This window comes from Lissotriton helveticus, chromosome 8 (genome assembly GCF_964261635.1).
Source record: "Lissotriton helveticus chromosome 8, aLisHel1.1, whole genome shotgun sequence".
NCBI classification, from domain to species: domain Eukaryota; kingdom Metazoa; phylum Chordata; class Amphibia; order Caudata; family Salamandridae; genus Lissotriton; species Lissotriton helveticus.
In genome coordinates this window covers 1,726,229,552-1,727,382,984 of record NC_136069.1, presented here as the reverse complement: position 1 = coordinate 1,727,382,984, position 1,153,433 = coordinate 1,726,229,552, and the positions used below count along the sequence as shown (strand labels likewise).

The 1,153,433-nt window shown below is 47.4% G+C and overlaps 2 protein-coding genes across 2 annotated transcripts; both read left to right on the top strand.

The window, feature by feature from the left end:
- Positions 1-28,500: 28,500 nt before the first annotated feature.
- LOC144774156 (uncharacterized) lies at positions 28,501-98,464 on the top strand. Its single transcript, XM_078659172.1, has 3 exons — positions 28,501-29,074; positions 29,346-29,689; positions 98,354-98,464. Exons 1-3 carry the CDS (start codon positions 28,669-28,671, stop codon positions 98,462-98,464), a joined length of 861 nt encoding a protein of 286 aa, XP_078515298.1. The 5' UTR covers positions 28,501-28,668.
- A 232,443-nt stretch (positions 98,465-330,907) lies between these two features.
- On the top strand, positions 330,908-1,052,824 carry LOC144774155 (NACHT, LRR and PYD domains-containing protein 12-like). Its single transcript, XM_078659171.1, has 10 exons — positions 330,908-331,027; positions 407,458-407,771; positions 558,800-558,841; positions 586,167-586,235; positions 846,733-848,452; positions 924,002-924,175; positions 973,065-973,238; positions 1,014,709-1,014,879; positions 1,050,903-1,051,076; positions 1,052,737-1,052,824. Exons 2-10 carry the CDS (start codon positions 407,480-407,482, stop codon positions 1,052,822-1,052,824), a joined length of 2,904 nt encoding a protein of 967 aa, XP_078515297.1. The 5' UTR covers positions 330,908-331,027; positions 407,458-407,479.
- The last annotated feature ends 100,609 nt before the right edge of the window (positions 1,052,825-1,153,433 follow it).

Here is a 1,153,433-nt window from a genome sequence, read left to right as displayed (position 1 = left end):
CCTTCTGCCCTCTCCCCCACTCGTTTTTGGTTTGGTGCCCTTCTGCCCTCTGCCCCACTCGTTTTTGGTTTGGTGCCCTTCTGCCCTCTGCCCCACTCGTTTTTGGTGCCCTTCTGCCCTCTGTCCCATCGTTTTTGGTGCCCTTCTGCCCTCTGCCCCACTCTTTGTTGTGCCTTTATGCCCTGTGTCCCACTCGTTTTTGTGCCTTCCTGTCTCGTTTTTGTGCCTTTATGTCCTGTGTCCCACTTGTTTTTGTGCCTTTCTGTCTCGTTTTTGTGCCTTTCTGTCTCGTTTCTGTGCCTTTCTGTCTCGTTTTTGTGCCTTTCTGTCCTGTGTCCCCTCTGTTCCGCTTGTTTCCCCAACAGCTGTGGCCTTTTGTTTAAATATTGCTGACAATCAGAGCCCCTTCACGGGCTCCGATTAACAGCAATACTTAAACAAAATGCCACAGTCTGCCAAGCGCTTTACTAACAAAAGCGTAGACACTTTCCAAACACAGCGTGTACTTTAGCACACGCTGTGTTTGGAAAGTGTCTACGCTTTTGTTAGTAAAGCGCTTGGCAGACTGTGGCATTTTGTTTAAGTATTGCTTTTAATCGGAGCCCATTAAGGGGCTCTGATTAACAGCAATACTTAAACAAAAGGCCACAGTCTGCCACGCCCCAACACAGCAGTCAGCTCCACAATCGCCACCAGCCCCCCCCAGCTCCCACCAGCCCTCCACCCCACCTCCTTACCTGAAGTCCTCGTGACCGCTCAGCCGCCACACGGAAAAGTGCCTCATGTTCGCGCCGCTCGCCTTTTAAAAGCGGCGGGCGGCGCGACTCTCCCGCGATGTCCTGTGTGCGCGCTCCACGCTAGGTGGTGCGCGCGCGGCCTAGAGGGAACAGTGGTCGGGATATTCTGCCAGTTTAAGTGTCTCTGTCTGTGGGTAGCAATTCAGGGCTGGTCGGTCTTTTGTCAGGAGCTCTTATTGGACGTCCATTTCCTCGCAGGTTGTCAGGGTTGGGGAGATCTTCCGGCAGTGGTGCGCGTGCAGCCAATTTCGCTTTCCTTCCACTCGAAGTGCAGTTCGGGTAGCGATCAAGACCTGCCAGGGGCCCGTCCACCTGGGCTCCAGACTCTTCGTCCTCTGAAAGTTCTTTGTCAACACGAAGTCTCCAGGTCTGATATCATGTCCTGGGCCCCTGGACACGTCTGGTATGGCTTGCTGCACCTGTTGGTGGATAAGCGTTAATTTGTTTGTCAACTTGTACAGATAATTAGACATTAATATGTCTGGGACATCATTAATGGTGGTTGGTTTTGGTGCCTCCCAAATGTGCATAGGCCTGCCAAACACTACTTCATACGGGTTGGTCTGTGCTTGGTTGGGGTGGAACGCATTCATAACAATGCCAGTGGGAGGGCGTTGGGCCATTTCAGTCCAGTTGTTGCGACTATCTTTCCCAGTTTTAACTTTAGTGTGGCATTGTGTCGTTCTACTAGGCCCACTGACTGGGGTTGGAAGACGGCATGGAACTTTTGCTTCACCCCAAAGCCCTTTAGGATGTTTTGTATCACTTCTGCTACGAAGTGGGGGCCATTGTCGCTCCTCGACAAAGGCCGTATCTGGGAAGAAGTCCTTCAGCAACACCTTTGCAGTAGCTAAGGCGGTATTGTCGCGAGTGGGATATGCTTCCACCCATTTGCTGAAGGCGCACACAATACCTAGGACGTATTTCAGACCATGGCACCTTTCTAGCTGAATGTAAGCCATTTGGAGGATTTCAAAGGGGTGGTCGGGGACTCCAAACCCGCCCCGTGTTACTACTGTCCCCTACCCTGGGTTGTGTTGTAGGCATACCATGCATTGTTGTACTAGGCGTTTCGCTGAGTCTGCTATTCTGCCGTTATGCCATACTCTAGTAATCAGTTCAGTCATGGGGGCGGATCCTATGTGTGCGGGTAAGTGTGCCATGGTCAATGTGGGGATCAAATATGCGTTTGGCAACAGCCATTTGTCTCCTTCTTTAGTCCTCCAGCAGCCTTCCTCGTCTTTTAGTCCCACCCGTGTCCACTCAGTCAGCTCGTCTTGTGTGCCTGTCATTTGTATGTTTCTTACAGTCGTTCTAGCGTCTGTCCATCTTTCAGCTTGTGACCTGGTCACATATATTCGTGTCGTGTTTCAGTCCTCGGCTGTGGCTCGGGCAGTAATGTCGGCTAATGCATTTCCCTGTCCAATGACATCTGTCACCTTTTTATGCACTTGGCATTTAATCACTGCTAGCTGCTTGGGGAGGAGGACTGCTTCGGTCAAGGCGGAGACTAGATCACCATGTAGAATGGGTGTACCGTGTGAAATCCGGAACCCTCTAACCCTCCAGAGGAGCACAAAATGATGGACTACCCCGAAGGCGTACTGGCTGTCGGTGTATATGTTCACTGTCGCGCCTACTGCTAAAATACATGCTCGTGTGAGGGCAATGAGCTCTGCTGCTTGTGCGGATCATTGTGTAATGCCCTCTGTACTGTCCGTGCTGTGGTGACAGCATATGCAGCTGAGGTGGTACCGTCGGGGAGTTTGATGCATGAACCATCTACCCATAGTTCCCCATCTGTTTCTGAAAAGGCAGTGTCTCGGAGATCTACCCTACTCTTTGTCTGCTCGTCAGTCAGTGTCACACAATCGTGTAATGGAATCGCACTAGGGTCGTTTTCCGGAAGGGGCAGCATTGTGGCTGGATTGAGGGTGGTGCATCGTTTCAGCGTAATGTGGTGGCCTAACAGGGTTAGCTCGTATCCAGTCAGTCGGGCACTCGTCAAGTTTTGCGTCTTGGTCTGGTTCAGCGATGTGTCGACTGCATGAGGCACTAACACTGTGATTGGGTTGGAGAGCACTATTCCCTCGCTCTGTCGTATGGAGACTGCTGCAGCTGCTACAGCGTGAAAGCACACGGGCAGCGCTCTAGCTACTGGGTCGAGGGTGGCAGAGAAATACACACAGGGGCGTTGTTTGTTGCCGATCGATTGTGTCAAAACGGACAGTGCACATCCCTCCCTTTCGTGTGTGTAGAGGGAAAATGGTTTGGAGTAGACTGGTGTTCCTAGAACGGGTGCTGAACAAAGGGTATCTCGCAATTCTTTGAACGCTGACTGGCATTCAGGTGTCCAAGGGAGTGGGAAGGGAGTGTCTTTGGCTAGGAGAGAGAGAAGGGGTTTGACAATGAGGCTAAAGTTCGGCAACCATTGTCGACAGAATGAGGTGAGGCCAATCAATGAGCGGACTTGCTTCTGGCTCTTGGGAACATGAGTGTCTAGAATGGTCTGGATCCTGTCTGGTGTGAGGGTTCTCCCTTCCTTCGACAAAAGGTGTCCTAAATATGTCAATTGTGGTTTGCAGAACTGTAGCTTCTTTCGGGAGACTTTGTGGCCATTCTCGGCAAGAAAATGCAGTAACTGGATAGTGGCAGTGACAGCTATTGGAGTGGTGTCTGCTGCTAACAAGATATCGTCTATGTATTGTATCAGTGCTACTCCGTCTGGTAATTGTATGGCATCCAACTGTCTTTTGAGTGCTTGACTATAAATGCTCGGGCTTTCCGTGTACCCCTGGGGTGCTCTACAAAATCTAGCGGGATCTTGGGTTAAATCCTAAAAGATAGCGGCTGTCCTCGTGAATGGGTATAGAAAAGAATGCATTTTTGAGATCTATGACAATGAAAATGGTGGCAGTGAATGGAATGAGGGTCAGAATGGTGGTGATATCTGAAACAACTGGATACTGAGGCACTACGATCTTGTTTATCTCACTTAGGTCTATGATAAAACGGTAGGCTTTTCCGTCTCCCTCTCCCTGTTTTTTATGATCGGTAGAATAGGACTGTTACAAACATTGCTCACTACCTCTTCTACAACCACTGCTTCTACAAGTGAGTGTATGATTTCTGTGAGTGCTCTTTCACCCTCTGGTCAGATCTTGTACTGCGGTATTTTCGGTAGAGTCGCGCATTGTCGTATTGTCACGTGCCCTGGGTCAATCATCATTTGTCCTACATCTGAGTCAGCCCTAGCCCACAAGTGCGATGGTAAAGTGTCTAGTAGGGATGTGTCTGCTTCGGAAATGGGATACATGTGCTGGGAAGGATTATTTCTCTGGTGTTGGTGGTTATCATATAAGATGACTCGTACCCCGTCCGGGGAACATCGAATAGTTGCATGGAAATGTTTCAACAGATGGAGACCCATAATGGCGTCTGGGGTATTGGAGGAGAGAAGGAACGTTGTGCCAATGATGTTATTCTCTAGATGAAAAGGGATGGGTTTGGAGAAAGGGTTGGTGGAGGGCGTACCATCAAATCCTATTGAGGTCACATGTAAGCCAGACAAGGGAGCCCTAGGAATCAGTCATTTGGATAGTGCACTACGTGCTGCTCCTGTGTCTACCAGAAATGGTGACTCTGTCCCCAGGACCTTTGCGGTAACATAAGGGCCTTGCTGATCAACATAGAGCTCGACTGGATCCCTCCCTTGCCCTTGGCTGTCCTATGCAAAGTCGAACGTGTTGTCGTAGTCCAATTGTTGGTATTGATTCTGTCGGGGGTGATCAAACGCATTTGTTCTACCTGGCCTCTCTTCACTAGCGTCGTTCGCGTACCCTCTTCCTCGTCCTCTTCCGTTCGGTCCATTGGCTAACTCTTTTGCCCCTTTTTACCTATTAATTCCTAACAGGATCAGGCATTGGGACTTCCAGTGTCCGTATCCCTTACAAAATGCACACTGATCCTCCCGTAAGTCTCGGCGTCCGGTGTATGGTGTTGATACATTATTTCTGGGTGGTGGTGCTCTAGGGGTATTTTGCTGATACCCTCCCTTGTATTGTTCCCTTCCTGTATTCACCCCTTGTAGCTGTGCTATCATAACCCTTTCTTTTAAATCTTTCTGTTTTTTTTCGGTGGCCCTATCATTTTCGTTTTTCTGGTATTCGTAGTACTGGGCCATCTGGAGGATGGCTGCTGGTTTAGAGGCCGCCCAACTGCTTTCGCTGGTCTGCAGCTTCTGCGATACCTCCGGCAACAGACCTTTAATTTAATTCTGTACGAACAAGTGATGTCCGGTCGCGGTGGACATGTCTTGTCCACTATAATCAGAGAACACTGTTTCGAACCGAGAGAAGTATTCAGAAACATCTTCTTGAGGTTTCTGGCGGCATGCGGTTACTATGGACCAGTCTATCTTTTTCTTGGGAATCATGGCCTTTACTTTTTGCACTATTTTATCGGGGAGGTCTAATATGGCTTTTACTGGTTTCTGCCCAGGGTTTCGCTGTTAGTCCAGTCCAGAATTCACAAAATATGTAGGTTTCTGACCACGGAGGCTCTTATTTTTGTCATCATGGCCTTAATCACCTCTCGTATTGATTACGCCAACGCTCTTTATGTCGGCATTCCTGCTTATCAGCTCCATCCTCTGCAGCTGGTGCAAAATCAAGCTGCTAGGCTTGTTTTCCGCCAGCCTAAACATCAACGTGTCTCCCCTCTTCTGAGGAACCTTCACTGGCTCCGGTGGTCAAATGCTGCATCTTTAAACTGGGGTGTACAATTTTCAAGGCTCTCTCTGATCAGGGCCCTGCCTTCATTGCCTCCAGAATCCATCGCTATGTCCCCTCTCGGGCCCTTCGCTTTTTCCACCATAACCTGCTTGTCATTCCTTCATATAAGCGGAAAAAACATGGTGCCCTTAGATTTTCTTTCCTGGCCCCCAGGCTATGGAATTCACTTCCGAGCGAACTTAGACTTTGCCCCAGTTACGTCTCCTTCAGGACACTTCTCAAAACGTATCTGTTCCGGCAAGCCTACGAGTAATCACATGTCCTTCATCACCACTTCGTCTCTAGCGCCATGAAACCGACTGGTGTCCGTGCGCTGTACAAATGATTTTAACATAACATCGAGTTGTTCCCAGGTATGACCGAGCAGATCTGTGTGGTCTACTTTGCTGATCTGTTTCCACACATCAGCTGGCAGACATAGCGCAAAGAACAAATCAATGTCAACAAGCGTCATAATTGTCGATCCTAGGGCGGTACCTAATTCCGTGTAAAACGCGGTGGGATTCTTTCGTAAGTCCGGTAAGGATTTACGAACGTTAGAATGTCCTGTCTATCCCAGGGCTGATATACCCAATTGTAGACCACCCTCCCTTTAGCGTCCTGGTGATTTATGTCATTGTGAGTTCCTTGTCCTCTAGGGGGGACCCAATGGGGGCACTCTCTTTTGTCGGCATCATATTATCTAGCCTCTCTATCGGAGGCTCTGTCATTACAGATGTCGTGTTTTTGACTACCCATCCTTGTTCTATGAGGTGGCGGAAGACTTCTAGGGTATATGAGAAGAGTTCCGCCACATCGGAGTCATTTTCATCTCTGTGGTAAATAAATAATTAATTACCAGTACTATTTTTGAATGCATTAATAATAACAGATAGCTCAATAAATAAGAGGCAGGATCCGAGGAATCTGAGGTTATCAGGCTTTAATCAGGCATAAGGGAAGGGACAGGATCGGGACAGCCTGAAATAAAATGGCATAAAGGCAGCTGCAACGTCTCATTAACATTACAAGCTATATATACTATAACACCACAATTACATTACATACAGTAGGCGTAACAAGTGACAAGCGTAAGATAAGAACACATGGGCTTGAAAAGTAGGCGTGCACAGGGCGTGCACGAAGACATGTGATGTAGACGTCACAGAAGTGTCATGAAATGGGTGGATACATGGAGGGGGCTACCTGAGCAGCTGGAACCTTTAACCTAGTGGTGTGCGCAAACGGACTATGACGTGTATCTGGGGAGAACTGGGGGCTCTGACTTCTGCACTAGAAGAGGAGACGAAAGTCTGAGAGGTCAGGACGACATGTACCTATAGCATATCTGGTATCTTGTGTTTGGAGTACATGTTGATAGGATCTAAAAGTCATCAGAGGAAAGGCTACTTGACACTAAGACTGGTGCATACATATATTCTTCACGTATTGCGTGTGCTAGGAATATTCTATGAATATTAATACAGTAATTCTCTTGCATGGAGACAGGAAGACTAGACTAGACTAGACTGTAGTTGAAGCTGTTTATACGGTTAGCTGAAGACGAGGAGCTGAACTGATAACTGGAGGCATAACATATTCTTGGCAGACAGGCAGGCAGAGCCAGGCCGGGCACCGCACTGCGCGGCAGGAAGTAAGTGAAGGGTCAGGGATGCAGGTGGGGGCTGTATCGCTCCTCAGAGTGGGTTCAGGAGACTGGAGCTTGAATCTGGTGTCCGGGCCCTCATGAGGCCTAGAAACGGGGATAATTCGCTGAATTAACGTGCACAATGGAAAACGTTGGCAACATAGGCCTAGAAGCCTAATTCACGTTGCTTTCACAGGGACTGGATAACTGGCATACTAGAGTTGGACACAACTGTAATTGCGTCTTTAATCGATCATAGGGGAACACATGCATATCGATCATGCACATATAACATATACTGGGGAACACGTAGGCACACATGACAAGGCAAAATTCAATTTTCCACATCTCCCGTATCTACTTTCCTGTAAAGAATCATAAGTCGGTCAGGTCCTACATTCTTGTATTTTTCCTCATAAGCTGTGAGAGCGTGGTAACAAAAACCACGACAAAGTGTCGCTTGTGATTGTCAATGTAGGAGTTGCATATGTCGGTTATGTACTCTTCCGTTTCCTTCCTGTCTACTAGGGTTTTAACTATTTTCTCGATGCCTGCTCGCTCACTGTTACTCAATCGTGGGATTCTCACCAGCCCTCCCTCTCTTGCTTCGGTTCTTACTGGTGTGTCTTTTGACGAGGTATTAGGCATGAGAGGCTCGGTCGGCGCAGATGCCGTGGATACCGGCGCTACCTTCGGCTACGTTCTGTGATTCCTGGTGTTGCACTAGAGGATGAGTGGGGGCATAAGTTGGTGGCATGTAGATGATCGGTGAACATAGGAGTAAATCATCATCTATTCTTTGTTTTGATGGTAGCTCAGGGTGAAGAGTTGAGGGCGTTCTAACAGGGTATTGTCCCGAGATCTCTGACTCTCGCTCCTTTCTAGCATTTTCTCTTTCTTTAATCTCTTCTTCTCTTTTTTTGCTGGCTAGGTGAGCTGATTTCCGTAGTTCATTATCTACTCTCGCTTTGTCTCTCTTCTTTCGCTGAACTGCTTCTTTGCGCCATAGGCCGAAACTATCAAGCATAGTCGGCGTTGTTTTCTTTTCACGAAGGGCAATTTCTAGCGTATCTATTTTAGTGGGGTCAAAAGATCCTGTCAGTGGCCACTGATTGTCTCGATCTTTCTTGGTGTGTTTATGCCATAGTTTGCTATAAGTTACAGCGATTATTCAGTACTTCACATACATGTCCTTATTAGGGGTGCCCTCCGGTGGAGCCGGATGATTGACCTCTAATAAACGGTCCGGGTTGAACCAATTACCAATCAGTGGGGAGAAGATAGGCATGACGTATTATTGGTCAATAAAAAATCTCAAACTGTGTGGACAAAGGTCTGCACTACCTGTCCTTCGCTGTCTGCAAAGAGAGAGAATATTCCTATTCTTCCTTGTTTGCAAGCAGGGAATGCCTCAAAAAGAACAAACGTACCAAATAGCTAACGAGCTAAAAAGAACCAACAAAGTAAAATACTAGTATTCAATCCAAACAATTCCAATACAAACAATCAATCAATAGCAGCCGTTTTTCACGACCTTACCCGGACCGTATGGACAGTTCTTCGTCTTCCCCTTCCAGCCCCCGATCGTCCTCTTACTCCGGTCTTACCGCGGCACTCCTGTGGGATCCCAGTCGGGACCGCAGGTCACTCGAGAGAGGTCCATTCGGAACCAGTGAAGTTCAGGTTGATCTGCAGCCAGACGAGGGTCCTCTCAAGGCAGGTATACTCCAACCGTTTAGATGTTCACTTCGTCGTTAGGACCTCTCTACTGAACCCATGTGTCGCTGATGGGCTCCGCGTTGGGACGCCAATTGTGAAAAAGCAGCCTATCTCTAACGAATAACAAAGCTGCTCGGCGCAAGACGCCTCTAATTCACTTCAATAATAGTTACCAAAATAAAGAGGCAGGCACTGGGAAAACTGAAAGGCAAGAACAGGTTTATTGCTCCAGAGGAGAACACATCAATTCAGACACACGGAATGTCTTCGGGAGGTGTTCTAACAACTTCTCCGCTGCTCAGTCTTTTATAAATTTTTACTTCAGTTTATTGGTGGTCAAACATCCTCAGAATTCCCGCCCCCAGAAGGTTCTCACACAGTCCCAACAGTTATCGTCCCCCACCCGGATTTAACCAATGATCGATATCTCGCAGCTGGACATTCCGACAGGATCTGTAAATGCGTGGGATCGGTCAGATCGAAGGGTTTATGCTAGTGATTAGATCAGGCGCTTCTGTTCATACAAGTCCTGACGTGTGGGGGGCAATAAACTATGTCTGCAAGGGTTGGTTTAGTGCCTGGGACCGGATCGAGTGGCCAGGTGTGGTCAGGGGGTTATCAGAAGGGCCTGCTCGTATGCGGAGAATGAAAGGACAAATGGGTTTGGGGAGGGAAGTGGCTCCGGGGCTTTGTCACGAGGACAAGGTTTTACGACCTCAGTACGTTTGGTCATGCTAAGTCAGGGCGCTGGGGATGATTGCGGGGTCAGGGTGAATCGTAGGTGACTCACAAAGCACGAGATGGCTGCGGTGCCTAAAAACGGTGCCGCTTACGCGCATACAGTGTCTCTTGTTAAGCAAGATGGCGCCGGCGATGTTCATGTCTGTCGATTATATTTCAACAATGCGGAAGCAATAGACATTTGGCAAACGATTGGAAGTGTCGGGCAAGGAATGTAAAATGCAGCAAATGTGGCTTAATGGGACATTTTCAAAAAGTGTGTTGCAGAAAGGCGAGCGGAAGGGTCAGACTAGTTGAGGGGAACGCAGAATACAATGAGGATTCCTCTGATGAGTTAGGTTACAATCTCTGTGTACTCAATGTTAACGAAGGAAGTGAGGAAAACAAAAAGAAACCCATATGCAAAGTCGCTATTGGGGGAGTAAAAATTGAAATTGTTGCAGATTCAGGATCTCCATGTACTATTGTCAATAGAAAGGTTTGTAGAGAGAAGTTCCAATGTGCACTTGGACATAGAATGGAATCTCCAGACATCACGTTGAAGACATTTGAATTTAAAGACAGAGAAAGAACCAGCAAACTATATGTGGCTGCTACGGGACCTTCTGTATTAGGGTGGAAGGACCCAGGAAGGTTAGGGATTACGCTAAACCCCAACAGTGCAGAGCCGGTATTATTGACTCAAAAGGAAAAGATAAACAATTCCGATATGGTAAGCAGACACATTTATTTATTTATTTATTTTCAGAGTTTTGTATAGCGCGAACAGGATCCTTGCAGATGTCAGAGCGCTTTACATACATGTGAGAGGAGAGTGTAATAAATAAAAATTAATAAGGCAATTCGAGCATACATAGGAAAGGAGAACGCAACTGAAATACAAGGAGGGGGCAAATAACAAATATCAAACAGTAAATGCAATGTTAACGTTCAGGTGAATTTAGCCATGAGGATAGCTTTGGCTTCTTTTTTGAAGGAGGCAGTGGAAGAGATGAGTCTCGTTTCTGGCGGGAGGGCATTCCAGATCCTGGGGGCCATCCCTGAGAAGGAGCGCTTGTACGTTTTTTTCTTGTGGAATTTTTGTGGTTTCAAAAGGAGAGTTTCTGTGCTTCTTGTGGCTCTTGAGTCTCCTGAGATTGTCAAATTTTAGCAATGTAGCTGGGCGAGCTGTGACGTAAAGCTTTATGAGTAATGCATGCGATTTTCAGATGTATTCTGGCTTCGAGCGGTAGCCAATTCAGAGATTTTAAGTCCGGAGAGATGTGGGAGCGTTTTTTTGATCCGGTTATGAACCTTGCTGCAGCATTGATGGAGGCTCTTAATGGTGCGGTTGTTGATAGAGGGAGGCCGCAGAGGGCGGTAATTCCATAGTCAATCCGAGGGATAACTAGTGCTTGAACGGCAGTTCTAAAGTCGTTGGCTGGAAGGAAGGGTTTCAGTTTTCTCAGAGTGTTGATTTGGAAATTAGCTCCCTTGGTAGCATTGCTGATATGTTGTTGCATATTGAGATTGGAGTCGAGGGTGATGCCTAAGGATTTGGCTGAGTCTACAATGATAGGTTGGACGTTGAAGGCAGTGAGGTGTTTTAGCCAGTCCTGGGCGATGGGGATTTTGGCGGGGGGTGCTATTAGGAGGAATTCTGTTTTTAGGGCATTAAGTTTGAGATGGTTCTCTGCCAGCCATGTTTGTCTGTCTTTAATTGTTGAGTTGAGAAGTTTGAGGTCTTCCCGGGATTGTAGTTTTAGGTAGAGTTGGGTATCATCCGCATTCATGTGGAATTGCACCTTAGAGGCATGAAGCAATGCGGTGAGTGGCTCCATGACCAAGTTGAACAGGGTCGGTGATAGAGAGGAACCTTGCAGAACACCAAGTGTAACTGGAACAGATGTGGACAGGGTGTTATTAGTTTTGAATTTCTGGGTCCGGTTATGTAGGAAGGAGGTGAACCATTTGAGTACTGTCCCAGAGATGCCCATTCTGATATGCAAGAGATCGAGTAGGTTCTCGTGTTTGACCGTATCGAATGCAGATGAGAGGTCAAGTAGGATGAGGAGGCAGGTGCCATTTTGGTCTAGAATTTGGAGTGCGTCATCAATAATGTGAGTCATGGCTGATTCTGTGCTGTGTCCTGCACGGAAGCCTGATTGGTGTTGGTTGAGGAGGTCAAAGCGAGTGATGTGTTTAGTCAGTTGGAGGTGGACACATTTTTCTAACAATTTGGCTAAGGTAGGGATGTTAGTGATGGGGCGGTAGTTATTGAGGTCAGTAGGGTCAGCTGTGGGTTTCTTGAGTATGGGTGATACTTGTCCCACTTTGAGGGAGTCTGGGATAACTCCTTGTTGAAGAGAACTGTTAATGCTTTTGGTCCAGAGGGGGAGAAGCAATGGGCTAAAGTCCTTTACGGCGTTTGCAGGTAGAGGATCCGAGAGGTGGTTAGAGGGCTTCAGGGTACTTAGGATCTTGCCTATAGAATCTTCCGTGTAAGTATCAAAGGATTCCCAAGTAGCATTGTTTTTTAGTTTGGCGGGTGTTTTGCTGCTGTGCTTAGAGAATAGGTTAAGATCTGTGAGGAGATCTTTCTTGGTGTTGATTGTTTTTGTGTTAAAGAAGGTAGAGAATTCTTCACAGGATGGTAGCGTACTGGTTGCACTATGGACTCGCTGTGGTTCATCTTTGGATTGAGTTTTGATTCGTTCAAATAGCTTTTTTGGTCGGTTTTTTGCTTGGTCTAGTTGCTGGCTAAAGAAGTTTGCTTTTGTTCGTTTGATTTTTCTGAAGTAAGCATTTCATTTTTTCCTTAGAGTGTTGAGGTGCGTAGCTGATGGGGTGGATCTCCAATTGCTTTCTGCTAGTCTCATGTCTAGTCTATCCTTGTTAAGCAGACTGTCATACCACGGCTTTGAGCTTTTGGAAGAGATTCTCTTTAGCTGAGGGGGGCAACCTCGTTGATTATTGTAGTCATTGAGTTGAGGTAGTGCTCGGTAAGGACCTGGACGTCGTCGATGCCAGAGGGGGATATGAGTAGGTTGTAGCTGGGGGAGGGTGAGGAGATAGGATTGAGATTCCTTAGGTCTCTTTTCCATACCTTGGGTTTGGTGGATTGGGCTGGGTGAAGTTTCACCAGTTCATTGATGAAGAATGTGATAATGTGGTGGTCGGACCAGTCACAGGGTTGGATTGAGTCAAGTTGGGTGGTGTGATCTTTGGAGATGATGAGGTCAAGGATAGAGCCCTTGTCATGAGTAGGGCTGTTGCAGATTTGGGTTAGGCCTAAGGTTTTGAGGAAGTTTTTGAAACTGTTAACCAATAAGTCATTCTGATCGTTCCAATGAAGGTTGAAGTCACCAAGGAATATTTGTGTGTTTTGACGACCCGAGTTAGTTGTGATCATGTCCATGAGGTGTTCAGTGAAGGTGAGGTTGTCACCAGGTGGGTGGTAGATAATATGTAGAGAGCATACTGGATTGCCCTCGCTGTTGACGTCGAGGCAAAAGTGTTCACAAGAGGAGAATGAAGGGGAGATGGCTCTGGTTACTGAGAGGCTACTGCGATAAATACATGCTATTCCACCTCCTATTTTGCCGGTCCTGTCTAGTCTGATGATGTGATAGTTAGGAGGAACTAGAATGTCGATGAGGGGGGATGAGGATTCAGTTAGCCAGGTTTCGGTGAGTATGGTAAGGTCTAGGTCATGTGAGATAATGAGGTCGGCTATGTTAGACGCGTGTCTGGGGGCAGATCTACAGTTAAGTAGTGTGCATTTGAGCCGTGGGCTAAGGAGGGAGGTGGTGGGGTCCAATGTGAGGGTGACTGCTTTCAAATTGTTAGAGATGGTGCCTCTAATATTTTGAGTGGGGGGCCTGTTGGGGTTGGAGAGGATGGTGGGGATAGAAAGGTGAGTGGACAGAGGTAAGCTAATTTGGGAGGGTTGCGTGTGAGGGATGGTCTAGAAGGTGGGGATGGAGAGCTGAGTAGTGGCTATGTGGGTGGTGGGAGCGGATTCGTAGGAATGTAGTAGGGGCCGTATGTCATATTGTGTCCAAGGATTGGTGCAGCGGAGAGGGGGGTTGGAAGAATTAGGGGCAGGGATAGAAGTCCAGTGAGGGGGGTTGAGTTTGTGAGGGAGAGTGGGATGGTTGGGGTGCTTGCAGGAAAACATGGTACTAGGTGGAGAGGGGAGCCTAAGATGGCTTGCAAAAAGTAATTTGAATGTTTGAAGTTCGTCTTTGATTTGGTGAAGGGTGGACATGATCTTGTCAAGAGTGTCGTTGGGGACAGTAGTAGTGGGGGTAGTGGGAGAGCCAAGGGTAGGTTGAGGAGAGTTGATTCGGATCAATGGGTGAATGGGAAGGGTATGGGTGGGGGGAGGGTAGAGTGTTAGGTGTGAGTTGGACATCGGTGTGGGGGATGTTAGGGAGGGTGGAGGAGGAGGAGGAGGAGGGGTAGGGGTGGGAATTTCCCTAGTTGGTACGTAGGTAATTGTCGTGATGGGGAGAGGGGGGAGTGATGCAGAAGGGGAGGGTGGTAAAGGAGGACAGGGGACATGGGGTGGAATAGGAAGAGGGGGAGCTTGGGGTGGTGTTGGAAGGCGGGGTGGAGGTGGAGGGGGGCAAGGTGTGGAGGGCTGGCATGTGCTGATGTGAGCGGGGAAGAGGAGCTAAGGCGAGAGAGGGGGAGGGGTGTAGAGGAGGGGGGGAGCAAGGGTAGCGAGGGGGAGCATTGGTGGTGTGGGAGGAGGAGGCGAGCTGGGTGTCAATCAATCAATCAATCAAGAGTATTTGTAAAGCGCGCTACTCACCCGCTAGGGTCTCAAGGTGCGGGGGGGGCTGCTACTGCTCGAAAAGTAAGGGTGGGCGTAGTTCGTGAAGTAGCGCTACGCGAAGGTACGCGAAGTGCATTTTGCACTTCGCGAACTTCACGTAGCACTACGCGAGCTGCGTAGTAGCATGTTCGCACTGTGCAAGATGCATTTTCAATGATTGCACAGTGCGAACAAGCATCCAGCACTGTGCAATCATTGAAATTGGCATCTTGCACAGTGCGAGCTGTAGTTTTCTGCCGCTCGAGTAGATTTTTACTCGAGCGGCAGCTTTCTCAACGCGAACTGGTAGTTTCTCATTGCGAGCGGTCGCGAGCATGCACGACCACTCACAATGAGAAACCTGACCTCCCCGCGTTGAGAGTCTTGCCGGGATGTCATTTTGCTTGCTCGCGGTCGTGAACATGACGTTGAGGACCGCGAACAAGCAAAAAATGACCGCTGCACTACGCTACGCTGCGCTACGCGTGTTCGCACTGTGCTACGTGCAGCTCGCATAGTGCGAAGTTGCGCAAACTTCGCAAACTACGCCAGCGTAGCGTAGTGCTTCACCCAGGGTTATCGAAAAGCCAGGTCTTGAGTTGCTTCCTGAAGGAGAGATGGTCCTGGGTGATTCCTAGGTGGGTGGGGAAGGTGTTCCAGGTCTTGGCCGCCAGGTAGGTGAAGGATCTTCCTCCGGTGGTGGTTCTGCGGATCCGTGGGACAGTGGAGAGGGCGAGGCTGGCGAAGCGGAGCTGGCGGGTTGGCGTGTAGAAAGTGAGGCGGTTGTCGAGGTATTCGGGACCCAAGTCGTGGAGAGCCTTGTGTGCGTGGGTGAGGAGTCTGAACGTGATCCTCTTGCTGACGGGGAGCCAGTGCAGGTCCCTCAGGTGGGAGGAGAAGTGGCTGTGTCGGGGGATGTCCAAGACGAGTCGTGCTGAGGCGTTCTGGATGCACTGGAGTCTTTTCTGTAGTTTGGCGGTGGTCCCAGCGTAGAGGGCGTTCCCGTAGTCCAGACGGCTGGTGACGAGGGCCTGGGTGACCGTTTTCCTGGTTCCAGTGGGGATCCAGCGGAAAATCTTACGGAGCATGCGGAGTGTGTTGAAGCAGGAGGAGGTAACGGCGTTAACTTGCCTGGTCATCGTGAGTGAGGAGTCAAGGATGAAGCCCAGTTTGCGTGTGCGGTCCACGGGCTTGGGTGGGGGGCCCAGAGTAGGGGGCCACCAGGAGTCGTCCCAGGGGGAGATGGATGGGCCGAGGATGAGTACTTCCGTCTCCCGGTGTGGGGGGGGTGGGGAGGGAAAGTGACAGGATGAAGGTGTGATGGGTGTGGGAGGTATGGGGGTTGTGGTAGAGGGGAGGGGGCTGGATGTGAGGGGTGGAGGGGTGGTGATGGAGGGGAGGGGGCTATATTGGGGGAGGAGAGGTATGTTGTGAGGTGGAATAGGGGGCTTGAGGGATACGTCAGACTCTGGACAACTCGGTGTTAGGGGTGTAGGGGGTAGGAGCTTAATGTGCGGTGGTGTGAGAGGCAGAGGGGGGCTGGGGGAGCCAGTGTGGATAGATGTAGAAAAGGTGTGCATGTTGTGGGGTGGGGTACATTGGTTCGGGGTGGGGTGCGGTTCTGGAGGCAAGAGTGTAGGGGGTGGGAAGGTGTGGGACTGAGAGGGAGAAGCAATGGATTGGGTGTTGGGAGTGGGGGTAGGTTGGGAGGGGGACAGTAAATTGGCTACATTTTATTTAACGGTGGGAAATAAAGTATCAAATAGGTTAAGGCTAAAATCTGTGGACTGGATGAGAATAGTGCCATTGTTGTAAATAGTGATGGTTGCTGTCGCTTGGAAGAGTTGTGATGGAGAAATGCTTATCATAAGACCATGTGCGGACTTTCTTGAAGAGGAGACTGTGAGAAGGGCATGGAAGGCTTTCCTCCATTGTGCTCTACGTTTAGTGTAGAAGATAATGTCGTTGTTCATGCGTCCAATGCGGGGTTGAAAAATAAGGATCTGCAAAGGGGGTTTATGGGTGGGATTTCAGAAGGTTGTGTTTGAAGTTTTTGGTAGATTTTTTTGAGAGCTTGGGGGGGGTACCTGATAATGTATGTGTGGGTGCCGGAGAGTTCCATGGTGGTAAGTATGGTGTGGGTGAAGGCGCTGTGAGTGTGTAGAAATGTGGAGGTGGGGGGCAGCTGGGGAGAGTGTGAGTGAGGTATCTGGCATGGTTGTCTTAAGGATAGTTAAGAAATAGTAGTTGTAGAGGTCCGATACTATAGGGAGGGAGGAGAGAGGCAAGAAAAGGGGGACTAGCAGCTGAAGAGAGCGTTCCGAGCTTACCTGCTGAGGGGCTAGTCTCAGAGTAGTCGGGGATTAGGGGCTAACTTGGTAGTAGATAGTAATAGGTAGAGGGACTATCCTGCGAATGGTTGAAACAGGTTAGAGAGGGCCGATACTAAAGGGAGGGAAGAGAAAGGTTAAGTGGGTGGCAACAGATGTAGAGAATGTTTCGAGATTGCCTGCGAGGAGGTTAGTCTGAGGATGGTCAGAGACTAGTCCAAGATGGCCAACAGCTTAGAGAGGAGAGGGTATTGGAAGCGTAGTCCTATGTTTGATTCAAGGACAGGCCCTATATCTGTTAGGGAGAAGGTATGTTCCGAGATTGCCTGCCAAGAGGTTAGTCTGAGAGTGGTCAGAGACTAGTCCAAAATGGCCGACAGATTAGAGAGGAGAAGGAATTGGAAGCGTAGTCCTATGTTTCTTTCAAGGACAGGACCTATTACTGGACCTATTACTGTTAGGGAGAAGGTAAAGGCAGAGTAGTCCTTTATATATTTGAATGAAGTGTCCTAATTCTGTTGTAGAGGATAGGGGGACAGAGAGTGAGCTGGAATTGAACCAGAGGAAAGTCCTATTTCAATTTTAGTAGTTGCTGCTAATCACTTTGAGGAGAGGCCAATGAATGGACGTGGCCCCTTTGTCCCTGTTGTTTCATGCGATCAGCCATTTTGGGAAATAATATCCAGTTTCACTGCCCTCCTATTAAGTGAAGGTACATACCTTTTAGTTTAAGGGAGGAGGTCAAGACACAGTTGAGGGTGCTATTTGACGCGAACATCATTGAGCCAACGGAATCATCAGAATGGGTTGCACCATTGGTGGTCGCATGCAAACCCAATGACAAGTTAAGATTGTGTGTTGCCTAAACAAAAACACCTTGATCGACCAGTACCCACTACCGAAAAAAAAACGAAATGCTATCATTGACCAAAGGCTTGAAAGTATTTTCTACAAGAGACTTAACAGCTGCATTCCACCAGGTTCCGTTACACCCGGACAGTAGGTGCCTAACCAGTTTCATATCACCGTTCGGGTGTTATAAATTTAAAAGAGTGCCTTTTGGGCTGGCTTAGGCAGTGGCACTATTTCAAAGACTCATGCATGAGATTTTTAAGGATGTCAAAAATGTGCTGACATCCTCGTAATGGGAAAGAAACAGACAGACCATGATCAAAAACTATCAAAGGTACTAAAACCCTAGAAGAATATGGATTGACAGCAGAGTATGCTAAATGCAAATTTGCAGAAAAAACAGTGACATACCTGGGGCATGAAATTACACCGGAAGGTATAAAACCAAATAGAGAATTCAGCTGTTATAATGGTGTTACATCATCATCATCATCAACATCTTTATTTCGGCAACATTTGCCATAAAAGATAAAACACAGCTATTAAACAAATAAAACAGTTAATTACATCATGGACAGTTAATCAAAGATCATAGAAACAGCAGCATGATTCCTTAATACATAACATCATACAGGCAGTTTTAATTGAGTCCATAGGAACAATAAAAATGTTAAAATGATAATTACATATTGATATTTGTTAAAATTTGACATTTATTCTGCAGCTCTGGATAGTAAACGTCTTCTCTTCTGCCAGAAGGTTTCCAGATATTTGGCTACCGCAAACACAATCATGCCAGAGATGTCCGTTTTAAGAACCCTGTATGCTTGCAGGCAGTGGGTAAAGCCCAGGTTTTTACAGGCCGGTACAATCCAGTGCCTTCTTGCCTGCGCATAAGTTTGACAAAAAAACAATATGTGCAGCTCAGTTTCCTGCTCATAATTGCACCCAGGGCATTGACTCAAGGAGGGCTCAGTCCATTTACTAGTGAAGGCTCGAATTGGTAGACTTCCAAAACCTCCACTGTAGGTACAGTTTCCTTGTATTGGTTGGAAATATGACATCTAGGATTCCCTCCAGCTTATAAGTGTCAGTTAGAGTACCAAACTGTATGCCCTGTCTATGTGCCACAATTTTACTTTCGTATTACTTTCGTATTACAGTGAAAGCAACTGCTTCCGGGAGACCATGGGGCAAGCAATCTCAGGATCAAACCACAATTTAGCTAGTCCCAAACGCACAAGCTGATTTTTTATATGTTGAAACCAGGGGATGTTCCCTACAATCGGATAGGTCAAGATTTCCTGCAGCTCGGACCTATAATTTACCAACTCTGGTGTGGTCCATACTCTGCGCCAAAAAATTAGGGGCCTGACACCCAGATCTTCATCGAGCGGCCTTAATCCAAAATCTAGCCTCATCGGCAACAGAGGGGTACTAGGGGGGAGTGATAAAAGCTGCCTGATAAATTTGTTCTCAGTTGCCACCATCTCACGTTTACACATGTGGCCCCAGAGTTCACTACCGTACATGACCGCTCCCCTGGCCTGCTCTCTATATATCTCTAATGGGGGACCAATCGCCTTGATAGTAGATTTTTTTTCTATTTATAAGGCTAATAACTCCTCCCGCCAGTTGGGCCAGTTTAAGTTGGGATTTTATTTGATGGTGACCCCAAGACATGTTCTCATTTAGAGTCACCCCTAGTTCGGACCCTTTCCAGCCAAATAGAGAATTAGTTAGAGCCATTGAGGACGCTCCAGTACCACAAACAAAGGAAGAATTGGGAGCCTTCTTAGGGCTAGTAAAATTGTATTCAAAATTCGTAAGAAATTTCACAACAAAAACATATGAAATTAGACAATTACTTAAGAGTAAAAACAAATTTGAATGGTCAGCATGTTGAAACAAAGCGTTCGTAGACCTGAAAAGAGAAATTTGCAAAGCTCCACCCCTACAAGGATCTGACCCAGATCTAAAGAGTGTAGTCGCAACAGATGCGAGTGGAAAAGGTATAGGCGCTGTGCTTACGCAGATTGGACCAGAAGGAAAGGAAGTGACAATTGCCTTTGCATCACGTTCGCTCACCCCCACCGAGGAGAAATATTCGGTGATTGAGCATGTGGCATTAGCATGTGTATGGGGTTTGGAGCATTTCCGCCAATATATTTGGGGGAAAAAGAGTAACTCTGAGGTGTGATCACAAACCTCTAACAAAAGTGTTTACTGTAAAGGGATTGAATAAAGCTTCTCCCAGATTGGCAAGATTATCAGTCAGGTTATTGGACTATAACTACGATATACTGTATCTTCCAGGCCAAAAATGTGGTGGTGGACTTTTTCACCTGTTTACCCCTCCTAGGAAGTGGGATGGAGGAAGGTAAGGAAGATGAGTTCTGTGTGGCAAACATTAGCGAAGAATTTTCAAGTATTCATAGAGAAGTATGGATAAAGGAATATGAACAGGATGAAGTGATACAGGAAATAAACAAACACATTTTCAAGGGTTGGCCTAGCAAAAAACATATTAAAGACAAACTGAGATCATACTGGGAACTCAGGAATGAATTATCTGTGGAAGGTGGACTAATTTTAAGACAGGGGAAGGTCATACCTCCTGAGACACTAAGAAATAAAATTCTGGACATATGCCACAATGGACATATGGGGATCAATAAGACAAAACAGAGAATAAATGTTGGTACTGGTGGCAAGGTTGTGATTTGGAAATTGAAAGGAGAGTTAGGACCTGTGCACAATGCGAAAACTCTGACAAATCCCAGGTCACACTTAAACCACCATTGCATCCGTTGTCTTGCCAGGGGATGCCTTGGGAGAGTGTAGGCGTAGATATCGTGGGCCAAATACGATATCAAGGAAATCAAGTATATATCGTGCTTTTGGTGGAACATTTGTCGAAATGGCCGGAAGTCAAGATACTTCATAAAGTTGAAGCTAATGACATTGTCAAGTTCCTAAACGGTGTATTCACGAGAGGTTTGCCTAAATCTGTTGTAAGCAACAATGGAAGGCAATTCACATTGGTTGCCTTTAAAAAGTTCATTGATAGAAATGGCAGTACACATAAAACAACATCTGTATACCACCCAGCAGGCAATGCAGCGGTGGAAAGATTCAACAGAGTACTGAAAGGAACCATACAACTAGCAAACAACAACAGGCTGAGTTGGAAAATGGAAGTAAAGAAAATGATTTGGGCATGCAGAATAACACCAAGGGAAAGCACGGGTATCAGCCCATTTGAAATGATGAGAGGCAGAACAGCACTATCCAAGGAAAATGTTGGGTGGCTTAAGACTAGTAGGAAGGCTAATTGGTCACAGAGGAGGTCAGGAAGAATGTACAAAAAGCACAGAAGGCATACAAACAACGTTTCGACATAAAACACGGATGCAAACTGTGAGAAGTTGGCCTGGCATATGATGTCCACTATTCTAGTGGGCACCTTGCACCAGTCCAAACAACCCTTATTGATGGTAGGTTGTAAAGTCAATTTTATAGAAAGCTATCCTAGTGGTAGCTGTGGAGAGCAGCCTTCAGGCTAAGACTTAGAGGCAAGTTAAGCAAGTTGTTTTACCAGTATATAATCTCTTGAATGACCAAATGAAAGTACACCACACAAGGTATATATCAAATACATACGTATTTATTCTAAATACAACCCCTCTGGTCTCTTTATGAGGCTAGAGGTAAAAGTAAAATTCAAGGAACTTAATTAACATACGATAAGTTGCACACTATACGTTTTGCCCTAGGGGCCTCACAAACCATATACTAAAATGGTGGTATAAGAACCACGTGAGGGATAGAAAGCAGGCCTAGGGCCTGTAGAACCGCTGGGGCTACCAGGAACCGCCTAAGGTTAGGAGGCAGGAGGCCCACGGGGGACGCGAGCAGTGTCTAAACACAGCCGCGGGTCACCGTTGACTTTCTATGGAGAACGAACAAGTTACAATTTTAAAGATTAAGGACACTTAGAGGTTAACTACCATGGAACCCTTTTAGAATTAGATACTTCAAGAGTCAAGACCCACGGGAGCACAGTGACCAGAGTACTTGTGTTACCTCACCCAGGGAAGCCGGGTGCATAGGTGTCTTTTGGTGTCTGGTTTCGTAGTCTATTGCAATGGAGAGCTGCGAAGAAATGCTGCAGGCGACCAGAGGAAAAGTGTCTGGGTGGATCCAAGAGTGGATCGGAGATCTGAAGAAACTGAAAGCAGAGGGGACAGAGTCTGGGTCACTTGCCAATGACCAGGAAGGCGATAGGAAAATTCCAACCGATGTCAGGTGATTTCAGGTGAAAGAGGTGAAGCTCGAGTCTTCAGCCACGAGGACCAGGAGGCGTCGACAATGACCAGGAGCTGGATTCGAGCTGTCCCACAAAGGATGTCGAGTGCTGCAGCGTTGGAATCCGGATTGGACCCAACAAGCCTAGACAACAGCAACCCACGTAAGATGACAAGATTGGCTTCGGTTCAGACCAGCAAGGTCTGGGGGACTCCACCTTTGGAGAGGAGTCAGAGCACATCTGGAGCAACCAGGAAAGCTCAAGAAACAAAGGATTGTCCTTCGTGGGGACCCACTAGCCAACGGACTAGATATCGCGAAGGAGCCTCGAGTGGAAATGCACAAATAGGGCCCACGGAACACTCGTGGAGTGTAGGCCTCTGAGCTTCGGTGCAAAAGGTGCTCGGGTCAGGGGCTTCAAATACCCCAATGCACAACTTCAAGAAACTTCGGGAAGTAGGTGCAGTTGCAAAAATGTAGGATGTCCAGGAGTTCCGGTCCCACATCTCTCGTGTCAGCTATGGGTCTCAGCTTTGCTGGGATCTCGGGCCAGAGATGTCTGGAAGTCCATGTCCTTTGTCGCAGAATCTTCGGGATCCGGCGGGAGCCTCAAAAATGCAGACCGGCAAAGATGCTTCTTGGTGCCTGTTTGAACAGGGAGGTCCCTCCTTGACCCCAAGGGAGATTCTTCGGTCTTCCAGTCAATATGGAATTTCGAAGGTCCAGGATATATGTTTCGGAGTTTCGTCCAGGGAAATCTAAAGTCCTAGTGACTGGGTTCCTATACTTATACCAAGTTTAGGGGATGGACTAACTCTAGGGTCCCACCTATGGGAGGACCTGGGGAGGGGGTGGTTACCCCCTTCCCCTTTTTCCAGTTTTGCGCCAAAGCGCCCCAGCAACCGGTTTAATTGGGAAATGCATGGAGCACCTTGTGTGACCCAGGCAGTGTCTGAAAAGCATTCACTGAATGCAACCCACCCTGCCCCAATATGCTAAAGCCTGTCTGGGGAGGTGCCAGTACCTCCCTGGGCAGGAAACCTATTGTCTAGGCCTCCCCTGCCGGAGTTTTGCCCAGCAGCAGGAGGACAGACTCGTGTCTGTGGCAACAGCATCAATTTTGTGATGCTCAGGCTCTTTTAAACGTTAACCAGGTATACCAGTATGTACATGTCTTCTCCCTCTAGAAGTGTTTGACACTTTACACGACATGTTTTGATAAAGCCAAACCAAAGTTAGCATTAACCGCGAGGCTTATAATGCACATAAGAGTATATGGTATGGCTATATCATAGAACAGTTGGGGCACCCTCTCCCACAAAACCAAGCACTCTGCCTTCAGGATTGACAAGGCCTGCCATAGGAGTGACTTATAGGTTTCTACGTGTCTATATGTATATGTAGATATAGGTATACCATATCTAAGTAAGGGGTTCTTACACCGCCTTACCCAGGCTGCAAGTGCAGACCTTTGGTGCCATTTTGGAAGGCTTCCCAGGGGTGGCATAATACATGCTTCAGCCCCTGGTAGGCCTCTGGGGTACCTATGCCCTTAGTACCTAAGGTACTATATATAGGGACTCACAAGGGTAACCCAGCAACCAATTTGGTATGTACCTAAAGTACATGGTATGAATTTAGAAAGGAAAGCAGTTAGGCTGGAGCCCTGTTTAGCAGGATCCCAGACAACTACCTGGCAAAAAGTGGGGGTAACCATGCAGTAAGATTCCACCTTCCTATACAACCCCCCCTAACGAAAGGAGATAAGGCTAACCTTTCCCAGTTGAGTCTATATTGACTAAGTGGCCATATAAGGAAGTACCTGCACTAGCATGGTTACCCCCTGTCTTATGGTCATCTAAGCAATCCCTCACCCTAAGAGTATCAGAGGGTCTCCGCATAGGGAATTACTACCTGTAGGGTGTTTTGGTAAAGTAAAAGGCTGGTGTTGGGATTGAGTATTGAAGTGAGGCCCTACTAAGGTTGGCTCAGCTTCCTCAAATCACTATCCACCATAAATGCCTTTCTTTCCATGACTGAGTTGCACTGTGCTCTCAGGGTTAACCTTTGGCTGCCTACAGCTGGGGGTTGAATCCCGTTGGTTGGAACACTGGAGGGACAGGTCAGGTTTGGAACCACTGGGTCCCAGGTTTGCCTTTGCCCAACAGAGTCCATCTGGGGGAGGTGCCTACCCAAGGGTAAGGGAGATCCATCACAGGGTTGTGGAAATTTCACCTGGCTAGGGCTACCAGACTGGCTGCCCCTTATCTGCTGATGGGGGGGGGGTTCCTCTGGACAGGGAGCTGTTAGATTTGGGGGTCTCTAGTTGGCATGGGTAGGTACTTGTGAGAAATAGGGACCCTCTCCTCTAGTCAGGATAAGGGGATTACACTTCTAAAATAACCCCTGCTCACCCCCTTGGTAGCTTGGCACGAGCAGAAGGGCTTTACTGCAGAGGCGTTGTAAGTTAAGCATTTGTGACCACATGCAGTAACCCAGTGACAATACTACAAATGGACACCACACAGGTTTTATATAAAAAATAAGTATACTTTATATAGAGTTACCACAAGACCATAAACGACAAAAATACACACTACAATTACTTTAAGATGGTAGATTAAGCTTAGTTCAGTTCAGTTCTTAAGATGCAACACTTTGCGTCAATGTACCTTAGGTTGCGTTGTGCTTCCACGACAAGCAATGTCGCAGCGATGGGAATGCAGCAAAGTTCAGATACAAAGAAATAAAGACGTGAAGATCTTTCAGATGCGGCACGCTTCTCGGGGGTGCGAGAAGTTCTCGGTTCGATGCTTGGACTGCAGCGGCGACACCCTTACGATGCGACGGCAACAGCTCCAGCGGCGACGCTTTTCTCCCACGATGCGTGAAGCTTCCGCTCGATGCGACAACTACAGCGGCGACATCCAAGATGCGACGGTAGCAGCTCCGATGGCGGTGCACTTCTCGGGGATGCGAGGTGCTCTTGGTCGATGTGGTACAGTGCGACAGTTCCAGCGGCGACACCCTCCTTCGGATTTGCGATGGCAGGCACAGCGACGGTGACACGCTCCTACCTCGTTGAGAGATTCTTCTCCTGATGCGGTGCAGTGCGACATCTCCAGCGGCGACACCCTCCTTTGGAGTTGCGACGGCAGCAGCGGCGACGGTGACACGCTTCCTCTTCGTTGCGGCACACTTCTCTCCGATGCGGTGCAGTGTGACATTTCCAGCGGCGACACCCTCCTTCGGAGTTGCGACTGCAGGCCCAGCGATGGCGACACGCTTCTTCTTGTTAGTCGCGCTTCCAGCTCCTTGCGACACACAATTCCTCAAAAGGCCCAAAACAGCAGCAGGCACTTCCAAGATAACTCTGGGAAGCTGGGGGTTGACGTCTGTTGTCCCTGAGACTTCAGCAGGGGTTCAGCGATTTTCCAAGCCCTTGTAGACCCTTCACAAGTTGAAAGCAAAGTACACAAAGTTCCTTTCTCCTCCCTTTGGCACTAAGGCATTCACTGCAGGCCAATACCCCAAGCAGCACTTCAGCTTGGGAATAGTCTCTCCTCAGTTTCTTCAGGTTCCTCTCCTCAGTAAAGGTTTTTTCTTGTAGTCCAAAAGTGATTTAATTTCATGGGATCAGGGTCCCAATATTTATACCCCAAAATCCTTTGTTCTATGAGGGGAGAGGGGCCTGTGCCTAGTCCAAACCAGTTCTTGAGCACTTTGTTTACCAGACTTCTCCTTTCCTTTCACAGTGCAGGGCAGAAACATCAGACGCCCCACAGAAGGTGGAGCCAGCATTGTGAAAGGCAAGTACAGTCCTGGAGCACGTTGTTGACAGGACTCCTTCTCATCTTTCAGTGTGCAGGGCAGAGACATCAGCCGCTCCCCAGGAGGTGGAGCTAGCATTGTGAATATTGTGAAAGGCAGACACAGCTCTATTCAAGGTTCAGGTGCAACTCCTCCCTCCCATCTAGATGCATATCTCTCTATTCACCACTGGGTGACTCAGCCTGCCTCTTGGAATCCCCCAGCCCTGTGACTTCATGAAACCAGGCATAGGAATACACATCCTAGCAGAGGCAGGTTTGAAAGTTTAGGCAAGCAAATACCTACTTTCTAAAAGTGGTATTCGCAGACACAGAATATTAAAACCAACTTCGAGTCCAGGCATACTAAACTCAAATTTCTACCATGTTCTCTGAGCCTGTTAGGATTATAAAATGTAACAATTCTAACGGCCCATTCTGGCCTATGGAGAACAGGTAGCCTTGCAATAGTGAAAAACGAAAATGGCTGTAATTCACTATTAGGACATGCCACACACACCAGGGCTTGTCTTACCTTATACCTACAATGCACCCTACCCTTTGGCCTACCATAGGGGTGACTGTTATGAAGAAAAGGGAAGGTTTAGGGACTGGCAAGAGGGTGCACTTGCCCAGTCAGCATGATAGTACCAGACTGCACGCAGGCTCTGCAATGGCAGACCCTAGACACATTTTACAAGGCTGCTTCTGTGGGTGGCACAACCAGTGCTGCAGGCCCACCAGCAGCATTTGGATTTTCACGCCCTGGGCACACTCAGTCCATTAGACTAGGGTCTAACAAGTAAACCAAATAGCCAAACATGGAACCACTGATTAATATATAACTTTACAATAGGGAGCACTTGCACTATGGCACTGGAAAGCAGTGGCACAGTGCCCAAAGCTGTTCACAAAACGAGGACAAGGTTCCTATACCAGGGTGCAAAAGTCACCCACGTATCTAAGTGCAAATAGTCACCCATACATTAAAAACAGGGAAGAATGGGGAAAAGTAATCCTAGGTAAAAAATACCCTGATGGGAGAGGGAAAGACATACTACATCCTCTGCTGCCCTCACACACCCCGGAGGATGTCATGCTTCATCATCGGGCAATTTTGCTCCTCGTAGGGCCGGCGCTGCAATTCCCTACGGGTCCCCGAAGGGTCACTTTATCGGAGATCTTTTAGAGGATTAGCCGGATGTTGCATGCAGGTGTGTGGGGAAGGGTAAGGGAGGGTAAATCAATTACGTGCAAACATGATAGTGTGATAAAATCAAGGGTATGGAAGCAGCTACAAGATTGTCTAGGTAACCCTTGGCAGTTAAAAGTACTGCTTAAAAATGACTGACCCCACAAGGCCCACTATGCCTGGGTGTCACTAGTCAAGGTCAACATGTTTCGCGCCTCTATCGCCCGTAGGTCCTTGGCGCTTCGTCAGGACCAAAAACAAAGTGAAGTGCACGTGAGTAAAATACATAAAAGTTAAAATGAGAACCCTCTTATCTCATCCAGGGCGGATCAGGAGACCTGTGTCCCCACTATGTGGTTGTAGCTGTTACATAGAAGCTGCTCCTGGATGATACCTGTCTGTGGGTAGCCGGCCCACCAGCAGAGCGGGGGCCATGGCCTTCCTTTACCGGGGTAGGACCGCCCACCGAACGTTGAGATCCGCGCGGGGCAAGCTGGGACCTCTGTGTCGTCAGTGCAGCCCTGGAACGTTTTGTTGAACAGTGCCCAAAGCATCAAACACCAGCAAAAATACATGAGGCAATAGCAAAAATGGAAGGGAGACCCACGCTAATGATGCCAGGTCTAACACGTGTCCCCTCCAGCTGAAATGTGGGGAGAGCTACCCTAACTTGTAGTGTAGTTCCTATATTCCCAATAGGCTCTGCGCATTGGAATAATATAAACAGCAGTTTAGACGTAGGACTGAGGTCATCTAGGTCTCTACTGACTATATTAGACTTAATTAGTTTTGCCAGCTAGCTCAGAGGTCACTAGAAACTTTCTCGAATAAACAAGGAGGAGTTTAACTTCCCTGGATAGACAAGAAGGGATTAGCTTCTGACAACCATAAAACATGACAACTTTGCTCCCTCCGAATAAGAGTGTATTTCTAGAGTTGTGTGAAAACAATAGACAGCTATTTCACTCAGTCAAGTGTGCATACTTAGTTTCACCGGAGTGCAGAGAATAGAGACGGGCGTTTTCAATAAAAGGTGTTATTTATTGAGCAGTCTTCTTTCTCATGCAAGAGAAATGAATTGCCACAATTGCAATACTTAGTATGAAGTAAAGTGCGTACAGTAAAAGGAGTATTATGAAATAATACTGTAAAAGCATGGATATGGTTTCTTAGCCATATGGGGCCAGATGTAGGTAAATCCATTTTACCGATTTTTAAATACCGAATTTTACCGATTTTTACAGATTCGGTATTTAAAAATCGGAAAATGATATGTAGGTAAAAAATCGGAAAAATATACCGAATCGGTAAAAATCGGTAACGGGTGATCTGTATTTACCGATCGGTATTACCGATCGGTATTTGCCGATCGGTATTACAGATCGGTATTTCCAATGCATTCCTATGGGCCAAAAGTCCCATAGGAATGCATTGGAAATACCGATCTGTAATACCGGTCGGCAAATACCGATCGGTAATACCGATCGGTAAATACAGATCGGTATTACAAACAAACGTGCAGCAAACAAAAGTGAAACTGAACACAACAGCCAATCAGGTGCAACCACCCTCCCCCTTCCTCCCAGGAAGTGCCTGCCCAGCCAGGTGCAACTCATTAGAAAGTTCTGGAGACAGGCAGAGCAGAGCACACAGAGAGAGGAGCAGGGAGAGAGTTGTTTGTGTTGAAAACCCAGGAATAATGTCAAGCAGCAGTGAGAGAAAGAGAAAAATTAAGTTCAGCAACACTGAGCTTGAACTCCTAGTCGAGGAGGTGGTCAAGGTGCACACCCAACTATTTGGGAAGCTCTCCCTCACCATGGCTGAGTCAGCTAAGCGAAAGCTGTGGCTGCACATAGTGGAAAGGGTAAATGCAGTGGGAGTCACCAGCAGGAGCATGGAGGATTTAAAGAAAAGATTCTATGACCTCAGGAGCCAAACCAAGAGGAAGCTTGCAGAGCTGCATAAACAGGCTGGTGTCACTGGAGGAGGCAGGAATCCAGCACCCCCCCTGACTGAGCTGGAGGAGTTGGTGGCGTCTACCATCGAGCCAGACAGTGTGGTGGGACTGGGAGCAGTGGACAGCTCAGCCCGAGCCAAATCAAAAGGTAAGATGCATGCGCAGCACAACACCCCATACCAAGCAGCATCCCTTAAACCTCTGAGCACAGGCCAAGCCCAGTCCAGTACTGCTAGCACTATACAGGAGCAATGCATAATGGGAAATGTAGTCTGCCAATATTAGACCATGTATAACTGAACAGACATCAGCAAGGCAGTGAAAGTATTGCAGAATCATGAAAGTTAAATGTGTAAAGATTTATTTATAGTCACTGTGACACAGTAACAATCAATGTACATACGCTTATTTACACCTAGGGGCACCATCAGCCAAGCAAGGCACATCGACACCAGGGACTGCAGCAGCGAGGGAGGAGAGTGAGGAGGCAGGGCCAAGCCATGAGCAACCATCGCAAGATGAGGAGGACACAAGTGGCATTGCACAGGAGGAGGAGACAGGCCTCACCCCCGACCTTCCACACTCCCCACACCTGTCACAATCACCTGCATTGGTATTCTCACCGGAGACTTCCCCAGTAATGCAACAGGCTGCACCTGCAACACCACCAGCCAGGAGGCGACTCGTGGCCACACTGCCCTTGATGGAGGCAGCATTAGATCAGGCTGAGCAAACTCCACCTATGCCTCATGCTGCACTGCAGGCAAACACTGATGAAGACACCATGCCAAGACGTCGCCGCATGCACAGCACTGCAGGAGGCACTGGAGAAGGCACTGTCTTCCGGGGGCTGGAGGGAAGCATGGTGCGCATCCAGCGCATGCAGGGCAGATCCATCCAGGCCTGCCACCGGCAATTCCGTGCTCTCAATCAAACTGTAGGAGAGATGGGGAAGGGCATTACTGATATAGCCAATTGCAGCAGGGACATGGTAAAATCAAATGACAACCTAGTTGCTGGTATTACGTCTGCTATCACGCAGCTGTGCGATAAGATGGACCACATAGAGAATACAAGGCGCAGGGACACCCGCGCTACCAACAGGGCGCTGAATCGCCTTGCCACTGCCACTGCACAGCTATGCAGGAGAGGAAACAATATGCAGGAAAGCCTAACACAAAATACAGCAGAGGTCACAAGGGGCATAGCCAAAATAACCAGTGCCCTAGAGGCAATGATGATCAGTAATGCTGCTCACAATCCTGCCCTGGATGTGGCTGAAGGGGAGGACAGTAGTAGCCGCAGCAGCTTGGGTAGTGCTGTGGTGCCTGCTCGTAGGGGCCGGAGGCGCACAGCTGAGCCTTCAAGCCTGGAGGAAGGCAGTGGGGATACTCCCAGTGTGTCTGGGAAGCGGCAGAGAAAGTGACTTTAAAAGTTTGGGTGAAGTAACCCTGGACATGTTGTCCCCACCTTTGTACATGTTAATTTGTTGCACCTAAGTGCTGTAAGTTCGTGCCAACAGATAAATACTTTACTTCCATTCACAACCTGTCTGTGTGTCATTACTTACTCAGAAATAGTTGGCTGTTATTTCCTCACGCCTGTATCTCCCATCACTTGGTGTTGTGACTCCAGCAGGTTGTATGTCAGGCACGGCATTGTCGTCATCATGGTCCTCGTACTCCTCCAACTCCACCTCTGTACCCTTTTTGACAGCCAAGTTGTGCAACATGGCACAGGCAGCTATGATTTTGCAGCATGTTATGGGGGTATACTGCCTTGCGCCTCCACTCTTGTGAAGGCATCTAAATCGGCTCTTCCAGATGCCAAATGTCCGTTCAACCACATTCCTTGTACTTTTATGTGCCCGGTTATACCTCCTTTGGCTGGGTGTGGAGGGGTTGAGGTAGGGAGTGAGAATAAAAGAACGTAGGGCATATGCACTGTCTCCTAAAAGGGAAATGGGAGTACATTAGTCACATGTATACTTGTAAGTCTCACTGCAATATGTGTGAATGCTGTCGCAGACTCTGTCTTACCTAGGAGGTATCCTTCGCCAAATTCCCCTGCTGACAGCCGTTCATAGATGCCGCTGTTCTGAAATATATAGGAGTCATGTGTACTTCCAGGGAATTTAGCTACAAGGTCTGTGATAACGTACTTTGCATTGCAAATCACCTGGACGTTGATGGTGTGGCTTGACTTCCTATTGCGGTAAATGTATTCGGTGGCAGCAGGGGGACAAATGGGGATGTGTGTCCCATCAATGCATCCGATGATATGGGGAAATCTTGCCATCTGGTAAAAGTCTGATTTTGTTTGTACCAGTTCAGCATGGGTGGATGGAAATGAAATATAATGCTCCATCCTGTGCAACATGGCGTCAAGGAATCTGTGGAAGAACCTTGAGAGGCTGCTCTGGGTCACCCCTCCCGCCACAGCAACCACGCTCTGGTAGCTCCCTGACGCCAGCAGGTGGAGGCTGCACAGCACCTGCACATGTGCTGGTATTGCATGTGCCCTTGGGGTGGGGTGCTCCAACAGTGGTTTAAGGTCCCTGATGAGCTCCATGATGGTTACTGGAGCCAACCTGTACCTTTGTACTATCTCCTCCTCTGTCAGCATCAACAGGGTGACCCTCTGCCTGTAGACCTGCTCCTGTCTCAGCCATTCCCTCTCTCCTTCCTCCCGTAGCCGTAGACGTCTTGCTATTACATAGAATGCCGCCATTGTGCAAACTGAATTGCATTTTGGGTCCTTTTTTATAGGCTGCACCTGGTTACCACCTGATTTGAATCCATGGTAAATTCCGACTCTCAAATACCGATTTTGAGGCAAAATCGGTATTTCTGGGCCTCCCTACATCTCGATTTTCAATTTTACCTACTTTTATTTACCGATCTGTAACATTTCCGATCGGTAACAATACCGATCTGTGACATTACCGATCGGTAACATTTCCGATCGGTAACTTTACCGATCGGTGACATTACCGATAGGTAAAATTACCGATAGGTAACATTACCGATCGGTGACATTACCGATAGGTAACATTACCGATAGGTAACATTACCGATAGGTAACATTACCGATAGGTAACATTCAATTATCGGTATTTTACTGCTCGGTAATCATACCGATCGGTATAATTACCGAATCAGCCTATTTTTGGTCACCTACATATCGAACGCTCACTACCGATCGGAAACGGACGGAAATCGGTATTTTCGGCCGATTCCGATCGGTAATAGCCTACCTACATCTGGCCCCTGATACTCTAAAATAAATAAAATATATACATACATATATACATTGACTAACCTACTCAACTGGTGCTTCTAAATACGCCTACCCCGGTGTACCTGACCTAAGCCTAATATGTGGGAAGGAGTAAGTAAGTAGCAGTTTAAGTTAAGTTGGTTTTGCCAAGAATCTGATTCAAGAATTCTCTTTAAGGGTTTAGTCAGCTCCGTACCTGGGTAATAGAAAGCAGGAGGTCTGGTATCTCTTTCTCAGGACTCGATATCCCAGCAACCCGCAAGGGCGGCTGAGAACACCGGAGCTGGCTTTTCTAGGCAGGAGAAAAGACAGCGTCTCTCTCAGTGCGTCAAAAGGGAGGGGCGGCGTCCGTGGGCTCTCGCATCAGCTGGGCTCTCGGGCAAGTAGATAGCCGCTCTGCTCCAAAAACCTCAGCGTGTTTGCTTAAGGCAACGTTAGTATATTTATACCTGAAAGGTGCCAGGTTTGACGTAAGGTTGGACATAAGACGTCAATAAAGATGTCACTAAGAACTGGCTGTTCTTACAGTGCTCACAGGAGTTTTAGGACAAATCAAAACAAAAGCCATGGGGATTTCCCAGGTTGCTGGAGGTTTGGTTTGTTTAGAGAACTCGTTGTACTTTCTAGGAGTCCGGGGAAGTAGCCTTGCTTAATGTGGACTGCATGGGCTACGACTAAATATGGATATGATTCTTATGCCTTTATAAGGATATTATTTATTATAACCACATAAGGGCATAAATTAGAAATATCGAATTAGGGTCCTAGATAGAAATACAATATCCCACTCCACGATCTAATGTCCATCATTACTAAAACTAAGCAATAGTAAACATATAATAGTGCATGTGTTTTCCAACCCACCCCAAAATACATAATTTGCATTTGAAATGGTATATGGTAAATACACGAAAATGATTGGTACTGTACGCTTATCAAGCAGTGGTTTCATTCAGTTAAAAATGCATATATATATAAGCTGAATGAATTGCGAAAATTACACATTTCATCACATATTTATACAGATTCTGTACTGTGCTAGAGGCTGAGGTAATATATTGTCTCTAGAGTTCCAAAAATAGAAGCTCTGTTCTCTAAGAATAGTTCTACTTGAAGCAGAGCACATGTGCCAGAAAAATGGTAAATATTTTGGAAGGGGAAAAAAAATAATTTTGCTTTCGGGGGAAAAAATAGTTCCAAATATTTTCAGTAGCTTTTGTTTATCAAAGCTGAAGGCCGAATTCAGAGTTCAGGGAACGCTGTGTGCTCGTTGCTTAAAAAGTTATTCTTTCTGTTCAGGGGAGAACATAATTTCAGACAGACTCGCAAAAAATTGGTCTACGACATCAGGTGAAAGTTCGACCAAGTTTGAAAATGCCGCAACAGTGCAGTCATGAGAATGATTGCTATCATCGATGTCAGGATCAGCAATGCTCACAGAAGGTTGTACCTGGGTGATGCTGCTCTCATCTCGTACTTCACTGCCACATACTCGTAGTGGTGAAGTCTCAACGAATGCCGTCATCAGAATGGGTAGCCGCTGGGGACAACACGATGCATGAGCCGTTACAGGACCTAGCAAAGTATCTGTATCCATTGGTACTGCTGATGGTAGTATAAGACTGACGTCCAACACGCATTCTTCTCCGCATAGCATACATAGAAGCACAGGTAAGATGCAATTTTGCCAGATTGGTCTGAATGAAAGAAACCAGGTCATATTCAGATCTCTTAGCCGAGCTAATCCGAGGACTTTAGTTATGCCGTCCCGATAGCGTATAGCTAGGATTGTTTCTTCCATCGTTGCTGGAGTCTTATCTGCGACTTGGCTTGCCATATCGGAGCAGAAGGAGCTCCGAGCTCCGAGCAGAAGGATCAAAAATAAAATTCCTGCTATGAGTCCCAAAAGGCCTTTTCTTGTTTTATTTAAGTCATGTAAAACAGCCAAACGGTCTTTGATATCAAAGCATTTTTCTTCTACCACTGAAGTCTGACTATCAAGGTCCTGAATATGCATTCTAGTACCGAACAATGGCTCGTACGGACTGAAACCTTTTAGAGAATTTCTTGGCAGATTATTAAGAGTACGTTGGACACTTGTTAAATGTTGGACCCACCCATCACCCGAACCTAATACCCTCACCGTTATAGATTGCTTTATGTCCCTGTTTTTTCTTTCCACTACCGCATTTCCCTCAGGATGGGAGGGACAAGAGTACCGCAATGCAATGCCCATGCTGTTCATAGCCTCCTTATAAGCCCGAGAGCTAAAAGCAGGACCCTGGTCAGAATGTAGCATGCCAATTGCGTATGTGCCGATATGGACTCGCAAATCTTTGTATAACAGTTCTGGCATCAGCCGAGTGCCGGTGTCTGCATTTTTAAGTGAATCTAGTCTTAAACATTAATGGCACGCATTTTTCCTGCTGGATTTTTGCGTATAGATAGCCTCATACTAACTAAAAGAAGGGTCCTGACAATACCCCGGTCGGTTCGCCACTGCGATCTCTGTTGCAGTTTGGACAACTCATTGCAAATTTGTATTGTTGCAGGCTCATTCCCGGCCACCAGTATTCTGATTGTAATTCTTTCAGAGATTCCTTGATCTCTTGGTGCCTTAGACCCAATCCCATGTGTGCCGCTTGAATCAAGAAGACTCTCCTGTTCGTGTTTGGAATTACTCTATCCCCCACTCCAGGGATTCGAGCAAAAGGAACGGAGTTTGCATCAATTATGTATGTATAATTGAGTGGATAGTTCATGGGTAGTGCTGCACAGTCGCCTTTTGAAGACGTTTTTACCGCCAGCATGGTTTCCCCGTCTATGTATTTTTCTGAACGCTTTTTTGTGGCTACGGAAGCCGGATTAGTTGCTTCCGCTGTGGCTGTGTCAGCCAATGAATTCCCTGCAACGTGAACGCCATCACGTTGATGACTCAGTGTATGTATCACGTGAGTCTTTCGTAGTTCTTTCTGCAAAAGAACTACCTGTTCCCAAAGCCTCTTATGCTTTATTGTGGCACCTGTGTCATCTTTGTAATCGTTTTGAACCCAGTTCTGCATGTCATTATTGTAAGACTTGACGCAGTAATGCGAATCGCACACTATTAGTGTGGGGAATTCGCGATCAGCATTTTCAAGCGCCATCTTTAAAGATCTTATTTCAGCTCGCTGAGTTGAGCAGTTTCTGAGTGATTCAGTTTATGTGACTATTGGTCTGAATTTACCAAAGCGCCAGCGACCTTTAACAATCGCGCACGCAGCGTTGTAGGATTTTTTCTCTACATAGTAATGTTGTGAAAATCTGTCCATGTAGATTACACATGTGTACTGTTCGAGAGGCAGAATTTCGATTGGCAGAGGATATTCTTCTTCATACGTTAGATCTTTCAGTTTTTTCATTTTCGGGTCAAAATAGTATTTCACGTCTTCTGCAGCAAGAGAATTTTCCCATTGTATCCATTTTGGATCTAATGCCACAGTAGTCAAATTGCGTGGGCTTGTTAATGCCTCAAAGGCTGATTCTGCTGTTAAAACAGTTATCCTTCTGCCTTGGGCTTGGACTCTATCTTTTGCTACAGCAGTTTGAACCGCATTTACAATATTTTCCGTAAGACTGAATGTCTTTTCAGCTTGTGTGTACAAATGTGATTTGTAAGCTATTGGTACTGTTTCTCCCTCATTAGAGGTCAGGTACGTGAATCCGCATCTTTCTGGGATGACTCGGATTACAAGGTTGCGTATGTTTTCGCGAGTTTGCAATGTTGTTTTAGCTAACATGTCTGTTTGCAATGATCTCAAAATTTCGGTGTGTTTTTGAGTCCAATTGATTTGTTTGAAATCAGGTTTTATTAATTCATAGAGAGGTTTAACCCTCTCCGCATAATTTAGAATGTAAGTTCTTCCGAAATTCAGGAAACCTAGTATTGATAGTAAGTTCTTCAGCGTTTTTGGTGCTTGGAGTACAGCGCACTTCTCTAAGAAGTTGTCTGCTAGGCTCTTGCCTTCCCTTGATAATTCATATCCTAAAAATAGGACTGTTAGATGGGCAATTCGTGACTTTTTAAAGTTGAATTTGTAACCCTCAGCTGAATCCCAAGTATTATGGTGTTCACTCTTTTCAAGTGTGTCTCCAGGTCATCATCTGTGAGATGGATGTCATCGACATAAGATAATGCCTCATCATCATATATTTGAAGTAACTCTGTTACTCTTGCTGAGAATAATCCTGGGCTATTCTTGAATCCCTGTGGGAGTCGACAGAAATTTGTATGTGACCCCATTATTGAGAAAGCGGTCAAATACCTGCTTTTAGGTGCAATGTTTTGACAAAAGAATCCAATAGAGATGTCTAATGTCGTTTTGTATTTTTTGCGCACAATGTTATTCATTAGTGTGTTGAAAGTTGGGCTGAAACCGTCAACATTATCAGCGCCCTCTTGCTCTCCTTAAACCTTTTGTGCGCGTAAAACAGCCGCCATTTTGAGCACCATGGCTTCCCTGCTCTCGCCGAGAGCCAGCGCGCCTCTCTCCCCCTCCTAGCTTCGCTGACAACCCCCCCTGCCTGCACCTGCCGCGAATCATAAAACCCCTCTTCGGCGCTGCTCTGCCCCAGGCCCTCGTCCTGTTCCCAGCGCAACACCTCCCTTCTTCCCATTCATGATCCCCGGCCCTTTGATGCAAACCCCTTTTCCCCGTGTGCCCGTTCGTCTTCCTCGTTCCCAGGCCGACACCCAGCTCTGCCGATACTGTTCCTTGCCCCTCCCCGTACAATAGAAAGTTTCCCCCCAGCAAGGGATCCCCAGGTTGATCAAAGCCCCCCGCCCTACGAGATCCGATCGAACCCCACACACTCCGTGAATCGGCGGAATATCCAGCTGCGCGATGATCGTCACCTGTTGTGAACGGGGCGGGGACTTCCACTGTAACCTTGCATGGGAACGGGCTGGGAAGGGGGATTCTGAGGATGTCTTTCCGTACATCAAAGTATCGACGAGAATGTGTTACGTGCAATAAAGAGATAAACTTGTGTATAAGAGGCCAGGCCTCAGGGATGCAGTTAGAGCACCTTAGAACGATACCTTCTGTCCGTTTCGTTGTGTTCTCCTCCGGAGAGAATAAAAACCTTGTTTCCTGCCTTCCAGTCTCCAGCGCCTGCCTCTTCAATAGTTTAACTTCTTTATGGGTTCAAGAGGCGACACCGCCGGGAAATACTTAAGGATCTTATATTCTGGTTGGTAGTGTCACCCTTATTTCAACAATTGGCGTCCCAAGCGTGGGGCCCATCAGCGACCCATGGATCCAGTGGGAGAGGTCCTGACGACAAAGTGAACGACTGCAACGATCGGGAACGCGTCTGTCCGATAGACCCTCGTCTGACAGCCGATCATCCGAACTTCACTGGTTCCGAACAGACCTCTCTCGAGTGAACTACGGTCCTGACTGGGAACCATAAGGAGTGCCGCGAGGATAACGGAGAAGAGAGGACGATCGGGCGCTGGATTCGGAAGACAAGAAACTGTCCATGCGGTCCGGGTAAGGTCGTGTAATCACGACAAGTTGCGAAATGATTGCTTGATTGCTTGATTGTTTAAAAAATACTAGTATTGCTCTTTTTATTTATTTGGAGATTCACTGTCTGCAAACGGAGAAACAACGGGCTCTCTCTTTGCAAGCAGTGGAGGATAGGTAGGGCAGCAGCCGTGCTTATTTTTTCTCCCCCACTCAATAATCACTTGAAACTGAACTGTTGTTCGCAAAACTATTGTTTCCTGGAGATTCCCTGTCTGCAAACAGGGAAGAGACCACCCTTTTTGCAGATAGTGAAAAGGGTAGGTAACGCAGATCTTTGCGGACCTACTCATTCTCCCCATTGTTATTTATTGGTCTTTTGTTATTTTGATCCATGAGGTATTCACTGCCTGCAAACAACGTAGAATAGAAATATTCTGTCCAGTCTTTGCACCTAGTGATAAGATAGGCAGTGCTGACTTTTTAGTCCCTCGTTACGAGCCGTCATGTCTGTCTTCTCCCCACTGATTAGTAGCCTGTTTAGCCCGGACCGCTTATTAGAGATGGACCATCCAGCCCCACTGGAAGGCACCCCTAATAAGGACATGTTCATGAAGCATGGATTGACCGCTATAGCCTATAGTAAACTATGGCATAAATATACGAAAAAGGGTCAAGAAAGTCAGTGGCCCCTGATAGGATCCTTCGATGATGATAAAATAAAAACGCTAGAAACTGCCCTGGGTAAAAACAAGACAACACCCACTATGCTTGACAGTTTCGGCATGTGGCGAAAAGAAACTGAACAACGTAAAAAGAAAACTGAGAGTAGGCTGGAAAAAGAGCTGCGAAAAGCAGCCCACCTAGCTGCCCAGAACTTAGAAAAAGAGATAAAGGAAAGAGAGAAAGCTAAACAGAAACTAGAAATGGAAACGCCAAGCCAGTGTCCGGTTAGAACTCCCTCCATGCTCTACCCTGATTTACCCTCGAAACAACGAGCCAATGAGGACCTGCTGTTAGGTCCTCCTATCATCTACATGCCCCCTCCATATGCCCCTTCTCAACCCTTGGCGCAGCACGCGCCACCACCAGGTACAAACGAAGGTACCGCCACAGCGTCGGCCCCAATGGCCTCTGTGCCAGCCGAACCCCTTGTATTAAAACCCGCATCAACAACAACGTTAGACGACCATGAGACTCGAGGGGCTGGCCCTGCAAGAACAAACAGACTAGACAAAGATGAGCGAGCGGGGATCGACAAAATAGCAAGGACACTGGTAGAAAGGAAGGATGATGAAGAGTACATCACAGATATGTTCAGCTCGTATACAAGGAGTCACAGACGACATTTTACCGTACGACTGTGTTATCATGTCTTGAATGCATACGAGGACCGATATCGAGACAAAGGTCCCGAGAGCCTAAGGACTCTGTACCGGAAGGTCGATATCGGGGATGAGGGCGAGTGTGATGTGTCGGACCTCCTTACGCGTACGCTTGAGGTTTTCCGCCACCTCACTGAACGAAAGCCGGGAGCTAAATCCGCAGCCTCCGTAGTGACCGAACCACCAACCGAGCAATCTAACACCATGATGCCGATACGAGAGGCTGCCCCTTACTGGGTTCCTCCTCGGGGTACAGGGACTCACGATGATGCAAACAACCAAGACGCGAAGGGAAGGGTAGTGTACAACTGGGTCTACCAGCCATGGGACCGGCAAGAGATACTGACATTCCGGAAATCTCTACCCGACCTACGTAAAAACCCCACTGCCTTCTATACTGAATTGGGTACAGCCCTGGGCTCAACGATTATGACCCTGGCTGACATCGACTTGTTCTTCGGGTTATGTCTACCAGCTGATGTGTGGAAGCAAATCCGGAAAGTCGACCACCTTGAGCTGTTTGGACATACCTGGTCACAACTCAATGATCTGGATAAACAACGGGGACCAGGACAAAAGCCTTTGAAATCCATTCTAGACCTCCCAGATAAAATCGTAGAGAAATTAAAAACCCTAATCCCAGAAAAGAAAGTGGACTGGTCGATAGTAACAGCCTGTCGCCAAAAACCCCAGGAGGATGTATCGGAATACTTCTCCCGGTTTGAAACGGTGTTCTCCGATTACAGCGGCCAGGACATGACCACTGCAACCAGACACCATCTGTTTGTCCAGAATTATGTTAAGGGCCTATCATCGGAAATCTCCCAGAAACTACAGGCCAGCGAGAGTAGTTGGGCAGCCTCCAAACCTACAGCGATTCTCCAAATGGCCCAATATTATGAGCATCAGAAAAATGAAAACGATAGGGCGACAGAGAAAAAGAAGAAGGACTTAAAAGAGAGGGTGATGATTGCCAAACTGCAAGGGGTAACTATAGGACGAGACCAATACCGGGGAAACTACCAGACAAACGTCCCTAAGACTACATTCCCCCAGGACCGCACTCTGACTTCCTACAGTGGACGCACAGACCTTAGAGAAAACCAGTGCGCTTTCTGCAAAGGGACTGGCCATTGGAAATCCCAGTGCCCAGTTCTTCTGGAAATGATCAGAAACAAAGACCCCAGGGATGTAGCAAACGGACCGAGACCTAAGGGACAACAACGAGGGCCCCCAAATGACGCGACTAACGACAGATCAAGCAGACCAAATACGTTCGACCGACCCAGGCAGAACCAATATCAACAATCTGACTATGACGATACTCACACCTTCGCATAGGACAGCCAAGGGCGAGGGAGGGATCCAGTCGAGCTCTATGTTGACCAGCAGGGCCCTTATGTCACTGCTAAGGTCCTGGGTACCAAGTCTCCATTTCTGGTAGACACTGGCGCAACACGTAGTGCGTTATCTAAACGACTGATTCCAAGGGCACCCTTGTCTGGCTCACTCATAACATCGACAGGTTTCGATGGAACGCCCTCCACCAACCCTTTGTCTGCCCCGATTCTCTTTGACGTAGAAAACAACACCACCGACACCACGTTCTTGCTTTCCTCCAATAGCCCTGACGCCATTATGGGACTTGACTTACTGAAACACTTCCGAGCGACGATCAGGTGTTCTCAAGATGGAGTTCGAGTGTTTCTTTACGACAACCCCGTTCTGCTTAGACATTGCTCCCCCCGACACATGTTTTCCATCACCGACGTTGACGCGTCCCTGCTTGACACTCTACCTCCGTATCTGTGGGCCAAAGCGGATTCGGACGTAGGGCGTATGTTGATTGACCCAGTGCACATTACTGTCCGACCAGACGCAACACTCCCAAAACTCCCACAATATCGGATATCGCCAGAGGGCGAGAAGGCATTGGTAATGATTATCCAGTCACTGATAGACGCAGGAGTGGTAGAGGAAGTGGTTAGCAACGTTTGCAACAGCCCTATCTTGCCCATTATCAAGAAGCAGGGAGAGGGAGATGAGAAAGCATACCGTTTCATCATCGACCTCCGAGAGATCAACAAAGTGGTGGTACCCCAGTACCATGTGGTCTCAGACATCACCACCATCCTGACCTTGATTCCATCCACTGCCACCACCTTTTCCGTCATCGACCTCAAGAACGCATTCTTCTCCATCCCCATCCACCCAGACAGCCGATATCTCTTCGGCTTTACCCTAAAAGCCCGCTCATATAGGTTTTGCCGAGCGCCTCAAGGCTACACGGAAAGCCCTAGCATTTACAGCCAGGCCCTCAAAAGACAACTAGACCAAGTCCAGTTACCCGACGGAGTGGTGTTGGTACAATATGTCGATGACATCCTTTTGGCAGCCGACACCACCCCTCTAGCGGTTACCGCCACCATTCAACTCTTGCACTTCCTTGCGGAAAATGGCCACAAGGTCTCCAAGAAGAAGTTGCAATTCTGCCTACCCCAGGTCACTTACCTAGGCCACCTCTTGTCCAAAGATGGAAGAAAACTCACCCCAGATCGAATCCAAACCATTCTAGATACCCCTGTCCCTAAGACCCAGAAGCAGGTTCGCTCCCTATTAGGCCTCACCTCCTTCTGCCGACAATGGTTACCAAACTTCAGCCTCGTTGTAAAACCACTGCTTTCTCTGCTAAACAAAGACGTCCCTTCCCCACTCCCTTGGACCCCTGAGTGTCAAACTTCCTTCACAGAACTGCGAGATGCCCTTTGCTCAGCCCCTGTCCTAGGTACCCCTGATTACAAAAAGCCCTTCTCCCTTTACACTCACGAAAGGGAGGGGTGCGCTTTATCTGTCCTGACCCAGGCCATCGGCCCTAAGCAACGACCGTGCGCTTACTTCTCTGCCACTCTTGACCCTGTCGCCAGAGCCTTGCCTGCCTGCCTTCGAGCTGTATCTGCTGCTGCAATCTCTATCCGACAGAGTGAGGGGATTGTACTCTCGAATTCCCTCACGGTACTGGTACCCCATGCAGTCGACACCCTCCTGAACCAAACCAAGACGCAACATCTGACGAGTGCACGACTGACTGGATACGAACTGACCTTGCTTGCCCCCCATATCACCCTGAAAAGATGCACCACACTGAACCCAGCAACTCTGTTACCCTTGCCAGAGAACGATCCCAATGTGCACCCCGTACATGACTGCGTGACTCTTACGGACGAACAGACCAGGAGTAGGGTCGATCTCAGAGACACGGCTTTCCCTGACCCCGACGGGGAGTTGTGGGTGGACGGTTCGTGCATCAAACTCACCGATGGTACCACTTCCGCTGCCTATGCAGTCACCACGGCTCGAACTGTAGTAGAAACAGCCCGCATCACCCAGCGATCTGCCCAGGCAGCGGAACTGATTGCTTTGACGCGAGCCTGCATCCTGGCAACAGGAACCACAGCGAACATTTACACCGACAGCCAGTATGCCTTCGGGGTGGTTCACCATTTTGGGCTCCTCTGGAGGGAGAGAGGATTCTTGACCTCACACGGCACACCCATTTTGCACGGGGATTTAGTCTCCGCCTTAATCGAAGCTGTCCTCCTCCCCAACAAACTTGCCGTTACCAAATGCCAGGCACACAAGAAAGTGACAGACATTATTGGACAGGGAAATGCACTAGCCGACATCACCGCCCGAACGACAGCTGAAAATAGAACGACAACACATATGTACGTGACCAGGTCACAAGCAGAAAACTGGACTGACGCCAAGGACACAATTAGAGACATACAAACGTCTAGCACACAACACAAATTGACTGAATGGACACGGGTGGGATTGAAAGACGATGAAGGCTGCTGGCGGACAAAAGACACGAACAGATGGTTGCTACCTGATTCATACTTGATTCCCATATTAACCATGGCACACTCCCCTGCCCACATAGGATCAGCCCCCATGATCGAACTTGTCTCCAGGGTTTGGCACAATGACAAGATCCCAGATTCCGCCAAACGCCTGGTCCAACAATGCTTAATATGCCTGCAACACAACCCCGGGAAAGGAACTGTAGTACCCCGGGGGGGATTTGGGGTCCCAAACCACCCATTTGAAGTCCTGCAGATGGACTACATCCAGCTATACAGATGCCAAGGCTTAAAATATGTGCTCGTCGTGGTGTGCGCATTTAGCAAGTGGGTGGAAGCATATCCAACCCGTGACAACACCGCTATGGCCACTGCAAAGGTTCTGTTAAAGGAGTTTTTCCCCCGTTATGGCCTCTGTCGTGTTTTATGGAGTGATAATGGCCCCCACTTCGTAGCCAAAGTTATCCAGCTCATCCTAAATGGGCTGGGTATTAAACAGAAATTCCACGCAGTCTTCCACCCTCAATCTGCTGGGCTTGTCGAACGACACAATGCCACACTAAAGCTTAAACTGGCCAAAATAGTGGCTACCACGGGCCTGAAATGGCCAGACGCCCTCCCATTGGCATTGCTATCGATGCGCTCTACCCCCACCCGACATCACTTAACCCCTTATGAAGTTGTCTTCGGTCGACCCATGAGCGTCTGGTCTGCCCCGAAACCAACTTCCATTCATGACGTTCCGGACGTCCTAATGTCTGATTATCTGTACAAATTGACTGAAACTTTGTCTGTCCTTCATCAGCAGGTGCAGCAGGCCATCCCCGATGCTTCCAGGGGTCCGGGTCACGCCATCCAGCCGGGGGACTTCGTGCTGATCCGGAATTTTCAGCGATCAAAGAGTTTGGAACCCCGGTGGACGGGCCCCTGGCAAGTGCTGATCACCACTCGGACCGCACTTCGAGTGGAGGGGAAGAAACACTGGCTGCACGCTCATCACTGCAAAAAGGTCTCTCCAGCCCTGGCCACAACAGACACCGTCAACACCCAAGAAGAGCTCCTGAACCAGGACCGACCATCGTTGAACTGCTATCCTGATACTGAGACACTTGAACTTTCAAAACATCCTGACCCCACTGTGCCATCTCGAGAAGGGTATTTCCTGCGTCGAAAGGAGGGAGCTTCGGCTAAGTAGGCCACAGACTAGGTTAAAGGATCTCAGAACGGTGACCCAAACTACCAAGGGTTACCTGGAGAGAAGCTAAAACTAAGTCTGTGGTCCTGCCCACTACCGAGCACCTTGAAGACGAAGATGATGGAAGCGCCAGATAAGAAGATGATGGAAGCGCCAAATAAGAAGCCGACGGAGACAGCAGGAAATACCCACTACAGAAATCCGAGAACAGACAGACTCCATAGCTCAAAGACAATTGCACTCTTCATCGTAATCCTCCTCTGTTTTCTCCTCATGACTACGCTCTGGATTATGGAAGAACACGCACCTGCTCACGAAACATTCCTAACCACTGCTCAGCCTACCACCATGAAGGAACATTATCTAATTTCGCTCTCTCCTCAACTAAGAGAGAGGCGAAAGGAGTTTTGGAACAACTCTTTCGTGCAGCTACTTCACCAGCACAATCTTGCCACCAACACCACCAACTGCTGGATCTGTGGGTTGCTACCCCATGCCACTGGACATTCAATACCATTCATCCCTTCACCCTTCTCTGTCCACGGCTCCTGCCTTGCCTGGCTGATCCTCCTGCAAGAGAGCTATACGGGCAATGCCACCTCCAGCAGAACTGCAGCACATTCTTCTCACGGGGCCGGGCGAAACAAGACAAAGACACACTTCTGCCCGCTGACCCCCAGCGACTCGATCCAAATGGACATCCCGGCTAAAGAACGAATCGAAATGCAGGTGTTCAACAATCCAACCAGACCCACCTTCTCCTATCTGCGGAAACGAACGGCTGCCACTCTGACTGTGGCCCTGTCGGTCATCAACGTCACAGGCCACATGTGTGTAGAAGGACTTGGGACACAGCTGGTGGGTCGCAGCGCTTGCCGCTTTACCAGCACTCTGGATTCCACGGATCCACCTTCCTTTGTGTCATCCCCAAACATGTATTTCATCTGCGGCACGAAGGCCTACACCTGGCTCCCCAAAGGCTGGGGGGGCACTTGCTACATCTCCTTCGTCCTTCCTCCAACTTATGTGGCCCCAGCGAATCACCACAGGCAAAAACGAGCCAAAGACGTTGAGCAAGCCGACTCAACAGGGGCGCAGTTCCTCGATGCTATGAAAGGACTCGTCCCCCTCTGGGGCCCGATGGCAAACAGCCGTGCCATCCGACATTTGACTCAGGCAGTCGAGACAACCATGAACATCACAGCGGGCATCTTTGCCAACAACACTGCCGAGCTCCAAGCGGTCCGTTTGGTGGCTCTTCAGAACCGCCTCGTTCTAGATGTGGTTCTGGCGGACCGTGGAGGAGCATGCCGCATTATTGGGTCCAGCTGTTGTACATACATACCGGACAACTCACCCTCAGTGTACAAAGCCATCGAACATCTTCACAGACTCTCTTCGGAAGTTCACCAAGAGCAAGAAGAATGGTCGCTTGGTGGTTGGTTCTGGGACACCGTCAAAAGCTGGGGCTGGAGACTGCTCACCATTATCCTGATTCCCGTAGTTGTAATATGTGGCCTATGCTTAGGAATTCAATGTCTGCCACCTATGTGTTCTTTATGTGCGAGTTGTATTTTTCCCAAAACTGTGGACATTGGAAGCGAACATATGAGAGCATTGTATGATACCGAAGTTAGGAATTTGATGAAAATTGACATTGAGTAAAGCAAGGTGGCTAGATATGTTGAAAAGGGGGGACTGTTGAAAGTTGGGCTGAAACCGTCAACATTATCGGCGCCCTCTTGCTCTCCTTAAACCTTTTGTGCGCGTAAAACAGCCGCCATTTTGAGCACCATGGCTTCCCTGCTCTCGCCGAGAGCCAGCGCGCCTCTCTCCCCCTCCTAGCTTCGCTGACAACCCCCCCTGCCTGCACCTGCCGCGAATCATAAAACCCCTCTTCGGCGCTGCTCTGCCCCAGGCCCTCGTCCTGTTCCCAGCGCAACACCTCCCTTCTTCCCATTCATGATCCCCGGCCCTTTGATGCAAACCCCTTTTCCCCGTGTGCCCGTTCGTCTTCCTCGTTCCCAGGCCGACACCCAGCTCTGCCGATACTGTTCCTTGCCCCTCCCCGTACAATAGAAAGTTTCCCCCCAGCAAGGGATCCCCGGGTTGATCAAAGCCCCCCGCCCTACGAGATCCGATCGAACCCCACACACTCCGTGAATCGGCGGAATATCCAGCTGCGCGATGATCGTCACCTGTTGTGAACGGGGCGGGGACTTCCACTGTAACCTTGCGTGGGAACGGGCTGGGAAGGGGGATTCTGAGGATGTCTTTCCGTACATCAAAGTATCGACGAGAATGTGTTACATGCAATAAAGAGATAAACTTGTGTATAAGAGGCCAGGCCTCAGGGATGCAGTTAGAGCACCTCAGAACGATACCTTCTGTCCGTTTCGTTGTGTTCTCCTCCGGAGAGAATAAAAACCTTGTTTCCTGCCTTCCAGTCTCCAGCGCCTGCCTCTTCAATAGTTTAACTTCTTTATGGGTTCAAGAGGCGACACCGCCGGGCAATACTTAAGGATCTTATATTCTGGTTGGTAGTGTCACCCTTATTTCAACAAGTGCTGCACTGTGTGAATTTTGCACTGCAAATGTTTTGCAACATGAGTTAAGGTGTCTGTAGTCCAATACTAGATGATATGAATCGTCTGGTTTGGAGACAGGAAACAAAGGATTGTTCATTTGTGAAGTGCATGTTTCAATCACCCCCTGGTATTCAAGTTGATCTAAGATCTCCCTGACTTGCTTTTTGGCTAATTGCTTAATTGGGTACTGCCTCTGTGCAGTGGGTTGATATTTTAACTGGATTTTGTGAGGAGGAGAGTCCTCATCCCATCCTACATGATTTTTATATAATGCAGGAGCTTAGGCTACTGCCCATTTTCTTGCAAGTGTATATTTTTTATGAATTGGAATATGATTATATGATATGATATCATTTCTTCCCCATGAGGGCACTCCCTGACAAACTCTGGTGGCCAGTCTTTCTCAGCTAAAAGGATGTCATAGCCTTTCGAAAGGTTATCCCAAAAGAAACCCCTTACTTTCCTGGTCTTATCTCCCTCTATACGTAATGTTATTTTGAATATTTTATGAGGTTTGCTAACTCTGGTATCTGCAGTTTCCACTTGAATGTATTCATTCGTGTCCACTGTCTCCAGAAGATTCATCAGGATTTGGCGAGCTATGGTCACTTCTGCTGCGCTGTCTAGCATTGTCTGGGCCCACTCTCCGTTTTTTCAGCTGTGTCCTCAGTATCCTCGGCATGTTTAATTATTTTAATACTGGCTACCTTCTTTCTTGGAAATTGTAATTTTTAACTTTGATGAGCAGGTTCCTTGTCTTTGGACTTGACGTGCTCTTCCCTGTGTTCTGACCATCATCTTCTTTCCGATTTCTGCGAGGAAGTCTGAAAAGATCGAGAGGGACGTGTATCAATATCTTGATATCTATCAGGTTTCTTCAAATTATCCCTATTTCTAAGGTTATATCTTTTCTCAGAGGGCTCCCTCTGGGGAGACTTGTTTCCTCGGTCAGGAGATCTTTCTCTTCGTTGAGGAGACCTTCCTCTGGACTGGAATCTTTTTTCTTTGGGAGTGGATTGTTTATTACCATCCCAACTCTTTTTTGGAGTGTTTAGATTATTCTTAATAAATATTTTTCAGGATTTTCAGTTAGTTGGGGTTTTACTGGTTTCCCACCCAAACTATCTCTTCCTATTTCTTCGTAGGATTTTTCTATGATTCTGGCAAGTTCAAATGGTTGTTCTGCTATATCTGTTTCTTTCAATTTCTGGAGGTAAGTCATATCCTCCGTTGCCAATTGAACTAACTCTCTATATGCCTTTGTTAATTCTTTTATTTTAACTAAGAGTTCTTTGCTTGACATTTTATTAATGTCAGGATGTCGTGTGTAGCTGGCTAGAACCGGCCACGTCGCTCCTGGTCTACCTAGTGGACCGAGCCTGGTGATGTGATTTTGATGTTTTAGGGCGCCTTTAAGCCAGAGCAGGTGCTCTTGGTAATTTAATGGGATTTCAACATCCTCGAAAGGAGTGTATACATCCGGAGGTTCCTCTATTTTGTAATAGTGGAATTCGTGTGTTACAGCGTTTGCTGCTGGAAAGTTTATCCATGAATAGAATACCTCTGTCTGCCGATATTCATGGGCCTCTACCACGAATATGACTGTACCACCTCGTGATGTCAGTCCATTTTCTATAAGTTTAAGAGTTATAGTTTTTCTTACATTTACCGGAATGAGTATAACATTTGGGTCATTTTCTTGGAGACTTGTGTCATCTGCTAGGAGTTGAGCTGCTATTCTAGCTGCCTCCCTTTCGTCGTCACTTTCCGTCATTTTTACTAACTGAAAGGCTTTTGTTGCAGATCAAGTTTCGAAGGAAACAAAGATTAGGTGCACAATATTTTGGAACACTGTATCCTTCAACGTTGACTAAACCAAAAACTATACATAGGAATCTCTTCCTACTAAGTTCCGGCAGATTTTAACCTTTTACCCACACCAGACGTCTATTGGAGTTTTTACGGGAAAAGGGTCTGTGTGAAAAAGCACGACTGAGTTACTCTAACGTCTTGCGTTAGATTTATCGCCTTACCAAACGTTGGGCGCCATTTAGTGTAGTTCCTATATTCCCAATAGGCTCTGCACATTGGAATAATATAAACAGCAGTTTATACGTAGGACTGAGGTCATCTAGGTCTCTACTGACTATTTTTTATTTTTTATTTTTATTTTAATTTCTTATACCGCGCTGGAATCAATCCCATAAGGGTATCTCCGCGCTTTTGCCAGCAAGAAAGATGTCGTAGTCTTCAGGAGTATAAGGGGGACTGGAATGCTTCCTGGAAGAGGAGTGTTTTCAACGCCTTTCTGAAGGCCAAGTGGTTGGTATTCATCCTCATTTCTGTAGGAAGTTTATTCCATAAGGCAGGACCAACTGATGAAAATGCTCGGTCTCCCTGCCTAGCTCTTTTAGTAGCAGGGGGTTTCAGAAGGGCTTGGTGGCTTGAGCGAAGTGACCGGATGGGTTGGTAGAGTTCAACAGATTGGGAAAGGTATTTGGGGCTATTCCCATAGAGGCACCTGTGGACCGTGCAGCATATTTTGAAGCTAATGCGCTGCCGTATCGGGAGCCAGTGTAGCTCCAGCAGCAAAGGTTTAGAAGGGGTCCTAGCCGGCACGCCCATAACCAGCCTAGCCGCCGTATTCTGGACTACCTGCAAACGACCTACTGCATCAGCATTTGCTAGCGTCAGCAGGCCGTTGCAGTAGTCTAGGCGGCTGGTAACCAGAGTCTGCACGAGTGTCTTCCTATAAGTTTCAGGAATATAAGGAAACACTCGTCTTAAAAGACCAATGGTGTGAAAGCATAGTCCAGCAGTATGATTCACATGCTCCTTGAGGGTAAATTTTTGATCAATCTTGACCCCTAAATTTTTTACATGGGGCTTTGATGTAGGAGCTGGGCCCAAGTCCAGCGGCCACCATTCAGGAGACCACAGAAGGCTCGCCCTGCCGAAGAGCATAACCTCAGTTTTTGCAACATTGCATTGGAGGCAGTTGGTGGCCATCCAATGCGACACTGCCCTCATACCCTCAGCAAAATTTTCCTTGACAGTAGAGTCAAGGGAGCTGAAAGGGTAGAGGAGCTGGGTGTCATCAGCATAGGAGACTGGTATGAACCCATACTTCCGCACAATCTCAGCAAGGGGGGCCACATATACATTAAACAATGTAGGGCTGAGACATGAGCCTTGTGGCACCCCCTTTGTGAGCGCCCTCAAGGTGGAACGATAGGGGCCCAGGCTGACAGATTGCGATCTCCCGGAGAGGAAACTCTCCAACCAAGATAGTGCTGGTCCTGCAATCCCCACTCCCTGCAAGCGGCTAAGAAGGATGTTGTGAGACACGGTATCAAAGGCCGCAGACAGGTCCAACAGCACTAGTATCATGGACCCTCCTCTATCCTGTGACATTTTGATCTTATCAGTCACAGATAGGAGGGCCGATTCAGTGCTGTGGTTGGGCCTGAACCCAGATTGTGATTGGTCCAGGCCCCCTGTCGCCTCGATAAAGTTAGAAAGGATGGTATTAGCGTGTTTCTCCGCTAGCTTGCTGATAAAAGGGAGGAGGGAAATAGGGCGAAGGTTGGAAAGCTCTGACCAAGGAAGGGTGGTATTTTTCCGTATAGGGCTCACAACCGCTTCTTTCCAAGGTTGTGGAAGTTGTCCCTCGGCAAAGGAAAGGTTTATGAGCTTCTGAATGGTAGGGCCTAATGATTCCACCAATATATATATTAGACTTAATTAGTTTTGCCAGCTAGCTCAGAGGTCACTAGAAACTTTCTTGAATAAACAAGGAGGAGTTTAACTTCCCTGGATAGACAAGAAGTGATTAGCTTCTGACAACCATAAAACATGACCACTGTGCTCCCTCAGAATAAGAGTGTATCTCTAGAGTCGTGTGAAAACAATATACAGCTATTTCACTCAGTCAAGTGTGCATACTTAGTTTCAACAGAGTGCAGAGAATACAGAGACGGGTGTTTTCAATAAAAGGTCTTATTTATTGAGCAGTCTTCTTTCTCATGCAAGAGAAATGAATTGCCACAATTGCAATACTTAGTATAAAGTAAAGTGCGTACAGTAAAAGGAGTATTATGAAATAATACTGTAAAAGCATGGATATGGTTTCTTAGCCGTATGATACTTTAAAATAGATAAAATATATACATACATATATACATTGACTAACGTACTCAACTGGTGCTTCTAAATACGCCTACCCCGGTGTACCTGACCTAAGCCTAATACGTGGGAAGGAGTAAGTAAGTAGCAGTTTAAGTTAAGTTGGTTTTGCCAAGAATCTGATTCAAGAATTCTCTTTAAGGGTTTAGTCAGCTCCGTACCTGGGTAATAGAAAGCAGGAGGTCTGGTATCTCTTTCTCAGGACTCGATATCCCAGCAACCCGCAAGGGCGGCTGAGAACACCGGAGCTGGCTTTTCTAGGCAGGAGAAAAGACAGCGTCTCTCTCAGTGCGTCAAAAGGGAGGGGCGGCGTCCGTGGGCTCTCGCATCAGCTGGGCTCTCGGGCAAGTAGATAGCCACTCTGCTCCAAAAACCACTGCGTGTTTGCTTAAGGCAACGTTGGTATATTTATACCTGTGAAGGATTCAAAATTTTATCTATCGGGCTATACTTACCAATAGCCCATATTCAATATGCGTTAGAATAATTCAGTCGGCAATGGAGAAGGTTCAATCATTTATTCTTCAAATACAAGCCCTGACAAGGGAGCCTCAGTCTACATGACCCTCGGAGGTGCGCAGAGGAGACTGATTACATGTTCAAAGTACAAAGCATATATACGTTTCATGCGTTCAAGATGACACCCTACAAGGAAGAATACAGTTTGTCAGTAAGCCAAGAGGAATACCCATATAAGGCACAATTGATCGCTAGCAACCTAGGCCTAAGCTATTCCGGGGGCAGGTCAGTAGGGTGCCTCCCTGTCTATCTGGAGCCCGGGAGGACAGGAACGGGCTCTGCTAGAATGTGCGCATCCCACAAGAAAGGCAGTTGCGACCTTGAGTTTCCCTTAAGCTAACAGCTAACAACTATCGGGGACGGTTTGGCTGACGCCATGGTTTCGAGCAGAAAGCACAATCATGTGATTTCTGGGAAGCAGTGTTAGTACATAGAGAAACTAAACAAAATGGCTTCGGTTATACCAATAGGAATAAACAAGCAAAAAGGGAATCGTTGTTCGTTGAGTGACCATAGCACACTCTAAATACATGATTATATAATTACGGGACTATACTTGGATATATTAGGCCAATAATGTATGTTATCAAAAATTCAATCCCAACAGAAGGCCCTTTTGGCCTACTATAGCCAATATACCTAAATTCATTCCACAAAAACCCCTTCATCGATCTGCATGAGGTCTGACACTTCCTTTTGAATCATCTGCTTCTCTATCTTAATTTGTCCAGAGAAATTCAAAGCAGATGTTATTCTGGTTGCGCAAAACGAGCAGCAGGCTGGGCCACATTGGAGACACAGGCAGCACGTAAATATGACTCCAAAAGCTCCAGCCAGCACCATGAATATTTTCCAACCCCAGGTGGCTAAAAGGCCCCGGAACCAACTGCTAAGGGACCAGGTGCCGTTATCCACATGGGCCTCACTGGCCAATCGATGTAGTTTCTGTATAGCAAGATGAATAGTAGGAGCTGAATCTGGAATAAACACGCAGCAAGAGCTGCCGATCACACGACAGGCTCCTCCCCTATCTGCGAGGGTGACGTCAAGAACCATCCGGTTCTGGAGCGAAACAAGCCTCGTCGCAGCAAGCTCTACAGTGATATTAGTTAAAATTCCAGTGGTGGTTTGGACCACATTCTCAACTATTCGGGACAGGCGTCTTATACTGCGACTATTGAATATGGGTCCCCAGAAGGGCGTGAGTCCTTTAGCAAAATCTTCGAATTGCTGCAAGGAAGTATCTGTTTGGTCAGTACTATCGAGATCGTAGCTCCTAACATTTTGGCTAACTACTACTCCTTTCTGCATCAACTGATGGGTTCTGTGATAGCCGGGCGGGGCAATATACACAGGAGGGTAGAGAAATGAGAGATAGCAACTTCCCGCCCAGCCCCGGGGAAGCCATGTATAGGCATTCTCACCGCAAACGAAATAGACATCTGGCGGGGTAATCATAGGTGGGGTACTGTATACTTGTAAAGTGTAGGTGTAATAGCATCTACTCTTGCCTACCTTAACATGACCTCTTCCCTGTATGCAAAAGGGAGAGGTAGTATTAATGATGGGGATCGGCAAGGCCTTGTCATTTGTAACGTTTCTTTCTTTAAAATGCTGGAAGTACATAGTATCATTGAAAAGTTCAAAATCCTGCATTTCCTCCATTAACCAAGTAACATTCTTATAATCAGTATATATATTCATACAGGCATTGGGATCCAAGGAACCCTCTCCTCCGTTTCCAGCTGCATCAAATCCCTGATGTTTCTCTATGTACTTCAGGATAGCATCATAATCTTTTTCAGTATATATTTTTGGTTCAGCTACATAATGCGAATACATCAAAGATAACAATTGGAACCAAGCTTCACAACTAGCTAAATAAGACATCGGTAAGGAAATAAACAGTTTGTGCTGGTGCATGACTGAAGGGAGTAACCCACATACCCAACAGTTCGTCTTATTCGTAGTAATGTGTGTCTGGTGCAACATTTCAATAAAAGCATTTTTCATATAAGTTTCTCTATTTCTAGCCTTATGAGGGGGCAAAGAGTAGAAGAGATGCTCTTCCGGGGCAACAGTAGTTCCTAACAACCTCTGTACTGGATGCTGAAATTCTAAATATACAAATACACTCATCATAATTATTGTAATGATAATGATAAAAGCAACGAATGCCACCTTCACTCTGGTGGACCATCCGGAAAACAAATGCATATTATCCACATGTCGCCGAGGGGCTAGTGGTCTCTCATCTTCCATTGCAAATCGGGCAAAAGGAAACATGCTCTCTAAAAGTCCAGATATAACTCGGTCCCTCTCTATAAGTCCAAAAAACTATCTTTGTATCCACAAAGCACGCACGTCACCAGAGGGGTTCTTCTTCCCTGTGTCCGTTCAGAGCCTCACAGGCAGACTCTTATTATTTCTCCATGCACAAAAGACGGCAAACAACTTCCTTTGTCTTGTAGAATGACCGCAGCCCCCAACTCAGTCCTTCTCGCTGAACAGAGCTACTTAGCACAATGTTCCAAGCTCTCAATGTGTTCAGTCCAGTGTCTCACTCAGTACCCCAGTAAATCTATCCGATGTTTCTCAACTCAAGTCTTTCCCTAACTCCTACCATGAGGATCTGGGGTACCGCGCTGTTTTTGGGAACCGCAGGTCGTAGTTGCAGCGACCAGGTCGCTCTTGATCAGAAAACAACTCAGTTGCACGGGCATCAGATGCATTCGAACCCTGTGATGCACCCACAACACTGGTCTCCGCTGATTGGGTCGCCACCCTGTCAACTGGGGGTACTGCTTCACTTGGCTGCCCCTCTTCTCGGGCTTCTGAAAAAGGTACAAAGCTCTGGAGCGACTCTCCTGCTTGGCTTGGGATTCCTTCGCGGTTTTGCAAATCAAAGGGCAAAGGGAGAGGGAGGCGCTTCAGATGACTCGCATGGATCCAGTGTTTTCGCCCATGCACCTTCACAGCCGACCTGGTAGCTAGTATGATCTGGTAGGGTTCGGACCACTTCGGTTCCAAACTCGGTTTCCGTTGATAATTCCTCACCAGAACCCACTGGCCTGGTTCCAACCGATGTCCAGGACCCTCTGGTAGCGGCCGCAATGTCTCGGATACCTGTTGATGAATAGAACGCAGATCTTTAGTGAAGGCATACAAATAGTCTGTCATCAAAGGATAATCAATATCTCTAAAGGACCTAGGTCTAGGGACTCCCCACACATTTGCAGGGCGGCCGAAAATGACCTCATAAGGTGATAACCCCGTTCTTGTGTGTGGTGTCGTTCTCAGAGACAATAATGCTAAAGGGAGAGCATCGGGCCAGTTTAATCCAGTACTAGCGCAGATTTTGGCCATCTTCAGTTTCAATAAGCCATTATATTTTTCAACTAGACTTGCTGACTGGGGGTGTCTTGCTGCATGAAATTTCTGCCTGATTTGTAACCCATCACAAACACTCTGAACCAGCGAAGAATTAAAGTGCGTTCCATTATCAGACCAGATAATCCGGGGCAAACAATATCGGGTGAAATACTCTTTAACCAAGGCTTTAGCAGTTGCAACCACAGTGGCTTCCTTAGTGGGGTAGGCTTCAACCCACTTACTGAAAGCACAAACCATCACCAACACATATTTCAAATTATTCACTCTCTCCATCTGTATGTAATCAATCTGAATAACTTCAAATGGCAGAGATGGTGGTGCAAAATTGCCACTCAGGACAGATTCTCTGCCCCCGGAGTTATAACGTAAACATACTGGACAATATTTGACCACATGTACTGCAGTTTTGGGAATATTTGGGTTACTCCAAACTGGGTCTAATACTGCACAAATACCCTTTGCTCCTATGTGTGCCGGACCATGAGCCATGGTCACTACAGCGTATACTAATGCATTAGGGAATAACCAACGCTGTCTCTCAGTTCGATCTATCCAACATTCATCTTGTCTAGTTGTCCCACTTCCTGCTCCCATTTCTGTGCCTCATCTATGGTAGCTTCCTTCTGCAATTCTTTTACACTCTCAATAGTATTATCAAACACAGATGTTTCCGCCACCCACCGAGCTGAAGCACTAGGGAACATGGGAGTCATTTTAGTCCGGGCGGTTTCCTTTGCTACTGAGTCAGCATAAGCATTTCCTTTTCCTGTGGAATCAATGATTTTCTGATGGGCACTACATTTGATGATGGCCACTTTATCTGGTAGTGTCAAAGCCAATAACAAACGATCAATTAAAGGACCATGCTGAATCTTCTGGCCATGTGTGGTAAAGAAACCCCTTTCCCTCCACAGCCTCCCAAAACTATGTGCAACGCCGAAGGCGTACTGGCTGTCTTTGTAAATATTTACTCTCAGGCCTTTACTGATTTCACATGCTCGTAACAAAGCTATTAGTTCAGCTGCCTGGGCTGAGTGGTGTGAATTCCTAGCAGTTTCTACCACCGTTTTTAAAGTCGTAATAGCATACGCAGCTGTTGCAGTTCCATCTGGTAATTTAAAACAAGAACCATCAACATACAATTCTCCTTGGGGGTCTGGTAAAGGGGTGTCTGTAAGATCTACACGCCCTTTTTGTTTCTTCTTCAGTTCTAAATATACAATCATGGATATCGCCCTTTTTATCATTAGAAGGGAGAGGCAAAAGTGTTGCTGGATTCAATGTAGCACATCTTTTAATCGTAATGTGGGGTGCAAACAATGTCAGTTCGTAACCTGTTAAACAAGCACTCGTGAGGTGCTGGGTTTTAGTTCTATTTAACAGAATATCCACAGCATATGGTACCATGACTGTGAGGTCCGTGCTCAAAACTATCCCCTCTGATTGTCGGATGGCCACCGCTACCGCCGCAGTGGCCCTCAGACAACTGGGAAGGGCTTGTGCGACCATGTCCAACACTGATGAAAAGAAGGCACATTATAAGCTTTGTTTTCCCCTAAAATCCTGAGTTAACACTGAAAGGGAACAACCGTCCACCTCGTGCACGTAAAGTGAAAAAGGCTTCCGGTAATCCGGGGTACCCAAAACTGGTGCGGAACACAAGCAGATTTTAAAGAGTCAAAGGCTTCTTGACATTCATCCGTCCAGGGGAGGGGTTCATGCACATCTTTGGTAGTCAAATACAACAAGGGTTTAGAGAGGAGTGAATAGTTAGGAATCCATTGGCGACAGTAAGAGGTTATGCCAAGAAAAGCACGGACATCACGTTGAGTACGAGGTACAGACATGTTAGTAATCACAGATATTCGTTCTGGTGTTAGTCGTCTCCCCGCTTTCGACAGTAAGTGGCCAAGGTAGGTCACTTCCTGTCGACAATATTGAAATTTGGAGAGGGAGACTTTATTTCCTTTTACAGCCAAATTATGTAACAATTTCACAGTTGCGTCCTTGCAGCCGTCCTCCGTATCGGAGGCCACCAAAATGTCATCCACATATTGAATGATCGCATTACCGATGGGCAAGATTAGTTCATCCAATACTGCCTTCAAAGCCTGTCTATATATGCTGGGACTTTCTGTATAGCCTTGTGGTGCACGCGTAAATCTAAAGCTTCGTAGGAGTAGGAGCTTTAGGAGTAGTGTTTGATGACCATCTCAACTTTACCACGCATGCGAATCAGACAGCAGCAACAGCTTTTCATAAGCTAAAACTCATTAAAACATCCTTCAGTTTTTGCCTGACAGTGCAGGCAAAACTCTGGTTAGTACACTTGTACTATCTTCACTCGATTATTGCAATGGCATTTTTGCCAATGCTCAAGTTCGGGTCATCAATAAAATGCAATTAGTGCAAAACGCTGCAGCTAGAGTACTATCAAAAATCCCTAAATTCAAGCCTATTGCTCACATCATCCGGAAGTATCACTGGTTATCCATTAAAAAGCGGATAGAATTTAAAACACTCTGTCTGGTGTTCAAAGCACTGCATCATCTTGGCCCCCAGTTCTTTAGAAATCAGCTTAAACCATATCTCCCAGCAAGGTAATTAAGATCTGTGACCTTGCACCAATTAATTGTGCCCCGTACTAGGACTGTTTTTAAATTGGAAGAGGCATGAGTCAAGTTTTCAGCGCCAAGACGCCCTCGGGCATACGTTCGCGCTTTATAAATCTCAAAAATAAATAAATAAATAAATTTGTCCTCCTAATGAGAATCCGAAGATATATCTGCTATCAGGATGAATGGGGATGCTAAAGAAAGCGTTTTTTAAATCAATAACAGAAAAATATCGTGCGGTAGGGGAAATCATGGTAAGGATCGTTGCGATATCTGGTACCACTGGGTATTGAGGGACTACTATTTTGTTGACAGCTCGGAGGTCAATCACAAAGCGATATGCAGATTTGTAATCAGGAGCACCATCAATTGGGGTCTTCTTCAAAATCGGTAAAATAGGACTATTACAAACATTCGCAGCTGTTTCTTCCACTACCCCTTTGTTAATGAGGTCACGAATGATATGCAACAAGGCCTGTTCACCTTCTGGTGAAATCTTATACTGAGGAATGCGTGGCATCTGCGCATTCGGTTTCACTGTTATGGACACCGGGGCTATTCTCAACAGGCCAACATCGGTGTCTCCTGTTGCCCATAATGTCTTAGGAATGGTGGCAAACTCAGGAGGTAAAGTCTCATTCTTAGCGAAATATTGGCAAATTTTCCACAGGTGGCCTTTTCATTGTGAGAAAAAAACCATCAGGAGAACAATAAATTCGTGCATGTAATCTTTTCAAGATATCCAACCCTAAAAGGTTCTCTCCACAATTGGAAGTGAGGAGAAAAGGTGTATGCATGGAGATGGGACCGATCGTAAAAGGCAAAGGCTTTGAAACGGGGCTCACTACCGGTATTCCAGAGAATCCTACTGATACATTATTTTGGCCAGACAGAGCTGCCCCTGGGATCAGTGTATGGGCGACTGAACTATTCATCGCCCCAGTATCCACTAAAAACTTTCCCGATGTACCCAACAGTTCTCCTTTTACATAAGGTCCCTCTTGGTCAACTGGTAGTCTAATATGGCCCCCCCTCTGTCCTTGGCTGTCTCATGCGTAATCTCGGTCATCATACCTGTCATCCTGATAAGTTTCATTGTAATATTGTCTATTCTGAGGGTCATCAAAATGATTCTTACGAGAACCCTCATGCTGTGACTCCTCCCTTCTCATACTATTTCGATCTATGTTTCCTCGACCCCTTCCTCGTCCTCTACTGGGTCCATTCCTTCCCTGTAACAGAGGGCAATCCACCCTCCAATGTCCCTCCTCCTTACAATAGGAACATTGGTTTATTCCAATATTCGGAGGGCCCCCTTGACCTCTCCCTGTCGTCTGGCCTCTTTGGGACGAGCCTCGCACTCCACATCCTGAATTTTGCCCTCTACTGACTTGCTGCAGTAGTACTCTTGTTTTTAAGTCCTTAGTCTTTTTCCTCTGATCTTTCTTTACTCTCATTCTCACGATGTTCATAGTATTGGGCCATACTAAGGATAACAGATGGTGCAGCCGTAGTCCACGAGCTCTCAGCCGATTGGAGACGAGACATAACCTCCAGAAGCAAATTTGTGACAAATCTATTTACAAATAATCGAATTCCTCCCTCTATAGAGAGGTCCTGGCCACTAAAATCTATGAAAACTTTCTCGAACCGAGTGAAGAAGTCGGACACACTTTCGTCCTTTTTCCGTTTACACGCAGTCAATTTATCCCAATCTATTTTTCTCGGGGGGAGAAGGGTCTTCATGTATGTGACAATTTTATCCGGTACTGCTAATATTTCATCCCGGGGTTTTTCACCTGGCTTTCGTTCCTTATCCCAACTTTTTAATTGATCCCATGTGCCTCCTAATTCGGGAGCATGGTCCGTATCATGTATCTGTCTCCAGATATTCACCGTAATCAGGAGACCAAAAAATAGCTCGTTATCAGCTATAGTCATGATGGCAGAATTGGCGGCTTCCGTCAATTCTTTATAATAAGCTGTAGGATTTTTACGGGGGTCTGGAAGCTGGGCTTTTAATGTAAGGACCTCGCTTCGTTTCCAAGGGGTATAAACCCATTGTTCCTGAAGCCTAGCATCCACACGAGCCCTAGTTACTACATTATTTGCATCCTTTATTTCAGGTACTTCGGGGAAAAAGAGGGGATGCACCTCTCTCATGGGGTGCTGCGCCCCCCATTCAGCACTCTTTCGGTCATCCGTTCCCGAAAATGCAAAAGGGTAGTTACGTTCTGATACACTTTCTCAATTTGGAGATTAAATTTATGAGCATGATCCCTGATTTCACGCAGTATCTGGGGAGGTAAACCCTCCTCAAAACACTGTTCCCATAATGAAATCAACCGGATCGCCATGCTTTCTAAAGCCAGTTGCTGTGCAACGGGTTCAAAATCCTTCATAGTGCTCCAAATATCTTCCAAAGTATAAATAGGGTTCCACATCCATTGGGATGCTTGAATAATAATAGCTCTCCTCTCCTCTTGTCCCAACAGTGACCGAGTGAAAGCTCGCTGATCACTCGAGTCAGTCAACGGTCGCTTGGGCGTGGCACCCGGACTAATGGTATTTCGGAGATCCAAAGTAGTCTGAGTCGGAGGGGAGAGAAATACATGGTGCAAAGAAGAAGGGACAGCCGCGTCCGGCTGCAGGGATATTAGGGGTGAGGAAGTTGGTCGAAGGGATGGAGGGGAGAACAAAACGTCATGTCCCAATCAACCAACGGGGGCCGTGGCAACCACCCCAGACTGCTGTTTAGTGGCCGAGACGGCTCCCGTTTGATCAACTCGTACCACCGGTATAGCCGGATACAAGCCTTGAGGGGCATAAGGAGGAGGTGGCCGGGCTTCCAACAACTCTTCCAATTCATCTCCCGTCTCTGGTCTAGCCACATAGCTTTTATCAGTCTCTAATCGAAACTGCCTATCCATTCGTTCAATATTTGTCTCCACCTTTTCCTTATCATACGCTACTGCTTTCTGAGTTATTGTCTGACCCGACTTCATTTTCCCCAGCTTCTCTTCTGGAATTCGTCGTCTTTTTGCTTCCTTCAACCATAGGTTCAAGGAATCAAACATCGACTGACGGCTTTTCTTCATAAATAATTTATTCTGTATATAAATAATCTTCTTTTCATCAAAAGACCCCGTAAGAGGCCATTGTAAATCCGAATTATCCTTGGTGTATTTATTCCAAAGGGTGTTGAACAAGATTGGTTGTAAACCATGTTTGACATACATATCAAAACTGGGACTGCCCTCAGGAGGGGCCGGCTGCCTTTCTTCAAGCCGCGCACCTCGCCGACAGCAGCACCCGAAACATATTTTACTAAAACACGGCATTATGCTTATTTTACTCGTTCTTTCTACACAAAATCACAAAACACACACCCATTCGGACGCGTCCCTTCTTATCACCCACTCATACACTCTTCATACAATCGTCACAGTAAAGTGCTGTAAAACAGTGCAAGGCAAATACTTCTCAAAACCTATTCAATGCAAATGACGTCTTCAAATACGAACAGAGCCCGTCGACTCCTGTTCGGGGAATCGATTCAAAAGAATTCCAGACCAACAAAATTTCACCAAAGAGAACAATCGTTAGATTGCTCTGAGACCCTCTGATACGCGAACCACGAACTCTCTCACAGGCCCTCCCATGGTCCTGTTCTGGTTGGGCCGGGTATCTGGACACGTCTCCAGAGCCCTAGCTTACCCAGTTGCTCCCAGAGCTTTCCCGGAGAGATTTCGGCCAAGCGAGCAACGCCGTACTCTGCTAAGGCATCAGAGGTAGTCTCAATTATTCACCGAACAAGTCCGTGAGGTCTCTACCCGTGCAGCCCCTTCGCCGCAACGGTAGATCCCCAGATTCCCTCCTGGTCCGGCTTCTCCGGCCACCTTCCAACAAAGACAGTTAACTGTTTATCCAAAAAGAAAACACTCGCTCTGAGTGATCCTTATCCAATACAATCACGAATATCACTCACCTGGTGCACTCAGGTCGATTGCGAATTCCCCACTGCCGACACCTAAACAGACCGACACAGTCTGTTCTTCTCTCGGGTTAAGCCCTTAGGACTCCGGCGTAGGGTCTTCAGCAGCTGGGAGGGCTACTGGGCTCGAGAGTGGAACGGCTTGTTTTCATACCACAAACGGGTGTCTCAAATTAGGATCTTCTTTCTGTCCACCCACTCGGTCAGAACTCCTCCTTGTCCCGTTACTCCTGTTTACAGGAGGAGACGACCCTATCGCGGAGTCCCGGCGGAGTCGCCAACTGTAAGATTCAAAATTTTATCTATCGGGCTATACTTACCAATAGCCCATATTCAATATGCGTTAGAATAATTTAGTCGCAATGGAGAAGGTTCAATCGTTTATTCTTCAAATACAAGCCCTGACAGGGGAGCCTCAGCCAACACGACCCTCGGAGGTGCGCAGAGGAGACTGATTACATGTTCAAAGTACAAAGCATATATACGTTTCATGCGTTCAAGATGACACCCTACAAGGAAGAATACAGTTTGTCAGTAAGCCAAGAGGAATACCCATATAAGGCACAATTGATCGCTAGCAACCTAGGCCTAAGCTATTCCGGGGGCAGGTCAGTAGGGTGCCTCCCTGTCTATCTGGAGCCCGGGAGGACAGGAACGGGCTCTGCTAGAATGTGCGCATCCCACAAGAAAGGCAGGTGCGACCTTGAGTTTCCCTTAAGCTACCAGCTAACAACTATCGGGGACGGTTTGGCTGACGCCATGGTTTCGAGCAGAAAGCACAATCACGTGATTTCTGGGAAACAGTGTTAGTACATAGAGAAACGAAACAAAATGGCTTCGGTTATACCAATAGGAATAAACAAGCAAAAAGGGAATCGTTGGTCGTTGAGTGACCATAGCACACTCTAAATACATGATTATATAATTACGGGACTATACTTAGATATATTAGGCCAATAATGTAGGTTATCAAAAATTCAATCCCAATAAACTGAAAGGTGCCGGGTTTGACGTAAGGTTGGACTTAAGACGTCAATAAAGATGTCACTAAGAACTGGCCTTTCTTACAGTGCTCACAGGAGTTCTAGGACGAATCAAAACAAAAGCCATGGGGATTTCCCAGGTTGCTGGAGGTTTGGTTTGTTTAGAGAACTCGTTGTACTTTCTAGGAGTCCGGGGAAGTAGCCTTGCTTAATGTGGACTGCATGGGCTACGACTAAATATGGATATGATTCTTACGCCTTTATAAGGATATTATTTATTATAACCACATAAGGGCATAAATTAGGAATATCGAATTAGGGTCCTAGATAGAAATACAATAAACTCCTGGGAGTTCTCTTCACTAAGGCGGAAAAATCTGGACAGACCATCAGCATTGGCGTGTTCTGTACCAGGGCGGTGTTCCACCGTAAAGACCATACCCTGTAGGGAAATGGATCACCTCAACAGCTTTGTATTCTCACCCCTCATCTGCATCAACCATCTGAGGGGACTGTGGTCTGTCTGAACCCGGAAGTGAGTCCCAAATAGGTATGGTCTCAGCTTCTTCAGAGCCCATACCACTGCAAATGCCTCACGCTCAATAGCACTCCACCTCTGTTCCCATGGAAGTAACCTTCTACTGATAAGGGTTTCAGGTTGATCTAGGCCCTCCTCATTCATCTGTGACAAAACAGCCCCCACACCATGTTCTGAAACGTCTCTTTGAACGATGAACTCTCTTGAGAAGTTGGTTGCCAGGAGCACGGGCGCCGTGCACATGGCAGCTTTCAGGGCCTCAAAAGCTATCTGACAGGTGTCAGTCCAAATCACTTTCTTTGGCTGCTTCCCGGACGTCAGCTCTGTCAAGGGTGCAACAAAGTTGCCATACCCCTTGACAAACCTCCTGTAATACCCTGTGAGTCCTAAAAAGGCTCTCACCTCTGTCTGGGTTTTGGATGGCTCCCAAGCCAGGATGGCTTCAATCTTGGGTTTTAGGGGCACCACCTGGCTGCTCCCAACTTGGTGTCCCATTACACCACAGAACCCTGCCCGATCTGGCACTTACTCGCATTGAACGCGAGGCCTGCCTTCCGCAGTGCCAACAAAACTTCCCAAAGGTGGCGCAGATGTTCCTCCCAACTGGCACTGAACACTGCAATGTCATCCAGGTAGGCGGCACTGAATTCCTCCAGTCCAACCAACACCTGGTTGACCAACCTATGAAAGGTGGCAGGGGCATTCTTCATCCCAAAGGGCATAACACCTAACTGGAAATGCCCATATGGTGTGGAGAATGCTGACCTCTCCTTTGCTCCATCAGTCAGGGCGATCTGCCAGTACCCAGACATCAAGTCAAACGTGCTGAGGTACCGTGCAGCCCCTAGTAGATCAATGAGCTCATCAACTCTGGGGATGGGGTGCGCGTCAGTCTTTGTGACTGAATTGAGTCCCCTGTAGTCCACACAGAACCGGAGTTTGGGTGTGGTACCCGGCGCTGCAGCCTTTGGGACCAAGACCACTAGGCTGGCCCAAGGACTGCTGGAGGACTCAATCACACCTAGCGCAAGCATCTTTGAGACGTCCTCCTTGATGCAAGCCCTCACCCTGTCAGTTACCCTGTAAGACTTGTGCTTCACAGGTACGCTGTTGCCTATGTCCACATCATGGACGCACCAATCTGTGACACCAGGAACCAGGGAGAACAGATCAGAAAACTGTCCCAGCAACTGGCAGCAGTCATTCTGTTGCTCAGGGGTCAGTGTGGAAGAGAAGTTAACACCATTCACTGATCCATCTTGCTCTGTGGCAGGAAGAGGCTCGGTCTCCTCCTCCACCCCAGAATCTGTTGTCAAGAGCATGCCCACTTCAGACCTCTCTAAGTGGGGCTTTAGGTGGTTGACATGCAGGACCCTCAAGGGGTCCTTGGGAGACAGGAAGTCCACCAAGTAGGTAACTGGACTCTTGCGCTCCACAACCTCAAAAGGTCCGGTCCACTTATCTTGGAGCGCACACGGCTCTACCGGGTCCATGACCCACACCTTCTGTCCAGGTTGAAGTTCTATCAGAGTGGCATTCTGGTCATACCAGCGCTTCATCTCCTCCTGGCCGGCCTCCAGATTTGCCTGAGCGAGTTGACTGAAGCACCTGGTCTGGTTCCTGAAGGCCAGCATGTAGCTATATACATCTATATATACATCCTGGGGAGGTTTCCTGGGAGATTGCTCCCAGCCTTCATTAACCAGACTCATAGGTCCTCTGACCAGGTGTCCATAGAGAAGCTTAAAGGGACTTAACCCTAGAGATTTCTGTGGCACCTCCCGGTATGCAAAGAGCAGGTATGTTAAGAGGATGTCCCACTTACGCCTCATGAGTTCCTCAAGACCCATTATCATTTTTTGGGTCAGGTTGAACCTTTCAACCTACCCGTTTCCTTGGGGGTGGTATGGAGTGGTGAACTTGTAAGTTACACCACACTCCTGCCACAGGGACTTCATATACTTAGAAATTAAGTTAGTTCCCCTGTCAGACACTACCTCGCGAGGGAATCCTACTCGTGAGAAAATTCCCATCAGTGCTCGTCCTACCACGGCTAGGACCCTAATTCGATATTCCTAATTTATGCCCTTATGTGGTTATAATAAATAATATCCTTATAAAGGCATCGCCATGCTTTCTAAAGCCAGTTGCTGTGCAACGGGTTCAAAATCCTTCATAGTGCTCCAAATATCTTCCAAAGTATAAATAGGGTTCCACATCCATTGGGATGCTTGAATAATAATAGCTCTCCTCTCCTCTTGTCCCAACAGTGACCGAGTGAAAGCTCGCTGATCACTCGAGTCAGTCAACGGTCGCTTGGGCGTGGCACCCGGACTAATGGTATTTCGGAGATCCAAAGTAGTCTGAGTCGGAGGGGAAAGAAATACATGGTGCAAAGAAGAAGGGACAGCCGTGTCCGGCTGCAGGGATATTAGGGGTGAGGAAGTTGGTCGAAGGGATGGAGGGGAGAACAAAACGTCATGTCCCAATCAACCAACGGGGGCCGTGGCAACCACCCCAGACTGCTGTTTAGTGGCCGAGACGGCTCCCGTTTGATCAACTCGTACCACCGGTATAGCCGGATACAAGCCTTGAGGGGCATAAGGAGGAGGTGGCCGGGCTTCCAACAACTCTTCCAATTCATCTCCCTTCTCTGGTCTAGCCACATAGCTTTTATCAGTCTCTAATCGAAACTGCCTATCCATTCGTTCAATATTTTTCTCCACCTTTTCCTTATCATACGATACTGCTTTCTGAGTTATTGTCTGACCGACTTCATTTTCCCCAGCTTCTCTTCTCGAATTCGTCGTCTTTTTGCTTCCTTCAACCATAGGTTCAAGGAATCAAACATCGACTGACGGCTTTTCTTCATAAATAATTTATTCTGTATATAATTAATCTTCTTTTCATCAAAAGACCCCGTAAGAGGCCATTGTAAATCCGAATTATCCTTGGTGTATTTATTCCAAAGGGCGTTGAACAAGATTGGTTGTAAACCATGTTTGACATACATATCAAAACTGGGACTGCCCTCAGGAGGGGCCGGCTGCCTTTCTTCAAGCCGCGCACCTCGCCGACAGCAGCACCCGAAACATATTTTACTAAAACACGGCATTATGCTTATTTTACTCGTTCTTTCTACACAAAATCACAAAACACACACCCATTCGGACGCGTCCCTTCTTATCACCCACTCATACACTCGTCATACAATCGTCACAGTAAAGTGCTGTAAAACAGTGCAAGGCAAATACTTCTCAAAACCTATTCATGGCAAATGACGTCTTCAAATACGAACAGAGCCCGTCGACTCCTGTTCGGGGAATCGATTCAAAAGAATTCCAGACCAACAAAATTTCACCAAAGAGAACAATCGTTAGATTGCTCTGAGACCCTCTGATACGCGAACCACGAACTCTCTCACAGGCCCTCCCATGGTCCTGTTCTGGTTGGGCCGGGTATCTGAACACGTCTCCAGAGCCCTAGCTTACCCAGTTGCTCCCAGAGCTTTCCCGGAGAGATTTCGGCCAAGCGAGCAACGCCGTACTCTGCTAAGGCATCAGAGGTAGTCTCAATTATTCACCGAACAAGTCCGTGAGGTCTCTACCCGTGCAGCCCCTTCGCCGCAACGGTAGATCCCCAGATTCCCTCCTGGTCCGGCTTCTCCGGCCACCTTCCAACAAAGACAGTTAACTGTTTATCCAAAAAGAAAACCCTCGCTCTGAGTGATCCTTATCCAATACAATCACGAATATCACTCACCTGGTGCACTCAGGTCGATTGCGAATTCCCCACTGCCGACACCTAAACAGACCGACACAGTCTGTTCTTCTCTCGGGTTAAGCCCGTAGGACTCCGGCGTAGGGTCTTCAGCAGCTGGGAGGGCTACTGGGCTCGAGAGTGGAACGGCTTGTTTTCATACCACAAACGGGTGTCTCAAATTAGGATCTTCTTTCTGTCCACCCACTCGGTCAGAACTCCTCCTTGTCCCGTTACTCCTGTTTACAGGAGGAGACGACCCTATCGCGGAGTCCCGGCGGAGTCGCCAACTGTAAGATTCAAAATTGTATCTATCGGGCTATACTTACCAATAGCCCATATTCAATATGCGTTAGAATAATTTAGTCGCAATGGAGAAGGTTCAATCGTTTATTCTTCAAATACAAGCCCTGACAGGGGAGCCTCAGTCAACACGACCCTCGGAGGTGCGCAGAGGAGACTGATTACATGTTCAAAGTACAAAGCATATATACGTTTCATGCGTTCAAGATGACACCCTACAAGGAAGAATACAGTTTGTCAGTAAGCCAAGAGGAATACCCATATAAGGCACAATTGATCGCTAGCAACCTAGGCCTAAGCTATTCCGGGGGCAGGTCAGTAGGGTGCCTCCCTGTCTATCTGGAGCCCGGGAGGACAGGAACGGGCTCTGCTAGAATGTGCGCATCCCACAAGAAAGGCAGGTGCGACCTTGAGTTTCCCTTAAGCTACCAGCTAACAACTATCGGGGACGGTTTGGCTGACGCCATGGTTTCGAGCAGAAAGCACAATCACGTGATTTCTGGGAAACAGTGTTAGTACATAGAGAAACGAAACAAAATGACTTCGGTTATACCAATAGGAATAAACAAGCAAAAAGGGAATCGTTGGTCGTTGAGTGACCATAGCACACTCTAAATACATGATTATATAATTACGGGACTATACTTAGATATATTAGGCCAATAATGTAGGTTATCAAAAATTCAATCCCAACAACCTGAAAGGTGCCGGGTTTGACGTAAGGTTGGACATAAGACGTCAATAAAGATGTCACTAAGAACTGGCCTTTCTTACAGTGCTCACAGGAGTTCTAGGACGAATCAAAACAAAAGCCATGGGGATTTCCCAGGTTGCTGGAGGTTTGGTTTGTTTAGAGAACTCGTTGTACTTTCTAGGAGTCCGGGGAAGTAGCCTTGCTTAATGTGGACTGCATGGGCTACGACTAAATATGGATATGATTCTTACGCCTTTATAAGGATATTATTGATTATAACCACATAAGGGCATAAATTAGGAATATCGAATTAGGGTCCTAGATAGAAATACAGTAAACTCCTGGGAGTTCTCTTCACTAAGGCGGAAAAATCTGGACAGACCATCAGCATTGGCGTGTTCTGTACCAGGGCGGTGTTCCACCGTAAAGACCATACCCTGTAGGGAAATGGATCACCTCAACAGCTTTGTATTCTCACCCCTCATCTGCATCAACCATCTGAGGGGACTGTGGTCTGTCTGAACCCGGAAGTGAGTCCCAAATAGGTATGGTCTCAGCTTCTTCAGAGCCCATACCACTGCAAATGCCTCACGCTCAATAGCACTCCACCTCTGTTCCCATGGAAGTAACCTTCTACTGATAAGGGTTTCAGGTTGATCTAGGCCCTCCTCATTCATCTGTGACAAAACAGCCCCCACACCATGTTCTGAAACGTCTCTTTGAACGATGAACTCTCTTGAGAAGTTGGTTGCCAGGAGCACGGGCGCCGTGCACATGGCAGCTTTCAGGGCCTCAAAAGCTATCTGACAGGTGTCAGTCCAAATCACTTTCTTTGGCTGCTTCCCGGACGTCAGCTCTGTCAAGGGTGCAACAAAGTTGCCATACCCCTTGACAAACCTCCTGTAATACCCTGTGAGTCCTAAAAAGGCTCTCACCTCTGTCTGGGTTTTGGATGGCTCCCAAGCCAGGATGGCTTCAATCTTGGGTTTTAGGGGCACCACCTGGCTGCTCCCAACTTGGTGTCCCATTACACCACAGAACCCTGCCCGATCTGGCACTTACTCGCATTGATCGTGAGGCCTGCCTTCCGCAGTGCCAACAAAACTTCCCAAAGGTGGCGCAGATGTTCCTCCCAACTGGCACTGAACACTGCAATGTCATCCAGGTAGGCGGCACTGAATTCCTCCAGTCCAACCAACACCTGGTTGACCAACCTATGAAAGGTGGCAGGGGCATTCTTCATCCCAAAGGGCATAACACCTAACTGGAAATGCCCATATGGTGTGGAGAATGCTGACCTCTCCTTTGCTCCATCAGTCAGGGCGATCTGCCAGTACCCAGACGTCAAGTCAAACGTGCTGAGGTACCGTGCAGCCCCTAGTAGATCAATGAGCTCATCAACTCTGGGGATGGGGTGCGCGTCAGTCTTTGTGACTGAATTGAGTCCCCTGTAGTCCACACAGAACCGGAGTTTGGGTGTGGTACCCGGCGCTGCAGCCTTTGGGACCAAGACCACTAGGCTGGCCCAAGGACTGCTGGAGGACTCAATCACACCTAGCGCAAGCATCTTTGAGACTTCCTCCTTGATGCAAGCCCTCACCCTGTCAGTTACCCTGTAAGACTTGTGCTTCACAGGTACGCTGTTGCCTATGTCCACATCATGGACGCACCAATCTGTGACACCAGGAACCAGGGAGAACAGATCAGAAAACTGTCCCAGCAACTGGCAGCAGTCATTCTGTTGCTCAGGGGTCAGTGTGGAAGAGAAGTTAACACCATTCACTGACCCATCTTGCTCTGTGGCAGGAAGAGGCTCGGTCTCCTCCTCCACCCCAGAATCTGTTGTCAAGAGCATGCCCACTTCAGACCTCTCTAAGTGGGGCTTTAGGTGGTTGACATGCAGGACCCTCAAGGGGTCCTTGGGAGACAGGAAGTCCACCAAGTAGGTAACTGGACTCTTGCGCTCCACAACCTCAAAAGGTCCGGTCCACTTATCTTGGAGCGCACACGGCTCTACCGGGTACATGACCCACACCTTCTGTCCAGGTTGAAGTTCTATCAGAGTGGCATTCTGGTCATACCAGCGCTTCATCTCCTCCTGGCCGGCCTCCAGATTTGCCTGAGCGAGTTGACTGAAGCACCTGGTCTGGTTCCTGAAGGCCAGCATGTAGCTATATACATCTATATATACATCCTGGGGAGGTTTCCTGGGAGATTGCTCCCAGCCTTCATTAACCAGACTCATAGGTCCTCTGACCAGGTGTCCATAGAGAAGCTTAAAGGGACTTACCCTAGAGATTTCTGTGGCACCTCCCGGTATGCAAAGAGCAGGTATGTTAAGAGGATGTCCCACTTACGCCTCATGAGTTCCTCAAGACCCATTATCATTTTTTGGGTCAGGTTGAACCTTTCAACCTACCCGTTTCCTTGGGGGTGGTATGGAGTGGTGAACTTGTAAGTTACACCACACTCCTGCCACAGGGACTTCATATACTTAGAAATTAAGTTGGTTCCCCTGTCAGACACTACCTCGCGAGGGAATCCTACTCGTGAGAAAATTCCCATCAGTGCTCGTCCTACCACGGCTAGGACCCTAATTCGATATTCCTAATTGATGCCCTTATGTGGTTATAATAAATAATATCCTTATAAAGGCATCACCATGCTTTCTAAAGCCAGTTGCTGTGCAACGGATTCAAAATCCTTCATAGTGCTCCAAATATCTTCCAAAGTATAAATAGGGTTCCACATCCATTGGGATGCTTGAATAATAATAGCTCTCCTCTCTCTTGTCCCAACAGTGACCGAGTGAAAGCTCGCTGATCACTCGAGTCAGTCAACGGTCGCTTGGGCGTGGCACCCGGACTTATGGTATTTCGGAGATCCAAAGTAGTCTGAGTCGGAGGGGAAAGAAATACATGGTGCAAAGAAGAAGGGACAGCCGCGTCCGGCTGCAGGGATATTAGGGGTGAGGAAGTTGGTCGAAGGGATGGAGGGGAGAACAAGACGTCATGTCCCAATCAACCAACGGGGGCCGTGGCAACCACCCCAGACTGCTGTTTAGAGGCCGAGACGGCTCCCGTTTGATCAACTCGTACCACCGGTATAGCCGGATACAAGCCTTGAGGGGCATAAGGAGGAGGTGGCCGGGCTTCCAACATCTCTTCCAATTCATCTCCCGTCTCTGGTCTAGCCACATAGCTTTTATCAGTCTCTAATCGAAACTGCCTATCCATTCGTTCAATATTTGTCTCCACCTTTTCCTTATCATACGCTACTGCTTTCTGAGTTATTGTCTGACCCGACTTCATTTTCCCCAGCTTCTCTTCTCGAATTCGTCGTCTTTTTGCTTCCTTCAACCATAGGTTCAAGGAATCAAACATCGACTGACGGCTTTTCTTCATAAATAATTTATTCTGTATATAATTAATCTTCTTTTCATCAAAAGACCCCGTAAGAGGCCATTGTAAATCCGAATTATCCTTGGTGTATTTATTCCAAAGGGTGTTGAACAAGATTGGTTGTAAACCATGTTTGACATACATATCAAAACTGGGACTGCCCTCAGGAGGGGTCGGCTGCCTTTCTTCAAGCTGCGCACCTCGCCGACAGCAGCACCCGAAACATATTTTACTAAAACACGGCATTATGCTTATTTTACTCGTTCTTTCTACACAAAATCACAAAACACACACCCATTCGGACGCGTCCCTTCTTATCACCCACTCATACACTCTTCATACAATCGTCACAGTAAAGTGCTGTAAAACAGTGCAAGGCAAATACTTCTCAAAACCTATTCAATGCAAATGACGTCTTCAAATACGAACAGAGCCCGTCGACTCCTGTTCGGGGAATCGATTCAAAAGAATTCCAGACCAACAAAATTTCACCAAAGAGAACAATCGTTAGATTGCTCTGAGACCCTCTGATACGCGAACCACAAACTCTCTCACAGGCCCTCCCATGGTCCTGTTCTGGTTGGGCCGGGTATCTGGACACGTCTCCAGAGCCCCAGCTTACCCAGTTGCTCCCAGAGCTTTCCCGGAGAGATTTCGGCCAAGCGAGCAACGCCGTACTCTGCTAAGGCATCAGAGGTAGTCTCAATTATTCACCGAACAAGTCCGTGAGGTCTCTACCCGTGCAGCCCCTTTGCCGCAACGGTAGATCCCCAGATTCCCTCCTGGTCCGGCTTCTCCGGCCACCTTCCAACAAAGACAGTTAACTGTTTATCCAAAAAGAAAACACTCGCTCTGAGTGATCCTTATCCAATACAATCACGAATATCACTCACCTGGTGCACTCAGGTCGATTGCGAATTCCCCACTGCCGACACCTAAACAGACCGACATAGTCTGTTCTTCTCTCAGGTTAAGCCCGTAGGACTCCGGCGTAGGGTCTTCAGCAGCTGGGAGGGCTACTGGGCTCGAGAGTGGAACGGCTTGTTTTCATACCACAAACGGGTGTCTCAAATTAGGATCTTCTTTCTGTCCACCCACTCGGTCAGAACTCCTCCTTGTCCCGTTACTCCTGTTTACAGGAGGAGACGACCCTATCGCGGAGTCCCGGCGGAGTCGCCAACTGTAAGATTCAAAATTTTATCTATCGGGCTATACTTACCAATAGCCCATATTCAATATGCGTTAGAATAATTTAGTCGCAATGGAGAAGGTTCAATCGTTTATTCTTCAAATACAAGCCCTGACAGGGGAGCCTCAGTCTACACGACCCTCGGAGGTGCGCAGAGGAGACTGATTACATGTTCAAAGTACAAAGCATATATACGTTTCATGCGTTCAAGATGACACCCTACAAGGAAGAATACAGTTTGTCAGTAAGCCAAGAGGAATACCCATATAAGGCACAATTGATCGCTAGCAACCTAGGCCTAAGCTATTCCGGGGGCAGGTCAGTAGGGTGCCTCCCTGTCTATCTGGAGCCCGGGAGGACAGGAACGGGCTCTGCTAGAATGTGCGCATCCCACAAGAAAGGCAGGTGCGACCTTGAGTTTCCCTTAAGCTACCAGCTAACAACTATCGGGGACGGTTTGGCTGACGCCATGGTTTCGAGCAGAAAGCACAATCACGTGATTTCTGGGAAACAGTGTTAGTACATAGAGAAACGAAACAAAATGGCTTTGGTTATACCAATAGGAATAAACAAGCAAAAAGGGAATCTTTGGTCGTTGAGTGACCATAGCACACTCTAAATACATGATTATATAATTATGGGACTATACTTAGATATATTAGGCCAATAATGTAGGTTATCAAAAATTCAATCCCAACAACCTGAAAGGTGCCGGGTTTGACGTAAGGTTGGACATAAGACGTCAATAAAGATGTCACTAAGAACTGGCCTTTCTTACAGTGCTCACAGGAGTTCTAGGACGAATCAAAACAAAAGCCATGGGGATTTCCCAGGTTGCTGGAGGTTTGGTTTGTTTAGAGAACTCGTTGTACTTTCTAGGAGTCCGGGGAAGTAGCCTTGCTTAATGTGGACTGCATGGGCTACGATTAAATATGGATATGATTCTTACGCCTTTATTAGGATATTATTTATTATAACCACATAAGGGCATAAATTAGGAATATCGAATTAGGGTCCTAGATAGAAATACAATAAACTCCTGGGAGTTCTCTTCACTAAGGCGGAAAAATCTGGACAGACCATCAGCATTGGCGTGTTCTGTACCAGGGCGGTGTTCCACCGTAAAGACCATACCCTGTAGGGAAATGGATCACCTCAACAGCTTTGTATTCTCACCCCTCATCTGCATCAACCATCTGAGGGGAATGTGGTCTGTCTGAACCCGGAAGTGAGTCCAAAATAGGTATGATCTCAGCTTCTTCAGAGCCCATACCACAGCAAATGCCTCACGCTCAATAGCACTCCACCTCTGTTCCCATGGAAGTAACCTTCTACTGATAAGGGTTTCAGGTTGATCTAGGCCCTCCTCATTCATCTGTGACAAAACAGCCCCCACACCATGCTCTGAAACGTCTGTTTGAACGATGAACTCTCTTGAGAAGTTGGTTGCCAGGAGCACGGGCGCCGTGCACATGGCAGCTTTCAGGGCCTCAAAAGCTTTCTGACAGGTGTCAGTCCATATCACTTTCTTTGGCTGCTTCCCGGACGTCAGCTCTGTCAAGGGTGCAACAAAGTTGCCATACCCCTTGACAAACCTCCTGTAATACCCTGTGAGTCCTAAAAAGGCTCTCACCTCTGTCTGGGTTTTGGATGGCTCCCAAGCCAGGATGGCTTCAATCTTGGGTTTTAGGGGCACCACCTGGCTGCTCCCAACTTGGTGTCCCATTACACCACAGAACCCTGCCCGATCTGGCACTTACTCGCATTGATCGTGAGGCCTGCCTTCCGCAGTGCCAACAAAACTTCCCAAAGGTGGCGCAGATGTTCCTCCCAACTGGCACTGAACACTGCAATGTCATCCAGGTAGGCGGCACTGAATTCCTCCAGTCCAACCAACACCTGGTTGACCAACCTATGAAAGGTGGCAGGGGCATTCTTCATCCCAAAGGGCATAACACCTAACTGGAAATGCCCATATGGTGTGGAGAATGCTGACCTCTCCTTTGCTCCATCAGTCAGGGCGATCTGCCAGTACCTAGACGTCAAGTCAAACGTGCTGAGGTACCGTGCAGCCCCTAGTAGATCAATGAGCTCATCAACTCTGGGGATGGGGTGCGCGTCAGTCTTTGTGACTGAATTGAGTCCCCTGTAGTCCACACAGAACCGGAGTTTGGGTGTGGTACCCGGCGCTGCAGCCTTTGGGACCAAGACCACTAGGCTGGCCCAAGGACTGCTGGAGGACTCAATCACACCTAGCGCAAGCATCTTTGAGACTTCCTCCTTGATGCAAGCCCTCACCCTGTCAGTTACCCTGTAAGACTTGTGCTTCACAGGTACGCTGTTGCCTATGTCCACATCATGGACGCACCAATCTGTGACACCAGGAACCAGGGAGAACAGATCAGAAAACTGTCCCAGCAACTGGCAGCAGTCATTCTGTTGCTCAGGGGTCAGTGTGGAAGAGAAGTTAACACCATTCACTGACCCATCTTGCTCTGTGGCAGGAAGAGGCTCGGTCTCCTCCTCCACCCCAGAATATGTTGTCAAGAGCATGCCCACTTCAGACCTCTCTAAGTGGGGCTTTAGGTGGTTGACATGCAGGACCCTCAAGGGGTCCTTGGGAGACAGGAAGTCCACCAAGTAGGTAACTGGACTCTTGCGCTCCACAACCTCAAAAGGTCTGGTCCACTTATCTTGGAGCGCACACGGCTCTACCGGGTCCATGACCCACACCTTCTGTCCAGGTTGAAGTTCTATCAGAGTGGCATTCTGGTCATACCAGCGCTTCATCTCCTCCTGGCCGGCCTCCAGATTTGCCTGAGCGAGTTGACTGAAGCACCTGGTCTGGTTCCTGAAGGCCAGCATGTAGCTATATACATCTATATATACATCCTGGGGAGGTTTCCTGGGAGATTGCTCCCAGCCTTCATTAACCAGACTCATAGGTCCTCTGACCAGGTGTCCATAGAGAAGCTTAAAGGGACTTAACCCTAGAGATTTCTGTGGCACCTCCCGGTATGCAAAGAGCAGGTATGTTAAGAGGATGTCCCACTTACGCCTCATGAGTTCCTCAAGACCCATTATCATTTTTTGGGTCAGGTTGAACCTTTCAACCTACCCATTTCCTTGGGGGTGGTATGGAGTGGTGAACTTGTAAGTTACACCACACTCCTGCCACAGGGACTTCATATACTTAGAAATTAAGTTGGTTCCCCTGTCAGACACTACCTCGCGAGGGAATCCTACTCTTGAGAAAATTCCCATCAGTGCTCGTCCTACCACGGGGGCCGTCACTGTCCTCAGAGGTATGGCTTCCGGGTACCGAGTGGCATGGTCCACCAAGACCAGGATGAACCTGTTGCCCATGGCTGTATTGGGGTCCAGTGGCCCCTCAATATCAATCCCACCCGATCAACGGGGGTACTGACCACAGGGAACGGCTGGAGAAGAGCCTTGTGCTTCCTCCCACTCTTTACACTTGCCTGGCAAGTCTGACAGGTCCTGCAATGAGTGTCTGAACTCTTGCGCTGACCTGTCCTGACCTTGGTCGGCGCCGGTCGCTCCACATGCCGCGCGGCTCCCCCCGAGTACGCCCGGTACCCCTGCCTGTCTCCACCCCGCCGCTGCCCCCGTGGCAAGGTTGCTTCTGTACTTTTGCTCCCTGTGCTTGGTTGTACTGTTATTGTTGCCCCGATTCTGTGTCCGTTCGCTCATTGCTTTTTTGCTCCCTGTGCTTGGTTGTTCTGTTATTATTGCCCCATATTCTGTGTCCGTTCGCTCGTTGCTTTTTTGCTCCCTGTGCTTGGTTGTACTGTTATTGTTGCCCCTGATTCTGTGTCCCATCGCTCCTGCCCCTCGGGATCACTTTCCCGCCTCTGTCCCATCCCCGCTCCCTGCCGCTGCTCCCCTGCGGCCCCACCCCCCTTCTTCCTTTCTGTATCCTCCCCTTCCCTGCCCCACCCCGCTCCCGCCTCCCAGCTGCCCCAGTACGCGCAGCGGCCACGCGCAGCGGGTACGCCGATTGTGCGCCGAAGGCGTGCCAAAGGCAAGCCTGTCTGCGCCCGTCCGCGCCTGGACCGCGCCCAGCGCCAGGACCCCTGGCCCCCGACGATGCCAGACCACACAACAGACCTACGACGCCGCCACCCTCAGCGCACTCAACGCCGGACGGAACCCCGCCTGCTACAGAGCAACCCCGAAACCCACCCACAGACCCTTCACCTGCCAAGCCTGCAATTTCACCTGCCTCCGGACCTCCACCGCACCTGAAAGGCCAGGCACCAGCAACAACCACCTATAGTGCATCCTGCTCAACACCCGCTCCGTCCACAGACACACCGTCGAACTCTGGAACCTGCTCGACACAATATCACCAGATGTCGCCTTCCTCACGGAAACCTGGATGAATGCCTCCTTAGCGCCAGACATCGCTATAGCCATCCCGGACGGATACAAGATCACCCAGAGGGAACGCGTCAACCAGACCGGAGGAGGCATCGCCATCGTCCACAGGAACACCATCCGCATCACGACCAACTCCGACGACACCTTCACCGCCGCCGAACACCTCCACTTCCAGATACACACCGACCCCAAGACCACCCTCAGAGGCACCCTCATCTACAGACCCCCGGGACCACGCACACAATTCAGCGAAGCCATTGCAGACTTCATCCGCCCGCACGCCCTCACCTCCTCTGACTACATCCTCCTTGGCGGACCTCAACTTCCACCTGGAGAACAACAAGGACAACAACTCCACCACCCTGATGGACAACCTCGCCAACCTCGGACTCAAGCAACTGTTGAACACCCCCACCCACTACGCCGGCCTCACGCTTGACCCCGTCTTCTCCTCCAGCAAGCACATCTCCTTCAGCCACTCCACCGGACTCCATTGGACTGACCACAGCTGCGTCCACTTCAGCTTCAGGAGAACCACGACCCACCACCACCCGCAACAGGTTCCCCGCAGGAGCTGGAGCAAGATCACCGCCGACCAGCTCACCACCTCCCTCAGCCAGAACCCTCCAACTAGCACAACGGACCCCGACGAAGCAGCCCGCATCTTCACACAGTGGCTCACCAACTGCGCTGACGACCTCGCACCACTAAAGAACACTCCCAGCAGACCCGGCAGCAAGAAAGCCTCATGGTACACCGACGAACTCAAAACATTTAAGAAAAACTGCAGCGCCCTCGAAAAAGCCTGGCGCCATGACCAGACTACAGAAAACATGACTGCCCTCAAGAACGCCACCCACACACACCACCAGCTGATCCGCACCACCAAAAGGACAACATTCAAAGAACGACTGGACAACAACACCCACAACAGCAAGGAATTCTTCAGCATGGTCAAAGAGCTATCCAACCCCAGCGCCGGAATCAACGACATCACTCCCTCGCAAGACCTCTGCGACTCACTCGCCTCCTTCTTCCACCGCAAGATCGCCGACATACACAACAGCTTCGGCGCACTGCCCACGCACCCTACCACCGAACCAACGGCCCCCATCATCACCTTCGGCAACTGGACCCCGGTCAGCACCGAAGACACCACCCGCACGATGAACACCATCCACTCCGTATCGCCAACCGACCCCTGTCCCCACCACGTCTTCAACAAGGCCGACTCCATCATCGCACCCCAACTCCGAGACATCATCAACATCTCCTTCGCCACCGCCACCTTCTCGGAGAGCTGGAAGCATGCCGAGCTCAGCGCCCTCCTGAAGAAACCGACAGCGGACCCCACCGACCTCAAGAACTTTCGCCCAATCTCGCTCCTCCCTTTTCAGGCCAAAGTCACCCAGAAGACCGTCAACAGCTCGCCGCCTTCCTCGAGATGAACGGATCCCTCGACCCCTCACAGTCCAGTTTCCGAGCGAACCACAGCACCGAGACCGCCCTCATTGCAGCCACCGACGACATCAGATCCCTGCTCGACAACGGGGAAACAGCTGCCCTCATCCTCCTGGACCTCTCTGCGGCGTTCAACGCTGTCTGCCACTGCACCCTAATACAACGCCTCAGCAACATCAGAATCCAAGAGAAGGAACTGGAGTGGATCATCTCATTCCTCGCCGGAAGAACCGAGAGAGTCCGCCTCCCCCCGTTCAAATCCGCGGCCACCGAAGTCATCTGCGGCGTACCACAAGGATCCTCTCTCAGACCGACCCTCTTCAACATCTACATGAGCCCCCTCGCAGCCATCGCACGCCAACACAACCTGAACATCATCTCCTACACCGACGACACCCTCACCAACGACCCCGCCACCGCCAAAGCCAACCTCCAGGAAGGAATGAAAGACGTCGCAGAGTGGATGAAGACCAGCCGCCTGAAACTAAACTCAGACAAGACGGAAGTCCTCATCCTGGGGTCATCCCCCTCTGCCTGGTACGACTCCTTGTGGCCCCCCGCCCTGGGCTCCACCCCCAAGCCAACGGACCACGCACGTAATCTGGGCTTCATCCTGGACTCCTCCCTCTCGATGACCAGACAAGTCAACGCCGCCTCGTCATCCTGCTTCAACACCCTGCGCATGCTCCGTAAGATCTTCCGATGGATCCCCACCGAAACCAGGAAGACGGTCACCCAGGCACTCGTCACCAGCCAACTGGACTATGGGAACACCCTCTATGCGGGAACCACTGCCAAACTGCAGAAAAGACTCCAGTGCATACCGAACGCCTCCGCACGACTCATCCTGGACATCCCCCGCCACAACCACATCTCCGACCACCTGAGAGACCTGCACTGGCTCCCCGTCAGCAAGAGGATCACGTTCAGACTCCTCATCCACGCACACAAAGCTCTCCACGACCTGGGCCCCAAGTACCTCAACAACCGCCTCACCTTCTACACGCCCACCCACCAGCTGCGATTGTCCAGCCTCGCCCTCACCACCGTACCACGTATTCGCAGAGCCACTGCCGGAGGAAGATCCTTCTCCTTCCTGGCGGCCAAGACATGGAACTCCCTCCCCATCCACCTACGGCTGACCAAGGATCACCTCTCCTTCAGGAAGCAACTCAAGACCTGGCTTTTCGAGCAGTAGCGGACCCCTCCCCCCCAGCGCCTTGAGACCCTCCGGGTGAGTAGCGCGCTATATAAATTTAGCTGATTGATTGACTGCACATTTGGGGCCAATGAAAGTGGGTGATAAGTCTCTCAAAGGTCTTGTCCTGCCCTAAATGTCCGGCTAAAGGCACATCATGAGCCAGCCCCAGTAGGAAGGCTCTGAACTTCTGGGGTACTACCAGCACACAGGCTGACCTAGGTTCAGCAACCTTAGGCTCACTATACAGGAGACCATTCTCCCAGTAAATCCAATGTGATCCTGACTGATCACCTGCTGCCTGGCTTACAGCCTGTTGCCGCAAGCCCTCAAGAGAAGGGCACTCTTTCTGCTCCTTTCAAAATTCTTCCCTGGAGGGGCCTCCTTCTTGCTGCCAATTGGTGAGCTCAGGCAGGTCCCCCAGTTCAGCTACTTGCTCCCAGGTAGGCTCCAGGGTATCCCCCTCAGGGTCTACCTCCTCCTGGGCCATGGAAACTTCAGGGGCCGGTTTCCCGTGCCCCCGCCACTTCTCTCTAAGGCAGGTTCCTGGGCCTCCCTCTCAGGCTCCAGGTCCTCTTGAGAACCCCTACTGGCTGACATTGACCGGGTGGTCCCGCACGCCCAGTCAGGCAGTCCAACCATCTTCAAGTGAGTTGTTTTCTCCACCTTTTCCCAAGGGGAGCTCTCCAAATCATTCCCCAACGAACAGTCAACAGGCATGGCAGGCCTCACAGCTACCTGAAGAGTACCAGAGACCCCCCCACTCAAAGGGAACCTGAGCCATTGGACAATGACTCTCTGAGTTGTCGGCGTTAACAACTCGGTAAAATGCATGAGGGACAATCTGCTCCTGAGACACCAGGTGACACCTGACAGCTGTTGCACTGGCTCCTGTGTCTCTAAGAGCCTCCATCTTTTGGCCATTGAAGGTCACCCACTGCCCATATTTCTTAGTGTTCTGGGGCAGCTGAGCTTCTGAGACCATCTCACAGTCTCCTAAAGAGACAAGGGTCATCTGTGCGGGACCCCACCCACCTTGGACTTCAATCTCCTCCCCCAGGGCTACACTAGCCATCTGCCGGGGCAGATGACCAGTGGGTGCTTGTTTTCCAAACAAGTGGCACCTGGTATCATTCGCCTTATGACCCAGGTCACCACACTTGTAACATTTCAGGGGCCCCTGGGGAACAGGACTACTTGTCGGGCCCCTTTCTTTCTCTCAGGGGGAGGCTGGGAACCTTTCCCTTGGGAACTACTTTGCTTACCCTTGTCCCCCCCACTCTTCTGCTGGGGACCCTGCCCACCTTTGGCTGACTCTCCTATGTGACCCTTGTGGACCCTGGTGTTCACCCAGTGGTCCGCCTCCTCAGCAAGCTTCATAGGTTAGTCAGCTTGCTGTCTATCAGATGCTGGTGCAGCTCTGGAAAACAATTATCAGACAAGTGCTCCCATGCCATCAAATCAAAGAGACCTTGAAAATCATTAACCTTGCTGTCCTTTACTCAACCATCTAATACTCTGCAAAGGAAAGTGACATATTCAAGCCAGGTACTGTTTTCTAACTTTTTGCATTTCCTGAACCTCATCCTTTAGAGCTCAGGTGTCAAACCATATCTAGACATCAATGCATCTTTCATGTGGCTGTATGAATTGTGGACTTCAGTCTGACAGTGTGTCCCGTCCCTCACTAAGGAACCTTCCCCACAACCCCGCTCCCCAATCTCTCTCAGGGACCCAGTGGGAAGACATGGCTACCTCATAGGCTCTGAACCATTGACCACTATCATAATTTTTGTAAAACTCTTTCACCACATCCTTGGGAATATACACTCTACTTTCTGTATGTACTGATGGTACACTGCCACCAGAGGGAATACTTTCCAAACTTTTAGCTTTTAAATCCTTCTCCCTCAAAACCTTCTCATGGTCAAACTGCATTTTCTTTTCTTCCAGGGCTAACCTCCTGGTTTGCATTTCAAATTCTAAGTGCCCACTTAACTTCAGTTTTGTCAGCTCCATTTCATGCCTTCTATTTCTCTCTCTGTCCTCCAACTCCTCTAGAGACAGTCTTTTGCCAGAACCAATGCTACATGCAGGGGAAGGTACCTTCCTTCCTCCTGAGCCCAATGGCCCTTCCTATTGTACTTCTGCAATATCATCCTCATCAATCTAAGGAGTTTTCCTTGCTTCTACCCAGGCCCTCAGCGCCCTGTAGAATTCTTCTTTCATTTTAAATCCAGCAGTGGAAATATTGAATTTCTTGCAAAAGTACTTCAGCTGCTTTACTGTCTAGCCTTCCAGCCTCTCTTCTTCCCATTCACAATTAATAGAGACTATGGATTCTGCTCTCTCCACTGAATTAGGCATCTTTCAAAAATAGACAATACCAAAAGGAATCTACCAAAAAGTATGTGGTATTGTTATGGTCTGCACTCACTAAGTAGTGTTCACCAGTCACTGTACATGAGTCACAAATGCAAATCCAGAATCCCTTCCGCTGACCAGCAATGTTAGATTTGGGGGTCTCTAGAAGGCACAGGTAGGTACTTTTGACAAATATGGACCCTCTCCTCTAGTCAGGATAAGGGGATTACACTCCTAAAATAACCCCTGTTCACCCCCTTGATAGCTTGGCACGAGCAGAAGGGCTTTACTTCAGAGGCGTTGTAAGTTAAGCATTTGTGACCACATACAGTAACCCAGTGACAACACTACAAATGAACACCACACAGGTTTTATATCAAAAATAAGTATACTTTATATAGTTACCACAAGACCATAAACAACAAAAATACACACTACAATTACTTTAAGATAGTAGATTAAGCTTAGTTTAGTTCAGTTCTTAAGATGCAACACATTGTGTCAATGTACCTTAGGTTGCGTTGGGCTTCCACAACAAGCAAGGTAGCAGCGATGGGAATGCGGCAAAGTTCAGATACAAAGAACCAAAGATGTGAAGATCTTCCAGATGTGGCACGATTCTCTGCGATGCGAGAAGTTCTTGGTTCGATGCGTGGTTCACAGCGGCGACATCCTTACGATGCGACAGCAACAGCTCTAGAGGTTGTGGTATATAAATAAATAATACCGGATCTAGGTTTTACTGGACATAGCAATAACAGATAGCTCAATAAATAAGAGTCAAGATTCGAGGTAATAGGAGTTTGCAGGTTTAATACAGCATAAAGGACAGGAACAGGACAACCTGCACAGGAATAGAATGACAGGGCCCGGCAGCTGCCGGGGCTGGATCTGGGATGAGCGCGCTAACGTTTAATAACAATACACAGGCATATATACTAAAACAGTTGCATTTCAGTGAATACAGTAGGCGGAGCAGTGGGTGTGGTCAATAGCAGTCGCGAAAGATAAGGGTGAAAATGGGTGTAACAGAAGGCGTATACATAGACATGTGATGTAAACGTAACAGAATATGTCATAAATGGGGCGGAAACATGGAGGGGGCTACCTAAGGAGCCGGGACCTCTAACCTAATGGTGCGCGCAAACTGACAATGACGTGTTACTAGGGAGAAGCTGGGGGCTATGAACTCTGTGCTAGGAGCAGAGACTGAAGTCTGGAGAGTCAGGGCGACATGTACCTAAACCCTATCTAGTATCTGATGTTTAGAGAACATGTTGATATAAACTAAAAGTCAGGAGAGGAAAGGCTAACAGACTCTAAGACTGGAGCATGCATTATTCTACATGTAGTGCGTGATGAAGAATATTAAATGACCATTAAATGCAGTATTTCTCTTACATGGAGACGTAAAGGCTAGACTGTGACGGAAACTATTGATGCGATTCAGTAGCTTAGGAATGCAGAGAAGGAGGGCTGGACTGATAACTAGAATCATAACATACTCTTGGCAGACTCAGAGGCAGAGCCAGGCTGAACCGGGCACTGTGAGGCAGGAAGTAAGTGAAGGGTCAGGAACACAGGTGGGGGCTGTATCGCTCCTCAGCGAGGGCTCAGGAGACAGGAGCTGAATCTGGTGTCCGGGCCCTTTTGAGGCCTAGAAACGGGGACTTTACAATGAAATAACGTGCACACTGAGAAACGTGGCAACGTAACTTTACATAGGCCTGATATTCGTAGTATTCACGAGAACTGGGAACTGGCATACTAAAGGTGGACACAACTGTAATTGCGTCTTTAATCAAACATGGGGAATACATATGCATATTAATCATGCACACATAACATAAGATGGAGGACACGTAGGGACACAGAACATGGCAAAATTTACTTTTCCACATTCCCTCCTTGTCACTACGTTTCCATCAGGAAACATCAATATTCATGATACCATCTATCATTTCATACAGTATCATTTGCTCGTCTCGAATTTTCCTGGAACTAGATTTAGAACGGGACTTGGGACTAGGAATACAAGATGTAGCACAAATGCCGCAAATCGCAGGGCCACATTGTAAACAGAGGCAGCAACTGAATATGATCGCTACTGCAATACCTAGAAATGATAATACTTTCCATCCCCAGGCGGAAATTATATTCCAGAACCAACCGGACCATGTCCAGGTGCCTGGATCTTGGTGTAACATATGGGCAATTTTATGGAGTCTGGTTATAGCTGAATAAACAGACGGCGCGTTATTAGGAATGAAAATGCAGCAACTAGATCCGATGACTCTACATGCTCCTCCTCTATCGGCCAGTATGACGTCAAGAACGAGACGATTCTGGAGCACGACAAATCTCATAGCAGATTGCTCTTCGGTTAAGTTACCTAGGGCAGAGGCAGTCTCATTCACTACTGCTTCAAGGGTTCTTGTTAACCTACGGATTAACTTACTATTCTGGACAGGTCCTATAAAGAAGAAGAAACCTTTATTGAAATCTGTCTACTGTTCTAGAGCAGTTTCAGTATAATCGACAATTGGGGACTCGATCTCCCTTTTATGTCTAATGTGTACTAGATGTGTGTTTCTATGATAATCAGATGGGGCTAGGAAAACAGCTGGCAGTAGGAAGGCAATGTAACAGGTACCCTCCCAATCGAGGGGCAGACGAACATATGCGGTCTGACCACAAACAAAATAAGAATGACGTGAAGCTTTGAAAATAGATTTCCCACTGTCACTATACTCGACAATAGTAGTACAATCACTATGGCCTACATGTACGGAACCATTATTTCGGACACATAATTCACCTTTGACTGGTAATACTGAAATAGCAGGTAAGTCTGGAGTAGAATCAGACTGAACATTCAGGACCATAAAATTCGAAGAATAATTACCCAGATTATAAACTTCATTTTCTAGATCTAACCCTGTTCTGTGGGGAAGACCTTGCTTGTCTGGAAAACATGTACTGTTCAGAAAAGACATATCTGTTGAGGATGACGTTAACGTGGACCATGCTCCACACGAACCATTATGTGAAAATGGATAAGGAAAGAGTGGCAGAACTCCCTTCGGTGTCTGGAAAGGGGGGAGTCGACCACACACCCAACAATTAGTGGCATTGCTGGTCTGGTGTGAATAATATAACATGCGGATAAAGGAATTATTACGCATAGCAAGACGATAAGAGAGTTCATGAGGAGGTAGATCACTAAACGTGTGCTCTACTGTAACATTAGCAGACTTATTTACATGAGAAACTGAAAAACACAAATAAAAAGCATAACTTGTGCAGGAAATCATAATGCTGAAATATAGCAGAAAACATAAAATAATAGTGCAATTTTTAGAGTTCTCACTAACTCTCTCTCTGTGGGGGTCTATTATATACATGTCAGAAACCGGTCTAACCGTTTCACCTAGGGGAGGACTTAGACAATCAAACTGGCTGACTTATTTTACTAGACCTTAATTTTTGCTTATACTCCTGCTGCGGAGTTTTCTCTAACAGGGAAGGGTTCGTGTCAATGTCTTTTGCGGGAGAGTCCTTAAGAATAGTACTTTGGCAATTTTTAGAATCCTCGGAAATGTTCTTTGAAACAGGTTTCAGTCCATAAAACTTCTTTATATGCGACAGGTGGACCCAGCCCTTCCTGCCTTCCAACTTGACGGCAGTACGGGTGGCCAGGAGGACCTGTCGGGGTTCCTTCCAGCGAGGCTCCAGCGGACTTGAACGATCAAAGTTCCTGACAAGAACCATGCATCCGGGAACGATTTCATGCGGTGCCACCTCGGTATTGTCTGGAAATGCGGCGGCAACCTGTGAACGACAAGAGTGTAGGGCAGACATCAAGGAAGCTAGGTAATCTGTCAGCATATTACTTGAAACATCGGTAATACTTCGGGGTCTAGGTGTACCCCATATATTAGGGGGGCGGCCGAATACGACCTCGTACGGGGACAGACCTGATCTGGAATGTGCGACCATGCGCATATAAAACAGAGCAACTGGCAGAGCTACTAGCCAGTCCACACCTTTCTCTTTACATACTTTTGCAATGCGGATTTTCAGGGTCTGATTATGTCTCTCTACGAGACCGGCTGCTTCAGGATGGCGTACACAATGGAACTTCCACTGGTACCCTAACAAAAGGGAAATATGTTTCATGAGCTCGGATGAGAATGGCTGGCCGTTGTCAGAATATACGACCCTTGGGAGTCCATAACGGGGGAAGAATTCACGAACCAACTGCTTGGCGGTGGTCGCGGCTGTGTAATCTGGGACTGGATATGCTTCTGTCCACCTGGACAAAGCGCATACAACTACGAGGACATACTTGAAACCTCGACATCGCTCCATCTGAATGTAATCCATCTGGAGGACTTCAAAAGGGTGGTCAGGGGGCTGGAATCCACCTTGTTCCACCGGGACACTTTTACCTGGATTAAACTGGCAACATATCATACAGGTACGGACTTTCTGCTTGGCTGCAGCTCGTAAATGCTTGTTGGACCAAATGTTCTGAATACTATCTAACATAGCTTTTTCTCCTAAATGTGCTGGACTATGTGCGGTATTGATAATGACTTGAACCATAGAGTCGGGGAGAAACCATGTGGCTTTTCCCTTCGTCACCCATCCCTGATCTGTCTGGACCCCTCCTTGTTCGGACCATTTCTTGATTTCATCGGGAGTAGCATGTAACTGGATATCTATGACATCTTGAGTAGGGTCCTTAACTGTCATACAGGTAGTCAGATCTGGAGTGTGTGTCGGTGTCTTATTAACTGGAATGTCTGGTGTCTGTGCTGTAAGCTTGGCTGTGCGATCTGCTAGATCATTACCTTGAGAAATAGTGTCAGTAACTTTCGTATGTGCCTTGCACTTCATGATAGCAATGGATGTCGGTAAGTGTATGGCATCTAACAGAGCTTGAATAAGGAGACCATGCTGAATCTTGGTTCCATGAGAAGTCATGAAACCTCTCTCCTGCCAGAGCACTCCAAAGTCGTGTACGACTCCAAATGCGTAACGTGAATCTGTGTAAACATTAACTTTCAGGTTCTTAGCGTGTATGCAGGCTTGTGTCAGAGCAACTAGCTCTGCTGCTTGGGCGGACAGGGTGTCAATACGGTGTGTCTCTATAACTTCAGTGTCAGTAGTCACTGCATACGCGGCTACTAGTTCTCCTGTACTTGTTCTCATACATGAACCATCCACATAAAGTGTCAGGTCGGGATCTGGTAATGGAATATCTGTCAGATCTTGTCTTGGCTTTGTCATAGTATTAACTACTTCCACACAGTCATGTGTGGCAGGATTTGAAATAACTGACGGTAACAGTGTAGCAGGATTTAAAACGTTGCAGCGTCTGATTTCTATGTGTGGCTGGAACAGTGTCAGTTCATAACCTGTTAAACGTGCAATTGTCAAGTGCTGAGTCTGTGTTCGGTTTAAAAGAACTTCCACGGAGTGTGGAACTTGTACTGTCAAGGAGTGTCCTAATACTATGGAATCACTTTGTCTGATAGCTAGTGCTGTGGCTGCAACTGACTTGAGGCACGCAGGCAGAGCCTGGGCTACTGGATCTAGTGTGCTCGAAAAATAAGCACAGGGCTTGTATTGTCCTGCTTGATCTTGTGTGAGAACAGATAATGCTGTACCTTCACGTTCAGTGACGAAGAGTGTAAAAGGCTTACTGTAGTTCGGTGTAGCTAGAACTGGAGCTTGGCATAAGGCTTTCTTTAACTCATTGAAACTAAGTGTATGTTCAGATGTCCAAGGGAGGACAGTCGATACGGCTGCCTCCTGTGTCGTTAACTGTATCAGTGGTTTAGCTAGAAATGCATACTGAGGAATCCATTGTCTGCAATAAGAAGTAAGGCCGATAAAAGCACGTACCCCCTTCTGGGTCTTGGGCTGAGGAAGACTCGCTATTAACTGGATACGGTCAGGTGTCAACTGCCTACCCCTCTTGGACAGTAAGTGGCCTAAATAGATCACTTGCTGGACACAGAATTGAAGCTTCGAAGGGGACACCTTGTGCCCCATCTCGGCTAGGAAATACAGAACTGTAAGGGATGCTCGCTCGCAAGCACGTTCAGAACGGGCTGTGATCAGTAGATCATCGACATACCGGAGCAGGGCAGTGTCAGTTGGCATGTGAATGTTGTCTAGTTGTCTCTTGAGTGCTTGACTGTAAATACTAGGACTTTCTGTGAAACCTTGAGGAGCGCGTGTGAACATATAGCTCCTTCCATTTAAACTAAATCCGAAAAGAAACTGGCTGTCTGGATGAATGGGGACACTGAAAAATGCGTTCTTGAGGTCTATGACTGTAAAAAATGTGGCTTCAGAATCAATGGCTGTCAATAGGGAAGAGATATCTGGGACAACTGGGTACTGGGGAATAATACATTTATTGAGTTCTCGAAGGTCAATCACTAATCGATATACTGGGGGTGCATTTGGATCAGTACGTTTCATGACTGGAATGATCGGAGAATTACATACATTGGAGTCAGTTTCTACAACTACTCCTTGAGCCATGAGCTCGTCAATAATTTTGGATAAGGCTGCTACAGCCTCAGGTGGCAATCTGTACTGTCTAATTCGTGGCAAGACTACACCTGGCTTGAGAGTCACACGATGGGGTGTGATTTGCATATAGCCAACATCAGTTGGACCTTGCGCCCATAGATGCTGCGGAACATTAGACAATCTCGGATCAAAATCTCGTAATACATAGTGACCCTTGAAGTCACGTAGGAACAATCGTATTCCCTCGGGGGAGCAGCAAATAACTGCACCTAACTCTTTCAGTGTCCTAATGCCTAATAAATTTTCTGGACAGGACTTCGTAAGTAACAGATCAGTAGTGCGGGACAATGGACCTACTTCTAGAGTAACTGGCTTTGATATCTCATTTACAATAGGCTTTCCTGAAAATCCAAGGGAAACATTTCTAGAGCCTGAGAGCGGAGCCCCTGGAACTTCGGCGTGACTGATGGTGGTCCTACTTGCCCCTGTATCAATCAAAAACTTTCTGTCTTTCCCTAATACTTGACTATGAACATAGGGACCCTCTTGATCTACAGGTATCTCGATGAGAGGCAAGCCTACCTCCCTCTCTAGGCTGTTTCATGAATACGGCTGATATTCTGGATACTCGGACTGTGCATACTGGTACATCTGTTGTGTAACATGCTGTGTTGCAGCAATAGGCTGCGGTGCTGGAACTGTCTGTTGTGCATTCTGTGGCTGAGAAATCTGTGAAACTTGTTCTTGTCTAGGCGGACGTGGTCTTTCTTTAGTCTTACCAGTAGCTATATTGTGTTTCAGAACTGCACACTCGTTTATAAAATGACCTGGCTGTTTACAATAATTGCATGTCCCTTTAACGGGAGCTGCAGGATGACTGGCTTGATTCGGACCCCTCTTCTGACTGTCTTGAGGAACAGATTGTGCAACTAGTACTTTCATTTTCGTGTCTTTCATACGTTTTCTCTCGTGATCTTGCTCTTCTCTGATTCTATTCTGGTGGTATTGAAGCATCTGTAACATCTGGGACGGGGTTTTAGCTTGCCAGGTACTTTCGACTTTCAAAACTCGGTTCTTAACTTGTGGGCTTGAATTCTCTACTAATTTAGTAACAAAAAGATGAGGGTATGACTCGCTACTTGTCTTGAGGCCACTGTTTATACTAAAGCATTTCTCAAATCTAGAATAAAAATCACTAGTGTCTTCATCTTGTTTCTGTTTACAGGCTGAGATTGCATCCCAGTCTTCCTTTTTAGTGGCTAATAATCTTGGCAAAACTTGTATCAACAATTCTGGTAATTCTTTACATTTATCTCCAAGACCGGTACCTGGTACTCGTATCTTATCTTCAGCTTCTAGGACAGCCCAATCGATCTTTTTCTCTCCCACCTCCCATTCTTTTTCTTTGAGTTTCTCGTATACCCCTGCGGGCAACAGGACCTTTAACATTTTAATAATATCTGGATACGTGTATTCTCCCATACGGAGCATGTCTTTTAATTCTCGGTGGAACCCTGCTGGATCTTTATCATGACAGGGAATTAATTTCTTCATCTCTAAGAGTTCCATCTTTGTGATCGGAGTGTAAACAAACACTCGTTGCATTTCACCAGCTGCTGTCCTAACTGGGTGTACTTCTCGTAACGGATTCTGTCTGTCTATGTAAAAGGGTTTACTTTCTGGGGGTGAGACATGAACAAAATGCGGGTTCAAAAACATACTATATTTGTGGCGCTGTTCTAGAATGACACTAATTAAATCGGTACCTAGACCTTTCCATCTATACTGGAGTAACTCGTTCAGGACATCGTGTAACGGACCAGGATCAGAATGTTGACCCTCATACAGAGTAATGAGGTGCTGGATCATATACATACCCACCAGTCGTTGCTCGGCTGGGGGCAGTTTCAGAAACATTTGTGCCACTATTTCGTCTGGAAAAGTGGTAGAATCAGTAATCCATCGGACTGCTGATCGGGCTAGTTCTTGTTCATGCATGGTACTTAATTCACTGTAACCGATTCGTGATTTCAGAATGTGATCGGTAGCTTGAAATACTTGTTCTAGAGAACCTTGTTCTGGTGCTGAATGAGGAACAGTTTTCTTGTAATCTAGACGTGAATGTCGGTCGGAAAGTCTAGTTCTACCTACATACGCTATTCTGGTGAGATTCTCATCGTCTACCTCTTCAGTAGAAGAGTCATTTTCTTTCTCGCTTACTTGTGCTGCTTTACGTTGTTCGTGTAACTTTAGTATTTCTTTACGAATTTTCTTGTACATACTCTCTATATTACTGATAGTCTTGTGCTTACCCTCGGCTATATTATCACTCCACCTTGTCAGGATTCTCATTTCGGCCGGATCTTTAGTCGGGTAATCTTGTTCTCTTATTAGACAATTAATCAGAAATTTTAATATCATGAGCTGGATCTCAGCTTTCCTTTGAGACATGGCTTCGCCAATACTTTCTGGATCATCCCCTGTACGGATGAAACAATATATTCTGTCTAGATCTTCTTTCATGTCAGGTAGGGTGTCCAGATACCCGGTCACCCGTCTTACACGGATGGAATATATAACTGTACTATCATCACCTGCAACTGGATCATAGCGGCATTCAGTGAGAGCTCGTCGGATATCTGCAACGGACTTATATTTGGGCGTACGCTGTAACGCACATTCATGTAACTCGGCCAACGTTCTACGTTGGTGTGGCGGCGGGGTACCAGGAGGACCTCCTCCTGCGGCCCCTAAACTAGAATCGTCGACTGACATTCTTCGTGCTGGCAGAGTGGGAAATTGTAATGTTGGCTGGACCGGGAGTACCGTAGCAGGTACTGCAAGAGGTGCCCCGGTGTCTGGAGGAGCTGGATTTACATTATTTACAGGGACTGGCGGAACAGGATTCGCATATTCTGGGACGGTGTCGTTCAAGTAGGACGAGATGAATATATCAGCTGCGGTCGGTCTGTGACGTAGCTTGGTCGGAACTAGTGGTGGCGGAAAATTACTAGATGCCTCCGGGGTCGCTTTTGGCAAGCCCTCGGCAAGAAGAGGGTACATACCCTTAATAAGGGCGTTCCTCTGTCTGTCTGACTGTTCGGTTTTAACTTGTTCACCTATCTCGATTAATTCCCTTTCTTGGGCTCGTTCCAAGGATTCTCTACTTAGTTCTGACTTTCTGATTTCTTTTTCGGTTCTTTTATGAGATTCTTTGCGCCATAACTCGATGGCATCTTTCTGTGACTGTCTGGCTTTCTTTTTCCATAATGCTTCTTCTACTCTCATGATGCACTCGGCATCCCACGTACCTGATACGGGCCATCTATACTTTTCTTCTAACTCTTTGGTGTATTCCACCCATAAATCTAGATATAATATGGCACTTATGCCATGCTTCTGATACATAAAATGACCTGGACTGTCCCTAGGCGGGACAGGAACTGCTGCTTCTAACAGACCTTTTCTAGTTTTCAACTGACGTAGTTTAGAAAATAAGGGCATGACTGAACTGTAATCTAGACACAATACAATACACAATGAACACGATAATTACTCCACATTCATACCACGACATTAAAATACATGAATAAGTTCGAACAGAATACTACCTGGAATACGGAAAACAGAATACATGAATCTTCTCGAGAACAGAACTGACTAGAACAGAAACTAGATGCACTGCTAAAACAGTACGAAACTTACCGGTCTCATAAAGAGACACGTCAGGACCCGCATCCACCGAAGTGGACACTTCGTTTTGGGTCTGTGTACCACCAACCCACGGACCAGAGTCAATTAGATTGACCCTGTCTAGATACTACCCCAGCAACGGTACTCACCGGGCAGCAAGAACGGAAGGCCTCGGACTGGACTGGACTGCTTCGACGCCGGACGGACGAACTTCGGACTTCTGTTACGGGTGGGCCTCCGGATACCTCGGACCTTGGACTCTCGGCTTGGGCTCTGGTCGGGACTCGCTGCGTTCCTCCACCGCCTCGTCTGGATGCTAGACCGCCACCTCCGTCTCCTCCGTGGGCCTGAGGGATACTTGAAGCAGAAATATCTGCACGTGCACGGTATGGTTCCGTCACGGCTGCAGAGGGTCAGGTGGCCGGCGTGGCTTCACCGGCGCGTGGGGAAAGGGCAAGTCCCTGTTCGGGCGCCATTATGTGGTATATAAATAAATAATACCGGATCTAGGTTTTACTGGACATAGCAATAACAGATAGCTCAATAAATAAGAGTCAAGATTCGAGGTAATAGGAGTTTGCAGGTTTAATACAGCATAAAGGACAGGAACAGGACAACCTGCACAGGAATAGAATGACAGGGCCCGGCAGCTGCCGGGGCTGGATCTGGGATGAGCGCGCTAACGTTTAATAACAATACACAGGCATATAAACTAAAACAGTTGCATTTCAGTGAATACAGTAGGCGGAGCAGTGGGTGTGGTCAATAGCAGTCGCGAAAGATAAGGGTGAAAATGGGTGTAACAGAAGGCGTATACATAGACATGTGATGTAAACGTAACAGAATATGTCATAAATGGGGCGGAAACATGGAGGGGGCTACCTAAGGAGCCGGGACCTCTAACCTAATGGTGCGCGCAAACGGACAATGACGTGTTACTAGGGAGAAGCTGGGGGCTATGAACTCTGTGCTAGGAGCAGAGACTGAAGTCTGGAGAGTCAGGGCGACATGTACCTAAACCCTATCTAGTATCTGATGTTTAGAGAACATGTTGATATAAACTAAAAGTCAGGAGAGGAAAGGCTAACAGACTCTAAGACTGGAGCATGCATTATTCTACATGTAGTGCGTGATGAAGAATATTAAATGACCATTAAATGCAGTATTTCTCTTACATGGAGACGTAAAGGCTAGACTGTGACGGAAACTATTGATGCGATTCAGTAGCTTAGGAATGCAGAGAAGGAGGGCTGGACTGATAACTAGAATCATAACATACTCTTGGCAGACTCAGAGGCAGAGCCAGGCTGAACCGGGCACTGTGAGGCAGGAAGTAAGTGAAGGGTCAGGAACACAGGTGGGGGCTGTATCGCTCCTCAGCGAGGGCTCAGGAGACAGGAGCTGAATCTGGTGTCCGGGCCCTTTTGAGGCCTAGAAACGGGGACTTTACAATGAAATAACGTGCACACTGAGAAACGTGGCAACGTAACTTTACATAGGCCTGATATTCGTAGTATTCACGAGAACTGGGAACTGGCATACTAAAGGTGGACACAACTGTAATTGCGTCTTTAATCAAACATGGGGAATACATATGCATATTAATCATGCACACATAACATAAGATGGAGGACACGTAGGGACACAGAACATGGCAAAATTTACTTTTCCACAAGGTGACGCTCTTCTCCCACGATGCGTGAAGCTTCCGCTCCATGCGACAACTACAGCGGTGACATCCAAGATGTGACGGCAGCAGCTCCGACGGCGGCGCACTGCTGGGGGATGCGAGGTGCTCTTGGTCGATGCTGTGCAGTGCGACAGTTCCGGCGGCGACACCCTTCTTTGGAGTTGCGACGTCAGGCACAGCGACGGCGACACGCTCCGACTTCATTGCGAGATTCTTCTCCTGATGCGGTGCAGTGCGACAGCTCCAGCGGCAACACCCTCCGTCGGAGTTGCGATGGCAGCAGCAGTGTCAGCGATACGCTTTCTCTTCGTTGCAGCATGCTTCTCTCCGATGCGGTGCAGTGCAACAGTTCCAGCGGCGACACCCTCCTTCGGAGTTGCGATGGCAGGCACAGTGGCTGCGACACGCTTCTTCTCATTGAGTCGCGCTTCCACCTCCTTGCGACACCCAGTTCTTCAGAAGGCCCAAAACAGCAGCAGGCACTTCCAAGAGAACTCCGGGGATTGAAGTCTGTTGTCCCTGAGACTTCAGCAGGGGGAAAGCTCTTTTCCAAGCCCTTGGAGATCCTTCACAAGTTGAAAGCAAAGTACACAAAGTTCCTTTCTCCTTCCTTTGGCAGTAAAGCAGCCACTGCAGGCCAATCCCCCAAGCAGCACTTCAGCTTGGGAATGGTCTCTCCTCAGTTTCTTCAGGTTCCTCTCCTCAGTAAAGGTTTCTTCTTGTAGTCTAAAAGTGATCTAATTTCATGGGATTAGGGTCCCAATATTTATACCCCAAAATCCTTTGTTCTCTGAGGGGAGAGGGTCCTGTACCTAGTCCAAACCAGTTCCTGAGCACTTTGTTTACCAGACTTCTACTTTCCTTTCACAGTGCAGGGCAGAAACATCAGATGCCCCACAGGAGGTGGAGCCAGCATTGTGAAAAGCAGGCACAGCCCTATTCAAGGTTCAGGTGCAACTCCTCCCACCCATATAGACGCAGATCTCTCTATTCACCACTGGGTGACTCAGCCTGTCTCTTGGAATCCCCCAGCCCTGTTACTTCATTAAACCAGAAATAGGAATACATATCCTAGCAGAGGCAGGTTTGAAAGGTTAGGCAAGCAAATACCTACTTTCTAAAAGTGATATTTGCAAACACAGAATATTAAAACCAACTTCACTAAAAGATGTCTGTTATTATTCTGAGTCCAGGCATACTAAACTCGAATTTCTACCATGTTCTCTGAGCTTGTTAGGATTATAAAATGTAACAATTCTAACAGTCCATTCTGGCCTATGGAGAACAGGTATCCTTGCAATAGTGAAAACGAAAATGGCTGTAATCCACTATTAGGACATGCCACACAAACCAGGGTGTGTCCTTCCTTATACTTACAATGTACCCTGCCCTTGGGCCTACCATAGGTGTGACTGATATGAAGAAAAGGGAAGGTTTAGGGACTGTCAAGTGGGTGCACTTGCACAGTCAGCATGACAGTACCAGATTGCATGCAGGCTCTGCAATGGCAGACCTTAGACACATTTTACAAGGCTGCTTCTGTGGGTGGCGCAACCAGTGCTGCAGGCCCACCAGCAGCATTTGGATTTACATGCCCTGGGCACACTCAGTCCACTAAACAAGGGTCTGACAAGTAAACTAAATAGCCAAACATGGAACCACTGATTCATACATCAATTTACAATAGGGAGCACTTGCACTGTGGCACTGGACAGCAGTGGCACAGTACGCAAAGCATCTAACACCAGCAAAAATGCATGAGGCAATAGCAAAAATGGAAGGGAGAACCAAGCCAATGGTGCCAGGTCTAACAGGAGCCATTTGGGGTCCACTGACCTCCCTGACCTCTGCAGCCATGTGCTGACTGAGGCAGGGTGGAGAGGGGCAGGTTACCTTCTCCAGACTGGGTACCACCTAGGAAGGGTCCACTGTCATCAGGGGTTCTGTCGGGCTAGGCCTGACTATCTCTGGGGCAGTTCCTTCACAAGGGGTAGGGTCAGCTCCCTGAGGAGGCTGTCCCTCGCCTAAAGTCTGGTGGGAGGGAGACTTTTCTTCCTCCCCAATGCTCTCTGTCTGAGTTGAGTGATCCATAGTTTCACGCTTCACAACATTAAAATCTGTCTGTGTTTGGGCTGTGGCCCTCACAGCCATACTAACCTTTTCAGGAAGCCTACCATCCTGGAATGGGCCTCTTTTTGTATCTCAGCCCAGGCTGAGATCTCTAGATCATTGCCCAGTAAACAACCTTCAGGCAAGTTTGGTGACACTGCCACTCTCTTGGGGCGAGTGACTCCTCCCAGCTAAGATTTATTCCTGACATGGTGTCAGGTGCCCTCGAAAACATCCACCGGAGCCGACGATGTACCCAATGCCCCTCCGACTCAGCCGTCACCCGAACTACAAATTCAAGGTAGCATCTAAACCGGGGGGGGAAAGGGGAAGTGGAGAGAAAAAGAGAGACAGCCTTGGTCGAGAATTGTAATATATTCTCTGTAGTTGATAGTGGTGTCTTTAATAACTGCACCTGGATAAAGACAAATGAATTCTAAACACAAGGACTAAACCACATTCTAAACCTTTCTCATTATCTAGTCACTGCATTTACCCGTATCAATCTTGGCTTTAGCTTCTCTCTTGATGATTGTTGTGATTCCCAGTTAACCACCTTGGTGCTAGGGTACAGAACAATAGTGTTATTATCGCCCTGATGAGTTTTCAGTACATTAACATAACATTTTAGACCTGCTCTTTACCTGGTAGTAACTGTGGAATCTTTTATATTGTTCAACTGAATTTCTGAGTTCGTGTAAATGCGTATATCAAAACGTTAAATGACCAAACGCATGAGTTCCTTCACAAGCTGCTAGAACAGTCTGACAACTATGAGTTGTTTGCACTTAAATACTGAATTGACCTTACAGTTCCTTCACTGCAGTTCATTACTCAAAGGAAAAACCAAAATAAACAAGCCTGACTGTTTTTCTTCGAATTTCTTCTCCCCGCGTCAGACGAAGTTTCATCCCACGTTGTGCATGCGATAACTCGAAATTTTAAGTGAAAACTTCTTATCGGGAAAAACTGCTTTCGAGTTTCAAGTTATTCGGAAGATTCTTTTCAGAGTCCAGGTGAAGGCGTGCTTCGTCCTGCAGAAACACAGTTGAAGTGCGCAGTTCTAATTACGAACACGCACCTTGCCTTCATCTGCAGTCGCGTGACGGGAAAACACTAGACCGCTAACCTTTGTAGGCAGCGTCTGTACCGCACCACCATGTTTGATGGTAAATGAATTCCATATACTGTTTAAGCAGTGTCTTAATGTGAGTATGGGGATCGTACACCCTTTCTTCCTGAACTGACGCCTAGTATGTCTACGCTGGCGTTGATTCTGACTACCTTTAGTTCTAGCCACTGAGATCCTGACACATGGCATGATCTGTCTTTACTCCATCAATATTGATCACCTGGTATGTAAACCCAGATACGAGCTGTTCTGGGGGCACTAGTCTCAACGTCACCATGGTGACACTAGCCCCTATATCCATATAGGCCACAGCTGTCTGACCATTGATGTGGGGCTCTTGTCTGTACTTGCCCTAGGTATTGGGACACACAGTGAAATTAGCAAACCCCATGCCACCATCACAGACTAGAGTTGCTGTAGTAGGGGACCTGGTTAGGCCAGAGTCCACCTGAGTTCTCCAAGAAAACTCAACCAAATGTTTGGGGACACTCCCACCACCTGGGGGATTACTACTGGTAGTAACAGGAGGTGTTGGAGTATTACTTGGAGGAATATTTTCCTTATTGCTGGCTTTTGGGCAACTGCTGTCAGTTTTCCAGTAGCCAGGTTTCTTACACACATGGCAATACGGTTTCTTGGAAGGAGTTAAGGACCCACCCCCTTCAGACGATTTTTGGGGCCCTGGTGTGAATGTATCTTTAGATTTATCCCCACCTTTCTCTTGTGGCTTGGTAGAATCTTTCTTCTGGTCACCACCCTGATTTTTAGGCCTTACCCTTGTTCTGACCCATTTGTCTGCCTTCTTTCCCAATTCTTGGGCAGTGGTCAGATCAGAGTCCAACAGGTACTGGTGTAAAAGCTGGTTCTGACAATTATTAAGGATCTGCTCCCTCATAATCAAATTATACAATCCTGTAAAGTCTTACTCTTTGCTGCCCAGTAACCATCCTTCCAGAGCCTTAGTAGCACAATCAACCAAATCTACCCAGTCATGAGTCTGAGCTTTTTGGGTGTCTCTGGATTTCACCCTATACTGTTCAGTGGTTAGGCCAAACCCATCAATCAGAGCACGCTTTAAGACCATGTAATTGTCAGCATCCTCTACTCTTACAGTGAGTAGCTTGTCTCTACCTTTGTCTACAAAGGAGAGCCACAAGATAGATTGCTGCCCACTGCCCCTGGGGTACATTCTGTACTTTGCAGGCCCTCTCCAGTGCAGTCATCCATTTGTGGATGTTATCCCCATTCTGATAGGGGGGACAATCTTGCTTAGGTTTCTATGGTCATGAGACCTATCCCTACCACTAGGGATATTGCTGCCACCATGGGTCTCTAGTCCCATCTTTTTTCTCTTTTCCTCAAGAGCTAGGGTCTCTTTTTCTAAGGCTACTTCTTGTCTCTTTATCCTAAGCTTGGCTTCTCTCACCCTAGCTTCATGTTCCCTCCTCTGAGGAGATGTTCTCCTCCTATGAGCAGAGGCAGAAGACCCTAAAGATGAACCAGTTTGGTCAGATTCCACTGAAGGTGATCTTTCCCTTCTAGGCCCATGATCAGGTCTACGTGGGGGGATGGAGAGAAGTCCATTCTGGCCCACCTCAACTCTTTGTATACTTCGATTCCCTAGGTTGTCTACTGACATCAACCTGACCTGCATCCTCATCATCATCAGAGTACTAGTGGGGCACCCCACTAGGTTCCGCTACTGTTGATGGTTGCACCCCATCCCCATCACCTAGTTTATCATGATCTGATGCTTTTTCCAAGTCATCTAACACTAATAGTTATATCAAGTGTTGGGTGGTGGGACTTTGTCCTTGCTTTAATTTTCTTATGACACACAGACCCCTTAACTCTTGAAAAGAGAATGTGTCATATTTAGATTGCAGCACTGGGCTGTCATCTTGAAGAGACACACTAGGTCCTGCCTTTAAAGCCATGACTAGTGAGGTGTGGTGTGTGCACCTACCTACACTACTTGGTTTCCTACTAAACCTCTCTAGGAGTTGTAGTCAGGGGGTGCTAAGCCCTTACCACCTGCAACTTCTAAGTTCAGTAGAACTTATGTATTATAAGCTTGATTTATATGTACCTACTGGTACCTTGATGTGATTTTTCAAATTATATTTTCAAGAATATCTGGTAAAACAATGCAAGCTGTAATCCCACACACTGCACACTAATGTGAGAAATTGGCCTGGCATATGATGTCCACTATTCTAGTGGGCACCTTGCACCAGTCCAAACGACCCTTATTGATGGTAGGTTGTAAAGTCAACCTTATAGAAAGCTATTCTAGTGGTAGCTGTGGAGAGCAGCCTTCAGACTAAGACTTAGAGGCGAGTTAAGCAAGTTGTTTTACCAGTATATAATCTCTTGAATGACCAAATGAAAGTACACCACACAGGGTATATATCAAATATATATGTATTTATTCTAAACACAACCACTCTGGTCTCTTTATGAGGCTAGAGGTAAAAGTACAATACAAGGAACTTAATTAGCATACAATAAGTTGCACAGTATCAGTTTTGCCCTAGGGGCCTCACAAACCATATACTAAAATAGTGGTATAAGAACCACGTGAGGGATATAAATCAGGCCGAGGGCCTGTAGAACCGCTGTGGCTACCAGGAACCGCCTAAGGTTAGGACACAGGAGGCCCATGGGGGATGTGTGCAGTGTCTAAACACAGCCGCGGGTCACCATTGACTTTCTATGTAGAATGAACAAGTTACAATTTTAAAGATTAAGGAAACTTAGAGGTTAACTGCGATGGAACCCTTTTAGACTTAGACACTTCGAGAGTCAAGACTCACAGGAGCACCGGAGTACTCGTGTTACCTCACCCAGGGAAGCCGGGTGCATAAGTGTCTTTTGGTGTCTGGTTTCGTCGTCAATTCCAATGGAGAACTACGAAGAAGTGCTGCAGGCGTCCAGAGGAAAAGTGACCGGGTAGATCCAAGAGTGGATGGGAGATCTGAAGGACCTGAAAGCAGAGGGGACAGAGTCTGGGTCACTTACCAGTGACCAGGAAGGCGATAGGAAAATGCCAACCGATGTGGGGGGGATTTCAGGTGATAGAGGTGAAGCTTGACTCTTCAGCCACGAGGACCAGGAGGCATCGACGATGACCAGGAGCTGTATTTAAGCTGTCCCACAAAGGATGTTGAGTGCTGCAGCGTCGAAACCTGAATTGGACCCAACAAGCCTTTGCAACAGCAACCCACGCAAGATGACAAGAATGGCTTCAGTTCAGACCAGCAAGGTCTGGGGGGCTCCACCTTTGGAGAGGAGTCAGAGTACATATGGGGCCTCCAGGAAAGCCCAAGAAACAAAGGATTGTCCTTTGTGGGGACCCACTAGCCAATGGACTAGAGAGCACAATGGAACCTCGAGCGGAAATGCACAAAGCGGGCCCACGGAGCACTCGTGGAGTGTAGGCCTCTGAGCTTCGGTGCAAAAGGTGCTCGGGGCAGGGGCTTCAACTACCCCAATGCACAACTTCGGGAAACTTTGGGAAGTAGGTGCCTTTGCAAAAATGCAGGATGTTCAGGAGTTCTGGTCCACGTCTCTCGTGTCAGCTACGAGTCTTTGCCTGGGTCTCGGGTCAGCTTCAGAGATATCTGGAAGTCCCTGTTCTGTGTCGCAGATTCTTCGGGATCTGGCGGGAGCCTCGAAAATGCAGACCGGCTAAGATACTTCTTGGTGCCTGTTTGAACAGGCAGGTCACTCCTTGACCCCAATGGAGATTCTTCCTTCTTCCAGTCGATATGGAATGTCGAAGGTCCAGGATATATGTTTCAGAGTTTCGTCCAGGGTAATCTAAAGTCCTAGTGACTGGGTTCCTATACTTATACCAAGTTTAGCGTATGGACTAACTCTAGGGTTCCACCTATGGGAGGACCTGGGGAGGGGCCAGTTCTGGCCAGTTCCGCGCCAGAGCTGGGGCAGAGTGCCCCAGCAATCGGTTTGAACTGGGAAATGCATGGATCACCTTGTGTGCCCCAGGCAGTGTCTAAAAAGTATTCACTGAACCTTGCCCCAATACACTAAATCCTGTCTGAGGAGGTGCTAGCGCCTTCCTGGACAGGAAACCTATTGTCCAGGCCTTCCCTGCCGGAGTTTCTTCCAGCAGCAGGAGGTCAGACTTGTGTCTGTTGCAGCAGAATCCATTTTGTGATGCTGAGGCTCTTGTAAACTTTAACCGGGTATACCAGTATCATGCAGACAAAGGGGTGGGTTTGCCTTAACTATTCCGCACATCTACTCGCTTGTCTTGAGGAGGAACAGTTTCTTGGTTATACATGCGATCAGTACGGGGTGCTACCTATGATGTGCATCATCTACCCACTGAGATATTGCTTGAGTCAGAGAGTCAAAGAATTCTGATCTATCAATTTCAAATCTATATCAGAGCACACCCAATCACTATATCTATAATCCAACTATTGTAACACACATTGATAGGTCTACAGATACATGAATTCTTTCAATGCTGTAGTTCAGGATTCCAAATTGTCAATCTAAAGAAGGGATTCAGTCACACTCTTCAATCAGATCCATGAGTTTTTTTTATTTTCCAATCATAGCATTGTTGATAAAGCAGCAGCCGACGCGCGTTTCGCCCACAGGGCTTTTTCAAGGCTGCAATGAAATGAGGTGTACACTAGTTTTAGATATTATATTCCCATTGTTCAAAGTAATGTACACATATTGATTGGCCATTTTAAGTAACAGATCTGATTTTTAAAAAGCAAGTGATAATCTCCCGTGAAGAGATCAGTTACATTAACAATTTTGACCACACTGTGATTATACTAAATATTAAAACCATTTATGGAGAGAGAATATTCAAAAGGTATACATTAAAGATTCTCCTCATCCAAAGAGTCCCATCTATGCTGGTGGTAACGGTCAGTAAAACACTTAGGAAATGCAATAATAGAAACACCTCATCAAATTAAGGTGAAGTGCATGATCATTATGTGACGTGAAAACAGCCATGACTTATGACCACCACATAACCATCACCAAGTATGTCATTAGTTTGAAATTACTCTTTCCCATTCTCACCTTCAGAATAGGAGTAGGATCCAAGAATTCAAATAATGTCATAAGTTCAAGTGCAAAAAATGATGAGAATCGAACATGTAGAAGTGATGTCGGTAAAATCACTTTGTGTTTCTGTAAAGAGAAGTGATTTGGAGACTATTACCTCCATCACTGAAATTCATAATCGTGCATATTGTGTCTACACTTGTGTAGACCCTTAAAAAACATTGCTAATAAAATTCATCAATCTAATCAGAGAATAATTCCAATTATAAATCGTGCCTCTCTTAAATCTTGTGCCTCCATTGGCAACTTGTGTTGAAAATTATTAATGTGCACATGGCAATAATATTTGATTATCTCTATCGTCTGTTGACCCAGCATTTTAAATATCTTATTGTACGCACTTGCTGAGTAGTGCAAGAAAAACGCGATACATCATACGGAGCCAATGTAAAAAGAACTCATGAAAGCCTTACCCGAGGTGAGAAAGCGTCCAACATTCATTAATTATTTCCCTCAGTTTATACGTCGTGAGTTGTGTTAGGCGTTTCTCTCATGAATTATATCCCTGTGCCGATCCTGATATATCGTGCAACTAGGGGAAGTCGTCTGGATATGTCCAGAGGAAGGAGCGTGCACAGAGCATGAAAAGAAAAAAAAACGGGGAATGTCGATCAGAAAGACGATTGAGCCTAACCCCAGACAAGTTGCTCTGCCCATTTACTTCATGGAACTAACCCGCCGTACCAATGGCATACTCTGTGATAATACACGCATTTCTAAGCCTACCTTCATTTAGTTCCAGATTCTCCTCGTCCGTTGTAGTACTGGCATAAGTGAGCCCCGCGTCCGTGGTACCGCCATTGTTTTAAGCTCACACGGCATTCACGATGTGCTGTGAACATCAAGGATGGACTAGCGACCAATCTTTGCTTACTTAGTGTGTTTAGAATGGCCGCCATTTCCTAGTGGGCGATAATTAATGACTAAAACAGTGATACTACTTGATAAGTGTCATCGGAAGGCCTGTTTTTAAATGAATACATTTTGTAAATAAATGTTCAGCATCTTCTGACTGAATATCCGTGTTAATAATTTCCAAAGATTGAAAATCCAATTATTGGAATAAAATATGTGCTTTGCACATATTATTGATGTATATAAGATCACATCAAAAAGTGCAATTTAATCTGAATAAAAGAAAGGCACTTGTGATAAAGGACCAAGGTCAATGGTCAATTGCGGTAAAATATTCTGTAATCCACCAGCATACATGAAGAACTGTTTGGTTACAAAAGGAGGAGTTTGAGTATTCCCAAAGAGAGAGAGATAAACTCAATGTGCATTGGTCCCCTTGAAGAAACAATACAAATACATCCTTTGTGATGTACAAATTAGAGAATTCTATTTCAGCACTTTGTCCTAGTTCTAATTGTCAATACCAGACCACAATGTTTACACTATGCCAATCGTATGTCAATTATTCATATTCATACAGACATTAAACGACAAGCTCTTAGTACATTATAAAGGACACAGTGTATACTAGTAATGCATTTGCAAATGAAAATCTGGGTATTGGCCTGTAGTGTAGCTCCTATTTTCCCAATAGGCTCTGCGCATTGGAATAGTACCTACAGCAGTAAAGGCCTAGGCCAGACGTTAACTAGGTCTACTACTGTCGTTACTAGACTTAATTTTTGGGTTTGCCAGCTAAGCTCAGAGTTCGCTAGAAACTTTCTCGAATGTTCAAGGAAGGGTTAACTCCCCTGATTAGACAAGAAGGGATTTAGTTTCTGACAACCATAGAACATGACAACTTTGCTCTCCCCTAATCAAGAGTCAATCTCCAGAGTCGTGTGAGCACAAGGCAATTATTTTACTCAGTCAGTACGTGCATTCTTAGTCTCATCAGAATGTAGAGAAAAGGAAGAGACGGGCGTGTTCAATAAAAGATGTTATTTATTGATCAGTCTCTTTTCTCGTACAAGAGAAATGGATCGATATTATTGCAATACTTATAGTTAAGTAAAGTGCATACGTTAAAAGCAATAGTACAAAATAATACTGTAAAAACATTGATATGGTTTCTGAGCCATATGATGTTTTAAAATGATTAAAATATATTTACATACACTTATACATTTGACTAAACGCCCTCAACTGGTGTTTCTAAATACGCCTACCCCGTGTACCTGACCTAAGTCTAATGCGTGGGCGGGAATAGAAAGTTACAGTTTAAGTTAAGTTTGTTGTTGCCAAGTGAAATAACTAAGGAATTCTCTAGGAGGGGTTATTCAGTTCTGTACCTGGAATTTAGGATGAATGAGGAATGGTATCTCGTTCTCTGCTCTCGATATTCCAGGCTGCCTGCGAGGGCTACCCGGAAGCGCCGGTGCTGGGTCTCTCGGCTTGAGATAGCAGCGCGTCTCTCAGCGCGTCAGGAAGGCGGGGCTGCTGCCTGCGGGGTCTGCTTCTGCTCTCTGCTTCGGCAAGTATGGCTGCTCCGTCTTGTCACCACGCGTGTGCGGGCTAAATTTCATTTCAGCCTTGGTATACAAGTGTGATTTGAATGCAATTGGTACCTTTTCTCCCTCATTAGAGGTTAGGTATGTGAATCCGCATCTCCCTGGGATGACTCGGATCACAAGGTTGCGTGTATTATCACGTGTTTCTAATTTTGTTTTAATTAGCATGTCTGTTTGTAAGGATCTCAAAATTTCTGTGTGTGTTTGAGTCCAACTGGATCTTTTAAAGTCTGGCTTAATTAGATCGTAAAAGGGGTTTGACCCTTTCTGCGTAATTTGCAATGTATGTTCTACCGAAATTTAGGAAGCCTAGAATTGACTGTAGGTTTTTTAGTGTTTTAGGAGCTTGGATTACGGCACATTTCTCTAGGAAATTGTCTGCCAGGCTTTTGCCTTCACTTGATAGCTCATATCCTAAGAATAGGACCGTCAGATGGGCAATTCTGGACTTTTTGAAGTTGAATTTGTAACCCTCTGCAGCGAAACCAAGTATTATGGTGTTCACTCTTTTCAAGTGAGTCTCCAAGTCATCATCTGTTAAGTAAATGTCATCGACACAAGATAATGCTTCATCATCATATAGTTGTAGTAATTCTGTTACTCTCGCTGAGAATACCCCCGGGCTGTTCTTGTACCCCTGGGCTAACCGACAGAATTGTTTTTGAGTGCCATTTACTGAGAATGCAGTTAGATATCTGCTCTCTGGTGCTATGTTTTGACAAAAGAATCCATTGGAGATGTCCAAGGTTGTTTTGTATTTTTTGCGCACTATGTTATTCATTAGTGCAGCACTGTGTGAGTTTTGCACTGCAAAAGTTTTGCAACATGTGTTAAGGTGTCGGTAATCCAAAACTAGACGATATGAATTGTCTGGTTTGGAGACCGGAAACAAAGGATTGTTCATTTGTGAGGTGCAAGTTTCAATCACCCCCTGGTATTCTAGCTGATCTAGTATTTCATTTACTTGTTTTTTAGCTTCTTGCTTAATTGGGTACTGCCTTTGTGCAGTAGGTTGTGTTTTTAACTGGATTTTGTGAGGAGGAGAATCCTCATCCCATCCTACATGATTTTTATATAAAGCAGGTGCTAAGGCCACTGCCCACTTTCTAGCAAGTGTATATTTTTTATGAATCGGGATTTGATTCGAGAAGGCAGGCATAATTACTTCTTCGCCATGAGGGCACTCCCTGACAAACTCTGGTGGCCAGTCTTTTTCAGCTAGAAGGATGTCATAGCCCTTGGAGAGGTTATCCCAAAATAGTCCCCTTATTTTCCTAGTCTTATCGCCCTCTATACGTAATGTTATCTAGTATATTTTGTGGGGCTTGCTAACTCTGGTATCTGCAGTTTCCACTTGAAGGTATTCATTCGTGTCCACTGTCTCCAGATGATTCATCAAGACTTTGCGAGCTATGCTCACCTCTGCTGCGCTGTCTAGCATTGTCTGAGCCCACTCTCCGTTTTTCAGTTGTGTCCTCAGTATTTTCGGCATTGTTAACTACCTTGATACTGGCTACCTTCTTTTTTGGAAATTGTAATTTCTTTTTCAGTTGAGCAGGTTCCTTGTCTTTGGACTTGGCGTGCTCTTCTGATCGTCCTCTTCTTTCCGATTTCTGCGAGGAAGTCTGAAAAGATTGAGAGGGACGTGTATCAATGTCTTGATATCTATCAGGTTTTTTAATATTATCCCTATTTCTAAGGTTATATCTATTCCCAGAGGGGTCACTCTGAGGTGACCTGTGTCTCTGGTTCGGAGATTTCTCCCTTCGCCTAGGAGACCTTCCTCTGGACTGGAATTTCTTTTCTTTAGGATTGGATTGTTTGTTTCCATCCCAGTTCTTCTTTGGTGAATTATTATTATTAAAAAATATTTTTTCTGGACTTGTAGTCAGTTGCGGTTTTACTGGTATTCCACCTAGACTATCTCTGCCTAGTTCTGCATTGGATTTTTCTATGATTCTGGCTATTTCAGCTGGTTGGTCTGCTATATCTGTCTCTTTTAACCTCTGGCGGATCGCCACGTTTGCTGCTTCCCCTTTTATGTTGGCTAGTAATATAGCCGAGACCTGCTTGAAGTCTTTCAGTAATTTCATACCAAGAGTTAAAGCAGGTTCTGGACCATATTCGTCCTGAATTTGTTTTAGCACATCTGGTATCACCGAAATGGATGGAACACCGTGCGTTTTCGTGTAGATGGAAGCAAAGACTGTACCCCAAGTGTCACAGTCCTCAATGTGTGGTGCGATTCCCATTGGGAGACATATAGTCAGAATCCTGTGTTTTTCTAATGGGGTGGTGTCAGGAAACACCGCCTCTATTTGGGTAATTTTCTGTGCCAACCAGAATGGTATTTGTTCCCGTTTAGCTGGAACTTTACCTAGGCAGGATTGGATGTTCTGTGGTGTAATTTTATTTGTGTTCCCCTGGTGAGGGGTCAGCTGTGGAAGTTTAATTGCTGGCTGAATTGTTGAAGTCCGCATTACATACTGAACTAATTGTCTATGAATTTTTAGTAATTGTTTCAGCTGTGTTAATAGTTCAGCTGCAGGCATCCTATCGATGTCTGGATGTGGTGTGTATCCGGCTAGGACCGGCCACGTTGCTCCTGGTCTTCCTAAAGGACCGAGCCTTGTAATGTGATTGTTATGTTTTAGGGCGCCATCAAATAAGAGCAAATGCTCTTGGAATTTGAGTGGTACTTCCACCTCCTCGAAAGGAGTGTACTCATTAGGAGGTTCCTCTACTTTGTTAATAGTGGAAGTACTTTGTTACAGCATTAGCTGCTGGAAAATTTATCCATGAATAGTATACCTCTGTCTGCCGATATTCGTGTGCCTCGATTACGAATATGACTGTGCCACCTCTAGGTGTCAGTCCATTTTCTATAAGTTTTAGAGTTATAGATCTCCTTTTGGCGACCTGGATGAGTATTATATCCGGGTCTGCTGCTTGCATGGTAGCATCAGCATCTGCTATTTCAGTGGCTAATCTAATTGCCTCTCTTTCTCCATCACTGTCTCCCATTTTACTGACAGGATGGTATTATGTTTATTTTCAGATCAGGTTTCTTTATGGAACAAAGATTAGATGCACAATATTTTGTAACACTGTTTATCCTTCAACGTTGACTTGACCAAGAACCATACATAGGAGTTCCCTCCTGCGAGGTTTTGGAGGATATAACCTTTCACCCACTCCAGACGTCTTTGGAGTATAATGGGAAAAGGGGTCTGAGTGAGAAAGCACGACTGAGTTACTCTAAATGTCTTACGTTAGTTTTATCGCCCTTTCCAAACGCGTTGGGCGCCATGTAGTGTAGCTCCTATTTTCCCAATAGGCTCTGAGCATTGAAATAGTACCAACAGCAGTAAAGGCCTAGGCCAGACGTTAACTAGGTCTACTACTGTCGTTACTAGACTTAATTTTTGGGTTTGCCAGCTAAGCTCAGAGTTCGCTAGAAACTTTCTCGAATGTTCAAGGAAGGGTTAACTCCCCCGATTAGACAAGAAGGGATTTAGTTTCTGACAACCATAGAACATGACAACTTTGCTCTCCCCTAATCAAGAGTCAATCTCCAGAGTCGTGTGAGCACAAGGCAATTATTTTACTCAGTCAGTACGTGCATTCTTAGTCTCATCAGAATGTAGAGAAAAGGAAGAGACGGGCGTGTTCAATAAAAGATGTTATTTATTGATCAGTCTCTTTTCTCGTACAAGAGAAATGGATCGATATTATTGCAATACTTATAGTTAAGTAAAGTGCATACGTTAAAAGCAATAGTACAAAATAATACTGTAAAAACATTGATATGGTTTCTGAGCCATATGATGTTTTAAAATGATTAAAATATATTTACATACACTTATACATTTGACTAAACGCCCTCAACTGGTGTTTCTAAATACGCCTACCCCGTGTACCTGACCTAAGTCTAATGCGTGGGCGGGAATAGAAAGTTACAGTTTAAGTTAAGTTTGTTGTTGCCAAGTGAAATAACTAAGGAATTCTCTAGGAGGGGTTATTCAGTTCTGTACCTGGAATTTAGGATGAATGAGGAATGGTATCTCGTTCTCTGCTCTCGATATTCCAGGCTGCCTGCGAGGGCTACCCGGAAGCGCCGGTGCTGGGTCTCTCGGCTTGAGATAGCAGCGCGTCTCTCAGCGCGTCAGGAAGGCGGGGCTGCTGCCTGCGGGGTCTGCTTCTGCTCTCTGCTTCGGCAAGTATGGCTGCTCCGTCGTGTCACCACGCGTGTGTTTGCATAGGGCAAGGTCGGCAATATTTATACCTTAAAGGTGCCGGGATTGACGTAAGGATGGACATAGGTACGTCAATAAAGATGTCATACGACTTGCTCGTTAGCACATTCTTTTGCAAAAGTTCTCTGTGAAATCAAAACAATGGCCGCACGGATTATCCAGGTTGTCATAGGTTTGATTTGTTATGAGAACGTCGTATGCCTTATCAGGGGCTGGAGGAATGTCGCTTGTCTAATTAGATCTCAAGCGTTATGACCTAATCAGATAACACGTTCCTGTTCCGTAGTGTGACTGCGTCAGATAACGGTATCTGCATCATGGGGGATTTCTTGCCTCATGGGCTGACTGTTAGTTGACTAGCTAGTTAGTTTAACCAGAATAGGGCCAGGAATAGGGGGATCGATTCAGAACCTATAGAAATACACGACAGGCCTAGATTGTTTTAAAACCCAATTCGTGAGTATGAGGCATTATTGGAGAATAACTGTCCAGTTATCTTCCTAATAAGGCACATATATCTTTTTATAGGAACTCATGTAGGTCCTTTACAATGTTGATCCCATATTCTACAGCCCGTAGTTTAATGATCCAGGTACTTTCCAGTTTCCATAAACAAGATGTTTTATCACCACCTCTTAAACCCATATCTAAACTATCAATGTCATGAAATGTAAGCTTCTGAAGGTCATTTGGCTTATGCATTTTATTGAAATGTACCGCCACATAATGATCATGCACTCCACCTTAATTTGATGAGGTGTTTCTATTATTGCATTTCTTAAGTGTTTTACTGACCGTTACCACCAGCATAGATGGGACTCTTTGGATGAGGAGAATCTTTAATGTATACCTTTTGAATATTCTCTCTCCATAAATGGTTTTAATACTTAGTATAATCACAGTGTGGTCAAAATTGTTAATGTAACTGATCTCTTCACAGGAGATTATCACTTGCTTTTTAAAAATCAGATCTGTTACTTAAAATGCCCAATCAATATGTGTACATTACTTTGAACAATGGGAATATAATATCTAAAACTAGTGTACACCTCATTTCATTGCAGCCTTGAAAAAGCCCTGTGGGCGAAACGCGCGTCGGCTGCTGCTTTATCAACAATGCTATGATTGGAAAATAAAATAAACTCATGGATCTGATTGAAGAGTGTGACTGAATCCCTTCTTTAGATTGACAATTTGGAATCCTGAACTACAGCATTGAAAGAATTCATGTATCTGTAGCCCTATCAATGTGTGTTACAATAGTTGGATTATAGATATAGTGAGTGGGTGTGCTCTGATATAGATTTGAAACGGGTATACCAGTATGTACATGTCTTCTCTCTCTAGAAGGGTGGAATGTTACCCCCGCCGCCAGGACTGGTGGGGGAGCGTATTCCAAAGTGTTTGACACCTTACACACATGTTTTGATAAAGTCAAACCAAAGTTAGCATTAACCGCTAGGATTATATTACACTTAAGAGTATATGGTATGGGGGCGTGGTCAGCACCATGACTGGCTAAGACGGGACTCTCTAGTGCTCCGGCTAGCTGCCTCATAATCCAACGCTCAACTTACCCCAAACTGCACCAAATTCATACTGGAGGTGCCCCTGGCGGGTCCGACCCTGGGGAGCAATGCTATTTCGGGCAATTGTCCACGGACGACGACGCGCGCCGACCAGAGGGTGATCCCCCCCCCCTCGGAACCCTGCGAGCCTCAAGATGGCGGAATGACCACAGGTCCTCAACCGGAGCAACCCGAGACCCCCGACCTGAGGGACACACACAGACACGCGGCGCCTCGCCCGGGCTCGTCTGCAGGTCCCAGCACGGTGAGCTGACCCTCCTGGGAGACGTGGTGGGGATACCAGGGGACCCCGCCGGGCCCGGCGACCCTTTACCAACATGGCGGCCGCTCCGGTGACGAGGAGCTGAGGCCCTCCGGGAGCGCCCTGTGAGTGCGGACCCCGCGAGGGAACCCGTGGCAAAGTCGGGAAGCGACTGGGAGGACCGCAGGGACCACCAAAAAGGTGGAGGTGGGCCCCCAGACTGCCTTTGCCTACCGCAGCCCTAACCAACATGGCGGCCGCGATTACGGGCTAGAGAGTGGTGCTCCGAGCTCTACTGACCGGCTACTACCCACTCCTCAGTAGAGGGGCAAATAACACCACCTGAGGCTGGCGCTGATTTGGGAGAGAGACCTTGAATGTTGTGCAGTCCCGCAGAAGGGGTCGAGGAGGCCAGTGGGGGTCGCTCCGAGAGCCTCAGAGGGGGAATGACCAGTGACACCCTGCGGACCCATCCTGACCTGTTGGGCGCGCCATAGCAACCTGAGAGTGAAAGCCCTCCCATTGGCGACGTTGTGGTTCTCCACCGTGCGACCCTCTGCCCCTGCTCCCACTTGGCCCGGAGGCGAAGACATATCATCGTGACCCGAGGGGCCACTGGAGGTGAACAACGGACAACGTCGGAGACGGTCAGTCTTTCCTGCCACTGTCAGCTGTAGAGTCGGCGGGCTGGACAGCCGAGGGGGTGATCCTGCGCTCCCGGGGCATAGCGGACTGAGACTCCTTCACCTACCACTCTGGAGAAGACGCGGGACTGGTGAGGCCCCCTCGGGATTGTACGTGGCACCCGGACTGTGGAGTCCGCTGCGGACCGTCTGAGGTATTAAGACTGACCTGGTGAACTATGGGGAAAAGAGATCTACCGCCAAAAGTGTCCAAGCAGGGAACCATGGACTGTTTCACTGCCCCACGCACGGCCGCGGTAGGCCCCAGCGATATGTCAGGTACACGCTCGGACACCGCGCTGCTGATGGAGGCCATTCAGGCGTCACGGACGGATATCCAGGAGTCCAGGGCTGCCCTGGAAGTAAAAATAGGAGAAGTGTGTTCGGAGGTGACACTACTGAGACAGGACTTCCGGAATCTGTCCGAAAGGGTTACCACTGCAGAGACTCGGATGGGTGAGGCGGAAGACGCAATTACTATCCTGCTCAAGGACATGGCGGAACTGCAGGCTTCGCACCGCCAACTCCTATGGAAGGTCGACGACGCTGAAAATAGAGCGAGAAGGAACAACCTCTGCTTTATTGGCTTTAGAGAGGGAATTGAGAAGTCTGATATGGTGTCCTTCTTGCGCACTTGGCTCATGGAGACCTTCCCTACGGCGCAATTCTCCCCTTGCTTCATCATCGAAAGGGCGCATAGGGCCCTCCTGGCGAGGCCCCCAGAGGGAGCGAGACCGCGACCAGTCATAGCACGCTTTCTTAATTTCGCCGACAGGGACCTCATCCTGAGAGAGGCAAGGAAACTGGGCGAGATACGTCTGGAAAATGCTCATATCATGGTCTTCCCGGACTACAGTCAGGAGGTACAAAAACAACGCCGGGCTTTCGACTCCGTGAAGGCGAAACTCAGAGACCTAAAAATCACGTATATGCTCCTCTTCCCGGCAAAACTCAAGGTGGTATATAAGGACCAGTCACTCTTTTTCACCCACCCGGAAGACGCTTGGCAATGGCTGGAGGAACGCCCGATCCTAAACAGCAGGGAAAGAGCCAGCAGAGAGTCATCGGACAAAGCCCGGCAAGATGCAACCTACTGGGAACGTCCGAAATCACAAAGGTTGAGACTCTCGAGGAGGACGAGGAGGCAAATTCAGATGACACCCTACCATGGCCGAGATCTGAGACCCACACGGAAAGGGCGTTCGGCCTCGCCGACTGGATCTGCCGGGACAGGGTCAAGATTTACTGGACCACATTCGAAGGCCCGATCGGAGGACGGGGAGGTAGAGGACCTGGAGGATCGCACGTCTGGAGAAGAGGAAGTGGAGGAAGGGGGTCGATCCGCACACCCGGTGGTGGAAGAGATCCGAGTGCTGGAACAGGACTTCTCTGGACAACTGAGTGCACCTGAATCAGAGACGCAAGGCTCCAACTCATGAATTGTGGGGCAGCGGTCCGCTGAAAGTACTTAGGGGAGCGAAGAGGTCCCCATGATGATGCGCTCTTTGGACGATGGTGTGCGTGGGCTGTGGGAATGGCAGCCTGGCAGAGGAGAGGAGAGCACGCCAGTTGACACGCTTCCTTGTTTCACAAGTCTTATTGTTGTTCTTTAGCTTTTGTTTTGCGAGGAAGTTGAGGAGACAATTCCAGGCGACACCCTACCATGGCCGGGATGTGGGACTCCAGCGAAAAGGACGCTCGGTCTCGCCGACGGGGATGGCCAGGACAGACTCCCTATCTGCGAGGCTGTGACCACACGCCCGATCGGAGGACGGCGAGGAGGAAGACCTGACAGGACACACGTCTGCAGAAGAGGACCTAGGGGGAGGAAGCCAATCCGCGCATCCGCTTGTGGAGGAGATTCGTGTGATGGAGCAAGACGTCTCTGGACAATTGAACGCACCGGAATCGGAGATACAGGACTCTAAATCGTGAACCACAGGGACACGGAACTTTAATTGCCAAAAGTGAGGCGCAGACGTCCCCTATCTGCCACGTCCTTTGAACAATGCTGCATACGGGTCGTGGGATTGGCATCTGGCCGGAGGAGTGGAGAGCACGCAAGTTGACACGCTTCTTTGTTACACAAGTTTACTAGTTATTTGACTCTTTGTTCCCTGGGTACTTGACAGGGAGGGTGTTTGTGGGTGGGCGACAGGCCTACTCCTGCGGAAAGTCATGTCCTGTATAGGGACAATACTGGAAGGGGAGGGAGGTGGGGAGGGGGGGAAGAAAGGGAGTTCTCTTGTTTGTTGGGACGAGGGTCCAGGGGGGGAAAGTTGGGGGAAACACGTTTTCATTGAACGCAGCCAGCAGCACGCACTGAACACACGCTTCACCTATACATGCCGGGGTCCAGGCGATGGTAGATCCCATGCGTTCCAATGGCGAGTACCGTAGTCACTCCACAAGGGGGAGATAGGAGACTGAGCATCCTGACATGGAATGTCAATGGGCTGGGCTCCAAAATCAAAAGAGGCCTAGTGAATGCCTACATTAAAAGGGTGGACCCAGACTTCACTTTTTTGCAAGAAACGCACCTCAAAGGCACTCAGTGTGCTTTTATCGCGCGGGGGAGGCACAAGATGTTAGCGCATGCGGGATACACTTCGGACTCTAGAGGGGTGGCAGTCATAGTTAAAAAATCATCCCCATTCTGCGTCACACGCACATGGCTAGACCCCCAGGGAACCTACGCGGGAGTGCAGGGTACCTGGAACAGACGTACCTTTACGCTTATCTCGGTCTATGCACCGCCCAAACTACAACCCCGTACACTCACGGCGCTTACGCATATACTCCTAGAGACCTCTGATACGGTACAAATAGTGGGAGGGGACTTCAACGATGTCATGCACACTGGCAGCGACAGAACTGGTGATGTGGCTAGGAGCGGACACCAAACTACACTCTGCCGCAAGATGTCAGCCATAGGTCTCACGGACGTCTGGCGGTGGCTACACCCAACACAACAGGCGTACTCCTACTATTCTGGGGCACATGGGGTGTTTTCGAGACTTGACTACGTCTTTATGTCCCGTCAATACCTGAAAGCGGGCGACATTGCAGAATACAGAGCCAGGGGTATATCGGACCACTCTCCACTGTACGTTGGGGTGGGACAGACCCAGGGTAGGCATCCTGGATCGTGGCGCCTGGCGGCATGGGACTTACAGAACACGAACATACTCAGAGGCATACGGGCCGACATTAAGGTATACCTGGCCGAAAACATGGGCACGGTGGATTCCAGCGTTACCCTATGGGAAGCCATGAAGCCGGTACTTAGGGATAGGATAAACGCCAGGTTAGGTGAGGAAAGACGGAAACTCCAGGTTGACGTGGCCGCATTGGAACAGGACATTCTAGAGAGGGAAAGAGACCACTTGGCGCGGGCAAACACCGAGACCCTTAGGAGGCTTCTAGACGTACAGAAACAATACAGGGAAGTAGTGACTGACGAAGCTAAGACCCAATCCCTCGCCACACTCCACAGGTTATATGATGTGGGGGACAAGTCAGGGAAGCTACTGGCTTGGCTTAGCAGGAAAGAAAGTGCGGAGATATGGATAGATAGTGTTAAAACCATTGGGGGGACAAGGTCAACACTGACATGGAGATAGCCGAAACTTTCGCTACGCATTTCGAGGCATTCTATGCAGCCCGCGACCTTGCAACTCCAGAAGAGGCGCTCCGGTATCTCGATGGAACGCTCCTACCGACTCTGCCACCCGAATCCATGGACGCCCTGGAGGCGGACATTTCGGTGGATGACATTACTGAGGCTCTCGCTAGAGTGAGGCCAGGGAAAACCCCGGGCCCCAACGGTTTCCCGGCGGAATTCTTTAAGCGTACGGCGGACCTACTAACGCGGCACCTTAAGGGCCTCTTTGTTGGTGCCCTTGGAGAAGGAGAACTCCCCCCAGACTTAACTAGGGTCACCATTGTCCCGATATATAAGGACGGCAGACCTCGAGATGAATGCGCCTCATACCGACCCATTTCCCTCCTGAACACGGAGGTGAAGGTCCTAGCCACCATCTTGGCAGCCCGCCTGAGGACAGTTATTACGGGTTTGGTGCATATGGACCAGTCGGGTTTCCTACCTGACAGAGCCACTAAATTGAATCTCAGACGAACCCATAATTGGCTCCAGGAAGTCAGAGGCCGTACTGACCCTCACTGGTTCCTTTCCCTGGACGCTGAAAAGGCTTTCGACGCAGTACATTGGCCCTTCCTCTTTGCAGTTCTATGTAGGTTTGGTTTTGGGCCGAAATTCATCCAATGGGTGTGACTCCTCTACACTGCCCCGAAAGCCAGGGTACGGGTGAACGGGACGCTATCACGCGAGTTCCAGATTCAGAGAGGCACTCGACTCTTGTTTACCCTTACGATAGAGGTGCTTGCCGCCAGGGTGCGGCATAACTTGGCAATTCACGGCTTTATGAGCAGTGCCACGGACCCGCAGTCTGAAAAAATCTCACTATATGCAGACGATGTTCTGCTTTATGTCACCGAGCCGGACATCTCGATCCCGGAGCTCTTCCGAGAAATAGAACAATATGGTACTATGGCGGGACACAAAATAAACTGGCATAAATCGGTACTCTACGACCCGAGGGGCCTGAACCACTGGGGCCCTATACCTGCCGCTCTCCAGACAACCTCGGAGGGTTTCCACTATCTCGGGATCTATATAACCACGGATGAGCCTCTTTCCTTCAGTAGGAACTTAGAACGGATCGTACTTGCAGCGGTGGCGGATATGAATCGGTGGAGGCAGCTCCCGTTGACACTCCTAGGCAGGGCGGCTATGTTTAAAATGGTCACACTGCCGAAATACCTATATGCTCTGCAAAATGAATATTACCCGCTACCGGCAGCGGTCTTCCGTAGGATCCATGTGGACCTGCGCTCCTTCCTCTGGCTGGGCAAGCATGCTAGAGTGGCCCTGTCGACGCTTCAGAGGCATCAATACAGTGGGGGGATCTCACTTCCCAATCTAGAGGCATACTATTGGGCTGAACATCTCATACCGATAAATGATTGGCTCCATGCCCCAGCTGATCACCCCACCTACGCTCTGGAAAGAGCGAAAATGTCATCCAAACACTTACTTTCATATCTATATGGACCCTCTCGTAGCACCTCACTCCTCCCGGCGACAGCCTTAACTATAGCTGCCTGGACGAAGGCCAACCGTCGTATGGGATGGGATAAAAGGCCTACACGACAGACTCCACTGTGGCACTGCCAGTGGCTAGTGGAACTCAACAAATTACGGGGCTTTCAGAGGTGGGACGACATAGGCATTTCCACGATAGGGGACGTAATTGCCAAGGGAGAGCTCAAATCGTTCCAGGTACTTCAGTCGCAATTTGGGCTCCACAACACGCAACACTTTAAATATATACGGCTACGCCACGCATGGAATGCCCAACACATTACGCTCACAGACATTCCCGAGTACGCCCCTCTGCAAGGGCGGCTCCTTCAGGAACAGATGTCGGAAAAGGCGGTCTCCCTGACATATAAAACACTAACCAACCATATGTTGGGTGACTTAGCAAGGTTGAGGGCTACTTGGGAGGCAGATGTGGGAATGATGGAGGATCTGGACTGGGACACGGTTCTGATGCACCCCCGGGAGGTGGCGGTCAAGTCCCGGTTACATCTGATACAGTTCAATGTACTCCATAGAACCTATTACGACAGACAACGGCTTTGTAGAATGGGGAAAATAGAGGATCCAGGGTGTCTTAGGTGTCATGGCGAGGTGGGCGACTTCTTTCACACGATATGGTCCTGTAGGGTCATACAAACATATTGGACCCAGATATTCAAAGAACTGGAGGAGGTTCTAGAGGCCTCGATCTTACAAGACCCCAAGTTAGCGCTATTGGGCATGACCAATGAGGTAGATCTGACGCGCCCCCTCCTCATTTTCCTGGTCCTAGCACTGGTGGTGGCGAAAAGGGACATCGCAAAACACTGGGGGGCGCCGGACTCACCGACCCTTGAGGAATGGAGGAGAGGGCTTGACCTCTACATGGCAGCTGAAAGGGTGACTTATAAAGCCAGGGGCTGTCCCAAAAAATTCCGCAGAGTTTGGTCCAAATGGAGACAATATCACGGGTTGGATGGGGGGGTTGTGAGGGTGGGCCTTCTTTGCCGGGAGCGGGATGGGCCACTGGGGTACACAGGACATCAACATTGACAAGCTGCAATTCATTATTGTGTTAATGGGCCGGCAGGGGGCAAGGGAGACTTGTCACGTGGAACAATGTAGAGTGCTGGTGGCGTGAGTGAGAGGGGGAGCGGATGGGAAGGGGCAGCTGCGGCACGGTTCTGGGTTCATAATCTGAAGGAAGGTTAAAACGTGTTTTCTTGCTGTTTAAGGGGAGGGAGGGGGGAGTTTAGTTCACGAAAAAAGCAGAGGCTTGGAATGCTCTTTGATTGCTCAGAAATGTATGTGGGGCATGTCAATGACACCTTATCAAACTTTGCCGCCCAACCTCCGGGATGTGGGCTGAATGGCCGTGTGTCCACATGACGATAGGGTGAGGCACCACGTGTGTCTCACGTCAGAAATATCTGAGTGTTAGTCACCGATTTACAGTGAATCTGCAATAAAAACAAATAAAAAAAAAAAAGAGTATATGGTATGGCTATATCATAGAGAAGCTATAAGGAGGTATTTCCGAAAGCTGCAGAGGTGCTCAGCTCATGCTAGGGCATCCTCTCTCATAAAACCAAGCACTCTGCTTTCAGGATTGTCAAGGCATGCCATAGGAGGGACTTATAGGTTACTATGTGTCTGTATGTAAAGGTAGATATAGGTATACTAATTCTAAGTTAGGGGTGCTTACACCACCCTCCCAGGCTGCAAGTGCAGACATGTGGTGCCATTTTGGAAGGCTTCCCAGGGGTGGCATAATACTTGCTTCAGCCCCTGGTAGGCCTCTGGGGTACCTATGCCCTTAGTACCGAAGGTACTATATACAGGGACTCACAAGGGTAACCCAGTAACCAATTTGGTATGTACCTAAAGTACATGGTATGAATTTAGAGAGGGAAGCAGATAGGCTGGGGGCCTGATTAGCAGGATCCCAGCCAAAATAAATAAAAAAAACATCAAAACACCAGGCAGAAAGTGGGGGTAACCATGCAGTAAGATTCCCCATCCTACACAAACCCCTAACCATCCAAGTAGGAGATAGAGTGAGGGTAAAAAGAAGTGGGCACATTGAAAAAGGACAGAACAGATTCACCCAACCATTAGTTGTGGAAACATTATTTTATAATTCTGCCCCCCTCAGCGATGGGAAAGTGTGGCATGCATCTGCACTATCTGCATGTGAGAGGAAGGACAATATAGAAAATGGAAAAGAAGAGAGGTTGGAAACGGACAAACCAGCGGAGGAGGAAGTTTGTAGGGACTACGACAGACAAATGAACTTTGATTGGCTGTATGGAGATGAGTTGGAAGAAGAGGGGAAAGAGAGTAGGGAACACAAGGCTGACATGGCTACTCTAAATCTTGAGCAAATAGAGTCTATTGGGGAAAACAGAGATCTCAGCAGCAGCAAACCCACCGACGCATCCGGAGCAGAAAGTAATGGACTGTCTGAAGAAGAACTGGAGTCTGAGTGTGGTACCACCACTGCAGAAACCACCAGTAGATGCAGACGTACTGTGGCCATGCCAAGCAAATTCAAGGACTTTGTTTGCAACTAACTTTGTGGGTGATGTTCCCTACCCACACCATTCAATATTTACCCTCTGTTCCATTGTTAATTTCCTTTGGGAAGGAGATGTGTTGTGTTATCGCTTCCCCATATTGTGTCCCTTGTAGACTCCCGTCCCCTCTATGTGCATCCCCTGCCCTCGTGCTTACCTCTGTGACATCAGCTGGCGATCTAGAATGCCAGCTGACACTCATGTTGACAGTTAGAGACAGTTGAGAGAGCTTAGAGAGAGGTTGAGCTGCAGGCTGTGGCACTGTCGCACCTGCCGGTCTCTTGCACTATACTACGTAAATAAATGAAATTGTGAAACCTACTTTGGCTTGGTTCAATCCTAACAGGTTACTAGAGCATACATGCCAACATTTTATAACAGGGACGTGGGAGATTTAAAATAAACAATCGGGAGAATGAAAATTCCCCACTGACTTCTATTGTACAGAGTGCAATTTCAGATGGGAGACAGCTAAAATAAAGCCATTTGTGGCTTGAAAAATTGGTAGTGTCCCGCCTGAATCGGGTCTATTGGCATGTATGCTATAGTGATACTTACGATACTTACGAATGGTCCAGTTAGGCTCCAGTGATCCCAGTGACCTCGCGTGGGGGCCTCGGGGCAGGAGTGTAGTCAGTGCTTGAAATGGAAGAATGAAAGTGCAGGTACTCATTATCAGATTTAGAGTACCAGCTGTTGTTGGTAATAGAATGTATTTTACCCATCCTTTGTTCTGTTAGCATGCTTCATGTATTCACTCAGGTATCTCATGTATTCCTTCAGTATCCTCTTGTTGTTCCACCTTCTGTAAGCGGTTACAGTTCTGTTGCACTGTCGCTCTCCACATGGTGGATGCTCCAGTTAAGTGCAGCACAACTTAAATATCTGAAAACTCTTTGTACTACACCTGCTTCTTTCTGAGAAGTGCCGGCACTTTCCAATTAAAAGTATTACGTCTCTCTTGAGAAGTACAGGTACTCTCCCTCTCAAAATAAACAAGCATTGCCATAGCCAACAGGTTTCGCTTTTGGGACCTTATAAGTATTTAGTTTTGCAGCACAATATCATTGGTGCAACAACATCAACTGTTGCGTGACTAAACACTTACAAGGCCCCAAAGACGAGACCTATTGGCTACGCCAATGCTTGTTTGTTTAAATGGCAGTCGGTTGATCCTGTTAATTGTTGCATTCTTTGATCCAGTTTCGTATATTAATATATGTGGCACCAGTAACCTACAGATGGCTAGGTGGATGATAGCGAAATGTAGATGTTTGAGTGTGAATTCATCTGTAGGCGTTTTCATTGAAGGAATCGCTCTTCAGCATACGGCGACCTGTTGCTTGCTTACATAATGTATGCTGCTTGAGGAGGGATGTGGTAGCAGTAATGCGCAATGTAAGGATTTGTGTTAAAGTTTTGAGTTTCGGATGCTATGATAAAAAGAAGGCTGTATTAAAGTTTTGTAAGGTTGTTTCAGCCAAAGACAGAAAGCACATCTAATCTTAATTAATGCTCTGCATACAGTTATTCCTAATAAGTTAATGCAATCTTACAGCTGGTAGGATATCTTAGCGAGTTCAGTGTTCACTGTTGTAATTTGTGTGTAATATACACGCTGTACAGTGGTCTACCCTCTGATTATTTTTAAAACTTTTCATTTACGTACTTAATTAACTGGCGAGTGTGCACTTTGAGCATGTTGCCAAGTACCAATATTTCGGGGTTTTTAACACCTAATTTTTTAGTTTCAAATGAATATTTAGTTAAAAGGCCATGTGTTCTAAACTAAATTTGACCAAGGTGTACATTCACCAGTTTTACTAAAACTTTTTGTCTGCATACTTACTTAACTGGCGAGTGTGAACTTTGAGCATGTTGCCTAGTACCAATATTTCGGGTTTTGTAACGCCGCATGTTTTCAGTTTGAAATTAAGATTTGAAATTTACACAGCTGGAACGAAGAAGGCCGCAAAGGACAAAAAAGATTTGTATTTTTTGTTCTAATATTTTATTAGGTTGGAAAGGACATATAAATAGTTAAGTATAATAAAAAGCAATACACTGACAAAAGAGCAATATCAAATACAGAGTTAACACTGTCAGATATAGTTCCAACAAAACAATGTAAATCATATAGTTCATAGACAAAATCATCAAGGAACCATAATAAAAAGTCAGATGTAATTGCTTGATAAAAAGTGATCAAAAGAAAGGAAAAGGAAAGAAAAGATAAAAGAGAAGAAGGGAGAGTAAAGCGAGAAAGATGAAAAAAGAAGAGAGAGTAGAGAATAAAGAATAGAGAGTAAGTAAATATAAAGTAAGTAAAGAGTCTCCTGCAACAAAAGGACGATAAAAGGAAATTAAGGAGACGACACAAAGGGATATTGCTCTACCAAACCTTTCGAAGCTAAGTCCACATATCTATCCCATGACCTCCAAACCCCACTAGAAATAGAGTCAGAAAGATGATTCTCTTCCACAGAGGTGTGAGTCCCACGGAGAAAAGAGACCCAAGTCCACCATGTATGATAGGATATGGATCCAAATGATTTCCACTCCGTAAGAATAATTTTTACCGCAATTGTCAACAATAAGTCTAATAAATACATATCTGAAGAATCCAGCGGTAATGGTAATAATGTAGCCCATGGGCCCAATAAAATTAAAGGTAGCGAAAGCTGAAATTGAGGGTTAAAAATTAGCATAAGATGTTTATGAATCAATTCCCAAAAAGGTTGGAGTAAAGCACATTCAAAAAACATGTGTTGATGTATGCCAGCGACTAATTTGCAACTCCAACAGAGGTCATTATCTTTAAGATTAAGAGAGTGCAGGCGAACCGGTGTCCAATGTAACAAATTAAGAGAAAATAATTTAGATTTAATTAGAGAGGGGGCAATCTTATTACGAAGAGAAAATCTCCCTATAAGTTGCCAAGTTTCTGGAGAAACATGTGTGAAAGAATCATGGTCAAAATGATGTAGCCATTTTTGTGGTGTAACAGTAGTCAACGAAGGCAGCGTGGAAGTTAGAAATGTATAAATCTTAGAAGCCACATGACCTGATTTATACCACATAGATAAGAGACAAATTGTATGGGAAATCGGAACAAAATGAACCTTAGCCACGGCAACTTTGACCTTCAAAAATGTATAAAAATCAAGATTAGTGAGAGAAAACTGCCGAGCTAAAGAAGAAAAGGGTAATGGATCATGATTAGAATCATAAAGATGTTGAACACGGGTGATACCCTTGTTAGCCCAATAGGTCACCAAAGTTAAATCAGCATCAATCTTAATTCTGGGATTGTGCCACAAAGAAGACCATCTAGACTTATGAATTAGATTAGAAACTTTCCTATCAATCGCTTTCACTGTAGCAATAGTATCTAAAATAATAGTACGAGAGAAAGGAATAGACAATGTGGACGTAGTTAAAAAAGAGGAAGTAGGTAGAGGCGAAGATAATTCTCGTTCAATAAATACCCACTGAGGAGAGTGTAAAGTGTCTGTATAAAACCAAAGAGCCCCTTGAGAGGCCAAGAAATCCCCTTAATAGCGATCCCAATCTGGAAAGTTACAACCTCCCATGTCATAAGTTTCCTCAAGTGTTTATATGCTATTCTTGCTCTTTTGGCACTCCAGAGGAAGGTGGAAGTGAGGGAATCAATTTAGTGAAAGAAAGACGAAGACAACTTAACAGGGATCATTGAGGACACAAGGTTAATAATGGGTGTTATAATTTTTTGAGTTTGAAGACGTCCCCACCAAGAAATATATTTAGGTGACCAGGTGTCCAGAAGTTGACGAACTTTAAGTAGGGTTTGAGCTTCATTGTACGAAACCGTATCTGTGATAGTACTACAAAACCAAATCCCCAAATATTTAGTATGTTTGGATGGCCATTTAAAGCCAGCTTCTCCCATATGTGCAGGAACACAGTACGTATTAGGAGGAAACATTTCCGTTTTATCTTTGTTAAGAGTATAACCAGAAACATTCGAAAATAAATTAATAGTCTCAGAAATAGCAGGAATTGCAGTAACTATATCATCAGAAAAAATAAGCACGTCATCTGCATAAGCAGCTGTTTTGAGACAAGTGGAACCAAATTGAAAAACTTTAATATCTTGATTAAGGTTCAGTAAACGAAGAAGAGGATCAATAGACAATGAAAACAAAAGAGGTGATAACGGACACCCTTGTCTAGTACCCTGACACAGATTAAAAAAAGAAGAGGTAGCACCATTAACCTAATATTTGCCCGAGGATGTGCGTACAAAGACATCACCCTGTTAACAAAGGAATCTCCAAGATTATGGGCCCGAAGAACTGCTTGTAAAAAAGGCCATGAAACCTTATCGAAAGACTTTTCGGCAGCAAGGGCAAGCGCACTGCGGGTAATATGGATAATTTTGCTTGCCCCAGGATATGACAAAATGTTCGAATATTATCCCTAGCCAACTTACCTTTAACAAAACCAGTTTGCGAGGGGGTGAATAAGGAGAGGGATGTATGGCTCCAGACGCTTGGCAAAGATCTTAGCAAAAAGTTTCGCTTCCATATTTAGGAGAGATATACGGCGGAAATTTTTAGGGTCCAAATGATCTTTACCCTCCTTAGGAATTACTACAATAGTAGCTTCCGCCGCAGAACCAGAACCGAACCAGACGAAATAAAAGAATCAAAAACATCTTTAAGACGAGGTACAAAAGAAGGGAGAAAAGTTTTATAAAAAAGAATGGTAAAACCATCTGGACCTAGAGCTTTCCCAGAGCGGGTGGCTTTGATAGCATGAATAATTTATCAGATTCAATCGCCCCCCCCCCCCCCCCCCCCAATTTTGCTCCATCAGACTCAGACACAGTCTGAATAGGAATTGCGTTTAAAAAATTGTTGGCATTGATCAAGAGAAGATTGCTTGTGAGGAGTTTATAATTTACTATAATAATCACGAAAGACCTCTAGGATCTCCTTAGTTTGGAACTTCCTAGCACCGGAAATATCATTTATACAAGATATCTGTATTGATCTAACATTAGACTCTTGAAATTTCAACGTTGCAGCTAAAACTTTCCCAGCACAGTTTTTGAGGAGCAATCGTTTAGATTTTTGTGCCTGGACGCCAATATGAGCTCTCTTAGTCACAACAGAATTGTAAGAATATTTTAGATTTTTGATGTCTTGTAAGAGCGACTTATCTCCGAGGTTCTATACAGAGATTATTTTTGCTTAATGTCATCTGCTAACTTAGCAAGTTCCTGTTTGATATCTGAGTTCTTTTTCGCCATTTTACTAATAATCTGACCCCTGATCGGTGCACTTAAAAGCGTTCCATAAAACCACAGGGGAACTAACCGAAGACTCATTTTCAAGAAAAAATTGCTCGATATCTTTGTTAAGTAAGGCCACTTGAGTCTGATCATGTAAAATCTTTGAATTCAGGCGCCAAGTGCGGGGTTCCTTGGTTGATGACAAATTGAGGAGCGTGAATGTAACCACAGCATGATCAGATATAAGAATAGATGAATAACAGGATTCGAAGAGTATTGAAGTAAAGCAGAATGGACTAATAGATAATCAATACGAGAAAAGCTAGAGTGAGGAGAAGAAAAGAAACTGAAATCACTACCGAAGGGATTATGTAATCTCCACACATCAGTAAGATTAGAGGAGGAGCACATGTTAGACATCTGTTTATGAGCTCTAGGTGGACGAAATTTGAAAGCTGAGTGTCTGTCTAAAATAGGATCCATTGGGAGATTAAAGTCCCCTCCAACAATCAAATTACCATTATGAGGAACATCAGAAAGCTTTTTAGTAATAGAACGCCAAAAAGATGGATCATCACCATTCGGTGCATAAATATTCAGGACATAGAAATCAAGAGAGCCATTGGATAAACGAGTCAGCAACCACCTACCCTCAGAATCATGTTCCGCAGTCACAACCGTCAGCCCCGAATTTATAGAAATCATAGTCACTACTCCATTCTTCTTGCCAAAGGCTCAGAACACACAACATCCAAAACCCACTCTTTCTGCAACAACAGAGCTTCTTTATATGATATTTTGGTTTCCTGTAATAAAACTAGGTCACTAGAAAGACTTTTACAGTAATCCAACATTTTTGCCCTTTGTAATGGATGATTCAAACCACGGACATTTAGGGATAAAATGTTTAAACCCTGCATAATAGCAAAAAAGCAAATAACCAATTACTACTTGATGCCAGAGAGTAAAATCTCAAAACAGAAGTAACCGCACAAGAAAGACAAGACAAAACCAATGAAGACATAAACCAGGAAAATAAGCAGGAGACACCAGAAAAGAAGAAATAAGAAAAGATTGCAGAAAGAGAAACAGGGAGAAGAGAAAGGAAGAGAAGAAACAGAATAAAAGAGAAGAAAGAACCCACCAGGGGAAGTCCATAAGAGACAAACCCCTAGATTCATCAAAGTCCCGTTTTGCGAGTCCTTAATAGCGATTATTAAGGAATCGCTATTAAGGACTTGCAAAACGGGATTCATGTAGAAATTGCATAAAGAAATGCGATTCCTACATCTTCCTTATTTGCGATTAGCAAATTGCTAATCGCAAATAAGGAATAACTCCACATTCATTCCTATGGACCAAAGGCCCATAGGAATGAATGGGGAGTTATTCCTTATTTGCGATTAGCAATTTGCTAATCGCAAATAAGGATGCGATTTCAAGGGTGCAGGGGTGTCCAAAGGACACCCTGTAGCACCCCTGAAATGCAAATGTACACATGTGTTTGCGCACATACATGTCGAAAGGACATATGTGTGTGTAACATGCAACTTAGAAATTTTCGCTATTTACCACAAAGTTACAAATCGTGGTAAATAACGGCCAAAAATTGCGAATTCGCAAATTAAAAATGGTTAATGAATTGCATTTAAGGAATCTCAAATAGAGATTCCTTAAATGCAATTCCTCGCAAATATGCGATTTCACAATTACGGATATTTGCATTTGGGATGATGACTCCCAAATGCAAAAATTGCGCTCGCAAAGGGCCAGATTCTCAGAATCTGGCTCTTTGCGAGCCGATTTAACAATGATGAATCTAGCTGAAAATGCATACAAGGGAGGAACATGGAGGAGCAGCCAAGGAAGCCAACAAGAAAAAACAACAAAAGAGCCAATACCACTTAGGCAGAAAACAATAGAGAGTGAAAAATAGAGGTAAGAGGGAGGCAAACCATAATAAAAGAGTAATACATTATAATACAGAGACTTATTAAACAGCAAATTAGTCCAACAAGGAGTTAATAATTCATTAAAACAATATTTGGCATGGAAAGCATATATAATGATCATCTTATGCATAAGGGAGCAAAACACAATATAAATATATTAGCAGAATAAATAAGGAATAACATATCAAAAAGATGTCCAATCTCAACATCAAGAATATAACTCATATAGAATAAATCCTATAAGTCATTAAGGAAGGGCAACAATCGTAGAATAAATAGAAAAGAAAACCAATAAGGTATCCAGAACAGGAAAAGGGAATATTATACTATGTTACCAAATGTAAGAAGAGTAACACAGTAAGGACACAATAGGCACAAACTAAGCTTCCGAATAATCCGAAACATTGACTCTGTCAAACAGGAAATAAGAAAACGACAAGAATAACATAGATAACGAACACGACTTGAAGACAGTAATTATGTACTAGGATCCCGCAATAAGACAGGGAAAAGAAAAATTATTAGACGAGATAGTAAATTAAAAAATTATCACAACACTGAAGAACCAGAATAAGAAAACGCTACCTTAAGAGAAACTGGGACAAAAAAAGGTAAAACTAAAAAATACCGATACTAAAGTCACAAACAAGACGAATATAAAGAAGTCATAACCTGTTTCATACAAGCTGAACCTGCAAAGAAATGATTAAAACATGTTAAACACTACCAATGTAAGCTAACAGTCCTTCTGAAGTTATGACAAATAACCTAACAAGTAGCACAAGGATAAAGAAACCAGTAAAGACAAAAAATACATATACTTCCAAGAGATATTCAGGAATCAGAGGCACTACAAGAAGGCAAGGACTCCATCTGAGATTCAAACTGATTGTCCAAGAAAGTAGACTACTCGGAAGGTTCATAAAAAATCTGAGAGCGACCTCTAAAAGTTATTCGAAATCTTGAAGGTCCAGCAAAAGAAAATGGGATGTTCATGTCAAAAAGTCGTCGTCGCAGATTGAGGAAGCCTTTCCTTTGGATGACAGTATCTCTAGCAAATTCCCGAGATATAGCGATTCTGTGTCCCTCCTAAGTAATCGATTTAACTTTCCGCATCTGCGCTAAAATTTGCTCAGAATGTTGATGTCGTAATGGTTTGAAAACCACCGATCTAGGGTGAGGTGAAGACTTCGGCTTGAATGTAGGAACCCTGTGTGCACGTTCTATTTCAAAGTCTGTCTGAAAGGAAATATTCAACACAGAAGGGATCCAATTGAGTAAAAAATCAATCATTGCAGGCGACCTTTTCTCTGCATCTTAGGGTAAACCAAAAATTCTTAGATTACTTTTACAATTTCTGTTTTCCTGTTCCGTAAGATCTCTCCGTAATGCAGCTAAGGAGCGCTCCATATTCTGCATGAATTTAGATTGTTGGTGTGCAGAGTCTTCTACAACACTGATACGCGATTCAGCATAGGAAACTCGAACAGTTAAGTTCTTAAAATCACTTCTAATTGCCGCAACTTCAACTTGAAGTAATTCAGTATTGGTTTTTGTTCTCTGCGCAATATCATGAACAGCATTCAGGCGAGAGAGAACAGCATCCAAAGTAGTACCAGAGTCTTTCGGTACAAGTTCCGGAGTGGGAGAATTTTGTTTAGACCTTTTAAGAGCAGTTTTAGAGTTCTTGGTTTTGGGAGAAAGACCCATGTTGTCTGCCATGAGAAGAGGCAAGAAAAACAATGAATAAGGTCTCCACGTAGATATATCCCACAAACGGTACACTAGACACTTCAGTGGTCAAAAAGGAGCCACTTGGGAAAACTGCCTTATGAGCAACTCAGAGCGCACAAAACAAAGCACTTATTGGTATATAACCAGGCGCTCAATACATACCCCCTCCGCTAAACAGAAGAGAAGTGGGAGTCACTGCAGCAGAGTAAAGGTTGCAGAAGTATAGAGCACATAAAGCGCGCCAAAATACCCTGAGTTGTTCTAAAGAATGTCGCTGTGTCGTGGCGCAGGAGCCGAAATATAAAAAGTATCTGATTAGAAATAATAATTAAAAGTCAATTGGAAGTGACAAGCAGAGAATACCTATGCGAGACACTCCGTCATTCCAGGCAGAATGTAGGAGCCGCCATTTTGAGGAGTATTCCTGAGGAGATAAGCTGCAAAAGGAGTAGTTTGTTCAAAAACCGTCGCAGCCTCTTCAAACTCGCTCGTGGCCCTCTCTAGGTATTCCGCCTAAGAAATCTTGAATTTTCAGTCGCAGAAACAGGCTCGGTTACATGATAATATCGCGCAACCTCCCGGCGACGCGACGGAGCTTAAAAAAAAGCAGCCATCTTGGCTGCGCGCAAGCCCCGCCCCCCAAGGACAAAAAAGAAATAATGAAAGATAAGCACAATTGAAAATGAAAACAAATTGATGGAAAATAAAGCGAAAGGAATTTAGACTTCTCCCAATAAATGAAGAGAGAAAGAGGGAGTTAAAGGTGAGCGACAATAAAAGGCGAGAGAGAGGAAGAGGATCGCCATATGGGAAGAAGCAGAGAGATGAGGGAAGCAGAAGAATGAGAAAGAAGAATAAAGGGTAGAGAGGGGTGAACCGATGGCTTATCCACACTATCGCATGGTATATGTTTTACACAAAAAGTTGCTGGTTTACATACTATTTGACACTAAGCGTTTTATCAGACACCTGTTAAAATTAGGCCCCTGGAAAGCGTATATTCATCATAGATTGGTGAGCTAAATGCGCGCTTATAATTTGAATGAATCAGCAGGTCATAAGTTGGAGAATGGACAAGAAAAGGAGGTAAATAAAACAGATCGAGTGGGATGAATAAAGGGAGTGAGAGAGGGAAGCAGACGAGAGAGAGAGAGAGAGAGAGAGAGAGAGAGAGAGAGAGGGAGAGAGAGAGAGAGAGGAAGAGAGAGAGAGAGAGAGAGAGGGAGAGAGAGAGAGAGAGAGAGAGAGAGAGAGAGAGAGGGAGAGAGAGGGAAGCAGACGAGAGAGAAAGAGAGAGAGAGAGAGAGAGAGAGAGAGAGAGAGAGAGAGAGAGGGAGAGAGAGAGAGAGAGAGAGAGAGAGAGAGAGAGAGGGAAGCAGACGAGAGAGAGAGAGAGAGAGAGAGAGAGAGAGAGAGAGAGGAGAGAGAGAGAGAGAGAGAGAGAGGGAGAGAGAGAGAGAGGAAGAGAGAGAGAGAGAGAGAGAGAGAGGGAGAGAGAGAGAGAGAGAGAGAGAGAGAGAGAGAGAGAGAGGGAAGCAGACGAGGGAGAGAGAGAGAGAGAGAGAGAGAGAGAGAGAGAGAGAGAGAGAGAGAGGGAGAGAGAGAGGGAAGCAGACGGAGAGAGAGAGAGAGAGAGAGAGAGAGAGAGAGAGAGAGAGAGAGGGGAAGCAGACGAGGGAGAGAGAGAGAGAGAGAGAGAGGAGAGAGAGAGAGAGAGAGAGAGAGAGGGAGAGAGGGAGGGAAGCAGACGAGAGAGAGAGAATTTAAACAGATTTTATCTGTACTGTAACTCAACTGCCCGGGCGAGTAGTGAAAGGACACCAGGGTTTAAATTAGGGAAAACGAATGTTTGTTCTCCGGGACTCCCCTAGCTTTAATGCATCATTAAAACTGTCAGGATAGCTCACCGAGTTCTGTGTTCTCTGCTGTAATTTGTGTGTAAAATGCAGGCCGCACAGTGGTCTACCCTCCGATTATTTTGAGGCTGACAGGGCAAATGCCACCGGGATGGTGACGGCGGGCACTGTACCAGGGGGCAACTTGGTGTGTGGTATAAAGTTGGGTGTTTTTATAAATATGTACACCCAAGATAACATTGGGAAAGCCAACGTTTAGCACAGTATTAATGATACACAGTTGAAACTCAGTTTTTATTTTATTATTTTATTTTAAAGAGTTTTATATAGCGCAAACTTGACCCAAATTGGGTATCAGAGCACCTTACATAGCACCAGTTGCCTTACATGAGGACAAATTCATTTTTATTTTGTTTGATAGGCACAGGGAGATTAAGTGATTTGCCCAGAATCACAGGATGTTCAGCGTCATTGCCGAGACCAGTGAGAGGCAGCTGATCACGTGCGCGACCAACAATGCTTTCTTTACCTTTCACTAGGCCTACCTACAGCGTCGGATTGGTAACGCGGGCATTCAGGCAATGCCCGAGGGGCCGGTGTCCGGTGCTGCTGTGGGCCTCTTTTTTTAGCAGTCTGGGGGGCCATTTGGACGCTGTCTCTACTGTTCGAACACAGCCAGCGGCCCAGTGGGTGTCTGAGTGGCCTTTCTAGAGGCAGAATGGCGCTCATTACCTCCGTTTAGCAAGAGGTGTCACTCCCTTTGTCTCACTGGCCGGCCCATTAATGAGTGCACATACTGAGTGGTGGCAGGGGGCCTGAATATAAGTGGCCTAACTTGTTTCACCACTGTGAACTAACGCGTGCATTTTTTTTACCCCCCTCCTAAAGTTTTTTTTAATAAGGTTACGCCAAAGCAGTGATTTGCGGAGTGATTAAGCAAATGTGGGCCGATTTTTATTTTTTTTGCGTGCCCGGGCCGATTTTCAATCCCAATCCAACCCTGGCCCGTATTTTAGCCCAGACCAACCCGAACAGGACGGGGCGTGAAAGAAGCCAGGGAAGGGTACAACTTTGATTTCAAAAGCACATTTATAAACTGCCCTATCGCGTGGTATATGGCATTTGTAGATGCCTTTTGATGATAAGCGTTCCGGAAAACACCAGTTTAAATTAAGCCCCTGTATGGGTAATGTGCACTGCCAGGAGTGCTGGGGTTTCTGTTTTGCTTTAGTAAGGTGGATATGTTTACAAAGAATAATAAAAAATAAAAATAAGCGCACCATAGGAGACGCGGCCTTGTGTCCAATCACCCCCTCTGACTTCCTAGAAGGAGCTTAAGGCGAGGTGGGTGGGGAGGGGGGGGGTCTGTGGTGAAACTAAGCAGAGTCTGCCCTGGAGCCATCCAGGCCTTATCTTTTGTTGTAACAAGTCTGCAGACTAGGGACATGTGTCCACAAGTACAAAGGTGGCTGTAAAACCATCCTAGGGAGGACAGCGGTAAACAAGCACTGGAAGCTGTACATTTATTAGTAAGAGGATAAGAAGCAAAGGCAGCAGCTTTTGTAAAGGCAATTCTTTTATCACAAAATGGTTATTATTCCGGAGGAAATATTTGTATTTCAATGCAGTTTACACAATCTTACTGCTTTATTGCTTTTGAAATCAGATGGGTTTCTTGCACTATGTTGTACCTTATATTTTCCAAAGTTGACCTAACCGTTTATAAGTTGAAAGACCATGTGTCGTAAACAAACTTTAAGACAGCCGTATTTGAGATTTACTCATCTTAAGCAGAAGGGCAGAAGGGGGTAAAAGTGAGGCGGGCACGGAGTTGAAAGGCTATGTGTTGTAAACAATCTTTGACCCAGCCGTATTTACGGACAAACTGACCTCGAAAGCACAAAAAACAAATTATAATAAATAAATACAAACAAAATGAAGAAAAAAAAACAATGTAAAAAAAGAGAAAGGGACTCAAATAAAGAAGCAATCGCGCAACAGTAGGGGCAGAAAGCAGGAGCTAAAAGAAACTCAACAAATATTCAATAACCCACTGACATCCCCCAGCAGGTTCGCCTGAATTAGTGTACTCATTGTAAATGACAATGCCTTTTATTTTATGTTTTGGTTTTTAAAATGTAAATAAAAGACATTGTCATTTCCAATGGCAATAGCTCAAACTAGAGTAAATGCGAGACCTATTGCATTGCAAATGCTTGTTTATATAGCACCTCTTTTATCAACAATTCATCCAACCAATGTGCTGCTGATGCACAATCACCTCTTCCCCACTCTCATGAAACACTGCTGCATCAAAGCTACCATGCACTGAATGCCACCGCCTCCCTCCCTCATGTTCAGCGCTACTACACTTGTCTCACATTCCATCACCTACTGCATCATCTGCCTGTTCTAACAACAACAGTAAGGGGCCCATTAGGATGTAGGGCGGGTTCTTTAGGAGGGCAAGATGGCGGCCGCTTGACCCGAGCGAGTGTCACTCCCTGTCCGTTGATGTTGGACCCGGCCTCGTGGCGTGGCCCGGCCGGGCCCGTAGTGACCCCTCCTGACCCGTGCAACTCCCCATGACCCTGATTTACCCGGCCATTCTCTCCATGACCCACATCCCCGACACTGGGCTTCCCCATCCTCTCCCTCCATTTCCCTGGTACCCGAGGCCGATGCCTATGTCCCTGCACCTAAGATGGCCGCCCTGGCCCCAGCCGGCCTCGGCGCCATACCCGGCCAGGGGGTAGAGCGCTCCCCATGAGCGAGAGAGGGAGGAGTAGCTCGATCACACCTCCCACCTCCTCTCGAGAGTTGAGTTTCGATCACCCATCCGGCCTCCCAGGGCTGGCTCCAAGCCTGCTGAGCGTCTGGGATCCCTCCAGACCCAACTTGAAAGGATGAAAGAGGCCGCCAAGGCGGAACCCACAACAGCCGGCCCCCAAGTGCTAAGACCCCTGCCTGCGAGGACTCTCGACATGAAAGGGGAGCAGTCCTATATCAAGGGTTGCTCTGGAACAATCAGAAGTTGGATCCTGGACTACTTGAGCCCTGCTGACCTCGTCGCGGCTCCTACCGAGCAGAGAAGGACTTCTACTCAAGAACCACCTGAGCCCTGCTGACGCTGTCTCTGCACCCCTGCAACCTAAAGAACCACCTGAGCCCTGCTGACCTCGTCGCGGCTCCTACCGAGCAGAGAAGGACTTCTACTCGAGAACCACCTGAGCCCTGCTGACGCTGTCATGGCTCCTACCTGGCAGAGAAGGACTTCTGCCCGAGACCACCTGAGCCCTGCTGATTCGCTCGCGGCTCTCTCCAGACCGTAAGAACTGCCTGATCCTTGCTCGAGCCCTGCTGATTCGATCGCGGCTCAGAGACTATCCTGGTCCGGCTGGACCCAAGATCAACCCGTATCCCCCAGCTCGAGGATTGAGAGCTGTGCGCCGGATACGCTCCCGCATTGACTTTGAAACCTTAAGACTGTCCCGCTACCCTAACCCCTACCGAGACTCTTTGAGCCCTTGCTCTGCTGTACAGAAGAATCTGCGGATCATAAAGATCCATTTTTGCTTGAAGAGATAAAGAATACGTTCTCTTAAATCCTACGGTGTGGTGTTCCTTTGTCGAGTGGTGCTAGCGCAGCGCGTGCGATCCTAGATTCGAGATCCTCTCCCTGAGGGTCTCCCGCCAGTGCTCGGCTGAGTTCCTAGGAGAGGTGGGTCACAGGGTGGTCAGGTACATATTCTGGCCTCCCCTGGGATCGCCCCTTCTAACAGTTGCTATGACTGATTAGTTGGTTGAAGCGGAACGTGGAATTTACTTACTTTTTCAAATTTGTAGCCCCGGTCTGACTCCCTGGGTCCGAATTAGAAGAGGCTGTGGAGGAAAACCCCTATGCTTGTCGACCACGATACTCGGCATCTCTGGCTGCGGTCAGTGTGGCTGGTGACCTCTGCCCTTCGGAGCCACGCGCACCTGGGAGCCTGGCGGGTGTGGCTCGCGGAGAAAGCACGGAAAGCCACTAGTGAGACGGCTGCACGTGGTATGATGCCTTCTAGAAAGAATGGGAAAGCTTCTGCTGTTGCTGCTGGCAAAACGCTGGGAGATTTACCTGGTGTTAGTGCCGGTGTTGGTATGAAAAAAAATCTGACTGCAGCTGAAAAAGCAGCCGAAAAAGCGGAGAAGGCAGAGAAAGCCGGCAGTCCTGAGAAGCTGGCCGTGAAAACATTGGTGGTGAGTGGCAAAAAGGCTGGGTTTGTGAAAGGGAAGAAAGTAGTCAAGCAAGCAGACAACTCGGCGGATAATGCTATGGAGAAGCTCGCGCCCAGCGATGTGTCCAGAGTTAAGGACCCGGGGCTTTTGCGGACTGTGGCCGGCGCGGGGGAAGGCATCGGAAGCGGGAAAGCTTTAACAGTACCTGAAATGTTTGCTGGAAAAGCCATACTGGGTAAAATTAGGACACAAGCTCCTCTGATAGTAGTAACCACTCCAGCGGATACATCTATCGTCATTAAAGACAATTGCAGTAAAAATGGGTGCATAGCTGCAAAAGAAGCTAAGAATGGAGATGAGGGTGGAAAAAATACTGGAGGTCGGGAAGAAGTAATCCCACTATCTTCTCCTGCAACCACTGCATGTCCTGAAGCAAGTGATGGCGAGGGGCTTAAGGGTCTTAATAACGCAGTGGTTGTGAGCTCTCTCCAAAGACAGCTGCTGGGGCTGGAGGTTTCTGCTATTTTTCAGACTCCTGCTGGGGAAAAGTCGGAACTGAATGATGGTAATATGCTGGAGGCTCTAGATGGGGATAGTTTATTGTCAGTGGTTGAGGAGTCGGACGCTGAGTCCATAGGGGGCTCCAGCAGTGGAGATAAGACATCGGGTGAGGAGAGCGGTAGCCCTCCAAATATAGTGGCTACATCAAAAAAAGTTATACTCCGCCATAATAAACCAAAGCAGGCGCCTGGTCACAGAGATAGTGATGGTTCCGAAACCAGTAATAACCTCCAGTGGGACTATGCTCATGCTGCTATTAGCCTTACAGGATCAGGGGGGTCTAAAGAGCATAAAGAGCCAAACTCTCCTCCGTCTAACACTTTGATCTACGCTATGTTAAAATCAATCCAGAGCGAGGCTCGGCAGGAGCATAGGAGGGCCCAACTAGCTACAATGAAGATCCAGGGGGCTATACGGAAAAATACCAAAGCATGTTTTGAAGTCATCGCCAGAACAGCTGCACTAGAGGAGAGAATTGTTGATCTTGAGACAGGGCTACAGAAGACTGAGACCAAAACAACGGCCAATGATGATAGACTGGTTGACATAATGTGGAAGCTGGAGGATTCCGAAAATAGACTTCGAAGGAATAACCTCCGACTATTAGGAAGTGAAGAGAATGTGGAGGGTCAGGATATCAGAGGCTTTGTCTTAAGGTTGTTTCAAGCAGCATTTCCGGAGCTCTCTCACTGGTCGTGGGACACGGAGATACAGAGAGTCCACAGTTTTCCTCTTATGCAAAAAAAAAATCCAGGCCTGGAAGCAAAGCCGAGGGCTATTCTGATCTTTTTCGGTAACTTTTTATTGAGACAAGCTAATTTTGAAAAAGCCCGTCCTGACGCCAAAAGAACCGCTGAAGGCCATACCTTTTTTGTGCGTCCGGACTTCTGCCACGCAACCGTGGAACGGAGGTGGCGACTCCGCTCATTGATCACCCCCTTTCAAAAAGAGGGGTGTGAGGTGTTCTTAATGAACCCCGCACGGTTAAAGATCATCTATCGGGGGAAGTCTATGGTTTTTTCATCAGAAATACAGGCAGAAGAATATTTGAAAGAACTTCAAGATGGCTAACGGACTTAAGGACTTTCAGTGCTAAAGCTGATTTAAGTAGATCCAGTGTCTGATCGGGACTGAATAGATATATTAAAGGGGGGGAATACAGAGATGAATATACACTGGTGGTTTAGGTTGTTTTTTGTCTTCTCTTTCCCTCCATTAGATTTATCAGGGGCTCAGTTGGATTTTTATTTGGGCACCCCGTTCCCTTCAACAATGGAGGATGTTCAGACTGGGAGTGACCTGGGGACACTCGGGTAGTGGGAGGCATCACATGGGTCCAAGGACCTATTTTGCCTGTGTTTGGGGGTGGGGGATCAAGGGGGGAGGGTGGGGAGGGGACGGGGATTTGCTATGGGAAGGGTAGGGGGTAGGTTTTGTGGTAAGGCTTTATGACAAGTTAACTAAACTTGATTCAATACGAAGGGCCTGCCGTGTTTATTGGCTGGAATATTTTCTTTTGCGGTATGGCTAATATCAGAATAGCTTCCATAAACATATGTGGGCTGAATGACCCGACTAAACGGCGTCGGGTAAGGGAAGACATACGATTCTTGCGGGCAGACGTTCTCTGCCTTCAAGAAACGCACATTGAAGCCAGCCGTCATAAATTGTTGGAATTTGAGGGGTTTCAGCTAATATCTTGGACTAAACTTGAGGCTAAGACCATAGGAGTAGCTATTTTAGTAAGACGGGGGAAGGCAAATATTTCCCGCTCTTCCGCTGACAGGTTGGGCCGCTGGGTAATTGTGCATGGCAATTTTTAGGGTAAAAATATTACACTTTGTGCTATATACGGTCCAGTACTTGATGATCCTGAATTATATAAATGGTTGAGTTTGGAATTGGTAGGGTGGCCATCTCCGTTTATAATCTGCGGGGATCTAAATATTAATATGGAGTGTGGGCTTATGAATCATCCAGGGACCTTATATATCGGGAGAAAACCAAAAGTCTGATAGAATTAGATGGGCTAACGGATGCTTGTGCTCTTTTCAATCGGGATGACCCAGGATATACTTTTTTTTCTGCACCACATAAAATCTGTTCCAGGCTTGATTATTTTTTTATTTCTCCTGTTCTTACTCAAGGCTCCCACATTATAAGATTTCCGCGAGTAATGTCGGATCATAACCCGCTGTTGCTGGAGCTGAATACACAATTGTGTAAGAGTAAAACTGCTGCTTGGACGTTCAACCATGGGCTCCTTTGCGAGAAGGAGTACATGGATGTTATGTCCCCCTGGATCCCAAGGTTTTTAGGTGAAAATATAGGCAGCACAGGTATTCAGAATGTCTGGGATACCCTAAAGGGCGGGATTAGGGGTGAAACAACACGATATGGATGGGAAGCCCAAAGGAAGGAAAAGACCAATTTCCAGAGATTATATGCAGAATTAGAAAAGGCGGAGCTGAACTTGTCTCATGTGATACGAATAGGAGGGGACAGCAATGTAGCCCAAACACAGATTGTTATAGCTAAATCATCTATAATCGAACTTTCACAACTTAAAGCAGCTAGTAAATTTATAGCCTGGAGATCCAAAATGTTCGAGAATAGTGAAAGAGCAGGGCATATGCTTGCGGCAAGAATCAGGGAAAGAGAGACTGCCTCACGTATTAAAAATATTCAGGATCCGGAAGTTGGTCTTGTGTCTGATGAGAGGGCTATTGCTTTTGCCTTTCAGAAGTTTTATCAAAAACTGTATAGTGAAGACATTGGTGACAATAATGTACTTCAGGTGTAAATTCGGGATTACCTGAACAGGATTGGGGTGGATACACTATCCTCAGAAGAACGAGACTCATTAGATGCTGAAATCAGCATGGATGAGCTCTGGCAGGCTATAGATTCTCTCCCGAGGGGCAAAGCGGTTGGCCCAGATTTCTTGCCGGGGGAATTCTATAAGGTGTTCCAGCCTCAGCTCACCCCGGTTATGTCAGAACTGTTTCGCAGAGTTCAGGACGGGGAGACTCCCCCTGAATCTTGGCGAAGAGCCCGAATTATAACTTTTTTTTAAAAAGACAAAAGTCCATCTGATATGGGTTCTTATCGCCCAGTCACGCTTATTAATAGCCATATATGAAAATATATGCCAAGATCTTGGCAAATAGGATTTCGGGGGTGATAAAGAAACTTGTTTCTGCCCAACAACACGGCTTTGTGTCTGGGCGCGAAACTATTGATCATATTCGCCGCACTATTGCACTGTTTGATTTCACCTAGGTTTTAGGAGATCCTTTGGCCATAATTCTGCTAGATGCGGAAAAGGCCTTTGATAGGGTCTCCTGGCCTTTTTTATGGGCCGTATTGAGGCATTACGGTCTTGGGGATAGATTTATAAGAGCCATTCAGAGCATGTATAAGCAACCAACGGCTCAAATCTCTGTTATGGGGATTGAGACGGGAACATTCAATATCTTAAGAGGCACACGGCAGGGATGTCCCTGTTCCCCTTCATTGTTTGCATTTTATATAGACCCCCTAATTAGCAAATTTCTTTTGAATGATATGATCCGGCCGGTGAGATCCAGGGGCGGGGATACTAAACTTTTGGGGTATGCGGATGATCTTGCCATCCTGACAGATTTTCCTCAGCTTGCATTGCCAGAAATCCTAAACTTGACCTTACAGTTTGGCAAGTTGTCAGGATATCATCTGAATGATTCTAAGACCCAAATTATTTGTAATGATAAAATCTTGCTGAATAACCCTCGGGTCACTGAAAAGGCAAAATATTTAGGAATAGTGATACGTTCTAGCTCAGAGGAAAGTGTGGAGATTAACCTTAAACCATTGTTATGTAAGATGAAAAAGGAGTTGAGTGAGATTCAAAACCTCCAGCTAACATTGATGGGTAGATGCAATGTTGTTAAAATGATCTTTCTACCAAAGATTCTGTACCTTATTAGAGCTATCCCTGTATTATTTGAACAAGTTTGGTTAAAAAAATTAGAACATATGATTTCTTGGTTTGTCTGGGCTGGTAAACGACCTAGACGAGCCCTCAAATTAATTACATTACCCAGAGAGAGGGGGGGCTGGTCGCTACCTAATTTTCAGCTTTACTACTGGGCAATCACGCTGAGACATATTGCTGTATTGCTGGACAGTCCGGATGTAGAGGATCGTGAGATATCAATGTATAGTTTAGTTTATTGGGAAGAGGTGAAGGGGTTATTATTCAGACATATTGATTTTGCGTACTTCAAACGTGTGAGGTTTAAGGCTTTAATAGCAGCCTTTAAAGTTGGACACCCGTGCGGAAACTATTTAATATAGGAAGAATACATATCTATACGCCGGTAACAGGAAATACGCTTCTGCCAGCAATTTTTGCAGATGGGTATTTTAGAGAATGGTCTGCACATGGAGTCTCTATGTTAGGGGATTTGCAGCCTGATTCATGAAGCGAAATAGCGCCCGCAATGGCAGCGAAAACGCAATTGCGGGTGCAAAACACGGAATCGGCATTCATGTACGAAATAGCGAAATCGCTAAAAAATAATAGCGAGCGGAATAGCGATTACGCTGTAAAAGTCGCAGACTCCGGGAAGTCGAGCATTAGCGAAAATGAAATAGCGACCAACCACGGAATCTGCGAATTGAATAGCGAAACGCAATACTGTCTCAATCGGCATTCATGAAAGAAATACATTAGCGAAAAATCGCTAAATCGCACATTAGCGCGGCGCAATTTAAGGACAACTCAAAGCAGGTGGTAACCATAAAAGCCATGATTAACCAAATTTTGAAAAACTGTTAGCCAATCACCAACAGGTCCAGGCCTGACCAATCACACATAAGGACATTCAGCAGCAGCAATAGGCGTTCCACAATGCCTGGGATGTACATGGTGGTGAGGCGGCGAAGGCTACAGCGAGCAGCACGGAGGAGACGCATGAGGCAGGCACGGATTTACCGGCAGCGGGTCACCTTGCTGGGGCAAACCAGAGAACAGATTTATGCCAAATACAGGCTGAATGGGGAAATGATCACCTGGCTGATACAAGAACTCGACCCCATCATGCAGCACCCAACAAGGCGAAACAATTCTGTGCCCACACATGTGCAGGTATTGTGCAGCCTGCACCTCCTGGCATCCGGCAGTTTCCAGGGCATAGTAGCCGCTGCTGGGGGGATTTCCCAGCCCACCATGTCACGCTGCCTCCACACTTTTGTTGACGCCATGCTCACCCAGCTCCACCAGCACATCACATTTCCCACCAGCCAACAGGATTTGGACCTCACAAAACTACAATTTTACAATGTTGCCCATTTTCCCCATGTCCTTGGCTGCATAGACTGTACCCACGTCGCCATCTGCCCACCAGCTGGCACGGAGTATATGTACCGCAACAGGAAGTCGTACCACTCCCTCAACATACAGATGGTCTGCAATGCCAAGACCATCATCACTGACATTGTGGCCCAGTACCCAGGGAGTACCCATGACTCCTTTATCTTCAGGCACAGCGGACTCCACACACGACTGATCAGGGGAGAGTTTGGGGAAGGACACCTACTTGGTAAGTACACTTTGTCGACAATGTCACATTGCTATGAAGTAACTGCGCTGCACAGGCAATCAACATCTGCTCCTCTCATTCAGGTGACAGTGGCTACGCCCTACGGGAATACCTCCTGACCCCTTACCTCAACCCTGCCACACCTCAGCAACGCCGCTACAATGTTGCGCACATCCGGACAAGGAACTGTATTGAAAGGACATTTGGCCTGCTCAAGAGCAGGTTCCGTATACTGCACAAGACAGGTGGGGCCATGTATTACAGTCCTGCAGCGTGCTGCCGCATTGTGGCTGTCTGTGCAATGCTTCATAACATTGCAACCAAGCGCCGGATACCAGTTGACATCTCAGGCAGTGAATCTGAGGGGGACGACCGGCCACCAGCACATGCGCAACATGCACGCGGGGAGAACCCAGCTGAAGGCCACAGACGTCGCAACCACATCACAGCTAACAATTTCTAGCCCACCCCCTTCCCCCACCCCACATATCACAATTGCATGCAAACTGTAATGATTACACAAGGCGTATGTGTGCACCAAAATAAATGTATTTGTTTGAATCACAAAAAAATAAATGGGTGTTCGTAATAACTATATACAAAAAGCAGTATTCATGCATACTGCATGGGACGCTCCATTGCAGGCTTAAGTTCAGCCTGCGCCTGTGTCCCTGTCACAATGTCATTGCCGTCTCCGGCGCACAAGTTCCTGGCGCCTGGGAGCCTCTTCCTCTTCCTGGGCAGCTGGAGGTGGGGCAGCCCTTGCGCTGCGCCTAGGTGGGGGGGCCTGCGTGGCAGAGTGGCTGCTGACACTAGAGGCACCCTCACTAGCATCATCACCCCCCACAATTGCCGGAATCACAGGTGCGTGCAGTGCGGTGACCGCGGTTGTCAAGTGCTCCAGCACCCGGGTGATATCTTCGCAGCACTGGACGAGTTGGTGCTGCTGGGTTAAGGAGCGGCGCGCAAGCAGGGTGGTGGCATTTGCCGAGGCATAATTTGAGCGGCTGTAGGTGGACAGCCGGCTCAGCAACTGGTGGTGGCGCCTGCTAGCAACACTTCGGTGCTTCACCAGCGCAGCAGTGTTGTGTTCCATAGCCGTCGTCATGCGGTCAATGGCCGCCGTCATGCGGTTCACCCTGTCGCCCACTCCCGCAACATTGCGGCCGATCTTCTGCAGCTGGAGCTGGATGGCTCCCTGCTGCTGCGACTGGCGCTGGTGTAAACGCAGCATGCGCCGCTCCACACTCATGCATGCGTGGAAGTGGCCATTGCCCCTCCTGGTGGTCGGCCGCTGTGTAGCCGATGTGGCTGGCCCAGATGGTGGTGGACGAGCTGCAGGTCTTGCAGCAGCTGGTGTTGCAGGTGCGGCAGGTGTGGTGGGTGGCCTGGCCTTGGCAGCCGGTGGGCGTGAGGCGGATGCAGCAGGCAAGGTGGGTGGCCTGGCCTTGGCAGCCGGTGGGCCTGATGCGGATGCTGCAGGCAAGGTGGGTGGCCTGGCCTTGGCAGCCGGTGGGCCTGATGCGGATGCTGCAGGCAAGGTGGGTGGCCTGGCCTTGGCAGCCGGTGGGCCTGATGCGGATGCTGCAGGCAAGGTGGGTGGCCTGGCCTTGGCAGCCGGTGGGCCTGATGCGGATGCAGCAGGCAAGGTGGGTGGCCTGGCTGCTGGTGTTGGCGCTGGCGCAGGGGCTGGTGGCTGGGTGGCAGGTAGGGATTCCTCCTCCTGGGCCTCCTCGTCGATCAGCAGCCTCTCACTGTCGCTGCTATCTCCTGCACCTGTGAGGGTAAGTGGATACTCATTAGGTGCATGTGACTGACAGACGTGCAGATGGTACATGCATGCTGGGTGTCATTCCCTGGGTGGCTGTGTATTTGCGCACTTTGGAACCTTTCGGGCCGCATTGTGGTAGTACTACATTGTGGACATACTACGTCTCCCACAATGCTTCAGGGCATTTCCTGATGCACGGCATGACTAAGGGCCAATGAGTGAGCCTATTTGGTCATGGGCGGTCATAGGGACAGGGTCGCAGTCGCATGCCACTTACCTTGGGTGTCTTGGGTGGGGCGGGAGGAGTCCAGAGGGGTGACGCCAACACACGCCTCCCTCTCCAACGTGTCCTCTACCCGGTCCTCCAGGGGGGTGTTGGGTGGGACAGTCGGGCCACCTCCTCCGGTGCCTGATGCCTCACCAAGGCGCTCCGCAACCCTCTCCTTGGCACGCCCTCGGAGGTCGTACCACCGCTTTTTTAATTCCTCAAGGGACCTGTCCGCAACTCCCACAGAGTTCACACTTGCGGCAATCCCCACCCAGATCCTCCTCTTCTCCTGCTCCGGGACCCTCCGGGAGTTTGCACCAAACAGCTGGTCGTGGTTGGCCACCACACCCTCTATGAGGTTCTCCAGCTCCTGTTCCGAAAATTTCAATTTGCGCTTTCGGCCAGCGCTGTTGCTGGGTCCGGCCTGCGGGTCCTCTGCCATAGCGGTCGCTATTTCGGCGGGGTCGGGATGCGCAAACGGCGGGTTGGTGGCAGCTTTTCCGTCGTGGAAAGTCGACTGTTAGCGTCACTGTGGTGTTTGGGGGTGGGATTTGGCTGCTTCCTGGTTGTGATGTCATCACGGTGCTCGGAATGCGTCTTCCCGTTTTCCTGATCCCGCGAGAATGCGACTCGCAATCCCGTGCAATCGGGATTGCGAGCGCAATCTCGTGCGATCGGGATTGCGAGTCGCAATCCCGATCGCAGGTAGCCGGAAATAGCGATTATTCTGCGTTTTTGGTGGGTCGCTAACGGCTTTAGCGCCCGCATGCGAGTCGCTATTTTTTCTCAGAAAAGTACATGAATGCCGTTTTGCGTTTCCTCAATAGCGAGTCGCTATTGATCGCTATTAGGGACACGCAAAACGGCCCGTACATGAATCAGGCTGTTGGTTTCAGATAAGGGGGTACGGACCTTTGAACACATTAGACAGAAATTTGATATTAGTAATCGGCATTTTTTTAAGTTTTTACAGATTCGTGATTTTCTTGCTAGGAAAACTGTTAGCTGGATTTCTATTCCATTAGTTGAGACTATTAGGGGAGAGTATTCTACTATATCTATGATCTATATAATGTTAAATGAAAAGGGGAGCGATGATTTACCTAAACATTTTAGCCGCTGGCAGAGTGGATTACATGCTGGGCAAGAGGTATGCGAAGATTCATTATGTCTTAATCATACCGCTACTATATCTGCCAACCTCCAGGTTCAATGTTTTAAAACTTGGTTCAATTTGTATATAACCCCACTTCGCATACAACAATGGGGTGGGATTACGGGAGTCAAGTGTCCGAGGTGTGGGGAGCACGCGGTTGACAGTATTCATATGTTTTCTTCCTGCCCCAGCTTGACTCCATTGTTAAACAAAATTGAACAACGGCTGGAACAAGTATTTGGGTTTATGATTTTAACATCTCAGGTTGTTATAATGGGGGTAGCGGATTTAAATATGACGACATCCGAACAGAAATTACTCTATATTGCAATGGCTTCTCTGAGATTATGTTTAGCAACAGCTTGGTTAGACCCTGCTCCCCTGACAGAACACGAATGGTTTAGTTAATTCCTAAATGTTGGGAAGTGGGAGCTCCTGGTCTTCAAGCGGAGAGGCCCACGGGCTCGTAGGGAAGGAGAATTAGTATGGGAGCCCGTAATTAATTGGCTACATCATGTAAACTACTGAATATCGAAGCAGAAGGACAGCCCGGATAAATTGTATATTTTGTATAGTTTGTATATCCTGTATATAGTGTGATATAACATGACTAACTTGTCCTACCAATGTTTTTGCCTATCTACCCCTTCCCCGTAGCAATCCCTGGAGGGGTTGTATTGAAGGGGGTTCGGGGTAAAATCGGAAAAAAAAATATTGTGAGTAATGACGCAGATGAAATGTTTCTTTGATATTTTTTTGTCTTTCGTTTGGATGTTTATTAACCCTGGGCGTAGTGGGCGTAGTGGGGCTTCGCGGAGCTACGTGAAGTGGGCGAGAAACTACGCCCAACTCCGCACTCCGCGTAGCCCCACTACGCACCGCAGGCCTCCCTCTCGCCCTCCCTAAATACTTTAAATTAAAAGTGGAAAAGAATTAAAACGAACTTACCTTGCCCGCCGCTGCCCGCCGCTGCCCGCCGCGTCCCCGGGGCTCGCTATCTTTATGGCTGCCGTCTTGTGTACTAATGCGCATGCGCGGGCGACCGCGCATGCGCATTTCTCGTGAGAAATGCGCATGCGCGGCCGCTCGCGCATGCGCATTAGATACACAAGACGGAAGCAATGAAGATAGCGAGCCCCGGGGACGCGGCAGGCAGCGGCGGGCAAGGTAAGTGCCTTTTAATTCTTTTACACTATTAATTTAAAGTATTTAGGGAGGGCGGGAGGGAGGCGGGTGGCGGCCAGCTACGCTCCGTCTGCGGAGCGTGCATAGTGCCGGATTCTACGCCTGCTACGCAAAATGCGTAGAAGCCGGCACTACGCACACTCCGTGCACGGAACGTAGCCGCCCGCCCAGGGTTAATGTTTATTCTGATGTCTCGTTACTCTCTAATAAATATTATTTTTTTTAAAAAAGGATGTAGGGCGGATCGCCACCGCCCGCATCCTAGCCCGTCCGCCACCCATTTCCCCCCGCCATATTAGTATGGCGGGGAGGGACCGCGGCGGACGGGAAGACCGTCCACCGCTTTTCCGCCCGGTCAATGAGTTGACCGAGCAGAAAAGGGTTTCAGATGGTGGCAGTGTCTGCTAGACACCGCCATCCATATCAGGATGCAGGCGGGAGGGTGCCTTTCCATGGCCACGGAAAGGCATGCAGTGTTTGTGTTTGGGGGCCTGTTGCGGGCCCCCAGGATGTTGGGGGGTGTGGGGGGCAGGTACCCCCCAGCAGTTCCATGCACAACATGGTAGGCACCGCGCGGTGCCTGCCATGTTGTGCATGGAAGTGCACAACATGCCTTCCTGGCATTGTGGCGGGCGCTGCTGAGTGCCGCCACAATGCCAGGAATGCAGGATGCGTCCGTCACTGTGGCGGGGGCATCCTAATTGCCCACACGGGACCCCCGCCCTTATGGCGGGTGGTCCCAATGCCCAAAAGGATGGCGGGCGGACAAAATCCGCCCGCCATCCAAATTACCCCCTAAATTCCCAGCTCACACCGATTTAAAGCTAGTCATATAAACAAGCCACACGTGGCAAAAAGCCATGGCAGACTATTTGCCGATGTTAACTAGTTCTGCATTCAGGCATTAAACTGGTACTAATGAGGTAAGAATACTAAGTACACCAATGAACTTGCGGAAGGGTTCCTGTGTGCAGCATCAATCTAACTCTGAAAAATGTAATTCAAACACCGTGGTCAAAATGTTGTTGTAAGACCTGGCATCATTGGCATGGGTCTCCCTTCCTCTTTTCTCTTCCTCTCTGTTATATTGGCTGGATTTAGATGCTCTGGGCGCTGTGCCCTGCTAATCAGTGCCACAGCGTGAATGCTCCCCATGTAAATATGACTGTATGAATTGAGATGACTGTATGAATTAGGATAACCATAATGCCTAGATCTGTGTATCAGGTTCCATTTCACTGTCGCTATGGTGAAATGATCCGTTCCCATAGGCCAGAACGCCCGGTTGAGGATTTCCTTCTATCATCCTATCTGACCCTAGGAACCTGATAGGAACTTCGAATTTGATATGTTTATGCTCAGGACTTTGAGAGACACCTTTTAGTAAGGACCGTTTATATATCCAATGTTTGGAAAGGGATCTTCTGAAAACGCAGTCATTTCTTGCCTAAGCGTTACTGTAGGCTTTGCGAGTATACGTATTGGCCATCTGGTTGTGGAGCAGCAGGGCCAGCTGGGTCAGACCTGGCTGGAGAGAGAGATCGGTATTCAGGGCATGGGGAGGGTTGACTCTTTGATCCGAGCAGGGCTGTGCCTGGCAAGGTGAATGATGGCTCCACCTCCCACTGGGTGTCTAATAGCAGACCCCCTCATTCTGAAAGGGCAGGATGTCGCCTTATAAACCAAGTGCTCCCCGACCCCACCGAACTGGTTCTGACTGGAGTCAGTGATTTGTGACCTTGGAGAACAAAGACTTTTTAGGTATAAAACGCTGCACTGGAACTTCGTCCAAGTGTGTTCTTCCTGGATGTCAAGACAAAACTCTGTTTGAGTGAACTACCCGAGGGCCTGAATCGAGAGCGCCACCTGCAGAAGTCTCAAGGACATTAGAGTTCACCCCGTCAGCCTTCGGAATTCCTTTACGAGGAATTCTGCATGCAGGTGAGGCCTCCGTCGAGTAATCCGGAGCCTCTAGTTCTTCTGTGAGAACTGTGGACTGAACCTTTGAAACTTTCACTGAATCTGTGTAGGCCGGTGCAGCTAAGAGAGAGCTGCCGCCGCTGAGAGCCCGCCTGAATGTGAAGCTTCGGACCCTTCACTGAATCCGTGTGGGCTGCCGCAGCTAAGAGAGAGCTGCTGCTGCTGAGTGCCCGCGCCTTTGCCAACTTTGCATCATTGTGGTTCGCCCTGTGGGCCGCTGCAGCTAAGAGAGAGCTGCTGCCGCTGAGTGCCTGCGCCTTTGCCAACTTTGCATCATCGTGGTTTGCCCTGTGGGCCGCTGAAGCTAAGAAAGAGCTACAGCCGCTGAGTGCCCGCACATGGCCAACTTTGCATCACCCTTCGTCATGTGGGCCGCCGCAGCTAAGAGAGAGCTTCTGCTGCTGAGTGCCCACCTCTTTGCCAACTTTGCATCATTGTGGTTCGCCCTGTGGGCCGCTGCAGCTAAGAGAGAGCTGCCGCCGCTGAGTGCCCGCACCTTGGCCAACTTTGCATCACTCTTCGTCCTATGGGCCGCCACAGCTCAGAGAGAGCTGCTGCCGCCGAGTGCCCACGCCTTTGCCAACTTTAGATCATCGTGATTCCTCCTGTGGGCCTCCACAGCTAAGAGAGAGCTGCTGTTGCTGAGTGCCCGCACCTTTACAAACTTTGCCTCATTAGCATTTGTCCTGTGGTCCGCCTCAGCTAAGAGAAAACTGCTGCCGCTGAGTGCCCACACCTTTGCTAACTTTGCCTTGTTGTGATTTGTCCTGTGGGCCGTCGCAGCTAAGGGAGAGCTGCTGCCGCTGAGTGCCCGCACCTTGTTCACCATTGTCGAGGATTGTCGCTATAGACTCGTGGGCCGCCGCAGCTAAGAGAGAGTTACTGCTGTGAGCCCACCATGGAGCTGCAGGACAAGATTCATTGCCATCACCAGCCCAGGCCTCCGCACCGCGTGCTGCTTCTGCTGAGAGCCTGCCTGCCCCCTGTGTGCCCAAATCATTGTGGGTGCACTCTGCGGACCTCTGCAGCCCAGTCTTGTGGCCACTGGGAGTCCGCCTGTCATCATCTCTGCTTCTTCGAGAATCTGCCTGCTGTGTCCTCTTTCAATGGCAGGTACCTGGTGCCTGGTGCGCAACGGGTTGCGTAGGCCCCGTCCTTGAACTCAGTTATTGGCATGTTCTGGTGAATACGTTATTGCCTTTTTGAGTCCCTACTAGTTGACGTGCATTGTAGCTTGTTGAAACACTTTGAGAGTTTTGAGTTAAACTGTTAGATAAAAATATTATTTTTCTATACCTACCTGAGTTGTGTCCTTTTGTGGTGTCGTTACTGCCTTGTTGTACATGGTCATAAATGCTTCACACACTGCCTCAGAGATAGGCCTAACTGCTTGTGCTACGTTACCACAGGGTTGAGCATGGGTTGTAAAAAGGAGTAGCCCACTTGCCCTGGCTTAGGAAGAAGAGTCCCTATTTGGACATTGGCGCCAGCCATTGCCAACTAGAGACCCCTATTTCTAACATTGGTGGTCAGCGTTGAGGATCACTTATGATCCATGTTAGATTTGGGGGTCTCTAGTTGGCACAGGTGAGTACTTGTGACAAATAGGGACCCTCTCCTCTAGTCAGGGTAAGGGGATTACACACCTAAAATAACCCCTGCTCACCTTCTACGTTGCGTGGTGCGAGCAGCAAGGCTTTACTTCAGAGGCATTGTAAGTTAAGCAGTTGTGACCACACTACAAATGAACACCACACAGGTTTTATCAAAAATAAGTAGACTTTATCTAGAGTTACCACAAGACCATAAACAACAAAAATACAAACTATGATTACTTTAAGATGGTAGATTTAAGCTTAGTTCAGTTCAGTTCTTAGATGCGACACTCTGCTTCAATGTACCTTAAGTTGCGCTGCGCTTTCACGACAAGCAATGTCGCAGCGATGGGAAATGCGGCAAAGTTCAGGTGCAATGAAATAAAGATGTGAAGATCTTCCAGATGCGGCGCGCTTCTCGGGGATGCGAGACACTCTCGGTTCAATGCGTGGACTGCAGCGGCGACACCCTTACGATGTGACGGCAACAGCTCCAGCGGCGACGCTCTTCTCCACGATGCGTGAAGCTGCTGTTCGATGCGACAACTACAGCGGCGACATCCAAGATGCAACGACAGCAGCTCCGACGGCGGCGTGCTTCTTGGAGAGGCGAGGTGCTCTTGATCAATGAGGTGCAGTGCGACAGTTCCAGCAGCGACACCCTCCTTTCTCCGGAGTTGCGACGGCAGGCACAGCGACAGCGACACACTCTGATCTCGTTGCGAGATTCTTCTCCAGTGTGACAACCACAGCGGCGACACCCTCCTTTTTCGGAGTTGCGACGGCAGTAGCAGCGACGGCGACACACTTCCTCTTCGTTGCGGCACGCTTCTCTCCGATGCGGTGCAGTGCGACAGTTCCAGCAGCGACACCCTCCTTTCTACGGAGTTGCGATGGCAGGCACAGCGACGGCGACACGCTTCTTCTCGTTGAGTCGCGCTTCTAGCTCCTTGCGACACGCAGTTCCTCAAAAGGCCCAAAACAGCAGCAGGCACTTCCAAAAGAACTTGGGGAGCTGGGGGGTGAGACTTCAGCAGGAGGCAAGCTCTTTTCCAAGCCTTTGGAGATCCTTCACAAGTTGAAAGCAAAGTACACAAAGTTTCTTTCTCCTATCTTTGGCAGTAAGGCAACCACTGCAGGCCAATCCCCCAAGCAGCACTTCAGCTTGGGAATAGTCTCTCCTCAGTTTCTTCAGGTTCCTCTCTTCAGTAAAGGTCTCTTCTTGTAGTCCAAAAGTGATCTCATTTCATGGGAGCCGGGTCCCAATATTTATACCCCAACGTCCTTTGTTCTCTGAGGGGAGAGGGGCCTGTGCCTAGTCCAAACCAGTTCCTGAGCACTTTGTTTACAAGACTTCTCCTTACCTTTCACAGTGCAGGGCAGAAACATCAGACGACCCACAGGGGGTGAAGCCAGCATTGTGGAAGGCAGGCACAGCCCTATTCAAGGTTCAGGTGCATTCCTCCCTTCCATCTATATGCATATCTCTCTACCACCACTGGGTGACTAAGCCTGTCTCCTGGAATTCCCCTGCCCTGTCACTCAAAGTAACCAGATATAGGAATACACAAACTAGCAGAGGCAGGCTTGAATGGTTAGGCAAGCAAATACCTACTTTCTAAAAGTGGTATTTGCAAACACAGAATATTAAAATAAACTACACTGAAAGATGTATTTTATTATTCTGAGTTCAGGCATACTAAACTCGAATTTCTACCATGTTCTCTGTGCCTGTTAGGATTATAAAGTGTAACAATTCTAACAGCCCATTCTGGCCTACGGGGAACAGGTAGCCTTGCAATAGTGAAAAACCAATATGGCTGTAATTCACTATTAGGACATGCCACACACAACAGGGCTTGTCCTACCTTATACGTACAATGCACCCTGCCCTTGGGCCTACCATAGGGGTGACTGATATGAAGAAAAGGGAAGGTTTAGGGATTGGCAAGTGGGTGCACTTGCCCAGTCAGCATGACAGTACCAGACTGCACGCAGGCTCTGCAATGGCAGACCTTAGACACATTTTACAAGCCTGCTTCTGTGGGTGGCACAATCCGTGCTGCAGGCCCATCAGCAGCATTTGGATTAAATGCCCTGGCACACTCAGTGCATGAGACTAGGGTCTGACAAGTAAACCAAAAAGCCAAACATGGAACCACTGATCCATACATCAATTTACAGTAGGGAGCACTTGCACTGTGGGACTGGATAGCAGTGGCACAGTGCCCAAAGCAACTAACACCAGCAAAAACACATGAGGCAACAGCAAAAATGGAAGGGAGACGCACGCCAGTGCCATACCACAGCAAATGCCTCACACTCAATAGCACTCCACCTCTGTTCCCGTGGAAGTAACCTTCTACTGATAAAGGCTACAGGTTGATCTAGGCCTTCCTCATTCATCTGTGACAAAACAGCCCCCACACCATGTTCTGAAGCGTCTGTCTGGACAATGAACTCTCTTGAGAAGTTTGGTGCCAGGAGCACGGGCGCCGTGCTCATGGCAGCTTTCAGGGCCTCACAGGCTTTCTGACAGGTGTCAGTACAAATCACTTTCTTGGGCTTCTTCCTGGAAGTCAGCTCTGTCAAGGGTGCAACAATGTTGCCATATCCCTTGACAAACCTCCTGTAATACCCTGTGAGTCCTAAAAAGGCTGTCACCTCTGTCTGGGTTTTGGGTGGTTCCCAAGCCAGGATTGTTTCAATCTTGGGTTGTAGAGGCGCCACCTGACCGCTCCCAACTTAGTGTCCCAAGTACACCACAGAACTCTGCCCGATCTGGCACTTACTCGCCTTGATCGTGAGGCCTGCTTTCCCCAGTGCAAACAACACTTCCCAGAGGTGGCGCAGATGTTCTTCCCAAGTTACACTGGACACTGCGATGTCATCCAGGTAGGCGGCACTGAACTCATCCAGTCCAACCAACACCTGGTTGACCAACCTCTGAATGGTGGCAGGGGCATTTTTCATCCCAAAAGGCATAACACGGAACTGGAAATGCCCATCTATTTTGGAGAATGCTGACCTCTCCTTTGCCCCATCAGTCAAGGCAATCTGCCAGTACCCAGACGTTAAATCAAACGTGCTGAGGTACCGTGCAGCCCGTAGCCGATCTATGAGCTCATCAGCTCTGGGGATGGGGTGCGCATCAGTCTTTGTGACAGATTGAGCCCTCTGTAGTCCACACAGAACCAGAGTTTGGGTGTGGCACCCGGCGCTGCAGCCTTTGGGACCAAGACCACTGGGCTGGCCCAAGGACTGCTAGATGACTCAATCACCCCAAGTGCAAGCATCTTTGAGACCTCCTCCTTGATGCACGCCCTTACCCTGTCAGTTACTCTGTAAGACTTGTGCTTCACAGGTAAGCTGCCCCCTGTGTCCACATCATGGACGCCCAATCTGTGACACCAGGAACCAGGGAGAACAGGTCAGAAAACTGTCCCAGCAACTGGCGGCAGTCATTCTGTTGCTCAGGGGTCAGGGTGGAAGAGAGGTTAACATCATCCACTGACCCATCTTGCTCTGAGGCTGACAGGAGGTCAGGAAGAGGCTCAGTCTCCTCCTCCATCCCAGCATCTGTTGCCAAGAGCATGCCCACTTCAGACCTCTCTAATTGGGGCTTAAGGCGGTTGACATGTAGGACCCTCAAGGGGTTCCTAGGAGACCGCAAGCCAGGACTCTTGTGCTCCATGACCTCAAAAGGTCCGGTCCACTTATCTTGGAGCTCACAGGGCTCCACTGGGACCATGACCCACACCTTTTGTCCAGGCTGAAGCTCTACCAGAGTGGTATTCTGGTCATACCAGTGCTTCATCTCCTCCTGGCTGGCCTCCAGATTCGCCTGAGCGAGTTCACTGAAGTGCCTGATCTGGTTCCTGAAGGCCAGCATGTAGCTATATACATCCTGGGGAGGTTTCCTGGGAGATTGCTCCCAGCCTTCCTTAACCAGACTCAGAGGTCCTCTGACCGGGTCTCCACAGAGAATCTCAAAGGGACTGAACCCTAGAGATTTCTGTGGCACCTCCCGGTATGCAAACAGTAGGCACAGTAAGAGGACGTCCCACTTACGCCTCATGGGTTCCTCAAGACCCATAATCATGCCCTTCAGGGTCCAGCTGAATCTTTCAACCAGCCCATTTCCTTAGGGGTGGTAAGGAGTGGTAAACTTGTAAGTTACACCGCACTCCTGCCACAGGGACTTCATATACTTGGAAATGAAGTTGGTCTCCCGGTCAGACACTACCTTGCGAGGGAATCCTACTTGTGAGAAAATTCCCATCAGTGCTCGTCCCACCACGAGGGTTGTCACTGCCCTCTGAGGTATGGCTTCTGGGTACCGGGTGGCATGGTCCACCAAGACCAGGATGAACCTGGTGCCCATGGCTTTCTTGGGGTCACGTGGCCCCACATTGTCAATCCCCACCCGCTCAAAGGGGGTACTGACCACAGGGAATGGCTGGAGAGGAGCCTTGTGCTTCCTGCCACTCTTTCCACTTGCCTGGCAAGTCTGACAAGTCCTGCAATGATTATCAGAACTCTTGCGCATTTGGGGCCAATGAAAGTGGGTGACAAGCCTTTCAAAGGTCTTGTCCTGCCCCAAATGTCCTGCTAATGGCACATCATGAGCCAGCCCCAGTAGGAAGGCTCTGAACTTCTGGGGTACCACCAGCACACAGGCTGACCCAGGTTCAGCAACCTTAGGCTCACTATACAGGAGACCATTCTCCCAGTAAATCAAGTGTGACCCTGACTGATCACCTGCTGCCTGGCTTGCAGCCTGTTGCCGCACGCCCACAAGAGAAGGACACTCTCTCTGCTCCTTGCAGAAGTCTTCCCTGGAGTTACCTCCTTCTTGCTGCCAATGTATCAGCTCTGGCTGGTCTCCCAGTTGTGCTATCTGTTCCCCGGTAGGCTCCAGGGCATCCCCCTCAGGGTCTACCTCCTCCTGGGCCGTGGGAACTTCAGGGATCAGTTTTCCGCGCCCCTCACCACTGCTCTCTTCGGCAGGTTCCTGGGCCTCACTCTCAGGCTCCAGGTCCTCTTGAGAACCCCTACTGGCTGACATTGAGGGGGTGGTCACGCACGCCCAGTCAGGCAGTCCAACCATCTACAAGTGAGTTGTCTTCTCCACCTTTTCCCATGGGGAGCTCTCCAAATCATTACCCAACAAACAGTCAAAAGGCATGACGGGCCTCACAGCTACCTGAAGAGTACCAGAGATCCCCCCACTCAAAGGGAACCTGAGCCATGGGACAATGACTCTCTGTGTTGTCGGCGGTCACAATTCGGCAAGATGCATGAGGAACAATCTGCTCTTGAGACACCAGGTGACACCTGACAGCTGTCACACTGGCTCCCGTGTCTCTAAGAGCCTCCACCTTTTGGCCATTGACGGTCACTCGCTGCCCATATTTCTTAGTGTTCCTGGGTAGCTGAGCTTCTGAGACCGTCTCACAGTCTCCTAAAGAGACAAGGGTCATCTGTGCGGGACCGCCCCCACCTTGGACTTCAATCTCCCCCCACAAGGCTACACTAGCCATCTGCCGGGGCGGAGCACTAGTGGGTGCTTGTTTACCAAACAGGCAGCATCTGGTATAATTCGCCTTATGACCCAGGTCACCACACTTGTAACATTTCAGGGGCCCATTGGGAACAGGACTACCTGTCGGGCCCCTGGCTTTCTCTCAGGCGGAGGCTGGGAGCCTTTCGCGGTGTTCCCTTGGGGACTACTTTGGGGCCCTCTGCGGAACTCCTTCTGTTTACCCTTGCCCCCCACTTTTCTGATGGGGACCCTGCCCACCCTTGGCTGAGTTTCCCATGTGACCCTTGTGGACCCTGGTACTGACCCAGCGGTCCGCCTCCTCAGCAAGCTTCCTAGGGTTAGTCAGCTTGCTATCTATCAGATGCTGGCGCAGCTCTGGAAAACAATTATCAGACAAGTGCTCCCATGTAATCAAATCAAAGAGACCTTGAAAATCATTAACCTTGCTGCCCTTTACCCAACCATCCAATGCTCTGCGAAAGAAAGTGACATATTCAACCCAAGTACTGTTTTCTAACTTCTTGCATTTCCTGAACCTCTCCCTTTAGAGTTCAGGTATCAAACCATATCTAGACATCAATGCATCATTCATGTGGCTGTATGAGTTGTGGACATCAGAAGGCAAGTCTAACAATGTATCCCGCCCCTCACTAAGGAACCTTCCCCACAACCCCGCACCCCAATCTCTCTCAGGGACCCGGTGGGAAGACATGGCAACCTCATAGGCTCTGAACCACTGACCAATATCATCATTTTTGTAAAACTCCTTAACCGCATCCTTGGGAATATACACCCTACTTTCTGAATGTACTGACAGCATGCTGCTTCCAGAGGGAGTAATTCCTAAACTTTTGGCTTTTAACTCCAACTCCCTCAAAACTAAGCATGAGCGCAAAATCCGCTCCGATCGCGGATTTTGCGGATTTTCGGCAAATCCGCGATCCGCGAACTCTTGCGGATTTGCAGAAAATCCGCAATCCGCGATCGGAGCGGATTTTGCGGTCAAAAGTTCAAGCGCGCCTAATTAACGATGGCGCCGGCAAGCTGCCAGCGCCCATCCTGCAATAGTTACTTAATTAGCTTCAACAGGAAGCTCTAACAGATAAGATACAGCAGGGGCTCGAGCGCCTGCTTTATTTTAGCAGTTGGAGCTTCCTGTTGAAGCTAATTAAGTAACTTTTGCAGGATGGCGCTGGCAGCTTGCCGGCGCCATCGTAAATTACTTCAACAGTGGTGTGTGTCTTCTTGAATAAATATGAAGGGCAGGGTTCATTCGGGCACGACGGTCCTGGCACAAAAAAATAAACACACACACAAGAGGCATGCTCGCATGGACGCCCCGTCCGTTTGGCCCCGCCCACACACTCGAGGTGTGCACCGTCTTCCCGCCATTTACCCACTATGATGGACATTTCACTCAAGGGACCCCTGCGCACTTCGGCGCGATTGCATAGTGACACACACTTGGTCGCTGGAACTAGTTGAAGCGCAAATGCAGTGACTCATTCAGCAGCCCAAAAAAAAACGTGAGCGTTGGGAGGCTGGGCATCTTTGACTTTTACGAGCGCAACCCCCGTGCTGTTCCTGTGACCAGGGGCTTCTGTCTCTTAATCTGCTGCTCTGATCGGTCTCTGACCTTTTAGACACACAAGAGGCATGTGCGCTCGCGTGGAAGCCCCGTCCGTTTGGCCCCGCCCACACGCTCGAGGAAGCCCCGCCCCCAAATCCGCAAATCCGCTGAATCCGCGGATTTTGCGGATCCACGATCCGTGAATCCGCTGAATCCGCGAATCGTGGATCCGCAAAATCCGCCCATGCTTACTCAAAACCTTCTCATGTTCAAATTTCATTTTCTTTTCTTCCAGGGCTAACTTCCTGGTTTGCATTTCAAATTCTAACTGCCCACTTAACTTCAGTTTTGTCAGCTCCATCTCATGCCTTCTATTTCTCTCTCTGTCCTCCAACTCCTCTGGATACAGAATTTTGTTAGGAGCATTGCTAACTGCAGGAGAAAGGTGGTTTCCTTCCTCCTAAGCCCAATGGTTCTTCCTGTTGCCCAACTGCATCATCATCCTCCTCAATCTCAGGAGTTTTCCTAGCTTCTACCCAGGCCCTCAGCGCCTTGTAGAATTCTTCCTTCACTTTAAATCCAGAAGTGGAAACATTGAATTTCTTGCAGAAGTGCTTCAGCTGTGAAAGTTTGTAGCTTTCTAGCCTCTCTTCTTCCCATTCACAATTAATAGAGGCTACAGATTCTGCTCTCTCCACTGAATTAGGCATCTTTCAAAAATAGGCAATCCAAAAATTCAAAAAGGAATCTACCAAAAAGTATGTGGTATTGTTATGGTCTACACTCACTAAGTAGTGTTCACCAGTCACTGTAGATGAGTCACAAATGCAAATCCGGAATCCGTTCCGCTTGACTTCCAATGTTAGGTTTGGGGGGTCTCTAGTTTGCACAGGTAGGTACTTGTGACAAATAGGGACCCTCTCCTCTAGTCAGGGTAAGGGGGATTACACACCTAAAATAATCCCTGCTTGCCCTCTAGGTTGATTGGCGCGAGCAGCAAGGCTTTACTTCGGAGGGGTTGTAAGGTAAGCAGTTGTGACCACATACAGTAACCCAGTGACAACTCTACAAATGGACACCACACAGGTATTATCAAAAATAAGTAGACTTTATCTAGAGTTACCACAAGACCATAAACGACAAAAATACACACTATGATTACTTTAAGATGGTAGATTTAAGCTTAGTTCAGTTCAGTTCTTAGATGTGACACTCTGCGTCAATGTACCTTAAGTTGCGTTGCGCTTCCACGTCAAGCAATGTTGCAGCAATGGGAAATGCGGCAAAGTTCAGGTGCAATGAAATAAAGATGTGAAGATCTTCCAGATGCGGCTCGCTTCTCGGGGATGCGAGAAACTCTCGGTTCGATGTGTGGACTGCAGCGGTGACACCCTTATGATGCGACGGCTACAGCTCCAGCGGCGACGCTCTTCTCCTCGATGTGTGAAGCTTCCGCTCAATGCAACAACTACAGCGGCGACATCCAAGATGCGACGGAAGCAGCTCCAACGGCGGCGCGCTTCTCGGGGATGTGAGGTGCTCTTGATCAATGCGGTGCAGTGCGACAGTTCCAGCGGAGACACCCTCCTTTCTTCAGAGTTTCGACGCCAGGCACAGCGAAGGCATTACGCTCCGACCTCGTTGCGAGATTCTTCTCCTGATGCGGTGCAGTGCGACAACCACAGTGGCGACACCCTCCTTCTTTGGAGTTGCGACGGCTGCAGCAGCGACGGCGACACACTTCATCTTCGTTGCGACTCGATTCTCTCCGATGGGGTGCATTGCGACAGTTCCAGCGGCGACACCCTCCTTTCTCTGGAGTTGCGACGGCAGGCACAGCGACGGCGACACGCTTCTTCTCGTTGAGTCGCGCTTCCAGCTCCTTGCGACACGTAGTTCCTCAGAAGGCCCAAAACAGCAACAGGCACTTTCAAAAGACCTCTGGGGAGCTGGGGGGTGAAGTCTGTTGTCCCTGAGACTTCAGCAGGAGGCTAGCTCTTTTCCAAGCCCTTGGAGATCCTGCACAAGGTGAAAGCAAAGTACACAAAGTTCCTTTCTCCTTCCTTTGGCAGTAAGGCAACCACTGCAGACCAATCCCCCAAACAGCACTTCAGCTTGGGAATAGTCTCTCCTCAGTTTCTTTAGGTTCCTCTCCTCAGTAAAGGTTTCTTCTTGTAGTCCAAAAGTGATCTAATTTCATGGGAGCGGGATCCCAATATGTATACCCCAAAATCCTTTGCTCTTTGAGGGTGAGAGGGGCATGTGCCTAGTCCAAACCAGTTCCTGAGCTCTTTGTTTACCAAGCTTCTCCTTTCCTTTCACAGTGCAGGGCAGAAACATCAGACGCCCCACAGGAGGTGGGGCCAGCATTGTGGACGGCAAGTACAGTCCTGGAGCACTTTGTTGACAGGACTCCTTCTCTTCTTTCAGTGTGCAGGGCAGAGACATCAGCCGCTCCCCAGGGGGTGGAGCCAGCGTTGTGGAAGGCAGGCACAGCCCTATTCAAGGTGCAGGTGCACTCCTCCTTCCCATCCAGATGCAGATCTCTCTATTCACCACTGGGTGACTCAGCCTGTCTCCTGGAATTCCCCAGTCCTGTCACTCACAGAAACCAGACATAGAAATACACAACCTAGCAGAGGCAGGTTTGAATGGTTAGGCAAGCAAATACCTACTTTCTAAAAGTGGTATTTGCAAACACAGAATATTAAAATAAACTACACTAAAAGATGTATTTTATTATTCTGAGTTCAGGCATACTAAACTCGAATTTCTACCATGTTCTCTGAGCCTGTTAGGATTATAAAGTGTAACATTTCTAACAGCCCATTCTGGCCTATGGAGAACAGGTAGCCTTGCAATAGTGAAAAACGAAAATGGCTGTAATTCACTATTAGGACATGCCACACATATCAGGGCTTGTCCTACCTCATACTTACAATGCACCCTGCCCTTGAGCCTACCATAGGCGTGACTGATATGAAGAAAAGGGAAGGTTTAGGGCCTCGCAAGTGGGTGCACGTGCCCAGTTAGCATGACAGTACCAGACTGCACGCAGGCTCTGCAATAGCAGACCTTAGACACATTTTACAAGGCTGCTTCTGTGGGTGGCACAACCAGTGCTGCAGGCCCACCAGCAGCATTTGGATTACACGCCCTGGCACACTCAGTGCACTAGACTAGGGTCTGACAAGTAAACCAAATAGCCAAACATGGAACCAAGTTTCAAGTTTTTATTGATATGTTTTCGGCTCTCAAACGAGGGCCACATATAACAATCATATAATAAAACACCAACATCTTCGATATTAATATACAGTGATGAACAAAAAGAGAGGAAAAAGGAATCATATAAGAGAACACCACATGAACACAAACCGGGGAATATAGAAATTATCACTACAAATTTCATTAATAAATATCTAAAAAACTCCTAAAAAAGTTAAAAATTTTGAAGCAAAACTTTTCATTGGGTGGACAATAGAGGGCATGAAAAAAAGTATTTACATTAAGAATTCCCAATTGTAGGCAAATAGATCTCAACCATTTAGAACGAAATGGGCGTAATATAGGGCAAATAAACAAAACATGATTTCGGTCTTGAACTGCCTTATTACAAAAGTTGCATATGGGGGATGTTCCATACCACTTTGCTAAAAGAGAATTTAAAAGAAGTAAATCATGTCGCAGGAGGAACCATAGCCTTCGTACTCGATGTGGGATATTCCAAGAGACATACTGCTGTGCCTGCTTTATTGCGTACGAATTTAGAAGAAGTTCACCACCCTTCTTTCCATTTTGTGCAATCATATCCAATTTAAAGCAGAGTTCCCACGATGCATATTTCAGCTTAGATTTTAATTGAGAAGGAGAAAGTAAAAACAAAGTATTTTCCTCCAACTCTAGCAATTTTACAGCTATTCTGAAATTTTTTACTAATAATGAGAACTCATTTAAATTACCCAGTAGTTCCTTTTTTATATATGCCCGTAAGGTACCCACATCACCTCTGGCCAAACAGGCCACCCATCTTACTAGGGCAATCAACCCCTGTACCCAACAGCTCCGGAGGCCAAATTCCAGCCTACATGTGGACACGGAGCAAGCTGTATTAAAAGAAGAAATTCTTCTCAAGACCTTTCCCTCCATTAACTGCAAAAAACCCCAATTTTTTAATTCCACCAATTCTAATCCATAAAGCAGAGTGGCAGGGATTTTTGCATTATACACTTCCAGAAAATGAGCAAAGTGTCTTTTCCCTGTGGCAGAATATAGCGAACATAACCCCATACCATGTGACAGTGCCTTACGAGAGTTATGTTCAATATGAGGTCTTTCACTTAGGTTTGCCGAGATTATTTTACCTAAAAAGGGGTAATTTTTGACCACCTCTAGTCTCTGACCACCAATAGCCCATCAAAAATCTGCAGATCTACATTTTTTCCTTCCAGTGATACACATGATTTTGCTTTTGGAAACGTTAATCTTCATGAAATGTTCCTCTGCAAATAAGTGTAAAGCTTGTAGGCGATTAGATAAGCCCTTGGGAGTTAGATCTAAAATGAGGATATCATCCGCATACATAAGAACAGAGATGGATGATCCTCCAACCACCGGGGCTAAACCAACACCTGCAGCAATAGAAGCAGGAAGGTCCGCAGTATACAGAGAAAACAACATGGGGGCCAATAGGCATCCCTGTTTTAACCCATTTAAAGATGGAATGGACTGAGAAAGACCCCTTTCTCCACCTTGCAGCACCTTACACCAGGTATTCGAATGAAGGGATCTTACAAGTTCCAGTAGATGGGGCGGCATACCCATTACAGCAAGCTTTCTCCATAGCGTTGGGCGGTCCACCTTGTCAAACGCCGTGGAGAAGTCTATAAATGCTGCGTATACCCCACCTCCCCGGATTCGTACGTATTTGTCCGTAATCACTTGGAGGGCAGTCAAATTATCAAGTGTACCATGTTTTTTACGAAACCCAGTCTGTTCTAAAGGTAAAATATTATTTGCCTCCACCCAATCTTCAATTAGTAGTAGAAGGCATTTAGCAAAAACTTTTCCAACCGCATCCAGTAGAGCGATCAAACGATAGTTCATAGGTTTGTCCCGCTCGCCCTTCTTAAATAAGGGTATTAATATGCTTCCCTTCCAAGAAATAGGGACTGATCTTAATAGGAAACATGCTTTAAACAGAGGGAAGAGAATCCTGCTCCAGGTAGTAACATCCTGTTTCAATACTGAAATAGGCAACTCATCTGGTCCCAGTGCTCCGGAGGAGCGCATACTCTTGATCGCCAGAGCAATGGAATCCTCAGATGGAGAATCCATAGCAGACCTACAGTCCCATAAAAGATCACTATCCTTACCCTCTATGTCATTTGATGCATACAGGTTCAGTATAAATGAACGCCAAACATCTTCAGGAATTGAAACAGGGATAGGGCAAGTTCTTACACCACATCCCTTGCCAATTATGGACCAGAATTCTCTCGATTTACCGTAAAAGGAAGCCTCCCTTAAACTGATCCAGAGGGAGTCTTCTTTTTCTTTCTTTAATTTTGCTCTCACTCTGGTCCTCCTTCTTTTTAACAGGGATAGCTTATTTTTAGTTTCCATGGATCGTGAAAGAAACTGTTGCCTCACTAGCCTATTTATTTCTTTATTTAAAGGCCACAATAAGCTAGGGACAAAAGTCGTTTTCCTGTAGTATCTAGGCTTCTTTGCGATCGCAGTGAGTTTTTCCATAAACTTTTCAAAATGGAAAATTTCCATACCCTGCCACTCTTTTAATTCGAGTATGGTTTCTGCAAGAATATTTTGCAAACCCTTCATAGTCGTCGGGTTCCACAAACATCTACCCGACTTACAATGCAAAGAGACTCCATCAGTATTTAAAGACCATGTATCCGTGACCTGAGGTTGTAATAAAAGCGTTATACTGATCACGTTATGATCGCTCATGATTGTCTGAGAGACCATTAAGTCCTGAATAAGGAAAAAAGAAACATAGTCCATAACTACGTAATCGAGGATAGATTCTCCCTTAGGGGACCTATGTGTGAATTTGGCTGGATTATCAGATGCCATCCTACCATTTACAATCAACCCCTCTGAGTGGCTAAGTTCTTGCAACAATATCTTCCCTCTTTTACTAGTTTTTATTTTACTTGGGAAAATAGATTGTGGTATATTGTAAGCCTCTTCTTTAGACTTATTTCTAAACAAATGTATGCTTGAGTGAGACACTTTACTATTTAAATCGCCCACGATTAGAATATAAGGGGGCTGGTCACATTCTAATAACTGTTTGACATATGAAAACATTTGTTTCAAAACGATATTAAAACCATCTTCCGGCGGAATGTATGCATTGATGATTACTAGAGAACGCTGGCTACCTACATTGGTTAGGTTATTAATAGTTATGGCTTGAAAAAGGTTGCTTTTGTCAACATAATGAGAGAATTGCCATTGCAATGCATTAGACAAGAAGCAGGCAATTCCCCCTTTTGCATGACCTTTTTTTGCTGGCGCGGCTGCTGCCTCTAGCACAAAATAATCCTTTCCCCCATATAGACCATTCTTACACCAGGTTTCTTGGATGCATATCACATCCGCATTTAAAGAAAATAAAAAATCAAATTTCTCCGGACTATTAGACAACCCTGCTGCATTCCAGGATATAACTTTTAACTGACTGCTAAAGATGTTGAAACAGTCTTGGATTATCCAAGTTATTACTAGATAAAACTCCTGGGGGCCAATTCCACAGATGATTATCTTCTATTATAGGGGCAGCCGTAATCAGAGGAGGTATAATCTGGGAAACCATACGTTTACCTTTCAAAACCTTGATTTGTAAGTCTTCAATAGATTTAGGCCTATTCTCCTGCCTAACACCCAGCTTTGTGGCCCCTCCTCTATGGGGGATATCCTTTTCGTTATGTAAAAAGGGTAGCACATCTATCCCTCTACATTGAAATGATTCAGCCTGTTGAAACACAAGATTAACTATTATTTTAGAGTAAAATTTCGCCCGTACACATAAACCATTTTCATCCCTTACTAAGGAAACCAAATCGATGTCATTTGACTGAATGAGTTTTAAACAATCAATCTCCTTAAAACAGTTAAGTAACCAAGACCTGTTTAGGTATAAATCAGAGTCAAATAGTGGCAAGAAGTCCAAAGTCAAGGTATCCACATATGAATTAGACAATTCTTGTTGTGAAGAAGAAGAGATTGTGGCAACCTCAGCCGGTAATTGAAAAATAGGCGCAGATGGATTAAGTGCCCCTGGTACAGCAGGCATAATTCTCATCACTTCTTCGATTGGAACACTGGACAATGGTGAAGTGTTCTCTCGAGTAGGGACTTGCGTAGTGTTAGTGCTGTTATGACGAGAACATTTAACTACAGAAACATTAGTACGGTCGGTCACCTTATTAGAAAAAATGTCCAATAAAGATTTATCTCCAATCTCTGGATCATTATAATCATCATTGTTCATATGACTTTGGAAAATTATTTGCCTCTGTTTTTTCTTCTTGTACTTGCGAACAGGTTTCCTGTTTTTCCCTTTATTCTTTCTACTTTTAATGACTTTTCCATTTTCATCGGAATTCACTTCTAGCTCCTTTCGTTCAGTGGTGAAAATTGGGAATAACTCTTTTCCCACCATAGGGTCAATCTCCACCAAACTGTCCTCTTTTAGGATTGGTTCTAATACCTTCATATCATTAGAAACAGGCAGAATAAATATCTCTAAGGACTCATTTGTGTTAATTATTTCAGGTATTTCTGTAGGAGCATTTTTTTCTGGTGAATTATTGATGACACAAGGGGAAACAATCTCCGGGGCAACAGTAGCGCCATTTTCTGCACTTTTTGCCAACAACACTTTCAGAATCTGGGTAACTGAATCCAAGGTACAGTCAGAATTTCCAACAAATTTACTCAGTAATGAAAGTATGGAGGACAGCAAGTGTTCTAAAACTATTAAGCAGTCAGAAATAGGTCTATCCTCTTTTGGCAATCCAGAAGCGGCAATGGGGCAAATGCCGGATAGGTTAAGTAATAAACTCCTAGAATCATTATGTAGAGAAGGAATATCATCAGATGTTAAAGAGGGAGTACTACTATATAGCAATAATCCTGACGGCTTTGCTCCTGATGGCGTCTTACTGTGATTTGCGTGATTCAGATTTCCATCCTCCATATACCGTCCACATAATTCAAGATCAATACTGGACAAAAGGGATTCTCCTTTTTTTGTAGTATCGGGACATTTTGTACCGGGAGAATTATTAGATCGAGGTACAATCGTATCTTTCATCTTAATATCGGTCATTTCACCCCCTGGAGTATATTCAGGAAGATTAGCCACAGAGGGTGTTGGTTTGGGTAGCGATGAAGCTTTTTCCACAACAGACGGTGCCCCCACCAGAGGCTCCATCTGAGAACCGCATATCTCCGGGATTTCAACGGGTTGTACCCATAGTTTCAGTAGCTGCATCTGACCCTTCATTACCACCCCGTTGTCAAATTTATTCCTCAGGGGGTTAGATCTAGTTTTTGTACATGACCTTCCCCCTAGGACTCTTCCGGAACGTAATTTCTTAGCAGTCATCCTTAAGTAAACGACAACCACGCTGAAACTATAACACAGATAGTATATATTGTAGTCACAAAATGATTCTCAGATTCCTTAGGTATGCAAATAAATGTGATTGTTCAAAGGTGTTCACAAATATCTCTTATATAGCGTTCCGCAATAACACTCTACGAAACTCACGAGAAAAATGAAAATAACGTGGCCCAGCCCAGCCTACCTCAGCCACTGAGGGCCATAGAGGGCCCGCTCTTTGCCCGGTCTTCGCGCGCGTCACGCGTACGCGTCCGGAGGCTGGGCTAAGAAGGAGGAGGAGGTGGGCGGGAAGAGGCACCAGGTGCGCGAAGTGGTGTAGCGCAAGCGCTCCTGGTCCTCGCAGTCCCGCTCCCGGTCTCTGCAGCTGGCCTCCTGATGAGAGTGACTGAGCACACGGGCTCCCAAGTCACAGGCGGCTGAGTTGCAATTTCACACAAGTGTTTCTCCTCTAAGCGGCAATTCTCTCACAAGCGGGAATCAAAAAGCACAAAAGTGTTTCTTCTCACTGCGGCTACGAGCGACACCCGCGGAGCGGGGGCCGCGAGTCTTCTTGTGCTCACACGTCGGAGGGGGCGGGAAGAGGCACCAGGTGCGCGAAGTGGTGTAGCGCAAGCGCTCCTGGTCCTCGCAGTCCCGCTCCCGGTCTCTGCAGGTGGCCTCCTGATGAGAGTGACTGAGCACACGGGCTCCCAAGTCACAGGCGGCTGAGTTGCAATTTCACACAAGGGTTTCTCCTCTAAGCGGCAATTCTCTCACAAGCGGGAATCAAAAAGCACAAAAGTGTTTCTTCTCACTGCGGCTACGAGCGGCACCCATGGAACCACTGATCCCTACATCAATTTATACGTAGGGAGCACTTGCACTGTGGCACTGGATAGCAGTGGCACAGTGCCCAAAGCATCTAACACCAGCAAAAACATACGAGGCAACAGCAAAAATGGAAGGGAGACCCACGCCAATGGTGCCAGGTCTAACAATCCACGTACAATAACTGGTAGACACCACAGGTGAGTGTAGACCAAAGCGCAGCCACAAATTTCTTTTATTGTTAGGTTGGTTGTTCTAGGATTGAATTGTTGATTGCAGCCATGAGTTCTGCTAATATGGGAAGGCCAACCTCCAATGCTTCGGAGGATCTCACCTTTGAGGAGGAAAGATTAGATACCTATACTGCCAGACAGCTGAAGTCATTTTGTAAGCAATTCGCTGTCCCCGTGATTGGTCTCTCTAGGAAGGAGGAGTACCAGAAGGCACTGAAGCGCTGGTGGGAAGCTAGAGAGTCCGATGGAGATGAGGAAGAGAATGCTGGAGGGCAGCAGGATGATGCAGTAGAGGGGGTCCAATCCAGGTACTAGTGTTTACATGACTCCTTCTTTCCTTTCACAGGGCAGGGCCATCAGATGCACCACAGGAGGTGGAGCCAGCTTTCTGGAGGGAAGGCACAGCCCTTTTTAGGTCCCAGGTGCAACTCCTCCCTCCCATCTGCATGCAGATCTCTCTTTTCAGCCCTGTGCGGATTTACCCTGTCTTCTGGAATCCCCCAGCCCCTGTCACTCAAACTCCAGACAAGGAATACACAGCCTAGCAGAGGCAGGCTTTGATGGTTAGACAAGATGATATCTACTTTCTAAAAGTGGTATTTTCAAACACAGAATGTTAAAACTAACTTCACTAAAAGATGCATTTTGTCTTTCTGAGTTCAGGCATACTAAACTCAAATTTCTACATAGTTCCATGAGTCAGTTAGGATGATTATAAGATGTAATAATCAAACTGCCCATTCTTGCCTATGGGGAACAGGTAGCCATGCAATAGTGAAAAACGAAAATGGCTGTAATTCACTATTGGGACATACCACACACCTCAGGGCTTGTCCTACCTTTTACCTACAATGCACACTGCCCTTGGGCCTACCATAGGGGTGACTAATATGCAGAAAAGGGAATGTTTAAGGACTGGCATGTGGGCGCACTTTCCCAGTCAACATGGCAGTACCAGACTGCACATAGGCCTTGCAATGGCAGGCCTGAGACACACTTTCACAGACTGTTTCTGTGGGTGGCACATCCAATGCTGCAATCCCACTAGCAGCATTTGATTTACAAGCCCTGGGCACCCGCAGTGCACTGTACTAGGGTGTGACAGTAAATCAAATAAGCCAATCATGGAATCACTAATCCATACATCAATTTACAATAGGGAGAGCATATGCACTTTAGCGCTGATTAGCAGTGGTAAAGTGCCCAGAGTCATAAAACTAACAAAAACAGGTCAGTAAAATGACAGGAGGAAGGCAAACATTTCATGGATGACCCTGCAAAAAGGGCCAAGTCCAACAGGCCACTTCCCAGAGGCAAGGGGTGAGCTGGGTGATCTACTAAGTTCTAGTGATGGGCCAAGCCTGAACACAGTGGAACTAAAAGAGGAGTCACTTTGGCTTCTATAGATCCCAGAATTTAAATCCAGGGGCACGCAGAATGTTTTAAATTGTGTGAAAATCCTAAAACTGTTAAGGGTGTGTTGTAGCATAAAGCGTGCATAACATTTTTATTCATATGCTTACTCTCATTTAATCCTCTAACCATGCTGGGCCCTTTACGATTAGACAGCCTAGAGTGTTGCCCTTACCACATAGGCAATGATCCTCTGATGAATCTTTCCCCACTGATAAAAGGGGCAGAAATTAGGGTCAACAAACTCCACGTCAGCTGTCAAATGAGGACCATTAATTGACAGTCAACTCACAGATCAGGAATCAAATTTAGATACACAACTCTTAAGACCATTCTTTAGAAATGAAGGATAGCAACTCGGAGACCCAACCTCCTGGAGAAGTTAAGTCAAGTAAGGATTATACAAACTAAAAGCTCTGTAATCACAACACAGAATAAAAGAAGTAAAACCCGTTGTTCTAATAGAGCTTGTTGATTCTCCCTACAACACAGTTAAAGCACCAGTACAGTAGCACAGTTTAAATGGAAGGACCACCAGGACTCAATAATAGACTCAGACAGATTTAGATTAATTTGGTTATTGTATTAAAGAATCAACATTCTTTAAAATGAGCAAGTTCTTAAGGGCTTCAGTCAAGAATATCCCAGCTTGCATTAAAGTACCAACTATTTATACAAATCTTTTTTTTTTTTTATTCTTTTTATTGCAGATACCCAGAGAAAAGAGGGGTCAACATTGACACAGTTATTCAAATAAACAACATTACATATCAGAATATAGGCAGCAAAGCCACACATGTCCATCCGATATTCATTCCAAGTATCAATCTGCCAATAGCGATGGTGTGATATCCAAACATGGTCAACCTAACATAGTGGGCATCCGTTGAAGCCATCTGGGCATCCGCTTTTCTCTTATATATCCCCCCGCCCCCCCCAGAACAAACAATGCTTTAATGGAAAAATCAGCATGTTAACATTTTGTTCATAACTCAACAGTACAGTCATGTCAGTGGCCTTGTACATTCCCCTAGGTCCCATCCCTCCCCCCCGCACCTGGCATACAGTTGATGTATGTAATGTTCGTCCACCCGCAAGTCCTAATACAACAGGATCCACTCATTACACGTGTCTACACCCCATCTCTTCTCTCCCCGCCAGTGTGTAATGCATTCATGAGCCACCCTCTCCCAGCCCTCCTTCTAGCCCGTGGTAGTGTCTCCACTTAGACCAGACCTTTCTGAACTTTCTCGGGCATCCTCTTGATTTATATGTCACCCGCTCTGCTGCCATATAGAGGTCCAACCCTCGTCTCCACTCCTCCACATTAGGGGCGGTCGCTGCCCCCCAATATTTTGCAATATCCCTTTTTGCCACCACTAAAGCCAAGGCCAGGAATACCAACAGGGGACGGGGGAGATCGACATCATTAGTCATTCCCAGAATAGCTAATTTGGGCTCTTGCTCCAGTGGTACAGACAGAACTGCCCTCAGTTCAGTAAAGATGAGGGTCCAATAGGATTGTATTGTGGGACAAGTCCATAGTATATGAAAGAAATCCCCTCCCTCACTTTGGCAACAGAGACACTTATCATCCGCCGTTTTCCCCATTTTGTGTAGTCTCCCCCTATCAAAATACGTCCTATGCAGCACGTTGTACTGAATAAGGCGGAGCCGGGATTTGATCGCCACCTCCCTTGGATGCATTAGAACTATGTCCCAGTCTATGTCTTCCAGTGTTCCCACCTCCTTCTCCCATGTGTCCCTGAGTTTCACCAAATCTCCCAGCATATTGTTGGTAAATGTTTTATATGTGAGTGAAACTGCCTTGTTAGGCATCTGTTCCTGTAGGAGCCTGCCTTCTAACGGGGCATACTCAGGGAGACCCTCCAAGGATAGATTCTGCGCCCTCCAGGCATGGCGCAGCTGAATGTATTTAAAAAGTTGCGAGTGAAGGAGCCCAAACTCTGTCTTCAAAGTCGCAAAAGGTTTCAGCTCTCCCTTGGCAATTACATCCCCTATCATAGAAATTCCGATATCGTCCCACCGCTGAAAGCCGATGAGCTTATGTAGTTCGGGGAGCCACTGGCAATGCCAGAGTGGTGTCTGCCGAGTGGGCTTCCTATCCCAACCTGTGCGTTTTGTGGCCAGTCTCCAAGCCCGGAGTGCTCGTGGCCGGAAGTAATGACTTCTGTGCCGGCCTACCATAGAGATAGGACAACAGATTATGTGGGGACAGTTTGCTATGCTCGAGAGCGTAGGTAGTGTGGTCCGCCGGGGCATGAAGCCAGTCGTTAATGGGGGTCAAGTGCTCCGCCCAATAGTAGGCTTCGAGGTTTGGGAGGGAGATACCTCCACTATATTGGTGTCGTTGGAGGGTGGTCAGGGCGATTCTCGGCTGCTTACCTAGCCATATGAACGCCCGCAGATCAGAATGAATCTTAGCGAGTAGGCTGCCTGGAATTAAATAGTATTCATTCTGTAAGGTGTACAGATATTTGGGAAGTACTATCATCTTATACATAGCCGCCCTACCCAGGAGTGTCAAAGGGAGTTGTCGCCACCGGTCCATGTCAGATGAGGAGTTCACGAGTATTCTCTCCACATTTTTGCATCGCGATAGGTGCCTGTCCCGTGTGATATATACTCCCAGGTATTGGAAACCCTCTGCAGTCACCACCAGCCGGTCTGGAAGAGCCTCCCCACGTGCACCTCCACCGGGGTCAAAAAGGATGGACTTGTGCCAATTTATGGCATAGCCAGAGTAACTGCCATAATGTTCCAATTCCCGGAACAGTTCCGGTACCGTGACATTTGGGTTTGTGATGTAAAGGAGGACATCGTCCGCATACAGGGATAATTTCTCCTGCGATCCATCTGCGTCCGCTACCCGGAAGCCAGATATCCTCTGGTTCTGCCTAATCCTGGCCGCCAGTACTTCGATCGTTAGGGTGAAGAGAAGCGGGGATAGAGGACAGCCCTGGCGAGTGCCTCTCTGAATCGGAATTTTGCGAGAAAGCCTCCCGTTCACTCTTACTTTAGCACGTGGGTTAGTATAGAGGAGGCGAACCCAGGTCCGGAAGTTGGGGCCGAAACCGAACTTTCGTAAGGCAGCTTCTAGGAACGGCCAATGCACTGAATCAAAGGCCTTTTCGGCGTCTAAGGTGAGGAACCAATGTGGTGATTCCCTATCCCCAACCTCCTGCAACCAATTATGTGTACGCCTGAGGTTAAGTTTGGTGGCCCTGTCCGGCAGAAAGCCGGTTTGATCCATATGGATTATGGGCCAGATGTAGGTCGGTCGGTAACGGCCGAAAATCGGTATTTTCGGCCGTTACCGACCGGTATTGAGCGATCGGTATGTAGGTGATAGAAATTAGGCCGAATCGGTAAATTTACCGAATCGGAATAATTCCTGAATCGGTAAACTTACCGAATCGGTAAAATACCGACTCCGAATAATTACCGAATCGGTAAACTTACCCAATCGGTACAATACCGAATCGGTAAAATACCGATTCGGTAATTAAGAATAGGTAAAATTGAAGATTGAGATGTAGGGAGGCTCTGAAATACCGAATTTGCTTCAAATTCGGTATTTAAGAGTCGGTATTTACCATGGATTCAAATCAGGTGGTAACCAGGTGCAGCCTATAAAAATGGACCCAAAATGCAATGCTGTTTGCACAATGGCGGCTTTTTATGTCATTGCAAGACGGCTACAGCTACAGGAGGAAGGAGAGAGGGAATAGCTGAGACAGGAGCAGGTCTACAGGCAGAGGGTGACCCTGTTCATGCTCACAGAGGAAGAGATACTGCAGAGGTACAGGTTGGCTCCAGACACCATCTTGGAGCTCATCAGGGACCTACAACCACTGTTGCAGCACACCACCCCAAGAGCACATGCAATTCCACCCCATGTACAGGTGCTGTGCAGCCTCCACCTGCTGGCGTCAGGGAGCTACCAGAGCGTGGTTGCTGCGGTGGGTGGGGTGACCCAGAGCAGCCTCTCAAGGTTTTTTCACAAATTCCTTGACGCCATGTTGCATAGGATCGAGCATTACATTTCTTTTCCATCCACCCATGCTGAACTGCTTCAAGCCAAATCTGAGTTCTACCAGATGGCTAGATTTCCCCATATCATCGGCTGCATTGATGGCACGCACATCCCCATTTGTCCCCCTGCTGCCACAGAATACCTCTACCGGAATAGGAAGTCCACCCAGACCCTCAATGTACAGGTGATTTGCAATGCAAAGTTCGTCATCACAGACCTTGTTGCCAAATTCCCTGGGAGTACCCACGACTCCTATATTTTTCAGAACAGCGGCATCTATGCACGGCTGTCTGCAGGGGAATTTGGCGAAGGATACCTCCAAGGTAAGACACAGTGCGCGACCCCTCCAACACCTATTGCAGTAAGAATTACAAGTATGCATGTGAGTAATGTATTCCCATTTCCCTTTTAGGAGACAGTGCATATGCCCTACGTTCATTTATCCTCACTCCCTACCTCAACCCCTCCACACCCAGCCAAAGGAGGTATAACCGGGCCCACAAAAGTACACGGAATGTGGTAGAACGGACCTTTGGCATCTGGAAGAGCAGATTTAGATACCTTCACAAGAGTTGAGGTGCAAGGCAGTATACCCCCATCACCTGCTGCAAGATAATTGCTGCCTGTGCCATGTTGCACAACTTGGCTGTGAGGAAGGGTACTGAGGTGGATCTTTCTGACTACGAGGATCATGACGACGACAATGCTGTGCCTGACAGACAACCTGCTGGAGTTTCAACACCTACTGATGGCAGATACAGACGTGAGGAGATAACAGACAACTATTTCTGAGTGAGTAAAGAGACACAGACAGCTTGTGAATGTGAAAAAAAGTTTTTTAATGTTGCCCCAACGTAAATGCACTGATGTGGAACAAACAATGAGTATTTGAACGTGGGGACTGCTAATGTCCCCGGTTGCCTCACACACACTGTAAATGTCATTTACGGGCGCGCTTCGCAGACCCACTGGGGTGTGGTTCACTCCCTTTGGCATGGCCTGCAGGCTCAGCTGAGCGCCTGGTGCTCCGGCGTGGCTCAACAACTGCGCTAGCCGGGCTGCTGTGGCTGCTGCTGTCGTATGCCTCAGCCACGTCCAGGGCAGGATTTGCAGCAGTATGGGAGGTGATCATGGCCTCCAGGGCACTGGTAATCCTGGCCATGCCCCTGGTTACCTCCACGGTGTTCTGCGTGAGGCTTTCTTGCATGTTGGCGCTCCTACGGCATAGCTGGGATGTTGCCGTGGCTAGCCGGTGCATGGCCCTGTTGTGCACACACGCATCCCTGTGCCTTGTTTGCTCCTGGGCATCCATTTTTGCGCACAGTTGGTTGATGGCGGTGGTCATGTCAGTGTTGGTCTTTGCAACCTCCCTGTTGGTTTCCACTAAAGCACTGATGCCCTTGCCCATGTCTCCCATTTGCTGATTTAGGATCCTAAACTGGCGGTGGCAGGCCTGAATCGATTTCCCCTGCATGCGCTGGATGCGCACCATGGTCCCCTCAAGGCCACGGAACACAGTGCCCTCTCCAGGTGGACCTGCACTGCTGGGAGTGCGTTGGCGGCTGCGAGTGCTGCTGGACTGATGTGTGGACACCTGTGCAGTAGGAGTGACTTCTATGGTTGCTGGAGCCTCACCCTCACCTCCCGCCATGACTCTCAGTGGGGCCACATATCTCCTCCTGGCTGGTGAGGTAGCAGGTGTTTTCTGATAGATACATCTGCCGTGTGGATTCCTCACCTTGTGAATACCCCTTGCGTCAGCAACATTCGGAAATTCTTTTTTCGTAGCCTCGCGCCGACGTGGACTCCTGACGTCATAGAGACACGACCTCGCTCGCGACTCCGCTGACGTCACCGACGCCTGTAATAGGCCCACGCCGGCATGATGACATCAGTTCCCTTTTTTCCGCGTCGTCGACGCTAACGGTTTCGGGATACTCTGTAGCCTTAGTACATTGTTACTTCGTTTCTTCGATTCTCCATTCTCAGATATTTCTATTCTAACTGTCATGTCGACAAAGAAGACCGGTTTTAAGCCTTGCAGAGAATGCGGGAAGATGATGTCCGTTCACCAAGATTGTATCTGGTGTTTAAGCTCGGATCATGACGTCGATGGTTGTTCATCATGTCAAAAGATGAATCCGAAGGCTCTTCGTGAGAGGGAATCTAAACTTCTTGTTGCCAAACTTAAAGCAAGTAAGGTTAAAAGATCCTCGAAGCATCCGAAGAAGTCGAGGTCGAGATCCAGGTCAAGGTCTCGAGAGGCGTCGGCCTCGAAGTCATCATCCGGTCATGCTTCCAGTTCCCACAAGAAGCATAAGAAGAGGAGACACGGATCCCGTCATCATTCCAGATCGAAGTCTCCCAAAAGGATGAAGTCGAAAGTGATTCCTCCTCATGAGTCGGAAGGTGAGGCTTCGCCTTCGGAGTCGATGGTCCATTCTCCGACTCCAGTTCCGGATCCGACTCCGACTCCGTCTCCGGCTCCGTCTCCGGCTCCATCTCCGGCTCCGGAAGACACCGATGGAGTTCCTGTTGAGGAAGGGGCTTCGAATCCTGTTGAGGAAACAGATTCTAATGTGCCTCGAGGTCAGCCTGAGCATCCACCATTCCCGACTCCAGGTCAGGACCCTTCTGCGTTTTTAAACGCGATGTATGGTGTTTTCTCGAGGTCGTGGTACCCCTCTGGAGTGCCTTCGGGTCCCATGGGTCCTATGGCTTTCAATTTGGGTGTTCCTCACTCTTATGCTCCAGCACCCTTCATCCCATATATGCCGGCTCCGACTCCGCTGTGGCAATATCAGGTTCCACCAAGATCGACGCCGATATCGACGCCGGCTCGGCCGAAGTCGACGACCCCGGTTCCGGCGTCACCGACTCCCTTGGATTCTATGGGGCAACCTTCCAAGCCCTCGGGTTCGATTCCGAAGTCGGCTCCGACGCCGTCGAATTCGGCTTTGGATTCGACTGCACTTCGAGTCAAAATGAGATCTCGTAGAGAAGCTCAACGACTTCTGGAGGAGCAGAGAGTTAATGATTCATCTTCTGAGGTGGAGGAAGGTGAACTGGAAGGGGATTGTTTCGAAGACCTCGCGGATGCTAGTGGTCTTGAGTTTTCTCCGGAGTGGTCTTTGCCTTCTGGACCTGATGCTCCCTCCAGGGATGTTCAACCTTACCATGTTGTCATGAAGAAGGCAGCAGGACTTTTAGGTCTGACTTTGCCCTCTGTCGAGTTTAAATCGAATTTGTTGACAGAGGTCCTCCATTCTCCTAGTTCGTCAGTAGAACCTTTGCTCCCATTTAACGATGCCTTAAAGGATCCTATAATGGAAGTTTGGAAAAAGCCTTTTTCTGCTCTTGCAGTTGCAAAAAGTGTGGCTAGGAGGTATAGAGTGGCTCCTGAGGATCCTGCTTTCTTATCTTCGCATCCTTCCCCTGAAGGTTTGGTAATTCAGGCCGCTTGCTCTAAAAAGTCGGTTGGGGCTTTTCCGCAGGTGCCTGGCGACAAAGAGGCCAAGAAACAAGATCAGGTCGCGAAGAAGATTTTTTCTTCGTCTAGCATGGCTTTGAAGTCTTCTAACGCCACTTGCCTCATGGGAAGATACATCCATGCTCTTATGGACTCTATAAGTTCTTTGGTCCCTAAGGTTCCTGAGGCTAGTAGAAAGGACTTTGAAGAGGCTTTATCTGACACTCAGGCAGCGGCTCGTCAGGTCATCCAAAGTGGACTTGATACAACAGATTCTGTGGCAAGGATCATGGGCACGGCAGTTGCCACGAGGCGTTCAGCCTGGTTGAAGTCATCTGACTTTTCAGCGGATGTGCAGTCTGCATTATTGGATTTGCCTTTCGATGGCGAGGGGCTTTTTGGGAAGAAGGCAGACGCGGCCTTGGAGAGATTCAAGGACAGCAGGGCAACTGCTAGATCTCTTGGCCTTCAGGTCAGGGGTTCTACGACCAGAAAGTTTAGAGGGTTTGGTCGCTCTTCCTTTCGGTCGTATAGACCTGCTCAGCAGCAGCAGCAACAACAGCAGCAGCAGAATACCTTGTATAGGTCTTACAGAGGGAAGCAGAGAACACGTCCTCGAGGTCGTCAGGTCTCTTCCTCCTCCACCTCCTCCAACCCCCCAGCCACAGAAAAGCAGCCCTAGATCCGCCATTCAGGATCATGTGGGTCCAGTGGGGGGTCGGCTTACCTACTTTCTACGAGATTGGGAATCGGTTACATCAGATCTTTGGGTTCTCAATCTCGTAGAAAATGGGTATGCCCTTCCCTTTCGGGAATTCCCTCCCAATTACCCTCCTTGCCAGGGATATTGCTCAGAGGAACATCTGTTACTCCTACAGGAGGAAGTCCAAACACTTTTGAGAAAAGGTGCGATAGAGGTGGTTCCAGAGCAGGAAAGGGGTCAGGGATGCTACTCCCGGTATTTCCTGATTCCCAAGAAGGATGGCAGGCTTCGTCCGATCCTGGATCTCAGGATCTTGAATTTTTATCTGAAGCAGGAGAAATTCAAGATGCTCACCCTTGCTCAGGTTCTTCAGGCTCTGCTGGAAGAAGACTGGATGGTGTCACTCGACTTGCAGGATGCGTACTTTCACATCCCAATCCTGAAGTCGCACAGGAGGTATCTCCGTTTTACGGTTGGGTCGCAACACTACCAGTTTGCGGTCCTTCCGTTTGGACTTACTACTGCACCTCGGGTCTTCACCAAGGTGATGGCAGTGGTGGCGGCGCATCTCAGAAGATCGGGGATTCCGGTATTCCCGTATCTAGACGATTGGCTGATCAAAGCGGAGTCGTCAGAGATTGTGCTTCATCATCTGCAGGAGACAACCCAGTTGTTGTACAGGTTGGGTTTTTCAATAAATGTACCCAAGTCTCACCTGGTGCCCTCCCAGCGCAACCTGTTAATAGGTGCGGTACTGGACACAACCGTATGTCGTGCATTCCCTCCCCCTCAAAGGATTCGCGACATACGGGGGATGATTCCTTTATTTTACAATGGAGCGGTCGTTCCAGTCCTGAAGGTCCTTCGCCTGCTCGGTCTGATGGCTTCATGCATTCTGTTGGTCAACCATGCACGCTGGCGCATGAGGGCGCTCCAGTGGTGCCTCCGCAAGCAGTGGTATCAGCACTACGGAGATCTCAGGGAGTCAGTGAGGATCTCCAGAGAAGCTGCAGCGGATCTGTCTTGGTGGGGCGTGGAAGGCAATCTGTCCCAAGGAAAGCCTTTTCAACTTCCCCCATCGGTGGCCACGGTGATAACGGATGCATCCACTCTCGGGTGGGGTGCTCATCTGGGGGATCTGGAGGTCAAGGGCCTTTGGTCTCCAGAGGAAAGGTTGTTTCACATCAACCTTCTAGAATTGCGGGCGATTCGTTTGGCGCTCAAGGCCTTCCTCCCTTCCCTTCGCGGTCGGTCGGTTCAAGTCCTGACGGACAACACGACCGCGATGTGGTACATCAACAAGCAGGGAGGAGTGGGGTCGCAGTGTCTCTGCAGAGAGGCTCTGCGTCTCTGGTCCTGGGCTCAGGACTGTCAGATTTGTCTGATGGCAAATCATCTAGCCGGGGTTCTGAACGTTCGTGCAGACAGTCTCAGTCGGCAGTTCTCTGCTGACCACGAGTGGAGGCTTCACCCGGAGGTGGTTCACGACATCTTTCGGATGTGGGGGACTCCTCGGGTGGACCTGTTCGCCACTCACGAGAATGCGCACTGCCTGTCTTTCTGCAGTCTCCAGTATCCAATGCAAGGAGCCTTGGGGGACGCGTTTCAGTTGAGTTGGAGAGGTCAACTCCTTTACGCGTTTCCCCCCATACCCTTGATTCCTCGGGTTCTGAGGAAGATTCGCCTAGACCGGGCCCAAGTCATATTGGTCGCCCCGGATTGGCCAAGAAGGGTGTGGTATACGGATCTTCTCCTCCTCTCCTCTCACCCGCCGCTCCGTCTCCCTCACAGGGCAGACCTCCTCTCTCAGATGGAGGGGCAGGTTCTACACCCCCACCTCCAGACATTGCACCTTCATGCCTGGAGATTGAGCGGGGCAACCTGATTTCCTTTTCCCTCCCGCCTGACGTTGTGGATGTCATCTTGTCAGCCAGGCGTGACTCCACTAAGTCCATCTATTCTTATAGATGGGCGAAATTTGTCTCGTGGTGTGGGGAAAGGTCTATTGATCCTTTGAAGGCCCATTTGTCTCACGTTCTCCAGTTTGCCCTTTCTCTGGCTCAGCAGGGTCTTGCTGTTGCCACGGTGAAAGGTTATCTTTCTGCGCTGTCAGCTTTTCTCTGTTTGCCTGACCAGCCTTCTCTTTTTAAGTCACCTGTGGTTTTAAGGTTTTTAAAGGGTCTTATAAATAAGTTTCCTCCTGTCCCTTTTATTGTGCCTCAGTGGGACTTGAATCTGGTCTTGACCTTTTTGATGGGTGCTCCTTTCGAGCCTCTCCACAAATGTCCCTTGAGGCTTCTTACCCTTAAAACAGTCTTCCTCGTTGCAATAACCTCAGCAAGGAGGGTAAGTGAGCTTCAAGCTCTTTGTCACAAGCCCCCTTTCTTGTCCATACATGCTGATCGAATAGTTCTCAGGACCAGGGCTGCTTTTCTGCCTAAGGTGGTAACTCCCTTCCACCTAGGGCAGTCCATTACTTTACCTTCCTTCTATCCTCCCCCTCACCCTTCTAAGGAGGAAGAGAGACTGCACCGTCTGGACCCTAAGAGGGCGGTGTCCTTTTACTTGGACAGATCCAAGGACTTTCGCTTGGAAGACCAGCTCTTCGTTGGATTTGCTGGCTGCAAGAAAGGAAGGGCGGTCCATAAGAGAACTTTATCGAGATGGATTGTCCTCTGCATAAAGATCTGCTACTCTTTGGCCAGTAAGGAACCACCAGAGGGTATAAGGGCTCATTCTACAAGGGCTAAGTCTTCATCCTCTGCATTAGTTAGAGGTGTGCCTGTTGAGGATATTTGTAGGGCGGCAACTTGGTCTTCCCTCCACACATTTGCGAAGCATTACTGCTTGGATTCCGAAGTGAGGAGGGACGGTCACTTTGCACGCTCTGTCCTTCAGGATTTCCTGGTCTAGAAGAGTGGACACCCTCCTCCGGGAGTGGGGACTGCTGTGGGACTCTATTCACAAGGTGAGGAATCCACACGGCAGATGTATCTATCAGAAGAACAAGTTACTTACCTTCGGTAACGCTTTTTCTGGTAGATACTATATCTGCCTGTGGATTCCTCACTGACCCACCCGCCTCCCCGTTGTCCACTCTTCTATGCCAGAGTTACTGTAATGTAATGTATATATATTTTGTTGTCAAGGAAATGTTCCAATTGCTTTCCTGCTTTTGCTTATCACTGTGTGTTTTGCCTTGATTATTGTGTACTATGTATATTTCTACTGTCATTGGTCCGTCCGTGTGCCTCGATGGCACGGAAAAAAGGGCGGAACTGATGTCATCACGCCGGCGTGGGCCTATTATAGGCGTCGGTGACGTCAGCGGAGTCGCGAGCGAGGTCGTGTCTCTATGACGTCAGGAGTCCACGTCAGCGCAAGGCTACGAAAAAATAATTTCCGAATGTTGCTGACGCAAGGGGTATTCACAAGGTGAGGAATCCACAGGCAGATATAGTATCTACCAGAAAAAGCGTTACCGAAGGTAAGTAACTTGTTCGTCAGGGACCGTGATGGGGAGTTCTCAGGTGAGAACCACAATGGGGGGGGGGTTTGGGAAACGTGTGGGGAGTGGGGAAATACAAGGGGACGAACAGTGTCATCCTCATGGGAGAGGGCAGTGGCGTCTTCCTCCTCCTGCGAGGCTTCTGCGGTGCTTGGCCCTGCCTCAACACTCTCCTCCCTCGCTGGCGCAGTTCCTTGTGAGGCAGATGGTCCACTGCCTGATGCTTGCCCTAGGTATAAAGAAGCGTATGTACACTGAGTGCTATTGTCTTACAGTCACTACAATAAATGCATTGCACATTTCACTTTCATTACTCTGATTGGCTTTCAATGCATTGCTGTTTTCTGTGCACTTACATGTGGTCCTACATTTGCTGCCTACATTTCCCATAATGCATTGCTCATGTATAGTGCTAGCAGTACTGGACTGGGGTTGGGCTGTACACAAAGGCTAAAGGGAAACAGTTTGCTTTGGGGTGTCATGCTGCCCAGGCCTCTTACCTTTCGTAGTAGCTCTGGCTGAGCTGTCCACATCTCCTACTCCCACGACACTGTCAGGCTCGATGGTGGAGGCCACCAGTTCCTCAAGGTCAGTCAGGGGGGGCGCAGGGTTCCTGCCTCCACCGGTCACACCAGCCTGATTGTGGATCTCTGCCATTTTTTTTTTGGTGAGGCTCCTGAGGTCGTAAAACCTTTTCTTCAGGTCATCTTGGCTCCTGCTGGTCACACCCACAGCATTCACCTTCTCCCCTATGGCAAGCCACAGCTTTCTTTTGGCTGACTCTGGTACAGTGAGGGACAGCCTGCCAAAAAGCTGTTTGTGGACCCTCACCACTTCCTCAACCAGTACCTGCAGCTCCATGCTGCTAAACTTTAATTTTCGTTTTCTTTCAGCCTTCTGGCTCTCTGTGCTACTTGCCATTCTTACTCTCTTTCACTGCAAACAAATCTCTCCCTGCTGCTCTGTCTCTCTGCTCAGCTCTGATTGCCTCTCCAGAACCTTCTAATGAGTTGCAGCTGCCTGGGTAGCCACTTCCTGGTTGGGAGGGGGAGGGTGGTAGCACCTGATTGGCTGTTTTCATTAGTTTCAGTTTTGCTAGCTTCACGAATCGGCATTTACCGATTCGGTATTTACCAATTCGATATTTTCAATGCATTTCTATGGGCCTTTTGGCCCATAGGGTTGTATGGCCATTACCGATTCGGTAATTACCGATTCGGTGTTTGCCGATTCGGTAATTACAGAAAGTCCGATACCGACTTTTACCGATTCGGTAATATTTACCTATTTTTTACCTACATATCATTTACCGATTTTTGAATACCGAATCGGTAAAATTCGGTATTTAAGAATCGGTAAATGACATTTACCTACATCTGGGCCTATGTCTGGTAATACCGTTCTCAGCCGTCTCGCCAGAATCGTGGCAAGGATCTTCACTTCCGTATTTAGCAGGGAAATGGGTCGATAGGAGGCACAGTCCTCCTGTGGCTTGCCCTCCTTGTGGATAGGGATTATGATCGCCAGGGAGAGGTCAGCAGGTAAACATCCCTCTTGATACGCTTCAAGAAAAAGATTTCTCAGATGGGGAGCCAGGATGTCCACCGTGCCCTTAAAGAATTCCGGTGGGAAACCATTAGGCCCAGGCGTTTTCCCCGGCTTTAGTCCGGCGATGGCGTTTTTTACCTCCTCCAGGGAAATGTCAGCCTCTAATGTATTTAGCATCTCAGCGTCCAACACGGGCAGATCCACTCGGGCCATATACTGGAGAGAATCCTCCCACGTGCCCAATTGTCTGGCTTTGCAGAAGCGTTCGTAGTAGGCCGCAAACGCATTTGCGATGTGAGGGTCTGAGCACACGGTTTTCCCTTCCTCATCTCTGACTTTATCTACCCATCGCACCGCCCTTTCCCTACAGCTGAGCCAGGCCAGTAGTGTACCCGATTTATCCCCCACGTCGTAGAGGCGGTGGAGTGTGGCCAAGTTTTGCATTTTAGCTTCCCCGGACACCAGCTCTCTTTAATGTCTCTGAACGTCCAGCAGTTTTCGCAAGGTTTCGGTGCTATTTGTGGATAAGTGCTCCTTCTCCAGTGTCAGTATATCTCGCTCTACAGACCCTACCTCTTCTTGTAACCTTCTCTTCTCCTCCCTCAATCTACCATTAATTCTGTCCCTCATCGCTGGCTTCATAGCTTCCCACAGGGTCACCGCCGAGTCCACCGTCCCTTCATTGTCGGCCAGGTATACCCGGGCGTCCGCTCTAATACCTTTAAGTATCGTCTTATTGGTCAGGTCCCAAGCGGTAAGATGCCATGAGGCCTCTCCTCTGTTCCCAGTCCGGCCCAGCGACATCAGTAGCGGCGAGTCGTCGGAGAGACCTCTTGCCAGATATTCCGCCGTGGCGCCCCTAGCTAGTTCCTGTCTGGGCATGAATATGTAGTCTAGTCTGGAGAACACCTTGTGCGCAGCCGAGTAAAATGAGTACGCAGCAGTGTCCGGGTGCAGCAGTCTCCAGACATCAGTTAAACCTATCGTAGAGACCATCTGGGCAAGCGGGGTTTGGTTCCCTCGGGCAATTGGCACCCCTGTTCTATCTAAGCCCTTATCCATTACATCATTAAAATCCCCTCCCACTATTTGTAGGGTGTCTGAGGTATCTAGGAGTATGTTCGCTAGCTTCTTCAGCGTATTCGCCTGCAGTTTTGGAGGTGCATAAACCGATATGAGGGTGTAGGTGCGCCTGCGCCAGGACCCCTGTACCCCAACACATGTCCCCAATGGATCCCCCCACGTACGCGTGATGTGGAACGGAGAGGTATTCTTAACAATGATAGCTACACCTCTAGAGTCAGACGTGTACCCCGCATGCGCTAGGACCCTGTACCTGCCCCTTGCTATGAAGGCACAGGCGGTGCCCCTAAGGTGCGTTTCCTGAAGGAAAATGATATCTGGGCCTACTCTTTTAAAATAGTTGTTCACCAATCCCCGTTTTATCTTGTTACCCAGACCATTCACATTCCATGTCAGGACGTTGAGTGTCTCAGTGTCCAGAGCTTGAGGCGTTAGTGTACTTGCCATCTTGGCGGGAAGATCAAATGCGGCGTGCAGCCGCCTTTAGCGAAGAACCACATTTTGCACCAAGATCCATGACTGTGCTTAACCGACTGTGTACCCCCTCCCCCTCCCCCTTCCCCAACAACCAAACTGCATGAACAACCCCTTCCCCCCCCCCACCCCACCTATACCCCCCGGCCATCCCGCCCGTGCAACCATCGAAGGCTCGGACTACCAGGTAGTAAGGTCTGTCGCCCACCCTCCAAACCACCCCAACTAAGAGATGTCTAGCGTTGCAAATTCAAGTTCTCCAGTGGTATAAGCCCACCCCAAAGAACTGTAAATGTTACTTGCATGTCCCAAAGTAAGAACTGCTATCTTGGATCGCATTCCCATAGTGTCTCAAGAGTGGGAGTCCTGGGTTACTGTCTCAGCGGCCTCCGCGTTGCCAGGTTCCCCTTGCTCTAATTCTCGGATGGCGCCGGCCAACGGGTGCAGGGACTGTTCCGTCTGTTCCCCTAAGTCTGAGGCATTCGTGTCATCCTCGTGTTCCGTCTCATTTCCTGTCTATGAAAGCAGGCAACTGAACCTGGACCCTGGGGCAGCGTCCTCCTTGGAGAAATCATCTCCTCCTCGGTCTTCTCCGCTCGCCACGCTTTGGGGAGGGTATGGCGTTAGCTGCCGTTGTCTGCCTGTCCGGTGGCGTCTTGATCTCTGCGACCTGGTCGGGCTTCCCCTGAAGCTGGCAGCCGCCATTTCGTTACGGATTCTGTGCCCCTCCTCCTCCGCCTCTCGCAGGAGTGGTCTTTCTTCCAGCCAGTGCCAGGCCTCCTCCGGGCGATTGAAGAAGTGTGCCTTGCCCTTGAAGAGAACTTTCAATTTCGCCGGGAAGAGCAGCATTTAGGATATGTTCATTTCTCTCAGTTTTGCCTTCACAGTGTCATATGAACGTCTCTGCTTTTGTACGTCCTGACTGTAATCAGGAAAGATCATGATGACAGTGTTCTCAAACCTGATCTCTCCCTTTTTTCGGGCTTCCCTGAGGATGAGGTGTCTATCCGCATAATTGAGGAACCGTGCTATGATCGGGCGTGGTCTCGCACCTTCCGGTGGTTTCGCCAAAAGGGCCCTATGCGCCCTTTCGATCACAAAACAGTTAGAGAAGTGCGCCTGGGGGAACGTGGATGTAAGCCATGAGTGCAGGAAGGCTGCTGCATCTGTTTTCTCAATTCCCTCTCTCAGGCCCACGAAACGCAGGTTGTTTCTGCGTGCCCTATTTTCTGCATCATCTACTCGCCACATCAGCTGTCTGTGTGATGCCTACAGCTCCAACATGTCTTTTTTGAGGGAAGTAAGTGAGTCCTCCGCTTCCGAGATCCTGGTCTCCGCCGTGCCCACTCGGTCAGATAAATTCCTGAAGTCTTGGCGCAGTAGGAGGACCTCTGACCCCACCTCCCCTATTTTGGTTTCCAGCGCCGCTCTTGAGTTCTGGATGTCCGTTCTCGATGCCTGTATGGCCTCAAGGAGCATGGCAGTGTCATTGTGGGTCTCCCGGGCCCCAATGGCTGTTTCCTTCTGGGCCCTTGTGATTGCATAATTGTCTATAGTTTCTTTCCTGGCCGGCCTCGGGCCGGATCTCTTTTGCCCATGATGCCCCCTAAGGACTCGTCCCCGGGCACGCCGCTCCGCAGCCGATGTGATGACGGGGGGGTGGAGAGCAGCAGCACCGGTGCCCTGCAGGGCGACTGAAACGGCAGCCCCCAGCACCCAGGGGCCCAGGGAGGGCCTCTCCGATGTAGCGGTGTGTGTAGGGTGAGGGCCCTCACCTCACTCCTGGCCTTCTCCACCTCAGTGCCAGTTCCCGGATTTTAGGGCCCAGCGTCTCCCGCGACCCTCCACAGCGGGATGACCAGGACCAGCTTGGTGTATCAGGGTCCTCTCCGGGGCTCAGCCGGGTCCGCCTCCCAATTCACTCTCCAGAGCCTCCCCCCGTGTGTGTCCGCTGGGGGCCGGGGTCTGCCGACAATCGCCGGTACCTGCGGGGGGGGGGCGAGAGGGAACCGCCCGTCAAGCCCTCCCTTGGTGGAGCACGGGTCCACAGCAGTCGGGCTCAATCCACCCGCCTCAGGGGGCTCTTACTTCGAGTCTCACAGGCCCCGGCCGACTCCGCCGGCGGAGTGGGGGAGGGAGGGGGGGCAAGGATGGGCACCCACCGCTCACAGGTTGGACGGCCTGTCACTGGATCCTCAGCGTCGCCGCACCGTCACCGGAGCACCGACAGTTCCCGGGGCCACACCTCAGGGGCCGCACCCTCAGGACAGCCTATCCGGGAAACAGGAGGCCAAGGATCGCGATCCCAGAATCACCGGATCTCGCCCGATCCCGCGTCAGCGTGCCTCAATGTCGTCCGGGGGGGGCAATCTCGGCAGGGGGCAGGAGCGAGTCGCGGAGTCCTCTGCATGCACACGAGGGGGAGACAGCATCACCCGCCGCTCTCACCGCCACGCCGACGTCCTAGATGTAGGCCTCAGGAGCTCCTGGCGCCGCCATCTTGTATACGGAGAATTCCATCTCTCGGGAGGTATTTTAGAATCAAAATCCTTCCTCTGCGAGCAGGCAGGACGGGTCCGATGCCCTCCTCGGGTGCCCCAGGCCTTCCGCCGCCTCCCCCGCCACAGATTTCAGGCTTGTCAGAGTTTCTGGTTGCATAAACGACGGATTATGAGCAGTCTTACAGGGAGCTGCACCGAGGCACGTCTCACCCGGCCATGCAGTTGGCCACGCCCCCCTATTTATACAAATCTTAATCGAGTGGTTATGAAATTTTGTTTACAAAGTTACAGAGTCCCACTACCTCTTAAAGCAGAAAGTTGGGTAACATTTCTAACAGCTTAGGTCCAGCAAAAGGGGGAAAGTGCAGACTTAAAGTTCATTAGGGCAAACCCATTATCTTAGAGCTACAGATATATTAGAAATTGTAAAATATAGAAATTTTTTGGTAAAGAAGGTCTCAGCCCATCAGCTACCAATTGTAGCATCAACAAACAGTCCAGAGTAAAAAAACTCCATCAGCATAGCATCCTTTCACACAGGGCAGGAAAAAAAAAGATGGTGTTCAGCGTGCCCCTCCTTTGGAGTTTCTTCTTTTATAGAATTTTTAGCAATGTCCAGTGGCGTGGCATCCCACGATCATTGAAAGACCATCACATGTCCATATTCGCATCATGTCACCTTAGATGGTTAAAACATCAAGCTGGTTTCTCATGCTAGTCATCATGACAAACGAGAAATTATGAGTCCACACAAGCCTAGTAACAAATAAACAGATACAAAGTAGTCTGTTCATAGGCATGTCTGAAATTCAATTCCCGCAGGAACCGTCACCGTAACACTGAAGAAATATTCAGGAATGTCTGGGAAAAACGTCTACGGGTCAAATGAGTAACATTTCACTTTGTAAAGAACGATCTATTGTATTAAATCTGTGAAAAATGTAAGCATTAGAGAAAAAGCATTTCAAAAAGGCCTTTAAGTTAGTATTGCATGTTTAAATGGAATGAGCTCTAAACTAACATCAATATAATGAAATTAAATCAATTCAAATAAAGAATATGTATATTTTCACAAATTATTAAATGGAAATGGCTGCTGTTATAAATTCCCTACTACAAGTGGCAGCCAGCATGGTTTGTGGGTGGCGGATTTCCAGCTTTCCTCGTCGGACCGAGGCACAGAAACCACAGGAATCAAAGAAAAGGCTCCCCTGACCAATCACAACGCTGCAAATCTGTATCGTACTTCGATTACACCATGACAAATCATCTTTTATATAGCCAGATACTTGATTTCAGCATCACCCATCGACCGGAGAGCGACCACCATCCTCAAGTAAGACTGACATGAACTAACAAGAGCAAACATGGCCCTTAAAAGATCCTGCAGGAAGAGACCCATTCGGAAAACGTTAAACGTTTTAAGTGAAATTCAAACACCATCAATGATCCCTCAGTTGCCGCTGTGGAGATCCTAAAGTCTTTTGCCTCAATGGGGCCCAAACTGATAGGGAAAGTTTCACTGATTATTTGACGGCTAAATATCCAGCCAAATTCACCAACATGGGGGCATGCATTGCGCTCCAGAAGAGCTCAATCATGTCGAGACCCTTCCGTCTGATGAGATCAAAAATGAGTAGAATCCTCAGGCAGCTACAAGGTCACCCACAAAATCTAGAGCTTCTACAATCACTACAGAGGGACACAAAGGTGTTGACAAGAGAGGTATGGGTGTTCAAAAGAAACAGAATAGAAACCTTATGGGCTAAACTACAAGCATCAAAGCAAAAGGACTCAAGAAAGTTTTGAAAGTGGGTCAATGAAACCGACAAAGGCACAAGGGCAGTAAATAAGACATATATTAGCGAGTGCGGCCGGATAGAGTACCTAAAGTTACATCTTGCCCGAAGACCCCAAGGTGAGCACAGCCTCCGACCAATTGAAGTATACAGCCTCAACGATATCTAAGACCATTGAGAAAGCCCGACCTGACTGTACCCATGGCCACATGGAATTTCTCACGTTCTCTTCAACCTCACCTTCTCCCAACAACTCATGGACATAATCTCAATCAACTCAGGACGGCAAAACACACAAATTTACCTTGGAGACTACAATCTTCACTGGAATGATGGTAGTGACGCAGTGGTCAATAGCCTCAAAAACTACCTTAGCGCCTCTGACCTCACCCAAATTTGCAACAGCCCGACCCATGACAAAGGCTCTATCCTCGACCTCATCATCTCCAAAGAAGGCACTATTCAACTTGATTCAATCCAACCCTGTGACTGGTCAGATCACCATACTGTCACCTTCTACATCAATGAAAAAGTTAAACGTATCCCGGTCCAATCCTCCAAGCCCAAAGTTTGGAAAAGAGACCTGAAGAAACTCAAGCCAAACTCTGTACCCCCTAACAGCTGCAATCTCCTACTTCCCCCTTCCGACGTTACTGACGTTCAGTGCCTAACTGACCACTATCTCAACGCTATGACCTCAATATTCAATGAAGCTGCACCGATGCAACTGAAAAGAGACACCACCAAGATCTCTAATCCTTGGTACGACGGGAGTCTCAATGAAGACAGACGGGCCATGCGAATGGCAGAGCGCACCTGGAGATCTGTTCCCTCGGCACAACACCTAAAAATTCTGAAGAAAAAGAGAAACGCATACTTCAGGAAAATAAAACGCTCAAAGTCAGATTTCTCCAGACTCCAGCTCGACCAAGCAAAAAAACGTCCAAGAAAAGTGTTCGAGCTAATTCGATCCCAATCCAAGGAACAACCCCAAGCAGTCGACACTATGGGCAATGCTCCTTCCTGTGAAGATTTCTCTGCTTTCTTTAAACAAAAAACTGACAACATAAGGAGCGATCTCCTCATTGACGCAAACCTCTACTCCAAACACCACTGCATTACACCAAATGAACCAAAAAACAATGCGACATGGTCATCCTTTGACACGTACTCTGAAGAAGAAATTGACAATCTACTCAGCACCCTGAAACCATCCAATAACCTCAGTGACCCTCTTCCCGCTAACGCTGTAAAAGACTTCACCCCGTTGATCCTCCCACTCTGGACTAAAATTATCAATAGCTCACTTCAGCAAGGAATCATACCTGACTCCCTCAAACTTGGACAAGTTACACCTTTACTAAAGAAACCAACAGCAGACCCCACTGATCTAAACAACTACCGTCCTATCACCAACATTCCCACTCTCGCCAAACTGTTGGAAAAATGCGTTCAACTACAATTGACAAAGCACATAGAACAGTTTGATCTCCTCAACCCTCATCAATCAGGCTTCAGAGCAGGGCATAGTACCGAAACGGCTATGACTCACATAATTGACGATGCCCTCCAAATTTTAGATCACAATGATTCCTGCCTCCTTATCCTTCTTGATCTCTCTTTAGCATTCGACACTGTGAAACATGAGAACTTACTCGAACTCTTAAAGACAAGAATGGGTCTCTCCGGGACTGTTCTTCAGTGGTTCACCTCATTTCTTCACAACAGGTCTCAGAAATTCAAGAGCAACAACTTGATGTCCTCCCCAGTACCTGTATCGTTAGGTGTCCCTCAAGGATCCTGCCTATCCCCTACTTTGTTCAACTTAGTTATGGAATGAATGAATGAATGAATGAAAGGGTTCTTATTGTGCGCAAACTTTGCCCAACGGGCGTCAAGGCGCCCTGGAACCTCTCACCACCTTGCTACAAGCATCCAATGTACACTTCCACATGTACGCCGATGACACTCAACTGTATCTCAAACTACAATCCCCCAAAGCCATCATGCGTCTGAACTCAACGATCAGAAGCACCGAATCATGGCTGGCCGATAACCACCTCAAACTCAATGCTATGAAAACTGAGTTCCTTCTGATCTCACCTCCCGCGAAAATCTCTACCACTCAAACTTGGCTTAAACACCTAACTGCACTCAATGTCCAACCGACCATCGTGGACACAGCAAAATCTCTAGGCATAACACTTGACGCCAATCTCAACATGCAACAGCATATCAGCAAGGCAACTAAGGGAGCGAACTTCCAAATAAATACCTTGAGGAAACTTAAACCCTTCCTCCCAGCCAAAGACTTCCAAACTGCAGTACAAGCGCTAATCATCCCTTGCATAGACTACGGCAGCATCGCCCTCTGCGGCCTCCCCCTAACTACAACTGCACCCCTGAGAGCCTCACTAAACGCGGCAGCGAGACTCATCACTGGATCAAAAAAACATTTACATATCTCCCCTGACTTCAAATCCCTGAACTGGCTGCCTTTTGAAGCCAGAATACATCTGAAAATTGCCTGCTTGACACACAGGGCTATCCACCTGAACTCACCTGGCTACCTCACTCAGAAACTGACAATTTCAGGCGGCTCGAGATCCACCAGAAGCACAAAGAATCTTCTGCTGAAACCTCGAAGATTCCGGAAGGAAAGAACTTACAAACGCTCCTTCTCAGGAATGGCGCCTAGGATCTGGAACTCACTCCCTCCTGAAACCAGGCTCATCCCCTCCACTTTTCTTTTTAAGAAAGAAGTTAAAGCTATCCTCATGGCTAAATACACCTGAACTGCCACTCTTGATCTTTTAAGACTCTGCGTCGACCTGTACTCGTGCTTGATCCATTTGCACAGTTGTTTTTACCTGTATTACCGACCTTACCCGATTGTTCTTACTCCCTCCTATCTGTATTTTATGCTCCCTCGTGTACCCACCCTCCCTTGCCTATGTAAAGCGCTCTGTTATCTGCAAAGATCTTGTTCGCGCTATATAAAACTTTCAAAATAAATAAATAAACCAAAATGTTTATGTATAGTCAACCTTCCTGGTTGAGATGTTAAGGACCATCCTTGTGGAAGAGACCATCCCAGGCAGCTGGAGAGGCTCAATCATCCCCTCATCTTTAAAGGAGGAGCCGCCTCATCCCCAAGTAACCACTGTCTATTAACATTGCTGGATGTAGAGCTCAAGTATTTGTCATCATTGCTACTCCAAGACCTAGCGGCATGGGCGCTTGAAGCAGGCAGGCTACCCTTAAATCAGACTGGGCTTACCAAGAGTCAAGGGATACTAACACACCTGATGGCTGTAGGAATCATTATGATAAGAGCAAACAACACTAGCACGCCGCTGTATTTGTGTTTTGTCGATCTTAAAGCAGCGTTTGATCATGTTCATCATAAGTAGCGCGCTTTACAAGTACTCTGATTAATTGATTGAAACAGACATGTGTCCTTGATCCCATTCTATTAAATTTATACATCTCGGACGTTTCCCCGACATGTGACAAGGTGGTATCTCATGCCCGAGTCTTGGTGGTCTTTCACTGTCGAACATTCTCTACGCAGATGATCTGCGCCTTCTCAGCAATCAATCTGCAAGCAACATATGCAGTTGACAACCAGCTAGAGATCAACCTCAAGAAGGTTAAAATAATTTAATTTCGCTAAGCCAGCATATTTCCAATCAGCACAAATGGCACCTAATGGATCCATGATAGACAAGACAACCAGCTTTGTTTATTTAGGTGTCAGGATAGATTCAAGGGCCTTATTTGCACCTCAAAAGGAAGCAATTACAGGAAAAGTCCTGGCCCTAAACTTTGCATTTTCAACTAGCAAAAACTCTTTGCATACATAACTTTCAACCTCTGGCTGTGGTAATCAAGTGAAAATTGATACCAACTCTCTCAATTGGAGGTGAAATAATGTTGTGGTCAGATGCCAGCTTCATGGCTAAAATTGCAACGGGAACATTTAAGCAAGCGTTCCACCTACTGAGATCCGTACGCCGGCTCGGATCAGGCTTGACTTCTCGCTGATAAGGCAGACCCTTGCCTTGCAAGACCTGGAGCACTGGCATAACGAAACTTCAAGGGCCCCCCCTGCAAGGTACATGGAGGTGCCCCCTTTACAGATTCAATCAGGAGCTTTCATACCAGGTTACTGTGCTGAGGGGAGCCCTGCAGCTTGGGCGCCCCCTGCTCTGCAGGGGCTGGGGGGCCTGTGTTACTCTACTGACCTGAAGCATTCATAAAATGCTATCACAAGCTGAGATCTGCTGCTGGGGGGGCATTGGCCCATTGTGTCTGGTCCCAAATCAACCTCCAAAGAGGAAAAGGCGATTTTAAAAAGTATCTTGAGGACAGCAGAGAAAAAAGTGGTTTGGGTGAGTTGTGGAAGCTACACACCACTGAGCAAGTGTTCAAAAGAATGGTAAATAAAAGTGTCAAACTGAAGAGCTGGGCAGAGGATAAAGGGATGGAGGCCAAAGAAGCTCACAAGTGGCTGGTGTTGCACTCCTATGATGTGCAACAGGATGAGACTCTTCTGGAAGCCGCCCACTCCCTTAAAGCCAATCAGACCCTACTGTTGATGAGACTGGGAGAGCTCCCCGCCCTAGACTTCCAGTCAAACGGGAGGAGGAAGGACAGCAGGGGGCATGAAGTGCCACTTGTGCCACCAGACACATGAGACGCTGCTGCGTGTCCTCTGTATCTGCCCCCGCGAGGACCCTGCTGAGAAATGACTTCAAAGCACTAGGAATTAGATCAGCTGGCAGGGAGTCATTGAGCCTACGAACGTGGTGCTTAATACTCGACTGCTGCAGGTCATGGACGTCTGTAAGGAGCCTCTTATGGCCAAGAGCTCCACCAAGAGCGGGCCCAAGGCTGCTCTGACTGCTGCACTTATGGTTATTTATAAGGAACTGGCTCAGACCTAATACTCTAATCCTGGCGCTGTGTGGCGCAAGGCTGAAGCCCCCGGCGTTGGGGGGTCTACTGGGATGAAGCAGGAACAGTAACCTCCTATCCACCGCAGTCCAAAGGTGGGCGGCCAGGGGGGGTAGTAAGGTAATGAGGCCCAATCCCCCTCCCAGTCAACACTTATGACCAGCTACTCCAGGCGCTACAGAATGTGCCCAGCGCTCCTGAGCAGTGGATAGTTAACCCTGCTTAGGTCAAGGTGGGTTGCCAGGATGTAGTAAGTTCTTACGATGCTCCAACCCCCGATCCCTCCCTGTTGAGGACCCTCTTCCCTGCAGATCCTACACATGCACTGTGGCTCTTTACGCATGCTTCAGCGCCCATAAGCATAACTAGTTGACTGTGCTTATGACCAAGGTGGGAAACTAGGGATGCAGTAAACCTTTATGGTTTATGATGCTTCAAACTCCTATCTTGCCGTATTGAACACTGGTTAACTTGCAGGGCTCAACATGTACCTCTGCACTTTATGCGTAGCAGCTCCATCCAGCTACCCCACAGGCAGTGACTCGTTGACTGACTGTGCTTACATCAAGGCGGGCTGCTAGGAATGCATAATGCCTTTTGCACAGAGCCCCAGTCCTCAGCGCATCCCTCAGCGCATCCCTCAGCGCATACCTCAGCGCATCCCTCAGCCCAGCCCTCAGCGCATCCCTCAGCGCATCCCTCAGCGCATCCCTCAGCGCATCCCTCAGCGCATACCTCAGCGCATCCCTCAGCGCATCCCTCAGCCCAGCCCTCAGCGCATCCCTCAGCCCAGCCCTCTGCGCAGCCCTCAGCGCATCCCTCAGCGCATCCCTCAGCCCAGCCCTCAGCGCATCCCTCAGCGCATCCCTCAGCGCATCCCTCAGCGCATCCCTCAGCGCATCCCTCAGCGCATCCCTCAGCCCAGCCCTCTGCGCAGCCCTCAGCGCATCCCTCAGCCCAGCCCTCAGCGCATCCCTCAGCGCATCCCTCAGCGCATCCCTCAGCGCAGCCCTCAGCGCATCCCTCAGCGCATCCCTCAGCGCATCCCTCAGCGCATCCCTCAGCGCATCCCTCAGCCCAGCCCTCAGCGCATCCCTCAGCGCATCCCTCAGCCCAGCCCTCAGCGCATCCCTCAGCGCATCCCTCAGCGCATCCCTCAGCCCAGCCCTCAGCGCATCCCTCAGCGCATCCCTCAGCCCAGCCCTCAGCGCAGCCCTCAGCGCATCCCTCAGCGCATCCCTCAGCGCATCCCTCAGCGCATCCCTCAGCGCATCCCTCAGCGCATCCCTCAGCGCATCCCTCAGCGCATCCCTCAGCCCAGCCCTCAGCCCAGCCCTCAGCGCATCCCTCAGCGCATCCCTCAGCGCATCCCTCAGCGCATCCCTCAGCACAGCCCTCATTGCATCCCTCAGCGCATCCCTCAGCGCATCCCTCAGCGCATCCCTCAGCCCAGCCCTCTGCGCAGCCCTCAGCGCATCCCTCAGCCCAGCCCTCAGCGCATCCCTCAGCGCATCCCTCAGCGCATCCCTCAGCCCAGCCCTCAGCGCATCCCTCAGCGCATCCCTCAGCGCATCCCTCAGCGCATCCCTCAGCGCATCCCTCAGCGCATCCCTCAGCGCATCTCTCAGCGCATCCCTCAGCGCATCTCTCAGCGCATCCCTCAGCGCATCTCTCAGCGCAGCCCTCAGCCCAGCCCTCAGCGCATCCCTCAGCGCATCCCTCAGCGCATCCCTCAGCGCATCCCTCAGCGCAGCCCTCAGCGCATCCCTCAGCCCAGCCCTCAGCGCATCCCTCAGCGCAGCCCTCAGCGCATCCCTCAGCGCAGCCCTCAGCGCAGCCCTCAGCGCATCCCTCAGCGCATCCCTCAGCGCATCCCTCAGTCCATCCCTCAGCGCATCCCTCAGCGCATCCCTCAGCGCATCCCTCAGCGCATCCCTCAGCGCATCCCTCAGCCCAGCCCTCTGCGCAGCCCTCAGCGCATCCCTCAGCGCATCCCTCAGCCCAGCCCTCAGCGCATCCCTCAGCGCATCCCTCAGCGCATCCCTCAGCGCATCCCTCAGCGCATCCCTCAGCGCATCCCTCAGCCCAGCCCTCTGCGCAGCCCTCAGCGCATCCCTCAGCCCAGCCCTCAGCGCATCCCTCAGCGCATCCCTCAGCGCATCCCTCAGCGCAGCCCTCAGCGCATCCCTCAGCGCATCCCTCAGCGCATCCCTCAGCGCATCCCTCAGCGCATCCCTCAGCCCAGCCCTCTGCGCAGCCCTCAGCGCATCCCTCAGCCCAGCCCTCAGCGCATCCCTCAGCGCATCCCTCAGCGCATCCCTCAGCCCAGCCCTCAGCGCATCCCTCAGCGCATCCCTCAGCGCATCCCTCAGCGCATCCCTCAGCGCAGCCCTCAGCGCATCCCTCAGCGCATCCCTCAGCGCATCCCTCAGCGCATCTCTCAGCGCATCCCTCAGCGCATCCCTCAGCACAGCCCTCAGCGCATCCCTCAGCGCATCCCTCAGCGCATCCCTCAGCGCATCCCTCAGCGCATCCCTCAGCGCATCCCTCAGCGCATCCCTCAGCGCATCCCTCAGCGCATCCCTCAGCGCATCCCTCAGCGCATCCCTCTGCGCATCCCTCAGCCCAGCCCTCAGCCCAGCCCTCAGCGCATCCCTCAGCGCATCCCTCAGCGCATCCCTCAGCGCATCCCTCAGCGCATCCCTCAGCGCATCCCTCAGCGCATCCCTCAGCGCATCCCTCAGCGCATCCCTCAGCACATCCCTCAGCACAGCCCTCAGCGCAGCCCTCAGCGCATCCCTCAGCCCAGCCCTCAGCCCAGCTCTCAGCGCATCCCTCAGCCCAGCCCTCAGCGCATCCCTCAGCGCATCCCTCAGCGCATCCCTCAGCGCATCTCTCAGCGCAGCCCTCAGCCCAGCCCTCAGCGCATCCCTCAGCGCATCCCTCAGCGCATCCCTCAGCCCAGCCCTCAGCGCATCCCTCAGCGCATCCCTCAGCACAGCCCTCAGCGCATCCCTCAGCCCAGCCCTCAGCGCATCCCTCAGCGCATCCCTCAGCCCAGCCCTCAGCGCATCCCTCAGCGCATCCCTCAGCGCATCCCTCAGCGCATCCCTCAGCGCATCTCTCAGCGCAGCCCTCAGCGCATCCCTCAGCCCAGCCCTCAGCGCATCCCTCAGCCCAGCCCTCAGCGCATCCCTCAGCGCATCCCTCAGCGCATCCCTCAGCCCAGCCCTCAGCCCAGCCCTCAGCGCATCCCTCAGCGCATCCCTCAGCGCATCCCTCAGCCCAGCCCTCAGCCCAGCCCTCAGCGCATCCCTCAGCGCATCCCTCAGCGCATCCCTCAGCGCATCCCTCAGCGCATCCCTCAGCGCATCCCTCAGCCCAGCCCTCAGCGCATCCCTCAGCCCAGCCCTCAGCGCATCCCTCAGCGCATCCCTCAGCGCATCCCTCAGCGCATCCCTCAGCGCATCCCTCAGCGCATCCCTCAGCGCATCCCTCAGCGCATCCCTCAGCGCATCCCTCAGCGCAGCCCTCAGCCCATCCCTCAGCGCAGCCCTCAGCGCATCCCTCAGCGCAGCCCTCAGCGCATCCCTCAGCACAGCCCTCAGCGCATCCCTCAGCCCAGCCCTCAGCGCATCCCTCAGCACAGCCCTCAGCGCATCCCTCAGAGCATCCCTCAGCGCATCCCTCAGCCCAGCCCTCAGCCCAGCCCTCAGCCCAGCCCTCAGCGCATCCCTCAGCGCATCCCTCAGCGCATCCCTCAGCGCATCCCTCAGCGCATCCCTCAGCGCATCCCTCAGCGCATCTCTCAGCGCATCCCTCAGCGCATCCCTCAGCGCATCCCTCAGCCCAGCCCTCAGCGCATCCCTCAGCGCATCCCTCAGCGCATCCCTCAGCGCATCCCTCAGCACAGCCCTCAGCGCATCCCTCAGCCCAGCCCTCAGCGCATCCCTCAGCGCATCCCTCAGCGCATCCCTCAGCGCATCCCTCAGCACAGCCCTCAGCGCATCCCTCAGTCCATCCCTCAGCGCATCCCTCAGCCCAGCCCTCAGCGCATCCCTCAGCGCATCCCTCAGCGCATCCCTCAGCGCATCCCTCAGCCCAGCCCTCAGCGCATCCCTCAGCCCAGCCCTCAGCGCATCCCTCAGCGCATCCCTCAGTCCATCCCTCAGCGCATCCCTCAGCGCATCCCTCAGCACATCCCTCAGCCCAGCCCTCAGCGCATCCCTCAGCCCATCCCTCAGCGCATCCCTCAGCGCATCCCTCAGCGCATCCCTCAGCGCATCCCTCAGCCCAGCCCTCAGCGCATCCCTCAGCCCAGCCCTCAGCGCATCCCTCAGCGCATCCCTCAGCGCATCCCTCAGCGCATCCCTCAGCGCATCCCTCAGCGCATCCCTCAGCGCATCCCTCAGCGCATCCCTCAGCGCATCCCTCAGCGCAGCCCTCAGCCCATCCCTCAGCGCAGCCCTCAGCGCATCCCTCAGCGCAGCCCTCAGCCCAGCCCTCAGCCCAGCCCTCAGCCCAGCCCTCAGCGCATCCCTCAGCGCATCCCTCAGCGCATCCCTCAGCGCATCCCTCAGCGCATCCCTCAGCGCATCCCTCAGCGCATCCCTCAGCGCATCCCTCAGCGCATCCCTCAGCGCATCCCTCAGTCCATCCCTCAGCGCATCCCTCAGCGCATCCCTCAGCGCATCCCTCAGCGCATCCCTCAGCGCATCCCTCAGCGCATCCCTCAGCGCATCCCTCAGCGCATCCCTCAGCGCATCCCTCAGCGCATCCCTCAGCGCATCCCTCAGTCCATCCCTCAGCGCATCCCTCAGCGCATCCCTCAGCGCATCCCTCAGCGCATCCCTCAGCGCATCCCTCAGCGCATCCCTCAGCGCATCCCTCAGCGCATCCCTCAGCGCATCCCTCAGCGCATCCCTCAGCGCATCCCTCAGCGCATCCCTCAGCGCATCCCTCAGCGCATCCCTCAGCGCATCCCTCAGCGCATCCCTCAACGCATCCCTCAGCCCAGCCCTCAGCCCAGCCCTCAGCGCATCCCTCAGCGCATCCCTCAGCGCATCCCTCAGCGCATCCCTCAGCGCATCCCTCAGCGCATCCCTCAGCGCATCCCTCAGCACAGCCCTCAGCGCATCCCTCAGTCCATCCCTCAGCGCATCCCTCAGCGCATCCCTCAGCGCATCCCTCAGCGCATCCCTCAGTGCATCCCTCAGCCCAGCCCTCAGCCCAGCCCTCAGCGCATCCCTCAGCGCATCCCTCAGCGCATCCCTCAGCGCATCCCTCAGCGCATCCCTCAGCGCATCCCTCAGCGCATCCCTCAGCACAGCCCTCAGCGCATCCCTCAGTCCATCCCTCAGCGCATCCCTCAGCGCATCCCTCAGCCCAGCCCTCAGCGCATCCCTCAGCGCATCCCTCAGCGCATCCCTCAGCGCATCCCTCAGCCCAGCCCTCAGCGCATCCCTCAGCCCAGCTCTCAGCGCATCCCTCAGCGCATCCCTCAGTCCATCCCTCAGCGCATCCCTCAGCCCAGCCCTCAGCGCATCCCTCAGCGCATCCCTCAGCGCATCCCTCAGCGCATCCCTCAGCGCATCCCTCAGCGCATCCCTCAGCGCATCCCTCAGCGCATCCCTCAGCCCAGCCCTCAGCCCAGCCCTCAGTGCATCCCTCAGCGCATCCCTCAGCGCATCCCTCAGCGCATCCCTCAGCGCATCCCTCAGCGCATCCCTCAGCGCATCCCTCAGCGCATCCCTCAGCACAGCCCTCAGCCCAGCCCTCAGCGCATCCCTCAGCGCATCCCTCAGCGCATCCCTCAGCGCATCCCTCAGCGCATCCCTCAGCCCAGCCCTCAGCGCATCCCTCAGCGCATCCCTCAGCGCATCCCTCAGCGCATCCCTCAGCGCATCCCTCAGCGCATCCCTCAGCGCATCCCTCAGCGCATCCCTCAGCGCATCCCTCAGCGCATCCCTCAGCACAGCCCTCATTGCATCCCTCAGCGCATCCCTCAGCGCAGCCCTCATTGCATCCCTCAGCGCATCCCTCAGCGCATCCCTCAGCCCAGCCCTCAGCGCATCCCTCAGCCCAGCCCTCAGCGCATCCCTCAGCGCATCCCTCAGCCCAGCCCTCAGCACAACCCTCAGGGCATCCCTCAGCGCATCCCTCAGCGCAGCCCTCAGCGCATCCCTCAGCGCAGCCCTCAGCACAGCCCTCAGCGCATCCCTCAGCCCATCCCTCAGCGCATCCCTCAGCGCATCCCTCAGCGCATCCCTCAGCGCATCCCTCAGCGCATCCCTCAGCGCATCCCTCAGCGCATCCCTCAGCCCAGCCCTCAGCGCATCCCTCAGCGCATCCCTCAGCGCATCCCTCAGCGCATCCCTCAGCGCATCCCTCAGCGCAGCCCTCAGCCCAGCCCTCAGCGCAGCCCTCATTGCATCCCTCAGCGCATCCCTCAGCGCATCCCTCAGCACAGCCCTCAGCGCATCCCTCAGCCCAGCCCTCAGCGCATCCCTCAGCCCAGCCCTCAGCGCATCCCTCAGCACAGCCCTCATTGCATCCCTCAGCGCATCCCTCAGCGCATCCCTCAGCCCAGCCCTCAGCCCAGCCCTCAGCGCAGCCCTCAGCCCAGCCCTCAGCGCATCCCTCAGCGCATCCCTCAGCCCAACCCTCAGCGCATCCCTCAGCCCAGCCCTCAGCGCATCCCTCAGCGCATCCCTCAGCCCAGCCCTCAGCACAGCCCTCAGCCCAGCCCTCAGCGCATCCCTCTGGCCCTCATCGTCCATAAATCTCCAAGACATCGTCTTGAATGCAGAACACAGAAACAATTTGCAGAAACCAATCCGAAGGTAATTTAATATTGCAGCATTGGTTCTGAACACGAGTGTGGCAGCCTGAAGTGTCCCCCCACCCGCCAGCTCCGCTTCACCAGCCTCGCCCTCGCCCCACGGATTCGCAGAGCCACCACCGGAGGAAGATCGTTCTCCTACCTGGCAGCCAAGACATGGAACTCCCTCCCCGCACACCTACGACTGACCCAGGACCATCTCACCTTCAGGAGACACCTCAAGACCTGGCTATACGAGCAGTAGCGGCACCCCCCCCCCCCTTCAGCGCCTTGATACCCTCACGGGTCAGTAGCGCGCTCTACAAATGTAGTGATTGATTGATTGATTGAAGCAATGGTTGCGGCTGCGACCTCCGAAGTCTAAGGTTGGGGCCCTTAGAGTGGCACGCAGTGAGAGTTAGCTTTGCTCACCACTGCAGAACTGGTCTTGAGTCCATCAAAAGGATTGCACACGTGAATCACAGCTGACTCAAAGCAGCAATTTAATGATATTTTTATTGGCATAACTGTGCACCGCCCAAGCTTTGAAAAATGCGCACAAAGGGCAAATATATGCCCAAAAAAAAGACACCCGCCAAGTGAGTTTTTTCCCACTCAAATGGGAATATTATTGCTCATTTGTGTGGGAAATAGCCCGGTCTGGCGATACTGTTGGGTGGAGCCGTGCAGCCGCCACTCACAAAATCTTATGTCGGAGACTGTCTGGGACACAGTCAGGGAGTTGGGCAAGGACCTGTGAATCGGTGGAAAATGTAAGCAGAAAGATTAGCAGAGTGCTGCCCAGGATCACACAAGAAGTCAGAGGAGAAAAGGGATCCAAAGGGGAAGCGGCAAAAAGAACAAGATGGGTAAGACTCAGAAATGAAGGGCACTCAAGAGGTGAGTTAGCATTCAGAATATCTACACCCAGGACGGATGAGCTAGACAGATATAAAACAACATTAACAATAAAGGGAGTGTGGGGTAAAGCACTCAGGAGCTCCACACGGTAAGACTGAAGCTCGGTGAGTTCCTCACCCACAATTGCTGTTACAGATACCGACTGCAAATACCCACATATAGGATATGCATTCAAAGGCTGGGTCTGTGGAGCTGATACCTATGGTGATGTTATTCATGTAACTCAAAGACAATACTCACAGTGAACAAGAAACACCACCTAGGTTGTCAGCCGTGCCCACGGATCCTGGCGATCAAACAGGAACACGCAAGGCAGTAACAGCAAGGGGGTAGAACTAAACACAAGCACAATAGACAAGGAGTTGGCACGGATGAGTGCTTAACAGGAAAAGAAGGAATCACTGGGCGCACTTGGAGGAAAGCAGGTAACAAACATAGACGGTAATAGAAGGAAGACAGCAGAATAGAAAGACAGAAAACTAGGAACTACAACACAGGTAATGTGAAGAAAGGCAGGGGCTGGGAAAAGGTAAATACAGAAGGAGAGAGGCTCAAAGGAGCACTAGACACTACTGAATCAAGAATCAAGGAAAAAAGGTAGCACTGAAGAAGTGCTCCTTCAGGGACAACAAATAGCTGTAGCTCTGGAATCTAATTAGCAGTACCAGGCAGCGCCAGTTCTGGGAACAGGAAGTAGCTACAGCTCAGGAAGCAAGGAGTCATGAAAATACTGCAAGCAGTGCAAATCAGGAACAAGAAATAGCTGCAGCTCAGGAACAGGAACAAAGAATAACTATAGCTCAGGATCTTACGCCTTCCGGGTTGAGAACATTTGGAGCCTGGGGTGAGGACCGCCACAAGTCTTGCTTCTTTGGCATTAAACACTTATATTGTGAGGGGATAGTCCTTCTATCGCTGACTGATATGTATCAGATTAAGCCACTTTTCTTTTTTTTTCTGTATGTCTACACTGTTGCCTTGATTTGATGTTATTGCTTTAGAAATGCCAATAAACATATTTAAAAAAAAACTATAGCTCAGGATCTCAGGAAACGAGGTAGCATTGCAGGCAGTGCTAATTCAGGCACAAGGAATAGCTGTAGCTCAGGAATTCCGAAAACAAGGATAACAGAAGTTAAGGAAACAAGGGCCAGTCTCACCAGTACACAACTACAATGACCAACACTGGACTGAAGGGAGCTGGGGCTTAAAAGAGATCGAAGTAATCAAATGCATCAGGTGTGAACAGGCTAGCAGCAGCCAGCCACAGGTGAGCTGAGTTCCTCCACCCATCCTTGGCCTGCAGGGGTGGAGACGAAGCAGCGAGCAGGGAATTCTAAGTAACCGTGTCAGACATCAGCAGGCTGGCTTAAGGCATGAGCAGGCTGGCTGCCACAAAACCCGGCAAGGTTTGAAAATGGATAGCAATTTGCAAGTAGCGTCCAAATGACTGGAAGTCAGTGTATGAATGAAGGAGAGGGTCTGGAAGCTTAAGAGAACACTGGAGAGTCCCACAATTCAGCCCCCTGGTGGGGGACACGAGAATGCAGGGAGCGGGTCATGACACCTAAAGCTGCCTTGCAATTGAAAAAAACATAAAGGGTGTTTTAAAATGTGTGCTTCGATAAAAGAATGATGGTGTGAGTAGTGGTATAGTTAAAGCGGCTGCCATTACTAATAGAATTATAAAAGCGGCCAGCGTGCTGCCTTGTAGGAAAGCACGTCATGGGTGGAATACAAGAAAATCGTTAAAGAAAATAGTGCTCTCAGACCAGATAAAGCAGACGGTGTAACAACACAATTAAAAAATCCAGTCCTCATGGGAGGTTACAAATGCAGACAAGGTGGTACCAAGGAGGGACTACTAATCCTAATTATGAATAAGATGCAAGAATTTAGGAAGGACGGTAACAGGAGCCATTTTAAAAGATGGGCAGAAAATGGGCGGAGCTTCAAGTCCCTACCTGAATACAGCATGCCCCACAGAGCAGCGTATGCGCTGCCCAGGCTGAACCAGAAAACAAGCATTTGCAATGCAATAGGTCTCACAATTACGAGCGTTTGAGGTATTAGCATTGTAAATGACAATGCCTTTTATTTACGTGTTATTTTTAAAACAGATAAATAAAAGGCATTGTCATTTACAGTGCCAATAGCTTAAACTCTTGCAAATGCAAGGCCTATTGAATTGAAAATGCTAGTTTAACTTCCCATGCTGTCTATCTGCTCAGATGTTGTCCTGCATATCGCAAAATAGAGCATGGAGAGTCACCCACAAGAAGCACAATTTTCCATATTTTTCTGCTTTTAAAAATAAATACAGACTATCTGTAAAAATCTGTAAAAATGGCAAACTGGAATCCTATGTTATAAGGTGAGTGCCACTGGAAGTGTTGCCACTCACATTAGCAGGGGTTGGTCAGCCCAGTTAGATATTCACAGCCTAGATGGAACGGTGTAAGTTTAACTGCGCCCCTGCCCTCAGTCCTCATAAAACACCTCCAGTCCAGTGGCCCACCAGAGCCCCACACGTTTGCAGCATAAAGCATGGTAATTAAAAGGCCTCCCTCCTTCATGAACTAGTGACCCTCTTAGTCCAGGGGGTGGTGACCTGTCACCCTGTGAGGGCAGCAGGCCTGGGCCATCTACTCCTCCAGTCTCAATCCTAATTTATTGACTGTAACACTATTGGCCGCCCCAGCAGCTGTCCTGCTGCATTAGGGTTTCTTGTGATTGACACAGAATTGAACTGACTACACATCACTGGTCCTTTGTTTAGTCCACATAGAATTTTTTTGTTATCCTTTCAATTTGGGTGGCGATTAATTCATGTGCATTAGTCCATCGATGAGTAACAACAGTTCACTAGCAGCTCCTTTTTAGGTCGAGCCTAGAGTCAGCGCGCATGCGCTGCTCTACGAGATTTTCTGTGCTGGAGTATGGAATAGACGCCCTGCCCACTCTCTGCCCATAGTTGTCATTGGCTTGTGTCTTTGTCCTTTATAAATGCTGGCTTCTGATTCCTTAATAGGCTTGTTAGCCCCTCCTTTGTACCGCCTTGTATTCATTGGTAAACTCCCATGGCTACTGGCCCTTTACTTCGGTTGTTACAAGGTACGTGTTATTTAGTCTTGTAAGTTGTAAGCACTATTTTTTTATTGAGTTTCTCCTACTTCAGGCACAGCGACATGCCTTGTTTACATTCAGCGCGTATTGCGTTCTTTCACTTTCCAAGCAGTCGGGACAATGGTGGCCGCTTGTTTGCAATGCCATAGGTCTCATACTTAAATTAAAATGTTAATATTGCAAATATTTTTTACTAAGCAATTGAGCTGAACCGTGCCGCTGGGACGTGTAGGAGTGAAGGCGGCCATTCCCCTGAAGTACAAGAACAATAACATAAAGGACATGGGTCCCGTGCTCACTATGCCACTAGAGTCAAGCTATTCTGGCTGATGAAGGCTGATAGCCAGAAACCGGTCCTAGGATGCTTGTTTCCGGTCCAGGGAAGACATGGCTTGGCAGTTCGGCCTGGACTGTTCCCATGAGGCACAGGGTCAAGACTGATTTGCATATGGACATGTCTGAACTGGGGTGGCTTGGTGAGCAATATAACGATAGATTAAACCCAGATCTGTGACTGGGTGTGAATGTTTTGCCATTGTGCAACATTCCGTCCATCATCTTGTATGTTTTTCTGTTCACCCTATGTGGGAAGGATATGCCCAGATGTGGGTCCCGTGCTCACTACACCACTGGAGTCAAGCTATCCCGGCTGATGAAGGCTGATAGCCAGAAACCGGTCCTAGGATGCTTAATTCTGGTCCAGGGAAGACATGGCTTGGCAGTTCGGTCTGGACTGTTCCCATGAGGCACAGGATCAAGACTGATTTGCATATGGCCATGTTTGAACTGGGGTGGCTTGGTGAGCAAAATAACGATGGATTAAACCCAGATCCGTGACTGGGGGTGAATGTTTTGTCATTGTGCAACATTCCGTCCATCATCTTGTGTGTTTTGCTGTTCACCCTATGTGGGAAGAGTATGCCCAGATGTGGGTCCCGTGCTCACTACACCACTGGAGTCAAGCTATCCCGGCTGATGAATGCTGATAGCCAGAAACCGGTCCTAGGATGCTTAATTCTGGTCCAGGGAAGACATGGCTTGGCAGTTCGGTCTGGACTGTTCCCATGAGGCACAGGATCAAGACTGATTTGCATATGGCCATGTTTGAACTGGGGTGGCTTGGTGAGCAAAATAACGATGGATTAAACCCAGATCCGTGACTGGGGGTGAATGTTTTGTCATTGTGCAACATTCCGTCCATCATCTTGTGTGTTTTGCTGTTCACCCTATGTGGGAAGAGTATGCCCAGATGTGGGTCCTGTGCTCACTGCGCCACTGGAGTCAAGCTATCCTGGCTGATGAAGGCTGATAGTCAGAAACCGGTCCTAGGATGCTTGATTCCGGTCCAGGGAAGACATGGCTTGGCAGTTCGGTCTGGACTGTTCCCATGAGGCACAGGGTCAAGACTGATTTGCATATGGCCATGTCTGAACTGGGGTGGCTTGGTGAGCAAAATAACGATAGATTAAACCCAGATCTGTGACTGCGGATGAATGTTTTGCAATTGTGCAACATTCCGTCCATCATCTTGTGTCTTTTTCTGGTTTATTAACCGTGATCAGTAGAGAATACAGTCTTGTATTTTGGGGTATGCTGAGTAGGCTAACAAACTTTATATCAGGTCCGGTACCTCTCACTGGCACGCAGGTGCTTCATCCACGAGCTTGTCCGCTCAATGACTCATGGGAGTACTTTACATAGAAAACAGGATGTGGGAGCAAACCGCTGACCTCTCAGGCAAGGTTCGCCCCTGGAATTCTGGTAAATGCAGGTTCTTGTAGCTCGCTCAAATATTTTTGAGCATTTCGCCAAGGTTGGCGCAGATAGTGCTGATCTCTAGACACGTGTTTCTGGTTTATTAACCGTCATCAGTAGAGAATACAGTCTTGTATTTTGGGATTTGCTGAGTAGGCTGCCAAACTTTATGTCAAGTCCGGTAACTCTCACTGGCGCGCAGGTGCTTCATCCACGAGCTTGTCAGCTCAATGACTCACGGGAGTACTTTACATAGAAAACAGGATGTGGGAGCACATCGCTGACCTCTCAGGCAAGGTTTGCCCCTGGCATTCTGGTAAATGCAGTCTCTTATAGCTCGCTCTGATATTTTTGAGTATTTCGCCAAGGTTGGCGCTGATAGTGATGATCTCTAGACACTTGTTTCTGGTTTCTTAACCGTCATTAGTAGAGAATACAGTCTCGTATTTTGGGGTTTGCTGGGTAGGCTGCCAAACATTATATCAGGTCCAGTACCTCTTACTGGTGCGCAGGTGCTTCATCCACGAGCTCGTCAGCTCAATGACTCACAGGAGTACTTTACATAGAAAACAGGATTTGGGAGCACACCGCTGACCTCTCAGGCAAGGTTCGCCCCTGGCATTCTAGTAAATGCAGTCTCTGTAGCTCACCCCGATATTTTCGAGTATTTCACCAGGTTTGGCACAGATAGTGCTGATCTCTAGGCACTTGTTTCTTTCTTATTAACCGTCATCAGTAGAGAATCCAGTCTTGTATTTTGGGGTTTGCTGAGTAGGCTGTCAAACATTATGTCAGGTCCGGTACCTCTCACAGGCATGCGGGTGCTTCATCAACGAGCTCGTCAGCTCAATGACTCACAGGAGTACTTTACATAGTAAACAGGATGTGGGAGCACATCGCTGACCTCTCAGGCAAGGTTCGCCCCTGGCATTCTGGTAAATGCAGTTTCTTGTAGCTCGCTCCGATATGTTTGAGTATTTCACCAAGTTTGGCACAGATAGTGCTGATCTCTAGACACGTGTTTCTGGTTTATTAACCGTCATCAGTAGAGAATACAGTGTTGTATTTTGGGGTTTGCTGAGTAGGCTGCCAAAAATGATATCAGGTCCGGTACCTCTCACTGGCGCGCAGGTGCTTCATCCAAGAGCTCGTCGGCTCAATGACTCACAGGAGTACTTTAAATAGACAACAGGATGTAGGAGCACACCGCTGACCTCTCAGGCAATGTTTGCCACAGCATTCTGGGAACTGCTGTCTCTTGTTGCTCGCTCCAATATTTTCGAGTATTTCGGCACAGGTTGGCGAAGATAGTGCTGATCTGTAGACACGTGTTTCTGGTTTATTGACCGTCATCAGTAGAGAATACAGTCTTGTATTTTGGGGTTTGCTAAGTAGGCTGCCAAACATTATATCAGGTCATGTACCTCTCACTGGCGCACTGGTGCTTCATCCACAAGCTCGTCAGCTCAATGACTCACAGGAGTACTTTACATAGTAAACAGGATGTGGGAGCACACCGCTGACCCCTCATGAAAGGTTCGCCACTGGCATTCTGGTAAATTCAGTCTCTTCTAGCTTGCTCTGATATTTTTGAGTATTTCGCCAATGTTGGCGCTGATAGTGCTGATCTCTAGACACGTGTTTCTGGTTTATTAACCATCATCAGTAGAGAATACAGCCTTGTATTTTGGGGTTTGCTGAGTAGGCTGCCAAACATTATATTTTGTCTGGTACCTCTCACTGGCGTGCTGGTGCTTCATCCACGAGCCTGTCAGCTCAATGACTCACGGGAGTACTTTACATTGAAAACAGGATGTGGGAGCACATCGATAACCTCTCAGGCAACGTTCGCCCCTGGCATTCTGGTTAATGCAGTCTCTTGTAGCTCGCTCCAATATTTTCGAGTGTTTCAAAAGGGTGATGCAGATAGTGCTGATCTCTAGACACGTGTTTCTTTTTTATTAACCGTCATCAGTAGAGAATACAGTCTTGAATTTTGGGGTTTGTTGAGTAGGCTGCCAAACATTATATCAGGACCGGTACCTCTCACTGGCGCGCAGGTGCTTCATCCATGAGCTTGTCAGCTCAATGACTCACGGGAGTACTTTACATTGAAAACAGGATGTGGGAGCACATCGCTAACCTCTCAGGCAACGTTCGCCCCTGGCATTCTGGTAAATGCAGTCTCTTGTAGCTCGCTCTGATATTTTCGAGTATTTCGCCCAAGGTTGGCGCAGATAGTGCTGATCTCTAGACACGTGTTTCTGGTTTATTAACCGTCATCCGTAGAGAATACATGTGAGAAGTTAGCCTTGCATATGATGTCCACTATTCTAGTGGGCACCTTGCACCAGTCTAATCGACCCTTATTGATGGTGGTTGTAAAGTCAACCTTTTAGACAAGCTATCCTATCCTAGTGGTAGCATGGACCAGCAGTCGTAGGCTAAGACTTCAGAGAGCATGTGAAGCAAGCTGTTTTACCAATTATAATTCCTTGAATACCAAATGAAAGGTCACCACACAAGGTATATATCAAATATATATGTATTTATTCTAAACACAACCCCTCTGCACTCTTTATGATGTCAGAGGTAAAAGCACAATACAAGTTACTTAATTAGCATACGATAAGTTGCACAATATACAGTAAGGCCCCGGGGGCCTCACGAACCATATACTAAAATAGTGGTATAAGAACCACGACAGAAACAGTGAGTAGGCCTAGGGCCTAGGGAATCACTGGGGCTACACTAAACAACCAAAGGTTAGGAAGTAGGAGACCCAAGGGAGACGCGTGCAGTGTCTAAACACAGTCGCGAGTTACCATTGATAATTGAAAAGTAAAAGTTACAAAGTTACTGTTTAAGGGCACTTCAGGGTGGGCTACGACAAAACCTCTTTAGACTAGGACACTTCGAGAGTCAAGATCCATGGGAGCACTGGAGTACTCGTTTTAACTCACCCAGCGAAGCCAGGTGAATAGGTGCCTTTTGGAGTCGGGTTTCATCAATGTTTTCTATTGAGATCTGCAAAGAAGTGCTGCAGGCGACCAGAGGAAAAGTTTCCAGGTGGATACAAGGGTAGATCGAAGAACTGAAGAACCTGAAAGCAGAGGGGACAGAGCCTGGGTCACTCGCAAGTGACCAGGAAGGTACCAGGAAGGAACGAGGCGATGTCGCGATGATCTCAGGTGAAGAGGTGAAGCTTGTCTCTGCAGCCACGAGGACCAGGAGGTGTCAATGATGACCAGGAGCTGGATTCGAGTTGCCCACTAAGGATTTAGTTGATTACGGCATTGGTAGATGAATTGGACCCAACAAGCCTTGGCAAATGCAACTGCTTGCAGGAAGTAAAGATTGGTTTTGGTGCGGACCAGCAAGGTCTGGGTAGCTTCTCCTTTGCAAGGAAGCTGGAGCAAGCCTGGAGCAATCAGGAAAGCAGTTTACTTTCAAAGGAAAGTCTTCAGAGGGCTAACTAGCCAACGGACTAGCAACCTGAAAGACACATTGAGCTGAAATGCAAGAGCAGGCCCCACGTGGCACTCGTGGAGGGTGCAGGGCTGAGCTTCGGTGCAGTTGGTGCTCGGGTCTGGGGCTTCTTGTACCCCAATGCACAACTTTGAGTTACCTCAGAAGTTGATGCAGTTAGTAAAATGAAGGATGTCTAGAGTGTCTGGTCCCACATCTCTCGTGTCAGCCACGGATCTCAGCTTTGCTGTGGATGTGGATCGAAGTCAGAGAAGTCTGAAAGTCCAGGCCTGAGTTGCTGAGTCTTCGGGTTGCGGCAGGAGCGTCAACAAAGCAAACCAGCAAGTTACTGGTGGTGCCTGTTTGCACAGGGTGGTCACTCCTTGACCACAAAGGAGATGTCTTCTGTCTTCTAATCGGTATAGAACATCGAAGGTCCAAGAGTTCTGTTTCAAAGTTTCAGTCCAGGATAACCTAAAGTCCTGGGGACACAGCTCCTATACTTATACTAAGAAAGGGGGTTGGATTACCTGCTAGGTCCCTCCTATGGGTGGACCTGGGAAGGGGGTGGTTACACCCCTTTCCCTTTGTACAGTTTCACGCCAGAGCAGGGCTGGAGTGCCCCAGCAACTGGTTTGAACCGGGCTATGCATGGAGCACCTTGTGTGCCCCAGGCAGTGTCTGGAAAAGCATCTTTCAATTCAGCCCTCCCTGCCCCAATACACTAAAGCCTGTCTGGGGAGGTGCTGGCACCTCCCTGGACAGGAAACCTATAGTCCAGGCCTCCCCTGTCAGAGTTTCGTCCAGCAGCAGGAGGTCAGACTCGTGTCTGTGGCAGCAGCATCCATTTTGTGATGCTGAGGCTCTGTTTAACTTTAACCGGGTAAAGCAGTACATACATGTCTTCTCCCTCTAGAAGGGTGGAATGCTTCCCCCACCACCAGAATTGGTGGGGGGGGGGGTAGTATTCCAAAGTGTTTAACACCTTACACGACATGTTTCGATAAAGCCAAACCAAAGTTAGCATTAAACGCGAGGATTATAATGCACTTAAGAGTATATGGTATGGCTATATCATAGAACAGCTATAATGAGATGGTTCCGGAAGCTGCAGAGGGGCACAGCTCATGCTAGGGCACCCTCTCACATAAAACCAAGCATTCTGCCTCCAGGATTGCTAAGGCCTGCCATAGGAGTGACTTATAGGTGTCTATGTGTCTATATATAAGGTAGATATAGATATACTATATCTAAGTAAGTGGTGATTACACCACCTTACTCAAACTGAGTGATCAGCCTGTGGTGTCAGCGTAGATGGCCAGCCAGGAGTGGCATAATACATGCTGCAGCCCCTGGTAGGCCTTGGATGCACCTAAGCCCTGGGTACCTAGGGTACACTATACAGGGGCTCACAAGGGGGACCCAGTAACCAATCTGGTATGTACCTAAATTACATGGTATCAATTTAGAGAGAGAACAGCTGGCCTGTGGGTCTGATTAGCAGGCCACAATAAAGTAAAACAAAACAGAACATCACAGAAAAAAGTGGGGGTGACCATAGGAAGCAGACCCTACTCTCCTACACCCCCCCCCCCCAACGCAGGGACATTAAACTAACCTTGACCAGTTGAGTCTTCATGTTCTAAGTGGAAATATCTGGAGAGTCCATCTGCATTGGCATAGTCAGTCCACCACCTGAGCAGTTTGGGATTTTCACCCTTTGTAGGAAGGTGGCTACCTGACTATGGTTACCCCAGATTTTTTGCCTGTGTTTAGCTGGTTTTTTGACTTAGTTGACCTGGTTCCCTGCTAATCAGGGCCCCAGGCCATCTGCTCTCTCTGTAAAATGGATTCCATGTACCCTAGGTACATACCACAATTGGAAATGGACTCCTTGTCAGCCCCTGTATAATGCACTATAGGTGCACAGGGCATAGGGGCCACCAAGGCCTACCAGGGGCTGCAGCATATCTTTTGCCACCCCTGGCTGGTTCTTAAATTGACACAACTGGCTGATCACTCAGCTGGGGTAAGGTGGTGTACACACCCCTTGCTTAGATATAGTATACCTATGTCTAAACCTATATCTGGACACATGTAAACCTGTGAGCCACTCCTATGGAAAGGCCTCATCAATCCTGGAGGCTGAGTGCGTGGTTTTATGTGAGATGGAGCTCTAGCATGAGCTGAGCCTGTCTGCAGCTGTCGGGAACAACTCCCTAAGCTGTTTCAGGATAATGCCATACCATATACTCTTAAGTGCCTTATAATCCTCGCGGTTAAATAGCAACTTTGGTTTGGCTTTATCAAAACATGTCGTGTAAGGTGTCATACGATTTGGAATACCATCCCCTCGCCAGTTCTGGCGACGGGGATGGCATTCCACCCCTCTAGAGGGGTAAGACATGTTACTTCACTTAAATGCGGTTCATTTCTCCAAAGACCTTAAGATCCACAAAATGGATGCCTCTGATACAGACAAATGTCTGGACCCCTGCAGTCGACCGAAACTCGACCAAATGGGTCCTGGACAAAGGGTTTCCTGTCACAGGAGGGTGTCACCGCCCTCCAGACAGGAGATAGTGTATTCTAGCAGGGAGGTTTGAAAGAAACCAGACACTGCTTGGGGCGCACAAGGCTGCCCCTTGCATAATCCGGCCAAACCGGTTCTGGGGCACTCCAGCCCTCGTGCCAGGGCGGCCTGGATCAAAGGAAGGGGGTGTATCCACCCACTTCCTGGGTCCCACCCATAGGAGGGGACCTAGCAGGTAATCACGCCCCCCAGATTCGAATAAGAGTGGGGGCAGTGCCAATGCACATCAGATTTCCTGGAAGAAACATTTGAAACGAAATTCTGGACCCTTCGCCCTCCATCTCAACGTGGAAGCCCGAAGAATCTCCCTTGTGGTCAAGGAGTGACCACCCTGCAGCAGCAGGCACCATCCAGCCCTCGACGTCTACTTAGTTGCAGTTCCCGCCGGAACTCGAGCGACTGAGATCGACGAGATCAAGCCTGCCTGCCTTCTAACAGCCCGATCCACAGTCCCTGCAAAGCTGAGACCCGTGGAGGCGACCGGAAACGTGGGGCACGCCATCTTGAAGTGACCACGAGACGCTGACCGTGCAGCCCACGAGTGATCCTCGAAGCTGTGCACCGGGGTTTGAGAAGCCCCCACCCTGAGCTGCTCCTGAGCCGAAGTTCAGCCCTCCACACTCGACGAGTGCTGCGTTGGGCCCTTTGGCTCTATTTGGCTCAACGCGTTGGCCCGGTCACTGGCCAGCTGGCTAGTGGTCCCTGTGCCGACGAACTACCTAAGAAGACTCGTGAATCTGGTTGCTCCAGATCCACACCAGCTCCCCTGAAAAGGAGCCCCGACTCTGACCTTCCTGGTCCGAGTGAGAAGCAATCTTCCGATCCCGCGTGGATTGCTCTTGCCAAGGCTTGTTTGCTCCAAACTTGAAGCCGACTGCACCGACGGTGAGAGCCTGCGTGGGACAGATCGTGACCTGCTCCTGGACGTCGCAGATGCCCCAGAGCCCACGTGACAGCGGAGAGAAGCTACTCGACGACCACCTGATTGCGCCCGACATTGCCTGGTTCCGTCCTGGTTCCACCCTGGTCACTGCTGAGTGACCCAGACTCTGTCCCCTCTGCTTTCAGGTACTCTACAACTTGAGTCCACCCTTGGACTCCACCGGACACTTCATCTTTAAACCGCCTGCAGCCCTTTCAGCTTCAAGCACCAAGAGCCTGCGAGACAGAACCCGACGCCACTTCGACCCTGTGCACCCACTTCCTGTGGGTGAGGTAACTTTGCTCCGCCGGTGTTCCCACACTGGTGCACACCTCTAGGGTCTGTGTGTTAAGTTTTGTTCCTCTAGGTTCAGCGGAAGTGTCCTTTAACTTTAACTTTACAACTTTTACGCACCATTGGTTAACATTGGTGCGTGCGTGCGCTTTCCGCACATCTCCCGAATCCCGAGGGCCATTCCCGACTTCAGCATTACTTGTCCTGACTGCTCCCAGCGATTCCCTAGGCCCTAGGCCTAACCACTGCTCGAGTGGCATCTCTTATACCACTTGTTTAGTATATGGTTTGAGTGGCCCCCTGCCCTCATCCATAATTGTGCAACTTTGTATGTTTAAACAGTGCTTTTGATTTAACGCTTGTGCCCATTTATTCATAAAGAATACTGGGGATTGTTTTTAGTAATAAACACATATATTTTTATAATATATACTTGTGTGGTGTCCTTTCATTTGGTATTACAGGATTGTATGTGGTAAAACAGCTCGCTTAACACGACCTCTTAAGTTAAGCCTTTAGGCTGCTTAGTCCATGCTACCCCTAGGATAGCTTGTCTAATAAGGTTGACTTACAACCAGACACCATAAGGGATTGTTTGGTCAGGTAGTAGGTGGTTCCAGAATTGGAAACATCCCCTACCAGGCCAACTTCTCACATTGGTGGCAGCGGTGCGGATTTGAGCTTGCTGTTGTTTTACCATTGCAATCTTTGTATCAAATTGAAAGATCACATCAAGTACCTCTAGGTACATATAAAATCAAAAGCTTAGCATATTAAGTTCTACTGAACTTAGTAGTTGTAGGTTGAAGGGATTAGCACACCCTGACTACAACTCACTAGCAAGGTACAGTAGGAAAACACTTAGTGTAGGTAAGTGCACCACTTACACCTCACTAGTAACCATGTCTGACACAGGAAAAGCCTCAGGGTCTAATCCTGTGACAGTTGACCTTACCCAGGCAACTTTTGGATATGACAAGTTAACCCGTAGAGACTTGATTGCCTTGTGCAAAGCAAGAGGGTTAAAAAGGGGCAGAAGCCCCACCTGCCTAATCCTGGTAGAAATCCTAGAACAGGATGACTTAGAAAAGGCGAAGCAAGCTTCCCTAGAAACAGGAAATGGAGGGAACCCCCCTGTAACTGATCTCCCCCAGGAGGAGGATGATGATGATGACTTAGATGAGGACTCAGATGTTGAGGACTTAGAAGTACAGGATCAGGGTAGCCAGGTTCCAGTTGCCAGGCTTAGCCAGGCCAACTTGGACCTACTGGGGAATGGAGAGGGCCAGCACCTCCCCAGAACCCACCATGTTATTCTCCCAGGCAACAGAAGAGTGAGATCCCCCTCAGGGGACTGTCATATTTCTAGTGCCTCCAGAGAATCACAGAGAGGCATGAGTGCTTCTCAAAAGCTAGAGCATAGGGCCAGAATGAGGGCTGTCAAACTCCAGATAGAGAGGGAGGAGGTAGCCTTGGCTCAAGCTAGACTTGCCTTGGCAAGAGAGCAAAAATTGTGTGGCTTAGGTGCCACTGGTGGCAGCAATATTCCTAAAGAGAAACCCAGGTCCTATGATAGTAGAAACCTGACAAAGATTGTGCCCCCCTTCAAAGAAGGGGATGACATCCACAAATGGATGACTGCTCTTGAGAGAGCCTGCATGGTACAGCAGGTTCCTGAGGAACAGTGGGCAGCAATCTTATGGTACTCCTTTTCAGAGAAAGGGAGAGATAAGCTCCTCACTGTTAGACATGAGGATGCAAACAATTACCAAGTCCTGAAGAGTGTCCTAATAGATGGGTTTGGCTTAACCACTGAACAGTACAGGTTGAAGTTCAGAGACACCCAGAAGACACAGACTCAGGACTGGACTGATTTTGTTGATTGTGCAACTAAGGCTCTGGAGGGTTGGCTACATGGCAGCAAAGTACATGACTTCACAGGATTGTATAATTTGATTATGAGGGAGCAGATCCTAAGTAATTGTCAGAACCAGCTCTTACACCAGCACCTGGTGGACTCTGATCTGACCTCTCCCCAAGAATTGGGAACGAAGGCAGACAAGTGGGTCAGAACCAGGCTTAGGCCTAAGAATCAGGACAGTAATCAGAAGAAGGAGTCTACCAAGCCTCAAGATAAGGGTGGGGATAAAAATAAAGAAAAGACTTCCCCAGGGCCCCAAAACTCCAAGGATGGGGGTGGGTCCCAAGACACTTCTTCAACTGAGAAAAAGCCTTATTGTTATCCCTGTAAACAGGTGGGGCATTACAAAACAGACAACTGTTGTCCCAAGAATAACAATAAAGAAAATATACCTCCAAAGCCAGCTTCAACACCTCCTGTTACTGTCAGCAGTAATCCCCCAGGAAGTGGAAGCACACCCAGGAATCTGGGTGGGTTTACTGTTGGAGCTCAGGTGGACCCTGGCCTATCCAGGTCCCCATCACCCAATGATCTTGTTTATGAGACTGGCATGGGGTTTGCCAACTTCTCTGCTTGCCCAAATACTCTGAGCAAGTATAGACAAGAACCCATCATCAATGGTTTGAAAGTTGAAGCTTTTAGAGACACAGGGGCTAGCATCACCATGGTGGCTGATGGCATAGTCCCCTCTAAGCAACTTTTACCTGGTGCCACATACCAGGTTACAAACATTGATGGAATCCAAACAAATCATCCCATGGCAGTAGTAAGTCTCAGCTGGGGAGGTGTCATTGGCCCAAAGAGAGTGGCAGTGTCACCAAACTTGCCTGTAGATTGCCTACTTGGTAATGATTTGGAGATCTCAGCCTGGGCTGAGGTTGAACAGGAAACCCATTCTAGAATGGTGAATTCCAATGGAAAGGTTAGTTGGGCTGTAATGGCTACAGCCCCAATCCAAGATGTCCTTCCTGAAAAGGTTGGTAGGGCTGAGAAACTCTCTGCCCCATCTTTAGCAAAAGCTCTTCCTGAACAGAATAGCAAAGCTGTTATGATAACAGCAGAAACCCAAACTGAGTCTCCTCCTGAAAAGGTTGGTGGGGCTGTGATGGCCACAGCCCAAACTCAAACTGATATGTGTGTTGTGAAGCCTGAAATGATGGATAACTCCACACAAACTGAGAGCATGGAGGAGGAAGAGAAATCTCCCCCTCACCAGACTTTAGGACAGGATCAGCCTCCTCAGGGAACTGATCTTACCCCTGATGAAGGAACTGCCCCAGAGGTTGTTAGGCCTGGCCTGACAGAGCCTCTGATGGCGGTGGACCCTTCTCAGGTGGAACCCAGTCTGGAGCAGGTAACCTGCCCCTCTCTACCTTGCCTTAGCCAGCCCAGGGCTGCAGAGGACAAGAAGGACAGTGAGACCCAGGGGGCCCCCTGTCAAATAAAGCACCCCCATCGACAGATTAGGGGCACCAAAACTAGTAGCCCTAGTGAGGTGAAAACTTTAAAAACTCCTGAGGGAGCCCCCTTAAAAACAGTTAGGGACCTCCCACAGATGGATTCTGTTGGGCACAGCCAAACCTGGGACCCAAAGGGCCCAAACCTGACCTGTCCCTCCAGCAAGCCAAACAGAGGGACCCAGCCTCCAGCTTTAGGTAGCCAGAGGTTGACCCTGAGAGCACAGTGCAACTCAGTTAAAGAGAGAAAGGCACACATGGTGGAAGATAATTGGAGGAAGCTAAGCCCTAAATTAGTAGAGCCTCGCTTCAATACTCCATATCCAAACCAGCCTTTAACTTTGCATAAACACACCCAAGGTAGTGATTCCCTATGGTGGAGACCCTCTGATACCCCAAGGGTGAGGGACTGCTTAGTGGACCATGAGACAGGGGGTACCCATGCTAGTGCAGGTACTTCCTTATATGGCCACTCAGGCAATATAGGCTTACCTGGCCAAGGATAGCCTTATCTCCTTTCGTTTGGGGGGGGGTTATGTAGGAAGGTGGCTACCTGACTATGGTTACCCCAGATTTTTTGCCTGTGTTTAGCTGGTTTTTTGACTTAGTTGACCTGGTTCCCTGCTAATCAGGGCCCCAGGCCATCTGCTCTCTCTGTAAAATGGATTCCATGTACCCTAGGTACATACCACAATTGGAAATGGACTCCTTGTCAGCCCCTGTATAATGCACTATAGGTGCACAGGGCATAGGGGCCACCAAGGCCTACCAGGGGCTGCAGCATATCTTTTGCCACCCCTGGCTGGTTCTTAAATTGACACAACTGGCTGATCACTCAGCTGGGGTAAGGTGGTGTACACACCCCTTGCTTAGATATAGTATACCTATGTCTAAACCTATATCTGGACACATGTAAACCTGTGAGCCACTCCTATGGAAAGGCCTCATCAATCCTGGAGGCTGAGTGCGTGGTTTTATGTGAGATGGAGCTCTAGCATGAGCTGAGCCTGTCTGCAGCTGTCGGGAACAACTCCCTAAGCTGTTTCAGGATAATGCCATACCATATACTCTTAAGTGCCTTATAATCCTCGCGGTTAAATAGCAACTTTGGTTTGGCTTTATCAAAACATGTCGTGTAAGGTGTCATACGATTTGGAATACCATCCCCTCGCCAGTTCTGGCGACGGGGATGGCATTCCACCCCTCTAGAGGGGTAAGACATGTTACTTCACTTAAATGCGGTTAATTTCTCCAAAGACCTTAAGATCCACAAAATGGATGCCTCTGCCACAGAAAAATGTCTGGACCCCTGCAGTCGACCGAAACTCGACCAAATGGGTCCTGGACAAAGGGTTTCCTGTCACAGGAGGGTGTCACCGCCCTCCAGACAGGAGATAGTGTATTGTAGCAGGGAGGTTTGAAAGAAACCAGACACTGCTTGGGGCGCACAAGGCTGCCCCTTGCATAATCCGGCCAAACCGGTTCTGGGGCACTCCAGCCCTCGTGCCAGGGCGGCCTGGATCAAAGGAAGGGGGTGTATCCACCCACTTCCTGGGTCCCACCCATAGGAGGGGACCTAGCAGGTAATCACGCCCCCCAGATTCGAATAAGAGTGGGGGCAGTGCCAATGCACATCAGATTTCCTGGAAGAAACATTTGAAACGAAATTCTGGACCCTTCGCCCTCCATCTCAACGTGGAAGCCCGAAGAATCTCCCTTGTGGTCAAGGAGTGACCACCCTGCAGCAGCAGGCACCATCCAGCCCTCGACGTCTACTTAGTTGCAGTTCCCGCCGGAACTCGAGCGACTGAGATCGACGAGATCAAGCCTGCCTGCCTTCTAACAGCCCGATCCACAGTCCCTGCAAAGCTGAGACCCGTGGAGGCGACCGGAAGCGTGGGGCACGCCATCTTGAAGTGACCACGAGACGCTGACCGTGCAGCCCACGAGTGATCTATGAAGCTGTGCACCGGGGTTTGAGAAGCCCCCACCCTGAGCTGCTCCTGAGCCGAAGTTCAGCCCTCCACACTCGACGAGTGCTGCGTGGGGCCCTTTGGCTCTATTTGGCTCAACGCGTTGGCCCGGTCACTGGCCAGCTGGCTAGTGGTCCCTGTGCCGACGAACTACCTAAGAAGACTCGTGAATCTGGTTGCTCCAGATCCACACCAGCTCCCCTGAAAAGGAGCCCCGACTCTGACCTTCCTGGTCCGAGTGAGAAGCAATCTTCCGATCCCGCGTGGATTGCTCTTGCCAAGGCTTGTTTGCTCCAAACTTGAAGCCGACTGCACCGACGGTGAGAGCCTGCGTGGGACAGATCGTGACCTGCTCCTGGACGTCGCAGATGCCCCAGAGCCCACGTGACAGCGGAGAGAAGCTCCTCGACGACCACCTGATTGCGCCCGACATTGCCTGGTTCCGTCCTGGTTCCACCCTGGTCACTGCTGAGTGACCCAGACTCTGTCCCCTCTGCTTTCAGGTACTCTACAACTTGAGTCCACCCTTGGACTCCACCGGACACTTCATCTTTAAACCGCCTGCAGCCCTTTCAGCTTCAAGCACCAAGAGCCTGCGAGACAGAACCCGACGCCACTTCGACCCTGTGCACCCACTTCCTGTGGGTGAGGTAACTTTGCTCCGCCGGTGTTCCCACACTGGTGCACACCTCTAGGGTCTGTGTGTTAAGTTTTGTTCCTCTAGGTTCAGCGGAAGTGTCCTTTAACTTTAACTTTACAACTTTTACGCACCATTGGTTAACATTGGTGCGTGCGTGCGCTTTCCGCACATCTCCCGAATCCCGAGGGCCATTCCCGACTTCAGCATTGCTTGTCCTGACTGCTCCCAGCGATTCCCTAGGCCCTAGGCCTAACCACTGCTCGAGTGGCATCTCTTATACCACTTGTTTAGTATATGGTTTGAGTAGCCCCCTGCCCTCATCCATAATTGTGCAACTTTGTATGTTTAAACAGTGCTTTTGATTTAACGCTTGTGCCCCTTTATTCATAAAGAATACTGGGGATTGTTTTTAGTAATAAACACATATATTTTTATAATATATACTTGTGTGGTGTCCTTTCATTTGGTATTACAGGATTGTATGTGGTAAAACAGCTCGCTTAACACGACCTCTTAAGTTAAGCCTTTAGGCTGCTTAGTCCATGCTACCCCTAGGATAGCTTGTCTAATAAGGTTGACTTACAACCAGACACCATAAGGGATTGTTTGGTCAGGTAGTAGGTGGTTCCAGAATTGGAAACATCCCCTACCAGGCCAACTTCTCACACCCTTCATCTGATTTAGCCACAAGAGGTTGAACAATGAATTCCTTGGAGTAGTCTGGACTTTGCAGAATAGGTGCAGTGCACATGGCCTGCTTCAGGTCATTAAACGCCTTTTGACAGCTTACTTTCCACTGAACTTTCTTTGGTATTTTCTTTGTAGTTAAGTCATTGAGAGGTGTCACAATGGACCCATAACCTTTGACAAACCTTATGTAATACCCAGTCAGGCCCAAGAAAGCTCTGACGTGAGTCTGGGTTGTGGGAGCAGTCCAGTCCTTTATGGTCTGGATCTTGCTCTCCAATGGTTGAACCTGACCTCCACCTACAAGTTTGCCCAGGTACACAACCTTACTCTGCCCTATCTGGCACTTGGTAGCCTTGATAGTTAGGCCTTCCTTTTGCAGGGCCTCTAAAGCATTCTTCAGGTGGATCAGGTGATCTTCCCAAGAGGAACTAAAGACAGCAATATCATCAAGATAAGCTGCACAGTAGGCATCCAGACCTGAGAGGACTTGGTTCACCAACCATTGGAATGTGGCAGGTGCATTTTTCAGACCAAAGGGCATCACCACAAATTGATAATGACCTCCTGGGGTTGAAAATGCTGTTTTGGCTTTTGCATCATCATGTAGTCTGATCTGCCAGTAGCCAGCTGTCAGGTCAAATGTGCTCAAAAACTTGGCAGAAGCCAATTTGTCAATGAGCTCATCTGCTCTTGGTATTGGGTGGGCATCTGTCCTAGTGACAGCATTGAGGCCTCTGTAATCCACGCAAAACCTCATCTCTCTCTTACCATCTTGGGTGTGAGATTTAGGCACTAGGACTACAGGACTGGTCCAAGGGCTCTCTGAGGGCTCAATGACTCCCAACTCCAACATCTTTTGGACCTCTGTCCTGATACAGTCCCACACATGATCAGGTTGCCTGTAAATCTTACTTTTAACAGGCAGACTGTCCCCAGTGTCCACTTCATGAGTGCACTAGGTAGTCTGACTTGGAAATAGAGAAAACATATGTCTGTAGGCCTGCAGAACTTCTCTGCAGTCCCTCTGCTGCTGATCACTGAGGCTGTCTGCCAAGACTACACCATCAACTGACACATCATCAGGGTTCTGAGAGAGCAGTTCTGGGAGAAGGTCACTCTCTTCCTCCTGTCCTTCATCAGTAGCCATGAGCAAGCCCATGTCAGCCCTGTCAACATATGGGTTCAATCTGTTGACATGAAGCACCTTGTGGGGGCTCCTGGGAGTTCCAAGATCAACCAAGTAGGTGACTTCTCCCTTCTGCTCAACAATAGTGTGGGGTCCAGACCATTTGTCTTGGAGAGCTGCTGGGGCCACTGGCTCCAACACCCAAACTTTCTGTCCTGTCTGGTAAATAGTCAGCACAGCCTTTTGATCATGCCAGGCTTTCTGTAATTCCTGGCTAGCCTCAAGGTTTTTAGATGCCTTTTTCATATACTCAGCCATCCTGGAACGAAGACCAAGTACATAGTCCACTATGTCTTGCTTTGGAGCTTTGAGAGGTAACTCTCATCCCTCCTTCACTAGTCAAAGGGGTCCCCTTACAGGATGCCCAAACAGAAGTTCAAAAGGGCTGTATCCAACCCCCTTATGTGGGACCTCTCTGTAAGCAAACAAAAGACAGGGCAGTAGGATGTCCCATCTTCGCCTGAGCTTTTCAGGTAGACCCTTAATCATGCCCTTTAAGGTTTTGTTGAATATCTCAACTAAACCATTGCATTGTGGATGGTAGGGTGTGGTGAACGTGTAGTTCACTCCAAACTCTTTCCACATAGCAGTCAAGTATCCAGACATAAAGTTTGCACCTCTGTCTGAGACAACCTCCTTCGGAAAACCCACTCTTGAGAAAACTCCCAGGAGGGCTCTTGCCACAACAGGTGCTGTTATGGTCCTTAGGGGAATAGCTTCTGGGTATCTGGTGGCATGATCCACTACCACCAGAATAAACCTGTGCCCAGAGACTGTTTGGGGATCCATTTGTCCAACAATGTCATTCCCAACTCGTTCAAAGGGAACTCCCAACACAGGTGGTGGTATTAGGGGGGCCTTTGTGGTGCCACCTGATTTGCCACTGGCTTGGTAGGTGACACAGGAGCGACAGAACTCCTTGGTGTCGTCTGACATATGGGGCCAGTGAAAGTGAGGAACAAGCCTGTCCCAAGTCTTGTTCTGGCCAAGATGTCCTGCTAGGGGAATATCATGGGCTAAGGTGAGAAGGAAGCCCCTGAATGCCAAAGGTATGACCAACCTCCTGGAAGCACCAGGCTTGGGGTCTTTAGCCTCTGAATATAGGAGCCCTTCATCCCAATACACTCTATGGGTACCATTAGCATTCCCAGCAGCCTCAGCAGCAGCTTGCTGTCTGAGGGGTTCAAGAGAAGGACAGTCCAAATGCGCCTGCCTTAGATCTGCCCTTGAATGTCAACCTATCCCAAGAAACTCAACCTGACAAGGCTCAAGCTCTTCTAGGACAGTTCCTTATTGGGTCTCACAATCAGCTTCCTGGGATGGCTGATCCTCATTCTGAGACAAGGGGGAAGGCACTGCCTTAACCCTACTGCTTCTTCTCCTGATAGGCAACTGGACCATAGTTTCAGGATCCAGGGCCTGTTCAGTGTTGCAATTGTTGACCGATGACCTGGTCACAGCAAGGAAATGTGCTGATATACCTAACATCTCTGCATGAGTCCTATACTCCACTTCAGACCAGACTGAAGATTCTAGGTCATTGCCAAGCAAACATTCTTCAGGGAGGTCTGAACTAACAACAACGCTTTTGAGGCCAGTTACCCCTCCACAGGAGAAATTCACAATTGACATACAATGGGTGGTAGTGACATTGCTTGCATTGGTCACTAGGTAATTGTCACCTGGTATTATCTGTCCAGGTTCCACAAAGTTGGGTGTCACCATGGTGACACTTGCACATGTGTCCCTGTAGTCCTGAGCCACTTTGTTATTCATTAAAGGAGTCTGTCTGTACTTGCCCAAGTTACTGGGGCTCACAGTAGCCATGTCCACATCACAGACAAGAACAGCTTGAGTTGGTATTCTGACTAGGCCAGAATCCACCTTAGTTCCCAGGGTTAACCTTACTACACCCTTCTGTTGAGAACCACCACTATTAGCTGTACTTGGGGGACAGTTGCCTTAGGGGCAATGGTGGCTGGAGCTGCCTCCTTCTTGGTGCAGACAAACAACAAGGATACACTGTTCCCCAAAGGTAGGGGCGAGTGGAAATGAAAGAACCAAGCAAAGGTGGGAAAGGAGGGGGAAGCCCCCTTTCGGAACTAAAACCCTCACACACCTAGCAAGCTAGGTGTCATGCTTCATCATCTGGGTTTTGCTCCTCGTCAGACTGGCGCTGCAATGTCTGACAGGCACCCGCGAAGGGGCTCTTTATCGGAGATCTTTTGTTCCTGCCAGTTGGTGCATGTGTGTGTGAGGGCTTAGGTAGAGTGTAGGCGTAAAAAGGGGGAGGGGGTGATAATTAAAAAAGGTTAGGTAATCCACAAGGAATTTTAATGGTGTGGTTAGCTCCCTTAATAAAAACAGGAAGGAGAAAATACACACCGGTACAAAGATCCAGTGATGTGTGTTCTACCTAGTGGACGGTCGACATTTTTAATGCTTCATTAGCAATACGTCAGGACCTAAATAAGGAAACTGTACTACACAAAAGTGGTCGGGGAAAATACTACCTTCCACAGGAGACTCAAAGGCAGGCCAAGAGGTCCTGCTGTATCCTAGTGGGACTTTACTAGGGACAAGATATGGCGTCAATGGGCTTCTCCCATGCGTGGGCACCACGACTGTTGGTACCCTGTCTGCAGGACGGATGATGACCCTGAACCTAACCACACGCGGTCGGGAGGGAAGAGAGAAGCCGGAGCAACGTATCCTTCTTGGTGCAATCAGTGGTCCAGTGAGTATTACTTTTACAAAAGTTGTACCAAGGTTTCTTTGGACCGTCTTTCTTTTTGGATTTCTTGGAACCCCCCTCATTAGAAGCATTTTGGGGACCTGGCGAAGACTTCTGGTCTTTTGCTTTCGCCCCACCCTTTTGGTCTTGCTTCTTCTGATCACCACCTTGGTTCTGTACCTTCTGCTTCACCCTGGTTCTGACCCATGTGTCTGCCTTCTTTCCCAATTATTGGGGAGAGGTCAAATCAGAGTCAACCAGGTGCTGATGCAATAACTGGTTCTGACAATTATTAAGAATCTGTTCTCTCATAATAAGGTTATACAATCCTGTACAGTCACTTACTTTACTGCCCAGTAACCAGCCTTCCAGAGCCATAGTAGCACAATCTACAAGTCAGTCCAGTCCTGAGTCTGTGCCATCTGGGTATCTCTGTACAGCAACCTGTACTGCTCTGCTCAGTAAGCAAGCAAGTCTTTATTGTTTAAGTTATAGTTATTTAAAACCATAACAATATCATAAAACAGATAAAATGGCCCTATAAAATTATTTGTTTTTAAAAAAGAATAATAATAATATATTAAAACAAGAACAAGCATATTAAATATATTATTCTAATAGGGCAAAAGCAGTGTCCTTCTCGTGATGCCTATGTACTGCTCAGTGGTTAGGCCAAAACCATCTATCAGAACACTCTTCAGGACAGTGTAGTTGTCAGCATCTTGTTCATTAACTGTTAGGAGCTTATCTCTACCTTTATCTGTAAAGTAGAGCCACAAAATTGCTGCCCACTGACTCTGGGGTACCTGCTGTACTTTGCAGGCTCTCTCCAAATCAGTTATCCACTTGTGGATGTCATCCACAAAGTTTTATCTAAATGAATTATTAACACAATCCCACTCTATAAAAGAACTTAAACGAAGCAGATCCTGGAATAAGATAAACCCGGAGTCCTTCGAGGCCTATCACACGCCGCTGGTCCTCTTTGAAATAACAAATGTCAACCAGGCGGCTAAAAACTTTGACCTCACAATCAGCACATCTCTGGATATTATCGCCCCTAAGAGAATAACTAAATGCCCGAAGAAACTATCCCCTTGGTACACTACTGGTCTAAAAAGTGAGAAACTCATCGTAAGTAAGGCAGAACGCAAATGGAGACAGACAAAAGATAATATGGATAGACAACACTATAAAACCCTACATCACCATTACATGGACAGTATAGCAGAAACTAAAAGAACATACTTAGGAAACCGCATTAACCAAGCAGCGAACTGGGGGCGTGGCTAGCAGGCCACCATGGCGGACGGAGTTTGCTAGTGCTCCGGTGCCGCTGGGAGAGGTAAAGATCCTGTAGCCTACGCCGAGGGTCATCTCCACCTGGAAACGGTTGTTTTTGGAGGCGCTTCTCCCCCGACTGCTCCGCTGAAAATCCTGGAGCTCTGGTGACCGGGGTTCCGGACTTACGCCGTGGCTAACAGGGGGGCCTAGAGCCACGCTGCGGACCGGGGCCTCCAGTGACGGGGGTGCCCGGAGAAAGAGGACGGTGAAGCGACAGAGCACCGGAGCCTCCGATCCTGCAGGCGGACACCTGCACCTGGGATCCTGACCCTGCGGCTGCCGAGGGGCGAGGACGGCGCCTTGTGTACCTGGACGTCGGGAGGAGGTACAGAGGCTGTGGACGGGCCGCTGCTGCAGGCTGAGACGCTGAGACGCGGGCGCCGAGGGCCGGACATTCCCGCCGCTGGCAGTGCCTACCTGCTGCGGGGGCCCCCCTGCCTGGCTTGCTGTCTGCCCGAACTGCACCGGAGGTGAGGAGCCCCGGGAGAGTGCGGGGCGGACCCCCGGGACCCTGCACTGGGCGGCGAGCTGGGTCTCGTGTGCCATTGCTGCCCTGGTTCCTGAGAGGGCGGACTGCGGAGAGGCGGGGACCCCTGGATTGGAGACCGGGTCCGGCTGGGGCGCCCTGGATGCCTGGCAGAGACAGGGCTGGTGAAGGGACTATCCCCACGCAGTGGGCTGAGGACTGAGGCGCCGGAGAAACATGCAGCAACACAGCCAACGCCCCCCAATACGGCACTGTTACTGCGCCTAACCCATTCCCTTTGTAACTACGTTGTGCCCATACATTGCTGGGGGGCCAGGCGGGGCGGCGCTCAACTGCTCCTACTGCCGTTTTTGACTGCTGCGGACGGCCTGATGAGGTGGGGGACATAGCGCTTCAGGGTGGTGGGCCCAGTGAAAACCCTCGGCGCTCATATACGCTGGGTGTGGTAGAAAGCGGCCCCTCCCCCCTGCGGAGACGCGGACACTGTCAACAGCTTCCCCAAGGTGAGAGCATCAGGTGTGACCGGCGGGGAAACAACTGGAAAATAAGACGCACACTAGACGGCAAATACTCGCCCTGACCCGCGCTCCTACCGCCAACCAGGCGCCTGACGTCTAATATGGGGCGCAAAGGCGTGAAGAACACGGGGGGCAAGGAGGGCCCGGGCGCAGGACCTGCCCGAGATACGGTCCCTGGGGGCTCTGCACCGCTGACTCTGGCCTCCAGCACCTCAGAGAGCCAGCAAGGCGACAAACTAGACCTTATCCTAAAAGAGATCAGAGACTCTAGGGCCGTGATGGAGACGCAGATGGGCACCCTCACCACTAACCTATCCTTGCTTAAGGCGGACCACGAGAAATTGGCGGATAAAGTTAAAGATCAAGGTCTGTCGATAACTGAACTCGCCCCGACAGTGGCGGAACACACGGACTCCATCCAAGTGATCCAACGTCAAGTCAAAACCCTGCTGGAACGCGTGGAGGACGCGGAAGGGCGCAATCGGCGCAATAACATTCGCGTTATTGGCCTGCCGGAAAGAAGCGAGGGGTCCCGGCCGGCAGAGTTCATGGAACAGTGGTTCCGAGATAACGTTGCCCCTGAGGGTCTGTCGCCATATTTCTGTGTAGAAAGGGCACATAGAATCCCAACTGGCCAGCCAAAACCGGGACAGACACCACGGCCGCTTATTGTCCGGATCCTCAATTACCGGGATAGAGACATGCTGCTAACTCAGGCCAGAATCAAATCGGTCATACCATGGGAGAATAAACGAATTTCACTATACCCAGACTATACCACTCAAGTGCAAAAACAACGGTCCTCATACTATGAGGTAAAACAGAGGCTCCAAAAGGCTAAACTGCGCTACGCCTTATTGTTCCCTGCACGCCTAAAGGTGATCCACGACAAGAAGACTCACTTTTTCGAAAGCCCCACGGATGTGGAGGAATGGCTGGAGGTGATGGACATCGAGGAGCGACTGGACCCGACGCAGGACTCCACAGGCAACGGATCCAGGGAGGACTCGACTCAAGGGGAGACCGAGAATGGCGCCCAATGCACTCATCCGAAGCAGCGCAAACCGACCGCCCACCAACAAAAGCAGGGACAGGCTGATGCAGTGGCAGTGGTGGGATCCTTCAGAGACGACGGTGCGACAATCAACACGGACACTGAGGATAGCACTGTACACTCTGACTCGGATAGCAGTATGATCCTATTTCCGACGGTGACGCCTAGAGCCGCGGATGAACTTATAGACAATGCCCAAGAGTAATACCTCCTATGAACTAGACCTGCGACTAGAATACAACATGATATCCTTTTCTGTATGAGGTGGGGGGGCGGCGGGGATGGGGGGGGGGAAATGTGCTTGCTCAGAATATGTATGTTGCCCTTTATTTGCTGGCGAGCACCGTGCGGCCTGCCCTGGATGGGGAGAAAAACTCAGATACAGGGATCGTGCGATGCGATTCCTGCGCCTCCTGTGCTCCTGCGGCGCATAGCTGCAACGGGCTGGTTCTGCCAGTATGAGGCCGCCCTTGTCCCCCCCTCCCCTCCCCTGCCCCCTTACTTCCCCCCCCTCCACGAGACGTGGCTACCTACACTGACTAACTTCGAAAAGAACTCTCCCGGCGGCGCCGTTGAGCCGGCGACCTGACCGAGCATGGCACTATGGACACGGCAGATGCTTGGCCGACCCCCCACTAGCGTATGCATTGTTACTTGTTTATTTACGTTCCAATGTTTCTGGTTTGGCACAGCAGGGTTTGGAGGCTGCGCCTTTACAGTTGGGGTTTGGGATAGGGAGGGTACTGTCTCCTGGGGGCATGGAAGACTCGCTCAATAGGACATATGGGAACACTACTTTTGACACCAACACGGGGCTATGGCTGACACACACGGAAAGTATAGGCTGGTCACCTGGAATGTGAGAGGGCTGGGGGCAGTGCAGAAGAGACACAGAGTACACGCTTTCCTACTACGGCAAAGGGCACACATAGTGTTCCTACAGGAGTCGCACCTGACACACTCCGAGGCACTCCTATTGAGAAAGAAATGGAGGGGTACTGTTTTTTCTACCACATACTCTGCCTTCTCAAGAGGGGCCACGATATGGGTGCGCCATGGTACTCCATTTGTGGAACTGGAAAGGCGGACTGACGAACAGGGACGCTATGTGTTAGTGAGAGGCACCTTGGACGGGGAGGTGGTAGTGCTGGGCAGCATTTATGCCCCGAATTTTGACCAGGATAGGTTCCTTACTGCTGTGGGCCGGGCGTTAGCGGATTGGGTGGACGTCCCCTGGATTCTGGGTGGTGACTGGAACATGATTTTGGATGTGACCCTCGACAGATCACCCCCCCCCCCTCCAGCGGCGGGAATACATAAACTATCAGAGTCGTTTGGGACGTGGCTTCGGGGTTGGAGTTTGGCGGACATCTGGCGTACACTGCACCCGACACACAAAGAATACTCATGCTACTCCCCTGTACACAAATTATATACCAGATTGGATAGGTTTGTATGCTCTAACTCTGTAGTGACTAGGTGTGCCACAGCAGATTACCTTGCTAAAACGTTCTCGGACCACCGACCGCTGGCGGTTGACCTACACTGGGGTAGAGTACCCTCACCAGTTCCTACCTGGAGGCTTAACCCTGCGCTGCTCGAGGATGGCCCGTTCCGAGCACATTTAGCTGACGCCTTAACTGATTACTTCAATACCAATTGGGACTCCGCATCCTCGAACCTAGTGGTGTGGGACGCAATGAAGGCTGTCATACGGGGGGCTGCTATAGGTCGACGGGTGGGAGCCAGGCAGGAGATCCACGGTAAGCTATGTGAAGTGGAACAGCGCTTGCGCGACCTAGAAAATGCGGTGGGGCAGGACCCTGGCCGTACAACTGAGCTACAGCAGTGTAATATTGACCACGCAGAATTGCTAGAAACCCTGAGGGTGATGGACTATGGGGCATATCTGAAAAGACAACAGGCGGAGGCGGACAGATCCGGCGCTCTGCTTGCCCGGCTAGTTCGGGATGCCCCCGAATGCCCTACCATAGCGACTATTAGGAACGCAGCGGGTACACAGGTGCACACTCAAATGGAGATTAACACAGTATTTAAGACTCACTTGGAGAACCTCTACGCCCCCCCCTCTGTAGGGACCAGAGAAGACATAACGGGATTCCTGGATGACCTAATGCTCCCAGTGCTGACCCCGGGAATCCAGGCGGCTATAGCCGGACCTATTACACAACACGAAATAAAGGTAGCAATCCATACACTTAACCGGGGAAAAACCCCGGGCATGGATGGCCTGCCGGGGGAATTTTATCAAACCTACGCTGATGTGCTGGCCCCCGTCCTGGAGAAAATTTACAACACCGCCTACGAGGTTGGTCACCTCCCGACTACCACCATGCAGGCCTTGGTGATCTCTATCCCGAAGCCCGGCAGGGATGCTCAAGATGTGGGTAATTACAGACCCCTATCCATGCTCTCCACGGAGTATAAGATCCTTAGTAAGGCTGTTGCCATGCGGATCCAGCGCCACCTCCCTGGCCTGATCCATTCTGATCAATGTGGCTTCCTTCCAGAGAGGAGTACCTCCCAGAACTCGAGGCGACTCCACGCTCTCATGACAACTACACCTCACAATTTACCGCACGCTGGCTGCATAGCCCTTGACCTCCGTCAGGCTTTCGATTCCCTGACGTGGGACTTCATGTTTGAAGTCCTGCATCGTTTTGGGTTCCCAGAGGCCCTTATAAAATGGATCCGCTTGTTGTACACAGGCCCGACGGCTAGGGCACGCACGGGAAGACACACATCGGACTGTTATGAGGTCCATAGGGGCACAAGACAGGGCTGCCCACTGTCGCCACTGCTGTTTGTGCTGACGTTGGAACCCCTGGCTATTGCGCTTCGCATTAGAGCTGCGGAGGAAGGCATACCTGTAGAGGGCATCGACCACATGGTCTCAATATATGCTGACGACATCTTGGTATTTCTCCGGAACCTGCGAGGGGACCACTCGCCCCTGGCGACTGTTTTCAGACGCTTTGAGATCGTATCTGGGCTGGCTATAAACCCGGGAAAGTCCCTGGGCTTCTTCTTTCGAGAGGGCCAACAGCCCCCCTACATACAGTTCGGGGCCTATGAAATTCAAGTGGCACCAACCACGTTCAAATATCTCGGGATACAGGTTTACCGGGACCCAGAGGCTCAAATTGACGGTAATATCCGTAAGGCCATTACTGGCCTGCGAGGTAGCATAGGTTTCTGGACGTCCCTACCCCTATCGGTAATGGGACGGGTGGCAGTCTCGAAGATGGTCCTGCTCCCCCGCATATTATATTACTTTGTAAACCTGCCGGTCCTGCTCCCGCGACAGATTTTCACCACACTTGATACATTACTGGTCAGCCTCATATGGGGATCGGGGAGAAGACGAATTAGCCTTAAAAAACTGCAGCTACACACCAGACGGGGCGGCCTGGGCGTACCGGACCTGCGAAGCTACTACTATGCCAGCCAGCTCCAATGGTTGACCCGATGGGTGGCGGGTAGAGACTTGCATGAGATCGGTTACACGACGGACAAATTAGCACGTGGAGACCTACACTCCCTCCTCTTGCCCAATGCTAGGACCCCCAGGGACTGCCACCCCCTCCTGCATGTGGCCCTGACCTGCTGGAAGAAATCGCTGTCATACACGGCGGGGACCTCCCCATATGCGGATAATATCCCTCTACTGGGGCTCCCGACACCACAGGGGACTCTAACACAGCGCAGACTACGTCCATGGACGGAGGCCGGGGTGGACAGGGTGGGAGACCTGTTCGGCGATGACACCATACTGAACCATGCCTCATTTGTGCAGGTCACAGGAGCCCCTTCACGTTTATACCTCCTACACGCCTCGGTAACACACTACATACGACGGACCTGGGCCCCACAACGTACAAAACCAGATCAACATGAGCTAGTACACCTCATGCATTATATGGGCACGGGGGGACACTTGGTGAAATGGCTGTATGTTGGTATCAGAGAACATGTGACGTCACCGATCGCCACACTCAGGGAGACCTGGACTGTAGACGCGGGTGAAGACATATCGGACGGAGAGTGGAAGATAATTCTGGGTCATCATAGACGGGTATCTAGGAATGTTAAATTTCAGTTCATACAAGCCATGATTCTCCATAGAGCTTACCTTACGCCCCAGAGACTACACAGAATGTTCCCTACCGCTGCACACTGCTGCCCGAGATGTCAACAAGACGAGGCACATATTCTTCACATGCTATGGGCATGCCCGAAATTACATACTTACTGGGGGACGATCAAACACACGCTGCACTCTATAACAACACTCCGGATCCCGGAGGGAGCATTACCCTGTCTACTAGGGAACAGGAAACGGCCCAAAACATGCAGGGCTCAACTGAAGTTTGCGGACCTGGCGCTAGTGCTGGCGATCAGGGTGCTCACTATGAGATGGAAGTCGCCCAGGGCCCCGCAAGTAGCAGTGTGGCGCAGCGACATGCTGAAATGGGGTAAAGCAGAATCTGCAGCTTTGAGGGAGGAGGAGAGCAAGGGTCTTCGCAAATACCCCATAGCACAGGATTGGGACCAAATGCTGATAGACCTGGAAGAGACAGACCTGGACAGCCCAGGAGACCCGGTAGGATGACCTTACACAGATGGCAGGGGGGGGCTGAGGCTCAAGAGAAATGGGGCAACTCACCGGGGTTAGACCAGACCTAGGACCCTACACAAATTCCAGATAGACAGAGCCACCTTGGCCTGGGATATCGAGTGCAGGAGAGAGGCCAACCAGGAGACAGAGGGGGGCGGGCGGGGAGGGGGGGACAGTTGGGGTTTGCCAATAATGAGAACCTTGATTATGGTGTTTGAAACTCATACTTGGGATGCATCCGGGGAATGTTATGATACGTACCTCACAACTGAAATGATATACCCCTACAATTAATGGTTAAGAAAATGGAAAAGACTGCTGAGGGATATGAGATGCAATTGAACAGAAATGTATGTCATCCTGAAACAGTCACGAATAAAGAGTTTAAAAAAAAAAAAAACAATCAGCGAACTCCCATAAGGAACTATATAAGATCGTGAAGGATTTCACGAATCCCCCGTCCAGTTTACCATCCCAAACCGCCTCCCAGGAATGGGTTGACTCACTCTCAGATTTCTTCATCACTAAAAATAATGACATCCATAAAGCTTTCCCCCCAACAAACAACACTTTACAACAGGATACATCAGTAGCACCCCTTCTTAGCCTTATTAGCCACTTAAAAAGTTTCGAGGAAATAACACAGGAGTACACCGCGGCAATACGTAGAAAGATGCAATCCGGTTCACCAGCAGATCCAGCGTCACCACAAATCCTATCCAAAATTGAAAAAAGTCTTATCCCCAACCTCACTAAAATCCTAAATGTATCACTAATGCAGTCCACAGTCCCTTCTCATTGGAAGGAAGCCGTAGTTAGGCCAATCATGAAAAAATCATCTGCTGATCCCAAACAATTATCGAACTACAGGCCTATGTCATTGCTCCCCCTGTTTGGGAAAGTAATAGAGTCAATTATCAATAAGCAATTATCAAATCATTTAGAAAATAATAAAATTCTCGACCCGTCACAATCAGGCTTCCGATCTCATCACTGCACGGAGACAGCCCTAGTGGTGATTGCAGATAACATCAGGCTCTCCCTGGATGCTAGACAATCCGCAATTCTAATCCTTTTAGATCTATCAGCGGCCTTCAACACCATATCTCATACTATTCTTCTGGACCGCCTTAGAGAGTGTGGTGTTGAGGGCTCCGCTTTACAGTGGTTTGGAAGTTATCTCTCGGACCGATCTTTTAAGGTGGAAATTGATTGATTTTCTTCCAAAAGTCAGATTATCAACAAGGGCGTCCCCCACGGATCAATTTTGAGTCCCACCCTTTTTAACCTTTATATGTCACCCTTAGCATAAATACTTAGAGCACATGGTTTCGATAAAGTGTCGTATGCCGACGACACACAGCTACTGATTACTCTGGTTGCCTACCATATTAATACACAGCATAACTTTATACAATGCATGATAACCATTAATGATTGGATGTCTACAAATCATCTCCTGCTCAATGCGAGCAAGACAGAAATTCTGCTTTTTGGAAATGCTCAAAAGATCTGGTCCTCCAACTGGTGGCCACCCTCAGTAGGGTCGTGCCCCTTACCAAAGTTAGCTGTTCTCAATCTAGGAGTCATAATGGACAATAAACTTTCAATGGCCGATCATGTAAATACTGTGACTTATACCTGCTATAGTATAACGCGAGCCCTCAGGAAAACATTTTAATGGATTCCACTGCACTCTCACTTACCCCTGGTTCAGGGTTTAATTATAAATCGCCTGGACTATGGCAATGCATTGTTTGCATCTATAAATGAAAAACTACTATCTAAACTCCAAGTACTGCAGAACACCGCAGCTAGGCTGGTGTTAAATCTTCCTCCACGCTCACCATCGGCTCCCAGCCTAAAGACACTTCACTGGCTCCCTATTAAAAAGAGGATCACATTTAAGATATGCTGCCTAGTACACAAAACTGTCAGCAATAATGGACCAACTTATCTGGCAAAGAAGCTGAGTAAATACCAACCAGTAAGAACACTTCGTTTGGCCAGCAAACACCTTCTGACCGTTCCTAAGGTCCGCACGGTGAAAAACGGCAACAGGTCCTTCTCTAGAACCACGCCGGAGATATGGAATACTTTACCATTGCAGCTCCTTCTTGAAACAAATCACAAGACATTTCGTAAAGCTCTAAAAACATGGCTTTTCTAAAAACACTCTGTTCTGACCTGGCTCCCAGCTAGCGCTATGAGACCTACGGGTGATATAGGCGCTCAATAAAAACTAATACATACATACATCCCCTATCTTAAAGGGAGGGACAATTTTGCTCAGGTTTTTATGGTCATAAGACCTTTCCCTATCTCTAGGAATTATGCTGCCACCAGTGGACTCTTGTCCACACAATTTTCTCTCTCTCTCAAGGGCCATGTTTTTTTTTACAAGGGCAATTTCTTGCCACTTGATTCTAAGCTGAGATTTCCTCATCCTTGCTTTATGCTCTCTTCTCTGAGGGGATGGCATCCTCCTTAGAGCTGAGGCATTGGACCCTACTGAGTCATCAGAGTGGCTAGAGTCACTGGAGAGTGACCTGGCTCTTCTGTGCTCAGTGTTAGGCCTGCCTGGGGGCCTGGATTGGATCCTTCCTTCTCCAGTCCCAGGTAGTCCTAGGTTATCCTGGTTCAGTTCCCTGACCTCTGCCTGGCTATCATCCTCTTCATCCTCAGGGCCCCATTGATTTTCATCAGTGGGGTCTTCAGATGAAGGATGGCCCCCCTCTGTACTACCTTTTGGATCTGGGTTAGATGCTCTTTCTGCATCATACTCCACTAAAATATCTACCAGGTGGTTAAAGTTTGGACTCTGTCCTTGTCGTAGTCTTCTGACTGAGCATAGACTCCTCAATTCCTGGAAAGTGAATGAGTCATACTTAGAAGCTAAACTGGGAGGGTCTTCTACTTGCAGAGGCACACTAGGCCCTGCATCCAATGACATTTTCTAGTGAGGTGTGGTGTGTGCACCTACCCACACTAACTGTTATCTACTAGAACCTCTCTAGAGTTGTAGTCAGGGTGTGCTAAGCCCTTTCCTCTACAACAACTAAGTTTAGTTGAACTCAACGTATTATAAGACCTGATTTATATGTACCTACTGGTACCTTAATGTGATCTTTCAAATGATACTACAAGATTATATGGTAAAACAAATTCAAGCTCTTATCCCAATCGCTGCACACCAATGCGAGAAGTTAGCCTGGCATATGATGTCACTAGTTCTAGTGGCACCTCTACCAGTCTAAATCGACCCTTATTGATGGTGGTTGTAAAGTCAACCTTATTGACAAGCTATCCTAGTGGTAGCATGGACTTGCAGTCTTAGGCTAAACTCCAAAGAGCATATAGAGCTGTTTGTTTTACTAATTAGAATCCCTTGAATACCAAATGAAAGGACACCACACAAGGTATATATGAAATATATATGTATTTATTTCTAACACAACCCCTCTGAACTCTTTATGAGGTCAGAGGCAAAAGTACATCACAAGTTACTTAATTAGCATACGATAAGTTGCACAAATAAAGTTTTGCTCTAGGGGCCTCACAAACCATATACTAAAATAGTGGTATAAGAGCCACTACAGGAATAGTGAATAGGCCTAGGGCCTACGGAATCGCTGTGGCTACACTAAACAACCCAAGGTTAGGAAGTAGGAGGCTCACGGGTGACGCGTGCAGTGTCTAAACACAGCCACGGGTTACCATTGACTTAGAATGTGAATCGAAGAAGTTACAAAAGTACAATTTAAGGACACTTCCGGATGGACCTGGATGGAACCCTTTTAAACTAGGACACTTAGAGAGTCAAGGCCCACGGGAGCACTGAAGTGCTCGAGTTACCTCACCCAGGGAAGCCGGGTGCATAGGTGTCTTTTCGTGTCGGGTTTCGTCGTCGGTTTCTATGGAGATTTGCAAAGAAGTGCTGCAGGCGACCAGAGGAAAAGTGTCCGGGTGGATCCAAGGGTGGATTGAAGATCTGAAGAACCTGAAAGCAGAGGGGACAGAGTCTGGGTCACTAGCCAGTGACCAGGTAGGAACCAGGAAGGAAACAGGCGATTTTGCATCGATTCAGGTGAAGTAGGTAAAGATTGTTTTTTCAGCCACAAAGACCAGGAGGCATCGATGACAACCAGGAGCTGGATTCGAGCTGTCCCATGCAGGATCTAGTTGACTGCGGTGTCGGTATCCGGATTGGACCTAACAAGCCTTGGCAAACGCAACCCAAACAGGAAGTGAAGTTAGGCTTCAGTTCAGACCAGCAAGGTCTAGGGCGCTTCTCCTTTGCAGGGAAGCAGGAGCAAGCCTGAAGAAACCAGGCCAGAGGTTTAAATTCAAAATGGAGTTTTCAAGGGGCTCACTAACCAATGGACTAGGAACCGGGAAGACGCATGGAACAGAAATGCAAGAGCAGGCCCCACAAAGCACTCGTGGAGTGTGGAGGGCTGAGCTTCGGTGCAGTTGGTGCTCGGGTCTGGGGCTTCTCGTACCCCAATGCACAACTTTGAGTTACCTCAGGAGTCGATGCAGTTTGCAAAATGTAGGATGTCCAGGGTGTCCGGTCCCATATCTCTTGTGTCTGCCACGGATCTCAGCTTTGCTGTGGATGTGCATCGGACTCAGAGAAGTCTGGAAGTCCAGTCCTGAGTTGCTGAGTCTTCGGGTTCCGGCAGGAGGATCGACAAAGCAAACTGGCAAGTTACTGGTGGTGCCTGTTTGCACAGGATGGTCACTCCTTGACCACAAGGGAGATGTCTTCAGTCTTCTAGTCGGTATAGAACGTCAAAGGTCCAAGAGTTCTGTTTCAAAGTTTCAGTCCAGGATAATCTAAAGTCCTGGGGACACAGCTCCTATACTTATATTAAGAAAGGGGGCTGGATTACCTGCTAGGTCCCTCCTATGGGTGGACCTGGGAAGGTATTTTTTACACCTCTTTCCCTTTGCCCAGTTTCGCACCAGAGCGGGACTGGAGTGCCCCAGCAACTGGTTTGAACCGGGCTATGCATGGATGGAGCACCTTGTGTGCACCAGGCAGTGTCTGGAAAAGCATCTTACAATGAAGCCCTCCCTGCCCCAATACACTAAAGCCTGTCTGGGGAGGTGCTGGCACCTCCCTGGACAGGAAACCTATTGTCCAAGCCTCCCCTGACGGAGTTTCGTCCAGCAGCAGGAGGTCAGACTCGTGTCTGTGGAAGTAGCATCTATTTTGTGATGCTGAGGCTCTGGTTAACTTTAACCGGGTAAAGCAGTACATACATATCTTCTCGCTCTAGAAGGGTGGAATGCTACCACCAGAATTGGTGGGGGGATAGTATTCCAAAGTGTTTGACACCTTACACAACATGTTTCGATAAAGCCAAACCAAAGTTAGCATTAACCGCGAGGATTATAATGTACTTAAGAGTATATGGTTTGGCTATGTCATAGAATAGCTATAAGGAGATGGTTCCGAAAGCTGCAGAGGGGCTCAGCTCATGCTAGGGCACCCTCTCACATGAAACCAAGCAATCTGCCTCCAGGATTGTTAAGGCCTGCCATAGGAGTGACTTATAGGTGTCTATATATAAGGTAGATATAGATATACTATATCTAAGTAAGGGGTGATTACACAACCTTACCCACGCTGAGTGATCAGCCTGTGGTGTCAGTTTAGATGGGCAGCCAGGGGTGGCATTTTACATGCTGCAGCCCCTGGTAGGCCTTGGATGCACCTATGCCCTGGGTAACTAGACTATACAGGGGCTCACAAGGGTGATCCAGTAACCAATCTGGTATGTACCTAAAGTACATGGTATCAATTTAGAGAGAGAACAGCTGGGCTGTGGGTCTGATTAGCAGGCCCACAGCCACACTAAAGTCGAAAAAACAGAAAAAAAGTGGGGGTGACCATAGGAAGCAGACCCTACTCTCCTACATATGGCCTCAGCTTCTTCAGGGCCCAAACCACAGCAAAGGCCTCCCTCTCAATAGCTGACCAACATTTCTCTCTAGGGGTCAGCCTTCTGCTAATAAAAGCTACTGGCTGGTCCTGACCATCTTTATTCAGTTGTGAAAGAACAGCACCTACACCCAACTCAGAAGCATCTGTTCGAACAATGAATTCCTTGGAGTAGTCTGGACTTTGCAGAATAGGTGCAGTGCACATGGCCTGCTTCAGGTCATCAAATGCCTTTTGACAGCTTACTGTCCACTGAACTTTCTTTGGCATTTTTTTGAAGTTAAGTCATTAAGAGTGGTCACAATGGATCCATAACTCTTGACAAACTTCCTGTAGTACCCAGTCAGGCCCAAGAAAGCTCTGACCTGTGTCTGGGTGGTGGGAGCAGTCCAGTCCTTTATGGTCTGGATCTTGCTCTCCAATGGTTGAACCTGACATCCACCTACAAGGTGGCCCAGGTATACAACCTGACTCTGCCCTATGTGGCACTTGGTAGCCTTGATAGTTAAGCCTTCCTTTTGCAGGGCCTCCAAAACTTTCTTCAGGTGGATCAGGTCATCTTCCCAAGTAGAGCTAAAGACAGCAATATCATCAAGATAAGCTGCACAGTAGTCATCCAGACCTGAGAGGACTTCGTTCATCAACCTTTGGAATGTGACAGGTGCATTTTTCAGACCAAAGGGCATTACCACAAATTGATATTGACCTCTTGGGGTTGAAAATGCTGTTTTGGCTTTTGCATCATCAGCTAGTCTGATCTGCCAGTAGCCAGCTGTCAAGTCAAATGTACTCAAAAACTTGGCAGTAGGTATTCTGTCAATGAGCTCATCTGCTCTTGGTATTGGGTGGGCATCTGTCCTAGTGACAGCATTGAGACCTCTGTAATCCGTGCAAAACCTCATCTCTGTCTTACCATCTTGGGTGTGAGGTTTAGGCACTAGGACTACAGGACTGGCAAAGTGCTCTCTGAGGGCTCAATGACTCCTAACTCCAACATCTTTTGGACCTCTGTTCTGATAGTCCCTGACATAATCAGGTTGCCTGTAAATCTTACTTTTAACAGGCAGACTGTCCCCAGTGTCCATACCTCATGGGTGCGCCAGGTAGTCTGACTTGGAGTCAGTGAAAACATATGTCTATAGGCCTGCAGAACTTGTCTGCAGTCCATTTGCTGCTAATCAGTGAGGCTGCCTGCCAAGGCTACACCATCAACTGACCCATCATCAGGTTTCTGAAAGAGTAGGTCTTGGAGAGGGTCACTCTCTTCCTCCTGTCCTTCATCAGTAGCCATGAGCAAGCCCATGTCAGCCCTGTCAACATATGGTTCCAATCTGTTGACATGAAGCACCCTGTTGGGGCTCCTGGGAGTTCCAAGATCAACCAAATAGGTTACCTCTCCATTTTGCTCAACAATAGTGTGGGGTCCAGACCATTTGTCTTGGAGAGCTGCTGGGGCCACTGGCTCCAGCACCCACACTTTCTGTCCTGGCTGGTAAAAAGTCAGCACAGCCTTTTGGTCATGCCAGGCTTTCTGTAATTCCTGGCTAGCCTCAAGGTTTTTGGATGCCTTTTTCATATACTCAGCCATCCTGGAGCGGAGACCAAGTACATAATCCACAATGTCTTGCTTTGGAGCTTGGAGAGGCAACTCCCATACTTCCTTCACCAGACAAAGTGGTCCTCTTACAGGGTGCCCTAACAAAAGTTCAAAAGGGCTGTAGCCAACCCCCTTGTGTGGGACCTCTCTGTAGACAAACAAAAGGCAGGGCAGTAGGATGTCCCATCTTCACCTGGGCTTTTCAGGTAGACCCTTAATCATGCCCTTTACGGTCTTGTTAAATCTTTCAACTAGACCATTGCACTGTGGATGATAGGGTGTGGTGAACTTTTAGTTCACTCCACACTCCTTCCAATTAGCAGTCAGGTATCCAGACATAAAACCCACTTTGGAAAACCCACTCTTGAGAAAACTCCCAGGAGGGTTCTTGCCACAACAGGTGCTGTTGTGGTCCTTAGGGGAATAGCTTCTGGGTATCTGGTGGCATGATCCCCTACCACCAGAGTAAACCTGTGCCCAGAGGCTATTTGGGGATCCATTGGTCCAACAATGTCAATCCCAACTCTTTCAAAGGGAACCCCCACCACAGGTAGTGGTATTAGGCGGGCCTTTGTTGTGCCACCTGATTTTCCACTGGCTTGGCAGGTGACACAGGAGCGACAAAACTCCTTGGTATCCTCTGACATTTGAGGCCAGTGAAAGTGAGGGACAAGCCTGTCCCAAGTCTTCTTCTGGCCAAGGTGTCCGGAAAGGGGAATATCATGGGTTAATGTAAGAAGGAAGCCCCTGAATGCCAAAGTTATGACCAACCTCCTGGAAACACCAGGCTTGGGGTCTCTAGCCTCTGAATACAGGAGTCCTTCATCCAAATGCACGCTATGGGTTCCATTAGCATTCCCAGCAGCCTAAGCAGCAGCTTGCTGTCTGAGGGGTTCAAGAGAAGGGCAGTCCAACTGTGCCTGCCTCAGATCTGCCCTTGAAGGTCCCCCTGTCCCAAGAAACTCAACCTGATAAGGCTCAAGCTCTTCTAGGACAGTTCCTTCTTGGGTCTCACAATCAGCTTCCTTGGAAGGCTGATCCTCATTCTGAGGCAAGGGGGAAGGCACTGTCTTAACCCTACTGCTTCTCCTCCTGGTAGGCAACTGGTCCATAATTTCAGGATCCAGGGCCTGTTCAGTGTTGCAATTTTTGACCTGAGACCTGGTCACAGCAAGGACATGTGCTGATATACCTAACATTTCTGCTTGAGTCCTATACTCCACTTCAGAAAAAGGCTGAAGTTTCTAGGTCATTGCCAAGCAAACATTCTACAGGGAGGTCTGAACTAACAACAACCCTTTTGAGGCCAGTTACCCCCTTCCCGGGAGAAATTCACCATTGCCATACTATGGGTGGTAGTGACATTGCTTGCATTGGTCACTAGGTCATTTTCACCTAGTATGATCTGTCCAGGGTTCACAAAGCTGGGTGTCACCATTGTGACACTAGCACACGTGTCCCTGTAGGCCTGAGCCACTCTATCATTAATTAAAGGAGTCTGTCTGTACTTGCCAAAGTTACTGGGGCTCACAGTAGAGGACATAGCCATGTCCACATCACAGACAAGAACAGCTTGAGTTGGTATTCTGACTAGGCCAGAATTCACTTCAGTTCCCAGGGTTAACCCTATTACACCCTTCTGTTGAGAACCACCACTATTAGCTGTACCAGGGGGAACAGTTGCCTTAGGGCTAATGGTGGCTGGAACTGCCTCCTTCTTGGTGCAATCACTGGTCCAGTGAGTATTAACCTTACGAAAGTTGCACCATGGTTTCTTTGGACCTTCTTTCTTTTTGGATTTCTGTGAACCCCCATCATTAGAAGCTTTTTTGGGACCTGGCGAATACTTCTGGTCTTATGCTTTCTCCCCACCCTTTTGGTCTTGCTTCTTCTGATCACCACCTTGGTTCTGTACCTTCTGCTTCACCCTGGTTCTGACCCATTTGTCTGCCTTCTTTCCCAATTCTTGGGGATAGGTCAAATCAGAGTCAATTAGGTGTTGATGCAATAACTGGTTCTGACAACTATTAAGAATCTTTTCTCTCATAATAAGGTTATACAATCCTGTATAGTCACTTACTTTACTGCCCAGTAACCAGCCTTCCAGAGCCTTAGTAGCACAATCTATAAAGTCAGTTCAGTCCAGTCCTTAGTCTGTGTCTTTTGGGTGTCTCTGAACAGCAACCTATACTGCTCACTGGTTAAGCACTCTTCAGGACAGTGTAGTTGTTAGCATCCTCATCACTAACTGTGAGGAGCTTGTCTCTCCCTTTGTCTGAAAAGGAGAGCCATTCGATTGCTGCCCACTGACTCAGGGGTACCTGCTGTACTTTGCAGGCCCTCTCCAAAGCAGTTATCCACTTGTGGATGTCATCCCCACTCTTGTAGGGAGGGACAATCTTATTTAGGTTCTTATGGTCATAAGACCTTTCCCTATCTCTAGGATTTATGCTGCCACCAGTGGACTCTAGTCCACACAATTTTCTCTCTCTCTCAAGAGCCAGGGTCTCTTTTGCAAGGGCAGTTTCTTGCTTCTTGATTCTACGCTTGGATTCCCTCATCCTAGCCTTATGCTCTCTTATCTGAGGGGAAGTCATTCTCCCTAGAGCTGAGGCAGGGGACCCTACTGAGACATCAGAGTGGTCAGATCCACTAGAGAGTGACCTTCTTCTTCTGTGCTCTGGGTTAGACCTATTTGGGGGTCTGGTTTGGATTCTTCCATTCTCAGTCCCATGCAGGTCTAAGTTAACCTGGTTCAGTTCCCTGACTTCTACCTGTTTATCATCCACATCATCAGTGCCCCCTTGATTTTCATCAATGGGGTCCTCTGTTGAGGGATGGCCCCTCTCTCTACTACCCAGGTTCTCTGGGTTGGATGCCTTTTCAGCATCATACTCCATTAGGATGTCTACCAGGTGGTTAAAGGTTGGACTCTGTCCTTGTCTCAGTCTTCTGACTGAACACAGACTTCTCAACTCATGAAAAGTAAATGTGTCATACTTAGAAGCTACCCTGGGAGGGTTAACTTCTTGCAGAGGCACACTAGTCCCTGCTTCCAAGTACATTTTCTAGTGAGGTGTGGTGTGTGCACCTACCTACACTAAATGTTATCTACTAGAACCTCTCTAGGAGCTGTAGTCAGGGTGTGCTAAGCCCTTATCACCTACTACTGCTAAGTTCAGTAGAACTTAACGTATTATAAGAACTTGTACATGTACCTACAGGTACCTTAATTTGATCTTTCAAATGATGTCTTAAGATTATATGGTAAACAACAGCAAGCTCTTATCCCATCCGCTGCACACCAATGTGAGAAGTTAGCCTGGCGTATGATGTCCACTATTCTAGTGGGCACCTTGCACCAGTCTACTCAACCCTTATTGTTGGTGGTTGTAAAGTCAACCTTATAGACAAGCTATCCTAGTGGTAGCATGGACCAGCAGTCTTAGGCTAAGATTCAAGAGAGCATGTGAAGCAAGCTGGTTTACCAATTATAATCCCTTGAATACCAAATGAAAGGACACCACACAAGGTATATATCAAATATATATGTTTTTATTCTAAACACAACCCCTCTGCACTCTTTATGAGGTAAGAGGTAAAACCACAATACAAGTTACTTAATTTGCATACGATAAGTTGCACAATATACAGTAATGCCCTTGGGGCCTCACGAACCATATACTAAAATAGTGGTATAAGAACCATGACAGAAAACAGTGAGTAGGCCTAGGGCCTAGGGAATCGCTGGGGCTACACTAAACAACCAAAGGTTAGGAAGTAGGAGACCCACGGGAGACGCGTGCAGTGTCTAAACACAGTCGCGAGTTACCATTGACTTATAATGGGAACGTAAAAGTTACAAAGTTACTGTTTAAGGGCACTTCCGGATGTACTACGACAAAACCCCTTTAGACTAGGACACTTCGAGAGTCAAGACCCACGGGAGCACCAGAGTACTCGCGTTACCTCACCCAGGGAAGCCGGGTGCATAGGTGCCTTTTAGTGTCGGGTTTTGTCGATGTTTTCTATGGAGATCTGCAAAGAAGTGGATGTATGTCATTACATCGCTTTCTAATACCACGCATACCTTTACAACGCGGGTATTAAAACGTGATGTCAATGACATCGCATGCCATTACATCGCATACTTTTACCACGAGTATGCTTTTACCACGCATGCCATTACAACGCAAAGGCATGCGTGGTAAAGTTGCACTTATGGTAAAAGTATACAAGGTAAGTTACATCCCTCTCCCTACACCTACACTACAAACTACTCCCACCCCTAGACTACCCCAATCCAAAAACACTACTACACTACTACACTACCCACACTACTCCCACCCTTGCACTACCAAAAACCACTACTACACTACCCACACTACTCCCACCCTTATACTAGCCTAAAACCTAAAACACTACTACGCTACCCACACTACTCCCACCCCTACACTACCCTAAACCCTAAACCCTAAAACACTACTACGCTACCCACACTACTCCCACCCTTACACTATCCTAAACCCTAAAACACTACTACGCTACCCACACTACTCCCACCCCTACACTACCCTAAACCCTAAACCCTAAAACACTACTACGCTACCCACACTACTCCCATCCCTACACTACCCTAAACCCTAAAACACTACTACGCTACCCACACTACTCCCACCCCTACACTACCCTAAACCCTAAAACACTACTATGCTACCCACGCTACTCCCACCCCTACACTAACCTAAAACCTAAAACACTACAATAAACAAACACTACAACACTACACTACCCTAAAACCTAAATCACTACACTACATAAACACTACACTACCCTCCCTAATACACTACACTAAATAAACACAACACCACAACACACACTAAAACGTTTTTTTTTAAAACACGCAAAAACATTACCACACTACGTTTAAACTACCCTAAACCCTACATAAGTAACCCCCACCCCATGCACAAACCCCCTTACCTCTCTCCTCTCCAGCGTCGACTACGGATCCTGCTTCCTCCTTCCTGCTTGCTTCACGTCGTTGTGAGGAAATAGCCTAAGTTTCCTCACAACGACGTGAATAGCCACCCCGCCGCTGCTATTACACATTACATCGCATGCGTTGTAAAAGCGCATGCGATGTAATGGTATGCGTGGTTTTACCATGCGTTGTAACATCACATGCGTTGTAATGCATGCGATGTAAAAGCAACGCGTGATAAAACCCGCGTTGTAATGGCTGTTCCCCCAAAAAAGTGCTGCAGGGGACCAGAGGAAAAGTATCCGGGTGGATCCAAGGGTGGATTGAAGAACTGAAGAACCTGAAAGCAGAGGGGACAGAGTCTGGGTCACTAGCCAGTGACCAGGAAGGTACCAGGAAGGAACCAGGCGATGTCGCGATGATCTCAGGTGAATAGGTGAAGCTTGTCTCTGCAGCCACGGGGACGAGGAGGTGTCAACAGGAACCAAGAGCTGGATTCAAGTTGTCCCATGAAGGATCTAGTTGACTGCAGCATCTGTATCCAGATTGGACCCAACAAGTCTTGGCAAACGCAACCCATGCAGGAAGTGAAGATTGGCTTTGGTGCAGACCAGCAAGTTCTGGGTAGCTTCTCCTTTGCAGGGAAGCTGAAGCAAGCCTGGAGCAACCAGGAAAGCAGTTTAGTTTCAAAGGAAAGTCTTCTGAGGGCTAGCAACTGGGAAGACGCATCGAGCTGAAATGAAAGAGCTGGCCCCACGCGGTACTTGTGGAGTGTGGAGGGCTGAGCTTCGGTGAAAATGGTGCCCGGGTCTGGAGTTTCTCGTACCCCAATGCACAACTTTGAGTTACGCCAGGAGTCGATGCAGTTAGCAACATGCATGATGTCCAGGGTGTCCCGTCCCATGTCTCTCGTGTCTGCCACGGATCTCAGCTTTGCTGTGGATCTGGGTCGGAGTAAGAGAAGTCTGGAAGTCCAGTTCCTGTGTTGCTGAGTCTTCAGGTTCCGGCAGGAGTGTCGACAAAGCAGACCGGCAAGTTACTGGTGGTGCCTGTTTGCACAGGGTGGTCACTCCTTGACCAAAAGGGAGATGTCTTCGTCTTCTAGTCAGAATGGAACGTCAAAGGTCCAAGAGTTCTGTATCAAAGTTTCGTTCCAGGATAATCTAAAGTCCTGGGGACACAGCTCCTATACTTACACTATGAAAAGGGTCTGGATTACCTGCTAGGTCCCTCCTTTGGGTGGACCTGGGAAGGGGGTGGTTACACCCCTTTCCCTTTGTCCAGTGCGCGCCAGAGCGGGGCAGGAGTGCCCCAGCAACTGGTTTGAACCGGGGTATGCATGGAGCACCTTGTGTGCCCCAGGCAGTGTCTCAAAAAGTATCTGCTGATGTAGCCCTCCCTGCCCCAATACACAAAAACCCTGTCTGAGGAGGTGCTGGCACCTCCCTGGACAGGAAACCTATTGTCCTGGTGTGGAAAAGTAAATTTTGCCATGTTCTGTGTCCCTACGTGTCATCCATCATATGTTATCTGTGCATGATTAATATGCATATGTTATTCCCCATGTTTGATTACAGACGCAATTATAGTTGTGTCCACCTCTAGTATGCCAGTTTCCAGTTCTCGTGAATACTACGAATATCAGGCCCATGTAAAGCTACGTTGCCACGTTTCTCAGTGTACACGTTATTCCATTGTAAAGTCCCCGTTTCTAGGCCTCAAAAGGGCCCGGACACCAGATTCAGCTCCTGTCTCCTGAAACCTCGCTGAGGAGCGATACAGCCCCCACCTGTATCCTCGACCCTTCACTTACTTCCTGCCTCGCAGTGCCCGGCTCACCCTGGCTCTGCCTCTGAGTCTGCCTAGAGTATGTTATGATTCCAGTTATCAGTTCAGTCCTCCTTTTCTGCATTCCTAAGCTACTGAATCGCATCAATAGTTTCCGTCATTGTCTAGCCTTTACGTCTCCATGTAAGAGAAATACTGCATTTAATGGTCATTTAATGTTCTTCATCACGCACTACATGTAGAATAATGCATGCTCCAGTCTTAGAATCCGTTAGCCTCTTCCCTCCTGACTCTTGGTTCATATCAACATGTTCCCTAAACATCAGATACTAGATAGGGTTTAGGTACATGTCGCCCTGACTCTCCAGACTTCAGTCTCTGCTCCTAGCACAGAGTTCATAGCCCCCAGCTTCTCCTAGTGATACGTCATTGCCAGTTTGCGCGCACCATCAGGTTAGAGGTCCCGGCTCCTCAGGTAGCCCCCTCCATGGTTTCCGCCCCATTCATGACATATTCTGTTACGTTTGCATCACATGTCCATGTATACGCCCTGTTACACCCATTTTCACCCTTATCTTTCGCGACTGCTACGCGTCACACCCTTTGCTCCACCCACTGCTACGCCTATTGCAATGTAATGCTATGTGTTTGCGCTATGTATATATGCTCATGTACTGTTACTAAAATGTTATCCCTTCCTGCCTTTGTCCCGATCCTGACCCCGACAGCGCTGTCGGGCCCTGCCATCCTATTCCTGTGCAGGTCGTCCTGTTCCTGTCCTTATGCTGTATTAAACCTGCAAAACTCCTACTACCTCGAATCTTGACTCTTATTTATTGAGCTATCTGTTATTCATTCATTCATCCAAAAATAGAGGTATTATTTATTTATTTACCACATAATGGCGCCCGAACAGGGACTTGCCCTTTCCCCACGCGTCGGTGAAGCCACGCCGACCCCCGACCCTCTGCAGTCGTGACGGAACTCTTCTGCGCACCGGCAGATATTTCTGCTTCAAGTATCCCTCAGGCCCACGGAGGAGACGGAGGAGGCGGTCCAGCATCCAGACGAGACGGTGGAGGAACGCGGCGAGTCCCGACCAGAGCCCAAGCCGAGAGTCCAAGGTCCGAGGTATCCGGAGGCCCACCCGTAACTGAAGTCCGAAGTTCGTCGTCCGTCGTCGTAGCAGTCCAGTCCGATCCGAGGCCTTCCGTTCTTGCTGCCCGGTGAGTACCGTCGCTGGGGTAGTATCTAGACAGGGTCAATCTAAATTGACTCTGGTCCGTGGGTTGGTGGTACACAGACCCACAAACGAAGTGTTCACCTAGGTGGACACGGGTCTTGATGCGTCCCTTTATGGGACCGGTATGTTCCGTACTGTTTCAGCAGTGCATCCAGTAACTATAGTCTGTTCCGTTCTCGAGAAATTCTTGTGTTTCTGTTCTCAGTATTCCAGGTAATATTCTGTCCGAACTGTTATGTTATGATGTTGTTCAATGTATTTCCAATGTCGTGGTATGCCTGAATTGTTCTCCCAATTGTTATTGTTCCTCGTCTATTGTATTGTGTTCCGATTCAAGTTTACAATGTCTCTCTTTTCGAGATTACGTCAGTTAAAAACTAGAAAGGGTTTGTTAGAAGAAGCAGTTCCTGTCCCGCCTAGGGACAGTCCAGGTCATTTTATGTATCAGAAGCATGGCATAAGCGCCATATTGTATCTAGATTTATGGGTCGAGTATACCAAACAGTTAGAGGAAAAGTATAGATGGCCCGTATCGGGTACATGGGATGCCGAGTGCATCATGCGAGTAGAAGAGGCATTATGGAAAAAGAAAGCCAGACAATCACAGAAAGATGCCATCGAGTTATGGCGCAAAGAAGCTCATAAAAGAACCGAAAAAGAAATCAGAAAGTCAGAATTAAGTAGAGAATCCTCAGAACGAGCACAAGAAAAAGAATTAATCGAGATAGGTGAACGAGTTAGAACCGAACAGTCAGACAGACAGAGGCATGCTCTTATTAAGGGTATGTATCCTCTTCTTGCCGAGGGCTTGTCAAAAGCGACCCCGGAGGCATCCAGTAACTTTCCGCCACCATTAGTTCCGACCAAGCTACGTCACAAACCGACCGCAGCTGATATTTTCATCTCGTCCTATTTGGACGACACAGTCCCAGAATATGCAAATCCTGCTCGCGCTCCGCCAGTCCCTGTAAATCAGGCACTTCCCGTTCCTCCAGACACCGGGGTACCCCTTGCAGTACCTGTTACGGTCCCCCCGGTCCAGCCCGCCATACCAGTTCAGCCTGCATTTCAATTCCCTGCCACACTAGTACGAAGAGGATCAGTCGACGATTCTAGTTTAGGGGCCGCAGGAGGAGGTCCTCCTCAAACCCCGCCGCCACACAAGCGTTTAACGACAGCCGAATTACATATGCAAGCGTCACAGCGTACGCCCAGGTATCAGTCTGTTGCAGAAATAAGAAAAGCCCTTAATGAATGCGGCTATGATCCAGTCCCAGGCGAGGATAGTATGGTTTTATATTCATTACGCGTAAGAAAGGTGACCGAGTATCTAGTCACCCTACCAGATATGAAAGAAGATCTAGACAGAATATATCGTTTCATCCGTACAGGGGATGATCCAGAAAGCATTGGCGAAGTCATGTCTCAAAGAAAAGCTGAAGTCCAGCTCATGCTATTAAAGTTTCTGATTAATTGTCTAATACGAGAACAAGATTACCCGTCCAAAGATCAAGCCGAAATGAGAACCCTGACAAAGTGGAGTGATAATATAGCCGAGGGTAAGCACAAGACTATCGGTGCTATAGAGAGTATGTATAAGAAGATTCGTAAAGAAATAATAAGGATACACGAACAACGTAAAGCGGCACAAGTAAGCGAGAAAGAAAGTAACTCTGATACTGAAGAGGTTGAGGACGAGAATCCCGACAGAATAGCGTATGTAGGAAAATCTAGATTTCCAGATCGCCATTTACGCCTAGAACATAAGTCTACTTTCCATCATCCAGCACCAGAACAAGGTTCTCTAGAACAAGTATTCCAAGCTACCGATCACATTCTGAAATCACGAATCGGTTATAGCGAGTTAAGTACTATGCATGAACAAGAACTAGTCCGATCAGCAGTCCGATGGATTACTGATTCTACCACTTTTCCAGACGAAATAGTGGCACAAATGTTTCTGAAATTGCCCCCAGCCGAGCAACGACTGGTGGGTATGTATATGATCCAGCACCTCATTACTCTGTATGAGGGTCAACATTCTGATCCAGGTCCGTTACATGATATCCTGAACGAGTTACTCCAGTATAGATGGAAAGGTTTAGGTACTGATTTAATTAGTGTCATTCTAGAACAGCGTCACAAATATAGAACGTTTCTGAACCCGCATTTTGTTCATGTCTCACCCCCAGAAAGTAAACCATTTTACATGGAGAGACAGAATCCGTTACGAGAAGTCCACCCAGTTAGAGGAACGGGTGGCGAAATGGAACGAGTGTTTGTTTACACTCCGATCACAAAGATGGAACTCCTAGAGATGAAAAAATTAATCCCCTGTCATGATAAAGATCCAGCAGGGTTCCATAGAGAATTAAAAGACATGCTCCGTATGGGAGAATACACGTACCCAGATATAATTAAAATGTTGAAAGTCCTGTTGCCCGCAGGGGTGTATGAAAAGCTCAAGGAAAAAGAATGGGAGGTGGGAGAGAAAAAGATCGATTGGGCAGTTCTAGAAGCTGAAGATAAGGCACGAGTACCAGGTACCGGTCTTGGAGATAAATGTAAAGAATTACCGGAATTATTGATTCAAGTTTTACCCAGATTATTGACAACTAGAAAAGAAGACTGGGATGCAATCTCAGCCTGTAAACAGAAACAAGACGAAGACATTAGTGATTTTTATTCTAGATTTGAGAAATGTTTTAGCATCAACAGTGGCCTCAAGACAAGTAGCGAGTCATACCCTCATCTTTTTGTTACTAAATTAGTCGAGAATTCAAGCCCACAAATTAAGAATCGAGTTTTGAAAGTCGAAAGTACCTGGCAAGCTAATACCCCGTCCCAGATGTTACAGATGCTCCAATACCACCAGAATAGAATCAGAGAAGAGCAAGAACACGAGAGAAAACGTATGAAAGACACGAAAATGAAAGTACTAGTTGCACAATCTGTTCCTCAAGACAGTCAGAAGAGGGGTCCGAATCAAGCCAGTCATCCTGCAGCTCCCGTTAAAGGGAACTGCAATTATTGTAAACAGCCAGGTCATTTTATAAACGAGTGTGCAGTTCTGAAACACAACATAGCTACCGGTAAGACTAAAGAAAGACCACGTCCGCCTAGACAAGAACAAGTTTCACAGACTCCTCAGCCACAGAATACACAACAGACAGTTACAGCACCGCAGCCTATTGCTGCAACACAGCACGTTACACAGCAGATGTACCAGTATGCACAGTCTGAGTATCCAGAGTATCAGCCATATTCATGAAACAGCCTAGAGAGGGAGGTAGGCTTGCCTCTCATCGAGATACCTGTAGATCAAGAAGGTCCCTATGTTCACAGTCAAGTATTAGGGAAAGACAGGAAGTTTTTGATTGATACAGGGGCAAGTAGGACCACTATAAGTCACGCCGAAGTTCCAGGGGCTCCGCTCTCAGGCTCAAGAAATGTTTCCCTTGGATTTTCAGGAAAACCTATCGTAAATGAAATTTCAAAGCCAGTTACCCTAGAAGTAGGTCCATTGTCCCGCACTACTGATCTGTTACTTACCAAGTCATGTCCAGAAAATCTATTAGGCATTAAAACACTGAAAGAATTAGGTGCAGTTATATGCTGTTCCCCAGAGGGAATACGTCTGTTCCTACGTGACTTTAAGGGTCACTATGTATTACGAGATTTTGATCCCAGATTGTCTAATGTTCCGCAGCATTTATGGGCGCAAGGTCCAACCGATGTAGGGTACATGCAAATCACACCCTATCGTGTGACTCTCAAGCCAGGTGTAGTGTTACCACGAATCAGACAATACAGATTGCCACCTGAGGCTGTAGCAGCCTTATCCAAAATTATTGACGAGCTCATCGCTCAAGGAGTGGTTGTAGAAACTGACTCCAATGTATGCAATTCTCCGATCATTCCTGTCATGAAACGTACTGATCCAAATGCACCCCCAGTATATCGATTAGTGGTTGACCTACGAGAACTTAATAAGTGTATTATTCCTCAGTACCCAGTCGTTCCAGATAGCTCTTCCCTATTGACAGCCATTGATTCCGAAGCCACGTTCTTTACTGTAATCGACCTCAAGAACGCGTTTTTCAGTGTCCCTATTCATCCAGACAGCCAGTTCCTTTTCGGATTCTGTTTAAATGGAAGGAGCTATATGTTCACACGCGCTCCTCAAGGTTTCACAGAAAGCCCTAGTATTTACAGTCAAGCACTTAAGAGACAACTAGACAACATTCACATGCCAACTGACACTGCCCTGCTCCAGTATGTCGATGATCTACTGATCACAGCCCGTTCTGAACGTGCTTGCGAGCGAGCATCCCTTACAGTCTTGTATTTCCTAGCCGAGATGGGGCACAAGGTGTCCCCTTCTAAGCTTCAATTCTGTGTCCAGCAAGTGGTCTACTTAGGACACTTACTGTCCAAGAGGGGTAGGCAGTTGACACCAGACCGTATTCAGTTAATAGCGAGTCTTCCTCAGCCCAAGACCCAGAAGGAGGTACGTGCTTTTATTGGCCTTACTTCTTACTGTAGACAATGGATTCCTCAGTATGCATTTCTAGCCAAGCCACTGATACAGTTAACGACACAGGAGGCAGCCGTATCGACTGTCCTCCCTTGGACATCTGAACATACACTTAGTTTTAATGAGTTAAAGAAAGCCCTATGCCAAGCTCCAGTTCTAGCTACACCAAACTACAGTAAGCCTTTTACACTTTTCGTCACTGAACGCGAAGGTACAGCATTATCTGTTCTCACACAAGATCAAGCAGGACAATACAAGCCCTGTGCTTATTTTTCGAGCACATTAGATCCTGTAGCCCAGGCTCTGCCTGCGTGCCTCAAGTCAGTTGCAGCCACAGCACTAGCTATCAGACAAAGTGATTCCATAGTATTAGGACACTCCCTGACAGTACAAGTTCCACACTCCGTGGAAGTTCTTTTAAACCGAACACAGACTCAGCACTTGACAATTGCACGTTTAACAGGTTATGAATTGACACTGTTCCAGCCACACATAGAAATCAGACGCTGCAATGTTCTCAATCCTGCTACACTGTTACCATCAGTTACTTTAAGTCTGGACACACACGACTGTGTGGAAGTTGTTAATATCATGACAAAGCCAAGACAAGATCTGACAGATATTCCATTACCAGATCCTGACCTGACACTTTATGTGGATGGTTCATGTATGAGAACAAGTACAGGAGAACTAGTCGCCGCGTATGCAGTGACTACTGATACTGAAGTTATTGAGACACACCGTATTGACACCCTGTCCGCTCAAGCAGCAGAGCTAGTTGCTCTGACACAAGCCTGCATACACGCCAGGAACCTGAAGGTTAATGTTTACACAGATTCACGCTACGCATTTGGAGTTGTACACGACTTCGGAGTGCTCTGGCAAGAGAGAGGTTTCATGACTTCTCATGGAACCAAGATTCAGCATGGTCTCCTTATTCAAGCTCTGTTAGATGCCATACATTTACCGACATCCATTGCTATCATGAAGTGCAAAGCACATATGAAAGTTACTGACACTATTTCCCAGGGTAACGATCTAGCAGATCCACAGCCAAGCTTACAGCACAGACTCCAGACATTCCAGTTAACAAGACACATACTCCAGATCCGACTACATGCATGACAGTTAAAGACCCTACTCAAGATGTCATAGATATCCAGTTACATGCTACTCCCGAAGAAATCAAGAAATGGTCCGAACAAGGAGGGGTCCAGACAGATCAAGGATGGTTAACGAAAGGAAAAGCCACTTGGTTTCTCCCCGACTCTATGGTTCAAGTCATTATCAATACCGCACATAGTCCAGCACATTTAGGAGAAAAAGCTATGTTAGATAGTATCCAGAACATTTGGTTCAACAAGCATTTACGAGCTGCAGCCAAGCAGAAAGTCCGTACCTGTATGATATGTTGCCAGTTTAATCCAGGTAAAAGTGTCCCGGTGGAACAAGGTGGATTCCAGCCCCCTGACCACCCTTTTGAAGTCCTCCAGATGGATTATATTCAAATGGAGCGATGTCGAGGTTTCAAGTATGTCCTTGTAGTTGTATGCGCTTTGTCCAGGTGGACAGAAGCATATCCAGTCCCAGATTACACCGCCGCGACCACTGCCAAGCAGTTGGTTCGTGAGTTCTTCCCCCGTTATGGACTCCCTAGGGTCGTATATTCTGACAACGGCCAGCCATTCTCCTCAGAGTTAATGAAGCACGTTTCCCTGTTGTTAGGGTACCAGTGGAAGTTTCATTGTGTACGCCATCCTGAAGCAGCCGGTCTCGTGGAGAGACATAATCAGACCCTGAAAATCCGCATTGCCAAAGTATGTAAAGAGAAAGGTGTGGACTGGCTAGTAGCTCTGCCAGTTGCTTTGTTCTATATGCGCATGGTCGCACATTCCAGATCAGGTCTGTCCCCGTATGAGGTCGTATTCGGCCGCCCCCCTAACATGTGGGGTACACCTAGACCCCGAAGTATTACCGATGTTTCAAGTAATATGCTGACAGATTACCTAGCTTCCTTGATGTCTGCCCTCAACTCTTGTCGTTCACAGGTTGCCGCCGCATTTCCAGACAATACCGAGGTGGCACCGCATGAAATCGTTCCAGGATCCATGGTTCTTGTCCGGAATTTTGACCGCTCAAGTCCGCTAGAGCCTCGCTGGAAGGAGCCCCGACAGGTCCTCCTCGCCACCCGTACAGCCGTGAAGTTGGAAGGTCGCAAAGGCTGGGTGCACCTTTCGCACGTAAAGAAATTTTATGGACTGAAACCAGTCTCAAAGAACATTTCCCAGGATTTGAAGGATTGCCAAAGTACTATTCTCAAGGACTGTCCCGCAAAGAACAATGATACTGCACCCTCCCCGTTAGAGAAAACTCCGCAACAGGAGTATAAGTTGAAACTCCGGTCTAGTAAAATAAGTCAGCCAGTTTGATTGTCTAAGTCCTCCCCTAGGTGAAACGGTTAGACTGTTTCTGACATGTATAAAATAGACCCCCATAGTGAGAGAGTTAGTCAAAACTCAATCCGATGTATCGTTTTTCTAAGTTTCGTTTTGTTTCTCAGCATTATGATTTCCTGCACCAGTTATGCATTTTACCTGTATTTTCCAGTTTCTCATGTAAATAAGTCTTCCAATGCTACAGTAGAGCACACGTTTAGTGATCTGCCTCCTCATGAACTCTCTTACCGCCTCGCTATGCGTAATAATTCTTTCATCCGCATGTTACATTATTCACACCAGACCAGCAATGCCACTAATTGTTGGGTGTGTGGTCGACTTCCCCCTTTCCAGACACCGAAGGGAGTTCTGCCACTCTTCCCTTATCCTTTTTCACATAATGGTTCGTGTGGAGCATGGTCCACGTTAACGTCATCCTCAACAGATATGTCTTTTCTTAACAGTACATGTTTTCCAGACAAGCAAGGTCTCCCCCACAGAACCGGGTTAGATCTAGAAAATGAAGTGTATAATTTAGGTAATTATTCTTCGAATTTCATGGTCCTGAATGTTCAGTCTGATTCCACTCCAGACTTACCTGCTATTTCAGTACTACCAGTCAAAGGCGAATTATGTGTCCGAAATTATGGTTCTGTACATGTAGGACATAGTGATTGTACTACTATTATCAAGTATAGTGACAGTGGGAAATCTATTTTCAAAGCCTCACGTCATTCTTATTTTATTTGTGGTCAAACCGCATATGTTCGTCTGCCCCTCGATTGGGAGGGAACCTGTTACATTGCCTTCCTACTGCCACCAGTTTTCCTAGCCCCACCCGACTACCATAGGAATTCCCACCTAGTACATACTAGACACAAGAGAAACCTCCCGATTGTCGATTATACTGAAACTACTCTAGAACAATATATAGATATCAATAAAGGTGTCTTCCCTTATTTAGGTACAGTCGTGAATAGTAAACTGATACGTAGATTAACCAGAACACTCGAAGCAGTAGTAATTGAGACTACTTCTGCTCTAAGTAATTTAACCGAAGAACAATCCTTTATGAGAATTGTCGTGCTCCAGAATCGTCTCGTCCTTGACGTCATACTGGCCGATAGGGGCGGGGCCTGTAGAGTCATCGGATCTAGTTGCTGCATTTTCATTCCAAATAACGCGCCGTCTGTTTATTCAGCTATAACCAGACTCCATAAAATTGCCCATCTGTTACATCAAAATCCAGGCACCTGGACATGGTCCGGTTGGTTCTGGAACATAGTTTCCGCCTGGGGATGGAAAGTCTTGTCCTTTCTAGGTATTGCAGTAGCGATCATATTTAGCTGCTGCCTCTGTATACAATGTGGCCCTGCGATGTGCGGCATTTGTGCTACCTCTTGTATTCCTAGTCCCAAGCCCCGTTCTAAATCCCGTTCCAGGATAATTCGAGACGAGCAAATGATACTGTATGAAATGATAGATGGTATCATGAATATTGATGTTTCCTGATGGAAACGTAGTGACAAGGAGGGAATGTGGAAAAGTAAATTTTGCCATGTTCTGTGTCCCTACGTGTCATCCATCATATGTTATCTGTGCATGATTAATATGCATATGTTATTCCCCATGTTTGATTACAGACGCAATTATAGTTGTGTCCACCTCTAGTATGCCAGTTTCCAGTTCTCGTGAATACTACGAATATCAGGCCCATGTAAAGCTACGTTGCCACGTTTCTCAGTGTACACGTTATTCCATTGTAAAGTCCCCGTTTCTAGGCCTCAAAAGGGCCCGGACACCAGATTCAGCTCCTGTCTCCTGAAACCTCGCTGAGGAGCGATACAGCCCCCACCTGTATCCTCGACCCTTCACTTACTTCCTGCCTCGCAGTGCCCGGCTCACCCTGGCTCTGCCTCTGAGTCTGCCAAGAGTATGTTATGATTCCAGTTATCAGTTTAGTCCTCCTTTTCTGCATTCCTAAGCTACTGAATCGCATCAATAGTTTCCGTCATTGTCTAGCCTTTACGTCTCCATGTAAGAGAAATACTGCATTTAATGGTCATTTAATGTTCTTCATCACGCACTACATGTAGAATAATGCATGCTCCAGTCTTAGAATCCGTTAGCCTCTCCCCTCCTGACTCTTGGTTCATATCAACATGTTCCCTAAACATCAGATACTAGATAGGGTTTAGGTACATGTCGCCCTGACTCTCCAGACTTCAGTCTCTGCTCCTAGCACAGAGTTCATAGCCCCCAGCTTCTCCTAGTGATACGTCATTGCCAGTTTGCGCGCACCATCAGGTTAGAGGTCCCGGCTCCTCAGGTAGCCCCCTCCATGGTTTCCGCCCCATTCATGACATATTCTGTTACGTTTGCATCACATGTCCATGTATACGCCCTGTTACACCCATTTTCACCCTTATCTTTCGCGACTGCTACGCGTCACACCCTTTGCTCCAACCACTGCTACGCCTATTGCAATGTAATGCTATGTGTTTGCGCTATGTATATATGCTCATGTACTGTTATTAAAATGTTATCCCTTCCTGCCTTTGTCCCGATCCTGACCCCGACAGCGCTGTCGGGCCCTGCCATCCTATTCCTGTGCAGGTCGTCCTGTTCCTGTCCTTATGCTGTATTAAACCTGCAAAACTCCTACTACCTCGAATCTTGACTCTTATTTATTGAGCTATCTGTTATTCATTCATTCATCCAAAAATAGAGGTATTATTTATTTATTTACCACACTGGCCGCCCTTGCTGGAGTTTCCCCCAGCAACAGGAGGTCAGACTCGTGTCTGCGGCAACAGCATTCATTTTGTGATGCTGAGGCTCTGTTTTACTTTAACCGGGGTTAATAGTAACTACATGTCTTCTCCCTCTAGAAGGGTGGAATGCTACCCCCTCCACCAGGACTGGCGGGGGGGGGGGGTAGTATTCCAAAGTGTTTGACACCTTACACGACATGTTTTGATAAATTGGTGAACGTGAACAGGAAGTACGTTCACGTTCCTGGGTTCACCTGAACCCAGGGGAGCTCGGGGAGCTTGCCAGTGACCTCCTGAGTCCTGACGGCCCTGTTTGCGGTCTGTGCCCGCTTCACAGCCTGCTTTTGTATTCTTGGATCTCTTTGTACGTCCTGCCTGCTATTCCTTCCTCCGACCAAAGGACCTCTTGCAAGTCCACTATGCCTCTGCGACAAATCTAACCACCTTGGCCAGCCCCCCCCGAACTCTTGTTTTTTCACGGGTGGGTGGGCGGGTCTTCTCCTGACACAATTCCCCGGAGAAAGAGGGCCTTGCGCCCGGTGCCCACCTTTAAGTACCCCTACCCCTGCCACATTCCTAACCCTAGATTTACAGCTGAGCTGGCCCAGCCCATTCTCTGGTGGGCCCGCTCGTTCTCCTTCCTTATCTCCAGCCAATCCTTATTGGTGCCCGGGCTCTGCTTCCCGGGGGAGGCCTCCACTGAGACCCCCGGTCCAGCCACTGTCCCCCTCCCCCTGGGGAGTGGGGGGCTGAACCAAGGGGCACAGCCGAGGCACCCCCCACATGGTCGCACCACCCGAATTATGGAAGAATTGAGGCCGCAGTTTATTTGGCATTTCCAACTTACAAGCGATCCTTTACACTCCATTATTTTTGTCTGGCGAGCCTGTGTCCTTACCCCATCCACTCTGCACTGTGCCCTACATCCAGTGCAGCTACATTCGCCAAGGTGACCTCTCACCGTCCTTAACCCCATTTGCTCTGCACTGTGCCCTACAAAGACTGCCCGCTGAAGATGGCCGCCGAATAAGAGCTCTGTGAAAGAGCTCCTGGGGTAGGGATCACCGTAACCGGTTTAAATCCCAGGAATACCCCGAAGACGAGCTAACTCCCTTGCCAAAATCTACAAGATGAGGAGCTGAAGAACAAAGTAACTTGAACAGTGGAACGGGCAGTGTAACGGGCGCATTGGAAAGCAGCACGGAAGACCGGTCAGCAAATAACGGACACCGGACACACACTGACCTGGAAGAGTGAGAACCTCCGGAGACGGACTGCCCATCCGTGGTGCCTGGTGGAAGCTGGACGAAGCTTGACTGATAAGCGGCATCACGCGGACAGCTGACGGGATGTTTATGAACACCCGACACGACACTGACTTGAAGAAGCCCGGAATCTGCTTGGGAGAAGAGCGCGAGCGGAAGCGAACCAACTCGTCGGAGACATCAGCAAACACGTCTGAAGCCGCTAACAGAGAATAGAAGCGAGGCGGCAACTGAAGCGGGGCCTGTGGAGGTCCCCACGCCCAGCGGTGAGTGAGGAGGAAAGCGGGACCTTTATTTTTAATAACAATCGCGAAGAGTGAATCAGTCGGAAGCCAAATACAGCCCTGCCTGACCTTAAAATGGCGCCCAAATCGGACATGAATAACAATAACCCGGTTAAGGCGAAATAAGTGCTCGATTACTCAAAGCTGGGATTTCAATTAAATAATTAAAGAAAGGTCACATCCTGAACAGTGGAAAACTAGTACCTCCTGGAAATAACCAATAAGGAAATAAAAACAGTCGACCAGGGAAGAGGGACTTACTCGAAGAAGTAGAAAGAGAGAAAGTCTTCTCTGCTCAATGAAGAACCAGCTTGACAGCAGCCATCTTACACTGTCTGTTTGCTATATTACACAACCCAGAGACACTACAACTAAGAGATAACGAGAGAGCTAAGAGATCTCCAACTGCTACCATCAGGAATTACAACGACAAAAAGATAACAGAAGTAAACTGAGGTGAAAGAGGAAATTATATCCACCACTACACAGCAAATTTTGTATCTATACACGCCTAGATTCGGAGAGTAAGTACAGAATTGGAACAAAGCATCATCAGCAGCCTTTCTACCTGGAGGCAAGCTGAGGAAAGAGTCACTTGAAGACTTGCTACACAGAGCCAATATGAGCGGGCGATACCGAGAGACGGTAGGCTCGAAAGCTCAGATTATAAAATACCCACCTAATCTATCCAAGAATGCAGCTAAAAAGTTTAAACACGACACCCTGAGAGAAAATCAGGACATACTATTTACGGACCTATATTTCAATATAACTAAAGGCACATCAATGAATGACCTCATATTCTACACGAACAAAACAACAAAATGGCGCAATACCTTCTCAAGGATGCTTGCCATAAAAACGATTACAAACATCCCTCATGGCACAAAAATGATGACCTCACCATCATCATACAGATGCAGAGCAGAACTAAGTATCACCATATACAAATCGGGTATTGTGCTGATACAAGCAGCAAACCGAGAACTGGAGAAATTTGCCAAGATATTCCAAATAATGAAAGACTCATTAGAAGACCCAAGACACCAACTACACCAGACCTCACCAGGAGACATTCCCGTCACTAATGATAACACCAGAGGAGCCATTAGAAACAGGGGACACCATGCTCAAAGCTCTAAACGAGAAGATAGACCTGAGATAGTAATGTCCAAGCCTGAGAACGCGACAGAAAGAACGGAGAGGTTTATCAATCAGGCAAACAAGGAACAAAACCGGCTCCAAAGAGAAGAGCCGTCCTCGCGCATGAACGAAGAGACCTCCCTGGTAGAGCATACATCGGACTCGAGAATAATGCCCCATGACAACCAAGAAGTGGACGAGGGAGAAGATATCAGCCCCCCTACACCTCCCTTGAGTACAATACCAACGTCATGCAGACCTTCACCCACAAACGCACTCACAACAACACAGAACGGAGCGAGCAATGACGACATCTCCAATAGAAACGGAAGGGACAATCAAACATGGGTTACAAAGGAAAGGGATACGGAACAAAGAACAGATCCAAAAAAGAGAAGAACAAAATACAAATTCCGGATTAACAGATCTGTCTACCCTAAGAAATCACATCAGAACAGGAAAGATATTAATATGCTCCAGAAACTAGTAAACAAGATGGCACAAATCACTATAAATACCTCACAGGCAATTGAAAAAATCGAGGAGATGACGACGAGCATTCACTCCAAGGTCACGCACATCCAAAACGTTGTACACTGCTCACAAAGAAAGAGTAACGAAACGATCTGGCAGTTGAAACATAATGACAACAGACCGAATAGGGCAAAACCATTATCAAAGGAGGAAACTCTGGCCTTAACCCGATCGTATGAAATACCGGACCACGAGAGAGAGGAAAGAATAAAAACAGTACCACTCGACTCAAACAGAACATCAAGAAAGAATGATAGAACATCTAACCCGTACAATCTACAACAGGTACAACTTACAGCAACAGAGAATAGGAATGGAGACCTCAGCAGCAAAGAAAAACCTCTGACATGTCTACTACTCAACTGTCGGTCGGCAACCAAACACGCGTCGGATATAGCTGACCTCATCATTAACAAGGACATTGATATAGCAGTCCTTACTGAAACATGGCTTACGGAATCCTCATCCCCTACCATGGATCTCCTAGTACCACCCCAATACAACATTTTGAGACTTGATAGACCTATAAAGTTAGGAGGAGGCATAGCCTGCATTCACAGATCCGCTATTGAGGTCAAACAAATCCAAGCCGACCCTCTAGAATCCAGCGAATACCTAGGTCTTAATTTAAGAACAACTAACAACCATAGATGCAACCTGCATTCTTTTTACCATCCACCAGGAGACAGCGAAAAGTTTACAGAGGAGCTAATGGAGATCATAACAACCAACTCTAATGACGGCGTCAATAACATATTTCTTGGCGATTTCAACTTACATTGGGAGGACCACAACGACAAACTGGTCAAATCGCTGAAAGATTTCCTTGATGAACTGAACCTTACTCAACTATGCACACAACCCACTCATTCGAAAGGAGCAACGTTAGACTGGATTATTTCACGAAACAAAGATACATCAATCCTCTCTATAACACCATGTGACTGGTCGGATCATCATGCCATAACATTCATGGTACCTATAATGGAAAAAGGCACGACCAGGCAACCCTTCAAGACCAAAAAATGGGTTAGAGACACAAGAGATGCAAACTTAGAGCTACTAGTTGAAAGCTTTGAAAGAGACCTAAAACCTCATAACAACCTGCAGAACGTGAACGAGCTGACCGACCACTACATAACAACTGTCGAAAATATTGTCAATAACACCATGCCATTAAAACTGAAAAAAATCTCGGAGAAGACAAAAAATCCATGGTTTAATGAACCACTAAATGAAGAAAGGCGCAAATTGAGAATGGCCGAAAGAAAATGGAGACAACACCCTTCATCCCCAGAGCTGAAAGCACTCAGAAAAATTAGAGGCCAATATAATAAAAAGATCATCAACTCAAAACAGGAATTCATACGGTCAGAACTGGATAGTGCCAAAAACAGACCTCGAAAACTCTTTGAAATCCTAAAGCAACAATCAAACAAACTAGCCAAATCTGTCCATGAGAACTCAAAAACACCCCTAAATTGTGAAGAATTTTCTACATTTTTCACAGGGAAGGCGAAATCGCTAGAAGCAGAGCTCAAAAACGCCGTGGCAAACCTTCCCATTGAACCAATGCCTATGAGAGATACCGCCGCTACAACGGAGAGTACCATGACAAAAAATGAGGCAAGTTGGGATACGTTCGAACTATATGACCAGCACAGTATCGCCAAAACGCTTTCTGAAATAAAACCAAACAACCACTACCAAGATCCCCTTCCTGCAAAATGTGTAAAAGAAATCAATCACGTTTTGGTTCCAATATGGACCGAAATTATAAATGCCTCACTATCACAAGGGATCCTCCCTGACTGCCTAAAAACAGGTCAAGTTGCTCCCATAATCAAAAAACTCTCAGCAGATAGATCAGACCCAAACAACTTTCGCCCAGTGACCAACATCCCGCTACTGGCCAAACTAATTGAGAAATGCGTACAGAACCAACTAAGCCAACACATCACCAAGTTCTCATTGCTTGATGAATGCCAATCAGGATTCAGAGCAGGACACAGCACTGAAACAGCGATCCTCCATATTGTTGATGATGCTCTACAGGCACTTGACCAAAACAAAGCATGCTTACTGATTCTCCTAGATCTGTCCTCGGCCTTCGACACGGTAAATCACAAAGCATTACTGACCAGGTTACGGGACAGGATGGGACTGTCAGGAACTGTGCTGAAATGGTTTATCTCTTTTCTACAGAACAGGACACAGCGATTCCTGGTCAACCAGTCAATCTCACCTCCATGCCCTATTTCAATCGGAGTCCCTCAAGGATCAACGTTATCCCCAGATCTGTTTAACCTTTACGTCGAACCGCTTACAGAAATTCTCCAAAAATCACAGATATCCTATCACATGTATGCAGACGACACGCAAATATACTTAAAGATCTCTTCCCTAAAAGACATGGAACTAGTGAACAAGGCTCTAAAAATGGCTCTACAATGGTTAACTACCAACCAACTGAAGCTTAACGCTAACAAAACGGAGTTCCTACTAATCTCACCAGCAAGAAGCCATACGGAAATAAAGGAATGGACGAAAGTGGTGACTGCGCTACACTGCACCCCAACACTAATCAAGTCAGCGAAATCGCTAGGAATCACACTGGACGAGAATCTGGACATGAAAGCCCACATCAACTCAATGGCTAAAAATGCCCGATTCCACCTGAACTACTTAAGAAAACTGAAACCATTCATCTCAGAGGCGGATCTCAAATTGGCAATCCAATCCTTAGTTATCTCGAGGATTGAATATGGCTGCACCACCTTAGCTGGATTACCAAAAATGTCCACAGCGCCATTGAAAGCATGCCTAAACGCTGCGGCAAGAATTATCACCGGTTCTAGGAAATACGATCATATATCGCCACACTTGAAAGCTCTAAGCTGGCTACCCTATGAAGCAAGAATCCAAATGAAGATAGCATGCATTACCCATAAAGCGCTACACCACAACACCCCAAGATACCTAGCGAAGAAAATCCAGCTATCGGGAGGTAATCGACCAGCGAGGAGTACTGAGGAATTGCTACTACGGCCAGCCTTTTTCCACAAGAAAAAAACCTATGACAGAGCGTTCTCAGGAGCTGCCCCCAGAATATGGAACTCACTCCCTCCTAACATCAGGAAGATCCAAAATGTGGCATCATTTAAGCGAGAAGTGAAGAGCTTTCTGATGAAGAAACACACTACCTAGAATAGAACATTCACTAACTGATAATGACCTAACTATCATACTTGCTTACACATTTTACTTATGATAGAAGTATACCCACCATTGACTATCAACGCTAACTGCACACGTGATATTGTATATTTATCATCTACCTCATATTTGTTGTCCGTATAACTGTCTGATATATATGTCTTTCTCCTACGCCTTCTATGTTAAGCGCTCTGATACCCACGGGTCTTGTTCGCGCTATACAAAACTTTTAATAAATAAATAAATAAAATAAATAAAAAGTTAGCATTAACCGCGAGGATTTTAATGCACTTAAGAGTATATGGTATGGCTATATCATAGAAGAGCTATAAGGAGATGGTTCCGAAAGTTGCAGAGGAGCTTAGCTCATGCCAGGGCACCCTCTCACATAAAATCAACCACTCTGCCATCAGGATTGTCAAGCATGCCATAGGAGTGACTTATAGGTGCATATGTGTCTATATATATGGTAGATATAGATATACTATATCTAAGTAAGGGGTGATTACACCACCTTACCCAAGCTGGGTGATCAACCTGTGGTTTCAGTTTGGAGGGCCAGCCAGGGGTGGCATAATACATGCTGCAGCCCCTGGTAGGCCTTGGATGCACCTATGATCTGGTTACCTAGGGTACACTATACATGGGCTCACAAAGGTGACCCAGTAACCAATCTGGTACGTACCTAAAGTACATGGTATCAATTTAGAGGGAGAACAGCTGGGCTGTGGGTCTGATTAGCAGGCCCACAGCCACACTAAAGTAAAAAGAACAGAGTATCACAACAGAAAGTGGGGGTGACCGTAGGAAGCAGACCCTACTCTCCTACAATACAGTCTTGTATTTTGGGGTTTGCTGAGTAGGCTGCCAAACATTATATCAGGTCCGGTACCTCTCACTGGCGCACAGGTGCTTCATCCACGAGCTCGTCAGATCAATGACTCACAGGAATACTTTGCATGGAAAAAAGGATGTGGGAGCTCACCGCTGACCTCTCAGGCAAGGTTCGCCCCCTGCATTCTGGTAAATGCAGTCTCCTGTAGCTTGCTCCAATATTTTCGAGTATTTCGCTAAGGTTTGCGCAGATAGTGCTGATCTCTAGACACTTGTTTCTTTCTTATTAACCGTCATCAGTAGAGAATACAGTCTGTATTTTGGGGTTTGCTGAGTAGACTGACAAACATTATATCAGGTCTGGTACCTCTCATCAGGCGCGCAGGTGCTTCATCAAAGAGCTCGTCAGCTCAATGACTCACGGGAGTACTTTACATAGAAAACAGGATGTGGGAGCACACCGCTGACCTCTCAGGCAAGGTTCACCCCTGGCATTCTGGTAAATGCAGTCTCTTGTAGCTCGCTCCGATATTTTTGAGTACTTCGGCAAGGTTGGCGCAGATAGTGCTGATCTCTAGATACGTGTTTCTTTTTTATTAACCGTCTTCAGTAGAGATTACAGTCTTCTATTTTGGGGTATGCTGAGTAGGCTGCCAAACATTATATCAGGTCCGGTACCTCTCACTGGCACGCAGGTGCTTCATCTACGAGCTCGTCAGCTCAATGACTCACAGAAATACTTTACATAGTAAACAGGATGTGGGAGCACACCGCTGACCTCCCAGGCAAGGTTCGCCCTTGGCATTCTGGTAAATGCAGTCTTTTGTAGCTCGCTCCGATATTTTCGAGTGTTTTTGCCACAGTTGGAACAGATAGTGCTGATCTCTAGACATGTGTTTCCGGTTTATTAACCATCATCAGTAGAGAAAACAGTATTGTATTTTGTGGTTTGCTGAGTAGGCTGCCAAACATTATATCAGGTCCTGTACCTCTCACTGGCGCGCAGGTGCTTCATCGATGAGCTCGTCAGCTTAATAACTCACTGGTGTACTTTACATAGAAAACAGGATGTGGGCGAACGGTGCTGGGACTGTGAGGCAGTGTTCCCCCAACCCCCATTCTGTTTAAAAGGCTCCCTTGAGCCAGCAAGCTGATGAGCTTTGGAGATGCACCCTTGTGCCTGTGAGTTTTACTGTGACCTGAGAGGAGTTTGGCAGCATTTCCAGCAACCCCAGATGATTTTTCTTTGCTCTCTAAAACTGCTGCTCTCTACTGATGAAGGGCTCAACCCAGAAACAAGTGTCTAGAGATATACAGCAATGTCTGCACCAAATTTGATGAAAAACTCCAGCTAATTTAGAAGTAAGTTTGAACTGTGTACTGCATTTACCAGGATGCAAAGGGGTGAACTGTGCGCGGACTGTGAGGCAGTGTACTACCAACCCCCATTCTGTATAAAAGGCTCCCTTGAGCGAGCAAGCTGACGAGCTTTGGAGATGCACCTGTGTGCCTGTGAGTTTTACTGTGACCTGAGAGGAACCAGGCAGCGTTTCCAGCAACCCTAGATGACTTTTCTTTGCTCTCTAAAACTGCTGCTCTCTACTGATGAAGAGCTCAACCCAGAAACTCGTGTCTAGAGATATACAGCCATGTCTGCACCAACTTTGGTGAACAACTCCAGCTAATTTTGAAGTAAGTTTGAACTGTGTACTGTATTTACCAGGATGCAAAGGGGCAAACTGTACTGGGACTGTGATTCAGTATGCTCCCAACCCCCATTCTGTTTAAAAGGCTCCCTTGAGCCAGCAAGCTGACGAGCTTTGGAGATGCACCCGTGTGCCTGTGAGTGGTACTGGGACCTGAGAGAAACTAGGCAGCATTTCCAGCAACCCCGATGATTTTTCTTTGCTCTCTAATACTGCTGCTCTCTAATGAAAACGGGCTCAACCCAGAAACACGTGTCTAGAGATATACAGCAATGTCTGCACCAACTTTGGTGAAAAACTCCAGCTAATTTTGAAGTAAGTTTGATTTGTGTACTGCATTTACCAGGATGCAAAGGGGTGAACTGTGCTGGGACTGTGAGGCAGTGTGCTCCCAACCCCCATTCTGTATAAAAGGCTCCCTTGAGCGAGCAAGCTGATGAGCTTTGGAGATGCACCTGTGTGCCTGTGAGTTTTACTGTGACCTGAGAGGAACCAGGCAGCGTTTCCAGCAACCCTAGATTACTTTTCTTTGCTCTCTAAAACTGCTGCTCTCTACTGATGAAGAGCTCAACCCAGAAACTCGTGTCTAGAGATATACAGCAATGTCTGCACCAACTTTGGTCAAAAACTCCAGCTAATTTTGAAGTAAGTTTGACCTGTGTACTGCATTTACCAGGATGCAAAGGGGCAAACTGTCCTGGGACTGTGAGGCAGTGTGCTCCCAACCCCACTTATGAAGTCACAAACTGGTCACTTTATGTCAAACATATTCTTTATTTATCTTTATAAAAACACTTGACAACAGCCAACGCGTTTCATTTCCTGTGAAAGGAACTTCCTTGTGGCAAAAATGTGTATGAATAGATTTGTAGAACGCTGGCCTTGGACATAATAGTGCCAATCCTTTTTATTTCTTATTCCTTCTTATTTTCAAAGAACCAATACCATAATATATCTTTTCTCAAAACTGTACACAGGCGAAGTTAGACAAAAAGAAGATATATCTGCCTCGGTCACACCGTCGTTATGTCGGGACATGCGGCCAGTCCATGGAAAGTTTGCAAAGTAAAACAAAAATCCATCAGTCTCGTAGTAGGTAGTACAACTACTACCTGGTGCTTAGGATTAATTGCGATGGTTTAAATGCGGTATCGTTACTCATAAACAGATGATCGAGCTACAGCAAAACACACCATCTAAGAATAGAATATGCCAGATATAAGGGTCTGTACTGTGGGTCCTTATGTCAATAGCCACGAAAATCATGATAAATATCAAAAACATGGAATCAAAACGACGCACAGAGTCACGGCGTCATAGTTTGAAGGTCGCAATGCTAGGGTCACAGGAACGAAACGGGTTGGCTGTTGTTGAGTGTTTTTATGAAGATAAATAAAGAACATGTTTGAAATAAAGTGACCAGTCTGTGACTTCATCCCTGGTGCTGCCTCCACTATTGCATTGACCAGGATCACAGGATGTTGAGCTGACGCTGAGACTAGATCCTGGCTCCTCAGTTCCAAAGTTGGCAGCTCTTGCCATAACGCCACATGCATGGCAACATTTTAGAAGAAGAAAGTGGGCGATTTAAAAAAAAAGAATGGATAGAATGTATTTCCCCAGATGATTTCTACTGAAGCAGAGGCGATTTCAGGCAGGATTTAATTATCAAGGAGCGAGAGAGGACTAGATAGCCAGTCCGTATCCCAAGGTCTATTATATTTCATCAAAAGAGGACTAGGCTAATTATCTGTGGTACAGGACTCAGGATTGTATGAGTAAGCAAAAGGAACCATTGGTTTCCTTATGAAGCCCTCACCCACCAACCTAGTTGGTGACATGCTTCATCATCGGGCCCATGCAGTGACACAGAATGTGTCCCGGGTGTGCTTCAACGCCTGTGTTACAGCGAAGCGGGTATGTTACTGAGTGTGCAGCGAAAAGTGGTGTGAAAGTGATAGGTTAAAAACTATTTAGTGGTCCCAGTACCCAGGGGGTTGTCTTTAATGCCTGGGCCTCTGATAGTAGTAAAAACAAGGCAATGGATGTAGGTGGAGTATTAGTTATGGACTCCTGCATCCGGTGGGTGGTCTACATGTTTCAGCCAGGCCTTTCTGTAATTCTGGCTTTCCTCAGGACCGTAAATTATGTGAAGGCGAGATCTACACTTACAGTGAGTGTGTGATCTAAAATTTTGCACGCGCTAAGGTGCCATACTTGTGGGAGGGGAATTCCATCTTCAGGCATAGGCTTGCGATTTGCGGCGAATGCCCCTATGGATGTTTCCGTTGTAAACAGGGAGTTAGGTCCTGGGACGTACGGGCAGCTGGACCATATGTAAATCTTAGAAAAAACGTAGTGCTGGCCGTACAAATACTTTGTAACGTCTCCTTAATTGGAGTAACAAATCACCTGATGATTGAGGATTTGTATGGTAATTTTATTTATACCTTATGAATTATTCATTTTCAAGCAAAAATAGTTTGACGAAAAAGACATCCCATATATACACAATTATTCAACAACTCGACAGTACAAAATTATGACACTACTACATAAAACATGAAGCAAAACATTTCATATGTACATTTCATATGTACATTTGCACAATATTCAAATTTGGTCAATGTCATATATACAATACCAAAATGTTCATATTATTGATGCAATTCCAATAAAGGAATGGTGAACACAGTTAAGAGAAAATCAAGAAGAAATCAAAAGGAGAACAGATGAATCAGTAGCATGCACAATCTTAATCAGTGAAAGAAAAGAATACACTGAATCAATGTTTCAATCATTTAAGAGTGCTGTTCTCCAATAGGCCGACGCGTTTCGAACTCGAGATATGAATTAACGGGTTCTCATCAGGGCTGAGTGATTTTCCTGTTTGATTTTGTGCAAAAAATAAAGAGAAAAGTATATGTATAAGTTCCTAAATTAAAAAACCTCTGTAAAATGCTCCGATGTGAACTGTAATTGCAATGGGGTTACCTTACAAAAGGGTCGTCGCACTTTTTATGGGGTTTCAGTTGAGAGGTTCAGTTACTTGTTATGGTCACTGCCTGGATATCTGAAAAAGGGGACAATTTGTGCCAGGATAAAGTCAGTTTCTGATGCCAACAGCGTGCACCATTTTATGGACATTTATGACATTTATTACCTGAAGATGTTTGCATGGAGCTCCATGCAAACATCTTCAGGTAATAAGATCTTCAGGTAATAAGATATCCAGGCAGTGACCATAACAAGTAACTGAACCTCTCAACTGAAACCCCATAAAAAGTGCGACGACCCTTTTGTAAGGTAACCCCATTGCAATTACAGTTCACATCGGAGCATTTTACAGAGGTTTTTTAATTTAGGAACTTATACATATACTTTTCTCTTTATTTTTTGCACAAAATCAAACAGGAAAATCACTCAGCCCAGATGAGAACCCGTTAATTCATATCTCGAGTTCGAAACGCGTCGGCCTATTGGAGAACAGCACTCTTAAATGATTGAAACATTGATTCAGTGTATTCTTTTCTTTCACTGATTAAGATTGTGCATGCTACTGATTCATCTGTTCTCCTTTTGATTTCTTCTTGATTTTCTCTTAACTGTGTTCACCATTCCTTTATTGGAATTGCATCAATAATATGAACATTTTGGTATTGTATATATGACATTGACCAAATTTGAATATTGTGCAAATGTACATATGAAATGTACATATGAAATGTTTTGCTTCATGTTTTATGTAGTAGTGTCATAATTTTGTACTGTCGAGTTTTTGAATAATTGTGTATATATGGGATGTCTTTTTCGTCAAACTATTTTTGCTTGAAAATGAATAATTCATAAGGTATAAATAAAATTACCTTACAAATCCTCAATCATCAGGTGATTTGTTACTCCAATTAAGGAGACGTTACAAAGTATTTGTACGGCCAGCACTACGTTTTTTCTAAAACCTATGAATGTTTCCGGCAGCGATACTGACTGACTTGGTTGATCGGGGCCTTCTCGAGACCTGATCTGCTGTGGCGGATGAGTATTTTCTTTTCATTTTCTTCTGTTGGTTGTTATCCGACTGATTGATGAGACGCCTGCTACAGTTATAACATTCTGAGACACAGACGGTTTGGAACAAGTACAGAGATATTATCTGTGCCCAGAAGCTAGCTGTATTTTTAGGTCGAGCCTAGAGTCAGCGCGAGGCATGCAGTATTAGAGTATGGACTTGAAGTTCCGCCCACTCTCCGCCCATATTTTTCTTTGGCTTGTGTCATTGTCCCGTAAATGCTGGCTTCTGATTCATTAATCGGCTTGTTAGTCCTTCCTTAGTACAGCCTTATCTTCATTTATAACCTCCCTTGGCTACTGGCCCTTTTACTTCTGTTGTTACACGGTACGTGTTATTTAGTCTGTAAGCACTAATTCTTTAATGCGTTTCTCCTACTGCAGGCACAACATGCTTTCCTGTAATCTTTGCGCAGCTCTCTAGACATAGTCTTCACTGCTCTCTTCCTTCAACGAGCGGCACAACCCCCTTCCGATTCACAGCTTCACCAGCCCTCGCCCGGCCATGCTGCTTTTTTTAAGTTTGCAATCCACCCAATGGTATTGGAGACTTTACATAAGCACCACTTACATTATAAAAAGGACATATTCAGTTTTAGTGGGCACGGGGAGATTAAGTGATTTGCCCAGAATCACAGGATGTTGATCCAACACCATTACTCAAACCCAGTTCCCCAGTTCCATAATTTTCATGTACACGGTCCACAAGACAAGGGCTCCTGATGCGAGGCTGCGCCATAAATTAGAGAGAGCAAGGCTGTAAAATCAGCACGACCGCTGGTGTTTATTTTGTGGTATAATGGTGAGCGGAGTTTAGGTGCTGTGCGGCTTGCGCATCGAGTCGCCTTCTCCCACACCTTTCCTTTCCTATCATCTTTTACCCAGGGTGGTCCCAAAAAAATCCAGCAGACGTCATAGCCCATTGATTTCAGATTTCATTGTTATCAGACCGATTGTCAGACCGTTTTTTGGGCCCTGCTGCCTCTTACCTATCTGTTCTCTGTGCTGTCTCAGGGTCCACAGTGGACACTGCCAGCACTCTGAGAGCTGCACTGGAACCAGTCCTGATTTCAGCACATCAAAGTGAGACCTGCCCTAGCTGCACTGTCCTCGCACTGAGCTCCTTGCACTTAATGGCCTCGCAGTGGGCGCTGCCCTCACTACAATAAGAACCATCACTTCTCCCCAATCATATGCTGTCTTTTCTCTCACTTTAATCGCCCCACTTGCTTTCTCCTGTATTTCTCCTCCTGTCTTTCACCCCTCCTCGCTACTATTACACACCTATCCCCCAGATAATGCCCCCCGCTCTTACAATGTCTGCCTTTCTCGTCCTCTGTGCATGCATGTTAATTTACACACAGCTACATAAACCTCTTTGTAGGCTTCACTTTTAGTAAATGTAATTAAAGTTTATCAAAAATGTAATGCATTAATCTTCGGACCACTCCTAAAAGCTCAAATACCATGTTTTTGCCAAATCTACTGCCACATTTATAATCACTGCCACGCAGTCCATTGCAGTAATGTGGGATAATATACAGCATGGCTAAACATTTATAAAGTCCCAAAGGCGAGACTGATTGCATTGCAAATGCTTGTTTAAATCTGTTGGACCAGAGTTTATAACATCCACTGGCGAGGGAAATAAATGTTCTTTTCATAATATATAAAAGCACTGTGCGGTTCCTGGAGTGATGACCAAGGAGCAGTGCACGTCCATCTTGGCTGAAGCTCAGAATGCAGGGCTTATGTCACCTGCTTTGCAGCTCTTGTTGTCATTCTCACAATAGTTCATTTCATTGCATCACTAGCTGGCAGCAAGCTTTCTGGTGACTTCACAGGCAATATCATTAGTATGCTTGAAGCAAAGAGCTTTGTATGCACGTAATACAAAGAATTTTTTGATTAGCGCTTTGTTCCACACTGCAGCCTTATCCAAGTGCAATAAATAACAGATAGTATTACCTAATTTAGGTAGTCAGTTTATTGACCTTGTAATGATTAGCGCCGTGCCTGCCCTGCCGGGATTTACACATGAATTCAGAACACTACGGGGGATATTCTCAAGAACGTGTGATAATTATCGCAAAATTAGCTTAACGCAACTCTTCACATAGCAGTCTATCGCGGGAAAATAATGCTGTGTCAACGTGGTATTCTCAACACGGCAATACCATGCGATAGTCTCACGATAATGCATCAAATGTCCATGATAATGTCACAGGGACGGCTATAAAAATGTAAACCGTAACGCGAAAAAAAGTTGCGATGGACCCAACCGCGATAAAAAAATCAACGATAGGCTGCGCCAGGCCTGCAGTTCACACGTCAGGTGGGAAAAATCACTATAAAAGGAGAAAAACATACAAACAAAAGCAAAACAACTGCAAAACACATTGGAGGTTGCAGGAGCAAGTACAGAGGACAACCAGAACCCCACAAGCCCCCCGGAGGACCAGCCAGGGACATCGGGATCAGGGAGGGCAAGGACAAGAAGAGTAGGAAGAAGCGGTTCAATCTGCAGGAAAACAGGATCCTGATAACAGAGGTGGTAGAACACCCTCAACTACTTTTCATCACTTCCACTGTGTCACAGGCAACAAAAAATGGAACATGGAAGTCCATCGTGGACAAGGTGAATGCAGTCGGAGTGCGGAAGAGGACAATGGAAGAGGTCAAGAGGCGCTGGAAAGATGTGAAGTGCAAAACCAAGCAGAAACTCGCAAACAACTGGAAGGCAGCAATGCAGACTGGAGGAGGGAATCCAGCGCCACAGGAGGAGCTGGAAAATATGGAGGAAGTGGTGTTCACAGTCATCCGTGGGGAGACAGTGTCAGGAGTTGAGGGACCGGACGATGCTCAACATGACCGGACACAACAGCAACAGGGTGAGCAACGACCAGGGACTGGGGGACAGGGGGAGAAGGGCACAATGGCACACATGCACAATTAAGTAGAGCATATCTGCAGACAAACCATGCCCCTGACCCCCAACTCCCACCAAGAGACCAATGTACCCAAGTCTGCAACATCTCCGCACTGTATAAGCACAGAAGTCAAAGGCACACCGCATGAAAGGGAGAGGGGGCAGCAAAATCAGAGCTGCAGGGGCGACTCGCCTACAATGCAGCACACACACATAACATGCAGAGCACATCAACATTGATAATGATGTGGTACAAACCACAACACGTCTACAACAGAACAGAGGACACAACTGGTGCTGCTTGTGTGTAGAAACTAGCCTATCACATTTGGCATTGCATGGAAATGTGAGTTGATAATGTACAAGTACAAACACACATCCGTGATGTTGTCGAAATGTCCACTGTCCCACATCAAATAGGCAGCTCCTTCCAAACAGTCACAATGTACACTGTCATGCAGTCTGTATGTAAACATGTACAATGCGATAACATTTATGTGAACACAATGTTAAACTGCATCTCCACTTCACATTGCAGAAGGAAAACCAACACCTCCTGCAGAGCAGCCCGAACCTCTCTTCTCTGATGACGAAGAGGACCACCACACCTACGACACCTACGCCCTCCAAGAGATCATTGGCAGCCTCCGCGCCCCACCTCCAGGAGCAGGGCAGCCCAGCCTCATCGATGAGACCCCACCCCCTGCACAGACCACACAGCAGGCAGCACCCACCTCTACAGCTGCCTCCCAGGACCCCTACGAACAACACATTGACTTACAACACCGTGTGATGGGGTGCCAGGAGCAGCTGGCTGAACAGGAGTGGGTGGGGTTTGACCACATGGCAGCCAAACTAGATGCCATGAATGGGTGTCTATATCCCAACAGTGACCACTCACAGTCCCTAATGGACACCCACAGTCCGCTCCATGCACTCCACTGATCCAAGGCTGACATTGCTGGAGTCCTGACTCAGAGAGAGGAAGAACTGTCCAGTCAGAGTGGCTCTAGCGATGCCACCGGGAAGTTGGGACACATGCGGAGGATAATGGAGACCATGGAGCGGACGCAGCTGGAAAGAGCAGCTGCCACGGCTGCACACCAGCGAGAGGTAGCTGGGTTCCTCAATTCCATAAAGACCCTCCTCATGGCATTGCTGCCACAAGGCCTGGCGCTGATGACTGCTGCTGCTACCAGTACATGCACATCTCCGCCTCCTGAGGTGTCACTGCCACACTGTGTTGGAGACAAAACACCACCACCCGCACGTGAGGCACATGAAACAGCAGAGGACGAAGATGCGGATGAACCTGCCTTCGTGGTAAGAAGACGCAGTAGCATTCATCTCTGCCATATGGCTGGTTTCTGCTTGGTTTTGCCTTCTGCTTCATCGCCTTCCACTGACCCCCAATACACTCTGCGACACTCACCTAGGACCTCGACATGGACTGCCATATTCTGTTTGGTCACCAATGACACAGCACTCAGATTGCGGACTGAACTCTTCCTCTTCCATTGGAATTGTCATTCTCTGAAGAACTCTGGCTGGCCCTCCACGGGCCAACAATGTAAAGTGGGGTTTGCATGGCCCTGTTCTGCTCCATCTGCAACACTCCACTAAATGTGCATTAACCCGTTAACCGCGGCGGTAATTCCGCCGCGTTGCAGGCGTTTTCCTGCACGGGTGGAATGCCGTCGGCCAATGGCCGACGGCAGCACTGGGGAGGTAGAGTTGCCGTCGGCCGTTGGCCGACGGCAGCGCTTAAGGGGTTAAACATTCATATTCACACAGATGTGTCATGCCTATGATCTTTCAAGTGTGGAAGTATGGATGAATGTAGGGTCAGTGATTCCCCCTTACGTCCATGTTGCTCATGTTGTGGGACTTAGGTCACAGGGTGACACCTTGCCGATTGCGGTCCGGGTGGCGCGGACACTACAACAGAGACGCGCGCATTAGTTACTTCTTTGACCATCCCAGGATGGAACCACGGCCAGACCCCTGGGGTCATTGTTCACACCCTGACGCTGGACTGGTATTCGCCAGGCCAGCCCACTCCGCTTATACTCACAGAGGGGATGACTACACTACATGTCCCAGGTCTTCCCTGTCGTGATCTGCTGATCACAGGTCCAGTTGTCAGCATGCCACTGCCACTTCCTCATGGCTGGTTGACACCCACACCACACCCATCTAGTACACACGTCACAGGACATGTGACCCTGCGAATAAAAAGGGCCGGGCACACATGCTTGATGCCATTTCCACTCTCTATCTGGATGTATCCGTGTAGTTATTGTTCATGCATGAGTGCCTAGGGCCCTGCCACTGCACATTCTCCAGTGCCAAAAGTGACATGATGGCGTTCGCACCACAAGACTCAAACAGAAAGGGTCCATGGCTTGTGGGGCCCAGACTTTGTGGCACCTGCGGCAGGCACATGTACACCGCCATGGGACAGTGACTTTAGGTGCACTGAGGTAGGGGCACCTTAAGTGCTGAGCGGGTGTGCACCCTGCGATGATGCCCTGTCCTGGCGGTCCGGACTGGTGAGGATTAGCATGAGCCCTGCTGGACCACAGTGTAGGCCGGAGCTAGTGGGCAGTGCTGACTTACTGCCATGTAGCATTGCCTTGTGGGTCACTGAGGTAGTGGCACCTAAAGGGCTGAGCGGGTGTGCAGCCTGCGATGATGCCGTGTGCACTGATATGTACTCAGCCATTGCAAAATCAAGACCCAGAATCATGTTTGTGACCTGGTGACAGCGAAGCAGGACTGCATGATGTGGAGTGTGCCGTGTTCGCAGGCCCCAGGTTCGGGGCTTGCACTGGCACATGGTGGGCTCTCTTTGAGACACGCCAGTGGCGGAAGGTGAGCAGCAAGGCCTGGGTGAGCAGGGGCGGCAATCACCGCTGGACGGCAAAAGGGGCTGGGGTTCAGCAGCCTGTGTGCGCAGGGGTGGATGAGCGATGATGGCGTGTGCAATTGTATGTACTCTGCCATTCATAAAACTGGACTTTGTTTCAGATTAGGGACCTGGTGAATTGCAGTGCATGCCTGCACATGGTTAGAGACACACCGGTGGCAGCAGGTGAGCAGTGACGCCTTGGTCCACAGTGACGGCACTCTCTCCCCCATCCCTCTCTTCTTTTCACTGTGTCTCCCTCTCTTTCTCTCTCTCTCTCTCTCTCTCCCCCTCTCTTTCCGTCTTTCTCTCTCACCCTCTCTTTCTCTCTCTCCCTATCCCTCTCTTTCCCTCTCACTCTCCCTCTCTATCTCTCTCTCTCTCTCCCTCTCTTTCATCTTTATCTCTCTACCTCTCTCTCTCTCTCACTCTCTCACTCTCTCTCCCTCTCTCTCTCTCTCTCTCTCTCTCTCTGTCCTTTGATGAGCGCATGTCATCGGGCAAATTATTTTGTTCAATATTTCGTGAAGTTCAAAATATTTTTGTCCGGGGGGGGTCCTTGGTGGGGAAGGGTGTTGTTGCCCTCTTGGGTGTCCAAGCTGCATAATCAGTGGCTCCATGGCATCTGTTGTTCTTCAGGTATGGCTCTGGGCTCCCCTTTCTGGTGCAGGTTGTCGTCCAACTTTACACCAGGTAAGAGCATGTGTTAAATTCCTGCTGCTAACGCGCCTTATCTCCTGTTTTGGCTTCTAATCGCCAATCTGGCTGGTCGTGAGAATTTTGCGGACTGGTGTTGTCGCGGCTTTTTGCTCGGGAATGCCTACTCTGCATCTCATTAGCGATAGTTGTCAGGCTCATATGTGGTGATGTTTTTTGCGGCTGCTATCGCAGGAAAACTAGTGATATGGGCCCTTAGCACCAGCTTGTGAATTGGGCGATAAATTTATCGCCACTTTGCCTGCGGTAAAGTCCTGATTTCTCAGCGATAAGTCCTTGAGACTATGCCCCTACATTTTGTCAGCAGTAACCGTCTAGCTCACTGAGCTATCCCGCCTCTTAGTTAAGTGCTTCTACAGTAATGCTGTGATGGAGCTGTGTGGGGATTATTCCCATAAAAAGCACACTGCCGTACTCCCATTCTAGTTGAATCTGAGCTTTGCTTGCGTGTCTGTAGGGGCTGCACCAATACCGGGTGCAGAAGAATCTTCTAGAACTCACACTGAGTACTGCTTCATGAAATGTAAATCCCCCACTTTATTTCACCGCTCTAGAGTTAATGTGGCCTTCGCGGCACTTCGGGACAAGTTCATCCTATGCTAGTTGAGACAGCAGTCAGCCCATCCTCGAGGCAGGGCCCTGGGCATCTCCCCACACTGCTCTCCATGCTAGAGCTGGCCATGTGGACAGTGGCCAGTCCATCCTCGAGGCAGGGCCCTGGGCATCTCCCCACACTGCTCTCCATGCCTAGAGCTGGCCATTGGACAGTGGCTATTCCATTCTCAAATGCAGGGACTTGTGTTCTTGGGCTGAGAGCGGGGCCCTGGGCAGTTGCCCACACGGCTGCCATATGATCATTGGTGCGAGCCAGCTCTCCATGGGGACGCTTATGCCATGCCAGTCGGGTGATAAAGCGCCGCATCAGGCTCCCTGTGTGATGCCAGACTGGTGACTAGAGTCTGTGCTGGGCTCCCTGTGCTATGCCAGCTCCTTGTGACTAGGGTCTGCATCGGGCTCCCTGTGCTATGCCAGTCTGGTGACTAGGGTCTGCGTCAGTTTCCTTGTGCCATGCCATTCTAGTGACTAGGGTCAGCGTCGGGCTCCGTGTTCCATGCCAGCTCTTCGTGCCTAGGGTTTGTGTTGGGCTCCCTGTGCCATACCAGTCTGGTGACTATGGTCTGCGTCGGACTCCCTTTGTCATGGCAGTATGGTGACTAGGGTCTGCGTCAAGCTCCCTGTTCCATGCCAGCTCCTCATGGCTAGGGTCTGCATCAGGCTCCCTGTGCCATGCTAGCTCCTCATGGCTAGGGTCTGCATCAGGCTCCCTGTGCCATGCCATTGTGGTGACTAGGGTCTGCTTTGGTATCCCTGTTCCATGCCAGCTTCTCATGACTAGGGTCTGCATTGGGCTCCTTCTGCCATGCCGGCTCCTCATGACTAGGTTCTGAATCGGGCTCCCTGTGACATGCCAGCTGCTCATGGCTAGGGTCTGTGTCGGGCTCCCTGTGCCACATCAGTTCCTCGTGACTAGGATCTGCGTTGTGCTCCCTGAACCATCCAAGCTCCACATGACCAGAGTCTGCGTTGGGCTCCCTGTGCCATGCCAGCGCCTCATGACTAGGGTCTGCATCGAGCTCCCTGTGCCATCCCAGTCTAGTGACTAGGATCTGTGTCTGGCTCCCTGTGCCATGCCAACTCCTCGTGACTAGGGTCTGCGTCGACCTCCCTGTGCCATACCAGTCTGGTGACTAGGTTCTGTGTTGGGCTCCCTGTGCCACGCCAGATGCTCATGACTAGGGTCTGCATTGTGCTACCTGTGCCATGCCAGCTCCTCATAATTTGGGTCTGATTCGGGCTCCCAGTGCTATGCCAGCTGCTGGTGACTAGGGTCTGCATCGGTCTCCCTGTGTCTTGCCAGTCTGGGGACTAGGGTCTGTATCGGGCTCCCTTTGCCATGCCAGTCTGGTGACTAGGGTTTGCATCAGTCTCCCTGTGCCATGCCAGTCTGGTGACTAGGGTCTGCTCAGGGCTCTCTGTGCCTTGGCAGCTCCTCCGGACTAAGGTTTGTGTCAGGCTCCTTGTGCTATGCCAGTCTGGTGACTAGGGTCTGTGTCGGGCGTACTGTGCCATGCCAGTCTGGTGACTAGGGTCTGCGTTGTGGGCTCCCTGTGCCATGCCAGCTCTTATGACTAGAGTCTGAGTGGGGCTCCCTGTGCCATGCCAGTCTGGTGAGTAGGGTCTACATCGGCCTCCCTATGCAATACCAGTCTGGTGACTAGGGTCTGTGTCGGTCTCCCTGTACCATGTCAGCTCCTCGTGGCTAGGGTCTGCGTCGGGCTCCCTGTGCCATGCTAGCTCCTCATGGCTAGGGTCTGCATCGGGCTCCCTGTGCTATGCCAGTCTGGTGACTAGGGTCTGCGTCAGTTTCCTTGTGCCATGCCATTCTAGTGACTAGGGTCAGCGTCGGGCTCCGTGTTCCATGCCAGCTCTTCGTGCCTAGGGTCTGTGTTGGGCTCCCTGTGCCATACCAGTCTGGTGACTATGGTCTGCGTCGGACTCCCTTTGTCATGGCAGTATGGTGACTAGGGTCTGCGTCAAGCTCCCTGTTCCATGCCAGCTCCTCATGGCTAGGGTCTGCATCGGGCTCCCTGTGCCATGCTAGCTCCTCATGGCTAGGGTCTGCATCAGGCTCCCTGTGCCATGCCATTCTGGTGACTAGGGTCTGCTTTGGTATCCCTGTTCCATGCCAGCTCCTCATGACTAGGGTCTGCATTGGGCTCCTTCTGCCATGCCGGCTCCTCATGACTAGGTTCTGAATCGGGCTCCCTGTGACATGCCAGCTGCTCGTGGCTAGGGTCTGTGTCGGGCTCCCTGTGCCACATCAGTTCCTCGTGACTAGGATCTGCGTTGTGCTCCCTGAACCATCCAAGCTCCACATGACCAGAGTCTGCGTTGGGCTCCCTGTGCCATGCCAGCGCCTCATGACTAGGGTCTGCATCGAGCTCCCTGTGCCATGCCAGTCTAGTGACTAGGATCTGTGTCTGGCTCCCTGTGCCATGCCAACTCCTCGTGACTAGGGTCTGCGTCGACCTCCCTGTGCCATACCAGTCTGGTGACTAGGTTCTGTGTTGGGCTCCCTGTGCCATGCCAGATGCTCATGACTAGGGTCTGCATTGTGCTCCCTGTGCCATGCCAGCTCCTCATAATTTGGGTCTGATTCGGGCTCCCAGTGCTATGCCAGCTGCTGGTGACTAGGGTCTGCATTGGTCTCCCTGTGTCTTGCCAGTCTGGGGACTAGGGTCTGCATCGGGCTCCCTTTGCCATGCCAGTCTGGTGACTAGGGTTTGCATCAGTCTCCCTGTGCCATGCCAGTCTAGTGACTAGGGTCTGCTCAGGGCTCTCTGTGCCTTGGCAGCTCCTCCGGACTAAGGTTTGTGTCAGGCTCCTTGTGCTATGCCAGTCTGGTGACTAGGGTCTGTGTCGGGCGTACTGTGCCATGCCAGTCTGGTGACTAGGGTCTGCGTTGTGGGCTCCCTGTGCCATGCCAGCTCTTATTACTAGAGTCTGAGTGGGGCTCCCTGTGCCATGCCAGTCTGGTGAGTAGGGTCTACATCGGCCTCCCTATGCAATACCAGTCTGGTGACTAGGGTCTGTGTCGGTCTCCCTGTGCCATGCCAGTCTGGTGACTAGGGTCTGCATTGGGCTCCCTGTGCCATGCCAGCTCCTTGTGACTGGGGCTGTGTTGGGTTCCCTTTGCCATGCCAGCTCCTCATGACTGGGGTCTGCATCGGGCTCCCTGTGCCAGACTAGCTCCTCGTGGCTAGGGTCTGTGTTGGGCTCCCTGTGCCATGCCAGCTCCTCATGACTGGGGTCTGTGTCGGGCTTTCTGTGCCATTCCAGCTCCTGGTGCCCAGGGTATGCCTTGGGCTCCCTGTGCCATTCCAGCTCCTTTTGACTAGGGTCTGTGTCGGGCTCCCTGTGCCATGCAATACTGAAGACTCGGGTCTGCGTCCGGCTCCCTGTGCTCTGCCAGTTCCTCAAGACTAGGGTCTGTGTCGGGCTTCCTGTGCCATGCCGGCTTTAATTACTAGGGTCTGTGTCCATCTTCCCGTACCATGCCAGTCTGGTGATTAGTGTCTGCGTCTTGCTCCCTGTGCCATGCCATTGTGGTGATTAGTGTCTGAGTTGGGCTCCCTGTGCCATGGCAGCTCCTCATGACTATGGTCTGAGTGGGACTTCCTGTGCCATGCCAGGTCTTGTGACTAGGGTCTGCTTGGGTCTCAAAGTGCCAAGCCAGCTTTTGTGACTAGGGTCTGAGTGGGGCTCCCTGTGCTATGCCAGGTCCTGGTGACTAGGGTCTGCATAGGGCTCCCTGTGCCCTGCCAGTCTGGTGACTGGGGCCTGAGTCGGACCCCTGTGCCTTGCTAGTCTTGTGACTATGGTCTGCATTGGGCTCCCTGTGCCATGCCAGTCTGGTGACTAGGGTCTGTGTCGGGCACACTGTGCTATGTCAGTCTGGTGACTAGGGTCTGCATCGGTGCCATACCGGTCTGATGAATAGGTTCTGTGTCGGGATCCCTGTGCCATGCCAGATGCTCATGACTAGGGTCTGCATTGTGCTCCCTGTGCCATGCCAGCTCCTCGTAATTTGGGTCTGGGTCGGGCTCCATGTGCTATGCCAGCTCCTCGTGGCTAGGGTGTGTGTTGGGCTCCGTGTGCTATGCCAGTCGGGTGACTAGGGTCTGTGTCTGGCTCACTGTGCCATGCCAGTCTGGTGACTAGGGTCTGCGTTGGGCTCCCTGTGCCATGCCAGATGCTCATGACCAGAGTCTGCGTTGGGCTCCCTGTGCCATGCCAGCGCCTCATGACTAGGGTCTGCATCGAGCTCCCTGTGCCATGCCAGTCTAGTGACTAGGAACTGTGTCTGGCTCCCTGTGCCATGCCAACTCCACGTGACTAGGGTCTGCGTCGACCTCCCTGTGCCATACCAGTCTGGTGACTAGGTTCTGTGTTGGGCTCCCTGTGCCACGCCAGATGCTCATGACTAGGGTCTGCATTGTGCTCCCTGTGCCATGCCAGCTGCTCATAATTTGGGTCTGATTCGGGCTCCCAGTGCTATGCCAGCTGCTGGTGACTAGGGTCTGCATCGGTCTCCCTGTGTCTTGCCAGTCTGGGGACTAGGGTCTGTATCGGGCTCCCTTTGCCATGCCAGTCTGGTGACTAGGGTTTGCATCAGTCTCCCTGTGCCATGCCAGTCTGGTGACTAGGGTCTGCTCAGGGCTCTCTGTGCCTTGGCAGCTCCTCCGGACTAAGGTTTGTGTCAGGCTCCTTGTGCTATGCCAGTCTGGTGACTAGGGTCTGTGTCGGGCGTACTGTGCCATGCCAGTCTGGTGACTAGGGTCTGCGTTGTGGGCTCCCTGTGCCATGCCAGCTCTTATGACTAGAGTCTGAGTGGGGCTCCCTGTGCCATGCCAGTCTGGTGAGTAGGGTCTACATCGGCCTCCCTATGCAATACCAGTCTGGTGACTAGGGTCTGTGTCGGTCTCCCTGTACCATGTCAGCTCCTCGTGACTAGGGTCTGTGTCGGGCTCCCAGTGCCCTGCCAGCTCCTCCTGACTAAGGTCTGCGTCGGGCTCCCTGTGCCATACCAGCTCCTTGTGTCTAGCGACTGAGTTGGACTCCCTGTGCTATGCCAGCTGCTGGTTAGTAGGGTCTGCATCGAGATCCCTGTGCCATGCCAGTCTGGCGATTAGAGTCTGCATCAAACTCCCTGTGCAGTGCCAGTCTTGTGACTAGGGTCTGTGTTGGGCTCCCTGTGCCCTGCCAGTCTGGTGACTGGGGCCTGCGTCGGACCCCTGTGCCTTGCTAGTCTTGTGACTATGGTCTGCATTGGGCTCCCTGTGCCATGCCAGCTCTTATTACTAGAGTCTGAGTAGGGCTCCCTGTGCCATGCCAGTCTGGTGAGTAGGGTCTACATCGGCCTCCCTATGCAATACCAGTCTGGTGACTAGGGTCTGTGTCGGTCTCCCTGTGCCATGCCAGTCTGGTGACTAGGGTCTGCATTGGGCTCCCTGTGCCATGCCAGCTCCTTGTGACTGGGGCTGTGTTGGGTTCCCTTTGCCATGCCAGCTCCTCATGACTGGGGTCTGCATCGGGCTCCCTGTGCCAGACTAGCTCCTCGTGGCTAGGGTCTGTGTTGGGCCCCCCGTGCCATGCCAGCTCCTCATGACTGGGGTCTGTGTCGGGCTTTCTGTGCCATTCCAGCTCCTGGTGCCCAGGGTATGCCTTGGGCTCCCTGTGCCATTCCAGCTCCTTTTGACTAGGGTCTGTGTCGGGCTCCCTGTGCCATGCAATACTGAAGACTCGGGTCTGCGTCAGGCTCCCTGTGCTCTGCCAGTTCCTCAAGACTAGGGTCTGTGTCGGGCTTCCTGTGCCATGCCGGCTTTAAATACTAGGGTCTGTGTCCATCTTCCCGTACCATGCCAGTCTGGTGATTAGTGTCTGCGTCTTGCTCCCTGTGCCATGCCATTGTGGTGATTAGTGTCTGAGTTGGGCTCCCTGTGCCATGGCAGCTCCTCATGACTAGGGTCTGAGTGGGACTTCCTGTGCCATGCCAGGTCTTGTGACTAGGGTCTGCTTGGGTCTCAAAGTGCCAAGCCAGCTTTTGTGACTAGGGTCTGAGTGGGGCTCCCTGTGCTATGCCAGGTCCTGGTGACTAGGGTCTGCATAGGGCTCCCTGTGCCCTGCCAGTCTGGTGACTGGGGCCTGAGTCGGACCCCTGTGCCTTGCTAGTCTTGTGACTATGGTCTGCATTGGGCTCCCTGTGCCATGCCAGTCTGGTGACTAGGGTTTGTGTCGGGCACACTGTGCTATGTCAGTCTGGTGACTAGGGTCTGCATCGGTGCCATACCGGTCTGATGAATAGGTTCTGTGTCGGGATCCCTGTGCCATGCCAGATGCTCATGACTAGGGTCTGCATTGTGCTCCCTGTGCCATGCCAGCTCCTCGTAATTTGGGTCTGGGTCGGGCTCCATGTGCTATGCCAGCTCCTCGTGGCTAGGGTGTGTGTTGGGCTCCGTGTGCTATGCCAGTCGGGTGACTAGGGTCTGTGTCTGGCTCACTGTGCCATGCCAGTCTGGTGACTAGGGTCTGCGTTGGGCTCCCTGTGCCATGCCAGATGCTCATGACCAGAGTCTGCGTTGGGCTCCCTGTGCCATGCCAGCGCCTCATGACTAGGGTCTGCATCGAGCTCCCTGTGCCATGCCAGTCTAGTGACTAGGAACTGTGTCTGGCTCCCTGTGCCATGCCAACTCCACGTGACTAGGGTCTGCGTCGACCTCCCTGTGCCATACCAGTCTGGTGACTAGGTTCTGTGTTGGGCTCCCTGTGCCACGCCAGATGCTCATGACTAGGGTCTGCATTGTGCTCCCTGTGCCATGCCAGCTGCTCATAATTTGGGTCTGATTCGGGCTCCCAGTGCTATGCCAGCTGCTGGTGACTAGGGTCTGCATCGGTCTCCCTGTGTCTTGCCAGTCTGGGGACTAGGGTCTGTATCGGGCTCCCTTTGCCATGCCAGTCTGGTGACTAGGGTTTGCATCAGTCTCCCTGTGCCATGCCAGTCTGGTGACTAGGGTCTGCTCAGGGCTCTCTGTGCCTTGGCAGCTCCTCCGGACTAAGGTTTGTGTCAGGCTCCTTGTGCTATGCCAGTCTGGTGACTAGGGTCTGTGTCGGGCGTACTGTGCCATGCCAGTCTGGTGACTAGGGTCTGCGTTGTGGGCTCCCTGTGCCATGCCAGCTCTTATGACTAGAGTCTGAGTGGGGCTCCCTGTGCCATGCCAGTCTGGTGAGTAGGGTCTACATCGGCCTCCCTATGCAATACCAGTCTGGTGACTAGGGTCTGTGTCGGTCTCCCTGTACCATGTCAGCTCCTCGTGACTAGGGTCTGTGTCGGGCTCCCAGTGCCCTGCCAGCTCCTCCTGACTAAGGTCTGCGTCGGGCTCCCTGTGCCATACCAGCTCCTTGTGTCTAGCGACTGAGTTGGACTCCCTGTGCTATGCCAGCTGCTGGTTAGTAGGGTCTGCATCGAGATCCCTGTGCCATGCCAGTCTGGCGATTAGAGTCTGCATTGTTGTATAGCTCCTATATATCCTTATATCGTGTTAAGTTAGCATAGGTACATTTGAGATTTAAACGCCATTTTTCCTTTCTTGCAACTTCTGCACACGACCCTTAATTGTTGACTTAGCTTTCAACCTAGTGGTTTGCCGTGGTGTATGTGAGAATAATATGTTATTGCTCTGATATCAGTTTTGTTTAATAAACCATGTCTGCACGGAGAGTGCTGAAGTTTCAAGAGCAACACGATATGGTATTGTTATGAGGTCTGATCTCCACGCCTTCATAGTCATAACACAAGTGCAGCCTTTGCCAACTTGGGCTTGAGGCGGGATTGATATTGCTTTGCACGAGAATTGTTAACACACTTGATGCGGTGCACATGCAGAGAGAGCTGGTGTATGCTGATGTGATTCCTTCATGCTAGGACACTAAGGTATGGGCCCGCCCTAAAACAACCCAAAGAGACCTTCTTAGCTAATAATATAATATATGTGTTAGGGAGGGTGAGATATAAGTGTTGTTGACTCTTATTCATTACAGCATGTTAACATGCTGTCACCATTCGCTTTTTATGTCTTAGTAACTATGCTGATAATTTTGCTACTGATAATAAGTATACTTGTATTATCTAAGATACTGCGCCTGAGAAGACGGCATTAGTAAATAAACATTTCAAATGCACATGTGTCTTCTTTACTCCATGTTCTGGTTTGTAATGATAATATAACGAAAGAGTGTTCATGAGTCCCACGTACCCTGAGGTACTGTAAGTTCATGTTCTGGTTTGTCTAAACATTGGAAGTTTGATATGTCCAATGAGACACTGTAGCTAGCTCGGTAAGGGGTGAGTTGGTTGCTAAGGTAAGTTTTGGGACACCCTAATTTGCCGAGGTTCCACTCCTCTGTGCACAGTTCTGTGTGAGTACAGAAACCCTGCGACATGGCGCCCAACGGTTTCGGTGGTCTTATATCATGACACTCGAGTAGTTTATCGTTCATGCCTTAACCCCTTCACATCCGTTTCCGGAAAACGGGGTGTCGGTGAAACCTACCTATTTTTTGAAATAGGTCTTTATTCAAGCTTGATTCTTTCTTAAACGGTTTCTTTGAATTACTACCCAGTTGTGCTACAAAGTATTCTTTGTGTTTTCTAGTTTCCAGTGTTGTCATGGCGGCAGTGGCCATTGCGCAGCATAGTCGCGTGGCGGTGCGCAACCATCTTCAGACGTACCAAGTACCGGTGGATGGGATGGCTGTGATTTTCGTGGTGTGTGCAGATCCGGCGTTCCCTTATGAGTTGTTTTACTCTTGGGTTACGTTTCCGGCTGTGGACGCCAATTCTGGTTTGTTCCACTCCTACACCGCCTCGGCTGTCCCAGCTGAGTATACACCGTACAGGGCATTGGAAATACCTATTGATCATTGGCAGCATCGAGTTTGGTTTGATGGCGCCCTCCCCCACTCTTTGTCCGCTGCGAGGTTAGGTCCACTCTCAATTCCAGGTACAAATTGGCCTGCGTTGGGTGGCTTTACCCCGCACCCGAATCACGGGGCTTGTACCCTAGCAGAAATTCGCAGGCTACATGTTGTTTCCATTTCCGTGATTCGTGCTTTAGTGCAATACATCGGTCGACATCTTCCTGGTGGTCCCCAGGGGGGTGCGGCCGCTCCCGTGGATCGAGGCGGAATGCGTCTCAATCCAGTGATGGTTAATTCGGTTTTTGGTGCGCGTCCAGTTGACAACGATGACTTCCCATTCTGGCTAGCAGAGAAGTTTGATCAACTGGAGGCGGTTTTTCCGAATTCTACTCCTGCTGATAAACATAGAATGTTAACGATTACTCTACCAAAGGATATAACTCCTGAACTTGTTGACTGTGAAAGCTGGGGAAAAACATTTGCGGCAGTTTATACAAGGTGCTTCGGCACCCCGTCTATGACTGCCCTGCCTGAAATCATTAGACGTTGTGGTGTTGGGTTCAAATCAGGCCTACATACTCTGTTAAACTCTCGAACGCTTTAGTATAGAAGTTGGCACGGACACTGGAAAAGGTAAAAGACAAGTTTATTAAGACCCCATGGGGTGGTGATACATTCCTACAGCACCCTTCGGTAATGTAAGAAGTAGCACCCCGAACATCGATGCGCGACCCCTTTTATACAGTTTAATAGCAATAAAAAGATAGGCGGGTACAAGTTACACATTTTAGGTACATATAAGGTCATTTTTGGAACACAGCCAACATGTGGGAGGAGTTTCAACAGCACTGGTCAGTTAGTGTGAACATTCCTAAAGAGTGACCAATTGGTGCGTAATGCGCATGTGCGCTTGACCAGTACTAAAAATAGCCTGTTGCCGAGCAGACTAGTGACCATGGGTATCGAGAAAGGACGAAAGGGCACACTGACCACGAGGCAGCGTGTTTCATAGGAAACGGAAGTCAGAGGGATTCAAAATGGCCCCCGTTCGTTTTGGTCAAGTTAACAGAAAAGACCGTGTAGTTGTGCTAAACGCTAACTCAGGAGCTGCCAAAACACGACAGACGGCCCTTTTAGCGTTTAGCAAAAGCTACCTCATAGTGGACGTAGTCAGAATGTTCATCCTCAATGTTAATAGCCATTATTTTCAATACTTCATCATTGATCAGTTGCTCTTGCTTAACAAAAGCTCGTTTGGACGGAATACAGGCTGTGATACATACAGAACATAATATAGGGCCACATTGAATACATAGACAAAGAAAAAATAGTACTCCAATAAAAACACAGAGAATCGTTAATAATTTCCAACCCCAAGTACTAAGCAGGGTCCAGAACCAACCAGAAAAGGTCCATGTTCCATTTTCTGGGTGGATCTCAGCAGCTATTTTATGTAATTTTGTAATCAAATCATATACAGAAGGTGAGTTATCTGGTACGTAAACGCAACAACTACTTCCGATGACGCGGCATGCTCCACCTCTATCAGCTAGTATCACATCTAGAACCATTCGATTCTGGAGCGCCACAATTCTGGTAATTTGCAATTCCTCAGTAATATTCCCTAAAGCGGAGGCAGTTTCATTAGCGACGGCTTCCACCACACGTGTAAGCCGCCTTATCTTCCTGCTATTCAGTGCAGCTCCTACGAATGAAAATAACCCCAAATTGAAATCTACATATTGTTGTAATGTGGTATCAGTCTGGTCTATTTCATCAAAATCTATTGTTCGCTTGACCCTGTTCAATATGAAATCATGGTACAGAACGTAATCATTGTGGTACATGGGAGGAGCAATAAATACAGGTGGTAATACAAAAGCTATATAACACGTTCCTAACCAACCCAATGGTAGACGATGGTATCCCTTATTTCCACAAACGAAATATGTGTTACGTGAAGCTACAAATGCAATTCCAGTTGGTGTATCAAAGGTAAGTGTAATATTACATTCACTGCGGCCTACAGGGATTGTACCTTTATTTCTAATACACAAATCTGCTTTTGTATCAATGACTGTTATCATATGCAAGCTCGTCACATTTATAAGTCTTTGATTCGTATATACACGAGGTGTAGAAACATTGTCCGGACGGTACTCTTCCCATTCAAATTTAGTTCCTTCAGCATGTGGATAGCCGTCTTTGTCGTTATAACATATTTTATTCAACCGAAAAAGTAGTCCACCTTTCGTTGGCCATCGCAGAGTAAAAAGAAGAGTGTACCAAGCATGACAAGAACCATTATGAGAAAACGGGAGAGGAATGAGTGGTGTTCCTCCCTTCTTCTGATGTCCGGGCAACATCCCACATACCCAACAATTGGACGTGTTGGTCATGTTATGAGTATGATGCAGAATCTTAATAAAGCTGTTATTCAAATAAGTCTGCCTATGTCTTTCTTCGTGAAAAGGCAGAGTGAAATGAAAATGTTCAGACGGACTTGGAGTGGTGGGCAGTAAATGTTCTCGTACAGGAAACAACAGTTCTATAGTCCAGGCTAATACTGCGATCACCACTACGGTCAAGACAAACAAAACAGCACCAAGAATTCTCCCTTTTTGTGTCGAAGGAGATGCCATAGTTCACAAGACAATACTCTTCACAAGCAACACTAAGCGAGAAAAAATAAAACGATGGTTCTGAACCGAGGCTGCCGTTGATTTGTTCTCCGGGATTCAAGACGGGTGTCGCTACACTGGGCAGAACTGATCCCCCCCCCTTGATATTCCCGGCTTCCGTTTCACAAACCTCAGAGCGGTTACCAACCAGTTTCAAAAACACAAAAGGAATCTTATTTCCTGGGGCGTAGATTGTACTTCACTTTATCAGAAACAACGTGGTCCGGGAAGGCTCCCTCCAATTCATCAGGCGTGACAGCTGGGCTCTTTTCTGTATCCAAAATCTTTCTGTAGTCGGATAGCACCACAGGGCTCACCAGATCCGGAGAGACACGTCGGCAATGCGTTGAATGTATCCACCGCTTCTTGTTGGTGACTCTGACAGCAGTTCGCGTAGCCAGCAGCACTTGCTCAGGGCCATGCCATCTCGGTTCCAAACTGCTGGATCGCTCAAATACTTTGACCATCACGTGGTCTCCAGGGCGGAGATCGTGAGCCTCACCAGTGGAGTTATCAGGGAGCGCCTCTCGAACCTGTTGATGAATAGAAAGCAAATCATTTGTCAATCGTGCCAGATAATCATTCATCATTATACAAGGCATATCATGTATCAAACGAGGTTTTGGAACTCCCCAAATATTCATAGGCCTTCCAAACACCACTTCGTAGGGTGTGAGGCCAGATCGAGAATGTGGCACTGATCGAATGGACAGCAATGCCAGAGGCAAAGCGTCCGGCCATTTCAGAGATGTAGATGCCACTATCTTTGCTAACTTCAGCTTCAGAGTTGCATTGTATCGTTCTACTAAACCTGCTGATTGCGGATGAAAGACAGCATGGAATCGTTGTTTGATTCCCAATCCTTTCAGGACATATTCCACTACTTTCCCAATGAAATGAGGGCCATTATCACTCCACATAAGTTTACAAACTCCGTAGCGCGGGAAGTATTCCTTCAGTAACACCTTAGCTGTTGTCAATGCTGTATTGTCTTTCGTAGGGTAAGCCTCAATCCATTTGCTGAAGGCACACACCACTACTAGGACATACTTGAGATTATTACATCGCTCCAGCTGGATGTAATCCATTTGTAGTACTTCGAATGGTGCAGTAGGTGGAACAAACCCACCTTTAGGAGTATGAGTCCCTTGTCCAGGATTGTGCTGCAAGCATATCAGACAGGTCTGCACTACTCTCTTAGCCGTGCTAGCAATGTCAGCATTTTCCCAAACTCGTGTAAGCAATTTAGTAATTGCGAGAGCTCCAATGTGTGCCAGCCCGTGTGTCATTTGCACCATTGTTTGTAAATAGGCCATGGGTAGTTTCCATCTCTCCATATCTTTACTACGCCAGCAACCCTCATCATCTAATACTCCTTCAGTGGCCCATTTCACAAGTTCTGCCTCTGATGCTGACTTCTGTATATCTAGTATTTCTTCTCTAGCATCATGCCACCGCTCAGCTTGTGACTTCACCACATACATGGGGAAATTATTTTGCAGCATAGCGGTCTCTCTCGCAATGCGGTCTGCGAAAGCATTGCCTTGCCCTATTTTGTCCGTCACCTTTTTGTGTGCACTGCACTTGACTATTGCAACTTTCTCTGGGCATAACAGTGCATTAAGGAGATCGCGTACCAATTCTCCATGCATGATGTGTACTCCGTGTGAAGTCAGGAATCCTCGTTCCTTCCAAAGTAGGCCAAAATCATGCACTACTCCAAAAGCGTAACGACTATCCGTGTAAATGTTCACACATAGTCCAGCACTTAACTCACATGCCTTCGTTAAGGCTATCAACTCAGCCGCTTGAGCCGATTTTTGGGGTATCCGTGCTGCTTCTACCACGGTCTTAAGTGTCGTGATCGCATAAGCTGCGGAAGTCGTACCATCTGGTAACCTCACGCACGATCCATCAACCCACAGTTCCCCATCTACATCTGGAAATGGCGTATCCTGTAAATCGATACGACCCTTTGTCTGTTCCTCAGTCAGAAAAACACAATCATGTTGTTCTTCCTTCTGGGTCTCAGCAACAGGATCCGGCAGTAAAGTAGCAGGATTCAGTGTCGCACATCGCTTTAGTGTGATGTGCGGCGCCAACAACGTTAGCTCATATCCTGTCAAACGGGCACTGGTTAGATGCTGCGTTTTTGTTTGATTCAGTAACGCATCTACCGCATGGGGAAGTAGCACCAACAATTTGTGTGACAAAACTATTCCCTCACTTTGTCGTATCGCAACTGCTGTTGCTGCAACTGCTCGAAAACATCCAGGCAACCCTCGAGCCACAGGGTCGAGTACCGCCGAGAAGTATGCACAAGGCCTCTGTTTGTCTCCGTGTGTCTGCACTAACACTGACAATGCACACCCATCCTTCTCGTGTACATATAATGTAAAAATCTTCGTGTAATCAGGTGTACCTAACACTGGTGCAGAACAAAGAGCTTGTCTCAATTGTTCAAAAGCGTTCTGACATTCATCCGTCCATTCAATGGGAATCGGTATATCTTTAGACAACAATGCTAACAATGGTTTAACAATATGCGAAAAACCCAATATCCATTGCCTACAAAAAGACGTCAAACCTATAAAGGCGCGAATATCCTTCTGAGTGCGAGGGACTGGAGTATCTAGGATTGCTTGAATTCGATCTGGTGTCAATGCACGGCCCTCCTTAGACAAAAGATGACCGAGGTAGGTCACCTTTGGTCTACAATATTGTAGCTTTTTCTTCGAAACTTTATGATTATGTTTAGCCAGGAAGGAAAGCAAGGAAAAGGTATTCTTCTCACATTGTTCTGGCGTGTCTGCAGCAAGTAAGATATCGTCTACATATTGAATGAGAACCACTCCCTCTTGTAAGTCAAAGGAATCAAGCTGTCTTTTTAATGCCTGACTATAAATGCTAGGACTTTCAGTATAGCCTTGAGGAACTCGACAGAATCTGTACGATTTATTATTTAATGTAAAGCCGAATAGATATCGACTGTCAGGATGTACAGGGATCGAAAAGAAGGCGTTCTTCAAATCGATGACTGTAAAAGTAGTTGCCGTCGATGGAACCAACGTAAGCAACGTGGTGATGTCAGACACCACCGGGTACTGAGGCACTACTATCTTGTTTATTTCCCTCAAATCAATAATGAAACGGTAAACCTTAGCATCTGTATCTCTTTTAAGGATCGGTAAAATTGGGCTATTGCAAACATTGTAGGGGACTTCCTCAACTACTCCTGCCAAAATCAAATCATTCACAATGTGCATCAAAGCAAGTTCTCCTTCTCTGGAAATCTTATACTGTGGGACACGTGGTAGAGACACTCCCTCCTTTACAGTAATACGTACTGGAGGGATTAACATCTGCCCCACATCCGTGTCAGAAGTGGCCCACAACGTTTTTGGTAAGGAGGCCAATACTTCAGATTCATGGAGAAAACACACTCGCTCAAAGTCTGGGTAATTCTCATTCAACACAACTCGCACTCCTTCTGGGGCACAGCGAATAGTAGCTCGAAAGTGTTTTAACATATCGAGTCCAATAATATTATCTGGTGTATTTGGAGACAACAAAAAGGGACAAGGGGCAGCAAATTTATCAACATGAAATGCAACTGGTTGAGACAATGGGCTAGAAGTAGGTGTTCCATCGAACCCTATTGCTGTAATTACCTCGCCAGACAGGGGAGCCCTTGGAACCAAGTATTTGGACAAAGCGCTACGAGTAGCTCCTGTATCGACCAGAAATTGATCAGTAGAACCCAGAACATGTGCTTCTATGTATGGACCCCTCTGATCAACTGGTACCTCAACCGATTCCACACCCCATCCTACGCAATCCTATGCGTAATGCTCATCCCGTGGTTCAGCAGGACCACCCTCATTTATCTGATATTGATTGCGATTATCAAACGTATTATAATCTGACTGATCACGACCCCTTGCTCCATATCCTCCACGATCATTCGTGCCATAACCTCCTCTTGACCCTCCATAATAATTCCTAGATCTCCCACTTCCTCGTCCCCTCAAATTACGCTGCTCTCGAAACACCGGACAGTCTGCAATCCAATGCCCAAACTGTTTGCAGTATGCACATTGATTCACAGAAATGTCAGAACGAGGGGGAGGAGCATTACTGTATGATCCTCGCCCTCCTCTACTGTTTCCTCTCGTAGCCTGAACCTGAGCTAACATTACCTTCGTCTTCAAATCCTTCGCCTTCTTGTCACTACTTTCTTTCGCCTCTAATTCCTGTCTTTCATAATATTGAGCCATAGTCAATAAAGAAGCAGGGGTTGCTGTGGTCCATGAACTTTCACTCGCTTTTAATCGTTTCGCAATCTCCGGTAGGAGATTAGCTACATACTTATCAACGAATAGATGCCTGCCAGTATCTTCTGTCAATAATTGACCACTGTAATCATGGAACGCTTCCTCGAAGCGAGAGAAAAAATCGGAAACTGATTCATCCGCTTTCTGCTTACAAGAGGCTAATATAGTCCAATCAATCTTTTTAGCGGGAGCAAGAGTCTTTAGTTTTGTTAGTATGGCCCCTGGAAGGTCTAATATTAATTGACACGGCTTACATGCTGGTTCTCTATCTAAATCAGCCTGAACAAGATCTTTCCAAGTGGCCCCGAGAGTCGTGAGGTCATCAAACCTACGAATTACTCTCCACATATCAGGGGGCAATATCAACCCGAAAAATAGATCAATATCAACTAACGTCATGATACATGAAGAAATTGCACTTTCAACATTTTCATAAAAAGCCGCAGGGTTTTTACGGGGATCAGGTAAAGCGTTCTTAAGCGCCATGACATCTGCTCTATTCCAAGGCGTATAAACCCAATTATATACAAAATACCCTTTCGCGTCTTTGGATCTTTTATCATCATCTGTGCCATCCCCTTTATGAGGGACATATAAAGGCGCAGCTTCTCGCATAGGTCTAACATTAATCGCAGCGATCTTATCTGTTTCAAAAATAGGGCATTCTTTGGATATCCCCGTCGCTCCGGACGTAGACGAATTCTTCGACTTTTCCAACTCCCGTAGTCGTGTCGCCTCATTACGCAGTTCAATCAAACGCTTGAAGAAGTCGTCCGCATCTGAAAGAACAAAAAGACCTTTACGAAAATACTCACGACCCTTGGATATCTCCTTTGGTTCTAACTCGAGAGAATATTTTCTATACCGCTCAACAACTTCATCTCCAAAATGATCTAAAAAATACAGTCGTTCCTTATCAGGCCACTGTTCCATTTGTTCAGTAACGTCAGAAACAGTAACAGTATTAATATTTAGTTTTCGTGCAAATGAACGTAATTCCGCAGCTCGTTCCGCATGTAACCTGGTACGCTGTGTTCGATCACTATCCTCGTCTAATTCCTCGCTCGGAGCCGTTGGTGCGACGTACGGGGGCGGACAACGATCTAGTAATGAAAAATCATCCGTTTCATTAGTAAGGACTGGATAGAGAGGACGCCTGATAGGGAATTGACCATTAACCTGTAAATTGCGTTCTCGTCTCTCCCTCTCTTTCTTTTCCTGTAATTCCTTCTCCTGTAGCTGTAAAGCTTTGTCATGTGTAGCCTTCCGCTGCACTTTCTCCGCCAAGGCTTCCTCACGCTTCGCTCGTTCACGCACCTCTTTCTCCCACATACGCACACAATCAAACATATCTTGTCTAGACCTTCGCTGAAACAAACACTGCTCTACATATTGTACCTTTCGAAGGTCAAACGACCCATATAGTGGCCACTGTAATTCATGATCAGTTTTAGTATACTTATGCCATAATGTACTATACATTATAGGTGGAATACCGAATTTGACATACATTTCACGATTTGGAGTCCCCTCTGGGGGAGCCGGCTGTTTTTCACTTAATCGATAATTGGTACCATTTTCAGAACAGCACATCCTACGGAGTGTGTTAAAAACAGGCATGTTTCAAAAAGTACCATGAAAGCACGATACTAAAAAAAATGACACCTAACGCGGTGTACCGTTCAAATCAAATAAATCAGAGAAATATCCCTACATGCCTGCCTATGTGAGGTGCACTTCACATATTCAAATTCAAATTCAAAGATTCAAAACGTTAGCTAACAAATTCAAATTCAAATTCAAAGTTTCAAAAAGCCACAGTAAGTGTCAGTAGACTACCTCACCAATCAAAAGCTTACCAATTTTCTTTTCAAACGTCCAAAGTCCAACTGCCAAGTTCTGTGGTCAAATCAGCCAAAACGGCACATCACGACAATCCAAGATCAGAATCTCAGTCGAAGACCGGCGCCACCTGGAAGGTCAGATCGGAAGGACGGGAAAACACACCGTGGGTGCCGAGACTCGGGTCACTCAGTGGCAGCGTACGCGTCCATGGCGAGTTTCCTGACCTTCGTCACGACCTCTCCTTCGGGCATCCGAGTCGCCGATGAGTCCCTTCGTGGTCGCCAATTTGTGGTGTTGGGTTCAAATCAGGCCTACATACTCTGTTAAACTCTCGAACGCTTTAGTATAGAAGTTGGCACGGACACTGGAAAAGGTAAAAGACAAGTTTATTAAGACCCCATGGGGTGGTGATACATTCCTACAGCACCCTTCGGTAATGTAAGAAGTAGCACCCCGAACATCGATGCGCGACCCCTTTTATACAGTTTAATAGCAATAAAAAGATAGGCGGGTACAAGTTACACATTTTAGGTACATATAAGGTCATTTTTGGAACACAGCCAACATGTGGGAGGAGTTTCAACAGCACTGGTCAGTTAGTGTGAACATTCCTAAAGAGTGACCAATTGGTGCGTAATGCGCATGTGCGCTTGACCAGTACTAAAAATAGCCTGTTGCCGAGCAGACTAGTGACCATGGGTATCGAGAAAGGACGAAAGGGCACACTGACCACGAGGCAGCGTGTTTCATAGGAAACGGAAGTCAGAGGGATTCAAAATGGCCCCCGTTCGTTTTGGTCAAGTTAACAGAAAAGACCGTGTAGTTGTGCTAAACGCTAACTCAGGAGCTGCCAAAACACGACAACGTGTTCAGAATGATCACGGTCCAGAGGCAGCGGTTGAATTGGGTATGCGCCTGTGTGGTTCTTTTGAGATTGTAAGTGATCTCATTCTCTCCAATGTTAAAGGAGATGCAGTTAACTTTCAGGTGTCGAATGCTTTGGCTGCTATGCCCGATGCCGACAAACCCCGCCAGTTAGCAAAGATTGTGGTGGCCGCTTATAAGACAATTGGCCGCACAAGTAGAGGTCTGAAATATTTTCCAGTAAAGGAGAGAAAACAACCTCAGGGACAATCTGCAGTGACAGATGTCCAGCCCAAGTCCAAAAAACAAAATTGGCCTAAGAAACAGACACAGGGGAAGAAGAATACACAGACTCAGGATTCTTTTCCTGCAGTACAAGCACCTGCGCCGACAGAAAAAGTTTATGATTTGCGCGATCGCGCGATGATTAAATCACCTGATCGATTTCAGGGTTCTGATCAACGCTCTCCTCGTTCCTTTCAGGAAACATCGGCCCCGAAGACCGGTGGAGGAGGAGGGGGTGGACGTGGACGTGGTGGCCAACAAGGACGTGGTCAGTCCCGCCAGACGGACGGCGCAGTGAAGCAGGAGGATTCTACGCCTAAGCGTCCGCAGTTTGCGAAAAAGAAAGTCGCCGCCTTAACAGCGCATAGATATGCCACAGATAGTGAGAACGCGGCTTCGGAATCTGACGTGGGCTCTGACCTTGCTGGACAGCGCGGCGGAGATTACCATAGTCAGAGAGGCGCTCCGTCCACTACTGAGGGTGACAGCGACTGAAGTGTTTGTTGTAATAGAAACAGCCGATACGAGATTAGCTCCCCCTGAAAGACTTTTTGAAATTGTCCTGTTAATTGAAGGTGACATACAGCGTACTGTCAGAGGGGTGTTTTGGGAGAACCTTTCGTCTACGTACGACATTTTGCTTTCCGAGGCTGACTGGCCCCCACCTTTTGTGCTCGCAGCGCCGCGAGGGGAGGAGGTAATCCTTCCCAGTTTCGCGCACACTGTCTCGACTGAGCATGCGCAGCATTTTGCAGAAGAGTGGGCTCGGGCTCTTGCACCGGCTCTCTACCGCAACCAATGTGGTTGGGACAAATTGTCCCCTTGCCACGAAATTCCTTTGCGGTCTGAGCCGCAGCCTCAGCCTCAATATCCCATACGGCGTGAAGCTAAAGCAGCCGTCGCAGAAATCCTTGAACAATTGGAATATCAGGGAGTTATTGAAACGTGTGTGTCACCAATGAATAATCCCCTTTTTACTGTGACCAAACCTGACGGATCATATCGTTTGGTATTGGATTACCGGCATTTGAACTCGCATTGCCGTAACTGTGCAGTACAGAATACTCACGGCTCTGCCCTAGTGGATAGTCTAGTGCGTAAGCGTTTCAAGACAACGCTTGACATTTCCAATGGTTTTTATGCCCACAGACTGGATGACTTTAGCTCCCAGTGGACAAGTTTTACGTCCGCTGGGGTGCAAAAACGCTTCCGGCGACTCCCAATGGGCTACAAAAATAGTCCTGGAGTCTTCACCTCCAGAATAGTCACTCTGTTGGAGGGAATCGATCCAGATGCATGTTCTTATGTAGATGATATTTATCTCACAGACGACGAGATTTGGATGCATCTGTGTCGAGTGAATTCCATAATTTGTACCTTTGCTGATATGGGTTACAAATTTAATTTTGCAAAATCGCACATTGCAGAACACACGGTGTTGTTCCTCGGCTATGAGCTGAACAATGAAGGTAGAGGTTTGGCTCCTCACTTCTTGGAGAAATGCGCACAATTGCGCGCTCCTACAACACTGAAAAAATTACAGTCTTTGCTGGGTTTTTTGAATTTCGGCAGAACTTACATTCCGGAATATGCCCAGCGTATCAAGCCTTTGTATGCTTTGATACAACCAACTTTCTCAAAATCATGCTGGCTGCCTGAGCATTCAGCCATTTTGCAATCCTTGCAGGCTGATCTGCTCGCTTCTAAATATTTACTGACTCGTGATAACCACACCAACCTGGTAATAAGAATAATTCCTGGGACGGTGGGTTTCACATACCTCACTTTTAATGAAGGTGACACAGTACCTATTGCTTACAAGTCACACTTGTACACTTCGGCTGAGTTGCGGTTTCCCACAGTGGAAAAGGTTTTAACTGCTGTACAGATGGCAATTCTTAAGGAACGAGCACTGTCTCAGGGGAAACGCATGCTAGTGGTAACACCCTGTCCTCACTTGGAGGCAGTCACGAAAGCCAGTGTACCAAATTCAAAAGCTTTGCACCCTCGGTGGAATCAGTGGGCTGCGTCATTGTCATCCACGGATGTCATGTTTATTTTTGACGCCTCCTTACGGTCGCAAGAGTACTTGCAGTATGAATTCGTTCATCCTGCTCCTCTGGCTATGCGACCTTTGGAGGACTTCCATTGCATCATTTACACTGATGGGTCGGCGCAGGTTGCGCATGGCTCTAAACATGCCTACGTTTCCGCATGCGCCATTGTGGTCGGTGCTATGTTGAATGATGAGTTCATTTCCAGGGAAGTGCACACGATGCCCTTGGGCGATTGCACCGCACAATTGGCAGAGCTTCGTGCTCTATTACTAGCGTTAGAGTACGCAGATCCAAGTGTTACTACTCTAATTGTAAGTGATTCTTACTACTGTGTCCAGTCTTACAATGAAAACTTGTTCTTTTGGATTCAAAATGATTTTCATGATTCCAAGGGTAGCACAATAAAACATAAAATGATCTGGGTTCGAGTGGCAGAGCTTAAGGCTAAGTTGCCACTCGTTTTTGTTATTCATACTCTCGGTCATCAGCGCGTAGGAGTTCACGCTGTTGGCAACTCGCTTGCTGATGAAGCAGCGAAATCAGCAGTATCTACATACTTAGTTGCAGCAGTTACTAGGTCTAAAACCAAGATTGATAGCGACATCTTGGCAGCGATTGCTGCCTCTGAGAAGGGAAGTAAACATCCTGCGGGATTCCCTTCGAAGTATAAATACCACTTAAGTCCCGAAAAGGTTCCTTTTGTGACAATTCCTGATGTTGGGGAACGGCTGATTCCCAACTCGGATCGCAGAGCAGACTTGATTACAGCGGCTCATGAAGGTGTGGCGTCTGCGCATGCGGGCGTCTCGGCCACTGTAACGCAATTACAACTACGTTTCTGGTGGCGGGGACTGTACAAACAGACGCGTGATTATGTCCTTCTTTGTGACATATGCCAGCAGATTAAACCTTCAACTGCTACGCGTCCGCCACAGACTCAGTTGTACATTTCTAATAAACCGCTAGGCTGTGTTTATTTAGATCACTGCGGTCCTTTTTCATCTGATACTGCATATAAGTACATCTTAGTAGCAGTTGACTCATGCACACGCTTTGTGTGGGTATGGCCACATCGCAGCGCTGATTCACGGACTGTCATTAGAGATTTGCGTATCTTTATAGGGATTTTTGCCTGTGGTACCTTCCATTCGGATCAGGGTCCGGCTTTCGCCTCTAAGGCGTATAAGGATGCCATGACTTCGATGGGGGTCCAAGTCAAGTTTTCGTCACCCTACAGACCTGAGGGTAATAGTGTAGTTGAACGAATGAACCGTGATTTAAAGCAATCTTTGACAGCCCGAGTTATAGGCATTGGCAGAAACTGGCTGGCTCACCTCTATGGCGTGCAGCGTGCTCTTAATAATCTCCCTAGAAGGTCTCTGGGTGGGCGGACCCCATACGAAATGCTCTTTGGCATCAAGATGTACGTCCCTGACCTTGACGGTCTAGACTCTGTGGTTCGCGCCACTTCCTTTGACGCAGATGAACATTGCAATGTTTTACAGAATCTACAAAAGACCAGAGACAGTCTTGCAAAGGAACATTTGCCCTCCACATCGGATGATGCGTTGCAGATCCCGGTAGTTGGCTGGCTACCCCAAGTTGGAGAACTGGTTCGAGAGAAGATCGACAACAAGAAAGAGTTTGGTCCCTCCTATCGAGCTCCAGTCCCAGTGCTTGGAGTGAAGGGCACAAGAACAGTCATTTTACCACCACTTCCAGGTCGTAAGGAAAACAGGTTTATTTCTATTGACAATGTCAAGATACACAGAGTGGCCGATTCTTCTTAGCATGACACCAGCTGTTTCCTGTCCTTCCATTGTGAGAAATTCAATTATGCCCACTGCTTCTAATATTGAACCTGAAGTGGCCATCGAATTACCTGCTGTTTCCAGTCCATTATTACATAATTTACCCGGAACTAACGTTGATGAGTTGGACTATACATACCCCACTGATTTGTCCATGCCTGACCTGCAAGCTCGTTTAGCCACGGAATCCAGATTTTCATTTGACTCTGCTTCCCTTGCCTCGAAAAAACCCTCTCAAATTGCAGTATATGCTAGCCTGTTTAAAAAACATTTTTTGATACCTCCTTGGACATACATTTGGCTGGTCCTTTTTTCGGTTTACCTTTTTATGTCAATTGGTTTTGTGTTTTATTTTTTTCGAATTATGAATGGACACTATGTCGAGGAGAGAACTTGCATTACTCATTTAAATGGAACTTTGGCCCCACTTTCCTCTTCACATTCTACACACAGATTAAAAAGAGACTTGACTTTGGTTAACATCACAGCATGGCCTGTTCTGGATGGAATCGCGTGGGATGCAGTTCGGTTTCAAATTCATGGCCCAACGGAAGTCGTTAATGTTCCTAATGTACTTAGAGTGAATATGGGGGATGTGGTGAAACAAAACATTCGGTCTGATGATTGGGATGTTAATGCTGTGGAAAGTTTGTTTTCTGATTTGAAATACTATGCTGCTTTTGATGCTGAGGATTTATATTTAGAATCTGCTAATTATGGTGAATTGTTCTGTTACCAACATTATGGCAATCACTTCTTACACATAACCATTTCCCAGACCACATGCTTTGGATTGGCTACATCTAAAAGGTTAAACACCCCGTCTTTCCCGGAGTTGGAGGAATATGAGGATTGGAGTAATTTTACTCAATTGTCCATTAAAGATATACAGGCTCTGCTTCTTAATTCCTCCTTTAACATTTCCAGTATGAATCCTAAGGGTTGGCTGCTTTGGCACCGTAGTGCTGATTCTTGCCATAAAAGATTTTTAAATATAACTGACGGTTTTAAGACTGTTAGATCTGATCCCCGGTTTGATTTGAGTCATACTGTCACCTCTTACTCTGTGGGCAAGTTGTGTCAAGCTTGGCTGAAACATTCAACTTTACCTGCGGTTAAGTATCACCTTTCCAAACTGAATGCAGACGTGGATTTGAATGATTTCATTAAAGGCCCAGCTAGTGGCAGGTCGAAAAGGTGGTTATATGGGGTTTACAATGAAATTTGGAAACTGTCACAGATTGAGGCTGCTTCACGCCTTAGGGCTATTGATCAGGCGAATCTTGAGAAAGTGCTTGCAGTTGTTGACAATAGCATTAACGTGCTTTCCTCTAGAATTTACACATTAGATAATATTGTGTCGTCTGTTGTTGATATTGTGCATGATGAAGTGTCAGTATTATACCATGGTCAAAATCAATTACGGTCAATCATGCAGTTTGCATGGACACTTCAGACTCTGAAAATGGGTAAACTTCCCTGGGGATACATGAACGTTTCCTCTTTATTTGCACCGTTTAATTTGACAGACAAACAACGCTTGCTTTCAATGCGTGATGCTTCCTTTTCTATGCTACATATTGAAAGGTTGGAATCTTTACCTTTTTCTGTGGCAGAAGCCACTGCTGCTACGTGGCTTATCCACGGTTTAATAACACTGCCTTTTGCTTTATATAAGTTTTCAAATTTTATGAAATATGTGCCAATAGGTCGTTTTGAACCCTTAGGTAGCGGTTTTCTTCATGAGGTCTGGTCACTCCCATACACATACAGATGTTTCAAGGATGAACAAGAGGTTTATCTAACAGGGGATGAGTGTACTGAGACGCCAGATCATTCTTTAATGTGCAGACACATACAGTTACACGGTTCATGTAACAAGGACCGACCGAATATGGCTTGCGTTTTACAGGGCACGCCAGTTCCTGCTATCATCCCCACGTTTAAATTGTTAGAGAATGGTAGTTATTTAATGCTCAATAATGAAAACTGTTGTGGGTTAATTAAAGGTATAGCTTTCATAGTAACAGTAAGTGAGCGAGTTATTTGCTGCAGAAATGTTCTTTATCCTCCCACACGTGAACATAGGGAGTCTTCCATTTGGCCACAGATACCGACCTTGGGAGCAGAATTCAGCGGCATGGCTAGAATAAGAGCTCTATTGTCCCAGAAAGAGGTGGCCTTGAGCTCGGCCCGTGAAACTTTCGTGCTTCACATTGCTAACACCCGTACGGAGGTTCAGGCTCTTTTAAATACTGATTTGCCTTTGCATTTCGGAGCCATGGTTCGTTCTATCTTTAACGCATCCTCCACAACGGGCCTAGCACATTTTTTTAAGGTTGTTAGCAGTGGTCTCGTGACTTCCTTTGAGAAGATTTTTGGAGTCATCCCTGCCTTCTTCCATTCTATTTTTTCATCCTTGTTTGGAGGATTCCCGTTTTTCCTTGCATTAGCGGCTGGCGCTTTGGTGGTTTTCTGCCTTTTTAAATATGGATGCCCTTCCTGTGCAAGACCACGCGCAAGTGCTACTGACGCGGTTTCGCAACCGCATGCTTGATTATTATGGCACACTGCCGTTGGCGACTCTAAGCACGGCGTTTGGATTATCTTTTCGGTTCTCCTATTTTACCTGTGTCCAGCCTGTATTTCGCTGCCTGACCTGTGATTTCCTTTGGGCCATTGATTTGTGTCTCTGCGGACCGATTTCTTCTGACGTCGATTTTGATCAACTGATGAGTCCTATCATTGCTCACGAGTTGGTTTGTTCTGACGAAAGGATTATGGCCTTGGCGGTGGCACATGGACTAATGGGTCCCTGGGATGTGTTGTCGGCAGCGCAAAATTTCTTGGAACGAAGTTTTCTTGAAAACCCACCGAGCTGTCCTCTGATGGTTATAGAGGATCCGGTGCTGGGAGATCACGTATGTTCCTTTCATCTTTTAAATTGGATGGCTGAACTGTTTTCGGATGAGGACAGTGACTTCCTCCTGGAGGCTGTTGCAGCTTACTTTTCATATACAGTTTTATCATAAACACTGCCTCAAATTGACATGCTGATTGATAGCATTTCCTTGATTTTATTGACTTTTGGTCAAGACATTTTATTTTTGCTTGCCTATTGGCTTGAGCCACATTATACTTGTGGGCTATTTTTTAGCATTAGTTTTTATAATTGAAATTTTATTCATGCTCGTTTATTGTTGGATTCTGCTCTCATGTGATGGCACTTCTGTTATCCTATTTAGTCCGTTCTCGGATCATGGGGGGGTGTTGTATAGCTCCTATATATCCTTATATCGTGTTAAGTTAGCATAGGTACATTTGAGATTTAAACGCCATTTTTCCTTTCTTGCAACTTCTGCACACGACCCTTAATTGTTGACTTAGCTTTCAACCTAGTGGTTTGCCGTGGTGTATGTGAGAATAATATGTTATTGCTCTGATATCAGTTTTGTTTAATAAACCATGTCTGCACGGAGAGTGCTGAAGTTTCAGGAGCAACACGATATGGTATTGTTATGAGGTCTGATCTCCACGCCTTCATAGTCATAACACAAGTGCAGCCTTTGCCAACTTGGGCTTGAGGCGGGATTGATATTGCTTTGCACGAGAATTGTTAACACACTTGATGCGGTACACATGCAGAGAGAGCTGGTGTATGCTGATGTGATTCCTTCATGCTAGGACACTAAGGTATGGGCCCGCCCTAAAACAACCCAAAGAGACCTTCTTAGCTAATAATATAATATATGTGTTAGGGAGGGTGAGATATAAGTGTTGTTGACTCTTATTCATTACAGCATGTTAACATGCTGTCACCATTCGCTTTTTATGTCTTAGTAACTATGCTGATAATTTTGCTACTGATAATAAGTATACTTGTATTATCTAAGATACTGCGCCTGAGAAGACGGCATTAGTAAATAAACATTTCAAATGCACATGTGTCTTCTTTACTCCATGTTCTGGTTTGTAATGATAATATAACGAAAGAGTGTTCATGAGTCCCACGTACCCTGAGGTACTGTAAGTTCATGTTCTGGTTTGTCTAAACATTGGAAGTTTGATATGTCCAATGAGACACTGTAGCTAGCTCGGTAAGGGGTGAGTTGGTTGCTAAGGTAAGTTTTGGGACACCCTAATTTGCCGAGGTTCCACTCCTCTGTGCACAGTTCTGTGTGAGTACAGAAACCCTGCGACAGCATCAAACTCCCTGTGCAGTGCCAGTCTTGTGACTAGGGTCTGTGTTGGGCTCCCTGTGCCCTGCCAGTCTGGTGACTGGGGCCTGCGTCGGACCCCTGTGCCTTGCTAGTCTTGTGACTATGGTCTGCATTGGGCTCCCTGTGCCATGCCAGTCTGGTGACTAGGGTCTGTGTCGGGCACACTGTGCTATGTCAGTCTGGTGACTAGGGTCTGCATCGGTGCCATACCGGTCTGATGAATAGGTTCTGTGTCGGGATCCCTGTGCCATGCCAGATGCTCATGACTAGGGTCTGCATTGTGCTCCCTGTGCCATGCCAGCTCCTCGTAATTTGGGTCTGGGTCGGGCTCCATGTGCTATGCCAGCTCCTCGTGGCTAGGGTGTGTGTTGGGCTCCATGTGCTATGCCAGTCGGGTGACTAGGGTCTGTGTCTGGCTCACTGTGCCATGCCACTCTGGTGACTAGGGTCTGCGTTGGGCTCCCTGTGCCATGCCAGATGCTCATGACCAGAGTCTGCATTGTGCTCCCTGTGCCATGCCAGCTGCTCGTGGCTAGGGTCTGCGTCGGCCTCCCTGTGCCATACCAGTCTGGTGACTAGGTTCTGTGTTGGGCGCCCTGTGCCTTGCCAGATGCTCATGACTAGGGTCTGCATTGTGCTCCCTGTGCCATTCCAGCTCCTTGTGACTGGGGTCTGCATCAGACTCCTTGTGCCTTGCCAGTCTTGTGACTAGGGTCGGTGTTGGGCTCTCTGTGCCATGCCAGCTCCTTGTGACTGGGGATGTGTTTGGCTCCCTTTACCATGCAAGCTCCTCATGACTGGCCTCTGTGTCGGGCTCTCTGTGCCATTCCAGATCCTCATGCCCAGGGTATGCCTTGGGCTCCCTGTGCCATTTCAGCTCCTTTTGACTAGGGTCTGTGTCGGGCTCCCTCTGCCCTGCAATACTGGAGACTCGGGTCTGCGTCAGGCTCCCTGTGCTATGCCAGTTCCTCAAGACTAGGGTCTGTGTCGGGCTTCCTGTGCCATGCCAGCTCTTGTGACTAGGGTCTGCTTGGGTCTCAAAGTGCCAAGCCAGCTTTTGTGACTAGGGTCTGAGTGGGGCTCCCTGTGCTATGCCAGGTCCTGGTGACTAGGGTCTGCATAGGGCTCTCTGTGCCCTGCCAGTCTGTCGACTGGGGTCTGCGTCGGACTCCCTGTGCCTTGCTAGTCTTGTGACTAGGGTCTGTGTCGGGCTCCCTGTGCCATGCCAGATGCTCATGACCAGGGTCTGCATTGTGCTCCCTGTGCCATGCCAGCTCCTCGTAATTTGGGTCTGGGTCGGGCTCCATGTGCTATGCCAGCTCCTCGTGATTACGGTCTGTGTTGGGCTCCCTGTGCTATGCCAGTCTGGTGACTAGGATCTGTGTCGGGCTCACTGTGCCATGCCAGTCTGGTGACTAGGGTCTGCATCAGGCTCCCTGTGCCATGCCAGTCTGGTGACTAGGGTCTGTGTTGGGCTCCCTGTGCCATGCCAGCTCCTAGTGCTTAGGGTCTGCATCAGGCTCCCTGTGCCATGCCAGTCTGGTGACTAGGGTCTGTGTCAGGTTATCTGTGCCCTGGCAGCTCCTCCTGACTAAGGTTTGCATCAGTCTCCCTGTGCTATGCCAGTCTGGTGACTAGGGTCTGTGTCAGGCTTACTATGCCATGCCAGTCTGGTGCCATGTCAGCTCTTCGTGACTAGGGTCAGCATCAGGCTCCCTGTGCCATGCCAGTCTGGTGACTAGGGTCTGTGTCAGGTTATCTGTGCCCTGGCAGCTCCTCCTGACTAAGGTTTGCATCAGTCTCCCTGTGCTATGCCAATCTGGTGACTAGGGTCTGTGTCGGGCTTACTAGTCAGTCAGTCAAATTATCTTTATTCGGCTTTTTTTAAAAACCATACAAAGAGATAAACGATAAAATACATTTCATACAAGATTTGTCATAAAATACATGATACAGATATCTAACAACAATTTAAAATTTATAGTAAACAGTTGTCGGGCTTACTATGCCATGCCAGTCTGGTGCCATGTCAGCTCTTCGTGACTAGGGTCAGTGTCGGGCTCCCAGTGCCCTGCCAGCTCCTCCTGACTTAGGTCTACGTCAGGCTCCCTGTGCCATACCAGCTCCTTGTGTCTAGCGTCTGAGTTGGGCTCCCTGTGCTATGCCAGCTGCTGGTGACTAGGGTCTGCATCGGGCTCCCTGTGCCATGCCAGTCTGGTGACTACAGTCTGCATCAGGCTCCCTGTGCCATGCCAGTCTGGTGAATAGGGTCTGTGTCGGAATCCCTGTGCCATGCCAATCTGGTGACTAGGGTCTGCGTTGGGCTCCCTGTGCCATGCCAGCTCCTCATGAGTAGGGTCTGCGTTGGGCTCTCTGTGCCATGCCAGCTCCTCATGAGTAGGGTCTGCGTTGGGCTCCCTGTGCCATGCCAGCTCCTCGTAAGTAAGTATGGGCGAAATTTGTGACTTTGCGGTACGCAAATTCGTGCGAAATCTGCGAATTTTCTTTTTTTTGCATGTTTGCAGGGCTTTTTGCGTGTTCGCTGGGCTTTTTGCATGTTCGCTGGATTTTTTCAGCGCGGCTACCGCGAGGTTACCCATGCGGTCGTACATGGGCTAGTTACATGCTCGCGTTGTGCAATTGCGTGTTCGAGTCCGTTTTTGCGTGATTGTGGACAAAAAGTCTCGCGACCAAGCAAAAAACTCTGCAAGCTTGCGAATTGCCAATTTTTTGACAAATTCGAGTGATTCGCGGAACGCAAATTTGTCAAAAATTCGCAAATTCCGCGAGCAGAATGGATTTTACGCCCATGCTCACTCGTAAGTAGGGTCTGCGTCGGGCTCCCTATGCCTTGCCAGTCTGGTGACTAGGGTCGGCGTCGGGCTCCCTGTGCCATGCCAGCTCCTCATAACTAGGCTCTGCTTGGGGCGCTCTGTTCCACGCCTGCCTGGCACATTGTGCACAGTGCCCTCCTCTCTCCAGAGAACCATCTCGGGCCCATGAATGATGCTGCAGGTGATCTCTGTCCAGGGATCTCGTCTGCACCGGCTCACCTGCCAGCTTTCATTCTTGGCGCTAGGAGAGAGCGTGTCCTGCCTTGTCTGCCTGCAAGAGCAGGCAGGATGTGTTATTTCACTTAACACTGCGGGGGGCTGTAATTAAAGCCAACCGGGCAGCACGAACCAGGGGTGCCCTCATGGGAGGAGACTAACTGGGGCAAGGTGGTACTAAGGAGGGACTAGTAAGCCTATTGACCAATGAAAAGCCTCAGTTTACAGTGGACAATCACACAAGGCAATAAAAAGATGGGCGGGGGAGTGGGGGGGCTTCAACTCCCTACCTGAGTACCGCCAGAGGGAGAAGTGGGAGGGATTGGTAGGGCACGGCGTGCCCCTACTTAAAACAATCATTTCAGTCCGTTCCCCTACTTCTTCTACGCCACCTGGAAAAGAAGAAAAGGGCTTCAGTGAGGAATGTGTGGCTTGCTGTAAATCTGCTCTCCACCCTCCCAGAAGTGGAGAATAGGGGGACGGCGGCTGCTGTAGAAGAGGCCTCCACTGGTGGATGCACCCACGGCTGACCCAGCCCCGCCTGCCCCGAGGTCCCCAGCCCCTCCTTTGCAGCTTTTCTCTTTTCTCTGCACTGGGACCTGCAAGAGGAGTCTGGACGCCTCTGAACTCCACGCTCTTGAATAAACATCCCGTAAGTTGGGAAAAGGAAAGAATACCCGGTGCATTTTTAAAAAATATCTGAAAAATGTCAGCTGTTTTTCTTCTGTTCATTTTTAAAATGTGTACCACTGCTTTGTCTGTCTTCAGGGATGTGGTCAACAAGCATTTGCAATGCAATACGTCCCGCATTACTGAAAGTTTGACCTATTGGCGTTGCAAATAATAATGTTACACCAAAAGCTCAAACTTTCAGTAATGTGAGGCCTATTGCATTGCAAACACTTGCTTTTTTAGGCACGAGGAGACAAAGAGATTTGCCCAGAATCCCAGGATGCTTGACCCCCCCTGCCAGACCCGATCCTGGTCCCCAGCTTCAGTCTTGTAGGGCACCGACATATGTTCATTACGGCTACTTCTAGAATTGCTCATCAGTAGCAGCCTTGTTCACTCTGAGGCAAGGGAGAGGTCAGAGAGACAAGGGCTGACAAAATAGTGTAAATACGAAACAAAATCTGTTTCCAAGCACGTGAGCTGTGCTATTGCAAAGCCAGCGTAGCAGCACCAGCCTGCGGTTTGTGGTAAATTGCAACATTGGTTCAACTTGACTCGTGTACATGTCAATATTAGTTGCAAAGCGCTTTATACCACTTCTGCTGTCCATATTGATAGGTCACATTTCTATCAAAGGAAGAGGACATGAAGGAACTGAATTCATCCAGTAGTAATATTGGGATACTTGCAAGTTCCTATGAAGACCACCTACGGCAGCCATACCTCGACACAGCATCAAACAAGGCGATCTTAAAACAAATTTTTATAGTGAGACTTATGGTTTTACCGATCAAAGATATCAACAGGTGCTGGAAAGCCTTAGGGGCAATCACATCCCTGAAAGCCTGAAACCATTGGTGCACATTATAGACACCTGTTGTACCTCCACTGCTGAATGTGAACGGGGCTTTAGTGTCACGACTGATGAGCTCACACCGCTGCGGAACACAATATCTAACGCTTGTCTGTCTTCTATAATGTTGATAAACATCGTGGGGTCTCCTGTCATAGAATTTAAACCTGAATTTTATTTTCAGAAATGGTTAGAAAAAGGGAAGAGCAGTGCTGATGAAAGAAAATGCATGGCTCGAAAACAAATGGCTTATGATTCCTCTAATAAGCGTAATTGGGACATTCTGTGATTAGAAACATGTCACACATTGTAAACGTATTTTAATGTACACAACTTATATATTAAACCTCAAATAAACATGGTTATCCATTGTTTGAATTAAATAACGTAATAAGCTGCAACTGGTCAGTGAAATGCCAACTTTACCAAAAATTGGTATGTGTTGCTATTTCTAGCCACAGCTCTGACTCCGCCCACTGATCTAATCCTCTGGTTATTCCCTCCCCCGGTTTCTCCGCCCACAATTCCCCTACTTTTTTTCCCCCACTTGGACCACTGAGTACAGCTGCATACCTCTGTCCAGGCTCGACCTGAAAACCTAAGTGGAGAGATGGCTGGTGCACCCACCCCTGCCAGGAGATAAAGGGGGTGGGTATCAAAAGGGGGCGTGTCCGGGTACAAACAATATGAGGACACCTGCAGCTGACACAGAACCCCTCACACAATCCCAAACATGCACCCCCCACCCCCAGCGTCAGAGCCTCCAATGGAAGCATCCAAGGCAGAGAGCGAAAGAGAGAGGGGGAAGAGAGTGAGTGCGCCCCCCCACTCATGTCAGGACTGGAGGGCGTGGCCTCTGAAGGGACAGGTGAGAGCCAGGTACGGAGGCCCGCACTGGAGGGGAGGTACATGCTGGGGCGGGAGGGCTCTAAAGGTAACAACGAAAATGATGGCACCAGTGTCATGTAGTGCCTGGAAGTGAGAGTCTGGTGTCTGCAGCATGGAGATCACCTGGAAGAGGCCTCATTCCCTCACCCTAAGGCCCTCGGAACGGTAAGACTGACAACTCTAGTTTGGAGGGATCCCCTTACCCTCCACTACTTCCAGGACCTCTCTGTGCCCCTCACCCTCTCTGTGCCCTCCTCACCTTCCACTATGTCCAAAGACTCTCTGTGCCCTCCTCACCCTCTTCATGCCCTTCTCACCCTCCACTACAGCCATGGCCTCTCTCTGCCCTCCTCACCCTCCTCATGCCCTGCTCCACTACTTTGAGGGCCTCTCTGTGCCCTCCTCACCCTACACTGCTACCAGGGCCTCTCTGTGCCCTCCTCACCCTCCACTACATCCAAAGACTCTCTGTGCCCTCCTCACCATTTTCATGCCCTTCTCATCATACACTACAACCAGGGCCTCTTTCTGCCTCCTCATCCTCCTCGTGCCCTGCTCCACTACTTCCAGGGCATTTCTGTGCTCTCCACACTCTCCACTACTGCCAGGGCCTCTCTGTGCCCTCCTCACCCTCCACTTCTACCAGGGCCTCTCTGTGCCCTACTCACCCTCCACTACTGCCAGGGCCTCTCTATGCCCTCTTCACCCTCTCTGTGCTCTCCTCATCCTCCTCACGCCCTTCTCACCCTCCACTACTGCCAGGGCCTCTCTGTTCCCTCAACACCCTCCCCTGCCAGGTCCTCTCTGTGCCCTCCTCACCCTCCACTACTGCCAGGGCCTCTCTGTTCCCTCAACACCCTCCCCTGCCAGGTCCTCTCTGTGCCCTCCTCCCCCTACACTACGGCCAGGGTCTCTCTGTGCTCTCCTCACCCTCCACTACTGCCAGGGCCTCTCTGTGCTCTCCTCACCCTCCACTCCTGCCAGGGCCTCTCTGTGCTCTCCTCACCCTCCACTACTGCCAGGGCCTCTCTGTACCTTCCTCACCCTCCACTACTACCAGTGCCTCTCTGTGCCCTCCTCACCCTCCACTTCTACCAGGGCCTCTCTGTGCCCTCCTCACCCTCCACTATTGCCAGGGCCTCTCTGTGCTCTCCTCACCCTCCACTACTGCCAGGGCCCCTCTGTGCCCTCCACACCCTCCCCTGCCAGGCCCTCTCTGTGCCCTCCTCCCCCTACACTACGGCCAGGGTCTCTCTGTGCTCTCCTCACCCTCCACTACTGCCAGGGCCTCTCTGTGCTCTCCTCACCCTCCACTCCTGCCAGGGCCTCTCTGTGCTCTCCTCACCCTCCACTACTGCCAGGGCCTCTCTGTACCCTCCTCACCCTCCACTACTACCAGTGCCTCTCTGTGCCCTCCTCACCCTCCACTTCTACCAGGGCCTCTCTGTGCCCTCCTCACCCTCCACTATTGCCAGGGCCTCTCTGTGCTCTCCTCACCCTCCACTACTGCCAGGGCCCCTCTGTGCCCTCCTCAGCCTCCACTACTGCCAGGGCCTCTCTGTGCCCTCCACTACTGCCAGGGCCTCTCGGTGCCCTCCACTATTGCCAGGGCCTCTTTCTGCCTCCTCACCCTCCTCGTGCCCTGCTCCACTACTGACAAGGGACTCTCTGTGCCCTCCTCACCCTCCACTACTTCCAGGGCATTTCTGTGCTCTCCACACTCTCCACTACTGCCAGGGCCTCTCTATGCCCTCCTCACCCTCCACTTCTACCAGGGCCTCTCTGTGCCCTCCTCACCCCCCACTACTGCCAGGGCCTCTCTTTGCCCTCTTCGCCCTCTCTGTGCTCTTCTCATCCTCCTCACGCCCTTCTCACCCTCCACTACTTCCAGTGCCTCTCTGTTCCCTCAACACCCTCCCCTGCCAGGTCCTCTCTGTGCCCTCCTCCCCCTACACTACTGCCAGGGCCTCTCTGTGCTCTCCTCACCCCCCACTCCTGCCAGGGCCTCTCTGTGCTCTCCTCACCCTCCACTACTGCCAGGGCCTCTCTCTACCCTCCTCACCCTCCACTATTGCCAGGGCCTCTCTGTGCTCTCCTCACCCTCCACTACTGCCAGGGCCTCTCTGTGCCCTCCTCAGCCTCCACTACTGCCAGGGCCTCTCTGTACCCTCCCCACCCTCCACTACTACCAGGGCCTCTCTGTGCTCTCCTCACCCTCCACTACTACCAGTGCCTCTTTATGCCCTCTTCACCCCCTTTGTGCCCTCATCACCCTCTGCTACTGCCAGGGCTTCTCTGTACCCTCCTCACCCTCCACTACTGCCAGGGTATCTCTGTGCCCTCCTCACCCTCCTTGTGCCCTCCTCATCTTCCACTACTGCCAGTGCCTCTCTGTGCTCTCCTCACCCTCCACTACTGCCAGGGCCTCTCTGTGCCCTCCCCACCCTCCACTACTACCAGGGCCTCTCTGTGCTCTCCTCACCCTCCACTACTACCAGTGCCTCTCTATGCCCTCTTCACCCCCTCTGTACCCTCCTCACCCTCCACTACTGCCAGGGCCTCTCTGTGCTCTCCTCACCCTCCACTACTGCCAGTGCCTCTCTGTGCCCTCCTCAGCCTCCACTACTGACAAGGGACTCTCTGTGCCCTCCACACCCCACTTCTGCCAGAGCCTCTCTGTGCCCTCCTCACCCCCCGCTGCTGCCAGGACCTCTCTGTGCCCTACTCACCCTCCACTACTGCCATGGCCTCTCTGTGCCCTCATCACCCTCCACTACTGCCAGGACCTCTCTGTGCCCTACTCACCCTCCACTACTGCCAGGGCCTCTCTGTGCCCTACTCACCCTCCACTACTGCCAGGACCTCTCTGTGCCCTACTCACCCTCCACTACTGACAAGGGACTCTCTGTGCCCTCCACACCCCACTTCTGCCAGAGCCTCTCTGTGCCCTCCTCACCCCCCGCTGCTGCCAGGACCTCTCTGTGCCCTACTCACCCTCCACTACTGCCATGGCCTCTCTGTGCCCTCATCACCCTCCACTACTGCCAGGACCTCTCTGTGCCCTACTCACCCTCCACTACTGCCAGGGCCTCTCTGTGCCCTACTCACCCTCCACTACTGCCAGGACATCTCTGTGCCCTACTCACCCTCCACTACTGAAAAGGGACTCTCTGTGCCCTCCACACCCCACTTCTGGCAGAGCCTCTCTGTGCCCTCCTCCCCCCCCCCCCCCCCCGCTGCTGCCAGGACCTCTCTGTGCCCTTCTCACCCTCCACTACTGCCAGGGCCTCTCTGTGCCCTCATCACCCTCCACCACTGCCAGGACCTCTCTGTGCCCTACTCACCCTCCACTACTGCCAGGACCTCTCTGTGCCCTACTCACTAATAAGTTTACCTACTCCCCTGCTTTGGACAGACCACTTTTTGGTCCCCATAACCTGGACTGCGCCTAAACCCTCACCGCCCGTACCTATCACGAGATTCATGCGAGCCTGGTCCCGCCTAGCAGTTGCCAACTGGTCTAGCAAACTCGCTAGTAATCCACCTCTTATCAACACTGACCCTTGCGTAGCCAACCAGGCATATGTCAACTGGATTACTCAATCTCTAGATGACACACTTCCGCAAAAAAAAATCACGCTTAAGCGCTCCCAGAAAACTGCACCGTGGTACACGGAGGCTCTCAGGGACAAGAAACGCCTTTGCAGGCAATCGGAAAGACGATGGCGTTCTGACTACTCAGCAGACAATAAAACCCGCTACCGAGAAGCCATCAGTGAATATAAAATTCTAATAAAAGCGGTTCAGGCTACATATTTTTCCAAGAGAATTCTGCTTGCAAAATCAAAACCCAAGGAAATTTTTCAAATCATTAAAAAACTAACGAAACCTTCCCTCCGCCTGCAGGCGGACAAGTCCATAACCCACTGCAATAATGTTGCGGAATTCTTTCATCAGAAGGTAAATACTATTTACTCAGCTTTTCCCCCCAAAAACCTGACCCCCTTAGTCCCACCTTTGGATCCCACAGGTTTCCTCATCAGTCAGCCCCGACCCACTCTGACTCACTTCCCTCCTTTGGATTTCGCTACCCTCGAATCCTTAGCACGGAAAGTAAAAACCGGATCCCCTGATGACCCAGCCCCGCCAGACATAATAATGGCAGCCTCTCAGATCACTCTGCCCATTATCAGGGAGGTGTTAAACGCCTCAATCTCCTCTGGCACAGTTCCGACCGTATGGAAGCAGGCCATGGTCAGATCATTACTGAAAAAACCTAACTTAGACCCAACTGACCTGTCTAACTATCGTCCCATCTCCCTGCTCCCATGGGCAAGCAAGATCCTGGAAAAATGCATAAACCAACAGCTGGTAAACTTCTTGGAAGACCATCACTTACTGGATCCCACCCAAACGGGCTTCAGACCGAAACACGGGACTGAGACCGCCCTTCTCATGGTCACAGAGGAAGCCAGGAAAATCCTGGATCAGGGAGGATCAGTGGCAGTGATCCTCCTTGATCTCAGCGCGGCTTTTGACACGGTCAGCCATGACACCTTGCTGTACCGTATGTCCCGGGCCGGGATCAAGGACAAAGCCTGTTCATGGTTTAAGTCCTTCTTAGAGGACAGATCCTTCAGAGTGTTTGAGGGCGAGTCTGTATCCACAAGCAGATCTCTGAAATGCGGAGTCCCCCAGGGCTCCTCTCTAAGCCCCGCACTTTTTAATCTGTACATGAGGCCACTGGCTGATGTCGTCCGTCCATTTGGGGTTAAGATCATCTCTTATGCGGACGACACGCAGCTGGTGGTCTCACTGGCGCAGGAATCCATCCTGCCTGCACCAGGCGGGCTTAGAGAGTGCCTAGAGGAGGTGAAGACCTGGATGTCCCTATCGTCCCTAAAACTGAATGGGGACAAAACCGAGCTAATGCTCCTAGGCCCCCCAGACCGCAGCCTGCCCGCCTCCCTGTGGCCGCCTTGTCTGGGCTCCCCTCCAACTCCTAAAAACAATATTAAGAGTCTCGGAGTCTGGTTGGACAGATCTCTGTCCTTCAACGTACAAGCCACAAAACTCTCAGCCGCCTGTTTTGGCATCATGAGGAGGTTAAAGAAAATCCTTCCTCTCCTCCCCATGGAAGCAAAACAGGCGGCCATACAGGGCTTAATACAGTCACGCCTTGACTTCAATAACGTGCTCTACTTTGGCGCCCCAGAATACACTCTGAGAAGGCTCCAGATAGTGCAGAACTGCGCAGCACGCATTCTGATCGAGCTCCCCCGCAGACAATCAGTGAGGGCCGGACTGGCAAGCCTCCACTGGCTACCAGTGCGCCACAGAGTTATGTTCAAGGTAATGTGTATAGCACACCAGGCCTTCTGGAACACTGGCCCCAGGATTACTCGTGACCTAATCACCCACTATATTCCTAGCAGGAGCCTCCGTTCCAGTCAGACCTTCCTCGCAATGGCCCCCAGAATAAAAAGGTCTAGGCCTGGAGGCAGGACGTTTTCCTATAATGCTGCCAGGGCCTGGAACGCCCTGCCACTGCACCTCAGAGCCAACCCCAATCTGTCTGCGGTTCGAAAACAGTTGAAAACTTTTCTCTTCATTCTGCCCAACTAACTCTATCCTTGCCTCCTTCATATGCTCTCTTGCGGGTTCATGGTAGTCTTAGCGCTTGGACGCCTCCGGGCAGCAATTCGCGCTGTATAAATTCACATCCTTCCTTCCTTCCTTCCTTCCCTCCACTACTGACAAGGGACTCTCTGTGCCCTCCACACCCCACTTCTGGCAGAGCCTCTCTGTGCCCTCCTCCCCCCCGCTGCTGCCAGGACCTCTCTGTGCTCCCCCCCCCCCCCTGCTGCCAGGACCTCTCTGTGCCCTTCTCACCCTCCACTACTGCCAGGGCCTCTCTGTGCCCTCCTCACCCTCCACTACTGCCAGGGCCTCTCGGTGCCCTCATCACCATCTGCTACTGACAGGGTCTCTCCGTCCCCTCCTCACCGTGCAATGCCAGGGACTACCCATGGCTCCCCACCCTGCCCTGGCTGCCCCTCAACACACTGGCTGAGTGTGTCAATGAGGCATCGAGCTCCTTGAAGCCAGGCATCACTCAGCGCCTTAAGACTCAAATATTTCATTGTTGTTGCATCATTTCGATGCCAGGGCTCCGTCACCAGCTGATGAGGGTCTGCTGGTACCAGGGCAAGGGGCACCAAGGGTCTGATTCTAGGGTTACCACCGGCTGAAGGTCAACTTATGTAGGGTGTCTTCTTATGCCAGGGCTCTGCTGCTAAATCCCTGCACAGGCTTTCTTTATGCCAGGGCTCTGCTACAACATCCCTGCACGGGCTCTCCTTATGCCAGGTCTTGACTGCTTCATCCGTCCATGGGTTTTCCTTATGCCGAAGCTCGAACTATGCTGAAGGGTTGTATAGACTCCATTAAATGAAGAGTCCGCGCTGCTTTATCCCAGGGACCCAGTTATAGGCAGTGCAGCCGGTGCAGTGGCACCAAGACTTTGGCTGATCTCTAGCGCTTCAGTTTATTTTGATGCTCGTTGGCAGGGGCACGAGGTAGGACACCCCAAACCCATTCTGGGTGGGGTCACGTGCCTGGGTGTTTGTGTGGGTCGGGGATGGTCCTGACATCACTGGGGGAATGGTGACGTGGTGAGAGGGCCCAGGTTTGAGATCTGATTGTGTCACTTTGAGTCCCACCGGCTCGTGCAAGAGCGGCTGATGGGGAGTCAAGCGCCAACTCCTCTTCGGCCCTGGTAGTGGGGGTGCGGTAGTAACTTCAGAACTCCAGATTATCAGGAGAGATTTCAGCTGTTGAAAGGGCATTGTGCCTTTAAAACTGCTTCCTAAGGCAGGCTGTGGTGTGTTCAAAGGTAATTAAACCAGGGAGACACACTGATGTTAAAGAAATCGCTTCAGCTTTTAGGTGCTTCTGGCTGCAGAGTGAAGAAATTTTATAACATGAATTTAAGATATTCTTAACTGCACTGGGAGTTGGGAAATAAAACCTATGTAAAATGTTCTCTTAATTTATAGATTTATAAACTGCTTGACACAACCCCTTCTAAAGCTTTCAAATATTTCAGAATATATATTTTTATAAATGGAATGCAAAGTTGACATCCAGCCTTTTGAGAGTAGAGTAAGATGGGAATATATATATTACCTACTGGCGGTTGCCAGTAGGTATATATAGTTAGGACCTAGTTATCATAGGAAATTCCGAACATTCTATTGGGAATAACTTTGGCGCTGATTGAGGGATCGGCCTGTAATTTTCCTTAAATTTGCCTCGCTCCGCTCCTTCCCTGAAAGTTTCGGGGGGATTCGTCAGGCGGGGGCCGAGAAAAAAGAGGGGTCCCAAAACGTGTTTTCCCCATGTTAATTTCCATAGGGACATTCTGACAAGGCTACAGCTCGAACGGCTGAACGGAATTACACCAGATTTGGCAAAATGGTAGGGCCTGGTATTCAGCAGTGCCTTTTGTATGTTTGGTGTAAATCCCTCCAGTAGTTCTTAAGAAAATTGAATTTGAAATTTTTCAAATGGCATTTTCTATGGGACCTTTAGACACGGCTACAGCCCGAACGGCTGAACGGAATTACACCAAACTTGGCAAAATGGTAGGGACAGGTATGCAGTAGTGCCTCTTCTATTTTTGGTGAAAATCCCTCCAGTAGTTGTTGAGAAAATTGAATTTGAGCAAATTATATATCTATATGCGCTCACCGTACGCGCACCGTATGCCTACGGTACGCTTACTGTACGCTTACGTGCGGGTACCCTTACGTGCGCAAGCGAGTTTCTGATTGGCTGGCAGTCGACTGTCAACATTCCAAACTGTCCAAACCAGGAAGTGTTGGCCACCATCTTGTTTTTCAGGAGAACTGAGGCACAAGAGAGCCCAAAACAAGAGTGGAAAACACAAAAAAGGGGGCAGGGTAGAGACCCCCCAACCCTCTAGCCCTTCTCAGGGGGTCCCAAAAGGACCCTCAAGGGCAAAAAAAAAAAGAGAAATTAAAAAAAATCACGGGGTACGCTCTCTTGTGCCTCACTTGTGCCTCACTTCTCCTGAGAAACAAGATGGCTGCTCAGGTGGTCCCAGAAGGATAATAACATATATAAACGTTATCCGCTAATAGAATTAGCATTTACAAAACCTTTGCAATTTATTGAAAAAAAAATATAGGTTTCACGCCTGATATAGTTAGGATTTAGCATTTAAAAAACCTTGCAAATTCACTGAAAAACCCATAGGTTTCAAGCCTTATATAGTTAGGAACTAGCATTTAAAAAACCTTGCAAATTCACTTAAAAAACCATAGGTTTCAAGCCTTATATAGTTAGGAATTAGCATTTAAAAACCTTGCAAATTCAATTAAAACACCATAGGTTTCAGGCCTCATATAGTTAGGAATTAGCATTTTAAAAACCTTGCAAATTCACTTAAAAAAACCATAGGTTTCAGGCCTTACATAGTTAGGAATTAGCATTTAAAAAAACATTGAAATTGCTCCTATATAGTTAGTTGTACTAACTATATTTTGCGCACCCGCAATCCACTGCTGATGATGTCACATATTACATCATTCATGACATGGTCAGTGACATCACTGATGACATCTCAAATGACATCACTGATGACATCACTGATGACATCTCATTTGACATCACTGTGTGATGTACACAGGAGTAAGGCTGAGCCCCCTGGGGGTGTGATGAGGTAGAATAGGTGCATTTCAGGAGTCATGGTCTGAGCCGCTGGGGGGGGTGATGAGGTAGAATAGGTGCATTTATAGAGTGCCCTCCGCACAGAGTCCTGTACATTCTCCACGTCACGGGGCGGAGGAGCATCGCCACACTGCTCTCTGAGCACTTGAACTTGAAAAAGGAAAAATTAAATTATAATATCACGCGGTATTACAATTTTATAATTTTGTGGCTCGGCTGGTTAGGGGCAGGCTGCCTCTAACAGGAATAGGGGAGGAGTGGTAGACCCTCACTTAAGTTTTCGGCCAGCCCTCCGGCCCTTTGTAGGACAAAAATAGAGCATGTGTGGAGAACCTGCTGAGGCCCCCGGTCCCTCTCTGAGTGCCGAGCCACGGCATTCAGACCAATCACAACGCTGCATTACAGCCTGCGTGGAGAACATGCCCAGGTCCCCTGTCCCTCTCTGAGTGCAGCTCCACTGGCTCAGACCAATCACAACGCTGCATTGCAGCCTGAGTGGAGAACATGCCCAGACCCCCAGTACCTCTCTGAGTGTCGAGCCAGAGCGCTCAGACCAATGACAACGCTGCATTGCAGCCTGCGTGGAGAACATGCCCAGGTCCCCTGTCCCTCTCTGAGCGCCGCACCACTGGCTCAGACCAATCACAAAGCTGCATTGCAGCCTGCGTGGAGAACATGCCCAGGCCCCCGGTCCCTCTCTGAGCGCCGAGCCAGAGCGCTCAGACCAATGACAACGCTGCATTGCAGCCAGCGCGGAGAACATGCCCAAGCGCCCGGTCCCTCTCTGAGCACCGAGCCACTGGGCTCAGACCAATCACAACGCTGCATTAAAGTGGGGAATGGAGTTGGCCTAACGGCTTAACGGCTAGGGCGCTCAACTTCGAATCTGGGGAACTGGGTTTGAGTCTTGGCAATGACGCTGTGTAGTGTAGCTCCTATTTTCCCAATAGGCTCTGCGCATTGGAATAGTACCTACGGCAGTAAAGGCCTAGGCCAGACGTTAACTAGGTCTACTACTGTCGATACTAGACTTAATTTTTGGGTTTGCCAGCTAAGCTCAGAGTTCGCTAGAAACTTTCTCGAATGTTCAAGGAAGGATGAACTCCCCTGATTAGACAAGAAGGGATTTAGTTTCTGACAACCATAGAACATGACAACTTTGCTCTCCCCTAATCAAGAGTCAATCTCAAGAGTCGTGTGAGCACAAGGCAATTATTTTACTCAGTCAGTACGTGCATTCTTAGTCTCATCAGAATGTAGAGAAAAGGAAGAGACGGGCGTGTTCAATAAAAGATGTTATTTATTGATCAGTCTCTTTTCTCGTACAAGAGAAATGGATCGATATTATTGCAATACTTATAGTTAAGTAAAGTGCATACATTAGAAGCAATAGTATAAAATAATACTGTAAAAACATTGATATGGTTTCTGAGCCATATGATGTTTAAAATGATTAAAATATATTTACATACACATATACATTTGACTAAACGCACTCAACTGGTGTTTCTAAATACGCCTACCCCGTGTACCTGACCTAAGTCTAATGCGTGGGCGGGAATAGAAAGTTTACAGTTTAAGTTAAGTTTGTTTTTGCCAAGTGAATAACTAAAGAATTCTCTAGGAGGGGTTATTCAGTTCTGTACCTGGAATTTAGGATGAATGAGGAATGGTATCTCTTTCTCTGCTCTCGATATTCCAGGCTGCCTGCGAGGGCTGCCCGGAAGCGCCGGTGCTGGGTCTCTCGGCTTGAGATAGCAGCGCGTCTCTCAGCGCGTCAGGAAGGCGGGGCTGCTGCCAGCGGGGTCTGCTTCTGCTCTCGGCTTCGGCAAGTATGGCTGCTCCGTCTTGTCACCACGCGTGTGTTTGCATAGGGCAAGGTCGGCAATATTTATACCTTAAAGGTGCCGGGATTGACGTAAGGATGGACATAGGTACGTCAATAAAGATGTCATACGACTTGCTCGTTAGCACATTCTTTACTAAAGTTCTCTGTGAAATCAAAACAATGGCCGCACGGATTATCCAGGTTGTCATAGGTTTGATTTGTTATGAGAACGTCGTATGCCTTATCAGGGGCTGGAGGAATGTCGCTTGTCTAATTAGATCTCAAGCGTTATGACCTAATCAGATAACACGTTCCTGTGCCGTAGTGTGACTGCGTCAGATAACGGTATCTGCATCATGGGGGTTTTCTTGCCTCATGGGCTGACTGTTAGTTAACTAGCTAGGTAGTTTAACCAGAATAGGGTCAGGAATAGGGGGATCGAATCAGAACCTATAGAAATACACGACACCCACTCCACGCTAACTATGGTCATATCTACTAATCTATGCATAGTATAACATAGTACAACATACTATAGAGTATAGTGTATACCTTACCACCCCAAAATACATAAATGCATTTCGAAATTTTCAAATATACTGAAAAATTGCAGTCATATATATTGTATGCACTTAAGCTATGAATTAAATGCAGAAATAGACACGCATTGTTATGCATTATCGCTTGTTGGTATATGAGAAATACACATGAAATGGCTCTTAATATGGCTATACAGAAAAAAAGTCGAAACCATTTCATCACATAAAATCTATTGCGAACATACCAGCGGGCAGCTAAAGTCTATAAAGTCTATAAAGTATCTAAAAATAGAAATCTTAGTTCTCTAGGAATAGTCTCTTACTTTAAGCAGAAAATCAGTGTCCCGGGAAAAAATATATAGAAAAATATTTTAGGGGCTTGCTGAAAAAAGTTGCTGTCCGTGAACTGGATTGTAATTGTTCATGTGACTTTATTTTTAAAGTTGAAGGCCGAATTCAGGGAACGCCGTGTGCGAGTTTACTCAAAAGTCTCTATTTCTGTTCCGGAGAGAACATCATATCATTCAGGCTTTCGAAAAAACTGTCAACAGCTTCATGAGAAAGTTCCTCTAAGTCGGAAATAGGGGTAACCATGCATTCATGCGCATGATTGTCTCCATTGACATTCTGATTTGCATTGCTGACAGAAGGTCGTACCTGTTCGATGCTGCTTTCATCTCGTACTTCACTACTCTTCAATCGCAGTGGTGAAGATTCCAGGAATGCCGTCATCAGAATTGGCAGCCTTTGAGGGCAGCACAGTGCGTGAACCTTGGTAGGAACCAACAGTGTATCTGCATCCACCGGCGCATCCGATTGTAGCGTCAGACAGGTGTCTAACACGCATTCTTCTCCGCATAGCAGACACCTTAGTACAGGTAAAACACACCTTTGCCACATTGGTCGAAATGATAGAAACCAAGTCATGTTTAGGTCTCTAAGCCGGGATAGTCCCAGGATTTTTGATATCCGGTCCCGGTATCCAATGGCTAGGATCGTTTCTTCCATTGTCGTGAGAGTTTGATCTGTGACATGGGTTGCCATAACGAAAAATAAGGACTAGGAATAGGATTCCTGCAATTAGTCCTAGGATCAGGGGAAGTCCGCCAAAAATCGAATGGACGAAGTCTGGAAAAATACCCAGTATGGCTTTGAATGGTGTTAATGCCATCGAAAATACTGTCTTAAATACCTTTGAGACCCCTGTGGTATCAGAAATATTTAAGATTTCGCTCAGGATTTCCGCGAAATGTACGGGGGAATTAGTTGATAATAATGTATGTATCTCTGCAGTCGTCCTTGCGACTTGTAGATCATACGTTTCTTTAGATGACGTGAGCCTTGTAGGCGTCTGAAGAAGCACTGTTTTCATTCTGCTTAAAGTGTCTATTCGAATAGAAGTAATTTTCAAACTGGGCCATGCCCTTGCCTCCCTGTCTGGAAAGGAGCTGGGAAACAAAGAACGTCCACAGCACTTGACCTTCGCCGTCGTAGTGACGAGATAAGGAGTCCCGGGCATAAGACTACAGCATCTGCGGTCTACAATAAGAATGTAACTCCCATTATAGAGTCTTTGAAAGAATGGTTCTATTTCAGTTGCAGGTGCGCCTTGCTGGTGACATGAAAGGTTGTATGAATTCCCTTCACAGGCTCCGTGCAAACTAATACCGTTACACAGAAGCGTGCCGCTTAGTGACATAGCACAATTGTTGCCACTAAGAAACACTTTCTGTCCTTTGTTACTGACACATGCATGTGAATAGGGCAGGTTCCATGTTGTTTTAAGGTACCCCTTTCCCAATTTCTCGTACATGCCAGCCTGTATATATTTTTGGCAGTATTGAAACCTGAAGGTTGAGATTGGAATATTTATGATTCCGTGGATTATCCATTCACTGACAGGTCGTTCTGACATTGTCAACGGTAATCTTTCTAGTTTTTCAATGCTCAAGATTGTATAATCAGCACCCCTCTGCGCCATACCGATTTGTCTATCAGTAAGGTTAAAGATTTGGAATAGTGACGTTGTGTTGATTAAACGCCAAGGCACGTAGCCTGAACGCAGATTTTGTAACGTCCAGCCAAGCTGTACAATAGAACGCAATTGTGACTGACCATGTTGTAATAACAGTAAGTCTTGCGATAATATATCGATTGCTGAAGACACAATGCTGTCCAATGAAAAAATTCTGGAGGACAGAGTCATTAACCCATTGTCCACTACAGAAAGTGATTTTTCCAAATTAATACGGTCAATTTCCCGTATTCTTTCTGCTGTTTCAATTTGAGTAACCTTCCAGGCCTCATTGTATGCTGCATATACAGAGGCTGCTATGAAACGCTTTTGACGCTGTTTGCGTGGTCCCATTATGAAATCACGCAAGTCAGCACCTTCAGTAAGTAAAGTTAGGTGTTGCTTAATTTCAGGCAGTGTGGAAGTTTGTAGCCATTGAAGGCATAATTTGCCCACACTGTAGGTTGTTATTATCCCTGGGTGATGTCTTTGGGGATATCTAGGGTCTGGCCTGTTCATTTTGAAACCCTGTGTTTTATTCAGGAATCTATCTTGACAGTTATTTGTATCTGTGGGCCAGATCAACCATTGTTTCCAATCAGGATGTGTTCTGTTTTGGTTAAGTATATGGTTTATGTCTATTTCTTCATCTGTTTCAGAGTTATTGCTAAACATTGTTGTCTTTGGAATAGACAGGTTATTTAAATCTTTGATTTTGGCTAAGCCAAGACAGGTGGTTTGTTGAACAGTGTCATTTAAAAATATCATTTGTTCTGGGATCATGCAGGCTCTAAACAAAGCTTCTAAACCCTGTACTTGCCATTCTTTTGTGCCCCAAACACTTTTCAAATCAACATTTTTGTCCCAATAATCAAATCCAAAAGTATTCATTTTTTCAAAGAATGAATCAGAATAAATCAATTTTGTGTTGGTTATCATGGTTTTCATCCCTGTCTTGTTTGACAATTTGTAATAAAATGTTTCAGCATTAGTTATGTTAAAACCTGAAAAATATGAATATTTGCCATACACGGTTCTAGAGCTCCCTTTTGGAGGTGTAGCACAATGTTCCCATTGATTAAAATTTAAAACATTTCTAGGTTGTGCAGATTTATGCAAGAAATGGTTACCATAGTGGTTATAGCAATACATACTATCATAATTTGTAGAACCTTGCAAATAATCATGTTTTGTAAATTTAGCAGACATTACTAAGTCAGACATCATATTGTTTATACTTTCAAAGTCCCAATCATCAGCAAATGAGTTCGGTTTCGCAAAGTCACTCAAAGAGATCTTAATTTGGTGTGGATATTTCAGGATCTCGACCGGACCGTGAATTTCATAGTCAGTGTTGTCCCAGGCTACCCCACCAGGTATTGGAATTGCTGTGAAATTTGCTGAAGTAAGTTCTGAAGAAAGTTCTCGTTTCTCGACGTGTGAGGATGTGTGTGGTTTGAGGACCAAGTTGATGTTCTGACTTGCTGTGTCCATTTTAGCATATTTTCCCTCAATGAAGCGTCCCAAAGTAAATACCATGATGAGCCAAAGTATGAGGATAAATGCACCAAAACCCACCCAAAATTCAATCCATGGAGAAACCAGATATGTTTCTTTCAGTTGTTTCAAAATTTCCTTAGCTTTGTCTTTAAAGGATTTTGATGATGGCTGTGTCTTTTGTTCGCTGAAGCCTTCAGAGGAATCATCGAAGTTGATGAAGTAACCGGATGCAGTTCTGTCAATTGTTCCAATTGGTTCAGGATTTCTGTTTCTTGCATTTTCACTTGGTACTTCTGTATAGATTGGTGTGTCTCTGCTAAATGTCTTTATTTGGGTTTTCAGAGGTCTAAGTTCTATTGCATTGTTGCATAGTCCTTGTTGTTCTTCTGTAGGCGTTTCGAATGTGATGAGCCTCTTTGATAGGACCTCTGTACTGGTAGCAAACCTTGGTGTTCTGCTACTTATTGGGAGTCCACTTGGCCTACTGTTGGTTATCGGCCACATGTTGTGGTTTTACCAGGTCGATGGATACAACTCGGTTCTCCTTTTTTCCAGCAAGTGGCGGTAGTACAACTGATCTTGTCCCGTTGACAGACAAGACAGGAACTGCTTTTCTGTAAGAAGGCCCAAATTCCTTCTTTACCGCGATCTTTTCCCTGACTAGATCCCCGACTTTTGGAATCCAGACAGGTCTTGCTGGGACAGGTGGTGATTCTTCAGTGGTTGTTGGCTGTTGTTTCAACTGTATGTTGCTCAGGTCTTTTCTTGTTTTGTTTAAGTCCTGCAAAATAGCCAAACGGTCTTTGACATCAAAGCTTTTTTCTGTTACCACTGAAGTCTGACTATCAAGGTCAGAGATCAACATCCTAGTTCCGAATAATAATTCGTACGGACTGAATCCCTTCAGAGAATTTCTTGGCAAGTTATTTAGACTACGTTGGACACTTATTAGATGTTTGACCCACCCAGCTCCCGAACCTAATATCCTTTCTATTATAGATTGCTTTCTGCCTTGGTTTTTTCTTTACACCGTCCCATACCCTCAGGAAGGAAGTGAGAAGATTCCCGCTGGGCTGTGCTCATTTGGCCATGTTTCCCCCCCAGGCTGGTTTGCCTGAGTGAAAGAAATGGTCGAACGTAGCATGCTCTTAGCGTATATGCCATTTAGACTCGCAAATCTTGTATAACAGTCCGGACGTCAGCCGAGTGCTGTGGATCTACATTATAAGTGGAACTAGCCTGTGTATGTTAATCGCAAGCCATTCTTTTTGTTGGTAATATTATCTGCCTTCATACGACGAGGTATTAAACTGCTTCTCTCCCCACTGCGATCTCTGTTGCAGTTTGGGCAGTTTTTTACAAACATGGTGTAGTGCAGGCTCATGCCTGGCCACCAGTACCGTGATTGTAATTCTTCCAGAGAATCTTTTAATTTAAGGTGTCTGAGACCCTCGCCCATGTGTGCGTCTGCGATTAACAAGTTTCTCCTGTCCATGTTTGGAATCACTCTATCCCCCACTCCAGGGATTCGAGCAAAAGGGACGGAGTTTGCATCGATTATGTATGTATAATTGAGTGGATAGTTGATCGGTAGTGCTGAGCAGTCGCCTTTTGATGACGTTTTTACTGCCAGCAATGTTTCGCCGTCAATGTATTTTAATGTACGCTTTTTTCGATCTACGGGAGCCGGTTTACTGGCTGCCGCTGCGGCTGTTTCAGCCAATGAATTCCCTACAACGTGAACGCCATCACGCTGGTGACTCAGTGAGTGTGTCACGTGAGTCTTTGGTAGTTCTTTTTTCAAAAGAGCTACCTGTTCCCAGAGCAGTCTCTGCTTTATTGGTGCATCCGTGTCATCTTTGTAATCGTTCTGAATCCAGGTCTGCAAATCCTTGTTATATGCTTTGACGCAGAAATATGAATCTGACACTATAAGTGTCGGGAATTCGCGATCCGCATTATCTAGCGCCATTTTCAAAGCTAATATTTCAGTTTGTAGTTCTGAATTAGTTTCTACTGAGTGGGATTTTGTTAATAGAGGTCTTAGTTTACCTCCGCGCCACACTTCTTTTGTAATCTCACATGTGGGATTGTATGCATGTTCTCCCCAAACGGAGGGTTGAGCATGTCCGTCTGTATAGATTACACAGGCGTAATGTCGTAGAGGCAGAATGTCGATTGGCAGAGGATACGTTTTTTCATATTTTAGATTTTTTAATTCTTCTAGTTCTTAAAAGACTGTTAACCAGGCAATACTTGATAATTCATATCCTCCGTACTGGATTTTCAGATGGGCAATTCTGGACTTTTTGAAGTTGAATTTGTAACCCTCTGCAGCGAAACCAAGTATTATGGTGTTCACTCTTTTCAAGTGAGTTTCCAAGTCATCATCTGTTAAGTAAATGTCATCGACATAAGATAATGCTTCATCATCATATAGTTGTAGTAATTCTGTTACTCTCGCTGAGAATACCCCCGGGCTGTTCTTGTACCCCTGGGCTAACCGACAGAATTGTTTTTGAGTGCCATTTACTGAGAATGCAGTTAAATATCTGCTCTCTGGTGCTATGTTTTGACAAAAGAATCCGTTGGAGATGTCCAAGGTAGTTTTGTATTTTTTGCGCACTATGTTATTCATTAGTGCAGCACTGTGTGAGTTTTGCACTGCAAAGGTTTTGCAACATGTGTTAAGGTGTCGGTAATCCAAAACTAGACGGTACGAATTGTCTGGTTTGGAGACCGGAAATAAAGGATTGTTCATTTGTGAGGTGCAAGTTTCAATCACCCCCTGGTATTCTAGCTGATCTAGTATTTCATTTACTTGTTTTTTAGCTTCTTGCTTAATTGGGTACTGCCTTTGTGCAGTAGGTTGTGATTTTAACTGGATTTTGTGAGGAGGAGAATCCTCATCCCATCCTACATGATTTTTATATAAAGCAGGTGCTAAGGCCACTGCCCACTTTCTAGCAAGTGTATATTTTTTATGAATCGGTATTTGATTCGAGAAGGCAGGCATTATTACTTCTTCGCCATGAGGGCACTCCCTGACAAACTCTGGTGGCCAGTCTTTTTCAGCTAGAAGGATGTCATAGCCCTTGGAGAGGTTATCCCAAAATAGTCCCCTAATTTTCCTAGTCTTATCTCCCTCTATACGTAATGTTATCTCGTATATTTTGTGGGGCTTGCTAACTCTGGTATCTGCAGTTTCCACTTGAAGGTATTCATTTGTGTCCACTGTCTCCAGATGATTCATAAGGACTTTGCGAGCTATGCTCACCTCTGCTGCGCTGTCTGGCATTGTCTGAGCCCATTCTCCGTTTTTCAGTTGTGTCCTCAGTATTCTCGGCATTGTTAACTACCTTGATACTGGCTACCTTCTTTTTTGGAAATTGTGATTTCTTTTTCAGTTGAGCAGGTTCCTTGTCTTTGGACTTGGCGTGCTCTTCTGATCGTCCTCTTCTTTCCGATTTCTGCGAGGAATTCTGAAAAGATTGAGAGGGACGTGTATCAATGTCTTGATATCTATCAGGTTTTTTAATATTATCCCTATTTCTAAGGTTATATCTATTCCCAGAGGGTTCACTCTGAGGTGACCTTTGTCTCGGGTTTGGAGATTTCTCTCTTCGCCTAGGAGACCTTCCTCTGGACTGGAATTTCTTTTCTTTAGGATTGGATTGTTTATTTCCATCCCAGTTCTTTTTTGGTGAATTATTATTATTAAAAAATATTTTTTCTGGACTTGTAGTCAGTTGCGGTTTTACTGGTATTCCACCTAGACTATCTCTGCCTAGTTCTTCATAGGATTTTTCTATGATTCTGGCAATTTCAGCTGGTTGGTCTGCTATATCTGTCTCTTTTAACCTCTGGCGGATCGCCACGTTTGCTGCTTCACCTTTTATGTTGGCTAGTAATATAGCCGAGACCTGCCTGAAGTCTTTCAGTAATTTCATACCAAGAGTTAAAGCAGGTTCTGGACCGTATTCATCTTGAATTTGTTTTAGCACATCTGGTATCACCGAAATGGATGGGACACCGTGCGTTTTTGTATAGATGGAAGCAAAGACTGTACCCCAAGTGTCACAGTCCTCAATATGTGGTGCGATTCCCATTGGGAGACATATAGTCAGAATCCTGTGTTTTTCTAATGGGGTGGTGTCAGGAAACACCGCCTCTATTTGGGTGATTTTCTGTGCCAACCAGAATGGTATTTGTTCCCGTTTAGCTGGAACCTTACCTAGGCAGGATTGGATGTTCTGTGGTGTAATTTTATTTGTGTTCCCCTGGTGAGGGGTCAGCTGTGGAAGTTTAATCGCTGGCTGAATTGTTGAAGTCCGCATTACATACTGAACTAATTGTCTGTGAATTTTTAGTAGTTGTTTTAGCTGTATTAATAGCTCTGGTGCAGTCATCTCGTCGATGTCTGGATGTGGTGTGTATCCGGCTAGGACCGGCCACGTTGCTCCTGGTCTTCCTAAAGGACCGAGCCTTGTAATGTGATTGTTATGTATTAGGGCGCCATCAAATAAGAGCAAATGCTCTTGGAATTTGAGTGGTACTTCCACCTCCTCGAAAGGAGTGTACGTTTCAGGAGGTTCCTCTACTTTGTAATAGTGGAAGTACTTTGTTACAGCATTTGCTGCTGGAAAATGTATCCATGTATAGTATACCTCTGTCTGCCGATATTCGTGTGCCTCAATTACGAATATGACTGTGCCACCTCTAGGTGTCAGTCCATTTTCTATAAGTTTTAAGGTTATAGATCTCCTTTTAATGACCGGAATAAGTATTATATCCGCGTCTGCTGCTTGCATGGTAGCATCAGCATCTGCTATTTCAGTAGCTAATCTAATTGCCTCTCTTTCTCCATCACTGTCTCCCATTTTACTGACAGGATGGTATTATTTTTGTTTGCAGATCAGGTTTCTTTATGGAAACAGAGATTAGATGCACAATATTCTGGAACTGTTTTATCCTTCAACGTTGACTAGACCAAGAACCATACATAGGAGTTCCCTCCTGCGAGGTTTTGGAGGATATTATAACCTTTCACCCACTCCAGACGTCTTTGGAGTATTTGGGAAAAGGGGTCTGAGTGAGAAAGCACGACTGAGTTACTCTAAATGTCTTACGTTAGTTTTATCGCCCTTTCCAAACGCGTTGGGCGCCATGTAGTGTAGCTCCTATTTTCCCAATAGGCTCTGCGCATTGGAATAGTACCTACGGCAGTAAAGGCCTAGGCCAGACGTTAACTAGGTCTACTACTGTCGATACTAGACTTAATTTTTGGGTTTGCCAGCTAAGCTCAGAGTTCGCTAGAAACTTTCTCGAATGTTCAAGGAAGGATGAACTCCCCTGATTAGACAAGAAGGGATTTAGTTTCTGACAACCATAGAACATGACAACTTTGCTCTCCCCTAATCAAGAGTCAATCTCAAGAGTCGTGTGAGCACAAGGCAATTATTTTACTCAGTCAGTACGTGCATTCTTAGTCTCATCAGAATGTAGAGAAAAGGAAGAGACGGGCGTGTTCAATAAAAGATGTTATTTATTGATCAGTCTCTTTTCTCGTACAAGAGAAATGGATCGATATTATTGCAATACTTATAGTTAAGTAAAGTGCATACATTAGAAGCAATAGTATAAAATAATACTGTAAAAACATTGATATGGTTTCTGAGCCATATGATGTTTAAAATGATTAAAATATATTTACATACACATATACATTTGACTAAACGCACTCAACTGGTGTTTCTAAATACGCCTACCCCGTGTACCTGACCTAAGTCTAATGCGTGGGCGGGAATAGAAAGTTTACAGTTTAAGTTAAGTTTGTTTTTGCCAAGTGAATAACTAAAGAATTCTCTAGGAGGGGTTATTCAGTTCTGTACCTGGAATTTAGGATGAATGAGGAATGGTATCTCTTTCTCTGCTCTCGATATTCCAGGCTGCCTGCGAGGGCTGCCCGGAAGCGCCGGTGCTGGGTCTCTCGGCTTGAGATAGCAGCGCGTCTCTCAGCGCGTCAGGAAGGCGGGGCTGCTGCCAGCGGGGTCTGCTTCTGCTCTCGGCTTCGGCAAGTATGGCTGCTCCGTCTTGTCACCACGCGTGTGTTTGCATAGGGCAAGGTCGGCAATATTTATACCTTAAAGGTGCCGGGATTGACGTAAGGATGGACATAGGTACGTCAATAAAGATGTCATACGACTTGCTCGTTAGCACATTCTTTACTAAAGTTCTCTGTGAAATCAAAACAATGGCCGCACGGATTATCCAGGTTGTCATAGGTTTGATTTGTTATGAGAACGTCGTATGCCTTATCAGGGGCTGGAGGAATGTCGCTTGTCTAATTAGATCTCAAGCGTTATGACCTAATCAGATAACACGTTCCTGTGCCGTAGTGTGACTGCGTCAGATAACGGTATCTGCTTCATGGGGGTTTTCTTGCCTCATGGGCTGACTGTTAGTTAACTAGCTAGGTAGTTTAACCAGAATAGGGTCAGGAATAGGGGGATCGAATCAGAACCTATAGAAATACACGACAGCTGCAAGTCACTTTATCTCCCTGTGCCTAACAAAAATGAATGTATGTCCTCATGTAAGGTAACTGGTGCTTCGTAAAGCGCTCTGATACCTGATTCGGGTCAAGTTTCGCGCTATATTAAACTCTATAAAAAAAAAGCCTGCGTGGAGAACATGGCCAGGCCCCCGGTCCCTCTCTGAGTGCCGAGCTACAGTGCTCAGACCAATCACCATTCTGCTATCCTGTTCCTGGTTCCTGCCCCTGGAAGCGGCGAAGAGGACCAAGAGGCCGCAGCCGGCCTGCAGGTAAGTGCGTGTGTCTGGCAGCTCAGAAAGTGCCCATTTTCGTACAGCGCGTCATAGAGGTGTCCTGAACTTAGAATCCTGCCCCCCAACTCCCGTTAATGTTTATTGTTAAAAGCAAACGCGATGGGTGCCCGTGCGGTACTTTGTGGTTCCTTTAATCCCAGAGCCCTGTCTGTTGGGAGATTACACTACCAGGGCAGTGAGATAGCACAACACTATTCCTGCTCCCTCAGAAAGCGGTGAGACCCCCACAGCTCACAGAAATCCACAAGCCTCGCTCTGAATGGGGGTCTCCTGAGGGGGGCCCACAGCAGGCCACAGGGGCCACAGGGCAGTGACATCACACAACACTATTCCTGCCCCCTCAGAAAGTGGTGAGACCCCCACATCTCACAGAAATCCACAGGACTCAGTCTGAATGGGGGTCTCCTGAGGGGGGCCACAGCAGGCCACAGGTGCCACAGGGCAGTGACATCACACAACACTATTCCTGCTCCCGCAGAAAGTGGTGAGACCCCCACATCTCACAGTAATCCACAGGCCTCGCTCTGAATGGGGGTCTCCTGAGGGGGGCCCACACCAGCCCACAGGGGCCACAGGGCAGTGACATCACACAACACTATTCCTGCCCCCTCAGAAAGTGGTGAGACCCCCACATCTCACAGAAATCCACAGGCCTCAGTCTGAATGGGGGTCTCCAGAGGGGGGCCCACAGCAGGCCACAGGGGCCACAGGGCAGTGACATCACACAGCACTATTCCTGCTCCCGCAGAAAGTGGTGAGACCCCCACAGCTCACAGAAATCCACAGGCCTCGGTCTGAATGGGGGTCTCCAGAGGGGGGTCCACAGCAGGCCACAGGGGCCACAGGGCAGTGACATCACACAACACTATTCCTGCCCCCTCAGAAAGTGGTGAGACCCCCAAATCTCACAGAAATCCACAGGCCCCAGTCTGGGGGTCTCCTGAGGGGGGCCCACACCAGGCCACAGGGGCCACAGGGCAGTGACATCACACAACACTATTCCTGCTCCCTCAGAAAGTGGTGAGACCCCCACAGCTCACAGAAATCCACAGGCCTCGCTCTGAATGGGGGTCCCCTGAGGGGGCCCACACCAGGCCACAGGGGCCACAGGGCAGTGACATCACACAACACTATTCCTGCCCCCTCAGAAAGTGGTGAGACCCCCACAGCTCACAGAAATCCACAGGCCTCGCTCTGAATGGGGGTCTCCAGAGGGGGGGGGCACAGCAGGCCACAGGGGCCACAGGGCAGTGACATCACACAACACTATTCCTGCTCCCTCAGAAAGTGGTGAGACCCCCACAGCTCCAGAAATCCACAGGCCTCAGTCTGGGGGTCTCCTGAGGGGGCACACAGCAGGCCACAGGGGCCACAGGGCAGTGACATCACACAACACTATTCCTGCCCCCTCAGAAAGTGGTGAGACCCCCACATCTCACAGAAATCCACAGGCCCCAGTCTGGGGGTCTCTTGAGGGGGCCCACAGCAGGCCACAGGGGCCACAGGGCAGTGACATCACACAACACTATTCCTGCTCCCGCAGAAAGTGGCGAGACCCCCACATCTCACAGAAATCCACAGGCCTCGCTCTGAATGGGGGTCTCCAGAGGGGGGGGGCCACACCAGGCCACAGGGGCCACAGGGCAGTGACATCACACAACACTATTCCTGCTCCCTCAGAAAGTGGTGAGACCCCCACATCTCACAGAAATCCACAGGCCTCGCTCTGAATGGGGGTCTCCTAAGGGGGGCCCACAGCAGGCCACAGGGGCCACAGGGCCCCACATGACGCCTCTCCTTCGGTGCATCACTCTGGGCCCAGCAAGGCTTGATGGGAATCGCGGTGTCTGAAAAGGTGCGGTAAAACCAGAGCCCTGCAGCCCCCCAGGGTGAGCTGGAGACAGGTGCTCGACAGACCAGGGGCCCAAAGGTGGCTTCCTGTCGTGCACGTGTCAGGGGCCCAAGGGTGGCTTCCTGTCGTGCGCGTGTCAGGGGCCCAAGGGTGGCTTGCTGTCGTGCGCGTGTCAGGGCCCAAGGGTGGCTTCCTGTCGTGCACGTGTCAGGGGCCCAAGGGTGGCTTCCTGTCGTGCGCGTGTCAGGGGCCCAAGGGTGGCTTCCTGTCGTGCGCGTGTCAGGGGCCCAAGGGTGGCTTCCTGTCGTGCGCGTGTCAGGGGCCCAAGGGTGGCTTCCTGTCGTGCGCGTGTCAGGGGCCCAAGGGTGGCTTCCTGTCGTGCACGTGTCAGGGGCCCAAGGGTGGCTTCCTGTCGTGCGCGTCTGGGCTGGGTGAACACGCCTCCTTTAACTCTGACATGTTGGAGGCCCTGCCGCACAGTGAGGCCACATGGCACATTTCACCATGATTTGACAGGCAGACGCCACTTCCTCTTTAGGGGAAACCACGAGCAGCTGCTCTGTGAAGGGGAAGTGTTTCCAAAGAGCTGCGAGCAGGACTGTTTGCCACATACAATCTGAGATGAAACATTCGTGAGCTGTGACAGAGGGAGCGATGCTGTGAAGGTAAGAGGCTTTGCTGCCTGATTGCAAATAATCACAGGTCTGCCTGAGGGAATTCTATGGGCCGATGCAATGTCCAGTGACGTAGGTGTGGGGGATTAGTGAGGGGAAGTTTGTGATCTAATGTAGGGAAAGAATGTCTCCACCCTCTGCTATTTCTTGTTTACTAGAATCAGGCCATAATTGAGGTGCAGGGGCCTCTCACACTCCAGGGCCCGTTGCTCTGCACCCCTGGAAAATGCCTTCAGATTATTCTCTCTGCTGTGATATGCCATGCAGTGATATGCTGTGCAGTGGTATGCCTTGCAGTGGTATGCTGTGCAGTGGTATGCCGTGCAGTGGTATGCTGTGCAGTGGTATGCCGTGCAGTGGTATGCCGTGCAGTGGTATGCCATGCAGTGGTATGCCGTGCAGTGGTATGCCTTGCAGTGGTATGCTGTGCAGTGGTATGCCGTGCAGTGGTATGCCGTGCAGTGGTATGCCATGCAGTGGTATGCCGTGCAGTGGTATGCCTTGCAGTGGTATGCCATGCAGTGGTATGCCATGCAGTGGTATGCTGTGGAGTGGTATGATGCAGAGGTGGGCCGTGCAGTGGTATGCTGTGCAGTGGTATGCCATGCAGTGGAAAGCCGTGCAGTGGTATGCCGTGCAGTGGTATGCCATGCAGTGGTATGCCGTGCAGTGGTATGCTGTGGAGTGGTATGATGCAGTGGTGGGCCGTGCAGTGGTATGCTTTGCAGTGGTATGCTGTGCAGTGGTATGCCATGCAGTGGTATGCCTTGCAGTGGTATGCTGTGCAGTGGTATGCCGTGCAGTGGTATGCCGTGCAGTGGTATGCCATGCAGTGGTATGCCGTGCAGTGGTATGCCTTGCAGTGGTATGCCATGCAGTGGTATGCCATGCAGTGGTATGCTGTGGAGTGGTATGATGCAGAGGTGGGCCGTGCAGTGGTATGCTGTGCAGTGGTATGCCATGCAGTGGAAAGCCGTGCAGTGGTATGCCGTGCAGTGGTATGCCGTGCAGTGGTATGCCGTGCAGTGGTGTGCTGTGCAGTGGTATGCCTTGCAGTGGTATGCCATGCAGTGGTATGCCGTGCAGTGGTATGCCTTGCAGTGGTATGCCATGCAGTGGTATGCCGTGCAGTGGTATGCTGTGGAGTGGTATGATGCAGTGGTGGGCCGTGCAGTGGTATGCTTTGCAGTGGTATGCCTTGCAGTGGTATGCTGTGCAGTGGTATGCCGTGCAGTGGTATGCCGTGCAGTGGTATGCCGTGCAGTGGTGTGCTGTGCAGTGGTATGCCTTGCAGTGGTATGCCATGCAGTGGTATGCCGTGCAGTGGTATGCCTTGCAGTGGTATGCCATGCAGTGGTATGCCGTGCAGTGGTATGCTGTGGAGTGGTATGATGCAGTGGTGGGCCGTGCAGTGGTATGCTGTGCAGTGGTATGCCTTGCAGTGGTATGCCATGCAGTGGTATGCCTTGCAGTGGTATGCCATGCAGTGGTATGCCATGCAGTGGTAGGCCATGCAGTGGTATGATGCAGTGGTGGGCCGTGCAGTGGTATGCCATGCAGTGGTAAGCCGTTCAGTGGTATGCCATGCAGTGGTATGCCATGCAGTGGAAAGCCGTGCAGTGGTATGCAGTGCAGTGGTATGCCATGCAGTGGAAAGCCGTGCAGTGGTATGCAGTGCAGTGGTATGCCATGCAGTGGAAAGCCGTGCAGTGGTATGCCATGCAGTGGTGTGCCGTGCAGTGGTATGCTGTGCAGTGGTATGCTGTGCAGTGGTATGCCATGCAGTAGTAAGCCATGCAGTGGTATGATATGCAGTGGTATGCAATGCAGTGGAAAGCTGTGCAGTGGTATGCCACGCAGTGGTAATCTGTGCAGTGGTAAGCTGTGCAGTGGTATGCTGTGCAGTGGTATGCCATGCAGTGGTAAGCCGTGCAGTGGTATGCTGTGCAGTGGTATGCTGTGCAGTGGTATGCCATGCAGTAGTAAGCCATGCAGTGGTATGATATGCAGTGGTATGCAATGCAGTGGAAAGCTGTGCAGTGGTATGCCACGCAGTGGTAAGCTGTGCAGTGGTAAGCTGTGCAGTGGTGTGCCATGCAGTGGTATGCCATACAGTGGTAATCCGTGCAATGATAAGCCGTGCAGTGGTATGCCATGCAGTGGTATGCTGTGCAGTGGTATGCTGTGCAGTGGTAAGCCAAGCAGAGGTATGCCATGTCCTGTGCTGTGCAGTACTTTGTATTTCATAAGCAATGCAGTGGGTATGTGCTGCTAGGTATTGTCGCTGTGCTGTGTAGTACTTTGTATTCAATAGGCTATGCAGTGGGTGTGTGCTGCTGGTTATTGTCGCTGTGCTGTGCTGTGCTGTATAGGGCTTTGTATTCATGCAGTGGGTGTGTGCTGCTGGGTATTGTCTCTGTGCTGCGTAGTACTTTGTATTCGATAGGCTATGCAATGGGTGTCTTCTGCTGGGTATTGTTGCTCTGCTGTGCTGTGCAGTGCTTTGTATTTATGCAGTGGATGGGTGCTGCTGGGTATTGTCGCTGTGCTGCGTAGTACTTTGTATTCGATAGGCTATGCAGTGGTTGTGTACTGCTGGGTATTGTTGCTCTGATGCTTATCACTTTGTATTCCATACACTATGCAGTGGGTGTATGCTGCTGGTTAATGGTGCAGTGCTGTGCAGTGCTTTGTATTCATGCAGTGGGTGTGTGCTCCTGGGTATTGTCGCTGTGCTGCGTAGTACTTTGTATTCGATAGGCTATGCAATGGGTGTCTTCTGCTGGGTATTGTTGCTCTGCTGTGCTGTGCAGTGCTTTGTATTTATGCAGTGGATGGGTGCTGCTGGGTATTGTCGCTGTGCTGCGTAGTACTTTGTATTCGATAGGCTATGCAGTGGTTGTGTACTGCTGGGTATTGTTGCTCTGATGCTTATCACTTTGTATTCCATACACTATGCAGTGGGTGTATGCTGCTGGTTAATGGTGTAGTGCTGTGCAGTGCTTTGTATTCATGCAGTGGGAGTGTGCTGCTGGGTATTGTCGCTGTGCGGTACAGTACTCTGTGTTCCATGGACTACGCAGTGGGTGTGTGCAGCTGGCTATTGTGGCTGTGCTGTGCAGTACTTTGTATTCGATAGGCTATGCAGTGGGTGTGTGCTGCTGGGTATTGTCGCTGTGCTGCTTAGTACTTTGTATTCGATAGGTTATGCAGTGGGTGTGTGCTGCTGGTTAATCTTGCTGTGCTGTGCTGTGCAGTGTTTTCTACTCCAGAAGCAATGCAGGGGGTGTCTGCTGCTGGGTATTGACGCTTTGCTGTGCTGTGCAGTACTTTGTACTCATGCAGTGGGCATGTGGCTTATCTCAGCAAAACCCTGGCCTGCTGGTATTTGCGTCTTGAGAGAAAGTAGGTAACAATACAATCTGATTATTATGAATGCACATGTGTGGTTCTGAGGGTCAAAGGCAGACTTCCCTCTGAAGCTCGGATTTCACATTTCTGAAGGTCAGATGTTCAGTGCAGGGGATGGTGCTATGGAGAGGCAGAGCCCGGGCCCAGATGTTCAGTGCAGGTGATAGAGCTATGGGAAGGCAGAGGTCGGGTCCAGATGTTCAGTGCAGGCCATGGTGCTATGGGAAGGCAGAGGTCGGTTCCAGATGTTCAGTGCAGGGGAAGGTGCTACGTAGAGGCAGAGGTTGGGTCCAGATGTTCAGTGCAGGGGATGGTGCTACGGGAAGGCAGAGGTTGGGTCCAGATGTTCAGTGCAGGGGATGGTGCTATGGAGAGGCAGAGGTCGGGTCCAGAGGTTCAGTGCAGGGGATGGTGCTACGGGGAGGCAGAGGTCGGGTCCAGATGTTCAGTGCAGGGGATGGTGCTAGGGTAAGGCAGAGGTTGGGTCCAGATGTTCAGTGCAGGGGATGGTGCTACGGAGAGGCAGAGGTCGGCTCCAGATGTTTAGTGCAGGAGATGGTGCTACAGAAAGGCAGAGGTCGGGTCCAGATGTTCAGTGCAGGTGATGGCGCTATGGGAAGGCAGAGGTCGGGTCCAGATGTTCAGTGCAGGGGATGGTGCTATGTAGAGGCAGAGGTTGGGTCCAGATGTTCAGTGCAGGGGATGGTGATATGGGAAGGCAGAGGTCGGGTCCAGATGTTCAGTGCAGGGGATGGTGCCATGGAGAGGCAGAGGTTAGGTCCAGATGTTCAGTGCAGGGAATGGTGCTACGGGAAGGCAGAGGTCGGGTCCAGATATTCAGTGCAGGGGATGGTGCTATGGAGAGGCAAAGGTGGGGTCCAGATGTTCAGTGCAGGGGATGGTGCTAGGGGAAGGCAGAGGTTGGGTTCAGATGTTCAGTGCAGGGGATGGTGCTACGGAGAGGCAGAGGTTGGGTCCAGATGTTCAGTGCAGGGGATGGTGCTAGGGGAAGGCAGAGGTTGGGTTCAGATGTTCAGTGCAGGGGATGGTGCTACGGAGAGGCAGAGGTCGGGTCCAGATGTTCAGTGCAGGAGATGGTGCTACAGAAAGGCAGAGGTCGGGTCCAGATGTTCAGTGCAGGGGATGGTGCTATGGAAAGGCAGAGGTCAGGTCCAGATGTTCAGTGCAGGGGATGGTGCTATGGAAAGGCCGATGTCAGGTCCAGATGTTCAGTGCAGGGGATGGTGCTACGGAAAAGCAGAGGTCGGGTCCAGATGTTCAGTGCAGGGGATGGAGCTTTGGAAAGGCAGAGGTCGGGTCCAGATGTTCAGTACAGGGGATGGTGCTACGGGAAGGCAGAGGTTGGGTCCAGATGTTCAGTGCAGGGGATGGTGCTACGGAGAGGCAGAGGTCGGATCCAGATGTTCAGTGCAGGGGATGGTGCTATGGAAAGGCAGAGGTCAGGTCCAGATGTTCAGTGCAGGGGATGGTGCTATGGAAAGGCCGAGGTCGGGTCCAGATTTTCAGTGCAGGGGATGGTGCTATGGAAAGGCCGAGGTCGGGTCCAGATTTTCAGTGCAGGGGATGGTGCTACGGAAAGGCAGAGGTCGGGTCCAGATGTTCAGTGCAGGGGATGGAGCTTTGGAAAGGCAGAGGTCGGGTCCAGATGTTCAGTACAGGGGATGGTGCTACGGGAAGGCAGATGTTGGGTCCAGATGTTCAGTGTAGGGGATGGTGCTATGGAGAGGCAGAGGTCGGGTCCAGATGTTCAGTGCAGGGGATGGTGCTATGGAAAGGCAGAGGTCGGGTCCAGATGTTCAGTGCAGGGGATGGTGCTATGGAAAGGCAGAGGTCGGGTCCAGATGTTCAGTGCAGGTGATGGTGCTATAGAAAGGCAGAGGTTGGGTCCAGATGTTCATTGCAGGTGATGGTGCTACGGAACGGCAGAGGTCGGGTCCAGATGTTCTGTGCAGGTGATGGTGCTACGGAAAGGCAGAGGTCGGGTCCAGATGTTCAGTGCAGGGGATGGGGCTACAGATAGACAGAGGTCGGGTCCAGATGTTCAGTGCAGGGGATGGTGCTACGGAATGGCAGAGGTCGGGTCCAGATGTTCAGTGCAGGGATGGTGCTATGGAGAGGCAGACATCGGGCCCAGATGTTCAGTGCAGGGGATGGTGCTATGGAAAGGCAGACATCGGGCCCAGATGTTCAGTGCAGGGGATGGTGCTATGGAAAGTCAGACATCGGGCCCAGATGTTCTGTGCAGGTGATGGTGCTATGGAAAGGCAGACATCGGGCCCAGATGTTCAGTGCAGGGGATGGTGCTATGGAAAGGCAGACATCGGGCCCAGATGTTCAGTGCAGTGGATGGTGCTATGGAGAGGCAGAGGTCGGTTCTAGATGTTCAGTGCAGGGGATGGTGCTATGGAAAGGCAGAGGTTGTGTCCAGATGTTCATTGCAGGGGATGGTGCTATGGAAAGGCAGAGGTCAGGTCCAGATGTTCAGTACAGGGGATGGTGCTATGGAAAGGCAGACATCGGGCCCAGATGTTCAGTGGAGGGGCTGGTGCTATGGAGAGGCAGAGGTCGGGTCCAGATGTTCAGTGCCGGGGATGGTGCTACGGAACGGCAGGGGTCGGGTCCAGATGTTCTGTGCAGGTGATGGTGCTACGGAACGGCAGAGGTCGGGTCCAGATGTTCAGTGCAGGGGATGGGGCTACAGAATGGCAGAGGTCGGGTCCAGATGTTCAGTGCAGGGGATGGTGCTACGGAACGGCAGAGGTCGGGTCCAGATGTTTAGTGCAGGGGATGGTGCTATGGAGAGGCAGACATCGGGCCCAGATGTTCAATGCAGGGGATGGTGCTATGGAAAGGCAGACATCGGGCCCAGATGTTCAGTGCAGGGGATGGTGCTATTGAAAGGCAGACATCGGGCCCAGATGTTCAGTGCAGGGGATGGTGCTATGGAAAGGCAGACATCGGACCCAGATGTTCAGTGCAGTGGATGGTGCTATGGAGAGGCAGAGGTCGGTTCCAGATGTTCAGTGCAGGGGATGGTGCTATGGAAAGGCAGAGGTCAGGTCCAGATGTTCAGTGCAGGGGATGGTGCTATGGAAAGGCAGACATCGGGCCCAGATGTTCAGTGCAGTGGATGGTGCTATGGAGAGGCAGAGGTCGGTTCTAGATGTGCAGTGCAGGGGATGGTGCTATGGAAAGGCAGAGGTTGTGTCCAGATGTTCAGTGCAGGGGATGGTGCTATGGAAAGGCAGAGGTCAGGTCCAGATGTTCAGTACAGGGGATGGTGCTATGGAAAGGCAGACATCGGGCCCAGATGTTCAGTGCAGGGGATGGTGCTATGGAGAGGCAGAGGTCGGTTCCAGATGTTCAGTGCAGGGGATGGTGCTACGGAACGGCAGGGGTCGGGTCCAGATGTTCTGTGCAGGTGATGGTGCTACGGAACGGCAGAGGTCGGGTCCAGATGTTCAGTGCAGGGGATGGGGCTACAGAATGGCAGAGGTCGGGTCCAGATGTTCAGTGCAGGGGATGGTGCTACGGAACGGCAGAGGTCGGGTCCAGATGTTTAGTGCAGGGGATGGTGCTATGGAGAGGCAGACATCGGGCACAGATGTTCAATGCAGGGGATGGTGCTATGGAAAGGCAGACATCGGGCCCAGATGTTCAGTGCAGGGGATGGTGCTATGGAAAGGCAGACATCGGGCCCAGATGTTCAGTGCAGTGGATGGTGCTATGGAGAGGCAGAGGTCGGTTCTAGATGTTCAGTGCAGGGGATGGTGCTATGGAAAGGCAGAGGTTGTGTCCAGATGTTCAGTGCAGGGGATGGTGCTATGGAAAGGCAGAGGTCAGGTCCAGATGTTCAGTACAGGGGATGGTGCTATGGAAAGGCAGACATCGGGCCCAGATGTTCAGTGCAGGGGATGGTGCTATGGAGAGGCAAAGGTCGGGTCCAGATGTTCAGTGCAGGGGATGGTGCTACGGAACGGCAGGGGTCGGGTCCAGATGTTCTGTGCAGGTGATGGTGCTACGGAACGGCAGAGGTCGGGTCCTGATGTTCAGTGCAGGGGATGGGGCTACAGAATGGCAGAGGTAGGGTCCAGATGTTCAGTGCAAGGGATGGTGCTACGGAACGGCAGAGGTCGGGTCCAGATGTTTAGTGCAGGGGATGGTGCTATGGAGAGGCAGACATCGGGACCAGATGTTCAGTGCAGGGGATGGTGCTATGGAAAGGCAGACATCGGGCCCAGATGTTCAGTGCAGGGGATGCTGCTATGGAAAGGCAGACGTCGGGCCCAGATGTTCAGTGCAGGGGATGGTGCTATGGAAATGCAGACATCGGGCCCAGATGTTCAGTGCAGTGGATCGTGCTATGGAGAGGCAGAGGTCGGTTCCAGATGTTCAGTGCAAGGGATGGTGCTATGGAAAGGCAGAGGTTGGGTCCAGATGTTCAGTGCAGGGGATGGTGCTATGGAAAGGCAGACATCGGGCCCAGATGTTCAGTGCAGGGGATGGTGCTATGGAGAGGCAGAGGTCAGGTCCAGATGTTCAGTGCAGGGGATGGTGCTATGGAGAGGCAGAGGTCGGGTCCAGATGTTCAGTGCAGGGGATGGTGCTATGGAGAGGCAGACATCGGGCCCAGATGTTCAGTGCAGGGGATGGTGCTATGGAAAGGCAGCCATCGGGCCCAGATGTTCCGTGCAGGGGATGGTGCTATGGAGAGGCAGAGGTTGGGCCCAGATGTTCAGTGCAGGGGATGGTGCTATGGAGAGGCAGACATCGGGCCCAGATGTTCAGTGCAGGGGATGGTGGTATGGAAAGGCAGAGGTCGGGTCCAGATGTTCAGTGCAGGGGATGGTGCTATGGAGAGGCAGACATCGGGCCCAGATGTTCAGTGCAGGGGATGGTGCTATGGAAAGGCATAGTTAAAGAGAAAAGATGCACTCCCTGGTAATCCTTATGTTAAACGTATGTAATCCTTTTTTATTTCTTATTGGCGTGCAAAGCCTGCTTTGCGCTCATCTCTAAACACTGTTTAAGTATACTGAAACCACTACGAACCTGCGGTACGATTCGTTTGCACAGCCAAACTCTGAAGTTTTTGAATCAAATGAATCAATTGCATTATATTTACTCTCTTTCTACGTAGGTAAACTGACTGTTTTACACTTTTAATCCTAATTTCATCCTCAATTCATTTTACTCAATATTTTACGGTGTATGTTTGTTCACAAAAAAGCTCAGGAACCTGAGGTAAGTTCCACATGCCATGATTTTATTTTGGTAGCCCATTGCATTTCAAGAAATTAAATTCTCTTCGTCAAGGGCATCTATAAACACAAAATTAATATTTTTAGCTAACATGTTTCGCTATGTAAAATACTTAATAGCTATGGAAAGGCAGACATCGGGCCCAGATGTTCAGTGCAGGGGATGGTGCTATGGAGAGGCAGAGGTCGGGTCCAGATGTTCAGAGCAGGTGATGGTGCTATGGGAAGGCAGAGGTCGGGTCCAGATGTTCAGAGCAGGTGATGGTGCTATGGGAATGCAGAGATCTGGTCCAAATGTTCAGTGCAGGGGCTGGTGCTATAGAAAGGCAGAGGTCGGGTCCAGATGTTCAGTGCAGGGGATGGTGCTATGGAAAGGCAGAGGTCGGGTCCAGATGTTCAGTGCAGGGGATGGTGCTATGGAAAGGCAGAGGTCGGGTCCAGATGTTCAGTGCAGGGGATGGTGCTATGGAAAGGCAGAGGTCGGGTCCAGATGTTCAGAGCAGGTGATGGTGCTATGGGAAGGCAGAGATCGGGTCCAGATGTTCAGTGCAGGGGCTGGTGCTATGGGAAGGCAGAGATCGGGTCCAGATGTTCAGTGCAGGGGATGGTGCTATGGAAAGGCAGAGGTCAGGTCCAGATGTTCAGTGCAGGGGCTGGTGCTATGGAAAGGCAGAGGTCGGGTCCAGATGTTCAGTGCAGGGGATGGTGCTATGGAAAGGCAGAGGTCGGTTCCAGATGTTCAGTGCAGGGGATGGTGCTATGGAAAGGCAGAGGTTGGGTCCAGATGTTCAGTGCAGGGGTTGGTGCATGGAAAGGCAGAAGTCAGGTCCAGATGTTCAGTACAGGGAATGGTGCTATGGAAAGGCAGAGGTTGGGTCCAGATGTTCAGTGCAGGGGATGGTGCTATGGAAAGGCAGAGGTCGGGTCCAGATGTTCAGAACAGGTGATGGTGCTATGGGAAGGCAGAGGTCGGGTCCAGATGTTCAGAGCAGGTGATTGCACTATGGAAAGGCAGAGGTCGGGTCCAGATGTTCAGTGCAGGGGATGGTGCTATGGGAAGGCAGAGATCGGGCCAGATGTTCAGTGCAGGGGCTGGTGCTATGGGAAGGCAGAGGTCGGGTCCAGATGTTCAGTGCAGGGGCTGGTGCTATGGAAAGGCAGAGGTTGGGTCCAGATGTTCAGTGCAGGGGATGGTGCTATGGAAAGGCAGAGGTCGGGTCCAGATGTTCAGAACAGGTGATGGTGCTATGGGAAGGCAGAGGTCGGGTCCAGATGTTCAGAGCAGGTGATTGCACTATGGAAAGGCAGAGGTCGGGTCCAGATGTTCAGTGCAGGGGATGGTGCTATGGAAAGGCAGAGGTCGGGCCAGAAGTTCAGAGCAGGTGATGGTGCTATGGGAAGGCAGAGGTCGGGTCCAGATGTTCAGAGCAGGTGATGGTGCTATGGGAAGGCAGAGATCGGGTCCAGATGTTCAGTGCAGGGGCTGGTGCTATGGGAAGGCAGAGATCGGGTCCAGATGTTCAGTGCAGGGGATGGTGCTATGGAAAGGCAGAGGTCAGGTCCAGATGTTCAGTGCAGGGGCTGGTGCTATGGAAAGGCAGAGGTCGGGTCCAGATGTTCAGTGCAGGGGATGGTGCTATGGAAAGGCAGAGGTCGGTTCCAGATGTTCAGTGCAGGGGATGGTGCTATGGAAAGGCAGAGGTTGGGTCCAGATGTTCAGTGCAGGGGTTGGTGCATGGAAAGGCAGAAGTCAGGTCCAGATGTTCAGTACAGGGAATGGTGCTATGGAAAGGCAGAGGTTGGGTCCAGATGTTCAGTGCAGGGGATGGTGCTATGGAAAGGCAGAGGTCGGGTCCAGATGTTCAGAACAGGTGATGGTGCTATGGGAAGGCAGAGGTCGGGTCCAGATGTTCAGAGCAGGTGATTGCACTATGGAAAGGCAGAGGTCGGGTCCAGATGTTCAGTGCAGGGGATGGTGCTATGGGAAGGCAGAGATCGGGTCCAGATGTTCAGTGCAGGGGCTGGTGCTATGGGAAGGCAGAGGTCGGGTCCAGAAGTTCAGTGCAGGGGCTGGTGCTATGGAAAGGCAGAGGTCAGGTCCAGATGTTCAGTGCAGGGGATGGTGCTATGGAAAGGCAGAGGTCGGGTCCAGATGTTCAGTGCAGGGGATGGTGCTATGGAAAGGCAGTGGTAGGGTCCAGATGTTCAGTACAGGGGATGGTGTTATGGAAAGGCAGAGGTCAGCTCCAGATGTTCAGTGCAGGGGATTGTGCTATGGAGAGGCAGAGGTCGGGTCCAGATGTTCAGTGCAGGGGATGGTGCTATGGAGAGGCAGAGGTCTGGTCCAGATGTTCAGTGCAGGGGATGGTGTTATGGAAAGGCAGAGGTCGGGTTCTAGATGTTCAGTGCAGGGGATGGTGCTACGGCAGGCTGAGGTCGGTTCGAGGTTCCTGGTGAAGACCTGGGTGAAGTTCAGTGCCATGCATTTCTTAGGCGGGTACCCTAGCGGAGGATTACTGCCTGCAACAAGCCAGACACAAACAGACACTTTATCATGTATTGGTTGCTTTATAAACCTTCTTGCTTTCTCAAATTTGTTTAAAATTGACCCATTTCTCCACTTAAAAAAAAAAAAATCCGTGGGGGATAACTCCCCGAACTCCTCTTATGACAGTCAGCCTCGCGCGACACACTCGCCTAAGGGGAATTATTCCAAACTTTTACACAGCACCACTTTAAAATATCACCTGCCGCCACTGGGCACGTGCCAGTCAGCATCGTACATGCATACGTCACAGTGACACATGTGAGACGTGCAGCGTGTGCTTGTAAATTCCAGATTCACACGGTGCTCGTGTGTAGGATCTCACGAGCCGGAGGTCCGTTCTGAGCCTGGACTCTCACAGAGGCGGACACTACACAGCTGTAAACTATTGGGGGGGAGGGTCAGAATATTGGGGTCCCAGAAATCAGAGTAAAGGGTTACTGACGGCAGAACATGGACTACCAGGACACTATGAAAACTGATATATAAATAAGTATAGATTTAATATCCTGAACACATCTGTGAACCTTATAGACCTCACCGGGGTACGTGGAAGTGCTGTCAGTCGTAAATCAAGCTTACCTCTGTATATTTACCTTTACAATGCTTCTTTGGGAGGGATGTTCCAGACTGAATATTGTTGTAGGTCAGTGTCAATCACTCCATCTTCTGGTGCCCCCCCCCTCCCGTGTGGGCGGGTTCCTTGAAAGTGTGATACTTACAAAGAGGCATTATCTGGGTATACACAAAGCAATTTAAAACCCTTCCCAAAGGCACCTGCCCTTCTACACATACACCTGAAGGGGCCAGGAGTAAGTGGTGGAGCAAATGTGAGAATATAAGGTTAAGGTCCCATCTTAGAAGCGAGGAAGGGAGAAGGAAAGGCGGATTTGGGATTGTAAATCGTATGTCTGGGGCTGAAATGTCTTATTTCTTTGTAAAATGGGTACAGGGTGTTTCCCAAATTCATCACACTTTTAGGTGCTGCTAAAATAAAACAAATTGGAATATCTGTTCCAATAGTAGGTTACGAATTCTGTGTATTTTTATTTTACTTTGTGTGAGGTCTTGTAGGGTCTTTTCAGCAGGCATATGAATCCACTAGTTGCCATATCATTGACTGACAGCTGCAAACATGCCACAGTACTCCCCCTCCTCAGGAAGCCCTTCACAGATCGATGACGCTAACCAAGTATCGACCCATCTACCTGCTCCTCTACCGGCTAAAGCCCTGGAGAAGATGATCCGGGGCCCACCCATCAACCTCCATGAAAAGCACCTCCTCAACACCACTCCCTTGAGTCTCAGGCCGCACCGCAGCACGGAAACAGCCCTCATCGACCAGATGACATCTGTATGATATGGACAGAGGAGACACCGCAGTCCTCATCCTCCTGGACCCCTCTGTAGCCTTCAATACCGTCTCTCACCCGATCCACATTCAACGACCCAGACGACATCTGTATGATATGGACGGGGAGACACCACAGCCCTCATCTTCCCAGACCTCTCTGCAGCCTTCAATACCGTCTCCCACCCGATCCACATTCAACGACCACATAAAGCCTGCATTCAAGGACCTGCAGTCCACTAGAGATGTTCCTTCTTGATACACCGAAAACACAGTCTGTTATCCTGCTCCCGCTACCAGGCACCCTGAACCACCTCTGCCCCAAGTGTCACCACTCAACCTGAGCTTTCCAACACCTACATGAACCCGCTCGTCAGCATCATCCACCCCCACGGAATCAACGTCCTATCTCATGTCAACAACACACAGCTGATACGATCCGTCTGCGACAAAACACAAAAGCCTCAGACCAAGCTCTCTCCTCATAGGATCGAAGTTTTCAAATGGATGAAAACAAACTGCCTCAAACTAAACATTGACAGGACGGGAGTTATGATATTCAGAAGATATTCCACATTGAGGAACTCTACCTGGTGGCCGACAGAACTGAGACCCACACAATCCCTCCCACCAACATCAAGAACTTTCTTATCGTTATCAAGAACCAACCCGCCATGACCGCCCAAGTAAACCCCATCTTCGCCTCCTGCATCCACACACTCAAGGCGCTGAAGAAGATCTTCACACAGCTCCAAACCAGCACCCACAGAACCATCAGCCAAGCGCTCGTCGCCAGGAAATTGAACCACAGGAACACCCTCTACCCTATGTTCAAAACATAACTAACCAGATGAAACAGAACTCTGCAGCCACATTCAACCTCCCATGCAGATGCACATCACATCACACTTCAGGGAACCCCGATTGCTTCCCATTCACAGGTTAGCTCTTTTCAAACGTCTCAAGCTCACCTTCAGAGCCTTACACAGCATGGGCCAAGCATACCTCAATAACCACATCTGCTTCCACAAATCCACCAACACTCCCCTCAGCCAGACTCCACCTTTCAGAAATACCACACATACAGAGATACAAAACACAACATAAATACCAAAAACATACAAAACGTAACATAACCAACCAAAAAAACCTTCATACATATGTATATATATCTATATATACGGCAGCTCCTGTTAGCACCTCGTTTCGGAATCACTCGTGGGTGGGTGCATAGACGTGGCGGTGCTTGCCACGATATCTCTCAGCTCACAATCCTCTTCCCTTACAAGAAGATACCAGCACTCTAGGAGACGTTTTAAAGATTAAATTTATTCCAGATAGAACAGATGCATTTCGGCGATGCCTTCCTCGGTGTTTACAGTCGCCGAAATGTTCATATTATCAAATGTCACGCGACACTGTAAACAATTGACTAGTTTTAATGTTAAGTGTTAACCCTGCTCTGTTACGTCCTCTTGGATGGCATTCATAAAACATCAAAAGGAGTTCTGCATGCGAACACTACTAATTCTTTATCGACGTGATTCTAATACTCCGCTACCTCATACTTCTTACTTCTTATACATGGTTCATCAATTAAGGTTTTACATTCAGGACTGTTACTGCAGCCACATACCGGCCAAACAGACTGCATAAACAGGAAGAGTTGTCTTTCTGAATTGTACTTTTGTTGTACACACACGCCAGGAACTGAGGTCAGCGCTTTAGTCTTTGAACAAGGACGTGCCCCCGGGGGACAGAGAGGGTATTTTTAACATTGCCGTCTTCTGGGTAACGTGTCCACACTTTGTAACATGGCAAACCCGTGAGGAAAGCAATCTGCAACCAACTACTGCCACTAAGTAAGTCCCGACTTTTCACCAAACGTTGTGGAATGAGACATAGTACTGGTAAACATGGGAGGGTGACTAATATTCACCTCCCGTTCTTTTTCAGAATACCGTTGGACTGGGAGTTATCCGCTCCTTAGCAACACGATAAGAAATTCCCGGGCAAACCGCCTCGAGGAGAACGCTTATAGGTAACTTCTGGATACTATCCAAGACACACATCAGTAGTGTCTTTATAATGGTTTTAATTAATGACAATCTAACTGCTAACATTGTACACAATATATAAGAGTTCCCCACTTTGGATTAGGAGTTCATATTTTTTGATTGTTTGATTATTTACAGCGCGACCTCTCGACCCCTTCTTATGATTATGAAAATTTCGGAGTGTTCACGAATTAACACAGCGATCTTTTTGCACATTGAATAATACTATTCCAGGAGGGGGACCGCTTTTGCTGACCGGAGTGTTGTAGACGGCCGGGCTTGGCTCCTCTGGGTGTTTATGGCCGGGCTTGGCTCCGCCGACTTCCTGTCCCTCGTTGTGCTGCCTGAGGGCCGGGCAAAGCTCCGCCTGTGGCCTGGCCGGGCTTGGCTCCGCCGGGCCGCAATAAACTACAACCCCCAGCAGCCCCTCACGGCAAGGGCTCCGCGCACGCAAACAGGAAGCGCCTGGAGGCACATAAAGGATCCCTTGCTTCCTCGTCCCGCGGGACGCGCGCGGGCACGCGCCGGGAGAAGCCCGGGACAAGGGCGGGGCCATCTGCGGCCGTCAGAGGCCAGAAGAGGCTGGGCTGGGCCACTGACTTTGGTTCTTTCTTCCTGGATTCAGGACTAATTGTAAGAAATATTACTATTTTCTGATTGTTAAGTGATTATTGTTTCTTGGCCTTCAACCACTATTTAAAACTTAATATCCACTGGGTGAGACATTGTTAAACATCTTCATCTGTGTATAGTATCTTTGGTTCTAACATGTCAAAGCTTAGAGCAGCAAAACCAGCGGTCGCTAATGATACAAGGACAATAGATAACTATCTTGTTAAGGTAGTTAATAAAATAAACAAAGAAAGGCGATTATCTTTAAATAGGGCAAGCCCAGAGAAGACAGGGCTGAGTTCGCCTAGTACTCCGTTGCCTCATTCTGATAGTTGGGTGGATGACCCTATTGTTAATGTCACCAGTGATGTATCCATCACGGTGACGCCAGATGAGCGGGTAATTACAACTGATTCTATCCCCAGTCAGAGCCCAACACCCTCCCCAGCGCCCTCACCAACCCATTCTCCAGTTCGGAGAATGGTGCGGGCATGTAGGAAGGCTACATGTTCAGGGCGATATCCTAAAACCCGGGACATGTATCGGGTTTAGAGATTCATCAGTCCAACAAGTACCGACTTGCACCCACCTGGGTGATCCACTAAAGAACTACAAGTACCAGAGTCCCGAGGGGCGATCCGGAGGAGGGGCTAGCGGTGTGCGCTCCATTGATGACTAAACACAATATAGCTCCCTTGAGCTTTGGGCCGACGGACTCTTGGACGACGCACCTGCGTGCCGGTTCTGGCATCGAGGCCTTTGACTGTTGTGTGGCGGCCTTCTCTTCCACCCCTAACGATCTTTCTCTACTGACGAGGGAAGTTATCCCGAAACCCGAGACATGTCTCGGGCGATATCCTAAAACCCGGGACATGTATCGGGTCGTCCAACAAGTACCGACTTGCACCCACCTGGGTGATCCACTAAAGAACTACAAGTACCAGAGTCCCGAGGGGCGATCCGGAGGAGGGGCTAGCGGTGTGCGCTCCATTGATGACTAAACACAATATAGCTCCCTTGAGCTTTGGGTCGACGGGCTCTTGGACGACGCACCTGCGTGCCGGTTCTGGCATCGAGGCCTTTGACTGTTGTGTGGCGGCCTTCTCTTCCACCCCTAACTATCTTTCTCTACTGATGAGGGAAGTTATCCCGAAACCCGAGACATGTCTCGGGCGATATCCTAAAACCCGGGACATGTATCGGGTCGTCCAACAAGTACCTACTTGCACCCAACTGGGTGATCCACTAAAGAACTACAAGTACCAGAGTCCCGAGGGGCGATCCGGAGGAGGGTCTAGCGGTGTGCGCTCCATTGATGACTAAACACAATATAGCTCCCTTGAGCTTTGGGCCGACGGGCTCTTGGACGACGCACCTGCGTGCTGGTTCTGGCATCGAGGCCTTTGACTGTTGTGTGGCGGCCTTCTCTTCCACCCCTAACGATCTTTCTCTACTGATGAGGGAAGTTATCCCGAAACCCGAGACATGTCTCGGGCGATATCCTAAAACCCGGGACATGTATCGGGTCGTCCAAAAAGTACCGACTTGCACCCACCTGGGTGATCCACTAAAGAACTACAAGTACCAGAGTCCCGAGGGGCGATCCGGAGGAGGGGCTAGCGGTGTGCGCTCCATTGATGACTAAACACAATATAGCTCCCTTGAGCTTTGGGCCGACGGGCTCTTGGACGACGCACCTGCGTGCAGGTTCTGGCATCAAGGCCTTTGACTGTTGTGTGGCGGCCTTCTCTTCCACCCCTAACAATCTTTCTCTACTGATGAGGGAAGTTATCCCGAAACCCGAGACATGTCTCGGGCGATATCTTAAAACCCGGGACATGTATCAGGTCGTCCAACAAGTACCGACTTGCACCCACCTGGGTGATCCACTAAAGAACTACAAGTACCAGAGTCCCGAGGGGCGATCCGGAGGAGGGGCTAGCGATGTGCGCTCCATTGATGACTAAAAGGCAAATTAGTTGAGTGTTTTTCTGGTTGTGAAAACTGTCTGATTATTGAACTTTCCACTCAGGATAAGGCCAAGATTCTTTTTGTTAATTTTTATAATTCAAACGCAAATGAATGTACCAGTCAAAATTTGGAAGTACTGGATACATTTCTGTCAGTTTATAGTGAAAATGTTAATACTTTTGATTTAATATTCCTAGGGGACTTTAATATTCACCCATGCACCCTACCATGTAAGAGTCAGGATGATGAAGGTCCTCCCCTCTCCTTATCTACCCACTTGGAACACACCAGGCGAGGAGAGCAACTTGAAACTTTTCTTGCGAGATGGAACTTATATGAGACAGGCTGCCGGGAGGGTACAAGTAGGTCCCCTACTTTTAAAGGAAAAGATGATGGCACTATTATAGATTATATTTTTATGTCTTCTTTTTTGTTGAATAACGTGATAAATTATTATACAGAGGTATCAGTGTTTAGCGACCATAATCCTGTCCTACTTGAAGTGAGGCATACAGACTTACTTTCATTAAAAACAGTGAAACATAGAGGGGGATTAAATGTTGCCGTTAAAGATCAGAAGCGCAGGTTAAAATGGACAAAAATAGTCCCTGAAACATTCCTTCAAGAGGTTTTGTCTAAAGTGGAGGATGAAGTTGCAATATGCTTAGCGAATCGAACAGAAAATAAAGAGGTAAAAGTGGCGTTTGATAATATCTGCATAGAAATAAATCATAGTTTACAGATTGAATCTAGGCAGAAGCCGCTTTTGGGCAAAAGATGGTTCGACAAAAAATGTACGAAGGCGCATGGGGAGTTACTCGAAGCACTGAAAGCCATGCCTAAAAATCATGTAGACATAGCTAGAGCAAGGACTGTATACAAAAAAGCTATTTTATAAAGGAAAAGGGACATGAAAGATATAGCATGGGCCCAACTTCTCGACCCTGAAACACTAAAAAATAGTGGCTTATTTTGGAAAATAATAAATCAGCCACTTTTTTCTGGTGATGAGAATACCCCCCTTGATGCGAATATTCCAGATGAGGGCTGGATCCACCATTTTAGACAGATCTATGCTGGAATTAGCAGCGCAGACGCCCCTATTGTATCCCCTGAGGTAGGGGAAGTGGAACTTTGTTATGCAGATGTTCCTGCCCCCACTTTTGAGGCAGCAGAAGTGGAAAGGGCAATAGAGTTGACTTTGAAAAACAAAGCACCGGGCCCTGATGGGGTACCAGGAGATGTTTTCAAATGTGCCCCGAAATTTTGGTCTAAAGTTTTATGTAATGTTTTTAACGCTCTTAAACAGGACAATATCCCGGCATCTTGGAAAAAATCTATCATTGTACCAATTTTCAAAAAGGGTAATAGGCAAGACCCCTCCTGTTACAGACCCATTTCATTGATTGATTCATCGATGAAAATATTGGGCTGGGTTATTTTATCTAAACTGAATGACTGGTTGAATGAAAAAGGGGTCCTATCAAATGTTCAGTATGGTTTTAGACCAAAAAGGAGTACGATAGACCAAGGTCTTAATCTGCACCTATTGGTGGATAAATACACCAGGGCTAAGGAGGGGTCCATGTACCTGGGGTTCATGGACCTCTCGTCTGCTTTCGACCTTGTAAATCGCTCAAAATTGTGGCAAATCCTAATTGATATGGGTCTGGACAGGGCCCTTGTTAATATTTTAGCGGACTTGCATACCGATCTTATAGCATCAGTTAGAGTTACTTCGGAGGGCCGTTGTACGAGTCATTTTAATTCTGAAAGGGGGGTCAGGCAGGGGTGCATATTGGCACCCCTCCTATTTACCATCTATATAAATGCCCTGGAACCAGCTTTAAAAAAGGCAACCCTTGACGTCCCACGTATAGGTGAACTTGGAATTCTAGTTCTTCTATACGCGGATGACGCCGTCTTGCTTTCACGGACTGGTGTTGGACTCCAACGCCTCCTGGATGTTTTTGAAGACGTCATGGGTTCTTTGGACCTAAAGATAAATGTAAAGAAGTCTCAAATTATGATAATGGGCAAGGGAAATAAGAATAAGCTTTTAAAAACATTTACATGTGGCAAACAAGAGCTATGTAGAGTAGCCACTTTTCTATACCTGGGGATCACATTTGATGAGAGAGGCACTTGGGGTCCCCAGTTAAAAAACAGAAACATTTCCCTTGCTAGATCATCCTCTGCACTACAGGGTTTTACGAAAAAATTAGGAGCTAGGCCAATAGCAACATTAATAAAAATCTACAAAGCAAAATGTCCTGCAGGGGCCACATACGGGAGTGCAATTTGGGGATACTGTTCTCCGGACAGTATTCAGACCACCGAGAATACATTTTTAAGAGTTGTTCTCTCAGTCCCACAGTCCACTCCAACATACACAATCCACACTGAATTAGGAGTAGGATACATTACAGATTTGATTAAAGTGGCCCCTGTTCTAGCTTGGCTGAAGACCTGGTTGAACCAAGAAATCCCCCTTAACCACAGCATTTTAAAAGACTGTTTGCAGCTAGATAGAGTAAATAAAATCCTGTGGCTAGCTTACATCAAAGACAGCCTTGTAAAGTTAGGGAGACCAGAGCTCTTCTTTTCCCCGGCCTCCATAACAACTAAGGACATTGCCTTGAATAAAGGTATGATGGGAGAACTGCTAATTTTGGAGATGGAACAAATGGAACTAGAGAAACCAACGGTGAGGGCTAGCATTATTATGAGCACCCAAGTAGGCCCGAATTGTATTTAACTACTGTGAATAAACCTTATCACCGTTTTCTTTTAACCCGATTTCGGATTAATTTGATTCATTTTAACCTCAGACATTTTCCAACCTGGTGTACCCCAGATAATGCAATGCCGTGTACTTGTGATAATTTTTCTACCCAGAACACATTGCATTTTTTGATGTTCTGTGGACATTACATGGCAGTAAGAATGAAATACCTGATCCCCATTTTAAAGGAGGAAGGGTTTATTCAGGTTAAGCCAGCACTCCTGTTTTTACAGTTATTGCAGACCCCAAGGATTATGTTCCACGTTGCCAGTTTTTTAGTGGGGGCTGTTAGGATCAAGAAGAGGAAGATGATCAATAATTCTTCTAACATGGTTCTTTAGCGGATGAAATAAAATTTTGTCTATGCTATAGGGAATGCTTATTCTATGAAATTGTTTTGTGTAATTGTAATTTGTAGGTGATTATGTTACCCTAGCCAACTGACCTCTTTTTATGTTATTTTAATCTAATTTAACATGTATTTATAAAGGAAAATATTTTTTATACCTTTTTGTAAATATATAGATTGTGTAAATTAATCATGATTTTAACCTGTATTTATTATGTATTTTTGATTGCGTGAATATTTGTATAGTGCTATTGTCTTTTTATGATATTGATTTATCGAAATAAAGTATTTTGACTGACTGACTGACTATTTCAGGAGCACACTTCCTGTATAGTAGGTTTGCTTGATTCTTTCATACTTCCACATTGTGTACTCTCGAATGCTTCATGCATTTCACAGAAACCACGCTTAATTGATACAGTTTTTTCAGTATTGCTCAAACCGCTCAGCACAGTCAACGACTGTTACATTAGGTCACGGGCCCTGCCGGGTCGGAAATATCACCGGTGTAGTGGTGAGCTACTTTATACACCAATAACTCATTCTGATAATTTCTTCGTTTTCTTCTTCATTTCTCTCAATTTCGGGCTCTTACACTGCCCCAAGCATATGCCTCCTCTGTTTTTTTCCGCTTTTTCCTTCTCTTCAGACCTTTCTATCCACGCAATTTGAATTACAGGTATGATTAGTTTTCACTCACTTTACACATTTTGGCGTAAAAAACACTGCACGTGTGAAACTGAACCACATGATTGATGTACAATATCCGTCTTTCACGTTTATGTACTACGATACTCACAATTTAAACACCGAATTACAGCGCATGAACTTCTTTCTGTATCCTCTCAGATGACGTTTACACCAATCATAACAATGTTTCACAAAAGAACTGATTGGGCACATTTTCTTTTACCCACGGTATGTTGATTTAGTTGACGCACTCACGTACCTTCCACATGATGATCCTCATGTATGGGTTTCTCACACAAATTGATGCTTATGGTTTATGATGGTTTAGGTTTAGACTTAACATCAAGTCAGATGTTATATTGTATGTAATTTTGTATCTTTCCCAGCCCTCGGGAGTCGTGGAAATTTTTTTCCAAACGCGACGAAACACGTGTCTCACATTAGGTCACGGGCCCTGCCGGGTCGGAAATATCACTGGTGGAGCGACATTTCTATCCGCGCAATTTAAAATACAGCCCTGAGGATTCGCGGAAACATTTTTCCAAATGCGACGAAACACGTGTCAGCTGGCTGGTCCCGGAAAAATTTAATATTTTGTAATAACACGCTACTGAACAGCAAAATTGCTTGTGTTTCTGTTGGCTTTGGTTGTCTATACTGGTGTTGTAACACAGACACGACTATATGATAACTGAATAGTCTGTGCACAGGGCATTTTGATGCTGCCATCAATGCCAGTTTTCTGATTGTTAAACATACTTTTGGCAGCCTCTCTGCAGTCTGTATCACTAAACATCACTACTGTTTAGTGTAAAAAACTTGTTATATGTCGGAATATTGTCTCTGGAAAGTGTCTCACTCACCCTGCCACTTTGCAACATTCTGACTGTACACTCGCAATGCGTTGCGTCGATGCTGCGCAGCCTCATCCTTCCAGCCGGTTGGCGCTGCGTGCATTGGGCGCTGTCTTTCGGTCCATATCAATTGTCATGCTGCGGCGGTGCTTTCCGTTTAAATTGCAACTCCTGTTAGCACCTCGTTTCGGAATCACTCGTGGGTGGGTGCCTGGATGTGGCGGTGCTTGCCACGATATCTCTCAGCTCACATTCCTCTTCCCTTACAAGAAGATACCAGCACTCTAGGAGACGTTTTCCAGATTCGATTTATTCCAGATAGAACAGACGCGTTTCGGCGATGCCTTCCTCGGTGTTTACAGACGCCGAAATGTTCATATTATCAAATGTCACGTGACACTGTAAACAATTGACTAGTTTTAATGTTAAGTGTTAACCCTGCTCCGTTACGTCCTCTTGGATGGCATTCATATAACATCAAAAGGAGTTCTGCATGCGAACACTACTAATTCTTTATCGACGTTATTCTAATACTCCGCTACCTCACACTTCTTACTTCTTATACATGGTTCATCAATTAAGGTTTTACATTCAGGACTGTTACTGCAGCCACATACCGGCCAAACAGACTGCATAAACAGGAAGAGTTGTCTTCCTGATTTGTACTTTTGTTGTACAAACACGCCAGGAACTGAGGTCAGCGCTTTAGTCTTTGAACAAGGACGTGCCCCCGGGGGACAGAGAGGGTATTTTTAACATTGCCGTCTCCTGGGTAACTTGTCCACACTTTGGAACACGGCGACCCTTGAGGAAAGCAATCTGCAACCTACTACTGCCACCAAGTAAGTCCCGACTTTTCACCAAACTTTGTAGAATGAGACATAGTACTGGTAAACATGGGAGGGTGACTAATATTCACCTCCCGTTCTTTTTCAGAATACCGTTGGACTAGGAGCTATCCGCTCCTTAGCAACACGATAAGAACTTCCCGGGCAAACCGCCTCGAGGAGAACGCTTATAGTTAACTTCTGGATACTATCCAAGACACACATCAGTAGTGTCTTTATAATGGTTTTAATTAATGACAATCTAACTGCTAACATTGTACACAATATATAAGAGTTCCCCACTTTGGATTAGGAGTTTATATTTTCTGATTATTTACAGTGTGACCTCTCGACCCCTTCTTATGATTATGAACATTTCGGAGTGTTCACGAATTAACACAGCGATCTTATTGCACATTGAATAATACTATTCCAGGAGGGGGACCGCTTTTGCTGACCGGAGTGTTGTAGCCAGCCGGGCTTGGCTCCGCTGGGTGTTGATGGCCAGGCTTGGCTTCGCCGACTTCCTGTCCCTCGTTGTGCTGCCTGAGGGCCGGGCAAAGCTCCGCCTGTGGCCTGGCCGGGCTTGGCTCCGCCGGGCCGCAATAAACTACAACCCCCAGCAGCCCCTCGCGGCAAGGACGCTGCGCACGCAAACAGGAAGCGCCTGGAGGCGCATAAAGGATCCCTTGCTTCCTCGTCCCGCAGGACGCGCGCGGGCATGCGCCGGGAGAAGCCCGGGACAAGGGCGGGGCCGTCTGCGGCCGTCAGAGGCCAGAAGAGGCTGGGCTGGGCCACTGACTTTGGTTCTTTCTTCCTGGATTCAGGACTAATTGTAAGAAATATTACTATATTCTGATTGTTAAGTGATTGTTGTTTCTTGGCCTTCAACCACTATTTAGAACTTAATATCCACTGGGTGAGACATTGTTAAACATCTTCATCTGTGTATAGTATCTTTGGTTCTAACATGTCAAAGCTTAGAGCAGCAAAACCAGCGGTCGCTAATGATACAAGGACAATAGATAAATATCTTGTTAAGGTAGTTAATAAAATAAACAAAGAAAGGCGATTATCATTAAATAGGGCAAGCCCAGAGAAGACAGGGCTGAGTTCGCCTATTACTCCGTTGCCTCATTCTGATAGTTGGGTGGATGACCCTATTGTTAATGTCACCAGTGATGTATCCATCACGGTGACGCCAGATGAGCAGGTAATTACAACTGATTCTATCCCCAGTCAGAGCCCAACACCCTCCCCAGCGCCCTCACCAACCCATTCTCCAGTTCGGAGAATGGTGCGGGCATGTAGGAAGGCTCCTGTTAAAAGGGTGGTGGGCCGGAAGTCTAAAAAGGCAGGTACTCCATCTACAACATCAAACAGCGGTGGAAGTACATCAGAACCCATAAATAATGCTGAGGCAAATATTTTACACCCTGATCAAATAGAGCTTCTGGCAACCATCTTTGAGTCAAAACTAGAAGCAATGATTAGTCCACTGGTGGCTAAATTAGAGCAGGTCGCTCAAGAGGTCTCTAGACTAGGGGGCCTCCTAGATTCCCATATGACTCGGCCGCATACACCCACGAGCCCCCCTTCTGGTCCCTCTAGTTCTACCGGTAATACCATAGCCGGGGCCGTAGCATCTGCTTCTGTTAGTACTAGGGATACAGGTTTAGCGGTCACTGCACAGAACCTATCAGCTTCACGATCACAGAAAACCCCACCCTCTATTTTACCACCGGGGGGAACTCCAATAGTACATTCATCAGCACAGCCAGCCACATTACATATCGTTAGTCAGAATACCATAGCTGGGGGAGAAATGGGTGGGAGAAGTAGGCCTAGGAGGAAAAATTCTGTAAACCTTCCACCGGAGTGTGTCCTGTACACTGTGGTATTAACAAATGTTCCAGAGGTTGACTCCTGTCTGACTGATTCCAGCCTAGAAACCCATGCTGCTTTAAAAAACAAAACACTTGCATGGCTAAACAGGAACTGTGGCTTTCCTTTTGCTTTTTCAAATGATATAATATCCACCCGCAGAGTTAGCTGGATTGGCACCGCTAGTAAGAGTTCAAGAGGGGACTGTATTATTGTAAACTTTAAGCATCCACAACACCTCCTCAGAGCAGCCTCTTTACCAACCGAGGAAAATTCTGTATGTGCTAGACCCCTTGGTTTTTTCTATAATCACTTGGATAACACGCAACATCCACCACCATATCAGCATAGGTATCCAGCAAATGGGCATAGAAGGGGGGTGGCTGGTTGTGTTCCAAATGTCCAACAACGTGAAAATAACGGGGAAAGGCACTGTTATCAGCTAGCAAATAGGCAATTTGATTACACCTTAACGTTATACAATCGTTATACTGCTTTATCCTCACTTGAGGAAAACGTTTGACTGCCTACTTCCTTGGGGAGCACCGACCAACCACCGGTACCGACTTTCAAAATTGCTACATGGAACGTTGCTGGTATAAAGAATAAAATCGGAAATGCTGATTGGTTAAAGACATTAAAATCCTTTGACATTATTGCCCTACAAGAGACATGGGACCAATCGAATAGTTTCTCTTTGGATGGCTACAGCCACTTTTGCAATCCTGCAATTAGTAGCGCTGCTGGAAGAGCCAAGGGAGGCTTATTAACTCTATTTAAACTGGATGTAAAAGGCAAATTAGTTGAGTGTTTTTCTGGTTGTGAAAACTGTCTGATTGTTGAACTTTCCACTCAGGATAAGGCAAAGAATCTTTTTGTTAATTTGTATAATTCACACGCAAATGAATGTACCAGTCAAAATTTGGAAGTACTGGATATATTTCTGTCAGTTTATAGTGAAAATGTTAATACTTTTGAATTAATATTCCTAGGGGACTTTAATATTCACCCATGCACCCTACCATGTAAGAGTCAGGATGATGAAGGTCCTCCCCTCTCCTTATCTACCCGCTTGGAACACATCAGGCGAGGAGAGCAACTTGAAACTTTTCTTGCGAGATGGAACTTATATGAGACAGGCTGCGGGGAGGGTACAAGTAGGTCCCCTACTTTTAAAGGAAAAGATGATGGCACTATTATAGATTATATTTTTATGTCTTCTTTTTTGTTGAATAACGTGATAAATTATTATACAGAGGTATCAGTGTTTGGCGACCATAATCCTGTCCTCCTTGAAGTGAGGCATACAGACTTACTTTCATTAAAAACAGTGAAACATAGAGGGGGATTAAATGTTGCCGTTGAAGATCAGAAGCGCAGGTTAAAATGGACAAAAATAGTCCCTGAAGCATTCCTTCAAGAGGTTTTGTCTAAAGTGGAGGATGAAATTGCAATATGCTTAGCGAATCGAACAGAAAATAAAGAGGTAATAGTGGCGTTTGATAATATCTGCATAGAAATAAATCATAGTTTACAGATTGAATCTAGGCAGAAGCCGCTTTTGGGCAAAAGATGGTTCAACAAAAAATGTACGAAGGCGCATGGGGAGTTACTCGAAGCACTGAAAGCCATGCCTAAAAATCGTGTAGACATAGCTAGAGCAAGGACTGTATACAAAAAAGCTATTTTATAAAGGAAAAGGGACATGAAAGATATAGCATGGGCCCAACTTCTCGACCCCGAAACACTAAAAAATAGTGGCTTATTTTGGAAAATAATAAATCAGCCACTTTTTTCTGGTGATGAGAATACCCCCCTTGATGCGAATATTCCAGATGAGGGCTGGATCCACCATTTTAGACAGATCTATGCTGGAATTAGCAGCGCAGACGCCCCTATTGTATCCCCTGAGGTAGGGGAAGTGGAACTTTGTTATGCAGATGTTCCTGCCCCCACTTTTGAGGCAGCAGAAGTGGAAAGGGCAATAGAGTTGACTTTGAAAAACAAGGCACCGGGCCCTGATGGGGTACCAGGAGATGTTTTCAAATGTGCCCCGAAATTTTGGTCTAAAGTTTTATGTAATGTTTTTAACGCTCTTAAACAGGACAATATCCCGGCCTCTTGGAAAAAATCTATCATTGTACCGGTTTTCAAAAAGGGTAATAGGCAAGACCCCTCCTGTTACAGACCCATTTCATTGATTGATTCATCGGTGAAAATATTGGGCTGGGTTATTTTATCTAAACTGAATGACTGGTTGAATGAAAAAGGGGTCCTATCAAATGTTCAGTATGGTTTTAGACCAAAAAGGAGTACGATAGACCACGGTCTTAATCTGCACCTATTGGTGGATAAATACACCAGGGCTAAGGAGGGGTCCATGTACCTGGGGTTCATGGACCTCTCGTCTGCTTTCGACCTTGTAAATCGCTCAAAATTGTGGCAAATCCTAATTGATATGGGTCTGGACAGGGCCCTTGTTAATATTTTAGCGGACTTGCATACCGATCTTATAGCATCAGTTAGAGTTACTTCGGAGGGCCGTTGTACGAGTCATTTTAATTCTGAAAGGGGGGTCAGGCAGGGGTGCATATTGGCACCCCTCCTATTTACCATCTATATAAATGCCCTGGAACCAGCTTTAAAAAAGGCAACCCTTGACGTCCCACGTATAGGTGAACTTGGAATTCCAGTTCTTCTATACGCGGATGACGCCGTCTTGCTTTCACGGACTGGTGTTGGACTCCAACGCCTCCTGGATGTTTTTGAAGACTTCATGGGTTCTTTGGACCTAAAGATAAATGTAAAGAAGTCTCAAATTATGATAATGGGCAAGGGAAATAAGAATAAGCTTTTAAAAACATTTACATGTGGCAAACAAGAGCTATGTAGAGTAGCCACTTTTCCATACCTGGGGATCACATTTGATGAGAGAGGCACTTGGGGTCCCCAGTTAAAAAACAGAAACATTTCCCTTGCTAGATCATCCTCTGCACTACAGGGTTTTACGAAAAAATTAGGAGCTAGGCCAATAGCAACATTAATAAAAATCTACAAAGCAAAATGTCCTGCAGGGGCCACATATGGGAGTGCAATTTGGGGATACTGTTCTCCGGACAGTATTCAGACCACCGAGAATATATTTTTAAGAGCTGTTCTCTCAGTCCCACAGTCCACTCCAACATACACAATCCACACTGAATTAGGAGTAGGATACATTACAGATTTGATTAAAGTGGCCCCTGTTCTAGCATGGCTGAAGACCTGGTTGAACCAAGAAATCCCCCTTAACCACAGCATTTTAAAAGACTGTTTGCAGCTAGATAGAGTAAATAAAATCCCGTGGCTAGCTTACATCAAAGACAGCCTTGTAAAGTTAGGGAGACCAGAGCTCTTCTTTTCCCCGGCCTCCATAACAACTAAGGACATTGCCTTGAATAAAGGTATGATGGGAGAACTGCTAATTTTGGAGAGGGAACAAATGGAACTAGAGAAACCAACGGTGAGGGCTAGCATTATTATGAGCACCCAAGTAGGCCCCGAATTGTATTTAACTACTGTGAATAAACCTTATCACCGTTTTCTTTTAACCCGATTTCGGTTTAATTTGATTCATTTTAACCTCGGACATTTTCCAACCTGGTGTACCCCAGATAATACAATGCCGTGTACTTGTGATAATTTTTCTACCCAGAACACATTGCATTTTTTGATGTTCTGTGGACATTACACGGCAGTAAGAACGAAATACCTGATCCCCATTTTAAAAGAGGCAGGGTTTATTCAGGTTAAGCCAGCACTCCTGTTTTTACAGTTATTGCAGACCCCAAGGATTATGTTCCACGTTGCCAGTTTTTTAGTGGGGGCTGTTAGGATCAAGAAGAGGAAGATGATCAATAATTCTTCTAACATGGTTCTTTAGCGGATGAAATAAAATTTTGTCTATGCTATAGGGAATGCTTATTCTATGAAATTGTTTTGTGTAATTGTAATTTGTAGGTGATTATGTTACCCTAGCCAACATACCTCTTTTTATGTTATTTTAATCTAATTTAACATGTATTTATAAAGGAAAATATTTTTTATACCTTTTTGTAAATATATAGATTGTGTAAATTAATCATGATTTTAACCTGTATTTATTATGTATTTTTGATTGCGTGAATATTTGTATAGTGCTATTGTCTTTTTATGATATTGATTTATCGAAATAAAGTATTTTGACTGACTGACTGACTATTTCAGGAGCACACTTCCTGTATAGTAGGTTTGCTTGATTCTTTCATACTTCCACATTGTGTACTCTCGAATGCTTCATGCATTTCACAGAAACCACACTTAATTGATACAGTTTTTTCAGTATTGCTCAAACAGCTCAGCACAGTCAACGACTGTTACATTAGGTCACGGGCCCTGCCAGGTCGGAAATATCACCGGTGTAGTAGTGAGCTACTTTATACACCAATAACTCATTCTGATAATTTCTTCGTTTTCTTCTTCATTTCTCTCAATTTCGGGCTCTTACACTGCCCCAAGCATATGCCTCCTATGTTTTTTTCCGCTTTTTCCTTCTCTTCAGACCTTTCTATCCACGCAATTTGAATTACAGGTATGATTAGTTTTCACTCACTTTACACATTTTGGCGTAAAAAACACTGGACGTGTGAAACTGAACCACATGATTGATGTACAATATCCGTCTTTCACGTTTATGTACTACGATACTCACAATTTAAACACCGAATTACAGCGCATGAACTTCTTTCTGTATCCTCTCAGACGACGTTTACACCAATCATAACAATGTTTCACAACAGAACTGATTGGGCACATTTTCTTTTACCCACGGTATGTTGATTTAGTTGACGCACTTACGTACCTTCCACATGATGATCCTCATGTATGGGTTTCTCACACAAATTGATGCTTATGGTTTATGATGGTTTATGTTTAGACTTAACATCAAGTCAGATGTTATATTGTATGTAATTTTGTATCTTTCCCAGCCCTCGGGAGTCGTGGAAATTTTTTTCCAAACGCGACGAAACACGTGTCTCACATTAGGTCACGGGCCCTGCCGGGTCGGAAATATCACTGGTGGAGCGACATTTCTATCCGCGCAATTTAAAATACAGCCCTGAGGATTCGCGGAAACATTTTTCCAAACGCGATGAAACACGTGTCAGCTGGCTGGTCCCGGAAAAATTTAATATTTTGTAATAACACGCTACTGAACAGCAAAATCGCTTGTGTTTCTGTTGGCTTTGGTTGTCTATACTGGTGTTGTAACACAGACACGACTATATGATAACTGAATAGTCTGTGCACAGGGCATTTTGATGCTGCCATCAATGCCAGTTTTCTGATTGTTAAACATACTTTTGGCAGCCTCTCTGCAGTCTGTATCACTAAACATCACTACTGTTTAGTGTAAAAAACTTGTTATATGTCGGAATATTGTCTCTGGAAAGTGTCTCACTCACCCTGCCACTTTGCAACATTCTGACTGTACACTCGCAATGCGTTGCGTCGATGCTGAGCAGCCTCATCCTTCCAGCCGGTTGGCGCTGCGTGCATGGGGCGCTGTCTTTCGGTCCATATCAATTGTCATGCTGCGGCGGTGCTTTCTGTTTAAATTGCAACTCCTGTTAGCACCTCGTTTCGGAATCACTCGTGGGTGGGTGCCTGGACGTGGCGGTGCTTGCCACGATATCTCTCAGCTCACAATCCTCTTCCCTTACAAGAAGATACCAGCACTCTAGGAGACGTTTTCCAGATTCGATTTATTCCGGATAGAACAGACGCGTTTCGGCGATGCCTTCCTCGGTGTTTACAGCCGCCGAAATGTTCATATTATCAAATGTCACGTGACACTGTAAACAATTGACTAGTTTTAATGTTAAGTGTTAACCCTGCTCCGTTACGTCCTCTTGGATGGCATTCATATAACATCAAAAGGAGTTCTGCATGCGAACACTACTAATTCTTTATCGACGTTATTCTAATACTCCGCTACCTCACACTTCTTACTTCTTATACATGGTTCATCAATTAAGGTTTTACATTCAGGACTGTTACTGCAGCCACATACCGGCCAAACAGACTGCATAAACAGGAAGGGTTGTCTTCCTGATTTGTACTTTTGTTGTACAAACACGCCAGGAACTGAGGTCAGCGCTTTAGTCTTTGAACAAGGACGTGCCCCCGGGGGACAGAGAGGGTATTTTTAACATTGCCGTCTCCTGGGTAACTTGTCCACACTTTGGAACACGGCGACCCATGAGGAAAGCAATCTGCAACCTACTACTGCCACCAACTAAGTCCCGACTTTTCACCAAACTTTGTAGAATGAGACATAGTACTGGTAAACATGGAAGGGTGACTAATATTCACCTCCCGTTCTTTTTCAGAATACCGTTGGACTAGGAGTTATACGCTCCTTAGCAACACAATAAGAATTTTCCGGGCAAACCGCCTCGAGGAGAAGGCTTATAGGTAACTTCTGGATACTATCCAAGACACACATCAGTAGTGTCTTTATAATGGTTTTAATTAATGACAATCTAACTGCTAACATTGTACACAATATATAAGAGTTCCCCACTTTGAATTAGGAGTTTATATTTTTTGATTTTTTGATTATTTACAGCGCGACCTCCCGACACCTTCTTTTGATTATGAAAATTTCGGAATGTTCACGAATTAACACAGCGATTTTATTGCACATTGAATAATACTATTCCAGGAGCACACTTCCCGTATGGTAGGTTTGCTTGATTCTTTCATACTTCCACATTGTGTACTCTTGAATGCTTCATGCATTTCACAGAAACCACGCTTAATTGATACAGTTTTTTCAGTATTGCTCAAACAGCTCAGCACAGTCAACGACTGTTACATTAGGTCACGGGCCCTGCCGGGTCGGAAATATCACTGGTGGAGTGGTGAGCTACTTTATACACCAATAGCTCATTCTGATAATTTCTTTGTTTTCTTCTTCATTTCTCTCAATTTCGGGCTCTTACACTGCCCCAAGCTTATGCCTCCTATGTTTTTTTCCTCTTTTTCCTTCTCTTCAGACTTTTCTATCCTTGCAATTTGAATTACAGGTATGATTAGTGTTCCTCACTTTACACATTTCGGCGTAAAAAACACTGCACGTGTGAAACTGAACCACATGATTGATGTACAATATCCGTCTTTCACGTTTATGAACGCCGATACTCACAATTTAAACACTGAATTACAGCGCATGAACTTCTTTCTGTATCCTCTCAGACGACGTGTACACCAATCATAACAATGTTTCACAACAGAACTGATTGGGCACATTTTCTTTTACCCACGGTATGTTGATTTAGTTGACGCACTTACATACCTTCCACATGATGATCCTCACACAAATGGATGCTTATGGTTTATGATGGTTTATGTTTAGACTTAACATCAAGTCAGATGTTATATTGTATGTAATTTTGTATCTTTCCCAGCCCTGAGGAGTCGTGGAATTTTTTTTCCAAATGCGACGAAACACGTGTCTTACATTAGGTCACGGGCCCTGCCCCGTCGGAAATATCACTGGTGGAGCGACCTTTCTATCCACGCAATTTGAATTACACCCCTGAGGAGTCGCGGAATTTTTTTTCCAAACGCGACGAAACACGTGTCGGCTGGCTGGTTCTGGAACAATTAAATATTTTTGAGTAACACGCTACTGTACAGCAAAATTGCTTGTGTTTCTGTTGGCTTTGGTTGTCTATTCTGGTGTTGTAACACAGACACGACTATATGATAACTGATTAGTCTTTGCATAGGGCATTTTGATGCTGCCATCAATGCCAGTTTTCTGATGGTTAAACATACTTTTGGCAGCCTCTCTGCAGTCTGTATCACTAAACATCACTACTGTTTAGTGTAAAAAACTCGTTATATTTTAGAATATTGTCTCTGGAAAGTGTCTCACTCACCCTGCCACTTTGCAACATTCTGACTGTACACTCGCAATGCGTTGTGTCGATGCTGCGCAGCCTCTTCCTTCCAGCCGGTTGGCGCTGCGTGCATGCGGCGCTGTGTTTCAGTCCATATCAATTGTCATGCTGCGGCGGTGCTTTCCGTTTAAATTGCAACTCCTGTTAGCACCTCGTTTCAGAATCACTCGTGGGTGGGTGCCTGGACGTGGCAGTGCTTGCCACGATATCTCTCAGCTCACAATACTCTTCCCTTACAAGAAGATTCCAGCACTCTAGGAGTCGTTTTCCAGATTCAATTTATTCCAGATAGAACAGACGCGTTTCGGCGATGCCTTCCTCAGTGTTTACAGACGCCGAAATGTTCATATTATCAAATGTCACGCGACACTGTAAACAATTGATTCGTTTTAATGTTAAGTGTTAACACTGCTCCGTTAAGGCCTCTTGGATGGCATTCATATAACATCAAAAGGAGTTCTGCATGCGAACACTACTAATTCTTTATCAACGTTATTCTAATACTCTGCTACCTCATACTTCTTACTTCTTATACATGGTTCATCAATTAAGGTTTTACATTCAGGACTATTACTGCAGCCACATACCGGCCAAACAGAATGCATAAACAGGAAGACTTGTCTTCCTGAATTGTAGTTTTGATGTACACACACACTCCAGGAACTGAGGTCAGCGCTTTAGTCTTTGAACAAGGACGTGCCCCCGGGGGACAGAGAGGGTATTTTTAACATTGCCGTCTTCTGGGTAACGTGTCCACACTTTGGAACACTGCGACCCGTGAGGAAAGCAATCTGCAACCTACTACTGTCACCAAGTAAGTCCCGACTTTTAAACAAACTTCGTAGAATGAGACATAGTACTGGTAAACATGGGAGGGTGACTAATACTCACCTCCCGTTCTTTTTCAGAATACCGTTGGACTAGGAGTTATCTGCTCCTTAGCAACACGATAAGAACTTCCCGGGCAAACCGCCTCGAGGAGAACGTTTATAGGTAACTTTTGGATACTATCCAAGACACACATCAGTAGTGTCTTTATAATGGTTTTAATTAATGACAATCTAACTGCTAACATTGTACACAATATATAAGAGTTCCCCACTTTGGATTAGGAGTTTATATTTTTTGATTATTTACAGCGCGACCTCCCGACCCCTTCTTATGATTATGAAAATTTCGGAGTGTTCACGAATTATCACAGCGATCTTATTGCACACTGAATAATACTATTCCAGGAGCACACTTCCCGTATGGTAGGTTTGCTTGATTCTTTCATACTTCCACATTGTGTACTCTTGAATGCTTCATGCATTTCACAGAAACCACGCTTAATTGATACAGTTTTTTCATTCTTGCTCAAACAGCTCAGCACAGTCAACGACTGTTTCATTAGGTCACGGGCCCTGCCGGGTCGGAAATATCACCAGTGGAGTGGTGAGCTACTTTATACACCAATAACTCACTCTGATAATTTCTTCGTTTTCTTCTTCATTTCTCTCAGTTTCGGGCTCTTACACTGCCCTAAGCTTATGCCTCCTATGTTTTTTCCTCTTTTTCCTTCTCTTCAGACCTTTCTATCCACGCAATTTGAATTACAGGTATGATTATTGTAGGAGAGTAGGGTCTGCTATCCTATGGTCACCCCAAATTTTTGCTTTTCGCTTCACTGGTTTGCGACTACTGAGGCTGTGGGCCTGCTGATCAGACCCACAGCCTGCTGTTCTCTCACTAAATTAATTATACATGTGCTATAGGCACATACCACAATTGGAAATGGACTCCTTGTCAGCCCCTGTATAATGCACTATAGGTGCCCAGGGCATAGGGGCCACCAAGGCCTACCAGGGGCTGCAGCATATCTTTTGCCACCCCTGGCTGGTTCTTAAATTGACACAACTGGCTGATCACTCAGCTGGGGTAAGGTGGTGTAATCACCCCTTACTTAGATATAGTATACCTATATCTAAACCTATATCTGGACACATATAAACCTGTGAGCCACTCCTATGGAAGGCCTCATCAATCCTGGAGGCAGAGTGCGTGGTTTAATGTGAGATGGAGCCCTAGCATAAGCTGAGCCTGTCTGCAGCTGTCGGGAACCACTCCCTAAGCTGTTTCAGGATAATGCCATACCATATACTCTTAAATGCATTATAATCCTCGCGGTTATATAGCAACTCTGGTTTGGCTTTATCAAAACATGTCGTGTAAGGTGTCATACGATTTGGAATAATATCCCCTCGCCAGTTCTGGCGACGGGGATAGCATTCCACCCCTCTAGAGGGGTAAGACATGTTACTTTACTTCAATGCGGTTAATTTCTAAAAGGACCTTGGATCCACAAAATGGATGCTCCTGCCACAGACACGAGTCTGACCCCCTGAAGCTGACCGAAACTCAGTCAAGGGGGCCTGGACAAAGGGTTTCCTGTCGCAGGGCGGTGTTACCACCCCCCAGACAGGAGATAGTGGATTGTAGCAGGGAGGTTTGAAAGAAACCAGACAGTGCCTGGGGAGCACAAGGCTGCCCCTTGCATAATCCGGCCAACCGGTTCTGGGGCACTCCAGCCCTCGTGCCAGCGCGGCCTGGATCAAAGGAAGGGGGTGTAACCACCCACTTCCTAGGTCCCACCCATAGGAGGGGACCTAGCAGGTAATCCAGCCCCCAAGATTGGTATAAGAATGGGAGCAGTGCCAATGCACATCAGATTTATCCTGATGAAACATAAGAAACGAAACTCTGGACCCTTCGACATCCTACTCGACGTAGAAGACTGAAGAATCTCCCTTGTGGTCAAGGAGTGACCACCCTGTGCAAACAGGCACCATCCAGCCATCGACGTCTGCTTTGTTGCAGTTCCCGCCGGAACTCGAGCGACAGAGATCGACGAGATCAAGCTTGCCTGCCTTCCAACAGCCCGATCCACAGTCCCTGCAGAGCTGAGACCCGTGGAGGCGACCGGAAGCGTGGGGCACGCCATCTTGAATTGACCACGAGACGCTGACCGTGCAGCCCACGAGTGACCCTCGAAGCTGTACACCGGGGTTTGAGAAGCCCCAACCCTGAGCCACTCTTGCACCGAAGTTCAGCCCTCCACACTCGACGAGTGCTGCGTGGGGCCCTTCTGCTTCATTTGGCTCAACGCGTTGGCCCGGTCACTTGCCAGCCAGCTAGTGGCCCCTGTGCCGACGAAACTTTGAAACCAACTTGCGATTCTGGTTGCTCCAGACTTGCACCAGCTCCCCTGAAAAGGAGCCCCCACTCTGACCCTCCTGGTTCGAGTGAGAAGCAATCTCCCAGTTCCGCGTGGATTGCTCTTGCCAAGTGTTGTTTGCTCCAAACTTGAAGCCGACTGCGCCGACGGTGAGAGCCCTCGTGGGACAGATTGTGACCCGCTCCTGGACGTCGCTAATGCCCCAGAGCCCACGTGACAGCGGAGAGAAGCTCCTCGACGACCACCTGATTGCGCCCGACATTGCCTGGTTCCGTCCTGGTTCCACCCTGGTCACTGCTGAGTGACCCAGACTCTGTCCCCTCTGCTTTCAGGTACTTTTCGACTTGAGTCCACCCTTGGACTCCACCGGACACTTCTCTTTCACCCCGCCTGCAGCCCTTTCAGCTTCAAGCACCAAGAGCCTGCGTGACGAAACCCGACTCAACTTCGACCCTGTGCACCCGCTTCCTGTGGGTGAGGTAACTTTGCAACGCCGGTGTTCCCACACTGGTACTCACCTCTAGGGTCTGTGTCTTAAGTTTTGTTCCTCTAGGTTCAGCGGAAGTGTCCCTTAACTCTAACTTTGTAACTTTTACGCACCATTGGTTAACATTGGTGCATGCGTGCACTTTCTGCACTGCACCCGAATCCCGCGGGCTTTACCCGACTTCAGCATTGCTTGTCCCGACTGCTCCCAGCGATTCCCTAGGCCCTAGGCCTAACCACTGTTCGATTGGTATCTCTTATACGACTTGTTTAGTATATGGTTTGAGTGGCCCCTTGGCCTCATCCAAAATTGTGCAACTTTGTATGTTATACTGTGCTTTTGATTTAACGCTTGTGCCCCTTTATTCATAAAGATTACTGGGGATTGTTTTTAGTAATAAATACATATATTTTTACAATATATACTTGTGTGGTGTCCTTTCATTTGATATTACAGGATTGTATGTGGTAAAACAGCTCTCTTAACACGACCTCTTAAGTTAAGCCTTTAGGCTGCTTAGTCCATGCTACCCCTAGGATAGCTTGTCTAATAAGGTTGACTTACAACCAGACACCATAAGGGATTGTTTGGTCTGATAACAGGTGGTTCCATAATTGGAAACATCACCTATCAGGCCAACTTCTCACATTGGTGAGCAGCGGTGCGGATTTGAGCTTGCTGTTGTTTTACAATTGCAATCTTTTTATCAAATTGAAAGATCACATCAAGTACCTCTAGGTACATATAAAATCAAAAGCTTAGCATATTTAAGTTCTACTGAACTTAGTAGTTGTAGATTAAAAGGATTAGCACACCCTGACTACAACTCACTAGCAATGTACAGTAGGGAAACACTTAGTGTAGGTAGGTGCATCACTTACACCACACTAGAGTCATGTCTGACACAGGAAAAGCCTCAGGGTCTGCTCCTGTGACAGTTGACCTTACCAAGGCAACTTCCAGCTATGACAAACTAACCCACAAATACTTGGTTGCCTTGTGTGTTTCAAGAGGGTTAAAAAGGGGCAGAAGTCCCACCAGTCCTTCCCTGATAGCCATTCTAGAACAGGATGACTTAGAAAAGCGAATGCAGTTCCCTTAGAGTCAGGAGATGGAGTGAACCCCCCTGTAACTGATACCCCTCCGCAGGAAGAAGAAGAGGAGGAAGAGGAGGAGGAGGAGGACTCAGATGTAGAGGACCCAGAAAACCAGGATCAGAGGGGTAGCCAGGTCCTAGTTGCCAGGCTTCACCAGGCCAACTTAGACCTACTGGGAAATGGAGAGGGCCAGCACCTCCCCAGATCCCACCATGTCATTCTCCCAGGCAACAGAAGAGTGAGATCTCCCTCAGGGGACTCTCATATTTCTAGTGCCTCAAGAGAATCTCAGAGAGGTATGACTGCCTCTCAGAAGATAGAGCACAAGGCAAGAATGAGGGCTGTCAAACTCCAGATAGAGAGGGAGGAGGTAGCCCTGGCTAAAGCTAGACTTGCCTTGGCAAGAGAACAGAAAATGTGTGGCTTAGATGCCACTGGTGGCAGCAATATTCCTAAAGAGAAACCCAGGTCCTATGATACTAGAAACCTGACAAAAATCGTGGCCCCCTACAAGGAAGGGGATGACATCCACAAATGGATAACTGCTCTTGAGAGAGCCTGCATGGTACAGCAGGTTCCTCAGGATCAGTGGGCTGCAATTTTATGGTACTCCTTTTCAGAGAAAGGGAGGGACAGGCTCCTCACAGTTAGACCTGAGGATGCCAAAAACTACTCTGTCTTGAAGAGTGCTCTTATTGAAGGGTTTGGCCTAACCACTGAGCAATACAGGTTGTTGTTCAGAGACACCCAAAAAGCACAGACTCAAGACTGGACTGATTTTGTTGATTGTGCCACTAAGGCTCTGGAGGGTTGGTTGCAGGGAAGTAAAGTTTCAGACTATACAGGATTGTACAATCTTATCATGAAAGAACAGATCCTTAATAACTGTACAAACCAGCTGTTGCATCAATACCTTATTGACTCTGATCTGACCTCTCCCCAAGAATTGGGAAATAAGGCAGACAAATGGGTCAGAACAAGGATTAAGCAGAAACCCCAGAACCAAGGTGGTGACCAGAAGAAAACAGACCAGAAGGGTGGGAATCAGAAAGATAAAGAAAAAGACCAGAAGTCTTCAGGCCCCCAAACTAGTAATAAGGAGGGTGGTCCCCAAAATGGGAACAAGAAAAAGAAGAATAATGGCCCAAAGAAACCTTGGTGTAATACCTGCAAATCAGTTTCACACTGGGGCAGTGAATGCACCAAGACAAATCCAGTCCCTACCACTGCAGCTCCTAAAGCAACTGCAACCCCTAGTCCAGCAAGCAGTGGTGGAACACAGTCCAAGGGTGTAGCCGGGTTGACCCTGGGTATTGAAGTAGGATCTGGCCTAGTCAGAACCCCTACTCAGGCAGTTCTCCTATATGATGTGGACTTGACTTTGCCCACTACAGTAAGCCCCAGTAACCTGGGCAAATATAGGCAGACGCCTTTAATTAATGAGAAACTGGCTCAGGCCTACAGGGACACATGTGCCAGTGTCACAATGGTGACACCTGACTTTGTGGACCCTGGTCAAATTGTACTAGGTGAAAGTTACCTAGTGACCAATGCAAGCAGCTCCACTACTTCCCATAGTGTGGCAGTTGTGAACTTCTCCTGGGGAGGGGTAGATGGCCTAAAGAAAGTTATTGTGAGTGCAGACCTCCCAGTAGACTGTCTGTTAGGCAATGATCTTGAAAGCTCAGTTTGGTCAGAAGTGGAGTACAGGACTCATGCAGAAATGCTAGGGATTTCAGCTCATGTCCTTGCAGTGACAAGGTCTCAGGCTAAGAAGTGCCTTCCTGAACCAGTGGTGGATCTTGGAACAATAGACCAACCACAACCCAAGAGGAGGAGCAAGAGAGGAAAGGCTGAGCCTTCCACCTTGCCCCAGGTTGAGGATCAGGTTTCACAGGAAACTGATTCTGCAGTCCAAGAGGAGACTGTCTCTGAGGAGCTTGAACCTGATCAGGTTGAGTTTCTGGGGACAGTGGGACCCTCAAGGGCAGACCTGGGGCAGGCTCAATTAGATTGCCCTTCACTTGAACCCCTCAGACAGCAAGCTGCTGCTGAGGCTGCTGGGGATGCCCAAGGTACCCATACTGTGTATTGGGATGATGGACTCCTTTACTCAGAGGCTAGAGACCCCAAGCCTGGTACAGCCAGGAGGTTGGTTATACCTCTGAAGTTTAGGGGCTTCCTCCTTACCTTGGCCCATGGTATTCCCCTTGCAGGACACTTAGGCCAGAACAAGACGTGGGACAGGCTTGTTTCACACTTTCACTGGCCTCATATGTCAGAAAATGTCAAGGAGTTTTGTCGCTCCTGTGTCACTTGCCAAGCCAGTGGTAAGTCAGGTGGCACAACAAAGACCCCCCTCATACCACTACCTGTGGTGGGGGTACCCTTTGAAAGAGTTGGAATAGATATTGTGGGTCCCATGGATCCTCAAACAGCATCTGGAAACAGATTTATACTGGTGGTAGTGGATCATTCCACCAGGTATCCAGAAGCTATTCCCCTGAGGACCACCACAGCACCTGTGGTGGCAAAAGCCCTCATTGCAGTTTTCTCAAGAGTGGGCTTTCCAAAGGAGGTACTATCAGATAGAGGCACCAATTTTATGTCTAGCTATCTGAAAGCAATGTGGAAGGAGTGTGAAGTGAACTACAAGTTCACCACACCCTATCACCCACAGTGCAATGGGCTTGTTGAGAGATTCAACAAGACCCTCAAGGGAATGATAAAAGGATTACCAGAGAAGCTTAGGCGGAAATTGGACATTCATTTACCCTGCTTGCTCTTTGCTTACAGAGAGGTCCCACAGAAGGGGGTTGGCTACAGCCCGTTTGAACTTTTGTTTGGCCACCCTGTGAGGGGTCCATTGTGTTTGGTGAAGGAAGGATGGGAGTTACCTCTCAAAAAGCCTAAACAAGACATAGTGGACTATGTACTTGGTCTCCGCTCCCGGATGGCTGAGTATATGGAGAGAGCATCCAAAAACCTGGAGGCCAGCCAAGAATTAAAAAAAGCTTGGCATGACCAAAAGGCTGTTCTGGTAGAGTTCCAGCCAGGATAGAAGGTATGGGTACTGGAGCCAGTGGCCCCAGCAGCACTCCAGGACAAATGGAGTGGACCCTATCCTATCATTGAGAAGAAGGGAGAAGTCACCTACTTGATTGACTTTGGAACCCCCAGGAGCCCCCACAGGGTGCTTCATGTGAATCGTTTGAAAGCATTTGTGGACAGGGAGGACATGAGCTTGCTCATGGCCACAGATGGGGATCAGGAGGAAGAGAGTGACCCTCTACCAGACCTGCTTTCTCAGAACCCTGATGATGGTTCAGTTGATGGAGTAGCCTTGGCAGGCAGCCTCACTGACCAGCAACAGATGGACTGCAGACAAGTTTTGCAAGCCCACAGGCATTTGTTTTCACTCACACCCAGCCAGACTAACTGGTGCACCCATGAGGTGGACACTGGTGACAGTCTGCCTGTCAAGAATAAGATCTACAGGCAACCTGACCATGTCAGGGATTGCATCAAGGCTGAGGTGCAAAAGATGTTGGAGCTTGGAGTGATTGAGCCATCAGAGAGCCCATGGGCCAGCCCAGTAGTCCTTGTACCAAAACCTCATACCCAAGATGGAAAGAGAGAAATGAGGTTCTGTGTGGACTACAGGGGTCTCAATGCTGTCACTAGGACAGATGCACATCCCATTCCAAGAGCAGATGAGCTCATTGACAGATTGGCTTCTGCCAAGTTTCTGAGCACATTTGATTTGACAGCTGGCTACTGGCAAATCAGACTAGCTGAGGAGTCAAAAGCCAAAACAGCATTCTCTACCCCCACTGGGCATTATCAGTTTGTGGTGATGCCCTTTGGTTTGAAGAATGCACCTGCCACCTTCCATAGGTTGGTGAATCAAGTCCTTGCTGGGCTGGATGACTTTTGTGCAGCATATCTAGACGATATTGCTGTCTTTAGCTCCACCTGGGAGGATCACCTGATCCACCTGAAGAAGGTTCTGGGGGCCCTGCAAAAGGCAGGCCTGACTATCAAGGCTACCAAGTGCCAGATAGGGCAGAGTAAGGTTGTATACTTGGGCCACCTAGTAGGTGGAGGTCAGGTTCAACCACTGGAGAGCAAAATCCAGACCATCCAGGACTGGGCTCCTCCAGTTACCCAGACACAAGTCAGAGCCTTCTTGGGCCTGACTGGGTATTACAGAAAGTTTGTGAAAAGCTATGGGTCTATAGTGACACCATTAAATGACTTGACATCCAAGAAGATGCCAAAAAAGGTTCAGTGGACAGTTAGCTGTCAAAAGGCATTTGATGACCTGAAGAAGGCCATGTGCTCTGCACCTATCCTGAAGAGTCCTGACTACTCCAAACAGTTCATTGTACAGACAGATGCTTCTGAGTTGGGGGTGGGAGCTGTGCTTTCACAACTTAATCAAGATGGTCAAGACCAGCCCATTGCTTTTATTAGCAGAAGGCTGACCCCCAGGGAGAAACGTTGGTCAGCTATTGAGAGGGAGGCCTTTGCTGTGGTTTGGGCCCTGAAGAAGTTGAGGTCCTACTTGTTTGGAACTCACTTCCTTGTTCAGACAGACCATAAGCCCCTCTTGTGGCTAAATCAGATGAAGGGTGAAAATCCCAAACTGCTCAGGTGGTCCATTTCCCTACAGGGGATGGGCTTTACAGTGGAGCACCGCCCAGGGACTGACCATGGTAATGCAGATGGTCTCTCCAGGTACTTCCACTTAGAACATGAAGACTTATCTGGTCAAGGTTAGTTTAATGTCACTGCGTTTGGGGGGGGGGGGTTGTGTAGGAGAGTAGGGTCTGCTATCCTATGGTCACCCCAAATTTTTGCTTTTCGCTTCACTGGTTTGCGACTACTGAGGCTGTGGGCCTGCTGATCAGACCCCCAGCCTGCTGTTCTCTCACTAAATTAATGATACATGTGCTATAGGCACATACCACAATTGGAAATGGACTCCTTGTCAGCCCCTGTATAATGCACTATAGGTGCCCAGGGCATAGGGGCCACCAAGGCCTACCAGGGGCTGCAGCATATCTTTTGCCACCCCTGGCTGGTTCTTAAATTGACACAACTGGCTGATCACTCAGCTGGGGTAAGGTGGTGTAATCACCCCTTACTTAGATATAGTATACCTATATCTAAACCTATATCTGGACACATATAAACCTGTGAGCCACTCCTATGGAAGGCCTCATCAATCCTGGAGGCAGAGTGCGTGGTTTAATGTGAGATGGAGCCCTAGCATAAGCTGAGCCTGTCTGCAGCTGTCGGGAACCACTCCCTAAGCTGTTTCAGGATAATGCCATACCATATACTCTTAAATGCATTATAATCCTCGCGGTTATATAGCAACTCTGGTTTGGCTTTATCAAAACATGTCGTGTAAGGTGTCATACGATTTGGAATACTATCCCCTCACCAGTTCTGGTGACGGGGATAGCATTCCACCCCTCTAGAGGGGTAAGACATGTTACTTTACTTCAATGCGGTTAATTTCTAAAAGGACCTTGGATCCACAAAATGGATGCTCCTGCCACAGACACGAGTCTGACCCCCTGAAGCTGACCGAAACTCAGCCAAGGGGGCCTGGACAAAGGGTTTCCTGTCGCAGGGCGGTGTTACCACCCCCCAGACAGGAGATAGTGGATTGTAGCAGGGAGGTTTGAAAGAAACCAGACAGTGCCTGGGGAGCACAAGGCTGCCCCTTGCATAATCCGGCCAAACCGGTTCTGGGGCACTCCAGCCCTCGTGCCAGCGCGGCCTGGATCAAAGGAAGGGGGTGTAACCACCCACTTCCTAGGTCCCACCCATAGGAGGGGACCTAGCAGGTAATCCAGCCCCCAAGATTGGTATAAGAATGGGAGCAGTGCCAATGCACATCAGATTTATCCTGATGAAACATAAGAAACAAAACTCTGGACCCTTCGACATCCTACTCGATGTAGAAGACTGAAGAATCTCCCTTGTGGTCAAGGAGTGACCACCCTGTGCAAACAGGCACCATCCAGCCATCGACATCTGCTTTGTTGCAGTTCCCGCCGGAACTCGAGCGACAGAGATCGACGAGATCAAGCTTGCCTGCTTTCCAACAGCCCGATCCACAGGCCCTGCAGAGCTGAGACCCGTGGAGGCGACCGGAAGCGTGGGGCACGCCATCTTGAATTGACCACGAGACGCTGACTGTGCAGCCCACGAGTGACCCTCGAAGCTGTACACCGGGGTTTGAGAAGCCCCAACCCTGAGCCACTCTTGCACCGAAGTTCAGCCCTCCACACTCGACGAGTGCTGCGTGGGGCCCTTCTGCTTCATTTGGCTCAATGCGTTGGCCCGGTCACTTGCCAGCCGGCTAGTGGCCCCTGTGCCAACGAAACTTTGAAACCATCTTACGATTCTGGTTGCTCCAGACTTGCACCAGCTCCCCTGAAAAGGAGCCCCCACTGTGACCCTCCTGGTTTGAGTGAGAAGCAATCTCCCGGTTCCGCGTGGATTGCTCTTGCCAAGTGTTGTTTGCTCCAAACTTGAAGCCGACTGCGCCGACTGTGAGAGCCCTCGTGGGACAGATCGTGACCCGATCCTGGACATCGCTAATGCCCCAGAGCCCACGTGACAGCGGAGAGAAGCTCCTCGACGACCACCTGATTGCGCCCGACATTGCCTGGTTCCGTCCTGGTTCCACCCTGGTCACTGCTGAGTGACCCAGACTCTGTCCCCTCTGCTTTCAGGTACTTTTCGACTTGAGTCCACCCTTGGACTCCACCGGACACTTCTCTTTCACCCCGCCTGCAGCCCTTTCAGCTTCAAGCACCAAGAGCCTGCGTGACGAAACCCGACTCAACTTCGACCCTGTGCACCCGCTTCCTGTGGTTGAGGTAACTTTGCAACGCCGGTGTTCCCACACTGGTACACACTTCTAGGGTCTGTGTCTTAAGTTTTGTTCCTCTAGGTTCAGCGGAAGTGTCCCTTAACTCTAACTTTGTAACTTTTACGCACCATTGGTTAACATTGGTGCATGCGTGCACTTTCTGCACTGCACCCGAATCCCGCGGGCTTTTTCCGACTTCAGCATTGCTTGTCCCGACTGCTCCCAGCGATTCCCTAGGCCCTAGGCCTAACCACTGTTCGATTGGTATCTCTTATACCACTTGTTCAGTATATGGTTTGAGTGGCCCCTTGGCCTCATCCAAAATTGTGCAACTTTGTATGTTATACTGTGCATTTGATTTAACGCTTGTGCCCCTTTATTCATAAAGAATACTGGGGATTGTTTTTAGTAATAAATACATATATTTTTATAATATATACTTGTGTGGTGTCCTTTCATTTGATATTACAGGATTGTATGTGGTAAAACAGCTCTCTTAACACGACCTCTTAAGTTAAGCCTTTAGGCTGCTTAGTCCATGCTACCCCTAGGATAGCTTGTCTAATAAGGTTGACTTACAACCAGACACCATAAGGGATTGTTTGGTGTGATAACAGGTGGTTCCAGAATTGGAAACATCACCTATCAGGCCAACTTCTCACAATTATTTTTCACTCACTTTACACATTTCGGCGTAAAAAACACTGCACGTGTGAAACTGAACCACATGATTGATGTACAATATCCGTCTTTCACGTTTATGTACGCCGATACTCACAATTAAAACACCGAATTACAGCGCAGGAACTTCTTTCTGTATCCTCTCAGACGACGTGTACACCAATCATAACAATGTTTCACAAAAGAACTGATTGGGCACATTTTCTTTTACACACGGTATGTTGATTTAGTTGACGCACTTACGTACCTTCCACATGATGATCCTCATGTATGGGTTTCTCACACAAATGGATGCTTATGGTTTATGATGGTTTATGTTTAGACTTAACATCAAGTCAGATGTTATATTGTATGTAATTTTGTATCTTTCCCAGCATTGAGGAGTCGTGGAAATTTTTTGCCAAATGCGACGAAACACGTGTCTTACATTAGGTCACGGGCCCTGCCGGGTCGGAAATATGACTGGTGGAGCGACCTTTCTATCCACGCAATTTGAATTACAGCCCTGAAGAGTCGCGGAAACATTTTTCCAAATGCGACGAAACACGCGTCGGCTGGCTGGTTCTAGAAAAATTAAATATTTTGTAATAACACGCTACTGTACAGCAAAATTGCTTGTGTTTCTGTTGGCTTTGGTTGTCTATACTGGTGTTGTAACACAGACACGACTATATGATAACTGAATAGTCTGTGCATAGGGCATTTTGATGCTGCCATCAATGCCAATTTTCTGATTGTTAAACATACTTTTGGCAGCCTCTCTGCAGTCTGTATCACTAAACATCACTACTGTTTAGGGTAAAAAACTTGTTATATGTTGGGATATTGTCTCTGGAAAGTGTCTTACTCACCCTGCCACTTTGCAACATTCTGACTTTAAACTCGCAATGCGTTGTGTCGATGCTGCGCAGCCTCTTCCTTCCAGCAGGTTGGCACTGCGTACATGCGGCGCTGTGTTTCAGTCCATATCAATTGTCATGCTGCGGCGGTGCTTTCCGTTTAAATTGCAACTCCTGTTAGCACCTCGTTTCGGAATCACTTGTGGGTGGGTGCCTGGAGGTGGCGGTGCTTGCCACGATATCTCTCAGCTCACCATCCTCTTCCCTTACAAGAAGATACCAGCACTCTAGGAGACGTTTTCCAGATTCAATTTATTCCATATAGAACAGACGCGTTTCGGCGATGCCTTCCTCTGTGTTTACAGACGCCGAAATGTTCATATTATCAAATGTCACGCGACACTGTAAACAATTGACTAGATTTAATGTTAAGTGTTAACCCTGCTCCGTTACGTCCTCTTGGATGGCATTCATATAACATCAAAAGGAGTTCTGCATGCGAACACTACTAATTATTTATCGACGTTATTCTAATACTCCGCTACCTCATACTTCTTACTTATTATACATGGTTCATCAATTAAGGTTTTACATTCTGGACTGTTACTGCAGCCACATACCGGCCAAACAGACTGCATAAACAGGAGGAGTTGTCTTCCTGAATTGTACTTTTGATGTACACACACACTCCAGGAACTGAGGTCAGCGCTTTAGTATTTGAACAAGGACGTGCCCCCGGGGGACAGAGAGGGTATTTTTAACATTGCCGTCTTCTGGGTAAGGTGTCCACACTATGGAACACGGCAACCCATGAGGAAAGCAATCTGCAACCTACTACTGCCACCAAGTAAGTCCCGACTTTTCACCAAACTTTGTAGAATGAGACATAGTACTGGTAAACATGGGAGGGTGACTAATATTCACCTCCCGTTCTTTTTCAGAATACCGTTGGACTAGGAGTTATCCGCTCCTTAGCAACACGATAAGAACTTCCCGGGCAAACCGCCTCGAGGAGAACGCTTATAGGTAACTTCTGGATACTATCCAAGACACACATCAGTAGTGTCTTTATAATGGTTTTAATTAATGACAATCTAACTACTAACATTGTACACAATATATAAGAGTTCCCCACTTTGGATTAGGAGTTTATATTTTTTGATTATTTACAGCGCGACCTCCCGACCCCTTCTTATGATAATGAAAATTTCAGAGTGTTCACGAATTAACACAGCGATCTTATTGCACACTGAATAATACTATTCCAGGAGCACACTTCCCGTATGGTAGGTTTGCTTGATTCTTTCATACTTCCACATTGTGTACTCTCGAATGCTTCATGCATTTCACAGAAACCACACTTAATTGATACAGTTTTTTCATTCTTGCTCAAACAGCTCAGCACAGTCAACAACTGTTACATTAGGTCACGGGCCCTGCCGGGTCAGAAATATCACAGGTGGAGTGGTGAGCTACTTTATACACCAATAACTCACTCTGATAATTTCTTCGTTTTCTTCTTCATTTCTCTCAATTTCGGGCTCTTACACTGCCCCAAGCTTATGCCTCCTATGTTTTTTTCCGCTTTTTCCTTCTCTTCAGACCTTTCTATCCACGCAATGTGAATTACAGGTATGATTAGTTTTCACTCACTTTACACATTTCGGCGTAAAAAACACTGCACGTGTGAAACTGAACCACATGATTGATGTACAATATCCGTCTTTCACGTTTATGTACACCGATACTCACAATTAAAACACCGAATTACAGCGCATGAACTTCTTTCTGTATCCTCTCAGACGACGTGTTCACCAACCATAACAATGTTTCACAACAGAACTGATTGGGCACATTTTCTTTTACCCACGGTATGTTGATTTAGTTGACGCACTTACGTACCTTCCACATGATGATCCTCACACAAATGGATGCTTATGGTTTATGATGGTTTATGTTTAGGCTTAACATCAAGTCAGATGTTATATTGTATGTAATTTTGTATCTTTCCCAGCCCTGAGGAGTCGTGGAATTTTTTTCCAAACGCGACGAAACACGTGTCTTACATTAGGTCACGGGCTCTGCCGGGTCGGAAATATCACTGGTGGAGCGACCTTTCTATCCACGCAATTTGAATTACAGCCCTGAGGAGTCGCGGAAACATTTTTCCAAACGCAACGAAACACGTGTCGGCTGGCTGGTTCTGGAACAATTAAATATTTTGGAATAACACGCTACTGTACAGCAAAATTGCTTGTGTTTCTGTTGGCTTTGGTTGTCTATACTGGTGTTGTAACACAGACACGACTATATGATAACTGATTAGTCTGTGGATAGGGCATTTTGATGCTGCCATCAATGCCAGTTTTCTGATTGTTAAACATACTTTTGGCAGCCTCTCTGCAGTCTGTATCACTAAACATCACTACTGTTTAGTGTAAAAAACTGGTTATATGTCGGAATATTGTCTCTGGAAAGTGTCTCACTCACCCTGCCACTTTGCAACATTCTGACTGTACACTCGCAATGCGTTGCGTCGATGCTGCACAGCCTCTTCCTTCCAGCAGGTTGGCGCTGCGTGCATGCGGCGCTGTGTTTCAGTCCATATCAATTGTCATGCTGCGGCGGTGCTTTCCGTTTAAATTGCAACTCCTGTTAGCACCTCGTTTCGGAATCAATCGTGGGTGGGTGCCTGGACGTGGCGGTGCTTGCCACGATATCTCTCAGCTCACAATCCTCTTCCCTTACAAGAAGATACCGGCACTCTAGGAGACGTTTTCCAGATTTAATTAATTCCAGATAGAACAGACGCGTTTTGGCAATGCCTTCCTTGGTGTTCACAGATGCCGGGAGGCCACCATCTTTTATATTTTCAAAACAATCAATCAGTGCACAGAAAAGGGACTACGCCGCAGTGCTAACACGCTCGCCATTACTGTCTACTTCATTTTCAATGCATATACCAGTATTGAAATCAATTTCACTTTTTGGTGTCAGTATATTACATGAATACATGATCAATTCATTTGCCGCAATTTATTTTTCCATTTACACGAAAAAATTTGCATATTTTCAAAATTTTCAAATTGCGACATAATGTTTAAAACGAGGTGTCCTAACTCCCCCCTATTTCATTAATTGGTAACCGGGTAAAAACAACATCATATTGCTGCATTTATTCGGGTTTCCAAACAAAATATTTCCGTGTTATTTCATTGTATTCTTTGTCGACATTTTACTTTTTAAATGTCCTTCCTCTCTTTTTACGTTATAGAACCCAATTCGCCATCTTGTAATGGGTTTTCATTCATTGTTGGAAACTGGGGAGGTGTACATTTCTCATAAATGACAGCGTTTTTACATGATTTCCATCACTGCGTTAAAAAACATCTCGCCGTGGATCGGCCTGTGTCCTTTTCATCGCTATGTGCTAAAACATTTTTCTTAGATAATCTAGCAGCATTTTCACATTAACACCATTTATTTGCCTCCTTTTGATATATCACCTCCTCTTTTCAAAATAACCAGACATTACCCATTAGTTCACGTACTCCTATGGCCTACATATCTACACTATATCTATATCTACATGCATATCATAACTCTCATCCAGACTGGCTGGCAGACTGACTCTATACCTACATTTACATCGCACACAATAGAAGACAAGGTCTCTTTACTTCGTCTGTACAGTATCAGGTACTCTTAGGAGACGGCCATTAACATACAGTTTACCGTAGCAAACACACTTTTAGGGGCGACAAAACAATAACACAATATAAATACATAAATATAACACAATTAGTACTTGCAATCTATAATGTTAGAAAAACTTAAGATGAAGCTTGGTCCTGCAAGAAGTATCAGGGATAAGAATGTGATACTTTATGTACATTAAACGTATAATTGATTAATAGTGTACCTTCAAGGGCAGGTTTCTGGTGTAAAATGACACAAAGCAGTTGGTATACATGTGTCGCATCTTCTCAGATTTGATGATGTAAGGTGAGGTGTAGGAGAGTAGGGTCTGCTATCCTATGGTCACCCCAAATTTTTGCTTTTTGCTTCACTGGTTTTCGACTACTGAGGCTGTGGGCCTGCTGATCAGACCCCCAGCCTGCTGTTCTCTCACTAAATTAATGACACATGTGCTATAGGCACATACCAATTGGAAATGGACTCCTTGTCAGCCCCTGTAGAATGCACTATAGGTGCACAGGGCACAGGAGCCACTAAGGCCTACCAGGGGCTGCAGCATATCTTTTGCCACCCCTGGCTGGTTCTTAAATTGACACAACTGGCTGATCACTCAGCTGGGGTAAGGTGGTGTACACACCCCTTGCTTAGATATAGTATACCTATGTCTAAACCTATATCTGGACACATGTAAACCTGTGAGCCACTCCTATAGTCAGGCCTCACCAATCCTGGAGGCTGGGTGCATGGTTTTATGTGAGATGGAGCTCTAGCATGAGCTGAGCCTGTCTGCAGCCGTCGGGAACAAATCCCTAAGCTGTTTCAGGATAATGCCATACCATATACTATTAAGTGCCTTATAATCCTCGCGGTTATTTAGCAACTTTGGTTTGGCTTTATCAAAACATGTCGTGTAAGGTGTCATACGCTTTGGAATACCATCCCCTCGCCAGTTCTGGCGACGGGGATGGCATTCCACCCCTCTAGAGGGGTAAGACATGTTACTTCACTTTAATGCGGTTGATTTCTCCAAAGGCCTTAAGGTCCACAAAATGGATGCCTCTGCCACAGACAAATGTCTGGACCCCTGGAGCTGACCGAAACCCAGTCAAGGGGGTCCTGGACAAAGGGTTTCCTGTCACAGGAGGGTGTCACCGCCCTCCAGACAGGAGATAGTGTATTGTAGCAGGGAGGTTTGAAAGAAACCAGACACTGCCTGGGGCGCACAAGGCTGCCCCTTGCATAATCCGGCCAAACCGGTTCTGGGGCACTCCAGCCCTCGTGCCAGGGCGGCCTGGATCAAAGGAAGGGGGTGTATCCACCCACTTCCTGGGTCCCACCCATAGGAGGGGACCTAGCAGGTAATCACGCCCACCAGATTCGAATAAGAGTGGGAGCAGTGCCAATGCACATCAGATTTCCTGGAAGAAACATTTGAAACGATATTCTGGACCCTTCGCCCTCCATCTCAACGTGGAAGCCCGAAGAATCTCCCTTGTGGTCAAGGAGTGACCACCCTGCAGCAGCAGGCACCATCCAGCCCTCGACGTCTACTTAGTTGCAGTTCCCGCCGGAACTCGAGCGACTGAGATCGACGAGATCAAGCCGGCCCAGCTTCTAACAGCCCGATCCACAGTCCCTGCAAAGCTGAGACCCGTGGAGGCGACCGGAAGCGTGGGGCACGCCATCTTGAAGTGACCACGAGACGCTGACCGTGCAGCCCACGAGTGACCCTCGAAGCTGTACACCGGGGTTTGAGAAGCCCCCACCCTGAGCTACTCCTGAGCCGAAGTTCGGCCCTCCACACTCGACGAGTGCTGCGTGGGGCCCTTTGGCACGATTTGGCTCAACGCGTTGGCCCGGTCACTTGCCAGCTGGCTTGTGGTCCCTGTGCCGACGAACTACCTAAGAAGACTTGTGAATCTGGTTGCTCCAGATCCACACCAGCTCCCCTGAAAAGGAGCCCCGACTCTGACCTTCCTGGTCCGAGTGAGAAGCAATCTTCCGATCCTGCGTGGATTGCTCTTACCAAGGCTTGTTTGCTCCAAACTTGAAGCCGACTGCACCGATGGTGAGAGCCTGCGTGGGACAGATCGTGACCTGCTCCTGGACGTCGCAGATGCCCCAGAGCCCACGTGACAGCGGAGAGAAGCTCCTCGACGACCACCTGATTGCGCCCGACATTGCCTGGTTCCGTCCTGGTTCCACCCTGGTCACTGCTGAGTGACCCAGACTCTGTCCCCTCTGCTTTCAGGTACTCTACAACTCGAGTCCACCCTTGGACTCCACCGGACACTTCGTCTTCACCCTGCCTGCAGCCCTTTCAGCTTCAAGCACCAAGAGCCTGCGTGTCAAAACCCGACGCCACTTCGACCCTGTGCACCCACTTCCTGTGGGTGAGGTAACTTTGCTCCGCCGGTGTTCCCACACTGGTGCACACCTCTAGGGTCTGTGTGTTAAGTTTTGTTCCTCTAGGTTCAGCGGAAGTGTCCTTAAACTTTAACTCTATGACTTTTACGCACCATTGGTTAACATTGGTGCATGCGTGCGCTTTCCGCACATCTCCCGAATCCCGAGGGCCATTCCCGACTTCAGCATTGCTTGTCCTGACTGCTCCCAGCGATTCCCTAGGCCCTAGGCCTAACCACTGCTCGAGTGGCCTTTCTTATACCACTTGTTTAGTATATGGTTTGAGTGGCCACCCGCCCTCATCCATAATTGTGCAACTTGTATGTTTAAACAGTGCTTTTGATTTAACGCTTGTGCCCCTTTATTCATAAAGAATACTGGGGATTGTTTTTAGTAATAAACACATATATTTTTATAATATATACTTGTGTGGTGTCCTTTCATTTGGTATTACAGGATTGTATGTGGTAAAACAGCTCGCTTAACACGACCTCTTAAGTTAAGCCTTTAGGCTGCTTAGTCCATGCTACCCCTAGGATAGCTTGTCTAATAAGGTTGACTTACAACCAGACACCATAAGGGATTGTTTGGTCAGGTAGTAGGTGGTTCCAGAATTGGAAACATCCCCTACCAGGCCAACTTCTCACATTGGTGAGCAGCGGTGCGGATTTGAGCTTGCTGTTGTTTTACCATTGCAATCTTTATATCAAATTGAAAGATCACATCAAGTACCTCTAGGTACATATAAATCAAAAGCTTAGCATATTAAGTTCTACTGAACTTAGTAGTTGTAGGTTGAAGGGATTAGCACACCCTGACTACAACTAACTAGCAAGGTACAGTAGGAAAACACTTAGTGTAGGTAAGTGCACCACTTACACCTCACTAGTAACCATGTCTGACACAGGAAAAGCCTCAGGGTCTACTCCTGTGACAGTTGACCCTACCCAGGCAACTTTTGGATATGACAAACTAACCCGCAGAGACTTGATTGCCTTGTGCAAAGCAAGAGGGTTAAAAAGGGGCAGAAGCCCCACCTGCCTAATCCTGGTAGAAATCCTAGAACAGGATGACTTAGAGAAGGCAAAAGCAGCTTCCCTAGATACAGGAACTGGAGGGAACCCCCCTGCAGTTGATCCCCTTGAAGAGGAGGATGATGATGACTTGGATGAGGACTCAGATGTTGAGGACTTAGGAGTACAGGATCAGGGTAGCCAGGTTCCAGTTGGTAGGCTTAGCCAGGCCAACTTGGACCTACTGGGGAATGGAGAGGGCCAGCACCTCCCCAGAACCCAACATATGATTCCCCCAGGCAACAGAAGAGTGAGATCTCCCTCAGGGGACTCTCATCTTTCTAGTGCCTCCAGAGAATCACAGAGAGGCATGAATGCTTCTCAAAAGTTAGAGCATAGGGCCAGAATGAGGGCTGTCAAACTCCAGATAGAGAGGGAGGAGGTAGCCTTGGCTCAAGCTAGACTTGCCTTGGCAAGAGAGCAGAAATTAAGTGGCTTAGATGTCACTGGTGGCAGCAATTTTCCAAGAGAAAAAGACAGGGCCTATGATAATAGAAACCTGACCAAAATTGTGCCCCCCTTTAAAGAAGGGGATGACATCCACAAATGGATGACTGCTCTTGAGAGAGCCTGCATGGTACAGCAGGTTCCTGAGAATCAGTGGGCTGCAATTTTGTGGTACTCCTTTTCTGAGAAAGGGAGGGACAGGCTCCTCACAGTTAGACCTGAGGATGCCAAAAACTACTCTGTTTTGAAGAGTGCTCTCATTGAAGGGTATGGCCTAACCACTGAGCAATACAGGTTGTTGTTCAGAGACACCCAGAAAGCACAGACTCAAGACTGGACTGATTTTGTGGAGTGTGCCACTAAGGCTTTGGAGGGTTGGTTACAGGGAAGTAAAGTTTCAGACTATACAGGATTGTACAATCTTATGATGAGAGAACAGATCCTTAATAACTGTACAAACCAGCTGTTGCATCAATACCTTATTGACTCTGATCTGACCTCTCCCCAAGAATTGGGAAAGAAGGCAGACAAATGGGTCAGAACAAGGATTAAGCAGAAACCCCAGAACCAAGGTGGTGACCAGAAGAAAACAGACCAGAAGGGTGGTAATCAGAATCAGAAAGATAAAGAAAAAGACCAGAAGTCTTCAGGCCCCCAAACTAATAGGAAGGAGGGTGGTTCCCAAACTGGTAACAAGAAGAAGAAGAACAAAGGTCCAAAGACACCTTGGTGCAATACCTGCAAATCAGTTTCACACTGGGGCAGTGAGTGCACCAAGGCAAATCCAGTTCCCACCACTACAGCTCCTAAAGCAACTGCAACCCCAAGTACAGTAAGCAGTGGTGGAACACAGTCTAAGGGTGTAGCTGGGTTGACCCTGGGTATTGAAGTAGGATCTGGCCTAGTCAGAGTCCCTACACAGGCAGTTCTCCTGTATGATGTGGACATTGAGTTGCCCACTGCAGTAAGCCCCACTAACCTGGGCAAATACAGGCAGACTCCCTTAATAAATGAGAAACTGGCTCAAGCTTACAGGGACACATGTGCTAGTGTCACCATGGTGACCCCTGGCTTTGTGGACCCTGGGCAGATTGTACTAGGAGAGAGCTACCTAGTAACCAATGCAAGCAACTCCACTACCTCCCATAGTGTGGCAGTTGTGAACTTCTCCTGGGGAGGGGTTGATGGCCTAAAGAAAGTTGTGGTGAGTGCAGACCTACCAGTAGACTGTCTGTTAGGCAATGACCTTGAAAGCTCAACATGGTCAGAAGTGGAGTACAGGACTCATGCAGAAATGCTAGGGATTTCAGAGCATGTCCTTGCCATGACAAGGGCTCAGGCTAAGAAGTGCCTTCCTGAACCAGTGGTGGATCTTGAGACAATAGACCAGCCACAACCCAAGAGAAGGAGCAAGAGAGGAAAGGCCTCGCCTTCCACCTTGCCCCAGGTTGAGGATCAGGTTTCAGAGGAAACTGATTCTGCAGTCCAAGAGGAGACTGTCTCTGAGGAGCTTGAACCTGACCAGGTTGAGTTTCTGGGGACAGGGGGACCCTCAAGGGCAGACCTGAGGCAGGCTCAATTAGATTGCCCTTCCCTTGAACCCCTCAGACAGCAGGCTGCTGCTGAGGCTGCTGGGGATGCCCAAGGTACCCATACTGTGTATTGGGATGAGGGACTCCTTTACTCAGAGGCTAGAGCCCCCAAGCCTGGCATGACCAGGAGGTTGGTGATACCTCTGCAGTTTAGGGGATTCCTCCTTACCTTGGCCCATGATATTCCCCTTGCAGGACACTTAGGCCAGAACAAGACGTGGGACAGGCTTGTTCCACACTTTCACTGGCCTCACATGTCAGAGGATGTCAAGGAGTTTTGTCGCTCCTGTGTCACTTGCCAAGCCAGTGGTAAGTCAGGTGGCACAACAAAGGCCCCCCTAATACCACTACCTGTGGTGGGGGTCCCCTTTGAGAGAGTTTGAATTGATATTGTGGGTCCAATGGACCCCCAAACAGCATCTGGGAACAGATTCATACTGGTGGTAGTGGATCATGCCACCAGGTACCCAGAGGCTATTCCCCTAAGGACCACCACAGCACCTGTGGTGGCAAAAGCCCTCATTGCAGTTTTCTCAAGAGTGGGCTTTCCTAAGGAGGTACTATCAGATAGAGGGACAAATTTTATGTCCAGCTATCTAAAAGCAATGTGGAAGGAATGTGGAGTAAACTATAAGTTTACCACCCCATATCATCCACAATGCAATGGGCTTGTGGAGAGATTTAACAAGACCCTAAAAGGCATGATAAAAGGATTACCAGAGAAGCTCAGGCGGAAATGGGACATTCTTTTACCCTGCCTGCTCTTTGCTTACAGAGAGGTCCCACAGAAGGGGGTTGGCTACAGCCCTTTTGAACTTTTGTTTGGCCACCCTGTGAGAGGTCCATTGTGTTTGGTGAAGGAAGGATGGGAGTTACCTCTCAAAAAGCCCAAACTAGACATAGTGGACTATGTACTTGGTCTCCGCTCCAGGATGGCTGAGTACATGGAAAGAGCATCCAAAAACCTGGAGGCCAGCCAAGAATTGCAGAAGGCTTGGCATGACCAAAAGGCTGTGCTGGTAGAGTTCCAACCAGGACAGAAGGTATGGGTACTGGAGCCAGTGGCTCCAGCAGCACTCCAAGACAAATGGAGTGGACCCTATCCTATTATTGAGAAGAAAGGGGAAGTCACCTACTTGGTAGACTTTGGAACACCCAGGAGCCCTCACAGGGTAATCCATGTGAATCGCTTGAAAGCATTTGTAGACAGGGAGGACATGAGCTTGCTCATGGCCACAGATGGGGAACAGGAGGAAGAGAGTGACCCTCTCCCAGACCTGCTTTCTCAGAACCCTGATGATGGTTCAGTTGATGGAGTAGCCTTGGCAGGCAGCCTCACTGACCAGCAACAGAGGGACTGCAGACAAGTTTTGCAGGCTCACAGGCAAATGTTTTCACTCACACCCAGCCAAACTGACTGGTGTACCCATGTTGTGGACACTGGTGACAGTCTGCCTGTCAAGAATAAGATCTACAGGCAACCTGATCATGTCAGGGATTGCATCAAGGCTGAGGTGCAAAAGATGTTGGAGCTTGGAGTGATTGAGCCATCAGAGAGCCCATGGGCCAGCCCAGTAGTCCTGGTGCCAAAACCTCATACCCAAGATGGTAAGAGAGAAATGAGGTTTTGCGTGGATTACAGGGGTCTCAATGCTGTCACTAGGACAGATGCTCACCCCATTCCAAGAGCAGATGAGCTCATTGACAGATTGGCTTCTGCCAAGTTTCTGAGCACATTTGATCTGACAGCTGGCTACTGGCAAATCAGACTAGCTGAGGAGTCAAAAGCCAAAACAGCATTCTCTACCCCTAGTGGACATTATCAGTTTGTGGTAATGCCCTTTGGGTTGAAGAATGCACCTGCCACTTTCCAAAGGTTGGTGAACCAAGTCCTTACTGGGTTGGATGACTTTTGTGCAGCTTATCTGGATGATATTGCTGTCTTTAGCTCCACCTGGGAGGATCACCTGATCCACCTGAAGAAAGTTTTGGAGGCCCTGCAAAAGGCAGGCCTAACTATCAAGGCCACAAAGTGCCAGATAGGGCAGAGTAAGGTTGTATACCTGGGCCACCTAGTAGGTGGAGGCCAGGTTCAGCCACTGGAAAGCAAAATCCAGGCCATACAGGACTGGGCTCCTCCAGTTACCCAGACACAAGTCAGAGCCTTCTTGGGCCTGACTGGGTATTACAGAAAGTTTGTGAAAAACTATGGGTCTATAGTGACACCATTAAATGACTTGACATCCAAGAAGATGCCAAAAAAGGTTCAGTGGACAGTTAGCTGTCAGAAGGCATTTGAAGACCTGAAGAAGGCCATGTGCTCTGCACCTATCCTAAAGAGTCCTGACTACTCCAAACAGTTCATTGTTCAGACAGATGCTTCTGAGTTGGGGGTGGGAGCTGTACTCTCACAACTTAATCAAGATGGTCAAGACCAGCCAATTGCTTTCATTAGCAGGAGGCTAACCCCAAGAGAAAAACGTTGGTCAGCCATTGAGAGGGAGGCCTTTGCTGTGGTTTGGGCATTAAAGAAGTTGAGGTCCTACTTGTTTGGAACTCACTTCCTGGTGCAAACAGACCATAAGCCCCTCTTATGGCTTAATCAGATGAAGGGTGAAAATCCCAAACTGCTCAGGTGGTCCATTTCCCTACAGGGGATGGACTTTACAGTGGAGCACCGCCCAGGGACTGACCATGGTAATGCAGATGGTCTCTCCAGGTACTTCCACTTAGAACATGAAGACTTATCTGGTCAAGGTTAGTTTAATGTCCCTGCGTTTGGGGGGGGGTTGTGTAGGAGAGTAGGGTCTGCTATCCTATGGTCACCCCAAATTTTTGCTTTTTGCTTCACTGGTTTTCGACTACTGAGGCTGTGGGCCTGCTGATCAGACCCCCAGCCTGCTGTTCTCTCACTAAATTAATGACACATGTGCTATAGGCACATACCAATTGGAAATGGACTCCTTGTCAGCCCCTGTAGAATGCACTATAGGTGCACAGGGCACAGGAGCCACTAAGGCCTACCAGGGGCTGCAGCATATCTTTTGCCACCCCTGGCTGGTTCTTAAATTGACACAACTGGCTGATCACTCAGCTGGGGTAAGGTGGTGTACACACCCCTTGCTTAGATATAGTATACCTATGTCTAAACCTATATCTGGACACATGTAAACCTGTGAGCCACTCCTATAGTCAGGCCTCACCAATCCTGGAGGCTGGGTGCATGGTTTTATGTGAGATGGAGCTCTAGCATGAGCTGAGCCTGTCTGCAGCCATCGGGAACAAATCCCTAAGCTGTTTCAGGATAATGCCATACCATATACTATTAAGTGCCTTATAATCCTCGCGGTTATTTAGCAACTTTGGTTTGGCTTTATCAAAACATGTCGTGTAAGGTGTCATACGCTTTGGAATACCATCCCCTCGCCAGTTCTGGCGACGGGGATGGCATTCCACCCCTCTAGAGGGGTAAGACATGTTACTTCACTTTAATGCGGTTGATTTCTCCAAAGGCCTTAAGGTCCACAAAATGGATGCCTCTGCCACAGACAAATGTCTGGACCCCTGGAGCTGACCGAAACCCAGTCAAGGGGGTCCTGGACAAAGGGTTTCCTGTCACAGGAGGGTGTCACCGCCCTCCAGACAGGAGATAGTGTATTGTAGCAGGGAGGTTTGAAAGAAACCAGACACTGCCTGGGGCGCACAAGGCTGCCCCTTGCATAATCCGGCCAAACCGGTTCTGGGGCACTCCAGCCCTCGTGCCAGGGCGGCCTGGATCAAAGGAAGGGGGTGTATCCACCCACTTCCTGGGTCCCACCCATAGGAGGGGACCTAGCAGGTAATCACGCCCACCAGATTCGAATAAGAGTGGGAGCAGTGCCAATGCACATCAGATTTCCTGGAAGAAACATTTGAAACGATATTCTGGACCCTTCGCCCTCCATCTCAACGTGGAAGCCCGAAGAATCTCCCTTGTGGTCAAGGAGTGACCACCCTGCAGCAGCAGGCACCATCCAGCCCTCGACGTCTACTTAGTTGCAGTTCCCGCCGGAACTCGAGCGACTGAGATCGACGAGATCAAGCCTGCCCAGCTTCTAACAGCCCGATCCACAGTCCCTGCAAAGCTGAGACCCGTGGAGGCGACCGGAAGCGTGGGGCACGCCATCTTGAAGTGACCACGAGACGCTGACCGTGCAGCCCACGAGTGACCCTCGAAGCTGTACACCGGGGTTTGAGAAGCCCCCACCCTGAGCTACTCCTGAGCCGAAGTTCGGCCCTCCACACTCGACGAGTGCTGCGTGGGGCCCTTTGGCACGATTTGGCTCAACGCGTTGGCCCGGTCACTTGCCAGCTGGCTTGTGGTCCCTGTGCCGACGAACTACCTAAGAAGACTCGTGAATCTGGTTGCTCCAGATCCACACCAGCTCCCCTGAAAAGGAGCCCCGACTCTGACCTTCCTGGTCCGAGTGAGAAGCAATCTTCCGATCCTGCGTGGATTGCTCTTACCAAGGCTTGTTTGCTCCAAACTTGAAGCCAACTGCACCGACGGTGAGAGCCTGCGTGGGACAGATCGTGACCTGCTCCTGGACGTCGCAGATGCCCCAGAGCCCACGTGACAGCGGAGAGAAGCTCCTCGACGACCACCTGATTGCGCCCGACATTGCCTGGTTCCGTCCTGGTTCCACCCTGGTCACTGCTGAGTGACCCAGACTCTGTCCCCTCTGCTTTCAGGTACTCTACAACTCGAGTCCACCCTTGGACTCCACCGGACACTTCGTCTTCACCTTGCCTGCAGCCCTTTCAGCTTCAAGCACCAAGAGCCTGCGTGTCAAAACCCGACGCCACTTCGACCCTGTGCACCCACTTCCTGTGGGTGAGGTAACTTTGCTCCGCCGGTGTTCCCACACTGGTGCACACCTCTAGGGTCTGTGTGTTAAGTTTTGTTCCTCTAGGTTCAGCGGAAGTGTCCTTAAACTTTAACTCTATGACTTTTACGCACCATTGGTTAACATTGGTGCATGCGTGCGCTTTCCGCACATCTCCCGAATCCCGAGGGCCATTCCCGACTTCAGCATTGCTTGTCCTGACTGCTCCCAGCGATTCCCTAGGCCCTAGGCCTAACCACTGCTCGAGTGGCCTTTCTTATACCACTTGTTTAGTATATGGTTTGAGTGGCCACCCGCCCTCATCCATAATTGTGCAACTTGTATGTTTAAACAGTGCTTTTGATTTAACGCTTGTGCCCCTTTATTCATAAAGAATACTGGGGATTGTTTTTAGTAATAAACACATATATTTTTATAATATATACTTGTGTGGTGTCCTTTCATTTGGTATTACAGGATTGTATGTGGTAAAACAGCTCGCTTAACACGACCTCTTAAGTTAAGCCTTTAGGCTGCTTAGTCCATGCTACCCCTAGGATAGCTTGTCTAATAAGGTTGACTTACAACCAGACACCATAAGGGATTGTTTGGTCAGGTAGTAGGTGGTTCCAGAATTGGAAACATCCCCTACCAGGCCAACTTCTCACATGAGGGGATGAAGGGGGCTCCCCTCGTTGGTGAGGGACTGGCTGGGTTGACAAAGTGTTCCCAGGGTGGGTGGGTTTCTTGTTGAAGTCTCTCACTTCATGAGGTGCACCTGGTAGATGTTCTGTCTGTGGGGATGTGTGTGTGGGTCTGTGTGTGTGTCTGTATTGATGTGTGATGGAGTAACCTGGTAACCAAACTCTGAAGCAGCCCCAAAGTTTGGGAGAGTCTGTATTTTCAAAAGAAGACCCCCGAGTGACTCTGGTTCTACTTTAAATAAACCCCTGGCTCATCTTGATCTGAACCTGAAACGTTTGACTGGTATTATACCGTCCAGAGCCTTGGATGATGCAACATAATGGACAGAACTCTGAGTCGCTGCTTGTATTCTCAATAACAGTGAACTGAAATAACCTAATATTGTAAAGAACAGAGCTCTGAGTCACAGATTCTGGGTGGTATCAAGAGCAGAACTCTGTTTAGGTTTATTTATTTTCATACGCACTCTATGAAAAGAGTGGGTTTTATAAAGAGCTTTGAATGTGTCTGTATTACTGATATTAGAGTTCTGAGGGATATTAACAGCAGAGCGCCAAGTGGCACTGGGTGGAATCGGCAAATAATTCATGTCACTAATAGCAGAGCTCCGGGTGGCACTGGCGGTATCAGAATAGAGCTCATGGTATTAATAGCAGAGCTCAGAGCGGCAAAAGGTGGTTTCAGGAGGGAGCTCGTGGTATGATTTAGGGCTTTTAGAGCAAGCACGGGTATTACCAAGGTCAGAGGTATTATACCCTGAATATTGTTATGTTGATAACATTTATAAGAACGCTAGAATGCCCGTAGGTGTATTAGCGCTAGCTTTAATGCTATCAAGAAACACCCAGTAAAGAAATGGAAGATTAAAGCTCATTCTGCATTAAACAACCAGTTTTTCAAAGCCTTCCTAAGCATCAGTGGATTGGGCCTGGCTCTAATGTGCAGGAGAGAGTTCCAAGCCTTCCTAAACATCAGTGGAGGGGGCCTGGCTCTAATGTGTAGGAGAGAGTTCCAAGCCTTCCTAAACATCAGTGGAGGGGGCCTGGCTCTAATGCGCGGGGGAGAGAGTTCCAAGCCTTCCTAAACATCAGTGGAGGGGGCGTGACTCTAATGCGCAGGGGAGAGAGTTCCAAGCCTTCCTAAACATCAGTGGATGGGGCCTGGCTCTAATGTGCAGGGGAGAGAGTTCCAAACCTTCCTAAACATCAGTGGAGGGGGCCTGGCTCTAATGTGCAGAGGAGAGAGTTCCAAACCTTCCTAAACATCAGTGGAGGGGGCCTGGCTCTAATGTGAAGGAGAGAGTTCCAAGCCTTCCTAAACATCAGTGGAGGGGGCCTGGCTCTAATGCGCGGGGGAGAGAGTTCCAAGCCTTCCTAAACATCAGTGGAGGGGGCGTGACTCTAATGCGCAGGGGAGAGAGTTCCAAGCCTTCCTAAACATCAGTGGATTGGGCCGGGCTCTAATGTGCATGGGAGAGAGTTTCAAGCCTTCCTAAACATCAGTGGAGGGGGCGTGACTCTAATGCGCAGGGGAGAGAGTTCCAAGCCTTCCTAAACATCAGTGGAGGGGGCGTGACTCTAATGCGCAGGGGAGAGAGTTCCAAGCCTTTCTAAACATCAGTGGATGGGGCCTGGCTCTGATGTACAGGGGGGAGAGTTCCAAGCCTTCCTAAACATCAGTGGATTGGGCCTAGCTCTAATGTGTAGGGGAGAGAGTTCCAAGCCTTCCTAAACATCAGTGGATGGGGCCTGGCTCTGATGTACAGGGGGGAGAGTTCCAAGCCTTCCTAAACATCAGTGGATTGGGCCTAGCTCTAATGTGCAGGTGAGAGAGTTCCACGCCTTCCTAAACATCAGTGGAGGGGGCCTGGTTCTAATGTGCTTGGAAGAGAGTTCCAAGCCTTCCTAAACATCAGTGGATTGGGCCTGGCTCTAATGCGCAGGGGAGAGAGTTCCAAGCCTTCCTAAACATCAGTGGAGGGTGCGTGACTCTACTGTGCAGAGGAGAGATTTCCAAGCCTTCCTAAACATCAGTGGAGGGGCCTGGCTCTAATGTGCAGAGGAGAGAGTTCCAAGCCTTCCTAAACATCAGTGGATTGGGCCTGGCTCTAATGTGCAGAGGAGAGAGTTCCAAGCCTTCCTAAACATCAGTGGAGGGGGCCTGAATGTAATGCGCCGGGGAGAGAGTTCCAAGCCTTCCTAAGCATCAGTAAAGAGGGCCTGGCTCTAATGTGTAGTGGAAAGAGATCCAAGCCTTCCTAAACATCAGTGGATTGGGCCTGGCTCTAATGTGCAGGGAAGAGAGTTCCAAGACTTCCTAACCATCAGTGGAGGGGGCCTGGCTCTAATGTGCAGGGGATAGAGTCCCAAGCCTTCCTAAGCATCAGTGGAGAGGGCCTAGCTCTAATGTGCAGGGGAAAGAGATTCAAGCCTTGCTAACCATCAGTGGAGGGGGCCTGGATGTAATGCGCAGGAGAGAGAGTTCTAAGCTTCCTAAACATCAGTGGAAGGGGCCTGACTCTAATGTGCAGGGGAAAGAGATCCAAGCCATCCTAACCATCAGTGGATTGGGCCTGGCTCTAATGTGCAGAGGAGAGAGTGTCAGGCCTTCCTAAGCATCAGTGGATTGGGCCTGGCTCTAATGTGCAGGGAGAGAGTTCCAAGCCTTCCTAAACATCAGTGGAGGGGGCCTGGCTCTAATGTGCCGGGGAGAGAGTTCCACGCCTTCCTAAACATCAGTGGAGGGGGCCTGGCTCTAATGTGCTGGGGAGAGAGTTCCACGCCTTCCTAAACATCAGTGGAGGGGGCCTGGCTCTAATGTGCAGGGCAGAGTTCCAAGCCTTCCTAAACATCAGTGGAGGGGGCCTGGCTCTAATGTGCAGGGGAGAGAGTTCCAAGCCTTCCTAAACATCAGTGGATTGCGCCTAGGTCTAATGTGCAGGGGATAGAGTTCCAAGCCTTCCTAAACATCAGTGGAGGGGGCCTGGCTCTAATGTGCAGGGGAGAGAGTTCTAAGCCTTCCTAAACATCAGTGGATTGGGCCTGGCTCTAATGTGCAGGGGAGAGAGTTCCTAGCCTTTGCTGCTCCAAATACAAAAGTTCTTCTATCCAAGGAAGATCTCTTAAACCTGGACATCGTTTCGTTTTTTTGTTATAACACCTTCATCAGGACAAAGTTCTATTGAAAAAGAAACATACAATTAGATACGTTATGTGTTATGTTATATTAAAATTATTTATACCGCGCACAGTCACCAAACGGTTTCATGGCGGTCACAGACAAATAGCGGAGGGACAGAGCAACAGGATTACTCATAGGCTAATTGAAAAAGGTGAGTTTTAAGTAGTTTACGAAAACAGGTATAATTGGGGCAAAGTCGGAGTGAAATCGGGAGGGAATTCCACAGTGTGGGGGCCAAAAAAGAGAAACACAGACCTCCATGCTTTTTGCGTTTATACCTAGGGGCAATTAGCAAGTTATGGGCAGTGGACCGGAGATCTCTTGAGGGAGTGTGACGCTTTAGGCTAGAAGTGATGAAAGCAGGGGCAAGATCAATGAGAGCCTCAAAGACAGTACAGCCCAATTTAAACATGCAGCGGGAGGCCACTGGGAGCCAGTGCAGTCTCCTCAGCAGGGGCGAGACGTGTTGGTGTTTGGGCTGATGGAAGACCAGTCTGGCCGCCTGATTTTGTACCAGCTGCAGCCGGTGAAGATGGTAGGCAGGTATCCCAACATAGAGGGAGTTGGCGTAGTCAATACGGGAGGTGACAAGAGCCATGATGACAAGTATGAGGGCTTCAGTAGTAAGGAACCTACGAATTTTGCAAATCCTGCGTAAAAGGAAAAAGCAGGAAGCTGTAACAGCATTGATTTGAGGCCTCATGGACAAATCACTGGGTATAATTACACCTAGGCTCTTCACCGAATTGACGGGACAGGGCGGAGCTCCGAGAGAGGGGAGCCAGAAGCTAGAATTCCAAGGGTTAGCTGACCCTCCTATCAATACTAACTCCGTCTTGTTGGGATTGAGCTTTAACTGACTGAAATGCATCCACTCAGAGATTGCAAGCATGGTGGATTGAAAATTGGCACAGGAGGAGGGGGAGGGATCAACAGGGAAAATCAACTGTAAATCGTCTGCGTAATTAAAGATAGTAACCGGGGTGTGACGAAGAGAAACTATAAGTGGTTGCATGTAAATATTAAATAAAAGAGGCGAAAGAGCAGAACCTTGAGGGACACCACAAGAAAGAGAGGAGTAGGGGGCAGAAAAGGTGGACAGATGAACTGACTGGGAGCGCTGGTGTAAAAAATACCTGATCCAAGTCAGAGCCCTGCCCTGAATACCCGCATTGTTGACACGGTCGATCAAGATAGCATGATCGACCGTGTCAAAAGCGGCTGACAGATCTAATAGAACAAGTACCTGGGCAATGTTCTTATCGGCGCCTTGCCTCAGCACATCCATTACGGCCACGATGACAGCTTCGGTAGAATGCGCTGGTCTGAAGCTGGCTTGCTGGTTATCCATGAAGGAAGACCCTCCAATGAAAGCACTGAGGCAGCGAGTGACATAGGTCTCCAATATTTTCCCCAAATAGGGGAGAAGGGAGATCGGCCGATAGTTACTCAGGACAGAGGGATCAGCACCAGGCTTTTTGAGTATAGGAATGCATCATGTTATTATTTACAACACTTTTTGTTAAGCTACAACATTAAGCTATCCATTTTTTCTATAAAATAGTCAAAAAGATTTTATTGTAGGCACTTTTGCTTCTTTTGTTATATGGGTTTGAGTTATATGGGGCCATATTATCTCTAAAAAAAACTGTCTATGAGGCAGTAACAAATTACATTAGACAGAAATGTATCCTACTACTGAGCATACCTTTTTCAAAAACCTGGAATTATGGACCCCTCTGTTATCAATTTGAGGTTCTTTTTTTCATCCACCAGGTCTCCTTCTTCTATATAGGCGCTTATATTGATATATTAAGTGATGAATTCACCTTCGAGTTCAAATTCCTTAATGGGAATAGATAATTAATTTCCTTAGTCTTTTATAATTAATTTTTTACCATTTATTGTTGTTTTAATAAGCTCTCAACCTATTCCATATATTTTAAATATTTTAAATACCTTCACATTTCTCGTTAGCTGTAATGTTGTCGAGGTCAAGGGAGCCACCGGGATATGTGGAAGTTTGGCTGTATTAGAAAATAGAAGAAGCACTCCTAAATATTGTATGTGGCATCCTCTTGTTTCCTATAATTTAGTATTTAAAAAATACACTTACCCTTAAGTCAGGGTATTGGCCTTTGAAGCTGGGCGCGACTGGATTGTTTAGACAATATCCGCAGCGTTCTCCGTCTTTGTCTAGTGATTACGGTCTTTTTAATTGGCCGGTACTAAAAAGCAATATACACCTCAGTGAGTGTTTATTATAAATTAAATTGCATTTTGATAGTTCAATAAGCCAAGGGCTCTACTTGGACATTATTCTTTACAACGACCGAAAATGACTATTTGGCTTTATCTTTTCATACGATTATTTTATAATATTATTAGACACTATCTATCTGAATTGGAATTTTTATCTATCTTTTCAAACTCTCCTATCCCGATTTTTACCGACCGTTTCCTTGTAGTAAAGGCATGCTGTTCATACATTGTATATCTGTGGTCTTTGGTTCAATAAGCTGCCACGTTTGTGCTCCAATAGCTCTACTCGTTGATTATCAAAAACGGTCGGAGCTGTTCAGTTTTACATCCCACGCCTACTTCACCATAATGCAGAGACCCTCCCGTTGCGATCGATAAGGAACCCCTTTTCCTGCGCTCTAAGGGCATTTTGAATCTGCAGAGAAGTAATGGAGCCCTCAGCGGTAAATACGTGAATAAACCCATCTTACCTTTACTTCTGTATTCGGCCTCCCTGCTCCACTTGTACCTTGTGTGCTCGAAAATCATCACATTTCCTAGCTTGTCTCTACCTGTTTTTATATCGATGCCGGTTTTGGCGGGTTATGTTTTAAGTCACTCCCGCGAGATCTAACTATGGCGCGAGACTCGCCCAGTGTGACGTGTTATAAGAATCGCCATAGTGCAAAAGAACTACATTAGTAGTTTCATTTTACGTCCCATTTCAATAAGGGTATCAATCACGACTATTCTGTTTTGTATTAATCTCTACATTTATAAATTACCTAATGTTTTAATTCAACTACGGATTATTTTTAGAGTCGGACGGTCGTTGTTTTTTACTAGGATACATCAGATCTTCCTTGTGGTTCGCTAAGTTCTCGCGATAATACAAAGAAAACCACGGACTACTCTGGTAGTTCTTTTAGACTCATTCGACTTCCGCAATGACAACATGTAACTTTATTTATAACTTTTCTTATTGTCGTCCTCTTTGTTAATATTGCAATTGAATGTATCTCCTTTGGAACCGCCTGACTACAACTGTTACATAATGCACAGAGCTCGTTTCAAAGTGTATTAATTAAAATCAATTTATTTCATGGTGTCAATCACGACCATTCTATTTTATATCAATCTCTACATTTGTCGTCCTCTTCATCGTTATTACAGGCGAGTAAATCTCCTTTGGAACCGCCTCACTAAAATGGTAACCAAATCCACAGGGCTAGTGTTAAAATGTATTCGTTCGGATCAATTTGTTTCATGGTCATTTTCTCTGGCTTTTTAGTTCATTATGTTTTACCTTACCCAGATGAGGCTCGGAAGCTTATGTTCTGACATCTTACAAGGCTATTTAATTTGTATCTATATCTATATCTAGACGTAAGGGGTGTAGAAAGGGGAACAGGTCTAATGTTTAAAACTCTACAGGGTGTATGTATAACATTCCCAGAGAGTGTTTCATAGAATGTGTTCCCAATCTTCTTTATTATTGAGTCCCTTTCTTACTGTATTAAAACATGACATAAAGAATTGTTCACGTTTCTTTCTTTTTAAATCTACATCCCCACCTCTGTTGTTCATCTGAATACTTTCTAACCCACACCATAAGAGGTCTTTAATTGTGTGGCCAGCTTCCTGCCAATGTTCTGTTAAGGGTGCACCTCGCTTTTTTGTGCGAATCGCTGATTTATGTTCGTTGATCCTCAAGCGGATCTCACGAGATGTTTCTCCAACATAAACTAGATTACATGGACATTTTATGAGGTATATTAAATTCTTTGACCTACAATTTATGAAGGACTTTACTTTATGTTTTATATTATTATGATCCACAGGATTCCCTTTAAGGACATTCTCACAATTGGAACATTTTCCACAGGGAAAGGTGCCTGTGGGGAATGGGGCATTGTTTATGCTCAATTGTGATGTTATGGGTTCCTCTCTATAAGTATGGACTAGCCTTTGTCTAATTATTTGATTACGCCTGAAGGCGAATACTGGTTTGGGTAGTTTCTCTTTGTTCTTATTCGTCACAAGGTGCCAATTCCTGTTGACAATATTTTTGAATGTGTTACTAATTGCACTATAGTTAGTTACAAAAATTAGAGGTTTCTCTTTCTGTTCTTGCTTCTGTTGCTTTTGAAAAAGATTTTCTCTATTGAAGTATTTTGCTCTCTTATATGCATGTTTTACCATGCGTCTTGGGTAGCCTCTATCTACACATTATTCAGTTAAAATCCTAGCATGTTTCTCAAAGTCTTTGGTTTGTGAGCAGTTCCTTTTTAACCTTAAAAACTGCCCAAAAGGGATGTTGTCTTTTTGGCAAGGTGGAAGGTAACTCTTGTAATGGAGCATGGTGTTTCTATCGGTTTTATTTGTAAATAGTTCTACCTGTAGCCTCCCTGTGTCATGTTTAATAATTATGTCCAGGAACTCACACTGTCTCTTATTATGGTGTACTGTAAATCTAAGGTTGATGTCTCCTAAATTCAACCATAATATAAATTCCTCCAATGTATCTAATGGTCCGGTCCAAATAAAAAAAATATCATCAATATATCATGACCATTCAGATATATTTTCAAAAAAAGAGGCCGTGGAATTAAATATGTAGGTATCCTCAAACTGTGCTAGATATAAACATGCCAAGCTTGGAGCACAGGTCGCTCCCATGCTGGTCCCGCTTACTTGTTTATAAAAATTATTCTTAAATATAAAAATATTATTTTTCAAGACCAAAGTGACGCAGTCAATAATGAATATTTCTTGGGGGTTTGGATCTCGGTCGCTGGGACTCAGGAGTGTTTTTATCATATCAATGGTACTGTCCTGTGGTATAATCACATAAAGCGCCTCAATGTCGAGGGTCACTAGGTATTGAGTTTCAGGGTTAAAAGGTAAATCTTCTAGTTTTTGGATAATGGCTGCCGTGTCTTTGATATACACTTTTTGCTTAGTCACATATGGTTGCAGAAAAATGTCCGCGTATTTGCTAAGGGGCTCCGTTAATGAACCTATACTAGAAACTATGGGTCTCATCGGGGGATTTTTAATATTCTTGTGAACTTTTGGTAGTCCATAGAGTGCTGGCACTACAGGATTGGTATTATGCAGAAAATTATACTCTTCATCGCAAATCACTTCATCTTCCTTGGCCAAATCTAGCATTCTTTTCACACTATCTTTAAGTTGAAGCCAATCCTTCCTGTTTATCTTTTGATAATGATCCTCATTTTCTAGAAGTAGGGTCATTTTCTCTTTGTATTGCTCAGTTGTCATAATTACTATACTCCCGCCTTTGTCCGCGGGCTTGATGGTTAACATATGGCAATTTTCTAATTATTTTAAGGCTTCTTTTTCTTCTATTGTTAAGTTGGAATTAATCCAATTTCTTTGGTCAAGGAGATCCGCAATACTCCTTTCTACTACCCTTTCGAAGGCTTCAATGTCTTTATTAACCTAGCTAATTTGAGGAGTCCAGGTTGATTTGGGCTTAAGTCCTCATTTGTTAAGTGAGGGAGCTCTATCTTTACCTTCGAAGAAGGATTGTAGTCTCACTTTACGGAAAAAGTTCTGAAAATCTCTTTCTAGGTTGAATCTATCTATTGGGGATGCAATAGCGTAACCTAACCCTTTTTCGAGGAGTTTAATTTCAATCTCTGTAAGTGACACATCGGATAGATTGATCACTGGGGCATTATTTATATGTCCCAAGTGTTCTGGCTCCTGGTGTATGGCCTCTGATGGAATTGAGGTTGAGTGGGAAATTTGCCTCTTCCTCTGCTCCTCCCTCTCTGCTGACCAAAACTTTGTCGTTGTTCTAAAAAAGAGAGAGATTCTCTGTTGGAGCCACCTGTGATCTCTTTGTCTTTGTCATTGCTACGATTATCACTTTGTATTTCTGTGTCAGAATCAGAACTGGTGTAAGAAGTGTCAAAAAATCTAACCTTCTTTTTCTGAAAATTTTGGCCTGGATGCTGTTGCCAGGGTCTACGATTTCTCTATATCCAATGACATCATTTTTGATGTCCTCCAGTTTATTTTATGGCATCTTCTAATGCAGTGCTATCTGTCAGTTTTTGTTCTAGATCTTTTATCTCTTGTCTTTCAATTATTAAAATGTCTGAAGCTGTTTCTATTATCAAGAGCATCCAGTCGCGGCTGCATCGATTGGCCACTAAGGTCCAATTTTCTATAAATTTTGGGTTGTTTATGAATATTCCTGGTTCGTTCGTTACCTGGAGTCCCTTTGGGATTATTCCCCTTTTACAAAAGTCTATCAGAAAATCTGAATGTAATTTGGTTCTTATTAATTTCTTTTTGGTGTTCCATAGATTCCGCCATTCATCTTCATCAGTGCTATTGATGTGCACCGTTGAAATATTTTTAACAGTGCCATTAATTATTTTATTAAATTGATTCTCACTATAACTATGAGTCTTTAGGCCTTCCATTATGGCCCAAGAGCCCTAGGGCTCTGAGGTTCAAATAGCACCTCCCCGGTTAACCAACCGTCAAGTCAAGTTATCAAAAAGAAAGGGAGGTCTCCTTAATATTCCAGTTTGGGACAAGGAGAAATATGTAAAGACAAAGGTAAAGTCCCTGTGTTTCCAAAAGTGGAAAACAAATCATATGTAGCCCTCATAACTCAAAAAGCCAATGTAATAGCAACCATATATCCAAAGGTACAAATAACAGTATAATAAATTCCCAAATTTTACAATTTTACAATTTATTACATACAAAGCATTATATAATACACAATACAGTAATACAGTGCCATACAGTAAGATTAAAAATTGTGCCAATTCACATCTGGAACAATAACGTACAAATTATATAAAAATGTGTCTATTCACATCAAGAACAATAAAATCTAGGTTGTCGACGCAGCGTTTGGTTTTTTTGTTATAACACCTTCATCAGGACAAAGTTCTATTGAAAAAGAAACATACAATTAGATACATACATCATGTTATTATTTACAACACTTTTTCTTAAGCTACAATATTAAGCTATCCATTTTTTCTATAACATAGTCAAAAAGATTTTATTGTACGCACTTTTGCTTCTTTTGTTATATGGGTTTGAGTTATATGGGTCCATATTATCTCTAAAAAAACTGTCTATGAGGCAGCAAAAATTACAGTAGACAGAAATGTATCCTACTACTGAGCATACCTTTTTCAAAAACCTGGAATTATTGACTCCTCTGTTATCAATTTGAGGTTCTTCTTTTCATCCACCAGATCACCTTCTTCTATATAGGCGCTTATATTGATTTATTAAGTGATGAATTCACCTTCGAGTTCAAATTCCTTAATGGGAATAGATAATTAATTTCCTTAGTCTTTTATAATTAATTTTTTACCATTTATTGTTGTTTTAATAAGCTCTCAACCTATTCCATATATTTTAAATATTTTTAATACCTTCACATTTCTCGTTATCTGTAATGTTGTTGAGGTCAAGGGAGCCACCGGGATATGTGGAAGTTTGGCTGTATTAGAAAATAGAAGAAGCACTCCTAAATATTGTATGTGGCATCCTCTTGTTTCCTATAATTTAGTATTTAAAAAAATACACTTACCCTTAAGAAAGAGGAGGATGTCACTGCATTTATTTGAACTGTGATTGTGAGTATGCCATCCCTTATAACCCCTAAATTCTGGGCCTTACTAACCAGTGACAGAAGTACCCATAGTCCTGCTTCCCCCAACTAGGGGTCCATAAAAGCGACTGAGATCCCAATAGCAAAACCTCAGTTGTTCCTAGTTCAGTTTTAAACAGTTCCTATTTATCCAGGTAGTGACCGCCATCATACAATCGCGGAATCTGGACCCTGTCTCATTTTCGGCCCTGGCCAAAGAAGCATCGATTTGAGTGTTGTGTGCATACGATGTAAGAAAGGAACCTTGCGATCTAATCACTTCAACTAATGGTGTAACATAGACAATAAGCAGAGTAGGGCTCAGCCAGGACTCCTGGGGGACCCTGCAAGGAAGTAAGAAAGGTTGGGTAATCACCTAGTGCTGCGAATGAACTTAACACGTCCCAGGCTGCCCCAGTAATGCTAATCTCGGCCAATCGATCTGTCTTCAGCCGGTTGTTACCATAATCAAAGGCCGTTGATAGATCAAAGAGAATAGGGGCTACTCTGCCTCCCTGATTGAGGGACGATCCTACCTTGGCTGTAACTAACAGTGACTCCGTGCTGTGGTCGCTGCGAAATCCACATTGGGGAGGGTCTAATTATTTTGCTGGATTTGATTTGACAGTTGTTTATTGAAAATATTTTCAACAGTTTTGGCTGGCAGAGATAGCCGTGAAATGGGGCGGTCGCTGTTTCTGCCCAAAGGATTGAGGGAGGGTTTATTGATTGGAAGCAGCGATGCTCTCTTCCAGGTGGTAGGAATGAAGCCTGCCCTAGGCATCAGTTGAAAGATTTCACACAAATTGGAGGCGGACGCATTCTACTGCCCTTGTTGTAGCCCATCATACAATGGGGCGTGGCAGGCGTGTGTGGTTTCAGTACTCAGCGCGTGTTAATGCTAGAACAGAAGTGGAGAGGGAAAACACCAAACCCGGGGCCCAGCAACCCCCAAGTTCTGAGCCAGGGCCCCCTCAGGTCAGAAGTCTATGGTAGCGTAAAATATAGCTAAAGAAAAGGTGCGGAATAAAAACAACTTTAAACAAGCATTGGCATTGCCAATAGGTATCGCCTTTGGGATCTTATACTCCTGGCCACTTCATTGCAGCCTCTTTGGCAGCTTGGTGTTTGGGGGCAGTCACGTGTGATGAGGACAAGGAACAGTCAGGCAGGACCACCCTCACTGAAGCAGGTGGTTACCCTGTGTGGTCCAATGGCATTTAGGATTGTGAAGGTCTCTGATGCTGTCGGTGTTCATGAGTCCAAATATATTGAACGGTTTAATGTGTGATGTTTTTATTCTTCACAATTGTGTAATTTTTCACAATGAGTTGCTATTATTTGACCCAAGTAGGTTTCTTACATTAATGTGTTTTCCACATGTCTATTTTGACATGACTGTAATAAAAGCTGTTCCACCAAGTTCACGGTCTCTGTAAGTTCTGTTGATTCCTTGTTTGGGTTGTGTTTGGGCACAGACAACCCCAAGGCTCCCAAGAGGAAAAGGAATTGGCAACTCTACCATCAATAAGAACTTTGTATCGCTGGAATTATGTGGCAATGGAGGGTCAAATTATTGAATTATGTGGCAAGAAAAGGCAAACTATGTAGCATAATGCAGCGTATTGTGATGCTGTGTGTGGCTACTTTATCATTTGGACATATTTTAACATGACATATGCAAATGTTGTAACTTATTACTACCAGTTAAACACATGAATACAGGCATCAGCAAATGAAAAATGACCAGTTAACTGACCAGTACCAAGCCTGGTGTTTTTTAAGTTAGTTTCGATTCCTTGTAGCTTTAAATATTTTTTGTTAAAATCTGCAGTTTCTGGACTTTGTGAATTATTCGCTAAACACAGTAAATTACTAATTATACAGAAACATAGAAACTGCAGTCGTTGCAAAACATTATGCCTCAGGATGTGCTCTGGAAGAAGAGGCAAACTCTACACGGGGGTTCACTTGAATTATGTGTCAAGGAAGGACTAAATTGTGCGGCTGTATGGGCTAAAAGAGGCGGAAAGAAATGGCAAGTCATGCGACCTAATGTGGTACATTTTGTGGCACAGCTACTTCATAATGTTGTAATTTTTTCATGTGTTGACACTTTCTGGGCAAACATTTTATCTTATTAGTACCAGTGTAACATCCATATACAGTAATAAGCAAGTGACAGATGACTCGACACCCTGTGCATAGGGCCTTCCATTCAATGACAACACGGGTTGCAGCAATTTTAGTAACATTTGATCTGTTTGAGCAAGAAATAATTTTTTGATAAAAATCTAGAGATGAAAGAGCAGGTGAGGGATTGGGTGGCAAAGAAGCCAAATCTATAATTATGCAGGAAATGCCACAGCTGCAGAATCTCATAATTTCAACGGCTCTGCTCGGCTGTAACCAGTATCATCCATCAGTCTAGCTTGGATCCTGATCCAAGCGCACATTGCAGTTGAAAACGGTTTTTCCTGAAGGCAGCTGGTTGTAAATTGTTTTTTAGGTAGAGCTGGTGTTTGCAGCACGAAGCGCTGCAGTCTCCAGCGTGCTCTATTGTTAGGGACTTGCTTTGGAAGTGGGACAGGAGATGGGCATGCACATTGCGATTTGAGCAGGTGTACGCGCACGTACACCCACACGCTTTGCACATCTCCTGTCCCGCTTCCGAGGCAAGTCAGCCTCCTGCAATCAATCACACACACGCATGCACACACACACACACCCATGCGCGCACACACAGACACACACACGCGCACACACACATGGGCACACACACACCACAGACACACACATGCGCACACGCACACACACACCACCGTCCCCCCGCCCCCACGGTACAACTAAGCCCCAATCACCAAATCGGCGGCCTTAGCCGCCACTCCTGACTTCTTACTTCTGCGGCCACCGCGGGGCTCTCCCTCAGGCATGGGAGCCCCGCGTCACCAGTGGGCACGGGCTTCCCGGAGAAGATGGAAGTCCCTCCCCACGACAACGGTGACGCTCCCGAACTTCCATTTTTCACCCACAGGAGATACTGTACGCTGTCAATCACGGGTATTTCAGATTTCTTTCCTACAGTGATTGACAGTCAAATCTATCACCCTCACTCTATCTATCTATCTATCGCCCTCCCTTTATCTATCTATCTATCTATCTATCTATCTATCTATCTATCTATCTATCTATCTATCTATCTATCTATCTATCTATCTATCTATCTATCTATCTATCTATCTATCTATCTATCTATCTATCTATCTATCTATCTATCTATCTATCTATCTATCTCTCTATCGCACTCACTCTGTCTATCTATCGCATCACCACAGCATCACTCAGCACCACCACAGCATCACTCAGGGGCACCACAACATCACTCAGCACCACTGCAGCATCACTCAGCACCACCACAGTATCACATCACTCAGGGGCACCACAACATCACTATGCGTTACCAAAGCATCACTGAACGCCACAGCATCACTCGTTACCACCACAACATCAATCAGCGCCACCACAGCATCAATCTGTGCAACCATTCAACAACAACTGGTTCAAATATGCTCTCTCAATGTTTCAAGCTTTATTACAAATGTCACAAAAAGATGTTAATATTTCACTTCTGTTCTTGGATTTTCGTCACAATAAAATACACTGAACATAATCTTCACAAAAGTTATGTACAAAAGTTTAAGCTATTGCCATTATAAATTACAAAAGTTTTTATTTAAGTATTACTTATTAAAAAATAAATAAAAGCCATTGTTATTTGTAATATCAATACTTCTAAGTCACGTAAATACAGCACATATTGGATTACAAATGCTATAGGTGTCACATTTGCGAAAGTTAAAACTGTTGGCATTATAAATGAAAAAGCTATTAATGTCGCTATTTTCAAAACTAACACATAAATAAAAAAAATTGTAATTTACAAGACCAATAGCTCAAACTTTCCTAATGCGAGACCTATTGCATTGCAAATGCTTGTTTTAACGTCTGCTGAATTGAATTGCTATGTAGGATTAGCATTGTTTATGTGGGTGTGACTGTGTCTGCTTAGTTCAGTGGGAGTTCTTACTGGGGTTTCAGAATGTCTTAGTATTTTTTTCGGATGTCCGTGCGTAGTCAAAAAATAGGCATTTGCCAAATATCCTGTAAAAAACCTTTGTAAATGGCTAACTGGAATTTTGTTGAAAGGATATCACCCAGGTAAAGAAACATTGGAGACTTGGATTAGATACAACTGCTCTCAAATAGTGGTAATAGTGAATATAGCAAGTGGTTCCCCCATGCACACTTCTTTTCTATAAAATATGTCACAAAGAAAGCTTTCCAGCAAAATATTAATTTGGGTAAATTTGTTTTATTTCATGCACTGAACACTAGGCAAAGCAGGACACACTTCCTGGAATGAATGCATTCTTCTGGCCAAATGCCATTTCACTCACTAAGAAAATGTAAACAAAGCTTCAGAGTCTCATTAAACATGTACTCGGTGCTTTGGACGCTTCTCAGGGCCTCTCTTTCTCTTCCTGTTGGGAAGAAGCGCCTGGGATGTTTGTGGTCATTTTACTTTTACATTAAAGAAACGGTTCCAGCTGTGAGTGTTTTCTGTTTCCTGTTAGAAGTGCAGGGGCTCATAGTGTCATGAATCCATCAGACCTCCATACCTTGGACTGTGGGACAGAGCTCAGCTGAATTCACCTGATTCATGCATTTTTCATTGCAGACACTGAGGTTGATGCTGTATAATGGCTGACGGAAGCAGCCCAGAGACCGCCTGGGATGTGATCTATCGTTGTTTAGAAGAACTGACTGGACAAGAGTTCAAGCTCTTCAAAACTCGGCTCCAAGACTGCGCTGTGGAACCTGGACAGGTCAAGATCCCAAGATCACGACGTGAAGATGCGGACCGCATGGATACCGCGAAAACTATGATTGAATATTACGGTGATCAAATGGCCTTCAGAATCACCCAAGATGTACTGAAGAAAATTCCCAAAATGGACCTTCTGGGTGATTTTGTAGCTGCAACACAGAGATGTAAGTACCCGGATGTTGTACTGTGCCCATGGAGCTGAGCAATGCCTTCTTGTTCAACTTTTAATGAAAAAGTATGAATTTTAATTGCAAGAATTCTGAAACTCAATATTAAGGAGAACTTTGGGTCTGTGGATTCACTGTAGTTCTTGGTCAAGTCTTTGATTGTGATATATTATGCATCGTTTTATTGTTTAATTTATTTGTCGACAATGTGTCTATAATTCCTCAGCCATGCTGTGATGACCCGGGTGAAAGGGTTAAGGGTCACCTTATGTTAGATTTGGGGGTTTCTGGTTGGCACAGGTAGGTACTTGTGACAAGCAGGGACCCTCTCCTCTAGTCAGGACAAGGGGATTACAGACCTAAAATAACCCCTGCTCACCCTCTAGGTTGCGTGGCGTGAGCAGTCAAGGTTTATTTCAGAGGCGTTGTAAGTTAAGCAGTTGTGACCACATACAGTAACCCAGTGACAACACTACAAATGGACAGTCAGTGGGGGCCATCACTGAGCAGGGAGATGCCGGAGGGGAGTTAGCCTACAACTCCCAGCGTCCCCTGCGCCACACACGCCGCGCCTGCAGCCAGCGCGCCAGGAAGCGCATAAAGGGACGCCAGGGCTCCCGCACCGCGGGATGCGCAAGGACACGCCCGGGCAAAGCCCGGGCCAAGGGCGGGCCCGTTTTAGCCCGTTCTAGCATGATCAAGGACGGGATGGGCCACCCTCCTAACAACATCAATCAAGTTTAGTGAGCTGTTGTATCTTCGTGCTGGGTGATATCAACCGGGCATTATTCATGAATTGAAAAAAGGAGCTTGACCCATTCCCCGCACTATTATGCCTACTTCTCCAACTACAGGTGGGAATGCTAGAAAATCCACTTGAGGGTCATTAATGGGCACTTTGGATAACTTTCTTGTAAGAGTGTCTACAGCTTTAGCCCGAGACATTGAACTAACAGAAAAGAGACTATCTCTTGACATTGCCTTTGACAAGAGATCCTCTATGGGAAGTGTGGCCAAGGCCCGGTCACCAGACCTCCAACAGCTCGACATTCATGATATATTATCCTCCTCGGGGGGGAATAGAAGTCTGATATTACAGCCCAATGGGCCCTTGGCACTCCCCGTAGCACGTCCCGATATTTCATTGGATACAAGACCTATTCCAACATTACTGCCAGGAGCTTGCCCTCACCTAACATTAAGACCCGGTTAGCCAGTAATGCTAAAACAGGGATCTCGCAGGAAAAGCTGGGTTTGACATGCAAAAGGAAGTGTACTGGGGCACAAGCTCAAGCAAAAGGGAGGAAAGCAAAAATCAGGAAAGCGACTTTACCTAATGAGAACCCGCCCTAACCCCTTCCCATAGCTTTGCCACATCGCAACCAGTTAATGAAGGGGTCAACCTATCACCAAGTGAGGGGGATGAAGCACCGGCCAAGATGGGTCCATCTTTTTGGATAAAGTTGGAATGCACTTTTAAGAAGTTTTGCCTCCCAATAGATGATAGACTGGACTCCATCGAAAGTAGACTTGTGTGTATGAACTTTCACTTGCCTCAGCTCTGGCGAGGGTGGGAAATCGGGGCAGTGGGTTAAATAGTAAGCAGACAAATGTGCTAGGGCAAAATGCAGTAGTTGTTGACCCCATTGTACCCCCCATAGGTAGCGACAACGTCATTCTTATTGAGCCCCTAGTGCCTCGTCCTGCACCCGCACCCCCTCCCATTATTTTGACAGTGGCTAAACAAATAGCACAGAGGGAGAGGTCTCAGCAAGCAGAAGCTAGTGGACCTGTAAATCAGCACCAAGTATTGTCTAAATCCCCTTATGCTCAACCTGTAACTATTCTACCAAATATAGAACTCCCCCCAGAATCAGCCCCCTATGTGGTGGTTCTGGCGCAGGTCCCCACACTGAACCAGGGTAAAAGCGAGACGTACATGGAGTTCAAGAACAAGTGTATTTACTGGCTTAATGCTAATCGACCATTGCCAAACCATGTATGTGCAGAAATTCTATTTGTTAGAAGAGTGGACTGGGTGGGGAAGCGACCAAAGTCTGTAGTGGGGGATTGCATAATCATCAACTTCAGGGATAGGAGGGCTGTTGAACACATCTTTAACTGGCCCCAAAAAGATTTATCGTCCCTAATCCATCCATTATCCTTGACTTACTTTTATGCACCACCGCATTTTTCACAAAGGGAAATGTCTTTAAACGGGGGGCCAATGAATTGGTGCACTTTAGGGAACATAAGGTCATTTAATAGGTTCAATGCCTTATCTGGGCTGGAAGACTGCGATTGACAGCAAGCATTTGATTGCAGCCCGACTGCTAGTGTAGTAGTCTTTTCTGAGGATAATGTGGTTAAGAGTACAAGTCAACTGACCAATAATGCCAGCTCCCAGGGTGGGGTATCTGGCCCTAAGCCAAATGATGAGAGTGTAGCTTTTATCTTGAAGGGCAGTGAGGCGCTACCCCTCCAGGCACCCAGAAGGAAAAATTCTTCCCCATCCCCCGAGTTGAATATATTGCTTCGGCAAGACCGTTTTACAGAGGGGGCTGAGAATGGTGGCAGACCTCCTAACGCAACCTGCTTGACATCACTAGTATCATGGAACCTGGCGGGTATGGGGCCTAAATTAGCTTTGCCAGACTGGTCGGATTTTATTGATACATTTGATATTTGCCTTTTCCATGAGACCTGGTCTGTGGATCCCGTATTTAGATTGGGCTACCTTGATTTCCACGTTCCCGCTGTGAAAAGGCAAAAGGGCTGCCCAGTAGGAGGACTGGTGATTTAGGTTAAGCAGAACTTAAATTGTAACATTCAGCTTCTCCCGGTTCCAAATTGTGATATCCTTGCATTGAGACTTCGTTTTCATTCTAGCCCAGACATTGACATTTTCAATGTCTATGCCAGGGGCTTACCAGGAGGGAAAAAGTCTGAGGTTATAATAGCCCTAGAAGTTCTAATCGAGACCCTGCCAACTAATACACTGCCCCTGATAGCGGGAGATTTTAATACGACCTTTGAGCCGCTAGGGCATGATGACCTGAGCTTATCTGAGGAGGAAGACTCCAGATGGGGGGTTCCTCAGCTTGAGATGAAACCCATAAGTAGATGGACAGAGGCCGCAATACACCTGAAGGGGCTATGCCTGGGGAATCAGTTAAGGGCCGCTAATGGCCGAACACCTTCAGACAGGATGGGTAATAGAACATATGACAATGGTCTTAGGTCCAGCCGTATAGACTATTTGCTTGTCCACCTAAAACTGTGGCACTCTCTTGTGGATATGGAGGTAAAGACCCGTATTGAGAGTGACCATAACCCCCTGACCTCACAGTTTAGATTGGGACTAGATGGAGTGATAGTAGCAACCCAGGGTACACTAGCCCCAGAAACTGCTCTATCAAACGACGAGCGCCACCTTAAGTGGTGTAAAGTCATCGAGCACCCTAATACCTTGACTGCCATTAAGAACGATGTAAACAAGGTATTGGAAGTCATGGGGACAGGTGTGATTAATGGGACAATGAATTCATCCTTTATGGAAGCCCATACTAATCTTTTTGCCAAACTTAAAACATATTTCTGTAAGCCGATCTCAGATAGAAATAAGTTAAGTAAAAAACCCGAGAGCTGGTATAATGCTGCTTGTAGGCAAGCACGGGCTGAGCTGGGCCTGGCACTAAATACTAGGGATCCTAGTAAAGTAAGAGTGGCACGATGTTGCTACAGGGAAACGTAGATTGGTGCAAAAAAGGTATGGGAAGAGTGTAAATGGCAGGATCTTAAGGAGGCGTGTGCGCCCAAAAATTAAAAATCATTTTGGGACATATTCAAATGGGATAGGGGTGGGTGCCCGGACTGCCCACAGAACAATGTTGCTCAAAATTCGTGGATCGATTACTTCAAGCCACAATATGCTTGCAGTGGAGATGGCGAAAGTGATGGCATATCTACCATCACATTTTATAAAGATGCCGCTTTAAGCTTAGGGGACGTTGATAGGGCGCTAGAGTCAGTAACCGAGGGACAAGCCCCGGTTATGGATTGCGTCCCCGGCGACTTGTTTTTAAATGACAAACAAAGTTGGCAACTATATATTGTTTATCTAGCAAATGCCATAGCCCAAGGGATGGCTGTCCCCCATTCTTGGAAGGGGGCAGAAATCGTGCCTGTATATAAAAAAGGAGACAAGTCTTTAGCAGGCAATTATCGGCCTATTAGCCTAATCGACTCTATCCAGAAAATCATGGGTCGATTAGTTTTGGGAAAAATACAGACCTGGATTGATGACAGGAACATCTTGAGCCCATTCCAGGCCAGTTTTCGCCCCAAAACAAGAACGATTTACAAAGTTTTTCGGTTTATCGTTCTCTACTGGCGGACGGTGGTTTTGGGGAAAGGGTTTTTGTATGCTGTGTTCGTCGACTTGAGGGCAGCTTTTGATCTAGTGCCGCGTTGTAAACAATGGCGAGTCCTGGAGGGGTTGGGGATGGCCCCGGAGCTGCTCACCTTGGTTCTGCACCTACATGAGGATAAATTCGCTCGGGTTCGGTGGGGGCGACAGGGAGAGGTTACGGAAACCTTCCCCATTGAGCGGAGAGTGTGGCAGGGTTGCGTCATGGCGCCCACCCTGTTCTCGCTCTTCGTGAATGGGGTGGCGGACTACCTCTCCCTGGTCCCCTCTGATGCCCCTGTGATGGCAGGTAATCGTGTCCCAATCCTCATGTTTGCGGACGATACCCTGATAATCTCCAAGACACCGAGTGTCCTCCAGCCGGCCCTCCGGTGGTTTGAAGATTTCTGCCTGCTGCGCGGAATACAAATAAACACTGCCAAAACAAAGTTTATGTCCCTCAGCAAACACAAATGGGCTTGGGTTATTCGCTCGAAGTAGTAGTTATTGTAAAACTAATAGTGCTCTATCTTGAACTCCCTAGACTACTAAAACTAATGTGAGGACACCTTTATAATGATTTATTGAACATCGAGCAGTGATTGTTTGATTGTATAAAACTGTAAATCTGAATATATATTTTTTTTAATGGATTTTATTTGATTTTTATGCTATTAGTATATTCGACGGTAGCCATATGGAGTTTAATCACATTTTAAATATTTATATTTATATACATTTATATTGTCATGCTATTTTATCTTGTAATTGTTGGATGTTTTATGAAATGCTTTTATGACCTAACTGTCGAATAAAGTTTATAAGAAGGAAAGTCTCCTGAGGGTCATAGGACCCTCCGGATAGTTGCAATATCCGTATAACATAATCACGGTGAGACATTATCCTACATTTAAATATGCTTTAAACTTCTTAATATCAGTTAATTCTGTTCAATTTCATCACAGCAGTGAACAAACAATGGCGAAGCCAGTACGTAAAGGTCTGGCTTTGGATGCAGCCTCTTCAGTTTGTAAATGCTTATTTTGTACAACACTTTATTTTTGGAAAAGCTGCTGGGCGAGTGTCAAAGCCAATGGGTCTGGCTCCTAACTGAATATGCCCGAATGCTTCCTCATATACCATCATTCATCCACTATTCAGGCACCCAGTTACTCCTTACCTTTGTGCACAGACATTCACCTGTGGATCTATTCTTCCGCCCACTGGCTCATTCAAGCATTCACCCACTCTCTCATCGACAGTACTACATATGAAGCCTAACCAATGAATGAGAGAAGCTTTCAGTTCTAAGCAAAACCTATTGGTTTATCTGCTAGTCTGTCAGAGGTGGGAGAGTGCTGTAGGCAATGTGAGACCACAGACTGTCAGGAGTGTGTGAGTGATGCTGGTAGCGTGAGACTGCAAGTCTGAGGGATGTGTGAGCGCTGTCAATAGTGTCCATGTGGGGTCTGCGTTCACAGCAGTGTATCATTGCTAATCTGTGAGGGATGTACGAGTGGTGTCTTTACTCTGACATTTACTGTGTAAGGGGTACGAGAGTGCCATCTGTAGTGTCTCACTGCTAGCTTGTTAGGGGAGCCAGTCCACTCAGTAGAGTGAAACTACTACTCTGGGATGTAAGAGTGGTGTCTGTACTCTGACATTTACTGTGTAAGGGGTACGAGAGTGCCATCTGTACTGTCTCACTGCTAGCTTGTTAGGGGAGCCAGTCTACTCAGTAGAGTGAAACTACTACTCTGGGATGTAAGAGTGGTGTCTGTACTCTGACGCTTACTGTGTAAGGGGTATGAGAATGCCATCTGTAGTGTCTCACTACTAGCTTGCTAGGGGAGCCAGTCTACTCAGTAGAGTGAAACTACTACTCTGGGATATAAGAGTGGTGTCTGTACTCTGACGCTTAGTGTGTAAGGGGTACGAGAGTGCCATCTGTAGTGTCTCACTGCTAGCTTGTTAGGGGAGCCAGTCCACTCAGTAGAGTGAAACTACTACTCTGGGATGTAAGAGTGGTGTCTGTACTCTGACATTTACTGTGTAAGGGGTATGAGAGTGCCATCTGTAGTGTCTCACTGCTAGCTTTTTAGGGGAGCCAGTCCACTCAGTAGAGTGAAACTACTACTCTGGGATGTAAGAGTGGTGTCTGTACTCTGACATTTACTGTGTAAGGGGTACGAGAGTGCCATCTGTAGTGTCTCACTGCTAGCTTGTTAGGGGAGCCAGTCCACTCAGTAGAGTGAAACTACTACTCTGGGATGTAAGAGTGGTGTCTGTACTCTGACATTTACTGTGTAAGGGGTATGAGAGTGCCATCTGTAGTGCCTCACTGCTAGCTTGTTTGGGGAGCAAGTCCACTCAGTAGAGTGAAACTACTACTCTGGGATGTAAGAGTGGTGTCTGTACTCTGACATTTACTGTGTAAGGGGTACGAGAGTGCCATCTGTATTGTCTCACTGCTAGCTTGTTAGGGGAGCCAGTCCACTCAGTAGAGTGAAACTACTACTCTGGGATGTAAGAGTGGTGTCTGTACTCTGACATTTACTGTGTAAGGGGTACGAGAGTGCCATCTGTACTGTCTCACTGCTAGCTTGTTAGGGGAGCCAGTCTACTCAGTAGAGTGAAACTACTACTCTGGGATGTAAGAGTGGTGTCTGTACTCTGACGCTTACTGTGTAAGGGGTATGAGAATGCCATCTGTAGTGTCTCACTGCTAGCTTGCTAGGGGAGCCAGTCTACTCAGTAGAGTGAAACTACTACTCTGGGATATAAGAGTGGTGTCTGTACTCTGACGCTTAGTGTGTAAGGGGTACGAGAGTGCCATCTGTAGTGTCTCACTGCTAGCTTGTTAGGGGAGCCAGTCCACTCAGTAGAGTGAAACTACTACTCTGGGATGTAAGAGTGGTGTCTGTACTCTGACATTTACTGTGTAAGGGGTATGAGAGTGCCATCTGTAGTGTCTCACTGCTAGCTTTTTAGGGGAGCCAGTCCACTCAGTAGAGTGAAACTACTACTCTGGGATGTAAGAGTGGTGTCTGTACTCTGACATTTACTGTGTAAGGGGTACGAGAGTGCCATCTGTAGTGTCTCACTGCTAGCTTGTTAGGGGAGCCAGTCCACTCAGTAGAGTGAAACTACTACTCTGGGATGTAAGAGTGGTGTCTGTACTCTGACATTTACTGTGTAAGGGGTATGAGAGTGCCATCTGTAGTGCCTCACTGCTAGCTTGTTTGGGGAGCAAGTCCACTCAGTAGAGTGAAACTACTACTCTGGGATGTAAGAGTGGTGTCTGTACTCTGACGCTTACTGTGTAAGGGATATGAGAGTGCCATCTGTAGTGTCTCACTGCTAGCTTGCTAGGGGAGCCAGTCCACTCAGTAGAGTGAAACTACTACTCTGGGATGTAAGAGTGGTGTCTGTACTCTGACATTTACTGTGTAAGGGGTACGAGAGTGCCATCTGTACTGTCTCACTGCTAGCTTGTTAGGGGAGCCAGTCTACTCAGTAGAGTGAAACTACTACTCTGGGATGTAAGAGTGGTGTCTGTACTCTGACGCTTACTGTGTAAGGGGTATGAGAATGCCATCTGTAGTGTCTCACTGCTAGCTTGCTAGGGGAGCCAGTCTACTCAGTAGAGTGAAACTACTACCCTGGGATGTAAGAGTGGTGTCTGTACTCTGACATTTACTGTGTAAGGGGTATGAGAGTGCCATCTGTAGTGTCTCACTGCTAGCTTGCTAGGGGAGCAAGTCCACTCAGTAGAGTGAAACTACTGCTCTGGGATGTAAGAGTGGTGTCTGTACTCTGACATTTACTGTGTAAGGGGTATGAGAGTGCCATCTGTAGTGTCTCACTGCTAGCTTGTTAGGGGAGCCAGTCCACTCAGTAGAGTGAAACTACTACTCTGGGATGTAAGAGTGGTGTCTGTACTCTGACATTTGCTGTGTAAGGGGTATGAGAGTGCCATCTGTAGTGTCTCACTGCTAGCTTGTTAGGGGAGCAAGTCCACTCAGTAGAGTGAAACTACTACTCTGGGATGTAAGAGTGGTGTCTGTACTCTGACATTTACTGTGTAAGGGGTACGAGAGTGCCATCTGTAGTGTCTCACTGCTAGCTTGCTAGGGGAGCCAGTCTACTCAGTAGAGTGAAACTACTACTCTGGGATGTAAGAGTGGTGTCTGTACTCTGACATTTACTGTGTAAGGGGTACGAGAGTGCCATCTGTAGTGTCTCACTGCTAGCTTGTTAGGGGAGCCAGTCTACTCAGTAGAGTGAAACTACTACTCTGGGATGTAAGAGTGGTGTCTGTACTCTGACGCTTAGTGTGTAAGGGGTACGAGAGTGCCATCTGTAGTGTCTCACTGCTAGCTTGTTAGGGGAGCCAGTCCACTCAGTAGAGTGAAACTACTACTCTGGGATGTAAGAGTGGTGTCTGTACTCTGACATTTACTGTGTAAGGGGTACGAGAGTGCCATCTGTAGTGTCTCACTGCTAGCTTGTTAGGGGAGACAGTCTACTCAGTAGAGTGAAACTACTACTCTGGGATGTAAGAGTGGTGTCTGTACTCTGACATTTACTGTGTAAGGGGTATGAGAGTGCCATCTGTAGTGTCTCACTGCTAGCTTGCTAGGGGAGCAAGTCCACTCAGTAGAGTGAAACTACTGCTCTGGGATGTAAGAGTGGTGTCTGTACTCTGACATTTACTGTGTAAGGGGTATGAGAGTGCCATCTGTAGTGTCTCACTGCTAGCTTGTTAGGGGAGCCAGTCCACTCAGTAGAGTGAAACTACTACTCTGGGATGTAAGAGTGGTGTCTGTACTCTGACATTTTATGTAAGGGGTATGAGAGTGCCATCTGTAGTGTCTCACTGCTAGCTTGTTAGGGGAGCAAGTCCACTCAGTAGAGTGAAACTACTACTCTGGGATGTAAGAGTGGTGTCTGTACTCTGACATTTACTGTGTAAGGGGTACGAGAGTGCCATCTGTAGTGTCTCACTGCTAGCTTGCTAGGGGAGCCAGTCTACTCAGTAGAGTGAAACTACTACTCTGGGATGTAAGAGTGGTGTCTGTACTCTGACATTTACTGTGTAAGGGGTACGAGAGTGCCATCTGTAGTGTCTCACTGCTAGCTTGTTAGGGGAGCCAGTCTACTCAGTAGAGTGAAACTACTACTCTGGGATGTAAGAGTGGTGTCTGTACTCTGACGCTTAGTGTGTAAGGGGTACGAGAGTGCCATCTGTAGTGTCTCACTGCTAGCTTGTTAGGGGAGCCAGTCCACTCAGTAGAGTGAAACTACTACTCTGGGATGTAAGAGTGGTGTCTGTACTCTGACATTTACTGTGTAAGGGGTATGAGAGTGCCATCTGTAGTGCCTCACTGCTAGCTTGGTAGGGGAGCCAGTCCACTCAGTAGAGTGAAACTACTACTCTGGGATGTAAGAGTGGTGTCTGTACTCTGACATTTACTGTGTAAGGGGTATGAGAGTGCCATCTGTAGTGTCTCACTGCTAGCTTGTTAGGGGAGCCAGTCCACTCAGTAGAGTGAAACTACTACTCTGGGATGTAAGAGTGGTGTCTGTACTCTGACATTTACTGTGTAAGGGGTACGAGAGTGCCATCTGTAGTGTCTCACTGCTAGCTTGTTAGTGGAGCAAGTCCACTCAGTAGAGTGAAACTACTACTCTGGGATGTAAGAGTGGTGTCTGTACTCTGACATTTACTGTGTAAGGGGTACGAGAGTGCCATCTGTAGTGTCTCACTGCTAGCTTGTTAGGGGAGCCAGTCCACTCAGTAGAGTGAAACTACTACTCTGGGATGTAAGAGTGGTGTCTGTACTCTGACATTTACTGTGTAAGGGGTACGAGAGTGCCATCTGTAGTGTCTCACTGCTAGCTTGTTAGGGGAGCCAGTCTGCTCAGTAGAGTGAAACTACTACTCTGGGATGTAAGAGTGGTGTCTGTACTCTGACATTTACTGTGTAAGGGGTACGAGAGTGCCATCTGTAGTGTCTCACTGCTAGCTTGTTTGGGGAGCAAGTCCACTCAGTAGAGTGAAACTACTGCTCTGGGATGTACGAGTGGTGTCTGTACTCTGACGCTTACTGTGTAAGGGGTATGAGAGTGCCATCTGTAGTGTCTCACTGCTAGCTTGCTAGGGGAGCCAGTCCACTCAGTAGAGTGTAACTACTACTCTGGGATGTAAGAGTGGTGTCTGTACTCTGACATTTACTGTGTAAGGGGTACGAGAGTGCCATCTGTAGTGTCTCACTGCTAGCTTGTTAGGGGAGCCAGTCCACTCAGTAGAGTGAAACTACTGCTCTGGGATGTAAGAGTGGTGTCTGTACTCTGACATTTACTGTGTAAGGGGTACGAGAGTGCCATCTGTAGTGTCTCACTGCTAGCTTGTATGGGGAGCCAGTCCACTCAGTAGAGTGAAACTACTACTCTGGGATGTAAGAGTGGTGTCTGTACTCTGACATTTACTGTGTAAGGGGTATGAGAGTGCCATCTGTAGTGCCTCACTGCTAGCTTGGTAGGGGAGCCAGTCCACTCAGTAGAGTGAAACTACTACTCTGGGATGTAAGAGTGGTGTCTGTACTCTGACATTTACTGTGTAAGGGGTACGAGAGTGCCATCTGTACTGTCTCACTGCTAGCTTGTTAGGGGAGCCAGTCTACTCAGTAGAGTGAAACTACTACTCTGGGATGTAAGAGTGGTGTCTGTACTCTGACGCTTACTGTGTAAGGGGTATGAGAATGCCATCTGTAGTGTCTCACTGCTAGCTTGCTAGGGGAGCCAGTCTACTCAGTAGAGTGAAACTACTACTCTGGGATGTAAGAGTGGTGTCTGTACTCTGACGCTTAGTGTGTAAGGGGTACGAGAGTGCCATCTGTAGTGTCTCACTGCTAGCTTGTTAGGGGAGCCAGTCCACTCAGTAGAGTGAAACTACTACTCTGGGATGTAAGAGTGGTGTCTGTACTCTGACATTTACTGTGTAAGGGGTATGAGAGTGCCATCTGTAGTGTCTCACTGCTAGCTTTTTAGGGGAGCCAGTCCACTCAGTAGAGTGAAACTACTACTCTGGGATGTAAGAGTGGTGTCTGTACTCTGACATTTACTGTGTAAGGGGTACGAGAGTGCCATCTGTAGTGTCTCACTGCTAGCTTGTTAGGGGAGCCAGTCCACTCAGTAGAGTGAAACTACTACTCTGGGATGTAAGAGTGGTGTCTGTACTCTGACATTTACTGTGTAAGGGGTATGAGAGTGCCATCTGTAGTGCCTCACTGCTAGCTTGTTTGGGGAGCAAGTCCACTCAGTAGAGTGAAACTACTACTCTGGGATGTAAGAGTGGTGTCTGTACTCTGACGCTTACTGTGTAAGGGATATGAGAGTGCCATCTGTAGTGTCTCACTGCTAGCTTGCTAGGGGAGCCAGTCCACTCAGTAGAGTGAAACTACTACTCTGGGATGTAAGAGTGGTGTCTGTACTCTGACATTTACTGTGTAAGGGGTACGAGAGTGCCATCTGTACTGTCTCACTGCTAGCTTGTTAGGGGAGCCAGTCTACTCAGTAGAGTGAAACTACTACTCTGGGATGTAAGAGTGGTGTCTGTACTCTGACGCTTACTGTGTAAGGGGTATGAGAATGCCATCTGTAGTGTCTCACTGCTAGCTTGTTTGGGGAGCAAGTCCACTCAGTAGAGTGAAACTACTGCTCTGGGATGTACGAGTGGTGTCTGTACTCTGACGCTTACTGTGTAAGGGGTATGAGAGTGCCATCTGTAGTGTCTCACTGCTAGCTTGCTAGGGGAGCCAGTCCACTCAGTAGAGTGTAACTACTACTCTGGGATGTAAGAGTGGTGTCTGTACTCTGACATTTACTGTGTAAGGGGTACGAGAGTGCCATCTGTAGTGTCTCACTGCTAGCTTGTTAGGGGAGCCAGTCCACTCAGTAGAGTGAAACTACTGCTCTGGGATGTAAGAGTGGTGTCTGTACTCTGACATTTACTGTGTAAGGGGTACGAGAGTGCCATCTGTAGTGTCTCACTGCTAGCTTGTATGGGGAGCCAGTCCACTCAGTAGAGTGAAACTACTACTCTGGGATGTAAGAGTGGTGTCTGTACTCTGACATTTACTGTGTAAGGGGTATGAGAGTGCCATCTGTAGTGCCTCACTGCTAGCTTGGTAGGGGAGCCAGTCCACTCAGTAGAGTGAAACTACTACTCTGGGATGTAAGAGTGGTGTCTGTACTCTGACATTTACTGTGTAAGGGGTACGAGAGTGCCATCTGTACTGTCTCACTGCTAGCTTGTTAGGGGAGCCAGTCTACTCAGTAGAGTGAAACTACTACTCTGGGATGTAAGAGTGGTGTCTGTACTCTGACGCTTACTGTGTAAGGGGTATGAGAATGCCATCTGTAGTGTCTCACTGCTAGCTTGCTAGGGGAGCCAGTCTACTCAGTAGAGTGAAACTACTACTCTGGGATGTAAGAGTGGTGTCTGTACTCTGACGCTTAGTGTGTAAGGGGTACGAGAGTGCCATCTGTAGTGTCTCACTGCTAGCTTGTTAGGGGAGCCAGTCCACTCAGTAGAGTGAAACTACTACTCTGGGATGTAAGAGTGGTGTCTGTACTCTGACATTTACTGTGTAAGGGGTATGAGAGTGCCATCTGTAGTGTCTCACTGCTAGCTTTTTAGGGGAGCCAGTCCACTCAGTAGAGTGAAACTACTACTCTGGGATGTAAGAGTGGTGTCTGTACTCTGACATTTACTGTGTAAGGGGTACGAGAGTGCCATCTGTAGTGTCTCACTGCTAGCTTGTTAGGGGAGCCAGTCCACTCAGTAGAGTGAAACTACTACTCTGGGATGTAAGAGTGGTGTCTGTACTCTGACATTTACTGTGTAAGGGGTATGAGAGTGCCATCTGTAGTGCCTCACTGCTAGCTTGTTTGGGGAGCAAGTCCACTCAGTAGAGTGAAACTACTACTCTGGGATGTAAGAGTGGTGTCTGTACTCTGACGCTTACTGTGTAAGGGATATGAGAGTGCCATCTGTAGTGTCTCACTGCTAGCTTGCTAGGGGAGCCAGTCCACTCAGTAGAGTGAAACTACTACTCTGGGATGTAAGAGTGGTGTCTGTACTCTGACATTTACTGTGTAAGGGGTACGAGAGTGCCATCTGTACTGTCTCACTGCTAGCTTGTTAGGGGAGCCAGTCTACTCAGTAGAGTGAAACTACTACTCTGGGATGTAAGAGTGGTGTCTGTACTCTGACGCTTACTGTGTAAGGGGTATGAGAATGCCATCTGTAGTGTCTCACTGCTAGCTTGCTAGGGGAGCCAGTCTACTCAGTAGAGTGAAACTACTACCCTGGGATGTAAGAGTGGTGTCTGTACTCTGACATTTACTGTGTAAGGGGTATGAGAGTGCCATCTGTAGTGTCTCACTGCTAGCTTGCTAGGGGAGCAAGTCCACTCAGTAGAGTGAAACTACTGCTCTGGGATGTAAGAGTGGTGTCTGTACTCTGACATTTACTGTGTAAGGGGTATGAGAGTGCCATCTGTAGTGTCTCACTGCTAGCTTGTTAGGGGAGCCAGTCCACTCAGTAGAGTGAAACTACTACTCTGGGATGTAAGAGTGGTGTCTGTACTCTGACATTTGCTGTGTAAGGGGTATGAGAGTGCCATCTGTAGTGTCTCACTGCTAGCTTGTTAGGGGAGCAAGTCCACTCAGTAGAGTGAAACTACTACTCTGGGATGTAAGAGTGGTGTCTGTACTCTGACATTTACTGTGTAAGGGGTACGAGAGTGCCATCTGTAGTGTCTCACTGCTAGCTTGCTAGGGGAGCCAGTCTACTCAGTAGAGTGAAACTACTACTCTGGGATGTAAGAGTGGTGTCTGTACTCTGACATTTACTGTGTAAGGGGTACGAGAGTGCCATCTGTAGTGTCTCACTGCTAGCTTGTTAGGGGAGCCAGTCTACTCAGTAGAGTGAAACTACTACTCTGGGATGTAAGAGTGGTGTCTGTACTCTGACGCTTAGTGTGTAAGGGGTACGAGAGTGCCATCTGTAGTGTCTCACTGCTAGCTTGTTAGGGGAGCCAGTCCACTCAGTAGAGTGAAACTACTACTCTGGGATGTAAGAGTGGTGTCTGTACTCTGACATTTACTGTGTAAGGGGTACGAGAGTGCCATCTGTAGTGTCTCACTGCTAGCTTGTTAGGGGAGACAGTCTACTCAGTAGAGTGAAACTACTACTCTGGGATGTAAGAGTGGTGTCTGTACTCTGACATTTACTGTGTAAGGGGTATGAGAGTGCCATCTGTAGTGTCTCACTGCTAGCTTGCTAGGGGAGCAAGTCCACTCAGTAGAGTGAAACTACTGCTCTGGGATGTAAGAGTGGTGTCTGTACTCTGACATTTACTGTGTAAGGGGTATGAGAGTGCCATCTGTAGTGTCTCACTGCTAGCTTGTTAGGGGAGCCAGTCCACTCAGTAGAGTGAAACTACTACTCTGGGATGTAAGAGTGGTGTCTGTACTCTGACATTTGCTGTGTAAGGGGTATGAGAGTGCCATCTGTAGTGTCTCACTGCTAGCTTGTTAGCGGAGCAAGTCCACTCAGTAGAGTGAAACTACTACTCTGGGATGTAAGAGTGGTGTCTGTACTCTGACATTTACTGTGTAAGGGGTACGAGAGTGCCATCTGTAGTGTCTCACTGCTAGCTTGCTAGGGGAGCCAGTCTACTCAGTAGAGTGAAACTACTACTCTGGGATGTAAGAGTGGTGTCTGTACTCTGACATTTACTGTGTAAGGGGTACGAGAGTGCCATCTGTAGTGTCTCACTGCTAGCTTGTTAGGGGAGCCAGTCTACTCAGTAGAGTGAAACTACTACTCTGGGATGTAAGAGTGGTGTCTGTACTCTGACGCTTAGTGTGTAAGGGGTACGAGAGTGCCATCTGTAGTGTCTCACTGCTAGCTTGTTAGGGGAGCCAGTCCACTCAGTAGAGTGAAACTACTACTCTGGGATGTAAGAGTGGTGTCTGTACTCTGACATTTACTGTGTAAGGGGTATGAGAGTGCCATCTGTAGTGCCTCACTGCTAGCTTGGTAGGGGAGCCAGTCCACTCAGTAGAGTGAAACTACTACTCTGGGATGTAAGAGTGGTGTCTGTACTCTGACATTTACTGTGTAAGGGGTATGAGAGTGCCATCTGTAGTGTCTCACTGCTAGCTTGTTAGGGGAGCCAGTCCACTCAGTAGAGTGAAACTACTACTCTGGGATGTAAGAGTGGTGTCTGTACTCTGACATTTACTGTGTAAGGGGTACGAGAGTGCCATCTGTAGTGTCTCACTGCTAGCTTGTTAGTGGAGCAAGTCCACTCAGTAGAGTGAAACTACTACTCTGGGATGTAAGAGTGGTGTCTGTACTCTGACATTTACTGTGTAAGGGGTACGAGAGTGCCATCTGTAGTGTCTCACTGCTAGCTTGTTAGGGGAGCCAGTCCACTCAGTAGAGTGAAACTACTACTCTGGGATGTAAGAGTGGTGTCTGTACTCTGACATTTACTGTGTAAGGGGTACGAGAGTGCCATCTGTAGTGTCTCACTGCTAGCTTGTTAGGGGAGCCAGTCTGCTCAGTAGAGTGAAACTACTACTCTGGGATGTAAGAGTGGTGTCTGTACTCTGACATTTACTGTGTAAGGGGTACGAGAGTGCCATCTGTAGTGTCTCACTGCTAGCTTGTTTGGGGAGCAAGTCCACTCAGTAGAGTGAAACTACTGCTCTGGGATGTACGAGTGGTGTCTGTACTCTGACGCTTACTGTGTAAGGGGTATGAGAGTGCCATCTGTAGTGTCTCACTGCTAGCTTGCTAGGGGAGCCAGTCCACTCAGTAGAGTGTAACTACTACTCTGGGATGTAAGAGTGGTGTCTGTACTCTGACATTTACTGTGTAAGGGGTACGAGAGTGCCATCTGTAGTGTCTCACTGCTAGCTTGTTAGGGGAGCCAGTCCACTCAGTAGAGTGAAACTACTGCTCTGGGATGTAAGAGTGGTGTCTGTACTCTGACATTTACTGTGTAAGGGGTACGAGAGTGCCATCTGTAGTGTCTCACTGCTAGCTTGTATGGGGAGCCAGTCCACTCAGTAGAGTGAAACTACTACTCTGGGATGTAAGAGTGGTGTCTGTACTCTGACATTTACTGTGTAAGGGGTATGAGAGTGCCATCTGTAGTGCCTCACTGCTAGCTTGGTAGGGGAGCCAGTCCACTCAGTAGAGTGAAACTACTACTCTGGGATGTAAGAGTGGTGTCTGTACTCTGACATTTACTGTGTAAGGGGTATGAGAGTGCCATCTGTAGTGTCTCACTGCTAGCTTGTTAGGGGAGCCAGTCCACTCAGTAGAGTGAAACTACTACTCTGGGTTGTAAGAGTGGTGTCTGTACTCTGACATTTACTGTGTAAGGGGTACGAGAGTGCCATCTGTAGTGTCTCACTGCTAGCTTGTTAGGAGAGCCAGTCCACTCAGTAGAGTGAAACTACTACTCTGGGATGTAAGAGTGGTGTCTGTACTCTGACATTTACTGTGTAAGGGGTACGAGAGTGCCATCTGTAGTGTCTCACTGCTAGCTTGTTAGGGGAGCCAGTCCACTCAGTAGAGTGAAACTACTACTCTGGGATGTAAGAGTGGTGTCTGTACTCTGACATTTACTGTGTAAGGGGTACGAGAGTGCCATCTGTAGTGTCTCACTGCTAGCTTGTTAGGGGAGCCAGTCTGCTCAGTAGAGTGAAACTACTACTCTGGGATGTAAGAGTGGTATCTGTACTCTGACATTTACTGTGTAAGGGGTACGAGAGTGCCATCTGTAGTGTCTCACTGCTAGCTTGTTTGGGGAGCAAGTCCACTCAGTAGAGTGAAACTACTGCTCTGGGATGTACGAGTGGTGTCTGTACTCTGACGCTTACTGTGTAAGGGATATGAGAGTGCCATCTGTAGTGTCTCACTGCTAGCTTGCTAGGGGAGCCAGTCCACTCAGTAGAGTGAAACTACTACTCTAGGATGTAAGAGTGGTGTCTGTACTCTGACATTTACTGTGTAAGGGGTACGAGAGTGCCATCTGTACTGTCTCACTGCTAGCTTGTTAGGGGAGCCAGTCTACTCAGTAGAGTGAAACTACTACTCTGGGATGTAAGAGTGGTGTCTGTACTCTGACGCTTACTGTGTAAGGGGTATGAGAATGCCATCTGTAGTGTCTCACTGCTAGCTTGCTAGGGGAGCCAGTCTACTCAGTAGAGTGAAACTACTACTCTGGGATGTAAGAGTGGTGTCTGTACTCTGACATTTACTGTGTAAGGGGTATGAGAGTGCCATCTGTAGTGTCTCACTGCTAGCTTGTTAGGGGAGCAAGTCTACTCAGTAGAGTGAAACTACTACTCTGGGATGTAAGAGTGGTGTCTGTACTCTGACATTTACTGTGTAAGGGGTACGAGAGTGCCATCTGTAATGTCTCACTGCTAGCTTGTTAGGGGAGCAAGTCTACTCAGTAGAGTGAAACTACTACTCTGGGATATAAGAGTGGTGTCTGTACTCTGACATTTACTGTGTAAGGGGTATGAGAGTGCCATCTGTAGTGTCTCACTGCTAGCTTGTATGGGGAGCCAGTCCACTCAGTAGAGTGAAACTACTACTCTGGGATGTAAGAGTGGTGTCTGTACTCTGACATTTACTGTGTAAGGGGTACGAGAGTGCCATCTGTAGTGTCTCACTGCTAGCTTGTTAGGGGAGCCAGTCCACTCAGTAGAGTGAAACTACTACTCTGATATGTAAGAGTGGTGTCTGTACTCTGACATTTACTGTGTAAGGGGTACGAGAGTGCCATCTGTAGTGTCTCACTGCTAGCTTGTTAGGGGAGCCAGTCCACTCAGTAGAGTGAAACTACTACTCTGGGATGTAAGAGTGGTGTCTGTACTCTGACATTTACTGTGTAAGGGGTACGAGAGTGCCATCTGTAGTGTCTCACTGCTAGCTTGCTAGGGGAGCCAGTCCACTCAGTAGAGTGAAACTACTACTCTGGGATGTAAGAGTGGTGTCTGTACTCTGACATTTACTGTGTAAGGGGTACGAGAGTGCCATCTGTAGTGTCTCACTGCTAGCTTGCTAGGGGAGCCAGTCCACTCAGTAGAGTGAAACTACTACTCTGGGATGTAAGAGTGGTGTCTGTACTCTGACATTTACTGTGTAAGGGGTACGAGAGTGCCATCTGTAGTGTCTCACTGCTAGCTTGTTAGGGGAGCCAGTCCACTCAGTAGAGTGAAACTACTACTCTGGGATGTAAGAGTGGTGTCTGTACTCTGACATTTACTGTGTAAGGGGTACGAGAGTGCCATCTGTAGTGTCTCACTGCTAGCTTGCTAGGGGAGCCAGTCCACTCAGTAGAGTGAAACTACTACTCTGGGATGTAAGAGTGGTGTCTGTACTCTGACATTTACTGTGTAAGGGGTACGAGAGTGCCATCTGTAGTGTCTCACTGCTAGCTTGTTAGGGGAGCCAGTCTACTCAGTAGAGTGAAACTACTACTCTGGGATGTAAGAGTGGTGTCTGTACTCTGACGCTTAGTGTGTAAGGGGTACGAGAGTGCCATCTGTAGTGTCTCACTGCTAGCTTGTTAGGGGAGCAAGTCTACTCAGTAGAGTGAAACTACTACTCTGGGATGTAAGAGTGGTGTCTGTACTCTGACATTTACTGTGTAAGGGGTACGAGAGTGCCATCTGTAGTGTCTCACTGCTAGCTTGTTAGGGGAGCCAGTCTGCTCAGTAGAGTGAAACTACTACTCTGGGATGTAAGAGTGGTATCTGTACTCTGACATTTACTGTGTAAGGGGTACGAGAGTGCCATCTGTAGTGTCTCACTGCTAGCTTGTTTGGGGAGCAAGTCCACTCAGTAGAGTGAAACTACTGCTCCGGGATGTACGAGTGGTGTCTGTACTCTGACGCTTACTGTGTAAGGGATATGAGAGTGCCATCTGTAGTGTCTCACTGCTAGCTTGCTAGGGGAGCCAGTCCACTCAGTAGAGTGAAACTACTACTCTAGGATGTAAGAGTGGTGTCTGTACTCTGACATTTACTGTGTAAGGGGTACGAGAGTGCCATCTGTACTGTCTCACTGCTAGCTTGTTAGGGGAGCCAGTCTACTCAGTAGAGTGAAACTACTACTCTGGGATGTAAGAGTGGTGTCTGTACTCTGACATTTACTGTGTAAGGGGTACGAGAGTGCCATCTGTAATGTCTCACTGCTAGCTTGTTAGGGGAGCAAGTCTACTCAGTAGAGTGAAACTACTACTCTGGGATATAAGAGTGGTGTCTGTACTCTGACATTTACTGTGTAAGGGGTATGAGAGTGCCATCTGTAGTGTCTCACTGCTAGCTTGTTAGGGGAGCCAGTCCACTCAGTAGAGTGAAACTACTACTCTGGGTTGTAAGAGTGGTGTCTGTACTCTGACATTTACTGTGTAAGGGGTACGAGAGTGCCATCTGTAGTGTCTCACTGCTAGCTTGTTAGGAGAGCCAGTCCACTCAGTAGAGTGAAACTACTACTCTGGGATGTAAGAGTGGTGTCTGTACTCTGACATTTACTGTGTAAGGGGTACGAGAGTGCCATCTGTAGTGTCTCACTGCTAGCTTGTTAGGGGAGCCAGTCCACTCAGTAGAGTGAAACTACTACTCTGGGATGTAAGAGTGGTGTCTGTACTCTGACATTTACTGTGTAAGGGGTACGAGAGTGCCATCTGTAGTGTCTCACTGCTAGCTTGTTAGGGGAGCCAGTCTGCTCAGTAGAGTGAAACTACTACTCTGGGATGTAAGAGTGGTATCTGTACTCTGACATTTACTGTGTAAGGGGTACGAGAGTGCCATCTGTAGTGTCTCACTGCTAGCTTGTTTGGGGAGCAAGTCCACTCAGTAGAGTGAAACTACTGCTCTGGGATGTACGAGTGGTGTCTGTACTCTGACGCTTACTGTGTAAGGGATATGAGAGTGCCATCTGTAGTGTCTCACTGCTAGCTTGCTAGGGGAGCCAGTCCACTCAGTAGAGTGAAACTACTACTCTAGGATGTAAGAGTGGTGTCTGTACTCTGACATTTACTGTGTAAGGGGTACGAGAGTGCCATCTGTACTGTCTCACTGCTAGCTTGTTAGGGGAGCCAGTCTACTCAGTAGAGTGAAACTACTACTCTGGGATGTAAGAGTGGTGTCTGTACTCTGACGCTTACTGTGTAAGGGGTATGAGAATGCCATCTGTAGTGTCTCACTGCTAGCTTGCTAGGGGAGCCAGTCTACTCAGTAGAGTGAAACTACTACTCTGGGATGTAAGAGTGGTGTCTGTACTCTGACATTTACTGTGTAAGGGGTATGAGAGTGCCATCTGTAGTGTCTCACTGCTAGCTTGTTAGGGGAGCAAGTCTACTCAGTAGAGTGAAACTACTACTCTGGGATGTAAGAGTGGTGTCTGTACTCTGACATTTACTGTGTAAGGGGTACGAGAGTGCCATCTGTAATGTCTCACTGCTAGCTTGTTAGGGGAGCAAGTCTACTCAGTAGAGTGAAACTACTACTCTGGGATATAAGAGTGGTGTCTGTACTCTGACATTTACTGTGTAAGGGGTATGAGAGTGCCATCTGTAGTGTCTCACTGCTAGCTTGTATGGGGAGCCAGTCCACTCAGTAGAGTGAAACTACTACTCTGGGATGTAAGAGTGGTGTCTGTACTCTGACATTTACTGTGTAAGGGGTACGAGAGTGCCATCTGTAGTGTCTCACTGCTAGCTTGTTAGGGGAGCCAGTCCACTCAGTAGAGTGAAACTACTACTCTGATATGTAAGAGTGGTGTCTGTACTCTGACATTTACTGTGTAAGGGGTACGAGAGTGCCATCTGTAGTGTCTCACTGCTAGCTTGTTAGGGGAGCCAGTCCACTCAGTAGAGTGAAACTACTACTCTGGGATGTAAGAGTGGTGTCTGTACTCTGACATTTACTGTGTAAGGGGTACGAGAGTGCCATCTGTAGTGTCTCACTGCTAGCTTGCTAGGGGAGCCAGTCCACTCAGTAGAGTGAAACTACTACTCTGGGATGTAAGAGTGGTGTCTGTACTCTGACATTTACTGTGTAAGGGGTACGAGAGTGCCATCTGTAGTGTCTCACTGCTAGCTTGCTAGGGGAGCCAGTCCACTCAGTAGAGTGAAACTACTACTCTGGGATGTAAGAGTGGTGTCTGTACTCTGACATTTACTGTGTAAGGGGTACGAGAGTGCCATCTGTAGTGTCTCACTGCTAGCTTGTTAGGGGAGCCAGTCCACTCAGTAGAGTGAAACTACTACTCTGGGATGTAAGAGTGGTGTCTGTACTCTGACATTTACTGTGTAAGGGGTACGAGAGTGCCATCTGTAGTGTCTCACTGCTAGCTTGCTAGGGGAGCCAGTCCACTCAGTAGAGTGAAACTACTACTCTGGGATGTAAGAGTGGTGTCTGTACTCTGACATTTACTGTGTAAGGGGTACGAGAGTGCCATCTGTAGTGTCTCACTGCTAGCTTGTTAGGGGAGCCAGTCTACTCAGTAGAGTGAAACTACTACTCTGGGATGTAAGAGTGGTGTCTGTACTCTGACGCTTAGTGTGTAAGGGGTACGAGAGTGCCATCTGTAGTGTCTCACTGCTAGCTTGTTAGGGGAGCAAGTCTACTCAGTAGAGTGAAACTACTACTCTGGGATGTAAGAGTGGTGTCTGTACTCTGACATTTACTGTGTAAGGGGTACGAGAGTGCCATCTGTAGTGTCTCACTGCTAGCTTGTTAGGGGAGCCAGTCTGCTCAGTAGAGTGAAACTACTACTCTGGGATGTAAGAGTGGTATCTGTACTCTGACATTTACTGTGTAAGGGGTACGAGAGTGCCATCTGTAGTGTCTCACTGCTAGCTTGTTTGGGGAGCAAGTCCACTCAGTAGAGTGAAACTACTGCTCTGGGATGTACGAGTGGTGTCTGTACTCTGACGCTTACTGTGTAAGGGATATGAGAGTGCCATCTGTAGTGTCTCACTGCTAGCTTGCTAGGGGAGCCAGTCCACTCAGTAGAGTGAAACTACTACTCTAGGATGTAAGAGTGGTGTCTGTACTCTGACATTTACTGTGTAAGGGGTACGAGAGTGCCATCTGTACTGTCTCACTGCTAGCTTGTTAGGGGAGCCAGTCTACTCAGTAGAGTGAAACTACTACTCTGGGATGTAAGAGTGGTGTCTGTACTCTGACGCTTACTGTGTAAGGGGTATGAGAATGCCATCTGTAGTGTCTCACTGCTAGCTTGCTAGGGGAGCCAGTCTACTCAGTAGAGTGAAACTACTACTCTGGGATGTAAGAGTGGTGTCTGTACTCTGACATTTACTGTGTAAGGGGTATGAGAGTGCCATCTGTAGTGTCTCACTGCTAGCTTGTTAGGGGAGCAAGTCTACTCAGTAGAGTGAAACTACTACTCTGGGATGTAAGAGTGGTGTCTGTACTCTGACATTTACTGTGTAAGGGGTACGAGAGTGCCATCTGTAATGTCTCACTGCTAGCTTGTTAGGGGAGCAAGTCTACTCAGTAGAGTGAAACTACTACTCTGGGATATAAGAGTGGTGTCTGTACTCTGACATTTACTGTGTAAGGGGTATGAGAGTGCCATCTGTAGTGTCTCACTGCTAGCTTGTATGGGGAGCCAGTCCACTCAGTAGAGTGAAACTACTACTCTGGGATGTAAGAGTGGTGTCTGTACTCTGACATTTACTGTGTAAGGGGTACGAGAGTGCCATCTGTAGTGTCTCACTGCTAGCTTGTTAGGGGAGCCAGTCCACTCAGTAGAGTGAAACTACTACTCTGATATGTAAGAGTGGTGTCTGTACTCTGACATTTACTGTGTAAGGGGTACGAGAGTGCCATCTGTAGTGTCTCACTGCTAGCTTGTTAGGGGAGCCAGTCCACTCAGTAGAGTGAAACTACTACTCTGGGATGTAAGAGTGGTGTCTGTACTCTGACATTTACTGTGTAAGGGGTACGAGAGTGCCATCTGTAGTGTCTCACTGCTAGCTTGCTAGGGGAGCCAGTCCACTCAGTAGAGTGAAACTACTACTCTGGGATGTAAGAGTGGTGTCTGTACTCTGACATTTACTGTGTAAGGGGTACGAGAGTGCCATCTGTAGTGTCTCACTGCTAGCTTGCTAGGGGAGCCAGTCCACTCAGTAGAGTGAAACTACTACTCTGGGATGTAAGAGTGGTGTCTGTACTCTGACATTTACTGTGTAAGGGGTACGAGAGTGCCATCTGTAGTGTCTCACTGCTAGCTTGCTAGGGGAGCCAGTCCACTCAGTAGAGTGAAACTACTACTCTGGGATGTAAGAGTGGTGTCTGTACTCTGACATTTACTGTGTAAGGGGTACGAGAGTGCCATCTGTAGTGTCTCACTGCTAGCTTGCTAGGGGAGCCAGTCCACTCAGTAGAGTGAAACTACTACTCTGGGATGTAAGAGTGGTGTCTGTACTCTGACATTTACTGTGTAAGGGGTACGAGAGTGCCATCTGTAGTGTCTCACTGCTAGCTTGTTAGGGGAGCCAGTCTACTCAGTAGAGTGAAACTACTACTCTGGGATGTAAGAGTGGTGTCTGTACTCTGACGCTTAGTGTGTAAGGGGTACGAGAGTGCCATCTGTAGTGTCTCACTGCTAGCTTGTTAGGGGAGCAAGTCTACTCAGTAGAGTGAAACTACTACTCTGGGATGTAAGAGTGGTGTCTGTACTCTGACATTTACTGTGTAAGGGGTACGAGAGTGCCATCTGTAGTGTCTCACTGCTAGCTTGTTAGGGGAGCCAGTCCACTCAGTAGAGTGAAACTACTACTCTGGGATGTAAGAGTGGTGTCTGTACTCTGACATTTACTGTGTAAGGGGTACGAGAGTGCCATCTGTAGTGTCTCACTGCTAGCTTGTTAGGGGAGCCAGTCCACTCAGTAGAGTGAAACTACTACTCTGGGATGTAAGAGTGGTGTCTGTACTCTGACATTTACTGTGTAAGGGGTACGAGAGTGCCATCTGTAGTGTCTCACTGCTAGCTTGTTAGGGGAGCCAGTCCACTCAGTAGAGTGAAACTACTACTCTGGGATGTAAGAGTGGTGTCTGTACTCTGACATTTACTGTGTAAGGGGTACGAGAGTGCCATCTGTAGTGTCTCACTGCTAGCTTGTTAGGGGAGCCAGTCCACTCAGTAGAGTGAAACTACTACTCTGGGATGTAAGAGTGGTGTCTGTACTCTGACATTTACTGTGTAAGGGGTACGAGAGTGCCATCTGTAGTGTCTCACTGCTAGCTTGTTAGGGGAGCCAGTCCACTCAGTAGAGTGAAACTACTACTCTGGGATGTAAGAGTGGTGTCTGTACTCTGACATTTACTGTGTAAGGGGTACGAGAGTGCCATCTGTAGTGTCTCACTGCTAGCTTGCTAGGGGAGCCAGTCCACTCAGTAGAGTGAAACTACTACTCTGGGATGTAAGAGTGGTGTCTGTACTCTGACATTTACTGTGTAAGGGGTACGAGAGTGCCATCTGTAGTGTCTCACTGCTAGCTTGTTAGGGGAGCCAGTCCACTCAGTAGAGTGAAACTACTACTCTGGGATGTAAGAGTGGTGTCTGTACTCTGACATTTACTGTGTAAGGGGTACGAGAGTGCCATCTGTAGTGTCTCACTGCTAGCTTGCTAGGGGAGCCAGTCTACTCAGTAGAGTGAAACTACTACTCTGGGATGTAAGAGTGGTGTCTGTACTCTGACATTTACTGTGTAAGGGGTACGAGAGTGCCATCTGTAGTGTCTCACTGCTAGCTTGTTAGGGGAGCCAGTCCACTCAGTAGAGTGAAACTACTACTCTGGGATGTAAGAGTGGTGTCTGTACTCTGACATTTACTGTGTAAGGGGTACGAGAGTGCCATCTGTAGTGTCTCACTGCTAGCTTGTTAGGGGAGCCAGTCCACTCAGTACAGTGAAACTACTACCCTGGGATGTAAGAGTGGTGTCTGTACTCTGACATTTACTGTGTAAGGGGTACGAGAGTGCCATCTGTAGTGTCTCACTGCTAGCTTGTTAGGGGAGCCAGTCCACTCAGTAGAGTGAAACTACTACTCTGGGATGTAAGAGTGGTGTCTGTACTCTGACATTTACTGTGTAAGGGGTACGAGAGTGCCATCTGTAGTGTCTCACTGCTAGCTTGTTAGGGGAGCCAGTCCACTCAGTAGAGTGAAACTACTACTCTGGGATGTAAGAGTGGTGTCTGTACTCTGACATTTACTGTGTAAGGGGTACGAGAGTGCCATCTGTAGTGTCTCACTGCTAGCTTGCTAGGGGAGCCAGTCTACTCAGTAGAGTGAAACTACTACTCTGGGATGTAAGAGTGGTGTCTGTACTCTGACATTTACTGTGTAAGGGGTACGAGAGTGCCATCTGTAGTGTCTCACTGCTAGCTTGCTAGGGGAGCCAGTCCACTCAGTAGAGTGAAACTACTACTCTAGGATGTAAGAGTGGTGTCTGTACTCTGACATTTACTGTGTAAGGGGTACGAGAGTGCCATCTGTAGTGTCTCACTGCTAGCTTGCTAGTGGAGCGAGTCCACTCAGTAGAGTGAAACTACTACCCTGGGATGTAAGAGTGGTGTCTGTACTCTGACATTTACTGTGTAAGGGGTACGAGAGTGCCATCTGTAGTGTCTCACTGCTAGCTTGTTAGGGGAGCCAGTCCACTCAGTAGAGTGAAACTACTACTCTAGGATGTAAGAGTGGTGTCTGTACTCTGACATTTACTGTGTAAGGGGTACGAGAGTGCCATCTGTAGTGTCTCACTGCTAGCTTGTTAGTGGAGCCAGTCCACTCAGTAGAGTGAAACTACTACCCTGGGATGTAAGAGTGGTGTCTGTACTCTGACATTTACTGTGTAAGGGGTACGAGAGTGCCATCTGTAGTGTCTCACTGCTAGCTTGTTAGGGGAGCCAGTCCACTCAGTAGAGTGAAACTACTACTCTGGGATGTAAGAGTGGTGTCTGTACTCTGACATTTACTGTGTAAGGGGTACGAGAGTGCCATCTGTAGTGTCTCACTGCTAGCTTGTTAGGGGAGCCAGTCCACTCAGTACAGTGAAACTACTACTCTGGGATGTAAGAGTGGTGTCTGTACTCTGACATTTACTGTGTAAGGGGTACGAGAGTGCCATCTGTAGTGTCTCACGGCTAGCTTGTTAGGGGAGCAAGTCCACTCAGTAGAGTGAAACTACTACTCTGGGTTGTAAGAGTGGTGTCTGTACTCTGATATTTACTGTGTAAGGGGTACGAGAGTGCCATCTGTAGTGTCTCACTGCTAGCTTGTTAGGGGAGCCAGTCTACTCAGTAGAGTGAAACTACTACTCTGGGATGTAAGAGTGGTGTCTGTACTCTGACATTTACTGTGTAAGGGGTACGAGAGTGCCATCTGTAGTGTCTCACTGCTAGCTTGTTAGGGGAGCCAGTCCACTCAGTAGAGTGAAACTACTACTCTGGGATGTAAGAGTGGTGTCTGTACTCTGACATTTACTGTGTAAGGGGTACGAGAGTGCCATCTGTACTGTCTCACTGCTAGCTTGTTAGGGGAGCCAGTCTACTCAGTAGAGTGAAACTACTACTCTGGGATGTAAGAGTGGTGTCTGTACTCTGACGCTTACTGTGTAAGGGGTATGAGAGTGCCATCTGTAGTGTCTCACTGCTAGCTTGCTAGGGGAGCCAGTCTACTCAGTAGAGTGAAACTACTACTCTGGGATGTAAGAGTGGTGTCTGTACTCTGACATTTACTGTGTAAGGGGTATGAGAGTGCCATCTGTAGTGTCTCACTGCTAGCTTGTATGGGGAGCCAGTACACTCAGTAGAGTGAAACTACTACTCTGGGATGTAAGAGTGGTGTCTGTACTCTGACATTTACTGTGTAAGGGGTACGAGAGTGCCATCTGTAGTGTCTCACTGCTAGCTTGTTAGGGGAGCCAGTCCACTCAGTAGAGTGAAACTACTACTCTGATATGTAAGAGTGGTGTCTGTACTCTGACATTTACTGTGTAAGGGGTACGAGAGTGCCATCTGTAGTGTCTCACTGCTAGCTTGTTAGGGGAGCCAGTCCACTCAGTAGAGTGAAACTACTACTCTGGGATGTAAGAGTGGTGTCTGTACTCTGACATTTACTGTGTAAGGGGTACGAGAGTGCCATCTGTAGTGTCTCACTGCTAGCTTGCTAGGGGAGCCAGTCCACTCAGTAGAGTGAAACTACTACTCTGGGATGTAAGAGTGGTGTCTGTACTCTGACATTTACTGTGTAAGGGGTACGAGAGTGCCATCTGTAGTGTCTCACTGCTAGCTTGCTAGGGGAGCCAGTCCACTCAGTAGAGTGAAACTACTACTCTGGGATGTAAGAGTGGTGTCTGTACTCTGACATTTACTGTGTAAGGGGTACGAGAGTGCCATCTGTAGTGTCTCACTGCTAGCTTGTTAGGGGAGCCAGTCCACTCAGTACAGTGAAACTACTACTCTGGGATGTAAGAGTGGTGTCTGTACTCTGACATTTACTGTGTAAGGGGTACGAGAGTGCCATCTGTAGTGTCTCACGGCTAGCTTGTTAGGGGAGCAAGTCCACTCAGTAGAGTGAAACTACTACTCTGGGTTGTAAGAGTGGTGTCTGTACTCTGATATTTACTGTGTAAGGGGTACGAGAGTGCCATCTGTAGTGTCTCACTGCTAGCTTGTTAGGGGAGCCAGTCCACTCAGTAGAGTGAAACTACTACTCTGGGATGTAAGAGTGGTGTCTGTACTCTGACATTTACTGTGTAAGGGGTACGAGAGTGCCATCTGTAGTGTCTCACTGCTAGCTATTTAGGAGAGCCAGTCCACTCAGTAGAGTGAAACTACTACTCTGGGATGTAAGAGTGGTGTCTGTACTCTGACATTTACTGTGTAAGGGGTACGAGAGTGCCATCTGTAGTGTCTCACTGCTAGCTTGTTAGGGGAGCCAGTCCACTCAGTAGAGTGAAACTACTACTCTGGGATGTAAGAGTGGTGTCTGTACTCTGACATTTACTGTGTAAGGGGTACGAGAGTGCCATCTGTAGTGTCTCACTGCTAGCTTGTTAGGGGAGCCAGTCCACTCAGTAGAGTGAAACTACTACTCTGGGATGTAAGAGTGGTGTCTGTACTCTGACATTTACTGTGTAAGGGGTACGAGAGTGCCATCTGTAGTGTCTCACTGCTAGCTTGTTAGGGGAGCCAGTCCACTCAGTAGAGTGAAACTACTACTCTGGGATGTAAGAGTGGTGTCTGTACTCTGACATTTACTGTGTAAGGGGTACGAGAGTGCCATCTGTAGTGTCTCACTGCTAGCTTGTTAGGGGAGCCAGTCCACTCAGTAGAGTGAAACTACTACTCTGGGATGTAAGAGTGGTGTCTGTACTCTGACATTTACTGTGTAAGCGGTATGAGAGTGCCATCTGTAGTGTCTCACTGCTAGCTTGTTAGGGGAGCCAGTCCACTCAGTAGAGTGAAACTACTACTCTGGGATGTAAGAGTGGTGTCTGTACTCTGACATTTACTGTGTAAGGGGTACGAGAGTGCCATCTGTAGTGTCTCACTGCTAGCTTGTTAAGGGAGCCAGTCCACTCAGTAGAGTGAAACTACTACTCTGGGATATAAGAGTGGTGTCTGTACTCTGACATTTACTGTGTAGGGGCTATGAGAGTGCCATCTGTAGTGTCTCAATGCTAGCTTGTTAGGGGAGCCAGTCCACTCAGTAGAGTGAAACTACTACTCTGGGATGTAAGAGTGGTGTCTGTACTCTGACATTTACTGTGTAAGGGGTACGAGAGTGCCATCTGTAGTGTCTCACTGCTAGCTTGTTAGGGGAGCCAGTCCACTCAGTAGAGTGAAACTACTACTCTGGGATGTAAGAGTGGTGTCTGTACTCTGACATTTACTGTGTAAGGGGTACGAGAGTGCCATCTGTAGTGTCTCACTGCTAGCTTGTTAGGGGAGCCAGTCCACTCAGTAGAGTGAAACTACTACTCTGGGATGTAAGAGTGGTGTCTGTACTCTGACACTTACTGTGTAAGGGGTACGAGAGTGCCATCTGTAGTGTCTCACTGCTAGCTTGTTAGGGGAGCCAGTCCACTCAGTAGAGTGAAACTACTACTCTGGGGTGTAAGAGTGGTGTCTGTACTAGGACATTTACTGTGTAAGGGGTACGAGAGTGCCATCTGTAGTGTCTCACTGCTAGCTTGCTAGGGGAGCCAGTCTACTCAGTAGAGTGAAACTACTACTCTGGGATGTAAGAGTGGTGTCTGTACTCTGACATTTACTGTGTAAGGGGTACGAGAGTGCCATCTGTAGTGTCTCACTGCTAGCTTGTTAGGGGAGCCAGTCTACTCAGTAGAGTGAAACTACTACTCTGGGATGTAAGAGTGGTGTCTGTACTCTGACGCTTACTGTGTAAGGGGTACGAGAGTGCCATCTGTAGTGTCTCACTGCTAGCTTGTTAGGGGAGCAAGTCTACTCAGTAGAGTGAAACTACTACTCTGGGATGTAAGAGTGGTGTCTGTACTCTGACATTTACTGTGTAAGGGGTATGAGAGTGCCATCTGTAGTGTCTCACTGCTAGCTTGTTAGGGGAGCCAGTCCACTCAGTAGAGTGAAACTTCTACTCTGGGATGTAAGAGTGGTGTCTGTACTCTGACATTTACTGTGTAAGGGGTACGAGAGTGCCATCTGTAGTGTCTCACTGCTAGCTTGTTAGGGGAGCCAGTCCACTCAGTAGAGTGAAACTACTACTCTGGGATGTAAGAGTGGTGTCTGTACTCTGACATTTACTGTGTAAGGGGTACGAGAGTGCCATCTGTAATGTCTCACTGCTAGCTTGTTAGGGGAGCAAGTCTACTCAGTAGAGTGAAACTACTACTCTGGGATATAAGAGTGGTGTCTGTACTCTGACATTTACTGTGTAAGGGGTATGAGAGTGCCATCTGTAGTGTCTCACTGCTAGCTTGTATGGGGAGCCAGTCCACTCAGTAGAGTGAAACTACTACTCTGGGATGTAAGAGTGGTGTCTGTACTCTGACATTTACTGTGTAAGGGGTACGAGAGTGCCATCTGTAGTGTCTCACTGCTAGCTTGTTAGGGGAGCCAGTCCACTCAGTAGAGTGAAACTACTACTCTGATATGTAAGAGTGGTGTCTGTACTCTGACATTTACTGTGTAAGGGGTACGAGAGTGCCATCTGTAGTGTCTCACTGCTAGCTTGTTAGGGGAGCCAGTCCACTCAGTAGAGTGAAACTACTACTCTGGGATGTAAGAGTGGTGTCTGTACTCTGACATTTACTGTGTAAGGGGTACGAGAGTGCCATCTGTAGTGTCTCACTGCTAGCTTGCTAGGGGAGCCAGTCCACTCAGTAGAGTGAAACTACTACTCTGGGATGTAAGAGTGGTGTCTGTACTCTGACATTTACTGTGTAAGGGGTACGAGAGTGCCATCTGTAGTGTCTCACTGCTAGCTTGCTAGGGGAGCCAGTCCACTCAGTAGAGTGAAACTACTACTCTGGGATGCAAGAGTGGTATCTGTACTCTGACATTTACTGTGTAATGGGTACGAGAGTGCCATCTGTAGTGTCTCACTGCTAGCTTGTTAGGGGAGCCAGTCCACTCAGTAGAGTGAAACTACTACTCTGGGATGTAAGAGTGGTGTCTGTACTCTGACATTTACTGTGTAAGGGGTACGAGAGTGCCATCTGTAGTGTCTCACTGCTAGCTTGCTAGGGGAGCCAGTCCACTCAGTAGAGTGAAACTACTACTCTGGGATGTAAGAGTGGTGTCTGTACTCTGACATTTACTGTGTAAGGGGTACGAGAGTGCCATCTGTAGTGTCTCACTGCTAGCTTGTTAGGGGAGCCAGTCTACTCAGTAGAGTGAAACTACTACTCTGGGATGTAAGAGTGGTGTCTGTACTCTGACGCTTAGTGTGTAAGGGGTACGAGAGTGCCATCTGTAGTGTCTCACTGCTAGCTTGTTAGGGGAGCAAGTCTACTCAGTAGAGTGAAACTACTACTCTGGGATGTAAGAGTGGTGTCTGTACTCTGACATTTACTGTGTAAGGGGTACGAGAGTGCCATCTGTAGTGTCTCACTGCTAGCTTGTTAGGGGAGCCAGTCTGCTCAGTAGAGTGAAACTACTACTCTGGGATGTAAGAGTGGTATCTGTACTCTGACATTTACTGTGTAAGGGGTACGAGAGTGCCATCTGTAGTGTCTCACTGCTAGCTTGTTTGGGGAGCAAGTCCACTCAGTAGAGTGAAACTACTGCTCTGGGATGTACGAGTGGTGTCTGTACTCTGACGCTTACTGTGTAAGGGATATGAGAGTGCCATCTGTAGTGTCTCACTGCTAGCTTGCTAGGGGAGCCAGTCCACTCAGTAGAGTGAAACTACTACTCTGGGATGTAAGAGTGGTGTCTGTACTCTGACATTTACTGTGTAAGGGGTACGAGAGTGCCATCTGTAGTGTCTCACTGCTAGCTTGTTAGGGGAGCAAGTCCACTCAGTAGAGTGAAACTATTACTCTGGGATGTAAGAGTGGTGTCTGTACTCTGACATTTACTGTGTAAGGGGTACGAGAGTGCCATCTGTAGTGTCTCACTGCTAGCTTGCTAGGGGAGCCAGTCTACTCAGTAGAGTGAAACTACTACTCTGGGATGTAAGAGTGGTGTCTGTACTCTGACATTTACTGTGTAAGGGGTACGAGAGTGCCATCTGTAGTGTCTCACTGCTAGCTTGTTAGGGGAGCCAGTCCACTCAGTAGAGTGAAACTACTACTCTGGGATGTAAGAGTGGTGTCTGTACTCTGACATTTACTGTGTAAGGGGTACGAGAGTGCCATCTGTAGTGTCTCACTGCTAGCTTGTTAGGGGAGCCAGTCCACTCAGTACAGTGAAACTACTACTCTGGGATGTAAGAGTGGTGTCTGTACTCTGACATTTACTGTGTAAGGGGTACGAGAGTGCCATCTGTAGTGTCTCACGGCTAGCTTGTTAGGGGAGCAAGTCCACTCAGTAGAGTGAAACTACTACTCTGGGTTGTAAGAGTGGTGTCTGTACTCTGATATTTACTGTGTAAGGGGTACGAGAGTGCCATCTGTAGTGTCTCACTGCTAGCTTGTTAGGGGAGCCAGTCCACTCAGTAGAGTGAAACTACTACTCTGGGATGTAAGAGTGGTGTCTGTACTCTGACATTTACTGTGTAAGGGGTACGAGAGTGCCATCTGTAGTGTCTCACTGCTAGCTATTTAGGAGAGCCAGTCCACTCAGTAGAGTGAAACTACTACTCTGGGATGTAAGAGTGGTGTCTGTACTCTGACATTTACTGTGTAAGGGGTACGAGAGTGCCATCTGTAGTGTCTCACTGCTAGCTTGCTAGGGGAGCCAGTCCACTCAGTAGAGTGAAACTACTACTCTGGGATGTAAGAGTGGTGTCTGTACTCTGACATTTACTGTGTAAGGGGTACGAGAGTGCCATCTGTAGTGTCTCACTGCTAGCTTGTTAGGGGAGCCAGTCTACTCAGTAGAGTGAAACTACTACTCTGGGATGTAAGAGTGGTGTCTGTACTCTGACGCTTAGTGTGTAAGGGGTACGAGAGTGCCATCTGTAGTGTCTCACTGCTAGCTTGTTAGGGGAGCAAGTCTACTCAGTAGAGTGAAACTACTACTCTGGGATGTAAGAGTGGTGTCTGTACTCTGACATTTACTGTGTAAGGGGTACGAGAGTGCCATCTGTAGTGTCTCACTGCTAGCTTGTTAGGGGAGCCAGTCTGCTCAGTAGAGTGAAACTACTACTCTGGGATGTAAGAGTGGTATCTGTACTCTGACATTTACTGTGTAAGGGGTACGAGAGTGCCATCTGTAGTGTCTCACTGCTAGCTTGTTTGGGGAGCAAGTCCACTCAGTAGAGTGAAACTACTGCTCTGGGATGTACGAGTGGTGTCTGTACTCTGACGCTTACTGTGTAAGGGATATGAGAGTGCCATCTGTAGTGTCTCACTGCTAGCTTGCTAGGGGAGCCAGTCCACTCAGTAGAGTGAAACTACTACTCTGGGATGTAAGAGTGGTGTCTGTACTCTGACATTTACTGTGTAAGGGGTACGAGAGTGCCATCTGTAGTGTCTCACTGCTAGCTTGTTAGGGGAGCAAGTCCACTCAGTAGAGTGAAACTATTACTCTGGGATGTAAGAGTGGTGTCTGTACTCTGACATTTACTGTGTAAGGGGTACGAGAGTGCCATCTGTAGTGTCTCACTGCTAGCTTGTTAGGGGAGCCAGTCCACTCAGTAGAGTGAAACTACTACTCTGGGATGTAAGAGTGGTGTCTGTACTCTGACATTTACTGTGTAAGGGGTACGAGAGTGCCATCTGTAGTGTCTCACTGCTAGCTTGTTAGGGGAGCCAGTCCACTCAGTACAGTGAAACTACTACTCTGGGATGTAAGAGTGGTGTCTGTACTCTGACATTTACTGTGTAAGGGGTACGAGAGTGCCATCTGTAGTGTCTCACGGCTAGCTTGTTAGGGGAGCAAGTCCACTCAGTAGAGTGAAACTACTACTCTGGGTTGTAAGAGTGGTGTCTGTACTCTGATATTTACTGTGTAAGGGGTACGAGAGTGCCATCTGTAGTGTCTCACTGCTAGCTTGTTAGGGGAGCCAGTCCACTCAGTAGAGTGAAACTACTACTCTGGGATGTAAGAGTGGTGTCTGTACTCTGACATTTACTGTGTAAGGGGTACGAGAGTGCCATCTGTAGTGTCTCACTGCTAGCTATTTAGGAGAGCCAGTCCACTCAGTAGAGTGAAACTACTACTCTGGGATGTAAGAGTGGTGTCTGTACTCTGACATTTACTGTGTAAGGGGTACGAGAGTGCCATCTGTAGTGTCTCACTGCTAGCTTGTTAGGGGAGCCAGTCCACTCAGTAGAGTGAAACTACTACTCTGGGATGTAAGAGTGGTGTCTGTACTCTGACATTTACTGTGTAAGGGGTACGAGAGTGCCATCTGTAGTGTCTCACTGCTAGCTTGTTAGGGGAGCCAGTCCACTCAGTAGAGTGAAACTACTACTCTGGGATGTAAGAGTGGTGTCTGTACTCTGACATTTACTGTGTAAGGGGTACGAGAGTGCCATCTGTAGTGTCTCACTGCTAGCTTGTTAGGGGAGCCAGTCCACTCAGTAGAGTGAAACTACTACTCTGGGATGTAAGAGTGGTGTCTGTACTCTGACATTTACTGTGTAAGCGGTATGAGAGTGCCATCTGTAGTGTCTCACTGCTAGCTTGTTAGGGGAGCCAGTCCACTCAGTAGAGTGAAACTACTACTCTGGGATGTAAGAGTGGTGTCTGTACTCTGACATTTACTGTGTAAGGGGTACGAGAGTGCCATCTGTAGTGTCTCACTGCTAGCTTGTTAGGGGAGCCAGTCCACTCAGTAGAGTGAAACTACTACTCTGGGATATAAGAGTGGTGTCTGTACTCTGACATTTACTGTGTAGGGGCTATGAGAGTGCCATCTGTAGTGTCTCACTGCTAGCTTGTTAGGGGAGCCAGTCCACTCAGTAGAGTGAAACTACTACTCTGGGATGTAAGAGTGGTGTCTGTACTCTGACATTTACTGTGTAAGGGGTACGAGAGTGCCATCTGTAGTGTCTCACTGCTAGCTTGTTAGGGGAGCCAGTCCACTCAGTAGAGTGAAACTACTACTCTGGGATGTAAGAGTGGTGTCTGTACTCTGACATTTACTGTGTAAGGGGTACGAGAGTGCCATCTGTAGTGTCTCACTGCTAGCTTGTTAGGGGAGCCAGTCCACTCAGTAGAGTGAAACTACTACTCTGGGATGTAAGAGTGGTGTCTGTACTCTGACACTTACTGTGTAAGGGGTACGAGAGTGCCATCTGTAGTGTCTCACTGCTAGCTTGTTAGGGGAGCCAGTCCACTCAGTAGAGTGAAACTACTACTCTGGGGTGTAAGAGTGGTGTCTGTACTAGGACATTTACTGTGTAAGGGGTACGAGAGTGCCATCTGTAGTGTCTCACTGCTAGCTTGCTAGGGGAGCCAGTCTACTCAGTAGAGTGAAACTACTACTCTGGGATGTAAGAGTGGTGTCTGTACTCTGACATTTACTGTGTAAGGGGTACGAGAGTGCCATCTGTAGTGTCTCACTGCTAGCTTGTTAGGGGAGCCAGTCTACTCAGTAGAGTGAAACTACTACTCTGGGATGTAAGAGTGGTGTCTGTACTCTGACGCTTACTGTGTAAGGGGTACGAGAGTGCCATCTGTAGTGTCTCACTGCTAGCTTGTTAGGGGAGCAAGTCTACTCAGTAGAGTGAAACTACTACTCTGGGATGTAAGAGTGGTGTCTGTACTCTGACATTTACTGTGTAAGGGGTATGAGAGTGCCATCTGTAGTGTCTCACTGCTAGCTTGTTAGGGGAGCCAGTCCACTCAGTAGAGTGAAACTTCTACTCTGGGATGTAAGAGTGGTGTCTGTACTCTGACATTTACTGTGTAAGGGGTACGAGAGTGCCATCTGTAGTGTCTCACTGCTAGCTTGTTAGGGGAGCCAGTCCACTCAGTAGAGTGAAACTACTACTCTGGGATGTAAGAGTGGTGTCTGTACTCTGACATTTACTGTGTAAGGGGTACGAGAGTGCCATCTGTAATGTCTCACTGCTAGCTTGTTAGGGGAGCAAGTCTACTCAGTAGAGTGAAACTACTACTCTGGGATATAAGAGTGGTGTCTGTACTCTGACATTTACTGTGTAAGGGGTATGAGAGTGCCATCTGTAGTGTCTCACTGCTAGCTTGTATGGGGAGCCAGTCCACTCAGTAGAGTGAAACTACTACTCTGGGATGTAAGAGTGGTGTCTGTACTCTGACATTTACTGTGTAAGGGGTACGAGAGTGCCATCTGTAGTGTCTCACTGCTAGCTTGTTAGGGGAGCCAGTCCACTCAGTAGAGTGAAACTACTACTCTGATATGTAAGAGTGGTGTCTGTACTCTGACATTTACTGTGTAAGGGGTACGAGAGTGCCATCTGTAGTGTCTCACTGCTAGCTTGTTAGGGGAGCCAGTCCACTCAGTAGAGTGAAACTACTACTCTGGGATGTAAGAGTGGTGTCTGTACTCTGACATTTACTGTGTAAGGGGTACGAGAGTGCCATCTGTAGTGTCTCACTGCTAGCTTGCTAGGGGAGCCAGTCCACTCAGTAGAGTGAAACTACTACTCTGGGATGTAAGAGTGGTGTCTGTACTCTGACATTTACTGTGTAAGGGGTACGAGAGTGCCATCTGTAGTGTCTCACTGCTAGCTTGCTAGGGGAGCCAGTCCACTCAGTAGAGTGAAACTACTACTCTGGGATGTAAGAGTGGTGTCTGTACTCTGACATTTACTGTGTAAGGGGTACGAGAGTGCCATCTGTAGTGTCTCACTGCTAGCTTGTTAGGGGAGCCAGTCCACTCAGTAGAGTGAAACTACTACTCTGGGATGTAAGAGTGGTGTCTGTACTCTGACATTTACTGTGTAAGGGGTACGAGAGTGCCATCTGTAGTGTCTCACTGCTAGCTTGCTAGGGGAGCCAGTCCACTCAGTAGAGTGAAACTACTACTCTGGGATGTAAGAGTGGTGTCTGTAATCTGACATTTACTGTGTAAGGGGTACGAGAGTGCCATCTGTAGTGTCTCACTGCTAGCTTGTTAGGGGAGCCAGTCTACTCAGTAGAGTGAAACTACTACTCTGGGATGTAAGAGTGGTGTCTGTACTCTGACGCTTAGTGTGTAAGGGGTACGAGAGTGCCATCTGTAGTGTCTCACTGCTAGCTTGTTAGGGGAGCAAGTCTACTCAGTAGAGTGAAACTACTACTCTGGGATGTAAGAGTGGTGTCTGTACTCTGACATTTACTGTGTAAGGGGTACGAGAGTGCCATCTGTAGTGTCTCACTGCTAGCTTGTTAGGGGAGCCAGTCTGCTCAGTAGAGTGAAACTACTACTCTGGGATGTAAGAGTGGTATCTGTACTCTGACATTTACTGTGTAAGGGGTACGAGAGTGCCATCTGTAGTGTCTCACTGCTAGCTTGTTTGGGGAGCAAGTCCACTCAGTAGAGTGAAACTACTGCTCTGGGATGTACGAGTGGTGTCTGTACTCTGACGCTTACTGTGTAAGGGATATGAGAGTGCCATCTGTAGTGTCTCACTGCTAGCTTGCTAGGGGAGCCAGTCCACTCAGTAGAGTGAAACTACTACTCTAGGATGTAAGAGTGGTGTCTGTACTCTGACATTTACTGTGTAAGGGGTACGAGAGTGCCATCTGTACTGTCTCACTGCTAGCTTGTTAGGGGAGCCAGTCTACTCAGTAGAGTGAAACTACTACTCTGGGATGTAAGAGTGGTGTCTGTACTCTGACGCTTACTGTGTAAGGGGTATGAGAATGCCATCTGTAGTGTCTCACTGCTAGCTTGCTAGGGGAGCCAGTCTACTCAGTAGAGTGAAACTACTACTCTGGGATGTAAGAGTGGTGTCTGTACTCTGACATTTACTGTGTAAGGGGTATGAGAGTGCCATCTGTAGTGTCTCACTGCTAGCTTGTTAGGGGAGCAAGTCTACTCAGTAGAGTGAAACTACTACTCTGGGATGTAAGAGTGGTGTCTGTACTCTGACATTTACTGTGTAAGGGGTACGAGAGTGCCATCTGTAATGTCTCACTGCTAGCTTGTTAGGGGAGCAAGTCTACTCAGTAGAGTGAAACTACTACTCTGGGATATAAGAGTGGTGTCTGTACTCTGACATTTACTGTGTAAGGGGTATGAGAGTGCCATCTGTAGTGTCTCACTGCTAGCTTGTATGGGGAGCCAGTCCACTCAGTAGAGTGAAACTACTACCCTGGGATGTAAGAGTGGTGTCTGTACTTTGACATTTACTGTGTAAGGGGTACGAGAGTGCCATCTGTAGTGTCTCACTGCTAGCTTGTTAGGGGAGCCAGTCCACTCAGTAGAGTGAAACTACTACTCTGGGATGTAAGAGTGGTGTCTGTACTCTGACATTTACTGTGTAAGGGGTACGAGAGTGCCATCTGTAGTGTCTCACTGCTAGCTTGTTAGGGGAGCCAGTCCACTCAGTACAGTGAAACTACTACTCTGGGATGTAAGAGTGGTGTCTGTACTCTGACATTTACTGTGTAAGGGGTACGAGAGTGCCATCTGTAGTGTCTCACGGCTAGCTTGTTAGGGGAGCAAGTCCACTCAGTAGAGTGAAACTACTACTCTGGGTTGTAAGAGTGGTGTCTGTACTCTGATATTTACTGTGTAAGGGGTACGAGAGTGCCATCTGTAGTGTCTCACTGCTAGCTTGTTAGGGGAGCCAGTCCACTCAGTAGAGTGAAACTACTACTCTGGGATGTAAGAGTGGTGTCTGTACTCTGACATTTACTGTGTAAGGGGTACGAGAGTGCCATCTGTAGTGTCTCACTGCTAGCTATTTAGGAGAGCCAGTCCACTCAGTAGAGTGAAACTACTACTCTGGGATGTAAGAGTGGTGTCTGTACTCTGACATTTACTGTGTAAGGGGTACGAGAGTGCCATCTGTGGTGTCTCACTGCTAGCTTGTTAGGGGAGCCAGTCCACTCAGTAGAGTGAAACTACTACTCTGGGATGTAAGAGTGGTGTCTGTACTCTGACATTTACTGTGTAAGGGGTACGAGAGTGCCATCTGTAGTGTCTCACTGCTAGCTTGTTAGGGGAGCCAGTCCACTCAGTAGAGTGAAACTACTACTCTGGGATGTAAGAGTGGTGTCTGTACTCTGACATTTACTGTGTAAGGGGTACGAGAGTGCCATCTGTAGTGTCTCACTGCTAGCTTGTTAGGGGAGCCAGTCCACTCAGTAGAGTGAAACTACTACTCTGGGATGTAAGAGTGGTGTCTGTACTCTGACATTTACTGTGTAAGCGGTATGAGAGTGCCATCTGTAGTGTCTCACTGCTAGCTTGTTAGGGGAGCCAGTCCACTCAGTAGAGTGAAACTACTACTCTGGGATGTAAGAGTGGTGTCTGTACTCTGACATTTACTGTGTAAGGGGTACGAGAGTGCCATCTGTAGTGTCTCACTGCTAGCTTGTTAGGGGAGCCAGTCCACTCAGTAGAGTGAAACTACTACTCTGGGATATAAGAGTGGTGTCTGTACTCTGACATTTACTGTGTAGGGGCTATGAGAGTGCCATCTGTAGTGTCTCACTGCTAGCTTGTTAGGGGAGCCAGTCCACTCAGTAGAGTGAAACTACTACTCTGGGATGTAAGAGTGGTGTCTGTACTCTGACATTTACTGTGTAAGGGGTACGAGAGTGCCATCTGTAGTGTCTCACTGCTAGCTTGTTAGGGGAGCCAGTCCACTCAGTAGAGTGAAACTACTACTCTGGGATGTAAGAGTGGTGTCTGTACTCTGACATTTACTGTGTAAGGGGTACGAGAGTGCCATCTGTAGTGTCTCACTGCTAGCTTGTTAGGGGAGCCAGTCCACTCAGTAGAGTGAAACTACTACTCTGGGATGTAAGAGTGGTGTCTGTACTCTGACACTTACTGTGTAAGGGGTACGAGAGTGCCATCTGTAGTGTCTCACTGCTAGCTTGTTAGGGGAGCCAGTCCACTCAGTAGAGTGAAACTACTACTCTGGGGTGTAAGAGTGGTGTCTGTACTAGGACATTTACTGTGTAAGGGGTACGAGAGTGCCATCTGTAGTGTCTCACTGCTAGCTTGCTAGGGGAGCCAGTCTACTCAGTAGAGTGAAACTACTACTCTGGGATGTAAGAGTGGTGTCTGTACTCTGACATTTACTGTGTAAGGGGTACGAGAGTGCCATCTGTAGTGTCTCACTGCTAGCTTGTTAGGGGAGCCAGTCTACTCAGTAGAGTGAAACTACTACTCTGGGATGTAAGAGTGGTGTCTGTACTCTGACGCTTACTGTGTAAGGGGTACGAGAGTGCCATCTGTAGTGTCTCACTGCTAGCTTGTTAGGGGAGCAAGTCTACTCAGTAGAGTGAAACTACTACTCTGGGATGTAAGAGTGGTGTCTGTACTCTGACATTTACTGTGTAAGGGGTATGAGAGTGCCATCTGTAGTGTCTCACTGCTAGCTTGTTAGGGGAGCCAGTCCACTCAGTAGAGTGAAACTTCTACTCTGGGATGTAAGAGTGGTGTCTGTACTCTGACATTTACTGTGTAAGGGGTACGAGAGTGCCATCTGTAGTGTCTCACTGCTAGCTTGTTAGGGGAGCCAGTCCACTCAGTAGAGTGAAACTACTACTCTGGGATGTAAGAGTGGTGTCTGTACTCTGACATTTACTGTGTAAGGGGTACGAGAGTGCCATCTGTAATGTCTCACTGCTAGCTTGTTAGGGGAGCAAGTCTACTCAGTAGAGTGAAACTACTACTCTGGGATATAAGAGTGGTGTCTGTACTCTGACATTTACTGTGTAAGGGGTATGAGAGTGCCATCTGTAGTGTCTCACTGCTAGCTTGTATGGGGAGCCAGTCCACTCAGTAGAGTGAAACTACTACTCTGGGATGTAAGAGTGGTGTCTGTACTCTGACATTTACTGTGTAAGGGGTACGAGAGTGCCATCTGTAGTGTCTCACTGCTAGCTTGTTAGGGGAGCCAGTCCACTCAGTAGAGTGAAACTACTACTCTGATATGTAAGAGTGGTGTCTGTACTCTGACATTTACTGTGTAAGGGGTACGAGAGTGCCATCTGTAGTGTCTCACTGCTAGCTTGTTAGGGGAGCCAGTCCACTCAGTAGAGTGAAACTACTACTCTGGGATGTAAGAGTGGTGTCTGTACTCTGACATTTACTGTGTAAGGGGTACGAGAGTGCCATCTGTAGTGTCTCACTGCTAGCTTGCTAGGGGAGCCAGTCCACTCAGTAGAGTGAAACTACTACTCTGGGATGTAAGAGTGGTGTCTGTACTCTGACATTTACTGTGTAAGGGGTACAAGAGTGCCATCTGTAGTGTCTCACTGCTAGCTTGCTAGGGGAGCCAGTCCACTCAGTAGAGTGAAACTACTACTCTGGGATGTAAGAGTGGTGTCTGTACTCTGACATTTACTGTGTAAGGGGTACGAGAGTGCCATCTGTAGTGTCTCACTGCTAGCTTGTTAGGGGAGCCAGTCCACTCAGTAGAGTGAAACTACTACTCTGGGATGTAAGAGTGGTGTCTGTACTCTGACATTTACTGTGTAAGGGGTACGAGAGTGCCATCTGTAGTGTCTCACTGCTAGCTTGCTAGGGGAGCCAGTCCACTCAGTAGAGTGAAACTACTACTCTGGGATGTAAGAGTGGTGTCTGTACTCTGACATTTACTGTGTAAGGGGTACGAGAGTGCCATCTGTAGTGTCTCACTGCTAGCTTGTTAGGGGAGCCAGTCTACTCAGTAGAGTGAAACTACTACTCTGGGATGTAAGAGTGGTGTCTGTACTCTGACGCTTAGTGTGTAAGGGGTACGAGAGTGCCATCTGTAGTGTCTCACTGCTAGCTTGTTAGGGGAGCAAGTCTACTCAGTAGAGTGAAACTACTACTCTGGGATGTAAGAGTGGTGTCTGTACTCTGACATTTACTGTGTAAGGGGTACGAGAGTGCCATCTGTAGTGTCTCACTGCTAGCTTGTTAGGGGAGCCAGTCTGCTCAGTAGAGTGAAACTACTACTCTGGGATGTAAGAGTGGTATCTGTACTCTGACATTTACTGTGTAAGGGGTACGAGAGTGCCATCTGTAGTGTCTCACTGCTAGCTTGTTTGGGGAGCAAGTCCACTCAGTAGAGTGAAACTACTGCTCTGGGATGTACGAGTGGTGTCTGTACTCTGACGCTTACTGTGTAAGGGATATGAGAGTGCCATCTGTAGTGTCTCACTGCTAGCTTGCTAGGGGAGCCAGTCCACTCAGTAGAGTGAAACTACTACTCTAGGATGTAAGAGTGGTGTCTGTACTCTGACATTTACTGTGTAAGGGGTACGAGAGTGCCATCTGTACTGTCTCACTGCTAGCTTGTTAGGGGAGCCAGTCTACTCAGTAGAGTGAAACTACTACTCTGGGATGTAAGAGTGGTGTCTGTACTCTGACATTTACTGTGTAAGGGGTACGAGAGTGCCATCTGTAGTGTCTCACTGCTAGCTATTTAGGAGAGCCAGTCCACTCAGTAGAGTGAAACTACTACTCTGGGATGTAAGAGTGGTGTCTGTACTCTGACATTTACTGTGTAAGGGGTACGAGAGTGCCATCTGTAGTGTCTCACTGCTAGCTTGTTAGGGGAGCCAGTCCACTCAGTAGAGTGAAACTACTACTCTGGGATGTAAGAGTGGTGTCTGTACTCTGACATTTACTGTGTAAGGGGTACGAGAGTGCCATCTGTAGTGTCTCACTGCTAGCTTGTTAGGGGAGCCAGTCCACTCAGTAGAGTGAAACTACTACTCTGGGATGTAAGAGTGGTGTCTGTACTCTGACATTTACTGTGTAAGGGGTACGAGAGTGCCATCTGTAGTGTCTCACTGCTAGCTTGTTAGGGGAGCCAGTCCACTCAGTAGAGTGAAACTACTACTCTGGGATGTAAGAGTGGTGTCTGTACTCTGACATTTACTGTGTAAGCGGTATGAGAGTGCCATCTGTAGTGTCTCACTGCTAGCTTGTTAGGGGAGCCAGTCCACTCAGTAGAGTGAAACTACTACTCTGGGATGTAAGAGTGGTGTCTGTACTCTGACATTTACTGTGTAAGGGGTACGAGAGTGCCATCTGTAGTGTCTCACTGCTAGCTTGTTAGGGGAGCCAGTCCACTCAGTAGAGTGAAACTACTACTCTGGGATATAAGAGTGGTGTCTGTACTCTGACATTTACTGTGTAGGGGCTATGAGAGTGCCATCTGTAGTGTCTCACTGCTAGCTTGTTAGGGGAGCCAGTCCACTCAGTAGAGTGAAACTACTACTCTGGGATGTAAGAGTGGTGTCTGTACTCTGACATTTACTGTGTAAGGGGTACGAGAGTGCCATCTGTAGTGTCTCACTGCTAGCTTGTTAGGGGAGCCAGTCCACTCAGTAGAGTGAAACTACTACTCTGGGATGTAAGAGTGGTGTCTGTACTCTGACATTTACTGTGTAAGGGGTACGAGAGTGCCATCTGTAGTGTCTCACTGCTAGCTTGTTAGGGGAGCCAGTCCACTCAGTAGAGTGAAACTACTACTCTGGGATGTAAGAGTGGTGTCTGTACTCTGACACTTACTGTGTAAGGGGTACGAGAGTGCCATCTGTAGTGTCTCACTGCTAGCTTGTTAGGGGAGCCAGTCCACTCAGTAGAGTGAAACTACTACTCTGGGGTGTAAGAGTGGTGTCTGTACTAGGACATTTACTGTGTAAGGGGTACGAGAGTGCCATCTGTAGTGTCTCACTGCTAGCTTGCTAGGGGAGCCAGTCTACTCAGTAGAGTGAAACTACTACTCTGGGATGTAAGAGTGGTGTCTGTACTCTGACATTTACTGTGTAAGGGGTACGAGAGTGCCATCTGTAGTGTCTCACTGCTAGCTTGTTAGGGGAGCCAGTCTACTCAGTAGAGTGAAACTACTACTCTGGGATGTAAGAGTGGTGTCTGTACTCTGACGCTTACTGTGTAAGGGGTACGAGAGTGCCATCTGTAGTGTCTCACTGCTAGCTTGTTAGGGGAGCAAGTCTACTCAGTAGAGTGAAACTACTACTCTGGGATGTAAGAGTGGTGTCTGTACTCTGACATTTACTGTGTAAGGGGTATGAGAGTGCCATCTGTAGTGTCTCACTGCTAGCTTGTTAGGGGAGCCAGTCCACTCAGTAGAGTGAAACTTCTACTCTGGGATGTAAGAGTGGTGTCTGTACTCTGACATTTACTGTGTAAGGGGTACGAGAGTGCCATCTGTAGTGTCTCACTGCTAGCTTGTTAGGGGAGCCAGTCCACTCAGTAGAGTGAAACTACTACTCTGGGATGTAAGAGTGGTGTCTGTACTCTGACATTTACTGTGTAAGGGGTACGAGAGTGCCATCTGTAATGTCTCACTGCTAGCTTGTTAGGGGAGCAAGTCTACTCAGTAGAGTGAAACTACTACTCTGGGATATAAGAGTGGTGTCTGTACTCTGACATTTACTGTGTAAGGGGTATGAGAGTGCCATCTGTAGTGTCTCACTGCTAGCTTGTATGGGGAGCCAGTCCACTCAGTAGAGTGAAACTACTACTCTGGGATGTAAGAGTGGTGTCTGTACTCTGACATTTACTGTGTAAGGGGTACGAGAGTGCCATCTGTAGTGTCTCACTGCTAGCTTGTTAGGGGAGCCAGTCCACTCAGTAGAGTGAAACTACTACTCTGATATGTAAGAGTGGTGTCTGTACTCTGACATTTACTGTGTAAGGGGTACGAGAGTGCCATCTGTAGTGTCTCACTGCTAGCTTGTTAGGGGAGCCAGTCCACTCAGTAGAGTGAAACTACTACTCTGGGATGTAAGAGTGGTGTCTGTACTCTGACATTTACTGTGTAAGGGGTACGAGAGTGCCATCTGTAGTGTCTCACTGCTAGCTTGCTAGGGGAGCCAGTCCACTCAGTAGAGTGAAACTACTACTCTGGGATGTAAGAGTGGTGTCTGTACTCTGACATTTACTGTGTAAGGGGTACAAGAGTGCCATCTGTAGTGTCTCACTGCTAGCTTGCTAGGGGAGCCAGTCCACTCAGTAGAGTGAAACTACTACTCTGGGATGTAAGAGTGGTGTCTGTACTCTGACATTTACTGTGTAAGGGGTACGAGAGTGCCATCTGTAGTGTCTCACTGCTAGCTTGTTAGGGGAGCCAGTCCACTCAGTAGAGTGAAACTACTACTCTGGGATGTAAGAGTGGTGTCTGTACTCTGACATTTACTGTGTAAGGGGTACGAGAGTGCCATCTGTAGTGTCTCACTGCTAGCTTGCTAGGGGAGCCAGTCCACTCAGTAGAGTGAAACTACTACTCTGGGATGTAAGAGTGGTGTCTGTACTCTGACATTTACTGTGTAAGGGGTACGAGAGTGCCATCTGTAGTGTCTCACTGCTAGCTTGTTAGGGGAGCCAGTCTACTCAGTAGAGTGAAACTACTACTCTGGGATGTAAGAGTGGTGTCTGTACTCTGACGCTTAGTGTGTAAGGGGTACGAGAGTGCCATCTGTAGTGTCTCACTGCTAGCTTGTTAGGGGAGCAAGTCTACTCAGTAGAGTGAAACTACTACTCTGGGATGTAAGAGTGGTGTCTGTACTCTGACATTTACTGTGTAAGGGGTACGAGAGTGCCATCTGTAGTGTCTCACTGCTAGCTTGTTAGGGGAGCCAGTCTGCTCAGTAGAGTGAAACTACTACTCTGGGATGTAAGAGTGGTATCTGTACTCTGACATTTACTGTGTAAGGGGTACGAGAGTGCCATCTGTAGTGTCTCACTGCTAGCTTGTTTGGGGAGCAAGTCCACTCAGTAGAGTGAAACTACTGCTCTGGGATGTACGAGTGGTGTCTGTACTCTGACGCTTACTGTGTAAGGGATATGAGAGTGCCATCTGTAGTGTCTCACTGCTAGCTTGCTAGGGGAGCCAGTCCACTCAGTAGAGTGAAACTACTACTCTAGGATGTAAGAGTGGTGTCTGTACTCTGACATTTACTGTGTAAGGGGTACGAGAGTGCCATCTGTACTGTCTCACTGCTAGCTTGTTAGGGGAGCCAGTCTACTCAGTAGAGTGAAACTACTACTCTGGGATGTAAGAGTGGTGTCTGTACTCTGACGCTTACTGTGTAAGGGGTATGAGAATGCCATCTGTAGTGTCTCACTGCTAGCTTGCTAGGGGAGCCAGTCTACTCAGTAGAGTGAAACTACTACTCTGGGATGTAAGAGTGGTGTCTGTACTCTGACATTTACTGTGTAAGGGGTATGAGAGTGCCATCTGTAGTGTCTCACTGCTAGCTTGTTAGGGGAGCAAGTCTACTCAGTAGAGTGAAACTACTACTCTGGGATGTAAGAGTGGTGTCTGTACTCTGACATTTACTGTGTAAGGGGTACGAGAGTGCCATCTGTAATGTCTCACTGCTAGCTTGTTAGGGGAGCAAGTCTACTCAGTAGAGTGAAACTACTACTCTGGGATATAAGAGTGGTGTCTGTACTCTGACATTTACTGTGTAAGGGGTATGAGAGTGCCATCTGTAGTGTCTCACTGCTAGCTTGTATGGGGAGCCAGTCCACTCAGTAGAGTGAAACTACTACTCTGGGATGTAAGAGTGGTGTCTGTACTCTGACATTTACTGTGTAAGGGGTACGAGAGTGCCATCTGTAGTGTCTCACTGCTAGCTTGTTAGGGGAGCCAGTCCACTCAGTAGAGAGAAACTACTACTCTGATATGTAAGAGTGGTGACTGTACTCTGACATTTACTGTGTAAGGGGTACGAGAGTGCCATCTGTAGTGTCTCACTGCTAGCTTGTTAGGGGAGCCAGTCCACTCAGTAGAGTGAAACTACTACTCTGGGATGTAAGAGTGGTGTCTGTACTCTGACATTTACTGTGTAAGGGGTACGAGAGTGCCATCTGTAGTGTCTCACTGCTAGCTTGCTAGGGGAGCCAGTCCACTCAGTAGAGTGAAACTACTACTCTGGGATGTAAGAGTGGTGTCTGTACTCTGACATTTACTGTGTAAGGGGTACGAGAGTGCCATCTGTAGTGTCTCACTGCTAGCTTGCTAGGGGAGCCAGTCCACTCAGTAGAGTGAAACTACTACTCTGGGATGTAAGAGTGGTGTCTGTACTCTGACATTTACTGTGTAAGGGGTACGAGAGTGCCATCTGTAGTGTCTCACTGCTAGCTTGTTAGGGGAGCCAGTCCACTCAGTAGAGTGAAACTACTACTCTGGGATGTAAGAGTGGTGTCTGTACTCTGATATTTACTGTGTAAGGGGTACGAGAGTGCCATCTGTAGTGTCTCACTTCTAGCTTGCTAGGGGAGCCAGTCCACTCAGTAGAGTGAAACTACTACTCTGGGATGTAAGAGTGGTGTCTGTACTCTGACATTTACTGTGTAAGGGGTACGAGAGTGCCATCTGTAGTGTCTCACTGCTAGTTTGTTAGGGGAGCCAGTCTACTCAGTAGAGTGAAACTACTACTCTGGGATGTAAGAGTGGTGTCTGTACTCTGACGCTTAGTGTGTAAGGGGTACGAGAGTGCCATCTGTAGTGTCTCACTGCTAGCTTGTTAGGGGAGCAAGTCTACTCAGTAGAGTGAAACTACTACTCTGGGATGTAAGAGTGGTGTCTGTACTCTGACATTTACTGTGTAAGGGGTACGAGAGTGCCATCTGTAGTGTCTCACTGCTAGCTTGTTAGGGGAGCCAGTCCACTCAGTAGAGTGAAACTACTACTCTGGGATGTAAGAGTGGTGTCTGTACTCTGACATTTACTGTGTAAGGGGTACGAGAGTGCCATCTGTAGTGTCTCACTGCTAGCTTGTTAGGGGAGCCAGTCCACTCAGTAGAGTGAAACTACTACTCTGGGATGTAAGAGTGGTGTCTGTACTCTGACATTTACTGTGTAAGGGGTACGAGAGTGCCATCTGTAGTGTCTCACTGCTAGCTTGTTAGGGGAGCCAGTCCACTCAGTAGAGTGAAACTACTACTCCGGGATGTAAGAGTGGTGTCTGTACTCTGACATTTACTGTGTAAGGGGTACGAGAGTGCCATCTGTAGTGTCTCACTGCTAGCTTGTTAGGGGAGCCAGTCCACTCAGTAGAGTGAAACTACTACTCCGGGATGTAAGAGTGGTGTCTGTACTCTGACATTTACTGTGTAAGGGGTACGAGAGTGCCATCTGTAGTGTCTCACTGCTAGCTTGTTAGGGGAGCCAGTCCACTCAGTAGAGTGAAACTACTACTCTGGGATGTAAGAGTGGTGTCTGTACTCTGACATTTACTGTGTAAGGGGTACGAGAGTGCCATCTGTAGTGTCTCACTGCTAGCTTGTTAGGGGAGCCAGTCCACTCAGTAGAGTGAAACTACTACTCTGGGATGTAAGAGTGGTGTCTGTACTCTGACATTTACTGTGTAAGGGGTACGAGAGTGCCATCTGTAGTGTCTCACTGCTAGCTTGTTAGGGGAGCCAGTCCACTCAGTAGAGTGAAACTACTACTCTGGGATGTAAGAGTGGTGTCTGTACTCTGACATTTACTGTGTAAGGGGTACGAGAGTGCCATCTGTAGTGTCTCACTGCTAGCTTGCTAGGGGAGCCAGTCTACTCAGTAGAGTGAAACTACTACTCTGGGATGTAAGAGTGGTGTCTGTACTCTGACATTTACTGTGTAAGGGGTACGAGAGTGCCATCTGTAGTGTCTCACTGCTAGCTTGTTAGGGGAGCCAGTCCACTCAGTAGAGTGAAACTACTACTCTGGGATGTAAGAGTGGTGTCTGTACTCTGACATTTACTGTGTAAGGGGTACGAGAGTGCCATCTGTAGTGTCTCACTGCTAGCTTGTTAGGGGAGCCAGTCCACTCAGTAGAGTGAAACTACTACTCTGGGATGTAAGAGTGGTGTCTGTACTCTGACATTTACTGTGTAAGGGGTACGAGAGTGCCATCTGTAGTGTCTCACTGCTAGCTTGTTAGGGGAGCCAGTCCACTCAGTAGAGTGAAACTACTACTCTGGGATGTAAGAGTGGTGTCTGTACTCTGACATTTACTGTGTAAGGGGTACGAGAGTGCCATCTGTAGTGTCTCACTGCTAGCTTGTTAGGGGAGCCAGTCCACTCAGTAGAGTGAAACTACTACTCTGGGATGTAAGAGTGGTGTCTGTACTCTGACATTTACTGTGTAAGGGGTACGAGAGTGCCATCTGTAGTGTCTCACTGCTAGCTTGTTAGGGGAGCCAGTCCACTCAGTAGAGTGAAACTACTACTCTGGGATGTAAGAGTGGTGTCTGTACTCTGACATTTACAGTGTAAGCGGTATGAGAGTGCCATCTGTAGTGTCTCACTGCTAGCTTGTTAGGGGAGCCAGTCCACTCAGTAGAGTGAAACTACTACTCTGGGATGTAAGAGTGGTGTCTGTACTCTGACATTTACTGTGTAAGGGGTACGAGAGTGCCATCTGTAGTGTCTCACTGCTAGCTTGTTAGGGGAGCCAGTCCACTCAGTAGAGTGAAACTACTACTCTGGGATATAAGAGTGGTGTCTGTACTCTGACATTTACTGTGTAGGGGCTATGAGAGTGCCATCTGTAGTGTCTCACTGCTAGCTTGTTAGGGGAGCCAGTCCACTCAGTAGAGTGAAACTACTACTCTGGGATGTAAGAGTGGTGTCTGTACTCTGACATTTACTGTGTAAGGGGTACGAGAGTGCCATCTGTAGTGTCTCACTGCTAGCTTGTTAGGGGAGCCAGTCCACTCAGTAGAGTGAAACTACTACTCTGGGATGTAAGAGTGGTGTCTGTACTCTGACATTTACTGTGTAAGGGGTATGAGAGTGCCATCTGTAGTGTCTCACTGCTAGCTTGTTAGGGGAGCCAGTCCACTCAGTAGAGTGAAACTACTACTCTGGGATGTAAGAGTGGTGTCTGTACTCTGACACTTACTGTGTAAGGGGTACGAGAGTGCCATCTGTAGTGTCTCACTGCTAGCTTGTTAGGGGAGCCAGTCCACTCAGTAGAGTGAAACTACTACTCTGGGGTGTAAGAGTGGTGTCTGTACTAGGACATTTACTGTGTAAGGGGTACGAGAGTGCCATCTGTAGTGTCTCACTGCTAGCTTGCTAGGGGAGCCAGTCTACTCAGTAGAGTGAAACTACTACTCTGGGATGTAAGAGTGGTGTCTGTACTCTGACATTTACTGTGTAAGGGGTACGAGAGTGCCATCTGTAGTGTCTCACTGCTAGCTTGTTAGGGGAGCCAGTCTACTCAGTAGAGTGAAACTACTACTCTGGGATGTAAGAGTGGTGTCTGTACTCTGACGCTTACTGTGTAAGGGGTACGAGAGTGCCATCTGTAGTGTCTCACTGCTAGCTTGTTAGGGGAGCAAGTCTACTCAGTAGAGTGAAACTACTACTCTGGGATGTAAGAGTGGTGTCTGTACTCTGACATTTACTGTGTAAGGGGTATGAGAGTGCCATCTGTAGTGTCTCACTGCTAGCTTGTTAGGGGAGCCAGTCCACTCAGTAGAGTGAAACTTCTACTCTGGGATGTAAGAGTGGTGTCTGTACTCTGACATTTACTGTGTAAGGGGTACGAGAGTGCCATCTGTAGTGTCTCACTGCTAGCTTGTTAGGGGAGCCAGTCCACTCAGTAGAGTGAAACTACTACTCTGGGATGTAAGAGTGGTGTCTGTACTCTGACATTTACTGTGTAAGGGGTACGAGAGTGCCATCTGTAATGTCTCACTGCTAGCTTGTTAGGGGAGCAAGTCTACTCAGTAGAGTGAAACTACTACTCTGGGATATAAGAGTGGTGTCTGTACTCTGACATTTACTGTGTAAGGGGTATGAGAGTGCCATCTGTAGTGTCTCACTGCTAGCTTGTATGGGGAGCCAGTCCACTCAGTAGAGTGAAACTACTACTCTGGGATGTAAGAGTGGTGTCTGTACTCTGACATTTACTGTGTAAGGGGTACGAGAGTGCCATCTGTAGTGTCTCACTGCTAGCTTGTTAGGGGAGCCAGTCCACTCAGTAGAGTGAAACTACTACTCTGATATGTAAGAGTGGTGTCTGTACTCTGACATTTACTGTGTAAGGGGTACGAGAGTGCCATCTGTAGTGTCTCACTGCTAGCTTGTTAGGGGAGCCAGTTCACTCAGTAGAGTGAAACTACTACTCTGGGATGTAAGAGTGGTGTCTGTACTCTGACATTTACTGTGTAAGGGGTACGAGAGTGCCATCTGTAGTGTCTCACTGCTAGCTTGCTAGGGGAGCCAGTCCACTCAGTAGAGTGAAACTACTACTCTGGGATGTAAGAGTGGTGTCTGTACTCTGACATTTACTGTGTAAGGGGTACGAGAGTGCCATCTGTAGTGTCTCACTGCTAGCTTGCTAGGGGAGCCAGTCCACTCAGTAGAGTGAAACTACTACTCTGGGATGTAAGAGTGGTGTCTGTACTCTGACATTTACTGTGTAAGGGGTACGAGAGTGCCATCTGTAGTGTCTCACTGCTAGCTTGTTAGGGGAGCCAGTCCACTCAGTAGAGTGAAACTACTACTCTGGGATGTAAGAGTGGTGTCTGTACTCTGACATTTACTGTGTAAGGGGTACGAGAGTGCCATCTGTAGTGTCTCACTGCTAGCTTGCTAGGGGAGCCAGTCCACTCAGTAGAGTGAAACTACTACTCTGGGATGTAAGAGTGGTGTCTGTACTCTGACATTTACTGTGTAAGGGGTACGAGAGTGCCATCTGTAGTGTCTCACTGCTAGCTTGTTAGGGGAGCCAGTCTACTCAGTAGAGTGAAACTACTACTCTGGGATGTAAGAGTGGTGTCTGTACTCTGACGCTTAGTGTGTAAGGGGTACGAGAGTGCCATCTGTAGTGTCTCACTGCTAGCTTGTTAGGGGAGCAAGTCTACTCAGTAGAGTGAAACTACTACTCTGGGATGTAAGAGTGGTGTCTGTACTCTGACATTTACTGTGTAAGGGGTACGAGAGTGCCATCTGTAGTGTCTCACTGCTAGCTTGTTAGGGGAGCCAGTCTGCTCAGTAGAGTGAAACTACTACTCTGGGATGTAAGAGTGGTATCTGTACTCTGACATTTACTGTGTAAGGGGTACGAGAGTGCCATCTGTAGTGTCTCACTGCTAGCTTGTTTGGGGAGCAAGTCCACTCAGTAGAGTGAAACTACTGCTCTGGAATGTACGAGTGGTGTCTGTACTCTGACGCTTACTGTGTAAGGGATATGAGAGTGCCATCTGTAGTGTCTCACTGCTAGCTTGCTAGGGGAGCCAGTCCACTCAGTAGAGTGAAACTACTACTCTAGGATGTAAGAGTGGTGTCTGTACTCTGACATTTACTGTGTAAGGGGTACGAGAGTGCCATCTGTACTGTCTCACTGCTAGCTTGTTAGGGGAGCCAGTCTACTCAGTAGAGTGAAACTACTACTCTGGGATGTAAGAGTGGTGTCTGTACTCTGACGCTTACTGTGTAAGGGATATGAGAATGCCATCTGTAGTGTCTCACTGCTAGCTTGCTAGGGGAGCCAGTCTACTCAGTAGAGTGAAACTACTACTCTGGGATGTAAGAGTGGTGTCTGTACTCTGACATTTACTGTGTAAGGGGTATGAGAGTGCCATCTGTAGTGTCTCACTGCTAGCTTGTTAGGGGAGCAAGTCTACTCAGTAGAGTGAAACTACTACTCTGGGATGTAAGAGTGGTGTCTGTACTCTGACATTTACTGTGTAAGGGGTACGAGAGTGCCATCTGTAATGTCTCACTGCTAGCTTGTTAGGGGAGCAAGTCTACTCAGTAGAGTGAAACTACTACTCTGGGATATAAGAGTGGTGTCTGTACTCTGACATTTACTGTGTAAGGGGTATGAGAGTGCCATCTGTAGTGTCTCACTGCTAGCTTGTATGGGGAGCCAGTCCACTCAGTAGAGTGAAACTACTACTCTGGGATGTAAGAGTGGTGTCTGTACTCTGACATTTACTGTGTAAGGGGTACGAGAGTGCCATCTGTAGTGTCTCACTGCTAGCTTGTTAGGGGAGCCAGTCCACTCAGTAGAGTGAAACTACTACTCTGATATGTAAGAGTGGTGACTGTACTCTGACATTTACTGTGTAAGGGGTACGAGAGTGCCATCTGTAGTGTCTCACTGCTAGCTTGTTAGGGGAGCCAGTCCACTCAGTAGAGTGAAACTACTACTCTGGGATGTAAGAGTGGTGTCTGTACTCTGACATTTACTGTGTAAGGGGTACGAGAGTGCCATCTGTAGTGTCTCACTGCTAGCTTGCTAGGGGAGCCAGTCCACTCAGTAGAGTGAAACTACTACTCTGGGATGTAAGAGTGGTGTCTGTACTCTGACATTTACTGTGTAAGGGGTACGAGAGTGCCATCTGTAGTGTCTCACTGCTAGCTTGCTAGGGGAGCCAGTCCACTCAGTAGAGTGAAACTACTACTCTGGGATGTAAGAGTGGTGTCTGTACTCTGACATTTACTGTGTAAGGGGTACGAGAGTGCCATCTGTAGTGTCTCACTGCTAGCTTGTTAGGGGAGCCAGTCCACTCAGTAGAGTGAAACTACTACTCTGGGATGTAAGAGTGGTGTCTGTACTCTGACATTTACTGTGTAAGGGGTACGAGAGTGCCATCTGTAGTGTCTCACTGCTAGCTTGCTAGGGGAGCCAGTCCACTCAGTAGAGTGAAACTACTACTCTGGGATGTAAGAGTGGTGTCTGTACTCTGACATTTACTGTGTAAGGGGTACGAGAGTGCCATCTGTAGTGTCTCACTGCTAGCTTGTTAGGGGAGCCAGTCTACTCAGTAGAGTGAAACTACTACTCTGGGATGTAAGAGTGGTGTCTGTACTCTGACGCTTAGTGTGTAAGGGGTACGAGAGTGCCATCTGTAGTGTCTCACTGCTAGCTTGTTAGGGGAGCAAGTCTACTCAGTAGAGTGAAACTACTACTCTGGGATGTAAGAGTGGTGTCTGTACTCTGACATTTACTGTGTAAGGGGTACGAGAGTGCCATCTGTAGTGTCTCACTGCTAGCTTGTTAGGGGAGCCAGTCCACTCAGTAGAGTGAAACTACTACTCTGGGATGTAAGAGTGGTGTCTGTACTCTGACATTTACTGTGTAAGGGGTACGAGAGTGCCATCTGTAGTGTCTCACTGCTAGCTTGTTAGGGGAGCCAGTCCACTCAGTAGAGTGAAACTACTACTCTGGGATGTAAGAGTGGTGTCTGTACTCTGACATTTACTGTGTAAGGGGTACGAGAGTGCCATCTGTAGTGTCTCACTGCTAGCTTGTTAGGGGAGCCAGTCCACTCAGTAGAGTGAAACTACTACTCTGGGATGTAAGAGTGGTGTCTGTACTCTGACATTTACTGTGTAAGGGGTACGAGAGTGCCATCTGTAGTGTCTCACTGCTAGCTTGTTAGGGGAGCCAGTCCACTCAGTAGAGTGAAACTACTACTCTGGGATGTAAGAGTGGTGTCTGTACTCTGACATTTACTGTGTAAGGGGTACGAGAGTCCCCATCTGTAGTGTCTCACTGCTAGCTTGTTAGGGGAGCCAGTCCACTCAGTAGAGTGAAACTACTACTCTGGGATGTAAGAGTGGTGTCTGTACTCTGACATTTACTGTGTAAGGGGTACGAGAGTGCCATCTGTAGTGTCTCACTGCTAGCTTGTTAGGGGAGCCAGTCCACTCAGTAGAGTGAAACTACTACTCTGGGATGTAAGAGTGGTGTCTGTACTCTGACATTTACTGTGTAAGGGGTACGAGAGTGCCATCTGTAGTGTCTCACTGCTAGCTTGTTAGGGGAGCCAGTCCACTCAGTAGAGTGAAACTACTACTCTGGGATGTAAGAGTGGTGTCTGTACTCTGACATTTACTGTGTAAGGGGTACGAGAGTGCCATCTGTAGTGTCTCACTGCTAGCTTGCTAGGGGAGCCAGTCTACTCAGTAGAGTGAAACTACTACTCTGGGATGTAAGAGTGGTGTCTGTACTCTGACATTTACTGTGTAAGGGGTACGAGAGTGCCATCTGTAGTGTCTCACTGCTAGCTTGTTAGGGGAGCCAGTCCACTCAGTAGAGTGAAACTACTACTCTGGGATGTAAGAGTGGTGTCTGTACTCTGACATTTACTGTGTAAGGGGTACGAGAGTGCCATCTGTAGTGTCTCACTGCTAGCTTGTTAGGGGAGCCAGTCCACTCAGTAGAGTGAAACTACTACCCTGGGATGTAAGAGTGGTGTCTGTACTCTGACATTTACTGTGTAAGGGGTACGAGAGTGCCATCTGTAGTGTCTCACTGCTAGCTTGTTAGGGGAGCCAGTCCACTCAGTAGAGTGAAACTACTACTCTGGGATGTAAGGGTGGTGTCTGTACTCTGACATTTACTGTGTAAGGGGTACGAGAGTGCCATCTGTAGTGTCTCACTGCTAGCTTGTTAGGGGAGCCAGTCCACTCAGTACAGTGAAACTACTACTCTGGGATGTAAGAGTGGTGTCTGTACTCTGACATTTACTGTGTAAGGGGTACGAGAGTGCCATCTGTAGTGTCTCACGGCTAGCTTGTTAGGGGAGCCAGTCCACTCAGTAGAGTGAAACTACTACTCTGGGTTGTAAGAGTGGTGTCTGTACTCTGATATTTACTGTGTAAGGGGTACGAGAGTGCCATCTGTAGTGTCTCACTGCTAGCTTGTTAGGGGAGCCAGTCCACTCAGTAGAGTGAAACTACTACTCTGGGATGTAAGAGTGGTGTCTGTACTCTGACATTTACTGTGTAAGGGGTACGAGAGTGCCATCTGTAGTGTCTCACTGCTAGCTATTTAGGAGAGCCAGTCCACTCAGTAGAGTGAAACTACTACTCTGGGATGTAAGAGTGGTGTCTGTACTCTGACATTTACTGTGTAAGGGGTACGAGAGTGCCATCTGTAGTGTCTCACTGCTAGCTTGTTAGGGGAGCCAGTCCACTCAGTAGAGTGAAACTACTACTCTGGGATGTAAGAGTGGTGTCTGTACTCTGACATTTACTGTGTAAGCGGTATGAGAGTGCCATCTGTAGTGTCTCACTGCTAGCTTGTTAGGGGAGCCAGTCCACTCAGTAGAGTGAAACTATTACTCTGGGATGTAAGAGTGGTGTCTGTACTCTGACATTTACTGTGTAAGGGGTACGAGAGTGCCATCTGTAGTGTCTCACTGCTAGCTTGCTAGGGGAGCCAGTCTACTCAGTAGAGTGAAACTACTACTCTGGGATGTAAGAGTGGTGTCTGTACTCTGACATTTACTGTGTAAGGGGTACGAGAGTGCCATCTGTAGTGTCTCACTGCTAGCTTGTTAGGGGAGCCAGTCCACTCAGTAGAGTGAAACTACTACTCTGGGATGTAAGAGTGGTGTCTGTACTCTTACATTTACTGTGTAAGGGGTACGAGAGTGCCATCTGTAGTGTCTCACTGCTAGCTTGTTAGGGGAGCGAGTCCACTCAGTAGAGTGAAACTACTACCCTGGGATGTAAGAGTGGTGTCTGTACTCTGACATTTACTGTGTAAGGGGTACGAGAGTGCCATCTGTAGTGTCTCACTGCTAGCTTGTTAGGGGAGCCAGTCCACTCAGTACAGTGAAACTACTACTCTGGGATGTAAGAGTGGTGTCTGTACTCTGACATTTACTGTGTAAGGGGTACGAGAGTGCCATCTGTAGTGTCTCACGGCTAGCTTGTTAGGGGAGCAAGTCCACTCAGTAGAGTGAAACTACTACTCTGGGTTGTAAGAGTGGTGTCTGTACTCTGATATTTACTGTGTAAGGGGTACGAGAGTGCCATCTGTAGTGTCTCACTGCTAGCTTGTTAGGGGAGCCAGTCCACTCAGTATAGTGAAACTACTACTCTGGGATGTAAGAGTGGTGTCTGTACTCTGACATTTACTGTGTAAGGGGTACGAGAGTGCCATCTGTAGTGTCTCACTGCTAGCTATTTAGGAGAGCCAGTCCACTCAGTAGAGTGAAACTACTACTCTGGGATGTAAGAGTGGTGTCTGTACTCTGACATTTACTGTGTAAGGGGTACGAGAGTGCCATCTGTAGTGTCTCACTGCTAGCTTGTTAGGGGAGCCAGTCCACTCAGTAGAGTGAAACTACTACTCTGGGATGTAAGAGTGGTGTCTGTACTCTGACATTTACTGTGTAAGGGGTACGAGAGTGCCATCTGTAGTGTCTCACTGCTAGCTTGTTAGGGGAGCCAGTCCACTCAGTAGAGTGAAACTACTACTCTGGGATGTAAGAGTGGTGTCTGTACTCTGACATTTACTGTGTAAGGGGTACGAGAGTGCCATCTGTAGTGTCTCACTGCTAGCTTGTTAGGGGAGCCAGTCCACTCAGTAGAGTGAAACTACTACTCTGGGATGTAAGAGTGGTGTCTGTACTCTGACATTTACTGTGTAAGGGGTACGAGAGTGCCATCTGTAGTGTCTCACTGCTAGCTTGTTAGGGGAGCCAGTCCACTCAGTAGAGTGAAACTACTACTCTGGGATGTAAGAGTGGTGTCTGTACTCTGACATTTACTGTGTAAGCGGTATGAGAGTGCCATCTGTAGTGTCTCACTGCTAGCTTGTTAGGGGAGCCAGTCCACTCAGTAGAGTGAAACTACTACTCTGGGATGTAAGAGTGGTGTCTGTACTCTGACATTTACTGTGTAAGGGGTACGAGAGTGCCATCTGTAGTGTCTCACTGCTAGCTTGTTAGGGGAGCCAGTCCACTCAGTAGAGTGAAACTACTACTCTGGGATATAAGAGTGGTGTCTGTACTCTGACATTTACTGTGTAGGGGCTATGAGAGTGCCATCTGTAGTGTCTCACTGCTAGCTTGTTAGGGGAGCCAGTCCACTCAGTAGAGTGAAACTACTACTCTGGGATGTAAGAGTGGTGTCTGTACTCTGACATTTACTGTGTAAGGGGTACGAGAGTGCCATCTGTAGTGTCTCACTGCTAGCTTGTTAGGGGAGCCAGTCCACTCAGTAGAGTGAAACTACTACTCTGGGATGTAAGAGTGGTGTCTGTACTCTGACATTTACTGTGTAAGGGGTACGAGAGTGCCATCTGTAGTGTCTCACTGCTAGCTTGTTAGGGGAGCCAGTCCACTCAGTAGAGTGAAACTACTACTCTGGGATGTAAGAGTGGTGTCTGTACTCTGACACTTACTGTGTAAGGGGTACGAGAGTGCCATCTGTAGTGTCTCACTGCTAGCTTGTTAGGGGAGCCAGTCCACTCAGTAGAGTGAAACTACTACTCTGGGGTGTAAGAGTGGTGTCTGTACTAGGACATTTACTGTGTAAGGGGTACGAGAGTGCCATCTGTAGTGTCTCACTGCTAGCTTGCTAGGGGAGCCAGTCTACTCAGTAGAGTGAAACTACTACTCTGGGATGTAAGAGTGGTGTCTGTACTCTGACATTTACTGTGTAAGGGGTACGAGAGTGCCATCTGTAGTGTCTCACTGCTAGCTTGTTAGGGGAGCCAGTCTACTCAGTAGAGTGAAACTACTACTCTGGGATGTAAGAGTGGTGTCTGTACTCTGACGCTTACTGTGTAAGGGGTACGAGAGTGCCATCTGTAGTGTCTCACTGCTAGCTTGTTAGGGGAGCAAGTCTACTCAGTAGAGTGAAACTACTACTCTGGGATGTAAGAGTGGTGTCTGTACTCTGACATTTACTGTGTAAGGGGTATGAGAGTGCCATCTGTAGTGTCTCACTGCTAGCTTGTTAGGGGAGCCAGTCCACTCAGTAGAGTGAAACTTCTACTCTGGGATGTAAGAGTGGTGTCTGTACTCTGACATTTACTGTGTAAGGGGTACGAGAGTGCCATCTGTAGTGTCTCACTGCTAGCTTGTTAGGGGAGCCAGTCCACTCAGTAGAGTGAAACTACTACTCTGGGATGTAAGAGTGGTGTCTGTACTCTGACATTTACTGTGTAAGGAGTACGAGAGTGCCATCTGTAGTGTCTCACTGCTAGCTTGCTAGGGGAGCCAGTCTACTCAGTAGAGTGAAACTACTACTCTGGGATGTAAGAGTGGTGTCTGTACTCTGACATTTACTGTGTAAGGGGTACGAGAGTGCCATCTGTAGTGTCTCACTGCTAGCTTGTTAGGGGAGCCAGTCCACTCAGTAGAGTGAAACTACTACTCTGGGATGTAAGAGTGGTGTCTGTACTCTGACATTTACTGTGTAAGGGGTACGAGAGTGCCATCTGTAGTGTCTCACTGCTAGCTTGTTAGGGGAGCCAGTCCACTCAGTAGAGTGAAACTACTACTCTGGGATGTAAGAGTGGTGTCTGTACTCTGACATTTACTGTGTAAGGGGTACGAGAGTGCCATCTATAGTGTCTCACTGCTAGCTTGTTAGGGGAGCCAGTCCACTCAATAGAGTGAAACTACTACTCTGGGGTGTAAGAGTGGTGTCTGTACTCTGACATTTACTGTGTAAGGGGTACGAGAGTGCCTTCTGCAGTGTCTCACTGCTAGCTTGCTAGGGGAGCCAGTCCACTCAGTAGAGTGAAACTACTACTCTGGGATGTAAGAGTGGTGTCTGTACTCTGACATTTACTGTGTAAGGGGTACGAGAGTGCCATCTGTAGTGTCTCACTGCTAGCTTGTTAGGGGAGCCAGTCCACTCAGTATAGTGAAACTACTACTCTGGGATGTAAGAGTGGTGTCTGTACTCTGACATTTACTGTGTAAGGGGTACGAGAGTGCCATCTGTAGTGTCTCACTGCTAGCTATTTAGGAGAGCCAGTCCACTCAGTAGAGTGAAACTACTACTCTGGGATGTAAGAGTGGTGTCTGTACTCTGACATTTACTGTGTAAGGGGTACGAGAGTGCCATCTGTAGTGTCTCACTGCTAGCTTGTTAGGGGAGCCAGTCCACTCAGTAGAGTGAAACTACTACTCTGGGATGTAAGAGTGGTGTCTGTACTCTGACATTTACTGTGTAAGGGGTACGAGAGTGCCATCTGTAGTGTCTCACTGCTAGCTTGTTAGGGGAGCCAGTCCACTCAGTAGAGTGAAACTACTACTCTGGGATGTAAGAGTGGTGTCTGTACTCTGACATTTACTGTGTAAGGGGTACGAGAGTGCCATCTGTAGTGTCTCACTGCTAGCTTGTTAGGGGAGCCAGTCCACTCAGTAGAGTGAAACTACTACTCTGGGATGTAAGAGTGGTGTCTGTACTCTGACATTTACTGTGTAAGGGGTACGAGAGTGCCATCTGTAGTGTCTCACTGCTAGCTTGTTAGGGGAGCCAGTCCACTCAGTAGAGTGAAACTACTACTCTGGGATGTAAGAGTGGTGTCTGTACTCTGACATTTACTGTGTAAGCGGTATGAGAGTGCCATCTGTAGTGTCTCACTGCTAGCTTGTTAGGGGAGCCAGTCCACTCAGTAGAGTGAAACTACTACTCTGGGATGTAAGAGTGGTGTCTGTACTCTGACATTTACTGTGTAAGGGGTACGAGAGTGCCATCTGTAGTGTCTCACTGCTAGCTTGTTAGGGGAGCCAGTCCACTCAGTAGAGTGAAACTACTACTCTGGGATATAAGAGTGGTGTCTGTACTCTGACATTTACTGTGTAGGGGCTATGAGAGTGCCATCTGTAGTGTCTCACTGCTAGCTTGTTAGGGGAGCCAGTCCACTCAGTAGAGTGAAACTACTACTCTGGGATGTAAGAGTGGTGTCTGTACTCTGACATTTACTGTGTAAGGGGTACGAGAGTGCCATCTGTAGTGTCTCACTGCTAGCTTGTTAGGGGAGCCAGTCCACTCAGTAGAGTGAAACTACTACTCTGGGATGTAAGAGTGGTGTCTGTACTCTGACATTTACTGTGTAAGGGGTACGAGAGTGCCATCTGTAGTGTCTCACTGCTAGCTTGTTAGGGGAGCCAGTCCACTCAGTAGAGTGAAACTACTACTCTGGGATGTAAGAGTGGTGTCTGTACTCTGACACTTACTGTGTAAGGGGTACGAGAGTGCCATCTGTAGTGTCTCACTGCTAGCTTGTTAGGGGAGCCAGTCCACTCAGTAGAGTGAAACTACTACTCTGGGGTGTAAGAGTGGTGTCTGTACTAGGACATTTACTGTGTAAGGGGTACGAGAGTGCCATCTGTAGTGTCTCACTGCTAGCTTGCTAGGGGAGCCAGTCTACTCAGTAGAGTGAAACTACTACTCTGGGATGTAAGAGTGGTGTCTGTACTCTGACATTTACTGTGTAAGGGGTACGAGAGTGCCATCTGTAGTGTCTCACTGCTAGCTTGTTAGGGGAGCCAGTCTACTCAGTAGAGTGAAACTACTACTCTGGGATGTAAGAGTGGTGTCTGTACTCTGACGCTTACTGTGTAAGGGGTACGAGAGTGCCATCTGTAGTGTCTCACTGCTAGCTTGTTAGGGGAGCAAGTCTACTCAGTAGAGTGAAACTACTACTCTGGGATGTAAGAGTGGTGTCTGTACTCTGACATTTACTGTGTAAGGGGTATGAGAGTGCCATCTGTAGTGTCTCACTGCTAGCTTGTTAGGGGAGCCAGTCCACTCAGTAGAGTGAAACTTCTACTCTGGGATGTAAGAGTGGTGTCTGTACTCTGACATTTACTGTGTAAGGGGTACGAGAGTGCCATCTGTAGTGTCTCACTGCTAGCTTGTTAGGGGAGCCAGTCCACTCAGTAGAGTGAAACTACTACTCTGGGATGTAAGAGTGGTGTCTGTACTCTGACATTTACTGTGTAAGGAGTACGAGAGTGCCATCTGTAGTGTCTCACTGCTAGCTTGCTAGGGGAGCCAGTCTACTCAGTAGAGTGAAACTACTACTCTGGGATGTAAGAGTGGTGTCTGTACTCTGACATTTACTGTGTAAGGGGTACGAGAGTGCCATCTGTAGTGTCTCACTGCTAGCTTGTTAGGGGAGCCAGTCCACTCAGTAGAGTGAAACTACTACTCTGGGATGTAAGAGTGGTGTCTGTACTCTGACATTTACTGTGTAAGGGGTACGAGAGTGCCATCTGTAGTGTCTCACTGCTAGCTTGTTAGGGGAGCCAGTCCACTCAGTAGAGTGAAACTACTACTCTGGGATGTAAGAGTGGTGTCTGTACTCTGACATTTACTGTGTAAGGGGTACGAGAGTGCCATCTATAGTGTCTCACTGCTAGCTTGTTAGGGGAGCCAGTCCACTCAATAGAGTGAAACTACTACTCTGGGGTGTAAGAGTGGTGTCTGTACTCTGACATTTACTGTGTAAGGGGTACGAGAGTGCCTTCTGCAGTGTCTCACTGCTAGCTTGCTAGGGGAGCCAGTCCACTCAGTAGAGTGAAACTACTACTCTGGGATGTAAGAGTGGTGTCTGTACTCTGACATTTACTGTGTAAGGGGTACGAGAGTGCCATCTGTAGTGTCTCACTGCTAGCTTGTTAGGGGAGCCAGTCCACTCAGTAGAGTGAAACTACTACTCTGGGATGTAAGAGTGGTGTCTGTACTCTGACATTTACTGTGTAAGGGGTACGAGAGTGCCATCTGTAGTGTCTCACTGCTAGCTTGGTAGGGGAGCCAGTCCACTCAGTAGAGTGAAACTACTGCTCTGGGATGTAAGAGTGGTGTCTGTACTCTTACATTTACTGTGTAAGGGGTACGAGAGTGCCATCTGTAGTGTCTCACTGCTAGCTTGTTAGGGGAGCCAGTCCACTCAGTAGAGTGAAACTACTGCTCTGGGATGTAAGAGTGGTGTCTGTACTCTGACATTTACTGTGTAAGGGGTACGAGAGTGCCATCTGTAGTGTCTCACTGCTAGCTTGTTAGGGGAGCCAGTCCACTCAGTAGAGTGAAACTACTACTCTGGGATGTAAGAGTGGTGTCTGTACTCTGACATTTACTGTGTAAGGAGTACGAGACTGCCATCTGTAGTGTCTCACTGCTAGCTTGCTAGGGGAGCCAGTCTACTCAGTAGAGTGAAACTACTACTCTGGGATGTAAGAGTGGTGTCTGTACTCTGACATTTACTGTGTAAGGGGTACGAGAGTGCCATCTGTAGTGTCTCACTGCTAGCTTGTAAGGGGAGCCAGTCCACTCAGTAGAGTGAAACTACTACTCTGGGATGTAAGAGTGGTGTCTGTACTCTGACATTTACTGTGTAAGGGGTACGAGAGTGCCATCTGTAGTGTCTCACTGCTAGCTTGTTAGGGGAGCCAGTCCACTCAGTAGAGTGAAACTACTACTCTGGGATGTAAGAGTGGTGTCTGTACTCTGACATTTACTGTGTAAGGGGTACGAGAGTGCCATCTGTAGTGTCTCACTGCTAGCTTGTTAGGGGAGCCAGTCCACTCAGTAGAGTGAAACTACTACTCTGGGGTGTAAGAGTGGTGTCTGTACTCTGACATTTACTGTGTAAGGGGTACGAGAGTGCCTTCTGTAGTGTCTCACTGCTAGCTTGCTAGGGGAGCCAGTCCACTCAGTAGAGTGAAACTACTACTCTGGGATGTAAGAGTGGTGTCTGTACTCTGACATTTACTGTGTAAGGGGTACGAGAGTGCCATCTGTAGTGTCTCACTGCTAGCTTGTTAGGGGAGCCAGTACACTCAGTAGAGTGAAACTACTACTCTGGGATGTAAGAGTGGTGTCTGTACTCTGACATTTACTGTGTAAGGGGTACGAGAGTGCCATCTGTAGTGTCTCACTGCTAGCTTGTTAGGGGAGCCAGTCTACTCAGTAGAGTGAAACTACTACTCTGGGATGTAAGAGTGGTGTCTGTACTCTGACGCTTAGTGTGTAAGGGGTACGAGAGTGCCATCTGTAGTGTCTCACTGCTAGCTTGTTAGGGGAGCAAGTCTACTCAGTAGAGTGAAACTACTACTCTGGGATGTAAGAGTGGTGTCTGTACTCTGACATTTACTGTGTAAGGGGTACGAGAGTGCCATCTGTAGTGTCTCACTGCTAGCTTGTTAGGGGAGCCAGTCTGCTCAGTAGAGTGAAACTACTACTCTGGGATGTAAGAGTGGTATCTGTACTCTGACATTTACTGTGTAAGGGGTACGAGAGTGCCATCTGTAGTGTCTCACTGCTAGCTTGTTTGGGGAGCAAGTCCACTCAGTAGAGTGAAACTACTGCTCTGGAATGTACGAGTGGTGTCTGTACTCTGACGCTTACTGTGTAAGGGATATGAGAGTGCCATCTGTAGTGTCTCACTGCTAGCTTGCTAGGGGAGCCAGTCCACTCAGTAGAGTGAAACTACTACTCTAGGATGTAAGAGTGGTGTCTGTACTCTGACATTTACTGTGTAAGGGGTACGAGAGTGCCATCTGTACTGTCTCACTGCTAGCTTGTTAGGGGAGCCAGTCTACTCAGTAGAGTGAAACTACTACTCTGGGATGTAAGAGTGGTGTCTGTACTCTGACGCTTACTGTGTAAGGGATATGAGAATGCCATCTGTAGTGTCTCACTGCTAGCTTGCTAGGGGAGCCAGTCTACTCAGTAGAGTGAAACTACTACTCTGGGATGTAAGAGTGGTGTCTGTACTCTGACATTTACTGTGTAAGGGGTATGAGAGTGCCATCTGTAGTGTCTCACTGCTAGCTTGTTAGGGGAGCAAGTCTACTCAGTAGAGTGAAACTACTACTCTGGGATGTAAGAGTGGTGTCTGTACTCTGACATTTACTGTGTAAGGGGTACGAGAGTGCCATCTGTAATGTCTCACTGCTAGCTTGTATGGGGAGCAAGTCTACTCAGTAGAGTGAAACTACTACTCTGGGATATAAGAGTGGTGTCTGTACTCTGACATTTACTGTGTAAGGGGTATGAGAGTGCCATCTGTAGTGTCTCACTGCTAGCTTGTATGGGGAGCCAGTCCACTCAGTAGAGTGAAACTACTACTCTGGGATGTAAGAGTGGTGTCTGTACTCTGACATTTACTGTGTAAGGGGTACGAGAGTGCCATCTGTAGTGTCTCACTGCTAGCTTGTTAGGGGAGCCAGTCCACTCAGTAGAGTGAAACTACTACTCTGATATGTAAGAGTGGTGACTGTACTCTGACATTTACTGTGTAAGGGGTACGAGAGTGCCATCTGTAGTGTCTCACTGCTAGCTTGTTAGGGGAGCCAGTCCACTCAGTAGAGTGAAACTACTACTCTGGGATGTAAGAGTGGTGTCTGTACTCTGACATTTACTGTGTAAGGGGTACGAGAGTGCCATCTGTAGTGTCTCACTGCTAGCTTGCTAGGGGAGCCAGTCCACTCAGTAGAGTGAAACTACTACTCTGGGATGTAAGAGTGGTGTCTGTACTCTGACATTTACTGTGTAAGGGGTACGAGAGTGCCATCTGTAGTGTCTCACTGCTAGCTTGCTAGGGGAGCCAGTCCACTCAGTAGAGTGAAACTACTACTCTGGGATGTAAGAGTGGTGTCTGTACTCTGACATTTACTGTGTAAGGGGTACGAGAGTGCCATCTGTAGTGTCTCACTGCTAGCTTGTTAGGGGAGCCAGTCCACTCAGTAGAGTGAAACTACTACTCTGGGATGTAAGAGTGGTGTCTGTACTCTGACATTTACTGTGTAAGGGGTACGAGAGTGCCATCTGTAGTGTCTCACTGCTAGCTTGCTAGGGGAGCCAGTCCACTCAGTAGAGTGAAACTACTACTCTGGGATGTAAGAGTGGTGTCTGTACTCTGACATTTACTGTGTAAGGGGTACGAGAGTGCCATCTGTAGTGTCTCACTGCTAGCTTGTTAGGGGAGCCAGTCTACTCAGTAGAGTGAAACTACTACTCTGGGATGTAAGAGTGGTGTCTGTACTCTGACGCTTAGTGTGTAAGGGGTACGAGAGTGCCATCTGTAGTGTCTCACTGCTAGCTTGTTAGGGGAGCAAGTCTACTCAGTAGAGTGAAACTACTACTCTGGGATGTAAGAGTGGTGTCTGTACTCTGACATTTACTGTGTAAGGGGTACGAGAGTGCCATCTGTAGTGTCTCACTGCTAGCTTGTTAGGGGAGCCAGTCCACTCAGTAGAGTGAAACTACTACTCTGGGATGTAAGAGTGGTGTCTGTACTCTGACATTTACTGTGTAAGGGGTACGAGAGTGCCATCTGTAGTGTCTCACTGCTAGCTTGTTAGGGGAGCCAGTCCACTCAGTAGAGTGAAACTACTACTCTGGGATGTAAGAGTGGTGTCTGTACTCTGACATTTACTGTGTAAGGGGTACGAGAGTGCCATCTGTAGTGTCTCACTGCTAGCTTGTTAGGGGAGCCAGTCCACTCAGTAGAGTGAAACTACTACTCTGGGATGTAAGAGTGGTGTCTGTACTCTGACATTTACTGTGTAAGGGGTACGAGAGTGCCATCTGTAGTGTCTCACTGCTAGCTTGTTAGGGGAGCCAGTCCACTCAGTAGAGTGAAACTACTACTCTGGGATGTAAGAGTGGTGTCTGTACTCTGACATTTACTGTGTAAGGGGTACGAGAGTGCCATCTGTAGTGTCTCACTGCTAGCTTGTTAGGGGAGCCAGTCCACTCAGTAGAGTGAAACTACTACTCTGGGATGTAAGAGTGGTGTCTGTACTCTGACATTTACTGTGTAAGGGGTACGAGAGTGCCATCTGTAGTGTCTCACTGCTAGCTTGTTAGGGGAGCCAGTCCACTCAGTAGAGTGAAACTACTACTCTGGGATGTAAGAGTGGTATCTGTACTCTGACATTTACTGTGTAAGGGGTACGAGAGTGCCATCTGTAGTGTCTCACTGCTAGCTTGTTAGGGGAGCCAGTCCACTCAGTAGAGTGAAACTACTACTCTGGGATGTAAGAGTGGTGTCTGTACTCTGACATTTACTGTGTAAGGGGTACGAGAGTGCCATCTGTAGTGTCTCACTGCTAGCTTGCTAGGGGAGCCAGTCTACTCAGTAGAGTGAAACTACTACTCTGGGATGTAAGAGTGGTGTCTGTACTCTGACATTTACTGTGTAAGGGGTACGAGAGTGCCATCTGTAGTGTCTCACTGCTAGCTTGTTAGGGGAGCCAGTCCACTCAGTAGAGTGAAACTACTACTCTGGGATGTAAGAGTGGTGTCTGTACTCTGACATTTACTGTGTAAGGGGTACGAGAGTGCCATCTGTAGTGTCTCACTGCTAGCTTGTTAGGGGAGCCAGTCCACTCAGTAGAGTGAAACTACTACCCTGGGATGTAAGAGTGGTGTCTGTACTCTGACATTTACTGTGTAAGCTGTACGAGAGTGCCATCTGTAGTGTCTCACTGCTAGCTTGTTAGGGGAGCCAGTCCACTCAGTAGAGTGAAACTACTACTCTGGGATGTAAGGGTGGTGTCTGTACTCTGACATTTACTGTGTAAGGGGTACGAGAGTGCCATCTGTAGTGTCTCACTGCTAGCTTGTTAGGGGAGCCAGTCCACTCAGTACAGTGAAACTACTACTCTGGGATGTAAGAGTGGTGTCTGTACTCTGACATTTACTGTGTAAGGGGTACGAGAGTGCCATCTGTAGTGTCTCACGGCTAGCTTGTTAGGGGAGCCAGTCCACTCAGTAGAGTGAAACTACTACTCTGGGTTGTAAGAGTGGTGTCTGTACTCTGATATTTACTGTGTAAGGGGTACGAGAGTGCCATCTGTAGTGTCTCACTGCTAGCTTGTTAGGGGAGCCAGTCCACTCAGTAGAGTGAAACTACTACTCTGGGATGTAAGAGTGGTGTCTGTACTCTGACATTTACTGTGTAAGGGGTACGAGAGTGCCATCTGTAGTGTCTCACTGCTAGCTATTTAGGAGAGCCAGTCCACTCAGTAGAGTGAAACTACTACTCTGGGATGTAAGAGTGGTGTCTGTACTCTGACATTTACTGTGTAAGGGGTACGAGAGTGCCATCTGTAGTGTCTCACTGCTAGCTTGTTAGGGGAGCCAGTCCACTCAGTAGAGTGAAACTACTACTCTGGGATGTAAGAGTGGTGTCTGTACTCTGACATTTACTGTGTAAGCGGTATGAGAGTGCCATCTGTAGTGTCTCACTGCTAGCTTGTTAGGGGAGCCAGTCCACTCAGTAGAGTGAAACTATTACTCTGGGATGTAAGAGTGGTGTCTGTACTCTGACATTTACTGTGTAAGGGGTACGAGAGTGCCATCTGTAGTGTCTCACTGCTAGCTTGCTAGGGGAGCCAGTCTACTCAGTAGAGTGAAACTACTACTCTGGGATGTAAGAGTGGTGTCTGTACTCTGACATTTACTGTGTAAGGGGTACGAGAGTGCCATCTGTAGTGTCTCACTGCTAGCTTGTTAGGGGAGCCAGTCCACTCAGTAGAGTGAAACTACTACTCTGGGATGTAAGAGTGGTGTCTGTACTCTTACATTTACTGTGTAAGGGGTACGAGAGTGCCATCTGTAGTGTCTCACTGCTAGCTTGTTAGGGGAGCGAGTCCACTCAGTAGAGTGAAACTACTACCCTGGGATGTAAGAGTGGTGTCTGTACTCTGACATTTACTGTGTAAGGGGTACGAGAGTGCCATCTGTAGTGTCTCACTGCTAGCTTGTTAGGGGAGCCAGTCCACTCAGTAGAGTGAAACTACTACTCTGGGATGTAAGAGTGGTGTCTGTACTCTGACATTTACTGTGTAAGGGGTACGAGAGTGCCATCTGTAGTGTCTCACTGCTAGCTTGTTAGGGGAGCCAGTCCACTCAGTACAGTGAAACTACTACTCTGGGATGTAAGAGTGGTGTCTGTACTCTGACATTTACTGTGTAAGGGGTACGAGAGTGCCATCTGTAGTGTCTCACGGCTAGCTTGTTAGGGGAGCAAGTCCACTCAGTAGAGTGAAACTACTACTCTGGGTTGTAAGAGTGGTGTCTGTACTCTGATATTTACTGTGTAAGGGGTACGAGAGTGCCATCTGTAGTGTCTCACTGCTAGCTTGTTAGGGGAGCCAGTCCACTCAGTATAGTGAAACTACTACTCTGGGATGTAAGAGTGGTGTCTGTACTCTGACATTTACTGTGTAAGGGGTACGAGAGTGCCATCTGTAGTGTCTCACTGCTAGCTATTTAGGAGAGCCAGTCCACTCAGTAGAGTGAAACTACTACTCTGGGATGTAAGAGTGGTGTCTGTACTCTGACATTTACTGTGTAAGGGGTACGAGAGTGCCATCTGTAGTGTCTCACTGCTAGCTTGTTAGGGGAGCCAGTCCACTCAGTAGAGTGAAACTACTACTCTGGGATGTAAGAGTGGTGTCTGTACTCTGACATTTACTGTGTAAGGGGTACGAGAGTGCCATCTGTAGTGTCTCACTGCTAGCTTGTTAGGGGAGCCAGTCCACTCAGTAGAGTGAAACTACTACTCTGGGATGTAAGAGTGGTGTCTGTACTCTGACATTTACTGTGTAAGGGGTACGAGAGTGCCATCTGTAGTGTCTCACTGCTAGCTTGTTAGGGGAGCCAGTCCACTCAGTAGAGTGAAACTACTACTCTGGGATGTAAGAGTGGTGTCTGTACTCTGACATTTACTGTGTAAGGGGTACGAGAGTGCCATCTGTAGTGTCTCACTGCTAGCTTGTTAGGGGAGCCAGTCCACTCAGTAGAGTGAAACTACTACTCTGGGATGTAAGAGTGGTGTCTGTACTCTGACATTTACTGTGTAAGCGGTATGAGAGTGCCATCTGTAGTGTCTCACTGCTAGCTTGTTAGGGGAGCCAGTCCACTCAGTAGAGTGAAACTACTACTCTGGGATGTAAGAGTGGTGTCTGTACTCTGACATTTACTGTGTAAGGGGTACGAGAGTGCCATCTGTAGTGTCTCACTGCTAGCTTGTTAGGGGAGCCAGTCCACTCAGTAGAGTGAAACTACTACTCTGGGATATAAGAGTGGTGTCTGTACTCTGACATTTACTGTGTAGGGGCTATGAGAGTGCCATCTGTAGTGTCTCACTGCTAGCTTGTTAGGGGAGCCAGTCCACTCAGTAGAGTGAAACTACTACTCTGGGATGTAAGAGTGGTGTCTGTACTCTGACATTTACTGTGTAAGGGGTACGAGAGTGCCATCTGTAGTGTCTCACTGCTAGCTTGTTAGGGGAGCCAGTCCACTCAGTAGAGTGAAACTACTACTCTGGGATGTAAGAGTGGTGTCTGTACTCTGACATTTACTGTGTAAGGGGTACGAGAGTGCCATCTGTAGTGTCTCACTGCTAGCTTGTTAGGGGAGCCAGTCCACTCAGTAGAGTGAAACTACTACTCTGGGATGTAAGAGTGGTGTCTGTACTCTGACACTTACTGTGTAAGGGGTACGAGAGTGCCATCTGTAGTGTCTCACTGCTAGCTTGTTAGGGGAGCCAGTCCACTCAGTAGAGTGAAACTACTACTCTGGGGTGTAAGAGTGGTGTCTGTACTAGGACATTTACTGTGTAAGGGGTACGAGAGTGCCATCTGTAGTGTCTCACTGCTAGCTTGCTAGGGGAGCCAGTCTACTCAGTAGAGTGAAACTACTACTCTGGGATGTAAGAGTGGTGTCTGTACTCTGACATTTACTGTGTAAGGGGTACGAGAGTGCCATCTGTAGTGTCTCACTGCTAGCTTGTTAGGGGAGCCAGTCTACTCAGTAGAGTGAAACTACTACTCTGGGATGTAAGAGTGGTGTCTGTACTCTGACGCTTACTGTGTAAGGGGTACGAGAGTGCCATCTGTAGTGTCTCACTGCTAGCTTGTTAGGGGAGCAAGTCTACTCAGTAGAGTGAAACTACTACTCTGGGATGTAAGAGTGGTGTCTGTACTCTGACATTTACTGTGTAAGGGGTATGAGAGTGCCATCTGTAGTGTCTCACTGCTAGCTTGTTAGGGGAGCCAGTCCACTCAGTAGAATGAAACTTCTACTCTGGGATGTAAGAGTGGTGTCTGTACTCTGACATTTACTGTGTAAGGGGTACGAGAGTGCCATCTGTAGTGTCTCACTGCTAGCTTGTTAGGGGAGCCAGTCCACTCAGTAGAGTGAAACTACTACTCTGGGATGTAAGAGTGGTGTCTGTACTCTGACATTTACTGTGTAAGGAGTACGAGAGTGCCATCTGTAGTGTCTCACTGCTAGCTTGCTAGGGGAGCCAGTCTACTCAGTAGAGTGAAACTACTACTCTGGGATGTAAGAGTGGTGTCTGTACTCTGACATTTACTGTGTAAGGGGTACGAGAGTGCCATCTGTAGTGTCTCACTGCTAGCTTGTTAGGGGAGCCAGTCCACTCAGTAGAGTGAAACTACTACTCTGGGATGTAAGAGTGGTGTCTGTACTCTGACATTTACTGTGTAAGGGGTACGAGAGTGCCATCTGTAGTGTCTCACTGCTAGCTTGTTAGGGGAGCCAGTCCACTCAGTAGAGTGAAACTACTACTCTGGGATGTAAGAGTGGTGTCTGTACTCTGACATTTACTGTGTAAGGGGTACGAGAGTGCCATCTATAGTGTCTCACTGCTAGCTTGTTAGGGGAGCCAGTCCACTCAATAGAGTGAAACTACTACTCTGGGGTGTAAGAGTGGTGTCTGTACTCTGACATTTACTGTGTAAGGGGTACGAGAGTGCCTTCTGCAGTGTCTCACTGCTAGCTTGCTAGGGGAGCCAGTCCACTCAGTAGAGTGAAACTACTACTCTGGGATGTAAGAGTGGTGTCTGTACTCTGACATTTACTGTGTAAGGGGTACGAGAGTGCCATCTGTAGTGTCTCACTGCTAGCTTGTTAGGGGAGCCAGTCCACTCAGTAGAGTGAAACTACTACTCTGGGATGTAAGAGTGGTGTCTGTACTCTGACATTTACTGTGTAAGGGGTACGAGAGTGCCATCTGTAGTGTCTCACTGCTAGCTTGGTAGGGGAGCCAGTCCACTCAGTAGAGTGAAACTACTGCTCTGGGATGTAAGAGTGGTGTCTGTACTCTTACATTTACTGTGTAAGGGGTACGAGAGTGCCATCTGTAGTGTCTCACTGCTAGCTTGTTAGGGGAGCCAGTCCACTCAGTAGAGTGAAACTACTGCTCTGGGATGTAAGAGTGGTGTCTGTACTCTGACATTTACTGTGTAAGGGGTACGAGAGTGCCATCTGTAGTGTCTCACTGCTAGCTTGTTAGGGGAGCCAGTCCACTCAGTAGAGTGAAACTACTACTCTGGGATGTAAGAGTGGTGTCTGTACTCTGACATTTACTGTGTAAGGAGTACGAGACTGCCATCTGTAGTGTCTCACTGCTAGCTTGCTAGGGGAGCCAGTCTACTCAGTAGAGTGAAACTACTACTCTGGGATGTAAGAGTGGTGTCTGTACTCTGACATTTACTGTGTAAGGGGTACGAGAGTGCCATCTGTAGTGTCTCACTGCTAGCTTGTAAGGGGAGCCAGTCCACTCAGTAGAGTGAAACTACTACTCTGGGATGTAAGAGTGGTGTCTGTACTCTGACATTTACTGTGTAAGGGGTACGAGAGTGCCATCTGTAGTGTCTCACTGCTAGCTTGTTAGGGGAGCCAGTCCACTCAGTAGAGTGAAACTACTACTCTGGGATGTAAGAGTGGTGTCTGTACTCTGACATTTACTGTGTAAGGGGTACGAGAGTGCCATCTGTAGTGTCTCACTGCTAGCTTGTTAGGGGAGCCAGTCCACTCAGTAGAGTGAAACTACTACTCTGGGGTGTAAGAGTGGTGTCTGTACTCTGACATTTACTGTGTAAGGGGTACGAGAGTGCCTTCTGTAGTGTCTCACTGCTAGCTTGCTAGGGGAGCCAGTCCACTCAGTAGAGTGAAACTACTACTCTGGGATGTAAGAGTGGTGTCTGTACTCTGACATTTACTGTGTAAGGGGTACGAGAGTGCCATCTGTAGTGTCTCACTGCTAGCTTGTTAGGGGAGCCAGTACACTCAGTAGAGTGAAACTACTACTCTGGGATGTAAGAGTGGTGTCTGTACTCTGACATTTACTGTGTAAGGGGTACGAGAGTGCCATCTGTAGTGTCTCACTGCTAGCTTGTTAGGGGAGCCAGTACACTCAGTAGAGTGAAACTACTACTCTGGGATGTAAGAGTGGTGTCTGTACTCTGACATTTACTGTGTAAGGAGTACGAGACTGCCATCTGTAGTGTCTCACTGCTAGCTTGCTAGGGGAGCCAGTCTACTCAGTAGAGTGAAACTACTACTCTGGGATGTAAGAGTGGTGTCTGTACTCTGACATTTACTGTGTAAGGGGTACGAGAGTGCCATCTGTAGTGTCTCACTGCTAGCTTGTTAGGGGAGCCAGTCCACTCAGTAGAGTGAAACTACTACTCTGGGATGTAAGAGTGGTGTCTGTACTCTGACATTTACTGTGTAAGGGGTACGAGAGTGTCATCTGTAGTGTCTCACTGCTAGCTTGTTAGGGGAGCCAGTCCACTCAGTAGAGTGAAACTACTACTCTGGGATGTAAGAGTGGTGTCTGTACTCTGACATTTACTGTGTAAGGGGTACGAGAGTGCCATCTGTAGTGTCTCACTGCTAGCTTGTTAGGGGAGCCAGTCCACTCAGTAGAGTGAAACTACTACTCTGGGGTGTAAGAGTGGTGTCTGTACTCTGACATTTACTGTGTAAGGGGTACGAGAGTGCCTTCTGTAGTGTCTCACTGCTAGCTTGTTAGGGGAGCCAGTACACTCAGTAGAGTGAAACTACTACTCTGGGATGTAAGAGTGGTGTCTGTACTCTGACATTTACTGTGTAAGGGGTACGAGAGTGCCATCTGTAGTGTCTCACTGCTAGCTTGTTAGGGGAGCCAGTCCACTCAGTAGAGTGAAACTACTACTCTGGGATGTAAGAGTGGTGTCTGTACTCTTACATTTACTGTGTAAGGGGTACGAGAGTGCCATCTGTAGTGTCTCACTGCTAGCTTGTTAGGGGAGCCAGTCCACTCAGTAGAGTGAAACTACTGCTCTGGGATGTAAGAGTGGTGTCTGTACTCTGACATTTACTGTGTAAGGGGTACGAGAGTGCCATCTGTAGTGTCTCACTGCTAGCTTGCTAGGGGAGCAAGTCCACTCAGTAGAGTGAAACTACTGCTCTGGGATGTAAGAGTGGTGTCTGTACTCTGACATTTACTGTGTAAGGGGTACGAGAGTGCCATCTGTAGTGTCTCACTGCTAGCTTGCTTGGGGAGCCAGTCCACTCAGTAGAGTGAAACTACTACTCTGGGGTGTAAGAGTGGTGTCTGTACTCTGACATTTACTGTGTAAGGGGTACGAGAGTGCCATCTGTAGTGTCTCACTGCTAGCTTGTTAGGGGAGCCAGTCCACTCAGTAGAGTGAAACTACTACTCTGGGATGTAAGAGTGGTGTCTGTACTCTGACATTTACTGTGTAAGGGGTACGAGAGTGCCATCTGTAGTGTCTCACTGCTAGCTTGTTAGGGGAGCCAGTCCACTCAGTAGAGTGAAACTACTACTCTGGGATGTAAGAGTGGTGTCTGTACTCTGACATTTACTGTGTAAGGGGTACGAGAGTGCCATCTGTAGTGTCTCACTGCTAGCTTGTTAGGGGAGCCAGTCCACTCAGTAGAGTGAAACTACTACTCTGGGATGTAAGAGTGGTTTCTGTACTCTGACATTTACTGTGTAAGGGGTACAAGAGTGCCATCTGTAGTGTCTCACTGCTAGCTTGCTAGGGGAGCCAGTCCACTCAGTAGAGTGAAACTACTACTCTGGGATGTAAGAGTGGTGTCTGTACTCTGACATTTACTGTGTAAGGGGTACGAGAGTGCCATCTGTAGTGTCTCACTGCTAGCTTGTTAGGGGAGCCAGTCCACTCAGTAGAGTGAAACTACTACTCTGGGATGTAAGAGTGGTGTCTGCACTCTGACATTTACTGTGTAAGGGGTACGAGAGTGCCATCTGTAGTGTCTCACTGCTAGCTTGTTAGGGGAGCCAGTCCACTCAGTAGAGTGAAACTACTACTCTGGGATGTAAGAGTGGTGTCTGCACTCTGACATTTACTGTGTAAGGGGTACGAGAGTGCCATCTGTAGTGTCTCACTGCTAGCTTGCTAGGGGAGCCAGTCCACTCAGTAGAGTGAAACTACTACTCTGGGATGTAAGAGTGGTGTCTGTACTCTGACGCTTACTGTGTAAGGGGTACGAGAGTGCCATCTGTAGTGTCTCACTGCTAGCTTGTTAGGGGAGCAAGTCTACTCAGTAGAGTGAAACTACTACTCTGGGATGTAAGAGTGGTGTCTGTACTCTGACATTTACTGTGTAAGGGGTACGAGAGTGCCATCTGTAGTGTCTCACTGCTAGCTTGTTAGGGGAGCCAGTCCACTCAGTAGAGTGAAACTACTACTCTGGGATGTAAGAGTGGTGTCTGTACTCTGACATTTACTGTGTAAGGGGTACGAGAGTGCCATCTGTAGTGTCTCACTGCTAGCTTGTTAGGGGAGCCAGTCCACTCAGTAGAGTGAAACTACTACTCTGGGATGTAAGAGTGGTGTCTGTACTCTGACATTTACTGTGTAAGGGGTACTAGAGTGCCATCTGTAGTGTCTCACTGCTAGCTTGTTAGGGGAGCCAGTCCACTCAGTAGAGTGAAACTACTACTCTGGGATGTAAGAGTGGTGTCTGTACTCTGACATTTACTGTGTAAGGGGTACGAGAGTGCCATCTGTAGTGTCTCACTGCTAGCTTGTTAGGGGAGCCAGTCCACTCAGTAGAGTGAAACTACTACTCTGGGATGTAAGAGTGGTGTCTGTACTCTGACATTTACTGTGTAAGGGGTATGAGAGTGCCATCTGTAGTGTCTCACTGCTAGCTTGTTAGGGGAGCCAGTCCACTCAGTAGAGTGAAACTACTACTCTGGGATGTAAGAGTGGTGTCTGTACTCTGACATTTACTGTGTAAGGGGTACGAGAGTGCCATCTGTAGTGTCTCACTGCTAGCTTGTTAGGGGAGCAAGTCCACTCAGTAGAGTGAAACTACTACTCTGGGGTGTAAGAGTGGTGTCTGTACTATGACATTTACTGTGTAAGGGGTACGAGAGTGCCATCTGTAGTGTCTCACTGCTAGCTTGTTAGGGGAGCCAGTCCACTCAGTAGAGTGAAACTACTACTCTGGGATGTAAGAGTGGTGTCTGTACTCTGACATTTACTGTGTAAGGGGTACGAGAGTGCCATCTGTAGTGTCTCACTGCTAGCTTGTTAGGGGAGCCAGTCCACTCAGTAGAGTGAAACCACTACTCTGGGATGTAAGAGTGGTGTCTGTACTCTGACATTTACTGTGTAAGGGGTACGAGAGTGCCATCTGTAGTGTCTCACTGCTAGCTTGTTAGGGGAGCCAGTCCACTCAGTAGAGTGAAACTACTACTCTGGGATGTAAGAGTGGTGTCTGTACTCTGACATTTACTGTGTAAGGGGTACGAGAGTGCCATCTGTAGTGTCTCACTGCTAGCTTGTTAGGGGAGCCAGTCCACTCAGTAGAGTGAAACTACTACTCTGGGATGTAAGAGTGGTGTCTGTACTCTGACATTTACTGTGTAAGGGGTACGAGAGTGCCATCTGTAGTGTCTCACTGCTAGCTTGTTAGGGGAGCCAGTCCACTCAGTAGAGTGAAACTACTACTCTGGGATGTAAGAGTGGTGTCTGTACTCTGACATTTACTGTGTAAGGGGTACGAGAGTGCCATCTGTAGTGTCTCACTGCTAGCTTGTTAGGGGAGCCAGTCCACTCAGTAGAGTGAAACTACTACTCTGGGATGTAAGAGTGGTGTCTGTACTCTGACATTTACTGTGTAAGGGGTACGAGAGTGCCATCTGTAGTGTCTCACTGCTAGCTTGTTAGGGGAGCCAGTCCACTCAGTAGAGTGAAACTACTACTCTGGGATGTAAGAGTGGTGTCTGTACTCTGACATTTACTGTGTAAGGGGTACTAGAGTGCCATCTGTAGTGTCTCACTGCTAGCTTGTTAGGGGAGCCAGTCCACTCAGTAGAGTGAAACTACTACTCTGGGATGTAAGAGTGGTGTCTGTACTCTGACATTTACTGTGTAAGGGGTACGAGAGTGCCATCTGTAGTGTCTCACTGCTAGCTTGTTAGGGGAGCCAGTCCACTCAGTAGAGTGAAACTACTACTCTGGGATGTAAGAGTGGTGTCTGTACTCTGACATTTACTGTGTAAGGGGTATGAGAGTGCCATCTGTAGTGTCTCACTGCTAGCTTGTTAGGGGAGCCAGTCCACTCAGTAGAGTGAAACTACTACTCTGGGATGTAAGAGTGGTGTCTGTACTCTGACATTTACTGTGTAAGGGGTACAAGAGTGCCATCTGTAGTGTCTCACTGCTAGCTTGTTAGGGGAGCAAGTCCACTCAGTAGAGTGAAACTACTACTCTGGGGTGTAAGAGTGGTGTCTGTACTATGACATTTACTGTGTAAGGGGTACGAGAGTGCCATCTGTAGTGTCTCACTGCTAGCTTGTTAGGGGAGCCAGTCCACTCAGTAGAGTGAAACTACTACTCTGGGATGTAAGAGTGGTGTCTGTACTCTGACATTTACTGTGTAAGGGGTACGAGAGTGCCATCTGTAGTGTCTCACTGCTAGCTTGTTAGGGGAGCCAGTCCACTCAGTAGAGTGAAACCACTACTCTGGGATGTAAGAGTGGTGTCTGTACTCTGACATTTACTGTGTAAGGGGTACGAGAGTGCCATCTGTAGTGTCTCACTGCTAGCTTGTTAGGGGAGCCAGTCCACTCAGTAGAGTGAAACTACTACTCTGGGATGTAAGAGTGGTGTCTGTACTCTGACATTTACTGTGTAAGGGGTACGAGAGTGCCATCTGTAGTGTCTCACTGCTAGCTTGTTAGGGGAGCCAGTCCACTCAGTAGAGTGAAACTACTACTCTGGGATGTAAGAGTGGTGTCTGTACTCTGACATTTACTGTGTAAGGGGTACGAGAGTGCCATCTGTAGTGTCTCACTGCTAGCTTGTTAGGGGAGCCAGTCCACTCAGTAGAGTGAAACTACTACTCTGGGATGTAAGAGTGGTGTCTGTACTCTGACATTTACTGTGTAAGGGGTACGAGAGTGCCATCTGTAGTGTCTCACTGCTAGCTTGTTAGGGGAGCCAGTCCACTCAGTAGAGTGAAACTACTACTCTGGGATGTAAGAGTGGTGTCTGTACTCTGACATTTACTGTGTAAGGGGTACGAGAGTGCCATCTGTAGTGTCTCACTGCTAGCTTGTTAGGGGAGCCAGTCCACTCAGTAGAGTGAAACTACTACTCTGGGATGTAAGAGTGGTGTCTGTACTCTGACATTTACTGTGTAAGGGGTACGAGAGTGCCATCTGTAGTGTCTCACTGCTAGCTTGTTAGGGGAGCCAGTCCACTCAGTAGAGTGAAACTACTACTCTGGGATGTAAGAGTGGTGTCTGTACTCTGACATTTACTGTGTAAGGGGTACGAGAGTGCCATCTGTAGTGTCTCACTGCTAGCTTGTTAGGGGAGCAAGTCCACTCAGTAGAGTGAAACTACTACTCTGGGGTGTAAGAGTGGTGTCTGTACTATGACATTTACTGTGTAAGGGGTACGAGAGTGCCATCTGTAGTGTCTCACTGCTAGCTTGTTAGGGGAGCCAGTCCACTCAGTAGAGTGAAACTACTACTCTGGGATGTAAGAGTGGTGTCAGTACTCTGACATTTACTGTGTAAGGGGTACGAGAGTGCCATCTGTAGTGTCTCACTGCTAGCTTGTTAGGGGAGCCAGTCCACTCAGTAGAGTGAAACCACTACTCTGGGATGTAAGAGTGGTGTCTGTACTCTGACATTTACTGTGTAAGGGGTACGAGAGTGCCATCTGTAGTGTCTCACTGCTAGCTTGTTAGGGGAGCCAGTCCACTCAGTAGAGTGAAACCACTACTCTGGGATGTAAGAGTGGTGTCTGTACTCTGACATTTACTGTGTAAGGGGTACGAGAGTGCCATCTGTAGTGTCTCACTGCTAGCTTGTTAGGGGAGCCAGTCCACTCAGTAGAGTGAAACTACTACTCTGGGATGTAAGAGTGGTGTCTGTACTCTGACATTTACTGTGTAAGGGGTACGAGAGTGCCATCTGTAGTGTCTCACTGCTAGCTTGTTAGGGGAGCCAGTCCACTCAGTAGAGTGAAACTACTACTCTGGGATGTAAGAGTGGTGTCTGTACTCTGACATTTACTGTGTAAGGGGTACGAGAGTGCCATCTGTAGTGTCTCACTGCTAGCTTGTTAGGGGAGCCAGTCTACTCAGTAGAGTGAAACTACTACCCCGGGATGTAAGAGTGGTGTCTGTACTCTGACATTTACTGTGTAAGGGGTACGAGAGTGCCACCTGTAGTGTCTCACTGCTAGCTTGTTAGGGGAGCCAGTCCACTCAGTAGAGTGAAACTACTACCCTGGGATGTAAGAGTGGTGTCTGTACTCTGACATTTACTGTGTAAGGGGTACGAGAGTGCCATCTGTAGTGTCTCACTGCTAGCTTGTTAGGGGAGCCAGTCCACTCAGTAGAGTGAAACTACTACTCTGGGATGTAAGAGTGGTGTCTGTACTCTGACATTTACTGTGTAAGGGGTACGAGAGTGCCATCTGTAGTGTCTCACTGCTAGCTTGTTAGGGGAGCCAGTCCACTCAGTAGAGTGAAACTACTACTCTGGGATGTAAGAGTGGTGTCTGTACTCTGACATTTACTGTGTAAGGGGTACGAGAGTGCCATCTGTAGTGTCTCACTGCTAGCTTGTTAGGGGAGCCAGTCTACTCAGTAGAGTGAAACTACTACTCTGGGATGTAAGAGTGGTGTCTGTACTCTGACATTTACTGTGTAAGGGGTACGAGAGTGCCATCTGTAGTGTCTCACTGCTAGCTTGTTAGGGGAGCCAGTCTACTCAGTAGAGTGAAACTACTACTCTGGGATGTAAGAGTGGTGTCTGTACTCTGACATTTACTGTGTAAGGGGTACGAGAGTGCCATCTGTAGTGTCTCACTGCTAGCTTGTTAGGGGAGCCAGTCCACTCAGTAGAGTGAAACTACTACCCTGGGATGTAAGAGTGGTGTCTGTACTCTGACATTTACTGTGTAAGGGGTACGAGAATGCCATCTGTAGTGTCTCACTGCTAGCTTGCTAGGGGAGCCAGTCTACTCAGTAGAGTGAAACTACTGCTCTGGGATGTAAGAGTGGTGTCTGTACTCTGACATTTACTGTGTAAGGGGTATGAGAGTGCCATCTGTAGTGTCTCACTGCTAGCTTGCTAGGGGATCCAGTCCACTCAGTAGAGTGAAACTACTACTCTGGGATGTAAGAGTGGTGTCTGTACTCTGACATTTACTGTGTAAGGGGTATGAGAGTGCCATCTGTAGTGTCTCACTGCTAGCTTGTTAGGGGAGCCAGTCCACTCAGTAGAGTGAAACTACTACTCTGGGGTGTAAGAGTGGTGTCTGTACTCTGACATTTACTGTGTAAGGGGTACGAGAGTGCCATCTGTAGTGTCTCACTGCTAGCTTGCTAGGGGAGCCAGTCCACTCAGTAGAGTGAAACTACTACTCTGGGATGTAAGAGTGGTGTCTGTACTCTGACATTTACTGTGTAAGGGGTATGAGAGTGCCATCTGTAGTGTCTCACTGCTAGCCTGTTAGGGGAGCCAGTCCACTCAGTAGAGTGAAACTACTACTCTGGGATGTAAGAGTGGTGTCTGTACTCTGACATTTACTGTGTAAGGGGTATGAGAGTGCCATCTGTAGTGTCTCACTGCTAGCTTGTTAGGGGAGCCAGTCCACTCAGTAGAGTGAAACTACTACTCTGGGATGTAAGAGTGGTGTCTGTACTCTGACATTTACTGTGTAAGGGGTACGAGAGTGCCATCTGTAGTGTCTCACTGCTAGCTTGTTAGGGGAGCCAGTCCACTCAGTAGAGTGAAACTACTACTCTGGGATGTAAGAGTGGTGTCTGTACTCTGACATTTACTGTGTAAGGGGTACGAGAGTGCCATCTGTAGTGTCTCACTGCTAGCTTGTTAGGGGAGCCAGTCCACTCAGTAGAGTGAAACTACTACTCTGGGATGTAAGAGTGGTGTCTGTACTCTGACATTTACTGTGTAAGGGGTATGAGAGTGCCATCTGTAGTGTCTCACTGCTAGCTTGTTAGGGGAGCAAGTCCACTCAGTAGAGTGAAACTACTACTCTGGGGTGTAAGAGTGGTGTCTGTACTCTGACATTTACTGTGTAAGGGGTACGAGAGTGCCATCTGTAGTGTCTCACTGCTAGCTTGCTAGGGGAGCCAGTCCACTCAGTAGAGTGAAACTACTACTCTGGGATGTAAGAGTGGTGTCTGTACTCTGACATTTACTGTGTAAGGGGTATGAGAGTGCCATCTGTAGTGTCTCACTGCTAGCTTGTTAGGGGAGCAAGTCCACTCAGTAGAGTGAAACTACTACTCTGGGGTGTAAGAGTGGTGTCTGTACTCTGACATTTACTGTGTAAGGGGTACGAGAGTGCCATCTGTAGTGTCTCACTGCTAGCTTGCTAGGGGAGCCAGTCCACTCAGTAGAGTGAAACTACTACTCTGGGATGTAAGAGTGGTGTCTGTACTCTGACATTTACTGTGTAAGGGGTATGAGAGTGCCATCTGTAGTGTCTCACTGCTAGCTTGTTAGGGGAGCAAGTCCACTCAGTAGAGTGAAACTACTACTCTGGGGTGTAAGAGTGGTGTCTGTACTCTGACATTTACTGTGTAAGGGGTACGAGAGTGCCATCTGTAGTGTCTCACTGCTAGCTTGCTAGGGGAGCCAGTCCACTCAGTAGAGTGAAACTACTACTCTGGGATGTAAGAGTGGTGTCTGTACTCTGACATTTACTGTGTAAGGGGTATGAGAGTGCCATCTGTAGTGTCTCACTGCTAGCTTGTTAGGGGAGCAAGTCCACTCAGTAGAGTGAAACTACTACTCTGGGGTGTAAGAGTGGTGTCTGTACTCTGACATTTACTGTGTAAGGGGTACGAGAGTGCCATCTGTAGTGTCTCACTGCTAGCTTGCTAGGGGAGCCAGTCCACTCAGTAGAGTGAAACTACTGCTCTGGGATGTAAGAGTGGCTTCTGATAGTATGAGACTGCTAGACTCACACTAGTGTGAGACTGCTACTTTGCGAGTGGTGTGAGGGTTCCATCAGCAGAGTTACACGGCTTGTTTGTGAGGGGGGGAGTGCTCTTGGTATCACGAGTCTGCTGTTTTGAGGGATGTGAAGGTGTTGTCTCTAATTGTGACTGTTAGTCTTGGAGGAATGTGAGTGTTGTTAGTGTGTGACACTAGTATGTGAGGGGTTAGAGTTTTGTCTATAGTGTGGCTCAGTCTTTGAGATGTGTAAGATTGCTGTCAATAGTGCACAAATTCGTGTTTGTGAGGTATACAGGTATTTTCAGCGATGTCACTGATCGTGTGTGGGACTGTACGAGTGCCATCAGTCGGGTGAAAATGAGATTCTGTGAGAGGCGTGAGAGTGCTGTTGCTAGTTTGAGACTGGTAGTCTGAGAGGTGTGAGAGTGCTGTTGCTAGTTTGAGACTGATAGTCTGAGAGGTGTGAGTGCTGTAGGCAGTGTGAGATAGATAGTGTTAAAGGGTATTGTGAGACTGCTGTTCTGCCAGGAAAATAAGAGTGTGGTCTGTCATGTGACTGCGGCTTTGTGAGGAGTATGAGAGTGCTGTCTCCAGTGCGAGATGGTCCATTTGTGAGGGCTGTTGGCCCACTCAGTAATGTGAGACTACTACTATGATGGATGTTAGAGGGCTTCTGATAGTGTATGCCTGCTTGTTTGTGAGGGGTGAAGGAGGGCAGTGGGTTGTGTGAGATTACTACTCTTCAATGAGTGTGAGCCCTTGGTTGTACTGTGAGACCTATGTGAAGGGTGTGAAAGTTTTGATGTTGTTGGGAAAATGCTATTCTGTGAGATGCTTGGGCGATATCTGTAGTGTGAGACACCTACCCTGAGATATTTGTGAGGGTCTTAATATGTGTGCTCCCCAGTCCGCTATAAAATATAGTGTCACATGCAGCACTGGGCCCCTACCAGGCCCAGCGAAACAGCACTTTGTTAGAATGAAAATTAGAAGGGTTCAGAGAATCAAAAGGGACGACTGTAATTGAAAATCCGAACACCAGTGAAGCAGAGAGAATTCAGAGGGAAGAGGTTTTCTCTGTAGCTCTCAACATGTTCCTTTAGTGACAAATGTGCTCCGCTTTCATCCCATGGGCTTCTTCTAACAGACCGCGATGAGGAGAGGGCAGGACAGGTATTACAAGAGATCTGAATAGGGTCAAATCAGCTTGCCTTACTTCTCCAGTACAATTAAAGAGAACCATCTTTAGTGATTATTGATTTATGATTGTTCTGTGAATAATGCCCAAATTTCACAAAAAAGCATGAATTCTTTTTAGGGCGAGCCTAGCGCAGCGCGCATGCGCTACCCTAGGAAAACGACCTCTTGGAATCACTCTGGACTTTTCACACGCTTGTGTGTGTGTTTTTTTTAAAGTATTTTTTCTATTGGGCTTTGCATGCATATTTCTAAAAAGACAGCATGCAATTGGGCAAAGGCGGATGCATGTCCCACCTTTCCCAGGAAATGTATACGGTTACGAGCAGCAGCACGCAGTGTGCCATCTGTTATGTGTCAGATTTCACACGAGCACGTGTGCACCACTTGCGGGATGCTGCAGCTGAGTTCCTCGCGCTTGTTCGTTAATCGGGACAAGCATGTTGGAAAACTGTACTAGAACACACAAGAGAAATACACTGCTATTCCACATCCGCCGCATGTGTAGATTTGTGCAAACAGCCTTATCTTTCTAACATTTGGTGTTAGTCACTGCCTATTGTGAAGGCCTTGCTTCTGTCCCGAGTTGGCTATGGTTGATTCCATGAGCTACAATCTCAGGCTGCATACATCTGAAAACCTAATTTCAGCAATGTACAGGAAGTTCCTGCTTGTTATCGCTGAGGCTCAGAATGATAAACCCATGTCAGTGCTCTCAACAGTCATTATAGCCACTTACCCTGACGTACATATGTACGTGATCCTCGAAGGTCACCTAATGCACGGGGTTCGCAGCATCTGCTCCAATATTATTAATCTTGAGGACAGCAATCGATCAAAGGTGTTTGTGTAGCGTTCTTCTGGTAAGTGGCAGCCTGCCTCACTGGGCGAGCTTCATATCTTACCTTCGGAAGGCCTTTGAACTACCTCCCTTCTCCGGCAGAATCTCGAGTCAAAAGAGACACGTTTAGGGCAGATGGTGATTTTTTAATAAATAACTTTGGTGGAATTTTTGTATTTGTACGGTTTACATTTTCTGTCCTGGAAACAGTATTACTTATTTTTCAGCTACTTAAGGTTCACTCATTTCTTTACGTTACCTTTATTTTGTTTACCTGTGACATCCCGTCACAGTGTTTTATAGCGCTGGGGCCGTTTCCATGTGCACTTGGTATCATCATGCATGGAACAATAACGCTTTGAACATTGAACTCCCTCCTACTCCCCTGGAAAAAGTAATCCTTCAGCGTCTTGCTAGTGCTATTAGGTGGATGTATGTTGTGGAACTGTGTGCGTGCGGTCCTCTCCCTCCTATCAGTGATTTGTTATTTAAGTTCATGCCGGACTTGTATGCATTTCATGATCGCCAGCCAATCCATTGAAGGCATCTCCTGTCTGTGGGACTGGCATGTAGATATGGCTGTGGAGTTCCAGTAATTTGATGCTGCCATGCTCAAGCAGACTTATCATCCATATTTCATCTGTTTTAAAGGTGTGGGTTGTCTCAACCTCAGTCCTCCCATGGGTTTCAGCGCCTTCCTTTCTTCCGGTCTAAGTACCATGGTTCCAACTTCCACCAGGTTCCAGTTTCTCGTCCAGGGGGCCCAGGTACCTTCCATCTCATGGTGATGGGCCTTTTGGTTTAGCAACAACACAAGATCAGCGAACTACTTAGCCACCTTATTTGTCTTGGGTGGTGCGTGTATCCCCTGCAGGCACCTCTCGATGCTCCTGTGCTGTCCCCCCTGTGATATGACATCCCACCATCACACATCTTATCACAACTCGCCACTACATTCCACACCATGCCACTGCCCTAACGTCACTACACTACGCATAACTTGCACACAAAATGTACAGTTTTGAACACAGCAGCTACATTGCTCTACAACATACCTTAAAACATTGCCAATATCTAAGGCTAAACACTTATAAGGTCCCAAAGGCGAGACCTATTGGCTATGCCAATGCTTGTTCAGGATTGCTTGGGAAGTTAAACTGAGCTCAGCTCGTGGCCCAGTTGATGCCAACATTCGTAGGTGTTTGTGGCTGCTCTGTAAAGCCAGGTCACTTTGGAACCTGCCTCCCCTCTGTCAAACACACAATCTGATGCTAAGAGCCACCCCTGTGTATTTCCTCATCATGCCAGGGCTGCGGCCATATTCCAAGTCGGTGGAAATACCAGTTAGTTCCACTTGAGTTTGCGAGGATGCGGTTGTGCTCTGTGCTGAAACAATGTGAGCGTTAGCTGTCGGTGTGCTTGTTGAATGACAAGGTGTGACATCTAACCGTATTTAATATTTAAAATTCAGCATCTGTCACCATGACTTCGGATTGATCAAGTTTTGCGTGCTTGGAGAGATGACCCTGGCTCTGTTGTCGCACCACGAGTTAAGAGCAGTGTGAGTTGGAGCTTCTACCTGAAAGGCACTCTCAGGGTTCTGTGGGACCATATTTAGTTTTTCTTTGTAAATGTATTGTTTTCGTGATGCCAAATCGGTCCCAGGCAAGTTCTTTTTTGTTTAAATGAATTGACGGGCTCCTTGTGAAATGGTTCTAGTTGCTACTGGGGTTTATAAAAACGAAATATAAGCTCAGTTTATTCCACATCATCATGACATATGACGTCATGACAGAATCCAGCAATTCTACCTCAAACACCTATCCACCCTGTAGGATGGACACAGAGATGAAAGGTGATATTAAAGGACTGACTGGAGTCTTACCGGTGAGTTTGCAGAGTGCACACGGACCCCACCCATGACTGCACCGTCCACTGTGCTAACTTTCAGGCATTTCCAGGAGCTGGCATGTCACATGTGTGCATTAAAGTCAGGACTGGTTATCTTGAGAGCAGGGCACGCGACAGAAGCATGCTCCTGAAAATCCTGGTCAAAGCCCTGTTTGAGATACTTTAATGCAACCCTCATGTGGGACGCAAGGCCGGAAGACCTGAGCCGCATAAAGCTTTGCCAGAACTTCCTTTCAGGATACATGGACAATATTGCGAGTCTAGGATTCTTGCCTGAAAGCCCAGAGTCCGGCTCCTGCTAGAACGCCAGGTCTACCTCTCTGACAAACTTCCAGTCATGGGGCTTGTCAAGACAGGCAGCCAGAGTATCTTCCCAGAATGTCTAGTCAGGTCGCCAGCCAGAAACGTCATCAAGTTATCTTGAGTTTTTGTAAAGCGCGTGTTGCTGTTTTTCGGCCACTGCAAAGCCCTTTGAGTGAGGGAGACCAAGGCCTAGTAACCTACTCCTTTTGTTCTGGGGCTGTGGAGAAAAGATATTCTTTCAGATTTGTCCTGAGCCCATTCCACTTCCTTGCAGTGCCCACTGGTCACGGCCAGCTGCATCCATTCGAAACCACGGGACTCAACGTAGACCACGCCCTTGGTCATGACCTTGGTCATGCCTTGTGTAGTGTCCTGCGGGACACGGTCTAGTTGTTGTAAATGATGTAACCTACACTGTACACCCACCCACCACTGATGTCACGAGTCACGTGACACAGTTAATAAATAGGGCGGAGCGCACATGCTCTTGGCCAGTCTTACTAACCCACTACCTTGTGCCTGCGTCCCTCATTGCAGCTCCATGTGGGCCTAAGGCCCAACACTACACTGGCGACGAGGTCGGTACGTGTGCCCATGCGTGCCACTACCCACAGCAAAAACAAGAGAAAAGGGGAGGAGAGCTGCCCGCCTGAAGGGCATCCCCTGCAGCAAGGAAGCGCTCAGCGGCACGTCGGAGCCCCACAGCGACCGGGAGGCCCACAGCAAGCCGACCGGAGGCCGCCCGCGTCGGCCGCCACCAACAAGTGCCACCAGGGAAAAGCGGACCGCCCAGTGCCCACCTGGGACAGCCGCGAGGCAGCGACCCCCACCAGAGAGGGGCACCAGCCGGGCGGAGCCCACCCGCCACGTCCGCGACAGAGCATCAGGCCCGCAGGCCGAAGGTGAGCTCCAGGGGCGAAGTGCCCGCCATGAACTATGCCCAATCATAAGCAGGACCAGCGGAGACCACCCGCGGCCTGCCCGAGTAGTCCCCTGCCCCCGCCGCGTGTGTGATTGGAAGCGGTGGGGCCCAGAGACGAGCAACGGCGTGGGGGAGTGTGCGGCCGGACCCGACTTTACAAAGAACAACGAGGGGGAGGGAGCGGAGTAGCTAACCGCCTCCCGACCTCCTCGCAATGTGGTCCGAGTCGTTAGCTGGCCAGCGGAGCCCACCCACGGCCCGCCGATAGCACCCCCAGCAAGACACTGCAAAGCAGCGCCAGCGGAGCCCACCCGCGGCCTGCTCTGAGCATGCCCGGTCTCCGCCGCGCAGCGGGTAAAGAGTGAGGCTGCTGCGGCGGATGACCGGTGTGGAAAAGTAAATTTTGCCATGTTATATGTGCCTACGTGTTCCCCATCTTATGCTATATGTGCATGATCAATATGCATATGTATTCCCTATGATCGATTAAAGACGCAATCCTAGTTGTGTCCAACTCTAGTATGCCAGTTTCCAGTTCTCGTGAATACAACGAGTATCAGACCTATGTTGCCACGTTTCACAGTGTGCACGTTAATTCAGAATAATGTCCCCGTTTCTAGGCCTCAAAAGGGCCCGGACACCAGATTCAGCTCCTGTCTCCTGAATCCTCTCCGAGGAGCGATACAGCCCCCACCTGCATCCCTGACCCTTCACTTACTTCCTGCCTCACAGTGCCCGGCTCGGCCTGGCTCTGCCTGCCTGTCTGCCAAGAGTATGTTATGCTTCTAGTTATCAGTCCAGCCCTCCTTCCCTGCATTCCTAAGCTACTGAATCGCATCAATAGTTTCAGTCATGGTCTAGCCTTTCTGTCTCCATGTTAGAGAAATACTGTATTAATATTCATGGAATATTCCTCGCACACGCAATACATGTAGAATAATGCATGCACCAGCCTTAGTGTCAAGTAGCCTTTGCCCTGATAACTTTTGGATTCTATCAAGATGTTCTCTAAACACCAGATACCAGATATGCTTTAGGTACATGTCGCTCTGACTCCGCAGACTTTAGTCTCCTCTTCTAGTGCAGAAGTCATAGCCCCCAGTTCTCCCTGGTAACACGTCATTGCCCGTTTGCGCGCACCACTAGGTCAGAGGTTCCAGCTCCTCAGGGAGCCCCCTCCATGTCTCCGCCCCATTCATGACACTTCTGTTACGTTCATACCACATGTCTATGTATACGCCCTGTACACGCCTCTTGTTACACCTACTTTATGCCTTATCTTTCGCGACTGCTACACGTCACGCCTACTGCTACGCCTACTGTATTGAATGTAATGTAATTGTTTTAGTATATATATATTGTGCACTGTTATGTTTTGAGCATTATTCCCATTCCTGCCCCCGGCAGCTGCCATCCTATTCCCATGCAGGCTGTCCTGTTCCTGTCCTTTATGCCTGTTTAAAGCCTGTAGACTCAAGATACCTCGAATCCTGACTCTTATTTATTGAGCTATCTGTTTATATGAGTATCCTGAAAAATAGTACGGTAATTAATTATTTATTTACCACATAATGGCGCCCGAATAGGGACCTGCCCTTTCCCCACGCGCCGGCGAAGCCACGCAGGCCCCCTGATCCTCTGCAGCCGTGACGGAACCATCCTGCGCACCGGCAGATATTTCTGCTTCAAGTATCCCTCAGGTCCACGGAGGAGACGGAGGTTGCGGTCCAGCATCCAGACGAGGCGGTGTGGAACGCGGCGAGTCCCGACCAGAGCCCAAGCCGAGAGTCCAAGGTCCGAGGTATCCGGAGGCCCACCTGTAACTGAAGTCCGAAGTTCGTAGTCCGTCGTCGTAGCAGTCCAGTCCAGTCCGAGGCCTTCCGTTCTTGCTGCCCGGTGAGTACCGTTGCTGGGGTAGTATCTAGACAGGGTCAATTAATTTGTCTCTGGTCCGTGGGTTTGGGTACACAGATCCAACACGAAGTGTCCACCTAGGTGGATGCGGGTCCTGACGTGTCTCTTTAAGGGACCGGTATGTTTCGTACTGTTTCAGCAGTGCATCTAGTAACTCTAGTAAGTTCCGTTCTCGAGAAATTCATGTGTTCTGTTCTCAGTATACCAGGTAATATTCTGTCCAAACTGTTATGCTATTAATGTGTTTTCAATGTCGTGGTATGAGTGATTTGTTTTTCCAGTCATTATTGTGTTTATCGTGTATCGTACTGTGTTCATATTCAAGTACAGAATGCCTCTGTTTTCTAAATTACGTCAGTTAAAGACCAGAAAAGGGCTGCTCGAGGAAGCAGCCCCTGTCCCTCCTAGGGACAGTCCAGAACATTTTATGTATCACAAGCATGGCTTAAGTGCCATAATATATCTAGACTTATGGTCTGATTATACCAGACATCTCGAAGAGAAATATAGATGGCCTGTATCAGGCACATGGGATGCCGAGTGCATCATGCGAGTGGAAGAAGCATTATGGAAAAAGAAAGCCAGACAGTCCCAGAAAGATGCCATCGAGTTATGGCGCAAAGAATCTCATAAAAGAACCGAAAAAGAAATCAGAAAAACAGAATTAAGTAGAGAATCCTCAGAGAAAGCCCAAGGAAGGGAATTAATCGAAATAGGTGAACGAGTTAAAGCAGAACAGTCAGACAGACAGAGGAATGCCATTATTAAGGGTATGTACCCTCTTCTTGCCGAGGGCTTGCCGAAAGCAACCCCGGAGGCATCCAGTAATTTTCCACCATCACTAGTTCCGTCTAAGCTACGTCATAAACCGACTGCAGCTGATATTTTTCTCTCGTCCTATTTGGACGACACAGTCCCAGAATATGCAAATCCTGTCCCGCCTGTTCCTGTAAATAATGTAATTCCTGTTCCTCCAGTCACTGGTCCCGTGGGTCCAGTTAATGTTACAGCATCTGTTACAGCACCCCCGGTCCAGTCCACAGTACATGTACCCGTTCTACCAGTCACTCTGCCAGCACGTACAATACCCACCGACGATTCTAGTTTAGGAGCCGTGGGGGGAGATCCTCCTCGTACCCCGCCTCAACACAGACGTATGACGCTACATGAACTAGCGTTACAACGTACGCCAAAAGTTCATACCTTCACAGATATCAAGCGAGCACTTACCGAATGTCGTTATGATCCAGTTCCAGGCGAGGGTACTATGGTCATAAATTCATTACGTTTAAGACGGGTGACCGACTATTTGGACACCCTGCCCGATATGAAGGAATATCTAGACAGAATATATCGTTTTATCCGTACAGGAAAAGATCCAGAAAGTATTCGCGAAGCCATGGTTCAGAGAAAAGTCGAGACTCAGCTCATGCTTTTAAAGTTCTTAATTAACTGTTTAATAAGAGAACAAGATTATCCAGGAAAAGATCCAGAAGAAATGAAAGTCCTGACCAGGTGGAGTGATCATATAGCCGAGGGAAGACACAAGACACAGAATTGTATAGAGAGTATGTACAAGAAAATTCGTAAAGAAATAATAAATTTACACGAGAAACGAGAAGCAACACAAGCAACCGAAAAAGAGAATGACTCTTCCAGTGAAGAGGTAGATGACGAGAATCCTTCCAGAATAGCGTATGTAGGTAGAACTAGACTTTCCGACAGACATCCACGCCTGGACTACAAGAAAGTTTTTCCCTCTCCAGTACCAGAACAGTGTTCTCTAGAACAAGTGTTCCAAGCTACCGATCACATTCTGAAATCACGTATAGGTTATAGTGAACTTAGTACCATGCACGAACAAGAACTAGGCCGATCAGCAGTCCGGTGGACTACTGATTCTACCACGTTTCCTGACGAAATCGTGGCACAAACGTTTCTGAAACTGCCCCCAGCCGAGCAGCGACTGGTGGGTATGTATATGATCCAGCACCTCATCACTCTGTATGAGGATCAGCATTCCGATCCAGGTCCTCTACATGATGTATTAAACGAGTTACTACAGTACAGATGGAAAGGTCTAGGTACCGATTTAATTAGTGTCATTCTAGAACAGCGCCACAAATACCGAACGTTTCTGAACCCGCATTTTGTTCATGTCTCACCCCCAGAAAGTAAATCATTCTACATAGACAGACAAAATCCGTTACGAGAAGTACATCCAGTCAAGAAAGAGGGTGGTGGTCTAGAACGAGTATTCGTTTACACCCCCATCACAAAGATGGAACTCTTAGAAATGAAAAAGTTAATTCCCTGTCATGATAAAGATCCAGCAGGGTTCCACCGTGAATTAAAAGACATGCTCCGTATGGGAGAATACACGTATCCAGATATCATTAAAATGTTAAAGGTCCTGTTGCCTGCGGGCATATATGAAAAACTCAAAGAAAAAGAATGGGAGGTGGGAGAGAAAAAGATAGATTGGACAGCTCTAGTAGCTGAAGATAATACACGAGTACCAGGTACCGGTCTTGGGGATAAATGTAAAGAATTGCCCGAGTTATTGATACAAGTTTTGCCAAGATTACTAGCCACGAAAAAGGAAGTCTGGGATGCCATCTCAGCCTGTAAACAGAAACAAGATGAAGATACTAGTGATTTTTATTCTAGATTTGAGAAATGTTTTATTATTAATAGTGGTCTGAAGACAAGTAGCGAGTCATACCCTCATCTTTTTGTTACTAAACTAGTCGAGAATTCAAGTCCACAAGTTAAAAATCGAGTTCTGAAAGTCGAAAGTACATGGCAAGCTAATACTCCGTCACAGATGTTACAGATGCTCCAGTATCACCAGAACAGAATCAGGGAGGAACAAGAACACGAAAGGAGACGTATGAAAGACACAAAAATGAAAGTATTAGTTGCACAATCTGTTCCCCAAGACAGTCAGAAGAGGGGTACGAATCAAGTTAGTCATCCTGCAGTTCCCGTTAAAGGGACCTGCAATTATTGTAAACAGCCAGGTCATTTTATAAATGAGTGTGCAGTTCTGAAACACAATATAGCTACTGGTAAAACTAAAGAAAGACCACGTCCGCCTAGACAAGAACAAGTTTCACAGACTTCCCAGTTACCACAGAATGCACAACAGACAGTTACCGTACCGCAGCCTGTAGCTGCAACACAACACGTTACACAGCAGATGTACCAATACGCACAGTCCGAGTATCCAGAGTACCAGCAGTATTCATGAAACAGCCTAGAGAGGGAGGTAGGCTTGCCTCTCATCGAGATACCTGTAGATCAAGAGGGTCCCTATGTACACAGTCAAGTATTAGGGAAAGACAGAAAGTTTCTGATTGATACAGGGGCAAGTAGGACTACAATCAGTCATGACGAGGTTCCAGGGGCTCCGCTCTCAGGCTCTAGAAATGTTTCCCTTGGATTTTCAGGAAAACCCATTGTTAATGAAATTTCGAAACCAGTTACTCTAGAAGTAGGTCCATTGTCCCGAACTACAGATTTGTTACTCACGAAGTCATGTCCAGAAAATTTGTCAGGCATCAAGACATTAAAAGAATTAGGTGCAGTAATTTGTTGCTCCCCAGAGGGGGTTCGTTTGTTCCTTAGAGATTTTAAAGGTCATTATGTATTACGTGATTTTGATCCAAGATTATTGAATGTACCACAGCATTTATGGGCGCAAGGTCCAACTGATGTAGGTTATATGTGTATCACACCCCATCGTGTGACTCTGAAACAAGGTGTTGTTCTACCACGAATCAGACAGTACAAATTGCCACCTGAGGCTGTAGCAGCCTTATCCAGAATTATTGACGAACTCATTGTTCAAGGAGTAGTTGTAGAAACTGACTCCAATGTATGTAATTCTCCTATTATTCCAGTCATGAAACGTACCGATCCAAATGCACCTCCAGTATATCGATTAGTGATTGACCTTCGAGAACTTAATAAATGTATCATTCCCCAGTATCCAGTGGTCCCAGATATTTCTTCCCTATTGACAGCCATTGATTCTGAAGCCACGTTCTTCACAGTTATCGATCTCAAGAACGCATTTTTCAGTGTTCCCATTCATCCAGACAGCCAGTTCCTTTTCGGATTCTGTTTAAATGGAAGGAGCTATAAATTTACACGAGCTCCTCAAGGTTTTACAGAAAGTCCTAGCATTTACAGTCAAGCACTTAAAAGACAACTAGACAATATTCACATGCCAACTGACACTGCCCTGCTCCAGTATGTCGATGATCTATTGATCACAGCCCGTTCTGAACGTGACTGCGAGCGTGCGTCACTTACAGTTCTGTATTTCCTAGCCGAGATGGGGCACAAGGTGTCCCCTTCGAAGCTTCAATTCTGTGTCCAGCAAGTGGTCTACTTAGGACACTTACTGTCCAAGAAGGGTAGGCAGTTGACACCAGACCGTATCCAGTTAATAGCATGTCTTCCACAGCCCAAGACCCAGAAGGAGGTACGAGCTTTTATCGGCCTCACTACTTACTGCAGACAATGGATTCCTCAGTATGCATTTCTAGCCAAGCCACTGATACAGTTAACGACACAGGAGGCAGCCGTATCGACTGTCCTCCCTTGGACATCCGAACATACACTTGTTTTTAATGAATTAAAGAAAGCTTTATGCCAAGCACCTGTTCTAGCAACACCGAACTATAGTAAGCCTTTTACACTTTTTGTCACAGAACGTGATGGTACTGCATTATCCGTTCTCACACAAGATCAAGCAGGACAATACAAGCCCTGTGCTTATTTTTCTAGCACATTAGATCCAGTAGCCCGGGCTCTGCCTGCGTGCCTCAAGTCAGTTGTGATTCCATAGTGTTAGGACACTCCCTGACAGTACAAGTTCCACACTCCGTGGAAGTTCTTTTAAACCGAACACAGACCCAGCACTTGACAATTGCACGTTTAACAGGTTATGAATTGACACTATTCCAGCCACACATAGAAATCAGACGCTGCAACATTCTAAATCCCGCTACACTGTTACCGTCAGTTACTCCAAATCCTGCCACACATGACTGTGTGGAAGTAGTTAACACCATGACAAAGCCAAGACAAGACCTGACAGACATTGCATTACCTGATCCCGACCTGACACTTTATGTGGATGGTTCATGTATGAGAACAAGTACAGGAGAACTAGTAGCCGCGTATGCAGTGACTACTGAAACTGAAGTTATAGAGACACACCGTATTGACACCCTGTCTGCTCAAGCAGCAGAGCTAGTCGCTCTGACCCAAGCCTGCATACATGCCAAGAACCTGAAAGTAAACATATATACGGATTCACGTTATGCATTCGGAGTTGTACACGACTTCGGAGTACTCTGGCAAGAGAGAGGTTTCATGACTTCTCATGGAACCAAGATTCAGCATGGTCTCCTTATTCAAGCTCTGTTAGATGCAATTCACTTACCGACAGCTATCGCTATTATGAAGTGCAAAGCACATACGAAAGTCACTGATATTATTTCTCAAGGTAACGATCTAGCAGATCGAACAGCCAAGCTTACAGCTCAGACTCCAGACATTCCAGTCAACATACAGACACCCACTCCAGAACAGACTACTTGTATGACAGTTAAGGACCCTACACAAGATGTCATAGACATACAGTCACATGCTACTCCCGATGAAATCAAGAAATGGTCCGAACAAGGAGGGGTCCAGACAGATCAAGGATGGTTGACGAAGGGAAAAGCCACATGGTTTCTCCCCGACTCAATGGTTCAAGTCATTATTAATACCGCACATAGTCCTGCACATTTAGGAGAAAAAGCCATGTTAGACAGTATTCAGAACATTTGGTTCAACAAGCATTTACGAGCTGCAGCCAAGCAGAAAGTCCGTACCTGTATGATATGTTGTCAGTTCAATCCAGGAAAAAGTGTCCCGGTGGAACAAGGTGGTTTCCAACCTCCTGACCACCCTTTTGAAGTCCTCCAGATGGATTATATTCAGATGGAGCGATGTCGAGGTTTCAAGTATGTCCTCGTAGTTGTATGCGCTTTGTCCAGGTGGACAGAAGCATATCCAGTCCCAGATTACACAGCTGCGACCACTGCCAGGCAGTTGGTTCGTGAGTTCTTTCCCCGCTATGGATTGCCTAGGGTCGTGTGTTCAGATAACGGCCAGCCATTCTCATCCGAGCTAATGAAACAGGTTTCCCTTCTGTTAGGGTACCAGTGGAAGTTCCATTGTGTACGCCATCCTGAAGCAGCCGGTCTCGTAGAGAGACATAATCAGATATTGAAAATCCGCCTTGCAAAAGTATGTAAAGAAAAAGGTGTAGATTGGTTAGTAGCCCTGCCAGTTGCCCTTTTCTTCATGCGAATGGTTGCACATTCCAGATCAGGTCTGTCCCCGTACGAGGTCGTATTCGGCCGCCCTCCTAATATGTGGGGTACACCTAGACCCCGAAAGATTACCGATGTTTCCAGTAATATGCTGACAGATTACCTAGCTTCCTTGATGTCTGCCCTGCACTCTTGTCGTTCACAGGTTGCCGCCGCATTTCCAGACAACACCGAGGTGAAACCGCATGAAGTCATTCCAGGCAGCCTGGTGTTTGTGCGAAATTTTGATCGTTCAAGCCCGCTGGAGCCCCGTTGGAAGGAGCCCCGGATCGTCTTGCTTACAACAAGGACAGCAGTAAAGCTTGAAGGAAGAAAAGGATGGGTCCATCTGAGCCATATAAAGAAGTTCCATGGATTACGAGAAAAGACATTTGCTAAGGACTGCCTTATTCCTAAGGACTGCCCAAACACAGACTCTGAGTCAAAAATTCCCCTGTTAGAGAAAACTCCGCAGCAGGAGTATAAACTGAAACTTCGGTCTAGTAAAATAAGTCAGCCAGTTTAATTGTCTAAGTCCCTCTCGGGTGAAACGGTTAGACAGGTTCCTGACATGTATGAGATAGACCCACACAGTGAGAGAGTTAGTCAAAACTCTAAAAGATGTATCATCATTTTATCTTTCTTGTTATTTTTTAGTCTTATGGTTTCCTGCACAAGTTATGCTTTTCATTTATGTTTTCCAATTTCACATGTACATATGTTTTCTAATACTACAGTAGAGCACACATTTAGTGACCTGCCTCCTCACGAGCTATCCTATCGTCTTGCTATGCGAAATAATACATTTATCAGAATGTTACATTACTCACATCAGACCAGCAATGCCACTAATTGTTGGGTGTGTGGTCGACTCCCCCCTTTCCAGACATCAAAGGGAGTTCTGCCACTTTTTCCTTATCGGTTTTCACATAATGGTTCGTGTGGAGCATGGTCCACGTTAACGTCATCCTCATCTGATATGTCCCTTCTGAATAGCACATGTTTCCCAGACAAGCAAGGTCTCACCCATAGAACTGGGTTAGATCTAGAAAATGAAGTATATGATTTAGGTAATTATTCCTCGAATTTCATGGTCCTGAATGTTCAGTCCGATACTACTCCAGATTTGCCTGCTATTTCAGTACTACCAGTCAAAGGCGAATTATGTGTCAGAAAGAATGGTTCCGCACATGTAGGTCATAGTGATTGTACTACTATTGTCGAGTATGGTGACAGTGGGAAATCTATTTTCAAAGCCTCACGTCATTCTTATTTTGTTTGTGGTCAGACCGCATATGTTCGTCTGCCCCTCGATTGGGAGGGAACATGTTACATTGCCTTCCTACTGCCACCAGTTTTTCTAGCCCCATCTGATTATCATAGAAACACACATCTAGTACACACTAGACATAGAAGGGAGATCGAGTCCCCAATTGTCGATCAAACTGAAACTACTCTAGAACAGTATCAAGACTTCAATAAAGGTTTCTTCTTCTTTATAGGCCCTGTCCTGAATAGTAAATTAATACGTAGGTTAACCAGAACCCTTGAAGCAGTAGTGAATGAGACTACTTCTGCTCTAGGTAACTTAACCGAAGAACAATCTGCTATGAGATTTGTCGTGCTCCAAAATCGTCTCGTTCTTGACGTCATACTGGCCGATAGAGGAGGAGCCTGTAGAGTCATCGGATCTAGTTGCTGCATTTTCATTCCTAATAACGCGCCGTCTGTTTATTCAGCTATAACCAGACTTCATAAAATTGCCCATCAGTTACACCAGAATCCAGGCACCTGGACATGGTCCGGTTGGCTCTGGAGTATAATTTCTGCCTGGGGATGGAAAGTATTGTCATTCCTAGGTATAGCAGTAATGATCATATTCAGTTGCTGCCTCTGTTTACAATGTGGCCCTGCGATTTGCGGCATTTGTGCTACATCCTGTATTCCTAGTCCTAAGTCCCGTTCCAAGACAATTCGAGACGAGCAAATGATGCTATATGAAATGATAGATGGTATCATGAATATTGATGTTTCCTGATGGAAACGTAGGGCACAAGGAGGGAATGTGGAAAAGTAAATTTTGCCATGTTATATGTGCCTACGTGTTCCCCATCTTATGCTATATGTGCATGATCAATATGCATATGTATCCCCTATGATCGATTAAAGACGCAATCCTAGTTGTGTCCAACTCTAGTATGCCAGTTTCCAGTTCTCGTGAATACAACGAGTATCAGACCTATGTTGCCACGTTTCACAGTGTGCACGTTAATTCAGAATAATGTCCCCATTTCTAGGCCTCAAAAGGGCCCGGACACCAGATTCAGCTCCTGTCTCCTGAATCCTCTCCGAGGAGCGATACAGCCCCCACCTGCATCCCTGACCCTTCACTTACTTCCTGCCTCACAGTGCCCGGCTCGGCCTGGCTCTGCCTGCCTGTCTGCCAAGAGTATGTTATGCTTCTAGTTATCAGTCCAGCCCTCCTTCCCTGCATTCCTAAGCTACTGAATCGCATCAATAGTTTCAGTCATGGTCTAGCCTTTCTGTCTCCATGTTAGAGAAATACTGTATTAATATTCATGGAATATTCCTCGCACACGCAATACATGTAGAATAATGCATGCACCAGCCTTAGTGTCAAGTAGCCTTTGCCCTGATAACTTTTGGATTCTATCAACATGTTCTCTAAACACCAGATACCAGATATGCTTTAGGTACATGTCGCTCTGACTCCGCAGACTTTAGTCTCCTCTTCTAGTGCAGAAGTCATAGCCCCCAGTTCTCCCTGGTAACACGTCATTGCCCGTTTGCGCGCACCACTAGGTCAGAGGTTCCAGCTCCTCAGGGAGCCCCCTCCATGTCTCCGCCCCATTCATGACACTTCTGTTACGTTCATACCACATGTCTATGTATACGCCCTGTACACGCCTCTTGTTACACCTACTTTATGCCTTATCTTTCGCGACTGCTACACGTCACGCCTACTGCTACGCCTACTGTATTGAATGTAATGTAATTGTTTTAGTATATATATATTGTGCACTGTTATGTTTTGAGCATTATTCCCATTCCTGCCCCCGGCAGCTGCCATCCTATTCCCATGCAGGCTGTCCTGTTCCTGTCCTTTATGCCTGATTAAAGCCTGTAGACTCAAGATACCTCGAATCCTGACTCTTATTTATTGAGCTATCTGTTTATATGAGTATCCTGAAAAATAGTACCGGTAATTAATTATTTATTTACCACACCGGAGGAAGCAAAGACTGCCGGGCCAGAGAAGTACTGAACGGGACACAATCAGAGCCGGAAAAGCCCACCCGCGGCCTGCCTCAAGCGCCCCCCTGGCCCGGAGAGAGGACAGGAAAGCACCACAAAGCCGCCCGTACACGCAGTGACAGTGTGCACACACACCCCCCGCACATACCCACTGAACTACCTCGCCTTCATGCCTGCGCCCTCCTGCCCCCAACAGTAGATAAATAAAGGGAAGTGACTCACAGCAGGATAGCTCGAAGCCCAGCAGCAGCTCCAGCCCCCCTGTGTGCAGCCGGTGAGGGACAGACAGTAGAGTACACAACACAGGGAAGACAGCCACAAGGCAGGCTGCTGCCAAATCGGAGTCTACCGCCATCTAGTGGCCGGAGAGGAAAAGCGCACCTGCCATTCAAGAAAAGAAAACAAGCATTGCACAAACCCCCGATGGGTCAACAGTAGAAAGGGTCAACGGATTGAGTAGCGCCCCCTCCCAACGAAAGCATACAATCTCATGCAGCAAGTAAGTGCGCAACCACGCAGGAAACACCCACACGCACCAGCAAGGAGTCGGCAGTCGCCACTTCCAACGCAACGTGGGAAGAGGCACGCCTCAGTGAGAACTCAAGCACTGACAGAACGTCTAGAGGGAAGCGACTGCCAAGCACTGGAAGAACGTCCAGGGAAAAGACTGCCGTGATCAGAAGACGGAGAGAGCAGCGACTCCTAGTGGCCACAGGTGTTCACCGCAATATCAATTACTCCCGCCAACGGTCCAATGCAGCAAGTACCCGACGACAGCCAAAGCAGCAAGTACCCAACGACACGCAACAGGCGTCCAAGAGCCCTGAACAGTAAGTGCGCAGATAACGCGCCACGTGGCAACTCACAGCCACCGCAAGGAGAAAGAAGACCGCAGACAAAAGCGCACTAAAGGAAAAGCACTGCAAGCAGCAAAGTGCAAGAACCACACAGCGTCCCGCCAACGGATCGGCAACCGCAGCCAGCAGATCTCAGAGGACGCCCCGCCATCACCAGGAAGATTGCCTGCTCACGCCCAGTAGCTGAAACGGACTCCACACAGGACAAATCAGCTGAACGCACAGCAAAGTGCGCCCAAGGAATCAAAAGCGCGCCAACACTGAAGCATTGCAAAAAAAAATAAAAAAAAGAACAGTGATCACACAGATCACCGGAAGCATCCAGGAAGTCAACCGAGTACACAAAGGACACGCAAAGTCAGAAGTGCACAGGAGATCGCGCCAGTGAACCTGACTGCACAGTCGGAAAACCTCCCCGCTCAGGAACACTGCTGAACGCAGGTCGGAGAGCACACACATCCCCACCGCCACAGCGAAGCCCTACAGTAGGCCGAAGACCACCAACAGTGTCCTCCCTCGCACTGCCTCCAGATTGAGTCAGCAGTGACCCACGACAGGCAAGAGAGGAGTCGCACACCCCACGTGGCAGGCCGCCACAGCACCATGTGCTCCAACAACCAGCGACACAAGACGGACGTCACGTCGCCCAGCAAGCAGGAAACACGTCACTAAGTGACTAATCCCGATAAGCACGCCAGAGCAAAGGCAGAAGCCGGTGCCACAACAGCACCGCCTCGAGGTCCAAATGCAACGCCCTCGAAGAAAAGAAGAGTGACAGCTCTGTCACCCCGAAGACCGGATGAGCACAGGTGGACTGAACAAACCAACAATAGAGAAGACCGAGGACTCACAGCCAGCCAAGAAGCACACCCTGACACGCCAGACAGCCACCAAGGCGGACCGACGTCCCAGGACACAGCCCCACGGATGAACCAAACATTAGCCGCAGCAAGCGCAGTCCACGTCTCATCCCAACGCTTCCACAGGCGACCGTCCATCCCCGAGCGTCGGCAGTCTGAGTCAGTCGGCGTCCCTGCTCCCGTCCGCAGATGCCAAAGGCGAATACCAGCACTGAGCGGCTGCCCTCTCACCGCCCCAAGATGGAGTCGGCAGTGGCCCCACAACAGGCAAGAGAGGACCCGAACACTCTACGGGTCAAGCCGCCACCTAAGGTCAACATCAACAAAGCGGAGGCACAGGCTGCCAAATCTCCCCGGACATCCAACACTCCCAGCAAGTCCCCAACACCTATCATCCCGTGTCTCTACATGGCTGACAACCACCATCACCCCAGCCACCAGCACCTACACCAATCAACACCACTGCCAGAGACCGGCAGTGTGGACTGGCAATAGGTTCAAGAAGTTCAAGTAAGACGTGGTCCGCGACCAAGAAACCAACGAACTTCGACACCCTCAAGAACCAGAAGAATAACCATTATCAGGAGAAGGTCGCGACGACTGGTCCAGTCACAGAGTGGAAAAGAAGACAGTGTCCTAGAGCCAGGACAAGACCAGAAAGAAATGGGCGGAGTGCACGCTGCTCGGAGAAACCTGGTCAGAAGGACAAGAGCGGCAAGGTGACCGGACCGCGTCGCTAAGAAGGAAAGAAGATGGAGAACGAGTGGCACGATGCCACGAAAGGAAGGAGAAGGAGAAAGGAATCATGTGGCACGACGCCATCAAAGAACAGCAACATCCAGAAAAGTGAGGAGAGGTGTGACGAGTCTGCACACACACCAGAAGAGAAGGTGACACGCACCACAACATCGAGGGCCTACGAGTCCAGGGGAACATCGGTAGCACTAAGTGAAGAACAGGCCCCTACCTACAAGTCCTCTAACAACCCGTCAACTGCAGGAATGAACAGGCTGGACCATTGGCACCACCCACCTTTGGGATTGAGCGGAAGTCTGGATGGGGAGAACGCTCAGACGCCCGGCAGAGGGAAGACTGACCACCCCACACCAGCCCGTGGATATCCAAGGGGCAAAGGCCTCAGGGACACGGGTGGCAGAGGGTCCCGACACGAGAGATGGATCCGTCGCCGTCTACCCTGCACGTCCCAGGAAAAGGGGAACTTGTGCGCAAAGGAAAGAGTCAACAGCCACCCTCCAGGCGGAGCTACGGATGCATGGTAGTAATCTCATCGCCTCTTACATTCACACCGGCTTGTGGAGTTGGAGCAACGCTGCAGAGAACACCCTGCCCAGCGGACACCTGAAGAAGAGGGCCTCTGTAGTAATATTCCAGTCAAAGGTTATAAAAATAAGTATAGTTTATTGGCAGCACGAATGACATCCTTCAGAGTCCCCAGCCAAGTCTTCTCTGAGCCGGTACAGTTAACCCCCCTACAATAACAGTTCTGGAACACAGATTACAATTGAAGGTAAGCATGTCTCATGCCATGTCTCATGCACTGGCATGCGACCTAAAGATACATTTAAAGTGACAGGCCAGAATATAACACATCTCCCTTTTTTATAAAATGAAATAAATAAAAAACAATGACGTCTATGATCATAACATTATGTAACCCTGAACTTAATAAACAAAAACATAGCAGAAAATGAAGTATAACATTGAACATGAACTACATCAATTTACATATCTTTTAGGAATATTGATAACACGTTTAATATCCTTCACTCTTCGAGCAATAGAATTATCTGCTAACAAAACATTTGGTTCATTAGATAAATTACACTTATCATTCATGACAGTACACTTAGCTAATTTCCTTACATTCCAATATTTGCCATCCTGAGTCATGACACTATTGGCAAAAATCTTTTTGATCTGAATGGGGTCACTAAACTTGTTAGTACCTTTGGACAACAAACCAGGTCTGAGAATTCTCACCCATTCTCCCACTTGAAACTCCTGGGATTTTGTGTTCCACTTTTTGTCATACCATTCTTTCGTTTTGAACTGCTTATTCTCTACACGTCTGGCAACTTCCTCTATATTAACCTGGTCAAAAGAAAACTGATTACATTTCTCTTTAAGCCACCACGGTAACATTCTTGAGGCTGGATTACGACCCTTAAACAACTTGAAAGGACTTACTTCAGTAATTGTGTGAGGTGTAATACGGTATGTCCATAGCCTTTCCCTTAAAGCACTTACCCAAGAAACTCCAAATTTGACAGATTCCACCACAAAATTCTTCAACACCCGGTTGAATCTCTCAACTTGACCATTCTCATGGGGTTCGTATAATGAAGTAAATCTGTGAACAATGTTACAATTCTTGAGAAAGTGTGCCATTTCACCAGATGTCAATTGAACCCCATTATCAGATACCAACACAGAAGGGCACCCTTCTCTAGTAAAAACTTCTTTGAAAAAGGAAATGACAGTTTCAGTAGAAGCCTTAGGGACAAATTTCACTTCAGGCCATTTGGAATGGTAATCCACTATAACTAAAGCATAGCGGGAAGATTCAGGTAACATGTTAAAAGGACCTGATATGTCAAAAGCAATCTTTTGCCACGGTTCTGAGGGCCATTTAACAACTTTGAGGGGTGGAGTATATACCTTTAACATTCTTTCTTTACACACACACTCTTGACACTCTCTAACTGTCCTGTCAACAAATCTGTCAATCCCTGGCCACCAAAATACAGAGCGAACTAACCTTTTCATGGATGAAATACCAGGATGCGTATCATGAGCAATTTGTAAAATGATGTCTTGCATGCCCTCTGGAGGTATACATTTCCCAGGTTTAAAAATGAAACCAGAATCCAGTTCCAACTCATCCATAACATTGTAAAATGGCATTAACTCTGAACTAACAATGTTCTTATTTGGCCAACCATTCTGAATGTAATTCACTAAATCTTTCCATCTGGAATCTTTTTCTATACAGTCTTTCCAATCAGACTCGGAAACTTTCTTGAACTTCCCTTGTAACACATCTTCAATAGCTAAAACAAAATCACTATTCTCCAATTTTTCCTGAATAGTACAAACTTCCTCACTTTTGCATGGCAACCGTGATAAACAATCTGCCGTAACATTTTTCTTTCCTGGAACGTAAATTGTAACAAAATTATACTCTTGTAACCTTGAAGTCAGCCTCGCAATTCTGGCTGTGGAATTCCATCCTCCACCTACCGATAAAATATTGACTAAAGGCTTGTGATCCGTTCTTAAGGTGAATTTTGATCCCCAAACATACAGTCTAAAATGCTCAATGGCCCAAATGCACGCTAATAACTCTTTTTCTATCACAGAATATCTACGTTCACAGTCATTTAAAGTTCTCGAAGCAAATGCCACATTCCATTCCTCACTGCCCTCCCTTTGGGATAATACTCCACCCAAACCATATAGACTGGCATCAACGGTAATGATACATTCCTTGTTGATCCTGAAAGGTTTGAGATTAGGGGCTTTAACTATATCATTTTTGATTTCGTCAAAAGCTTGTTGTTAGGCATCAGACCAAACATATTCTGCTCCATGCCTCAACAATCTTCTTAAAGGTTCCATCTTGCTGGCAAATTTGTTCACAAATTTGCTGTAGTACTCACACATGCCAGCAAAAGATAGTAATTGATCCTTATTTTCTGGTACCGGAGCTTTGACAATAGCTTTTACATTGGATTTTTTTGGAAATACTCCTTTACCAGATAAGGTATGTCCTAAATATTCTACTGATTCTTGAAACAATTTGCACTTGTGTGCTTTTACAGTTAAACCATTGTTTTGTAATCTTTTACATACTTCTTGTAAATGAACTTCATGCTCCTGAGTGTTTTTTGAGAACACTAAAATATCATCCTGAAAGCATTTCACGTACTTATCTATATCCCTGAAAATGTGAAACATCACTCTTTGAAAGACCGATGCAGCGGACGCCAGTCCAAAAGGCATTCGGATGTATTGAAACAAACCCTGAGGTGTTATAAATGCCGTGAGTTTCCTAGACTCTTCAGTTAATTCTATCTGATGGTAGGCAGATCTTAAATCTAATGTAGAGAAGATCTTTGCACCATCAAATAATGAAACTAGTTCATTTATATTTGGCAAAGGGTGGCAATCAATTACGATATTAGAGTTCAATGCCCTTAGGTCCACACATAATCTCAATTTTTGGTCAGGTTTCCTGACCAAAACTATGGGCGAAACCCATTCTGACGATTCTATGGGTTCAATGATTTTCTCTTTTAATAAATCATCTAACATGGATTTGAGTTCTTCCCTAATGTTTATGGGAACACCTCTAAGTTTTTGGACAATAGGTGTATGAGCCTTTTTTAACACTATATTGTGTGAAAAATTTTTAAGTTTGCCTAACTTATCACAAAACACTGTATCAAAACGTTTGACAAGATCATCTCCTTTGGTATTAAGTATAGGATCATTGGATAACTCAACTACAGAAATGGTATTCATAAGATTATCATCACACAAGGATACTGGTTCTTTTGCCCTAGGATTCAAAACGATGCCTAATTTCCATTGGTCAAACCAACCCAACACGTTGATACCCTTAATAGATATGTATAACTTGATGGAAGCTTTTCTGTACTTAAATTGAATTTCAACGTTGAAGAATCCAATCATCTCAATTTTTGTACCAGAGAAATTTACAGCAGCAACATCCGATTCATTCATATTTCCTAACTTATTAGAATGAGATAACATACTCTGAAAATATTCTTGCGTGATTATGGTCCATGGCGAACCAGAATCTACCATAAGAAACAAATTCACTTCACAAATAGTAAAAATACATTTTGGAGAATTACGCTGTATCTCTGAATGGTTGTTTACAATGGAAACTACAAAACCAGATTCTACATTAGAATTAATAACATTTTCATCATTCCTAATATTGCTCACCATTTCCTCAGATACAATGGATACAGGTCGTTTATATTGTGTAGATGAACGCTTATCCCTACACATATTACTGAAATGACCTATGCGTTTGCAAAAATTGCATTCTCTCTTTATAGCTGGACAACCTGAAAAAGAAGCAATGTGAAATTTACTCCCACATCTAAAACATATTCCCTGAAAATTTTGATTAAAAGACTTTTGAGGAGGAAATTGTTTGCCCTTATTATAAGAGGAAAAGTCTTGTTTAGATCCTTGTTTGTGTTTTATAGCGCAGACTTCTTCATCAACTTGTTTCTTTTCAACATTGCCTTTGACTGTATTCATCCACAAGTCTGACTGTTCTTGTGCTTTAGCTATAGCAATGGTTTCTGTTAAATTCGGATCTCCCATAACCCATAGTTTATCCTGAGTTTTCTTACACTTTGTATGGACAATGATTTGATCTCGAATCATTTCGTCCGCAATAGTACCAAAATTACAGTGTAAGCTAAGAGACCTTAACGAAGTTAGAAAGTCTTCAAAGGATTCATCTTCTTTCTGTTTTCTGGTATAGAATTTAAAACGTTTAAGTGCAATGCTCACATTTGGTTTGAACCTCTTTTCCAGTCTAGCCAGAGCCTCAGTATATGGATTTAAATTATCTCCACCACCTTCATTTAAAGAAGGAACTTGAGGTAATGATCTAAAAATTTCTTGGCCTTCTGAGCCAAGGCAGTGGAGAAGAATACTTTTCTTTCTTTCTGCACCCATTCTTTCACCGTCAATAGCTTTCATGTAATTTATGAATTCTTCCTTCCAACGTGTCCATGGCATGGGTGGATCACCCTTTGTTTGAAGGAATTTGTTGGGAGGATCAAATTGCATGTTGCTTGTGTATAAGATTAAATGTAACGAAAATAATGAGGAAATACTATTAAATTAGAAATAAAATGTGAAAACAAAAAATTTTTTTTTAAATGTAGTCATACTATAATAACGTATATACAGTCCTTAAGCAAAAAGAATTTTGGTTTGATATCAACAAAACAGTGTGAGTTGATAATGTATTTTTCTGCTTAAAATATGTTTATTTTAACAAAGCTTACTTCTGCTCCGTATTTGTTGTCCACAACGATGTGTCATATAATCTGCAAAATATTCTTTGGAAGACGAGGTTAACGTGCAGTTGATGTAGTGCGCGATGTAGCTATCGGCGCAGGGTTGTCATGACAACTCAAGATCCACAAAGCTCACAAAATGGCCGCCACGCAGGGCGCAATGACGTATATGCGCATGCGCGTAGACCTTGAAATTTCAATGCGTGTTGACGTTACTTGTAGACGCGCCTTGGAATGGAGGACGGAGAAGAATTCTAAACAGGTAAGATGCGGGCAGATTTTAAATAACAATACGATGGTCATATATCCAAATAATAAATTTCGAGCAACACGCTGGCATTCAAACAGCAAGCCCAGAGCAAATCTGCGAAATATTACTGGAGATAGGCAGTCAAAGTCTCCAAACAAACAGTGGAATATTTAAAAAGGCACGGAGAACGGAGCGTTCGTGCAAGTATCAAAACGCAAATAATCCTTGTAGAAAAAGCAACATGCAGTTGAAATTATTGGGAAAAACAGCCGCAGGTGCAATCAGAGCACAGGGTTAAGCAAACAGCCGCTGGCAAAATCAAATTTGCATAAGTAAAAACGTTGTATATACCATATGAAAACGGTGAAGTAGAAATTGATAAATTGGGTTCAAAACACCACTTTGAATCCGTGCTGCAAGTGGTGATTTTCCTTGTCGCCAAAATTGTAGTAATATTCCAGTCAAAGGTTATAAAAATAAGTATAGTTTATTGGCAGCACGAATGACATCCTTCAGAGTCCCCAGCCAAGTCTTCTCTGAGCTGGTACAGTTAACCCCCCTACAATAACAGTTCTGGAACACAGATTACAATTGAAGGTAAGCATGTCTCATGCCATGTCTCATGCACTGGCATGCGACCTAAAGATACATTTAAAGTGACAGGCCTGAATATAACAGCCTCCAGGACATCTCGTGGCAGGAGAACACCCGCGAGAGGGGCGTCCCAGTGAGAAGGATGCTTTTCAACCACTCACTCCTTTGCAGTGTGGAGCCAAGCTGCCTACAGTGAAAAAACCCAACGGACTAGTAAAAGACAACCTCCATCAAGTCTACCTTCTGGCCATCCGGTTCGGCGTCACCCCAAGATCAAGCTCTCAACTGACTGAAGAACACACTGCCATGGCGCAAGTCCAGAAGAGCGCGCCCACGAGGACCAGGACATCTAGCCCAAGAGAACGAACGTTTCAGCTGGATATTTCCACCGTCGTCATCTAGCAAGCAGCTGAAGAGACTCTTTCTAAAATTATGATTTTGTATATTTTGTGTTTTTCTCCCACCGGTTCGGACTTTATTTTGTCTCAACTTTCATTAAAGTTGGGGAGGAATGTAGTGTCCTGCGGGACACGGTCTAGTTGTTGTAAATGATGTAACCTACACTGTACACCCACCCACCACTGATGTCACGAGTCACGTGACACAGTTAATAAATAGGGCGGAGCGCACGTGCTCTTGGCCAGTCTTACTAACCCACTACCTTGTGCCTGCGTCCCTCATTGCAGCTCCATGTAGGCCTAAGGCCCAACACTACACCCTGCTCCCGCTGCTCTCAGGGACTCCACGTAGACCACGCCCCATGCGTGTACCTTGGTCATGCCCTGCTCCCGCTGCTCTCAGGGACTTGATGTAGACCACGCCCCATGCGTGTACCTTGGTCATGCCCTGCTCCCGCTGCTCTCAGGGACTTGACGTAGACCACGCCCCATGCGTGTACCTTCGTCATGCCCTGCTCCCGCTGCTCTCAGTCTCTTCTGGGCATCACCATAGTGCCTGCTTTGACTATGCTACGTCCCTGCACCACAACACCACCTCAAAAAGGGGCTGATAGGATCACAGACCCAGTGAAACCAATCTTAGCAGCCTCAGTAAACGTTTGTGGTCCAAAATGTGTATATTGCGCAACAGACGTGTTGGCAACGTATGTGGGTGCTGCTCTGAAACACTTTTAGACTGAGGAAAGGGACTCTGCCCCCTTTAGTTCATGCTCCTGGCCCCCAGTGGATAAGAGCTGCTGTGTTCCACCAATGCAGGTCCCAGGAAAGGAATTTGTGTTAAACTGTGAATCTTCAGGGTTTCTTTAAAACATGTCATACCAGGAAACTCTTACTGTCAGTTGAAGTTTATTGATCATATGTAGAGTTCTATATTGTATTGGTTTACTAGGCTATTAATTGTAAACCGCACAGCCTTGTATTGGGGACTAATTTAGTCAAAAGTTGTCGACAGTATCCTAAAATTCATCTCGTCCAGATGTAGTAAGGAGAAAGATGGCCATGTTCTCTGTTGCATCTTCAGTACGTCTCATCGCGCCCACCAGGATGGACTGAGAACTTTACGTTTATCAGAAACACTGCGAAATTCAGAGAAAGCAACACACTGATAACACTCAATGAATCAATGAGCATCCAATATTTTTCGTTAAATATGAAAAGTTCTTAAATGTACACAAAACTAAAGACTCGAATCAAAATCACAAATAATTACAAGATTTCCTATAGGGCCTTGCAGATTGACCAGGGTGCAAACTAAATACATAAAAAAGATCGCAGGAGGCAGCTAACATTGTAAATATAATATGCTGCCGCTCTCTGTGACACACCCTATGACAGTCTGCACAAAGGTAGGCTCATGTGGGGATAAAATAGCAATGGTCCTTTATGGGCCTTTATTGTTAAACATGAGGCTTTTTACAATCAAAAAGGTGACGTCTCAGCCCTTGTCAAGTCATTCACAGTGTCAAATGAAACACCTATTGCTAATTTGACTACATTTAAAAATCAGTAAAGAAAACCTGTTGGCTTTAACATGAACATAGGCAGAGAGCACATGTTCAGGTGTTAGAAGGCCGGTCAAACAGTTTAAATTGATAATACACCGGCAGGAACCTTAAGGCCCTCGCTATGAGTATCACCAGATGTTGTACAGCCTGGATCAGTGGCTTATTACTGTGGCCAGCTCACAATTACTGTACTGAGCATAGTTTGTGCAATGTAAGCACAGCATGTATATATGTTCTGCCCAATAAAACCCAGGAAAGAGTAACATTCAGGAAAGAGTAACATTCAGGAAAGAGTAACATTCAGGAAAGAGTAACATTCAGGAAAGAGTAACATTCAGGAAAGAGTAAAATTCAGGAAAGAGTAACATTCAGGAAAGAGTAACATTCAGGAATGAGTAACATTCAGGAAAGAGTAACATTCAGGAAAGAGTAACATTCAGGAAAGAGTAACATTCAGGAAAGAGTAACATTCAGGAAAGAGTAACATTCAGGAAAGAGTAACATTCAGGAAAGAGTAACATTCAGGAAAGAGTAAAATCCGCGAGTGAGGGAAGCCAAAGCCCTTCCCTCAGTAGTGATTCTTAAAACTTTTCATCTGATGATCGCAAAGTGCGGTGACAGCTGTGCTGGCAAGTCCACCCTAAATTCAGAGAATGCCTCTGTTTAAACATAAGCCAAGAACTTCCTATAACTATTGTCACTTTTCTTCCCACATTTCCCATTGGTACAAATACTGCCGCCACATATCTATCCCAGTTGGATTTTCTACCCAGATTGCACTCGAAACAAACTCTTACACTGGGTCTCAGGAGGTCATTTCGAATTTGATTGCAGTAATACTGTGAGTTGATATTGTCATTACGACAACTGGTAATCATGATCTTGCTGCAAATTTAGCATTCAGTGGGAACTAGCAAGCAGAAACAGTGTGTGAATATATATATAGATGTGAGAAAGTGCCATCTTTCTTGCCTTGGTATGCCCCCACTTTTTGCTGAACTGCTGATGTGCTTTGACTGAGTGTGCCCTGGGTCCCTGCCAATCAGGTACCCAGGGCCTGTGTTCCTTCCCTAAAACACTATGCAGAAACAAAATCCACAATTGGCATCTCTGGCCACCTGTCAGCCCCTAGTAAATGGTACCCTATGTACCCAGGGCATGGTGACCAAAGAAGACCCCTGAGGGCTGCAGCACTGATTGTGCCACCCTCAGGGGCCCTGTACCCTGGCACCGACGCACTGCCTTTGCAGGCTGAGTGCCGGAGTACAGAACGAAAACAAGAGTCGACCTGGCGCACATCCCTGTGTGCCATGCCCAAAGAATCCACTGCCCTGGCATACCTCAGTTACCCCTCTAGCTGGGTGCCCTATGCCAGATATGAGGCACAGGGGCATTAGCCCTCTGCCCATACAGTACCCAGGGCCATTCCTGGGCACTGTAAGTGCAGTGATGCCATTTAAGAGTATATGGTGCTGGGAGGTTGTCATTACGAACTCCACAGCACCATAATGGCTACACTGAAGACTAATAAGTTTGGTATCAATGCGTGGAGATATGTCCATTCCACAAACATGTAGGGCACCTTTTATACGGCTGGACACTCCACTTGGTCTAGACTGCACTATTGGATTTGCTCCCTCGGAGTAACACCTTGGTTTCGTAGTGCCATTCACTTAGCTCGCAGATCACTTTGACCACGCGCCGGTATACCTTGAATTGCTACCTACCAACTCTACTGTCACCCTACAATGCTGGAGACTCATAGCCGAGGTATTACTAGACACTGTGTTTCACGAGGAACTTGGGGAAGAGATCACTATGTTTTTGATGGGAATAAAGGTTCGGGTGTCGACCTGGGCGTGCTCTGGCAGGCTTTCAAAGTCACGGTCAGGGGCATCTGTATATCAAAGAGTTTCGGAGTGCTCCGGGACTTTCGGAATAGACTGCAACACCTTGAATTCGAGATAAAGCAATTAGAAAGAAATATGTGGGAAGCTAACTCTAATACCCAACGGGCTACCCTCCGCAAAATACTCACAGTCTATACTGACACTGCGTCTAGGGAAGTGAAGTTCAGAGGTAAATACTTCACCGCCCGTAGATATGGGGAGGGTGAGAGGCCTGGGCGAGCATTGGCGAGTGCCATCAAGAAACCTAGGTTTTCTAGTTATATGCTGGACTTGATAGACGATAACGTGGAACGGCACAGAGACTGTCTTAAGATACTCAATGTCTTTGTCTCATATTATACAAGCATATACCTCACAATGCTCATCCCCCCTGATTTTGCTCCTTACTTACTGGATATTTCTCTTGCCTGGTTAGGTGATTCTCAGCGCGAATTCCTGTCAGCACCCTTTGAAGATGACGAGATACGTGAAGCTATAATGCAAATGGCATCAGGGAAAGCTCCAGGCTCTGATGGTCTTCCCATTGACTTTTACAAAACATATATGGATAAATTACTCCCCGTGCTAAAGGAGGTCTTCCTAGAGGCCCAGGAGGCGCAGATCGTACATCCATCTATGAGAGAAGCGCTGATTACATCATTGCTGAAACCGGGCAAATCCACATAACGGTGCGAATCTTATCGGCCATTATCCCTTATAAATGCTGATTCTAAAATCCTGGCTAAACTGTTGGCAAATCGTCTTCGTCTGCTGATGGATTGGTGCTCCCAGACCAATCTGGGTTTTTCCCAGGGAGAGCCACATCCCATAATCTTAGAACGTTATTTTCTATTCTAAAGACAGTTGACCCCAGATTGGAAATAGTGTCGGCGTTCCTTGATGCCTCTAAGGCTTTTGACTCAGTGGAATGGGATTACCTCTTGTTAGACCTGGCATCATTGGCATGAGTCTCTCCTCCATTTTTTTCTGTTTGCCTCCTCTGTTTACGATGTTTTTGCTGGTATATGCTTTGGGCACTGTGCCACTGCTGATCAGTGCCACAGTGCAAGTGCTCCCTATGTGAAATCGCTGTATTGATTTACTTCCATGTTTGGCTTATTTGGTTTACTATCAGTCCCTAGTAGAGTGCACCAGGAGTGCCAGGGCTTGTAAATACAAATGCTGCTAGTGGGCTGCAGCACATGTTGTGCCACCCACAAGAGCGGCCTAGTAAAAGTATGTCTGAAGGTCTGCCATTACCAGACCACGTGCAGTCTGACTGTCACGAGGACTGCGCAAGTACACCTACTTGCCAGTCCCTAAACCTTCCCTTAACTTCATGTTAGTCACCCCTATGGTAGGCCCACGGGCAGGGTGCATTGTAAGCATAAGGTAGGACAAGCCTGACAAGGTTGGCATGTCCTAATAGTGAATTACAGCCATAGTTGTTTTTCACTATTGTAAGGTAACCTGCTCTCCATCAGTTAGAATGGGCTGCCAGGATTATTAATGCTATAATCCTAGCGGGCTCGGGGAGCATGGTGCAATGTCGAGTTTGGTATCCCTGAACTCAGGGTTTAATAACGCATCCGTTTGTGTGGATGGTTTTTGGACTCTGTGTTTGAAAATAGCACTTTTAGAAAGTAGCTATTTTCTTGTCTAACTGTCTACCGGTCTCTGCTGGTTCTGGTGTGCGTGTGACAGGAGCTGGGTGGCTCCAGAGAGTCTGAATTAAGCATGGGCGTAAAATCCGCTCCGCTCGCGGATTTTTCGGATTTTGTCGCCCGCGAATACGTACTCGCGGCTTGCCACCTTGCACAGCACACCTCGCGAGAGTTCGCAATTGCGAACACGTAGTTGCGGCGGAAAGGAACAATCTCGCACTTGCGAAATAGAGATTTTGCAATTTCGCACAAGAAAATCACCAGCAAACAGGATAAACCTTCAGAAAATTATGATTTTTATCAGAATCACTCCTCAGGTTGACATTTGCATGGCCTTTTTTTTTGCAAGGAGTCCATTTTGGGGGGGGGAGTAAGGAAGTGCCCAACAGTCTCCAACTTCCTGTTCCTGTCCAGCAGGCTCCTCCCAGTGCTTTGTCCATCTCCTGGTCACTTTCATTTGGATCTGGAGCTGGAAGGATTACTTTTTGTGGGTGCTGCTGGATATTTGGATTTGAGGCCTTTTTGACTGTCTTTGGATCACTTTTGGATTAGAAATCAACTTTCACAAGTAAGTTTGTTTGGGGCATTACAGTTGCTGCAAGTACAATTTTTGAACTATTTCAGAAAATTAAATAAATTATATTGTGGGTAGCCACAGTATCCAGTAGGACCAGGGTTGGTTATGGGTGCATGATACAACTGTTTTGTTGAATTTAAACACCATTGAGGCCATGGATGGGCTGGGATTGTGCAGATTTTATTGTTTTTTGTCGTTTTTTTGGGCCTGCTGGTGTGGCCCTTTGCCCAGGGGTGGTGAGTGTTGCATGGGCCTAGTCTTTCTGTGGGGTGTCTTCTTGAATTTAAACATAATTGAGGCCATGGATGGGCTGGGATTGTGCTTATTTTATTGTTTTTTGTCGTTTTTGGGGGGCTGCTGGTGTGGCCTTTTGCTTGCCCAGGGGTGGTGGTGGTGCATGGACTGAGTGTGCCTGTGGTGTGGTCTCACTCTCTTTGATGTAAACATTATGGATGGCATTGGATTGTGGTGATTTCTGGCTGTTTTTCTGTTTTTTGGGGGTGTACTGTTGATGTGGACTGGCCATGTGGGTGGTGGTGGTGGCCATCTTGAGTGCTGGCTGGTACAGGCAACATGTGCTTGGGGTGTAAGGGGGCCATTTTGAGGAGAGGCAGTGTCTGAGGCCTGCACTTATTTTGCCTACTTTTCATCCCTTATGCCCAGGGGTAGTGAGTGTTGCATGGGCCTAGTGTTTCTGAGGGGTGTCTTCTTGAATTTAAACACCATTGAGGCCATGGATGGGCTGGGATTGTGCAGATTTTATTGTTTTTTGTCGTTTTTTTGGGCCTGCTGGTGTGGCCCTTTGCCCAGGGGTGGTGAGTGTTGCATGGGCCTAGTCTTTCTGTGGGGTGTCTTCTTGAATTTAAACATAATTGAGGCCATGGATGGGCTGGGATTGTGCTTATTTTATTGTTTTTTGTCATTTTTGGGGGGCTGCTGGTGTGGCCTTTTGCTTGCCCAGGGGTGGTGGTGGTGCATGGACTGAGTGTGCCTGTGGTGTGGTCTCACTCTCTTTGATGTAAACATCATGGATGGCATTGGATTGTGGTGATTTCTGGCTGTTTTTCTGTTTTTTGGGGGTGTACTGTTGATGTGGACTGGCCATGTGGGTGGTGGTGGTGGCCATCTTGAGTGCTGGCTGGTACAGGCAACATGTGCTTGGGGTGTAAGGGGGCCATTTTGAGGAGAGGCAGTGTCTGAGGCCTGCACTTATTTTGCCTACTTTTCATCCCTTATGCCCAGGGGTAGTGAGTGTTGCATGGGCCTAGTGTTTCTGAGGGGTGTCTTCTTGAATTTAAACACCATTGAGGCCATGGATGGGCTGGGATTGTGCAGATTTTATTGTTTTTTGTCGTTTTTTTTGGGCCTGCTGGTGTGGCCCTTTGCCCAGGGGTGGTGAGTGTTGCATGGGCCTAGTCTTTCTGTGGGGTGTCTTCTTGAATTTAAACATAATTGAGGCCATGGATGGGCTGGGATTGTGCTTATTTTATTGTTTTTTGTCGTTTTTGGGGGGCTGCTGGTGTGGCCTTTTGCTTGCCCAGGGGTGGTGGTGGTGCATGGACTGAGTGTGCCTGTGGTGTGGTCTCACTCTCTTTGATGTAAACATCATGGATGGCATTGGATTGTGGTGATTTCTGGCTGTTTTTCTGTTTTTTGGGGGTGTACTGTTGATGTGGACTGGCCATGTGGGTGGTGGTGGTGGCCATCTTGAGTGCTGGCTGGTACAGGCAACATGTGCTTGGGGTGTAAGAGGGCCATTTTGAGGAGAGGCAGTGTCTGAGGCCTGCACTTATTTTGCCTACTTTTCATCCATTATGCCCAGGGGTAGTGAGTGTTGCATACTTGCATGTCCGTAGTCTTTCCGTGGGGTGTCTTCAATGTAAACATCAAGGATGGCATGGGATTGTGCTCATTTTTCTGTGTTTTGTCGATTTTTTGGGGTGTATAACTGAACTGATGTTCCTCTGTCTTCCATTGCTTTTAGGTGCACAAGAAGACTCAAGAGAACCACCAGTGCCAGGAAGAAGTCCTGCAGCGGTGTGTGCAGCATAACGTCACGCGACGTCACGTCTGGACACAGAACCCTCTGCAACTCGTGCAACTGCTGCCTGCTGACCTGCTCTGAAGAGGATGGCCCCAAAAAAAGTAACCCGTAGCTCCTCTAGCAAGAAAGGTGCCAGTAAGGAGCAGAAGAAGCAAGTTACCAAGGAGACTGGTGTGCCGCCCGCCCCTTTTTTTGGGAGTAAAAAAAAAAGTATGCCTGCAGCAGCAGCAGCGGGATCTGCTGGGGACCAAGCTGGCAGCAGCACCCCCGCTCCATTGGGCTCAGTGCCACCACCACCACCACGCCAACTTAAGTCCAAGCCCTTGAGTGCTGCAGAGGCAGCCAGTATAGTTCTTCAATCACCATCGACCAGTGATGTTGGCTCATCGCAAGAAAGCAGCAGCAATGTCCCTCAATCAACACAGGTTGTTGTAGCTCATCTGACGAGTGTTGAACAACCACAGCCGCAACAACAATCACATGTGCAAGTACAAGCCCAAGTACATGTGGAAGGAGAGGCAGCGCAAGGAGATGCGCAAGCAGAGGTGCATGGAGGGTCACAAGTGCCCACAATAGTTGTTCCTCCCGAAGTAGGGGCACATCAGGAAATCGACAATCAAGGCGAGGTATCATTTGAGGAAGCCACTCCTCCTGATGATCCTTCATTGTCTTCCACACCCCTAGCAAGGAAGAGATCAAGGGTGGTGTCTACATCCTCTTCAAGCACACCTCCTTCTGATGATACGGATCAAACTTGGGAACCAGCACCACAGCCGTCTGAGAGTGAGGCACACCATGATCCAACAAAGGTAGTTAAGCGTAAAAGGAAGCTCGTCCAAAGTCTCAGAGTTATGGAGTGTGATGAGGCTCAACAAGAAGTGGCGGATACTGCTGCTGATGAAGACTCTGCCAACGACGACCCAGTCATCATAAAGGTCACTGCAGCCCCAGCGGGCATGCAGCAAACAGACATTTTGACCCTAGCCCGAAGAGCTGCTGCGCGTGATGATGATGATGATGATGATGTTGTCGATGAGGAGGCAGTGGAAACACCACAATCATTGGAGTTAAGTAGTACACCAACTCGTCCCGCTTCCATATTTCTTTCTGGCAAGAAGAGACCTCCGTCAACCTCGACCTTAATTAGTGGCGGTGAAAGTGCAAAACGTACAAATGTTGGGCAATCCAGATCCTCCACTTCATCTGGCATTAGCTTCATGACCACCACCACCAGTATCGCCGCCTCCTCCAGGTCCCACAGACACTTCAAGTCCCCAGTTTGGGACTTCTTTACTGTTTGTCCCAAAAATCCAAAGTTTGCCATTTGTACCCTTTGTAAGCTTGCAGTTAGTCGTGGTAAGTCAGGTACCAACTATGGTACCGGCGGCCAGAGTGGTCATCTTGAGAGAAAGCACGCTGTCAAATGGTTTGCGCACCTAGATGCGATCAAGAAAGGCCAAAATCAAGGAAACGTTGATGTTTCATCTGATGATGACGAGCAGGAAGAAGACGTGTCAAACACGTCCCTTACACCCAGTACCCCTGTCAGCAGCACACCCAAGAGTGTTGGAGCGAGTGAGACACCAACGCACAAAAGTTCACCAGCGAGCAAAATTGGGTCAACGAAGTCATTATCAGCCCGTAAATGCTTGGTCCAGGCCAACATTAGAACAATGCTTACTTCAGACGTGCCATATGAACGCAACCACCCACTGACGCGTCTGTATAACACTAAGCTGGCTAAATGCGGTAGGTTTTCTTGAATTAGTGGCAACGCTCTGCCCTAAATGGAAAGTTCCGAGCCGGTTCTATTTTGCCAGAGTTGCGGTTCCAGCACTACATGAAGATGTGCTGCAGGCGATTGGGGCAGCTTTGCAGAAGAGTGCTGTTCACACAATACATCTGACAACAGACATGTGGACCAGTGGCCCAGGCCATGATTACATGTGCATCACGGCACACTGGGTCTCTTTTTCAGGTGTTAAAGCAAAGCTAAACGCAGGTGTTGACCCGGACAAAGTTTTCAAAGCTGCTCGGAAACATGCAACACTAGCCATGTTTGGCTTGGAGAAAAGTCACACAGCAGAAAACCTTTTGCAAGAGTTTAACAAAAAGGTCTTGACAATGCTATCCCCCCTAAAACGCAAGATTGGTTATGTTTCCACGGATAATGGCTCCAATGTAGTTAAGGCCATGTCGGAGGGTGGCTATTTCAGAGTGCCATGTTTGGCGCACTGTATCAACCTGGTAGTTCAAAAATTCTTGAGTGATAGAGACAGTGCAGCGTTCGCGGTAATGGCCACCTGCCGCAAAATGTGCAACCATTTCAGCCATTCTTTTAAGGCCCGGAAGCATCTGCGGAGACTGCTACTTCAACGTAGAATGCCAGTGAAAGCACTCATCCGGGAGGTGGCAACACGTTGGAACTCAACCTTCTACATGCTTGAGCGTCTGTATGAGCAGTATACGGTACTCGATCAATATTTCTTCACAGAGGGTACATCTCAGAAGGAGGACCTGCGGATGAGTGCGGCGCAATGGGACATAGTTAAAAGCCTGACAGACATGCTTCGTCCTTTTGAGTTCTTCACGCGTGCAGTCAGCCAGGAGGACTGTAATTTGGGAAAAGCTATCCCATTGTTGTGCATGCTGGAGCACCAACTGATGGCGGTGTCTTCTGAGTTTGAAAAAGAAGATGAAGAAAAAAAAAAACATTTCATTTTGTCAGAGAAATTATTAGAGCGCCTACGTGGTGATGAACGTCTTCAAAAGATCAAGTCAGATCAGCATTACATTTGTGCTACTATTCTGGATCCACGCTACAAAAAGGCGCTGGCAGGCGAAGCATCCTTTCCTTTTGATGATGCAGATGTTCAAAAGTACAAACATTGGTTAGCCTGGTCAGCCAAGAGGTTTGAAAAAGAACGGCAGGTTATTGAAGGAGAAGCCAGTACATCAGCATCAGCATCAGCAGGCCATCCCCAGTCACAAGAATCCACTTCTGCACCTGTGGCTGGGGCACAAGTGACCTCTCAGCCGTTAAAGACACCGGCAACTGGATCATCTGCACCACACACAACAAAAACAGTGGCTGTTGTAGAGGATTGGCTAAGTTTGCTTGGGTATGGTTCTCGAAAAAATGTCACAGCCACAGCAAAAAGTAAGCAAAGTGGAGGAACCGTTGATGACCTTGAGTCGATGGTGCAGGACTATATGAATGACTCAACAGTGGTCTTTCTTAATGAGGAGCCATTGCAGTATTGGCATGGCAAAAAACAATTGTGGCCACAGCTCTACAACCTGGCTATAAACTATTTGTCTTGCCCACTCGCAAGTGTGTCTTCTGAACGTGTTTTCAGTGCTGCTGGTGGCATTGTAACTCCCAAACGGAGCCGCCTCTCGCCCAAAAATGTGGAGCGGCTGACAATGATCAAGATGAATCAGCACCTCATACCACCAGATTACAAAGTACGAGAAAGCACGCCGCATGAAGACGAGGAGGACGGCAACGTAGATGAGGGGATTTTTTCTCTGTTCGGTGGCACTGACCTCATCCAGCCTGAATTCGCAGAGTATGATGACGAAATCTTGTTCTTATTCCCTGACACCGAGCCCTGAAAATGAGACAATCAATCAAGAACTTTCTTTTTCGTCCATATTCACTTTTATTCCTGTGTGCTTTGTGTCTCTCTTTCTTTGTTTTGCACAGTTAATTAAATTCAAACTTTAATCACCTAATCCCAAAAACAAGACCATCATCAGAACTGTCTTCACTTGTTTGCTTATTGCTTTGAAGGTGCCGCAGTCTACATTCCTCAGGTTCACAAGTTCCGAAGAACATGCTCCTCTATCCTCCTCCTCCAGACTGCGATTTCCCTCCAAGCAGAGTGCTGGATTACGCCCAATGAAGAAAGACTCAGCACTTGTGGGGGTGTTGTACTTCTTTGCGGGTGAGTTGACGGATTTGGGCCCATTGCTGTGAAGCTCTAATAATGGACAAAAGTGTTTTGGACCAAATATGAGGTGGAAATTTCTTGCCGTTTTTGCTGACTTGCTTGCCTTTGAGGTGCTCTTTGGCGGGGTTCCGGGGGTTTGTGGGTAATTTTTGGTGTCTGTCGAAGCACTGCTGCGACAGTCTAATCTTGATTGCATTTGCTTTTCAGGAAATCCGTGGTGGAAAACAGGAGTTATGATGATTGATGATGATGACCTAGCTGAACAGCGCCGCATTTGGACCGAAGGCCGAGAGATATTGTAAGTATGAGATTTAGCTTTTTCGCTGTTTGGGGGTGTTGTCGGGTGGTTTTTTGCGGGTGGGTTGGCGCCGGCGGGTCTTGCCTGGGGCATTCCTGGGAAGGTCTAATACCGGATAGAAGTGTTTTGGACAAAATCCATAAGGAACAGCCTTTTTTTTGCTATTTCTTCTGACATCTTGCTCAATGTAGCGTTTTGGGGGGCTTCCTGCTGTTCGTGGGTGGGTTGCGGCCGGGGTCTCTGTCGAAGCACTGCTGCGACAGTCTAATCTTGATTGCATTTGCTTTTCAGGAAATCCGTGGTGGAAAACAGGAGTTATGATTATTGATGATGATGACCTAGCTGAACAGCGCCGCATTTGGACAGAAGGCCGAGAGATATTGTAAGTATGAGATTTAGCTTTTTCGCTGTTTGGGGGTGTTGTCGGGTGGTTTTTTGCGGGTGGGTTGGCGCCAGCGGGTCTTGCCTGGGGCATTCCTGGGAAGGTCTAATACCGGATAGAAGTGTTTTGGACAAAATCCATAAGGAACAGCCTTTTTTTTGCTATTTCTTCTGACATCTTGCTCAATGTAGCGTTTTGGGGGGCTTCCTGCTGTTCGTGGGTGGGTTGCGGCCGGGGTCTCTGTCGAAGCACTGCTGCGACAGTCTAATCTTGATTGCATTTGCTTTTCAGGAAATCCGTGGTGGAAAACAGGAGTTATGATGATTGATGATGATGACCTAGCTGAACAGCGCCGCATTTGGACCGAAGGCCGAGAGATATTGTAAGTATGAGATTTAGCTTTTTCGCTGTTTGGGGGTGTTGTCGGGTGGTTTTTTGCGGGTGGGTTGGCGGGTCTTGCCTGGGGCATTCCTGGGAAGGTCTAATACCGGATAGAAGTGTTTTGGACAAAATCCATAAGGAACAGCCTTTTTTTCAAGGTCAAATTGTGTTCTAAAACACAGTAGTACACCTACCTTGAGGGGAAAGATCCGCTATAATATTTTGGCCATACTTATTGATCCTTAAAAAGGTGACTCAGACAGAGCACGCAATTTCAAAAATATTGTACTGTCTATTAGGGAAATCAAAGTGTGACTTTTTGCACCACACAGCGTACATACCTTTTATTTATTTATCAGTGGTATTGTAATAGCACTTCCTGTTTTCCGTTCAATAATTACAGGCCGGGTTTCAGTCAACATCCGCCAGGCAGGCAGTGGACAGGGTGTCTTCTGTCAGTGGTCACCACATTGATGGACGAAGCGTCAGCTGGAATGGAGGAGTGCCGCCAATAAGAGGAATTGTTTGCTGCATGCTTATTACTTACCAAATTCAACAGGACAACTCCAACAACATACGCAATACAGATACAGTATCCATTGTTGTCTTTTATTCTATGAGTGTGACTGCATGTGCTTACCTTTAGTTTGTAACCAAAGATTGTCTGTATCTTCAATTATTGTTTGTCCATGCTCTGCTTTTTTTTTTCTTCTCTCAACAAAACCTACCCAAAAAGAAACCCCCATTCCCATCCATTTTACAAACCCTAACCCTCTTCCCCCGGGCTGTGTTGTTTTGCTTGATGTCTGACTAAAATGACATCAATAATTCCACACACTTGCTGGGGAGGATAAGGTCATAGCAGCAACAGGCTGGTGAAGGAATACGAGGATATCTTCTAGACTTACTCAGCTTCAGTACTATATCTTCTAGTAGTAGTAGCCAATGTCAAATAAATTCAACGCAAGTACTAGTTATACTTGCAAGCAAATACTTTACCATTTGTTAGGTACATTATGGCACTGTTCTAGTGTACTGTCACCTGCTATTTTCTCGATCGTACCGTAACCGTTGTAATGCTACAGTAAGGAGGACAAACAAGGTTTCGTTTTATTTTTTTCCATAGGCATGCAACTGCCACTGTGTCACACCACTAGTACCACCGCAATGAGGAAATGTCACCCGCCCAGGATTGACAACGTTAATCCCCATTTCACCTGGAGCCAGCCCTGGGCCTAGCCCTAATTTCTAACACAAATTACAGGTAAGATAAGCGTTTGGTGGGAGGTAGTATAATGGAGTATTATTTCAGAGTAGACAAGAGATTGACGGTTGTACTACTAAAGTCCTACGACTGTTCAGGAAAACAAAGTTACTGTTACACCCCCGCCCCCCACCCACCAGACTGAAAAGCAGTAAAAAACAGGTATGGTCAGATAAAGTTGAAAAATATATTTATTTAGCCCTAACAAAATAATCTCCCTCACCCACCCTAACCCCAACGATTGTCTCTGAAACGTCCCAAAACGATCCCAACTCCCAAATCCCACCCCCCAAAAGTCTATAAAAAAAGGGCAAGGGACACTCCACTACTGGAGGGTGCTGGTGCTGGTGCATGATGCGGCATGGGCATCATACTCCTTGCGGAGGGTGGCAAGCTCGGAGCGGAGGCCCTTAACCAAGTTCTTATACCTCAGGACCTCCTGCTCCAGGTTGGACATGCGGACTCGTAGGTGGCGTTGGCGGTCCTTGCAGCTCCTGTGGGGGGCAGCTGGTATTTCGGTTGCTTGGCGGTGGCGGTCGTCTTTCTTAGCCCGGCTCGGTCCCGCTGGCTTAGTCACGGAGGAGGATGCAGTGGTCACAGTCGAGGATGTCGTTGTTGCACCCCCGCTCGACTGCGTTTCCTCCTCCTCCTCCAGGGCCACCAGCCGCCGATATTCAGCGACTGTGGCCTCCAGCCTCCGTTGCCGGGCCAATCTAGCCTGCTCCCTCCTTGTTGTTGATTTGGAAGGAGCAACTATATGAAGAAAGAAAGACATAGTCTGTAACCAATGCTCCTTATTAATAACACAAAGTGATTGAGCCGAAAGTTGGGTCACAGAGTACAAGTAGCAAATTGAAAGCACAGTACATAACTATTGAGGACAGTATCTATGTAACCTCCCACTTCTGCATCCTTGCTCTAACAGTAGTGGTAGTTTAATGAACTAATTCTACGACCACTATGGACTTCCATTACAGTCGACTATGACAGTACACCAGTCTTATTCTTCTTCTTCTCTCTTGTTTAGGGAAATGGGTACGTTATCTTATGCAAGCCGGCAGAATGACATGGACAGCACAGTGAACTTGCACCCGAGAAAAAAAGTTGCACACCATGATGAGTGAGACAGACTTGCGTTACTGTACCGGTCCAGTACATGCAGGTGGTGAAGCTATTACTTTTCTATTACGGGTGGCACTGAGAATACTCTGTTACAAGGGCTACTGCTTAATTAATTTACCTTTCACCCTACAGTGCAAATGAGTACTAGAAAAGGAAAATGAAGAAGCTAACTAATTTGATTATCTATCACTTCACATGGGACGTATTTAATGACAGATGAGATGACTTTAGGTGCTTTGCTTAATATTGAGTGAACAGTGATACACCCACACATGAATGACGTACTACAAGTAAACTAAAGTTATTAAGAGAGGTACGGAGTGTCCACCGTAATAACCAGATATATGCTGTGAATGCAAACGCAATACAAAGTACTGCTACTATTCATGGTAGTATTGGACACATTTACAATTTCTTCTCCTTGCCTTCCCTGCACTGGAACGGACGTGCGGGTGCGGTGGTACATGCTCTTCAAGGTAACACTTACTTCACCTGGCGACCATCTACTCTCTCTAGATACACATGTGCTATCTAAGAGTCAGAGAATACCATGCTCCAGGCATCCATTCAGTCAAAGTATACGCACACATACAGTTTCAGTTTCACCCACCCAGGCTGCTGTCCTTCCACCCATCCTTGCTTCATCATTGACCCAGCCATGCACCATACCATATTCTTTCCTTCCCAGCCACCTCGGGGGCCAAGCAAACATATATCGTTCTTCTTTGCCAGCCATCATACAAGTTCGCGTCCCACTTACTTACACCCTTCTTTCGCTTTTCGTTCATCCCATCCATCACGTTCGTCTAAGAACTTATTGGGATTCTTCTCACCAAAAACTTCACAGCTAAGTCGAAGTACATTTCGAGGAGGCTACTACCTGGTTGATTTGTAATTGTAATACACCCGTGCAGAAAGCACACTATGCAGTCTTCAATCTCAATAAGTAAGGAATATATAGCTTACCTGTTTCCGCCACCACCGTTTGATCCCCCACAGGAACGTCCGCCGGCTCTTGTACCGCCTCCTCCCCAGAGTCCTCCGAGTCCTGGTCCAACACAGCCACCTCCGCGCTGGCCCCGTCACCAGATGTTACACCTACAAAGTACATTTAAGAATGTTAGAATACACCACTCACTACTATATAATATTTGGTCTAGGAGAAATGTTAAAAAAACAGAATACAATGTAATAATTTGTGACTGTCTACTCCATAGTAAAAATGTCCCATTTTCCAGGGAAGGCTGTTGTCTTGCTGCACTTTTATGCACAACTGATGAATGCTTGCTTTTGATTTTTAACACGCACCACTTTTTCTCCTAACAGACAGAAGCTTGACTCCTGAGTCCTAAGAACACGACCAGGATCAAGTTCAAACCAGGTGAGAGCTCGGCTCGACCACAAGAAATGTGTCCAATTAATCGTCAGCACTAACCACTTTTCCGTTTTCAGTTAAATAGTTTTATGACAAAGTAGATTTTAATAAATGTGTTTACTTTTAATAAAGCTTTTAAACTTAAATAGACTCTGTGGTTTTTGTTCCTCCAGACTAGAGTGGATGAGCTAAAGGTTTTGGAATTTTTGCAAGCATGAGTGCCTCTGACACTTCTTGACTGTGCTGTGACTCCGTACTACTCTCTTGTCCTGCGTACGATAATCTAGAGATCATTGGGGATCTATAATCGGTGACTTCGGGAGCTGAATGACTCTGCCACACTATCTAGTCAGTAAGGAGACAGTGCATAGAGGTATTGCTGAATATAATGGGAGTCCAATGGAATTGCCAAATGTCCAATCTTAGTTAGCTACACAGACAGACTAATAAGAATAGTCTAGTAATACCACAGGGAGTCATATTCGAGGCAGGATAAGAATTTATATCCAGTCTACAAGAAGATCAAAGACGATTTAGAAAAAATCGAATGAGGAACGCTAGGAAAAAATAGGTACTGTTTATTAAAATGTAAACTTACTGGGGCCAGCAAAGGAGCCCTCGCCTGCCCGATCCTGGCCTGCATCCTCAGCACCCTCCTCCTGTGTCCTCTTGCCCTTGGGGGGAGCTGATGTACAACATGAAAGAAAGAAAAACCAGAAAACATGGATGAGATTTTTCAACCAAATCAAACATTTCAAAAGAACTATAACAACATATTTAGGAAAAATAGGAAATAGATAGACAACTATTCCACGGGATCTATCTCATGTGGTATACTACGTTATTCGTATTGCCTGATTTGCGGAACGTTGACTTAGAAAGTTCCTATGTAACTCAATAAACAGACTACTAAAGAGGTTTGCCTAGGCCTGGCACTGCAGGCAGCAGTGCGCAACACGTGACAGACAAAGTCCATCCTGCTTGCAGATCAGTGAATACTCAAACTATCAATCCACCCGCCACCACCGCCACTATTTCTTCTTATAGCCATGTGTCTAAAGGAAGGACTGGACTTCAGTCTGTTGGGGCTGATAGAAGTCCCTTGCGGAAGTTGCGGCTCATTTTCCTCCATTGTTGCGTGCCTTTTCTGACGCAGCGGCAGAACAAAAGACTCGCCATGGTGTTGGTGCGGCGTATATATTAAAAAAAAACACATATGGGCATATGGGCGATGCATCACGTTGTAAAGCCCTGCGCCATCAGGGGGCGTTCCGGCGCAAGGGAGGGCGTACCTGCGCAGGAACGAATCCTAAAAGTGGCTGAGGGAAATCTACAAGATGTCAATCAGTCACTTTTAGGACAATGATGCATGACTCAAACCCTGCGCGCTTGAAGCCGACGTACGGCTTGATGCAGCATTGGGGAGATAGGGTACCCCAGAGCATTGCTGGAGCTGCGCCATCGTTGGCACGCAACTCCAGCAATGCGCTGCCTTTACGGCACAGATGCGTAAGGCTTCTGTGACGTTTTGGGCCAATGGGTGGTGGTGGCATGGCACACAATTACTGCCGCATCCCTGCTACTTTGCAGGGATGCGCCGGTAATTGAAAATATGACCCTTACTGTCTAGCATTACGCAGTTCTTTTCTTTACACTACACTCATACATAATTTCTCAGGCCAATGAAATGCTTCTGAACACAACATACAAAACAAAGAAGCATAGTAGCAAGCAAGGCTACTGAGAAGGAGAGCAGTGCACCTGAAATGCATAGAAGATTTTGAAATATAATTTACCTCAATGTAATCGGCAGCATTATTGCTCTTGGTAAAGAACAAAGATTTGCAAATAACAGAGCAGGATAAAACAGAGTAGTAAATGTACTACTACTACTACTCACCAAGCCCGGGGACCTCTACGCCGAGCGCGTCCAGCAAGTCCCGCTCCCGGTCCATGACATCGGTCCAGCGGTGGGTGGCCTGGTTATATGTGCGCCGGACCCCAGAGATCTTGTACATGGCCCGGCACACCTTCTCCCACCGCTTGCGACGCTCCCGGATGCCATAGCCGGTCGCGATCTTGCCGCCTCCCAGGATCGTCTTGGGGAGGCGGCGCTGGACATGGAAGATCAGTGCCGCCACTTCCTCCGCGCTGAAGATCTCCCTCGGGACCACTTGCTCCCCCCTTAAACGCCCGCACGGGAGCCGGGCACGGGGTGCGGGACCCTTCCCCTTCTCAGGGTGCTTCCCGGCTCCCTTTACCATGGTCTGGGCAGAAATAGAGTTAAATGATAAACAAGAAATAGAATAGTGAAGAAGAAAAGAAAAGAGTTTAAAAAAGTAGTTTAAAAGTAACTAAAAGCTGCAGAAAACACAAAAATATAGAGCTAGAAAAATAGAGGGATAGATAATAAGTAAAATTAGATCAAAAAAACTTCAAACAAGCAAAGGATGGCAGAGATTGAGAGAGGATAGAGAAAGCATGCCCAGAACCATAGCAATGAATGAGAAACAAGATGGCCGCGCCCGTTCACGACCGCGTGGGTAAGTTCGCGCGAGATTTTCCTTGCGAGTACGCGCGAAATTGTACTAGCGAGCAGCACACTTTGCGAGATTACACATAGCGGGCGGAAACGGAATTACGTCACGCCAACAAGATGGCCGCGCCCGTGTACGACCGATAGGGTAACTTGGCAAACGTATAGCTAGAAGCGCCTCGCGAACACGCGCAAGATCACGCGAACATACACGTCGCAAAAAAAACAATTTTGTATTTGCACGTATTCGCGGCTTCCGAAATCGATCTCGCACGGATTCGCGCCCCAAAAAACGCGCGAAATTGCAGAAAAAAACGATTTTAGCTAAACTGAAAGCAATGAGCAGGTGCAAAAGTTCAAACTTAACATTAGTAACATTCAAGGTAGTGCTTCCTGATGGGCCCCTCCAAAGTTTGCAACTATTCTATGACCCTGCTATGACCCAAACAGCAGGCTCATAGAATAGCTACAATTAGACCATAAAGGTCCTGTGAAAAAAAAATTTCACTGCAACAAAAAGCAAATTACAGATAAGGAAGGAAGCAGGTGCCAGCCAGACTGGAACTTTCAAAATAACTGACACATTAATGAAACACAAATTAATTGATGGCAGTTGAAGAAGGGCAGGTGTGCTTGCTTTTTTCAACCACCATAATCTACAGTGATAAATAAACCTAATGGGTGGCAGTGAGGATGTACCAGAGGGTGGCATGGGTGTCCCAGAGGGTGGCAGTGGTGAAACAGAGGGTGCTGTGAACCTGTGATGATAAACCAGACGTTGAAACAACATAGTCGCGGCCGTTGCGAGCCGAAAAGTAAGTTCGCAATTGCGAACTTGTCCCAAAATCGGCGCGAACGCGCGCCAACACAAAAAACGGGAAAATCCGCAAATCCGCTAGAGTTCGCGGATCTTCGCGGATTGCGAATCCGTAAATCCGCAAGTTCGCGTACGCGAGATCCGCTAGATTCGCCCATGCTTAGTCTGAATGAGTCAGTGTGGGATGAGTGGGGCATTTGCATTGAGAGTAGGGGAAGAGTAGCTCCTGATAGCCTGCCCTGCCTGATACAATGTTGGCTCCGCCCCCCTGCCAGGCGACTGATGACTCTGTGCTTGCCTGGGACTTTCCTGGCCCGCCTCCTGCCGGGCAGCTGATGGCCCTGCCAGTGACAATGCTGGCTCCGCTCCTGCTGAGCGGCTGAGGACTCTGCCCTGCCCAGTGAATAGGCCAGGTGCTTCGGCCTGGCAACACCCACAACAAACCCAAGATGGGGGGAAATTCCCCTGCATGGACAAAGGGATCAAAGCCAAAAAGGGGTATAAGAGAAGGACCCCTGAACCAAGAATTCAGATCACTTCTGACAAGGAAACCTGAACCAAGGACAAGAAGCCTGCTGATCTAAGGACTGCCTACCCCTTCTGCCAGAGTGCTGTTTGTTGGGGGAATCCTGCATTGCTTCTTTATTTTTGCCAAGGAACCAGGAGAGAGGAACTGTGTGTGTACTCTCACTCTTTGCTGAGAAAATCTCCAAGGGCTGGAAGAGTGCCAGTCTCCTGTTGAAGTCACAGGGCTAAAGGACTTCATCTGCTTAAAGTGCTATTTGCTGGGATTTGTGAATCCAGCACCTCTGAAATAATCCAGCAATCTCGACGCCGACGGACGCCGCCGAATCCAGCTCGACATCGTGAGTAACGGCTATGCTTTATCTTGTGGATATGGCTCCTATATGCCAGTGTTGTCCCCTTTCTCCCCTCCTTTTTGCCTTAATTATGGAGCCCCTTGCAGCAAGACTTAGGCAACACTATAATCATATAGGCCTTAGGCTTCTACTACGCCAGATAATTATTTCGCTCTGCGCGGATGATGTTACTGTAGTAGTTTCTCTGTAGGTTGCTGTCCATGCATGCTGCATTCTAATGATGTCAATGTCATGACAATGGAATGCTATGCTTTGAAATCCAGGAGCTTGTCGGTTACTGGAAGCTGTGGAGATGAACAGTCAATAAAATTGATTTTCTCACACTTACCTGGCCTGGTGTGATTACTACAAATTTGGCGACGAGTTGGACTGTTCCTCTCTCCACCCACATGTGCAGCAATGTTTCCTGCGTTTCTAGTCTTCTTAGGTCTTTGTTTGTGTCAGCACTGCAACAGCACTGCGGAGCGCCACTTGTCCTGGATGTTGGCAGTGAGGTTCTCTTTTGTCTCATATGTCTTGGATTGTACTGGATACATTGTGTTTTTCCTGCCTTATTCGCATCTCTAGTGAGCCACGTTTGTGTTCTTCCCTGAACTGCTGTGTCAGACAACATTGGAAAAGTTCTTTCCTGTGATTTTCACAAGAGTGCAGGTGTGGTCGTACTGCGATTTTGGAACTCAGTTTCTAGTTCAGTGTGTTGCATGGGGGAGAGGCGATCATGTGTCTACCTCCCCTTATACTCTTCATGTTTTGACCGTTGGAATTTGGTGGAAGAGAGATCCTTCATCTGCCGAGGTTTTCCCAAAGTGATGACGTCTTAGAATGTTCTTCTAGAGACAGTGGAGACAAAAGAGGCGTCAGCAGAAGTTTCCGTGTTCACTTGCCATTCTATAACTTCGTTTTTGTTTCCCTGGAAATGAGAAGCTGGGATAAGCAGTGAGTTCTTGTAGCACGTCATCCACGTTTTCCAGGGTGACGGCTAGTGACGCATCTGTGGAGTTTCGCTTTGATTCTTTACCAGAAAGCTTAAAGCAGTGTGTTGCGCGAGCGCGTCACCAGAGGTTTCCAAGGTGACGGTAAACGAAAAGGAAGTGACGTGTCTGTGGGTGTGTCTTTGGCAGGTTACTCATCTCAGTGAGTGGTTCTTCGAGGAAGCAGCAAGTGACGTGACGCATTTGAGGGAGTGTCGTTTTAAGAAGGCAAGTGACTTGTTTCGTCGCGTTCCCCGTATTTGCGTGTTGTTGGGCAAGGGGAGAGTTTAGTTTCCTGGCCCAAGAAGTACCCCAATGTTTTTCGTGACAAGCATACCATCAGGTTGAACTTGATTCAGCTTGCAAGCATGTGACTGCTTTTGTATCACCAGGCGGTACTTTCCAGTTTAGGCGGATGCCTTTCAGGCTAGCCTCGGCAGCCTCAGTTTTCCAGTGTGTTATGGAAAAGGTTTTGGAGGGTGTCATGGATACTGACGTTGTATTTTTTTTTTTTATATCCTTATTTGCCTGATCCTCCTCTTATTCAGCCTCCACCTGCCAAGCGCATGTTAACTCAAGGTGCAAGCCTCCTCCTGCACCTGAAAACGCGATTGGTTACCATCGGCAGGAGATGGCCTGAAGAGAAGACGGGGTGTGACTCCAAACTTGGTGTTACACCAGTTGAACTAGCCTTGGAGCCAAGTGGAGGGGGCCTAGTTCTTGGAGTTACTAAGGCATAATCATTGGACCGGGGGGAAAAAAAACAAACAAAAAAAAAAAAACCCAGTTATTGTTTCCACTGAACCAAAAAGTTCCAAAACGCCCGGTTACGTGAGCCACCTGATCTCGACATGTCAGTTTTAGAGTTTATATACAAAGATGTTAGCCAATTTGCATGTGATGGTGGCGATTTTTCAATCCAAACCTTGCATATCTCTCTTCTTGCAAGCAATATTGCATAAAACAAAAATGTCCTTGCATGGCCCTTTATACTATTGTCCCATCCGAAAATAATCAGGGAAAGTGTAAGAGAGATCGAGGTGTTAAGGATCGAATCCAGGGTCGCTTTTACTTCATTCCAGAACTGCAGTAGGCTAGGGCAATCTATAAACATATGAATGTCCGAAGCTGCGATATAATTGCATTTATTGCATTTCTTCCCTGGAATGAATTTAGACAGTTTTAGAGGGGTAAAGTAGGCTCGATGTATCGTGAAGAGATGGTTACGCCTGAGCCATGCTCGTTTAACCCACTTATATAGCAGGGTGCAGGATTTCTGCCAGATTTCAATACTCTGGGCCCCAAGTTCTATGCCCCATAGTTGTTCCGGGAGGATAAACTCTCCATCTATCTCTTCTAACAGGCTCCAGTACCACTCCTCTTCAGTGGTGCTGCACTTCCCAAATGTTGCCCCTGACCTGGTCAATGCTTTAAACCAACTGTTTAATTGTAGAAACTTGAACCTCGAGAGCTCTGAACCCAGTTGGTCCCGTAACTCCTCCCAGGGCCTCAATGATTCGCCTGCCAACAGGTCTCCCCATGTTGCTATTCCTCCTTCTCTCAACGGAATTGCCAGCCTGTCTACCAGGCAAAGTGGCAAACCCGGGGATTCCCAAATGGGTGCAAAGTTAGAGTAATATGGCAATCCTAGTTTACTCCTTATATGTGACCAGGCCTTCGCTTGGGACATAAGAATTTTTAATTTCACTTTTTTAAAGTATTTCTGATCGCCATATTTAAACATATAGCCTTTAGTTGGTAAACCGGCACCGGTCAGCATGGCATTAAACATGAGACCAATAGATGTATTAGTTGGGACTTTTAAGAGCATTCTTGAATGAGACAATTGGAATGCCCACGCATAGTACTGCAAATCAGGCAGAGATAGTCCCCCCTTTTCCCTCCTCCTTCTCAATTTCTTCCATGCCACTCTTGCCGACTTGTAGCACCAAACAAAGGAATTAAGCTCTCTTTGACATTTCTCCAAGGCCACGTTATCAAAAGCGAGAGGGATAGTGTTAAAAACAAAAGTGAATTTAGGAAGAATAGACATCTTCATCAGACTTATTCTGCCGAGGACAGTCAGTGGAAGACTAGACCAAGATTTTAAGAGTTTCTTACTTTCATTAGCCACTCTCGCGAGATTAACTTAAGCAATTTTGACGATGTCATGGACTATCCGAATACCCAGATATCTCATCGAATTGGTTACTTTTAGCTGTAAGTCAGGAATGTTCCAAGCCATGATGTCGGTTTTACTTGGGTTGATCTCATAACCCGAGATACGGCCAAACTCTACGGCTCTCCTTATAACCTCTGGGAATGCTGTCTCTGGGTCTGAAGTAAGGATTAGAATGTCGTCTGCGTAAAGAGCTACCCGCTTTTCCCACTCTCCAAACCTGAAAGATGGAATAAGTACATCTCGTCTTAAGACTTCCGCAAACGGTTCAATGTACAGATTGAAGAGGAGGGGGGAAAGCGGGCAGCCCTGTCTAGTGCCTCTCGAAATCCCCAATGCTTCAGACAGTGTACCATTTATTAGGAGCCGAGCAGACGGTGAGTTGTACATAAGTTCAATGGTACGACAAAATTTCTCCCCAAAGTTGAATTTCTTCAGTACGTTGTTAAGATAGGTCCAATTTACCCAATCAAAGGTTTTAGCCGCATCTAAGGTGAGTGTTGCCAGCGGAAGGGAAAAGGATGAGGCGATGTCAATTGCCCCCACAAGATCGTACGTTAGATCGGAAAGCTGGCGGCCTTTAATAAATCCCTTCTGGTCCTGGTGTATAATTTCCCCCACTACTGAACCCACTCTAGATGATAAGATGGAAGCGAAGATCTTATAATCGCTGTTCAATAGTGATATTGGGCGATATGACCCACATAAAGTTGGGTCTTTGCCAGGTTTGGGAATCAATACTGTAGTAGCCTCACTCCATGATCGAGGAGGGTCAAATCCCTCCCTCAAGATGCCATTGAAAATGGGCCGTTATGGTAGGGGCAATTTCGTCAACCAAGACGCGGTAAAGTTCCCCGGGGAGTCCATCCGGACCTGCAGCTTTACCATGTCTAAGCGACAGAAAGACCTTCCTTACTTTTATTTCAGAGATATCCTTCTCAATCCCGTCACGTTGTGTGGGTGAAAGGGATGGTAAAGGAATCTGATTTAGCCATATGTCTCTTAACTGTTGGTTGTCAGGGATATCTTCCCTGTATATTTCCTCAAAGAATTCCCTAAAAGCTGTACTAATTTCTTGATTTGATGTTCTGAGGTCATTTTCGCCTTCAGCCTTTATCCCTCTTATATGACTTTTGGCCTGATCTGCTTTGACCCTCCAAGCCAAAATCTTGCCCGCTGTTTCCCCGAATTCAAAATTTTAAATTTTGCTAGCCTCCCATCTCTTTGTTACTCTCTCTTGTAGTATATTATCCAACCGACTTCTCAGATCAGACAGATTCTTTTGATCTTGTATTGACCCAATTGAGGCCTCGAGTCTCTGCGCGATTTTCTCTAGTTCCAATTCGAGATTTTGAATTTTCGATAAATAGCTTTTCCTCAAATACGAGGCTCTGTTTGTGATACAACCTCTCAGGTAGGCCTTTAAAGCTTTCCAGACTGTATCAAGAGAGGCAGAACACAAGTTTATTTCTAGGAACATACTTATTTCGGACTTTAGATATGTCGCTTCTTCCAATTCCAATAAAATGGTACGGTCGAATGACCAAGAGGGACGTTTAACTTGATCTGGGAGTTTTAATATAAATAAGAGAGCCGAGTGGTCCGATAGGTGGGAGGGCAGATACTTAATGCTAGATATAGAGTTTTGAAAGCAATAACTGAACAAGGCCAAGTCGATCCTTGAGGTATGTTTATATTTTAAGTTCCTAAAAGATACCCCTTGTTTGGAGCCCACCCTTTCTCTCCATAGATCTGCCAGACCTATTTGCTCCATAATCCCTTTGAGAGACTGTCTAGCTTTAGAAGGAGGATGGCCTTTATGTCTACTATAATGGGTGGATTTATCTAGTTTTGGGTTCAGTATGACATTGAAATCCCCTGTCCATATAATAGGTTCCGAAGTGGTCATTAAGTTATTCCTGACTATTTCTAAGAAGGATGGGTCATCTATGTTGGGACCATAGTAGCCAACTAGGTTGCACACCCACCCGTCAATAGACAGCTTAACTAAAAGCCATCTTCCACTGTTGTCCTCGTTGAAGTTAAGAATCTGCACCTTTGCAGCTTTTTTGCAAATTAAGAGGATTCCTCTTATGTTTGCGTTATGATCAGTGCTGATGAATTTGTCAATCCACTTTTGTTTCTTCAATATCTCGTTGGCCTCACTTTTTAAAAGATGTGATTCTTGGATGACAATGATCTGCGCTGGGGAATCTCGTAGATATTGTAAAATACGTTCTCTTCTCCCTCGCACGCGCAGACCATTGACATTCCAAGATAGAAACTGGATTGAGGTCATTTATCACCATCCTCCCTAGCGTATGCCTCTCTACTGTCGGCATTTAAATTGTTGCCTTTGTTTATCTTGCCTGTGGCAGTTGATTTATTTAATAAATAAAAACCTAGTCTTGGAGGACCTGACTCCTGAGGATTTTTTTGTATTTTTGTGCCCCCCCCCAACTCCCAACTCCGCCCCCCCCTTGGAGAACCCTCCCATACCTACTCCGACCAGATGTAGGGTCGGCTTCGCGCCGACTGCGCCTTCTCCTCCCACACCACGAAGTGCTCACCCTACAAAAACTAAGGAAAAATTGCCTGTGTATTTACCTGTACAGGGACCTTACATATATTACTTTCCTTTTTTTTTATTATATTTGTTCATATGTCTTTTTTTTTTTTTTGTATTTATTTATTTATTTATTTTTCCTTTAAATATGATAGATCGAATTTCCATATCTGTGATTTCCCATCCTTCCTTCCTTCCCGAAAACTTCCTATAGCCCTTGTAAGCCTATAGATTGCCCCCTTATGATTCAGCTTGTGCAGTATGATAAAGAGCGGAGCTTAATGGTTCCGGTCACTTACAGTTTGCCCTGAGAGTGATTACGAATGGTTTCCAAAAGTTCGTCTGCCTCGTAAGATGATCTGACATTATGCATCTTATTGTTATACATAACACGTAGGAACGCCGGAAACCTCATCTGAACTGTTGCACCAGTCGCTCTAAATTTATCCATCTTCTGGCCCAGCTCCCACTGCCTATCAAGCGTGGTCTTAGATAGATCAGAGCGGACTTCAAAAGGGAAATCAGGACCTTTTACAGTTTTAAGTTTAAGTGCAACATTCAGAATTTTCTCTTTCAAGGTGTAGGTCAGGAAGTTTATGAGAACTTTCCTGGGTTTAGTTCTGCCAGAGTTTAGTCGGAAAGGATCACGGTGGATTCTCTGTATATCTTTATCCAACTCCTCTGCTGACTCCTCAAGGTTTAGGGATTCCTTCAGTAGTTTAACTATAAAACTTTTAAGATCTCCGCCTTCCTTTTCCTCCGGGATTTTCAAGAGGCGCAAGTTGTTTCTGCGTGAATAATTCTCTAATGATTCCACTCTTTCTTTCATTGCGTCCCCTTCTCTCCGTAGAGTTTGAATCTTGGACTCAGCTGCATCTAAGTTAGCTTTCATTGCTCCAACTGAGCTCTCCAGTGCCTCTGTTCTTTCTCCCAGGCCATCTACTTTCCGCTCCAGTGCCTCACAGGATGCCCGAATATCATTGGATACTGACGTTTTACAGGATGATCTTTTGGTGGCTGGGAAGAACAAGGAGTCACATGAAAAGAATCTGGCTGAGGTTTTGGGAAGGTTAGAAAGTCAAGGCATTGTTGCTAACAAACTTAAATGTGTTTTGGTGTTGGTTCCATTGAATATCTGGGACACCGTATTTCAGGATATGGTATTGTGCCAAGAGAAGGTCTCGAGGCAATTTCTAATGCTCTTTGCCCCACTTCAAAAGAGCACGTTTCTTCCTTTTTGGGTGTGTGTGAATTTTGCACGAAGTTTATTTCTAATTTTGCTGCGAAGATTGTTCACATGAGGGATCTCCTCAAGAGAAAATCTGTGTTTCTTTGGGATAATTCATGTCAGGAAGAGTTTGTACAAATCAAAAAAAGAGTTGGGGTCATGTAATAGTCTTACTCCCTTTGATCCTTCTTTTCCATGCACGGTGTCTGTTGATGCTAGTCTTGATGGACTCAGTGGTATGATCTCCCAAGTCAAGCAAGAAAAGGAATTCACGATTGGTTTTGCCTCACGGGCTCTATGCCCCAGTGAGAAGAACTACTCGGTCATTGATGGAGAATTGCTTGCATGTTGTTGGGTTGTTGAACGTTTCAAGTGTTTTTTGTGGGGAAAAACGTTCACACTCCTTACTGACCATAAACCCCTCATTCCCATTTTGGAGGGGAAGATTGTCAAAGATCACACTCCCAGGATTGCCAGGTTGAGTTCAAAGTTGCTGCAATACAATTTTGGGGTAGCACACATTCCTGGTGGGTGAAGTACACGTGCAGATTATCTTTCTAGGTCTCCCTTACCTCTGGGTAAATCTGAACATGACAATGATGCTGATGATGCTGATGATGATTGTCTGATTGCTGCAGTTGATGCTTGTGCTGTGAGTTCATTCTCTGAGTGTGATTGGCTTCATGGTATGGAGTATGATTCTCTACTTAAGAGAGATAAGGAGTTTATTGTTTCTGGTTGGCCAAAGGAAAAGCATCTAGATGGTGATTTACATGCCTTCGCCAAGGTCGTGATGGAGGGTGGAGACATAATCATGTGTGGGGACAAGTTTGTTCCTCCTGAATGTCTAAGAGGTCGCATCATCGAGTGTGGCCATGAAGGACACCTTGGGCAGACAAACACTAAAAAAAGGATTCACAGTGTGTTTGGTGGCCTTCCATGGACTGCCAAATAAATGATGTTGTGGAGATGTGACTAACTTGTTCCACCAGTGATAAGGTTGTCAAAATTGTTTCTCCCCCAATACAACAGATCGAGGCACCTGATGGTCCGTGGTTGAAATTGGCCATCGACGTTGTGGGACCTTTTAATGTATTGGGGAACAAGTACAAGTTCGCTCTTGTAGTTGCTGACTATTTCAGTAAGTAGTGGGAGGTTTGTTTCATGACATATCCTAATTCACAGGAGATTATCAAATTCCTTCAGAGTTTGCCAGAGAGGGTTTCCCCAAAGAGATTGTATCCAATAATTGGGTACAGTTTACCTCCAGGGAAATGTCTGTCTTTCTGTCCCAGTGTGGTATAGCCCACCGCCGTGTGGCATTATATCACCCACAGGTTAATGGTTTCATTTAGTGCAACAACCGCATGTTGGTTGAGTGTGTTCAGTGGGCTGTTTCATCCAGAGTTGACACCAAGGAAGCTGTCCAAAATATGTTGTGGGCACATCGTACTACCGCTAGTTCTGTCACAGGTTCAAGTCCCTTTGCTTTACTTCGGGGTAGACAACCTTCTTTTCACATGTGTCCTGCTTGGATGAAGAATTGGGGTTTGGTTTCAAAGTGCCAAGACACACAGGGGGTCACGCTTTCGAAACAACATTTTCTTCAAGATGTGACCAACTTTGCTGTGGCGTGGCTTGGCGCGTGGCAAGATGGCAGCACTGTGAGGCTGCTCCGCCGGCCACTGCACGAAATCTTATAATATAATATCCTGCATGTTAGGAGGCTGAGGCTGATGCCGATGGTTTGAAGGGGGGGCGACATGCGTTTTCCACCCGGTGGCGATTGAGGGGTCGGGTGCGGCTGTACGGTGCCAAGGCGCTGCACCCCTGTCACTGACCAGAGGCCTGGGTCTGGAAGGGGTGCGGGGACAAGCAGCGCATGGACGGCGGCTGGTGTCGCCTGCTCGCAGCTTAGTACAGGAGCCTGCTGCGATGCCCGTGCCTGACAGACAACGATTGCCACCAGCAACGATCCTTCCTAAATTTACACTCATTTTTAACGCCATACCCCTGGCTTTTGATGGTAAAACCTTGGATAAGTGCCAGAGAGAGATAAATTCCTTCATTTGGAAATATAAATCGGCGAGGGTGGCATGGAAGAAGTTGAGGAGGAGGAGGGAGAAGGGGGGCTAGCCTTGCCGGATTTGCAATACTATGCATGGGCTTTTCAGCTGTCCCATTCTAGAATGCTTTTAAAATCACCATCAAACACATCTGCTGGGACAATGTTTAAAGCCATGCTAGTAGGTGCTGCATTACCAACCGACGGATATCTGTTTAAATTTGGGGACCAGAAATACTTTTAAAAAGTCAAGTTAAAAATTCGTATGTCTCAGGCGAAAGCCTGGGTACAGATAAGGAAAAGACTAGGTCTGCCGTATTTTTCAAACTATGCACCTATCTGGGACTCCCCAGGCCTGCCACTATGTCTGAAAGACAGGCTAGCAATCCCGGTGAGGGATGGAGGAATAACAAGATGGGGAGAATTGATGGCAGGAAGGTCCTTGAGGTCTTGGGAGGAGCTACGGGAACAGTTGGGCCCTGGGTTCTCTAGATTTAAGTTCCTACAATTAGACAGTTGGGTCAAGGCTCTGTGTAGGATAGGGGTACCATTTGGGAAGATTAGTACCATGGAACAACAGTTGGTGGAACAACAAGGGGGGGGGGGTAAAGAGGTGACTCAGTGGTACTGGAGCTTGCTAGAGGAGGTTGATGGAGAATTCACTCTTCCGGAGGAATTGTGGTGGGAAGAGTTAGGTGCCCAATGTGCAGAAACTTGGAAAAGATCTTGTACCCTCCTATACAAAACTGTTAAACCAGCATGGCTGAGACGTAATCATTTTTTTACGATACATCAAGCCTACCCCTCACCCCTGAAACTGTCTAAATTCCTCCCAGGCAAGAAATGCAATAAGTGTAACTACATCGAGGCCTCGGACGTCCATATGTTCAAGGACTGCCCTTACATTGCCCAGTTCTGGGAGGAAGTGAAAGTAACTCTAGATTCTATCTTAAATATATCCGTGTCCATCACACTGCCACTTATTATCTTTGGCTGGGATGCTAGTATGCAAAAACCACAGTTGATGGACAGAATGCAGAACAATGTCATACATTCACCCCAGTACAGAGATCTGGGCCTAAATCCATCGTTTTTTTGCATTCCACACCACCCCAGTTCAGACATGGCCATATGCAAATCAGTCTGACCCTCTGCCTAATGGGAACAGTCCAGCCCGAACTACCAAGCCATGCCTTCCCTGGACCGGAAACAAGCTTCCGAGGACCGGTTTCTGGCATTCCAGCCGTCTTCAGCCCGGCTTGCTTGAATCCAGTGGTGTGGAGAGCATGGGACTCACGTCTGAGCCTACCCATCCCACTCGGGGTGACAAATGCAAAAACCACAGTTGATGGATAGAATGCAGAACAATGTCATATATTCACCCCAGTACAGAGATGGGATGCTAGTATAACTGGCCATGCAAGGTCTCATTTGTTCTATGCAGTTTTGCTGGCCAGGAGACAGATATGTAAAGTCTGGGCAGAAAATACGGCACCATCACACGCAAACTGGTTGTCATCTATGTATGAAACATCTAAGGTGGATATGGCCAGAACTTGCATTAAACGTAACTTGGCTTTCTGGGACCTGTTGGTTCAGTGGAAATAGCTGCCGGGGTTTTTTTTTTTTCCCGGTCCTATGATTATGCCATTCTACTCCAAGGACCAGGGCCCCTTTCCTTTGTACCATGGTTGGTCCTACAGGTTATTATTACCAAGATGGAGTAAGTGCAGGCCCGCTCCTGTTTATTCCCTCTACCTCTTAAGGTCCATCTACTGCTAATCCTCAGAAATCGTGTCACCGAGTGGGCAACAGTAAACACCTCGTATCTCGGAGTACGACACGCTTGGTGGTTGGCGGCTTATTAAGAGGAGGGCAAGGCAAATGAGGACAAAAAAAAAAAACGACAGCTAGGCACTCTGCCAAAAAAGGGTAATTTTTCACTGTGAATTTGTGGTGTGTCCACATTGCATTTTGTGCCTATTCATGTCACGGGCACTAGCCTTATCCACGCAAGTGAGGTACCATTTTTTTCAGAAGACTTTAGGGAATGCGGGGTAGGTGTAAATTTGTGGATCCACGCAGATTCCAGAACTTTCCACCACAGAAAAGTGAGAAAAATGTGTTTTTTGGGACAATTTTTTAGGTTTGCAAGGAATTCTGGGTTACAGAACCTGGAGGGAGGCAGTCGAGTCACCCCATCCTGAAATTCCCTGGGTTTGTTTGGTTTCCCTAAGTGCCAGCAGAGCTAGGGTTCAAAAACTACAGCTAGGCACTTTGCCAAATAAGGGTCCTTTTTCAATGTGAAAAAGTGATGTGTTCACTTTGCGTTTATAGCCGTTTCCTGTCGTGGGCACTATGCCTACCCACGCAAGTAGATACCATTTTTATTGGGAGACTTAGGGTAATTCAGATTTGTAAAGCAACTGTTATTACCTATTGACTGTCAATGCATTTCTGCCTTCCAAATGAAAGACAAGGTGTAAAAAAAATGATTTTGAAAAATGACAGATAAAATCTCATGCTAGTATGACTGTTCCCAATTTCAGAAATGTGCAAATATCTACTGTTTCTAAACTCTATATTTTGTTCCCATTTCAGAAATACATAGGTCTCTTTCATATCAATTTTTCCATTCATCCATTTTCCCAGAGTAATTGCAATATACCCGCTACAAAAAACCATCATAAGTCACTGCTCAGTTTTTGGCTCTTGGTTCGTTGGGTTTTTGGTAAACCTACAAGTCCTATATATCCCCACATCCAGTAATGTCCTGCAGATGTAACGGTATATTGCTTTCAAAGAGATGTCATAATTGGAAAAGTTACAGGTGAAAACATTTACACAAAAGGCTGTTTTTTTCAACTAATTGTAATGTTTTCCTATATTTAACTGTTAGTTTCTATAAAGAAACCTTGAAGGATCTACACAAATGACCCCTTGTTGAATTCAGAATTTTTGTCTACTTTACAAAAATGTATAGCTTTCCATTATTGCTTTCATACCCATTTCTAACATTAAATGGAAAGAGGTTGAAAGCACAAAAAATAGCAAATATAGGCTATGTCATAGAAAAATGCCAACACTGTGTAATACATTTTGTTTTTCTGATAAAAGTCTGTCATTCCCTAAAATCTGGGTAAATTCAGCCCCATAAACCCTTTTTTGATACCATTTGCAGGGGAAAACTAAGACACTTTCATTTGCAGCACGTTGGTCCCATTGTTCCCCAAAAACCAAAAATGTAGCTGTATTTTGGCGAATTTAAGGTCCCCTCCAGGGGAATCCACAAACCCTGGGCACCTTTAGAATCCCCATGATGTTGGAAGAAAAGGACGCAAATTTGGCGTGAATACCCTATGTGGTCAAAAAGTAACAGGGGCCTAAGCGCGAACTACCCCAAATAGCCCAAAAAAAGCTTAGCACAGGGGGGGAGGGGGGGAGGCCTAGCAGTGAAGGGGGTAAAGTGGATATTGTGAATCTTTAGCATCCAAGACCTCCTTCAAAAAGCCTTAGATTGGCGTGGGAAAAGTAAATGTGTCCACTTTAGTGTCCAACACCTTCCACCAAAATGATTAGATTGGAGTGGGAATAGTAAATGTCACCCATCAGAAAGTGGTTTTATGGTTGGCAGAGGTATGCAGCCTGTCCAAGCAGAACCACAATCCTAGTCAAGGTAAGTCAGATACACTCTAAAAGATAACCTGGGCTCACCCTCTGTAAGCTTGGAACAGAGCAGTAAGGCTAATCTAAGTGGAAATGTGTCAAGTATTTGTGCAACACAATGCCAAGGAACACAATGAAAACACCACAGAAAGACTCCTCACCAGGTTAGAAACATTGATTATATTTTTATATAAATAAATCAAGACCAAAACATCATAATCCAATAAGTAGAAGTTGAGACAGGACTTTTTAGAGGATACAAGTGTTTCTAGTGCTTAGAAGCAATGAAGACCTATGGGGGTTATCTGGTCATTCTGCACCGGGGCAAAGTCAAAAGGTAAGGCCAACCACGATGGAGCACAGGCTTTATACAGGAGTCATGAAGGCATGCTGAACTAAGTACCTTGATCCTGGACACAAAGCGAGATGCAGGGTGCAGCCAAGCAATGTGTCGATGTTGATCCCACAGTCGAGGTAATGCGTCGATTTTCTTCATGCAGTGGCAGCGATGTGTCAGTTCTGAAGATGAAATGCTGAAGCCAATAAGTGTTTGTCCTAGTTCCAAACTCAAGTTGGTCACCAAGGGAGACAATGTCCTCCCCAGTAGGCTCCTGGGTGGCCTTGTTCGGGGCCCCATTCACTTCCTCTATGGAACATTCAGGGGATGGTTTTCCATTCCCCCTGCTGTTACCTCTCTTGGCAGTGGTCTGGGCCATCTTTCCAGGCTCCAGACCTCCTTGGCTTCCTTTCTGGGCAGCCATGGACCTAGTGGTCACACAAACCCACTCAGGCAACCCCAACATTTCCAGGTGTGGCTTGAGCCCCTCTTCCAGGCAGTGTGCTCAAGATCAGTCTCTAGCAAACAACCCACAGAAATGTCAGGGCTCACAGCAACATTCAGAAGACCTGAGACCCCCCCCACTCAACAGGAACTAGAGCCACAGGGTAGTGGCTCTCCCAGGTGTCTGCTACTACAACCAGGTGGAATGTATTCAGAATCACTTGCTCAGAGAACACCAGATGACACCTTACCATAGTCACACTGGCTCCTGTGCCCCTCCGATTTGCCCATTGATGGTGACCCACTGCCTATACTTGGAAGTAGTAGAAGGCATGTGGGCTTTGGGCACCATCTCTTTGACACCCAGGGATGCTAGAGTAACGTCACTGACCCCGCCATCTAACTGGGATCATCTCCACTATGCTAACCAATCCCGGGGTAGTCCCTTCTCAGGGAGGCTGTGCCCTCTTGGAGCACTTGGGATCACCCTTGATGTGCCCATACTCATAACATGAGTAGCACTTGGGTCAGACTCTTATCAGAAAAGCCTTTCTACTGGTGGCCAAGTTGGGAATCCTCTACTTTGCTGCCCTAACCCAGCCCTTCAGTGCCTTGCTGGAGTAGTCTAAGTCTGGTTTGGACTGGTTTGGGAGTTTGTGGCGGTCTGTAACCTCTGTCTATACTTATAAGGTGGTAGCCCAAATTTAGTAAGGAGAATGCCTTCATGGGGGCACACGTGGTCTGGTCCTTCATCTCTAGTGTCAAGAGTGAGTCCAACCCCACCATGGGCATATTCCTCCATGAGCTACCTCCTACCCCCAATGCTCCTCTAGGACCTTGAGTACCCTCAGAGATACCTCATAAGCTGAGAACCATCTATCTATATTGTCCCATCCACATAACTGGGCACCAGGTCCTTGGGAATGCAGATCCTCACCTCTCCTTTGGACGCTGCTGGTATGCTGCCACCATTACTGCTGGACTCCATCTGCTTTGCTCTGAAGAACAGCTCTCTGAGACTGAGCTCATGGGCCCCCCTCTTCTCCTCTATGGCCAGTCTCTCGCTTGCCAACCTCTCCTCAGTTTCCAGTTTTAGTTTGACTAGCTCCAGCTCCATCTCCAGTTTGAGCTTCCTCTCCTTTCCTCCCTCCTGTCCTCCAGCTTCACTTGTGACAAGCCCCTGGAAGACACGCCGCTCCCTGCCCCATGCTGATTCTCCTCCTGGGGGTGGGGGATGGGTGTCATTCCTGCAGCTCATGATTCTCCTCTGGGTCTTGGTCCTCATCCTCTTTCAGACCCAGGTCCCCCTCAGGGTCATCCTCCTCTGTTGCTGCTTGCAGCCTCTTTACTTCCTCATTGGCTGTGAATCCACCTTAGAAGCTTTACAGCCCACGTTTAGCCGCCTCTCTTTGCAGAGCATTTGCAGCTCAGACCTAGGGCCAGATGAATGACCCGCAATTTGTGACTCTCTAACTGGAATGCACAGCAGTGTCTCAGACACTATTTGCAATTCCTAATGGGGTCACAAAATGCATGCCTCATTAATATTAATGAGGCAGGCGCAATTTGCGACCCCTTTAGGAATGACTAGCACTCACTGGGATGGTGGTCTGCTGGGGTCAGCAGACCACCATGTCTTTGACTGCTTTTTTAATAAAGCTGTTTTGTTTTTTTAAAGAAAAAGAAAAATGAAATTTTTCTGTTTCCTTTTTGTAAGGGCAGGCAGAGGTCTCTGGGTCCACTATCTGCTCTTAAAAAATATTTTCCCACAAACTCGCGAATTGCGAGAGGTTTACCACCTACTGAAAGTAGGTGGAAATCTGCTTGTATTTTGCAGCCGCAAATGCGGCCCCAAAACAAGAGTACATAGCATGTTGACTCGCTATTAGGAAGGGACGCCCCTTCCTAATAGCGAGAGTCGCAAATGCTATTTTGCGAGTCAGTGACTCGCAAAATAACATTTTGTACATGCTATTACCCTTTTTTGTGGTGGCAAACGGGAGGATCTCCCGTTTGCGGTCTCAAAAAAGGGTCGTACATCTGGCCCTTAGTGAGGTTGTTGACATCAATCAGCTGTATCTCCATGGTAGTAGAGGAAGGTAGGGTTACTAAAATTTAGAAAATGATGATAGCTGTAGGAGAGTAGGGTCTGCTATCCTATGGTCACCCCAAATTTTTGCTTTTTGCTTCACTGGTTTATGACTTAATGTGGATGTGGGCCTGCTAATCAGACCCACAGACTGCTGTTCTCTCTCAAAATTAATGCCAATGCACTCTAGGTGCATTACGAATTGGATCTGGTTCACCTTATAGGCCCCTGTAACAGTGTACCCCCGGTACCCAGGGCATAGGTGTATCCAAGGCCTACCAGGGGCTGCAGCATGTATTATGCCACCCCTGGCCTGGCCTCCATATTTGACACAACTGGCTGATCAATCAGCTGGGGTAAGTTGGTGTAATCACCTCTTACTTAGATATAGTATACCTATATCTAACCTAACTGGACACATGATAACCTATAAGCCACTCCTATGGAAGGCCTCGACAATCCTGGAGGCAGAGTGCTTGGTTTCATGTGAGATGGTGCTCTGGCACGAGCTGAGCCCGTCTGCAGCTGTCGGGAACAACTCCCTTAGCTGTTCCGGGATATTGCCTTCCCATATACTCTTAAGTGCATTATAATCCTCGCTGTTACTTGCTAACTTTGGTTTGGCTTTATCAAAACATGTCAAGTAAGGTGTCATACCAATTGGGATACTACCCCCTCGCCAGTTCTGGCGACGGGGGTAGCATTTCACCCTTCTAGAGGGACACGACATGTACATAACCTGAACCCCGGTTAAAGGTAAACTCGAGCCTCAGCATCACAAAATGGATGCTGCCACCACAGACACAATTCTGACCTCCTGCTGCTGGGAGTCCTTCCAGCGAGGGAGGCTTGGACAAAGGGGTTCCTGCCTTGGGAGGTGCGAGTACCACCCCAGACAGGATTTTGTGTATGGGGTAGGATAGGGCTGAATAGAATGAGACATGCCTGGGGCACACAAGGTGTCCCCGTGCATAAGCCAGTCCTAAACCAGTGCTAGGGCTTTCCAGCCCCAGTCTTGGCGCGAAGCTGGACAAAGGAATGGGGGTGTAACAACCCGCCTTCCTGGTCCCACCCAGAGGAGGGATCTAGCAGGTGATCCGGCCCCCAGATTTCGAATAAGAGTAGGAGCTGTGTCCCAAGACTTCAGATCATCCTGAACTCGACTTGAAACTAAGAAGAAAACTGGACTTCGACATTCTGCTGCACAGAAGACTGAAGAGCATCTCCCTTGTGGCCAAGGAGTGACCACCCTGTGAATACAGGCACCATCCAGCAACTCGACGTCTGCTTTGCCACCGCCTCCCGCCTCCTGCCGGAGCCCAGAACCCAACAAGACCCTGATTCCAAGACATCTCAGAGCCCGATCCACAGTCCCTGAAAAGAAGAGACCCGTGGAGGCACCGAGAGACGTGGGACCGGCCATCTTGAAAGACTCATGAGAAGCTGACTGCGCAGCACCCGAGGCACCCTCGATGCTGTGCTTTGGGGTTTGAGAAGCTCCACCACCGAACAGCATCTGCACCGAAGATCAGCCCCCCAGCATCTCCACGATCTGCGTGGGGCCCTTTTGCATTTTTGACACTCGACGCGCCATTCCGGTTACTGGCCCGTTGGCTAGTGGCCATCTTGGCGACGAAATCCAAAATCAACACCGCTGGTCTGGTTGCTCCAGACTGGCCCTCGCTCCTGTAAAAAGGAGCACCCCCTCTGACCTTGCTGGTCCGAGTGAGAAGCTTGCATCGTTCCCTGCGTGGCTTACATTAGCCAAGGCCTGTTTGCTCCGATCAAGAAGCCGACACCGCCATCAGCTAGAGACTTTGTGGGACAGCTCGTGACCGACGCCTGGACGTCCTCGACCTCTTTGTGTCCACTTGGCTGCAGAGCCAATCTTCACCTCTTCGCCTGTTTGCACCCAACATCGCCTGGTTCCATCCTGGTTCCACGGTAGTCACTGGCTAGTGACTTTGAACATTGTCCCCTCTGCTTTCAGGTCTTCACCTCTTCAGATCCGCCCTTGGATCCACCAGAACTCTCCTCGACGACCCGCCTGCAGCATCTTCATCTACAGGCTCCATAGACCAGCGCGACGAAACCCGACACACTTTGAGAAATATGCCCCCGCTTCCTGTGGGTGAGGTAACCCTGGCACTCCGGTGCTCCTGTGTAGCAATACACATCTAGTTTCAATGTTCCAAGTTGCTAGGTTCTAGGTCATCCGGAAGGTTCCCTTTTCAGTAACTTTGTAACTTTTACGCACCATTGACTTTGCATTGGTGCATGCATGTGCGTTAAGCGCTGCACCCGAGTCCCGCGGGCCTTTTCCGACTTAGTCACTGCTAGTCCCGAACAGCTCCAGCGATTCCCCAGGCCCTAGGCCTACTTCCTTTTCGATTGGTGGTACTTATACCAAAATTTTAGTATATGGTTTAGGTGGCCCCTAGGGCTCATCCATATTGTGCAACTTTTGTATATTTAAACTGTGTTTTGTTTTATCGCATTTGCTTCTGTGCTCATAAAGAGTATAGGGGATACTTGTAGTAAATAAATATATATATATATATATATTTTCAATATATATCTGTGTGGTGTCCTTTCAGTTGGTATTCAAGGGGATTGTGTATGGTAAAACAGCTTGCTTCACATGCCTTTACAGAGTTTAGCCTAAGACTGCTTTGTCCACGCTAATAGTATAGCTGGTCTATAAGGTTGACTTACAACCAATCATCATAAGGGTTGTTTGGCATGGTACAAGGTGATCACTAGAACTAGTGAGCATCATATACCAGGCCAACTTCTCACAATAGCCAATGGAGATTTTGGAGAATTTAGAAAGTCTTTAATTGGCTGTACAAATGAGATGGCAGAGTACAGCAAATCACTGTATGGCACTGAACAAAAACAAGTCCTGTCCTCGCAGCTGATCACATGTTAGAAATTGGATTACCGGGGTGAGAGCCCTGTTCAACCTGTAACCACAATCCTAGTCAGGACAAGGTACAAGCAAACCCCAAATTAACCTGTGCTCAAACCCAAGCCAGCATGACACAGATTAGTCAAACTTAAAATAGAGGCAGTATGTAAATTATTTGTGACTCACTTTAAAAAGTAAAACAGTAAAAATAAAAGTATCCCACACCAGGTTAGAAAAATAAATCTTAATTTAATAAATAAAACAAGACCAAAACGACAAAAATCCATTCAGCAGAACCAGAGTCATGAATTTGTAAAGAATACACTGAAATGTAGTGCCTCCAAGCATAAAGCGCCAACTGCGGCTATCTGGTCGAACTGGACTGGGTCAAAGTAATAGGTTAAGTTTAATAAGTTTAAGCTGACCGTGATGGAGCGCAGGTCGGTTCCAGTTCCATATTAGTCCAGCTGAAGTTTTACCTTCTCAAGTTTTGTTCCAAGAGTCCCGTTCGCGTTGGAGGTGGTAGCGAGGAGCAAGGAGAGCATTGCAGCCAGTGATCTGCATGGCCCGAGGAGCAGGCCGGGTATCGCGGATGTGTTTGCGCTGGAGATCCTCCATGATCGGTCGATGATGCAAGTCAATGAGGTAGGCTTCTGGCGGCTAGTGCTGGTCAAGCAGCGCAGTTCCGGTGCAAATAAGCCCTTTCAAGGTCGCTAAGAGCCCAAATGTTTTAATTTATGAGCTCTAGAGCCGCACCAAGGGTCCAGGACTTGAGAGGCACCTCTTGGGGGTCAGGAATTCCCTGAAAATGGGCCCAGGAGCTGTTGGAAGCCTTTTATGTCCCTGAGGCTATCACATGGACTTCAGACAAGCCCTTTGAGTCACTCTGGGTCCTGGGTTCAAGATGAAGTTTCAGGTCCAGTCCTTCCCCAGGCAAGAGGGTAGAAGGCAGCAGGTCAGCACAGCAGGGCAGTGTGACCGTTGCAATGGGCTAGGAGGAATAACGAGCTGACCAAAGGTGGAGCGTCTCACGTTATTCTCAATTTTGTAAAATAATATCCGCCAAAAGGGAGTCTATACCAGTCTCCTAGATGGGTTTTTACAAAGTCCAGTCAGTGCAGTCCGAGTTCTTCCGGGATTCTTCTTTTCAACTTTCAGACTTTCCCCAGGGTTCCGGATAACTCTCCACACTGGCCAAGGCAAGGAAGGAAAGAAAAGAAACAAAATACCCCAGAATTACTGCCTTGTTGTTGGGCACTATGTACAGATGAGGAGGGCAGGGAAGTGAGGGGATCACCAGGGACTGCCACTAGTATTGACGAGCTGTCACAAAGTTAACGCTCAGTAAAGTGCTCGGGGAGTGTGTAAGTGAAGCTAACACACATACGCCGCCCAGTGACCCCCTCAACCACCCCAACCCCGTCCCACCCCGTGAAAAGAGAAATCCCCGTATCCGACTCCGTACCTTGTCCAGCCACACTTCTCCAGAAGTGCGGCGGGACGACTCGTGGTGACGGTGGGCTCCTAGCGTACCGGTTCCGCTGGGCTGGCCGTCTTCCGGGTCCTCATCTTGCTTCTTCTCGAGATCCAAAACCGCAACGCTGGTCGTCTTCGGATCCTCAATTTCCGGTCCTCCTCCGGCGTTAGCGCTCTCAGACTCGGGCAGAGCTTCCTTATCCGCCTCCTCTACAGCGGATTGGCTCCCGGCGGTTGATGTCAGGGTTATGGGCAGAGTCTCCGGGGAAATCCAAGCGGAGTTAAAGGGGTCGTAGGAGTCCTGCGGACGGGGTGGAAAGGAACAGATGTTAAAGTCCACACCCCGTCCGTCAGCGTCACCAAGCCCCTGACAGGCAGCAAATCCTCCAGAGTAGCAGTCCAGCAGAGTGGCAATCCTTGTAGCTACCCAGTAGTCCTTCTTCCTGGCAGAGTATCCACAGGTCCAGTAGTGTGCTGAACAGGTAGGTGGAAGGCCCTATTTTTATACCCTGGTGCCCTTCTCCTGGAAGGTGGGAGAAGCTTCTGGAAAGGTTTTTTGAAGTACAGGGAATTTCCTGACTCTTCTACCTAGGTTCCAAGCTAACTGCAGTGACAATAGAGGGTGATAAGGCCCTTTGTGTGAAGGCAGGGCACAGACAATTCGGTTGTAAGTGGGGCTGTGCTCAGTTCCACCCTCCCATCCTGCCAGCAGATGGTCCATCCAGGCACACCTAATCCCTCTATACTGTCTGTGTGGAAGGAATTAACAAAGTCTAGCTGTCAGTTACACCAAGTCATGTGACCCAAGACAGGCTGCAGGCAAAAAAGAGCTAATGGCAGGAAAATGTAAACTTTCTAAAAGTGGCAATCTCCAAACTGTAATGAAAAATACAACTTTACCATAAAAGAAGGTTTATGTTTACAATTTCATATGTACCAAACATGGCATATCTACCTCCTCTGTATTACGAATTACAGCCTATTAAATGTAATAAGGAATCCCAAATGTTATCCTATGGGAGGAGTAGGCCTCACAGTGATGAAAAACGAATTTGGGAGTTTTTCACAACTAGGACATGTAAAACTTAAAAGTACATATCCAAACTTTAAATTACACTGCACCCCACCCTATGGGCTACATAGTGCCTACCTATACCTTAAGGGTGCCTTATATGTAATAAAACAGGAGTTTAAGGATTGGCAAGGGTATTTTAATGCCAAGTTGACATGGCAGTGCAGCACTGCATTCAGGCTGCAATTGCAGGCCTGGGACATATTTTAAGGTGCTATTAAGTGGGTGGCACAAGAAGTGCTGCAGAGCCATTTGTAGCATTTAATTCACAGGCCCTGAGTATATGATATCCCACTCTACAAGTGGCTTATAAGTAAATTAAATCCAGAAACTTAAGGCCAACAGAAGCAAAAATACAGCAAAAATTGGACTTAAGTAATCAAAACGTTTGAGGGAAGACCACCCTAAGGCCAACAGTTCTAATGCCTGCTGTCAATCCACCGTGCCTCCAAGGAGAGTGGGAACTGGAGAGACACTCGGCACCAGCCATGCTCACGAGGGAGCGTGGTTCAGTCAGGTGGGCACCCGTATATGGGAATCGAGGAAGCTGGCTAACAAGGGTGTGGCAAGCAAGAATTCTCCTTAAGACCCGGTGGTGGGATAGACCCATCCCCTTCAATTTTAATTTAGTTAGGAGTGAGAGAAACTCCATGGTATGTGGGCCCAACAAAGTGGCTGGTTCATTTGTGTTTTACAAAAAAAGTGAGAGGCGCTTGGCAAGATTGGGACTTCAATGACGTTTATGTTTTTTTTGTTTACATTGCGGTTTGGGGCGTAGTTGTAACAGAGAAAGGAGGACAGGGTGAGATAATATACCCAGAGTACTCTCATAAGTGAAAGAGAAATAGGAAAAGACAGAACAAAAAGAAGAAAGGTGAAAGTAAAGCACAAGGAATTACATAGGAAAGGCACAGAAGAGAAACTTTCCTGACCTTGTTTCTTTTCTGAGGGTCTCCAGTCCCACATAAGAGAGAAGCTTAGAAGTAAAAGAAGATAAGGAAGGCTGGACAAGGACCTTACAAGAGAAGAAGATACAAGATACAAACATATAAAGTCTACAGCATTCAGGACAAAGATATTCTGAGAAAATACCTATTACAGCTACCAAGACTCGCCTCCAAAATATTGGCCTGTTGTATGATATATATTGTATACTACGTTGATAAATTTGTATTAAGGATTTTCTCTTCTTTTTTTTTCAGACTCCAATAATAAAGACAAATCATGTGGAGCAAACGTGGAAGGTGAGATAAATGCATTAAGTTCCACTTCCTTTATATTCCTAAGGATACGAGGAAAAATAATTTACGTTTTTTGTAAATGATTGAGCGTCCTAAACCATCCTGTTATGGTACTTGTCATTGTAATTTCATGTTAAGGAAGATTCTGTGTGCCCACCTGCCAGCTCAATGACCCACCTCTCGCACTATTTACCCGGCTGTTTGTACATCAGGTGACCATCAGGTCATGTGACCGCCTGGACACGATTCTCCTCCTCCCATCTCACGATTCAAGAATTAAAACTGAAAGATGAGTGAAGAGCAAAGGAGGGTTGAAAACTCAAGAGAGAGATGGAGGGATGGGTAGAGTGGGTAGAGCTGGCAGAGCAGGGTTAGGGTGGGCAGGCTGAACGAACAGAGTTCAGAATTTGGCTGGGGTGAAGGGAAGACTGAAGGTAAGACGGCAACAGGGAAAAGAGAAAGAAGATATACTAGAATAAAGCAGTCAGCTTAAGAGAAATGGGGGCAGAATCAAAGGAGAAAACAGACAGACTGGTGGAAAAGTCAGCAAGGGTAAGTGGGCAGAATGGGTAAAATGCCTGGGTTACCTACCAGTAATCTTCATTTGTTCAATTCCTTGTTCCTCGTCCCATTACTTACTAATTGCAGTTATCCCCCCTTTCTAAGGATATTTGAGGACAGTATTGCTCTAAAGGTTGGTCCCCAGTTTATTCCTGAAGTGAACTCCATCTTTCCCAGATCACAGGAATGTGTTATTCTATTTCTTCCTCTAATTCTGAATCTCTTGGATGTGGTAAGAGCAGTTAAGAATTATTAGTCCGGATCGACTGAATTTAGAATGAGTGTCTCCTTTCTTGTCAATTTCATCCAGGTCAACAAAGGGAAACATTTCTCTTTCCATGTTATCTGTTGGATTAAGGAGGTAATCTCTTTTTTTTATATAGAAAAGTTCATGTTGAGTGGCCTGCTTCCTTTCAGGGATCTTCAGCTCCTCTAAGGCTGGGGGGGTGGCGCCCCCTCCTCTGATGTTTTTGCTGCAGCGGCCTGGCCTCTCATTCCACTGTTGTTGATGATCACACATAGAGCTTGTCTCAGGGGTCAGCATTGGATGTGGAGCTGCCATTCTTACATCTAAACCTAGATAGAGCTGGTATTCCCTCGCCTGGCAGATGCATGCAGGTTTTCATTTATTAAAATTGTTGTTGCTTGAATTCCCTCAACTCTTATCTGTTATGCTTCAGTATTTCTGCAATTATTATTATTATTATTATTATTGCATTTCTTATATAGCGCCAGAATCGACCCCCGAAGGGGTATCTCCGCGCTTGCCTTGGGAACCCGTCCTGGTTTTTCCCTGTGAGATAGCCCCTACAGGGCATCCCCAAGGTGAAAGCCAGGCATCCCGCCGCGGGGGGGCCGTTGTGGAGATTAAGCAAGCTTAATGCCCAGAGTTGCAGAGTGTGAACCCATGATTAGGTCAGGCACCGAAGCGAGAATTATCGAGTCCGTGGACATTTGAGCTCAACACCCTGCCGCGTCGGGAATCGAACCCTGGTCCCGGGTCTGACCTCTGCTTCAGGGTCTGCCTGCTCTAACCAGTGACCCACACTTCTCTACTAAGAAAGGAATGGGACAAGGAATGGATGAGGAGGTAATGCCTGGATTACTCACTGGTAATCTTCATAACTCTGATGTCTTATTCCTCATCCTATTACTTACTTCCCTCCCTTCCTCCCTCCTTTTAGATCTCGCCTACGCCGCGTGCATGCGTTGCATAGGAAAGAGACCTGTAGCCATCATTTGCCTTTTTCAGGGTAAAACGTGCTCGTGTTCTATTGCCTTCAATGGCAACACGTGCATGTACAGCGATTCCCTTGCGGGAGCGCGCAGCGCCATGTGTTAGTAATTACTGCAAACACATGGTGCCCCTGGCTCGCTCCCGTAAGGGAAACGCTTTGGTGGCTCTGGGCCGCACTCCCCTCAACCCTCCCACTGTTAGCGCAATGCAACCATGCTTGTTAAACACTTCTTGTAAGAAGAAACATACCTCATTCATTCAGGACTTCCTAGTGACGTCCTAAAACTTAATTTTCAGTTTTTTTTTGTTTTGTTCACACAGCAGGGAGATGCTTTGGAAGAAGGTATTTTATCTCAAGTCTCACTGTCTCTTTAAAATTGCTCCTGCTTTGATAACAGTGTCTTTGATGTAAACCCAAATTGGTGTGAATGTTTCCACGAACATAGGGGCATATTACCAAGTGCTTTATCGCCGCTTTAGCAGCACTTTTTGCCGCTAAAGCGGCAATATTTATATCGCCCTGTCAGCAAGCTGTCGCTAACAGCCGTTAGCGACAGCTTTCTGACGAAAGCGATCGCTAATGACATGCAAAGTAGGTTTTCCCGACCAACAGACCTGAAAAACAGCCTCTGAAAGGCCTATCGCCTACTAGCATGGAGACCCTGGCTCCCGTTAGAAATGTAATAAGTCACGCTAACCGGGATCATCGCCGGTTTTTTAACACCTGCTAATATCAGGAGTTAGCAATACCTAACATGGGGGGGTGGATTATACTGATACGACCACAGGGTCGTATCAGCAAGGTTTTCCACCTTCCCCATGCAACATCGCTGCTTGTCTCACGATGTTGGCCCTTCCCTTCCGCTATCCCTGGAATATATATCACCATGGCGCTAATTGTTGCTAATACAGCGTTAGCACAGTGATATATTTCAGCGATAGCTGGCGATGGAAATATTTGCGCTAAGCGCGCGCTGCGATATTTTTCGCAGCTTCTTGATAACATGCCCCATAGTCATTCCACAGGTTTTTCTATTCCATTTTAGAATTTGATGTTTGTATTTCCATCTGATGATAAATGCTTTCCCTGAATTCTTGTAATTAGAGATGTTTACTTAATTTGAGCAAATGAATTGAGTCTTTAAATGCCTGAAACAAAACTGAGTGCGGTGTCTCGTTATCCTATGCAGTGTCCGGTGAGGCATTCAACCATGCAATCCATTTTTGAACCTTTGTCCGTGTCAACTATTATCGACGTTTTTGTTACAATTACAAATTATGCTACAAGTGATGGACTAGGTGGCAGGGGTTGTAAATGAATGTGTTTCTGAATATCATCCCCACTCTTCTGGGAGGTTTTTTTACGGTCATGTCCCAGTGCACTTCTAATAGCTGGTTGCCACAGCGAGCCAATAAAAAGCAATTTATTTAAGCTTTTAGACATCAAAAAGCAATTAATTTAAGCTTTTGGACATCACTGTTGTGTAAGATAATTAGCAAATAAACAGTTTTGACTCGTTTTTCAATTGTTTACTCTCTATAAAAGTTGTATTGTACATTGTTTTACATTTATTGACTACAATTGATGACTTATTTTTATTTAAGAATAAATCTGACCTTTTAAAGAGAAGTTTAAATTAAAATATGTGATAAACAGGGGTTCGTCTGATAGAATTACACATTGATAGAGGTAGGCGTGGGCATACTGGAGAATGGTTCCCACTGTGGAGTCTTGTAGTTATTTGTGAAATGAACTTATCATAAGTAAAGGTGATAGACTCTTCTAACTTCCATCTCTTCTGGGAGGTCAGATTTGAGCCCAGATTTCTTTTTTAAATATGTACAAAAGCGGAGGACATAAACTATGGGTATAATACCAAGTGTGCTGGTGTTAGTAAATTGGTTAAACTGGTGGATTGCACCCATGCTGACCCTTCAGGTGCAAGCCCATGTGTGCTCGAGTCTGCTGCATGGTCCAGTAAGGCTTGGATGGGGTCTTTGTATAAAGAATGCTGACTCCCTGTTGTCTCAATAAGACCACTCAGTTCTCAGTTGGTGAATGTAGGCACACTTCCTCAGCAGTGTACTCACAGCCATGAAGTATTCATGACAGTTTTCAGATGGGTGGGCATGGTGTGGTCTTGAAAAGTTTTCAAGACCTCCTTTGGGTAAGACATCTTAGTTGCTAATGTGTTTTCCTTCGATTACAGCTAATCCTTGCATTCTTCACTATCCGGGTCAAAAGCTAAGAAATGTTCGGAATCCAAATGTACATTCTTAGTGTGTGCATAGAATGAACAAAAAGACACTGTGTTTCCATATATGGAATTTAGATGCTTTTGAGGTCGCGCCTGCATGAGCATGCGGTAATACAGGCGCTTCCGCTTGTGGTACTTCTGCGTTCTATAACAGGCTTGGAACCCATCCATTGCCTCCCATTCGTTTGCATCCCTGATACGCTTCTTTGCTGCCTGCTAGTTGAGAAGTGCTTGACATGCGTCATTTCCTTTTCTTTCGGTAATGCACAGACCAAGTACAGATTAAGTTCAATTAGGCTCCTCTTGCTCGTCATCTGTTGCTCACACTGTGTTTCAAGTACTATTTCTTTAATTTAAAAAAAACAAAAAGCAATCTGACTCGGTCAACGCTGGCCGAGTCATAGTGCTTTAAAAAAAAAAAAACATATAGCACAAAATCGTCCCGGGGACATGGGAGTGCTTATATGAGCACCAGATTGCATTACACAAGATAAGATTATTGTATTTCCTTTTTTTTTAGGTCTCGCCTACGCAGCGTGCATGTGCTGCATAGGAGACCTTTAGCCGTCGTACAGCTCTTTTTCCAAGCACATACTCGTGCTTGTGGCGGCATACAGCTTGCGGGAGTGCGCAGCGGTGCGCCACCAGCACGAGTGTGTGCTTGGATAAAGAGCGAACAGCTGATGCTTAGCGAGCACGCGCGCGCGTGCACTCCCCCCACCCCTCCCACTTGTTTACTTCTTCAAGCCTGAAGGCTCAAGCACGCCCAGCTGCAAGAGTTGTCTCCTGTGTGTGCGCGCGCGCACTCCCCCCACCCCTCCCACTTGTTTACTTCTTCAAGCCTGAAGGCTCAAGCACGCCCAGCTACAAGAGTTGTCTCCTGTGTGTGCACGCGTGCACTCCCCCCACCCCTCCCACTTGTTTACTTCTTCAAGCCTGAAGGCTTAAGCACGCCCAGCTGCAAGAGTTGTCTCCTGTGTGTGCGTGCGTGCACTCCCCCCACCCCTCCCACTTGTTTACTTCTTCAAGCCTGAAGGCTCAAGCACGCCCAGCTGCAAGAGTTGTTTCCTGTGTGTGCGCGAGTGCACTCTCCCCACCCCTCCCACTTGTTAACTTTGCCTCCCAATGGAACTTAAGAAACTTAACATACCGCACTCCTTCATGTGACACTGCACTGATAGCGCGGCTGACGGCACCTGCATTTTTAACTTGTTTACTTGTTCTATATGTGAAATCGGAATCACATTGTCTCCATTGTAGGAAGCATTGTGTACTAAGCATAGGGAGCACCTTCCTGATTTCAAAGGCTGTTGTACTGTGAGTGTACTGTGGATACTTGCCAAGGCACATGGGCATTGTGAGAAGAGTTGAGAGGGGGCGGCGTTCATGTATCCCTCTTCTTTCACGTAGACCTCATAATTTTGTTATCGTGTTCACTTTTCCTCGTTCCAATGACTGCAAGTTGTAGGTGCCCTGTTATATATTGTTTCGTGCCCAGGCTGCACCTCTTCTGTTTTAGGGTCTCCTGCTTCTGCTGCCTGCACTGTAATTAATCTGTGTGCGAGGGGAGCTTGGCAAACAGCCGTGCCTATGCTACTGTCCATGTGCGTGAGAAACTTGTGCAGTGTTTGATCTGTGTTTGCATAACTTGCACTACCCCTGCTATACCTCTTCTGTGTTTGATGGAAGCTTGTACTGCTGATGCTTGTGTGGTTCCTGCTGCATGTTTTAGAGACTTCCAGTTCGCTATACAAAGCCCCAATGATGGTCTTTGCCACTGCTTGTTTGTTAAATATTTGGAGATAGAAGCTGTCAGTTCCTCAGAGAGCGGGCAAGTCCTCAAGGAGCTACGTGAGGCTGGCATCGAGCTGGTATATTGAGGTATCTTTCAGACCGTCCTTCACCTCCCCATGCGGCCTTGCTTCTTGTACATGCAGTGTTTTGTACATTGATCTCACTATTGGCCTGTAACATGTCATTCACCTTCCCATTGTATTGCTGGTGCATTCCTTCCTCTAAAAAAAACTCATAAATGATAGTTCATTGGTTCTGAGGTTTCAGGAGCTGCCTTCTGAAGCACGCTTTCACGCATTCGATATACACAGTTTGTAAATGTCACTTTATTACTGAAGGACTGAGCTATTTAAGGCCCAGCGGTGCCAGGGAACAACACCTATAACCTTCGTGGGATACCTGTTTCGGCGCACAAGTGACAGAGACACGGGAGACTTCCTTCGGCGTCAAGGATCAGAGTTTATTACTGCAGGGAGGCAAAAGTCACTAGAAGTACAACAGCGGGTAGGTTCTACGAGTCTGCTTCAAATTGCATATGTGAGTCGCTCTCTTTTATACAGGATTTTGCCATTGCACAACATGTGAACAAAAGGTTACAACCCAGTTCCCATAATAGACTTCAAAAAGGGTCGCTTTCATGCTTTCAGAAACCCGGAACATAATCACAGTAACATCACTGGTTCCCAACTGTAAAAAAACACATCTTCCCACCATTAGGCACATTCCACTTGAGTTGTAAATGAGCAAGAGAAAAGAGACAAGAACAGCTGCTAGGAAGTCAGACCCATCTATAGAAAAGAGGGTGGGGGTAATATTGGAAACATGATCATAGGATCAAAGAGCTTGATCCCAGCACATGCACGGCTGAAACAATAGGCCGGCACGGCAAGATTGCCCTCAAGCCGAGCCATTTGCCTCTGCAGTGTCATTCCTCCGGTCATAAAGACGCATAAAAGGAACATGCGTCTTCCGCATGGCTTGGGAACCAAAAGGGTCATGAAGCGAACAGTTGCCTGCTCGCTGACTACGTGAGGGCAAGAAACAAAATGGATGCCGTATCCAAAATGAAACTCGAGGGTTCAGACGAGGAAACACGTAATTTAGGCGAACTGTGTCAAGTTGTGTAGCGAAAACGCGTACACTTACCGAACTTGCCATTTACGGTTCGTAGATACCAAACTCGTCCATTTTAGGCGATGCTCGCTTCAATTCAATAGCGAGAAAACAGAGATCTACACTGGAAGGTGGAGGCGAACCTTCGAGGACTACCAACTGATTTTTGGCCAATAACCACAGATGGCTCGTTGACACCAGTGAGCACAGTACGCAATCTGGGGGTCAGTCTTAATGAAAAGCTGAATCTGGAGTTCCATGTAAACAAAATGGTGGGAGGCTGCTATACTCTCATCCGAGGACTTCGGAAAGTGCTACCATTGCTGCCAATCCAGGCAAGCACCACAGTATTCAGGAGCATTATACTGAGCTGCCTGGATTATTGTAATGCCCTGCTCTTAGAGTCCCCGAGATATCTGATTGCCAGACTCCAGGGTATCTAGGCCGCAGCAGCAAAGCTTGCTCTGACTCGAGCACGCCGCTCCTCTACGACACAAGCACTGGCGGAGCTGCACTGGCTCCCAGTGACCCAAAGGATTCTGTTCAAATTCTTATGCATAGTGTTCAAGGCACTTCATGGACAGGGACCCAAACTGCTCCAAGATTCCCAGGATAAAGAAAGCAACCCTGGGGGGAAGAGTTTTTGACGTGGCAGCTGCCCGCCTCTGGAAATCAGGAGCAGACAGAACCTAATGCTGTTCCGTAAGAGAGTCAAGACGTGGTCTTCCCTAAAGTTTGATCCTTGACTTAGTCACATGGTTCTCCACATTAGCTGCCTTCCTTTCATATCAGCGGCCTTTCTCTCACCAGCTCACTCCTTATGTCTCAGCGCCAGGATGCCCGAAGGGTTGCAGTGCGCTCTACAAATGCTAAAAATAAAATAAATAAATAAAACACTAAAGTCTTATTATATGCTTTTGAACAGGGGACTTCCTTATCTTTACCATCTGGAGTGCTTGCATTGGATGTTGAAAAAGCTTTTGACAAAGTTCATCAGCGATTTTTATTTCATACCTTATCGGCATTTAATGGTGGTGATTTGTTTATTTGCATGATATCTGCTCTCTATTCTAGCCCTTCTGCTCGCCTATTCATTAATGGTCACATTTCTAATGATGTGCTTTTCTTTTTAGAGGTACCAGACAAGGTTGTCCCTTGTCTCTGTTGTTATTTCTTCTTGTTATTGAACTCTTACTTACTACTATTAGAACATGTATTGCTATCACTGGTATTAATATCAAGGATGTTATTATCAAAACATTAGCATATGCAGATTATATACTTTTGTTTATTAGTAATCCTGAATACTCACTCCTTCCATTATTAGATATTATCTCATTATATTCTCAGATTTCAGGTTATACATTAAATAGGAACAAAACTGTATTTTTTCCTCTCAATCTTCATTGTACACCTGAAATGTTACCTATACAAGAAATAATTTGCCAAAGGGATTAAATTAAATACCTTAGAATTCAGTTTTCCATAAAAAAAAAACAATTACATTAAATTGTGAATCTATTATAAACTATATTAAAGATAAATTCACTAAGTTGTCTGCATTACACCTTTCATAGTGGGTGAAAATTGATTCAATAAAAATGGTAATATCTCGTAAAAATTTGTATTCCCTAGCTATGATCCCTCGTCAATTTCCTATGCAGTTTTATAAGAATGTTGATCAGCATTTTTCTAAGTTTTTTTGGAAGAATAAATCACCCTGTATGGAAAAATGAAATGGAGGGTTCGGTTTGCCACATTTTTTAACTATTATAAAGTGTTTACATTAAAACAAAGCTCTCTTTGGTTTAATCATTCCCACCTTAAAAATCCCCCTACATGGCTTCTAATAGAAAAAGGTGTGATAACGATTTTTCCTTTACCTACTTTGCTAACTAGTCTCACACTTTAATGTTAATTAATAACTCAGAGCCTGATTCACAAAAGTAAATTGAGACTAAATTCTAAATTTACGACTTTTGGTATTCACAAAAGGCATTTACGAGTCATAAAGTTAGACTTTTGTCTCAGTTAAACTTCAGTTTTACTTCAGTTAAACTTAAGACCAAAACTTAAGTTTGACTGAGACAAAAGTCTAACCTTACTACTCGTAAATGCTCTTTGTGAATACCGAAAGTCGTGTAATTAGACTTTCTTCTCAGTTTACTTTTGTGAATCAGGCCTTCTATTATTTTGAAATCCACAAAGTTAAAATTTCACGATTTAGATTCACTTTTTCAGAAACCCATGAGACTCCAGACACTGAAACACCATCTTGTCAGCTTGCAGGCCCTCCGAAAAAGAAGCGCAAATGAGCCAGTTATCAAGATAAGGAGAAACCAATAACCCCAAGGCATGCAGGGTACCAACCAAAGGAGCCACGGTCTTTGTGAAGACTCAAGGAATCTAAGAGAGGGCAAAAGGAAGAACACAGAACTCAAAATGGTGCCCCAGTGCAAAGAATAGCAAAGTCTTCTGAGAGGAATGGTGCATAGATAAATGAAGATCGATATCCATCAGGTCTGTAGAAGCCAGAAACATGCTAGGGCAGATGAAGTACTTCCTTCCTCCAAGCACCCCCTGGGCCTGCTGTCGCCCCCGACTCCTGTCTCAGCGCTGGTCCACTCAACTCTAAATACAAGGGTAAGGGCCCCCACCTAGACCTACTAATGATGCTGCCACTCCCCCTTCCACCCCATCTCTCCCTCCCGCAAGTCAGGTTGGCGCGAATCCTCCCAATGTGTTCTACAATTAGATCAAATCCAGAGATAGCATCTCCCTAGTGCTGCCAGAGAAGTTCTCACCACTCCCCGTGACTTCTAGCATCCGCCATTAAGTCTACGCTGCCACGCCCGCTTCCTATTCTTGCTCTTCACCCTCTCGCCTAGTAACTAACAATCACCTCCCCCTCTGCTCACCTAATTTTCCCCGCAACGTTCCCAGAACCTCCCACTGAGCTTGCGTTGCCCTCTTCTCTCCCCTCCCCCAGTAACTAAGCTTTAGGGGGTTCAAGCTCCCGCACCTGGCCTCCCGCTCATGCCACCAGACCCTGTCCTGACCCCTCCGGCCCTCGCCTGCAAGTACAACCTACCCCCTTAGACTTTGAATCCCTTAACACTAGAGCATCCATCATCGTTTTGAGAATGCAAAAATCCCTATTAGACTTGAAGAACATCTTTCTCCTCACAGAACACGCTATCGCCACCCTCAAGCCCTCTCTTAACTCAGTCCTGTCCCTACTCACCATACCCACCCTCCAACCGATGCCGCTGGCCAGCAGACACCTTAACCCATACACACATCCCAACTACCTCTCAGAGGAGGAAACCCTAGCCCTCCTCTCATCCTACATGACCGCTCCCAGCTCCCCGTCCTCCTGACAAGAAAGTTGATCACCTGATTACCACTATCTCAATCAACACCTATAGATCATCATCCCTCCGTAATAGAGGAGTCAACAGCAATAACGTAACACAAGTACCCCTATCATCACCTTCCTACAGCACTTGTCCCGGTTCCCCTCTCTCTGGCCTCCTTCTTAACTGCCGCTCAGCTGCAAGACATGCCTCTGACATCGCCGCCCTCATCCTAAGCCATAAAACTGATGTAGTTATCCTAACCGAGTCGTTGCTCGGCTAGGATAACTACTAGATTCTTCCTCTCCTTACCTTGATTTACTGGTCCCACCAAACTATAACATCATTAGACTTGATAGATAAGTAAAAAAAGGGAGAGGCATTGCTTGCACCTACCTCCTTGTCACAGAACTCCATGCAGAACCCACGGACTCTTGCGAATGTCTTGCCCTATCCATTAGTAACGACTCTACTCAGTTGTGCATCTTCTACCACCCCCCGGGCTAGAATGACACGTTCATGGATCTCCTCTTGAAAATCATTACTGCTAAAGTTACCCCCCATTCCAATGACATTTTCCTTGTTGACTTTAATCTGCATTGGAATGACCCCAATGACTCCCAGGTCAACGCTGTCAAAGCCTTCCTAGCTGACAATCACTCACCCAGGCCTGCACCCTGCCAACCCACTCGAAAGGCGCCACATTGGATTGGAACATCGCCAAGGCATCGGCGGTCAGGCTGAATACAATTGATCCATGTGACTGGTCGGACCACCACGCCATCACCTTCCTAATACCTGACTGCCACATGAAAAGACATGGGAAACCGGTGAAACCGAAACCGAAACGTTAGCTCAGAGACACTAAGAACTTTGACCTCGAGAAGCTGACTGCTCGCTGCGAGAATGACCTACACCCCCCCAAATCTATCTAAGGTCAGTAACCTCACAGAGCACTACAACTCGACTATGTCCAACATATTGAATGATCTGGCCCAGTTAGAGCTCAAAAGGTCCCAAATCAAAGACAAAAACCCCTGGTTCAGCAGACCCCTCAATAGCAAAAGGCGAGCTCTCCGACTCAAAGAAAGAAACTGGAGACAACACCCCTAAGCCCCCCAGTTTAAACTTCTACGCCAGGCCAGAAACACTTACAACAAAACCATCTTCATATTTAAAAAAGAGTTTTTGAGATCAAAACAGACCCCGCAAACTCTTTAAAATAGTCAAACTTCAATCAAACAAACTCGCGAAATCTTCCAAAGAAACTACAAAATGATTAATAACCTGTGATGAGTTCTCCTCCTTCTTTACAACCAAAATTGATTCACTAGGTATCAAACTTAATGCCACCTCAAACTTCCCTCCTCCTCTTACCGGGACCCATCTCCCCTCTCTCCCCCCCGGCAACACCCAAGAACAAAGCCCACTTGTGCTACTTCGAACTTTATGATGACCATTCCATCTCGAAAATTCTATCCTCCTTAAAACCGGATACCCACTTCAACGACCCTCTCCCTGCCAACTGCTTGGCAGCTACCTCCATACTCATCACTCCCATCTGGACTACAATATCTTTTTTTTAATAAATCTTTTTATTAACAATCATCGACATACAAGCAATCATAAAATCCACTCAATATCAATAGAGGCATGACAATTAGAGGCAATAATCCTTCACATTAGACACAGTAAGGACATTTCAAGGAGGGAGCAGGTCATCTAGTTCAATACTTTGTGGGGGGTGCAAATGTCTCCACGATATGAGTTCCTCTGTGTCCATATGTGGGGCCACTTTCTAGGACAGCTTCGGGCAGCATATAGTGTATTTTTCCCTGACCATACACCAGTCCATACTCATCTCCCATTCCCCCAGCGTGGGGGGAGTTGCCGCTCCCCAGGCCTAAGCGATGTTTCTTTTGGCTAGCATGAACCCCAGAGTGGCCCACTGTGTTTGATGGGTGTTCAAGTCAGTTGGTTCCCATATGTTCAGTAGGCATCTACGTGCTTTAGGGTGAATAGCAACTGTGAGGACTGCCCTCATGACTTCATGTATCTCCCTCTGGTATGTTTGAATGTGTGTGCACTCCCATATGATGTGCATAAAGGTGCCTATTTGCCCACAACTTCTGCGACAGTCTCCTGTTTCCGCTCTTCCGATCTGTACTAGTCAAGGCCAGTCATATTTATCCTATGCAGGATTTTAAGCTGTACTAATCTTAATCGTGCTGGAATAGCCACCACCCGAGGGGAGGATATCGCCTCCTGCCATTCCTCACCATCAATTTCTATACCATCTGCTACCCATTTCTGTTGCAATACAGAGATAGGATTTTCCATATTATATATTAACTTATTATAGATTAATGAGATGGTCTTATCCGGGAGGTGGCCATCCAGTATCCTGTCCTCCAACCGGGATGACTCGGGAAGGGAGGAGCCCTTTGGAAGGAGTGAGTGTAATGCATGGCTAACCTGTGTGTAACGAAAAAGCTCAGTGTCAGCTAGCTCGTGTTGACTTTGGAGAGTGGCAAATGTTTTCACTCCTCCCTTTTCCCATAAATCTTTAATTTGTGAAATACCAATCATGTCCCATTTATCGAACTCTTTCGATGTCCATAGATTACCTAGTTGTGCCGAATCCCACAGGGGGGTGACCAACGTCAGTCTACGCTCCCATCTGAGGAATATGTTTGCGGCGTGCCATACACATACTGAGTGACCAGTGGGGCCCGTCATCTGAGGCCAGCCAGGTTTCGAGTAGAGTGAGCTATTATAATTCCCTCCCGGAAGGAGCCACCTATCCATATGGAAGCCTGGATCATCTAGGCCACCGTAGGTGCCATGATTGATGGCTGCCAGGTGTGCAGCCCAATAATATTTCTTTGTATCTGGGAGATTGATGCCTCCATCATACCATTTTAATGTAAGTTTACCCAAGGCTATGCGTGGCGTCCCATTCCACAATAATTCTCTCTGAAGGTGTTCCATTTCTTTAAAATATTTCAGTGGAATAGGATCAAGTGAGTTTTGCAGGGGAGGGGCATCATTTTAAAAAGAACAGCCTTGCCTAGAAGAGAGAGGGGAAGGGATTTCCAGCTGGCTATGTCCCGCTTTAACCGTAGTATTGGAGGAAGGAGCTTTTTTTCGTATCGAAGTGCAGGGTCTAGGGAGAGAAAAATCCCCAAGTATTTCAATCTCGTGGCACTGATCTGAATTTGACAGTTACGGGGCAAGACAGGTAGATCTCCCTGCAGGACATACAGGTGAGACTTAGTCCGATTGATCGTAAACCCAGAATATCTGCCGAATACTGCCAAAATGTGCAGAACTGCAATTAGGGATTTTTTTGAATAAGTTAAATAGAGTAGTTTGTCATCCGCATAAAGCGAGATGCCGTCCTCCCATTCAGGTGACCAACAAGATGGGGGAGAGCGGGCATCCCTGACGCGTACCCCGGCTCAAGACAAATGTGTCCAACTTTTATTATTAACCACAACTTGTGCCAGTGGTGTCGAGTACAGTAGACAAACCCACTGAATAAATTCCTGGCTGAACCCCAGTTTTCGGGGGACCGCTATGAGATAAGGCAACTCAATAGTATAGAATGCCATGGTGGCGTCCAAAGAGACAAGGATAGATGGATCCAGGATCATGTCCACCCGACCTAGGACCCCATGGACTTGGTGCAAATTTAATGTTGTGTTCAAGTGCGGTATAAAAACGGATTGGTCTGGATGCACCAGGTTAGAAATTATTTTATTTAGTCGTTTAGCTAGTACTTTTGCAAGGATCTTGGGCTCGGCAATAAGGAGGGAGATAGGTCTATATGAGGTACAATCTGTTTTGGGGTTGCCTTCCTTATGTATAGTCTCTATGTTGGCTATTCCTTGGTCCTTTGGTAACTCCCCTCTTTCTCTTCTTTCCTCGAACATGGCTTTAAGTTGAGTAGCCAATTTATCAGGGTTAAGTTTATATAATTTGATTGGAATGCTGTTAGGGCCAAGGGCTTTCCCTGAGCTCAGTGATCTGTTCGCCTGTGCTATTTTGACTGTTGTCAAGGGGCTGTCCATTAGTTAATGCTCCTTCAAGGAGAGGGTTGGGAGTGTTATGTCCCTCAACAATTCAGCAGAGCCTTCTTCGGTGTATGGTGCTACTGCGGTATACACCGCATCAAAATGACTGGCAAAGTGATTTGCAATTTCTTGATGGTCAGTGATGCAAATATTGTTAGCGTCTTGCAGAACCGGGACCAATCTGTACACCCATTCCCATTTATCAAGCCAAGCTATCAATTTTCCAGCTTCATCCCCTAGGTCATAGATCCTACTGATTTACTTTTTTCCCCAGTATTTTAGCCTTCTCTGTAACTAACGCCCTATATTCATCCTGTTTAAGGCGCACCAAGTGAAGCAAAACTGGTGTGGTCATTGTTTCCATGTCTCCTTGTAAGTGGTAGATCTCATCTTCTATGTTAGACACTTTCTTTTGTTGTTCCTTCTTCTGTCCAGATATTAGGGACATGGGGGCCGATTCACAGTACTAACTTAAGACAAAATCCTAAACTTGCTACTTTTGGTATTCACAGAAGGCATTTAATAGTAGTAAAGTTAGGATTTTGTCTTAAGTTTGACTTAAGTTTGACTAAAGATAAACTTAGGACAGACTTAAGACAAACTTAAGACAGACTTGAGACAGACTTAAGATAAACTTAAGACATAATCCTAACTTAAGTCTGTCTTAAGTCTGTCTTAAGTCTGTATATGTACCCATATCGGTGAGTGGTCGGATATGCCCCTAGCTAGGCATCTGATTTCGTGAATATGTGAGATTTGGGGGCTAGGGATCAAAATTTAATCTAATCTGGATAGGCTGCGGTGGGCTCCAGAGTGGAAGGTGTGTTGTATTTTCTCAGGGTTGTAAGTACGCCAGCCGTCCACCAATCCCATGGTCTCCAGAAAGTCCGGTAGCCATCTATTAGAAGGCCCTAATTCATGCGTGGGGTGACGGTCCAATCTACCTGAGCCCAGTGAATTGAAATTGCCTCCCAGTAATAACATTCTCTCCGATAGTGAAAGGAGAGTGGTACGTAGGTCCTGGAATGTAGTAGTCTGGAGGTCAGGTGGGACATAAACAGACATTAATGCCAGGACCCAGTAATACCTATATAACGGCCCCTGTCATCAGCCCAAATGGAATCTCCTCTGAGGGGGAATGTGGTTTTTAGAATAATGCCTACTCCTCTCGAACTTGTTGTGAACCCCGCATGCGCCACCAGTTGTACCCCCACCTGCACATAGCTTTACATGAGATTCATATCAGGTGCGTATCCTGAAGAAGAACTATGTCAGGGGCCTGTTTCCTGACATATCGAAAAACTATACTGCATTTAACTTAATCCCCAAACCCGTTGACATTCCAGCTCAGAATTCTGGCACTCTTTTCCCACTGCGTATGCATTAAACCTAGTGGAAAAACTCAAAGCCTCAGTAACACCTATCACATTGCTTGTCGATGGAAAAACTGCAACAAAGAACAGAAACAAATCTCCCCTCCAACAACCCCCCTCCCTGCTTCCCTGCCCTTTAAACTGCCAATACTAAACTGGCAATGTGCCTGTCGCCCAACTGCTGTACTAAATAAAGAAAATGAGGGTGTGTGGTACCCCGCCCCCACCACCCCTCCACCCCAGAACACTTAATTTGTCTCTGAGAGGAAATGTTACACCATTGTACATCTAGTCTATCAAGCTAGTTTCACCCCCTTTAGCAGTCTCATTATGTCCGCCAGTGTCCAACTTCGTTGCTTTTGGACTAACTGGATGAAGTCAGAGAAAAATGTTATATCGGCATTATCAAGTCTAAGTGGAGGCAAGATTCTGGCGAGTTGAATTATTGCGTTGCGGTCCGGGTAGTTGAGGATCCTAGCCAGGATAAGGCGCGGGGGCCCCGGGCCTCGGACGTCCCCCGGGACTCTGTGGGCTCTTTCAACGATGAAGAGGTTGCTAAGTCCTTTGGGTCTGAGATGTTGAAGGATGAGCTCTTCCACAAATAGATCAACTGATTCTCCCTCCGCTCTTTCGGGGACCCCTAATAAGCGTACGTTATTGCACCTAAGGTGTCCTTCATAATCATCCAGCTTAGTTTCTGCGAACTTTCGAAAAGGTTGCAGTTCGTGAATTTCGGTTTGTAGTTGCGAGGTGTCTTCCACAAGGCTGGTAAACTTGAGTTCCATCTGTTTAAGCCTCTCATTGTTTTTATTGAGATCTGCCCGGATAAGGTTCACCTCGAGCGTTAAGGTGTCCGTTTTGTGTTCAAGTGAGGTTTTTATCTCCGCTATGGCTGTCATGACATCCTTAAGAGTAGGTTCTTTGTCCGGGTTCCTTTGCTCTACTGCATTCCTATTAGGGGAGGACTCGAGTATGCTCTCCTTTGAGAAGCATATTTGTACAACTTATTAAATTGTACTGTCTTCAGGCCCCTTGTGGACGCCATTTGCCTTCCATCGGGTTTCCCACTGAGGTCTGCAGCATGGCCTATTAGCTGGCCCAAACAGCTGGGAATTTTGCTGTATGGTGTGAGAGATAAAATTACTGCAGGCGCTGGGTTGATATATGGGTGCAGTGCTTGTCGGACAAAGTAGGTGAGATCGTGGGAGGCTGGCGATCATTATGCGTCCAGGATGCTGCCTCGGTAAAAAGCTGTGGGGCCTTCCCCACTAACTAATGGAAATGGTGCCACTATGTTCCTTCAGGAACGTCCCTTGTGGGGCCTGTGATCACCCCTTCACAAAATTATTCATCTGCCACAGCGCAGAGAGCTCGTGCTTCGCTGGCATTCCGCCCTCCTGATAGCCTGGTTGCACCCAAGTGATTACCCGTTTCGGCTCTGCATCTAGCGGCCATCGCCAGGGAAGACATGGTTTGGCAGTTTGGGCTGGACTGTTTCCATGAGGCACAGGGTCAAAACTGATTTGCATATGGCCATGTCTGAACTGGGGCGGCGTGGTGAACAAAAAAACGATGGATTAAACCCAGATCTGTGACTGGGGGTGAATGTTTTGCCATTGTGCAACATCCGTCCATCATCTTGTTTGTTTTGCTATTCACCCTATGTGGGAAGAGTATGCCCAGACGTGGGTTCCGTGCTCACTACACCACTGGAGTCAAGCTATCCTGGCTGATGACAGCTGATAGCCAGAAACCGGTCCTAGGATGCTTGATTCCGGTCCAGGGAAGACATGGCTTGGCAGTTCGGGCTGGACTGTTTCCATGAGGCACAGGGTCAAGACTGATTTGCATATGGCCATGTCTGAACTGGGGTGTGTAAAATAACGATGGATTAAACCCAGATCTGTGACTGGGGGTGAATGTTTTGCCAATGTGCAACATTCCGTCCATCATCTTGTGTGTTTTGCTGATCGCCGCGTCCGAAGCAACACTGGTGGGGGTGGGGGCTCGCCGCACCTCACTCGGATCCTCCCTCCCCACCGCCTCCTTTACAGCTTTTTGGGCTGGATCTTCTTCTTCTCTAGTGGAGGCTCACTGGTGCACAACCCAGAGTCTGCCAATCCTGTTCTGCGCCGTCCGCCCCGCAGTCACACCAATGATCCCATCTTCTGCTTAGTGCTGCAATTGAAGGCCGCAGCAGAGGTCAATTTGGGGCGAGCCTTTCGGGCAAAACTCAAAGTTCTTCCGCCTGCGTCGTCACGCATGTCCCATCTCCAATCACTCGAGGTCCCGGCGCTCTTCACTCTGCAGGCCGTGTGGTGCCGAGGGGGATATCTCAGCATGGAGATCGACTGCAGACTCAGTTTTTTCCGCCTTGTATTCCAGGTCCCTTTTGATTGTCAGTTTCCTCTTCAGATAGAAGGATATGTGGGTCGGATATGTGGTTTAGGGTCAGGGTTAACAGAGCTCCACTAAGCAGCGGCAATTACGCAACGCCACGTAGCCACGCCCCCCCTCCTGGACTACAATATCAATGCTTCCCTTCCATAAGGATCCATATCTGACTCCCTGAAAACCGGGCAAGTCATCCCCATCCTAAAAAAATCCACTCTGAATCCAGCAATTCCAGACAGCTTCAGACCAATTTCTAATATTCCTCTTCTTGCGAAAGTGCTGGAAAAATGTGTGCAGCCACAACTAAGCCAACATATCGCTAATTTCAATTTGTTTGACAACTTCCAAACATGGCGGATTTTGCGGATTGGCAATCCGCGGATTTGCGGATTGCCAAAATCCGCAAAATCCGCGAATCCGCGCGGAATTATTTTTTTTTATGTTCGCACGGGTTTCTGCAAGTTCGCACGCGTTTTGTACTCCAATGGAATGGATTAACTCAATTACAGCACTCAACTGCACACCGACCATAGTGGATTCTGCTAAATCTCTCGGGATAACCTTGGAGAGCAACCGGAATATGCACAAACACATCAACTCGATGGCCAAAATGTCCAGGTTCCATCTGAGCTACTTGAGAAAACTAAAAGCCTTCTTTATACTGCGGACCTAAACATCGCAGTTCAGGCGTTCGTTATCTCCAAAATTGAATACGGCTGCTCTACCCTATCTGGCCTACCAAAGACTTCCACAGCTCCTCTAAAAACAGCAACTAGCCTCTTATCTGGCTCAAAACAATTTGACCACATTTCACCACATCTGAAGGCCTTGAATTGGCTTCCTCTCGAGGCCAGAATCCAGCTCAAGCTGGCCTGCATCACTCACAAAGCCCTGTACACGAACTCCCCGGCATACCTCGCCCAGACAATTGTGGTATCTGGGAAATTCAGAAACTCCCGGTCTGCCAGAGACCTTGTGCTCCAGTCACCCGCTTCCACAAGGAAAAAGCTTATAACCGAGCGGTCTCGGGGGCTGCACCAAGAATCTGGAACTCGCTACCATCCTCCATCAGAAAAATACCTTCTCTGTCAATCTTCAAAAAGGAAGCTAAAACCTTGCTAATGAGCAAATTTCTCCAATGACTCTCCTTGGTCGCACATTCCGCCTTCTATAATGACTTTTGTTTTCTGTGCATAATCTCCTGTACTGCTTGCCACTCTCTGTGTACCAATTCTCACTCCTTCAAATGTTCTGCCGGTTCTCTCTGCCTTTTGCAATCATTTATCCCCTTGTATGCAATTGCTATTTTTTCCCTTTTTATCGCTGAGATGTACCTCGCTGATTTTGGTTCTGCACTGATTATTGTATATAACTATGGCTTTTGTCCTAATGTGTTCAATTCCCTAACCCCCATTCCTTTTTTTTGCCTATGCCTAAACTGTACCTAACGTGTTTATCCCTGTAAAGTGCTTTGATACCCTGATGGGTCATGTTCGCTCTCTATAAAAACTCAAATAAATAAATAAATAAATAAATGTGTTGTAAACTCACCATTTTTTATTTTTGATGATGTATGAATTGGTTTACTCCCTTGAGATCCAAAACCAGATGAAATTCACCTGTGAGCTTTTGAACCAAGAACATAAGTGAGTAGCAGCCTTGCCCCGACTCTTACTTTGGCACTCGGACGGGATGTATGTCGTTTCAATGCATGCTTTTACCACGCATCCCCTACAACGCGGGGATTACAACGCAAGTCGTTACAACGACTTGCGTTGGGGGGCGCTTGATAGTGGAATAGTTGAATTTTCTATTCCAACTCCAGTCCCCGTGGACAGTAGGGAAGGTGTTGGATAGAAAATTAAACTATTTCCTATCCAACAGCGCCCTACAGCGAAAGTCGTTGTAACGACTTTCATTGTAATTCCTGCGTTGTAATGGTAGTGCGGGGTAAAAGATTCGTTGTAAACGATGTTCCCCCTCGGACAGTAGCCCCCTGTGCTCAAGTTCTTGAATTCTGCTTTGTGCAGTGACAGTAGTGAAGCGCATGTCTGTTCAGTGAGTGATGTGTCTGGAGGCTCAGTGAGACACTGATATGTAGGTTGACAAGATGAGAGGGGCTCCAGGGGTGAATGGGGGGCTATAAGAGTCAGTGAGCTCTATGACTGGAAGCTCAGTGAGATACTGGTGTTGTGGCAGATTGACAGGATGAGAAGGGTGATTGAGTGCTGTTAGTGTCAGTGACGTCTGGAATGTCAGTGAGATACTAATATCAGTCAGACTAACAAAATGAGAAGTGCTACTGAGGAGTGACTGAGAGACTATAAGGGTCAGTGAGCTCTGTGTCTGGGATCTCAGCGAGATGCTAGTATCATAGCAGACCGTCTGCATGAGAAGGGCTGCTGAGTAGTGACTGAGAGACTATAAGGGTCCGTGAGCTCTGTGTCTGGGATCCCAGTGAGATGCTAGTATCATAGCAGACCGTCTGCATGAGAAGTGATACTGATTGGTGACTGAGAGACTATAAGGGTCAGAGAGCTCTGTGTCTGGGATCTCAGTGAGATGCTGGTATCGTAGCAGACCGATGGGATGAGAAGGGCTGCTGAGGGGTGACCGAGAGACCATAAGGGTCAGTGAGCTTTGTGTCTGGGATGAAGGTTAAATATTGGTATCGTAGCAGACCGTCTGCCTGAGAAGATATGCTGAGAGGTGATTGAGAGACAGCAAGGGTCAGTGACATGCTGGTATTGTATAAAAATAATTATGTTTTATATAGAAATACCACAAGACCATAAACAACAAAAATGATCCTCAATACTATTGGAAATCAAGAGTTCTGATTAAAAAGGCTTAAATCAAAGTTCTGTGCGAGTCAGTTGCCCTGTCCGGCTACAGCGTTGCTGAAATAACACAGAGTCTAACAAATCCAGCTGACCGCGTCGGTCCGGGCCCACTCAAGTGTCGACAGACTCGGTCACAGTACCTTTACTTGATGTGGCAGGCACTGGCGTGCGAGCCGGTTCTGGCGTTCACCGCGTTGCAGAAAAGAAAGCGGTGCAGAGACAGACCGGAGTTCGGAAGCTGGCGTCAATCAGTCCGGACATCGGTACACGTCGGGCGGTGCGTCGCGAAGTGTGCGAGCGGTGCCCAACATCGATGCGTTTACAGGACTCGAAGTCAGCAACAGTGATCATGTCGGTCAGACCAGTTCGAGTCTGTATGTCGCGGTGTCCACAGGTTACGGTGCAGGCAACGGCTTGGTGACGGCATCAGGATGGAGTCGTGAGCTTAGAGCTTGTGTTGAAAGATGCAGAAGTTGTTCGATGCTGCGCCTAAAGGACACTGGGTTGGTTGTGAGAGTCAGTCACAGTTCCCTGCCTCTGTAGCCACTGAAACAGCATTTCCAGCAGCAATCCACAAAGGCTGGTGAAGTTACTGGTCCTGAGACTTCGGTCAGGGGGCAAGCTCTTCTCTCAAGGAGATCCTTCACAAGTTCAAAGTAAAGTACACAAAGCTCCTTTCTCCTTCCTTTGGCAGTCAGGAAACCACTACAGGCCAATCCCCCAAACAGCACTTCAGCTCAAGGATAGTCTCTCCTCAGTATCTTCAGGTTCCTCTCCACAGCAAAGGTTTCTTCTTGTAGTCCAAAAGTGATCTAATTACTTGGGATCAGGGTCCCAATATATATACCCCAAAATCCTATGTCCTCTGAGGGTAGAGGGGCCTTTTTGTCCAGTCCAAACCAGTTCTTGAGCACTCTTTTTACAAGACTCTTTCTTTCCTTTCACAGTGCAGGGCAGAGACATCAGACGCCCCACGGGAGGTGGAGCCAGCATTGTGGAGGGAAAGCACAGCCCTGGAGCACTTTGTTGAAATGATTCCTTCTCTCCTTTCACAGTGCAGGGCAGAGACATCAGACGCACCACAGGGGGCGAAGCCAGCACTGTGGGGGGCAGGCAAAGTCCTATTCTGGTCCCAGGTGCAACTCCTCCCTCCCATCTAGATGCAGATCTCTCTATTCACCACTGGGCGGACTCATTCTGTCTCCTGGAATCCCCCAGCCTTGTCACTCAAAACTCCAGACAAGGAATACACAACCTAGCAGAGGCAGGCTTGGAAAGTTAGACAAGAAAATATCTACTTTCTAAAAGTGGTGTTTTCAAACACAGAATGTTAAAACCAACTTCACTAAAATATGTATTTTATCATTCTTATTCCAGGCATACTAAACTCGAATTTCTCCCATGTTCCTTGAGTCAGTTAGGATTATAAGATGTAATTATCTAACTGCCCATTCTGGCCTATGGAGAACAGGTATCCTTGCAATAGTGAAAAACAAAAATGGATGTATTTCACTATTAGGACATGCCACACATAGCAGGGCATGTCCTACCTTATACTTACAATGCACCCTGCCCTTGGGCGTACCATAGAGGTGTCTGATATGAAGAAAAGGGAAAGTTTAGGGACTGGCAAGTGGGTGCACGTGCTCAGTCAACATGGTAGTATCAGACTGCAAACAGGCTCTGCAATGGCAGGCCTTAGACATATTTTACAAGGCTGCTTCTGTGGGAGCACAACCAGTGCTGCTAGCCCACCAGCAGCATTTGGTTTACAAGCCCTGGGCACTCCTGGTACACTGTACCAGGGTCTGACAAGTAAAACGAAAAAAGCCAATCATGTAATCATGAATTAATACATTAATTTACAATAGGGAGCACTTGCACTATGGCACTGGACAGCAGTGGCACAGTGCCCAAAGCATCTGACACATGAGGCAACAACAAACATGGAAGGGAGACCCACACCAATAGTGCCAGGTCTAACACTGACACTGTCAGGATGTCATTGGATAGTGGAACTCCAGTGATGTTAGTCCTCCTCGATCAGTCAGCCCCCTTTGACACCATCTCTCATCGCATCCTTTTGAAAAGATTGCGAGAGTTTGGTGTCAGAGGCACAGCCTTTAAATGGATTCAAAGCTGTTTATCTGACAGAACACAATGTGTCCAGCTGGACTCTTGTGTCTCAAACCAGTCTGACAGATAAGGGAGTCCCCCAGGGATCCATCTTAAGTCCCACCTTGTTTACCGTATATGTGGCTCCCTTGGCTGGAGTCATTAGAAGGTGTGAGTTTGAGACCATATTGTACGCAGATGACACACAGCTGATAGTCCCTACTGAGGATCACGCTACAGTAATAAAAACTAAAGTTTAAAAATTATATGTCCAGTATAGCAAGATGGATGAGTGAGTATTTTCTGCAGCTCAATGCCACCAAAGCAGAGATATTGTTGTTTGGGAAAGCCGAGGAATTGTGGACTTCAGATTTGTAGCCATCTGAATTAGGAGAAGTACCCTCCCCAAAAATCTGGGCTAAGAATCTAGGCATTAGAATCAATAATAAATTATCTACATTATCAGGCACCTGTTTCGGAACAATGCAGATGTTTAGAAAGATCTTCCCCTGGATCCCTCTATCGGCAAGAAAAACCCTCATCCAGTCGCTCCTGGTTAGTCGACTGGACTATTGTAACGCCTTATTGGTTGGAATAAGGGAAGACCTACTTTCCAAACTACAGGTGGTACAAGATACGGCTGTCCGCCTTGCCCTCAATAAACCAGCACGAACCCCCCCCTCTCTACTACTTCTTCACCAATTAAATTGGCTTCCTATTAGGAAACGAGCTATTTTTAAACTCTTATGTACGGTCTTTAAGTCTCTTTAGGGGAATGGACCAGCCTACCTCAAGAAGAAGCTTGTACTGCATCGACCTGTACGTCAGTTGGGATCCAGCAAACGCAACCAGCTTCGCACGCCGCGTATCAGGAAGGCAAAAATGGGTGGTCGGGCCTTTTCCCATTTAGCCCATCGGAATAATCTCCCTGAGGAGATCTGGGCATGCACCGAGCTGTCTCAATTCAAAAAAATGCTCAGGACTTGTCCATTTTAAGTTTATGCTGCTCATTGGGTGTCATCTTCTCAAGCGCCGAGAGATCCCCCAGGAGATGATTCGCAGCACCATAAAAATGAGTTTATTAACAATAATAATAATAATAATAATAATAATATAGTGGTATTGTTGCAGACAGTCTGCATAAGAAGGGCTCCAGAGCAGCCACTGAGGTAGATATAGGAGTCAGTGAGTCCTGTGTCTTTCATCTCAGTGACATACCAGCATCAAGGTAGGCTGACAGGATGAGAATGATGACAATGGGGTTTAAGGGTCAGTGAGTTCTGTGTCTGGTATTCCAGCGAGAACCTAGTATCATAGCAGACCGTCTGCATGAGAAGGGCTGCTGAGGGGTGACTGAGAGACTATAAGGGACAGTGAGCTCTGTGTCTGGGATCTCAATGAGGTACTGGTATCGTGACGCACACTGTCAGATCAAACAGTGCGATCCTTACCTTCTATGTCTCTGCTGTGGCTCTGCAGACACAACGTAGACCCGGCCGTTGTTACTCGTGAATGTCCAAATCGAGAAGGAAGACTGGTCGGGGCTAGGGAAGAGGGCCTTGTCTGTAGGGCTCATCTGAATCTCACAATGAGCTGCTGTGAGGCCTTAAAGGCTGTGATAGTCCCAACTAACTTCCTAACCTTTATCTCACAATTATCTACCTGTGATCTGCGTGTATACGTGGGATGGCGCTTGTAAAGGGTCTGGTGAAGACGTCAGGTGATCCTCAGTGATCCTTGTATAGGGTTTGGCTTTACAGACAGATCTACAACACAATCATTACTTAATTACAATTAGTTAGAACAGATTAAATCTACATCATGTAATTGCTACACGTTTTTATTTGTCAACTTATACAACTTGGAGTGTAGATTTAAGGTTTCCAATTTTCTCTCTGGTGTTTCTTTCACAGCAAAGAGTCTGCAACAATATATTGTCTCTAAGCTCCTAGAGGTTTTGTGAAGAATTCTTTTTTGAAAACTGATTTTGTACTCTGGTGTTTTGGAACTCAGTGATATGAGCTTCAAATTTGCAAATGTGAATGAGTTATTGTTCTCTCAAATCCTGTCTTTTTAATGCATATCTATGCGTAATTTACAAAAAAAGGTAATCTTGATTTTCCATAAAAGGCCAATGGGCCTACCCTCTTTCTTTTACTTGTATTATTGGGCTTTTGTTTTACAAAATATGACAATTTTGATAACTGGGGAGCCTCAAGATATAGATTTAGCCAATAATATATGAGATGATTGTAGGAAAAGAAGCTGAAAGCAATGCGAACAAAAATATTGAACCGAACTATCATAAGAAGAACAAAAGCAAAGCAGCAATAAAGGTATGGGGTCAAGTTAAGAAGCATCTGGTATTTGGAAAATGTAATTTTAATTTAAAATGTAACTTCTACATGCCTACATCTTCCTATACTATCCTTCCATCAACTTTTCGTGGTGCAGTAATGAAAGATAGAGACAGAAGGGGGTTCTAACAATATCATGCTATTGCACAGCTTCACTCTTTTGTCGAATTATCAGAGTTGTTTTATTTGTGGTAGGCAGATTTTTATACATATTTTCAAGTATGGATTTCCTGTTTAAAAAGATAAGAGACCAGAATTCTGACTTTAAATGTATGACCAAGATTCCTTTAATTGAAGCCTTGAGATTGAGTTATAGAATGGGACCCATATATGCATTGATGATTCTAACTCACTCAGAATAATGACTTAGAGGCACAGAATGATAAATGGAATTAGCGATTGGGCTTGGAGGATATGTACCTACAAGAATCATTGGCTTTGTCTGATAAGATTATTCCACAAGCTGATCTGAAAGCCCAACCTTTCAAGACAGCCTTTCATTTGCATTACACCCCTTCAAGAATGTTTAAATGGGGGGGGGGTGACTGTGATGGGAAATGTAACAGATGTGCACAGACTTGGCAGACATAGTACATATGTTTTCTGCAAGTCCAGAGCTAGTACCATTGATACAAGGAGTGGGCGGCCATTTGAGTAACAGCATTAAGACACCAATGGTGGCCCACCCGTTGAGGATGATGCTGGGGGGGGGGGGTTGGTGAGAGGGAGGATGTGAATGATTCGAGAAGGATACTGTATTTAGTTTTTATGGCTATGGCTGTAGCAAGATTGTGTATCAACTCTGACTGGCTAAAACCGGATGCCCCTAATTTTAATATGAGAAGATCTCGGGGATATTATCAACAAAAGGCAATAATAATATATTATGAAGCCCATTATCGCCGTATACAATATTGAGATATTCTTATATAAACTTAAGGGGCTTAGGAAACAGCGACGATGGAAAACTGGTGTGCAAATGGGCTTCTATGGGAATTCTCAAGGGCATATTATCAACAAAAGGCAATAATAATATATTATGAAGCCCATTATCGCCGTATACAATATTGAGATATTCTTATATAAACTTAAGGGGCTTAGGAAACAGCGACGATGGAAAACTGGTGTGCACATGGGCTTCTATGGGAATTCTCAAGGGCATATTATCAAGCCCATTATCGCCGCTTTAGCGGCAGTTTTCTGCCGATAAAAGCGGCGATAATGAATCGCCTTTTGTTGATAATATGCCCCTAGGTTCTCGCCGTATACATTATGGAGATATTCTTATATAAACTTAAGGGGCTTAGGAAACAGCGACAGGGGAAATGATTTGGTCTTGGGTAACAGAATGGATGGAGGGTTACAAGAAAGTCAGAGGCTTTAGTTGGTTAGGAAATTGATGTACGGTGTTTATAAAATGCATATATGGATGTTTTATATTTGTGGTATGGATTGCTGCTGTTAGGAATTATGCACCTGCACTTTAACCTGGGGTATTTGCCTATTTATGATAATAATTGAATCAATTGAATTTTTGTGGTTATGTACTTAGAATATGAATGGATTTTTATAATCATGTCTTAAAAATGTGATATTTAATGCTTTGGAAAATCAATTAAAAAAAGCAACACATGTATTCTACATCATGTATTTGCTACATGTTTTCATTCATCAAATTAAACAACTCTCTGGTGTTTCCAGCACACCGAAGAGTCTGTAAGAATGTATTGTCTCTCAGCTCTCAGCTCCCAGAGGTTTCAGGAAGTCTTTTCCGATGACTGATTTTGTACCCTGGTTTTCTGTATTTTTTATGGAAGACAAGTGTGCCTACCCTCTTCCTTTTCTTTGCAGGAGCTTCTGTTGTTGGCCAGAGGATCGGGAGACTGAGGACATGGTGGCGCAGCTACTGGATGAAGTTAGGTGAGTGAGCGATGATGAGGAGAACCTCGCGGCAAAGCACGTGAAGCCTGGGCGTGGTTTAAATATTGACCGTGGCCTGAAGTACCGGGTTTTTAAGAACCCAGCGGTGCCAGGGAGAACACCCAAAGACTTCGAGTTCTTCCTGTTTCAGACTACAGAAACACAGAGTCTTCTTGGTGAAATCAAAGATCGTATTTATTGGCTGTAGCCAGTAACAGGTATCCTAGAAGTACAACAGCATGTATGTTCTCAGGAGACTGCTCAATCTTACAAAGCCAGACTTCTCCTTTTATACAAAATAATATGCTTCAGGCAAAACATTCCTTATTTTATGGTTGACCATTCACATATTTTACTACAAAGAAAAAGCAGAGTCATGATGACAAGCCCACATTTCAGTTCGTCCAGCCCGCAATTGATTACCCGGCAAGGCCCAGTATTTCCATCAGATATCGACGGACCCCCAATAAAATCGGGCACCTCCTCCTCGTAAAGCAAGTCATAAAGCAAGAAACAGGGACAGGTGTGTGTAAGATTAGGCATGATTTGTGTGTGATGAAAGGTTTATGATATGTTGTGCCTCAATGCTAATCTCGCTCTGCCACTGGGAAAGGAACTGGCCGGACAGGTTTGGCTTCGGGCAGTGGAGTCAGCTTGCCCAGGTCACAGAGGAGGCAGCAAAGGTACGTGTCCTTCGGACTCGGTTTTGGCTTTAGTCATTTGGCTATGTGAGGGCAATCACAAAATGGCTGCCGTTCACAAAATGGAACACGAGGGTTCAAGACGAAAACTCCGATTTCAGGGTGATTTCGTCACTCGAACATGACAGAAATGCTTGTGCATAGTATTTAATTCATTACCGGTCTGCTGATACCAAAATCGTCATGATACGATGGTGTTTATGACACGGGTCCAGAATTTTCAGTACCACAGACCCTCCTTTTGCACTTACATAGGCAATAACCTATACTCACGCTAATCTGAGTCCAGGTCTATATTCATAAAGTCATTGAGATGTTGCTGTAGCATCATCCTATTACTTAGCTCGTTTCTTGATACAGGTTTCCTTACACATGATGTAGCACAGAGGCCACATATTGCAGGAGCACACTGTACGCACAGACAGAACAGGAAAAGAATGGCTAAGATCATCCCAATGACTATCAGAATCTTCCATCCCCAGGCGGATATCAGTTCCCAGAACCACCCCATCAGTGACCAGTCTCCTTTATCCACGTGAATAGATTCAGAGATCTTATGCAGTTTGGAGATGGCCTGGTATACTGTCGGAGCGTTATCTGGGATGAAAATGCAGCAACTTGATTGGATCACTTTGCATACCCCACCTCGGTCTGCAATTATGACGTCTAAAGCGACCCTGTTCTGAAGTGTCATAAGGCGATCCGACTGGAGCTCAGCAGTCAAATTACTAAGGGCACCGGCTGTTTCAATTACAGTGGATTCAACCACCCTTGTCAATTGCCTTATGTTCCTGCTGTTCACCATAGGTCCCCAAAACGGCAGAAAACCTTAACAAAATCTCCGAATTCTTGTCCTGTAGTGTCGTCACTACTAATGACACCTCTGACTATCCTTGTTTTATGGTAATCTGCCGTGGCCGTGTAGGTGGGAGGCAACAGGAACGAAACAAAACATGTGCCCGAAAAGTCAGGGGGCAACCATGTATAGGCCCTATCATGGCAGATGAAGTAGGTGCCCTTAGCTGCTAGAAACGAAGGGGAAGTTCGAGATGGAAAGACATATGTTTCAGTGCAGACACTTTTCCCTAACTGAGCTCTGGGATTCTTGCCATTACCTTGCAGACATAGGTGACCCTGATGGGGTACAATCCAAATCGGGGAGGATATTTTTGCTTGCTGGTTCTCACTCAAAGCAACTCTATATCCTGTTATGTTCCATCTAGTGTATGCTTGCAACTCATCTCCGGGAATGGTTCTATACGAGTCAATGTCTCTGAGTTACTTCTCGTGGAACGTGGGGGATATGGTTCAATGGCATATATGAACACTGTTTGAAACGCCCACAAAGAACCATTGTAGCTGAATGGGAGAACCAAGTATGGGATGCCCTTATCTGTGGTATGTGGCATAAGACCACACACCCAACAATTAGTTGTGTTTACTACCAGTTTGTGTTGGTGTAAAAGCTGAATGAATGAGTTATTGGCAAATTCTGATCTTCTAGCGGACTCGTGTTCAGGTAGAGGGTGAAAAGAATGCGAGGAAACAGTAGAAGGAGGTATGGGCTGTGTAGTGGGTGTAAATGTCACTTGAAAAGTAAATAAAACATATCCTATTAAAAACGTCATCACACTAAGCAACATAAAAATACATAATATCAAAAATCGTGTTCTTGTCATCAATGTACACATTCTGGCTTTAAAGTTCATCGGTTTGGCAGGTCTCTCCATCTTGAAAAACTCCATCCTCTATAATTGCTGCCCGCGGCGGTAGGGTGTTCTATGCTAAGGAATGCTTCTGTCAGTCCAGGGCAACTCCCTTAGACCAACCAGAACCGTCAACCTAACGTCTTCGGCTGCACCCCAAAGACTTGGGCAACCGCGACCCTAGCAGCGGAACCCGGATGGCGGTTCGAAAAACAAAAATAAGCAAGTTTCTCAGATGAGAGAGCTGCACTTTCAAAAATAGAAGAAAAGAATTTTATTTGTCCATAGTCATAGTTCTTGGCCTCAAATTATAACGGGTTCTTCCAGGTGCTGTCTGGTCTTGGAATAAGAGTTCAGGCTCTGTAGTGTTCAATCGAATTGACGGAGGCACGGCTGCTTGCAAAACATTATCGCTTTCCTGTTCAGAAGTTGTTCCTTTTACTCGTGCATCACTAAAAGGCAGAAAGCGAGGCACGGTCTCAGTCTCAGCGTCAGCGATCCCCTCCTGGGTCCACCGGTCGTACGCTAGAGGCAAAGGTACCCTCTTGCAATGTACGCCGTGAACCCAGTACTTTTTCCCTTCCACTGGAACAGCTGATCTTGTTGAGAGAAGGACTAGATGAGGGCCGGTCCACCGGGGTTGGTCATTCTTTGTTCACTGGAAGTTTTTAATCAGCACGTAGGATCCAGGATCGATCGGATGTCCTGGAGTTTCAGAGACCTGAGGCAGGGTGTCGTGGACCTGTTGGTGTAAAACACGCAATTTAGCCGTCAATTCGTACAAATAATCTAGCAGTACAGGGTGTTCGATCTCACTAAACTTGGTTGGCCTTGGCACTCCCCATATGTTGGCCGGGCGGCCGAACACAATTTCATAGGGACTAAGTCCCACCCTTGAATGAGCAGTCATTCTCGTTGATAGGAGTGCCAAGGGCAGAGCGTCCCCCCGGACAACTTTAACTTAAGGTGCATGGTAAGCCTCATTCCTCCAGGGTTTTACCCCTCCCTTTGTGGTATATAAATAAATAATACCGGATCTAGGTTTGACTGGACATAGCAATAACAGATAGCTCAATAAATAAGAGTCAAGATTCGAGGTAGTAGGAGTTTGCAGGTTTAATACAGCATAAAGGACAGGAACAGGACAACCTGCACAGGAATGGGATGGCAGCTGCCTGGGGGTAGGATCTGGAATGAGCGCGCGCTGGCGTAAGGGAAAAAAGGATCGGCGTAACATTTAATAACAGTGCACAAGCATATATACTAAAACAGTTGCAATTGCAATACATACAATAGGCGGAGCAGTGGGTGTGGTCAATAGCAGTCGCGAAAGATAAGGGTGAAAGTAGGTGTAACAAGAGGCGTATACATAGACATGTGATGTAAACGTAACAGAATATGTCATAAATAGGGCGGAAACATGGAGGGGGCTACCTAAGGAGCCGGGACCTCTAACCTAGTGGTGCGCGCAAACTGACAATGACGTGTTACTAGGAGAAGCTGGGGGCTATGAACTCTGTGCTAGGAGCAGAGACTGAAGTCTGGAGAGTCAGGGCGACATGGACCTAACACTATCTAGTATCTGATGTTTAGAGAACATGTTGATAGAATCCAAAAGTTATCGGGGTAAAGGCTAACAGACTCTAGGACTGGTGCATACATTATTCTACATGTAGTGCGTGTTGAAGAATATTAAATGACCATTAATACAGTATTTCTCTTACATGGAGACGTAAAGGCTAGACGATGACGGAAACTATTGATGCGATTCAGTAGCTTAGGAATGCAGAGAAGGAGGGCTGGACTGATAACTAGAATCATAACATACCCTTGGCAGACTAGCAGGCAGAGCCAGGCCGAGCCGGGCACTGTGAGGCAGGAAGTAAGTGAAGGGTCAGGAACACAGGTGGGGGCTGTATCGCTCCTCAGCGAGGGCTCAGGAGACAGGAGCTGAATCTGGTGTCCGGGCCCTTTTGAGGCCTAGAAACGGGGACTTTTCAATGAAATAACGTGCACACTGGGAAACGTGGCAACGTAACTTTACATAGGCCTGATATTCGTAGTATTCACGAGAACTGGAAACTGGCATACTAGAGATGGACACAACTATAATTGCGTCTTTAATCGATCATGGGGAATACATATGCATATTAATCATGCACACATAACATAAGATGGGGGACACGTAGGGACACAGAACATGGCAAAATTTACTTTTCCACATTCCCTCCTTGTCACTACGTTTCCATCAGGAAACATCAATATTCATGATACCATCTATCATTTCATACAGTATCATTTGCTCGTCTCGGATTTTCTTGGAACGGGATTTAGAACGGGACTTGGGACTAGGAATACAAGAGGTAGCACAAATGCCACAAATCGCAGGGCCACATTGTATACATAGGCAGCAACTGAATATGATCGCTACTGCAATACCTAGAAAGGACAAGACTTTCCATCCCCAGGCGGAAATTATATTCCAGAACCAACCGGACCATGTCCAGGTGCCTGGATCTTGGTGTAACATATGGGCAATTTTATGGAGTCTGGTTATAGCTGAATAAACAGACGGCGCGTTATTTGGAATGAAAATGCAGCAACTAGATCCGATGACTCTACAAGCCCCGCCCCTATCGGCCAGTATGACGTCAAGGACGAGACGATTCTGGAGCACGACAATTCTCATAAAGGATTGCTCTTCGGTTAAGTTACCTAGAGCAGAAGTAGTCTCAATCACTACTGCTTCAAGTGTTCTGGTTAATCTACGTATCAGTTTACTATTCACGACAGTACCTAAATAGGGGAAAACACCTTTATTGATATCTATGTATTGTTCTAGAGCAGTTTCAGTATAATCGACAATCGGGAGGTCTCTCTTGTGTCTAGTATGTACTAGGTGGGAATTCCTATGATAATCAGGTGGTGCTAGGAAAACTGGTGGCAGTAGGAAGGCAATGTAACAGGTTCCCTCCCAATCGAGGGGCAGACGAACATATGCGGTCTGACCACAAACAAAATAAGAATGACGTGAAGCTTTAAAAATGGATTTCCTACTGTCACTATACTTGACAATAGTAGTACAATCACTATGTCCTACATGTACGGAACCATTCTTTCGGACACATAATTCGCCTTTAACGGGTAGTACTGACATAGCAGGTAAGTCTGGAGTAGTATCAGACTGAACATTCAGGACCATGAAATTCGAAGAATAATTACCTAAATTATAAACTTCATTTTCTAGATCTAACCCTGTTCTGTGGGGAAGACCTTGCTTGTCTGGAAAACATGTACTGTTAAGAAAAGACATATCTGTTGATGATGACGTTAACGTGGACCATGCTCCACATGAACCGTTATGTGAAAATGGATAAGGAAAGAGTGGCAGAACTCCCTTCGGTGTCTGGAAAGGGGGGAGTCGACCACACACCCAACAATTAGTGGCATTGCTGGTCTGGTGTGAATAATGTAACATGCGGATAAAGGAATTGTTACGCATAGCAAGACGATAAGATAGTTCATGAGGAGGCAGATCACTAAACGTGTGCTCTACTGTATTATTAGAAAACTTATTTACATGAGAAATAGGAAAATACAAATAAAATGCATAACTTGTGCAGGTAAACATAAGGCTGAAAAACAATATGAAACTTAGAAAAACGATACATCGGTTTGAGTTTTGACTAACTCTCTCACTATGGGGGTCTATTTTATACATGTCAGAAACCGGTCTAACCGTTTCACCTAGGGGAGGACTTAGACAATCAAACTGGCTGACTTATTTTACTAGACCTTAATTTCTTCTTATACTCCTGTTGCGGAGTTTTCTCTAACAGGGAGGGTTTAGTATCATTGTCTTTTGCGGGACAGTCCTTAAGAACAGTACTTTGGCAGTCTTTCAAATCCTGGGAAATGTTCTTGGAAACAGTCTTTAGTCCATAAAACTTTTTCACGTGAGACAGGTGGACCCAGCCCTTCCTGCCTTCCAGCTTGACGGCAGTACGGGTGGCCAGGAGGACCTGTTTTGGCTCCTTCCAGCGAGGCTCCAGCGGACTTGAACGATCAAAGTTCCTCACAAGAACCAGATTTCCGGGAACGATCTCATGCGGTGCCACCTCGGTATTGTCTGGAAATGCGGCGGCAACCTGTGAACGTCAAGAGTGCAAGGCAGACATCAAGGAAGCTAGGTAATCTGTCAGCATATTACTTGAAACATCTGTAATACTTCGGGGTCTAGGTGTACCCCACATATTAGGGGGGCGGCCGAATACGACCTCATACGGAGACAGACCGGATCTGGAATGTGCGACCATGCGCATGTAAAACAGAGCGACTGGCAGAGCTACTAGCCAGTCTACACCTTTTTCTTGACATATTTTGGCAATGCGGATTTTCAGGGTCTGGTTATGTCTCTCTACGAGACCAGCTGCTTCTGGATGACGTACACAATGGAACTTCCACTGGTACCCTAACAACAGGGAAATGTGTTTCATGAGCTCAGATGAGAATGGCTGGCCGTTATCAGAATACACGACCCTAGGGAGTCCATAACGGGGGAAGAACTCACGAACCAACTGCTTGGCAGTGGTCGCGGCTGTGTAATCTGGGACTGGATATGCTTCTGTCCACCTGGACAAAGCGCATACAACTACAAGGACATACTTGAAACCTCGACATCGCTCCATCTGAATATAATCCATCTGGAGGACTTCAAAAGGGTGGTCAGGGGGCTGGAATCCACCTTGTTCCACCGGGACACTTTTACCTGGATTAAACTGGCAACATATCATACAGGTACGGACTTTCTGCTTGGCTGCAGCTCGTAAATGCTTGTTGAACCAAATGTTCTGGATACTGTCTAACATAGCTTTTTCTCCTAAATGTGCTGGACTATGTGCGGTATTGATAATGACTTGAACCATAGAGTCGGGGAGAAACCATGTGACTTTACCCTTCGTTACCCATCCCTGATCTGTCTGGACCCCTCCTTGTTCGGACCATTTCTTGATTTCTTCGGGAGTAGCATGTAACTGGATATCTATGACATCTTGAGTAGGGTCCTTAACTGTCATGCATGTAGTCGGATCTGGAGTATGTGTCTGTGTCGGATTAACTGAAATGTCTGGAGTCTGTGCTGTAAGCTTGGCTGTGCGATCTGCTAGATCATTACCTTGAGAAATAATATCAGTAACTTTCGTATGTGCTTTGCACTTCATGATAGCAATAGATGTCGGTAAATGTATGGCATCTAACAGAGCTTGAATAAGGAGACCATGCTGAATCTTGGTTCCATGAGAAGTCATGAAACCTCTCTCCTGCCAGAGCACTCCGAAGTCGTGTACAACTCCAAATGCGTAGCGTGAATCTGTGTAAACATTAACTTTCAGGTTCTTGGCGTGTATGCAGGCTTGTGTCAGAGCAACTAGCTCTGCTGCTTGAGCAGACAGGGTGTCAATACGGTGTGTTTCTATAACTTCAGTGTCAGTAGTCACTGCATACGCGGCTACTAGTTCTCCTGTACTTGTTCTCATACATGAACCATCCACATAAAGTGTCAGGTCGGGATCTGGTAATGGAATATCTGTCAGATCTTGTCTTGGCTTAGTCATAGTGTTAACTACTTCCACACAGTCGTGTGTGGCAGGATTCGAAGTAACTGACGGTAACAGTGTAGCAGGATTCAGAACGTTGCAGCGTCTGATTTCTATGTGTGGCTGAAACAATGTCAGTTCATAACCTGTTAAACGTGCAATTGTCAAGTGCTGAGTTTGGGTTCGGTTTAAAAGAACTTCCACGGAGTGTGGAACTTGTACTGTCAGGGAATGTCCTAATACTATGGAATCACTTTGTCTGATAGCTAGTGCTGTGGCTGCAACTGACTTAAGGCACGCAGGCAGAGCCTAGGCTACTGGATCTAATGTGCTTGAAAAATAAGCACAGGGCTTGTATTGTCCTGCTTGATCTTGTGTGAGAACAGATAATGCTGTACCTTCACGTTCAGTGACAAAAAGTGTAAAAGGCTTACTGTAGTTCGGTGTAGCTAGAACTGGAGCTTGGCATAAAGCTTTCTTTAACTCATTGAAACTAAGTGTATGTTCAGATGTCCAAGGGAGGACAGTCGATACGGCTGCCTCCTGTGTCGTTAACTGTATCAGTGGTTTAGCTAGAAATGCATACTGAGGAATCCATTGTCTGCAATAAGAAGTAAGGCCGATAAAAGCACGTACCTCCTTCTGTGTCTTGGGTTGAGGAAGACTCGCTATTAACTGGATACGGTCTGGTGTCAACTGCCTACCCCACTTGGACAGTAAGTGGCCTAAGTAGATCACTTGCTGTACACAGAATTGAAGCTTTGAAGGGGACACCTTGTGCCCCATCTCGGCTAGAAAATACAAGACTGTGAGTGATGCTCGCTCGCAAGCACGTTCAGAACGGGCTGTGATCAGTAGATCATCAACATACTGGAGCAGGGCAGTGTCTGTTGGCATGTGAATATTGTCTAGTTGTCTCTTAAGTGCTTGACTGTAAATACTAGGACTTTCTGTGAAACCTTGAGGAGCTCGTGTGAACATATAGCTCCTTCCATTTAAACAAAAACCGAAAAGAAACTGGCTGTCTGGATGAATGGGGACACTGAAAAACACATTCTTGAGGTCTATGACTGTGAAAAATGAGGCTTCGGAATCAATGGCTGTCAATAGGGAAGAGATATCTGGGACAACTGGGTACTGGGGAATAATACATTTATTGAGTTCTCGAAGGTCAATCACTAATCGATATACTGGGGGTGCATTTGGATCAGTACGTTTCATGACTGGAATGATCGGAGAATTACATACATTGGAGTCAGTTTCTACAACTACTCCTTGAGCCATGAGCTCGTCAATAATTTTGGATAAGGCTGCTACAGCCTCAGGTGGTAATCTGTACTGTCTGATTCGTGGCAGGACTACACCTGGTTTGAGAGTCACACGATAGGGTGTGATTTGCATGAAACCCACATCAGTTGGACCTTGTGCCCATAGATGCTGCGGGACATTAGACAATCTTGGATCAAAATCTCGTAATACATAGTGACCCTTGAAGTCACGTAAAAACAATCGTATTCCCTCTGGGGAGCAGCAAATAACTGCACCTAATTCTTTCAGTGTCTTAATACCTAACAAATTTTCTGGACATGACTTCGTAAGTAACAGATCAGTAGTGCGGGACAATGGACCTACTTCTAGAGTAACTGGCTTAGATATCTCGTTTACAATAGGCTTTCCTGAAAATCCAAGGGAAACATTTCTAGAGCCTGAGAGCGGAGCCCCTGGAACTTCGGCGTGACTGATGGTCGTCCTACTTGCCCCTGTATCAATCAAAAACTTTCTGTCTTTCCCTAGTACTTGACTATGAACATAGGGACCTTCTTGATCTACAGGAATCTCGATGAGAGGCAAGCCTACCTCCCTCTCTAGGCTGTTTCATGAGTACTGTTGGTACTCTGGATACTCAGACTGTGCATACTGGTACATCTGCTGTGTAACATGCTGTGTTGCAGCAATAGGCGGACGTGGTCTTTCTTTAGTCTTACCAGTAGCTATATTGTGTTTCAGAACTGCACACTCGTTTATGAAATGACCTGGCTGTTTACAATAATTGCATGTCCCTTTAACGGGAGCTGCAGGATGACTTGCTTGATTCGGACCCCTCTTCTGACTGTCTTGAGGAACAGATTGTGCAACTAGTACTTTCATTTTCGTGTCTTTCATACGTTTTCTCTCGTGTTCTTGCTCTTCTCTGATTCTATTCTGGTGGTACTGGAGCATCTGTAACATCTGGGACGGGGTACTAGCTTGCCATGTACTTTCGACTTTCAAAACTCGATTCTTAACTTGTGGACTTGAATTCTCGACTAATTTAGTAACAAAAAGATGAGGGTATGACTCGCTACTCGTCTTCAAGCCACTGTTTATAATAAAGCATTTCTCAAATCTAGAATAAAAATCACTAGTGTCTTCGTCTTGTTTCTGTTTACATGCTGAGATTGCATCCCAGTCTTCCTTTTTTAGTGGTTAATAATCTGGGCAAAACTTGTATTAACAGTTCTGGTAATTCTTTACATTTCTCTCCAAGACCGGTACCTGGTACGCGTATCTTATCTTCAGCTTCTAGAACTTCCCAATCGATCTTTTTCTCTCCCACCTCCCAATCTTTTTCCTTGAGTTTCTCGTATACCCCTGCGGGCAATAGGACTTTTAGCATTTTAATAATATCTGGATAAGTGTATTCTCCCATACGGAGCATGTCTTTTAATTCTCGGTGGAACCCTGCTGGATCTTTGTCGTGACAAGGAATTAATTTCTTCATCTCTAAGAGTTCCATCTTTGTAATCGGGGTGTAAACAAATACTCGTTGCATTTCACCACCTGCTGTTCTGACTGGGTGTACTTCTCGTAGCGGGTTCTGTCTATCTATGTAAAACGGTTTACTTTCTGGAGGTGAGACATGAACAAAATGCGGGTTCAAAAACATACTATATTTGTGACGCTGTTCTAGAATGACACTAATTAAATCGGTACCTAAACCTTTCCATCTATACTGGAGTAACTCGTTCAGGACATCATGTAACGGACCTGGATCAGAATGTTGACCCTCATACAATGTGATGAGGTGCTGGATCATATACATACCCACCAGTCGCTGCTCGGCTGGGGGCAATTTCAGAAACATGTGTGCCACTATTTCGTCTGGAAAAGTGGTAGAATCAGTAATCCATCGGACTGCTGATCGGACTAGTTCTTGTTCATGCATAGTACTTAACTCACTATAACCGATTCGTGATTTCAGAATGTGATCGGTAGCTTGAAATACTTGTTCTAGAGAACCTTGTTCCGGTGCTGGATGATGAAAAACTGACTTGTGTTCTAGGCGTAAATGGCGGTCTGGAAATCTAGATTTTCCTACATACGCTATTCTGGCGGGATTCTCGTCCTCTACCTCTTCTGTAGGAGAGTCATTCTCTTTCTCGCTTACTTGTGCTGCTTTACGTTGTTCGTGTAACCTTATTATTTCCTTACGAATTTTCTTGTACATACTCTCTATACTACTGATAGTTCTGTGCTTACCCTTGGCTATATTATCACTCCACCTTGTCAGGATTCTCATTTCGCTCGGATTTTTGGTCGGATAATCTTGTTCTCTTATTAAACAATTAATCAGAAACTTTAATATCATGAGCTGGATTTCAGCTTTCCTTTGAGACATGGCTTCGCCAATACTTTCTGGATCATCCCCTGTACGGATGAAACGATATATTCTGTCTAGATCTTCTTTCATATCTGGTAGGGTGTCCAAATACCCGGTCACCCGTCTTACACGTATGGAATATATAACCGTACTATCATCACCTGCGACTGGATCATAGCGGCATTCAGTAAGAGCTCGTCGGATATCTGCAACGGACTTATATTTGGGCGTACGCTGTAACGCACATTCATGTAACTCGACTAACGTTAAACGTTGGTGTGGTGGCGGGGTACCAGGAGGACCTCCTCCTGCGGCCCCTAAACTGGTATCATCGACTGATACTCTTCGTACTGGCGCGGCGGGAAATTGTAATGTAGGCTGGACCGGGGGTACCGTAGCAGGTACTCCGGTGTCTGGAGGAGCAGGAATGGCATGATTTACAGGGACTGGCGGAACAGGATTTGCATATTCTGGGACTGTGTCGTCCAAATAGGACGAGATGAAAATATCAGCTGCGGTCGGTTTGTGACGTAGCTTGGTCGGAACTAATGGTGGCGGAAAATTACTGGATGCCTCCGGGGTCGCTTTTGGCAAGCCCTCGGCAAGAAGAGGATACATACCCTTAATAAGGGCATGCCTCTGTCTATCTGACTGTTCGGTTTTGACTCGTTCACCTATCTCGATTAATTCCCTTTCGTGGGCTCTTTCTAAGGATTCTCTACTTAATTCTGACTTTCTGATTTCTTTCTCGGTTCTTTTATGAGATTCTTTGCGCCATAACTCGATGGCATCTTTCTGTGACTGTCTGGCTTTCTTTTTCCATAATGCTTCTTCTACTCGCATGATGCACTCGGCATCCCATGTACCCGATACGGGCCATCTATACTTTTCTTCTAACTGTTTGGTGTACTCCACCCATAAATCTAGATATAATATGGCACTTATGCCATGCTTCTGATACATAAAATGACCTGGACTGTCCCTAGGCGGGACAGGAACTGCTTCTTCTAACAGACCTTTTCTAGTTCTTAACTGACGTAGTCTGGAAAATAACGGCATGACTGAACTGTAATCTGGACACAATACAATACACAATGAACACGATAATACAATAACGATAATTACACCACTTTCATACCACGACACTAAAATACATGAAAAACATTTAAAATAACAGTTCGAACAGAATACTACCTGGAATACGGAAAACAGAATACATGAATTGCTCGAGAACAGAACTGACTTAGAACAGAAACTAGATGCACTGCTGGAACAGTACGAAACTTACCGGTCTCATAAAGAGACACGTCAGGACCCGCATCCACCGGAGTGGACACTTCGTTTTGGGATCTGTGTACCACCAAACCCCACGGACCAGAGACAATTAGATTGACCCTGTCTAGATACTACCCCAGCAACGGTACTCACCGGGCAGCAAGAACGGAAGGCCTTGGACTGGACTGGACTGCTTCGACGCCGGACGGACGAACTTCGGACTTCTGTTACGGGTGGGCCTCCGGATACCTCGGACCTTGGACTCTCGGCTTGGGCTCTGGTCGGGACTTGCCGCGTTCCTCCACCGCCTCGTCTGGATGCTGGACCGCAACCTCCGTCTCCTCCGTGGGCCTGAGGGATACTTGAAGCAGAAATATCTGCCGGTGCGCAGAAGAGTTCCGTCACGGCTGCAGAGGGTCAGGGGGCATACGTGGCTTCACCGGCGCGTGGGGAAAGGGCAAGTCCCTATTCGGGCGCCATTATGTGGTATATAAATAAATAATACCGGATCTAGGTTTGACTGGACATAGCAATAACAGATAGCTCAATAAATAAGAGTCAAGATTCGAGGTAGTAGGAGTTTGCAGGTTTAATACAGCATAAAGGACAGGAACAGGACAACCTGCACAGGAATGGGATGGCAGCTGCCTGGGGGTAGGATCTGGAATGAGCGCGCGCTGGCGTAAGGGAAAAAAGGATCGGCGTAACATTTAATAACAGTGCACAAGCATATATACTAAAACAGTTGCAATTGCAATACATACAATAGGCGGAGCAGTGGGTGTGGTCAATAGCAGTCGCGAAAGATAAGGGTGAAAGTAGGTGTAACAAGAGGCGTATACATAGACATGTGATGTGAACGTAACAGAATATGTCATAAATAGGGCGGAAACATGGAGGGGGCTACCTAAGGAGCCGGGACCTCTAACCTAGTGGTGCGCGCAAACTGACAATGACGTGTTACTAGGAGAAGCTGGGGGCTATGAACTCTGTGCTAGGAGCAGAGACTGAAGTCTGGAGAGTCAGGGCGACATGGACCTAACACTATCTAGTATCTGATGTTTAGAGAACATGTTGATAGAATCCAAAAGTTATCGGGGTAAAGGCTAACAGACTCTAGGACTGGTGCATACATTATTCTACATGTAGTGCGTGTTGAAGAATATTAAATGACCATTAATACAGTATTTCTCTTACATGGAGACGTAAAGGCTAGACGATGACGGAAACTATTGATGCGATTCAGTAGCTTAGGAATGCAGAGAAGGAGGGCTGGACTGATAACTAGAATCATAACATACCCTTGGCAGACTAGCAGGCAGAGCCAGGCCGAGCCGGGCACTGTGAGGCAGGAAGTAAGTGAAGGGTCAGGAACACAGGTGGGGGCTGTATCGCTCCTCAGCGAGGGCTCAGGAGACAGGAGCTGAATCTGGTGTCCGGGCCCTTTTGAGGCCTAGAAACGGGGACTTTTCAATGAAATAACGTGCACACTGGGAAACGTGGCAACGTAACTTTACATAGGCCTGATATTCGTAGTATTCACGAGAACTGGAAACTGGCATACTAGAGATGGACACAACTATAATTGCGTCTTTAATCGATCATGGGGAATACATATGCATATTAATCATGCACACATAACATAAGATGGGGGACACGTAGGGACACAGAACATGGCAAAATTTACTTTTCCACACCTTCCCTCAGTAGAAATTAACCACCCCCTGATAACTGTTGCTCTTAACACAGGTACAACTACAACGGCTCACTGCAGCAATCAGATCTGACCCAGCCCCCCCAACTTGTGAACAGCGCGGTAGACACAACGCTCTTCGCGCTCATGTAATTATCCCCCTGCTTCCTTCATGGTCCCCTCACCGCCCCTCACTATCCCTCGCCAATAGTGTGGAACACTTCACCAAGGCACACCTATGCCCCTCGTCGCATGAACTGATCACAATGCGCCGTGGATATCAGCACTGGTTGCTTGACAATTCTCTCACAAGAATGACCAAGTAACACCTTAAAGCATGGTATGAGTCCGAATTCAGAATAATCCTAAGAGTTACACAGATGTTTAATGTTCTGTCATATGTCCCCCTTTTTCCATGTTTATACAGGCTTTAATTCAGGCAGGCAATGGTTGTCCTGATGATGATCCATTATCTTTGACTGGATCGAAACGCCGTCGACATGATATGTGGGCTTAACACTAGTTCACTATTATGTGCCTAAAACGTTCTGTTTCCCACATATGTGAAGCAAATACATTGCAAATACTGCCCTTTTCCTCCGCTTTTCTTCACATGCCTGAAACACCTTATATGTTTGTATTGTCTTAATGTACGTATAGCACTGTGGATGCAGGACTGTGTCCCACTGTTCCATTGTTTTCTTCTAAATCAATTTATTTAACTATTGAATAAATTTGCAAGTCCGGCTGGACTTTTTTGGTTATTATAGTGCATATTGTGGCCTATAATTATTATGGTTGTCAACTTCCTTGTCAAGGACCTTTGTTTCTTTTGCAATTGATACCCCAGGTCCTTGTTTACCTAGCGGGTCCCCTTGTCTTTAAAATAGTAAGGGCAGAGCGTCAGGCCATTTAAGACCAGTGCTCGCTTGGATCTTGGCCAGTTTCAGTTTTAGTGTGCCATTATAGCACTCTACTAGTCCAGCTGATTGGGGGTGATTTGCAGCGTGAAATTTTTGCTGAATGCCTAGCCCTTCACATACTTTCTTCATCACTCGACCCACAAATTCACTCCCATTATCACTCCAGACCATTCTCGGCATTCCAAATCTAGGGAAGAATTCTTTGACAATGGCTTTAGCTGTGGACAGGGCAGTATTGTCCTTTAAGGGATATGCTTCTACCCATCTTGAAAAGGCACAAACAACAATGAGTACGTATTTCAGATTGTTGCACCTTTCCATGTGGAGGAAATCTAGCTGCAAAACCTCAAACGGATACGTTGGAGGCGCAAAATGACCAGCTGGAGTTGGAGTTCCCCTACCAGGATTGTATTTCAGACACACCATACAATTCTTGACCACATTCTCTGCACACTTGAGAATTCCAGTATTTTGCCATACTGGAGCCAACAACTTACAAATCCCTTTCACACTGATATGAGCCATTCCATGGGCCATTGTCACCACTGCAAGCACATACGCATCGGGTAACAACCATCGCTGATGTTCTGACAATTCGACCCAACAACCATTTGCATCCAGTTTACCCTTACTTTCTCTCCATTCATTCAACTCTTTCTCTGTAGCTTCAGCTTGAATGAACTTCACACTCTCAATCGTATCTTCACACATTCCAACGTCACCAATCCAGTTCGCAGGGCCTGCAACATACATTCGACTCATCACATTCCTTGCAGTTTCTTTCGCAACTTCATCCGCAAACGCATTTCCGCGACCAACATCATCTGTAACCTTTTTGTGTGCACTGCATTTCACAATCGCAACTTGCAACGGCAAGGTCAGTGACTCAAGAAGCTCATTCACCAACTGACCATGCTGGATCTTAGCACCATGCGAAGTCAGGAAACCACGTTCACGCCACAGACGTCCAAAACTATGAGCAACACCAAAGGCATACTGACTGTAAGTGTACACATTCACTCGTTTTCCTTTCGCCAACACACACGCTCTTGTCAATGCAATCAGTTCTGCCGCTAGTGCTGAGTTATGTGGGATACGTGCAGTTTCAACAATCGTATGCAAAGTCGTAACAGCATATGCTGCAGTCGTATCACCATTCGGCAACTTGAAATACGAACCATCAACCCACAAAGTACCATCACATTTTGGAAGAGGAGTGTCCTTGAGATCTATCCTCCCTTTCGTTTCTTCCTCAGTTCTAAGAAAACAATCATGTGACTCTTTGACATTCTCTGTCTCAACTGAAATCGGCAACAACGTGGCTGGATTCAGTGTATTGCACCTCTTGATGTGCACATGACTCGCCAACAGTGTCAGCTCATAACCTGACAAACGAGCACTAGTTAAGTGCTGTGTCTTGGTTCTGTTTAACAAGGTGTCCACCGCATGTGGAACCATCACGATCAGCATGTTATTCATTACTAATCCAGCAGACTGTCGAATATAAACAGCTGCTGCCGGAGTGGCTCTCAAGCAACTTGGCAACGCCTTAGCTACCGGATCTAAAGTCGACGAAAAATAAGCGCATGGACGTTGCTTGTCCCCAAAAGACTGTGTCAGAACTGACAATGCACAACCTTCTTTCTCATGGACATACAATGTAAAGGGCTTACTGTAGTCGGGGGTACCCAACACAGGAGCCGAACACAATGCATCACGCAATTCGGAAAAACTTTTCTGACACTCTTCAGACCACGGAATTGGATTCGGTGTATCTTTCCAAGTTAATGCCACCAAAGGTTTGGCCAATAAGAAAAAATTCGGTATCCATTACCTACAATATGATGTAATGCCCAAGAAAGCACGTACTTCTCTCTGTGTCCTTGGCACACTCAATTTTGCAATTGCCTGAATTCTTTCTGGGGTCAGTTTTCTTCCCTCCTTCGATAAGAGATGACCTAAGTAGGTCACTTCTTGTCGACAATATTGCAACTTCGAGAGAGACACTTTGTGATGCAGATCACACAAATGACGCAACAACGACAAGGTGGCTTCTTTACAAATCTCCTCAGTATCTGCAGTGACAAGCAAATCGTCGACGTACTGAATAAGGGTAGCACCGTCAGGTAAAACAATCGTATTAAGCTGTGTTTTCAAAGCCTGACTATATATTGATGGACTTTCACAGTAGCCTTGAGGAGCGCGTTTGAAGCGGAAGCTTCGCCCTCCTAAACTGAAGCCGAAAATATCCCTGCTCTCCTCGGCAATCGGGATGCTGAAGAAAGCATTCTTCAAGTCAATCACCGAGAACCAAGTCGCTGAAGCTGGAATCATGGTCAATAAGGCAGTGATATCAGGGACAACTGGAAACTGTGGCACAACTATTTTATTCACTTCTCTAAGATCAATCACAAACCTGTAAACAGGTGGCTGGGAAGGATCAGTACGCTTTAAAACAGGCAGAACAGGACTATTGCAAACGTTGTCTCTAGTTTCCTCAATTACATCTTTTTCTATCCGATCATAAATGATCGCTAACAACGCCTTTTCGCCTTCGCTAGAGATCTTGTATTGGGGAATGCGCGGCATTCTAACATTGGTTTTCAATGTCACAACATATGGCGGTATTTCGAAGAGACCCACATCATTAGGACCAGTAGCCCAAAGAATATCCGGAAGAGAAGACAATTCTGTCGGAAGTTTATCCTTCGATAAATACATTAGAGAAACCACTCTCTTGCCCAGTGTAAGTTGTACTCCCGAAGGAGAACAGTACAAAGTCGCATACAATCTTTTCAACAGATCCAATCCCAACAAGTTCTCACCACAACCTGTTGTAAGAATAAGGGGTGCTTCCAATTCACAAGGTCCAACAGAAAGAGACATAGGACTAGAAATCGGGTTCCTAACCGGGGCACCAGAAAAACCTACTGAAATATTCATTTCGCCAGACAAAGGTGCGCCAGGAAGTTTTGAGTGCATAACAGAACTTTTTGTAGCACCAGTATCCAACAGAAAGGGCTCTGACAAACCTGATGTAATCACCTCAACATAAGGTCCATTCTGATCTATTGGAACTGAAACAACTCCCTCTCTTTGTCCATGGCTGTCCTAGCAATCATTACCTTACATATTCTCATCCTCTGCATAGTAGTCATCAGCATAGTACTGAGTCGTCCTACCAGATGCGTTATTCTGCTGGTCAAAACTATTCATTGAATTCTGTGGCGGAAACGAACGTGCGTTTTGCGGGAACGCACCGCGTCCCCTACCTCTAGGCGTTTGTTGAACACCGCGACCTCGTACACCAGAAGCACCATTCGTACGCTGCAACAAAACCGGACAACTATTCTTAAAATGGCCCTCCTCTTTACAATACGCACACTGATTGGGTCCATACGGTAAACGCTGTTGAGAAGACTCGTTTCTTTGCGAGTTTCTCGAATATTGCTGAGGCTGCTGATAATCGCGCTGATTATTACTACGGGGTGGATAAGCTTGTTGTAGAAGAACTTTAGTTTTTAATTCCTTAGTCTTTTTATCCGCTTTCTCTAACTCATCTTTGCGCCTATTTTCGTAGTACTGGGCAGTAGCTAAAATCTGTGCTGACGTGGAAACAGCCCAAGCCCTTTCAGAATCCTTCAACATATTACACAATTCGGGAAGCAAATTATGTACAAATTTGTCAACTAACAATCTCTGACCACCCTCAGTAGCCATATCCTGACCACTATGATCTACAAAAATCTCTTCAAACCGCGTGAAAAAATCAGACACAGTCTCATCTTTCTTCTGTTTGCACGCAGACAACTTGTCCCAATTAACATGCAAATCAGGCATTAAAGTCTTCATATACGTAATAATCTTATCAGGAAGTTCAGTAATTAAATCCTCAGGCTTAGCACCGCCTACTTGCCTATTGTCGGCATCTCTAAGATTAACCCATGTATCACCTAATTCAACCACATGATCCGTATGACCAATCTTACTCCAAATGGGTTGTGGAACGACATTGCTAAACAACATGTTGATGTCCGCCAAATTCATAATACACGAACCCACAGTCTGAGTCAACTCTTTATAGTACCCTGCTGGATTTTTGCATGGGTCAGGCAAAGACTGCTTAATAGCTAAAACTTCAGCGCGTTTCCACGGAACATGCACCCAAACACGCTGAAAATGAGCCGGTACAAGTGGCGGAACATTACCTGGACCAGCAGCTACTTCTTCTTTCCACACAGGAGGAACCTCTCTCATTGGATATTGTCGTGCCTTTCTCCCAACTGAAGAATTAGGCCTGAACAATTGTTGAGAAGGAGATTCACTCCTAAAGGACAACAACATCGCGACAGCTTTTTCAACATCAGATGGACTTACAATAGTTCCCTTCGCAAATTCGGAACGTATGTTGTACAGCTTATCAGGAGCTTTCCCTACTTCCTCGTCCCATTTTTCAACAAGAAAAGCACACATCGTATCGAAAACGTACCGTTGCTTCGGTGCTTCCCATTGAAGGAAAACATGCATAACGCTCTCTAGATCATACTGTGTATCGTACATAATCCATTTACGCGCCATGTGATCCAAAATCGTACGCTCATCCATATTCAGCAACTGACTACGTGACTGTCTACGCTCAGTAGCAGGGGACATACTCAATTGTCCCAACAAAGGAGAAAATAAACCAGAAACAGCAGCAGTCATTCGCTGTCTAGTAGAAGGAGAAGATGGAAAAACAAGAGAAAACGGAGCAATAGTGGAAGAATCCAAAGTCGGAGCAGAAGGAGTGTTTGAAACAGGCGTGGGAGTAGCAGGCAAAGGAAGAGGCAAAGTTGGCGGCCCCTGAGGAGGCTGCGCCAAAGGAACAGTAGCCAACGGAAGAGGAGCTGGCTGTGGAGGAATCACAGGTGGCACAATAACCGGAGGTTGCACGGCAACAACTGGTGGCGGTGGTGCCATAGCATTTTGTGCATAAGGGGGTGGTGAACTCAAGATATGTGACATTAAAGGATCTTTCTCAAGATCTTTCCTCATTTCCTGTTCTTTACGCGGCAAAACTGGGTAGCACTTATCTACCGCTAACTTCTTTACTCTTTTCATCTGTTCGCTTTCTTGCTCTTCTTCGTTATCCCTAAATGCAACAGCAGCTTGTACCATTGACATACCTCGTTTATTTTTCTTCGCTAATTTAATTTCTCTCTGTTTGGCTTCTTTGCGCCATATGCGAAAAGAGTCAAACATTGCCGGCCGGGCTTTCTTCTTAAAAAGTTTAACCTCTAGATTATCCAGAATCTCTGTGTCAAAGCTACCATATTGGGGCCATTTTAAAACACCATCCTTTCTGGTGTATCGGATCCATACTTCGTTATATGCGATAGGGCCTACGCCATGTTTCACATATAAGTCATAAGTCGGAGTTCCAATCGGAGGAACCGGACACGAGTCCTCTAACCGGGAATCCCTATTACAACCAACACAAAACAAATTTCCAAGTCTGCTAAGACCAGGCATCTTCGGTCTCTAGTCTAGCTTCAAACTTCAAAGGATTATCGAATACGATAGTCTCGTGAATACACGAGTCCTTCGGCTTTGGCACTTGCAAGTTCCAAACAAAGCGATCCCGAAGGATACCAAAAACTAAGAACCAAACTAAGGACTGGGAGACGCTCCACTTTTACTTAACTGAGGTATCGATGACGTCACCAGAAGACTCGTCTATCGTTTCGCTCTACCAATCATCAAGGGTCCAAAACAGGGCGATAGTCAGGGCAGCAGTCCTTCGTAGCCGTCGGGACGTGGGGAACCTCGCAGCAAAGACTTTCGGACCACGTCAACATACAGGGGTCGATGAAGTGGTTGGCCATCCTCCAGAATTTTCACACGAAGCTCCTCACGAACCTCTGGCTTGGACCGGTACCGCTGATACCGCCCCACATTGGGCGCCAACTGAAGTACCGGGTTTTTAAGAACCCAGCGGTGCCAGGGAGAACACCCAAAGACTTCGAGTCCTTCCTGTTTCAAACTACAGAAACACAGAGTCTTCTTGGTGAAATCAAAGATCGTATTTATTGGCTGCAGCCAGTAAAAGGTATCCTAGAAGTACAACAGCATGTATGTTCTCAGGAGACTGCTCAATCTTACAAAGCCAGACTTCTCCTTTTATACAAAATAATATGCTTCAGGCAAAACATTCCTTATTTTACGGTTGACCATTCACATATTTTACTACAAAGAAAAAGCAGAGTCATGATGACAAGCCCACATTTCAGTTCGTCCAGCCCGCAATTGATTACCCAGCAAGGCCCAGTATTTCCATCAGATATCGACGGACCCCCAATAAAATCGGGCACCTCCTCCTCGTAAAGCAAGTCATAAAGCAAGAAACAGGGACAGGTGTGTTTAAGATTAGGCATGGTTTGTGTGTGATGAAAGGTTTATGATATGTTGTGCCTCAATGCTAATCTCGCTCGGCCACTGGGAAAGGAACTGGCCGGACAGGTTTGGCTTCGGGCAGTGGAGTCAGCTTGCCCGGGTCACAGAGGAGGCAGCAAAGGTGTACGTGTCGTTTGGACTCAGTTTTGGCTTTAGTCATTTGGCTATGTGAGGGCAATCACAAAATGGCTGCCGTTCACAAAATAGAACCCGAGGGTTCAAGACGAAAACTCCCATTTCAAGGTGATTTCGTCACTCGAACATGACGGAAATGCTTGTGCATAGTATTTAATTCATTACCGGTCTGCTGATACCAAAATCGTCATGATACAACGGTGTTTATGACACGGGTCCAGAATTTTCAGTACCACAGGCCAAGATGGCCACCAAGACTTGATGAAATCTTGCAAGGTTTCAGCAAATCCGGTGTGGAATTACTTTTTCCAAAACAGTACAAGGCACTCCACATTACCAGGGTGGAGCTCCTGATAACGATCGATAAATCAATCGACAGGGGAGACTGAGGGGGTCTGAGGGTCAAAGAGCCCCCTTATCTGAGTTCTCAGTGGGATCTCAGTGTGGTGATAGACCTAGGGGATAAAAGGGCTACTGAGCAGTGTAAGAGATTGGGTCATTGGTTAAGGTGGGTGACACCCTATTAAAGCAACAAACACACTCCTTGTCAGGGTGAACCACAAAAGACACTCATTCTGTGCTTAACCCTCTGGTATCTTGGCACAAAAACAGTCAGGCTTATCTTAGAGATAACCTGTAAAATATTTATGCAGCACTTAAACAGTGATAAAATGAAACTACAACAGAAAAAAACAAAAAAAATCTCAAACCAATTTAGATAAAGGATATATTTTAATGAATACAAATATACCAACGTTATAATGAGTCTAATCTGTAAAACCAGAGTTATGAATGTCTCAGGTTTTCAGTTTAAAATAGCACCTAAAAGATTAAACACCAACTACGGGTATCTGGTCATGCGAGACCGGGACAAAGTCCAAAGTTAGGGTCGGCTGTGAGCGAGTACAGGTCGAATACATGAGGGGAATTTGGCACGGTCTCGGCCAATCTTTAGACTTAGAAATAATTGTGAAGAAACTACCAGGATTTAGCAGGGGAAAGTGGCAGGCAGTGGCTGAGAAGGAGTCATTATCACCGAGGAACTCTGACAAAGAAGCCATCGACGATGAGGGGAAAATGCTCAGAGCAGAAAAAGCCAGATCTCAGGTCCAAGGAGGTTGTCTTCTTCAATGGGGAGCCTGTTGCCGTCGAGCACTTTGAAGTTTTTACCTGCAGACTTAGATATTTTTTGGGAAGTTGAAAACCTTCAGCGGGAAAAAGCTGTAAGCTGGAGCCAAAAAGAGCTCCATGAGGCCGGATACTGTCACTCAGATGTCGCTTTAAACAGGATTTGCTGCTGTGGAGGAGAACATAGTGGAAGTTACAGTGAATTCAGGACAACAGGAGATGCACATTGGGCGGATCGGCAGGAAGGTAGGTTCCGGTCTCCTGTTGGCTCGCCAGGAAGTATTTGGTGGACTTTTTTCCAAGTCCCAACTTTTAGGGTTAGGCTGGAGCAGCATCTTTAACACCACTTCCAATGTTGCAGGATTAAGGGTTAGGACTCACTCCAGCAAAGGCCAGGTGCAGGGTTTAAGGCCCAGTAGTCCTGGGTTCAAAGAGATGGTCCACTTCTCCTGCACTCATCAAGGCAGGCCTCAGGCAGCAGGCCAGTCCCATAGCTGCCAAGTTTTCAGATTGCTTATGTATGACATTTCCATGATTTCTGTTTACTAAAGAGTAACATTGAAGCGCCAGATGAATGACATTCAGAGTGACATCTTATCGCAAATAAAACCACGCAATTAGGCCCATGCAAAGAGATAAAGACCAGAAATGATGACCTGTTAAGCAACGAAAAGCTAAATTGTCTTAAAACTACTTCAGAGCCTATGCTATTGCCCCTTTCTAAGATGATCGTACTCTCATTTCAATTAAGAAATACTGTTTACTGCTGTTTGTAGATGATGAGGAGCAGGCTTACTGCTGATTGTAGCTGACGAGGAGCAGGCTTACTGCTGATTTTAGCTCACGAGGAGCAGGCTTACTGCTGATTGTAGTTGACGAGGAGCAGGCTTACTGTTGATTGTAGTTGACCAGGAGCGGGCTTACTGCTGATTGTAGCTGACGAGGAGCAGGCTTACTGCTGATTGTAGCTGACGAGGAGCAGGCTTACTGCTGACTGTAGTTGATGAGGAGCAGGCTTACTGCTGATTGTAGCTGACGAGGAGCAGGCTTACTGCTGATTGTAGTTGACCAGGTGATATAGACAGAGGGGTCCCAAGTACTATAGATAGATATTATCTTCAATGACTTCAAAGAGAGAGTATCACAGCATTGTTTTTAATCACGACGTGTACAGTAGAACAAAATTCATAAAATACATCAACAATTCATCACAATAAATACCCCTGAGGGATTGGGAAGGGAAGGTAGTGAATGAGAAGTGAGGAAACTATACAAACGATAGAACACTGGTCATTATGACCTCAATAAAAATATGATAATGATTAGTTAGGGTAAACTAAATATAACAATTCATAAAACAATTACTCCAATAAATTCATGCCTCATCAAAACAGAATCATAAATGATATATCAAAAAAGGCTGAGCAAGGAAGGGAAGTGTCGACGTTTCGACCCAAATCAATGCAGGTGTACGATGGAACCTTGCTCGAGGGTCTTCATCAGGACGAGGGTGGACCAGGGGCAAGAAATCTGCATAAAAAATTATTTTATCAAAATTAATAATGGTCCAGTTGATCCATATATCTAAAAATGTTTCACAGGGTCAGAGAGAGGGAGTCACTCTAAGAGCACTATAAGGAAGTTAAAGGCAATCCAAGGAATATTAAGTGAGATATCACACAATAAAAATAACGACACAAGCAAACAATATCAATGAATAAATACCACACAGATATTATTGTGGTTTGCTGCATCAATGTAAACAGTGTCAGAATATATAGTTCATTATAATACCTGAGCAATGGTCTTATACTGGTAATAGTGTCTTAAAGTTTTTACTGAAAAAGACAACAGTAGTCGGGTTTTAGTGTGCCTGTCAAGCGAATGACCCAATTATTTATCAAGGAACAATGTCTGGTATATGCAATTATCAGCATACAGTTCGTAACGATATTTACCTCATGGATCAAGCAGTTTGGCGTTAGGTCGATGGGGAAACCGCCACGTGGGTCGGGATCCGGCAAAATGTGGATTGGCAAGAGGGTCACACCTCAGTACAATATAAAAGAATTAGCAGGTAACGAAACCAACACTAGCGTACCTCTGATATCAGATCACTAACCTGGGACGATTACTGTACAGTGACGTTTCAATAGACAGAGTCCGCTTTCTATAAATCATTAAAGGAGACAGCTTAGTAATCCCAGTGACTTATTGGGTAAACCCGTGTAGTTGACCAGGAGCAGGCTTACTGGTGATTGTAGTTGACGAGAAGCAGGCTTACTGCTGATTGTAGCTGATGAGGAGCTGGCTTACTGCTGATTGTAGCTGACGAGGAGCAGGCTTACTGCTGATTGTAGTTGACGAGGAGCAGGCTTACTGCTGATTGTAGTTGACAAGGAGCAGGCTTACTGTTGATTGTAGTTGACGAGGAGCAGACTTACTGTTGATTGTAGCTGACGATGAGCAGGTTTACTGCTGATTGTAGTTGACGAATAGCAGGCTTAATGTTGATTGTAGTTGACGAGGAGCAGGCTTACTGCTGATTGTAGCTGAAGAGAGCAGGCTTACTGCTGATTGTAGCTGACGAGGAGCAGGCTTACTGCTGATTGTAGTTGATGCGGAGCAGGCTTACTGTTGATTGTAGTTGACCAGGAGCAGACTTACTGCTGATTGTAGCTGACGATGAGCAGGTTTACTGCTGATTGTAGTTGACGAGGAGCAGGCTTACTGTTGATTGTAGTTGACCAGGAGCAGACTTACTGCTGATTGTAGCTGACGAGGAGCAGGCTTAGTGCTGATTGTAGCTGACGAGAAGCAGGCTTACTGCTGATTGTAGCTGACAAGGAGCAGGCTTACTGCTGATTGTAGTTGACGAGGAGCAGGCTTACTGCTGATTGTAGTTGACCAGGAGCAGACTTACTGCTGATTGTAGCTGACGAGGAGCAGGCTTACTGCTGATTGTAGCTGATGAGGAGCAGGCTTACTGCTGATTGTAGTTGATGAGGAGCAGGCTTACTGTTGATTGTAGTTGACCAGGAGCAGACTTACTGCTGATTGTAGCTGACGATGAGCAGGTTTACTGCTGATTGTAGTTGACGAGGAGCAGGCTTACTGTTGATTGTAGTTGACCAGGAGCAGACTTACTGCTGATTGTAGCTGAGGAGGAGCAGGCTTAGTGCTGATTGTAGCTGACGAGAAGCAGGCTTACTGCTGATTGTAGCTGACGAGGAGCAGGCTTACTGCTGATTGTAGTTGACGAGGAGCAGGCTTACTGCTGATTGTAGTTGACCAGGAGCAGACTTACTGCTGATTGTAGCTGACGAGGAGCAGGCTTACTGATGATTGTAGCTGACGAGGAGCAGGCTTACTGTTGATTGTATTTGACGAGGAGCAGGTTTACTGTTGATTGTAGTTGACGAGGAGCAGGCTTACTGCTGATTGTAGCTGACGAGGAGCAGGCTTACTGCTGATTGTGATTGATGAGGAGCAGGCTTACTGCTGATTGTAGTTGACGAGGAGCAGGGTTACTGTTGATTGAAGTTGACGAGGAGCAGGCTTACTGCTGATTGTTGCTGACGAGAAGCAGGCTTACTGCTGATTGTAGCTGACGAGGAGCAGGCTTACTGTTGATTGTAGTTGATGAGGAGCAGGCTTACTGTTGATTGTAGTTGACGAGGAGCAGGCTTACTGCTGATTGTAGTTGACGAGGAGCAGGGTTACTGTTGATTGTAGTTGACGAGGAGCAGGCTTACTGCTGATTGTAGCTGACGAGGAGCAGGCTTACTGCTGATTGTAGCTGACGAGGAGCAGGCTTACTGTTGATTGTAGTTGATGAGGAGCAGGCTTACTGTTGATTGTAGTTGACGAGGAGCAGGCTTACTGCTGATTGTAGCTGAAGAGGAGCAGACTTACTGTTGATTGTAGCTGACAAGGAGCAGGCTTACTGTTGATTGTAGTTGATGAGGAGCAGGCTTACTGTTGATTGTAGTTGACGAGGAGCAGGCTTACTGCTGATTGTAGCTGACGAGGAGCAGGCTTACTGTTGATTGTAGCTGACGAGGAGCAGGCTTACTGTTAATTGTAGTTGATGAGGAGCAGACTTACTGCTGATTGTGATTGATAAGGAGCAGGCTTACTGCTGATTGTAGTTGACGAATAGCAGGCTTACTGTTTATTGTAGTTGACGAGGAGCAGGCTTACCGCTGATTGTAGCTGACGAGGAGCAGGCTTACTGCTGATTGTAGTTGATGAGGAGCAGGCTTACTGCTGATTGTAGTTGACGAGGAGCAGGCTTACTGCTGATTGTAGTTGACGAGGAGCAGGGTTACTGTTGATTGTAGTTCACGAGGAGCAGGCTTACTGCTGATTGTAACTGACGAGGAGCAGGCTTACTGCTGATTGTAGTTGATGAGGAGCAGGCTTACTGTTGATTGTAGTTGACGAGGAGCAGGCTTACTGCTGATTGTAGCTGAAGAGGAGCAGACTTACTGTTGATTGTAGCTGACAAGGAGCAGGCTTACTGTTGATTGTAGTTGATGAGGAGCAGGCTTACTGTTGATTGTAGTTGACGAGGAGCAGGCTTACTGCTGATTGTAGCTGACGAGGAGCAGGCTTACTGTTGATTGTAGCTGACGAGGAGCAGGCTTACTGTTAATTGTAGTTGATGAGGAGCAGACTTACTGCTGATTGTGATTGATGAGGAGCAGGCTTACTGCTGATTGTAGTTGACGAATAGCAGGCTTACTGTTTATTGTAGTTGACGAGGAGCAGGCTTACCGCTGATTGTAGCTGACGAGGAGCAGGCTTACTGCTGATTGTAGTTGATGAGGAGCAGGCTTACTGCTGATTGTAGTTGACGAGGAGCAGGCTTACTGCTGATTGTAGTTGACGAGGAGCAGGGTTACTGTTGATTGTAGTTGACGAGGAGCAGGCTTACTGCTGATTGTAACTGACGAGGAGCAGGCTTACTGCTGATTGTAGCTGACGAGGAGCAGGCTTACTGTTGATTGTAGTTGACGAGGAGCAGGCTTACTGCTGATTGTAGCTGAAGAGGAGCAGACTTACTGCTGATTGTAGTTGACAAGGAGCAGGCTTACTGTTGATTGTAGTTGACGAGGAGCAGACTTACTGTTGATTGTAGCTGACGATGAGCAGGTTTACTGCTGATTGTAGTTGACGAATAGCAGGCTTAATGTTGATTGTAGTTGACGAGGAGCAGGCTTACTGCTGATTGTAGCTGACGAGGAGCAGGCTTACTGCTGATTGTAGCTGACGAGGAGTAGGCTTACTGCTGATTGTAGTTGATGAGGAACAGGCTTACTGTTGATTGTAGTTGACCAGGAGCAGACTTACTGCTAATTGTAGCTGACGATGAGCAGGTTTACTGCTGATTGTAGTTGACGAGGAGCAGATTTACTGTTGATTTTAGTTGACCAGGAGCAGACTTACTGATGATTGTAGCTGACGAGGAGCAGGCTTACTGTTGATTGTAGTTGACGAGGAGCAGGTTTACTGTTGATTGTAGTTGACGAGGAGCAGGCTTACTGCTGATTGTAGCTGACGAGGAGCAGGCTTGTGCTGATTGTAGCTGATGAGAAGCAGGCTTACTGCTGATTGTAGCTGACGAGGAGCAGGCTTACTGCTGATTGTAGTTGACGAGGAGCAGGCTTACTGCTGATTGTAGTTGACCAGGAGCAGACTTACTGCTGATTGTAGCTGACGAGGAGCAGGCTTACTGTTGATTGTAGTTGATGAGGAGCAGGCTTACTGTTGATTGTAGTTGACGAGAAGCAGGCTTACTGATGATTGTAGCTGACGAGGAGCAGGCTTACTGTTGATTGTAGTTGACGAGGAGCAGGTTTACTGTTGATTGTAGTTGACGAGGAGCAGGCTTACTGCTGATTGTAGCTGACGAGGAGCAGGCTTACTGCTGATTGTGATTGATGAGGAGCAGGCTTACTGCTGATTGTAGTTGACGAGGAGCAGGGTTACTGTTGATTGTAGTTGACGAGGAGCAGGCTTACTGCTGATTGTAGCTGACGAGAAGCAGGCTTACTGCTGATTGTAGCTGACGAGGAGCAGGCTTACTGTTGATTGTAGTTGATGAGGAGCAGGCTTACTGTTGATTGTAGTTGACGAGGACCAGGCTTACTGCTGATTGTAGTTGACGAGGAGCAGGGTTACTGTTGATTGTAGTTGACGTGAGCAGGCTTACTGCTGATTGTAGCTGACGAGGAGCAGGCTTACTGCTGATTGTAGCTGACGAGGAGCAGGCTTACTGTGAGCAGGCTTACTGTTGATTGTAGTTGATGAGCAGCAGGCTTACTGTTGATTGTAGTTGACGAGGAGCAGGCTTACTGCTGATTGTAGCTGAAGAGGAGCAGACTTACTGTTGATTGTAGCTGACAAGGAGCAGGCTTACTGTTGATTGTAGTTGATGAGAGGCAGGCTTACTGTTGATTGTAGTTGACGAGGAGCAGGCTTACTGCTGATTGTAGCTGACGAGGAGCAGGCTTACTGTTGATTGTAGCTGACGAGGAGCAGGCTTACTGTTAATTGTAGTTGATGAGGAGCAGACTTACTGCTGATTGTGATTGATGAGGAGCAGGCTTACTGCTGATTGTAGTTGACGAATAGCAGGCTTACTGTTGATTGTAGTTGACGAGGAGCAGGCTTACCGCTGATTGTAGCTGACGAGGAGCAGGCTTACTGCTGATTGAAGTTGATGAGGAGCAGGCTTACTGCTGATTGTAGTTGACGAGGAGCAGGCTTACTGTTGATTGTAGTTGACCAGGAGCAGACTTAATGCTGATTGTAGCTGACGATGAGCAGGTTTACTGCTGATTGTAGTTGACGAGGAGCAGGCTTACTGTTAATTGTAGTTGATGAGGAGCAGACTTAGTGCTGATTGTGATTGATGAGGAGCAGGCGTACTGCTGATTGTAGTTGACGAATAGCAGGCTTACTGTTGATTGTAGTTGACGAGGAGCAGGCTTACCGCTGATTGTAGCTGACGAGGAGCAGGCTTACTGCTGATTGTAGTTGATGAGGAGCAGGCTTACTGCTGATTGTAGTTGATGAGGAGCAGGCTTACTGTTGATTGTAGTTGACCAGGAGCAGACTTACTGCTGATTGTAGCTGACGATGAGCAGGTTTACTGCTGATTGTAGTTGACTAGGAGCAGGCTTACTGTTGATTGTAGTTGACCAGGAGCAGACTTACTGCTGATTGTGGCTGACGAGGAGCAGGCTTAGTGCTGATTGTAGCTGACGAGAAGCAGACTTACTGCTGATTGTAGCTGACGAGGAGCAGGCTTACTGCTGATTGTAGTTGATGAGGAGCAGGCTTACTGCTGATTGTAGTTGACGAGCAGCAGGCTTACTGATGATTGTAGTTGACCAGGAGCAGACTTACTGCTGATTGTAGCTGACGGTGAGCTGGTTTACTGCTGATTGTAGTTGACGAGGAGCAGGCTTACTGTTGATTGTAGTTGACCAGGAGCAGACTTACTGCTGATTGTAGCTGACGAGGAGCAGGCTTAGTGCTGATTGTAGCTGACGAGGACCAGGCTTACTGCTGATTGTAGTTGACGAGGAGCAGGCTTACTGTTGATTGTAGTTGATGAGGAGCAGGCTTACTGTTGATTGTAGTTGACGAGGAGCAGGCTTACTGCTGATTGTAGCTGACGAGGAGCAGGCTTACTGTTGATTGTAGCTGACGAGGAGCAGGCTTACTGTTAATTGTAGTTGATGAGGAGCAGACTTACTGCTGATTGTGATTGATGAGGAGCAGGCTTACTGCTGATTGTAGTTGACGAATAGCAGGCTTACTGTTGATTGTAGTTGACGAGGAGCAGGCTTACCGCTGATTGTAGCTGATGAGGAGCAGGCTTACTGCTGATTGTAGTTGATGAGGAGCAGGCTTACTGCTGATTGTAGTTGACGAGGAGCAGGCTTACTGTTGATTGTAGTTGACCAGGAGCAGACTTACTGCTGATTGTAGCTGACGATGAGCAGGTTTACTGCTGATTGTAGTTGACGAGGAGCGGGCTTACTGTTAATTGTAGTTGATGAGGAGCAGACTTACTGCTGATTGTGATTGATGAGGAGCAGGCTTACTTCTGATTGTAGTTGACGAATAGCAGGCTTACTGTTGATTGTAGTTGACGAGGAGCAGGCTTACCGCTGATTGTAGCTGACGAGGAGCAGGCTTACTGCTGATTGTAGTTGATGAGGATCAGGCTTACTGCTGATTGTAGTTGACGAGGAGCAGGCTTACTGTTGATTGTAGTTGACCAGGAGCAGACTTACTGCTGATTGTAGCTGACGATGAGCAGGTTTACTGCTGATTGTAGTTGACGAGGAGCAGGCTTACTGTTGATTGTAGTTGACTAGGAGCCGACTTACTGCTGATTGTAGCTGACGAGGAGCAGGCTTAGTGCTGATTGTAGCTGACGAGGAGCAGGCTTACTGCTGATTGTAGTTGACGAGGAGCAGGCTTACTGCTGATTGTAGTTGACCAGGAGCAGACTACTGCTGATTGTAGCTGACGAGGAGAAGGCTTACTGTTGATTGTAGTTGATGAGGAGCAGGCTTACTGTTGATTGTAGTTGACGAGGAGCAGGCTTACTGATGATTGTATCTGACGAGGAGCAGGCTTACTGTTGATTGTAGTTGACGAGGAGCAGGCTTACTGTTGATTGTAGTTGACGAGGAACAGGCTTACTGCTGATTGTAGCTGACAAGGAGCAGGCTTACTCCTGATTGTGATTGATGAGGAGCAGGCTTACTGTTGATTGTAGTTGACGAGGAGCAGGGTTACTGTTGATTGTAGTTGATGAGGAGCAGGCTTACTGCTGATTGTAGCTGACGAGGAGCAGGCTTACTGCTGATTGTAGCTGATGAGGAGCAGGCTTACTGTTGATTGTAGTTGATGAGGAGCAGGCTTACTGTTGATTGTAGTTGATGAGGAGCAGGCTTACTGCTGATTGTAGCTGACAAGGAGCAGGCTTACTGTTGATTGTAGCTGACGAGGAGCAGGTTTACTGCTGATTGTAGCTGAAGAGGAGCAGAACTACTGCTGATTGTAGTTGATGAGGAGCAGGCTTACTGCTGATTGTAGCTGACGATGAGCAGGTTTACTGCTGATTGTAGTTGACGAGGAGCAGGCTTACTGTTGATTGTAGTTGACCAGGAGCAGACTTACTGCTGATTGTAGCTGACGAGGAGCAGGCTTACTGCTGATTGTAGCTGACGAGGAGCAGGATTACTGCTGATTGTAGTTGACGAGGAGCAGGCTTACTGCTGATTTTAGTTGACCAGGAGCAGACTTACTGCTGATTGTAGTTGACGAGGAGCAGGGTTACTGTTGATTGTAGTTGACCAGGAGCAGGCTTACTGCTGATTGTAGCTGACGAGGAGCAGGCTTACTGCTGATTGTAGCTGACGAGGAGCAGGCTTACTGTTGATTGTAGTTGATGAGGAGCAGGCTTACTGTTGATTGTAGTTGACGAGGAGCAGGCTTACTGCTGATTGTAGCAGACGAGGAGCAGGCTTACTGTTGATTGTAGCTGACGAGGAGCAGGCTTACTGCTGATTGTAGCTGAAGAGGAGCAGACTTACTGCTGATTGTAGTTAATAAGGAGCAGGCTTACTTCTGATTGTGATTGATGAGGAGCAGGCTTCCTGCTGATTGTAGTTGACGAGGAGCAGGCTTACTGCTGATTGTAGTTGATGAGGAGCAGGCTTACTGCTGATTGTAGCTGACGATGAGCAGGTTTACTGCTGATTGTAGTTGACGAGGAGCAGGCTTACTGTTGATTGTAGTTGACCAGGAGCAGACTTACTGCTGATTGTAGCTGACGAGGAGCAGGCTTAGTGCTGATTGTAGCTGACGAGAAGCAGGCTTACTGCTGATTGTAGCTGACGAGGAGCAGGCTTACTGCTGATTGTGATTGATGAGGAGCAGGCGTACTGCTGATTGTAGTTGACGAATAGCAGGCTTACTGTTGATTGTAGTTGACGAGGAGCAGGCTTACCGCTGATTGTAGCTGACGAGGAGCAGGCTTACTGCTGATTGTAGTTGATGAGGAGCAGGCTTACTGCTGATTGTAGTTGACGAGGAGCAGGCTTACTGTTGATTGTAGTTGACCAGGAGCAGACTTACTGCTGATTGTAGCTGACGATGAGCAGGTTTACTGCTGATTGTAGTTGACTAGGAGCAGGCTTACTGTTGATTGTAGTTGACCAGGAGCAGACTTACTGCTGATTGTGGCTGACGAGGAGCAGGCTTAGTGCTGATTGTAGCTGACGAGAAGCAGACTTACTGCTGATTGTAGCTGACGAGGAGCAGGCTTACTGCTGATTGTAGTTGATGAGGAGCAGGCTTACTGCTGATTGTAGTTGACGAGCAGCAAGCTTACTGTTGATTGTAGTTGACCAGGAGCAGACTTACTGCTGATTGTAGCTGACGGTGAGCAGGTTTACTGCTGATTGTAGTTGACGAGGAGCAGGCTTACTGTTGATTGTAGTTGACCAGGAGCAGACTTACTGCTGATTGTAGCTGACGAGGAGCAGGCTTAGTGCTGATTGTAGCTGACGAGGACCAGGCTTACTGCTGATTGTAGTTGACGAGGAGCAGGCTTACTGTTGATTGTAGTTGATGAGGAGCAGGCTTACTGTTGATTGTAGTTGACGAGGAGCAGGCTTACTGCTGATTGTAGCTGACGAGGAGCAGGCTTACTGTTGATTGTAGCTGACGAGGAGCAGGCTTACTGTTAATTGTAGTTGATGAGGAGCAGACTTACTGCTGATTGTGATTGATGAGGAGCAGGCTTACTGCTGATTGTAGTTGACGAATAGCAGGCTTACTGTTGATTGTAGTTAATAAGGAGCAGGCTTACTGTTGATTGTAGTTGATGAGGAGCAGGCTTACCGCTGATTGTAGCTGATGAGGAGCAGGCTTACTGCTGATTGTAGTTGATGAGGAGCAGCTTACTGCTGATTGTAGTTGACGAGGAGCAGGCTTACTGTTGATTGTAGTTGACCAGGAGCAGACTTACTGCTGATTGTAGCTGACGATGAGCAGGTTTACTGCTGATTGTAGTTGACGAGGAGCGGGCTTACTGTTAATTGTAGTTGATGAGGAGCAGACTTACTGCTGATTGTGATTGATGAGGAGCAGGCTTACTTCTGATTGTAGTTGACGAATAGCAGGCTTACTGTTGATTGTAGTTGACGAGGAGCAGGCTTACCGCTGATTGTAGCTGACGAGGAGCAGGCTTACTGCTGATTGTAGTTGATGAGGATCAGGCTTACTGCTGATTGTAGTTGACGAGGAGCAGGCTTACTGTTGATTGTAGTTGACCAGGAGCAGACTTACTGCTGATTGTAGCTGACGATGAGCAGGTTTACTGCTGATTGTAGTTGACGAGGAGCAGGCTTACTGTTGATTGTAGTTGACGAGGAGCCGACTTACTGCTGATTTTAGCTGACGAGGAGCAGGCTTAGTGCTGATTGTAGCTGACGAGGAGCAGGCTTACTGCTGATTGTAGTTGACGAGGAGCAGGCTTACTGCTGATTGTAGTTGACCAGGAGCAGACTACTGCTGATTGTAGCTGACGAGGAAAAGGCTTACTGTTGATTGTAGTTGATGAGGAGCAGGCTTACTGTTGATTGTAGTTGACGAGGAGCAGGCTTACTGATGATTGTATCTGACGAGGAGCAGGCTTACTGTTGATTGTAGTTGACGAGGAGCAGGCTTACTGTTGATTGTAGTTGACGAGGAACAGGCTTACTGCTGATTGTAGCTGACAAGGAGCAGGCTTACTCCTGATTGTGATTGATGAGGAGCAGGCTTACTGTTGATTGTAGTTGACGAGGAGCAGGGTTACTGTTGATTGTAGTTGATGAGGAGCAGGCTTACTGCTGATTGTAGCTGACGAGGAGCAGGCTTACTGCTGATTGTAGCTGACGAGGAGCAGGCTTACTGTTGATTGTAGTTGATGAGGAGCAGGCTTACTGTTGATTGTAGTTGATGAGGAGCAGGCTTACTGCTGATTGTAGCTGACAAGGAGCAGGCTTACTGTTGATTGTAGCTGACGAGGAGCAGGTTTACTGCTGATTGTAGCTGAAGAGGAGCAGAACTACTGCTGATTGTAGTTGATGAGGAGCAGGCTTACTGCTGATTGTAGCTGACGAGGAGCAGGCTTACTGCTGATTGTAGTTGATGAGGAGCAGGCTTACTGTTGATTGTAGTTGACGAGGAGCAGACTTACTGCTGATTGTAGCTGACGAGGAGCAGGCTTAGTGCTGATTGTAGCTGACGAGAAGCAGGCTTACTGCTGATTGTAGCTGAAGAGGAGCAGACTTACTGCTGATTGTAGTTAATAAGGAGCAGGCTTACTGCTGATTGTGATTGATGAGGAGCAGGCTTCCTGCTGATTGTAGTTGACGAGGAGCAGGCTTACTGCTGATTGTAGTTGATGAGGAGCAGGCTTACTGCTGATTGTGATTGATGAGGAGCAGGCTTCCTGCTGATTGTAGTTGACGAGGAGCAGGCTTACTGCTGATTGTAGTTGATGAGGAGCAGGCTTACTGCTGATTGTAGTGACCAGGGGTGCCACTTTTCTGCTGCAGCTGGGCATCCAGTAGTTTACTCAGGGCTAGGCAGAACGGCTTGCGTTGCTGTGTCTGTCTAATTGGAGGGTAAACTCTCAAGCTGGCTGGTGCTAGGGGGTCTTTAGTGCGCTTGAGTGTGTCCAGCTCACCCACATCACCTAGTTCAATGGGCAGGAGGATCAGGAGGGTCACCCCCTGTTGACTTTCAGCACTATTGGGCTGGTGAAATCAATAGGTCCGGGGTTTGGGCCCAGAGAGAGCTATTTGATTGCTCAGTCTCACCGGCTGCAAACATGCTATGCTTGGCTGTGACACGCATGATGACACACACACACACACATACACACACACCCTGCTTTTGCCATGGCGTAGGGTAAAATAAGTACAAATGAACCCATTCCAAAGAATGTACCTGCCACCACGACAAATGACAACTGTGGCCCAGGAAGAAACAGAGGGCTCCACTGGAGCTACATGAGACGGGCTGCGCCTGGCAGTGCTTGATGTTATGTTTTATGGAACAAGAGCTTTTTGTCACTGTGAGTCACTGACGTTACAGCCCAGTCCTCGAGACATGTTCCAGAGAAGCTGGGTCTGGCAGAGCAGATTTGAATTTCTTTTCAAAGCTACGCAGGTTGTGGGAACAATATCACAGAACATACTATTGTGGTCACCATAGCAATGTGAATGAGTCCAGACCACAGCCTCGGTAAGTGCGCGTAAATACATTGCTGCTGGAATGCAGTGGCAAAGCAAGCAGTTGACAAGTACCTGAGCTACTTTTGTTGATAATTCCACTTCATCCATACAGTTCAGGCGGTTCATGACTGTTACTGCGAGTAGGCAAACTACCACACAGTTATCCACCACTTTAGCGGAAGGGACTGTGAGAATTTGGCCTGGCATATGCTGTCCACTATTCTAGTGGGCACCTTGCACCAGTCCAAACAACCCTTAAAGAAAACCTTCATTGAAAGCTATCCTAGTGGTAGCTGTGGAGAGCAGCCTTCAGGCTAAGTCTTGAAGGAGTGTAAAGCAGCTTGGTTTACCAGATTATAACCTCTTGAATGTCTAAATAAAAAGAGAAACACACAAGGTATATATATAAAATATATTTATTTATTTCTAAACACTCTCTAGTAATCTGTTTATGAGATTACAGAGCAAGGTATCCAGTCAGTCAGTCAGTCAGTCAGTCAATCTTTATTCGGGTACCACAGTACCCATAAAAGCACAATATAAAAAATACATTACATACATATTAAAAATGTTAGCCGGTCAACTAGTCTAAATATCCATTTTTAGGTATTGATTAGACTTTTTTGCTGGAATTTTCAAATCGCTTGGACATCATACACATGAGCACATATATATAATATATATATTTAAAAAAAATTCTCTCTCAGTTCTTAACTTACAGCAACGTCTACATGGACAGGAATACATTCACGTGGTCTATTATCGTATTAATTTCGACTTTTTACACAAGAGTGAGGTAGATATACTATATCCTTCTCTTATAAAACTTGCTTCACCTTGTTAGCATGCTTACTTATGCATGGGATCTAAGAATTAAAAATCCTATTTTTCTTCCTGCTCTTCTTCTGGACACTCTCCTTGACTGGTAATATTTCACAATGGGTGATACTTTTGATAAGTTCATGGCCTTTTTATATATCAGTTTTTCCTCCCTGGACACTTTAAGAGAACATCACTGCATGCTACTTCTTTCTTGTTAGATGGAACATCATAACATAAATCCTGTGTATCACACCTAAAGGAATAAATGCATGATGAGCACTACATGTTATTTATTTGTCTCTGCAGCCTTGAGAAATTTACATTACAAGTAACAAAACACGTGTCGGCTGTCATCGGCTGTTCTTTGAACATCACTACCTGGAACGCCCTAGGATTAGGACCCCCAACGTGGCCGTTACTTCTTGTCTTTCTGTAGTGCTATAATTTCTAGCCAATTGTGCATTTAAATGTGAATGTCGCGTCTAATGTACTGAATGCATTATTAACATCTTATGTTCTGTCTGTTGGATCTCTTGGAGCTGAATGCCCAGAGTTCTTTGATGTCCCATAGAATTTGGAAATTGAAACAAAAAAAATTAAATAGAACAAGACAAGTGTTCAAATCTCAAGATGTTCTCTTCTCTCTCTTTGGAGTAATGAGTATGATGTTTTTTCATGTATGAGCAAAACTTTTATTGTATGATTATCTTGACCATCATACATAGATATATTGATTCAACTGCAAAACTGCATAAACAAAAATCCTAGAGTGCCGAGGTATAATCTGTTTTTGTAAGATTCTTTTAAACTGCTACCAGGTGTACCATTGTGTACATGTCTCTCCCTCCAGAAGGGTGGAATCATACCCCCGCTGCCAGGACTGGCGTGGGTTGGGGGGGTATGATTCCAAAGTGCTTGACATGACATGTTTCCTTGCAGCCATTACAAAGTTAGCTTTTACAGCAAGGTTAAAATACACTTAAGAGTATATGGTGTGGCTGCATCACAGAAAAATCCCAGAGAATAGATTCCGAAGGCTGCAGAGGGGCCCTGCTCATGCATGGGCACTCTCACAAAACCCAGCACTCTGCCTTCAGGATTGATAAGGCCTGCCATAGGGGTGACTGATAGGTTTATATGTGTAGTGATATAAGGTAGATATATGGAACCTATATCTATAGAAGGGGTGCATGCACCACCTTACACAGGCTGCAGTAGCAAACCTGTGGTGTCATTTTGGAATGCTTCCCAGGGGTGGCATAATGCATGCTTTAGCCCCTGGTAGGCCACTGGAGTACCTATGCCCTGGGTACATGGTGTACCATATACTAGGGACTTATAAGGGTACCGCAGTAACAAAACTGGAGTGTACCTAAAGTGCTTGGAATCATTTTAGAGAGGAAGAAGCTAGGCTGGGGTCCTGGAGAACCAGGCCCCAGCCAGACTAAGTTGTTGTTGTTGTTGTTTTTGTACTTGTATAGCACGCAGCTACGCGGACCGGGTCTCCCGGTGCTTGTACTCATACCGCTAAGGAACCCTTCCTGGCTTTCCTTGTGAAGTGTCCACTCCTGGGCACCCCCATGGTGAAACCAGGCATCCCAGCGCTGTTGGGGCCGTTGTGGAGATTAAGCAAGCTATTTCCCAGAGTTGCAGCGTGGGACCCATGATTCGAATAGGCACCGAGGCGAGAATATCAGGTCAGAGGAATTTTGAGCCCGAGACCCGCCGAGGCGGGAATCGAACCCTGGTCCCGGGCCAGAGCTCTGCATCAGGGTCTGCCGCTCTAACCATTGAGCCACACTTCTCCACTAAAGTCGAAAAACAGGGAAACAACAGCAAAAAGTGGGGGTAACTATAAGAAGCAGATCCTACTCTCTCTCCTACACAACCCCCCCACCCCCACCAAGCAGGGACATTAAACTAACCTTGACCAGTTGAGTCTTCATATTCTAAGTGGAAATATCTGGAGAGTCCATCTGCATTGGCATGGTTACTACCAGGTCTTTGTTCCACTGTATAGTCCATCCCCTGTAGTGAAATGGACCACCTCAAAAGTTTGGGGTTTTCACCCTTCATCTTTTTTACCCATAAGAGGGGCCAATGGTCTTTCTGAACAGTGAAGTGAGTGCCAAACAAGTATGGCCTCAGCTTCTTCACAGCCCAAACCACAGCAAAGGTCTCCCTCTCAATAGCTGATCAACGTTTCTCTCTGGGGGTCAGCCTTCTGCTAATAAAAGCTACTGACTGGTCCTGACCATTATTATTCAATTGTGATAACACAGCCCCTACCCCCAACTCGGAGTCATCTGTTTGGACAATGAATTCTTTGGAGTAATTAGGACTTTGCAGAATAGGAGCAGTGCACATGGCCTGCTTCAGGTCATCAAATGCCTTTTGACAGCTAACTGTCCACTGAACTTTCTTTGGCATTCTCTTGGGAGTTAAGTCATTCAGGGAAGTGACAATGGATCCATACCCCTTGACAAATCTTCTCTAGTACCCAGTCAGGCCCAAGAAAGCCTGGCCTGAGTGTGGGTAGTTTGAGCAACCCAGTCCATGATGGTCTGGATTTTGCTCTGTAATGGTTGAACCTGGCTTCCACCCACAAGGTGGCCCAGGTATACAACCTGACTCTGCCCTATCTGGTACTTACTAGCCTTGATAGTTAGGCCTGCTCTCTGCAGGGCCTCCAAAACATTTCTCAGGTGGACCAGGTGATACTCCCAGCTGGAGCTAAAGACAGCAATATCATATAGATATGCTGAACAATAGTATTCCAGGCCTGCTAGGACTTTATTCACCAACCTTTGAAAAGTGACAGGTGCATTCTTCAAACCAAAGGGCATCACCAGAAATTGGTAGTGCCCACTAGGGGTAGAAAATGCTGTCTTGGCCTTTGCATCATCAGCTAGTCAGATCTGCCAGTCGCTAGCTGTTAGATCAAATGTGCTCAGAAACTTGGCTGAGGTTAAAGTGTCTATGAGCTCATCTGCTCTGGGTATTGGATGGACATCAGTCCTAGTGACTGCATTGAGACCCCTGTAGTCAACACACAACCCTATCTCTCTCTTACCAACCTGGGTGTGAGGTTTGGGCACCAAGACTAGCCCAAGGGCTATCTGAGGGTTCAATAACTCCCAAATCATTATCTTCTGGACTTCTGTCCTAATACAGTCCCTGACATGGTCAGGTTGCCTGTAAATCTTATTTTTCACAGGCAGACTGTCCCCAGTGTCCACTTCATGAATGCACCAGGTAGTCGGACTTGGAGTCAGAGAGAACATATGTCTGTACTAATTGTGCACCTGTCTACAATCAGCTTGTTGCTGGTCAGTTAGGCTGCCTACCAAGGCTACACCATCTACTGACCCATCATCAGGGTTCTGTGAGAGCAGGTCTGGGAGAGGGTCACTCTCTTCCTCCTGTCCCTCATCAGTAGCCATGTGCAATCCCATGTCTGCCCTGTCAACATATGGTTTCAGTCTGTTGACATGAAGCACCCTATGGGAACTCCTGGAAGTTCCTAGGTCTACCAAGTATGTCCCCTCTCCCTTCTGCTCAACAATTATATGGGGGCCACTCCTGTCCTGGAGGGCTGCTGGGGCCACAGGCTCCAACACCCACCCTTTCTGTCCTAGGTGGTATATAGTCAGCACATCCTTTTGGCCGTGCCAGGCTTTTTGTAATTCCTGACTGCCCTCAAGGTTTTTAGTTGCCTTCTTCAAATACTCTGCCATCCTGGAGCGGAGACCAAGTACATAGTCCACAATATCCTGTTTGGGAGGTTAGAGAGGTAACTCCCATCCCTCCTTCACTAGACAAAATGGACCCCTAACAGGATGTCCAAACAGAAGTTCAAAAGAGCTGTAACCAACCCCCTTCTGAGGAAACTCCCTGTAGGCAAACAGAAGGCAGGGCAAAAGGATGTCCCATCTGCGCCTAAGCTTTTCTGGGAGACCTTTGATCACGTCCTTTAAGGTTTTGTTGAATCTCTCAACTAAACCATTGCAATGTGTGAGATAGGGTGTGGTGAATTTGTAATTCACTCCACACTTCTTCCTCATAGCAGTCAAGTAACTAGACATAATGTTTGTCCCCCTCTCTGATACTACCTCCTAAGGGAAACCCACTCTGGAAAATACTCACAGGAGGGCTCTTGCCACCACAGGAGCTGTGGTGGTCCAAAGTGGAATAGCTTCTGGGCACCTAGTAGCATGGTCCACCATCACCAGGATAAATCTGTTGCCAGAGGCTGTCTGAAGAGCCATGGGACCAACTATGTCAATCCCCACTCTTTCAAAGTGAACCCACAGCACAGGTAGTGGTATCAGGGGGGCCTTTGTTTTACCACCTGCCTTACCACTGGCTTGTCAGGTAACAAAGGAGCGACAAAACTCCTTGGTGTCTTCAGACATATGGGGCCAATGAAAGTGAGGGACAATCCTGTCCCAAGTCTTGTTTTGGCCCAGGTGACCTGCTAAGGGAATATCATGGGCTAGTGTTAAGTATAACTCAAAGTGATCAGGCTCAAGCTCATCTGGGGCAGTTCCTTCTTCATGACTAAGATCATCTCCCTCAAGAGACTGATCTGTACTCTGAGTCAGGGGGAAAGGCACTGCCTTAACCATACTGCTCCACTTCTTGGAAGGCACCTGGTCCATTCTTCCAGAATCCAGGGCCTGTTCAGTTTTAGACAGTTTGGCCTGTGACCTGGTCACTACAAACACATGTACAGGGATTCCTAACATTTCTGCATGGGTCCTGAGCTCCACTTCAGCCCAAGCTGAAGTCTCTAAATCATTGCCAAGCAAGCATTCTACAGGGCGGTCTGCACTTACCACAACCTTTTTAAGGCCAGTTACCCCTCACCAGAAGAAATTAACAACTTCCAAGGAATGGTCAGTCCTGACATTGCTAGCATTTGTCACTTGGTACATTTCACCAAGTATGATATGCTCAGGAGTCACATGGTCTTGGGTCACCATTGTGAAACTTGGCCCGGTGTCCCTGTATGCCGAAGCCTCTTTTCCATTAATCAAAGGCTGCTGTCTGTATTTGCTCAGATTACTGAGACTGACAAAGGAGGACATATCCATGCATCCACCACAGATCAGTACAGCCTGCATTGGAACTCTGACTAGGACAGAGTCCATCTCAGGACCCAGGGTTAACCCTACTACACCCTTATTCTGAGTACCACCACTTGGAGCTGAATTAGGGGAAATAGTTGCCTTAGGGGCAATGGTGGCTGGAGTTGAGTCTTTGGACTTTGAACAATCACTAGTCCAATGGGTTTTCTATTTACAGATTTTACACCATGGTTTCATTTGGCCTTTTCCTTTGTTAAATTGGGACTCCCCACCAGATGCAGATCTTTGGGGACCTTGAGAAGGCTTGTGCTCTTTACCCTTTTCCCCACCCTTGTCAAAGTTCTTAAAATATTGCTTCTTAGAGCCACCTTGGTTCTGAACCTTCTGCCTCACCCTGGTTCTGACCCACATGTCTGCCTTATGGGCCAATTCTTGGGGAGAGGGCAGATCAGAGTCCACCAGGTACTGATGCAATGGCTGATTTTGACATTTATTAAGGATCTGCTCCCTCATAATTAATCTGTACAATCCTTTAAAATCACACACCTTACTGCCAAGTAACCAGCCGTCCAGAACCTTAGAAGCACCATTTACAAAGTCAACTCAGCCCTGAGTCTGTGCCTTTTGGTTATCTCTGAACCTAATCCTGTATTGTTCAGTGGTTAAGCTAAACCCTTCAATCAGAGCACTCTTCAGGACTTTGTATTTATCAGCATCATCTTCTCTTACTGCGAGGAGCTTGTCTCTACCTTTGTCTACAAAGGAGAGCCACAAGATTGCTGCCCACTGCTCCTCAGGGACCCTCTGTACTTTACAGGCCCTCTCAAGTGCAGTTATCCATTTGTGGATGTCTTCCCCAGTATGGTAGGGAGGGACAATCTTTCTCAGGTTCCTGTGGTCATGAGTATGTTCTCTAACGCTAGGGACACTGATGCTGCCACCATGGGACTCTAGTCCCAAATTTTTAGAAGCTCTCTGGAGCTCCAGGGCTTCCCTATCTAAATCCAACTGTGCTCTTCTGATTCTGAGTTTCTCCTACTCAAAAGCAAGTAGTCTGCTATTTCTCTCAGTGGAGGACTCTCTCCTTAAGGAGCCTCAGGTCCTTTGAGGGGCAGACATCCCTACAGATGCACCAGAGTGATCAGACTCCACTGAAGGAGTTCTAGACCTCCTAGGTACACACTGAATTCCGCCTGGAGGGGTGAAGAGGGGAGCACTGGGGTTCCCTTCCTCATCCTCGGGTAGAATTTGGTTATCCAGTTTAGAATCGTTCTGATCCTCTGGTCAGCATCAAGGTCTAGGTCTTAGATGTTTTCACCTCCTTGCCTTTACTCTTCTGCTGCCCCACCCAACCTGCCTGTCTCATCAGGCCCAGGGGTCTTTCTAAGATCATCTAAAAGCAATACCTCTATGAGGCGTTGGGTATCTGGGTGTCTCCCTGTCTTCAATTTCATAGCTATACAAATGGCCCTCAATTCTGGAAAGGGGACATGGTCAGAGTTAGTTAATCTGGAGCCATTGGCTTCAGCCCTTGAAGACATACTAGTGCGGTGTGGTGTCTGCACCTACCTACTCTAGTGGGACTAATAGACTCTCTCTTGAGTTGTAGAAAGGGTGTGGTAGACCCTTGGCACACAACTCTAAGTTCAGTAGAACTTACTTTATTCTAACTTGATTTATATGTACCTATGTACCTATAGTGGTTTTCAGTTAGTCACTCAAAGAGATTATCTCGTAAAGCAATAGCAAGCTTGAATCCAACCGTTGCACACCAATGTGAGAAGTTGGCCTAGAAAATGCTGTCCACTATTCTAGTACTACCAAAGGGGATGATGGACGGAGTGTTTGAGCAAATCAAACACTCACCCCCAGTCAAATGGTCTGGTTTTGGGTTCATAACCCTCATCAGCCAGGCTATCTTGAATCCAGTGGCAAAGTGAGCAAGGGACCCACCTCTGGGCATACCCTGCCAACTTAGGGCGAACAAAGCGATACCAAAGGGAATTATGGATGTAGCGTTTGAGCAAATCAAACACTCACCCTCAGTCACCTGATCTGGGTTTAATCCATCACCATTCTTTAGCTCACTCCACCACCCCAGTTCAGACATGGCCATATGCAAATCAGTCTGACCTTTTGTCTCTTGGGAACAGTCCAGCCCGAAATACCAAGCCATGTCTTCCCTGGACCAGAAACAAGCATCCTGGGACCGGTTTCGGATTCATAAGCCTCATCAGCCAGGCTAGCTTGAATCCAGTGGTAGAGTGAGCAAGGGACCTACGTCTGGGCATACCCTGCCAACTTAGGGCGAACAAAGGGATACCAAATGGGGATGATGGACGGAGCGTTTGAGCAAATCAAACACTCACCCCCAGTCAAATGGTCCCTTGCTCACTTTAGGCCCGATTCACAGAACTAACTTAAGACAAAATCCTAAACTTACTACTTTTGGTATTCACAGAAGTTAGGATTTTGTCTTAAGTCTGTCTTAAGTTTGTCTTAAATCTGTCTTAAGACAAGCTTAAGCCAAAATCCTAACTTCTGTGAATACCAAAAGTAGTAAGTTTAGGATTTTGTCTTAAGTTAGTTCTGTGAATGGGGCCCTTTGCCACTGGATTCAAGATAGCCTGGCTGGTGAGGGTTATGAACCCGAAAGCGGTCCCAGGATGCTTGTTTCCTGTTCAGGGAAGACATGGCTTTGCAGTTCGGGCTGAACTGTTCCCATGTGACACAGGGTCAGACTGATTTGCATATGGCCATGTCTGAACTGGGGTCGTGGAGTGAGCGAAAGAATGATGATGGATTAAACCCATATAAATTGATTGGGGGCGAGTGTTTGATTTGCTCAAACGCTACATCCATAATTCCCTTTGGTATCGCTTTGTTCGCCCTAAGTTGGCAGGGTATGCCCAGAGGTGGGTCCCTTGCTCACTTTGCCACTGGATTCAAGATAGCCTGGCTGATGAGGGTTATGAACCCAAAACCAGTCCCAGGATGCTTGTTTCCGGTCCAGGGAAGACATTGCTTGGCAACCCTTATTGATGATAGGTTTAAGACAACCTTTATTGAAAGCTATCCTAGTGGTAGCTGTGGAGAGCAGCCTTCAGGCTAAATCTTGAAGGAGTGTAAAGCAGCTTGGTTTACCAGATTATAACCTCTTGAATATCTAAATAAAAAGAGAACCACACAAGGTATACATATAAATATATATATACTAGCAGCCCCTCCCGACGTTGTCCGGGTATGAATTGCTGCCGGCCAGTAGTATATTGTTTTGTAGGATTTCGTTTTGATAGCATTTCTTATCTGTGACAGGCCTGTGAAACGCTCCGATTCACAGTGCACTGCTCATACACTTAAGAGTGCGCATTCAGTAGTGTGTGAACTCCAGTTTCCCTACTTTATTTTTCCTTGCAATATTGTATAGCGCGAACTCAACAACATAGCATGAGCACAATTTACATTACAGAAGAACATATTCATTTGTGGTAGGCACGGGGAGACAACGCAATTTGCCTGGAATCACAGGATGTTGACCTGATGCCGAGATTCGAACGTAGCTCCCCAGCTCTAAAGTTCGCAATTCTAGAACTTGTGGCGGGAGGTGTGTCTAAAAGTGTATGTCGGTGCTGGCCATCAATGAGAGAGACCTGTGCATTTTTCAAATCGGTGGTGAAAAAATATGAGTATGTGCTGGAGATGTGGGCCGCCGTGCCACCAATGTACTTACCGGGGTAGGGTAAACACCCATTATTCCGCAACTTTCTTTCCGCAGACCATCACTCCGCATACTTTCATTATGAAAGTACCATGACTCCGCAATGCCATTATAACGCATGGCATTACATTTTTTATGCTTTTACCACGCATACATTTACAACGAATTTCGTTGTAAATGCATGAATGGTAAAAGCATGTTTTTAAAAAATGTTTGGATAAGGCAAGTATGGGTATAGGGGTATATATTTTGGGGTACTGAGGTATATGTTTTGGGGTGTTTGGGTATTTTAATGGTTCAGATATAGTTTTGGGTTATGGGGTACAGGGGTATTTTTAGGGTTCAGGGCTAGGTTTGGGTTTTGGGGTATAGGGGTATTTTTAAGGTTCAGGGGTAGGTTTGGGTTTTGGGGTACAGGGGTATTTTAAGGGTTCAGGGCTAGGTTTGGGTTTTGGGGTACAGGGGTATTTTTAGGTTTCAGGGCTCGGTTTGGGTTTTGGGATACAGGGGTTTTTTAGGGTTCTGGGCTAGGTTTGGGTTTTGGGGTACAGGGGTATTTTTAGGGTTCAGGGGTAGGTTTGGGTTTTGGGGTACAGGGGTATTTTAAGGGTTATGGGCTAGGTTTGGGTTTTGGGGTACAGGGGTATTTTAGGGTTCAGGGGTAGGTTTGGGTTTTGGGGTACAGGGGTATTTTTAGGGTTCAGGGGTATGTTTGGGTTTTCAGGTACAGGGGTATTTATAGGGTTCAGGGCTAGGTTTTGGTTTTGGGGTACAGGGGTATTTTTAGGGTTTAGGGATAGGTTTGGGTTTTGGGGTACAGGGTAGATTTATAGGGTTAAGATGGGTTAGTGTTTAAGGGTGTTGGGGTATTTTATAGAGTAATGGTGGGTTATGATTATGGGGTGCAGGGGTATTTAAAGTAGGGGTGGGTGGAATGGGCACGAACTTGGCACAATAAATCCGCAATATTTCGTTCCGTCAGATTTCCAATTATTAAAACAGAAACCTCATATATTCAAGGTAAAAAAACAAGTATTTCTACATGCTAAAATGCATATAGTAATTTCACAAAAGTGAAATTATCTTCCAGCAAGCAGTGAGAGAGGTGATGATTTTGAGATCAAGCCCCTGCAAACCATTATGGGACGAGATTAGCAGTGGGAAGTGAATAATATAGTATCCAAATAATTCTACAAAGAGCTGCAGTTCACCTCGTTATCCCCAGTTGTCCCCAAGAGGGAAATGCAATAGCATTTAAAATATTACACATCAAGCTGCAGTTCACCTCATGTCCCTAGATGTCCCTGATGATGCAAATGCAATAGCATTTAAAATATTATATATCAAGCTGCAGTTCACCTCGCAGTCCCTAGATGTCCCTGATGAGGCAAATGCAATAGCATTTAAAATATTATACATCAAGCTGCAGTTCACCTCGTCGTCCCAAGATGTCCCTGATGAGTAAAATTCTAAAACATTGAAACCCTTTCATGAATGCTAAAAATTATGCTAAGCTTATCCCATAATGCTTTGCAGGGCCTTTTAGTTCTATTTTTGCCCATAACTGTGCTTGGGGTGGTTCTAAGAGAATGGGACCTCCACTGCATTACTATTTAAAGGGAGCAGGAATGTATAGAACCTGGGAAGAAAAAACAACACTTGTGACGGAATGCCCCCAGCGATTATCACGCCCCCAGCACACACCCACAGCACAATGCAGACACGCCCACAAGGGACTACTTTGCTGGCACGGTTCTTTTACATTTTAAATGTATATGGTGGGCGTCTGCATAGCCTATGTCCTTCTGCTGCAACTGCCCTTTCCAACGCTGTATTGGGTGTTGTGATTGGTGCTGTGGTTCCCGAGTTTACCTGGCCAAAAGGTGCAAGTTCTCTCTTTATAATAGTAGTATATATTTATTTCTAAAGACTCTCTAGTAATCTCTTTCTGTGATAATGGTTCTGAGAATCTGAGAATCTGGTTTAAGGCTATGTGCACTGTCCATAAATCGATCACCGGTAATGGCCCCCCGGTGATCGTGCCTATGCTGAAACCCTATCAAGCTCCAAGGATACTGAGATCAAATAACAAAAATCTTCTGACGGTTCCCAGGATTCGTCGGTCACGCATGGGTGGCCGACGCTTCGCCCTTCATGCTGCAAACTTGTGGAATCGACTCCCCAATTCCATCCGCCTAGAACCTAACCATCTCCTTTTTAGGAAACTGCTGAAGACCTCTCTTTCCTTGACTAGTGGCAATGTCCTCTAGCTTCTAAATGTGCTGGGATGCCCTAGGGTAGCCATGGGCTATAGAAATGCGTATTCATTCATTCATTCATTACAGAGCAAAGTACACACTTTAAACAATATAGAACTTCAGTAAATAGCACAATATACACTGGTCCCCAGGGAGGGAACCACACCGTATATTAAGAAAGTGGTATAAGAACAACGACTTGACTAGACACAAGGCCTAGAGCCTGTAGAATCGCTGGGACCACAAGGAATCACCCCAGGTGGTGACACAGGGGAGCCACGGGGGACGCGTGCAACATGAGAACACAGCCACGAGACGCCATTAGATTCTATGGGGAAAGTTGCGGTTGGAAATTTAATGATTAAGGACACTTAGAAGAGGACTTTGAGCAAACCCCTTTAGACTGAAAGGGTTCTAGGGCCAAAACCCACGGAGCACTGGAGTACTCAAGTTACCTCACCCAGGGAAGCCGAGTGCCTAGGTGTCAAATGGTGTCGGGAATCGTCTTTGATTTCAATGGCGATCTGCTGCAAAGTGCTGCTGCAGTGGAGAAGAAAAGTGTCCGGTGTGATCCAAGCCTGGATCGAAGATGTCAGGAACCTGAAAGCAGAGGGGACAGAGTCGGGGTCACTTGCCAGTGACCAGGAGCACGATAGATGAATGCCCACCGATGTTAGGTGTTTCAGGTGCAAAGAGGTGAAGATTGACTCTGCAGCCACGAGGACCAGGAGGTGTCAACGATGATCAGGAGCTGGATTCGAGCGGTCCCATGAAGGATGTTGAGTGCTGCGGTATCGGTGCCCAGATTGAACCCAACAAGCCTTGGCAACAGCAACCCACGCATACATCAGCCAGCCCAAGATCATGAATCAAATTACTCATTGCTCGATGTATACGTGGGGCTCCGACATAATAACTATTATTTGATCTATCCCGTGAAGGGTCAAGAAGGACGATGAAATCACCTCTGATTATTATTGGAGTAGTGGTTTCTATTAGTTTAGATTGAATTTTACAGATATGCGCTGGATCGTCTATATTAGGGCCAAAGAATGAAGCTATGGTAAACTCCATCCCTCCAATCTCCAACTGCGCTATAATCCATCTCCCTGACTGATCGGATAACACTGATGTAATATTACCTCTAGCGCACTGCCTGTTCTGATGAACAAAAATGCTCAACCCAATGATATTTACCAAAGGTGACCCACCATTCTGAATAGCTCAGGTGAGTCTCCTGTAGGAGGCAGACCTGAGCAGATGATTGTTCGAGGTATTTCATGACCAATCTTTGTCTACGTGGACATCGCAGCCCATTGATGTTCCATGAGATACATTTTATTTCACTACTCATTAAGGCTGCTACATCCACCCAATGGCAAAACTTTACTCAGACGTTTTAAGGATGGCTTAAGTTTTAAGACAAGGTTGAGATTGAGGATATATTTTAGTTCCCATTGCACCCCCACCCATGCTCCCCCACCTCACTCCCTCCCTGCCCCAGTGACCCCTTCAGCTCCACGCTACCCTGGGGAACCCCCCTTCCTCTCTGAGCATGAGCCCTCTGGACCAGATCCCCTGACATGACCGTGAAAAAAGAAAACGTTTATATAGAGACTAAACCGGTCGCCCCCGGGATGCCCAGCAATACAATAACTAACAGTGGATAATAGGTGAGTACTCCTCCCCCCTACACACCTGTACCACACGCCAGTTCCTTATTTTATTAATGAGGGCATCGACTTCCTCAATTTGACGTAGATTATGCATATGATTATTCCACATAATGCGGAGGGATGCTGGAAATCTCAGTTGTGTCTTAGCTCCCAATGAATTTCGAATTGCCATTCTTTTACCAAACTCCCATTGTTTTGTTGCTGTAATGTTGGAGATGTCAGACCTGATGGAAAAAGAAAATGGGTTGGATACAGAATTACTTTTTATCAAGCCTACTTTTAGAGCCAAGGATAGAATTTTCTCTTTTACAGAGTACATAAGAAAATTTACAAAAAAAATTATTGGCTTTTGTTTTGCAAGATTCCTCTTGTATGGGTCCCAATGGACTCGTTGAATATCAAGAGCCAGATCTAGTTCCGGGGAGTCCTTGAGATTCACTTCTTTTAAGAGAGAAATCAAAAAGGTTTTAATGTCTCCCCCTCCAAGTCCTCTGGGACATTTAGCAGTTTTAGTTTGTTTTTTTCTGGCATGATTCACAAGACGCTCTATATCATCCTTCAAATCCCTGTTTTGAAGGGCTGATTTATCCATTTCCTTTGAGGACGAATGTAGTGCTTCCTTAATTTTAGGGATTTCAGATTCTATAACGTCCGTTCTCTGAGAGACCTCTTCAAGTTTCTGTGCTAATACCTCACAAGAGGCTTGAATTGCAGCTTGATTCGATTCTGAACCAAAGAATCTTCTCCCGATATCCTCCTTTAGGGCCAATAGAATATCCGCTAGTGAGTCAATCTCCAAGCTGGTAGGGGGTACCGCTTGAGGTGGCCCAGGTATTCTAGGTGTTTCAAAAGCTAAAGAGGATGCAGATACATCCCCCTTCTCCGTTGCTGGGGGTAAACCCAACCCGTTCTCTTGGACTTCCAAGGTCGAGTACCTGTTCGACATTTCCACAGAGTGGATGACCGCACGTTGCTTGATGGGTGCTTCAGGTATTTTCATTGCAGAAACCACCCCTCCTACAGCTTCATTCATTGCCCTAGAGGGGGACGGAGAAGAGGACTGCATACTATCCTTCGATGGGGGGATTTGATGGAGAAGCAGACTGTATACTCGTAGATGCCATAATGCTTCTTTTATTTAGCCCCCTATCCGATGGAGTAGATAACACCTTCTAGAATGTCTTCAGTGATGGAGTAATTCTAACTTTCTTCGTCCTCCCCTTCCCTTTTCCACTCACTGGAGGAGTTTTCTCTGTGATAGCTTTCCCCTTGCCCTGCCTAGCAGTGGCCCTTACTTCTGCGACCGGGTAAATTTGGCAGAGTCAGTGCCTAAATCGAATTTGTCAGCCCTATTACGCATAAAGTACCGGCAAATGTTTGATTTGATGGTGGCACTGCGGGGGCCCTGCAGGGAACACTACTCTCACTGTTCTCCATGCAGTGCTGAGGGTCCACCCGCTGTACTACCCCAGTTGTCCCTGCTAGGCTCACATGCACACCAGGGACCTCACTGCATACCTCCAAGGTGGACAGAACAGTCAGTAGGTCCTCAGTATAGAAAAAATTAAAGTTCTTACCCTTGCCTTCACTGGGAAAGACAGCAGACTCAGGGGGGAGAAGGGCGCAATCTCCTACCTCGCTCCAGATCCAGCTTCCCACCACGCTCTCCCACCTCTGCTCACCACACCTCCGGGAGACGTAGTCGCAGGTGCTGACTCTGCCAGCGAAGACCCTGAGCTGCAAACCTGGGATCCGTATCCTCCACTCCCACGCTGCGCCGACAAACCTCATGAACGTAGGCTCCTGTGGTGCCGTGCTGCCTCAAACTTCAGACACCATCCAAAGACGCCAGCAACACCTTTTGTCGAGGTAACTAGAAAGAAATGGCACAAAAGGGAATATATTTCAAGCTGGGGAAGAGGGGGGTCTGCTAATATTGATTTATGATATCATCTAAAGTGCTCGCCGGGCTCCGAGGATAGACCTGGTAGCACACGCCAGGGGAGCTCGACCGCGACCATTAGTTTCCGGCCACCATGTTCCCCCCCAATAATCAATTCTTGAATCATCATCAAACCATATTCTGAGATTATTTACGTTCTGACAGGACAGGGAGGGGTGCCTAAGGAAGAAAGCCACCAAGATATGTTCCAGAAAGAGTGATTGGAGCCAAGAGGATTACCTTCGTTTTTTTTAATTCATATTTAAATTATTATCTTGCATCTAGATGACAATGTTGAGCAGACAATCCTTAAATTTAGTGGCTATCACATCAGCATCAGAAGAAATTTACACTACAACGTGTTTGTCATCTGCGTATGACACAACTGCAAAGCCATAAGATCCAATACGTTTTGCCAATGGAGCAACGTGTATCTTGAAATGTGTAGGCGATAGTGAAAAGCCCTGGGGCACTGTTGTGTTGTAGTATTCTTGTTAAGAATGTGGGTAGGTTCTTAGAATAAGAACGTGAATGTGGGGTTCCAGGGTGGGACAGTTGATGGGAGACAGAGGACTTGTTGAGACCCGTCTTTACAATTTTGGCGACGGAGCACCCTACATGATAAGGTAATAGGATCCAAAATAAAAACACCAAAAGCCACACTATTTTTTCTTCCTGGAAGAAAAGAACTCAGGGTGGCAAGGACTGCGCCTTTAACCCCGATCGACTCAAGCCGGCTGATTAACTGTGAAGGATTCATTGTATCAAACGCAGCTGAGAGGTTGAGGACTTGGTGCAGCCCTATCACCTGAATTTGTGGTGGTGAGCCCCAGCAAGACCTACCAGTGCAAGGGATTCACCCTTCTCTGCAGAGTCCTCAGACCAATAGGAAGAATTTGGCACAGATACTGGAATAGAAAATACAGAGTTTATGAAATCTCATGAGGTGGAACTACATTCACACAGCACCCTTTGGTAATGTATTAAGTAGCACACTGAATGGAAGGAGCTGGGTCCTTTTATACCCACACAGGGGCTCAAATGAAGGCGGTACAAGTACAAACTGCTGGTTTTAGGTACATATAAGGTCATACAGAAAATGCACAGTCAACAAGTAGGAGGAGCTAACTGTTGCTAATTCTGGTGAACACATCCTGACAGTTACAAATTAACAGCAGCTTCATGGACAGCTGCAAGCTCAACTGAGCATGTGCGAAGGTGGGAGATGCAAAATATAGTTCGACTCCAGGCAGATTTCAAGAGCAGTTAACAGAAAGTTAGGACAGAGCACATGGCGAGCACATGGTAGCACATGGCAAACAAAATGGCTGACAGAAATACAAAATGGATTCCACAAAATAGACAAGATTGTCTCTAAATGCAGGATGGCTTCTCCTAATGCTAACCTAATCGCTGCCAAATTACAACAGACAACCCTTTTAGCATTAGATGAAGACATTCGTTTATCTGGGGTAATCTAGATATGCATCCTGTACATTGATGCTCATCATCTCAGTGATTTCTTTATTTAACATTTGTTGTGCTTTCATTTCTGTAATATTTCTTTTGGCAGGTGTACAAGCGGTTGTATGACGTTACAACGCATACTTTTACAATGCATGCCTTTACAACACATTTTTTACAACGCAACATCCATTACAACGCAGTTCATTACAACGCATGCCATTACAACGAATTTCCTAAAACTACCATTACAACGCATTCCATTACAACGCATACTACCTTTACAACGCATACCATTACAACGCATACCATTACAACGCATGTTTGTTCATTATTGTAATGGTATGCGTTGTAATTACTGCGTTGTAATGACATGCATTGTAATGGTATGCGTTGTAGTGTCATGCGTTTTTATGGTTGCGTTGTAATGACATGCGTTGTAATGGATCTTGCATTGTAAAAGTTTCGTTGTAATGGTAGTGCGTTGTAAAAGTTGCGTTGTAAAGGTTGTTTCCCGTACAAGCAGCCATGCACATGGAGCAAAGCATAGGACCACATTGTATACAAGTACAGCATGTAAATAGTATCACCAGTAGTATACATAGAATAGTCAGTAGCTTCCAGCCCCAAGTAATAAAGAGTGTCCATATCCAGTTCGAAAATGACCATGTACCAGTCTCTGGGTGAATTTCTGCAGCAATCTTATGCAGTTTAGAGATTGCATCATATACTGAAGGTGAGTGATCCGGAATGAAGACACAACAGCTGCTGCCAATGAAGCGGCATGCACCACCTCGATGAGCCAGAATCACATCTAATACCATGCGATTCTGGAGTGCTACAATCCTCGCAACTTGCAGCTCCTCTGTAATGTTCCCAAGTGCCATAGCTGTTTGATTGGTGACAGCCTCCACACCACGAGTCAATCACCTTATCTTTCTGCTATTCAATGCAGCACCGACAATCAATCAATCAATCAACAAAATTTGTATAGCGCGCTGCTCACCCGTAAGGGTCTCAAGGCGCTGAGGGGAGGGGGGGGTTGCTACTGCTTGAACAGCCAGGTCTTGAGTTGTTTCTTGAAGGAGAGATGGTCATGGGTCAGCCGTAGGTGAGTGGGGAGGGAGTTCCATGTCTTGGCTGCCAGGTAGGAGAAGGATCTTCCTCCGATGGTGGATTTGCGAATTCGTGGGACGGAGGCGAAGGCGAGGCTGGCGGATCGGAGCTGGCGGGTGGGTGTGTAGAATGTGAGGCGGCTGTTTAGGTACTTCGGGCTCGTGTCGAGGAGAGCCTTGTGTGCGTGGGTGAGGAGTCTGAATGTGATCCTCTTGCTGACGGGGAGCCAGTGCAGGTCTTTCAGGTGGGCGGAGATGTGGTTGTGGTGAGGGATGTCCAGGATGAGTCGTGCTGAGGCGTTCTGAATGCGCTAGAGTCTTTTCTGAAGTTTGGTTGTGGTTCCAGCGTAGAGGGTGTTCCCGTAGTCCAGACGGCTGGTGACGAGGGCATGGGTGACCATCTTCCTGGTTTCGGTGGGGATCCATCGGAAGATCTTTCGGAGCATGCGCAGGGTGCTGAAGCAGGATGACAAGACTGCGTTGACTTGCTTGGTCATCGTGAGGGAGGAGTCCAGGATGAAGCCCAGGTTGCGTGCGTGGTCCGTTGGCTTGGGGGCGGTGCCCAGGGCAAGGGGCCACCAGGAGTCGTCCCAGGCAGAGGGAGATGGTCCGAGGATGAGGACTTCCGTCTTGTCTGAGTTCAGTTTCAGACGGCTGATCTTCATCCATTCTGCGACGTCTTTCATTCCTTCCTGGAGGTTGGCTCTGGCGGTGGTGGGGTCATTGGTGAGGTAGCGGATCAGCTGGGTGTCGTCGGCATAGAGATGATGTTGAGGTTGTGTTGGCGTGCGATGGCTGCGAGAGGGCTCATGTAGAGGTTGAAGAGGGTGGGGCTGAGTGAGAATCCTTGCGGAACGCCGCAGATGACTTCGGTGGCCGCGGATCGGAACGGGGGGAGGCGGAATCTCTGGGTTCTTCCGGTGAGGAATGAGATGATCCACTCCAGGGCCGCTCCTTGGATTCCGGTGTTGCTGAGGCGCTGTATCAGGGTGCGGTGGCATACGGTGTTGAAGGCTGCCGAGAGGTCTAGGAGGATGAGGGCAGCAGTTTCCCCGTTGTCGAGCAGGGACCTGATGTCGTCGGTGGCTGCGATGAGGTTGGTCTCAGTGCTGTGGTTTGCTCGGAAACCGGACTGTGAGGGGTCGAGGGATCCGTTGGTCTCGAGGAAGGCGGAGAGTTGTCTGTTGACGGTCTTCTCGATGACTTTGGCTGGAAAGGGGAGGAGCGAGATGGGATGGAAGTTCTTGAGGTCTGTGGGGTCCGCGGTGGGTTTCTTCAGGAGGGCGCTCAGCTCGGCATGTTTCCAGCTCTCCGGGAAGGTGGCGGATGCGAAGGAGCTGTTGATGATGTTCCGGAGTTTGGGTGCGAAGTTGGAGTCGGCTTTGTTGAAGATGTGGTGTGGGCAGGGGTCGGTAGGGGAGCCGGAGTGGATGGTGTTCATCAGGCGGGTGGTGTCTTCGTTGCTGACAGGGGTCATGGTGCAAAGGGTGGTGGTGGGGGCCGCTGGTTCGGTGGTTGGGTGCGTGGTCAGTGCACCAAAGCTGTTGTGTATGTCGGCGATCTTGCGGTGGAAGAACGAGGCGAGTGAGTCGCAGAGGTCTTGCGAGGGTGTGATGTCGTTGTTGCAGACGCTGGGGTTGGAGAGCTCTTTAACGATGCTGAAGAGTTCCTTGCTGTTGTAGGTGTTGTTGTCCAGTCGTTCTTTGAATGTTGTCTTCTTGGTGGTGCGGATCAGCTGGTGGTGTTTGCGGGTGGCGTTCTTGAGGGCTGTCATGTTTTCTGCTGTCTGGTCGTGGCGCCAGGCTTTCTCGATGGTGCGGCAGGTTTTCTTGGAGTTTTTGAGGTCGTTGGTAAACCACGAGGCTTTCCTGCTGCCGGGTCTGCTGGGAGGATTCTTCAGTGGTGCGAGTTCTTCGGCGCAGTTAGTGAGCCACTGTGTGAGGTTGCGGGCTGCTTCGTTGGGGTCCTACGTGTTGGTGGGCGGGTTCTGGCTGAGGGCGGTGGTGAGCTGGTCGGCGGTGATCTTGCTCCAGCTTCTGCGGGGAACCTGTTGCGGGTGGTGGTGGGTCGTGGTTCTCCTGAAGTTGAAGTGGACGCAGCTGTGATCTGTCCAGTGTAGTCCGGTGGAGTGGCTGAAGGAGATGTGCTTGCTGGAGGAGAAGATGGGGTCAAGCATGTGGCCGGCGTAATGGGTGGGGGTGTTCACCAGTTGCTTGAGTCCGAGGTTGGCGAGGTTGTCCAGCAGGGCGGCGGTGTTGCAGTCCTTCTTGTTCTCCAGGTGGAAGTTGAGGTCCCCTAGGAGGATGTAGTCTGTAGAGGTGAGGGCGTGCGGACTGATGAAGTCTGCGATGGCTTCGCTGAATTGTGTGCGTGGTCCCGGGGGTCTGTAGATGAGAGTGCTTCTGAGGCTGGTCTTGGGGTCGGTGTGAATCTGGAAGTGAAGGTGCTCGGCGGCGGTGAGGGTGTCGTCGGAGTTGATCATGATGCGGATGGTGTTTCTGTGGACGATGGCGATGCCTCCTCCGGTTTGGTTGACGCGGTCCCTCCGGGTGATCTTGTAGCCTTCCGGGATGGCTATGGCGATGTCGGGGGCTGAGTAGGCATTCATCCATTTCTCTGTGAGAAGGCGACGTCTGGTGAAGTTGTGTCGAGGAGGTTCCAGAGTTCGACGGTGTGCCTGTGGACGGAGCGGGTGTTGAGCAGGATGCACTTGAGGTGGTTGTTGCTGGAGCTTGGCTTGGCGGGAGAGGTGCAGGTCCAGAGGCAGGTGAATTGGCAGGCTTGGCAGGTGAAGGGTCCCTGGGTGCGTTTCAGGGTGGCTCGGTAGCAGGCGGGGTTCCAGCTGGCGTTGAGTGCGTAGAGGGTTGCGGCGTCATAAGTTCGTCGGGTGCGCTGGCATCGTGAAGGACCAGGGTTCCTGGCGCTGGGAGCGGTCCAGGCGCGGACGGGCGCAGACAGGCTTGTCTTTGGCGCACCTTCGGCGCACAATCGGCGCGCCTGCTGCGCACGTCCGCTGCGCTTCCGTGCATCGACCTCCATAAATGGCAAAGTGGGAGGGAGGAGCAGCTGGGAGGCGGGAGTTGGGTGGCCAATGGGCGGGATACAGAAGAAAAAAGGGGGCGGGCCACAGGGGAGCAGCGGCGGGGAGCGGGGAGGGGGAGAAGCAGCGGGAAACAATCACGGGCACACGGGGACGGCAAAATTACTGGGCCACAGCTAAGACAAGAAAAACAAGAGACTGGCAAAAATACAGGGGCACAAGCTAAGACAGAACAAAGAAACTGGCACAAGTCACTACGCAAACAATCCAGGCACTCAGCTGGAGCGAGGCAGCAGTGGAGGGGTCAGGGGTCCTGGCACTCACGGGGTGGGAGCCGCGCGGTGTGTGGAGCGACCGGCCCTGCAAGAAGGGACAAAGGTCACAGCTCACCATCGTGCGGCGACCTCCATAAATGGCCAAGTGGGAGGGAGGAGCAGCTGGGAGGCGGGAGCGGGGTGGCCAATGGGTGGGATACAGAAGAAAAAAGAGGGCGGGCCGCAGGGGAGCAGTGGCGGGAGCGGAGAGGGGGCGAAGCGGTGGGAAACAATCACGGGTACACGGGGACGGCAAAATTACAGGGGCACAGCTAAGACAAGAAAAACAAGAGACTGGCAAAAATACAGGGGTACAGCTAAGACAAGAAAAACAAGAGACTGGCAAAAATACAGGGGCACAAGCTAAGACAGAACAAAGAAACTGGCACAAGTCACTACGCAAACAATCCAGGCACTCAGCTGGAGTGAGGCAGCAGCGGAGGGGTCAGGGGTCCTGGCACTCACGGGGGGGGGGGAGCCGCGCGGTGTGTGGAGCGACCGGCCCTGCAAGCAGGGACAAAGAAGAACAAACCCAAATTGAAATCGACATATTGTTGCAGAGTGGTATCAGTCTGATCAACCTTATCTGTACTTATTGTTCGTTTGTAATTGTGTTTGGAAATATCATTGTACAATTTTAAATCCCGGTGATCTGATGGAGGGGCTAAGAACACAGGTGGTAGCAAAAATGATATGTAACATACCCCAGACCACCCAACAGGTAATTGATAGTATCCTTTATTACCGCACACAAAATAGGTATTATGTGAAGACCTAAAACTGCTGTTATTAGCACCTTCAATGGTTAGAATTACTGTACACTCACTCCTTCCTACTGGAATTCTCCCAACACTACTAATACATAATTCTGCTTTAGCTCTTGTCACAGAAACTACAAAAGGTCCAATGTTCTTAATGTTTCTCATATTGATGAAGACATATGGTGTTGAAATATTGTCCGGTTGATACTCTTCCCATTCCCATTTAGTCCCTTTAGCTTGAGGAGAACCATCTTCGTCTTGATAGCATACTTTATTCAGACGAAAGATAATTCCACCTACTAAGGGATTTCCGGAAGCAAACAAAAGTGCATAGCAAGCTTGACAAGAACCATTATGGGAAAACGGTAGAGGAATAGAAGGTGTTCCTCCTTTCTTTTGGTGCACAGGTATCATCCCACACACCCAACAGTTGGTGGTATTTGTGGCATTATGTGTATGATGCAACATTTGAAGAAAAGTGTTGTTTAAGTAGGATTGTCGCTGCTTTGGCTCATGGTACGTAAGCGTGAAGTAATGATGTTCCACTGGCGCAGTCATAGTCATAATTTCTTGTATAGCGCACATTTCACAAAAGTCTCAAGGCGCTTAGCAACAAACGACAACCAAGTATAGAGGGGGGAAATGGAGAGAAAATTAATTGGGAAAAAGCCAGGTTTTTAAGCCCTTACGAAAAGCCTGATGATTGGAAAGAGACAGCAGATGTGCAGGTAGTTTGTTCCATAGTTGAGGATCTAAGTAAGAAAAAGCTCTACATCCCATTCTCGATGTTCTAGCCCTAGGCTGTACCAGAAGGGCTTTAGTACTAGACCTTAAGGTTCTGGAGGGTTTGTACCTGGCCACTTTCTCAACAAGATAAGAAGGTCCAGTCCCATGTAGAAGTTTGTGTGTGAGACTAAGGATCTTAAACTGGCTTCTTTGTCGCACTGGAAGCCAGTGCAATTGTCTAAGACAGGGCAAAGAGGGGGACCTGGGGGGCAAACCTAGCACCAAGCGTGCGGCAGCGTTTTGGAGGGTTTGTAGCTTAGTCAACAGGCCCTCATTGATGGAGGTATACATTGCAGTAGTAGTAGTGGCAACAAAATGCTGTCGAGCAGGAGCCACTTTCTCAATAAACTAGGCGATTATTGCCATAACCACCAGAGCAACAACAAACCCTACAGCAAAAATGATTCGTTTGTTATGCATTTTAGCAACAACGATAATTGATCTTTCTACAAACTCATTGAAACAATCATTGGAGCTCTTATCCCTGGGCAGCCGTTGATTTCTTCACCACGGGCCAAGACAGGTGTCACTACACTACACAGGAGTGATCCCCCCCTTGCCACATCAGCTCTCTCCGTTTCACTAACCCAGGGCGGTAGCTCAACCAGTCTTTTCCAGCACTGCAGATTCTTTCCTCGGTCTCAAGTGGTATCGCGATGCTCCAGGAATCGTGTGGTCCGGGAAGACTTCCGCAGATTTGTCAGGTGAGATAGCTTGACCTTTCTCCGTCTCCAGAATCTCTCGATGGTCGGTCAACACAGCAGGCTCCACCAAGGCAGTTAGTACTCTCTTGCAGTGAGTACTATGGACCCGACCCAATTCTTTCGATTCGTCACTCAAACTGCAGTCCTTGTCTCAAGGAGCACTTTCTCTGGTCCTTGCCACCTTGGCTCCAAGCTGTTCGATCTGTCGAAGACCTTGACTATCACATGGTCGCCAGGACGGGGTTCATGGGCCTTACCTGTAGATCTCTCAGGAAGTGCTTCTTGAACCTGTTGATGAATAGAAATCAAACTGTTGGTTAACTGTGACAAATAATCATTCATCAGAACACAAGGTACATCATGTATGGGGCGTGGCTTAGGAACTCTCCAAATGTTCATTGGTCTCCCAAAGACCACTTCATATCGGGTAAGGCCAGATTGTGAATGTAACAATGCCAAGGGGAGTGCATCTGGCCACTTCAAAGACGTGGAAGCCAGTATTTTCGCCAACTTCAATTTCAAAGTAGCGTTGTACCTCTCCACTAATCCTGCTGATTGAGGGTGGAAAACTGCATGGAATTTCTGCTTGATCCCTAATCCTTTCAGGACATGCTCAACAACTTGCCCAATAAAATGAGGTCCGTTGTCACTCCACAAAAGTTTACAAACACCATATCTAGGGAAAAACTCCTTTAGAAGCACCTTCGTTGTGGTGAGAGCAGTATTATCCTTTGTAGGGTATGCCTCTATCCATTTACTAAAGGCACATACCACCACTAGGACGTATTTCAGATTATTGCAGCGTTCAAGTTGGATGTAATCCATCTGCAAAACTTCAAAAGGTGCGGTTGGTGTAGCAAACCCTCCTGTAGGAGTTTGGGTCCCTTTTCCAGGATTATACTGCCAAAAGATCAAACAGGACTGTATTACTCTTTTAGCCGTGCTGGAAATTTCAGGATGCTCCCAATCTTGCGTAAGCAATTTCGTTATTGCTAGAGCTCCAACATGTGCCAGCCCATGTGCCATGTGAACCATAGGATGTAAATAGGCTGCAGGCGATTTCCATTTATCCATGTCTTTATTGCGCCAACAACCCTCATTGTCCAATATTCCTTCTTTAGACCATTGCTCAAGTTCTTTCACAGAGGCAGATCTCTGTATATCCAATACTTCTTCTCTAGCATCATGCCAATGCTCAGCTTGAGACTTCAATACGTACAAGGAAGTAGTGCTTCGTTGCATTGCAGTCTCACGGGCTACGCGATCAGCAAAAGCATTACCTTGTCCTATCTTGTCAATGATTTTCTTTTGTGCGCTACACTTCATAATAGCAATTCTTATTAGGTATGTAAGTGCAGAAAAGAGATTTTGTACTAATTCTCCGTGCATTATTTGCATCCCGTGGGATGTAAGAAAGCCTCTTTCCTTCCAGAGTAGGCCAAAATCATGAACCACTCCAAAAGCATAGTGGCTATCCGTGTAGATGATCACACACAAGTCAGTGCTAAGTTCACACGCTCGTGTCAAAGTGTAAAGATCCATTTTCCAGTCAATTTAATGAAGATTAGATGACTGTATTGAAGAGTAAAGTAGATATACCTCCAGCATAGCTTCACAGCTTACAATCTAACTTCTCTAATTAAAAACTAACATTCCATCCTAGCAACACATGAACATTCCAATGATGTCATGTTCATGTACTCAACTCTACACAAAGCTATTAGTTCAGCTGCTTGAGCCGACTTCTGTGGTATGCGAGCTGTTTCCACTACTGTCTCAAGTGTCGTTATTGCATATGCAGCTGAGGTCGTACCATCTGGCAACTTCAAACAGGTCCCATCAACCCACAGTTCCCCATCTACATCTGAAAGGGGCGTATCTTGCAAGTCGACCCGACCCTTTGTCTGTTCCTCAGTAAGGAATATACAATCATGAGGCTCTTTTGATTGAGATTCAGTCACAGGATATGGCAACAAAGTAGCTGGGTTCAGTGTGGCGCACCTCTTCAAGGTAATATGAGGTGCCAACAGTGTCAATTCATATCCTGTCAGGAGGGCACTAGTTAAGTGTTGTGTCTTAGTCTGATTCAAAAGGGCATCCACTGCATGAGGTACTAGCACCAACACTTTGTGTGACAAAACTATCCCTTCACTCTGACGTATGGACACAGCTGTTGCTGCAACTGAATGGAAGCACCCAGGCAATGCACGAGCAGCAGGATCAAGAACTGCAGAAAAGTATGCACTGGGACGCTGCTTATCACTGTGTGTCTGTACTAAAACTGACAATCCACACCCATCTTTTTCGTGTACATAGAGTGTAAAAGCCTTCGTGTAATATGGTATGCCTAACACTGGTACAGAGCAAAAAGCTTGTCTTAACTGACGAAAAGCATTTTGGCATTCATCTGTCCATGGAAGGGGGATTGGAGTGTTTTTAGTCAAAAGCGCTAGCAGGTGTTTAACAATGTGTGAAAAACCCAATATCCATGGCCTACAAAACAAAGTCAAACCAATGAATGCACGGACATCTTTCTGAGTGGAAGGTACTGGTGTGTCTAAAATTGCTTGAATGCGATCTGGTGTCAATGCACGTCCCTCCTTAGACAGAAGGTGGCCTAAGTAGGTTACCTTCGGTCTGCAATATTGCAATTTCTTCTGTGATACTTTATGGTTGTGTGTAGCAAGAAAAGAAAGTAAAGACAAAGTACATTCTTCACACTGCTCAGGCGTGTCGGCTGCCAACAAGATGTCGTCGACATATTGTATGAGAGCCACTCCTTTAGGCAAAACGAAACAATCAAGCTGTCTCTTCAATGCTTGACTGTAAATACTAGGACTCTCAGTGTACCCTTGAGGAGCTCTACAAAATCTGTATGATCGATTATTCAAAGTGAAACCAAACAAATATTGGCTATCAGGATGAATTGGAATTGAGAAGAAATCATTCTTCAAATCAATTACAGAAAATGTAGTTGCTGTTCGAGGGACTAAGGTAAGCAATGTCGTTATGTCAGAAACCGCAGGGTACTGCGGTACTACAATCTTGTTTACTTCTCTCAAATCAATGATGAATCTGTAAATCCTAGTGTCAGCATATTTTTTCAAAATGGGAAGAATCAGACTATTGCAAACATTGTAAGAAACTTCTTCCACAATCCCCACTTAATCAAATCATGTACAATGCGTGTGAGTGCTTCTTCTCCTTCTCGAGAAATTTTATGCTGAGGCAGTCTTGGCAATGAAGCGCCCTCCTTGACATTAATGTGGACTGGCGGAATAACCATTTGGCCAACATCGGTGTCTGAAGTAGCCCACAAAGTACTAGGGAGTGAAGCTAATGCAATGTCCTCTTTAACAATACAGGATCTCTCAATCACAGGGTAGTTGTCATTCAAAATAACACGCACTCCTTCAGGAGAACATCGTATTGTAGCCCTGCAATACTTGAGCATATCAAGACCCACAATATTGTCTGGTGTCTTTGGAGAGAGCAAAAATGGACATGGAGCAGTAAACTTATCAACATGGAATGCAAGGGGTTGTGACAATGGGCTAAGGGAGGGTGTTCCATCGAACCCTATTGATGTAATGGTTGAGCCAGACAGGGGAACCCTTGGAACCAATGGTTTAGATAAGGTGCTACGAGTAGCTCCTGTATCAACCAGAAACTGATCAGTAGAACCGAAAACATGTGCTGTAACCTAGGGACCCTTCTGATCTACTGAAACTTCAACTGATTTCTTACCCCATCCTAGGCAATCCTATGCGTAAGCAGAATCTTGAAAATCAGACGGCAAATAGTCGGACATTTGATATAGGTTCCGTCTATCAAAAGTGTTAAACCCATCCTGCCCACGTGTATTAGCATCAAACTTAGCATGATCATTCGTGCTTCCTCTAGGCCCTGAATATCCTGAACGACTTCTCGTTTGTCTCCGACCACGTGGACACTGCTGAGCACGCAGCACTGGGCAATCAGAAATCCAATGTCCAAATTTCTTGCAGTATGCACACTGGTCAACAGACAAATTCGGACGAGCATAAGAAGAAAAAGACGAACCATAAGATCCACGTCCACCTCTACCATTACCTCTAGAAGGCGGACCATAAGCCTTAGCCAATATAACCTTCGTTTTCAACTCTTTAGTCTTTTTCTCCTCATTACCCTTTGCTTCTAATTGCTGGCGTTCATAATACTGAGCCATAGTCAAAAGAGAAACCAGAGAAGAGGTAGTCCATGAACTCTCACTGGCCTTTAGGCGACTAGCTATACCTGGCAAAAGGTTTGCGACATATTTATCGACAAACAGATGCCTACCCGTGTCAACTGTCAATGACTGGCCACTAAAATCGTGGAATGCCTCCTCAAAGCATGTAAAGAAATCTGAAACCGATTCATCTGCCTTTTGCTTACATGAAGTTAATCCAGTCCAATCTATCTTTTTAAGGCGAATTATTGTCTTTAACTTAACTAATATAGCTGTAGGGAGCTCTAAAATCAATTTACACGGTTTCTGTGCAGGCTCCCGCTCTACATCCATTTGTTCTAACTCTTTCCATAATGCCCCAAAAGTTGCACGATCATCAACTTTACGCACGGTTCTCCACATGTCAGGCGGCAATATCAATCCGAAAAACAAATCAATATTAGGCAAAGTCATGGTACAAGAGCTAATAGCACCCTCAACTTGATCATAAAAAGTTGCTGGATTTTTGGGCGGATTAGGCAATGCATTTTTAAGGGCCATAACATCTGCTCTATTCCAAGGAGTGTAGACACAATTATAAATAAAGTAACCCTTCGAATCGGCAGAACTTTTATCATTATCTGTTCCCTCACCTCTAGGATGAACAAACAAAGGCGCGGCTTCCCGCATAGGTTTTGCATGAACTATCAGTCTTATCTGTTCCAACGATAGAAGCTTGTACCACGCCGGTCTGAGATGTTAGTGCTGCTGCTGCTGCCTTTTTCTCCTCTCGCAAACGGACTGCATCAACACGCAGTTTAACCAAACGCCTGATTGTATCAGCCACCTGGGAAAAGACAAAAAGACCATCACGCATTTGCTTACAATCAGTTGCTAGATCATCAGGTTCCAATTCATCAGAATTTTTCCTAAACCACTCAACAACCTCTGCGGCAAATACCTCGCTAACATATATTTGCTCCCTTTCCTGCCAGTTTTTTATCTCATCCAAAAGCTCAGAAGCAGGGGCAGTACTATGAAGGGACTTACGAGCAGCAGCTCTAATGTCAGACGCACGCTCAGCAGACAACATAGAACAAGTTTCCTGTGCTTTCTCCTGTTATTTAGAAGAGTCCTCATCTGACTCATGAGGGGCAGAGGGAAGAATATACTGAGGTGGAGAATGATCTAATAACAAGAAATCATCTTGGGGTTTATTAAGGATAGGATAAAGGGGTTGCCTAACAGCGTATTGGCCAGTTACCTGTAAATGGCGCTCCCTATCCTCTCTCTCTTTTAGTTCTTTTGTTTCCTTCTTTTTTAACTCTAATGCTTTCGCATAAATGTTCTTTCGCTGTTCTTTTTCAATCAAGGCTTGCTCACGCTTCATTCATTCATGCACTTCTTTCTCCCACATTCGCACACAGTCAAACACATATTGCCTAGTCTTTCGTTTAAACATACATTGTTCCACATACTGAATCTTTCGCAAATCAATTGACCCATGCATAGGCCAACGCAACGCAGGATCCTTATGAGTATATTTATTCCATAACGTGCTGTACATTATGGAATAAATACCATACTTAATGTACATGTCCCTATTAGGCGTCCCCTCCGGGGGGGCTGGTTGTGCTTCATCGCGTCTCAAACTGGTACCTATACAAAAGCAACACATCCTACGAAGTGTGCTAGAAACAGGCATGCCAAAAATAGTGCAAAATATGCAGTATTATAATCAAAGTAGCGCTTAAGGTACTCTTGGTACGTTGCGCCGTTCAAACAAATTGAAATGGAGAAAAATCTCCTCATTACCTGCCTATATAAATTGCAAATCATATCTACCTTGCAAACAAATACTAATATGGGCCAATCCTTCAAATCAAAAGCCACAGTGTTACAAAACTACCGTACCAATCCAAGGCATCAAAAACCAGCAGCAAGTGCCGCAGAACGACTCATACCAATCAAATGGTGTCCAGGATCCAACTGCCAAGTTCTCAAATGACCAAATGGTCACTTCACGGCGAATCAACAGAAGAGATCTCAGTCGAGCACCGGCACCACCTGGAAGGTCAGATCAGAAAGAAAGAAAAAATGCTGTGGTTGCCAAGACTCGGGTCTCCTCAGGCAGCGATCGCGTCCAAAGCAGATTCCAATCCTTCGTTTCGACCAGTCCTTCGGGCATCCGAGTCGCCGATGAGCCCTGATCCAGCGCTCTCACCAAAATATTGCACAAATGACACTATCTACTACTACAAAACTTACACTACAACACTAGGCCCATAACAACAATAGAGCGCTTGAATCATGAGGCGATAAGATCTAAATATAGTTGTTTAAACCATCTGCAATAATCAAGACCAGCTTGTCATTTTAGAAAGTTTATTTTAACACATCTATAAAAACTTAGGTTTTGGTATTTTATTAAACAAGCATTAGAAAATGTCATAAAGAAAGATTTATTCAGTATTAATAAAAAGAGCATAAATCAAGAATTATTATTCATTAGCAGGAATAAGTAAAATTAAGCATTTCCAAAATCCTAACTATATCTCTGTCTCTACCCTCATCACCTAGTAATAAAGTAATTAATAAAAACTCCTGTCCTCACGTGTAAAGTCCATCAGCATAACATCGTCCTCCAGAATTCTCGAGCGTAAGCCAACTATGTGTTCTCTGAACCTATTCTTATACCCTAATTTTAGCTGAGCTAACTATTTTTCACATTTCAGCAGACGAATTCTAGTTCTCCATTGGCTGAGCCACCTCGTACCACAGTAAACTGTGACACCTCCTTCTTACATGCCCGGGCAAATTCACTAGTCCATTGTTCATTTAGAAGTCTTGGCAGTTCTTCCTTAGGCTGCTACATTTTGTAGCGACAGCTTCCTTTTTAACCTTGAGCTTAGTCAGCTCTGAACTCCCGTGGCACGTTAGCAAACGTTAGCAAATTTCTCCAAAAAGTCATCTTTTTAGCAGTTCATTCCAAAACCTTTCAAAATAAAAGCTCAGAGGCCTTTTCCATCCTTCTTGGAATTATTTTCACTTGAGCCATTTTCATCATTAGGCCTCTTTCAGAAAGCGTCAATTTTCTGCGCCACTGTCCCTGCGTCACTTTTAAAAGGGTACTATTTTCCTGCAGCCATCTCTAAGCTTCACTTGTAAAACTATTATATAAACAAACACAAAGGATAATTAGTGAAAGAAATACAGTTTGTTCTGTTGCCTCCCATCATTGCTAATTATTAACCCATTAGTCTAAATTACCTAGCAGTAAAGCACAAATAAAGCAGCATTTTATATCTACCTGTCTTCATAATCCATAAAACCTTATGTGCACCTAGAATAGTAGAAATGACATCACATAGACAAGGGAAGCAAAATAAGCACATGCCATTATTTCAAAAACAGCTGCTATTAGTTATGACATGACAATAGACAAAATTAATGTATTATTTTCCACATACATGAGAATGCAACAAAATGCACATTTATGAGCACACATGTTAGTTTCCCACGTGTTCTGTGAAAATGCAACTTTAAACTAGATTGAATTATTATACACACAGCACAAATTGTTAGCATTATTAATTTATTTATGGAAGTGTGACTTCACGGGTTTAAACAGATTTCTGTTTTCTATCCCGCTCCATCAACTCCCTCATCTGGTGATTAACAAATCACCACACCAGCACCCAAAAATTTAGCAAAGATTTTATCTAAGATGAACATGATTCAATTTCACCTGTGTTAGTATTTCTAAAGACTTATCTCATCAGTTTATCTACAATTCTCATATATATATTTAAGAAACCCCTCTAGTTCTATTTCTTTCTCTTGTGTAACATACAACTAAGCTTCAATAAATGTGTTGCAAAAACTATAACTAATATAATGTCAGTATCTTGCTTGTCATATTAACCTAAAACTTCTCCTAGTTAATCTCTAAAAGAACAATAACCTAAATTAACCAAAGCAGAATTATATTTTCATTAAGCTTGCAAAGAAAAATAAAACAAAAATGTTAAAAATTTTACCTAAATTTTCTAAAAAATTTCTAACTAACATCACCCCCCTTTTTCAAAATTTTTTTTTTTTTTTTATATACTCTTTAAACCTTCTAACAGTTTTTCTTCGACCTAATGTCACAAATTAATTTTTCAGCTAACAGAATTTCTTCGACCTTGTGTCACCTAACAAGATTTCTTCAGCCTTATGCCAAAAAAAACAGAAAACCTAAAATTTAACAAGTATGTACTTCAACCATTGTCACTATTCTCTTCAATCTTTTCCTGACTGTAATCCATTACAGGTATCACTTCCATATTCTTTCCTGCCTCACTTTTCTTTTCAGAATCTTTTTGACTTGATAACTCATCAATCTGTTCCTTTGATCTGTATCTCAATTTGAATTTTAGGCCTTCATTTTCTCCTTGCCAGTTATCACTTTTTCTTAGTAATTTCTTCTTTTGCTTGGTCACATTACATTCTGTTCTCCAAGCTCCTTTTCTGAATTTTCTTATTTCAGAATCTTCGTCATTCTCATCAGTATCAGTGTCAGAAATTTTCATTCTGGACTCAGGTACTTCTTTACTCGGCAGCTTCACTCTGTTAGGAACGTCATCTTTATAGCTGGTACTTGGCAATTCATTTTCTTTTTCTTCAATTACCTTCAACTTCCCAGTTTCAGAATTCTTGTTCCTGCTTTCAGAGCTACTTTTCTGCTTTTCAATACTCTCCTGGTCTTGAATCACAATCTGATCACATTCTTCTTCTGCTTCTTTTTCTGGCAGATTTCCATCATTTTCTGAGTCTTCTGTCACAACTTTCAAGTCTTCTTCAATCAAGGCTTGTTTTCTTTTCATGTTCTCCAGATGTCGACCAACTTGTCGACCTTCAAGATCTGGATTCTCTTCAGGCTCTTCTTCAGAATCTGAATCATCAATTGTGACACTATTCTCATCAGGATTTTCAGGTGTAGATACACGAAAAGTATGGCCAGTGTCAATCCACCTCTTCAGTCTTTTGCACTTCTCTGCATTTGTTGTAACAAGACTGACTGACCTCCTTTTCTGCCACCTTGGCACTAGACAATTTCCTTTTAGACGAACCTTTTTCCTGATCCTTTTACCTGGTAACGGATCAAATACTTGCTCTTTTTCTCTTGTTTGCACTTCAGTTTCATCTTCATCAAACACAGAAATCATTTCATCTGATAAATTCCTGCAGTTCTCCAAATTTATGCTATCATTGATAGTCATCATTTTCTTCTCTGGTATAAATGTCTGTCTCATGACCTTGTCCATCATAATCTCACGTGGACTGAAATCTGTCTTTTTATCAATAGTACTTCTCAGAAACATTAAAACAAGTGGAAGGACATCTGTCCACTTTGTACCTGCAGCTAGGCACATTTTTGCATCTCTGTCTTTTATAGTAACATTCTCATGCTCCTCAACATCTGTAATTTCTAGTTTATCTGCACAATGAAACAGTCTGTTTTCAATATGTCTTCTGTTATCTGATAACTTTGCAACAGTAATTTCATCATCATGTCGTATCTGAAATTTTTCAACCCATTTTGTAATCAAACAAAAAATCACAAAAATGTAGCACAGTTTGTAATGCAGTGACATCTCACAGAAATCCATTTGTAATCTGGTCAATGAACCACTCTCCTGTAATTCAGTTCCCAATCTCATAATTGTTCTCTTAATTGTGTTCGCTTGCTGATAAGTCAGACACCTCTGGTAAAGAAATTCTGCAATTTTATGGTACATTCTGTCCATATCAGTAATCATGCTATTTGGTAAAACTACTCTGTCATCTCTGTGTATCCAAATCTCATCCTCATCTCGCTGTCTAAAATCTGTACTCAACCATGTGTTTCTCAACCATGTGTTTTCCTCCTCATGAATTGCATCATCTTGTAAGTCTTTGACTCCTTGCCATGTTTCAACTACGGATGTTAGTATTAGTGAACTCAAAGCATGTTCATCATTCATTTTGTATGCTGCACATATCACGACAGCAAACCTTTCTGTCAATTGAATATCATCAATCAATCTTTTAATTAAATTTGTATTTCTGAAAAGTGAACCTGCAGAAGTCAATGTTTCAATCTGTTGATCAATTGCATCCTTCACTTTGATGTCTTCACTTAAAAGAACATCAATTTTATTCCAACATTCTGGAAGTGCATTTAATCTTTTTGGACTGTTTTCCTGTTCTTTATTTAATCCTGTATCTGTTTTCTCTGACTGTTCATTAATAAAATTTTGCAACGGCAATGAAGCCATGTCAATCTCTTGAGTCATTACCTGTCGCTGTATTTGTAACTCTTTATTTAACTCATTTATCTCAGTTTCTTTTTCATTTGACCATAATTTTGACTCATCAGGCTGTATCAATTTAATCAGGTCAATGTCAGACTTCTCACTTACCAGAACTGAAGTCATTTCTGTTTCTTGTTGAGTTGCAATCCCTACTAATTCAATCTCAAGTACAATAGAATAAACCTTTTCAGTTAATGGGACCTTTAAAATTACGGAACTAATTTCCTCTTTTTCCAGTGTAGGCACTATCTCTATTTCCATAATTTTCATAGACTCCTTTAAATCATTTGATGAATTTACATGATCAGGAATATTAATTCCAGATGTACCAAGCATCTCATCATGCTTTTCAATTGCATTAATTTTAGTAAAATTCTGAACTGGCACTTTATCAATCTGATCTGACACTTTTGGCGTTACATTAATCTGCTCTGGGGGTCTTCTTGAATTTCTGTTCTGATCCATATTTACAACATCAATTGTACACTGATCTATATTTTCTACTCTGACGCCTTTATTATTTATCTTCGCTAATTTTCGAATCTTTAATTTATTCTCGCATTTGGCAACAACCTTTTTCATTTTCTTATATAAGGAAGACATTTTATTTAATTAATTTGATAAATGTACTCTTTAAATTTGCGTTGCAGTGCTTGCTGATCAATTAATTAATTAATGTAACACTATCAAATATTGAAAACCTTATAATTTGGTCAATTTAATGTATCTCCTAATTTACCTGTATCACTAAATTTAATTAACCTGTAAAGAAAAATATCAATTTGCAAAAACAGTAGCAACGCAAAATTTTTATTTATAACAGTAAATATCAACATATAATCACATGTGTTTTAAATGTACTTATTTTTCACTTACACACCTTCTGCAACGTATACCTGTGAAAAAGAAAACCTAATCTGTTTGCCTTAATTTACATATAATGTCTTGCTTGTAAATAACCTTAAAACTCCTTATCAATAAAATGTAATAAAATTTACTATGACATTCTAATAAATTGTGAATAATATATAATGTTCACAAAACACTATGAAGCAGGAAGATATTTTAAAACAGTAATAATTAATTTATGCAAATCTACTCAGCAAGCAATATTTACAGTAACAGTCTTTAAAAACAATGGTGTGATGAAAACCAAAGCGAATGCCTAGTTAATTACAGCATTATAAATACCTTGGTCAATCAATGCACTGTTTGGCCGTGATGCTCCAGACACTTTTAGCTAATTAATGCAGAACAAGCCCTTCCCTCTGGGATATACTCTACCACTGTAGACCTCTCCTAATGAAAGGGCGGCTCTGGTAATAACGCGACAGTATTTTTATCAATCAGAGCACAGTGGTTCTAAAACACGGAACTTCTGTGACCTTTAGTTCTCCGTGATTTGTCTTAATTTACAAAATGTAATTTTAGCATAGTGTGTAATCGCTCGACATACACATTATTTGTAGTAATTAAAAAGTAAACCAAATCGGGGACAATTATGAACAAATTTACAGCTCTAGTTAATTACAATGTGGTGTTTACAATATTTAGCCAATCACACTGCCTTTGCTGAAATACACTGCCCACTGTAATCTCTCTTCAGAAACCAGCCCCTCCCTCGCAAAGAAAGCCTAACTATGCACAATGTTCGCTACCATGCAAAAGAAAAACCTCAATTCGGTAATAATCATTTATTAAATGCTACTCGGCAAGCAATGTCCACATGCATCAGTCGATGACACACACAATCAAAGTAGCCTCCAACTTTCCTTTAATTAATAGCGTCACTGTAGTGATAATAGCAATCAAAAACGGGGAATCTCATAATAAAATGTTTATTGTAGTGCTTCACCCAATCACAGAGTGACCATAAATTGCCTCAACCAATTATAACACAGCTGTAGTCACTTATATTGTTGCTGTACTCTCTCTCCTCCCTAGCTCAGCCCCTCCTCTAACAAATACTAGCTGTAACTCTAAAACAATAGTGTAACCAGAAAGGAAATCTAAGCGGGAATATTTATTATCAGAGCACACCTCCCCTCGTGCTCCAAACAGTCTCTAAGTTTGCAATACAGCGCGCAATGCCTGTCACACATTAGTATGTGACATTAACAACACAGCCGTAGAATCCTGCAAATATTTCAATTGGTAACCTGTCTCAGCCAATCACAGCGCCATTAGCGATGTTTCCACCAATTACAGGGCTGCTTCGCTGTCATTCGCTGGACCTTTCAGCCAATCAGAGCGCTCCCTCGCTAATGTTCTAACATTGAGATCGCTCCTTTAGGTATTCCAACCTCAACACAGCGCGTATTCGCCTTCAGTTCACTTTGCCTAATGTCAATTTCAATCCCGTGTCAACTCGCTCGCTCAACCAGCCACAACACGCTCTCCTCCCTGCACAACAGCGCTACACCCAATCAGAGCACAGCTGAGAGAGCCTCGCCCAATCAGCGCGTTGCTCTTTTTTATAACACGACCTGAACCCACATCAACTATAGCGCGGCCCCCTCACAACTTCTCCAACCTTGAGGGAGGCCAACAGGTCAAGATAACACAGCGCATTAATATGGAAAGGCCTCGCCAGAACCCCCGCGACTCTCCTATGCGATGCCTAGTTACCAAACAATACACGGAGCTCTGCCCAATCAGAGCACGGCTCCGTGCATTACACGTCGGCACCCTAGCCAATAGCAGCGCGGCTTTGGCAATGACGCGACGGCGTCTCAACGAATGGGAGCGCGGCGGCTGACGCAAGCAGCCGCTGCAGCTCGCAGCTCTCCCACTCGGCTCCTCAATAGCCCTTTTACAATAGCGCTGCCAGATTAAAGAAAAAGACTACGTTGGGGACACTTACAGAATACAAAATACTACCAATGTGCTTAATCTAATTTTAGCACCACGCTCTAACTAATTAGCGCACTGTCCTTGTAAGCTCAGCCAATTACTACACGGCTGCAGCTAATTTTATCACTGTTGCTACTGTAGTCTCTCCTCGCACTGCAAGCAACACAACGCTCACAACATGCTAAATGCAGCGCGATCTAAAAAACATTTACAAAGGCTAGGAACCAATTTAAATTACTACTCGCTCCTCAGCCAATGAGAACGTTACTTTGCTCAGACAGTTCTGGGCACGACAACCAATCAGAGCGCGGCAAGCCCTGACGTAAGCAGCTGCTGCAGCTGCAGGCTCTCTCCTCACACGTTCTCACTCATAAAACCAGCCCCTCCCTTACAATTTTCGATCGGGGCACAATTAAAGGGTTTTAAACTACGGAGAACAATATAATACTATTTTTAAAGCGTGGAATGTTTATAAAATGAATACTAATCGCTTTTTACTTATTTTAACGAGTTTAATAACGTGGAATACCTTAATTATTGCCTAATTAACACAAAACATTCTAAAATGCTCCTGAATGTTTTAAATTAGCACAGTTTACCTTTTTATACTTTTCAACTATGCTGAATACTTTTCAATTGAATTTTATTAGCGTGCAGAGCTTTTAAATGTATTTAAACACTGCACAATACTTTTAGAAAGTCTTAGAATGGTATAGACTTTATCCTGAACTTTCCTAAGTACCTTAAAATTACTTTTGGTACATTTTAGTCAATATATAAAACGAAACACATCTGTCTGCTTCTCTAATTAGGATAGTTTACATACATTCAAGTATCCACACTTCGGAATAGTCGGCGCTATTCACACTAAGGATAATTTACATTTGCCAGTAGAGCAACTCTTACCCTACCCTTCTAACACGTAAGAATATGAACTCATTTTGCTCTGAACCCACCGCGAAGTGAAAGTTCTAAGAGTTCCACTTGAACATACCTTACAAAACAATCACGCACTTTCACACTGAAAATTCCCTAACTTCAGACACACATGAAATCCGTACAGGACTCTCACCTGTTTATAGAAATCATGCACCGTTAGCAAAATAACACCGTTATCCGTACAGGGCTCTCACCTGTTTATAGATATAAAACATGTACCCGTACAGGACTCTAACCTGTTTATAGATAATCATGCACCGACATTACCCTACCCTTCACTCAAGCTCGAATATAACTAATACTCTTATCACAGTGAGTTTTATGGAAGGCGCTTTGTCCCTATTCTCATGCTGCTCTAATTTCTTAGAAAACCCTCACTATTACAAGATTCACACCTAGCCCTAAAACTGTGTTGCACGGCGACAACACTGTATTGCACGGCGACAATACTTCTGGTACACGGCGATACCAACAGTGATACTCGGCGATATCACAGAAACAGATCAGATATTCTGCATGACTACTTTCTCATCACACAGTTTTTGTACCGGTACACACTTAGCACAAAATAAACAAACTCAACATGTGTTAAAACTTAATCCTATGAATTTACCAACATATATGTATCATGCATGTAACATGTATGTCAAAAACAACATATATAAACCGTCCGATGGCTACCAGAAATTGATCCAGCGCTCTCACCAAAATATTGCACAAATGACACTATCTACTACTACAAAACTTACACTACAACACTAGGCCCATAACAACAATAGAGCGCTTGAATCATGAGGCGATAAGATCTAAATATAGTTGTTTAAACCATCTGCAATAATCAAGACCAGCTTGTCATTTTAGAAAGTTTATTTTAACACATCTATAAAAACTTAGGTTTTGGTATTTTATTAAACAAGCATTAGAAAATGTCATAAAGAAAGATTTATTCAGTATTAATAAAAAGAGCATAAATCAAGAATTATTATTCATTAGCAGGAATAAGTAAAATTAAGCATTTCCAAAATCCTAACTATATCTCTGTCTCTACCCTCATCACCTAGTAATAAAGTAATTAATAAAAACTCCTGTCCTCACGTGTAAAGTCCATCAGCATAACATCGTCCTCCAGAATTCTCGAGCGTAAGCCAACTATGTGTTCTCTGAACCTATTCTTATACCCTAATTTTAGCTGAGCTAACTATTTTTCACATTTCAGCAGACGAATTCTAGTTCTCCATTGGCTGAGCCACCTCGTACCACAGTAAACTGTGACACCTCCTTCTTACATGCCCGGGCAAATTCACTAGTCCATTGTTCATTTAGAAGTCTTGGCAGTTCTTCCTTAGGCTGCTACATTTTGTAGCGACAGCTTCCTTTTTAACCTTGAGCTTAGTCAGCTCTGAACTCCCGTGGCACGTTAGCAAACGTTAGCAAATTTCTCCAAAAAGTCATCTTTTTAGCAGTTCATTCCAAAACCTTTCAAAATAAAAGCTCAGAGGCCTTTTCCATCCTTCTTGGAATTATTTTCACTTGAGCCATTTTCATCATTAGGCCTCTTTCAGAAAGCGTCAATTTTCTGCGCCACTGTCCCTGCGTCACTTTTAAAAGGGTACTATTTTCCTGCAGCCATCTCTAAGCTTCACTTGTAAAACTATTATATAAACAAACACAAAGGATAATTAGTGAAAGAAATACAGTTTGTTCTGTTGCCTCCCATCATTGCTAATTATTAACCCATTAGTCTAAATTACCTAGCAGTAAAGCACAAATAAAGCAGCATTTTATATCTACCTGTCTTCATAATCCATAAAACCTTATGTGCACCTAGAATAGTAGAAATGACATCACATAGACAAGGGAAGCAAAATAAGCACATGCCATTATTTCAAAAACAGCTGCTATTAGTTATGACATGACAATAGACAAAATTAATGTATTATTTTCCACATACATGAGAATGCAACAAAATGCACATTTATGAGCACACATGTTAGTTTCCCACGTGTTCTGTGAAAATGCAACTTTAAACTAGATTGAATTATTATACACACAGCACAAATTGTTAGCATTATTAATTTATTTATGGAAGTGTGACTTCACGGGTTTAAACAGATTTCTGTTTTCTATCCCGCTCCATCAGCCCCAAGTTGGAAGCGTCAATTTGTGGTGGTGAGCTTCAGCAAGGCCTACCAGTGCAAGGGATTCGCCGTTTTCTGCACAGAGTCATCAGACCAATAGGAAGAAGTTGCCACAGAAACTGGAATAGAAAATACAGAGTTTATTAAATCTCATGAGGTGGAACTACATTCACACGGCACCCTTCGGTAATGTATGAAGCAGCACACTGAATGGAAGGAACTGGCTCCTTTTATACTCACACAGGGGCTCAAATGAAAGCGGTACGAGCACAAAATGCTGGTTTTAGGTACATATAAGGTCATACAGAAAATGCACAGTCAACAAGTGGGAGGAGCTAACAGTTGCTAATTCTGGTGAACACATACTGACAGTTACAGACTAACAGCAGCTGCATGGACAGCTGCAAGTTCAACTGAGCATGTGCGAAGGTGGAAGATGCCAAATATAGTTCGTCTCCAGGCAGATTTCGAGAGCAGTTAACAGAAAGGTAGGACAGAGCACATGGTGAGTACATGGTAGCACATGGCAAACAAAATGGCTGACAGAAATATAAAATGGATTCCACAAAACGGACAAGGTAGTCTCTAAATACAGGATGGCTTCTGCTAATGCTACCTAAAGAACAAAGGTACCTGTCAGTCACGTGACGCCGAGGTGCTCAAAAAGTCACGCTGGAAAGGAGAGCACAGAAAAAACAAACAAAACAGACAGATAGGTCAAGGACTTAGTAATTACATAGACTATCAACAAATGCTGTTTTGAGTCCTATCAGACCACCCAAATGGCGGAGCCTCATCAAGTAGGACACTCATACCATGATCAGTCTGCAAACGCCCAGATGTATATTGGCAATGCATGACTTCGTCATGGTCAGGACACCGCAAATGTTAATACAAGAGGTGGTACTGATAAGTGCAGTGCAAAAAAGTATATATGTAGTGAAGTGACTAAATGGCTGTCGAGGCAAACAAAGACCTTTATTAGTGATTGCCTGGACGTCAGGTTAAAAATAGTGTAATGACAGTGTAAAATAATCACTGTCCAGCTTGCTTGGTGGAAAAAATCAGGCCAACATGTTTCTGCCGTATTGTGTAAAATCACTGGCATTCATCAGGGCCAAGCTCTCATATGCTACTGCAATTACACTAACCAATGTGTAAGAATAAATTGAAAAAGGATTAAATAACCATATTGCATGTAAACTAAGAGTGGTCGCACACGACCATCCTACCGCATCTTCTCAATTTGCTCAGTGGATGCGATCGGTCTTCCCTGTAGTAGACATGAAAAGAAACGGAAAACCATATAGAAAATATGAACACGTGGTGTTAAATAAGACATAGACAACATTTATGACTTAGATATACCCAGAATGCCACGTGTTATTACTGTGCACCACCAGCGATCATTCAAGCAAACTCGGACAGATCCATCACTAAACTATGATGATCATTCAAGAGGTGCGAATATAGCGTCACCAGGAGTTGTCCTGTGCATAGTTTCAAGAACAAAAATTTCTTTCACTTACCCATCAATCTGTGGGAAGTAAGCCTCACCTCACCCGGCAACTGCTCGGAAGGATAAGGCCCCGCTCTAGACATGTGAATGTTCCCAGGTTAGATCACTGTCAAAATTATAGTACAATGTACTGTCTAACAAACCCAATAATTTTCTCAACTGCCCACAACTCTCACCACGAGGAGCCGGATGCAAACATCAGACGACTAACATGTAGTGCAACCTCTATACATATTACAAAATATTGCTGACTGCAAACCAGCCGCTCAGTTCTATGTCTACACTGAACCACTGTGCAGTCATTCATGATGAAGAAAATATTACTGACTGCAAACCAGCCCCTCAGTTCTATGTCTACACTGAACCACTGTGCAGTCATTCATGATGAAGAAACAGGTGTAATAGTAACCTTGTCCTCACAAGCATGTCTCTGGTAAAGGCTGACAATGCCATACTGGCCAGACCCCAAATACACGCTCAAGATAATAATCCACTTTACACAATCCCAACTAACCTGTCCGTCGGTACCTCACGGCGGGTTCACGAGCCGAAGGGGAGGCACCGACTGACAGTTTTGGACTATTCTTATACTTGCGTTAATTAGGTGATCGTTTCCAGCTGGTTCATGTCCCGCTGTAACAGCGCCTGTGCGCTGTTGAAACACTATCTAGTGCATGCGCAAATGGGCCCAGAGTGATCGCGCGCATGCGCTGAACGAGTTGACTACAACCCGGACGAGAACGCTAGCCCTGCAAGTGTGTGTGAGTACGGGGCGCATGCGCGAGCCGGGTACACTTACCGGTCTCTAGCGCGCAGTCTCAATGAACCGTCTGTGTCGCGTGTATGCTAAACCGAGTTAGCGAGGCGCATGCGCGTCCATTCTGCTAATGCTAACCTAATCGCTGCCAAATTACAACAAATCCACCTGTCTGCGGATCTCCTCTGTAGCAACCAGCAATGCAGACTCAGGCCTAAAATCATGTTGAGAAGAATCCATAATGTTATGGGTCTCAATGAAGGCCACTTGTACTGTATTAAGTGTATTTTCCAAACTTTAGGCTAGCAAAGGTAGTGTTGATATAGGTCTAAAGTTTTTTGTATCACCAAATCAAAGGTAGATTTTTTTAACAATTGGCAGATAGATGCATTGGAAAATAACCTGATGTCAGATCTACGTTAAGCAAAATGGTAAGGTGTTTGGCCATTGCACCAGATACCATATTCAAACCCGAAGGGGGACAAGGGTCTAGCGGAGGCCCTGATGTAATGGTCTCCCGAAAACCCAAAGTCCTATCCTCTTAGAAAGTGGTGAAATGCACCAGCAGGGTCTGACTTGGTTCAATGCCATCTGTAAATTCCTGAGAAAGGGAAAAGGGACCTATCGCCATATCTGAACAGGACCCTTTAGATATGGAAAAAAAATCAATGTAGACCCCTGACACCTGGACTGAAAATATACTGCCAACCCATAGCAGAACTCTTGCAAGGGTAAAATAAGTTGTGACCTATTATTGTTAGCGAGGGAAGTGACTGTCTTAAACAGTTTGTCAGTGGAATCCTTGAACTAACATATTTTATCTGAAAAATATTTGGGTTCCTCTAACATAATCAATGTTTTATACTCCTGTATCGCCGCTTTATATTGCACTTTTTTCTCCGCTTTATAATCAGTTCTCAATCTTCTTTCAAAAGTCCTACATTTTTACTTAAGTTTTTCTACTCAGGGGAATACCATGGGGCGGTGGAGGCTTTCCGAAAACATTTAAAAGTTATTAAAGTTGCTTGCAAGTATGTCTGACTTGGAGTCAATGGGAGGTTATCAGTGGTGAATCCAACAACAATGACACGAGCCCGAGGAGCATGTATGTGTAACAAGGGGGTCATTGATATCATATTTACCTACATTCTCATTATTATGCGGACAGTTATTACATCATACATCAACATCACATTTACTGATATTGACTTCATTATGCGTGCATACATTACGGCATACATCAACATCACATTTACTGATATTGACTTCATTATGCGTGCATACATTACGGCATACATCAACATTGCATTTACTGATATTGACTTCATTATGCGTGCATACATTACGGCATACATCAATATTGCAATTACTAGTATTGACGTCATTATGTGTGTATAAGTTACGGCATACATCAATATTGCATTTACTAGTATTGACTTCATTATGCGTGCATACATTACGGCATACATCAATATTGCAATTACTAGTATTGACGTCATTATGTGTGTATAAGTTACGGCATACATCAATATTGCATTTACTAGTATTGACGTCATTATGCGTGCATAAGTTACGGCATACATCAATATTGCTATTACTAGTATTGACGGATTGTGTGTGTATGAGTTACGGCATACATCAATATTGCATTTACTAATATTGACGTCATTATGTGTGCATAAGTTACGGCATACATCAATATTGCAATTACTAGTATTGACGTCATTATGCTGCATAAGTTACGGCACACGTCGATATTGCATTTACTGTGCGTACAGAGGTTTCAGCGTACATCGATATTGCATTTATTGATACTGCTGTTGTTATGTGTGCATACATCAAGGTGTACATTGACATTGACATCGTATTCATCACTCTCAACATGTGCATGGGCCTGTGTGTGGCCTCGGTCTTGCATACAGTGTGTGGGTGTCATTTGAGTGGTGAGCTACTCAGCCACTTGAGTAAAGATCCCCTTCTATGCGCTAACTTGAATCTTAGCATTAACGTCCCAAGTGTATGTTGTGCGTGGGCATGTGTGTGGCGCATACATTGTATGGTTGTAAATACCAAGAGTGATGAAGGACTGTGGGTTTCATTTTGGACGCCTGGGACCTGTTCATGTGCACAAGGTGAGGTTATTTTCCCTGACAGTGGTTGACAATCCTGAAGCTTGAAGGAAGAGACCTACACAGGGAAGTGGAGAGGGAGGAGACAAGCTCCACTCAAAATTCATTGAGGGCTGGTGTTGAGAGGGCCTGCTCATTAGCCTTCCTGTGCCCTCCCATTAGGTGGCGGGTGGGGGTGAAGGGTGGGGCTGGCATTTTTGTTGTTTATGTTTAGGATATGCAGAGCACATGGGTGCCCCAGATGGAGTGCCCCAGCACAAAAATACCCTCCGCATGGAGGAAATGCCACCTGAAGCTGAATTATATTAATAATTTCCTGAAAATGGCTTCAGAAGAGCATTGACGAAGAGAGAGGCGAGACTGTTCCAGAGTGTGGGGGCAGATTCCTGAAAGAGTGGCCCCCACGCGTGAATATCCTAAGTCTTGGAGTCCTGGATGGGGTATAGGGATGCATGTAGAACTGAAGTAATATGGGACTGTTCTTGTTAAGTCTTGTACATGAAGCAGAGAGCTGTCAATGTAAGTCTCTTGCTGGCCAGCAGCCAGTGCAGGTCTCTAAGGAAGGTGAGAGGGGAGTCATGCCTTTGTACTTGTGAAAGGAGATGGGATGCTGCATTTTGAATAGTTTGCAGACGTCTCATAAGGGCCTGAGAGAGGCTGAGATTCAGGACATTGCCATAGTCCAGAGGCGAAGTGATAATAGCCTGGACAATGGGTTTCTGATCAGATGGAGAAACAGTAGAACCTTTTACAGACAACTGCGAAGTTCAAAGCAGCGATCAGTAATGGTCTTTATTTGGTTGTCTGTGGTTAAAAGTTGTGACCGGTCCTTTCTAATAGCTTTTTGATAGGCCTTAACAGCTGCATTATAGTGTTTCTTATAGAGCGCATATCATATTGTTTGCGCCAAGAGCGTTAAAGGCTACTGCCGCTTATCTTGAGGGAAGTAAGGTGGCTGTTGAACCAAGGGGCCGAGAGTTGTCTACATGGAGGGAGATACAAGAGGAATACCTGAATCTAGTGCAGAGGAAAGCCAGGGCTTCACAGCGCTATCAGCTACATTCTGGTCTGAGCTCGATTCTCTCCATGTTGGACTATTCTAGTGATCCCTACTTGGGTCTCCTGGAATATCTAATACATCAGCTCCAAGGGGTACAAAACACCGCAGTCCACCTTCTGTTTGAACTGACGAGATGGGGGTCTGTGTCTCTGTACTGAAAACAGCTGGACTGGTTGCAGGTGAGCAAAAGAATCAGAAACAAAGCCCTAACAATTGCTTACCGAGCTTTCCATGGAGTTGAACCTAATTATCTCAACATCAGGATCTGAGAATCCTGCCCTCCAAGAGCCTTGCGCTCAAGGGATGCACATCTGCTAGGGGTCTCACGCTTCAATAAAAAGAGACATGGGGCTCCCCCTTCAATAAAAAGAGACATGGGGCTCCCCCTTCAATAAAAAGAGACATGGGGCTCCACTTCTCTGTTCGAGTCACTTTGATCTGGACTCAGCTCCCATCCCAACTCAGAAATATACCTGGTCAGACTTCTTTCCGGAAGATGTTAAAAACATATTTATTTTAACTATAACATGATGCACTAGACCTGCCTCACAGGGACACTCTTGAGTAGCCAGTCATTCATTCATTCATACATTCACAACTGTGTAAGAGTACGTTTAGATCGGGGTTTGGAACATATTCTGTTCTGCGGCAGAATTGGTGGCATTTTGGTGACTCCGCATTACTCTTTGTAACGCAGAGTTCCAGACAAATTCTGCCAGTTGCCACATGATGAATTTATTTGCTCACACATGGCTCCAGAAGGATAATTTGGCATGGATGAAGGAGATTTGGTGCCGCTAGCATGATTTCCAGCCGCTATGAAGACACCCAATGACATTTTTCTAAAGTGGGCTGTCACGTTCGCATTCAGAACATGCCGCTCGAGCAGAAAATCTACTAGAGCGGCAGCAACATCATCTCGAGTAGCTGCTCCCTCTGTTGTGCATTTGCACTGATTTTTTAGCATTGAACGCACCCCCAGCACTAAATCAACGCATGAGCAGCGCAACATGTCTATTTCCACCCATTGGCGGAACTCTGCTGTGTTTATATGTAACTCCACGCAATTCTGCTGAGTCAAATTCATCAAGTTCCACACACCCCTAGTTTAGATGCACACAGACGACCACAGAAGTGAGAAGTTTAGACAAATGACTAACCAGAGTGGGTGTCATTGCACTGGAAGCAGTCCATACGGGAAACAGCGTTTACAACGCTGTTCCCACAATGCATGGCTTTACAACGCGGTCGTTACAAAGACCGCATTGTTATCACGTGTGCCATTACATCGTATCAATGACCTGCTGAAGGGGGTGTGCAACACAAGGGAATGTGTTGGATTTTAAATCCAACACCTTCCCTGCTGTTGCACCAACTGGAGTAGGAATAGTAATTAATACTATCCTATGTCCAGCACGCCCCCTACAGCAAGTCGTTGAAACGACTTGAGATGTAATGACACGCGTGGTAACAATGCAGTCATTGTAACGACTGCGTTGGTAAGCCATGCGTGGTGAATGTATGCGTTGAAACGTCATATATTCGTCCATACATCTGTCAAGATTGAAATATGTATTTTTTTAATTTTTTTTTAATCCTCACTCTGCAATAGTAGGTTTAGGGAGTTTTCAGGGACCCGCTTCTCAGTTCACTGTTCCTTCACTGCCCCTTTTTCTTTGATCTTAACAATGGACGTACATTTGGGTAGTATGGACATTTTAATTATATTGGATCTACCTAGGAAGGTCAGGGGGAGGCCTCCCCAAGCTTTTAACAGTTTTCTGACCTCTGCAGTAATCCTCTCAAGATTTATCTTCGTTATTTTGTCCAGATCTTTAATTAGATCTATTCCTAAGTACCTGATTTTCTCCCTGGTGTAATTGTTGTTAATCGGGGCATTCCAGCTCATAATCTCTGTTTTTGCCTGATTAGTTTGGTATCCAGATACCTTCCCAAATTTAGACAAAGCTTCTTCTATTGAGGTGATTGACCCCTCTTAGTTATTGGTAAAAATCATTAGGTCGTCTGCATATAGAGCGACCTTTTTTTCCCACCCATGGTATTTGAATGGTGTTATGTTGGGGTGAGTTCTAAGACTATTTTCCAAGGGCTCAATGTATAAATTTAAAAAAAGTGGGGAAAGGGGACATACCTGTCTTGTCCCTCTCTTTATATCAATGTTTTCTATTAGATCCCCATTGATTAAAATTTTGGCCTTAGGTGTTCTATATAATGCTTTGACCATTCCCTGGAACTTGTCCCCTAGATTAAATTTAATGAGTGCTTTATTTAAAAAGTCCCAATTCATCCTGTCGAAGGCTTTGGCAGCGTCAAGAGTAATTATAGTCAAGGGGGTTTTTCAGTCACGGCTATGTCTATGGCCCCGATGAGCTCATGTGTTAGGTCATGCAGCTGCCTACCCTTCATAAACCCTTTCTGAACTTCCTTTATCAAGCTTTCGGCTATTTTCCCTAGCCTTTTTGCCATAATTTGTGTAAATACTTTATAATCGCAGTTCAGTAATGAAATCGTACGGTAAGACTCACATTTTGCAGGATTTTTCCCCGGTTTTAATAGAATATTTATTGTTGCATCATTCCAGGAGTCTGGGAGTTTTCCTTTCTCTAGGTAGATTGTATTTATCAAGTCTGTGAACGGAGGAGTTGGAACCTCTCTGAGCTTGGTGTATAATTTGTGCATCTGGTCCTGCCGCTTTCCTTCTTTTTAGGCCTTTCACACTTCTTCCACTTCCTCCTTTGAGATTTCGGAGTTTAACTCTTCCCTTTCCTCAATTGTTAACCTTGGAAGTTCCTGAGCTTTAAGGTACTCTTTAATTTGTTCGCTTGTTGGATTTGTGTCCTCTGTGTATAGTTCCGTGAAGAAGTTTACAAATTCATTCATTGTCACCGAGTCCTCTGAGCTCGGTTCTGTAGTACCTTGTGGCTGGATATTAGCTATCTTATTCCTACTTTCGTTTTCCATGCCAACAACTTGCTACAACCTTCTCCATACTTATAGTGAGACAATTTGCTCACTTCCCATCTTTCTCTTACCTTACTCTCTAGTACTCCTGATAAGGATTCCTTTTGTTTCATCCTGTCCGCCTATAATTTCCTTTGTTTAACTAAATCTTCTTCCGCTTCGATTTGTTCGTCCAGAGTTTTTATAATGTTTTCTAACTTCCTTTTATCTTGTTTTGTTGTTTTTGTTTTATGTGTTGCCAGGCTTAATATTTTCCCCCTGATTACTGCTTTGTATGCGTCCCAGATGACCTGTGATGAAGTTCCCTCTTTGTTATTTTCAAAATAAGCTATTGTCTCGGCTTTGAGATCTACTATGTTTTGTGGGTCAATTAAGATGATACGGTCTACAGTCCACCTTGAGGTTGGCTTATCCTTTCCTTGATGTGTTTTTAATAGCACAGCGGAGTGATCGGACAAATGGGTAGGCAGATGCTCAACTTTTTGTCTATTATCTACCAGAGCCTTATCTAGTAAGAAGTAGTCTATTCTAGACTGCAGACCGAGTTTTTTATTTTTAAACGTGAATGCGTGATTTTTGTCTCCTTTTTTCCTTTCCAGATGTCCACCAACCCTAGGTCTCTTTTGCAAATCCCCAGCCAGTCCCTCATTTTAGGCAAATTTGGTTGTTTTATTGGATGGGACCGATCTATTTTTTGATCTGGGACTAGGTTGAAATCTCCCCCTAGTATTATCGGGGATGTAGCTGATATTAGTTGGGCATATAAGTTTTGTAATGGGTCTGGATCATCTATATTGGGCCCATAGTATCCCGCAATGGTGTAAGAGTTATTGCGTATTCTTACCCTGGTGACCGCCCACCTGCCCTATTTATCTACTTCTGTTTTCTCAATTCTAACTTTGAGTGATTTTTTGAAGAGTATAGCTACTCATTTTATGGTGCATTCCTGGTTTGTACAAAGAAAGCAGTCTACCCACTTTAGTTTTTTTATAATTTCTTCCCATTCCTTTTTTAGAAGATGTGTTTCTTGTAAAATTATAATTTCACTGTCTATGACCTTCAGATATTCAAAAATCCTGCACCTTCTGCTTGGTGTTCTAAGACCGTTAACATTCCATGATATTATGTTAACCTTATTTTCCATTTTTCTTTTATTTGCCATAGCTTCCTACAGCCCTTTGGTAGTATTTGGTGGGACCTAATTTCTCCTTTCTTGCAATTTGATGATTTGTTTTTCTTTTTTTCCCTATTTTGCTCCTCACCCTTGTGTGTATTTTGTTTGTTTTATTTTACATATGATTAAAAAAGACCCTCCCTGGGGAATCCTCCCTATTGTCTTTTTTGGGCTGCATCATTTGGCCCCTTTTGAGCTTTGTGTTAGCCCTTTTAGTGTGTAACGTCTTTTAATTCTTATCTCATTTTCTCTTACTCATCTCTCCCTATTTTATTATTATGCTCAGTGAATTGACTCTGACTCACCCCTCATTTGGTCCTTCATTTGATCAAGAAGATGGGCAACTTCAGCTGGCTCTCTTATATTGTGCATCTTGTTACTCCACATGATTCTAAGTGCAGCTGGGAACTTCATCTGGACAGTGGTACATTTAGTATTCTTAGATTGTTCTTTCTTGCCTGGTTTTGTAAAGATTCCAATTTTTCGTTAATCCTTTTATCACCTTCTCTCAGGACCCTTATTTCCTTTTGGTTCATTTCTACTTTCTTACTCAGTGCCCCAACCTATCTTCACCAGTATTTGCCGGTACCCCCCTCTCTCCCTCCAGTGTTACACCAGACTCCTCTATACTTAGTCCTCGATCTCCACACTGCAATTTGTCAGCACTTTGCCTCCCTCATCCTTGCCTTTATCACCCTCAATTCCGCTTACCCTTTTCATCCGCTGGGAAGCTTCACTTGCCTCTGCCACTGCTCCTCCGTCCACCGAGTCCCTTTCTGCCTTTCTAGGTGTTATAGATCCCGCTTCTGTAATAGGGGACAAGATAAGTCCCAGTGGCTGTCCTGCTGTCACCAAATCACCCCTCAAGAGGTGCTGCGTTGACTCCGTTATTGCTCCTGTTACTGTTGCCTGTGCTCTGTATACTGAGAGCTCCTGGGCCTTGAGGACTGTTTTCTTCTGCTGATCTGCACCAATGAGACGAGATACGACCTGTTTCCTACTTGTTATGCCTCCGTCGCACTCCCTTACTAGCAGCGCTTCATGAGCGTCTCCGCTTTCTGCCCTTTTCAGACCTCCTGGGACTGCCTTCAGTGCCTTCAGAAAGTTGTTGGATTCCGTGCTCCTCCCTGTTGCAGTGTGAGTGCTAGTGCAGTCGCCACCACTGTCCTCATTCCCCCGGGCTTCTCTCGCAGCGGTCCACAATCCGATGCATGGGAGGAATGCTTCTCTCAGTTTGTCTCGCGGAATCGGTGCCACTCCCGAATGGAGGTAAGCATGTTCTTTTCCGCTGCCATCTATAGACATTCTTGAGATTAGGAATGTTGGTTGTCTACTGTGGCTCCGTCTCCGATTTGAATACCTGCTCACCATTCTTATGATTATTTCGCTTTTTAAAAAAAAAATGAGGATCAGGTTACCTAAAGATTACGTATGTATTTTGGGCTGAAGTCAGTGCATTTTGTACAATTCCTTCTCCTGGGACTGCTTTCTTGCGGGAGGTTTACATGGAGCTCCCGACCTGGCTTCCTAGCCGGCCGCCATTTTCCCCCTTAAGATGGAAATATGTATGGTGCAATGGTCTAACCATATCAGAGGAATGTGGGGGGTCTACCTTAAGATTAGTGAACCCGGAATGAAATATAACTTGCTTTGTAGGTAGGGGCATTAACACATTTTAAAAGCTGAATACCGTCCAGGTCGTATTAAGGTTCATAGCAGAGGAACACTTTGTGTTGTTGAAGTGTAGATTTAGAGCACCTAGAATGCTGGAAATTGCACATTTTAAGACTTCAGGGGAATTACTTCATGCAGATTACTAGAGAGCTATTGATCTGGGCCCGGGGGCTGTAATGGAAAGCTCCTGAATAGGAGAAGTAAGGTGTTATCTTTAATGAAAGGTCAAACCTTCACTCTCCAGGACATGAAGATCTACGATGGAGCAATTTAAAGGTGACTTAAAAACAATGACCAGGCCACCACCCTTTTTGGCGGGTAGATCTTGCCTTAGAATTGAGCGGCCCTCTGGGAGCATCTGAACTATGTGTGGGATTGAGGCTTTGTTTGGGGTGAAAAAAGTCATTTAGGTGGCATCAGCCTTTTGTCCCATCCCTGATCACTGTTCATTATGGCTGTTAATAGATAGATGCATAAAGTTTGCACACTTTTTGTCTCTTTTGTGGGTATTTGTGCGGCTGGTTTCCTGCCAAAACAACCTTTAAAAGAAGAAGCCAAGCAAGAGGATTCATTTCCATTATCCATCAGAATGGGAAGTGACATCACTGGATATCCCAACATCCATCTCCACAGGAAGTGACATTGCTGGATTTTCAATCATCCATCTCCACAAGAAGTGGCATCACTGGATTTCCCATCATCCACTTGCACAGCAAATTCATCATTCTTTCCCCCTCCCTGGACCTACTTAATAGCGACCCATTGCCGGTTTACCCAAAACCAATCTTTATCGGACCCACACTGACAGTACACATTGACCCACTCTCTCACGCTCACACAGCCCTGTAACCAAACATACAGCACTCTGCCTTTGTTTGTATGCTCCTCAACACTCATCAAACACACCACAGAGATCTGGGACCTGCTGCACAACAATGCCCCGGGGCTATTTTCCTTGTGGAAACCTGGCTGAACCCTTCATAGTCACCAAACATCACCACATCCACCCCCTCCCAGCTAAAAAATCACCAGACAAGATAGACTTCACCTGCCCAGAGGCAGAATCACCAATGTCCACTAGAATTCTATCAGCTTCACCACTCCCATGGACATGTCATCCTAAACATAGAACACTTGTCGTTCAAGCTCCATGTCACAGCCAACTTCACCCTAAGCGGCACTCACACAAACTTCACCAACACCACCATGGATTTCATCATACCAACCCCCTCATTGCGAGCAATTACTTCCTGCTAAGAAACCTGCACTTCCACCCAGAAGACCACCAGACCCAAACTCAAAAGCACTCATCAAAGACCTTGAAAGCCTGGGCCTCACTCAATGCGTAAGGTACCTATGAATATTGCTGATAACCTCCTGGACTCTATTTTCACCACATACGACAATATCTGAGTCAACAAGTCCTCACCAGTCTCCTGGACAGACCAAACGCTTGTCGAATTGAGCATCTCCGTTCACTGCACATGCACCACTGCCAGAACACCCAGCCATAACTGGAACAGCATCACCGACAAGGACTAGAAAACCGCTAAAAACACCCTGCGACCAAAACACAGGAACAGCCTCCCAAAAGCCATCAGGAATTTCAAAATTGAATCACTTCCTGTGCCCACTCCCTGGCCCCCTTAAATACCATAAATATCATAATACAACAAGATATAGACCCAAGGTCAGTTGGGACCCACAGGAACTCAGACGGATGGAACGTCACTGCAATCAACTGGAGAATGAACCAGGACAATGCAGACAGGAGCACTTTCAAATTCGTCCTGAGACGCTACCACCGAATGATTTTGCCCACCAAACATACCTTGCACGGGTGGACAACATCAATGAGCCATTAACAGAAACAAAGAACTTTCACCATTGTGAAGGTTTTCAACTCACCAGCGGCTGCCTCCAAATCGATCACCCCCTGGCAGAACCTCTGCAGCAATGTTTCTTAATTCTACATCAACAAAATAACCAGTTTTTACATCAAATGCAACCCGCAACCGGATGTGACAGACCTCACCAAATGCATCCCGGTCTTATGCAAAGAGCAAATGCTGCCACATGGCTCGTCATCATCACAGATTAAACAGCAACCACCATGAAATCCATCAACTCAAGTGCCCCATCATGCTCCTGCTCCCACCAGGACTACTCCAGAGGACTTCAACCCATCAGCACCATTATCATGCCATTCCAAATGCCTCCACCTCTATTGTGACCTTCCCGGAAACTTGGAAGCATGCAACTTTCCTCCCATTGCAGAAGATACCCTCAGTGGACCCTTCAACACTTTTCTACTACAGACCAATCTCCCTGATATCAATCCCAGCCAAAGTCTTAGACAAAATCATCAACCAACATCTCACAGATTACTTCAACAATCACCAAGTATTCGTGTTTAAGGCCCAGCCACAGCAGGCAAACTGCCCTCATCGCAGCCACGAATTATATCAGAATGACTCTGGACTGAGAAGCACCATCGGTCCTCATCCTCCTGGATCTCTCTGCAGGGATTGGCAACGTATCCCACCCCATTCCCATCAAACTCTTCTATGTTGATCAAGAGATACAACTCATTCTCTCCCTCATTGACAAGATGCCCAGACCAGGATCAAGTTCACTTCATGACTGAATCACTGACTGGATGAAGCAAAAAAAGACCAGACCAAAATCATGTTTGTCTGAAAGAGCGCTTTACCGTGGGTCTCCACCTGAGGGTCACGCCCACACCAAGAACTTCGGGTTCGTCATCAACAGCTAACTCAATATCACAGCCCAAGTCAACCCCATGCCCACCTCATGCTTCCATACCCTAAAGATGCTGAGGAAGATTTTAAAATGGCTTCCAAACAGCACATGCTAAACCGGCACGCACGCCCTTGTCACAAGCAAGCTGAACCAAGGGAATACCCTCTATAATGAGAGCAACAAAATATTCACCAGAATTCTGCAGATCAATCAGAACTAAACAGCCAGAATCCCTCTCAACTTCCGTTGGGAAGGAAAACCCCTCTGCATGGCAAAAGACATGTACCCCTGCCCTGAGTACTGTTGTCTAGTTCTCCTTTTTTGGCATGGGCGAACACAGATCATGCGTGTGCCCCATGACATAGGCCTGTCTCACAGATTGTGATCTTGTTGGACCTAGAGGGGTGCCCAAAGTGCTACCCTCAAAGTGGTGAAAGGCTACTGCCTTCACCAGGAGATAAGAAGTACCAGCGCGGTCATGCCAGGAATCCACGGGCCTCATTTATGAGGCTGTGCGTCACTTTTACGCCGCTGGTGCGTCACTTTTTGTGACGCACCAGTGGCGTAAAAAATGTGCCTTGTTGCAGCATATTTACAAAGTGATGCATCTAGGTAGATGCGTCACTTTGTAAACCCCTGCGCCACATTATACCTGCGACAGGTATAATGTGTGCAAGGGGGGCGTTTTGACGCAAGAAAGAGTCATAGAAGTGACGCAGTGAAATCTATAAGATTTCACTGTGCCATTTCTTGGACGCTAATGCGTCAAAATCTGACGCCTGCCTCATGGCAGGCGTAAGACTGACTCAGGCCCTAACAACATGTCCATGTGAAAGTACACATTGCGGGAGTTGCGTCACTTTTGTGACACACCAGCAATGCTTCACTTTTGCGCCTACAGATACGTCAGAAATACTGACGTATCTGTAACTCCTTGCGACATGATGCGTCATACTGTGAATATGATGCATCGTTAGTGTCGCTTGGAGAGCATAGTGAAAAGTGACGCATCGCTGTTTTCACGCAGCGATGCGTCACTTTTCATAAATGAGGCCCCAAGTAGTGATCAGTAGTAGTGAACAGGACGTTTGTACTGTGAGTCACTGGAGTGAGGCCTACAGACTCACCCACCTTTTGAAAAAGTTCCACTGCTTTGTGCTTAGCTCACTCTAGTCCTCCATCAGGTAGATGTGAAGTGCTGCATAGTGCAGGAGCAGTGACTCTGACTTAGTTGTTAGCGTGCCTGGGGAGGGTACAGTACAAGGATGGAGCAATACTCTGCAGTGCATGTGCGGTTAGTACATCTTCCGGGTGTATGTATGCCTGAGAGGAATACATTACATGAGAGATGTAGTGCTGTGCAGTGTGTGCACAAGGACCGCTTGTGCTGGATCTGTGTGTGCTGCATGAAGTGCAGTACACGAAGGTTGAAGAGTTGTGCAGTGTGCACATAGTGTGTGTGTGAGGCACTGTTTGGGGCGACCCTGACAGGGAAACAACAGCCACTTGATTAGAGTCATCTCACCTCACCACACCTCGTCCATTGAGCCAGGTACTGAAAGGACCCCATATGTCCCTTGGTCGAGATGCCGCTGGCATTAGGTCCCAAAATATCGCCAACTGCTCCTGACAGTAGGCAATGTCACGTGCCCACGCAGCAACCCGGGCGGCTTTAGGGGTATCCCAGTGTATGACTAGTCTACGCTTTACAAGTAGTAACATCATGGACACCAAACAACATCTTTCAAGTGGGATGTCCCCTATATATCCCAGCAGTGCCACCAGTGAGGTGCATTTAAGTGACAATCCAGTGACAGCTTGTATAGTATCATATACCTGTTTCCAAAATTCAGCAATGGGCGGGCAACTCCACGCAATATGCAGAAAGGCTGCGGCCTCCCGTTTGCATTTCCAGCAGCGGGAATCTGGGCGTAACCCAAGTTTGTACAACTGCATGGGGGTGCAATATAACCTGTGTATGAATTTGAAATGGATAAGTCTCAGCTTATAGTTCGGGGTTAGATATCTCAGCTGCGAGCAACAAAATTACCATTGCTCATCTGTAGGCAGTTCTTCATGGTCAGTTCTCCATTGTATTAATGCCCTAGGGGCAACCCATGGGGTGAGTATGCGTGAGGTTATATAACTTAGTGATAGACCTGGCACCTTGGCGTGAGTCTCCCTTCCTCTTTTTGCTGATGTGCCTCAGATGTTTTGCTGGTGTTCGCTGCTCAGGGCACTGCGCCACAGCCAATCCGTGCCGCAGTGCAAGTGCTCCCAAAGTAAAGTGTATCCGTAATTGATTTCCATGATTGGCTTATTTGGTTTACTGTCAGGCCCCAGTAACGTGCAGGAGGAGTGCCAGGGCTTGTAAATACAAATGCTGTTAGTGGGCCTTCAGCTCTGGTTGCGCCACCCACAGAAGCGTCCTCGTAAGATGTGTCTAAGGTCTGCCATTGCAGAACCTGCGTACAGTCTGGTACTGACTGCGCAAGTGCACACACTTGCCAGTCCCTGAACCTTCCCTTAACTTCATATCAGTCACCCCTATGGTAGGCCCACTGGCACGGTGCATTGTAAGCATAAGGTAGGACAAGCCCTAATGTGTGGCATATCCTAATAGTGAATTACCGCCCTTTTTCATTCTTCACTATTGAAGGGCTACCTGTTCTCTTAGGCAAGATGAGCTGCCGGAATTATTACACGCTATAGTCCCGGCAGGCTCAGGGAACACGGTGGCACGTCAAGTTTAGTAGGCCTGAACTCCGAATAATAAAATACTTCCTTCAGTAAGGTTTATTTTAATATCCTGTGTTTGCAAATGCTACTTTTAGAAAGTTAGCATTTGCTCGCCTGACTATTTCAGCCCGGCTCTGCCAGGATGTGTATCTGCTGTCTGGGTTTGTGTGAGTGACAGGGCTGGGGGATTCCCGGGGACAGTCGGGGTTACCAGGTGGTGAATGGGGTGCTTACACCAGGATGGGTGGGCGGAGTAGTCCTTGACTCTGAATGGGGTTGTGCTCCACCACCACAATGCTGGCTCCACCTCCTGCGGAGCGTCTGATGTCTCTGCCCTGAGCCCTGAAAGAAGACGGCGGCTTTCTGTCAACAGAGTACTCCAAAACCGGGTGGAACCAGGCTCAGGCCCCCTGGCCTGCAAAGACAAAAGAAACTGTGTATAAGAGTAGGAGCCCTGCTCCTAAAAAAGCAGATCCTGTTTTGACCACGACAAACCTCTGCCTGACTAGAAGGACCAAGAGAAGCTGAAGGAAGGAAACCTGTCCCTGACCTGAGGGACTGGCCTGCAGTGGTGCCTTGCTGAGAACGGAGAGGAAAAACCAGAGAAGACTTTGAAGACTTGTGCCTGAAACGATCTCCAAGGGCTTGATCTCGAGCTTGCCCCCTGAAAAGAACCCCAGGACCAGTGGGTTCAATTCTGCCTGTGCCCGTCTGCTGCTGGGCCCTTACGTTCTCTTCCCTCGCCGGAGTTGTGACTCGGGTGCCTTCGCCCCTCCTAAGGTCGTGACAGCTCGGAGCATGGTCGCCCCGCATCCAGTGCCGGGCCGACCGCTCTCCTGTCACCTCGCCTGCTATGGAGTGCGTTGAGCGCCTCTTATCTTCTCCCGCCGGAATCTGCACGGAGCGCATCTGATAGCCCCGGATGGTCCGGACGTCACTACGTACCTGACTGTCTCGATTGCCCTCCTGCATACCAAGGCCCGTACCGCACCTCAAGAAGGCCTCCCGTACGTTGATACCGGAGGCCCAGTGCTGCACCTGTCTGACCGAGAACGCGACGCCCCACAGAGATCCACAGGTACGATCCTGCATACTAAAATGTAGAGCGCCCCGCAGGCCTGAACGGCGCCTCACCCCGTGAGCAGCTCCAGACCCCGGATCCCTGCAACCCTCCACACTGTCCCGCTCACCCGCCTCGCACCTCGAGGGGGCTTCAAGCCGGATAGATCCTTCGGAGAACCGTCGGTCTCATCCCGGCTCCGCCCTCACCAGTGGCCGCACCTGAAACGCCTCGGACACACAACTCAAGGTACACTTGAACTCGATCCCAAGTTCACATCAGATCCAGGGTCTGCAACGTTTGTTTTCCCTGTCGTCTGTCATTCATCAACAGGTCGCTTCTCCAGCGCGAGGCGCGTATCGACCCTCAGCGTACCTTTCTGACCAAGAACACTTAAGAACTATTGCCTATTTAAATCTGGTGGCCTCAATCGCTAAACGTTATATGGTCTTGTGATAATCCTGCATATGAAGTGTATCTTTTACATAAAGTCTACGTATTTTTGATACAACCATACGACTGGTGTCCGTCTGTGGTGGGTCAGTGGGTTTACTGTGTGTGATCATAAATGCTAAACTAACTATCGCCCTGAGGATTAGCCTTGTCTGCTCGCGCCACGCAACCTAGAGGGTGAGCAGGGGTTATTCTCACGGAGTAGTTCCCTTGCCCAGACAAGAGGAGAAGGTCCCTGCTTGTCACAAGTGCATACCTGTGCCAACCAGAGACCTCCGATTCTAACATTGGAGGCAGCGGTGAGGATTCCAAATTTGCATTTATGGTTTATGTACAGTAAATTACTGATCACCACATAGTGAGAGCAGACCTGTAAAGAAGCCACAGATTTATTGTCTTTTCATTCTTGTCGAGAAATCTCGTATCGTCGAATCATGCCTGGTTCACTCCCTGTAAGAGCAGCCTCTATCATCTCTGCACTAGATGATGTCGATTGGGAAGGGCTTGAAAACTACAAAGTGGAGCAGCTAAAAGGTTTCTGCCTGAAGTTCCGAGTCGCCCAAACCGGGTGCAAAAATAAAGCCCAACTCATCAAGGCACTGAGAGCCTGGAAAGAATCGAGAGAACAAGAGAATCAGCTGGTGGTGGATCCACCAGATAGCCTTGTCGAGGTGCACGGAGTCCTGTCGTCAGAGGAGCTGGCGGACAAGGCTGCAACCAGAGCGCATGAAGTAGAGATGGCAAGATTGAACGGAGAGATGGAGATGGAAAAGCAAAGATTGGCAATGGAGGAAAAGAAACTCCCGTTAGATCACGAAATGAGAATGAAGGAGTTGGCACTGAAAGCCAAAACTTTGGAAACAACTCCCTCTGGTGGCAGCACAACTCCGGTGCAGGTAGAGTCAAGGGTCTACGTACCGAAAGATGTGGTAAAGGAATACTTTAAGGGGGATGACATAGGACAGTGGTTTCGGGCCTACGAGGTAGCCATGTCCTCACACCGGGTCCCTGAGAGAGATTGGGGAGCGGGGTTGTGGGGGCGGTTCCTTACTGAGGGGCGGGACACCCTGCTAGATCTTCCCCCCGACGTTTACCATTCCTATTCACACATGAAAGAGGTCCTAGTAACCAGGTTTGGGTTAACCCCGGAAATTTATCGACAGAGGTTTCGGGGTTGTACTAAGATTCCTGGGGTACGTATGTGGAGTATTTGACCTTTTTCTGCAGAGCACTGGATGGTTGGGGAAGTGTAGCAAAGTGAATGATTTTCAAGGGCTTCTTGATTTAAAGGCGTGGGAGCACTTGTCTAGTAATTGTTTTCCTGAGCTACGCCAGCACCTGATTGATAGCAAGCTGTCCAACCCGAGGAAGCTTGCTGAGGAAGTGGACCCCTGGCTCAGCACCAGGGTCCACAAGGGTCCAGTGGGAGACTCAGCCAAAGGTGGGCACTGTCCCCAGCAGAATAATGGGGGGGACAGGGGAAAACAGATAGGGTTCCAAAAAGGCCCCCAAAGTAATCCCCAAGGGAAAGGTTCTCAGCCTCTTCCACCCCCGAAGCAAACCGAGGCCCCGACAGGTAAACCTGTTCAGAGAGGGCCCATCACCTGTTACAGGTGTGGCGACCAGGGTCACATTGCCACTGATCCTAAGTGTCGTCTATTTGGAAAACCCACACCCACTGGTGCTCCATCCCGGCAAATGCCTAGTGTTAATTTTGGGGAGGAAGTAGCAGTCCAAGGGGGTGGGGATCCCGTACAGATGACCCTAGTCTCGCTAGGAGACAGTGAGATGTCCCCGAAAACTACCTACCCACTAACACTAAGAAATATGGGCAGGTAGTGACCATCAATGGTAAGAAAGCGGAAGCTCTTCGAGACACAGGAGCCAGTGTGACTGCTGTCTGGCAGCACCTGGTGTCTCAAGAGCAGGCAGTACCGCATGCATTCTGCCGGCTTGTCAATGCTGACAATTCCGAGAGCCATTGTCCGATGGCTCAGGTTCCCGTTGAGTGGGGGAGGGGGTCTCTGGTACTCTGCAAGTCGCTGTGAGGACCTCCATGCCTGTAGATTGTTTGCTAGGGAATGATTTGGAGGACTCCCCTTGGGGAAAGGTGGAGAAAACGACTAATCTGCGGATGGTGGGTCTACCCGACTGGGCATGTGTGACCACCCGGTCCATGGCAGCCAGTAGGGGTGTTCAAGAAGTTATGGATCCTGAAGGAGAGGCCCAGGAACCGGCCTTAGAGAGAAGGCGCAGGGGCGCGGACAGCCGCCCCCCGAAGTTCCCACGGCCCAGGAGGAGGCCGACCTCGAGGGGATGCCCTGGAGCCTACCGGGAAACAGATCGCCGAACTGGGGGACCTGCCTGAGCTGACCCATTGGCAGGAAGAAGGAGGCCCCTCCAGGGAGGAATTCTGCAAGGAGCAGAAAGAATGCCCTTCTCTCGTGGGTATGCGGCAGCAGGCTGCAGACCAGGCCAATGGTGCTCAGTCCGGAAAACACTTAGTCTAATGGGAGAATAACCTCCTGTATTCAGAGCCTAAGGTTGCTGAACCTGGGTCAGCCCGTGCGCTGGTGGTACCCCAGAAGTTCAGAGCCTTCCTACGGGACTGGCTCACCTGTGCCGTTAGCAGGACATTTGGGGATTAACAAGACCTATGACAGGCTTGTCACCCACTTTTATTGGCCCCAAATGCACAGGAGCTCAGACGCTCACTGTAGAACGTGTCAGACTTGCCAGGCAAGTGGTAAGAGTGGATAGAAGCACAAGGCTCCAGCACAAGTCTCCCCTCCAGCCATTCCCCGTCGTCAGTACCCCATTCCAGCGAGTGGGAATTAACATTGTGGAGCCTCTGGACTCCAAGACAGCCATGGGCAATAGGTTCATCCTGGTCTTGGTGGACCATGCCACCCGATACCCTGAAGCCATCCCTCTGAGAAAAGTGACGGCCCCCGTGGTGGGACGAGCGCTGATGGAAATTTTATCCCGAGTGGGATTCCCTCTAGAGGTGGTGTCTGACAAGGGCACCAATTTCATATCCAAGTATATGAAATCCCTTTGGCAAGAGTGTGGTGTAACCTACAAGTTCACCACCCCTTACCACCTCCAAGGAAACGGGTTGGTTGAGAGATTCAACCGAACTCTAAAAGGCATAATCATGGGCCTAGAAGGACCGATGAGGCGTAAGTGGGACGTCCTCTTGCCATGCATTCTCTTCGCATACCGAGAGGTACCACAGAAGTCGTTCGGGTTCAGTCCCTATCGAGCTTCTGTACGGTCACCCGGACAGAGGACCTCTAAGTCTAGTTAGGGAAGGCTGGGAGAAATATCCCAGGAAACCTCCCCAGAGTGTATACAGTTACATGCTGGCCTTCCGAAACCAGACCAGGCGATTCAGGCAACTTGCTGAGGCAAACCTGGAAGCCAGCCAGGAAGAGATGAAGCGGTGGTAGGACCAGAATGCCACTCTGGTAGAGCTTCAACCTGGACAAAAGGTGTGGGTCTTTGCCCCAGTGGAGGCTTGTGCACTTCAGGATAAGTGGTCAGGTCCAATTGAGGTTGTGGAGCGCAAGAGTCCTGTCACATACCTGGTGAACTTGCAATCTCCCAGGAACCCTTTGAGGGTCCTACATGTTAACCGCCTTAAGCCCCACTTGGAGAGGTCCGAAGTGGGCATGCTCTTGGCAACCGATGACAGAATGGAGGAGGAGAGCGAACCTCTTCCGGACCTCTTGGTAGCCTCCGAGCGAGATGGGTCAGTGGACGGAGTTAACCTCTCACCCTCCCTGACCCCTGAGCAACAGAGTGACTGCCGCCAGCTGCTGGGGCAGTTCTCTGACCTGATCTCCCTGATTCCCGGTGTCACAGATTGGTGCGTTCATGATGTGGACACGGGAGACAGTTTGCCTGTAAAGCACAAGGCTTACAGAGTGACTGACAGGGTAAGAGCCTGCATCAAGGAGGAGGTCTCGAAGATGCTTGCTCTAGGGGTGGTTGAGTCCTCCAGCTGTCCTTGGGCCAGCCCAGTGGTCTTGGTCCCGAAGGCTGCGACGCCGGGAGACACACCCGAACTCCGGTTCTGTGTGGACTATCGAGAACTCAATTCGGTCACGAAGACTGACGCGCCCCCCATCCCCAGAGCTGACGAGCTCATCGATCGGTTGAGGGCTGCTCGGTACCTCAGCACGTTTGATTTAACGTCTGGGTACTGGCAGATCGCCTTAACTGACGGGGCCAAAGAGAGGTCAGCATTCTCAACACCAGATGGGCATTTCCAGTTCCGAGTTATGCCATTTGGGATGAAGAATGTCCCTGCCACCTTCCAGAGATTGGTCAACCAGGTGTTGGCTGGGCTGGCCGAGTTCAGCGCCACCTACCTGGATGACATCACAGTGTTCAGCGGCACATCAGAGGAATACCTGCAACATTTCTGGGAAGTGTTGACGGCACTGTGCAAGGCAGGCCTCACGATCAAGGCAAGCAAGTGTCAGATCAGGCAGGGTCAAGTGGTGTACTTGGGACACCAAGTTGGGAGCGGACAGGTGGCGCCCCTTAAGCCCAAGATTGGGACCATCCTGGCTTGGGAACCCCCCAAGACCCAAACGGAGGTGAGGGCCTTCCTAGGACTCACCCGGTACTACAGGAGGTTTGTCAAGGGGTATGGCAGCATCGTTGCCCCCTTGACAGAGCTGACTTCGAAGAAGCAGCCCCGAAAAGTGATATGGACTGACACCTGTCAGGAAGCATTTGACACCCTGAAGACTGCCATGTGCATGGCGCCCGTGCTCCTGGCTCCCGATTTCTCCAAAGAGTTCCTAGTGCAGACAGATGCTTCAGAGTATGGGGTAGGGGCTGTTCTCTCACATAAGACTGAGGAGGGCTTGGACCAAGCTGTAGCCTTCATCAGTCGGAGGTTACTTCCACGAGAACAAAGGTGGAGTGCGATTGAGCGAGAAGCTTTCACTGTGGTCTGGGCATTGACGAAGTTAAGACCCTACATGTTTGGGTCTCACTTCCGGGTTCAGACAGACCACAGGCCCCTTAAATGGTTGATGCAGATCAGGGGTGAGAACCCAAAGCTGTTGAGGTGGTCCATTTCCCCACAGGGTATGGACTTCACGGTGGAACATTGCCCTGGCGGAGACCACGCCAATGCTGACAGTCTCTCTAGGTTTTTCCACCTTAGTGATGAGGAACTCCCTGGGGTAGGGTAGTTCTCCTCACGTTTCAGCTGGAGGGGACACGCGTTAGACCTGGCACCTTGGTGTGAGTCTCCCTTCCACTTTTTGCTGATGTGCCTCAGATGTTTTGCTGGTGTTCGCTGCTCAAGGCACTGCGCCACGGCCAATCCGTGCCGCAGTGCAAGTGCTCCCAATGTAAAGTGGATCCGTAATTGATTTCCATGATTGGCTTGTTTGGTTTACTCTCAGTCCGCAGTAACGTGCACGAGGAGTGCCAGGGCTTGTAAATACAAATTCTGCTAGTGGACCTGCAGCGCTGGTTGCGCCACCCACAGAAGCGGCCGCGAAAGATGTGTCTAAGGTCTGACATTGCAGAACCTGCATACAGTCTGGTACTGCCACGCTGACTGCGCAAGTGCCCACACTTGCCAGTCCCTAAACCTTCCCTAACCTTCATATCAGTCACCCCTATGGTAGGCCAACGGGCAGGGTGCATTGTAAGCATAAGGTAGCCCTAATGTGTGTGGCATGTCCTAATATTGAATTACAGCCCTTTTTCGTTCTTCACTATTGAAGGGCTACCTATTCTCATATGCCAAATGAGCTGCCGGAATTATTACACACTATAGTCCCGGCGGGCTCAGGGAACACGCTGGCACGTCAAGTTTAGTATGCCTGAATTCAGAATAATAAAATACTTCCTTCAGTAAGGTTTATTTTAATATCCTGTGTTTGCAAATGCTACTTTTAGAAAGTTTGCATTTGCTAGCCTGACTATTTCAGCCCGCCTCTGCCAGCCCGCATCTGCTGTCTGGGTTTGTGTGAGTGACAGGGCTGGGGAATTCCCGGGGACAGTCTGGGTTACCAGGTGGTGAATAGGGTGCTTTCACCAGGATGGGTGGACGGAGTAGTTCTTGACTCTGAATAGGGTTGTGCTCCACCGCCACAATGCTGGCTCCACCTCCTGCGGAGCGTCTGATGTCCCTGCCCTGAACCCTGAAAGAAGACGGCAGCTTCCTGTCAACAGAGTACTCCAAAACCGGGTGGAACCAGGCTCAGTGCCCCTGGCCTGCAAAGACAAAAGAAACAGAGTATAAATACAGGAGCCCTGCTCCTAGCAAATCAGATCCTGTTTTGACCACGACAAACCTCTGCCTGACTAGAAGGACCAGGAGAAGCTGAAGAAAGGAAACCGGTCTTTGCCCTGAAGGACTGGCCTGCAGTGGTGCCTTGCTGAGAACGGAGAGGAAAAGACCAGAGAGGACTTTGAAGACTTGTGCCTGAAATGATCTCCAAGGGCTTGATCACGAGCTTGCCCCCTCAACTGAACCCCAGGACCAGTGGGTTCAATTCTGCCTGTGCCCCTCTGCTGCTGGGCCCTTACGTTCTCTTCCCTCGCCGGAGTTGTGACTCGGGTGCCTTCGCCCCTTCTAAGGTCGTGACAGCTCGGAGCATGGTCGCCCCGCCGCAGAGAGCCCCGCTCAAGCTTGAGTCGCTCTCCGCATCCAGTGCCGGGCCATCCGCTCTCCTGTCACCTCGTCTGATAGCCCCGGACAGTCCGTACGTCGCTACGTACCTGACTGTCTCGCTTTGCCCTCCTGCATACCAAGGCCCGTGCCGCACCTCAAGAAGGCCTCCCGTACGTTGGTACCAGAGGCCCAGTGCTGCAACCGTCTGCCCAAGAATGCGACACCCCTCACAGATCCACAGGTACGACCCAGCGTGCTAAGAAGTAGTACGCCCCGCAGGCCTGAATGGCGACTCGCCCCGTGAGCAGCTCCAGACCCCGGATCGCCGCAACCCTCCACACCATCCCGCTCACCCGCCTCGCACCTCGAGGGGGCTTCGAGTCGGATAGATCCTTCGGAGAAACGTCTGCCTCGTCCCGGGTCCGCCCTGACCAGTGGCCGCACCTGAAACACCTCGGACACTCAACTCAAGGTACACTTGAACTCGATCCCGAGTTAACATCAGATGCAGGGTCCGCAACATTTGTTTTCCCTCTCGTCCGTCATTCATCAACGGGTCCCTCCTCCAGCGCGAGGCACGCATCAACCCTCAGCGTACCTTGCTGACCAAGAACACTAAAAAACTATTGCCTATTTAAATCTGGTGGCCTCAATCGCTAAACGTTTTATGGTCTTGTAATAATCCTGCATATGAAGTATATCTTTTACATAAAGTCTACGTATTTTTGATACAACCTTACGGCTGGTGTCCGTCTGTGGTGGGTCAGTGGGTTTACTGTGTGTGATCATAAATGCTTAACTAACTATCGCTCTGAGGATTAGCCTTGTCTGCTCGCGCCACGCAACCTAGAGGGTGAGCAGGTGTTATTCTCACGGAGTAGTTCCCTTGCCCTGACTCGAGGATAAGGTCCCTGCTTGTCACAAGTGCATACCTGTGCCAACCAGAGACCTCCAATTCTAACATCTAGTAATAAATCTACGAGGTGAAGGTGTGATTAATAGGTGCTCTAGAAGCTTCATTATATCTGGGGGGCTGGGAATGTCGAGCGAATTGTCTTGCAAGCGGGTCGGAGTTGAAAATAAAGAAATAGGTTCAGAAGTGGAATTTGAGTGTCTTCCCGTTGTTGTGGCTGCTCTAAAATTGTGTCCAGTGGGTACAGGTCTCCCAGTGTGGAAATGCCCATGTTATGTGCCTGTGTTATGCAACCCCTGTCATTGAGAAAGGGAAAATATGGATGGGCGCAACTGGGGTGGAGGGAGCTTAGAGCAGTGGCGTCCCGACACGTTTTCTTAAATTTTCCCAGGCCCAATGCAATGTTTCTACAGTATTTTATTTAATTGGCGGATCTATGATATGGCTTATACACAGCCACGTGTAGAGGAGTAGGGTCAGCCACATTTGTTTCAATGGCCACGTGTGGCTGGTGGGATGTGTCCAGAAATGAAGGAATTGGGCTTGTGCACATAATGCATGGAGTTCAAAGTCAGGCGCATCCATTCCACCCCCAGAAAGCTGGCGTGTTAGCAGTTCCCAGCTCACGCAAGGTTGTTTGCCGGCCCAAACCAATGCAATCACCAAAGAACGAAGGGAGTTAAAAAAGGCCTCGGTCAGTGGTATGAATAGGTATAAAAATTGAGGAAGGGCTATCATCTTGGTGATAGCGATTCTGCCAGCTAGGGACAAAGATAGAGCAACCCAGATTTTCGATTTACGCTCCAACCAGTCCAATAACTTGCCAAAGTTCATTCGCCATATGTCCTGTAAGTCTCTACTGAGCCAAACCCCAGGTATTTTACAGCACCACCTGCCCATTTAAGTAGGAACTCCAAGTCGGTTTCCAGCGGGACCTCAGTCAGAGGTAAAACAAAGAACTTAGACCAGTTGATCTGTATGCCAGACATTCACCCAAACTGAAGGATTTCTCTCAGCACGGGTTAAGGTTATCATCTGGTTTACGAATATATAATGTTATATCGTTTGCATACATTGATAATATTATACCTCTGTCCTTGAATCCCAGTCCACGAGCGTGTGGTACTGGCGAATTCTGGCTGCTAAGGGCTCCATTGCCACTGCGAAGAGCTGCGGTGAGAGTGGGCATCCCTGCCTGAAACCACGAGTTATACAGAATGGTTTCGATATTAGATTGTTTGCTCTGAGTCGGGCTGTGAGCTTAGTATAAAGCAGGCCTTTTAGTTTGATAAAATTGGGACTGAATCCTAATGTAGGTATTATCATGAACAAGAAAGGCCATTCCAAGAAATCAAACGCCTTGGTTGCGTCAAGAAACACTGCAATGGCAGGGGGTTGGGGGTCAAGCTGGTTTATCGGGGCGAAGAATGTGCACAGATTGTGGGCCATTGACCTACCTGTAATGAATCCTGATTGGTCTGGCCTAGCTATGAGCGGTAAAAGTGGCTGTAGCCTGTTAGCAATTAGTTTGGCCAGAATCTTAGCATCCACATTGATCAACGACAGGGGTCTATATGAGTCACAGAGATTAGATGCCTTGCCTGTTTTCAGAAGGGAAATGATTGCTGCTTTCCGCATAGTCAGTGGGAGGATTTCTATCTTCAACGACTCCTGATAGGCATTCAACAGTCGGGGCGCCAGCTCCTCCGCATAAGTTTTATAAAATGTGGTGGTCAGACCATCTAGCTCATTTACCTTTTCGCCAGGTAAACTGCCAATGACTTGTGTGATGTCAGCTATTGTAAAAGGTTCGTCCAGGTAATCTCTATGTGCGTCGCTTAACCTTAGTAGCTCTAATGATTCTAAATATTCACTAAGTTCTGGGTGGGGTGTTGCTGTATATAATGAAGAATAATATTGTGTACGATATTCATTCGTAGCTTTTTGCCCTCTAATGGGGAATTCGTCCTCATCCAATAACTCGGCTATGAAGGCGGGAGAAGAGCGCTGTCTGAGGGCATTAGCAAGGGTTTTGCCAGGCCTGTCACCCTCCCCATAGCTGCGTGTTCTTTTGCGTTTCCCCAAGAATCAGGTCTCCTTATCTGCCTCGTCTTCGAATTCTGAAATTGTCACTTGTATGATTGCCAAGTGTCTGGGTTCTCTAGTCTGAAAAAACAGTTGCTCGGCAAATTCGATTTCTTGCTCAAGCTTTGCTATAGCAGACCAAATCGAACCTAGCACCCCTGGTCGCTTGGATATGCAGGCCCTCTGGATCACTACCTTGAACGCTTCCCGCAGCGTTGAGGCTGAGTCCACCAACCCTTCATTAGTGTCGAAACATTGAGTAATGTCAGTTCTGATCTCTTCTCTGAATACTGTATTCAGTCAGGAGCGTGTGTGGCGGTAGATGCCAGCTGAATGCACGGGGTAATGTTTGAGGGATCTTCCAGTGCAGTACCACTGGATTCAAGCAAGCCGGGCTGAAGACGGCTGGAATGCCATAAACCGGTCTTCGGAAGCTTGTTTCCGGTCCAGGGAAGACATGGCTTGGCAGTTCGGGCTGTACTGTTCCCATGAGGCACAGGGTCAGACTGATTTGCATATAGCCATGTCTGAACTGGGGTGGCAGAGTGGGGCTAAAGAACGGTGATAGATTAAACCCAGATCTTTTGACTGGGTGTGAGTGTTTGATTGATTCAGATTCTCCGTCCATCACCACCCCCTTTTGTACCGCTTTTGGCCGCCATAAGCGTGGCAGCGTATGCTCAGACGTGAGTCCCTTGCTCACTTTGCCACTGGATTCAAGCAAGCCGGGCTGAAGACGGCTGGAATGCCAGAAACCAGTCCTCGGAAGCTTGTTTCCGGTCCAGGGAAGACATGGCTTGGCAGTTCGGGCTGGACTGTTCCCATGAGGCACAGGGTCAGACTGATTTGCATATAGCCATGTCTGAACTGGGGTGGCAGAGTGGGCTAAAGAACCGTGATGGATTAAACCCAGATCTTTTGACTGGGTGTGAGTGTTTGATTGATTCAGATTCTCCGTCCATCACCACCCCCTTTTGTACCGCTTTTAGCCGCCATAAGCGTGGCAGGGTATGCTCAGACGTGAGTCCCTAGCTCACTTTGCCACTGGATTCAAGCAAGCCGGGCTGAAGACAGCTGGAATGCTAGAAACCGGTCCTCGGAAGCTTGTTTCCGGTCCAGGGAAGACATGGCTTGGCAGTTCGGGCTGGACTGTTCCCATGAGGCACAGGGTCAGACTGATTTGCATATAGCCATGTCTGAACTGGGGTGGCAGAGTGGGCTAAAGAACGGTGATGAATTAAACCCAGATCTTTTGACTGGGTTTGAGTGTTTGATTGATTCAGATTCTCCGTCCATCACCACCCCCTTTTGTACCGCTTTTGGCCGCCATAAGCGTGGCAGGGTATGCTCAGACGTGAGTCCCTTGCTCACTTTACCACTGGATTCAAGCAAGCCGGGCTGAAGACAGCTGGAATGCTAGAAACCGGTCCTCGGAAGCTTGTTTCCGGTCCAGGGAAGACATGGCTTGGCAGTTCGGGCTGGACTGTTCCCATGAGGCACAGGGTCAGACTGATTTGCATATAGCCATGTCTGAACTGGGGTGGCAGAGTGGGCTAAAGAACGGTGATGGATTAAACCCAGATCTTTTGACTGGGTGTGAGTGTTTGATTGATACAGATTCTCCGTCCATCACCACCCCCTTTTGTACCGATTTTGGCCGCCATAAGCGTGGCAGGGTATGCTCAGACGTGAGTCCCTTGCTCACTTTGCCACTGGATTCAAACAAGCCGGGCTGAAGACGGCTGGAATGCCAGAAACCGGTCCTCGGAAGCTTGTTTCCGGTCCAGGGAAGACATGGCTTGGCAGTTCGGGCTGGACTGTTCCCATGAGGCACAGGGTCAGACTGATTTGCATATAGCCATGTCTGAACTGGGGTGGCAGAGTGGGCTAAAGAACGGTGATGGATTAAACCCAGATCTTTTGACTGGGTGTGAGTGTTTGATTGATTCAGATTCTCCGTCCATCACCACCCCCTTTTGTACTGCTTTTGGCCGCCATAAGCGTGGCAGGGTATGCTCAGACGTGAGTCCCTTGCTCACTTTGCCACTGGATTCAAGCAAGCCTGGCTGAAGACGGCTGGAATGCTAGAAACCGGTCCTCGGAAGCTTGTTTCCGGTCCAGGGAAGACATGGCTTGGCAGTTCGGGCTGGACTGTTCCCATGAGGCACAGGGTCAGACTGATTTGCATATAGCCATGTCTGAACTGGGGTGGCAGAGTGGGCTAAAGAACGGTGATGGAATAAACCCAGATCTTTTGACTGGGTGTGAGTGTTTGATTGATTCAGATTCTCCATCCATCACTACCCCCTTTTGTACCGTTTTTGGCTGCCATAAGCGTGGCAGGGTATGCTCAGACGTGAGTCCCTTGCTCACTTTCTAACTGGATTCAAGCAAGCCGGGCTGAAGACGGCTGGAATGCCAGAAACTGGTCCTCGGAAGCTTTTTTCTGGTCCAGGGAAGACATGGCTTGGCAGTTCGGGCTGGACTGTTCCCATGAGGCACAGGGTCTGACTGATTTGCATATAGCCATGTCTGAATTGGGGTGGCAGAGTGGGCTAAAGAACGGTGATGGATTAAACCCTGATCTTTTAACTGGGTGTGAGTTTTTGATTGATTCAGATTCTCTGTCCATCACCACCCCCTTTTGTACCGCTTTTGGCCGCCATAAGCGTGGCAGGGTATGCTCAGACATGAGTCCCTTGCTCACTTTGCCACTGGATTCAAGCAAGCCGGGCTGAAGACGGCTGGAATGCCAGAAACCGGTCCTCGGAAGCTTGTTTCCGGTCCAGGGAAGACATGGCTTGGCAGTTCGGGCTGGACTGTTCCCATGAGGCACAGGGTCAGACTGATTTGCATATAGCCATGTCTGAACTGGGGTGGCAGAGTGGGCTAAAGAACGGTGATGGATTAAACCCAGATCTTTTGACTGGGTGTGAGTGTTCGATTGATTCAGATTCTCCGTCCATCACCACCCCCTTTTGTACCGCTTTTGGCCGCCATAAGCGTGGCAGGGTATGCTCAAACGTGAGTCCCTTGCTCAATTTGCCACTGGATTCCAGCAAGCCGGGCTGAAGACGGCTGGAATGCCAGAAACCGGTCCTCGGAAGCTTGTTTCCGGTCCAGGGAAGACTTGGCTTGACAGTTCGGGCTGGACTGTTCCCATGAGGCACAGGGTCAGACTGATTTGCATATAGCCATGTCTGAATTGGGGTGGCAGAGTGGGCTAAAGAACGGTGATGGATTAAACCCTGATCTTTTAACTGGGTGTGAGTTTTTGATTGATTCAGATTCTCTGTCCATCACCACCCCCTTTTGTACCGCTTTTGGCCGCCATAAGCATGGCAGGGTATGCTCAGACATGAGTCCCTTGCTCACTTTGCCACTGGATTCAAGCAAGCCGGGCTGAAGACGGCTGGAATGCCAGAAACCGGTCCTCGGAAGCTTGTTTCCGGTCCAGGGAAGACATGGCTTGGCAGTTCGGGCTGGACTGTTCCCATGAGGCACAGGGTCAGACTGATTTGCATATAGCCATGTCTGAACTGGGGTGACAGAGTGGGCTAAAGAACGGTGATGGATTAAACCCAGATCTTTTGACTGGGTGTGAGTGTTTGATTGATTCAGATTCTCCGTTCATCACCACCCCCTTTTGTACCGATTTTGGCCGCCATAAGCGTGGCAGGGTATGCTCAGACGTGAGTCCCTTGCTCACTTTGCCACTGGATTCAAGCAAGCCGGGCTGAAGACGGCTGGAATGCCAGAAACCGGTCCTCGGAAGCTTGTTTCCGGTCCAGGGAAGACATGGCTTGGCAGTTCGGGCTGGACTGTTCCCATGAGGCACAGGGTCAGACTGATTTGCATATAGCCATGTCTGAACTGGGGTGGCAGAGTGGGCTAAAGAACGGTGATGGATTAAACCCAGTTGCCCCAGTATTGGAACTTTCATAGATTCCCATGCTTTGTATCATTCCCTGTCGTCGGACTGGGAGTCTCGGTAATAAAAAATAGCATAGTAGTAGGTACAAAAGAGAAAGGAAAGGCCTAGGCCTCATTCCCTTTTGTAACATATCAGCCTCTTTTTGTAAAAGAGACCAAACTCTAGGCATCAGCCAATCAGAAGAGCCTCACCCTTAGAACCTTCCTGAAGGAACCTCAGAGCCTCAGATTTTCTACCGCACGTTGTGCTAGGGAGTCTCCATTGAGCTCTGCTCTATTTCTACTCTTTAAAACTCATTTCTACAGATATTTCTTCAAAATTTTCTTCAGATATCTTCAGGAAACTCTTTCTTCTTCAAAATGTCTGAGGTTGAGAAGAAGAAAGCCCTTTTCAAGCCCTGTTCCACCTGTGGGAAGAAAAGGCTGTTTGTGGAAGACAAACACAAGGATTGCATCTACTGCCTGTATCCAGATCACAAGGCAGAGGACTGTAAGATTTGCCGCACTCTCTCCACCAAGACCTTGAGAGATCGTGCTGGAAGGCTTCTTACATGGTTGCAGAGGCAGAAGGAAAGGAAACATGAAGTTTCCAGTGATGAGGAGGAATCGACATCCTGTGCTTCCTTTAGAAGGTCAGTGAAAAGGGGTAGAGGTTCCCCATCTTCCTCTATTGGGCGCCCCTCTAAGGCTTCAAAGAAAACCCCCAGGGAGTCTGATGGCCGGGGTTCAGGAGGTTCCCCCCACCACAGTGGGTCGGGCAAGGCAGAACTGGTTTCGCCTCCTAAGGGTGAGAAGACAGACCCAGCCTTCAAGAGACCCTCTTCACACTCTTCAGAGAGGAGTTCCAAGTCCTCTACGACGAAGACTTCGTCGACGGTGGCTCCGTCGACGACGAAAATGAAGCCCAAGATCCAATTGGTCCCGTCGACGGGCTCGTCGGCGGGAGCGTCGACGACGAAAGCTTCGTCGTCGTGGAAGAAGAGCTCGACGACTGCGGCGTCGGCGGGAAGTATGCCGACGACATCGTCGACGAAGGCGAAGACATCGTCGACGAAGAAACCATCATCGTCGACGGCGGTGTCGACGACGGCAGTACCGACGACGACGTCGACGACGGTGTCGACGACGGTCATATCGTCGACGAGTGCTTCGACGACGACAACAATTTCTACATCGACGGCGGGCTCGTCGTCGGTGGCGTCGACGACGACATCTACTATTCCTATCTCGTCGACGAGGATTTCACCGGCGTCGACGGACCAACCAACGATACTGGCTGCAGAGAGAAGGGTAACAATATCTCTCACAAGGATCACGCCTGAAATGACATCCCCAAGGGTGACCTCATTACCCCCAACGATGTTGCTAGACCAGGAGTACTCTGAGGGAGACGGTCAGGATGGCTTTGATTATGCGAATAGCCCATCTCAGCTTCTCATTAAAAGTCAAGAGACGGACTCAGAGGAGGCATATGAACAAGGTGGAGGTGACTACCCACAAACAGACCACTTAATGGACTGTGAATCACAAGACATGGTTTCAGTCCCGACGTCCTTCCTGCATGACCTGCACAAGATGTTGCAAGACTACAAGTCCAAGGCCGAGCGACCAGCGCCGAGGAGGTCTACTCCGTCAACACCAGTAAAGGACCACTCTTCAATTGTCCCTCCTGTACACCCAGTACAGACTCCTCCTCAACCACAGCGGCCAGTGCCCCAGGCTGCGTCTGAAACAGCGGATGATCCGGATGGGGATCATGATAATGATACGGATGCGTCATCCGGTGATAATCAGGACTCGGATCAGGAAGGGGATGAATACAATGACTACATCATCCCGGATCAAGCTTCGCCCCACCAGGACCTAGGTGATTCTCCTCCTGCTGACATCGGCAGTTTTCACCAACTGATGGAACGTGCAGCCGGCCGATTTAAGTTGGTATTGCCTGCGCAAACCACAGACTGTTTCTTGTACGATTTTAAAGACACTCACCGCAAGACTACGAGGTCCATTCCGATTGTGGAACATCTATGGGAGGAGGGTTTGAAGACCATGAAAAACCCAGCGACGGTGGTCCCTGTGCTACCGCGCCTTGACAAAAAGTATAAAGCGCCGGAGGATGGACCGGCTGCCCTGACAGGTCATCCCAAGCCGGACTCTGTAATCTCACAAGCGGCGCAAAGGAAGTCACGGAACCCTTCTGCTCCCTTGACGGCCCCTCCTGACAAGGATGGACGACGGCTGGATAACACAGGCAAGAGATTTACATCCATTGCTAGCCTTCTGGTTCGCGCCGCCAATGCTTTGGCAATATTGGGACGATATGATCGCCAGTTATGGTGCCATATAGCTCCCTATTTGGATCAGCTTCCACCAGAATACGGGCTGGAAGCCAAGAAAACCTTGCAAGAAGGTGAAGCGGTCTCCATGGAGATAATAGACTGTGCCATGGACATTGCCACAACGTCCTTTAGGGCTTTGGCAGGAGCGGCAGTATTAAGACGCCAAGGGTGGCTAAAAGCGACTTGGTTTCGGCCAGAAATCCAAAACAAGGTCCTTGATCTACCTTTTGATGGCGAGGCACTCTTCGGCAAATTGATCGACGACACGCTGCAGGACATCAAAAAGGACACGGAGACAGCTAGATCGCTGGGAACACTCCAGTACCGCAAAACTCCTTTTAGGGGCACAAGAGGCAGAGGTGGCACCTACAGAGGCGCATACCAACAACAGCGCTATTCTTCGAACAGCTCTGGGTACCAGCTGAATCACCAGTCATACCAACAAAGGCAGGGCCAGTCCTCTGGTTATTCACGGCCTTACAACAAAGGCAAGCAAGCTGCCCGTGGACGAGACTCGTCCAAACGCCAATAGCGGCCTTCTGGCTCTGCCTACTGCTCCCTCCTCCGAGAGATCATCAGTTGGAGGCAGGGTGTCAAAATTCCTTCTGAACTGGTCCCAAATTACATCGGACCGTTGGGTGCTCAACATCATCAGACGAGGACATACTTTGGAGTTTACGGAAGTCCCTCCACCCAGACCTCCATCAGCCATCCCATCAAAACATCTGCATCTCCTGCGGCTAGAGGTACAACAAATGCTCCGCAAAGGAGCGATAGAGCCGGTCCCCTCCAATCAACAGGGCCACGGTTTCTATTCCAGGTTCTTCCTGGTGAGAAAAACGCAGGAGAAATGGCGTCCCATCCTGGACCTCAGGGAGCTAAATGCCTATCTCATCTCCTTATCCTTTAGGATGGTATCCCTACAGGACGTTTTGAAAATGGTCAACCCGGGGGATTATATGGCCACACTCGATCTGGAGGATGCGTACTTCCATATCCCGATTCACCCAGCGCACAGAAGGTTCCTACGCGTCACAGTAGCCAAGAGCCATTTTCAGTTCAGAGTCTTGCCGTTCGGCCTTCGCTCTGCTCCAAGGATTTTTACGAAGGTGCTGGCACCTGTAGCAGCATTTCTGCGGAAAAACCACTTCCAGGTCTTCCCTTACCTGGACGATTGGTTACTAAAGGCCCCGACCAGAGCATTAGCGCAGGACGCGGTGCAGGCTTGCACCACTCTGTTCCAAAATCTGGGTCTCACCTTGAACATGGAGAAATCCACGCTGCTGCCGTCACGGACAGCCCGGTTCCTGGGAGCGATGTTGGATTCGCGGCTCTCAAAGGCATTTCCTACTCGAGAAAGGGTACAGAAACTGCAAAGATTAGCAGGAAGCCTTCAAAGAAAAAAGTGTCTTTCTGTACGCAGCTACAAGTCGCTGTTGGGGGTGATGTCATCTTGTATACCCCTGATCCCGCACTGCAGGCTCCGGATGCGCCCCCTGCAGGAGCAACTGGACCTCCAGTGGCAGCAAGTGCACGGATCGTTCGACGACAAAGTAATGGTCACTCGAGAGATGAAGGAGGCAGTGCTTTGGTGGTCGAATCAACAGAACTTATGCCAAGGTCTATCCTTCGCAAGCGTTCCATCACCTCACATACTGACGACGGATGCGTCATTGGAGGGATGGGGAGCAGTGATGCAGGACCTGCAGGTCAGCGGCCATTGGTCTCCAAGCGACCAAAAGCTACACATCAACCTGTTGGAGCTGAGAGCGATCAGGCTAGCCCTTCAAGCCTTTCTTCCGCGTCTCCAGGGTTCACAGGTGCTAGTCAGGACGGACAACACCACGGCTATGCATTATGTGAACAAGGAAGGAGGGACGAGGTCACTCCCCTTGTCGCGAGAGGCTCAACAGATTCTGGAATGGACAATTCTTCACGGAATTTCTCTAAAGGCGGAGCACTTACCAGGAGTGCTCAACGAGGGCGCCGACAGGCTGAGCAGGCTCGCCTCAGTCAGTCACGAGTGGGAGCTGAAACAACAAGTACTAGATCTACTCTTTTAAAAATGGGGCACACCAGAGGTGGACCTTTTTGCAACGCCGACCAACAAAAAGTGCCTAGCCTACGCCAGCAGGTTCCATCACCAAGGCTCATTGGGCAATGCCCTATCGATAGCCTGGACGGGGAGGTTTCTCTATGCATTTCCACCGATTCCCCTGCTTCCTCGTCTCCTCAGGAAAATGAGGACGGAACCATGCAAGCTCATCCTTATAGCCCCGGCATGGCCAAGACAATTCTGGTACACCGAGCTCCATCTGCTATCACTAGTACCTCGGATAAAGCTGGAAGATGTTCCGGATCTCCTGGCAATGTCCGAAGGACAAGTTTGGCATCCAGACCCAAGATCGTTGCACCTGACTGCATGGCTCCTGACCAGCGAGAATACATGAATGTTCCTCTTTCCAATGAGGTCAAAGACATCCTCTCTCAGGCAAGGGCTCCGTCCACAAACAAAACATACAGACTGAAGTGGAAAAGATTCTGTATCTGGTGCAAAAAAGAAAAGATTGATCCTTTCACGTCAAAACCTCATCAGCTCCTACCTTACCTACTCTCGCTAGCTAAGTCTACTCTGTCCCATTCTACTATCAAGGTTCATTTAGCGGCGATTTCGAGATTCAGAAGATCTGATTCTGGTCCTTCGTTGTGGTCTGCAAGAATTGTCAAACAATTCCTCAAAGGCCTGTTCAGGGTCTATCCGCCAGTGCGATCTCCTCCTCCAACATGGCATCTAAACTTAGTCCTGGCTCAACTAATGAAGGGACCTTTTGAGCCGATTCACCGCTCAGACCTAAAATTCTTATCATGGAAGTTAGCTTTACTCTTGGCCCTCACATCAGCGAGGCGAGTGGGGGAGATGCAAGCCCTAACTATCCAAGAACCGTTTTTGCAGTTCAAAAAGAACACTACCATCTTAAGGACGAACCCAAGGTTCATTCCCAAGGTCCCCACTGACTTTCACCTAAATGAGCCGGTCATACTAAAGACATTTTTTCCGAACCCAGTCACTCCAGCAGAAAAGACATTGCACACTCTGGATTTGCAACGCTGTCTAAAGTTCTACATGGACCGAACCAAAGACTTTAGAAAATCTTCACAATTGTTCATTGCTTTCGGCGGTCCAAACAAAGGTCTCCCTCTGTCTAAACAGGGGATCTCGAGATGGATTTCAAGTGCCATTCTGCATTGCCACAAGTTAGCAGGAAAACCTCTAGTGGGCAAGATCCGTGCTCACTCGACGAGATCAGTGGCTTCTTCTACGGCCCTCTTTGCGGGGGTACATATCAAGGACATCTGCAGAGCTGCTACCTGGAGCAGCGTGCACACGTTCACTAAGCATTATAGCTTAGAGTCATTGCAGCAGGATGACGCGGCTGTGGGCCAGGCTGTCCTGAGAAACCTCTTCAAGTGATGGGTGAGCTTTCCTTTCTATCCCACCTTCCATGGGTGACACATTTTGTAATTTTCTGGCTAATGTTATGGTATACTGCTTTACAAAATGGGTTTATGGTGTTTACTGCTTGCTATTCTGATAGAAAGCATGGGAATCTATGAAAGTTCCAATACTGGGGCAAGAAAACAAGTTACTTACCTGTAACTTTGGTTCCCCAGTATTGGTAACTTTCATAGATTCCCATGCGCCCACCCACCTCCCCGGGGAAAGCTCAGCCTTCAGCAAGTATGGTGTCTAGCACACTACGGCTACGAAAATCTGAGGCTCTGAGGTTCCTTCAGGAAGGTTCTAAGGGTGAGGCTCTTCTGATTGGCTGACGCCTAGAGTTTGGTCTCTTTTACAAAAAGAGGCTGATATGTTACAAAAGGGAATGAGGCCTAGGCCTTTCCTTTCTCTTTTGTACCTACTACTATGATATTTTTTATTACCGAGACTCCCAGTCCGACGACGGGGAATGATACAAAGCATGGGAATCTATGAAAGTTACCAATACTGGGGAACCAAAGTTACAGGTAAGTAACTTGTTTTCATCTTTTGACTGGGTGTGAGTGTTTGATTGATTCAGATTCTCCGTCCATCACCACCCCCCTTTGTACCGCTTTTGGCCACCATAAGCGTGGCAGGGTATGCTCAGACGTGAGTCCCTTGCTCACTTTGCCACTGGATTCAAGCAAGCCGGTCTGAAGACCGCTGGAATGCCAGAAACCGGTCCTCGGAAGCTTGTTTCCGGTCCAGGGAAGACATGGCTTGGCAGTTCGGGCTGGACTGTTCCCATGAGGCACACGGTCAGACTGATTTGCATATAGCCATGTCTGAACTGGGGTGGCAGAGTGGGCTAAAGAACGGTGATGGATTAAACCCAGATCTTTTGACTGGGTGTGAGTGTTTGATTGATTCAGATTCTCCGTCCATCACCACCCCCTTTTGTACTGCTTTTGGCCGCCATAAGCGTGGCAGGGTATGCTCAGACGTGAGTCCCTTGCTCACTTTGCCACTGGATTCAAGCAAGCCTGGCTGAAGACGGCTGGAATGCTAGAAACCGGTCCTCGGAAGCTTGTTTCCGGTCCAGGGAAGACATGGCTTGGCAGTTCGGGCTGGACTGTTCCCATGAGGCACAGGGTCAGACTGATTTGCATATAGCCATGTCTGAACTGGGGTGGCAGAGTGGGCTAAAGAACGGTGATGGAATAAACCCAGATCTTTTGACTGGGTGTGAGTGTTTGATTGATTCAGATTCTCCGTCCATCACTACCCCCTTTTGTACCGCTTTAGGCTGCAATAAGCGTGGCAGGGTATGCTCAGACGTGAGTCCCTTGCTCACTTTCTAACTGGATTCAAGTAAGCATGGGCGGATTTTGCGGATCCACGATTCACGAATTTGCGGATTCACGGATCGTGGATCCGCAAAATCCGCGGATTATGCGGATCGGCGGATTTGGGGGCGGGGCTTCCTCGAGTGTGTGGGCGGGGCCAAACGGACGGGCTTCCATGCGAGCGCACATGCCTCTTGTGTGTATAAAAGGTCAGAGACCGATCGGAGCAGCAGATTAAGAGACAGAAGCTCCTGGTCACAGGAACAGCACGGGGATTGCGCTCGTGAAAGTCAAAGATGCAAATGCCTCTGGCCAGCATCACAGAGGATTTTCGATGGTATATTTGGGAAGAAGGCACACCTGCCCAGCACCCACAATGCTCACGATTGTTTTTGGGCTGATGAATGAGTCACTGAATTTAAGCTTCAACTAGGGCACATGCTTTATTGATATCTGCAAGTGTTCCTCGAGTGTGTGGGCGGGGCCAAACGGACGGGGCTTCCATGCGAGCACACATGCCTCTTGTGTGTATAAAAGGTCAGAGACCGATCAGAGCAGCAGATTAAGAGACAGAACCGTTTGTCACCATCATGAATAATTTACGATGGCGCCGGCAAGCTGCCAGCGCCATCCTGCAAAAGTTACTTAATTAGCTTCAACAGGAAGCTCCAACTGATAAAATAAAGCAGGCGCTCGAGCCCCTGCTTTATCTTATCTGTTAGAGCTTCCTGTTGAAGCTAATTAAGTAACCATTTGAGGATGGTGCTGGCAGCTTGCCGGCGCCAGCGTAAATTAGGCATTAGGCTTGAACTTTTGACCACAAAATCCGCTCCGATCGCGGATTGCGGATTTTCGGTGAATTCGCGAGAGTTCGCGGACCGCAGATTTACCGAAAATCCGCAAAATCCGCGATCGGAGCGGATTTTGCGCTCATGCTTAGATTCAAGCAAGCCGGGCTGAAGACGGCTGGAATGCCAGAAACTGGTCCTCGGAAGCTTGTTTCTGGTCCAGGGAAGACATGGCTTGGCAGTTCGGGCTGGACTGTTCCCATGAGGCACAGGGTCAGACTGATTTGCATATAGCAATGTCTGAACTGGGGTGGCAGAGTGGGCTAAAGAACGGTGATGGATTAAACCCCGATCTTTTGACTGGGTGTGAGTGTTTGATTGATTCAGATTCTCCGTCCATCACCACCCCCTTTTGTACCACTTTTGGCCGCCATAAGCGTGGCAGGGTATGCTCAGACGTGAGTCCCTTGATCACTTTGCCACTGGATTCAAGCAAGCCGGGCTGAAGACGGCTGGAATGCCAGAAACCGGTCCTCGGAAGCTTGTTTCCGTTCCAGGGAAGACATGGCTTGGCAGTTCGGGCTGGACTGTTCCCATGAGGCACAGGGTCAGACTGATTTGCATATAGCCATGTCTGAACTGGGGTGGCAGAGTGGGCTAAAGAACGGTGATGGATTAAACCCAGATCTTTTGACTGGGTGTGAGTGTTCGATTGATTCAGATTCTCCATCCATCACCACCCCCTTTTGTACCGCTTTTGGCCGCCATAAGCGTGGCAGGGTATGCTCAGACGTGAGTCCCTTGCTCACTTTGCCACTGGATTCAAGCAAGCCGGGCTGAAGACGGCTGGAATGCCAGAAACCGGTCCTCGGAAGCTTGTTTCCGGTCCAGAGAAGACTTGGCTTGACTGTTCGCGCTGGACTGTTCCCATGAGGCACAGGGTCAGACTGATTTGCATATAGCCATGTCTGAATTGGGGTGGCAGAGTGGGCTAAAGAACGGTGATGGATTAAACCCAGATCTTTTAACTGGGTGTGAGTTTTTGATTGATTCAGATTCTCTGTTCATCACCACCCCCTTTTGTACCGCTTTTGGCCGCCATAAGCGTGGCAGGGTATGCTCAGACATGAGTCCCTTGCTCACTTTGCCACTGGATTCAAGCAAGCCGGGCTGAAGACGGCTGGAATGCCAGAAACCGGTCCTCGGAAGCTTGTTTCCGGTCCAGGGAAGACATGGCTTGGCAGTTTGGGCTGGACTGTTCCCATGAGGCACAGGGTCAGACTGATTTGCATATAGCCATGTCTGAACTGGGGTGACAGAGTGGGCTAAAGAACAGTGATGGATTAAACCCAGATCTTTTGACTGGGTGTGAGTGTTTGATGGATTCAGATTCTCCGTCCATCACCACCCCCTTTTGTACCAAAAATGAAAGTGTGTCCTCATGTAACGTAACTGGAAAAAATGTAAAGCGCTCTGATACCTGATTCGGTTCGGGTCTAGTGTGCGCTATATAAAACTCTGCAAAAAAAAAAAAAGGCACAATCAAATAACGGATACGTTCATTGTCAAACACTGATTTAAACAATGTGCTAGACGTATCTAGATCTTGAAATTAGATGTGCAATTGTATTTGACAATTAATTAGGTCTTACATGTTGTGTTGTCTGTTTTATGCTGGTCATGTTTAGGGTATTAAGAAATTGTATGAACTATATATAAAAAAGTAGGCTTTGTATTTTGTGCTGAAAGTTTTGTTTTTATTGTTATTTTTATTAATTTTGCAGATGTATTTTTAAGATTTTGTATAATGAGCTCTAATATCGTGAATTTGTGACAATAAAGTGTCCTTTTTTATCAATTTTTTTATTAATTCTCTGTTCAGTGTGATAAATATATTAATACATGTTAGCATTGTATATCAGTGTGTCAAGGGAAAAATGTGTTGTTGTTGGTACTATAACTAGAGCAGCGTGTCTGGCTCTAAACAGTTGAACAGATTTGATATCTCCACAGGGAGATATTCTCATGGTGCTCGGGTAACGGCCACTGGGTACCTAGAAGAAGTTGCACTAAATAGAATGTTCATTTTTAGGGCTCGGACTCCTCCCCACTGAAAGTGGGAGGAGTTTCGAGATCCTAATGTTAAAGAAGAGAAAAAAGAAGTATCTCCTAGGGCTTTGGCGAGACAAATTCCACACATTCCTTAGCGTGTTGTGTCATCTGGCCAGTGATTCGTCTTCGTTGTGTTGTCGTTTTAATAGGCTTGAAGTGATAGGGTAAATGTAGTTTTGTTCCGCCATCTTGGGCATTTTTCGTTCGTGCTCGCGCAAAGAAGTACATTAATTATAATTAGGAGCTGTCAGGGTGGCCGTGTAATGCATTCCAGATGGTGTGCGCGCGTTCACCATCTAGCAGTGTGTTTGTCTGGCGCGCGTCCTCCTCACGTGCACACAGGCATAGACGCCGTGTGCGGCTCCTTCCTGCCGGCCCGGGGAGCTGCTCTGCCGCTCTCTGGCTCACCCCCCGTCTCCCCGCCTGATTTAGACATCGGGCACACGTGTCCTTGCTTTTTCAACGGAAGCTGAAGAATCTGTGGAGGAATGGGTCGGGGGATTTTGTGCAACGACCTTAGTGCTCCAGGGCCCCGTGTTTTTCCTGCAGAAGGCATAACGCCATCCCTTCCCCGTGGATCAGGGGTGCTATCAGTCAGAATAAAAAGAGCGCGGAGTCCTCAAGTGACGGACGTGTACTTGGTAATCGGCTGCGCGATTATGCAAACGTTGTATTATCCGGTTTTGTGATGCAGTGCAGGAGAGGCTGAACATACAAATCTTTTACATCCCTTTCCAGCAGATAATGGATGCTCGAATGATCAGAGCAGAGGGAGACACAAACTCACAATTCAAAGCTCATAACTACCCTTGAGTTGTTTATTAGCCGCCACAGATGAGCCGGCAAACAAAAAGTCATTAAGCACCTATTATTTTAAAGCAGGGTGTGCGGTTTTCATCACTTTCTGTGGCTGAATTTTCACTCCCGAGTCCTGTTGGAGATAATTAATTGCTTTCAGCTGAGAGCAGTAATAATGGAATAAATTATCCCCACACTTCTTGTCAGAGGACTAGTCACGCGCCAGCCTCCTTGTTAGAAGGGACTCGTAAGACAGGTGAGAAAAGAAATATGGTACAGTTGGCCAGCACTGTAACATTTTAAATGATGTCATTGACTCGGCAGTCAATCACGCGTCCTGCCTGGAGCACTCTTGTCTTATGATGAATAGCGTTCTCTTCTCAGGAATGTTGAAGTGGGTGGCTACACCTATCCCCCCCCCCCCCAATTTCATGTCGTCTAGCCCTGTTTCACACACAAGTGTATTTGCCTAAGTCACACTTAACGTGCAGGAAACGTGGAAAACGGTGCACAAATCCAGAGCACATTCACAAAGACAGGGGTGTCCTAGTTCTCCACAAGGAGAAGTCATTCGCTGAAGCTCTGCCCGTTTAAGTTTTAATTAGTGAGTGCAGCGATGTGAGTGCAGAGTAGTGAGTAGTGAGTAGAGTAGTGAGTAGAGTAGTGAGTAGAGTAGTGAGTAGAGTAGTAGAGTAGTGAGTAGTGAGTAGAGTAGTTAGTAGTGAGTGCAGAGTAGTGAGTAGTGAGTGCAGAGTAGTGAGTAGTGAGTGCAGAGTAGTGAGTGCAAAGTAGTGAGTGCAGAGATGTGAGTGCAGAGTAGTGAGTAGAGTAGTGAGTAGAGTAGTGAGTAGAGTAGTGAGTAGTGAGTGCAGAGATGTGAGTGCAGAGATGTGAGTGCAGAGTAGTGTGTAGAGTAGTGAGTAGTGAGTAGAGTAGTGAGTAGAGTAGTGAGTAGAGTAGTGAGTAGAGTAGTGAGTAGAGTAGAGAGTAGAGTAGTGAGTAGAGTAGTAGAGTAGTGAGTAGAGAGTAGAGTAGTGAGTAGTGAGTAGAGTAGTGAGTAGTGAGTGCAGAGTAGTGAGTAGGGTAGTGAGAAGTGAGTAGAGTAGTGAGTAGTGAGTGCAGAGTAGTGACTAGAGTAGTGAGTTGTGAGTGCAGAGTAGTGAGTAGAGTAGTGAGTAGTGAGTAGAGTAGTGAGTAGAGTAGTGAGTAGAGTAGTGAGTAGTGAGTAGAGTAGTGAGTAGTGAATAGAGTAGTGAGGTGAGTAGTGAGTAGTGAGTGCAGAGTAGTGAGTAGTGAGTAGAGTAGTGAGGTGAGTAGAGTAGAGTAGTGAGTAAAGTAGTGAGTGCAGAGTAGTGAGTAGTGAGAAGAGAGTAGTGAGTAGTGTAGTGAGGTGAGTAGTGAGTAGTGAGTGCAGAGTAGTGAGTAGAGTAGTGAGTTGAGTAGTTAGTAGTGAGTAGAGTAGTGCGTAGAGTAGTGAGGTGAGTAGAGTAGAGTAGTGAGTAAAGTAGTGAGTGCAGAGTAATGAGTAGTGAGTAGAGTAGTGAGTAGAAAGTAGTGAGTAGAGTAGTGAGTAGTGAGTAGAGTAGTGAGTGGAGAGTAGTGAGTAGTGAGTAGTGAGTGCAGAGTAGTGAGTAGACTAGTGAGTAGAGTAGTCAGTAGAGTAGTGAGTAGAGTAGTGAGTAGTGAGTAGAGTAGTGAGTAGAGTAGTGAGTGCAGAGTAGTGACTAGAGTAGTGAGTAGAGTAGTGAGTAGTGAGTGCAGAGTAGTGAGTAGAGTAGAGTAGTGGGTAGTACATCACAGGCAGCAGCTGTGCAAGCATCTTACACTCACAAGGAGACCACAGGCAGCTGAGGTGCAAGCTTCTCCCACTCACAAGAAGGACATCACAAGCAGCAGCGGTGGAAGCTTCTCACACTCACAAGAACGACATCACAGGCAGCAGCAGTGCAAGCTTCTTACACTCACAATGAGACCACAAGCAGCAGAGGTACAAGCTTCTCACACTCGCAAGAAATACATCACAAGCAGCAGTGGTGCAAGCTTCCCTTACACACTGACAGCAGGTACTGTGCCAAGGCAGCAGCAGCAACAGAGCAAGAGTCCCTTACAAAGAACAGGAACAGCACAGAGATGCACAATGCAATCTTCTCATACTCACAGGCAGCAGCGGTGCAAGTTTCTCACACTCACAAGAAGTACATCACAGGCAGCAGCTGTGCAAGCTTCTTACACTCACAAGGAGACCACAGGCAGCTGAGGTGCAAGCTTCTCCCACTCACAAGAAGGACATCACAAGCAGCAGCGGTGCAAGCTTCTCACACTCACAAGAACGACATCACAGGCAGCAGCAGTGCAAGCGGTGCAAGTTTCTCACACTCACAAGAAGGACATCACAGGCAGCAGCTGTGCAAGCTTCTTATACTCACAAGGAGACCACAGGCAGCTGAGGTGCAAGCTTCTCCCACTCACAAGAAGGACATCACAAGCAGCAGCGGTGCAAGCTTCTCACACTCACAAGAACAACATCACAGGCAGCAGCAGTGCAAGCTTCTTACACTCACAAGGAGACCACAGGCAGCAGAGGTGCAAGCTTCTCACACTCGCAAGAACGACATCACAAGCAGCAGTGGTGCAAGCTTCCCTTACACACTCACAGCAGGTACTGTGCCAAGGCAGCAGCAGCAACAGAGCAAGAGTCCCTTACAAAGAACAGGCACAGCACAGAGATGCTCAATGCAATCTTCTCATACTCACAGGCAGCAGCGGTGCAAGCTTCTCACACTCGCACGAAGGACATCACAGGCAGCAGCAGTGCAAGCTTCTTACACTCACAAGAAGGACATCACAGGCAGCAGCAGTGCAAGCTTCTTACACTCACAAGGAGACCACAGGCAGCTGAGGTGCAAGCTTCTCCCACTCACAAGGACATCACAAGCAGCAGTGGTGCAAGCTTCTCACACTCACAAGAACGACATCACAGGCAACAGCAGTGCAATCTTCTTGCACTCACAAGGAGACCACAGGCAGCAGAGGTGCAAGCTCCTCACACTCACAAGAAGGACATCACAGGCAGTAACGGTGCAATATTCTCACACTCACAAGGAGATCACTGGCAGTACACACCACATGAACACACTCCATAACACATAGCAACAATACATTGGCATTTACAATGCCATTAGCTCAAACTCAAATAAATCCGAGCCCGATTGCATTTCTAATGCTTGTTAAGGATAGCTATACGTTAAAATATACATTCCAACACGATTTGTTAAATGTAGTTTTCACAGCAGAAGAAGACGTACTAAATTGAATGCACATTTTCCACGTAAAATGATACATTTCAGCGCGGTTTATTAAATCTATTTGTGACGGCGGAGAGCAGCGCTCTCGAATGTGAGTGACCGCTGGACCATGGTGACTACACACCCCAGCATGCATCACTGCTCCCAGCAATCGTAGCGAGAGCGTGACGCGATTCTGTCACCGTGCTCAGGACTTAAACCTGGCACTCATGCCCGCCGGACGGGCACCTCCGGGTCCAGCTCCGTGGATGCCCGGGGTACCGGCGGACAGGTGAGCAGCTCTTTGTGGCCCTTGAACAACTGATGACGTGTTACTCTGGTGGTGAGGCTGCATGCATGTGTGAGACATGATGCTCTAAGACCTCCACACCGAGCAAATGGAGGGACCAGAGCGTGTGTGTTTAGTGCCCATTCGCTCACTCTCTCCCACTGCACATGCGATGTCACTCAATCTATGTCAAAGGCGTGACACTTTGTATTGACGGGCAGCGGATAACATCTGTTAGGGGTGTGTGCACATAAATGCCATTTCCAAGCCTCCACACTGGCGTTTGTATGTGTATAAGTCTGCTACAAAAGCTGCACTGAAGCAAACTAAATATCACGAGTAGATCAAACTTTGCATATCTATCGTGCTAGGATCAGATTGGCCCAGAGAATTGTTAGCAGGATTATAAACTAACGTTAGTTCTCACAGTGCACCCCACGGATCCTAGGACGCGTGCCTCAGTATCCTGATTGACACAGATGCACTGGAATAGTGTGACAGCGGCTGTGTGCTTCCTAGTGCCCCCTATGTGTGCTCTTCCTGAGCATCAGCACCTCTCTCACCATCACAGGGGGCTCCATTTTCAACTGCCGTCCAACAATTGGCAGTAAAAACGCACTATTAAGTTACAATACCTATACATCGGACATAGGAGTCCTTTCTCTTCTGCTGCCTTGTGCTTTTCAAGTTCACGCCCCTGACCAATACACTCTCAAAAGAGCCCCTATGTGTCTACTACATATGTGCCATTGTCTTTCTGATAGACTCACAGCCCAACAATTGGCATCAGAACGAAGCATCAGTTTTGGACGCATTACCAATACATCTTACTAGAGAGTCTTCTCTCTGTTTTTACCAAGTGCCCCCAGTGGGCTAACAGACTTACACTTTATGCAGATTTACTCTGTGAAGAGTTTTGAACTCATAACGTGTGAAATGTGTCAAAGCGACTACTATAGACCTGTATTCTATTGACCCAGCATACTTCCTTTTTTTCAGAGCGAAGCCTCTCCCCTGAGCTGTGGCCAGCTTGAGGTGAGGTTCTTTATCCGTAAGTAACGGGCAAGCCACTTATTCTACTAAAAGTAAAAAACCAAGACTGAGGACCGCGTCTCACATGGTCATGATTGTTCCCTATTGTTTGCTTCAAGAGTTGTACACATTCTTGATTTCCTTTTTTTGCTTTTGTCTTCCACAGGTACGACCAGTAAATAGAACACCAACTGTGGGATTACTGGTTTTGTATTGATATTTGTTATTTATCACTCTTAACTTTTCTAAGCCGTAGCATAACTTTTGATGGTCCTGACGAAAGCTGTGACACCTTCTAGTGTCCTCTAGGCTGAAACATGTAGACCTGTTTGCGTCCACCACATGCAGTTATTATTTCAGACTGTATCACTTCCCTCACATTACAACTGATTTCTGTTTTGCACAGCTCCCATTACCTAACCAGTAAAGTGTCCTCTCATCCAAAGGATTTAGTATATCCAAACAGTATAGGAATAGGAATAAAAACAACCCTGAGCTCCTCTCTCACAGTGAGGGGGTTGCGGCCCTTGGCGGGGCTAGGGGATCCCGTCAAGAGGAGAATCCCAGATGATGAAGCATACCACCTCGGTGGGTGATGGGATTACGTACTAATTACATACTAATTAAGGGACTCCTACAGAAGCATCCTGAGATCATTTTTGTCATCTCTTTTTCTATCATTAGTTGTTCACCCAGACCCGAGGATTTCTTGTGTTGTTTTAAAACCCCTTGACAAGCCTTAAACTCCCATTTAATTACATATAAGTAACCCCTAAAGTAGGTTCTGTGTAGCCCATAGGGCAGGGTGCTGTGTAAGTAAAAGGTAGGACATGTACTTTTAAGGTTCGCATGTCCTATGGTGACAAACACCCACATTCTTATTTTACTAGCCTGCCCATCTCCTCCCATAGGTTAACATTAGGAATTTCTTAATACACTTTTAAGTTGTAATTCCTGAATAGAAAGGAGGGGCTGTGTCATGTTTTGTATCTTTGGAATGGTAAAGATAAATCCTCTGTACTGGTTAATTTGGATTTAACATTACTGTTTTAGAAATGCTACTTTTAGACTCTGTGTGCCTGCAGCATGTCTCCAATACATGTCTGGGGTGGGTGACAGCTACACTTTGGTGTTCCCTGTAGAAAGCCACCAACACAGGAAGGTTATGTGTGTCTGAGAACGTATCTGCATTCTGATGGCCCACCCTAGGCAGGTAGGGGGAATAGCTGACACTTGCAACTGAACAGGTAGTCCCCACACAAAGGGCTGATCACCCCGTACCGATAGTCTGGAGCTGGGGCTGAGAAGAAACACTCTGTACACTTCAAAGACCTTTCTTTGAGGGCACTCCCACTTTAAAGTCACAGCTGGGTATGATTAATGAGTGTCTGGCCCCACCAAAGAGGTACACTACTTGACTTCTGAAGAACTCTGCCAGGAAGGATGACTGTAGTGCCGCTACAAGGACTGCCTCTCTCCTGGACTGCGGCTTTGGAAGAACTGCTTTTCTGCTTTGATGTGCTGACTGTTGCCTGCTGCTTGCTACCCTCTGCCCTGCTGAGGAAAGGGCTGGACCCCTCTCACTTGAACCCAGAGTGACTCCAAGAGCTTGCTGGCTTGCCCCCGGTCTGAAGACTCAGAGCCACCAAAGATTTCCTAAAATACTGCAACAGCACCTGGACTCTGCCAACTGTGAGTCCTGCCTTGCCAAGTGGGGCCAATCCAGTCTTGGGGCTTTGGAAGTGACTTTTTATGTGCTGGCCCAGCAGAACCTACTCCTAAGCTACTTTGTGCCAATTGGAACCGACACATCTAATTCAACACTGATGCAGTTGCTGGTCGACGACATCACTTTGACAGACTGCGCAGTTCAACAATGACAGACTGCATGGCATGAAGACGATGCATCCCCGTCATTGCAAAGGCGTTTGGCGCTGACAGCGGAGAATGGAATTGAATCACCGGCTCCATCTGAAGGATCAATGACAATTTACCGCCTCCTTTGCTACTTGCATCAGGTCTTTTGAAGCTTCCTCCATCTAAGCTACTTTTTCAGCAGGACCTGCGTGAGTCCCCTAGCTGGCCTGCACTCCATCCCGGTTGGCCTGAACTTTGGATTTGCCGCAGTCTAGCGCGACCAGATGCCCCCGGTTGGCGCTCTATGACTCTAAGCACTATATTTTGATTGAAACTTAAAAAATACAAAACTCCTGTTCTACTAATTGGATTTTTGTAGTTGTGGTCTTGTTTTACTCACACAAAATAATATGTTTGTCTTTCTATTTGTGGACTATTTTGTGGTGTTTTCATTGTGTTCCTCTGTATGTGTGTGTGTGTGTGTGTGCGTGTGTGCGTGTGTGTGTGTGAGGGGGACATCCTTTACAACGCAACTATTACCCCGCACTACCATTACAACGTGGGGATTACAACGAAAGTCGTTACAACAACTTTCACTGGAGGGCACTGTTGGATAGGGAATAGTTTAATTTTCTATCCAACACCTTCCCTACTATCAACGTGGGCTGGAGTTGGAATAGAAAATTAAACAATTCCGCTATCCAGCGCCCCAACGCAAGTCGTTGTAACGACTTGCGTTGTAATCCCCGCGTTGTAATGGCATGCGGGGTAAAAGCATGTGTTGTATTGGCATACAACCGTGCGTGTGTGTGTGTGTATGTGTGTGCACAAATACTTTACACATTGCCTCTTTAGATAAGCCTGACTGCTCAGTGCCAAGGTATGAGTGGGTGAACACAGTTGTGGATTTCAATTACCCTGACTAGAGTGGTGGTCCCAACTTGGACAGGGTGCATACCTCTTCCAACTAGAGACCCCAATTTCTAACACAAACAAATTGATGCTTTCGGGCATTCCTGTTTGGTGTTATGATTTTAAATAAAATTTTCCTAATGGACCACGTTACAAATGCCCTTTGGGTGTCGGCCTGAAGATCATACTGGCAGTCTTGGAGTATCTAAAGCCTTTCTTGCCAAGACTACACATGATGGACTGAATGCAGCAAAATATGTTATCTGCATAGGTTTAGACACTACGGATCATCTCGCCAGGGCAGTTAGCACAAGCGTTGTTCTTCGGAGGCATGCCTGCATGACATCCAGAGTGTTTTCTGTGTCGTACACGCATCACAAATTCTCCACTCTAGAGAGAACACTGACTACACTTTGGAACACTTCAAAGCCTACAGCTTGTTCATTGGAGCTGTGGATTCCTTTTTGGCAGTTTCCACATCAATACAGCAAGTTTAGGGTCTATTTCATGAGGTGGCTTATAGACAGCTCATATGATGAATGTTATTTGTAAAGAGCAATTGTCTCTCAAAATAGAGCATCCTAGCGCTGTGCTTGGAGTACTATTGATTTCTGACAGTGTGCCGCATAGAGTTCGATTAGTGAGATGCAGAGGGAGGGGCAAGCCCGAAATCACCAAGCTTTAAGTTATTTTTTAATTGCTGAGCAGATCTGATGGTTCGCGTATTACTGGGAAGGCGGTTCCAAGCTTTAGAGCCTAAAACTGCAAAACACTTTCCGCCCAAGACTTTAATCGAAACAAGGGAGGTTTCAAAAGTTTCTAAGAGGATGATCCTTGGGTTTGTTGAGGAACATAGTGGCAGAACCGGTCATTGAGGTATTTTGGCCTGACTAATTGAAGGCTCTAAAAACAAGCAAAAGTAATTTAAAAAGGCCCCCTTATGGATTGGGAGCCAGTGCAGTTTCTTGAGTGCAGCTGATGCAGAACATCTCCTGGGCAGTTGTAGACCCAGTCCAGGGGCTGAATTCTGTACTATCTGAAGTTTATTCGATGATACGTTGTGTGTAGCCGGCATACAGACTGTTGCAATAGTCCAATTTTGATGAGATTAGCGCCAAGGTAACAGGTTTCCTGGCAGCCAGAGGCAGGAGATTGAAGAAGGATTTCAATGATTTTATTAGATTAAAACACATGCCGGGAATGGGCGATTCCTGTGGAAGAAAGGATAGATCAGTGTCAATTTTTGCCCAAGATTCTTTTGTTGTGTTCGATTTTAGATTCCAAATGATATTCCCGATTCATGCCCTTATATAGGTACAATTTGCGTTGCCCTTATATAGGCATAGAAAACCAGTCTTTATTTAGGCATAGCCCATGCTACCCAAATACAGGCATGGCTACTTCCATCCATTAATCTACATCACAACGATTTCTTGGAAAACCAGACTCTTAAACCATTAGGGACTTCCCCTTACTTGAATATTGGTTTCTCCAAGAACTCATTATTATGCATGAACATCTATTCCTTAGGGGTTCATTCATGACGTTCATATGCCCGACTTTACGTCAATACTGGCATTCCTAAACACCTTCAAGGTATAAATATACCTTCACTTGCTATGGCAAAGCACGGTGTGGTTCGGTGCAATTCGACTACCCACTTGCACGACGCAGCTCGCTACAGCAAGTGCCGAAGGAAGCCAACTCTCCAGCTGACGCACTGACCAGAAGCTGTCATCCTCTTGCTGAGAAATCCAGCTCCAGTGTTTTTGACTCCCCTTGCCGGGTGTTGGGAAATCGAGTCCCGACACAGAAATATCAACCTCTCTCATTCTAAAGTACGGAGCTGATTAGAACCTAGAGAAAACTTTGGCAGATTCTTGACTAAACTAAACTTAAGATAAACAGCACTTACTTCTTCCCTCGTACTAGACCTATGTTAGGTACACTGGGGTAGGCGTATTTTTGAAGCACCAGTTGAGTATTTTAGCCTGTGTTATTTATGTATGTATTTTTATATTTGTCATGGCACCAGACAATGCTATTACATTATTACTTTATATTACTGTTTACGCTCTACGCATTATACTTTGCATTCTGCCTAACGATTGTAGCAGTTCACCTCTCTTGCATGAGAAAGAAGACTGTTCAATAAACCCCTTTTTATTGAAACACCCGTCTATCTCTTTTCTATGCAACTCTGTAGAAACGAGGCATGCACCATTGACTAAGTAAAATAGTTATCTATTGTTTCCACGACTCTGAAGATACGTTTTTGATTCTTGGGGAAACAACGTTGTAATGTTTATGCAGTTGTCATAAACTAATCCCTTTTTGGTTATCCGAGAAAGCTTCTAGTGACCTCTGAGCTAGCTGGCACTCACAATTAAGTTTAGTATACTCAATAGAGACATACTGACCTCAGTCCTATGTCAAATCTATAGTGTGTATTATTCCAATGCGCAGACCCTATTGGGTATATAGTAACTACTCTACACTTTGCACCCTTTGTCGTGGCAGTAGGGGTTGCAAAATCTGGCCACCATTTCATGGGGGAAATCAGTTGGATTTTCCGAATAGGAGTATTTCCGTCTTAAAAGAATTGCATTTGAGGTGGTTATCTTGTATCCACTGAATGGTATCAGTCAAGCAGTTACCAAAAAAAATTCTGACTTGAAAGAGTTTTTGTCCAAAGACAGGATCAGTTGGGTATCGTTTACATAGGATGTAGTAGCAATCCCATATGAAGACATTAAGGATACCTGGGGAGGCATATAGGTATTAAGAAGATCTGTGCTCAACAAAGACCCCAGTGGTACTCCCATACTAACTTTTTTTTCTGGTGACGCAAAATTGTCCAAGGGCGACCATTTGCCTTCTCTTGGTCAGAAATGAGTTTAGCCAAGCAAGGGCAGTGTGTGAGATTCCGATGTTCTGAATTCACTGCATTCGAATGGTGTGGGTGATGGTATCAAATGCAGCAGGTAGGTCCGATAGAATCAGCACCGCATTATTCACTGAGTCTAGGTTAATGTTAATCATTTCTGAGACATCAAGGCGTGCTGATTCTGTGAAATGTTTGGGCCTAAACCCTGATTGTCAGTTGTGGAGTACCCCGTAATTCTGAAGAAAAGTCATTAATTGTTGGTTGACAATTTTTTCCAAGACCTAGATAAGCATTGGATGGAGGGAAATATGGACTAAGTTAGACAGGATGGTTGAATCTGCAAGAGAGTTCCTCTGTAAGGACTTGACGATTGCCAGTTTAAAATCGGCAGGGTCTGCTGCTTTTTCTAGTGAGGTGTTCATGATATGGTTGATGAAAGTATTTACCACATCAATGACTGCGTTAAGTATAGATGGAGGACAGGGGTCAAATGGGGATCCTGCTTTGCACATCAAGACAGCTTGACGAGTGGGTGCTAAGGAGACCTTCTGACAGTGGGATAGCCCCACCTTCCGGACAGTGTTACCGACGGGTACAGGCAAGACATTTGCTAAAGTGGTATTTAGAATTGGACTGAAACCCTGCTGGATGATGGAGATGTTATCTTTAAAAAAAACTGGAATTTGATTGAAAAGGGCCTGAGAGGGAGGAATTTCCCAAATTAGAGCTTTTGGTTCAAGAAATAGTTTTGCCAAGTTGAATATCTATTTTTAATCATACTGAGCTTCTTCAATTTTAGAAGTTTAATAGCATTTTTATGTTTTCATAATGGGTTTGTGGTGACTCTTTTGTGCAGTCCTATATTGTACAAGATCATGTTGTTTGTAGGCTCAAAGCCATTGACGTTCTTGTTAGATCGAGGTTAGCCGCAGCGCACATGCGCTGCTCGCGCTGCAAGACTGCTGTAGTAGTGTATGAAAGAGAAGCTGCACCGACTCTCCGCCCATATTTTTAATTGGCTTGCGTCATTGTCTTTCGTAAATGCTGCTTTCAGATTCGTTAATAGGCTTGCTAGTCCCTCCTTAGTACGGCCTTGTCTTCATTTGTAACCTCCCGTGGCGACTAGCCCCTTTACTTCAGTTGTTACACAGGACCAGTTATTTAGTCTGTAAGCACTGTTGACTTTATTGAGTTCCTCTTACTGCCGGCTGGACATGCGCTGCTTCAGCTGAAACCGCTTGTGTTTTTTTAAGTAGCACGGCTTCTGCCATAACATGGGTGCCTGCTTTCAATCACTTTAACCCTGCATTATCTCGTGTCTGTTTCAACCCCCCAAGTAAAATGGATTTAGAAATGATTAGAGAATTAAGTCATGTGAATTCCAGGTAGCACATAATCCTGTGCTAATGAGCTGAAGCTGACAACAGCACATCTGTGTTATATGTAATCTATATAAGGCAACCTGATAGGTTGTTTTCAAAAGCCTGTTTTATTAACAACAATACCACCACCACCAATACTACCAATACCACCACCACCAATACCACCAATATCACCACCACCATCAATACCACAACCTCCACCACCACAAATACAATCATCACCAATACCACCACCACCACCGATACCACCACCATAACCAATACCACCACCACAATACCACCAACACCAATACCACCAACACCAATACCACCACCACCACCAATACCCACACCACTTATACCCCTACCAATATCACCACCAGCAATATCACCCCTACCACCACCACTAATACAACCACCACCAATACCATCACCACCAATACCAATGCCACCAATACCACCAATACCACCAATACCAATAACACCAATACCACCAACACCATCAATACCACCAATATCACCACTAATACCACCACCACCAATACCACCACCAAGACCAATAGCACCACCAATACCATCACAAATACCACCACCACCACCAATTCAAACAATACCACCAATACCAACACCATCAATACCAACACCACCACCAATACCACCAATACCACCAATACAACCAACTAATGCCATCACCAATACGATCACAAATACCACCAATACCACCACCACCACCAATACCACCACCACCACCTATACCCCCACCATCAATACCATCAAAACCACCACCAATACCACCTCCAATACCATCAATACCACCCCCAATACTACCAAGAGCACCAGCACCAATACCACCCCACCACAAACACCAGCACCAATTGCGCCAGCACCAATACCACCACCAATATCACTAATACTACCACCACCAATACCACCACCACTAATACCACCACCACCACCAATACCGTCACTACCAATACCACCACCAATACCGTCACCACTAATACCATCACCACCAATACCCTCACCACCAATACCACCACCACCAATACTACCACCACCAATACCACCACCAATACCACCACCACCACCACCACCAATACCACCACCAACAATACAGCATCACCAATGCCAATACCATCACCACCACCGATACCAGTACCTCCATCAATACCACCACCAATACCAATGCCGCCAATATCACCAATGCCAATATCACCACCACCAATACCACCACAACCAATATCACCACCACCACCACCAATACCATCACCAACAATACCACGACCTCCACCACCACCAATACAACCACCAAAAATACCACCATCAATACCATCACCACCAATAACACCACCAATACTAATACCACCAACACCAATACTGTAACCACCAATACCACCACCAACAACACTACCCCCACCAATACCACCACCACCAATACCAATATCACCGCCAATACCAATACCACCACCACCAATACCACCACCACCAATGCCATCCACAATACCACCACCATCACCAATGCCCACACCACCAATACCCCCACCAATATCACCACCACCAATATCACCACCTCTAATACCACCACCACCAATACCATCACTACCAATGCCACCACCAATATCACCACCACCAACACCATCAATACCACCACCAAAAATACCACCAACAATAGCACCAACACCGCCATCACCAATACAACAATACCACAACCTATATCACCAATACCACCACCAATACCATCACAAATACCACCAATCCCACCACCATCCATTCAACCAATACCACCCAATACCACCACCACCAATACCTCCAATACCAATACCACCGATACAAACAACCAATGCTACCATAATACCATCACAAATACCTCCATTACCATCCCAATACAACCAAGAGCACCAGCACCAGTAACACCCCCACCACCAATACCAGCCACAATTCCACCACCACCAACACCGCCACTACCACCAACACCAACAATACCACCACCACCAATACCACCACCACCAATACCAGTACTACCATTAAGACCACCAATATCACCACCAATACCACCATCACCACCAATACCATCACCACCAATACCACCACCAATAACACCACATACCAAACCAATACCACCACCAATACCTCTACCAATACTACCACTGCCATTACTACCACCACCACCAATACTACCACCACCAAAACCACCACCAATAACACCACCATCAATACCACCACCAATACCACCACCAATATTGTCACCAATACTACCACCAACATTACCAATGCCACTGCCAATACGAGTACCACTACCAATACCACCAATACCACCGCCACCACCAATACCACCAGTTTCACCACCACCATCAATACCACAACCTCCACCACCACCAATACAACCATCACCAATACCACCACCACCACTGATACCACCACCATAACCACTACCACCACCACCAATACCACCACCACCAATATCAATAATACCACCACTAATACTACCACCACCAATACCACCCCAATACCACCACCACCACCCGTAACCACACCACTAATATCACCACCAATATCACCACCAGCAATATCACCACTGCCACCACCAATACCACCACCACTAATACAATCACCACCAATATCATCACCACCAATACCAATGCCGCCAATACCACCGATTCCACCAATACCAATAACACCACCACCATCAATACCACCAATACCACCACCACCACCAATATCACCACCAATACCGCCACCAACACCAACAATACCAAGACCAATACCACCACCAATACCACCAATACCATCACAAATACCATCAATACCACCACCACCAGTTCAAACAATACCACCAATACCACCACCAATACCAACACAACCAATACCAACACCAGCACCAATACAACCAACCAATACCACCACCAATACCATAACAAATACAACCAATACCACCACCAATACCAATACAACCAATACTACCACCACCACCAATGCCAACACCACCTCCTATACCACCACCACAATACCACCACCACCCCAATACCCCCACCATCAATACCATCAAAACCACCACCAATACCACCAATACCAATACCACCTTCAATATCATCAATACCACCCCCAATACTACCAAGAGCACCAGCACCAATACCACCCCCACCACCAATACCACCACCAGAACCAAATGCACCAGCACCAATGCCACCACCAATATCACTAATACTACCACCACCAGTACCACCACCACCACCAATTCCACCACCATCAATACCGCCACTACCAATACCACCACCAAAACCATCACCACCAATACCCTCACCACCAATTCCACCACCAACAATACCACCACCACCAATACCACCACCAATACCACCAATACTACCAACACCAATACCATCACCAACAATACAAGCACCACCAATGCCAATACCACCACCACCAATACCAGTACCACCCATACTGCCACCGCTAATACCACCACCAATACCACCACCACCAATACCAATATTACCACCAATACCACTACCACCAATACCACCACCACCAATACCATCCACAATACCACCACCAATACCATCACCATCAATACCAATGCTTCCAATACCACCAATACCAATAACACCACCACCAATACCACCATCACCAATATCACCACCACCATCAATACCACCACCACCAATATCACCTCTAAAACCACCACCAATACCAGCAATACCACCGCCAATACCAACAATACCAAGACCAATACCACATATACCACCACCAATTCCACCAATATCATCACAAATACCACCACCACCAAATCAAACAATACCACCAATACCACCACCAATACCAACACAACCAATACCAACACCACCACCAATACAACCAACCAATACCACCACCATTACCATAACAAATAAAACCAATACCACCACCAATACCAATACAACCAATACTACCACCACCACCAATACTACCACCACCTCCTATACCACCACCGCAATACCACCACCACCACCAATCCCCACCAAAAATACCATCAAAACCACCACCAATACCACCAATACCAATACCACCTTCGATACCATCAATACCACCCCCAATAATACCAAGAGCACCGGAACCAATACCACCCCCACCACCAATACCACCACCAGCACCAAATGCACCAGCACAAATACCACCACAATACCACCAATACCACCACCAACACCCCATCATCAATACCACCAAGAATACCACAACCAATAATACCTCCTTTACCACCCCCAATACCACCAATAGCACCAGCACCAATACCACTCCCACCATAATACCAGCACCAATTCCACCAGCACAAATACAACCACCACCACCAATATCATTAATACTACCACCACCATTACCACCACCATCAATATCACCAATACCAGTACCACCATTAAGACCACCAATACCACCACCAATACCACCACATACCAAACCAATACCACCACCGCCAATACCTGTACCAATACTACAACTGCCAATACCACCACCACCAATATGACCACCACCAAAACCACCACCAATAACACCACCATCAATACCACCGCCAATACCACCTCTGCCAGCACCAATACCACCACCACCACCAATATCGTCACCAATACCATTAATACCACCACCAATATCACCAATACCAATGCCATTACGAATACCACCACCAATACCACCACAACTAATATCACCAACACCATCAATACCACGACCTCCACCACCAATACAACCACCACCAATAACACCACCACGAATAACTCCCCCAATACCACCACCACCAATACTGCCACCACCAATACTAACACCAATACCACCACCAACAATACTACCACCACCAATACCACCAGCACCAATTCCAATATCACCGCCAATACCAATACCACTACCACCAATACCACCACCACCAATACCATCCACAATACCACACCCAATACCACCACCACCAATACCATCAATACCAATGCTGCCAATACCACCAATACCAATACCACCACCACCAATACCCCCATCACCAATATCACCACCACCATCAATACCACCAATACCACCAACACCAATATAACCTCTAATACCACCACCAATACCAGCAATACCACCACCAATACCACCAATACCACCAACAATACCAACAAAACCAAGACCAATACCACCAATACCACCACCAATTCCACCGATACCATCACAAATACCGCCAATACCACCACCACCAATTCAAACAATACCACCAATACCACCACCAATACCAACACAACCAATACCAACACCACCACCAATACCACCAATACAACCAACCAACACCACCACCAATACCATAACAAATACAACCAATACCACCACCAATACCAATACAACTAATACTACCACCACCAATACCACCACCACTAATACCACCACCATACCACCAATATCACCACCACCACCAAAACCCTTACCATCAATACCATCAAAACCACCACCACCACCAATTCCACCTTCAATACCATCAATACCACCCCCAATACTACCAAGAGCACCAGCACCAATACCACCCCCACCACCAATACCACCACCAGAACCAAATGCACCAGCACCAATACCAGCGCCAATATCACTAATACTACCACCACCACCACCACCAATATCGCCACCACCAATACCGTCACCACCAATACCCTCACCACCAATACCAATACCACCAATACTACCAACACCAATACCACCACCAACAATACCAGCACCACCAATGCCAATACCACCACCACCAATACCAGTACCACCATCAATACCACCAACAATACCACCATCACCGCCAATATCACCTCCACCAATACCACCACATAACAAACCAATACTACCACTACTAATACTACCACCACCACCACCAATACTTCCACCACCAAAACCACCACCAATAACACCACCATCAATACCAACATCAATACCACCAATACAACCACCAATACCGTCACCAATACCACCAATACCTTTTTAATAATTTCTTTTATTAGCGACACAGGAGACAAAAAAATAAACAGACAAATCAAGACAAGCAGCATGAGGAAAGAGACAATGAATATAAAAAAAGGAATAGTTTCATCATATACAGAATTGACACTGAATCATTTGACATATTCTGTTTATATTCAGACAAAATAAATACAAATGTCATTGCTGGTTAAAAGAGAGAGAAAAAAAAACAACAATTAACTAAATGAAGAAATAATTTTCACCTAAAATAGGAAAGACCCCAGATCTTCTCAAATTTAGCTAGAGATTTAGTGCCCCCTGAGCCTGGCCAACACTAGTTCCATACTATGAATGTAATTAAGTAATGACCACCATTCCATAATATGTGGGGAATTAGGGGATATCCAAGCGCATGCGATTATAAGTTTGGCACATGACACCGAAATGGTGACTAAAGATCTTTGTGAAGTACTCCTGCCATTACTATCTAACAAAACAAGAGCAGGATCTAAAGAAAATAAGACCCCTAATTTCAATGACATTATGTTCTCAAATGAAGCCCAAAATTCTGATATCTTGGGGCAAGTGTATAGCATGTGCACAGGATCTGCTGCAGCTAACGCACATTTAGGGCATTTGGTTTGTTCACTATAAATACTGTTAGAAACCCATTTAGATATTCTTTCTGGAGTGTGGTAAAGCATACATGTTGTTTTAAAATGCAGCAATCTTAAACTTGACGAAGAAACCACATTGTTAAAATTGTGTAGCGATGAGTTAATCAAAGCCGGAGTAATATTACTCCCTAACATCCTACTCCACTTCTCTGCAAGAGTACTGCAGTCTGTATTCTTGTAAGTATTGAAACACTTATAACAGGTACTAATTAATGACTTATGTTTCTGCGAATAAAAGCAATCCCATATACTAGAATCAGTAATATACTTTAGTTTCATCTTACGAATAAAGAAGTCATATATCTGCAAGTACTTAAACCTCGTAGAGTCAGGAATATTGTAGAGTGTCCTAAGTGTTTCAAAACTCATGAAACCTTGTGCGCCATACAGATCCCCGAGACTTTTTATTCCATTCGTCAACCATATATTAGTTAATCCATCACTAAAGATACCCGGTAGACCAGGATTTCCCCATAAAGCCAATTATTACGCCAGATCTTAACTAAGTCTCTAGCTATCTTAAAGCGCACCCTTTTGTAGTAATTGGGATCAATAATCCTCCACAAAAACATATTCACATCAGACTTAAACATACAAGTAAGATAATAAGGTCGATTATCTACATCCTCAGAATTAATTAAATATCGTAAACGCCCCACAAATGTTGCCAAAAAATATAGATTAAAATCCAGGAAATTCAGCCCTCCTGAGTCTGAGGCCCCTTTTAACAGAGTAATAGATCTACGAACTTTACGATACCCCCAAATAAAACTACTAAAAACCCCATCCAATTTTTTAAAGAAAGAATGACATAATACCAAGGGGATAGAGCGAAAAAGATAAAGAAATTTAGGTAAAATTATGATACGAATCAAGTTAATTCTACCAATAATATTTAAGGGGAGTTTGTGCCACTTTTTTTCAACAGAGTTATAGTGTTTTTAACTAATTCATCATAATTGATTTTAATTACATCCTTAATATTTGCAGATAGCTTTACCCCTAGATATGTAGCTGATTGACAGAATCCAACGAGGCCCCCAGGTTTGTAATTTGCAATTATTTGTGTTTTGTTTAAATTTAATTTGTAGCCAGAGACGATCCTGAATCTACTAGCTTCTACTGTAATGCCCTGCATCGCATTAACAATATCAGTTGAGAAAATAGCGATATCGTCAGCATATGCTGTGAACTTCAGTAAATAAGGACCAGATTTAAAAGGAGAAATGGCAGGTTGTAAATGTAGTGCATGCAGAAATGGTTCTATTGATAATGCAAATAAAAGAGGTGAGAGAGGGCACCCCTGGCGAGTTCCTCAGGCTATGGTAAAAGAGGTGGAAAGTTGACCATCATAACTGATTTTGGCCACGGGGTTATCGTATATTGACTGTATCCAATTCAAAAAGTTTTCCTTAAAACCCAGGCCAATCATAACTCGCCACAAGTAATCCCACCCCACTCGGTCAAAAGCTTTTTCTGCGTCAAGCATGATCATACCGAGTGGGGTGGATTCCTTTTCTGCAATGTCAAAGGCTGTCACAGCCATGTTAATATGTGCTGTGGTATCCCTACCTATTACGAAACCGTGTTGATTTGGGCTAACTATTTTCGGTATAATAGGTGCTAAGCGGTTAGCTATTACTTTTGCAAATATTTTAGCATCCGCATTAATTAGCGAGATGGGGCGGTAAGAACCGCACTCATCAGGTGATTTCCCCTTTTTCAAAAGAAAGACCAATTTAACCTTATTCCAAGACCTCGGAGCTTCCTTGCTTTCTCCAACAAATTTAATGACCTGATAAAGGAGAGGTGTAAGCTCATCAGCACATAACTTATATATTTCTAACGGGATCGCATCTTCTCCCGATGCTTTCCCTGATGGCAAGAGGGAGATTGCCTCCTTAATTTCAGATATGCTAATAGAATCAGATAGTTGTTCCATCTCTGGAAGGTCAGGCTTTTCTAGAAAATTATCTAGATACTTCTGGATTGCCTCTACTGTAGGATAATTTTCTGGGGTATATAATTTTTTGTAAAATGCAACAAAGTGTTCTAGAATTTGCGTTGGTTGGTCAATTATAGTATTATTAGGGCCCCTTAAATTTTTTATCAGAGTATTAGCTCGATCATCAGCTATTTTATAAGCTAATAGTTTTCCAACTTTATCTCCACTCTCATACTGTGTCACTTGGAATTTATGTAATTTTATACTACTCTTGTCCCAAAAGGTAGTTTTTAGGGCAGACTTCAAGCGTCCTAAATGTAATTCCAATTCTATTGTATTCGTGGCCTGTCGACCCAAAGCCTCTGCCAATAGTAATTCAGCCGAGAGTATATTATTAACCAAGGCTTTGTTTTTTCTACGAAGTTCAGAATTTTGGTGATACAGAAATTGTTGGGTGAAGCCCCGAATACTAGCTTTGCAAGAATCCCATACCATAAGGCATGTCGTAGAATTAAGGTTAAGCATGATGAAGTCTACAATGTGTAACTTAAGTTGTGAAATAAATAATGTGTTGGTAAATAAATGCCTGGGAAAAGAAAAAATATGAGGTGTTATATGGTTCTTTTCGGTATTAAAAGTTAATAATATGAGATTATGATTGGAATTGATTCTAGGGCAGAGTTCAATAGTAATAATGCTGATTACCCTATCAGATGCCCAAACCATATCGATACGTGAACCAAGCCTATGAGGGGCAGAGTAATATGTGTAGCCAGGAGTAGTGGGAAAAATAGATCGCCAAACATCTTTAATATTGTGAATACGCCCTAACTCTGAAATGGCTGCCCTAGTTCTCCGCATTCGAAAAAGAGCGTTTCTCCTCGTAGTGTCAATCTTGTAGTCCATTATGCAATTGAAGTCACCCATTATAATTAATTTGCCTACCCACTGCAACAGTTCTACAATCAACTCATCAAAAATATAAGCATCATCAAAATTAGATCCATAAACTACACAAAAAACATATTTACTTTTTTCGATCAATAATTGAACAATAGCCCACCTCCCTTTCTTATCGCATTTGCTCTTTCCAACTTCAACCTTAAAACTTTTATCTTTTAGAATGGCAACCCCCCTTATTGATGCATTAAATGTCGAGCAGATTATTACCTCATACCCCAGGTGGGCCAAAATGTTCCTATCTGCATAGGCAATATGTGTCTCGGATAAAAAAACAAAGTTGGGCATATACAAAGCTATTTCTTCCCGAACCAAACGTCTTTTCTTCTTACTATTCAAACCAGCAACGTTCCAGGCTAGACATTTTATTTGAGGCATTTAAGATAGAAAAAGATTACATGTGTCCTGTCAATCCTATCAATCTGTAATTTTATAATACCTAGTGCTTTTCTCTCCAGCTGCTCTGGTTTTTTATTTTCCTGTGAAGCTTTTTTCAGACAAACCCCCCTCCACCTACCCTCCCCACCCTTCAGCCCCAAATCGCCTGCCCCCTCCCTCCTCCGACGAGAGAGCACCCCCCCAATGACATCTTTCTGCCGCTGTGGTGGCCGTGACCCCAAGAAGCAGCCTGTGGCTTCACCCACTCCTTGCCAAACCAAAAAAAATAAACAGAGTTTTACTTCAGATAGTACCTCTCTCAATTACGAGAATGAGGCTAAAAACTCCTCAGCTTCCCTTACATCTATAAAAAAATGAGTGTGGCCTCCCTTAATTACTTTTAACCTAGCCGGTTCCTGCAGATATGCTTGTCCCCCTAGGGCCTTAAATGGATCGATTAACTTGCGTAATTGCCATCTTCTGTCCATTGTGGCCTTACTGAGGTCCGACTTAACGAAAAAAGTAAGTTCTCATACCGTAACTGGTAGATTAGGCTTTGCTTTTAAGGAAACAGCCTGCCTTAACAGATGGTTCCCGTAGGGGATTAGGAATGGGCGAGGGAATTTGTTATGTTTATTTCTCTGGGTTATTGGTAACCTATAGACTCTCTGCAACTGAGAGTCCCAATTCCAGTCTAAAAGATCTGTGAAGGCCTTCTGCAATAACCCAACCATAAATGCCCTCGGATCCCCCCCCTCAACCCCTTCGGGAATACCAAAAAGCCTAAGTTTGGACCGCCTTTGGCGGTTTTCAAGATCCTCAACTTTTAACTGCAGTGCTAAAAGCTTGTCATCATGTTGGTTAACCATAGTGCTCATTCCTGCCACTCCTTCCTCTATCTTAACCACACGCTGTTGTAGATCCCCAATTTCCTGCGTCATCCTGCCCATCTTTACATCAATATCCGTAAGGAGTTCTGCAATCTGGTATTGTCCTCCCTTAATTTAAAAAAATGTTCCTGCGCCTCCTTCCGATTGCTAGCCAGAATCTGTAGAATAGTATCAAATGACGAGTTGGTGTTTCCCATCTCTACCTTCAAAGTCCCACTGATGCTAGTGTTACTAGTATTGCTAGTATTGTCAACTCCTTCTAGTAGGGTTAGAGGGCTAGTAGCAGCAGAAGAGGTAGCCGAATGGATGATGACCAGCCGCCTGAAACTGAACTCAGACAAGACGGAAGTTCTCATCCTGGGCTCCTCGCCCTCCGCCTGGGATGACTCCTGGTGGCCACCCGCCCTGGGCTCCGCACCCAAACCAACAGACCACGCACGCAACCTGGGCTTCATGCTGGACTCCTCCCTCTCCATGACCAGACAAGTCAACGCCGTCTCCTCGTCTTGTTTCAACATCCTGCGCATGCTACGTAAGATCTTCCGGTGGATCCCCACCGAGACCAGGAAGACGGTCACCCAGGCCCTCGTCTTCAGCCGTCTGGACTATGGCAACGCCCTCTACGCCGGAACCACCGCCAAGCTCCAGAAGAGACTCCAGCGAATCCAGAACGCCTCAGCAAGACTCATCCTCGACATCCCCAGGCGAAGCCACATCTCCAGACACCTGAGAGACCTGCACTGGCTCCCGGTCAACAAGAGAATCACCTTCCGCCTCCTCACCCACGCACACAAAGCCCTGCAAAACCAAGGCCCGAGTTACCTCAACAGCCGCCTCAACTTCTACGCTCCCACACGCCACCTTCCATCGACCAGCTATGCCCTCGCCGCCGTCCCCCGCATCCGAAGAGCCACAACAGGAGGAAGATCCTTTCCCACCTTGCGGCCAAGACTTGGAACTCCCTCCCGACCCACCTCCGCCTGACCCAAATTCCACCTCGCCTTCAGGAAGCAGCTCAAGACCTGGCTGTTCGAGCAGTAGTGGACCCCCCCCCTCCCCAAGCGCCTTGAGACCCTCCGGGTGAGTAGTGCGCTATATAAATGCTATGATTGATTGATTGATTGAAGAGGTGATATCTTCTACGTCCTCCAACACCGTTGAGCTATTAGGGAGAGTTATTTTAGTAGTTAGTTCCAACAGGATGACAGCATTTTCTGGGGCATCTGAAGCTCTCGAAACGTTAGCCAAATGGTTAGATATTACAGTCTTTTGCGATGCTGTGGTAATCAAATCTGATACAGGCTGCTTTAAAGTATCCTTTACTATAGAGATATCCTCAATAGGTGTTGCAGAGACAGGAGTAATCTCTTGTTCAGGTGAGCTTACCCCAGAAAGCCGAAGTGTCATGCTCTTTACCAACCCTTTGGCCTGAATCCATTTCTTAAGGGGACTTTTTTCAGCAAGAAGCGATTTCTTTACTGCCAGCAATAGAATCGGTACTGATGAATTCTGTAGACCCAGTACTTTCCCTTTTTTTGGTCTTCGTTTTATTCTTTGATTTAGGTTTAGGTTTGACCTTGCCGTTAAAGTGTACAGTATTGCCGAATATAGGGTCAGTTTCACTCAGCTCCTCGTTCGACACTTCATCCTCTATATCTCCATTCTCATCCACATACGAGTTTTCCTGAAGGGGGTCGGTTCAGATAATTCTGGAGAGTTTACAATAGTCTCTGCGACAGGAGAAAGAGCTTCCGTTAGGCAGGTAGAAGGAGCCTTCCCTGGACCATTAGCTTCTTCTACGGATATTTCTTCGTCTACAATTTCCAATGGGGGTACCCCCCCTGAGCAGACGGAGAGACGACTATGACCCCTTCACCCTTTTAGCACCATTCGCAGGATCCATGCTGATTGGGTTCTTAGTTACTTCTTCAGAGGAAATGTTAGCAGACCCAAGCGCTGGTATAACCAAGGCGGGGGGGGTCGAAGTACTTGTTTACCCGGGACCAATGGAGTTACAGTGGTATTAAGTGTTTCTTTAGTTGTAGAAGAGGCACCAGTAGAGATAGAAGCAGCAGTTGTTTTAGCAGCTTTAGACATTGGTGTCACAGCATTGGATTTAAGAGTACTATGCTTCAGAGTCGTGTCTATAACCACCGTCGCCTCACCTTCCTCTGAGGCATTATTCTTATTAGCCCTAGTGTCCCTCCGATAGATTTTAGGAGCCATTTGCAAACACTTACTTCAAGGTGGGTCCACGCTCACCTGAACTCCGTTAGACGGCGTCTCAAACCAACGTCTCTGATCTAAACCGGACCAGCCGCGTGTGAAGCCTCCAACGAGCCGCTGGATCAGGCGCCGTAAGACCAAGAGGTAAATCTGGAACAACCGCTGCATGTGTCCAAAACCACCCCTTTCTTTACTTTGTTAGGAAATCACAAGACTCACAAGAGTCACAAGAGTCGCAAAAACAGGAGCCAGGCAAACAGAAATATATGCTGCAACTGCTGCCAATGCATGTAAAAACCTCAATTCCAATTCCGATTCTGATCCCCTCGTTTAGTCCATGTCTGGTTTTCTATCTCTCTAGTCCGCCTCCCGATGTGTCAGCAAGCTCGCCGAGTAAGATCCGAGGCTTCCACGCTTTAACCTGCCTGCACAACCATTCAACATACGGCACTTCCCGTGGGTGTGTCAGCAATTCAGCCCTCGAACACCTCGAGCACCGCCAGCCCACATCCAGTTCCTCTGTCTCGCCAGGCTGTTACCACTCCGTCCGTCCGTCCGCACAGCAAGTCAGCAAACATGCCTTAGATGCCGGGTTAGATGCCGGGTTAGCAAGGAGTTTGGGTAAGCTCTTTCTGCAGTTCCGTAGCATCCGTAGCCATCCTCAAACACGAAACTCCATATCCATAAAACGCCTGGTTAGCAAGGAGTAGGGATCTGCTCACAGCTGCAACTGCACGACGGCGTCCTCAGTCCGCCATCTTGGTATACCACCAATACCACCACCAATATCACCTCCACCACCAACACCAATGCCACTACCAATACAAATACCACCACCAATACCACCACCAATATCACCACCACCAATACCACCACAACCAATATCACCAACACCACCAATACCACCACCAATACCACAACCTCCACCACCAACAATACAACCACCACCAATACCACCACTACCAATAACACCACCAATACCACCACCAATACTGCCACCACCAATACTATCACCATCAATACTTGCACCACCTTTACCACCACCAACAATACTACCACCGCCACCAATACCAATATCACCGCCAATACCAATACCACAACTACCAATACCACCACCACCAATACCATTCACAATACCACCACCAATACCACCACCACCATCACCAATACTCATAACACCACCACCAATACCATCATCAATACCATCACTACCAATGCCACCACCAATACCAATACCAATACCAGCACCACCAATACCAATAAAACTACCACCAATACCACTAACACCATCAATACCACCACCACAAATACCACCACCAATACCACCAACACCACCACCAATACCATCACAAATACCTCCAATACCACCACCACCAGTTCAACCAATACCACCACCAATACCACCAATATCACCAATACCAATACCACCATTACAAACAACCAATACCACCACCAATACCACCAATACCACCACCATACCACAAATACCACCACCAATACCCCCACCATCAATATCATGAATACCACCAAGAATGCCACAACCAATACTACTTCCATTACCACCCCCAATACCACCAGGAGCAGCAGCACCAATACCACCCCGACCACCAATACCAGCACCAATTCCACCAGCACAAATACCACCACCACCACCAATATCATTAATACTACCACCACCATTACCACCACCACCAATACCACCATCACCAATCTCGGTACCACCATTAAGACCACCAATACCACCATATACCAAACCAATACCACCACCACCAATACCTCTACCAATACTACCACTGCCAATACCACCACCAATATGACCACCACCAAAACCACTACCAATAATACCACCATCAATACCACCTCTGCCACCACCAATACCACCACCACCACCAATATTGTCACCACTACCATCAATACCACCATCAATATCACCAATGCCACTGCCAATGCAAATACCACCACAAAATACCACCACCACCTATACCACCACAACCATTACTACCACCATCAATACCGCGACCCCCACCACCACAATACAAGCACCAATACCACCACCAACACCAATACCAATATCACCAACACTAATACCATCACCAATACCAACACAACCAATACCACCACCACCAAAACCACCAATACTACCACCACCAATAACAATACCACCACCACCACCAATACCACCACAGCCAATAATAATACCACCACCAATAACTCCACCATCAAAATCACCACCACCAATACCAATAATACCACCAATACCACCACCACTAATACCACCACCGCTAAGACCACCACCACCAATACCATCACCACCAAAACCAATGCCACCTCCAATACAACTACCACCAATACCAATACTACCACCAATACCACCATCACCAAAACCACCAATATCACCAATACCACCAACACCACCACCAATTCCACCACCAATAATATCACCAGAACCACCACCAATACCACCACCACCATTATTACCAACACCACCCCCACAAATACCACCACCAATACCATCACAAATACCACCAATACCATTACCACCAATACCACCATCAATACCACCACTCCCAATACCACCAATAATACCACCACCAAAACCACCACCACCACCAATACTACCAATCCCACCACCAATACCATCCCAAATACCACCAATGCCATCATAAATACCACCACCAGTGCCAATACATACTACCAATACCACTACCTCCAATACCAAAACCAGTACCACCAATTCCAATACTAATACCACCACCAATACCAGCACCAATGCCCCCACAATCATACCACCAATACCACAACCAATACCACCATCACCACCAATACTACCACCACCAATACTACCACATACCAAACCAATACCACCACCTGTACCACCACTGCCAATACCACCACTACCACCAAGACAACCACCACCAATAACACCACCCACCACCAATACCAATACCACCACAATCAATACCACAACCTCCACCACCACCACCAATACAACCACCAATACCACCACCACCATCACCACCAATACCAATTTCACCACCAATACCAATACAACCACCACCAATACCACCACCAGTACCAGCACCACCATTACCACCACTAGTAATGCCACCACCACCACCACCAATACCATGACCACCAATACCAATGCCACTAACAATACCTCCAATGCCAATACCACCACCAACAATACCACCATCACCAAAACCACCAACAACACCACCAATACCACCACCACTAATACCAACACCACCAATACCACCACCAAAACCACATCACGAATACCACCACCAATACCACCACCACCAATACCACAACCAATACCACCACCGATACCATCACAAATACCAACACAAATACAACCAATGCCACCACCACCACCACTACAACCATCAATACCACCACCACCAATACCACCACCACCAATACCACCAACACTACCACCACCAATGCCACGACCAATACCTCCAATACCACCACTACCAATACAACAAATCCCACCACCAATACCAATACCACCACCAATACCACCACCACCATCAATACCACCACCACCAAAATCGCAAACTATACCACCACCAATACCATCACAAATGCCACCAATACCACAAATACCATCATAAACACCACCAATACCAGCACCACCACTGCCAATTACACCACTACCAATACCACCACCACCAATACTACCACCACTATCAGCACCAATACCCCACCATTATCAGCACCAATAATCCCACCACCAATACTACCTCCAATACCGCCACCACCAATACCACCACCACCACCAATACTACCACCACCATTACCACCACGACCACCAATATAACCAGCACCAATACCATCAACACCACCAATATTACCAGCACCAATACCATCACCACCACCAATATTACCACCACCAATACCACCACTACCACCACCACCATCACCACCAATGCCACCACCACCAATACTATCACCACCAATACCACCACCAACAATGCCACCGCCAACAATAACACCACCACCACCAATACCAGTACCACCACTAATTTCAGTACCACCACCAATACCACAATACCACCACTAATACCACCATCACCACTAATGCCACCATTGCCAATACAACAACCAATACCACCACCACCAATAATATCACCATCAATACCACCAATACCACCGCCGATACCATAAACAGTACCACCATCAATGCCAATGCCACTGCCAATACCAATACCACAACACCAATACCAACACCACCACCAATACCAATGACACTACGACCAATAGCATCACAAATACCAACTCCACCAATAAATACCACTACCACCAATACCGCCACCACCACCAATACGACCACCAATGCCACCACCACCACCACTAATACCAACATTACTGTTGGACTTGGCCCTTCTGGCAGGTTCACCCCTGAACTTTTTGCTTTGTGTTGTGACCCAGTGATAGTGACTTCTGGTCTTTGCACACTTTGACACTGTGGCGCAGTGTAAAGTGCGTGCGCTCCCTGAGTGCGTGTGTGAGATGGGCCTGCCCTCCCTTAGGAATGCATGGGGAATGTCTGTGTCCCTGGTAGTTCCTGATGCGTGAGGTGTGCATGGTCGAGTTTGGTATGTGCACACTTGTGTGATTGAATGCTTCGCAACGATGTATGTGGCATGACTGTGTCTTGTGCGGAAGTGCCACTTCTAGGAATTGGCATATTAGTGTAAAATATGCCTGGCGTGTGATTGGCTGGAGCTGGCTGGGATGCCAGGCTCCAGGAGTCTGTGTGGGTCTGCCCTGGTGGTGAATGGAGAGATTAGCATGCTGATGTGAGGGAGGGGCTGCGCCTGTGTCCTTAATGAGGCTGGGTTTTCCCCATACAAGGCTGGCTCCGCCCCCTGTGGTGCAACTGATGACCCTAGCCTCCCTAGTGAATGAAAGGTGTGGTTGAGCCATCAAGGGTGCTCCAAAACCAGCTGCGACTGGTTCTCCCCCCACCCTGCACCTAAAGACAAAGGGAAAAGGTGTATAAAAGAGGGACTGTGACCCCATGAAAATGTTCTTCTTCTTAACTTGAATCTGACCAGGGGCATGCTGCTGCTGGGGCCCGTGGGAAGGCTTGCCTCCCTGGGCCCTGCCCAAGCCCGGGGACTCCTGAAGGAGTTTTGCTGGACTGTTGGCTCCTCTTGCGCCTGGGGGCCCTGGATTTCTTCCCTAAGCGCCTGGGAGCGCTTGTTCTTTGCTCCAGCGCTGTGGAGCGCTGTGTCCTGCCGTTCGCGCTTGGGAGCGCTGATTCTTTGCCCTTTCTAGTGCTTCGAAGCACTTCATTCCCCACTAGCGATGAGAGCGCTTTGTTTATGTAAGCCAGTGCCCACCCGGCATTTGCCCCGTTCGGTGAAGGGTTCCTGGACCCCCAGCGAGTGCCTACCTCGCTTTATTTCTTTATTATTGATTTTGAGGGTGCCCACCCCTCGTTTTGACCCCCAAGATTCACTGCCGCGGCCCGAGCCGCGATAGAATTGCCGCCGCGTCCGCGGCCCGCCTGGTTGTGGGCGGGGCCGCTGGACGGAAGCGGAAGTGCGGCCATTTCCCCGAAAACAGAAGTCCCGGAGCCTCGCAGGCTCCATCTGCTCAATGTCCCGGTCCCGAGATGGGGGACCGGGTGAAGACCGGTGTGTCGAGAAAGCGGGGCGCCAGCTGCCCTGCTGACACCCACCGAGGCTCCTTTGAGCAAGGGAGAGCCCCGGCAGACCTCCTGGAGTCTGACGGAAACGGCGAGACGCCTCCCCAGAGCAGCCCGGTGAGTCAGGGCTGGACCGGGGGGGGGGAAGAGAGGCAGCATTTGAGCGGCCCCGTTTGGTAGAGGGCCGCTCCTCCAGCTGGCTATTAATTTGTCTTAAAGCCTCGTTGGCTCCATCAAAGCCCCCCCAGTATTTGCAGAGCCTACATGGCTCAATGGGGCGCAGTTGTTCTGAGGGGCCCATGCTTCCCCGCACAGCTCTTCCCAGGGGCAGAGCTGATTCCCAGAGCCCCGTGGCTCCAACGATGGGGACATTTATTTCTTTAGGGAGCCAGAGTGCTCCCGTGCACACATTATGGATTCACAGCCTGTGAAGGGCTCCAACGTTTTGGGCGCAGTGTTCCTGAGGGGCTAGAGAGAGCCCCTGGCGATATTTGTTTCCAGCTGCCCAGCAATTAGTGGGCAGCTGCACCGTTTAGGTCTTTCTCTTTTAGGGACATGTACTCTGGACTTTAGGAGTGAGGCGCACTCCTTCTTCCCTACTGTTGGAAATGGGATCCCTGGCTGGCCAGGGCTTTCGCCAAAGTCAGTCAGAGACCACCACTCCCAAGTCAGGGCAAGGGAGTTACACGCCAAGATAACCCCTACTCACCCTCTAGGTAACATGGCGCGACCAGCAAGGTTAAACCTGGAGGCGATGTAGGTTAAGTATTTGCGCACGCACCCCAGCAACAACACCCAAAGGCCCACCACAAAGGAAACTCCACACAAGGTTATATAAAAATAGCCTTTGTATTACACCAAAACACATTAGATAAAACACACTTTACAATGTGCCGGAGGCACGGGCAGAATTTACAGGGGATATTTACAAGACAGGGCCACCTGGACCACTGTCAGGAATCAGCACTTTTAGAAGTAACAATACAATACTTGTAGGTCTAGAACTTAAACATAGAGCCTAACGGATAGTACCTCCCGACCTGGTTACAGGGATAATGCGAGTGACCTCCTTAGTAAACTTGAGCGGGCGGCCCAGCGAAGCGGCACGACTCAGGGGAGAGTGGTGCGGCTCGAGGCTTGAGCGGGCCACCGGCAAGGTACAAGCGTTTCTCTGGGGCGACCAATGTGTGCGGCTCAGAAGAGGAGGGGAAGGCAGGATGCGGGCGACCCAGCGAAGCGGCGCGGCTCAGGGGAGAGCGGCGCTGCTCGAGGCTTGGACGGGCTGCCGTGCACGAGCTGCCGAGGGGAATGAGCGAGGCACATTTCAGCGAGGCCCCAGGGGCCCAAGGGAGATCAGACAAGTCCCAGCAATTTGTCAGGGAAGGCACAATAGAGTCCACTGGTCCTGGGACTCTGGTCAGGGGGCGAGCTCAGTATCAAGCCCTTGGAATATCACTTAGCACATAACAGAAAATCACTGTAGCAAAACAAGTAACTACTGGTAATCAGGTAAGTACCCCCTACGCAGTCCTAACCACCCTAGGAACAGGTCACGCAGGGAACCAGGACCTTACTAGCACCACCTGTACTAGCAAGAACAACCAACTAAATATCAACATACATTTAGGGGTATAGACCTGGGGACAAAACACATGATGTATCAACAACACATTCAGCGGTGTAAGGAACACATGACGCATCAACACACGTTCAGCGGTGTAAGGAACAAGGCACATGATGCATCTACAACACATTCAGAGGTGCAGCACAGGAGAACACATGATGAATAATCTACCCATTCAGAGGTGTAAGGAGGGAAAACACATGATGCATCGCAATACATTCAGAGGTGTAAGCAAAAACACACAGTTGCGCAAAACTCAGATAAGTCACCACCTGTGACAGTCCCTGTGTCCCAATGTCAGGGCCTAAACGTGGCAGTTGCCCACAAAGTGCTGGGCAACTGGTGCAGGGAAAGTTAGAGCAACGTTAAAGCCTCGTGGGCTCAAGAACCACCACTGTGGCACTACGGAGCCTCTCTGGGCTCCTGGACAAGAAATGGCGCCCTGAGCCTCTCTGGGCTCTTAAAACGACTGTGGGGGCAAGAGCCTCTCTGGGCTCGAAGAACAGGGGTGCCCCTGAGCCTCTCGGGGCTCGTCACGAATGTGGGCAGGGGGGGCCCCTCTCGGGGGACCCCAGAACAACTGGAGAGCCACTCGGGGCTCGACGAACCATGAGGCCGGGTTGGAGCCTCTCCGGGCTCCAGAACAAAGGAATGGCCCCGAGCCCCTCTGGGCTCACAGAACGATGGGGCCGGGTCTGAGCCTCGCGGCTCCAGGAACAAAGACCGGGCCCCTCGAGTCTCTCTAGACTCGGGAACACAAGGGCAGGCAGGATGGAGTCCCTCACGGGGGACTCAGGGACCCAGAAACAACTGGGTCAGAGACGCGACCCGGGGCACGCCCACACTCACCAGGCACTTCGGGAGGCGGCGTCTCCTCGCGGCGTCGGCTCCTCTCGGCGGGGCTTCCCTTCTCTCCTGGGCTGCGGCGGCAACATCTCCGGTCTCCCTCCTGACCTGGGAGAGCGGCACAGCAACAAGGGCTTCCCCCAGGCAGGGGGAAGCAGAAACAACTTCTTCCCGGCCCCGCCCACAACCAGGCGGCGGGCCGGACATCTCCTTCCTGCCCAGACGAGCCCCGGACAGCGGGGGCGGGACTTCAGAGTCCTCGGGCTGGCAGCCAATCATGGCGCGGCCCGGGGACAGCATCATCAGGAGGCTCGGCCGGCTGGACCAATCCCAGCGCGGCCGGGTGGGGATACCGGAGGCTATCTTTCTCCGGGGTCTGGGGCCGCGGCGGTGATCACAGGGCCATGCCGGGTGGGCACCGGCTTTGTGGCAATAATTAAAAGGAAGCGCTCCTAGCGCTAGGGGGCATAAAGCGGCCGATCAAGGCAGAAATGAGCAGGATGGCACCCGCGCCGCTCGGTCACCTCACGGGGTGAAAGGATGCCGGGTGGGCACCGGCTGGGCACCCAAAGCGCTAGCAGCGCTAGCCACGAAGAAAAGGCGCTCCCAAGCGCCGCAGGACAAAATAAAGCGCTCTTAAGCGCTAGCCACGGGATTCCAGCGCTCCCAGCGCTGAAGGGCAGAAATACAGCGCTTCCAGCGCTATAAGCAGGCTAAAGCGCTCCCAAGCGCTAGGAAGGAAAATACAGCAACAAAGTCCTTCAGTAGTCCAGCATCCTAGCAGTCCAGGGGCTGGGCAGGGCTCAGGGAGGCAAGCCTTCCCCTGAGCCCCAGCAGCAGCACGCCCCTGGCAAGATTCAAGTTGGGAACAAGAACATTTTTCAAGAGGTCACAGCCTCCTTTTATACAGACAAATCCTTTGTCTAAGGGCAGGGTGGGGGCGGAACCAGTCGAAGCTGGTTCTTGAGTACTCTTGATGGCCCAACCACCCATTCTATTCACTGGCAGGGCTTGGGTCATCAGTCACACCACAGGGGGGCGGAGCCAGCATTGTGTGGGGAAAACCCAGCCCATCCAGGACACAGGTACACTCCTCCCACACATCACTCATGCTAATCTCACACTCACCACCGGGCAGACCCATCCAGACTTCCTGGAGCCTGGCATGCCAGCCAGCTCCAGCCAATCACACTCCAGCACCCTCACTGCACACACACAGCCATGTCTAGAAGTGGCCCTTCCCCACTAGACACATACAAGCCACACATACCGTTGCGCAGCATTCACTCCCACGAGTTCACACATACCAAACTCGAGCCTGCACTCCCCACGCATCAGGAACTACCAGGGACCCATACATTCCCCATGCATTCCTATGGGAGGGCAGGCCTATCTCACTCCACGCACTCAAGGAGCGCACGCACTTTACACTGCGCCACAGTGTCAAAGTGCGCAAAGGCCAGAAATCACTATAATTTAAGGCAAAAAGTTCAGGGGTGAACCTGCCAGAAGGCCCAAGTCCAACACCTACCTTGGCCTTCCCCAGCTGCGCAACACTTAGTGCCAGCTGCAGCGTTTAGGCCCTGTTCTGTCCCTGCCTACAGCTGCCCAGCACTTTGTGGGCAGCTGCTACGTTTAGGTTTTGGCGCAGTGGCGCAACCTGGACCCTGGACTTTTGATGTAAGTTCTGTGTTAATGTGATTTATGCGAAGTGTTCTTTGCTGCACCTCTGAATGTTTCTATGCGTCATGCGCCTTGTTCTTTACACCGCTGAATGTGTTGTTGATACATCATGTGTTTTCCTTCCCTGCACCTCTGAATGTATGTTTATGCATCATGTGTTTTGTCCCCAGGTCTATACCCCTAAATGTATGGTGATATTTAGTTGGTTGTTCTTGCTAGTACAGGTGGTGCTAGTGAGGTCCTGGTTCCCTGCGTGACCTGTTCCTAGGGTGGTTAGGATTGCGTAGGTGGTACTTACCTGATTAGTAGTAGGTACTGATTGTGTGCTATTTTGTGCTACAGTGATTTTCTGTTATGTTCTAAGTGATATTCCAAGGGCTTGATACTGAGCTCGCCCCCTGACCAGAGTCCCAGGACCAGTGGACTCTATTGTGCCTTCCCTGACAAATTGCTGGGACTTGTCTGATCTCCCTTGGGCTCCTGGAGCATCGCTGAAGTGTGCCTCGCTCATTCCCCTCGGCAGCTCGTGCACGGCAGCCCGTCCAAGCCTCGAGCAGCGCCGCTCTCCCCTGAGCCGCGCCGCTTCGCTGGGTTGCCCGCATCCTGCCTTCCCCTCCTCTTCTGAGCCGCACACATTGGTCGCCCCCAGAGAAACACTTGTAGCTAGCCGGCCGCCCGCTCAAGTTTACTAAGGTGATCACTCGCATTATCCCGCAACCAGGACGGGAGTTACTGTCCGTTAGGCTCTATGTTCTAAGTTCTAGGCCTACAAGTATTGTATTCTAAGTTCTAAAAGTGCTGATTCCTGACAGTGGTCCAAGTGGCCCTGTCTTGTACATATCCCTTGTAAATTCTGCCCGTGCCTGTTGGCACATTGTAAAGTGTGTGTTTTTATCTAATGTGTTTTGGTGTAATACAAAGGCTATTTTTATATATAACCTTGTGTGGAGTTTCCTTTGTAGTGGGCCTTGGGTGTTGTTGCTGGGGTGCGTGCGCAAATACTTAACTCACATCGCCTCCAAGTTTAGCCTTGCTGCTCGCGCCACGTTACCTAGAGGGTGAGCAGGGGTTATCTTGGCGTGTAACTCCCTTGCCCTGACTTGGGAGTGGTGGTCTCTAACTGACTTTGGCGCAAGCCCTGGCCAGCCTGGGATCCCATTTCTAACAATTACTATCAGCAATAGCATCACCACCAATGCCACCGCCAATACCATTACCACCAACTCCACCACCAATACCAATAACACCAAAACCAAGACCACCATCACCAATACCACCAATACAACCACCACCAACAATACCACCATTAATACCAATGCCACCACCACCAATATAATTACCAATACCACCACCAATACCACCACCACCAATACTACCACAATACCACCACCACCAATACCACCACAAATACTATTGCAAATACCACCAACACCACCACCAATACCACCACCAATGCTACCACCACCACAACTACTACTTCCAGCAATACCACCACCACTACCAATATCACTAATAACACCACCAATTCCACAACCAATAGCACCACAAATACCACCAATACCACCACCTCCACCAATACACCACAACCAATACCACCACCACTAATTCCACCACCACAATGATCACCAATACTACCACCACCAACAACATTACCACCACCACCAATATCCCCACCATCAATACCACCACCATACCACCACCACCACCAATACCACCTCCAATGCCACCACCAACACTAATACCACTAACAGCACCACCACCACCACCACCACCAAAACCACCACCACCACCAATATCACCATCACAAATACCACCACCACCAATACCACCACCACAAATACCACCACTATCAATACCACCACCACCAATACCACCAGCACCAATACCACCACCAATACCACCACCACCAATATCAATACCACCAGCACAAATACCACCACCAATACCACCATTTCCACTAATACCACCAACAGCAATACCACCAACAATACCACTACATACCACACCAATACCACCACCACCAATACCACTCCCACCATTAATACCACCACCACCAATACCACCACCATAAATACCACCACTGCCATCACCAATACCACCACCAATACCACCACTACAAATACCACCAATACCAACACCACCACTAATACCAATGCCACCACCAATACTATCACCACCACCAATACCACCACCACCAATACCACCAACACCACCAATAACGCCACCAATACCACCTCCAACAATACCACCACCAATATCACAGCCACCAATACCACCACCACCAATTCCACCACCACCAATACCACCACCAATACCACCAGCACCAATACTACCAACACTACTACCACCACTACAAATACCATAACCATCACCAATACTACCACCACCACTAATACCACCAATACCACCACCAATACCACCAACAATACCACCACATACCAAACCAATACCACAAATACCACCACCAATACCACCACCACCACCAATACCACCACCATCAATACCACCACTGCCACCACCACCAATACCACCACCAATACCATCAACTATGCCACCATTGCCACCACCACCATTACCACCACCACCAATACCACCACTATCAATACCACCACCAATACCACCAGCACCAATACCACCACCAATACCACCACCAATATCAATACCATCAGCCCAAGTACCACCACCAATACCACCAATCCCACCATCACCACTAATACAACCACCAGCAATACCACCACCACAAATTCCTCTACCGCCAATATCGCCATCACCAATACCACTACTACCCGTACCACCTCCAATACCACCAAAATCAATACCACCATCAACATCACCACCACCACCACTAATACTACCATCACCACCAATACCAATACCATCACCAATACCACCACCGCAATACCACCATACCACCACTAATACCAATACCACCACCAATACCAGCACCACCAATATCATTACCACCAATACCAGTACCACTATCACCAACACCACCATCACCAATACCAATACCGCCACCAATACAACCATCACCAATACCACCAATTCCACGACCAATACCACAACCACCAATACCACAACAACCAATACCAGCACCACCAATACCACCACCACCAATGCCATCACCACCTGTACCACCATCACCAATACCACCACCAATACCAATACCACCACCACCAATACCAATACCGCCATCAATACCACCAATACCACCATCACCAAAACCAGCAATGCCATAACCAATACCACAACCACCAATACCACAACAACCAACACCAGCACCTCCAATAATATCACCTTCAATACAACCACCACCACCACCAACACAACGCCACCAATACCACCACCAATACCACCGTCAATGCCAATGCCACTACCAATACCACCAACACCATCACGAACACCACCACCAATACCAATGACACTACCACCAATACCACCACAAATACCACCTCCACCAATACCACCACCACCAATACCACCACCAATACCACCACCAATGCCACCACTACCACCACTAATACCAACATTACTATCAGCAATACCATCACCACCAATACCAATAACACCACCACCAAGACCACTATCACTGATATCACCAATACAACAACCACCAATACCACCATTAATACCAATGCCACCAGCACCAATACAATCACCAATACCACCACCAATACCACCACCACCAATACCACGACAAATACTATTGCAAATACCACCAACACCACCACCAATACCACCACCAATGCCACCACCACCACCACTGCCAGCAATACCACCTCCCCTACCAATACCACTAATAACACCACCAATTCCACGAACACTAGCACCACAAATGCCACCAATACTACCACCTCCACAATACACCACAACCAATACCACCATCACTAATTCCACCACCACAATTATCACCAATACTACCACCACCACCAATAACATTACCACCACCACTAATATCCCCACCATCAATACCACAACTATACCACGATCACCACCAATACCACCACCGATACCACCTCCAATACCACCACCACCACTAATACCACTAACAGAACCACCATCAATACAACCTCCAAAACCACCACCACAACCAATATAATCAGCACAAATACCACCACCACCACCAATGCCACCACCACCATTACCACCAGCACCAATACCACCACCACCAATACCACTCCCACCATTAATACCACCACCACCAATACTACCACCATGAATACCACCACTGCCATCACTAATACCACCATTACCAATGCCACCAATACCAACACCACCACTAATACCAATGCCACCACCAATACTACCACCACCAATACCACCAACACCACCAATACGCTACCAATACTACCTCCAACAATACCAACACCAATATCAATACCACCACCAACATCACCAATACCACCACCAATACTACCATCATCACCAATACCAATACCGTCACTGTTTGACTTGGCTGTCTCTAGTTGGCAGAGGTATGTACTTCTGACAAATAGGGACTCACCTCCTCTAGTCAGGGCAAGGGTATCACACACTTAGATAACCCCTGCTCACCCCCTTGGTAGCTTGGCAAAGCAGACAGGCTTATCTCAGAGGCAGTGCGTTAAGCATTTATGACCACATACAGTAATAAAGTGAATACACTACAAATGGACACGACACAATAGTATTATAAAAATAAGGATTTTTATATAAGGCTTAGCACAAGACTAAATAACGACAAAAATATACCACAATCTTAATAAATACTCTTGGAAGGAAAAATAATAGTTCAAGTGTAGTTTCTTCTTAGCACAAAGTCTTTAGTAACAAAAGCAACTCTTCTTCTTTAAAACACAGTTCTTGGCAACAATGTAACCCACACGGGAGTCACACGATGTCGAGGCAAAGCTAATCCAAAGGTTCGGCGACGACCGCGAGGAGCCCGGAGTCGAGCAGACCCCCACAACACAGTACCTTGGAAAAGCGAAGCACACGATGATCAGCGGCATCGAGATGTCCGGCGTCGCGTCTTCGGCGTCGATCGGGCCTCGGAGTCGGGGCGACCTGCAGCGGCGTCGACAGATGTCAGGCAGGAGCAGCTCTCCCGAGGCGAAGCAGGATACGGCGTCGTCGTCGATGTCGATGATGATGTTGCAAGAGTGAGCAGCGCTCACGGCGTCGAGAGGGCTCGGGGTTGATGCGATCAGCGGCGGCGTCGACACGGGTCACTTGGAGCTGGAGCCGAACTCGCTTACTCACTGGCGTCGCTACTGGCGTCGATCGGGCCCGGCGGCCGGCGTCGAGGAAGCGGGACACTGGAGCCGTTACTCACGATGTCGGGCTGGATTCGGCGGCGTCCGTCGGCGTCGAGATTGCTGGATTCTTTCAGAGGTGCTAGATTTTCAGGTTCCAGCAACAAGCACTTTTAGCAAATAAATGAAGTCCTTTAGCCCTGTGACTTCAACAGGAGGCTGGCACTCTTCCAGCCCTTGGAGATTTTCTTTAGCAAAGTTTGAGAGTACACACTCAGTTCCTCTCTCCTGGTTCCTTGGCAGAAATAAAGAAGCACTGCAGGATTCCCCCCAGCAAACAGCACTCTGGCAGAAGGGGTAGGCAAGTCCTTGGATCAGCAGGCTTCTTGTCCTTGGTTCAGGTTTCCTTGTCAGAAGTGATCTAAATTCTTGGTTCAGGGGTCCTTCTCTTATACCCCTTTTTGGCTTTGATCCCTTTGTTCATGCGGGGAAATTCCCCTCATCCTGGGTTTGTTGTGGGTTTAGCCAGGCAGAGGCACCTGGCCTATTCACTGTGCAGGGCAGAGTCCTCAGATGCCCAGCAGGAGGTGGAGCCAGTATTGTCACTGGCAGGAGCAGAGCTATCAGTCGCCCGGCAGGAGGTGGAGCCAGCATTGTAACAGTCAGGGCAGGCTATCAGGATCTACTCTTCCCCTACTCTCAATGCAAATGCACCACTCACCCCACACTGACTCATTCAGAACTCTGGAGCCACCCAGCCCCTGTCACACACACACCAAACCAGCAGAAACCAGAAATAGTTAGACAAGAAAATAGCCACTTTCTAAAAGTGCTATTTTCAAACCCAGAGTCCAAAAACCATCCACACAGACGGATGCGTTATTAAACCCCGAGTTCAGGGATACCAAACTCGACATTGCACCATGCTCCCCGAGCCAGCTAGGATTATAGCATTAATAATCCTGGCAGCCCATTCTAACTAATGGAGAGCAGGTAACCTCACAATAGTGAAAAACGAATATGGCTGTAATTCACTATTAGGACATGCCAACTTGGTCAGGCTTGTCTTACCTTATACTTACAATGCACCCTGCCCGTGGGCCTACCATAGGGGTGACTAACATGCAGTTATGGGAAGGTTTAGGGACTGGCAAGTAGGTGTACTTGCGCAGTTTGCGTGACAGTACCAGACTGCACGTAGGTCTAGCAATGGCAGACCTTGAGACATACTTTTACTAGGCCGCTCTTGTGGGTGGCACAACGGGTGCTGCAAGCCCACGAGCAGCATTTGTATTTAAAAGCCCTGGCACTCCTGGTGCACTAGACTAGGGACTGACAGTAAACCAAATAAGCCAAACATGGAATTCAATCAATACAGCAATTTTACATGGGGAGCACTTGCACTGTGGGACTGATCAGCAGTGGCACAGTGCCCAAAGCAATACACCAGCAAAAACATCGTAAACAGAAAAAAATGGAGGAGAGACTCAGGCCAATGATGTCAGGTCTAACAAGTGTCCCCTCCAGCTGAAATGTGGGGAGAACTACCCTTGACCTATGGAGTCCTCATCACTAAGGTGGAAAAATCTGGACAGACCATCAGCATTGGCGTGATCTGTACCAGGGCGGTGTTCCACCGTGAAGTCCATCCCCTGTCGGGAAATGGACCACCTCAACAGCTTTGGATTCCCACCCCTCATCTGCATCAACCATCTGAGGGGCCTGTGGTCTGTCTGAACCCGGAAGTGAGTCCCAAACAGGTAGGGTCTTAGCTTCTTCAGCACCCAGACCACAGCAAATGCTTCTCGCTCTATCGCACTCCACCTCTGTTCCCTGGGAAGTAACCTCCTACTGATGAAGGCTACAGGTAAGTCTCAGCCCTCTTCATTCACCTGAGCTAGAACAGCCCCCACGCCATGCTCTGAAGCATCCGTCTGGACAACAAATTCTTTAGAAAAGTCGGGTGCTGGAGTATGGGTGCTGTACACATTGCAGTTTTCAGGGTGTCAAAGGCCGTCTGACAGGCGTCAGTCCAGATCACATTTCGTGGCTGCTTCCTGGAAGTCAGCGAAGTCAAGGGGTGCACAATGTTACCATAATCCTTGACAAACCTCCTCTAGTAACCCGTGAGTCCTAAGAAGGCTCTCACCTGAGTTTGGGTTTTGGGGGGTGCCCAAGCCAGGATGATATCAATCTTGGGTTGCAGGGGGGCCACCTTGCCGCTCCCTACTTGGTGCCCCAAGTACACCACTGAACCCTGCCCAATCTGGCACTTACTGGCTTTGATTGTGAGGCCTGCTCTGCGCAGGGCCAACAACACTTCCTGGAGGTGGCGCAAGTGTTCCTCCCAGCTGGCGCTGAACACTGCGATGTCGTGCAGGTAGGCGGCACTGAAATCCTCTAGTCCAGCCAAGACCTGGTTGACCAACCTCTGGAAGGTGGCAGGGGCATTCTTCATCCCAAAGGGCATAACCCGGAACTGGTAGAGCCCATCTGGTGTGGAGAATGCTGACCTCTCTTTTGCCCCATCAGTTAAAGCGATCTGGCAGTACCCAGACGTTAGATCAAACGTACTAAGGTACTGGGCAGCCCCCAACCGATCTATGAGCTCATCAGCTCTGGGGATGGGGTGCGCGTCAGTCTTGGTGACTGAATTGAGTCCTCGGTAATCCACACAGAACCGAAGATCTGGTGAAGCACCAGGCGCTGCAGCCTTCGGGACCAAGACCACTGGGCTGGCCCAAGGACTGCTAGAGGACTCAACCACCCCTAAGGCAAACATCTTGGAGACCTCCTCCTTGATGTATGCTCTGACCTTGTCAGTCACCCTGTAAGCCTTGTGCTTCACAGGAGTGATGTCCCCGGTGTCCACATCATGGACACACCAGTGAGTGACACCAGGAATCAAGGAGAACAGATCAGGGAATTGTCCCAACAGTTGGCGACAATCTTGCTGCTGCTCAAGGGTCAGTGTGTCAGAGAGGACAACACCATCCACTGACCCATCTTGCTCTTTTGCATACAGGAGGTCAGGAAGAGGCTCACTCTCCTCCTCCATTCCAGCATCTGTAGCTAGGAGCATGCCCACTTCGGACCTTTCTAAGTGGGGCTTTAAACGGTTGACATGCAGGACCCTCAAGGGGTTCCTGGGAGATTTCAAGTCCACCAAGTAGGTGACATCGCTCTTCTTCTCCACAACCTTAAACGGTCCAGTCCACCTGTCCTTGAGCGCACAAGGTTCCACAGGGGACATGACCCAAACTTCCTGTCCAGGCTAAAGTTCGACCAGAGTGGCATCCCGGTCGTACCACCGCTTCATCTCTTCCTGGCTGGCCTTCAGATTTGCCTGAGCAAGATCTCTGAAGCGCCGAGTCTGGTTCCTGAAGGCCAGCATGTAACTGTATACATCCTGGGGAGGTTTCCTGGGAGATTGCTCCCAGCCTTCTTTGACCAGACTCAAAGGTCCTCTTACCGGGTGCCCGTACAAAAGCTCAAAGGGGCTGAACCCTAGAGACTTCTGCGGCACCTCTCGGTAAGCAAACAGCAGGCATGGCAAGAGGACGTCCCATTTATGCCTCATTGGTTCTTCAAGACCCATGATCATGCCTTTAAGGGTCCAGTTGAATCTCTCAACCAGCCCATTACCTTGAGGGTGGTAAGGAGTGGTGAACTTGTAGGTTACCCCACACTCCTTCCACAGAGACTTCATATAATTGGAAATGAAGTTGGTGCCCCAGTCTGACACCACCTCTCTGGGGAACCCCATGCGGGAGAAAACACCCATCAGCGCCCGTCCCACCACGGGGGCTGTCACTGTTCGGAGAGGGATGGCTTCCGGGTACCGTGTGGCATGGTCCACCAAGACCAGGATGAACCTGTTGCCCAGGGCTGTCTTGGGGTCCAGGGGCCCAACAATATCAATCCCAACCCGGTCAAAGGGGGTACTGACAACTGGAAAAGGTTGGAGGGGAGCCTTCTGCTTCCTTCCGCTTTTCCCACTTGCCTGGCAAGTGTGACAAGTTTTACAATGGATGTCTACATCACTTCTCATCTGAGGCCAATAAAATGAGTGACAAGCCTGTCAAAAGTCTTGTCCTGCCCCAGATGTCCAGCTAACGGAACGTCATGAGCCAAACCCAGTAGGAAGGCTCTGAAGCGCTGGGGTACCACCAGCACACGGGCTGACCCAGGCTCAGCAGCCTTAGGCTCGCTATACAGGAGGTCGTTCTCCCAGTAGACAAAATGTGTCCCTGACTGATCACCTGTGGTTTGGGCTGAGGCCTGCTGCCTCATACCCACAAGAGAAGGGCACACTTTCTGTTCTGCACAAAATTCTTCTCTGGAGGGACCACCATCTTGCTGCCAGTGGGTCAGCTCAGGCAGGTCTCCCAGTTCAGCAACTTGTTCCCCTGTGGGCTCCAGGGCATACCCCTCAGGGTCTGCTTCCTCCTGGACCACGGGAACTATGGGGGCCGGTTTCCCGTGCCTCCTGCCTCATCTCTTCACAGCTGGGTCCTGGGCCATACTTTCAGGCTCCGGGACCCCATCAACACCCTTACTTGCTGTCATCGATCGAGTGGTTGCACACACCCACTCTGGCACACCCAACATTTTCAAATGTGTCTCTCGCTCCACCTTAGCCCAAGGGGAGTCTTCCAAATCATTGCCCATGAGACAATCAACAGATATGGCGGGTCTTACAGCAACTTGAAGAGTACCTGAAACTCCCCCCCATTCAAAGGGAACCTGAGCTACCTCACACTTTTTCTGGGAGTTGTCAGCAGCTATCACAGGGTAGAATGCGTGGGGAACCACCTGCTCTCTGGACACCAAGTGACACTTGACAGCTGTCACACTCGCTCCGGTGTCTCTGAGAGCTTCCACTCTATGGCCATTAATGGTCACCCACTGCCTATATTTATTAGTGTTACTAGGCAGAGGGGGTGGAGGGACCATTTCCATGTCTCCTAACGAGACCAGGAACATCTCTGCGGGACCCCTCCCACCAGGGGCAACCATCTCCTCCCCTCCCAGGGCTACACTCCCCAACTGACGGGGGGGTGCACATGGTGGTGCACTAGAGTCCCTCATGGGACACTGGGGATCATAAAAACGATGTCCTACCTGCTTCCAAACATAGCAGGTCATTGGGCCCCTATGAACAGGTTTTCCTGTCGGGCCCCTGGCTTCTTCACAGGGGGAGGCTGGGAACCCTTCCCTTGGTTCCCTTGGGGATTACTTTGGGGCCCTTTTTGGAACTCCCTATGTTTACCCTTGTCCCCCCCACTCTTCTGCTGGGGACCCTGCCCACCTTTGGCTGAGTCTCCCACTGGACCGTTGTGGACCCTGGTACTGACCCAGCGGTCCGCCTCCTCAGCAAGTTTTCTAGGGTTAGATATCTTGCTATCAATAAGGTGTTGGCGCAGCTCTGGAAAACATTTATTAGACAAATGCTCCCAAGCAAACAAATCATAAAGAGCTTAATAACTTTCCACTTTGCTGCCCTTTACCCAACCATCCATGGCTCTGCAAAAAAATGACACATATTCAACCCACGTCGTACCAGGCAACTTCTTACATTCTCTAAAGGTGTGTCTGTACTTTTCTGGGGTTAGGCCATACCTTAACATTAAAGCATCTTTCATATGAGCATAAGACATCCTATCCTCAACAGGCATGTCCAACAGGGTATCTCTCCCCTCATTCACAAAGTGACCCCACAACCCCGCTCCCCAATTCTTCTCAGGGACCAGGTGGGCCAACAATGCTAACTCATATGCTTTAAACCATTGACCAATATCCTCATTCTTCTGAAAATCTATGATCACATCTTTGGGAAAATAAAACCTACTTTCTGCAGGCACAGATGGGATGCTGCCACCAAAGGGATTCAATTCTAAACTCTTAGCCTTGAGCTCTATCTCCCTCAACCTTGTGTCATGCTCCAAAGCTAACTTTTCTCTTTCAAACTCCAACCTTTTGATCTCCAGATCAGCTTCTCTCCTACCTCTTGCATTTTCTATTTCCAGCTGCCCATTTATCTTAAGTTTTGCCATTTCCATGTTGTATGCAAGCTCCTTCGCCCTTTCTTCTCTTTCTTCAGGGGAAAGACCTTTAGAGGAAACACTGCTACCGGGAGGAGACACGGCCCCATTTACTGGCACCTCTTCCTCCCCTTCCACTGGCGGTACCACCATCGCATCAGAGGGATCTCTGGACTCTAACCAGGCTTCCAAAGATTTGAGAACTTCCCCTTTGTTTTTGCAGCCTTTAGTAGGAACTTTCAACTGCTTACAATAATGATCCAATTGCTTTCTGCTGTAATCTTTGATCTTACTTCTATCAAATTCCTCCACAACAACAGGGGTAGTGCTTCCGGCATCACTCATGGTCAAAACTGGCAGTGTTAAAAAATCAAGCTTCAGAAAAGCGGAAAACAAAAATAGAATCCTACCAAAATAGATTGTGACTGCGCTATGGTCTGCTTTCACTATGTAGCGCACACTAATCACTGCACATGGTTCATAAATGCAAAGTTCAAATCCTCACCGCTGACCCACCAATGTTAGACTTGGCTGTCTCTAGTTGGCAGAGGTATGTACTTCTGACAAATAGGGACTCACCTCCTCTAGTCAGGGCAAGGGGATCACACACTTAGATAACCCCTGCTCACCCCCTTGGTAGCTTGGCAAAGCAGACAGGCTTATCTCAGAGGCAGTGCGTTAAGCATTTATGACCACATACAGTAATAAAGTGAATACACTACAAATGGACACGACACAGTAGTATTATAAAAAAAGGATTTTTATATAAGGCTTAGCACAAGACCAAATAACGACAAAAATATACCACAATCTTAATAAATACTCTTGGAAGGAAAAATAATAGTTCAAGTGTAGTTTCTTCTTAGCACAAAGTCTTTAGTAACAAAAGCAACTCTTCTTCTTTAAAACACAGTTCTTGGAATCAATGTAACCCACACGGGAGTCACACGACGTCGAGGCAAAGTTAATCCAAAGGTTCGGCGTCGACCGCGAGGAGCGCTATGTCGAGCCCGGAGTCGAGCAGACCCCCACAACACAGTACCTTGGAAAAGCGAAGCAGACGATGATTAGCGGCATCGAGATGTCTGGCGTCGCGTCTTCGGCGTCGATCGGGCCTCGGAGTCGGGGTGACCTGCAGCGGCATCGACAGATGTCAGGCAGGAGCAGCAATCCTGAGGCGAAGCAGGATACGGCGTCGTCGTGGATGTCGATGATGATGTTGCAAGAGCAAGAGTAAGCAGCGCTCACGGTGTCGAGAGGGCTCGGGGGCGATGCGATCAGCGGCGGCGTCGACACGGGGTCACTTGGAGCTGGAGCGGAACTCGCTTACTCACTGGCGTCGCTACTGGCATCGATCGGGCCCGGCGGCCAGCGTCAAGGAAGCGGGACACTGGAGCCGTTACTCACGATGTCGGGCTGGATTCGGCGGCGTCCGTCGGCATCGAGATTGCTGGATTCTTTCAAAGGTGCTGTATTTTCAGGTTCCAGCAACAAGCACTTTTAGCAAATAAATGAAGTCCTTTAGCCCTGTGACTTCACAGGAGGCTGGCACTCTTCCAGCCCTTGGAGATTTTCTTTAGCAAAGTTTGAGAGTACACACTCAGTTCCTCTCTCCTGGTTCCTTGGCAGAAATAAAGAAGCACTGCAGGATTCCCTCCAGCAAATAGCACTCTGGCAGAAGGGATAGGCACGTCCTTGGATCAGCAGGCTTCTTGTCCTTGGTTCAGGTTTCCTTGTCAGAAGTGATCTAAATTCTTGGTTCAGGAGTCCTTCTCTTATACCCCTTTTTGGCTTTGATCCCTTTGTCCATGCAGGGGAATTCCCCTCATCCTGGGTTTGTTGTGGGTGTAGCCAGGCAGAGGCACCTGGCCTATTCACTGTGCAGGGCAGAGTCCTCAGACGTCCAGCAGGAGGTGGAGCCAGTATTATCACTGGCAGGAGCAGAGCTATCAGTCGCCCGGCAGGAGGTGGAGCCAGCATTGTAACAGGCAGGGCAGGCTATCAGGAGCTACTCTTCCCCTACTCTCAATGCAAATGCACCACTCACCCCACACTGACTCATTCAGAACTCTGGAGCCACCCAGCCCCTGTCACACACACACCAAACCAGCAGAAACCAGAAATAGTTAGACAAGAAAATAGCCACTTTCTAAAAGTGCTATTTTCAAACCCAGAGTCCAAAAACCATCCACACAGACGGATGCGTTATTAAACCCCGAGTTCACTGATACCAAACTCGACATTGTACCATGCTCCCCGAGCCAGCTAGGATTATAGCATTAATAATCCTGGCAGCCCATTCTAATTAATGGAGAGCAGGTTCCTCACAATAGTGAAAAACGAATATTGCTGTAATTCGCTCCAACGCATCCAAAATGCCTCAGCAAGACTCATACTGGACATCCCCCGTCAAGCTCACATTTCCGGTCATCTGAAAGACCTCCATTGGCTCCCCGTCAACAAAAGAATAACGTTCCGTCTCCTCACCCACGCACACAAAGCCCTCTACGACCTAGGACCTGAATGCCTCAACACGCGACTGTCCTTCTACACCCCCACCCGCCAACTACGATCATCCAATCAAGCCCTCGCCGCAATTCCGCGCATCCATAGATCCACCATGGGGGGAAGAACCTTCTCCTACTTAGCGGCCAAAACCTGGAATTTTCTCCCCACCCACCTCCGCCTTGTACAGAACCACCTCACCTTCAGAAAGCAACTTAAAACTTGGATATTCAATAAGTAAAGCCCCCTCCCTCCCCCAAGTGCCTTGAGACCCTCTGGGTGAGTAGTGCGCTATACAAATTTCCTAACTTGAACTTGAACCACCAATACCAGCTCACTAGTAATAGCAGGGGCACTGTACGAGGATAGAGCTGCATCTGAGACCATCCCTCCCTCCCTCCATGCCTGCCATAAAGCACAGCCCGCCCTGCACCATGATGTGAAACCAGGGCCCTACTACACCTGGAGTGTTTTGTATTAGGCCAAAGATAGCAATGACATTATGCAACGCCACTCTGAAATCACGGAGAGGGCAGGAAATAGCCACCCCCTCTCCCACTCTTCTTTCCGTGCCGCGACAGTGTAATCACAAAGCGAAAGGTGTTGGAGTGCTTTGTTAGTGTTTTTAGCTCGGATCGTATGTACCTCTCACGGCACAGTTTGTGTCTGTGTAATTTACAACACTTACAAATCTCATTCACAGCACTATGTATCACTACTTTGAAGACGTCGCAGGCCTGTCTCTTCCTCTGACATTTACAATCTAACAAGCGGTCGAATAGGTCCTTTATTGCAATGCAATAGGTCTTGCATTTGCGAGAGTTTAAGCTATTAGTATTGTTAAAGACAATGTCTTTTATTTAAAAAGATAACAAGTATGGTTAGCGAAGGGGAAAGCCCTAATGAAGTGCATCAGAGATCCCACTATCTGATTGCAATAAAAGAATCGTACCACAAGCTATGTTGCAATGTTACAAATGTTACTGCCAAGTTCTCATTTGGTGGGTTTGGGAAAGTGGAGAAGAGAAGCTTTAAGGCACACCATATCACTTCTTTAATGTGCACCGACTGACTATCCACATTTTTCCAAGAAACTTACTACTGCACAGGCAACAAGTGGTCTTAAATCCGATGTTAAGATACGCAGCGCTTCCTGGTGACAACGTGTTCCCAGCAACCTACAAACGGGTGCCAACTATTTGCGTCTCAGAAGTTGAACATTGGACAAACAAAAAAAATGTGTCCAATTGTCCCAACAGACATGGGGCAACCAGGACAACGTAACTGCACAGAGGGAGGCCGTCGCCACACAGCTGTAAAGGAATTCACAGGAAGGGATCCAAGTCTAAGTTGGATATAAAGCTTTCTGAATTGTGGAATCGTGATGTCCTCCAGATATTGCTCGTGTGCACTTTGGGTTTTAAAAACCATAAATTCGGTTGTGAGGCGACCACTGTGATTTTGTGTTACATTAGACTGAGCCACGCAGCTCCAATATTGGGACTTGAGCTGCCTTTTACTTGGTAAAATACAGGGGTCGTTGGCGTTCCATGAGCTCCCTAAGCCTTTTGCTGCAAATAGGGATCTAACTTTGGTAAACCTCCCAATTTTGTTAAAATAATCAGGTTTGTAAACTTCATCGGCCACATCAGCGTAATATGAAAGCTCAGGGTTTTGTTTCAGACGCTGCCAAAAGAGCAAAGTCGTGCCTTATTTACAATAGATTGCCTAACCATATCAAGTTTTAGAGGAAGAAGCATTAAGCCCTGTACAACGTGGAGTTCACTACTTTGTGGTTGTAGGTCTGTAGTGGCACTGCTATTGGTCTTGACTGAGAGTGTCTATGCTCCTTCAACAGAGCCCCAGTGGTCTGCTTCTGCTAAAGAATCCGCTTTGCTACGTGGCACTTCCAGGCCATTTCCTCAGAGAGGGTCACACACAGGTAGTCAAATGTAACTACTCTCTCTCTCGAGAGGTGGGTGGGGGTCTCCCAGAGAGTCATTTTTCCTTTAAAGGATTTGGGGGAGTTCTTCAACAGAAGTTTTGTTTTCGATGTGTTGACCTCCAGGCCTCTCGACCCACAGAAGGAATCAAAGCGATCTAACAGCAGTTGGAGACCACTGGGGGTCTTTGAGACCAACAGCGTATCATCTGAAAATAGCAGAGTTGTCACTTTGACCTTCCCCAATGAGAGGGCATCAGCTGGGACTTCCGCTAAGAGGTTGACACCATTGATAACGAGCGAAAACAAGGGAGGCACCAACACGCAACCTTGTCTAACCCCCTCTATCGACTCTCTTCGGGTCTGTCAGCTGCCCTTGCTATCCCCAGCAGACCCGTGCGAAATTATTCTTGTGAAGGCCTATGGCCAACGGGAGGAGTTGAGGTGAAAGGCCCATCTCCTGCAGGACTTGCCATAATTTGTGTCTTGGGATGAGATCAAAGGCCGACTGCAAGTCGATAAATACTGTGTAAAGATTACCCCCTTCTATAGTGACTGTTTTCCAGGCCAATAGTGAAAAACAAAAGACCTCTTCGATGGTGCTTACTTTCTTTCTGAACCCTGCTTGGAAGGGAGATCGGATGTTAGTCTCCTCCATCCATTCTGTGATCTTCATGAGGAGGGCGCGGGAGAAGACCTTTTGGGCACCATCGATCAGGCTAATGGGCCTATAGTTGGATGGAAGGTAGCGATCGCCTTTTTTAAATACCGGGATGACCTCGGCTTCCTTCCACGAAGGTGGTATTTTGGCACCACTGGCGAGTGCACATATGTACTTGGACCATTTGTCTGTGTCAGAAAGGAAAACATCACCAGGGATGCCATCAGGCCCTGATGCCTTATTCCTGACCACCGAGTTTATACTGTGTGATATTTCCTCTAGAGTAAAACATTCAGGGGTCTTGAGAGAAGTGGATATGGGAATCAAGCCTTCGATAGCCAGTGTTTCTGTAGCAGTGTAGACTGCAGAGAAGTGTCCCTGCCAGGTGGAAGTGGCAATTAGTGGGAGGCTTCGGTCTATCGGTGTCTCCCCCGGTCACCAAACACTAGAAGTGTTGGGAATCCTTATTTTGGCAGGCATCCTTGATCGGGAGCCATCTGTCCTCTTCAGAATCCTTTTTGGCTTTGGCCTGGGCTTTCTTGTAGGATATCCTCGCTACTTTCACGTCTGCCACATTTTTTGCTCTAATGGCCATGGCCAATTGTTATCTTGATTTGTTACACTCCTGGTTAATCCAGGAGTGTGGTCTGACTGATTTCGGTTTGCTCTGAGGTCTGAGAGGGATGCTAAAAAATCAAGCTAACTGTTTAAAAAAGCGTGTGTGACACGACGTAATCTTTGTGAACCTGTCATGCTGCTCCAGTAGGCTAAGTAGCTCACCAGTACTCTCTAGAAATTTGTCTTTCATGGTCTCTAATTTTGAAGTGTCTATGGCTACATGTGCCCACTTCAGTCGCCTGTCATTATTACTCAGGATTACCTCCTTGGTGGAAAGACTTGTATGCAGGTGGCCAAAGTTTTTATCCCTTAGAGGTGACATTTCAAGCTCAGAGGATTGTGTTACCTATGTCCCAACTACCACATCCAACAGTCCGTGCCACAATCTGACATCTAGCCAGATGTGGTCAATGCGGCTCGTATTCGTGGTTGTATTAAAGGTGTTGGCCCCGTCTTATCAGACTTAGTCCGGCCTTTGGCAGCTCTGAGCCCATACTTGAGGGTTACAGCATGTAGCTGTAATGCTGTACGGGGCCATTTTTTAATGGGTGGCAAGAGTAAAGAGGGAACGAGCCACATCTCGTCCACCTTATCACTGTCAGTTACATCTTGGGAGTCCTGGGGTTCAAAGGTGGTATTAAAGTCCCCTACCACCATTACGGGTGACTGTGGGTCCCTCTCCTCTAGACAATTTTCCAGATCCAGAATGGTGGGAGAACTGCAACCAACTTCGGCACCCTGTGCATAGAACTTGAAGAGGTCAAGTCCTGTGCCGTTCCTGTCCCTGATAGGAAGGGTCTAGGATGTCAGGGCTTTTGATCTTAAGGTCTCGGGCGGTACATGAAAGATTGATTTTTACCCAGATCAACAGTCCCCCTGCAGGTCGCCTTGATATACTGGCTACTGCTGGACAGGAATAAGTGACATAACCAGTTATAAAGAATAGACCAAGTTTCCTGCAGAAAACAAATATCAAATTGCTCAGTATACTGGGACCAATGTGGTAGTGCCAGCTTGGACCTCACTCCGGCAACGTTCCTTGATAGTATACGAAGGTTGGGAGGTGTTCCCCCTTGTGCTGGGTGGGAGGATTGGATCTCATTCAGTCTGTAGGCTGATACTTGGTCAGCGATATATCGGGCCGAGTTGGAGCCTCCTCTCTAGGGGTAGCGGTAATAAGCTATTGAAAAACAGGCATCCCCAAAGTACTGGGCTCTGGAGGTGGTAGTGTTGTATCTATACAGTGCCTCAGTTTAGTTTCTGGGTGCTCAACCTTTCTAGTAGAAGGGACTGATGGGTAAAGTGGACTGGTTTGGCTTTGCCAGTCACTCATTGGTGGCTAAAGGTGAATCAGAACCTAGAGGGATTCCTTGGCTAGTGGTTGTAAACTGCTATGAGTTGCTAAAGCGATTGCATTTTAGTCTAATTCCCATTTGGGTGGGAGAACATGATCTTGCCTCTAGGGCTATGAGGTTATGGACTAGGTTTGCATCCCTAAGATGTAGTTCTATAGATTCGATTAGGAGTTGTGATGCAATAGCCTCTCTGCCCATACAAAGATATACACCCCCTCACCTTGCGTATCCAATGTATGGATTTATTTATCAAGGAATATTTGCCCTCCTTTTTCATATGTGGGACAATTTTAGGTATATTTGTCATAAAGATGGACGTGGCGCAACCTTGTGCCTGATCGTTCCTATAGCTTGGTTGGCAACCACTACCTTCATTTGTGCAGCCTCTGCTTTGGATTACGTCAGATCTACTCTTAACAGTCACAGTTGTCGGGGAAAGGTGGACATGGACATTAAAGGGACTATACTAGTCAAAGTGTGAGACGGCTCCTGTGTAGGTCCCTTGTCTGCGCTGGGCAGCGTTCATCAGAAGTGCCTCTATCTATCAAAAGTTTATCTTGAGCATTGAGGGATTTTATTTCTCCCCTCAGATCAAAGATAATCCTGGCTGTATCCTCGCTCTGTGATGTTGTCTCCACAGGAAGGCTCCCAGCCCAGTGCACCCTTGAATCTTTCTCTAAAGGTTCTGTAGTCACCCTTGTCAAGGAAGGATCCGTCTCTAGCGCCTGCACTTCCACCTGTTTCGAGCAGGACTGATCTTGGAGCGGTAGAAACCTGTTTGATAAGACAATGTTGGTGGAAGTGTCGATGTCAGTATTGATCAGGGATTTTTCTACATCTGCAATGGGAAGTGGGAGTGAAACTACCTCCAAAATACCAGTGCTGTCTATAGAATATGTAGCAGTGGTGGTACGGGGAGGCAACATTTTTCTACTCCTCGTTTTAGTCAACATTGTGGTAATATGTTGTGCAGGGTTAGGAGTGGGACTATGGGATGAGAGGGCCCTTCAGAAAGTTGTGGTTGGCCATAGTAGCCGTGCAGGTGTCAGAGCCAGGATTCCCTGGCATTCCGTTATTAGGTAATCAATACGATCCAGGACACAGTTTTGGTTGTAGTCTTACGAGTCGGCTTACTTCTGCTCACTTTCAGACGGGGCCCGCTCCCTCGCTCACAATTAGACAATTTTATTTTCCCCATAATGTTGATCAGTATAATTTTTAATATAGTTAATAATTGGGATATCAATGGTATCTACAGAGGTGTGTATGGGAAGTATATCACGTCAATGTTCAATAGGTACCTACAGGAATCTAACAGCAGCACCTACCACACACATATGTAGCTAGTATCCAAATCCTGTTTCAAGATGTGTGGATAAACAGAGGGAAGCTTAGAAAGGGGTAGTAAAGACACCCTACAACTTGCCTTTTGAGACTTAGGGATGGTAGTAGCTACGTCTATATATCATATGTGTCATGTGTAATGTGTCATGTGTCTTATCGTGTTTGGAATATGGACTATTGTAATATTTAAGATAACAAACCCTCCCAGAACATAAAGGGTGCTCAGACCTCGAATAGAGATTGAAGAACAACAAATCAACCCACAATTTGGTAGAGAAAGTCACATTTAACAAATAAATAAATAAAAATCAGGACAAGTAACTGCAGATAAAAGCAAGGTGATCGCTTAGGTGTGGATGTTGCTATCAAAGTCTCAAGTTCTCAGAAACCCAATGTTAATGGAGGGAATGAGGTGGCTTTCGTGGCTCCAGCCAAAGGCAAAGAGACAGTCTCCTAGCAATCAGCTGTGACATATGGACTCTTCAGACAAGATGAGAAGTTGATGAGAAAAGCTGGCATTGAAAAGTGGCCTAGCCCATTCCTGCTTCTCCTTGGGCTTGGCAAAGGCTGTTGCGACTATAAGCCTGCTATAGTAGCGCGTAGTGCGGGCTTAGGATAAGTCTACTTTGTTACCAAGATTTAGAAAAGAGGGAAAGTACTCAATGACCCCAGCCCTGAAGACTGCTGCAATCAGTGGCTAATCAGCAATAAGGAGAGCAAGAGAACTCTCCTGACACGTCGAAGTAGGAGTCCTCAGGAAAAATCAGATAGAAGAGAGGAGGCCCAGCCTAGCCTCTTCAAGACTCTGACTGGCATTGACGGGCCCCCCTTTGACCCAAACTTTGCTGGGGCTTGTCCGCGCGTGTCCTGCGCTCGTTGCATGGAAGCGGCTCCCTTACCGCGAGGAGCTCTGGTGAATGAGGTCTGGGTCACCCCAGCAAAGCAGCAAAGGTGGAGCAGGAGTACAGGCGTCCCATGCTGTGGGAGCCCTGGCGATGTTTTATGTATCTCCTGACGTGCTTGTTGCGTGGAAGAGGCTTCCTTGCCACGAGGAGCTCTGGTGAATGTAGTCTTGGTCACCCCAGCAAAGCAGCAAAGGTGGAACAGAAGTATGGGCGTTCCCCGCTGCGGCAGACGTGGCGAGGTTTTATGCGCCTCTTGGCGCGCTCGTTGCATAGAAGCGGCTGCCGTGCCGCGAAGAGCTCTGGTGAATGTAGTCTGGGTCATCCCAGCAAAGCAGCAAAGGTGGAGCAGGAGTACAGGTGTCCCACGCTGCAGGAGCCCTGGCCATGTTGTATGCACCTCTTGGCATGCTCGTTGCATGGAACCGGCTCCCTTGACACGAGGAGCTCTGGTGAATGTAGTCTGGGTCACCCCAGCAAAGTAGCAAAGGAGGAGCAGGAGTACAGGCGTCCCATACTGTGGGAGCCCTGGTGAGGTTTTATGCGCCTCCTGGCATGGCATGGCAGCGGCTTCTTTGCCGCGAGGAGCTCTGGTGAATGTAGTCCGGATCACCCCAGCAAAATAGCAAACTTGGAGCTGCTTCCGTAGATGTAAAATGCAATCTGGCATCGCTGAATGGAACAAACGTTGGCACTATTTCTGTTTCTGAGTCTCCTCATCCTTCTCTCACCCACTGATCATAGGGGAGAGGCTGAGGCACTCATTTACAGTGTGTTGCATGTGTCCAGTTTTTCCGACCTTCAACTTTCAAGGCAGTGCGGCTGGCCAGTAACACCTGACGGGGCTGAGTCCAGTGGGGCTCGAGGCTCTTAGTACGTTGAAAGTTGCGAAACAGAACCCAGTCGGCAGGTTGGATAATGTGTCCTGGGACCTCGCTTTTATCAGGTATGGCCTCATGCACCTGGTGATAAAGAGTACGAAAGCTGTTAGTCAAACTGTACAGATAATCAGTCAACACAGGGTATTCAACATCAGACAGTTTCTTAGGCTGCGGGACACCCCACACATTGGCAGGCCTCCCAAACACAATCTCATGGGGGGATAATCCTATCTTGGTATGGGCTGTTGTCCTGTCAGACAGCAGAGCCAGGGGCAGAGCAACAACCCAAGTGACACCCGTCTCGGCTACAATTTTGGCCATTATGGTCTTTAGGATGTCATTGTACACCTCCACTAGACCTGCTGAGTGGGGGTGGTTAACTGCATGAAATTTTTGTTTTATACCAATTGCTGAACAGACCTACTCCATTATTTGAGCCGTAAAGTGTGTCCCGTGTTCACTCCAGACCCAACGGGGCAAACCAAATCGTGGGAAGCATTCTTTCAATAGTATTTTGGCGGTAGTGATAGCGGTGCAGTCTTTGACAGGGTAGGCCTCCACCCATCGGCTGAAGGTACAGACCACCAGGACATGTTACATCTGTCCATCTGGATGTAATCCATCTGGAGGACTTCAAAAGAAGAGGTAGGAGGAGAGAATCCTCCTTCAGGAGTTACTGTACCTTTACCTGGGTTATACATAAGGCAACTCACCCATGTTTTGACCAACCTCTCAGCATATGCTTGTATCTTTGAATTATATCAGGTAGGTTCCAACAGCTTACATATCCCTTTTGCACTAATGTGAGCAGGGCCATGGGCCATCGTAACTATTGGTAGCATATGACTGTCAGGTAACATCCATTGCCTTTCCATAGTAGTGCGGACCCAGCAACCATCAATTCCCTCTTTCGCCAAATGCTCTTTCTACACCCCTAGTTCCTCAGGAGTAGCATGGGACTGAATATCAAGCACACTTTGTACTGTGTCTTCTACCATCCCCCCTCTGCCACCCACCTTGCGGGACCTGCTACATACATCCCTAACCTTTTCTTAAGAGCTGTCTGGCTGGGTTTCTGGTCAGCCAGGGCATTGACTTTCCCAACATCATCTATCACTTTCTTAGGGGCCTTACATTTTATAATGGCCATGTTTCTGGGGTATGTCAAGGAGTCTAACAATCGGAGAATTAGGGGGCCATGTTGAATCTTTGTCCCATGTGAAGTAAGGAAATTCATTTCTTTCCACAGTCTTCCAAAATTGTGAGCCACCCCAAAAGCATGCTGACTTTCAGTGTAGATATTAACCGTTATTCCTTTGCTTAACTCACAGGCTCTAGTGAGGGCCACTAATTCTGCAGCTTGAGCAGAGCACTGTGGAATCTGAGCTGTTTCTACTACTTGCTCCAATGTCGTGAGTGCTTAGGCGGCTGATGTGTTACCATCTGGCCCTCTGAGATCCGCCCACATATAGTGTACCTTCTGGGTCTGCTATCGGGGTATCCTGTAAGTCAACCATAAACACCACAGAGAGAGAAAGGGTCATAGGGATATTTAAAGACCTGCCCAGGTTTACATCCCCTTGTACTACAATGTAATGAACAAAAAGAACCGGGGGTCTAAAAGCCAATCAATATATCCGACTGGCTTAAACTCCTCAAAGAGTGAGTCAGAACACAAGTCACATAAAAGCCCACAAAGCCAGAAAAAGAGAGCAAAAATCAAGTGATTGCTAGTGAGATCCAAAAGCAACTGAATGGATTCCCATCAATGTATCGCAGTGATCAATCTTCTCATTTGGTCATCCATCTATCAAGATGGTGTGTCTCATGATCATAGAGACTTGCTACCATTCCAAAGGTAATTGACTGTATTGGATCAGACCCACAATCACTTCAGGCAGAGAATGTGTTACTAGATATCAGATCACAAGGGAATTCAATGCAGTGCAAAACACAAAAAGTGGTGATTAAAATAGGGTGATGAGGCAAAAATAAGACATTTTATTAGGATACCGACTCACCCCCTAATAAAAAACAGAACAGTGCAAGGGGCAGTTGAAACAAATAACTGTTTTTTGCAGTTATTTGTTTAAACTGCCCCTTGCACTGTTCTGTTTTTAATTAGGGGGTGAGTCGGTATCCTAATAAAATGTTTTTTTTGCCTCATTATCCTGTAAGTCAACCCGTCCCTTTGTCTCCTCCTCTGTCCTCAATATACAGTCATGTGGCTCTAAACGGGCATCATGAGTATCCAGTGGGAGTAAGGTGGCGGGATTCAGTATGGTGCATCTCTTGTTGTTAATTTGGCTGGAAAAGAGTGTCAATTCATATCCTGTGAGTCGTGCGCTAGTGAGGTACTGTGTCGTGGTGTTATTAATGAGGGTATCCACAGAATGAGGAACCATCAGAGTCAAGGGGGAATTCATGACGATCCCCGCACTCTGACGGAACATGAGTGCGGCCGCTGCGGTCGCCTGTAGGCATCCTGGGAGAGCCCTCGCAACAGGACCTACGGTAGCTGAAAAAAATAGGCACATGCCCGATGATGACCTCCGAACATCTGGGCCAAGACAGCGCATGCACAGCCGTCTGTCTCCGGTCCCCTCCCACCAGAGTTGCAGTCTTTACCTTCCTCCCTCTGGGCATTATCAGTGAAAGAAGTGATAAGGAACATAATCAGTTCCTAGTAAAAGTGCGCACATCCCACGGAAAAGGAATCACCTAACTGTTACAGATATTACCATGTGCCTCCTCCACTACGCCCTTGTCCATCAATTCAGATATTATTGTTAAAAGGGCTACTTCTCCTCCCGTGGGTAGTCGATACTGCCGGAGGCGGGGGAGAATTGCACCTGGCTGAATGCGTACCACATGAGCGGGTATGCTGAGACACCCCACACCAGTGTCTGATAATGCCCAGAGGGAGGAAGGTAAAGACTGCAACTCTGGTGGGAGGGGACCGGACAGATACATATAGGAGGCTGTGGTGAGGGAAATTGTTAGGGATACACCTTGGGGACTACATGAGCTTTCAGTAAATCCATGGCTAATAAGTTTTCACTGCAACCTGTAGAAAGGACCAAGGGAGCATCAACATGTGCGGGCCAATATCGAGAGGGAGGGGTTCAGAGACAGGGCTGGTCACGGGTGTTCCTGCAAAACACACGGAGACATTCATTTTGCCAGAAAGGGGTGCATACAGGACTGACAGACGTGCATTAGAAGACCTGGTGGCCCCAGCATCCAAAAGAAAATTCTGACTGTTTCCCACAACTGAAATTTGAACATATGGGCCCCTTTGATCCACTGGAGTTTGCACTCTAGTAATACCCCTTTCCTGGCTGTCCTATGCTTGATAGAACCCTGTCTCATCATCTTTATCATAATCATCATTGTAATAAGTGTGTGTTGCTACGTATTCATCAAACCTATTGACCGGGCGTTGCTGGACAGGAGCGTCATCCCTGGGCCTACGTTCTTTGTCCTGTGGATGGGGCGGGCCATGGTCCCTAGTCGGCCTCCCCTCCCTAGGAGCGCGAGGTCGATTCTTCCCTGTTCGAATGTTTTCAGCTAACACGGGACACTCATCTATCCAATGGCCGTACCCTTTACAATAGGCACACTGATCTGTTTGGAGGGCTCCCGTACATTGAGGGCCGGCGGGGGTAGACTGGCGAGCCCTCGGAGGGGGTTGAGGCTGTGGTCTGAAATTACCGCTGGCATCGGGACCTCGGGGAGGATAAGTCTGCTGCAGAAGTACCTTAGTCTTAAGATCTCTAGCCTTCTTACTTTCCTTTTCTCTATCTTCATTCTCCCTATTCTTGTGATACTGTGCCATAGCCAAGATACCAGTCCTAGTCTTGGCAGACCATGTACTCTCAACTTTCTTGAGCCTGGCGGAAATCTCAGGAAGCAAGTTGCTGACAAATTTATCGACAAATACTGGGCCAGAGCCTGGGATCCGGGGGTCCAAGCCACTATGTCCCTTGTATTCTGTTTCAAAATGGGTAAAGAAGTCAGCCACACTTTCATCTTTTTGCTGCCTACAGGCATTTATCTTATCCCCGTTGACAACAGTTTCTGGCAACATTGTTCTTGTTGGAGCATCATTTTCATATTGGTGTTGTGAGTGTTAGAGGTTGGGGGCTTGAGAGCCTGAACACACATTGCACAGAGCACTGGCAGGCACTGAATGCACAAACAGCAGGAGACTAGGACAGCTACTCCCAAGGCAAGGAAGATGTGAACCCTCTATTCCCATTGGGAAAGGAGGCCCCAGATCCCACCTGTGATTGACCAGTTGCCTTCATCCTGATGAATTTCAGAAGAAAGGCGATGCAGACGTTGGATGGCATCATAAACTGTAGGTGTGGTATCTAGAATATACACACAGCAGCTGGAGCCGATCAATTTAAACACACCACCACGATCTGCAAGGATGATGTCAAGGACCATACGGTTTTGAAGTGTTACAAGGTGGTCTGCCTGTAGGTCTGAAGTGATGTTGGCGAGGGCAACAGCTGTTTCTGTGATGGTGGCTTCAAGGACCCTGGTCAGTCCTCACACAGCAAGACTGTTTGCCATGGGGCCCCAGAATGGAAGGAAACCCTTAAAGAAGTCCACGACTTCCTGGCCCACTGTATCCTCAGCCGATATGACACCCCTACGCGAGCGGCGCAAAGCACCCTTCATCAACAGGTGGTAACCTCCATGGGTAGAATACGTTGGTGGAAGGAGGAAGGCCAGATAGCATGTACCAGACCAGTTACGGGGGAGCCAAGTGTAGGCCGCTGTACAAAAGATAAAGTAAGTGTTGGGGGACGCCAGCAACTTCGGAGGAGACGTAGAGTTTAAAGTTTTAATAATATCACAAATACTAGTACCAACTTTCTTAGTACCCAGGCCATGGATGCAGACATGGCTCTGCACATTTATAACATTTAGGGGCCCATTAGGATGACGGGCGGACTTTTTCCGCCCGCCATCCTATCGTGAAATGGGACCGCCCACCATAAGGGCTGGGGTCCCGTGGGGGCCATTAGGATGTGCCCGCCACAGTGGCGGGCACATCCCGCATTCCTGTCATTGTGGCGGGCGGTGCACTCAGCACTGCCCGCCACAATGCCAGGAAGGCATGTTGTGCATAGAACTGCTGGGGGGTACCAAGGGTACCCCCCATGTGCACCCCCCACCCCCCAGAGCCCCTGGGGGCCTGCAGCGGGCGTGGCGATCCACCCTACATCCTAATTGGCCCCTTAGTGTTTCGTACATCAGGCAGTATCCTTCAGGCGCGGAATTTAGAAAATGTTCGTCGAGTAGTTGAGTTGAAGACTACCGAGTTCATCCATTGATAATGGCAATGTTGATGAGCTGGTCGGGCAAAAAGGACCATTGGCATTGCCAGACCTGTTCGCCAGAAGTCATCCCGAAATGTTCCAAGTGCAAACTTGGCAGTACCATTGAGAGTATAGGCCTCCTGCATCAACATCCACCATGCAAGACAGGACCCAGAGACATAAAAAGGATAAGGAAAGAATGGGACAGGGTGTATCATAGAATGCGGCATGAGCCCACATACCCAACTGTTGGAAGTATTCATGATCAGCTGATGATGATGCAACATTTGGACGAAGGTGTTATTGAAAAATTTCTGCACGGCGGGGTAATTTGTGGGCTGCTAACGTGAAATACTGATTGTTAGATCTGGGGGTCTCTAGTTGGCAATGGTTATCACCTTTGTCCAAATAGGGACCCTTACTTCTAAGTCAGGACAAGGGGATTACTCTCCTTAATAACCCCTGCTCACCTCTTTGGTAGCTTGGCACAAGCAGACAGGCTTATCTCAGAGGCAGTGTGTTAAGCATTTGTGAATATACCCAGCAATACAGTGATAACACTACAGATGGACACAACACAGGTTTTATAAAAATAAGTATTCTTTATATAGACTTAAACACAAGACCACAAACGACAAAAATCCACAATACTATACTAAAGGTCACTTAAAAGATGATAAAAGTCTCTTAGTTCAAGTGGTTGGTAAATACGACAAAGTTCTCAACAAAGTTCTGGGAGGCGGCACGCAAAGTGAACAAAAGGCTTGCAAAAGGGGAGATGCGTCGGTTCCGTGACCCGGAGGAACGATTGCGTCCTTCCTCAATGCTTGCGCAGAGTAGGGAACTCGTCGTGAGCCTTACCGGTGCAGAGGTGATGCGTAGATTCTCGACCTGTTGCGGTGCACAAGATGGCGCACTGATGCGATGCGATGATCCAGTTGCAATGCGAGAAGATGGCGTCCTTGATGCGGCGATGCGATGACGATGCGATGACGCCCTGGCAGTCTTGCGACGACTCTGTACTTTGGAGCTGCGACCGGCCCTGCGATGCGCTTCTCTGGTGATGCGATGACAGCTCTCTTGATGCGTCGCGCTTCTCCGGCGATGCGACAGCAGACAGCTTCGATGAACACACGCTTCCAGGGAGATGCGTCGAACTCTCGCTTCTCCTGCATTGCGATGATTTCAGCTGCGGCAGCAACACGCTTCTTCTCGATGCGTCGCGTTTCCAGCTCCCAGCGACACGCAAGTGACTGGAGTCAGAATTCCCAGCAAGGAAATTCAGGAGGGAGCTGGAGGTGAAGTCTTTTGGCCCTGAGACTTCAGCAGGAGGCAAGCACAGTTCAAGCCCTTGGAGAATATTCTGTAGATGAAAGTCCTTACAAAGTTCGTTCTCCTTTCCCTTGGCAATGAAGCAACCACTGCAGGCCAACCCAGCAAACAACTCTGAGGTTCCGTGACGATTTTAACCCGTGTTTTCATCATTGTCGTAAACACATGATTTTGGTATCAGTGAACCGCAAATGATCCATTTAGTATATCCTGGTGTTTTCGCTATGCTACGAGCAAGAGCACTCCTGTTATGAACACATTTCTGATCTACCCGTGGCATCCATCTTAGAACACGGAAGCCATTTTGTATTCCTTGCCCTCACATAGTCAATGGACACGCAATGACCTCTTTTCATTTAAGGACACGTAGGCTTTAGCCGGCGATTCACCTTGCTAGTGACACGTGCACCTTAGGCCAGCAACGCTGTGGCGGCATGACTCGGCAAGAACTGCCTCCCCAGCCTGAGGCCAGTCCTGCTATACTGGTTCTTGTGTTCGTTGGCCTGATCATGATTAGGCGGCCGAAGCTGGTAACCATGCCCATTTACGACCCACAAACATCTCTTATCCTGCCTTTCTATCTTCTGCACCTGGCTCTGCTCCTTTCCTTCTGGGCCTTTATTAGGGGGAGGTAACGAAATTTACGATGAGGCGGTCCGGGTCTTGAATGAGAAATTGACATGGGATTATGATGAAATAGTGGGAACCCCTCATTCGTAATGTTTTGACATCAGATACTGTTGACGATTCCTGTGCAACGCCAAATATTTATTGTTTAAGACACGAATGTTTAGAATTGTGGTAACATGTAAAGAATTTGCCCCGAGCAGAATATTTAGTATTTAAGGAGTAACCCTCTTTGTACAAATTGAACAGGCTCCTAGACACTGCCCGTGTGCAGTTTCTGTGACTTCTGTGTCCCTGCAGTAATAAACCTTTGGTCTTTGACGCCACCATCGAGAAGCCCGTGTTTCTGTTTATTTGTGCACCGAGACAGGTAGAACTCCGGGGTCTTCGGGTGTTATCCCTGACACCTCTGGACAGAACCATAAAAGTCCAGAACTCCAATTGGCGCCCAACGTGGGGCGACGTCATCCGGTACCGGTCCAAAAGCCTGAAGAGTTCGAGGAGCTTCGTGTGAAGATTTCAGAGGGAGGCGCCCCACTTCATCGATCCCGGCATATCGCAAAAGTGGCCCGACGTTCTCTTCCACGAGGGTTCCCGTTCAGACGGCTGCAGTGGTCCGTTGCCTTGACCGTCGCCCTGTCTTGGACCCGAGGTGCAGTCCTTAGTACGGCGAGACGTGACGGGTTTCTCCTTGGTGACGTCTTCAGTGCCTCAGTTAAGTATATTGTGAGGGTTGCTCCTGTTTGGATAATCCTTTTAGTTCTCAGTTCAGTTCAGTTCTGTAAGATTATCACTGGTTATTCTGGTTACGATAATCATCCTGTTCAGTTCAGGTATCGATACATTTGTCAGTTCTGGTAGGCCTAAGTTCTTGGTTCGAGTGCGCATCTTTTCTGTTTGTGTCTTGTTTGTTTGGTGTTCCGGATTATAAAATGGTAAGTCGGAAAAATTGTATGTTGTCTTGTTTTAGTTGCAACAGTGATTCCCAGTTGGAGGACTCGTGTTTGGTTCCTCCGATTGGAACTCCCCTTTATGATCTATATTGCAAGTTTGGTGTGGGCCCTATCTCTTATAACGAGGTATGGATCCACTATACAGAGAAAGATGGTGTCCTTAGTTGGCCACTACATGGTAGTTTTGAACCTGAAGTTCTCGATAATCTAGAAAGAAGGTTGTTTAAGAAGAAAGCCCGGCCGGCAATGTTTGATTCTTTTCGTTATTGGCGAAAAGAATCTCAACAGAGAGAAATTAAAAAATTGAAGAAAGAACAGAAAAAGCAAGAGTTGACTTTAGAACAGTCTGCTAAGCAGCTGCAACTCAACGAGTCTGAGAAGGCAATGGAGGTGGCCAATAGAGAACGTAATTTAGCGATAGACAAGTGCTATCCTGCTTTGCCATCGAGTACGGCTAAGATAGTAGAGGACCCTGAAAAGGATCCCCTGTTGTCTTACTTGTTACGATCACCCCCACCGTATGCACAGGGTGCTACGGCTCCACCTATACCGAATGTTCAATTACCGGTTGCTGGACAACCTGGTGTCCCTGTTCCCGCTCCCCTGAATCAAGTTCCTGTACCTCCTGTGGTCAATGTTAATGTTCCTTTGACAACCCCTCTTCCAGGGTTGCCGGCTTCTTTGCCTATGCCTGTGTCGCTCACACCTGCTAGTTCACAAGCTATTTTGCCTGCTACTCCTACTGTTCCTGATCTATCTGTTCCAACTGCTACTCTATTTACTGCTTCTGCTAATATTATGACTCCGCTTTCTGTTCGTCGGAGAATCACTGATTCTGTCTCTAATATTCTATCTCCCTTCTATAAAACTCTGATTAAGACTCCTACCTCTGACTCTGTACAGAGACGTAGTCAGCTACCCAGTACTGAAGAAAGAGGAATATTAGATTCCACTGCTCTTAGATGGGTTTCAAAAGTTGGAAGATATAATGTACAAGATGTATTAGATACATTTATGCAATGGAATGAACCGACACAACGATATGTGTTCGATGAAATGTGTTTCCTTCTACGTGAGGAATTGGAAGAGGATGACCCTGAATCAAATCTAGGAGAATTAATTAATGTTCAGAAAAAGTTTGCTGCAGGTATAATAGTTGGTCAAAATATAAAAGAAGCGATGGAACTGATTTTAAGTTATAAGAATGACCCATCCCTTCGTTCACCAAGAGAGTTAGGGAAACGTAGTACCAAACAAAATCGTCAATATCCAATGAGAGAGGTTCCACCAATTTGGCGTGAAGCTGTGCAAGCTAATGCACCGCTTGGTATTGCAGCCGCTCCGGCCCAATTCCAGAGAGTATGGATACATATTCCATGGAAGCGAGCTGAAGTATTAGCAGTGAAACAGGCCTTGCCAGATCCGCGTAAAAATCCTGCAGGGTACTACAAAGAGTTGGCTCAAACAGTTGACGCTTGTGTATTGAATCTTGCTGACATAGATCTGCTATTTGGTAATGTAGTACCGCAACCAATTTGGGCTAAAATTCGTAAAGAGAATCATCCAGTTGCCCTAGGTGGTGACTGGGCAGCTATAATTGCAGCGGATGGTCAACAAATAGGTGGTTCCAAACCTGAACCCTTAATTGCTAATTTACCTGGTAGAATAATCGATTTAATGAAAACCCTAATGCCAGCATTGCGCGTTAACTGGGACAAATTGTCCGCGTGCAAACAAAAGAAAGACGAAAGCGTCTCCGACTTTTTCACAAGATTCGAAGAGACTTTCGTGGATCATAGTGGTCAGGATATGAGCACAGAAGGAGGCCAGAGATTATTTGTTGATAAATTTGTGCACAATCTGTTGCCAGAACTTAGTGGTAAATTAAAGAATTCTGAAAGTGCGTGGGCTGTCTCTACGACTGCACAAATACTTGCGACTGCCCAGTACTATGAAAATAGGGATAAAGAGGAGAAAGAAAAAACAGATAAAAAGACGAAAGATCTAAAAACTAAAGTACTTTTACAGCAAGCATATCCGCCTCGCACGAATCAGACTAACATGCAGCAAGGGTCATATCAAAGAACGGATTATAATTTTCAAAGGCCACAATACCAATGGAATCAATGTGCTTATTGCAAAATGGAAGGTCATTACAAAAGTGAGTGTCCAGTTCGAACGCAAAATAATACTGCGGCTGCTCAGAGAGGTCGTGGTAGTTCTATGCAAAACTCTAGAGGTCGAGGACGAGGTGCTATGCCTCCGCAGACGAGTGATCGCCCTTCTAATTATTTCGACCAGCGAAATGGACAATCTGCCCAACAGAATAGGTCTCCACAGTATCATGTTGAAGACTATTATGAAGCTAGTGAGGAAGTTCAGCAAAGTGAGTACTAGGACAGCCATGGACAAAGAGAGGGAGTAGTATCAGTTCCAGTAGATCAGAGTGGGCCTTATGTCGCAGTAGCAACATCAGGTATAGTCGAACCGTTTCTGTTGGATACTGGTGCAGCAAAAAGTTCTATCATACATGCGAAACTCCCTGGCGCACCTTTGTCTGGCTTAACAAACGTTTCAGTAGGTTTTTCGGGCGCCCCTGTTCATAACCCTGTATCTGGTCCTTTGTCTATTTCTGTTGGACCCTGTCAATTGAAAGCACCCCTGATTTTGACGACAGGTTGTAACGAAAATCTGCTTGGTTTAGACTTGTTAAAACGCCTGTACGCGACATTGTACTGTTCTCCAGCAGGAGTACAGCTTACGTTGGGTAAAAGAATAATCTCTCCGATGTACTTGTCGATGGATGCGCTCCCACCAGAGCTGCGTTCACTCCCTGATACTCTTTGGGCGACTGGTCCTAATGATGTAGGTCTATTGGAAATTCCACCCTATGTAGTAACTTTGAAAGCAAATGTCAAACTTCCACGAATTCCACAATACAGAATCTCTAGTGAAGGTGAGCGTGCGCTCCTACTGATAGTGCAAGATCTGATCAAGAAGGACGTTATAGAAGAAACTAGAGGTAATGTCTGTAATAGTCCTGTACTGCCTATTTTGAAACGAACTGACCCAACAAAAGCTCCAGTATATAGGTTTGTAATTGATCTTAGAGAGGTTAATAAAACTGTGATTCCACAGTTTCCTGTGGTTCCAGACATTACTGCATTGTTAACGTTGATTCCTGCTACAGCAGCATGGTTTTCGGTTGTCGACTTAAAAAAATGCCTTTTTCAGCATTCCGATAGCCGAGGAAAGCAGAGATATCTTCGGTTTCTCTCTAGGAGGAAGAAGCTTCAGGTTTAAACGCGCTCCACAAGGTTATTGTGAAAGCCCATCCATTTACAGTCAAGCATTAAAAAGCCAGTTAGATTCCTTCGTACTTCCTCCTGGTTCTGCTTTAATACAATATGTTGATGATCTTCTAGTGGCTGCTGATGACAAGGAAACTTGCAAAACAGCTACAATTTCTTTATTGCATCACTTGTCAGATTTGAATCACAAGGTGTCACCTTCAAAAATGCAATACTGCTGCCAAGAAGTGACCTACCTAGGTCATCTCTTGTCAAAGGAGGGAAGGAAGTTGACCCCAGAGAGAATAAAAGCAATTACACAGATGAATGTTCCTAGCACGCAGAGAGAAGTACGTGCCTTTTTAGGTATTACCTCATATTGTAGGCAATGGATCCCAAATTTTTCTCTTTTAGCAAAACCATTGGTAGCCTTGACTGGGAAAGGTGTTCCGAGTCCGGTACCATGGTCTGCTGAATGTCAGCAGAGTTTTTCTGAATTGCGAAATGCACTGTGTTCAGCACCTGTATTGGGTACACCCGACTACAGTAAGCCATTCACGCTCTATGTCCACGAGAGAGAAGGTTGTGCATTGAGTGTTTTGACGCAGAAATTTGGTGATAAACAACACCCTTGTGCGTATTTCTCATCAACGTTAGATCCGGTAGCCAGAGCATTGCCTAGTTGCTTGAGAGCTACAGCCGCAGCTGCAGCTTCCATTCGACAATCTGCTGGTTTAGTAATGAACAACATGCTAGTGGTCATGGTTCCTCATGCTGTGGATACACTCATGAACCGAACCAAGACGCAGCACCTTACCAGTGCTAGATTATCAGGTTATGAACTGACACTGTTAGCTAGTCATATTCAGATCAAAAGATGCAATGTATTGAATCCAGCAACATTGTTGCCGACTAGCCAAGAGTCGAGTGATTCCGAACCACACGACTGTTGTTTCAAAACTGAGGAAGAAACAAAAGGACGAATTGATCTAAAAGACACTCCGTTGTCAGATCCAGATGGCACGTTGTATGTTGATGGGTCTTGCTTCAAATTGGAGAATGGTGACGTGACTGCTGCCTATGCAGTAACGACCTTGAGTACGATTGTGGAGACTGCAAGAGTGAGTCAGAATTCTGCCCAGGCTGCAGAATTGATCGCGCTAACAAGAGCGTGCGTTTTAGCTAAGGGAAAGAGAGTGAATGTGTTCACAGATAGTCAGTACGCGTTCGGCGTGGCCCATAGTTTTGGCCGTTTGTGGAAAGAGAGAGGTTTCATTACGTCCCATGGGACTAAGATTCAACATGGTCAGCTAGTTAATGACTTGTTGGAATCTCTAACCTTGCCGACTGAAGTTGCGATTGTGAAATGCAGTGCTCATAAAGCAATCACGGATGATGTTGGTCGTGGGAATGCTTTTGCCGATGAGACTGCAAAACAGACAGCTAGAAATATGATGAGTAGAATGTATGTTTCAACGTCTGCAAGATGGATTTCTGAGTCTGGAATGTGTGAAGACACAGTGGAAAGCGTGAAAGAAATTCAGAAAGAGGCGACTGAGGAGGAAAAACTTGCATGGAAAGAGAGCACGGGTAAAATGGACTCGAGTGGGTGTTGGATTGACTTGTCGGAACAACAGCGTTGGATGTTGCCTGATGCGTATGTGCTTGCAGTAGTAACGATGGCACATGGAACAGCGCACATCAGTTCAAAAGGGATTTGTAAGATGTTGGCTCCGGTCTGGAAGAATGATGGGATTAGTAAGTGTGCAGAGAGAGTGGTGAGAAATTGTATGGTATGCTTGATGCATAATCCTGGCAAGGGAATCCCCACACCTACAGGTCACTTCGCTCCTCCTTCCTGCCCCTTTGAAGTAATTCAGTTAGACTTCATTCACATGGATCGTTGCAATAATCTGAAATACGTCCTAGTGGTAGTTTGTGCTTTCTCCAGATGGATCGAAGCATACCCACTGAAGGACAATACTGCCTTATCCACTGCCAAAATTCTTCTTAAAGAATACTTCCCCAGATACGGAATGCCACGGATTGTATGGTCAGATAACGGAAGTGAGTTTGTAGGGAAAGTTATGCAGAGTGTGTGTGTCGGCCTAGGGATTAGACAGAAGTTTCATAGTGCGAATCATCCCCAGTCCGCGGGTTTAGTCGAGGGTTACAATGGCACCCTTAAACTGAAACTTGCCAAGATACAAGCATCCACGGGTTTGTCCTGGCCAGACGCATTGCCTTTAGCTCTGTTATCTACAAGAGCAACTGTACATTCTAGAGTAGGGCTTAGTCCATATGAAATAGTTTTTGGTCGTCCTGCAAATGTTTGGGGGGTACCTAGACCAAAAGAATTCAAGCAACTGGAATACCCAATGTTAATTGATTACCTTTTCGACTTGACTGCTAAATTGAGTCTTATTCACCAACAGGTTTTCGATGCATTACCAAAGCCACCGGAGAGTCCAGGCCATCAGCTGAAACCGGGTGACCAGGTGGTCATTAGAAATTTTGCAAGAACGAAAAATCTTCAACCCAGATTCATTGGCCCTTTCCAAGTCTTACTAGCAACGAGAACTGCTATTCGTGTGGCCGGAAGGAAGAACTGGATCCATACGACACATGTCAAACGTGTGCCCCTGCCACTTCCTTACGACAACTGGGTAAAGAAAGGAATCGGTACCTCTGAAACAGAACAAATCCCCAGGTTCATACCTTTCAGTGATGCAGAACTGATCAGGGATACATCAAACTCTGACTCTCCTCCTGAAACTGCTCTTTTGAACCCCGAACATTTGTCATCTGCAAACGTGAACATTGCAACGTCGGCCGAAAATACATTGTTTCCAGATCAGACAGCTCCTGCAAAACTGAGATATAATCTGCGGCCTCGCAATATGGACAAATAAAGCAGGAAACTGCCTATTTTCACATTTGAATTTTCTGATACATTGCCTCCAGCCAGGAAGTTTGCTATTATTTTGTTGTTTTAAATTTTGCCTTGCCGTCTGGGTAGCCGTAGGGTCGTGGCTGTGTGCCTAGTTGAATCTGCGGGGGTCAGACACAAGGTCGATCTTTCTGTTAGTTCTGGGAACTCCCAGGGCTGATAGAGGCATTTTCATCTACGTACACATCATCAGTGGTCACGAGCGGATTGTAGAAGATGGAGCTTCCTGAGCTGCAACGAAAGAATGTAATTTATGTGCGCAGAAATAGACTGTACAGAATACTTCACAGCAAATGCTTTCTAATGCAATGTGCAGTTACATTTTTAATTGTTTTGATAACGTTGGTGGGTGGAATCGTCTTTGGTGTACATTTGATTTTTATGCCAGTAACTACAGTACCTCCCCTTGATCCTACTACTTCTACGGTTTCTTCTATGCATTCTTTTCACTTATTTCCTGAACACGAACAAGCTCGACGCTCAGAATTTATTAACAATACATTTGTACAGCTCTTGCATCAACACCAACTGGTAGTTAATACTACAGACTGCTGGGTGTGTGGCTTGATACCTCACACTATGGATAAAGGCATTCCCTATCTAGTCTTGCCTTTTAGCTACAATGGATCATTTCAGGCCTTTCAGACCATTTTTTCATATGCCCTTGAGACCTATCCTCCGCGTCCACCACGGTCCACTAAATACAACTCAGCCAACAAAGCTTTAGTCCAGGGAATTATTGACATGATTAAAGACGTCAATAATACTCCATCTTACCCTAGAGATGAATTACGGGTGTATTTGAGTTGGAACTCTACAGAGTATCGCCTTAGTTTGGGAGAAAGCAAGCGTAAAAGCTCCACTTCAGTTTGGGTCGTACCTCACCGAGGTCAGGTCTGTTTGCAAGGAAATGGGAGAAATCTGAGAGCTCAGCTAGGGAGGAGTGAGTGCGTTGAGACTTACGTATTTCCGTCTAACTCCTCCCCTGTCTTTCTGACTGCTAGGGGTACCTACTTCATCTGTCAGGACAGAGCATATACATGGCTGCCTGCTGACTTTTCAGGTTCATGTTATATTGCTCGATTGTTACCTCCGACATACACTGCTTCTTCAGATTATCACAAAACCAGAGTAGCAAGAGGTGTCTTCAGCAAGGAAGATACCGCTGGTCAAGAAGCTGGAGACTTTTTCAAAGGTTTCCTTCCGTTTTGGGGGCCTATGGCCAATAGTAGAAATCTACGTCAACTAACACGGGTAGTTGAATCTACTATTACAGAAACGGCTGGTGCCCTTAGTAACTTAACAGCTGAGCTTCAGGCGGATCGTCTCATGACGTTGCAGAACCGAATGGTTCTAGACGTTATACTTGCAGATCGAGGTGGGGTATGCAGAATGATCCAATCGAGCTGCTGTGTTTTTATTCCCAATAATGCTCCAACTGTCTATGAAGCGATCTCTAAGCTACACAAGATTTCCGACTCTATACACGTAGACAAGGGAAACTGGTCCTTCATGGAGTGGTTTTGGACTCTGGTATCAGCGTGGGGATGGAAGGTTCTGATGGTCATTGGTGTCATCCTAGTATTTCTGTTCTCGTGCTGCCTTATTATCCAATGTGGTCCCGCTTTGTGTAGTCTCTGTGCTGCAACCTGTTTCAGAAAACCACCTGCATTAGGAGAAAAGGCACGAGACAGGATGATGATGCAACAACATGTTGCTGACCTAATGAGCATAGAGTTAGATTCTGACATAGACTGAGTAATTGCCTATGTAAGGGCAAAAGGAGGGCCTGAGGTTCCGTGACGATTTTAACCCGTGTTTTCATCATTGTCGTAAACACATGATTTTGGTATCAGTGAACCGCAAATGATCCATTTAGTATATCCTGGTGTTTTCGCTATGCTACGAGCAAGAGCACTCCTGTTATGAACACATTTCTGATCTACCCGTGGCATCCATCTTAGAACACGGAAGCCATTTTGTATTCCTTGCCCTCACATAGTCAATGGACACGCAATGACCTCTTTTCATTTAAGGACACGTAGGCTTTAGCCGGCGATTCACCTTGCTAGTGACACGTGCACCTTAGGCCAGCAACGCTGTGGCGGCATGACTCGGCAAGAACTGCCTCCCCAGCCTGAGGCCAGTCCTGCTATACTGGTTCTTGTGTTCGTTGGCCTGATCATGATTAGGCGGCCGAAGCTGTTAACCATGCCCATTTACGACCCACAAACATCTCTTATCCTGCCTTTCTATCTTCTGCACCTGGCTATGCTCCTTTCCTTCTGGGCCTTTATTAGGGGGGGGTAACGAAATTTACGATGAGGCGGTCCGGGTCTTGAATGAGAAATTGACATGGGATTATGATGAAATAGTGGGAACCCCTCATTCGTAATGTTTTGACATCAGATACTGTTGACGATTCCTGTGCAACGCCAAATATTTATTGTTTAAGACACGAATGTTTAGAATTGTGGTAACATGTAAAGAATTTGCCCCGAGCAGAATATTTAGTATTTAAGGAGTAACCCTCTTTGTACAAATTGAACAGGCTCCTAGACACTACCCGTGTGCAGTTTCTGTGACTTCTGTGTCCCTGCAGTAATAAACCTTTGGTCTTTGACGCCACCATCGAGAAGCCCGTGTTTCTGTTTATTTGTGCACCGAGACAGGTAGAACTCCGGGGTCTTCGGGTGTTATCCCTGACACCTCTGGACAGAACCATAAAAGTCCAGAACTCCAACACACTGGCAGAGGGGCAGTCCAAACTCCTGCAGCTTCCTTGGTTCTTCTCCTTGGCAGAAAGGTTTCTTGTTCCAGAAATGATCTAAAGTCTGTGGGACTGGGTTCCAATATTTATACCCCAAAATCGTTTGTTCTCTGAAGGCAGAGAGGCCTCTGCTAGTTTAAACCAGTTCCTGAGCACTGTGTTTACATGACTCTTCTCTTCCTTTCACTGTGCAGGGCAGAAACATCAGACGCCCCACGGGAGGTGGAGCCAGCACAGGGGAGGGAAGATGCAGCTCTGGAGTACTCTGTTGACAGGATTCCCTTTCTCCTTTCACTGCGCAGGGCAGAGACATCAGAGAAGCCACAGGGGTTGGAGCCAGCATTGTGGAGGGAAGGCCCAGCCCTATTCAGGTCCCAGGTGCACTCTCCCCCTCCCATCTGGAGGTAAATCTCCCTATTCACCACTGGGCTGTCCCAGACTGTCTCCTGGAATTTCCCCAGCCCTGTCACACACAAACCCAGACAAGGAATACACAAGTCAGCAGAGGCGGGCTCAAATGGTTAGGCAAGCAAATACCTACTTTCTGAAAGTGGTATTTGCAAACATAGAATATTAAAATAAACGTTACTAAAAGATATATTTTATTATTCTGAGTTCAGGCATACTAAACTCGAATTTCTACCATGTTCCCTGAGTCAGTTAGGATTGTAGGGATGTAACAATCTTCACTGTCCAGTCTAATCTATGAGAACAGGTAGCCTTCAATAGTGAAAAACGAAAATGGCTGTAATTCACATCAGAACATGTCCTACCTTATACTTACAATGCACCCTGCCCTTGGGCCTACCATAGGGGTGTCTAATATGAAGCAAAGGGAAAGTTTTGGGCCTGGCAAGTGGGTGCACTTGGCCAAGTCGACATGGTTGTCACAGACTACACACCGGCCTTGCAATGGCAGGCCTGAGACACACTTTACAAGCTGCTTCTGTGGGTGGCACAACCAGTGCTGTCAGCCCACCAGCAGCATTTGCTCTACAAGCCCTGGGCACACATTGTGCACTGTACTAGGGGCTGACACTAGATCAAATAAGCCAATCATGGAATCCAATCAGTATATCAATGTAACACTTACACTGTGGCACTGATTAGCAGTGGCACAGGGCCCAAAACATACAACCAGTAAAGATAGGTCAAAACAGAGGAGGCAATCCGTCAAAAATGGAAGGAAGACTCACCCCAATGATGTCAGGTCTAACACTGATGCTCCGCAGGAGTCAGGGTAGGAGTTTGTGGGGTAACAGGATAGTAGAACAGTAACATCTAACCGATGATAGGCAAGATGAGGGAGACAAACAGTATCACCACGGTGGCCATAAAGCACTTGCTATGTGGGAGACTGACATATCGTTTCTGGACTTGGGTGTACTGAACGGCTGCCATTGTACTAAGCCAGGGACCACTAGCGGCTGTCTATGATTGGTGGTTGCTTCACTGGATGCAGGTGCCAAGAGCCCTAGGGCGTACCTTAGTTTGACACACCAGCACCGGTCTCAGCCGGGAGATCACAGCTCTACAGCCTATAGGTACCTGAGCGAAGTCAAGGGCAAGAATCCTTCTGGAACGCAAGTTATATCAGGTAAAAGTAGGATCAGTATGGTTGGGGAATAATTGTTCCTGATGCTGAGCAGAGTTAGGGGAGTGTTCCACCTTTCCCTTCAGTAAACAGCCACTCTCTGCTTCCGTAGATGTAAAATGCAATCTGGCATCGCTGAATGGAACAAACGTTGGCACTATTTCTGTTTCTGAGTCTCCTCGTCCTTCTCTCACCCACTGATCATAGGGGAGAGGCTGAGGCACTCATTTACAGTGTGTTGCATGTGTCCAGTTTTTCCGACCTTCAACTTTCAAGGCAGTGCGGGTGGCCAGTAACACCTGACGGGGCTGAGTCCAGTGGGGCTCGAGGCTCTTAGTACGTTGAAAGTTGCGAAACAGAACCCAGTCGGCAGGTTGGATAATGTGTCCTGGGACCTCGCTTTTATCAGGTATGGCCTCATGCACCTGGTGATAAAGAGTACGAAAGCTGTTAGTCAAACTGTACAGATAATCAGTCAACACAGGGTATTCAACATCAGACAGTTTCTTAGGCTGCGGGACACCCCACACATTGGCAGGCCTCCCAAACACAATCTCATGGGGGGATAATCCTATCTTGGTATGGGCTGTTGTCCTGTCAGACAGCAGAGCCAGGGGCAGAGCAACAACCCAAGTGACACCCGTCTCGGCTACAATTTTGGCCATTATGGTCTTTAGGATGTCATTGTACACCTCCACTAGACCTGCTGAGTGGGGGTGGTTAACTGCATGAAATTTTTGTTTTATACCAATTGCTGAACAGACCTACTCCATTATTTGAGCCGTAAAGTGTGTCCCGTGTTCACTCCAGACCCAACGGGGCAAACCAAATCGTGGGAAGCATTCTTTCAATAGTATTTTGGCGGTAGTGATAGCGGTGCAGTCTTTGACAGGGTAGGCCTCCACCCATCGGCTGAAGGTACAGACCACCAGGACATATTTCAAATTGTTACATCTGTCCATCTGGATGTAATCCATCTGGAGGACTTCAAAAGAAGAGGTAGGAGGAGAGAATCCTCCTTCAGGAGTTACTGTACCTTTACCTGGGTTATACATAAGGCAACTCATCCATGTTTTGACCAACCTCTCAGCATATGCTTGTATCTTTGAATTATATCAGGTAGGTTCCAACAGCTTACATATCCCTTTTGCACTAATGTGAGCAGGGCCATGGGCCATCGTAACTATTGGTAGCATATGACTGTCAGGTAACATCCATTGCCTTTCCATAGTAGTGCGGACCCAGCAACCATCAATTCCCTCTTTCGCCAAATGCTCTTTCTACACCTGTGGAAAAGTAGATTTTGCCATGTTATATGTGCCTACGTGTTCCCCATCTTATGCTATATGTGCATGATCGATATGCATGTATTCCCCTATGATCGATTAAAGACGCAATTACAGTTGTGTCCATCTCTAGTAAGCCAGTTTCCAGTCATCGTGAAAACACCGAATATTAGGCCTATGTAAACCTACGTTGCCACATTTTACAGTGTGCACGTTAATTCATTGAATTATCCCCGTTTCTAGGCCTCAAAAGGGCCCGGACTCAGATTCAGCTCCTGTCTTCTGAACCCTCTCCGAGGAGCGATACAGCCCCCACCTGCATCCCTGACCCTTAGCTTACTTCATACCACGCAGTGCCCGGCCCGGCCTGGCTCTGCCTCCCAGTCTGCCAAGAGTATGTTATGCTTCTAGTTATCAGTCCAGCCCTCCTTCTCTGCATTCCTAAGATACTGAATCGCATCAATAGTTTCAGTCATGGTCTAGCCTTTATGTCTCCATGTAAGAGAAATGCTGTATTAATATTCATAGAATATTCCTAACACACAATACATGTAGAATTATGCACGCATCAGTCCTAATGTCTACTAGCCTTTGCCCTGATAACTTTTGGATTCTATCAATATGTACTCTAAACACCAGATACCAGATATGCCTTGGGTACATGTCGCTCTGACACTCCAGACTTTAGTCTCCTCTTCTAGCGCAGAAGTCATAGCCCCAGTTCTCCCTGGTAACACGTCATTGCCCGTTTGCGCGCACCACTAGGTTAGAGGTCCCAGCTGCTCAGGTAGCCCCCTCCATGTTTCCGCCCCGTTTATGACACTTCTGTTACGTTTACATCACATGTCTATGTATACGCCCTGTACACACCTTCTTGTTACATCATTTTGCCCTTATCTTTCGCGACTGCTACGAGCCACGCCTACTGCTACGCCTACTGTATTGAATGTAATGCAATTGTTTTGATATATATACTGTGAACTGTTACAAAAAGTCGCCCCCATTGTTGCCCAGTTTTCCTTGTCCCTTCCCGTGCAGCTGCCGTCCCGTGCTTCCAGGCTGTTCTGTCCTTTTCCCTTATGCCTGATTAAAGCCTGAAGACTCAAGATACCTCGAATCCTGACTCTTATTTATTGAGCTATCTGTTTTATTGATTATATTAAAAAATAGTACCGGTAATTAATTATTTATTTACCACACACCCCTAGTTCCTCAGGAGTAGCATGGGACTGAATATCAAGCACACTTTGTACTGTGTCTTCTACCATCCCCCCTCTGCCACCCACCTTGCGGGACCTGCTACATACATCCCTAACCTTTTCTTAAGAGCTGTCTGGCTGGGTTTCTGGTCAGCCAGGGCATTGACTTTCCCAACATCATCTATCACTTTCTTAGGGGCCTTACATTTTATAATGGCCATGTTTCTGGGGTATGTCAAGGAGTCTAACAATCGGAGAATTAGGGGGCCATGTTGAATCTTTGTCCCATGTGAAGTAAGGAAATTCATTTCTTTCCACAGTCTTCCAAAATTGTGAGCCACCCCAAAAGCATGCTGACTTTCAGTGTAGATATTAACCGTTATTCCTTTGCTTAACTCACAGGCTCTAGTGAGGGCCACTAATTCTGCAGCTTGAGCAGAGCACTGTGGAATCTGAGCTGTTTCTACTACTTGCTCCAATGTCGTGAGTGCTTAGGCGGCTGATGTGTTACCATCTGGCCCTCTGAGATCCGCCCACATATAGTGTACCTTCTGGGTCTGCTATCGGGGTATCCTGTAAGTCAACCATAAACACCACAGAGAGAGAAAGGGTCATAGGGATATTTAAAGACCTGCCCAGGTTTACATCCCCTTGTACTACAATGTAATGAACAAAAAGAACCGGGGGTCTAAAAGCCAGCAATATATCCGACTGGCTTAAACTCCTCAAAGAGTAAGTCAGAACACAAGTCACATAAAAGCCCACAAAGCCAGAAAAAGAGAGCAAAAATCAAGTGATTGCTAGTGAGATCCAAAAGCAACTGAATGGATTCCCATCAATGTATCGCAGTGATCAATCTTCTCATTTGGTCATCCATCTATCAAGATGGTGTGTCTCTTGATCATAGAGACTTGCTACCATTCCAAAGGTAATTGACTGTATTGGATCAGACCCACAATCACTTCAGGCAGAGAATGTGTTACTAGATATCAGATCACAAGGGAATTCAATGCAGTGCAAAACACAAAAAGTGGTGATTAAAATAGGGTGATGAGGCAAAAAAAAGACATTTTATTAGGATACCGACTCACCCCCTAATAAAAAACAGAACAGTGCAAGGGGCAGTTGAAACAAGTAACTGTCTTTTGCAGTTATTTGTTTAAACTGCCCCTTGCACTGTTCTGTTTTTAATTAGGGGGTGAGTCGGTATCCTAATAAAATGGTTTTTTTGTCTCATTATCCTGTAAGTCAACCCGTCCCTTTGTCTCCTCCTCTGTCCTCAATATACAGTCATGTGGCTCTAAACGGGCATCATGAGTATCCAGTGGGAGTAAGGTGGCGGGATTCAGTATGGTGCATCTCTTGTTGTTAATTTGGCTGGAAAAGAGTGTCAATTCATATCCTGTGAGTCGTGCGCTAGTGAGGTACTGTGTCGTGGTGTTATTAATGAGGGTATCAACAGAATGAGGAACCATCAGAGTCAAGGGGGAGTTCATGACGATCCCCGCACTCTGACGGAACATGAGTGCGGCCGCTGCGGTCGCCTGTAGGCATCCTGGGAGAGCCCTCGCAACAGGACCTACGGTAGCTGAAAAAAATAGGCACATGCCCGATGATGACCTCCGAACATCTGGGCCAAGACAGCGCATGCACAGCCGTCTGTCTCCGGTCCCCTCCCACCAGAGTTGCAGTCTTTACCTTCCTCCCTCTGGGCATTATCAGTGAAAGAAGTGATAAGGAACATAATCAGTTCCTAGTAAAAGTGCGCACATCCCACGGAAAAGGAATCACCTAACTGTTACAGATATTACCATGTGCCTCCTCCACTACGCCCTTGTCCATCAATTCAGATATTATTGTTAAAAGGGCTACTTCTCCTCCCGTGGGTAGTCGATACTGCCGGAGGCGGGGGAGAATTGCACCTGGCTGAATGCGTACCACATGAGCGGGTATGCTGAGACACCCCACACCAGTGTCTGATAATGCCCAGAGGGAGGAAGGTAAAGACTGCAACTCTGGTGGGAGGGGACCGGACAGATACATATAGGAGGCTGTGGTGAGGGAAATTGTTAGGGATACACCTTGGGGACTACATGAGCTTTCAGTAAATCCATGGCTAATAAGTTTACACTGCAACCTGTAGAAAGGACCAAGGGAGCATCAACATGTGCGGGGCCAATATCGAGAGGGAGGGGTTCAGAGACAGGGCTGGTCACGGGTGTTCCTGCAAAACACACGGAGACATTCATTTTGCCAGAAAGGGGTGCATACAGGACTGACAGACGTGCATTAGATGACCTGGTGGCCCCAGTATCCAAAAGAAAATTCTGACTGTTTCCCACAACTGAAATTTGAACATATGGGCCCCTTTGATCCACTGGAGTTTGCACTCTAGTAATACCCCTTTCCTGGCTGTCCTATGCTTGATAGAACCCTGTCTCATCATCTTTATCATAATCATCATTGTAATAAGTGTGTGTTGCTACGTATTCATCAAACCTATTGACCGGGCGTTGCTGGACAGGAGCGTCATCCCTGGGCCTACGTTCTTTGTCCTGTGGATGGGGCGGGCCATGGTCCCTAGTCGGCCTCCCCTCCCTAGGAGCGCGAGGTCGATTCTTCCCTGTTCGAATGTTTTCAGCTAACACGGGACACTCATCTATCCAATGGCCGTACCCTTTACAATAGGCACACTGATCTGTTTGGAGGGCTCCCGTACATTGAGGGCCGGCGGGGGTAGACTGGCGAGCCCTCGGAGGGGGTTGGGGCTGTGGTCTGAAATTACCGCTGGCATCGGGACCTCGGGGAGGATAAGTCTGCTGCAGAAGTACCTTAGTCTTAAGATCTCTAGCCTTCTTACTTTCCTTTTCTCTATCTTCATTCTCCCTATTCTTGTGATACTGTGCCATAGCCAAGATACCAGTCCTAGTCTTGGCAGACCATGTACTCTCAACTTTCTTGAGCCTGGCGGAAATCTCAGGAAGCAAGTTGCTGACAAATTTATCGACAAATACTGGGCCAGAGCCTGGGATCCGGGGGTCCAAGCCACTATGTCCCTTGTATTCTGTTTCAAAATGGGTAAAGAAGTCAGCCACACTTTCATCTTTTTGCTGCCTACAGGCATTTATCTTATCCCCGTTGACAACAGTTTCTGGCAACATTTTTCTTGTTGGAGCATCATTTTCATATTGGTGTTGTGAGTGTTAGAGGTTGGGGGCTTGAGAGCCTGAACACACATTGCACAGAGCACTGGCAGGCACTGAATGCACAAACAGCAGGAGACTAGGACAGCTACTCCCAAGGCAAGGAAGATGTGAACCCTCTATTCCCATTGGGAAAGGAGGCCCCAGATCCCACCTGTGATTGACCAGTTGCCTTCATCCTGATGAATTTCAGAAGAAAGGCGATGCAGACGTTGGATGGCATCATAAACTGTAGGTGTGGTATCTAGAATATACACACAGCAGCTGGAGCCGATCAATTTAAACACACCACCACGATCTGCAAGGATGATGTCAAGGACCATACGGTTTTGAAGTGTTACAAGGTGGTCTGCCTGTAGGTCTGAAGTGATGTTGGCGAGGGCAACAGCTGTTTCTGTGATGGTGGCTTCAAGGACCCTGGTCAGTCCTCACACAGCAAGACTGTTTGCCATGGGGCCCCAGAATGGAAGGAAACCCTTAAAGAAGTCCACGACTTCCTGGCCCACTGTATCCTCAGCCGATATGACACCCCTACGCGAGCGGCGCAAAGCACCCTTCATCAACAGGTGGTAACCTCCATGGGTAGAATACGTTGGTGGAAGGAGGAAGGCCAGATAGCATGTACCAGACCAGTTACGGGGGAGCCAAGTGTAGGCCGCTGTACAAAAGATAAAGTAAGTGTTGGGGGACGCCAGCAACTTCGGAGGAGACGTAGAGTTTAAAGTTTTAATAATATCACAAATACTAGTACCAACTTTCTTAGTACCCAGGCCATGGATGCAGACATGGCTCTGCACATTTATAACATTTAGGGGCCCATTAGGATGACGGGCGGACTTTTTCCGCCCACCATCCTATCGTGAAATGGGACCGCCCACCATAAGGGCTGGGGTCCCGTGGGGGCCATTAGGATGTGCCCGCCACAGTGGCGGGCACATCCCGCATTCCTGTCATTGTGGCGGGCGGTGCACTCAGCACTGCCCGCCACAATGCCAGGAAGGCATGTTGTGCATAGAACTGCTGGGGGGTACCAAGGGTACCCCCCATGTGCACCCCCCACCCCCCAGAGCCCCTGGGGGCCTGCAGCGGGCGTGGCGATCCACCCTACATTCTAATTGGCCCCTTAGTGTTTCGTACATCAGGCAGTATCCTTCAGGCGCGGATTTTAGAAAATGTTCGTCGAGTAGTTGAGTTGAAGACTACCGAGTTCATCCATTGATAATGGCAATGTTGATGAGCTGGTCGGGCAAAAAGGACCATTGGCAATGCCAGACCTGTTTGCCAGAAGTCATCTCGAAATGTTCCAAGTGCAAACTTGGCAGTACCATTGAGAGTATAGGCCTCCTGCATCAACATCCACCATGCAAGACAGGACCCAGAGACATAAAAAGGATAAGGAAAGAATGGGACAGGGTGTATCATAGAATGCGGCATGAGCCCACATACCCAACTGTTGGAAGTATTCATGATCAGCTGATGATGATGCAACATTTGGACGAAGGTGTTATTGAAAAATTTCTGCACGGCGGGGTAATTTGTGGGCTGCTAACGTGAAATACTGATTGTTAGATCTGGGGGTCTCTAGTTGGCAATGGTTATCACCTTTGTCCAAATAGGGACCCTTACTTCTAAGTCAGGACAAGGGGATTACTCTCCTTAATAACCCCTGCTCACCTCTTTGGTAGCTTGGCACAAGCAGACAGGCTTATCTCAGAGGCAGTGTGTTAAGCATTTGTGAATATACCCAGCAATACAGTGATAACACTACAGATGGACACAACACAGGTTTTATAAAAATAAGTATTCTTTATATAGACTTAAACACAAGACCACAAACGACAAAAATCCACAATACTATACTAAAGGTCACTTAAAAGATGATAAAAGTCTCTTAGTTCAAGTGGTTGGTAAATACGACAAAGTTCTCAACAAAGTTCTGGGAGGCGGCACGCAAAGTGAACAAAAGGCTTGCAAAAGGTGAGATGCGTCGGTTCCGTGACCCGGAGGAACGATTGCGTCCTTCCTCAATGCTTGCGCAGAGTAGGGAACTCGTCGTGAGCCTTACCGGTGCAGAGGTGATGCGTAGATTCTCGACCTGTTGCGGTGCACAAGATGGCGCACTGATGCGATGCGATGATCCAGTTGCAATGCGAGAAGATGGCGTCCTTGATGCGGCGATGCGATGACGATGCGATGGCGCCCTGGCAGTCTTGCGACGACTCTGTACTTTGGAGCTGCGACCGGCCCTGCGATGCGCTTCTCTGGTGATGCGATGACAGCTCTCTTGATGCGTCGCGCTTCTCCGGCGATGCGACAGCAGACAGCTTCGATGAACACACGCTTCCAGGGAGATGCGTCGAACTCTCGCTTCTCCTGCATTGCGATGATTTCAGCTGCGGCAGCAACACGCTTCTTCTCGATGTGTCGCGTTTCCAGCTCCCAGCGACACGCAAGTGACTGGAGTCAGAATTCCCAGCAAGGAAATTCAGGAGGGAGCTGGAGGTGAAGTCTTTTGGCCCTGAGACTTCAGCAGGAGGCAAGCACAGTTCAAGCCCTTGGAGAATATTCTGTAGATGAAAGTCCTTACAAAGTTCGTTCTCCTTTCCCTTGGCAATGAAGCAACCACTGCAGGCCAACCCAGCAAACAACACACTGGCAGAGGGGCAGTCCAAACTCCTGCAGCTTCCTTGGTTCTTCTCCTTGGCAGAAAGGTTTCTTGTTCCAGAAATGATCTAAAGTCTGTGGGACTGGGTTCCAATATTTATACCCCAAAATCGTTTGTTCTCTGAAGGCAGAGAGGCCTCTGCTAGTTTAAACCAGTTCCTGAGCACTGTGTTTACATGACTCTTCTCTCCCTTTCACTGTGCAGGGCAGAAACATCAGACGCCCCACGGGAGGTGGAGCCAGCACAGGGGAGGGAAGATGCAGCTCTGGAGTACTCTGTTGACAGGATTCCCTTTCTCCTTTCACTGCGCAGGGCAGAGACATCAGAGAAGCCACAGGGGTTGGAGCCAGCATTGTGGAGGGAAGGCCCAGCCCTATTCAGGTCCCAGGTGCACTCTCCCCCTCCCATCTGGAGGTAAATCTCCCTATTCACCACTGGGCTGTCCCAGACTGTCTCCTGGAATTTCCCCAGCCCTGTCACACACAAACCCAGACAAGGAATACACAAGTCAGCAGAGGCGGGCTCAAATGGTTAGGCAAGCAAATACCTACTTTCTGAAAGTGGTATTTGCAAACATAGAATATTAAAATAAACTTTACTAAAATATATATTTTATTATTCTGAGTTCAGGCATACTAAACTCGAATTTCTACCATGTTCCCTGAGTCAGTTAGGATTGTAGGGATGTAACAATCTTCACTGTCCAGTCTAATCTATGAGAACAGGTAGCCTTCAATAGTGAAAAACGAAAATGGCTGTAATTCACATCAGAACATGTCCTACCTTATACTTACAATGCACCCTGCCCTTGGGCCTACCATAGGGGTGTCTAATATGAAGCAAAGGGAAAGTTTTGGGCCTGGCAAGTGGGTGCACTTGGCCAAGTCGACATGGTTGTCACAGACTTCACACCGGCCTTGCAATGGCAGGCCTGAGACACACTTTACAAGCTGCTTCTGTGGGTGGCACAACCAGTGCTGTCAGCCCACCAGCAGCATTTGCTCTACAAGCCCTGGGCACACATTGTGCACTGTACTAGGGGCTGACACTAGATCAAATAAGCCAATCATGGAATCCAATCAGTATATCAATGTAACACTTACACTGTGGCACTGATTAGCAGTGGCACAGGGCCCAAAACATACAACCAGTAAAGATAGGTCAAAACAGAGTAGGCAATCCGTCAAAAATGGAAGGAAGACTCACCCCAATGATGTCAGGTCTAACACTGATGCTCCGCAGGAGTCAGGGTAGGAGTTTGTGGGGTAACAGGATAGTAGAACAGTAACATCTAACCGATGATAGGCAAGATGAGGGAGACAAACAGTATCACCACGGTGGCCATGAAGCACTTGCTATGTGGGAGACTGACATATCGTTTCTGGACTTGGGTGTACTGAACGGCTGCCATTGTACTAAGCCAGGGACCACTAGCGGCTGTCTATGATTGGTGGTTGCTTCACTGGATGCAGGTGCCAAGAGCCCTAGGGCGTACCTTAGTTTGACACACCAGCACCGGTCTCAGCCGGGAGATCACAGCTCTACAGCCTATAGGTACCAGAGCGAAGTCAAGGGCAAGCCTTCCTTCTGGAACGCAAGTTATATCAGGTAAAAGTAGGATCAGTATGGTTGGGGAATAATTGTTCCTGATGCTGAGCAGAGTTAGGGGAGTGTTCCACCTTTCCCTTCAGTAAACAGCCACTCTCTGCTTCCGTAGATGTAAAATGCAATCTGGCATCGCTGAATGGAACAAACGTTGGCACTATTTCTGTTTCTGAGTCTCCTCGTCCTTCTCTCACCCACTGATAATAGGGGAGAGGTTGAGGCACTCATTTACAGTGTGTTGCATGTGTCCAGTTTTTCCGACCTTCAACTTTCAAGGCAGTGCGGGTGGCCAGTAACACCTGACGGGGCTGAGTCCAGTGGGGCTCGAGGCTCTTAGTACGTTGAAAGTTGCGAAACAGAACCCAGTCGCCAGGTTGGATAATGTGTCCTGGGACCTCGCTTTTATCAGGTATGGCCTCATGCACCTGGTGATAAAGAGTACGAAAGCTGTTAGTCAAACTGTACAGATAATCAGTCAACACAGGGTATTCAACATCAGACAGTTTCTTAGGCTGCGGGACACCCCACACATTGGCAGGCCTCCCAAACACAATCTCATGGGGGGATAATCCTACCTTGGTATGGGCTGTTGTCCTGTCAGACAGCAGAGCCAGGGGCAGAGCAACAACCCAAGTGACACCCGTCTCGGCTACAATTTTGGCCATTATGGTCTTTAGGATGTCATTGTACACCTCCACTAGACCTGCTGAGTGGGGGTGGTTAACTGCATGAAATTTTTGTTTTATACCAATTGCTGAACAGACCTACTCCATTATTTGAGCCGTAAAGTGTGTCCCGTGTCACTCCAGACCCAACGGGGCAAACCAAATCGTGGGAAGCATTCTTTCAATAGTATTTTGGCGGTAGTGATAGCGGTGCAGTCTTTGACAGGGTAGGCCTCCACCCATCGGCTGAAGGTACAGACCACCAGGACATATTTCAAATTGTTACATCTGTCCATCTGGATGTAATCCATCTGGAGGACTTCAAAAGAAAAGGTAGGAGGAGAGAATCCTCCTTCAGGAGTTACTGTACCTTTACCTGGGTTATACATAAGGCAACTCATCCATGTTTTGACCAACCTCTTAGCATATGCTTGTATCTTTGAATTATATCAGGTAGGTTCCAACAGCTTACATATCCCTTTTGCACTAATGTGAGCAGGGCCATGGGCCATCGTAACTATTGGTAGCATATGACTGTCAGGTAACATCCATTGCCTTTCCATAGTAGTGCGGACCCAGCAACCATCAATTCCCTCTTTCGCCAAATGCTCTTTCTACACCCCTAGTTCCTCAGGAGTAGCATGGGACTGAATATCAAGCACACTTTGTACTGTGTCTTCTACCATCCCCCCTCTGCCACCCACCTTGCGGGACCTGCTACATACATCCCTAACCTTTTCTTAAGAGCTGTCTGGCTGGGTTTCTGGTCAGCCAGGGCATTGACTTTCCCAACATCATCTATCACTTTCTTAGGGGCCTTACATTTTATAATGGCCATGTTTCTGGGGTATGTCAAGGAGTCTAACAATCGGAGAATTAGGGGGCCATGTTGAATCTTTGTCCCATGTGAAGTAAGGAAATTCATTTCTTTCCACAGTCTTCCAAAATTGTGAGCCACCCCAAAAGCATGCTGACTTTCAGTGTAGATATTAACCGTTATTCCTTTGCTTAACTCACAGGCTCTAGTGAGGGCCACTAATTCTGCAGCTTGAGCAGAGCACTGTGGAATCTGAGCTGTTTCTACTACTTGCTCCAATGTCGTGAGTGCTTAGGCGGCTGATGTGTTACCATCTGGCCCTCTGAGATCCGCCCACATATAGTGTACCTTCTGGGTCTGCTATCGGGGTATCCTGTAAGTCAACCATAAACACCACAGAGAGAGAAAGGGTCATAGGGATATTTAAAGACCTGCCCAGGTTTACATCCCCTTGTACTACAATGTAATGAACAAAAAGAACCGGGGGTCTAAAAGCCAACAATATATCTGACTGGCTTAAACTCCTCAAAGATTGAGTCAGAACACAAGTCACATAAAAGCCCACAAAGCCAGAAAAAGAGAGCAAAAATCAAGTGATTGCTAGTGAGATCCAAAAGCAACTGAATGGATTCCCATCAATGTATCGCAGTGATCAATCTTCTCATTTGGTCATTCATCTATCAAGATGGTGTGTCTCTTGATCATAGAGACTTGCTACCATTCCAAAGGTAATTGACTGTATTGGATCAGACCCACAATCACTTCAGGCAGAGAATGTGTTACTAGATATCAGATCACAAGGGAATTCAATGCAGTGCAAAACACAAAAAGTGGTGATTAAAATAGGGTGATGAGGCAAAAAAAAGACATTTTATTAGGATACCGACTCACCCCCTAATAAAAAACAGAACAGTGCAAGGGGCAGTTGAAACAAATAACTGTTTTTTGCAGTTATATGTTTAAACTGCCCCTTGCACTGTTCTGTTTTTAATTAGGGGGTGAGTCGGTATCCTAATAAAATGTTTTTTTTGCCTCATTATCCTGTAAGTCAACCCATCCCTTTGTCTCCTCCTCTGTCCTCAATATACAGTCATGTGGCTCTAAACGGGCATCATGAGTATCCAGTGGGAGTAAGGTGGCGGGATTCAGTATGGTGCATCTCTTGTTGTTAATTTGGCTGGAAAAGAGTGTCAATTCATATCCTGTGAGTCGTGCGCTAGTGAGGTACTGTGTCGTGGTGTTATTAATGAATCCACAGAATGAGGAACCATCAGAGTCAAGGGGGAGTTCATGACGATCCCCGCACTCTGACGGAACATGAGTGCAGCCGCTGCGGTCGCCTGTAGGCATCCTGGGAGAGCCCTCGCAACAGGACCTACGGTAGCTGAAAAAAATAGGCACATGCCCGATGATGACCTCCGAACATCTGGGCCAAGACAGCGCATGCACAGCCGTCTGTCTCCGGTCCCCTCCCACCAGAGTTGCAGTCTTTACCTTCCTCCCTCTGGGCATTATCAGTGAAAGAAGTGATAAGGAACATAATCAGTTCCTAGTAAAAGTGCGCACATCCCACGGAAAAGGAATCACCTAACTGTTACAGATATTACCATGTGCCTCCTCCACTACGCCCTTGTCCATCAATTCAGATATTATTGTTAAAAGGGCTACTTCTCCTCCCGTGGGTAGTCGATACTGCCGGAGGCGGGGGAGAATTGCACCTGGCTGAATGCGTACCACATGAGCGGGTATGCTGAGACACCCCACACCAGTGTCTGATAATGCCCAGAGGGAGGAAGGTAAAGACTGCAACTCTGGTGGGAGGGGACCGGACAGATACATATAGGAGGCTGTGGTGAGGGAAATTGTTAGGGATACACCTTGGGGACTACATGAGCTTTCAGTAAATCCATGGCTAATAAGTTTACACTGCAACCTGTAGAAAGGACCAAGGGAGCATCAACATGTGCGGGGCCAATATCGAGAGGGAGGGGTTCAGAGACAGGGCTGGTCACGGGTGTTCCTGCAAAACACACGGAGACATTCATTTTGCCAGAAAGGGGTGCATACAGGACTGACAGACGTGCATTAGATGACCTGGTGGCCCCAGTATCCAAAAGAAAATTCTGACTGTTTCCCACAACTGAAATTTGAACATATGGGCCCCTTTGATCCACTGGAGTTTGCACTCTAGTAATACCCCTTTCCTGGCTGTCCTATGCTTGATAGAACCCTGTCTCATCATCTTTATCATAATCATCATTGTAATAAGTGTGTGTTGCTACGTATTCATCAAACCTATTGACCGGGCGTTGCTGGACAGGAGCGTCATCCCTGGGCCTACGTTCTTTGTCCTGTGGATGGGGCGGGCCATGGTCCCTAGTCGGCCTCCCCTCCCTAGGAGCGCGAGGTCGATTCTTCCCTGTTCGAATGTTTTCAGCTAACACGGGACACTCATCTATCCAATGGCCGTACCCTTTACAATAGGCACACTGATCTGTTTGGAGGGCTCCCGTACATTGAGGGCCGGCGGGGGTAGACTGGCGAGCCCTCGGAGGGGGTTGGGGCTGTGGTCTGAAATTACCGCTGGCATCGGGACCTCGGGGAGGATAAGTCTGCTGCAGAAGTACCTTAGTCTTAAGATCTCTAGCCTTCTTACTTTCCTTTTCTCTATCTTCATTCTCCCTATTCTTGTGATACTGTGCCATAGCCAAGATACCAGTCCTAGTCTTGGCAGACCATGTACTCTCAACTTTCTTGAGCCTGGCGGAAATCTCAGGAAGCAAGTTGCTGACAAATTTATCGACAAATACTGGGCCAGAGCCTGGGATCCGGGGGTCCAAGCCACTATGTCCCTTGTATTCTGTTTCAAAATGGGTAAAGAAGTCAGCCACACTTTCATCTTTTTGCTGCCTACAGGCATTTATCTTATCCCCGTTGACAACAGTTTCTGGCAACATTTTTCTTGTTGGAGCATCATTTTCATATTGGTGTTGTGAGTGTTAGAGGTTGGGGGCTTGAGAGCCTGAACACACATTGCACAGAGCACTGGCAGGCACTGAATGCACAAACAGCAGGAGACTAGGACAGCTACTCCCAAGGCAAGGAAGATGTGAACCCTCTATTCCCATTGGGAAAGGAGGCCCCAGATCCCACCTGTGATTGACCAGTTGCCTTCATCCTGATGAATTTCAGAAGAAAGGCGATGCAGACGTTGGATGGCATCATAAACTGTAGGTGTGGTATCTAGAATATACACACAGCAGCTGGAGCCGATCAATTTAAACACACCACCACGATCTGCAAGGATGATGTCAAGGACCATACGGTTTTGAAGTGTTACAAGGTGGTCTGCCTGTAGGTCTGAAGTGATGTTGGCGAGGGCAACAGCTGTTTCTGTGATGGTGGCTTCAAGGACCCTGGTCAGTCCTCACACAGCAAGACTGTTTGCCATGGGGCCCCAGAATGGAAGGAAACCCTTAAAGAAGTCCACGACTTCCTGGCCCACTGTATCCTCAGCCGATATGACACCCCTACGCGAGCGGCGCAAAGCACCCTTCATCAACAGGTGGTAACCTCCATGGGTAGAATACGTTGGTGGAAGGAGGAAGGCCAGATAGCATGTACCAGACCAGTTACGGGGGAGCCAAGTGTAGGCCGCTGTACAAAAGATAAAGTAAGTGTTGGGGGACGCCAGCAACTTCGGAGGAGACGTAGAGTTTAAAGTTTTAATAATATCACAAATACTAGTACCAACTTTCTTAGTACCCAGGCCATGGATGCAGACATGGCTCTGCACATTTATAACATTTAGGGGCCCATTAGGATGACGGGCGGACTTTTTCCGCCCACCATCCTATCGTGAAATGTGACCGCCCACCATAAGGGCTGGGGTCCCGTGGGGGCCATTAGGATGTGCCCGCCACAGTGGCGGGCACATCCCGCATTCCTGTCATTGTGGCGGGCGGTGCACTCAGCACTGCCCGCCACAATGCCAGGAAGGCATGTTGTGCATAGAACTGCTGGGGGGTACCAAGGGTACCCCCCATGTGCACCCCCCACCCCCCAGAGCCCCTGGGGGCCTGCAGCGGGCGTGGCGATCCACCCTACATTCTAATTGGCCCCTTAGTGTTTCGTACATCAGGCAGTATCCTTCAGGCGCGGATTTTAGAAAATGTTCGTCGAGTAGTTGAGTTGAAGACTACCGAGTTCATCCATTGATAATGGCAATGTTGATGAGCTGGTCGGGCAAAAAGGACCATTGGCAATGCCAGACCTGTTTGCCAGAAGTCATCTCGAAATGTTCCAAGTGCAAACTTGGCAGTACCATTGAGAGTATAGGCCTCCTGCATCAACATCCACCATGCAAGACAGGACCCAGAGACATAAAAAGGATAAGGAAAGAATGGGACAGGGTGTATCATAGAATGCGGCATGAGCCCACATACCCAACTGTTGGAAGTATTCATGATCAGCTGATGATGATGCAACATTTGGACGAAGGTGTTATTGAAAAATTTCTGCACGGCGGGGTAATTTGTGGGCTGCTAACGTGAAATACTGATTGTTAGATCTGGGGGTCTCTAGTTGGCAATGGTTATCACCTTTGTCCAAATAGGGACCCTTACTTCTAAGTCAGGACAAGGGGATTACTCTCCTTAATAACCCCTGCTCACCTCTTTGGTAGCTTGGCACAAGCAGACAGGCTTATCTCAGAGGCAGTGTGTTAAGCATTTGTGAATATACCCAGCAATACAGTGATAACACTACAGATGGACACAACACAGGTTTTATAAAAATAAGTATTCTTTATATAGACTTAAACACAAGACCACAAACGACAAAAATCCACAATACTATACTAAAGGTCACTTAAAAGATGATAAAAGTCTCTTAGTTCAAGTGGTTGGTAAATACGACAAAGTTCTCAACAAAGTTCTGGGAGGCGGCACGCAAAGTGAACAAAAGGCTTGCAAAAGGGGAGATGCGTCGGTTCCGTGACCCGGAGGAACGATTGCGTCCTTCCTCAATGCTTGCGCAGAGTAGGGAACTCGTCGTGAGCCTTACCGGTGCAGAGGTGATGCGTAGATTCTCGACCTGTTGCGGTGCACAAGATGGCGCACTGATGCGATGCGATGATCCAGTTGCAATGCGAGAAGATGGCGTCCTTGATGCGGCGATGCGATGACGATGCGATGGCGCCCTGGCAGTCTTGCGACGACTCTGTACTTTGGAGCTGCGACCGGCCCTGCGATGCGCTTCTCTGGTGATGCGATGACAGCTCTCTTGATGCGTCGCGCTTCTCCGGCGATGCGACAGCAGACAGCTTCGATGAACACACGCTTCCAGGGAGATGCGTCGAACTCTCGCTTCTCCTGCATTGCGATGATTTCAGCTGCGGCAGCAACACGCTTCTTCTCGATGCGTCGCGTTTCCAGCTCCCAGCGACACGCAAGTGACTGGAGTCAGAATTCCCAGCAAGGAAATTCAGGAGGGAGCTGGAGGTGAAGTCTTTTGGCCCTGAGACTTCAGCAGGAGGCAAGCACAGTTCAAGCCCTTGGAGAATATTCTGTAGATGAAAGTCCTTACAAAGTTCGTTCTCCTTTCCCTTGGCAATGAAGCAACCACTGCAGGCCAACCCAGCAAACAACACACTGGCAGAGGGGCAGTCCAAACTCCTGCAGCTTCCTTGGTTCTTCTCCTTGGCAGAAAGGTTTCTTGTTCCAGAAATGATCTAAAGTCTGTGGGACTGGGTTCCAATATTTATACCCCAAAATCGTTTGTTCTCTGAAGGCAGAGAGGCCTCTGCTAGTTTAAACCAGTTCCTGAGCACTGTGTTTACATGACTCTTCTCTCCCTTTCACTGTGCAGGGCAGAAACATCAGACGCCCCACGGGAGGTGGAGCCAGCACAGGGGAGGGAAGATGCAGCTCTGGAGTACTCTGTTGACAGGATTCCCTTTCTCCTTTCACTGCGCAGGGCAGAGACATCAGAGAAGCCACAGGGGTTGGAGCCAGCATTGTGGAGGGAAGGCCCAGCCCTATTCAGGTCCCAGGTGCACTCTCCCCCTCCCATCTGGAGGTAAATCTCCCTATTCACCACTGGGCTGTCCCAGACTGTCTCCTGGAATTTCCCCAGCCCTGTCACACACAAACCCAGACAAGGAATACACAAGTCAGCAGAGGCGGGCTCAAATGGTTAGGCAAGCAAATACCTACTTTCTGAAAGTGGTATTTGCAAACATAGAATATTAAAATAAACTTTACTAAAATATATATTTTATTATTCTGAGTTCAGGCATACTAAACTCGAATTTCTACCATGTTCCCTGAGTCAGTTAGGATTGTAGGGATGTAACAATCTTCACTGTCCAGTCTAATCTATGAGAACAGGTAGCCTTCAATAGTGAAAAACGAAAATGGCTGTAATTCACATCAGAACATGTCCTACCTTATACTTACAATGCACCCTGCCCTTGGGCCTACCATAGGGGTGTCTAATATGAAGCAAAGGGAAAGTTTTGGGCCTGGCAAGTGGGTGCACTTGGCCAAGTCGACATGGTTGTCACAGACTTCACACCGGCCTTGCAATGGCAGGCCTGAGACACACTTTACAAGCTGCTTCTGTGGGTGGCACAACCAGTGCTGTCAGCCCACCAGCAGCATTTGCTCTACAAGCCCTGGGCACACATTGTGCACTGTACTAGGGGCTGACACTAGATCAAATAAGCCAATCATGGAATCCAATCAGTATATCAATGTAACACTTACACTGTGGCACTGATTAGCAGTGGCACAGGGCCCAAAACATACAACCAGTAAAGATAGGTCAAAACAGAGTAGGCAATCCGTCAAAAATGGAAGGAAGACTCACCCCAATGATGTCAGGTCTAACACTGATGCTCCGCAGGAGTCAGGGTAGGAGTTTGTGGGGTAACAGGATAGTAGAACAGTAACATCTAACCGATGATAGGCAAGATGAGGGAGACAAACAGTATCACCACGGTGGCCATGAAGCACTTGCTATGTGGGAGACTGACATATCGTTTCTGGACTTGGGTGTACTGAACGGCTGCCATTGTACTAAGCCAGGGACCACTAGCGGCTGTCTATGATTGGTGGTTGCTTCACTGGATGCAGGTGCCAAGAGCCCTAGGGCGTACCTTAGTTTGACACACCAGCACCGGTCTCAGCCGGGAGATCACAGCTCTACAGCCTATAGGTACCAGAGCGAAGTCAAGGGCAAGCCTTCCTTCTGGAACGCAAGTTATATCAGGTAAAAGTAGGATCAGTATGGTTGGGGAATAATTGTTCCTGATGCTGAGCAGAGTTAGGGGAGTGTTCCACCTTTCCCTTCAGTAAACAGCCACTCTCTGCTTCCGTAGATGTAAAATGCAATCTGGCATCGCTGAATGGAACAAACGTTGGCACTATTTCTGTTTCTGAGTCTCCTCGTCCTTCTCTCACCCACTGATAATAGGGGAGAGGTTGAGGCACTCATTTACAGTGTGTTGCATGTGTCCAGTTTTTCCGACCTTCAACTTTCAAGGCAGTGCGGGTGGCCAGTAACACCTGACGGGGCTGAGTCCAGTGGGGCTCGAGGCTCTTAGTACGTTGAAAGTTGCGAAACAGAACCCAGTCGCCAGGTTGGATAATGTGTCCTGGGACCTCGCTTTTATCAGGTATGGCCTCATGCACCTGGTGATAAAGAGTACGAAAGCTGTTAGTCAAACTGTACAGATAATCAGTCAACACAGGGTATTCAACATCAGACAGTTTCTTAGGCTGCGGGACACCCCACACATTGGCAGGCCTCCCAAACACAATCTCATGGGGGGATAATCCTATCTTGGTATGGGCTGTTGTCCTGTCAGACAGCAGAGCCAGGGGCAGAGCAACAACCCAAGTGACACCCGTCTCGGCTACAATTTTGGCCATTATGGTCTTTAGGATGTCATTGTACACCTCCACTAGACCTGCTGAGTGGGGGTGGTTAACTGCATGAAATTTTTGTTTTATACCAATTGCTGAACAGACCTACTCCATTATTTGAGCCGTAAAGTGTGTCCCGTGTCACTCCAGACCCAACGGGGCAAACCAAATCGTGGGAAGCATTCTTTCAATAGTATTTTGGCGGTAGTGATAGCGGTGCAGTCTTTGACAGGGTAGGCCTCCACCCATCGGCTGAAGGTACAGACCACCAGGACATATTTCAAATTGTTACATCTGTCCATCTGGATGTAATCCATCTGGAGGACTTCAAAAGAAAAGGTAGGAGGAGAGAATCCTCCTTCAGGAGTTACTGTACCTTTACCTGGGTTATACATAAGGCAACTCATCCATGTTTTGACCAACCTCTTAGCATATGCTTGTATCTTTGAATTATATCAGGTAGGTTCCAACAGCTTACATATCCCTTTTGCACTAATGTGAGCAGGGCCATGGGCCATCGTAACTATTGGTAGCATATGACTGTCAGGTAACATCCATTGCCTTTCCATAGTAGTGCGGACCCAGCAACCATCAATTCCCTCTTTCGCCAAATGCTCTTTCTACACCCCTAGTTCCTCAGGAGTAGCATGGGACTGAATATCAAGCACACTTTGTACTGTGTCTTCTACCATCCCCCCTCTGCCACCCACCTTGCGGGACCTGCTACATACATCCCTAACCTTTTCTTAAGAGCTGTCTGGCTGGGTTTCTGGTCAGCCAGGGCATTGACTTTCCCAACATCATCTATCACTTTCTTAGGGGCCTTACATTTTATAATGGCCATGTTTCTGGGGTATGTCAAGGAGTCTAACAATCGGAGAATTAGGGGGCCATGTTGAATCTTTGTCCCATGTGAAGTAAGGAAATTCATTTCTTTCCACAGTCTTCCAAAATTGTGAGCCACCCCAAAAGCATGCTGACTTTCAGTGTAGATATTAACCGTTATTCCTTTGCTTAACTCACAGGCTCTAGTGAGGGCCACTAATTCTGCAGCTTGAGCAGAGCACTGTGGAATCTGAGCTGTTTCTACTACTTGCTCCAATGTCGTGAGTGCTTAGGCGGCTGATGTGTTACCATCTGGCCCTCTGAGATCCGCCCACATATAGTGTACCTTCTGGGTCTGCTATCGGGGTATCCTGTAAGTCAACCATAAACACCACAGAGAGAGAAAGGGTCATAGGGATATTTAAAGACCTGCCCAGGTTTACATCCCCTTGTACTACAATGTAATGAACAAAAAGAACCGGGGGTCTAAAAGCCAACAATATATCTGACTGGCTTAAACTCCTCAAAGATTGAGTCAGAACACAAGTCACATAAAAGCCCACAAAGCCAGAAAAAGAGAGCAAAAATCAAGTGATTGCTAGTGAGATCCAAAAGCAACTGAATGGATTCCCATCAATGTATCGCAGTGATCAATCTTCTCATTTGGTCATCCATCTATCAAGATGGTGTGTCTCTTGATCATAGAGACTTGCTACCATTCCAAAGGTAATTGACTGTATTGGATCAGACCCACAATCACTTCAGGCAGAGAATGTGTTACTAGATATCAGATCACAAGGGAATTCAATGCAGTGCAAAACACAAAAAGTGGTGATTAAAATAGGGTGATGAGGCAAAAAAAAGACATTTTATTAGGATACCGACTCACCCCCTAATAAAAAACAGAACAGTGCAAGGGGCAGTTGAAACAAATAACTGTTTTTTGCAGTTATATGTTTAAACTGCCCCTTGCACTGTTCTGTTTTTAATTAGGGGGTGAGTCGGTATCCTAATAAAATGTTTTTTTTGCCTCATTATCCTGTAAGTCAACCCATCCCTTTGTCTCCTCCTCTGTCCTCAATATACAGTCATGTGGCTCTAAACGGGCATCATGAGTATCCAGTGGGAGTAAGGTGGCGGGATTCAGTATGGTGCATCTCTTGTTGTTAATTTGGCTGGAAAAGAGTGTCAATTCATATCCTGTGAGTCGTGCGCTAGTGAGGTACTGTGTCGTGGTGTTATTAATGAATCCACAGAATGAGGAACCATCAGAGTCAAGGGGGAGTTCATGACGATCCCCGCACTCTGACGGAACATGAGTGCAGCCGCTGCGGTCGCCTGTAGGCATCCTGGGAGAGCCCTCGCAACAGGACCTACGGTAGCTGAAAAAAATAGGCACATGCCCGATGATGACCTCCGAACATCTGGGCCAAGACAGCGCATGCACAGCCGTCTGTCTCCGGTCCCCTCCCACCAGAGTTGCAGTCTTTACCTTCCTCCCTCTGGGCATTATCAGTGAAAGAAGTGATAAGGAACATAATCAGTTCCTAGTAAAAGTGCGCACATCCCACGGAAAAGGAATCACCTAACTGTTACAGATATTACCATGTGCCTCCTCCACTACGCCCTTGTCCATCAATTCAGATATTATTGTTAAAAGGGCTACTTCTCCTCCCGTGGGTAGTCGATACTGCCGGAGGCGGGGGAGAATTGCACCTGGCTGAATGCGTACCACATGAGCGGGTATGCTGAGACACCCCACACCAGTGTCTGATAATGCCCAGAGGGAGGAAGGTAAAGACTGCAACTCTGGTGGGAGGGGACCGGACAGATACATATAGGAGGCTGTGGTGAGGGAAATTGTTAGGGATACACCTTGGGGACTACATGAGCTTTCAGTAAATCCATGGCTAATAAGTTTTCACTGCAATCTGTAGAAAGGACCAAGGGAGCATCAACATGTGCGGGGCCAATATCGAGAGGGAGGGGTTCAGAGACAGGGCTGGTCACGGGTGTTCCTGCAAAACACACGGAGACATTCATTTTGCCAGAAAGGGGTGCATACAGGACTGACAGACGTGCATTAGAAGACCTGGTGGCCCCAGTATCAAAAAGAAAATTCTGACTGTTTCCCACAACTGAAATTTTAACATATGGGCCCCTTTGATCCACTGGAGTTTGCACTCTAGTAATACCCCTTTCCTGGCTGTCCTATGCTTGATAGAACCCTGTCTCATCATCTTTATCATAATCATCATTGTAATAAGTGTGTGTTACGTATTCATCAAACCTATTGACCGGGCGTTGCTGGACAGGAGCGTCATCCCTGGGCCTACGTTCTTTGTCCTGTGGATGGGGCAGGCCATGGTCCCTAGTCGGCCTCCCCTCCCTAGGAGCGCGAGGTTGAGTCTTCCCTGTTCGAATGTTTTCAGCTAACACGGGACACTCATCTATCCAATGGCCGTACCCTTTACAATAAGCACACTGATCTGTTTGGAGGGCTCCCGTACATTGAGGGCCGGCGGGGGTAGACTGGCGAGCCCTCGGAGGGGGTTGGGGCTGTGGTCTGAAATTACCGCTGGCATCGGGACCTCGGGGAGGATAAGTCTGCTGCAGAAGTACCTTAGTCTTAAGATCTCTAGCCTTCTTACTTTCCTTTTCTCTATCTTCATTCTCCCTATTCTTGTGATACTGTGCCATAGCCAAGATACCAGTCCTAGTCTTGGCAGACCATGTACTCTCAACTTTCTTGAGCCTGGCGGAAATCTCAGGAAGCAAGTTGCTGACAAATTTATCGACAAATACTGGGCCAGAGCCTGGGATCCGGGGGTCCAAGCCACTATGTCCCTTGTATTCTGTTTCAAAATGGGTAAAGAAGTCAGCCACACTTTTATCTTTTTGCTGCCTACAGGCATTTATCTTATCCCCGTTGACAACAGTTTCTGGCAACATTGTTCTTGTTGGAGCATCATTTTCATATTGGTGTTGTGAGTGTTAGAGGTTGGGGGCTTGAGAGCCTGAACACACATTGGACAGAGCACTGGCAGGCACTGAATGCACAAACAGCAGGAGACTAGGACAGCTACTCCCAAGGCAAGGAAGATGTGAACCCTCTATTCCCATTGGGAAAGGAGGCCCCAGATCCCACCTGTGATTGACCAGTTGCCTTCATCCTGATGAATTTCAGAAGAAAGGCGATGCAGACGTTGGATGGCATCATAAACTGTAGGTGTGGTATCTAGAATATACACACAGCAGCTGGAGCCGGTCAATTTAAACACACCACCACGATCTGCAAGGATGATGTCAAGGACCATACGGTTTTGAAGTGTTACAAGGTGGTCTGCCTGTAGGTCTGAAGTGATGTTGGCGAGGGCAACAGCTGTTTCTGTGATGGTGGCCTCAAGGACCCTGGTCAGTCCTCACACAGCAAGACTGTTTGCCATGGGGCCCCAGAATGGAAGGAAACCCTTAAAGAAGTCCACGACTTCCTGCCCCACTGTATCCTCAGCCGATATGACACCCCTACGCGAGCGGCGCAAAGCACCCTTCATCAACAGGTGGTAACCTCCATGGGTAGAATACGTTGGTGGAAGGAGGAAGGCCAGATAGCATGTACCAGACCAGTTACGGGGGAGCCAAGTGTAGGCCGCTGTACAAAAGATAAAGTAAGTGTTGGGGGACGCCAGCAACTTCGGAGGAGACGTAGAGTTTAAAGTTTTAATAATATCACAAATACTAGTACCAACTTTCTTAGTTCCCAGGCCATGGATGCAGACATGGCTCTGCACATTTATAACATTTAGGGGCCCATTAGGATGACGGGCGGACTTTTTCCGCCCGCCATCCTATCGTGAAATGGGACCGCCCACCATAAGGGCTGGGGTCCCGTGGGGGCCATTAGGATGTGCCCGCCACAGTGGCGGGCACATCCCGCATTCCTGTCATTGTGGCGGGCGGTGCACTCAGCACTGCCCGCCACAATGCCAGGAAGGCATGTTGTGCATAGAACTGCTGGGGGGTACCAAGGGTACCCCCTATGTGCACCCCCCACCCCCCAGAGCCCCTGGGGGCCTGCAGCGGGCGTGACGATCCACCCTACATCCTAATTGGCCCCTTAGTGTTTCGTACATCAGGCAGTATCCTTCAGGCGCGGAATTTAGAAAATGTTCGTCGAGTAGTTGAGTTGAAGACTACCGAGTTCATCCATTGATAATGGCAATGTTGATGAGCTGGTCGGGCAAAAAGGACCATTGGCATTGCCAGACCTGTTCGCCAGAAGTCATCCCGAAATGTTCCAAGTGCAAACTTGGCAGTACCATTGAGAGTATAGGCCTCCTGCATCAACATCCACCATGCAAGACAGGACCCAGAGACGTAAAAAGGATAAGGAAAGAATGGGACAGGGTGTATCATAGAATGCGGCATGAGCCCACATACCCAACTGTTGGAAGTATTCATGATCAGCTGATGATGATGCAACATTTGGACGAAGGTGTTATTGAAAAATTTCTGCACGGTGGGGTAATTTGTGGGCTGCTAACGTGAAATACTGATTGTTAGATCTGGGGGTCTCTAGTTGGCAATGGTTATCACCTTTGTCCAAATAGGGACCCTTACTTCTAAGTCAGGACAAGGGGATTACTCTCCTTAATAACCCCTGCTCACCTCTTTGGTAGCTTGGCACAAGCAGACAGGCTTATCTCAGAGGCAGTGTGTTAAGCATTTGTGAATATACCCAGGAATACAGTGATAACACTACAGATGGACACAACACAGGTTTTATAAAAATAAGTATTCTTTATATAGACTTAAACACAAGACCACAAACGACAAAAATCCACAATACTATACTAAAGGTCACTTAAAAGATGATAAAAGTCTCTTAGTTCAAGTGGTTGGTAAATACGACAAAGTTCTCAACAAAGTTCTGGGAGGCGGCACGCAAAGTGAACAAAAGGCTTGCAAAAGGGGAGATGCGTCGGTTCCGTGACCCGGAGGAACGGTTGCGTCCTTCCTCAATGCTTGCGCAGAGTAGGGAACTCGTCGTGAGCCTTACCGGTGCAGAGGTGATGCGTAGATTCTCGACCTGTTGCGGTGCACAAGATGGCGCACTGATGCGATGCGATGATCCAGTTGCAATGCGAGAAGATGGCGTCCTTGATGCGGCGATGCGATGACGATGCGATGACGCCCTGGCAGTCTTGCGACGACTCTGTACTTTGGAGCTGCGACCGGCCCTGCGATGCGCTTCTCTGGTGATGCGATGACAGCTCTCTCGATGCGTCGCGCTTCTCCGGCGATGCGACAGCAGACAGCTTCGATGAACACACGCTTCCAGGGAGATGCGTCGAACTCTCGCTTCTCCTGCATTGCGATGATTTCAGCTGCGGCAGCAACACGCTTCTTCTCGATGCGTCGCGTTTCCAGCTCCCAGCGACACGCAAGTGACTGGAGTCAGAATTCCCAGCAAGGAAATTCAGGAGGGAGCTGGAGGTGAAGTCTTTTGGCCCTGAGACTTCAGCAGGAGGCAAGCACAGTTCAAGCCCTTGGAGAATATTCTGTAGATGAAAGTCCTTACAAAGTTCGTTCTCCTTTCCCTTGGCAATGAAGCAACCACTGCAGGCCAACCCAGCAAACAGCACACTGGCAGAGGGGCAGTCCAAACTCCTGCAGCTTCCTTGGTTCTTCTCCTTGGCAGAAAGGTTTCTTGTTCCAGAAATGATCTAAAGTCTGTGGGACTGGGTTCCAATATTTATACCCCAAAATCGTTTGTTCTCTGAAGGCAGAGAGGCCTCTGCCTAGTTTAAACCAGTTCCTGAGCACTGTGTTTACATGACTCTTCTCTCCCTTTCACTGTGCAGGGCAGAAACATCAGACGCCCCACGGGAGGTGGAGCCAGCACAGGGGAGGGAAGATGCAGCTCTGGAGTACTCTGTTGACAGGATTCCCTTTCTCCTTTCACTGCGCAGGGCAGAGACATCAGAGAAGCCACAGGGGTTGGAGCCAGCGTTGTGGAGGGAAGGCCCAGCCCTATTCAGGTCCCAGGTGCACTCTCCCCCTCCCATCTGGAGGTAAATCTCCCTATTCACAACTGGGCTGTCTCAGACTGTCTCCTGGAATTTCCCCAGCCCTGTCACTCACAAACCCAGACAAGGAATACACAAGTCAGCAGAGGCGGGCTCAAATGGTTAGGCAAGCAAATACCTACTTTCTGAAAGTGGTATTTGCAAACATAGAATATTAAAATAAACTTTACTAAAAGATGTATTTTATTATCCTGAGTTCAGGCATACTAAACTCGAATTTCTACCATGTTCCCTGAGTCAGTTAGGATTGTAGGGATGTAACAATCTTCACTGCCCAGTCTAATCTATGAGAACAGGTAGCCTTCAATAGTGAAAAACGAAAATGGCTGTAATTCACATCAGAACATGTCCTACCTTATACTTACAATGCACCCTGCCCTTGGGCCTACCATAGGGGTGTCTAATATGAAGCAAAGGGAAAGTTTAGGGCCTGGCAAGTGGGTGCACTTGGCCAAGTCGACATGGTTGTCACAGACTACACACCGGCCTTGCAATGGCAGGCCTGAGACACACTTTACAAGCTGCTTCTGTGGGTGGCACATCCAGTGCTGCCAGCCCACCAGCAGCATTTGCTCTACAAGCCCTGGGCACACATTGTGCACTGTACTAGGGGCTGACACTAGATCAAATAAGCCAATCATGGAATCCAATCAGTATATCAATTTAACACTTACACTGTGGCACTGATTAGCAGTGGCACAGGGCCCAAAACATACAACCAGTAAAGATAGGTCAAAACAGAGGAGGCAATCCGTCAAAAATGGAAGGAAGACTCACCCCAATGATGTCAGGTCTAACACTGATGCTCCGCAGGAGTCAGGGTAGGAGTTTGTGGGGTAACAGGATAGTAGAACAGTAACATCTAACCGATGATAGGCAAGATGAGGGAGACAAACAGTATCACCACGGTGGCCATAAAGCACTTGCTATGTGGGAGACTGACATATCGTTTCTGGACTTGGGTGTACTGAACGGCTGCCATTGTACTAAGCCAGGGACCACTAGCGGCTGTCTATGATTGGTGGTTGCTTCACTGGATGCAGGTGCCAAGAGCCCTAGGGCGTACCTTAGTTTGACACACCAGCACCGGTCTCAGCCGGGAGATCACAGCTCTACAGCCTATAGGTACCTGAGCGAAGTCAAGGGCAAGAATCCTTCTGGAACGCAAGTTATATCAGGTAAAAGTAGGATCAGTATGGTTGGGGAATAATTGTTCCTGATGCTGAGCAGAGTTAGGGGAGTGTTCCACCTTTCCCTTCAGTAAACAGCCACTCTCTGCTTCCGTAGATGTAAAATGCAATCTGGCATCGCTGAATGGAACAAACGTTGGCACTATTTCTGTTTCTGAGTCTCCTCGTCCTTCTCTCACCCACTGATCATAGGGGAGAGGCTGAGGCACTCATTTACAGTGTGTTGCATGTGTCCAGTTTTTCCGACCTTCAACTTTCAAAGCAGTGCGGGTGGCCAGTAACACCTGACGGGGCTGAGTCCAGTGGGGCTCGAGGCTCTTAGTACGTTGAAAGTTGCGAAACAGAACCCAGTCGCCAGGTTGGATAATGTGTCCTGGGACCTCGCTTTTATCAGGTATGGCCTCATGCACCTGGTGATAAAGAGTACGAAAGCTGTTAGTCAAACTGTACAGATAATCAGTCAACACAGGGTATTCAACATCAGACAGTTTCTTAGGCTGCGGGACACCCCACACATTGGCAGGCCTCCCAAACACAATCTCATGGGGGGATAATCCTATCTTGGTATGGGCTGTTGTCCTGTCAGACAGCAGAGCCAGGGGCAGAGCAACAACCCAAGTGACACCCGTCTCGGCTACAATTTTGGCCATTATGGTCTTTAGGATGTCATTGTACACCTCCACTAGACCTGCTGAGTGGGGGTGGTTAACTGCATGAAATTTTTGTTTTATACCAATTGCTGAACAGACCTACTCCATTATTTGAGCCGTAAAGTGTGTCCCGTGTTCACTCCAGACCCAACGGGGCAAACCAAATCGTGGGAAGCATTCTTTCAATAGTATTTTGGCGGTAGTGATAGCGGTGCAGTCTTTGACAGGGTAGGCCTCCACCCATCGGCTGAAGGTACAGACCACCAGGACATATTTCAAATTGTTACATCTGTCCATCTGGATGTAATCCATCTGGAGGACTTCAAAAGAAGAGGTAGGAGGAGAGAATCCTCCTTCAGGAGTTACTGCACCTTTACCTGGGTTATACATAAGGCAACTCATCCATATTTTGACCAACCTCTCAGCATATGCTTGTATCTTTGAATTATATCAGGTAGGTTCCAACAGCATACATATCCCTTTTGCACTAATATGAGCAGGGCCATGGGCCATCGTAACTATTGGTAGCATATGACTGTCAGGTAACATCCATTGCCTTTCCATAGTAGTGCGGACCCAGCAACCATCAATTCCCTCTTTCGCCAAATGCTCTTTCTACACCTGTGGAAAAGTAGATTTTGCCATGTTATATGTGCCTACGTGTTCCCCATCTTATGCTATATGTGCATGATCGATATGCATGTATTCCCCTATGATCGATTAAAGACGCAATTACAGTTGTGTCCATCTCTAGTATGCCAGTTTCCAGTCATCGTGAAAACACCGAATATTAGGCCTATGTAAACCTACGTTGCCACATTTTACAGTGTGCACGTTAATTCATTGAATTATCCCCGTTTCTAGGCCTCAAAAGGGCCCGGACTCAGATTCAGCTCCTGTCTTCTGAACCCTCTCCGAGGAGCGATACAGCCCCCACCTGCATCCCTGACCCTTAGCTTACTTCATACCACGCAGTGCCCGGCCCGGCCTGGCTCTGCCTCCCAGTCTGCCAAGAGTATGTTATGCTTCTAGTTATCAGTCCAGCCCTCCTTCTCTGCATTCCTAAGATACTGAATCGCATCAATAGTTTCAGTCATGGTCTAGCCTTTATGTCTCCATGTAAGAGAAATGCTGTATTAATATTCATAGAATATTCCTAACACACAATACATGTAGAATTATGCACGCATCAGTCCTAATGTCTACTAGCCTTTGCCCTGATAACTTTTGGATTCTATCAATATGTACTCTAAACACCAGATACCAGATATGCCTTGGGTACATGTCGCTCTGACACTCCAGACTTTAGTCTCCTCTTCTAGCGCAGAAGTCATAGCCCCAGTTCTCCCTGGGAACACGTCATTGCCCGTTTGCGCGCACCACTAGGTTAGAGGTCCCAGCTGCTCAGGTAGCCCCCTCCATGTTTCCGCCCCGTTTATGACACTTCTGTTACGTTTACATCACATGTCTATGTATACGCCCTGTACACACCTTCTTGTTACATCATTTTGCCCTTATCTTTCGCGACTGCTACGAGCCACGCCTACTGCTACGCCTACTGTATTGAATGTAATGCAATTGTTTTGATATATATACTGTGAACTGTTACAAAAAGTCGCCCCCATTGTTGCCCAGTTTTCCTTGTCCCTTCCCGTGCAGCTGCCGTCCCGTGCTTCCAGGCTGTTCTGTCCTTTTCCCTTATGCCTGATTAAAGCATGAAGACTCAAGATACCTCGAATCCTGACTCTTATTTATTGAGCTATCTGTTTTATTGATTATATTAAAAAATAGTACCGGTAATTAATTATTTATTTACCACACACCCCTAGTTCCTCAGGAGTAGCATGGGACTGAATATCAAGCACACTTTGTACTGTGTCTTCTACCATCCCCCCTCTGCCACCAACCTTGCGGGACCTGCTACATACATCCCTAACCTTTTCTTAAGAGCTGTCTGGCTGGGTTTCTGGTCAGCCAGGGCATTGACTTTCCCAACATCATCTATCACTTTCTTAAGGGGCCTTACATTTTATAATGGCCATGTTTCTGGGGTATGTCAAGGAGTCTAACAATCGGAGAATTAGGGGGCCATGTTGAATCTTTGTCCCATGTGAAGTAAGGAAATTCATTTCTTTCCACAGTCTTCCAAAATTGTGAGCCACCCCAAAAGCATGCTGACTTTCAGTGTAGATATTAACCGTTATTCCTTTGCTTAACTCACAGGCTCTAGTGAGGGCCACTAATTCTGCAGCTTGAGCAGAGCACTGTGGAATCTGAGCTGTTTCTACTACTTGCTCCAATGTCGTGAGTGCTTAGGCGGCTGATGTGTTACCATCTGGCCCTCTGAGATCCGCCCACATATAGTGTACCTTCTGGGTCTGCTATCGGGGTATCCTGTTAGTCAACCATAAACACCACAGAGAGAGAAAGGGTCATAGGGATATTTAAAGACCTGCCCAGGTTTACATCCCCTTGTACTACAATGTAATGAACAAAAAGAACCAGGGGTCTAAAAGCCAACAATATATCCGACTGGCTTAAACTCCTCAAAGAGTGAGTCAGAACACAAGTCACATAAAAGCCCACAAAGCCAGAAAAAGAGAGCAAAAATCAAGTGATTGCTAGTGAGATCCAAAAGCAACTGAATGGATTCCCATCAATGTATCGCAGTGATCAATCTTCTCATTTGGTCATCCATCTATCAAGATGGTGTGTCTCTTGATCATAGAGACTTGCTACCATTCCAAAGGTAATTGACTGTATTGGATCAGACCCACAATCACTTCAGGCAGAGAATGTGTTACTAGATATCAGATCACAAGGGAATTCAATGCAGTGCAAAACACAAAAAGTGGTGATTAAAATAGGGTGATGAGGCAAAAAAAAGACATTTTATTAGGATACCGACTCACCCCCTAATAAAAAACAGAACAGTGCAAGGGGCAGTTGAAACAAATAACTGTTTTTTGCAGTTATTTGTTTAAACTGCCCCTTGCACTGTTCTGTTTTTAATTAGGGGGTGAGTCGGTATCCTAATAAAATGTTTTTTTTGCCTCATTATCCTGTAAGTCAACCCGTCCCTTTGTCTCCTCCTCTGTCCTCAATATACAGTCATGTGGCTCTAAACGGGCATCATGAGTATCCAGTGGGAGTAAGGTGGCGGGATTCAGTATGGCGCATCTCTTGTTGTTAATTTGGCTGGAAAAGAGTGTCAATTCATATCCTGTGAGTCGTGCGCTAGTGAGGTACTGTGTCGTGGTGTTATTAATGAATCCACAGAATGAGGAACCATCAGAGTCAAGGGGGAGTTCATGACGATCGCCGCACTCTGACGGAACATGAGTGCGGCCGCTGCGGTCGCCTGTAGGCATCCTGGGAGAGCCCTCGCAACAGGACCTACGGTAGCTGAAAAAAATAGGCACATGCCCGATGATGACCTCCGAACATCTGGGCCAAGACAGCGCATGCACAGCCGTCTGTCTCCGGTCCCCTCCCACCAGAGTTGCAGTCTTTACCTTCCTCCCTCTGGGCATTATCAGTGAAAGAAGTGATAAGGAACATAATCAGTTCCTAGTAAAAGTGCGCACATCCCACGGAAAAGGAATCACCTAACTGTTACAGATATTACCATGTGCCTCCTCCACTACGCCCTTGTCCATCAATTCAGATATTATTGTTAAAAGGGCTACTTCTCCTCCCGTGGGTAGTCGATACTGCCGGAGGCGGGGGAGAATTGCACCTGGCTGAATGCGTACCACATGAGCGGGTATGCTGAGACACCCCACACCAGTGTCTGATAATGCCCAGAGGGAGGAAGGTAAAGACTGCAACTCTGGTGGGAGGGGACCGGACAGATACATGTAGGAGGCTGTGGTGAGGGAAATTGTTAGGGATACACCTTGGGGACTACATGAGCTTTCAGTAAATCCATGGCTAATAAGTTTTCACTGCAATCTGTAGAAAGGACCAAGGGAGCATCAACATGTGCGGGGCCAATATCGAGAGGGAGGGGTTCAGAGACAGGGCTGGTCACGGGTGTTCCTGCAAAACACACGGAGACATTCATTTTGCCAGAAAGGGGTGCATACAGGACTGACAGACGTGCATTAGAAGACCTGGTGGCCCCAGTATCCAAAAGAAAATTCTGACTGTTTCCCACAACTGAAATTTGAACATATGGGCCCCTTTGATCCACTGGAGTTTGCACTCTAGTAATACCCCTTTCCTGGCTGTCCTATGCTTGATAGAACCCTGTCTCATCATCTTTATCATAATCATCATTGTAATAAGTGTGTGTTGCTACGTATTCATCAAACCTATTGACCGGGCGTTGCTGGACAGGAGCGTCAGCCCTGGGCCTACGTTCTTTGTCCTGTGGATGGGGCAGGCCATGGTCCCTAGTCGGCCTCCCCTCCATAGGAGCGCGAGGTTGAGTCTTCCCTGTTCGAATGTTTTCAGCTAACACGGGACACTCATCTATCCAATGGCCGTACCCTTTACAATAGGCACACTGATCTGTTTGGAGGGCTCCCGTACATTGAGGGCCGGCGGGGGTAGACTGGCGAGCCCTCGGAGGGGGTTGGGGCTGTGGTCTGAAATTACCGCTGGCATCGGGACCTCGGGGAGGATAAGTCTGCTGCAGAAGTACCTTAGTCTTAAGATCTCTAGCCTTCTTACTTTCCTTTTCTCTATCTTCATTCTCCCTATTCTTGTGATAGAGTGCCATAGCCAAGATACCAGTCCTAGTCTTGGCAGACCATGTACTCTCAACTTTCTTGAGCCTGGCGGAAATCTCAGGAAGCAAGTTGCTGACAAATTTATCGACAAATACTGGGCCAGAGCCTGGGATCCGGGGGTCCAAGCCACTATGTCCCTTGTATTCTGTTTCAAAATGGGTAAAGAAGTCAGCCACACTTTTATCTTTTTGCTGCCTACAGGCATTTATCTTATCCCAGTTGACAACAGTTTCTGGCAACATTGTTCTTGTTGGAGCATCATTTTCATATTGGTGTTGTGAGTGTTAGAGGTTGGGGGCTTGAGAGCCTGAACACACATTGGACAGAGCACTGGCAGGCACTGAATGCACAAACAGCAGGAGACTAGGACAGCTACTCCCAAGGCAAGGAAGATGTGAACCCTCTATTCCCATTGGGAAAGGAGGGCCCAGATCCCGCCTGTGATTGACCAGTTGCCTTCATCCTGATGAATTTCAGAAGAAAGGCGATGCAGACGTTGGATGGCATCATAAACTGTAGGTGTGGTATCTAGAATATACACACAGCAGCTGGAGCCGATCAATTTAAACACACCACCACGATCTGCAAGGATGATGTCAAGGACCATACGGTTTTGAAGTGTTACAAGGTGGTCTGCCTGTAGGTCTGAAGTGATGTTGGCGAGGGCAACAGCTGTTTCTGTGATGGTGGCCTCAAGGACCCTGGTCAGTCCTCACACAGCAAGACTGTTTGCCATGGGGCCCCAGAATGGAAGGAAACCCTTAAAGAAGTCCACGACTTCCTGCCCCACTGTATCCTCAGCCGATATGACACCCCTACGCGAGCGGCGCAAAGCACCCTTCATCAACAGGTGGTAACCTCCATGGGTAGAATACGTTGGTGGAAGGAGGAAGGCCAGATAGCATGTACCAGACCAGTTACGGGGGAGCCAAGTGTAGGCCGCTGTACAAAAGATAAAGTAAGTGTTGGGGGACGCCAGCAACTTCGGAGGAGACGTAGAGTTTAAAGTTTTAATAATATCACAAATACTAGTACCAACTTTCTTAGTTCCCAGGCCATGGATGCAGACATGGCTCTGCACATTTATAACATTTAGGGGCCCATTAGGATGACGGGCGGACTTTTTCCGCCCGCCATCCTATCGTGAAATGGGACCGCCCACCATAAGGGCTGGGGTCCCGTGGGGGCCATTAGGATGTGCCCGCCACAGTGGCGGGCACATCCCGCATTCCTGTCATTGTGGCGGGGGGTGCACTCAGCACTGCCCGCCACAATGCCAGGAAGGCATGTTGTGCATAGAACTGCTGGGGGGTACCAAGGGTACCCCCCATGTGCACCCCCCACCCCCCAGAGCCCCTGGGGGCCTGCAGCGGGCGTGGCGATCCACCCTACATCCTAATTGGCCCCTTAGTGTTTCGTACATCAGGCAGTATCCTTCAGGCGCGGAATTTAGAAAATGTTCGTCGAGTAGTTGAGTTGAAGACTACCGAGTTCATCCATTGATAATGGCAATGTTGATGAGCTGGTCGGGCAAAAAGGACCATTGGCATTGCCAGACCTGTTCGCCAGAAGTCATCCCGAAATGTTCCAAGTGCAAACTTGGCAGTACCATTGAGAGTATAGGCCTCCTGCATCAACATCCACCATGCAAGACAGGACCCAGAGACGTAAAAAGGATAAGGAAAGAATGGGACAGGGTGTATCATAGAATGCGGCATGAGCCCACATACCCAACTGTTGGAAGTATTCATGATCAGCTGATGATGATGCAACATTTGGACGAAGGTGTTATTGAAAAATTTCTGCACGGCGGGGTAATTTGTGGGCTGCTAACGTGAAATACTGATTGTTAGATCTGGGGGTCTCTAGTTGGCAATGGTTATCACCTTTGTCCAAATAGGGACCCTTACTTCTAAGTCAGGACAAGGGGATTACTCTCCTTAATAACCCCTGCTCACCTCTTTGGTAGCTTGGCACAAGCAGACAGGCTTATCTCAGAGGCAGTGTGTTAAGCATTTGTGAATATACCCAGCAATACAGTGATAACACTACAGATGGACACAACACAGGTTTTATAAAAATAAGTATTCTTTATATAGACTTAAACACAAGACCACAAACGACAAAAATCCACAATACTATACTAAAGGTCACTTAAAAGATGATAAAAGTCTCTTAGTTCAAGTGGTTGGTAAATACGACAAAGTTCTCAACAAAGTTCTGGGAGGCGGCACGCAAAGTGAACAAAAGGCTTGCAAAAGGGGAGATGCGTCGGTTCCGTGACCCGGAGGAACGGTTGCGTCCTTCCTCAATGCTTGCGCAGAGTAGGGAACTCGTCGTGAGCCTTACCGGTGCAGAGGTGATGCGTAGATTCTCGACCTGTTGCGGTGCACAAGATGGCGCACTGATGCGATGCGATGATCCAGTTGCAATGCGAGAAGATGGCGTCCTTGATGCGGCGATGCGATGACGATGCGATGACGCCCTGGCAGTCTTGCGACGACTCTGTACTTTGGAGCTGCGACCGGCCCTGCAATGCGCTTCTCTGGTGATGCGATGACAGCTCTCTCGGTGCGTCGCGCTTCTCCGGCGATGCGACAGCAGACAGCTTCGATGAACACACGCTTCCAGGGAGATGCGTCGAACTCTCGCTTCTCCTGCATTGCGATGATTTCAGCTGCGGCAGCAACACGCTTCTTCTCGATGCGTCGCGTTTCCAGCTCCCAGCGACACGCAAGTGACTGGAGTCAGAATTCCCAGCAAGGAAATTCAGGAGGGAGCTGGAGGTGAAGTCTTTTGGCCCTGAGACTTCAGCAGGAGGCAAGCACAGTTCAAGCCCTTGGAGAATATTCTGTAGATGAAAGTCCTTACAAAGTTCGTTCTCCTTTCCCTTGGCAATGAAGCAACCACTGCAGGCCAACCCAGCAAACAGCACACTGGCAGAGGGGCAGTCCAAACTCCTGCAGCTTCCTTGGTTCTTCTCCTTGGCAGAAAGGTTTCTTGTTCCAGAAATTATCTAAAGTCTGTGGGACTGGGTTCCAATATTTATACCCCAAAATCGTTTGTTCTCTGAAGGCAGAGAGGCCTCTGCCTAGTTTAAACCAGTTCCTGAGCACTGTGTTTACATGACTCTTCTCTCCCTTTCACTGTACAGGGCAGAAACATCAGACGCCCCACGGGAGGTGGAGCCAGCACAGGGGAGGGAAGATGCAGCTCTGGAGTACTCTGTTGACAGGATTCCCTTTCTCCTTTCACTGCGCAGGGCAGAGACATCAGAGAAGCCACAGGGGTTGGAGCCAGCGTTGTGGAGGGAAGGCCCAGCCCTATTCAGGTCCCAGGTGCACTCTCCCCCTCCCATCTGGAGGTAAATCTCCCTATTCACAACTGGGCTGTCTCAGACTGTCTCCTGGAATTTCCCCAGCCCTGTCACACACAAACCCAGACAAGGAATACACAAGTCAGCAGAGGCGGGCTCAAATGGTTAGGCAAGCAAATACCTACTTTCTGAAAGTGGTATTTGCAAACATAGAATATTAAAATAAACTTTACTAAAAGATGTATTTTATTATTCTGAGTTCAGGCATACTAAACTCGAATTTCTACCATGTTCCCTGAGTCAGTTAGGATTGTAGGGATGTAACAATCTTCACTGCCCAGTCTAATCTATGAGAACAGGTAGCCTTCAATAGTGAAAAACGAAAATGGCTGTAATTCACATCAGAACATGTCCTACCTTATACTTACAATGCACCCTGCCCTTGGGCCTACCATAGGGGTGTCTAATATGAAGCAAAGGGAAAGTTTAGGGCCTGGCAAGTGGGTGCACTTGGCCAAGTCGACATGGTTGTCACAGACTACACACCGGCCTTGCAATGGCAGGCCTGAGACACACTTTACAAGCTGCTTCTGTGGGTGGCACATCCAGTGCTGCCAGCCCACCAGCAGCATTTGCTCTACAAGCCCTGGGCACACATTGTGCACTGTACTAGGGGCTGACACTAGATCAAATAAGCCAATCATGGAATCCAATCAGTATATCAATTTAACACTTACACTGTGGCACTGATTAGCAGTGGCACAGGGCCCAAAACATACAACCAGTAAAGATAGGTCAAAACAGAGGAGGCAATCCGTCAAAAATGGAAGGAAGACTCACCCCAATGATGTCAGGTCTAACACTGATGCTCCACAGGAGTCAGGGTAGGAGTTTGTGGGGTAACAGGATAGTAGAACAGTAACATCTAACCGATGATAGGCAAGATGAGGGAGACAAACAGTATCACCACGGTGGCCATGAAGCACTTGCTATGTGGGAGACTGACATATCGTTTCTGGACTTGGGTGTACTGAACGGCTGCCATTGTACTAAGCCAGGGACCACTAGCGGCTGTCTATGATTGGTGGTTGCTTCACTGGATGCAGGTGCCAAGAGCCCTAGGGCGTACCTTAGTTTGACACACCAGCACCGGTCTCAGCCGGGAGATCACAGCTCTACAGCCTATAGGTACCTGAGCGAAGTCAAGGGCAAGAATCCTTCTGGAACGCAAGTTATATCAGGTAAAAGTAGGATCAGTATGGTTGGGGAATAATTGTTCCTGATGCTGAGCAGAGTTAGGGGAGTGTTCCACCTTTCCCTTCAGTAAACAGCCACTCTCTGCTTCCGTAGATGTAAAATGCAATCTGGCATCGCTGAATGGAACAAACGTTGGCACTATTTCTGTTTCTGAGTCTCCTCGTCCTTCTCTCACCCACTGATCATAGGGGAGAGGCTGAGGCACTCATTTACAGTGTGTTGCATGTGTCCAGTTTTTCCGACCTTCAACTTTCAAGGCAGTGCGGGTGGCCAGTAACACCTGACGGGGCTGAGTCCAGTGGGGCTCGAGGCTCTTAGTACGTTGAAAGTTGCGAAACAGAACCCAGTCGCCAGGTTGGATAATGTGTCCTGGGACCTCGCTTTTATCAGGTATGGCCTCATGCACCTGGTGATAAAGAGTACGAAAGCTGTTAGTCAAACTGTACAGATAATCAGTCAACACAGGGTATTCAACATCAGACAGTTTCTTAGGCTGCGGGACACCCCACACATTGGCAGGCCTCCCAAACACAATCTCATGGGGGGATAATCCTATCTTGGTATGGGCTGTTGTCCCGTCAGACAGCAGAGCCAGGGGCAGAGCAACAACCCAAGTGACACCCGTCTCGGCTACAATGTTGGCCATTATGGTCTTTAGGATGTCATTGTACACCTCCACTAGACCTGCTGAGTGGGGGTGGTTAACTGCATGAAATTTTTGTTTTATACCAATTGCTGAACAGACCTACTCCATTATTTGAGCCGTAAAGTGTGTCCCGTGTTCACTCCAGACCCAACGGGGCAAACCAAATCGTGGGAAGCATTCTTTCAATAGTATTTTGGCGGTAGTGATAGCGGTGCAGTCTTTGACAGGGTAGGCCTCCACCCATCGGCTGAAGGTACAGACCACCAGGACATATTTCAAATTGTTACATCTGTCCATCTGGATGTAATCCATCTGGAGAACTTCAAAAGAAGAGGTAGGAGGAGAGAATCCTCCTTCAGGAGTTACTGTACCTTTACCTGGGTTATACATAAGGCAACTCATCCATGTTTTGACCAACCTCTCAGCATATGCTTGTATCTTTGAATTATATCAGGTAGGTTCCAACAGCTTACATATCCCTTTTGCACTAATGTGAGCAGGGCCATGGGCCATCGTAACTATTGGTAGCATATGACTGTCAGGTAACATCCATTGCCTTTCCATAGTAGTGCGGACCCAGCAACCATCAATTCCCTCTTTCGCCAAATGCTCTTTCTACACCCCTAGTTCCTCAGGAGTAGCATGGGACTGAATATCAAGCACACTTTGTACTGTGTCTTCTACCATCCCCCCTCTGCCACCCACCTTGCGGGACCTGCTACATACATCCCTAACCTTTTCTTAAGAGCTGTCTGGCTGGGTTTCTGGTCAGCCAGGGCATTGACTTTCCCAACATCATCTATCACTTTCTTAGGGGCCTTACATTTTATAATGGCCATGTTTCTGGGGTATGTCAAGGAGTCTAACAATCGGAGAATTAGGGGGCCATGTTGAATCTTTGTCCCATGTGAAGTAAGGAAATTCATTTCTTTCCACAGTCTTCCAAAAGTGTGAGCCACCCCAAAAGCATGCTGACTTTCAGTGTAGATATTAACCGTTATTCCTTTGCTTAACTCACAGGCTCTAGTGAGGGCCACTAATTCTGCAGCTTGAGCAGACCACTGTGGAATCTGAGCTGTTTCTACTACTTGCTCCAATGTCGTGAGTGCTTAGGCGGCTGATGTGTTACCATCTGGCCCTCTGAGATCCGCCCACATATAGTGTACCTTCTGGGTCTGCTATCGGGGTATCCTGTAAGTCAACCATAAACACCACAGAGAGAGAAAGGGTCATAGGGATATTTAAAGACCTGCCCAGGTTTACATCCCCTTGTACTACAATGTAATGAACAAAAAGAACCGGGGGTCTAAAAGCCAACAATATATCCTACTGGCTTAAACTCCTCAAAGAGTAAGTCAGAACACAAGTCACATAAAAGCCCACAAAGCCAGAAAAAGAGAGCAAAAATCAAGTGATTGCTAGTGAGATCCAAAAGCAACTGAATGGATTCCCATCAATGTATCGCAGTGATCAATCTTCTCATTTGGTCATCCATCTATCAAGATGGTGTGTCTCTTGATCATAGAGACTTGCTACCATTCCAAAGGTAATTGACTGTATTGGATCAGACCCACAATCACTTCAGGCAGAGAATGTGTTACTAGATATCAGATCACAAGGGAATTCAATGCAGTGCAAAACACAAAAAGTGGTGATTAAAATAGGGTGATGAGGCAAAAAAAAGACATTTTATTAGGATACCGACTCACCCCCTAATAAAAAACAGAACAGTGCAAGGGGCAGTTGAAACAAATAACTGTTTTTTGCAGTTATTTGTTTAAACTGCCCCTTGCACTGTTCTGTTTTTAATTAGGGGGTGAGTCGGTATCCTAATAAAATGTTTTTTTTACCTCATTATCCTGTAAGTCAACCCGTCCCTTTGTCTCCTCCTCTGTCCTCAATATACAGTCATGTGGCTCTAAACGGGCATCATGAGTATCCAGTGGGAGTAAGGTGGCGAGATTCAGTATGGTGCATCTCTTGTTGTTAATTTGGCTGGAAAAGAGTGTCAATTCATATCCTGTGAGTCGTGCGCTAGTGAGGTACTGTGTCGTGGTGTTATTAATGAGGGTATCCACAGAATGAGGAACCATCAGAGTCAAGGGGGAGTTCATGACGATCCCCGCACTCTGACGGAACATGAGTGCGGCCGCTGCGGTCGCCTGTAGGCATCCTGGGAGAGCCCTCGCAACAGGACCTACGGTAGCTGAAAAAAATAGGCACATGCCCGATGATGACCTCCGAACATCTGGGCCAAGACAGCGCATGCACAGCCGTCTGTCTCCGGTCCCCTCCCACCAGAGTTGCAGTCTTTTCCTTCCTCCCTCTGGGCATTATCAGTGAAAGAAGTGATAAGGAACATAATCAGTTCCTAGTAAAAGTGCGCACATCCCACGGAAAAGGAATCACCTAACTGTTACAGATATTACCATGTGCCTCCTCCACTACGCCCTTGTCCATCAATTCAGATATTATTGTTAAAAGGGCTACTTCTCCTCCCGCGGGTAGTCGATACTGCCGGAGGCGGGGGAGAATTGCACCTTGCTGAATGCGTACCACATGAGCGGGTATGCTGAGACACCTCACACCAGTGTCTGATAATGCCCAGAGGGAGGAAGGTAAAGACTGCGACTCTGGTGGGAGGGGACCGGACAGATACATATAGGAGGCTGCGGTGAGGGAAATTGTTAGGGATACACCTTGGGGACTACATGAGCTTTCAGTAAATCCATGGCTAATAAGTTTTCACTGCAACCTGTAGAAAGGACCAAGGGAGCATCAACATGTGCGGGGCCAATATCGAGAGGGAGGGGTTCAGAGACAGGGCTGATCACGGGTGTTCCTGCAAAACCCACGGAGACATTCATTTTGCCAGAAAGGGGTGCATACAGGACTGACAGACGTGCATTAGAAGACCTGGTGGCCCCAGTATCCAAAAGAAAATTCTGACTGTTTCCCACAACTGAAATTTGAACATATGGGCCCCTTTGATCCACTGGAGTTTGCACTCTAGTAATACCCCTTTCCTGGCTGTCCTATGCTTGATAGAACCCTGTCTCATCATCTTTATCATAATCATCATTGTAATAAGTGTGTGTTGCTACGTATTCATCAAACCTATTGACCGGGCGTTGCTGGACAGGAGCGTCAGCCCTGGGCCTACGTTCTTTGTCCTGTGGATGGGGAGGGCCATGGTCCCTAGTCGGCCTCCCCTCCCTAGGAGCGCGAGGTCGAGTCTTCCCTGTTCGAATGTTTTCAGCTAACACGGGACACTCATCTATCCAATGGCCGTACCCTTTACAATAAGCACACTGATCTGTTTGGAGGGCTCCCGTACATTGAGGGCCGGCGGGGGTAGACTGGCGAGCCCTCGGAGGGGGTTGGGGCTGTGGTCTGAAATTACCGCTGGCATCGGGACCTCGGGGAGGATAAGTCTGCTGCAGAAGTACCTTAGTCTTAAGATACCTAGCCTTCTTACTTTCCTTTTCTCTATCTTCATTCTCCCTATTCTTGTGATACTGTGCCATAGCCAAGATACCAGTCCTAGTCTTGGCAGACCATGTACTCTCAACTTTCTTGAGCCTGGCAGAAATCTCAGGAAGCAAGTTGCTGAAAATTTATCGACAAATACTGGGCCAGAGCCTGGGATCCGGGGGTCCAAGCCACTATGTCCCTTGTATTCTGTTTCAAAATGGGTAAAGAAGTCAGCCACACTTTCATCTTTTTGCTGCCTACAGGCATTTATCTTATCCCAGTTGACAACAGTTTCTGGCAACATTGTTTTCATAAGCGTCAATATTTTACCTGGTAAGGCCAAAATGGCGTCATCTGGCTTTGTCCCTCCCACTCGTGCATTTTCCATGGCCTCTAAAACGGAATCTTATCCCATACATCAGTGGGGACGACTGTGCTGAAGAGCAAGTCCATAGCATCTAGAATAAGAATGCCTGTAGAACATATCTGACCCAGCTCTTGATATAAGGCGGCTGCGTTCTTTTGGGGATCAGGCAGCTGGCCCTTTAATTGCATAACCTCTGATCTCTTCCAGGGAACGTGGACCCATACTCTACACCAATGCGCATCAACTGCCTGACCATTATTTTGCGCTGCAGTGACCGCGTGAAAATAGACTGGAGCCGCCTCTCTCATGGGCATAGCTGTTTCGGGAAGGGGTCAGGGAATGTTGTGGTATCACGATACGCAATTAGAGTGGAGATGGCATTATACATTTCCTCGCCCTTCACATGTCCTTGCATTATCTGCAACCGTAGTTCAATCAGACCTGCCGGTATTTGCAAGAACAAGGCCTCATACCTTTTCATCACCAAGGTGCACATGTACTCAGCCATGGTAGTTTGTTGCATAGTCGTCCACTGAGGAAAGGTGGACCATATCTCTTTAAACCCGTAAATATTCCCATCATTAATCCAGAATTGACATTGCTTCCTCTGTGCGTCTGTTTCTTCAAGACCAGCAAAACATATGGCAGATCGCAGGGAATCTCTCCTTGGTGTCATAAAGAGTGTCTGTAAGTTGCGTCCCACGGAAGTAAAACATGATTCAGGTGTGATAGGAGTAAGGGATGAAAGGTCAGGTGTACAGGGTTTGGAAGGGTGGGTGTTGGAGCCGTCTGAAAAGTGGAACTCGATGGGGGCCTAGAGACAGAGGAGTGGGGGATAGGATAGGGGGTGGGGGTGTTACCGGGGAAAGCTGAGCGGGCAAGGCCGTAGGAGTAGGCAAGGCTGGCGGGGCAGGGGGGTGAGGATGAGGCTTTGGGGCAGTCTGCAGGGCAGGATACATAGGGGCATAAGGGGGCGGACCATCCAAAATAGTATTGAGCAAGGAATCCCCCTCCACGTTCATTTGGTTTCGTCTCTTCTTATCTCTAGCGGGGTAACAGCCCTGAGTCTGTGCTCCCTATCGGCTATTTCAACTGATCTTTCTGCCCTTTTCTGTAGGTGTTCCCTAGCATGGTCAGCCATAGACATACGTTCCTGTTTTCTCTCCTGAGCCTTCTGCTTTTTAGCTCTCTGCTCTATCTCTTTCCTCCAAAATCGGACAGATTCGAACATAGAAGGGCAGGTTTTTCTTTTTAGCAATTGTTCTTCTAAGTTGGCGAGAACTTGGGAATCAAAGGCGCCATAAGGTGGCCACTGCAATTCTGAGTTACTTTGCTTCGTATATTTTACCCAGAAGGAGGCAAACAATATGGCAGAAGGACCATGTTTAACATACATCGCATGGCCAGGGGTCCCTTCTGGAGGAAGCGAACAAGCTGCCTCCATCTGGGAGTCCTGCGTACACATACACCAACATATTTTCTTAAACTTACTACTGACCGGCATGTTTGTAAACAGATAAAAAACAACAATGGGTCTGGGAACTCACCTCGCTGCCTTGGCTTTTTCAAAAGTCAATAACAGCAGGACCATACAGACTTGGTGGGTGATCAGCCCACCCTTACCTGACAGGGGTAGTTCTCTTCTGCAGTTGCAGGGCTGTGTCCTGTTCTAGGAATCACAGTTAGGGGACCCCAGCGAGGACGTGGTCACATGGCCCAGACCCGGCGGGGAGGAACAGTGGGTGAGTCGTTTGGCTACCGAAATGCAAGAATCCCTTGGGTAGGGTACCTCCGTTGGAGTCTCTCCGTACACCGCCTCACATCTACCGGGCCTGACCTTCGTGCTCGTGGGGTTCCTGTTCGGGCACCATTTGTAGAACCATAAGTACCCACCTACGGGGTCTCGGTGGCGGGGGGACCGCCCAAGTCTACCATATCCTACCGTATCCAGGTTTATTTAGTATAGCCCGGGCAATGGAACAGAGTCCCAAGCTCGTCAGCGACAAGACAGAGGAGGCTGCTGCTTCACTCTGCAGCGTACAAGCCTTATATACACATTTTTCTCACAAAAATACGTAGCTTATTCATGCCAGTCTTGGTTCAGAAAAGAGGATGTTGAAACAGGTGGCGTAACCAAGTCTTGCAAAACAGGATGGGTGCGTGCAGAAGTCCGGTCCGAGGGTGGTGAGTCAAATTCTTTGTTCCCTTTTTCAAAATTGGCTCAACCACAAGGAGCAGGAAGGGCAGGGTGGTCGTGACAGTTAGAACTTCGTCAGACATCTGCAGAAACAACCAGGAGGGTCTTGCGGAGGTGTTTGACATGAAATGGCAATGCAAACACAATGGAGTCCTGACAAGAAGGACACTTTTCCTCAAGGTACATGCAGAGAGTGGGTTATTTTCCACATTTTCTTCTATGCAGATCTTGCTTCATCCAACCCCTTCCTGGGACTTAATAATACCCAATGAATTAGACCCCCTCGGGGACCTAACAGTGGTCTCATGGAATGTTCGATTACTGAATAAAGTGCAACGAGGCACAGTCCTACGACAGGCGGAGAGGTATGGGGCAGATATCCTGCTCTTACAAGAGACCCATTTACTGGGGACAAAGGTCCCATGCCTCGCCTACTTCTGCTTTTATCACATTTACCAAGCAGGGTTCACAAGGGGCTCCAGGGGGGTGGCTCTCCTTATATATCGTAGGGTTCAGTTTCAATATATAGCACATAGGGATGATCCCAGGGGCCGCTTCCTCTTCATCAGGGGGAAGATATATGGAGAGCAGATCACCATTGGCAGTATCTATGCTCCCCCTCCACTAGGAGCTACTTTTATTGAAAAACTTTTGGGGCTATGGGGAACTATTCCAACGGGTTTGACCCTGATGGGGGGCAACTGAAACAACACTATGGGGCCTTTAGACCGACAGCGCAACTTAAATTCAGCCATCGGGCCCGACTAAACTTTATACACTGGTATCAACATTGGACTGGGCTGACAAATGGAGCTAATGCCACGCTATAGAGCGGGATTACACATACCTTTCGACTGTCCATGGGTCACAGTCTCGATTAGATTATTTTTTATCCCTTTGGTGTTTCTCCATGCATGTTCACAGATACGGTACAAAAGGGGGTGGTGATGGACGGAGCATCTGAATCAATCAAACACTCACACCCAGTCAAAAGATCTGGGTTTAATCCATCACCGTTCTTTAGCCCACTCTGCCACCCCAGTTCAGACATGGCTATATGCAAATCAGTCTCACCCTGTGCCTCATGGGAACAGTCCAGCCTGAACTGCCAAGCCATGTCTTTCCTGGACCAGAAACAAGCTTCCGAGGACCAGTTTCTGGCATTCCAGCCGTCTTCAGCCCGGCTTGCTTGAATCCAGTGGCAAATTGAGCAAGGGACTCACGTCTGAGCATACCCTGCCACACTTATGGTGGCCAAAAGCCGTACAAAAGGGGGTGGTGATGGACGGAGAAGACATGGCTTGGCAGTTTGGGCTGGACTGTTCCCATGAGGCACAGGGTCAGACTGGGTGTCACATGGGTGGAAGCGTCATCTCCCCCGACTACGAGCAAATGGAAGAACAAATTAGATAAATGTATGGGAGCTGAGATTGCAGTCTTTGAGTCCCGGGTTTCCCCAGTAAACATCGCAAGATTTGGACATAATGGGTGACATTTCGCAGATTTAACCTATACCCCTACCCGAGGAAGACCCATGAAGGGCACCCACCAATCCCTGACGGGTATCACCCCATGCTATATCGTCTGATTGTCTTATTGCCTTGTTGGAATGTATATTGTGAATCTGAGGCCTCAAGTGCTATATCGTAGAGATTGACCACTGTCTGCATATTATTTGTATTATTGTTTTACCTGCATGTTTGGCCGATAATGTTTATTATCATGAAAATGGTTATTGATGCAAAAATAATCCCTCTGCTCATGCGTGTTATTGTAGGGCTAACACCCGTTATACGGCAAAATAACCAAATAAAATTTGTTATAAAAAAAAAAGAACAAGTTATTGACCTTTTGTAATCCTCTTTTTGGTGCATACTCTATCTACCCGCAGATTCCCCCCTGCCTTTCAACCGCTCCGTTTTGTGGCCTGGTCTCTCTTTAATACTCCACCTCTGAGGGTGCAGAAAGGGTGGCTTATGCGGCACGGCTTCATCACTTCTGGGGCAGTATGAATCGGTGTGGACGTTCCTGCAGCCTATATGTGATGGTCCCAGCCATGTGTTTGTGACGAGCACTGATTATTTCTGTAATCTTATACAGCAGTGGGCATGAAAATCTGGGAGTAATCCCTAAACAATGGCTTTAATTATGAATTTAAGGGTACAATCCAATCCCTTCATTAACATGGACTGAAATTTCAGTTTTTGTTGGAAATACTGCACCCGCAACTTCCTCCTGACGGATTTCACATGGATAATCCTGTCAGACGTCTTCAGGGAATAATGAGTGGTACAAATGCCGCATACATCGAAAGAGGAGCAGAAAATAGCGATTCTGCATGTAATTCCCCATTTTTAGGTTTAAAGTATTTTATTGAAGGAGTACACAGATAGAACAAACATTCCAGCAATGACATCCATGCTGCAGCCCTGGGAGCCCCCCTAAAGAAGTGTCAAACACCCCGCAACCGTACTAGAGGCTGTGTGAGCTCCGCACCCATGTGCATAACAGTAAACAACACCCTGAGGTAGAAAAAGGCTCTCCGTACACTCCCAATTTTCTAGAAACTGTTTCCCCCAACTCCCCCCCACCCTGTCCCTCCCTTTTCTCCCCGGCCCCCTCCGTCCAGTGCCCTGCGCAGCTAAATGTAGTTGAATCCACCTGCGACCCTCCTCTCCCTCTCCACCAGGGCCAATGGCAGCTAAGCAGTGTAATCAATCGGTGGTGTGATTCTCAATAATCTCAAGTATCTTGGACAGGTTAATTCCTTGAACTCTGTGGCTAACAGTGCAAGGAAGGGCTGCCATAGGTCTTCAAATTGTTCCACCTCCCCGGCCACCATAAGTGACAGTTTCTCCATGCCCAGGACATGCCACAATCTGTGCAGCCAACCCGTAATGGACGGAACAGTGGTAGTGCGCCAGTGTATTAGGATGTTTTGAATCGCCGAGCCTAGTGCAATGGCAATTTGTCTACCCCTACGTGATTTCAGTGGATACATTAACCCATTAGGCAATCCCAAAAGGACATATGCTGGAAAGCGGGACAACTCTATCTCAAAATGGGAATCGATCTCATCAAGCACCTCCTTCCAGTACAGGAGCAATATCGGGCAATCCCACAGAACGTGTGTCAGAGTGCCTAGTTGTCCACACTCCCGCCAACAGGCGTTATCAATGTGCCTATTCATCTCGTGCAACCGTTCCGGGGTATAGTACCAATATGTAGATACCTTGGTGAATGTGTCAGTCAGTCCTACGTGATAAGCGGAGTTTCGCGCACGATACGAGATCTGGTCCCACTCCTTGTGGCTCAATGTTCTACCCAGCTCCCTGTTCCAGCGTTCCCTACCCGGATTATGAAAGTGGGTGGAGGGGGGTTGCAACATCTTGTAAAGATCCGTAATTAGTTTTGCATCCGAAGTACGCGTCGCCAACCATTTCTCGTACGGCAGTAGCTTCCTGTCAGCCAAGTCTCGTACCTGTGGCTGTAAAGCCCAATGTCGTACCTGCCAGTAGCGCATCCTATCCGTCTCTAATAACCGATATTCCTCCTTGAGACTCTGAAAAGGGAGGACCCCTTACGACCCGTACAGATGGAAAAGAGCCCTGCATCCAGCCGCCCGCCAGTGTGTGAAGACACCCGGGGCAGTCCCCGGCGTGAAGTCAGGGTTGTCCGCAATAGGTGTGAATGGGGAGGGAAATGTGGTGAGCTCGTGTGTCTGATTGGTAACATCCCACACTCTCAGTGGGACCCGCGTAACGAAAGAAGCATAGAGGTTCGGAGGGCGATGTACTCTACGCAGAAAGGGCCCTTCCTGCAAGGGACGGCCCGCCACCGCCTGGTCCTGGAAAAGCCAGTGCTTGTCTGACTCCCACCGACTCCATTCCACCAGGTATCTCAGCTGCGCCACCTGAAAGTACTTGCGCAAGTCTGGGACTCCCAGTCCCCCCGCCTCCGGTGCCAACACGGAGAGTGCCCTCTTCATCCGAGGTCTGCGGCCCTGCCAAACGAAGTGGGATAAGGCCGACTGCGTCTGCTGAATCCAGCCTTTAGGTGGTTGCAGCGGCAGCGCCCGAAACAGATATAAGATCTGGGGGAGGACCGTCATTTTAACCGCCGCCACTCTCCCAAGCCAGGATATCAGGCCTTTACTCTATCTCCCCAGTTCCTCTTTAATCTTTCTACCCAGGGTTGCATAATTAGCTGTCACCATTGCCTGCAGCGTGGGCGCTAGCAGGATACCCAGGTACTGGACCTGACTGGCCGACCACTGCATGGGGAAGAGGTCTTGCAATTCCCGTCGCGTGGCAGGCGTAAGGGAAAGATCCGGGGCTGCTGATTTCCCCATGTTCATCTTGAACCCCGCCACCAGGGAGAAGGCCTCTAGCTCTGCAACGCACGCAGGCAAAGCGCGCCTCGGCTCCTCTAAGGTCAGTATCACATCGTCGGCGTAGAGGCTGACCGTGTGTATATATCCCCCCATTTTCACGCCGATCGCGTCCGGATTCTGCCGTATTCTCTGGGCAAAAGGCTCCATATACAGAGCGAAGAGGAGTGGGGACAACGGGCATCCTTGTCTGGTGCCTCGCTCAATATTAAACCTCCGAGAGTGTGGAAAAGTAAATTTTGCCATGTTCTGTGTCCCTACGTGTTCCCCATCCTATGTTATATGTGCATGATTAATATGCATATGTGTTCCCTTATGATCGATTAAAGACGCATTTCTAGCTGTGTCCAACTCTAGTATGTCAGTTTCCAGTTCTCGTGAAAGCTACGAGTATTAGGCCTATGTAAACCTATGTTGCCACGTTTCACAGTGTGCACGTTAATTCAGAATAAAGTCCCCGTTTCTAGGCCTCAAAAGGGCCCGGACACCAGATTCAGCTCCTGTCTCCTGAACCCTCGCTGAGGAGCGATACAGCCCCCACCTGCATCCCTGACCCTTCACTTACTTCCTGCCTCACAGTGCCCGGCTCGGCCTGGCTCTGCCTGCCAGTCTGCCAAGAGTATGTTATGATTCTAGTTATCAGTCCAGCCCTCCTTCCCTGCATTCCTAAGCTACTGAATCGCATCAATAGTTTCAGTCATAGTCTAGCCTTTATGTCTCCATGTAAGAGAAATACTGTATTAATGGTCATCGAATATTCCTCAACACGCACTACATGTAGAATAATGCATGCACCAGTCTTAGAGTCTGTTAGCCTTTGCCCTGATAACTTTTGGATTCTATCAACATGTTCTCTAAACATCAGATACTAGATAGTGTTTAGGTACATGTCGCTCTGACACTCCAGACTTTAGTCTCCTCTTCTAGTGCAGAAGTCATAGCCCCAGTTCTCCCTAGTAACACGTCATTGCCAGCTTGCGCGCACCACTAGGTTAGAGGTCCCGGCTCCTTAGGTAGCCCCCTCCATGTTTCCACCCCATTTATGACATATTCTGTTACGTTTACCTCACATGTCTATGTATACGCCTCTTGTTACACCTACTTTCTGCCTTATCTTTCACGACTGCTACAAACTCCGCCCACTGCTACGCCTACTGTACTGAATGTAATGTAATTTGTTTTAGTATATATATGTTATGCACTGTTATTAAAGTTAGCGCGCTCATCCCAGATCCTGCCCCGGCAGCTGCCGGGCCCTGCCATCCTATTCCCGTGCAGGTTGTCCTGTTCCTGTCCTTTATGCCTGATTAAAACCTGCAAACTCCAACTACCTCGAATCTTGACTCTTATTTATTGAGCTATCTGTTTATATCGTATCCAGTCAAAAATAGAACAGGTATTTAATTATTTATTTACCACATAATGGCGCCCGAACAGCAACTTGCCCTTTCCCCACGCGCCGGAGAAGCCACGCAAGCCCCTGACCCTCTGCAGCCGTGACGGAACCATACCGTGCACGTGCAGATATTTCTGCTTCAAGTATCCCTCAGGCCCACGGAGGAAACGGAGGTTGCGGTCCAACATCCAGACGAGGCGGTGGAGGAACGCGGCGAGTCCCGACCAGAGCCCAAGCCGAGAGTCCAAGGTCCGAGGTATCCGGAGGCCCACCCGTAACTGAAGTCCGAAGTTCGTAGTTCCTCGTCGTAGCAGTCCAGTCCAGTCCGAGGCCTTCCGTTCTTGCTGCCCAGTGAGTACCGTTGCTGGGGTAGTATCTAGACAGGGTCAAATAATTTGTCTGGTCCGTGGGTTTGGGTACGCAAATCCAACACGAAGTGTCCACCTAGGTGGATGCGGGTCCTGACGTGTCTCTTTATGGGACCGGTATGTTTCGTACTGTTTCAGCAGTGCATCTAGTAATTCTAGTAAGTTCTGTTTTCGAGAAAATTCATGTGTTTCTGTTTTCAGTATTCCAGGTAGTATTCTGTTCGAACTGTTATTTTAAATGTTATTTCATGTGTTTTCAATGTCGTGGTATGAGTGATCTGTTTCCAAGTTATTATTTGGTTCATTGTGTATTGTATTGTGTCTAGATCCCAGTCTAAGTCATGCCTTTGTTCTCAAAGTTACGTCAGTTAAGAACTAGAAAAGGTCTGCTCGAGGAAGCAGTTCCTGTCCCGCCTAGGGACAGTCCAGGTCATTTTATGTATCATAAACATGGCATAAGTGCCATATTATATCTAGACTTATGGGTCGAGTATACTAAAGATTTAGAAGAGAAATATAGATGGCCTGTATCAGGCACATGGGATGCCGAGTGCATCATGCGAGTAGAAGAAGCATTATGGAAAAAGAAAGCCAGACAGTCACAGAAAGATGCCATCGAGTTATGGCGCAAAGAATCTCATAAAAGAACCGAAAAAAAATCAGAAAGTCAGAATTAAGTAAAGAATCTACAGAAAGAGCCCAAGAAAGGGAATTAATCGAAATAGGTGAACGAGTTAAAACCGAACAGTCAGACAGACCGAGGAATGCCCTTATTAAGGGTATGTACCCTCTTCTTGCCGAGGGCTTGCCAAAAGCAACCCCGGAGGCATCCAGTAATTTCCCGCCACCATTAGTTCCGACCAAGCTACGTCACAAACCGACCGCAGCTGATATTTTTCTCTCGTCCTATTTGGACGGCACAGTCCCAGAATATGCAAATCCTGCTCCGCCAGCTCCTGTAAATAATGTAATTCCTGCTCCTTCAGTCACCGGGGCACCCGTTACAGCACCTGTTACGGTACCCCCGGTCCAGCCTACAGTACAAGTACCCGCTACATCGGTCACTCTGCCAGCACGAAGAGTATCAGTCGACGATTCCGGTCTAGGGGCCGCGGGGGGAGGTCCTCCTGGTACCCCGCCACCACAGAAACGTGTAATGTTAGTCGAGTTACATGAACGTGCGTTACAGCGTACGCCCAAACATCAGTCCGTTGCAGATATCAGGCGAGCTCTTACCGAATGCCGTTATGATTCAGTCCCAGGCGATGATAATATGGTTATATATTCGTTGTGTGTGAGACGGGTGACCGAGTATTTGGACACCCTACCGAATATGAAAGAAGATCTAGACAGAATATATCGTTTCATTCGTACAGGAACAGACCCAGAAAGTATTGGCGAAGTCATGTCTCTAAGGAAAGCTGAGACCCAGCTCATGCTATTAAAGTTTCTAATTAATTGTCTAATAAGGGAACAAGATTATCCGACTAAAGATCCGACCGAAATGAGAGTTCTGACAAAATGGAGGGATCATATAGCCGAGGGAAGACACAAGACACTCAGTAGTATAGAGAGTATGTACAAGAAAATTCGTAAGGAAATAATAAGGTTACACGAGAAACGCAAAGCAGCACAAGTAAGCGAGAAAGAAGACGACTCTTCTACCGAAGAGGTAGACGACGAGAATCCTTCCAGAATAGCGTATGTAGGTAGAACTAGACTTTCCGACCGACATTCACGTCTAGACTACAAGAAAACTGTTCCTTCTCCAGTACCAGAACAGTGTTCTCTAGAACAAGTATTTCAAGCTACCGATCACATTCTGAAATCACGGATCGGTTATAGTGAACTTAGTACCATGCATGAACAAGAACTAGCCCGATCAGCGGTCCGATGGGCTACTGATTCTACCACTTTTCCAGACGAAATAGTGGCACAAATGTTTCTGAAGCTGCCCCCAGCCGAGCAGCGACTGGTGGGTATGTACATGATCCAGCACCTCATTACACTGTATGAGGGTCAGCATTCCGATCCAGGTCCGTTACATGATGTATTAAACGAGCTACTCCAGTATAGATGGAAAGGTCTAGGTACTGATTTAATTAGTATCATTCTAGAACAGCGCCACAAATATCGAACGTTTCTGAATCCGCATTTTGTTCACGTCTCACCCCCAGAAAGTAAACCGTTTTACATAGATAGACAGCATCCGTTACGAGAAGTACACCCAGTTAGGACAGCGGGTGGCGAAATGCAACGAGTATTTGTTTACACCCCGATTACAAAGATGGAACTTTTAGAGATGAAAAAGTTAATTCCCTGTCACGACAAAGATCCAGCAGGGTTCCATCGAGAGTTAAAAGACATGCTCCGTATGGGAGAATACACGTATCCAGATATAATTAAAATGTTAAAGGTTCTGTTGCCTGCGGGCATATATGAAAAACTCAAGGAAAAGGAATGGGAGGTGGGAGAGAAAAAGATAGATTGGACAGCTCTAGAAGCTGAAGATAATATACGAGTACCAGGTACCGGTCTAGGAGATAGATGTAAAGAATTACCTGAGCTATTAATACAAGTTTTGCCAAGATTACTAGCCACGAAAAAGGAAGACTGGGATGCAATCTCAGCCTGTAAACAGAAACCAGACGAAGATACTAGTGATTTTTATTCTAGATTCGAGAAATGTTTTATTATTAACAGTGGTTTGAAGACAAGTAGCGAGTCATACCCTCATCTTTTTGTTACTAAACTAGTCGAGAATTCAAGTCCACAAGTTAAAAATCGAGTTTTGAAAGTCGAAAGTACCTGGCAAGCTAATACTCCGTCCCAAATGCTTCAGATGCTTCAGTATCACCAGAATAGAATCAGAGAAGAGCAAGAACACGAAAGGAAACGTATGAAAGACACGAAAATGAAAGTATTAGTTGCACAATCTGTTCCTCAAGACAGTCAGAAGAGGGGTACGAATCAAGCCAGTCATCCTGCAGTTCCTGTTAAAGGGACCTGCAATTATTGTAAACAGCCAGGTCATTTTATAAACGAGTGTGCAGTTCTGAAACACAACATAGCTACCGGTAAGACCAAAGAAAGACCACGTCCGCCTAGACAAGAACAAGTTTCACAAACTTCTCAGTCACCACAGAATGCACAACAGACAGTTACAGTACCGCAGCCTATAGCTGCAACACAGCATGTTACACAGCAGATGTACCAGTATGCACAGTCCGAGTATCCAGAGTATCAGCAGTATTCATGAAACAGCCTAGAGAGGGAGGTAGGCTTGCCTCTCATCGAGATACCTGTAGATCAAGAGGGTCCCTATGTTCACAGTCAAGTATTAGGGAAAGACAGAAAGTTTCTGATTGATACAGGGGCAAGTAGGACTACTATCAGTCATGACGAGGTTCCAGGGGCTCCGCTCTCAGGCTCAAGAAATGTTTCCCTTGGATTTTCAGGAAAGCCAATTGTTAACGAGATTTCCAAACCAGTTTCTCTAGAAGTAGGTCCATTGTCCCGAACTACTGATTTGTTACTTACGAAATCATGTCCAGAAAATTTGTTAGGTATTAAGACACTGAAAGAATTAGGTGCAGTTATTTGCTGCTCCCCAGAAGGAATACGTTTGTTTTTGCGTGACTTTAAGGGTCACTATGTATTACGTGATTTTGATCCAAGATTACTGAATGTCCCGCAGCATCTATGGGCACAAGGTCCAACTGATGTTGGTTGTATGCAGATCACACCCCATCGTGTGACTCTCAAGCCAGGCGTAGTGTTACCACGAATCAGACAGTACAGATTGCCACCTGAGGCTGTAGCAGCCTTATCCAAAATTATTGACGAGCTCATTGCTCAAGGAGTGGTTGTAGAAACTGACTCCAATGTATGTAATTCTCCTATCATTCCAGTCATGAAACGTACTGATCCAAATGCACCTCCAGTATATCGATTAGTGATTGACCTTCGAGAACTTAATAAATGTATCATTCCCCAGTACCCAGTAGTCCCAGATATTTCATCCCTATTGACAGCCATTGATTCCGAAGCTACGTTTTTCACTGTCATAGACCTCAAGAATGCATTTTTCAGTGTCCCCATTCATCCAGACAGCCAGTTCCTTTTCGGTTTTTGTTTAAATGGAAGGAGCTATAAATTCACACGAGCTCCACAAGGTTTCACAGAAAGTCCTAGTACTTACAGTCAAGCACTTAAGAGACAACTAGACAATATTCACATGCCAACTGATACTGCCCTGCTCCAGTATGTCGATGATCTACTGATCACAGCCCGTTCTGAACGTGACTGCGAGCGTGCGTCACTTAAAGTCCTGTGTTTTCTAGCCAAGATGGGGCACAAGGTGTCCCCTTCGAAGCTTCAATTCTGTGTCCAGCAAGTGATCTATTTAGGCCACTTACTGTCCAAGAGGGGTAGGCAGTTGACACCTGACCGTATCCAGTTAATAGCGAGTCTTCCTCAGCCCAAGACCCAGAAGGAGGTACGAGCTTTTATCGGCCTCACTTCCTATTGCCGACAATGGATTCCTCAGTATGCATTTCTAGCCAAGCCACTGATACAGTTAACGACACAGGAGGCAGCCGTATCGACTGTCCTCCCTTGGACATCCGAACATACACTTGCTTTTAATGAATTAACGAAAGCCTTATGCCAAGCTCCTGTTTTAGCTACACCGAACTACAGTAAGCCTTTTACACTTTTTGTCACAGAACGTAATGGAACAGCATTATCTGTTCTCACACAAGATCAAGCAGGACAATACAAGCCTTGTGCTTATTTTTCGAGCACATTAGATCCAGTAGCCCAGGCTCTGCCTGCGTGCCTCAAGTCAGTTGCAGCCACAGCTCTAGCTATCAGACAAAGTGATTCCATAGTATTAGGACATTCCCTGACAGTACAAGTTCCACACTCCGTGGAAGTTCTTTTAAACCGAACACAGACTCAGCACTTGACAATTGCGCGTTTAACAGGTTATGAATTGACACTGTTCCAGCCACACATAGAAATCAGACGCTGCAACACTCTGAATCCTGCTACACTGTTACCGTCAGTTACTTCAAATCCTGCCACACATGATTGTGTGGAAGTTGTTAACACCATGACAAAGCCAAGACAAGACCTGACAGATATTCCATTACCAGATCCCGACCTGACACTTTATGTGGATGGTTCATGTATGAGAACAAGTACAGGAGAGCTAGTAGCCGCGTATGCAGTGACTACTGACACTGAAGTTATAGAGACACACCGTATTGATACCTTGTCTGCTCAAGCAGCAGAGCTAGTCGCTCTGACCCAAGCCTGCATACGTGCCAAGAACCTGAAAGTTAACATATACACATATTCACGTTATGCATTCGGAGTCGTACACGACTTTGGAGTGCTCTGGCAAGAAAGAGGTTTTATGAATTCTCATGGAACCAAGATTCAGCATGGTCTTCTTATTCAAGCTCTGTTGGATGCAATACATTTACCGACAGCTATCGCTATCATGAAGTGCAAAGCACATACGAAAGTCACTGACATTATTTCCCAAGGTAACGATCTTGCAGATCGAACAGCCAAGCTTACAGCCCAGACTCCAGACATTCCAGTTAACACGACACAGACATCCACTCCAGATCAGACTACATGTATGACAGTTAAGGACCCTACACAAGATGTCATAGATATCCAGTTACATGCTACTCCCGATGAAATCAAGAAATGGTCCGAACAAGGAGGGGTCCAGACAGATCAGGGATGGTTGACGAAGGGAAAAGCCACATGGTTTCTCCCCGACTCAATGGTTCAAGTCATTATTAATACCGCACATAGTCCTGCACATTTAGGAAAAAAAGCCATGTTAGACAGTATCCAGAACATTTGGTTCAACAAGCACATACGAGCTGCAGCCAAGCAGAAAGTCCGTACCTGTATGATATGTTGCCAGTTCAATCCAGGTAAAAGTGTCCCGGTGGAACAAGGGGGATTCCAGCCTCCTGACCACCCTTTTGAGGTCCTCCAGATGGATTATATTCAGATGGAGCGATGTCGAGGTTTCAAGTATGTCTTCGTAGTTGTATGCGCTTTGTCCAGGTGGACAGAGGCATATCCAGTTCCAGATTACACAGCCGCGACCACTGCCAAGCAGTTGGTTCGTGAATTTTTCCCCCGCTATGGACTCCCTAGGGTCGTGTATTCAGACAACGGCCAGCCATTCTCATCTGAGTTAATGAAACATGTGTCCCTTCTGTTAGGGTACCAGTGGAAGTTCCATTGTGTACGCCATCCTGAAGCAGCAGGTCTCGTAGAGAGACATAACCAGACATTAAAAATCCGCATTGCCAAAGTTTGTAAAGAGAAAGGTGTAGACTGGCTAGTAGCTCTGCCAGTCGCTCTGTTTTATATGCGCATGGTCGCACACTCCAGATCAGGTCTGTCCCCTTACGAGGTCGTATTCGGCCGCCCCACAAACATGTGGGGTACACCTAGACCCCGAAGTATTACAGATGTTTCCAGTAATATGCTGACAGATTACCTAGCTTCCTTGATGTCTGCCCTACACTCTTGTCGTTCACAGGTTGCCGCTGCATTTCCAGACAATACCGAGGTGAAACCGCATGAAATCGTTCCAGGAAACCTCGTCCTTGTAAGGAACTTTGATCGTTTAAGTCCGCTGGAGCCTCGGTGGAAGCAGCCGCAACTTGTCCTCTTGACCACCCGCACGGCCGTGAAGTTGGAAGGCCGCAAGGGGTGGGTTCACCTGTCCCACGTCAAGAAATTCCATGGATGTCGCATAAAAACATTGGACTGTTCCATTTCTAAGGACTGCCTAAAAAGTGACTTTGAATCCAAGCCTTCCCTGTTAGAGGAAACTCCGCAGCAGGAGTATAAAAGTAAACTCAGGTCTAGTAAAATAAGTCAGCCAGTTTAATTGTCTAAGTCCCCCTCGGGTGAAGCGGTTAGACAGGTTTCTGACATGTATGAGATAGACCCCCATAGTGAGAGAGTTAGTCAAAACTCTATCAGATGTATCATTATTCTATGTTTTCTTATGTTTTTGAGTTTGATGGTTACCTGCACAAGTTATGCATTGCATGTATGTTTTCCAATTTCTCATGTAAATAAGTTTTCTAATGCTACAGTAGAGCACACATTTAGTGATCTGCCTCCTCACGAGCTATCCTATCGTCTCGCTATGAGAAATAACACGTTTATTAGAATGTTACACTATTCACACCAGACCAGCAATGCCACTAATTGTTGGGTGTGTGGTCGACTCCCCCCTTTCCAGACACCGAAGGGAGTTCTGCCACTCTTTCCTTATCCATTTTCACATAATGGTTCGTGTGGAGCATGGTCCACGTTAACGTCATCCTCAATTGATATGTCCCTTCTGAATAGTACATGTTTTCCAGACAGGCAAGGTCTTACCCATAGAACAGGGTTAGATCTAGAAAATGAAGTTTATAATTTAGGTAATTATTCTTCGAATTTTATGGTCCTGAATGTTCAGTCCGATACTACTCCAGATTTACCTGCTATTTCAGTACTACCAGTCAAAGGCGAATTATGTGTCCGAAAGAATGGTTCCGCACATGTAGGACATAGTGATTGTACTACTGTTGTCAAGTATAGTGACAGTGGGAAATCTATTTTCAAAGCCTCACGTCATTCTTATTTTGTTTGTGGTCAGACCGCATATGTCCGTCTGCCCCTCGATTGGGATGGAACTTGTTACATTGCCTTCCTACTGCCACCAGTTTTTCTAGCCCCATCTGATTATCATAGAAACACACATCTAGTACACGTTAGACCTAGAAGGGAGATCGAGTCCCCAATTGTCGATCAAACTGAAACTACTCTAGAACAGTATACAGACTTCAATAAAGGTTTCTTCTTCTTTATAGGCCCCATCCAGAATAGTAAGTTAATTCGTAGGTTAACCAGAACCCTTGAAGCAGTAGTGAATGAGACTACTTCTGCTCTAGGTAACTTAACCGAAGAGCAATCTGCTATGAGATTTGTCGTGCTCCAAAATCGTCTCGTTTTTGACGTCATACTGGCCGATAGAGGAGGAGCATGTAGAGTCATCGGATCTAGTTGCTGCATTTTCATTCCTAATAACGCGCCGTCTGTTTATTCAGCTATAACCAGACTTCATAAAATTGCCCATCAGTTACACCAGAATCCAGGCACCTGGACATGGTCCGGTTGGCTCTGGAGTATAATTTCTGCCTGGGGATGGAAAGTATTGTCATTCCTAGGTATAGCAGTAATGATCATTTTCAGTTGCTGCCTCTGTTTACAATGTGGCCCTGCGATTTGCGGCATTTGTGCTACATCCTGTATTCCAAGTCCTAGTCCTAAGTCCCGTTCCAAGACAATTCGAGACGAGCAAATGATACTGTATGAAATGATAGATGGTATCATGAATATTGATGTTTCCTGATGGAAACGTAGTGACAAGGAGGGAATGTGGAAAAGTAAATTTTGCCATGTTCTGTGTCCCTACGTGTTCCCCATCCTATGTTATATGTGCATGATTAATATGCATATGTGTTCCCTTATGATCGATTAAAGACGCAATTCTAGTTGTGTCCAACTCTAGTATGTCAGTTTCCAGTTCTCGTGAAAGCTACGAGTATTAGGCCTATGTAAACCTATGTTGCCACGTTTCACAGTGTGCACGTTAATTCAGAATAAAGTCCCCGTTTCTAGGCCTCAAAAGGGCCCGGACACCAGATTCAGCTCCTGTCTCCTGAACCCTCGCTGAGGAGCGATACAGCCCCCACCTGCATCCCTGACCCTTCACTTACTTCCTGCCTCACAGTGCCCGGCTCGGCCTGGCTCTGCCTGCCAGTCTGCCAAGAGTATGTTATGATTCTAGTTATCAGTCCAGCCCTCCTTCCCTGCATTCCTAAGCTACTGAATCGCATCAATAGTTTCAGTCATAGTCTAGCCTTTATGTCTCCATGTAAGAGAAATACTGTATTAATGGTCATCGAATATTCCTCAACACGCACTACATGTAGAATAATGCATGCACCAGTCTTAGAGTCTGTTAGCCTTTGCCCTGATAACTTTTGGATTCTATCAACATGTTCTCTAAACATCAGATACTAGATAGTGTTTAGGTACATGTCGCTCTGACACTCCAGACTTTAGTCTCCTCTTCTAGTGCAGAAGTCATAGCCCCAGTTCTCCCTAGTAACACGTCATTGCCAGCTTGCGCGCACCACTAGGTTAGAGGTCCCGGCTCCTTAGGTAGCCCCCTCCATGTTTCCGCCCCATTTATGACATATTCTGTTACGTTTACCTCACATGTCTATGTATACGCCTCTTGTTACACCTACTTTCTGCCTTATCTTTCACGACTGCTACAAACTCCGCCCACTGCTACGCCTACTGTACTGAATGTAATGTAATTTGTTTTAGTATATATATGTTATGCACTGTTATTAAAGTTAGCGCGCTCATCCCAGATCCTGCCCCGGCAGCTGCCGGGCCCTGCCATCCTATTCCCGTGCAGGTTGTCCTGTTCCTGTCCTTTATGCCTGATAAAAACCTGCAAACTCCAACTACCTCGAATCTTGACTCTTATTTATTGAGCTATCTGTTTATATCGTATCCAGTCAAAAATAGAACAGGTATTTAATTATTTATTTACCACAAGAGCTACAGCCGTTCACCCGCACCACCGCCGACGGGAACCTGTAGCAATTAAACACCCAAGAGCGAAATTTCCCGCCGAAGCCCATCTTCTCCAGCACTCGAGCTAAATAAGGCCAGTGCACCCGGTCGAACGCTTTTTCAGCGTCAACCGACAATAGCATCCTTTCTCCGGGAACCCGAGCTGCCTTTTCCAAGATATGTACCACTCTCTTGGTGTTATCCACCGTCTGCCTCCCGGGCACAAAGCCGGCCTGATCCGGTTCCACCAGACCCGGCAGATAGAGCGCCAAGCACGCCGCCAAAATTCCCGTGTACAGTTTGAGGTCAACGTTTCAAAGGGAGATCGGACGGTACGAGCTGCACTGGGCCCTGTCCTTCCCGGGTTTGGGTATGACCGACACCGTGGCTTGCAAAAGATCCGGCGGGATCGCCCCCGGTTCGGCCAAGGAGTTAAATAGTCTCGTCAGTATAGGCGCCAGCGTGGCACTAAACGTCCTGTAAAAGAGCGCCGTATAGCCATCCGGGCCAGGGGCCTTACCGTGTTTAAGCTTAGAGATGGCGGTGATAACCTCCTCCTTCCGGATCTCTCGTTCCAGAAACTCCGTTTGGGACGGTGCCAGGGACGGGAGGGTAGCCGAGTCTAGATAATCCTCTGTCTCCCGCGCCAGCAGGTCCTCCCCTGTGTACAAGTCGGCATAAAAACGGCGGAAGGTCTCGGCTATCTGTGCGTCCTCCGAGACCATCCCGCCACCTCCAACCGCGATCTCCTTCACCCGGTGGCGTTCGTGGGCCACCCTGAGTTTGCTCTCCAGGAGGCGGCCACACCTGTCCCCCCCTGTATAATAAGCATGCTTCAGCCGCAGCGCCGCATATTCTGCCCTATCCATATCTAAAGAGGATAGGAGTTTCCTCGCTGCCTTCAGCTGCTTCCAGATCCTGGGGGCTCCCGTGCGACGATACACCTCCGATACACCTCCTCAAGTTCCTTGACGTTTTGCGTGAGCTCGTCCCGCTTATGCCTCTGATCCCTGTTCTCTGCCGAGGAGATCGCAATGAATTCCCCTCTGACCACCGCCTTGAGTGCCGCCCATTGAGTGGCTACCGAGGTATCAGTGTTGTCATTGTGTGTTTGGAAGTCCCTGATTGCCTCCGTAACGCGCTGCACAACTGTTTTCTTATGTAAGAGAGCGTCCCTAAGGTGCCAGACCCTGCGAGAGCCCCGATCAGCTAGCAAAGAAAATGATCCCGAGACCGGCGCATGATCCGATAAGGAAATGACCCCCTTCTCCGATGTCGTAGCCAAAGCACAGACTGGACCAGTAACCAGTAGGTGGTCCAGCCTAGCGTATGTCTTATGCGCGTGAGAGTAGAAAGAGTAGTCCCGGTCTGCAGGGTGCAAGTAGCGCCAAAGATCGTGAAAATCCAGATCTATTAAGTGGGACTTTGTCAGCTGTGACAATTCCCCCGACTGTGGGGACCGCCGGGCCGACCTGTCTGTAGCCGAATCAAACACCATGTTTAGGTCACCGCCCCAAATAATGTGTCTATCTGGAGATGCCGCTATGTCTACTAGTGCTGAGCGCATGAAGCTATCCTGTTGTTCATTCGGACAGTATATCGTCCGATGGTAAATGTCAGGGTCCCTAGTTTAAACCTGTGCGCTAAGAGTCTCCCCTTCTGCTCTGCGAATTTGTGTAATACCTCCCCCCTGAATGAAGCAGACACTAATATCGCTACCCCCGCCGTTTTGGTGGTGTTCGATGAGAAAAACTGCGTGGGGAATTTGCGTGATCGTAATCTATGGCAATCCCGTGTGAGCAAGTGAGTCTCCTGGAGGAGACAAATGTCAGCCTGTGTGTTCTATAGCAAGGACAGGACTGCCCGCCTCTTAACAGGGTTGTTAAGCCCTTTGACATTCAGGGTCACAACCTTAAGGGACGCCATAATACTTCAGAACAAAGTGATGTACGCAACAAGTCCAAAATAGGGAAGATCGATGTGTGAGCCTACGAAGCGACATGACCCTCACTGGGTCCACGTGAGAACAACCAGAGCACTGAACGGACTGCACCCACCCCACCCCGTACCCAACTCCCAACCCCCCAGTCCCCAACTCCCCAACTCTCCCCCCTCCCGTACCCCTCCCGGTCCCCCAACATCCCCCAACTCCCTCCCCTTCCAGGTCCCCCGGCACCTTCTGAAGAATTGTCCCAGCCATGTCCTTTCGGACAAGTCCGCGGTTAAGTATCGAAGTGGACGTCCAGCCACACCCTTCCACCCTCCGCTCCCTCCCCGCCCCACAGGATCCCCTGCCTGCGAAATCTGCAATGCTGTGTCGTTCTCCCCCCGGAGCAATCTCACGCTGTCAGCGCGACACCATCACTCATCGTAGTGTCTCCCGCAGCAGCTTGGATGGCCCTGATGATGGGCGAGCTTGGACGTTGAGGCGCCGCCAGTGTTCTGCGCCTCGAGACCCTGCACCATCCGTCGTCCGAGGTGCGTCTTCTGTGAGGCGTAGTGGACTCCTCCTCCTCCGCGGTGATCCCCAATACCTCACATGTGTCCTGCAGGGACCTCAGCTGATGCACCTCACCGTTCCACTTAAAAATAAGGCGGAAAGGATGACCCCATGAGTAAGGCATTTCGTGTTGCTTTAGGAAGTCTGTCGCGATCTTAAACGCCTTACATTTTTGTAGGGTGGTCGCGGCCAAGTCCTGGTTTCAAGGCCACCGGGTGCCCTCGGAAGGCCAGTGAGGGTGTTTTCCGGGCCTCCGCCATGATTATTTCTTTCAGTGGGAAATCAGGAAGGAAGGCCAAGAGATCCGGGGGTGGGGCATTAGCACGTCTCGGGGGCCCCACTCTATGAGCCCTATCAATTCTTATTGGAAAATCCGCCACCTCGCCCAATATGTCTCTGAAGAGTTCCCGCAGGAATCCCGCTACATCTGATCCCTCCTCCACCGATGGAATTCCCCGGACCCTTATGTTATTCCGCCGGGAGCGGTTTTCCAAATCCTCATTATGGGCCTGGAGGTCTAACTGTTGGTCCCTCAAGCGCAACACTTCTTGCTGTAGCTGCGCAATATCCTCGTCCTGCCGTTGCGTAGTGCCTTCTGTCGCGGCCACTCTCTCTCCTAGGCCATCCACCTCCCTCCGTATCTCACGAACTTCCCCGGCCACTTCCTGCTTAAGCGCTTGAAAGTTATCGCGCAACGTGCCAAAGAGTGACTCCAAAAAGGACCTGGTGACCGGCGGCTCACAGCCCCCTGCCGATTGTGAGCCACTCGCCGCGTTCGGTGATGGCTGATTCCTGTCCCTATCGCTAATCAACACGACGGGAGCAGCGCGGAGGAGCAGGGAGGCCGAATTTCGAATCAAAGATATTATCTTTCCCTATCATGAAAGAAACCAGATGAACGGTCGACATCAATTTGATCATACCCATATGTCCAACTGATATGAGAGTTGGTCGCTAACAAATATCCTAGAAGCCCCTCCTGTCATCATCGGTGGCTCCTCCGTGCACCTAGAAAACACTTTGCTTTATCCATAAGCCAGAAAAACTGTGACGAATATCAAAGAAATCCACAGCAAGTGTGAAAGCAATTGAAAAGCTCTCTTAAACTAAACACAGATACGGAGTCAAATGTCCTTTTTGTCCTGATGAAGGTGTCAAGATTGAATAGCACCGAAACGCCACGTCGACTTTTTCACTTTGACTGTATATTATAATTATTGCATCACCATTTTGGGTGATTTTTATTTGTTTTTATTATGTTTTAGATTGTAACCCAGTTGGGAGGATCAAAATAAAATTTTGCCATTGAATTTTACTATTTTTGCGTACCTGCCAGTCACTTGCACTTTAGTTGCCTGCTCTTATCCAGTCAGAAATTGTTTTTTATAATTGTTTTTTATAACTTTCCGCACTACCCACAAAACCTTCCCCAGTCCAAGTTTCTCTCAGCGATCCGAGTCTGCTACATCCTTTACAGGGATCTTAAATCTTTTGTGATTCCTGTCCCCCCTGTTCTGGGACCTACCAAGCAGTTCCGGGAGTGTGCGCTCGTTCCTCTTCCCACCTTTCTGATTCGCCATTCCTTCCGCCGGGCAGCACCGCTGCTCACCGCCAGCCAGTCCTCCGTTCTGTGACCACACGCAGCTCCACTGGACGGGGTGTTTGGGATTCACTTGCTCTCTGTCCGGGTATGCCACCCCGGAAGGCCCACGCCAGCGTCCGCTCTTTAGGCCGTGCTATTGACCACCGTCGTCCCCCCGCTCCACTGGCTGTCCACCCAGGGCCGCAAAGGCTACGATCTTCATAGGCACTCCCTACGCGATAGCTGATGAGCCAGACGTCTGCGCAGTTCATTCAGGCCCTCGTGTCCAACGGTTTCGTGAGACCCTCTCACTCCCAGGCCAGACCCCTCGATAGCTGCGGGTCCGGTCTCCTCCAGCCGTTCTCAGTATCCCAGCCCCAATTGTCAACGGGTGGCGCCTCACATCCCACTCTCCAGGGGGAACTGTCTCAGCGGGCCCCTCGGTGATAACTCCCCTCTTTGTCCGCCCTGGAGTAGCACTGCTGCCGGGCCGCCAAGACCATGGGGGCACCCTCCTTGAACCGGATACCACCTACAGTCCACTGGGTCGTAGCGGGCAAGCGTCAGGCCCGGAGCCCGACCACCGGCCTCGTGGCACAGGCCTCACACTGCTAGGGTCGCCACCTCCCCTTATCTCCTCACTCGTGGGACTCCGCCGTGTTCCTCGGGCGGCCAGTCAGTTCCAGCGTTCCTCCCAGGGGTGCAATGTCCGTCTGAAGTCCGCCGGCCCCCTCCGCTCCCCCCAGGGCGGCCCGCGGTTCCGCGTACTTCCACCAACTGCGTCACCGCCCTTGGTACCGGGGTAGTTACCGGCCTCCACTCTAGTCTCGCTCGGGGCTCGTCGTGGGCCGCTCCGCGGAGGCACCCCCAACGCTGCGCTCCGGCCGGCGTTAACTCCCGGGCCCCTCTCCGACGCCTCCTGCGCGGGCCGAGTCTTCAGGGGCTCTGCCCTTCCGGCCCACAAGCCTCCGGAGATCCAGGCCGCAGCCGCGGCCCCGAGTCGCAGAAGGGCCGACCCCAGGGGGAGGGGCGTCCCGGCAGGCCGCCGGCGCTGTCCTGGGTCACCCCGTACCTTTGCGCCACCCAAGCGTACCGCAGCTGTCCCTCACAGCGCTACCGCAGGTTCCTTCAGGCGCCGGGCAGAGACCCGCTCCTCTCTCCGATACAGGCGCCGCCCACCTCCGCTCCGGCTCCGACGCCGTTCAGCGGCGATCCGCGCCGCACTCCAAACTTCGCCTCCCGGGCCTCCGCAAGACTGATCTCCGGTCCCGCAGCAGCCTGGCCTGTCTTCACGCCTTCCCCATCCGGTATGGTGCCGGGGGGGGGGGGGGGAGAACAGGCGATTCCAACAGCTCTGGGTTAGGGCCGGGTCGGGAGCTCCGGGAGAAAGCGTCTCCTCACCCCGCCATCTTGGCCACGCCCCCTAATTCCCCATTTTCACATGGAAACTCATATTAGCAGGTTTATACGGTTTCTGATGAATGGCTCAGCGTGGGGTAGCGGTATTTCCCGGGATCAGCAGGCACCTCCCTCATTACCAGGGCAGTTGTAGTTTTTCATTTACCTTGAAATTGGTATTGTGTTAGATCCACTCCTGGACTGTGGCCCCCGCGGCTCCTCTGTGTGACCTTCACTCGCCATCAGCGATGTTGACTCTCTTGATGAATGTAGAGTCTCCCACACAACTGCTTCAGGGGTTCAGATTCCATCACAGACATTGTAGTGAAGGACGCGCCATTTAAAGGGGGGCTGCACGTGGACTGGTGGGCGTCAGGACAACTGTGGAAGGTAGACACTGAGCTGATAACTTTGTTGTTTATCTTAAGTATTTTGGCCTCCTTGTTTGATGAACCTGTGATGTTTTTCTTTTTTTGCTGTTAGACCTTTTCAGGAAATAAATGTAGTTGTAATTGAGCCTCCATTTCCTATAATAGTCTTCTTTCCTGGGAATCATGTCCTTGATGCTCCTGTCCTGTTTATTTCAATCCAAAGTCTGTCATTTCAGGACAACAAAGAATCCCCGATGGTATCACAGTGTCACTGTTTAATGTCTTATTCTCTTTGATAACACCAAACAAGAACCAACCGTAGCGGCGACTACAGATACATCAGTAGTGTTTCATGCTCATTGTGACTGTGCAATTACATTAAACCGTAACACTCTTAACTCACATTTTATTCCTAAGTAGATTTTTCATATATTGTCTCTATTTTTAAACAGATCACAAGAGGAAGTACAAGCAATATATTAAAGATGAATTCAGAGAAATGAAAGATAATGACAGTAGATTCGGTGAAACTGTGACTTTAGAAGGAAGGTATACAAAGCTCCTCATTTTAAAGAACTACCGTGAAAGGAAAGATAAAGAACATGAAATAATGTCTTGTGGAGAGAGACATCTAGAGCTTATGGAAGAAAGAGCTGCAGATTCATACTCTAACATCAAAGATTTATTTTCCCCTGAGAAGGACGGACACGTCCCCAGGACTGTGGTGCTCCAGGGAGTGGCTGGGATTGGAAAGACAATGACGGCCCGAAAGATCATGTTCGACTGGGCATCGGGCAAACTCTTCCGGGGCAGATTTGAGTATGTGTTTTACATCAACTGCAGAGAATATAACCAGCTGAGTGCACAGAGGCCGATCGCTGACCTCATCTTACCCAGCATTGAAGGGGGGCCGCGCCTGTCAATGGGTGAGATCGAAGCCAACCCCGAAAGGATGCTCTTCATCATCGACGGCTTCGATGAACTTAAAATCCCTGAAGGTTTGCTGTCTGATGATCCTGATAAAAAATCTCAAATGGGTAAAACAATCTTCAGTTTATTAAGGAATAGGTATATAAAGGATTCATATAAAATAATCACCACCAGGCCAACTGCTTTGGACGCCCTGGGAAAGTGCGTGAAGGGTGGACGCCTCGCAGAGATACTTGGGTTTTCTGAAGCTGGTAGGAAAGAATATTTTACAAAGTTCTTTGGAAATGAAATACAAGCTTCACACGCTATCAGAATTGTAAAAGAAAATGAAATCCTCTACACTATGTGTTTTGTGCCCATCGTGTGCTGGATTGTCTGCACTGTCATCAAGGAGCAGATGGAAGATAAGGAGGATTCTTTGCGTGATTTGAGAACAATTACTTCTGTCTACTTGCTTTTTCTTTTCAATTTATTGAAGCAGCAGAGTTTAGACCCTGTGCAGCAAAACATTACCAGTAACTTGAAGAGTCTGTGTGCCTTGGCTGAGGAAGGCGTCTATCAGCAGAAAATCCTATTTGAAGAACATGACATAGTTAAACATGGTGTAGACATCCCGGCCCTACAATCCCTCTTCCTGAACAATAATATTTTTAAACAATGTACTGATACGGTCAGCCTCTACAGCTTCATCCACTTGAGCTTCCAGGAGTTTTTTGCGGCGCTCTTTTACATCCTAGAAGGAAATGATACAACTGCAGAGAACACAGAGAGTCCGCAGAGAGCCGTGAACCACTTACTAAAGGAATACACAGAGCTGGGAAACAATCACTTGATGCTGACCGTGCGCTTCCTGTTCGGCCTTCTCAATACAGAGAGACTGGAGAAGATAAACAGGAAACTCCAGTGGAAGGTTTCACCCGAAATCAAACCTGTGCTACAGGCCTGGATAACAGAAAAACTAAAACAAGAAGGAGACAAGATCACTAGTCACATGGTGGACTTATTCCAATATTTGTACGAGACTCAAGATGAAGAGTTTTTGACAACAGAACCTGTATGTGTGAAACACATAAGTATAACAAAAAGTACGATGGAGCGAGAGATGACTTCCATGGATTTCAGAGCACTCGCTTTCTGTTTACAGCATTCAGGAATCGAGAGCTTTGATCTACACGAGATTACAATGAGTCCTGAGGGTGTCAGAGCGCTGAAGCCGCTTTTAATCAAATGTCCCAGTCTTCGGTAAGTTTCTCAATTTCGTATATTTCAAAACATCTGTGTCTTAGAGTAAAAATTCTAAAAAACTGGTAGCATGGGACTTCCTGTCAGGGATGCACAGTATAAAACACAGAAAATTACATTTGAACTTTGGCAGAGCGTTGAGTTTGTGGGCTGTGCTTGGCTTTATCTGGTATTTTACAGCACTGAGCCTTGCTAGGCATTTTGTTTCATGGTACTTCTGCGGCTGCTAGTAATTTTGTCATCACCCGTGTGCTTCTGTGCGTAAAGGGCACAGCTAACCATCATATTTCACAAAGTGCCAGATGTAGGAACCCTAATACCGGTCGGTAACGGCCGAAGTTGCCGAATTTCGGCCGTTACCTACCGGTATTAGGCATTTGGGATGTAGGTGGCTGCATTTTAGATTCGTAATTTACCGAATCGGTATTTAAGAATTCTGAAAATTACTGCATTCTTAAATATCGTTCCGGTAAATTACCGAATCTGAAATGTAGGAAGCACTCAAGTGAGTGCTTTTCACCTGTAAGGATTCGTTATTTACCACCAACTACAAGTTGGTGGGTATTGGACTTGGCCCTTTTCCCTGAAATTTTTCGCTTTTAGCTCCCCTAATTCAGGATGTCCCCCCATCGTAACGAAGTTGTGTAGGCCCTGTGAAGTTTTGATGCCCTGTGTAATATTAAAATCAATTCTAAGGTGCAGGTGCTCTCTTCCCCCAACATGGCTGCCACTGACCCCTGCTACTGCAGCGTGTTCTTTATAGTAGCACTCTAGTTGCCAGGAGCTGGCTGGAACCCCTAAACATTGTTGCCATACCAGCCTGCCTTGCCTGCCCATAGTTAGACTAGGGAAGCTCCTGGAACCTTCTAGAATAGGGGCGGAGTCTGTTTTTGCCGCCTTAGAGGGTGGTCACCTGACCTGGGCTTATATAAAGAAAAGGAGGAAAAGGTTTCAGTCAGTTGGGGCATCACTGACCTGGGGGACCCTACGTAGGAGATTTAGGCGGTAGGGCCTAGTCAGGAACCTATATCACTGGGGGTGACAGGGTTTAGGCGCTGCCCACCAAGTTGTGTGAGGAACACTGAACTAGCCCACTGATCTGGCCCGGCGGGAGGGGAACCCAGGGACCACCTGCAGTGACCTGCTGAGGAATCCTGTCAGCAGCCGTCAACTCAACCCCCCCTTCAAGAAACCAAGAAACTGCTATCTACAAAGGGCGCAGGAACCATCAAGTGCCAAGAAGAAACCAAACTGCCACAGGACTACTAGGGTTCAACCAGGTACTGGGCTGTGCCATCTCTGCGCCGCCTTGCCTCTACCTGTGTCCCCAGCGCTGTCCTGCCTCATCCCCCTGGCTAAACTGACTGAGATGCTAAGCGCTCATCCTTCCTAGCGCAAGGCTCCTGAACTGCCTAGCCGTCTGGACTGCTTGTCCTGCTCAACTGAAGTGTGCCCCCCTCCAGCGCTCCCCTCTGTGCCCTGGAGAAGCGCTGGATCCCTGCATCCTGCTGCTGGCTGAAGTGCTACTGCCCATTTGAGCGCTGTGACCCCGAGGCGCTATAAGTACCCAGCACCATCCTGCCCTCCATCGTGCTGATTTGCCCCCCTACCTGAAAAGCGCGGGCCCTTAAAACCGGCTGCAGCCTGAGCGCTGAGGGCACTGACGTACCTGTCCACGAAGCGTTGCGACGCCCGGCTAGTGCTGTACCTTGGGGCGCTGTGGTCCCCGAAGACCCCTGCTGGGGCGCTGACTGGGCATTCACCGCCCGGGCCCGGCTCGACTGGAGGGCCTTCCCGCAATCGCCTGCCTTGTCCCGGTGGCCCCCGATGTGAGGAGAGGGCCGCCGTAGTTTTGTAGGGGGCCGCGATAGGCCCTGAAGCCCTCGCCACCAACACCACGTGACGGGGGCGCCGGCTGCGTCATCGGCCCGCCCCCACCAACAACGCACACACATTGGCTCCCGCGGCTACATTAGGTGAGGCCGCTAACCGATAGGCGGCCGCTGCCGCGCTTTCCCCAAAGCTGTGCCCTGATTGGCTCTGGGCCTGCCCGGAGCTCGGGAAGGCCAATTCTATTGATGAGGGGGCCCTGGAGAGGGAACACGGGCCCCGTTTGATCCTCAGCCCGAGGAAAGTCCCTCAACACCGCGGGGCCTCCGCTGCTGTACTGAAGGCCCCTGTTAACTCCTGCTGTCGCCGGACCCTACCGGAGGACTCCGAGGAGAGAAGGAGCCCTCCCACTCATCAGGAACCTCCGCAAGGGCTCTCCGAAGAGCCAAAGCTCAAGGTAAACCCGGGGAGGAGGGTGGAAGGCCCGAAGGAGGCCCCGAGTTCGCCCTCCCCTGGGGGAAGACTTTTGTTGGGCCTCGTTGGCCCCTAGTTGTGCCCGCAGGGCTGCTGGAATTGAAGAGGAGCCCTGTACTGAATGTTGAGCCCAAAAGTAACCCTTGACTAGGGGAAAGGCGAACGCTAATGTGATACTTCTTCTGGGGGATCGCCTAGGCCCCAGTCCTAACGATTACCTTGAGGCCCCTAACCATGATTGAGACCTGTTAAATGAAATGTTCCTTTTTGCCTGTTACAGGGTTTATCATGGCCTAATGAAATGCTCCTTCTAGCCTTATGCATGTTTTACTCTGATCTAATGAAATGCTGGCTTTTCCTGATGAGATGTTAGTCCCTGGCCTAAGGAGATGTTGCCTGGGAATTAATGAACCCTTTACCCCGGCCTGTTGAACGGTTCATCACTGCACAATGAAATGTCTATAATTGCCTGATTTTCAGAAAGTTGTACTTCTGCCTAATGCCAGGTTGAAGAGGGCCCCTGAACTGGGCCAGACCGTGACTAATGCCCTCTGTCGACCGTTGGGCCATGAAAGTTAACCCCCGTTGGGGTACCGGTTGCTCCAATCTGCCCTAGGCAGGACCCCAAGGAATGCTAAATCGTGCTGTCGATATGCTGGTCCTGAGGCACAAGGTTATATGTAGGCTTACTCTGGTTACTGAAATGTTGAATCCTGCTTCATGGTAGAAATGCCTGCTCATTCTGGTTAAAAGAAATGTTCATTCTTGCCTAAGGAAATCACCACCTTGGCTTGATGCCTTGCTTGATAGTGCCTAATGAAATATTTAATGCTGAGCAATGGAATGGTTATGATTTCCTGCCAAAATGGTTATTCCCAATGAAATGTTCTTCTTGATTAAGGAGATGTTTACCCTGGCATGAGGAAGTGTTTATTTCTGCACAGAGTGATTACTGAAGGGTTTGCTTCAGATTACAGAGTTGTTTTACCCCAGCCTCAGGAAATGTTTTGCTCCTGTTTAATAACATGCTGATTCCTGACACGATGAAATGTTTATTGCTAAGTAATGAAATTCTAACCCCTAATGAAATGGTTATTGCAAGACGCTACATTGATTATTGAACTGCTCCCTTTACTCCCCTCTGATGAAATGCTTTGATGAAATAGAGATTCTCTGATTTTTGATTACCCTGAACCTTGATCTTAGATAAAGCCTATTGATTTAAATCAAACTCACTGGAGTGGCGTCATTCATTGCATGCGTTTTATTGTCTCAGTGGATGCCTGTGCTGTGTGGTCACTTACCACCTAAGCTTTCGGGTGCCTACCTGCTCGAGCCAAGCTACCCCCTGGGGAACTGGTGACCCCAGTTCCTACAGTGATAAATAACAAAAACCGTTAAAAAAGCAATTATGTGCTTTTTTAACAGTGCTTTGCGGCAGACATACATGCCCTTAGGGCATGCATGTGTGCCACATGTGCACCCATGCACTATTCAGGGGTGCAACAGGGTGTCAATGTGACACCCTGCCACCCTTGTAGGTCTTTACCGAATCGGTATTACCCATTCATTCCTATGGGCCCGAATTTTACAGATTCGGTAAAAATTACCGAATTATTACCTACGTACCATTTACCCATTCTAAAATACCGAATCAGTAAAATTCGGTATTTTAGAAACGGTAAATGGTATTTACCTACATCTGGCACAAAGTGTTTTGTTACCAGTACAAAGTAATTCCATAAAGAAATGTGCTGTGTCCAGATTTAGTGCTAGTGCGTGGCATTCTGGAGTTCTGGACTTTTTAGTTCCGTCCAGAGGTGTCAGGGATAACACCCGAAGACCCCGGAGTTCTACCTGCCTCGGTGCACAAACAAACAGAAACACGGGCTTCTCGATGGTGGCGTCAAAGACCAAAGGTTTATTACTGCAGGGACACAGAAGTCACAGAAACTACACATGGCAGTATCTAGGAGCCTGTTCGATTTGTACAAAATGGGTTCCTCCTTAAATACTAAATTTTCTGCTTGGGGCAAATTCTTTACATGCTAGTACAGTTCTAAACATTCGTGTCCTAAACAATAAATATTTGGCATTTACACAAGAATCGTCTACAGTGTCTGATGTCAAAATATTAAGAACGAGGGGTTCCCACTATTCCATCATAATCTCATGTCAGCTTTTCATTCAAGAGCCGGACCGCCTCATCGTAAATTTCGTTACCTCCCCCTAATAAAGGCCCAGAAGGAAAGGAGCAGAGCCAGGTGCAGAAGATAGAAAAGTAGGATAAGAGATGTTTGTGGGTCGTAAATGGGCAAGGTTACCAGCTTCGGCCGCCTAATCATGATCAGGCCAACGGACACGAGAACCAGTATAGCAGGACTGGCCTCAGGCTGGGGAGGCAGCTCTTGCTGAGTCATGCTGCCACAGCGTTGCTTGCCTAAGGTGCACGTGTCACTAGCAAGGAGAATTGCCTGCTAAAGCCTACATGTCCTTAATTGAAAGAGGTCATTGCGTGTCCATTGACTATGTGAGGGCAAGGAATACAAAATGTCTGCCGTAATCTAAGATGGATGCCATGGGTAGAACAGAAATGTGTTTGTAACAGGAGTGCTCTTGCTCGTAGCATAGCGAAAACACCAGGGTATACTAAATGGATCATTTGCGGTTCACTGATACCAAAATTATGTATTTGCGACAATGTTAAAAACACGGGTTCAAATCGTCACGGAAACTCAGTCCCTCCTTTTGCCCTTACATAGGCAATTACTCAGTCTATGTCAGAGTCTAACTCTATGCTCATTAGGTCAGTGACATGTTGTTGCATCATCATCTTGTCTCGTACCTTCTCTCCAAATGCAGGTGGTTTTCTGAAACAGGTTGCAGCACAGAGACTACACAAAGCGGGACCACATTGGATAATAAGGCAGCACGAGAACAGAAATACTAGGATGACACCAATGACCATCAGAACCTTCCATCCCCACGCTGATACCAGAGTCCAAAACCACTCCATGAAGGACCAGTTTCCCTTGTCTACGTGTATAGAGTCGGAAATCTTGTGTAGCTTAGAGATCGCTTCATAGACGGTTGGAGCATTATTGGGAAAAAAAACACAGCAGCTCGATTGGATCATTCTGCATACCCCACCTCGATCTGCAAGTATTACGTCTAGAACCATTCGGTTCTGCAACGTCATGAGACGATCTGCCTGAAGCTCAGCTGTTAAGTTACTAAGGGCACCAGCAGTTTCTGTAATAGTAGATTCAACTACCCGTGTTAGTTGACGTAGATTTCTACTATTGGCCATAGGCCCCCAAAACGGAAGGAAACCTTTGAAGAAGTCTCCAGCTTCCTGACCAGCGGTATCTTCCTTGCTGAAGACACCTCTTGCTACTCTGGTCTTGTGATAATCTGAAGAAGCAGTGTATGTCGGAGGTAACAATCGAGCAATATAACATGAACCTGAGAAGTCAGCAGGCAGCCATGTATACGCTCTGTCTTGACAGATGAAGTAAGTACCCCTAGCAGTAAGGAAGGCAGGGGAGGAGTTAGACGGAAATACGTAAGTCTCAACGCACTCACTCCTCCCTAGCTGAGCTCTCAGATTTCTCCCATTTCCTTGCAAACAGACCTGACCTCGGTGAGGCACGACCCAGACTGAAGTGGAGCTTTTACGCTTGCTTTCTCCCAAACTAAGGCGGTACTCTGTAGAGTTCCAACTCAAATACACCCGTAATTCATCTCTAGGGTAAGATGGAGTATTATTGACGTCTTTAATCATGTCAATAATTCCCTGAACTAAAGCTTTGTTGGCTGAGTTGTATTTAGTGGACCGTGGTGGACGCGGAGGATAGGTCTCAAGGGCATAGGAAAAAATGGTCTGAAAGGCCTGGAATGATCCATTATAGCTAAAAGGCAAGACTAGATAGGGAATGCCTTTATCCATAGTGTGAGGTATCAAGCCACACACCCAGCAGTCTGTAGTATTAACTACCAGTTGGTGTTGATGCAAGAGCTGTACAAATGTATTGTTAATAAATTCTGAGCGTCGAGCTTGTTCGTGTTCAGGAAACGAGTGAAAAGAATGCATAAAAGAAACCGTAGAAGTAGTAGGATCAAGGGGAGGTACTGTAGTTACCGGCATAAAAATTAAATGCACACCAAAGATGATTCCACCCACCAACGTTATCAAAACAATTAAAAACGTAACTGCACATTGCATTAGAAAGCATTTGCTGTGAAGTATTCTGTACAGTCTATTTCTGCGAACATAAATTACATTCTTTCGTTGCAGCTCAGGAAGCTCCATCTTCTACAATCCGCTCGTGACCACTGATGATGTGTACGTAGATGAAAATGCCTCTATCAGTCCTGGGAGTTCCCAGAACTAACAGAAAGATCGACCTTGTGTCTGACCCCCGCAGATTCAACTAGGCACACAGCCACGACCCTACGGCTACCCAGACGGCAAGGCAAAATTTAAAACAACAAAATAATAGCAAACTTCCTGGCTGGAGGCAATGTATCAAAAATTTAGCTGTTAAAATAGGCAGTTTCCTGCTTTATTTGTCCATATTGCGAGAACGCAAATTGTATCTCAGTTTTGCAGGAGCTGTCTGATCTGGAAACAATGTATTTTCAGCCGACGTTGCAATGTTCACGTTTGCAGATGGCAAATGTTCTTTTGGTGCAGATGGCAAATGTTCAGGGTTCAAAAGAGCAGTTTCAGGAGGAGAGCCAGAGTTTGATGTATCAGTGATCAGTTCTGCATCACTGAAAGGGATGAAACTGGGTATTTGTTCTGCTTCAGAGGCACTGATTCCTTTCTTTACCCAGTTGTCGTAAGGAAGTGGCAGAGGCACACGTTTGACGTGTGTCGTATGGATCCAATTCTTCCGTCCGGCCACACGAATAGCAGTTCTCGTCGCCAATAAGACTTGGAAGGGGCCAACGAATCTGGGCTGAAGATTTTTCGTTCTTGCAAAATTTCTAATGACTACTTGATCCCCAGGTTTCAGCTGATGACCTGGACTCTCCGGTGGCTTTGGTAATGCATCGAAAACCTGTTGGTGAATAAGGCTCAATTTAGCAGTCAAGTCGAAAAGGTAATCAAATAACATTGGGTATTCCAGCTGCTTAAATTCTTTCGGTCTAGGTACCCCCCAAACATTTGCAGGACGACCAAAAATTATTTCATATGGACTAAGCCCTACTCTAGAATGTACAGTTGCTCTTGTTGATAACAAAGCCAAAGGCAGTGCATCTGGCCAGGGCAAACCCGTGGACGCTTGTATCTTAGCAAGTTTCAGTTTAAGGGTGCCATTGTAACCCTCAACTAAACCCGCAGACTGGGGATGATTCGCACTGTGAAACTTTTGTTTAATCCCTAAGCCGGCACACACACTCTGCATAACTTTCCCTACGAACTCACTTCCGTTATCTGACCATACAATCCGTGGCATTCCGAATCTGGGGAAGTATTCTTTAAGAAGGATTTTGGCAGTGGACAAAGCAGTATTGTCCTTCAGTGGGTATGCTTCGATCCATCTGGAGAACGCACAAACTACCACTCGGACGTACTTTAGATTGTTGCAACGATCCATATGAATGAAGTCTAACTGAATCACTTCAAAGGGGCAGGAAGGAGGAGCGAAGTGACCTGCAGGTGTGGGGATCCCCTTGCCAGGATTATGCATCAAGCATACCATACAATTTCTCACCACTCTCTCTGCACACTTACTAATCCCATCATTCTTCCAAACTGGAGCCAACATCTTACAAATCCCTTTAGAACTGATATGCGCTGTTCCATATGCCATCGTTACTACTGCAAGCACATACGCATCAGGCAACATCCAACGCTGTTGTTCCGACAAGTCAATCCAACACCCACTCGAGTCCAATTTACCCGTGCTCTCTTTCCATGCAAGCTTTTCCTCCTCAGTCGCCTCTTTCTGAATTTCTTTCACACTTTCCACTGTGTCCTCACACATTCCAGACTCAGAAATCCATCTTGCAGACGTTGTAACATACATTCTACTCATCATATTTCTAGCTGTCTGTTTAGCAGTCTCATCAGCAAAAGCATTCCCACGACCAACATCATCCGTGATTGCTTTATGAGCACTGCATTTCACAATCGCAACTTCAGTCGGCAAGGTTAAAGATTCCAACAAGTCATTAACTAGTTGACCATGTTGGATCTTAGTCCCATGGGACGTAATGTAACCTCTCTCTTTCCACAAACGGCCAAAACTATGAGCCACGCCGAACGCGTACTGGCTATCTGTGAACACATTCACTCTCTTTCCCTTAGCTAAAACGCACGCTCTTGTTAGCGCGATCAATTCTGCAGCCTGGGCAGAATTCTGACTCACTCTTGCAGTCTCCACAATCGTACTCAAAGTCGTTACTGCATAGGCAGCAGTCACGTCACCATTCACCAATTTGAAGCAAGACCCATCAACATACAACGTGCCATCTGGATCTGATAACGGAGTGTCTTTTAAATCAATTCGTCCTTTTGTCTCTTCCTCAGTTCTGAAACAACAGTCGTGTGGTTCGGAATCACTCGACTCTTGACTAGTCGGCAACAATGTTGCTGGATTCAATACATTGCATCTTTTGATCTGAATATGACTCGCTAGCAATGTCAGTTCGTAACCTGATAATCTAGCACTGGTAAGGTGCTGCGTCTTGGTTCGGTTCATGAGTGTATCCACAGCATGAGGAACCATAACCACTAGCATGTTGTTCATTACTAAACCAGCAGATTGTCGAATGGAGGCTGCACCTGCGGCTGTAGCTCTCAAGCAACTAGGCAACGCTCTAGCTACCGGATCTAACGTTGATGAAAAATACGCACAAGGGCGTTGTTTATCACCAAATTTCTGTGTCAAAACACTCAACGCACAACCTTCTCTCTCATGGACATAGAGCGTGAATGGCTTACTGTAATCGGGTGTACCCAATACAGGAGCTGAACACAGTGCATTTCGTAACTCAGAAAAACTCTCCTGACATTCGGCGGACCATGGCACTGGACTCGGAACATTTTTCCCAGTCAAAGCTACCAATGGTTTTGCCAAAAGAGAAAAATTTGGGATCCATTGCCTACAATATGAGGTAATACCTAAAAAGGCACGTACTTCTCTCTGCGTGCTAGGAACATTCATCTGTGTAATTGCTTTTATTCTCTCTGGGGTCAACTTCCTTCCCTCCTTTGACAAGAGATGACCTAGGTAGGTCACTTCTTGGCAACAGTATTGCATTTTTGAAGGTGACACCTTGTGATTCAAATTTGACAAATGATGCAATAAAGAAATTGTAGCTGTTTTGCAAGTTTCCTTGTCATCGGCAGCCACTAGAAGATCATCGACATATTGTGCTAAAGCAGAACCAGGAGGAAGTACAAATGAGTCTAACTGGCTTTTTAATGCTTGACTATAAATAGATGGGCTTTCACAATAACCTTGTGGAGCACGTTTAAACCTGAAGCTTCGTCCTCCTAGAGAGAAACCGAAGATATCTCTGCTTTCCTCGGCTATCGGAATGCTGAAAAAGGCATTTTTCAAGTCGATAACCGAAAACCATGCTGCTGTAGCAGGAATCAATGTTAACAATGCAGTAATGTCTGGAACCACAGGAAACTGTGGAATCACAATTTTATTAACCTCTCTAAGATCAATTACAAACCTATATACTGGAGGTTTTGTTGGGTCAGTTCGTTTCAGAATAGGCAGTACAGGACTATTACAGACATTACCTCTAGTTTCTTCTACAACGTCTTTCTTGATCAGATCTTGTACTATCAGTAGGAGCGCACGCTCACCTTCACTAGAGATTTTGTATTGTGGAATTCGTGGAAATTTTACATTCGCTTTCAAAGTTACTACATATGGTGGGATTTCCAAAAGACCTACATCATTAGGACCAGTCGCCCAAAGAGTATCAGGGAGAGAACGCAGCTCTGGTGGGAGCGCATCCATCGACAAGTACATTGGAGAGGTGATTCTTTTACCCAACGTAAGCTGTACTCCTTCTGGAGAACAGTACAATGTCGCATATAGGCGTTTTAACAAGTCTAAACCAAGCAGATTTTCATTACAACCTGTCGTCAAAATCAGGGGTGCTTTCAAGTGGCGGGGTCCAACAGAAATAGACAAAGGACCAGAAACAGGGTTGTGAACAGGGGCGCCTGAAAAACCTACTGAAACGTTTGTTGAGCCAGACAAAGGTGCGCCAGGGAGTTTCGCATGTATGATAGAACTTTTTGCTGCACCAGTATCCAACAGAAACGGTTCGACTATACCTGATGTTGCTACTGCGACATAAGGCCCACTCTGATCTACTGGAACTGATACTACTCCCTCTCTTTGTCCATGGCTGTCCTAGTACTCCCTTGGCTGAACTTCCTCACTAGCTTCATAGTAGTCTTCAACATGATACTGTTGAGACCTATTTTGTTGGGCAGATTGTCCATTTCGCTGATCGAAATGATTAGAAGGGCGATCACTTGTCTGTGGAGGCATAGCACCTCGTCCTCGACCTCTAGAGTTTTGTATAGAACTACCACGACCTCTCTGAGCTGTCGCAGCATTATTTTGCGCTAAGACTGGACACTCAGTCTTATAATGGCCTTCCATTTTGCAATAAGCACATTGATTCCATTGGTACTGTGGCCTCTGAGAATTATACTCCGTCCTTTGATATGACCCTTGCTGTGTATTAGTCTGATTCATGCGAGGCGGATATGCTTGCTGTAAAAGAACTTTAGTTTTTAAATCTTTCGTCTTTTTATCTGATTTTTCTTTCTCCTCTTTATCCCTATTTTCATAGTACTGGGCAGTCGCAAGTATTTGCGCAGTCGTAGAGACAGCCCACGCACTCTCAGAATTCTTTAATTTACCACTAAGTTCTGGCAACAGATTGTGCACAAATTTATCAACAAATAATCTCTGGCCTCCTTCTGTGCTCATATCCTGACCACTATGATCCACAAAAGTCTCCTCGAATCTTGTGAAAAAGTCGGAGACGCTTTCGTCTTTCTTCTGTTTGCACGCGGACAATTTGTCCCAGTTAACGCGCAATGCTGGCATCAGGGTTTTCATTAAATCGATTATTCTACCGGGCAAATTAGCAATTAAGGGTTCAGGTTTGGAACCACCTGTTTGCTGACCATCCGCCGCAATTATAGCTGCCCAATCACCACCTAGGGCAACTGGATGATTCTCTTTCCGAATTTTAGCCCAAATTGGTTGCGGTACTACATTACCAAATAGCAGATCTATGTCAGCTAGATTCAATACACAAGCTTCAACCGTCTGAGCCAACTCTTTGTAGTACCCTGCAGGATTTTTACGCGGATCTGGCAAGGCCTGTTTCACTGCTAATACTTCAGCTCGCTTCCATGGAATATGTATCCATACTCTCTGGAATTGGGCCGGAGCGGCTGCAATACCAAGGTTTACATTAGCTTGCACAGCTTCACGCCAAATTGGTGGAACCTCCCTCATTGGGTATTGACGACTTTGTTTCGTACTACGTTTCTCTAACTCCCTCGGTGAACGAAGTGATGGGTCATTCCTATAACTTAAAATCAGTTCCATCGCTTCTTTTATATTTTGACCAACTATCATACCTGCAGCAAACTCTTTCTGAACATTAATTAATTCTTCTAGATTTGATTCAGAGTCATCCTCTTCCAATTCCTCACGTAGGAGGAAGCACATTTCATCGAACACATATCGTTGTGTCGGTTCGTTCCATTGCATAAATGTATCTAATACATCTTGTACATTATATCTTCCAACTTTCGAAACCCATCTAAGAGCAGTGGAATCTAATATTCCCCGTTCTTCAGTGCTAGGAAGCTGACTACGTCTCTGCACAGAGTCAGAGGTAGGAGTCTTAATCAGAGTTTTATAGAAGGGAGATAAAATATTAGAGACAGAATCAGTGATTCTCCGACGAACAGAAAGCGGAGTCATAATATTAGCAGAAGCAGTAAATAGAGTAGCAGTTGGAACAGATAGAACAGGAACAGTAGGAGTAGCGGGCAAAGTAGCCTGTGAACTAGCAGGTGTGAGCGATACAGGTATAGGTAAAGAAGCCGGCAACCCTGAAAGAGGGGGTGCCGAAGGAACATTAATATTGACCACAGGAGGTACAGGAACTTGATTCAGACGAGCAGGAACACCAGGTTGTCCAGCAACCGGTAATTGAACATTCGGTATAGGTGGAGCCGTAGCACCCTGTGCATACGGTGGGGGTGATCGTAACAAGTAAGACAACAGGGGATCCTTTTCAGGGTCCTCTACTATCTTAGCTGTACTCGATGGCAAAGCAGGATAGCACTTGTCTATCGCTAAATTACGCTCTCTATTGGTCACCTCCATCGCCTTCTCAGACTCGTTGAGTTGCAGCTGCTTAGCAGACTGTTCTAAAGTCAACTCTTGCTCTTTCTGTTCTTTCTTCAACTTTTTAACTTCTCTCTGTTTAGATTCTTTTCGCCAATAACGGAAAGAATCAAACATTGCCGGCCGGGCTTTCTTCTTGAACAATTTCGTTTCTAAGTTATCAAGAAGTTGGGGTTCAAAACTACCATGCAGTGGCCAACTAAGGACACCATCTTTCTCTGTATAGTGGATCCATACCTCGTTATAAGAGATAGGGCCCACACCAAATTTGCAATATAGATCATAAAGGGGAGTTCCAATCGGAGGAACCGTACACGAGTCCTCCAACTGGGAATCACTGTTGCAACTAAAACAAGACAACATACAATTTTCCCGACTTACCATTTTATAATCCGGAACACAGAACAGACAAAACACAAACAAAAGGTGTGCACTCGAACCAAGAACCAAGAACTTAGGCCTACCAAAGCGAACAAATGTATCGATACCCAAACTAAACCAAATGATTATCTTAACCAGAACAACCAGTGATAATCTTACGAAACCAAACCAAACCAAAAACTAAAAGGATTATCCAAACAGGAGCAACCCTTACGAAGTAACCAACTAGCAACCACTTAATACTTAATACTTAACTGAGGCACTGGAGACGTCACCAAGGAGAAACCCGTCACGTCTCGCCGTACTAAGGACTGCACCTCGGGTCCAAGACAGGGCGACGGTCAAAGCAACGGCCCACTGTAGCCATCCGAACGGGAACCCTCGTGGAAGAGAACGTCGGGCCACTTTTGCGATATGCCGGGATCGATGAAGTGGGGCGCCTCCCTCTGGAATCTTCACACGAAGCTTCTCGAACTCTTCAGGCTTTTGGACCGGTACCGAATGACGTCGCCCCACGTTGGGCGCCAATTGGAGTTCTGGACTTTTTAGTTCCGTCCAGAGGTGTCAGGGATAACACCCGAAGACCCCGGAGTTCTACCTGCCTCGGTGCACAAACAAACAGAAACACGGGCTTCTCGATGGTGGCGTCAAAGACCAAAGGTTTATTACTGCAGGGACACAGAAGTCACAGAAACTACACATGGCAGTATCTAGGAGCCTGTTCGATTTGTACAAAATGGGTTGCTCCTTAAATACTAAATTTTCTGCTTGGGACAAATTCTTTACATGCTAGTACAGTTCTAAACATTTGTGTCCTAAACAATAAATATTTGGCATTTACACAAGAATCGTCTACAGTGTCTGATGTCAAAATATTAAGAACGAGGGGTTCCCACTATTCCATCATAATCTCATGTCAGCTTTTCATTCAAGAGCCGGACCGCCTCATCGTAAATTTCGTTACCTCCCCCTAATAAAGGCCCAGAAGGAAAGGAGCAGAGCCAGGTGCAGAAGATAGAAAAGTAGGATAAGAGATGTTTGTGGGTCGTAAATGGGCAAGGTTACCAGCTTCGGCCGCCTTATCATGATCAGGCCAACGGACACGAGAACCAGTATAGCAGGACTGGCCTCAGGCTGGGGAGGCAGCTCTTGCTGAGTCATGCTGCCACAGCGTTGCTTGCCTAAGGTGCACGTGTCACTAGCAAGGAGAATTGCCTGCTAAAGCCTACGTGTCCTTAATTGAAAGAGGTCATTGCGTGTCCATTGACTATGTGAGGGCAAGGAATACAAAATGTCTGCCGTAATCTAAGATGGATGCCATGGGTAGAACAGAAATGTGTTTGTAACAGGAGTGCTCTTGCTCGTAGCATAGCGAAAACACCAGGGTATACTAAATGGATCATTTGCGGTTCACTGATACCAAAATTATGTATTTGCGACAATGTTAAAAACACAGGTTCAAATCGTCACGGAACCTCAATTCCCTTGTGGGATTCCTGCTATCATGAGACAATCCACATGGAATCGGGAATTACAGTGCGGACTGGAGTTACAAGTGGCATTCCCTCGTGGGATTCCTGCTGTCATGAGTCAATCCCCAGGGAATAAGGATTTACAGTGTGGACTAGAATTACATGTAGCATTCCCTCATGGGATTCCTGCTGTCATGAGTCAATCCCTATGGAATAGGGAATTACAGTGTGGACTGGAATTACACAGTTCTGTCTGAAATAATGCGCACATTTACTATTTTCTCTAAGCGTGCGTTAAATGTGAGTGGTAGGGGGCCCGCAGCAGGGGTGGGGAGGACAGTTGAATGGATTGTGGAAGGAAATGAAAGTCAAGTTATAGTAGGATTTTGTGAACAGCCGAAAAGTAGTACATTTACTCAAAAGTGTAAATTACTCAAAAGTGTGAGTTACTTTTGTGAATCAGGGCCTTACTTTTTATTCCATACATCAGCAGAGCCTTGTTAGGGGTCCGGACGTTTGTCTACTTCACATCATCTGTTTAGAATGTCTAACCCAGCCTCCCACGTGACTCTATCTGTAGGAAGCTGAATCTCTACATAGTGCGCTAAAGCAAAGTACACTATGTAGAGTCCAGGCGTCCCTTATTGATTTACAGGTGCAAAAAGGGTAACATTCAATTCTCTCTTTTGTGGTCATGTGGGAGAGGAGTTCAGACTTATCAGAGGGTGGTGCTAAGCAGTTGTTGTACTCAGAGGCAATGAATGAGACACACACTCATGAATAAATCTGAGACCAAATAAAAAAATAAGTTGTATATTTATATAAAATTTGATACCAAGAGCTACGTAAACTAATAATTAATTTTGAGATATTGAATTTCACAAGTAAATTAAATGTTCTCTTAAATGCATCTTTACGTGTAATGCTTTCCTATGGGAGAAAAAGACATATACAGGTATTTGCAGGATGTTTCCGGGGGTCCCCTTCAGGTCCAAAGTACTATCAGCAGTTAGTGTTCCTGCCCTGGGAAGTCGGGGTGCAGAGAGGCTGGTAAGGTTGGTAGCCTTTTGCGATACACCGAAGGAGAGGGGGGCACCTAAAGACAGGCTGTAGGGTCAAGTCCGGGAGCTCCCGATAAGAGCCTCGGTTCACAAGGGTCCTAGGAGCAAGGCAGCACAGTTGGTCCTTGAGAACCTGGGCCGGGTCGCAACAACCTCTGTATTTTAGGCGTCCCGGAGAAACTTGAGGGGGGCGATACCCAAGCCTTTGTGGTTAAACTGCTAGAAGAGTCCCTTCCAGCCCTCAAAGATTGGAACTTGAATGCAGAGATTCAACGAGCCCACCGGATGCCATTTAATATCCCTACGAAACCGGGGATATATCCCAGAGCTATTTTGGTTTATTTTGGGAATTTTTTGGTACGACAGATTGTTGCCGATAAAGCTAGGCCTGACCACAAAGTACAGTATAATGACTTTTCATATTTTTCAAGACCAGACTTTTGCCACGTTACTGTGGAAAGACGCTGGCGGCTTCGATCTTTGATCAAACCGTTTCAAGATAAAGGCGCACAGGCGTATCTCAATAACCCCGCAAAGTTAAAAATTGTACATGGCGGCCTTACCAAATTTTTTCAATCAGAAATCAAAGCAAATGCTTATCTAGATCAGATTTCTTAAAATTTTCAGAATAGTAAAGAAATAGAAACCTTACTTATTCTCTGTAATATGCAGTAAGTGTATGAAAGGAGCCGCTTGTCCGTTATAATATCTGTTATAATGTAACTAATGGCTTAATACATCCTTAGATGATGTTACATATGTATTAATATTTGCATTATTACTGTTGTCTACCACTTCTATCTTATCATTTATATTATCTAAACTATTCGCTCCTATCCTTCTTTCCACTTTTTCTTTTCGTAATTCTATGAGTCAACTACCTTATAAAGCGGAAGCTTAGATACTATGCTGTGACTACATCACCCAGACTCTGTGTGAGTCTGATTGCCTACTTAATGGGGGGGGGTTTCAAGGGAAGGGTGGGGGGGTTGTTAAGGGGGGACACGGGAGGGTCACCTAGAGGGGTGGAAATACAAAACGAAAAAAAAGAACCAGTTAAAGGGGTACCCAATAAAACACTAACATAATTAGATAATTGTTGTATAATAAAGTTTTATATGTTTGAGGCGATGCTACAACCATTTCCTATAAATAATGGGTAGATTAATCATCCAAACTTGGAATGTTGGAGGGCTATTAACAGGGGATAAGCGAAGGCGCTTGGCTGAGCTGCTTAAATTAAACCCAGCAGATGTGCTTTGTCTTCAAGAAACCCATGTGCCATGGACTAAAAAATCGTGGTTAAATATGAATGGCTACAATCTAGTGGCTGTCTCCACACAATCCTCGACTATTAGGGGGGTTGCAATACTAGCAAAAAACAATCTTGGATCAGGGATACGACACCTTTCAGACCCTCATTGCAGATGGGCTATTACTAAACTTGCTTGTGGTATAACCATTTGCACTGTACATGGCTCAAACCAAGATGACCCCTCAATCTTTGAAGAATTAGAGATCAAATTAGCCACCTGGCAAGGCCCGTTAGTTCTATGTGGGGATTTTAATATTTCATTAATACCACCATTATCTAATATTTCCTCCAAAACAAAATATCGAGGACGTAAACCCAGAGTATACAAAGCTGTTAGGAGGCTTATAGGTAATCTTGGCTTAACTGATATGTGGCTACACAACAATTCATACGATCAAGGATTTACCTACTTCTCTCACCCGCATCAAAAACAGGTTCGAATCGACTACATGTTTGTTACTGGGGACCTTATTCCACAATCGAATATTAAAAAAATTCCAAGAATAATCTCAGACCATAATGCATTAATCCTTGCCGTTACAATTACTCCTCTATTTACTCAACAACGATCTTGGTCATTTGATAGGAAATTACTGTCCAATACTGAATTTATATCACACATTAAAAAATGGACAGAAGAGTTTTTTAATATAAATCGGTTCAGTACGTCTAGAAACGTAGTTTGGGATTCATATAAATCTGCCTTAAGAGGAGAGATCTCCAGTTTCCAATATGCCGCATGAACCAAAACAAGAAACTATCATGAAAAAAAGCTGTCTGAACTGGCTAAAGCCGAACTAGAGCACACCTCCTTGATTGAACAGGGCAAAGAAGCCAATAATCAATGGCTCTAGGTTGCGGTCTTAAAAGCTGAACTTAATACTGATCTTAGTCAGAAAGCCGCTCAAACCTATAGAGCCTATAGAAAGAAAGCTTACGAAAGTGGGGAAAAAACTAGGTAAACAATTGGCATTACGAACCCGTCCAAAAAAAAATTCTAATAATATTACCACTATTGTAGACGGCGGACGGACTTATGTCCAGCCGACAGATATTATTCTACAATTCCAACGATATTACCAAAACTTATACTCTGAAGAAGTGACCAATTCGGAAGAAGATATTGATACCTTCCTGGCTGGCTTTCTTAATAATTCGGCAGCCACCAGTTTATTAGACAATGCGGCTAGAGAAGAACTTGAAGCCGAGATCACATTGGCTGAAGTTGAGGCAGCATTATCACTCTTATCTTCTGGTAAAGCAGCAGGCCCAGATAAATTGCCAATCGAAATATATAAAACCATTAGTTTCCAACTAAGCCCCCTACTATTTGATCTATTTTTGGGTGTTCAGTACAATGACATTCCCCCATCTTCTTGGGATGAGGCTAGTATTATAGTATTTCCCAAGAAGGGAAAATCACCCGAGCAGTTGACTTCGTATCGCCCAATTTCTTTGATAAATTTGGACTCCAAATTATATGCCAAGGTGATGGCTCTCAGACTCAGCGGGATCATTGGGCAGCTGGTCTCTCCGTGGCAGCATGGCTTTGTTCCGGGAAAAGGGACCACTGACCATACTCGTCGGGCTATTGCCCTTTTCGATGCCATGTCTGTCACGGGGGGCCAGATGTCTATGATCCTGCTTGACGCTGAGAAAGGCTTTGATCGTGTTTCATGGAACTTTTTATGGGTTGCCGTAGCACGTCTTAATTTCGGCCCTAAATTTCTTAAATCTATAAAATCCATGTATCGTCAACCTAAAGCAAGAATATCATTGTCAGGTTTGGAATCCGGTTATATTAATATTGAAAGAGGTACAAGACAAGGGTGTCCCTGTTCACCCCTACTCTTCGCCCTCTATATTAATCCCCTTATCCTAAAATTGTTAGAAAATAATAATATCAAGCCAATTCTATGTAATCAATACGAAACTAAAGTTTTGGCATACGCTGATGACATCGCGGTATTAACATCCTACTTATCTATTCCTTTCAATAGAGGTGGGCTTACGGCACCGAATATTATCCTGTATCATTGGGCAGCCTTTTTAAAACATCTAAAACCAATGATTTTAGAATCATCGTCTGTCTTTGGAACAACTAATACCACAATCCCTACAATTTATGAACTTGTACTTGGCGAAGTAGCCAGTGGCCTCTTATTAAGAAAGACTGAAAATTCCTATTACAAACAATTTAAGGGTGAAATCATTAAAAGCGCCTGGATACTTTGGAATCAGGTACTCAAACATATGCAGATAGGCAAAATTAACCGGTACACACCTCTATTCCAATCCACTATTACCTCTGGTCTTGATTTTGATCATACGGCTAAGAAATGGCAAAGATTGGGTATAAGAACAGTTAAAGATGTTTGGGTAAATGGCTCACACACTACATTTCAAGATCTAAAAATAAAATGTGGCCTTCCGGAAGGGGACTTTCTCAAATTTGCACAGCTCCATGCAAAATTAAAAGCAACAAGCATTTACAATGCAATGGTCTCGGCAGCATTAAAGGTAGAGCTATTGGCATTGCTCATGATTTTTTTTTAAAAATAATAAATAAATGGCATTGTCATTTACATTGCCAATAGCTTCATCGCTTGCATATGCGAGACCTATTGCATTAGCACCCACACACAGAGTAAGTAGTAGAGTGAGAAGTTGATAGTGAGGAGGAGAGAGTTATTAGTAAAGAGTATTAGAGAGCGCATCAGAGCTGTGTGATTAATAACAGCTGTGAGCCCGTGACTGAGGTGCATCATCAGAGCTGTGTGAATAATAACAGCTGTGAGCCCGTGCCTGAGGTGCATCATCAGAGCTGTGTGAATAATAACAGCTGTGAGCCCGTGCCTGAGGTGCATCATCAGAGCTGTGTGAATAATAACTGTGGCAGCTCCGTGCCCGAGGTGCATCATCAGAGCTGTGTGAATAATAACAGCTGTGAGCACCTGCCTGAGGTGCATCATCAGAGCTGTGGGAATAATAACTGCGTCAGCCCGTGCCTGAGGTGCATCATCGGAGCTGTGTGAATAATAACAGCTGTGAGCCCGTGCCTGAGGTGCATCATCAGAGCTGTGCGAGTAATAACAGCTGTGAGCCCGTGCCTGAGGTGCATCATCAGAGCTGTGTGAATAATAACAGCTGTGAGCCCGTGCCTGAGGTGCATCATCAGAGCTGTGTGAGTAATAACAGCTGTGAGCCCGTGCCTGAGGTGCATCATCAGAGCTGTGTGAATAATAACTTCAGCAGCTCCGTGCCCGAGGTGCATCATCAGAGCTGTGTGAATAATAACAGCTGTGAGCCCGTGCCTGAGGTGCATCATAAGAGCTGTGTGAGTAATAACAGCTGTGAGCCCGTGCCTGAGGTGCATCATCAGAGCTGTGTGAGTAATAACAGCTGTGAGCCCGTGCCTGAGGTGCATCATCAGAGCTGTGTGAATAATAACAGCTGTGAGCCCGTGCCTGAGGTGCATCATCAGAGCTGTGTGAATAATAACAGCTGTGAGCCCGTGCCTGAGGTGCATCATCAGAGCTGTGTGAATAATAACAGCTGTGAGCCCGTGCCTGAGGTGCATCATCAGAGCTGTGTGAGTAATAACAGCTGTGAGCCCGTGCCTGAGGTGCATCATCAGAGCTGTGTGAATAATAACAGCTGTGAGCCCGTGCCTGAGGTGCATCATCAGAGCTGTGTGATTAATAACAGCTGTGAGCCCGTGCCTGAGGTGCATCATCAGAGCTGTGTGAGTAATAACAGCTGTGAGCCCGTGCCTGAGGTGCATCATCAGAGCTGTGTGAAGAATAACTGCGTCAGCCCGTGCGTGAGGTGCATCATCAGAGCTGTGTTAATAATAACAGCTGTGAGCACCTGCCTGAGGTGCATCATCAGAGCTGTGGGAATAATAACTGCGTCAGCCCGTGCCTGAGGTGCATCATCAAAGCTGTGTGAATAATAACTGCATCAGCCCGTGCGTGATGTGCATCATCAGAGCTGTGTGAATAATAACAGCTGTGAGCACCTGCCTGAGGTGCATCATCAGAGCTGTGTGAATAATAACAGCTGTGAGCCCGTGCCTGAGGTGCATCATCAGAGCTGTGTGAATAATAACAGCTGTGAGCCCGTGCGTGAGGTGCATCATCAGAGCTGTGTGAATAATAACAGCTGTGAGCCCGTGCGTGAGGTGCATCATCAGAGCTGTGTGAATAATAACAGCTGTGAGCCCGTGCGTGAGGTGCATCATCAAAGCTGTGTGAATAATAACTGCGTCAGCCCGTGCGTGATGTGCATCATCAGAGCTGTGTGAATAATAACAGCTGTGAGCACCTGCCTGAGGTGCATCATCAGAGCTGTGTGAATAATAACAGCTGTGAGCACCTGCCTGAGGTGCATCATCAGAGCTGTGGGAATAATAACTGCGTCAGCCCGTGCCTGAGGTGCATCATCAGAGCTGTGTGAATAACTGTGTCAGCCCGTGCCTGAGGTGCATCATCAGAGCTGTGTGAATAATAACTGCGTCAGCCCGTGCCTGAGGTGCATCATCAGAGCTGTGTGAATAATAACTGCGTCAGCCCGTGCCTGAGGTGCATCATCAGAGCTGTGTGAATAATAACTGCGTCAGCCTGTGCCTGAGGTGCATCATCAGAGCTGTGTGAATAATAACTGCGTCAGCCCGTGCGTGAGGTGCATCATCAGAGCTGTGTGAATAATAACTGCGTCAGCCCGTGCCTGAGGTGCATCATCAGAGCTGTGTGAATAATAACTGCGTCAGCCCGTGCCCGAGGTGCATCATCAGAGCTGTGTGAATAACTGTGTCAGCCCGTGCCTGAGGTGCATCATCAGAGCTGTGTGAATAACTGTGTCAGCCCGTGCCTGAGGTGCATCATCAGAGCTGTGTGAAGAATAACTGTGTCAGCCCCGTGCCTGAGGTGATGACCTCGAAGACTAATCGTTTTTTGAGTATTTGACTCACCAACAATTTCACGCAAATAGGGCTTTTCCCGATCACCTATTGTTTTTACCCCACCCCACCTCACGTCATCCACACGTTTTTCGTGCTAAATTGTGAGCCCGTGCCTGAGGCGCGCGCGCAGGTCAAGGCACGCACACAAGCCCAGATGAGAAACACTTCGTACCACTTTTATTAAAACCATACGAAGTTTTCCAAAATACTTCACCAAGTGAAAAAAAGCTTAATGGAAGAACGAAAATCAGAGAAAAAAATGCATCAAACACTCTGGCCCAAAAACATTATGTCTTGTGCGGTCTTTTAATTTAGACCTGGTAAATTTCAAACATGGGCTTTTGCACAATATACCGAGATTAAGAGCAATAGGGTTGTGAATGCCGTTAGAATGAGCAGTTCCTAAGCACGTGGTAGCGTGCCCAACTGGCGAGGATGTTATAGGTTTCGCTGGTTATCCAGACTGACAGATGTTGGTGGAGTTGCCAGCAAACACTATCCCTCATAATAGAGAGAAATTATATTAATTGGGTGTTCCCTTGGCATATTCTCTTTTCTCCATTCAAGAAGTCGGTTGGACTATGCTGTACAGCCGGCTCCTAAATCCCTATTCACTATTCAATGTCCAGCATCCAGGACTCTATTAAAAAAGGCTTCTTTAAACAGCAACTAGTTTTTTTTATACTGTAATTATTTTCTCATAAAAAAGATTTCATTACATTACACTGCAGTCCATCAGTTATCCCCCGACACAAATGTGACAGTGTTAACAATGCTAGGTTGCTTTATTATGTGAGACGCGGTATAAAAAGAAATACAGACACATCCTTCCACCTATCGATAGACGATAAAATGAAGCCCAGTGTCACTCCTAGAGGGAGCCAAGCTGCATATACAACAGGCCCAAGCAGATGTTCGATACCTGATACTGGTGCAAAACTATGGATAAAGGTGGCCATCACTTACAAGAAACATTTTAATGCAAACAAGACCCTTGACAGCCCAGTTTAATACAGAATCCTTCTCAGTGAAAACTGTTTAGCAATAAACTAAAAGCTTCTTGCAACTTTCAAGCAAAATGGTTCTGTGAGGGGGAGGGAAGAAACACGACAATGTTGTGGCTCAAAGGGATTATGGCTGGTATTTTGCCTGACCACAAATAAACCGAACTTCAATGTATGCAAGTTTAACTATGCCGTTTTGTAAAGTGTTTGACAAATTTATGGGCATCGGGTGTGCCCGATTCTCTAGCTTATTGCTCCTAAACATACTGTTCTGGGCAAATAAACGTCATTGTACAAAACACAGTGATTTATGCTGCGCTGAAGACATGATCTATCGTGGAAGGCTGCAGAAAAGTCAACTAATTTATATGTAAAAATATATTTACATATTCAAAGCTTAGCTAAATCTGCTCAGAATGATGCATTATAAATACTGCTTAGGAGCACGTGTGACACAGCATTCATCACGCAGTAGCATTATCGGCCAGCAATCTTCAAGGCTTCCAGCAGAGAAAGCCTCCCAATTAGGCAATTGCCTTTCATTAAAATGCACCCTGCATGGTGTAGAAAAGGGAAATAAAGTAGGCAGGGCGTCAGTGTAACATGAGCATGTCAGTTCATTAATATGTGGACCCCCCCGCCTGACCTGGTACTGTACAAGCTGTGGCGCGGCCTGCCCTATACATCACCTGTTCTCGCTGCTGGTCCACTTCAGACAGACAGACAGCTGCAGCACTAGAGCCCGCTCACAGCTTGATGGGGCTCTGGCCACGAGATGCCAAAGTGCGGCTGCACTGTGATCATCTGCACAGCTAGAGCGCTGCCAGCGCACCCAGGGCTTGGGACGCCTGGCAGCCTGACAGGCGGCAGGAAATATGATTAATGAGCAAGATATAATGATAGCAGGAACCCGATTAGCACCACAAAAAGGTCACAGATCAAAGTAGTATGCAGGTCATGAGTCCGCAATCACTGCATGCAATCTGCGGACGGGGAGAGGTCAACTGGGAGCCACGAGGAAACAAGCAGCACCAACTTCTCACTGCACTGCATCTCGGGCCTGCATGCGCTCTTTTCCCTTTCAGTGTGGCTACATTTGGAGAGCCAGAAACGCCTTGTTGCCACCTGTACTTCCCCTACCTCCTGCTTGGGAGCCTCGTTGCGGCCTGCGGGTGGAGAGAAAAAAAGCAAGATCCTGGAAGCGAAGGGGACGGGAAAACAAGGCAGAGGAAAATAATCTAAAAATAAATTAAAGAACAGCGTGGGGGCTTGGGCACGTCCGCTGCCGTTCACCACAATGTGCCGGCTGCAGCAGGATAACGTGTGCAGTCAGGATAGGGGCTTTGTCAATGGCGGCACGGCGCAATGAAAAACAAGAAGTAAAGAAGGTGAACACAATTAAATGAACATAGACCATTGAGAAATGTAGATAGAGGCTAAATGTCAGCAGCATTCACCTACCTGTGGCTCCGTCTTCAGGCTCGGTGGAGGGTCTGCAAGGCAAAAAGAAGAACAAGACCGAACATTGGAGCTGGTTCTCACAACAACAACCAACAAGCCGTGAGCGTGCACGCTCCCGAACTTCCGGTATCTGGATGTGCACGCTCACGACTGTCGTGGGGCGGGACTTCCGTCTTTGCGAGAAGCCCGCGCCCACGCCACGGAGTGGATGGCCCAGAGGAGCGGTGGCAGCAGAAGTCAGGAGTGGCGGCTGATGCGGTAAGTCAGGCTTGGGGGGCTTGGCACGTGTGTGTGTGAGTCTGCGCGTGTGTGTGTCTGCACGTGTTTGAGAGTGTTTGTGTCTGCATGTGTGTGTGTCTGCGCGTGTGTGTGTGTGCGTGCCTGTGTGTGTGCACGTCCACAGACCCTGGTCGGCTCGTGCACCGCTCTATCTCCCTTGAGGAGCAAGTGGGCGACAATAGGTCTCGATGCCGAGACCTAAAAAGGGACGTAATTAGTCTCCAGAAGAATGACCTAATTGAAGCATGTACCACCTCAAAAACTAGGATAGGCACACTCTATGACATTCTTTTAACAAATATTAATGATGATATCGAGAAAACAGAAACTAAATGGGCGGTGAAATAAAACAACCCCGATATTGATATAGATAAAGTACTCAATATGAGCAATAATTTGTTTATGGCTAGCAATTTAAGGGCACAACTGTATAAAACAATATATGATCTATATTTTACCCCGGCCAAATTATTCGCGTGGGGTAAAAGGGGGACCGATGCATGCCCACGCTGCACACAGGGCCCAGCGACATTAGTTCATATGTTTAGTAGCTGCCCCGAACTTCTTATCATAAAAAGTATGATTGCTTCATTTTGGGAGAAAATTTTCCATCATAAACTTCCTGAATCTGACACCCTATATGTTTTGGGATATGATGGCTCGTTATACTTAGCTAAATCTTAACAAAGATTAATATTTATAGGCACAGCTGTACTGAGGTTAATTTTATCTGCTCGCTGGAAGGATGATCTTCCCCCTAGTTTTCAAATGTGGTTAGCTCCTTTTCTTGCTGTCTTTAATTATGAGTCTGCAATATTCGCCACTAGGGGATTCAAAACAAAACTCAGTGGTGAAGAACTTTGGCGTCCAATTTCTATTTGGAAAGAAGGTTTATTTCCTAGTGGAATTGGCTGAGATGAATGAGACTTTATCGAGTCATGTCAGTAGCCTTTGTTAATCCTGTTTTGTTCGGCTGTTTTTCTGTTTTCTAATTCTCGTCTATTATCTTTGTTACTCGTTTTATCATTATTATTTCACTGATCCCTAATGTATATACTTTATTCAATGTCTCTATGTTAAGTGTATTGTCTTATGCTGATACTGGTTCTTTAATAAAAAAATAAAACATTTTTAAAAAAAGAGAGAACCTGGGCCGGGTCGCTCGCCTGCAGAGGGGTAAGGTCGGCTGGTCTGGTGCATCCCAGGTCCTTGCTATTGTCAGTTTTGCCAGTTGTGGATTAAAAACCAGGACAGCTGGGCCACTCTGGAAGTTGGTCTCCGTGGTGCTGCTGTCCCTCAATGGCTGCTCAGTCTCAGTGTTTTGGATCCCCGACTGGACTCAAACAGGTTTTGGTTGCTGCAAGTGGTCCGGTATTCCGGGTATTGGTGCCGTGCGGCTCTGAATCCTCCTGGCATCTTCTCACTTTGTGGGGATACGGATCTGACCTCCTGGAGCCTGGTGACCAGGGAGCGGCAGCACGGTAAACCGGACGCTGCTGTTTTTGTGCCCGCGGACTACAGGGGAATAGTTCCTCTACTCCAAGGAAGATTGCAGGCAAACTACAAAGGGCTGCAGTCCCCCCCCACCCCCCAGTTCTTGGTAGCGGCTCATCTGCAGGATGAATTGTTTTTTTCACTATTGTTGAGCTGGTGCAGGCAGGCAGGGTTTGGCATCAAAAAGTCCACAGCAAGTTTTCAGTTCTTGTTTTCGCGGCTCTTCTTTGTCGTCTTCTTCTGGGTCCATCGAATCTGAGTTCCTGGCATCAGGGGTGCCCCCTAAAAACTCAATTTAGGGACATTAAAGGGCGTGACAATTGGTAGCCAATGGACTAGTTACCTTTAGGGTGACTGCACCCCCTATATGACCACTTCCTGTGGGAAGCTGGCATAAGCCTAACCACCAAAAACAAAGGTGGTGAAATTCTAGGTTGCGGTTCACATCAGGTAGTCTTCCTAACTAGCCAATTTTCCCACCTGTCCTTGTGCCAAATGGGCCCTGGGCAGGGGGTGTCATTTTTCCTGTCTGGGAGAAGCAGGGGTCGCATTTCAAAGGCAGCAGAGGCCTTTGAAGCCTCCTACCTTGATATGCTGATCACCCAGCCATCGTCCTTGGAGGAGGTGACAACACATCCTGCCAGAGCAGGCTAAGTTCCTGCCCTGGGAGAGCACAGGCTCTCACCTGCATTGGAATAGAAACCTGTCTGTGGTGGGAGGCTGCTCTACACCAGTTAGCCAGCGCACTAGAGGTTTGTAGGTTTTCAGGGAGCGTCTCTAAGGTGCCCTCTGGGAGCATGTATTAATAAATCCACAACTGGAATCAGTGTGGGTTTATTAATACGAGATGTTTGATACCAAACATCTTTAGTTTCAGTGAATCCATCATGTAGCTGGGGAGCTCGTAATCACCAGTGCCCAGTACATATACTCATGATGGCTTCCCTGTTCACTGGCAGTGTCCAGGAATCAACTTGGACACCACAGGGGCATATCTGCTCATTCAGATATATGTCCTCTCATGTAATATAATGCACCTTGTCTTAGGGCTGTAAGGCCTGCTGTAGGGGTGACTTACATACATTACATGCAGTGTCTGCAGACATCGCACACAGGGAGGATGGCATGTGGTGTCTTACCTTTTGTCTGCACCATGTCACACATGTCAGTTTTGCGTGAGTGTGGTGAGGAGTCCCTTCTTACGGTGGCACAATACATGCTGCAGCCCTCAGGTGCCCTCCTTAGTACCCATGCCCTAGGTACCAGGGGTACAATTTACTAGGGGCTTACAGGGGTGCTCACCTTATTGCCAACAGGGGGAACAATTGTACAGTTTTAGGAAACCAGATCTGCCACTGGGGACCTGCAAGGCGGAAACTCAGTGCACTTCTGTCGAAATTGCATCATATACCAGGCAAACAATGATGGGGTGACCATGTCCAAAAGGGTCACTTTCCTCCGCTGCCCATCTCTTAGGGGCCTATTAATGAAGGTGAACTTACACATGAGTACATCTCCACATGGAACTTTACTCTTATTCTTTGTAGTAAAATTAGTACTTTAGGCAACTCAACCTTTCCGAGTGCAAATTTACATGAATGTGCACACGTACATGTCTCCATTAAGGTCCTTTCCTAATAGCGAATCGCATCGGTATGTATGAAAACTTTGTGACTGCTATTGGGGTTGCAAAACATTCACATTTTACCACCTACTTCAAGTAGGTGGTAACCCATTCGCAAATGGGAAGGGGTCCCCAAGGGACCTCTTCCCCTTTGTGAATGTTTGTAAAAAAAAGTTTAAGAGCCGGCAGTGGTTGCATGGAGCACTAACTGCTCGTAAAAAATGAAAAGAAAACTTTTCGTTTTGTAAAGCATCTCCTTTTCCTTTAAGGAAAACTGGCTGCTTTACAAAAACAAAAAAAAAGCTTTATTGAGAAGCAGTCATGGACATGGTGGTCTGCTGATCTCACCAGGCCTCCTTCCCCCTTGATTTCTGCGATTCCTAGAGAGTCACAATTTGCAACCGACCTCATTAATATTCATGAGGTAGGTCATTTGCGACCCCCTAAGAATCGCAAATGGTGTACTATACACCTTCATACATTGCACTTTGCGATTTCCTAATTGCGGATCCTTGTGATTTGCAATTAGGGATCGCAAAATGATAGCTACATTCATCTGTCCCTATATCTCTTTTATCTCAGTATTACTCCGAGGTGCCTGTTTTTTTTTTCTTCAGTTGTGTCATTTGTAGTGGTATTAGGCTATCAAAAGCTTCCTGTGGCCACTCATATAATTTTGGAACAGAATGTCTTGTGTCTAGATCTGTACTGGACGTTAGTTGTGTTTCTAAGTGTTCCATATTGAGTTTGTTCCACTGTCGATAGGTAAATACAGGTAAGGTGGTTTTAGGGGCGTTGCTTTGTGTTGTTTTATGTTTGAAATCAGGCAAATGGTGGTCTTACCATGTGACTGGAGTCATTATATGCAAGGTAACTAGTTCTGTATTAGCAAAAAGACATATAGGATGTGTCAGCGATGTGTGTGGGTCTGTCAGTGATCTGATGCAGGTTCAGTGTGTCTAGGCCAGCAATGATTGTTTTTGGTTGTTGAGGTCACCCAGTATGTGTAAGTTGGAGTGTAGTGTTATCATGTTTGAAACTGTGTCTTAAAGTGTCTCTGTGAATGTTGCATTGCTAGGTAGAGGACTCTAAAGGAGCAGGAAGTTCTAGGAGGGAGATAGAGTAGGATTGCATCTGGTGAAAAGTGCCTCACAATCTTGTATGGAGACGTCGTCAGCTTTAGTGATATGTAATGTTTGCCTGAACACAGCAGCTAGGCCACCTCTTCTTTTGCCTATACGATATTTCATGATAGATTGATAGCCTAGAGGACGGCCACATGCAGGACTGGAGCCATATCATCTCCCAACCATGATTCAGTTATGCAGAGTATGTCAGGTTTTGCATCAGTGAGAAGGTCGTAGATGTGAGGTTCGTTTTTAGAGAGTGATTGAGCATTTATTAGTAGTGAGTTTAGAGAATGTGCTTTGGCAATAGTGTGCCTTTGTTTTGTAAAAGAGTGAGCAGTGGTTTGTAGCAGGTGTGTACTTAGTTTGGTATTGGGTATAAGAGGATAGCAATCGTGTAGCTGTTCTGTATCGTGTTCCTTGTCCAGCGGGCTAAGAAGTCATTTTGATGGGTCTGCGTGTGTAGGTGGTAGAGACGTGGTTGAGAGCGAGTTGGTGAGCTGTGGTGTTTTTTTAGTGTAATGTAGTACAGTAGACATGGAGAAGCAAAGTTGTGAGGAGTGGCATGTTGCTTATTTTGTTTGCTTCTGTTTAGGGCGGAAGGTGTATGGGTTAGGTGTCATGCTGCAGCATGTGGGTTATGTAGTAAGGTTCTAAATTGTCCAATGCATGAGAGGCGGTTAAAAGAGAGTTGCTGTCTCTCTGTATATGTGTTAGGTGTGGGGGGAAGAGAGAAAGCTTGGCATTGGAGTTTGACCATGGTGTGTATCATTTGTGTAGTCTGGAAGGTGGGTGTATGTTTGTAGTTTGTGATGGAAAGAATTATGAGGTGTGTATGAGAGATTTTGTTCTGCTGGGGCATGTGTTATATTTTGTTTTTGAGGAGTAGTGAAAGGAGGTGCTGATGTATTTGTTTTCTGAGAAGGATCTGCATATAGAGTATTGTTTGTGAGTGGAAGTTGGAAGGCAAAGGGGGTGGTGATGTGTTTGTGAGTAGAGTATATGTTGTGTGTAAGAGGGGGTGAACTAGAGTTAAGAATGTTTGTGTTATATTTGATTGCTGCTAGAGGTAATATGTGTGGTGCAGTAGAAATCAAGTGTTGTGTGGTTGTGGTATTGTGGGAAAACGAAGAGGAGGATGTTGGTGACGGGAAAGATGGAAGGCTGAGTATAGGTTTGTTAGTGACAAAAGGGGTCTGTTAGGAGTAATTAGAGCAGTGAGTGTGTGTCTGGATGGGATATAGGGCTAGATGTACGACCCATCTAATTTGCGAGTCTCAAATTGCATTCTTTTGAGACTCGCAATTTGCGACTCCCAAATTGCGATTTACTACAGTGTCTCAGACAGTTTTTGCGATACCTAATGTGGTCACAAATTGCCTGCCTCATTAATATTAATGAGGCAAGTGCAATTTGCGACCCCATTGGGAATGGCTAGCACTCCCAGGGACGGTGGCCTGCATGTCTGTGACTTCTTTTTAAATGAAGTAGTTTTTTTTTTTTTTTTTTTAAATGCAGCCCGTTTTCCTTAAGGGAAAACGGGATACATTTAAAAAAGAAAAATTAAACGTTACTGTTTTTTTTTTAAGAGTAGTAAGTGGTCCGTGGTCGGTTCCAGTCACAAAGGGGAAAGGGTCCCCTTGGGACCCATTCTCGTTTTGCGAGTGGCTTTCCACCCATTTCAAATGGGTGGTAATTTGCGAGTGTTTTGCAGCCGCTATTGCGGCAACAAAATAATGAGTCGCTATTAGGAAAGAACGCCCTTGGCACGCCCCTTCCTAATAGTGATTAGCAAACCCTATAGATTACCGACTCACAAAATAGGGTCTGTAAATAGGGCAGACCGATTTTGCGGTCGCAAACGGGCTGATTTCCCGTTGACAACTGCAAAAAATAGTCATACATCTAGCCCATAGTTAAGTATGGTGTGGATTTGGGTTGTGTTAGTGATTAGTGGATTGGTTAGTGGTATAGGACAGAGTTGTGTATTGTTTGTAAGTGATGGTGCAAATGTGCGGTGGCTGGGATAGAAGAGTGTATTGGTTTCTGAGGCTTTGTTTAGGGTTAGTGTTGGACTTGGCCCTTTTGGCAGGTTCACCCCTGAACTTTATGCCTTTTAATATGACATAATGGTAGTGATTTCTGGTCTCTGCGCACTTTGGCACTCTGGCCCAGTGTAAAGTGTGTGCGCTCTCTGAGTGCCTGTGGTGAGATTGGCCTGCCCTCCCATAGGAATGCATGGGGGATATGTGTGTCCATGGTAGTTCCTTATGTGAGAGGAGTGCAGGGGCGAGTTTGGTATGTGCGAACTCGTGAGATTAAATGCTGCGCGATGGTGTGTGCAGATTTATTGTGTCCACTTTTAGAAGTTGGCATTTCTGTGTGCAGTGAATGTAATTTGACTGTCTGGCTTGTGATTCACAGGAGCTGGCTGGTGTGCTTGGCTCCAGGAGTCAGGATGGGTATGCCTGGTGGTGAATAGAGAGATCTGCATGTAGATGGGAGGGAGGAGTGCACCTGGGACCTGAATAGGGCTGGGCCTTCCCTCCACAATGCTGGCTCTACCCCCACTGGTGCATCTGATGTCCCTGGCCTGTCCTGTGAATAGAGAGGGGAGCTGAGCAAAACAAAGTGCTCCAGAACCAGTCGCATCTGGCTTTCCCCTTGCCAGCACCTTTGGGAACAAAGGACTTTGTGGTATAAGAAGGGGCTGTGACCCCATGTAAAATGTTCTTGTTTGCTACTTGAATCTACCAGGGGCGTGCTGCTGGTGGGGCCCAGGAGGGACCGCCATGGGGACTGCCTCCTGGCTTGAGTGCCCTGTTTGCTGCCCCCTGGGCCCTACATTGCCCCTCCTGATGCCCAGGACTTCTGGGACCTTCTGCTTCATTTTTCTGGCCCCAGAATTTGATTCTGTCTTTTTGCGCCCTAGGAGTGCTGAGATTTGGCTCCAAAAGGAGCCCTGAAGCTTGGCAGCACGGGGGTGCGATAGTCTGCGAGGGATTCCCGACATGGGGACTCCCCCGCCTGTGCTGCTTTCATTGCGGGTGCCCACCCCACTGATTGCTTGTAATTCAAGAGCAGGTGCCCACCCTGCATTATGGCAGCTTGGTTGATTTAATAGTGCGCGGGTGCCCACACCGTGACTTTGTCCGGGTGTTTATTTAAAAGTAGAGCGGGTGCCCACCCCGCGATGTGTTCTTGATTCTGAGGGAGCCTACCCCTCATTTAGTCCCACGAAGGAAAATCACCGCCGCAGCTCACAGCAAAACCGGAAGTCAGGCGGCCAGACGCCTGGAGAGGGGTGGGACTTCCGTGCGAGGAGGAAGTCCCACTCACCGCCCGAGGTCCACCCGACAAGCCCCGATCCCGAGACGGGGGACCGGGTGAAGCCTGACTCATCGAGAAGGCAGGGTTCCCATGAGGAGAGAGAGCCCCGCAAAGCACCACAGTCTGTTTCTTGCAGAGGGGGCGCGAGGCACATTGCCTGTGCCTGCCCCTGCCGCATCCACAACGAGGAGCCTTCCTCCCCCGCCATGAGCCGTTAAGTCGAGACGGCAAGAAGAGGGAGGCCACACGACAGCATGCAGTGCCAAGTCAGTGAGCGGGCAAGCAGTTGCGGGCCGCTCCGACGGTGGGGCATCTTTTGTATTAAGAGACGCATGGCCCTCGTGATGGGCCTGATTCTTTCCAGAGGCAGTGCGCTCCATGGGGGCCAGTTTATTTTTATAACCACTGTGCCCTTGGGACATAATTGTTTTCCTGAGCCCCATGGCTCCCATGTTTGGGGGCCATTTCTTCTCCCCTTTATCTGGCGCATAACTAGTTCAGGAGCCAGTGTGCTCCCTGGGCCATAGTTGTTTCCAGAGTCTAGATGGCTCCAACGCTGTGCATCATGATTTCTAGAGCCCAGGTGGATCCGACCTTTGGCGCAGTTTGTTCTAAAGGGCCAGTGAGGGCCCCTGCCGCACCCTATCATTTACAGCTGCCCAGCAAGTAGTGGGCAGCTGCACAGTTTAGGAGCAATTCGTGTGAGAGTCCCTGAGAGGGACAGAAGTGGCCCAGAGGTGCCAGGCCTTCCACAGCTTTGCAGCCCTTAGTGCCAGCTGCATCGTTTAGGCCTCACAGTTATTGTTCTCAGCTGCCCAGCAAGTAGTGGGCAGCTGCAACGTTTAGGTTTTGCGCAGTGGCGCACCCTTGACTTTCGCTGCCTAGGCAGCAGCCATGACTTTGAGATATCGGGCGTTTGAGCCTCCTTTCTGAGATGGCCAGTTGGCCAGGGTGATGGTTACATTCATAGGGCACCAGGCCCCAATGTGATTTATGTGCTAATGCCTTTGGTGCTAGGAAATGTATAGTGTGTAGTATGTTTTACGCACCCTGTGTTTGATACCTCTAAAATATGGTTTATGATTATGAGGTTGGCTTGCCTATTTTGGGTTTGTGTTTGTGAGATTATACTTCACTGTGTAATTTACGCCCCTAATGTGAGTTATACTTAGATGGTTAGGATCTAATGTATTTAGACTGGTGTGATACTGTGCATAATGTAGTTTCTGTCACAGATTGATGCAATGTACAGTGATTACCAGTTTTTACTGGTTGTACGTTTTATGATCTATTTTACTTTTACCAAGTTCGCTTTGTGATGATCCTGACAGTGGTCCATGTGGCCCTGTCAGGTGTACATAATCCCTTGTAAATATTGCCCGTGCCAGTTGGCACAGTGTATCGTATGCGTTTACTATTTTAATGTGTTTTGAGAATACAAAGGCTATTTTTGATATAACCTTGTGTGGAGTTCCTTTTGTAGTGTGCCTGGGATGTTGATGCTGTTGTGTGCGTGTGCATATGCTTTACACATTACCTCCCGGATAAGCCTGACTGCTCATGCCAAGTTACCAAGGGGGTCAGCAGGGGTTTTCTTTGCCATGTAACTCCCTTGCCCTGATTAGAGTGGTGGTCTCACTCTCTGCCTGGCTTTGGCGCACACCTTAGCCAACCAGAGATCCCATTTCTAACAGTTAGTTTGTAGTAAATGAGTAGAGTACATGTACTTTGAGTCTGAAAATCTGGTTGTGGATGGGGTAGGGTGGGTACTGGTGTATGTGTTTTTTTGGCAGCATTTCTAGCCGTAGTCCTGGCCAGCCTTGAACAGGCTCAAACCTTGGCCAATGGGAACCCTAGCTCTAACCCTAACCAATCACAACACTAGCCCTAAACCCTAGAAAAAAGAGGACACTAGCCTCTTACAGAAAATCACAGCCCTAGTCCTAGGAGCAAACCAGAAACAAAACCTTCAACCCTAGGTTCAATAGAAACCCTAGCCCCAACCCTACTCCCAACAGCCAATCCGACATGAAACCCTAAGCCCTACATCCAATAAAAACCCTAGCCCCAGCCCTAGTTCCAGCAGACAGTCACAAAACCCTAAGCCCTACGTCCAATGGAAACCCCAACCCCAGTAACCAATCAGAAACCCTAAACCTATACACCAATCAGATCACTAACCTTACCCCCTACATCCAATAGAATCACTGACCCAGGAACCAATCATAACCTTGAAATTATCAACCAACAAGAACACTAAACCCAATCCAGTAGAAACACCAGAACCAGCCACCAATCAGTGCACAGATGTAGCATCCAAGAGAAGCTAATATAAGGTGCCTGCGACATCCGGCACAGTTTGCTGGGCAGGGGTCTGGGAGCTGCTCCTCAATTCAGAATCTGAAAGGAGACAGAGGAGAACCAAACCCTCATCCTAAAAGATCTACCCTCCGCCATTGCACCACTATCTTAGAATGATGATTTGTGATGTAATCTTTCATATAGCTTAATGACGGAAAGTTCAAACATCAATGTTCACATTGTGAGTCTACAGCACTCCACACACGTGAAATCTGTAATATCTGACATTCATTAAAGTAGTAAGAACACAACACTAAAGGAGTATTTCATTTTGAAACCATATGCTTTCCTGGTGTGTCCTTTCCCTGGTGATGAGGGGGTTCCCGAGTTCTCTCAGGGGGCAGTGGGGTGTAGACAAGTGTACCCATAAGGATGCTACTGCCCTTAAATGTGGGTAAGAAAGGGTGCGGGCTGCACACAAGCATATTGATGCCCTTGCAACAGTGTGCACTAGAATGTATATAATGTTGGTGGCTCTGGCCAAATATTATTATTTTTTTGCAGTTTTTTTTATAGTGCAATATGGTCATCAGTTGCATCACAAAAGGACTAATTCATTTGTTTAGGCATGGGGAGATTGAACGAATTGCCCAGAACCACAGGATGTTTGAGCCTCTTGCCCGACTCCAACCTGGTTTCCAAGCCCAGAAGTTGGCCACATTGCCGGTGTAAGCTACCATCTTCCAAATGTGTGCTAGCTAGTGCGTCTGGCCTAAGATGAGTATACTCTTTACCTGATCCTCGGGAAATACACGGGTGCCTGAGAAGGGATGATCTACATGGCCTTCATGGATCTCTCCTCTGCTTTTGACTGTGTGAATCTGGGGAGAATGTGGCAATCCATGAGGGCCATGGGGGTGGAGGACAATCTGGTGGACTTCCTGAGGGATCTGCATAGTGATACGAGGGCAAATATTAGGTTTGCTCAGGACCTCGGGGTCTCCAGGATTTCAGTATTGAAAGGGCTGTAAGACAGGGATGCATCCTTGCCCCGTTTATTTTTTACCTTTATATTAACGACTTGGATAGGATTTTAACAGAAACAGGGGCTGATTTTCTGTATGTGGGGCGAAGGGATCTGCCCGTTCTGCTCTATGCAGATGACGCGGTTCTCCTAGCCCGTACCCCAAGAGGCCTGCAGACCTTGTTGGATACCTTTTGCAGCTTCATGGCAGACCGCGATTTGGCCGTGAATAACTCAAAATAATTTGTAATGCAAGTTGGAACATGCCCTAAGAAGCAATATTCCTTTAGGGTGAATGCAGAGAAGGTGCCCTTAACCCCAACCTTCTCTTACTTGGGCGTCCTAATGGATGATCATTTGGACTGGAGTGCACTGGGTTAGGAGATGGAAGAGGGACAAGAGTAAATGCATCTATTCTCAATTTTGCCACAAAGATGGGAAAGCGCCCAATTGCGGCATTACTGAAAATGTATCAAGCAAAAAGCGTAGCAACTGCCATCTACGGAAGCGAACTATGGGGATATGTAGCCTCGGAGGGAATTCGGGAGGCTGAGAATAATTTCCTAAAACAACTGCTGGGGGTTCCCAAAGGTACTGCTAATTTAATAGTACATGAAGAGACTGGGACTGCATTTATTTCTGATACTCTGGCTATACGTCCATTGATCTTTTGGCTCAACTGTTGGCTGAACAAAGCCTTAATCATGAAATATTGAAGGAAGTAATGAGCCTGGACCATATGCTTGATATCCCATGGCTTAAATACATAAAGGGTTGTTTTGGTGTTTGGGTTGTTTTTGTGATCTGGGGTGCCCAGACTTGTTTTTAAGACCTGGTATTATAACTACAAAAGACGTGGTGTTTGTAAAAGAATCTTTTTTCACGCTCAAAAAAACATACAGAGATGGGGTAGAATTTTTAAAAACCAGCGTGCGGAAATTTGTGATGCTAAAAACTATTCCGGGCTCTGAGCATTATCTCTTAATGCCACTGTCGAACTATGAGCGGTTTTTATTAACCAGGTTTAGAATGGATTTTTTACTTGCTGTTCCTCTGGGGCGCCACAGAGGACACGAGCTAGCACCCTGTGGCTGCGACGGGGAGTCTCCACAGGACTTGCTGCACTTTATGTTCTTCTGTAGCTTTTATGATGCTCCCCGGAGGTTTCTTTTTAAAATCACTTTTAAAAAACTAAATTTTTTCAAAGCGCGCCCCGCCCTTTATTATGTACAAATGTTAAAACCTGAATGCATCTCTTTTGTGGTTTGTTTTTTGAAATGCTCATTGAAGTATAGAAAATGTATGCAAAAATTAACTTTTAAATGCCGCCTGTTTTTTCTTTCTGTGTAATACAGTGCTGTGGCCATACAGTCTTTTTAACCGGTTAATTAATTCATCTGTAATGCTGGTATCTTCATCTATTGATTGGATGGTCCACCCACATTGTAATAATAATATTGTGTCTTTTAATAATGTTTATATATGGCAGTTAAATATTTTAATATGTATACAATGGGATTGTTGTTTTGAACGTCTAGGATTTAGATACGCCCCGTGTCTTTTTATGAGATTTGTAATCTTATATGGTTTTCTATCTTTTAAACCGAATAAAGTTTTTTTTTTTTGAGTATACTTAAGTTCGTTGGTGCTGTAATCATGTCTGCGAAAAGTTTGCTGGTACCCGCAGAGCAGTTAAAGATACAGAACAAGTTTACAGGCAGAAGGGACTGATGTCTACAGAGTCTGTGCACAGAAGGCTACCACTAACTTGCCCCGTTGGCCTGTATAAACGGGCCTCTGTTGGGCAGCGCTGATAGTGGAACAAATAAAAATAGAAATAAAATAAAGTAAACAGGTTTGTTTACGAGGGAGATGCGGGTGACCCACTGAAACCCTCGCAACCGAGCAGTGGCCGACCCTGAACAAAACGAGAAACAAAACTGAAGGCCTTACCAGTCCTCAGTAGAGCTTTTATAAATGCGGCGGGAGACAGAAGTCGGTAGGTTTTCAGCCTGTGGGGAGTACGTAACAATGCTGTGCACACAAAATCTATAGTATATAAAAGTAGTTTCAAAATAAAGGAATGTGTCCCAATAGTACCAAAGTCCTCCAGCAAACCAAAAGTTCCTGCGCTCCCTTTACAGGATATACGGCGACTTGCACACCGGCCGCCTCCGCTTCAGAAAGTAGGGGGCGGCCTCCAGCACAAGTCTGCCTCAAGTGACAATAAAATGTGGCTGTTGCTTCCCTTCCATGAGAATATGGCGTTGAACAATGGCCACAGTAAAAAAAAAAACAATGTCTTCTACCTGATGTGTTTTGGCTTGGAGTGTGGTGTATGTATGAACAGAGACGCAGCTGCAGCACTGCCTAGAGGACTTAGAATGAAGGAGTTACTGATGGAACCAGAGAAGCAGCTAGAAGCACTGCCTAGAGGACTTAGAATGAAGGAGTTACTGATGGGACCAGAGAAGCAGCTAGAAGCACTGCCTAGAGGACTTAGAATGAAGGAGTTACTGATGGGACCAGAGAAGCAGCTAGAAGCACTGCCTAGAGGACTTAGAATGAAGGAGTTACTGATGGGACCAGAGAAGCAGCTAGAAGCACTGCCTAGAGGACTTAGAATGAAGGAGTTACTGATGGGACCAGATGAGGTGCCGGGTTTTTAGGAACCCGGTGGTGCCAGGGGATAACACCCGAAGACCTCTGAGTTCTCCCTTGTTCCAGACCACAGAAACAATGAGTCTTCTATCGCAGTCAAAGATCAAGTTTTACTGGCAGCTACCAAGTAACACGTGTCCCAGAGTACCTATTTTTTAAGATTTGCCATTTATCCATCTAGTGAATTTTGGTATTTAATAAGATCCCCCTTCGTAATGTTTTCGTCTAGCTCTGCACCGTCGCTCATGCCTCCTTATTCTACGTGACTAAGAACGGGAATTAAGGTATGATAAAATGCGATCTCCTTCCCCTTTTTTAAATGATGATCCAATTTATATTCGGTCACTAACATAGACCTTGCCTGAATTTTTTATTCTGAAAACTTGTGCCAGAATCCGCTTCTTCATACATCCTCCTCCCCTTGTAACCCGTGTGGTTAATAAATCAAGGTACAAATCTACTTAACAACCTCTCTTCATGAATGATTTTTCATGAATGATATATTATTGCAATGTTTAAAAAGTTGTGTTTAGGATAATCAGCATGAAAAAGATATAATGCCTATAAGAATCACAAACTGTGTCTATTTCGGAACTTTGATATTTCAGTTGTCTTGACCCTCAATTAATGACACAATGAAATTATCAGATCAATTGATATTGAACTTTGTCACAATCGAGTTTACCATACAAATCTAGAAGGATCATAAACTGGGTTTATCTCGCAACAGTGCTCATTTTGGAATGTAGGAATTACAATTACCTTGACCTTCAATTTATGGTATAATGAAATTACCAGGTCATCGATATTGGATTTTTTCATAATTTAGTTTACTATATAAGTTTTATAATATGACTAGCTAGTATTTTTGTCTCATATAAGTTATTGTTTTGTTTAATGTCATGTATGTTATGTTATTTCTAGGTGTATTATGTTCAATGAATTTCTTTGATTGGACTCAATTGTAATTGTAAATATTTCTGTTTCATTTTACATTAGGGCTTTACAAATATTATTTTAATCAGTCCTGAAGATGGTCTCAAAGATATGTTCATAGGAGACCGAAACGTCGACCATCACCCTTATCCTATAAAGAAGTAGTAACACTCATATATTGGATAGGCGTGTCCAGGTTTTACAGAGCAGCCAATTGAAATCTACCTATTTCTTCCTGTTTACCTGTATATATATATATTTGTATTTTAAATCCCTTGCAATTCATGATTTGATAAAACTCAACACTTTGCATATACACCATTTTGTCTTGTTTTCTTCTTGTTTGTTATTGTGTTATCTAGCTATGTCAAATGTATTTTTGTATTGATATACAATTGAATTGATCAAATATAGTTGTTTTGAACTAAACTCGTCTGGGACCATTCAATTGTCCTTCTGAATAAGATTTTTAAAATAATATCTAAATTTCTACTGAATAAACTCCCTTGGAGGCAATTCTTACCCAGTCATTACTTTCACCCAAGGCCCCAAGGGTATATTGGGTTGCTCACTGCATTTACCTCGCACTTGGATCTCAGCAGCAGGTGGGGAACAGTTTGCACCCGCACTTCCTGGAGGTGTCACAGGGGCCCATGAGCCAGGGTCTCACTTACAATCTGATGGTCACTGCACAAGGAGGAGGGATATTATTTTTGTGTCGAATGAACCTGCTGAAAGCTCCGACGGGGTCATATGCATCGAGGCACTTCTCAAGAACACCTTCCTCCCGTTACGACCTTTCCCCCTCGAGCCTCCCGGCCTCACTCGCTTGTATTTAAGTGTACCGTGATATCAGGAGCCGTGCCAATAATAGGTCTTCCATTACACGCCTCCACTCGGTAGAAAAAACCTCGAGCGCATCTTCGATAGGGAAATTAAAGCTGAGTCCGAGAGGGTCTATCTCAAATGTAGCGCCTTGAAACGCTGAACAGATGTTAGTGAAGAGGGGCAGGAAACATGGGTAACATTTTAAGAGAGAATTTGTTGTTTCTCAAAACTGATCAGATCTTTCTTTATAATCTGAACCTTTTTTCTCTGGAGATAAGTTCGCCCTTTGCTGAATGAATCACAAACTTAGAAATTGAATTATCCGAGTCAGACTCACAAAGACTTAGGCCCGATTTAAATGTTGGCGATGAGCATTCTCTGTTGTGAGGAGGAGTTCTTACCGCCAACATTATGGCTGAAAGCTGAATTTAAAAGAAGGCCGACCACAGCTTGACCGCGGTGGAGACGTGTCTGTCTCAACTGTGGACAAACAAACTTCTCTGACAGCCTCAGAGATGCCTACGTGTAGCTCGGGCAGGCATGCGCATTAAAAAGACAAATACTGTGTTTATTACCAAATATCAACGTCTCAAGTGACATGTGCAAGCATCAAGACAGGAATGAGAAACAATATCCGTGACAGGAACTTTGGTGGAAAAATATTAAATTCCGTACAAAACAACATTTCAAAGTAATTCCATAACAATCCCGAGGTCGGGGTGATTGTATGAAAACAGAACCCACCTGCGGTGAAGAGCAATAAGCCCTTGACCTCAAATCTGCTATTTTGGGTCAGAAGTTTAGCAGCAAAGCCGAGCTAGGAAAGCACCTCTATAGGGTGAGACCTAGTGGAGATCAATGAATACTTACCCCGAAGCCACCATTACGAGTTAAACATTGACAACGAGGAGTGCTTTTGTAATCTAATTACATATCTAAAGAGGGATTACTCACCCCATCCTGGCAAATTCACACTTGTGCCGTGTATCCCTTATCTTATGTCAGCACTTCAAAATATGAACACCTGAAAAGTACCCAATATGTGATGTTGGTCTATTTTATTTTCTGATTAAACACCTCGTCCCACAGGGACTGCAGACAAAAAGATCTCTGTGTGCATCACACCCCGTGAAAATATACTACTGGCTGCAATAACTGCTAAAGTTGTAAGTTGAGCATTCACACCACGGCAGAGGGTCTCCAGGTTAAAATATGTCTTAATATATTTATAAATATGTCCATTTCATTCTGCATCTGCCAGTATGAGAACTCCCTATGAGAAGTTAACCTGATATATGATGTTCACTAGTTCTAGTGACCACCTTGTATCAGTCCAAACAAACCTTATGGTGATTGGTTGTAAGTCAACCTTATAGACCAGCTATCATAATCGTAGCATGGACAGAGCAGTCTTATGCTAAACTCTTTTGGCATGTGAAGCCAGCTGTTTTACCATATGCAACCCCTTTAACACCAAGTGAAACGACACCACACAGGATATATATTGAAAATATATATGTATTTTATTTCTATAGAATCCCCTGAACTCTTTATGAGCACAGAAGCACACATGTTAAACAAGATACTTGATTAAATATACAAAAGTTGCACAGTTATGGATAGGCCAGGTGGCCCGCTAAACCATATATTAAATAAGTGGTATAAGAACCACGAATCAAACAGTTGTAAGGCTTAGGGCCTTGGGAATCGCTGGGGCTACGCTGTGATGACAGTAGTTAAGAACTAGGAGGCCCACGGGATCTGGTTGCAGTGTTCAAAGTCACACGCATGCACTCATTGGAAACAATGGGTGCGTAAAATTTAAAGAATTAAAGAATGGAAGTCTTCCGGATGGTCTAGAACTTAGTCACTTAAAACTAGGACACTAGGAGTGTCAACCTACACGGGAGCACTGGAGTGCCAGCGTTACCTCACCCACAGGAAGCGGGTGTAGTGGTGCCAAAGTGTGTCGGGTTTCTTGGTGATGTTCAATTGAGGCTGGAGATGAAGATGCTGCAGGCGACCAGACGAGGAGAGTTCCGGTGGATCCAAGGGTGGATCGAAGTTGGTGAAGACCTGTAAGCGGAGGGGACAGTGTTCAAGTCACTAGCCAGCGACCGGCGTGGAACCAGGAGGGAACCAGGCGATGTCACGTTGCAAACAAGTGAGGATTAGAAGATTGTCTCTTCAGCCACATGAACACGAAGACATCGACGATGACCAGGAGTCAGGCAAAAGCTGACCCACAAAGGCTCTAGCTGTCGGTGGAGACGGCTTCAGGATTGGAGCAAACAAGCCTTGGCAATTGCACACCAAGCAGGAAACGATGTCGGCTTCTTACTCAGACCAGCAAGGTCTGAGGGGCTGCTTCCTTTCACAGAAGCAAGGGCCAGTCTGGAGCAGCCAGACCAGTGGTGGAAATTCAAAGATGGGTCGCCAAGATGGCCCCTAGCCAACGGGCCAGTAACCGGGATGACGTGTCGAGTGGCAAAATGCAAAAGGGCACCACGCAGAACTCGTGGGGGATGCGGGGCTGATCTTTGGTGCAAATGCTGCTCGGGGCTGGGGCTTCTCAAACCCTAATGCACAGCTTCGAGGAGGCCTCGGTTGCTGCACTGTTAGCTTCTCGTGGACTTTCCAAGATGGCCGGTCCCACGTCTCTCGTTGCCTCCATGGGTCTCAGTTTTGCATGGACTGTGGATCGGGCTGCAGGATGTCTGGGAGTCTGGTTCTTGTCGGGCTCTGGGCTCGGACTCTGGCGGGAGGCGGCGGCAAAGCAAGCCGTTGATCGCTGGATGGTGCCTGTATTCACAGGGTGGCCACTCCTTGGCCACAAGGGAGATTTTCTTCAGTCTTCTGAGCAGCAGAATGTCGAAGTCCACAGTTTCTTCTTCCAAAGTCGAGTTTCAGGATAATCTAAAGTCTTGGGACACAGCTCCTACCTTTATTCCAAATCAAGGGGCTGGATTACCTACTAGGTCCCTCCTATGGGTGGGACCAGGAAGGGGGGTGGGTACACCCCCTTTCCTTTGTCCAGTTTCGTGCTAGAGCTGGGGCTGGAGTGTCCCAGCACCGGTTTGAACTGGCCTATGCACGGGGACACCTTGTGTGCCCCAGGCATGTCTGTTTCTTTTCAGCCCTGTCCTACCCAATACACAAAATCCTGTCTGGGGTGGTGCTAGCACCTCCCAAGGCAGGAAACCCTTTGTCCAAGCCTCCCTTGCTGGAAGGGCTCCCAGCAGCAGGAGATCAGACTTGTGTCTGTGGTGGCAGCATCCATTTTGTGATGCTTAGGCTCGTGTTTAACTTTAACCGGGGTTTTAATTAGGTACATATCGTGTCCCTCTAGAAGGGTGGAATGCTACCCCCGTCACCAGAATTGGCAAGGGGGTAGTATTCCAATTCGTATGACACCTTACTCGACATGTTTTGATAAATCCAAACCCATGTTAGCATTTAACCGCGAGGTTCATAATGCACTTAAGAGTATATGGTATGACAATATCCTAGAACAGCTATAAGGACATTGTCCTGAAAGCTGCAGACAGGCTCGGCTCATGCTAGAACACCATCTCACATACAACTAAGCACTCTACCTCCAGTATTGTTAAGGCCTGCCATAGGAATGACTTATAGGTATATAAGTGTCTAGATAGAGGTTAGATATAGGTATACTATATCTAAAGCAAGGGGTGATTACACCACCTTGCCCCAGTTGAGTGATCAGCCAGTTGTGTCAAATGTAAAGGCCAGTCAGGGGTGCCATAATACATGCTGCAGCCCCTGTTAGGCCTTGGATGCACCTATGCCCTGGGTACCTAGGGTATACTGTACAGGGGCTCACAAGGTGATCCAGTATCCAAGCCAATCCCCGTCAACAAGAGGATCACGTTCTGGCTCCTCACCCACGCACACAAGTCTCTCCACAACCTGGGCCCCAAGTACCTCAGCGACCGCCTGACCTTCTACACGCCCACCCGCCAGCTACGGTCTACCAGCCTCGCCCTCACCGCCGTACCACGCATCTGAAGAGCCACCGCCGGAGGAAGATCCTTCTCCTACCTGGCGGCCAAGACATGGAACTGCCTCCCCATCCACCTACGGCTGACCCTGGACCATCTCGCCTTCAGGAGACAACTCAAGACCTGGCTGTTCAAGCAGTAGCGGACCCTTTCCCCCAAGCGCCTTGAGACCCTTCCGGGTGAGTAGTGCGCTATACAAGTGTTATGATTGATTGACTGATTGAATTGGAGATGTACCTAGGGCACATGGAGTCCATTTTATAGAGAGAGCAGATAACCTTGGATCCTGATTAGCAGGATCCCAGGCCAACTAAGTCAAAAACCAGCTAAACACTAGGCAAAAAGTTGGGGGCTTCCTACACAAACCACCCCCCCCCCCAAACGAAAGGAGATAAGGCTATCCTTGACCAGGTAAGCCTATATTGCCATGGGGGCCATATGAGGAGGTGCATGCACTGGCATGGTTACCCCCTATCTCATGGTCCATTAAGCAATCCCTCACCCTAAGGGTATCAGAGGGTCTCCACCATAAGGAATCTCTACCTGTGGTGTGTTTTGGCAAAGTAAAAGGCTGGTGTGGGAATGGAGTATTGAAGTGAGGCTCCACTAATGTAGGGCTCAGATTCCTCCAATCACTATCCACTATATGCCTTTCTTTCCTTGACTGAGTTGCAGTGTGCTCTCAGGGTCAACCTCTGGCTACCTACAGCTGGAGGCTGGGTTCCTTCTGTTGGATTGCTAGAGGGACATGTCAGGTTTAGGGCGCTTAGGTCCCAGGTTTGGCTGTGCCCAACAGAGTCCATCTGGGGGAGGTTCCTAACTAGGTGTAAGGGAGATCCCTGAGGAGTGTTTAGAATTGTCACCTTGCTAGGGCTGCTAGCTTTGGTGCCCCTAATCTGCTGATGGGGGGTTCCTGTGGACAGGGGGCCCTTTGGGGTCCACTGGCCTCCCTGACCTCTACAGCCCTGGGCTGACTGAGGCAGGGTAGAGAGGGGCAGGTTACCTGCTCCAGACTGGGTCCCACCTTGGAAGGGTCCACTGACATCAGGGGTTCTGCCAGGCTAGGTCTGACTACCTCTGGGGCAGTTTCTTCACAAGGGGTAGGGTCAGTTCTCTGAGGAGGCTGACTCTCACCCAATGTCTGGTGGGAGGGAGACTTTTCTTCCTCCCCAATGCTCCTTGTCTGAGTGGAGTGATCCATAGTTTCAGGCTTCACAACACTAAAATCTGTTTGGGTTTGGGCTGTGACCATCACAGCCCTGCCAACCTTTTCTGGAAGGAACTCTGAGTGTGGGCTGTGACTATCACAGCCCTTCCAACCTTTTCAGGAAGGAATTCTGCTTGGGCTGGGGCTGTGGCTATCACAGCCCCAATAACCTCTTTGGGAAGGCCTATCATTCTGGAATGTGTTTCTTGTTCTACCTCAGCCCAGGCTGAGATCTCTAGATCATTCCCCAGTAGACAATCTACAGGCAAGTTTGTAGACACTGCCACTCTCTTGGGGCCAGTGACACCTCCCCAGCTGAGATTCACTACTGCCATGGGATGATCTACCTTCACTCCTTCAATGTTGATCACCTGATAGATGAACCCAGGTAAAAGTTATCCTGAGGGGACTAGACTGTTAGTCACCATAGTGATGCTAGCCCCTGTGTCTCTGTAGGCTTCAACTTTCTGGCCATTGATGAGGGGCTCCTGTCTGTACTTTCCCAAAGTGTTGGGACAAGTGGTGAAGTTGGCAAACCCCATGCCATTTTCACTGACAAGAGTAGCTGAGTTAGGGGACCTGGTTAGGCCAGAGTCCCCATGCACTCCCAAAGTAAACCCAGCCAAATTCTTGGGGGTCCTCCCACCACCTGGGGGATTACTACTAATAGTAACAGGAGGTTTGAGAGTATTACTTGGGGGTATGTTCTCCTTATTGTTGGCCTTTGGGCAAATGCTGTCATTCTTCCAGTGGCCACGCTTTTTACAGTCATGGCAATAAGGTTTCTTTTGGGTAGAGGAAGTGTTTTGGGACCCACCCCCATCATTGTAATTTTGGGGCCCTGGGGAAGTCTTGTCTTTAGATTTATACCCACCTTTCTCTTGAGGCTTGGTAGAATCTTTCTTCTGGTCACCACCCTGATTCCTAGGCCTAATCCTGGTTCTGACCCATTTGTCTGCCCTCTTACCCAATTCTTGTGGAGAGGTCAGATCTGAGTCCACCAGGTGCTGGTGTAGAAGCTGGTTTTGACAGTTATTAAGTATTTGCTCTCTCATCATCAAATTATACAATCCTGTATAGTCCTTAACTTTACTGCCCAACAACCAGCCCTCCAGAGCCTTAGTAGCACAATCTACAAAATCAGCCCAGTCCTGAGTCTGTGTCTTCTGGGTATCCCTGAACATCAACCTATATTGTTCAGTGGTTAAGCCAAACCCATCAATCAGAGCACTCTTCAGGGCTGTGTAGTTATTAGCATCCTCATCACTAACTGTGAGAAGCTTATCTCTCCCTTTTTCTGAAAAGGAGACACACAAGATTGCTGCCCACTGACTTTGGGGTAACTGCTGTACTTTGCAGGCCCTCTCCAAAGCAGTTATCCACTCGTGGATGTCATCCCCTTCTTTGTAGGGGGGCACAATCTTACTCAGGTGTCTATTGTCATAGGACCTGTCTTTATCCTTAGGGATATTGCTGCCACCAGTGGAGCCTACTCCACTCTCTCTATGCTCTCTGGCACGAGCAAGCTTCTCTTTGGCCAAGGCAACTTCAATTTCCTGCCTCTCAATCCTAAGTTGAGACTCTCTCATTTTTGCCTGATGTTCTCTCCTCTGAGGGGAAGTCATTCTCCTCTGAGCAGAGGCATTGGAGCCATTAAGAGCATTGGAATGGTGAGAGTCTCCAGAGTGAGCCCTTCTCCTCTATGCCCCTTGTTAAACCTGCTTGGGGGTTGGTATGGGACTGTCCCATTTCCAGCCCCATGTAGGTTTAGGTTAGCCTGACTAAGTCTCCTGACTAAGACCTGGCTGTTTCCCTCCCCATCAGAGTCTTTCCTAACCCCATCTGATTCTTCATCGTCATCATCATCATCAATGACTGTGGGATCCCTGGCATCATCTGTTGGGGACAGGACCTCATCTGCATCCCCTGTAGGGTCTGGGTCAGATGTTTTTAGAGCTTCTGCTTCATCTAGGAGCTCTAGGAGTTGCTGAATGGTAGGGTTAGACCCTTGTTTCAGCTTTCTTGTGGTACACAAGTGTCTCAGTTCCTTAAAACTGATGAAAGCAAATTTGGATGGTGCCCTGGGAGGGTCATTCTCCACAGGTGGAAGTCCACTGGACCCCTCTGTGCCCGACATTGCTCTAGTGAGGTGGATGTGATGCAACTACCTACACTAGTTGTTTTCCCACAAAACCTTCTCTAGTAGTTGTAGTCAGGGTGTGCTAAGCCCTATCCTCTACAACAGCTAAGTTCAGTAGAACTTAAGTATACTATCCTTGTTTTATATGTACCTATAGGTACCTGTATGATCTTTCAAACGATATTGCGAAGGTTACAATGGTAAAACAGCAGCAAGCTCAAATCCCAACTGCTGCTCACCAATGTGAGAAGCTGGCCTGATATATGATGTTCACTAGTTCTAGTGACCACCTTGTATCAGTCCAAACAACCCTCATGGTGATTGGTTGTAAGTCAACCTTATAGACCAGCTATCCTAATGGTGTCATGGACAGAGCAGTCTTAGGCTAAACTCTTTTGGCATGTGAAGCCCGCTGTTTTACCATATGCAACCCCTTTAACACCAAGTGAAACAACACCACACAGGATATATATTGAAAATATATATGTATTTTATTTCTATAGAATCCCCTGAACTCTTTATGAGCACAGAAGCACACACGTTAAACAAGATACTTGATTAAATATACAAAAGTTGCACAGTTATGGATAGGCCAGGTGGTCCGCTAAACCATATATTAAATAAGTGGTATAAGAACCACGAATCAAACAGTTGTAAGGCTTAGGGCCTTGGGAATCGCTGGGGCTACGCTGTGATGACAGTAGTTAAGAACTAGGAGGCCCACGGGATCTGGTTGCAGTGTTCAAAGTCACACGCATGCACTCATTGGAAACAATGGGTGCGTAAAATTTAAAGAATTAAAGAATGGAAGTCTTCTGGATGGTCTAGAACTTAGTCACTTAAAACTAGGACACTAGGAGTGTCAACCTACATGGAAGCACCAGAGTGCCAGCATTACCTCACCCACAGGAAGCGGGTGTAGTGGTGCCAAAGTTTGTCGGGTTTCTTTGTGATGTTCAATGGAGCCAGGAGATGAAGATGCTGCAGGCGACCAGACGAGGAGAGTTCCGGTGGATCCAAGGGTGGATCGGAGTTGGCGAAGACCTGTAAGCAGAGGGGACAGTGTTCAAATCACTAGCCAGTGACCGGGGTGGAACCAGGAAGGAACCAGGCGATGTCGCGTTGCAAACAAGTGAGGATTAGAAGATTGTCTCTTCAGCCACGTGGACACGAAGATGTCGACGATGACCAGGAGTCAGGCACAAGCTGTCCCACGAAGGCTCTAGCTGTCGGTGGAGACGGCTTCAGGATTGGAGCAAACAAGCCTTGGCAATCACAAACCAAGCAGGAAACGATGTCAGCTTCTTACTCAGACCAGCAAGGTCTGAGGGGCTGCTTCCTTTCACAGAAGCAAGGGCCAGTCTGGAGCAGCCGGACCAGTGGTGGAAATTCAAAGATGGGTCACCAAGATGACCACTAGCCAACGGGCCAGTAACCAGGATGACACATCGAGTGGCAAAATGAAAAAGGGCCCCACGCAGAACTCGTGGAGGATGCGGGGCTGATCTTTGGTGCAAATGCTGCTCGGGGCTGGGGCTTGCCAAACCCCAATGCACAGCTTCGAGGAGGCCTGGGTTGCTGCACTGTTAGCTTCTCGTGGACTTTCCAAGATGGCCGGTCTGACATCTCTCGTTGCCTCCACGGCTCTCATCTTTGCAGGGACTGTGGATCGGGCTCCGGGATTTCTTGGAGTCTGGTTCTTGTCAGGCTCTGGGCTCCTGCTCCGGCGGGAGGCGGCGGCAAAGCAAGTCGTAGATCGCTGGGTGGTGCCTATATTCACAGGGTGGTCACTCCTTGGCCACAAGGGAGATTTTCTTCAGACTTTCCACATACCTCAGTCAGAAGTAACTGTACGTGACTCTGGCTTTTTTTCAGATTTGAGTGACTGTGATTGTGACTTGCAAATACAACGTGCTTATCAGCTTCCCGTCAATCGCAATGCCTCCAACACCAATGTGACACAGCCCCGGTCTATGATAATATATATTGGGAACTTCCTTTTGTTACAGGCTGTTTCTCTTACAGCCTGACCAACCTTCCCGGTCTTAATTGACAACCTGTCCATTGTCACATGCTCAGATCAATGTAGATTCACAATAGACTGGAGATGGAAGCAGCAACAATTTATCGCCTCTTCGAAGGCCACAGTGGACAAGCTGTCCTGCTTCACCCTGCTTCTTTCAAATTTATTAAGGATGGGCGGTCTCAGATGTGATTGTCTGAGCAAGGTGCTGCACAGGCTCTGGCTTGACTGAGGGGAGCAAATAATTACACTTAATTACATATGATAAAATAATTACATTCTTTTTATTTTGGTTCCCCTTTATTTCCATTCTAGGTGCTGCTTAGCGCTGCTGGTTTGTAAAGGTGTTATGTGATAAGCTGAAATAGTATGTCTTTACTTTCACTCTGACTTGGTCTCCGCCTAATCTTTTTTTTCTTTTTCCTTTTTCTTCTACTGCAAGTTTGGTGGATAGTTGGTGGTTAGGGAAGCAGGGTGGATGGGGGCTCTTTTGGGCTGATTTCTGTCGGTCGGAACCACATCATTCACTCCTATGGACAGCGTTTCTGCCCTCGGGACTACAATTTTGATTTCCAACAGCCTTTCCATGTCGGCCTGTCCGACAAGAAAAGGCTGTTGGAAATAAATTTGGGGGCCACTGGCCCTCTATGGCCTACAGTTGATGGCCGAGGGGGTACCTAAGGTACACCCAGTGAACCCACGCACTGTGTGGAAGGCACTGTAGGATGTCTGCATGAGGGTGCAGGGTTTTTCACATACAATCCATTTCCCCATAGGAGCCTGTGTTACGGCCAGCTCTCGGACATAACACAAGCTCCCATAGGGAACAATGGTTTAAGTTTATTTGAAACAGTCTGTCAGTCAGTCAGTCTCTCTCTCTCTGTAAGTCTCTCTCTCTCTCTCTCTCTCTGTCAGTCTCTCTCTTAGTCAGTCAGTCTCTCTCTTAGTCAGTCAGTCTCTCTCTCTGTCAGTCTAGTTCTCTCTGTCATCCGGTCTCTCTCTGTCAGTCAGTCTCTCCCAGTCAGTCAGTCAGTCTCTCTCTCTCTCTCTGTCAGTCAGTCAGTCGGTCTCTCTCTCTCTGTCATTTTATCTGTCAGTCCCTCTCTCTGTCAGTCTTTCTCCCTGTCAGTCCCTCTGTCTGTCAGTCTCTCTCTCAGTCTCTCTCTCTCTGTCAGTCTCTCTTAGTCAGTCAGTCTCTCTCTCTCTCAGTCAGTCTCTCTCTTTCTGTCAGTCAGTCTCTCCCTTTCTGTCAGTCAGTCTCTCACAGTCTCTCTCTCTCTCTGTGTTGGACTTGGCCCTTTCTGCAGGGTCATCCCTGAACTTTTTGGCTTCCTCCAATATTCTCTCTGCCCTGTTTTTGTGGGTTTAATGACTCTGGGCACTTTACCACTGCTGACCAGTGCTAAAACTGCATATGCTCTCCCTATGTAAAGTGTAACTGTGATTAATATTCCTGATTGGTTCATTGGATTTACTGTCAGTCCCCAGTAAAGTGCACCAGGAGTGCCAGGGCTTGTAAATGCCAATACTGCTAGTGGGCCTGCAGCGCTGGTTGCGCCACCCACAGAAGCAGCCTTTTACGATGTGTCTAGGGTCTGCCATTGCAGAGCCTGTGTGCAGTCTGGTACTGCCATGCTGGCTGGGCGAGTGCACACACTTGCCACCCCCTAAACCTTCCCTTTACTTCATATGAGTCACCCCTATGGTAGGCCCGAGGGCAGGGTGCATTGTAAGTGTAAGGTAGGAGATGCTCTGATTTGTGTGGCATGTCCTAATAGTGAATTACAGCCAATTTCGTTTTTCACTATTGTAAGGCTACCTGTTCTCTTAGGCCAAGATGGGCAGCTGGAATTATTACACCCTATAATCCCAGCAGACTCAGGGAACACGGTAGAAAAATAAGTTTAGTATGCCTGAACTCAGAATAATAAAATACTTCTTTTAGTAAAGTTTACTTTAATATCCTGTGTTTGCAAATGCTACTTTTAGAAATGTAGCATTTGCTTGCCTAACCATTTCAGCCCGCCTCTGCTAGGATGTGTATCTGACTGTCTGGGTTGTGTGAGTGACAGGGCTGGGGGATGACCGGTGGTGAATGCAAGGATTACACCTTGGTGGGAGGTGGGAGTGCCCCTGGACTCTGAATAGGGCTGTGCACTATACTAACAAGAAATAACTGTGGGTCTAGAATGATTATTTACTCTGTATTCAATCTGTGTCTATTCCGCAACCTGTACTCATGTGCAATTAGTGAGATACATTAGGACTGATGTGATTATATACCCATCAGTTACACACTCTGAAGCGCCCTTTTGTCATCATTTGGGCCATTTCACAAAGTGGTGTGTCCACACTGTAGACATAGGTATTCTAAAGAGTGGTAACTGGAAGCAGTGCTAAACAAAAAATTTGAGTGAAAGTGCTAATATTAAAATTGGATAGTGGGTGCACACACAATTTTATTAGAGAGCAAACCACTTCGAAGATTAAAAACATAAAGTACAAAGTAACAGTAGTTCATAAGAAATATCTACTGCATGTATGGTAAGGTCGACATGTTTCTGCAGTTATAGATCATAACGGTATCACCTGCTTCAAAACGGGTGCGTGCATAATAAATCAAAAATTATCATAGATATCACCTGATTCAGTCCTCTCACTTCTCTTTTGGGGTGAAACAGATATCCGCACACAAGAGATACCATGCAGAGAAGACACAAGAAAAAATAAAAAATAAAACAGAGACAGTGAGATAACGATTTAATAAAGAAGTTAGTTATCTCACACCGAACTTTATTTTTAGCATTATAACCCAACCTAGTATGTTTGAAAAACATAACTTAACCCAAACCAATTTTATTGGGATTCCCTCTCACTCACCTTGAATGAGAGAGGCAGGCGCCGCTCCTCACCTGGCTACAGCTCAGAAAAATGGGGCACCGCTCTAATAGGAAACCATAAAGTCGATAGTGAGATGCTCTCATGACCACCGTCAAATACAAATTCTGCCTATACTGTTACTTCTGTTCTTATTATCCAGTCTTATGTTGGTAAGGCTAAAAACTCCTACTAATTTCATACTGAGCAATACTTATTGTGTCAGTGTGTCTCAAGCATGCTCAGATGTTATTAGAAAATATTGAAGGAGAAGCACTCACACACGCGTGTGAAAATTGATTAGTTAAGCAATTAGTATCTCTCCTAGGAGTTAAAAGCTCCACTCATTTACAAAAAAATTGCCTTTCTTAGCAAACGCTTCTCAAAGAAGGATACTTTTAACAGAGAAGGCAATTACTCAGAGATGGTATATCAACGTGTCTTATAACAGAGAAGGCAAATACTCGGAGATTGTTGTGGTTCTGAAAATTCTGGACTCGTGTAATAAACTTCGTCGTAGCATGACGATTTTTGTATCAAAAGACCGAGAATGGCTAGTACACTATGTACAAGCAATTTCGTCATATTCGAGTGACGATTTCACCTCGAAATCTTCATTTTCGTCCTGAACCCTTGGCTTTCATTTTGTGTACGGCAGCCATTTTGTGAGTTGCCCTCACATAGGCTTATAACTACAGCCAAATTCGATATCAAAGGACACGTACATCTTTAATGACTTCTCTGTGACCTGGGCAAGCTGGAACCATTGCCCCAGGCCAAACCTGTTTGGTCAGTTCCTCTCCCAGTGGCCGAACAAGATAGCATCAAGGCACAACATGCCATAAACCCTTTTCATCACACACACACCCTGCCTAATCTTGCTCACACCTGTCCCTGCTATTTTCTGTCTCACTTGCTTTATGATGAGGAGGTGCCCGTTTTTATTGGGGGTCCACCGATATCTGATGAAAATGTTGGGCCTTGCCGGGTAATTTGTTGTGGGCTGGACGAACTGAAATGTGGGCTTGTCATCATGACTCTGCTTTTTCTTTGTAGTGAAAATATGTGAATAGTCTACTGCAAATCTAAGAATGTTTGCCTGGAGCTTAATATTTTGTATAAAAAGAGAAGCCTGGCTTTGTAAGATTGAGCAGTCTCCTGAGAATATACACACCGTGTTGTTGTACTTCTAGGATGCCTGTTACTTGGTTGCAGCCAATAAATTCGATCTTTGACTTCATCTAGAAGACTCTGAGTTTCTGTGTCTGAATCAGGAAAGTACTCGAGGTCTTTGGGTGTTGTCCCTGGCACCGCTGGGTTACCGGCTCAGTACCGGTTCTGAAAAACCCAGTACCTCAGCTGGCGCCCAACGTGGGGCGATACCAACGGTACCAGTCCAAGCCAGAGGTTCGTGAGGAGCTTCGTGTGAAAATTCTGGAGGAAGGCCGCCACTTCATAGACCCCTGCATGTCGATGTGGTCCGAAAGTCTTTGCTGCGAGGTTCCCCGCTTCCCGACGGCTACAAAGGACTGCTGCCCTGGCTATCGCCCTGATTTGGACCCTTGATGTTTGGTAGAGCAAAACGATAGACGAGTCTTCTGGTGACATCATCGATATCTCAGTTAAGTATAAGGGGAGCGTCTCCCAGTCCTTAGTTGGTTCTTAGTTTTGGGTATCCCTTCGGGATCTTTGATTTGGAACTTGCAAGTACCAAAGCCGAAGGACTCGTGTATTCACGAGAATATCGTAATCGATAATCCTTTGAAATTTGAAGCTAGACTAGAGAGCAAAGATGCCTGGTCTTAGCAGACTTTGAAGTTTGTTTTGTTGTGGTAGTAATAGGGATTCCCGATTGGAGGACTCGTGTCCGGTTCCTCCGATTGGAACTCAAACCTATGAATTATATGTGAAACATGGAGTAGGCCCCATCACATATAATGAAGTATGGATCAAATACACCAGAAAAGATGGTGTTTTAAAATGGCCCCAATATGGTAGTTTGACACGGAAATCTTAGACAATCTCGAAGTTAAATTTTTCAAGAAGAAAGCCCGGCTGGCGATGTTTGACTCTTTCCGCCTATGGCGTAAGGAAGCCAAACAGAAAGAAATTAAATTAGCGAAGAAAAATAAGAGAGAAAGGGGTATTTCGATAATGCAAGCTGCCATGCAGTTTAAAGATAACGAAGAGGAACAGATGAGTGAGCAGTTGCACAGGCAATGTAAAATGGTAATAGATAAATGCTATCCAGTTTTGCCGCCTCTTCAGCAAGATGCAGCAAAAGAACTTGAAAAAGATCCCCTAATGTCGCATTTGTTAAGTTCGCCACCCCCTTATGCGTAAAATACTACGGCACCTCCGCAACCGTGATTGCATTGCCTCCTGCTCCCCCACAGCATCCACCAGCTGTTCTCCAGTTGGCTCCTGCTCCTCCGGTGCAGCCTCCTCATGGGCCACCGCCTTTGACATCTGCTCTGCCTTTACTTCCTACAACTTTAACTACTATATCGACTCCCACTTCTGGTATTCCTTCTGACACTGCCTCTGCATCTGCCTTGCCTCACCCTGCTTTCCCGCTTGTCTTTTCATCGACTTCTCCTTCTGTTCGTCAGAGAGTGGCTAGTACTGTTACTAGTATTCTATATCCTTTCTTTGGAGCGCAAGTCCGGCTCCTATCTCTGAGCGCACACAGTTGCGTAGCCAACTGCCTGATTCTAGGGAGAAGGAAACGTTGAATCATTTGGCACATAGATGGGTGACTGACCCGATGAAATATGATCTAGAATCTGTTATGGATGTCTTCCATCAGTGGGAAGCATCAAAGCAGAGATACGTTTTTGAGAAAATGTGTGCTTTTCTTTGTGAAGATTTAGAGGACAATGATTTGGACTCTAATCCGCCCGAGTTGAGCCATGTACGGTTTGAGTTTGCAAAAGGCGCAATTGTGGGTTCGGATGTTAAGAAAGCAGTTGCGTCGTTGTCGTTAAGGACTGAAGGTGTTTCTCGTTCGTTGTTTGAGTCTGACTCTTCTGTCAAAAAGAAGGGAAGACAATATCCCATGAGAGAAGTTCCCCCAGTTTGGAGAGATGGTGACCCGAATGCTAATCCGGTTATTCTGCCACACTTTCAGCGTGTATGGGTACATGTTCCATGGAAGCGAGCTGAAGTTTTGGCCCTTAAGCAGACATTGCCTGATCCCAGTAAGAATCCTACAGGGTATTACAAGGAATTGTCACAGACTGCAGGTTCTTGCATTATGAATTTAGCTGACATAGACATGTTGTTTGGGAATGTTGTTCCACAGCCTTTATGGGGAAAGATTCGCCATGCGGATCATGATCAGGAGTTAGGTGACTCATGGGCTAATATTGCTGCTGCAGATGCCCGAAAAGTTGGTGGTGCTAAACCTGAACCTTTAGTAGCAGAACTTCCTGGTAAGATCATTGATTACATGAAGACTATAATGCCCGCGATGCGTGTGAATTGGGATAAATTGTCTGCGTGTAAGCAGAAGAAAGATGAAACGGTGTATGATTTCTTCACCAGGTTTGAAGAGACGTTTGTTGACCACAGTGGTCAGGATATGAGTACAGAAGGTGGTCAACGGTTATTCGTCGATAAGTTCGTGCACAATTTACTTCCCGAGTTGTGTAAAAAGTTAAAAGACTCAGAGAGTTCTTGGGCAGTTTCCTCTTCAGCACATATATTGGCGACTGCACAATATTACGAAAATCGAGACAAAGATGAGAAAGATAGAGCAGAGAAGAAAACTAAAGAGTTAAAAACGAAGGTTTTGTTACAGCAAGCATATCCGCCACGTGGTGGTCAAAATAGTGGTGCTCAGAGTAACTATCAGAATAATTATCAGCAGCCTCAACAGTTTCAGAGGAACTCGCAAAGAGTCGAGTATACTCAACCACGTGTCCCTGTAGGTCCCAATCAGTGTTCATATTGTAAGGAAGAGGGTCATTTCAAGTATAGTTGCCCTATCTTGTTACAGCGCGCAAATGGTGTTTCTGGCTTAAGAGGTCGAGGTGTTCAACAAGCACCTAGAGGTAGAGGACGTGGAAATTTCCCCCAGAACGTTCGTTCCCTTCCGCCTCAAAATTCAATGAATAGTTTTGACCAGCAGAATAATGCGTCTGGTAGGACGGCTCAGTACTATGCTGATGATTACTATGCAGAAGATGAGCATATGGAAGGTAATGATTGCTAGGACAGCCATAGACAAAGAGAGGGAGTTGTTTCAGTTCCAGTAGATCAGAGTGGACCATACGTCGAGGGGGTTACATCAGGTGTGTCGGAACCTTTTCTGTTGGATACTGGGGCTACAAAGAGTTCTATTATGCACTCAAAACTCCCTGGCGCACCTTTGTCTGGCAAAATGAATGTTTCTGTAGGTTTTTCTGGCGCCCCGGTTAGGAACCCGATTTTTAGTCCTATGTCCCTTTCTGTTGGTCCTTGTGAATTCGAAGCACCCCTTATTCTGATGACAGGTTGTGGTGAAAACTTGTTGGGATTAGATCTGTTAAAAAGATTGTATGCGACTTGGTACTGTTCTCCTTCGGGAGTACAACTTACACTGGGTATGAACGTGGTTTCTCCAATGTATTTGTCAAGGGATAAACTTCCGACAGAATTGTCGTTTCTTCCTGATATTCTTTGGGCTACTGGTCCTAATGATGTGGGTCTTTTGGAAATACCACCATATGTTGTAACATTGAAAGCCAATGTTAAAATGCCACGCATTCCCAATACAAAATCTCTAGTGAAGGTGAAAAAGCTTTACTAGCGATCATTTATGATTTGATTGAAAAAGATGTGATTGAAGAGACAAGAGGCAACGTTTGCAATAGTCCTGTTCTGCCTGTTTTGAAACGAACTGACCCTTCCCAGCCACCTGTTTACAGATTTGTGATTGATCTTAGAGAGGTGAATAAAATAGTTGTGCCACAATTTCCAGTTGTTCCTGACATTACTGCCCTATTAACTATGATTCAGGCTTCTGCCACCTGGTTTTCGGTGATTGACTTGAAGAATGTTTTCTTCAGCATCCCGATTGCTGAGGAGAGTAGGGATATTTTTGGCTTCAGTTTAGGAGGTCGAAGCTTCCGCTTTAAACGCGCTCCCCAGGGCTACTGTGAAAGTCCATCAATATATAGTCAAGCTCTAAAAACACAGCTTGATACGATTGTTTTACCTGATGGCGCAACCCTCATTCAGTATGTTGATGATTTGCTTGTTGCTGCAGACACTGAGGAAATCTGTAAAGAAGCCACGTTGTCTTTATTGCGTCATTTGTGTGATTTGCATCACAAAGTATCTCTCTCAAAATTGCAATATTGTCGACAAGAAGTGACATACTTAGGTCATCTCTTATCGAAGGAGGGAAGGAAACTGACCCCAGAAAGAATTCAGGCAATAGCAAAATTGAGTGTGCCAAGAACACAGAGAGAAGTGCGTGCTTTCTTGGGCATTACATCATATTGCAGACAATGGATACCAAATTTTTCGTTGATGGCCAAACCTTTGGAGGCATTAACTTGTAAAGATACACCGAATCCCGTTCCATGGTCTGAAGAGTGTCAGAAAAGTTTTTCTGAATTGCGCAGTGCATTATGTTCGGCTCCTGTGTTGGGTACCCCTGACTACAGTAAGCCCTTTACATTATATGTCCATGCGAAAGAAGGTTGTGCATTATCAGTGTTGACACAGTTGTTTGGAGACAAGCAGCGTCCATGTGCATATTTTCGTCGACTTTGGATCCGGTAGCTAAAGCATTGCCGAGTTGTTTAAGAGCAACAGCGGCAGCAGCCTTTTCTATTCGACAGTCTGCTGGTCTAGTGATGAATAACACGTTAATTGTGATGGTTCCACATGCAGTGGACACTTTGTTAAACAGAACCAAGACACAGCACTTAACTAGTGCTCGATTGTCAGGTTACGAGTTGACATTGTTAGCGAGTCATGTGCACATAAAAAGATGCAACACTCTTAACCCAGCTACGTTGTTGCCGAGTGTAGAGGAATTAGATGCTTCAGAACAGCATGATTGTTTCCTTAGAACAGAAGAAGAAACGAAAGGGAGAATAGATCTTAGGGACACTCCTCTTGTAAAGTGTGATGGTACCTTATGGGTGGATGGTTCATGCTTCAAGCTTCAAGCTTCCGAATGGTGATACGACTGCAGCATATGCTGTCACGACTTTGCATACAACTGTTGAAGCTGCACGTATTCCACATAATTCAGCTCAAGCAGCAGAATTGATTGCACTCACGAGAGCATGTGTGTTGTCGAAAGGAATGAAAGTGACTATCTATACCGACAGTCAGTATGCATTTGGAGTGGCTCACAGTTTTGGACGATTGTGGAAAGAACGTGGGTTCCTGACTTCGCATGGAGCTAAGATTCAGCATGGTCAGTTGGTGAATGAGCTTCTTGAGTCACTGACTTTGCCGTTGCAAGTTGCAATTGTAAAATGCAGTGCTCACAAGAAAGTGACTGATGATGTTGGTCGTGGAAATGCATTTGCTGACGAAATCGCAAAAGAAACAGCAAGGAATGTGATGAGCCGAATGTATGTTGCAGGCCCTGCAAGATGGGTTGGTGATGTTGGAATGTGTGAAGACACGATAGAGAGTGTGAAGTCTATTCAAGCTGAAGCTACAGAGAAGGAGTTGAGTGTGTGTAGAGAAAGTATGGGTAAAATGGATGCCAATGGTTGCTGGATTGAATTGTCAGAGCATCAGAGATGGTTGTTACCCGATGCGTACGTGCTTGCAGTGGTTACAATGGCCCATGGAATGGCTCACATCAGTGTGAAAGGGATTTGTAAGTTGTTGGCTCCAGTATGGCAAAATGCAGGAATTCCTAAGTGTGCAGAGAATGTGGTCAAGAATTGCATGGTGTGTCTGAAACACAATCCTGGTAGGGGAACCCCAACTCCAGCTGGTCATTTTGCGCCTCCTACGTATCCGTTCGAGGTTTTACAGCTAGATTTCATCCACATGTAGAGGTGCAACAACTTAAAATACGTACTCGTTGTTGTTTGCGCCTTCTCAAGATGGGTAGAAGCATATCCCCTAAAGGACAATACTGCCTTGTCCACAGCGAAAGCCCTTGTGAAAGAGTTCTTCCCCAGATTTGGAATGCCTAGAATTGTCTGGAGTGACAATGGGAGTGAATTTGTGGGTCGAGGGATGAAGAAAGTATGTGAAGGGCTAGGCATTCAGCAAAAGTTCCACGCTGCAAATCACCCCCAATCAGCTGGACTAGTGGAATGCTACAATGGCACGCTGAAGTTAAAATTGGCCAAAATTCAACCGAGCACTGGTCTTAAATGGCCTGATGCTCTACCCTTAGCACTCCTATCCACCAGAATGACTGTGCATTCGCGAGTGGGACTTAGTCCATATGAAATTGTTTTTGGCCGCCCGGCCAATATATGGGGAGTGCCAAGGCCCACAAAGTTCAGTGAAATCGAACACCCTGTTTTGCTTGACTATTTGTACGAATTGATGGCTAAATTGCGTGTTTTACACCAACAGGTCCATGACACTCTGCCTCAGGTCTCTGAAGCTCCAGGACATTAGATCGATCCTGGATCCTGGGTGCTGGTCAAGAACTTCCAGCGAACCAAGAACGACCAGCCCAGGTGGACCGGCCCACACCTCGTCCTTCTTTCTACGAGATCAGCTGTTCGAGTAGAAGGGAAAAAGCACTGGATCCACGGTGTACACTGTAAGAGGGTGCCTTTGCCTCTGCCGTACGACCGATGGGTCCAGGAGGGTGTCGCCGACTCAGAGACTGAAACTGTGCCACGTTTTCTGCCTTTCAGTGATGCACGTGTAAAAGGAACACTTACTGAACAGGAGAGTGACAACATTTTGTAACCAGCTGTATCACCGTCAGTTCGATTGGACACTACAGAACCTGAACTCCTTTTCCGAGATCATACCATACCTGGAAAGCAAAGATACAATCTGAGGTCGAGAACTATGGACAAATAAAAACAAACTTTCTTTTTCATTGCTATTTTTGAAAGTGCAGCTCTCCCATCTGAGAAACTTGCTTATTTTTGCTTTTCGAACCGCCATCCGGGTTCCGCTGCTAGGGCCGCGATTGCCCAAAGTCTTTAGGGTGCAGCTGACGACGTTAGGTCGACGGTTCTGGTTGGTCTAAGGGAGTTGCCCTAGACTGACAGAAGCATTCCTTAGCAGAAACAACCAACCATCGCGGGCAGCATTGTATAGAGGATGGAGTTTTTCGAGATGGAGAGATCTGCCAAGGAAACGAACTTTAAAAGCAGAATATGTAAAATGATGACAAAGAAAAGCTTTTTGATATTGTGCATTTTCATGTTATTCAGTGTAATGATATTTTTTATAGGATATGTTTTATTCTCTTTTCGAGTAACATTTGCACCCACTACATCGCCTATACCTCCTCCTTCCACTGTTTCCTCACATTCTTTTCAACCCCTTCCTGAACACAAATCAGCTAGGAGATTAGAGTTTATTAATAACTCCTTTGTTCAGCTCTTGCATCAACACCAACTTGTAATGAACACGACTAACTGCTGGGTGTGTGGTCTTATTCCTCACACAACGGATAAAGGTATCCCTTATCTGGTCCTGCCTTTCAGCCATAATGGTTCTGTGTGGGCATACAGAACAATGTTCATATATGCACATGAAGTCTACCCCCTACGCTCTGTAACAGACAATCCTAAAAATAGCGCTCTAGTTAAGGGTATAGTAGACATTATTAAGGAAGATATTTCCTACGAGACTATCCCGAGAGATGAGACACTAGTATACATAGGATGGAACGTGACCGGATATGGAGCTACTCTGAGTGAGAAACAACAAGCTAAGAGATCTTCCCCGATTTGGATTGTACCCCATCAGGGTCACCTGTGTCTGCAAGGTACTGGCAAGAATCCCAGAGCTCAGTTAGGGAAGAGTGTCTGTACTGAAACGTATGTTTTTGCATCTCAGACTTCCCCTTCGTTTTTAGCAGCTAAGGGTACCTATTTCATCTGCCATGATAGAGCCTATACATGGTTGCCCCCTGACTTTTCGGGCTCATGTTTTGTTTCGTTCCTGTTACCTCCCACCTACACAGCAGCGGCAAATTACCACAACACAAGGATAGTTAGAGGTGTCTTGAGTAAAGAAGACACTGCAGGACAAGAATTTGGGGACTTCGCAAAGGGTTTTCTGCCGTTCTGGGGACCAATGGTTAACAGCAGGAACATAAGGCAATTGACAAGGGTGGTTGAGTCCACCGTAATTGAAACTGCTGGTGCCCTTAGTAACTTGACTGCTGAGCTCCAGTCGGATCGTCTTATGACCCTTCAGAACAGGGTCGCATTAGACGTCATCCTTGCAGACCGAGGTGGGGTATGTAAATTGATCCAATCGAGTTGCTGTGTTTTCATTCCAGATAATGCTCCAACAGTGTACCAGGCTATCTCCAAACTACATAAGATTTCCGAATCTATTCATGTGGATAAAGGAGATTGGTCGTTAATGGGATGGTTCTGGGAACTTATATCCGCCTGGGAATGGAAAATTCTGATGGTCATTGGGATGGTCTTAGCCATTCTTTTCCTGTTCTGTCTGTGCGTGCAGTGTGCTCCTGCAATATGTGGCCTCTGTGCTACATCATGTGTAAGGAAACCTGTATCAAAAGACGAACTAAGTAATAGGATGATGTTACAGCAACATCTCAATGACTTTAGAAATATAGACCTGGACTCAGATTAGCATGAGGATAGGTTAATTGCCTATGTAAGGGCAAAAGGAGGGTTTTTGGTTCTTTAAATTCTGGACTCGTGTAATAAACTTTGTCGTAGCATGACGATTTTTATATCAAAAGACCGAGAATGGCTAGTACACTATGTACAAGCATTTTCGTCATATTCGAGTGACGATTTCACCTTGAAATCGTCATTTTCGTCCTGAACCCTTGGCCTCCATTTTGTGTACGGCAGCCATTTTGTGAGTTGCCCTCACATAGGCTTATAACTACAGCCAAATTCGATATCAAAGGACACGTACACCTTAATTGACTTCTCTGTGACCTGGGAAAGCTGGAACCATTGCCCCAGGCCAAACCTGTTTGGTCAGTTCCTCTCCCAGTGGCCGAACAAGATAGCATCAAGGCACAACAGGCCATAAACCCTTTTCATCGCTCACACACCCTGCCTAATCATGCTCACACCTGTCCCTGCTCTTTTCACTCTTACTTGTTTTATGATGAGGAGGTGCCCGTTTTTATTGGGGGTCCACCGATATCTGATGAAAATGTTGGGCCTTGCCGGGTAATTTGTTGTGGGCTGGACGAACTGAAATGTGGGCTTGTCATCATGACTCTGCTTTTTCTTTGTAGTGAAAATATGTGAATAGTCTACTGTAAATCTAAGAATGTTTGCCTAAAGCGTAATATTTTGTATAAAAAGAGAAGCCTGGCTTTGTAAGATTGAGCAGTCTCCTGAGAATATACACACCGTGTTGTTGTACTTCTAGGACGCATGTTACTTGGTTGCAGCCAATAAATTCGATCTTTGACTTCATCTAGAAGACTCTGAGTTTCTGTGTCTGAATCAGGAAAGTACTCGAGGTCTTTGGGTGTTGTCCCTGGCACCGCTGGGTTACCGGCTCAGTACCGGTTCTGAAAAACCCAGTACCTCATTGTATGTCAACATGACTCTTCAGAAGAGTGAAGATCTGTATTGTATTCCATGATAACGCCAAATTAATAAGTCTCTTATTGTGCCTACCTGTCCGTCGGTACACCAGACTGGCATCTGCGCTGTTCGGGGAGGTGCCGCGGTGCCATCTCGCGCCGCTTTTAAAGAGTATTCAAACCCGTTGGGTCCCTCGTCAGTTTTACAACTCACCGAGCATGTGCAAAAATGCGGAAGAGTATACTGTGCGTCCATTGGCCACCTATCGGATGTCATCGGCACGCGTCAGCTAGACTACTTGGGAAACGTAGTTTGGTAAATAGAATACTGTATGACGAGTTCGTAAACACCTGTGTGTCATATTCAATCGAAAAAAATTTAGTTTATGCCGTGCATGTCTATATAACCTTTTGGCTATTACTTAGATGTTGTAGTGAAGCGTCAATTCAGTTGTTAGGTAAATGTAGTTAGTATGTTACCTACTGTCAGAAAATGTAGTTTATGCCGTGCACATCTGTGTCATTTTTTGGCTATTATTTAGATGCCATAGTAAAGCGTCAGTTTGGTTGTTTGATGTTCGGGTTAGAGCTTCATATGCCGCATTCGCCCACATCATGATAGTGTATCACTAGCTGATGGGCAATCAAATGATTATCAATGGTTTATGCAATGTTACTATTTGTAAAACCATGCTCATTATATTTTCGCTATGTGCTCATATCATCTATTCTAAGAATGATGAGGCGATATTCTGAAGAATGTTAACAATAATAGTAAGTTGCCCATCAAACAGTGTGAGCCCAAAATTATTTGGGTATTTACAGACAGTAATAAGATACATTCCATAAAGAGTTGTATCAAATGTATACTCTGAGGAACGGAGAAGGCCCACCGACTGATCGTGCAAGGAGACACACTGTACTGGAGGTCAGCCCTGTAATTCAGTTCACTTGCAATATTATAACGCCATCCATGGAATGTCTTCGTTTAGGCCGTTTTTATCAGTATTCAAACGATACACCCATTTCTGCTCCAATTTAAATAGATGTTTAGTGATGTCTGTGACATGAGGAGGGATCCGTGGTTGCTCCAACACGGTCCAGGTGAAATCAATTAGTTTGTGTCCCACCTCCAAAAAATGGTTGGTAAGGCGAGTCGCCTGCTTTTTACTGCCTTTTGCTGTGCACTGCCACCACAATGCTGGCTCCACCTCCTGGGGAGCGACTGATGACTCAGCCGGCACCTGGCCCAGGAAGAGGGAGGACTGTCAACAGAGTACTCCTGGCTGCCCCTGTCATCACAATGCTGGCTACACCTCCTGCGGAGAGTCTGAAGTGCCTGCCCCTCACACTGAAAGCAAAGGCCAGGAACAGCACAACAGAGTGCTTCAAAACTGAAATAGGCTATGCAAAGGTCCCCCTGGCCCGAAGGAACAAAAGAAACTGATTAGAAGTAAAGGAACTAGATCCTGTTTCTCACAACGAACCTCTGCCCAACTAGAAAGAAGAAGCTGAAGGAGAGATCTGCTGTCTGCCTTGCTGAGGAAGGAGAGGAAGAGGCCTAAAGAGGACTTTGCTGACTTGTGCTGAAACTTTCTCCAAGGGCTTGATTGAGCTTGCCCCCTGAACGGAACCCCAGGACCAGTGGGTTCCTTGTGCCTTTGCTCGCCTTGTACTTTGAGCCGTGTGTGCCTCTTACTGGAGCTGAGTCTGCGCCCCCCATCGCCCCCTCCTAGGGCTGTGGCACTCGGGAGCTTGCCTACCCTTTACTCGTGAGAGCCTCGCTCTGTTGGAGTCGCTCTCTGCCCCCGGGTCAGGCTTCCTGCTCCTCTGGCCCCGCCTGCCATTAGGAGCACGCTGCAGCGCTCTCTCGCCCCTCCCACTGGTATTCCTCCGAGGCTGGTGATCGTCGCTGGGACAGCCGCCCGCACGTAGGAACGTGCCCTGCTGCCCAGCTTCACCCCCCCCCGTTTGAGACTTTACAGGCCGCGCCGGCCACTCTACAGGAGACCCCAGTACAGTCGGTACTGAGGCCGTGGACTGCGCCTGCCTGTGCGCACACACCCGCTGTAGTAAAGGTCCGAAAGCACACTGGTTCCCCCAGGTGCACCAGACTCCTACGAGCCGTCCCCCTGCACGAGGGACGACGAACGCAAAGAAGTACACCTGCCTCTCCCCTTAGGTGCACTGAGGATCACTAGGTGCACCTCCCTGAGCCAAGCGTACCCGTTCCCAGCGCACCGACCCTCTCTGCACAACGAGTCTTTGACTCTCACCGGGCTTGGGGCCCGCAATGTTTTCTTTCCTCATTTCAACCGTGCAGAGTAGAGGAGTGCGCCTCGCATCGCCTGGTCGAGCCGCGTGTACAACTCTTCCCCTAAAGAAGAACCAAAGGTACGCCTTCACATGATTCTACAACGGGCTCGGGCCCGCACCGTTCTGCTTTCCCCACCAGCCCGGTACTCCGCGTACCAAGCCTGTACCCTAGAGGATCCTTCAAGACTGCCCAAGCAAACGGTACGTCGCGTACCTCTATCGAAGCGCATTTGAATCTGAGCGCATTTTAATCTGAGAGCATTTTAAACTGGGCGCATTATTTTTGGCTGGTACGCTTTCCCCCCCTTTGAAAAGACCGGTACGCTTCATATCGGTACCTTGGAGCCCGTACGCTTCGATCCTCATTGCGAAGCTGTACGCCTCGTACGCATGCTCACGCTAGATGCGTGAGTATTGGTAGGGCCTCGGTGTACGCGACTCACGCGAGAAGCGTGAGTATTTGGTAGGGGCTAACGATTTATCCCTGTTAAAGTGCACAGAAGCGCTACGAAGTGTCCAGCTGGCCTCAGACTGGCCTAGATACCCAACATCTAAAGAAGAAGCAGCCTAAAGTGAACTAAGGACTACAAGAGAATATTGCCTATTTTTTTACACCCTGTGGTCCCCCACTCAAAGAACTGTGGCATCATCATTTCTGGTAGAGTAACTGGAACTGTTGCAAGATACTAAGGACCAAAAAGAACATTTGCCTATTTTTTCTAGACCTTGTGGCCTAATACTGTGTTGAGTTGGTCTTGTGATAAGTCATTGCTGCATATATATATATTTTTACATAACCTAAGCCTGGTGTCCATTTGTGGGGGAATCAGTGTGTTTTACTGTGAAAGGTCATGAATGCTTAACTAGCGCCCCGAAGTTTAGCCTTGTCTGCTCGTGCCACACTACCTAAAAGGGTGAGCAGGGGTCATTCTAAGGAGTTGTTCCCTTGCCCTGAGTAGAGTGGTGATTTCTGTCTGGCTTTGGTGCCAACCTCAGTCAGCCAGGAATCCCATTTCTAACACTCAGTCAGCCGGTCTCTCTCTCTGTCATTTTATCTGTCAGTCCCTCTCTCTGTCAGTCTCTGTCTCTGTCAGTCTTTCTCCTTGTCAGTCCCTCTGTCTGTCAGTCTCTCTCTCTCTCTCTATCTGTTAGTCTCTTTATCTCTCTCTTTCTGTCATTCTCTCTTAGTCAGTCAGTATCTCTATCAGTCAGTCTCTCCCTTTCTGTCAGTCAGTCTCTCACAGTCTCTCTCTGTCAGTTTCAGTCAGTAAGTCAGTCTCTCTCTCTCAGTCAGCCGATCTCTCTCTCTGCCAGCCAGTTTCTCTCTCTCAGTCAGCTAGTCTCCCTCTCTCTCTCTCTCTCTGTCAGTCAGTCTCTCTCTCTCTCTCTCAATCAGTCACTCTGTCAGTCAGTCTCTCTCTCTTAGTCTCTCTCTTAGTCTCTCTCTTAGTCAGTCTCTCTCTCTGTCAGTCCCTCTATGTCAGTCTCTCTGCCAGTCTCTCTCTCAGCCTCTCTCTATCAGTCTCTCTCTCTGTCAGTCAGTCTTCCAGACAGTCTCTCTCTCTCTCTGTCTGTCTCTTGCAGTCAGCCAGTCTCTCTCAGTCAGTCTCGCTCTCTGTCAGTCAGTCTCTCTCTCTGTCAGTCCCTCTATGTCAGTCTCTCTGCCAGTCTCTCTCTCAGCCTCTCTCTATCAGTCTCTCTCTCTGTCAGTCAGTCTTCCAGACAGTCTCTCTCTCTCTCTGTCTGTCTCTTGCAGTCAGCCAGTCTCTCTCAGTCAGTCTCGCTCTCTGTCAGTCAGTCTCGCTCTCTGTCAGTCAGTCTCTCTCTCTGTCGGCCAGTCTCTCTCTCTTTCCCTCTCCTTCTCTCTGTCTCTCAGTCTCTCTCTCTGTCAGTCAGTCTCTCTCTGTCAGTCTCTCTCTCTCTCTCTCCGTCAGTCTCTCCCTCTGTCAGTCTCTCCCTCAGCCAGTTAGTCTCTCAGTCTCTCTCTCTCTCTTAGTCTCTCTCTCTCCTAGTCAGTCTCTCTCTCTCCGAGTCAGTCTCTCTCTCTCCCAGTCAGTCAGTCTCTCCCAGTCAGTCAGTCAGTCTCTCTCAGTCAGTCAGTCATTCTCTCTCTACATCAATCAGTCTCTTTCTCTCTCTCTCTGTCAGTCTCTCTCTCTGTCAGTCTCTCTCTCTCAGTCAGTCTCTCGCTCAGTCAGTTTCTCGCCCAGTCAGTCAGTCTCTCTCACAGTCAATCTCTGCCTCTCTCTCTTAGTCTCTCTCTCTGTCAGTCAGTCTCTCTCTCTGTGTCAGTCAGTATATCTCTACCTCAGTCAGTCAGTCTCTGTCAGTCAGTCAGTCTCTCTCTGTCAGTCTCACTCTCAATCAGTCTCTCTCTGTTTCAGTCAGTAAGTCACTCTCTCAGTCAGCCAGTCTCTCTCTCTGTCAGTTTCTCAGCCAGTCAGTCTCTCGGTCAGTCAGTATTCAGTCTCTGAGTCAGTTAGTCAGTCTCTACTCTCTCTCCACTCTCTCGCTCTCTCTCGCTCTCTCCATTCTCTCTCTCAACTCTGTCTACTCCATCTCCACTGTCTCTCTCCACTCTCTCTCCACTGTCTCTCTCGCCACTTTCTCTCTCTCTACTCTCTCACTCTTTCTCTCACTCACCACTCTCTCTCCACTGTCTCCCTCCACTGTCCCCTCCACTCTCTCCACTCTCTCTTTACTCTCTCTCTACACCCTCTCCCCCTTCTCTCTCTCTACTCTCTCTCCACTCTCTCTCTCCACTCTCTCTCCACTCTCTCTCTCTCCACTCTCTCTCTCTCCACTCTCTCTCTCCACTCTCTCTCCACTCTCTCTCTCTCCACTCTCTCTCTCTCTCCAATCTCTCTCCACTCTCTCTCTCCACTGTCTCCCTCCACTCTCTCTCCACTCTCTCTCCACACTCTCTCGCCACTCTCTCTCTCTCTCCTCTCTCTCCACTCTCTCTCGCTCACTCTCTTCACTGTCTCTCCATGCTCTCTCCACTCTCTCTCTCTACTGTCTATCTCCACTCTCTCTCTCTACTCTCTCTCCACTTTCTCTCTCTCCACTGTCTCTCTCTCCAATGTCTCTCTCCACTGTCTCTCTCCACTCTCTCACTCGCTCCACTCTCTCTCCACACTCTCCCTCCACTCTCTATCTCCACACTCTCTCCACACTCTCTCCACTCTCTCTCTCTACTCTCTCTCCACTGTCTCTCTCTCTCCACTCTCTCTCTCCACTGTATCCCTCCACTCTCTCTCCACTCTCTCTCCACTCTCTCTCTCCACTCTCTCTCTCTGCTCTCTCTCTCTCCACTCTCTCTCTTCACTGTCTCTCCACGCTCTCTCCACTCTCTCTCTCCACTGTCTATTTCCACTCTCCCTCTCTCTACTCTCTCTCCACTTTCTCTCTCTCCACTGTCTCTCTTTCCAATGTCTCTCTCCACTGTCTCTATCCACTCTCTCACTCGCTCCACTCTCTCTCTACTCTATCTCCACACTCTCTCCACACTCTCTCCACTCTCTCTCTCTACTCTCTCTCTTCACTGTCTCTCTCTTTCCACTCTCTCCACTCTCTCTCCACTCTCTCTCTCTCCAATCTCTCTCCACTCTCTCTCTCCTCTCTCTCTCTCTCCACTCTCTCTCCACTCTCTCTCGCCACTCTCTCTCTCGCCGCTCTCTCTCTCTCTCTCTCCACTCTCTCTACTCTCTCTCCACTGTCTCTCTCTTTCCACTCTCTCCACTCTCTCTCTCTCCAATCTCTCTCCACTCTCTCTCTCCTCTCTCTCTCTCTCCACTCTCTCTCCACTCTCTCTCGCCACTCTCTCTCTCGCCGCTCTCTCTCTCTCTCTCTCCTCTCTCTCTCTCTCCACTCTCTCTCGCTCACTCTCTTCACTGTCTCTCCATGCTCTCTCTCTACTCTCTCTCCACTTTCTCTCTCGCCACTGTCTCTCTCTCCAATGTCTCTTTCCACTGTCTCTCTCCACTCTCTCACTCGCTCCACTCTCTCTCCACTCTTTCTCTCCACTCTCTCTCTACAATCTCTCCCTACTCTCTCTCTCCTCTCTCTCTCTCTCCCTACTCTCTCTCTCCTCTCTCTCTCTCTCCACTCTCTCTCCTCTGTCTCCCTCCACTCTCTCGCCACTCTCTCTCTCTCCACTCTCTCTCTCTCCACTCTCTCTCCACTGTCTCCCTACACTCTCTCTACTCTCTCTCTACTGTCTCTCTCTCCCCACTCTCTCCACTTTCTCTCTCCACTCTCTCTCCACTCTCTCTCCACTGTCTCTCTCTCTCCACTCTCTCTCTCCACTCTCTCTCCACTCTCTCTCCACTGTCTCCCTCCACTCTCTCTCTCTCCACTCTCTCTCCACTGTCTCCCTCCACTCTCTCTCTCTCCACTCTCTCTCCACACTCTCTCGACACTCTCTCTCTCGCCACTCTCTCTACTCTCTCTCCAATGTCTCTCTCCACTCTCTCTCTCTCCACTGTCTCCCTCCACTCTCTCTACTCTCTCTCTACTGTCTCTCTCTCCCCACTCTCTCCACTCTCTCTCTCCACTCTCTCTCCACTCTCTCTCCACTCTCTCTCGCTCACTCTCTTCACTGTCTCTCCATGCTCTCTCCACTCTCTCTCTCCACTGTCTATCTCCACTCTCTCTCTACTCTCTCTCCACTTTCTCTCTCTCCACTGTCTCTCTCTCCAATGTCTCTCTCCACTGTGTCTCTCCACTCTCTCACTCGCTCCACTCTCTCTCCACTCTTTCTCTCCACTTTCTCTCTACTCTCTCTCTCCACTCTCTCTCCACACTCTCTCTCCACTCTCTATCTCCACACTCTCTCCACACTCTCTCCACTCTCTCTCTCTACTCTCTCTCCACTGTCTCTCTCTCTCCACTCTCTCTCTCCACTGTATCCCTCCACTCTCTCTCCACTCTCTCTCCACTCTCTCTCTCCACTCTCTCTCTCTGCTCTCTCTCTCTCCACTCTCTCTCGCTCACTCTCTCCACTGTCTATTTTCACTCTCCCTCTCTCTACTCTCTCTCCACTTTCTCTCTCTCCACTGTCTCTCTTTCCAATGTCTCTCTCCACTGTCTCTATCCACTCTCTCACTCGCTCCACTCTCTCTCTACTCTATCTCCACACTCTCTCCACACTCTCTCCACTCTCTCTCTTCACTGTCTCCCTCCACTCTCTCCACTCTCTCTCTCTCCATGCTGTCTCCACTCTCTCTCTCTACTCTCTCTCCACTTTCTCTCTCACCACTGTCTCTCTCTCCAATGTCTCTTTCCACTCTCTCTCTCCTCTCTCTCTCTCCACTCTCTCTCCTCTGTCTCCCTCCACTCTCTCTTCACTCTCTCTCTCTCCACTCTCTCTCTCCCTACTCTCTCTCTCCCCTCTCTCTCTCTCTCTCTCCACTCTCTCTCTCTCCTCTGTCTCCCTCCACTCTCTCTCCACTCTCTCTCTCTCCACTCTCTCTCTCTCCACTCTCTCTCTCCCTACTCTCTCTCTCCTCTCTCTCTCTCTCCACTCTCTCTCTCTCCTCTGTCTCCCTCCACTCTCTCTCCACTCTCTCTCTCCTCTCTCTCTCTCGCCACTCTCTCTCTCGCCACTCTCTTTCTCTCTCTCTCCCCACTCTCTCCACTCTCTCCACTCTCTCGCTCCACTCTCTCTCCACTGTCTCCCTCCACTCTCTCTCTCTCCACTCTCTCTCACTCCACTCTCCACTCTCTCTCCACTGTCTCCCTCCACTCTCTCTCACTCCACTCTCTCCACTCTCTCTCCACTCTCTCTCTCTCAACTCTCTCTCCACTCTCTCGCTCTCCTCTCTCTCTCTCTCCCTCTCTCTCTCTCTCCACTCTCTCTCTCCACTCTCTCTCACTCCACTCTCTCCACTCTCTCTCCACTCTCTCTCTCTCAACTCTCTCTCCAGCTGCAACATGTTATTTTATTACATCTAGATTTATTATAAATATCCTAAATTAATTTACATTTATATTTTATATTTCAATATTTTCATTTAAAAAAAATTAAAAATAAGCTTTAATAATTTCCCTATACTTCCTCATAGGGAGATCTCCACTACAATGGCAGTGGTGGACATCACTACCTACGAGTGAAAAGTTACTAGTAGTAATTTTAGACTCATAAATCCTATTGAAGGAAAGTCCACCAGTGGGTGGAAACATGTAAGTTTACACTTAGGTGTAAATCTACAGTAGGAAATGCTGGACGGCAAAAAGGTTTAGATTTACCCCTGGGTGCAGGGGTTTACAGGAGTAAATGCAGGTCTCGAGTCGGGGTACCACGCGGGTGGGCAGCGTCCCCCTACTTATTTTACCGGGATCTCGACAACTGGAGCAAATGGAGCCACACATTCACTTTTTGGCCTCTCTGGGGCGAGATCAGAGCTCATTCAGAACGCTGCTCACGCGCTGGCTTCTCTGATGCAATCGCATCTAAGGGGTGAGCAAGAGGAGGTAATCAATCTGATGGTGCAAGCCACCTTTCGTGATGTCACTTCCTGTCGTGACGACAGCACCCCCCACTTCTTTTTTTAGGATTTGTGCCCTGAGTAAATGTACATGTGTAAACTTACCTTTGCGAAGAGGCCCCAATGAATTTTACAGCTGTGTGCCTAATTGTTCCTACTTAATGGAGATAATTGCTTTGGCTTTTGTGTAGTGAGAAGTTTATGGAATGAAGTAGGCATCTTAAGTTATAGCGCTTTGACTGTACCTTTTCAAATGCATTCTGGGAACGGAGTTAAGGGGATTTCATGTGAAAACGTAGGCTGGCACTGGTGGCAGAGTGGGAGGCTGGCACTGGTGTCAGAGTGGGAGGCTGGCACTGGTGGCAGAGTGAGAGGCTGGCACTGGTGGCAGAATGAGCGGCAGGCACTGATGGCAGAGTAAGAGGCTGGCACTGGTGGCAGAGTGAGAGGCTGGCACTGGTGGCAGAGTGGGAGGCTGGCACTGGTGGCAGAGTGGGAGGCTGGCACTGGTGGCAGAATGAGTGGCAGGCACTGGTGGCAGAGTGGGAGGCTGGCACTGGTGTCAGAGTGGGAGGCTGGCACTGGTGGCAGAATGAGCGGCAGGCACTGGTGGCAGAGTAAGAGGCTGGCACTGGTGGCAGAGTGAGAGGCTGGCACTGGTGGCAGAGTGGGAGGCTGGCACTGGTGGCAGAGTGGGAGGCTGGCACTGGTGGCAGAATGAGTGGCAGGCACTGGTGGCAGAGTGAGAGGCTGGTACTGGTGGCAGAGTGGGAGGCTGGCACTGGTGGCAGAGTGGGAGGCTGGCACTGGTGGCAGAGTAAGAGGCTGGCACTGGTGGCAGAATGAGTGGCAGGCCCTTGTGGCAGAGTGGGAGGCTGGCACTGGTGGCAGAGTAAGAGGCTGGCACTGGTGGCAGAATGAGCGGCAGGCACTGGTGACAGACTGAGTGGCAGGCACTGGTGGCAGAATGAGCGGCAGGCACTGGTGGCAGAATGAGCAGCAGGCACTGGTGGCAGAGTAAGATGCTGGCACTGGTGGCAGAATGAGTGGCAGGCACTGGGGGCAGAGTGGGAGGCTGGCACTGGTGGCAGAGTAAGAGGCTGGCACTGGTGGCAGAGTAAGAGGCTGGCACTGGTGGCAGAGTGAGAAGCTGGCACTGGTGGCAGAATGAGCGGCAGGCACTGGTGGCAAAGTGGGAGGCTGGCACTGGTGGCAGAGTGAGAGGCTGGCACTGGTGGCAGAGTGGGAGGCTGGCACTGGTGGCAGAGTGGGAGGCTGGCACTGGTGGCAGAGTAAGAGGCTGGCACTGGTGGCAGACTGAGTGGCTGGCACTGGTGGCAGAGTGGGAGGCTGGCACTGGTGGCAGAGTGAGAGGCTGGCACTGGTGGCAGAGTAAGATGCTGGCACTGGTGGCAGAATGAGTGGCAGGCACTGGTGGCAGAGTGGGAGGCTGGCACTGGTGGCAGAGTGGGAGGCTGGCACTGGTGGCAGAATGAGCAGCAGGCACTGGTGGCAGAGTGGGAGGCTGGCACTGGTGGCAGAATGAGTGGCAGGCACTGGTGGCAGAGTGGGAGGCTGGCACTGGTGGCAGAGTGGGAGGCTGGCACTGGTGGCAGAATGAGCGGCAGGCACTAGTGGCAGAATGAGCAGCAGGCACTGGTGGCAGAGTGGGAGGCTGGCACTGGTGGCAGAATGAGCGGCAGGCACTGGTGGCAGAATGAGTGGCAGGCACTGGTGGCAGAATGAGCAGCAGGCACTGGTGGCAGAGTGGGAGGCTGGCACTGGTGGCAGAATGAGCGGCAGGCACTGGTGGCAGAGTGAGAGGCAGGCACTGGTGGCAGAATGAGTGGCAGGCACTTGTGGCAGAGTGGGAGGCTGGCACTGGTGGCAGAGTGAGAGGCTGGCACTGGTGGCAGAATGAGCGGCAGGCACTGGTGGCAGAGTAAGAGGCTGGCACTGGTGGCAGAGTGAGAGGCTGGCACTGGTGGCAGAGTGGGAGGCTGGCACTGGTGGCAGAGTGGGAGGCTGGCACTGGTGGCAGAATGAGTGGCAGGCACTGGTGGCAGAGTGGGAGGCTGGCACTGGTGTCAGAGTGGGAGGCTGGCACTGGTGGCAGAATGAGCGGCAGGCACTGGTGGCAGAGTAAGAGGCTGGCACTGGTGGCAGAGTGAGAGGCTGGCACTGGTGGCAGAGTGGGAGGCTGGCACTGGTGGCAGAGTGGGAGGCTGGCACTGGTGGCAGAATGAGTGGCAGGCACTGGTGGCAGAGTGAGAGGCTGGTACTGGTGGCAGAGTGGGAGGCTGGCACTGGTGGCAGAGTGGGAGGCTGGCACTGGTGGCAGAGTAAGAGGCTGGCACTGGTGGCAGAATGAGTGGCAGGCCCTTGTGGCAGAGTGGGAGGCTGGCACTGGTGGCAGAGTAAGAGGCTGGCACTGGTGGCAGAATGAGCGGCAGGCACTGGTGACAGACTGAGTGGCAGGCACTGGTGGCAGAATGAGCGGCAGGCACTGGTGGCAGAATGAGCAGCAGGCACTGGTGGCAGAGTAAGATGCTGGCACTGGTGGCAGAATGAGTGGCAGGCACTGGGGGCAGAGTGGGAGGCTGGCACTGGTGGCAGAGTAAGAGGCTGGCACTGGTGGCAGAGTAAGAGGCTGGCACTGGTGGCAGAGTGAGAAGCTGGCACTGGTGGCAGAATGAGCGGCAGGCACTGGTGGCAAAGTGGGAGGCTGGCACTGGTGGCAGAGTGAGAGGCTGGCACTGGTGGCAGAGTGGGAGGCTGGCACTGGTGGCAGAGTGGGAGGCTGGCACTGGTGGCAGAGTAAGAGGCTGGCACTGGTGGCAGACTGAGTGGCTGGCACTGGTGGCAGAGTGGGAGGCTGGCACTGGTGGCAGAGTGAGAGGCTGGCACTGGTGGCAGAGTAAGATGCTGGCACTGGTGGCAGAATGAGTGGCAGGCACTGGTGGCAGAGTGGGAGGCTGGCACTGGTGGCAGAGTGGGAGGCTGGCACTGGTGGCAGAATGAGCAGCAGGCACTGGTGGCAGAGTGGGAGGCTGGCACTGGTGGCAGAATGAGCGGCAGGCACTGGTGGCAGAGTGGGAGGCTGGCACTGGTGGCAGAGTGGGAGGCTGGCACTGGTGGCAGAATGAGCGGCAGGCACTAGTGGCAGAATGAGCAGCAGGCACTGGTGGCAGAGTGGGAGGCTGGCACTGGTGGCAGAATGAGCGGCAGGCACTGGTGGCAGAATGAGTGGCAGGCACTGGTGGCAGAATGAGCAGCAGGCACTGGTGGCAGAGTGGGAGGCTGGCACTGGTGGCAGAATGAGCGGCAGGCACTGGTGGCAGAGTGAGAGGCAGGCACTGGTGGCAGAATGAGTGGCAGGCACTTGTGGCAGAGTGGGAGAGGCTGATACATCTCAGAGGAGCAGATTCCTGTGGGGAATGCTGTCTCTGGGGCCCCCACCCTTGTTCCGGGTCTGGCTCTTGCTCTGACTGGAGAGAAACAATGTCTATTGATACTTTTTTTCTCTTCAGTCAGCGGGAGGGGCTCAGAGGGGGCTGCAGACAGCCTGCACCTTCTTTAGAGGGAGAGAGGCTTGCTTCAGCGCAAGCCTCTCTCTCACAGCTCTCACCGAAGAGCTGAGGGGGGCCTGGGCCCCGTTCATTTACTGAAGAGAGTGGGCTCCCCCGCACCGCGTTTGTTACGCCCCTGGGCAGGAAGGAAATGAAGATAAAACTGAAGTTGTGACGCCCCTGTCTGTGCTCTGCTTTACTCCTCTCCGTGTCTCTTCTCTCCTGCAGGTTGATGTGCTGCTCCCTCACCGGTTCATGGTGTGGAGACCTCGCCTCTGTCCTGAAAATAAACACATCCCTCACAGAGCTCGACCTGAGCAGCAATTATAAGCTGAGAGACGCTGGAGTAAAGAAGTTGTGTGAAGGCCTCAAACATCCAAACTGCAAACTACAGACACTGAGGTACAGAGCTGTGCAGGTCTTATCACGTCATTGATTTCAAAATATACATCATAGATGGGGCTCACACAAATATTATAAAAATGTATTTAAATGTTTACATGATTGCCTCTTTTCTGTTAATGTCGTGATAAAGGCACCCATTAATAACATTTGTGAATTAAGTCAGGTTTGTGAAGTGGGGGTACCCGAGCCCCAATCCATGGCCATGAAAGAAGCCCCTGTCATGGTGCAGAGGGGCACTTTTAAAGCCGGTTTCTCAGGTATTTGAGATAAAGTGGAATAGGTCGTAACTAGAGGGCAGGTCAGTTCCTTCCAGTGAGGGCGCCTCGCTCACCAGTGTCCCTGCTGTTACCAGACCGGCTGCTGGATACGAGGCCGAGGAATGTCAGTGAGATACAGGGGGCTCTGGGGTGCTCTTCATCCTCTGCGGGGGCCTCCGAGGCCCTCTTCATTCTCTGTGGGGGGCTCTGGGCCCTCTTCATTCTCTGCGGGGGGCTCCGAGGCCCTCTTCATTCTCTGGGGGGGCTCCGAGGCCCTCTTCATTCTCTGGGGGGGCTCCGAGGCCCTCTTCATTCTCTGTGGGGGCTCTGAGGCCCTCTTCCTTATCCATGGGGGGGCTCCGAGACCTTCTTCATTCTCTGTGGGGGGGCTCTGAGGCCCTCTTCATTCTCTGTGGGGGGGGTCTTAGGCCCTCTTCATTCTCTGGGGGGCTCCGAGGCCCTCTTCATTCTCTGCAGGGGGAGGGACACATCATTGTGTCTTAAGCCACTGAAGGGACACCTAGAGATTACGCAGGGCGTGATTCAAGCCAGCAGCCGCGAGAGCATTGTTAGGCGAGCTCTTGACCCTTAGAAATTCATACTAATATAATAAAGAGAGAGCCCAAACCTTTGAGGCGGGTAATCTCAGGAACCACAACACCAATCACAACACCCAATACAGCGTTGGAAAGGGCAGTTGCAGCAGAAGGACATAGGCTATGCAGACGCCCACCATATACATTTAAAAGGTAAAAGAACTGTGCCAGCAAAGTAGTCCCTTGTGGGTGTGTCTGTGTTGTGCTGTGGGCGTGGGCTGGGTGCGTGACAAACGCTGGGGGCGTGTGGTACGTTCCACCCTTCATGTCATGTCTCATATTGTGTGCTAGTCCCACCCTGCTCCCTTTAAATACCCCTGCACCCCATAATCATAACCCACCCTTACTCCTTAAAATACCCCAACACCCTTAAACACTAACCGATCTTAACCCTATAAATATACCCTGTACCCCAAAACTCAAACCTATCCCTAAACCCTAAAAATACCTTTGTACCCCAAAACCCAAACCTAGTCCTGAACCCTATAAATACCCCTGTACCTCAAAACCCAAACCTACCCATGAACCCTAAAATATCCCTGTACACCAAAACCCAAACCTAGCCCTGAACCCTTAAAATACCCCTGTACCCCAAAACCCAAACCTAGCCCTGAACCCTAAAAATAACCCTGTACCCCAAAACCCACACCTACCCCTGAACCCTAAAATACCCCTGTACCCCAAAACCCAAACCTAGCCCTGAACCCTAAAGATACCCCTGTACCCCAAAACCCAAGCCTAGCCCTGAACCCTAAAAATACCCCTATACCCCAAAATCCAAACCTAGCCCTGAACCCTAAAAATACCCCTGTACCCCAAAACCCATACCTATCCCTAAACCCTAAAACTACCGCTGTACCCCATTACCCATAACTATATCTGAACCCTTAAAATACCCAAACACCCCAAAACATATACATCAGTACCCCAAAACATATATCCCTATACCCATACTTACCTTATCCAAACATTTAAAAAAAAAATGCTTTTACCATTCATTCATTTACAACGAATATCTTTGTAAATGTAGGCATGGTAAAAGCATATAAAATGTAATGCCATGCGTTATAATGGCATTGCAGAGTCATGGTACTTTTGTAATGAAAGTATGCGGAGTGATGGTATGCGGAAAGAAAGTTGCGGAATAATGGGTGTTTACCCTCCCCCGGTAAGTACATTGGTGGCACGGCGGCCCACATCTCCAGCAACATACTCATATTTTTTCACCACCGATTTGAAAAATGCACAGGTCTCTCTCATTGATGGCCAGCACCGACATACACTTTTAGACACACCTCCCGCCACAAGTTCTAGAATTGCGAACTTTAGAGCTGGGGAGCTACGTTCGAATCTCGGCATCAGCTCAACATCCTGTGATTCCAGGCAAATCGCTTTGTCTCCCCGTGCCTACCACAAATTAATGTGTTCTTCTGTAATGTAAATTGTGCTCATGCCATGTTGTCGAGTTCGCGCTATATAATATTGCAAGGAAAAATAAAATAGGGAAATTCGAGTTCACACACTACTGAACGCGCACTATTAAGTGCATCCGCAGTGCACTGCGAATCGGAGCGTTTCACAGGCCTGTCACAGATAAGAAATGCTATCAAAACGAAATCCTACAAAACAATATACTACTGGCCGGCAGCAATTCATACCCGGACAACGTCGGGACGGGCTGCTAGTTACAATATAAAGGAGCGGACATTTGTTTTTCACGCTCTCCCCTTAATGATCTCCCCATTTGCTTGTCTCTTGCTAAGTGTTTCCTCGCCGTCTGCCCTCAGGGCCTCATTGATGAGTTTTTGCCGTAGGGCAGAAACTGCAGGCCTTCCTGCCCTACGGCAAAAGAAAAGGGGAGGAATGCGTTGTATGTATCAGATACGGAGCATTCCTGCCCTTTTTTCCAGCACTTGCACACAATGGGCTGCCGTGCGCCAAGCCAGGCACAAAATCAATCACAAGAGGCTTTTTACTCTTTTTTTTGTGTACCACAGAATGCTGCACACATACAAAAAGGAAACATTAAGAGAAATTAAGATATTTCTCCTTGTTGTGCCTCCCTCACGCAACCACAGCCGCTCCTATGCATCAGCTTCTTCCTCTCGTATCAGCATTCCTGGTGCTGAGGACACACTCACTTGTGCTTATTCCACTCACTTCTAGTCTTCAGTGCATCTCCTTTAGCTCTGCTGGTGGACAGATCTCCTCAGATGCAGAGGATCACAGGTGTGTATTGCACTCAGTTCTTATTTTCAGTGCTTCTTCTCACTGTGTGTGTGTTGGATAAATCTCCCCAGGTGCAGTTAACAAATGTGTTTCAAAACAATCTGCCAACTATTTACTCTCTGCCTTTCACAAGGCTTGTTGTACAGTGGCTGAAGATCAGGAGGAGGCCATGAAAGGTAGAGCAGGCTGCAGAGAGGGGCATTTGTAAGAAGAAACGAAGCATAGGCTGCGGAGCTCTGCACCTATCCGTTCTACGTAGGCTGAGAGATAGCTCTGCTGTCAGAGCTCTGCACCTCTCCATTCTACGTAAGCTGAGAGATAGCTTTGCTCTCAGAGCTCTGCACCTCTCTGTTCTGCGTAGGCTGAGAGATATCTCTGCTGTCAGAGCTCTGCACCTCTCTGTTCTCCGTAGGCTGAGAGATATCTCTGCTGTCAGAGCTCTGCACCTCTCTGTTCTGCGTAGGCTGAGAGATATCTCTGCTGTCAGAGCTCTGCACCTCTCTGTTCTCCGTAGGCTGAGAGATCGCTCTGCTCTCGGAACTCTGCACCTCTCTGTTCTAGGTCAAAAGCATACTGACACCAGGCAATAACCATGGAAGCTGATCCTACTTCCCTACAGACATTTTCACGTACAATGGACATTGTTGATTTTTGATTTTTGTTGGACAATGGTTGGGGACAGGTGTAGGAGAGTAGGGTCTGCTTCCTATGGTCACCCCCACTTTTTGCTGTGATTCTCTGGTTTTTCAACTTTAATGTGGCTGCGGGCCTGCTAATCAGACCCACAGCCCAGCTGTTCTCTCTCCAAATTGATACCATGCACTTTAGGTGCTTACCAGATCGGTTACTGGGTCATCCTTGTGAGCCCCTTTATAGTGTACCCAGGTACCCAGGGCATCGGTGCACCCTAGGCCTACCAGGGGCTGCAGCATGTATTGTGCCACCCCTCGTTTGCCGTCCAAACTGACACCACAGGTCTGAATGGGGGTTGGGAGCACAGTGCCTCACAGTCCCAGCACAGTTCGCCCCTTTGCATCCTGGTAAATGCAGTACACAGTTCAAACTTACTTCTAAAATAGCTGGAGTTTTTCACCAAAGTTGGTGCAGACATGGCTGTATATCTCTAGACACCTGTTTCTGGGTTGAGCCCTTCATCAATAGAGAGCAGCAGTTTTAGAGAGCAAAGAAAAATCATCTAGGGTTGCTGGAAATGCTGCCAAGTTCCTCTCAGGTCACAGTACCGCTCACAGGCACACAGGTGCATCTCCAAAGCTCGTCAGCTTGCTGGCTCAAGGGAGCCTTTTAAACAGAAAGTGGATTGGGAGCACACTGCCTCATAGTCCCAGCACGGTTCACCCCTTTGCATCCTTGTAAATGAAGTACACAGTTCAAACTTACTTACTTCAAAATTAGCTGGAGTTTTACTGAAGAAGGACAATTATCCTGAAACACGTGTCTAGAGATACACAGCACTGGCTGCACCAACAAGGGTGAAAAACTAATGCCTTATACCGAAGAAAGTGTTATCATGCACTGCATTTATTATGATGCATCGGGGCAAACTGAATGCTGGAGTGTGAGGAAGTGAGTGTCCACCCCCCTCCTATTTGAAAAATCTCCCTTGAGCTAATGAGCTGATGAGCTCTGGTTGATGCACCTGCGCCCAGCGAGTGGTACTGAGACCCAAAAAGACTTTGAGCAGCATCTCCAGCCCTCCCCAAAAAAGTGTTGCTCTCTACTGAAGAAGGACAATTATCCTGAAACACGTGTCTAGAGATACACAGCACTGGCTGCGCCAACAAGGGTGCAAAACTAAAGCCTGATACCGAAGAAAGTGATATACACTGCCCTGCACCCATACTCCAACACTTTTAAACATTACGTTGGAGTTTTGACCAAGTTTGATTTTCCAGACATCATTGAGAGATTCTGGGAAGACAGTCAGTTGAAGAAGCTGGAGGTTGCTGTACACGTGCGATCAATTAGGTGAGAGCAATTTCACAACAATCACAGACAAGTGGCCGCATGTATCAGACTGATCAAACTTGCAATATTCTGATCACAAATTCATCATTATAATATTAATATGCAACAAAATATCACGTCTATTATGTGATGATCACTGTTAGAAATGGGATCCTCGGCTGGCCAAGGCTCACGCCAAAACCAGTCAGAGACCACCACTCTAAGTCAGGGCAAGGGAGTTACACATCAAGATAACCCCTGCTCACCCCCTTGGTAACGTGACACGAGCAGTAAGGCTAAACCCGGAGGCGATGTGAGTTAAGCGTTAACCTTTTTATGCACGCACCCCCAGCAACAACATCCAAGGCCCACCACAAAGGAAACTCCACAGAAGGTTATGTATAAAAATAGCCTTTGTATTACACCAAAACACACATTAGATAAAAACACACACTTTACAATGTGCCAACAGGCACGGGCAGAATTTACAGGGGATATAAGTACAGGACAGGGCCACATGGACCACTGTTAGGAATATGCACTTTTAGGTTTGGAAATAGCACTTGTAGAACATAGAATAATTACTTTAGCACCAAATAGAAAATAGAGCACACAACCAGTAACTACTGGTAACAAGTAAGTACCACCTACGCAACCCTAGCCACCTTAGGAGAATATTATCCAGGGAATTAGGAACATCACCTTTGTATCACAATACATTTAGGGGTATAGTAGACTTGAACACATTACACAACCGGGGCCGCTCAAAGCGAAAGGAAACTGCCCCCTTAAAGGTGAAGCCTCACTGGCTCTTGCTGCGGAATGCCCCCGGAGCCCTTACACGGAGAGAGCATACTGGGGGGGTGGGCACTGGCAATGTGCCCCGACGCCCCCCTCTGCTACAACAACACCGGGCCCCACTTATCGGTTTGCGAGGACTCCTCTGGGTCACACAGGGCTCGCACCGCAGCTGCCGGAGCCCTGCCTCTCGTAGTCCTTCCGACGGTGTCAGGCGGACGTCGCGGGGCTCTCTGCTTCTGCCGGCGCTGCGGCACTTGTCAGGACGTCCTGGGAGGCGGGGTAGGCTCCCGTGCTCCCTCTCACCGGCCACTTCCTTCTTCACCCAGGAGCGCGGGGTCGGCTCCCGTCCACTTCCGGGTCTGGGCAAGCACTTCAGGGTCGCGGCTGCAGCCAATGGCAGCACGGCCCTGGGTTGTGGAGGCGGGATAGCGCCTCAGAGGATTCTCGGCCTGCGGCGGTTTTTTTCCTTCACCAGTGCAGGGTGGGCACCTGCGAATTAACCCCTACAGCGGGGCACGCACCACATTTAGGGCCATGAAAGAAATAGCGGCCAGGTCCCTGGGGGGGTGGGCCCCTGCCAGGGGACTTAAAATATCGGCGAAAAGCGGCAAATAAGCGGGGTGGCTCCCGCACTGCAAGATTCACAAAAAGGGGGGATCCCCACGCCGGGGAATCCCTCGAGGGAGGAAGGAGTACTGCACCGGCTGCTAGGGGGCAAATCCAGCGCTCCCAGGCGCTGTAAGGCTCCAGCAAAGTTCAGGCCCCCAAAGTCCAGCAAGAGTCTTTCAGGAGGTGGGGGAGCAAGGCTGGGCCCAGAGCCAGCTCACAGGGTCCTCCTAGGCAGGGAGGCAATCCCCAGTGGTGGTCCTCCTGGTGCCCAGAAACAGCAGCCCCCCTCTGGAATGGATTCAAGAAGAGAATATTTTGTATGGGGACACAGCCTCTTTTTATACAGTAAAATCCTTTGTCTGTGTGCAGGGTGGGGGAAGAACCAGTTGCAGCTGGTTTTGGAGCACCTTGTTTTCCTCAGCCACCCTTTCCATTCACCAGGCAGGCTAGGGTCATCAGTCGCACCACAGGGGGTGGAGCCAGCATTGTGTGGGGAAAGCCCAGCCCTATTCAGGTCCCAGGTGCACCACTCCCTCACATCACACATGCTAATCTCACACTCACCACCGGGGCAGACCCATCATAACTCATGGAGCCTGGCATACCAGCCAGCTCCAGCCAATCACAAGCCAGCACATTCACTGCACAGACAGGCACACTTCTAGAAGGGGCACTTCCATATTAGACACAAACACGCTGCACACATCATTGCGCAGCATTCAATCACACGAGTCTGCGCATACCAGACTCGAGCCTGCACACCCCACGCATCAGGAACTACCAGGGACACATACATTCCCCATGCATTCCTATGGGAGGGCAAGCCTATCTCATCACAGGCACTCGGAGTGCGCACGCACTTTCCACTGGGACATAGTAAAAGTGTGCAGAAACCAAAAATCACCATCCCCAGGTCACATACAAAAAGCTAAAAAAGTTCAGGGGTGAACCTGCCAGAAGGGCCAGGTCCAACAATCATCATATGTCTGTCTCCAGTTACCCACAACAGGCCCCCACCCAACCACCTCATAGTTTCAAATTTGAGCCAGCCTGTACACACACAGCAACATCGCATATCCAAATCAAGTAAAATCAACGCATTCTTTGTGTAGCCTAGATTTGTATTTGTTAGCTAAAGGGACTGGTTGGGTCTTTGAAGATTGAGAAGCAGAAAGCAAGGCAGTGTGGACTCAGCAAACAAATGTTGCTAAGTATTGGAAGGGAATGGAAAAAATCACCTTCACAAACAAAATGATCCCCCGTCATTAGCCACCAACACTGTAAATCATGTCATACACAACTAAGTTAAATAGTTATAGTAGAACAAAGACCGAGTGTCACTGCCTGCCACTACGTGAATCATCTCAACACACTCACAAGCAACAATCACTCATAATATATATCATACTTTGGTGCGTGCAATACATGCAATCCACCTGGTGAAATTCAAGCGCGGTGACGGTGGTACATTGTCAATTTTTTGTTTCACGAAACAGACATTGGCCAATCTTGTAAATGTCATGATACACAGTTAGACTGCGTGGTTGGCCCCAGTTTTATGGCATGATGGGCTCCTATGCATAAAACGCCCTCCCTTTGACCAGCGCCCCAGCACCTGTATTTTATATGTGTGAAGTTGTGCTGTGCAGGGAACACGCTTGTTTTTATAATGCATACTTTCTATTGTTTTACACTTTTGTCTGTTTACTTCTTGTCTTTGCTATTGCACTGTGTGTCAGAAAACTCTACTATTTACCCCCGGCACTGCGTGCCTGTAATGGTTACTTGCTAGGCGTATTTTTGCACCCAACACTGCATGCCTGTAATGGGTGCTTGAACACCCGCAGAAGTGCTGATATCCGGTGACCCCGTGGGTGCTCTCGGTGGCCATCTTGGATGTAGTTTTCCTACATGAACCACACTAGAATAGCCAGAAACCTCTTTGCCTTCAGAGTTCTAGAGAGGCAACACCCCCATGTTGAGGGAGCACCGAAAGCCCTACATTTGCCTGTCATCACCCAGGAACAGCAGAGTGGCTGCTCAGGCCCTCCTGAAGACCCACATTGTGATCTGGAAGAAAATCGCTATAATCACTACTTGGCCTTCTGAACCTGCATCAACCCCTTGCACGACATCTGTCATATTCACTGCTCGACCTTCCTGAAAATCTGAAAAACGAAACAAAAACTACACGTAAAGGTACCCAATGCATGCATGCATGCAAACGCATGCTGCAAATCACATTTTGTGTGAGTGACTTCAACCATACAAACCCTATTTCAACAGGCGTGCCCTAGTACAGTCAATAACTTGAAGCTTTGGCATGTGGCATACGTGAATAATAGCTTGGAACCTTTGGAATTAATGACTTGATGTTCTTTCTGAACGTTTCTTGTTTAAACTGTACTACCAATCCTGGTTCTAAGGGACATGTAAAGCTATGCCACCTGTGAGTCAAGGACCCCCACAGGTCTGAGAAGGTCTGAGAATCATCGGACATGTGGTGTCAAAAAAGCAATACTGTGTGTTACGTTAATGACTTAAAGTTGTTTCTGCATCTGTATAAGCACCATTCCTTATACAAATAGCTATGTTGTGTCATAGTAGATTGCACATTTACGAGTTATTCAACAACATTCCTTCCGTAGACTAAACTAAACGGACAGGGTCCTAGGACCTTGTAACGGACTTCACAATGGATTTAGTTGTTTGCAGGCAGGTAGGAGACTAGACCCTACTCACAACACAGTAAATACACTCGATGGTGGATACATTACAATGCAAAAAATAAGTTAAGTCACGATTAGCTCTTCCTTTTTGATTTGACAACTATAGAGCAGGAGCCTTATATATGTATAGGTTACCTAGGCAGCATAAAACTAAGGGGACGTCCTGGCACATACCAGCATGCACAATGACTAATATGGGTGTACAAAATTTGCTTGCTCAACAAAGTGTGAGAAGATACATTTCTCCTTACATCAGCAAGAATAGCCTGACAGTTCTATACTAGGAGCAGGTGCATTCTATAAGCTAGGCCTTTCTGAGCATGTGCAAGGCTCTGGAAGAGGTAGAAAGCACATGGCAAGAACATGGCTAACTAAGATGGCTGCCAAGTACAAAATGGCTTTCAGCTCATGCTAACAGATTCCTGCAATCTTCAACAGATGGTCCTTTTAGCATGAGCAAAAGACATTCCTATGATCTAGTAGGAACATAGAAAGTGTTTTGCACATTTATTCTCATCAATTTATGAATATCCTAATTAATTACTTAGGTGGGCATTTTTCATTCTAAACATTTCATTAAGTGGGTATATATAAGGTGTAAACAGGAGTACAAAGGGAACAGAGCATTGGGTCATAATTAACATACAGATAGCAGGAGAGAGTAATGACTATTAACACAAACAGAATTATCAATATTTTCCAGCCCTAAGCAAATCCTCGAACCATCTAGTCCAATTCTATGTAAAAAACATGTTCAGGGCTCCTATGCATTTCAGTGACCATCCATTGCAATTTCAGAATAGCCAACAGCACATATCTAATAACAACCGTCACCAGTGTTCCTTTTATGAGGGCTAGAATATCAATTAATGTACTTTTAGGAGGAGGGCAAAGTAACATTGCTAACAAAAAGAAGTCCTTGGGAAATTGAAGCCGCTGTACAACCAAGCCAGAGGGGAGTCTTCTCCCTGTGTCCGTTTGAGCCTCACAGGCAGGCTCTTGTAGTTCCCACGGTGGAGCTGCACAACTGCAAATCAGGAATCACAGCCCAGTTTAAGAAGGAAAATAAGTTTTTATTTCAGGATAGAGCAATCACCCCCCCCCCCCCCATCCCCTGGGAAAATGCCCTAAACTATCCGGTCCAGTGTCTCAGGCAGTTCGACAGTTTTCTTCACTTCAAAATAACAGGCACCAGAGACACAGCACCTGTACCCTAAACTCAAGTCCTTCCTTAACTCCTGTAATGCTCTGCTGGTGCACTGCTCTTTTGTTGGGGCCACAAATTGTATCCAGTGTGCCCAGGTATCTCTTGATCAATAAACAAAGGTGCAAACTTGCATTCACTTTGGGACCAGGATTCAGAGGCCTGATGCTGGGATCTCTGAAGTAACCCTTGTTCCAAAAGGGGTCACCTCAAGCAAAGCTTCCTCGCCATTCTGGTTGGTCTGTGACTCTCAGCTGGGCATCAAAAACTTGATGCACGATTTCTCCTTTCTGATTTGTGACCCCGTCTTTCACCCAAGACAGTGGCAGCGGTACAGAATTACCATCCCAGGGCTTCTGCCTTCACTGAGTTCCTAGTTGCCAGCAACACCTGTGTTGGTTACCTTCACCTTGACTTCAAGCTGGACTGGTGATGACTCCCCAGGCTGGATCTGATGCCCGGGCCCCTCTGGAAATGGTTGTAGGGCAGCAAATATCTATTGGTGGACAAAACAAAATGTCTTTAGACAAGGCACAGGATCAATCTATCAACACAGAGGAAAGCCTCAGAATACTTCCTAGTCTTGGGGGCACCCCATACATTAGCAAGGCATCTAAGAACTACTTCATCTATCTGAGAGTAAAATAAAACCTGGACCTATTACACTATTTGAAGCAGCTATGGAAGTCTGTGTTCATTGACTAAAATCGGAGGAAAAGAGAAAATCAATACAGACACACTCTGAATCCTTACATTTGTGTATTCCTACATTATTCATCTGAAGAACCTCAAGAAAAAAGGAAATGTTCTACACTTTTACTCATAGACTTTGCATTACTTGTACTGGACTGCAGACAATTCTAAAATCATTTTTCTTCCATAAAAACACCTACATTGTATGCTTAGGACCATGCTCTCATGTTATAGGTGCAGCAGGAAAATCTAAAACTGCTAAATTAACAGGGATTCTTATTACATAAAGAACTAAAAACTTCAACTTAGTGGGTGCATACATTTCTCCGGCAGAACATGTTGTGACAAAGTCCTATAAAACAATATTTTCTTCAATTTTTTTTACTGAGGATCACTTGGGCGTCTTTCCTGCATTCTACTTTTCATGATCCAAACTATGCAACATCAGCTCGAATAAGGACTGTCAGTTTATTTGCACTGACTAGCTAATAATAATGTTATCACCTGGGAATTTTAGAACAAAAACCACCCACATCTAGTTCCCCTTAAAGATCAAATAAGGGAACAGCAATCTAGACTACTCATCCTTTCATAAAAACATCAGACAGGAAGGCCAGTAACATACTATATTTATTTATTGATTTTATTACTTTCAACAAGTTTTAAAACAGTATTACTGAATAGCCAATTAAATGTCTCATTACTATTTCATAGACCGCTTAGACAGGCTCAAAAGAGATTGAGAAAAAGAGAGAGAAAACATACATTTGCCTACCCTTAATTTGTAGAGGAGCTAGCCTCCTTCCCCCATTCCGACAGTAGGAAAACCTTAAACAGGTTTCACTTCTGTCGACACTATCTACTTCTATTTGTGGCAGCTCGGCACCAATACACTTGCAGGAGGTAAATAGCACATTTAGCTAGCTAGAAAACATTAATAACCAGCTACCAATTCCTTTAGCAACTGTAGTAGTTGTAAAATGAGGGTGAATAAATTCAAAACAATCCCATGGCCTCCTTATCTCAGCCCTTGCACAGTAATCTTTAAACTAAAAACATTATTTGTATATACATGGCAGAGCTATGCTCTTAATCAGAGCCCTCATATAACATTATATTTCCTTCTGTTCATATGAGTGCACAAAAGCTTGTTTTTGTCAAAAATAGTAAGCAAAACTTCTCTTTCTCTCCCTGCACTGCCATCTCGTCTTTCAAAAAGTTTCCGAGGTCAAAGTGCCAAAGAAAACCTTGCTCTGAGCCCTGCTAGGCTGCTAAATGCAGAACTCGACCTTTAACCCTTACCAGCTGTCCTATTTTGTGCAAGGCTTTCCATGCGGTTTTCCAATTCAAAGCAACTATGAAGAATCACAGCTGAAAGGCAGTCCTGTTCATGCCTGTTTGCCAGTAATTTAGAGGTACGTTTAATAACTTCTGCTGGTTTCTATATTTAGTTTCATTTGTGTGCATTGTGCGGTGTGCTTTTTCAGCAGTATAGAGGTCAGCGGTTCATTCTATACCTACATGTGTGCATTTACTGAAGCCTGAGATCAGCTTGAAACCTGCTCTGAGTGGCTATTAGACCGTGAATTTTGCCCCATTTTGACTTTGGTGTTAGGGGCACTTAAAAAGGAATAACCTACAATGTTTTGGAATATTAGTCATTCCCAGAGTGTCCTCTACATATCCCAGAGATGGGGGATCAGAAATGTATAAGGTACACTCTTATAACAAGCATTGGCATAGCCAATAGGTCTCGCCTTTGGGACCTAATAAGTGTTTAGCCATGCAGCATATAATCGTGGGTGCAATGCCACCAGGGATTTGATAGCAATACAAATAATCCATACTGGGTCTTGCAGTCTTGTTCTAGGTTTCCCTACAGTAATAGCGCATAGATAAATTAATTTAGGGCTTTAAAAGGGATGAAAAACTTGGGGGTTTCTCAAGGGGTTATGGCCTATATAATTAAGGTTGTGACTTAAAAACACCTAAGCTAAAAACTTGTGCTTAGCATAGTAAGCCTCCTGACTGGTATTTTGCATTTTCTATTAATGCATTCAGATATATAATACAGCAAGTAACATTGGGCCATATTATCAAGAACTGCTTTAGTGGCAGGAAACAGCAGCTAAAGCGGCGATAAGAGGCTTGATAATATGCCCTTGTGAATTTCTATAGAAGCCCAGGTTCTGCAGCATGTGAATGTGCAGTATAAAAGGTGACTTTGGTCTGAAAGCACAGATTATCAGCAAAAGACTGTTTTAGAAGGAGTGGGACCCCCACACAGGAGCCCTATGAACCTCACAAATTAGCAGCATGATGGGGAGAAGGGGTGTTTCACTGGGTGTAAAATACTACTTTTAAAATGCATTTTGTCTCACTTTTGATGGAGATACTAGTCTCTAAAAAGTAGTTCCTTAATACTTCTGCAAGGTCATTTATATGATGAAGCAGTGAGAAAATAGAACAAATGAAACAATCTATCATGAATGAAAATATGAATGGAAAGAAGGATGGAGCGAAGGATGAATGTATGACGAGAAGGATGGAAGGATGATGGAAGAATTGATAGGTGTGTGGGTCTATGGATTGATGGATTGTTGGTTGGATAGAGATGGATGAATGGATGGATGGATGAAGAGAAGGAATGATGGATATGGAAAGGAAGGAACAATAGATGTCTAAAATTTTTGAGGAAGGGCACCCTTTGCTAGATTGAGATGGGGAAGGGTGGAGAGACAGGCAGTCAGCTGGACTGTCAAAGGCACAGAATCAGAGGTAAAAAGGTTAGGAACAGTCTGCAGGTCAGAGGCTGCGACCATTCCTTGCTCGCTCTCTTCTCAGACGTCATGTGCCATTTGGTGTAGTTATGGACATCACGCTGTCAGGGAAAATGCAGGCCAGGAGTGGCCGGAGCTAAGCAACATCTTGCTCCCAAGCCACAGTTTGTAAACCCCTCAATGAAAGTTTATGGCCTACAGTAAACCAGGATAAATAGGTGAGGCAATATAAAGTAGTCTACTTCAAACAAGCATAACTCCGGAAGATGGGCAGGCTTGTAATGCTTAAAAAGAAAGGAAAAAAATCTAACTAAGACCGCAGACTAGCCTTCTTCTTGAACCTGCATTAAACCAGTACTTTATTAAAGTACAGAACTCTTAATATAAAAACAAAACAAGACATTTTTGGTCAAATGCAAGAAGCAAATACACCAACGCTCACACTGAGACAGATTAGATATCCTAGTCTCATGTAATCTACAATGAATGCTATATCCCCAAACAAGGTTGTGATCATTCCACTAGTCCCGTGCACTGCTCAAGAAGGTTGCAGAAAAACCCCCTTCAAAACATAAGGAAAAAAGGGCATAGTGATGTGAGATAATTGCAAGTAATGGGCAATGGGAGTACCAACACAAGGAATTTAACTGTCTGGAAAACAAGAATGCCTAATCTTTGCATTCCATTTTAATATTTGTAGTCACATTTTTGGATAAAACTCTTAGTGTTTTGTTGCAGCGAAAAATCACAGAAAAAAAGAATATATACAATGGTATGGCAGATCTTACCAACTAAACCCACTGCTATTTAAATCCAGGATGACGTACAAAAAAGTGAGGTAAAGAAAACAGACACACAGGGCAATAGCTTTGTTTTACAGACCACAAACATCACCCATTCTAAAGGGAGCAGCAAATTCATGTTTCTGGGCCATAAAGTGTTTGCCAGCGGTAATTCAATGTGATGGCATGCACAGCTGGAGGTGATAGGGAGAAGAAATTTTAAATTAATCGCGACCTTTGTTAAGACATGAACGTACCCCACAGTATGTGCGGTGTGAGAAGCAATTGAGAATACGGGGCAGATAGCAGTTTTAGTGCTCCACCCCCTGCCGGTTGACTGTCTATGGTAGCCCTACAAACAGCATCAGAAAACAAGCCTTGTCTGCCTAGCGCTATTGCCTTCTTGCTGGACATTGATCATGTGCCTGTGCGTACAGAATGACAGTGCTTCTTTTCCTTTTGGGAATTCACGTGATAGGCTTGTGGTGGGGAAGAGAAGAGTGGAATTAAAAATGTGTTTTAGAAGAAGACTTTGACGCACGCTCTTGTCTCCCTCCTCCCGCACTACTCAGTTGCTGACAGTGTGAGAGCGACATGGGTGCATGTGCAGGAGGACAAAGCACTAGGAGCCGCTTCAACATGGGAGAAACACTAAGCTCCAGCACAGTGCATAAATAAACAGACACACGGCGCATGCAGGTGGACACTGCAATGCCGCACGGCAATAAAAAAACAAAAAAGCATAAATAAACAGACACAGGGCGCATGCAGGAGGACACTGCAATGCCGCACGGCAATAAAAAAACAAAAAAGCATAAATGAACAGACACAGGGCACATGGAGGAGGACACTGTAACACTCTGCAGCATTGGCCACGAAAGTCATCGCGATCACGATCGCTGTGAAGGGGAAAGTGATCGCGATGGCGGGCTACAACATGCAAGTGATGCGCGCGCAAGCGCACGTTCTATCAAGCTGGTCGCCCCTTCGGGAGCACTTCCCAAAGCCTCTACTAAATGTCTCTCCGAGCAGCGCATGCGCGCTGACTCATCGAGACCTAAAAATTAGTTTTGTACGCCTGGGTGAAGTGACTTTTTCCATTTTAGTTTCCCCCATTACGGTAAAACGATTCTTAAATTAAACTTTGATGCTAGGAGTTTACAGTATGATAATTATTAGGCTTTATAGAGATTAAAAAACAAATTTAGAGCACTTATTTTTAATGAAATTTTTTTCATATAATCAAAATTCCCCTTTTTCATAATTTTTTTTCTTTATTAACACCAACCCTGTTGATGGTTGCACATATGAAAAGCAATCTTCATTCCCACTTCTCTTCACAATGTATTCATTCATAACCCTAAGCACAGAAGCCTTACTGGAAACATGAAAATTCTACGCCACGTGTTTAAGGACAGTTATTATTTAACATCAAAACCACGGATGTGCTTAATTACATTGGCATTAAGAAAGGAAAATCCCTACTTTAAAATTTGTGTCTGTTATCCTAAATAAAGAAACTGTTTTTTGTAACTTTTAAAATTATTCTGTAATACAGGCTTTTATACCAGGTTTATACTAACTTAAAGTCTAGTTCACTCAGCAGTTTCCTTGTGGCTTGCGGTCAGGAATAGCCATGTGCTATTGACGCAGCTGTTGCTGTGACCAGCAGGTGTCAAATTCTCACGCCTTTCAAGTCAGCACAAATCTATCATTCTGTAATGCTGTGTTTATTTCAGCAACAACCAATTCATTCAGATGATGTGAATGCCTTTTAATATCTAATTCAATGTATCTAAGGAAAATTCTGTAACTTTTGCATTTTAGTCCTAATTATTGCAAATCAAACAATTTAGTTTTTTCCCTTCCTTTCAAGGAGGCCTATTTTAATCCTGTTGAATGTGAATTCTATTTTATCTGTAGCATTGTTGCAATTTGCACATATCTATAGTGGCTTACTTTGTCAATTTTAATGATAGCATGCAGCTATTTAGCATATGTTACATTAATTTCTGGATATTTATTTAATATGTAACTAATTAACCCCTTCAGTGCTGCGCGAATTTCGCTGCAGTGCTGAAGGGTCATAAATCAAATTGACTCATGACGGAAATGTTCCGTCATCAGCACCGGAGCACCGACGCTGATGACGGAACCGTTCCGTCATGAGCATGCAAGGGGTTAAATAACATTTTGTATAACAGAATGATGACAAAAAAAAAAACACATTGAGTTCATTCCAGACATTTACAGAAGGGGGCCATACACCTCAGAACACACAATACAATGCGCTTAAGGCTAGCAATCCTTACATAAAGAGTGCAATCGATATTTACTCACACAATTACCACCGATGTCAAACCACAAACCACATAGACATTTAAACACACGATTAACCCACAAATCAACACTTAGGACACAAACAAAAGACAGCCCACAATCTGTACTTAAACCAAACAATTTGTAAATACTAATTGTAAGTCATATTTACAAGAAAAGCTTCTCAAAAGTAGTCCAAAAGGCTGCACAAAAAAACAGCCCAAAAACGGTTCCATGTTTAAGAAGCCAAAATACACCAAATTTGCTAGTTTTAGCTGGTAGAACACTCAAAAATCGCTTTGCATATCTCCACTTATAAAAGTTTAAAGTGCACAAATCAGGATCCTTTTTTATGTACATATTTAATTCCATGGGGTATGTAGTCACCAAGGAAGAAATACGTTTTTATATCTAAACCTATTTAAGTATCCCCTCTAGGGGAGCCGGCTGATTCCATTCTAGTTCCATAATGGTACCTCCAAAAAATCAACACATTTTACGATGTGTGCTAAGAACAGACATGCAAAAAATATTGCAGAATATTCACTATTATGCGCAAAGTAGCACTTACCTCAATGTGTGCCGTTCAAGTTTTATAAAAAGTAGAGAAAAATCTTCTCATTACCTGTCTATATAAATTGCAATTCATATATATCCAAATTCCAAATATTTGCCAATTTCCATACAATTCTAAAACCAAAAAGTGTTGCAACAAATGACCTTTCTAAGCACAAATCTCCAACCTCTCACTGCCAAGTTCTGAATGACCTAAGTATCGTTTAGAATACTCACGCCAAAAGGGTTCTCAGTGTGCCTGGGCGGTAAATTCGGTTTCGCTTGCGGAATTTGGGTGATTTCGCTTTCCGCAGAGAACGCGTAGTTGCCAAAATTCTGCGATCCGCGGCTTCACAGAATTTTTGCTTGTTTGCGCTTTCAAAATGCGTGTTCGCAAGATATTTCTCCCTGAGCACGCAAACAGCGTTCGCAAACTGGAAAAAAGCAAACTGGAAAAAAGCATCGCGAACACGCGGAAAAAGCAATTCCGTGTGTTTGCAGAACTTTTGCGTACTCATGGAGGTTTTATGCCGTTTTGCGGAGCTTTGCGTTGCACAACTACGCAAATTCCTCCCCTAGTTCTCAGTCAGGAGTGGTAAATATTTGGAGGATCAAATCAGGAAGACCAGAAATATACTGGGCTGCAAGACAGAGAATCTCCAGAATCTCTGTGGACAGGGTATCTCCTTAGTAATGTCCGGCCTGTCCTCCTCAGTAGATTCCTGCCTCCTGTCAAGACCACTCCCTTGGATAACCGCTTCTCTGAAGAGGTCCACGTCAGGCGCCATTTGAAGAAATATAAACCTCCTATAGGTGTTCACTGATTCACCTAGTCCTTTTAACCAACAAAGAAGAAATTGGCACAGAAGCTGTAATGTTATTTCACATAAATTTGTAACGTGCACAGCTACTCATGAGTATCCTGGCGCGGAGCCTAGTGGGGAGGGAGGGAGGGTGAAATGCTAGCTGGAGAATAGACACATTTTCAACTCCCTCCTGAACACAACTGGATCCTGGAAAGTGCGTAAAGCGAGGGGAAAAGTGTTCCAGGCCGCCGCCGTCCTCACTTTAAAGGAGCTGCCCCCTAGTCTCTGAAACTTAAAACGGGGGATCAGAGCATAGCAGAGGGACGAGGACCGCAAAGCACGTGCAGGGACATCAAAGGAAAAGCGCCTCTGTAGATAGAGAGGACCACAATCGTGCAGGGCCAAAGTCAAGGATTTAAATTTCACTTTCTCCCTCAAAGGGAGCCAGTGAAGAGAGCGTAGCTCCTGCCGGACACTGTTACCAGCTGGAATGGCCAACAAAAGTCTGGCTGCTGTTTTCTGAACCACCTGCAGTTTTTTCAACAGGTACCCAGGAACACCAGCATAAAGGGCATTGGCATAATCCAGCCTAGACAGGATCAGCGCGCAGGTAACAGTTTTCCTCGCTGCTAGAGGGAGGAGGGGGAAGAATCTTCAGAGGGTTTTAAGTTGGCCAAAACAACATACAGCCAGCTTGTTGATGTGAGTCAAAAAAGAGAGACGTTCATCAAACCATACCCCCAGGTATTTTACTGCATTTCCTGATGGGGTCGGAGAAGGAAACCCAGGATGCCAAAGGTCCTCTCTAAAATTGGGGGGGGAATTTGCCAAAGAGCAGAACCTCCGATTTTTCTTTATTCCATTTCAGCTGTGCCTCAGCCAACCATTTCAAAATGGAGGACAGGCAGAAATGTACCAGTAGTACCATGTCTATATCTGGGTATCATCTGCATATGAATAAACAAAATAGAATCCACTCAGAGGGTGGCAGTGATCCCTAAGGTGCTGGGGAACACACAGTGTTGTTTAAATGCCCCTCACACACCAACAGGCCCCTTGGTGTCATGCTTCATCATTGGGGCCTTTGCATCCCTCTACGGGATGCGGCGTGCTACGACTCACGGCTACGTAGGAGCACTAAGTAGTGAACTATGTGAGGGTGTGTGTATACTGGGGGAAGAGTGTGAGTGAGGTGAGGTGAAAAAAGTGAGTAAAAAATACCTGGCACGTAGGAAAACAATTATTTATTATGTCCTCGGCTGGTATTAATAAAAGGTGCAGAATCTGGTTGATAATATACGTACTAGGGTATATCAACCATCAGGGTGTCAACATGTTTCGGAGCGCAAGGCTCCTTCTTCAGGACGAGGATATGCACTCTATCCTCACCTTACTCAAATGAGAATGTGAAAGTGTTTGAAAATTAATAAAAAATAAATGTGTAATGTACCTATCAGTGTTTATAAATAGGTATGTTCGTTGCGCCCAATTGGCGTTTGAAAAAACCTGTGAAAAAAAAGACATAATAAATATACTAGTCGGATGTCCAGGAACATAGAGAACATAATAGTTGGATGTCCAGGAACTGAAGAAGAAATGTCTCTCCTAATTAGATAAGGGTAAACAACAGAACATAAATGGGGGTCTGGTACCCTGAAAAAGAAGACACTTGAGAAGGACATGTAAACATAAACACATAGACATACATCATAAATGTAATCTCCCTTGGTGGGTGGAGGGAGAATGTGGTAAGGGTAAAGGCTTACTTATTTTCAAAATTCAGATGGCTTCATGAGCCTATACGTGGTATTGGGGGTATCTTCCCTCGTTGCCTGGTAAACAACCTAAAAGATAGTAAAGGCTGCATTGTAGGTGGTGGATAGAAGGGATAAACAGAAAAATATATATAAGGCTGCTGATGCACAATGCGCCTCTTCGTTTTTCACAACCCCACTCACGGTTACTGCATGGTTCCATCGCCTGCATTCCCCTCAACCCGGCTCGGATGAAGTGAGCAGTAGGCGAGAAGACTGGCTATTTATACTCTTCGTTGTGGTAATTAGTAAAGGCAAATTGGGTAATGAATCTCGGAAGTATGCCCAAATACGGCAGCAAACGCCCTGCCGTTTCCAGTGTTGACGCGATCTATGAAGGATTGCGCTGGACAATACTGCGCCTGTCTGAGGGGATAGCGCATCGTCAGATGCGCACGCGTGAACCCGGGACTGACGGCGCATGCGCGAGAGTGCCACACTGAGCTCTCGCGCATGGGCAGTCCCGATTGACGGACCTTTTTTTTGGTGCATTGTGTGAATGAGTATCAGAGGAAAGGCAAGCAATCCTTGATAAAATATACTGATAACGAGGGTGAAAAGTCGCCTCACTGCTCTGGGGGAATATTAAGTTGGCAAAAGGAAATCTTAGAAATGGTCAGAAAATTTATATAGTGGGAAATAACGCCAAAGTTGATTTTGGGGCGTTCAATGTACAGAACCCACACTGGTGACCCTGTCTTCGGACAGTCTTATATATTGGATCATAGATATAAGGTCTGTATGGGTAATCTGATAGATAAAGAATGGGTGCCAATATACTCAAGGAGGTCACACCATGTTGTATTACACTCTTCATAACCTGAATACAGATTCTGGAGTTAGCGTAGTTGGCTCCAAGGAATCGAGTCATTGAGCCCTGAGGTGTCTGTGCCAAGACGAAACACCCAACGTTGCTCTTTTTCCAATAACCCTATCTCTGAAGGTAGCTGTTCGATCACTGTCCAGTGCAACTCATTGACACAGTGTTGAAGTTCAAGGAAGTGGGCTGACATTTTTGTTGTTGACTTCTTGCACCTGATGTTGCTTTTGTGCTCATTAATCCTTACTTTGACTTGTCTCGTGGTCATTCCCACATACTCCTTTTTGCAGGGACATGTGATCAGGTAGACCACATTTCTACTATTGCAGTTCGTAAAGGTACGTTGTTCCCAACTAGTGCCATTAGTAAAGTTGAGAGTCTGGCTCTTCTTGGTAAGGTGACAGCTGTTGCAATTGCCACATGGATGGTGCCCTTTTACCCCTTGTAGTCTTGTTTGTTCCACTCTGTGTGGAGGGGGTCTTGTATAGACAAGCATGTCTTTAAGATTCCTACCACGCCTGTGGGCGAACAGTGGTTTCTCAAGGGATAGTGTGCCACTCGTGAGTATGCGCCAATGTCTATTCACCAGTTTCGCCACTTGGTTGGTTACTGGGCTATAGGTAGTGACACAGACTGTTCTACTCATCTGATCATCTTTTGTGGGTTTGTCTTCAAGGAGAGCATCACGGTTATTATTCCTAGCTCTCTTCATAGCCTTCTGGATGACAGGGTTGGGATATTTTCTTTGTCTTAGTTTGGTGCAGAGATCTTTTGCTTGATTTTTGTACTTCGCCAGGTCACTGCAGTTTTGAGAAAACCTGCCTCATGGTAGATGTTGAGGTCTAGAAAAACCATAGTGCTGTTTGACATTTGGTGAGTGAATTTGAGGAAAGTGTTCTGATCATTGAGCCATTGCATAAATTCTGAGATTGAACTTTCATCTCCGTCCCAAATCACCAGGATGTCGTCAATGTAACGTCGCCACGAATTGATCTTCCCCCTAAAAGGGTTACTAGGGTGGAGGATTTTGGAGGACTCCAAGTGATGGACATAAAGTACCGCCAGACTAGGGGCAAAAGTGCTTCCCATGCTGGTCCCATGGCTCTGCCAAAACAGGGTCCCCTGGTATTCAAAAACGTTTTTTGTGAGAGCTAAGGAGATACACTCCATGACAACACCACGAGGGGTTTGGTATTTCCAGTGTGTGGAGTGGAGTACTTCTTCAATAATCAGAAGAGTTTCATCATGTGGGAGACTTGTATAAAGACTCTCCACATCTAAGCTCAGAAGCATTTGTGACTCGGGATCAAAAGGGTAGTCCCGCAATAGTTGGAGCACTGCCTTTGTATCTCTTAGGTACGTATCGGTTGCCTGCACCAGGGGCCTCAAAAAGGCATCGGCAAACTTTGATAGTGGTTCCAGGATGGATGAGATGCCGGATACGATCGGGCGTCCCGGTGGAGTCTCAAGGTTCTTATGCACTTTTGGTATGGTGTAGAAGTAGGGCGTGCGCGGGTTTTTTTGAACCAGAAACTCAGATTCTTTTTTGGAGAGCCAATCGTGTGCAAGGGCCTCCTCAATCATTCCTTCAATTTGTACTCGCAGGGACTCTGTGGGGTCTTCAACCAAGACTTGATAGTTCCTGTTGTCAGACAGGAGTCTTCTGCATTCCTTGTCATAGGCGGTGGTGGTTTGAATAACCACTGCTCCCCCCTTGTCAGCAGGTTTGATGGTTAGGTCTTTGTTGAGTCTGAGTTCCCTTATTGCTTCATTTTCCAGTTTACTGATATTCTGGAACACTCTTTGCTTGGTGTCCAAATTTTTTAGTTCCTGCATGATAGCTTTTTCAAAAGCCAAGACTTCCACAGGGAGTTGGTTGTCCATTGGTGTGAAGTTAGATTTAGGTTTTAACCCAGTATCTGACAACTCTACAGATGGTTCTTTTTCCTTGAAGAAAGCCATCAATTTTATAGTTCTTATGAAATCCTGCATTTCTTTATGTAGCAAGAAAATGTCTGGTTTATTAGTTGGGACGTACCCTAAGCCTTTGTTGAGTACCTTTTTTGTATCTCCGAGAGAGGCCAAGGGGTTATCTTGATAACTAGGTCCCCCTCTTGCTCAAAGACGCTCGGTTCACTGTCATACTCCTGGTTAGGACTCTGGGGTCTGTTCCGTCTCCGGGTTGCCAGTTCACATTGTTGCCCTTCCTGTTCCTCCCTCTGTTCGATCCCTGGCCCCAGGATAAAAAAGGCTGGGTATTTTGGGGTACATTAGTTTGTTCCGGGACCCATTGTGGATACATTTGTCCCATTGGTGGTGGGACAAATTGATATGGTGGGAACTGGAAGTGGTTCTGATAGGGGTTGAACTGAGGTCCCTGGAAACCTCGCCATCCTCTCTGGCGGGGGAATTGAGATCTCTGCTGTCGATAACCACCCCTCTGTTTTTTCTGGAAGCCACCTGAACTCGTGCTAGTAGTACTCCCGTCAGAACTTACATTATCTGTATCACTGCCATTATCTTTCATCACATAGTCTGCCTTTGTGTAAGGATACGCCCTCTCAGGGGTGAAGCCATCTTTATCTTTTTTCAGTTTATTGAATTTACTCTGTTTCAGAGTGGTCTCAAAATCCATCATTTGTTGGTTACGTTCTTCTAACCCTTTCTTCAGATCAGCCGGTGAAATGAAGGCTTTTAACTGTACTTCCAGTCTGGTGATCTCGGTTTTAAGTTCCAGGGATTTTCTTGTTGCAGTGTGCACTATCAAGACCAGCCAGTCTCTAGTGCAATGCCATGAAATGAGCGACCATGCTTTTTTAAAAACAAGGTCGTCCTGGAAAATAAAAGGTTCATTCTTGACCAGCAGACCCTGCGGGGCTATTTTGTTTCTTAGGTATTCCCTCATCAGTAAACCATGTAGGGCTGCTCTTATTTGGATTTTTCTAGTGTTCATTAACTCATCCCAGTCTGCTACTGCTGGGCTCGGGTCACTACTGGTAAGGCCTTCAAAAGGATTAACATCAGCAAGAATTCTGTCGATGTCGTCCTCACTGAAGGTCAGTCCATGTTCATCCTCCATGATAGCATCCGGAGGGAGGGGAGGTCCAGGATGGTTCAAATATGTGTTAGAAAATGTGTTAATGTATGTCCAAAGTGTCTTCTATTGAACGGGAAGGGGCTCCCACAGCTGCGCGCTGTCTAGAACTAAGATACAACAAAAGGGGGGAGAGAGAGGGAAGTGGATTCAGTCTCCCTAGGCATTATGAATAAACAAAATAGAATCCACTCAGAGGGTGGCAGTGATCCCTAAGGTGATGGGGAACACACAGTGTTGTTTAAATGCCCCTCACACACCAACAGGCCCCTTGGTGTCATGCTTCATCATTGGGGCCTTCGCATCCCTCTACAGGATGCGGCGTGCTACGACTCACGGCTACGTAGGAGCACTAAGTAGTGAACTATGTGAGGGTGTGTGTATACTGGGGGAAGAGTGTGAGTGAGGTGAGGTGAAAAAAGTGAGTAAAAAATACCTGGCACGTAGGAAAACAATTATTTATTATGTCCTCGGCTGGTATTAATAAAAGGTGCAGAATCTGGTTGATAATATACGTACTGGGGTATATCAACCATCAGGGTGTCAACATGTTTCGGAGCGCAAGGCTCCTTCTTCAGGACGAGGATATGCACTCTATCCTCACCTTACTCACATGAGAATGTGAAAGTGTTTGAAAATTAATAAAAAATAAATGTGTAATGTACCTATCAGTGTTTATAAATAGGTATGTTCGTTGCGCCCAATTGGCGTTTGAAAAAACCTGTGAAAAAAAAGACATAATAAATATACTAGTCGGATGTCCAGGAACATAGAGAACATAATAGTCGGATGTCCAGGAACTGAAGAAGAAATTTCTCTCCTAAATAGATAAGGGTAAACAACAGAACATAAATGGGGGTCTGGTACCCTGAAAAAGAAGACACTTGAGAAGGACATGTAAACATAAACACATAGACATACATCATAAATGTAATCTCCCTTGGTGGGTGGAGGGAGAATGTGGTAAGGGTAAAGGCTTACTTATTTTCAAAATTCAGATGGCTTCATGAGCCTATACGTGGTATTGGTGGTATCTTCCCTCGTTGCCTGGTAAACAACCTAAAAGATAGTAAAGGCTGCATTGTAGGTGGTGGATAGAAGGGATAAACAGAAAAATATATATAAGGCTGCTGATGCACAATGCGCCTCTTTGTTTTTCACAACCCCACTCACGGTTACTGCATGGTTCAATCGCCTGCCTTCCCCTCAACGCGGCTCCGATGTAGTGAGCAGTAGGCGAGAAGACTGGCTATTTATACTCTTCGTTGTGGTAATTAGTGAAGGCAAATTGGGTAATGAATCTCGGAAGTATGCCCAAATACGGCAGCAAACGCCCTGCCGTTTCTGGTGTTGACGCGATCCATGAAGGATTGCGCTGGACGTTACTGCGCCTGTCTGAGGGGATAGCGCATCGTCAGATGCGCATGCGTGAACCCGGGACTGACGGCGCATGCGCGAGAGTGCCACACTGAGCTCTAGCGCATGGGCAGTCCCGATTGACGGACCTTTTTTTCGGTGCATTGTGTGAATGAGTATCAGAGGAAAGGCAAGCAATCCTTGATAAAATATACTGATAACGAGGGTGAAAAGTCGCCTCACTTCTCTGGGGGAATATTAAGTTGGCAAAAGGAATCTTAGAAATGGTCAGAAAATTTATATAGTGGGAAATAACGCCAAAGTTGATTTTTGGGCGTTCAATGTACAGAACCCACACTGGTGACCCTGTCTTCGGACATAGTCTTATATATTGGATCATAGATATAAGGTCTGTATGGGTAATCTGATAGATAAAGAATGGGTGCCAATATACTCAAGGAGGTCACACCTTGTTGTATTACACTCTTCATAACCTGAATACAGATTCTGGAGTTAGCGTAGTTGGCTCCAAGGAATCGAGTCATTGAGCCCTGAGGTGTCTGTGCCAAGACGAAACACCCATCATTGAGCCCTGAGGTGTCTGTGCCAAGACGAAACACCCAACGTTGCTCTTTTTCCAATAACCCTATCTCTGAAGGTAGCTGTTCGATCACTGTCCAGTGCAACTCATTGACACAGTGTTGAAGTTCAAGGAAGTGGGCTGACATTTTTGTTGTTGACTTCTTGCACCTAATGTTGCTTTTGTGCTCAATAATCCTTACTTTGACTTGTCTCGTGGTCATTCCCACATACTCCTTTTTGCAGGGACATGTGATCAGGTAGACCACATTTCTACTATTGCAGTTCGTAAAGGTACGTTGTTCCCAACTAGTGCCATTAGTAAAGTTGAGAGTCTGGCTCTTCTTGGTAAGGTGACAGCTCTTGCAATTGCCACACGGATGGTGCCCTTTTACCCCCTGTAGTCTTGTCCCAACCCTGTCATCCAGAAGGCTATGAAGAGAGCTAGGAATAATAACCGTGATGCTCTCCTTGAAGACAAGCCCACAAAAGATGATCAGATGAGTAGAACAGTCTGTGTCACTACCTATAGCCCAGTAACCAACCAAGTGGCGAAACTGGTGAATAGACATTGGCGCATACTCACGAGTGGCACACGATCCCTTGAGAAACCACTGTTCGCCCACAGGCATGGTAGGAATCTTAAAGACATGCTTGTCCATACAAGACCCCCTCCACACAGAGTGGAACAAACAAGACTACAAGGGGTAAAAGGGCACCATCCGTGTGGCAATTGCAACAGCTGTCACCTTACCAAGAAGAGCCAGACTCTCAACTTTACTAATGGCACTAGTTGGGAACAACGTACCTTTACGAACTGCAATAGTAGAAATGTGGTCTACCTGATCACATGTCCCTGCAAAAAGGAGTATGTGGGAATGACCACGAGACAAGTCAAAGTAAGGATTAATGAGCAGAAAAGCAACATTAGGTGCAAGAAGTCAACAACAAAAATGTCAGCCCACTTCCTTGAACTTCAACACTGTGTCAATGAGTTGCACTGGACAGTGATCGAACAGCTACCTTCAGAGATAGGGTTATTGGAAAAAGAGCAACGTTGGGTGTTTCGTCTTGGCACAGACACCTCAGGGCTCAATGACTCGATTCCTTGGAGCCAACTACGCTAACTCCAGAATCTGTATTCAGGTTATGAAGAGTGTAATACAACAAGGTGTGACCTCCTTGAGTATATTGGCACCCATTCTTTATCTATCAGATTACCCATACAGACCTTATATCTATGATCCAATATATAAGACTATGTCCGAAGACAGGGTCACCAGTGTGGGTTCTGTACATTGAACGCCCCAAAATCAACTTTGGCGTTATTTCCCACTATATAAATTTTCTGACCATTTCTAAGATTTCCTTTTGCCAACTTAATATTCCCCAAGAGCAGTGAGGCGACTTTTCACCCTCGTTATCAGTATATTTTATCAAGGATTGCTTGCCTTTCCTCTGATACTCATTCACACAATGCACCGAAAAAAAGATCCGTCAATCGGGACTGCCCATGCGCGAGAGCTCAGTGTGGCACTCTCGCGCATGCGCCGTCAGTCCCGGGTTCACGCGTGCGCATCTGACGATGCGCTATCCCCTCAGACAGGCGCAGTAACGTCCAGCGCAATCCTTCATGGATCGCGTCAACACCGGAAACGGCAGGGCGTTTGCTGCCGTATTTGGGCATACTTCCGAGATTCATTACCCAATTTGCCTTCACTAATTACCACAACGAAGAGTATAAATAGCCAGTCTTCTCGCCTACTGCTCACTTCATCGGAGCCGTGTTGAGGGGAAGGCAGGCGATTGAACCATGCAGTAACCGTGAGTGGGGTTGTGAAAAACGAAGAGGCGCATTGTGCATCAGCAGCCTTATATATATTTTTCTGTTTATTCCTTCTATCCACCACCTACAATGCAGCCTTTACTATCTTTTAGGTTGTTTACCAGGCAACGAGGGAAGATACCCCCAATACCACGTATAGACTCATGAAGCCATCTGAATTTTGAAAATAAGTAAGCCTTTACCCTTACCACATTCTCCCTCCACCCACCAAGGGAGATTACATTTATGATGTATGTCTATGTGTTTATGTTTACATGTCCTTCTCAAGTGTCTTCTTTTTCAGGGTACCAGACCCCCATTTATGTTCTGTTGTTTACCCTTATCTAATTAGGAGAGAAATTTCTTCTTCAGTTCCTGGACATCCGACTATTATGTTCTCTATGTTCCTGGATATCCGACTAGTATATTTATTATGTCTTTTTTTTCACAGGTTTTTTCAAACGCCAATTGGGCGCAACGAACATACCTATTTATAAACACTGATAGGTACATTACACATTTATTTTTTATTAATTTTCAAACACTTTCACATTCTCATGTGAGTAAGGTGAGGATAGAGTGCATATCCTCGTCCTGAAGAAGGAGCCTTGCGCTCCGAAACATGTTGACACCCTGATGGTTGATATACCCTAGTACGTATATTATCAACCAGATTCTGCACCTTTTATTAATACCAGCCGAGGACATAATAAATAATTGTTTTCCTACATGCCAGGTATTTTTTACTCACTTTTTTCACCTCACCTCACTCACACTCTTCCCCCAGTATACACACACCCTCACATAGTTCACTACTTAGTGCTCCTACGTAGCCGTGAGTCGTAGCACGCCGCATCCCGTAGAGGGATGCGAAGGCCCCAATGATGAAGCATGACACCAAGGGGCCTGTTGGTGTGTGAGGGGCATTTAAACAACACTGTGTGTTCCCCATCACCTTAGGGATCACCGCCACCCTCTGAGTGGATTCTATTTTGTTTATTCATAATGCCTAGGGAGACTGAATCCACTTCCCTCTCTCTCCCCCCTTTTGTTGTATCTTAGTTCTAGACAGCGCGCAGCTGTGGGAGCCCCTTCCCATTCAATAGAAGACACTTTGGACATACATTAACACATTTTCTAACACATATTTGAACCATCCTGGACCTCCCCTCCCTCCGGATACTATCATGGAGGATGAACATGGACTGACCTTCAGTGAGGACGACATCGACAGAATTCTTGCTGATGTTAATCCTTTTGAAGGCCTTACCAGTAGTGACCCGAGCCCAGCAGTAGCAGACTGGGATGAGTTAATGAACACTAGAAAAATCCAAATAAGAGCAGCCCTACATGGTTTACTGATGAGGGAATACCTAAGAAACAAAATAGCCCCGCAGGGTCTGCTGGTCAAGAATGAACCTTTTATTTTCCAGGACGACCTTGTTTTTAAAAAAGCATGGTCACTCATTTCATGGCATTGCACTAGAGACTGGCTGGTCTTGATAGTGCACACTGCAACAAGAAAATCCCTGGAACTTAAAACCGAGATCACCAGACTGGAAGTACAGTTAAAAGCCTTCATTTCACCGGCTGATCTGAAGAAAGGGTTAGAAGAACTTAACCAACAAATGATGGATTTTGAGACCACTCTGAAACAGAGTAAATTCAATAAACTGAAGAAAGATAAAGATCGCTTTACCCCTGAGAGGGCGTATCCTTACACAAAGGCAGACTATGTGATGAAAGATAATGGCAGTGATACAGATAATGTAAGTTCTGACGGGAGTACTACTAGCACGAGTTCAGGTGGCTTCCAGAAAAAACAGAGGGGTGGTTATCGACAGCAGAGATCTCAATTCCCCCGCCAGAGAGGATGGCGAGGTTTCCAGGGACCTCAGTTCAACCCCTATCAGAACCACTTCCAGTTCCCACCATATCAATTTGTCCCACCACCAATGGGGCAGATGTATCCACAATGGGTCCCGGAACAAACTAATGTACCCCAAAATACCCAGCCTTTTTTATCCTGGGGCCAGGGATCGAACAGAGGGAGGAACAGGAAGGGCAACAATGTGAACTGGCAACCCGGAGACGGAACAGACCCCAGAGTCCTAACCAGGAGTATGACAGCGAACCGAGCGTCTTTGAGCAAGAGGGGGACCTAGTTATCAACGTAACCCCTTGGCCTCTCTCGGAGATACAAAAAAAGGTACTGAACAAAGGCTTGGGGTACGTCCCAACTAATAAACCAGACATTTTCTTGCTACATAAAGAAATGCAGGATTTCATAAGAACTATAAAATTGAGGGTTTTCTTCAAGGAAAAAGAACCATCTGTAGAGTTGTCAGATACTGGGTTAAAACCTAAATCTAACTTCACACCAATGGACAACCAACTCCCTGTGGAAGTCTTGGCTTTTGAAAAAGCTATCATGCAGGAACTAAAAAATTTGGACACCAAGCAAAGAGTGTTCCAGAATATCAGTAAACTGGAAAATGAAGCAATAAGGGAACTCAGACTCAACAAAGACCTAACCATCAAACCTGCTGACAAGGGGGGAGCAGTGGTTATTCAAACCACCACCGCCTATGACAAGGAATGCAGAAGACTCCTGTCTGACAACAGGAACTATCAAGTCTTGGTTGAAGACCCCACTGAGTCCCTGAGAGTACAAATTGAAGGAATGATTGAGGAGGCCCTTGCACACGATTGGCTCTCCAAAAAAGAATCTGAGTTTCTGGTTCAAAAAAACCCGCGCACGCCCTACTTCTACACCATACCAAAAGTGCATAAGAACCTTGAGACTCCACCGGGACGCCCGATCGTATCCGGCATCTCATCCATCCTAGAACCACTATCAAAGTTTGCCGATGTCTTTTTGAGGCCCCTGGTGCAGGCAACCGATACGTACCTAAGAGATACAAAGGCAGTGCTCCAACTATTGCGGGACTACCCTTTTGATCCCGAGTCACAAATGCTTCTGAGCTTAGATGTGGAGAGTCTTTATACAAGTCTCCCACATGATGAAACTCTTCTGATTATTGAAGAAGTACTCCACTCCACACACTGGAAATACCAAACCCCTCGTGGTGTTGTCATGGAGTGTATCTCCTTAGCTCTCACAAAAAACTTTTTTGAATACCAGGGGACCCTGTTTTGGCAGAGCCATGGGACCAGCATGGGAAGCACTTTTGCCCCTAGTCTGGCGGGACTTTATGTCCATCACTTGGAGTCCTCCAAAATCCTCCACCCTAGTAACCCTTTTAGGGGGAAGATCAATACGTGGCGACGTTACATTGACGACATCCTGGTGATTTGGGACGGAGATGAAAGTTCAATCTCAGAATTTATGCAATGGCTCAATGATCAGAACACTTTCCTCAAATTCACTCACCAAATGTCAAACAGCACTATGGTTTTTCTAGACCTCAACATCTACCATGAGGCAGGTTTTCTCAAAACTGAGACCCACTTTAAACCGACGGCCAGGAACTGCCTACTCAGGTTTGACAGCTTCCATCCACGTCACCTGAGGGAAAATCTTCCGTACGGGCAGTTCCTTTGCCTACGCCGCAACTGCAGTGACCTGGCGAAGTACAAAAATCAAGCAAAAGATCTCTGCACCAAACTAAGACAAAGAAAATATCCCAACCCTGTCATCCAGAAGGCTATGAAGAGAGCTAGGAATAATAACCGTGATGCTCTCCTTGAAGACAAGCCCAGAAAAGATGATCAGATGAGTAGAATAGTCTGTGTCACTACCTATAGCCCAGTAACCAACCAAGTGGCGAAACTGGTGAATAGACATTGGCGCATACTCACGAGTGGCACACTATCCCTTGAGAAACCACTGTTCGCCCACAGGCGTGGTAGGAATCTTAAAGACATGCTTGTCCATACAAGACCCCCTCCACACAGAGTGGAACAAACAAGACTACAAGGGGTAAAAGGGCACCATCCGTGTGGCAATTGCAACAGCTGTCACCTTACCAAGAAGAGCCAGACTCTCAACTTTACTAATGGCACTAGTTGGGAACAACGTACCTTTACGAACTGCAATAGTAGAAATGTGGTCTACCTGATCACATGTCCCTGCAAAAAGGAGTATGTGGGAATGACCACGAGACAAGTCAAAGTACGGATTAATGAGCACAAAAGCAACATTAGGTGCAAGAAGTCAACAACAAAAATGTCATCCCACTTCCTTGAACTTCAACACTGTGTCAATGAGTTGCACTGGACAGTGATCGAACAGCTACCTTCAGAGATAGGGTTATTGGAAAAAGAGCAACGTTGGGTGTTCCGTCTTGGCACAGACACCTCAGGGCTCAATGACTCGATTCCTTGGAGCCAACTACGCTAACTCCAGAATCTATATTCAGGTTATGAAGAGTGTAATACAACAAGGTGTGACCTCCTTGAGTATATTGGCACCCATTCTTTATCTATCAGATTACCCATACAGACCTTATATCTATGATCCAATATATAAGACTATGTCCGAAGACAGGGTCACCAGTGTGGGTTCTGTACATTGAACGCCCCAAAATCAACTTTGGCGTTATTTCCCACTATATACATTTTCTGACCATTTCTAAGATTTCCTTTTGCCAACTTAATATTCCCCAAGAGCAGTGAGGCGACTTTTCACCCTTGTTATCACTATATTTTATCAAGGATTGCTTGCCTTTCCTCTGATACTCATTCACACAATGCACCGAAAAAAAGATCCGTCAATCGGGACTGCCCGTGTGCGAGAGCTCAGTGTGGCACTCTCGCGCATGCGCCGTCAGTCCCGGGTTCACGCGTGCGCATCTGACGATGCGCTATCCCCTCAGACAGGCGCAGTAACGTCCAGCGCAATCCTTCCTGGATCGCGTCAACACCGGAAACGGCAGGGCGTTTGCTGCCGTATTTGGGCATACTTCCGAGATTCATTACCCAATTTGCCTTCACTAATTACCACAACGAAGAGTATAAATAGCCAGTCTTCTCGCCTACTGCTCACTTCATCGGAGCCGCGTTGAGGGGAAGGCAGGCGATTGAACCATGCAGTAACCGTGAGTGGGGTTGTGAAAAACGAAGAGGCGCATTGTGCATCAGCAGCCTTATATATATTTTTCTGTTTATCCCTTCTATCCACCACCTACAATGCAGCCTTTACTATCTTTTAGGTTGTTTACCAGGTAACGAGGGAAGATACCCCCAATACCACGTATAGGCTCATGAAGCCATCTGAATTTTGAAAATAAGTAAGCCATTACCCTTACCATATTCTCCCTCCACCCACCAAGGGAGATTACATTTATGATGTATGTCTATGTGTTTATGTTTACATGTCCTTCTCAAGTGTCTTCTTTTTCAGGGTACCAGACCCCCATTTATGTTCTGTTGTTTACCCTTATCTAATTAGGAGAGAAATTTCTTCTTCAGTTCCTGGACATCCGACTATTATGTTCTCTATGTTCCTGGACATCCGACTAGTATATTTATTATGTCTTTTTTTTCACAGGTTTTTTCAAACGCCAATTGGGCGCAACGAACATACCTATTTATAAACACTGATAGGTACATTACACATTTATTTTTTATTAATTTTCAAACACTTTCACATTCTCATTTGAGTAAGGTGAGGATAGAGTGCATATCCTCGTCCTGAAGAAGGAGCCTTGCGCTCCGAAACATGTTGACACCCTGATGGTTGATATACCCTAGTACGTATATTATCAACCAGATTCTGCACCTTTTATTAATACCAGCCGAGGACATAATAAATAATTGTTTTCCTACGTGCCAGGTATTTTTTACTCACTTTTTTCACCTCACCTCACTCACACTCTTCCCCCAGTATACACACACCCTCACATAGTTCACTACTTAGTGCTCCTACGTAGCCGTGAGTCGTAGTGCGCCGCATCCCGTAGAGGGATGCGAAGGCCCCAATGATGAAGCATGACACCAAGGGGCCTGTTGGTGTGTGAGGGGCATTTAAACAACACTGTGTGTTCCCCATCACCTTAGGGATCACTGCCACCCTCTGAGTGGATTCTATTTTGTTTATTCATAATGCCTAGGGAGACTCAATCCACTTCCCCCTTTTGTTGTATCTTATCATCTGCATATGCCATCACCTTAGCCCCCAACTCCTCCGCCAGATAGATCAGCGGTGTAACATATATGTTAAAGAGAAGGGGGCTAAGGGAGGGACCCTGAGGGACACCCATAGATGCCGATTGAGGGGCGGAGGAGGAAGGAGAAATCCAGATCTGCTCGACAAGCTCATCCAGAAATGATCGAAACCAATCCTACACGACATCTGCCAGACCAATCTAAACCAAACGGGAAAGAAGAAGTGCGTGTGGTACCGTGTCGAACGTCACCAAGAGGTCAAGCTAAATAAAACTGCTCTCCCGCCGCCGTCCAGACACTCCTGAATGGCTTCCGCCACCTCCACCAGCACCGTTTCTGTGCTATGTGATGCCCTGAACCCTGATTGCGTAGGGTGCAGGAGCATCTCCCTTTCCACAAAGTCGGTCAACTGCTTATTGACCACCTTCTCACACATTTTCGCCATGGCAGGAAGGAGGGAGATAGGACTGTCATTCCCTGGGCAGAGGGGATCCAGTGATGGATTTTTTAGAAGAGGGAGGATCTTGGCCTCTTTCCGAGCCCGTGGAACCACCCCTTTCTGGAGAGACAGATTTATAATGGTGGTTACCTTCGTGTTGATATCCTCGGCAACTGCTGCCAGTGTCCTTGCTGGACAAGGGTCCAAGGGTGAGCTTGACTTCAGTCCCTTCAGGATTTTGTAACACTCCAAAGGGTCCACCATCCTAAAAGCGGACCAGGAGGGGGCTGTACCACAGAGTGACGTTCCAAAGGTATGTCCATACTGCTAATGCAGGGAATAAATGTTGCTTGAATCGCCCAAATCTTTTCCCTAAAATAGCAGGAGAGGGTGTTACACCAGGAAGGTGAGGATAACGGCACACTTGCCTGAGCCATCGGAGGCGTGAAGCTCTGGACAATCGCAAAGATTACTTTAGAGCTGTTACTAGCTGAATCGATGCGGGCAGAGAAGAATTGCCCTTTGGCAAGCGTAACCGCTGCATAATATATTTTCTGCTGGGTTCTGAGTTTCTGCTTGTCAGCTGAGCAATAACCATTCCTCCGCTCGAGAACCTTACAGTCATGCTTCAAAGTTTTAAGAGTAGGGTTAAACAATGGCTTGGATGGTGACTCCCTCGCCAGCCTGGCTGGACTACACGGAGCCACAGTGGCTACCACCGTTGATACCAAACTGGAGAATATAAAAATAACATGTTTATTTATCTCAGATGAGGGAGATTGCGTCACACAGTACCCTCAGGTCACTGTAGGAGGCATTCTAAGGAGTACAGAGAGCAGGGGCCTTGGGTATGCACAGGTTACATAGTCAGCATAAAACCAAAGGGAGGTCCTGGCACATACCAGCATGCAAAATGACTAATATGGGTATACAAAATGTGCTTGCTCAACAAAGTGGGAGGAGAGACATTTCTCCTTACATCAGCAAGAATAGCCTGACAGTTCTATACTAGGAGCAGGTGCATTCTATAAGCTAGTCCTTTCTGAGCATGTGCAAGGCTCTGGCTAACTAAGTGGCTGACAAGTACAAAATGGCTTTCAGCTCATGCTAACAGGGATCCCTGCAATATTTAACAGACATGCCAGGCACATCAGGGCATGTCCTACCTTATACATACAATGCACCCTTCCTTAGGGCCTATCTTAGGAGTGACTAATATGTAGAAAAGGGACGGTTTAGGGACTGGCAAGTGGGTGCACTTGCCAAGTTGACATGGAAGTCACAGACTGCACACAGGCCTTGGAATGGCAGGCCAGAGTCATACTTTACAATCTGCTTCTGTGGGTGGCACAACCAGTGCTGCAAGCCCACCGGCAGCATTTGATTAACAGGCCCTGGACAAACATGGTGCACTGTACTGGGGTCTGATAAGTAAATCTAATAAGCCAATCATGGAGTTACTAATCCAATACAACAATTTACCATAGGGAGCACTTTCACTTTGGCACCGAATAGCAGTGGCAAAGTGCCCAAATCATCTAGACCAGCAAAGAACATTGCAAAAATACAGGAGGCAACAGCAAAAAATGGAAGGGAGACCCACGCCAAAGGTGCCAGGTATAACACGTGTCCCCTCCAGCTGAAATATAGGGAGAACTACTCTCCCCTTGGGAGTTCTCTTCACTAAGGCTGATAAATCTGGACAGACCATCAGCATTGGCATGTTATGTTATGTTACTGTGGGTTTTGTAAAGCGCTCAGCTGCTCCGAAGAGCGTCCCGACGCTGTAGATCATTACACAAATACCAGCAACTAACAAGACAGCCAAAGCGGCACTAAAAATCCACAAGAACAACTTACAGGGCAAAACGATGAGTTTTAAGTCCCTTTCTAAAGGTAGACAAATTGGAGTACGTTCGCAACATCAGGGGCAGAGTGTTCCAAAGACGGGGGCCAGGTAACTAAAAGAGCGACCTCCACAACGAATACGTCTCACTGCCGGCACGATTGCATTGGCCTGGGAAGCCGACCTCAAGGGTCTAGATGGAAGATAGAAGTTGACCCTTCGCTGCAGATAGCCAGCGCCGAAATTGTGTAGCGCCTTAAAAGCTGTGGTTAAGGTCTTAAAAGAGATGCGCTTTCGAATCGGCAGCCAATGCAGAGTAACAAGGAGGTTGCTAGCCCTGGCTCATCTGGTAAGACCAAAGATTGCCCTGGCTGCCGAATTTTGGACTACCTGAAGGCGGGTCAGCAGATATTCAGAAAGACCCAAATAAAGGATGTTGGCATAGTCCAGGCGTGAGCCTATCAAGGCCTGCACCGTTATCCTCTTGTGCTCCAAAGATAGGTACGGCAGAAACTTTCTCAACATCCTTAGGATGGCGAAGCACTTCCCCGTCAGGCCAGCTACCTGGGCCTTGAAGGAGAGGGTGTTATCAACCAGCATGCCCAGATTCTTAGCTGTAACAGAATCGCTGGCAGGGGGGAACATGGCCGAAGGCCACCAGTGCTTCCATCTCGGGTCGGCGGGACAACCAAAAAACAATATCTCGGATTTTTCTGAGTTGCATTTGAGGCCGCTTTTCCCGAACCAATCAAACACAAACTCCAGACACTTCCGGATGGCCGCTCCGTCGAAGTCACAGCCCCTGTCACAAGTGAACAGAAGCTGTGTATCATCCGCATAGGAGACGATCTGAGCCCCTAGCTCCTCTACTCGCGCCGCTAAAGGTGTCATAAAGATGTTAAAAAGAGAGGGGCTGAGTATGGAGCCCTGCGGGACCCCCACCTCAAGCTGCGGCATAGGGGCGGAGAAGGGGGAGCCCAGATCGTTTGTCTGCGGTCGGACAAGAAAGATTGAAACCATTCGAACACCGTTCCCCCCAGGCCAATCTCCCAGAGTCTTGTCAGGAGAAGGTCGTGGGGAACAGTGTCGAAGGCCGCCGACAGATCAAGCATGATGAGCAAGGCCTTTCCACCCCTGTCTAAAGTTTCCTTCACAGCCTCGGTCACCTCGAGTAGAGCGGTTTCTGTACTCAGGTTAGATCTAAACCCGGACTGTGACTGATGTAACAAGGAATTGACCTCTAGAAAGTTGGCTAGGGTGGTGTGTACATGCTTTTCCGCTATTTTGGCCAAAGCGGGCAGCAACGAGATTGGCCTGTAGTTGGAATGCAATTTGGCATCTGCATTCGGCTTTTTAATAAGTGGAAGGACTAGGGCCTGCTTCCAAGATGAGGGGACTTTGCCCGAACTCAGAGATGAGTTAATAATAGGGTTGATGATAGAGTTAAGAGCAGGAGCCAAGGTCGCAAGACACTTGGAGGGGCAAGGGTCAAGTGGAGAGCCAGATTTCAAGTTGGACAAGAGGTCAAGCGAGGCATGAAGCTCTAAAACAGGAAAGCAGTCAAGAGTAGGACCCGAAGTATCCGTGCCCAATGCAGATGAGTGTAACCAGGGATTAAGAGAGCCGTCGGCCACAGAGCCGGAATCCGAGATGTTATGAGCTCCTTGCAAGGCCGACTGGATGGTACGAATTTTATTAGTGAAAAATGCTGCAAGCTCCGTAATCCATGGTTCCGAGAAGACAGACGTGGGAGTACAGCAGGAAGGAGAGATAAACTCTTTAACAATCTTAAAGATCTCTTTGCAGGAGTTATCTGCTTCCACAATCCTTTTAGCTAAAAATGATTTTTTCTCTGCTGTGATCTCCCGATGATATTCCCTCACTGCTTCTCTATAAGACTGCTTAGCAGATGTATCATACTGCCTCCGCCAAATTCTCTCCAGCCTCTTGCAGTGCCTTCTCTTACCAGCCAAGGCAGCAGAAAACCACGGGGCCGACGCTCTTGCCAGTTCTGATCTGACCTGGCGGGGTGGTGCCAAGGCTTCCAAACGTGCAGTGAGCCAGTTCTGAAAACACACTACATCGTCCTCCAACCTGCCTGTGAAAACACAAGGATAGGTTTCTAAGGCCCGAGTAAGCATGGCTGGGGTGACTTTGTGGAAGGCTCTAGGCATACGTGCTATTTGCCGCTGCACATTGCGAGCGGACGCTAAATGATGTACTATCACAAAGTCCGCTAGGAAATGGTCCGACCAGAGGACTGGGGCAAGGGAGGAGAGGGACACCGGAACGGTCGAGAATATTTGATCTAAAATGTGCCCTGTCTCGTGTGTAGGTGCCTGCAAGTACATATGAAATCCCACCGAAGATGTCATATCCAGGAATTTTTGCACTTCAGGATCCTCAACCTTATCCATGTGGATGTTAAAATCCCCTAGGATTAGGCAGTGTTTTGCCCTAAGACTGAGTGTGGAAATAATCGAGAACAAATCCTCGGTGAAAGAGCAGAGAGGGCCAGGAGGTCTATAAAGCAAGAGCCCAAAGCAGGATTGATGGGAGGAGAGGGCCAAGGAGAAGGCTAGGGTCTCACAGCCTGGTAGGTCATCCACAGGCAGGATAGTACATGGAATGTGCCTCTTAATAATGAGCGCCACTCCACCTCCCCTGCCCTTACTTCTGTCTCGATGGAAAACAGCATGCGTAGGAGGGATGGCGATGGCCAGATCAGGTTCCGATCCCTCACCGAGCCATGTCTCCGTGAGAAAGAGACAATCCGTTTCATCGTGTGTTAGAAGATTATGGATGTCAAGAGCATGTTGGGGAAGGGACCTGGTGTTTAATAATGCACATTTGCTGCCTAAAGGGGGGAGCTTGCACGGAGGGGTTTCGGTAAAACCAGGAATCCACCCGCACATGAAACATTTAGTAATAGCCCCTGCGGAATAGGGGATGACTCGCTGACATGGAGCAGTATGTGTATTATAGGTCAAAAGTTCCTCTTTAGTGTACATCCTGCTAAGTGCTAAATGAGACCCGCCTGGCTCGCGCCCCGAGCGCCTCCAGGACGCTGACGGGCGCAGACGGGCTGACTCAGGCGAGACTCCGGCACAGGGACGGCGCTCTCGCAAACGCGACCGCTAGGGCGGGAGACAACCGTTTCCTTTTATGTGGGACCCTAGAGCGCTCACACCGCTCTAGCCCACACTCAAGATGGCCGCCGTGGGAGGAAATCCCTGACCCCGGTCTGAAGCCCTAATGGCAGCTAGAGCCGTGACAAAGTGGCGATAATGCGTGCAAGTGGCCTAAGAGTATGCTGTATGCAATACAGAGTGGAAATAAACAGTTTTTAAAATTACGATAAAAACTAGCAGAATTACTCGCACAGCTCGTGAATAAAAGTAGCGTGCTCAGCGCTTCACAGGTAGCGTTTCTAGCTGATATCTGAGATAAGATCTCGCGAACGCTGTCCCGGGGCTCCTTTTATGTGGGACACTAGAGCGCTCACACCGCTCTAGCCCACACTCAAGATGGCCGCCGTGGGAGGAAATCCCTGACCCCGGTCTGAAGCCCTAACGGCAGCTAGAGCCGTGACAAAGTGCCGACAATGCGTGCAAGTGGCCTAAGAGTATGCTGTATGCAATACAGAGTGGAAATAAACAGTTTTTAAAATTACGATAAAAACTAGCAAAATTACTCGCACAGCTCGTGAATAAAAGTAGCGTGCTCAGCGCTTCACAGGTAGCGTTTCTAGCTGATATCTGAGATAAGATCTCGCGAACGCTGTCCCGGGGCTCCTTTTATGTGGGACACTAGAGCGCTCACACCGCTCTAGCCCACACTCAAGATGGCCGCCGTGGGAGGAAATCCCTGACCCCGGTCTGAAGCCCTAATGGCAGCTAGAGCCGTGACAAAGTGGCGATAATGCGTGCAAGTGGCCTAAGAGTATGCTGTATGCAATACAGAGTGGAAATAAACAGTTTTTAAAATTACGATAAAAACTAGCAGAATTACTCGCACAGCTCGTGAATAAAAGTAGCGTGCTCAGCGCTTCACAGGTAGCCTTTCTAGCTGATATCTGAGATAAGATCTCGCGAACGCTGTCCCGGGGCTCCTTTTATGTGGGACACTAGAGCGCTCACACCGCTCTAGCCCACACTCAAGATGGCCGCCGTGGGAGGAAATCCCTGACCCCGGTCTGAAGCCCTAACGGCAGCTAGAGCCGTGACAAAGTGCCGATAATGCGTGCAAGTGGCCTAAGAGTATGCTGTATGCAATACAGAGTGGAAATAAACAGTTTTTAAAATTACGATAAAAACTAGCAGAATTACTCGCACAGCTCGTGAATAAAAGTAGCGTGCTCAGCGCTTCACAGGTAGCGTTTCTAGCTGATATCTGAGATAAGATCTCGCGAACGCTGTCCCGGGGCTCCTTTTATGTGGGACACTAGAGCGCTCACACCGCTCTAGCCCACACTCAAGATGGCCGCCGTGGGAGGAAATCCCTGACCCCGGTCTGAAGCCCTAACGGCAGCTAGAGCCGTGACAAAGTGCCGACAATGCGTGCAAGTGGCCTAAGAGTATGCTGTATGCAATACAGAGTGGAAATAAACAGTTTTTAAAATTACGATAAAAACTAGCAAAATTACTCGCACAGCTCGTGAATAAAAGTAGCGTGCTCAGCGCTTCACAGGTAGCGTTTCTAGCTGATATCTGAGATAAGATCTCGCGAACGCTGTCCCGGGGCTCCTTTTATGTGGGACACTAGAGCGCTCACACCGCTCTAGCCCACACTCAAGATGGCCGCCGTGGGAGGAAATCCCTGACCCCGGTCTGAAGCCCTAATGGCAGCTAGAGCCGTGACAAAGTGGCGATAATGCGTGCAAGTGGCCTAAGAGTATGCTGTATGCAATACAGAGTGGAAATAAACAGTTTTTAAAATTACGATAAAAACTAGCAGAATTACTCGCACAGCTCGTGAATAAAAGTAGCGTGCTCAGCGCTTCACAGGTAGCCTTTCTAGCTGATATCTGAGATAAGATCTCGCGAACGCTGTCCCGGGGCTCCTTTTATGTGGGACACTAGAGCGCTCACACCGCTCTAGCCCACACTCAAGATGGCCGCCGTGGGAGGAAATCCCTGACCCCGGTCTGAAGCCCTAACGGCAGCTAGAGCCGTGACAAAGTGCCGATAATGCGTGCAAGTGGCCTAAGAGTATGCTGTATGCAATACAGAGTGGAAATAAACAGTTTTTAAAATTACGATAAAAACTAGCAGATTTACTCGCACAGCTCGTGAATAAAAGTAGCGTGCTCAGCGCTTCACAGGTAGCGTTTCTAGCTGATATCTGAGATAAGATGTTCAATACCAAGGCGGTCTTCCACCGTGAAGTCCACCCCCGTAGGAAAATGGACCACCTCAACAGCTTTGGATTCTCAACCCTCATCTGCATCAACCATCTGAGGGGCCTGTGGTCTGTCTGAACCCGGAAGGGAGTCCCAAACAAGTATGGCCTCACCTTCTTCAGTGCCCAGACCACAGCAAATACCTCTCGCTCAATTTCACTCCACCCCAGTTTTTGTGGTAGCATTGAAGTCGACTAGGTCTCTACTGAGTATACTAAACTTAATTGTGAGTGCCAGCTAGCTCAGAGGTCACTAGAAACTTTCTCGAATTCACAAGAAGGGATTAGTTTCTGACAACCGCATAAACATGACAACTTTGTTTCCCCAAGATAAAACGTATCTTCAGAGTCGTGGAAACAATAGATAGTTATTTCACTCAGTCAATCGTGCATGCTTCGTTTCACCAGAGTTGCCGAGAAATAGAGAGACGGGCGTTTTCAATAAAAGTATTTATTGACCAGTTTTCTTTCTCATGCAGAGGAAATGAACTGCTACAATCGAAATACTGGATGCAAAGTACAGTGCGTACAGTACGAAGAATATTATAAAATAATACTGTAAAAGCAGGGTATGGTTTCTAAGCCATAAAATAGATAAAATACATACAATAATAAATAATTACTAAAAGTACTCAACTGGTGCTTCTAAAATACGCCTACACCAGTGTACCTAACCTAGGTCTAGTAAAAGGGAAGAAGTAAGTGAGGTGTAGCTTAAGTTTAGTATTCTTTGCCAAGAATCTAATCCAAGAATTCTCTAAGGGTCTAATCAGCTCCGTACCTTGGTTTTAGAATGAAGGAGGTCTGGTATCTCTCTCTCAGGACTCGCTTTCCCGGCAACCCGCAAGGGTAGCCTGGAAACACTTGAGCTGGATTTCTCGGCAGGAGAAAACACATTGTCTCTCAGTGCGTCAGCTGGAGGGTCGGTTTCCTCCCGCGCTTGCTGCTGCAGGGCGCGTAAGGCAAGTAGATAGTCGATCTGCTCCAAACCACTGTGTCTTTGCCTAGGCAAGTGTGGGCATACTTATACCTTGAAGGTGCGCCGAGTTTGTCGTAAGGTTTGACATAGTAACGTCATTAGAGACTCAATTCTCTGAAAACTCCATGAGTTCTTGTATAAATCAAAATTCAAGCAGGGGAAAGTCCCTAGCTGCTGAAGGTGGGTTTTTCCAAGAAATCGTTGTGGATTTTCTGAACTAGTGGAAGTAGCCCTGCCGTATTTGGGCTGCAAGGCTCAGTTTAAATATGGTTATGATTTCTATGCCTATGTAAGGATATGGTGAATTATACCTATATTAAGGCATGAATCGGGAAAATTGTACTATGGTCCTAAAATGATCCATAACAAACTGTCTCCAGTGTCCACGTCATGGACGCAGCAGTCAGTGACACTGGGAGTCAGGGAGAATGGATCAGAGAATTGCAGTTTTAGTTTTTGGGCATCAGGGCACCTTTCTCATCTCAACTAAGGGTCCAGGACTGATGGGACACGACTTGGGAGTACAGGACTCACTCAGGCGGGGTTCATGTGTGGATTCAAGATGGAGGAAGCCTTTGGTGTCTCTGTGGCTCTGAGCAGGAGGCCTTCAGTCTACCTTTAGTGTCACGCTGGTAGTCCTGGGTGCAGGTGACACGGCTGTGGATTAACAGCAGGGCTGGCCTCTGAGGGCTCAAGGCAGGCTCCAGGTAGCAAACCAGTCCTTCGAGGTTCAGCGAGGCAGTTTGGCAGAGTATGCAGCAGGTCACAGCAGCAGGCAGTCCTCTGAGGGCTCAAGGCAGCTCCAGGTAGCAAACCAGTCCTTCGAGGTACAGCGAGGCAGTTTGGCAGAGTATGCAGCAGGTCACAGCAGCAGGCAGTCCTCTGAGGGCTCAAGGCAGCTCCAGGCAGCAAAGCAGTCCTTCCAGGTGCAGCGAGGCAGTCTTGCAGAGTATGCAGCAGGTCACAGCAGCAGGCAGTCCTCTGAGAGTCCTTCTAGGTACAGCGAGGCAGTCTAGCAGAGCTTGCAGCAGGTCACAGCTGCAGGCAGTCCTCTGAGGGTCCTTCCAGGTGCAGCGAGGCAGTCTTGCAGAGTATGCAGCAGGTCACAGCAGCAGGCAGTCCTCTGAGAGAGAAGAATGGGGCTGAGGGCCCTAATTTTTATACCTGGTTCCCTTCCTCTGGAAGGTGGTTGAAGCTTTTAGAGAGTTGTTTAGAAGTGCATTGAACTTTCTGACTCCCCTGCCCTGGGTCCAAGAGGTTGCAATGACAATGTGGAGGTGATAAGTCATTTGTGTGACGGCAGAGCACAGCCTGTTCATCTGCAAGTGGGGCTGTCCTAAAGAGAGGAGTCTGTCCATAGAGAGGAGCATGTCCATTAGAGGGGTCTGACCACACAGAAAAATCTGTCCATAGAGAGGAGTCTGTCCGTAGGGAGGTGTCTATCCATAGAAAGGGGTCTGAGAGGAGAGTGTCAAAAAGAAAGTCTTTCCATAGAGAGGAGTCTGTCAATAAGAAGGAGTTTGTCCGTAGAGAGGGGTCGGTCCATGGAGAGGTGTCTGATTGTAAAGTTGTCTGTGCATAGAGAAGAGATTGCCCATAGTGAGAAGTCTGTCCAAAGAAAGGGGTCTGTTCATAGTTAGGAGTCTGTCCCTAGAAAGGAGTCCATTCCATCGAGATGGGTCTATTCTATAGAGAGGAGTCTGTCCATAGAGAGGAGTCTGTCCTCTCAATGGACAGACTCCTCTCCGGACAGACTCCTCTCTATAGAATAGACTCCTCTCTACGAACAGACTCATATTTATGAACAGACTCCTCTCTATGGACAGACTCCTTTCTATGGACAGACTGCTCTCTATGGACAGACTCCTCTCTATGGACAGACTCCTCTCTATGGACAGACTCCTTTCTTTGGACAGACTCCTCTCTATGGACAAACTCCTCTGTATGAACAGACTCTGCTCTATGGACAGACTTCTCGCTATGGACAGACTCTTTTCTATGGATAGACCCCTCTCTAAGGGCAGCCTCCTCTCTACGGACAGAGTCCTCAGTCTTTCGATAGAAAGTGGTTTGTCCATAGACAGGAGTCTGTCCATAGAGATGAGTCTCAACATAGAAAGGGGTTTGTCCGTTGGGAGAAGTCTGTCCATAAAGAGGGTCTGTCTATAGTTGGGAGTCTGTTCGTAGTGCGGAGTCTGTCTGTAGAGGATATTTTATACAGTGATATAAGTGACAACAATATTTGTTCCTGATATTTTTGTACTCACCATTATAAGTGTAGGATATCTTTGACATCGATATTTATGTCTCAATATTTTATATTTCAATATTCAATATTTTTGTATCACGATATTTCCAGAGGCGATATTTGGTCAGCGATAGAACACGAGCGTGTTGCTTGTATTGGATGGACGCGGCATATATCACTAACAGATATTTGTTAGCTCTTAGGAGACACCTGTGCATGCAGGGGGGGTGGGATACTGTGCAAACTTTCACCGATCGAGAACGATATCTGCCCGCTGTCACATCCTACGCCATTTCACAGCTCCTTGGAAATGAAATACCAGTATTTGTAAAGCGCACAGCTACCTCCGAAGGGGTGTCCCGGTGCTGCGGGATGTCCCGAAGATTAAGCAAGCTATTGCCCAGAGTCACATAGCGCTGGCCTGACCTGCGGCCGGTACCTGGGAATCGAACTGTGAAACCCGTGGTCTGGAGTCAGGAACCCTGGCCTCTGTGCCACACCTCTTCCTTGGAGAGCAAGAGGTCCTACAGAGGCACTACTAGTTCATGCTACTGTCACCGGGCATCCACCAATGACACCCCCCACGTGAGCCACTGCTCCCTGCATCTGCAGCACAGCGCCACCACTGTCCTCCCGCCAACACTGCATCCGCAGCACAGCGCTACCACTGTCCTCCTGACAACACTGCATCCGCAGCACAGCGCTACCACTGTCCTCCTGCCAACACTGCATCCGTAGCACAGCGCCACCACTGTCCTCCTGCCAACACTGCATCCGTAGCACAGCGCCTCCACTGTCCTCCTGCCAGCACTGCATCCGCAGCACAGCGCTACCACTGTCCTCCTGACAACACTGCATCCGCAGCACAGCGCTACCACTGTCCTCCTGCCAACACTGCATCCGTAGCACAGCGCCACCACTGTCCTCCTGCCAACACTGCATCCGTAGCACAGCGCCTCCACTGTCCTCCTGCCAGCACTGCATCCGCAGCACAGCGCTACCACTGTCCTCCTGACAACACTGCATCCGCAGCACAGCGCCACCACTGTCCTCCTGCCAACACTGCATCCGTAGCACAGCGCCTCCACTGTCCTCCTGCCAGCACTGCATCCGTAGCACAGCGCCTCCACTGTCCTCCTGCCAGCACTGCATCCGTAGCACAGCGCCTCCACTGTCCTCCTGCCAGCACTGCATCCGCAGCACAGCGCCACCACTGCCCTCCTGCCAGCACTGCATCCACAGCACAGCGCCACCACTGCCCTCCTGCCAGCACTGCATCCGCAGCACAGCGCTACCACTGTCCTCCTGACAACACTGCATCCGCAGCACAGCGCTACCACTGTCCTCCTGCCAACACTGCATCCGTAGCACAGCGCCACCACTGTCCTCCTGCCAACACTGCATCCGTAGCACAGCGCCTCCACTGTCCTCCTGCCAGCACTGCATCCGCAGCACAGCGCCACCACTGCCCTCCTGCCAGCACTGCATCCACAGCACAGCGCCACCACTGTCCTCCTGCCAGCACTGCATCCGCAGTCTCTCTCAGCACCCTGTCGTACAGCTGCCCCACATCTGCAGGCGGCCCCCCTGAACACTACAACTCATGCTGTCTGCCAACCCCCCTACTTCCACAGCACACTGTTGTGGCCCCTCGTCGCTGCCGAGGAGCTGATGCTTCTGTTCTGTAAGAGCATCGCAGTCTCCCCCAGCACCCTGTGAGCACAGCTGCCCCACATCTGTGGTGCCCCCTCACACTACACCCTCTGCTGTCTGCCTCCATTACTGCTGAGGAGCTGATGCTTCTTTTATGTCGGAGAGCATCACAGAGCCCGTAGGAGGGACAGACGGATGAGCACAAGAGCACCCACCCGTCGGGGGAAGTGCTGGGAGTCAGGCGCGCAACACCCATTGGACTCACCGGGCTTCAGCCCCCCCCCCCCGTCGTGTGTGACAGCCCAGGATGAGACAGATCCCGGGCACACACACAGCCACACCCAAACGTTTCACAGGTCTTTAAAAGACCATTTGAATGCTAATTAGGCCTTGCTGTTGTTTCACCCCTTGTTGGAGGCCCTGCAGCTCCACTCTGCCTACTGATCAAAGGTTCAGCCCCCCTCCGAAATGTTTTCTTATTCCCCCCCCCGAAATTTGGGTCTAGTTGCGCCTCTGCTGGGAATAATTCCGTGTTAACACTCCTCTGCCTTTTCAGCCCCTCCCACGGCTGCAGGGCCATTGAATGCATGCAGCGTTGAAATGAATGACTGCAGGTTACTCAAAGGACTCGGACATGTGCATTAACCGACTGAGCTACCTCCCATGGTTTCTGTCCTGAATGCTGCACTTGGATCTCAGCAGCAGGCAGGGAACAGTTTGCACCCGCACTTCCTGGAAGTGTCACCGGGGCCCACGAGCCAGGGTCGCACTTACATTCTGAGGAGCACTGCACAAGGAGGAGGGGTAATATTTTACATGTCAAATGAACCAGCTGAAAGCTCTGACGGGGTTATATGCGTCGAGGCACTTAAAAGAACAACTTCCTCCTGTTATGACCTCTCCCCCTCGAGCCTCCGGCCTCACTCGCTTGTATTTAACTGTAACGAGATATCAGGAACCGGGCCAATGATACGTCTTCCATTAGAAGCCTCCATTCGGTAGAACAAACCTCGCTCGCATCTTCGATAGGGACATTAAAGCGAAGTACGAGAGGGTCTGTCTCAAATGTAGCGCCTTGAAACGCTGAACAGCTGGGAGTGTAGAGGGGCAGGAAACATGGCCTAAATAGATGGAGGCAACAAACCCACTATCATGGGTAACATTTGAAGAGAGAATTTGTTGTTTCTGAAAACTGATCAGATCTTTCTTTATAATCTGAACCTTTTGTCTCTGGAGATAAGTTCACCCTTTGCTGAATGAATCACAAACCCAGAAACGGATTATCCGAGTCAGACTCATAGACTTAGGCCTGATTTAAATGTTGGCGATGAGCATTCTCAGTTGTGACGTTGAGTTCTCACCGCCAAAATTACGGCTGAACGATGACTTATAAAGCGGGTCGACCCTAGTTTAACCGCGGTGGAGACTTGTCTGTCTCCTCTGTGGACAGACAGCTCGGGCAGGCATGCACATTAAAAAGACAAATACTGTGTTTATTACCAAATATCAACGTCTCAAGTGACGTGTACAAGCATCAAGACAGGAATGAGAAACAATATCCGGGACAGGAACTTTGGTGAAAAATGTTACATTCCAACAAAACAACATTTCATAGTAATCCCATAACAGTCCCGAGGTCGGGGTTATTCTATAAAAACGGAACCCACCTGCAGGTGAAGAGCAATGACCCTCGACCTCAAATCCGCTACTTTGGGTCAGAAGTTTATCAGCACAGCCGAGCTACGGAAAGCACCTCTATAGGGTGAGACCTAGTGGAGGTAAATGAATACTTATCCAGGAGCCAACATTACGAGTTAAACATTGACAATGAGGAGTGCTTATGTAATCTAATTACATATATAAAGAGGGATTACTCACCCATCCTGGCAAATTCACACTTGTGCCGTCTATCCCTTATCTTATGTCCGCACTCCAAAATATCAACACCTGAAAAGTACCCAATATGAGATGTTGGTCTATTTTTCAATATACTATTTTATTTTGTGAATAAACACCTCGTCCCACAGGGACCTCTGACGAAAACATCTCTCTGTGTGCATCACACCCCGTGTAAATATACTAATGGCTGCAAGAACTGCTAAAGTTGTGAATTCACCATTCACACCGCAGCAGAGGGTCTCCAGCATAAAAAGTGTATTAATATATTTATGAATATGTCTATTTAACTCCGCCTCTGCCAGTCTGAGAACTCCCCCCATGAGATTCCTTTATAAACAGGCCGTGGTCGGATGTGTGAGGTGGGATGTGTCTCTAGAGGGGAGTAAGTCAAGGACGGGAAGGAAATGAAGATAAACTGAAGTTGTGACGCCCCTGTCTGTGCTCTGCTTTACTCCTCTCCATGTCTCTTCTGTCCTGCAGGTTGGAGCGCTGCTCCCTCACCGGTTCATGCTGCGAAGACCTCACCTCTGTCCTGGAAACAAACACATCTCTCACAGAGCTCGACCTGCGCTACAATGAAGAGCTGGGAGACGCTGGAGTGAGGAAGTTGTGTGAAGGCTTCAAACATCCAAACTGCAAACTACAGAAGCTGAGGTACAGAGCTGAGCAGGTCTTATCACGTCATTGATTTCTAAATATACATCGTGGGTGGGGCTCACACTTATATTTAAAAAATGCCTTGAAATGTTTACATGATTGTCTCTTTTCTGTTAATGTTGTGAGAAAAGCTCCCATTAATAACATTTGTGAACTAAGTCAGGTTTGTGAAGTGGGGGTACCCAAACCCCAAAGAAGCCCCTGTCATGGTGCCGAGGGGCACTTTTTAAAGTCTGTTTCTCGGGTATTTGGGATAAAATGAAAGAGGCCTTAACCAGAGGGCAGGTCTGTTCCTTCCAGTGAGGGCGCCTACCCACCAGTCTCCCTGCTGTTAACAGACCTGCTGCTGGATACGAGGCCAAGGAATTGCAGCTATAAGATAAAAGGCAGAGCAGGCTGCACAATGGGGCAACTGTAAGATGAAAGGTAGAGTGGGCTGTAGAGAGGGGCTAGTGTAAGATGAAAAGTAGAGCAGGCTACAGAGAAGGCAGCTGTAAGATGAAATGTAGAGCAGGCTGCTGTGAAGGGCAGCTGTAAGATGAAATGCAGAGCAGGCTACCGGGAGGGACAACTGTAAGTTGAAAGGTAGAGCAGTCTACAACAAAGGCAGCTGTAAGATGAAATGTAGAGCAGGCTGCTGTGAAGGGCAGCTGTAAGATGAAAGGTAGAGCAGACTACAAAGAAGGCAGCTGTAAGATGAAAGAAGAAACAGACTGCGGAGAGGGCAGTTGTAAGATGAAAGGTAGAGCAGGCTACAACAAAGGCAGCTGTAAGATGAAATGTAGAGCGGGCCACAGAAAAGGTAACTGTAAGATGAAAGGTAGAGCAGGCTGCATACAGGGGCAGCTGTAAAATGAAGAGTAGAGCATGCTGCAGAGAGGGGCAGCTGTACAATGAAAGGAGGAGCAGTCTGCAGAGAGGGGAAGTGGTAAGATGAAAGGTAGAGCAGGCTGCAGAGAGCGGCAGCTGTAAAATGAAGAGTAGAGCGGACTGCACAGAGGGGCAGCTATAAGATGAATGGTAGAACAGGCTGCGGAGAGGATTATCTGTGAGATGAAAGACGTAGCAGGCTGCAGAAAGTGGTTCACAGTATGCCTAGCCAGCAGAGCTGCTGAGGTTCATGGTGTGCTTAGACAGCAGAGCTGCTGAGATTCATGGTTGCTTAGACAGCAGAGCTGCTGAGGTTCATGGTGTGCTTAGACAGCAGAGCTGCTGAGGTTCATGGTGTGCTTAGACAGCAGAGCTGCTGAGGTTCATGGTGTGCTTAGACAGCAGAGCTGCTGAGATTCATGGTGTGCTTAGACAGCAGAGCTGCTGAGGTTCATGGTGTGCTTAGACAGCAGAGCTCCTGAGGTTCATGGTGTGCTTAGACAGCAGAGCTGCTGAGATTCATGGTTGCTTAGACAGCAGAGCTGCTGAGGTTCATGGTGTGCTTAGACAGCAGAGCTGCTGAGGTTCATGGTGTGCTTAGACAGCAGAGCTGCTGAGATTCATGGTGTGCTTAGACAGCAGAGCTGCTGAGGTTCACAGTGTGCTTAGACAGCAGAGCTGCTGAGGTTCACAGTGTGCTTAGACAGCAGAGCTGCTGAGGTTCATGGTGTGCTTAGACAGCAGAGCTGCTGAGGTCCATGGTGTGCTTAGACTGCAGAGCTGCTGAGGTTCACTCTGTGCTTAGACAGCAGAGCTGCTGAGGTTCACGGTGTGCTTAGACAGAAGAGCTGCTGAGGTTCACAGTGTGCTTAGACAGCAGAGCTGCTGAGATTCAATCTGTACTTAGACAGCAGAGCTGCTGAGGTTCATGGTGTGCTTAGACAGCAGAGCTGCTGAGGTTCATGGTGTGCTTAGACAGAAGAGCTGCTGAGGTTCATGGTGTGCTTAGACAGCAGAGCTGCTGAGGTCCATGAGGTGCTTAGACAGCAGAGCTGCTGAGGTCCATGAGGTGCTTAGACAGCAGAGCTGCTGAGGTTCATGGTGTGCTTAGACAGCAGAGCTGCAGAGGTTCACTGTATGCTTAGACAGCAGAGCTGCTGAGGTTCACTCTGTGCTTAGACAGCAGAGCTGCTGAGGTTCACTCTGTGCTTAGACAGCAGAGCTGCTGAGGTTCACTGTGTGCTTAGACAGCAGAGCTGCTGAGGTTCACGGTGTGCTTAGACAGCAGAGCTGCTGAGGTTCATGGTGTGCTTAGACAGCAGAGCTGCTGAGGTTCACTGTGTGCTTAGACAGCAGAGCTGCTGAGGTTCATGGTGTGCTTAGACAGCAGTGCTTCTGAGGTTCACGGTGTGCTTAGACAGCAGAGCTGCTGAGGTTCATGGTGTGCTTAGACAGCAGAGCTGCTGAGGTTCATGGTGTGCTTAGACAGCAGAGCTGCTGAGGTTCATGGTGTGTGCTTAGAAAGCAGCGCTACTGAGGTTCACAGTATGCTTAGACAGCAGAGCTGCTGAGGTTCATGGTGTGTGCTTAGACAGCAGAGCTGCTGAGGTTCATGGTGTGTGCTTAGACAGCAGAGCTGCTGAGGTTCACGGTGTGCTTAGACAGCAGAGCTGCTGAGGTTCACGGTGTGCTTAGACAGCAGAGCTGCTGAGGTTCACTCTGTGCGTAGACAGTAGAGCTGCTGAGGTTCATGGTGTGCTTAGACAGTAGAGCTCCTGAGGTTCATGGTGTGCTTAGACAGTAGAGCTCCTGAGGTTCACAGTGTGCTCAAACAGCAGAGCTGCTGAGGTTCACTGTGTGCTTAGACAGTAGCGCTGCTGAGGTTCATGGTGTGCTTAGACAGCAGAGCTGCTGAGGTTCACGGTGTGCTTAGACTGCAGAGCTGCTGAGGTTCACTGTGTGCTTAGACTGCAGAGCTGCTGAGGTTCACAATGTGCTTAGACAGCAGAGCTGCTGAGGTTCATGGTGTGTGCTTAGACTGCAGAGCTGCTGAGGTTCACAATGTGCTTAGACAGCAGAGCTGCTGAGGTTCACAATGTGCTTAGACAGCAGAGCTGCTGAGGTTCATGGTGTGTGCTTAGACTGCAGAGCTGCTGAGGTTCATGGTGTGCTTAGACAGCAGAGCTGCTGAGGTTCACGGTGTGCTTAGACAGCAGAGCTGCTGAGGTTCACGCTGTGCTTAGACAGCAGCGCTGCTGAGATTAGCACATAGGACAGGAGGCATCTTTGTATATTCTCTCGTTAGCTGACCTATTATCACTCAATGTAATTCCTTTAAAGAGGAAGAAGCACCCCTGCCAATGCTTCTCTTCACCTGGAGGCGACAAAGATAAACACAGAAGAAGGACCACTCAACCACGTCCTGGTACGGCGTCATATCATGCTTGGAGTTTAATGTATCAGGACTAGACTCGGCCCTCATCAAAAATAGGAATAATTAGAATTATTTGCCCTCCCATGCAAGGCTTAAAAGAAAATGAAATGGCACAGGCAGGGTTGATAGGTCTGGCCTCGGATGGTATTGCAATAGTAATTTTCTTTTGCCATAATTTGACATTACATTTATTTATTTTTTAAATCCTTCAGAGATGTAGCTGTTTTACTAATGATGTTTTTTAAATAGCAGGCCTTTATTTTGGGAAACAGAGTTCACAACGCAACCGTTACAACGCATGCATTTACCCCGCATCCTATTGCAATGAAAAAGTTGTGAAGCAGTGGGGAGAAGGTGTTAGACTTAACTCCAACACCTTCCCTACTGTTGCACACACTGGAGTTGGAATAGAAAATTAATCTATTCCAACTTCCAGCGCTCCCCCAACAGCAAGTCGGGGTAATGTTTGGCGTTGCAACGGCTTGCGGGGTAACGTCACATAACCATTTAATTTATGTCATGAATTTCAATATTATTGGTGAATGAGACAAGATTACATCGCCATCTCATCTCTTCAGTCTCTGTCGGGGGGGGCTCCGAGGCTGAAGGACTGGACTTTTAACAGTACCAGCGGTGCCAGGGAACAACACCTATAACCTTCATGGGATACCTGTTTCGGCGCACAAACTACAGAGACACGGGACACTTCCTTCGGCGTCAAAGATTCAAGGTTTTATTACTGCAGGGAACACAGAAGTCACAACAAGTACAACACGTGCAACTTGGGGAGACTGCTTCAAATTGGTTCTGTGGAGTCGCTCCTTTTATACAGAATTTACTCATAGGACAACATGGTACACAAAAGTTTACAACCTGGTTCCCATAATTATCCCCCAGAGGGGTCGCTTTGGTCACTTTGGTACACATAAGGTCCGGAACATAAGTGCGGAAACATTTGGCGGTTCCCAACTGTAAAAACCCATCTTCCCAACATTAGTGAATTCCAATCGGCAGTAAAACAGATCAAAATAGGGACAAAGCCAGGTGCAGAGGAAGATGGAGACAGTGGGCGATTGGAAAGGGTGTAAAAGGGGAGGTATCGGGAAACACGAGATACAGGCATCAAAGGGACGTGCCTAATGAGATGCACGGCTGAGACAATTAATCGGCACGGCAAGATGAGCCTCGAGCGGGGCCATCTGCCTTACAGTATCATCCCCCTCATCGTAAAAGATATTTACAAAGAACATGTGTCTTCCACAAATATCCTGAGAGTCCCAGGGTGACGAAGCGGACAGTGTCCGTTCGCTGGCTACTTGAGGGCAAGAGACAAAATGGATGCCGTATCTAAGATGGAACCCGTGGGTACAGATGAAAAACCCACATATCAAACGAACGGTTTAAGTTTAGCACAGCGAAACTGCGCACACTTACTAAACTCATCATTTGCGGTTCTTAGATACCAGACTCGACCATATTCGTGCGAGTCGAAAACATCACTTAAAATTGTCACGGAACCTCAGACGCTCCTTTTGCCCTCATGTAGGCAAGCACTAGTCGGAATCATATTCGATGTTCATCAGACCCTCGAGATGTTGCTGCAGCATAGCTCTGTCCAATCGAGACCCTTTGGTAACAGGTGGCTGTCTCATACACGTTGTAGCACAGAGGCCACATAAGGCAGGACCGCACTGCACGCAAAGGCAACACGTGAACAGGAACGCTACAACGACTCCAATGATCGTCAGAATTTTCCAACCCCAAGTCGACATCAGGCCCCAAAACCATCCAAGTAGCGTCCAATCCCCTACATCCACGTGTATGGATTCAGAGATTTTATGCAACTTCGAGATGGCTTGATAGACAGTCGGAGCGTTATCAGGAATAAAAATACAGCAGCTCGAATGGATCACCTTACATACCCCACCTCGATCTGCTAAGATCACGTCTAAAACCATACGGTTTTGTAACGTCATAAGTCTATCCGCCTGAAGTTCTGTGGTGATATTACCAAGGGCACTGGCAGTAATATTAGCTGTCGATTCTACCACTCGAGTCAACTGTCTTAGGTTCCTACTATTAACCATAGGTCCCCAAAATGGGAGGAAACCCTTGAAAAAGTCTCCTGCCTCTTGACCGGCAGTATCCTCTTCGCTAATTACGCCTCTCACAACTCTAGTTTTGTGATAATCTGCATTTACAGTAAATGTCGGAGGCAACAAGTTTGCGATAAAACATGAGCCCATGAAGTCAGAGGGCAACCATGCATACGCACGATCATGACAAATAAAGTATGTACCCTTGGCAGCCAAAAATACAGGGGACGAGACCATTGGCAATATATAATTTTCAGTGCAAGCACTCTCTCCAAGTCGGGCTTTCGATCTACGGCCGCGACCTATTAAACAAAAATTACCAATGTGGGGTACGACCCATATCGGAGGCGAGTTTTTAAGCTGTTTTTCACCAGTGAACACACTATATTCGCCTCTACTTAGGACCCTATAGGCTTGTACCTCTTCTTCAGGGATAAGTGAGGGATCATAGATATCGCTATCTAGATCCTCTATTGCTATAGACAAAGATTTTTGGTACGAGGTAGGACCAGAGTAGGGGGAACGTGGTTCTCGAATGGGGTGGAAACCCAGTGCGCTTCGAAACATTGTTTGAAATGCTCGAGCAGACCCTTGGGAGCTATACGGTAACACCAGATATGGAATTCCCTTATCCGTAGTATGTGGCATCAACCCACACACCCAACAATTAGTAGTGTTAACCACTAACTGATGCTGATGAAGGAGCTGAATAAAGGAATTGTTGCGGAATTCTGCACGTCTAGCCTGCTCGTGTTCAGGTAAGATGTGAAAAGAATGAGGAGAAACAGTGGAGGTGAGTTTAAGGTCAGGGGTAGGAGTAGGTATAGTAGAAGGTAAGAAGTAAGACATTGTGTAATACATCCCACCCGCTAATAACGCAGAACCAGTCACAAACAGTACGAATATTTGGAACACAAAACATTTGGTACGACTGAGTTGTTGCAGCTTGAATCTTTGTGCTTGAGCTCTTTCCAAGTCCATCAGCTTCGAAAATGCCATTCCCTATGACCGTCCGCAACGTTTCTTGACGCACTTCGTTCTGTGTAGCAATAGTCAATTTCTAGGAGTTCCCAGAAATCGACGGTCTTTAACCTAGCGTCAAGACCTACTAACCAGGAGAAAGTACACGCGCGGCCCTACGGTCTTTATTTCACAAATATATATATATATGAAAACAATGTCTCTCAGCTGTGGAAACAAAAAAATGTAAGGAACAAAGCTCAATGAATATGTACAAAATAATTACAATAAAATGAGTGTTCAAACTGATCATGGAAAATGGGATAATGCACTTGTCAAGGGACAGAACGGGTTTTTTATTAGTCTTTAGTGCTGGATCTCAAAAAATATCGGGTTTTCCCAGGACGTGTCTGTTCGTTAAACAAAAGATTCGTCGAAGGGACAACACCCTTTTGATCAGCTGAATGTTTTGGTCTTGAGTCTTCTGATGACAAGTGTTCAATAATGCCTTTTTGCTGCACTGAGGATTCTCCGATAGGTTGTGCGTCGCTGAAAGGTACAAACGCTGACAATCCTTCGGTTTCAGTTGATGCAATGCCTTTCCTCACCCACGAGTCTGCTGGCAACGGGATGGGGACTTTCTTGGTATGGGTGGCATGCACCCAATTCTTCCGCCCCTCGAGACGAACTGCAGTTCTCGTGGCAAGGAGGACCTGATAGGGTCCAGTGAACCTGGGATCCAAATTGTTCTTGCGCGAAAAGTTACGCGTTACCACCCAATCTCCGGGCTGGAGCTGGTGGCCTGGACCCTCCGTCTGTGTCGGCAATGCTTCGTGAACCTGTTGGTGAATTAACCTCAGTTTAGCAGTCAAGTCATAAAGATAATCGATCAACATTGGATACTCAAGATCACAAAAGGCACTCGGTCTAGGGACCCCCCAAACATTGGCAGGACGACCGAACACTATTTCATAGGGACTGAGCCCTACTCGGGAGTGTACAGTTGCCCTTGTTGACAGTAATGCTAAGGGTAAAGCGTCAGGCCACGAAAGACCTGTCGTAGCCTGAATCTTTGCTAGTTTTAGTTTAAGGGTGCCATTGTACCCTTCAACCAAACCAGCTGACTGAGGATGATTGGCACTATGGAATTTTTGATTAATTCCAAGGCCCTTGCACACACTCTTCATCACACTCCCCACAAACTCACTTCCGTTATCTGACCACACAATTCTAGGCATTCCATACCGAGGGAAATATTCCTTCAGTAGGATTTTCGCAGTGGACAAGGCAGTATTGTCTTTGAGAGGATAGGCCTCAATCCATCGGGAGAATGCGCAAACAACAACTAGAACGTATTTCAGGTTATTGCATCGCTCCATATGGATGAAGTCCAATTGGATCACCTCAAAGGGACATGAAGGGGGAGCAAAACTACCAGGAGGAGTTGGGGTTCCCTTACCAGGATTGTACAACATGCATACCATACAATTCTTAACCAAGCGTTCAGCACATTTCGTAATACCATCATTCTTCCACACAGGAAACAGCAATTTACAGATACCTTTCGCGCTAATATGTGCTAACCCATGTGCCATAGTCACAACAGCCAGCACATATGCATCAGGCAACATCCATCTTTTATGTTCCGATAAGTCAATCCAACAACCATTCGCATCCAACTTTCCCGTACTCTCTTTCCACTTCGCCTTTTCAGTCTCGGTGACCTCATTCTGAATTGCTTTCACACTCTCGATAGTGTTTTCACACATACTTGATTCTGCAGGCCACCTAACCGAACTAGTCACATACATTCGAGTGCTAAGGTTCCGGGCAGTCTCCTTAGCAGTCTCATCCGCAAACGCATTTCCATGACCCACATCGTCCGTTACTTTCTGATGTGCGCTACATTTGATTATGGCCACCTGTTTAGGCAATGTGAGTGCATCTAAAAGATCATTTACAAGCTGTCCATGTTGAATCTTCGTACCATGTGACGTAAGGAATCCTCTCTCTCTCCACAGTCGTCCAAAACTATGTGCCACACCAAACGCATACTGGCTATCTGTAAACACATTCACCCGTTTATCTTTAGACAACACACACGCTCTCGTCAAAGCAATTAACTCAGCAGCCTGAGCCGAATTCTGACTTAACCTTGCGTTTTCCACAATCGTTCTCAATGTAACTACAGCATACGCAGTTGTCACATCACCATTCGGTAACTTAAAACAAGAACCATCCACATACAAAGTACCATCGGGATCTGTCAATGGAGTATCTTTTAGGTCAATGCGACCCTTGGTTTCCTCTTCAGTTTTGAGATAGCAGTCATGTACTGCTTCACCACTTGATTCTGCGTCGATCGGCAGCAATGTTGCTGGATTTAACACATTACATCGTTTTATCCGTATGTGACTGGCCAATAACGTCAATTCATATCCAGACAATCTTGCACTTGTCAGATGTTGAGATTTCGTTCGGTTTAATAGAGTGTCGACTGCATGCGGAACCATTACCGTGAGCATATTATCCATGACTAGACCTGCGGACTGTCGAATGGACGCCGCAGCTGCCGCTGTTGCCCTTAAGCAACTTGGCAAAGCTCTTGCTACTGGGTCTAAAGTCGAAGAAAAGTAGGCACATGGGCGTTGCTTACCACCAAAAGGCTGTGTCAAAACACTCAACGCGCAACCATCCCTCTCGTGAACGTATAGTGTAAACGGCTTACTGTAGTCAGGAGTACCCAACACAGGAGCCGAACACAACGCATCACGTAATTCCGAAAAACTTTTCTGACATTCTTCAGACCAAGGTACTGGGGATGAAACATCCTTGCACGTAAGGGCTATCAATGGTTTCGCTAACAATGAAAAATTTGGAATCCATTGTCTGCAGTAGGACGTAATACCTAAAAAGGCGCGAACATCTCTCTGGGTTTTTGGCACAGTCATTCGGGAAATCGCTGCAATTCTCTCTGGGGTCAACCTTCTCCCTTCTTTTGACAATAAGTGACCTAGATAGGTAACTTCTTGACAACAATACTGTAGCTTTGAAGGCGACACCTTGTGGTGTAAGTTATGTAGATAGTGCAACAATGATACTGTAGTTGTTTTGCAAATAACTTCTGTATCAGCTGCCACTAAAAGATCGTCAACGTATTGAATCAAAGCTGCACCTTTAGGTAATACAAAGGCATCAAGCTGACCTTTCAGTGCTTGGCTGTAGATTGATGGACTCTCACAGTAGCCCTGTGGAGCTCGTTTTAGCCTAAAACTGCGACCACCTAATGAAAATCCGAATAGGTCTCTGCTTTCCTCTGCAATCGGGATGCTAAAGAAAGCATTCTTTAAATCGATCACTGTGAACCAGGAGGCAGATGCCGGAATCATTGTTAGTAAAGCCGTAATGTCGGGAACCACAGGAAATTGTGGAACCACTATTTTGTTTACCTCTCTCAAATCTATAACGAAACGGTACACAGGAGGTTTAGTTGGGTCAGTTCGTTTCAGAATTGGCAATACAGGGCTATTACACACGTTTCCACGAGTTTCTTCAACAACATCTTTTCCAATGAGATCATGAACGATTGCTAACAGCGCTCGTTCGCCCTCAAGAGAAATACGATATTGAGGTAAACGCGGTAATCGCGCATTTGGTTTCAATTGAATCACATAGGGTGGAATGTCTAAGAGGCCCACGTCATTGGGACCTGTGGCCCATAGAGACGCAGGGAGGGAACTCAATTCCGGTGGGAATTTATCAACCGATAAATACATGGGAGAGATCACTCTCCGTCTCAATGTAAGCTCCACTCCTTCGGGGGAACAATACAATGTTGCATATAATCGTTTCAACAAATCCAGGCCCAAAAGATTTTCACCACAACCTGTGGATAGAATCAGTGGAGCTGTTAGCTCACGGGGTCCAATCATAAGAGGCAAAGGGTTAGAGACTGGGTTACTAACAGGGGCGCCAGAGAATCCGACGGAAACGTTCGTTAAGCCAGACAAAGGTGCGCCAGGGAGTTTTGAATGCATGATGGAACTTTTCGTCGCACCAGTGTCTAACAGAAAAGGCTCAACTACACCCGATGTAGCCACTGCAACGTAAGGCCCACTCTGATCGACCGGAACTGACACTACTCCCTCTCTTTGTCGTTGGCTGTCCTAGTAATGGTCATTTACAACAGTTTCATGCTCTACGTAATAATCATCCACATTATACTGTGCAGATCGAACTGACCCCGTATTTCGCTGGTCAAAACAATTATTTGCATCCGATTGATTTTGATAACGATCACTCTGATTGTGGGATGAACCACGACCTCTACCACGTGGTGCCTGTTGGGGACCACCGCCACGATTTCCACGTGCTGGCACACCATTCAGACGGTCCCGTAAGGCAAGACAATCATATTTTAGGTGTCCCTCTTTCCTACAATATGCGCACTGATTATACCCAAGTGAAGATCTGTAATCAAAGTTGTCAGAGCGCGGCTGTGTTCTATCGAGCTGTGCTCGCGGCCGATACTGCTGTTGTGAATCATTTTGGTTTGATCGTGGAGGGTATGCTTGCTGCAACAAAACCTTTGTTTTGAGCTCCTTAGTTTTCTTTTCTACACGATCACTTTCTTCCTTTTCCCTATTCTCATAATACTGGGCCGTTGCTAGTATTTGCGCAGGGGTTGAAACTGCCCACGCACTTTCTGAATTCTTTAGTTTGTTGCTTAGTTCAGGCAGCAAATTCGACACGAATTTGTCAACGAATAACCGCTGACCTCCCTCAGCGCCCATGTCCTGGCCGCTGTGGTCGACAAACGCTTCCTCAAACCTTGTAAAGAAATCTGAGACACTCTCGTCTTTCTTCTGCTTACAAGCTGATAACTTATCCCAGTTCACCTTCATCGCTGGCATGAGAGTTTTCATGAGCGTAATTATTTTCTGAGGCAAATCCAAGATCAACTGTTCAGGTTTAGCCCCACCGACTTGTACTGCATCAGCTGCTAGCAGTGCAGCCCAATCACCCCCTAATTCAGCTGCATGATTGGCTTGACGAATTTTGGCCCAAACTGGTTGCGGTACAACATTGCCAAACAACATGTCAATGTCGGCAATATTCATAATAGAAGCTTCTATCAGTTGTGATAACTCCTTATAATAACCAGCCGGATTTTTACGCGGATCGGGTAAGGATTGCTTCACTTGCAAAACTTCCGATCGTTTCCATGGAAGATGTATCCATACTCTTCGAAAATGCGGTAGCACCGCAGGGTTCGCATTAGGATCTCCAGGCACCCACAGTGGCGGGACTTCTCTCATAGGATACTGACCAGGAACCGCTTTCCAGTTCTCAGTGGTATCATCTAATGACACCCGAGAATCTGCTGTGGATCTGAATGCTAATAAGCGTTCCACGGCACGTCGTACATGGTCTCCTATAATCATACCGTTCGAAAAGTGACTCTGAAGTTCAATTATGTCGGACGGTACATTATCTACATCATCATTGTACCACTCTTCCCTCAAAAAGTTACACATCTCCTCAAATACGAATCTCTGCGTAGGCTCATTAAACTGAGAAAACGTATCAAAGACTACACGTGGAGTGTAATTAGCAGGATGTCTTATCCACCTACGTGCCATTGTTACTAACGTCTCTTTCTCCCTACCACTAGGGATCTGACTCCGTCTCTGAGGAGTTTCAGATGAATCAGACGAAAATAACGGACCAGAAAGAGGTGAATAAAGGGTAGCAACAGAGTTAGGAACATGCTTACGAACAGAAGGAGAAAGAAAAACAGGGGCAACAACACTGGAGGTGAAGGAAGGCATAGTAGGAACGGACAAGATAGTTGGAGTAGCAGAAACAACAGTCTGCGAAGGTACAGGAGCAGTAGGAACAAGAACAGGTGGTGGAACAAACGTAGGATTAACAGCGGGCTGGCCCGCAGCCGCTGGAGCAACAAGAGGAACAACAGGAGGAGCTATAGGAGGAGCTACAGGAGCAGTAGCACCCTGTACATAAGGAGGTGGTGATTTCATCAAGTATGATAACAAGGAATCCTCCTTCAAATCTTCTTCTTTCTTTTCTAGATTATTCGGTAAAACTGGGTAACATTTATCTATTTTCATGTGATGTAATCTAGTAGCGATTTCCATATCTTTTTCTTCTTTGTCCTGTTTACATTCTCGTATAGTTTGCATTATCGGAACGAACCCTTGCTTTTGATCCTTTTTAAGTTGTTTGATTTCTTTCTGCTTGGCCTCTTTACGCCATATCCGAAAGGAATCAAACATAGCTGGCCTAGCTTTCTTTAAGAATAATTTAGCCTCAAGATTATCTAAAATCGAAAGTTCAAAAGTTCCGTGTGGTGGCCATCTAAGGTCACCGTCTTTCTTTGTATAGCGGACCCAGTAATCATTATAGATTATAGGACCCACACCATGTCGACTATAAAGATCATGTATCGGAGTTCCAACTGGAGGTATCGGACATGAGTCCTCCAACCGGGAATCCGTTGCGCAACATTTGAAAATACGAAACAAATCACTATGGCTAGGCATCGTGCACACTAACCTAGTATCAAACTTCAAGGATTACCGAAGCAATAAAACCTCGTGTAAGTCAAAACCCTCGGTTTTTGGCAATTGCAACTGTCAAATAATACTAAGAACCAATACTAAGAACCATCAATGCAATGGAACCATGCAATACAACAAAGCCTTAAGGCTATCACAAAAGCTCGGAGAGCTAACCACAAAGCCTGAGGAGGCTATTACAAAGCTCAGTGAGCTATTACCACAAAGCCTTAAAGGCTAACCACAAAGCTTTCAAAAGCTAGAACAACCACTAAGGACTGGGAGCGACCCACAAATACTTAACTCAGAACTTCAATGGCGTCACCAGGAAGGCCCGTCTATCGTCTCGCTTGTACATAAGGTCTACGCCGGGCGTCGAAGACAGGTCGACAGTCAGGGCATCGGTCCGTCGCAGCCGTCAGGAGGCGGGAATCTTCGCAGGGAAAAACTTCGGGCCACTTATTTCGATAACGGGATTGATGAAGCGGGGTGCACCTTCCCTCGGAGATTTCACACGAAGTTCCTCACAATCATCAGGCTTTGGACCGGACCGGTACCGCTGAAGTCGCCCCACGTTGGGCGCCAACTGAAGGACTGGACTTTTAACAGTACCAGCGGTGCCAGGGAACAACACCTATAACCTTCATGGGATACCTGTTTCGGCGCACAAACTACAGAGACACGGGACACTTCCTTCGGCGTCAAAGATTCAAGGTTTTATTACTGCAGGGAACACAGAAGTCACAACAAGTACAACACGTGCAACTTGGGGAGACTGCTTCAAATTGGTTCTGTGGAGTCGCTCCTTTTATACAGAATTTACTCATAGGACAACATGGTACACAAAAGTTTACAACCTGGTTCCCATAATTATCCCCCAGAGGGGTCGCTTTGGTCACTTTGGTACACATAAGGTCCGGAACATAAGTGCGGAAACATTTGGCGGTTCCCAACTGTAAAAACCCATCTTCCCAACATTAGTGAATTCCAATCGGCAGTAAAACAGATCAAAATAGGGACAAAGCCAGGTGCAGAGGAAGATGGAGACAGTGGGAGATTGGAAAGGGTGTAAAAGGGGAGGTATCGGGAAACACGAGATACAGGCATCAAAGGGACGTGCCTAATGAGATGCACGGCTGAGACAATTAACCGGCACGGCAAGATGAGCCTCGAGCGGGGCCATCTGCCTTACAGTATCATCCCCCTCATCGTAAAAGATATTTACAAAGAACATGTGTCTTCCACAAATATCCTGAGAGTCCCAGGGTGACGAAGCGGACAGTGTCCGTTCGCTGGCTACTTGAGGGCAAGAGACAAAATGGATGCCGTATCTAAGATGGAACCCGTGGGTACAGATGAAAAACCCACATATCAAACGAACGGTTTAAGTTTAGCACAGCGAAACTGCGCACACTTACTAAACTCATCTTTTGCGGTTCATAGATACCAGACTCGACCATATTCGTGCGAGTCGAAAACATCACTTAAAATTGTCACGGAACCTCAAGGCCCTCTTCATTCTCTGGGGGGGCTCGGTGGCCCTCTTCCTTCTCTGCGAGGGGCTCCGGGCCCTCTTCATTTCCCGGGGGGGGGGGGGCTCTGAGGCCCTCTTCATTCTCTGGGGGGCTCCGAGGCCCCCTTCATTCTCTGCGGGGGGCGCCGAGGCCCTCTTCATTCTCTGGGGGTGGTCTGGGGGGAACGCATCATAGTGAAGGGACACGTACAAATTTTTTTCAGTGCATCTTCTCTCTCTGCTGTTGGACAGATCTCCTCAGGTGCAGAGGATCACAGGTGTGTATTGCACTCAGTTCTAGTCTTCAGTGCATCTTCTCTCTTCTGCTGTTGGACAGATCTCCTCGGGTGTAGAGGATCACAGGTGTGTATTGCACTCAGTTCTGTCTTCAGTGCATCTTCTCTATTCTGCTTTAGGACAGATCTCCTCAGGTGCAGAGGATCACAGGTGTGTATTGCACTCAGTTCTTGTCTTCAGTGCATCTTCTCTCACTCTGCTGTTGGACAGATCTCCTCAGGTGCAGAGGATCACAGGCGTGTATTGCACTCAGTTCTTGTCTTCAGTGCATCTTCTCTCACTCTGCTGTTGGACAGATCTCCTCAGGTGCAGAGGATCACAGGTGTGTATTGCACTCAGTTCTTGTCTTCAGTGCATCTTCTCTCTTCTGCTGTTGGGCAGATCTCCTCAGCTGCAGAGGATCACAGGTGTGTATTGCACTCAGTTCTTGTCTTCGGTGCATCTTCTCTCACTGCTGTTGGACAGATCTCCTCGGTGCAGAGGATCACAGGTGTGTATTGCACTCAGTTCTTGTCTTCAGTTCATCTTCTCTCTTCTGCTGTAGGACAGATCTTCTCAGGTGCAGAGGATCACAGGTGTGTATTGCACTCAGTTCTTGTCTTTAGTGCATCTTCTCTCTTCTGCTGTTGGATAGATCTCCTCAGGTGCAGAGGATCACAAGTGTGTATTGCACTCAGTTATTGTCTTCTGTGCATCTTCTCTTCTGCTGTTGGACAGATCTCCTCAGGTGCAGAGGATCACAGGTGTGTATTGCACTCAGTTCTTGTCTTCAGTGCATCTTCTCTCACTCTGCTGTTGGACAGATCTCCTCAGGTGCAGAGGATCACAGGTGTGTATTGCACTCAGTTCTAGTCTTCAGTGCATCTTCTCTCTTCTGCTGTTTGGCAGATCTCCTCAGGTGCAGAGGATCACAGGTGTGTATTGCACCCAGTTCTAGTCTTCAGTGCATCTTCTCTCTCTGCTGTTGGACAGATCTCCTCAGGTGCAGAGGATCACAGGTGTGTATTGCACTCAGTTCTTGTCTTCGGTGCATCTTCTCTCACTCTGCTGTTGGACAGAGCTCCTCAGGTGCAGAGGATCACAGGTGTGTATTGCACTCAGTTCTTTTCTTCAGTGCATCTTCTCTCACTCTGCTGTTGGACAGATCTCCTTGGGTGCAGAGGATCACAGGTGTGTATTGCACTCAGTTCTAGTCTTCAGTGCATATTCTCTCACTCTGCTGTTGGACAGATCTCCTCAGGTGCAGAGGATCACAGGTGTGTATTACACTCAGTTCTTTTCTTCAGTGCATCTTCTCTCACTCTGCTGTTGGACAGATCTCCTCAGGTGCAGAGGATCACAGGTGTGTATTGCACTCAGTTCTTTTCTTCAGTGCATCTTCTCTCTCTGCTGTTGGACAGATCTCCTCAGGTGCAGAGGGTCACAGGTGTGTATTGCACTCAGTTCTTGTCTTCAGTGCACCTTCTCTCTTCTGCTGTTGGACAGATCTCCTCAGGTGCAGAGGATCACAGGTGTGTATTGCACTCAGTTCTTGTCTTCAGTGCATCTTCTCTCACTCTGCTGTTGGACAGATCTCCTCGGGTGCAGAGGATCACAGGTGTGTATTGCACTCAGTTCTAGTCTTCAGTGCATCTTCTCTGTTCTGCTGTTGGACAGATCTCCTCGGGTGCAGAGGATCACAGGTGTGTATTGCACTCAGTTCTAGTCTTCAGTGCATCTTCTCTCACTCTGCTGTTGGACAGATCTCCTCAGGTGCAGAGGATCACAGGTGTGTATTGCACTCAGTTCTAGTCTTCAGTGCATCTTCTCTCTCTGCTGTTGGACAGATCTCCTCAGGTGCAGAGGATCACAGGTGTGTATTGCACCCAGTTCTAGTCTTCAGTGCATCTTCTCTCTCTGCTGTTGGACAGATCTCCTCAGGTGCAGAGGATCACAGGTGTGTATTGCACTCAGTTCTTGTCTTCGGTGCATCTTCTCTCACTCTGCTGTTGGACAGATCTCCTCAGGTGCAGAGGATCACAGGTGTGTATTACACTCAGTTCTTTTCTTCAGTGCATCTTCTCTCACTCTGCTGTTGGACAGATCTCCTCAGGTGCAGAGGATCACAGGTGTGTATTGCACTCAGTTCTTTTCTTCAGTGCATCTTCTCTCTCTGCTGTTGGACAGATCTCCTCAGGTGCAGAGGGTCACAGGTGTGTATTGCACTCAGTTCTTGTCTTCAGTGCACCTTCTCTCTTCTGCTGTTGGACAGATCTCCTCAGGTGCAGAGGATCACATGTGTGTATTGCACTCAGTTCTTGTCTTCAGTGCATCTTCTCTCACTCTGCTGTTGGACAGATCTCCTCGGGTGCAGAGGATCACAGGTGTGTATTGCACTCAGTTCTAGTCTTCAGTGCATCTTCTCTCTTCTGCTGTTGGACAGATCTCCTCGGGTGCAGAGGATCACAGGTGTGTATTGCACTCAGTTCTAGTCTTCAGTGCATCTTCTCTCAATGCTGTTGGACAGATCTCCTCAGATGCAGAGGATCACAGGTATGTATTGCACTCAGTTCTTGTCTTCAGTGCATCTTCTCTCACTCTGCTGTTGGACAGATCTCCTCGGGTGCAGAGGATCACAGGTGTGTATTGCACTCAGTTCTAGTCTTCAGTGCATCTTCTCTCAATGGTGTTGGACAGATCTCCTCAGATGCAGAGGATCACAGGTGTGTATTGCACTCAGTTCTAGTATTCAGTGAGTATTCAGTGTATCTTCTCTCTTCTGCTGTCGCACAGATCTCCTCGGGTGCAGAGGATCACAGGTGTGTATTCCACTCAGTTCTAGTCTTCAGTGCATCTTCTCTCTCTGCTGTTGGACAGTTCTCCTCAGGTGCAGAGGATCACAGGTGTGTATTGCACTCAGTTCTTGTCTTCAGTGCATCTTCTCTCACTCTGCTGTTGGACAGATCTCCTCTGGTGCAGAGGATCACAGGTGTGTATTGCACTCAGTTCTAGTCTTCAGTGCATCTTCTCTCTTCTGCTGTTGGACAGATCTCCTCGGGTGCAGAGGATCACAGGTGTGTATTCCACTCAGTTCTAGTCTTCAGTGCATCTTCTCTCAATGCTGTTGGACAGATCTCCTCAGATGCAGAGGATCACAGGTGTGTATTGCACTCAGTTCTTGTCTTCAGTGCATCTTCTCTCACTCTGCTGTTGGACAGATCTCCTCGGGTGCAGAGGATCACAGGTGTGTATTGTACTCAGTTCTTGTCTTCGGTGCATCTTCTCTCACTCTGCTGTTGGACAGATCTCCTCAGGTGCAGAGGATCACAGGTGTGTATTGCACTCAGTTCTTGTCTTCAGTGCATCTTCTCTCTCTGCTGTTGGACAGATCTCCTCAGGTGCAGAGCATCACAGGTGTGTATTCCACTCAGTTCTAGTCTTCAGTGCATCTTCTCTCTCTGCTGTTGGACAGTTCTCCTCAGGTGCAGAGGATCACAGGTGTGTATTGCACTCAGTTCTTGTCTTCAGTGCATCTTCTCTCACTCTGCTGTTGGACAGATCTCCTCGGGTGCAGAGGATCACAGGTGTGTATTGCACTCAGTTCTAGTCTTCAGTGCATCTTCTCTCTTCTGCTGTTGGACACATCTCCTCGGGTGCAGAGGATCACAGGTGTGTATTGCACTCAGTTCTTGTCTTCGGTGCATCTTCTCTCACTCTGCTGTTGGACAGATCTCCTCAGGTGCAGAGGATCACAGGTGTGTATTGCACTCAGTTCTTGTCTTCGGTGCATCTTCTCTCACTCTGCTGTTGGACAGATCTCCTCAGGTGCAGAGGATCACAGGTGTGTATTGCACTCAGTTCTTGTCTTCGGTGCATCTTCTCTCACTCTGCTGTTGGACAGATCTCCTCAGGTGCAGAGGATCACAGGTGTGTATTGCACTCAGTTCTAGTCTTCAGTGCATCTTCTCTCTGCTGTTGGACAGATCTCCTCAGGTGCAGAGGATCACAAGTGTGTATTGTACTCAGTTCTAGTCTTCAGTGCATCTTTTCTCTGCTGTTGGACAGATCTCTTCAGGTGCTGAGGATCACAGGTGTGTATTGCACTCAGTTCTAGTCTTCAGTGCATCTTCTCTCACTCTGCTCTTGGACAGATCTTCTCAGGTGCAGAGGATCACAGGTGTGTATTGCACTCAGTTCTTGTCTTCGGTGCATCTTCTCTCACTCTGCTGTTGGACAGATCTCCTCAGGTGCAGAGGATCACAGGTGTGTATTGCACTCAGTTCTAGTCTTCAGTGCATCTTCTCTCTGCTGTTGGACAGATCTCCTCAGGTGCAGAGGATCACAAGTGTGTATTGTACTCAGTTCTAGTCTTCAGTGCATCTTTTCTCTGCTGTTGGACAGATCTCTTCAGGTGCTGAGGATCACAGGTGTGTATTGCACTCAGTTCTAGTCTTCAGTGCATCTTCTCTCACTCTGCTCTTGGACAGATCTTCTCAGGTGCAGAGGATGACAGGTGTGTATTGCACTCAGTTCTAGTCTTCAGTGCATCTTCTCTCTTCTGCTGTTGGACAGATCTCCTCAGGTGCAGAGGATCACAGGTGTGTATTACACTCAGTTCTTGTCTTCAATGCATCTTCTCACTCTGCTGTTGGACAGATCTCCCCAGGTGCAGAGGATCACAGGTGTGTATTGCACTCAGTTCTAGTCTCCAGTGCATCTTCTCTCTTCTGCTGTTGGACAGATCTCCTCGGGTGCAGAGGATCACAGGTGTGTATTCCACTCAGTTCTAGTCTTCAGTGCATCTTCTTTCTTCTGCTGTTGGACAGATCTCCTCAGGTGCAGAGGATCACAGGTGTGTATTGCACTCAGTTCATAATTTACACTGTGCCACTGGCATGGGCAGAATTTACAGGGGATTATGTACATAGGACAGGGCGACATTGGCCACTGTCAGGAATAAGCACTTGGTAGAACTAGCACTTAGAACATATAATACTTGTAGCACCAAATAGCAAATGTAGCACACAACCAGCAACCACTGGTAAAAGGTAAGTACCACCTACGTAATCCTAACCACCTCAGGCATATGTCACGCAGGGAACCATGAACTCACTAGTATAACCCATACTAGATAAAACAACCACCTAAGCATAAACCATATCTAGAGGTATCAGAACACAGGGTGCACAAAACATACTACACACAGTACATTTCCTAACACCGAAAGCATTAGCACATGAATCATAATAGGGTCCATGTTCCACCACTGCACCTAAACGTAGCGGCTGCCCACTACTTGCTGGGCAGCTGAGGTACAAGAACAGGGCCTAAACGCTGCAGCTGGCACTAAGTGCTGTGCAGCTGTGGAAGGCAAAAGTAGGGGCGAAGGAGGGCGACTCACTCCTGAGTCCAAAGTACATGTCCCTAGAAAGAAAACCTAAACGGCGCAGCAGCCCACTACTTGCTGGGCCGCTGTGAAGCAAACTGTGACCGGGGCCCTCACTGGCCCTTAGGACAGAACTGCTCCACAGGTTTGGAAGCCTCTAGGCTCTAAAAACAAATAGGGGCCCTGGGGCAAAACTGCGCCAACTGATGCAGCCCGTGGGCTCGAAAGAAATGAACAACTGTGTCCCTTGGAGCCTCTCAGGCTCTACATACAAAAATGACTGTGGGACAACGTGGGAGCAAAAACAAATGCCCCCGTGTGCGTGGAGCCTCGTGGGCTCTAGAAATATACTGCCCCCTTTGAGCCTCGTGGGCTTGAGAAACAATGCTGCCCCCTGGGGGAGGGGGGGGGCGGCCCGCTGCAACCTGGGGCCGCTCTACCCTCTTAGACACCCCGAAATTAAGCTAGCACCACTGGGGGACGGGGGGGGGGCAGGGCACCGGCAATGTGCCCCGATGCCCAAAGGAACACAGGGGCCATCGGTGGAGCCTTCGCGGCTCTAAAACTATGGGGAACGAACGTTGGAGCGGCCCACTGTCAGACGGGGCCGCTCGGACCTGGCACCTTGCTCCCTCCAGGAGCGGCAGCGCTTCTCTCTTCCTTGGTGGCGGCCCCGGGGCTCTCCATAACTCACCGGAGCCCCGGGCCGCGAGAGGCCATCTCTCGGCAGGCTGCTTATTCCTCCGGCCAGAGCAGGACCCTTAGCCAATCACAGCTCGGCGGCAGGTTGGACTTCCCTCCAAAAACGGAAGTCCCACCCAGCGTCAGGCACTACGGCAGGATTGGATGTAAAACACCTAATGCGCCTCTTGTGGACCGTTTTCATCGAAAAGATCATACCGAAATGGATCTACAATGGACAATCATTGACGCAATAAAAGTCCCACCAAGGGGCGGAGATCTCAACAGACTCATGAACAAGGAAGAGCTCAAATGGATACTTAAGACTAAAAGCAACCACAATGGTCTCGACCGTCTCGAAGGTTGGACTTCTTTGCGATGACCATGCAATGTCTTCTGGATTAATTGAATATGGCACTGCTACACCATCATAGTCCTGTATAACTCTATATGTATGTAGATAGATAGATAGATATTATCTTTATTCGATTGTTTGCACATAACAATCATAAAAGTACATTTCATAAACATTTATCCATACAATAAAATAGAAATAGGAAGAGTGATATTGCAGCAGACAGTCACAAGTATAAAAAACGGTAATATGGTTAAAAAAGATAAAAAATACAGTGGGAATAAGAGTACATTCAGCAGCAAAATTGGTTACCCTTCCATGCTTTTTCTATGTTTAACTGCAAGTTTTAAAAAACTACATACAAACATAGTACATTCACTGTTAAGCATTTGGAGGTGACAGAGTGCGGGTCTGAATTGTACAAAGTTCAACTGTTTGAGTAACGGTTTTAAAAACAGATTACGGGGGAGTGTATAAAACTGACAGAAAAATAAAAAGTGTGCCAAATCAAGCTGGCAACACTTGTCCTCTATGTGCTCCACTTGGTACAGCTAGTAAGAGATGGAACATGTTAAAACGGAACCTTGTTAGTAAAAAACGGTCATACCCGGACAGAGGCCAAGCCAGGTAAGATTCCATGTGTAAACAAGTTTTGGTTAGAGCATACTGTCTCACACTAATTTTCTTGTACTCATTTCCCTCCCGCGCCATGCACCTGGACAACATAAAAGTATTCCTAACAAAGGTTACATCAGTTTTAGTTATTGTCTCAGGGGATAGAAATAGATCTGGTCGGCCATCTACTTACATATTTTAGCCATGGGATCTTGAGTCTGCCGTCCCACTCTAGTGCCTCTTGAAGGATATTTCTGGTAAGGGGTATGGCTGTGTTTAGCCAGCTATTTAGCCAGCATAGCAGAGGATTCATAGCCAACTTATCACTTAGATATGGAATACCAAGTTCCTCATGTACTGGGAAGTTGGCTGTGCCCCTAGGTAGCCGTAAAACCTGTTTTAGAAAGTTATTCTCAGTAACTTCAAGGGCACCTAGTGATTCTGATCCCCATATTTCACTTCCATAACATGCGATTGCAGTGCTTTTGGTTTGATATAACTTCAAAACAGCCGCCACCGGACTATTACCCATTTTTTTGGAGAAGTCCAGTATTGCTGCATTGGCCCGCACTACCTCCCCCTTTTTCTTTTGTATTGCTGGTGCCCACGTTAATTTATGATCAAAAAGGACACCAAGATACGGAAAGGTCTTAGTGGTCGGTATTTTATCCCCATTTACAAAGTGAGGGTATATTTTTTGGGAAGTTACACCTGTCATCATTGTAAAAGATTTCGAGTTATTGATGCTCAGGCCACGGGAGTTCATAAAATTATTAAAAGAGTCTAACAAGATTTGAAGACCGAGCGCCGTTCTGGATATTAAAACGGCGTCGTCCGCATATAATAGGACAGGTATGCCCTTCTTGCCAATATAAGGATAGTCTGTACCGGTTTTTAATAAGTGCTCCTCCAACTCATTGATATAAAGATTAAAAAGAAAGGGGGCGAGGATGCACCCTTGTCTGACGCCTCGATTTATACTAAAATCCCTTGTTACCTTCATGTCATGGGTGTAGCGGACATTTGCTCTTGTGTCCGAGTGGAGGTCAACAAGGAAGTTGACCAGGTTTTGTTCCACTCCCATTTTTAGCAGGACCTCCCAAAGCCTGCCTCTGTCTACACAGTCAAAGGCGGACGATAAATCCATAAAGGCCATATGGATCGTCCCTTTTCTTGCTAGGGTGTATTTACTGTTTATTAAATATAGATTCAGACATTGGGTTATCGTGGAGTGGCCTGGTCTGAACCCGTATTGTATTGATGACAGTATATTATTTTCATTGGCCCAAGCTGTTAATCTATTTAGGATGATGCCCCCCACCACCTTTGCAACTGAATTAATCAGGGATATGGGTCTATAGCATGTAACACTGCCTCGATTGCCCTTCTTGAAAACAGGGACGATGGTTGAAGTCCCCCAAGCTTTTGGGCAACCAGCCAGAATTCCGGCGTTTACAACTGCAGTGATAACTGGTGCCCATAAAAGGGTATTTGATTTAAACAGATCGGGTGGTATACCATCAGGGCCAGGTGCTTTATTACAAGATAGTCCTTGGATCCCCTTTACTACCTCCCCCACTGTAAAACACAACACATTTTCATCAATAGATTTAAAAACAAAGTCTGCTTGTGGTTTATCGCTTTTAAAAATTGTGCTATAGTGTGATATCCACTCTTCCTCGGGTATGTTAGTCCCAGCCATAGGGTTAATGGGATCATCAAACATAGGTTTGTTTATGATACTCCAAAACTTGGAACTGTTGCCCAAAATTGCAGGGTCACATAGGGTTTCCCAAATACCAGCTTTTACTTCTTTTTTCCCAGCTGCCAGGACTGTCTTGTAATTAAATCTCAGAGACTTTATAAGGACAGGGTCTCTTGGGGTGGCCTTGAGTGCTTTTTTAAGATTTCGTCCGGCTTTTGAGCAAGCTTGATCAAACCACCCTGGTTGGTGTTCATGGTGACCCTTTGTTGGTACAGTTAGCAATTGGCCAATTTTATCAACAACAGCAGCAAAGGCAATCAAAGTCGCTTCCGGCAAGGTAGAAGGAGAGACACAAAGGTCTAAATTGTTACCACAACTAGTGTTGATTGAGCTGTACAAGGAATCACTGTTAACCTTTGACCACTTCAGACGACGGTTTCCATTGATAGATTTTAGGACGCCATGATCAGGACGAGGCTTTCTAAGATCGAAAAGGCCGCCTCCGATCCTGATCGACAGAGGATTATGGTCACTGAAGATACTTGTTTGAATTTCAAAGTCAGTGGCTAAATCAACAAGGTCACTTGAAAGAAAGATGTGGCTTGTAAAGATTTTTTAGATTTTGTAGATTAAGAATGTTACACTCCTTGTTTGATGACGCTGCATTATAGAAATTGATACGGGTCAGTGCCTTTTTACCACTCCTGAGCACTAAGGTTTGAATGTGTCTGTTGTCCAATGCTCTGTTTGAGACCTGGCAGCTAAGTGCAAGGCTAATATAAGTTGCCAGGCCCCCTTTAGATCTTCCGCTATTTGACGGGGCAGCAGGTAAGAAGAAACTTTGAAAGCCCTCAATGTGTACATTTTCCTCTACTAACCAGGTTTCTTGAAAGCATAAGATTGTGTAATTTTTTACATAGGCTAACCAGGCTGGATCGTTAACCTTAACGGCCAGACCGGCTATATTCCAGGATAAGAGATGTAAGGAACGTTGTTCAAAGAGGCCCAAGCCTGCTATCTGAGCCTTGTTTGTGAATGAGGAAATTGCTTGAACCCCATGACCCATTGTTAAGTGTACTTGCGTTTCATTACTAGTGGTTAAAAGGTTTTTTACTCCACTGGGCGCTATACATTGGGTTTGAATTGGGGGACATGAATGACTACACCCATTCACAATCAGTGTGTTTTCATGAGATTGTACTATGCTTCACTAGCCTCTCGAGTGGAGACATGTGTGCACTCCAATCTAATGCTTGATACTCTATAGGGGGGAGCTTCCTTAGTTGAGGGCTCAGTAGAAGAAGAATGGGGAGCTGGGTGTACGGTTTGTCAATCAATCTCATCTAGGTAATCAGTTTCATAAAGAGCATCAAATCTATTTGAGATGGGGACCCCGTATTGTGTGACTGGATAATAGGAGTGAGAATAAAGCTGCTGTTGAGGGCGAGTAGAAAACTCACTTCTCTCTTGGTGTCTACTATGATGGCTATTTGGCCTACTCAGCCATGGGTGTTCCTGCCTATAGTCGATGAAGTTTGTTCGGGTATGTGGACCAATAGGCCGTGTATAAGCCCTGGGTTGGTTATCAACTATTGGCTCAAGCAACCCCTCCTGTCCATAAGTTGACTGTACTTGTGTTGGGTGATGACCAAGGTTATTTAAGTAAAAGTAGCTTAAGGCCATGGTACGAATCAAGCTATTTGTCACACCACTTTTCCAGCTGCTTACAAAGCTGGCAGCACGACTATCCCCAAAGGTTACCACAATGCAGTCACCCTCGGTCGATTTAAATCTGTTTCCCACCCAATCTACTCTTCTCACGTGTGCAATGTGGCCGTTAATATGTTTGGGGATCGGTCTATGGGTTGCAAGCCAATGGCCCACCTTGTTTTTTAATTCCCCGTGAGATTCTACCCTATCCCCCACTAATTTAGGTACTCCAATCATTACAATGGTGTACGGGCTGGATTCAGGCGGGAGATTTACGTGAAGTGGTCTTTTAGCTACCACCGGTTTTGACAGGGTAGCACCCGTTTGTTTTATAGGTGTACCCTGTTTGAGATTTGTGATTTGTCTTGTTTGTTCTACCTGAGTAGTTACTATTTTAATCGGGGAGCTTTCAGCAGCCCATTCACAATCTTCTATCTCATCGTCGGGTGGAATTTGAGGGCTACTTGTGATGGCAGCCACTGGATGTGGTAGGTTAATACCTCTATCTTGAGTTGTCACTAGGATGGTAGGAAGAGTCTTTTCCTGACATATTGGCAAATTTCGCTTATTAGCAGAGGTAGAGGTAGCTATAGCTTTCTTTGCCCTGAGATTATTATTACTAGTCGAAGCGAGGGAGTTACTGGCTGGTGTAAAGGTAGAAATTGATTTTGGTACCGTCAATGTTTTAAGCAAGGTAGATGTTGCATCATTTTGGGCCCTTTCAAACTTCCCTAGAGCGTTCTCAATGTTAAGGACTCTCTCGCTGATGGGTAACAGGAGGGACTTGATTAAGCTTTCAAGGTCACTCAAGAGAGATTTTGTATTTATTGTTGTGTGATCAGCCCTAACTGTGGTATGTGTAGGCATATTTATGGGTAGTATCGGCTCTTTACTCAATATCAGGTCTGGGTCTTGACTGCTTATAAAAGGGCATGAGGACACTGTGTCGGGGACAGATTTGGCCAGTCTAAAGGTAGACCAGATGTCTTTAGCTGAGATAAGATGTTTAACCTTGAGGTGAGATTTTTGTTTTTTAGCTCTAGTTGACTTGATTTTACCTCGTGTACCAATAGGCCTAGTTTTGTTCTTTATCATACGACTTACTTTGGTGGCAGGTTTCGTCGTTGTGGATGTTAAACCACCCGGGGAAGGGGCCACTGAGTGTGAGTGGGCTATAGGTGACAGATGAGTATTAATGCCATTTTCACCAAGTAGCACAAGACTGTTGTTCCTGCTATTTCCTATGGAGGGTATATGTATGTAATTTCATTGTTTTATTGGTAGTGGTTGGATGACTCACTAATTTGTTGGACTTATTCATGCCTTAAACAACACCTTCCAAAATGGCCACCTCATTAGTTTACCTCTTCCTATGCAGAAGCATGAGACCTTCACTTCGCACCCTTCTAAAATGGCCGACTCATTAGCTCACTTCTCCTAGCCTAAAAGCTAGTGACCTTCACCCGGTCACATGGTCACTGTCACATGATCGTCCCAAACTTAATGGAGTTTCAGTTCCAAGCCGCGTACAGTCACTCTGAGCATCGTCTCGACTGTCGGCTTGGATCCCATTCTAGGCCCACTGCTCATCAACCACACGGTAAGAGTAGTGGTTGTTTCCATCTGCCCTAGTTTATGAATTATGACGGCCGTACCGGCTCCTCATTCCCCCTTGTTTCTCTCTCCTTAGGCTAAATTCTGCCACCTTAACAAGAGTTTACAGATTCTAAGGTAAGCGGCACGTAGGACACCAAAACGCATGCCTCAGTACGGTCCCATTCCATTCCATTCCCTAACTCTAATTCCCCCTCCCCAGCTACCGGATTCTCATCGCAAACCTGCATCGAGAACGCAGCGCGCCGTTGTATGACGGTAAGGACAGCACCAGCCACTGCTGCTTGCACGATGTTCCATGTAGCGTCTTAATCACTATGGGGCATATTTACAATAAGTGTCGCATCCCTGCATATCAGCAGGGATGCGCCACTTATTGTGCACCATGCCTCCGCCACCATGGATGCGCCGCATTTACTATGCGGGGCACCATGGGGCAAAACTGGCACAGATGCGTCACGCAACTGTGCCGAAAAGTGACGTATTGCTGGAGTTGCATCGCGACGCAATGCTCTAGGGTGCCCTATCTTGTTAATGCTGCGTCAATCAGGCGCAGGGTTTTGACGCAGCATGGGCCCCAAAGTGACTGAGTGAAATCTTGTAGATTTCACTCAGCCACTTTTAGGAGGTGTTCCTGCTCCGGAACACCCCCCCGCTTTACAACGTGACGCATCTCCCGGATGCGTCACGTTGTAAATACCCCGCACCAAGGCGCATCTTTTGCGCCGCTGTTATGTCACAAAAGTGACGCAACGGCGGCGTTAAAGAGGCGCAAGGGGCTTGTAAATCTGCCCCTATATGCCTCTTTCACTTGCAGAATAAATGTTTTTTTTTAAACTTAACCGGCTATCTCCACATACGACTATTGTCACTCCGGCATTTTCGTAGGTAAGCGCCATGATCCGCCTTGTTGCACCGCTCTCCTTGATACTTTTCGGCATTGTTAATTTCACCCGCGCCCGCACTTTTTAGATTTTTCACAGTTCTTTGGCCATATATAATTCCTAAGGTACTGGCCTTGGCTACGATTTATCGCATCATAGCAGCGCAGGTCCGGTAGCACCAACGGGCAATCTTCTCAGGTGCGTGCCATGTGTGAATCTATTTAAACGGGCCTTCCCACACCTGCTGAAATGTCCCTCATACCATATCGTTCCTCCACGGAGAAATTCGTCCAACCCTCTTGTAATGTAATTTATTCCACATGTATTGTAAAAAATGTTGATATTAGGGCATCCTGTCACATGGATTGGTATTATGATACTCACTGGTCACACATGCCTGTCTTAATTATGTACATTATGTTTATATAATTTTTATACCTCTTTTCTCCCCATTTTTCTTCCTCCTTTTTCCCCAATTGTCAATCCATGTTGATGTATTGTCTATGTGATATGTTTTAAATTTCTATCTGGGCTTGAAGTAGATAAGGAAATTTAACACAGGTATGAATTACAATGTCCTGAGGATGATCCCCTCATCTTAGCATAGGGATCGAAACATCGTCGACACCATATACACTATGGACAGACTGCTGTCTACGGACAGAGTCTTCAGTCCTTCCATAGAGAGTGGTTCGTCCATAGAGAGGAGTCTCAGCATAGAAAGGGGTCTGTCCGTAGAGAGGAGTCTGTCCATAACGAGGGTCTGTCTGTAGGTGGGAGTCTGTCCATAGTGAGGAGTCTGTCCGTAGAGGATATTGTATACAGTGATATAAATGCCAACAATATTTGTTCCTGATATTTTTGTATTCACCATTATAAGTATAGGATATTGTTTACATCGATATTCATGTCACAATATTTTATATATCAATATTCCATTCAATATTTTTGTATCACGATATTTCCAGAGGCGATATCTGGTCAGCGATGGAACGCCAGTGTGTTGCTTGTATTTCATGGACACGGCATACGTCACTAACAGATATTTTTTATCTCTTAGGAGACACCTGTGCATGCGGGGGGATGGGACACTGTGCAAACTTTCACCAAACGAGCGCGATATCTGTCCACGGTCACATCCTGCGCCATTTCACAGCTCCTGGGAAATGAAATGAACTGAAATACCAGTATTTGTAAAGCGCACAGCTACCTCTGGAGAGGTGTACCGCGCTGGGGGCCCTCGGGAAGATTAAGCGAGCTATTGCCCAGAGTCACACGGTGCTGGGCTGACCTGCAGCCGGCGCCGGGGATCGAACCGTGAACCCCGTAGTCCGGAGTCAGGCACCCTAGCCGCTGCGCCACACCTCTTCCTTGGAGAGCAAGATGTCCTACAGAGGCGCGATAAGTTCATGCTACCGTTCACCGGGCAGCCAGCAATGCCCCCCATGTGAGCCACTGCTCCCTGCATCCGTAGCACAGCGCCACCACTGTCCTCCTGCCCCCTGCATCCGCAGCACAGCGCCACCACTGTCCTCCTGCCCCCTGCATCCGCAGCACAGCGCCACCACTGTCCTCCTGCCAACACTGCATCAGCAGCACAGCGCCACCACTGTCCTCCTGCCAACACTGCATCAGCAGCACAGCACCACCACTGTCCTCCTGCCAACACTGTATCCACAGTACACCACCAGCACTGTCCTCCTGTCCTGCCAGCACTGCATCCGCAGCACAGTGCCACCACTGTTCTCCTGCCAGCACTGCATCCGCAAAAGAAACAGGGGTGGCTGGGCCCAGCAGGAAGGAGGGTAGGCAGGGCCTCACAAATATAAATTACAAATATTTGCCTATGCCTCCGAGCTAATTAGGGTACTCACAAATTCATGTACGAGTAAACAATAGTTTATTAGTTTACCCAAACAACACTTTATGTTTTTCAATTAGTAATCAATTCATAGAAAAGATATTCAAAAAAGCAGACCAAAACTTGCTATCAACTTCATGTCATAGCCATACACACTTTCAGAAAACAATTTGTGTATATATACAGTGAAAAAACAAATAAATGACATTTTAACATAAAATGACAAAAAACATATATCGTGAATACATTTCACCACGAAAACAGTTGAATAACATGGATGATTTAACCATACGTGCAAGAAAAACTTTTTCAAAAACAAGAGAGAGACAAGGATAATATTTCCAACAAATTACACTCCCAGGTCCTGAATCTTATGTTTTCAATTAAATGTCAGGAACATTGCTCATTTTAGCATCAATAAACAATGGCCAACTGGCCAGTGAGAAAAGAGAGAATGCCGACGCGTTTCGAATCCAGTTTAATGGATTGCTGGATTCTCGTCAGGGCAGTGTAATTCTATTCCGTGGGAGCTTGTGATATTCTGCCCACAGTCGCTCCAGTTTACAAAAGAAATGCCGTCTATGCCGGTCAGTTTGCGCTGCACTAGTCTTGGACGTATGACAAGTTGTGCCAGTGTCTTTTCGTATTTAGAGATGTTCTCATGTCAATTTTGAGAGCTAATCCGCAGTTCTCAAAAATGGATATTCTGTTTCTTGGGACGCAGTCGTCCGCCACAGTCAAATTTTACAAATCGCAATTGTTCAAGAATCTCCACTTGGCGTCCACACATCAACCGACAGCCTCCAGGTAGTGAGCATCCGCAGCACATGTCCACCACTGTCCTCCTGCCAACACTGCATCCATAGCACAGCACCACCACTGTCCTCCCGCCAACACTGTATCCACAGTACACCACCACCACTGTCCTCCTGTCCTACCAGCACTGCATCCGCAGCACAGCGCCACCACTGTCCTCCCGCCAACACTGTATCCACAGTACACCACCACCACTGTCCTCCTGTCCTACCAGCACTGAATCCGCAGCTCAGCGCCACCACTGTCCTCCTGCCAACACTGTATCCACAGTACACCACCAGCACTGTCCTCCTGTCCTGCCAGCACTGCATCCGCAGCACAGGTCCAGCACTGTCCTCCCGCCAACACTGCATCCGCAGCACAGCGCCACCACTGTCCTCCCGCCAACACTGCATCCGCAGCACAGCGCCACCACTGTCCTCCTGCCAACACTGCATCCACAGCAGAGGTCCACCACTCTCCTCCTGCCAACACTGCATCCACAGCACAGCACCACCACTGTCCTCCTGCCAACACTGCATCCACAGCACAGCACCACCACTGTCCTCCTACCAACACTGCATCCACAGCACAGCGCCACCACTGTCGTCCCACCAACACTGCACCCACAGCACAGGTCCACCACTGTCCTCCCGCCACCACTGCATCCACAGCACAGCGCCAGCACTGTCCTCCTGCCAACACTGTATCCACAGTACACCACCAGCACTGTCCTCCTGTCCTGCCAGCACTGCATCCGCAGCACAGGTCCAGCACTGTCCTCCCGCCAACACTGCATCCGCAGCACAGCGCCACCACTGTCCTCCCCCCAAAACTGCATCCACAGCACAGCACCACCACTGTCCTCCCGCCAACACTGCATCCGCAGCACAGCGCCACCACTGTCCTCCCGCCAACACTGCATCCACAGCACAGCACCACCACTGTCCTCCCGCCAACACTGCATCCGCAGCACAGCGCCACCACTGTCCTCCTGCCAACACTGCATCCACAGCAGAGGTCCACCACTGTCCTCCTGCCAACACTGCATCCACAGCACAGCACCACCACTGTCCTCCTGCCAACACTGCATCCACAGCACAGCGCCACCACTGTCCTCCTGCCAACACTGCATCCACAGCACAGCACCACCACTGTCCTCCCGCCAACACTGCATCCACAGCACAGCGCCACCACTGTCCTCCTTCCAACACTGCATCTACAGCACAGTGCCACCACTGTCCTCCCGCCAACACTGCACCCACAGCACAGCGCCACCACTGTCCTCCCGCCAACACTGCATCCGCAGCACAGCGCCACCACTGTCCTCCCGCCAACACTGCATCCGCAGTCTCTCTCAGCACCCTGTCAGCACAGCTGACCTACATCAGAGGACACCCCCTGAACACTACAACTCCTGCTGTCTGCCACCCCTCCCCCCTGCATCTGCAGCACTGCCCCCGCACTGCTCTCCTGCCCTCCATCCTCATTCCAGAAGCCTCCCTGCCCCACTTCACACGGCAGTCACACTGCACCCTGCCCACTGCACTGTAATCTAACACCCCCCCCCCTCAGGCAGTTCTGTGCATCTCTGATGGAGGGTGCAGGGTGACGGGGAGACCCCCTCCCTGGACCCTCGGCTGCTCGTGGCCCCTCATTGCAGCTGAGAAGCTGATGCTTCTTTTCTGTAGAAGTGCATCGCAGAGCCCGTAGGGGGGACAGATGTGCGCAAGAGCACCCAGGCATCAGAGGAAGCGCTGGGAATAATTCCTTGTCCACACTCCTCTGCCTGTTGGGCCCCTCCCACGGCTGCAGGGCCACTGAAAACACACAGCATTGAAATGAATGGCTGCAGGTTACCCAAAGAACTCGGACATGTGCATTACCGACTGAGCTACCTCACATGGTTTCCATCCTGAATGTTGCACTTGAATCTCAGCAGCAGGTGGGAACAGTTTGCACCCGCACCTCCTGGAAGGGTCATCACATCACATCACATGGGTATTTGTAAAGCGCACGTATCACCCAAGGGTCTCAAGGCGCTGAAAACCAGATGTATAGGCCCCTGCAGTGGATGCATCAGTCCACTGCGCCACCAGACCCGGACACAGGTAACCACGAGCCAGGGTCGCACTTACATTCTGAGGATCACAGTCAAAGGAGGAGGGATATTATTTTTGTGTCGAAGGAACCTGCTGAAAGCTCTGACGGGGTCATTTGCGTCGAGTCTCTTCTCAAGAACAACTTCCTCCCGTTACGACCTGTCCACCTCGAGCCTCCCGGCCTCACTCACTTGTATTTAACTGTAACGAGATATCAGGAACCGGGCCAATGATACGTCTTCCATTAGAAGCCTCCACTCGGAAGAACAAACCTCGCTCGCATCTTCCGACACTGAAATTAAAGCTGAGAACGAGAGGGTCTGTCTCAAATGTAGCGCCTTGAAGCGCTGAACAGATGGGAGTGAAGAGGGGGAGGAAACATGGCCTAAATAGATGGAGGCAGCAAACCCACTATCATGGGTAACATTTTAAGAGAGAATTTGTTGTTTCTCAAAACTGATCGGATCTTTCTTTATAATCTGAACTTTTTGTCTCTGGAGATAAGTTCACCCTTTGCTGAATGAATCACAAACCCAGAAACGGATTATCTGAGTCAGACTCATAGACTTAGGCCTGATTTAAATGTTGGCGATGAGCATACTCTGTTGTGACGAGGAGTTCTTACCGCCAACATTATGGCTGAACGCTGAATTTGAAAGCAGGCCGACCACAGCTTGACCCCAGTGGAGACGTGTCTGTCTCCACCCTGGATGAACACACTTCTCTGACAGCCCCACAGATGCCTGCGTGTAGATCGGGCAGGAATACACATTAAAAAGACAAATACTGTGTTTATTACCAAATATCAGCGTCTCAAGTGACGTGTACAAGCATCAAGACAGGCAAGAGAAACAATATCCGTGACTGGAACTTTGGTGGAAAATGTTAACTTCCAACAAAACAACATTTCATAGTAATTCCATAACAATCCCGAGGTCGGGTGATTGTATGAAAACAGAACCCACCGGCAGGTGAAGAGCAATCAGCCCTTGACCCCAAATTAGCAATTTGGGGTCAGAAGTTTATCAGCACAGCCGAGCTACGGAAAGCACCACTATAGGGTGAGACCTAGTGGAGATAAATGAATACTTACCCAGGAGCCAACATTACGAGTTAAACATTGACAACGAGGAGTGCTTTTGTAATCTAATTACATATCTAAAGAGGGATTACTCACCCCATCCTGGCAAATTCACACTTGTGCCGTCTATCCCTTATCTTATGTCCGCACTCCAAAATATGAACACCTGAAAAGTACCCAATATGAGATGTTGGTCTATTTTTCAATATACTATTTTATTTTGTGAATAAACACCTCGTCCCACAAGGGTACTGACTGTGCTGTGGGTCCTGGCCAGTAGTATTACAAGGGTAATGACTGTGTTGTGGGCCCTGGGCAGTAGTATAACAAGGGTACTGACTGTGCTGTGGGTCCTGGCCAGTAGTATTGATAGAGATCGCAGGTCACCCGACCAATAATTTCACCACTTGGTTTCGGGCCCATATACTTTAATTCTCCATCTACATTAATCAGGTGACCTTACAATCTACTACCAATAACCATGAGTCCTTTCGATTGTTTCAAGTGTACCCGACTTACCATCCACCGTTACGGGTACCTAATGACACGGTAAATCAGGGAGCTAGCTGTAAAGAAAGGCAGGCAAAATACAAACCCAACTTTATAAACCTTGATATTTCATAAAATGACCACGGACAACTGGGAAGTTTTAAGATTTTTATCTAGAATTCGTCTTCTAAGAGCATTAGGCTTACAGTTAAAAGGCAGTCGATAATCAAGATAACAAAAATCATAGAACCATAAAGGAACAATGTAAGGGCAATCATTTGGGTTTTTCTAAATAATAGTGAACAGGGAACATGCTAAGTAGAGTAAAAAAATGTAATTCAAGAATGGACATCTATAAATGGGCAAACTTATGCAAGTACTAGAGTTACACTATTGGGAAATACTTAAAGTTGGAGTAAACTCAGTGATCCTATACATTGATAGGAAGGAATGATAAAGGGAACACGCTATAAATCTAGAAAATTACTTTAGTCAGTTTTATAAGAGAAAATTATAGACCACATCAGAAGATTGCAAACGGCAATGGAGAAAATGATTTCTAAAAGGTAGGGTAACATAGGAACACGCTATGAAATTAAATGCAACTGACTTTATGATATGCAATGGTTGCGGATAGCATGGAAAATTATCGTATGCAAAGGTATGTCTTTATTGAAGCAAAGACAGAAAAATAGAAAGGTGCAGTTTAGAGTTTCAGTGAGATATTTACCTAGACTGGTGTGAAGACCAACCCTGGCCACGGGTCAGTTAAGGACAGGAAATACCCCAAGGAAGGACAGTCATCAATGGGACAGCAGGTGCAGAATGGACACCCCAGGACAGGACAGGAAACCCAGATTAGGATCAGGACAGAACCACCAGGACACGACCAGCACCCACAGTTCGGAAGCAACGCCTGCGCTCCACCCTCTCTGCAGCTACCGGTCAGAACCCCGATTGGGTTAGCGAACTTTCCAGCAAAGTGCTCCGCCAGCACTTAAGGTTTAGTAAAACCTTTGAGTCTATGGTCAAATTCGGACAGAGTGCTCCGCAGCGCTCTGTAAATTCGGTCACCTATTGAGTGCGTTGGGTCAGTGACAGGTCAGCTAATTCAGACAAGTCGGACAAATTCCCTAGGTGAACCTAGGCTAGTTATACTGTTTTCGGGTCAGTGCACCACCCCCCAATGTTACAAAGTGTCAGAATCCCCAATTTCGATTGGTTCTAAGGTAGGATGGGTTAACACACCAATCAGAACAGACTTTTCTAAGACCTAATTTACATTCTAGGGTACCGCCTAACAAGATTGGGGTTCTCATGAGACAAATCTTTGGAATACAATGAAATATTAACAAATGTTTCAACTTGGGTACAGCCAACTCCGTCCTGCTGGGTCGCAGGTCATTTTCTCAGGAGCATCTTGACTGTGGCTGCCAGCTGGCTGAGTTCCACTGCTCAAGGCTACATCTCTCTCTGGCTGCGCGAGCATGCGCGGAAGGGACCCTCAAGATGGCTCTTGGTACATTCAGACCCCCATTTCCCGCGATACATGAAAAGTAAGCGAAAACAAATTAAAACATAGAAATGAATGAATGTACCATATATCATGAATAACTACTTTATATTTCTTACTTATAAAAATATACTATGCAATTAAGGGTAAGTGCAAAAGACAATAACACAAGAGCAGCGGTGCAAGCTTCACCACGTTATTACAATGACAGCCATTTTATGGCTATTACGCATGCGCACCCTTTCCCTCCAGAACTGCAACTACGTCACATCACGTGAGTGTGTCTAACACATGCGCAGAAGCAAAATTCAAGCAGCGGCCATTATTATATACAAGGGTTGTTCATATTAATGAAACACATAGGCAAGCATCACTACGATACACACGCATATTCAAAAATACGTAAAATTTGTAAAACGAACAAATTGGATTATAGGATTATAAAAGATTCGAGGTTCTTGACTCGAGCAAGTCGCGATGCGAATTCTTGCTCTATCAGTATAACAAGGGTACTGACTGTGTTGTGGGCCCTGGCCAGTAGTATAACAAGGGTACTGGCTGTGTTGTGGGTCAGGGGCCGTAGTATAACAAGGGTACTGACTGTGTTGTGGGCCCTGGTCAGTAGTATAACAAGTGTACTGACTGTGTCGTGGGTCCTGGCCAGTAGTATAACAAGTGTACTGACTGTGTTGTGGGCCCTGACCAAGAGTATAACAAGGGTACTGACTGTGTCGTGGGTCCTGGCCAATAGTATAACAAGGGTACTGACTGTGTTGTGGGCCCTGGCCAGTAGTATAGCAAGGGTACTGACTGTGTCGTGGGTCCTGGCCAGTAGTATATCAAGGGTACTGACTGTGTCGTGGGTCCTGGCCAGTAGTATAACAAGTGTACTGACTGTGTTGTGGGTCCTGGCCAGTAGTATATCAAGGGTACTGACTGTGTCGTGGGTCCTGGCCAGTAGTATAACAAGGGTACTGACTGTGTTGTGGGCCCTGGCCAGTAGTATAGCAAGGGTACTGACTGTGCTGTGGGCCCTGGCCAGTAGTATAACAAGGGTACTGACTGTGTCGTGGGTCCTGGCCAGTAGTATAACAAGGGTACTGACTGTGTTGTGGGCCCTGGCCAGTAGTATAACAAGTGTACTGACTGTGTCGTGGGTCCTGGCCAGTAGTATAACAAGTGTACTGACTGTGTCGTGGGTCCTGGCCAGTAGTATAACAAGGGTACTGACTGTGTTGTGGGCCCTAGCCAGTAGTATAACAAGGGTACTGACTGTGTCGTGGGCCGTGGCCAGTAGTATAGCAAGGGTACTGACTGTGCTGTGGGCCCTGGCCAGTAGTATAACAAGTGTACTGACTGTGTCGTGGGTCCTGGCCAGTAGTATAACAAGGGAACTGACTGTGTTGTGGGCCCTGGCCAGTAGTATAACAAGTGTACTGACTGTGTTGTGGGCCCTGGCCAGTAGTATAACAAGTGTACTGACTGTGTCGTGGGTCCTGGCCAATAGTATAACAAGGGTACTGACTGTGTTATGGGCCCTGGCCAGTAGTATAGCAAGGGTACTGACTGTGCTGTGGGCCCTGGCCAGTAGTATAACAAGGGTACCGACTGTGTCGTGGGTCCTGGCCAGTAGTATAACAAGGGTACTGACTGTGTTGTGGTCCTGGGCAGTAGTATAACAAGGGTACTGACTGTGTTGTGGGCCCTGGCCAGTAGTATAGCAAGGGTACTGACTGTGCTGTGGGCCCTGGCCAGTAGTATATCAAGGGTACTGGCTGTGTTGTGGGTCAGGGGCCGTAGTATAACAAGGGTACTGACTGTGTTGTGGGCCCTGGTCAGTAGTATAACAAGTGTACTGACTGTGTCGTGGGTCCTGGCCAGTAGTATAACAAGTGTACTGACTGTGTTGTGGGCCCTGACCATGAGTATAACAAGGGTACTGACTGTGTCGTGGGTCCTGGCCAATAGTATAACAAGGGTACTGACTGTGTTGTGGGCCCTGGCCAGTAGTATAGCAAGGGTACTGACTGTGTCGTGGGTCCTGGCCAGTAGTATATCAAGGGTACTGACTGTGTCGTGGGTCCTGGCCAGTAGTATAACAAGTGTACTGACTGTGTTGTGGGTCCTGGCCAGTAGTATATCAAGGGTACTGACTGTGTCGTGGGTCCTGGCCAGTAGTATAACAAGGGTACTGACTGTGTTGTGGGCCCTGGCCAGTAGTATAACAAGTGTACTGACTGTGTCGTGGGTCCTGGCCAGTAGCATAACAAGGGTACTGACTGTGTTGTGGGCCCTGGCCAGTAGTATAACAAGTGTACTGACTGTGTTGTGGGCCCTGGCCAGTAGTATAACAAGTGTACTGACTGTGTTGTGGGTCATGGCCAGTAGTATAACAAGTGTACTGACTGTGTCGTGGGTCCTGGCCAATAGTATAACAAGGGTACTGACTGTGTTGTGGGCCCTGGCCAGTAGTATAGCAAGGGTACTGACTGTGCTGTGGGCCCTGGCCAGTAGTATAACAAGGGTACTGACTGTGTCGTGGGTCCTGGCCAGTAGTATAACAAGGGTACTGACTGTGTTGTGGGCCCTGGCCAGTAGTATAACAAGTGTACTGACTGTGTTGTGGGCCCTGGCCAGTAGTATAACAAGTGTACTGACTGTGTCGTGGGTCCTGGCCAATAGTATAACAAGGGTACTGACTGTGTTATGGGCCCTGGCCAGTAGTATAGCAAGGGTACTGACTGTGCTGTGGGCCCTGGCCAGTAGTATAACAAGGGTACCGACTGTGTCGTGGGTCCTGGCCAGTAGTATAACAAGGGTACTGACTGTGTTGTGGTCCTGGGCAGTAGTATAACAAGGGTACTGACTGTGTTGTGGGCCCTGGCCAGTAGTATAGCAAGGGTACTGACTGTGCTGTGGGCCCTGGCCAGTAGTATATCAAGGGTACTGACTGTGCTGTGGGCCCTGGCCAGTAGTATAACAAGGGTACTGACTGTACTGTGGGCCCTGGCCAGTAGTATAACAAGGGTACTGACTGTGCTGTGGGCCCTGGCCAGTAGTATAACAAGGGTACTGACTGTGTTGTGGGCCCTGGCCAGGAGTATAACAAGGGTACTGACTGTGTTGTGGGCCCTGGCCTGTAGTATAACAAGGGTACTGTCTGTGTTGTGGGCCCTGGCCAGTAGTATAACAAGGGTACTGACTGTGTTGTGGTCCTGGGCAGTAGTATAACAAGGGTACTGACTGTGTTGTGGTCCTGGGCAGTAGTATAACAAGGGTACTGACTGTGTTGTGGGCCCTGGCCAGGAGTATAACAAGGGTACTGACTGTGTTGTGGGCCCTGGCTAGGAGTATAACAAGGGTACTGACTGTGTTGTGGGTCCTGGGCAGTAGTATAACAAGGGTACTGACTGTGTTGTGGGTCCTGGGCAGTAGTATAACAAGGGTACTGACTGTGTTGTGGGCCCTGGCCAGTAGTATAACAAGGGTACTGACTGTGTTGTGGGCCCTGACCAAGAGTATAACAAGGGTACTGACTGTGTCGTGGGTCCTGGCCAATAGTATAACAAGGGTACTGACTGTGTTGTGGGCCCTGGCCAGTAGTATAACAAGGGTACTGACTGTGTTGTGGTCCTGGACAGTAGTATAACAAGGGTACTGACTGTGTTGTGGGCCCTGGCCAGGAGTATAACAAGGGTACTAACTGTGTTGTGGGCCCTGGTCAGTAGTATAACAAGGGTACTGACTGTGTTGTGGGCCCTGGGCTGTAGTATTAAAAGGGTACTGACTGTGTTGTGGGCCCTGGCCAGGAGTATAACAAGGGTACTGACTGTGTTGTGGGCCCTGGCCAGTAGTATAACAAGGGTACTGACTGTGTTGTGGGCCCTGGCCAGTAGTATAACAAGTGTACTGACTGTGTTGTGGGCCCTGGCCAGTAGTATAACAAGTGTACTGACTGTGTCGTGGGTCCTGGCCAATAGTATAACAAGGGTACTGACTGTGTTATGGGCCCTGGCCAGTAGTATAGCAAGAGTACTGACTGTGCTGTGGGCCCTGGCCAGTAGTATAACAAGGGTACTGACTGTGTCGTGGGTCCTGGGCAGTAGTATAACAAGGGTACTGACTGTGTTGTGGGCCCTGGCCAGTAGTATAACAAGGGTACTGACTGTGTTGTGGGCCCTGGGCAGTAGTATAACAAGGGTACTGACTGTGTTGTGGGCCCTGGCCAGTAGTATAGCAAGGGTACTGACTGTGCTGTGGGCCTTGGCCAGTAGTATATCAAGGGTACTGACTGTGCTGTGGGCCCTGGCCAGTAGTATAACAAGGGTACTGACTGTACTGTGGACCCTGGCCAGTAGTATAACAAGGGTACTGACTGTGCTGTGGGCCCTGGCCAGTAGTATAACAAGGGTACTGACTGTGTTGTGGGCCCTGGCCAGGAGTATAACAAGGGTACTGACTGTGTTGTGGGCCCTGGCCTGTAGTATAACAAGGGTACTGACTGTGTTGTGGGCCCTGGCCAGTAGTATAACAAGGGTACTGACTGTGTTGTGGTCCTGGGCAGTAGTATAACATGGGTACTGACTGTGTTGTGGTCCTGGGCAGTAGTATAACAAGGGTACTGACTGTGTTGTGGGCCCTGGCCAGGAGTACAACAAGGGTACTGACTGTGTTGTGGGCCCTGGCTAGGAGTATAACAAGGGTACTGACTGTGTTGTGGGTCCTGGGCAGTAGTATAACAAGGGTACTGACTGTGTTGTGGGTCCTGGGCTGTAGTGTAACAAGGGTACTGACTGTGTTGTGGGCCCTGGCCAGTAGTATAACAAGGGTACTGACTGTGTTGTGGTCCTGGGCAGTAGTATAACAAGGGTACTGACTGTGTTGTGGGCCCTGGGCAGTAGTATAACAAGGGTACTGACTGTGTTGTGGGCCCTGGCCAGTAGTATAACAAGGGTACTGACTGTGTTGTGGTCCTGGGCAGTAGTATAACAAGGGTACTGACTGTGTTGTGGGCCCTGGCCAGGAGTATAACAAGGGTACCGACTGTGTTGTGGGCCCTGGTCAGTAGTATAACAAGGGTACTGACTGTGTTGTGGGCCCTGGCCAGTAGTATAACAAGGGTACTGACTGTGTTGTGGTCCTGGGCAGTAGTATAACAAGGGTACTGACTGTGTTGTGGGCCCTGGCCAGGAGTATAACAAGGGTACTGACTGTGTTGTGGGCCCTGGTCAGTAGTATAACAAGGGTACTGACTGTGTTGTGGGCCCTGGGCTGTAGTATAAAAAGGGTACTGACTGTGTTGTGGGCCCTGGCCAGGAGTATAACAAGGGTACTGACTGTATTGTGGGCCCTGGCCAGTAGTATAACAAGGGTACTGACTGTGTTGTGGGCCCTGGGCAGTAGTATAACAAGGGTACTGACTGTGTTGTGGTCCTGGGCAGTAGTATAACAAGGGTACTGACTGTGTTGTGGGCCCTGGCCAGGAGTATAACAAGGGTACTGACTGTGTTGTGGGCCCTTTTCAGTAGTATAACAAGGGTACTGACTGTGTTGTGGATCCTGAGCAGTAGTTCCCCATTAATGAAACTCACACCTGCAAGCACGGGACTAATAATGTCCTTTATGCACGCGAGACGCCGTGCACGGCGCATCACAGGAGGCGGAGAGTTTTCAACACACAAATGGCGTTTTTCTCACGGAGCTTCGCTCTAGTTTCTATCTACATATGAAGATTGATGTGGCAATAACTATACATTCCTTACTACTTTGTGGTAACGTGATGGCTGTTATTTCTATTGAGCCCTGACGCGCTAATAAAGAAACCACCCCTGGGTGTATCCCTAGAGGGGAGTAAGTCAAGGACAGGAAGGAAATGAAGATGAAACTGAAGTTGTGACGCCCCGGTCTGTGCTCTGCTTTACTCCTCTCCGTGTCTCTTCTCTCCTGCAGGTTGGATCACTGCTCCCTCACCGGTTCATGCTGCGAAGACCTCGCCTCTGCCCTGGAAACAAACACATCTCTCACAGAGCTCGACCTGAGTTTCAATGAGCTGCGAGACGCTGGAGTGAAGAAGTTGTGTGAAGGCCTAAAACACCCAAACTGCAAGCTACAGACACTGAGGTACAGAGCTGAGCAGGTCTTATCACGTCATTGAATGAATCAAAACAACATTATACAATTCTTCTTACATTTCATACATTATCAAAAGAAACTTTTCATCAATGTATAAAACCAAATATAAATAAAACCATCCTCATTGTCCAGAGTTAAGAAATTTCTTCTCCACTATTTCTATAAACTTCAAAAGTCTACCCATGAATTGCAAGCTTTCTCCTTGTAAACTGGCTATGACTGCTTGTCGGCATGTTCGTATAATTTGACTATTAAAGTCCGATCTTAGCAGCCTCCTACGTTCCTCTATTAGTGCAGGGCATCTACAGATGATATGACAAATGTCTTCCCTCTTGTAATAACAGAGGCGACACACCCTCTCACTACTCATCAATTTCCATATAGGGGCGTCTCCAAGAAATTGGCTATTTCCAAATCGGAGATTCATCAGCTTCAGCTCTGCCCTTTGGCTATTTGAGTCTCCTAAATATCTTTGGGGTTTTAACATACCGTAGGAAGCAATAACTGTCCATGCACGGGATCTCTTTGCCAGTACTGCTTTATCCCATAAAGATTACAATTTTTTGCTGCACCCATTTATAATTTTATTAAAAGCCACCTGTGAAAGAGGTAAGGCCCATAGTTGTTCCGCATTGAACGTATCGATCGCCAGTTTGAAATATTCATGGGCCTGCTTATGTTTATTATCGCATATTGCCTCCCAAACCACTGTCATGAGCGAGGAATTATTATCCCTTCTAATTTTGTGGCAGAATTTTAAATAAGCTCCTAAGCTATTTAGGTTCTGTCGTTTAAGTCCGAACTCAAGTCGGATTTGTGCCGGTGAAGAATGTCGCGGAAGATTAAACAGGCGTCGGTAGGTCCCTGTCTCTAGCTTATCTATGGTGTTGTCAGCACAACCTCTTAAGGTCTCTACTCCATATGCAAGAGTTGGCACATGTTTAACTGACATCATTTGTAATAGTTGGTTAAGGGGAAGCCATTTTAAGTTATTCTAAAGTTTGGAAAATGCAGCGATTAATGAGTTGTTTCTTCTCTGTAGTGCAAAGCACTGTTTTTTACCCGTGCCCCTAGCATCTATTATAACACCCAGATATCTATATTCAGTGACGGATTCTAATACAGACCCCACCATTCTCAATTTTGGTCTTACGGCCAACCCTCTAGTCACCAGCATTGTTTTTGTCTTTTTTAAGTTAATCTTTTGGCCATGCGTGGAGGCGTGCTGTGCACTTTCATTAATTACTCTCTGCAGACCCACCTTGGTATAGCTTATTAAAACAATATCATCGGCATAAAGTAAATGTGAAACATTAAAACCTGCAACAGTCGGAGAGTGAGAATTAATTTCACCAAGCCTCGATGAAATCCAAGCTAAATACAAGTTAAATAAGGTTGGGGCCAAAACACACCCCGGCTTCAGCCCGTCCCTTATCACCATTTTTATGGACAAAACTGTGCCTTGGCCCAACCTGACTCTCGTCCAAGTGTTAGTATATAGCAATTGTATCGCTCCCAACAAACCCGGAGAGATTCCATTTTCGTTAACTTGTTCCAAAGAATATTTCTGTGCACTGTGTCAAAAGCTGAGCTAAAATCAATAAGGCATAAGTAAAGGTTCATCTTACGGCTTCTGGCCATTTCCATTATAAGAACTAGCATTTGAATATTAATATTCGTCCCCATGCCTTTAATAAACCCTGTTTGGTTTTTTGGGAGTAAATTACTGGCAGCAACCCAATCCGTCAGTTCTGTTAGCAGACACTTAGCAAAAAACTTTGCTTCGCACTCCATTAAAGCTATAAGTCTATAGTTAGCAGGATCCGAGACTTGACCAGCTTTGTAAATTGGAGCCAAAACTGAGCCCCTCCATTTGTCTGGGACTTCTTCCTTCCATAAAACATTATATATATATATATATATTTTTTTTTTAAAAACCTTTATTACAAGAAAAGTAATACAGTTACAGACCTACAACCACAAAGGCCGGCCAGTAGCAATAAATATCAAATTCAAAATGTTACACAGCTCCTCAGCCGACAACCCATGGGTCCGGCAGCGATACCATATGTCAATGCAGTGATCTTGTGGTGATAGGAGGATAAGAGAAAGGTTTCACATTTTATATTTTATAAAACAAACACACCAACAAAGATTCCGAGGCAATAGACTATATAATAAGTGGCTGTCTCAGGTAGCAGGGGGAGCGACCCAGCTAAAGGAGCTAATGTGATAAAGGATAGAGGATCTCGAGGAGGGAAGGGGGCCGAGAGTATGCAAGCAAGTCGTATACAATAGGATATGGATGCATGGAGTGCACGGTCACGGGGACAGAGGAACATCAGAGGTTTCTATGAAAGGGGGGGTGCAAATCTCTCCACGATACGAGTTCCATTGGCCCCATATCCTCCCCCACTTCTTGGGCCTGCCATGGGCGACATACACAGTTTTTTCTCTGAACATGCACCAGTCCATGTTTTCCTTCCATTTTGAGACCAGAGGTGCCCTTTGAGACCCCCACAGTTGGGCTATGTCCCTTTTCACTATCATGTTGCCAAGGGTGGCCCATTGAGTCTAAGCAACGCTGTAATCATTCGGCTCCCAAACATTCAACAAGTAGCGTCTGGCCTCTGGCAATAATGAAACACCCGTCACCTCTCCCATAACTGCATCCACACGGCTCCAAAATACCACGACATCCGGACATTCCCATAAAATATGAAGAAAAGTAGCAAGCATACCGCAGCCGCGCCTACACAACCCATCCACAGAATAACCCATACTCATTAGGCGTGGACCCGTGACATAGACACGGTGTAAAATCTTCAGTTGCACCAGCCGGAGACGTGCCGGAATCGCGACCTCCTTGGGGGAAGATATCTTGGCCTGCCAGTCTTCATCATCCAACTCCAGCCCATCGCCGGTCCAGGCCCCACGAAGCTGTACAAGAAGATCCGAGCGGTCATTGATAAGTTTTTTATAAATGAGAGAAATAGTACTATCGGGGACATACCCGTCAAGCACTCTATCTTCTAGGGGAGAGGACTCTGGAATAGCGGTTCCGGCTGGGAAGACCGACTCAAGCGCGTGGCGAATCTGGATATAGCGGAAGTGCTCCCTATCACTCAATTTATATTCCCGTTTGAGTTCATCGAAAGTTTTGATCCTATTCTTGACCCAGAGATCTCCGACCTTACTGATGCCGATGAGGTCCCATTTGTCAAACCCCTTCATCGTCCAGAGACTGCCCAGTCTCTCTGCCGCGTAAAGCGGGGTAGCTCTCGTCAGCTTGTCCGACCACCCCGTGGCAGCGGTTGCACTACCACACACTCGTACCGCAACCCCAGTGGGTCCAGTCAGATTCTTCCTAGCCGATCTAGAGTAGAGCGCCCTATTATAATCGCCTCCCGGTAACTGCCATCTATCCATCTCGAATGCGGGATTCGGGACCGGACCGTACACTGAGTGGTTGACTGCACTCAGTTGGGATGCCCAATAGTATCATTTGATATCGGGCAGCGCTATGCCGCCGTCGTACCAGGGCAAAGTCAATTTCGCCAGTGCAATGCGGGGCCGCCTGCCCCACACCAGCTTCCTCCGGAGGCCCTCAATCTCACGGAAATAACTGGCAGGCACCAAGTCAGGCGTATTTTGGAGGGCGTACAGGAATCGGGGAAGAGACATCATCTTAAAGAGGGCCGCTCTCCCTACCGGGGACAGGGGCAAACCACACCACGCCTTGACGTCCGATCGAAGCCGGAGAAGTGGAGGAAGCAAGTTCCTCTCATATCGTACTGCGGAGTCCAATGATGTGTAAATCCCTAAATACTTTAAACCGTGATGCGATATCGGTATCGGACAGACGAGGGGCAATAGAGGCAATTCTCCAGTGAGTGGATAGATGCAGGACTTGGCCCAATTAATAACCAAGCCAGAATTCCTCCCGAAGGAGCTCTAAACGTCGAACAATACTCCTAATGATTTACGAGGGGAAGTGAGGTACAGCAAAATATCTTCTGCGTACAACGATATACGATCCTCAAAGTCAGGGGACCATCTAATGCCTTTGAGCAATGGTTCCCACCGTAGCCATGCGGCAAGGGGCTCAAGGGTGAGCGCGAAGAGCAGTGGTGACAAGGGGCAGCCCTGCAGTGTGCCTCTTCCGTGAACAAAAGGTTCCGAGGCCCTACCGTTGACCATCACTTGGGCTAGCGGTTGCTCATACTGGAGTTTAACCCACCCGATGAAATTTGGGCCAAAACCAAATTTTGCGAGGGCCGCCCACAAATACGGCCACTCCACCGTGTCGAAGGCCATCGAGCCATCCAGAGAAACCAAGATGGCCGGCTCACAAAGCGACCCCGCCCTTGCCAATACGCCGTGAAGACGGCGGAGGTTGAGCGCAGTATTGTGATGGGGAATTAACCCAGACTGATCTGGGTGTATCAAATCGCTGATCACTTTAATCAGTTGATTTGCCAAAAGTTTTGCCAAGCTCATAGGCTCGACGTTCAAAAGCGAGATCGGCCTGTATGATGAACATTGGTCACAGGGCTTCCCGTCTTTGCGGATGACTGCAATGGACGCCAGTCTCTGATCCCGGGGAAGGGATCCAAGATCTCGCGATTCCAAAAACATTTGGCGAAGATGTGGCACCATTTTGTCGGGACACAACTTGTACAGCTCTATTGGGATACCATTCGGGCCGGAGGCCTTCCCCGAGCGAAGGGAGCGGATAGCGAGCGCTACTTCATCGGTGGAAAAGTCCGTCTCCATAAGCTCCTTGTCTGACTCCGACAGGCTAGGCAACGCAATATCCCGAAATAGGAAATGTGAGTCCTCCTCCGGTCTGTCCGAGACCGGTGCGTAGACCTTCTGAAAATGCTGGGCAAAGACCCCGACTATCTCAACCGGGTCCACAGCCCGCGTCCCATCCACTTTTTCTACAACAGGCACCACCCGATTCAATCATCTCTTTTATCCAACCAAGCGAATCAATTTTTCCGCTTTGTCACCGACATCATACAGACGCCCCTGTTGGTCACGACTCATCACCTTGGCCGCATCCGTCACCAGAGCCCTGTAGTCGGACTGTTTAAGGGCTAGAACATGCAACCCCTCAGATGTAACCCCAGATTCCAACTCTTCTTCTAAAGCAGTAATTTCATTCTCCAAACATACCACCACCTCATTCTTGCTTTTCTTCGCACTGGCAATCAAGGACAAGGTTTGACCACGGATCACTGTCTTATAGGCCTCCCACAGGGAAATGGAGGAGGATACTGACCCCACATTCTCGGCAAAGTAATAATCCATGCATTTAACCACCTCAGCTCTAGTTTTAGGATTACGAAGGTGCCAGGGGTTGATCGGAGCAACCCGGCCCTCAGTACCCAACTGCACATCAATAGTAAGCCAAAGTGGGGAGTGGTCCGAGATCCCCCTAGCAAGATGTCGAATTTCCCTCACAGAGACCACCTGCACCGCTGGTATCAGGATATAATCAAGCCTCGAGAGACTCCCATGTGCTCCCGAATAAAAGGTATATTGTGCCTGTCCGGGGTGCAGTTGCCTCCAGCAATCCACTAAACCCAGCGTATCCAGGAAGTTGCCCAGCCATGATTGTGATTTCGGAAGAATCCTGGGGGGGCTACGATCCTCACTACCACAGACAACCGAGTTAAAGTCACCACCCACATTCAACATACCCTCAGGGAAACCCAAAACCACCCTTCCCAAATCAGAAAACGTGGTGGACTGTAGGCCCGGCGGGACATATACAGAGAGTATGGAGATCGTCTTCCCCTCCCAGCGGCCCGCATATCGGCCGCTATCATCCAGCACAGTGTCGTCTATCTCCAGGGGGAGGGAGCTCCTAAGGAGGACGCCCGCCCCCCTCGACCAAGTAGCAAATCCAGAATGTGCCGCCAGATGATAGCCCCGTCTGTTTAATGCATGGCATGTGTTCCCTATCATGTGTGTTTCCTGCAATAACACTATATCTGGTGAAAGACGCTTCAAATATTGCAAAACTATCCCCCGCTTTATCCTATCACCCAGACCATTGACATTCCAACTCAGCACCCTCAGCCCCCTACCCCCATTCCAGAAATAAGAACTGTGCTCCCCCCCACAAAGAAACAGGCACAAAAGACGGAATATGCAGCAAAGTGAAGCCTCGAAGTAAACAAAGAAACAAAGACCCCCCCCACCCCCAGAGGAATCCCCAAAACACACACCCCCACCCTGCACCCCTGTGTTAGACCAAAAAGCCACCCCAACTTGCAGTGTGCCTGTCGCCCTATTAAACTAACCTACAAAAAGAGAGAAAGGTCCCCTAGAGGAGGAAGAGTCCCGATTCCTCCCACCCCCGGGTAATCACCGATATATGTACATAAGAACCATCAAACCACTGCGATAGGTCCATAGAGCTGGCACGCCGGTAGGGACTCATTCCTCCTGTTCCTCCCGGCCACCTTCAGCGCCCCTTGATTGTTCCGGGCAGTTCCGATGCGCCGGCAGAGTATCAAGCCAGTCGCTGACAACCTCAGGGCGGTCAAAGAAGAGCGCACGTTCCTCATATTCTATCCTCAATCGGGCCAGGAAAAGCATGGCGTGCTTCAGTCCCATGTCTCTAAGTCGCCGTTTCACCCCCGTGAAGCCCATGCGTAAAGTCCGGATAAAAACTGATCGATGCGTTCTCAAATTTTGTGGGACCATTGGTGCGTGATGCTTGAAGAATAGCGTCTCTGTCCCGAAAATTAAAGATCCTGGCTATGATAGGCCTCGGGGCGGCACCCAGTTTAGGCTTCCCGCCTGGAACTCTGTGGGCACGCTCCACCGTGAAAAAGTTACTGAGGCCCTTGGGTGTTAGGTGATTCAGCACAAGGTCCTCCACCAGAAGGTCTGTGGATAATTCCGTGGAATTCTCCGGAACACCAATAATGCGGACGTTGTTGCGCCTGGCCTAGCTCTCGAAATCATCCAGCCAACGGGCAAACAGGTCATTAGATGTCCGGAGATTACGGACTTCGGTCTGAAGATCCGAGACATCAGTAGTAAGACTTGCAGTCTTAATGTCCAGGGACTTGACCCGCTCATTGGTCTTTGCGAGATCCGTCCTGATGAGGTTGACTTCAATCGGCACTGTGTCTATCTTAGAAGCCAGTGTCTCGTACTGCTGGCCCATAGAGGTCTTCACACTTGCAATGGCGCCCATGACGTCCCGCAGTGTCAAGGCTTCCGTCGCAGGAGAGCCATCTCCAGTCTCGTCCGAAACTTTACCCACACCACCAGGGGATCCCTTCGGGCAGGTGAAGCGATCCATAGTATTGGTTTGGGCGACACCCCCTCGGTACGGGCCCCTGGTGGCCCGCTTCTCGCTCTCCGACTTGCCCGCCATATTGAGTAGTGAGCCCTGACAGGCCTTTTGAGATCTGGTTAGAATGGCTCTCTGCTGAACTGACTTGTGGAGTCCGGGGACGAAGGCGAAAGACGAAAGACAAGCCTTGAACCGGCAGCAAGACACAGGCCAGCCGTGTCAACAGGCAGCAAGTCGCAGTAGACAGTGACCAAAAACGAAACCGAAAGTACCACAGGGGCAATAGCCAAGTCTCACTGGCCGTTGTTGTTCAATTGCCACCTGGGTACCTCGGGGACTCAAGTCCGTGGATAGTCGTCGATGTAGGCCGCAAAGTTTCGAAGTGTAGTGAGTCCGGTTTACGGCGACCAAATCGATTTTTGAAAAGAGATATCGTGTCAGCAGGGCATCAGCTAGTAGAACCCGTCATCAAAATCAGGATACTTGGCAGGATAGATGCGGGAGGCGGAAAGGGTCTCGGGAGCCCTGTGCTCACGTGTCCATCTTGGATGCGCGAGACGCTCCTCCCCCATAAAACATTATTGAACAAGTTTGACAAGGTCTTTGCCCAATATTGTGGATGTTCTTTAAATAGTGCTTGAGGGAGGCCATTTGGCCCCGGTGCACTACTCCGTCTGCTGGAACTTATGATTTTTGTCCACTGTTGTCTGCTGGATTATTTGCTGGGTGTTTTTCCTTTCATTATCATTGACCCTTGTATTTTCTACTGAATTTACTTTTGTTAGCTTTATCATATTTCTAGTGTAACCTGTCATTGATCCCAAATGCTTCTCCCAGACTTCTTCCGATATATTTGTAATCAGTTGTTGTTGTTTCCCACTATTGGCTTGATTGACCCGTCTCCAAAATTCACGTGTATCTTTACGTTTTGCTGCATAATTCATTTTACACCAGAACAGATCAAGCTCAGTTTTTGTTTGTATCCATACTTCTTTTTTATAGAGTGACATCAGTTTTGGTAATATCTTACTCCTGACATTAGAGGATGGTCGATTTCTAAGGACCCTCAGCGCATTGTTCAATTTCCTTTTCGCTATCTTAAGTTGAACAGTCATTTTTTGGGGAAAAGATGTAGTCGATCTTACCATGCCTTTTGAACGCACAGCATTTTTCTCCACTAGATTAGTTATGAACTGCTCCCAGAGGGTCAATGGATTTTGATCTATTCTATTTAACTCTTCCTCCGACTGGTCTCTTACTTGCTGTTCGATCTTTTGTGTACTTGTAGCGTGGGGGTGGGAGCGGGCACGCTAGGCTCAATGGGCAACTCAAGAATAGGCTGAACACTAAGTCTGCGCAAAGAGGGTTTTATTCGTATAAAGGTCTTTCTAGTTCGTAATGTCAAGCGTTCTTTTGCAAACTCCACTCGGTCCGTGGTGGCTGGTGTACTGCCTTGGGACGACGCTGTTGTCTCCACGTCAGGGCATGGTTCTGCCTGGTCAGCTCCGCAACGAGAAAACCAACAGAGAGGGATACCGTCAGTTAAATGCACTGATACCGGTGTCACCACGGGGAACCCAGTGATAGTGAAGGGCACCAGTGCTGTACAACTACTACGGTGCTCGGTGTTCTAACAGGGGGGGGGGGGGAGTGAGGATAAGAAGGGCGGATAGGCGAGTAAGGGGGAGTTTGAGGTAAGCGGGAAGGGTAACAGGAGGGACGCTATACAATATTACACATGGGCTCCTTTACTCCCAACCCAAGCTGCCCAACGCCGCCGTACCGGAGAAAGCCACACTCCTCCCTCGGGAGTGTGGCACGGCGATTCACCGGGTCGTTGGCCTCCTGGCTATCCACCTCCGTCCTCCACGCTTTCTCCTCCGTCCTCTCCTCGCACGCCGTCTTCTCTGCCTCGATCCTCCTCGTCCTGACTTCCTTCCTCCCGGGTGTCGATACACCCCTAGTAGAGGGCTTCCGGGCCTTTGTCCAGTCCTGGTCCTCCTACGTCATACGGGGGCGTGGCCACTTCACTACTGCGGTCCCAGTTAAAGGCGCCTTCCCTCGAGTAATCTTCGTTGTTCGAGAGTAGGGGACTGGAGTCACAATCCGACTGAAGGGAAGAAGGGGAAGTACAGTCAGCTTTCCACCAGTCCATTGGCAGCGCCGCACCCACCCCGTTACAGTACTGTTTACAGTCCAGCTTATCCTTCTATAGGTCAGACCCATAGGCTCCCCTAACTCAGGGGCGCTTTGTTCGTGTCGGGTAATATGAAGATTGAGGCTGATCATTTGTGGTTGGTGATCACTTCCCAGTCTATTTCCCAGATTATAGCTTATTATTGATTGGTATAATGGGAGAAACACTAAAGTGTAATCAATAACAGCTTTGGATTGTGCCGTAAAATCGGTCACCTGAGCTGGGATGTCCGTATCCACTCGGCCATTCAAAACTCGAAGGCCATAATGCTCCAGGTTAATCACTGTATCTTTACCCATTTTGTCTGATCGTTGTTTAGTTGCATCTATTGCCGGAATATGCCAAAATTGATCAATCTCCTCCAATATTTGATCCCTAGGCGCCCCATGGAAGAAATTCATATTGAAATCCCCTGTCAAGATTATCCAAGGGTCTGGATTCATCGTGCTTAATGTTATTAATAGGCTCAGTATTATCTCTATTGTTTCTTTTTTTTGCTGCCAAGAGGATGAATGTATACATGTATTATCATCAAAGAAGGGATCTTATTTCCTGTGCTAACTGGCCAGACCTTAATTGCTTGAATGTTTGAATGGTTGACTTCCCCTTCTTCGATCTTTAAGGCCATTGAAACATATATGGCCAAACCTCCTGCTGCTCGCCCCCTCAATTTTGTTTTAATTGCTGGTTTATTATAGCATAAGTATGCTGGTAACTTAATTTCCTCCTGTGTCCATGTTTCTTAAAGAGGATTATCTGATATCTTCCAATGTATATTAGGAATTCATGATTGTCCACTTTTGCTGCCAAACCCTCTATGTTCCATGAGCAGATACCTATATTTACTGCCAGACCCTCTAATTTCAATACACGGATGTCACCTTTATTTTTGTGGTCAGCGAGACGGTTTATATCCTGTCATTCTCTTACACCTTTGTCTGTCCTGACATTCAAGGCACTCGGCAGCCAGGACCAGTCCGACTTTAAGTAAAGAGTTTTGCTCTCCTTGGCTTCAGTGTAGTTATCAGCCTGAAGGATAATATTGTCCCTTAAAGGGGTAATTAAGCTACTCCTTGTACCCAATTGCTGATTTTTATTGCCCAATTGTGGACTTTTTGTTAGTTTCTGTCTTCCCCTATCACCTTCTTCATTGACCCTCTTAAGCTGTTTGTCTCCCCCCTTCGGTTTTAGAAACTGTGGAAAGGGTTCCTCCTTTTCTCTTATCATCTCAATACCCCATGTTTCAAATTTCTCTTTTTCCGCCCATAGTTGATCCGCTACCTCAGCAGTCGTCCATGTGATCATTGTCGCTTCCTCACCTCCCCGCGACGGGTTACTTACAAATGTAACTGCTTATCACGTCATTGATTTCTAAGTATACATCGTAGGTGGGGCTCGCACATATATGTTATAATGTTGTGGAAAAGGCACATCCATTCCACAACAATACAATGTGTGCAATAAGAGAGGTCTGTGAAGGGGGTATAAGTTTGAGAGGTGAGTTTGGACCAAGCCCCTCTAATGGCACAGAAGGATAGACTTTAAAGCTTGTTTTTTTTCAGGTATTTGGACTAAAATGTCAACAACGGCGCAGATCTGCCCATAACTGCCTGGGCACCTTCTCCCACTAGACGCTCCGCCCTCGATGCAAGCTCTCACCATGTCAGTCACTCTAAGTTTTGTGCTTCACAGGAGGACTGTCCCCAGTGTCCACATCATGGACGCACCAATCAGTGACACTGGGAGTCAGTGAGAACAGATCAGAGAATTGCAGTTTTCGTTTTTGGGATTCTGGGCACCTTTCCCATCTCAACTAAGGGTCCAGGACTGGTGGGACACGACTTGGGAGTACTGGACTCACTCAGGCGGGGTTCATGTGTAGATTCAACATGGTGGAAGCCTTTTGGGTCTCTGTGGCTCTGAGCAGGAGGCCTGCAATCTACCCTTAGTGTCACTCTGGTCGTCCTGGGTGCAGGTGAAGAGGCTGTGGATTAACAGCAGGGCTAGCCTCTGAGGGCTCAAAGCAGTTCTTATATGCACAGCGAGGCAGTCTTGCAGAGTGTGCAGCAGGTCAGAGCAGCAGGCAGTCCTCTGGTAGTCCTTCCGCAGGTCCAGAAACTGAGCTGAAGAGTGGGGCTGAGGGTCCATAGAGAGGAGTCTGTCCGTAGAGAGGAGTCTGTCCGTAGAGAGGAGTCTGACCGTAGAGAGGAGTCTGACCGTAGGAAGGGGTCTGTCCATAGAGAGGAGTCTGTCCATAGAGAGGAGTCTGTCTGTAGGGAGGAGTTGGTTGATGGAGAGGGGTCTGTCCATAGCTAGGAGTCTGTCCCTAGGGAGGAATTTGTCTCTGGATAGAGAGGTTTGTTCATTGAGCGTCCCCTGTCCATAGAGAGAGGTTTCTCAATAGAGATGAGTCTGTCGATATAGAGGGGTTTTTCAATAGGGGGGTGTCTATCCATAGAAAGGGGTCTGTCTGTAGAGATGAGATTGTTTCTAGAGTGGAGTCTGTCCATCGATAAGCGTCTCTTCTTAGATGGGAGTGCGTTTATAAAAAGGAGTCTGTCCATAGAGCCGAGTCTGTCCGTACCTCCTACGTACAGACATACCCATATCTATGGACAAAGTCCTCTGTATGAACAGACTCCTCTCTATGGACAGACTTATCGTTATGAGCAGAGTCCTCCCTAAGGACAGAGTCCTCAGTCTTTCCATAGACAGGAGTCTGTCAGTATGTTGGAGTCTGTCCGTAGAGAGGAGTCTCAACATAGAAAGGGGTCTCTCGATAGGGAGGAGTCTGTCCATAACGAGGGTCTGTCTGTAGGTGGGAGTCTGTTCATAGTGAGGAGTCTGTCCGTAGAGGATATTGTATACAGTGATATAAGCGCCAACAATATTTGTTCCTGATATTTTTGTATTCACCGTTGTAAGTATAGGATATTTTTGACATCGATATTTACGTCTCAATATTTTATATTTCAATATTTAATTCAATATTTTTGTATCACGATATTTCCAGAGGCGATATTTGGCCAGCGATGGAACTCGAGCGTGTTGCTTGTATTTGATGGACATGGCATATATCAATAACAGATATTTTTTAGCTCTTAGGAGACACCTGTGCATGCGGGGGGATGGGACACTGTGCAAACTTTCACCAATCGAGCGCGATATCTGTCCACGGTCACATCCTGCGCCGTTTCACAGCTCCTGGGAAATTAAATGAAATACCAGTATTTGTAAAGTGCACAGCAACCTCCAGAGATGTGCCCCGGCGCTGGGGACCGTTTGGAAGGTTAAGCGAGCTATTGCCCAGAGTCACACGGTGCTGGGCTGACCTGCCACCGGCACCAGGCATCGAACCGTGAACCCCGTAGTCCAAAGTCAGGCACGCTGGCCGCTGCGCCACACCTCTTCCTTGGAGAGCAAGACGTCCTACAGAGGCAGAACTAGTTCATGCTACCGTTCACCGGGCAGCCAGCAATGACCCCCCATGTGAGCCACTGCTCCCTGCATCCGCAGCACAGCGCCACCACTGTCCTCCTGCCCCCTGCATCCGCAGCACAGCGCCACCACTGTCCTCCTGCCCCCTGCATCCGCAGCACAGCGCCACCACTGTCCTCCTGCCAACACTGCATCCGCAGCACAGGTCCACCACTGTCCTCCTGCCAACACTGCATCCGCAGCACAGCGCCACCACTGTCCTCCTGCCCCCTGCATCCGCAGCACAGCGCCACCACTGTCCTCCTGCCACCACTGCATCCGCAGCACAGCGCCACCACTGTCCTCCTGCCCCCTGCATCCGCAGCACAGCGCCACCACTGTCCTCCTGCCAACACTGCATCCGCAGCACAGGTCCACCACTGTCCTCCTGCCAACACTGCATCCACAGCACAGCGCCACCACTGTCCTCCTGCCCCCTGCATCCGTAGCACAGCGCCACCACTGTCCTCCTGCCACCACTGCATCCGCAGCACAGCGCCACCACTGTCCTCCTGCCCCCTGCATCCGTAGCACAGCGCCACCACTGTCCTCCTGCCACCACTGCATCCGCAGCACAGCGCCACCACTGTCCTCCTGCCCCCTGCATCCGTAGCACAGCGCCACCACTGTCCTCCTGCCACCACTGCATCCGCAGCACAGCGCCACCACTGTCCTCCTGCCCCCTGCATCCGCAGCACAGCGCCACCACTGTCCTCCTGCCAACACTTCATCCGCAGGCTCTATCCAGCTCCCTGTCGTACAGCTGTCCTACGTCTGCAGGCGGCCCCCCTGAACACTACAACCTCTGCTGTCTGCCCCCACTGCTGCTGAGGAGCTGATGCTTCTTTTCTGTCTGAGAGCATCGCGGCGCCCGTAGGAGGGACAGATGTGCGCAAGAGCACCCAGCCGTCGGGGAAGCGCTGGGAATAGTTCTGTGTTCACACTCCTCTGCCTTTTCAGCCCCTCCCACTGCTGCAGGGCCCCTGAAAGCACACAGCGTTGAAATGAATGGCTGCAGGTTACCCAAAGAACTCGGACATGTGCATTAACCCACTGAGCTACCTCACACGGTTTCTGTCGTGAATGTTGCACTTGGATCTCAACAGCAGGTGGGAACAGTTTGCACCCGCACTTCCTGGAAGTGTGACTGGGGCCCACGAGGCAGGGTCGCACTTACATTCTGAGAGTCACTACACAAGGAGGAGGGATATTATTTTTGTGTCGAATGAACCTGCTGAAAGCTCTGACGGGGTCATTTGCGTCGAGGCACTTCTCAAGAACACCTTCCTCCCATTACGGCCTTTCCCCCTCGAGCCTCCCAGCCTCACTCACTTGTATTTAACTGTAACGAGATATCAGGAGCCGGGCCAATGATACGTCTTCCATCACAAGCCTCCACTCGGTAGAACAAACCTCGCTCGCATCTTCGACAGGGAAATTAAAGCTGAGTACGAGAGGGTCTATCTCAAATGTAGCGCCTTGAAGCGCTGAACAGATGGGAGTGAAGAGGAGCAGGAAACATGGCCTAAATAGATGGAGGCAACAAACCCACTATCATGGGTAACATTTGAAGAGAGAATTTGTTGTTTCTGAAAACTGATCAGATCTTTCTTTATAATCTGAACCTTTTGTCTCTGGAGATAAGTTCACCCTTTGCTGAATGAATCACAAACCCAGAAACTGAATTATCTGAGTCAGACTCATAGACTTAGGCCTGATTTAAATGTTGGCGATGAGCATTCTCAGTTGTGACGTTGAGTTCTCACCGCCAAAATTACGGCTGAACGCTGAACTTAAAAGCGGGCCGACCATAGTTTGACCCCAGTGGAGACGTGTCTGTCTCAACTGTGGACAAACAAACTTCTATGACGGCCCCACAGACGCATGCGTGTACCACGGGCAGGCATGCACATTAAAAAGACAAAGACAGAGGGCCCGATTCACAGAACTAACTTAAGACAAAATCCTAAACTTACCACTTTTGGTATTCACAGAAGTTAGGATTTTGTCTTAAGTTTGTCCTAAGACAGACTTAAGACAAACTTAAGACAAAATCCTAACTTCTGTGAATACCAAAAGTAGTAAGTTTAGAATTTTGTCTTAAGTTAGTTCTGTGAATCGGCCCCTGTGTTTATTACCAAATATCAGCGTCTCCAGTGACTTGTACAAGCATCAAGACAGGCGTGAGAAACAATATCCGTGACAGGAACTTGAGTGAAAAAATGTTACATTCCGTAGAAAACAATCTTTCATAGTATTTTCATAACAATCCCGAGGTCGGGGTGATTGTATGAAAACAGAACCCACCTGCAGGTGAAGAGCAATGACCCTTGACCTCAAATCCGCTATTTTGGGTCAGAAGTTTAGCAGCACAGCCGAGCTACGGAAAGCACCACTATAAGGACAGACCTAGTGGAGGTAAATGCATACTTACCCAGGAGCCAACATTACGAGTTAAACATTGACAATGAGGAGTGCTTTTGTAATCTAATTACATATCTAAAGAGAGATTATTCACCCATCCTGGCAAATTCACACTTGTTCTGTCTATCCCTTATCTTATGTCTGCACTCCAAAATACGAACACCTGATAAGTACCCAATATGTGATGTTGGAGTATTTCTCAATATACTATTTTATTTTGTGAATAAACACCTCGTCCCACAAGGGTACTGACTGTGTTGTGGGCCCTGGCCAGTAGTATAACAAGGGTACTGACTGTATTGTGCACCCTGGCCAGTATTATAACAAGGGTACTGACTGTGTTGTGGACCCTGGCCAGTAGTATAACGAGGGTACTGACTGTGTCATTAGCCAAGGCCTGTTTGATTCCATCCGGTTGTCGACACCGCCAACAGCGAGAAGCCTGCGTGGGACAGCTCGTGACCGACTCCTGGATGTCTTCGACCCCTCGTGTCCATGTGGCTGCAGAGAGAAGCTACACCTCGACGCCTGTTTGCACCCGACATCGCCTGGTTCCACTCTGGTTCCACGGTAGTCACTGGCTAGTGACTTTGAACATTGTCCCCTCTGCTTTCAGGTCTTCACATCTTCAGATCCGCCCTTGGATCCACCGGAACTCTTCACATCGAGCCGCCTGCAGCATCTTCAGCTCCAAGCACCATCGACCAGCGTGACGAAACCCGACACTACTTCGACCCTGTGCACCCGCTTCCTGAGGGTGAGGTAACTCAGCTCCGCTGGTGTTCCTACACTGGTACACATCTCTAGGGCTTGTGTCTCAAGTTTCAGCTTTCTAGGTCTCTCGGAAGGTTCCGAACTAACTAACTTTGTACTTTTTACTCACCATAGACTTTGTATTGGTGAGTGCGTGCACTTTAAACACTGCACCCGAGTCCCGCGGGCCTTTCCCGACTTAGTCACTGCTAGTCCCGATCAGCTCCAGCGATTCCCAAGGCCCTAGGCCTGTTTCCTTTCCGATTGGTATCTCTTATACCACTTTCTTAGTATATGGTTTAGGTGGCCCCTAGGGCTCATCCATATTGTGCAACTTTTGTGTATTTTAAACTGTCTTGTGTTTAACGCTTGTGCTTCTGTGCTCATAAAGAGTCCAGGGGATACTTTTAGTTAATAAATCTATATATATTTTCAATATATATATCTGTGTGGTGTCCTTTCATTTGGTATTCAAGGGGATTGTGTATGGTATTACAGCTTGCTTCACATGCCTTTCAGAGTTTAGCCTAAGACTGCTTTGTCCACGTTACCACTAGGATAACTGGTCTATAAGGTTGACTTACAACCAATCATCATAAGGGTTGCTTGGCATGGTACAAAGTGATCACTAGAATTAGTGAGCATTATATACCAGGCCAACTTCTCACATGGATGACTGTCAGTCTGTCACAGACCTTCAGTGCTCTTCTGGGTGAATGTCAGTCTCACAGACCTTCAGTGCTCTTCTGGGTGAATGTCAGTCTGTCCAGACCTTCAGTGCTCTTCTGGGTGACTGTCAGTCTGTCCAGACCTTCAGTGCTCTTCTGGGTGAATGTCAGTCTGTCCAGACCTTCATTGCTCTTCTGGGTGAATGTCAGTCTGTCACAGACCTTCAGTGCTCTTCTGGGTGAATGTCAGTCTGTCACAGACCTACCGTGCTCTTCTGGGTGAATGCCAGTCTGTCACAGACCTTCAGTGCTCTTCTGGGTGAATGTCAGTCTGTCCAGCCCTTCAGTGCTCTTCTGGGTGAATGTAAGTCTGTGCAGCCCTTCAGTGCTCTTCTGGGTGAATGTCAGTCTGTCCAGCCCTTCAGTGCTCTTCTGGGTGACTGTCAGTCTGTCCAGACCTTCAGTGCTCTTCTGGGTGACTGTCAGTCTGTCCAGACCTTCATTGCTCTTCTGGGTGAATGTCAGTCTGTCACAGACCTTCAGTGCTCTTCTGGGTGAATGTCAGTCTGTCCAGACCTTCAGTGCTCTTCTGGGTGAATGCCAGTCTGTCACAGACCTTCAGTGCTCTTCTGGGTGAATGTCAGTCTCTCCAGCCCTTCAGTGCTCTTCTGGGTGAATGTCAGTCTGTCCAGCCCTTCAGTGCTCTTCTGGGTGAATGTCAGTCTGTCCAGCCCTTCAGTGCTCTTCTGGGTGAATGTCAGTCTGTCACAGACCTTCAGTGCTCTTCTGGGGGAATGTCAGTCTGTCACAGACCTTCAGTGCTCTTCTGGGTGAATGTCAGTCTGTCCAGACCTTCATTGCTCTTCTGGGTGACTGTCAGTCTGTCCAGACCTTCAGTGCTCTTCTGGGTGACTGTCAGTCTCGCAGCCCTTCAGTGCTCTTCTGGGTGAATGTCAGTCTGTCCAGCCCTTCAGTGCTCTTCTGGGGAAATGTCAGTCTGTCCAGCCCTTCAGGGCTCTTCTGGGTGAATGTCAGTCTGTCCAGACCTTCAGTGCTCTTCTGGGTGAATGTCAGTCTCACAGAGCTTCAGTGCTCTTCTGGGGGAATGTCAGTCTGTCCAGCCCTTCAGTGCTCTTCTGGGTGACTGTCAGTCTCACAGCCCTTCAGTGCTCTTTTGGGTGAATGTCAGTCTGTCCAGCCCTTCAGTGCTCTTCTGGGTGAATGTCAGTCTGTCCAGCCCTTCAGTGCTCTTCTGGGTGAATGTCAGTCTGTCACAGACTTTCAGTGCTCTTCTGGGTGAGTGTCAGTCTGTCCAGCCCTTCAGTGCTCTTCTGGTTGAATGTCAGTCTGTCACAGACCTTCAGTGCTCTTCTGGGGGAATGTCAGTCTGTCACAGACCTTCAGTGCTCTTTTGGGGGAATGTCAGTCTGTCGCAGACCTTCAGTGCTCTTCTGGGGGAATGTCAGTCTGTCACAGACCTTCAGTGCTCTTCTGGGTGAATGTCAGTCTGTCCAGCCCTTCAGTGCTCTTCTGGGGAAATGTCAGTCTGTCCAGCCCTTCAGTGCTCCTCTGAGTGAATGTCAGTCTGTCACAGACCTTCAGTGCTCTTCTGGGTGATTTTCAGTCTCACAGACCTAGTGGCTTTTGTCAAGAAGCCCCTTGTTACCTCAGATTCTTTAGAGCCAGAATGTCTGCTTACTTGTCCAGCTTGTAAGCCTCTGTTATAATGTTTGCATTTCCTTATTGCAGACATTGACGCTCTTCTGAGCTATGCACCCATCTTATAACTGGGAGATCCCTTGGGGCATTTTACAGACACAAGTCTCAATGTACCCAAAATGGGTCAGGGCATCAAGTAACACGAACACATTTTCTGTTGCTTTTCACTTAAATAATAGTAGATTTTTGCCGGATTGGTTGTAGCCTTCTCTTGAGCTTGTCCTACTCAGATCCTCCTCTTCCTCTGCCTAGCCGTAAAATTGTCATTAAAATGAAACAACATTTCGTACAATCACATAATATCAGCTTGCGGCTAAACATGCTTCCAGTGGGACAGTCAGGATTTGTTATATTTTCTGTGTTACAATTAATATGATGTGTAAAAGGCCTGATGTGATACTCTACGTGTCCAATAAGAAGCTCGTCTATCAGAGCAGCATTAGACAGAACTTCACGCTGAACTAATGAGCACAGAGTAAAGGGTATATGATCAGGTCCACCGAAGAAAAGGGACTGTGGAGGAAAGATTCCTGCCTCAGTTCAACAAACTATGCCCCACGAAAAGCAAATAATGCAACAACAAAAAATGAGGCATATTATGCAATTCAAGGCAAACTCTGTGCTCCCCAGGCACTGTCTGGTTTCTTTCAAACCTCCCTGCTACAATCCACTATCTCCTGTCTGGGCTGGTGTGACACCTCCCTGCGACAGGAAACCCTTTGTCCAGGCCTCCTCTGCTGAGTTTCGGTCAGCAGCAGGAGGTCAGACATGTGTCTGTGGCAGAAGCATCCATTTTGTGGATCTGAGGCTCTTTTAAAAATCAACCGCGTTTTAGCAAAAGTAACATGTCTGTCCCCTCTAGAGGGGTGGAATGCTACCCCCGTCGCCAGGACTGGCGAGGGGGTAGTATTCCAATTCGTATGACACCTTACACGACATGTTTTGATAAAGCCAAACCAAAGTTGACATATAACCGCGAGGATTATAATGCACTTAATAGTATATGGTTTGGCATTATCCCGGAACAGCTAAGGGAATTGGTCCCGACAGCTGCAGACAGGCTCAGCTCATGCTAGAGCTCCATCTCACATTAAGCCACGCACTCTGCCTTCAGGATTGTTAAAGCCTGCCATAGGAGTGGCTCACAGGTCTATATGTGTCCAGATAGGTTTAGATATAGGCATACTATATCTAAGCAAGGGGTGATTACACCACCTTGCCCAGCTGAGTGATCAGCCAGTTGTGTCAATTTTAGTTAGCCAGCCAGGGGTGGCAAAAGATATGCTGCAACCCCTGGTAGGCCTTGGATGCACCTATGCCCTGGGCACCTATAGTGCTCTGTACAGGGGCTGATAAGGTGACCCAAGCCAATCTAGTTATGCACCTAGGGTACATGGAATCCATTTTACAGAGAGAGCAGATAGCCTGGGGCCCTGATTAGCAGGGAACCAGGCCAACTAAGTCGAAAACCAGCTAAACACAAGGCAAAAAATCTGGGGTAACCATAGTCAGGTAGCCACCTTCCTACAACCTGTGCCAACCAGAGACCTCCGATTCTAACATGCATATCATTGACAACATTAATGGCGTACAGGGCAAGAGGTAGCATCCAGTAGGGAAAGACACAATGGGAAAGGAGAAATCATTCGTACTCATATCATAGAGTGGAAGAACTCTTTACTGAGAACCAAAGCGTACATTATCAGGGTCAACCTTCCCCTCACTGTCACGATAGGGTCGACCGCCTATATCCACATCACTCTCCTCGCTGTCCGTTATATTTTGCGTGGACAATTCCCCCTCTGCCAGCCCAGAGACACACATGGCCCACCAGGCTAGTAAATCTTCTTGCAACTTCTCGTCCCTTCTGGTGAGTTTCATGTGGACCTCCTCAGCCAGGGACCACTCTTGCACGTCTTTAAGCCAGATGGGCACTTCTGGGGCCCTTTGTCCCTTCCAAGTTATAGCTATCCTAAGTCTAGCTAACACTAGCATTAATTGTAGCAGTTTATATTGAAGATTCTTTTTCTTAGGTTTCCGTACTAGTGCCAACAAGCAGTAATTATGGTCTTTAGCGTAGGTTTAGTTTTTGCCAAGAATCTGCCAAAGGTTTCTCTTCTTAGAATGAAGGAGGTCTGGTATCTCTGTCTCGGAACTCGATTTCCCAACAACCCGCCAGGGGAGCTGGAAACACTGGAGCTGGTTTGTCAGCAGAGGAGGGCAGCTTCTTGGTCAGTGCATCAGCTGGAGAGTCGGCTTCCTTCGGCACTTGCTGTAGCGAGCTGCGTCGGGCAAGTAGGTTGCCGAACTGCTCCGATCCACGGTGCTTTGCCATAGCAAGTGAAGGTATATTTATACCTTGAAAGTGTTTAGAAATGCTATGTTTGACGTAAAGTCGGGCATATGAATGTCCTTAATGAACCCCTAAGGACTAGATGTTCATTGTAAAACTAACTGAGTTCTTGGAGAAATCAATATTCAAGCAAGGGGAAGTCCCTAACGGCTTAAACTGGTTTTCCAAGAAATCGTTGTGACGTTTAATGAACGGATGGAAGTAGCCGTGCCTGTATTTGGGTTGCATGGGCTATGCCTAAATAAGGCTTGATTTCTATGCCTATATAAGGGCAACATGAATTGTACCTATATAAAGGCATGAATCGGGAAAATCCATTCAGAATCCAAAACGCCATACAACACCCACTCCACTTTCTTATGTACGGCATTACTAAGTTCTAAACACGTTAAACATATCTAAACATGATGTGTTAAACCCACCCAAAACACATGAAAATGCAATGGTACTGGTTGTACATGAAAAGAGCATTTGGGCTGTACGCATTAAAGCAATGGTTCATTCTAAGCATATATGTTGACATAAATGCTGTCTGAATGAATCATGAAAATACATTTATGAAATGGCTCGTACATACAGAAGAAAAAAGGGCAAAACCATTTCGTTTCAGAATACATAAAACTGTTTGTGTATGTGGACAAGGTCAATGTTTGTGTCTTGGAAGGTTTTCAAAGAATTCTAGTTCTCTATGAATAGTTCTACTTTAAGCAGATTACTTTGTGCCAAAAAATGAAAAATACAAATTTGGAAAAATTAATAATCATAGAAAAAAAGAGTTCCAAAGTTAGAACTTTGCTTTGAAAGATATGAAGGTCAAATTCAGAGTCTCTCAGAACACTGCGTGCAAAATTAAAAGTCAGTGTTATTGTTTGGAGAAAACATCAAATCTTCTAAGTCTGTAAACAATGTGTCTACCATTGTAGGTGAAAGTTGGATTACCTCGTTAAGAAGATCAACTGCACATAGATGTGAAACATCACCGTCAGCGTTGGTCGCATTAGCAATGTTCGAAGTAGATGGTACCTGTGCGCCTGTTGCTCCACGTACCTCACCGTCAGCATTTTGCGTCTGTGAGTTCTCAATGAATGCCGTCATCAGGATAGGTAGCCGCTGTGGACAACACAGTGCATGGGCCGTTACTGGTCCAAGCAAAGTATCAACATCCGTTGGCAGGACTGATGGAAGTGTGAGACATGTGTCCAGCACGCATTCTTCTCCGCATAGCAGGCAGCGTAGAACAGGTAAGATGTAATCTTGCCAGATTGGTCTGAATGATAGAGGTGAGTCTGTGCATAGAGAGGTGTCTGTCAATAATGAGGGGTCTCTCCATAGAGAGGAGTCTGTCCATAGAGAAGAGTCTGTTCATAGAGAGGAGTCTGTCCATAGACAGGAGTGTGTCTGTAGAGGGGTGTCTGTTCATACAGAGGAGGATATCCATAGAGAAAGTCTGGAAACAAAAATAGAGAGGTGTCTGCTCCTAGAGAGGGGTCTATCCATAGAGAGTGGTTTGTCCATAGAGAGGAGTCTGTCTGTCTGTATGTAGGAGTCTGTCCAACGAAAGGGGTCTGTCTGTATGTAGGAGTCTGTCCAACGAAAGGGGTCTGTCTGTATGTAGTAGTCTGTCCATAGAAAGGGGTCTGTCTGTATGTAGGAGTCTGTCCATAGAAAGGGGTCTGTCTGTATGTAGGAGTCTGTCCATAGAAAGGGGTCTGTCTGTATGTAGGAGTCTGTCCATAGAAAGGGGTCTGTCTGTATGTAGGAGTCTGTCCATAGAAAGGGGTCTGTCTGTATGTAGTAGTCTGTCCAACGAAAGGGGTCTGTCTGTATGTAGTAGTCTGTCCAACGAAAGGGGTCTGTCTGTATGTAGTAGTCTGTCCAACGAAAGGGGTCTGTCTGTATGTAGTAGTCTGTCCAACGAAAGGGGTCTGTCTGTATGTAGTAGTCTGTCCAACGAAAGGGGTCTGTCTGTATGTAGTAGTCTGTCCAACGAAAGGGGTCTGTCTGTATGTAGGAGTCTGTCCAACGAAAGGGGTCTGTCTGTATGTAGGAGTCTGTCCATAGAAAGGGGTCTGTCTGTATGTAGGAGTCTGTCCATAGAAAGGGGTCTGTCTGTATGTAGGAGTCTGTCCAACGAAAGGGGTCTGTCTGTATGTAGGAGTCTGTCCATAGAAAGGGGTCTGTCTGTATGTAGGAGTCTGTCCATAGAAAGGGGTCTGTCTGTATGTAGGAGTCTGTCCAACGAAAGGGGTCTGTCTGTATGTAGGAGTCTGTCCATAGAAAGGGGTCTGTCCATAGGGAGGGGTCTGTCCATAGAAAGGGGTCTGTCCATAGGGAGGGGTCTGTCCATAGAAAGGGGTCTGTCCATAGGGAGGGGTCTGTCCATAGAAAGGGGTCTGTCCACAGAGAGGAGTCTGTCCATAGAAAGGGGTCTGTCCACAGAGAGGAGTCTGTCCGTAGGGAAGAGTCTGCTGCACAGAGGAGTTTGTCTATAGAATGGAGTCCATTCCATAGAGATGGGTCTATTCTATAGAGAGGAGTCTGTCAATAGAGCAGAGTCTGTCCGTACCTCCTACGTACAGACCATCTTTATTGAAAGACTCCTTCCTACAGACAAACCCGCTTCCTACGGTCAGAACCGTCTCTATGGACAGACTCCGCTCTATGGACAGAGTCCTCAGTCCTTTCTATAGAGGGTGATTTGTCCATAGACAGGAGTCTGTCTGTATGTAGGAGTCTGTCCGTAGAGAGGAGTCTCTACATAGAGAGGGGTCTGTCCGTAGGGAGGAGTCTGTCCATAAAGAGGGTCTGTCTGTAGGTGGGAGTCTGTTCATAGAGAGGAGTGTTTCCATAGAGAGTGTTTTGTCTGTAGACAGGAGTCTGTCCATAGAGAGGAGTCTGTCCATAGAGAGGAGTCTGTCCATAGAGAGGAGTCTGTCCATAGAGAGGAGTCTGTCCATAGAGAGGAGTCTGTCCATAGAGAGGAGTCTGTCACTAGAGTTGAGTCTGTCTGTAGAGAGGAGTTTGTCTCTGGAGAGAGAGGTTTGTCCATAGAAAAGAGTCTGTCCATAAAGAGGGTCTGTCTGTAGGTGGGAGTCTGTTCATAGTGAGGAGTCTGTCCGTAGATGATATTTTATACAGTGATATAAGTGCCAACAATATTTGTTCCTGATATTTTTGTACTCACCGTTGTAAGTATAGGATATTTTTGACATCGATATTTATGTCACATTATTTTATATTTTAATATTCAATTCTATATTTTTGTCTCACGATATTTCCGGAGACGATATTTGGTCAGCGATGGAACTCGAGCGTGTTGCTTGTATTTGATGGACGGCATACGTCACTAACAGATATTTTTTATCTCTTAGGAGACACCTGTGCATGCCGGGGGGGATGGGACACTGTGCAAACTTTCACCAAACGAGCGCGATATCTGCCCGCGGTCACATCCTGCGCGGTTTCACAGCTCCTCGGAAATGAAATGAAATACCAGTATTTGTAAAGCGCTCAGCTACCTCCGAAGTGGTATCACGGCGCTGGCGGCCCTCGGGAAGATTAAGTGAACTATTGCCCAGAGTCACACGGTGCTGGGCTGACCTGCCGCCGGCGATCGAACCGTGAACCCAGTAGTCTGGAGTCAGGCACCCTGGCCGCTGCGCCACACCTCTTCCTTGGAGAACAAGACGTCCCACAGAGGTGCTACTGGTTCATGCTACCGTTCACCGGGCAGCCAGCAACGCCCCCCGCATGTGAGCCACTGCCCCCTGTATCCGCAGCACAGCACCACCACTGTCCTCCTGTCCCCACTGCATCCGCAGGCTCCCTCAGCACCCTGTCGCACAGCCATGGGCGTCCGCAGACATTTTTCCAGGGGGGGGCAAAATGTTAATGTCATCACCATCCTCCGACATGATGTGTGCCAGGTGGGGCACAAGAAACACTGGGATAGACTCAATTAAATGCCAGGAATCCAGGATATGTGACTGACCCTGCCACAGACCAACAAACACCACCTGTAGGGAAAATGCTAAACTTTCTGACAAGGTGCTTTATCTCTGTCTTCTAGGTGTGCAGACTTCCGGGTCCTCGATCCAACACCAATCGAGGCTGTCTTCAGCACGATTCGATTTTTATCAGAATACTTTAAAACAGTCTATGATTAAAGCACCAGATTGAATATACTGTATGCACAGTGTATGTTAGGGATTATTTGTAGCACTCATATTTACCAATATTGGCTTCTTGGTGCTAGAATTCATGATAAATTTTATCCAAAGGTAAAGCACAATGTCAAAGTTAGTAATAAATAATGCAGCAATCACACCCGCTAGTCATTCGCCAATGGGTGCTCCCTTTACTAGAATTCCCCGGGCATTGCTAAATTTTACACACATTCAATTAATTTATACAAAATAAAATGTATAGGTCCAAATGTTAGCTATATTTTTTTAAAGAAACTTAGAGTCCCTCTACGTGTAGTCAATGTCAAACTGACATCATGCGCACGTTTAGGGATACAATAATGGCAGCTCCCTTATGCGGAAGCCCGGCACCGTAAATGTGTGGCACATGCGGCGCCCGCAGCAGCGGCACTTCGCAGGTCCAGTGATGCTGAGTCTTACACAGTGGTCGAAGTGGGGGAAAAAAGTAGGAGAATACGGGCGGAGAATCAGAGGGCGGGAATAACCCAAGGATTGGATCTGTGGGTGGAGCCAGAGGTGTGGCCAGAATGCGCAGACATCACAATTTTTAGTATTTGTTTGGCATTTCACTGCCCAGTTTAATCAACCAATGGATACACATGATTATTTAAGGTTATAATGAGTTATTAACATAAAAATATATTTACAAAGTGGGATATGTCTCTAATCACAGAATGTACCAAATACGATAACATGTGGAAACACACGCCATTTGTCTCCGAGCCATGGAGTTTCTGTCATCAGCACTACTCCCTTTTTCCACAACAGCAGTTCAAACATGAATGGCAAAATATCCTAGTGTGCAAATGTTTTCTCTAAAATTCTTGCTCTGCCATATTTGCCTCATAATGCAAGATCTGCTGCATGATCTGACCATTTAAACTAATACATTTTTTGTAGCTCAAACATATCAAAAGTTAATATAAAATGTGACTTGTGTTGCTGCGGAGTGGATGGCCTATTGCAAAGGTTGAATGGTCACCTTTCTCACTGCTGCGTTTGTATGTAAAACTGGTACTAATAGGGCAAAATCTTTCCAGAGACTGTTAGCATGTGTACACACGTCAAAATAATAAAATATCTGAAAATATACTGCATTACGCTGCAGCCTATTTTTTAATGCATACTTTAGTCAACACTACGGCATAATGTTGTCATCCTTTGCTTCATAATTATTTCCAGTGGCCCCACAGCAAGCAGCACATGTTACAAGTGCTAGTGAAAGAAGCCGGGAGACTGTAAGTTTGCGAACTTAGTTTGGTGTGCGTGCAAATCCTGCATTGCCAATCCCTGGTGAGTTGCAGCTACTACTGCTGAAACAAGGCCAATGGAGGTACCTATGGGTGAGGCAGACTGGCCTCAAGGGCAGGGCCAGCCATAGCACTGGTGGTGTCCTGAGCATTAATGTTTGTTAGTGCCCCCCAATGACCGCCTCTACCATGGATTCCCTCATTACCACCCTTTAACTGTGCCCCCCAAGTCTTCATAACCACTCTCTCTCAGATGCGTTTAATTTGATTTACAGCGCCACTCATACCATTGTAGGGTGTCAGAGCACTTTACATCACACACATTACACACAGACAATCAATATGTGTGTAAATCACTGTATAGGAAATGTTACATAAGACTAAGGACTACAAGGTGTAGGAGTCGCATGACAACCATACTAGTAGCCTGTATAGTTTTATAGTGATTGGTCTGGAGAAACACAATACCCGGAATTTAAAACGTAATACCATGGTTGGGGGCTCTCCTTAATAATCAGAATTGATTTCTGTCCAAAAGAAGACTTTTTGGGACATTAGGATAATCAAAGACTGGGAGGGGGACATAACGCTCTGATTTATACCCTGCAGTTTGCATGCAGCTCTTAGATGACAGTTAATAGCTCACTGTTCTAAGTTAGGATTTTAACTTATAAACTGCAAGTTACAAAAGGATCTCTCTGACAAAAACAGTGACCCACTGACCTATTTACATTATGTGCACTTTGTGATCTGCATGGCGCTTGTTCTTTGCAGCCGGTACATTAACCCTCTGAGCTACCTTTCATTAGTCAAAACTTCCACCAGACAAAATTCTGATCTCTCTCTAGGAAGAACATTAATCACCAGAGTCATCATGACATTTTTATTGTTGCCGAAAATTGCTGGAGGCCAGGAAGGAAGCAGAAAGCATTTTTAAAACCATAATATACTTGCAAACATGATGCCTCCACCTAAAGCCAGCACCCGGTGCGGTCACACTGGTTGCACCGCCCTAGAGCTGTCCCTTCTCAAGGGTCCTGTGACCTCAGTGACTGTTGTTCTAGGGTGTGCTGCTTCATGGGCCTGCCCGCAAGACTGGAGGTGAACTTCAGTATGGATAGTGGTGGACAAGCCTTGAAGGTTAACCTACACTTGTCATGCTAGGGTCCACCTGCTGGTGCGAAGACACCAGGGGCCTCAGTTTTGCGCCGCCGGTGCGTCACTTTTTGTGACGCACCAGCGGCGTAAAATATGCGCCTTGTTGCGCCATATTTAAAAAAGGGACGCATCTAGGTAGATGCGTCACTTTGTAAACCCCTGCGCCACATTATACCTGCGTCAGGTATAATGTATGCAGAGGGGGGTTCCCCCGCAAAAAGGCTCGTAATAGTGACGCAGTGAAATCTATGAGATTTCACTGCGTCACTTTTAGGATGCTGTTGCGTCAAAATCTTGCGCCTGCCTCACAGCAGGCGTAAGACTGACGCAGGCCCTTTCACATGGGGCTTTCCCCATGTGAAAGGACGCATTGCTGGAGTTGCGTCACTTTTGTGACACACCCCAGCATTGCGTCACTTTTGCGCTTACAGATGCGTCAGAAATACTGACGTATCTGTAAGTCCTTGCGACATGATGCGTCATACATTATATATGACACATCATTGGTGTCGCAAGGAGTGCGCAGTGAAAAGTGACGCATCGCTGTTTTCACGCAGCGATGCGTCACTTTTCATAAATGAGGCCCCAGGACTTCTAAGGTCTTGCGGAGCCTTCTAAGGTCTAGCATGTGATTGTGCTCTCGCAGGAGAGTGGTCTGGTGGGCTGGTTATTAAGGCTGAACCTGGTTCCCAGTTCCAAATTCAGCAGCTCTGACCATAGTGCCACATCCTCTCCCCCACTGAACACCGTACTGTCCCACTGAGAAAAACTACCACTGTCTTCAACTACAACCCAATTGTTGCCCGCTGTAAACACCTGGATGCGGCTCAATTTAAATTACGCACTAGACAAGAGCAATATGCGGCCTACAAAAAAAAAAAAATCCTGGAAAAAGCAAACACTTAGGGAATGCAAAATTTAGCAAACCATGGGAAATGTAAGCAGGAACAAAATGGTTACCTTAATGCTTTTACACTCACTATTCAGAAATCAGTGAGTGCTTTTGTCTGAAAAGTTAAGGATACGACTACAGGGCCCTGAATGGACCCATTTCAATGTCCATTGCTATAAAGACCACATCCCTGGACGCAGAGCCGCAGCACACATGTTGTTTTCCAATCCACACATTGCAGTACCTCCAGGATTGGTGCACTAGTTCCAAGTCCAGGGAAAACAAAGACAAGAAAACAAAAATAGCGCTTCACTGGCAAACTCTGTAAAAGTGGCGCTAATGTGTTTCAGTGTGAATAAAATCAGTTTGGTCAGTTTGCTACCACTCTATCTTACTTTATTTAGTTATTTATCTATTTTTCATATTTTTAGCCTTTTATTCCCAATGCTGCACTTTAGAATTAAAATGTCAGAAAAATATGACATTTCCAGCAAACGCGTCTTTTTTTTGGATCCATTTTACAGGGAAGCAAATAAAAGAAAGGAGAGGAAAGAGAGTGAGAACCCCATCTTGAAGTCACGGTTTTCATGGGCGTCTGGAGTGGGGGGCAAGGAGGGTCGCTCCAGGGGCTGCCAAGCGGCCCTCCATGCCCCGCCCTGCGGACGCCCATGCGCACAGCTGCCCGACATCTGCTGGCACCCCCATACTCACTACAACCTCTGCTGTCTGCCCCCACTGCTGCTGAGGAGCTGATGCTTCTTTTCTGTCTGAGAGCATCGCGGCGCCCGTAGGAGGGACAGATGTGCGCAAGAGCACCCACCCGTCGGGGGAAGCGCTGGGAGTATTACCATGTCCATACTCCTCTGACTTTTGGGGCCCCTCCCACGGCTGCAGGGCCACTGAAAACACACAGCGTTGAAACGAATGGCTGCAGGTTACCCAAAGAACTCGGACAGTTGCATTAACCGACTGAGCTATCTCACATGGTTTCTGTCCTGAATGTTGCACTTGAATCTCAGCAGCAGGTGGGGACAGTTTGCACCCGCACCTCCTGGAAGCGTCATCACATCACATAACATGTGTATTTGTAAAGCGCACGTATCACCCAAGGGTCTCAAGGCGCTGAAAAACAGATGTATATTGTTACCCACCTCAATGGTACTCATTTTATCGACCTCAGACGGATGAAAGGCTGAGTGGACCCTCAGTGATTAGAACCTGTGACCATGGGGTTGAACCCATGCCCCTGCAGTGGATGCATCAGTCCACTGCGCCACCAGACGCGGACACAGGTGACCACGAGCCAGGGTCGCACTTACATTCTGAGGATCACAGTCAAAGGAGGAGGGATATTATTTTTGTGTCGAAGGAACCTGCTGAAAGCTCTGACGGGGTCATTTGCGTCGAGTCTCTTCTCAAGAACAACTTCCACCCGTTACGACCTGTCCCCCTCGAGCCTCCCAGCCTCACTCACTTGTATTTAACTGTAACGAGATATCAGGAACCGGGCCAATGATACGTCTTCCATTAGAAGCCTCCACTCGGAAGAACAAACCTCGCTCGCATCTTCCGACACTGAAATTAAAGCTGAGTCCGAGAGGGTCTGTCTCAAATGTAGCGCCTTGAAGCGCTGAACAGATGGGAGTGAAGAGGAGCAGGAAACATGGCCTAAATAGATGGAGGCAACAAACCCACTATCATGGGTAACATTTGAAGAGAGAATTTGTTGTTTCTCAAAACTGATCAGATCTTTCTTTATAATCTGAACCTTTTTGTCTCTGGAGATAAGTCCGTCCTTTGCTGAATGAATCACAAACCCAGAAACGGATTATCTGAGTCAGACTCATAGACTTAGGCCTGATTTAAATGTTGGCGATGAGCATACTCTGTTGTGACGAGGAGTTCTTACCGCCAACATTATGGCTGAACGATGAATTATAAAGCGGGTCGACCATAGCTTGACCGCGGTGGAGACGTGTCTGTCTCCACCCTGGATGAACACACTTCTCTGACAGCCCCACAGATGCCTGCGTGTAGATCGGGCAGGAATACACATTAAAATGACAAATACTGTGTTTATTACCCAATATCAGCGTCTCAAGTGACATGTACAAGCATCAAGACAGGCAAGAGAAACAATATCCGTGACAGGAACTTTGGTGAAAAATGTTAACTTCCAACAAAACAACATTTCATAGTAATTCCATAACAATCCCGAGGTCGTGTGATTGTAAGAAAACAGAACCCACCTGCAGGTGAACAGCAGTAAGCCCTTGACCCCAAATTCGCTATTTTGGGTCAGAAGTTTATCAGCACAGCCGAGCTACGGAAAGCACCACTATAGGGTGAGACCTAGTGGAGATAAATGAATACTTACCCAGGAGCCAACATTACGAGTTAAACATTGACAATGAGGAGTGCTTTTGTAATCTAATTACATGTCTAAAGAGGGATTACTCGCCCCATCCTGGCAAATTCACACTTGTGCTGTGTATCCCTTATCTTATGTCGGCACTCCAAAATATGAACACCTGAAAAGTACCCAATATGAGATGTTGGTCTATTTTTCAATATACTATTTTATTTTGTGAATAAACACCTCGTCCCACAAGGGTACTGACTGTGCTGTGGGTCCTGGCCAGTAGTATTGATAGAGATCGCAGGTCACCCGACCAATAATTTCACCACTTGGTTTCGGGCCCATATACTTTAATTCTCCATCTACATTAATCAGGTGACCTTACAATCTACTACCAATAACCATGAGTCCTTTCGATTGTTTCCAGTGTACCCGACTTACCATCCACCGTTACGGGTACCTAATGACACGATGAATCAGGGAGCTAGCTGTAAAGAAAGGCAGGCAAAATACAAACCCAACTTTATAAACCTTGATTTTTCATAAAAGGACCACGGACAACTGGGAAGTTTTAAGATTTTTATCTAGAATTCGTCTTCTAAGAGCATTAGGCTTACAGTTAAAAGGCAGTCGATAATCAAGATAACAAAAATCATATAACCATAAAGGAACAATGTAAGGGCAACCATTTGGGTTTTTCTAAATAATAGTGAACAGGGAACATGCTAAGTAGAGTAAAAAAATGTAATTCAAGAACGGACATCTATAAATGGGCAAACTTATGCAAGTACTAGAGTTACACTATTGGGAAATACTTAAAGTTGGAGTAAACTCAGTGATCCTATACATTGATAGGAAGGAATGATAAAGGGAACACGCTATAAATCTAGAAAATTACTTTAGTCAGTTTTATAAGAGAAAATTATAGACCACATCAGAAGATTGCAAACTGCAATGGAGAAAATGATTTCTAAAAGGTAGGGTAACATAGGAACACGCTATGAAATTAAATGCAACTGACTTTATGATATGCAATGGTTGCGGAAAGCATGGAAAATGATCGTATGCAAAGGTATGTCTTTATTGAATCAAAGACAGAAAAATAGAAAGGTGCAGTTTAGAGTTTCAGTGAGATATTTACCTAGACTGGTGTGAAGACCAACCCTGGCCACGGGTCAGTTAAGGACAGGAAATACCCCAAGGAAGGATAGTCATCAATGGGACAGCAGGTGCAGAATGGACACCACAGGACAGGACAGGAAAACCAGATTAGGATCAGGACAGGACCACCAGGACACGACCAGCACCCGCAGTTCAGAAGCAACGCCTGCGCTCCACCCTCTCTGCACTCTGCAGCTACCGGTCAGAACCCCGATTGGGTTAGCGAACTTTCCAGCAAAGTGCTCCGCCAGCACTTAAGGTTTAGTAAAACCTTTGAGTCTATGGTCAAATTCGGACAGAGTGCTCCGCAGCGCTCTGTAAATTCGGTCACCTATTGAGTGCGTTGGGTCAGTGACAGGTCAGCTAATTCAGACAAGTCGGACAAATTCCCTAGGTGAACCTAGGCTAGTTATACTGTTTTCGGGTCAGTGCACCACCCCCCAATGTTGCAAAGTGTCAGAATCCCCAATTTCGATTGGTTCTAAGGTAGGATGGGTTAACACACCAATCAGAACAGACTTTTCTAAGACCTAATTTACATTCTAGGGTACCGCCTAACAAGATTGGGGTTCTCATGAGACAAATCTTTGGAATACAATGAAATATTAACAAATGTTTCAACTTGGGTACAGCCAACTCCGTCCTGCTGGGTCGCAGGTCATTTTCTCAGGAGCATCTTGACTGTGGCTGCCAGCTGGCTGAGTTCCACTGCTCAAGGCTACATCTCTCCCGGGCTGCGTGAGCATGCGTGGAAGGGACCTTCAAGATGGCTCTTGGTACATTCAGACCCCCATTTCCCGCGATACATGAAAAGTAAGCGAAAACAAATTAAAACATAGAAATGAATGAATGTACCATATATCATGAATAACTACTTTATATTTCTTACTTATAAAAATATACTATGCAATTAAGGGTAAGTGCAACAGACAATAACACAAGAGCAGTGGTGCAAGCTTCACCACGTTATTACAATGACAGCCATTTTATGGCTATTACGCATGCGCACCCTTTCCCTCCAGAACTGCAACTACGTCACATCACGTGAGTGTGTCTAACGCATGCGCAGAAGCAAAATTCAAGCAGCGGCCATTATTATATACAAGGGTTATTCATATTAATGAAACACATACACAAGCCTCACTACGATACACACGCATATTCAAAAATACGTAAAATTAGTAAAACAAACAAATTGGATTATAGGATTATAACAGATTCGAGGTTCTTGACTCGAGCAAGTCGCGATGCGAATTCTTGCTCTATCAGTATAACAAGGGTACTGACTGTGTTGTGGTCCTGGGCAGTAGTATAACAAGGGTACTGACTGTGTCGTGGGCCGTGGCCAGTAGTATAACAAGGGTACTGACTGTGTTGTGGGCCCTGGCCAGGAGTATAACAAGGGTACTGACTGTGTTGTGGGCCCTGGGCAGTAGTATAACAAGGGTACTGACTGTGTTGTGGGCCCTGGCCAGTAGTATAACAAGGGTACTGACTGTGTTGTGGTCCCTGGCCAGTAGTATAACAAGTGTACTGACTGTGTTGTGGGCCCTGGCCAGTAGTATAACAAGTGTACTGACTGTGTCGTGGGTCCTGGCCAATAGTATAACAAGGGTACTGACTGTGTTATGGGCCCTGGCCAGTAGTATAGCAAGGGTACTGACTGTGCTGTGGGCCCTGGCCAGTAGTATAACAAGGGTACTGACTGTGTCGTGGGTCCTGGCCAGTAGTATAAAAAGGGTACTGACTGTGTTGTGGGCCCTGGCCAGTAGTATAACAAGGGTACTGACTGTGTTGTGGGCCCTGGGCAGTAGTATAACAAGGGTACTGACTGTGTTGTGGGCCCTGGCCAGTAGTATAGCAAGGGTACTGACTGTGCTGGGGGCCCTGGCCAGTAGTACATCAAGGGTACTGACTGTGCTGTGGGCCCTGGCCAGTAGTATAACAAGGGTACTGACTGTGTTGTGGGCCCTGGCCAGGAGTATAACAAGGGTACTGACTGTGTTGTGGGCCCTGGCCAGTAGTATAGCAAGGGTACTAACTGTGCTGTGGGCCCTGGCCAGGAGTATAACAAGGGTACTGACTGTGTTGTGGGCCCTGGCCAGTAGTATAACAAGGGTACTGACTGTGTTGTGGGCCCTGGTCAGTAGTATAACAAGGGTACTGACTGTGTTGTGGGCCCTGGCCAGTAGTATAACAAGGGTACTGACTGTGTCGTGGGCCGTGGCCAGTAGTATAGCAAGGGTACTGACTGTGCTGTGGGCCCTGGCCAGTAGTATAACAAGGGTACTGACTGTATTGTGGGCCTGGCCAGGAGTATAACAAGGGTACTGACTGTGTTGTGGGCCCTGGCCAGTAGTATAACAAGGGTACTGACTGTGTCGTGGGCCGTGGCCAGTAGTATAACAAGGGTACTGACTGTGTTGTGGGTCTGGCCAGTAGTATAACAAGGGTACTGACTGTGTCGTGGGCCGTGGCCAGTAGTATAACAAGGGAACTAACTGTGTTGTGGGCCCTGGTCAGTAGTATAACAAGGATACTGACTGTGTTGTGGGCCCTGGCCAGTAGTATAACAAAGGTACTGACTGTGTCGTGGGCCGTGGCCAGTAGTATAGCAAGGGTACTGACTGTGCTGTGGGCCCTGGCCAGTAGTATAACAAGGGTACTGACTGTGTTGTGGCCCTGGCCAGTAGTATAACAAGGGTACTGACTGTGTCGTGGGCCGTGGCCAGTAGTATAACAAGGGTACTGACTGTGTTGTGGGCCCTGGCCAGGAGTATAACAAGGGTACTGACTGTGTTGTGGGCCCTGGCCAGTAGTATAACAAGGGTCCTGACTGTACTGTGGGCCCTGGTCAGTAGTATAACAAGGGTACTGACTGTGTTGTGGCCCTGGCCAGTAGTATAACAAGGGTACTGACTGTGTTGTGGGCCCTGGTCAGGAGTATAACAAGGGTACTGACTGTGTTGTGGGCCCTGGCCAGGAGTATAACAAGGGTACTGACTGTGTTGTGGGCCCTGGTCAGTAGTATAACAAGGGTACTGACTGTGTTGTGGGCCCTGGCCAGTAGTATAACAAGGGTACTGACTGTGTCGTGGGCCGTGGCCAGTAGTATAGCAAGGGTACTGACTGTGCTGTGGGCCCTTGCCAGTAGTATAACAAGGGTACTGACTGTGTTGTGGCCCTGGCCAGTAGTATAACAAGGGTACTGACTGTGTCGTGGGCCGTGGCCAGTAGTATAACAAGGGTACTGACTGTGTTGTGGGCCCTGGCCAGGAGTATAACAAGGGTACTGACTGTGTTGTGGGCCCTGGTCAGTAGTTTAACAAGGGTACTGACTGTGTTGTGGCCCTGGCCAGTAGTATAACAAGGGTACTGACTGTGTCGTGGGCCGTGGCCAGTAGTATAACAAGGGTACTGACTGTGTTGTGGGCCCTGGCCAGGAGTATAACAAGGGTACTGACTGTGTTGTGGGCCCTGGTCAGGAGTATAACAAGGGTACTGACTGTGTTGTGGGCCCTGGTCAGTAGTATAACAAGGGTACTGACTGTGTTGTGGGCCCTGGCCAGGAGTATAACAAGGGTACTGACTGTGTTGTGGGCCCTGGCCAGTAGTATAAGAAGTGTACTGACTGTGTCGTGGGTCCTGGCCAATAGTATAACAAGGGTACTGACTGTGTTGTGGGCCCTGGCCAGTAGTTCCTCATTAATGAAACCCACACCTTCAAGCACGGGACTAATAATGTCCTTTATGCACGCGAGACGCCGTGCACGGCGCATCACAGGAGGAGATTTCTCAATACACAAATGGCGTTTTTCTTATGGCGCTTCGCTCTAGTTTCTATCTACATATGAAGATTTATGTGGCAATAAATATACATTCCTTACTACTTTGTGGTAACGTGATGGCTGTTATTTCTGTTGAGCCCTGACGCGCTAATAAAGAAACCGCTCCTAGGTGTGTCCCTAGAGGGGAGTAAGTCAAGGACAGGAAGGAAATGAAGATAAAACTGAAGCTGTGACGCCCCGGTCTGTGCTCTGCTTTACTCCTCTCCGTGTCTCTTCTCTCCTGCAGGTTGTGGCAGTGCTCCCTCACCGGTTCATGCTGCGGAGACCTCGCCTCTGTCCTGGAAACAAACTCATCTCTCACAGAGCTCGACCTGGGCAACAATGATGAGCTGGGAGACACTGGAGTGAAGAAGTTGTGTGAAGGCCTCAGACATCCAAACTGCAAACTACAGACACTGAGGTACAGAGCTGAGCAGTTCTTATCATGTCACTGATTTCTAAATATACATCGTAGGTGGGGCTCATACATATATATTTTATAATGTGAAAAACGCACATCCGTTCCATGACAATACAAGGTGTGCAATACGTGAGGGTTGTGAAGGGGGGGACCCAAGTCCGAGAAGTGAGTGTGGAACAAGCCCCTCTAATGGTGCAGAAGGGCAGACTTTAAAGCTTGTTTTTCAGGTATTTGGAGTAAAATGTCAACAACGGCGCAGATCGGCCCATAAGTAGTATATGGTCAGGGGCGTAACTTGAAGGGGGTGTGAGGCGGGGTGAAGACCCTTAATGATTCCTTAAAGTCCGGTCTCATCCTCTTGACAGCCCAATGACAGCTGCTCGTCGCTGGAAGTGTGAGATACCCCCTAGTGTGTGCGTCTGTGTGTACCTGTGTGTGCTTCTGTGTCTGTGAGGCTGTGTGTCTGTCTGTGAGTGGGTGGCATGTAGGCAGCAAGCGCAGCGGTTGAGCCATTAATTTGCCAGCTGGTGCAGCGGGCCCCTGACAGTCAGTGTGTAGATCTGTGAGTCAGAATGTAAGTAGGTCTGTTAGACAGAAAGCAGACAGATATGTGAGACAGAATGTCTGTTGGCTTTTGAGACGGAATAAAAACATATAACGTTCACTCCCAGCTTTCCTGCGTGAGCAGATTGTGTGATCCTGAGCGATAATGTCAATGCTCCATTAGTGAGGTGACGCTAACAATGGGTTCATTATCTTTAGGATACTACATAGGAGATTAATTGAAGAAAGCATATCTTTAAAAAGGTGCAAAGCGATTAAAAATATGTCTGCACACCTGGAATTTCTCTGTTAAAAGACATTTTGGTGAGATCCATATGTTTCACTTTCTTTAGATTGAACTAAAAGTAAATATATAGACCAAGGTTCTCTAAGTGACTTTCCACCTGGTCTCCACAGACTTTCTACATTTTACTTTCTGATTAAAAGCAGAAATATAGTGACTTAGGTTTCCTAATTGATTATGAACCTTGGCCTCACTGAATATTAATCAATGTATCCTGATGTGAGAGTGAGCACTGAACCAAGAGAGTCTATGTTTACATACAATTCTTTTAAAAAATTCATTGTATTTTATCGATTGCTTTTAGATGTATGCAATGAAAATGATTTTGTTCAAATAGCCTTGTTAGACGTTGAGCATTGGGTCGTGTGACTTAGTTCAGTGTATCCTACTCGAGGTCAGCGGCATTAAAGGGAATCTTGTTCTTTGTGAGTTATAACCGCCCGGTCCCTTTTGGCTTAACTGGGGTAACTCTCTCTTTCTTGTGGGGTGCGATCCTAAGTGACGCCTTTCTTGCACTGAGCCTCCTTTTCTTTAATCATCTAAGAGCGCCTTGAAGCGCATCAGTCCAGGGTGTGCGCTGCACCAAGGCACCTGCATGTGGTTTCATAGACTCCGGTGCGGCTCCAGACATGGGTTTGATTGGGCGGCGCGTCCTGGGCGGGGTCTGGACATGACAGACGGACACAGAGGCTCCTCTGCAGGGTGTGTGTGGCCAGAGGCGGCCCTCAGGGAGGGCGGGGCTTAGAGTTTGTATGAAATCCCCATGAGTGAGTTACCCCGAGCCTGACTGACGCACCTGCTTTTGCTCCACAGCCTGGGGGGTGTTCAACTCTCACATGAGACCCCTGCAGACCTGAGAGAAGCTCTCCTGGAGAAGCTGTCACGGGGGGAACTCTACTGAGAGGCTTCAGCGACTGAGGTCTCTACAACTGAACACCAAGGTGAGATCCCTGAGTCTGTCCAGGGAGAGGGGTCTATAGTTCTCATGAGTTTACAGTTCACGTCAGACCCAGAGGAAAATCAACAATAAAGGATTCATATGTTCTACTCACAACTCAAAATAAATGTTTTAAGATTACACTATCATATATTAAATTACAGAGATTGTGAGTAGCTTGTGTTCAAAACTGTGCATTCTGTCGGCAGAGAGCAGTCAGTCCATAGAGAGCAGTCAGTTCATAGAAAGGAGTCTGTCCATAGGGAAGAGTCTGTCCATAGAGGGGAGTCTGTCCATAGAGAGGAGTCTGTCCATAGAGAGGAGTCTGTCCATAGGGAGGAGTCTGTCCATAGAGAGGAGTCTGTCCATAGGGAGGAGTCTGTCTGTAGGGAGGAGTCTGTCCACCGAGAGGAGTCTGTCCATAGAGAGGAGTCTGTCCATAGAGAGGAGTCTGTCCATAGAGAGGAGTCTGTCTAGAGAGAGTAGTCTGTCCATAGAGAGGAGTCTGTCTATAGAGAGGAGTCTGTCCATAGAGAGGAGTCTGTCCATAGAGAGGAGTCTGTCCATAGGGAAGAGTCTGTCCATAGAGAGGAGTCTGTTCATAGAGAGGAGTCTGTCCGTAGAGAGGAGTCTGTCCGTAGACAGGAGTCAGTCCATAGAGAGCAGTCTGTCCATAGAGAGCAGTCTGTCCATAGAAAGGAGTCTGTCCATAGGGAGGAGTCTGTCTGTAGAGAGGAGTCTGTCCATAGGGAGGAGTCTGTCTGTAGAGAGGAGTCTGTCCATAGGGAGGAGTCTGTCTGTAGGGAGAAGTCTGTCTGTAGAGAGGAGTCTGTCCATAGAGAGGAGTCTGTCCATAGAGAGGAGTCTGTCCATAGAGAGGAGTCTGTCCACCGAGAGGAGTCTGTCCACAGAGAGGAATCTGTCCATAGGGAGGGGTCTGTCCATAGAGTGGAGTCTGTCTATAGAGAGGAGTCTGTCCATAGAGAGGGGTCGATCCAAAGAGAGGAGTCTGTTCATAGAGAGAAGTCTGTCCGTACAGAGGAGTCTGTCCGTAGATAGGGGTCTGTCCACAGAGAGGAGTCTGTCCATAGAGAGGAGTCTGTCTATAGAGAGGAGTCTGTCCATAGAGAGGAGTCTGTCCATAGAGAGGAGTCTGTCCACCGAGAGGAGTCTGTCCACAGAGAGGAGTCTGTCCACAGAGAGGAATCTGTCCATAGAGAGGAGTCTGTCCACAGAGAGGAGTCTGTCCATAGAGAGGAGTCTGTCCAGAGAGAGGAGTCTGTCCATAGACAGGAGTCTGTCCATAGAGAGGAGTCTGTCCGTAGAGAGGAGTCTGACCATAGAGAGGAGTCTGTCCGTAGACAGGAGTCTGTCCATAGAGAGGAGTCTGTCCGTAGAGAGGAGTCTGACCATAGAGAGGAGTCTGTCCATAGAGAGGAGTCTGTTCATAGAGAGGAGTCTGACCATAGAGAGGGGTCTGTCCATAGAGAGGAGTCTGTCCATAGAGAGGAGTCTGTCCATAGAGGAGTCTGTCCATAGAGAGAAGTCTGTCCGTAGAGAGGAGTCTGTCCGTAGACAGGAGTCTGTCGGTAGAGAGGAGTCTGTCCGTAGAGAGGAGTCTGTCCGTAGAGAGGAGTCTGTCCGTAGACAGGAGTCTGTCCATAGAGAGGAGTCTGTCCATAGAGAGGAGTCGGTCCATAGAGAGGAGTCTGTCCGTAGAGGAGTCTGTCCATAGAGAGGAGTCATTCCATAGAGAGGAGTCTGTCTAGAGAGAGGAGTCTGTCCACCGAGAGGAGTCTGTCCACCGAGAGGAGTCTGTCCTTAGAGAGGAGTCTGGCCATAGAGAGGGGTCTGTCCATAGAGAGGAGTCTGTCCATAGAGAGGAGTCTGTCCATGGAGAGTGGTCTGTCCATAGAGAGGAGTCTGTTCTCGTGAGAGAGCCTCGTGCTGCTGAGGATGGGGCTCCAGAGAGCCTCGCGCTGCTGAGGATGGTGCTCCAGAGAGCCTGGCACTGCTGAGGATGGTGCTCCAGAGAGCCTCACCCTGCTGAGGATGGGGCTCCAGAGAGCCTCGTGCTGCTGAGGATGGTGCTCCAGAGAGCCTCGCCCTGCAGAGGATGGTGCTCCGGAGAGCCTTGCGCTGCTGAGGATGGTGCTCCAGAGAGCCTCGCACTGCTGAGGATGCTGCTCCAGAGAGCCTCGCTCTGCTGAGGATGGTGCTCCAGAGAGCCTCGTGCTGCTGAGGATGGTGCTCCAGAGAGCCTGGCGCTGCTGAGGATGGGGCTCCAGAGAGCCTCGTGCTGCTGAGGATGGTGCTCCAGAGAGCCTGGCACTGCTGAGGATGGTGCTCCAGAGAGCCTGGCACTGCTGAGGATGGGGCTCCAGAGAGCCTCGCCCCGCTGAGGATGGTGCTCCAGAGAGCCTCGCCCTGCTGAGGATGGTGCTCCAGAGAGCCTCGCCCTGCTGAAGATGGTGCTCCAGAGAGCCTCGTGCTGCTGAGGATGGTGCTCCAGAGAGCCTCGTGCTGCTGAGGATGGTGCTCCAGAGAGCCTCGCGCTGCAGAGGATGGTGCTCCAGAGAGCCTGGCGCTGCTGAGGATGGTGCTCCAGAGAGCCTCGTGCTGCTGAGGATGGTGCTCCAGAGAGCCTCGCCCTGCTGAGGATGGTGCTCCGGAGAGCCTTGCGCTGCTGAGGATGGTGCTCCAGAGAGCCTCGCCCTGCTGAGGATGGTGCTCCAGAGAGCCTCGCCCTGCTGAGGATGGTGCTCCGGAGAGCCTTGCGCTGCTGAGGATGGTGCTCCAGAGAGCCTCGCCCTGCTGAGGATGGGGCTCCAGAGAGCCTCGCGCTGCTGAGGATGGTGCTCCAGAGAGCCTCGCCCTGCTGAGGATGGTGCTCCGGAGAGCCTTGAGCTGCTGAGGATGGTGCTCCAGAGAGCCTCTCCCTGCTGAGGATGGTGCTCCAGAGAGCCTCTCCCTGCTGAGGATGGTGCTCCAGAGAGCCTCGCGCTGCTGAGAATGGTGCTCCAGAGAGCCTGGTACTGCTGAGGATGGTGCTCCAGAGAGCCTCGTGCTGCTGAGGATGGGGCTCCAGAGAGCCTCGCGCTGCTGAGGATGGTGCTCCGGAGAGCCTCGTGCTGCTGAGGATGGGGCTCCAGAGAGCCTCGCCCTGCTGAGGATGGTGCTCCAGAGAGCCTCGCTCTGCTGAGGATGGTGCTCCAGAGAGCCTCGCTCTGCTGAGGATGGTGCTCCAGAGAGCCTCGCTCTGCTGAGGATGGTGCTCCAGAGAGCCTCTCCCTGCTGAGGATGGTGCTCCAGAGAGCCTCGCGCTGCTGAGAATGGTGCTCCAGAGAGCCTGGTACTGCTGAGGATGGTGCTCCAGAGAGCCTCGTGCTGCTGAGGATGGGGCTCCAGAGAGCCTCGCGCTGCTGAGGATGGTGCTCCAGAGAGCCTCGTGCTGCTGAGGATGGGGCTCCAGAGAGCCTCGCGCTGCTGAGGATGGTGCTCCAGAGAGCCTCGCACTGCTGAGGATGGTGCTTCAGAGAGCCTCGCGCTGCTGAGGATGGTGCTCCAGAGTGCCTGGTACTGCTGAGAATGGTGCTCCAGAGAGCCTGGTACTGCTGAGGATGGTGCTCCAGAGAGCCTGGCACTGCTGAGGATGGTGCTTCAGAGAGCCTCGCGCTGCTGAGGATGGGGCTCCAGAGAGCCTCGCCCTGCTGAGGATGGTGCTCCAGAGAGCCTCGCACTGCTGAGGATGGTGCTCCAGAGAGCCTCGCGCTGCTGAGGATGGTGCTCCAGAGAGCCTCGCCCTGCTGAGGATGGTGCTCCAGAGAGCCTCGCCCTGCTGAGGATGGTGCTCCAGAGAGCCTCGCGCTGCTGAGGATGGTGCTCCAGAGAGCCTCGCACTGCTGAGGATGGTGCTCCAGAGAGCCTCGCGCTGCTGAGGATGGTGCTCCCAAGAGCCTCGCGCTGCTGAGGATGGGGCTCCAGAGAGCCTGGCGCTGCTGAGGATGGTGCTCCAGAGAGCCTGGCGCTGCTGAGGATGGGGCTCCAGAGAGCCTTGCTCTGCTGAGGATGGTGCTCCAGAGAGCCTCGCCCTGCTGAGGATGGTGCTCCAGAGAGCCTCGCCCTGCTGAGGATAAGGCTCCAGAGAGCCTCACCCTGCTGAGGATGGAGCTCCAGAGAGCCTCGTGCTGCTGAGGATGGGGCTCCAGAGAGCCTCGTGCTGCTGAGGATGGTGCTCCCGAGAACCTCGCGCTGCTGAGGATGTGGCTCCAGAGAGCCTCGCCCTGCTGAGGATGGTGCTCCAGAGAGCCTCGCCCTGCTGAGGATGGGGCTCCAGAGAGCCTCGCCCTGCTGAGGATGGTGCTCCAGAGAGCCTCGCGCTGCTGAGGATGGGGCTCCAGAGAGCCTGGCACTGCTGAGGATGGTGCTCCAGAGAGCCTGGCGCTGCTGAGGATGGTGCTCCAGAGAGCCTGGCGCTGCTGAGGATGGTGCTCCAGAGAGCCTCGCCCTGCTGAGGATGGGGCTCCAGAGAGCCTCGCGCTGCTGAGGATGGTGCTCCAGAGAGCCTGGCAGTGCTGAGGATGGGGCTCCAGAGAGCCTCGCGCTGCTGAGGATGGTGCTCCAGAGAGCCTGGCAGTGCTGAGGATGGTGCTCCAGAGAGCCTCGCGCTGGTGAGGATGGGGCTCCAGAGAGCCTCGCCCTGCTGAGGATGGTGCTCCAGACAGCCTCACGCTGCTGAGGATGGTGCTCCAGAGAGCCTCGCGCTGGTGAGGATGGTGCTCCAGAGAGCCTCGCGCTGATGAGGATGGTGCTCCAGGGAGCCTCGCACTGCTGAGGATGGTGCTCCAGAGAGCCTCACCCTGCTGAGGATGGGGCTCCAGAGAGCCTCGCACTGCTGAGGATGGTGCTCCAGAGAGCCTCGCGCTGGTGAGGATGGTGCTCCAGAGAGCCTCGTGCTGCTGAGGATGGTGCTCCAGAGAGCCTCGCACTGCTGAGGATGGTGCTCCATAGAGTCTCGCCCTGCTGAGGATGGGGCTCCAGAGAGCCTCGCGCTGCTGAGGATGGGGCTCCAGAGAGCCTCGCCCTGCTGAGGATGGTGCTCCAGAGAGCCTGGCACTGCTGAGGATGGTGCTCCATAGAGTCTCGCACTGCTGAGGATGGGGCTCCAGAGAGCCTCGCCCTGTTGAGGATGGTGCTCCAGAGAGCCTGGCGCTGCTGAGGATGGTGCTCCAGAGAGCCTTGCCCTGCTGAGGATGGTGCTCCATAGAGTCTCGCACTGCTGAGGATGGGGCTCCAGAGAGCCTCGCCCTGTTGAGGATGGTGCTCCAGAGAGCCTGGCGCTGCTGAGGATGGTGCTCCAGAGAGCCTCGCCCCGCTGAGGATGGGGCTCCAGAGAGCCTCGCCCTGCTGAGGATGGTGCTCCAGAGAGCCTGGCAGTGCTGAGGATGGGGCTCCAGAGAGCCTCGCCCTGCTGAGGATGGTGCTCCAGAGAGCCTCTCACTGCTGAGGATGGTGCTCCAGAGAGCCTCACCCTGCTGAGGATGGTGCTCCAGATTGCCTCGCACTGCTGAGGATGGTGCTCCAGAGAGCCTCGCACTGCTGAGGATGGTGCTCCAGAGAGCCTCGCGCTGGTGAGGATGGGGCTCCAGGGAGCCTCGCACTGCTGAGGATGGTGCTCCAGAGAGCCTCGCACTGGTGAGGATGGTGCTCCAGAGAGCCTCGCCCTGCTTAGGATGGTGCTCCAGATTGCCTCGCACTGCTGAGGATGGTGCTCCAGAGATCCTTGCACTGCTGAGGATGGTGCTCCAGAGAGCCTCGCGCTGGTGAGGATGGTGCTCCAGAGAGCCTGGCGCTGCTGAGGATGGTGCTCCAGAGAGCCTCGCGCTGCTGAGGATGGTGCTCCAGAGAGCCTCGCACTGCTGAGGATGGTGCTCCAGAGAGCCTCGCGCTGGTGAGGATGGTGCTCCAGAGAGCCTCGCCCTGCTTAGGATGGTGCTCCAGATTGCCTCGCAATGCTGAGGATGGTGCTCCAGAGAGCCTGGCACTGCTGAGGATGGTGCTCCAGAGAGCCTGGCGCTGCTGAGGATGGGGCTCCAGAGAGCCTCGCCCTGCTGAGGATGGTGCTCCAGAGAGCCTCGCCCTGCTGAGGATGGTGCACCAGAGAGCCTCGCGCTGCTGAGGATGGTGCTCCAGAGAGCCTCGCACTGCTGAGGATGGTGCTCCAGAGAGCCTCGCGCTGGTGAGGATGGTGCTCCAGAGAGCCTGGCGCTGCTGAGGATGGTGCTCCAGAGAGCCTCGCGCTGCTGAGGATGGTGCTCCAGAGAGCCTCGCACTGCTGAGGATGGTGCTCCATAGAGTCTCGCCCTGCTGAGGATGGGGCTCCAGAGAGCCTCGCCCTGCTGAGGATGGTGCTCCAGACAGCCTCACGCTGCTGAGGATGGGGCTCCAGAGAGCCTCGCGCTGCTGAGAATGGTGCTCCAGAGAGCCTTGCCCTGCTGAGGATGGTGCTCCAGAGAGCCTCGCCCTGCTGAGGATGGTGCTCCAGAGAGCCTCGCGCTGGTGAGGATGGTGCTCCAGAGAGCCTGGCGCTGCTGAGGATGGTGCTCCAGAGAGCCTCGCGCTGCTGAGGATGGTGCTCCAGAGAGCCTCGCACTGCTGAGGATGGTGCTCCATAGAGTCTCGCCCTGCTGAGGATGGGGCTCCAGAGAGCCTCGCCCTGCTGAGGATGGTGCTCCAGACAGCCTCACGCTGCTGAGGATGGGGCTCCAGAGAGCCTCGCGCTGCTGAGGATGGGGCTCCAGAGAGCCTTGCCCTGCTGAGGATGGTGCTCCAGAGAGCCTCGCACTGCTGAGGATGGTGCTCCAGAGAGCCTCGCGCTGGTGAGGATGGTGCTCCAGAGAGCCTGGCGCTGCTGAGGATGGTGCTCCAGAGAGCCTCGCGCTGCTGAGGATGGTGCTCCAGAGAGCCTCGCACTGCTGAGGATGGTGCTCCATAGAGTCTCGCCCTGCTGAGGATGGGGCTCCAGAGAGCCTCGCGCTGGTGAGGATGGTGCTCCAGAGAGCCTGGCGCTGCTGAGGATGGTGCTCCAGAGAGCCTCGCCCTGCTGAGGATGGTGCTCCAGAGAGCCTCGCGCTGCTGAGGATGGTGCTCCAGAGAGCCTCGCCCTGCTGAGGATGGTGCTCCAGAGAGCCTCGCACTGCTGAGGATGGTGCTCCAGAGAGCCTCGCGCTGGTGAGGATGGTGCTCCAGAGAGCCTGGCGCTGCTGAGGATGGTGCTCCAGAGAGCCTCGCGCTGCTGAGGATGGTGCTCCAGAGAGCCTCGCCCTGCTGAGGATGGTGCTCCAGAGAGCCTCGCACTGCTGAGGATGGTGCTCCAGAGAGCCTCGCGCTGGTGAGGATGGTGCTCCAGAGAGCCTGGCGCTGCTGAGGATGGTGCTCCAGAGAGCCTCGCGCTGCTGAGGATGGTGCTCCAGAGAGCCTCGCACTGCTGAGGATGGTGCTCCATAGAGTCTCGCCCTGCTGAGGATGGGGCTCCAGAGAGCCTCGCCCTGCTGAGGATGGTGCTCCAGACAGCCTCACGCTGCTGAGGATGGGGCTCCAGAGAGCCTCGCGCTGCTGAGAATGGTGCTCCAGAGAGCCTTGCCCTGCTGAGGATGGTGCTCCATAGAGTCTCGCACTGCTGAGGATGGGGCTCCAGAGAGCCTCGCCCTGTTGAGGATGGTGCTCCAGAGAGCCTGGCGCTGCTGAGGATGGTGCTCCAGAGAGCCTCGCGCTGCTGAGGATGGGGCTCCAGAGAGCCTCGCCCCGCTGAGGATGGGGCTCCAGAGAGCCTCGCGCTGCTGAGGATGGTGCTCCAGAGAGCCTCACCCTGCTGAGGATGGTGCTCCAGAGAGCCTCGCGCTGCTGAGGATGGTGCTCCAGAGACCCTCGCCCTGCTGAGGATGGTGCTCCAGAGAGCCTCGCGCTGCTGAGGATGGTGCTCCAGGGAGCCTCGTCCTGCTGAGGATGGTGCTCCAGAGAGCCTCGTGCTGCTGAGGATGGGGCTCCAGAGAGCCTGGCAGTGCTGAGGATGGTGCTCCAGAGAGCCTGGCACTGCTGAGGATGGTGCTCCAGAGAGCCTCGCCCTGCTGAGGATGGTGCTCCAGAGAGCCTGGCACTGCTGAGGATGGGGCTCCAGAGAGCCTCGCCCTGCTGAGGATGGTGCTCCAGACAGCCTCACGCTGCTGAGGATGGGGCTCCAGAGAGCCTTGCGCTGCTGAGGATGGTGCTCCAGAGAGCCTTGCCCTGCTGAGGATGGTGCTCCATAGAGTCTCGCACTGCTGAGGATGGGGCTCCAGAGAGCCTCGCCCTGTTGAGGATGGTGCTCCAGAGAGCCTCGCGCTGCTGAGGATGGTGCTCCAGAGAGCCTCGCGCTGCTGAGGATGGGGCTCCAGAGAGCCTCGCCCCGCTGAGGATGGGGCTCCAGAGAGCCTCGCGCTGCTGAGGATGGTGCTCCAGAGAGCCTCGCCCTGCTGAGGATGGTGCTCCAGAGAGCCTCGCGCTGCTGAGGATGGTGCTCCAGAGACCCTCGCCCTGCTGAGGATGGTGCTCCAGAGAGCCTCGCGCTGCTGAGGATGGTGCTCCAGGGAGCCTCGTCCTGCTGAGGATGGTGCTCCAGAGAGCCTCGTGCTGCTGAGGATGGGGCTCCAGAGAGCCTCGCAGTGCTGAGGATGGTGCTCCAGAGAGCCTGGCACTGCTGAGGATGGGGCTCCAGAGAGCCTCGCCCTGCTGAGGATGGTGCTCCAGAGAGCCTGGAACTGCTGAGGATGGTGCTTCAGAGAGCCTCGCGCTGCTGAGGATGGGGCTCCAGAGAGCCTCGCCCTGCTGAGGATGGTGCTCCAGAGAGCCTGGCACTGCTGAGGATGGTGCTCCAGAGAGCCTCGCGCTGCTGAGGATGGTGCTCCAGAGAGCCTCCCCCTGCTGAGGATGGGGCTCCAGAGAGCCTCACCCTGCTGAGGATGGTGCTCCAGAGAGCCTCGTGCTGCTGAGGATGGGGCTCCAGAGAGCCTCGTGCTGCTGAGGATGGTGCTCCCGAGAACCTCGCGCTGCTGAGGATGTGGCTCCAGAGAGCCTCGCCCTGCTGAGGATGGTGCTCCAGAGAGCCTCGCTCTGCTGAGGATGGTGCTCCAGAGAGCCTCGCGCTGCTGAGGATGGGGCTCCAGAGAGCCTGGCACTGCTGAGGATGGTGCTCCAGAGAGCCTGGCGCTGCTGAGGATGGTGCTCCAGAGAGCCTGGCGCTGCTGAGGATGGTGCTCCAGAGAGCCTCGCCCTGCTGAGGATGGGGCTCCAGAGAGCCTCGCGCTGCTGAGGATGGTGCTCCAGAGAGCCTGGCAGTGCTGAGGATGGTGCTCCAGAGAGCCTCGCCCTGCTGAGGATGGGGCTCCAGAGAGCCTCACGCTGCTGAGGATGGGGCTACAGAGAGCCTCGCGCTGCTGAGGATGGTGCTCCAGAGAGCCTTGCCCTGCTGAGGATGGTGCTCCATAGAGTCTTGCACTGCTGAGGATGGGGCTCCAGAGAGCCTCGCCCTGTTGAGGATGGGGCTCCAGAGAGCCTCGCGCTGCTGAGGATGGTGCTCCAGAGAGCCTCGCGCTGCGGAGGATGGGGCTCCAGAGAGCCTCGCGCTGCTGAGGATGGTGCTCCAGAGAGCCTCGCCCTGCTGAGGATGGTGCTCCAGAGAGCCTCGCGCTGCTGAGGATGGTGCTCCAGGGAGCCTCGTCCTGCTGAGGATGGTGCTCCAGAGAGCCTCGTGCTGCTGAGGATGGTGCTCCAGAGAGCCTGGCGCTGCTGAGGATGGTGCTCCAGAGAGCCTGGCGCTGCTGCTCCCAAGAGCCTCGCGCTGCTGAGGATGGGGCTCCAGAGAGCCTCGCCCTGCTGAGGATGGTGCTCCAGAGAGCCTCGCTCTGCTGAGGATGGTGCTCCAGAGAGCCTCGCGCTGCTGAGGATGGTGCTCCAGAGAGCCTTGAGCTGCTGAGGATAGTGCTCCAGAGAGCCTCGCGCTGCAGAGGATGGTGCTCCAGAGAGCCTGGCGCTGCTGAGGATGGTGCTCCAGAGAGCCTCTGCCTGCTGAGGATGGTGCTCCAGAGAGACTCGCCCTGCTGAGGATGGGGCTCCAGAGAGCCTCGCCCTGCTGAGGATGGTGCTCCAGAGAGCCTGGCGCTGCTGAGGATGGGGCTCCAGGGAGCCTCGCCCCGCTGAGGATGGAGCTTTAGAGAGCCTTGCACTGCTGAGGATGGTGCTCCAGAGAGCCTTGCACTGCTGAGGATGGGGCTCCAGAGAGCCTGGCGCTGCTGAGGATGGTGCTCCAGAGAGCCTCGCACTGCTGAGGAGGGGGCTCCAGAGAGCCTGGCGCTGCTGAGGATGGTGCTCCATAGAGCCTCGCGCTGCTGAGGATGGTGCTCCAGAGAGCCTCGCGCTGCTGAGGATGGTACTCCAGAGAGCCTCGCACTGCTGAGGATGGTGCTCCAGAGAGCCTTGCCCTGCTGAGGATGGTGCTCCAGAGAGCCTCGCTCTGCTGAGGATGGTGCTCCAGAGAGACTCGCCCTGCTGAGGATGGTGCTCCAGAGAGCCTCGCCCTGCTGAGGATGGTGCTCCAGAGAGCCTGGCGCTGCTGAGGATGGGGCTCCAGGGAGCCTCGCCCCGCTGAGGATGGAGCTTTAGAGAGCCTTGCACTGCTGAGGATGGTGCTCCAGAGAGCCTTGCACTGCTGAGGATGGGGCTCCCGAGATCCTCGCACTGCTGAGGATGGTGCTCCAGAGAGCCTTGCACTGCTGAGGATGGGGCTCCAGAGAGCCTGGCACTGCTGAGGATGGAGCTCCAGAGAGCCTCGCGCTGCTGAGGATGGTGCTCCAGAGAGCCTCGCCCTGCTGAGGATGGTGCTCCAGGGAGCCTCGCCCTGCTGAGGATGGTGCTCCAGAGAGCCTCGCCCTGCTGAGGATGGGGCTCCAGAGAGCCTCGCCCTGCTGAGGATGGGGCTCCAGAGAGCCTCGCGCTGCTGAGGATGGTGCTCCAGAGAGCCTCGTGCTGCTGAGGATGGTGCTCCAGAGAGCCTCGTGCTGCTGAGGAAGGGGCTTCAGAGAGCCTCGCGCTGCTGAGGATGGTGCTCCAGAGACCCTCGCCCTGCTGAGGATGGGGCTCCAGAGAGCCTCGCCCTGCTGAGGATGGGACTCCAGAGAGACTCGCCCTGCTGAGGATTGGGCTCCAGAGAGCCTCGCACTGCTGAGGATGGGGCTCCAGAGAGCCTCGCGCTGCTGAGGATGGTGCTCCAGAGAGCCTCGTGCTGCTGAGGATGGTGCTCCAGAGAGCCTCGTGCTGCTGAGGAAGGGGCTTCAGAGAGCCTCGCGCTGCTGAGGATGGTGCTCCAGAGACCCTCGCGCTGCTGAGGATGGGGCTCCAGAGAGCCTCGCCCTGCTGAGGATGGTGCTCCAGAGAGCCTCGCCCTGCTGAGGATGGTGCTCCAGAGAGCCTCGCGCTGCTGAGGATGGTGCTCCAGATAGCCTCGCACTGCTGAGGATGGGACTCCAGAGAGCCTCGCGCTGCTGAGGATGAGGCTCCAGGGAGCCTCGCGCTGCTGAGGATGGTGCTCAGAGAGCCTCGTGCTGCTGAGGATGGTCCTCCAGAGAGCCTCGCGCTGCTGAGGATGGTGCTCCAAAGAGCCTGGCCCTGCTGAGGATGGTGCTCCAGAGAGCCTCGTGCTGCTGAGGATGGTGCTCCAGAGAGCCTCGCCCTGCTGAGGATGAGGCTCCAGGGAGCCTCGCGCTGCTGAGGATGGTGCTCCGCTGCTGAGGATGGGGCTCCTGAGAGCCTGGCACTGCTGAGGATGGTGCTCCAGAGAGCCTCTGCCTGCTGAGGATGGTGCCACAGAGAGCCTGGCACTGCTGAGGATGGGGCTCCAGAGAGCCTCGCGCTGCTGAGGATGGTGCTCCAGAGAGCCTGGCGCTGCTAAGGATGGTGCTCCAGAGAGCCTGGCACTGCTGAGGATGGGGCTCCAGAGAGCCTCGCCCTGCTGAGGATGGGGCTCCAGAGAGCCTAACCCTGCTGAGGATGGGGCTCCAGAGAGCCTCACACTGCTGAGGACGGTGCTCCAGAGAGCCTGGCGCTGCTGAGGATGGTGCTCCAGAGAGCCTGGCGCTGCTGAGGATGGTGCTCCAGAGAGCCTCGCACTGCTGAGGAGGGGGCTCCAGAGAGCCTGGCGCTGCTGAGGATGGTGCTCCATAGAGCCTCGCGCTGCTGAGGATGGTGCTCCAGAGAGACTCGCCCTGCTGAGGATGGTGCTCCAGAGAGACTCGCCCTGCTGAGGATGGTGCTCCAGAGAGACTCGCCCTGCTGAGGATGGTGCTCCAGAGAGCCTCGCCCTGCTGAGGATGGTGCTCCAGAGAGCCTGGCACTGCTGAGGATGGTGCTCCAGAGAGCCTGGCGCTGCTGAGGATGGGGCTCCAGAGAGCCTGGCGCTGCTGAGGATGGTGCTCCAGAGAGCCTGGCACTGCTGAGGATGGTGCTCCAGAGAGCCTGGCACTGCTGAGGATGGTGCTCCAGAGAGCCTGGCACTGCTGAGGATGGGGCTCCAGAGAGCCTGGCACTGCTGAGGATGGTGCTCCAGAGAGCCTGGCACTGCTGAGGATGGGGCTCCAGGGAGCCTCGTGCTGCTGAGGATGGTGCTCCAGAGAGCCTGGCACTGCTGAGGATGGTGCTCCAGAGAGCCTGGCACTGCTGAGGATGGTGCTCCAGAGAGCCTGGCACTGCTGAGGATGGTGCTCCAGAGAGCCTGGCCCTGCTGAGGATGGTGCTCCAGAGAGACTCGCCCTGCTGAGGATGGTGCTCCAGAGAGACTCGCCCTGCTGAGGATGGTGCTCCAGAGAGCCTCGCCCTGCTGAGGATGGTGCTCCAGAGAGCCTGGCACTGCTGAGGATGGTGCTCCAGAGAGCCTGGCGCTGCTGAGGATGGGGCTCCAGAGAGCCTGGCGCTGCTGAGGATGGTGCTCCAGAGAGCCTGGCACTGCTGAGGATGGTGCTCCAGAGAGCCTGGCACTGCTGAGGATGGTGCTCCAGAGAGCCTGGCACTGCTGAGGATGGGGCTCCAGAGAGCCTGGCACTGCTGAGGATGGTGCTCCAGAGAGCCTGGCACTGCTGAGGATGGGGCTCCAGGGAGCCTCGTGCTGCTGAGGATGGTGCTCCAGAGAGCCTGGCACTGCTGAGGATGGTGCTCCAGAGAGCCTGGCACTGCTGAGGATGGTGCTCCAGAGAGCCTGGCACTGCTGAGGATGGTGCTCCAGAGAGCCTGGCACTGCTGAGGATGGTGCTCCAGAGAGACTCGCCCTGCTGAGGATGGTGCTCCAGAGAGCCTCGCCCTGCTGAGGATGGTGCTCCAGAGAGCCTGGCACTGCTGAGGATGGTGCTCCAGAGAGCCTGGCGCTGCTGAGGATGGGGCTCCAGAGAGCCTGGCGCTGCTGAGGATGGTGCTCCAGAGAGCCTGGCACTGCTGAGGATGGTGCTCCAGAGAGCCTGGCACTGCTGAGGATGGTGCTCCAGAGAGCCTGGCACTGCTGAGGATGGTGCTCCAGAGAGCCTGGCACTGCTGAGGATGGGGCTCCAGGGAGCCTCGTGCTGCTGAGGATGGTGCTCCAGAGAGCCTGGCACTGCTGAGGATGGTGCTCCAGAGAGCCTGGCACTGCTGAGGATGGTGCTCCAGAGAGCCTGGCACTGCTGAGGATGGTGCTCCAGAGAGCCTGGCACTGCTGAGGATGGTGCTCCAGAGAGACTCGCCCTGCTGAGGATGGTGCTCCAGAGAGCCTGGCACTGCTGAGGATGGTGCTCCAGAGAGCCTCGCTCTGCTGAGGATGGTGCTCCAGAGAGCCTGGCACTGCTGAGGATGGTGCTCCAGAGAGCCTGGCACTGCTGAGGATGGTGCTCCAGAGAGCCTGGCACTGCTGAGGATGATGCTCCAGAGAGACTCGCCCTGCTGAGGATGGTGCTCCAGAGAGCCTCGCCCTGCTGAGGATGGTGCTCCAGAGAGCCTGGCACTGCTGAGGATGGTGCTCCAGAGAGCCTGGCGCTGATGAGGATGGGGCTCCAGAGAGCCTGGCGCTGCTGAGGATGGTGCTCCAGAGAGCCTGGCACTGCTGAGGATGGTGCTCCAGAGAGCCTGGCACTGCTGAGGATGGTGCTCCAGAGAGCCTGGCACTGCTGAGGATGGTGCTCCAGAGAGACTCGCCCTGCTGAGGATGGTGCTCCAGAGAGCCTCGCCCTGCTGAGGATGGTGCTCCAGAGAGCCTGGCACTGCTGAGGATGGTGCTCCAGAGAGCCTGGCGCTGATGAGGATGGGGCTCCAGAGAGCCTGGCGCTGCTGAGGATGGTGCTCCAGAGAGCCTGGCACTGCTGAGGATGGTGCTCCAGAGAGCCTGGCACTGCTGAGGATGGTGCTCCAGAGAGCCTGGCACTGCTGAGGATGGGGCTCCAGGGAGCCTCACACTGCTCTAGCGGACCCACAAAACTCCCAACCATCAACCCCACTTCAGGATTTCTCTTGGTTCTTTCTTTGGATGCTGCTGGGTTGAGGGGTGGCTGAGACCTGTCTCTATCTTTATGAAGAGAGTCCACAACCTGTTGCTAGACCTCACAATCCCATTCAGCCCAAGCAAAGACTTCTAGCATTGTGAATGGTGGTGAGGTGACTGCCAAGGCTGCATTCCCAAGTATTTAGGGGAGGATCTGGCACCTCCTGGGTGACATGGGGATCCATGCTAGAGTCCTCCACCCTGTCTAAGAAGGATTCAAGGATCAGAGAAGTCTTTAGTTTTGTCATCCATAGTAAGGTAACATTCATTAAAGGCCATACTGGAGGTTGCATTGCCATGGGCTGAGGTCGGAGTGCAAGAAACACCCCAGCCTTGATGCTGAAAGCTGATGAATAATTTACAAAAAAAGAGATACAGCATCCCTTATACAGCAGGCGTCCTTGAGTTTCCATGTGGCTTGTAATGATGGGTCTGACATGCTTTGGCGTGGGATGCAGGCAATGATGGGGCTTGGGGAGTCTCGCGGCCTGGCAGTCTCAGACTGAATGCAAGGGGCCCCTTGAAACTCCAGTGGTTTTGAGATGTAGGGACAGTTAGATAGCATGTCATAACAATGTAGAAATGTATATAATGCTGCAACCCCTGACCTCAAGGGATATATGGGAACCGCTGCAGGTCTCCCAAGTTCAGGATGTTGTCACGCACACTGATGTCCATGCACACACCCCAAAGGTAGACAATGGAGTGGATGTACATACATACATGGCTCCAGGCGGCTGGATGCTGCTAGACCCGCTTATCTCACATACGTACTCATTGCATGCAGAATGTTATGTTCATGGTGAGTTCAACTGTCTGTCGCCAGAGGGCACGTGCTGTCTATGCCTAATATAAGGTAAACTATTCAGATATATCATTGTAATTCACCTGCTGATTAGACCCAACTGGTGGAAGGGGCCCTCAGGACACCTCATGATCCTCACAGGCCAGCATGACCCAGACACACTCGCCCAGGGGTAACCTGGCTCCCACACCTGCCCCGGGCCCTCTCCCAAACTTGTATTATTTGTAGTACCCGGAGTGTTTACCACACGGTTGAGTCGCTTTCTGAGGACTCTTTGATCTCCACTCTCTGCTTCCTATAGTTATTGGTCTGAGTTTGTGTGTTTTAAAAACATTATATATAAAAAAATATATATATAATGTTTTGATAGTGTTGCACACAAATGTTTTTCTTTTATAATTGTTCAATTTCCTTTTAAATTATATGTAAGATGTATTGCAAATGGTTTTAAGTAACTGTGCAATATAAATAAATAATAATTCAGTGTGTTTTAAAACGTACTGCCTCTTGTCCCCCAGCTGCAGGAATGCTTTGGGTGGGCTCCCTTCATCCAGCTCTTCTCCGAGTACCAGAAAGTGACTGACATCAAAAATGAAAACCCCTCCAAGATGAACCCGTGGGCAGAAAAGTTCTCCAATCAGGTTAAGAAGAATCTGGCCCCATTTTTCAAGATGTGGGGCTGGCCGATCAAAGACAGCGTCTCTGCAAAGCTATCTTCGCTGCCGGAGTGGGAAGAGAACCCGATGAAGAAATTTGTTGCATGTCAATAATTACAGAAACACACGACTTCGAGAGATGAACATGGTTATCCAGATGCTTCTGTAATAACTGCTTCTAATACACATGATTGCATATATTCTTCTTGTGTGTGTATGTGGGGTGCCCACCTCATTCCAGCCTAAAGCCCTGAGCTTTTTATCTTCATATCACTGATGTCAGGGGTAATTCTCTAATTAGTTTAACCCGTTCCGTGTGGCCGTCGGCCGTTGGCCGATGGCAGCACTACCTCCCCAGTGCTGCCGTCGGCCAATGGCCGACGCGGTCCCTCCCGTTTTGCTGAAGTGCCGCACTTCCGCAAAATCGCGGCCACCGTTAAGGCGTTAAAAAAGCAAAACAAGTCCCCAACAGCAGACTTATTTAGGTGATCACACGAACGAGCGTCCAGGACTGGGAACTGTGGGGCAGATGTACAAGCCCCTTGCGCCACTTTTCCAATGTTCAAAGTGACACAAAAGTGGCAGAAGGGGCTTGTAAATCTGCCCCACTGTCTATAGTGACCTGGAGTGAAGGGGGCCACTCTCTGCTTATGTGAGTTCAACGTGTAGGTGTTGTGAGGTAGAATCTTCACCCGTGGTACCATCAACCCCCTCACAACATCCTTAACAGGTCTAATGTGATTACAGATGAACACATGAAACAAAAACTGTCTCACCGGATCCATAAAGAGGGGGGTCAAACAAGCTACAGAGTTCCTATGAGCATGTAACTATGTTTGCATGTGCAGCCCTCAAACTATCACCCAAGCCTGGTGGAATCCCTGGAAATTCCATCTTCAGAATTATTATCATCGGGGCTCCCGGGAATTTCGGAGGGTGGGGAATACTAGGGATTAGCAGGTTTTGTGCAAAAACATGTAGGAATCAAATTTACGGTGCTGAATCCCACAGTTTTTTTCTGGTATTCCACAAGAGTCCTCACCTGCTTGGAGCAGGTGTATTACAGGTGTGATAACCCTCATCAGCAGTGTGCCTGCTGACTCTATAATTCCACTGGTGCCTATAACTGCCCTTACAGGTCCCAGTGGAACTGATGGGACAGTTGAAATTATGGCTATTGCCTCAAAATATGATCTGTTCTTTTAGGCGAAACATCGGGGTAACCAATTTGAAGGACCCTACTTCTCCCACTGTACAGGTTGCCATTCACTGCAATTTCTGTTTCACGGGCACTGCTGCCCATTTCAGCTTTAAACGATGCAAAGAAATCTTTACTTCCCCAAGTTTATTAGGGAATGCCTGGGAAGTAGTCCCACCACCCAATCATTACTTTTGATTCCTCAAAAATTGTACTTGCTCAAAAGATCAGGGGGCAAAACCAACTCTATGTCAACTCCCAGTGGTCCTTCGATCCCAATGCATTGACGCCTTGAACCCTCAAATACAACTTTGTATCATTATTCCTGTCTGTTAATAATAAATTCACCCTGCAAAAACCTGCAATGGCTAAAGATTGAACTTCAAAACCTCTGCATTAATATCTGATTCTTCTCAATCAGTCGCATCAATCAATTTACCCAATTTCTTTTCATACTTTTCTCTTGCTGGGACCATTGAAGGAGAGCCGGATGCTGTAGTGAGTGGAAGATCCTTCTCAAACCCTTAATGAAACCTGTAACTCGCACATTGGTGGTCCCTTTTCTTCTCATGGTCAGGTATATCTTTATGATTTGAGATATATACATATATGAGATATGATTTGAGATATATACATATTACCCAGCGGTGGCTGCCACTGGGTAGTTATAGTTAGGTCAGCTGTTCTATAGGAATAGTGTTTTTAGAATTGCTATTAACTTAGGCACCATTTGACGAACCTCCACAAAACGTTCCATAAAGGTGCTACTTTTGGATTAATTCGTGCATTTCAAGACGTGGAGGTTTTGGAGCCCCCAGCTACATGTAGCTTTGTGGGTACTCACAGTCTCCTCTCCAAACTCTTCCCACCCTGATAATGATAGGCCATTTACTCCAGCCCTGGCTTGAGTAACTCTCCATCTAGAATAATGGGGAATTGATCAGCCCCAGATTTGATCATGGGGTGATGGAGAAGAGATTTCTCCACAAGGAAAAATGTTTTCTTCACGTAGAAAAGAAATGCGCAGTTGAAGAGGAGGCTCCATTTCCCATGTGCAGAATTCTCTGCTCTGAGGTACTCAGCAAGGGGGTCATTTCCACCATTACAACTTGAAACCTGCCTGTAGCACAGCTTTCAAGGTGTAATACTGAGATTTTTTGTGAATAGGAATAAAGATAAAAGGGTGGAAGTTTAAATCTCTCCCAATACGTTTACTTAATTGGCCCCCATATCACTCCAGGGAAGGTCTAGCACGCGGCGTGAAATATTACTCTAATCTAATATGTGCCCCATCCTATTCAATAAAATCCCCTAGTTCTGGAATTATTAAACATGAGGATATAAACTCTTATTTTCCACACACAGATCTAAGGCAACGCGACAAACCATGTTCACCTCTCTCAGTCTCCATTTCATGAGCTTCGGTGCTTAGATATATGTCTCAGGCGCATCGTCCATACAATTGTTGACATCAACTGCTCAAAACGATGAACAAAATTTGTAACATTGCTGTGCACCTCATAACTAGCATGTAGTAAAGTCATGTATACACAATTATGTTTGCACAACCAAAACAATGATGAGTCACACTAAATACAGCGTTTGACATTATATGTTGTAATTTTGGTTTGATATGCACTTAAATATATATTGGCCTTGGCTTATGCACCTATATTTGATCATTTGATTTTTGATCTTTGGAATAAAGCAGTTGTGTCGGATACTCGTGTTGTGTCGTTCTTGATGACTGTATATAATTGTGAAGCGGGAGGCTTTGAGATATATACGTTACCCAGCGGTGGCTGCGACTGGGTAGTTATAGTTAGGTCAGATGTTCTATAGGAATAGTGTTTTTAGAATGGCTATTAACTTAGGCACCATTCGACGAACCTCCACAAAACGTTCCAAAAATGTGCTAATTTTAGATTAATTTGTGCTTAGACTGTTTCAGGGTGATGCATCAGGCGGGAGCGGAGAAAAGGGGTTTTCCCAAACTGCGAGCCCCCATGAATTTTCCGTACACAAATTTGGATAAAATCTACTGAACAGAATTACACTGAATTTGGAAGAAAGCTAGATATTGGTCCACAGATTGTGCTTTTTATGGTCTGGTGTAAATCCTTTCACTAGTTTTTGAGACATTAAGTAGTCCCACCCCAGCGTAACCACCAACAGGCACGGACCTCCAGTGGCGGCCAAGCAGCATTTCCCCCCAGGCTCTCTGCGCCGGCATAGTTCTCTCGGCCAAAGGCAAAGGGGCACGGCCCGCACCTCAGCCTACCAGGGGTTTTCCAATGTCAGGGGGCCACAGTCAAGGTCACTCCGATGGGGGGAGGGTCAGGCAAGCAGTTCTCAATGGGCGTCCCACCATACAGGGCGCCCTGGGTCCAACATGCAGTCACTTCAGACTAGGACAGCTCACGCTCACTCCGCGTCCCAAGCGTCTGCTCTCTTGGCAGCGGAAGCCTGTTTCAGTATTCGGGGTGGCTGTGCCACAGCTGTGTAGCAATGAGGAGCCAATGGCTGAGAGGTGTTTCAAGTAGATTTACTAAGTCTTAGTTGAAGGTTATTAAGTTGATGTGGAGGAGCCTCTCCAGGAGCAGCCTGCCTGCTGCTCAGCCCATACTTCAACTCTCACATCTCACCTCACTGGCACCCAAACAATCAATGAAGCATTGCCGCACCAACGTTCCAAGCAGAACACTCACACTGGCTGAGCAAACAGGGAGAAAGCAACAGGAGAAATACATATACAGGATACTGCATATCCTCCCCCTTTATATAACACAAGATTGAAACTTCAAAACGCAATAAGGAGTACACAAAAAGAACCATAAAAAGAGATGTTATGCTTAGGTACACAAATGCAAGAAGAGAAATGCACTGGAAACTATACTAGGGAAAATGAAGTAGATGCATTGGATAAATATACAGGATAAATATATCACACATCCTCCCCTTCTATAAAATTCATAAAAAATATATCAGAAGAGAAAACATTGGGGCATATTACCAAGCAATAGCGATAATTATCGCTATTGCTTGGTTAGCGGGAAAAAATATCACCGAGCACCGAGGATTTTTACCGCTGAGATACCTTGATATTATCAAGGTTTATCTCAAAAGCGGTAAAAATCCTGCGAAATGATTTTTCAGCGATATTCATGCATTATCGTGACAATGCTCTTAGCCATGTTATCCAGCTTCCATTGGATAACATGGCTAAGAACTGCTTTTAGCAGGCGTTAGCTTTTGGAGATAATCACGCTTAGCGCGAATATTTCCAAACGTTGTTAATATGAGTTAGAGATGTTAGCGACTGTTTTCAGTCGCTAACATCTTGGCACGCCCACTTTGCATGTCATTAGCAATAATTATCGTTGACATGCAAAGTGGTCCCCTAAATGCCCACTATCGCCTACAAGCTGTCGCTAACTGGTGTTAGCGACAGCTTGGTAATAGGGCGATAAAATTATCTCCGCGGAAAAAGTCCCGCTAATGCGGCGATAATGCCCTTGGTAATACGCCCCATTGTCTTTAAAACCCTCGTTGTTAGAAAGCAGACAGAGAAAGAACACTAAAAGTTCTTCCTAAACAAAAAGAATAACAACAGAATCGCACCTAGTATCGCCTGCTACCACTGCAACTGGCAAGACAAGAATGAGAGGTAGCACAAGACAACACCCCATGAACAAGCCGCAGGCACGACTCATACACACATGTGATGACATAGACAAAATAGGTGAAGTACACCCGACCAAACATCCCCAAAACAAGGGCGAATGGAGTACCTTGTGGCAACAGGTGACACTCACACCCACCCACCCACGAAACGAGTAACATACAAAGGGCGAACCCACCCACTTGGTCATCCCTCATATAAAAGGTACACAAACTACACTATGAAAATAGGCAAGTCCCACCCTTAACGCAATCCCACGTGTAAGGGAAAGTGAAGTGGAAAACTCCAGTAGAAACACCAACGCAAAAGACCCCATGTTCTGTAAGGAACGACTCCAAGACCATAAATGAACTATTACAGCCATACACAAACTGACACAGCTAGCATAGCAACACACATGCTGGTATACAACACACTGGTAAAGAAAACAAACCCAGACATGAATATGGATACAAGAAAACATTGCATGATAAGCATACTGCTGACAATAAGAGTAGTATGTGACCTCCTAAGCAACATTGAGCGTGGTGAGCAACCCGGAAATATAACATAAAGTGGAAACCAAAATATACAATTTAAGTGAAGCAAAGAAAAAAATACCTATGAGACAGAACTGGGTCACTGGTGATTACGTCTCATCGCAAACTGCAGGTGTGATCACCATATGGACAGGCTGCACAGCCCAACGGTATGCAAAACACATCTAAAACGGCACTGTGGTGCATTGGCTGCTACTAAGTGGAATCGTAAGCATATATAATGTTGTGACCAGCCAAACATAGCCACGATCCTGACACAGCCCACTGGGAGCAAGTCGTAGAGCTCAAATGTTTCCAAAATAGAACATCTGTCCGGCATCCATAAAAATAAAGATTTGTCAACTTAACAGCACCCCATTGTGAAGACAATATTGATAAGAGATAGCCAAATGGGAAGGCTTCCGATCGACGGAGACGGTCACTCAAGAAACACAACATCCGCTGTGGCGTAATGCACAGCACGCATTCCAAGCAATGAACAGCAGACGTCACTGTCAATCTCGCAACATTGCGTGGCAATAGAGATGTCGCAGGGGTGCTTGGAACACCTCCCCGTGACCCCTGGAAATGGTAAGGTGCACGCGCTAAGACCGGCTCGTGCTTCCAATTTTAAACCGCATCGTAACGGTTTGAGCGACGTCACTTGAAGCAAGAAAAAAAACTTGCCTCTGTTTCTTTCATCCTGACGGCCCCCCTACAACCGCCGGCACCAAGGCTCAACACTTAATAAATAATGTGCGGAAACTCCAAAACTTCTTGGGCCTCATTTATGAAAAGTGATGCATCGCTGCGTGAAAGCAGTGATGCGTCACTTTTCACTGCGCCCTCCTTGTGACACCAATGAATCATCATATTTACAGTATGACGCATCATGGCGCAAGGAGTTACAGATAGATCAGTATTTCTGACGTATCTGTAGGCGCAAAAGTGATGCATTGCTGGAGTGTGTCACAAAAAATATGTGTGTGTGTACAGGAATTTATATAGCGCAAATCACCGAGCGGTTTCTAAGCGCTTGCTTAGGGAACCCGTCCTGGTATTCCCCTGTGAGATAACCCCGGCAGGGTATCCGCAAGGTGAAAGCCAGGCTTCCCGCCGCGAGGGGCCATTGTGGAGATTAAGCAAGCTATTGCCCAGAGTCGCAGAGTGTGAACCCGTGAATCGAGTAGGCACCGGAGCGAGAATTGTCGAGTCCATGGACATTTTTAGGACTCAAGACCCTGCCGAGCCGGGAATTAAACCCTGGTCCCGGGCTGACCTCTGCTTCCAGGTCTGCCTCCTCTAACCAGTGACGCAACTCCAGCAATGTGTCCTTTCACATGGGGCACGCCCCATGTGAAAGGGCCTGCATCAGTCTTACGCCTGCTGTTAGGCAGGTGTAAGAAATTGACGCATCGGCGTCCTAGAAGTGACGCAGTGAAATCTTATAGATTTCACCGCGTCACTTCTATGACCCTTTCTTGCGTCAGAACGCCCCCCTTGCATACATTATACCTGGCACAGGTATAATGTAGTGCAGGGGTTTACAAAGTGATGCATCTACCTAGATGCAACACTTTGTAAATATGGTGCAACAAGGCACATTTTTTACGCTGCTGGTGCGTCACAAAAAGTGACACACTGGCGACGTAAAAGTGACGCACGGCCTCATAAATGAAACTCCTTGTATTCATAATGTAGATCACACCATAAAGAAACGCTGCGAGCATAGTCCACCATGTCAGCTGCTGCTTTCTTCTCACCAAACACTGATCAATCATTGAACGCAGCATGTTCGCTTCGGATGGTATGGAATGGCCTTTCCTGTGCGCACACAATAACGACTATACAGCTCGACCAAAGAGCTGATTCGCTGGGAACATTATTCTACTTCTGTGGTGACAAATCCAAGTTGATGGAAACGCTCAGTGTACTGAATGCCTGCAAGCATACTGAAACTCACGAAAGACAAAAACAGAAGCAGAACCTGCCTGGGGCCGGCCGGTGTAGAGGACACTGGGCTGGCCAAAGAGCTGCAAAGCAATCTGTCTCTCTCATTGCTTCAAGTTTCCTTAATTTTATTTAAAAGATCCGCTTTCTGTAAATTCATTTGTAGCACGCAGGGTTTCTTTTCCTAAAATCGTCGCCAAAATGTTGCAATGAGGATCCAGTGGACTATATGTTTCAAATATGTTTATTTAGACTTAATTGTAGGGTATTAGGTTCATGTTGAGGAGCCCCACCAGGAGCCGCCTGTCTGCTGCTGGTCCCATACTCCAGATGTCACACCTCACCTCACAGGCACCCAAACATTCCATCCATCATCACCACACCAACATTCCAGGCAGCACATTCACGCTGCCTGAGCAGCTGGTGCCCAAGGTGTCAAGGGAGATGCACATATACATAAGCAAGAAATAACATATCCTCCCCTTTAGAAAAAAACTAAAATTTAAGATACTAGATAGAGACAACTATTCACATATACACTAGTAATGGAAAATGTGTTAAATACACGTGGATGCAAGGTGGAACAAACATCTTGTGAAGAACTCGTGATGCTTTAGGGTATTAGTTGCGCTACATAAATAAATGAAAGAAAGAACTAAGCAATAAAGAAAGCAGAGAGGATGCAAGGATTATATCCACCATCACCACACCAACTTTCCACGCAGCACATTCACACTGGCTGAGCAGCCGGGGAGAAAGCAACAGGATACATACATATACTGAATACTACAAGCTGTTGCTCCATCCCCCAACCCACAGCCGTGCAGAATCTCTTCGCAGTGGTACACCCCCACCATGATTCTAGGCCGTTGTTGAGTACACCATAAAACACTGTAGGCCGAGTGCACCTCAGAGGGCGCCCTACTCAGGTACAGGCCTTTTTACAGTTCACTATTGGTTAGTACCCTCAGGGCATGTGAAAGCAGGCACCTCTCCGATCATGCCTCCCAGGTGCTCTTTTGAAGGGTATCGGGGGCCACTTCTTTTTCCAGCCCATAGTGTAAGCCAAATTCTACATCTAATTTGATGCATGCTATAGCAAACTTTTAACACAAATACTAAGAATTACTCTGCCATATCAGCCAGACAGGAATCTGCCTTCGAGAACAGGTCTCCTGCATCCCAGGCGGTGGCCATGAGCTGAATCTCTAACAGTCAAGGACTCCTAACTCGACTGGAAAAGAAAAGGCTTCAGAAAACTGCAAAACAAAATATATATGGTAGGGACCTAACATCTCGAAAAACACATATTAAGAAAGAGAGAGAAAAGATAAGGCCGTGCCAAAAAAAGAGACTTGTCCATTTTTAGGTCTCGGCTAGGCAGCGCATGCGCTGTCTTGTGGAGAGATGCTGTATACAGTATGGTGTGGAAAGCTCCGCCCACTTTCCTCTTAGCTTTACCAATCTTTTTCTTTGGCTGAAATGTTAAATGCTGCATTGTGATTGGTTTTCGGCAAGTTACTCCCGCCTCCTGACGACCATGTTGTCATGTTTCTCCTTCCATGGCTATCAGCCCCTTTACTTTAAAAACTCTTTTGTGCCCCTGACTCCCCCGTTCCCTTCCACAGTCTGTGACTTCTCTGCCCACCAAAACCTCCCCCCCCCACTCCTTTTCGTGCCTTTTTGGACGCCCTTACTTTTATTTACAATGCAATTGGGCTCTCGTAAATACGAGACCTATTGCATTTTTAAATGCTTGTTTAAACCTGGGATTGGCTGAGTGCATTCGCACTCTATTTTGCCTGACTTGTCCTGAACACATGCGCAATACAGACGTTACCCGGAAGCGAAAGCACAGCTGTGAGAAGGCAGAAGGGTGAATGTCAGCAGCAGCATGGCGGCTGTAAAGCTAATACGAGTGCTGCGGTGCGCTTTACCGAGGGCAGGCAGGCGCCTCAGCTTGCAGCCACGGGGGATGAGGAAAGATAGGGGCAGGTTTACCAAGGGCAGGCAGGAGCCTGAGCTTCCACACACAGGGGTCAAGGGAAGGTACATGCAGCTTGTGCAGGGCACCATAGCGCTCGGTGCACCCCTGCCTTTGTAAGCGCTGTCAACAATAACATGTGCCTATGGCCTATTTCAACTATTGTTTGAATTGTCATGTAAGCCCCTTTCATGTAGCAATTACAGCACACGGACAGCGTGACGGGAGGCCAGGTTTCTACCCAGCCCAGTTATCTCATCGGAGCATGCACATCCCTTGGAGCCCCCACCCGGAGTGAAAACATAGACTGTCTGTCTGCATGCTGTGGACGCGTAGTGTATGCAGGCCTGTGGGGTAGAAGGGACCCCACTGCATATAAAGAAGCCCCCCCCGGGAATACTCTGCATTTACAGGAGATATGTGAGGGGCACGGTGCGGGGAGAGTACCTGCGCTTCTGTTTTTGCGTTTCAAGCACTGCTTGTACAGCCTTATCATCCATGGAGCATCTTATAAACTACAAAGGAAAACATTTTTGAAGGTACATTCATTTCTGCTTGATCAGTGACAGACTGGTTTCTCTTCATTTTGGGAAAAGAAAGGCAAACCATGTCTCCTCTCTAGTTCACTCTGAGAATCAATCAAAAACACAGGACACACAAAGCAGGGTTAGCAATGGGTTAATTGCTTCATAAGGATGTTGAGAAGAAAGGGTGTGGGGTCAAGTTAAATATATTTATTTTAGAATGTTCACACTAAGGGGCAGAGTTTGCTCATAGGTATTCTAAACCCAAATACTCAATGGGGCATATTATCAAGGGCTAGCGATAGAATTATCGCAGCTTTGGCGTCCGTTTTCGGGCAAAAAGCGGTGATAATTTTATCGCATTATTAACAAGGACACGCTAGCGCGTGTTTCCTTGATTTAGCTCCCGTTTTTGTCTCGATCGCACCGCATCAATAATGAGATGCAAAGTAGGCGTGGCTGTCAAAACAACACGGAAAAATATTGCTAAGGCAGCTTTGCGATATTAACAACGAGGCATAGCGATAATCATAATCGCGCTAACTCTACCTTAACGCAGGAATTTAACGCCTGCTAAATTCCTGACTAAGGCATACCTAACATGGGAGGTGGTTTATCGCGTTAAGGCCACAGGGCCTTATCACCAAGCTTATCGCTGTTTTATAAGGGATATTGCTGGTTTTTCAGCGATGTTTGGCCATTTTCCCACTATTGCTGGAATATTTATCGCTATAGCGCTAAGCGTTGATAATACAGCGCTAGCTTGGCGATATATTCCAGTGATAGACAGCAATATTAAACGGCACGCTAAGCGAGCCCAGCGATAATTATCGCAGGGGTTTGATAATATTCCCCAATGTGTTTACAAAAAATAATTAACCAGGCGGGAAGGAGGAAATTACCCCTTTCCTTCCTCTTTCAGTCTCGCAGAGCGGCTGGAGCTCTCAGCTGGCATGGGTGTTTGTTTTGCAGGCACCCTGGAAACTACCAAGTAATGCCTGTACTAGAAATTGTTTTTGTAAAATCGAATCTAAATTCCCATGTTGTTGGGTTGCCAAACTTTTAGTAAAAAAGCAATTGCAAATTCCACTTAACAATTTGCTGTGTCTTTCGAGAAGGTTGCTATGTGAGGAGTGCAGTATGCGATGGGCTGGGAAGCTGCACTCTTTTACAGTACAGCATGTCTAGTACATGCTGTAGCTGTGTGTACAGTGCCATGTTTGCCCCCCACACCAGTCATCGGAGATTGAATGTGACGGTTTATGTGTTGTTCTGGCTAAACTAGTTTGCCTTATCATGCTTAAGTAACTTACTTAAATGTTCTATTTTTGGCTATAAAGTGGATATTCAGCCCTGCCAGTACATGATATACATTTCCTAGCTCAGCAGATAAAAAAGCATAAGTAAAAAACATAGTCATATACGATACTAATAGCTCTAATTAAAAGAAATGCGAGACCGATTGCATTGCATATGCTTGTTTCAGTGAAGGGGTCCTCAAAAGAAAGTAACACACTGGGAGGCCCGGCAAGAATGTCAGACGCACCCTCTTCATCAGCAGAAACTGGAGTTGGCATCAATGATGATGGAGTAATCTCAGAATAAACGCAGGGCTTCAGCCCACAAAGGCCGGTGTTCGTCAGCACTGGGCAGAATGAAAGCAGAAGTGAGGCCTCGGAACAGAAGGCTAGGCCTGGGCGGTAAATTCCGTTCCGCTCACGGAATTTGGGTAATTCCGCGTTCTGCAGAGAACGCAAAATTACCCAAAATGCTCCGTTCCGCGATTTCGCAAAATCTTTTGCTTGTTGGCATTTTCAAATGCGTGTTCGCAAGATATATCCCCCGAGCATGCAAACAGCGATTGCGACCAGTAAAAAAGCATCACAAAAAAGCAATTCCGCGTGTTCGCAGAGATTTTTACCGTTTCGCAGAGATTTGCGTAACGCGATTAAGCAAATTCCACCCACCCCTACCGGGGACCACATCAGGTCAGGAACCTAGCATCATGCCAGGTCAGGAACCGAGGACCAAATCAGATCAGGAACCGAGCACCATACCAGGTCAGGAACCGAGGACCATATCTGGTCAGGAACCAAGCACCATATCAGGTCAGGAACCGAGGACCATATCAGGTCAGGAATGGAGGACCGGTCCAGCTCCATATTCAAACAACTAGTGGCCGAAAGACATCACAGACAACCAATGGAGCTCACCTCAACTACGGTTAAGGACACAAAGTCATCTGAAACCACACACCTTGAAAACCTGAGTCTGCTGATTTTCACACTTCTGTTCTCCTCAAGAGGAGCATGTGAGTCAGATCAAAGATGCTATGCCTTCTGAAAAATATTCCATCATTTGAATACTTTTACTCTGATCATCTTGTGGCCCTTCACTTCACGATGATATCAGTCCAAAAGAATCAACCACAACCATGTGGGTAGACATCAAGGAAGCGAATAACATAATAAAGGTGCGCAAGTCATTGAAAACTGGGGACTCCTCATCAGCCAACCCTCTCGCGGAAAATATCTGCGTGTATTATCCCACAACCAAGGGGCTTGGAAACATGCATCCAACAAACCAAGCAGCAAATTAAAAGGTACACCACAATTGTTCCACCCAAATGGGAGGATAGCATAAAGGTGTATCTGGCAAACATAAGGAGCAGTAATACAACAGGATACCCAGGTTAAGTGACACAGCATGGGCCAATGTCAACACAGAGAACTGTCTACCGGACGCCTTGAACCAAGCACCGGTAGATACATTGCATACCTAACATGGGGCTAAAAGTTTCAGGAGGGCGTGGCTAGCAGGGTCAAGATGCGGTCTATGCTGCGTGGTGTCTCGTGAACGAGGAGTGAAGCATTGATGGCAGCTGACAGTGCGGTGTGCTGCTGCTTTGTGGGTTCCCGCTGTTCGCCGCCCAGCTGCTGGGCCATCCTGTGCAGTCTTGAGGTGTTGACCCTGGTGGCGACATGGCTGAAGATACAGGAATCTGAGCCACTTGGAGGCAGGGGCCCTGCCACAGAGATGAGTCGAGCTGGGGTCCTGGTGAATGCCCTAAGGGCTCTGGTGGTGCACCCTTTCATCCCTAAATTGACTTAAGAACAGGTGAGCGGGGTAGAATTACCGAGCCACCACACTGTCGATTCCGCCTGTAGTGCAGCAGCTGAATATAGCCCGGGACCGTATAGGGCCTAGCCTCGCCTTTGTATGGGGCACTCTGGGCGGCTAATGAAGGAACTGGAGGCGCTGAGACCAGCAGACCCTACTCGGATTAACCTGGTCGGCGGGGCTGTGGTGCAAAGAGGGGATACACTGTGTGCTGCGGCCAGAGGACAATCCCAGATGGTGAAGCATGCTGCGGTGGTGCTCGGGGGTCATGCTGGGCAGAGGCCTCACTACTGATATTAAACCAGGCGAAACATTGTGTTACCAATTGGAAGACACACAGTGGGCCCTCCTGCTTTACACGCTTGCTTAATGCTGTGGCTGCATTCTGCTGATTGAACCTGGTTGTGAAGCATTTATGACCATACACAATAACGCTGGGGATTCGCTACAAACGGACACCACAAGCAGTTATAGAATAATAGTTATTTTTATATAGACTAAATACAAGGCTTTAAAGCGTTCAAGAAGCCACAATGCACATAATTACAGATTCACTTCAAAAGCAATAAAGGCAATCAAAAAGCGAGTGAAACAATCTCAGCTCGACCCCGGGGTCCACTCGACCCGGTGATGCACAATGTACCTGATTTTAAAAGGGGCACAGCATGCAGCCTCACAAGGAAGCCACAGTGATCACAGGCAGACTCGCAGCGGGCACAGCTCCTGGTCTAGTTCCTGAAGGCTAGCACGCAGCTATATACATCCTGGGGAGGTTTCCTGGGAGATTGCACCCAGCCTTCCTTGACCAGACTCAGAGGTCCCCTGATCGGGTGTCCATAGAGAAGCTCAAAGGGACTGAACCCTAGAGATTTCTGTGGCACCTCTCGGTAGGCAAAGAGCAGGCATGGTAAGAGGATGTCCCACTCACGCCTCATGGGTTCCTCAAGACCCATTATCATGCCCTTCAGGGTCCGGTTGAACCTTCCAATCTACCCGTTTCGTTGGGGGTAGTAAGGAGTGGTGAACTTGTAAGTCACACCACACTCCTGCCACAGGTACTTCATATACTTAAAAATAAAGTTGGTTCCCCGGTCAGACACTCCCTCACGAGGGAATCCTACTCGTGAGAAAATTCCCATCAGTGCTCGTCCCACCACGGGGTCCGTCACTGTCCTCAGAGGTCTTGCTTCCGGGAACCAGGTGGCATGGTCCACCAAGACCAGGATTAACATGTTGCCCATGGCTGTCGTGGGGTCCAGTGGCCCCACAGTGTTAATCCCCACCTGCTCAAAGGGGGTACTGACCACAGGGAATGGCTGGAGAGGCGCCTTGTGCTTCCTTCCACTCTTTTCACTTGCCTGGCAAGTCTGACAGGTCCTACAATGAGTATCTGAACTCTTGCGCATTTGGGGCCAATGAAAGTGGGTGACAAGCCTCTCAAATGTCTTTTTTTGCCCCAAATGTCCTGCTAAAGGCACATCATTAGCCAGCCCCAGTAGGAAGGCTCTGAACTTCTTGGGTACCACCAGCACACGGGCTGACCCAGGTTCGGCAACCTTAGGCTCACTATACAGGAGACCATTCTCCCAGTAAATCCAATGTGATCCTAACTGATCCCCTGCTGCCTGGCTTACAGTCTGTCGCCGCAAGCCCTCAAGAGAAGGGCATTCTTTCTGCTCCTTGCAAAATTCTTCCCTGGAGGGGCCTCCTTCTTGCTGCCAATGGGTCAGCTCAGGCAGGTCCCCAAGTTCAACTATCTGCTCCCCAGTAGGCTCCAGGGCATCCCCCTCAGGGTCTACCTCCTCTTGGGCCGTTGAAACTTCGGGGGCTGGTTTCCTGCACCCCCTGCTACTTCTCTCTAAGGCAGGTTCCTGGGCCTCTCTCTCAGGCTCCAGGTCCTCTTGAGCACCCTGATTGGCTACCATTGACCGGGTGGTCACACACGCCCAGTCAGGCAGATCCACCATCTTCAAGTGAGTAGTCTTCTCCACCTTTTCCCAAGGGGAGCTCTCCAAATCGTTCCCCAACAAACAGTCAACAAGCATGCTGGGCCTCACAGGTACCTGAAGAGTACCAGAGCCCCCCCCCCCACTCAAAGGGAATCTGAGCCATGGGATAATGCCTCACTGTGTTGTTGGCGTAAACAGCTTGGCAAAATGCATGAGGGACAATCTGCCCTTGAGACACCAGGGGACACCTAACGGCTGTCACACTGACTTGTGTGTCTCTAAGAGCCTCCATCTTTTGGCGATTGATGGTCACCCACTGCCCATATTTCTTAGTGTTCCTGGGTAGCTGAGCTTCTGAGACCGTCTCACAGTCTCCTAAAGAGACAAGGGTCATCTGTGCGGGACCCCACCCACCTTGGACATCCATCTCCTCCCCCAAGGCTACACCAGCTATCTGCCGGGGCGGAGCACCAGTGGGTGCTTGTTTACCAAACAGGCGGCACCTGGTATCATTCACCTTATGCCACTTGTAACATTTCAGGGGCCCCTGGGGAACAGGACTACCTGTTGGGGCCCCTTGCTTTCAACTCCCGTTCACGCCAATGATCGCGATCGCGATCACTTTCACTTTCGCAGCCAATGCTTGTTTTTAACGACTTCTGCCCTGGTCACATCTAAATTGGCAAAGAACAGGTAATAACAGGGGGCTAACCACAAGAACAATTGGTGTAGCACCTCACACTCAACTCAAGAGCCAGCAATTAATTCAGACAAAGTGGACGTTCACAGCTGTTAGTGAAAACTCTACTCTTATGCTACCTTGTATATCTCAGGCAGTGCGTGCTGCTGAATGTAGTGTCTCAGGGGGGCCTCGGCCTGCCACAGGGAAGACATGGTAATGGGATCCCGGGCATCAATAATTCACAGGCGGCATCTGCGCTCCACACTGCCTGTCCTACAGGGACTCAGTGCGTCTAAATCACTGTTGCATGGCAACAAGGCCCCCGCCTCTGACCACACGAGGGCCGAGAAACCATGTTTCAATATTTCCAGGCATACCTAATTAGGTCCTTTCTCAATACCTTGTCAACATCGAAAGTGCCGTATGGGGCCAGTCTTTGGATAAACGCAACTGTAGCAGCCATCTTAAAAGGGAAATTCTTCACATACAGCGCACAAAAACAAACGCACAGAATACAAACCTGGAACTGCAAAAGACTAAAAGTAATGCCGTAGCTCGAGAACATTTGCATTTAGAAACATCATAAACGAATTAACTATACACGTGTAAATAGATATCGTCGGTACAGAAAATGTGGTCGTCTCGTTCCTAGGCTGGCTAGCAGGCTTGCATCGGCAGCCTTTTCTTTCTGCTTTGAGATAGCCATGTGCGTCGCAGGCAGCCAGTCACGGTGGCGGCAATAACCCCTTCCTGTCAACCTGGGCTTCGATGCAGCTTCGCCCGTCATGGGCCCTTACAGTAGGACTCTTCTTGGAGCCCTGCTTGGGTTGGTGGTCAGCTCCAGTGTGTGCTACTGGCTGTACAAACGGCTGTTACGCAGTGAGCCATCTAAATCGGGGTCTTACACAGGGGACGGTGCGGAGGAAACACAGGACAGAGATGAGGCGGATTCCAAGAGCCTGACTTGGGCCCCTGAGGCAACAAGCGGTCTCCTGCACAGGGTGTCCGGAATGACTTTGGTGGCCCAAGTGAGGGAGAACCCTAAAGGTAAGAATAACACCACCTTCGCTGCATGCAATTGAATTTCAGTTGTACTTTTGGATGAGTACCTGTACTTTATATGTTTCCATTTAAAGCACTGAGGCTTTCAGATGCAGGGTACCAATTCTCACTCAGTGCTAGTAACACTGATAGATTTACAGTTTGAATTAAGAAAGCACAGATCTACAAGTAGTAATGTTAGTACCGACCACCTATATCTTCCCTAAACATTCATACATAATAAACAGACCTTCAGGGGCTTTGATAGGCCAGCACGCTTCATCCATTTGTCTTTTAACTTAACATTTATATTTTGCTTCCGCCCACCAAACCAACCAGCATGAGGCATTGGTCGAGCCCACTTTGCTCATAGGCTCCCTTCACTCTGAGTGACGCCACAAAGCATTAGGACATTTGTTTTCACGGTTTGTCTCTTCAGTGGCAAAGTTGATTCAATGTGTACTTTTAGGTGTCACTTATTTTTTTGTTTTGACTTTAAAAAGTTATTTTTATTTCCTGAACTTTGGGTGCTCATTTTGATTGTGATATATTTTCCGTCTCATGTTTAAATTCTGCCTTTTTACAACAACTTTAGCGTTCTCGCCAAACTATTGTTTTTACAAAAATGTATACTCAATATACAGACATAGAGGGGCTTTTGGTCGGCAGGCTTTACCACGTCATTCACATTTTACCACAGCATACACCATGTGGCAGTGGGTTAGACTACTTTATCATTGCCTCCCTTCACTTTGAGTGACTGCCCAAAGCCTCTACATATTGTTCTTTTCTACAGAGTTCAAGGCTGTTTCATAGTGTGCCTTTTCTTCTTGTTATTACTTTAATGAGCGCGGGGCCTACTAGGGACACCGCTCTCACTTTATTTATGTTTATTTATGCAGCGTCAACTTCATGGACACCGCGTTCTGTTTTTTGTTATTTTACTTTGAAACTGAGCACGGCACCGCTTCAAGAACACCACGCTTGGTTTCGTTATATATTTTTTAACTTTAAAACCAAGCGCAGTGCCCGCTTCAAGGACACCGCACTCAGTTTTAAAGTTAAAAAATAAAAAGAAACCGAGCACGGAGTTCTTAAAGCGGCCCCGCACTCAGTTATCGCCTGGTATAATACTGATTCACTTAAAATACCATCCAATGTTCCTTTTGTCCCCCTCCTCTCCAAGTTGCTTCCTTGCACGCAACCACACTCTCATCTGTCACCAGTTGCTGTTCCTCACCCCACCCAGTGTTGCTTTTCCTCCCAACCCGCAGCATTGCTTTCAATCCCCAGCAGCAGTCTGTTTTGTCATGGCACCTTCCGTTTTGCCTCCACGTTCAAGCTTTTAAAAAAAATGCTTTCGCGCATTTTTTGTTTTATTTGCCGATACAACACCCAAATAAGCATTGGCATAGCCAATAGGTCTCGCCTTTGGGACCTTATAAGTGCTTATCCATGCAACAGTTGATGTTGCTGCACCAAGGATATTGTGCTGCATAACTAAACACTTATAAGGTCCCAAAGGCGAGACCTATTGGCTATGCCAATGCTTGTTGTAAAACTCCTTCACCACATCCTTGGGAATATACACTCTACTTTCTACATGTACTGACGGTACGCTGCCACCAGAGGGAGTACTTTCCAAACTCTTAGCTTTTGAATCCAACTTCCTCAAAACCTTCTCATGGTCAAACTGCATTTTCTTTTCTTCCAGGGCTAACCTCCTGGTTTGCATTTCAAATTCTAACTGCCCACTTAACTTCAGTTTTGTCAGCTCCATTTCATGCCTTCTATTTCTCTCTCTGTCCTCCAACTCCTCTCGAGACAGACTTTTGCCAGAACCAATGCTACATGCAGGGGAAGGTATCTTCCTTTCACCTGAGCCCAATGGCCCTTAATGTTGTACTTCTGCATTATCCTCCCCTTCCTCAATTATAGGGGTTTTCCTTGCTTCTATCCAGGCCCTCAGCGCCTGTAGAACTCTTTGTTCACTTTAAATCCAGAAGTGGAAACATTTAATTTCTTGCAGAAGTGCTTCAGCTGTGTTACTTTGTAGATTTCTAGCCTCTATTTTTCCCATTCACAATCAATAGAGACTATGGATTCTGCTCTCTCCACTGAATTAGGCATCTTTCAAAAATAGACAATCCAAAAATAAAAGGTCTGCACTCACTAAGTAGTGTTCACCAATTACTGTACATAAGTCACAAATGCAAGTCCAGAATCCTCACCGCTGACCACCAAAGTTAGATTTGGGTGTCTCTAGTTGGCACAGGTAGTTACTTGTGACAAATAGGGACCATTGCCTCTCGTCAGGATGAGAGGATTACACTCCTAAATTACACTCCTAAATAACGCTTGGTTCCTGACCATATCTGGTCAGGAACCAAGCACCATATCAGGTCAGGAACCGAGGACCATATCAGGTCAGGAATGGAGGACCGGTCCGGCTCCATATTCAAACAACTAGTGGCCGAAAGACATCACAGACAACCAATGGAGCTCACCTCAACTACGGTTAAGGACACAAAGTCATCTGAAACCACACACCTTGAAAACCTGAGTCTGCTGATTTTCACACTTCTGTTCTCCTCAAGAGGAGCATGTGAGTCAGATCAAAGATGCTATGCCTTCTGAAAAATATTCCATCATTTGAATACTTTTACTCTGATCATCTTGTGGCCCTTCACTTCACGATGATATCAGTCCAAAAGAATCAACCACAACCATGTGGGTAGACATCAAGGAAGCGAATAACATAATAAAGGTGCGCAAGTCATTGAAAACTGGGGACTCCTCATCAGCCAACCCTCTCGCGGAAAATATCTGCGTGTATTATCCCACAACCAAGGGGCTTGGAAACATGCATCCAACAAACCAAGCAGCAAATTAAAAGGTACACCACAATTGTTCCACCCAAATGGGAGGATAGCATAAAGGTGTATCTGGCAAACATAAGGAGCAGTAATACAACAGGATACCCAGGTTAAGTGACACAGCATGGGCCAATGTCAACACAGAGAACTGTCTACCGGACGCCTTGAACCAAGCACCGGTAGATACATTGCATACCTAACATGGGGCTAAAAGTTTCAGGAGGGCGTGGCTAGCAGGGTCAAGATGCGGTCTATGCTGCGTGGTGTCTCGTGAACGAGGAGTGAAGCATTGATGGCAGCTGACAGTGTGGTGTGCTGCTGCTTTGTGGGTTCCCGCTGTTCGCCGCCCAGCTGCTGGGCCATCCTGTGCAGTCTTGAGGTGTTGACCCTGGTGGCGACATGGCTGAAGATACAGGAATCTGAGCCACTTGGAGGCAGGGGCCCTGCCACAGAGATGAGTGGAGCTGGGGTCCTGGTGGTGCACCCTTTCATCCTTAAATTGACTTAAGAACAGGTGAGCGGGGTAGAATTACCGAGCCACCACACTGTCGATTCCGCCTGTAGTGCAGCAGCTGAATATAGCCCGGGGACCGTATAGGGCCTAGCCTCGCCTTTGTATGGGGCACTCTGGGCGGCTAATGAAGGAACTGGAGGCGCTGAGACCAGCAGACCCTACTCGGATTAACCTGGTCGGCGGGGCTGTGGTGCAAAGAGGGGATACACTGTGTGCTGCGGCCAGAGGACAATCCCAGATGGTGAAGCATGCTGCGGTGGTGCTCGGGGGTCATGCTGGGCAGAGGCCTCACTACTGATATTAAACCAGGCGAAACATTGTGTTACCAATTGGAAGACACACAGTGGGCCCTCCTGCTTTACACGCTTGCTTAATGCTGTGGCTGCATTCTGCTGATTGAACCTGGTTGTGAAGCATTTATGACCATACACAATAACGCTGGGGATTCGCTACAAACGGACACCACAAGCAGTTATAGAATAATAGTTATTTTTATATAGACTAAATACAAGGCTTTAAAGCGTTCAAGAAGCCACAATGCACATAATTACAGATTCACTTCAAAAGCAATAAAGGCAATCAAAAAGCGAGTGAAACTATCTCAGCGCGACCCCGGGGTCCACTCGACCCGGTGATGCACAATGTACCTGATTTTAAAAGGGGCACAGCATGCAGCCTCACAAGGAAGCCACAGTGATCACAGGCAGACTCGCAGCGGGCACAGCTCCTGGTCTAGTTCCTGAAGGCTAGCACGCAGCTATATACATCCTGGGGAGGTTTCCTGGGAGATTGCACCCAGCCTTCCATGACCAGACTCAGAGGTCCCCTGATCGGGTGTCCATAGAGAAGCTCAAAGGGACTGAACCCTAGAGATTTCTGTGGCACCTCTCGGTAGGCAAAGAGCAGGCATGGTAAGAGGATGTCCCACTCACGCCTCATGGGTTCCTCAAGACCCATTATCATGCCCTTCAGGGTCCGGTTGAACCTTTCAATCTACCCGTTTCCTTGGGGGTAGTAAGGAGTGGTGAACTTGTAAGTCACACCACACTCCTGCCACAGGTACTTCATATACTTAAAAATGAAGTTGGTTCCCCGGTCAGACACTCCCTCACGAGGGAATCCTACTCGTGAGAAAATTCCCATCAGTGCTCGTCCCACCACGAGGTCCGTCACTGTCCTCAGAGGTCTTGCTTCCGGGAACCAGGTGGCATGGTCCACCAAGACCAGGATGAACCTGTTGCCCATGGCTGTCGTGGGGTCCAGTGGCCCCACAGTGTTAATCCCCACCTGCTCAAAGGGGGTACTGACCACAGGGAATGGCTGGAGAGGCGCCTTGTGCTTCCTTCCACTCTTTTCACTTGCCTGGCAAGTCTGACAGGTCCTACAATGAGTATCTGAACTCTTGCGCATTTGGGGCCAATGAAAGTGGGTGACAAGCCTCTCAAATGTCTTTTTTTGCCCCAAATGTCCTGCTAAAGGCACATCATTAGCCAGCCCCAGTAGGAAGGCTCTGAACTTCTTGGGTACCACCAGCACACGGGCTGACCCAGGTTCGGCAACCTTAGGCTCACTATACAGGAGACCATTCTCCCAGTAAATCCAATGTGATCCTAACTGATCCCCTGCTGCCTGGCTTACAGTCTGTCGCCGCAAGCCCTCAAGAGAAGGGCATTCTTTCTGCTCCTTGCAAAATTCTTCCCTGGAGGGGCCTCCTTCTTGCTGCCAATGGGTCAGCTCAGGCAGGTCCCCAAGTTCAACTATCTGCTCCCCAGTAGGCTCCAGGGCATCCCCCTCAGGGTCTACCTCCTCTTGGGCCGTTGAAACTGCGGGGCTGGTTTCCTGCACCCCCTGCTACTTCTCTCTAAGGCAGGTTCCTGGGCCTCTCTCTCAGGCTCCAGGTCCTCTTGAGCACCCTGATTGGCTACCATTGACCGGGTGGTCACACACGCCCAGTCAGGCAGATCCACCATCTTCAAGTGAGTAGTCTTCTCCACCTTTTCCCAAGGGGAGCTCTCCAAATCGTTCCCCAACAAACAGTCAACAAGCATGCTGGGCCTCACAGGTACCTGAAGAGTACCAGAGCCCCCCCCCCCCACTCAAAGGGAATCTGAGCCATGGGATAATGCCTCACTGTGTTGTTGGCGTAAACAGCTTGGCAAAATGCATGAGGGACAATCTGCCCTTGAGACACCAGGGGACACCTAACGGCTGTCACACTGACTTGTGTGTCTCTAAGAGCCTCCATCTTTTGGCGATTGATGGTCACCCACTGCCCATATTTCTTAGTGTTCCTGGGTAGCTGAGCTTCTGAGACCGTCTCACAGTCTCCTAAAGAGACAAGGGTCATCTGTGCGGGACCCCACCCACCTTGGACATCCATCTCCTCCCCCAAGGCTACACCAGCTATCTGCCGGGGCGGAGCACCAGTGGGTGCTTGTTTACCAAACAGGCGGCACCTGGTATCATTCACCTTATGCCACTTGTAACATTTCAGGGGCCCCTGGGGAACAGGACTACCTGTTGGGGCCCCTTGCTTTCAACTCCCGTTCACGCCAATGATCGCGATCGCGATCACTTTCACTTTCGCGGCCAATGCTTGTTTTTAACGACTTCTGCCCTGGTCACATCTAAATTGGCAAAGAACAGGTAATAACAGGGGGCTAACCACAAGAACAATTGGTGTAGCACCTCACACTCAACTCAAGAGCCTGCAATTAATTCAGACAAAGTGGACGTTCACAGCTGTTAGTGAAAACTCTACTCTTATGCTACCTTGTATATCTCAGGCAGTGCGTGCTGCTGAATGTAGTGTCTCAGGAGGGCCTCGGCCTGCCACAGGGAAGACATGGTAATGGGATCCCGGGCATCAATAATTCACAGGCGGCATCTGCGCTCCACACTGCCTGTCCTACAGGGACTCAGTGCGTCTAAATCACTGTTGCATGGCAACAAGGCCCCCGCCTCTGACCACACGAGGGCCGAGAAACCATGTTTCAATATTTCCAGGCATACCTAATTAGGTCCTTTCTCAATACCTTGTCAACATCGAAAGTGCCGTATGGGGCCAGTCTTTGGATAAACGCAACTGTAGCAGCCATCTTAAAAGGGAAATTCTTCACATACAGCGCACAAAAACAAACGCACAGAATACAAACCTGGAACTGCAAAAGACTAAAAGTAATGCCGTAGCTCGAGAACATTTGCATTTAGAAACATCATAAACGAATTAACTATACACGTGTAAATAGATATCGTCGGTACAGAAAATGTGGTCGTCTCGTTCCTAGGCTGGCTAGCAGGCTTGCATCGGCAGCCTTTTCTTTCTGCTTTGAGATAGCCATGTGCGTCGCAGGCAGCCAGTCACGGTGGCGGCAATAACCCCTTCCTGTCAACCTGGGCTTCGATGCAGCTTCGCCCGTCATGGGCCCTTACAGTAGGACTCTTCTTGGAGCCCTGCTTGGGTTGGTGGTCAGCTCCAGTGTATGCTACTGGCTGTACAAACGGCTGTTACGCAGTGAGCCATCTAAATCGGGGTCTTACACAGGGGACGGTGCGGAGGAAACACAGGACAGAGATGAGGCGGATTCCAAGAGCCTGACTTGGGCCCCTGAGGCAACAAGCGGTCTCCTGCACAGGGTGTCCGGAATGACTTTGGTGGCCCAAGTGAGGGAGAACCCTAAAGGTAAGAATAACACCACCTTCGCTGCATGCAATTGAATTTCAGTTGTACTTTTGGATGAGTACCTGTACTTTATATGTTTCCATTTAAAGCACTGAGGCTTTCAGATGCAGCGGTACCAATTCTCACTCAGTGCTAGTAACACTGATAGATTTACAGTTTGAATTAAGAAAGCACAGATCTACAAGTAGTAATGTTAGTACCGACCACCTATATCTTCCCTAAACATTCATACATAATAAACAGACCTTCAGGGGCTTTGATAGGCCAGCACGCTTCATCCATTTGTCTTTTAACTTAACATTTATATTTTGCTTCCGCCCACCAAACCAACCAGCATGAGGCATTGGTCGAGCCCACTTTGCTCATAGGCTCCCTTCACTCTGAGTGACGCCACAAAGCATTAGGACATTTGTTTTCACGGTTTGTCTCTTCAGTGGCAAAGTTGATTCAATGTGTACTTTTAGGTGTCACTTATTTTTTTGTTTTGACTTTAAAAAGTTATTTTTATTTCCTGAACTTTGGGTGCTCATTTTGATTGTGATATATTTTCCGTCTCATTTTTAAATTCTGCCTTTTTACAACAACTTTAGCGTTCTCGCCAAACTATTGTTTTTACAAAAATGTATACTCAATATACAGACATAGAGGGGCTTTTGGTCGGCAGGCTTTACCACGTCATTCACATTTTACCACAGCATACACCATGTGGCAGTGGGTTAGACTACTTTATCATTGCCTCCCTTCACTTTGAGTGACTGCCCAAAGCCTCTACATATTGTTCTTTTCTACAGAGTTCAAGGCTGTTTCATAGTGTGCCTTTTCTTCTTGTTATTACTTTAATGAGCGCGGGGCCTACTAGGGACACCGCTCTCACTTTATTTATGTTTATTTATGCAGCGTCAACTTCATGGACACCGCGTTCTGTTTTTTGTTATTTTACTTTGAAACTGAGCACGGCACCGCTTCAAAAACACCACGCTTGGTTTCGTTATATATTTTTTAACTTTAAAACCAAGCGCAGTGCCCGCTTCAAGGACACCGCACTCAGTTTTAAAGTTAAAAAATAAAAAGAAACCGAGCACGGAGTTCTTAAAGCGGCCCCGCACTCAGTTATCGCCTGGTATAATACTGATTCACTTAAAATACCATCCAATGTTCCTTTTGTCCCCCTCCTCTCCAAGTTGCTTCCTTGCACGCAACCACACTCTCATCTGTCACCAGTTGCTGTTCCTCACCCCACCCAGTGTTGCTTTTCCTCCCAACCCGCAGCATTGCTTTCAATCCCCAGCAGCAGTCTGTTTTGCCATGGCACCTTCCGTTTTGCCTCCACGTTCAAGCTTTTAAAAAAAATGCTTTCGCGCATTTTTTGTTTTATTTGCCGATACAACACCCAAATAAGCATTAGCTTAGCCAATAGGTATCGCCTTTGGGACCTTATAAGTGCTTATCCATGCAACAGTTGATGTTGCTGCACCAAGGATATTGTGCTGCATAACTAAACACTTATAAGGTCCCAAAGGCGAGACCTATTGGCTATGCCAATGCTTGTTGTAAAACTCCTTCACCACATCCTTGGGAATATACACTCTACTTTCTACATGTACTGACGGTGCGCTGCCACCAGAGGGAGTACTTTCCAAACTCTTAGCTTTTAAATCCAACTTCCTCAAAACCTTCTCATGGTCAAACTGCATTTTCTTTTCTTCCAGGGCTAACCTCCTGGTTTGCATTTCAAATTCTAACTGCCCACTTAACTTCAGTTTTGTCAGCTCCATTTCATGCCTTCTATTTCTCTCTCTGTCCTCCAACTCCTCTCGAGACAGACTTTTGCCAGAACCAATGCTACATGCAGGGGAAGGTATCTTCCTTCCACCTGAGCCCAATGGCCCTTAATGTTGTACTTCTGCATTATCCTCCCCTTCCTCAATTATAGGGGTTTTCCTTGCTTCTATCCAGGCCCTCAGCGCCTGTAGAACTCTTTGTTCACTTTAAATCCAGAAGTGGAAACATTTAATTTCTTGCAGAAGTGCTTCAGCTGTGTTACTTTGTAGATTTCTAGCCTCTATTTTTCCCATTCACAATCAATAGAGACTATGGATTCTGCTCTCTCCACTGAATTAGGCATCTTTCAAAAATAGACAATCCAAAAATAAAAGGTCTGCACTCACTAAGTAGTGTTCACCAATTACTGTACATAAGTCACAAATGCAAGTCCAGAATCCTCACCGCTGACCACCAATGTTAGATTTGGGTGTCTCTAGTTGGCACAGGTAGTTACTTGTGACAAATAGGGACCATTGCCTCTCGTCAGGATGAGAGGATTACACTCCTAAATAACGCTTGCTTACCCCCTTGGTAGCTTGGCACGAGTAGACAGGCTTATCTCAGAGGCAGTGTGTAAAGCATTTGTGACCACATACAGTAACTCAGTGACAACACTACAAATGGACACAACACCCGGTTTTTATATAAAAAATAAGTATACTTCATATAGAGTTACCACAAGACCATAAACGACAAAAATACACAATACTGTTAATTTAAGATGGTAGATTTAAGCTTAGTTCAGTTCAGTTCTTACATGCGACACCTTGCGTAAATGTACCTGAGGTTGCGTTGTGCTTCCACGACAAGCAATGTCACAGCGATGGAAATGCGGCAAAGTTCAGGTGCAAATAAATAAAGACGCGAAGATCTTCCAAATGCGGCACGCTTCTCGGGGATGAGAGAAGCGCTCGGTTCAATGCGTGGGCTACAGCGGCGACATCCACGATTCGATGGCAGCAGCTCCAGCGGCGACACTCTTCTCCCACGATGCACGAAGCTTCAACACGATGCGACAACTACAGCAGCAATATCCAAGATGCGACGGCAGCAACTCCGACGGCAGCACGCTCCTCGGGGATGCGAGGTGCTCTTCTTCGATGCGGTGCAGTGCGACAGGTCCAGCGGCGACATCCTCCTTTAGAGCTGCGACGGCAGGCACAGCGACGGCGACACGCTATGACCTCGTTGCGAGATTCTTCTCCTGATGCAGTGCAGTGTGACAGCTACAGAGCAACACCCTCCTTCGGAGTTACGACGGCAGCAGCAGCAACGGCGACACGCTTTCTCTCCGATGCGGTGCAGTGCCACAGTTCCAGCGGCGACACCCTCCTTCGGAGTTGCGACTGCAGGCACAGCAACGGCGACACGCTTCTTCTCGTTGAGTCACGCTTCCAGCTCCTTGCGACACGCAGTTCCTCAGAAGGCCCGAAAATAGCAGCAGGCACTTCCAAAGAACTCTGGGGAGCTGGGGAGATGAAGTCTGTTGTCCCTGAGACTTCAGCTGGAGGCCAGCTCTTTTCCAAACCCTTGGAGATTCTTCACAAGTTGAAAGCAAAGTACACAAAGTCCCTTTCTCCTTCCCTTGGCAGTAAGGCATCCACTGCAGGCCAATCCCCCAAGCAGCACTTCAGCTTAGGAATAGTCTCTCCTCAGTTTCTTTAGGTTCCTCTCCTCAGTAAAGGTTTCTTCTTGTAGTCCAAAAGTAATCTAATTTCATGGGATCAGGGTCCCAATATTTATACCCCAAAATCCTTTGTTCTCTGAGGGAGAGGGTCCTGTGCCCAGTCTAAACCAGTTCTGAAGCACTCAGTTTACCAGACTTCTTTCCTTTCACAGTGCAGGGCAGAAACATCAGACTCCCCCAGGAGGCGGAGCCAGCATTGTGGAAGGCAAGTACAGTCCTGGAGCAATTTGTTTACATGACTCCTTCTCTTCTTTCAGTGTGCAGGGCAGAGACATCAGCCGCTCCCCAGGGGGTGGAGCCTGCATTGTGGAAGGCAGGCACAACCCTATTCAAGGTTCAGGCGCAACTCCTCCCTCCCTTCTAGATGCAGATGTTCATTATTCACCACTGGGTGACTCAGCCTGTCTCTTGGAATGCCCCAGCCCTGTGACTCACAAAACCAGAGGTTTCCAGAGTGAACTTGCCCTCAGGAGTAGCATTTTCCAGTCCCTCAAGCCCTTCGTGACTTTGGTGTGAGAGGTCTAACAGCAGCGAGGCCGCAGAGGAGGTGAGAGGCGCGGCCCCGGGACTGCGAGGATCAGCATCTAACACCCTCAGCTGTTTCCTCTTCCCGTGTGAGCCGCGCCCCCTCCCAGTGCCTCGCCCCCACCAGAGTGCTTTAAGATCTCGCGGCCCCCGCTCCGCGCGTGCCGCTCGCAGTGAGGTTTCCAGAGTGAACTTGCCCTCGGCTACAGGAGTAGCATTTTCCAGTCCCTCAAGCCCTTCGTGACTTTGGTGTGAGAGGTCTAACAGCAGCGAGGCCGCAGAGGAGGTGAGAGGCGCGGCCCCGGGACTGCGAGGATCAGCGTCTAACACCCTCAGCTGTTTCCTCTTCCCATGTGAGCCGCGCTCCCTCCCAGTGCCTCGCCCCCTCTCACACTGGTCACTTTATAACAAGGACACTACCGCGCACCGCGGGACGCGCGCGGGTCGCAGCCCGGGGCGAAGCCCGGGCCAAGGGCAGGCCCGTTGTTGCCCGTTAGTGCCCGGTAGAGACTGGACCGGGCCACCTCCCTTTTATCACTGAAACATCAGCCAGCAGACAACACCATGCCACCGAAAACTAGGAGTACCTCAAAGCCCAAATCTAAACACGCACAGGAGGTTGCTCAAGTAACGGGTCCTATTGATCTACTTATCTCACGGACTCACGAGGTAATAAACCAGAGCATTGCCCTGATGGAAAAGAGAGTGTCATTAGACCTCATGAACGCGAACGCTAAACGGTCCTCTTTAGGTGCCATAGCAAATGCCACTTCTCCTATTCATCTCAATTCACAAAACTGTTCCCTTCCCGTGACCTTGTCAGCTTCTGACATAAATACAGTGCCATCTATTGTAGATCTGTCTGTAACACAGTCCGAGCTTGATCTCTCATCAACTTCAGATGACTTGGAAGCAACCCCTGACCTGGAGATCTGTCAAACTCAGGAGGAAGCCCAGATAAACGTTAACCTGCACCGTCAAGGAGAAAGGGAAGGAGCCACCCCAAAACAAAACAACACAACAACTACCGAAAATACAGTATCCACTGCTCCCTGCTCAGATCATGCCATAACTCATCTAAACTACACAACGCAACAAAACACACTACTCCCCTCTGTAACTAATCTACCTCACTTGGTAACTTCAAGTGAGGCTCCCGATAATCTCTGCAGAACATGCAAAGTCACCTCGCAAGTTCTGACAACAACAAAAGACCTCCTATTCCAATACCTGAAACCCATTCAACTCAGTATTAGAAACATAGAAGCTCAGCTGAATATAATCTCTGCAACACTCCTTGACACTAATACGCGCATAGAAGTAAAGGGACAGCGAAATCCATCGCAGCCACCCAAAATGCAATTCCAAGCGCAACCACACAAAGTAGAAAAACCTCCAAATCCAACCACACTACCTCAAAAAAATCACAAACAAAACACTCCAAATCAAAATTTGCCATCCACAACGCCCCAACCACAGCGGAGTAAAACCTCTGCTGTTCCAAATCAACAAACGCAAAACACAGACTCACTCACTGTAGACACTCCAGGAATAGCGACAAATAATAATACCAGCAACGTTTTTCCGGAAAAAAAGCCAGTATCTCTCCCATTGAAACCAGCGGCCTCCCAGCCGTCTCCCAAGAATATCACCAAAAAAACACCAGTAACCAGACGTTCAGCCCATTTGCCCCCGGGAGCCACCCCCTATACAATAGTTCTCACAGGCGTACCAGAGTTAACTGATGACACACCTGAAACTGCATGGTCACTTAAAAACAAGGTCATGCAGTGGTTAAGTATTAACAGACCTTTAGAATCCCATCTTTCTGGAGGGATCTCCACAGTCCGCAGGGTAGTCTGGGTAGGCAAAACAACAAAAACAATCCGCGGAGACTGTATTATAGTAACATGCAGAGACCCCTCCGCAGTGGACTACATTTGCGCCTGGCCATCGCTGGAAAAAAAGGGGGGGATCGATGCACGTCATCTTTCTTTCTTCTACCCCCCAGCGAGACAGCATCGCAATACCCCGCCCTGGTTCTGGCATCAGATCCCCAAAGAACCATGGAACCAAGAGCCATGGAACCAGATGGAGTACACTTATGAACACGGAGGCAGAAATGGGCCGCGAGAACGGCCGTGGCAACACTGGCAAGAAAGACCCTGCCAAACTTATGAAGGCTGGCAGGGCCTTTCAACGCAAAATCGATTTGACTGTCTGGAGATGGTCGATTGACCACTCAGGGAGGAACCTAGACATGCAAAACTCACTACCACACCCCAACCAGCCAACTCCATACAGCATCTAGCACCCTCACAGTCCCCTCCTGATTACCATAACAACCCTTTTCAGAAATTGCTAATCGCTAACCCAAATATCCCTACAAAAGCCATCTATACAACCTCTTCATCAGAGGATGAAACTACCTCTGGCTTGTTTCACCAGCCAACTGTAGCTCTCAAAGTTTCAGCTGAACCCCCTCAGGTCAAACCACAACAATTATCAGAAAACCAGACTGCTAACACCCTGAGAACTCCACCACATATCTTGATGGACACCGCAAATCTGGGTTTCTCCATCGCATATTGGAACATCGCAGGCCTGTCCTCAAAAATAACATCGACTCTGTGGCTTGACACAGCAAAGCAACACCAGATTCTGTGTCTGCAAGAAACTTGGTGCACAATCCCATTGTATCTTGTGGGTTACAAAACTTTCTTTACTCAAGCAGTACCTGGAAACATGGGCAGACCAAAAGGGGGGCTCACGACCTACATTGCTAACACCCTCCCCCTCAGAGTGAAATTATTAAAGGAGTCATCTACTTCTCAAATCATGCAATTCACGCAGACAACAGCACTCAAAGAAAATAAATACATACTCATAAACTATTATAATAACTCAGGCACTCTGGAATGCTGGTCAAACCTAGAAGAGATAGCCGCGTTTCTAACCTCACTTCAACACGACAATAAAATATCTCCAACTCTTCTCATCTGGGGCGGCGACTTCAATTCCCCTTTGTGCCCAAAACACAAAAATGGAAATTGTGGTCTCGAGAATGAACTTGGGAACCCTACCCCCCATTTCGCACATTCATCATGCGGTAACAAACTCAACAAAATCCTCTTCTCCCTAGATCTGGATTTTGTTAACGAATTAGTTGACCCGCAGCAGGATTACTTGCCCACCTTCCATGGACGAGGCTGTTCTACAACTATTGACTACATAATAGCCTCAAATTCATTTAAAGGACAACTAACAAACTACGAAATTGGGACAAACCCAATAAGCGATCACTACTCGCTCAGCGTGACAATCCACATGAAACAAGCAGGAGTACACCCTGTAAAGCTTAGTTCCCTTGATCAACATCTAGTGTCCATGAACAAACTGAATGGGTACACAATCAAATGGGCAAAGATTGACCCTGAAGAAATGACAAAGAGGATCCTAGGAAAAACACATCATTGGCTATCCAAATGCATGTCTCCGGAGACGCCACCGGAAACAATTGTCCGATGCTTCCAGAGTATCCAGGAAACAATAAGGGACGAGCTATTTGTCAACTTAAAAAACAAGATCAAGTCCCCCACCACGAGATGGTTTGACACCGCCTGCCGAAAGGCACTTACATCCCTAAAAGAAGCTTTGCGCAAGCCTATGAGAGACCCCCAGGAAATCTCTCATTTGAGGAAAAACTATAACTCTGCTCGGCAAGACCGCAAAAAACAGATCAAACGAGACCTTTGGCTACATCTACACGACAGTGCTCAAAGGAAAGATAACATTGCATTTTGGCAAACCATAAGATCACCTTTTTTGGCCAACAGCACTGACCCTGATCACCTTGATGTGGCAATAACGGAGGATGACTGGGTCTCCCACTTTGCAAAAATTTTTGGAACATCATCAGATGCCGTACCAAATAATCCAACACACGAAGCCCGACTGGAGAAAAACATCTACCCAATCAAGATACGTTTCTCCCTTAACGAAATCATAAAAGCAATTAAGGCTTCAAAAATTGGTAAGGCCCCTGGCCCCGATGGGGTCCCAATGGACCTGTTCCTTTATGACGTAGACTCTTGGTCAAAAATAATCACACGGGTCATGTCAGCAGTAGTTTCAACTGGTCTCTTCCATTCATGGTCAACCTCAATTTTATTACCCATCTTCAAAAAAGGCGACCGCAACGATCCCGCCTGCTACAGACCAATCTCCCTTCTGGACTCCATGGGCAAGATTGCAGGTCGACTACTCCTGGACCGACTACAATCTTGGGCCCGGGAGAACAACATCATTACCGACCTGCAATATGGTTTCCAGAAGGGGCTTGGGACCGTGGAGCAGGCCCTCAACCTTGTTCTCCTGGCTGGAAAATATGCTCGCGCCAAAGGAGGTAACATCTTCCTTGTTTACGTTGACCTAAGCGCGGCATTTGATTGCGTCCAACATGCGAAGCTTTGGCAAATACTATCAGACCTTGGTGTGGACCCCTCGATACTAACCTTCCTAAGAGAACTTTATACAAATGCTGAAGGCCGAGTACGATTTGGCACCAGCGGCGAACTGTCACGACCCTTTCAAATAACGAAGGGAGTAAGACAGGGATGTGTACTGGCTCCCTTCCTGTTCAACCTCTACACAAACGGGCTTGAGCAGGCTATGCTGGAAGGGAGCCAGGATCTGCCCCAGATAAATCATCGCCCGATACCCACTCTCCTGTACGCTGATGATTCAGTAATCTTAGCACGGACCCTAAATCAACTTCAGTTACAACTTAACAAATATATAATATTTATGGACTCACTTGGCCTTAAAATTAACATCAAGAAAACGTTTACAATGAAAATCGGCCCCAGGACCAAAATCTCCAAACCCATAATGGTCAATAACAACAGACTAGAAAAAACTCCGGTCTATCCATACTTGGGCATCCTAGTGGATGACGCAATGAACTGGAAAAAGGCAATTGAAGCCAGGAATTTACATTTCCGCCGAGCAACCACAGCACTAACCTCCTTCTCAAGGAAATTGGGAAAACCAGCACCACATGAACTTTTAACCATATACTATGCAAAATGCCATAGTGTGGCTACTTATGGAGCTGGAATTTGGGGCCATGGTCGTATTGACCAGCTTCAGATCACTGAAAACGCTTTCATAAAATACATCCTAGCCCTCCCCCAAAGTTCCCCGATATTAGCCTCACACCGGGAGCTTGGTATGGAATACATCACCGACACCATTCGATGCCAGCCCATCTTATTGTGGCACCGAATATGGTGTAACCCTGAAAGCCATCTAACCCGCTCCCTCATCACTGACTGTTTAGGCCTGACAAACTGGCGGAAAATCCCGTGGCTAAACTATATACGTAACTTCTTTAAAGACCTGGATTGTGAACACTACTTTGACGAACCACCCTCAGTTGAAGATATTTCTAAGAAACAACTAAAGCAAATGTGTTTGGGTCACCTGAGAGACCTCCGTAACCAGGCAGAGATTACCAAACCACAAAACGAAAAAATATGTGCATTGCAGCCTGGAAAAGCTATTCAGCCTTATTTGACATACTTTTTATCCAACTATGAAAAGTTCTTACTCACAAGATTACGCTTTGATGTTTTCTTCCGTTTGGTTTCATTTCCGGAAACGCAGAATTGGTCCCATAATTTGATGAGGTGCCCCTGTGACGGAGTCTCCACACAATCTACGATCCATGTCGTCCTTTTTTGCAAATATTACAAATTAGCAAGGAAAACATGGATCATTCCTACTCTTCGATCCAGTGGACTTAGACAATCCTACCCAGCACTTTCCTACTTGCAATCCTTAAAATCGCCACATGAAGCCAAACTCATAGTGACCTTTCTCAAATCAGTTATAACAACACGTCGCAACATTTCTAGTTAAATCAGCATTGTTATAAAGTATAAAAACTATTCTATTGTTTTAAAAAAATGCCTTTTTTTTACTATGATCTAATTTCTTTGTGATTCTACTATTTTCCCAACTTTTTTCGCTCAAAACTTTTAAATATGTACTTTTTATGATTATTCAAACTGATAATCGAATAAAAGTTGATGAAACTGAAACTGACAAAGGAATACACAAACTAGCTGAGGCAGGCTTGAATGGTCAGACAAGCAAATACCTACTTTCTAAAAGTGGTATTTGCAAACACAGAATGTTAAAGCCAACTTCACTAAAATATGTATTTTATCATTCTGAGTCCAGGCATACTAAACTCGAATTTCTACCATGTTCTCTGAGACAGTTAGGATTATAAAATGTAATAACTCTAAGAGCCCATTCTGGTCTATGGAGAACAGGTAGCCTTGCAATAGTGAACAACGAAAATGGCTGTAATTCACTATTATTACATGCCACACACACCAGGGCTTGTCCTACCTTATACTTATAATGCACCCTGCCCTTGGGCCTACCATAGGGGTGACTGATATGAAGAAAAGGGAAGGTTTAGGGACTGGCAAGTGGGTGCGCTTACCCAGTCAGCATGACAGTACCAGTCTGCACACAGCCTCTGCAATGGCAGACCTTAGACACACTTTACAAGGCTGCTTCTGTGGGTGGCACAAACCAATGCTTCAGGCCCACCAGCAGCAATTTGATTTACACGCCCTGGGCACACTCAGTGCACTAGACTAGGGTCTGACAAGTAAATCAAATAGCCAAACATGGAACCACTGATTAATATATCAATTTGCAATTTACAATAGGGAGCACTTGCACTGTGGCACTGGACAGCAGTGGCACAGTGCCCAAAGCATTTAACACCAGCAAAAATACATGAGGCAACAGTAAAAATGGAAGGGAGACCCACGCCAATGGTGCCAGGTCTAACAGAGTGTAATTCACTATCAGGACATTCTACACAGACCAAGGCATGTCCTACCTTTCACATAAACAAAGGAATCCACTAACATGGGTTTGGTGATCCCTACAGTTTAACAAATTGAAGAAAGACAAAGATCGTTTTACAGCAGAATGGGCTTACCCATATACAAAGGCGGATTATGTGTCTAATGGTAACACAAGTGATGCCGACAGCGTCAATTTAGATAGAAGTACCACTAGTACTAACTCAGGGGGATTCAGGAATAAAAGACAACAGAGGGGTGGCTACCGCCAACAGAGAACCCAGTTCCCACGTCAAAGAGGGTGGAGAGGCTACCAAGGACCACCCACTTTTAACCCCTTCCAAGGCCAGTATCAGATCCCGCAGTATCAATACGGCCCCCAACAAATGGGACCAATATACCCACAGTGGGTAGAAGACCCTACCACTGCACCACCACAGAATCTGCAGCCTTTTTTATCATGGGGCCCAGGATCCAACAGAGGCAGGAACAGGAGAGGGAAAAATGTTACCTGGCAGCCAGTACCCGAGACAGACCCCAGGGTACACACCAGGAGCATGACAGCGGGTCGAGCGTCAACGAGCAAGAGAGGGACCTAGTCATAAATATATCGCCATGGCCTCTAACTAACATGGAGAAACAAGTACTCAATAAAGGTCTAGGATATGTCCCCACTAACAAACCGGATATATTCCGCCTACACAAAGAGGTTCAGGACTTTGTCAGAACTGTGGAAAAGTAAATTTTGCCATGTTCTGTGTCCCTACGCGTCCTCCATCATATGTTATGTGTGCATGATTAAATATGCATATGCATTCCCTATGTTCGATTAATGACGCAATTACAGTTGTGTCCATCTCTAGTATGTCAGTTTCCAGTTCTCGTGAATACTACGAATATCAGGCCTATGTAAAGTTACGTTGCCACGTTTCCCAGTGTGCACGTTATTTCATTGTAAAGTCCCCGTTTCTAGGCCTCAAAAGGGCCTGGACACCAGATTCAGCTCCTGTCTCCTGTCTCCTGAAGCCTCGCTGAAGAGCGATACAGCCCCCACCTGTATCCTCGACCCTTCACTTACTTCCTGCCTCGCAGTGCCCGGCTCAGCCTGGCTCTGCCTCTGAGTCTGCCAAGAGTATGTTATGATTCCAGTTATCAGTTCCGTCCTCCTTCTCTGCATTCCTAAGCTACTGAATCGCATCAATAGTTTCCGTCATTGTCTAGCCTTTACGTCTCCATGTAAGAGAAATACTGCATTTAATGGTCATTTAATATTCTTCATCACGCACTACATATAGAATAATGCATGCTCCAGTCTTAGAGTCCGTTAGCCTCTCCCCTCCTGACTCTTAGTTCATATCAACATGTTCCCTAAACATCAGATACTAGATACTGCTTAGGTACATGTCGCCCTGACTCTCCAGACTTCAGTCTCTGCTCCTAGCACAGAGTTCGAAGCCCCCAGCTTCTCCTAGTAATACGTCATTGCCAGTTTGCGCGCACCATTAGGTCAGAGGTCCCGGCTCCTTAGGTAGCCCCCTCCATGGTTTCCACCCCATTCATGACATATTCTGTTACGTTTGCATCACATGTCTATGTATACGCCTCTGTTACACCCACTTTCACCCTTATCTTTCGCGACTGCTACTGACCACACCCACTGCTCCGCCTATCGTATGTATTGTAATACAACTGTTTTAGTATATATGATCGTGTATTGTTATTAAATGTTAGCGCGCTCATCCCAGATCCAGCCCCAGCAGCTGCTGGGCCCTGCGATCCTATTCCTATGCAGGTTGTCCTGTTCCTGTCCTTATGCTGTATTAAACCTGCAAAACTCCTACTACCTCGAATCTTGACTCTTATTTATTGAGCTATCTGTTATTCATTTATTCATCCAAAAATAGAGGTATTATTTATTTATTTACCACATAATGGCGCCCGAATAGGGACTTGCCCTTTCCCCACGCGCCGGTGAAGCCACGCCGGCCCCCTGACCCTCTGCAGCCGTGACGGAACCATACCGTGCACGTGCAGATATTTCTGCTTCAAGTATCCCTCAGGCCCACGGAGGAGACGGAGGAGGCGGTCCAGCATCCAGACGAGGCGGTGGAGGAACGCGGCGAGTCCCGACCAGAGCCCAAGCCGAGAGTCCAAGGTCCGAGGTATCCGGAGGCCCACCCGTAACAGAAGTCCGAAGTTCGTCCGTCCGACGTCGAAGCAGTCCAGTCCAGTCCGAGGCCTTCCGTTCTTGCTGCCCGGTGAGTACCGTTACTGGGGTAGTATCTAGACAGGGTCAATCTGATTGACTCTGGTCCGTGGGTTGGTGGTACACAGACCCACAAACGAAGTGTCCACTTCGGTGGATGCGGGTCCTGACGTGTCTCTGTATGAGACAGGTAAGTTTCGTACTGTTTCAGCAGTGCATCTAGTTTCTGTTCCAGTCATTTCTGTTCCCGAGAAAATTCATGTATTCTGTGTTCCGTATTCCAGGTAGTATTCTGTCCGAACTGTTATTTTAAATGTTCTTCATGTATTTTAATGTCGTGGTATGAATGGGGAATAAGTATCGTGTTCATTGTGTATTGTATTGTGTCTAGATTACAGTCCAGTCATGCCCTTGTTTTCTAAGTTACGTCAGTTAAAAACTAGAAAGGGTCTGCTGGAAGCAGCAGTTCCAGTTCCGCCTAGGGACAGTCCAGGTCATTTTATGTATCAGAAGCATGGCATAAGTGCCATATTATATCTAGATTTATGGGTAGAGTATACCAAACAGTTAGAAGAAAAGTATAGATGGCCCGTATCGGGTACATGGAATGCCGAGTGCATCATGCGAGTAGAAGAAGCATTATGGAAAAAGAAAGCCAGACAGTCACAGAAAGATGCCATCGAGTTATGGCGCAAAGAAGCTCATAAAAGAACCGAAAAAGAAATCAGAAAGTCAGAATTAAGTAGAGAATCCTTGGAACGAGCCCAAGAAAGGGAATTAATCGAGATTGGTGAACGAGTTAAAACCGAACAGTCAGACAGACAGAGGCATGCTCTTATTAAGGGTATGTATCCTCTTCTTGCCGAGGGCCTGCCAAAAGCGACCCCAGAGGCATCCAGTAATTTCCCGCCACCATTAGTTCCGACCAAGCTACGTCACAAACCGACCGCAGCTGATATTTTTATTTCGTCCTATTTGGACGACACAGTCCCAGAATATGCAAATCCTGTTCGCGCTCCGCCAGTCCCTGTAAATCAGGCACTTCCCGTTCCTCCAGACACCGGGGTACCCCTTGCAGTACCTGTTACGGTCCCCCCGGTCCAGCCCGCCATACCAGTTCAGCCCGCATTTCAATTTCCTGCCACACTAGTACGAAGAGGATCAGTCGACGATTCTAGTTTAGGGGCCGCAGGAGGAGGTACTCCTCAAACCCCGCCGCCACATAAGCGTTTAACGTCAGCCGAATTACATGCACAAGCGTCACAGCGTACGCCCAGGTATCAGTCTGTTGCAGAAATAAGAAAAGCCCTTAACAAATGTGGCTATGATCCAGTCCCAGGCGAGGATAGTATGGTTTTATATTCATTACGCGTAAGAAAGGTGACCGAGTATCTAGTCACCCTACCAGATATGAAAGAAGATCTAGACAGAATATATCGTTTCATCCGTACAGGGAATGATCCAGAAAGTATTAGTGATGTCATGTGCCAAAGAAAAGCTGAAGTCCAGCTCATGCTATTAAAGTTTTTGATTAATTGTCTAATACGAGAACAAGATTATCCGACCAAAGATCAAGCCGAAATGAGAACTCTGACAAAGTGGAGTGATAATATAGCCGAGGGTAAGCACAAGACTATCGGTGCTATAGAGAGTATGTATAAGAAGATTCGTAAAGAAATAATAAGGATACACGAACAACGTAAAGCAGCACAAGTAAGCGAGAAAGAAAGTAACTCTGATGCTGAAGAGGTAGAGGACGAGAATCCCGACAGAATAGCGTATGTAGGAAAATCTAGATTTCCAGATCGCCATTTACGCCTAGAACACAAGTCTATTTTTCATCATCCAGCATCAGAACAAGGTTCTCTAGAACAAGTATTTCAAGCTACCGATCACATTCTGAAATCACGAATCGGTTATAGTGAGTTAAGTACTATGCATGAACAAGAACTGGTCCGATCAGCAGTCCGATGGATTACTGATTCTACCACTTTTCCAGACGAAATAGTGGCACAAATGTTTCTGAAAATGCCCCCAGCCGAGCAACGACTGGCGGGTATGTATATGATCCAGCACCTCATTACATTGTATGAGGGTCAACATTCTGATCCAGGTCCGTTACACGATGTCCTGAATGAGTTACTCCAGTATAAATGGAAAGGTTTAGGTACCGATTTAATTAGTGTCATTCTAGAACAGCGTCACAAATATAGAACGTTTTTGAACCCGTATTTTGTTCATGTCTCACCCCCAGAAAGTAAACCATTTTACATGGACAGACAGAATCCGTTACGAGAAGTCCACCCAGTTAGAGGAACGGGTGGCGAACTAGAACGAGTGTTTGTTTACACTCCGATTACAAAGATGGAACTCCTAGAGATGAAAAAATTAATCCCCTGTCATGATAAAGATCCAGCAGGGTTCCATCGAGAATTAAAAGACATGCTCCGTATGGGAGAATACACGTATCCAGATATAATTAAAATGTTAAAGGTTCTGTTGCCCGCAGGGGTGTATGAAAAGCTCAAGGAAAAAGAATGGGAGGTGGGAGAGAAAAAGATCGATTGGGCAGTTCTAGAAGCTGAAGATAAGGCACGAGTACCAGGTACCGGTCTTGGAGCAAAATGTAAAGAATTACCTGAATTATTGATTCAAGTTTTACCCAGATTGTTGACAACGAGAAAGGAAGACTGGGATGCAATCTCAGCCTGTAAACAGAAACAAGACGAAGATATTAGTGATTATTATTCCAGATTTGAGAAATGTTTTACCATAAACAGTTATTGTTAAGTATACAAAGCCTCTGACACCATGGATCGCACAGGAAGAGGGCAACATGTATACCACACTATACACCAAAGAGACTGACCGTAACACCTTTTTACACTTTTCCAGTTTTCACCAACGCAACCTCCGTGAAAACTTACCATTCAGCCAATTCATGAGACTACGCAGGAATTGCACCAAGAAAACTGACTATTTCCACCATGCCCAAGAGTTGTTACATAAACTAATCGAAAGAGGATATCCCAGGAAACTACTAAAGAGAAGCATGAAGAGAGCATGGTACATCCCGAGAGATACCCTTTTGACTCCCAAAGATAAAAACAAGGAAGATACTCCAATTGTATGTGTGACAACCTTCTCTGGAGCAACCGCAGAAATCAAGAAAATAGTCACAAAAAATTGGAATACAGTCCGGAGCCTGAAACCATTTGAAGGTCCACCTATTTTCGCACTTAAAAAGAATGATAGTGTGAGAAACAAATTGGTTCGAGCTGACACAACACTACCAAGGCAAGACAGTTCAATTCAATCACTCCTGAACCTTCCGCCAGTCAAAGGACACCATAAATGCGGCAATTGCATTTCCTGTAGTAGCACTATAGAAGGAACAGTTTTTTTCTATGGCCTGAAACAAATCAAACATGAGGTATTTACAAACTGCAATACCTGCAACGTTATCTACTGTGCCATATGTCCTTGCGGACTTGCGTACGTTGGTAAAACTAGCCAGCCCGTAAAAACAAGAATATCACAACATCGCTCCAGAATTCGATGCAAAAAGGAAAATGCTCCCATGGTCTCCCACTGCATTGAAAAACAGCACGGTCCAGATGACCTGAAATGGACTGTGGTGAAACAAGTGAAAGGTAAAAATGTGGCTGATAACTTGTCCAAACAAGAAGCCAAGACAATCATGTATCTTGATACAGTCAACCACGGACTCAATGAACTATCGGAAATATCCAGTTTCATGTGTTAAATATAACACAAACTCCAGCGCGTTGTCTGAAGCTTTTGCCGAAGAAAAAAGCGTCCTGTTCCCCCAGCAACAAGCGCATGTGCCTATGACGCGATACGCCGTCCTATCAGCAGCGCTGAAACACCAAAATCGGCGAACAAGCCTATGAGAGCTCCGCTCTCATTTCCGACCAAGACATAAGACTCTAAGCCTTCGGAACGCTGCGTAAATTCACTTTAGTGGTAGCGGAGAGAGAAGCAACACGCTCTAGAGAGGAGACGCCGGGAATGTGAGGCACCCTTGCTCCTCTACCTTGCGGAGAAACCGTCCCGCAACGACGACGCCGTGGCGCTACAAAAGAAATCACCAGATTTCCCCAGGTATGAGTCGCCCTGGCACCTCACAGACAAGTACGGCTATCCGTAACTCTGCAATTAATAACAAAGCACATATGCCTCATGCCAGCTTAACACCAAATGAGACTGGCTACATGCCGCTTTTACGTATGCACCATGAAATAGGCACCAAACTCATAGAAGCTCACGGGACCTATTTGATCCACACGAAGTTTTGAATCCACCTCCCTGCTTCTCTCCACAGTAACTAAAGACTGCGGACACACAGCCTCAACACACCGGCTTGTGAGAAACCCCGCCTCCTGTTACTCAACTGTACTCAAGGAATGCAGTACTGATTTTCCCTCACTTGGGTACGTGATCTTCAACCTAAACAACCAACAATTACACTTATTTGTAAATACTATTTATAAGCACTGTAACTGGTCCCATGTCCCATACTCAACCATTAAAACATGCCCATTAAAAATCTCCCGTAGGTGTGACATGATGATCCCCAACACCTACTGCGAGCCCTGATGAAGACCTGCTTAAACTTCCCATCCTGTCAAGATTTCCATCCAGGTCGAAACGCGTAGGCTCAACTTCAGTGCCAGGAGAGACATTTGCCATATGATCTTACCAAATATTTGGGACATATAGTGAGAGACGTATCTCACAATTAGGCATCTAACACCTTTGAATACATGACTGTCCCTGGCGAGATACAGGATAACTAACTTTTCCCTTTGAGGGACAAATTGATAATATTCCCCTGGGACACTAACATAATCTCCCTTAGATTTATAGTAGGACCTTGAAAAACCAGTTGTAAATAATATTCTGTTGTCACATGAACTCACTTTTCTCTTTCTTTTTTGTGGATCGTTTGAATTTATAAATTTTTTCATTGTAATTTTGTCACTGTGTTTTCCTCACGTTGATTTACTTAAACAAGTTATCTGTTGTAAATAGTAAATGTACTTCATGTCATAAGGAGATATTCCAAGCTGAGCTGTTCACACCCAATGTGTACCCTTTTGAACTCTAAAATAATGTGCTAATATAATAGCGTTCATTGTCAATAAATAGGACTTGAACAAAAAATAACCTGTGCGATCCATGGTGTCAGAGGCTTTGTATACTTAACAATATCTATTCTGATTCCTGCCTCTGATTACCTAAACAGAATCAATCCCCTGTGATTTTTGTTAAATTTAGTGTAGACACCAAGTCTACGAGGGATTATTTGGAAATCCAACTTTCCCCACTGGAGAGACAAGCTCCACCTAGCAGAATGATAAATTCACTTTCTGCTTAAATCCACCCATGGTACACCGGTGTGACACCCAACCAAATACAACACCTATCCCTTACAAACAGTGCTACTCAAGAATTTCACGTACCCGAGAACTCCAATTAAAATTCCACCCTGTCGATATCTAAATGTCAGAACCGAAGACTCTGAGCATTCGAGAAGAAGACATTGAAACACTATTGAAGAGACCATCAACATTGAATCCTGGAAATACCGCACTACAAGCTGGCCAATCCACTGAATTTGAAAAAATTGCCCGCCTTAAGAAGAAACAAATTAGAACATCCCTCCATGGGGAAGTACTATTAGAACACCTACGAGCGGGAACCACTCCAGTTGGTCTACAAGTAAAAAATGTGCCGGTGATCTTTACAGACGATCCCGAATATTTGGAAGGATTCAGCCACATCGGCACTAAATGTTCAAGAGATTGGATGTTCCATTCAATCAAAACTGCTGAACGATTAGGACAAAAAGAACAGGAGTTAATTAAAGAACTGGAAGAAGCCTTCAAGAACAACAAAGCAATCGAGAACGCTCAGGCACTATTAAGTAAATTAGAAAAAGATAATCAAATCTTCCAGAAAACAACAGAAGACTTCAAAAAGCAAAAACTATTGAAAGACATTACAAACTATTCCGAGAAAAAAACTTACCCATATCTGGATAAGGACTACTACAAACAACAGCAGAACACCAGCGCCTTACGCACATATGGAGGCAGAAGTAGGAGACAATTCCTAACATTCTCAGAAGATTCCTCTGCATCAACCAACTCAAGTGACACTGACGCCTCCACTAGCAACAGAGACGACCAAGCCCGCCAATTTTACCAACAGGCACCTTTTTCCGACAGAGGCAGAGGCAGATCCCGTGGCCGCCCGAGAGGCAACAGGTGGTTCAACCGCCCCAACAACCAATATCAAGGGGAGATCACAACGAGGAGACGAGTTTACCGATGGTAATACCGTACCTAAACGTAGTCTTCAACTTGTCCAACCACACCTTGTCAGATAGCGAAAGAAGTGTGCTACAGAAAGGCCTAACATTCATTCCGACTGTCCGACCAGATATCTGTCAAACCAAATTGGAACTCATCCAACTATTTCGAAAAATGAGACTTAAGATATTTTTTGAAAACCAACCAGACCTAATGACTAGAAACTATTCTGGACTGAAAAATCCTTCAACCTTTTTTCCCAACTCTAGTCAGATGCCCGTGGAATTACTAACATTCGAAAAGAACGTGTTACGTGATCTAGACACGTTAGAAAAGAGAACGAAGAAAAAATATATAAAATGGAATTTAACATTGGATGAAAAAATTGCCCTACAGGGACTCCAAGACAACAAAAGTCTCATTATCAAGCCGGCAGACAAAGGTGGGGGGATTGTTATCCTCCCACGGGAAATGTATGAAGCTGAAGTGCTGCGGCAACTCACAGACGAAAAATACTATAAAAAAACAAATGACAACTGGAACGAAAAACTGAAAGATCGCCTAGAAACGCTGGCCAATCAGGGCAGAAAAGAAGGATGGCTATCCAAAAAAGAGGGAGAATATTTAATAAACAAGAATCCACGCACGCCCTTGATGTATATTCTACCTAAAGTTCACAAGGACCCCATGAACCCTCCTGGCCGCCCGATTATATCGGGGGTGAACTCAATCCTGGAACGACCGGCCAAATACGTTGACACGTTTTTAAAACCCCTCGTTGGCCAGACTGCAAGCTTCATTAAGGATACGATGGAAGCGATAAATTTTCTAGATGGCCAACCCTTTGATGAATCAATGGAATTTCTGGTCACCATGGACATCGTGAGTTTATATTCGAATATCCCGCAAGAAGATGGTTTGGAAGCACTTGAATTTTTCCTCGAAAAGAGAGAAAGGCCACACAATGTCCCCACTGATTTCCTAATCAAACTAGCGGAAATTTGTCTGAAATTCAATTTCTTTAAATTCAATAATGTACAATACCTCCAAACGATGGGGACGGCCATGGGATGTCCCTTCGCGCCGGAAATGGCCATAATGTATATGGCTCTATATGAAGCCACTTGGATTTATAACAACAATCCATTCGAAGGACATATAAAAAATTGGCGACGTTATATAGACGACGTCTTCATGCTGTGGCGAGGCGATGAAACAACATTGAAAGAATTTGCTGTCTGGCTCAATGACCGTAATCCCAACATCCAGTTCACTCTGACATATAACAAAACACAAATAAACTTTTTGGATTTAATGGTCAAACATGAAGAGGGCAACATGTATACCACACTATACACCAAAGAGACTGACCGTAACACCTTTTTACACTTTTCCAGTTTTCACCAACGCAACCTCCGTGAAAACTTACCATTCAGCCAATTCATGAGACTACGCAGGAATTGCACCAAGAAAACTGACTATTTCCACCATGCCCAAGAGTTGTTACATAAACTAATCGAAAGAGGATATCCCAGGAAACTACTAAAGAGAAGCATGAAGAGAGCATGGTACATCCCGAGAGATACCCTTTTGACTCCCAAAGATAAAAACAAGGAAGATACTCCAATTGGATGTGTGACAACCTTCTCTGGAGCAACCGCAGAAATCAAGAAAATAGTCACAAAAAATTGGAATACAGTCCGGAGCCTGAAACCATTTGAAGGTCCACCTATTTTCGCACTTAAAAAGAATGATAGTGTGAGAAACAAATTGGTTCGAGCTGACACAACACTACCAAGGCAAGACAGTTCAATTCAATCACTCCTGAACCTTCCGCCAGTCAAAGGACACCATAAATGCGGCAATTGCATTTCCTGTAGTAGCACTATAGAAGGAACAGTTTTTTTCTATGGCCTGAAACAAATCAAACATGAGGTATTTACAAACTGCAATACCTGCAACGTTATCTACTGTGCCATATGTCCTTGCGGACTTGCGTACGTTGGTAAAACTAGCCAGCCCGTAAAAACAAGAATATCACAACATCGCTCCAGAATTCGATGCAAAAAGGAAAATGCTCCCATGGTCTCCCACTGCATTGAAAAACAGCACGGTCCAGATGACCTGAAATGGACTGTGGTGAAACAAGTGAAAGGTAAAAATGTGGCTGATAACTTGTCCAAACAAGAAGCCAAGACAATCATGTATCTTGATACAGTCAACCACGGACTCAATGAACTATCGGAAATATCCAGTTTCATGTGTTAAATATAACACAAACTCCAGCGCGTTGTCTGAAGCTTTTGCCGAAGAAAAAAGCGTCCTGTTCCCCCAGCAACAAGCGCATGTGCCTATGACGCGATACGCCGTCCTATCAGCAGCGCTGAAACACCAAAATCGGCGAACAAGCCTATGAGAGCTCCGCTCTCATTTCCGACCAAGACATAAGACTCTAAGCCTTCGGAACGCTGCGTAAATTCACTTTAGTGGTAGCGGAGAGAGAAGCAACACGCTCTAGAGAGGAGACGCCGGGAATGTGAGGCACCCTTGCTCCTCTACCTTGCGGAGAAACCGTCCCGCAACGACGACGCCGTGGCGCTACAAAAGAAATCACCAGATTTCCCCAGGTATGAGTCGCCCTGGCACCTCACAGACAAGTACGGCTATCCGTAACTCTGCAATTAATAACAAAGCACATATGCCTCATGCCAGCTTAACACCAAATGAGACTGGCTACATGCCGCTTTTACGTATGCACCATGAAATAGGCACCAAACTCATAGAAGCTCACGGGACCTATTTGATCCACACGAAGTTTTGAATCCATCTCCCTGCTTCTCTCCACAGTAACTAAAGACTGCGGACATACAGCCTCAACACACCGGCTTGTGAGAAACCCCGCCTCCTGTTACTCAACTGTACTCAAGGAATGCAGTACTGATTTTCCCTCACTTGGGTACGTGATCTTCAACCTAAACAACCAACAATTACACTTATTTGTAAATACTATTTATAAGCACTGTAACTGGTCCCATGTCCCATACTCAACCATTAAAACATGCCCATTAAAAATCTCCCGTAGGTGTGACATGATGATCCCCAACACCTACTGCGAGCCCTGATGAAGACCTGCTTAAACTTCCCATCCTGTCAAGATTTCCATCCAGGTCGAAACGCGTAGGCTCAACTTCAGTGCCAGGAGAGACATTTGCCATATGATCTTACCAAATATTTGGGACATATAGTGAGAGACGTATCTCACAATTAGGCATCTAACACCTTTGAATACATGACTGTCCCTGGCGAGATACAGGATAACTAACTTTTCCCTTTGAGGGACAAATTGATAATATTCCCCTGGGACACTAACATAATCTCCCTTAGATTTATAGTAGGACCTTGAAAAACCAGTTGTAAATAATATTCTGTTGTCACATGAACTCACTTTTCTCTTTCTTTTTTGTGGATCGTTTGAATTTATTAATTTTTTCATTGTAATTTTGTCACTGTGTTTTCCTCACGTTGATTTACTTAAACAAGTTATCTGTTGTAAATAGTAAATGTACTTCATGTCATAAGGAGATATTCCAAGCTGAGCTGTTCACACCCAATGTGTACCCTTTTGAACTCTAAAATAATGTGCTAATATAATAGCGTTCATTGTCAATAAATAGGACTTGAACAAAAAATAACCTGTGCGATCCATGGTGTCAGAGGCTTTGTATACTTAACAATATCTATTCTGATTCCTGCCTCTGATTACCTAAACAGAATCAATCCCCTGTGATTTTTGTTACCATAAACAGTGGCCTCAAGACAAGTAGTGAGTCATACCCTCATCTTTTTGTTACTAAATTAGTCGAGAATTCAAGCCCACAAATTAAAAATCGAGTTTTGAAAGTCGAAAGTACCTGGCAAGCTAATACCCCGTCCCAGATGTTACAGATGCTCCAATACCACCAGAATAGAATCAGGGAAGAACAAGAACACGAGAGAAAGCGTATGAAAGACACGAAAATGAAAGAACTAGTTGCACAATCCGTTCCTCAAGACAGTCAGAAGAGGGGTCCGAATCAAGCCAGTCATCCTGCAGCTCCCGTTAAAGGGAACTGCAATTATTGTAAACAGCTAGGTCATTTTATAAACGAGTGTGCAGTTCTGAAACACAACATAGCTACTGGTAAGACTAAAGAAAGACCACGTCCGCCTAGACAAGAACAAGTTTCACAGATTCCTCAGCCACAGAATGCACCACAGACAGTTACAGCACCGCAGCCCATCGCTGCAACACAGCACGTTACACAGCAGATGTACCAGTATGCACAGTCTGAGTATCCAGAGTACCAGCAGTATTCATGAAACAGCCTGGAGAGGGAGGTAGGCTTGCCTCTCATCGAGATACCTGTAGATCAAGAAGGTCCCTATGTTCACAGTCAAGTATTAGGGAAAGACAGAAAGTTTTTGATTGATACAGGGGCAAGTAGGACCACAATTAGCCACGCCGAAGTTCCAGGGGCTCCGCTCTCAGGCTCAAGAAATGTTTCCCTTGGATTTTCAGGAAAACCTATCGTAAATGAGATATCAAAGCCAGTTACTCTAGAAGTAGGTCCATTGTCCCGCACTACTGATCTGTTACTTACTAAGTCATGTCCAGAAAATCTGTTAGGCATTAAAACACTGAAAGAATTAGGTGCAGTTATATGCTGTTCCCCAGAGGGAATACGATTGTTCCTACGTGACTTCAAGGGTCACTATGTATTACGAGATTTTGATCCCAGATTGTCTAATGTTCCGCAGCATCTATGGGCGCAAGGTCCAACTGATGTTGGTTATATGCAAATCACACCCCATCGTGTGACTCTCAAGCCAGGTGTAGTGTTACCACGAATCAGACAGTACAGATTGCCACCTGAGGCTGTAGCAGCCTTATCCAAAATTATTGACGAGCTCATGGCTCAAGGAGTGGTTGTAGAAACTGACTCCAATGTATGCAATTCTCCGATCATTCCAGTCATGAAACGTACTGATCCAAATGCACCCCCAGTATATCGATTAGTGATTGACCTACGAGAGCTTAATAAATGTATCATTCCTCAGTACCCAGTTGTCCCAGACATCTCTTCCCTATTGACAGCCATCGATTCCGAAGCCACGTTCTTTACTGTAATTGACCTCAAGAACGCGTTTTTCAGTGTTCCCATTCATCCAGACAGCCAGTTTCTTTTCGGATTTTGTTTAAATGGAAGGAGCTATATGTTCACACGAGCTCCTCAAGGTTTCACAGAAAGTCCTAGTATTTACAGTCAAGCACTTAAGAGACAACTAGACAACATTCACATGCCAACTGACACTGCCCTGCTCCAGTATGTCGATGATCTACTGATCACAGCCCGTTCTGAACGTGCTTGCGAGCGAGCATCCCTTACAGTCTTGTATTTCCTGGCCGAGATGGGACACAAGGTGTCCCCTTCGAAGCTTCAATTCTGTGTACAGCAAGTGGTCTACTTAGGACACTTACTGTCCAAGAGGGGTAGGCAGTTGACACCTGACCGTATTCAATTAATAGCGAGTCTTCCTCAGCCCAAGACCCAGAAGGAGGTACGTGCTTTTATTGGCCTTACTTCTTATTGCAGACAATGGATTCCTCAGTATGCATTTCTAGCCAAGCCACTGATACCGTTAACGACACAGGAGGCAGCCGTATCGACTGTCCTCCCTTGGACATCTGAACATACACTCAGTTTCAATGAGTTAAAGAAAGCCCTATGTCAAGCTCCAGTTCTAGCTACACCGAACTACAGTAAGTCTTTTACACTTTTCGTCACTGAACGCGAAGGTACAGCATTATCTGTTCTCACACAAGATCAAGCAGGACAATACAAGCCATGTGCTTATTTTTCGAGCACATTAGATCCTGTAGCCCAGGCTCTGCCTGCGTGCCTCAAGTCAGTTGCAGCCACAGCACTAGCTATCAGACAAAGTGATTCCATAGTATTAGGACACTCCCTGACAGTACAGGTTCCACACTCCGTGGAGGTTCTTTTAAACCGAACACAAACTCAGCACTTGACAATTGCACGTTTAACAGGTTATGAATTGACACTGTTTCAGCCACACATAGAAATCAGACGCTGCAATATTTTAAATCCTGCTACACTGTTACCATCAGTTACTTCGAATTCTGCCACACACGACTGTGTGGAAATGGTTAACATCATGACAAAGCCAAGACAAGATTTGACAGATATTCCATTTCCAGATCCAGACCTGACACTTTATGTGGATGGTTCATGTATGAGAACAAGTACAGGAGAACTAGTAGCCGCGTATGCAGTGACTACTGACACTGAAGTTATTGAGACACAACGTATTGACACCCTGTCCGCTCAAGCCGCAGAGCTAGTTGCTCTGACTCAAGCCTGCATACACGCCAAGAACTTGAAAGTTAATATTTACACCGATTCACGTTACGCATTTGGAGTTGTACACGACTTTGGAGTGCTCTGGCAAGAGAGAGGTTTCATGACTTCTCATGGAACCAAGATTCAGCATGGTCTCCTTATTCAAGCTCTGTTAGATGCAATACATTTACCGACATCCATTGCTATCATGAAATGCAAAGCACATACGAAGGTTACTGACACCATTTCCCAAGGTAATGATCTAGCAGATCGCACAGCCAAGCTTACAGCTCAGACACCAGACATTCCAGTAAATAAGACACCGACACACACTCCAGATCCGACTACATGTATGACAGTTAAAGACCCTACTCAAGATGTCATAGATATCCAGTTACATGCTACTCCCGATGAAATCAAGAAATGGTCTGAACAAGGAGGGGTACAGACAGATCAGGGATGGGTGACGAAGGGAAAAGCCACATGGTTTCTCCCCGACTCTATGGTTCAAGTCATTATCAATACCGCACATAGTCCAGCACATTTAGGAGAAAAAGCTATGTTAGACAGTATCCAGAACATTTGGTTCAACAAGCATTTACGAGCTGCAGCCAAACAGAAAGTCCGTACCTGTATGATATGTTGCCAGTTTAATCCAGGTAAAAGTGTCCCGGTGGAACAAGGGGGATTCCAACCTCCTGACCACCCTTTTGAAGTCCTCCAGATGGATTATATTCAGATGGAGCGATGTCGAGGTTTCAAGTATGTCCTTGTAGTTGTATGCGCTTTGTCCAGGTGGACAGAAGCATATCCAGTTCCAGATTACACAGCCGCGACCACTGCCAAGCAGTTGGTTCGTGAGTTCTTCCCCCGTTATGGACTCCCTAGGGTCGTATATTCTGATAACGGCCAGCCATTCTCCTCAGAGTTAATGAAACATGTTTCCCTTTTGTTAGGGTACCAGTGGAAGTTCCATTGTGTACGCCATCCTGAAGCAGCCGGTCTCGTAGAGAGACATAACCAGACTTTGAAAATCCGTATCGCAAAAGTTTGTCAAGAGAAAGGTGTAGACTGGCTAGTAGCTCTGCCAGTTGCTCTGTTCTACATGCGCATGGTCGCACATTCCAGATCAGGTCTGTCCCCGTATGAGGTCGTATTCGGCCGCCCCCCTAACATGTGGGGTACACCCAGACCCCGAAGTATTACCGATGTTTCAAGTAATATGCTGACAGATTACCTAGCTTCCTTGATGTCTGCCCTCAACTCTTGTCGTTCACAGGTTGCCGCCGCATTTCCAGACAATACCGAGGTGGCACCGCATGAAATCGTTCCAGGATCCATGGTCCTGGTTCGCAATTTTGACCGTTCAAGTCCGCTAGAGCCTCGCTGGAAGGAGCCCCGACAGGTCCTCCTCGCCACCCGTACAGCCGTGAAGTTGGAGGGACGCAAAGGCTGGGTGCACCTTTCGCACGTAAAGAAATTTTATGGACTGAAACCCGTCTCAAAGAACATTTCCCAGGATTTGAAGGATTGCCAAAGTACTATTCTCAAGGACTGTCCCGCAAAAAACAATGATACTGCACCCTCCCCGTTAGAGAAAACTCCGCAACAGGAGTATAAGTTGAAACTCCGGTCTAGTAAAATAAGTCAGCCAGTTTGATTGTCTAAGTCCTCCCCTAGGTGAAACGGTTAGACTGTTTCTGACATGTATAAAATAGACCCCCATAGTGAGAGAGTTAGTCAAAATTCAATCCGATGTATCGTTTTTCTATGTTTCATATTATTTCTCAGCATTATGATTTCCTGCACCAGTTATGCATTTTATCTGTATTTTTCAGTTTCTCATGTAAATAAGTCTGCTAATGCTACAGTAGAACACACGTTTAGTGATCTGCCTCCTCATGAACTCTCTTACCGCCTCGCTATGCGAAATAATTCTTTCATCCGCATGTTACATTATTCACACCAGACCAGCAATGCCACAAATTGTTGGGTGTGTGGTCGACTCCCCCCTTTCCAGACACCGAAGGGAGTTCTGCCACTCTTTCCTTATCCATTTTCACATAATGGTTCGTGTGGAGCATGGTCCACGTTAACGTCATCCTCAACAGATATGTCTTTTCTTAACAGTACATGTTTTCCAGACAAGCAAGGTCTTCCCCACAGAACAGGGTTAGATCTAGAAAATGAAGTGTACAATTTAGGTAATTATTCTTCGAATTTCATGGTCCTGAATGTTCAGTCTGATACTACTCCAGACTTACCTGCTATTTCAGTACTACCAGTCAAAGGCGAATTATGTGTTAGAAATAATGGTTCCGTACATGTAGGACATAGCGATTGTACTACTATTGTCAAGTATAGTGACAGTGGGAAATCTATTTTCAAAGCTTCACGCCATTCTTATTTTATTTGTGGTCAAACTGCATATATTCGTCTGCCCCTCGATTGGGAGGGAACCTGTTACATTGCCTTCCTACTGCCACCAGTTTTCCTAGCCCCATCTGATTATCATAGAAATACACATCTAGTACACATTAGACATAGAAGGGAGTCCCCCATTGTCGATTATACTGAAACTGCCCTAGAACAGTATACAGATTTCAACAGAGGTTTCTTTTTCTTTATAGGACCTATCCAGAATAGTAAGCTAATCCGTAGGTTAACCAGAACCCTTGAAGCTGTAGTCAATGAGACTGCCTCTGCTCTAGGTAACTTAACCGAAGAGCAATCTGCTATGAGATTTGTCGTTTTACAGAATCGTCTCGTCCTTGACGTCATACTGGCCGATAGGGGCGGGGCCTGTAGAGTCATCGGATCTAGTTGCTGCATTTTCATTCCAAATAACGCGCCGTCTGTTTATTCAGCTATAACCAGACTCCATAAAATTGCCCATCTGTTACACCAAGATCCAGGCACCTGGACATGGTCCGGTTGGTTCTGGAATATAATTTCCGCCTGGGGATGGAAAGTCTTGTCCTTTCTAGGTATTGCAGTAGCGATCATATTCAGCTGCTGCCTCTGTATACAATGTGGCCCTGCGATTTGCGGCATTTGTGCTACATCATGTATTCCTAGTCCCAAGCCTCGTTCTAGATCCCGTTCCAGGATAATTCGAGACGAGCAAATGATACTGTATGAAATGATAGATGGTATCATGAATATTGATGTTTCCTGATGGAAACGTAGTGACAAGGAGGGAATGTGGAAAAGTAAATTTTGCCATGTTCTGTGTCCCTACGCGTCCTCCATAATATGTTATGTGTGCATGATTAAATATGCATATGCATTCCCTATGTTCGATTAATGACGCAATTACAGTTGTGTCCATCTCTAGTATGTCAGTTTCCAGTTCTCGTGAATACTACGAATATCAGGCCTATGTAAAGTTACGTTGCCACGTTTCCCAGTGTGCACGTTATTTCATTGTAAAGTCCCCGTTTCTAGGCCTCAAAAGGGCCTGGACACCAGATTCAGCTCCTGTCTCCTGTCTCCTGAAGCCTCGCTGAAGAGCGATACAGCCCCCACCTGTATCCTCGACCCTTCACTTACTTCCTGCCTCGCAGTGCCCGGCTCAGCCTGGCTCTGCCTCTGAGTCTGCCAAGAGTATGTTATGATTCCAGTTATCAGTTCCGTCCTCCTTCTCTGCATTCCTAAGCTACTGAATCGCATCAATAGTTTCCGTCATTGTCTAGCCTTTACGTCTCCATGTAAGAGAAATACTGCATTTAATGGTCATTTAATATTCTTCATCACGCACTACATATAGAATAATGCATGCTCCAGTCTTAGAGTCCGTTAGCCTCTCCCCTCCTGACTCTTAGTTCATATCAACATGTTCCCTAAACATCAGATACTAGATACTGCTTAGGTACATGTCGCCCTGACTCTCCAGACTTCAGTCTCTGCTCCTAGCACAGAGTTCGAAGCCCCCAGCTTCTCCTAGTAATACGTCATTGCCAGTTTGCGCGCACCATTAGGTCAGAGGTCCCGGCTCCTTAGGTAGCCCCCTCCATGGTTTCCACCCCATTCATGACATATTCTGTTACGTTTGCATCACATGTCTATGTATACGCCTCTGTTACACCCACTTTCACCCTTATCTTTCGCGACTGCTACTGACCACACCCACTGCTCCGCCTATCGTATGTATTGTAATACAACTGTTTTAGTATATATGATCGTGTATTGTTATTAAATGTTAGCGCGCTCATCCCAGATCCAGCCCCAGCAGCTGCTGGGCCCTGCCATCCTATTCCTATGCAGGTTGTCCTGTTCCTGTCCTTATGCTGTATTAAACCTGCAAAACTCCTACTACCTCGAATCTTGACTCTTATTTATTGAGCTATCTGTTATTCATTTATTCATCCAAAAATAGAGGTATTATTTATTTATTTACCACAGAACTATCAAGCTGAAGGCTTTCTTTTATAACCAGGAACCCATAGCTGAGACATCCGATACAGGCCTAAAACCTAAGTCATCCTTCATACCACAGGATCATCAACTCCCTGTTGAAGTCTTAGCCTTCGAAAAGGCTGTGATGTTGGAATTAGGCAGAATGGATACCGACCAGAGAGTATTCCAAAACATGAGCAGACAAGAAAGCGAAGCCATAAGGGAACTTTCTCAAAACAAACAGATAGTGATAAAACCTGCGGACAAGGGTGGGGCAGTGGTTATTCAAACAACCACGGCATATGACCAGGAATGCAGAAGACTCCTCTCAGACAGGAGGAACTATCAGGTTCTGGCTGAGGACCCCACAGAGCCCATACGCATCCAAATAGGGGCCATGACTGAAGAAGCCCTGGCCCATGATTGGCTTTCAAAGAAGGAGGCCCAGTTTCTGACACAAAAAAACCCTCGAAAACCTTATTTCTACACTATACCCAAGGTTCACAAGAACCTACAGAATCCACCTGGCCGCCCCATCGTTTCCGGCATTTCTTCGGTACTCGAACCACTGTCCAAGTTCGCGGATGCCTTCTTGAGACCTCTGGTTCAAGCTACTGACACATACCTCAAGGAGACAAAAGCGGTGCTCCAGATGTTACATAACCACCCATTCAACCCTGATTCCCAAATATTACTGAGTCTCGATGTAGAGAGCCTTTATACAAGCCTCCCACACGACGAGACTCTCCTCATTATAGAGGAAGTATTACACAGTAAACAATGGAACTATCACACCCCTCGTGGAGTAGTGATGGAATGTATCTCCATGGCCCTTACCAAAAATTTCTTCGAATATGAGGGAACCCTGTATCTACAACGCCACGGGACAAGCATGGGCAGCACTTTTGCGCCGAGCCTAGCGGGTCTCTATGTTCACCACTTGGAGACTACAAAAATCCTGCACCCCAGCAACCCGTTCAGGAGAAGAATCCTCTCCTGGAAGCGCTATATTGACGACGTCTTGGTCATTTGGTCAGGGAATGGTCAGTCTGTCATGGATTTCATGCAGTGGATCAATAATCAGAACAACTTCCTGAAATTTACCCACCAGATGTCCAATGATTCAATGTTTTTTTTGGACCTGAACATTTACCATGAGGCAGGCCATTTGAAAACTGAGACACATTTCAAACCTACAGCTAGGAACTGTCTCCTTAGATATGACAGTTTCCACCCACGTCACCTAAGAGAGAACTTACCATATGGGCAGTTCCTACGCCTACGCCGCAACTGTAGTGATGTGGGAAAATACAAGTCCCAAGCCCTAGACCTGAGCAAGAAACTGCAACAAAGAAGATACCCGGAAAGAATTATAAAACAGGCGATGAAAAGGGCCCGCAACAACAATCGGGAAGCCCTCTTGGAAGACAGTCTTCCAAAAGAAGTAACAGAGAACAGAACAGTCTGTGTAACAACGTACAGTTCCGTCTCAAACCAGGTCTCTAAACTGGTGAATAAACATTGGCGGATTCTAACAAGCGGGAATCTAGAATTAGAAAAACCCCTGTTTGCCCACAGAAGAGGAAGAAACTTTAAAGATATCTTGGTACACACTAGACCACATACCCAGGTGATCCAACAAACGAGACTGCAAGGTCTTCATGGGCACCATCCATGTGGTAACTGTAATAACTGTCACCTCACTGAAAAAAGTCTTACTCTTGAATTCAGAAATGGCACCAAATGGGATCAACGTGCTTTCACGAACTGTAACAGCAGGAACGTCGTGTACCTGATCACATGTCCTTGTGGGAAAGAATATGTGGGGATGACAACACGTGCTGTGAAGACTAGAATTAATGAACACAAAAGCAACGTGAGGTGCAAAAAACAGACCACAAAAATGGCATCACACTTCCTTGAGGCACAACACTGTGTGAACGAGATACATTGGACAGTTATTGAACAACTGCCTTCAGAAAGGGGTCTTTTTGAGAAAGAACAGAGATGGGTATTTCGCTTGGGCTCAGATACAACCGGGCTAAATGACTCCATTCCATGGAGCCAATTACGCTAACAGACACATGACTGTCAACCATTATTATCTTCAGCCTATTGAACAGTATCTCCCCCTCTCACCATGAATAACTTCAGTTAAATGAACAATGTCTCCCCCTCTTACTCCCATATACACTCCTTAATAGGTTGTAATTTTTGTTATCAGAGGCCCTGATAAAACTTGGGCAGGTGAAAATCATCACCTTTGTTATGAGATGCGTTAATACCAGTACATGCTCACGGGCCCGCACTGCACCGAATCTGTAGACACCGGTAGCAGGAACATCACACTCGCGCATGCGCGAATGATTTCCAACCCCGGCCCGGGCAACTTCGCAGACACAACCGCCGTGCGCATGCGCCGATGAGCAGTGTCTACTCACTACGCACGCTCAGTTCCCTCTTTAGACGCGCCCAGCCACCCCGCGCAGAACCGGGTGAAATTGAAGGGCCACATCCATTTTTGGGCATTTCCTTTTCCAATTAAGGGTCAATTAACCATGTGTTACGATACTATAAAACGGACTACCTCTTACAGGACCGACACTTCGTCGGAGCCGCGTTGAGGGGAGGAAAGCCAACCAGGCTCTGCTGTAACCGTGAGTGTGTGTGTGTATGTCTGTGGTTTACTGCCTACATTCTAAATCTGGGTCTACAGCCTGTGATCCTAATACCTGATTGCTTAAACACCTATAGGTTGCCACAGTGGGCAGGACAGGAGACCCCCAATACCACGCATCTGGCTCATGAGGTTACTAGACCTGTTATCATAAGTAAGCTACATATTTCCTTACAGCATGCCTCCAATTCCTTTTTTCCATCTCATGGAACCAGATGAATATCTTCAGATACGATTAATATGTGTCCCTGTCTATGTGTGTGTACGTATTTTCTACTTTATTTTTCCTAGGGTTCCTGGACCGCATTTTTGGCTCCTTAATACCCTGTTGTGTAATTACACATTATTTCTTGAATACATGTTGGTTTATTTGACCTCTTGTTCATTCACAGGTTCAGCAAATCGCCAATTGGGCGCAACAAACTTTAATAGAACAGATAGGTACATTTCACCTAGAATTATTTTTGTTGAGCACACTTTTACATTTACACCCATGTGAGTAAGGTGAGGATACCTAGTGCACATCCTTGTCCTGAAGAAGGAGTCTTCTACTCCGAAACATGTTGACGACGCACTTGTGAGGTTACCTTACCCTAATTAGTAAAGACAACCTCCCTTGCACTTTTTAATGATACCAGCCGGGGACTGAATAACATTTTTTTAGAAACCCACGCGCCAGGTATTTTTTAATTTTCTTGTTCACCTCACCACTCACATAATATCACCCTCACACACACCAACACATAGTTCACTTGTAAGTGCTCCTACGTAGTCGTGAGTCGCAGCACGCCGCATTCCATAGAGGTTTGCGAAGACCCCGATGATGAAGCATGACACCAAGGGGCCTTTTGGTGTGTGAGGGGTATTTAAACAACACTGGTTGCTCCCCACCACTGTAGGGATCACCGAACCCATGTTAGTGGATTCCTTTTGTTTATGCATATTTCTAGGGGAGACAGAATCCACTTCTCCTCTCCCTCCCCCCTTTTGTTTATTACCTACCTTTCACATACACTGCGCCCTGCCATAGGGGTGACTTATATGATGCCAAGGGAAGGTTTAGGGACTGGGAAGTGGGTTCGCTTCACAGTCAGCACAGCAGTTCTGGACTGCACACAGACTCTGCAATGGCAGGACTGGGAAACACTTTACAAACTGCTTTTGTGGGTGGCGCAATCAGCGCTGCAGGCCCACCAGCAGTATTCAGTCTACCAGCCCCGGGCACCCACGGTGCACTTTACTAGGGACTAACAGGTAAACCAAATGAGCCAATTATGGGAATACCAATTCATACAGTAAACTTACAATAGGGAGCATTCACTCTGTTGTGCTTAATGGCAGTGGCACAGCACGAGGAGCATCTAACACCAGCAAACACAGAGGAGACAAAAACGGAAAATGGAAGGGAGACCCACGCAAATGGTCCCAGGTCTAACTGGTGCCACTAACCCTCTCTTACGAGCTCTTGTAGGGGACACTGAATATTTTCCTGGCCACAGTATGTGGTGAAAGAAAGCACTGGCCATGCACAGCAGATTGTGAAGTAGACGTATAAGCTTTAATCAAAACACAGCCTGGCATCGGTATGCAACGTTTACAACAAATTTTTTACAACGCACTACCATTACAACGCAGGTATTACCACGCATACCATTACAACGCATTGCGCTGGGGGGCGCTCTAGGGTAAGTAATACGTTTAATTTTCTATCCAACACCTTCCCTAGTGTCCACGGGGACTGGAGTTGGAATAGAATATTATACTTACCCCTATCCAGCACCTCTAAGCGCTATGCGTTGTAACGGTATTCGTTGTAAATACCTCGTTGTAAAGGTATGCGTGGTAAAAGTATGCGTTGTAACGTCATACATCCCCTGACATCACTCCTTCCCAAGATCCCAACAGCAACTGGCACCAATGGAATTCCCTTTGCCTTACAGTCTAATAAGGAGTCATAGTAACAGAACACATGCAAATAAAAGAATGTAGTTGCATCATAACACAATGGCTACCACCCCTACTTTAACACGTGTGCAATGGGAATCGGGAGGGAACTTTAGACATGGATATTTACTGAGCCCATCTTTGCAAAGCACCATTCATACACCTGGCACCCCCATCCTGTCTAGACTCTCTGGCCACATGTGCAATTGAAATTGGAGCACCGCTGCCTCTTCCTCTACAGGTGCTGCTTGTGGTCACCTGATCCTGGGTCTATCTCCGCCTCTCCTCAGTCCCTGGAACCCCTTCTGCAACCGCCACGTTGTCTCACTCATGAGGCGCTGTATTAACCAGGCACAGGCCCAAAACGGGCATGCAGTGCAGTGGTGACCCAGATAACTGACAGGTATCAGCTATTGTGCCTCCTCCGGCCCCACTCAATTCACTGAAGCACTATTGACACAGTTAGCAGAAGTTACTGGTGGAGGCAGTGATTGGTCACCAAATACAACAAATCCACTCAGCCTGAGTGGTGATGCTTAATTGTACGCTTGCCTAAAGGTCCTGCTACGCTTAGACTGGTGGCAAATTGGTGATGTGTTCTGTGCCTGAGTGGCCCACTGGATACCATGTGTATGAGCCATGGCTGTTATATTAAGTCTGTTCTGCTTATGTTTACCCCTCTGACTTCATCTCAAGGACCGATGAGGCTTATTACTGATGGCAACCTCCCCAAATTGCCAAGAACTGCTACTTCTCCTCTGAAGGAAGTGTGCGTCTTGAGCTGCGCAGGCAGATGTGAGGTGCTGAGGCCCCCTAGCATTGCACACCACTGTGTTGTGGTGCACAACTGAACTGTGAAGCCACCGAATGAGAAATTACGATATGGGGTGACTGCGCTCGGCCACTCAGAGCATACCTGCACATTCTGCAATGGCTGCTGGTCAATCAGATGGGGATGTTTCACAACCCAGAAGCCCCAGGTCTTTCAGTGGCACTGGAAAGTAAGTTTGACACTCTCCTGGTGGCCATCGAGGGTTATAGGCCTGCCAGAATCAACAATGTTGTTACAGACCTTACGCAGCTGCATGCAGACCTTCTCAGGTTTGCTGAAAAGATCGGCTTGGTGGAGCAGACCATAGCTGACATACAGTCCAAAACCCAACGCATGAAATCTTCCTTTCAAGACACTAACGGTCTACATACACATACTGGAGCAAAGAGACGAAGATGCAGAGAGCCGATCCAGGAGGAACAATATCCATATAGTAGGATTACCGGAGGAAATGGGGTGTCGAGATGCAGCTACATATATCGAAGACTGGATATGAGACCTGCTTCCTGCACCTGCTATGTCACAATATTTCTCCATTGTGCTTGCACACCGGTCCCCGTGCGCAGACCAATGCTTGGTTCCTATCCAAGTTGAAAGAAGGGGGGTTAGGCCCGAATGACTGAAAGCAGGTAGGGCTAATAATCAATTTGTTTAAAGAAAAAAATACCTGGAATCCAAACTCTTTAGTGAAAAAATGTATCCACTCTATATACTTTTAGTGGTACGGGCTATCTATTTACCCATTTATTTTTTCAATTATTATTCAATTTAAGTAGGAAACTCTCTTATTTCCAAAAGAAACATACACAAAGTACACAAATTATAATCACATTGATCACATTAATCACATATAGACATTTGCAATAGACAGAATCAATAATACTCCAAAAACATTCATAAATTGCACAATACGTAATGTAAATAGTAAACAAATCACATTTGGTTACACAATTTGTAAATACTTGATATGTACAACCGAAAAACTGAATCAATCGTAGAAAAATTCAATCTAGATATCCTGATTTATCAATTTGAGGTATTTTATATCAGATAAAGAATATGCCATCAATTAAAGAATATGCCTCAATTAAAGAATATGCCGACGCGTTTCTAGCCACGGTTAATTCCTTTGCGGGCTTTCATCAGGGCTCCTGAATAGAAACATATTGAAGTGATCTTCTGAAGATTTCTTATCGGAAGACAACAGAAAAATTTGAATCAATCCTGGGGAGGCAGGCCCGGGACTTGACTTATTTCAGATTGATGACTTGCTCTCTCCTTATGTTAAGGTGTATCTGTATTTCTCAAAACGGTGTACTGAATATACCGTCCTGACTCTTGGCGGAATATCCTCTCCTATAGTACAAGTCTTTTGTTCGTGATCATTTAGGGCCAGATGTAGCTCGCCAATTACCGGTCGGTAACGGCCAATTTCGGCCGTTACCGACCGGTATTTGGGAATTGACATGTAGGGGGCATATTATTTACAGAATCGGTATATTTACCAATTCGGTAAATTTACAGAATCGGTAAAATACCGAATCGGTAAATATACCGATTCTGTAAATCAATATGTAGGTGGCACTGTAATCAGTACCAAAGGTCCTTACCTAATCGTTATTTACCATGGAATGCTATTCCATGGTAAATAACGAATTACAGTGTACATGCACATCTGTGCATGTACACCTATGCCATGTGGCACACAGACATGCCCTAAGGGCATGTCTGTGTGTCACATGGTACACAAGCCCGAAACAGGGGTGCAACAGGGTGTCAAAGTGACACTCTGTCCCCCTTGTAAAATCGGTAATTTTACCGATTCGGTAATTACCGAATCGGTATTTGCTATTGAATCCTATGGGCTTCAAGGCCCATAGGAATCAATGGCAAATACCGATTCGGTAATTACCGAATCGGTAATTACCGAATCTTACATATTCGGTATTTTTACCGAATTATTTACCTACATAGCAATTACCGAATTGTAAATACTGAATCGTTAAAATTCGGTATTTACCATTCGGTAAATTGCTATTACCTACATCTGGGCCTTAATGATTTACTGCTATTTTGGTGTCGTAATCAAGCAAGGCTAAGCCGTATTGCTCCTTAGCTCCCACGCCGACGCCATCACTTACTCATTTTGGTATTCACAGAAGTTAGGACTCCTAAGTGCCTTCTGTGAACACCAAAATGGTAGTAAGTTTAGGATTTTGTCTTAAGTTAGTTCTGTGAATCGGGCCCAGTGAGCCTGCCTGACCATGTATTCCTAAGTCAGGGTTGACAGGGAGCTCATAACGGGCGAATTAACTAATAAAGATGCCATGTCATTTTTATACATAAATGTATTGTTGCTCATTTTGACATCGATTTTCTCAATATTAAGAAGCAGAAGCATGGGACAGTATAATGGGTGACTTATACCTGGCTCTCACCAACTATAAATCAACAACTACCATGAAGCATCCACGCAAAGTTCTTAATCCCCTTACATCCTTACAATATCAACACAAAGGCCATACAGATGATAGAGCGCTCCTCCAAAGGCCATGTCAGAAAAAGGAACTTAGACACCAGATGCATATATCCATCCCGGAAAGCATGGACGGACATTACAGAGTGCTGCCTGTGTAACTATAAAAAGGAGTCCCTGGCACACATCTTTCTATGCTGTCCAGCGGCATTGCTGGAAAAGATTGGCCACACGCATTGCATAGTTAGGAATGCTCAACAGCACAAGCACACTTTGAGAAGTTTTTAAAACTATTTTCTGCTGCCTGAACCAGTCTGGAATCAGCACCTTCTCCTGAGCTACCAGAGCCCCATGGAGGCTCCCCTGCTGATTGCAGCGCCTAGAGTCACACATGCAGAGTGAGTGACAGCACAGGGCCACTGACCCGTGTCCTCCAATCACACCTGAGCATGCAGATATACTGTTACACATAAGCAAGCATTTATTCATAAATGCAAACCTCTCCTGCCTGCTGTTCCTACAGGAACCTACTATGTTTAATGCGAGCTGGCAGACTGCTTTTAATCACTGTCTCAGGCCCTAACCTACCTAAACACTCTTTTTTAAGCACCATTTTACGCGTAGGTTTCATTATACGAAATGCATATGAATGCAGCTGTGGAGCCCTGTGTAGACATTTCCCTTACATCTATATACTTTGAATGCAAGTGGCGAGACTTTTGGGGTAACATACCAACACTGGAATTGAACTGCATAAGTGCAGAAAACCGAATATGCTGCACAGATAAAACTGTGTCTTCGCACACACACAGCACAGGCGGAAAAACAGATATATCTATTTTATGCTGAGCACAAGTTCAGCACATGCATGAATTATTGAAGCTGCTTCACCAATCACTTAAAAATGTTCAAAACAATTAGTGCAATTTCGAGTCATTGGTTGACAGCGTTCATTAGAGTGGGAACTCCGTGGGGAGCAGGGAAGAAAGGAAGCTGGAAACTCACCATCTCCCTCTTGAAACGCGTCACTAGTGGCTTCGTGGTCCCGGCTGGAGCCGGACCGGAAGTCTTACCTGGGGCAGGTGTGTCAGAGTGCGCGCAGTCGATAAACAGCTGGGAAGGGCTCTTAACCAGAGGGACCCAGAGTATGTCTCTCTCCTCTTTTCATGTCAATTAATCAATCAATTAATCAATCAGGTGCTCATGAAGCGCACTACTCACTTGTGAGGGTCTCAAGGCGCTGGGGTGGGTGCAGCTCCGGTTCTGTCAAAAAAATAGGTCTTGAGGCTCTTCCTGAAGGTGTGCAGAGTGAGGGGCGTCTGATGTTGACTGGGAGCTCGTTCCAGGTCTCGAGGCTCTTCCTGGAGGTGTGCAGAGTGAGGGGCGTCTGATGTTGACTGGGAGCTCCTTCCAGGTCTTGAGGCTCTTCCTGAAGGTGTGCAGAGTGGGGAGCGTCTGATGTTGACTGGGAGCTCGTTCCAGGTCTCGAGGCTCTTCCTGAAGGTGTGCAGAGTGGGGAGCGTCTGATGTTGACTGGGAGCTCGTTCCAGGTCTTGAGGCTCTTCCTGAAGGTGTGCAGAGTGGGGAGCGTCTGATGTCGACTGGGAGCTCGTTCCAGGTCTTGAGGCTCTTCCTGAAGGTGTGCAGAGTGGGAAGCGTCTGATGTCGACTGGGAGCTCGTTCCAGGTCTTGAGGCTCTTCCTGAAGGTGTGCAGAGTGGGGAGCGTCTGATGTTGACTGGGAGCTCGTTCCAGGTCTTGAGGCTCTTCCTGAATGTGTGCAGAGTGGGGGAGCGTCTGATGTTGACTGGGAGCTCGTTCCAGCTCTCGAGACTCTTCCTGAAGGTGTGCAGAGTGAGGGGCGTCTGATGTTGACTGGGAGCTCGTTCCAGGTCTTGAGGTTCTTCCTGAAGGTGTGCAGAGTGGGGGAGCGTCTGATGTTGACTGGGAGCTCGTTCCAGGTCTTGAGGCTCTTCGTGAAGGTGTGCAGAGTGGGGGAGCGTCTGATGTTGACTGGGAGCTCGTTCCAGGTCTTGAGGCTCTTCCTGAAGGTGTGCAGAGTGGGACAGCGTCTGATGTTGACTGGGAGCTCGTTCCAGGTCTTGAGGCTCTTCCTGAATGTGTGCAGAGTGGGGGAGCATCTGATGTTGCCTGGGAGCTCGTTCCAGGTCTTGGGGCTCCTCCTGAAGGTGTGCAGAGTGGGGAGCGTCTGATGTTGACTGGGAGCTCGTTCCAGGTCTTGAGGCTCTTCCTGAAGGTGTGCAGAGTGGGGGAGCGTCTGATGTTGACTGGGAGCTCGTTCCAGCTCTCGAGACTCTTCCTGAAGGTGTGCAGAGTGAGGGGCGTCTGATGTTGACTGGGAGCTCGTTCCAGGTCTTGAGGTTCTTCCTGAAGGTGTGCAGAGTGGGGGAGCGTCTGATGTTGACTGGGAGCTCGTTCCAGGTCTTGAGGCTCTTCGTGAAGGTGTGCAGAGTGGGGGAGCGTCTGATGTTGACTGGGAGCTCGTTCCAGCTCTCGAGACTCTTCCTGAAGGTGTGCAGAGTGAGGGGCGTCTGATGTTGACTGGGAGCTCGTTCCAGGTCTTGAGGCTCTTCGTGAAGGTGTGCAGAGTGGGGGAGCGTCTGATGTTGACTGGGAGCTCGTTCCAGGTCTTGAGGCTCTTCCTGAAGGTGTGCAGAGTGGGACAGCGTCTGATGTTGACTGGGAGCTCGTTCCAGGTCTTGAGGCTCTTCCTGAATGTGTGCAGAGTGGGGGAGCATCTGATGTTGCCTGGGAGCTCGTTCCAGGTCTTGGGGCTCCTCCTGAAGGTGTGCAGAGTGAGGGGCGTCTGATGTTGACTGGGAGCTCGTTCCAGGTCTTTGCGTAGGAGAAGGCTCTTCCGCCTGCTCTGTTTCTGTGGATGTGAGGGGTCTCTGCCAGAGAGGAGGTTCCTGTTGGGTACGTGGAAGGAGACTCTTTTGTTGAGGTATTTGGGTCCGATGTTGTGTAGAGGAATTCTGTTATTTCCTGTGTAGAGGGCATTGCCACAGTCCAGTCTGTTGGTTATGAGTGTGTGGGTGATGGTCTTTCTGCAGTCGAGGGGGATGGGGGTTCATTTGAAGGTCTTACGGAGGATGCGAAGGCAGTTGAAACTGGTGGAGACGACGGAGTGGGTCATGATGAGGGAGGAGTCAATGATGATGCAGAGGTTTTGTGCATGGTCTGTGGGGGGGGCAGGCTTCCGAGGGTAAAGGGCTACCATCTGTTGTCCAATGTGGAGGTGGTGGGTCCAAGGATGAGGACCTCAGTCTTCTCCGAGTTGAGCTTTAGGCAGCTATCTTTCATCCAGGCTGTAAGGTCTTTTATTCCTTCCCGGAAACATAGTCTGGTGTCTTCGGGGTTCTTCATGAGGGAAAGGATGAGCTCGGTGCCGTCGGCATATGATATGCTGAGCCCACGCTGTCTGACGATGGTGGCGAGGGGGGTCAAGTAAATGTTGAAAAGCGTGGGACTGAGCGATGGTCCTTGAGGTACTCTGCAGTTGATCTCTGTGGGTTTGAAGACGAAGGGGGGGAGTCTGATCCTCTCGGTTCTGCCGGAGGGAAAGGATTGGATCCAGTACTACTGCTGGCTTTAGTGAAGGCATGCACCAACCACGACCAGCTGCTGCATGGTGAACGCAGGCTTGCGCTCTCCGAGTAAACGCTGAGGACAGATGGTCGTATGGTGCAGTGTACAGAACGTTATCATCTGGCAAGCATGAAAAAGGAGGAGTAATAGCCCTTGAGTGGCAGGGGGTTTAGAACGCAGGGCTTTAGTGTGGAACCCCAAAAATGCGCCTCACAAAACAATAGTATTATATCTCCTTATCGCAATTAAGCTTCTGTCTGTATCTACAGCTTCTGTCCGTAGCTACCGTTTCTGTCCATTGCTACAGCTTCTGTCTGAAGCTACAGCTTCTGTCCACAGCTACAGCTTCTGTCCATAGCTACAGCTTCTGTCTGTAGCAACAGCTTCTGTCTGTAGCTACAGCTTCTGTCCTGTATATACAGCTTCTGTCTGTAGCTAAAGCTTCTGTCCTGTATCTACAGCTTCTGTCTGTAGCTACAGCTTCTGTCCGTGCCTACAGCTTCTGTCGGTAGCTACAGCTTCTATCTGTAGCTACAGCTTCTGTCCGCGCTACAGTTTCTGTCCTATAGCTACAGCTTCTGTCCTGTCTCTACAGCTTCTGTCCGTAGCTACAGCTTCTGTCCTGTAGCTACAGCTTTTGCCCATAGCTACAGCGTCTGTCTGTAGCTACAACTTCTGTCTGTAGCTACAGCTTGTGTCCATAGCTACAGCTTCTGTCCTGTAGCTACAGCTTTTGTCCATAGCTACGGTGTCTGTCTGTAGCTACAACTTCTGTCTGTAGCTACAGCTTCTGTCCATAGCTACAGCTTCTGTCCTGTAGCTACAGCTTCTGTCCTGTAGCTACAGCTTCTGTATGTAGCTACAACTTTTGTTCATAGCTACAGCTTCTGACTGTAGCTACAGCTTCTGTCCATAGCTACAGCTTCTGTCCTGTAGCTACTGCTTCCTTCTGTACATCAAGCTTCTGTCCTATAGCTACAGCTTCTGTCCTGTAGCTACAGCTTCTGTGTGTAGCTACAGCTACAGCTTCTGTCCATAGCTACAGCTTCTGTCTGTAGCTACAGCTTCTGTCCATAGCTACAGCTTCTGTCCTGTAGCTACTGCTTCCTTTCGTACATCAAGCTTCTGTCCTATAGCTACAGCTTCTGTCCTGTAGCTACAGCTTCTGTATGTAGCTACAGCTTCTGTCCATAGCTACAGCTTCTGTCTGTAGCTACAGCTTCTGTCCATAGCTACAGCTTCTGTCCTGTAGCTACAGCTTCTTTCTGAACATCAAGCTTCTGTCCTATAGCTACAGCTTCTGTCCATAGCTACAGCTTCTGTCCTGTAGCTACTGCTTCTTTCTGAACATCAAGCTTCTGTCCTATAGCTACAGCTTCTGTATGTAGCTACAGCTTCTGTCCATAGCTACAGCTTCTGTCCATAGCTACAGCTTCTGTCTGTAGCTACAGCTTCTGTCCATAGCTACAGCTTCTGTCCTGTAGCTACTGCTTCTTTCTGTACATCAAACTTCTGTCCTATATCTACAGCTTCTGTCCTGTAGCTACAGCTTCTGTATGTAGCTACAGCTTCTGTCCATAGCTACAGCTTCTGTCCATAGCTACAGCTTCTGTCTGTAGCTACAGCTTATGTCATGTAGCTACTGCTTCTTTCTGTACATTAAGCTTCTGTCCTATAGCTACAGCTTCTGTCCTGTAGCTACAAATCCTGTCCTGAAGCTATAGTTTCTGTCCTGTAACTACAGTTTCTGTCTGTAGATACAACTTCTATCCTATAGTTACAGATTGGGTACTGTATCAACAGCTTCTGTCATGTATCAGCAGCTTCTGTATGTAGCAACAGCTTCTGTCTGTAGCCACAGATTCTGTATCCATATCGTATTTGTCTCATTTTTTTGGTCAATATTTTCTTGCCTTTAGGTTGGTGACTTGGTGTATGAGTATGGTAATGAAACAGTCATGTATTTGGAATTTCTTTATTCCAGGTCCTCATAAGGAAAGTGCCTCACGTTCTCCAAAGTCCCTGTTAGCTCAACTAATAGATCCATTGGAGGACCACATTTTTAGGTCTCATGCGCTGAATGCACTGTCTCAGCGAGACCTAAAGTAATCTCTATGTGGGCTTAAACTTCATGTAATCTGTTTATTCACTTGCTATTGGCTTACTTGTAGTATTGTTGTTGTTAGCTCCCTTTCTGTTGGCTGATGGTAATTTGCAAACTTCCGTGTTGTCCCGTTTCAGCGGCGCCTAACTACAGTGTTAGTCCGCTCTGTTTGCACTTCTTGCCATCTGTTTTTCACGCTGTTTCAAGCTGTAGCCTGCGTCTGTAATTGGACTCTGCTCTACTTAGGTGCGAGTCTGCCTCCTGTTGCCCGATGGCTGCGCTCGTGTTTTCACTCTTTCCTCTTCTGCAGGAACACTAATGCACAAAGGCAGGCAGGCTCGCTCGTAACGCTTGTTTTTGTTCCTGCATCTCATTCCACTTCCTGGCGTGCCCATCCCTCCCACCACCGCACTCACTCCTGTACTCCCCCTCCCGTAACTCATGTGTTTAAACTTCTTCTTAAAAGCACTTTTTAAAGTGTTCGGTTCGATAAAACCGGCCCGCTCACATACAGCGTCATGCTATCTGAATAGCATTAATGGAAACATGTGCATTTACTGTGGATGTACGAACTGTTCTGTAATTGGAAACTGTCCTGCAGCTTAGACCTGGCCTGTGACCTCCGGCGCTTACTGCCGCGGCTGCCTCGGAGGCAAAACCATGTCACTGGCTGTAGTCCCAACCGCCAGTAGTAGTAGAACAGCCTTTAATTGAATCCGGATGGAGGTCCCTGTTGCCGGTTTCCCACTGGCGCCTCCCCGCCCACGGCAGTGACATTCTAGCTGCCATGTATTAGCAGAATTATGTCAACCACCAAGACTGTGATCGAGGGCAGCACTCACAGACATGCTAGGGCTTTTTTTGGGTTCCTGCATGTCATCCCACTTCCTGGCTTGCCAGTCTCTCCAACGACCTCCACCCCATGTATTCTCTTTCCCTGCTCTTTGTGTTTTTACCTTCTGCTTAGAAACACTTTTAGAAATCTTCCGATAAAACCGGCCATTCACAAAGAGCTATTTCCACTTGCACCGCCCCACCCTTGTTGTGTCACTGACAGTGACCTGGCTGCCGTGGGATCCTTGCAGGTCACTGGTTTATCTTCAGTGCCTGACACCAGCCTTATGACTCCCAGGGCAGTGCCGATGGACACTGGACAGGCTGCCACTATCATGATACCAGTCTGCACTCTGCAGAGATTCTGGCAGCGGGATGTTTTTAATTTTCCTGCCAGTCCAGGCCCCCATGTACTGCTGCTGTAAATTATGCAACAGTGTCTGCCCTAACCTCACTCGTGTTGCTGCCCTGTTCTGTGTAGGAGGGGGGGCCGGGGTAAGTGTGTCCAGTCATAGTGAGAGCAGAGCCACACAGCTCTCAAGACAGCGTAGGCACCACTTCAAGAGCTTTGTTTTGTTAACACTACAAGGCAGGGTCTTCACAGATTATTTGTCAAGCTGATCTCTGCCCAGCCTGCCTCCAAGTCCACTCTGGGTAGCTCTAAGCAGCCCACTTGGTCTCTACAAGCAAGCAGTGCTTTCGTTGTCCAGATCATGAGGCAATAAGCATGATGCGCCTTGCACGTTTTGCGCAAATGCATCCCCCACTGTTGAACAGTTGAGCACACAGACAGCAGATTTGCAGCTGGCAAACTCAATTGTTGCGCCCTCCATGAGCAGAAGAGCGATCTTCCCGCACCATGCTCACCCTACTGTGGTCATGTTGACCCCCCAAAGTGCTCTTCCTACTATGGGGCAGAGTCATGCTGAGGAATACTGCTGGGTCAGCTCATTCTCCAGCCTGGGCAGACATCGCCAGGGCCCACCGTAGATTGTGGACCATCCTACGATCGTACACTGCATTGAGCATTTGCTAAACTTGGAGAAAGCCCCTCTTAGTGCACTGGAAAAGCTCGCAACAGTACTTCAAAAGTGACCGTTCGCAAGATGGCCTGCACTCTAGGAAGAGTGTGGAGTATTCTTCTTTGGGCACTGATAGGGATTAGTTCCCATTCCCAGCAACAAAATAATATTATTTATTTTTGTGTGCTTGTACCTATACACTTAAGGACGGAATTTGTAAATCATAGCAAGTTCTATGTTAAGTGAGTTGTATCCTCCGCTCGTCCCAGTAGGAGTTGCAACCCCAGTGACAGAGCCTATGCAAGTACAGATTGAAACCTTTGTGCGATTCTAGTCCGGTAAATTTTGTTAGGGCAAGATTTGCTGTACAAAATGAATTGTTCCATGTATTGTACTCCATAAGAAATAAAATTTCATACCAAGGATGAGGAGGCGGTGTTTAGAATATCTAGACAAATGACAGAAGAAAGGGCTTGCATCCCTTACTTACGGAAAATGACTTACCCCCTATGCTAAGAGACACAGTCTTACCTGAAGTATGGGATTTTACAGGAAAGGACATTGGATTGATGAAAGGAGTACTTCCAATTCCAATCACGTGAAACCAAATGAAGAATACACATGAACGTCAGCATATAATTTAAGTCCTGAGATTATTGCTGCTATAACACAGTTGATTGAAACTCTGATCGCACAAGGAATTCCGAGAGAGATTTAGGGCAGTCCGTGTAATTCACCTACCATGGGCATACAAAAACCAAACAGAGTATATAGAATTCTTCAGTATTTGCGAAAACGTCATCCGGTTGTGATTCCTTATTATCTAATAGTACCAAATCAGATTCAGTGCGAAGCAGAAGGATTTTTGGTGATGGACTTGTGTCAAGTTTTTTTCGCCAATCCCTTGCATCCGGACAGCTAATACTTGTTTGTGTTTCGGGTCGGAAACAGTGTTTTGGCATGGTGAAATTTGGAATCTTTTGAAATGCTGAATCATTCTGTGTTGGTACTGTACATAGATCATTTGTTGTTTGCATCAGGAACTAAAGAAGCATGTGTTACTGATACCGTTGCCTTAATGAATAATTTGGAAGTGAGTGGATATAAGCATAAGGTGTCACCATCAAAACTCCAGATTTGCAAAATAGATGTTCTCTAATCGGGACATCACATTGAAAAAGGAGTCAGAAAAGTGTCACAGGATCGAATCACTGTTATTTTGCAGATGATCCTCCCAATATACAAAAGGAGGTTCAAATGTTTTTGGAAAAGGTTGGTTATTGCATGCGGTGGATACCAATTTTTTCTCTAATAGCCAAGCCTCTACACAGACTGACACACAAAGATGTGACGGAGGAATGCATGCACTCTTTTCTTGAACTGCGAGACAGTTTGTATCAAGCTCCAGCTTTTGAAATGCCCAACTTTAACAAGAGTTTTACTCTGGTTTGCAATGGGCACGAAGGTTGTGCACTATTAGTTTTAACGCAAATTCATGGAACTGCACATAGACCTGTTGCATATTTTTCAGCTACTTTAGATTCTGTCGCTGCTGCTTTACCTGGATTTTTTTTAAAGCTGTTACTGCAACGTGTGTTAGGTTGGAGCAGTGTGAAAATATTGTGATGGGTCATCCTTTGAAATTGTATATACCTCATTCTGTTGAGATTTTGTTGACTCGAACACAGCATCTTATGAGTAGTTGGTTAACAAAATATGAACAAGTGATTCTGGGTGCAGAAAATGTGACTGTGACAAGATGCACACATTTAAACCTGTCTACCCTGATGTCATTACCAGGACATAAAGTTGTAGTGGATGAAACTGATCATGATTGTCTTCATATGACCCAATTATGTACCAAACAGTGACCTGACATCCAAGACACCCCGTTTCCTGAGTCAGATCATGTTCTGTTTGTGGATGGATCATGCTTGAGAGATTCAGGAGGTACCTTGAGAGCTGCATATGCAATCTGTACTGTGGTGGGTGTGGTTGAAGCCTCATGGTTGAAAGGAGTGTACTCAGCACAGGTTGTTGAATTGATTGCACTTACCAGAGTTTGCTTCATTACATAGAAAACTAGGGTAACTATATTTACGGATTGTCAACATGGTTGACATATTCACTCCCCCATTTATCTCGGACAGCCGCCCTCTCCGGTGGGGTGTCCCCCAGGGCTCCTCACTGAGCCCCCTTTCATTTAATGTTTACTTCTCACCCCTTTTTGATATCATCGCCCAAACAGGAATAAAGGCCACCTCCTACGCCGATGATATTAAATTATTGTTTTCATTTAAGAGTATCACCCCAACAACCTTTGATACCCTAAAAAACTGCCTTCGCACAATTGCTCAGTGGATGGACAATAATTTCCTGAGGCTAAACGCAGGGAAAACGGAGGTACCTTTTTTTTCACCAGCCGTCTCCAATTGACCCTAACATCTGGTGGCCTCTTGACTTGAGTGCTCCTCCTTCACCCAAAGATTCAGTGAAAAATTTGGGGCTAAGGTGGGATTCCAACCTCACACTTCATCATCAAGTTCACACAGTCTCTGCGGCATGCTTCACCAAGATCAGAATGGTAAGAAAGTTTATCAATTTCTTGCCCAGTAACACCAGGAAGATTGTAGTCCAGGCGTTGATTACTTCGCACCTGGATTACGCCAATGGCTTGTATACTGGCCTGTCTGCCGGTCTTTGTCATCGCCTCCAGACAGTCCAGAATGCTGCAGTCCGACTGGTTGGAGGTATACCCCTACGTGAACACATCTCGCCCCACCGTCGTAGACTTCATTGGCTCCCGATACAAAAAAGGGCGGAATTCAAGGCACTGGTATTGGCACACCGTGCACTGAGAGGCAAGGGTTCTGCATATCTTTCTACCTGTCTGGTCCCCTATAACAACATCAGGACTCTTCGCTCCTCTTTAAAAAACGTTCTCACTATCCCAAGATTTAGGAAAACTCGTTCTGGCGGAAGAACTTTTCAGGTGTTCACCTCGACCCTCTGGAACAAGTTACCAAATTCCATCCAGTTGATTCAGGAAGAACAACCCTTCCGGGAAGCCCTAAAAACCCATTTCCTCTTTCTAAACAACAGCTGGCCAGCATCTGATCATACAGGAGCGCCGGGACACCCCGTTGGGGTAGCTGTGCGCTATATCAAAATACACTAAATAATAAATAAATGGTTTTGGTGGTGGTACACGACCTTGGGCAGTTGGGGTCTCAATGTGGATTCATGAACTCTTCCTATTCATCAATATGAAATGGAGAGTGCATGAAAAACCTACTATTGGCACCATAAGTGCCAACTCAGATTGCAGTGGTGAAATGTTCTGCTCACTAAACTGGCCATGAATATGTGACAGTTGGCAATCGTTACGCTGATGAAACTGCACGTGATTGCACCCTAAATTGTTATGCATTCAAGGAACAATATTTGAAGGAACAGTCTGATGACACCAAATGCAGGCTGATGTCTTTAGTTGTGGAAACTTGGGAGGAAATCAGAGAATTACAAGATGCAGTCCCACGAGCAGAGAAAGAAGGGTGGATTAAACCAGGATGTAATCGTAGACAGGAAGATGAGGTGTGGGTATACACGGATGGGAGACCTGTGTTGCCAGACAGCTTGTTGTCTCCGATGGCAAGAAACTGCCGTGGACCTGCACATGTAGGAAAGATGCTATGGTATGTCTCTTTTGCCAAACGTGGTACAATCCGTGATTTAGAGCTGCTGCAGAGATTCTGTGTCAGAGATGCATTATATGTCAACAACAAAATGCAGCTTGATTTCATTGGCATGCCCCCTTGCCATTAGCTTAACTGCTTCTTAGAGAGTTGATCTCTTGGTTTGGATTTCGAGGCTCGTTGGAATCGTATAGAGGTACAGATTTTGACAGTGAAGTGGTACAAATGCTCCGTGCTGCATTGCAAATTGAACAAAGTCTACACTGTGCCTATTGGCCAGAGCCATCGATTGTCGTTGAGCAAGTTAAAGGAACTATAAAGTCCAGATTGGCAAAGGTGTGTGCGTCCACATAACCGTAAATGTCCTGATGCACTACCCCTGTTGTTAATGAGTTTGCTAAATATCCCAGACAGAAGGACTGGACTGTCCCCTCCCTCAAGAGATAATAATGGGGAGGGCTATGAGGCACCCTACAATCCCAGAAAATCAGCTTGTGAATATTTCTGATGACTTGGTGCTCGATTATTGTACAGAACTGGCTGATGTGGTGCGTTCTGTGTCTCACCAAGTTGGCAAAGACATAACTACACACATAACAAGTAAAGCAATCTGATACCCTCAGGTCTAGATAGAGCTATATAAAATGTAGAAGTAAATAAATAAATGGATGTGGTAGGCCCAGATGTTGTTGGACCAAAGAAATGGGAAAATATTGCTGGAAAAGCCCTGCACATATGAGTAAAACAATCATGCAGCACCCCAGACAGGGAACCAAAATTAGAGTTTAGATTTTCCATCTGAACATTGTCCTCCCTCTGAAACTGCCTCATTTCCCAGAGCTCCATAGGGTCCCGGCCATCATGTGGAATCCCAAGACTTAGTCGATGGTGGGCTTGGTGAAAGTGCACCCAGTGGCCTCCTTTTGCTGGCCTACAGATTCCCTCCTATGTACCCTACCCCCACTATCCTGTGCCTTTGATCCAGTGTACCCCATTCCACTAGTTCCGGGCTGAACTGGAGGTAGAGTTGGATCAACAGAAGCCAGGACTGGGGGGATCAATATTGGAGCATTGTTAATTTAGACACAGGAAGTGGAAGTATCCAGAGCCTGAGGTAACAGCTGGGGTGGGAGTTGTAAGTGTGGTCTGAGTGAGACTCACGGGAGCTGTGTGCCCAGGCAGACCATATGAACCACCCTGATCCTCATCATCAGGACTTGCGAGCCTGGATACTTCACTGATGGCTTGTTCCTTGTCTAGAGTGGGTGAATCATTAGTAGCAGTGGCAAATGGTTGTCCACGTACTCTGGGCGTTGGTAGTATAATAAATTAAACAAAAATATTAACTTTAGAGGTCTGAATTATACCTCAAATGAGTTTGAAGCAACAAATGTAGCAACCTAAAAAGGAAAATTTTACTTTTTTGATTATTATACTTTTCAATACCATTATAGAAAATTACAAAAACAGTTTAATTTAGATGCAAAACTACTTCCAAAAAGCAGGTAAAATGATGTACAGATATTTAAAAAAACGATCAGAAAGTATACATAACATCTACCACACATGTGCAACACAGTAGAGAGGGGAAATGTGTAAGAACCCATTCCAAGGCCTAGTAAGCTAAAATTCTGAAAATTAAACAACCTAGAAGGAGAAGTAGCTGTAGTCATTATATAAACATTAGAAAGTGCATATGTTTAAAAACAACTTAAATTCATTATACAAAATTCACATACATTACCATTTTCTACGTCAACAGATTTTGATTTGGGACATAAATAACATGAATTCAATAACATCACAAGAAAATGACAACATAAATAACATCATGTGAAAAGTAATGGAGATTGACACCTGTAATCTTAAATATAAATAAACACACTCAGACAAACAAGATAAAAAACAAATGGTGACTTGAAAAAAACACACATATTGACAAAACATATTAAGAATTAGTAAAAAGAGAGAAACAACAATAATGCTACATATTTCCTAAATAAAACAGAAACAATATTTACATACAGGTTGATATGTTTGAAAAGGGTGCAAACACACATTAGCAACAGAACATTCAAAGTACAACTTACCAGTCTCCACTCCACCAGGGATACCTGTCACACCTTCAGGGTGTAGGATCTGCAAAACTTTCTCCCAGGGAAATAGTTGTAAGTGGGGGCTGGGAGAACCACTACGAGTCCTCAGGGCCGCAGGCGATGATTGGAGGCAGGGGAAATCACTCGCCTCCACAGGTCGTTCCACCTCCTCCTAATTTCTTCCCTTGTGCACAGGTTGCTTGCTACAGCATTCACTCTATCAACTATTCTTGTCCACATTTGCCTTTTCTGAGCAATAGTTGTATTTTATACTTGGGCTCAAACAGGGATTTTCCTCCCTTACATAAACTTTAAAATAATAAACTTACATAAATGTTATAAACCACAAGAATATGAATGACAGAAGACAAATGAACAGAAGAAACAGAGAAAGCAAAAAAACACCTGACTTCACTGAAAAACGTTCTTAAAAATGTTCAGCTGCAGTGGAATAGCAAAGGATCTTTATCTGAAATTGTGTGTTTTATAATGTGGTATGCAGGTGAAAACAATTAGCCAAAACACATCAGGTGTGATGCTAGCATCCATCCAAAAGTCACAGGAATAGTACATTGTCAGCAATCTGCCGCTAGGACAACCGGACTGATAGTAGACGTTTGCTCTCTTCAGAATTCCATCAATTGTTTCTTTTGCTTTTGTTGTCCTAAGTGGGAAGGGAAAGCTCAGAAATGGGACTGTGCTTAACTGCGTGACTGATGAGGGGTGATGCCCTGAAACCGGACCCAGGATGCTTGTTTTTTGTCCAGGAAGGACCTGGCTTGGCAGTTCGGGCTGGACTGTTCCCATGAGGAACAGGGTCAAGACTGATTTGAATATGGCTGGGACCAAACTGGTGTGGTGTGGTGAGCAAAAGAACAATAGATTAAACCTAGATCCTTGTGACTGGGGTGAATGTTTACATTGTCCAGCATTCCACCCATCAATTGTTCCTTTTGCTAGGACAAAGCCAGCGGAACTGTGAAATCTAAATAGGGTCCACGCAATCCCGCCACCCTGATGGTGACAGAGCAATGTTAGCCAGCAGAGGAGTCCACCGGGTCGAGTAACTTATGTGATGGAAAACATTCTGTCAACGTGGATGGAAGCTCAGACAGCCCACATCTAAATATGGCAGGTGGAAATCCATCAGCTCATTGGGGTAGTTGTAAACACAACCACGGAGGAATGACGGGAATTCCACCAAGAGCAAAATCAGGCACTTAGGGCCAGATGTAGGTAGGCAAATATCGGTCGGTAACGGCCGATTTCGGCCGTTACTGACCGGTATTTGGAGTTTGAGATGTAGGGCCTTTAAAAATTACCGATTTGGTAAATTTACTGATTCGGGAAAATTACCGAATCGGTAAATTTACCGAATCTGTAATTTGAGATGTAGGTGGCACTGTCAACAGTGCCACAGGGCCTTAAGGATTCGTTATTTACCACCAACTATTAGTTGGTGGTAAATAACGAATACCTGTGTATATGCAAATCTGTGCATGTACACCTGTGCCATGTGGCACACATACATGACACCTAAGGGCATGTATGTGTGTCACATGGCACACCAGCACTAATCAGGGGTGCAACAGGGTGTCAAAGTGAGACCCTGCCACCCTTGACTATTCGGTAATTTTACCGAATCAGGATTTACCGATTCGGTAATTGCCATTGATTCCTATTGCCATTGATTCCTATGGGCCTCAAGGCCCTTAGGAATCAATGGCAATTACCGAATCGGTAAATACCGATTTGGTAATTACTGAATTTTAACGATTCAGTAATTTTTACCGAATATTTACCTTCATAGCATTTACCGATTTGTAAATACCGAATCGGTAAATTTCGGTATTTACGAATCGGTTAATACCATTTACCTACATCTAGCCCTTAGTCTTTAAGATGAGATGGGGGAGTATGCAGATATACAATGATGAATATGAAGGGGGACATGCACATGGCATAGAGTGAGCACGCAACAGCTGGATAGTAAGGAGCGGGTCATTCAAAGAAAAAGGAGAGGAGGCACTCATTATCACAAAGTTCATGCTGGGTTTTAGAAACAAAGAATAGACTTTAAGAAAGCATGACCTCGGAGAATGCAAAACTGTAGAAAATACGTCATTATTTGCACCTGAGCCAGCGGTATGCTAGGTACTTTGGTAGACTCCAGAATCATGTGCCCGGTGTGCCCGTTGCTGGGCCACTGTAGACCTCTGCTTCAGCAAGGATAGATGATCAGCTCAGGGGTTGGATTTGTAAAATAATGGCTAAACATATGTTTAGTGAAATTTTTGAAGTGGTGCTTGAATGAAGCAGTAAAAACTCATGATCAAATCACCTTGAGAAACTGCACAAGGCAACTAATGTCAACAACAACAAGGAGATTATGCAGATGCTGGAGCATTGTCTTCTGATGTTTACTCTTATTGTTTGCCTCAGATTGTTATTTACGAAGGCAAAGTAGAATCCATTGGAATGACCTGGTTTATCTCTGCCCAGGGTGGGGTGAGGACAGCATCCCAAACAGTGGTGGTGTATTATCTGCACTCCTGTAGCTGGAGGGGGAGACCCAGGCACTGAAATGTGGAGAGAGAGGCCACATTTGGAAACTCAATGAAGACTTTTGTCTAACAAGGAGATGCAGACTAGCCTTCCTGAGCCATGGTATTCAGTGAATGTCAGGGGTCAGGGGTGGGCCTGCAGATGCAGAGTTCTCACACTTCAATGTGCTCATGTTGTTGGAGCTCCCATTTGAAGCCAACCCTAGTGTTTACTGCTGTGGGAAACATCACTTCACACAAAGGGTTTGTAAGGTGAGAAAGGCATTAAAAAGTAAAAATCATCTTGCCCCAATGTGTACTTTCCCTGTATGTTTAGTCCTGTTGGCTGATACAGCAGAACTGGCTATCAGAAACTGGTAGCATAGATATGAGGCAGCCAGGAAATACCACAAGGATCGGATATAAGTGAAAAAGGCTCAATCTAATTATTCACGGTGAGACATGCTGAGCTGTCTTAACAACACAGACAGAGGTACTTGAACTGCATGGCAGGGCCTGCTGGGGAAAGGCCCACAAATGAGTGAATAAAATTAATGGACAAACTTCTTGAAAGGTATGGACACCAAAACAGCAGTTTACTCCTTTGTTTTGAAAGCAGGAAGTGGAAAAACCCAACTTCACAAACCTTAACCAATCTAAGTTCTTCCACTGAAAAAGCTTGATCCTAATTTGTTACATCTCTCGATCATCTTTGGGAATCTCTCTTTCATGTGGGTTGGAAAGTAAAGGTGAGCAGTAAGGATGCAAAGACAAACCTGGGTATTCGTTCTGTATTTCTCTCTAGTGAACTTTATTCCAAAACACTGGGTTTGAACTGCTCCCATTGGCAACACTGTCCCGTGACCAACCTGTCAACGTCAGGAGGAGAGGAGCACATTGAAATGGAGGGCTCTGAAGTGAACTTGGGGTTAAAAATATAATTTTGTTGTCATACTCCCCCCCAAGTACATACCCAATTTACATCTGCTGGGGTTTATGGCACCCCCAGCTTCTATCAGGCAAGACTCCCCTCCAGCCCAACAAAGACCTCACCTGGTGTCTTCCAAGCCAGGGACGCTCAGGCCTCCGCAGGTGATGGACTCCACCAAGCAGGCCCTCTGCACCCTCTTGCCTTTGGCAGCTCCTGCAGTTGGTTGGGGTCCAGGAGCAGCTCCACCAGGCTGTGGTTGAAGCGTTGGGTGTCCTCACTCATGGCCAGCAGCTAGCAGGGCTTCTCATCTTTACCTCTCTCTGAGGACGTTGACATCCCAGCAATGGGTCTCAGGGGTCAGATGAGGGGTGCCTTGGGCAGACTAGTGCTAGACTGAGGAAGAGCTGGAAGGGAGAGTGGTTTGAACAGTGGTGGAAGAGAGAGAGAACATCTGTGCTGCCATCGCTGCTTCCTGGCCGTGCCCAGGCTCCTCTGTGCTTTCTTCTGCCGCGTGTGCAGTACTTCTGCAATAAGCGTAATAAATACCCTGCATCCATTATTGCTGGTCAGCACTTCTTTAACCAATGTTAAGCCGAGGAACCTACTTCACAAAGTAGTGTTTAGAACTGTCCCTTCACTCAGTGCCCGTTCCAGGACAAAGCATAGGGTTCCTTCACAACAGGCTAACCTTAGGGGTGAGGAGACACAAAGGTATGCTCAATGGCTCCAGTTACAGGTCGTAATAACCTGGCCTGTCTCACACAAAGCTCTCCACTATTTCACGTTGCCATGCACGTGTGAATCCTTAATAGATTCCACCTGGCACTCTTAGCAGTTCACACAATTCTTACATTCAACCCATGACACACACAATATGTACAATTGCAATCCACAAATATACAAACTCATGGAAGTAACAAACTCAATTAAGGCACACTAGTAGAACCTTTTACATAAGAAAGGCCAGTTGGCACCTCCCCATGGAGACAGTAAAAGGAGCTATCCCTTCATTATAAATCATGGTGCATCCACTGTCAGCCCCGCAAGGCCCTGTGAGAGGGGACAGTGGTCAATTGTAGTGTAGTTCCTATATTCCCAATAGGATCTGCGCATTGGAATACTATATCCTATAGTTTAGACGTAGGACTGAGGTCGACTAGGTCTCTATCGAATGTATTAAACTTAATAGTGAATGTGCCAGTTCAAGTTCAAGTTCAAGTTCAGTGATTTGTATAGCGCACTACTCACCCAGAGGGTCTCAAGGCGCTTGGGGGAGGGTGGGTGCGTTACTTATCGAATAGCCAGGGTTTTAGCTGCTTTCTGAAGGAGGGGTGGTTCTGTGTGAGGCGGAGGTGATTGGGTAGAGAGTTCCAGGTTTTGGTCGCTAAGTAGGAGAAAGATCTTCCTCCCATGGTGGATCTATTGATGCGCGGAATTGTGGCGAGGGCTTTATTGGATGAACGTAGTTGGCGGGTGAGTGTGTAGAAGGACATTCGTTTGTTGAGGCATTCGGGTCCTTTGTCGTGGAGGGCCTTGTGTGCGTGGGTGAGGAGACGGAACGTAATTCTTTTGTTGATGGGAAGCCAGTGGAGATCTTTCAGGTGGCCGGAAATGTGAGCTTGGCGGGGGATGTCCAGTATGAGTCTGGCTGAGGCGTTTTGGATGCGTTGGAGTTTTTTCTGTAGTTTGGCAGTGGTTCCGGCGTAAAGGGTGTTTCCATAATCTAGTCGGCTAGTGACTAGTGCGTGGGTGACTGTCTTTCTTGTATCGGTGGGGATCCAGCGGAATTTTTTTTTGAGCATGCGTAGGATGTTGAAGCACGATGATGAGACAGCATTGACTTGTCTGGTCATCGAGAGGGAGGAGTCTAGGATGAAGCCCAGGTTACGATCGTGATCTGTAGGTATGGGTGCTGTGCCCAGAGCTGGAGGCCACCATGAGTTGTCCCATGCAGAGGAGGATGATCCTAAGATGAGGACTTCTGTTTTGTCCGAGTTTAGTTTTAGCCGGCTGTTCTTCATCCATTTGGCTACTTCTTTCATTCCCTCGAGTAGGTTGGTTTTGGCGGTGTTAGGGTCTTTGGTGAGGGAGAGAATTAGCTGGGTGTCGTCGGCGTAGGAGATGATGTTGAGGTTGTGTTGTCGCACGATGGATGCAAGGGGACTCATGTACACGTTGAAGAGGGTGGGACTGAGTGATGATCCTTGTGGTACGCCGCAGATGACTTTGGTGGCCTCAGATTTGAAAGGGGGAGGCGGACTCTCTGGGTTCTTCCGGCGAGGAACGAGATGATCCAGTCCAACGCTTTTCCTTGTATTCCGACGTTACTGAGGCGTTGTATGAGGGTGTTATGACAGACTGTTTCAAAGGCAGCGGAGAGGTCTAGTAGGATGAGGGCAACTGTCTCTCCGTTGTCCAGTACCGTTCGGATGTCATCAGTAGCGGCGATGAGGGCGGTTTCGGTGCTGTGTTTGGCTTGGAAGCCGGACTGTGAGGGGTCAAGTGAGTTGTTGGATTCAAGGAAGGCGGCGAGTTGAGTATTGACGGCTTTCTCGATGACTTTGGCCGGGAAGGGGAGGAGTGAGATGGGGCGGTAGTTCTTCAGTTCAGAGGGGTCCGCTGTGGGTTTTTTCAGAAGGGCGCTGAGTTCGGCATGTTTCCAGCTTTCCGGGAAGGTAGCGGAGTTGAATGAGCAGTTGATGACGTCACGGAGATGGGGTGCGATAATAGAGTCTGCTTTGTTGAAAATGTGGTGGGGACATGGGTCGGTTGGTGATCCTGAGTGGATGGAGTTCATCAGACGGATGGTGTCTTCAGTCGTGATTGGGTTCCAGGTGAAAGGGTTGTGAGAGTGTTGTTTGGGTTCGGAAGTGGGTGGAGTGGGTTGTTCTTCGGACAGGTTATCAAAGCTGTTATGAATGTCGGTGATTTTGTTGTGGAAGAAAGAGGAAAGAGAGTCGCAGAGGTCTTGGGAGGGAGCGATGTCATTGGTGCCGGCGGTGGGGTTGGTAAATTCTTTGACGATGTTGAATAGTTCCTTGCCGTTGTGGGTGTTGTTGTCGAGTCGATCCTTGAGTGCTGATTTTTTGGTGGATCGGATCAATTGGTGGTGTTTGTGAGTGGCGTCCTTGAAGGTGTTGAGGTTGTTGGTGGTTGGGTTTTTTTCTCCAAGTTTTCTCGAGGGTACGACATAGCTTCTTGGATTTCTTAAGTTCATCGTTGAACCAGGGGGCCTTTTTGTTACCTTGTTTGATCTGGTGGTTTTTCAGGGGCGCTAGTTCGTCAGCGCTGTGGGTGATCCATTGTGTGAGTTTGGTGGCAGCTTGGTTTGGGTCCGATGGTATGGTGGGGGGTTTTTGGTTAAGCGAAGTGAAGAGTTGGTCGGTGGTGATTTTGTTCCAGTTTCTTCGAGGAATTGGTTGTGGCGGGATGTGGGTCGTGGTCTTTTTGTAGCTGAAGTGAACGCAGCTGTGGTCCGTCCAATGGAGAGCTGTGGTGTGATCGAAGGAGATGTGTTTGCTGGAGGTGTAGATAGGGTCGAGCGTGTGTCCAGCTACGTGGGTGGGGGTGTCAACAAGTTGTTTGAGTCCGAGATTGGCCAGGTTGTCCAGAAGGGTGTTGGTGTTGCTGTCATTAATTTTTTCCAAGTGGAAGTTGAGGTCTCCCAGTAGAATGTAGTTCTCGGAGGTGAGGGTATGTGGGCTGATGAAGTCAGTGATGTCTTCGTTGAATTGTGTGCGAGTTCCAGGTGGTCTGTAGATGAGGGTGCCTCTGAGTGTGGTCCTGGGGTCGGTGTGGATCTGGAAGTGGAGGTGTTCGGCGGTCGCGAGGTTGTCCTCAGAGCTGGTCGTGATTCGGATGGTGTTCTTATGAACGATGGCGATGCCTCCTCCTGTTTGGTTGGTGCGGTCTTTTCGGATGATCTTGTAAGCGTCTCGGATGGCAATGGCGATGTCAGGCGCTGATGAGGCGTTCATCCAGGTTTCTGTAAGGAAGGCGACATCCGGTGATGTGGTGTTGAGTAGGTCCCAGAGTTCAGTGGCGTGTTTGTGGACCGAGCGGGTGTTCAGCAGGATGCACTTCAGTTGGTTACAGTCGGAGATGTTTTTGGAGGGGGGTTTGGTGTGGGTCTTGATACTGGTGAATTTGCAGGGGTGGCAGGCGAAAGGTCCATGGGTGTGTCCAGGTGCCAGCTAACTCAGAGGTCACTAGAAACGTTCTCGAATACACAAGAAGGGATTCGTTTCTGACAACCGCATAAACATGACAACTTTGTTTCCCCAAGATAAAACTGATCTTCAGAGTCGTGGAAACAATAGATAAATATTTCACTCAGTCAATCGTGCATGCTTCGTTTCAACAGAGGTGAAGAGAACTAGAGAGACGGGCGTTTTCAATAAAAAAGGTTTTATTGAACAATCTTCTTTCTCATGGAAGTAAAGTGAACTGCTACAATCGTAACACAGGCTGCAAAGTATAATATGTACAGCGTGAATAGTATTAAAAAATAATACTGTAAAAGCATTGTATGGTTTCTAAGCCATATAACAGTACATACATAAATACACAGGCTAAAATACTCAACTAGTGCCCTCTAAAATACGCCTACCCCAATGTACCTAACCTAAGTCTAGTACGCGGGAGGGAGTAAGTATTTGTGTAGCATAGGTTTGGTTTTCTTTGCCAAGAATCTATCCAAGATTTCTCTTAGGGTCTAATCAGCTCCATACCTTAGTTTAGAATGAAGGAGATCTGGTATCTCTGTCTCGGGACTCGATTTCCCAACACTCCACGAGGGTAGCTTGGAAACACTGGAGCTGGATTCTCAGCGAGAGACAGGACAGCTTCTCAATCAGGGCGTCAGCTGGAGGGTCGGCTTCCTTCGGTACTTGCTGCAGTGAGCTGCGTCGGGCAAGCAGATAATCGAACTGCTCCGAACCACCGTGTCCTGCTAGAGCAAGTGAAGGCATATTTATACCTTGAAAGTGCCTAGTTTGACGTAAAGTTGGGCATAATAACGTCAGTAAAGAACCCCAAGGCAATAGTAGTTCTTTGTAAAGTACATGAGTTCTTGGACAAATCAATATTCAAGCAAGGGGAGGTCCCTGACTGCTTAAGCCGATTTTCCAAGAAATCGTTGTGACGTTTTGGTACGGGTGGAAGTAGCCATGCCTGTATTTGGACTGCATGGGCTATGTCTAAATATGGGTATGATTTATATGCCTATATTAGGGCAATGTGAATTGTACTTATATAAGGGCATGAATCGGGAAATTTCGCTCGGATCCTAAACTGCCATACAACACAATCTCTTAATGATGAGTGCACCTTGGGTGCCTCCTCAACCTAAAAGCAGGATTTTGTCTTCAGTTTGTCTTAAGTCTGTCTTAAGTCTGTCTTAAGTCTGTCTTAAGTTTGTCTTAAGTTCGTCTTAAGTCAAACTTAAGACAAAATTCTAACTTTACTACTACTAAATGCCTTCTGTGAATACCAAAAGTAGTACATTTAGGATTTTGTCTTAAGTTAGTTCTGTGAATCGCCCCCATGATTCGTGAGAAGCTTCATGTTGTACAAGTATGAGAGAATTTCTAAATAAATTTGCATGCAACTTTTTCCCACTGTTTAATGCTGATCGGTCCATTTTGTGGGATTTGTGTACAACTGTAGTGAACATATGAAATCTACTGTTCAGAACCCTATAAAATTGTGCTCTCTTTGCACATGTGGGAGACCGTTTCTACTACCACTAGGAGGCGACTCCATGTGGATTACCT

Excerpts from the sequence above, each read along its gene's own strand:
- LOC144774156 (XM_078659172.1), top strand. The coding sequence starts at position 28,669 with ATGTCAAGCAGCAGTGAGAGAAAGAGAAAAATTAAGTTCAGCAACACT. Across the intron at positions 29,075-29,345 it reads AGCCCGAGCCAAATCAAAAG|GGGCACCATCAGCCAAGCAA; the intron begins GTAAGATGCATG and ends ATTTACACCTAG. Across the intron at positions 29,690-98,353 it reads TGCCTCATGCTGCACTGCAG|CTTCATGTTCCCTCCTCTGA; the intron begins GCAAACACTGAT and ends CTCTCACCCTAG.
- LOC144774155 (XM_078659171.1), top strand. The coding sequence starts at position 407,480 with ATGGCTGACGGAAGCAGCCCAGAGACCGCCTGGGATGTGATCTATCGT. Across the intron at positions 407,772-558,799 it reads TGTAGCTGCAACACAGAGAT|ACTCCAATAATAAAGACAAA; the intron begins GTAAGTACCCGG and ends TTTTTTTTTCAG. Across the intron at positions 586,236-846,732 it reads CAGCTACTGGATGAAGTTAG|ATCACAAGAGGAAGTACAAG; the intron begins GTGAGTGAGCGA and ends ATTTTTAAACAG.